The sequence below is a fragment of the Ovis aries genome, chromosome 19 (genome assembly GCF_016772045.2).
Source record: "Ovis aries strain OAR_USU_Benz2616 breed Rambouillet chromosome 19, ARS-UI_Ramb_v3.0, whole genome shotgun sequence".
NCBI lineage: Eukaryota > Metazoa > Chordata > Mammalia > Artiodactyla > Bovidae > Ovis > Ovis aries.
Genome location: NC_056072.1, coordinates 47,121,482 through 48,167,144, shown reverse-complemented (window position 1 = coordinate 48,167,144; position 1,045,663 = coordinate 47,121,482). Strand labels below are relative to the sequence as shown.

Here is a 1,045,663-nt window from a genome sequence, read left to right as displayed (position 1 = left end):
GTGCTCCAGTTTGTCTTCAGCTTCACTGGGGATTCCCTGGGATCCTCTGATCACTCCTTATGGTCACCACCTGCTGCTGCACCCTGTAAGTCCTTGGGGGTGGGATGGGGGTCAGACAGAGGTTCCTAGAGAACCGGCTCTGCGGGCTGTCAGCCTGGACAAGCCTCTCCCACCTGAGCAACAGCACCCTTCCCTGCCTGGCCTCCCTGCTCCCAGAGAGAGCTCTTTTACAGAGCAGGACTGGTCATCACTTGCTGCCTGAAACCCTATAAATGACATCTCCCACCTAGGATTCTTGGGACAAAGACAAAAGTCCTCCCTGCCGTCTGTCCCTCCAGTTTCATCAGCCCCGCACACCAGGGGTTTCCTTTCAATCTGGATTCCAGGCACAAAGACTGCTTTCAGTTCTGCAAACATAATCCCTCCTTCCCCAGAACCTCAGCTCCTGCTGTTCTTGCTGCCTGAGGGGTGGAAGGCGTGCAGGGTGGAGGGTACCCCGCTGAAGGAAGTGGTGCAGGGGACGCAATAAGATTGGAGGAGGTTGCAGTCAGGTTGGGAAGGGTCTCTAATGCAGTGGGGCTGGCTGGGGTGGGGTCTGGCTGTGGGTGACCAGGAAGTTCGGCTGCCTCCCACTCCAGGGATCCTTCTATCTGAGCCGGAACACGGCTGGCCCAGGGCCCACCTGGGCCTGGGGGCTTGGAGTGGGCATTGGGAAGGGCAACCCAGGGTGAAACATCCATCCCCAGAAGAGCTCCCCAGGCATTGTCACTGCTCTGGTGAGAGGGTGACATGAGACACAGCTCCAGACTGAATGTAGCAGAGGCCTGGGCTGGGTTGGCAGAAAGGGCCTGGCCTGAAATGGGCAGCCTGAGGTGGGCAGACCCTACCACTCATTCAGTCCCCAATTGGCTGAGAAGCCATGCAGTTTTAAACCAGTTATCTTGAGGTCAGTATTCACATCTGTGAAATGGGAAGATGGGTCTGGCCAGATGGAGCATGTAAAGAGGCATCAACATGGTGATTTCTGGTCCTCCTGAGACACCTATCTTTGTCCTGCTGCTCCCACTGATGACCAAGTCCAGGGGGTTGGAAGAAAGGCAGGAAGACCTCCCCAGCCCGAATTCTGGCCCTTCTTCCAACACACAGTCAGGGGGTCTGTCGACAGAGGCCAAGACTAGGCAGACTGTTTTCTCCCCAGTCCTGACTAGGTCTGTCCCTGCCTACGGCCTTTGATAGCTCTCCGAGCTTTCAGGAGAGCAGCAGAGCTCCACGGTGAGGTGCAGCCGGCACTGGCCTGGGGCTGTTCCCCATCTTGCCAGCATCCCCTTCCACCTCACCCCACAACACGGCTTCCCTTCACCTTGCTGAACTCAGTGCAGTGTCCTGGCTCTAGGCCTAGCGTCCTTGCCCTCCTTTTCCACGGGGCGAACTTCTTTTAGTTCTTCAAAACTCAATCCCAACCCAGCCCCAACCACGCCACTCCCAGGAAGCCTTCCCCGCTGCTCCTCAGGTTGGTCAAGTTGTGTCCCTCTGGGCTTCTTGTGGCACCCACTTGTTCTCTGGGTGGCAGCTCTGTCAGGTGCCCAAGGTACCTGCAGCACTCTGCCGGGGCTTGGCCCAAGTAGGTGCTGGAAAGCATGCGGTGAACAAAACAACGATGGGCGTGGACCTACTTCCAGTGGCTCACAACGCATGGCTGTCAGGTGCTGGCTGGGCCAGAAAGCCACCCAGGACCCCCCTGCAGGGGCACCAGTTCACAGCCCAGCCCAGGGGCCAGTGTTTTGTCCTGGTACATCAGAGCAAGCCCACAGCGAGTCCAATGGAGCCCCTGATGCTACTCCCTGATCTCATCTCTGAGCCTCTGAAAATGATCCTCACAAAGTGACTCAGTCCGAGGCCCCTGCCGGCCACCAGGCTTGATGGGGAGGCAGCAACGCAGGAAAGTGTCCCTGAGTGTTGCAAAACCTGCTGCTGGAGACCTCTTCCTCCCACCAGCCTCTCCTCTACCCTCCTATAAAGACTCACTCAGAAAACACCCTGTATAACTCAAGAGCTGGGAAAAGAATGTTTTCCATATCTGGTTTGCTCCCTCTTAGCAAGTTAAAATGAACTCATTCTTTGCTTCGCCCTGGCGGCCAGAAAGCTCAAAGCAAAGCTTCCCGCTGCTGCAGCTTCCCCTACTGAATCAGTGCCTCTGATTCAACTCTCCTCCTCTTGGCTCTTCTCTCCTTTTCATTCTCATATATATAGAGTTGACTCATTGGAAAAGACTCTGATGCTGGGAGGGACTGGGGGCAGGAGGAGAAGGGGATGACCAAGAATGAGATGGCTAGATGGCATCACGGATTCGATGGACACGAGTTTGAGTGAACTCCGGGAGATGGTGATGGACAGGGAGGCCTGGCGTGCTGCGATTCATGGTGTCGCAAAGAGTCGGACACGACTGAGTGACTGAACTGAACTGAACTGATATACCTTTTATTTGTAAGCCAAATACTTGCGTCATTTTTGAAGAAGTAGGTGAAATAATTATAAATATTTTGAAAGTATGCTTTGCCTGTGCAGGAATTGGGTGGGATGTTTGGGGTGTCTAACCCTAGGCCTGGACAGAAGCCCCCCAATGACCCAGGCTCCTGGGAACAGACCTTGCTTCCCTTCTGGGACTAGGGCCTCATCTCTGTCTCCCTGGTCTTCCCCTCCAGCGTCTCTGCCAGGCAGTGAGAAGACAGGCCTGTTTCTGAGCACAGGTGTGAAAACCAAATTGTATCTTGCAAATCCTACTGCAAAAGGGCCCCACAGGTGGCTGAGAATGTCGGGAGCTGGCCTGTAATGAACTTCTACCCAGGTCACCCTTTTATTCTTTTCATGGACCCTGTGTCACCATAAAGCAGAATGAACCCTGTTCCCCAGTGTTCTCTGGCTCCATGGCCCCAGCAAGAGCAACATTTTAACAGTTTCAATCACTCTAAACCATAGTTTCCCAGCCTGTAAAGTGAAGGGATAGGACTGAACACTCTCTGTGGGCCTTACTGGCCATAGGCCTTTGAGTGGCTGACAGTGGATGATTCTAACGGTACACGACGCTACATGTCCAGGACATGACCTTGATGCTTGGGGATTTGGCCAGATGAAACCAGAGATGCCCACTCCCTGGGCTCACACCATCTCTCTTTATTTTACTGAGTGCAAATACCTCTCCCTACAATGTTCCAGGGCCCAGAGTGGCCCTGTGATCACTGGGTGGCAACCATCTGCACATGGGGCGGCGGCAGGGGGTGGTGGGTGTTGCTCCTTCCAGAACTACAGCTCCACAGACCAGCAGGAAATCTCTTTGCCTGGGGGACTCTCTTGGTAATCCAGCTTGAGCTCTCTGGGATGGACAGACAGACAGATGGTCAGCATGTGTCAGGTGTGGTAGGAAGAGAGGGAGACAGCTGGGGATAGGAATGTGAAAGGTGGAGGGTCTCAGGGCCTCTGAGACTTCCTTCCAGCGCAGGTCACCCAAGGGGACCCAGTGATGTGTGGTCCCTAGGGTCCAGGAATTCAGGGAGAGTTTCCCAGTGGTCTCTGGGCTAATGTGTTTCCTGTGGGTCTGAGTTGACCATCCTTTGTGGGGTGACTGAAAGCTGGGTCAGACTTGTCTGACCTGACACCTGACTGTCTGGTTCCTGGGGAGGGACAGAGAAGTGGGGGTCCCAGAGCCTAGCTCCCAGCCCCAACCCGTGGCTGGGCTCAGTGGAGTTGTACTGAGTCACCTGGTGGCAGAGTAGTCACGCCCCTGGACCTTCAGTGTTCGCCTGCGGTCATCTGCCGTGTCCAGAGGCCCCCAGAGCACGTCCTGGTAAAACTGGCCTGAGATACAAAGGGTGGGTCAGAGAAGAAAAAAGACAGAAGGAGGCTGGGTTCACAGGCAGAGGTGACTTCTGAGGGTTTCCCAAGCCTGGGCCACGTACCAAGGGTCCCACTGACGTGGCTGGAGAAGCGGTCAGTGTCCTGCAGGAGAAGCCGGAGCCCCTTTCCGGGGCCGTCCCAGAACAGCAGGCCGATGGTCACCCTGTCTGGTCTGCTGAGCAACAGGAGCCCCGCCTTGTCCATGGTCACCTTGAGGCTGTGGGCAAAGCCGTATCCTGAGCAGGAAGGGAGGCCTGGAGATGCCCACTGGGGACCTGGGGGGGCCACGGGGTGGGGGGGCTGCCCTTCTGTCCTCAGGATCTCCTAGCGTGGCCTTCCAGGCGAGGGCCCTCAGTCTTGTGGGCTTCAGTTTCCTCAGTCACCTGGGAACCTGGGACCAATGCTAACTCACTGACACCTGGTTATCCTGGCATTGTGTATAACCTAAAATAATGGTTCCTCTCCCTCTGGCTTTCTTAGATTTGATTTCTCACAAACTAGTTTTATATGACTTAGGGGTTCATGGATACATTTCCTCTGTCTCTTTTGTTCTTTTGGCCAATGCCACTTTCTTCTGATGATTAGTGTTTAATTGTGTGTTTTAAGATCTAGAAGGGCAAGTCCCTCTGGAATGACTTCCTTTTTTACTTAGAATAACCTCTGGAGTTATTACTGTTTTCATTTTCTCAGGAACGCTGCATGTTGAATAAACCCCTGCTGTGACTCTGAGGTTATTTTCAATGGAATCGCCCTAAACTTACACTGTCTTGTTAACACCGTTCAATGTAAAAGCTATGGTCTACTTTTCTTTATGTGGACCTTCTGAGGTCATGAAAGTACGTGAGTGTTCAAGCACCACGACTGATAGGAATCCTTTATTTCATCTTCTAGTGTGTTTGTCCAAAGCACAGAAATGCTATTGATCTTTCCGCATCTACCAGATAACAGGAGACTTTAAGACCTTTTATGAAACTGGGAGCTTTTAAAGGGGAGCCCCTCAGATTCCCGAGGTCTGTACTCACTTACCAGGTGGGAACCAGTTTCTCTGGAGGGGCTGACAGAGGAAGTGGACAAGGTTCTCTGTACTCAGCATGGGCGGGAAGTCCAGAGGACACTGCTTGAAGAGGGCCTGGGTCCTTGGACTCTCTCCCCCAAGCTTGTGACTCCCAGAGCTGGACACAGCTCTTCCAGGCCCCACAGAGAGGCGGCTCCACAAGAAGTTGCAGTCTACCTCTGCCACCCTCTAGCTGCCTGGTATCGATGTCAGTGGGACTTGTCTCTCCTTGTCAGAGCTCAAGGCTAAGAACGACATTCCTAACCTCCCCTGGTGGACAGTCTCTCATCATCGTGGTTACCTTATCAGGTAGAGAGCACACCTTCCTGCGTGCCCAGTGGGCACTGCACCGTCTATGGGCAAAGTGCTCCCTGACCACATGCTCTCATGAGACCGGCGTCTCAGCCCTCCGGCTGAGGGCTCAGATGATTAGCCCTAGTTAGGGATGAGGGGGTAGAACACCCTGCCTATGGTCACTCAGGGTCAGCGGCAGAGCAGCTCCAAACCACGCTGTCCCCTGTACCAGACAGTGACCTGGGTTAGGTGTGAGCACAGCCAGGTCCCCAGGTCAACCCCTGGCATCCTCCTCCAGAGCTGGAGGGGGACGTGAAGGACTCTCACATCGCTGCCCCTCCTGTGGGTGTGGCTCACTGCAGAGCACTCGTGCCCAGCCCAAAAAAGTGGAAAGTGGCCACCGCCTAATGCTCACCCGGGCATCACTGAGTACAGTGTTTCCTTCCACTTGTATGCAGAATTTCTTCGGTTTCGAGTAATAACCACATGCTCAGGGGACGCATGGACTTGCAGCTGGGGGTTCTGGAAGGTCACCTCAATCCACGAGAAGCAGGCCTTCGCTGTCTCATAGTGGCCAGTCACCTCAACCCCTGAGAGGGCCGGGAGCAGAGAGGTCGAAGCTGTGGCTCCAGCTGGGCACTGGCCTGAACAGGAGGTTCCCCCCCCCGGCCCCTCCCCGGCTACAGCCCCCAGAGCTGCTCTTCACCCACTCACCTGCTGGTCCCCCTCCTTGCCTCTCCTCACGCTGCCAGCCTGCTTCCCACCATCTTTCCACTCAGCCCTTGGGTACCCTTGGCTTTGGAGGGGCCCCCGGTCTTCAGTGACGGCCACCTTCAGATGGCCAGATCAGCTCTGCCTTCCGGGGGCTGGAGGGCAGGTCTGGCCAGTGCACCTCCCTCCTCCACACCTTTTCCAGCTCCACCAGCCTCCCTCAGGGCTCTATGCTTCTGCCTACCCCTTTCTCGGCCTCACGGACCCCCACTTCTCCGCCAAGGCCCCGTCACCCCCATACAACTCCACGCAGCCCTACGTCTTGGCCATCGGACAGCTCCTGTCTCCTCTCCTGGGCTTCTCTCCACTACATTTTGGGCGCTGACTACAGGCTATGCCCAGGTGTCTCCTCACCCTGAAGTATGGCAGTACCTAGGGGCAAGCCCACCTCTGGTCACCTTGGGGTGTAGGTCATTCAGGCCCACATAAGTGGTGCCCAGTGAGAGGTCGTGGGGCAGACATATGAGTACAAGTGTCAGAGCTCGGGCGGTGCCTGCCTGGGACACCGGCTGCCTGGGAGTCTGTGGGTAGGTGTCCCAGTTTCTGAGGTAGGAAGCTGAGGGGTGCGCTGTGACTAGATTTCTTTGGGTGGATAACTGGGTATGCGCCTCTCACCTTGGTCAGGGTCCGACAGCAGGTTCACTAGCTCCTGAGGGCGTCGGAAGTCCACACAGAGCTGGTCCACGCTCTGCCCAGGCAGTGGCAGGATGACAGAAGGAGCCTGGACGGGAGCTGGGACAGCAGGTGTGTTCTGGGGGCAGGTAAAACTGGGTAGGGGCGAGGATAGGGAGGGAGGCTGAGATGGGGTGGCACTTACCGAGGGGTGGGGCTGTCACGGTTGTTCCTGAAATAAGAAGAAAGTCTTGGTTTAGGCAGCCTTTTCCTGGGGAGGGGCAGGGTTGAGGAATGGAAAAGCCAACGGGTGTTCAGGGTTCTCTCTCCATCAGGAAACCTATGTGATGGGTTCAGAGAGCTCCCTGGCCCTCCCCTTCCAGGTCTCTCTGCCATAGGGCCAGAATCTACTGCAGCTTGGGGGCACCTTTGATTCTGAAATCCATGTCGTAAGATGCTCCACCAGGACCTGAGGTAGGTGACAGTGCAGGAGCAGGCGTGAGTTCAGGAACAGAAAGGGAGAAGGCAGTCAGGATTCGAAGCAAATGGCAAGCCCTCCAGCCATCACTGCCACCCACCAAGCTCCAACTCCACGAACCCTGCCACAAACACACACCCAGTCTAGAACTACTTTTGCAAAGAGATTTTTTCAACCAGAAGAGCATGCTGTCAGGGAAAAAACTAAGGAGATGGGGTCCAGCCTGGCCCTGCAGCTGTGTCTGAGTCTAGGTCTGGAGATCAGAAAACAGCTCAAGGGACTACTCTTGGCTTTGGGAATGGAGGAAATCTTCCTTTTCTAGAACGTTCCATCCCTAGTGAGCCAGCCTCCAGAGTGTAACGAATTCAATTCAGTAAAAATAAAGGACGTGCTATTTAACGTCATGTGCTGTGCTGTGCTGTGCTTAGTCACTTAGAGGCATCTGACTCTTTGCGACCCTCTGGACTGTAGCCCGCTAGGCTCCTCTGTCCATGGGGATTATCCAGGCAAGAATACTGGAGTGGGTTGCCATGCCCTCCTCAAGGGGATCTTCCCAACTCAGGGATTATACCCAGGTCTCCCACATTGCAGGTGGATTCTTTGCCATCTGGGCCACTAGGGAAACCCAAGAATACTGGAGTGAGTAGTCTATCCCTTCTCCGGGGGATCTTCCCGACCCAGGAATCAAACTGGGGTCTCCTGCATTGCAGGCAGATTTTTTACCAGCTGAGCTACCTGGGAAGCCCAATTAATGTCATACCTTCCAGAAAACCTCCCTGGTCTCTGCTTAGCCCTGGGCTTGGTGATTTATCTCATCTAACACTATGGGCAGGTTCATCTTGAGGAAACTTGGCCCTCAGAGGGTCAGAAAGTGGCTTACGTAACGTCAGCTCTGGTAGCACCAATCTCGAGGTCGTGCGGTAGAATGGAGGAGGAGGAGCAAGAAAACGTCCAGGTACTCCCAATCTTGGAGGGCTGTTTAACAGTTTCAAACCTCCGCCTTTGACAAAGTTCACACAAACAGTGTTTTCTCAAGCAGAGTCATGGGTCCCCACAGCCTGGGCGCTGGGACTCACCCCAGAAGAGGGACATGGAGGGGGCAGGTGGGTCCCCTCCCCTCCCCTATCAGTCAGGGTTGGAACGAAGGGCCCTTCTCGAACTCCTCCCTGCTAGAATATTGGCCCATTCCCCGCTCTGGTAGTGCCCTCAAACTATCTTTTCCTCTCCAGCCTCTTCTTTTAGAAAAGACAAAGAAAGGGTCTGCACTGCTGCCTCCTAATCAAACACAACTGGATTTGAGTTCCAGCCCTGCTACCAGGTGGGTGAGTCTAGTAAGTCACTCCCTCTGTCCACAGCCAGGGCAGAGCCCAGTCTGGAGCCAGGATCAAGGTTCTGTCAGTATCCCCTTCCTCTACCCTCTCCTCTTTTGCTACCTGTTTTCCAGGATGCTCTGTCCATGGACTGACCAAACCCCATGGGCCCTGGAAATCAGAGAAACTTAAGTTTGCTTCTTGAATGCATGTTTCTGGGACCCCCAGTGTCTCTGTGTCTCTAATGCCCAGGATGGGGCCTGAGTGACAGCCAATATCTGAATGAACAGGTAACTAAGCGCACCAGCATGCTTGGGCAGACGACACCCCTCCTGAGCGGGGCTGGGTGGGAGAGGCGCTGGCTAGTCACCATATGGTTGCCGAACCATAGGCCCTGTGTCAACCAAGAGTTACCAAGGCCAGCCTTAGAGGGCATTAGGCTCTTACCTAGGGGGACTCTCCTGTCTCTGTTTTCTGAATAAGACAAAAACAGGGAGAAAGAGAGACACACTGTCAGGGTGGTTTGGATACATCTGAAGTATTTCTATTTAACCTTGTTTCCCAGCCCCAGAACTACACAGGGTACAGTGAACATGCGGTGGCGGAGGGGGTGGGGTGCAGGAGGAGGTCAGGAGGTCTAGCCTCAGTTTCCTCATCAATGAAACAGGGATGAGTTTTCTGGGAGTCTGTGGGTGGCAGGGGTGGAGTCTTGGTTGGGATGTTGGGGAGGGGCTGGGGGGAATGCTGGGTCAGAACTCTGCTGCCACACCCACCATCCTCCACAGGCTTCTCAGCAACCTGAGACTGTTCTTGACCTTCAGGTTTGGTGATCACCATAGACGTGAGGGGGGTGACAAAGCTGTAGCTGAGTGACAAGTTCAGTGCGCGGGCCTCAAGAGCCTGCTTCTCAGCATCTAACGCAGAGACCCTGCAGGTAGAGAAGGCCAGTGGCTCGGCAAGCCCCCAGGTGCTCAGAGTCTCCCTCCCTCCCAGACCCTTCCAGGGTTACCACCACCTCAAGTCTCCCTGCCCAGGAGATGCCTGTGCCAGCTGTGCCAGCCCTGCCAGTGAAGAGCCTGGGGAGGTGCTGAGGCCGTGGGTGGCCACCCGGGGGGGCCCTGGAGGATGCGTTCACCCACATTTGCTCAAGCAGTTGCTGGATGGTCAGGTATGCCCAGAGTCTCTCCATGAAGCTGTGGAAGATGTACTTGGGGCCCCGGAACATCTCCTCCTGCTCGGCCACATGGGACTCCATCACAAAGGTGATGTTCTCCCCGTGCTGGAAAGAGGGGCCCAGTGAGGGCAGAAGCAGTGAGGGCGTGATGCCAGCACCTGGCCTGGTGCTGCCCAGCCCGCCACGAGAAACCTGGTTGAGGTGGCGTTGGTTGCAAGTAGAGCAGAGGGTACGGAGGATGCTTAGGGGTGTGAGAGGCTCAGTCATAGAGCCTCCAAGGATGATAAGGAGGTGGAGAAAACATGAAGACTATCCCAGGTACAAAACAATGGGCACAGAACCAGGAGCTGCCTGAATTTTTTTGCCCTCTCCGCACATACAGCTATTTTTTTCTGTTTTTGGCTGTGCCATGTGGCATGTGAGATCTTAGTTCCTCAACCAGGGATTGAATCCAGGCCCTTGGTAGTGACAACATGGAGTCCTAACCGCTAGACTGCCAGGGAAGTCCCTCGGATGAATTTTAAATAGACTAACACTCTTGCCCCAAGCAGCAAGACCTGTGAAACCTTAGGTCTGGTGTTCGAGCTATTTTTCACAACACATTAACTACATAACTACTAAAAGAAAGACATGTTTGTTTGTGAACTACACCAAGTCACCTTGGGTTCTGCACTTTAAGAACTCCTGGACACCAGGACAGTATGAGCAGCTGACACACAGAGAGTGTTTACACTGGGCAAAACCTTAATCCCCAATGCAGCCTTATAAGGTGGGTGAGGTTGACTTATTTTCATGGGTACAAAGCAGGAAACTGAGGCACAGGGAGGTTTAGTGCCATGCTCCAGGTCTCACCTCTGGGAGGTGCCAAAGCTGGGTGTGAAGCTGGCCAGGCTCGCCATAGGATGCACTCTGCCTATCCTGACACTTGGCTGCTTCTGAGACGAGGCCCTGGGCACCCCCATGCCCACTTGCCTTGTCCACCTGCTCTTCTCCCCACACATGCTGCCTACCTGCCACAAAATCATGAAATATTCCTCTGTCCTTCCACCATCTGACCTCTACCACCTCCCACTTACCCCTCAGTCTCAGCTGAGCCTCCCTCAGAAGCCCTCCCTGATCCCCAGGCCAAGCGGGGGCTTCCAGCTCTGCTTCCCTGACTTCCCGAGTTTATCCAGCCCGCAGCTCCTTGCTTGTGCAACAATTTACCCAGGCTATCTCTCTCATGAGGGCAGTACCCCCAGCGCCTGGAGAGGGGCTGTGATTCCCTTTGTGGAATGAGAGGCAGGGAAGGCTGTGCAGGGACAGGATACCACCTGCTGAGCTGGGCTCTTGACGTGGCAGTAGCGGGACCCTCGGCAAACTGGCTGCTCTGCCTGGAGGTCAGACTGCTAATCTGTGAAATGGGAGTAGCCTTCCCTGCCTGACTGCTTGGGTGAGGTCAGGAGGGGATACCAAGCAGCTGGTGCCCTTGGGAACAACAGCAGCAGCTGTACTGGTTGACCGTTATGTGCCTACCACATGCCAGCGCTGCGCAGGTGCCCTCAGAAAATTACATCATCTCGTTAATCTCCACCGGGAACCAACACAGTGGGGCTGCATCACCCACAGGTGGCAGAGGGCACTCTGTAACTTGCTCAAGGTCAATGGGCTGGAGGTGGCAGGGCTGGGGTTTGAGGCCAGCCCCTCTGACTGCCTGCCCCAGCTGCCCTTCCCCTCCAGAATGGCCAGTCACACTTACCAGCTGCCCCCGGACTTGGGCTGAGAGCACGTCAGGGCTGTGGTCCCGGAGCTTCCCAGCCACTACCAACTCGGAGCCCTTGAAGAACACCCGGAAGGCGTCCTGTGTGACCGACTCCACAGCATTGCTCGGGTACTCAAAGGCCACTGACATCATCAGTGGGTTGGCCACCTCCTGGTAAAAGTCCTGCAGGGCAGGGGGGGTTTCATGAGGGCCGGGCTAGGGTCTGCCCACCTGGCTGTGCCATCCCTTGCTCACACAGCCCAGTCAGGGTGTGTGGGCACCTGCAGCTGCAGGGCGGAGTCTGAGTCCTCATAGATGCGCCGGGCCAGGCCGCCGTTTTCTAGTGCCATCTTCTCCAGGAAGGCGTAGCTGACATCGAAGCCGAAGCCCAGGCAGAAGAGACTATGCTGGCCATTTACAGCTTTTCGCACGTTCTCCTGGATTTTCAAAGGGTCGGTCTCCCCTGGACCCAGTGGTTTTGGAAAGGGGTGAGAAAACGGTGATTGGCTCAATGGATATTTCTGGAATCTCAGAGCCAAAGAGTCCTAAAAGACCCTTCTCCCTGCCCCAGGTTCCACAGCATGCCAGGCTGAAACCCAGCTTCTCCCGGGCAGTGCGCCAGGGGGGTGCTGGCAGTGCCTCACCTGCAGTGGGGTCGCCATCAGTGAGGAGGATGATGAGGGTGATGCTCCCTGCAGGCAACAGCTCCTCCTGGTTGGCTTTCTCCAGCAGCTGCACGGCCATCAGCATCGCATCATTTATATTGGTCCCTGTGGGGCACACACCCTCAGAGGGGCTCCCAGCAGGGTGCCCCAGAAGTGTCTACCATGCAGGGCTACACAAGCACTCACCTCCCTGGGCCCGGATGCCAGTGGCGTAGCTCTTGGCCTCATTCACGTTCTCAGTCGAGGCTGGCACTAGCAAAGGTTTCCACTTGGTTGCTTCCGCACTGAAGCTGATGAGGTTGAACTGGTCATGGGGACTGAGGTCATCCAGGATCTTGATAAGGGCTTCCTGGGTCTGGGTCAGGGCAAGGGGACACATGGTGGGTGTCTCAGTGGGGCCTCCCTGGTGGCTCCTATGCCCTTAGACTGCACCTTAAGGCTCACAGCTGGAGTGAGGACGTGGGGAATGTTCTAGCAGCAAGACCAACCTCAATCCACGGGAGCATCCTACTTAGAAGAGGGAGGGCAGGTCTGGTTTGCCTGCTGGACCAAAGCTGATGGTGTTAGATGTCTGCGAGCTTTCAGAACCCCTACCTGGCCCACGGGACCTACCTGCTTTATTTTCCTGCCCATCATGGAGCCGCTCTTGTCGATGACAAAGATCACATTCTTGGGCATCGTGGACAGGCTATCAGGGGCAAAGTAGTGCACAAAGTAGCCATTCTCAATCTGTGACCAGAGTGAGACACACCCAGGTGTAAGAGCTGCAGCTCTGTCCCCAACCAGCCTCCTCACCCCCAAGCCTGGGGTTCTGCTGCACTCTTTATCCCAGTTCCTTCCGGTCCTATTCCACCATGAACCTCCCCAGATTCCTGCCATACTGCTTGGCTTGATCCAGCGCCTCCCTTACAAAGGCTTCCCTGCTTAGACCTGGCCCACCAGAACTCTACCCTTACTTTACCTATTTAATTATTTGAGGCAGCTTATACTAAAAGGTTCAGACATAGTATACCTGAGATCCATCAAAGAGGTGAAGACTCCAAAAACAAGGCCCATCAGAAAGGTAAAAGGGAAGCACAATGTGGCCAGAAACTTATGTGAAAGAAGCTACTGCGATTGAGCATAAAGTGAACTGTGAACCTCTTGGCAGCCAGGGCAACGAAGGAAACCCCACCCAATAGCTCTTCAGCAGAGATGAACTTTTCTCCCCCTCTGGAAGGGAACAGTTTCAGCAACAACACAACTAAACTGCCTGTGTTCTATCCATGCAATACCTGGTGCACTGATAACCAGGGGTGGTTATTCTGTCTTTTCTTCAAGAACACCCAGGCTCAGGTCCTTGAGGGTGAATGGACTTTTTGGTGGCTCAGCTCTTGCCTGGAGCCCACATACCTGAATGGAACCCCCGGAGACAGGCCGGTCCACATCGTAGCGGACAATGAAGTTGCCATCTAGGACCGTGTCCTGCTTCTCCGGAGACTTTTGTTGCTGTGACAGTGTTGGCTTGAATCGGACGTGAGCCTGGAAAAATGACCTGGCTGAAGTTGGAAGGAGCATCATGGTGGTATTAATAACACCCCTCATCCCTATCTGAAGAGACAATTCCAGGAGGCAGTCTTAGGTCAAGTTCCAGGAGACTTTCTCTCAGGCTGAGCTGTCGGCCAATGACCTCCATATAGGGGAGGGGGTGTGAGTGAATCTCCTGCTCACATTTTTGTACAAGCAGAGGCTGGGCCCAGGATGTGTGTGGTCCAGCCAGCCCCTCCTCCCTACCTGGTCTGGGGACCCTCACATCAGTCTTCTCTCCTGAGCTCAGGGTTCAAACCAGCACCCACCATCTGTCCCTGGGCCTTGCCCTCCCTGTCTGCCAAATGACAGCATGGACATAGGAACCTCACAAGTCCCTCCAGCTCAGAGATTCTGATCAGCAGTTCCGCTCTCTGGAAGTCCAGCCTCAAGATAGGCCCCTGGGAACCCTCACCCGCAGACCCTAGCAGGCCCACCTTGGTCTTGTTCTGTGAGGTGGTGAGGGCCTCTGCCAGTTCATTGGTCATGAAGGTGCTCTCTGTCTCCAGAAAGCTGATGCCCTGAGGCTCGAAGATGTGAATGTCCATCTAGAAGCAAGAAGCGGGTTACTGGGTCTGCTGGGAGCCAGGGCTGGCCCTCACAGGAGGCAGAGGGGGAAGCTGGGTCCGCCCTTGGCAGAGTGAGGTCATCAAGGAGGCCTTCTAGAAGAAAGTGGTGCCATGTACCTGCAGGTGTTTGACCAGCTGCTGGGGCCGGACTTTCAGCAGCAGCTCATACACTCCCAGGTGACGGGCCAGCAACTCCTCATACACCAGCTCGAAGGTGACCTTGGCAGCGGGGGCCACGCTGACGGACACCTGGAACTGCTCGGTCTTTCTCCCGGTGGCCCTGGGGAAGAGGGCATTGGATGTGCCCCTCAGACTTGGGGTGGGGGTGGGTATGGCCCCTGGAGGGGGAGCAATGCTCAACAGCTGAAGTTGGGGGCAGCCTTGACTCCACCCCCAGAGGGATCCTCCCACCCCCTTGGACTCACGTGACAAGGCCAGCACTCTCGCCCCTGGCCATGGCCGCGCTGTACTGCTCCTGGGCTGCAGCCTTCTCCTTGATGTTACCTGGGTAGGTCACACCATCGATGACCCTGGGGCAGGAGGGAGTGAGTTGTGAGAGCCTGGCAGGTGAGGCCCACTGCAATCCCACCTTCTCTGGGACTTACCATGCCTTCCGACAGAGTGACTCCTATCTTTACCCAAGACCACGCGTCTCTTACACACCTACTGCGGACATAGCTCTGCGTGGGGCCCCGGGGTGGTCAGGGGCTCTGCAGACCTCCATCTACCCTGAGCTACGCACTGTGTTGGCTGACATGCCTTTTCCTGAACAACTGGGATGAAGGAGGAGGCAGGGCTGAGCAAGCACCTGGCCTCTCTCCTCCGTTCCTGTCTGGCTCCACATTCCAGTTGCCCCTTCCACCCTACAGACTGTCTCCAGAGGAACCAGTCAGCCACCAGCGAGAGCTCTGAGCCTCATTTCACTCAGCCTTGTGTCCAGCTGGGTGGGGCAGGCTGAGGAAGGAGATGCTGGCTCCCAGGCCAGTGGAGACACAGGGCTGAAGGCTCTGACCCCTCTCTCCACGGCTGCCCCTCTTATTGCCAACAAAGGGCAGGCCACACTGCAGAGAAGCTGGCTCCTGGGGAAGGAGGTTTTGGATGACTGGGGGATGGGGCTCCTTGGCGGGTAGAAACAATCCTAGTGGCCATTTGAGGGACTGAGAGAGAAATGGCAGGCAAACATAAGTCTGCTCCATCCGGGGGTGGTGTGAAAGTGTAAGAGTCTCCAGGCGGGAGGGGACAGCCAGGATATTGGGGCCAGTGTCCCTCCTCCCCACCTTCCTGGTCACAATTTAACCCTGGGCTACAGTGGGGCTGGTGCTGGGCTGCAGGGCTCCTCCTTCCAGATGCCCAACTGGGGCTCCTAGCCAGGTCGGGGAGCAAGGCACACTGCCCTGCCCCCTGCTTCCCTATCTCATGCAGCCACAGGAGCTGGGCCCAGAGAGGGGTGCACGTTCTGGGCCTTCAGAAGATGAAATGGGCCTGGAACCTTGCAGCTTGCCAGCCAGAGCACCCACATGGGAAGTGGGGTGCAGCCTGTGAAGCTTACACTGCAGGTTGGGCCGCACAGGCCTGGCTCCTGGTTAGGAAAAGAAGGGCTGACGGAGTGGGGTGGGCAGAGAGCTAAGGAACCAACCACAAGGATCCTGCCCCCATCGCAGGTGTTCAGAGGTCCCAGGGTACATTGGGGACTCTGCCTGAGATGCTAGGCCTCTGCCCCACCCATCACCCTCCCTGAGTTTCTAGGATTAGCCCCTCTCTGGCCTGTTCTCAATCACTGCCTCTCCTGCAGGGCCAGAGACAGAGAGTTCTCTGGCATTCAGCAAACATTGCAAAACTCAGTTGGGAAGGGTGGGGGAGGAAAGCAGAGGACAAAGTGACGATCATCACCAGCTTACAGAGTCACCAGCTTACAGAGTCACCAGCTTACGGAAACCCCAGCGGCCTCCCAACACAGCTTCTGGCTTAGAGAAGAACCATCCTTTGCAGTATCCCACTATGGGGCAGGTGGACCAGCCTGGGTCAGAACTTCTGTGACAAGGAGGTGATCGCCCTCCCTGAGGCATTGCTTCATTGTAGGGGCTTAAGAAGTTAAGAAGTTTTCTGTGTTCTGGGTTGGAATCTGCCTTTTGGTGATTCCCTTCTGCCTGGGCTTGGCCTCAGGATGCCCCAAGTCTGTACTTCTCAAAGGCAAAGACATAAAGAGGCTGTGGTTCTCCATCTGGCACCTGGGCAGAACTCAGGGAAAAGAGATAGATGAATAGATGGAGAGACAGAAGGTGGGAGGGACCAACAGAGGGAGGGAGGAAGGGAGAGGGATAGACGGAGGGAAAGAGGTAGGAATGGGTAGAGGGGTGGAATGAGGGAGGCAGAATGGGAAGGAGGAAGGGATGAAAGGATGGAGGCAGGGAAGGGTCTCTGAGAATGCATGAAGTTCCTAGAAGCCTCTGACCTCTGTATTGCCTACAGGTGAACTGCACACACCTCAGGCTTATATCCTGGCACATCTCACATTAGGAAGAGAACACAGGGGCCATGGTGTCAGACTGCAGGTTGGGGAGGGGAGACCAGGAAGAGTGCAGGAGGGCACCTACATGGAGAAGTTGGTGATGAAGGCTTTCTTGGGCAGCTCCATCTGGAAGGTGGCCTCCCGCACGGCATCAGCCTTGTTGACCACCCGGCTGGTGATGACTGTGTGGGCGAATCGGGAGGAGACCTTAGAGTCCACAGTGAGGCTGTAGATGTCAATGTCATTCTGGACCTGTGAAGGAGGAAAGGGTGGGACTGTTTAATGCTCTTCAAGAGTGGGTCTTGACCTTGGTCCCACACCAAGCCCTGGCCCCCAACCCCAACCGAGCCACAGACCAAGAAGAATCGCATGAAGCATTGTGAACTTTGATCTCAAATCAGAGGCTGCTGTGTGTTTCACTCCCCACCCAATAGTGCAGAGATCCTACTGGGCAGGGACCGTCCTATCTTGTCAAGTGGGGGCCACAGTGCTCCTTGGAGAAAAAGCAGGCAAGGGGTGGAGCCTGAGCCCCACTGTGTCTGGGAGGGATTTATCCTTGAGGCAGAGATGAGCGGCAGCAACTTCCATGCCATCTTAGTCCTGCCCAGTGAAAGGGCAGTGCACAAGTCCAGTGACTGGGAAAACGGTGCCCACCAGCCTCCCCCCAGGGGCCTGCGGGAGCTGGGAGACTTGGAGGTAGGGAAGGTCCACCTCTAAGCCTGAGCATCTTCTGCTTTGTCCTTTTCTCCACAGCCGTGGGGCTTCCCTTGTTGCTCCATCCGTCCCCGGGGGCACTCCCCCAAGCATGTGTATTTTGCCCTAGGTGTGCAGTCTCCAAGGAAGGGTATGTGTACACAGGCAGAGCCGACACGGCTCTTGTCTGCTTGCACGTGGCATACTCGTGTTCAGCACAGAGGTGCGCGGCAGGCTGAGTGCCTCGTTTACACGTGAGTGTCTGTCTGCCTGGTGCCAGACACTGTACTCAGCACTTCGTAATACTAAAGGTTTCCTCTTCACCACAAACCTCTGAATAGTCCTATTACTGTGACCTTGTTCTGCTACTGTTCTACAGAGGAGGAAAAAGAGACACACAAAGCATCAATTACTTCCGCGAGGTCCGGCTGACAGGAGGGAGGGGTAAGCTGGACTCCTGAGGTGCATTCTTACCCACCCTACCTACTGCTGCCCTCCAGGCCAACCTGCTAGGCTGTTGTTCCTCCCTGGGAACTGGGAAATAACAGGATCACCCCTCCCAGTAAATGGGGGATTCTCCAAAGACCCCTTAGGACAGCACCCCTTCTCTGCACACACACTGACCCACGCTCACACAGACCAAGGCTCTCCTCGCCTTCACTCACTTGCCCCATTCACACTAGGGTGCACACACACAGGCCCCACGGATGTTACCTTTTGGGCCTTGCTGGTGTGGAGGACGGCAAGCGAGAGCAGGACCAGCACGACTCTGTGGGTGCGGCCAGGGGCTGGGGTCTCCATTCTGGCTGTGGCCGGTCCGCTTCTGAACTGTGAGACGAAGTGCGGAATTAGTAACTTGCTCGCTGCCCCGCCCCTGCGGGGGCAGGTTCTGGGAAACTGGGATCTGCAAAGCCAAATACCACAGGGGCCTCAAGATAAGCAGGCAAGCTACAAATGTCCTGTGGACATTGGCTGGGGATGGGAACCCAGGAGCAGGCTTGGGTGGGAGTTGAGTACGGGCGCCCCCTCTGAAAGGTCCAGAATCTAAGCAAACCACCACCACCCCCACACCGGTTATCCCACCAAAAAGCTCCCCAGGGGTGGGGGGCACAGCAGTGAACTGGCCGGCTCTCCGTAAGCCCAGCCTTAGAGGAGAGGCATTGCTGGGAAGAGGAGGGCAGAAGTATGGTTTCTGGGAGGCAGGGGGCCTGGAAAAAAGGTCAGTATGACTGGTCAGTGGGACCCAAGGGCACTAAGCAGCCCTCGGGGCACCTGATTGGAGCAAGATCTGCTGGGGCTAAGGCAGGGTGGATACACCTTATTTATGGGAGGAGAGGGGCTAGGCCAAGGGCCCCCTCTTCTCTCTGCTGGGGAGGGTACCCAGGATGCTGTTCGGGCCCCATTATTCTAGCCAGGAATCTTGGTGCAGTTCCAGCAAGGCCTCCAAAACAAGATCTGCATTTGGCAATACAAACCGAGAGTCACAAAGATGCCCCATGTTGTGGCCCAGAGATCAGGCTGTGGGGAGTTTCCTGAGAGGGAAGCACGGAGTTCCTGAAGGGGGTGATTCAGGGTGGTGGCGTGTGCACTCAAGCGGCCTATGTGGAGGTCAGTCGTGCCAAGGGAGCCCGTGAATCACTCCTGGAGTGAGGAAGGGCAGAACGCCGATCTGTCAGCAAGCCACCACCAGGGCAGTGCTGTTGTCATGGGCCCAGGCCACAGGAGGATGGCTGGAGGGCCTGTGGTAGGATTAAGGATGGCTTTTTTCAATTCTTCTGTAATAAAGTTGAAAGACTGTTTTCGTAACAGCAATAAAGCAAATATTAGGGGATGGGGACACAGCTGGTGCTTGTCTCCCTGTGGATCTGGGAGAGCTCAGTTCCTGAGTCTTGGGCCACATATGGGCTAAAGATGCTTCAGAAAACTGGCCAGGTGCCAAACCCTGGGTCGGAAGGAGGACTCAGTGACATTCTTCTGGGGATAGGGGATGAGGGAGGGTGCCATCTTCAGGTCCCACTTGGGACAGTCACAGGGTAGGAAGGGGGCTCCTCCATTAGCCCTGCCTCTGTCAACACCAGCAGCACCTGCCCCCAGGGAAGGGAGCTGGGTCTGTGGCTACAGGTAAACACTCCCTTTCTTTACATGACTTCAGCTGAACCTCTGTGCACATCTGCACCGCACGCCCCTTGGCTCTGGAAGTGATCGGAATGACATGGGAGAACACAGCCCTTCAGCAATCTGCGGTAAGGGCGTCCCCAAAGGGCCCAGTGGGCAGGCCCAGGCCTGGCCCCCACAGAAGTTCTGCTCCCTTGGGCCCAGCCTGAAAAAGCTATATAAGGAGGCAGGGCTGGCTGGGAACATGAGAAAGGCTTTGTGCAGCCTGCTCCACCTGCTTAGGGGACGGGCGAGACTTCCTTGCAGACATCGGCCCCAAGCCAGGCACTGTAAGCCCAGGTCCTGCTGGTCTAGCCTGGACTGTCTGGGGTCTTGCTGTCACAGCTGGACAGGCCTCTCTAGTGCCCTGAATCCGACAGCTCCAGGTGCTGAGGGACATTTGAGGCCTGAAGCGGGAAGAATCACACAAAACCTGAAACCCTGGTGTTCCGTGACTCAGGCAGATCTGTGGGAGTGGCGAGGGGGAGGCTCACTCAGTTGGGGTGAGGGGACAGTGGCTCAGGGACTGGACGGCCACTGGCCGGAGAGGAGCCTTCACCTGGTTGGGTCTTTGAGGGGATGCGAGATGGCAGTGGGCAATGTGAACAAGGGGGAGGGAGATTTGAGGACCCTGAGTTCCATCGAACCTTGGGGTCCCTGGAGGCATCGCGATGGCTTCTGCGAAGGGTGGGGAGAGGGTGAGCCCCAGGCCCCCACCTGCTTCACTCTGAGCACTGTGACTGTGGCCTGCTCTACACAGTAGGGCCCCTTGTCACATACAAGGGGAAACTGTGACTCAGAAGAGGAGGGGAGATGGTTTGAAGTCACACAGGTCAGCACCAGGTCTCCACACCCGAGGCTCTCTGTGGCACGTGGCGGTGGGCATAACAGCACCTGCATTATCCTCTGGGACTTGCCCAGAGCCGAGATGGGTGGAAAACGTGCCCCACACCCACCCTGCCCTCCCTTCCCCTCCCTGGCATTTAGTGGCCATAGCCAGTGACCAACCAACACCTTTCAAATGCTGGGGCCACTTGGGCATTCTCTTTATTGGTGTTTCTCAGGTGTGAGTGCAGAGTCCCTGGGCTGAGGGGCCAGGGCTGTGGGGCAGGGGTGGCATTCCCCAAGGTGGCAGGTGAGAAGGTGTGTTCTGGCATAAAAAAAGAGTTCTTGGAAAAAAAAAAAACAGTTCTTGGGAAAAGTTCCTGTGTCGCAGTGGTGCCTGTGGTAAGGGGTGGGGTGGCATGCACTTCTCAGCCAAAGACACTCTTGGCGGGTCCAGCTTTGGGCTTTTCAAACACCGTCTCAGCGCCAGTCCGGGCGCGGCTGAACACCGACGGGGCGGTAGAACCAGCTTGCTCTGCGGGAAGGATGGGGAGGAGGTGGGTCAGGGGCAGGCCTGGCTTCCTAGAGGAGAGGGCCCCTCTGTGGTAAGCACCACCCCAAGCCCACAAGCTCTGAACTCTTAGAACAAGGACCCGTGGGACCCTCCTGCGCCCAACCCATCCTCCTTCCCACAGACACACATCTGCGCCCAGGCCCCCATCATTCTGAGAACACTCACCACATTCCCGCATGACCTGGTAGGTCTTGGACTTGATTTCCTGGTTCCTGGTCAGGTTCCCTCGGGCCCCCTTCAGGTCCTCCTCCTTCACAGGGGGCCGCTTCTTCTTGATGGGGGCTTCCTGAGCGCCAGCCTCGGGGAGCCCAAGCCTCATCTTACAACCTGAGGCCTTGAGGCTGAGGGCCCTTTCCCATGACCATGCCTTGGCCCAGACCCCTCTTCCCTGCTCACTTAACTTCAGCTAATGCAAGGCATCACTTCTCTTCCAGGAAGCTTTCCTGACTGCATGTCATACCCTCTACCCCAGGTCTCCATCCTCTCCCCACAGACCAGGAGCTCTGGGGCCACAGCTGTCACAGCCTCATACCATCTGTATGCCTGACCTCTCTGAGCCCTGGCCTTCCAGGGGAGTCAGAGCCTTCTGTGTTTATGCCCTGAGATCAGCTCAAGACGCAGCTGCCAGAGTTGACAGTGTCCACCTCCCCCACCCCACCCCCGCCCCCTGGCACCAGCAGGCCTTGAGCTGGGCCCTCCTACCTGGGACATGGTGGGTGCTGTGGGGAGCTGCTCCCTGGCAGGCAAAGGCTGTGGAAGAGATTTAAGCAGCGCCCAGCCCTCTGGGGCTTATATAGTCTGCTTGCCTGTCCCGGGAAGTCACTCCCCCTCCTCTGACAGCTCCCTGATGATTCAGATCCACGCAGCCGCTGGCTTCAGAGTTTATTCTTGGAGATGATAGGGGCTTCTGAGCACTTCTGCCTGGGGGGCTGCAGTCCTGGTGACAGTAGACAGCTGGGGAGACCCCGTACCCTCGGGGACAGCTGCTCTCTTGTGGGAGGGAGGCGCTGGGCCTGGCAGCAACTTGTGTTTACGAATGCAGGTCCTGTAACATGCATGTGGCTGTCCGAGCTGTCTATCTGCGATAGTCCATCCCAGCATGGGGTGTCCCCGAGGAAAGGGAGGGCCCTGGGCCAGTGTGAACAACTCTGAGCTTGTTTTTCTCTCTCTTCTACCCTCTCCCTGGATTCCACAGGAAAGAGACTTTCCAGCTCCACATGGGGAGGAGGCTTCCTGCGTCTGCCACTGGGGAGCATGTGCTCACGGCCAGCTTGCTGAGCCATCACAGTGCACTCAGAGCATGGGGCCTGCACCTGGCTCCCAGGTGGAGAAACTGCGGCCAAGGGAAGCCTGGGAGCTGCCCCGTCAACAGTTTTACTGATGCTCCCATTCTATGTCCAGCTCCCAGTGTGAGTTTATTAGCAGAGGGATAAAAGAAGGGGCAAAGTGCCCAGGAAGGGCTGGGAGGAAACCATGAGGTGAGCTGAAGGAAACAGCACAGAGCCTCTGACTGAGATGAGGTCACTGAAGGGCAACTGGCCCAAGAACATTTAGGTTATGAGAGGGTGGGCAACAGTGAAGCTCACTCCAGTCATAGATAGATGGACAGGGACCCTGAAGGTCACTTAACTCTCCTCTGCTAGTTTCAAACACCCCGTCCTTGAAGGGGAGATCCCCAGGGCACATGGCAGGGCTCTGGGCCTGGGGTGAGGGTAGGAGTGGATGTAGATGTAGATGGGCACTCAGAGTCTGTCCTGTTGGGTCGAACATACCCAGGCTCCTTGTCAGTTTGTGATGGAGCACATTTTTATCCTTGAAGGCTCCAAGCAGACGGAAACAACCAGGCACTGACGTTTGGCTACCTGGAATGCCACTCCATTGCTGTCAGATCTCATCCCACCCTAATTCCCCCTGCCTGGTCTTGGCTATGGAGGCCAACGCGAGCCCTGCCAAGTTCCATCTGAGACGAGTGCTGACATGAGGAATGCCTTCAGACAGCTGCCAGTACGAATCCAGGACTCCAAACAGGGGCCAAGAGGCAATGAGGACAGGCCTGGCCTGTGCTGCCGGCTCCTGGTGCTTCAGCTCTGCCTCCACAGCCAGTGCTGCCCAGGGAGGCACCTGCCTTCCAGCCCTGCAGCCTCAGGAACAAGGATGTGGGATGTTCACCCCTTACACCCCATCTCTAAGGCACCACACACTCCTGGGGGTGAGGGAGGCAGAGGAGCTTTCACTCGCATTAGCAGGAAAGACAAAACGGCGTGAGCATGTTTGTTTTTCTCCCCTCGGCAGGTTTTGGCTCCCACATCTGCCGTAAGGAGAGGTCAGATTCATTCTCACTCTGTTTTCTGGGAAGAACTTTCTAACTTTCTAACTCACTGGGGACATTTTCTTGACCCCACCAAGCTGTTTCAGCTCCACAGAACACACAACCAGCAACCACAAGAGTGATAGTTTCTTTTTTTAGAAACTGTAATAATATGTCAAACTTTATTGTAAACCATTTTACAGTGTAAGTACATCATCTTCCCTTTCACTTCAAAAATGTGTTTCTGTGACTCATAACACCACAAATTGAACCACCTCCACTGGGAGGCCATGGTTTGCTCACATAGGTCTGACTCCTAACAAACGTCATGAAAAGAGAAACCAAATTAAAACAACCCACCCACCCACTCAGAAGCTCAAAGGCCCTCCCCCAAAGCAAAGCCCCTTGGAGCTACCAATGTTTCGCAGGGTAAAACAGACAGCTTTCTGTTCCTCGCTGGAAGTGTGTGAAACTTCTAAAGGCCAGCCCTGCACCCTCCAGGGTGGCTGCTCTGGCTGATGGCAAGTTCCCAGAGTCATTGATGTTCACCTGGCAGCAAAATGGCCAGTGGACTGCCGTCTGGAGGGCAGAGTGCGATGCTGACACCTGCTGCTCCCTCCAGGCTCCTGGGGCAGCCTTCAGTCAGGGACTCTGGGCTGCAGCCTCCAGGCCCACGCTGCCGAGGGGAAGAAAGAACTTGAATTTGAACCTTTACATATATTCCCTTTACAGGCATGGTCAACATTAACCTATGACTCCTTGTTGTCAGGAAGAGGCACAAGTTAAAGCTTGAGGCTGGAGGCCACCAGCATGCCTGAAGGCTCATTAGTGGGACTTCACACGGTAGGCTTTTGGACTGAGCAGACCAAAAAGCCACTGTCACCGGGGATCTCATCAACATTCCTCCTTGCCACTGACAACATCCGCTGGCAGCCAAAGGGAGAACGGGCAATGGTGGTCTCTTTCATTCAGACGGTAGACGTGACAATTCTACTCCATCAGGTTACTTCCATCAGTCACAAGAAACTTGTTCCTGGCCTTGACTTACAAGTTTCCATGAAAGGTGGCATGGCTGAGGTCCAAATTCAGACAAACCAGATGGACAGTGCACAACATCCAGCTGGTGTTCCGTGGCTTCTTAAACATGACGACGCTTGCCCTGGGGCAGGTGAAGGGCTGCACCTCATAAGGCACCTTGGAGCAGTTGGAGAGAAAGCTTACCCCAGGGAGGGAGGCCAGCTGGGAATTAAGTCCTGGCCACAGCCCACCATTCCCACTACCTCGGGACAGTGCGCCACAGAAAAGCCCTCAGTAACCGCAGGAAGCACTCCTGGGGGATACAAACTGTGAGCGTGAAGTGTGCACAGAGAGTAAGGCCAAGCATGCCAACGATGCCCTGTATAACTAGACTCTGGTAAATGTCCATGCCCTAGGCAGTCAGCTACCACACAACTGCCACTCAGAGACTAAACTCCTTTGAAAATCAGGATACAGGGAGAAACCACCACTTGCTCGGTGCCTCTTGGTCCCCAAAACCTACTGCCCAGCAGGCACTGGGACGAGCAGATCATCTGGTATCTGTATAACCCAGTCTCTATCCTTCACAGCCTGTGTGTCTCCTGCCCACTGTTGCTAGTTTGGAAACATCAGGATCTGAAGACTGAAAGAAAAGCTCAGATTCTGGGCTCAGTGAGGTGCAGGAAACAGGTGTGACCACAGGTTATTCAAAACGAAAGGCAACAGGAGGACAAAGTAAGACGAGTCAGCGATGCCTACCACCTACCAGGATCAGAGTCAGGCCTGGTCTTCCCAGTGCAGAGCTGCCCACTAACACAGCTGAAGGTTGGAGGGGGAAGAACACGGGATGAGAACAGGGTGAAGGGAGAGTGGAGATGGGCTGCAATCTCACCTTCCTCTCCTGTGGCCACTGGCACCCACCCAAGCAGAGTCGCCGCCCATGGCAGTTCAGGTCCAGGTTCCTCTGGCCCTCCTGCTTCTGGACTCTTAAGAGAATGGCAGGCTGAGAAGTCCTCTCCAAAGTTTGTGCCCTTACAACCCACACAGGTGGGACTGCAGGAGGCAGAGGATAGACCCAGGATGCCTGGTTTAAGACTGTGGCTCACAGGTTACAATTCAGACCCAACCTGCTTGAGTGAAACACACTGTTACGTAGGCCTAACAGGAAGGTTCTGGGTAGTATGGGCTCCCTGCACTAATCTCACTTCCAACTTGCACTTTCGCCATGAAGTTCTCTATTCCTAAACTTTCAGGCCAATCCTGGGCTGGGACAAAACACCGGGCTGCTTTGCCTTGCTGCTCCCACAGCAGGCAGATACCTGGGTCAGCCCATTCCACTGCCGGGCAGCAGACTCCCAAAGCCATGGGGCCTAGGCTCATTCTGAGGAGTGGGGGCCACAAGTTTAGAAAGAAGCACTTCGTCCTGCCTGTGGATGCAGACAGCGAGCTCACTCACCTCCACCTGCCCCACCCCGTGCCCAGCCACCCTGCTGCTCTGGAGGATGTAAACAACAGGATCTCATGGTCAGACAGGCATTCTCTAGACTGCTGCACAAGACAAGTAGACAACACTAAGCTGACAGGCACAGGGTAGCCTGAGAGGATGCTCCCAGAGGTGGGTCCAGAGTCTGGCTCTGAAGCTTGCACCATGGGAGGTGGGGAGGCCAAGACTGCACTTTAAACTTCAGATCTGGAGGTTCTGAAGAGATGCAGGGGACAAACAGGAGTGGCCTTGGAGTCTCAGTTTCTCTGGATACAATATCCTCTTATGCTCCCTTTTCAGTCACATTTCACCAAGACTCTAACTTGCCAGCTGAAGTGCCAAGTGCTGCTGGGCCCTGGGCAGAGCCCTTCCTGTTCCACCCTCACAGGCCCTGGATCTACATTCGGACCAGCTGCCTCCTGCTCAGGCCTGACCTCTGCAGAACAACTGGGTTTGCTGATTTCAGATAAAGCCCCACCTCCCTTCCTACTGGAATTATTTACCACATCGGATCGCAGATTACCTAACGATATTCCAAATAAAAAAACTCCCAACTATTTCCTCCCACCAGCTCATGTCCCATGAAAGGCAAACAAACCCATTTCTTTGGGGGTAAAAAAGAGCTTTTAAATACAATAGTATGAAAATATAACTTAAACATATAAAAGTCAACAGCATACGGAAGACTTAAAAATCTATGTTTTGCCCATTAGTCCCATAGGAAATAAACACATACTCAAAAAACATTAACACTGTGACAGCTCATAAAACCAGCCATAGAAATCAATAGTTACAAAAGCCATTTCGAGTAAGAAAGCGTCACTGCTCCAACTTGGTCAATGAGTAACTCAGCCCCCAAACATGTTCCGTCTTCACACTCCCCCCTGAAGCCCTGGCGAGAGGCTCCACCCATGGTCCACATGCAGGTAAGTCCTCAGCCTCAAGGCCACACGGCCAGATGTGGGACAGGGCTTCCGGGTCCCTCACACCACCACTTGGGACGACAACACACAAACAAAACGCCTCGCTTGCATATTTGGTCAGTGTTTGTAGTGCAACTGAGTGGGGACCTCCAGCTGCCGCGTGGAGCCGGCAGCCCCCCTCCCCGGGTCACAGTATCTGGGAGCGGCTGAGGCCGTGGGAGGAGCGGAGGTAGAAGAGGGGCAGAGAGAGGAGGGGAGGAAAGACGCGGCCGAGCAACCCTCGGCTGACCGGTGGCCGGCCACGGGCTCCCACCCGACCCTGGCTTGGGAATGCATCATACAGGCAGCCCGAAGCGGTGCTTCTTTTTCTTCGAGGGCTTCAGGGGCGTCAGTCTCCGGAGGTCCTCCTCCACGTCCGACTCCTCCATCTCGTCATCAGCTGAGATCAGGATCTGAGTGGTGGAGAGGCACGGCCCTGAGTCACCGCCAGCGATGCCCTCTTCACCTGGCCACCCTGGACCCCGGTCTAGAACGCCAACCTGCCCAGGAGGCCTCAAGTGTCAGGTTTATTAGCAGAGGGAGATGGGGAGGTCCCCCTTAACAGAGTGAGACGAGGCCCCTCGCCTGACCTTATTTACACCACATGCCCCCACGGGTGCTGACACCAGTGCTGAGTGGACACGCCTCCCTCTGCTCCTGCTTCTCCATCCAACCTCCGGCTGGGACCCAACCACCATCAGAGCAAACTTAGCACTAGGTCACACTGGCCGAAAAGCCCAGTGTTGGCATATGGAGTTCCAGGTCCTTGAAATTGGTTCAAATATAGCATAAGCATACTGAAAAGTCCCCTTTTGAAAGGAAAACACCTGTGGGGCACACACAAAGCAGGGCCATTTCAGAGTGGCTGCTATGAGCCAACCTCACAAACTTCCGAAGACAAACAGGAGCCCTCTGCTCTTCTGAGCCCCTAGAACAACACGGCCACACAGCTAGGGCACCTAGAGCAGACAGCATTCCCGGCCCACCTGCCTGGCTGCTCAGGCCTCGGAGCACCGGGGAAGGACGGGGACAACCCAGGCCAAGATGGAGGCCCAGAGGACAGCTGCGCAGGGGCAGCTTATCCTCCTCCAGGGCAGGGTGCTCTCACTACCCTCCCTGCAGGGCTTCCTGCCCCCAGTCCTGGTCCCCTGATAGAACACTCTCTCTGGCTCCCTGGCACCTGTACAAACGCATGCCCATTCCTTGTTCTGGATCACAAACCACCTTGCCCAGTTAGCGAAGACCTCAGCCTGTAACCCACTTCCTGTCATGCTATCCTACCCTCTGGAATACATGCTACTCTGGCCACAGTGAATTTCACATTATTACCCAAACACCAAACCACAGGACCATGACGCCTCAGGAGCAGCTGCTTCTGCCTAAAACGCTGTTTGTCCTTCATAATGTTCACCATGTTCTAACAACCCGACAGGCCTCATGCAAGATTCGAGGAGCACCTAGAGAAGAGGCAGGCTTCCCCTCTGTCCTCCATCTAGGTGGTTTTCAAAGCACTCTCCAGGATGCCCCAAGAGGCTAAACCAACTGTTCCAAGTTCTTGCAGGGTTTTGTCAATGCCTCTATCTCAAAATGGGCTTCCTTTGTGGCTCAGGTGGTAAAGAATCCGCCTGCAATGCGGGAAACCTGGGTTTGATCCCTGGGTTGGGAAGATCCCCTGGAGAAAGGAAAGGCTACCAACTCCAGTATTCTGGCCTGGAGAATCCCATGGACTATGCAGTCCATGGGGTCACAAAGAGTTGGACACGACTGAGCAACTTTCACTTCACTTCACTTCAATCTCAAATATATCACTGCCTGCTAAGATGGGCCGTGCAGGCTGGCTGTCACCTCATCCCCAAGTGTGAAGGCCTCTCCGAGAAGACCTCCTCAGCCATTTCTGTCACCCACACCCATGGTGTCATGCACCTACAGGCCTGCCTTGGACATACAACCTTGCCTCCTGGCTCCTATTTATGGCCACCAATCTCCCTGAGGCCCAAATGTTTCAACTTAGGAAACTTGAAAATAAGGGGAGATGAGGTTCTCCCTGGGAGGCCTGGCTACCCCCACAGAAGTTGCCAGTTGGTTTAGCCAACACTTCCCTTGCTCTGGAGAGATGGGCAGGGATTCAAATGCCTTGATGCTTGAAGGACAACCACACCCACTAGTCCTTGCCAGCTTCCCTGGAACAATGCCGCTCCTCCCTTTCCTGTCTTGCTCCACCGATGGAGGGGCTGCTGGAAAAGGGCCACCCCTCACCAGACGCTTCAGGTCCCGAGGAAGGACCGGGGACAGCAGGAACGAGTCCCAGCTGGACGAGAGCTGTCGGCTTCCTCTCCCTCCCCCTGGTGGGGCTGTGACTCAGCATTCAAGAGACGGCCACAGTCAAACACAACACCAGACCCTTCCTGGGTCAGCGGCACGAGGGCTCAGCCCTACCTCAGACTCTGACTCCTCATGGGATGCAGCCCTTCGGTAGCGGACCTTGCTCCCATTCCTCGAGTCCTGGTTGGCTCCTCTTTCTTCTAGCTTAGCTTTCGTCCTTCCCTTTCTCATGAGGAAATTGTCCACTACCCAAAACATCAGAGCCTATGGGAAGAAAAATGCAGGTTACTCTGGGATAAGACACTTATGAAAGCAAAGGCAAGCAGCTCAAACACCCATCCTCCTCAGCCCCGTTCCAGATCACAGCGTTAACAACTAGGGAGAGGAAGACATCATGCAGGCCCTTGCTCCCTCTCAGAAGTCAAGGAAGAGACTTCCAATCCCTATGCCCTTTAAGAGTTTTGCTCCAAGGGGCTCTCTGCTGGTGACTGGTGGGGACAGCCTGCTCCGGGTGTCCGAGCACTCGGCAGAGCAGGGCCTGAACCAAGGTCTTTGGACTCCTGGTAGGGGCTCCTCCTCTGGGCTGAGTCGCTGGGTGGCACACCTGCCACATCTGTCACCCCCAGGTTCCTTTGCCATTTCTTTCCTTATTTCCTAATTTCTAGCCAGTGTGCTTATGAGTTTCTCTAGGGGCCCTGCGGTCAGGAAAATTCCTGAGTCTTCATTCCTAACGGTCTTAATCTAGAAGTCACTGTTACATATGTGGCAGTTCCCTGGTAGGGAGGGCAGGACAAAGATCCCAGGACCCTCCACTTTGCACAGAGGCCCCAAAGCAGGATCTGCATGTTGAGGAAGTAATCCGGATGTTTCTAGGTCTGGTGGGGATGAGAGCTGGCAAATACTTGCATGCAGGCACCCATGTGCTAGAAGGTGTTTTCTCTGTCAGAATTTTGAAAGGAACACGGGAAGGCATGGAGCAAACAGAGGTTAAGGAATGCAGTAAGGCACTGACATTGACAAAGAAGGGGACGATCAGCATGACGATGGCCAGCTTCAAGTCTGGGTTTTCAATGGGATTCAACAGGGCCACCTGTAAAGAGAAGCAGACTTAGTGAGGTGGGGGAAAGGCCACAGAGACAGTTTCCCGGGGGTGGGGAGGGGCAGGGAATGGCCCATGAGGCCCTGAGAGGAGGCTTTGCTAAGACACTCCCCTCAGAGCCCTGATGAGAACCGCACCTCACAACCAGGGCCATAGTCCCCAGACTTGACTGCCAACGAGGGACCCCTTAGGAGCCCACTAGGAGCAGGTAATCCTTGAGTAGCTTTCCCCTGCTGTGGAAGTGAGAAGTGAAGGGGAACTGGAGGCTGAAGCACTTTACAAAGCTGGCACAGGGTGGAGTGTGGGCTTCAGCAAGTTGGAAAGAATGAGGTTGGTGGACAGTCATTACAGATACTAGCAATGAGGCGCCGACCACTTTCTAATGGAAATCCTGCACCCCAAGCACCTCCTCAACAACAACAGCTCCCAAAAGCCTTAATTTATTTTTTTAAAAAAATAAAACTCGGCCACAAATAAAACCAAAGATCTGAGCTACTTTGGCTGGTTTCCTGGGGGCAGTGGAGTCTTATCTGCACAGCCCTGGGGCCAGAGGGCAGTGTTAGGAACCACAGGAACATGCGACCAACCACTGTCTGTGGCACCAAAAGGCTTGATTAAACCACTGGCCAAGAGAGGTGAATGAGAGAGAACATCTGCTGACAACACTTACCAGTTACCCGATGGCACAGGCAACTGCAGGGCAGGGACTGTATCTTCATGGGGCTTTACATATTTCCAAGGCCTAATCTAGAGCAGATGTGTATAAGGGAGGTAGAAGGATGCTATATGGAAAAGTGACAAGTTACTGCCCTTGATACGTGGCCAGGAGCTGCCCCATCAGACCAAATCCAGGTACCTTCATGGAGTTAAAAAGAAAACCAATTTGGTTTCCCAACAGGGCTGGGAAGAGGTGAATACTGTCTTCCTTGACATCTCAAGGAGTTTGTAAAGAAGGGAACAAGAGGCAAACCTTCTTCCACTGAAGTATTAGGAGGACAATGAAAACGACAGATTTTTCAAAAATCATGATCACGATGTAAAGGGCACATTGTCCAACCCAGGCTCCACACTGCAGAGGGTCTCCTGCAGGGAGAGAGGGCTTGGTCACTCACTCGGGTAGTCACTCGGTCACCCCCTCCCCTATCACCCACAGCTCCCATGAGCCCTGATTCCCCACCCCATCCAAGAGCTCCTAAATGAGCCCTCCAGAGCAACAAGAATCAGCTTGTCTTGAACAAACAAAAATCAGAGAATTCCTAATTTGGAGATACCAAAGTGGCCTTTCTTTTAAGAGACTCTAAGATATAATTACAAAGGCACTAAAGTTAGTAAGTGCCCATTGCTTGGGCTGAGAAAAGCTGGCTCTTTTTGTCCACTGGCAGCACAAGCTGTGTTAAGCAAGACTGCTATTATTATCCACTGTTGATGTTTCCAGCGGCTGTGGTGCTATCCATCCTCTCCCCATCCACGAACAGGCTACGGTTTCTGAATCAGGAAGGCAGTAAACAACCTCTTTGTTTGCCTCTCACCCCTATCCCACTTCCGCTGCCATTCCCCACTCCCCCTCACTTTCCTGCTGCCCTTAGCCCTGAAAGTAAGAAACCTGACTCTGGGGGGTATTCAGATTCTGTCTAGGGGCACCCCAAAACACCTTGGACTGGAGACAAGGAAACAAAAAGAGAAGCCCCCCCAGGTAAGGAGGTTGTGACTAATGTCTGTCTGTGATCCCGTCAGTCACTGTGCTTGAGAAACAGAAGAGGCCAGCAGTCCATACTGGGAGACACTTGGCCCCTCAAGCGCCTCCAGAATGATTCAAAAGGGACTTGATGAAGGGTGGAGGACCCCTCCAGTGAACATCCTCCATCTTCAGTGACAGGGAGAACCCATGAGATGGGTCCCTGGGGAGCCACACACCTTCAGCGCGGGAGACCCGAGGCGGGGGGTGGGGGCGGGGTGCCCCAGCCACTCGAAGCTGCTTGATCACGGTGGCCAGGAGGGGGCTGCAGAGTAACTGCAGGGGAGACAAAGGCCCTGATCCAGGCCCGCAGAGGGATCTCTGGCTTCTGTTTCCACAGTGTCCGCAGCAATCCCTATCTGGGGGTGGGTGCCGGCAGTCCCCAGGCCAACCCACCGTGCGTGGTGGAGCCCCAGGGGAAGCCTTCCACAGCCCGTAATGGACACAACCCCAGGCCATTCCCTTTTCTGGAAATTCTTGGAGAAGTGCACAGAAAACAGGCAGAAAGACCTCAGTGCGTCTCCTGCGGTGTCCTATTTACTTTCACTTCTGGGTAAGACACATCTGAGCCAAAAAGCCATTTCAGAAGCGCAATTTCTCCTAACTAGATTTTTACTGGAGTTTTGTAATCCTTTCGGTAAACTATCTGACGTTATTGAGGAAAGTTCTCAAAAACAGCAGCTCAAAACACTTGCTAAAAACTGTTCAGTGAAATGGGGGATGGTCAGACAGAAGCACTGGTAGGACAGATGAATGAACTGAGACTAGTGTGTTTAAAAGTCAACAAGACAAGTGGCAACACATTTACTATCAAACGAAAATCTGCTTGCATCATGCTCACCCCATTTGCTCTAACTCTTAAGTGGCAACAAAAGAAGAAAATGCTTTTCCTCCTGCTGTTCTCACACTGCCCCCTGAATTTCACTGCTTTAAGTTTCAGAGTCACCCTGCTTAGCTGCAGCTGCCTTTTTTTTTTTCAATGTGGATGCTTGAATAAGAAAGTTTTAAAGCAAAAAAAGAAAAGTCACATGTGACCCCACTGTCACAGACCATGTCCCCTGAGCATCCAGCACATAGCCACATAACCACCAGCACACGCGCTGGTTTTTCTGATTTGTTTCATTTGAGAGTCTTTCTGGCATTCCCCACAGCCTCATCTTTGAAGGAGAGACAAACTAGGCATTCTCGTGTGCCCTGCTTTTTATTATCACACTAGACACCCTCAGGTACTTCAGTGTTTTTGCTGGATTATTTCCTCAAGATAAATCATGGGAATGGGACCAAAAGAACGGAACTTGTCTGTACATAGAGAGGCTTCCAGAGGGAGCACCGGGACAGAGGCTGGTAGCAAAAGCCCAAGCAACAGGTACCTGAGGGACACAGACCGTTTTCAGGAATTTTGTCTGGGGAAGAGCAGCCTAGTCTTCAGACTGCGGACACTACCTCTCTCTGAACCCTGCCTTATCCCTTAGGGCTGCGTGGTCTATTCCCCACATTGCATGTTTTTCTTAGTAAGTTCACCTTCTTTTCTAGGGACCACAGGAATACCCAGAAAACAAGCCCCTCTCCTTCACTAGCCTAAGAAGAGAGCTCTGGGCCCTACTTGAACTACTGCCCCAAGTGGATGGGCCAGGTAACAGGTACAGCAGAGAGAACCATGTCCACACCCTAATCCCCAGAGCCTGAGACTATGCAACTACTGTGCAGAGGGGAATTAAGGCTGCAAATGCAATAACAGTGGCTAAGCTGACTAAGATGGGGAGAGCATCCTGGCCTATCCAGGTGGCCCAGTAATCACAAGGGCACCTCAGAGTGGAGGAGGTGTGAAAGGCCGAGAGATATGAGAAGAGCTCAGCCTGCGGTTGTGTGTATGTATGATCAGTTGCTCAGTCGTGTCCAACTCTTTGTGACCCCATGGACTCTAGAAAGCCAGTGTCCTCTGTCCATGGGCTTTTCCAGGCAAGAATACTGGAGTGGGTTACCATTTCCTACTCCAGGGGATCTTCCTGACCCAGGTATCAAACTCGGGTCTCCCGCATTGCAGGATGATTCTTTACCACTGTGCCACTTGGAAGCACTCAACCTGTGGTTACTGGCCCTGAAAATGAATGAAGGGGCTACAAGCTAAGAAATACAGTCACTGTCCAGAATCTGGACAAGGCCAGAAAACGGGTTCTCCTTGTAGAGACTCCAGAAGGATTGTCAGTCCTGCTGACAATCTGGCTTTAGTCCATGAGACGCTTTGTCAGACTTCTCCACTACAGACTGTAAGATAATACATTTGTGCTGTTTTAAGCCAATAATTTTGCAGTAATTTGTTATAGCAGCAAAAGAATACAATAAAAACAGGAACCAGGTAACTGAGAATAGCCACGATCCTTCCTCAGCCTGGGCAGGGAGGAACCAGATGCTCCTCGATAAAGGGCAGCTTCACCTGGAAACACCCTGGCTTGAGGGCTCTGGTTCCTGAAGTCAGGGGGTGGGATGACCCAAGGGCAGGGGTTGAGGCACGTGGGTAGAGGAAGGTGGCACAGAAACAAGAGGCTCAAACAACCACTTCTTTCCATCTCTCTGAGGGATGCAAACAGAACACACTGGGAACAGGTACGACCATGACGGCCAGCGTATCGGGACCTGGCCTGGTCTCCACTCCCAGGCCACTGAGCAGCACGACTGGGTGTGAGCAGCTCTCCCTAGCGCCGCTCAGCTACAGCTGACTTGAGAGTCCTGCCTTCCAGGAGGGATCTTAACAGCAGAGACGATCTGAGCACTGTTCCTGGAGCTGGCGGGAGGATCGGGTATCCCGGTGTAGCAGCCAAGAGGCCCTCCAAGCTGTGCACTGCCTGGGTGAGCGTCACTCAACCCCTGTGGGTGCGCATCCTATAAATGAGGATGATGCCGCTTTGGTCCACGGGCGCGTGGTCCATTTCTGTCCTCCATTCTAAGGAATCAATGAGTTGGAGCTTCTCCGCAGGGAAGACCCCGAGCCACAGGGGCACACGCTGTGTGTCGGACACTATCTTAAGTCAGTGACTCATCAGGCATCAAGTAACGAGGCTAAGAAAAGCCCTCCCCTGAGCTCACCTCCCGTCAATGGAGACAAACAATTACTTTAGACTTCTAGAAATACCCCAGGCACTCACAGCCAGCTCCACGAACCGGCTCTCCCTTTAAATTCTAGTCTCTTGTGGGTCCTCCCCATCTTGGCCCATGTGCCCCTCATGACAAAGGCTCCACTGATGCTGTGCCCATGAATAGGAGCTCCTGGCCACAGACAGCAAGGGCCCACTATGAAGGTGGGAGAGAGGTGGATGCCCAGAGCGGGGCAAGGATCAAAGAAGCCCCTCTCACCAGCAGCCCCTGAGGCCACATCCAGCTGTTTCTCTGGGGGTAGTAAGTAAAAGGCACCCCATGTGCACTTGGAGCCAGCATGAGGGCAGCTTCCTACCAACACTGTATCCCCACAGTCTGACAAGACAGAGTGGGTCAACACTGTGCCAGTATCCACAGGCCACCTGTTCTAGGCTCTGTCTCTGTGAGTGAGGATGCCCCTACTGTCCCTGGTGACTGTACATGTAGGATGCCAGGTGGGGGGCCAGCCCACGGTCAGGCGATGGCAAGGTGACTTGGCCCTGGGGTGGGGGATGGACACTCCAGTCCTGACCTCGTGAGCACCGGTAGTGGAAAGGCCTGGTGACAAGACAAGTACGGACATGCAGCAGAAAGAAGAGCAGCTCCCAAACTGAGAGCCACCCCGTCTCTCCAGCAAGGCAGGCCGATGGGAAGCATGGCGGAGGAAGGTGGCCTTACTGCCCTGCATGTAGGGCCGCTGGTGCCCTCTGCTGGAGGAGGGCCCTGTCCCCTCCCTGTCTTGAGGGTGAACCCTATGGCTCCTGCCAGCAAGGCTGGGGACTTGGCAGTGAAGCAGGCACCCACCCACCTGCCTCACATAAGAGGATGGAGCTCAGGCTCCAGAACCAGCCTCTCTACCACACAGGGGACACAGCCACCCGCTCCTGAACCTTCTCCAACCCAGCGGCCTGGAGGGCTGTACAGGGCAAGGAGCAGAGCCCCTCCAGGACGACCCCTCTACACCCCGTCCGGTGTCCATGCTACATTACCATATTCGCCAAAACGCAGGGACTCCCACTGCTGCCACTCCACCAGGACGCTGACGGCGCGCACGCCCACGTAGATGAGGAGCATGCCCACGGTGGCGTCCAGGAGGAAGTTGATGAGGTACCTGTGAGGAGAGGGCACCGCGGCACCATCAGGAAGCACCACCTGGGGAAACAGCCACCAGGGAGCCAGGCCCCATGTGCTTCCTGGGTCAAGGTCAAGGCTGGGGACCTGGGTCTGTCTGGCCCTGCTCTGGGAGGGGGAGCCTCCAGCGAGCCCGTGCAGGGGAGGCTGTAGGGGTCACTTCCAGGAGCCCAGGAAGGCCTCCACCCTAGGACAGTGCCCTGCTCAAGGAAAGTGGGAGAGCGATAAGAGACTCAAAAGACCGCAAGTATTCCTGCCAAACAGAGACTGGGAGAGAGTGACTGGGAGCAGCCAAGGAGGCTAGTAGGAAAACAGAACTTAATCGATAAAAATAGTTTGTTCCACGACTGCTCACTCCCTGAAGGCCCAGCCCTCCCAAGGCCCCGAGACGGGGCTGCTGCACAGAGCAGGGTAGGAAATGGCCTCTGGGGTTTCTCAGACCAGAAAGGGCAAGGCCATGTACCCTCGATCATCCCTATGCTTCAGCGCCTGCCACGGAGGCAAGCCCCAGCAAACACCTAAGGAAAGGGCAAGATGATGCAGGAAGGAGAGGAGGGTCAGAAGACCACGCCCACCCTGACCTCTTGTTCTTGTGGGCTCTGTTTCTATCTGTCCGACATACACCTCTTCCCTCACTTGGCCCCTTGCCCACTAGCCCTCCCGTGAGGGCCCCGAACATAGGTCCCCCCAGCTCTCTAGACAAAGCAGGAGATAAGCAGTCATGGGGTCAGGGGCCCTCCTGGATGCCACATAGCTTGGAAACCCCCCAGAGAAGCTGCAGATACTACAAACTAACTGTAGCACTTCCAAGTTGAGAGGCTTGAGATACTTAGGCAGCCCCACGCCCCTGCCCCAAAGCCTGGCCTCAATAATGTGCACAGTACTCTGAAACCCAAGGGAGCATGTTGGAACCAGCGCCCTGGGGTGGCGGGAAAACCAGAGGGAGGGGACAACGGCCCTTTCCTCTTGCCTGCCTTTCCTCTTTAAAATCACAAGGGGTCACTCTCCGACCAGAGACGGCATATTGACTGCTTCCCAAGCAGTTTGTCCAAGGTCACACTGAGCTCTGGCCCTAGGCTAACGCTTCCCTCATGCTTAGACCACACTGGTTTCAAGCGGTTCTGACATCTGGGACCCATCCTGAAAATATCAAGAGTACTTGACACAGATGTATGTATTCTTTCATTCATTCCCTCATCAAACACTGATTCCAGCCTAGTGTGTACCAGACCTTGGGAACACAGACAGGAAGCTCTAGACCCTCCCCTCAACACAGGTGAGACTGGCAGCCAACAGGGTATCCTGTGGGCCTCAGACCACACTGGCTGGGTTCAGATTCCCACTCCATCACTCTCAAGCTGTGTGAACTCGAATAAGTTATAAAAATCTCTCTGCTTCAATTTTCTAACTGTAAACTGAGGATAATCAAAATATCCATATTGCAGGGCTGTTATGAGGATCCAATGAGTCAATATAGGCGAACAGAGTCTGCCACGTAGTAGGTGTTACAATCCTAGCCCCTGAGACATCACAAGGACCAAACTCCCACCCAGAACAGTACCCCCAGCACAGGGAACCCCTGTCGCCATTGGGAGCAGCTCGGGCTCCTTTGTTTTTAATTTCTCCTCTCCCTGAACTGACTGGTTTCCCTTGTAGATATGCAAAAACCCAAGATGGCCCAGGTCCAGCCCAACCCTTCCCCCATCTGGGAAGAGTCACATGGCAAAGCAAGGACGGTGGGGCTGGAACAGATCCCACTCCGGCACTCACTCTTCCACAGGCCAGGTACTCTCTCTCCTGCTCTGCTCTCCCTAGCAGCTCTTCGAGCAACTGCTGGAGCTCCACGTCTTTCCTAAGCTCTAACGACAATATCCTCTGATTGTAACAAGTGCCCCAGTGGCTTCCAATGGTGCCTGTACCCATCCCCTCATGAAACCTTCGCACTGATCCTGGGGATATGGATGAAGAAACAGAGGCTCAGAGAAGTTGAGCCGCCTTTCGACAGTGTGGCTTCCAGCCAAGGGCTCTTTCCACAGCACCTATCTCCATTTTGGGCCTCTTCTCCTCTGGCTGAGCACCTGAGATCTGTCAGCAGCTAACATCCCCTTCTCCATCCTGGCTGTGATTCAGTCTGTCAACGACCCACAATGACCACAGTGGGACCAGGAGATAGGGTTCCTCACCCCAGGGCCTCTAGGGTGAGCAGCTGGCTCTCAGTGTATCTCAGCCAACCAAGATGGTTTACCAGAGGACGACACAAGCTTGCTGCTGGGCTCAAGGACTGGAAGGACCAGGCCCTTTCCTAACCAACTCCCCTACAGACGAACCCCCTTCCAGTCCCCTGCTTTGGGACTACACCCAAACAGATGAGAACCTATCCAGGTCTTTAGGAAAAACCCTGGGGAGGGAAGACTTTACAACTTTCTTTGAGTCTGGACTTGGACTGAATCTCAGAATTGCACACTCTCACCAAACAAGAGAAGCTTAAAGGAATCTTCTAGTCAACATGGTCTTCAATATACACTAAATCTTTTGGCAAGGGACTCACCAGCCCTCCAGCCTGCTCTCCCTCAGAGGCACGGCAGGGCAGGGCTGGGGGGCATTCCAGGCAGAAGGCAGTGCAAAGGCACAGAGGAAGGAGGCAGCTGGTGGGCTTGAGGACCACCAGGAGCAGACCAGCACAGCTGGAGCACCAAGTCTGAGCAAGGAAGGCAGCAGATGAAACCAGGATAAGGCAGAGGAGTGACCTTTTCCATTCCATGGCACTGTTTGAGTGTTGTTAGCAAAGAGGTCAGGTGACATGGCCCAACTGGGCTTTCCGGCAGACGATTCTGGGGGTTGTATGGAAGGCACATTGACTGCACTGATGAGGCAGAACCACTCATGGTCTTCAGGTCAACAAGGTCAATGGTGGTCAACAACGGCTCTGACCTCGAGTGGCTGATCTGACAGAGAAGGCCCTGTGTGTCTTGTTTCAGCACAGTCACTCCTTCCAAGCTGCTGTGCAAGGGCTGCTTGGAAACTGGGAGACGTAAGGGCACTAGAAGGCCAAGGGACAGAACTTAGGTTGATAAGCAGAAAGCCAGTGCACAGGGCCACCATCACTGGGCAAAACCCTAACATCCAGCATGCACACGACAACCTCTCAGAGGGAAACAGGGGATGAAGGAGAGTTGCCCCCTCCCGAAGCCAGAGGGAACATGACCGGCAACAGAAGGAAAGGCATGGAGGGCCAGACGATGTTCATACTCAAATACGGTCCACTTACAGTGAACAAGGGTCCTCTTCATTGAGATCTGCTAGGTATACATTTGCAAAATGGATGAACAGCATTCCTATGGCTTGTTTGGAAGTGTCTAAAAACCTGTACGAAATAGAATCGGCACTTGTTATCACTCTGGCAGGAGGGTAATATCCAATTTGGGGTAAATGTTAAGTCTGAAATAAGACAAAAAATGCTGCTGGGGAGACCCCCAACCTTCCAATGACTAGTCCCCTCCTCTGGGGCCGCTAACACTAACTAGGGCTTGGCCTTTCTGCTACCTTTCAAAACCACCAGTATCAGTGCGTCCCTGATAGGCTGCCAACTTATAACAGATGTAAACACACAAAACACATTTAAAATATGTGTCTCTACCTTTTCATTTTTGTTACTTCAAAACAAAACGCTCGATCACAGCTTTGGATGAGGTCCAAGGTGCTTCTCCTTTAAAGAGCCCCCAGCTGACTTCATGCAAAAACTCAATGACATGTGAGCTTAACAAGACTTGCATGAATCCAGCACTGCTGCCAGAACCCTGAGCAACCTTCAGATGCTGCAGCTTAAACAATGGGTGGGACCCAGGCGGACATGCGTTCCTGTGAAGGGTCTGAGGATAGACATTTTAGGCTGTGAGAGTCATCGTACTCTGCGTGAGTACGCACTCTGCTACTGCAGTGCAAGGGCAGCCAGGGTCACTAGCCCCCAACTGACATTTTACTTGTGGAGATGGACAGTGGCCAGGTTGAGGCTGTGGGCTATAACTTGCCAATCTTGGGCTAGAGGAGAGGAGTTTTAGAAAAGAAAAAACAAGTTCTGTAGTCTCTGGGACACATGGCAGGAGCATGGTGGAGACAACATGGGCCCTCAGTCTCTCTTCAACCATGAGCACTTGGAGACCACTTGCAGTCCATGGCTGAAGGACCTCTGGATTGCGGCCGCTTCTCTCGGCCTCTCAGGCTGGGCCTTCAGAACTGGGCAGGCCACTGATGGGATGATAGGCATGGGACTCAGGGCTGCAATGGACCTTAGAGATTATCCAGACCAACCCTGCAACTGAGGCTTGAAAATCATTTCCTAAAATCATGGTAAAGTAGGAGCTGCCAAAGGGGACCATGTGGAAAACTCAACTCCACATTCCCCCAGACGCCCTGCCCAAGCTAAATACTCAAGACTTGAGAGAAGATTATCAACATTCAGAAACAATGTATTGAAGATCAATCAAGAGTAAGGCTAAAATGTTACTAAAAGGCCTTCACCCCAGAGATTTCTTACAAGTTTCCTTCAGAGGGAAAGTTGCTATGGTTATGATAGGTGCAAGAACAACAGCTTCTTGAGGGCATCATGTTGTCCTGAGGAACTGCCTGTTGCCTTGTGAGGAATTTAGTTTTTTTGGAGTTTTGTCTTTGGAGGCTATGTCTGAGTATCTCACCAGCATATTTAGAAGGAAAAACTGCTGCTACAAGGTCATCCTAGGAGTAAGAAAGACTATAGTTTTGATGGAAGGAGCATGTACACGGTACATCTGACTCATCTCCACATTTAGATTACTTTTTTGCTTACACATAGAGAATGCAAGGATTTAACATAGTCCATCGACAGGGAGAAGTAACTAACAAAGCCTTCAGTGTGGACGGACACATCTGTGTCATCTTCCATTTCCTAAAACTGGACGGCAGAGTGATGACAGAAGCACCACCATCCGGCTGTCACTAACCCTATCGTGGGCTCAACATTTATCTGGAAAAACAAAAGTACTTTCATATTATACACAGCTCATGACGATAAACTGGACTAATGGATTTCAACACTTTATGCCACGTATAACTGCTCACATTCCATGCCCCCTCCACCCCCTCAAAAAAACTCAAAATAGTCAAAAGTATTCTAGGAATGAGTTAATATTTAAATACCCACCATATCCTCCATGGTCGTCTTTCATGCTTTGGTTCTCTGAAGCGTTTGACTAAAAGAAAAAAAAGAGCAGATATTCAGCAGCTTGCCACAGTGATAAGGAAGCAAAGTGCATTTAATAAGCTGGGGATGCTCAGCACACTCAGTGTTCACACCACTGAGTCAGGGTACTTGCTCAGGCTTCCCTGGTGGCTCAGATGGTAAAGAATCTGCTTTCAATGCAGCAGACATGGGTTCGAACACTGGGTCAGGAATATCCAGTGGAGAAGGGAATGGCAACCTACTCCAGTATTCTTGCCTGGAGAATTCCATGGACAGAGAAGCCTGACAGACTATAGTCCATGGGGTCACAAGGAGTCAGACACGACTGAGTGACTAACACTTTAATACATCAGGTAACCAGGAAGACAGGCTGAGAAGGAACTAGAGGAGGGAGGGTCCTCAGTGCCAGGCCATGGAGCTTGGAATGAGTTCTGAGGAAAGGAAAACCCAAGGGAGAGAGCTAAACAGAGACATAGACACAGAAAGACACAGAGGTGGAAAACCACCTCTGAATGGTGTAGATGGTGGGTTTCCAAGGGCAGGATGGACTAAGCAAAGCCCCAGGCAATAGGCAGGGGCCCTCCCAGCCCAGGACAGTGCGGGTGGTGTGCTCATTCAGCAGCAGCATGACCACGATGGACAACAAAGGGCTCCCCAGACTGACAATCTTGACCTCAGGCAGGTCTGCAGACAACAGCTTATACAGATGGAAGCAAAAACGTTCCAAGTGTCCTGTCCTCCGTTAAAGCCCCAGGCAGACTATTTCCACAATGACTCTACTAAAACCAACAATGCAAGTGCCATGTATGTGGGGTTTTCCTACACAAAGTACTGAAGAAGAAATAGACACGATGGTAGCAGGCAAGAATCGACTTCTGGCAGAGTCCCAAGCTGCAGTGAGGATGCACGAAGAGGAAGGAGGCAGCGAGGGAGAAACTGGTGCCGAATCAATAAGCCCTACTTCTCTAAATAAATACAGGCAGCCCTCAGTCTGCAAAGCAAGGATTACCTATGCACATAAAAGAAACTTCTGGTGTTTTTTGAGACATTTTGATAGACCAAAAAGCAAGTGAAATTGTGAGGAGCTCTGTCACCCCACCGACACATCTCAGATCTAAAACATCAGCAAGGCCACAAAATCTGGAGTTTGAGGGAGGCCCAGAGGTTCAGTGAGCAACCTCCCGGCTCACTGAAGGGCTGGGGCTCAGGAAAGAGAGGTGGAGGGAACTGGGCCAGGACAAGCCGTCTGGAGGGAAGGCTGACAGGCAGGGCTGGGGTACCTCCTGCTCATTTGCTCGTCTCCTCAGGGGAATCGGTCCCTAATAGCATAAAATAAGGGATATTAAAATAACCAAAAAGGACACCCTCATTCTTGGGAGGCATATGCTGAAGTACCAGAATGGGTGCAATTTACCTTCAAGTGGTTTAGGGGGAAATTATGCTATATATACTAATTATATATAATAGATATATTATAAATGGCATAATTTATAATGTGGAAGCCCTACATTATAATTATACATGATAAATAAAACAAATGTAAGTGATGATTCTATAGTAAGTATTTGTAATTCTATTAGTATGATATATAAAAAGTAAAGAGAAGCAAATACCATGTTATGGGCCAAACTGTACTCCTCCTCTCACATGCCCAATTCATGTGAAGAAGTCCTAACCTCCAGAACCCAGAATGTGACTATTTGCAGATGGGACCTTAAAAGAGATAATAAAGGTAAGACAAGGTCACACAGGTGGGCCCTAATCCACCATGCCTGGTGTCCTTAGAAGGACAGGAGACTAGGACACACGCAGACAGAGGGGTGGCCGTGACAGGACACGCTGAGAAGACGGCCACCTTCAAGCCAAGCAGAGGCCTCGGGAGAAATGACGCTGGCCAACACCTTGGCCTGAACTTTCACCCTCTAGAATTGTGAAGAAAAAAATTTGTGTTGCTTAATCCACCCATTCTGTGGTAGTTTGTTCTGGCAGTCTTAGCACACCGATACAGAGGGCAACACAGTAATGGGTAAACCTAGAGGAAGGACACTTCAGTATTCATGAAATCGTTATTTAGATGTTTTCCATGGGTCTAACATTTTCTGAAATAAAAAGCTGGGAGGAAAACACACTCTGGGAGAATGAACCAGTGCCTGCATTCAGAGGGCAATCTGGCATTAACTATCAAAACTGTTGATGCCCACAATCCCTTAACCTGCGGTGCATGGCCAGGTACATGCTGTACAAGCCTTACTGCAGCATGTGCCGAGATGCATAGGTCTTCACTGTAATACTGCCGTAACAAAACCCCAGGAAGAAGCCAACACCATCAATAAGGGGTCAAGTATATACATCACAGTACAACACAACACCAGGCAGTGGCCAGAAACAAGGTATGTCTGCATGGATTAATACGGAAAGATTAATGAATTATATTAACAAATAACAGAAGAGTATGCCTACCATGATTCTGTTCAGATCCATGTTTTAAAAATATACATTTATGCCGACATTACACATGGGTTGTTTTTTTCCCCTAGGGTTAATGTTAAGTGACTGTTAACAAGGGCTCCCTTTGATGAAAGGAATTGTGGATCAGGGAGTAGACTTTTTATATCATTCTGAATGGCTTAACACTCTTCCATGTTCATAATGCTTTTATTAAAAAAAAAGACAACCCTATCACGGACTTGTACTAATGCAGCAAAATGGGGAAAAGTGATGTGACTCATAGCTGGGTTCTGCGACAAGAAAGGGAGAGGAAGAGTGTGTGCAGGCCATCCATGCCTAGGAACAGTCTCACCCAGGAGCGCCCTCAGCGGGACGCAGAGTACATTCAGATTCTCCTGCTTTCTCCCTCTCCCTCTCCACCCCATTTCCCTAGAATATATGTATAAAATACATGTATACAATACATGAATACAATATAAAATACATGTATTTTAGACTCTGATATATTTAAGTGAATGAAGAAACATTAAGAAAGCTACCCCAGATCTAATTTGGACAAGAACAGAAGAACCCGTTCACCCATCCCTGTTTTATTGAGGGGCCTGCCGTGTGAGAGGGTCCGTTTGGCAGGAGATGAAATGAATAAAAATTTCCATCTTCCTTACACTCTAGTGGGGAGAGAGGAGTAAACACACAGCATGTCAGATAGCAACAGTAGAGGAGAGCAGGAAAGAAGCAAAGGGGCCTCGGAAGCGGGTGTGCAGGGGCAGCTGAGGAGGCCCGGCAGGTGAGCATCGCTCTCTGAGAATCACCCATGTCTGCGAAAGAGTCATCAGACAGAGGGCTGAGGCCAGGGACTGAGGGAAGTACGGGACACGAGGTCAGGTCTCCCAGGGTGAAGGCTCCCCTCTGCCCACAGTGACCAGGGGGCAGGAGCAGGGCAGCATGGCTGTGGCCCACAGTTCAACAGGCTCAGCCCCTGCTGTGCTGTGCTGAGCAGCAAGAGCAGGCAAAGACCACTATGAGAACCCAGAATGAGGCAGTGGTGTCGTGGCCTGCTGGTAGCAAGAGAGGACGAGAGGAGGTGGGCTCCCGGCTGTTTATCCTCAACACTGAGCCAACAGGGTGTGGGGGGGCGGGTGGTATGAGAGGAAGAAAACAGTCCAGGATGACTCCAGGGCTGGGAACTGACATGGTTCCACTGCACTTCTGGCTTCGGTGTTACGGTGGTGAGAAATGGAAAACTGGGGAGACACACTTCTCTACAGGCAAGAGACAAAGAACTGTCCCCGAGTCCCTGATGGACGGTGAGAAAGGTAACCAGTCTCATGGACACAGACGTGCTCCCCACAGAGGTCTGGCAGCTGCCCCCTCAGAAGCTCCACAGAGTTTCTCAGGCACAGCCCTGGGACAATCCATCTTTTCTCAATTCCTAGTGCTCCTGCAGGATGGAGAGAACTCAGAGGGAGCAAGAAGCCAAAGCAGCATGCAATCCATCCTTTCCAGCGTATCCACCAATATCCCCTGACGCTGGAGGGCTAGTGGAGGGGAAGCAGGCAAACATTAAGGGTAGGTCAGGCGCCTGATAAGAAGTGACACTGGAGTTGGAACCCAAGGTTGACAGAGCAGCACCTAACAGAGACCTTCGTGCGACAAAGAAGAGGAGAGTGAGGATGTGGAGAGTGGTGACAGACAAGGGGGCCATCAGGACACGGAGCCCTCACGGGCTCCCAAGCAGGCTCTCTTGCCTTCAAGCACACATATCCTGAAGACAGGCATGGGACCCCATTTCCAGAAAAGCAGTAGGGGCCAAGAGCCAGAGAGATGGGTTGTGAGTCCTGTCTCTGCTACCAGTCATGTGACTTTATGTAAAAGGAAAAAGTAGAAGGGGGGCTGCTATGATCCAGGTTGACCCTCAATATCTGTGAATGTGACCTTACTTGGAAAAAGGGTCTTTGCAACCATAATTAACTTAAAGATCTTGCGAAGAGATAATCCTGGATTATGCAGGGGGCCCTAAATCTGATTATAAGTACTCTTATGACAGAGGAGAAGACGGTCTTGTGAAGACAGGAGCCTGGAAACTTCGGAAGCCACCAGAAGTGGAAGAGGCAAGGATTCTCCCCTAGAGGGGGTTGTGGTCCTGCCAACACATTGATTCTGGACTTTGGGCTTCTAGGACTGTGAGCGAATAAGTTTCTGTTATGTTAAGCCAAGAAGTTTGTGATTATTTGTTATGGCATTCTTAGAAAAATAATAAAGCAATTTTTAAACTTTTTCTCTTTCTTTTTTTGGCCACGCTGCATGGCTTGTCAGATCTTAGTTCCCCAATCAGGGATTGAACCTGGGCCTTGGCAGTGAAAGAGTGGAATTCCCTTTACTTCTTAAAAAAAAAAATTCAGATTTCAAAACACTCCCTTCCAACTGAAATCCCACTCTGTCTCCCTTCTCAGGGCCAATCCCTGTCACCTGGGTGCTAGGTGAGTAGAAGATGGACAAGTATCTCTGTAAAGAGAGAGACAGATGGTCTCAGACTTTGTAGAGTCAGGCCCTCACTGCGGTCATTGACAGAGCCCTGGAGCTTCAGCTACTGTGCACGTGGCCCCATCTCTTAGACGGGAAGTGACGTGGTACCCCTGGCGTGGCTGTGTCATCTCTGAGTCATTCTACAAGCACCACTGCAGCCAATGTCCAGGCCATGCGCTGTCTCTGCCTGTGTGGGTTCACTGTGTGCGTCAAAGCTTATGTACAACTGACTCTGTCATACTGCCCTCCAGAGAGGCTACAGCAACTCATACAAGTGCCCATTTCCTCACAGCCCTGCCTGCATTGTGTATTATGAGACTTTTTGCTTTGACAGTGTGGTCACTGGAAGCATGGCTGCAGAGGGTACTCATCAGGGCACATGGGCTCCCAGGCATGCTCAAGTGGGGCTGGCAAGACTCCCACCTGCCCTCCTCTCTGCCCACCTGCTCTGAGCTTCAGCTCACACCCTCCCCTGGGAGGACCAGGGCACAGTTGGTCATGCTTCAGAAGTCTCATGCTTTTGCTGCCACACAACTGGACGGCAGCAGGGGGGAGTGGATGCTGCGTTTCACACAGGCAGCCTCGCCGCTGCTCATGTAATGCTGCCACGTGGTTTTGCACACAGCTTTGAGTCAGCACCTAGAGGACAGGGGCTAGGCACCCCCTTTCCCCACCCTCCTTGGAGCCTTGCCCAGCTGATACTCCAAGCACTCACTGAGCGGAGGAAGAGCTAGGATTCTATACAGGGTGTTTCAGGTCACAAGAAGACATATCAGGTGGCACTAAAAGTCAAACCACAAGAATTGGAAGGGAAATAATTTCCACAGAGCAGCTGCAGTTCTACTTAGAAACCAAGTAGTAAAAAGTGGAACCGTTTTGAAATTAAACCACACAATTTAAGAGAGATGTGTGGTCCAAGCCGGCGCAGCCTGAGTGAAGGAGAGTGAGAGGCGTGTAAGGGGCAGTAAGAGGCTCCTGACTGCCAGGGGAACAGAAAGCAGGGTTCGAGGCTGAACGACGATGGGGCAACCTGGGCTTCTGTAGACATGGTTCCCAGGAGGTGGCATTCCCCTGTGCCCCTCTTTATCTCATGGTATTTCCCAAACCAGCACGATGAGGGTATAAAATCACCCCTTGCTGTGAACACAGTACAGAAAGAGGCTCATGAATGGGGCAGCTTTCTTGGCAGAGAGCTTCTCTTGGCCAGGAAAATCCACTGAGGCAATTCAATTACAAAATAAAACATGTGGAATGTGTGTATTTTTATGACTGAAATCATACTCATAAAGCTGGAAGGTGATCGCACACTACACAGTGACCACTGGAGGGTCTTGCATTTCACAAAGTGATACAACAGAAGACATCCTGGGCAGTGCCATGTCACAGGCTACGGAAATCAGAGTCACAGGCTCTTCACTGGGACCACAAAATCACCGGTCCCTATGTGAGACCCTGGGTCTCTGTGAGCAGGCTTCTCTACCCTCTGGGGTGGGGGAGCTCCAGAGACAGTGAGCTCATGCTTTCTTGTTCTTTCCTGGGGGCAAACACTCTCCTTCCAGTGACCTGAAGCCAGGAAAAATAATCCATAATTTTGGAGCCTTCTACCCAATGACAGGCTGCTGACCAGGATGACATCTCTGATGGCCTCATTTCTCAAACTGTACCATGGCCTAGGGCCTCATGCGACACAGGCTTCCTGTCAAAGGTAACTGACTGTTTACTGGGACAAACACAAGCAGCCCCATTCCCAATTCCATAGCAAGCCCTGCAAGCAAAGCAGCCCCACCAGTGCCAGCTGGGGATTGCTGAATAAACTAGGCAGTTTGAACTCTGAGTCACAGCCAGAAGGGTCCTGGTGGGTCCTGGTGAGGAAAATGGTGGGGGGAAGAGGTGATGTGTCCCAGATCACCAGGTCCTTAGCAGTGGAGCCAGGGTGAAATACAAGCCACCTGAGATAGGTGGCTCTTTCAGTAACCTCAAACCACACTGCTGGTTCTAAGTGCCCAGGACCCCAATCCCAAAGGACAGAAACTCCTGGGGTTGGGGGTGAGTAAATCCACCCTCACCAGCAGTCAAGGAAGAGCCCAGAAGTGTGTTTGCACTTTCTCTAAATTATAAATTATCACCCCAACAGCTGAGCCTCTTTAACACCCGTTAGTGGTGTGAAAACCCCAAATGTACTCAGTGTCTTCTGGGCAGGGAGAAAATTCCAGGAAGACTCTGAGGAAGTCTGCTGTTTACCAACCCCCACCCCAACCCTCCTGGACCCTCTCTTTCTAAGGAAATCCCTTTGCTAGCATGTAGACTGCGTTATCAGCCTCCCCTGCAGCTGGGTGTGGCTGACTGACCAAGTGCTAGCCTAGGACAGTTTAGTGGAGATGATGGAATTCCAGCTGAGCTATTTCAAATCCTAAAAGATGATGCTGTGAAAGTGCTACACTTTATATGCCAGCAAATTTGGAAAACTCAGCAGTGGCCACAGGCCTGGAAAAGGTCAGTTTTCATTCCAATCCCAAATACTGCTACTACTAAGTCACTTTAGTCGTGTCCGACTCTGTGCGACCCCATAGATGGCAGCCCACCAGGCTCCCTCGTCCCTGGGATTCTCCAGGCAAGAACACTGGAGTGGGTTGCCATTTCCTTCTCCAATGCATGAAAGTGAAAAGTGAAAGGGAAGTCACTCAGTCGTATCCGACTCTTAGCGACCCCATGGACTGCAGCCTACCAGGCTCCTTCGTTCATAGGATTTTCCAGGCAAGAGTACTGGAATGGGGTGCCATTGCCTTCTCCAATCTCAAATAAAACAATGCCAAAGAATGCTCAAACTACTACACAATTGCACATGCTAGCAAAGTAATGCTCAAAATTCTCCAAGCTAGGCTTCAACAGTATGTGAACCGTGAACTTCCAGATGTTCAAGCTGGTTTTAGAAAAGGCAGAGGAACCAGAGATCAAATTGCCAACATCCGCTGGATCATCGAAAAAGCAAGAGAGATTTAGAAAAACATCTATTTCTGCTTTATTGACTATGCCAAAGCCTTTGACTGTGTGGATCACAACAAACTGTGGAAAATTCTGAAAGAGATGGGAATACCAGACCACCTGACCTGCCTCTTGAGAAATCTGTATGCAGGTCAGGAAGCAACAGTTAGAACTGGACACGGAACAACAGACTGGTTCCAAATAGGAAAAGGAGTACGTCCAGGCTGTATATTGTCACCCTGCTTATTTAACTTATATGCAGAGTACATCATGAGAAACACTAGGCTGGAAGAAGTACAAGCTGGAATCAAGATTGCCGGGAGAAATATCAATAACCTCAGATATGCAGATGATACCACCCTTATGGCAGAAAGTGAAGAACTAAAGAGCTTCTTGATGAAAGTGAAAGAGGAGAGTGAAAAAGTTAGCTTAAAGCTCAACATTCAGAAAACAAAGATCATGGCATCTGGTCCCATCACTTCATGGGAAATAGATGGGGAAACAGTGGAAACAGTGACTATTTTGGGGGGCTCCAAAATCACTGCAGATGGTGACTGCAGCCATGAAATTAAAAGACGCTTACTCCTTGGAAGAAAAACTATAACAAACCGAGACAGCATATTAAAAAGCAGAGACATTACTTTGCCAACAAAGGTCTGTCTAGTCAAGGCTATGGTTTTTCCAGTGGTCATGTATGGATGTGAGAGTTGGACTATAAAGAAAGCTGAGCGCTGCAGAATTGATGCTTTTGAACTGTGGTGTTGGAGGAGACTCTTGAGAGTCCCTTGGACTAAAAGGAGATCCATCCAGTCCATCCGAAAGGAAATCAGTCCTGAATATTCATTGGAAGGACTGATGCTGAAGCTAAAACTCCAATACTTTGGCCACCTGATGTGAAGAACTGACTCATTTGAAAAGACCCTGATGCTGGGAAAGATTGAAGGTAGGAGAAGAAGGGGATGACAGAGGATGAGATGGTTGGTTGGCATCATTGACCCAATGCACATGAGTTTGGGTAAACTTCAGGAGCTGATGATGGACAGGGAGGCCTGGTGTGCTGCAGTTCACGGAGTTGCAGACTCAGACACGACTGAGCGACTGAACTGAACTGAACTGTGCCACCTTTCAAGGAGAAATGAAGAGGCAGGTGATTCTTACAGCAAGGAACTAAAGGCAGTCCATTCGGGGTAAGTAACCTGAAATCTAGTCTCTGCTTTATCAAAAGTTTTATTATTTGAAGCAAGTCACTTAACTCCTCTGGGTCTAAGCATCCTCCGTTGTCGACTTCATAGGATCAACGTGAAAACAAAACAGCTGCAGTGGGTGAGTGGTGTGATTGCCTCACCACTACCCTGCATCAGGCATTCAGTCCAGGATTTCACATCATTACTTCTTCTCTTCACGACAACAGTGAAATGTATTATTCACATTTGACAGGTAAATGTATTATTCACATTTGGACCACAAGGGCAGAGAGGGCCCTGGAGGCTCCCTGAGGCCAAGGACCATCTCCTGCCATCAATGTGTCCTCCTGACTCTGGTCCTCTTCCCATAAACACCCCCACACTGTGGCTGGAGTGAGCTGAGATGACACGCCTTGCTTAAAACTTTCCAGAGTCCACCCTATCTCCCTCCCCTCAGGGAACACAACTGGACTTTTCAAGCTGGTAACACAAGGTCCCCATGGTCCGGCATCTCCCGACCTAGCTATTGCTCACACAGTCCCTTCAGTGTGGCAGGGCCCCCATTATTTCCTCTCCTGGATAACTCTTTAAGATTTAGTTCAGACCACTCTAAGACATGCCTCCTTTGTAACTGAGCTAAGCCTCCTTCCTCCCTCTGGCTCCCCAAAGTCTCCTATGAACACCCTCAGATTAACACTTCACATGCAATGCTAAGGATCTGTTTCTCTCTCTCACTAGACAATTAGTTAAGGAGGCAGACACTTCCTTAACTTATTCGTGTTTATACCCTCACACCCAGCCCAGCACCTAGAAGAAAGCAGGCACTGACCTGAACAGATGGAGCGGAGCACACCAGGCTCCGTCATGGGCCAGAGGAAGTGATGGCTTAGCACTCAGCGTGCAAACTCTGGGCTCAAAATCTCATGCCGGCAACTTAGGTGGGGCCAGAGAAAGCTCTTAACCTTCCTGGCCCTCAATCTGCCTCTCTATAAAATGTAAGAAATTGCTGCATTCACTTCACTAGAGCATTAACAAGAGAGTAAAACTGCTCTGTGCTTAGCAGGTAGTGAGCATGTCACAGCAAGAAGGAGCAGAGAGGCACCGCGGTCAGATGAAGATGCGCCTTCAGGTGCAGGCCCACCTGCGCACAGCAAGAAAGTGCTCCTCTGTCTGCAAGCTGTGAATGCAGGGCCTCCCAGAAGTCTTTCGTTTCTCTTTTAGATAATAAATCATTGTGATAAGTTTGGAAACTAGAGAAAGTGAAATTACCTAAAATGCCATCATCTAAATACAACCAAGATCATTAGCCACTGCATCACTGTACTTCTGGTTTCAAATCTTCTGGCCTGCACTTCCCATGTGGGACCAAAACAAAGCTCAGCAGGCTGCGGTTCCCTGGTCCGCCAGCCTCCATCAGCCCCACAGGATGGCCACTGGAAGAACTCTCCAGATTGTGGTGCTCTGAAAGGTGAGCACCAAACAGCGGTGACAGGGACACTCTGCACAGAGCATCAGGGCACAGCTCAGGATGGAGCAAACCACAGACAGGCAGGGTTGGTCTCCAGCCTCACCACAGACAGGCAGGGAACACAGGACACGCTCAGGAAACACTGAAGGACTGTCAGGAAAGAGGACTCTAGAGCAACTCGAAAGGCTTTGAAGGTCACCGAGGAAAAGTCAAGTCTGGTTCTTGTCAAGACATCTCATGCTGCTCTTGGCTAAGGATGGGAAACGCACCGTGAAGTCAACTAGGGGCTGCTGCAGAATTTCTTCTAGAGTCAGAGTGAGGAAAAAATTTGAACTGACACATCGCTGACTGATTCAAGAAACACCATGGAACGAGACCCCCATCATCACGCTGTGATTCAGGAGGAAGAGCAGGCCAGTGCTTCTGCCCCGAGGGCTGGCTGAGCAGGCGGCTTCAGTGAGGAGCGCCATGGTCAGAGTTCAGCTGGGGGTGCTCACCCCACAGAGTGAGAGGCCTCTGATGAACTTGCCTCCTCTCACCCAGAGCCACTGCCAGGAGATGGGAGGGCAAGGGGACTGAGTGTCTCTTCAGTGATCCCCAGGACCGCTGCCCTCTTCCCATAGCAGGCTCGCTGGGCCTCTGTGCAGCCCCTCCCCAACCTGTCTCCTCGGAACACAGGGCCTCAGGTCCTGGGTCTCTCTCAGTCCCCACGCAACCTTCCAGAATTACCTGCTTTACACCCCCACTCCTTCCACTGTCACTTGGGGAAGCAAGATAGTCAACTTCTGCTGCCTCCCATCATATAGGGAGTGACTTGTAGGTGTCCTCATATACTCAAAATCCAGGTATTTTAGGGGTGGAATTTCAGGTTGATGGAAGAGATATCTTTGAAAAGAGACCTTTTTAACAGCCTTCAGAAATCACACCCCAGGGGTGAACCCCAGCACCCCTTCAATCACATGATTCACAGAGAGGAGGCTGAGTCAGCTGGGCCCAGTCAGGAGAACCCAGACTGAATCTGATCACTAAGACCAGTGAGCATCTTGTCAGAGCAGAAACCAGTGCAAATGCTGCTGGGGGCCTGCAGAGCCTGCAGGGTTGAGCCAAAGTTAACCTGCCCACGGCTGTGGGTTTCACACCCATCACTCCTGCCCCACTTCCTAGCCTTTACCTGGGACAGAGGTGGCAGAGCAGCAGCTCCAAAGGCCACGGGCAATGGCTCTTTCTACATGTCCCACTCAAGAGTCACACTATTTTCCATAATAAGACTATTGCAGGGACTTCCCTGGTGGTCCAGTGGCTGGGACTCTGCACTTGAGCAACAGGGGGCCCCAGTTCAATTCCTGGTGGGGGAACTAGATCCCATATGCTGCAGCTAAAGATCCCACATGCCGCAACAAAGACTGAAGATCACTCATGGTGAAACAAGATTCTGTGCAATGAATTAATTAATTTTTTAAAAAAGTCTATTTTTTGCTGGTCAGTCTGTCCATCCATCCATCCATCCATCCTCCACAGAGCTCTTTGTGGAAGTCTCAAAAATATATATAGTTAAACATAAACATAAAATTATGCCACTCTTAAAAAAAAAAATTATGCCACTCTTCACCTAAAACTCCCATGGCAAACAAATCTGCCAAAAGTCAAACTTTATACCTTAGAGCGGTGTACTTTAAAAGAATTTTAAAAACAACAAAACAAACACAAAGCCTTCCCACAGCAGAAGAATAAAACACAGGCTCCTTCTCAAGGCCGAGGGACTATATGACTCAGGCTCCACCTGCTTCCCTGACCTCCTCCCCTCATCCCTTCTGGCCATTCTGGCCTTCTCGCTACATACCACACTCACCATGCTCCATCTTGCCACAGCTGTATTTTCAAAATGTCTGGAACTCTCTTTTCCCAGTTTGCTCCCAGTTGGCCAAGTGTCAGGCCCCTCTTTTCCCAGTTTCCAGGTCACCTCCTTGGAAGCCCCTGTTGACCACCTCACCTGAGATATGCACATCCTGTATTGCTCCCATCCTTCAATCTCATTTTCCTGTTCCATTCTCTTCATAGCACTAATAGCTCTCATCTCAGAAACTCTTCGGTGTTCTCCTGACTATTGTTGTTTTCTCTCCCAACTAGAAAGTAAGCTCTGTAAGACCAGGACCTTCTGCTCTGTTTATCCTCACATTTTTAGCACCCAAGAGGGTGCCTGGCTCCTAACAGGTTGCTACGCAATATTTGTTGAACAAAGGAGTTCATTCAATCTGTTTCTTAAGACATAGTTATTGAGGACTGTCCAGGTATCTATTTTTAATTCAGTAAGTTCCAAGAATTTGCACAATGAGTTCTTCCAGAGGACTAGTTTATAAACCATTAGTCCTGAAACAGGACCAAAATTGCTAAGCTTTTTCTTTGGCTTTGGACAAAGTAATCTGCCAGCAAGACTGCCAGAGGACACTACCCCTAAGCATTCTTCCTTCTAACTAACCACGAGGCAGGATTAACTGGCCCGTCAAGGCCTCATATTTGGTCTTAGACACAAGAACCAGACACTCTGGGTTTGAAATCAGTTTAAGTGTTCATGAACACTTTTTGTAAGGACTCTTACTGGATAGACAAAGCCTAGGTTCTAAGCTATCTACCTTTAATCCTCCCAAGCAGTGGTTCTGCCAAAGGGTGAAAGAAAAGCAAGAGAATAAACTGTCTAGCAAATAAAAAGGCTTAACCTTCTAAACATGGGGCCTCATTAGAAGCGCAGCTTCCCTGGGATCAGGGTGGCTGTGCCATCTTCTAATGCTGATGATCTCGGCAGGGGTGGGAGAGTTCCGTGGGGAACCACTGGATGGAAAGAAATGCCAACGGCTGATAAGCCCACAAAAAGATATGCAACCCAATAAGGCCAATTTTTAAAATGCAAATTAATTACTCCTGCCCCAATTAGCAAAGATTAAAACATTTAGTGAGGATATTAGGACATAGGCACTCAGTTAAAGAGCAGAAAAAGTAAAGTAAATGGTACAGCCACTAGGGAAATGTGGGGAAGTGGAACTCTACTCTGTGAGCCAGCGTCCTTGGGAAGGTCTAGTGAAATCAGAGATTTGCTGTGACTGAACTGCTAACCAGATTTCTTGACCAAGTACATTTATGAACTTCATTTAATCTCCTGGTGGACAAAGATGTGTGTCATTTTCTTCCTATCGATTCACAGATCACTTATAAAGTTACACCAGATGTTTTGGTAATTCCTGCATTGATTTTAAATATTTATACACTGCGGCCCAGAAAATAACACTTCTAGGATTTTCTTTTATAGCTACACTCACACAAATACCCAAAACTCTGTGCAAGAATGTATTGCCGTTTTGTCTGCAAGAGCGTAAGACTTAAGTGGTAAACGTCTATCAATAGGGGAGGGGTTACATGTAAGTTATCATACAATGGAATACAAGTGTTAAAAAGGGAGGCAGAGATGGTACACTTGCAATGGATGAAGTTTATGCTATGTAAATCACACCACAATACAGTTTCTAGTGGAGGTGATGGAATTCCAGTGGAGCTATTTCTAATCCTAAAAGATGATGCTGTGAAAGTGCTTCACTCAATATGCCAGCAAATTTGGAAAACTCAGCAGTGACCGCAGGGCTGGAAAAGGTCAGTCTCCATTCCAATCCCAAAGAAGGGGAACACCAAAAAACGTTCAAGCTACTGCATAATTGCGCTCATTTCACATCCAAGCAAGGTAATGCTCAAAATCCTTCAAGCTAGGCTTCAACAACTGGGCCCTGTACTATGCCTCCATTTTTCCTGAGATCTCATAAACTGTGCCTGGCCTTTCTGATCAGGAGCTGGTGTTGGCAAGCCTATTTCAAGTTAGAAATTGCATGATCAAGGCATGTTGATTCTCTGGGGTTGATTTATGTTCATTCTAGACCTCTAGAGATGCCAAAGAATGTACAGACTACCATACATTTTTGCTCATTTTGCAAACTAGTAAGGCTGTGCTCAAAATCCTTCAAGTTAGGCTTCTGTAGTACACGAACTGAGAACTTCCAGCTGTACAAGCTGGGTTTAGAAAAGGTAGAGGAACCAGAGATCAAACTGCCAACATTCGGTGGATCATAGAGAAAGAAAGCAAGGGAAATACAGAAAAACATCTACTTCTGTTTCATTGACTACACTAAAACCTTTGACTGTGTGGATCACAACAAATTGCGGAAAATTCTGAAAGAGATGGGAATGCCAGACCACTTTACCTGTCTCCTAAGAAACTTGTATGCAAGTCAAGAAGCAACAGAACCGGACATAGAATAATGGATGGGTTGCAAATTGGGAAAGGATTATGCCAAGGCTGTATACTGTCACCCTGATTATTTAACTTATATGCAGAGCACATCATGCAAAATGCTGGGCTGGATGATGCAGAAGCTGGAATCAAGATTGCCAGGAGAAATATCAACAACCTCAGATATGCAGATGATACCACTCTAATGGCAGAAAGAGAAGAGGAACTGAAGAGCCTCCTGATGAGGATGAAAGAGAAGAGTGAAAAAGCTGGCTTAAAACTCAGCATTCAAAAAACTAAGATCATGGCATCCAGACCCATCATTTCATGGCAAATACATGGGGAAAAAGTGGAAGCAGTGACAGATTTTATTTTCTTGGGTTCCAAAATCACTGTGGACCATGACTGCAGCCTTGAAATTAAAAGATGCTTGCTTCTTGGAAGAAAAGCTATGATAAACCTAGACAGTGTATTAAAAAGCAGAGGCATCACTTTGCTGACAGAGGAATCTATAGTCAAAGCTATTGTTTTTCCAGCAGTCATGTATGGATGTGAGAACTGGACCATAAAGACAGCTGAGTGCCAAAGAATTGATGCTTTTGAACTGTGGTGTTGGAGAAGACCCTTGAGAGTCCCTTAAACAGCAAGGAGATCCAACCAGTCAATCCTAAAGGAAATTAACCCTGTATACTCATTGGAAGGACTGATGCTGAAGCTGAAACTCCAATACTTTGGCCATCTGATGCGAAAAGCGGACTCAATGGAAAAGACCCTGACACTGGGAAAGACTGAGGGCAGAAGGAGAAGGGGGCGACAGAGGATAAAGACGGTTGGATGGCGTCACTGACTCAATGGACATGAGTTTGAACAAACTCCAGAAGATAGTGAAGGACAGAGAAGCCTGGGGGAAAAAAGCAGTGACCATAATAGCAATGTGTCATGTGAGCCTATTTTTATTTTAAAATTATATATACATATAGAAATTTGAAGGCACACAATAAACTGTTACCATGGGTAGCTTTCTAGAGGATGGAATTATAGGGAACTTCTGTTTTTTATGCTACAAATTTCCATACTGTTTTCTTTAGTTGTTTACAAAGAACATGTATTACTTTGTGATAAGAAAATTTAAAAAGGTCTAAAAACAATTAACTGAGAAAAAAGCTTCTGTTACCAATAACAATAATTTAAAAACAACAATAATACAATTTTGCATATTAGGTAATTTATAGCCTTCCTCAAACCCAATTCGTTCAGAAAATTTCCTTCTGACAGAAAAGCTTCCAGCTGGCAGGACTCACTAGAGATGGGAAATATGTCACTTCAGTCCATTTAGTCCACTTCAACCAGGGGCAAGATCACTACTGCACTATTTATCATCCCTGGTGGATGATGTGTGTCACTGTGCTCTAGGCCAGGGCTCCCCTCACATCTGATGCTTACATGCATAAGTTAAAATAAAATGTTTATTGTATACATTTACATTTTATAGGATTTCCCAAATTCTCTGCCTTTTAAAAATTAACCAACGAATAGCAATCCTGATTGTGCTGGAGAAGAGGCTTTGACTGCATTAAAAGGTCTGCACCTCATGGTTAATCAAACAGAAAAAGGTATGGCCCCAGAGTCCGAGTTTCTCAGAGGGAACATCTGCAGCCTGGGTCCAGTCCCACCAGGGAAGATGACCATTGGCCCATCATTGTTGGCATGGGAAGTTGTCTCACCACTGCCTCTGACAGTTGGAGACACCCGCTTGCCCAACTGCTCAGTGATGAGCTGCAGACTACAGAGTGGGTTTTCATCCTTGTAATCCAAGGCTCCAAAATTATTCCAGCTGCTTAGGGTGGTCCAAACGTGGCAGAGAACAGAGCATATAATGGATATATAGGGACGCTGTGTTCACATTTTGGGCCTGGAAGGAGAGGTTACAGGTACAGCTACACAGTCACTCATGGTGAGTTAAACACAGAAGCTGAGGACAGGGCTCATTCAGCTTTAAGAATCTCACTAGGAGGAAAACCCCAGTGTACTGTTTCACTCATAAAGATGACTCCACTCGCCCTCTGGCCTTCTGCAGGTCATATACGCTCAGGCCATTCCCTAGCAGTGGTGAAGGGGCCACCTGGCCCCCATCTCCCTCATCCAGCAGCCACTATGAACAGACTGGAAGCTATGTGAGGGTGACTAGCCCAGGACAGGTTTACATCCAAAAGGGTCTCCAACCAAACCCCATCTCATCTTTGAAGAAAAACAGCCTCGTCTCCTAAACCCAACATGCAAGGCTTATTCACATGAGTTCCTACAAGTGTTTCTGGGAAAGCCTCATCAGAAATGGCGTCATCATGGTCATCGTCAGAATACTACAAAGAAAGTGAAGTCCCTCAGTCGTGTCCGACTCTTTGCCACCCCATGGACTGTAGCCTACCAGGCTCCTCCATCCGTGGAATTTTCTAGGCAAGAATATTGGAGTGGGTTGCCATTTCCTTCTCCAGGGGATCTTTCCAACCCAGGGATCGAATCTGGGTCTCCCACATTGCAGACAGATGCTTTACCATCTGAGCCACCATGGACTGAAGGCGTGGGCTATGCCAACTGAACCACTTCTCACATCTACCCTGGAAGGACAGTATTATCCTATGTTTTAGATAAAGAAACTGAATCTCAGTGCAGTTAAGGAACTTGCTGAAGTCTCACAGGTGACAAGCTACACAGGATGTGTAGCTGTACCTGTAACCTCTCCTTCTAGGCCCAAAATGTGAACACAGCGTCCCTATATATCCATTATATGCTCTGTTCTCTGCCACGTTTGGACCACCCTAAGCAGCTGGAATAATTTTGGAGCCTTGGATTACAATGATGAAAACCCACTCTGTAGTCTGCAGCTCATCACTGAGCAGCTGGGCAAGCGGTGTCTCCTCCAACTGTCAGAGGCAGCGGTGAGACAACTTCCCATGCCAACAATGATGGGCCAATGGTCACCTGGATTCAGGTCCAGAATCCAGGCCACTGCTGACCTGTACCCCCACAAAACAAGCTCCAGCATCAGGACTGACTGGCTTGGCCCCTTGGTACTAAATGCAAAGCTTGTGAAACACAAACCTCTATGTGTAATCCAGACAGCATTAACAAGTCAAGAACAGCCTCCAAAAGAGTTTGCTCAGAAAATTTAAGTATAGGTAGAAAAATCATTCAAGAACTTTGTTTTATACTGACAGTAGCTAATAGTGCATATTTATAATACGAGCATTATCCAAAATTTCAAGGCTTACAGTTAAGAAGTCAACTCAAGTCTTAATGCAGGTGGAAACTGAGAGTGGCTGGCAAAGTTCGTTGGTACAGACAGGCCACAACAGGCCTCCTCTGACAAGCACTGTCCAAGGCTGGCTGCTCCTGCCACTGCTTGGCCTCCCACAGCACAGCCCCAGCAGCTAGAGCCGGGAGCGGGAAAGCCCCAGGTCCCCCAGTGTGCGCAACATCCCTCCACTATCCCCACGGCCCTGCACCCCCTCCCCCCAGCTGCTACTCTAGGCTCTGTGCTCCCCAGCTGCCAGCACCAAGTGGCACAGAGGGAAGGTATGTTCACAGACCAGAGAGGCCCCCAATGCCCAGGCAAGTGAGAGGCAGCACTGCTTTGTGACAGCACCACACATACCCAGCAGAGGACTCTCCTCTGGGAATGCACTGGGGCTGATCTTCTAACTTTACTGATGGACGTGAACTAATAAATAGAAGGTCAGCTCTTCTCTTGATACCATAGTTATAAACCAATGCCGAAGGCCTTTTCCCTAGCTTCTCAACTCAGGGCAGCTGGCACAGAATCTTCTCTTTTTCAACAACATATGTTGTGTAACCAGCAAGAGTCTGAGCAGAACAGAAGCAACAGAGTTCATTTTCTTAGTCCCAGAGTCCGGGAATCAGGTGTCAGAGCAGCAGAGAGCAGCTGAGGAAGCCTTAACTTTACAATAATAACCTGAATCCAAGGAGCCTTGGGACCATAAACAGAGAATTCATCCGTCTCCTATAAACTAACATATCTGTAAGTCCTCCAGGCTGGCAGCACGAATCCCATCTAGAGTAGTCTGACAGATGCTTCAGGCACCTTGGGTTTCTCTCATAGCTATCTTCACCTCTTCCCCACTTCGGAACAACAGGTGGCCTGGGTAAAAGGATGGCATGATAAATGAGAAGTGTGTATGCTAATGAAGGGGGAGAGACAACATCAGTATCCAAAACCCTCCGGACAGGGAGCGCCAGGCCACCCTAGGAAAGGCAGGTGTGGACCAAAGTTGTTGTTCAGTTATTCAGTCGTATCTGACTCATTGCCCATGGACTGCAGTGCACCAGGCTTCTCTTTCACTAGCTCCTGGAGTTTGCTCAAACTCATGTCTATTGAGTTGGTGATGACATCCAACCATCTCATTCTGTTTCCCTGTTCTCCTCCTGCCTTCAGTCTTTCCCAGCATCAGGGTCTTTTCCAATGAGTCAGCTCTTCCCATCAGATGGCCAAACTATTGGAATTTCAGCTTCAGCATCTGTCCTTCCAGTGAATATTTAGGATTGATTTCCTTTAGGATTGACTGGCTGGATCTCCTTGCTGTCCAAGGGACTCTCACGAGTCTTCTCCAGCACCACAATTCAAAGGCACCAGTTCTTCAGCACTCAGTCTTCTTTATGATCCAGCTCTCGCATCCATACACGACTGCTGGGAAAATCATAGCTTTGACTACACAGACCTTTGTTGGCAAAGTAATGTCTCTGCTTTTTATGCTGCCTCTGCTTAATATGCTGTCTAGGTTTGTCATAACTTTCCTTCCAGGGACAAGCATCTTTTAATTTCAAGGCTGCAGTCATGGTCTGCAGTGATTTTGGAACCCAAGAAAATAAAATCTGTCACTGCTTCCACTTTTTCCCCATGTATTTGCCATGAAGTGATGGGTCTGGATGCCATGATCTTAGTTTTTTGAATGCTGAGTTTTAAGCCAGCTTTTTCACTCTTCTCTTTCATCCTCATCAGGAGGCTCTTCAGTTCCTCTTCTCTTTCTGCCATTAGAGTGGTATCATCTGCATATCTGAGGTTGTTGATATTTCTCCTGGCAATCTTGATTCCAGCTTCTGCATCATCCAGCCCAGCATTTCACATGATATGCTCTGCATATAAGTTAAATAAGCAGGGTGACAATATACAGCCTTGACGTCCTCCTTTCCCAATTTGCAACCCATCCATTGTTCCATGTCTGGTTCTAACTGTTGCTTCTTGACTTGCATACAAGTTTCTTAGGAGACAGGTAAAGTGGTCTGGCATTCCCATTTCTTTCAGAATTTTCCACATTTTGTTGTGATCCATACAGTCAAAGGTTTTAGTGTAGTCAATGAAGCAGATGTTTTTCTGTATTTCCCTTGCTTTCTCTATGATCCACCGAATTTTGGCAATTTGATCTATGGTTCCTCTGCCTTTTCTAAACCCCACCTGGAAGTTCTTGGTTTGTGTACTACAGAAGCCTAACTTGAAGGATTTTGAGCACAGCCTTACTAACATGCAAAATGAGCACAAATGTATGGTAGTCTGTACATTCTTTGGCATCTCTAGAGGTCTAAAATGAACGTAAACCAACCCCAGAGAATCAACATGCCTTGATCATATGATTTCTAACTTGAAATAGGCCTACCAACGCCAGCTCCTTATCAGAAAGGCCAGGCACAGTTTATGAGATCTCGGGAAAAATGGAAGCACAGTACAGGGCCCAGTTCAGGCCTGACTACCTGTCCTCAGACTCAGCCCAACAATAGTGCTGGGAACATGGTTCTTCTGGGCTTGCTCCTCAACCAAGCTACTGGCAGGAGACTGAGCTAGGTGTCACCTGACCCTGTGCAAGAAAAGCTAGAGGCTGACCTCTGATGTGGGTATGTAAGCACAGAACCCACTCACTAGCTGAGGAATGATCAAACAATGTGACCCAAGAATCAGGAAAGTGCCAACTGTGCCCAAGTACCTTCTAGGGGCAAGAGAAGAGCAGGTGGCTTGGGAGAGACTGAGAGCTCAGGGCAGCGAGCAAAAATTCTATACAAAGACTCTATGGAAAAAAGCTCTGTACTATATACAAGCTAGAACTTGAGCACTTCCTTTCACTTAGCATTGAGATAACAGCCCCTTTTTAAAAGAGGGAGAAAAAGAAAGATCCATCAACTGCCTCCTTACAAAAAAGGAGCTGAGAAGTCTGAAAACATGTAGCAAGTCACCTGCACAGAATAAGCAGGCTCCCTTTAAAAGATTAGCCCCTATTTGACTCCCACACATAACTCAAAGGCTCATTATATAGCAAATTAGTCTGAAATTCATCCTGTATCAACAATCTGTGTGGAACGCAGAAGTTCCAATTTCCTACCAGTTAAATACAAGCAACGAGCAAACAGGCTGGCTTGCTAAAGGTGAGGCAAACATAAGAATGTGAGCAGATCTTGTTGTACAAATAATATGTTCTTTACAAACTGAAGGTATGTGGCAACCCTGTGTCGAACAAGTCTATCAGTGCCATTTTTTCCAAGATTTGCTCTACTTCATGTTTCTGTGTTACAGTTTGGTAATTCTCTTGATATTTCATATTTTAAATTATTATATTTATTATGGTGACTTGTGTTCAGTGACCTTTGATTTCACTGTTGCACCTGTTTTGTGGCACTACAAGCAGCAGCCATATAACATGGTAAACTAAACTCATAAACACAGTAGGTTCTGACAACTCCACCAACCAGCCACTCTCCTCCCTCTCTCCCTATCCCAAAGTCACAAAGACTTTCTCTTACGTTTTCTTCTAGAAGTGCTATAGTTTTCACTTCTACAATACATTTAGATCTGTGATGCATTTCTACTCAATTTTTGTATATGGTATCAAGGCTTGTTTTTAAGCCATGCACCCTTTCTCTAGGGCTAGACAGGGCATGATTTTTTTGAGGTCTCTACTGAATGCCCCCAGTGTTCAACGTCTCTCACTCTAACTGGAAAGAAAAACCTCCTGTCTTAAATAGTCCGGCTCATAGTTTCCCAGCAGTTCCTTGCTCTGCCTTTGAATTTTCACTTGCACACACACAGATTAACATCTATCAATAGAAAAGGACTTATGGAGACCTCTGAACAAATGTCTTGAGCTTTTCCCCTATGTAGCTCTTTTTTCTCCATATTGTCCCTGAAAATTCCAGCTGCTCTGGCTTCCTCAACTTTGTCTTCTCAATTCAGCAAGGCTGCTGGGCTCAATTTGGGTTGTTCCTCACTACTTTGAGACCTGGAAACTGCCTCCAGGAGAAAACTGAGGGGGAGAACCAGAAGGCTCACTTCACTATTTTCTTTCCCTCATGGTTCCTGAGCTACCTGATGTCCAATTTCTGCAAACAGTTGTTTCATATACAATTTTGGTCTGTTTTCTGATTGCTTACCAAAATATAGGACGAGTTCTATACTGGTGGTCCCCTCACTGGCAAAAGCCTCTTCATCCACTTTTGCACAGCTCAAGTGTTAAATTTATCCACATAAGATTCCTCTGGCTTCAATGATATGCCCTCCTGGATTCCAATCTCAAGATGAAAAGCCTTTGGATTTTTCCTAGTCCATCTATCATGTCTAGGGAAAATAACTGCAATGATGCTGTCAGGGAAAAACCAAGCCGATGAGGGACAATGAGAACCAAATGGTGTTGAAGAACTCCACACACAGAAGACATGCGAAGCCCAGAGGCTGGAGGAGCAGCGTCCTTGCGCCACAAACTGCATGTGAACACTGCACACTCACAGCGGGAAGCCCCACTGCTGGAGTAAGACCCACCAGGTCTGAATTCCAGTACCCCACCTAGTGACTGCCTTACTGTTGGATAATTCACTAGTTTCTCCAGGTATAAAATAGGCTATACATGAGAACCCACCTCATGCGGTTATTGTGAGAAGAAAATGAGTAAGGCATGTACTAGGACTTGGCACATAATGAACAACCTATAAATGTGACCTCTAACTGGCCAAAGCACCTTCAGAGCCTGTGGCTCTTACCTCCCACCTAGGGGAGGCTTTACAAGAAAGACTGAAAACAGACCCTATATTTACATGGTCTCAAAGTATCTCGCCACAATTTACTTAATTTACAAGGGGAAAATGTTACCTTCACAGTGGAGAGATCTGGAGGAACCACTTCACCCAAGGTGTCAGGTGTTGGCTTATTCCAATGCTGGGATAAACCAGCATCAGGTGCCAGAGGGTTCGATACACTGAGGAAGTCACAGCAATCCTTGGGGAATATTCCCTCCAAAAAACACATAACCTGGATGTAATCACGAGAAAACATCAGACAAACCTAATCTAGGCCATTCTATAAAGTCACTGGCCTATACTCCTCAAAAATACCAAGGCCAAGAAGATAAAGAAAGGCTAAGGAACGATTCCAGACTAAAGAGATGTGACAACCGAATCCAAAGTATGACTCTGGACCAGGGAAAAATAGCTATAAAGACAATTTATAAAATCTGAATATGGACTGTGAATTGGTAATAGCATACTAATGTTACATTTCTCCAGCACTGACAAATTGTACCACAATTCTAAAAGAGAACATCTGTGTTTTTCTTAGAAAATGCATTCTGAACCATACGGTGATTAGAGAAGAAAAAAATTTCAGTCTCCCCACCTCCAAGCTCTCTCTCTGACCAGATTCCCAGTAGGGGACAAGTTTCTGCCTTGGCCTTGAGCACCCGGCCAGGGCACCAGCACCTGCCTGGCAGCCAAGTCAGTCCAGCTCAGCTAGGGCCACGCAGAGACCTAACATGTACAGTACAGACTTATGTCCTGCAACTTCAAAGGAGAGCAGTATGGGCTAAGGTCAGGGAGCACCTATTAGAAGATGCAGAGAATGTGGCAAGGTGGGAGGAAGGAGAAAAGCATTTAGGGGAAAGAGGACTGTGAGTAAGGGGAGGAGGCAGGAATGGGTCTGGCAGGTGTGGCAGCTGAGAGAAGAGCAGCAGGTGGCATCTTGCTGCAGCCCAGTGTTTGGTATCACGGCTGTGCTCCTTGGCCTGGACTACAGCGCAGACAGTGGTGTCTGGAATGTCTGCAGCACAGAAAGAGCTCCCAGGCAAAGGAGGACCCATAGTATAACACCACTGGCAGCCATGGCCAGCGGGAGCAAGAATCCAGGAGTTCCTGGTATGGTTCAACGCTTACCTGCTTTGAACAGGGTCAGACAGTGGTCCCTGGCCCCAGCTCTCCTCACCCTCACACCTCACATCACCACCGACCAAAACTCAGCCTGAGCCATGTTCATGCCGGGCCTGAGAAGCTCCATTGCTGGAAGAACAAGAGCACTATAAAACCGCTGCACGCAGGACACTGTTCCATCCGCAGCACTGGCCCTTGAACTCAGGCAGGTCCTTAGCAAGACTACAGTGCTTGTTGGACATTTCCTTGGAGAGTCTGACCTATTTGGCGTATTAGCAAATTATATACTTAAACACACGTTGAGAAAAACAAATCAGTATGTAATCTGTTAAGCCAACTGAGGGGCAACTGAACATTCCTGTTTACTCTAATTTCAGGTAACAGTATTAGAATTTTTTTTTGCTAGTAACTGATGAGATGTCTTACAGAGAATTTGGGGACAAAATTATAAACGCAGGCCTCTTGCCAGGAAAAAATAGACACATTTACGTCTCCCTACACTGTGTCTTCAGGACTCCAATTATCCCCCTCATCACCAGCCAGATGTGCAGCAGAGCTGGAAATAGCAGATCTGCGGTCCTCAAGCCTGCTACCTGGAAACCACAGAAGCAAAGGCACAGCAGGCAGAAGCAGCACATTTGTGCTGCAGGCATTTAAGGGAGCAATGAGTGAGTCTCCACTCCATGCGTGACCTCGATGGAACCACTTACAGATACTTTAGACCCAAACTTGCTGCCCAGATAGAAAACCTGTGCTCATGCTCTGAGCCCACCTGGGCCAAGACACTCCCAGTGCGTGTGGGGCTGGCAAGAGGTGCAGGTACGCTGCCAAGGTTCATTTCTTCCTGCAGGACTGCAGCCTGCCTTGTGTCATTTAATCCAGGTGTTGTGACCACCTCACCTCTCTGTCATTTTCATGTTATTAAGCGAAAAAGTCTTCTAAGAAAACAGAAAAGCCTGTGAAGAACACTGATGAGCTAAGAGGTTGGATAAGTCCATGGACTAGAATATAAGCTGGGACTGGGAGGTGGGGGGTAAAGCATTTTGAGAAAGGTGAACATGTAAAAAACCTATGTGTTCCAAATAGAGAAAAGGCATTAGAGTTCTTGACACCTATCACTTGTTAGTAGCAAAGGCCACAAACACTCAACATCAAGTCTTTAAGAGCAATTTTAGAGCCAAGAAAACGCTAGCTGAGCAACCCAGACAGCTGAGCGACCCTTCACCGCCGAGATCCTAAATGACATCACACCCTGGGGCAGGCTGAGCCTCGCCAGCTCCTGCCTCCTCCACCAGAAAAGCAGCTTGAGTGGAACCCGACTACGGCACAAGACACCCTTTAGAATGAAGAGGATGCTCTAAATCAAAGGAAACACAGGGGAGGCCATGTTGCATCGACGGGGCTACAGTAACTCTGGTGAGAAGCCTTTTCCTAACAGGCAAGCAGGTGATTTCAGGGGCTGGCAATCCTACTGCACTAGCACAGGAGGTCCAACACGTACTGAGGACTGGGATTCTCATAGGAGAGGTTTGTTAGCAAAGCCTAATGTCACCACAGCCTGGGGCCCCACTCAGAGGGGCTAGAAATTCCCAGGATTGGCCTACCCTCTGGGTCTCTGAGACCACCCCTGACAGCTGTCCACAACTGAGCCTGAACCAAAAATCCAGGGGTGAAGTGTTTCCACTATGTCTATCTGTGTGGAGTGCAGCGGACAGTCTACAGAAGCCAGTTACCAATAAGGAACCGTTTCCCTTATTAGGTAAAAGCAGTGTCTCCAGAGCCACATGGCCTGCCTCTACTACTCACAGGCTATGTGACCTTGGGCAGGTTACTTAACTTCCTGGTGACTCAGTTTCCTTACCTATGAGATGGAGACAATATCAGCACCCACCTCTCAAGATGACTGTGAGGACTAATTGGGTTAGTTCACTATGCCTGGCACCGAGCAGGCCCAGCAGGTCTGCCCACATCATCATAACACCTATCTCAGGAGGCACTGCCAATAGAACAGGGGGTTGGGAGAAGGTCACTAGGTCCCGTTTCTTCTCCTACAGCCCCAAAGACAGAAACAGCAGATCTTCCCTGGGGGGACTCCATGAGATCTAAAAGGAATGTGATGAAACTGCTTTAAAGGTTCTTAAAGAAACAATCCAAAAGGAGCCTGAGGTGAATGCAGAACCTGACTCGCCACCCAATGATTTAATTCACCACCCTTTTAAAGTGTAAGCTGTAGAAAATAGGCCTGAAAATGAAAAAAAAGGGCAGCTCTCTGGAACCCCTCCAAACACACTGCCTCATTTTCTGGGAGCCTCTGCCCCCACTATCTCCAGCCCCCAGAACCGATGGCCACACCAGTGATCTCCTATCTGGACCTTGTTCTCACCATTCCCTGTGTATCCAGAGCCCCTAACATCTCCTTCACCTCCAGTGTTGGGACCAAGCAGGTCTTCCTCAGGGACACTTTCCAAGGTCTCCTGGCAGAAGCTCTCATCCCTCCTCTCAAGTCTGTTCAAACGTCAACAGCCCTCTTCACGCTGCACTGGGATGACCTACCAGGGCTCCCGCAGTCCACTCCAGCTGTGAGCACCTCAGGGACAGGGACTAGGTCTCAGCTCTTCTTTGTCAAGGCAGCACCCAACACGACGCCTGGCACCCAGGTCTTTATTTAACAGATCCATTCTATTGCGGCCCACAGAGAGTCTGCTGAGTAATCCACAAACTGAACAAATGTAGTTCTTAACAGGGGCAATTTTGCCCCCTACAGGTCAATGGCAATATCTGGAGATATTTTGGGGCTGTCACAATGGCATCCACTGGCATCCAGTGGATTGAGGCTGGAGATGCTGTTAAACATCCTACAATGCAGAGAACAGCCCCCCAAACCAAGAATTATCTGGCATAAAATATCAATGGTGTCAAGCTGAAAAACTCTGGGTTAGATGGATAACTTCTGAGCAGTGGCATGAACTAAAACAGGTGTACAGACCACTTCTACATACACACAAAGAAAAGGATAACTCTTAAGGGTCATCCCCAACTCTTATGATTATTAACTATTCTCCTTATAGTCATACAGCACCAGGGAAACAAATTCTGTGAAAACTTGAGGTTACCTGAAATCACCAACGGCCCTGGAAGTCCCTCCTCACCAGTCACAGAATGGACTCATGCATGCCTCCCTTGGGGCCCCGGGAGGCTGTGCCTCAGACGCTAGACCCTGGTCCCAGGGTGGGCTCGCCATCCCAGCACAGCCAGCGAAACCCTTCACAAAGGCTCGGGCCAGAAAAGCAAAGCTAAGATGTAACTCAAACATACATGAAAGGACTGGTAGGTCATTTCAAATTTACATGCTTAATGTTATCAACAGCCACAAAACAGTCTGAAGTCCCATATAATACTCTGGGCATTAAAAATTATTATTAAGAAAGAAACTCAGAATTATCCCAACAGGAAAAAAGAATGAGGTGAAGTAGACAGGGAAAGAGAGTAATCAGAAGCATGCCTGTGGAAAGAGGGCAGGGGAAGTGGCTGAGAACTACTGGGGCCTGAGGGACTTGGCTCACATCTCAGCTCTGCACCTATGAACAGGGGCCCAGTGCTACACACTTCACCTGCTCACTGTCCTTGGTTGTGAAGGGAAAACAACCAAGGTTCCTGTGCAGCACGTCAAGAGCTGAGCACAAAACCCAGCACACTAGGGACTCAGCAAAGAGCCAGCTGCAGGAATGCAGGCTCCAGTGACCAGTGCCACCACCAGCTACCATGAGACCTGGGGTGATGAAGTCAGGGACTCTGACCTTGTCACCTGTAAATGGGCTGCCCCAGTCCACCCACTGCCCACTCACAGCCCATGTGAGACTCTGCAGGCAGAGACTCAAGAAAAGAAGGAAAGAGATTATTACTTATACCAAAGCAACCCAGTCTGGATGCATGCTAACTTGGAATGAGCAATCACTGTGCTGGCTGGGTTACAATTTTTTACTACTGGTTCGTTCAGGTTTTACTACTAAAAGTTTGTTCAGGTTTTTCTGTATGCTCTTACAGGAAAACCTGAATGAACTTTTTGGCTAACCTGATTTCACACCATTTAAAAGAGGGCTAAAGGTAAAGATGTTGAGTAAACAAGACAGAAAGGAAAATGTTTAACCTGATTCAGAAAACAAGTTATTTCAGCACTTGTGAGATGTTCTTAACTGAACTCTGAATGAGAACACTGTAATAACAATGAGGATTATGACACCCCCTCCCACTATGAAGGGCCCAACATGTGCACTGATCCAGCTTCCTTACACACTTTCTAATCCCCACAGTCCCAGAAAAATCATCCATCCCATCTTGCTGGGGAAGAAACCAAAGCTTCGAGATATATGTGGGCTGCTCAAGGGCAGTGAAAATAAGTCACTCAGTCATGTCCAACTCTTTGCGATCCGGGCCAGAATACTGGAGTGGGTAGCCTTTCCCCTCTCTGGGGATCTTCCCAACCCAGGGATCGAACCCAGGTCTCCTGCATGGCAGGCGGATTCTTTACCAGCTGACCCTCAAGGTTCCCTGATAGCTCAGTTGGTAAAGAATCCACCTGCAATGCAGGAGACCCCAGTTTGATTCCTGGGTTGGGAAAATCAACTGGAGAAGAGATAGGCTACCCACTCCAGTATTCTCAGGCTTCCCCTGTGGTTCAGCTGGTAAAGAATCCACCCACAATGTGGGAGATCTGGGTTCGATCCATGGGTTGGAAAGATCCCCTGGAGAAGGTAAAAACTACCCACTCCAGTATCCTGGCCCAGAGAATTCCGAGGACTGTACAGTCCATGGGGTCGCAAAGAGTCAGACATGACTGAGCCATTTTCACTTTTTCACTTCAAGGGCAGTAGGTAGAAAAGGCAGGCATGAAAGCCAGGTCAGATGGATTCCAGAGCCAGGGATCCTGCTATTTTTAACCATTTGTAAAATTTCTTCAACAGGATACTTCATGGAAGTACTAAACTAATTGCAAAGGATTTTAAACAGCTCATTAAAGCAGCAGAGGCTTGACAGGCCCCTATAGGGCAACACAAAAAACAGAGGTATTTAAAAGGCTAAAAAGATGCATTTGATTACAACTGATTATCCCCTAATTCAGACAACTCCCTTTTGCCCCGATTTTACTCCAAATTGGTGAAGTTTCATTATAAATAAAGGAGTAGGGCTCCCCTGGTGGCTCAATGGTAAAGAATCTGCCTGTGAAGGCAGGGGACATGGGCTGGATCCCAGGTTTGGATCAGAGCAACTAAGCTGGTGTGCCACAACTATTGAACCTGTGCTCTAGAGTCCGGGAGCCGAAACTATTGAGCCCATGTGTCACAACTACTGAAGCCCGTGCTCCCTAGAGGCCAGGCTCTGCAACAAGAGAAGCCACGGCAATGAGAAGCCTAAGCACCACAACTAGAGAGTAAACCCTGCTTCCGGCAACTAGAGAACAGCCCACACAGCAATGCACACCAGCACAGCCAAAAATAAATAAATACTTTTTTAAAAGGAGTAGATCACCATTATTGATAAATGCTACCAGATGAATCAGCATTTAGAAAGCCAAAAGCTTTCTAAAAATAATGACCCCCCCCTCAAAAGAGCCCCTCATCTTCCTCCATGCTACTGTTGGCCACACTTCTTTCCCCCTTGGATACAATACTAGCCTGTGACAGAATGCTCTTCCTGTGCCTTGGCTGGCACTCCAGGTGTGGGGGAGGGGGGAACAGAGAGCGACATTATTGAGAGTGTGTTGGGTGACAGGCCCAGAGATGGCACCTTCACACATGAGCTTCAGCTCCATTCCAGCCATCACTGAATTTCATTATTTTACCAGAAGTGAAGTGACCAGGGAACAAGATATCCACAAGATCTCTAAGCATTACCGCCACAGAGATAATATACTAACTGCAAAGGGGACAATGTACCCTACAAAGCAGAGAGCTAGAAACACGCCCTCTTTGCCCAGTAACTGACCTTATCACTAACCATGGGACTGCCCGATGTCATGTGTTGCCTGGTACCATGTAACATGAAGCATACAGCACTGCTCATGCAGTGTTCTTACTGCAAAGAAAAGTCATCACAAGCTAATGGTCCCACCACACCAAACTCAGGAAACATAGGGGTCCAGGAAACCGCCCAAACACCTCAATGAGGTAACACCCAGACAACTCCAGAAAATGGGGCGCCATACACAACTGGCCAGGACTCTTTCAAAGGCAATGTCAGTTAACAACAACAACAGAAAACTGTGTGTGTGTATTTTTGTGTGTGCGCACGTGTGCCTGTAGGGGAGATTCTTTCAGCCTAAAAGTGACTTAAAATCATAACCAGGGACTTCACTGGTGGTCAAGTGGTTAAGAATCCACCTTGACACGGGTTCAATCCCTGGTAAGGGAACTAAGATTCTACATGCCTTGGAGCAACCAAGCCGGCAGCCAAATAAATGAATACTAAAGAAACCCTAAAAACATAACCAGATGCAATGTGTGGACCTTGATCAGATAAGTTTTTGCAAAATCCCAGCTATAAGAGACCTGTGACAACAGAGGAATTTTTGTGTGTTTGTGTGAATACAGGCTGGCTATTAGATGATCTTGCAGGGTTATAAATTTTCATAGGTGTGATCATGAAACTGGTTATGAAGGGAACTGTCCTTATTTTTAGGAGACTCAACTGAAGTTTTTAGGGATAAAGTGTGATGCTGGCTTCAGTTCAGTTCAGTCGCTCAGTCGTGTCCAACTCTTTGCGACCCCATGAATCGCAGCACGCCAGGCCTCCCTGTCCATCACCAACTCCCAGAGTTCACTCAAACTGCCATCCAGCCATCTCATCCTCTGATGTCCCCTTCTCCGCCTGCCCCCAATCCCTCCCAGTATCACAGTCTTTTCCAATGAGTCAACTCTTCGCATGAGGTGGCCAAAGTATTGGAGTTTCAGCTTCAGCATCATTCCTTCCAAAGAACACCCAGGACTCATCTCCTTTAGAATGGACTGGTTGGACCTCCTTGCAGTCCAAGGGACTCTCAAGAGTCTTCTCCAACACCACAGTTCAAAAGCATCAATTCTTCGGTGCTCAGCTTTCTTCACAGTCCAACTCTCACATCCATACATGACCACTGGAAAAACCATAGCCTTGACCAGACAGACCTTTGTTGGCAAAGTAATGTCTCTGCTTTTTAATATGCTGTCTAGGTTTGTCGTAACTTTCCTTCCAAGGAGTAAGCGTCTTTTAATTTCATGGCTGCAGTCACCATCTGCAGTGATTTTGGAGCTCAAAAAATAAAGTCTGACACTGTTTCCACTGTTTCCCCATCTATTTCCCATGAAGTGATGGGACCAGATGCCATGATCTTAGTTTTCTCAATGTTGAGCTTTAAGCTAACTTTTTCACTCTCCTCTTTCACTTTCATCAAGAGGCTTCAAGTTATCTTAAATGTACCACCCCCTTCTCCCCAAAAACGTATAAAGAGATAAAGTAAATGTGGCAAACGGTAAACAATTTCTCAGTCTAGGTGGAGGGCAGATATGAATTCATTGTATTATTGTCTTTTCTGTATATTTGACATTTTTTAAGATAAATATTGGAAAGGGGTGGGGAGGGGTGATCCCAGGAAGGCTGTCCCAACATGCATATATCTGTACAGAACACACAAGGGGGCCAGCTCACTGCTTGACAAAATGGCAAGGACTCTTATGTAAGATCAAGATCTCAAAGCTGGGTAGACTAGTCTGTAATGTTACTTTGGACCTCAGGAAAAAAGCTATCATTTCTCAACACCAGCAGTGTCCTCATAAAACACTGACACCTTCTCCTAACTGGCTAGTGCCCAAATCTGTCACATGAAAATAGGTAGGTAGGTTTATCCAAACTCTATAAATGCTTTTGTTAAAAGGGCAATCCTGTCTACACTTCAGCCAGGATTCTGACGGTGCACGGTGAAGGAGGCTTGAGTGGGCTTTGCATTTACAGGTCCTGAGAGTAAATAACCCTAGTGCCAACATACACATTGGTCAATAATGACCTTCAGCTGATGGCTGGGCCACTCACTTGGGCTGGAACACACAAGGCAGCCCCAGAACTGCTCAGCTCTGCTGTGACTTAATTAAATCACAGACCGTAGATAAAGTCACCAAAACAAGAGGAACTGCTTGGCAGGTAGAGCATGGCAAAGGTCCCTCGTGTAAAGCAATTCCTTCTACTTCTACACCAATGCATTTCAGAAACATTTCAGAAAACCCAGAGGGGGAAGGCCCTTTAAAAGCTTGTCTCCGAGTTTGTTGGGCTTTCCTTGTACACAGAAGGTACCTTAGCTGAAGCCTCTGGAAAGCTCACCACCTGAACAAGGGGATGCTGACACTGGCACATGCCTGTGGATGGTGGCTTGTATGTTTATGTAGCTTAAAGAATCAGCTATACATATCAACTATCACATCAACTCCCAACTGCCTGGCCTGAGACACCTGAAAAGCCCTACACAGTGAGCCACACATCAGCATGAGAAATCCCCATGAGAATCAAAATCCTCTCCTGAGATAAAAGAGGGTGTTCCTTCAGGTAAAAAACACAGCAAGTTGTAAATGGAGAAAAAAAGTGATTTGGGGGATAGAAAAAGAAACATAGAAACAGTGGCCTGAGGGTTCACCAAAATCAGGATGTGAAGGGATTGAAAACATTACAGCAAGACAACTAGAGACTGAAAAGGAGAGAAAAAGTACCAAACATATACAGTCCAAGATTTGCTGCAAGACTTATGCAGGCCAGGCAACCATACTGTATATGGCCTGTCTAGCAGAGAAATAGATCCATCCTATAGAACAAAGCTGGTCCAACAGGAAAACAGAATAGCACCAGCCCTCAAAACTGGGAAGTTGTCAGAAGTGTCTTCAGTTCACCACACAGGAGGAAAGTACCAGAAGGAAAACGATTGGAACTCCACAGAGGACAGGGGCTGTTAGTTTTGACTGCTGAGGAGAGATAACTGGTATTAAAAATATACTTGAGGACTTCCTCGGTGGTCCAGCGGTTGGAACTCCGCCCTTCCACTGCGGAGGGAACAGGTTTCATCCCTGTTCAGATAACTAAGATCCCACATGTTGAATGGCGCCCCCCTCCCCCTCAAAAAAGAGAGATGAACTATGCTTGAAAAAAGCAATTCCTTCCACTTCTACACCCAATGCATTTCTGAAACACTTCAGAAAACCCAGAGGGGGAAGGCCCTCTAATAATGAAATTGATAAAGAATGAAGTGGCCTCATCTCAACAAACCCAGACCTCCCTCAAAGGGTTACAAGATGAGCAGTCTTGTTGTGGAAGCCTGGCACTCCTGACAGCAGCTGTGCCAGATTGAGGAACAGGTCCTGTGACCAGGAAGATAGCCAAACCCAAGCAAGAGAACCTCCTTGAGACCATCTCTTTCCCCTTCCTTTTCCCCAGCAAAGTTCATTTCAAAATGTAAAGCAGCTTCTAAATGACTTCTCCCCTTCCCAGCTCTGCAAACTGGAAAAGCCCTACAGTTCTCTTTCAATAGAACCAACAAGTTTAAGAGAGAAGAAAAGTACTTCCCGGGACTGGTCCTGGCCAGTGGGACTCTCCTTGGTCTGCTGTCTGTTTCTAGGTGGGGGGAAAAAGGCTCTCAATTCAAGTCCATGCCTGTGTCCAGGTTAGTCACAGCTCAAGCCTTTCCAACTCTTCTCCCCATCACTCCTACTTATCATTGTCCCAAGACCTACTACCCATTGCCACAAAGTTCCTCCATGTCTAGCTTACACTGAGCAAAAAAACCCCTACTTCTAGTCCTGCCTTTGCATTCGGAATATACCAGCCACAGTGAGATTTGCACTTGTGCTCAAACTGAAGATTAAGTACAGAAGTGTCTGTGTCCCTGAAGACTCACAGGGCCAGCACTGTCACTCTGAACTTTCAACCTGGCACACTTCTCAGCTGTGAGCAACTGTGCCCTGTCATAATCACATTTCCCTCTCTGAATCACAAGTATCAAACCCCAGGGAATAAGCGGGGCCATCAGTATCAATCAAACTCATGAAAACAGCCAAAACTATGCTAATAAATCTTAGGTTAGGGAACAAACCTAAACCTGGAGTTCCTTTAGATAGAAAAGAAGTCCAGCTGGAGGAGAGAGACGTGGGGAGAGAAGCGCAGACCCACACACAAAGTCTCGAACACATACACATACAGTTCATGCACTCAAGTCAGCAGCTGATTTTGGCTAAATCATCACATATTATTACTGTGGGAACAAGTGGGTATTTGTTCAGTGGGGAAAATATAGCAAGGCAACTAGAGATTGAAAAGGAGAGAAAATGTAGCAAATATATATAGTCCAGGACTTGCTGCTAGACTTACGAAGGTCAGGCAACCAGAAAAAAAGTAGTGTCCAAGAACAGCCTCTTCAGGGTTACTTAAAGCCTGGAAGAATTCACCCAAATAAGGAAGGCCTGCATCATAAACAAGCAAAGCTGCAACTCTAGCAACTGGACTCTACGAGACACACATGGCTGCAGGCTCCTTCCCAGATGCCAAGGAGCATAGCTTTTGCAGGAACTTCCCATTCTGCCCATGTGAGAACAGTAGGGAAGTTTTGAGAAGTCATTTTGGAATGAATACCTCTGTAAAAAAGTAGTTAAACTCTTCCCTTCCCTGAAATGCAATAACAGGGGAACCAGGCCTCCTATCACTTTAATAAAAGGAAGGACGTGCACTAAGGAAACATAACCCGTCACCAGTGGTACACATGACAAGCTGGAACTTACGGTTTTCCAGAGGGCCTATCTGGGACTTTCTTCCTCATCATGAAACTCTCCAGGAAGGGCCCCTGATGATTTAGTGCAGAAATTCTAAGACCTCCTCAGACCCTCTGAGTCTGCTTCTCTGTTAAGTTTCTAAAGTTGCCCAAGTCTCACAGAAAGGAAGAATACTTGAAACATAAACAAAAGTGGGCTGGGAAAGGGAACAGCCAGGGGAGACTTGAGATGCAACTTGATTAGGAAAGCTTGGGACAGAGATGGAAGAGGTGAGCCCATTCAGGCAAAGGAGAAAAAAAAGGAGATGCGGGGTAGAAGGCAGTCTGGGTGGGTCCTGCTCCAACCAAAACAGAAAATTAGGCTGAAGGAGAAGGGGAGATGGGGTAGGCGGTACTGGGAACAGAACGCACGACCTAACAAGTCCGGTATTGCAAGGTGACAGGACAGGATTTACATGCAAACGGGAGACAGTAAATCCTGACGTAAAGGTGAAGAAAAACCAAAAAACTCAGTATCAGACTGGGGGATGGGGATTCAAAGTGTGAAGAGGAGGCTAAGGAGAGACTTTAAGAGGGGGCTGAAAGGAATATGCCACCTGCGGGTCATGGCCGTAGGCTGTCAAGTGAGGTAGCTTTAATTCGCGATGATACGGTTGCAGGGGGACATCTCAGAAGAGAGGCGTGCGTGGTGTGAAGAGAAGAGCAGGAGTGACCCATGACTAGAGGCTGACGCGATAAGATGAGGAACTCAGGACCCTGGGTCTGGGGCCAGAGCTCCCCGTTGTCTGGGAATGCCCAGCTTGGGCTCGCGCGAATAAGGAACCTTCGTCAAAGGGCCCAAGGCCTGAACTCCTCAGACAGGAGGGTCCCTGAGGCCGGTGGGCCAGAAGCTTGAGGCGCAAGGCCTCAGGAGGGGCGGGGGTCCGGGACTCACGCATCAACGTGCTGAAGGCCACGACGCCGAGCAGCCCCTGCAGGAAGATGCCGAAACTGTGCATGAGCGCGCCGCTCTCGCAGCGGCCCGCTCCGGACGCGACTGTGGAGGGCGGCCCTCCCGGCAGTGAGTGGCTCGAGTTGCCAGCAGGGCCCTGCATAGCGGGCCTGGCGAGGGGCGCTGGGCGCCGCCGCCCGCCCGCCGGGCCTCCCAACCTGCTGGGGCCGCGCCACCGAGCCCAGAGCCCCAAGTCCGAGCCGGGAGCCGGTTCCTCAGCCCCGCAGCCGACTCAGCGCCGCGCGTAACGCGACGTCTGAGACCGCAGCTTCTGATTGGCCACACCCGGCGTGGAGGCGGGCCTTGGCCGCTCCCGCCCTCCCTCTCGAAGGGCGGGGCTCCGGTCGGCGAGGGGGCGGTGTCTTGGGTCCCCACCACAGGTAGGACGGACCAGGTGAGGCGGGATACTCAAACCGGATTGAGTCCCGCCCTGGACCCCGAGCTCCTGGCCCTGAGGGCAGAAGCAGGGAAGATCTGTCTAAAATCTTTTTCCCTCCAAGATAAACCCCTCACCCCTGAAGAATTTGTGAAAAAATAGTTCTTAATTCCTCCCTCAGATTCCGATTCAGTTGTTCTGAGAGGTAGTCAATAACTTGCATTTCGGTAAGCAGCTTGGATTATTCTGAGGCAGGTCGTTGAGGAAAACTGATCATGTTCCTTTCAACCCAGACGTTCAGCGTCCTACCTTTCGTTAGTACCAATATACTGGCCAAAGGTTAATCTTTTAAGATTTGTGGGGTGGGCGGTGGGGAATGTGGACTGTTTTTAAAGTCTTTATTTAATGTTTTACAATATTGCTTCTGTTTTATGTTTTGGGTTTTTGGCCAGGAGGCATGTGATATCTTAGCTCCCCGACCAAGGATGGAACCTGCACCCCCCTACATTGGAAGGTTAAGTGTTAACCACTGGAGAGCCAGGGAAGTTCCCAAGAGGCATAGCTTTAATTCATCAGTCAGGCCCCAATCCACTTTTTCCCCCATAAACGTAATTTACATTGTCACTTTCAATCTAACTGCCTTCACTTAGAAATATATGGGGTATATACTGTAAACGTGTGAATATATCCCCACCTTGTTAATTTTGAACGTGATTCATAAAAGAAAACCAGGTTGCTGGTATTTTCAGTCTCCAGAGCCTCCCTCCATATAAACAGTTATTCTCATTCAACTCAGATTCCTTGGAACTTGCTCACTTCCTCAACTAGGACCTCTAGTCCCCATTCTGTCATCTACCCTCTGTCACCTCTGGCTTTTCTCCAGACATCTCTTGTTCTCAGGTCCCTGACCAGGATTGCATCCACTTAATGCCAATGTACACAGTATTATTCCAGTAGACACTGGGGTACATTTGTTGAACAATAAAAATCAAATCTAGGGAAATTTTCCCTTAAGATAGCCATCAAGAAATTTCAATTAAAAGAAAATCCAATTACATAAAATGTTAAATGCTATCCAAAAGCTTTCTTGGTTAATAGGAATACTAACTTGATTATCTGGGGAACACAAATGCTAATTGGTTCCTTAGAGGCAATTCTCCAGCCCTTCTCTTAAAAAATGTATTTCCACACCTCTGTGCCTATACATAGCATTCTAGCTACATGGAATAGTTTCATTTTCCCTGCATTATGAACTGCTACCCATGCTTCATGCATCCAGATTACTTTGTGCGTGCTGGCTGCTCCACTGGAACTTTTCAGACTGCTAAATTTTTAGCAGTCTAGACTGCTAGACGGCTGTACACACCTCTCTCTTCCAGCTGAGTGTGAGCCTCTTGAGGACAGGAACTGATTTTTATTCACACTTTTGAATCCAACATAGTGCCTGGCACAGAGAGCATGCAACAAAATGCTTTTTTAAATTAAACTGATTTTTAATTTATAAAATTTAAAACTCTCCACAAGTATTGACCATGGGAAAATACAGAAAATGATTAAGAAAATAAATAGGTAAGGAAAAATTGCATTACCGTTGTCTTAAGTCTAAAAGGTCCCTTATGGGTATGCTCAAGTTACAGTTCATGTTTACAGAGAACCAATCAGTAGGATGTGTACTTAGAGCAGAAGAGACTGCAGTTGGGCATAAGATTACTGATTGCTTGAAGACACAGCTCAAGGAAAATTACACAGAGAGCTGAAAAACGCATTTTTTGACAAAGCAGTGCTCTGCACATCCAGATGTGGAGGAATCCTAAGGCCAGTTGCTGCTGTACCAAGGCAAAAGTACAGACCAACAGTCTTCAGAGATCAGGAGCAGAGTCCCCAGTGACAGGAGCAAGCTCACTCTGCGAAATTCTGCTCTCCCTACCTTTTCTGAACTGTAGTTAAAAAGCACCCAAATCCAGAGGGGAAAAGATCAGACAGCAGGAGAGACGGGGAGAATTCTGGAAAGGTTAATTTTATTGAAGCACGAACTTTCTCCTCCATTCAGAGATGATTCTCTGAGGTCCCAGTGGAAAGTTCTGAAGGATTTACTCTGGTCAAGACGCCTTCCTTGCTGCCAAAGGAAGTTAAATATATACCTTAAGACCTGTTTTAATTTTCTGATGACCACTTAAAACTGTCGTAATGTATCACACATTTATATACACTCTTATTCACAAACCAAAAAAAAAAAAAACCACTGCGCAAAATATTCATCCAAAATAGTTATTTCTTAATCCCTTGAAGTTATACCATCAAATTTTATGGGAGTTATTTTAATAGGTATTCTTCCGCATATTTCTTAAATGTACTTTATCCTCAATGCATAACTTTTAAATTTAAGAGAAAAACAGCAAGCAGGAAGGATACAATGCAATATGCATTTCATTTTGTTCCAAACAAGCAGCTTAAAAAAAAGAAGAAGAAAAAAAGGACAACATCCATTAAACAAAGTGCATCAATTCCAATGAGTTAGAAAGAGACCTAAGGACAGTGCTGGAACCAGCCAAAAGTCCCACCCTGGCAGGCCTCTGATTGTCTTCAGAGAGTATTCAACCAAAAAAAAAAAAAAGAAGAAGAGGAAAATAACCAAGCACTTTAAAATCTCAGGAGAAACATTCAAAGTCCACTTCCCTAGAGATTTCTTGCAAAAGAAGCTAAGGAACTGCCCAGTTTTAACTATGTCTTAACTCTGTTATCTTCCTCAGTCATCTGCTTTGTGACTGGATTTGCCCCAAGAGCCTATCCTCATTCTTTCAACACTATTTGCCCACATCCATTCTTCCTAGCTAGGCATAGTTAGATTAACTAAAAGATATAGAAACCCTTAGGAATGAGTTCCCACACATCTTGTGAACAGGCACGCCTATTAGCAACGGTATTAAAGCTTCGTTTCACTAGCGAGTGTCACCCTTTGCCTCCCAAGAGCTCTGGGTCCCAGTTTTGCTGCTGGAGTTAAAGACGTGTCCAACAAGGCTGTGGCTTTTTTCCCTTTGAAGACAGTCCTTTGTGATAGGTCCTGGCACAAGGACAAACCCAAATGGTATATTAAGTCAGAAGAGACATAACAGAATGGAGTTTCATTTCTCCAACCCCTATTCCTGGTTTTGCTGGTTCTTGCAAAAATCTTAAGACTTCTGAAACATGAGAATGAAGAAGACTGATCTCCAGTGCACTTAGGGCCCATCAGCTTCTACGCCTTCACCCCAAGGCTCCCCTTAGAAACAGAACTAGCTGTGAAACCTGAAACAGGTACAGAGGAAATCCCAGGCAAGCAGGCTTGGAACCAGATCCATCTGGACTGGGCTGGACTTTAGAACTCTTCTTCCAAAACTCCAAGTCCATAGGAGGCTCATTTAGATAAATTCAAATTTCTAAAATATGCACATCCTCACACAATGGGAGAGAATCAGAAAAATTCACTAGCAAAACACTGTAATGTGAATAAAATCAAGGAAGAATTACACTTGCATGAAAGTGATTGATTTCTTTTCTGTTTTGCAGGAGCCTCTGTCCTACAGGGTTTCTGAGCCAGCATCATGACTGAGACACATGGTTACTTACACTGGACCCAAAGACCAAAGACATTCAAATTTTTAAAGGGGGTACACAGTCCCCATTAAGATTTATACTTCATTTGTTAGTGCTGCCTTCTCCATCTTCAAAAGGCCAACTGGTAACACTGAACACTTCTGAACTTCCACATACATACACAACTACACAAAATCCCCAATATACACCACTGAAGTTCAAACCTGGTGTGTGTTTCCACTGTCGAGGCTATGCTCCTAACAACTCTCTCAGAGCATCTGTGGGCATCAATCAAACCAGTGCACGGTGTCTTACGGCAAAGTCTTTGGTGATAGGTGCCAAGTAAATGTAAGTGCCTATGATAGTTTTCCCAATGTCCCCATTTAGTTAAATCTCACCTACAGTTCCCTGATGTTCTATGTGTGCCCCAGAGATACTTTTCGGCTTGAGGGAGGGGACGGTTCTGAATACTATCTAACCTGAGCCCTCCTAAAGCTTTCACTCTGTATTCAGGTGCTGTATTAGCGACAATTGGGGTAAGAGAACAAGTAAAATGTATTCAAGTCCTCAGGAAGCTTTGGTCCAATGCCCTCTCTCTCATAGTGAGAATAATTTTGCTTTCAGGAGAAGAAATATATAAACGTCAAGTTCTGAACTGGTATTCCATGTGTGCCTCTATCATAATTCAATAAATATTTACCCAAGAAGCCCAACTCTTCCAGAGGTTGGTAACTACCTTTTTCTGACCTCATATATATTGGGTGGCACCTACATCACTAAAGAAAGGCAGACAAGACAAAAGTGTCCTCCCACCCCATTAGTGCATTTCCTGCATTAGCCACCTCAATTCTGCTTCAACTGAGAGATGGAGGTAGGTAGTTTACAAATAAAAAGTAGCATGAGTTCCCAGAAGCCCACAAAATAAAGTCAAAATGTCATAGCAAACCTTCACGGGCGGTAAAAGGTTTCCCTAACACACTGACACTACAATAAGAGGTCTATGTTGGTTAATCAACTTCAAAGTCCAGAAGTATGATATAATCCATTCACCTGTTTCCAAGCTTGTCAACTCAGGATCAAAAATTGATGCTGGAAAACTTTCTGACTTTAGGGAGGCTATTGAGCCAGCTGAAGGTGAAATTTAGACAAATGCAGTCCCTCATAATGTACCTCTCACAAATTTAAGAGGTTGGTATCTTTAAAAAACAAAGTTCACATATCTATGGGCAATATACAAACATTTTACCCAACATGTTTGGGTATTATCAGGTTTAACATCTGTTTTAGAATGAAAAGAATCAGACCGTCACTATTGTCCAGTCCAGCCCCAGCAACACTGAGGCAAATGGAGTTTAATTTTATACTTTAAAAGCCCTTTTATACTTTGAAGTTAAAGTCACTCAGTCATGTCCAACTCTGCCACCCCATGGACTATATAGTTCATGGAATGCCCCTGGCCAGAATACTGGAGTGGGTTGCCTTTTCCTTCTCCAAGGGATCTTCTCAACCCAGGGATCGAACCCAGGTCTCTCACACTGCAGGCGGATTCTTTACCAGCTGAGCCACAAGGGAAGCCCAAGAATACTGGAGTGGGTAGCCCATCCCTTCTCCAGCGGATCTTGCCGACCCAGGAATTGAACCAGGGTCTCCTGCATTGCAGGCAGATTCTTTACCAACTGAGCTATTAGGGAAGGTTTTCCTACTTTAAAATTCCCAAATAATTATCCTCTCTTACGTGATATCTGGGAGGAGGGGCTGGGGGTATATCATGCTTCTTTACTGTAGTTGCCTGATAAACTATTATCTTGGTATGAGAATGCAAAACAATATTAACAAAAACCCTACTGACTTGTCCAGTTTACAGTCAGCTTCTCTCTAGGAGAAAGCTGAGCTTGATTAATCATGGTGTAAATAGACAAGCTGGCTAGGGTCTGACTCTGATCAGAGACTGTACTTAGGTCTGTGCATTTCATCTTTCAGGGGCTCTGCCCTCTCACTTGTGAAGGGAGGTGCTTTAAATTCTATGGTTTCTGAAGAAGTCAAAAAAGAGATAATATATTCATTGTTATATTTGGTAAATTTTCTCTTAGCAAATAAATACCACTTTCCTAAATAAGACAACAATGTTAATCAATTCCAGACTTTTCTGTTCCACTGATCTACTTCAAGGAACTCCTTGCCATAGTGTGTTGACTGCTGTGCTCTCAGAAAACATTATTATGCAAGATACCTGCTCCCCAAACTTGATCTACTTAAGACTAATTGTTCCCAAGCATCCTACATATGTCTCTTGCAGTGGCACAGAATCAATCAAAACTTTAAAAACTGGATCTCTCAATACATTCAAACAGATTAATTTTACTTAAATCTTCTTTCCAGGTATATCTGGTAGTAACCTAAGCAAAGAGTTGATGCTTTAATAAAGGGTTTGGTTGGAGGGCTTGAACTAAAGTGGTTCATAAATTATCCAATAAAGAGAAGAGTCAGACTACAAAATGTTTGCCAAGGTCCAAAAAAAAAGGTGGAACACCAGGGAAGAGAAGAAAAAAAATCACAATCAGTTTAAATTTGTAACAAAATTACCTTATATTTGTATAACTGTTTAGAATTTACCCACTTCGTAGTTTTAAAACATTTTCAAATCTTGAAGAGGAATGATTAGGTTATAAATTTGTAGGTAACTAGGATACTTAAAAAAAAAGAAAAACCATTCAGCAAAGCAAACCATTTAAAAGAAGCAACCTATGTATGTATCTTTCCTCATTCCTCATGGCAGAAACAGTACAGTAAATGCTATTCTTCTATAACAGCCAACAGCCAGTGCAATCATAAGTGAAAATTTTTCTGTTTAATGTCAAGTTGAGCTGGGTCAAAAGAAACAGTTAAAAGGAAACTGAGTTTCTGAGTGGGAACTGACTGTAGGATACATTCAATTTAAAGGTTCAATAAAAGAAAATGTAAATGTGACTAGTCAAAGATGTTTCTAGAATCCTTAACCATCTCGCAATCTTTATCCGGCCACTAAGGACATACTGTGACAGAAACTTGATGCTCTGCATCACTTCCCCCCTCCCCCAAAATGTATTTTCTCTTTTGTGCTTCTATACTATCTGTCTAGAGACACTGAGAAAAATGGGGAAATGGGCTTTACTGTGAGTCCAGGAAAAACCTACTGATTTTTATCCAAAATAAGGACTCTCAAAATGGAAGTTGGACAAATAACTATAGAGAAAAGTAAATACAAAATAAAAGCTATGGAAGTCCCTCTGAGAACTAGTGGGGAGAGAGCAATTCAACTTAAAACAGCAACAGTCTTTGAGATATTACTTGAAACAGGCAGCCCAACCGAGGTTAGGATGGAAAACAATGACAGTAGAGTTCTTAGATCAGTCAGTTAAGGAATTGGTGTAAGTGCCACACATTACTCTTAAGAAAGAAAACAGTGTCTTTTCCTCCAACTTCTGTCATAGTTTTAGTGTTCATGTAGCTTAAAAATGGCATCATTAAAAAAAACCTCAGGGCTACGAGCTCAATTATCAACAGAGGTAGTAAACAAAGGAACTCCTAAGAATAGATTTTAAATGGATCAAAGTGTGACTGTACATTCAAAACCCTAGAGCCACATAATCATCCCCAAAATGAACCGTTTTAATTTAAAAAAGCTTTAAAACACATGACAATGAAGCACTGATGTGCCTGAGGCACAGTCCCAAATCAGTGCTGACTTAAAGCTATGTCCTCTCTTCCCAAGAAAGAGAAAGCAGAGAACAAAGTTCCAACTACAATGGGAAGGAACAGAGAGACCAAAAAGAAAATCAAAAGGGTGCTTGCCAGCAGCCTCGATTATTCTTCGTTTCCAGGCCACACCAGTGGAAATGCTTATTCTTCTCATATGAGTCTTTTCTTCACAATCTTTATTTTTTTTTAAACTGCAATCTGATGAACAAGAGATGCCCACATTCTCACTGGCAGGAGAGCCACTTTTGTGCAGTTTTTGCTTCCTCGGTGTGGGTCCTCCTTCCCTGAAAGTGCAAAGAGAGCAAGCCAACACCTGCAGGCCCAGAGCCCTGGGACTATTTCAGCTCCACTTGTAGAGCAGGGCGAAGGATTTGCTGCATTTGTGCTTCAAAGATACAGCCTACTTTGGTTGTCCTTCTCAGTTGGCAAACTGTTCATAAAAAGCGAACTTGATCCTCTCTATGTGATGGCAAAGTTTGATAGCAGGGCCCAGTTTTAAATCCATGCACTCTTGAACAGTGGGAAGAGTAAGGAGCAATAGGGCCTGCCCATCAATTTCCTGTTAAAGCATAAAATACAAATTATCTATGATGTGCACACGAATGGCAGCTCAACCATGACAGCCCTGGTTCACTTTGTTTTGTCAAAATCAGGGTCCCTGTGCTTTTCATTACTTTTTCTCCTTAAATAAGTATCACACATTTCCTTCTAAGTACCTCTCATGGTCCTCTATACTAATCAGTCTTCAGAATGAATAATAAAAGTTTTACCACAGGTAAGAATCTATTCTGTTCTGCAGAAATCCAGTAAACTAACTAGCCTTGTAATTGACAACTAAATGTGTTGAAAGAATCATCTTTTTAGAGGAACTTTCCTAAATCTGAAAGAAAATATTACCTATACACTACAATGTTTTCCTGCTCTGTAATTCATAAAAGTCTGAGAAGCTTTTCAAAGATGTTCAGTTGTGAATCTCCTCAGTTACCAAAACAAAATTTATTTCACTGTTTAAGGTCACAGACTATTTCTGTTAGATCCTAACAGAATTATTTTTTTAAATAAGCAAGTCATTATTTTGGCATAAGAGGATAATTAAGTATAGCATGCTTGATTTTAAGTTATTTAATGGGGGATGCAAACAAACTCTTAGGAAAAATAAGATTGCAGTAACAGTCTGCTTCAACTGTGAAGGAAGTCAGATAAATAACTTTATCACGTTTCTATCCTAAACAGGGAAATCATTTTTTTATTTTCAGATAGAAGTATTTTTCTTAAGACTTTTAAATAAATTGCTATTGCTATTATATCCATAGTCTTTTGCTAAAGAGACGCATTACTAAAAACTAAAGGTCTCTGTGATACCTGGTCTAGGAATATTCTTGCTAACGGAGCACAGTCTGTGGATCGGATGAACCGCACAACGTCCGCCACACTCCACTTCAGGGGGTTACTGTCCAGGTGAAGCCTTTCAGCAACTTCAATCCTTATTTCCTTCATTTCCCACAACAAAAGCAAAACAAATGGTATTAGAGCTAATCCATTCTAAGAAAGTCTCTACAGAAAGTCATAACCCTTTAAAAAGCAGAATTCAAAGTGCTTTTAGGACATGATTTCTCCCAGCAAATATGCAAAGTTCACACACATTAGGCACTGAGAAACTGTCTTTTATAATAAGAAATATCAATGGACAAGAATGTATCTCAAAGTTTCAATACAAATAATGTGGATAATTTAACAGTGGAAAATAGTTTTAAAAAATCTCCCATTTGTTCCTTGGTTTATTTTAGCTCATGCTCTGTCAGGGTGCAGAAGTGAATGGGCTGGTATTTCCAATAAGAGAAGGCTTAACTAAATTATCAGGAGAAATCATTTTTAACCACTTCTGTTCACAGACTGTATTTTAAAAGCAATCCAAGTTTAAAACACTAACTTAACTTCCATTCTCATAATGTGTGTATGTGTTATATAATATGCATTTATCAATCTACCAACAAAATGGTTTAACAGGAGCCAAAAAGATAAATACTTTATTTCTACAAAACCATATATATCATGAAAAATATCAAAAAGACAGTTTTCCCTAAACTAAACGACTAACAGACTACTAATAAACTACCAATGAAACTTTTGTAACTTAAAATAAGCTGTCATTCTGAAGGACTTTCCTCCTGATAAGGATTATTATTATTTGATCTCCAAATAATCCTTGAAATGCAAGTAAATCTGAATTTGGGATCTTTTAAAAAGAGACTCAGGAAATTCAACTGATGCCATATTGAAAAAAGTGTAATGCCAATATCATTCACCGTAAGATTGTCAAGGGAAATTGTCAAGGGAGAAAAAAGAACACTGTAGTTTTAAAATGGGTACCTTTGGTGAAGGAGGTTTATTCTCATCATCAGAAAATGAAAAAGTGCGAAGTTCTCTTTTTCTTCTCTGTCTGTCTGGAGGCAGTGATGTGGATATCTCACTTTGGGTGGGGGAGGAGGAGCATGACTTTTTTTCTGACATTTCTGACTCTTCCTGGAGCTCATCCTGCTGCTCAGATGTACTACCTTCACTTAGGGAATCGTCATCTCCTTCATCTGGGTCCTCCTCATCTTCACCCCCACTTCCCTAGAGGACAAGGGGAGATGTGTCACTGAAATTCCACACAAATCAGTTCCTGGACCACAAAACCATCTTCCATCGGCTAGAGATTCGAATTTTAAAAAGACCTGCAGATATTCTTTCTGTTTGAATTGTAAAGCAGGGATCTCTTGGCTTAAAGACATTACTGGTACATCACAGATCTCGTACCTGGGGAGAGCCTGCTGGTGTATTATCAACAGACGCAGACGAGCGTTTCTTCTTATGAACAAAAACATTTTTTCGCCTCTTTCTCCTCTTACTCGCTTTTTTCAGGGCACATGCTAGGTTACTATGCCCACCAGGTGGTCTCCCAATTCTTTTATTTTTCTTCTTTCCGTAGTAGTGTGCTAAATGTGTATGACAAAGAAAAATGAAGTAGTTTCATTATTTTTGTGTACCTCAAACCACAAGAGATTCCACTATCATAACACAAAATGGATACAGAGTATTTAAGGTTAAATTCCATATAATGGAATAATCTTAACTGTGTAGATTCTGAATGTACAGTTCAATTAGTAACTGTCAAATGCATAAACCTAGATAATCCTATCAAGATATAAAATATCCCCATCAATGGAGACGGTTCCCAGTATCACACTCCCTCATCAGTCCCCCTCACCAGAAGTAACCGTTATTCTAATTTCCGTCACTATAGGTTAGTTTTGCCTCATCTAAGGAATCATTCAGGAAGTACTTTTTCCAACAAGGCTCCTTTTCACTCAGCAGAATGTTTCTGAGTTTCATTTATGTTGTATGTGTGAGACATTCATTTCTTCATATTGATGAATAGCATGCTATTGTATGAATGTACTGGCTTATCTATTCTCCTGCCAACAGGCACCTGGCTGTTTCCAAGTTTTGGCAATTATTAGGTTGCAGTGAACATTCTTGTACAAGGCTTTTAGTGGGCATGTTTTCATTTTCCTTGGGTCAATACCTAGGAATGGAATTGCTGGATCATATGGTAGACAGAAGAAACTGGCAAGTTTTCCAAGAGGGTTATATAATTTTACACTCCTACCAGCAATGTATGAGAGATCGAGCTGCTGCTTGGTTCACCGCTGCTGCTCAGTTCACTGCTGCCAATGTGTGGGATTGTCAGTCTTTTTTTCATTTCAGCCAATCCAGTGGATACATAGTAATTTCTCATCATAGTTTAAACCTGCATTTCCCTGACAACTAATGCTATTGGGCACATTTTCATGTGCTTTTGGCCACTTTTTTGGTTAAGTGCCTATTCAAATCTTTTATTCACTTTTTAAAACAGTTTTCTCTGCTTATTTCATTTTTTAAAAATTGATATATAATTCACATAACATAAAACCCATCATTTGTAAGTATACATATTCAGTGGTTTTTAGACACAGATAAATCCATCACCACTATCTAATTTCCGATTAATTCCTCTTTTTATTTATCTTATTTTTAAATTGAGATAAAATCATATGACAACTAAACATATAAATACGTACAATTGAGTGCTATTAATGTAGTCACAATGTTGTACAACTACCAGCTTTCTCCAGTTTCAAAACTTCTCTTTTTAGTGAGTTGTGAGTTTTTAATATATTCTGGAGACAAGTTCTTTGTTGGATATGCGTACTAAGAACCTTTTCTCCTCTGTGTCAGTCAGGGATGCCAAAACAAACAAATAAATGAGATCTTTTTGCCAAGACTGTGTACTGTCTTTTCCTTTTTATAAATACTATCATTAAAAGAGCAAAAGTTTTAACTTTGTAGTGTTGAATGTGTTAGTTTTTCCTTCAGGTTAGTTAGTGAATTCTGCGTCCTCTCTAAGCAATTTTTACCTAGCTCAAAATCTTGAGGTACTTTTCTTGTTTTCTTCTAGAAGCTTTATAGTTTTAGTTTTACAAGAGGTCTATGACACACCTTGATTCAATTTGTGTCTATAGTGAGGTGGAGCCAAGGAGTTTCGTTTTTGCCTTTTCAATTTGGATGTCCAATTGTACCAGTGCCATTTGTTGAAAGAAATTCCTTTCCCATTAGTCATTTTTGTTGAAAATCTTGTAGCTACATGTTTGCCTCTTTCTGGACCCTCTATTCTGTCCCATCACTCGATTTGACTATTCTTTCATCAATACTACACTCTTGATTTCTACAGTTTATGGTAAAACTTGAAGTCAGACAGAGTAAGTCCTCCAACTTTATTCTTTGTCAGAATTGTTATGACTATTTTTAGGTCCTCTGTATTTTCATATAAATTATAGAATATATAAATACTTCAAAAAATAACAGATATATAGTTTAACTCTGAGCTATACATTAAAGTAATATCAAAATATAATGTAATTTTTAAATGAATACTAAAGAATATAAATCCATTTGATATTAAATTACTAATTGGAAAAATTATAAAGACTCCTAAAATCTAGGCTAATTTCAATTATCTCATTGTGAAAAATAAATTCAGACAAAAAGTATAACATAATCCAAATAATACCAAAGGCTCAAATTGGTGTGCTTAAAACATGTGCTTATATGAACAGGACATTTCACTTAGCTCCTAATCATTGCAATCTGCCTAACTAAGTGCTGAATCTGACACAATAATAATAAGCTAGACAAACCCTGCTCTTAAGAAGTTTACATTTCAATAAATGTAAGTGGAAACAAGAAGGTGAGATTCTCATATGATTTTGTGATTCATATACTGATTAGAAAACCTGTCATGCTAAATATGGACCTTGGATAAGCAGCATCACCAGCATCTGGGATCTTGTTGGAAATGCAGACACTTAGGCCCCAGATACACCCTGAAGAATCAGAATTTCCACTTCACCAAGATCCTTAGGTAATTTGCCCACATGATAAAATTAAAGACACAAAATTACAGTGCCATAAGAGAAATCTTCAAGTTTAAAAGGGTAAAATCCACCTCTATATTAATTCTCCTACATATTCCAGGGCTTGTAGGATTTAAAGAAAAGTAGGATCAGAATTCTGTCTCTGGGTAACAATGCCTTGACAAGATTCCAAATTAAGATCTTCATTTTGGGGACCTCCCTGGTGGTCCAGTGGCTAAGACACAGAGCTCCCAATGCAGGGGGCCTGGGTTCGATCCCTGGTCAGAGAACTAGATCCCACATGCCACAACTAAGATCCCATGCAGCAAAATAAATAAATATTTAAAATTTTTCATTCTGTATGATTTTTTCTTTTTGCAGCTTCACAGGGAAAAGATAAGCATGAGAGGTAGCAGGTGTTGTTGCAACACGCTCCTGCCTCTTCCCTCCAAGTCTGCACGGCTGGGCTGCTTCCTTCAGGTTGTTACCTGTCAGGAAGCCTTCCTTGGCCACCGGTATAAACAACACCCCAATGTTAGCCTTCCTTACTCTCCTACTTTGCTTCATTTTTCTCCACAGTACTTCTGTTTTTTCACTTGTTTACTATCTGTCTTAGCCTTCCTCACTCTCCTACTTTGCTCCATTTTTGTCCACAGTACTTCTGTTTTTTCACTTGTTTACTATCTGTCTCCCACATTAAGATGTAAACTCAATGAGAAGGAATTTTTTTCTTTACATTTGTATCCCAGTGCTGGAACAGTCGTGGCACACAGTGGACACATAAATAGTTGCAGACTGTAAAACGGATTATATATCCTCTTAAAGGCAAAAGCTAACTTATACACCGTTTGTACCTAAAAGTTGGCAAACTAAGGCCCATAGTCCACATGTGGCCATGGCCTGTTTTGGTTTACATTTCTAAAAGTGTTCTTTTAAAAAATGAAAATAAAACAGAAAAAGAATATGCAAAAGCATATTCTTCCCCACATCCATGCCACACAGAGGCTGTCCAGCTGCAGCTCCCGAAGGACATGACTGGGTTTATAGGCTGCACTGATCAGTAAAGTGAGGACCTGAGCTCCATTTTTAAAGTAGAAATTTGGGTTGGGAAGGAGACAAGTAGAACATTAGAACTTTGCTATCCCCTACAATGTCACCTAGATGATTTAAGTTTAGTCATATTAAAATATGCAAAATATAGCCTAAAATATTATCTGGCCCTTTATATAGGAAGTTTGTGTTCCTCAGCTATATCTGAATATCTGCAAAATTAAAAGTTTGCGGGAGATGAGGTATAGTCAGCTGCTATTAGTGAACAAATTTGAAAAAGTTGACTCACTATACTTAGTCTTTGTAAGAACAGAGCAGTTCTCAGAACACTTATCCAGAACCATTCGTGGACCGAAGAGGTTAGGACAGCACTCCAGTTTGATACAGGTTTGCCGGCAGAATTCAGTCACCCGATCTGCTGTTTTCACTATCTCGACAGTAGCTCGATAGCTCTTTCCTTTGTATCTGCCATTGGAAGACATCAGACACCAAATATATTGGGCTAGTGATTCCACAGAGAAAAATCAAGTATATTAACAGACCTGAAAAATATTTTTGCTTCTTAAAAGTATTGTATGTCCCTTACAGTTCGAGGATTCTGAAAACAATGAGGAATTTATATTGTACTTAAATCAAATTTATAATCTAGTAAGCTGTGACAGCTAAAAGCTGAGTTTTTTAAATTAGCAAAATAAAGTTCCTGCTTTCTAAGTTTCAGGTCTTCAAATAATAACTTCTACACTAACTACTAGAAAAACAGTGACTCTTACTGAGTCTTCCTTGATCCTGAAGCAGTGATACACGGGTATGAGCCACAGACCAGTAAAACCAGCCAACTGCCCCCCACCCCGTCCACGACAAGATCAGGTCAGAAAACAAAAGCAAATGTTTACAAGCTTTCACAGTAACTTGCCAAAGTAATTTTATGGCTCTTAAATCTGATAACAAAAAAGCTGTTCTTGCATTTTACATCTTCTAAGTTCCGTACCTCCTTTTACTATATTTTATAATAGTATTGGCTCACAATAGGATGTCAACTTAAAAAAGAAAACAACGCTGGTCCCTTCACCACAGAGAGCTGAGGACGGACTGCCCCAGGGAACAGAAGCACCCTAACCTTTTCCATGGAAGCACCCGTTAAGGATGAGTGAGAAAAAAGGGCGGAGGCGCCTACTCACTTGGCCTTGAGGACCTCCCCACATCCATGCCACACAGAGTCTTTGTCCAGCTGCAGCTCCCGAAGGACACGGCTGGGTTTATAGGCTGCATTGATCAGTAAAGTGAGGACCTGTGCTCCATTTTTAAGGCAGAAATTTGGGTTGGGAAAAAGCAAAGCAGACCATTAGAACCTTCCTATCCCCTAGAATGTCACCTAGGTGATTAAGTCTAGTCATATTAATTAATAAGCATTAACAAAATAATAATACTGAAGATACGACCGTTGACCACAGTTGCAAATAAGACAGTAATGAGACCCTCTTAAATATTCTAAACATTATGGTCAGGAAGGAATAGGTGCAACAAACCAAGAATTACTCTTAACATATGCTTCCCAATCCTTTACCAGTCATGGGATGCACGGAAGCTTCAGCCTCTCCAGACGCAGCCTCACCACCCTGAAGCCTGAGAAGGCTTGATAACCTCACATCTGCTGCCTGGAGTGCGGCACCCTGGTGGGGAAGCACAAGCCCAGCAGGTATGTATGTAGCTCTGTCATGGTCCCAGGTTAACACCATACAGCCTCTCAGGCTTAGACTCCTCTCGTGGTCACTCATGAGGACCATGTGGGCTCTGACAGAAGACTTTTCTACAGTGACAGAGATGAACTGCCACGCAAAGAACTGCTCAACTGAATGTTCCCTATGGAGCAAAGAATATTTACGTGCCTGGTTCATTGTTCAAGACATGAGAAAAGGGAGTCACTTTTGATAAAACCTGGAGGTGTCACATCTCTGGCATGCTGATCCTTGTCTGAATGAGTCTATGAGACAGCTGTGAAATTTCTTAAGTGCTTATACTCCAGGCAGGAACCTTACCTCTCTGAGGACCAGAACACAGTTCCCGGGTCCCACACACTGAGGCAACTCAGCAATCCTTCCTTTGTTAAGATATGGCCCTGAGAAGCAACGGTGGTTGAAGTATATCTTTGGACAGCAATATTTTCCATTAATCATAACTGAGAAATGAAGAAAAACAAAAATTCAGAACAGAATCCTACCCTACGCTTCTAAACGAAGATTATTGAAGAAAAAACCAGTATATCCATTATTATATAAAGTCAGGACTTATTTTGAAGCTTAACATACAGTCTGAGTGTGAAATACCTTATACTTAACAAAAAGTCTATTATAGGGCTATCACTCTGCTGAAATTGAATATCCTGATTTACTGCAGATTAACTCCTGGTTAGTGCAACATTGTTCCAGAGCCCCGTGCTTCTATCACTACAGGAAGTGGAGGATTTACTTTGAGAACTCATGATAATTTCTGAAGACCAATTACTCAATAATCAGTTCTAGAATATTTCTAAACTGTGTTGGTGAATATCCAGAACTACGGTTTGTCCCTTAAAACCACTGAACTATCCCAGGGACGGGGGAGCGTGGTGGGCTGCCGTCTATGGGGTCGCACAGAGTCGGACACGACTGAAGTGACTTAGCATCAGTACACTGGCAGCCTCTGATGATGCAGGAGCCCTCCCATCACTGGGATTCTTCAGAGGGCGAAAAGCATGCTGCGATCCCATCTCTAAATTCTTCAGGTATTGTGGGGTGTAACTGGGCCTAGAGAACCCTCTCTTCAACTATTTTTGGTATGAATACTGTACTCCAATATAATGTTTTTTTAACCCCTCATATTGGCAATTCAGCTACTAAATATAAAAAAAAAATTCAAAAACACTATAACATCTACTTTCAGACAACGCAAAGAGAAGCTCTTCTGATGAAGACAGCCTTGTTAACCCAAAGGAAAAGTGTATGTAAACTGTCCAGTTTTTCTAGAAATATTTATTCGTTTATACGGCTGCACTGCATCTTAGTTGCAGAATGCAGGATCTTTTTTAAGTTGCACACGTGAACTCCTAGTTGCACCATGTGGGATCTAGTTCGCTGACCAGGGATTGAACCCAGGCCCCTTGCATTGGGAGCCCGGAGTTTTAGCCACTGGACCACTAGGAAAGTCCCTTGCCCAGTGCCAACAGCACCCAGCAGGACAGAGTGTTCACATTCTAATTAATTTATTCTTAGGCCACGCTGCATGACTTGCAGTATTCTTAGTTCCTCAACCAAGGATTGAACCTGGGGCCATGGCAGTGAAAGCATGGAGTCCTAACCACTGGACCACCAGGAAATTCCCAAGAAACCAGTCTTCGCACATGCAGGGGCCCACTTTTCCATCTGAACTGTGCCACGCAGGTCCCCTCTGGGGATGCACCCTGCTCCTAGAAATGCTGGCAGTTTACAGCTCTCAGTTGTGAGTCTATGCTGGAATCACCCTCAGTCTAGCACTACCCCTCAGGAGGAGAGAGCTACCTGGCCCAAGGCCCCACCCTCTGTGAGGTGGGGAGGGAGGAAGAGCTCACTTCCATAGCTGGCCACTGAGGGAACACTAGGGCATGGCCACCACACCTCTGCTAGCAACACCCAGTGGCTCCACCAGCTCCAGGGCTCCCTGTGGGGCTGGGAAGGACTTCCATTACAACCGCACTGTGACTCAACTTCTCCCTCTGCCCAGTCCTGTGTCCTTCAACTCTTCCCAGAAGTGTTCCCAAAAGCACTCCCCTGAAACTCCTACATCCAAGTATCAATCTCAGGCTCTGCTTCCAAGGTAACTTGACCTATAACAAAACCCAAAGCAAAAAGATTCTGGCTATGATCACATGAGATATTAATATCTTAATTCTGTGGTTTTAGTGGGCATTAGAATGGTCAGTAATACAACAAAAATAAAGAAATGCACAACCCTGATCCTCCATGATGTTACAAAAAGGCAGTGGGTAGAAGAGACAAAAGTGCAAGTTTTGAACTTGAAATATGAGTTCCTTTCTCACCCTTTTACTATAAGCTGTGTGACCTCTCTGTGCTTTGGTTTCTCTCTGAGGCATTCACTGAATACCACCCAAAAGCCTAGGGTGTGCTAAAACACAGAGCCAAGGCGATACGTGTCATACAACCAGCAAGAGGGAGCCAAGGAGTCCTGGTCAACAGCTTGGCCTCCAACAAGGAGCCCTGTCTCATTTAACAGGTATTGCTTACAGGATAATGTTTTTCAGTGTTGTTGTCTGTTTGTTTTTGCAAAATATAGACAAAACATAGTGTGTATATCATAGAAAGGTTTTAAAGAAAAATAAACATCTATCTTTCAACCACCCAGTTTAAAAAAGAGCACAATCTGGAGAGCCTCAGGTTCTTTATGAAACTCAGGGATAACATATTGACCTCCAGAGCCTTTAATACTGACAAGTGATCAGTAAATAATAGCTAAAATATTATAAACACACAGAAATACTAGCCTAAAGATAATTAGTAAACTGAATACATCTTAGACAGTTGTAACTCTTTAAAATCACAATTAAGAGATCCCTCTATGAAGCTACTCCAATAAATTTAAGTTATTTTTAGATAAAGTCCACTACAGGAAATTAAAGGTCATCTTTTCCCTAAGACTGTCTGACTTATACCTGAGTCTGTAGAGCTCATCTCCTGATTCTTCAGACCCTCATGGACAGTCCTTGAGGATGGTATTCTGCATCAAGAAAAAGCAACAAAATATAATGAGATAGTCCTTAAGGTCAGTAAAATGTGAGGATTACTTTCCTCCAAATCTAAGAAGAAAGCAAATGTGGCAGACTGCAAAATCTGTACCAAAAAGTGCTTCCTTGATCACACTCTTTTTTAAAAAAGCAATTATTTAAAAAGCTATTTATATGTTCTAAGGGGAAAACAACAGTATGTAGACAGTGCTGTGATACTGCACGTTCAAACGAACTTGCATTTATGTGAGCAGCAAACTACAGGCTGCCTTGTGGGACTCTCAAAACACAAGTAAACTGCAGATGATCTCTGATTGACAGTGGTTTCACTTTATGATATTTCAACTTAATGAAGGTACAAGAGCAATAAGCATTCAGCAGAAAGTATACTTTTACTTTTGATCTTTTCCCTGGCTCATGTTATGTGGGATGATCCATGATCCTGGGCAGCACACCAGTCAGTCAGGAGATCACAAGGTAAACAATCAATACACTTACAACCATTCTGTTCTTTGCTTTCAATACAGCAGTCAATATATCAGTTGGGTGTTCCTTGTGGTGGATGATTCTTCCACACTGGAGGCTAATATAAGTGTCCTGAGCATGTTTAAGTTAGGCAAAGCTACAATGTTTGGTAGGTCAAGGATATAAAATGCATTTTTCAACTTATGATATTTTCAACTTACATTAGCTTTTTTGGGACATGATCCCAGTTTAAGCTGAGGAAGATTGTACCATTTTTTTTTTTTTAACAGATGAAGAACAGAAACATTTTTGTTTCCTTCTTCTATTTAACATATTTTTTATTACTTACTGTTTTTCTGGTTGAACCACTGCAATTTTCCTCTGTTTGTGTACTGTACAAAGAAAAAAAAATCCATAAATAAATGTCAAGAAAAATAAAAAGACAAAGGAAAGTTACATACGCGTTAAGCTAATATTAGCTTTCAGCTGACCCTTGAACAACATGAGTTTGAACTGCATGGGTCTCCTTATGCAGGGCCTTTTGCAACAGTAATCACTGTAGTACTACACCACCTGAGGCTGGCCGGCTCCTCAGATGCAGAACCGCAGAGACAGAGGGCCAACTGCGGGCCATGTGCATCTGCATGCTGGTGAACGTGGCAGATCCCGGGACCAATCCCCTGTGTATACCGGGGCCAGCCACACACCATTCACTGGTCTTCAGTACATTCAAAGAGTTGGGCAATGATTACCACAATCGATTTGAGAATATTTTTACTATCTCAAAAAGAAACTTGGTACCCCATAGCAATCACCTCTTTATTTACCACCCCTGAGCCCTAGGCAACTACCAATCTACTTTTCCTCTCTCTAGATTTGCCTGTTCCTATAAATGGAATCATATAACATGTGCTCTTTTGTGACTGGCTTCTTTTACTTAGCATAATGTTCTCAGACTTCATCCATGTTCTGGTGTGTATTAATACCTCATTCCTTTATAGTTCAGACTATTCCACAGTATGGAGATATAACATCTGTTTATCCATGCATCAGCTGATGGACATTTGGACTGTTTCCAGCATGAACATTTGTGTACAAGTTTTTCTGTAGATATATGTTTTCATTTCTCATGAGTATATAACTATATTTAATACTCTGAGGATCTGCCAGGCTTCTATCCAAAGCAGCTACACAATTTTATATCCCCTGGATATAAAATGAAGCTAGCTGGCCTAGGGAGGCATAAAAATATTATTTTGAGTTTCTGTATAAAGACATATCAATACTTATTTCTAGTATTTGCTACTTAAGTATACACAGAACTAGGTTTTAAAAACAGGTGACCCCTGAACAATGCAGGGGTTAGGGTGCCAACCCCCATGCATTCAAAGATCCATGTATAAATTTACATTCCACTCTCTGAAGGTGCAGTTCTTCATCCACAGATTCAACCAACCAGGGCTCATGCAGTACTGAAGTATATATTTATTGAAAAAACCATGTATAAGTAGACCCACCCAGTTTACATTTGCACTGTTCAAGGGTCAACCGTACTTTAAAGGAGGATATTTTATGGAATATAAATATCTTTCAATATTTAAAAGTAAGGGGCAGGAACACTTTAGGGTTAGGTTACTAAAACATGGGCACTTGCGTCTTGCTCAATCTCTTCCTCTCACAGTTGTTGGCTCTGATGGAAGCCAACTGCTGTGCTGGGAGCGCCCCCATGAAGCAACCCTAATGGCAAGAAACTGACATAAGCCTCCAACTGACAGCCAGCAAGGAACAGAGGCCCTCAGCCTCGCAGCCCACAAGGAAATGAATTCTTGCCCACAAACATCTGAGTAAACTTGGAAGCACCGCCTCCCCAAGTTGGGCCTTGAGATGACAAGAGCCCTGCTGACACCCTGAAATGCAGCCTCACCAGACTCGGATCCGGAGGTCCCAGCCAAGTTGTGTCAGATTCCTAACCCATAGAAACTGTGAGATAATAAGGGTTTTGTTGCAGTGAATAATTTCCTAGGCAGGAACGGATAACCAGAATATAATTTTATTTTTCTCTTAAATGTCCAGATTCATCCTACTTGATAACAGCCAAACAACATACTATTTAACAATCAAACCTTTGACCCAGAAGTAGACAGTTACCTCGCGCTCGGCGAGGAGTGCTGAGGGGATGGCCATTGGTTTCACACCAGCCCAAAGGAAATATATCCATTGATTCCACGTTCACAATAAATTCAGGTATGGGCTTCTTAGAACCTGTTTAGATTAAAAAAAATATTTTTAAGACCACTACGTAGTTTCTTCATAAACAACTTCCTAGACAGTGTTCTAGCAGACAGTGCCCAGTGCTCTACTGTTGCAAAAGACACAAAGTTTCTTTAGCAAATTTCCTTTACAAAAGTCATACTTCTGCCTAGGTGGCATAGTGGTAAAGAATCCACCTGCCAATGCAGGAGACACAAGCCCTTGAGTCGGGAAGAGTCACTGCAGTCGGCAGGAAATGGTAACCTGCCTCAGTGTTCTTACCTGGAAAAGTACAGACAGAGAAGCTTGGTGGGCTACAGTCCATGGACTGGCAAAGAGTCAGACACGACAGAGCAAATACACACATACTTTTTCATGTGCAACAAACATTTAGAAAAAAGTAAACTGTCCCCCAATAATGATCAAAACAGGCAGTGAATGTACAGGGTGACCCTTAGTTAGGGAACAGCAAATAAGCTACTAGAACTACCAGTAATATTCAGATGGTCGACAAATATGGTAGTGAATTCCATGAAATAACTGGAAAATAAAAGGCAAAAGTTATAGTTCTACTTGTTTAAAAAACATCAGTTCTGGTACTGAGGAACAAGCCAGGAGGTAGAAAAGGTAGCTCAAATCAGAAAGTGATGAAGACAAGTTGCTCAGAAGGGGCTGCACAAAACATGTATACCTAATACGGTTCTTGATCCCTGTGTTAAACACTAACTCTGCAAACTGAGAACAACATAAGAACTGAGTCTGGCTATCCAGGAATGAATAAAAAAAAAAAAATCCAGGCCAAACATAGTTAGTTGTAGAGCTGAGTACTCACATACTACTTTCTGTTCACAAACCTGTTCTATCACTGAATATTACTTCTAGTATAATATATCTTATCAATTTCACATACTTTTTGGTACTTCTAGTTGGGGACAACTGAAATATAATCTCTTGAATAAGCTGGTTATTAATGCTCAAGCTCATATATTTCATTCACATTAAAATATGTTATTTAATCTATATTTTTCCCTTCAAGAAAACAGGGGACCATATAAGTGAAGGCTTTTATTCATGTTCATTTCCTAAAATTTGAAGGTCAAGGACAGGAAGACAACTTTTTAGAGTCTTAAATTATAAATTAGAAGTCTCTGAACAAGAACCTTATCTAGTTAATCAATTAAGTTGAACAAGTCACATTACAGGGGTAAACAGGAAGGCAAAGAACAGTGTTCAGAGGAAGGCTTCTCTGGGGAGCTGATACTTACCCTCCAGCTGGAGCCACAGGTAGGAGCCTCTCACTGCAGTAATGGTGGCAACACACACTTCTTCGGGGAGAAGAGGGTTCACTGCCTCAAGCTTCATGTTCTCCTTAAATTCATGCTCAGAAATTGACTAGAAAATAAATTCATCACATAACATACTCAGTATTCACTCATGTGCTCATCTGAGAGATCTTTCCAAGTAACATTTAATCCCAGAGTAACTTCCTCTACTCCACAGCCCAGGATAAGTGTCCCTTCCCCTCCCTATAGAAGATGAGACTTATCCTCTAGGCAGTAAAACATCAGATCCCTGGGCAGGAGGACACAGGAACTGTTGAGGGTGTGCATGCTGTCCAAAACAGGGATTACCATATGGAAAGCCAGGAGGCCCAGCCTCTGCCTCTACCTGCCACACAATGGACTGAAAGAGACTTCTTGTGTTCATATGACAAGCACAAGAAGGAACACATAAAGATATGGATTTAGGCTTCTCCAACAAATGGCCAGCCAGATCCTTCCCAACTGGGTAGTTCAAGATGGACAAGCGCTACCTACATGCTCAGAGCTTCCAATCAGCCTTTTCTTTTAGTCCCAATTTCTTAAAAATAATCAAGCAAATCCTACTGAGGAATTAACAGGTATCTAAAGATAAGAAAGCTAGAGACAAAAACAGATAAAATAGGCAACTTAGAGAAGCCAGATTATGCAAGAAGAATAATCACAAAAAAAGCAGGAGTAATTAACATCCTCTGAAAGATAAGAAACATTACCACATCTTTAAAATAAGAATAGCATGTTATTAAAAACAAATATTCAGAGATCAGAAATAGGTTTTAAAATTTAAAAATGTAAAAAAAAAAAAAATTTAAAAATGTGATATCAGAGCTTCCCTAGTGGCTCAGTGATAAAGAATCCACCTGCTAATGCAGGAGACACAGGTTTGATCTCTGGTCTGGGAAAATCCCACACACTGAGGAGCAACTAAGCCCATACACCACAACTATTAAGCCTGTGCTCTAGAATCCGAGAGCTGCAACTGTTGAGCGCATGTGCCCTGCAACAAGAGAAGTCACCACAATGAGAAACTTGTGCATGCAACAGAGAGCAGCCCCCACTTACTGCATCTGGAGACAAGCCCACGCAGCCCACCTAGCACAGCCAAAAATAAACTATTTTTTTAAATGTGATAACAAAAATTAAAAACTCAAGCGCTGAAACATGAAGTTTAGGAAATCTTCCAGAAAGCAAGGGAGAAAAATCCTAAGAAGTAGGAAAGGTACTGGGGAGGGGGCAGGGAGTATGGGGGATTAGAGGCCTGATCCAGATGACCAACAAAATGAGGAATTTCAGAAGGAGAAAAGAGAGAGAGAAAAGGAATCAAAGAAGAGATTTAAGACAGCTTCCCAGCACAGAGAGGCAAAGGTCCAGAGAGAATCCACTCTCCACGCACCAGCACATGGGTGAAGATGGGCCAAGCCATGGTTTCACACTGAAATATAGTGACAAAAGAGATTCTATAGTCTTCCAGGAACAGAGAAAAAGACAGGTCATGTATGAGAGATCAAGAATAAGAATGTCTTTTAACTTCTCAATATCAACACCGTAAGGTAGAAAACTTATTTAACTTACATGCAGAGTACATCACGAGAAATGCTGGACTGGATGAAGCAAAAGCTGCAATCAAGATTGCCAGGAGAAATATCAATAACCTCAGATATGCAGATGACACCACCCTTATGGCAGAAAGTGAAGAAGAACTAAAGAGCCTCTTGATGAAAGTGAAAGAGGAGAGTGAAAACGTTAGCTTAAAGCTCAAAGCTCAACATTCAGAAAACTAAGATCATGGCATCTGGTCCCATCACTTCATGGCAAATAAATGGAAACAGTGACAGACTTTATTTTGGGGGGCTCCAAAAAGACTGCAGATGGTGACTACAGCCATGAAATTACAAGATGCTTGCTCCTTGGAAGGAAAGTTATGACCAACCTAGACAGCATATTAAAAAGCAGAGACATTACTTTTCCAACAAAGGTCTGTTTAGTCAAAGCTGTGTTTCTTCCAGTAGTCATGTATGGATGTGAGAGTTGGACTATAAATAAAGCTGAGTGCCGAAGTAATGATGCTTTTGAACTGTGGTGTTGGAGGAGACTCCTGTGAGTCCCTTGGACTGCAAGGAGATCGAACCAGTCCATTCTGAAGGAAGTCAGTCCTGAATATTCATTGGAAGGACTGATGCTGAAATTCCAATACACTGCCCACCTGATGCGAAGAACTGATTCATCTGAAAAGACCCTGATGCTGGGAAAGATTGAAGGCAGGAAGAGAAGGGGACAACAGAGGATGAGATTGTTGAATGGCATCACCGACTCAATGGATATGAGTTTGAGTAGGCTCCAGGAGTTGGTGATGGACATGGAAGCCTGGGGTGCTGCAGCCCACGGGGTCACAGAGTCGGACACAACTAAGCAACTGAACTCAACTAAACTGAAGGTAGAAAACAATTGATGCTTTCAAAATTCTACAATGAAATAACTTTCAGCCTAAAATTCCACACTGAGCCAAATGATGAGTCAAGTTAGCTGAGTGAAGATATTTTCAAACACAAAATGTCTACTGGAATTTATATCTCTTGCATCTCATTTCAGACAGCTTTTGAAAGACAGACTCCATCAAAACAAGAGAGTAAACCAAAAAAAAGGAGGCACAAGATATATAAAACAGGAATTTCAAGTCCAAAAAAAAGGGAGAGGCAATTCCTTGGGACACAGAGAAGAGCAGTTTCCAGAATTAAAACCACATAGCAAGCCAAGGGAGTAACCTGTCTAGAAAGGGGTTGCTAAGAGGGGTGTCTCTTAAAAAAAATTAAAAATGACAGACTTCCTGATGTGCAAACAGTTTTGAGAATCTACTGAGTGGTATGGGAAAAAGTAGTTTTATAACAAAGAAACAAAGAAAATAAAGCTATGAAAAACAAGGCAGTTATTAACTTGAGGACAAATTAAAAGAGAAAGCAATCATAAAATAATGCACTACTCATCAGGTGGGAAAGATTTAAGGCAAAAGGAGAAGAGGGTGGCAGAAGATGAGACAGTTAGATAGCATCACCAACTCAATGGACAGGAATTTCAGCACACTCCGGGATGGCAAAGGACAGTGAAGCCTAGGATGCTGCAGTCTATGCAGGTGACTGAACAACAACAATCTGTGAATGACACTTAAATGTCCATGGCAACATAAATACTCAAATTCAGACTTAACCAAAAATTCCCTAATAGGAAGAAGAAACAGGACAGACAGAGGAGAAAAGTAGTAAAAGAGCCAGATTACTCATTTATCATAATATAGAATCAAAAGACACATCTAAAATTAACTCAAAAGACAGCAGTGTATTACAAATAAAGAACTATAAATATGAGAATAACAGTGAGAAGAATAGGAAGTAAATACTTCTGGGAAGGGAAGCCATGGAAAGTCAGATAGAGTAAGAAATCATTGTTTTATGTCCTAAGCTTTTCACTGTTATTTGGCCTTGTTAACCATAAGTAAGTTTAACAATTTTCACCCCTTAATATTTCAACATATTTTCATATTTAATGGATTATCAAAACTAATCATAAACTAAAATTTTAAATTCATATAATTTCAGCTAATAAGAAAAAAATAAACCAGTAAAATTGTTAAGCTAATTAAATTAACAAATTAACTTCTGCAGTAAATGAACTTTTCCTTGGACCACTTTATTACAAGCAACAAGAGGCTTTTCTGGCTTGCATGAGAGAACTGGCTTCAGAGTAAACATCACTACAGCGCAGGAAGGCAGCAGTCCCCCGCAGCCCCGGAGCAGTGGCCCTGCGGGCATGGGATTCTCACCGGAGGGAAGCACCTCTGGGGCGCAGCTTCAGCACCACACTGTTTGAGGTAGTCGGCCCAGTCAAAGTCCTGGCCCTGGTAGCCTAGGCAGGGACAAAAGAGCAATGACTCACACTTCATGTGCTCGCCTGGCTTCACCTCTCTGCTGGTACCCACCCACAACCTCGAATTTCGGCAAATTGAGGACTTGATCATTTTAGGGAAAAAACACCCTATCAAATCTAAAGTATTGTTGATTTTTGTAAAATAGAGCAACTCTGGATAGAATTTTCAACTTTCACACTTCAAATCAAGCATTTATTTGAGCAGTATTTTATGATTAGTTGCTGACAGTTTAACAAAAGATTTTAAAATAGTTATGACTGAATTTGATCTGTGCTAATAATTCGTCTCATTATCCTATTATGACTTAGGAGGTAAAGGAAAAGAGACAGCAAACAACCTACAGCACCAGTTAAATCAGTGAAGACTTCTTTCATAAAGCTACTTCCTAAAACATGTCTTAGCTACTACTAATACTCTCAACAGTTTCATTTTTTACAAAATCTCAATGTTCTCATAACCTGAGTCATGAATTCATTTCACAAAAAAAGCTGAGCTTAATTCCTCGCTTCAGTCTACAGGGTTCTTGGCAGAAGCCCCTCTAACCCAACAGCCTGACGGCACTGGCTCTGTGCCAGGGGCTGACGGAGCCTTGCTGCCCGCTGGGTCTGCACTCCTCTCTGCTCTCCAGAGTTCAGTGCCCACAGGCACAGAGCAGGCTACCCAAGACTGTGCCAGCCTACGACGTGCAGCCACCTCCTCTGCCCAGGTCAGACTGGCATCATGCTTTCTCTGCCTCCACTTCAATTCCTGACAGTAAATCACCTGCCATTTTGAATTCAGAATCCACTACTTTCCTTCTATTTATAAAGACAGCTGCTTTGTCTATAAAAATACTGAGAGCTCTGGTATCTTTAATAAAAATGTTTTATCTTCTCACAGAAAGACAGCAGACAGGATAAGGAACCTGGGGTGTTCAGAGCATTCATGCAAAGAACTTGCTCCTGAAGGTGTGTACCCCACCCCTTCCCTCCTCACCAGGCAGGCACCCCCACTGTCTGGTCACTGATGACGGAGAACCAGGGGGCTTCTGCTACCGGTTTCCCCTATCTGCTCACTGCAGGAACTGAAATTCTCACTCTTGTTTCTCCAGTGACAAGTCCAAGGCCTGGCTCAACACAAACATTCCACAAATGTCTGTTGGATAAATGAAGGCTGAACGGAAGACAAAGGTTCAGAGTCTGTGACTCTTGTGAACAGAAAAGAACACTCCCAGTCCAGTGTTCCAGCAGTCACCATTTAGAAAGCAAAGATACATTTTACCAAGGACTTGCCAATAAAGTATACATACATCGCCACTCAAATAATCTGACTTGCTGGTATAAAAATCAGATAAACATATACTTCCAGATACTCTAAATTAAAAAAAATTTTTTTTTAATTTCAGCTCAAATAAGTCATATTTAGTAGCCTTAATTAAAGGGTCAAAGATTCAATTTTGCAAAGCTGCAAACATGAGGAAAATGAACTGCTACTTTCCTACCTATAGCCTGAGTTCTACTCTTAACCAGAAACCTCCCTCTGAAGTCCAAAGCATCTCCCTCTAAAGAGGAGGTCCAGAAACTGAACAGTCATCAATGCACCTCCTCACTCTGGCTCTCAGGCTGCTTCTTGTAAGGCAGCTCCCAATGCTCATTGCATCCTACCCTCACCCCTACTGCCTCCCAACAGGCACAGATGGAGGCTGCATGGAATCCCAGGTTGTCATGAAGATATTTATCGAAGTAGTAGGACATAACTTTCCTAGTTTTCAAGCTCAATTTACGGGCTTCCCAGGTGGCTCAGTGGTAAAGAATCTCCTTGGCAAGCAGGGGACATGGGCTCGAACCCTGGGTCAGGAAGATCCCCTGGAGTAAACAACCCACTCCAGTACTCTTGCCTGGGAAATCCCATGGACAGAGGAGCCTGAGGGGCTACAGTCCATGGGCTTGCAAAGAGTCAGACACAACTGAACGACTAAGCACAGCACAGCAGCACAAGCTTAATTTGTAACATTTAAATATGCAGAAACTGGAATCTAGGTCTTTGTTTATACTTGTCTTGTGCCCCTAAACCACTAAGGACTGGACTAGGTATGAGGACGGGGACGACAAAAGATTCAGGTAAAGCCACCTGATAAATCTCATTTATCTCATAAATCTCATTCCCAAGCAAACAAATAAGAAAAGAATGAATACACACCAGGAGGGGGGCTGATGTGTAAACCATTCTTCAGACTCCACTGCACAGGGAAAATACCAGGGCTATCGGTGTGACACACGAAGGATCGCTGCGCACGATTCTCCAGTCGCAAATCATCCATTTCCACCAGAAAATACTTCTCATCAAAAACCTGTATGTATGATTTAACACACAAAATAGATAAACGTTTTTTGTGTACATATACACATACATGTGCACATACACATATGCCATTTCTTTGGTGTAGCTAATAAAGATGTTACAACAGTTTGTAGCCACATTAATAGTAACATTAAGTCTGTTTTAATACTATTACTAAGCACTCAATAAATCTTATCTTTATGTCAGGCATTGTTTTAATCAAATGCTTTTCATGTAATATTAATTCAGTTTTAATCTTTCTAACAATCTAATGAGGTACCATTATCAACCCTATTTTGCAGAAAAGGAAACTGAGTTTAAAAAACAGTTAATAACTTGCACCATGTTACACAGACAGGTAGAAACAGAGCTTAGATTTAAATCCAAGTGTGTGAGCTGTGAACAAAGCTTAGTTCAGACTTAAGAGAGGAGTCAACTACACTAGTTTATTAGATCAGATCCTAGCCTAGTTTCAAATACTAAAAAGAAGGTTTTACGAACCTCCCCTTGCTCCTTACTACCTACCCTTCAGACTCCAGAAAGGACTTTCTGGCCCCATTGCATGTTCAAGATCCCTTCTTGTTCTAAGAATTATCCTCTTCTAAGACAAGGAAAATTCAAATCTCAACAGGTCAGACGATTCAGCTTCCAAGTAACCACTTCTCTTGTCGCACTTGACTTTTGGTTCTACTCTCAGTAAACCGGCTTCTGCTCTACTCCTAAAACAAAATCCTCTGCCTTATGAATCAGTTCTCATAACGAGTAACCGGGCCTGTTACCGTCACAGACAACCTGCCCTGTTCTTGTGCGTACTCCTAACCAGATCCTTGTTTTCGTTAGTCTTCCGAAAGATTAAAAGTCTACATCTGGAATCCGTGGCTGGAACAACTCTACTTGCACATCTTGTGACAGTAATCCACTGTTTCCCACACACCTGTTCACCCAACGAGCCTGGCACCTAGTTGGACATTGATGAAACCGCCTGCCTCCACTTTTCACCATGGGCTACCTCCTGGTTAGATCTCCTCTAGTTATGGAGGACTGCCCCAGGACACAGCTAGGACTGCCCCCAAAGAATGTGCACCCCACTCCTCTGGTACCCAGGCTTTGGTTAACTGGGCCAATCAAGCTCTGAAAAAGGAATGCGCCACAAAGAGCTGGACATTAGAAACATTAAGACGTGCACAGAACTAATTCTAACCTCATAGCTTAGGAGAAACAATGGGTTGGATTAGCAGAGTCTGACGATCAAAACACCATCAATTTCCTAAAACAGCCACCCTGACAAGAATTCTTACCAAGATAGTTGCCTCCATTTTACCTTAACAACTGTAGCGGGAGAGATGCCAAAAGGAGACCAGGGGTCCACAGCTTCTAATTTCATATTTACAGAGAAAGAATGAGTGCCGATCACTCGCTTGTCCTGAAATGCAAAGGCCAAGAGGAAATATAGTATTTTCACATTTATTTTATGCTAACATATAACTGAATACTGCTCATTAAAAAAAATTTTTATTTAGCTGCTTTTGGTTGTACTGGGTCTTTGTTGCTGCACACAGGCTTTCTCTAGCTGCGGGGAGTGGGGGCTACTCCTTGTTGTGGTGTGTGGGCTTCTCATTGTGGTAACTTCTCTTGTTATAGAGCATAAGCTCTAGGAACACAGGCCTCAGCAGTTCTAATATGCAGGCTCATTAGTTGTGGCTCCTGGGCTCTAGACCACAGGCTCAGCGCCTGCAGTGCACAAGCCTGGCTGCTCCACGGCATGTGGGATCTTTCCAGAACAGGGATCGAACCCTCGTCTCCTGCATTGGCAGGTGGATTCTTATCCGCTGCATCACCAGGGAAGTCCTGAAAACTACTCTTAATTAAAATAATGAAACTGTCCAGCTTCTGTTAAATAATCTAATCCTATAATTATCTTCCCAGCCTAGAAAAAACTACTCAGGAAAAAAAGAAAACCAAAGGGAGCAAGCACTCCTACTCACTACATTTGGAACACAAGGACCATCCACAGAAAAAAACAAGCTTATTTTAATACAAGTCAGGGCTATGTAGTTAAAAGCAGAAGAGAAAAGATTCAGAATGCTTTAAGAGCGTTCGGGAGAAAACCTAGACTACCTTCAGGTAAAAAGGAAGGATGATCATCACTCCAGCCTTGAAACCTCTTCGTCTCCTTCAGTCATCACAGAGCTCTCACTGACACCAGGGGTTATTTCACACTTGGCAGCTCCCTCAAATTGCTGTACTCTACTGTGAGAAGACGTCCCTATCTACTACATTTTTGTTTTTACCTTAAACAAATAAGATGGTAATGGCTCTTCCTCCTCTTTCACTTTGGCCAAGATCTCTTGCCACTCAGCTTCATTTTTCAGATGTCTGATGGCTTTAGTTAAAACAAGACAGGATGCTTTAAGTGATGCGAGAACTTACAAATTTTATAACTGCTCTGAAAGCATTCACATAAACAAAAAAGTCACTTTCCCCTGGGAAAAGGGAGGGGTTCAAGCCCACTTATACCATCTTTACTCAGAGAACTCCAACTTCAGTACCTTGTGTCCTCTGTTCAGAACATGGGTAGTAGTTGAGTAAAAACACCTATCATGAGACCATAAGGATTACTCTAGTCCACAAAATAATACAACATCCAAATTACGGTATGTAATAATGAATGTGAGTGATTTCAACATTAACTCCTATTTTAATATCTTGTTTTTAAGTTTTTTATTTTTTTAAACTGGAATATCTTTTAATCAATAATCCGCTTTGAACTCAAGACCTGTCCTACTCCTATATCTATCTGAATGCTACTTAGAGGACTTTTCTTACTATTTTTTTTTTTCTCTAAGAACTTTTCTTAGAGAACTTTTGGTAAGGGGTCAGTATAACTTAGGGCAGAAGTCAGTAAGAGCTGGGGCAAGAGGTGTATCAGTATGTGTGGCAAATTACTAAGGCAACAAAGCTCCCCCCTCTAAAAAAAAAAGGCATTTACATATTCCATATACATTTACAATATTTCTATTAGGCAAATCAACAAAGGCTTTTGTAATATGCAGAATAATGTATTTTTCAGTCTCATTGATATTAATAAACAATAATGCCCAATATTAAAAGAAAAATGTATTGCTCCTCACCTGATGGGGGCTGAAGCTCGTACCCTTGTTGAGCAGCCCAACCAACATGATGAAGAAACGGATCCAAGTAATACAACCAATGTTCAACATTATTAGAACCCTCAAGTCCTTCATAACGCAGCTTCAGCCTTCCCCCAATGTTGTCTACCACAGTAACAATCCAAGTACTTAAAGAGTCCTGGAAAGCTTGACATTCCAGCCTGGAACCTGGAGCAATGAGATCTAAAGGATTCCTCCCATTACGGAGCTATAGGTAAAAAAGCAAAATGATTTTATGAGAGGTAACATAATATTTTTAAAAGTCAAGTTTTAAATGAACTCAAACTAGCTATTATATTTTTATCCATTCAAAGCCAGGGACACCTAACCGTCTATTATTAGACAAGTTTGTATAGTATTATTTCTGATGATGTGAAAAGAAAATTTACTGTGAAGCAATAGAACTATTTTAAAAGATTTCTATCTCTAGGACTATGCTACACAGTTTCATCTAGAAAGAATTTTTAAAATATCATCATTACTTAGTCTTTGTAAAAGCCAAGTATGATCATCATTAAAAAAAAAAAATCAAACATGACAAAAGTCAAAATCGCCCACAACCCACCTCCAGGAAAGAACATGATAAATGCTTTGGCAAACACCCTCTGAGAATAGGTTTTTTACACCCAAGTCAACATCCATCCATGTCTTATCTCTTTTTCTCTCTTGTATTTTTTGAAAACTATATATTGTTTTTCAGTGTGTTTGTGGCACTTAATATTTTATAGCTATCTTTCTATTACAGCACATACAAATCTTCCTCATCCTTTTAATCTGCTTTATTGATATTCTCTATTATACTTGGGCAGTAGTTTATCCACTTACATACTGATGGGATTTCAGTTATTTCCGATGTTTTACTCATTTCACAACAATGCTGTTACGAATAACAGAGTAAGCGTTTTAAATACACTAAGGAAAGGAAAAGTTTAACTCTCATTCTTTAGATATACTACTAAAAACTAGAAAAAAGAAATAAAAAAGGTTGACTTTAATATCATCATTTAATCATTTCTTAATGTTCAAACTTAATTTTTTTCCTCATAAGAACTGTTCTATGATAATTACATATTTATATAAGTGCAAAAGCACATGAATAAAGGCACACATTCACAACTGAAGATAAAAATGGCTGAATCAAAGTCATTATAGAGCAGATTAATTCATTTGTTCATATGATACTGAGTGGTGAGCCAGACCCTGACTAAACACGATTAAATGTGTCAGAGTACCGGCACACCTCTGAGATATTGCAGGTTCAGTTCCAGACTATAGCAATAAAGTAAATATAGAAATAAAGTGAACCATGCTAATTTTTTGGTGTATATAAAAATTGTTTGTACTATAGTCTATTAAAAGTATGCAACAGCATTATGTCTAAAAAAACAATGCATAAACTTTAATTTAAAAATACAGAACAAAAAAACTAATACAATAGTTACATCAAAGATCACTGATCAGAGATCATACAAATATAATAATAATGAAAAAGTTTGAAGCATTGTGAGAATTACCAAAATGTAATACAGAAACACAAAGTAAGCAAACACTGCTGGAAAAACAGTGCCAACAGACTTGCTCAAAGGAGGGTTACCACAGAGCTTCAATTTGTAAAAACTGCAGTATCTGTAAAGCACAGTAAAGTGAAGCACAATAAATCGAGGTATGCGTGTATAAAGATCACCTAGAAACAATTTCAACAATCAAGCCTAAAAGGGGAATTGTGAATGGATCACAGAATCAAATCTATAACAGTTAAAACTATAAAACATTCAGAATATAGGAGCAAACTTTTATGACCATGAGTTAAGCAAAGCCTTCTTAGATTTGCAAAAAAAAGATAAATTGGACTACATTGAAATAAACTTTTGTTCTACAAACAATATCATCAAGAAAGTGAAAAAACAATCTACAAAGCTGGATAAAATAGTTTAAAAATCATATATCTTGATCTAGACTTGTAATTTGAATTTATAAGGAACTCTTACAAGCCAATAATAAAAAGATAAATAGCCCAATTTTAAAATGAGCAGATGTTTCTCCAAAAAAGAAGCACATATAAAGATTTTCAATATTACTAGTCATTAGGGAAATGCAACTCAAAGTGAGAAGCCACTTTACACACAATAGGACAGCTATAGCCAAAAACAGAACAACAGGTGTTGGTAAGGATGTAAAGACATTGGAACCTTCATAAACTGCATTTCACATATGCTACAAACAATGTTGCTGGTATAACAGAAAGAGACAAAACGTAACTTAGAAACATCATAACCAATAAATTCATTTCACAAGAATAAGAAATCTATATTCACCAAAAAGCCCAAAAGCTACACTTTAAAAGAACTGCTAAAAGCAGGTAGGTAGTGGTCCAGGGTCTTCTGGGAAAAAGCAAAGGGGTCTCTCAAGTCACCTGGTGTGGGAGTTACACATGTCCACATTGAAAGAGCCAACCCTGGCTCAGTTCCAAGTGAGAGCTCAAAAAGGCCACATTTCCAAGCTGCATGAAAGAACCTGGAAAACTATAGAGTTTTATGTGTTTGCAGCTAATTCAAAAACATTCTAGGCTCTGAGCAAGCCACCAGTTTACAACCTCTGAGGGTAAGTTTACACCCCTTAAGACCTATCCCTGGGTCTGTAGTAGTAATGCTGATCTGACTCAGAGTGGTAAATGAGCAAGCCATTTTAAGATTCCCTGAACAGGAAGATTAGAAGTTTTCCATCCTGATTCTGGAAGCAATAATACTCACGCCCTCTAGCAGTGGAACAGGAGGACTACATGCTCCCGCCAGGGTCTGCCGTAGAAACTCATCCCAGTCAGACACTTTATCTCTGATGCCTAGATGACGGAATCACACTGTCAGCCACAAAACGCAAAGAAAGTAAACCACACAGAACAGAAAAACTAAGTCTGTGAAAATGGTTTAGAGGTGCATTTATCATTTTAATATGTAAGAGCCCAACATATTGATTCTTTGAGAGCTTAGAAATAATACTCCTGTAGATAAGAGTTACTTCCTGGTTAGTTCAATGAGTTGTATTCAGAAAAAAAAGAGAATGGGCCCAACTCACTGTAAGTATAATGTTATCCAAAAATGAGTTACTTTATTTTTTTATTGTGGAAATTTTCAAACATACCGAAAAGTAGAGAAAATAATATAATGAATCCCCATGTACAGTAGTTTCAACAACTGCCTTTTATCCTTGTTCCCTTCATCCTATTCCCTTCTTTCCCCACAGGTAACTTTCCCCACAGGGACATACATTTAAATTACTGTATTTGAAAATCACTGAAATAGTTTTTCTATTTTGGGTAGTTAATTCACAAGCTCCAAATACAGATTTCTTTATTTGCTTTTGCATTTTTTAAAACTTTTTTTCACAAGTTATATAGAACATTTACATGGTTCAAAATTCTAATCTACAAAGTAAGTTACATTCAGAAAATCTGGCTTTTATCTTTGTCCCCTTCATCCTATGCCCTCCTTTTTAAAATGGTGTGTTCCTTACTGATATTCAACCGTTGTTCAATTAAAAAAAAATTCCTTCATTAAAAAAAAATGAAATTCACACACACATTCATACATCCTCCTCCTCCCTCATTCAATACGAATTTTTCTTTATTCATGTAACAAGGTATCTGGAGACCACTCCTTTGATGTATGTAGACAGACTCTGTTTCTTTTAATGACTGTACCTTCTGTCACTATAAAGTAGTCTTTGGAAAGGTGATATATATTGTCACACACACACAACAGAATATTACTCAGTTATAACAAAGAATGAAATAATGCCATCTGTAGCAACATGGATGGACCAAGAGATTATACTAAGTGACATAAGTCAAAGACAAATATCATATGATATCACTTTTACATGGAATCTAAAAAATTTATACAAAGGAACTTATTTACAAAACAGAAACAGACTCACAGACATAGAAAATAAACTTACAGTTATCAAAGGGGAGGGAGAGGGATAAATTAGGAGTTTGAGATTAACAGATATACATTAGCACATACAAAACAGAGAAACAATGAGGATCCACTGTATAGCACAGGGAACTATGTTCAATATCTTGCAATAACCTATATGGAAAAGAACCTAAAAAAGAATTTATATAATATGTATATGTATAACTGAATCACTCTGCTGAATACTTGAAACCAATACAACATTGTAAATCAACTATACTTCAATTAAAAAAGTAACAATAAAATACCCTTCTTTGTCTCTTACAGTGCTTTCTGATCTGAATTCCACCTTTGTCAGATATCAAGACTGAGACTCCTGCTTTCTTTTCTATTTGCACCTGGTCTACGTATCTTTGTCCATCCTTTTCTGTTTATTCTTTCAGAATATCTCCATTTACGTATGTTTCCTGTAATAGCACAGAAGTGGGTTTTACTTTGTGAGCCAACCTGAATTGTTTACTTCTAATAGAAGAGCAAGCCCATTAATTTATATATAATTTATTTATAAACATAATTTATTTACATTATCAAAGATATGGCCTCAATGCTGACTTACTGTTTAATATTACATAAATTACCTGTATGGATATATAGTCTTTCACTATGTGATATATTTTATTTAAATATATACTTTTTCTTTTTAAAATCTATCTTTTGGCACTTAGAAAAGTTTGTGGTTCTTTTTTCCTTCTGGTTATCTTTATACTAATACCTTTATGTAACAATTCTAGTCCTCTCTAATTTTAGACTATTTTCTATCTCTTTTTTTTAACAAACAACGTTAAAAGTTAGCAATAACCTCCTTTCTTCTCCTCTCTTTCAGCATTTCATTTCATGTAACAGCCTTTTACTGCCCAGTTCACACACGAAAGGTAATCAGTTAAATTATTAGGCAATAATCCTGTTTTAAAAGGGGGAGGGAGGATGAGTAAGCTTATACCACTATTTACCTGTTCTTTCCACTGTGGTCCCATATTTTTTACAGCTATACTGTATTTATGTTGTCAGAGCATGTATCATTACACAGCGTATTATCTCTCTTATAACCATCATTTAGCTTTAAGTTCTACAGCCATATATACATTTCAGTTCAGTTCAGTCGCTCAGTCGTGTCCAACTCTTTGCGACCCCATGAATCACAGCACGCCAGGCCTCCCCGTCCATCACCAACTCCCGGAGTTCACTCAAACTCATGTCCATCAAGTCGGTGATGCCATCCAGCCATCTCATCCTCTGCCATCCCCTTTTCCTACTGCTCCCAATCCCTCCCAGCATCAGAGTCTTTTCCAATGAGTCAACTCTTCACATGAGGTGGCCAAAGTATTGGAGTTTTAGCTTTAGCATCAGTCCTTCCAATGAACATCCAGGACTGATCTCCTTTAGAATGGACTGGTTGGATTTCCTTGCAGTCCAAGGGACTCTCAAGAGTCATTTAGGGTTTCACTAACCATTCTCACACTAACATTTCTTCATTTGTTTCATTTTCTGCAGCTCATTCTCTAGTGGATTTCTTTGGAAGGGCTCATGGGAACAATATTCCCTGGGTCTCTACGTATTCCTAACAGTTCACATGTGGCCTTTACACCTGAAGCTCAGTTTGGCTAAACATAAAATCTTGGCCTTGTATATTCTTTTACTGAACTTCTTAAATATGTTACCCTGTCATCTTTTGGCATAAAGCATGTTGTCAATCAGTCTGGTGACAATCTTGTTTTCTTAACTCTTCAAGAAACTTAAGTATTTTTTGCCTAAATGATCAAGGGATCAATTTCTGCTTTAGAGTTTAATACACAACTTGATGTAGCTGTTCTCCTTGATTTCTCCATGTACATAGTGAAACCTTTCAATATGTATTTTTAAATCCTATTTGATTTCCATAAAGTTTTCTTAAATTGTAGTTTACAGTATTTTATTATTTCATTGCTTTGGTTCTTATCTTCAGGGACGTCCATTTTTGCCAACCTAAGTTATTTTTTCCAAGTCCTTTTTATTTCTTTTAATTAAAATTTTTTCTTCTTTTTACTCTTCTCTTTCTGTTCAATTACTCATGCTTGAGTCACTCCTGTTTTCATCTTAGTCTTCATTTCAACTATTTTTAAACTTTTAGTTCTTGTCTAACTTCTATATTTTTTCCAAATCTTCCTTTTCTCCAGTCAGTTCATTTTCTAATTTTTATAAATTTTATTTACGGTTTTTCTCACTGCTCTATCATAGTTACTATTTTCTTTTATCTTGTTTTGAAATGTTTTTGTCTGACACAGTGTTCACCTCTTTTGTGATTATGTTTCTCTGGAAGGATTTTATTCTTCCTTTTTGCCTTTTAAAAAAATTGTAATAACCTGACCTTGTATGAGACTTGACAGAAATCATTTCCTGTTGTTTATGTTTAAATGAGGTGAATTTTGCTATACTCTTGAGATAGTGGGCCAGGTAACTTCATGTCTCCAGAACTTTTTCTCACATTGTTTTTTCACAGAATGTTAATGATCAGCTAGAAGCCCACCAAAAGCCCAGGACTCTAAACACTCAGATCTTCATTTGTAAATATCATCCTTCAAAATACAAAAAGAAAAAAAAAACACACACCAGGGCTTCCTAGAGAAATGGCTGATTTCAGGGTTGAGGCAGGGAAAAGTTTCCTGAACAAGAAACTACTCAAAGAATAATGGGAACAGAGCAAGGGACACATCTGCCAGTTTGAAGAGGTGTTCACTGGCCAAATCTAGGACAGTGTGATCATCAAAATAAATAATGACAGCAAGGATTGTAATCCACTGAATAAGACTCATGAGTGTACACTGACATATCTACATAAATACAGATGCATACACAAATGCACGTGTGTAAACAGGAGAAAAGGGAAAGCCCTTTTGTAGTAGAAAGCCAATTATGAAATGTAGAAGGAATTAGAAAAAACCGTTTGCTAAGCATTAGAGTAATAACTGTTTCAGATAAAAATTACCAATGGATGCCAAAAATAGTGGGTGATGCTTGAAGACTAATGAGATATTTACATAATTTCAAGGTATCTTCCCACAAGATACTAATTAAAAACAGTAAAAGTAATTTTACAGTGGAAAATTTGGAATATACCAACTTAAGTGATGAAAGTTAATATCACAAGTTAGTTACCAGACAAATTAACAGCATGTTGTCTCCTAACATGATGCACCAGAAGGATACAGCACTACTTCTGCATTTTTTCCTACCAAATGTCCACAGTCTGAATGTAAGTAAACATCCGACAAACCTAAATTGTGAGACATGCTAAAAAATAATCGGCCTATACGTCTCAAAAATGTCAACATCCAGGAAGACAAAGAAAGGTTAAGGAAACTAAAAAGATGACAGCCAAATATACTGAAATCTTGGACAAGGAAAAGACGGGGAATAAGGAATGTTTTGGATCCAAGACATAATGAACATTAGTGGGTAAACTGGCCCGTAACTTTCAAAGATGTCAAAGTCATGGAAGACTTTGGAACAAAAGACTAAGGAACTGTCCCAGATTAAAGGAATCTTTAGGAGACATGATAAATGAATGTAACAAATGACTTGGGATTTTCTTTTACTATAGAAACATTTTACTATAAAAACATTATTGATAAAAACAGAACAAGCTCTGTAGATTAAATAACAGTATTATATCAAAGGTAATTTCCTGATTTTATTATTTTACTGTGTTCATCCAAGTCCATTTTTAGAGGTATATTCTCCCAAGAGTAAAAAGGAAAAAAAATAAATAAAAAAGGCATTGTGTCTACAAGTGACTCTCAATGGTTCATTAAAAAGATACATATGCGCGCGTGTATGGTGTGTGTGTGTGTGTGTGTGTGTGTGTGTGTGTGTGTGTGTGTGTGTGTGTATGTGAGAGAGAGAAAAGAGAGAGACAAAGACAGAGAGGGAGGAAAGGAGGCTAAAGTAAATGTAGTACAATGCCAATATTTGGGGAAAGCTGACAATAAGGCCCCAAGAATTTTCTATATTTTTGTAAATCTGAAATATTTCTGGAAATCTAAAATTATCAATATAACAAAATAAGAAGCTGGAAGAAAAGCATATAAGGTCTAGAATTTTCTTAAGGCATCTCTCTCCTTTTTCCATGTTTATATGACTCTTCTCTTTCTTTCGTCCTATTGTCTCTGTCCTGCTTAATTTGGATTCTACTCCCAGTAGGGCTCTTTCCTGGAAGGGAGCTTCAGCTGGTGTATTTTAAAAGCTCACAGGTCCCAGACTGTCTGTAGGTAATAGGAGGGAGGACAGTAAAATCAGGAAGAGAAACAACCTGGTCCAATGTACTCTAAGACAGCCAGACCTACAAGTTAAACTCAGAGAGCCTCACACACCCACAGGATGATAAACAACTGATGCTCCCTATGAATGTCATAAAAGATTGAGGCTTATAAGGAGCACAGAAAATAATTTTTTTTAATGGAAATGTGTATTATTCCTTATAAATATTCTCATTCACAATACTAACCCAAAGAAGTTAGGAAGACTAATGTGCTTAGGAGATGTGAAAACCTTAAGACTGTGGACAGCCTAAATTTTCCTACATCAATACCACATCACATCTTGATATGACGTATCGCCATTACCTTCTGGGGCTTCGAGGGTCTTTTTATTCTGTTCACACCACCCAATGGGATAGAGGTCAGCCTTCCTGATGTCACACCAGAAGTCTGCTCTGCGATCCTCCCCGTAGCCATCGTACCGGAGGAGGAGCAGCTGCTCACAGGTGGTAATGATGGTGGCAACCCAGTAGGTTTCAGGATCAGTTTTCACAGCCACCTCCAGTTTCATCCCAGGAGCAAATCCATTCTGCAAACGTGTGTCCACCTGAACATGGAAATGTTGTTAACCACCAGAAAAACATCTAATGAGTACTTCTTTGGTCAACATTATTTAAGGCTTATCATTCTAAAGCACTAAATGCAATAAAATCTTCTCAAGGGAAATCTGAGAAATTTCAGTTCTAACTCATAGGAGTGATCCAAACAAAACAGGGACTAGCAATGCTGTTCTGTTCCATCGACCCTGAAGGAGCTTTAAAAGAACTCAGTATTCCACGAAAGCTGTCTATCATGATTATAGAATGTGCTTTCTATTAAATATTCAGACCACTGAATGTTTACCATTTTAACAACCTTCAACACATTAAGATTTCTTAATCATTCAAAAGAAAATTTATGAAGCTAGAAAAAGTAAAGGACAAACAGAAGTTATATTGATAATAAATATGTATAGTATGTGCCATACAGAGGAAGCCATATTTCCCAGTTTCCCTAAAACAGTCTGTGTTTACACTGGTTATCTTTGAATAATAACTAATAATGCCTCCTATTTCCTTCAAAAGCGCCCAAATTTAAATGACAAATTATATAGTCACAAACGTTGCAGTCTGCAATTCTGAAAATCCTGTATGTATGTACCAAATAATGAGAGCCAGGTTTCTTACTGTGGGATAAAGAAGTGAATAAACCAAAATGCATAAATTCAAGCTAATCACAAGAAAAACCAAAGCCTAACTCGAAACCTAAAACATTTAAGTTGGTGAAAAAGTAATTGCGGTTTTGGACCAATGAATTTTAAATCATTATAACTAGGTTTAAACATGTCTTTATTAATCAAAATAGGAATCATTACAATCAACACATTTTTGCCAATGAGAAATAAGTTTGCTTATTCCTGTAGCACAAAAATCCATGCTGCGGGATTCAACAAACTCTTGGAAAGCATTTTCTGCCTCCTGCTGGTTGTGGAAGCATTTCCCCTGCAAAAAGTTGTCAAGATGTTTCAAGAAGTGGTAGCTGGTTGGCAAGCGGTTAGGTGAATATGGCATTCGAGGTAAAATCTTCGTAGCCCAATGCTGGTTGTGCGACGTGTGGTCAGGTGTTGCTGTGGAGGAGAACTGGGCCCATTCTGTTGACCAACACCAGTTGCAAGCATTGCAGTTTTCAGTGCAGTTCAGTTCAGTTGCTCAGTCGTGTTCAACTCTCGTGAGTCTTCAGTGCATCTCATCGAATGGCTGAGCATACGTCTCAGATGTAATGGTTTTGCCAGGATTCAGAAAGCTGTAATGATCAGACAGGCAGCAGTTCACCAAACAGTGAGCATCACCTTTCTTGGGTGCAAGTTTGGCTTTGGGAAGTGCTTTGGAGCTTCTCCTCAGTCCAGTCACTGAGTTGGTCATCACCGGTTGTTGTATAAAATCCATTTTTCATCGCACATCACAATCCAATCAAGAAGTGATTCACTATTGCACAGAATAAGAGAAGGTGACACTTCAAAATGACAGTATTTTGATTTGTGGTCATCTCACAAGGTACCCACTTACCAAGCTTTTTCACCTTTCCAATTTGCTTCAAATGCCAAATGAATATAGAATGGTCGACATTGAAGTCTGGCAATTTCTCGTGTAGTTTTAAGAGCATGAGCTTTGATGATCCTCTCAATTGGTCATTGTCAACTTCTGATGGCTAGTCACTGAGAAGTGCAGTGGCTTAAAGCTCCTCATCTTTAAGGCTCTCACCTCCTTTGCAAAACTTCTTGAATCACTACTGCAATATACATTTGTTAGCAGTTTCTGAGCCAAATGTGTTGTTGATGTTGTGAGTTGTCTCTGCTGCTTTATGACCCATTTTGAACTCGAATAGAAAACTGCTTGAATCTGCCTTTCATCTAACATCATTTCCCTAGTTTAAAATAAATATAAAATAAACAGCAAATAATAAGTCACTAGCAAAAAAAAAATAAAGCGAGAAAAGTGTATTAAAATGATGTATAACATAACCACATTTATAAAAGAACATATTCTGATATCAAACAGCAAAGTTCAACAATGCAAGACCGCAATTATTTTTGTACCAACCTAATAACTGGCATATGATTTGCACTTCAAAAGTATCCACACCATGAAAGATGGAGAGAATGAGGAACTGTCATGCATTGGAGGAGCCCATGGAAACACAACAATTAAATACAATGTGGCCATCATAACCACTGGGAAGTGAGGGGGCTTCTGCAAAGGAGAAACCAGAAAGGGAAAGTATACATCCTGTGTAAAACTTCCTTTTTATTCTAATCACTAACCTGCTGTATTCCTGAAAGGTAATCACTATCCTAAATTATAACACTACAGTTTAACACTGTCTGTGTTTCAGCACTATGTGGGCAAAATTATGCAGTATGAATACTTTTCTTGCCCAACACTGCTTAAGAGATTCATTTGTCCTGTTGCAGACAACAGTACTTGATCTCTTCTCACTCCTGTATAATGTTCCATTATACACATATGTTATAATTTATCCATTCTAATTCTTCTAGGAGAAGGCACTCTGGATAGTTCACAGTTTTAGAAGACTACTAGTAACACTGTCATGATTATAAGAATAGATTCGTATGTCACTTGATGCATACCTACGTGAGTTCTTAAAAAGATACGGCCAAGCTGTTTCCCAAAGTGGCTGCACCAATGTACTCTCCCAATAGCATATAAGAAATCTTCTTGCTCCAACATTCTAGCCAATATTACTATATTTTCAGCTTTTTTCATTTTAACCATCTTGAAGCATGTATTATATTATCTTGCTGTGATTTTAATTTGTATTATTATTAATAGAGTTGAGAATGTTTATATTTTACTAGCCACTTAGACTTCTTCTTCTGGGGAATGCCTAAATTTTTTGCCAACTGTTGAGTCAATATTCTAGATATCAGTTTGCTAATTACTTGTATTTCAAATATCATTTTCTTGATGGTGTTGTCTGATAAATACAAGTCATGAATTGCAATATACTCTGATCCATCAATATTTTTCCATTAAAAGGTTAATTAATTTTCTGTATTTTTAAACAAATTCTCCCTATCCCTAGAAGTCATAAGATATATCAATACTACCATATTATTTTCTAGAAGTCTTTCATATTGAGAACTAATATCCACCCTGAGTTAATCTCTATCTGTGGTATTAGGTTGAGGTCAGGTTTTACTTATTTGAATCAGCTTGTCAATTTCTACCTAATTTTTTTTGGTGTTTGAGTTGCAGTAAATCTACAGATTTGTTTGGGAAGAACTGACACCTTTACAACAATGAGTCTTCCATTATATGAACAAGGCATATTCCTTCATTTTAACTTATTTCAATAAAGATTTGTGTCTCTGCAAATATCTGTTACATTTGATGTTTTTTATGTTATTGTAAATCACCTTTCAGTTTCCATTTTTGTGTTACTAGCATATAGAAATATAATCGTTTTTTAATATCTGTCTTATATTTTAAAATCTTGCAAAAATTACTCATTAATTCTAATAATATAGTTGTACATTATTTTATACATTATTCATCTGCAAATAATGATTTTTTTTCCCCTTCCTTCTCAATTTTTAAACATTTTAATTGTTTTTCTTACCTTATTGTATTGGTTAGATCCTCCAATACAATTATCAAATAGGAATCATGTTAACCAGCATAATTTTTGTCTTCTTCCATAATAAAAAGAAATATGAATATTACTATTAATAGTTTTCTGTAGATTTTGTATATATACACGTCATCAAATTAAGGACATTCTCATGTATAGATTGCTAAGAATTTTATCAAAAGTGGATATGGAATTTTAGCAATAATTTTCTTTATATATTGCGATAATAGTCAAAATTTTCTCCTTTACTCTACTACTATGGTGAATTATGCTGGTTTATTTTCAAATGTTAAGCCATCCTGCATTCCTGGAAAAAATCAACTTGTTATTAATGTATTATCCTTTTTAAATATAGCTACATTCAGTTTGGTATAAAAAGTTTACTTTGTATGAAGGTATTTTTGCATCAGTCATTATGAGTTACACATCTCTGTGATTTTCTCTTCTTGAATTATTAGGTTTGGTATCAAGGTTGTGCTGATCTCTAACAAAATGGTACCCTACAATTAATATAGGATCAAATGACCAGACAGAAAGGAAACAGAAGACTTAAACAAGATTACAAATTAACGAGACCTAAAAGACGTAAAGAGAACACCACTCAGCAACAGGAGAATACACGTTCCTCTCAAATGAACATGGAACATTCTCCAGGACTGACCATAACATTAGGACAAAAATAAAAATCATACTAAGTACCTTTTCTGATCACAATGGAATAAAACTTGAACTCAGTAACACAAGGAAAACTAAAAAATTCACAAATATGTGGATATTAAACACACTGTTAGCCAACAGATCAAAAAAGAAATCACAAAGGAAATTAGAAAATTCTCTGAGACAAGTTATAACAAAAATTGGGGTTCCCTGGTGGCTCAGATGGTAAAGAATCTGCCTGCAATATGGGAGAGAAGAAAGCAGCATCGCAAAATACATCCAAAGCGTTCTGTTCTTCTTAACAAGACTAACCCTCAAGAAAAACTATTTTACTAGGTCCTAACCAACTACAGTGAACAGAACCTTACTGATCCAAGGTAAGGAAAATACCCAACTCCAGCCCTCTCTAGCCTCCAAAATAGGGGAAAGAATACGCACAACTTAGGCTCACTAAAACACTAAGACCAAATCACAGGACCAGAGAATGCTTTTGCTCCCCTCACACCTTACCACCACATCAAGAGGGCTCCTGTACAAAAGGTGAGGCAAAATAAATGACAGCAAAGTACCTTTTAGCCTCTCACACCTATAGCTAAAAGGAACAGTAAAATCAGCCTAACTTTTATCTGGATAAACAGAAAACAATGAAAACTCATTTCTTTTTTTTTTTTACTCAGTATATTATTAACATATCCAGCTTTCAACAAAAACTTACAGAGCTACTGAAAGATGAAAAACACAATTTGAAGAGACAGAGCAGATATTAGAACCAAGCTCAGATATGGCAGAGATGTACCATACCAGGAATTTAAAACTGATTCATATGATAAGGTCTCTGAATGAAAAAAGATCAAATGAAAAAAGATTTTCATTTTTTCTAAATGAAAAAGGATCAGGCAGTCAAGCAATACAGTCACCACTTACATGTTTAAAAGACCCGTAGGGAACTGCTGCGGACCCTGTCTCTTCTAGATAGTCTTCCCAGCTTAACTCCACTTCTTCCACTCCAGATCCAGCATCTGGAATTAAAACAAAACAACACAAAACAGGCAAGACCCAATTAAAGAAAACTCAAGATATAAAAATATAAACTTAGTAAACCTAACTTACAACTTACTTCACAAGTTAATTTACTTTACACCCAAGATAACTAAGTGTTCTTTTTAAATAGCAGTTTCCCTAATGCACTGATTCGGGCTCCCCTGGGGGTTCAGATAATAAAGAATCTGCCTGCAATGTGGGAGACCAGGGTTTGATCCCTGGGTTGGGAAGATCCCCTGGGGAAGGGAATGGCTACCCACTCCAGTATTCTTGTCTGGAGAATTCCATGGACAGAGGAGCTAGGTGGACTACAGTCCAGGGGATCCTAAAGAGTCGGACATGACTGGGTGACTAACACTTTTATTGCTACTTAATGCACTGATTATCAAGGAATCTCAACACCATAGAGTGTGACATACTATCTCCTGCTGGGATCCATTTGAGATTCGCTTAAATGGATCATATAAAGCTGGCAAGAGTGTAACTATTATAATCACTTTGGACCGTAAGTTGGTATCTAATTGCCAAGTATTTGAGACCTTTAATAGGCATTTCAAACTTAAATTTTCAATCTCTTCTTCCTTAGTGTCCTCAAAGTGAGTAAAAGATACCACTGGCTGATATTTTGGCTCAACCCAAAAACTGTGGATTTATTCTTACTTTTTTCTCTTTCACATCTTACATTTAATCCATCAGAAAATTCTGTAGGTACTATCTTTAAAAATACCCCAAATCTAAACACTTCCCACCATTTCTACTGCTCTAAGTGCAAGGTCTAACAACAATACCTTTCACCTTTTAATCACACAATAAAACCTAAAATCTCTGGGAGATACAAAAGCCCTATATGATCTGACTCCTAGCTCCTGACCTTGCCACTGCATCCGCAGCCAGCCTCATGCTTGCTCACTGCACTCGAAGAACACTGAGGATGGTTTGTTTTGTTCTTTCTAACCATGTTCTCTCCTCAAAGCCTCTACGTTAGTTATTACCTCAGCTTAGGCTCATTCCCCTGTGTCATTCACAGCTTTACTTCATTCAATCTCTACTCAAAAACCTCTTCAGAAAGACCTTCCACCAACCAGAAAGGCCTCCCATCAGTGCACATCTAAAGTAGAAGCCCCCAGGCTCTGCTTTCATTATCTCCAAGGCATTCATTCCTACCTCAAAGTATACCTTATGTCTTTTTATCTTCCCCACTCGACAACAAACTCTATGAAGACAGGAACGTTGTTTTGGAAAATACTCTATTTCTGTCATAGCAGAGACTCAACACATTTTTGTTGAGGGAGCAAAGATTCAAACACTTCATTGTAACCCAATAATCCCAACTCACATAAGCTGCTTAAAAGCAGGGTTTATTCATTGACGTATCCCCACTGCCCAAAATGCTGCCTAACACTACCAGGCCTACGATAAACAGCTGCTGAATGAGTACACCTTTGGGGAGTCTACGCTTCACACAAACACAAGGCGGCAAGCAAACGCAGGGATGCTCACCACAGCACTGTTTCTAACAGCAACAGACAGAAGCAATCAGTAGGAGAACAGACAAATTATGGCAATCCTACAATGGAGCACTACTATATAATAGCTGAAATGAATGAACGGATTGACATATAAATCTCAAAAAGAAAAAAAAATCACACCAAGTTCAAAGAAAAGCAGGTGAAGAATAAAAAGTACAAGATATAATTTAAGCCTCAAAACAAAACTCTGCAATATAATGATTATAAATACATGCATTTCAATAACCTTTGGGGATGGAGGGAAGCAAAGGTTAGAAGAAAAGTAAAAGAGACTTAAGCTATATTATGTTTTATTAATTAAAAAAAAATGGAACACATGCAAACGTGTTCAACATCATTCAGTTCAGTTCCGTTCAGTTGCTCAGTCGTGTCTGACTCTTTGCAACCCGATGAACCGCAGCACACCAGGCTTCCCTGTTCATCACCAACTCCTAGAGTCCACCCAAACCCATGTCCATTGAGTCAGTGGCGCCATCCAACCATCTCATCCTCTGTCGTCCTCTTCTCCTCCTGCCCTCAATCTTTCCCAGCATCAGCGTCTTTTCAAATGAGTCAGCTCTTCACATCAGGTGGCCAAAGTATTAAAGTTTCAGCTTCAACATCAGTCCTACCAATGAACACCCAGGACTGATCTTCAACATCATTAAAGGCAAATTAAAACCACAAAGAGGTACCACCTCATACTGATTAGGATGGCTATTATCAAAAAGCAGAAAATAAGCTTTGGCAAGGAAATGAGTAATTAGAATCTTTGTGCATTGCTGGTCTTGGAATAGAAAATGGTAGAGTCAGTGTGGAAAATTTTTTGGTGGTTCCTCAAAATCTTTTAAATATAATTACCATATGATCCAGCAATTTTACTTCTGGGTATATATCCAAAAGAATTGATAACAGGACTCAAACAGGTAACTGTACATGAATGTTCAGAGCAGCAATATTCACAACAGCCAAAAGGTGGAAGTAACTGACCCAAGTATCCATCAGCAAATGAATGGATAAACAAAATGTGGTATATGCATACAATGGAATATTATTCAGTCACAAAAAGGAAGGAAATTCTGATATAGGCTACAAAATATAGATGAACTACGAGAAAATTACACTAAATAAGTCAAGCACAAAAGATCAAATATTGTATGTTTCCACTTACTTGAGGTAGAGTAGTCAAATTCATAGAGACAGAAAGAAGAATGGGAGTTTCCGAGGACTAGGGGGAGAGGGGAATGTGGAGTTAGTGTTTAATGGGCACAGAGCTCCAGTACAGGAAGATAAAAAGGTTTTGGAGATGGTGATGTTAATGGCTGCACAACAATGTGAATGGACAGTACACCTAAACACGGTTAAAATGGTAAATTTTATGTTACGGATAATATACCACAATTTAAAAAAATGAAAACGAATTTTGATGAAGTTAATTTATTATTTATTAATTTTTAATTCTGTATGGTAGGTACAGAAGTATTCCTTATATGTTTTCCATTCATTTCTACATATTTGAAAATTTTCACTAGAAATAAAATAAATCAATAAAGACTTTATTGGGAGCATCCTGGAAGCATGAGTCAATAGAAAGCCAACTTCCATCACTAAAACATAACAAGGCTAGACAATTCGTATTCATGGTCCTTGGCAAGAACCCTAGCCCCTCAAGCAGCATGCTAATTAAAAAATAAATAAATAAACAGGAGCAACAAAAGCAATGAATTAAAGGACTAAAATCTCCCATACATCAAAAAAACTACCTAAAAACTGAGAAAAAACAAGACTAATTAATGATCTGCTAAAAAAATGAGCAAAATACATGAAAAGAGAATTTATTTTTTTTAATTGCAAACAGTCCTTAAACATATGGAAAGAGGTGCAAATTTACTCATTTTAAAAGAATGCAAATGAAAACTACACTGAGATATCAGATTGGAAAAAATTCTACAAGTCTGACAACATACTCCATGGTGAGGCAAGTAATTAGGCAGGTAAAGTATAATGATACAACCCTGGTGAAAGGGGTTATATTTTTGTTGGCAACAGCTAACAAAATTACATATGTATTTACCTTCTGATCCCACTTCTAGGAATCTATCCCAAAGATATGCTGGCAAAAATACAAAAAGACGTATGTACAAGGCTATTCATGGTAGTACTATATATGTAATACCAAGACTGGAATTAATCCAAATGTCCATCAGTAAGGAACTGGGTGAATAAAATATAGTATATACATCCAACATTATACAGCTGTAAAAAGGAATGAGAACAATTACCACATACTGATGTGGAATAATCCTCAGTACATATTAAGTGAAACAGCAAAACATAGAGCAGTTTTTATTGTAGCTCTAATTTTTGCATAAGGTAAAAGAGATATGAATATATATGTAAATGCTCACATATGTCTTTTTACATTTTAAAAATGAACGACAGGATAAAATGTAATAAAACTTCTTTATATATGGAGAATAAAAAGCATGAATTCTATCAGCCTGAAAGTGGGAATGTTGTTATAAATATAATTTAGACTTTATAATTATGTATATTCTTTATACAATTTAGAAACATTTAAATTAAAAATTCTAAAAACTGAAAATGAACTTAAACAAACATGCCTAATGGTTGGTGGAAAAACCACAAAGAAAATAGAATCCCTTTAAGTCATTATTAAAATACAGAATTCTGACTGCAAACCTGAGTGGAATATATTTAAAGACAAAACAATAAAGAAATCTTAAACCACACACTACTATTCTATTGATATCTGGAATGTTGGTATTCTTGTTGTGAGAAAATCATATGAATATTATATAAATAAATAAATTTAAATAAGGATAGAACAATTTTTAAAAGTTTAAATAAGGATAAAAACAAATAAGTGATGATACTAAAGATTACAAAATAACACATATTCAAAAGAAAAGATATAAAATCAAAGAAAAAATTCCTGTAATTTTATAAAATTTATGAAATTATATAAAATTTATATAATTTTATAAAATTATAAATATCAGATGAAGCCATCTGATTTTCTTTTCTCTTCAAAAGATGTGTATTTTGGGACTTTGCTGGCAGTCCAGTGCTTGAGACTCCACACTTCCAATGCAGGGGGCTCAGGTTCGATCCCTAGTCACAGAACAAGGATTCCCCACACCATGCATCAAACAAACAAAATGATGTGTATTTTCCAGCTATGTTTATGGATGAGACCTAGGAGAAATGGCAAGCTGCTATCAACGAGCACCCCAGCATCTGGGCTGTAGACTATAAATACCATATCCACTTAAAAAAAAAAAAAAAAAGAGCTTCTCAGACAAATGTCAGATTGCAAAGTTGGGGCAGGAAATGTACAGGAGGAACCCTGGAACCTTACTATGCCAGAAAGCAAGGACTAAGACTATCGGAGATATAATGACATCACATCCAAAGAACACAGGAACCAATCTGAAACAACTCTCACTGCTTGAGAATGGAACAATTTGATCATCAAATGAATGATGACAGCAACGGATTCAAATCCACATGTAATATATATTATATGTGTAATGTATATACTGTATGAGTTAATGACAACATTTAAAACAAAAGGAAACAAATCAGCTTCCTAAATAGCGAAGTGAATACCTTACTCTTTCAGAAGAGCAGCAAAAATACCAGCTAAACAATGAAACTTGACCATTTCAAAAGTTCTGAAATTAACCGAAGGGAGGAAAAAAAAAAAAAACACCCCAAACTGAAAAGCATCTATTCAAGACAAGTTATTGAACCTCTGTCAGAAGAGTGGGACTGTGGCACTTTAAGTTGGACCTGTTCCCCTCTTTCATTCCTCTTCAGCTAAAAAAGAAATTTTAGAACTGAAAATATAATAACCAAAAAAACAAAACAAACCTCTCCATAGATAAGCTCTATAAGCAGAATGGGGAGAACAAAGAATCACTAAAATTAAAGAGCAATAGAAAACACCCAATTTAAACAACAAAGTGAAAAAAATGAAAAGAGCCTCATAAAGCTGTGCAACAATAACAAAGATTTAACAAAGTATCTTCAGAGTCCCAAAAGAAGAGAAAGAACAGGGCAGTAAAAGTCCTAGAAGAAATAATGGCTGAAAACATTTCAAATTTGTCAAAAGACATAAGCCTACAGTTTTAAGAAGCTGAGAAAACTCCAAACAAGATAAACCCAAGGAAATCTGTACACAGACACACAGAGTCAAATTGCTGAAAATGAAAGACATTAAATCTTGAAAGCAGCAAGAGAAACAATACTTCTTCTAAGGGAGGTGACCAGAGACAGGGAAACTAATAATTTTATCACCAACAGACCTACACTAGAAAAACAGCTAAAGGAAATTCTATAAACAGAAGTGAAATGATAGTAGAAGGAATCTTGGAAAATCAGGAATGAATAAAGAAGAAAAAATAAAAATAGTGGGAAACATCATTATGAAACATTTTCTTTCTTCTCTTGAATTTTCAAAACTATATTTGATAGCTGAAGCAAAAAAAAAAATTGGGGGGCCACACCACAAGGCATGTGGGATGCTGGTTCCCTGACCAGGGATGGAACCTGTAATGCCCTGCACTGGAAGTGCAGCCTTAACCACTGGACAGCCAGGGAAGTTCCCCCAAATTTTAACAATTTCTAATGTGGTTCCCAAAATATGTAGAGAAATATTTAAGACAAGTTTTATTATAAATAAGAGTAGGTAAAGAGATATAAAAAGCAGGTAAAATTTCTACACTTCACTCTAACAAAATGATAACATCAGCAGAATGGGATATGTTAGGTATACATAATACCTAGAGCAACCACTAAAAAAGCTACACAAAGAGATACACTCAAGAACAGTATAAAGGCTTCCTTGATGATCGATTGGTTAAGAATCTGCCTGCCAACTCAGGGGATATAGGTTCGATCTCTGCTCTAGGAAGATCCCACATGCCATGGGGCAACTAGGCCTGTGCACCACAACTACTGACCCAGTGCTGTAGAGCCTGCAAGCGGCAATTTCTGAAGCCTGTGCGCCTGAAGGCTATGCTATGCAACGAGAGAAGCCAGCCCAACGACACGCCCGTGCGCTGTAACTAGAGTGTAGCCCCTGTACTCCACAACCAGAGAAGCCTGCGCAGCAACAAAGACTCAACCAGACAAAACCTTAAAAAAACAGAAGAACACATTTGTAGAGACGAATCAAAACAAAATTCTAAAAACACTTTCAAGTACCCCACAGGAAGATAGGAAAAGGAACAAAAAATGGAGAAAACAAATGAACAAAACCAACAGATGTTAAAAAAAAGGCACACATGAGCCTTAACATATCGACAATTACATTAACTGTAAATGGTCTAAACACACCAATTACAAGACTGAAAAAAAATTTTAGTGACTATATGGTTTTATAAGAAACTTACTTCAAATATAATGATTCACAGAGGCTGAAAGTAAAAGGATGAAAAGGATATACCATGGAAACATTAATAAAAAAAGAGTATGACTAGGTAAAATCTATAGAGACAGAAAGCAGACATGATCTCCAGAGGCTGGATTAAGCAAGAAATAACTGCCAATGGTTTCTTGTGAGGGGTGATGAAAATGTTCTGGAATTCAATAGCAGTGCTTGTGAATATACTAAAAACCACTGAATTGTGTATTTTCAAATGGTAAATTTTATAGTATGTGAATTGTATCTCAAAAAAAAGTACTTCAATAAAGTTGTTAATTAAAAAGCAAACAAACAATATGACTGATAAATGAGCCAAAACTACGATGCCACGGTACCAAAGAGGATATAGGGATGGCAAGTAAGAACCTGTTCAGCACCACTAACCATTAGGGGACTGCAAAGTAAGACCAAGATGATCTGTTAATTTATCAGCACGACTTACGTAAAAATAGTGACAATACCAAAGGGCTGTGAGGATGTGAAGAAATCAGATCTCATACATTGCTGGAAAGAATGTATATGGTACAGCCACACTGGAAAGCAGTGGTGCTCCTGGGCATTTATCCCAGAAAAATGAAATCTTATGTATATGATTATTCATAGCAGCTTTATTCATAAAAGCCAAAAGCTGGAAGCAACCAAAATGAACTGCAACAGATGAATGAATGGTTAACCAAACGGCAGTATATCCACGGAATACTACCAAGCAATAAAAGAGAACAGATTCCTGATATAGTCAAGAATTTGGATGGATCTCAGGGGCATTATTTTGAGTGAAAAAAAGCCCATCTCAGAAAGTCACATACTGTGTGGTTCTACTTATGTAACATTCAGGAAATGACACAATTATAGAAATGAAGAAATGATTAATGGTTACCTTGGGTTAGGGAATGCTGGGGAAGAGGAGTCAGCGTAACTGTGAAGAAGCAGTACAAAGGAGCTCTGTGTGGCGATGGAATAGTTCTATATTTTGACTGAAGTGGCAGTTACAGGAATTTACACAAATCATAGAGAAATACATACATTTGATACATATACCAATTTCCCAGCTTTCATACTGCACTATACTTAAATGAGATGTAACTTATAGTAGAAGCTGGGTGATGGGTACATGAAGACTGTCAGAATCTTTGCAAGCTCCTATGAATTGATAATTACTTCAAAATAAATTTACTTTTTTTTTAAACGAAGTCTGCTCATAAAAGTTATTTACTTTTTCAGCAAACAGGCTGAGCACCCCTGGTGCCAGGTACAGAGAAAGATAACTCATATCTTCAAAGAGCTTCCCATTTAGTGGTAAAAAGATAAGCCTGACAATGTAACACAGGTGAGTAATGGAATTCTGCACTCTGAAAAACAGATTCCGCTCAGCAAAACCGATACCTGCATCAGTCTGCTGCTCCCCGTTCATTTCCACAGCACATGGGTAAGCTCCTCCCCACACAGAGGACAGGCCTTATGGTTATGCTACAATCTGAAGATTACTTGCAATTCTCAAGCATCTGTTCAATGGGCATCGAAGGGTCCAAGTGAAAGTGCTGAAAAATCAAAAAGAACACATTAGCAGGCTGCAGTCCAGTGTTTACTCATTCATAAGACATAACACTCTGGTGGGTTGAAATGGCAGATAAGAACAAACTGGCAGCATAGATAATTAAGAGACATAATTAAGAGACAAAAATTGACACCTTTTCTAATTTTGAAGGTGTGTGTGTGTGTGTGTGTGTGTACACAGAGAGAGCAAGCTATTAAGATCTGGATATCTAAAAATCACAACAAATAAATATATATATATATATGAATCACTACCTAAAAATCACAACAAATAAATATATATATATATATATATATATATGAATCACTACCCCTTCAACTTAGATTATAATACTGAGCAGGACTATCCATGAAAACTCCAATTCTTAATGAAGTTCTGGGGAGTGGGGGAGGAGTTTAGCTTTCAAAGCTCTCTCTTAGTAAGATTCAGGATACAATGTATTATTTTATCTAGTTTCCCATCTCATTTACCTAGAAGATTATGCAGAACCAATAAGTATGAACCATATTTGTCTACAATTACAAAGAAAGCGCAATTCTTCCAAAATAAGCTCTGGAATCATTTATTCTTAAAAAAAAAAAAAAGTTTTATTGGGCTATAACTCACATGCCAAAATGTTCCATTTTAAGTGTACAATTCAATAATCTTTAGTAAATTTACAGAGTTGTGTAACCATCACTATAATCCAATTTTAGAATATTTCTATCCCTCTGGAAAAGAACTTCTTTCCCACCTGCAGTTAATCCCCATTCCATCCCCAGCCTCAGGCAACCACTAATCAACTTTCTGTCTCTAGAGATTTTGCCACTTCTGGACATGTCACAGCAATGGAATCATACAGTATGTGGTTTCTTGTATCTCGCTTCTTTCACTCAGCATGTTTTTGAGGCCCATCCATGCTGCACATGGATGAATCTATTTATTCCTGCTTTACTTACATGCAAAACAATCTCAGATACTGCCTTTACATATGCCTAATAGAGTAGAAAGAAGAAAGAAGTTGCTGCCGGAAGGCACAATGTGAACAGACCACAAGGACAACAATGCAGAAAACCATAACGGTGGGACAGGAACTCAACAGCCACAGCTGCCCAGGTGATACCTACAAGAGCAAATACCTCTGTACCTGTCAACAAGATTCTGAATCTGTCTTCAATCCCCAGGAATGGATTCTCATAAAAGCCTTTTAAACAGATTCTAGCTCCAGCTCCACCCACGACAAATATGCTATCTTATACAGACTACATTATGTCCATTTTAAAAATATTTAAAATGAGCATAACATCCTTTTCAGATTTTAAAACTAAATTTCTTACTGAGCAGAAAGAAAATATTAATAACTGTTAATACTAAGGATATCCCATTTGAGGTAACTGCCAGTTATCCAAAATCCTTTCATACAACTTAAGCACTAAAACTCACACTTTCACAGATAGGAACAACTGAGTATAAACTTGGTAGTGAGATTTAAAGCCTCTGAACAAGCTTTCTTCTCTCAGCTTCCTTTTCTACTCCAAGTCCAAAACATTTAAACTATACCATTCCATCTATAAGTCATTCACTCCCCATATTTATGGAACACCAGTTCATTACCATCTACTATTCCAGGGGGTAAAGGTAAAGTAACCAAGAGAGACTTAGTTTCTGCATTCATGATGCTTATTTTCAATAGGAGGAAGAAAATTTAAGCTAGCAATTTAAAACAATTATTTAAAGTGCTAAGAAGGAAAAGCAGTGGGTGCTAAAATAGAACATAATGGCAGACCCAACCAAAACTAAGAGGACGCTGACACGGCCCCTGGCTGGAGGCAGCGGGGGACGGGGGGCAGTGAGGGGGATATTTAGGGTGATACTAAAGGTTGGGTGTGGAAGAATTGATGCTTTCAAACTGTGGTGCGGGAGAAGACTCTTGAGAGTCCACTGGACAGCAAAGAGATCAAACCAGTCAATTCTAAACGAAACCAACATTTCCTGAATATTCACTGTGAGGACTGATGGTGAAGTTCCAATACTTGTGGTCCCCTGATGTGAAGAAAGACTCATTGCAAAAGATTAAGAGCAGGAGGAGAAGGGGGTGACAGAGAATGAGATGGCTGGATGGCATCACCGACTCAATGGACATGAGTTCAAGCAAATTCCAGGAGATACTGAAGGACAGGGAACCCTGGTGTGCTGCAGTCCATGGGATTGCAAAGAGTCAGACACGACTGAATGACTGAACAACAAAGGGGAAACTGCAGTGAGTCAGAAAGGACAGAAAAGAAAGTGCAGTCCAGGCATAGGGAGCAGCACACACAAAGGCTCTAAGGTAGGGAGGAACTGAGAGGAGGCCGTGTGGCTGAAGCATCAGAACCAATCAGGTAAGTGGCACACAAGCAAACTGGACAGGAAGAGAAAAAAGAACACACTGAGGATTTACCATGTGTGGGTACTATCCAAAGCACTTAAACATACTAAGCCATTTAATACTCTCAACACCTGGACAAGGTAACCATAACCACCAAGAGGAAACAAGCACAGAACAAGCAGTACCTGCCAGTGTCCTACAGCTAGTAAGAAGGAAAACCAGGTCTCAAACCTAGCAAAGCATCCATATCCTATTTCCTCAAGCACTATATTATATACTACCTCTCAATGAGAAGCAACCAAGGGCTTCTTTAATTAAGCAATGTGTGTGTCCTCAGTCACTTCAGTTGCGTCCGACTCTTTGCGATTCTATGGAGGTAGCCTGTCAGGTTCCTCTGTCCATGGAATTCTCCACGGAGTGCATTGCCGTGCCCTCCTCCAGGGGATCTTCCAGACCCAGGGATCCAACTGAACTCAGGTCTTCCGCATTGCAGGCAGATTCTTTACCAGTTGAGCCACAAGAGAAGCCCAAGAATACTGGAGTGGGTAGCTTATTCCTTCTCCAGTGGATCTTTCCGACTCAGAAATCGGACTGGGGTCTCCTGCATTACAGGTAGATTCTTTACCAGATGAGCTATCAGGGAAGCCCTTTTAAGGCGGAGAAAGGATCAAATCTGTTTCAAAAAAGGTCACTCCGGAAAAAAAAAATCACTCTGGACCCAAAAAGAGAAACCATAAAGGAGACAAAAACATAAAAGTATCAAATTTCTACATGGCAAAAGACACCATAAACAAAATTCAAAGATGAGAGAGTAGTTCTGAAGTTCTCATTACAAGAAAAAATTTTTTTCTATGTTTGATGACAGATGTAACTAGATTTACTGCAGTAATCATTCACAATGTATACAAATATCAAATCATTATGCTATGTGTCTGAAACTAATATAATGTTATGTCAATTAATATTCAATAAAAACAAAAGAATAGTTGAGATAGGTGAAAATATTAGCAACATGTAAGATAATGGATTAATTTCCTATAATTCAATAAGAAAAAAATGGGCATATATTAATAAGTAATTAATTCACATTAAAAATCAGAGTTAAAACTTACAAAAATATGTCCAATCTCTTTAGTATTATTATCTGTAACAATGAAAAACCAGAAACAGCCTATAAAACCATCAAATGTGAATGAGATAGCTACACATATTATGAAATACCTACACTAGGAAATACTCTGTATCCATTAGAAGAATATAGGTAGATATATAAAAGCTTATGGGAATGTCATCTTTACACCCAGTGGAAAAAAAGCAAGTGAAGGATAATTTATATTAACTTTTAAAAATCTTGTGTCCATTGTTTACTTGGCTATGTGACTTTCAACAAATGCCTTATTTGTGCCAATGATATCACTTATAAAAGTGGGGATTAACAGTATTGTACCTACCTCACCAGCTGATAAGTGGGATAAACCATGAAGAAGTAAATGCTGAGTTAATGTTATGCAGTTGACAGTTTTAAGTTCCTACAGCAATAATTTAGTGGTCATCTCAACATATAGTCTTGAAACTTCGTCATGGGTCTGATACAACAAAATTTTCTGTTGGTTTACAAGGCTTTGCAGATAGTACCCACTGCTTGCACTCATCAACTCTTGAAATACACTGCCATATTTTGTGCAGTGAGCTACATAGTGCAATAATTATTATAAATAAATCTTCAAAGCCAAAAAGATATGAGTTGGGGGAAATGCAAGTCTTACGCAGGTGAAACTAAGAATACAAAATTTTAAAAATTGAGTTATAATTAACATACAATATTAGCTAAGTTTCAGGTGTAGTGATTCAATTTTTTTTATACAATATGAAACGATCATTACAACAAGACCAGTTACCATCTGTCACCATGCAAAGCTGTGAAAAAGGATTGAGACTTTTTCAATCTTACAACATCACTTAGATTTTTAACCAATAAACAGTCAGTTCATAGTCTTAATAGGATCAAAAGAAATAAAGGGATGAAGCCTTTTGCTATAGAACATCTGGCAGATCCTTTTCTTTATTGCTAGTCTGCTGTCTTTTCATGCAGTGAGGGGAAAAAAAAACAGTAAAATATCCAGGAGCTTGAAAAATGTAAAAATGTAATTTACTTTTCATTTATTTCCTTTTATTTATTTCCTATTCATGTTAAATTATTTTATTGCCTTTATTTTATTACCAATTTTAGTATTAGAATTCCTCTTGTGGTGACCAGAATACATTAAGAGCTATTTATGTAAATAAGCTCCCACTAACTTATCTGGATCTTGCTCATCTTATTTAAAATTATTTCAGTGAACGAAACAGGAGCCTATTACAGGAGATTCTAATAAAAGAGACCGAAGCCAAAGTATAGCTATTCTAAAATATGAAACACCTCTAAGAAATATAAATAACAATTTAAAAAGCAAAATTAATTGTACAAAACAAGCTCTGAAGTCAAACATACACAGGCACACAAAGGAAACAACAAAACCCAGGCAGGACAAAACTGAATTTAACTATTTCGTTTTTAATGATACATCACTCTCACACATTGGAAAAGGAAATGGCAACCCACTCCAGTGTTCTTGCCTGGAGAATCCCAGGGACGGGGGAGCCTGGTGGGCTTCCGTCTATGGGGTCCCACAGAGTCGGACATGACTGAAGCAACTTAGCAGCAGCAGCATCAGTGTAAAATAAAATCACCACGGGATACTTTTCTTTTTTTTGGGGGGGGGATACTTACTTTTTAACAGGTCTTTTAAAAGATCTAAAAGTCATCTGAACAACAAACAGCTACATGATGTTTCCCCTTCCCTTTATACTACTCGGCTCCATAATTATGCACTTGATTTTCAAGGCTAAGATTAAACATCGAGTAAGAATATTTATTGCAGAGAAAAGTTACAATAATGCCAGAGAGATTTCTATAGCTTAAGTCCTCAGCCAAATGATTTAACATGCTAAACTTTTAAAGCACTTTGGAAGGACAAAACTCAGTGTGACTATAAAGATATAACCTATTATGTCTGGTGGCTGCAATAAAATGTTTTAATTCAGTAAATATTTACCAGTTAAAAAGAAAATTCCCAATGAAATGTTTGAATTTGCACTCCTCTCCCTCAACTCAACAAATGGAAGGTCAGTAATAATTTTAAGTATGCTGTAAATATGGTAAATGCAAACAATTCAGCAAATCAGATGTTCCACTGGGAGCAGATTTGCAAAGTTAAGCTTGCTCCCGACAGTGGGTGCTAGTGGTGAAGTCACTGTATTTTTGTCCCCCAACACGTGCAAATTTCAGTCGGTCTTTCACTCCCCATAATGGTTAATCTTCACTCCCTGACCTTGTGCACATCCTATTTGACAGGCTATGTAAATTAAATCTTACATCTGTCAAATGCCAATGTAACTTGATTATCAGGAGTAGAAAATTTCTATTGTTTCAGTAAGTTGTTTGTTATTGTTTTTCACCCACTGCTACATGTTGAACTAGGAACATAAAAGTAAGTCTGTTAAGTTGACAAACCTTAGCCACTCAGATCATCTAAATTAAATTTGACACTAACTTAACTTTTCATGACTATGTAAACACAACACAGGGCATATCTACCTTAGTTGAACACATAAGTACTTATTAATTTACAAAAACAGTAAAAGCTTTCAACAAAAACCACAACTCAGGAATATCCTAAGGTTCTGTGGAAGTCTGGATGGGAGAAAGTTTGGAGGAAAATAAATACACGTATACGTATGGCTGAGTCTCTTTGCTGTCCCCCTGAAACTATCACAACAATACTGCTAATCAACTATACTTCAACACAAAATAAAAAGTTAGTAAAAAGAGAAAAGACTACCCTGAAGAATACCATTTTTTTAAAAGGTGCTCAGCATCACATCATTAAGGAAATGGATAACAAAACCACAGTGAGCTCTCACAGCTTACCTATTGGAATGGCTATCATCAAAAAGAAAAAAATAACAAGTGTTGGCAAAGAGGTGGAGGACAGGAAACTGCTCCGCATTACTGGTGGGAATATACACTGGTGCAGGCATGGTGTGGGCAGGAATCCCTTAGGAGAAAAAAGGCACCCTCAGAGTCAACAAGAGCCTGAAATGCCATACTTGGGAGCAATCTCAAAAATCACAGAAGGATTGCTCTTGTTTGTTTCCAAGACAAACCATTCAATATCACAGTAATCCAAGCCTATGCCCCAACCACTAATGCTGAAGAAGCTGAAGTTGAATGGTTCTATGAAGACCTACAAGACTTTCTAGAACTAACACCAAAAAAGGTGTCCTTTTCAACATAGGAGGCTGGAAAGCAAAAGTAGGAAATCAAGAGACACCTGGAATAACAGGCAAGTTTGGTCTTACGAGCACAGAACAAAGCAGGGCAAAGGCTAACAGAGTTTTGCCAAGAGAACGCACTGGTCATAACAAACACCCTCTTCCAACAACACAAGATACGACTCTACACATGTACATCACCAGATAGTCAATACCAAAATCAGATTGATCATATTCTTTGCAGCCAAAGATGCAGAAGCTCTACATAGTCAGCAAAAATAAGACTGGGAGCTGACTATGGCTGAGATCATGAACTCCTTATTACTAAATTCAGACTTATATTGAAGAAAATTGGGAAAACCACTAGACCATTCAGGTATGACTTAAATCAAATCCCTTATGATTATACAATGGACGTGACAAATAGATTCAAGGGATTAGATCTGATAGTGTGCATGAAGAACTGTGGATGGAGGTTCATAACACTGTACAGGAAGCAGTGATCAAAACCATCCCCAAGAAGAAATGCAAAAAGGGAAACTGGTTGTCTGAGGAGGCCTTACAAACAGGTGAGAAAAGGAGAGAAGCAACAGGCAAAGGAAAAAAAGAAAGATATACCCATCTGAATGCAGAATTCCAAAGAGCAAGGAGAGATAAGAAAGCCTTCCTAAGTAAATGATGCAAAGAAATAGAGGGAAAAAATAGGATGGGAAAAACTAGAGATTTCTTTAAAAAAATCAGCGATATCAAGGAAACATTTCATGCAAAGATAGGCACAATAAAGGACAGAGATGGTATGGACCTAAAGCAGAAGTAGAAGATACTAAGAAGAGGTGGCAAGAATACACAGAAGTACTATACTAGAAAGATCTTAATGACCCAGATAATCATGATGGTGTGATCACTCACCCAAGAGCCAGAGATCCTGGAGTGAGAGGTCAAGTGGGCCTTAGGAAGCATTACTACAAACAAAGCTAGTGGAGGTGATGGAATTCCAGCTGAGTTATTTCAAATCCTAAAAGATGATGCGGTGAAAGTACACTCAATATGCCAGCAAATTTGGAAAACTCAGCAGTGGCCACAGGACTGGAAAAGGTCCATTTTCATTTCCATCCCAAAGAAAGGCAATGCCAAAGAATGTTCAGACTACCGCACAACTGCACTCATCTCACATGCTAGCAAAGTAATGCTCAAAATTCTTCAATCTAGGCTTCAACAGTACATGAACCAAGAACTTCCAGATGTTCAAGCTGGATTTAGAAAAGGCAGAGGAACCAGAGATCAAATTGCCAACATCCACTGGGTCACAGAAAAAGCAAGAGAATTCCGGAAAAACATCTATTTCTGCTTCACTGACTACACTAAATCCGTTGACTATATGGATCACAACAAACTATGGAAAATCCTGAAAGAGAATGGGAATACCAGACCACCTTAGCTGCCTCCTGAGAAACCTGTATGCAGGTCAAGAAGCAACAGTTAGAACAGGACATGAAAGAACTGACTGGTTCCAAATTGGGAAAAGGAGTATGTCAAGTTTGTATATTGTCACACTTATTATTTAACTTACACACAAAGCACATCATGCGAAATGCCAGGCTGGAAGCACAAGCTGGAATCAGGATTGCCAGGAGAAATACCAATAACCTCAGATATGCAGATGACACCACCCTTATGGCAGAAAGCAGAGAACTGAAGAGCCTCTTGATGAAAGTGAAAGAAAGTGAAAAGTTGGCTTAAAGCTCAACATTCAAACAATCAAGATCATGGCATCTGGTCCCATCACTTCATGACAAGTAGACAGGGAAACAACAGAAACAATGACAGATTTTATTTTCTTGGGCTCCAAAATCACTGCAGACAGTGACTGCAACCGTGAAATTAAAAGACGCTTGCTCTGAGGAAGAAAAGCTATGGTCAATCTAGAAAGCATATTAAAAAGTAGAGACATCAGTTTGCCAACAAAGGTCTGTCTAGTCAAAGCTATGGTTTTTCCAGTAATCAAGTATGGATGTGAGAGTTTGACCATAAAGAAGGCTGAGTGCCGAAAAACTGATGTTTTTGAACTGTGGTATTGGGAAGACTCTTGAGAGTCCCTTGGACAGCAAGGAGATCCAACCAGTCAATCCTCAAGGACATCAGTCCTGAATATTCATTGGAAGGACTGATGCTAAAGCTGAAACTCCAATACTTTGCCTGATGCGAAGAACTGACTCATTGGAAAAGACCCTGATGCTTTGAAAGATTGGAGGCAGAAGAAGGGGATGATGGAGGATAAGATGGTTGGATGGCATCACCGATTCAATGGACCTAAGTTTGAGCAAGCTTCCAGGAGATGGTGACGGACAGGGAAGCCTGGCTTGCTGCAGTCCATGGGGTCACAAAGAGCTGGATACGACTTAACAACAAGGCACAGTACGAAAACAATATGTAGTTTCCTGAAAAATTGAAAAACAGAACTACCACATGATCCAGGAATTCCAGTTCTGGTATGTGAAGTGAAAAAAAATGAAAACACTAACTCAAAAAGATATCTTAACACCCCCACATTCATTGCACCGTTATTTACAATAGCTAAGATATGGAAGCAACCTAAGTGTCTATGGAGAGATGAAGAAGATATAGTATATACATATGAACTTATACAATTAAATCATTTTTGCAATATATATTTTGCACTGTATATGTATATATACATAAGTTACAGTTTTATATACCTTGGCTTAATACAATGTTATATCAATTATATCTCAATCTTTTAAGAAGTCAAACTACCAGGTAATATTTTAAAAGGGTTATTTTGGTCTAACAATGAGAAATTTTTAAGTAAAATATGGCATAAGCATACAATCTATTACTACCTGACCATTAAAACTGTGTTAGAGAAAAGTTTTCCTTCACAATTAAAATACCAATAAGGTATTTTATTCACCTTGATGAGCTAATTTTTAAATGCATCTAGAAGAGGAAATGTACAATCCAGCTACATTTTTGTAGAAGATGATATATGACGAAGCTAGTTCCTTCTATCAAAATATTTATATAGTGTGGTATTAGTGCAAGAAAAGACAAATACGTCAATAAAATAGACCAAGGTTGAGAAACAGATCCATTTATATGAGAGAATAGTTTGTGATACAATGGCATCAACTGTGAAAGGATGAACAAAATAATAAAGAAAAGGCTATTCATTTTGGGAAGAAAAAAATTAGACCCTTACTTCATGCTGCAACAAAAATAAATCCCAGGTGAATTAAAAGAGCAAAACATGAAAATTAAGACTCCAAACAAATTAAAAGCGAAACACAAGAGAATATCGTTATGTAGACTTCCTTAATCAAGGAAGCTATAAAATGGATACTTGAGTACATAAACATTTAAAACTTCTGATTAGCAAAAAGATGCCATAAAACACTTCCAAAGCCAAACTATAGACTAGAAGGAAATAGTATCAGCTCTATGAATAATAGACAAAAAATTAATAGCCATAATTATAGAAAATACCTATAAATCAATACAGATAAAAGAACAACCCTTACAGGGGTAAAATAGATACAAACAGGAGATTTATAAAAGACATGCAAATGCTAAGCTAAGTCGCTTCAGTCGTGTCCAACTCTGTGTGACCCCATAGATGGCAGCCCACCAGGCTCCCCAGTCCCTGGGATTTTCCAGGCAAGAACACTGGAGTGGGTTGCCATTTCCTTTTCCAGTGCATGAAAGTGAAGTCAGTCGTGTCCGACCCTCAGCGATGCCATGGACTGCAGCCTACCAGGCTCCTCCATCCATGGGATTTTCCAGGCAAGAGTACTGGAGTGGGGTGCCATTGCCTTCTCCATGCAAATGACTTATAAGCATATAAAATGCTTAACAGCTAAAATGAAGCATTTTTCACTCACAGATGGGCAAAGATATGAATGCTGCTATCACCAGTTACAGAGCACAAATGGATATGACTGTTTTAAAGAATTTTATTCCATCAAAGAATTTAACTTGCATAACTTCTTTCGCTTAACTTCTGAGCAATTCAATTTCCAATATCTATTTCAGAAAACTATCCCTCCCCCAAAAAAAGGCAGCATAACAATTTCAAAGAAAGAGATTAAACTGTTCTCACTTTTACGGCATAAACACAGAAAACACCCCCATGGGTACAAAGCGTAAAACCCTAATTGCATGCTTCAACAATGTCTGTAACTAAGGAAAAATTAGAAACCTCAGTATCAATCAGTAAATTAGGGCACGTCTGTAAGATGAGAGTTAAAAAGAACGAGCTAGTTTAATGGGTACAGATGTTATGTTAGGAGTGATGAAAAGGTTTTGGGTGTAGATAGCAATTTTTGTGTGTGTGCACATTTGTAAAACATAAACATATTCAAAACTACATATTTCTATAATATATATATTTCTTTATATATCTACAGATACCTTTAAAATGATCTGGAAGATCACATCCAAATCACTACCAGTGGTTACTTCTAGGAAAGTGAGATTCAGGAACAGGATAAAAGGAAATTTGTGCTTTATCTGCATTGAATAAATTTTTTAAGAATGTATTCATATGTGTACTTCTACGACTTTAATTTTTATTTTAAGAAAAAAATGCATTTACTCATATGAAAAGTTATTTATTCTTTCAACAAATGTTTACCAGAAACCTACTCTGTGTGAAAGTGAAAGTGAAGTCGCTCAGTCGTGTCCGACTCTTTGCGACCCTGTGGACTGTAGCCCACCAGGCTCCTCTGTCCATGGGATTCTCCAGGCAAGAATACTGGAGTGGGTTGCCATTTCCTTCTCCAGGGGAATCTTCCCAACCCAGGGATCGAACCCGGGTCTCCCGAATTGCAAGCAGACGCTTTAACCTCTGAGCTACCAGGGAATATTAGGGATCTTTCAGTGAAGAACACTGCCAAAATCTCTGCCCTAATGAGGCGTATGTTTTAGTGGGAAGGAGAAAAAGTACACTATTTTTTCTAAACATGGTAAGTGACAGAGCTGGGCAGGGGAGACCCATAGGCCAAAAGTTACACAGGGTGGAGGAGGGGCATCACTGAAAAGGTAACAATGGACAAAGACCTGGAGGACAACGGAAGGAAAGAGTCTGACAGGCAGAGCAAAAACCCAGAACAAAGACCTTAGAACAAGGGCATGTGAGCTGTGTTCCAAGACTAGCAAGGAAGCCAGGGTGGTAGAGGCCACAAAAGCAAACCAGAGAAGAGGAAAAGCAAGAGAGCCATCTACTCCACACTGACTGCCACACTCCCAGTCTCCTTTGTGACTGTCTCCCACCTGTTCCCTGGGGAACCATATTTACCACAACCCTACTCCTCTGGGGTGGGGGTGGAGGAACATACAGGTAATGCTGCTGGGAATGTAAAGTGGTGAAATCCCTTCGGAAAACTGTCGGGCAGGTTTTTTTTTTTTACTTTATTTTACTTTACAATACTGTATTGGTTTTGCCGTACATCAACATGAATCCGCCACAGGTGTACACGTGTTCCCAATCCTGAAGCCCCCTCCCACCTCCCTCCCCATACCATCTCTCTGGGTCATCCCAGTGCACCAGCCCCAAGCATCCTGTATCCTGCATCTAACCTAGACTGGTGATTCATTTCTTATATGATATTATACATGTTTCAATGCCATTCTCCCAAATCAGCCCACTCTCTCCCTCTCCCACAGAATCCAAAAGACTGCTGGATACATCTGTGTCTCTTTTGCTGTCTCGCATAAAGGGTTATCGTTACCATCTTTCTAAATTCCATATATATGTGTTAGTATACTGTACTGGTGTTTTCTTTCTGGCTTACTTCACTCTGTATAATCAGCTCCAGTATCATCCACCTCATTAGAACTGATTCAAATGTATTCTTTTTAATGGCTGAGTAATACTCCATTGTGTATATATACCACAGCTTTCTTATCCATTCCTCTGCTGGTGGACATCTAGGTTTTGAAAATGTTAAATACAGATTTACCATGAGACCTAGCAATTCCACTCCTTGATATATACTCAAGAGGACTGAAAACATGTCTACACTAAAACTTGTAGATGAATGTACACAGCAGCATTCTTCATAATGCCAAAAGGTGGAAACAAGCCAGATGTCCACCAGTTCGTTAATGGATGAATAAAATGTGAGCTATCTAACACAATGGAATATTATCTGGCCATAAAAAGGAACAAATATTTATATGCAATGTACTGAATAAGCAAACCCATAATCCCATGGATGGTGCATGGGGTTGCAGAGTCAGACACAACTGAGTACCTTTCACTTTCACACGACTCAGTTGGTAAAGAATCTGCTGCAATGTGGGAGACTCGGGTTCGATTCCTGGGTGAAGAAGACCTCCTGGAGAAGGGATGGCAACCCACTCCAGTATTCTTGCCTGGAGAATTCCATGGGCAAAGGAGCCTGGCAGGCTACATCCATGGGGTCGCAGAGTTGGACAAGATTGAGACACTTTCACTTCTATAGATCAGCAGTAGAGATACAACAGACTGCCATGGAATTGCTTTCTCAATTAATCAATAAATATTTACTGAGTGCATACCATCTGCCACATATTGTTTTAGGTAAACAAACAGAGGGGGGAACCCTGCCCTCATGAATCTCCCAGTCCAGAGTGGGAAGACAGAAAAACAAAGAGTATAGTATATTGAACAAAATGTTAGGAGGAAAATGAAGCAAGAAAGGACAGAGAGTACTACTTTCAAAAAGGTGACTAAGATCTTAGTTATGAGGTGACATGAGCCTACACCTGAGCAAAGGGAGGAAGTGGATACCTGGGGAACAACATTCCAGGCAGGAAAAAGATAAGTGCAAAGACCCTCAGTGAGACCTTGTGCAGGACACCTAAGGCCAATGCTGCTGCAGCACAATGATCAAGGCTGGGATGCTAGCAGACGAGTTTAGAAAGCTACCAGGGAGCCAGATTACATATACACTTGTAGACTGATGTGAAGGTTTTAGTTTGGGGCAAGTCAGTGGAAGAGTTTGAGTAGAGAGACAGAGTTTGACCTTTAAAAAAAAAAAAAAAAAGGTTATTCTGCAGCTACGTTGAGTGAAGTGAAGTCACTCAGTTGTGTCCGACTCTTTGCGACCCCATGGACTGGAGCCTGCCAGGCTCCTCCATCCATGGGATTTTCCAGGCAAGAATACTGGAGTGGAGTGCCATTTCCTTCTCCAGGGGATCTTCCCAACCCAGGGATCGAACCTGGGTCTCCCACACTGCAGGCAGACTCTTTACTGTCTCAGCCACCAGGAAAGCTATGTTGAGAAGAGACTGTCAAAGGACAAGACCAGAAGCAGGAAGACCACTGTAAAAGATGCTGGAATAATTCAGGTGAGAGGTGCTGGTGGTTAACTGCAGGTAAGGAGCAGCAAGAACACTGAGAAGAGTGAAAGACTGGATGTGGGGTATGACAGAAAGAGCATTATCCAGGCTGCCACCTAAGTCTTTGGTCTAAACAGTGATGCGCTTGGTCGCTCAGTTATGTTTGACTGTGCTACCCCATTGACAGTAGCCCGCCAGGCTCCTCTGTCCATAAGGATTCTCCAGGCAAGAATACTGGGGTGCGTTGCCAAGCCCTTCTCCAGGGGATCTTCCAGACCCAGGAATCGAACTGGGGTCTCCTGAATTGCAGGCAATTCTTTACCAGCTGAACTACCAGGGAAGCCACTAGAAAGGATGAAATTGCTACTTGGAGAAAAAACAGCCTAAAGGAAGAGTGGTTTGAGGGAGAAAAATCCAGAGGGTTTTAATACAAATAGGGCAAAATGATTGCTTTCTTCATTATTAAAGGTTCACTCTTTTGTTTAGGGAATTTTTTTTCAACTAACAAAAGGATAATTATTACTATTAAAGTGTTTCCAATTTATAAGCTATTTTCTTTATGAATTGTAACTTCATCTGAGCAAAATAACAACTCATTATAACAGCTAGATAGATGGGTTCAATCCTTATTTTATACCTTGGGAACCTTTTTGTCACCTTCAATCCCACTCTTACAATTCACCTTTCTTTCTAGGTTTACTAATCATCCATGAAGGCACCTCCTCATACCCATTCAGTAATTTATGCTGTCCTGTTATCTTATTTTAAAATCTCAATTTCAAAAAATAAAGTAAAATAAAATCTCAATTTCAATACCCACAAATTTTCCATTCAGTTCAGTTCAGTCGCTCAGTCATGTCCAATTCTTTGCGACCCCATGAATCGCAGCATGCCAGGCCTCCCTGTCCATCACCAACTCCCGGAGTTCACTCAAACTCACGTCCATTAAGTCAGTGATGCCATCCAGCCATCTCATCCTCTGTCGTCCCCTTCTCCTGCCCCCAATCCCTCCCAGCGTTAGGGTCTTTCCCAATGAGTCAACTCTTCGCATGAGGTGGCCAAAGTACTAGAGTTTCAGCTTTAGCATCACTCCTTCCAATGAACACCCAGGACTGATCGCCTTTAGGGAAGGACTGGTTGGATCTCCTTGCAGTCCAAGGGATTCTCAAGAGCCTTCTCCAACACCACAGTTCAAAAGCACCAATTCTTCAGCACTCAGCTTTCTTCACAGTCCAACTCTCACATCCATACATGACCACAGGGAAAACCATAGCCTTGACTAGACAGACCTTTGTTGGCAAAGTAATGTCTCTGCTTTTGAATACGCTATCTAGGTTGGTCATAACTTTCCTTCCAAGGAGTAAGCGTCTTTTAATTTCATGGCTGCAGTCACCACCTGCAGCGATTTTGGAGCCCCCCAAAATAAAGTCTGACACTATTTCCACTGTTTCCCACCTATTTCCCATGAAGTGAGGGGACCAGATACCATGATCTTCGTTTTCTGAATGTTGAGCTTTAAGCCAACTTTTTCACTCTCCTCTTTCACTTTCATTAACAAGCTTTTTAGTTCCTCTTCACCTTCTGCCATAAGGGTGGTGTCATCTGCATATCTGAGGTTATTGATATTTTCCATTAAAGGCACTTAAAATGTCAATTTTTCTAAGCCTTGCTTAAAGCACATCTTTCAAAAATTTCAGAGATAAATAATTTTTAAAAACTGAATCATACTATAAAGAGGTTGAAAATTTCACGCCAACCAATTTATAAATCCCTGGTTCATAGATGTAAGTATGGACACTCTGCAGTCCTGCTTCTTCAGCAACTGCTAATTACTACCAGGATACTGAGCACCTACACAACTCCAGATACTAAGAATACTAAATCAAGGCTTTGAAACTATCTTTCATTGTACCAAAATATGACAGAAGCATTTAAAAATCATTTATTTATCCTTATATTATCTGGTAAGCTGCAGAAACAGCATATCTTCTAGAGCTCAAATATTATCACATTTTTCATTGATTACAGGCTTTAATACGGGAGCCAGTAGCATAAGCACAAGTTAAAATAGTCAATATGTCTTTACTCTGATTAAATAAAGAGGTACTTGATTCACCAACACAAACTGTCAAAATGTACCACTTGCAATCATTTTATTAAAGGATTACAGGAAGAGACTATGTCTGGCTAAAAAGCCTGGAAACTATTCTATCATTTCATGGTTGCTGTTTCTCAGCCTTCTCATGTCAAGTGACAGATCAGAAACTTCATTTCAACTCAACAAATGCCTGTTGACCATCTATCTTTAAAAAAAAAAAAAAGGAAAGAAGTAATATTTGAGTACCTACTACGTGTGTGCCCAACACTTATTTGGTATGTTATACGGTAAATGAAACACTGCCCAACATTACATGGAAAACATGTTAACTATTTTAAAACTATATCTTATTTAATCCTAACCAACTATCTTCTTATCACATACATGATAACCTCATTTTACAGATCAGGAGACTGAGGTTCAGAGAAATTAAATAATCTGTCAATTTATATAGCTAGGAAACATCAGGAGCAGCATCTGAAGCCTGATTTCCTAAGCTTGAACTCCCCTGGTTTTCCCAGCTTTTCCTGGAGCTCAGGATGACTGTGATCCGTCTATCTCCTGCACCACAAAGCGATGCCCCTAAATGATTTACCTCTCATCCTTCTGTTTACTCATGTATTTAACTTCAGGATTCTTCACTGTTCTACTAGAATTGTAAGTAACCAGGCATCTGGATGGTACCTAGATAGGTGCTGCCATCAATGAATTTCTCTCAAAATGTTACTCTACTAGGTCCTTAACCAGATAAATTCATATGAAAGAATAAAAGCCTGAAAACTCTGAATTAATGAACACGTGAAAAAAGAAATACAATTTTCTTCTTTTTTAAAAACAATTGTATTTTATGTATTTATTTTTGGCTGCACTGAGTCTTCATTGCTGCACAGCCTCTCTAGCTGCAGCAAGCGAGGGCTACTCTTTGTTGAGGTGCATGAGCTTCTCACTGTGGTGGCGTCTCTTGTTGCAGAGCACAGGCTCCAGGGCGTGAGGGCTTCAGCAGTTGCAGCACGTGGGCTCAGCAGTTGCAGTGCACGGACTTAGATGCTGTGGTGCACAATCTGTGATCTTCCCAGATCAGGGATCGAGCCAATGTCTCCTGCATCGGCAGGGAGATTGTTTACCACTGAGCCCCCAGGGAAGTCATAATTTTCTTATTCTTTAAATGAACTTCCAAAGAAGAGGATTTATGAGGCTTTTGCTTAAAGTGTTAAGATTGAGGTTTTTTCTCAAGTAGGTTTAAATTCCCAGTTTACTCCTTTATATACCTAGAAACTAGCACTATACAAAGGTAAGCCCAGTCCAATTCAACTCTCCAATTCTGCAAGGGTCACTACTAGTACAGCCTAATGTCTTTCCCTCCAACTCTTCCACCATGCCCTCATACCCACATTTGGTCACAGAATGGATTATGCTCAGTCAGTCTCATCCCATCCACCCTGTCAGATAATCATTCTGTTCTGAGTCTTCCTTGTGACCATGTAACCCAGTCCTGGCTCGAAAAGAAGTAAGAAAAAGTTTACTGGGGAGCTTCTGGAAACTATATTCTCATTCCTAATAAGAGAGGTTAAGATAGTTTCAAAATGAAGAATCGAATCGCCAGTCTATGTCTGACGCAGGATACAGCATGCTTGGGGCTGGTGCATGGGGATGACCCAGAGAGATGTTATGGGGAGGGAGGTGGGAGGGGGGTTCATGTCTGGGAATGCATGTAAAAATTAAAGATTAAAAAAAAAAAAAAGATAGTTTCAAAACGTGTAGTCTTTGATATTAGCCACTGTTCACCTTGCTCTGGGAACAGGCACAGCTAGGGTTAGCAAACACATCCCAATACAGTGTGTACAGACTATGTACTCTTTTACAGCCCCTGCAGTGCCCCATACACTAGAAAGTAAACTCCACAAGAACATGCATTGCTTCACTCAAATAGTTCCCAGTGGTCATGTGTGGTTGTGAGAGCTAGACCATAAAGAAGGCAGAACACCAAAGAATTGATGCCTTCGAACTGCGGTGCTGGAGAAGACTCGTGAAAGTCCCTTGGACAGCAAGGAGATCAAACCAGTCAACCTTATGGAAGATCAACCCTGAATATTCACTGGAAGGACTGATGCTAAAGCTGAAACTCCAATATTTTGGCCACCTGATGTGAACAGATGACTCATTTGAAAAGACCCTGATGCTGGGAAAGACTGAGGGCAGAAAAAGAGGGTGTCAGAGGATGAGATGGCTGAACAGCATCATTGATGCAATGAACTTGGGCAAACTCCAGGAGATGGTGAGGGACAGGCAGGCCTGGCAAGCTGCAGTCTATGGGGTCACAAAGAGTCAGACTTGACTGGGCAACTCAACAACGATGACGACAAATGTCTAGTACATGCCAGGCTCTGTCCTGGGCACCAGGATAAACAATGAACAAATCAGAAATTAAAATTCCTGTTCCTAAGACACAGTTGGTACTCAATTAATATTTGTCGAATTAATGAACTACAAAGTCAAATGATTAATTACTGAAATAACACCTTGGTAGAATAAAATGATTTTTTTCTTTTTAGAATACCTTCTTAAACTGTAAAATATTAAGCTTACTGAAACTATTATTTAGTCAGTTCAGTTCAGTTGCTCAGTCATGTCCAACTCTTTGCGACCCCATGGACTGCAGCATGCCAGGCTTCTCTGTCCATCACCAACTCCCAGAGCCTACTCAAACTCGGGTCCATTGAGTCGATGATACCATCCAACCATCTCATCCTCTGTCGTCCCCTTCTCCCGCCTTCAATCTTTTCCAGCATCAGGGTATTTTCAAATGAGTCGGTTCTTTGCATCAGGTGGCCACAGTATTGGGAGTTTCAGCTTCAGCATCAGTCCTTCCAATGAATATTCAGGATTGATCTCCTTTACAATTGACTGGTTGGATCTCCTTGCAGTCCAAGGGACTCTCAAGAGTCTTCTCCAACACCACAGTTCAAAAGCATCAATTCTTCGGCGCTCAGCCTTCTTCACAGTCCAACTCTCACATCCATACATGACCACAGGGAAAACCATAGCCTTGACTAGATGGACCTTTGTTGGCAAAGTAATGTCTCTGCTTTCAAATATGCTATCTAGGTTGGTCATAACTTTCCTTCCAAGGAGTAAGCGTCTTTTAATTTCATGGCTGCAGTCACCATCTGTAGTGATTTTGGAGCCCAGAAAAGTAAAGTCTGACACTGTTTCCACTGTTTCCCATCTATTTCCCATGAAGTGATGGGCCCAGATGCCATGATCTTCGTTTTCTGAATGTTGAGCTTTAAGCCAACTTTTTCACTCTCCTCTTTCATCAACAGGCTTTTTAGTTCTTCTTTACTTTCTGCCATAAGGGTAGTGTCATCTGCATATTTGACGTTATTGATATTTCTCCCGGCAATCTTGATTCCAGCTGGTGCTTCTTCCAGCCCAGTGTTTCTCATGATGTACTCTGCATAGAAGTTAAATAAGCAGGGTGACAATATACAGCCTTGACGTACTCCTTTTCCAATTTGGAACCAGTCTGTTGTTCCATGTTCAATTCTAACTGTTGCTTTCTGACCTGCATATAGGTTTCTCAAGAGGCAGGTCAGGTGGTCTGGTATCCCCATCTCTTTCAGAATTTTCCACAGTTTATTGTGATCCACACAGTCAAAGGCTTTGGCATAGTCAATAAAGTAGAAATAGATGTTTTTCTGGACCTCTCTTGCTTTTTCCATGATCCAAGTATACCCAAATATGTTCTACCCAAAGTTTGGCCCAACAAATATCTTGAAAAAGGTCACTGGGTAAAAACAATCAGTTCAGTTCAGTTCAGTCACTCAGTCGTGTCTGACTCTTTGCGACCCCATGAATCGCAGCACGCCAGGCCTCCCTGTCCATCACCATCTCCCAGAGTTCACCCAGACTCAGGTTCATCGAGTCCGTGATGCCATCCAGCCATCTCATCCTCTGTTCTCCCCTTCTCCTCCTGCCCCCAATCCCTCCCAGCATCAGAGTCTTTTCCAATGAGTCAACTCTTCTCATGAGGTGGGCAAAGTACTGGAGCTTCAGCTTTAGCATCATTCCTTCCAAAGAAATCCCAGGGTTGATCTCCTTCAGAATGGACTGGTTGGATCTCCTTGCAGTCCAAGGGACTCTTAAGAGTCTTCTCCAACACCACAGTTCAAAAGCATCAATTCTTTGGCGCTCAGCCTTCTTCACAGTCCAACTCTCACATCCATACATGACCACAGGAAAAACCAGAGCCTTGACTAGACGGACCTTAGTTGGCAAACTAATGTCTCTGCTTTTGAATATACTATCTAGGTTGGTCATAACTTTCCTTCCAAGGAGTAAGCGTCTTTTAATTTCATGGCTGCAGTCACTATCTGCAGTGATTTTGGAGCCCCCCAAAAATAAAGTCTGACACTGTTTCCACTGTTTCCCCATCTATTTCCCATGAAGTGATGGGACCAGATGCCATGATGTTCGTTTTCTGAATGGTGAGCTTTAAGCCAACTTTTTCACTCTCCTCTTTCACTTTCATCAGGAGGCTTTTTAGCTCCTCTTCACTTTCTGCCATAAGGGTGGTGTCATCTGCATATCTGAGGTTATTGATATTTCTCCCGGCAATCTTGATTCCAGCTTGTGTTTCTTTCAGCCCAGCGTTTCTCATGATGTGCTCTGCATAGAAGTTAAATAAGCAGGGTGACAATATACAGCCTTGACGTACTCCTTTTCCAATTTGGAACCAGTCTGTTGTTCCATGTCCAGTTCGAACTGTTGCTTCCTGACCTGCATACAGATTTCTCAAGAGGCAGGTCAGGTGGTCTGGTATTCCCATCTCTTTCAGAATTTTCCACAGTTTATTGTGATCCACACAGTCAAAGACTTTGGCATAGTCAGTCAAGCAGAAATAGATGTTTTTCTGGAACTCTCTTGCTTTTTCCATGATCCAGCGGATGTTTGCAATTTGATCTCTGGTTCCTCTGCCTTTTCTAAAACCAGCTTGAACGTCAGGGAGTTCACGGTTCACGTATTGCTGAAGCCTGGCTTGGAGAATTTTGAGCATTACTTTACTAGCATGTGAGATGAGTGCAATTGTGCGGTAGTTTGAGCATTCTTTGGCATTGCCTTTCTTTGGGATTGGAATGAAAACTGACCTTTTCCAGTCCTGTAGCCACTGCTGAGTTTTCCAAATTTGCTGGCATATCGAGTGCAGCACTTTCACAGCATCATCTTTCAGGATTTGAAACAGCTCAATTGGAATTCCATCACCTCCACTAGCTTTGTTCGTAGTGATGCTTTCTAAGGCCCACTTGACTTCACTTTCCAAGATGTCTGGCTCTAGATTAGTGATCACACCATCATGATTATCTGGGTCGTGAAGATCTTTTTTGTACAGTTCTTCCATGTATTCTTGCCACCTCTTCTTAATTTCTTCTGCTTCTGTTAGGTCCAGACCATTTCTGTCCTCTATCGAGCCCATCTTTGCATGAAATGTTCCCTTGGTATCTCTAATTTTCTTGAAGAGATCTCTAGTCTTCCCCATTCTGTTGTTTTCCTCTATTTCTTGGCATTGTAAAAACAACAGTGGTGTCCAAAAAAGAATTCTTCTTTACTTTGTGCCTTTGTCTCCATTAGTTGGGCAAATGCTTCTCTGAATAGTGAACAACAAAATTCACATGGTAGTGAAATGATGGACCAGACTAATTATAAAAATGACACCCAGCTTAAATTCACCACTTACTAGATCAGTTTCCTTATCTGTTAAATAGGCAATATATATATGGTATATCATTTACACTTACAGAAGGTACCTAATAAATCCTGTCCATTATAGAACATCAGAAATACGTTTCCATACAACCCTCATGTTTCCATACAACCATGTCTTTCCAGCTAAGGAAGTTATAGGGGTCATAAATTATAGAGATTATTGAACCTACACTACAACTTTCAAAAGCTCAGGAAGTTTTACAAAATATTTTCATTGGTTAATTTAGGCCTGTAAAAAAAATCAAGGTATATGAATAATCAACACCATATGAAAACTAACTAGATAATTCTGATAAGAAAGTATGTGGCCTCAAAAGCCAGACTAAGGGGCTGACAGATGCAGGACCTGCTTGCTGTGTGGCTTGGGCAAAATACAGAATCAATTTATGCCTCAGTAGGCTCTTCTGTAAATTGGAGATGTTAACAACAGTAGCTAGCCCATAAAGCTATTAATACTTTGATTATTCAATCAATTAATGCATGTAAAAGTTTACAGTACAGTTAGTCCTCAAAGAATATTAGCTGTTATTGTTTAACAAGCTATTATTGCTTCTTTTACTAGAATGAAGATACTCTTGGTTTCTAAAATGATTCCCAGACCACATGTAGTTGAAACTCTTTTTCTTATTACATATACTCCAAACTCCTCCTAGCAAAGTTATACAGTACATGCTTTTTAAAATTATACTTCTTTATTAATTCTTTAATGGACTGGAATGACACTGAGTTAGAGAACAGTCAAAAGGCTAAAAAAGAATCCGTGATAAACAGCCATCACCAAACACCGTAGACTCAGTAGGAAAGCACACAAACAAAGCCTCTGCCTTAAGGGAATAAGGAGGCTTCTGCCTCTCCCCAAGGCCTTTGAGAAGAGAACCAAGGGCAAGTTACAGTGATTGATGTCTTCAGACCTCTGGGAGTCTGCCTTTGTCCAATCATTCAGCAAACTTGAACTCCTACTCTTTCTCCTCAAAGCATTCAACAGAGGGCACCATTATAAGACAGGATGCTTTGGGAAGTTTCCCGTTTTATTTTGTAACATTAAGCACACAGGTGTTTGTAAAAGCTTTACATCAAACCCTACAGACTCCTGGACTACAATCACATGTGCTGTACAATTAATTCACTAGAATTTTTAAAAAGAATTTAAGGCCCTAAAAGATGATCAGTTATAAATGCCAAGTAACTCTGGATAGGCAATAACCCCTCAAAGTCACTATATGCATCCATACTGTGCTATCAGACAAAACCAGTCCCTCAAAGACACCTGCCAACTCCAGGGCAATGCTGAGTCCCTTGAGGAATCCCAGGGAAACAGCCCAACAGTGACTGACTGCTACCAAACACTGGGTTGGGCCTTAATGTTACGCTGCGGCCCACAAGCCTAAGAAGCACGCTGAAACACTTAACAACGGTGATACAAGGAACAAGCATAAGTTACTTCGAAAAATCATAAATTACTTAGAAAATAAAATAAGTCTTTAGCAGCTTTAACAATAAGTGCCTCCAAAAAAAGAGGAAACCTGTAGTCACTACTGGAGATAAGCTGCAAATATGTTAGATTTCCAAAATAACTCAGTACAAATTATTAAACAGGCATAAGAAGAACAACCAGACTAAATTATGCTAATAAGGAATCCAATTAAATTCATATGCAAGACGTAAAACCAAAACCTTTACTGGCAGAGCAATCCACATACCTGTCTTTCTAGAGTTTAGCAGGAGGCCTGGCAGCCTGTTTGGTCAGTATTAGAATTAAGTTGTGGCTTGTTATTTGTTGTTCTCAACTTCAATACCCACACATATTAATATATACAATGAAACATCCTCTAAAAATTAGAAGTGCCTATGTGAAATATATAGAGATTTTTGGTTAAATCTCTACACCTTTTTAACAAACACAATGCTTCCTCTCCCACTTTTCTATTCTTTCCCTAAAAATGTTATTTTTCCTGCCATTAAATTATTATTTAAATAAACCTAACTATGACAGAGGATGAGATTGGTTAGATGGCATCACTAACTCAATGGACATGTGTCTGAGTAAACACCAAGAGATACTGAATGACAGGGAATCCTGGCGTGCTGCAGTTAATGGAGTTGCAGAGTCAGACATGACTTAAGTCACTGAACAACAAATTTGATACTATAAAGATTGCCAATTTTCTAAGATTAGCATGTAGTTCAAAATGATCTATATAATAATCAATCCTTAACACCACTGTCTATGCTATGCTAATTTTCATATTTTATAAGAAAAAAATAGTTTTTACAAAATATAAAATTTAAGTTTGAAACAGAGACAAGCACCTTAGTTATCAAAAGAAGCCAACAAGTAAACTTCACTATTTTCCAATTAACAAAAGGTAGGCTAGGGTTAAATAACTGATTATTAATGTAGCTCTCAGAGGAAAATATTTTCAACACCATCTATGAAAACTGTTTTGACTTACGATACAAAGGCTGGTGTGTTTTTTTAGGATGAGGGATGAGAGAGAGACAAAGTTATTATTTTAACTGTATTTAAACTGATCAGAAAATAAATGAACTAGTTGGTCAGAACACAGTCACTCACTCAGGAAAAACATCATAAAGATAACAATTCAAAGCACACCCTGTAAGTCATTAACAGGGCTTCTTCAGTATTTTCTTCTAAGATGTGAGATTATACATACAGTATTATTCTCTATTAAAGTATAAAAAAGAACTCGACTCAGTTGTTTAAACTCACATTCTTCCAAAGTGATAATGTGAAGATTATCCCAGGTTTAGACATATCAAGTAGGAATTTCATGCCCACCAGTCAGATGACAGATAGGATACTCAGCCCATCCTTGCTGACTTGGAACAAAATCCAATGCTGGAAGAGGCTTAATGTCAAATCTAACTACCCAAAAATCATAAGCTAACTTCAAATTCCTCTCAGAGCAGTCTTAAAAAAAAAAAAATCAATAAGCTATTCAAGCACCAACCGTACTATTCTTACCTGAATCTTTTAACAAAATGTCAAACAAATTCAGACTGCCAGTTAGGAAGAACCGCCTTAATGAAAAAGTCTTGTCAAGAAAGAGAGGGAGGAAAAGTCTTTCCCATTTTAACAAATATTATGATGAGAAGTAAACATCATGCAATTTTGGCCTTGGGAATTTTGTCATCAGCACACCTTGTAAAACATATGAATAAATCTAATATAAAAAAATTACTACTGTGGGCTTACCTGGTCAACTTTGCAATTTTGGAGGGATATTGATGGAGCGAGGTGACATAACAAGAGAATAAAATACCTTTTCCATCTCATTCAAATGATGAGTAATGAAGTTCAACATCTAAATCTTTTTCCTTTTACTCATTTTTTCCAAACAATTAAATATTTCATGCTCACATCACTGTCTCATTTTCAAGCATCTGTTTAATGCCATCAGGAACCATACCTAGCACTACAGTTTTACAATACTGACTGCCTGGGTGATCTTTTATTTAATCTTTGTCTCACTAAGTAACTGTTACTAGTTAAGTCTAAAGTTAGAAAAAATCTTAACAGGTCACATCTAGTTCAATGACCTTCATAGTTTTGTAATTATACACCATTCTAATGCCCCAGTATTTCCACAGATAACACCTCTTCATTAACCTATGGTGCTTCTCTACCAAGTCCTTCCCCATTCACTCTGAGGAAGCTGTCCATCCTGCACTGCAACACCATCAACGACAGTACAGAAAACTCCCATGAATACCATCTGTGACAATCTGTTCTACTTCTGAGCAGCTCCACCACACACTCTGTTATTGAACCACCCTCAAGTTCCAATGGCTTCTACCCAAAGGTGTTGCCCATTCAGAATGAGATTGCACCTTCACACACACAAGAGCCCTTCAGATAGCCGGAAGATCTAACACTGCTTCCTAAGACAGGTCCTGGGCTCCCTCACCATCCCTGTCTTCCTCTGAAACACATTTCAATGTCTGTATTGCAACAGAATATAGAAGAATTAAAACCTTCAGACAATTTTGATCTCACTTTACACAGTCTACCACTTAACGTGACTGGGAAAAATATTTCAAAGTTAAGTTTGCTCAGTTAATTAGAGTTTGATACTGAGAGCTTGGTAATCAGTCTTGATGGAATAAAGAACTGTTCCTTTCTTCTTATATTTCTTTACATTTAACCAATTATAGAACAGATGTACTTCCAAAGACCTACAGATGGCCAACAGATACCTGAAAAGATGTTCACCATCACTAATCATCACAAAAATGAAAATCAAAAAACCATAATGAGTTATCACCTCATACCTACTGGGATAGGTATTATCAAAAAGTCAAGAGATAACAAATGCTGGTGAGAATGCGAAGAAAAGGCAACCCCTGTACACTTGTTGCTGAGAATGTGTAGCTACTACAGAAAACAGCATGGAGATTCCTCAAAAAACTACCTTACAATCCAGCAATTACACTTCTGAGGATAAGCCGAAGGAAACAAAGTCACTAAATTTAAGCTGATCAATTAGTACAGAAACTGTCCCCACCCCTGGCTCCATCCGTTCACTTAGTTCTAACCACTGTAAGCACCTGCTACATATAGCTCCTATTAGGAGGTACATCTACTTACAAAACTCTAGAGTTACTGTGACAATAGATTAGTATTTCAAACAGATACACTGACAGTCAAAAAAAAAATCATCCCATTTGGGAAGAACGCTGAAAAAAGGGTTAATAACCAAGGTACAAAAAATGAAAAAAAAATGGTAAAAACTCAATAGAATGCATGTCAACTTTGTAACTTTTCTTATTTACACTTAAGATAAAGGAAAGAACAGAAAACCTTTTCATAACAATAAAGCAGCATAAGAGACAGCAGCATCATAAATCAAAGCTGTTAATAAAAAGCAAGCAATTACTACATACTCTGTATAAAATACTATGCTGGAAAAAGGTAAGGTTAAGCTTGCCATGTTCTCTCATAAAGCATAATTCAGGATACATACAGCTTTTGCCTACGAAGAGGTCAAGGAGAACACTTTTATACAGCGTTTTCAACAGGATTTGTTCATAAGCCATTAATGCAGAGACAGAGGAAGAAAAAAAAAAACCTGCTTATTAGTTGAAACTGTCTGCCAACTCACCTGGGAAATGATGCAGGAGGGAAAATACCCCAAATGACTTGTTAATAACAAGAGTCACTGCATTTGTAACTAGAGATCATACACAACAGGACCACTGGATAACAAAACCGATAAGGACTTCTTTTAAAGAAAGCAATCCTGACAGAAGAATGGTAGAATCTCTAAAGCAATCAAGTAACAGATTTAAGCGCTGACCATCAGCAAACAGTTTACATCAACCACAAAACAAAAAACAACCTAAAAGGTTAAAGTGCCTGATAATGGAATATAACAGCAACAACAAAACAATACTGCAAACAAGCAAGCAAAACCAAACCTGAATCAGACTGAGCTTCTAGAGCCAACAGAGAAGTCATAGGAATATGGTAAACATCACAGCGACCTGACCCTTACCTCACACACTGTATAGAAAAACTCAAAAGGAATCATAAAGCTAAATATAACAGCTAAAACTTTAAAACGTAAGAAAAACAAGAGAATATGTTTTTGACCTAGGTTGATAAAGATTTTTTAGATATGATGCCCCAAAAAGGCACAAATGGTAAAAGAAAAATCAATAAATTTTGACTATATCAAAGTATAAAAGTGTCTGTTATTCAAAGATTTCATTAAGAAAAAGAAAAGCCACAAACGGAAGGAAAAATATTTGCAAAATATGTTTGATAAAGGATTTATATATAAAAACTGCTACAATTCCATAAACAATCCAATTTTTTTAATAGGCAAAAGATGTGAAGTGACTCTTCAACAAAGATATATGAATGACAAGATATGAAAACATACTCAACTTCATTAGTCATTAGGGAAATGCTAATTAAAATCTCAATGAAATATCATTACACGCCAAAAAAGATTATTAAAGTGAAAGATTAACAATACCAAATGTTAAGAATGGATGTGGAGAAACTGCAGCTCTCACACAATACCGGCACCAACATGCAAGAATGTAAAATGATACAGCCACTGTGAAAACAGTCTGGCAGTTCCTTGAAAAGTCAGATGCAGCAATTCCACTCCTGGTGTCTACCAAAATGAAATGAAAATATATCCATACAAAGACATTTACACAAGTGTTCATTGCCATGAACAAGAAACCACCCAAAGGTCCATCAATTAGTGAAAGGATAAACAAAATGTGGTATAGCTATACAATGGAACACTTCTCAGCAAAATACAAACAAACTACCAATACATGCATGACAGGAACTAATCTCAGAAATAACACAATGAATGAAATAATGCCAGATACAAAAGGCTACATACTGATTAATTTCATTTACATGGAATGTGTAGAAGAGGGAAAACTAGAGAGAAAGAAGCAGATCAGTGGTTGCCTGGGGCCAGGACAGAGGCAAAGATTATCAGTAAATGGTCAAAAGATCATTTGGGGGATGATGGAAATATTCTAAAACTAAATTTCAACGTTGGCTGCACAACTGTATAATCTTACTAAAACTTAAGCTGTTCACTTAAGGTATAAAATTTGCTTCAATAAAACAATTTTTAAAAAGAATTGAGACCAACTGCAATGCACTGGCCTTTTGGATTCTGCAAGCAAAATTTTAAATGTATTTATTGTGGTAAAATATGCATAACATAAATTTACCATTTTAATCACTGTTGAGTATAGTTCTGTGGCATTAAGTACATTCACGTTTTTGTGCAACACATTTAAAAAAAATAATAGCATGTGTGAAAACAATGAGAACTGAGCTGTGCATGGATTTTAATGTTATTAAGAAAAAATACAGACTGATAATAGCATTGCGTTTATGTTTTAACAACAGAGTCCTTAACTTTTAGAAGCACATACAAAAATATTTATCAATGAAATGACTTCGTATCTGGAATTCCTATAAAAATAATTTTGGGAGTACAAGACAACCAAATGTAAAGCATGATCCTTAGCTAGATAATGAAAGGAAAAAAACTGTGAAAGACATACCAGAAATGAGATGCTAACATGGAGAAATAAGATGCTAGCATTTTATCAATGCTAAATTCCCCAAATGTTGTAAGTGTATTGTAGGGCATGTATGAAAATATCTTATTCTTAGAGTTGTAAGCTGAAGTATTAGAAGTAAAGTGTCATGAGGTCTACAATGAATTCTCAAATGTTTCAGGATTATATAAAATATTTTATGCATATATACACACATATATGTACATATAAATAAGAGAGAGAGGGAGAGCAAGTGGTGATTCTAAGTAAAGGATTGAAAATGAGAACTTTAGTCTTAGAAAAAATGGTAATTGTTATGAGTTTATTGGAAAACAATGTTATGACATCTTAAATACTAAGGACATTTATAAAAACAAAAAATATGCATCCTCTTTGACTAAACTTCCCTTCTGGGAATTTATCTTCAAGAAACTCACTCAAGAGTGCAAGGAATGAGAGGTATTTATTATAACACTGTAATGGTTAAACAAAAATTCAGAAACTATTCAAATACCTACCAATGGGTGGATTGGTAAATAAAGGTAAACACTTGAAATGGAAAAAAATATATATGGGAGGAAGAAACAGGTGAGGGTATAGATGCAATACCACTGGCTGTGAACTGATCACTGCAGAAGCAATCTTTGGACATGGATATATGGATATTCATTTCACTGTTTTGTCTACTATTATAGAGACTCAGAATTCTTCACAACAGAAAGGTTTCCGTAGAAAGAAGGACACAATTCTTTACGAGTGATAATCTGCCTCCTTTCTTTCCCAAATTAATAATATAAACATGGGGTAAGTGGGTTCTCTACTACAGAAATGGGTGCTTAGAAATAATAAGGTTTCAGAAACCTTAATTTTTCTTAAATCCTCAGGTCATCCTGAACAGAAAAATCTCTCACCTTCAAACATCTTTAATCCCATACAAAGTGGATGCAGCTCACACTGCTCTCATCAGCAAGCAGTTCTTCATTTCTAAAATAGGAGCAACACTGCTCCAGCTAAGGAAAGAAACAAGCACAGAAAAGAAAGCCATAATCTATTTTAACACGTGTTTTCTACAGGGTAGTCTAGTTTATACCTCTAAAGATTCAAACATGATCTTCACTATTGTGATAGTTCTGAATTATGACAGAAATAAGAGAATTATTATTTCAAGTGAACTTAGCATTGAGTAGTTAAGATATCCTCATGTTTAATTTGCATACAGCAAGTGCTCATTTAAGTACCTGCTAAAATGAACTATACTGAGTAACTGGATGCCTGTCCTGAGCACCCTAAATCCCAGTCTAAGACCAGTGACTGCCCCCGACTGAACCACTGACAAACTCTTCACCTAGCGGCAGCAGCCTGCTAAACCTGGAGCACACATTTTCAAAACAGTCTCCTCTTTTTTCCAACAAGTAGCACGGCATTTGGGAGAAGGAAATGGCAACCCACTCCAGTATTCTTGCCTGGAGAATTCCATGGACGGAGGAGCCTGGTGGGCTGCTGTCCATGGGGTCGCACAGAGTTGGACCCGACTGAAGTGACTTAGCATGCATGCATGCTTTCAGAAGGAAACGGCAACCCACTCCAGTATTCTTGCCTGGGGAATCCCAGGGACAGAGGAGCCTGGTGGGCTGCCGTCTATGGGGTCGCACAGAGTCGGACACGACTGAAGCGACTTAGCAGCAGCAGCAGTGTGGCATTCATGAAGTACCGAAGCAATGGGAAAAATACAATTCAAGTGAATTTAGTCAAGATTGTTAGACACAGATTTTCAGTGGCTGGTTGTTCTTTGGGCTTTTTTTGGTCTTAACTCAAAATATTTTTACAAAATTATGGTATTTAAATTTTCATTTCAGAAACAGAGCTATTCTTTTTATATCTCAACTTCAAAAGAAAAAACTAAATAGGTTCTGCATAACAACCAACACCACAAGTCAAAGGCTAATCTTCACATGGAAGAGAACTTAAAAGTAGTGGTGATACCAACTATATTTTTTAAGATTTATCGAAGTACACTAGATTGTTGTGTTAGTTAGTTTCAGGTGTACAGCAAAGTGAATCAGTTACACATATACATATACCCATTCTTTTTCAGATTCCTTTCCCATGTAGGCCATTACAGAGTACTGAGTAGGGTTCCTGTGCTTTTAGTAGGTTGTTATTAGTTAGCTATTTTATATATAGTGGTGAGTATATGTCAATCCCAATCTTATAATTTATCCCTCCCAGTAACCATAAGTCTGTTTTCTACATCTGTGACTCTTCTTGTTTTATAAATAAGTTCAATTGTACCTGTATTTTTAAGATTCCACATACAAGCAGTATCATGTTCCCAACAGGATATTCAATAGCATTAAGGAATTAACTGATTTTTACACATGATAAACACATTACAGTTTTTAAAAGTCATCATTGTAGTTATCATAAACACTGAACTATTTACAAAGTGATGAAATACTCAAGTGTTTTTGTATAACAAAACAGTGAGGGAGGCAAAATTGTGTGTGTCAGAGGAAAAAAAAAAAGTATAAATTAAAAAAAGCCAGCCATATGTTAATAATCGTAGAAACCGAGTAGTGGGACTTTCTATATATGTTTGAATATTGTCATAATGAAAAGTGAACCATAAAAAAAGTATAGTGATAATCAGCCTTCTTAGAGGCTACAAGAAAGCAGCAGCAACAGCATTAACTGCTTTAAACACAGAAATAAACAGCGTGCATAGTAACTGATATCCTGATATTCGTGCATGCTACTACTCTGTAAAAACCTGCTGCGTTCTCGGCAGCATGACAGGCGATTCCCATGACTAATATCCCAAATTATATGACATCACCTCCAAAACAATTACATCCAAAATGCATTCTGTATTTTAGAGATCTTTATGAAAATCAATACACGTATGTATTAACTAAAAGTTCATCATTGCTATTTCCAATTTCTGACCATTCTTTTCTTTAACAATCTATTCTTTCAACAGTATATGTTGAAGCTGGAGTGGTAAGGGGGGAAAAATGGTCCATCACTGAAAATCCATCTAGAATAATATGGAATTATAACTCAAAAACATGTGATATCACCAATTATTAGATCACATTCGGTTACTAAAACCTAAATTCACGGTTCCTCCTATTTTTTGTTCTGACAGCATGAAACACATTTCCTTCATAGCATGCAGGGGCATTTTTTTTCTCTTTTTTAATAGAATGAATTGCTTTTAATGATATAAGTAGTTTCACTCTGGTTTTCATGTTTAATTAAGGTAGATAGTTAAGTGGCAGATTCCTCAGATTTTGAGACACAACTTCTTTATCATTCATGTACAGATGAGAAATACTAGATCTTGTCTTGAGCCCATTTCAGCAGCACCAGCAGCCACTTACATCGCCTTGGGCACCCACTTGACGCTAGCTAATACATCCATCTGCTAAGTTGAAGCAGTCTCTCCCTGGTACCAAAATGGGCCCTTCTTCTTGACAACAGTGTATTCACAGAACAAAGGTGTCCATCTTTTGCAGAGGCAAGGGACAAGTCAGATGTGTTATAACTTTTAACATAAAATTGATACAGAGTAATAATTTTTTTACAGTGCAAACTCGGTATTTTGGAAAAGTCAGACTTTGTTTTTGCTTTTAAATTCTTGGGAGCCGGGATGAATTAATCACTTTTCTTATCAAACAGGAAAAAATTTACATTACATAAATATGGGAAATATAAACATATGCTAAATATGGTCCCTATATGTTGAGAGCATGTAATGCCAACTGGAAAAACCTAACAGCAACCTAAGAGGCAAAGGATGACTACCAAGTCCTCTGGAAACACCAGAACGGAAGCCAAGTCAAGGAAGGTCTTGGTTTGAACCAGGTCCAAAATGAGGAAGTAACTGTGAAAAATGAAGAAAATGAAGATAACTCCAGGCAGAAGGAAAAGAGCACAGGCACAGAGATGGAAAACTGCAGAGCGTACCTCAGACACAGCAACTGACGATATGGTTTGGGTTATGGGCTTCAACACAAGTGACAAGACTAGAAAGCTAGGTTGATGCTAACCTGGAGGCCTTATTTATTGAAAGTTTGGACTTCAACTTGAACTAAATATGGGAACACTCAACTTCTGAACAGGGTTAAGTGCCATGAAAGTAAATGGTGGTGGACATACAGAGAGATAGGCAGTGATGCTCAGGATGGAGCGGGGAAGGAGAGCCTGGAAGCTAGATCAGGGGATGCTTACTTTAATGATTCTAAAAGAAACCCAGAAATACCAGAATATAGAGTGACAGGAAAGAAACACTTCATTTATATAAGATGTCTGCAGTTTACAAAAGACTTTCACTTAAATGAGCTCATTTTACCCTCAGAGCAACCTCTAAGTAGAACATCTGTCACATTTCGTAAGTAAAGAACTGCTGCTCAGGGCATTTCCTTGCATGACTGTCTGTCAGTCCATGTTTTTCTTTTCTATGACTATTCATCTCTTAACCAGTAGACAGCAAGCTCCTTGAGGTTATGCAGGGACCACTGATTTCTGATGCCCCAGAATTTCAGCTACATTGCAAAGAGCCCTGCTCAGTACTTGATACCAGAAGCCATTCATTAAATATGTGATAGATGAGCAAGCAAATCATTGAAGAGCACATTGATCCTCTTCCCCTCCTGTACCAATCACACTGAAATGTTTATTTTGTTTTGCTTTGTTTAATGTTTGCTCTGACAGTGGAAAAATTTTGACAATTACAATACCTCTTTTCGGCAGTTCCTGGACAAGACCTCTTTTTTCCCCTATGCATGAGAAAAGAAACATGCACAAAAGGGAAAATCAGGTTGTCTGGCCCTTCACAGTAGTATCAGAAAGTCCCACTAAGTGACACTATCACTAAGGATAAAGGTTGACATTTGGTAGCTATTTTTTCAAAAATGTTCTATTTTCTTTAAGAATGGAATAAATACTAAGATTAATAACCAGGCATATGAGCACTTATAGTACCCAAGGTGAAAAACCCTGGCCTGGAACACTTGGTGACAGAAAGTAAGAAAATGTTCCAAAGAATGACAGACACAAGTCAAAAAGGGAAAGAAGCCAGCCTGATGGGGCTTCCACTGGCCAAATCTGGGACAACTTACACACACAGTAACAAGACTGTAGCTCACTGAATAAAACAGAAAACCACAAGCCCATACTTATATAAACTAATAAATCAATAAATGTAAAAGTTTGACAAAGAATGGGATAGTTACATAGTTTCAAAGTACTTATTCACAAAATACTAATTAATTACAAATGGAAAGAGTAATTTATCAGTGGAAAGCCTGGCAGATGCTACCTTAAACAAGTGATCATCAGAAACAGGACAAATTGAAACTACACCTCCAGAAAGGGTACATAAGACACAGCATTACTTCTGTGATGTTCCTGCCAAAGATATATAACCTGAGTTTAATCCTCAGAAAACATCAGAGAAACCCAAATTGAGGGTTACTCTGTAACAGGCTTATAATCTCCAAACATATCAAGATCATGAAAATTAAAAGAAAGGCTGAAGACAACAACTAAATGTGAAGCACGATTCTCTTGGATCCGTTCACTTTTATCCAAAGATGGGCAGTGGGGAGGTGGGAGACTTTACTGGGGCAACTGGTCAAATGTGAATGGAGTCTGAGTAGTACTGGATGGTAACAGTGTTCAATGTTAACTTTGCTGATATTGTGGTTACTCTGTTATTCTGAAGGAGAACATCCTCACTGTAGGAAGTAAAAGGCGAGGGTGTTCTGGAGTGACGGAACATCAGATGGACAATCTATGGCCAAGGGTTCTGGAATGGGAAACCATTTTCTCTACTGTACTTAGAGCTTTTCCTTGTTTTCAGTTGCCTCACATTTTTTATAAAAATTTTTAAATGACTGGTTTTCTTTCCAAAATGAAAGTAATAAATATAATCTTAACACATACGAATGTATTCTTTCCAACAAAAATGTTCTCTCTGTAGGACGAGTACTAAACTGAGTCTTGCATTAGATCACTAGGAAAGTAGGATGGAACAGTGTTGGATAGCAAAAAACGAAAGCCAAAAACAGGCTTTCCACACTGAAAACTCAACTTCAAACTCCAGCTCATCACCTATGAATTTGTGGTTCTGGAAGATTTTTCACCTGTCTGGGTCTCAATCCCCTAATCTATAAAGTGGGAATACCATGTTTTTTACAAGGGTGGCTCTGAGGATGAAGTAAGATGGTACCTTTAAGAATGCCTTCTAGATTATAGATACTCAAAACTACTTCTCTCCCACTTCTAAGCAATCTATTTACAGGCTGCATCTGGTTAATAAGTTTACACCTTAGTGAGCCTAAGAAGTAGGCTTCCTACTATTAAACAACTTTTCAGGTTAAAGGGATATTAAGGATCCTTTACTCCAATACCCTTGCTTTACAGATAAAGAAATGAGACCTTGGATTTAAGCAAGGCAAAAGGCAAACCACTCCCATCATGTCACCACTATAAAACAGAAATTATTTAACCTCCAAGTCTCTGCCCATCAGCATCCTCAGCAGTTTACAATAATCCTGTCCACTCCCCCATCATAGTTCTTACTAAAAATCAGCAACGGTGTCAAATTTCTTAAAATGTCTTCCTACCTAACATAGCTTCTTTTATTTCTACTCTTTAGAATAGTTAAGGTTCTTTCCGTGGAGTTCCAAGGTCTGTGAAGAGAATCCAGGGTGCATGACTATGAATGAGTAGAAGTTTTTACTTCTATTTTTCAGCTCAGTTTAGTCTCTCAGTCACGTCCGACTCTTTGCGACCCCATGAATCACAGCACGCCAGGCCTCCCTATCCATCACCAACTCCCAGAGTTTACTCAAACTCATGCCCATAAAGTCAGTGATGCCATCCAGCCATCTCATCCTCTGTCGTCCCCTTCTCCTCCTGCCTCCAATCCCTCCCAGTATCACAGTCTTTTCCAATAAGTCAACTCTTCGCACGAGGTGGCCAAAGTATTGGAGTTTCAGCTTTAGCATCAGTCCTTCCAATGAACACCCAGGACTGATCTCCTTTAGAATGGACTGGTTGGATCTCCTTGCAGTCCAAGGGACTCTCAAGAGTCTTCTCCAACACCACAGTTCAAAAGCATCAATTCTTCAGAGCTCAGCTTTCTCCACAGTCCAACTCTCACATCCATATATGACCACTGGAAAAACCATAGTCTTGACTAGACGGACCTTTGTTGGCAAGGTAATGTCTCTGGTTTTCAATATGCTATCTAGATTGGTCATAACTTTTCTTCCAAGGAGTAAGCGTCTTTTAATTTCATGGCTGCAGTCACCATCTGCAGTGATTTTGGAGCCCCAAAAGATAAAGTCTGACACTGTTTCCACTGTTTGCCCATCTATTTCCCATGAAGTGAGGGGACCAGATGCCATGATCTTTGTTTTCTGAATGTTGAGCTTTAAGCCAACTTTTCACTCTCCTCTTTCACTTTCATCAAGAGGCTTTTCAGTTCCTCTTCACTTTAAGCCATAAGGGTGGTGTCATCTGCATATCTGAGGTTATTGATATTTCTCCCAGCAATCTTGATTCCAGCCTGTGTTTGTTCCAGCCCAGCGTTTCTCATGATGTACTCTGCATAGAAGTTAAATAAGCAGAGTGACAATATACAGCCTTGACGTACTCCTTTTCCGATTTGGAACCAATCTGTTGTTCCATGTCCAGTTCTAACTGTTGCTTCCTGACCTGCATATAGGTTTCTCAAGAGGCAGGTCAGGTGGTCTGGTATTCCCATCTCTCTCAGAATTTTCCACAGTTTATTGTGATCCACACAGTCAAAGGCTTTGGCATAGTCAATAAAGTCATTAAAGCAGTTTTTCTGGAACTCTCTTGCTTTTTCCATGATCCAGCGGATGTTGGCAATTTAATCCCTGGTTCCTCTGCCTTTTGTAAAACCAGCTTGAACAACTGAAGTTCACGGTTCACGTATTGCTGAAGCCTGGCTTGGAGAATTTTGAGCATGACTTTACTAGCGTGTGAGATGAGTGCAATTATGCAGTAGTTTGAGCATTCTTTGGCATTGCCTTTCTTTGGAATTGGAATGAAAACTGACCTTTTCCAGTCCTGTAGCCACTGCTGAGTTTTCCAAATTTGCTGGCATATTGAGTGCAGCACTTTCACCGCATCATCTTTCAGGATTTCAAATAGCTCAACTGGAATTCCATCACCTTCATTAGCTTTGTTCATAGTGATGCATTCTAAGGCCCACTTGACTTCACATTCCAGGATGTCTGGCTCTAGGTGAGTGATCACACCATTGTGATTATCTTGGTCATGAAGATCTTTTTTAACTAACCTCAAACTGAAATTTAAGATTTCCTTCAAATACAAGTACAGGCAACAAATCACAGCAATATTAACAGTGACTAACTGTGTCACCACAGAAAGAACATATATTTTCATATTACAGATGACGCAGTTATACATAAAGATTTCCTTCGGGTCTCCTGCATTGCAGGCAGATTTGTTACAATCTGAGCCACCAAGGAAATTCATTTTATTTATTTAAAATCAGCACTCTGAGAATGGTCAAAAGGCTTCACTAACTTACAAAGTGAAGTGAAGTGAAAGTCGCTCAGTCGTGTCCAACTCTTTGCAACCCCATGTACAGTCCACGGAATTCTCCAGGGAATCTTCCGAACCCAGGGATCGAACCCAGGTCTCCCACCTTGCAGGCAGATTCTTTACCAGATGAGCCACCAGAGAAGCCCAGCTTACCAAAGGGGCACATGAGTATCTGAATATCAAAAAGCTTAAGAACCCCTCCGTTTGAACAACAAAGCTGTTAATCTGCTGAGAATCTGAGAGAAGAAAAGGGAAAAAAGTTTGGCTTTTAAACACATGAACCACTTATTTATTCCACAAATACTTGGTTCTTGTGCTGCACTGCGAAACAGCTACAAAGATAAAAAAATTTACCCCTTTGCCTCAAACCAGTGGGAAAGGAGAAAAAAACAAGTATGAAGGTGAGACGTCACAAGGCCTAGAGCAGAAGGACGAAAGAAACCTTTGACCTCAGAGAAGAGGTTCTGTCCTCTCAGTAAAAACAAGGCACACTTGAGTAAAGGGAGAAGAATCAGAAATTCTTCTAGCTCTCGGTTGCTCCTGTAGCCTGGAGTGCAGGGGGCTTCCGGCAGAACCTCCCTAGCCCAGGGGAGGGCAGAGGAAGCAGCTTTCAAGAGGGAGAAGCTGGGCAGTGACTGGACATAGTTACCTGGCCAGGGGGACATAGCTCATGGATCCTGATCTAACCCTCTGTAGGACTGGTAGCCCCTTTCTATTACAGAGATGCTTTGGGAAAATTAATTACAGCAACGAGAATTTTTCTTAACTCTCTTTACATAACTTAGATGGGAAAACGCTCAAGGGGGTAAAGTGGAGCCATGTTCCAAAAGAAGATGATATTCACTTAATTTGTACAACCAAAATACAGTCTGTCTGGCTAATGACATTTTATTTATACCATAGTATTGGCTTTACAGTAGCTCAGAAAATGGCAAATGAGTCTCTCTCTGTATATGGAACTTACCTTATAAAACATAGTGTTTAAATGCCTGGCTCAAAGTTTCCCTACTAAATTTTAACTCCACAATATTCTTTATACCACATCAACAAAACAACACCAGGTAAAAGATAAAAACCATGTGAGGGAAAGACCACCAACCTTATAAATATGTTTTTTATCTTTACCTTTAGAACTGTCTTACAATATTTACCAATGCAATCAGAAAACCACATGTTTACAATACTTTCTCAACTTTTCTCGCAATTGACCTCCACCTACTACTGAGCACCTCCTCCATTCCCAGCACTGCACAGGGATAGAAGATCGTGATACAAAGGTCAGTCCTGCCCTAAAGGATTTTACAGTTAGAGACAGAGCCACCGGGGGAATTTCTGAAATGCAAGATGTTAGAAAATCAGCTGCACAGAGAAGGAAAAGTTCACTGTAAGTCAAGATAACTACCAAAAAAAAAAAAAAAGTGGCATGCAAGAGTAAAGAAACTTCATCTCGAAGGATAGAAAGAATCTTGGAAAGGTAGAGGAAAGAGTAGAAGACATTACTAGCAGGGCAAACAGGATGCAAGAGGCAGCAAGGCAGGCACGAGGCTGGCAACAGTTGTGTGCGTCTGTGTGTGAGTGTGTGTGTGTTTATTAGGGGAAGCTGTGCTTGCATGTAAGGTGGCAGGAGAGTTCAGTTTGCTGATGTACAGGACAAGGCCACACAGAAGGGGTACATACACACAGAAAGTTACATACTACACAAAAGGCACCAGGCAGGAAAGACTTGAAGAGCACTACGTTTTAAAGTTTATCTGTTAGCTGATACATACATAGTTAAAGGATAATTAGGACTACGGGTAGACCAGCAGAAAAGAGCCCAGGGATGAAAGGCTGAGGGCTTGACTCAGAGAAGCAGACCTGAGAACTGTGAGACTAAACCTAACAGGACTTCCCCGGTGGCGCAGTGGTTAAACACCTGGCTTCCAATGCAGGGGATGTCAGTTCAATCCTTGGTAAGGGAACTAAGATCCCACATGCCACGGGGTGCAGCCAAAAGGTAAGCAAATAAACAAAACCAAATATGAAAAGAAGTTCAGTGGAGAATGAAGACTGAGAAAAGGGCACTGGACTTGGCAACGCAAAGATCACTGGCCACGAGTGAGAGAGCTGTGGCAGAAGCAGAGGCTGTGATGTGGGCGGCAGAGACGAGAATGCGAAGACACAAAGCGAATGCAGTGAATGGGAAGCAACTGTATATTTAGGTATAAAATGAACAAGCAGCAAACAGACAAGATTTAATGACCCCGTCAAAGGGCAGCAACATCCAGCAGTTCTCACAATCCTTTGTTCACTGAAGTAATTAGGAAAACACTGACCAACAAATCAAAAGTCAAAGGTTAGGGCCCATACATCTTGTTATTCAGGTGCTAGAATTAAAGGAAAACGACAGATACATTTTAGTCTTTGCAAGCTCAATTCCATAACCAACTAATAGAGTTCAGCTATAAATATAACAAATTAACATATACTGATTGGAACATATTCTACCTTCTTTCCAGCTGAAAAGCTTTGAGTGCCAAGAGACCAATAACAAAAACACAAAGAGATTGTTAAGCTATAAAAAAAAATTACAAAGTATTTCACATACCTTTTTGAAATCCTAAATCATGTTTTTATAAAGAAAACATCAACAAAGCTAATCACAATAATCTAGAAACTTCCTATAAGAACTGTAATGCTATAGAATTTGATTATAATGTTGGCAAAACTAGTTCAATGGAAAATATTTTTTCATCCAGTGTTGAGCCTTACATAGAGATAGTCCCAGCCAATCATAAAACTTGCTAAATAACAATTTATGCATTAGTTTGTACTCAAAATAATAAAAGTACTCATTCAATCCTTCACCTGAAGAATAAGCTCTTCTACACAGGGACCACAAGTAAAAGATAAGTTAGAATGGATAGAATATGTCATCATGAACACAACTCTTGATGTTAAATACAATTCAAAGCTGAACAGAGGCAGCGTTCCACTAAACTCCACTGTTTTAGAATTTCATAATACCAAACATAATGCAAGAACTATGCCACCAGATAAATTCTGGAAAACGGGTTCCTTATAGATTCTTAAATCCTTTCAAAGTGTAACAGTATTATAGAGTCATTAATTCAAGATGCAAACCTCACTTGTTACAAAGCACGACTTGATACCATCTTACCTTATAGAAAAAAAGAGCAGCTTTCTCCATCAAGGACATATTAATGATTTTCAACAAAAGGATGGAAATTAAAACATTGTACTTATTATCATTTCCTTGTGCCTTTGATCAGAAACATTCCTACAAACTACTATTGCAAAAAAAGTACCTTTTGTTTTAGAATATAGTCATGACTTCTAGAAATCTTGTGAAGAATTTTTAATTACATATATACCTTGAAACAGCAAAATATAAAAAATCAAGAATTGACCCCCAAAAAAGTAACCCCTACAATTAAGGGTGATTTAAAATTGCATCAGGACCTACCTGGCAGTCCAGTGGTAGGACTCCATGCTTCCACAGCAGAGGGCACAGACGGGTTCAGTTCCTGCCCAGGAATTAAAACCCTGCAAGCCCCTGCAGCAGACCTCCCCCACTACCACCAACCCCAAAAAAGGCAAAGCAGATTCTGTCACAATCATGTGTAAAGCTTTTCACTAACTTCCTAAATAATACACTTCAAACTCCTTACCAGGATCCACAAGACCCTGTAAGATCTGGTCCCTACATACCACTCCATCTTCCTTCCAATCATACTCCCTCTGTTGGTTCCTAACCCACCGATCACAGACTCTTTCCTAAGGACTATCCCTCTGCTCAAGCTGCTTCTCACCCTTCACACTGTAAATCTAAAAGTCAGCAGTCCAGAAAGATTTTTTTCTCATCACCCTATTGAATATGTCCTCATTTTATTCTCTAACATATCACTCAGCCTACCAGCAAGTACTTATCACAAATACTAGCTCCTATTTATTTCCTTTACTAGTTTATTATCCTCCTGCTTTCCCACAATATAAGCATCCCTTTGTTTACGTTGTATCTGCAGTGCCAATAAATATTTGTAGAATGAGTAGCAGAAAGAAGAAATAAATCAAGGATGGAGGAAGGAGAGAAGGGAAAAAAACATTTCCCATCTATATCCAAGTTTCCATCAGAGTTTTATAATACCAGATTTTTCCATGCTATAAGTAGAAGAGGTTCACTGTTGGCTGAGCTGAGTGTAAGAGTAATATTTTACACACAACTTAACCAATTTGTAAAGAACATCTCTAACAGCAGTCTGTTTATTTTATATTCAGTGCATTTCTATTGAAAGATCAAATTACTGCTTCTCTACAACTAGTCTCAGGAGTTAACTAGTGCACATTTCAATTTGCCAATGTAAACGAGGAGAAAATTTTGCTTAAAACACAATGCCAAAAGGAGAAAAACATAATTATAAAATGCAAGCATTTTATGCCTAAATGCATTAGAAATGCCTCTAGAAGAGCAAGATGTTAATAAGGGGTGATTGGTAAATGGCATATATTATGTTATTATCTCTTTGTGTATGTTTAAAATTTACCATAATAAAAAGAGAAATAAATAAATGCCTCTAAGAAATCAAAACCAGGTAAGTACCTCTGGGTAACAGATACTTGCCTAGCTCAAGTACACTCTGTTGCCCACCGGAAACTTAATTTAAATGAATTGATCACAGTCTCTAAAGGTGTTTTCATAAGACATCAGCTCCTCGGAAGCTTCTGTGGGCCCTCCCACCAGCTCGGTGTCACAGGCTTCCAGCCCATTACCTTTCTATGAGAGCTCTCCAACAACCGCAGCTCAAAAACAGAAACTTTATGGAAGTGATAAAACCATTTAAAAGGGGGAAGTAGTGGAAGCATGCAGAAGGGGAAAATAAATGATTTTTGCTCTAATTTAAATATTTCTCTCCTAGAATTCGGATGAGGCAGCATTTCTTTCTAAAGAGTGCTTCCGATTCTGAAGGGGGCTCATACAGAAGACTAAATGCAACTCCACCAGAGACTAGCATCCCCAGCCGGAGCAGCCCTCCTCTCCAGGACTCCTTCTCCACGACATCGGGTAAAATGTTGCTGCTGGTGGTAGTGGAGATGCTGATGTGAAGGCCTCATTTATCAAGTGGCACAAAGAACAGAAAAATGTAAGCTGCTCTGGTGGTAGCTTTTTTTTTTTTTTTTTTTTTGGCTGTAGAAATATGATGGTCTATGAGAAAACAAAAAAAATAGAAATTTTATTTCTAGTTTGTTTGGATTGAAGAAAATAATTGTATTAGGAAAGTTAAGGGACTGCAGCTAGTCACATTTTAAGACTGATTATATCCTTACAAGTGAATTCATGAACATAAGACAGATCCAAACTGGCACATGAAAGACTCATTTAGTTTTTAAGTAACACAGGATCATCTTTTAAGAAAAATAATTAGCATTACAGAAATCCGAAATAACCTGATGAATGAAATAAGCTAGCATTCGAACATAAATTATTTAATTCCCCAAAAGCATGATAAATTATTCCCTGAAAATAACTTTTAACATTAAAAGCCCTGAGAATTTCAGGTTTTAACGAAAAAAAGGATATGAATTTCATAAATAAATAAATTATAGAATTCCAAACCTATACATGTAATCACTGCACTGGATTTCATTTTGTCTTTCGTTCTGAGGGCGGTAACTGGAAGTGGTAGTTTGTGATCTATCAGTGAGAGACCCCACATCCAAGGAACAGACATTCAACCTAAATCCCTCGGCCAACTTTAACTGGGGCCTAGAGAAGCAGGGAACTGGGCAAGATGAGCAGAAGTCCCACTTATTCCTACCATTTCCACTGTGATCTCCCTTCACATCTTGAGAGATTTAAATGTTGCCATCCATAGTCAAAAATAAGCTTATCAGTAACAGATTCAAGTCATAAATATTAACGAGCACCGAACATGAATATAGTTTGCAATAAAGTATATTTAGACTTTGGTACCGGAGAAGGCAATGGCACCCCACTCTAGTACTCTTGCCTGGAGAATCCAAGGGACAGAGGAGCCTGGTGGGCTGCCTTCTATGGGGTCACATAGAGTCGGACACGACTGACGCGACTTAGCAGCAGCAGCAGCAGCAGCAGCAGCAGCAGACCTTGGTACCCTTGTTCATAAGGCAGAAGAGGAGAAACGAGACGCTGGCAATGCGTCCTGGGGCGGGGTGGGGAGGTGAGAATGATCTGAGCAGCAAAGGGAGGAGCACTCGGTCAGAGGTACCATAAACACAAGCCTGTCACCTCCTGGAATCTTAAGTGACAACAGGGCTCTGAGGAAGGACTATAATCGAAATAAGAGAGGCCACTGTGATCTTCTAGGTGACAGAGATCTAATCTGGGACACAACTGGGCCTAAACACAGATTTACTGAACTCACGGAAATGAACACTTAATCACAGTAGGAGATCACGGCCACAGTGAAGACATGTTTCCTGTCATGTTCCATTTCGAGAGGCTCAGTTCAGTTTTGTGGTTCAACATATGGATGCGACTAGGCTAAGCTGGAGTTTAATTCTTAGCTTTCTAATCTTTCATTCATGATCTCAGATCTTACCCCGTGTTATTAATTTAGTCTGTCACACGAATTAAATAAACACCACCTGTGCTGGACAGTTTACGTTGGTACTTAACCACATAAGTGGGGAAGTGTGTCAGCCCCACACTTATCCTTCCAGACTCTCCCTGAATCACAGGCGTGAATTTGCATGGCCAGCCCCGCTGACAGCTGCGCTCTCACTCAGCTCTGACAGCAGCCCTGGCAGGTGTATACAGGTTTCTGCTCAGCTGTTAGTGAACTCCAGCAGTATAAGTGGGAAAAGGTGGCGCATGGATTCTGTGTAATACCACCTTCCCCTTTGCTCCTCCAGCCATTCCTTTTGTATCCAGTTCCTAGAATTATAGCACCCCCCCTTTTTTTTTAATGAAGTATACCTGATTTGTGCACAATGTTGTGCCAATCTGTGCAGTATAACAAAATGACTGTTAAACACATAGAATCATAGCCCCCTTTTGACTGAAGACCTAGGAGAGGTTTCTTGATGAGACATTGTCTGATAGCCTACCACATTCAGAATTTACATAATTCACAAACCAGGGTAGGAAGCTATGGTATGAAACATTCATCCATCCATCCAGTCAACACTTCTTACTGAGCACCTACTATGGTTTGAGGTGCTGGAGACACGACACAGACAAAAATCCCCGTCCTCAAAGAGCTAGCATTCAAGCGAGGGAAAGAGATAATACAGAGGCTGCAGAAGTAAAATACACAGTGTTACATAGTAAATTCTAAGGAGAAAAATATAAGCAGAGGCAGGGACATGAAATGTTGAAGGAGTGAAATTTTCTTTTTTTCATTGAGGTATACTTGATTTACAATGTCAGGTAATTCATTTTAAATGTACAACACAGTGATTCACAATTTTTAAAAGTATAGTTTAAATAATATATAGCTATTATATATTATTGTTAAGTTTATAGTTAGCATAATATTGGCTATATTCCCTGTGCTGGGCAATATACCCTCATAACTTATTTATTTTATGCATAATAGTTTGTACCTCTTAATTTGTACCTACCCCTATCTTGCCGTACTCCATACTGGTAATCACTAGTTTTCTATATCTGCGAGTCTATTTCTGTTTTGTTATACTCCCTAGTTTATTTTTTAGATTCTACATAGAAGTGATATCATCCAGTATTTGTCTTTCCCTGATGGACTTGTTTCACTGGGCATAATAACAGGAGGGCTGAAATCAATCACACAGGTCACTGAGGTTATTTTTGGGGAAAGACTCCAAAAAAGTGAGAGAGCTAGTTATGCACATATCTGTACGAAGGCATTCCAGGCAGGGACACATGCAACACACGCAAAGGCCCTCAGGAAGGGGTCCCCTGGGCTTGTTGGACAGCAGATAATGGGGAGGAAGTCTTAAAAAGCGGGAAGGCTAGGCCATGGGGGCCTTGTGGGACAGGAAGAAAACCTGAGTGAAAGCAGTAAGTTCTGAGCAGAGTGACATCATCGGATTTACCTGTTAACAGAATCTCACTATATCACGGGCAGCCTGGAGCAGACAAGGGCAGAAGAAGGGAAATCAGTTAGGAGGCTACTGTAATAATCCAAATGAGACGAGATGACAGGTAAGACCAAAGAAATGACAGTAAGGATGCTGAGCAGACTCTGAACGTATCTTTAGCTCCTATCTGATTCTTAAAAAGTCAACAACAACAAAGAATACCAAAAAAAAAAAAGTCAGGGGCTGGTCCCTGAATCTTGCTGAAATCCACATCAATAGAAACTCCTACCAACTGAGCATATAATTAGCTGAAGAAAACATAATAACTGCAAATTAACATTCAGCAATAGTCAATACAAGGAAAAACTAACGTATAACATGCCAGGGTTATAAAAATTTTAATCAATCAAAACTGCAAGTGACTCACACATAAGAATTCAGCATAATAACCTCCCTCAGCAATTAAAGAGCAAATTAGGGGAACTCAACAGATAAAAAGTAAAAAGTTTGGGGCCCACTGAGGATATACTGTCATTCTTGCCAAGCTGCCTGCTTATGGACACAAGTCAACAGTTTCCCTTCCCGTCCCATATCCTGACTGCTGCCTACTGCAGTTCCAGGCAGGTCCCAACAAACCTGCCCACAGCTTAAGACATGACAAATCACTGGAGCTCGTTCTTTGCTGCATCTGCTGTTCTCAGAGAAAGAGAGTGGGTGAGACCCTCACCAAAGTTAAACAACTTTAGGAGGAAGTAGCACTAAAAGATTAAGGTTTAGAAAGGGATTTGAAAAGGAAAAGTCCAGGGTTCTTTTCTTATTTTACACTGGGCCTTTTCTCCATTAAAAACAGAAATATTTTAAGTCTGAGAAAGTATTACACTAACAATAACGATATATGAGTAAGTATTCAAAGATCACTCACTCCCTGACCTTTACTCCCACAAATATTATTCCACAAAAACTGTTTCTCAAAATAACACCCTACAAAAATGTTAGCCCCTTCACCCACCCCTGTCAAAGTATTTTCCACAGGAGGGCCTCCATACCTTTCTGACAGCATTTAAACACTAGCTATTCTGTGTGGCATCATCTTATGGTACTATAAGCTCCTCAAGGGCAGGGAATTCCCTTATCTTCGCATTCCCTAAACCCCTGGCATCACCACTTTATACAGTCTGCTGAATAAATTTCTATGTCAATAGATCATGTTATCTCCAATTCACTAGAGAGGAAAACACCAGACCTTTCTCCTGCAGCAGTAACATGCCTGACTCCAGGGAGGGGTAACGTCATTCTCATAAGGGAAGGAAATGCAGCGCCCACCATCTGCCTCAAGGCCAGCACCACTGACAGCCCTGGTGTGCACAAGGGCCAACCCCAAGTGCCTTTTTCACCTGAGAGGGCGTAAAAGCAGAACTCCTGTGTGAAGTTACTAGGCATTATCTACAGGCAATTTGCTTGCTCTACAATCCTCTTCAAATCCTCTGACGTTAAAATAAGGCTTCAAACCATTTTCTTACACTTGTTCTTTAAACATTAAGCGGTGCAACTTGCCAGGCTTCCCTGTTGTTCACAATGCTATTCACAACACAAAGAACTTGACTAATTCTAATTGCCAATTTCTACACTTCTTCTCAGATCACTTTCTAAAGACGCCTTATCAGTGCACAAAAAACTTGCTTTCTGCCACACTCCATGATACTGTTTCTTTGCCACAATCCCAAGTCTACAAGTTGCATCCTTTTGTCTGCCTTCATGAGTCAAAACTACTCACTAGAACACAAAATAAATGGCAGAAAGAATGCCACAGCAAAGCAAACACACTTGACTCTGGAAAGCCTAATAATGCACTCAGCAGCTACAAGTCCCTGCAGCCTGTGGACTAGCAGCGCCCATCCACCCACCACTGGCTGGGTGTGCACACCCTCTGACAGCCTTGGGTTAGGATATATTACAGTCAATTGTTACCCATCTTTTTTTCTGTTTATTTACTTTTTAACTTAAGGATATTTGTTTTACAGAATTTTGCTGTTTTCTGCTAAATATCAACATGAATCAGCCATAGGTATACATATGTCCCCTCCTTCTTGGACCTCCCTCCCATCACCCTATTACCCATCCTTTGAGGACAATGCTTTAGAGGCAACAGCAGTACGCAAAGGAGATACTCATGGTAGTATGAATGTATGCTCCAGTGGAATGTTCTGAAGTTCTTCAGCAAAGGGATGAAAACTAAAATCTCAGATTATTGAAATATAATAACCACTCTAAGATTCAACTACATAATGCCTCAAGATTCCAAATTCAGTTTCTTCAGAAGTTACTATACTGAAACCAGAGCATTCTGTTTAAAATTTATCAAGTAGCTCAGATAAAAAGAAAATTAAAGAAAAAAATTTTAGCTGTCTACCGCCAATGAACAAAAGAATACAAAAAACCTTCCAGGAACTTTCCTTGTGGCCCAGCAGTTAAGAACCTGCCTTGCAATACAGGGGACATGGGCTTGGTCTCTGGCCAGGCAACCAAGATCTCCCACGCGGGGCAGCTAACCCGAGAGCTGCTTGAGAAAATTTGAAAAGGTGTTCTTAAAAAATTTTCCAGAAAATAAAATAATTTTGTTAGTCGATCCATGCTGCTGTGGTTTTCTCAAAACTAAGACACAAACATAATTTGATAACAAGCAGCACACACACAGGTCTTGGGCTTTAAAGGCATGATTAAGACCTCACAGTCTGTGGATATCTTCAGACACATCGGTCTCCCAAGACTCAGCTGGGAATTCTGTCCCCTCCACCCCTTCTATGCCACCAAAGGGGAAGGGGTGGCAAGGACTTCACCTCCAGCTCCCCTTACTCTACCACACCCAGTGCTGGTGAACCAGTATTTATACAAATACTTGAACTCAGGGGAAAAAAATGTTTTCAGTATTAGAAAGCTGTCTTAATCCAAGCAAATTCAGTTATCATTAGTGCACAACACTGTTTATAGCATAAAAAACTGGAAATAACCCAAAAGTATACAAATAGAGAACTGACTGGATAAATTATGGTGCATCTGTATAAACACATTACTACACAATCACTAAAAGAACAAGGCACACTGCTGTGCACTTTGATATAGCCAAGATATTTTAAATGAAAAGAGCACTATCAACTGATTTTTTAAGTTGGTGGGGAAATACATATCTTTATACAAATAGACTTTTTCTGGCAGAAAACAAAAAAAACTAGAAATAACAATGACCTACAGAAGGGACCAAGGGGACTTCCCTGGTGGTCCAGTGGTTAGCACTCGGGGCTTCCACTGTATGGAGCACAGGTTTGAGCACTTAGTTCCCCTGGTTGGGAAACTAAGATCCCACAAGCCATGCAGCAGAGCCGAAAAAAAAAAGATTAAGTATTGATACTTAAGTTTATGATTTGATAAAAATAGAGCAATGCAAGAAAAAGTGATGTCTATTAAAAGCCATCTCATTTTCCTTACCTATTTCTAAATTATTTGTGACAAAATTTGAGCTCAGTAAAATGTGTTGGGGGAAGAGTGGTATAGGAAAAGGTCCATTTTACCCACAGTAAGTTTCAACTGTTTGCCACCATGCTAAAAAAATGTATACGTTCTCCTCAAACCAAGATGGAAAAATCCCTTACATGTTTGGCACCAAAGTAATCAAAGTTTAAATGATTCAAATATACTAATAAATCTGCAACTAAAGTTCTGTTACATTTTATATGTTAGTATCACATACTAATTATAATATGAGCAACCAGTTTTACAAAATATCTTTTTGTTTCTAAACTAACAAAGAACTTCAGGATTACCTGCGAGTCCAAATTTTCTAAACTCTCGCCAAACAAGTAAAAAACCAGAATACTAACTCATTTTCGTTTGTGCATGGAAGCAGGACAAAATATATCAAAATATATTAAACAACAACAAGGAAACTTTTAATTAAAAAAATAAAAATAAAAATTTGTTTTAAAAAATGTTTAATTAAAAACTAGAGGGCTTCTTTTCCTCCGTAGCTTCAAAATTTCCAAAACTTTTCCATTTCCAAACAGGACTAAGGAGGGGGTGGGAAGGATTATAGGCAAAGTCTAAGTCTGGTCAACCCTATTTCCCGTCTGTGGATGCCTCCCCTGTTCTCAAGGACCCCCATTCCCATCCAGATACATCATCATCTGCCCTCCCACCCCAGTAAGAACATCGATTCAATTAGCAATGGTAGAAGGACAGTGGATTCACTGGATTTTATTCTGCAGATCAACCTGGGCCTCATACACCTGCAAATAACAGGTTCTCATGAGGAACATGAGGGCAAAGGAAGCAGAATTGCCCTGTCCCATGCCCAAAAAGAACCAGACTGGTAACTGCCTCTTTGGAACTACCTTCATGAAAAGGAAAGCAAATGACTGGAGCTAATGCCCTTCAATTCGATGTTTTACTAATAGAAATGCATTTGTAAGGGCTTCCCTGGTGGCTAAGTGGTTGACAACCCACCTGCCAATGCAGGAGACATGAGAGATGCAGGTTTGATCCCTGGGTCAGGGAAGATCTCCTGGAGAGGGGCATGGGAGGGAACCCACTCCAGAATTCTTGCAGGAAAATCCCATGGACAGAGGAGCCTGGCAGGCTACAATCCATAGGGTTGCGAAGAGTCAGACACGCCTGAAGCGACTGAGCACACACACAGGCACACCACAGAACCTGATCTCTGCAAAATGAGAAGCCACCGGAATGAGGAGTCCATGTACGACAACTAGAAAGCAGCCCCCTGCTCATCACAACCAAAGAAAAGTCCAAGCAGCAGTGAAGACCCAGCACAGTCAAAAATAAACAAAATTATTTTTAAGAAAAGGAATGCATTTGTTGAAAATCTAAAGATGCGCAGTTATCCTCAAAAAAGTGAATGTGATTTAAAAAAAAAAAAGAAGTTGAAGAAAGGACTTTTGTTCACCTAGAACAATAAACAGGCACTCCAGGCAGCAAAATATGACAAAATATTGACTTCTCATAAAAAAATTTGGAACAGGCAGACTAAACTATAACACTGCCCCCAAATCTCTGGAGTTTAAAAAAACTGTTTTTCTTAGATCATTTACAAGCTTGTTGTTTATTAGCACCTCCACTCAACATACATATATTTGCTATGCATCATTCTTAGTACAGGGATGCCATGCTGATTAAAGGAACTGGTTCCTATCTTCACACAGTTTACAACAGTAAACACAAGAACAGTGCATTAGCGCCCTGTTTGGTTTTCCCACAAGGGACAACAAGGAGAAACAGTCCTGGAGTAGGTTTTAATGTTCTCTACCTGCGACTTTAAAGCAGTCAATGATAAATTAAATTTTTTAATTTAAGAATTAAAATGAACTGAAAGTAAGATAATTTCATTAAATGATAAGCACCATGAAGAAAAGCGAACAGTAAAAAGACAGGAAAGCCAGGGGAGTGGAGGTAAGGATGTTGACGGAAGGGTTCATGACTGAGCTAACTCCTCTGATGGAAAGGAACTAAACGTAACAAACTTTGCTGTACTTGGAGGGACAGAAAAGATGCATAGCAGATTGTGGGAAAGCAGGCAGAAAGTGGCAGAGGGGGGCAACGAACAAATTGCAAAGGGTATTACAGACCACAAGAGGAGTTTGGATTTTATTGTAATTGCTATGGAAAGCCAATGGCAGGCTCTAAATCAAGGAGTCACTAGATCAGATCTGATTAAACATCATAGCTTTTGTTTAGAATACAATGCATTTTGGAGTAGAAACAACGCTACAAACGGTGGTGCTGCAGTTTTGCCTCTATGCCTTTCCTCAGCTATAATTTATCTACTGTCTACTCTGCTATGTTGTATCCAAGGTACCAATGAGGAATAACAATGTCTCTCACAGTCAGCTTTCAATCTGGTACAGACATTGAACAAGTAATTACATTTATAACATTCAAAAGAGAATATGCAGAAGGCTGAATGCCCGGGGCAAAGGGCAGTTAACCTGGCTTGGAGGCGTCCAGGAAGGAAAACTCCACAGGAAACCTGAGTCTTACAGGAAAAATAAGAAATCTCCTTAGCGTTGCCCCCTAGACACAACACTCAAACCACTGCTGGAACATGAGAAAATTTAGGGGCTGCTGAAGACTTTCTTTTAAAGAATTTATGCAGCATCATTAAGGTGGAACGGGGGAAAAAAGAGTTAACATATGAAATACGCAACTGCTACTTCACAGGTATTGCTTACACAGGATTTGTTAGGAACTTCAAAGGTACAAACTTCTAGTTGTAAGTCATGGAGATGTAATGTATAGCACAATGAAGATAGTTAATAATATTGTCTTGCACATTTGAAAGTATCTAAAAGTCATCAAAGTGTATCTAAAAGTCATAAGAAAAAAGTTTTGTAACTAGTTATGGTGACAGACGTTAACTAGACATGCGATCATTCTACAATACATACAAATATCAAATCACCAGTTGTATACTTGAAACTAACGTAATGCTGTATATATCAATTATACCTCAATTTTAAAAATTATTTAAAAAACCCTTCACTAGCATTTGGTTTCCCAAAACACTGAAAACACACTAGTCTAAATGTCACTTCAACAAATGGGTCGGGGGTGTGTGTGTGTGTGCGCACGTGCGTGCACGCGCGTATATGCATGTGTTACCCACTATACAGTACACAGTGGGGTTAAAATCTTTTTGTGCAGCTTTTGAAGCCATTTTTATACTTAAACCAAGACAAGCTTTTATCAAAATTTTCAAACACACAGATTTTGAAAACATTCCAAATTCTCTCCACTTAGATTCAAAAGTTATTAAAATTTTCCTGATTTGCTGTATTTTTCCATATATCTGTGCATATGTATCTACATATATATATTTCCATATATATGTGCACGTATTACACAAACATATTTTATGGGCCATTTTAAAGTGCTGAAACATCATGATACCTCACCTTTAACTCTTCAGTTTGATTCTCCCAAGAAAAAGGACATTCTCATATACAGTCACAATGTTATTATCACACCTAAAAAAAAAAATATTCCTTAATATCCTTAATATTAAGATTCCTTAATATCACCTCTTACGAAGTACACAGTTTTTAAAAATTTTAAGTACAAAAGGTTTAGTTGAGAACCTTGCGAGATCCCTGGTGGCCTAGTAATTATGGTTTTGGGTTTCCACTGCCAGGATCCAGAGTCAATCCCTGGTCGAGGAACTGAGATCCCATAAGCTGCGTGGTGCAGCCAAAAAGAAAAGAGACAGAGAAACTTACTGAAGGAATGTATTTTAACAAAATGATTAATTTATTATTACTTGTATTTCATTGTCTTTATTTTTAAAACGTAATAATGCTTTATAAAATTTCAGTTAAAAAGTCCAAATTTGATAAATTTTTAAAATATTAAAAGAATAATTATAGTAGTCAAAAAGGGCCAGAAGTATGAGATTGGTATATGCCAGACTGACATTTGAGGAGCCGTATGTTAGTGGAGGACACACTGGACATGCGGAGAAGAGGATGTGGGGAGGACCAGGGTCTGGCCAATGCTGGAGGGAGGGCACGTGTGAGAGGGGGCTGAGCTGGGCAGGTGACCAGACAAGCTCAAGGATTCTGTGCACATTCCTGAGGAGCCTGGACTTTACCCTGCTGGCAGCAGGATAGATTTATGTGATAAAATCAAGTTTGTTTACAAAGAGCTATCTGTCCACAGTGTATCCAATGGATCAGAGAAGGGTGGGGTGGAGGGGATGGACAACCATTTGGAAGCAACAGAATACATTTTTAACTGCAAATGGCTAACGTTTTGGTTATATTATACAGGTTGAACAAACCTGCTATACAGGCAAATGAACAAAACAAAAACAATAAGACTAAACTAAGTTTACTTGAATGTTCAGGTTGCAGAAGAGCAGCTTTAGAGAAAGGTAAGAGTCAATAAAGACTTCTGCAGAAGTTGAAAGGAACCCTTGGGCATTTCTGAGGTTTTCAGTATTTAAAGGAGCTGGCTCTTTTCACCACCTAGTTTCACTTTCCAAAGTGGCACTGCTTTTCCTTGGCAAGTTTCATCACAGCATTAATTTTAAACTTACCAGTCACAAAATAAAACCAATGAGAAAGAGGCGGGGTGCAGAACAGATACAGCAGTTTTCAGATGAGCAGAGAACCCTCAGGCAGTCCTGAGCAGCTAACTGCAGGGAGTTCCACTTACAGAGGCTGCAGACCAGACACCAGCTCTGCCTCGGAGGAGGAAGAGGGCAGGATGGGGTGCCTAAGTGGCAGGTCAGGATGCTGGCCCTTCACTCCCCTTCCACCAGAACCCCAGTCTTTCTTATTTTACATACTGGGCCTCCTGTAAAGATTTCACTTAACAAAGGGCCCCATACGTTCTAAAAATGTTTGAAAACCAAGAAGTCAGAACAGCACATTCTTAAGTCAAGGGTCGGTAATTTTCAATACTAAGGCTCAGTTCCACAGGAAAGCTGTTGGGAGAAAAATGCTGTCAGGAGAAAAACTGGACACCATCACCAAGAAGGAAGGTGAAAAAAAGAGACCTAGCTTCACGGAGACTAAGGAACTGTTTGGGACCTGTAGATTAAAGGGCCAGCGGAACTCCAAACTGGACAGGCCCAGAGAGAGAGGATATATGGACCTGCAGCTCAGTAGAAAGGTTTAGCGGGGCACACAGGCTAGATGAAGTCTAAAGGTGGGGGGATCCCCCAAGGGAGGTGCAAACAGAGGAACAACGGAGGATCTGCAAAGGTCACAGAAGGCAAAAAGAAAAGGGTCTGCCTCAAGTTAATATACTGTGTGGAACCAGCCACAAATTGGGCCCCTTCAGGAGGAGACCCTGAATTCTGGGCGGTGTGTTCGCAGCAAAGGGGGCACAGGCTGCACTGACGGGGGGCTGCTTGAGAGAGCAGAAGCTGCAGACGGGCAAAGGGACCAGGCTAGAGGGTACTGGCCAGGAAGCAAACAAAAGATCGGACAATGGGTCCAGGCCCAAAGGGGCTGGAACTCTGAGAGGAAAAAGAGGTCACAGTAAGGTCAAAGATGAGACAGGGAGAGTAGGGAAGCCTCTCAAAGAGCTTGTGGAAAAAGAATACCACCACAGAACCTGAGATTTCAGTAGTACAGCTGCTTTCAAAAGAGCTCCTCTCAAAGTTAATAGGAAGCCAAAATCAGGGTAAAGGTCAAGGGGTAGGCGGGGAGGAGACTGTTTTCAGAACCCTGTTGTGCCTCAAAGCCCTGGATCGGGCTGCAAAAGTCCTGGAGCCCTCAACCATTCACTGCAAGAAGGGAGAGCCACCCTAGAAGGCAAGGCCAGAAGAGCCCCCCCAGCTCTCTGCGTCCCCTGTCACAGCTACTACTGGCAACAGAGTCATTTAAAGTTTCTCAGTTCACCCAGGAACCCTTAAGGAAAACCAGATGCAGTTAACGCCAAAGAGCAGATTCTGTTTCCCAGTCTGCGTATTACTTGTATTAACAATTTCAAATGCAAATATGAACCATGACTGAGGATTAAAATCAACTTCAAAATGGAAACAAAATGAAAGTAATGAACATCAACCTTACTAAGAAATGCTTGGGCTTCCCTGGTGGCTCAGTGGTAAAGGGTTCTCCTGCCAATGCAGGAGACTCGGGTTCAATCCCTGATCTGGGAAGATCCCTCATGCTGCAGAGCAACTAAGCCCACGTGCTGCAACTACTACAGCCCAATACCCTAGAGCCCGCACACTGCAACTAGAGAAAAGCCTGCACAGCAACAAAGACCCAGCACAGCCAAAAATAGAGAAGCCCTTCCCTGGTGCGCCAGACAGTAAGGAATCTGCCTATAACGCACAAGACCTGGATTCAATCCCTGGGACAGCAAGGAGAACAAACCAGTCAATCCTAAAAGAAATCAACCCTGAGTATTCACTGGAAGGACTGATGCTGAAGCTCCAATACTTTGGTCACCTGATGCCAAGAGCCGACTCACTGGAAAAGACCCTGATGCTGGGAAAGATTGAGGGCAGGAGAAGAAGGAAGCAATAGAAGATGAGATGGTTGGATGGCATTATCAACTCAATGGACATGAGTCTGAGCAAACTTCAGGAGATAGTGAAGGACAGGGAAGCCTAGGGTCTGTAGTCCATGGGGTCGCTCAGACACGGCTGAGCAACTGAACAACAACTACATTAAGAGGTCAAGGGGGTCCCCGATCTAAATGACCATGTTGTTGTTGTTTTGGTTGCTAAATTGTGCCTGACTCTTTTGCAACTGAGTGGACAGTAGCCCACAAGTTTCCTCTATGCATGGGATTTCCCAGGCAAGAATACTGGAGTGGGGAGGTTGCCATTTTCTACTCCAGGGAATCTTCATACCCAGGGATCAAACCTATGTCTCCTGTACTGGCAGGCTTCACTGAGCTATCAGGAAAGCCCATAAATGATAACAACAAAATACCCAAAGTTTTTCATATTTCTAGGTTTAGCTACTAGATCACCTACTCCTGCCCATTTTGCTCAATAATAAAAACAAAAATTAATCAAAAGGAAACTACATTCCTAGAAAGAACAGCTACCTATTGTTTTTTTAAAGAAAATTATGTCTCTTTTAACAGTGTAACTCTAGAAAACAACTAATCACTCTGATTTTCTTAAGAACTGAGCAGTTATTTAAAGCACCAAAAAGAAAAAAAAAAATCAGCCTTCGTAACATTCACTGTCACAAAAATAGTCAAAAGCACTCCTTGTCAAGAAGGAAGCTGGGGAGGAGGGGTGATGAAAAGATGCTCTAAAGTGTCCCCCCACCACCCTGGAACAAACAGTATTCAGGAAAGTCACCCCATGTTTACTAACACAGGAATCAAAAACAACAGTAAAGACGTATATAGCACCAGGAACTATATTCAGTATCTTATAATAACCTATGATGGAAAAGAATCTGAAAATGAATATGTGCACACACATATAGCCGATCACTTTGCTGTACACCTAAAACTAACACAGCAAATCAACTCTACATCAATTAAAAATAGTAATTATAGCAGCAAAGAAAACAATAATATTTTATTTATTTTAATTGGAGGCTAATTATGATATTGTGGGTTTGCCATACATTGATATAAATCAGCCACAGGTGTACATGTGTGTTAAAAAACACTTACACGTGTTGGCTGTTGTTCAGTTGCTCAGTTCTTTAGCTATTCTGAAAGGACTAACTGCTCAACTCACACTCTCTGCCCAACTTGCTTTCTCTCTATGGCTGGACATCTGTACTTCTCAAATCCAGAGGTACAGTAATACAATAAAGCTAAAACATAAAATATAGAGCATTAATTATGTGGTGTCATTATTATGTAAACTACTAAGCCTCTTTAAATACTCAATTAGTTTTCCATTAATACAGAAATGAGACTGAAATACTGTTAAAACCTCAACTAACCAGAACAGCTGGGGAATGAGTCACGGAATAATCATGCCTCTCAGATACTCAAAGGCTTATGTACAACTTTAAAACGCAACAACTCTTTTGGTTAACTGTTCTGGACCAAACGCTTGACTCAGACCAACACTGTGAACATCAGTGATTACACAATCAAGGGGTATACTAAGACCCACGAAGCTCTGTCCTCATCCAAATGAAATCCAAGACTCTAGCAACCTTTACTTTACACCTTCTCTGTCATCCTATTCTGCTTCCATCCCGCCCTCGTTTCAATAACCATGTATGTCAGAACTATATCTAAGGAAAAGATATCTGGTTCTCACAGTTCTGCTGGCACCTACCAAGTTCTTCCAAAGGAGGTAACAAGCCCTCATATACAGGGTTCCAGGACCTATTTTACCTGCTGTGGAAATGTCTTTCCTCAAAAGGAAATTCCGATACACGTACTACAACACAGATGACCCTTGAGGACACTGCGCTACAGTGAAATAAACCACTCACAAGAGGGCAAATACTGTAAAATTCCACTTATATGAGATAGCCAGACGGTCAAATTCACAGAGGCAGAAGCAGAACGCTGGTCACCAGGGGCTGCAGGGAGGCAGGAATGGGGGATTATTGTCAATAATACAGACTTTCGTTTGGGAAGATGAAAAAGTTGCCAAAATGGACGGTGGTGATCACTGCACAACACTGAATGTTCTTAATGCCACTTAACTGTACCCATTAAAATGGCAAATTTTATGTTGTGTATATTTTATCACAACTAACAAAATTAAATATTTTCAAATTAATGTAAGTTTGCTTCCTTATTAATTACTGTGTTCTAGAGATGATATATTCGGTGCATCTGTGTTATCATTGATCACCCCAAGGTTATTTTATAATGATATGAGTAAAAAATAAGCCAAAGTGGCTTAAAATTATGATTCCAAAGTAACACACACTATGTTTAACATGGAAAATGCATGTTTTATAGGAACTGATCAACAAGAAAGAACACTAGCAAAAACTGAGACAAGAAAGCACTAGTCTGGGTACCGAATGAACATGAAATTAACTTGGAAAATTAGTGATAACTCACAGGTGGCCTTACCATTGAGCAAATATTACATAGCAGCCACCTCAAATAAAAACTATTCTGGAAAAATATTATACTAATTTGGAATTCAAATCGAAGAACTTGCTGGTTAACACTTTAAACTGAATTTATCAGCAGGAAAAATTCTTGAGGTATTGTAATGATTGCTAAATTTCTCAGTCCTTTCATGTTGTCATTCCAGAAACAATCAGCCTGTACTTGTAACTGCTGACAAACCACCCTCCATCTCTCATCTAAGACCCTCTCCAAATGTCATCTCAGCCCAGAACTAACTTTCCCAGACCAAGCAGGTAACTGTCAACTGCCCGATCCACCCCAAATCAGTCTAGTAATTAACCCTTCTCCAGATTAAGCAAAAAAAGTCAGAAAGGAACCTACACGCAGGACATATACCATGTTAGAAATGCCACCATGCAGCATTTATCCACAGTGGTTGGCTCTGAAGTTACTCAACCATCAAACCATGAAGTCAGCAGGGACCTAATACCTTTAGGATAATATACAGACAACATTTTTTTAATGATGTCCCTGAGCGATGATCTAAAGACAAGGAGAGAGACTTCCCTGGCAGTCCAGTGGCTAAGACTCCACTCCCAATGCAGGGGGCCCAGGTTCCATCTCTGGTTGGGGAACTAGATCCCACATGCCACAATTAAGAGTATACATGCCCAAACGAAGACTCAGTGCAGCCAAATAAATAAAAATAAAGATATCTATGTCTATAAAATATTTTAAAAATAAAAAGAGAGCTGAATAAATTTATAAACATCCCCGTAAGTAAAAGAGACTAGAAAATAATTACAAATCTTTAGGTGCCTTTGAGCAACAGGCAAAGGTTTACAATCAAACGTGTTAAAACCTCTACAGTAAAGTCATAATTTTTCTTTTAATAACCTGCCTTCTTATCCTCTCTCCCACCTCTGTAAAGCTTAAAAATGAACTTGTAACAACCTGACCACATCCTTTCTATTTTAAATATTTTCCAATGTTTAATTGTTTGCCAATTCCATTTAAAGAAGTATACAGTCATACCAAAATTCCACTCCCTGAAGTCTAATGGTTCAAAATCTCCCAGGTAACCAAAATCCCCAGAAAGCTTCACCCAATGTAACAACTATGTACAAAAAGAAATATTTTTTTCAATTACAAAACATTCCAGTTAGAAAACAAAGCCTATGTACAGAAATAAAAGTACTCTGCCATAGAAAGCCATACCATTTACTGATTACATGTCCTTTCATTCTCACTTAAATTATTCTGAAGCATTGGGTAACAGTAAAATAATTCCAGAAAGAAAAGTCTTACAAATTTACAAAAGAGAAAAGCTTTAATAAAAAATATTTAGCATTTACAGTGTCTGCCTTATGTCTTCTGCTTTCTGGATGTATTCCTTTATTTAATGTGAACATGACATGAAGTCATAATAAAAAGGCCAATGAAGTTTGGACAATTCAGCTTTTCTACAGACTTCACAGAATCAAAAGACAGCAGCTTCTACATCATCATTCCATAGTAAAGACCAGTCTAGTTACCACTGTGTAAGCAAAAGCACCCTAGAGAAGCAGCAAGATTATAGGTAAGAAAAGCACTTTTAAGAGAAAAATCAGAGTTTACAGAAAAATAAATAGCAAAGATGGCATTCACTTTAATGTTTTCTCATTTTGTATCTCTTTAGTTACATCACTCAAAAATTTAACAAATTTAAGTTAAATATCTGATAGTGCAAAAGCTAAGAAATCTAAAAAGAGCCACCAAAAAAAGGAAGGAAGAAAGGAGAAAAAAGGGTGGATCAATAATAACTAAGTGAAGAATTACTTTCTTTGCTAATGATGCTATGAATCTTAGGGCAGCAAATTCAGCTTAGTTTTTGGCCAAGTGTCTGACTTAGTCACAGAAAAACAGAATTATTCAGCAGAATCATCTCACAAAATAAAACCTTTGAACTTTGTGGACTATGCCCTATGCATCCCTACCACAGGACTTAGTTCTCAACTTTCTACGGCCTTGCAGTAAAAAACACAGGCCTTCATGAGAACTAACAAGAATTCAGTTACAACCTCTAACTCCTCTCCTTTAGCAACAGAAATAAGAAAGGATACAAGAATATACTAAAAGGCATTTGGGAAAGATAAGCAAATTGCTGAAGTTCTTGCTTTAGTGGGAAACATAAAAAGCCCAACTTCCTAGGTCTAACACAAAAAGCAAAAACCAAACAAAAATTAAAAACCACCTAACATAATTTTTAGTTATCTTTTGTTTTTGCTTTCACTGCTAGAGTTTTAATGATCTGACAAACCAGGGGAATATCTTGCATATATAAATCAAGTTAATTGCTGTCATTTAAAAGGTTGTTAAAGCTTTATGCCCACATTCTTTAATTCAATGAACTTTAAAAAAATCAATTTTCATTTAATTTTCTCAGCCAATTTTAGGCTTTAAGGAACTGATTCATCTGCTAACACTTAAACCTGATTTGTGGGAAAAGTTCATGATTCATCCTTTAAACCTACTGTCTGCAAATATACCTGCATTCCAACCACGGGAAGTAGCAGATTGATACAGGGCCCATGTCCACAAGGACTCCCAGAACCACAGATCCAAAAGTGCACAGTATTGCCTCAACTAAAAAGAGACCTTCTGACTAAGAGCTCTCCCGGGTCAGAAATTTTAGTCATTTTAAATAGTATAAAAATGTAAAAATTGTTATAAAAAGCATGAGGATCATGGAGAAAATGACCGTGACCATAACTCCAGTTAACAGATGTGTTGTTCTTCAGTTTACTAATATTACCCCCATTCACCCAGAAAAGGGTTGTGTTGTAAAGCAAAACTCACCAGTGGTGACAGAAGTCAGTACAGTGTCACCCTGGGGGAGGGAAAGTGTTAACTGAAAAGGAGAAATGTATAAAGAGCCCTTTGGGAAGCTGAAAATGCTCTATATCTTGATCTGAGTGTAGCTACCAGTGCATATACATATGAAAAAGCCACTGAACTCTATGTACATAAGTTGAGATCTTATTATAAATTAGGCCCCAATAAATAAATGAATAAATAATTTTAAAACATACTAAAATGCATTTGTAACCATCTTTCCAGACAATGTTACATAAAATCATCCAAGATACAACTCTCAAGGTATTTTTTTCTAAATGTATTTTAATAGAGATGCAGGTTGTGAGCACTTCCTTGTAGAACCTTTCAAAGTACAAACCTAAATTTTTTTAATCTTTCACTTTAGAAAGGCACTAAATTTCAGAACTGAAAGGACGCACAATGATCATCTATTCATCCACTAATTTTGCAAAGAAACAAAAACAAATCTGTAAAGAAACTTACCCAAGATAAGGCAGTAGTCAATGACAACAGCAGTAACAGAACTATTTCCTGATCTGGGGCCACTCCCGTTTCCACCAAGCCGTTACTTTTCTGACATTGTAAACAAATCCCAACTCCGAATCTACCTGTGGCCTAGAAAGATTCTACATACCTTAAAATACCAGGCCGACCGACAGGCCCCAAAGTGTACTCAAGAGTACACTCATCTTCCTTCCTCATCTCAAGACAGTCGACAAACGAACAAGTACGTTTTCAGGCATTTTACTTGTGATGCAATCAAGTGTGACATCTTAAAAATGTGGTCCCTGAGAAGACGGCATTGCAGGGATTGATAAAATGTATCTTACTACCTTTCCAATCTTTTTGATGGTTTCTTGGTTCTCAGGACTAAGTAGGGCTCACGAAACCTCGCTCGGGGCAGTCCACCCGCATGGCTTTGAGAGACCCGCTAGGAATATCCCCCACTAAATAAAAAGCCTTCGCAAGGGTGTCCTACCCCACTGCCGGTGTATAACAAGATGAGCAGGTGACCTGTCCTTTACGGTTCAGTTTTAGACCCCAGTGAGCAGCTGACATTTTGTGAAAAACTTAACATACATCCTTTCCGCGGGAATGTATCTCCGTTCTCACAAGGCGTTTCTGCTCCCCACAAAGCAGGCCTGCCTTCTCAGGACACTCGGCTCGCCTCTCCAGTCTCCTTTTCAGGGTCCAAAACGAGACTTTAAGAACAGAAATCGAAACGGTCAAGGACCTCTGGAGCGGCAGGTCCGCCTGGGGTCGGGCAGCGGGTTCCCGGCGAGCCCACGGCCAGCTCGATCGGCGCTGGGGAGGCCCGGCGCACTCCGATACGCTGGCCCGAAGCAACCGGTTGCGGCGGCCGCTAGACGCTCAGCCATCGCGCCGCGGCCGCTTCGGCCCAGCGAAGTTCAGATCGCCGCGCGGGCGGCGCGCCCCCGGGTCCTGCTGCGGGTTCGCGCCCCGGGCCCGGAGCGAGCCCGGGGGGCGGGTCCGCGGGGGCTCGGCGGGCGGGAGCGCGGGACGCGCGGGGAGGGGCGCGCCAAGGGCCCAGCGCGCCGGGGAACTTGGGCGCCCGCAGTACCGCCGCCCGGCCACTTTCCTTTCACGCCCTGGGGTTGCCGCGCGCCGCGCGAGTCCGCCCGGGACTGCCGGCCGCCGCCGCCTCAGCGAGACACCCAGGCGCGCTCCTACCGCCCGGCCGGCCGGCGCGCGGGGCCGCGCGAGGCCGCGCGCGGGCGCCGCGCTTCCCCCCCCCCGCCCCGCCCCCGCCCCCAACGTGCCGCCGCCGCCCGTTGGCGCCTCAGCCCGCGCGCCCGCCGCCCTCCGGCTCCCGGTGGATTTTCGTTGGCAAAGTTGCGCGGCCGCCTCGAGGGGGCCGCCGCGCGGTCCACCGCCCCGGCGCTGCCGCCGCCCCTTCAGGCCGCCGCGCGGGAAGGCCCAGCCGGCGGCCCCGCTTTTTTACCTGCCGGGAGTTTTCGCGCGCGCCCTCGCTCAATCGCTCGCTTTTCCCTTCTCGCGCTCGTTTTCTTTCTTTCTTTCCTTCTTTTCTTCCCCCCGCGCGGAAGCTTTTTCCGCTAGCGCCGCCCGCGCTCGCCCGCTCGCGCCCTCCTTCCTGCTGGGCTCCGCGGAGCGGGGCGGCCGGCAGCTCTCCCCGCCCCCCTCCACCCGCGCTCCGGCGGAGGCGGCGGCGGCGGCGGCGCTCCGCGCTCCGACTCATTCCAATATGGCACGGGCGCAGGGCGCATGCGCCCGCGCCCCCCCCCCTCATTCCGCGCTCCTCCCGGCAGCCCGCGCCCCTCGCGCGGCGCGCGTGGCGCCCCCCTGCCGGGCCTCTCCGAGCTAGCTCGCTTGTCTTCCGGCTCAGCTGGGTCAGTACGGGAGACGAGGCGGCAGCGGACGAGGGTCCTCCGGGACCCCCGCCGGCAGCCGCCCCGGCCCCTCGTGCCCCCAGCCCACAACTTACAGCTGACACCTCGAGGCCGTGGCGCAGAGCTAACTGCTGCGCCCCCCAAATCCGACGGCGTTGCAGGCTGGAGCGGACTGGCCCCGACGGGAAGACGCGCCCAGGGACCCAGCGCCCACCGAGTCCCTGCTCCGACCCACGAGGGAAGGTCTCCTGCGCCTCACCTCGGGTTGAGGATGGAGTCCAGGGAACTTGGTGGCGTCCTGGTGTCGTTTTTGGCGTCCGAGGTGAAGCGCGATGCTGTTGTCCGCACGTGACAGCCTCCGGCAAGATGGCATTAGCGGAGGAACGGACAGAGCGACAACTGGATGCCAGATCGGCGCGTGTCGCCGCGGGAGAGGGCTGCGTCCGTCCGCCAGGCCCACGTCGAGGACCTTCCCGTGAGATCTGGAAAGCACCCAAGTGCCCCCTGTCTGCAAAGTCAGACCCTGGGCCCCCGGCGCACCGGGTGTCTCCCGGCTTCCGCAGGAGGCACCCTGTAAATCCTAGTTTTCCTGTCGCTCGGGGCCCCAGCGAGGGGGCACAAGACGGCTGTCGAATTCCGGCGGGAGAGCAGGGGGCTCCGGGCTGGGACAGAAGGTCGGAGGTGGCTACAAGCCGGCCCCGAAACCCGAGGTGCCGACAGGCGATTGTGTTCCCCGAGCTCGCCCCTTCCCCAGCGAGGGCAGGTGGCAGTGAGACACCCGGATCCCCACCTGCTTTGTAGAGTTCCCTGCAGAAGGGAGTCCCTGCACCACGGAAACCCTGGAGTGCCCGGATTCCCGGGCCCTGGGAGGAGGTCTCTGACAGGGCTCTGATGATTCCTGTCTTTCAGGAAGGAAGAGGCGCCCCCACAGCAAGAAGGAGGTCTGGGGTGCCAAATGCGGCTCAAGTCACTTCCCAATGATCTCAGCCACTGCGCTGGGAAATATTACCCTACTTCACAGACAGTGTTGCTCAAAGTCACGCCACTGGCTAGATTTGAATCTAGATTTTTTTTTTTTCAATGCCACTGAAGAGACAATATGACAACAGGAAGAAACGCAAAAGTAGCAAAGTAGTATCCATAATACTACAAAATGCAACTTTTCAAACATGAAACCTTCCGCCTATATGCAAGTCTTTACATAGTTGCAACCACACATCCTCTTTTGTGTTTGCTACCATCACTGACATTTTTTTTAACATTTTTGTTTTGTTCACATTCATTTTTCATGTGTGCAGTTACCGTCATCCATTCACTCTGTCTCCTAGTATTGCCTATTTTGGTCCCTGATTATTGTTTGCTAATGTATCTCTTAGTTCAGCACTTAGACAAACTCCTGGCAATTGAATAACCAGGTGGAAGGTTAAGGAACAGCAGGATTATCTTAGCCCACAGTGCCACAGAGCTTTCCAAACAGCAGCCCCACTCATTCTGCACCTGCCAAGAACAAGTATAAAGAGTTCAATACACATTTCTAAGTATTGGATGCCATCTTTGCTCCTCTATTTTAGCAGTGTCTACTGGTAGTTCAAGGTTACTTCAGTATTTCTTAGGTGACTTTAAAATGTTTTCCCATGCATTTACTACCTAAATTTCCCTTTCTGTAAATGATCTGTTCACACCCATTTGTCTTTTGGGGACTCGAACCTCTTCTAATTTTGAATAAGAATTTTTTATGTTGCAGATACTACTCTATCATCAGTGATTCAAATATTTCCCAGTCCATTGTTCTTTTTTGTTTTATTCAATCTGCCATTCTGGTCCTTTTTTATTTTATTTTTTCAATTGCTTCAGTGCTGACAAAGTGAGCTTTCTTCCATTCATCTGATAGTCTGCATTCTGCTAGTTTTCTAAAATTTTATTTTTAATTCTTTGGTGGTTATCCATGGCAAGTTTATTTTGCTGTGTGGGAGTAAAATACGGATTTTAAGTAACCACCATCATCACCAGTTCTTCACGCAATCACCATTTATTAAATAATTCTTACCTTATCCTTTGCCTAGTAAAATCTACGTTAATGCTACGCATTTGATTTTGGTTGGTCTATTTCTGAATTCTCCATTTCTTTTCACAGACTTTGGTTTAAGGAAATACCATGTGGAGTTAAATACTGGCTCTTTAAAATACGTTCTCACATCTGGCAGGGCTAGAATCCCCCCTCATAGGGTCTTCTTTCATTCAGACTTATCACTTGATATACAGAATAGTATAAATCCATACACATTCTAGGATCATCATACAGGAATTAAGAGTGCTCACTTTGGAGAGAGGATCATCCAGCTTCAACACTCACCAGAACTGTGACCTTGGCAAGTTGCTTATGATTCCCAGGCCTTAGGGTCTTGGTCTATAAAATGGGAATAAAAGTAACATAAGCTAAATGATGCCTAGCACATAGTGTGTGTGTGTGTGTGTGTGTAACATATAATATGTATGTATATATAACATTCATATATATACTCAGTAAATATCAGCTGTTACTGATATTTGCAAAAAATTGAGATTTTGCATAGGGTTACATTAAACCTATGAATTCATTTGAACAGATCAAATATGTCTTAATATTTCATTTTCCCAACCAGGACATGTGCTATCTTTCCATTTATCCAGATATTTTAAAACTGAGAAGTGAGTTTCCTCATTGACTCCAGCCTCTCTCTGCTGCTCACCTTCATGACCCCTGAAGAACAGGAAGAGCAGAGAGCCACAAGGAACAGCATTTAGGAGTCTGACTTGGGACTTCCCTGGTGGTCTGGTAGTTAAGAGTCCTCCTGCCAATGCAAGGGACACAAGTTCCATCCCTGGCCCGGGAAAAGCGCACATGCCACTGCAGCAGCTGAGCCCCCGCGCCACAAATGCTGAGCCTTCCGCCACTAGATAAAGTCCACAAGCAGCGACAAAGACCCAGGGCAGCCAAAAATGAATAAATGAAATTAAAAAAAAAAAAAAGCCTGGCTTGTGCAGGGCCCTGTGTAGGTGTGGGCATGTGTGCACATACAGGAAATTTTTACTCCTTGCAACATCCCCCAGCATAGGTCGTGGCATTCTCTTAAGGACAAAGAACAAACTGGGAGCGTCCAGATCACTCAGTGAGAGGCATAGCTAGAACACAAACTAGGTGGGCCAGCTCCTCAACCCCTCTGCTGCTTGGAAATTTGGATGGTAGTTTTTCACAGAGGCAGTGCCAGAGGAGCATGGAGGAAACTGACTTCTGATCATGGCACACCACTACTCAAAAGCCTCCCAGGGCTTTCTATTGCACTTTGAAAAAGTCAAAAGACATACTTTGGCCTCTGAAACTGGCTCTGGTCATCCTACAAACTCACCAGGGCTATTCACCTGTCTTGCTTGCTTCAGTTCACCTGTACCTTTCCATCCCTAAAGTATGCCAGGGCCCGTCCCACCTCAGGACCCTTGCACACTCTATTTCCACTGCCTGGGATACTCTCCATCGCACCTCATGCACAGCCCTTCACATGGTTGGTACCATCTCATTGTTCCAGTATCTTTTAAGAAGGCGGTCTCCTTAGAGAAGTCTTCCTTGCCCACTTCACCTAAAAAGGTTCTCTCTCCTCACAATTGGGGGTCAAGTTCAGATTGAGTCGCTGCTTATGAGATGTACTATTTTAAATTTTAATTGAGTTTTATTTATTCATTTTTGGCGGTGCCATGTGACTTGCAGGATCTTAGTCCTCCAGCCAGCAATTGATCTCAGGTCCCTAGCAGTGGAAGCATGGAGTCCTAACCACTGGACTGCCAGGGAAATTCCCCAATAATATGTCCGTTATGGGACCCTTCATCTCTCTGGGCCTCAATTTCCTCATCTCTATAAAAATGCAAATAAAGACACCTATCTTGCTGGCTTCTAAGAATCCAAGACCATAACGTTCATAAAGACTCTTTGCCAACTATAAGCACAACAGAATTTTCAGAAATAATTGGCATAGTCCAAAGCCACCTCTTCCAGGAGGCCTCCCAAGATTTTTCCACTTCCTTGTCTGTCTACCTAAGGCACTTAGCTTGCTTTTCCCCAGTCACCTACCTTGGGAAAAGCACAGGCTCCCCGACCCCATTTCCATCCTTGAGTGTCACAAGCCCAGGGATCCCTCTGTACCTCTACTACCCTCTGTTCCCAATTCATGAAGGGAAAAAAATGAATTAGCACAATGTTGCTGATTTTATATTATTGGGCCATGCAGTTTCCCTAAGCCTTTTGCCTCTTGCACTTCTTATCTGCTAACAAGAGCTTAAGCGCACAGAATAGGAGACCAAGGATACTCAGTAATGCAGGGAAAACAAAGATGGCATTTATCTTTGGGATGGTGAAATGCTAAAAATTTAGTTATAGTGATGATTGCATAATTTCATGATATACTAAAAACTACTGAACTGTAAACTTTATTTAAAAGGGTGAATTTTAGGTATGTGAGTAATGGTGGTGGTGGTTTAGTCACTAAGTCACATTTGACCCTTGAGCCCCCTTGGACTGTAGCCTCCAGGCTCCTCTGTCCATGGGATTTCCCAGGCAAGAATATTGGAGTGGCTTGCCATTTCCTTCTCCAGGGGATCTTCCCGACCCAGGGATAGAACTCACATTTCCTGCACTGGCAGGTGGATTCTTTACCAACTGAGCCACCAGGGAAGCCCTTGTGAATAATATCTCAGTTTAAAAGTTGAATGATAAAAGTTTACAGTGACTGGTACCAAGGACAAAACGTGCTTTCCTTGACCTGCACAATGAGGCTTTTTGCAATATTCTTTTCCTGGGGAGAGTATAATGTGCATACAGTAAAATGCACCCGTTTTATAAGTGTGTAGTCTCTGAGTATTGATAGAGGTAACCACCACCACAATCAAGATACATAGAGTTCCATCACTCAGAAAGTTCCTCTGTCCTCTTCCACTGATTCCCCTGCCCACAGGCAACTGCTGATCTGATTTCTATCTCCATAGTTAGTGTTGTCTGTTTCTTAAAAAATTTCATCATAGAGTAACACCCCCTTTTGTGTCTGTTTTTGAGATTCATCGTGTTGTTACAAGTATCAGAAGATTATTCCTTTTTTCCTCTGATGGTCAACTGTTCCTTTATTGCAGGTTAAATAACATTATTTTAATAACACAGAATGCCCAAGGAATGAAGATTCAGCACCTCTGTTCTACTGGTCTTCAAAAACATCTTATCTGCATCAGTGAAGTTTTGAGCATACACCCTCCATTATGTTTATGTTTAAATTATTATTTTGTACATACATAGTAGTCTATCTAGTAAAATATGACTTGCATTATAAACATATACAATACATAAAGATTTTTAAAGGAAGAAGTAATGATAAGATAAATACCACTTTAAAATACTTTTCAGAGACTTCTGTGGCAGTCCAGTGATTAAGACTCAGCACTTCCACTGCAGGGGACACAGATCTGGCCCCTGGTCAGGGAACTAAGATCCCGCATGCTGTGTAGCCAAATAAAGAAATCAGTTAATTTTAAAAGCACCATCTATCTTTTTTTAAAAAAAGTAAAATAATTAAAAAGATTAAATAATTTTCATTTTATCAATGGAGTATCATCACTTTGGTCCTCACAAAATAGTATTAAATTATTATTTTAATGATATTAGAGAAATATATCATATTAAAAATAATAGTGTTGTTTCAAAAAAGAATGAGATTAAGAATGCTCCTTTTTTTACATTGATGAAGTATAACTACAGTAAACTACGTATTTAAAAATTCAATTAGTTTTGACATGAATATATGTAGAAATCATGACAACAAAGAAAACAAATATTCTCATCACCCACAAAAGTTTCTTCACATCTCTTTGCAATCCAGCCCTCCCTCTGCCCAAATCTCCAGGCAGCCACTGATGTGTATTTGTTGCTACAGGTTAGATTGCATTTTCTAGAATTTTATATAAATGGAATTATATAGTTGGTAGTCTCATACAGCATAATGATTCTGAGGCCCCTCCACGTTGTCACATGTAACAGTAGCTCCTTTTTCTTACTGTATAGTATTCTATTGTGCAGATATGCCACAATTTGTTCATCCGTCCCTTTGTTGATTTGCATCCTTTCCAATTTAGAGCTATTATGAATAACACTGTTATGAACATTCATGTATAAGTCCATCTGTGGACGTCTGTCTTCATTCCTCTTTGTTAACAGCATATATATTAAGTAATAAATATATTAGAAATATTCCTAATTACTAATTAGTAATGTAACATATGGGCATATGGGGCTTCCCAGGTGGCACTAGTGGTAAAGAACCTGCCTGCCAATGCAGGAGACATAAGAGATGCTGGTTTGACCCCTGGGTTGGGAAGATCCCCTGGAGGAGGGCATGGCAACCCACTCCAGTATTCTTGCCTGGAAAATCCGTGGACAGAGGAGCCTGGTGGGCTACCATTCATAGGGTTGCAAAGAGTCGGACACAACTGAAGTGACTTAGCACAAACATATGATCTATGAAAACATATAATAAAACAAGATGAAATACTAAATGTATAGGAATATGTATGTGTGATTTGAAATGTGTAATATATAAAATGTAGGTGAAAATATATAATAAATGTCCCATCCATCATACATATTGAAAAGTATATATAAATATATATAAAACACACACATACATATATACGTAAATACAGAAACACTCGTATGTACTTTTATCTAATGTGTTTATCTTTGATGGGACATTTAGTCTTCATTCCCTGTGGTCCTCTACCGACTTGTTCTGTATATCACATGAAAAAGGAGCAGTCGCCCAGGCTTCACCCCAGCAAGGCCAATTCCAAGACCTGGGGGTCCACGTTGGGGCTGAGGAGCTGGCATTTGGAAGCAGGACACCAAGGCTCACTATGCTGGCCGAGGGCTCCTGTATTTGGCTGCTTACAGCCCAGGAGCCAGGCAGGAACAGAGATTAGGGCCAACTCAGCCATAGAACATTCTCCAAGCCTGTTGTGGCCTCCTGGAGGATCAGAGGTAGGAGGTTCATGAAGAGATAATGGTCACTGGGCCCTTGGAAGGGAATTAGGAAGGCAAGCCCACCAGGAGAGGAGAAAGCAAAGGGAGACACGACATGGGGCCCTCCCAGCCTCTCCCCAAAGCCATCTGCTGGACTTGGGCAAGGGTGGCCTGCATCCTTCTGATGCCACATCTGCTCTCCATCCCCCACCCACTTGCCATAACTGGGGACCAGAGTTCCCTCCTGTCCCAAGCCTTCCATTGCACTCCTTGTTCTCTTCCCATGCTGCCATCTCCCCCCTGCTTTTTATAAATTAATATATGGCTTACATTCAATAACTATTAGGATATAGGTGTCAATCTATAAAACAGGGACATTTACTATGTTTGTTTGATACCTGTTACAGCAACAGGGAAGCTTAATCTCCCTGATAAACAAGAGTCTTGCTTACCTGGCTGGGCTTCCAGCCAGATGTTATGGTGCCACTTCTAGGCCCCCAACTTGGTTTCCGGCTAGTTAGCACTGGGTGGATTTGGGAGGAAAGAGATTTCTGCATAATACACATAACATCAGAGAAAATTCCAATGGACCCTGCTCTACCCAGAAGCTTTGTACAAAAATGAAGTGTAGCCAATTGAATTCTAATTTTCTCATTACTTACTTTATGATTCCTGAGATGTGTGGTCTTCATTCCTGTTGGGTCTTGCTCCTAAGGCCTCTGGTTCCTGTTCTCCACTGTCTTTAGTCAGTTCTGGAGCACAAAACTGAGACTGTCACTTTTAACTTCCTGATATCAATGACTTTATTCTTCAAATGTGGCTAGTAACATTTGGGCTGTTGAAAGTAGATCAACGCACTCAAAGATGTCTAGAGGTCCTTTTCAGCTCTAAGATCTGGGATTGGGTTGTGAACACGATTGTGACTATTTCAGATAAGGAGCTTTCCAAGTGGCAGAGTCAAAGTAAATCACTCATGCATTCCTCCTCTCACTGATGCTGGCTGTGTGCCTGCACAGGTGGGACCAAGGTGCCCACACAGATCTATTAAATGGCCAACCCAGAAATGCTCCCAGCCGAGTGAAGTCCTGGTTGGTTCAGTGAAACGGGGTCCTAGAAAGGGCCCATCTCCAAAGAAGGAGGCCTGATTTCCTCTCCTGAGCTGGGAGAAGGAAATCAGCGTCTACTTGTCTCTTCTCTCCCAGAGCCTGGCTTTTCCTCTTACAGACCCTCCTAGTGCCTTTGTACTGGGCCCTCTAAAAGATTCAATATGGCAGCCAGGAGGCACTGCTGGGGACAGGCAACCTTGGCAGGCAGGGACAGGCTCTCTGCAGGTAGTAAACGTCTGGGTGCCATTCTTGGCGAGACCCCAGCAACCAGAGGATTAAGTCAGAGCAGGCAAGCAAAAGCCTTGTGTGGTGCCCAGCTTGCAGGTGGTGCCTCCCACATGTGAGCTCCCTTCCCACCTGCTGGCTCCCACATCAGCCAGATCCTCCACTGCAGCAGGACTCTGGGTTCCCAGAGGATGCTGCCACCTCTAGAAGCCAGGCCCACTTATAGAAGGGGAATGGGGCGGGCTCCTTGAGGCAACCAAGCATCTTGAGCAGAGGAGCCTCCAAGATGAAGAACAACTGGAATTCACACCCATTGCTATTACTAGTTTCCCATCAAGCTAAACACACATTTACCCTGTGATCCAGTTTCTCCACTCTATAGTTAAATTTACCCAAGAGAAATAAAAACACACCCACACACAGATAATTGCGCAAGAATATTCAGAGCAGCTCTATTCACAATAGACAAACTGGAAACAACCCAGAAGCCTGTCAACAGAATAGATAACTTGTGGTATATCTACACAATGGAGTACTACTCAGCAATAAGAAGGAATGAACAAATGTTAGACACAGCAAAATTAGTGAACCTAAAAAACTTCATGCTGATCAAAAGAAACTTCAGGACTACCCTAGTGGTCCACAGTACCTGGCTCTTAGCTCAACTAAGACTCTGAGCTCCCAGTGCAGAGAGCCCAGGTTTGATCTCTGGTATGGGAACTGGATCCCACATCTCACTCCCAACTGAGTTCGCATGTCACGACTAAAAATCCCACATACCGCAAGGAATATCAAAGATCCCATGTGCCGCAACTAAGACATGGCACAGCCAAATAAATACATAAATAAATATTTTTTTTAAAGAAGCTAGACATAAAAAAGAACATGCTATGTGGCTACATTTACTTGTTGCAGGACAGCAAAACTAATTTCTGATGATGGAGGTCAGAGGCCATAGTAGTAGTTACTTCTTGGGTAGGAGCTAGTGACTGGGAGGGAATTTTCTGCAGTGACAAAGCTTGTTCTGGTCATGGTTACATGGGTATCCAGATTAGTGCTCTTTACTGACTATGACTTATTCCGCCATAGGAAAATAAGCCTCCAGGATGCACTCCAAAATGAGGAGCCTCGGGTGAGCAGCTGTGAAGAAGCAAGCAGAGGCCCTGTGTCTGCACACAAGCCCTCCTTTCGTCCAACCTATCCTGCAGGACCCTGGCTGGCAACTGATCCTCCTGATTCTGGTCTCAGTGACAACCGAATGTTGAGCCCACTGGCTGATGAATGAGATCATACACATGTAAGTGGCAGCTTACAGCAGGGAGGCCTAGGAGGCAGATCACAGCCGGACGGGCCACGTCATGCTCTCAAGTCAGCTGGGCCACCTGTCACCACTAGAGTCTGGGCTTTTCTGAGGCCCCAGGACTGCCTGGCTGCCAACCTTGCTGGGAAGGAGGGGCCCAGCCCAACCCCCTCCTAAGGGGTAACCCTGTTGCAGAAGATGTCAGGGACTGACCTTAACAGACCTTAGCCGCTGCACCCAGTACGGACTAACCTCATCTCTATTTTTTCCTGTCCTGTGTTCTCCCTAAGCTCAGCCTGTCCATTCTGCCTTCCACCCTATCACCAGCCCTTCCTCAGACTTCCCCCTACCTGTCACCTTCTGAGCACTGGTTCTCTAGAAGAAATGACCCCAGGGGACCCACACCCACATCTGTTGAAGATATGGCTGTCTACCTGTGGAAAAACATAAACAACACCCACTGTCGTGCACACACATGCTGGGAGGATCCACAGCAACAAGCGAGGCCTTAGAGATGTGCCCAGGTGCCTGAGGCACATAAGCTACTGGTGCTGTAGCACCGCTGGGCCTCTACTAACTGCTTGGCAATGCCTGGCCAGTAACTGCTTGTGATCACGTTCACGTGTGCACAGTCCTGTGCTAGGTGGCCTGTCCACGTGTGGATTCATTCAGTTCTCACCGCAACCCTATACAGCAGGTTGTGTTCTGTCTGCTTTACAGATGATGACATAGGAGTTCAGAGGAAAAGTCACTTGCCTGAGATTGTCCACTCAGATGCTCTCCAGTGTAACCCCGAAGCCCTGCAGCCAGGCAGAAAGCCCATCCAGCCTCTGCCCCCTGCACTCTCTGTCTCCTCACCCTCCCCCAGATCAGGGGGTGGGGGTCTCCTCTGGTTGAAGAGAGATGGGCATATCCCGAGAATGGGCTTTCGAACAGCCCATCAAATGGGCTTGCTCTCTTATTTCTCTGGGCTCTTGGTGGTTACTGGACAGCAAATCCTCAGTGCTGTTTGTTAGAGGGTGGAGGAAAGCATGGAAGAGGCATGCTGAGCTCCCAGGGAGGCCTGGGAGAAACATCCGAGACAGACCAAGGAGAGCCCCAGGCTTGGCACTTCCACCTCTCCCAGCACAGAGACCTTCCCACTGCCCAAAGCACCTGCCTGCCTGTTGCCTCTCAACCTTCCATCCTAGGTCCTCCTTCACCCCATTTGCTAGAAGCAGAAAGTGAAGCCAGAGCTAGATAGGAATTTGTTCATCCAGAATCAGAAGTCCAGGAAAGGTCAGTCTTTCCCAAGTGAGTTGCTCTGGGGCAAGGCAGTTTGCCCCTAGTTAGACTGAGCCTGAGCAGGGACCATGCCAGCTACACTCCCAGCCAGCCCTGCTGTCAGATGTCAGGGAGAAACACGGGGCCAAGGTATAGTCCACGTCCAGCCTGGATGAGAGGGCCCAGCAGGCCACTGACCTCCATCTCCAGGTCTCCTGGCCTGACAGAAGGAGCAGGGGCCAGGGAACTGCTTCAGGAGAGGTCTTACCAGACAGCTCCTGCCTTTAAGATATAAAGCTATATATCTTAAATATAAACAAGAAATAAATTAGTAAGTAACAAATAAGATGAGTAGTCTAGTGGTGCAGAGAAGGCAATGGCACCCCACTCCAGTACTCTTGCCAGGAAAATCCCATGGATGGAGGAGCCTGGTAGGCTGCAGTCCATGGGGTCGCTAGGAGTCGGACACGACTGAGCAACTTCACTTTCACTTTTCACTTTCATGCATTGGAGAAGGAAATGGCAACCCACTCCAGTGTTCTTGCCTGGAGAATCCCAGGGATGGGGGAGCCTGGTGGGCTGCCATCTATGGGGTTGCACAGAGTCAGACACGACTGAAGCGACTTAGCAGCAGCAGCAGTATAGTGGTGAGTATCCCCACCTGTTCAGAATTCCCCAGGTGGCGCAGCTGGTAAAGAATCCGCCTGCCAATGTAGGAGATGCAAGAGACCCGGGTTTGACCCCTGGGTCAGGAAGATCCCCTGGAGAAGGAAATGGCAACCCACTCCAGTATTCTTGCCTGGGAAATCCCACGGATAGAGGAGTCTGGCAGGCTACAGTCCATGGAGTCACAGACGACTGCGCAACTGAGCACCCGTGCGCGTTCATGCTGCTTCTGGACACGGGACAAGACAAGTAATGAAAGAAATTCACACTGAAAGATGTTTTATCCAAGTGTTAGTGCAACAAAGTGCAGCCGTCCTCTAATCCTGGGTGTGCGATGGGAGTGTTTGGACGGTGATTTTGCTCAGCGAGTTCGCTTCTCAGTGTCTCTCTGGAAGACCACAGAGGAGACTTGCAGGAGTTTGTCCATGCCGGCAATCTGTCCTGTGTCCACAGGGAGGCTGGTGGACCTGTTCTAATTGCTCCTCTGCCACTCATATTCTAAGAAGGGGAGGGCAGACTCAGGACTGGCCTCTCAGGAGGTGAAAGCCTAAAGGCTCAGCAAGGGCTTGTGGGGTCTAGGGCCCAGGTGGAATTCTGATTAGTGCTCCAGCTTCTGCTGGACAGGACGAACAGCCATTCAGCGTTTTGTGTCTGTGTCCAGGGCCTGGCTCGCCATTGTCTTGCGGGCTGTCCTGCTCACGAGTCCTTTGCAGGAAACACACGGGAGGGTCCTGCCCTCTAGTGGCCAACAGCAGTCAGGTCTCTCCTCTTGGATTCCGGACCTCAGAGCAGCCCGCTGCCCCCACCACCTTGTCCAGTGCCTGCTGCACAGGAACGAGTCCATTTTACAGGGGCTGAAACTGAGGCTGGTCCCAAGAGCTGGCTCAGCTATCTTAATCTCTGAGTACCTTTGACCCCTGAGGGCCCTGCTTCCAGACTCTGGATAACCCCAGAGTCCTAGGGTCACATGGTCTGGGTTCACTAAGAGGGAGGCCTGATGTGCCCAGGGGAGGGCCCTCACAGACCAGGTCCACACAAGCACTCCAGGAGACAGGGAGAACCGTAGCTCCAGAATGGGGAGCATGCCTGCCCAGGCTCCCCACGTGCCCACGCCCCTGCTTCTCCCATCAAAGCCTCTGTCACAGGCTGCGACCTGTGCCTGTGGGTGAGCGGAGCACCACAGGACTCGAGAACTTAGCCTAGGATTTGACACTAAAGGTGCTTTGGCTCTGGACACCCCCATCTGTGCCCCAGGTGAAAGGAGGCAGGGACCTGGGGGAGGAGGGGAAACTGAGGGGAAGTCCCACCTCTCCAGGGAGGGCCTCAGCACCCTCTGTTCCTCAAGGGAGGTGCCAAGTGTGAAACCATCAACTGAAGTACGTCTTTCCAGGCCTCTACTGAACCATGGGCTGAGGTGGGGACCGGGTCATTCCCCCAGCCCCTCCATGCCTCTCCTGCCAGCCTCAGAGGCCTTCCCTTCATTCCTGGAGTCTGAAATGCCGAGTTGTGGCTCTGTGCCAGCTGCTTGAGGATTCGGCATAAACGAGGTAGGCCTGCTTGGCCCTGGGGCAGCTGGTGCCCAGGGTAAGAGGTGGACAGTGACAAATCTGGAGAAAAGCAGGCAGCACACACCATGCCCACTCAGTTCCACCGAGGCCCCACAGAGGCCCTGCGGCTCTCACACACCATGCCCACTCAGTTCCACCGAGGTCTCACAGAGACCCTGCGGCTCTGGGCGAGGGCCCATCCCAGGAAGCCTCCAGGTTCTGACAAGGACAGCCAACCTGCAGGCCCACCCCAACACATGCACACATTCCCTGCTCTAAATCAGCACTAATTGGACAGTGAGAGAATCCACAGGCCTTGTAGCAATAGGGTCAGGTCTGTGGGGGTCCCAGGGAGGTGGGTCCCCATCAGGGACTAGCTGAGCCAGGCCCTGGGGGAGTGGGCCCTGGGGTCCCCGCCTCTCTGAGGGGAGATCAAGTGACAGGGCCACATCTGCCAGGAACCTCAGTGGTCCCTCTGGAAGACAGAACTGCCCCAAGGTTGGGGAAGACTGGAGGATGGGGAGTCCCTCTGAGGCCATATTCCCAGCTCCTCACCCGACTTGGCCTTTCCATTTCCTCTGCTCCGTCTTCACTGCGTATGCCATCCCCTAATTCATTCATGAGCCCACTGTTCATAAACTCATGACGAAGCCCTGGGGCCACAGAAACGGATGTGCAGCTGGTCAGCAGGGCCTGAGAGAAGAGTCTGAGTTGCAGGGGTGGCTCCTAGTGCTCCCCTCTTCCTCTTGAGCATTTCCCTCTTCTATTGCTCAACACCCTACACAGGTCTGGGCCCCGCTCGGCACAGGCCACAGGGGGCAACCTGTCAGGGGGCTTCATCCCGTTCCTGGTGGAGAGGAGGCTGGGCTGGCAGTGCAGTGTGCTGGTGAGTGGACCAGCTCCACTCCTGCCTCTGTATGACTGGTTGGCGCTCTGGGTGAGGCTGTTGTTCCCTTAGTCATTCAGAAAGACTCAGAGGCTAGGCCAGCAAGGCCAGCTGTGTGCATGTCCCGCACCAGGCCTGAGGGCATAGCTCTGCCAGGAAGCCCTAGGATTGGCGGGGCAGGAGAAGAGGGCTCCAAGTCTGAGTTGCTCTGAGGTGGGGCTGAAACATCCATGCTGAGCAACCTTGGACCCAGACCCCAGGGTGAAGACCCTGAGTCAGCCAGCCCCCTTTACACCACACCATGTGGTGCGGCTCAGGCCCTCGGGCCCGAGCTGGCAAGGTGGGAAGAAAGCAGCTGTGTCCAGCCTGACCCCTACTCTCCAGAACACCCCCACCAGGGAAGCAGAGGCTGGGCTCTGTCCCCTCCTTTCCCACCTGGGAGACCAACAGTCCTGGGCAACTTGGTGTTGCCATGACAACCACACACTTTCTTCTTCCCTACTTAGCAGACCGATTGTGAGATGTCGATTAAGTCCTGGGGAGTTGTCTGTTTAGAAGACAAGTGGCTGCTTGGAGAGATCTATGCATCTTTCGTTTCCCAAATGCCTCAGGCTGGTGACATGTGTCCCGCGCCAGTCCCTGTGTCCCGCACCAGCCTGTGTCCCGTGGTGGGGTCTGGCTGACCTGGTTTCTGTCTGACGACACTCTGGGGTACAGCCTCAGGGGCGGGTAGATGGTGGTCACCGGAAGCCCCAGACCATGCACAGGCCCTGTGTGAGGCACAGGGTTTTCCAGCAAGTGCTCTGGACTCAGAAGGCTCTCTGCCTACTCGGGGTGTGTGCTGTCTTTAGGGACTTGGTGGCCACGGCTGGGAGTTGCCCGTGTGTGAGCAACTGGATGACCAGGTCCTCTGAGACCCTTGGAACCACCACAACCTCCATGCCTTCCCTGGAGCTGAGCTTAGCTGTAACCAGGGAAGGAAAGAAGCTGCCTCTGGTGCAGAGGGAGGGGGCTGGGGTCAGAGCTCAGGCCCCCAGTGAAGGAGACCTGGGGCAGTGGGAGACTGCCCTGTGATGAGGGGGCTGCCGGTGGACCTGGGAGGCACATGTCAGCCTGGCAGTGAGGTGAGGGCTGGTTTAGCCTCTTTTAAGAGGAATCAGCCATGGACAGTCAAAGAAGAGTGTGAACCCAGCTGTCAGTGGGCTTCTGGCTCAGCCTGGGACAGGGATGGACACGGACGCAGGGGAACTTGCCGGGAAGACCCACCTCTGTCCTCTGCAGTCAGGGCCAAGACCTCCACATCACATGCAGTCCTTTTTTTGGCCTCATTGCACAGTCCATGGGACTTTAGTTTCTTGACCAGTGATTGAACCTGAGCCCACAACAATGAAAGCGCTGTGTCCTAACTCTTGGGCCACCAGGGAATTCCCACCACATGCAATCCTGTTGTGGATTAGACCCCTACCACGTGGTTCTGTTTACATGGTACCCACCCCCACTGGGTTGCAGCATCCTTGGGCGGGTGAGGGCGTGGCAGCTCTCGACCGTAACTGCATCTCCTGGGACAGACCCACATCTCTGCCGCCATCTTACTACTGTATGATGCTGGGCAAAGTTCTTAACTTCCCTGAGCCTTTTCCCTCTAGGGAAGGGAGGGACCCACAAATGGGATGGTGAGAGTGGAAAAGGGGTGATGTGGGGCTCCCCAAGCAAGGTCTCCAGGGAAAACACAGAAACCTGTTGAGGTTAGTCATGTTGAAAAGGGCTCAGTTTTATGATTTTGTAGGGAAGAACATAAAGTATTTTTAAGAACACAAATAAAATAATGAGATAATTAATAGTTTGACAATAAACAACAGATTACAGTAGAAAGGAAATAGGATACTACTTGGTTTAGCAGAAAACAATGTTTTTATAGTTTTAAACATGTAAACATGAATATACCCCAAATCCTGACACTGGGAAGATGGGAAGTATGCAGAGAGCGGGCTGATTGTTCCATAAGAGGTCAATATTCTAAAGGGGAAACAATTAAGAAATAGTAACATAAGCAAATAACTTACAAATATGAAGGGAAACGGAAAACATGACCAAAAGAACTAAAATGATGGGCCAAGGAGAGGGTAGCTTGGGAGGGGGATGCAGAACTTGCTGTTTGGGGTTATCTTTCAAAGCTGTGTACATGTGTTCTTTTGATCAAAAGAAAAACTGAAAATTAAAGTAGGTAGAGTATTTAGATAGAGGCATGTTGAGGATGGAGAGGTGGGGTAACTTGTCCAGGGTCACAGAACTGAGAGACAGCTTAGCAGGGACCCATGGTCAGTTCTGGAACGACCTTGTCAAGACCATGGACTCCACCTATGGGCCAGCGGCTCACCAAGTGCCCTCGAAGGCTACCCAAATGGGCCTCTAGCCTAACAGGCTGCACCCCATGCCTCTGGGCAGGGAAACAAGGCCCAAAGCCACTTCCTTGAGGAGGCCACGTCACCCCAAGGGAGGAGTGGGAGCAGATGGTAGAGATGCCTGCCTGGGTTGTTTCACTTCCTTTCTGTTTACTGGTAGCTTTAGCTCCCAAGTTTCCCATCCAGCCAGGCTGATTAGTCAGATTCTCCAGGGGGAGGCCTGGGGCATTGTTGATTTTCCTGACACCTGGGGAAGCAGTCCCCTGTGCCTGGCACACTCCACTTGCAGCCGAGGAAGCGGTGGAGCCTGGAGTGGGCCAAGTGCAGACGAGGTCTCTGTGCCAGGATGTTCTCTGCTGCGTGGTTTTCAGTGCAGGGAATCCGGGGACAACTTAACTGGTACACCGTGCAGTAAAAGCAGAACAATGTAGAGGGCAGTGTGAACACGGGAAAATACATGCACCACATGCAAAGCACAAAGAGGCCACGGGAGGGCATTCCTGTCTACAGGTACTGGCTGCCCCAGGATACTTTACCAGTCAATGTAAGAAATACCTATTCAATGCAATACATAATGCTATCAGGAGATAAGATCATTTGCCATCAAGAAGAACAATACGCGGAGATATTTTAGACTGTGATGACATCTCTGGTCCCCTGTCTGAATGCAGCCCCAGGCTCCAGCCTCGGAGCACTCAGGCCCACCAACTCTCCCGCTCTCCACTCAGCCCCAATTTGTGCTGCATGGGGGCTTCTCCTTGGCCCCCACCACGGTCCCAGAGCAACAGCGAGTAGGGATCAGAACCTTTTGTAGATGGAGAAGAGGATCTTTCAAGAAGACAGAGGCAGGTCTAGAATTAGAATGTGATTTCCAGGCTCTCTGCCTCTGTTGATTATCTGGATCAACAACTGGTCCCTAGGGCCAAAACATCATCTCTCAGGCCGAGAAGGTAACCAGAACCCTTGCAGGGTGGGGAGCATGGCCCACAGAAGGTGATGGGAATGAAGAGGCCTGGAGCACTGGGCTCTGTGGATCAGAACCAGCATGCCCAGGTCACAGCCTTTTGAAGAGGAGCAGGAAGAGGAGAAAGAGGAAGGTCTGATGGACTCCCCACCACTCAGATATGACCCAGACACCAAGGTCAGCAGCCTTACTCCTTACTCAAGGATCAGGGCCAGACTCAGAAGTGTCTGGTGTCTCCCTGCTCTCCCTGAGTCCCAACTGTAGGCAGAACACACTTCCTTGCTTACAAAAACCGCATCTTAACAGTACCACTCAAGACAATACCCCCTCAGACTTCCCTGGTTGTCCAGCGGTTAAGACTCTGCACGTCCACTGCAGGGGGTGCAAGTCTGATCCCTGGTTGGGGAACTAAGATCACATATGCCACATGGCATGGCCAAAAAAAAAAAATAATAATAATAAAAAAATAAGATTAGGGAATTCCCTGCTAGTTAAGAATCTGCCTGGCAATGCAGGGAACACGGGTTCAATCCCTGGTCTGGGAAGTTCCCACACGCCTCGGGACAACTAAGCCAGCAAGCCACAGCTAATGAGCCCACATGCTGCAACGCCGAGGCCCCCGTGCCCTTGAAGCCCCCTTGCTCCACAATAAGAAGCCGCAGCAATGAGAAGCCCATGTGCTGCGACTAGACAGTGACCCCCACTCGCAGCAACTAGAGAAAGCCCATGCACTACAGTGAAGACCCAGTGTAGCCAAATAAATAAATAATCATAATAAATAAAGAAATTTTAACAAGGGAGAAAAAAGTCAAATTAAAAATAAGACAGCATCCTCTGTCCTGGTTCTGGCCTTTCTCTTCCAGCTGCTTCCAGAAGGGGAAAGCCAGCTGGTCTGAACCTTGCATCCTTCATTACAGCCCAAAGAAGGAAAAAACAACAAGCAGGCTGATGGCGGAAGCATGGTTGTTTTTGTTGCCTTTTCAGGGTGAGGATGAGGAAGAACTCGAGCTTCAGATCAACTTTGATGAGTGGGTTCAAGGCGAGGACACTGGCAAATTGGAGACTGAGGCAAGTGTGTGTGTGGTGGGGCGGGGGGGGGTGTGGCGCGTCGCGGGGGGAGTGTCCTCATGGTCACCATGGCAAGGCCGAAAGCTGAGGCCAGGGGAGCCAGTGCCCTTGGCCGCCCACCCGCATGGCAGAACCAACTCAGATCCCTCCATTTTCTTCAGAAGCTGCCAACAGCAGCTGGCCCTCCTTGGACAAAGCCACACTCTCGTCTATCACCAGGGGTCTTTTTTCTTTCTGCTTTAATCTAAAGCTGCAGGGAAATTTTAAACTACCAGCTGAGGCAATTTCTGAAATTGCTGAAAATCATTTAACAGGCTTTGCAAGCATCCCCTCTTACCAGGGGGGTGGGAGGGGCGTGGGGCAGTTCAGGCTGAGCCTGAAAGAGGGCATTTGCTGGGCTCTCCCTGGAAACGACGGTTCTGCTTCCTCCAGCTGGGCCGCCGGAGCTTGGCTGAGTCAGAAGACCTCAGGCAGTCTCACTGACCCATGCCCTCACCTTCTATGCTCCTCCAGGCAAGCTTGGCTGAAAAAGAGCTTTCATTTCCTCTTCACCTGAAGCACCGCCTTCAAGAAAAGGGGAAAGAAATGTTGCCACTGCAGGAAAAAAGATTCAACCACATACACGTCTGTGGACTGGGCTTAAGTGGGGAGGAGGGAGTAGGCAGGGGTGAAGCAAAAGTTCCCAGGGGCCACAGTTCCTCTGTGTTTGGCAGATTTATAATTCCACTCAAGGAGCAAATGATGGGCTGGTGGGGCACCCCCTGCTTGATGCCCCTCCATCCTTTCATGGATTCCCTGCCATACCCGATGAGGTGAGTGTTCTAATGCCCATTTTTAGACCAGTAAACTGAGACACATAGGGATGAACTACCTTGCTCAAGGTCATGTTTGAAGTGGTGCTGGGTCTATCTCCAAGACCCTTTCTGGAACTCCCACACAACCTGCCTTCCTAATTCTCAAGGGAGAAGAAAAATAGGGCTGCTGAAAGAAAGAGAAAGGAGTGCGATAGAGTCGACATGTGCAACTGAGGCTGACAGGGTGAGGCCCAGGAGGTAGAGAGTGAGGAGAGGTGAAAGGTGGAAGGCCAGACAGCAGGTGTCGCTGGGCTCCAGAGCACACCCTTAGAATCAGACAAGGCAGGAGCCAAGGAACAGGGATGGGCGTGTGTTTACTAATGCCACGGGTTTGGGGTTTAATGCCTTCTGGGTGTGACAGCACTGAAGAAAAGGGTTAAATCACCAGCGTCTGTAATGCCCTTGCTCCTTTCTTCTTTGCCAGGACAGCCATAGGCAGGCCTGGAGTTGGGTCAACAGGAGCGAGGGTGAGGAGAAGAGAGCCTGGGCTGGGGTTAGAGTGGAGAGCATCAGGGGAGGACTGGCTGAGGGCGAGGAGCAGAAGAGAAAGATGGTAGAGAGGTGGGTACACAGGACATATAGGAAGCCTTGCTATGGGCTGTTTTCTCCAAAGCTTCCAGAGCTACATTTGACTGACTGGCCTCTATTCTCCTTCCATCCGCCCTGTGCCATGCCAGGTGGGTTAGCAACAGATGAGGAAACCAAGGCACAGAGAGGCAAGATCTGCCTATGGTTACAATATGATAGAGTGGCTGAAGTCAGCCACCTTCCCACTCCTTGGTGATGTCACCTGAGGTCAAGGCCACCAACAGAGAGAGGACCATGGGGAAGAGACAACTGTTTCTTTGTAACGCAACATAATTCGGGGCCAGATCTGTTTCTCCCAAATATCTGTTACTCATTCCAGTGGCTGTGCAAAACAATTACCTTGAATTCTTTAAGATGAGATGAAGACTGGCAAAGGTGGGGGGAACTGTGGGAGATAACGTCATGGAAGGCCAGGGAGGAGGTTTAAAACATTCAAACTTGTGGATTTCAAGCTTGACAGGGTTTTGTTGTTGTTTAAACAGAAAGAACTCCTCTTCCAAGAAAATTCTTAAGAGTAATCCCCAGTTTTCATTCCGATCAGAAGAGTGCTGCTCCAGTTGGCGTAGGAGCCGGCTGACCCCTCTTGCCCTCTCAGGTGCAAGGTTATCAAAAGAGCTCAGATCTGGCCTTTGTGAATGAGGGAGGAATGGAGCCCAGGGGCTGATGGTGCCTGCTGTGTGCCACAGTTGGTAGAGTGAGGCTTGTTCAGGGTCACCCAGTGAGTTAGAAACGGGCAGCCAGGCTGGGGTATAACCATGCATGCGACACCATGGGCCGCTTAGAAAGCAAAACCCTGCTCGTGTACTTCAGAAGGCGGACATGACACAAGCGGGCCTCCGTGGTGGTGATGCAGATGGGAGGAACCTCTGGGTGCTCCCCACAGAGCCTGGCTCTCGGCCCTGCGTTTGCAGGGTTGCTGCGGGGAGAGCTGAGGGGAGGGGAGGTAAGGATGAGTGCCCAGCATGCTTGGGCATCTTGCCATAAGCCCCGCGTGATGTCACTCCAGGTTACAAAAGAGAAAAGGAAAAAAAGGAAAAGCCAGCAGCTCTGTCCCCTCTATGCCCCTACGCCCTCACCTCAACCCAACACCAGAGCCTAACATCTGCACACCTGCAAGAACATCCTCTTGTCATTGGAGAGATGCCACTTAGGGAATCTCACAAGGCACGTCAGGAAGAAAGGAATCTTCGGCTCTAGTTCAGGAACATAAGTGTGCTAATCTGGTTTGTTCATAAAATTGTTGTCAATGCCCTGGGGGGAACAAAAAGGAAAGCTGTTTTAGCAACATTCCCTAGTTTGGTTGGGATTTGTGGAGGAAAACATCCCATTTCTCTCACGGCGACAATGTTTCGGTTCTCCTGCGTCCTCTGGCTCTCCCTGCCCGGCTGTGCCAGGCCCAGACGAGGGCGCACCCAGAGACCAGGAGAGTGAGCACAGTTAACGCTGGGGTTCGCAACAGGCGCCTACGGAGAGGGCCATGGCTCCTGTGTCACCCAGAGTCGTCTTATAACTCTCCTTCTGAAAGATGCCCTCTGGACCCCAAGTGCCACGCTCCCTGGTGTGACCTATTGTGATTTTCAGAAGGGAGTGCAGAGAAGTGAGTGAGGAGCTATACTGAGTCATGCTTTCATCGCAGACTCCCCTTCTCTCCCGCCCGACACGGCTGCGTGGAGGCCACACGCTATTAGTTCCACATAATTGAAAAGTGTGTCAGGATCTCTCAGACATGAACCCAAAACATGCTGCTCAGTTGTCACCTCCAACGTGACTAATGCAGTCGTGTCTTAATTAGTCACTGCTCACTGTGCTGACAGCATCAGAGCCCCGTTCCAAGGCCCCAGTTTGTGGTGCAGATGAGATTAAAGGACCGAGGCTTGCCAGGTTCTCAGGTCCTGTTCCCACTGAGTGCTCTGCAGCAGGCGGGCCCTGCCAAGTGCACTGGTCAGACCAGGGCAGCACTGTGACAGTCAGTCAACAGGAGGGAGGGAGGTAATGAGACAAGTAAATGGTGGACTAGAAGACTCCCTCGTAAGTTGGTCGTTACGTCACAGGCCCTCAGGCAGCTCCTCCAAGGCCGAAGTGGCAACTCTGGCTGAATCACATCACCCTGCCCAGCCCCTGCCCAGTGAGAGCTGATGGAACTGGGCACCCACCTGCCCCAAGGGTGGCCCCTCTGCTGGTTCACTTATGACCCTGCACCCACAGTAGCCACCCTATGAAGATAACCTGGGCCAGTTCCCTTTCTCCTCAGGGTCTCTGCCTTCAGAACAGAGCTTACAGCCAAAAGGAGACTGTGGGCCCAGACTGTGGGAGAGGAGAAAGGTGGTGAAAGAGACTGCCTCGTCAGTGGGAGAACGCGGAACACTGTTTTGGCTGGAAGGGAAGAACAGTGAGTAAAACGCCAGTCCTGTCAGTCTGGAATACAGACGTGTCCATCACAGGGCCAAGGAAGCCAGCCCCTCCTTCCAGGTCGAGATCACCATCCAGTCACGTCCACCAGTGCAGGGAGAACTGTTTTGATGACGACTAAAAATGATTCACATACCTAAGGTACTTGCCCACCTTTCTTTCAAAATTTAAGAATTTTTTGTTTCGTTTTTGGAAGAAGTGATATGAAAGATCTTCACACAAATGTGGAGAAAATAATTTACTCATTTTAAAATTGGAAAATTGACGTGAAACTAGCAATATGAATACACTGTTTTGTTTTTTTTTTTAAAAAAGGGGCAGGAGGAAAGAGGTGCCCTGGTGAAATAGGTTAGTAAATGGCAGCGGGTGGGGCAGAGCATACACACAGGAAACTGACATGAAACTAGTAATATAAACCCAAGTTTAAAAAAAAAAAAGGCAGGAGGAAGGAGGTGTCCTGGTGAATCAGGCTGTTAAGTGGCAGAGGGTGAGGCAGAGAATACACACCGCCAGAGCCTGGAGTCACTGCTAAAGAAGCTTTAAGTGGCACAGCAGCAGCCGCTGACAGAGGGACCTGACAGGCCAAACCCCACGTCACCAACACTTGTGTGGCCAGGGCAGCACAGAAAGACGGAATGCAGTCGCTCTCACCATCAAAGGTTTCTGTTTCATAAATGGATGTGCTTTAGAGACTTGCTTCCATGGAGAGGTGGCCTCACTTATATTTTAAGTGGTACTTAAGGCCTGAAGTGTGATTTTCCCCCCAGTTCCTTCCTGGGTAACGTGGGGCGGCTCAGCACCCTTGTAGGCCAGCCCCTCCAGACCCAGGTGCAGCTCTAGGGGGTGGGGGGTGGGGAAGCCCAAGAGCCAGTGGTCGGGCCCAGCTGTGCTGCAGGGAGCAGCCGAGTGGAGACAGAGACCATGGGCCACATGGGGCCTGCTGCCCAAGTGCTGGAGCCCAGGAAGCAGGTGTTAGTAATGGGAAAACACCTGTTTCCCAAAAGCCTGGGCTACGAGAACTCCTCTTTCTATAAATGAGGAGGCAGGTCACAGCAAAGAGCCCTGGGTGACCATCCCTGCTGGCCATCTCGCCAGAGGAGCTGGCCCTGCCTGGCAGTACGAGATGAGATGCACCCTCGCCGTCAGATGCAGAGCTTCTCCGGGCAGAAAAGCAGAGTGGGAGCTGTGGAACTCATGCTCCTGAGGAGCTAGGGAGTCAGTGATGCTACTCAGGCAAAGGCGGCTTTCTTCCTAGAACTGGGCACAGATACCGTGACATGAGAGGAACTGGCCCCGGGTCCTGACTCGGGTGAGGATGACGGGGTATGCCAACCCTGGTTTGCCGAAAAAGCTGGTCCCAAAGCCCCACCCCAGAGACACAGATGCCAAAGGTCTGGAGGGACCCTGGAAACCTACATTTCTGACTTGCAACCCAGGAGATTCTGAAGCAGGTGGCGTGAGGCCCACACTTCGAGTCTGGGGTTAAGTGGGACAGGGTTGAGTGACAGGGTCCTAGCAGAGAGAGGGGTGGTCAACCGGAAATTGCGAGGGCTGGAGGCTCATGTCTGTGTGTTCAAGAGAGCAAAAAAGTACTTGAGAGGGAGGGCTGCCTTCTCTTTGTGCCCTACCCCATGGAGCAATCAGTTCTTCTGAGCTGGGCTGACCCTGCCTGACAACACAGGACCAGGCCCACGCTTCTGGAGGGCCTCTAGCTGCTCAGTGATACCTTGCATTTACCTACTGTCCCTGCAATTAATACAAAGCACTCTCTCTTTGACTAGATACACAGGTGTCCAAGTAACTGGGTCCTAGTCTCAGGGGGTCTTTATCCTTGGCCTCTTGGCACTGGCTTTGGACCAGTGGATTTATTTTTACTTAATTAAAACAATTTTTTTAAATAAGTGGTTTATTTTGTATTGAAGTAGCCAATTAACAATGCTGTGATAGTTTCAGGTGCAGAGTGAAGAGACTCAGCCATGCCTACACATGTGTCCATGCTCCCTGGGTCACTGGATTTCAATTTGTGCACTTCAGGTAAACCACCATCTGACAGCAGGTGCCCTGTTCTCTGGGCGTAAACACAGAGGGTTTGGGGACATCAGGGCTAGGTGATTATTAACTATCATCACCCAAGATATAGTTTGCGCATGGAGCTCCAAAGGCCAATTACATCTAATTAATACATTAATGACATCAATATATTAACAAGAGAAGAAAAATGCCTTGCTGCCTGATAACAACGCCTGGTGACCTCACCTGCTGGGTGCAGGGCACAGAGGCAAGCCTTCACCTGGGCTCACTGTGGCCTGGAGGACCAGACCTGCAGGCCTGCCAGCCTTGTCCTGGAATTCAGGTGCACTGACCAGGGCCGGAAGTAAGGGGTCAGTGGGAAAGGGGCGTGATTCAGTGATACCTGCCATATAGAATTTACCTTATTTTATTCTAATGGAAAAAAGACACCTCTACTCATTTCTAGTTGTCATCTGTACAACCTCCTCATGAGAACTTATAGCCAACTGCAAAGAGGGCTTCCCTTCTGGGGACAAGATAGCTCACAAAGGATCACAGTGTCCTTTCTCCAGTGGCCAAGCCAGAGATGAGCCGGCTTGCCCCTGCTGTGGGAAGGCATGTGGTAGCCTATGTAGGGATAGCCGTGAAGGGGACAGATGCTGACTCTGCCTGGCTAACTGCGGGAAATGTGATCTGAAAGCCTCTGTGTCTTCATTTCTTGGATTTCTCATTAACATTTCTCCTTCTCTAAAAATCCAGGTCACAGTGGAGAAAGCCACAACTCTGGGGCCAACTTTGTTGTACAACATCACAAAACACCAAGTCTCCTTCGTGCTTTTATAGAACATGGTAAATACTCCTGTGGAGGGTAAAGTGGCTGTATCTGTCCTTCTGAGCTAGATGATTATTAACGATTGACATCCAAGATAGAATATGTGGGACACATGGTTCCTAAGGTCAATCACACCCAAGAGGAATGACTACATTACTCAAAAAGAAAAATGCCAACTACAACAAAATGGTGAAAAAAATAATTGTGTCTATTTTAAAAGAACTTTTTGGTCTTCCCTTAAAAATGGAACCCCTGCTATCTGAAACCTCAAGTGGACAGTAAGTGTTTGGTCCAGTGGTTCGCTCCGATGACTCACCTGCCTGGGTTAGTCTCACTGCACTGCAGACCCCTGGCCTGGCTCTCCTCCACAGAACGCGTGTTCCACCCACAGGACCGCCCCACAGCTGGTCCAGGTGCCACACGGCTTCCACAAGGTCATGTCGTTTTGTCAGCGAGTCTGGGCACGCCTAACTGAGTCCTAAGAAAGTGAATCAGCTTGGTTTCTGTGAGGAATGCTGTCCCGAGGGTCACTCCCAGACAGAGGGCCCCCACAGCGATATGTGCCAGCCGGGCTAGCCAGCCCCATTCACAGCAGAGGAACACCTGTGGAGAGAAACCACCGTCACTCCCTGGCCCCCCAGCCATATCGCCTTCCTCTGGGACAAGCCAGGGAGAGGGGGCTCTACTGTTCCAGCTTCGAATCAGGAAAAGCTGTGACAGCCATGGGCTAGGGTCTGCTCTGTTCCCACAGGCACCGCCGCTCAGTCATTTCTATCACAAGATGCTGGCCTGAAGCTTAGGGGAAGGGGCCTGAGGAAGCAAGTACTTGTCCAGCTGGTTCAGGCAGAACAGGAAGGGGATGTCTGGAACAAGGGAGAGTGGACAGACTGCAAAAGCATGTGGTGTGAAGGCTACGGGGGAGTCTCACCTCTGAAGCAGCAGTGATGCCACCACTGACGGCAAACGTCCCGAGGAGGACTGGTGGCAGGGACAGGCCAGCCAGGGGCCTGTGGGGGCTCTTCCGGTAGTAGCGGTAGATGAAGCGAAGGCTCTGCGTGATCCGAATGCCCATGTTGAAGCAGTTGGCCAAGATGAAGCCCACACTGCCACACCAACGGGTCAGGACATAGGATAACATCAGGAAGGAAGACGACAGGGCCAGCATTGTAAAATTGTACCTGGGGAGAGGGAGGCGGGCAACTCAGGGCAGTGGGTACCTCGTCCCAAGGCAAGGCTGCTGAAAAGAAAGGGGCTGTGAACACGAACTCAGCTCTGAGATCCCATGATCCAGTTGATTTTCATATCAAATGCCAAGTGCATAACATGGAAACGTCACTGTCCCCCTCAGCCCTGAATAGAAGAGTAAAAAAATGAACAATTCAACATACTTATGGTGTTTAAGGATAACAACTGGCTAAGTGACACTTTGTAATCAAAACGCATAAAAATCCTGTTCAGCCTGCTTAATGTGAGGTGCGAGAATATGACACGGGTTCACGGTTTCGTGTGGACAGGCACTGTGACAGGTGCTGTGAGGGCTGCTGGGAATGTGCTGGTGGACAAACACAGGGCCCTTTCCCTGTGGAGCTGGATCCATTTTACAGACAAGGAAACCAGGCCCAGAGAGGCTGAGGAATCTGCCTAAGGAGTGAGCCAACAGCCCAACCTGACTCCTGGCCCCTAAACGTTAGCACTGCTTCCTTTGGGAAAGGCAGAAGCCCCGTAACCTTGGCCAGCAGATCTCACCCAAAGCAAGTGACCAGCTTCCATAACAGAATGGGAAGAGGGAGCAAGGCCTGGCCCACGGCCAGGGTTTCCCAGACTCTCACACATCCCTCCTTGGCTCTCCATCCACCTTGCTAGAGCTCTGTGGGTCCTGTGACTGGAGGGCTTATACTGTTCCTTTCCCTTCTCTGATTCCAGGGCAGTACATCACTTAGTTATCTTCAGTTTTCAGCTCTCGACTGAGTCTCAGAAAAGATAAAAATCTTCCAAAAGGCTTGTGGTACAACCATGAACCAAATTCTCTAGCATCTTGGTTTCTGCTGAGCACACAGCAGGCAATCTAAGTGTATAGTTGTTGAAGAAACCAAACCCCTTAGATCCCCAAACTGTGTCAGCTGGGTTAGGAAACCTCAGAGACCACCACTCAGCTTCTGCACAGGAAGGAGGGGTGGCGAGAATACCACTGGGTCCCCCAAATGCCTGGGTTCTTGTCCTTTGGCTGACCAAACCCAAGGTGCCATAGGAGACGTAATTATCAGAGAGTGTGGCATCAAGAACAAACACACACACACACACACCCCTATACTCTAACAGGGGACAGTGCTTTCATCTAGAATTCCAGAGAAGTAATTCATTTGCTTCTCAGTCGACAGAGTTTCTTTTTAATGAGTAATGGAAGTACGAGAGCCCACATCTTCACAGAGGAAGCTTCTTCACTAATGCTAACCAATAATCAGAATGGCCAGCTTTGTAACAAGCCGCTGAGGGTAGGCCAGTACTCTGACCAATTTTCCCAAAAGAAGATGCTGTGTAATGTTTGGTTCTTCTTCAGACCACAGGTTCATAAACTTTCAAAGTCATGTTCACCCAACTCCAAGCAGAAGGGAAACAATGAATGAAACTGGTAGCTAATTCATGTTAACTCTAGCAGGGACAAGTTACAGTGTGGCTTCTTCGGTGTAGCCACTTGGGAGGCGCTAAAAATGAGGACGTCTACTGTTTCTCATTAGAAGAGGGCTCTGCAACTGTTGAACTTTCCAACACAAATCTATAGGCTTAAAGGCATTATCCACTTCAGGATAAAATAAGAATTTTAAAGATAAAATTAAAATGCCACTTTGTAAATCAATGGGAAATTAGCGACAATGACTATTTTCTAAGGTTTGGTTCACATAAACAGGAAGTTATTTTTAATCAGGTTTATCAAAAGGTAAGCAACTGAAGTGTCCCCAGTGGGTGCTGGCTGAAAACATCAAGGTACGGCCATAACAATGTAGTTGAGGTAACTATGTAGAGGATGGCGCAGGTCTCATGTGCCTAGGTGAGAAGATGGCACTTGTCCTTCATTCAGTCAACAGTTATGGAGTCCAACTCCACGCAGGGCACTCAAGAGCCAACAAGTCAGACAGAGGAGCTCTCAATCCTCGGCCTCTGCATCACTGTCCCCTCTGCCTGGAAGGTTCTAGCCCATCTATACATAGCAGACTCTTCCTGGCCATCGAGGCCTCAGCCTAAAGCAACCTTCTCAGAAAGACCTCCCGATCTAAAAGGGCTCCCACTCTCACCACATAACCCTGCTTTACTGCTCCACAGAGCACAATTTTCTTATCTATTTACTTGTTTGCTGTCAGCTACAGGAGAGCAGGGATCACGTCTGTTTTGTTCATGGCTGTGCTCCTGGAGCTTAAAGCAATGCCTCTTAGAGAACAGATGTTCAAAAAAATTTGTCAAATAAACAAAAGAAAATAAGACAGCCTTAACAAAACACAACCAAGATTCTTCAGTGGGGCATAATGTGAAGCCACCAATCTTCCATATAGATTATGAGGTTATTAACAAAAAAGGAACTCACAGCTCAAAGGACATTCTAATATTTCACATCCAACCAAATGCCTTAGTTTTATTAAAAAACAAACACTGATTAACCTGTAGTTCAATAAGTAAAATAGGTGAAAGCTACTCAATTATACTACAAAAAAATCTTACTACTGTTTTATGTCTGGCTAAATTCATAGAAAGGAAAAAAAGGCTGGGGTCAGTGATGAGCCCAGGTGCTCCAGGTGTTCAGAACAAGACTGGGAGTTGGGGCCAGGGGCCCAGACAAAAAGGGGGCTACTACATTTAATATAAACTTGGAGACTATGCTTAAAACCACATTTTACTCTTAGGGGAAGTGAGTTACTTCAGATGAGAATATGGCTCTGTCTTTTCTCTATGTTGACGACTAATACCATGAAAATCATTTTCCAGATTTTAATATGCTGTCCAGGTCCCATTACAACTAACTTAAAAAGCTACTTCCTCTGGCTCAATGCAATATAAGAGAAACCAAAGCAATCAGTCACTGTCTGTACTCCCTCATGATTTGTTGGAAGATAATATATTTTTAATGTTTTAAGCAGGCTTAGTCTTGTTTCTCCCTTTCAACATTGATGCTGCAATTACTGTAACAAAATTCCCTTCAAAGAGATAGATTCCTAGTCCAGAGTTCTTTCCAACACACTTCAGTACCTTATTTAGTATGTTTTAAATTATATTTTTAAATTATTTCATGTTAGAAGCACCTTTCAAGTAAAAACATAGTATTTTCAAAATTAAACTTAGAGGTCTTTTTATACACTTAAAAAAAAAAAAAAAAGGACAGATTCAAAGCAGTGTATAGCTATACATTTAACTGTCTGAAGTAAAAACCATGTCTAGACCACATTTGGAAACTATGGGTTGTGACCTAAAAGTGGGCTGGGAAATCAATTTAGTGGGTCATGACATGGCAGTTTAAAAAACTGAAACAGAATTAAAAGCCATCATCAGTGTGCTCTGCGTGTGCCTGGGGTACTGGGTGCTGTGGAAGCTTCGTTTCAGTCACACCTAAATACGCACTGGGTCACAGTGTTGAGCACAGTTTTTACTCTGAAAGCTGGTCTAGGCCAGTGGTTCCTCAAGCCCGAGCTATCATCAGCGATCTCATGGAGCGAACTCCTTGGCCCAACTCCCGAAATTTCAGTTCAGCTGGTATGGGAGAGGGCCAGAACTTCTGAGGGGAGTTTGAGCAGTCTGGGCTGGGACCACTGCTCTACACCCCAGCTCTCAACTATGGTGTGGCCCACATGTCGCCAAACCTGAGACAGGCCACAGTGCGAAGCAGACAAAGGGTGCTGTGAATGAGAGAAAGGGCTCCCCCCGCCTCTGAGGTATCCTTGCCCACCTCCCCATACCCCACGAGGCCTCTGAGGGGTTTCAACAGCACTCAAGGCACTACAGAGGCAGCCTGAAGCCCCCATGGGACCCAGACATCAAGGGGCAAAGGGGTCACGAGGGCCGCTGGCCCCATTTCCTACTCCCATGCCTTCTCTCTTCCTCCTCTCTCTCCTTTGCCGCTAACAGGATTATCCTTCTTCTCAACTACATGCTGCAGTGATGTCTTCAGATACTACCTTTCTACTTTTGCCGTTTGCGACACAAGAGATGAATGATCCTGGGTGTGGATCAGAGGCTCATACCAGAAGTTGACATCAGAATCGTTGAGGAGCTTTAAAGAAAACATTTACATGCTCAGGGGCTACTGATTCTGTAGGTATGGTAGGAGAGAGTGGTGGGAGTAGAGTGGACAGGAATCTACATTTCTAACAAGCTCCATCGGGCACTGACTCATAACCAGTATTAAGAACTACTGCTTGAAGTTCAGGGCAGAGGTCCCAACCTCAGGGTCAATGGACGGGAGAAAATGTGGCAAATTTTCTATGTGCACTTGTATCTTTCTCTGAGGAGACATGTCACAGAGCCCTGAGATTGTCCATAAATCTGCTTTTTTAAAAAATATTTTATTTCTTTATTGTTGGCTATGTTGGGTCTTTGTTGCTGTGCACATCCTAGTCTCTGGTTGCAGTGCTAAAGCTTCTTGTTGTGGTGGCGTCTCTTGCTGCGGAGTATGGGCTCTAGGAGGCTCAGGCTCAGTACTTTTGGCTCATGGGCTTAGTTACTCCAAGGCATGGGGAATCTTCCCAGACCAGGGATCAAACCTGTGCCCCCTGCACTGGTAGGTGGATTCTTAACCACTGGACCATCAGGGAAATACCTGTAGACCTGCCTCTTGAGGAAGCTCCTGAGTAACCCTCTGGAGCACTGGGCAAGGAGGTGGTGGAGGAGGGGGTCTTGTCTGGTGCCTGCCTCTGCCAACCAGGACTAACACAGCCCTTCAGGCCCTAGATTTTTCCCTTGACAAAGGGAGGCGAGGAACAGTGGCTGCTCCCCAGCCCTAGTGTGGAGAAGACTCACTGAATGGTGCCTGAGGAAAGCACCATACTCCAGGCTCTAAAAGAGTCTTCTATAAATACATGTTCAGAATGAAAAGAAAGAAGCTACTTCATTTTGGTGGAAGGCCATGATTACAGGTGTGTCTTGAAGGTTACCTACCTGTCTACCTCCTCTTTGCTCATGGCAGCAAATGTGAAACACTCAGTCACTCCATTGATGGCAAGCAGGAGGACGTAAAGACAGTAGGCTCGCAGTAGGACAGGACCTGTAGGGAAACAACCTGCTGAGATTCCAGAGCCCAAGTGGGAGGCCCCCGTGCATCCTCACATTGGCTGGATGGACAGAGAACACCAGAGAGGTCATGATCCCTGCTGGTGTGGTCACTGGGCAGATGTGTGGTCCTAACTATCTGGAAGGACTCTGAGCATTCCAGGGCACTAACCAAAATAAACAGCCAAAAACAAACGGACAGTTAGGAAGAGATATACAGATCTCTTGCTTAGCAACTAAAAGCTAATCTGGCCAGCAAACAAATTTCACTTTTTGAAACAGCATGAAGAAGGCTGCTAGTCTGAGCACTCAGGGACACTAGTGGCCCTGCAGGTGAAGACGAACGCAGCTGAAGAAGCCCTGCAGAAGCCCAGGACTCAGGAGCGGCAGCACACTATGGAAATGGAACACCCACAACTCTGCAGGGAGAACCAGGGTTCGTAAGGTTATTTTCTTCAAACAAAGTGATTAGGTTCTATAGCTAACTAACAAGCTTTGGGAAAATCTGCTAACAGAAGATCAGGAGCCTTAAAATAGAGTTGATCCCCTCTTTTTTTTTTTTTTTTTCCCTGCCGTGCTATGTGGCTTCTGGGATCTTAGTTCCCTGACCAGGGATTGAACTCAGGCTGTCAGCAGTGAAAGTGTGGAGTTCTAACCTACAGGATAGGAATTCCCTGAGCCCCTCTTTTAAAAGGGCCATTACCGAGAGGCAGTCAAGCAGTTTCTAATAAAATAAACATGTACGCAACCTACAATCCAAAAATTCTACTCGTATACAAGCAGCGGAAACAAACGCACATGTTCACAAAAACACGTGTACAAAAACATCTGTGGCAACTTTATTCCTAACAGTCCAAAATGACCATGGACAGGAGAAAGGATAAACAACATATGGGCCATCCATACAAAGAAATACTTCTCAGCAATCAAGGAGAAAAAAAAAACTATTGATCCATGTGAAAACATGCATGAATCTCAAAAACTTCAAACTGTGGGAAAGAAGCGAAACGTGAAAGTACTTACACTGTATAATTTCATTTATACGAAATTCTTCTCTAAAGTAATACTAACCTACAGTGATAAGAAATCAAAGCAGTTCTTGCCTCTGAGGTACAGTGGGGCAACTGGGTGGAAAGGGCCCTATGAGAACTTTCTGGGGTAACGGAAATGTTCTGTACCTTAATCTGGATATTGGTTACAAGGGTGTAGACATTTGTCGAAACTCTTAAGAGTACAGTATTTTACTTTATGTAAATTAGACCTCAATAAAGAAAAAAAAGAAACCACTAAAAGAAAAGGGCAGGCCAAGGGGAGTTCCAGAGTCTCAGAATCTGAAACTTATTCATGGTTATGAAAGCTGCTTAATATGAAAGGTCCCCGTGGAACGGGGACACTAAATAGTTTCATGGCCATCGAAAATAACAAAAAGAAGTGATATGGTGGTGAGCTGTTGAGGAGGCGAGGCATTCTGTGGTCCTATGCTTAGGTCTCAGTCTTCAGTGAGCTTTTGCCTCTGGACTGTGAACTTCACAAATATTTCCAAGTTTTTTTCTCCCCCCTCAGATGAGATAGGATTGCAAGATTAGACTGGAGTTGGGAATCAGCACACCTTACAGACACTGCATGCTTGGTTCCAGACCACTGCAATAGAGCAAATATTTTAATAAAAAAGGTCCCATGAATTTTTTTGGCTTCTCAGTGCATATAAAAGTTATGACAACATACTGTATTGTATTAGTTGTGCAACAGCATTATGTCTTAAAAAAAATGTAGTTACTTTAATTTAAAATAATTTATTGCTAAAAAATGCTACCCATTATCTGAGCCTTCAGCAAGCTGTAATCTTACTGGTGGAGGGGCTTGCCTGATGTTGGTGGTCTAATGGAGTTGATTTCATGGGACTGATTGGATTCATTTGATTTGATTTGGTTTGGTTTGATCTGACTGGATAAAAAGAACTGCTGTAGTAATAAGAGAATAGACTCTTGTATGATTTCAATACCTTTATACTCTGAAATTTTTGCACTATGTTTTGTCCCTGGATGTTTCAGGGTCTCCCAGTTTATAGTCTATGGGAACTTGAATAAAATGTGCATCCGACAATTGTGTAAAAAAGATAAAATGTTAAAAAAACAAAAAGAAGAAGAACTGTTTTAAATCGGCCTAGGAATGGGATAGTGAGCTATGGGTGAGGAGAAGCATTCTATGGTCCTATGATTAGGTCTCAGTGTTTAGTGAGCACGCCTCTGGATTGTGAACTTCCCAAGTATTTCTGAGTTTTTTCCTCTCCATTCAGGTCAGGATGGCTAGATTAGACTGGAGTTGGGAACCAGCATACCTCAGAGATATTGTGGGTCAAACAACCAAAAAACAAAACAAAGACAAAAGGAGTCCTAACAGAGTAGCGCTGATGGCCCTCTTTTGGGTTCCACACTTTCATCATGTCGGGCTGCATTTCATTCCCCCAAATTGCTGCAGAAGTGGCTTGGCCCCGACCACAGCCGTGGGACGACTCCAGCAGGGGAGGCAGGGACCAGGGTCCGCCCTGCGGTGGCTCGACGCTATGCTTAGTGTGCTTCCTGCTTCTCTCCGTCCTTCTCTCTCTGGCAGAGAGGGGCGGGGCCCTCTCACAACCTGCACCTCTCACTTGGTAACTGAAAGTTGACGCCATGTGGACCACGCACGACTTTGCAAGGTGGAGAACATAAACGCCGGCATGAAACAGTGATTAGAATAGAAGGGTTTTGAGTCAACTTTAGGGAAAGAGATTGGAATTGGGGAACTTGCAGATGGAACCTTAAACTCTGGGTTGAGCTGAGTGGTAGTACAGGTTGAATTGTGTTGCCCCCAAAAGTAATGTGATGGGAAAGAATCTGCCTGCAATGCAGGAGACCTGGATTCAATCCCTGGGTTGGGAAGATTCCCCCCTGGAGAAAGGCATGGCAACCTACTTCAGCATTCTTGCCTGGAGAATCCCCATGGACAGAGGGGTTGGTGGCCTACAGTCCATGGAGTCGCAAACAGTCAGACGTAACTGAGCGACTAACACTTTCACAAAAGTAATGTGAAGTCCTAATCACCAGTAACTTAAGAGTATGGTCTATTTGGAAAGAGCATCTTTATAATAAGTTAAAATGAGGTCATCAGAGTGGGCCCTAATCCATTATGACTGGTGTCCTTATGAGAAGCAGAAGTTTGGGCACAGAGATAGTCACAGAGGGAAGATGATGTGAAGACACACAGGGAGAAGACAGCCGTGTGATGGGGGTAATGTATTTCCTAGCCAAAGACCGCCAGCCAACACCAGAAGCTGGGAGAGGTGAGGAAGGAGGCCTCCTCTAGAGCTGCCACAGCGAGCAGAGCTCTGCTGGCTCCTAGATTTCAGACTTCTGCAGAACAGTGAGACAGTCAATTTCTGTTCTTACAAGCCACTTAGTTCATGACACACTGTGATCCCAGCCCTAGGAAACTAATATTAGGGGCCTGAGAAGAAAAAAAGATTTTTAAAAAGTGAAAGAGGAGACACTGCTTTGGGAAAGCAAGTGTTCTCCTTACTGGCTGCAAATAATAAGCTCTTTTTTCTCCAAAAAAAAAAAAAAAAAAAAAACAAGTAAAAGAAAGGGCAAGAAAGAAGCACCTAAGAGATGAATGTGAGAAGTCTCAGGGAAGTTCATTGAATGTTTGTATTTTCCTTTAGGACAGAAAAGCCAGATATGAGGAAAACGTCTGATCAAAGTCTCAGACCACTTCCACAGCCCCTAATTACACACAGGGCTGAGCCCAAGTACTGCAAAGCAAACCCTCAGTGCGCCACGAAAGTCTGCCTGTGCTGCGGCCAAGTCTCACTTTAGGAAAGCAGCATGGAGGTCTCTAAGGGAGCCACTGCAGGTCTGGTCACAGGTGAGTCCACTTCACGGGCAAGGACAAAAGCAACATGCAACTGGGGCAACTGAGGACAGCAGCGTTGCAAGTTCCACTTTCAAAACTCAGTGGTTGGGCTGAGCCATGGAAAGTTCCTCATTCTTTTCTGATTCAGTAAGACTTTCTGGAGAAAGGCAATGTTTTCTGAATATTTAAGGGAACAAAAAAAGGCTGTGGCGAGGAGAATCGGGGCGGAGAGCAGCAGTGTTAATATCTTTGGCACAGGAAAGGCATTTGAATTTGTAGCACTAGTCGGGAAAGTCGAGAAGAGGGCAAGGAGAAGAGGGGTGGTGTGGAGACAGGGAAGGAAAGCCAGCAGGCACCCTGGGGAGACACACTCACCCTCCCAGAAGGCACACACAGCCGGAAATTTGGTCAAAATGAGAGGGAGCAGTGATGAGGAGACAGATGCTGGAAGACCTTGCTGGGGCAGGGATGCTGATGGAGGCCTGGGCAGGCACGAGACAAGGGTCCGAAAGATGCTGCAGTGACTACAGCAAACCATGCATCCTTTCCAGAGACTAAGGAACCAGACCATTCTCAAGATGCTTCTCTCTCTCTGAAGATGAGACCAAGAGAATATCTTATTGAGTCTAAAATGATTAATGACTTTGACATAAAACATCAGAGACATAATTCATTACCTTCATTTATCAAGTAACAATGACCCTTTTAGCTGACAAATCTATCATCAGTGCTCAAGACTGGCACCAGCATCTCACTTGAGTAAAAGGACCACACAATGACAATGGTTTGTTGATGTATCTTCAATGATTAATGACTTAGGCAAGTGAATACTACGTAGATGGGATAGCCCTTTCCTTGTGGCACTGTCCTGTGGCTGCATTACAAAGGCTGCTCCTTGGTGATTACCTTTCTAGAGGGGCAGAGCTGCTGTGAAATAGCCTGTCCTGCTCTCTGTGCACTGACTTGCTAATGGCTTCCTATAGCTGCCTGACCCAGGGCACTACAAACCACATCATTGGTGTCACAGCAGCTGTTTGTCCAAACCTAATGACCTTTGTTCTTGGGTAGAAACTCGGCCCTTCTTCTCCTAATACTAAATGTTTGGGGCCATTATAGTGGAGACAAAAGCATGCCAGTGATCTTGCAGAATGGCATCTGAAAGGGCCCTATCCATTTGAGACAGGGCATTAGAAAAAAGTCTTCAAGGATCTTGTCTAGTGATGTGAGGAATTAAAAGCATCTTTGCTCAACCCAAGAGGAAACACTGTAAACAGATTGCTAGTCCGTGACCCAGTGCATCTCGAAACTGGTAAAGTCCCCAGGGCCCAGCGATGCTGTGAGACACTCAGTGGCCTGGGCACCAGGTGTTTCCAAGTTAGACACACTCGATACTTTTCTCTTTCAAAACCCAAGAGTCACTGGATTAAATATACCATTTTATTTGCTGAGATCAATTTCATTCTCTGCAAATGGCTCTGGGTTATCCTTCAGAGGCTTTTATGCATCAGGCCGTGAGATTTATGTGGCACTTACTGTCTTCAGATGTGTTTAGTACCAAGCGGAGACTCATTAGAGCCTGCTCTCTGCCTTCCTCACTTACCCTACAGGGAGCACAGGGAAGCACTTGGCAAAACACATTTGAGGCCTGAAAGGAAAGCTAAGGATTCCTAACAACTTCTCCAAGTGAGGTTGTGGGGACTGATCAACCTGGTGCCAGAGCCCCAACTGCACCCTGAGCTGGTGTGACCTCAGGTGCCCCAGCCTCTGGCAATCTTCCCTATACAGACACACATGTCAACCGTATCTGACTTTCATAAGACTCCTCTCCTTCAGTTGGGAAATTAGAACAGATCTGGAAAAAAAACTGTGCATACCTGATCCTGAGCTAAGCATGACCCCTCCATAGATGTCCAAAACCAGCTGAGAATAGGCAAAGCCGAAAACAGTGATGGTCAGGCCGGTCAGCAGGGCCAGCTTTAGCAGGGACTCCAAAACCGCGGCGGCCACAGCAACATCCTCCTGGGGCCGGGGGAGAAGGAAGGAAGTGGGATGAATCATGAGCTGGAGAGAAACCTCCCATGTGGCTTTCTCCCTTCGCTGTTTCATGATCACTCTTTCAACTGCTGAGAACCATAGCTGCTTTTCTACAGCCTGGGTTTGTTTCTACTCAATTAACAAATGGAGGAAAAAAGACAGAGTGTGCCTCCTTAAGAAAGCAGGGGAGGGTTAGTTTTTAACTTGTTTAGGATAAATTGTCTCAAATGTTGCCTAGGAAACACCTTCCCCTCTGACATTTATTCTTCAACTGACGAGTTTTTACAGCACTAGCTAGCTTTGTCCGTGTGCTTCTCCTGACAAACAAGTCCAAATTCTGATGTTTCTGTAATCGACACTGAGAAAACATTCCTAAATCAGACTAAGAACCAGATTGGTTCATTTTGAAAAGATATTATGCATGAACTGTCGTCTGCAAAATATATTCTAAGACACATAAGAGGCTAACTAGTTTGCTTTTAATTCTAAGTCAGACATTTTCAATGATTCTAGGAAAAGGGAAGTTTCTACACACAAATACTCCTGGATTAAAATCTCGTCTTTTTTTACTGGCTAGACTATGTAGCTTCTCAGGGTCAGAATGGAGCTCTGGGCACATCACAGTCCTTAAGAAGCTAAACAACTGGTGTGGTGAGCGAGACCAGATGGCCCATGTCTTCCTCTCCATGCCCTCATTTAGCCTTGCCCTGTCTCTGCATCCTTCAGCTCAGCTTTGGTTCTTGAGAATCTGAGGAGGGGGGAGGCAGCCTCATTCTTAAACCTTAGACCATAGGAAGGGGTCTGTGCTGCACTGGGGACAGCTATAGAGTTCTGAGAGGGCTGGGACAAAGAAAAGGTCACAGAGGACAAAGGGTGAAAAGAAAGGGCTGGTCAGGAGGAAAAGGAGAAGCTGGAAAGAAGAAGTGAGCTCAGGATCTTGCCATCATTCAGAATGTGAGAGGAGAATGAAAACTAGAAGAAAATTTCAGATCAAACAGAGGGAAACAGACAGCTCCTCATTTCTGTCTTGTTGATCCTGTACACACACAGAGAATTCACTTGGAAGATGGGGACATGAAAACCAAGACTACCTGCTTCTGAAGTGTGGCGTCCTTTTCTCTCTCTAGCACCTTAGCAAAGAATATATAAAAACTCTCCTCTATTGGTTGGAAAATTAATCTGGCCACAAGGGAGCCAAGATTATTCACTATATCATACACACCTACAAAACAAAAGAAAAAAAAAGAAATAACAGTCTTATTGGTATTTCTACTTGAATTTTTATAGCACTATTAACATTTTTTCTAATATAATTTTTTAGATTAAACTTTTTGAGATAATTATAGATCCACATGGAGTTGTAAGAAATAAAAGGGAGAACCATGTACCCTTTACCCAGTTCCCCCCAAATAGTAAATTCTTGAAAAGCTACAGCAAAAGATCACCGCATAAATTCAGTCAGGATACAGAATATTTGTATCACTAGTACTTTTTTATAAAAGTCATACTGCCAAGTTGATTTTTTTCTATTTTTATTTCCACTACTTAGGGACAGTATTCAAAAATAAATGTGAAAAAATATTAAGACCTATTTAGCCACACACATGGGCCAAATCTTCATGACTGTGATGACCTCCCTGTTACTCTGGCACCCTCTGACCCCCAAAATGAGCCCCAGAGCTCTGCAGAAAGCTGGGTAAGGGCAGGGAATCCCAACAGAGAACTTGCTGCCCAAGACACACAGGAGGGAATAGTCAGATATACATTTATAAAGACCTACAATTTTCAATCTTCAGGATTCATTTTTTATAATCTTCAGATTTGTTTTTTCATTAAATGTATCAAACTACAGGGGCTTCCCTGGTGGTCCAGTGGTTAAGAATCTGCCTTGTAATGCAAGAGCCTGCGCTCCGCAACAAGAGAAGCCTGCACAACACAACCAGGAATAGCCCCCTGCACACAGGAACAGATCCAGTGCAGCCAAAAAAAAATAAATAGATAGATATTTTCAAAAGAATTAAACTACAGAGGCAAATATTAGAAAGTGTTGTGAAGATAGCTCATCTTTAATTAAAACACTACAGAATTTCATCTTACCCTGATCCCCAAAATTTAACACGTTCAAAAATGTCATCACATATCGCTCGCCTGTAAATGGAAAAGCAAAATAATTAGCATTTCAAATACACAGTATTTTCTTGCTTCCTTTTCTCTTGTTGTGTATTGTCTCTTCCAGTTGGTAAATACTGTCAAAGCAGAAAAATTAGACACTTGGTTAATGACATGGTCCTTGTCCTAATGTTGATTTAAAATAATCTCAAAATAATAACAATTTGGAAAGTGCTGGTGGCTTTATTGATAGCAAAGTTACAAAGCAATTAAAAACAACAAAAATCAATAAAACCAGCCTGATACATTTTCTTAAAAGTGTGAAGAGTTATAGGAATGTTAATAATAAAAATGATAATCTCAGGTTTTCAGGGAGGTCAGATAATCTGAGTGTAAATTCTGTGAAATGAAAAGTCCATGATAAACTGCACAGACTCATCAGAAGTTTCCTCTCTGAGTAGAGAAAACTCTGTGGAGGCCAGCAATTCTCAGCAGTCCTAGTTCATGGTTCAAATCTAAGACAGTCTAATGCCTTCAAGGTGAAGACATTAGCCCTGAGCCCTATTCCCCACTTTTATGAATACTCTTATTATCCCTGAATGGGAAACACTGACCGCTATGGAAGAGGAGCACTGAGGAGACCACAGCCCTGAAGGGCCAACTCTCACCTCCTAACCACCTTCTCAAAGAAGAAAGCAGCATTAAGAGACAAGAATGTGACAGTCTCTCAAGTCCCTCTCCCGAGCCTTTCCTCCCTACAATGTCCCATTTTAGGGAGGGTAGTGGCAGGGACCTCTATAGATCCTTCCAAGCATGGGCCCCCCAGTATCTCTGCTCTTCTCTAATCCATCCTCATCACTAACAGTTCCAGCTTTTGCAAATACAGATCTTAAGTCATCTCTTCTTTCACTCCTTTAAATGGCTCTACTGTGTTTGCAAAAAGTCCAAGTGCCCTGGATTTGCATTTGGGACCTTTTATAGACTGACCTTTGCCAACAAAGGTCCGTCTAGTCAAGGCTATGGTTTTTCCAGTGGTCACGTATGGATGTGAGAGTTGGGCTGTGAAGAAAGCTGAGCGCCAAAGAATTGATGCTTTTGAACTGTGGTGCTAGAGAAGACTCTTGAGAGTCCCTTGGACTGCAAGGAGATCCAACCAGTCCATTCTAAAGGAAATCAGTCCTGGGTGTTCTTTGGAAGGAATGATGCTAAAGCTGAAACTTCAATTCTTTGCCCACCTCATGCGAAGAGTTGACTCATTGGAAAGACTCTGATGCTGGGAGGGATTGGGGGCAGGAGGAGAAGGGGATGACAGAGGATGAGATGGCTGGATGGCATCACCGACTCAATGGAAATGAGTTTGAGTGAACTCCGGGAGATGGTGATGGACAGGGAGGCCTGGCGTGCTGTGATTCATGGGGTCGCAAAGAGTCAGACACGACTGAGCGACTGAACTGAACTGAACTGAAAGCTATCTTTTCAGCCTCTCTTCACCAGCCTCAGCCCCACCTCCCACCATCACACCATCATCCTCTGCTGCACCCTACATGGAGGTTTTCACTCCTCCAGCTCTTCTGAGTCAGGCTGGGCTGGTGCTCCCAGGCTCAGCTGTTGGTATCCTCACCACCTGCAATGGCTTTTCTGCAGGGATCTCCCTGGGTTCTGGCACAAAAGGCGTCTCCCTCCCACATTCTGTCAGCTCCCTGAGAAACCATGTCTTGGTCATCTCCATGCCCCTGGTTGCCTAGCAGAGCTCCTGGAAATGACAGCACTCAAGAGACGTCTGGAGAATGAGCTGACATTTTCAAGTACACCCCTGTATCAGAGTTAACCACACAAATGCTTTAGTCTCTGCAGAGGGAATGAGCTCCTTGAAGCCACGTCCTGTTCCTCAGTCATCTGTGTATTCTCAGCACATGACACACAGTGTTCAGGAAATGCGGGGGTAGAAGGTAACAGCATATATATGTGTGCGAGTGTGTATATATACATGGATATACACACACATACATTTTTGCTATAACAATAAATGATTTTAAATTTTTTAGAGCTGTAGCTTTCAGAGAAAAAGAATCTAGGTGTCCTTGTCAGGCCCCTTCCCTATTTCACAGCCATGGAGAGGGAGGCCATAGGAAGTTCCTAAGGGCCCTTTGCCAGCCAGGCCAGGATGGACCGAACATGAAGCAGGCCCACCTCGGGAGGCTCGAACATGTGGCTGACAACCTGACACTGTACACATGACTGGCCACAGCAGTACAGATAACCAAGTTAGGGCCATTCCTAAATTCATTCAAACTGCCCTTTAAACTTTTGAAAGAAAAAAAAGAAGTGCCTTTAAGTAGCTACCCGTCCTCACACTCCCTCCATTGTTTTGCCTGTTCTAACAATAATGTGAATTATCACAATATACAACTTCACTATAGCTACCTTTCTTTACCAAAAAATAATTGCTGTGGACTTCCCTGGTGGTCCAGTGGCTAAGGCTCTGTCCTCCCAAGGCAGGTAGTCTGCGTTTGATCCTTGGTCAGGGAACTAGATCCTACAAGCCACAGCTAAGACCCAGCGCAGACCAATAAATAAATATTTATAAAAACCCAAACCTTGCTGAATACGTATCACGTTCCAGCCTAGCAGGGTGTCAGGGAGACAGTGGTGAACAGCATGCTCCCTTGCTCTCAAGAGTTTAAGGCATCTTCACTCAGCTCTCTGAAGGTTTCTGACCTTTACTTCCTCCAGAATTCCTGTGAACAGTTTTACTTTTGTGATGGAAATGTTATGGACTCAGGCTAGAAACGGGTGTCCTCAAAGCTGGGGAGCCCTCAGGTACCTCCTGGTTCTATCTTTTAAACCACAAATGAGGGAAGTGAGGCTTAGGGCTTCCCTTTGGAAGTATAATGAAGAAAAGTAACAATGGTGGACAAAAAAAACAAGATTGTAACAGTGATGTTTGTATTAGAACGCTAGAGTTTTAGGCAATTTTTTCCTATTTTCCAAAATTCTTGTAATGCAATTATATTATTTTTAATAGTTTCTGAAGACATTTGAAAACATGTTCAGTAATAGATACATACATGTACAGACACATGAAATTTATAGAGAGAAACTACTACCTTCAGCAGCTTATAGCTGACTCCAATCTCATTCTTTGAAATAAAGCTGGGTATAAATACATATATATATAAGTATATATATATATATATATATATAAAATAAGATGTACTTTCAGCTCCTGGTTTGTCCTCGGCATTAGAGTTCTGTCACTGTTAAACTGGGAAGTTCTTAGAAGTTGGAAGGTTGACCAAACTATTCCACCGGTGAATCTTATTGTTAAAGAAAATATATTTGATTTAACCCCAAATATTATCATGGCAACATGAAAAGAAATACTAGAAGCATTTCATGTTATTTTTTAATATTAATTCTTTGAAATCCAATATGTATTGAGTGCACTTACAGCTCAACTCAATTCCAAATGAGAAAAACTGGTTCTTAAAAACGTCACAAGGGGCTTTCCTGGTGGCTCAATGATAAAGAATCTGTCCGCCAACGTGGCATACACGGGTTCAATGCCTGATCCATGAAGATCCCACATGCTGTGGGGCAACTAAGTCCATGTGCCATAACTACCGAGCCTGTGCTCTAGAGCCTGTGATCCACAACAAGAGAAGCCACCACAAGAAGTCCATGCGATAGGGGCCACCTGGACAGGGAGCTGCCCTGAGCCGTGTCTGCCACAATAAAGGGGATCCTCAAAAGAAAAAAAAAAAAAAGAAGTCCATGCGCTGCAACTAGAGAAAAGCTTGAGCAGCAGCGAAGACCCAGCACGGCCAAAAGTAATTAATTTTAAAAGCTATTTTTTTAAAAAAGCTCAGAAAAAGTATATAAAATGTTCAGAAAATAAGATTATAGATAGAAGTGAAGTTGCTCAGTCATGTCCGCCTCTTTGGGACCCCATGGACTGTACTCCACCAGGCTCCTCCATCCATGGAATTTTCCAGGCAAGAGAGACTATATATAGCTTTCTGTATTTTCTAAACTTTCTGTAATTGATAGAATATTTCTATAATACATTTATTATTACATATAATATATGTAATAATATTACATTATTATTAAGTGGGATTCTGGAATGAGACTCAGATTCAAAGTAAGTTGCCCCTAATTCTTGTAGGATCCTGAAGAAGTAATGTAACTTCACTGATGCTCAGTTTCCTCATCCATAATAAAAAGAACAATATCTTTCTTACAAGGCTGCGGGGAGATTTAAATTAGACAACTGAAGCATCACACTTAATAAATGCTAGTTTTCTCTCCTTATTTAAAACCCTCCCAGTTCTGAGGGTCCTCTGACCCAGGGGCTCTAGGAAGCAGGTGGTCTGCACCTAGGCAACCAGCAGTTCTGTAGAATCCCCTCGCTGATACTTTGTGTGCTTTTGGTTTGGGTTTTGTGTGTTTTTGTTTTTTGGCCATGCCACAAGGCATGTGGGATCTTAGTTTCCTGACCAGGGATCAAACACATGCTCCCTGCATGGAAGCTTGAAGTCTTAACCACTGGACAGCCAGGAAGCTCCCCATCACTGATACTTCAGTTTCCTAACTGCTCAGAGCAACCTTTTACTTACCTTCTGTCAAAATCTGTTTCAGGAAAGACTGTTTGAAAAAACTCCAAGTCAATTTAGCCTCTTCCCAATTTACAAAAGCCTAGAAAAAACAAAACAAAAAAATTCTAGGTATTGCAAGTCTAAGAATACAATAAATGTTACACGGGAGGCAAACTTGGTTTGGTCTCTAAATCTCAACTTGGATAGTCCCCACTAATTTTCATTTACTGCTGCTAAGTTGCTTCAGTCGTGTCCAACTCTGTGTGACCCCGTAGACAGCAGCCCACCAGGCTCCCCCATTCCCTGGGATTCTCCAGGCAAGAACACTGGAGTGGGTTGCCATTTCCTTCTCCAATGCATGAAAGTGAAAAGTGAAAGTGAAGTCGCTCAGTCGTGTCTGACTTTTAGCGACCCCATGGACTGTAGCCCTCCAGGCTTCTCCATCCATGGGATTTCCCAGGCAAGAGTACTGGAGTGGGGTACCATTGCCTTCTCCATCACTTACTGCTAAGCACATAGAAAACATCCAACAAATACTGACAAAGAATTTATATTTCTGAATGTGAAGACAAAGGCTCTAGGTGGAAAAGCCTACCTGTGTGGCCTGCCTAAGATTCATTCACTGAGACCCCTAAAGAACTGTGATGTCCCCTTGCTGCTGCCCTGGGAGTAAGCTGACCAATGGAACATACACAGTCACAGTCAGCTCTTCCCTTAAAAGATGTCTGAAGCATGCCGAGCTGCAAGACAAACTCTGCTCAGTGTACTCCACATCTTAGTGCTCTACTTAGCCAACTTAGCCATTCAGGGTCCCTTCACACAGAGGATACGAATTTGGCTCATATATTTCAAAAGGAAGTAAGGCCTTCCAGATCAGTAAAGCCACAAAGAATTGGTATGACAGAGAAAACAAAACTTCTGATATGCCTGTTCTAAAACTCTCAGGGGAAGCACCCAAACAGCCCATTTCCTAAGGACAAGGAGGATAAGAAAGAAGCAAATGCTTAGGAAGGGCAGAGGTCAACCTGTAAGACAGACAGGCAGCCTCAAAGTCAGAGAGCTGATTGGAAAATCTGAAGAAGGGCAGCTAGCTGGACAGGACTTCTTTGTTTCTACTTCCTCCCAATTCCTTCTGGGGCCCCTCGATCATGAAGGCATCCAAGGATTCCAGAATACTCAGTTTAGGTGTTAGGTTCTTAATCTCAAGGTACCTGCATTTTGAAAAGTTCTCATTAACTTAAACTGATGACTTTTCAAAGGTTGGATTTCAGGGGGCTCTTCAGGAGGAAACGGGTAATTCATAAGGGCAAGCCCACTGCATCTCTCCAAAATGTCGACTTTAGCTATGGAACCTGTCCCAGTCACATGGGCCCCTGATCTTGGCCCAAAGTCCATCTGTGTAGCAGACATTGTATTTCTGTAGAAATATAATACATGCCACAATGTAATTTTAAGTTTTCTAGCATCCTACAGTGAAGAGTAAAGAAACTGTTAAAATTCACTTTAAAATCTTTGATTAAACCCTAAATATTATCATGGTAACATGAAAAGAAATACTAGAAGCATTTCATATTATTTTTTATATTAGTTCTCTGAAATCCAATGTGCATTGAGGGCACTGACAGCTCATCTCAATTCCAAATATTCTGCATCCACATGTGGCTGTTGCTTACCATTTACAATAGAGCAAGTTTAGAGCACCCGTTGAAACAAGGGTCATTTCCAGTCCTCAAATCTTCTCACCCCTTGGTTTTAGAACCTTTCTTTCCTATTTGGAAGGTAGTTTTGAATCCTTCCAAACCACACTGACTTCAGTGCATCACTGGACCGGGACCAATGCCAGGGTAGCTATAGTCCAGGGGTAAATTTTCCTCATGAGAAGGAAATCAGTCCTGAATATTCATTGGAAGGACTGATGCTAAAGCTGTAACTCCAATACTTTGGCCACCTGATGCGAAGAACTGACTCACTGGAAAAGACCCTGATGCTAGAAAGGCAAGAGAAGGGGATGACAGAGGATGAGATGGTTGGATGGCATCACCGACTTGATGGGCATGAGTTTAAGCAAGCTCCCAGAGCTGGTGATGGACACGGAAACCTGGCATGCTGCAGTCCATGGGGTCGCAAAGAGTTGGACATGACTAAGCGACTGAACGGCTGAACTGAATTAACTGTGAAGGAAATTGCACGTTTACTTTCCCAGAGCAGAGTGCCAGACCTCCCTACACCACTAGGGGGCACTGGGGACCACATCATCCTCTGATGACGTACACTGATCTTGCCCATAGCTGGCTTCCTGGGAGCCAGGGCACAGCACCTTCTCTCCCTCACACTCTGCCCTCTCCATGCCAGGTGGCCCTCTGGAGGAGTGAGGTGTGTGGACTACAAAGTAGTAACTGTGCTCTTTTCAAAGGAAATGAACAGTTACAGTGTGTCCACAAGGCTTCTGTGAAGCCTACTTGGTTTGGGAGGGTGGCTGAGCCCTTAAAAAAAAAAAAAAAAGTTCTTTAGAAGAGTGCTATCATGACAGTGTATCTGATCTGCAAGCTCATACTTGAGCATTCCTTCCTCCTAATGCCTTCAGCTTAAATGGACCCATGGTTTAGAAGGAATGGCCACACTGCTTACTAACTGCAAAATGCTCATTAATGATAGAGAGGCAGGAAGTTTGAGCAGAGATTAGGTTTCTACTCAGAGGCATCTGCTAAGTGGCAGAAAAAGAAGTACATTCTTCGGGATTTTACTGTTCTGAATGGATTTGTCACTTGGAAAGGTCAAAAAAGGCCCCTTCCACAAAATCTAGCTGAGCCGGTCTATCCGGCTGTGAATTTCTCTAGAATCCCCTGACCAACAAACCATTCCACTGCCTCCCTGTACTGATGGAGAAACTGAGGTACAGATGGCGAAAGATGATGGGCAGTACCTCTGGAGAAGGTCTGGAATCACAACTCAGGGCTCACTGTATTCTACCCTAACTCACTCTTCCACTTCCCAAACCCCTTTGACTTACAATGGTCCAACCAGCTGCATCTTTACCACACTGTCAAGAGTCACAGGGGCCCTGGTCCTGTCCCCTGCCCTCCATCACCTCCACACCCTACACAGCACTCCTCTCTCTCCCTCTCGCTGCAGGGCTGTTGACTGCCCTGGCTTTGTCCATACTCCCATTTCCACCCACCCTCCACTGTCCTCATCACTTGAAAAGTGACAGAAGATTGCCACTGCCTTCTCCTGATCTTAAACCTTTTCTCTCCTCATGGCAGGGTTCAGGTTTTGGAGTTGAGCTCATAGACTAGAACTCAAATTACAGCTCCTGACACTTTTTTTTTTTTTTTACTTCACCAAGTGGCTTGCAGGACCTTAGTTTCCCAACCAGGGATCGAACCCATGCCCCCTGCAGTGGAAGCTGAGTCCTACCTACCAGACTGCCAGGGAATTCCCTACAGCTTCTGACTTATGGAGTATGAAGGCCATGGGCAAGATATTTAACTTTGCTAAGCCTCAGTTTTCTCACCTACAACATGGGATAGGAAGTCCTATTTCAGGACTTCAGTGCAAATTCTGAGTGCAGGGACCCCAGCTAGGGCACCTGGTACAATGCTTAACACAGATATCGCTCATGATAGCTGTGTTAAATTCCTCAGCTTTACCTGAATACTAACTGATCTTGCATATTAAATCACTCAGAAGTGTCAAAGAGTACAAAAGATGTAAATGGCAGCCATTATTTGAGGTGTCATTATTTTAAGGCTAAATAAGTATCTTTAAAGAAGATGGAATTCTATAAGAGGAGGAAAGAAATCTCCTAATTTGGTCAAGTTGACAGTAAATGTAATTTGTTTGACCAGTTTTTGTACAAAGGAGCCCCCAGGACAGAAAGCTGCTCCAGAGAGGCAAGTTAGGCTGGTGTAGGAACCCACTGCATTAAGATTCAGCTCACTTCTTTTCTTTAAAAAAAAAACAAAACAAAACTTAAATAATGAATTGCTCTACCTGGAGCCTCCCAATCTTTAAGTAAAACAAATAATTACTTTGGGCAATAAGCTAATTCCTTTTGGATGAATTCAGAGCAAAAAGATTAAACACAGAGACTTTAAACACAGAGACTAAGGTTTTTTCACAGACAGAAGTTAGAAAGAAGTGGGCCCAAAGCCAGCTGTGTGATTTGGGGTGGATCACCTAACTCCTCTGAATGGGAGACAACAGTATTTACCTCACAGGGTTACTATGAGGTTTAAGGACAGAAGTCCGAGTGCTTAGCCTAGGGCCAGGCACAGAGTAAGTATGCAGTCAATGGCAGTTATTACAAATAATTCTTTGACAAAGCTCAAATACTTCCACAGAACTCTGTAAGTCTTTAACAGGGGCCTCAGGGTCATGTAGACCAATAATCTCACGTTAAAAGTGAGGACCCTTGGGACTTTCCTGGAGGTCCAGTGGCTAAGACATCATGCTCCCAATGCAGGGGCCCCGGGTTCCATCTCTGGTCAGGGAACTAATTTGCATGCTGTAACTAAGACCTGACACAGTCAAATAAATACTTTTTTTTTTTTAAGTGAGAACTCAGAGATCTGGAGAGAGTCCTGCAGGCTTCAGATGTGTACCTACTGCCTCCCAAATGCACAGGAAGCTCCCTAAGGCTAAGCAGTCACCTTCCTACGTGTTTGTATCCCAGAGAGCACCCAAGCAGGGGCTGGGCTCTGTCAGGAGTGCTGCCACAGATTGAAGGTACACTCAACCTTCTCATGCTCAGGCCTCTAACAATGTGAGCACAGGTACTTTCGTGACAGGTGGACAGATGAAGCCACTGAACTCTCAGCAGTCAACAGTGTCTGCCTGGCTAGGATGCTCCAGCAGAGCTACTCCAGCTCTGAGCGCAGCAGTGAGGTGCTGGTGACGGTGTGGGCTGTCATTTATGGATGAGCACTCATGCCAGGCCACAGCATTAAGCACCTTACGTGCCCCCTCTCATGTGGCTCTCACAACCACCTTAGGAGGGAGGTATTCTTACTTAGTGAAGGACAGGGGAGCCTAGTGTGCTGCAGTCCATTGGGTCGCTGAGTTGGACACACCTTAGCAACTAAACAACTCATTATGCCCATTTGATATATAAGGAAACTGAAGGTCAGAGTTCTGAGCCCATTACAGGGTTAAGTACACACTTGTCTGACTCTTCCTCTTTTCTCTTTGCCTGTATTAACAGTCCAAAAGCTGCACTTGAAAATACTGCTGGGAACAGGCACTGGCCCAATACGACAAGCTGGCCAGCCTTGATATAGGTGGGCCCTAGGGAATACTAGAGGAGAGGAACTTTTCTGTACTCTCAGATGCCCTCTATGGGCAGGGAGCTCCAGGTAAGAGAAGCTATCTGGAGTCTTGATCCACTAAGCCTACAGATAAGGCACCATGGCATCCAAAAACTGTGATGCTGATTTAGGTGAAAGGTAAGATCAGAATGGAGTGCTCTCTTCTAACAAGAACATACACGGCTTTGTTACATCGTATCTGGTTTTTCTTGAAAAGTTGTACAACAAGATTCCTAACATTCTGAGACTTGAATTCCAAATACTTTATTACATTTTTCAAGTAATACTGGAAGAGCTTTAAGGAGAAGCCCAGCTGAAGCCTTACCTCAACTCAGTGAACCACCTCCAGCGAATGAACAAGTACAAGAAAAAGGGAAAGTGGATCAGCCCAGACGGAGCAGGGCACAGGGCCACCGCACAGATGCAGTGTGGGAAAACACCGCAGGCGTGACTCCTGGGCTGGAGACTCTGGCTCTGACCCCACAAGAGTCGGGAGATAAAGTCAAATGGACCGAGAGTTGAAGTGTTGGGTAGAAAGAGATTATGCCTCCCTCCCACCCATCAGCCTCTGGAAGCCTCAACTGTCTACCTGGGGAAGCAGATCGCCTGAGAGAGTGGCCTGACACTAGACAAAGGAACCCTGCAGGGGCCTTCGGCTACGTCAGCACCTCCAGACTGCTCAGCACCTCCAGACTGCTCGTGCTGGAGGTCAGGCCCCGGGAAAAACCAAGAGACGGCAGCAGAACAGAGAGAGCAGGCATGGGGGGAGAGCCTGTGCTCTGCTGCGAGTCACGCCTATCCAGCTCCTGGCCTCCCTCTGACCCCCACCCCAGGCAAGTATTTAGCTGCTAAGCCTCAGCTCTTCCTCCCTAAAAGAGAGATAACAATGTCAGCCCCAAAGAGTTGCTGTAACCATTAAATATGGTATGTAAATCATCTGGCACAGAGAGTGGCAGAGGGTTTCTCATCTGGGGGCAATTCTGCACCCCAGGGGAGCATCTGGAGATATTTTCGGTTGTTACAACTGAGGGGTGGTAGTTACTGGTATCTAGTGGGTAAAGATCAAGAACGCCGCCATACATCCTACAATGCAAACGACAGCCCACACAACAAAAATTATGTGGCCCACCCTGGAGAATGAAATGGCAACCCACTCCAAATCCCAGGGACAGAGGGGCCTGGCGGGCTACAGTCCATGGGGCCACAAGAGTTGGACACGACTTAGCAACTAAACAACAAATATATATATGTGCATATATACATTATGTATCTATAACTGAATCACTGTACCGTACACCTGAAACTAACACAACATTATAAATTATCTACATTTCAATAAAAGTTTTTTTTTTAATTAAAAAAAAATCATGCCACACAAATTGTCATTAGTGCCAAGATTTAGAAACCTTGGCTGAGCACATAACAGGCACTTCATAAACGTGAGTTATCAAATTATCTTTGTTATCGTAACTATAAACAACAAATTGTCATTTCTTTCCCTCAAGGATAACCAGCATCTGTGATTAAAATGATAAGAGACAAAATACATTACTTACTCTACTTTTTGTCATACTGGGTAACAGATCTGTCATGCTGGAGACAGGAAGAGCTTGTTGCTTGGCTGATTCTGGGGAGCCCAATATCTTTGCAAAGTAAATAACATAGCAGAGCACCAGAACTGTAGTATAGAAAAGCTGAAAAAAAGAAAACAGTGGGTTTTAATTACACTGTTTTAATGTAAGCATAATTAAGAAGGGGTTTTCCGGGTGGCTCACTGGTAAAGAATCCACCTGCCAATGCAGGAGATGAGGGTTCAATCCCTGGGTCCTGAAAATCTCCTGGAGAAGGAAATGGCAACCTACTCCAGGATTCTTGCTTGGGAAAGGGAAATCCCATGGACAGAGGAATCTGGCAGGCTACAAACCCAGCAACTAAACCACCACCATGATCACCATAACTAAGATGTGCCTATAGATTTGACCTTAAAGGCCAGTCAAGAAATAGAACTGTCTTAATTAACTGTACTTTCTACTGAGCAATGACTCACCTTCTGGAAAACAGTACTAGTCACTAACACTCAGCTCCACTGCAGCATCTCTGGGGAAGGCATCACAACACTCCACCTGACTGGGAGCATAGTTCTTCCAGGCAGGCAGAACATAACTTCCATGATAGATAGCCACTAGGGCAACCACACAGCAATGTCAGATACGTTCTGAGAAGATTTGTATCTGGCCAAAGGGACGGCTTTCCCACCTAGACAGCACACAGTGAGGATCCATGCGTCCTGGCTGTGCTAATATCCAGGGATGTGCCATCATCCAGGGCTGGGGATTTTCTATGAACCCTGGAAACCTGTGACATTATGATTAAAAAGCAAAATTAAGCTGCTGGCTCTCCTCTCTGCCCAGCGCATGGGCAAGGCAAGAGCTACCACAGGACTGGGAGGGAAGAGGTGATAAAAGGCCCCACAATCCCTCCCTCTTCCCATCTGAGACAGAAAGTGGCTTCTGGTGAGGAGCAGCAGCCTGGGGTTTTGTCTGCAGGTTGGGGAGGAGTATCCCAAGAGCCCCTTTTTACAAGTTCCCTTGTCCACTCTCAGCCTGAGAACAGCACTGCACAAGCTCAACGACTGGGATCTCCAGGCACCACTTTCAATCTGGAAATACCAAGGCTTAATGTGTAAAAAAGGCACACATCAAGGACTAAGAGGAGTCTGGATTTAGCAGGTGTAGGCCCTCTGCTTTCCAAACCCATCCACGCCTGAGGACAGACCTGCCACCCACCCTCCTTCTTTCATGCCTCAAACCCTTTAAGACACAAGGAGTGCTGTGGGAGCCACACCATCTGATGCCTACGTCCTCTGTAACAAGCACCTTTTCCAGCCCCCTTTCCTGCCTCTGTCACCATCCCGCTGACCAGAGCCTGGGGAGGAGCAACAATCTCTTCACAGAATATCCTAACTACAGGATCCCTGCCCCTCCTTTTAATTGAGGAAAAATTCACATAACGTTGACCATTTTAATCATTTTACAGCATAAAATGCAGTGGTTTTTAGTACATTCACAATGTTGTATAACCACCACCACTATCTAATTCCAGAACATTTTTCATCACTCTAAAAGGAAATTCTTGGCCCATTAAGCAGTCACTCTCCATTCCTCTATCCCCTGATAACCACTAATCTGCTTTCCATCTCTATGGACTCACTTACTCTGGACATTATATATTAATGGAATCATATAATGGGTGGCCTTTACTGCCTGGTTTCTTTCACTTAGCACAATGCTTTCGAGGTTCATTTACATCATAGCACATATCAGTATTTCATTTTTACGGCTGAATAATACTCTATTATATAGATATACCATATTTTGTTTATCCATTCATCAGCTGATGAACATTTGGTTGCTTCCACCTTTTGACTATCGTGAATAGTATTATACAAACATCAGTATACAAATTTTTGTTTGATCATCTGTCTTCAATTCTTTTGGGTTATATATCTAGGAGTAGAATTGCCGGATTATGTGGCAGTTCTTTATTTAACATTTTGGGGAACTGCTAAATTGTTTTCTAAAGCAGCTGCACCATATTACATTTCTACCAGCAATGTATGAGTATTCCAATTTCTCCATATTTTCAACAACACTTGCTATTTCCTATCTTTTTGATAACTGCCATCCTAGTGGGTGCAAAACAGTATCTCATCGTGGTTTTGATTTACATCTGCCTAATGACTAATGATGCTGAGCATCTTTTCATGCGCTTATTTATATATCTTCTTTGGAGAAATACCTATTCAAGTCCTTGACCCACTTCTGGGGTGGTTTGCTTTCTGTTATTGAATTGTGAGAGTTCTTTATCATTCTAGACTGACTCTTTTTATTTGAGTCATGATGCCAAGGGTTGAGGGACCTGCTTCAGGAGGAACCGGGAGGCAAGCTGGAGAAAGGGGAATCCCAGCGCCATAGGTGGGGCTCCCCTGCTGATATGAGATGCTGTTAACTCTTCAACCTCTCCCACAGAGACTGACAATGTCCCAGAGAAGAACTTCCACAAGTCTTATGATAAGGATGCCAATAAAACTCAAACTCAGAACTGGCCTAGCTGACCTATGATCCATGACGTACCCTGGGTGGGAGCTACAACAATCAGAAAATCATAATGCAAGTACCTTTCCCAAGAAGAATCAACCAATAACTGGGCATCTCTATGACCCTCCAATCCTGTTAGGGAGAGTACAGCACAAATAATGATGAACATTGAGAACGGCAGTTCTAGATCTAATAAACGGTGGCAAAAATAATCAGAAGTAACATTTCTAAAACATGCAATTGTTGCAAGCTGCTCTTAGGAAGCAATTCTCATTCTTAATCTACAATTTTAAATCTAGCTCTTCTATGTTTCACAAAAATATCTGCAGTTTTTGCCTAGGACACAGGAAAACATTTTCACAGGAAAACATTTTCACATAAATCATTACTAAGAATTTTAATTTGCTTTCCAATATATTAAGAAAAATTACAAATTAGTTTCAACTATGAGATGGTCGGACAACTATTTGATCTTAGGTTTCATTTTTTAAATTAGCACCTATAGTCTAGCTATAGGGGGCTTCCCAGGTGTCTCAGTGGTAAAGAATCCACCTGCCAAGCAGGAGATACGGGTTCGATCTCTGGGTCCTGAAGATCCCCTGGAGAAGGAAATAACAACCTGCTCCAGTATTCTTGACTGGAAAATTCCATGGACAGAAGAGCCTGGCAGGCTACAGTCCATGGGGTCACAAAGAGTCAGGGATATGACTTAGTGACTAAACAGCAAAAACAACAACAACAACAAAAATAAGTTATATATTTAATAGAACTAGAAAGATGAATTAGAACTAGAGAATGGGATAGAACTGAAGCCAAAACTGCTAAAACTGAAAACATACCTCCTATGACTTGATTCACGCCCTCTGAATTAGGAGCGATTTCAATCTAAGTTTAAAAGAGGCTTGGCAGGGATTCCTGCTATTCTGAAAATGACTGATTGAAATTCAGGGAAAATAACAGGCAATTTGATTCCTACCCTACCCCCTTGCTGCTTTTTTTTCTCCTCCAGAAGACTGTCAGACAATCAAAGATCAGTTTGATACAGGCTTGCCCACAGAACATCTAAAGAAGCTCTCATGTATGAGAACAAGCTTTCATGTCCCCCTCACAGTGGGCAGACGTGGCAGCCAGAGGAGAAGCAGTGCCAAGACCATCTTTCTAGAACTTACAGGCTTCTCCACATGCGTGAATACTGCAAATGTAAACCACGCAGTAACAGGAACAAGAAGTAGAAAACAGATGGAGAAACAGATTATACAAAAGTTAAAAGTCATAACTCTTACCTGGGCCAAAGAGAAAATGTACAGCCCCCAGTGAGGCAACCACAGCACAAGAAGGGCTGTCAGGACGCTCTTGAGGATTACTGACAGGCTCTCAGCAATCACCTGCAAACCCATAGTAAAGGGTACACTTTACAGACATTATTAAAACTGAAGAGGCAAAGGAATCCCAGACAATCTGGGATAATGGTTACCCTGGTGGTAGGGGTGGCTGGGTAATATGGTTGGACACAGTATTTATAATGGTCTACTTTGAGACTTCCCTGGCAGTTCAGTAAGACTTGACCTTCCAATGTAGTGGGGTTTGATCCCTAGTAGGGGAGCTAAGATTCCACATGCCTTTTGGCCAAAAAACCACACATAAAATAGAAGAAAAACTTTAACAAATTCAATAAAGACTTTCAAAATGGTCCACATTAAAAATTTTTGTTGTTTAAAAAAAATACTGCTCTCTTTCTTGGGTTGGGTAGTAGATTCATGGATCTTTAAGATTTATATATATGCTATATACTGTATTGTTTTGTATGTACCGCTTCCCTGGTGGTAGTTCAGACAGTAAAGAATCTGCCTGCAGTGTAGGAGACCTGTGTTCTATCAGCGGCTTGGAAAGACATCGTATAGAAGGGAATGGCTACCCAAAACTAAAAATGGTCCACGTTAAAAATTTTTTTAATTAAAAAAAAAATACTGCTCTATTTCTTGGGTTGGGTAGCAGGTTCAAGGATCTTTAAGATTTATAGACTATATACTAAATTGTTTTGTATGTATCAAATAATACACTTTAAAAGATTAAAAGTTAATATTATTATACAACTAAATAGAATCACTAGGAAAACCTGAAAAACCTCTCTGGTCCTCTTAAATTTTTATTTAAACTAGTAACTTCTCTATTAGCAAACCTGTTCTTCATTAATAATGCAGCAGAGGTAAATTTCAACCAAGCCCATCTGACGAATCTCAAGTGAATGAACTAAACTGATTGCGTTACCTTTTCTCAAATACATTTTACATGCAAATTTGAAGAGCATTCTCTCTTATAAAAGCATTTTTTAAAAACCACTCTTTCATTTATTCTTCTCATTTCTCATTCACAGCAGAAAGCACACTGACCTTGAGCTTGACAAACATATGTGCTTGTGCCAAGACCCAGAAGGGCTCTCCCAGAAGTTCCACCACTGCTGAGAAGCCAAACACCACCACTCCAGTTCCATAGTGGGGGACGACGTGAGGATCAGGCACTTCGAGCAACTGTAGCCAGACCCAGCCCAGGAACAAGGACCAAAACACACCCAAAGGGACTCTAGAAAAGGGAAGAAAATGTCTTTTAATATGCTAAATATAACAATAAAAATAAATATATATTAAAATAGTAACACTGAACAGAAAAGAAATATAGTCATAATAAAAACAGCTACCACTTATTCAGGCACTTACTACATGCCAGGCACTATGATTCACCCCGTTTATCTCACTGAGTCCTCACCATAATACTCTGTCATTACCCCCACTTACAAGATGAAGAAACTAAGACTGACAGGCATTGGGTAATTTGGCCAAGGTCTTAAACAGCTAGTCAAGGGCAGAAGCAGGACTCAATCCTGATCTGACTCCAAAGCCTGCTCCTATCCACTGTGTTACACTGACTTTTAACTCCCAGAAGTGCCTGCTGTTTTCACTTAGAATGACTAAAGGATGGCATAGAGCTGGCCTTATACTCCAAATAACTGGTAGTCCAGTGCACAGTATCCCTTCAGGTGTGACCAGAAGGCTCTTCAGCATGACTGGGTGGCTAACCGTCATTCTCTAATAAAATAAACACCTACCAGCCCTTACAACAGTCACCTCCATGAGGTAATAAAGAGTTATGCAAGGGAAGGACTGGGAAACCACTGGAACCACCAGCCCTCTCGGCAGGATCTAAACTGCAGAAGAGCCATTACAGTTTTTAGCTGATATACTTGGTTCTCAAGAATAATCTAAAAGGCTCAAAAGTGAAATTAACAAAACAAAATGGAGGAAAGATACAAAGAAACACTTCAAAGGCTTTCAAAAAATAATAAGTGGCTGTTAAAAGATCAGAACACACTGTAAAGAGAAATGGTTAGGAATAAAAAAGATGGCACAGGCTCAGTGCGAATCAAAACAGCAGAAACAGCCTCTGTTGCTTCTGAGGCTGAAGGGGGTAGAAATGGGGCTAGAAACGTAGCATAGAAACCCTCACCCAAAGCCGCCTCCTGGCTCCTGGCTGTCCTGAGAGGAAACAGCCAGGGAAGCTCCTTCACACAGACGTCCTCCCCTTCCTGCCCCATGCCAAAGGCCCAGAAGTCCACTGCAAAACCCAAGCTGGAGACTATTCAGCTTTAGGCAAGAAATGCTGTTTAACTTCTCACACTTACTACACTTGCCTCCGTGAAACTGTCTACGGCCAAAGCACAACTCACGTGAGCCACAGGAGGTTGAGGGTCTGGCTCCAGTCTCGCTGGGCGGCCCCACTCAGACATGCTCTACGGAAGGCCTCTCTGGCCAGGAAGAGGGTGGTTGAGTAAAGCAGTGTTAGCCTATAAAGGAAAAGCAGAAACCAATATGATGTGTAGTTTTTTCATAGACAACTTTGGGGATTTTCCAGCAACCGGGAGAGGAAAAGTCTCAGTTATCTTGGTGGTGATGTGGAGGAGCAATGGCTTCTTACAGAAGCCCCTTCCCCAACTAATTGGACCCACACAGTAACAGAGTTAGGAACCCAGTAAGGGACATATGAGTGTGTGCCCACAGTTATGCCTAGGAGAGAAACTGCCACAGCGGCCCCCACAGGCTGCAGCCTTTGTGCCTATGCAGAGGTGTGGCTCTGACCATAAGGAGGAAAAAAGGACAAGATATGACCCCACACAGAGAGCCTCCTGGCCACCATGACACTGGTGACCTAATGGCCCCTGTGAAAGAAGGTGAGGCTCTCCTGGGTGGAAAATCTCAATACAGGCAATGAGGCTGGCAGCCATGACTGGGATTGCTGTAACCCAGATGAGCTGGGCCTGTCTGCATCCTTCCTGGAGGGCAGCACCTAGGTGGATCCTCCTGCACCTTAGCAAAGAGTAGCTATGGTTCCCTTTCCTCAGCAGGCAGTGACCTGGGTGAAGCCAGAGTGGGGACGGTGCAGCACAAAGGTACCTGAGGTTGCCCAAGGACCATCCTGCAACTCAGTGCATCAGCCCAGATGAGAGTGAACCATACCTTAAGCAGGTGGACAGGCCAGACAAAGCCTGTCAGTACAGGCATCTGGCAATCTGGGGAAGGCCAGCTGGGCAGAGGCCCAAACTGCGTTAAAGTCTTAGAACCTAAGAGACCATGGCCCTCTTCCTTCCTGTTTCTACAACAGCATTTCTCAAAGTATGGCCCCTACTTCAAAATCACCTGAAAAAACTATCAACGTGCAGTTCCTGGGCACCTCCTCAGCCCCACCTAGTACAGAGCTCACCAGATGATTCCTCTGCCCACCAAAGTTTGAGAGCTTCATTAAAGCTCCGTGAACAGCACCAAGAGCATATGTTCAGTAAGTATCATTATAGATGCAAAACGCTGTCTGGAACATACTGTCTTGTTTACCAGAATGTGAAGACACACCTGTGAACCTGAGCTATACTGAGCACGCTTATCGCTTCATATACTTTTGTGTCATTTGTGAAGACAGAATATGTGTGGGTGTCCATGAACAGACAGGAGGAGAGTAGAGGAAACAGAGTCTAAAAAACAAAGCAAGCTGGCTTTCTAAGAGCCTCCGAGGATCTGATGACAAGGACTCAGTTCTCATCCCACTGCCACTTTCCAATTATAAAATTCACTAAGGAAAGAGGGAAGGTGGCTGCTCTGGCCCTGCAATTACAAAGCACATCTTCACGATCTGCAGAACTCCTGCTTCCTTTGCTGTCAGCAGGACAAGAACACAGGATTATACCTGAGTTGGAGTTCGCAGTGAATTACTCCCACTCCTCTCCTGGGTTCTCAGAGCGGGCACAGCGGAAGAGCTGGCAGAGAAATGTGCATTTGGAGGCAGCTAATGGAAAACACACCATGGGTCCATTAAAAGCAACATCGCCTGCTCATCCCCCAAACCCAGCACGCTCCTCTTCTGCCCACTGCTGAAACACTCTGCTTCCGGTAAAGGTCCAAGCTTCTAGAATCTGAGGGTGACATACAGGTACAAAGTTTGAAGAAAACCCAACTAGGGATGCGAGCTGTGGACAATGCCAGGGTACACTCCTTCTTACCTGACATTCACTATGCCAACGATTTCCTTCGATAGGAAGCGAAGAATAAATGCATTCAAGACAAAGGTGATTAATCGAAACAACACCTACCAAAAAAAGAAGACAAATATGTAAGAATAAACTATATTGGGAAGGTTTACTTTGCTGAAATGAACACAAGATGGCTGCTCTTCTTAATGTAATGACATACAGAAGCTTTGTCGGAGAGATTCTTTCTAAAATGTTCAAGCTGTCTGTACTGCTTTTGAAATCTTTCCTTGGGGTCTCTTGGCACTCGTGCACAATGGTCAAAGAACCCAAGGTGCTTGGAAGTCTCCCTAGTTTACTGATAAGAAGAGGGAAGCTGTGACAGATTCACTGAATTTCATCAGGTTCAAAGTCAGGCACTCCAGTGGGCAAAAAGGGAATTCTAGTTAGTGCTTCACAATGACCCTCACTCCAACCTATTTAGAAAGAGCATGCACTTAGCAAGTGGAAGCCTGCATGATACAGCAGACTTAGCAGGAATCATGGAGTCTAATGTCTCCTTCTTTTGTGCTTAGTAATACCTAAGGATCTGATACTGACGTTGAATCTCTTTGAACTTTAGTGTTGTCAGTTAGGAACCAGAAAAGGCTATATGCATTTACTGAATATTTGCCGCTTTCCAGAGAGGAGATGAAATATCTTTTAAACAACTGCAATAATATAAAACAGAGGGAAAAGGAAAACAGTCTAGCTAATGCCATTGGAAAAGGAAATGCCCCAAGATTTTCAAGCCTGTCAATTCAAAAAAACCACCTGAACAAAGAATTCTTCCCATGAGACAGAAAAAAACAGGTTGTGATTAAATGAGGTTGCCAAATGAGGATAATGGCTGGGGTGCAAGCCTCACTAAATGACACCCCTCTGCAACCTCACAGCACCACAGGTGTAACTCAAGGGCACTCCAGAGCAAATGATGCAAATGACAGATCACTTCTGTGTCAAGCACTCTGAGTTACACGTGAACAGTTATTATCTGGAAGTTTCAACTGAAGTATACCAATGGACCACAGTGATATTTCACACAGTATATCTCTGGGAAAAGGTATGACCAAAAGGGAGACTGAAGTCTAACATGGTCCCCAAAGTGTCACAAAGTAGCAAGGTCTCCAAAGCCAAGACATCACAATGCTAATCTTTATGGAGTCCAAGATGACCTTTTGAAAATCTCAGGAAAGCTCGGTAGCCTCTCCTGAGAAACATGCTGGTACATACATAAAACACCAAATTCTGTATTCAGTTTCAGAGATCTGAAACGAATTCATGCAGCTCTTAACAGAAAAAATTTTCTCAGCTCAGCATCTCAACTCACCATTTAGCTAAATTTGTCTTCGAATTTTTGTAAGCCTCAATTTTCACCCCCGTCAAATGAGGCTACCTGTCTCACAGAGTTGATAACAAGGACCAAGCAACACCATAGAAGTGAAAGCATTTTTGAAAAATGCATACAATAAACGGAATTAATAATTTCACCATGGCTGGCTCAGAGTGAAGCCAAGCAATAAACTCTCAAATTCTTGCAGAACAGAGTGTAATTGCAAAACTACTGTACCTCAAGTGCCTGCATTGTAATTTGAGAAAGCACACAAGATTGAATTAAAACACTCCAAGAAACCTAAACATTATGGCTATTAAACACACACACACACACAAACACACACAAACACACACACACACACACAAACACACACACACACAGACTTCCTTGGTGGTCCAGTGGTTAAGACTCAGCACTACCAGTGCAAGGGATGTGGGTTCCATCCTTGGTTGGAGAACTAAGATCCCACATGCTGTGATCAAAAAAAATAAATAAACACATTTATGTTAACTTCAAAGTTATTGTTGGTAATAAACTTAATGTCTCAGGCCATATCCATACCTAATTGGCTTAAGGTTTGAACAAATGAAGCTATGAGGTTGTTCACATTCCCCATTATTTGCTCCATATTGTGGCCCTTATTAGCAACAAAGTCTTCATTTAACTTTGTAAAGGACTTGATAGTTTTTTCTGAAAAGCCCTTTCACACCTGTTAATCAGCTGATCCCTAAAAGCAACCAGGTAAATGCACAGGAAGCAAGTAAGTCTCAGAGCAAAGGGATCTGCCACATGAAAAGCAAATGACCCAGCTTGACCTTATGGCTAAGGCCATCAGACACCGAGGCTAGTGGCTTTTCTGCTATGACTTGTTTTCTTTTTATGAAGCCAACCTCAGTAGTAAGATATTGTCAAAGGTTGAAGAATCAACATTGTGGATAAAGTACTGAATTCAAACAGCTATCAATGTGGTGAAATAGAAAAGAAATACAACCAAGTAACTCGAGATTCACTTAATTTAGGGTTACATGAATAGCTAACTAAGTGCATATTTGTGCAAGGAATTCTACGTGCCTTATGTAGCTCATCCTATTTCATTCCTGCAATGACCATTTTAAAAGTTCGTATTAGGTAGCTCAGAAGTTAAAGCATCTGCCCACAGTGTGGAAGACCTGGGTTCGATCCCTGGGTCGGGAAGATCCCCTGGAGAAGGAAATGGCAACCCACTCCAGTATTCTTGCCTGGAGAATCCCATGAACTGAGGAGCCTGGTGGACTATAGTCCACAGGGTTGCAAAGAGTCGGACACCACTGAGTGACTTCACTTTCACTTTCACCATAATAAAAACAGCTAACATTTAGTAAGTATTTACAGTATGCCTAATGATATTATGAGGTTGCATTATCATTCTCATTTAAGATGAGAAACTGATGACTGTAGAAGTCAAGAGATTTCCACCAAAGGCAGGCACTTGGCAAGTGACAAGGCCCTAACGCGGTCTGCCTGATTCTTTCTCTCAACCTCCACGAGAAAAGCTGCCTCTCTAAAATAAGGCGGAGAGTAGACTCAGGGCTTTTGTGAGTAAGGGTTGAAAGGCTCAAGAGCAAGACAGAGAAAAAATGAAATACATGAATGACCTGACTTTATGGCTAAATGACTTAGAATGACCTGGTTCTAGGGTTAAAAGAATCTTTACGATAACATTCGGATCAACTGGCATCCACCACATCTGACAGATGATAAAGATGCTAAGAAGAGTAAGTGATTTGTCCACGGTCACGCTGCCGGAAGGAAGATGTAGTCAACATTCTACTGCGTTAAGTAACAATTATCCATATAAGCTCAACCCAGCCTCAGAGCAACTTTATGACCTAGGTACTGTTATTACTCCCATTTTATGAGGAGTTTTCGGTCATGCAGCAAGCACATGATAGAACCAAGATTCCAAATCAGGCCTGTCTGAACCCAGGTCCCTGTTCTTAGCTATGCCATAACGTCTCTCTGAATTCAGTGGTGGTCAAAGTTTGAAAAAAAAGTGTTTGAGATAAGGAGTGGAACATGGATTTAAAAATTACACAAACAAAAAAAACTGCCTTAAAAAAAAAGAAATTCTAGAGCACCCGAGGCATCCCTCCCCTACTGCCATATGGGAAATAGAATGCTCAAAAGGGAAGTGATTTGTCTGCAGTCTCCCAGCTCTGGGCCCAGGTGTCCCCTCTCAGGCGCCACCGCCTCTCGCCAAACCCCTCCGTATTAGCTGTGTCCACGCCCGAATGGACTCTCAAGGGCCCGAGGGCCTGCCCGTGAATCCCGGCTGCAAGACGGGCTGGGGCCGGTTCCCCAGAGTACCTGAAGGAGCAGACCTGAGGAGGCCAACCGAGCCGCCTGGCCCAGCACCTCCCGGCTGCCCATAGCCTCGGCGCACCGGCTCTGTCATGAGGAAACTCCGCCGACAAGCGACTTCGTCGCGAGAAGATGGCATCACCGAGTGACTCACTCGCTGATTGGCAGTTTTCGTACGGCGGAGGCGGGGCACTGGAAGATCTGGCCCTTTAAGGGGGCGGGAGTTGGCCTGCATCAGTGCAGTTGTGCCGCCTCACCGCTCAGGTTTGTGCTAATCGGTGTTTTGTGTTAATCGGTGTTTTGTGTGTCTATCCCTCAGTTCAGTTCAGTTCAGTCGCTCAGTCGTGTCTGACTCTTTGCGACCCCATGAATCGCAGCACGCCAGGCCTCCCTGTCCATCACCAACTCCCGGAGTTCACTCAAACTTAGGTCCATCGAGTCGGTGATGCATCCAGCCATTTCATCCTCTGTGGTCCCCTTCTCCTCCTGCCTCCAATCACTCCCAGCATCAGAGTCTTTTCCAATGAGTCAACTCTTCGCATGAGGTTGAACTCCAAAGTACTGGAGTTTCAGCTTTCGCATCATTCCTTCCAAAGAACACCTAGGACTGATCTCCTTTAGAATGGACTGGTTGGATCTCCTTGCGGTCCAAGGGACTCTCAAGAGTCTTCTCCAACACCACAGTTCAAAAGCATCAATTCTTCGGCGCTCAGCTTTCTTCATAGTCCAACTCTCACATCCATACATGACCACTGGAAAAACCATAGCCTTGACTAGACAGACCTTTGTTGGCAAAGTAACGTCTCTGCTTTTGAATATGCTGTCTAGGTTGGTCATAACTTTCCTTCCAAGGAGTAAGCGTCTTTTAATTTCATGGCTGCAGTCACTATCTGCAGTGATTTTGGAGCCCCCAAAAATAAAGTCTGACACTGTTTCCACTGTTTCCCCATCTATTTCCCATGAAGTGATGGGACCAGATGGCCATGATCTTAGTTTTCTGAATGTTGAGCTTTAAGCCAACTTTTTCACTCTCCTCTTTCCCTTTCATCAACAGGCTTTTTAGTTCCTCTTCACTTTCTGCCATAAGGGTGGTGTCATCTGCATATCTGAGGTTATTGATAGTTCTCCCAGCAATCTTGATTCCAGCTTGTGCTTCTTCCAGCCCAGCGTTTCTCATGATGTACTCTTCATATAAGTTAAATAAGCAGGGTGACAATATACAGCCTTGACGTACTCCTTTTCCGATTTGAAACCAGTCTGTTGTTCCATGTCCAGTTCTAGCTTTTGCTTTCTGACCTGCATATAGGTTTCTCAAGGGGCAGGCCAGGTGGTCTGGTATTCCCATCTCTTTCAGAATTTTCCACCGTTTATTGTGATCCACACAGTTAAAGGCTTTGGCATAGTCAATAAAGCAGAAATAGATATTTTTCTGGAACTCTCTTGCTTTTCCATGATCCAGCAGATGTTGGCAATTTGATCTCTGGTTCCTCTGCCTTTTGTAAAACCAGCTTGAACATCTGGAAGCTCACGGTTCACGTATTGCTGAAGCCTGGCTTGGAGAATTTGGGGCATTACTTTACTAGCGTGTGAGATGAGTGCAGTTGTGTGGTAGTTTGAGCATTCTTTGTCATTGCCTTTCTTTGGGATTGGAATGAAAACTGACTTTTTCCAGTCCTGTGGCCACTGCTGCGTTTTCCAAATTTGCTGGCATATTGAGTGCAGCACTTTCACAGCATCATCTTTCAGGATTTCAAATAGCTCAACTGGAATTCCATCACCTCCACTAGCTTTGTTCGTAGTGATGCTTTCTAAGGCCCACTTGACTTCACATTCCAGGATGTCTGGCTCCAGACAACAACATTCTGTTGTTTTCCTCTATTTCTTTGTATTGATTGCTGAGGAAGGCTTTCTTATCTCTTCTTGCTATTCTTTGGAACTCTGCATTCAGATGCTTATATCTTTCCTTTTCTCCTTTCGTTTTCTCTTCTCTTCTTTTCACAGCTATTTGTAAGGCCTCCCCAGACAGCCATTTTGCTTTTTTGCACTTCTTTTCCATGGGGATGGTCTTGATCCCTGTCTCCTGTACAATGTCACGAACCTCCATCCATAGTTCATCAGGCACTCTATCTATCAGATCTAGTCCCTTAAATCTATTTCTCACTTCCACTGTATAATCATAAGGGATTTGATTTAGGTCATACCTGAATGGTCTAGTGGTTTTCCCTACTTTCTTCGAGTCTGAATTTGGCCATAAGGAGTTCATGATCTGAGCCACAGTCAGCTCCCGGTCTTGTTTTTGCTGACTGTATAGAGCTTTTCCATCTTTGGCTGCAAAGAATATAATCAGTCTGATTTCGATGTTGACCATCTGGTGATGTCCATGTGTAGTCTTCTCTTGTGTTGTTGGAAGAGGGTGTTTGTTATCCCTACATGTCTGAAATACATTAAATATTCTGAGCATACTAAGAGATGCTGTTAAAGTAGCCAAAGCCCCTTCTCTAAAGCTCCCAGCCCATCAACCAAGAAACCCTACCTTCCCTGGCTTCATGTGCCAAAAGGAACAAACTATTGAAGGACCTGCGTAAAAAGAGTCTTGATAATTTGGCCTTCGCTTACAACATCACGGCCATGGTCCCCTAAATCAGACTGGACAAGACTGTCCCAGTTTTACAGTGAAAACACTGAGGACCAGAAGTTAAATTCAACATCTTCATGTGTGTGATTTTGTGTAATGCTTTCTCAAGTGCTGAAAATTGGACCCTGTCGTCAGAGAGGAATAAGGTGAGACCTGGAGATGTGAAGTGACTTGTTCATGTATATGCAATTTCTACCTGGGTGGAGCAGACCCCAGACTCCAGATCCTAAACGTGCCTCTCTTATCTACATACTACCAGTTGTAAGAACAGAGAAGAAGTGCTTCAGAAAATATAAAGTGCCTAACACAGTCATTGGTTGTTCTGTCCATGCTATCATCTGCTATGCAGGCCCTAGAAAGTCCTATCTATCTCTTTTAGGCCCTAGATGATTTGTCCCCAACTTACCTTTCAACCACCTTTCACACTATCACTGCCCTTTCCCTGAAACTTTCTAGACTCTATCCTTTCAGATCCCTTACAGGCCCTAACTGGCCTTTGCTCTGCTGCTATCTCTGCCCAAAATGCCCTCTTTGAGGCACCACCTACCCTCCCAGACTCCACTGTTTGTGAGTACAACAGCACCTTCTGTGGATTGAATGTGTTGTCCCCAAATTCATATGTTGAAGCCCTAATTTCCAATGTGGTTGTAATTGGAGGTGTGGCCTTTGATAAGCAATTATGTCATGAGAGTGGAGCCCTCATGAATGGGGTTAGTGACCTTCCAAGAAGAGAAGAGAGAGGAACTCTCTCCCTGCCCTGTGAGGATACAGCAGGAAGGTGGCTGGCTACAAAGCAGGAAGAGGGCTCTCACCAAGAACTGAACCAGCCAGGACTTTATCTTAGACGTCCCAGCCTTCAGAACTGCAAGAAATAAATTCCTATTGTTTAAACCACCCAGTCTCTGTTATTCTATTACAGCAGCCTAAGCAGATTAAGATAGCACCTGTAAAGCACTTTGTAACCTAGGCCTTGACCTAGGATGCCTGCCCACCCCCTCACACCTTAGGCTGGCAGGCGAGGTAGGCCCTGGCTCCCTTAATCTCCAGCAGAGCAGCTGCCTTAGCACAGTCTGGTTTGCAGTGAAGAGACTAGACTATGTCTAGACATCCCATGGGCTCCGAGAAGGCAGGAATGAAGGCCACTTGACTATGCCTCCTGAAGCAGTGGCAGAGAAAGTTCCTAGTACATCCACAAATGCTTCCTGACCTATTACTGCTGCTGGAAACAGACTATGGAGCTCAAGGACTATGCACTCCCCCCACTCCCATCTTGCCAGGTTAATCAAGCTCTGTCTTATGGCAGAGACTCGGAATGTAAGCTTTTGACTATTAGACAGAGCTGGCCCTGAATCCTCATTCTGCCACTCATGAACCAGGTAACCTCAATATGCTCAGCTATTAAATAGGGGATATTATCTGCCTTGTGATGGCAATTGTAAGGATTAAAGTAGACAAAAGTCTGACCCTTCAGCAGCTTAAATTCTAGTGGAAGGAAGACTGGGTGGGGTGAGGGGGGGGGAGCTTAGTAAACAAATAATACAATTTCACAAAGGCATAAGTGCTATGAAAAAATGAAATAAGGTAATAGAGGCTCTTAGAAGGGAAGGGAGGAGTGCAGTTCTAGAAGGCAGAGCAAATTAGACATCCACTGGAAAAGGAGAGCAAAATGCTGAAGGGTTGAGCTATTCGGCCTGTGGACTGAGATGTCCAAGGCCTTAACTTAGGCTGCCTGCCCACCCCCTCAGACCTTAGGCTGGCAGGTGAGGTAGGCCCTGGCTCCCTTCATCCCCAGCAAAGCAGCTGCCTCCTCCACACCTCCTCCTTGGAGCACAACCAGCCAAGAGCTCTTCATGACAACATACTCTAACCCTAGTCATTTGGGTGGGCTGAGTGACTAGGGAATCGTTTCACTGGGGGCAAAGAAGCCAAGGAGGAAATTCTCCAAGGTAAGTCCAAAGTGCAAAGTCTCCTGGGAGTCCAAGGTACAGACTCCAGAGGACTTCTGGGCAGGGAGTCAGAGGCCCTTTTCTCTCATTCCAGAGGATAGGATTTAGCAAGGAGGCACTGAGCAGATGCTCTGTGCCCAGAGTCATGTTTGGTACAACGGTGTGTGGGAGAGAAAGAACTGTGATGAGAGTCAGTGAGCGCTGAGCACTAACTCCATGTCAGGTGCTCGTGGGAGCACTGTACATGCATGCACTAACCCCTTCATTCTCTCAACAACTCATCGGGTAGGTGTTCCAGATTAGGACTCTGGGAGAGCTGCAGAGGCTGAGATGCAGTGGGCTTGAAGTTCTCCCCCGCCTCAGCACTGAGCTGCTCCAAAGGCCTCACCTCTGTTAAAGGTATTGGCACCAACGGGGCCTGGCACACTCCATAGTTCTTGTGCAGAGGGCTAAGCTCAGGGCTGGTGAGCTGAGACCTGTTGGCTATTGCCTATTTTATACCACCTGCAAGCTAAGAATAATTTTTAGAATTGTAAATGGTTAGGAAAAATCAAAAGAAAACAATTTCATGACACATGAAAATTTCATGAAATTCAGATTTTAGTGTCCACATATGAAGGTTCTTTTTTAATTAGAAAGTTGGTATCATGTTGTACATTTCCACTGTGTTTTCAAATTATTATTTTTTTAATTGAGGTATAGTTGACATACAATATTATATAAGTTTCAGGTGAACAATATAGTGATTCACATTTTTAAAGGTTATATTTCACTTATAATTATAGAATGCTGTCTATATTCCATTTTCTCATATATCCTTATAACTCATTATTTTTTATAATATTTATTTATTTATTTGGCTGTTTCACGTCTTGGTTGCAGCATGAAGGGCCCTCATTGCATCGTGTGGCACATGGGCTCCAGAGCCTATAGGCTTAGTTGCTCCAAAGGATGTGGGACCTCAGTTCCCCAACAAGGAATCGAACTCATGCCCCTACATTGCAAGGCAGATTCTTACCCACTGGATCACCAGTGAAGTCCTAGCTCATTTATTTTATACATAGTAGTTTGTACCTCTTAATCTCCACCCCTATCTTGCCCCTCCCCACAAATAAAGTTTTATAGAAACACAACCACATCCACCCATTTGTTTACTTGTTGTCTATAGTTACTGTCCTACTACAGTAGCAGAGTAGTTTGGCCTGAAAAACTGAAAATATTTACTATATGACCTTTTAAAGAAAAAGTTTGCAACTCTTGGTGATCAGCATTGAGCTCTGGTGCCCAACGTGCAGTGGACATTTCAATACCGATTGAATGAATGCATACATAAAATAATTTTTTAATTCAGTTAAAAAAATGTTTAAGGGTAGATGAGATTTATTAGCTCATGGCAAGGCCCAAAATGATTAATGATAATGGTGATAAGAACAGTCCTTTCCTGGGGGGGGTCCCTTGGTTTGGGGGACAACTGACCCCTGGAAGAACACTAGCCTGTAATTAGTTGTCATTGAAGGAACTTTCCCCAGGCTTCCCCCCTCCTTTTTGCTCTTTGTGCCAGGTAGCCTCCCTGCCAGAGAAAGTTGACCTGAGCTGGCTATTTTATTACAAGGCTGGAGGGAGTGCCAGGGCTGTTGCCAAGCCAGTTAGACTCCTGGGGCCTCAGAACAGAGAGGGAGGTGCCCAGTGGGTGGGGAACCAGAACAGAAGTTACAGCAAGTGGAGCCCTGGACCTCAGCTGGGTGAAGGCTGGACATCAGGGCATGGTCCCATATACCAGCCACTAGCCTTGCCCTGCTAAGGCTTCCTGCTGCCCAGAGGATCTCCACCAGGGCCCTCCCTGCAAGAGAAACTCAAGAATCAGTCCCTCACTCAGAAGTCCCTGGGCGTGAGGATTCAGCCGTATTACTAATAACCCACGTTTGCTGAGCCCTGGTAGGCACTGTGCTGCACAGTTCTCTTTCATGATCTCAGTTTACTCCCACAGCAGCCCCACAAGGTACACACTGTTATTATCCCCGTTTTACAGACCAGAAGACTAAGGCTCAGTAGGGTTAAGGACCTGCCTAAGGGCTAGTAAATGGCGGTGCCAGAATTTGCACTGGGATGTGTGACTCTCCGACTTAACCAGGACTGAACCAGAGTGTTTATTGTTAGTGCTGAGTTTTGGGGGCTTCACTTCAGCAGTTCTGAGTCAAAAAGACTAGGGTGGGCCTAGAAATATGCATTAATCTGGGTGGTTCTGATACAGTGGACCAAGCTCTGGGAAGCACAGCTTGAGGACAGATCTCCAGGCACCTTGGAAAATCTACCTCCTTTGGTGGGCTGGAAAATTCTGTCCGCTGAAAGCAAGCAAATTGAGTCCTGAGATCTGCTCCCAGGTCCGTCCAGCCCATGAGGAGTCTTGCTCTCAGGATTGGGGTACAGTTCAGTGGTCAAGGCAGCAGGGACTGGAGGCAGTGCCTGCGTGAGGGCCTTGGGAAATATTCTTTTGCCTTTTATTTATTTATTTAAATTTAAAAATCTTTTGACCACATTGCATGTCCGCGAGATCTTTTTATTTCCCTGACCGGGGATTGAACCTGCACCCCCCACGTTGGCAGCACCGAGTCCTAACAACTGGACCACTGAGGACATCCCCGCTTGGGAAAGATTTGTACCAGGAAGGGTGCAGAGTGCACCCCCTGGTTCCCAGGTCTGCCCAGGGCCTGGGGGTGAGCAGCCACAGGACCCTGGCTTTGTTGGCTCCTGTGGGCTTTGATTTGTGCAGAGATAAGAGAATAAATTGCAATGTCTGCTCATCAGCCTGCTTCATTTCGGTGTCTATTCCAGTGCCACCACTCTATGCCAAGGTATAAGGTATAAGGGAAGGATTCCTGCAGGAGTCTGTTTTGAGCTGCACCTTAAAGGGCAAGAAGGCATGGTCAGACAGAGGGACAAGCAGGCAGAGAATGCAGAGGAGGAGATTGCCAAGCCAACTGGGGAACCCAGTGAGGTCATTCCTCACTAGTCTGTGACCAGTACACAATTGGTGGCACTGAGAATAGCAAGTTCATGGGTGTGAACGTGCATTTGTGAATGAAACAAATTCAGGCACATGCGTTCACATGCATGACAGGAGGTGAGTGTGCATCTGTACATGTGTGCAGATGTATTTGCCAGGATCTGCCCTCAGACAGACAAAGTCTGTGCACACACACACGCATACACATGTGCTTGTGGGTTTATGTGTGAGCACAAATATGAAAGCTTGAGTGTTAGATCACATGTATTGTAGGCAACCAGTGAACATATGGGAAACAAAGGTGTGCATGCATGCAGGTATACATGTACACGTGCCACCTCAGGGAGTCAGCCTTTGGACTTTCTGATTCTGGGTCTATGGTCCCCATAAGTGTGTTAATGGTTAATATTGTTTAGTTAGGCCTCCACTTTTTGTGCATCACCTCAATTAATTTTCTCAACAATCTTACATGGTAGGCTTACAATAGTTACTTAGTAATCTTCTGAGTTATTACCCCATTTTACAGATGAAGAAACTGAGGCTTAGAAAAGTAAAGTGACTTGCTCTGGTGGCTCAGAGAGTAAGGAATCTGCCTGCAACGCAGGAGATGTGGGTTCTTTCCTGGATTGGGAAGATCCCCTGGAGAAGCAAATGGCAACCAACTCCAGTATTTCTGCCTGGAGAATCCCGTGGACAAAGGAGCCTAGGGGACTACAGTTCTTGGAGTCACAAAAAAGCCAGATAAGACAGCAACAAACAACACACAGATGAAGAAACTGAGGCTTACAAAAGTAAAGTGATTTGCTCAGAGCTACCCAGCCAAAAGGCAGGAGAGCTGCGATCGAGCTCAGACTATCAGACCTCAAAGGCCCCCGCTTTATCATTTTCTGCAAGCTGCTTCTTAGCGATTCACAAAGCTTCAGGGTAGAAATGCCTCGGGCACCCTCCTGCCTCTGGCCTGGACCCAGCGCAGACACTCAGGGCTTCTCACATGCTAGGTAGGAAGGGGCTATTCCTGGGACCTGGGTCTTGCGACCCAGGGCTACACATGTAGAAAGGTCACACAGAGGTGAAATGGGGCAGTCTTTGTTTATCCAAAACCCCAAAGAATTTGGGCCAGAGCCAGTGGAGGCGCCTAGCCTGAGCACATGGTGTGTTTCCTGCCCTGTGGAACAACAGCCCAGCATGGAGAGTTACCCTCAGGCTTTTCCAGCCCGGTTTCTTGAAGGCTGCTTGTCAGCACCTGTCCCTGAAAAAGGCAAGGATTGAGCCTGGGGACCAGCAGGGACTTGGAAGCCAGGGCAGGCCCTTCTTGGCCCTGACAACCTGTTGGTGGCAGTAGCACCAACTTGCATTCTTGTCTTTTTTTCTTGCATTGAGGGTGCAAGTGCCACGTAAAAACCAAAACGGACAATAATAATGTTTTAAAAAATAAGTCACATAGAGTCATTTTTCTCAACCATTTGGAGATGACTGATCTAAACTCATATGTCTTTTAGGCAAGACAGTTCATTTCTCTGAGCCTCTGTTTTCCGATCTGTAAAATGGAGATGATAATAATACTTTCACATGCATTATAATGAGAATTACATGAGATAGTGAATAGCTGAGAATGCTCAACAAATAGCTAGGAGTGTCATTTTCATTGCATTTGCATTGACAGCACTGACATCATTCCTCCCTGTGACCTTGGAAAAGCATTTGGACCTCCATCCTCCCCACCATAGAGATTATCTTGAGTTTTTTTTGGTTAGGTTCATTTGAGTATTTTAAAATATAACTTATTTTCATAATTCTATCACATAAAATCCACCCCTTTTAAAGTGTACAATTTAATTATAAATGAACTATATTTCAATAAAAATTGAAAAAATAATGAAATAAAGTAAAACATCATAATATTAAAAAATAAAAAATAAGGTTTACAATTCAGTGGGTGTTAGCATTTTCATGGTTGGATGGCATGGTCCAACCTTCACCACTATCTCATTCCAGAACATTCTCATCACTCCCAAAAGAAACCCCGAAACCCTCTATTCATTAGCAGATACTCCTCTTTACCTCTTCTCAGCTCCTGGCAACCACCAATCTACTTTGTGTCTCCTTGGATTTGCCTGTTCTGGACATTTCCTATAAGTGGAATCATATAGAATGAGGTATTTTGCACCTGGAATCTTTCACTTAGCAATAATGTTTTGTAGAGTCGTCCATGCTGTGGCAGGTATCATTTTTCATTCCTTTTTATGGTTGAATAATATTCCCTTTTACGGGTATGCCAAATTTTGTTTATTCATTAGTTGATGGACATTTGAGTTGTTTCCACATTTTGGTTATTATGAGTAATGCTGCTATAAACATTGGTATACAGACAGTTGTGTGGACGTATGCTTTCAGTTCTATTGGTTATGTACCTAGGAATAGAATTGCTGTGGTCTTGTGGTGACCACGTGTTACCTGAGGTCTTGTGGTGAACCTGTTTCTCATGGTGGCTGTAGCATTTTACATTTCCAGTGGTGGTGTATGAGGGTTCTAATTTCTCCACATCCTCACTGATACATTTGATTGTCCATGTTTTTGATCATAGCCATCCTCTTGGGTTGTAAAGTGATACGTCACTGTGGTTTTGATTTGCATTTCCCTAATGACTTATGATGTTGAGCAACTTTTCATGTGCTTGTTGACCATCTGTATATATTTTTTAGAGGCATGTCTCTTGAAATCTTTTGCTATTTAAAAATTCTTTTTATTTTAGCTAACATTTACTGAGCACCTACTGTGTACTGCCTTACTGGGATGGGCAGGGGCACCCAGAGTCATGGACTCTGCTTGGGGCATGAAGGCTTACCCTGTTCCCCTCCCAGGACTATCACACTGGAGCATGTGTGTGACAGAGGGACTCTGATCCAGAAGGGAAGGAAGCACAAGCTGGAGAAGGGCCTTGGGTTTCAGAGGCTCTGTATGTGCCATGCACCCTTCCAGGGCCTGCCTTGCCCATTGGCTGCCCTGCCACACTCAACACCAGTATGATTGATACCTGGCAGTCAGAAGCTGACTAGGCATGGCAGCCACCCAGGTCACCAACAGAGGAGGCACCCTCTGGGTAAGCACTCACAGTGAGTCCCAATTTAAACCCATGAACACCCAGCCAGAGCTCCCACACAGTCCCTGGTCATCTCCAAGCAGCTCTGCAGGGAGAGTGCTGGGGACAGCGAGGCTTCTGGAGCCTAAACAATAGGAAGATAAATGGACCCTGCTCTGGCCCAGACTGCTGTGTGCTTTAGGCATGTCTCTTGACAAGCCTAAAGCACATAACAGAAAACTGAGCCTCAGTTTTTTCATCTGTGAAATGGGAGACTAACAGCACAGTCTCTTGAGTCCCTTATGAAGCTGAAATGAAATGAGGTATGCAAAGGGGTTTACACAGGTTGGGAAAGAGGAAATGTTCACTAGATACAACTCATGTCATCTGAAAACTGAGAGGGACAAGATGATCTACAAATGCTTGACTCCTTCCTAGAAAAGAGAGGTCATAAGGAGTGAGGGGCACCCTCATGTCATATGAAAGGAGCAAAGAGGTGGGCCAGACTCCCAGCCACAGCTGCCGCTATGGGGAGCAGCCACCCTTAGCTCAGGGTTATGCAAAAAGAATTTCAGAGGCAGTGGCCTCAGCCGCAGGGAAAGTCAGACTATCCTAGGAAGCTGTCTGGCCTCTGGGGCTCTTGGTCTCCATCCCGGTTTCTCCTCAGCCTGTGCCATGGCGGCCAGGCGCCTTCTCACTGACCTGACAAGCTCACGGCCGAGGGGAAGTATGTTTCCAGATACGGTGAAAATAGATCCTTCTCCAAATATGCTCATTGTGGCTAAGAAAAATAAATAGAACCAAGAAGGAAAAGAGAGAGCAGCTAGCAGCCATCAGATGGGGCCAGGCCTGGGGGGGTCTGGAGAGGCAAGCTGCAGATGGGTGGAGGTTGGGCTTGTGCAACCAAATGGTGAAGGCAATGACAACCCACTCCAGTACTCTTGCCTGGAAAATCCCATTGATGGAGGAGCCTGGTAGGCTGCAGTCCATGGGGTCGCATAGAGTCGGACACGACTGAAGTGACTTAGCAGTAGCTTAGCAGCATGTGTATGAGTGTGGGCATGTGTGTATGACTGAGCATGTGCGATAGTAATTGTGAGTATGTGTGAGTATGAGAGTGGATATGCGTGAATGTGTGTGAGTGTACGTGTGAGTATATGCAGGTTGAGTCTGTGAGTTCTTTTGTATATAAGGTGAAGTCTGAGCACATGCAAGCATGTGACTGAATACATAAGCATTGTGAGTTGTGTGAGTGTGAGTGCATGTGAGAGTGTGCAAATGAGTGTGAGCATATAGGAATGTGAAAGTGCGTGACTGCGTGCATGTGTTTATGCCAGTACCTGTGTGCGTGTGTGTGTCTGAGTGAGAATGTGCGTATGAGTACGTGTGTGTGTTCACTTGTGTCGTATGGTGTGCACACATGAGCAAGTGTATGTGCATGTGTACAAGCAGGTTTGATAGTGAGTGCATGTGTGCATGTGCCCATGGGGGAGGTGCTCCGAGTCACTCACTAATGGTGGTGGCCCTGAGGGAAGGGAGAATTCTCTGTGCTTAGTCACTCAAAGCCCAGACACAATCAAATCAACAATGTATTTCAAAATACACCAGCTGCATTTATCATGGAGATGCCGTGCTTCTCAGAGGGCCCATGAGGCTTCCTAGAGTTGCTGCTCCTGGGACCTCATGGAAGCACAGGAAGTTGGAAACTGAAGGGTCTTGTAGCTCCTCCCCACAAAGACTTCCTGGTCCATATGGGGAGACTGAGGCCCAGGGTCACACAGCTGGTTAGGGCAGAGCTGGGCTTATGGACTCGGCCTTCACCCCTCTGTCCGGTGGTCTTGTTGTACTTCCCACTAAGACATGCCTTCCATCTCCTGAGCCATCATCCATTCATTCATCCAGCAAATGTTTACTGAGGATGTGTTGAGAGCTACACACTAAACTGGGCTCTAAGATACAGACCAGGACTCTGCCTTAAGAAGCTTTCCTCCTAGTGTGGAAATGTAGACTGTAAACCTATAGCCCAGCTGATAAGATAATTCCAGATTCTGATCAGAGCCTTGAAGTCAGGAAGGCAGGGTGATGCGATCCTGAGGCCTCCTTCAACAGAGTGACAGGAAGGGGCTCTGCAGAGTGACATTCGAGCTGACACCAGGGTACGGGAGCCAGTTCCTCATAGCTGGGTCTCCAGACCCATTTTCTTTAGTTTTTTAAAAAATATATATATATAAAATGTATTTGCCTGTGCCAGGTCTTAATTGCACCATGCGGTATCTAGTTCCCTGCCCAGGGATCAAACCTGGGCCCCCTGCATGGGGAATGTGGCGTCTTAGCCTCTGGACCACTAGAGAAGTCCCTCCAGACCTCTTTTCTTGGTGACCTTCTAGGGACAGGTGGAGCTGTCACAAGTACCACAGGCCAGAAGGCTTCCATCACTCCCCCAGTCCAATTCTGATGAGAAGTAATGGAGAAAAACCTCCTCCCCATGGGGACTAGAGAAATCTCCCTCAGAGAAGACCAGAGCTGGTAAGCAAGCGGGCCCAAGGCAGCTAGGACCCAGGAATCACTGCTGGGGCTGTGGAGGAACCTCCACTCATGCCCTGAAATGCTGTTCCAACCTTCATGAAAGTCATAGTAACCCGTGATGTTAAGTAATATTAACTACTGATGATTGCTAAGCACTTTGCCCATGCCAGGCACATACCAGGTGTGTTACTGCAGTTAACCTCTTCAACACACCTTAGGAAATGGGCATTAATGTCTCATTTAGTTTATAGACAAGGAAAGTGAGGCCCTGTTGAAGTAACGTGTACAAGGAAGGGGCAGAGCTGCCATTTGCATCCAGGCCTCTGTGACCCCAAAGACTAGAAGCTCTGAGCACGCAACCCAGTGCCTCCTGTCTGCCTCCCCTAAGAATCTCACCTTCGTGGACCTTTCTGAACATCCTGCCTCCCAGGATCACACTGCCTGCCCTTGGAGCTCCTACTAATTTGGACCTCACAACTTACCACAGAACCCTGAATTATGCTGCTGCTGCTGCTAAGTTGCTTCAGTCGTGTCCGATTCTGTGCAGCCCCATAGACGGTAGCCCACCAGGCTCCCCTGTCCCTGGGATTCTCCAGGCGAGAACACTGGAGTGGATTCTGAATTATGCTACCATTTGCAAAAGCCAGGATAGCCTCACTGTCCCAAGAGTCCCTACTAGGCACCAGAGCACCGGTACTTTTACATACGTGATTGTAATCTTCAAAAGAACCCTTGTAGGTCAGGATTATGTATCTCGTCTTATAGCTGAGGAGGTAAAGGGACTGGCTGATGGTCAGGCAACTGTGGAGTGGGCTGGGTAACGGGACTCCAGAGCCTGATAGCCCCTCATGCTTTCACACAGGGTGCTGGTGAAATGCTTAGCCTGCTTCAAAGTCAGTAACTTCCTCCCATCCCCAGCCTTACCTATGCAGGGTTCAAATTCATGCCTCAACAATGCTACAGAAAATCCCCAACTTTTGGGGTCACTCTCAAGCACTTGAAGCCATCATGTTGAAATGATGAAAGCCAAGGGTCCTCCACATCTATCCCTCAAGGCTCTGAGGGAAGAGATGTAAAATAATACAGCCCTATCTTAGTGTAGGGAGCCTGGGCAAGTGACTTAGCCCTTTAGAATCTTGATTTCCCCATCTGCAAAATGGGATTATGAGATAACACCCACCTTACAGGTTTGGAGTCAGGTAAAACCAAGGTGACTTAATGGTACCTGGCACTCAGGAGGTGCTCAGTAAAGATCTGTGGGCAACTTGGTTGGCACTGGCTTCGAGACCCTGAGGGAGTGGTACTGTTTGGAGTTAAGAAGTTAGGGCAGAGATTTCAACTTCCTCGGTTTCTGGGGCCTTGCTCAGAGGGGCTCAGTCCTCAGCTCTCTCTGCCCTAGTCCCTGGTTTGGGCAGCAGCCCCTGACTCTCTCTCTGGGAACTCTGGGGCAATGCACAGGCCTAGCCTCTTGGGTTCACAGACCAGCTGGGTAAAGGAAACTGCAGGTTTTTCCAGACAGCTGTGCCCCAGAGCTGCAGCCAAAGGACAGAAGTATGTGCTTAGTGGGGAAGTTGCTGCTGCAACCACCGAGTTGAGAAACAAGGTGGGGAAAATCCACCAGGCTGCTGGCTCAGGGAGGTGGGGGATTTCCGGGGGTGGCATGTGCACACCACTGGATCCTCCTTTGTCCCTCTAGCCTGGAAGCATGGTGGCTTCCTGCTGGTGTTACTCTTTGGGATGCCATTCTTTTCCCTGATAGCTCCTCCACTTTTTTATCACCTGTGCAATGGATTCCCTACATTCAACTCCCTCTATTTGAAATACCTAAAGTAGCTTCTCTTTTCCTATTGGACCCTGAAGTCCAGAGAGGTAAGGCCACTTGTCTTGGGATCAGAGGGCTTGCCTGGGGCACCCATCCTGAGCTTCCTCAGTGCCCTCTCCCTTGGGGGAATCTACTTTCCTCACCCTCACTCTGTGCCAGCCTCTCCCTGCTTTGTGAAGGACTATCTGGGAATGCAGTGAACTTAAGGAATTTCATCAGCTGATTCTCACTAAAGTGTGACTGACTGATACTTGGGTATCCAGAAGAAGCTAGAATCACATAGAGCCTGTCCAGAGGGATCGGAGGTCACAGAGAGGCTGCCACTGCTGGAAACATTGCCTAAGGCATTTCTCTTCCTTTCTCCCTCCACCTTTCTCCCTGTGCCCTCCATGAGTAAACTAAGCCACGGAAGTTTGAGGAGTACAGCCTGAAGAGGTTGACCCCTTTGCCATAGACAAGCATCAGAGCAGGGTAAGGGTGAGGAATGATCTGAGGTAAGTAGGTTTGGGATGGACTTCCCAGGTGGCGCTAGTGGTAAAGAACCCGCCTCCCAATGCAGGATATGTAGGAGACGTGGGTTTGCTCCCTGGATGGGGAAGATCCCCTGGAGGAAGACATGAAAACCCACTCCAGTGTTCTTGCCTGGAGAACCCCATGGACAGAAGAGCCTTGTGGGCTACAGTCCATGGGGTCGCAGAGAGTTGGACACAACTGAAGCGACTTAGCATGCACGCAGGCTCAGGATGGACACATTCTGCTGTCTACTGCAGCAAGGGGTCAGATTTGATGGTTCCTGAGGACACTTGCTCTCAGAAAGTCCACGGATCTGTGACTCTTAGAGCAAGGGCATGGATTCCCCCGGGTTCTGCTCCCATTCTGATCCTGCATGGGCTGCTGATCCCTATTCTCTCTGGCCTTAGTTTGGCGTCTGCTCAATGGTGAGGTTGGTCAAGTTGGTCCAGGCAGGCCCTGGAAGAAGACCCTGCGTGTGTGGGCTGATTTCTCATCCGTGTCCACATCACAGTTCTCCAGAAGCTGCTTTCAGGAATCTGCTGACCTCACTGTACCTACCCATCTGATGTCTTGTCCGTCCTGCTGTCTCAGGTTGGAGGCACCCAGCCCAGTGCCCTCTTCTCCTTGTGGTCCAATCTTCATGAGCCTGCCAGCCCATCAGCTATGGGGCCAGACCTCCCACCCCAGCTTCACCTTCGGTGGCTGAGGGCTGTTCCCTCTCAGAGCAGGAGGAGGCACCACCCAGCCTGGGCCAGGTTCCCCTCGAGGCTTCCACCCCACCTCCCTCCCTCTATCTGGGGCTTCTCCTTTTTTTCCTTTCCAGAAATGGACAGGAAAGTGGGCCAGTTAGAGATATGATAAGATTTTTAGAAGGATTCTGAGATAGATGCTGAGCCGAGAGGACAGCAAGTCGCCTTCCATTGGAGGCTGAGGTCAGGCCTGTCTAAGGTTTCCGCAGGCTCTTGGCTCTCAACCCCAACAAGTTAAAAGGCGCCTGCTTCCCACATAAAACACGTGTGAATCACTTTATAAGAGCTGTGCTCTTCTCTCACATGTGCTCCAGGTGACAGGTTGTCCTAATATTACACATCGCAGACATTTAAAGAAACATGTAAGAGTTGCAAGCTTCCTGTCCCTGAGCTACTACTTTGTGCTATGTGACCTCAATCTACTCCTCCAAACATGGTACCACCATGAACCCCCTCTTACAGGGGAGAAGACAAGGCGAGAGTGGTCTGGCACATAGCCAGGGAGCTCTGGGCCACCATCTGTCTGGGTCTGCCCCTCCCCACAGCATAGACCTCTGCTACCCTGGATTCCCGGCTCTGCTGCGGGGATTCTGGGGCATGGACTTGAGGCCTGTGGGGTTCACATCTCATTAGAAGAGCTCAGAGCTGCTGAATGGCCTGGCCTGCTGGACAGAGCCCTCCTCCTGGCCCAGTTAGATGCTTGATGCAGGTGCCCTGGGACTCCTCCCAACGGTGAGCTGCAGGGCACGTGGTTTACCTGCCAGGAGCCCAGAGGCAGGAAAACAAACACCATAAATCATCAGGAAGCCTGTGTAAATATTTTATAGATGGGATGGTAAATAATGCAGCTCCCTGGATGCACCCGACCTAGTTCATCTGCCCCATATCCAACACCCAGGTCAGTCTGTCTGGGCCCCCTCTCCTGCCTTGCACTTTTTAAACAAATGCTGAGGCCCAGTGCTGAGCCCTTTCATATGCACCATCTTCACTGCTAAACTTTTGCTCAGGCTGCTCCCTTTGCCTGGAACACCTTTCTCCTTAAGTCTGGCTAATTCATCCTCCTCCTTCAAGAGTCACCTCCTCCAGGAAGCCTTCTTTGATTTCCCAGGTGGAGTCAGGCATTCTCCTGGCTCTCATAGTACCTAAGCTTCCCCCATGTGAGCTCTGCTTCCTGGAGGTGGTCATTTCCTAATAACTTGCCTGCTTTCCTTCTGATTCTCAGCTCCAAGAAAGCAATCGTTTCCCTGGAGCTAAAGGCAAAGCTTGGCATATAGTAGGTGCTCAACAAACAGTGTTGAAGAATAGCATAAATTGTCTTGTTTGATCTTTAAATAAGTCTGTGAAGTCTTATTGGAGCTATTGAGTTTCTTATTACAATCATCCTTATTTTACACGGAAGAAAACCGAGGCCCAGTGGCAGTGCTGGGATTGACTTCCCACCTGTCTGGCCCTGAGGTCAAGGCTTTCTCAATTATCTACCTGGGAACACATCTTTTTCTTGTGCAGACCTCAAGCTCTTTGAATCAGGGACATATTTCTGCTGGGAGGGCCTTGACCCCTGCCATAGGCTCTGGCATCCAGTAAATGTTAATCCATGTGTGTGAACGGCTACAAAAGGCAAGGCAGCAGTCACGATCTTTCCCTCAAGCTGGGAAGGAATGCACAATGAGCACCTCGGGAGCAGGAGACCAGGCCAGGGGACTGTCTGGACTCCAGAGCATCTCTGAAAAGATGAATTTCTAGGGAAGGTCTTGGGCCCCTGATGGAGGAGGCTTTGGAAGGTACTTACACTTAGTGGCCCACATGACTTCCATCCAAAGCAACTGTACCACTCTGGGGCCAAGTCCCTAACCAGGCCATCACAGCCTCAGAGGAAGCTGAGATGCAAAGACAGATGATCCTGTCTGCTCTCTCCCCAGCCTGTGTCAGGTGCTGAGAACGAGGACAAGGAAATCAGGGCACAGACTGTGAGAGGTGGGACAGGACAAGGGCAGCTTTGCAAAAGAAGCCCTGGCCTGACCCTGGCTTCAATCCTTGGCAAGAGCTGGGCTGCAAAAAGGAAGGAGGGTAAATGGGTTTCAACTAATGTGTCGATTCCAGGCGGTTGCCAAGGGCTCCCTACAGCTGTGTTGAGGATTCTGAGCTGTATCCCTCCAGGCTCAGAAATGCTGTGATCAATTAGTAATATCGGCCACCAGTACAGAGGGGGACACAGTAGCCCGTGTCACAATTTGTCAGCCCCTCCTTTTGCCTCTTCTCAACTCTCAGCACAGAATAGGAACCCAATAAAGTTCTGAAGTTTCACTGTTTTTTTTTTAAGATTATTTTTTAATGTGGACCATTTTTAAAGCCCTTGTTATTTCAATTTTTTTTTTTGGCCCCAAGGCATGTGGGATCTTAGGTCTCCGACCAGGGATCGAACCCACACCCCCTGCATTGAAAAGCTAAGTCTTAACCACTGGATCACCAGGGAAGTCCTGTGGTTCACTGTTGACTACTAAGGTCAGGACAGAAGTCATTTCTGCTTTAGTTATTTGTGGAGATGGAGATATGAACCCAGGGACTCTTTACTACTGCATTTGCAAGAACCAGAAAGGGAACAAGAAGAGAATAGAAAAGAATGACAGACAGTAAGTGAGAAGTTAGATGTGCAGGAGAACTTCTGGGCAGTATGAACCCAGGCACAGCTCTGCCCTCACCAGTCAGCAAGAACCAAGAGTTTTCAGAGGCAAATTCCTGAGATAAATCTTGGCAAGGACCCAGGGGGTGGCTCTTTGTGCTGCAGGAGGTGGGGCCCAAGCCTTCTGTGAAGTTCAGCAGACTCAGGCATCCCCATTGGGCCTGGGGCAATGCAAGGGGCAGAGAAGGGTACCAGACGCAACTCCTGCATGAGCCCCTCCCTCACATAGCTTCCCAGGTTGTGGGGAAAGAATGTTGGTGGAGCCAGAGCAGGTGGGGCCAGGCAGGATGCTCCCTTTGGGATGGGAGAACCTGGGCAGGTTTCTGGGGAAGGGACAAGGCCCAGAGAGCCGATGGTGGGGCAGCCTGTGTGTGCCTACCCTGGTTCCCTCAGCCTCTCATTACCCCTTGGACATCCGCCCTGTGAGGCCACACAGAAAGGTCTGCACAAGCCTTCACTGCTGGGGAACAAGCCTCCAGAAAGGGTGTTGTGTCCTTGCCCTGTTGGCAGCCAACACCTCCACACCCATTGCTCATCTGACTTCACCCAGACCAGTTACCAACTGCTCCCCGGGCCCAACTGCTCCTGTGACTTTAGGGGTAGCCTGGCCTAGTGGCTATGAGCTCTGGCCTGGAATTCAGAGTAGTCTGGGATGTGAGGCTCAGTCTGGCCACATCCTAGCTGTGTGAGAATCGGCATGTCATTTTGCCTCTGTATCCTCAGCTTCCCCTCCTGTAAAATGGGGCTAACAATGGTCCCCACGTCGTAAAGGCTTTGTGAAAAGATTGTGAGTTAATAAACATCAAGGGTTAGTTCAGGGCCTGGTAGGTAGTGAATACTTGATATGTGAGGGTTGGAGTTATTGTTCCTGTTATGATTCTAATCGAAGACCAAGTTCATGTTTATCGTATCCTCTGCAGAGTTCTGATTCCACCTGGACTCCTGGGGGACCTCTTCTAAGATTGGTAGGCATCAACGCTGGTGGAGGGCTGGGGACTTGGGATGTCCTGAACCTGAAGGCCTGGGGCAGAGTCCGATGGGCCAGGCAGACGTTCTGTGTAGCCCCAAGGCCTCTGGGTTAGCTGAGCTCTGGGCTGTGGGCAGTGTCAGCCATCCCAGGCTATAATCCCATCTATAATTACCTTCCAGCAGAGCTCTGTGGCACTGGGCGGGGGAAACCATTGTCAAGTTTTGTGCTGCTGCCCATTCAGTGACCTTGGGCAGCCCCACACCTGCTGGCCACTATTAGACACAGATGAAGATTGAGTTCTTCAGGGAGGAGACCCTTCCAAGGAGGCTGACCTCTGAGTGCAGGCTCCAAGAGTTCAGGATCCCCACAGTCTCCAGAGATCCACCTCTGCCCAGGCCCAGGGGCAAAGACTACTCTGGGGAGCCAGGAGAATTGATGGGGAGCTCTCCAGGGCCTCCTGAACACAGTGTGAAGCCAGAATGTGAAGGATGCTGAGGACCCAAAGTACATTCTCCATCCTTGTCCTCCTAGCCACTATTCCCTTTCCCTCCTCCCCTCAGACACCCAGGCCTTGGTTTTACGAGGACAGTTGCTGGCCATTGCGGCAGTGGCTGGGAATGATGTTGCCTCAAGGGCAAATCTGGAGCCTGAGCCTGAGCCTTCTCTGGAGGTCGCGCACCCTTGCTTGGCTGGAGCCTGACCTTCCACTCACCGCCGTGTGCACTTGCACCCTCTGGCTCTCCCACGCTCCGGGCCTCTCACACGTCCTTGTCCAATCAACCATGTCAGCAATTGCAGGGTGATGAGGGAGGAAGTAATGGTGACTTCCCACCCCAAACTTCCTCATCTTACAGAAGCAAGAGGTGGAGACTGTAGGAGTCAGGCTTGGGGTTGCAGAGAGGATCCTGCGTCAGAACACTACGGGCACTTTCGGGCATCAGCAGAGGTGTCTGAGCTGCTTCATCACGTGTTGCTGCTCCTGATTCTTCTGGGCACATCCCCACTTAGTGTATCTTTCTCCCCAGGACAGGGCTGAGGTGTCCCTGGATCCACAGAGGGGCTTCCAAGGCTGGGGTACAGGACGGGGAGCCCCAGAGGCTCAGGCCAACCCCAGCCACCCTGACTTCCTTGGGGAACAGGCTCCCGCCCCAGACCCACTGCCCGGTGGAGACCCAGAGGAAGCCAACAGATGCGGTGAACAGACGCTGCTGAGCACTGTGTGGGCTTGGGGTGCCACCCTGAGAAAGCCAGTCTTCACTAAGCACCTACAGTGTGCCTGACCTCCATGGGGTGGCAGTCATGTGTGTGGAGGCATGAGGAGGGGTCAGGAGAAGAGGACATGGGCTCAAGGGGATGTGGCCCTATAGCTAGGGAAAGAACAAAGACATACAAGCCCAACCCTACAGGCACCAAGAAGGTCACATGCCAGAACCATGACACCAAGGATCCCAGAGACCCATAGGCAAAGGTTCCAAAACAAATAGTGAAAGAAAGGAAGGGTGTTTGAGGTGGTGCAGGAACCCCATACATACACCCACACTCTCACCCTGAGTCTGTTGCTCAGAGTCCCAGAAACTCATCACTCAGGGCTGTACCTCCAAGCTCACAGAACAAAGGTCAGAAGGGCAAAGATCAGAGAAGTCTCCCTGGACCCACTCCTGTGTACCCTTTCATGTGGGCAAACCTTGTGCTCAGGGAGTAGGCTGTCATCAGCCTGGCAGCCGTGGGGGTGGGGCGTGTGGGGTGGGTGGAGGGCTCTGCATCAGCTCTGTGTCTCCAACCCTGCCCTACAGGTGCCATCAGCAAGACGGGGCAGGGTACTCTGATCCTCATCGTTTTGGACCCACAGGGCAGCATGAGTGATAAAGGCCGTGCTGCACCTATTCATTCATTTAAAGGTGCTTACTGCAGCTGGGCCTGCCTCCAGATCCCTGCCCTTTTCTCTACCTAGAATGCCAGTCTTCCCAATCTTCTTATCTCCAGTTTCTGTCCGGAAAGTGCCTTTCCCAAATCTTCATTTCCCATTATCTTCAGCACAGGGCCCAAATGCAGGTCCAGCCCTTGCATGGCATCCAAGACCCCTGAGAATACGAATCCCCCACTGACCCCTAGGGTCCCCTGTGCATCCCATGTTCCAGCCTTCCAGGCTCACCTCAATGTTCCTAGGATTGGTCTTGGACATTGTCTTTGCTCCAGCTGTGAGTGCCTCTTCTGCCTCCTCACCACTGTCTGAGAAGGAATTCCTCCTTGTCCTTTCTGGTCCAAGCCAGGGGCACCCTGCAGTGGAGCCATCCTTGCTTCCTCAGCTCTAGTACTGGCTCAGGCACACACTAGGTGCTTGCTAAACGATTGCTGGAGGGAATGAATGAATTAGGTTCTATTCCAGGCTCTGTTGGAGTCTGTGCTGGTTACCTAGGCAAGTTACTTGGCCTCTTGGGACCTTAGTCTCCCATCTATATGATGGGAAGTTAATGGGGAGTTAGATGAGATGGTTGTATTAAGCTTCTAAGAGTCTTAGGTTTTACACACACACACACACACACACACACACACACACACATACATATATATATATATATATTTACTTGTTTAAGATGGTAAAGAATCTGCCCACAGTGTGGGAGACTCAGGTTTGATCCCTGGGTTGAGAAGATCCCCTGGAGTAGGAAATGGCAACCCAGTCCACCATACTTGCCTGGAGAATTCTGTGGACAGAGAAGCCCGGCAGGCTACAGTCCATGGAGTCACAGAGAGTCGGACACAACTCAGCGACTAACACTTTCATTTTAATTTGTTTATTTATTTGGCTGCACTGGGTCTTAGCCGTGGCATGTGGGAACTTTTAGTTGTGGCACATGGGATCTAGTTCCCGGACCAGGGATTGAACCTGGGCCCCCTGCATTAGAGGTACAGACTCTTAGCCACTGGACCACCAGGGAAGTCCCAGAGCCTTAGGTTTTATGCGGAGGACTTCAGGCCATGTAAGCTTCCCCTCCCATCCCTAAACACATCCTGATAATATTAAATCATATAACAAAAATAGTAGTAATCTATTGAGAGCTCACTCTAACCTAAGCCCAGTGCTAGACCTCCTCTGTCTACATTCCCTGAGCCTCTGAGGGGTATTAACAACCCCAGTGAGAGATAAGGAAGATGAAACCGGAGAGCGGAGATGACTTGCCCAAGATCACACTGCAAGAAACCAGCCCCCAGTGGCAGGAGACTCCTGGTCTCAGACTTGGGCCTCCTGAGCTCAGCCACTGCCTTCTAAAACCACCTATAAGGATAGGTCCTTTTCGGGAGGTTCAGGCTCGGGGGCCTGGGCTGCACTGTGGACTGGAACCCCACAGGCACATGAAAGGGAAGAGGGAACCCTGAAGGGCAGTCACCCAAGAAAGTGGCCTCTCACATCTGGCATCTGGGCCAGGTAGAGTAAAACAGGTGCCCAGCCCCCCAAATCATGCTGGACTCCATCCCTTCCTCTGGTGGGGATACTGGCCAAAGTCCTCATTGCCATCTGGGCTCAGCCAGGCCAGACAAAACAGCTGCCCCTGTTCCAGTTTCCTGAGAAATTATCCTGAATCTGCCCCTCTCAGAACCAACTGGAGGGCAGCAGAGCTGTCTCCCACCACAGCACCCAGCCTTTGTCTAGGGAAGGGGCAGGAACCTTTTTTATAGGACATGTGGACAGGCAAGGCCTTGGACTGCTGCCTCAGTCTCTTCCAACAACCCTGGCCTTGTGTGGCCTTGGCCAGGGATGCACCAGAGCCTCAGTTTTCTCATCTGTGGGATGGGCTCAAAATGCTTAGTCTATCTAGGTGGAGGCAATTAGACAGCAATCAGGGGACTGACTCACCATGGTGCCTGAGTGAGGCTCCTGGCCAAGGGATAAAGAAAAGAAAGTAACAGGGCAGAACTGTAGGACTGTGGGAACCTGTCCATGCTCTCAGCAGGTCCTCCTGCAGACCTGAGGAGTAGGGAGAGATGGGACAGGGAAGCCTGTGGCCTCCTCCTTACCCTCACTGGGTCAGGTAACCCTCATGGCCACTGAGAGCTGGTGCTTAACATCCTTCATCATGTTTCAGAGAAGCTGAGCCACCTGCCCAGCCGTCACACAAGCAGAGAAGGCTGAGCTGGGAGGGGAACCCAGAAGCCTGTGGCCCAGGTTTAACTACCAGGTGCCCCTGAGTCTGAAGCCACCAGATCTTCCTCCTGAAGTTGAAAGTCTAGTTCATCTTCTTTGCAAGGCTCCCAAGCAGGGTCCTCAGATTTCCCTGTGATCCAAGGCCCCCGTTCCAGTGCCTACCTGGGGCAACTTGGTGCACCTGGATACAGCTAGCCTGAGTCTTCATGCCCCCCTCTTCCTATCTAGAGTGAGGGTGTAAAGGGTCCCACATGGCCTGAACCTGAGGGTTTAAATTATATATCCCAGCCTTTGACCCAAATGTCACCCCCATCCGGAAATTTCAGCCTTCTTCTGGAACTCCTCCTTCTATTGCCCTGGGATGACCACCTGGTGCCCACAGACCCTGAGGGGCTGGCCTGGGAACCGGCTGTGTTTCTAGCCCCAACGGCTCACCATCCTGCTGTCCAAGGCCTGCCCGATAGCCTGGCCACCTGCCTAGCCGCTGTGGCCAAGATGGCCTCAGCCTGTGCCTGCAGAAGCCTACAGGCAGAGGCAAGGCCAAGGCATGTGAAAGTGATAGGGTAGACAAGTAGCCTAAGGGTGAGACTCAGCTTCCTGGGGAAGCTCCTCCTTGCCAACATGTCTCTTTCCACTGCAGGCTGCTGGACATTGACAAGGAGGCATATGTCTACCTAGGGAGCTCAGAGCCTGGGGAGACAGACGTGAACAGCCCAGTTGCCTGTTTCCAGGGCTGGGCACAGGTCTGGACCCTCTGCAACCAACACTTCAATCCATCCTCAGAGCAGCCTTAAGGGCTCCAGATTTTACAAATGAGGAAACTGAGGCTCAGAGATGGCTGACACTTGCTCAAGGTCATACAGCCAGTTAGTGTGGAAGTGGCATGTGAGTTCTTCCTACTGTGGAGCTCTGTACATGTGGCCAGTGCCCCAGGAAAGACCCTGGACCGCACCAGTAGTGGGATGGGGGTGAGGGCAGAGCTCATAGGAAGCAGAGGCCCTCCTCAGTTAGAGACAGGAACCTAGAGGAGGACCTCTTACATGGGGTCTTGTTAGATGGTTAAGAGCCTAATGGAATGGCATTTTAAGAGCAAAGCACAACCTGAGCAGTGGCCTTGAGGAGGAGCAGGGGTGGGGGTGGGGGGGCAGGGGATGGTGGGTGAGTTGGCAGGGCTGTCCTGGCGCCCCAGTGACTCTCAGATTCCTGGAGGAGTCAGAATGGAAGGTGCTGGCTGTGCAGGCACCTTGCTCAGGCTCTTCTGGTCCAACTGGCCTAACCACTTCTCTCCAGGCACTGCTCATTGCCCCTGCTTACAGCCTTGCCAAGCGTTGTTGGCAATCCCTGGGTGAAGCTTGGTCAGGAGCCTGGGATCCCTCATCCTGGTACCAAGGTAAAAAGAACAAGGGGTCTTGAGCCCCAGACTGCTCTGCCACCACCACAGAGCCACCTTCTCCAGGAAGCCTGTCCTGATTGCGCTTTCCAGTAAGACAATTTTTAAGACGCAGTGACAGTCTGGAGTTCTAGGTCTGTCTGAGGAGATGAAATTATCCGTGCAATAACGACAATTTTCTACTTATCTCTGTAAACGTGTCTTTGTTTTCCTTAACTTGCTCTATTTTTCATCAGAACAGCCAATGTGTGTCATTCATTTATTTTCTAGGTTTCCGTGACTCTCCGTCCCCGTCTGGCATCCCCCACCCAGCCCCCTGTCTTCCCAGCCAGGGCGCTGGTTGAGGTGCCTTGGACAACACTCTCCTCGCCCAGGCTCTCAGTTACGCCATCCATGAAATGGGCGTGCCCGAGCCTCTGACTCTCCGGGACCGAGCTAAGGGCGAGAGGGCGCCGCCTCGGTCCAGAAGGCGGCGCCACCCCAGCCTCCAGGCGGCGGCCCGACCCGGGAATAGAGCCGGGTCTTTTATAGCCGGGCCTGAGTCACGTGACGGGGCGGCCGCCTCTGCCTGCGGCTGAGAAAGGCCTCCCGGGGGCCAGGCGGGGCGGGGCCCGGTGCGCGGTAGACGCGCCTGCGGGGGCGTGTGCGCGGCGGTCGCTGCTGGGGGCGGCACTGTCAGGGTGGGGTCGGGGTGTGCCTGGCGGGCGCTAGCACCCTGTCAGCTCAGGGCCGCTCCTACCCGTGGTCCCTGTTTCCCACTCGCCAAACCGGGCTTGGTGAGCTGCCCGCTGCGGAGGGAGACTGAGGCAGGTGAGCAAGCCAGGGAGCTGATGGAGCCCGCGGCCCTTCACGCCCTGCGGCTGATGGAGCCCCCTACCACCCCCTCAAGTGTCAGAGCCTAGAGTGAGACCTGGCGGATCTTAGCGGCCAGGGGTACTGCTGTGTGCGGGTGATGGGAGAGGTAGGGGTGGTGCTGGAAAGCTGGGAGTTCCTCTGGGTCTCCTTGCCAGGGAGTATCTGTTACTCTGTGACTGCCCCTGACAACATCAACACCCACTCACGCCCCTTTGGTGGGCAGAGGGGTAGAGGAGGCGGAAGAGCAGACCCAGAAGAGCAGGGGCTGTGCGGTGGTCAGAGCAGGACCGGGGTAGTCCAGGGGCTGCTTACCCTGTAAGAACCCCAGGAAAGCCCTGTGCCCTAAACTCCCAGAAAGCACCTTCCCCTTGTCTACTCCACGTTTTTCTGAAGTTCCACTCAAACAGAAATGTATTGAGGACAGAACTTGTAAACCATTAGCTGGCCTCACTAACTCTTTCCCAGTTAACACCAGTATGGATTGAGCTCTGCTCCCAGAGTACCCCACAAGCTTGATCTTATCCATCTTCTCAGCCACCCACCAGGCCAGTATTACTGTTATCTTGCCCATTCCACAGTTGAGAAAACTGAGGCACAGTTAAGACATAGGGTGTAAACTTGGCCTCTCCAGGCCCCTAATCTGGCACTTCCTGCCATTTGGTACTACCCTCAAGGCCTCTGCCCTTACTACCCAGTGTCTGAGGCACAAATCTGGGCCCACGATCATTTCAGTGACCTGAGGCACTGCTACATGTTGGACTATGTTCCAAGTGCCCTTCTCACTTGCACTAGACCCAGGTATCCATCCAGGTTCTGCCATCCCTGAGAGTTGCCCAGGAGCACCATCTCTGCTAGCCTGGCCTTCTTAACCCTGAAACATGAGCCCCATTCTCCGTTGGCCAGCCTAGTGCTCTGGGTGTGATGGGGATGCTGCTGGCAGCCAAAGCCTCAGGGAGAGGGATGGTGATATAGAGAAGCAGAAACAGAGAGTGATCAGACGCAGAGAGGCTAGATCAAGGACCAACTCTTGGCAGGGCTCAAGTGAGGGACCACTTCCTGCCGGCTCAGGTGGACAGTCTGCCCCCAGAGACTGAGGGATGTCCAGGTCCTTTCCAGGTTGATTGGCTGAGTCCTGGACTTCCTGTGGAGGGGTCTGAGGGCCTCCAGGGTTCGTGGCCTCTGTGGAGTAGTAGTTGCAGGGGTCAGGCTGCCCCTCCTCTGGACTAACCCTCCGGGAGCCTTCAGGGGGGCAGGGTGGTTGCTGGGGGTGGGAGTCTGGTGGCTGGCTGCTCAGTGCTGCCGCTGATGGGCCCGTTTCCTTGGCTGCAAACCTAGAGAGGGAAGAAGGGAAAGCACCACTTCTGGGTGGCTGCTGTGGACCCAGCTGTGCTTGGGGATTTATGCCCCATGTCATGACAGACTATCGAGGACTCTTCCAAGGCTGACAGCCTGTGCCTCGGCAAAGTGACCTTCCCTGTGCCGTGGCCAAGGTGAGCTGAGCCTCACCACGTGTCCACCCTGGCAGAGGCTCCACGCACATCATCTCACACAGCACTTAGCCCCCAAAGTGGTGGTTTGTCATCAGCCCATTTCACAGGTGAGAACTCAGGATCAGAGAGGTGTGGTCACCCGCTCAGAGTCATACACTTAGCATGTGACACACCCCAGGCTTGCTCCCAAGCCTCAGCAGGCCCTACTAAGGTCAGTACCGTTCAGGTTGTGGGGGCATAGAAGCAAGCTCATCTGGACCTTGCCCTTGCACATCCAGTGTGGCACCAGAGGGCAACTCCAACGTGCAGAGCCACTCCAGCCCAGCTTGGCCTGGATTCCCTGTGTCCTAGATCCCAGCGCCTGTCTCTAGACGGGAGCCCACCTGCATCCCGTCTCTGCCTTGACCACAGTGTGACCTTCACAGCCTCAGCCCCTCTACCTTCTCTGAGGACGTCTTGCCTTCCCTTGGAGTCTCCAGGGGAGAAAGGTTGGCTGAGGCCAGTGTATGCTTGCAGCCCCTGAGTTCCCGAGTCTGCATAATCCTGAGGGCAAGGAAAGTGCTTCCTGATGTCTACTTTATAAATCCTTGTTCCTACAACACTAACCCTGCTCTAAAGTAGTTCTCAACAAAGGGTGGTTTTGCCCCCTAGGGGTCATTTGACTGTGTCTGGAGACATATTTTTTACTGTTATTTTATTGAAGGATAGTTGATTTACAATGTTGTGCTAATTTCTGCTATACAGCAAAGTGATTTAGTTTATACTATATATATATATATATATATGGAGAAGGCAATGGCACCCCACTCCAGTACTCTTGCCTGGAAAATCCCATGGACGGAGGAGCCTGGTCTGCTGTGGTCTATGGGATCACGAAGAGTTGGACATGACTGTGCGACTTCCCTCACTTTTCACTTTCATGCATTGGAGAAGGAAACGGCACCCCACTCCAGTGTTCTTGCCTGGAGAATCCCAGGGACGGGGGAGCCTGGTGGGCTGCCGTCTATGGGGTCACACAGAGTCGGACACGACTGAAGTGACTTAGCAGTAGCAGCAGCAGTATATATATATACATATACACACACATTATGTATATACTCTTTTTCATATTCTTTTCCATCATGGTTTATCACAGGACATCGAACATAGTTCCCTGTGCTATATACTTTGTTGTTTATCCATCCTGTATATAATACTTTGCACCCGCTAATCCCAAACTCCCAGTCCATCCTTCCCTTATCTCCCTTCCCCCTCAGCAACCACAAATCCGTTCTCTATGTCTGTGACTCTGTTTCTCTTTTGTGGATAGGTTTATTTTTGCCGTATTTTAGATTTCCTTGTGTAAGTGGTATCATATGGTGTTTGTTTTTCTCTTTCTGACTTTCTTCACTTAGTACGATAATCTCTAGGTCCGTCTCCATGTTGCTGCAGTGGTATTATTTCATTCTGTTTTGTGACTGAGTAGTACTCCATCTGTGGGTTTCCCTGGTGGCTCAGTGGTAAAGAACCTGCCTGCCAGTGCAAGACATGCGGGTTTGATCCCTCGGTCGGGAATTTTCCCTGGAGAAGGAAATGGTAACCCACTCCAGTATTCTTGCCTGGGAAATTCCATGGACAGAAGAGCTGGGCTGGCTACAGTCCTTGGAGTCGCAAAAGAGTTGGACATGACTTAGCAACTAAGCAGCAACGATATTCCATAAGTACCACATCTTTGTCCACTCATCTGTGGGCGGACAGTTAGGTTGTTTCCATGCCTTGGCTATTTTGAATAGTACTGCTCTGAACATAGGGGTGCGTGTGTCTTTTCACATTATAGTTTTATCTGGGTATGTGCCCAGGAGTGGGATTGCTTGGTCATATAGCAACTTTATTTCACTTTTAGTTTAGGTTTTGGTTTTTTTTGTTTTTTTGTTTTTTTTTTTTTGAGGAGACTCCATACTGTTTTCCATAGTGGCTGCACCAATTTACATTTCCACCAACAGTATAGGAGGGTTCCCTTTTTTGGAGACATTTTTAGTGGGTAGAGGCCAGGGATGCTGCTAAACATCCTCCAGTGCAGAGAACAGCCCCCATAGCAAAGAATGATGTGACCCAAAGTTTAGCAGCACTGAGACTAAGAACCCCTGATGTAAAACATGGACTTTGGAGCCTGGCAGACCTTGGTTTGAATCTCACTTCTGCCATTTACTAGCTGTGTCTCCTTGGGCAAGTGGGTTTGAGACTCAGTTTACTCATCACCAAAAGTGGCACTAATAGTGGCCTTCACTGTGAAGGGTCTTAAAGTCTGATCAGGTTTCCCAGATCCAGTACCCAGCACAGGACCTGTCCCTGGGGCAGCTCCATCAGTGATGGCCATTATTCTTCTTTTCCATTTTCCAAGGTGAACCTCAGGGTGTCGGAGCAAAGGTCTGGTGGCTGGACCTAGAAATCTCCAAGTGGCAGCCCTCATTGCCCTCCTTCCAGTGGTCCCTGGCACCAGCTGGGCCTGTTGTTGACAGTGAGGGAGAGGCTCAGCTGGCCACTGTGGACCTGGAGGGAGGAGCCAGAGAGGAAACTTGATTCCAGGTGAGCAAAAGTCACCTGAAGCTCATCTTGCTCACCCTTTCTTCAGCTCAAGCCCAACTAAGCCATGGGGTGGGGGTGGGGACTAGGACACAAAACACACTAATGAATAGAGTCCTTTAGCTCAAGGAAGTCCCATGGATTCACAGCTGGACATCAAGGAGGAATGGCATTTGAATGGACACAACCAAGACAGGTAGAGATTTGGGGGTGGGTGGGAAATGACATTCAGGCCCAGGGAACAGTGTGTACAAAAAATTGGTTGTAAGCAGTAAGGCATAAGATTTCTTTCCTAAATGATGGTCCAGTGTGACTTGAAGGGTCCATCTTGGTGGACAGAGCCAACCCCAGTGGGGTCAGGGACAGGCATCAGAGCTGGGAACTTAGACATTAAGCAGTTTTCAAACTAGGTCTTCTTTCTGGAATGTAGGGTAGCAAGCATCCCCACCCTCCATGTGTGGGAAAAACCATTGTATCAATAGTATTCTTCTTTCCAGCTCAGACACACCCCTGCCACACACACACACAGTTTCAGATTCACATCTTGGCCAGGGCTCTGCATCCCTGGAGGTGTCATCAGACAACCCCTCCCCCTACCATCCCCACAGCCCTGTAACCCAGAAGGTCTGGACCCTTCTTCCCACGCATCTTCCCCAACCTAGGGTCCTCCCACCTGAGCAACATGGCAGCTCTTCTGGCCCTATCCAGCCCTTCTCTTCTCCTCAGCCACTATGTGCCATCCATTTCCTCCACAAGCCCATTCCATTTTAACAGCTACCAGCACTCGCTCCTTGAGAAGACTAATGTCCTGGCCATGGCCTGTGTTGGCCATGGGCCTCTTGATCAGTTCAGGCCTCCTCAGGGATTGTCTCCCATTTTCATCCCTTAGGTCTCAGCTGGAAAGAGCTGTCCAGACTGTCTGCATGACCTCTAGGTGATCCCCCAGGAGGATAGGTCTAGAACTGGAATCCTCTTCTTTTCCTCTGGAAACTGACATTTCTTTGGAGTATGGAATCGTTATGGAATGGATTTCTGATATTTGGGGGCAAAGGAATGGATTCCCTGGGTCTTTCTCTCCAAAACTGAGGCCCAGAGGATACTTAGTGAATGAATGAATGAGTTATGCCAGATAATCAAGTTCTAAGTCTAGAAAGGAAGCTCAGGAGCCTCCCAGAGGCGACGGGGAACTCTGAAAAGCAGGGGCAGGGGGGAGGAATACTCATGGATCAGGGTAGGAGCTGCCTTCAGAATCGCTTGACCAGCACCGGTGGACCGACTAGAGCCTCCCGCCCTGGAGTCTTCCCATTCGTCTCCGGGCACAGAGCCGGGACTAGCCGGCCTGGCGGCGGGCACCGAGCCCGGCCGCGTCCCCACTCCAGCCAACAGGAAGAGAAAGAGCGAAGGCCCGGCGAGGAGGGCCAGCTGGCGGGCAGGGAGTCCCAGGCGCCAGCGCTGGGAACTGGGGAACCCCCGCCGTCGCCTCCCCGGCTCCGTGTGCGGGGCGTAGGGTGGGGAAAGCGCCCCCGGGGCCTCCGCGCCCTCAGTAAAATGAGGCCCCTTCTGAGGGCCTGTTCGTGCCCTAGGTGGGGCGAGGGGTGCTCGGGCCGGCGGAGAGGCCCAGAGGGGCGGGCCTGGGGAAGCCGAGCTGCTGGACCCTCGCGGGTGGCCGACGGAGGCGGGGCCTCGGAGGGGGCGGGCCCAGGGCGGGGGCGGGCCGAGACTGGGGCCGGCACCTGGGTGAGGTCGCGCCGCCCCGCCCCCTTGCACTTCCGTGTGCCGCTGCGCGGGAGCGGGAGGCGGCGGACCTGGGATCTCTTGAGCGACCCCCGGCGTTCGCCCGCCGCGCCGAGGCCGGGGTGCTAACTCACCGGCCGCCGGGCCCGTCCCGGTCTGGCGCGCACCGACCCCTCTCCGTGAGCGCTCCCGGGAGCCGCGCCGCTAGCCGGACCCCAGCCACCGCGACCCCTGGCGCCTGGCCTTGCGCCCGGAGGTGAGTGCAAGCCGGGCCGTAGGATCGGGCTGCCCTGAGGGCGCGCCGCCCCTCCCTTCCCCTCCCCGCTCCGGTTCCCGTTTCCGAAACTAAGAAACTGAGCTGCGGCCGGCGAAAGTCCCGCCGCGCTCCGAGACCCGCCGGTGCCTCCGTAACCCTGTCCGTCAGTCTGGCCCTTTGTCCAGCGGTGGGGGCGGAAGGGCTCTCATCCGTCTGCTCTCGGCCCCTCTCTACCCGTGTCTCCAGCGCCTCTGAGGGTCCGCTCGTCCGTTCCAAATTTCTCGAGCTCTCTGTCAGTCCATGCGTCCCCACTCCCTCAGTGTTCCCCTCCCTCCTCTCCCTGGTCCCCATCTGTCTGCCCTTTGCCCTCCTGGCTCCCCATCACCCCATCCGACCCTGCCTCCCGCCACCCCCTAGATTCTGCCCTCTGGGAGCTGCGCCCCGGGCTCACGCTCGCCGCCCCCTGCCTGTCGGCCGCCTCTCTTTTTTTTTACCACGGGGCTGAGACCAGGCTATCCACTGGGCCTAGCCTCCCGCCCCTGGGACCCTGCCCAGCCCAGCCGCCGCGGCGCCTTCTCTTCGCTTGCTCTCTTCTTTCAGTCTCGGTGTCTTTCTCCCCATCTGTCTCCGGGCTGGGCGTGGCTCCAGTCTCCACCATCCCCCCCCTTGTCGTTCCCTGCGCCCCCTCCTCTGGTGGTCCCTTCCCAATCCAGATGCTTCCCCTGTAACGGCCCAGCCAGGAGAGGGGAAGGGGTGGAGGAGAGGAGAGCTGTAGAGTCAGGCGAGAGAATTGCCCCGCTTCCCCAACTTCCCTGTTTGTTCTTGTCAGGGAGGGGAGAGCCCACTGAGCCCCCAACTTGAACCCAGTGAGAAAGATTTGGAGTGAGTAGAGGGACATTCCTTTCTCTTCTGGCCCCTACACTATGCGCCTGGACCTTGTCTTCTTGTGCTCAGGTGCCTGTAACCTGTCACATAGGTATGTTGTACATGTGTCTCCTTGTGTGTTCTTTGTCCCCGGGTCTGGGACTTGCTCCTGTGTGTCCTTTTAAACATGTGTGACTTTCCTGTGAGTATGTTTGTTTGGGTGTCCTGAAGCTCTTTGTGCTCTTTGCAGCTATGTATGGACTATGTTTTTTATCACCAGACTTCCCTCTGTGTGTTGGGATGTGTGCCCATGTGCCTGGAGGGTCCTGTGCTGCACACTGGGTATGTCATGGTGACCCACTGACCATGAATACATATAGCCATCAGTGTTAGTGTCAGCCCCCCAGGCTCGTGTGTGTGTGTGTGTGTGTGTGTGTGCGCACGCACTTACATGTTCTTCTCTGCACTGAGCCGCTGTGACCAGACTGACCTGGTCACTGAGGGAGGTGACTGGTCCCTTGGGTTTCCTCGTTCCTGCTGTGGACTGAGCTGGGGTGTGGTGGACAAGCCAATAGAGGGCAGCTGTGCTTGTGTGTGTGTGTGTGTGTGTGTGTGTGTATGTGAGATGTGGAGGTGTTTGGACAGTTGTACTTGGCTGTAGGGTGGTATGAGGGATCTGGTGTGTGACAGGAGATTAGCTGGGGGTGAGGCTAAGTGAATGACTGGTGGGAGACTCACACTGTGACTGTATGAAATTGTGCGGATGTGTGCTTGGGGAGTCACTGTGATTGTGGGGAACTGAGAGTGCTTGGGCGTGGGTGTCAGTAGCAGAAATAGGTGCAACAAGGTGTGTGTTGCCTGTGCCCTGGGGTGGCAGTGCTGGGAGGGAAGGTAAGAGCCCTTGTGTGTGTGCGCGCACGTGTGTGTGTACATGTGGGAGGTCATGAGGTTGTGGATGTGCATGTGACACACTCAAGCCCAGCGCTGGCCCCTGGGAAGATGGGGAAAACCCTCCATCTCTCATCTTCCTCCACTCTCAAGTTCACAGACACCCTAGGTCACAGTGTTGTCAGCAAGACCTTGGGCTTGATTTAAGATTTAAGCTCAAATACTCACTGTGCCTTTTAAGAACAAGAGCCGGGAACTAGGCCTCTCTAAGGAGGTTTCCTTATCTGCAGAGTGGACAAAGTTGTGAGGACCAGAGGTCCTCTAGCCTTGGTCCGTAGTGAAAGCTCAGCAGATGCTAAGTCTTGTTTGGTGAACACTTACCTCCCCTCATATGTTGTTGTTGTTGTCGTCATCATCATTATTGTTGTTGTTTAGTCACTAAGTCGTGTCCAACTCTTGCGACCCCATAGACTGTAGTCCTCCAGTCTCCTCTGTCCATCGGATTTCCCAAGCAAGAAAACTGGAGTGGGTTGCCATTTCTTTCGCCAGGAGATATTCCCCCACCCAGGGATCGAACCTGTCTCCTACATTACCAGGTCGATTCTTTAAAACTGAGCCACCGGGGAAGCCCCTCCGAACTGTATGGTCCCCATTCTCCTGGGAGCTGAAGGTGCTAAAAGCTCAGATAGCCCCAACCCATCTTCCTGCCTGTGATGTAGCTCTTGCCCCCTCCCATCCGGTTGGAGGGAAGATGGCTGACAGAGACCCTACCTGCATCCAGCCCTGTTGAGGCCAGCCCATATGATACCCTCCACGAGTCTCAGCAGCAGAAATGGTGCTGGTGGAGGTGATTTGGAGTTGTGACCGCAGGGCACTGACACCGTTTAGCTGGCACAGCTAATTGGAGTTTAAAATTAGAAATAACTTAAAGTGCAGACAAAGAGATAAAGCTCGAGGATGCCTCGCCCCGAGGGAGTGGTGATGGGGGTCTTCAGTGGGAGGAGGGGCTCACATCTGGGAAGGAGAATGTTTTGTGGAGACCTGGCCTGGCCTGCAGAGAAAGTGCTTAGGCCTTTCAGCCAAGAGACCTGGGGTGTCCTGCTGCCTTTGCTGTTCCTTCCTTCTAGGATCTCTCTGGGCCTCTGTTTTTAAAGCTGTATATTGGGCACAACAGTAATGAGAGAATCACCTGAACTAGAAGGTACAAAACAAAGAATGAAAAATGTCATTGTTCGTTTGGCACTCCAGTTTCAGTACAGCAGCCGGCACACCACATCATTGGAACCTCGCAACCACTTGAGACATCTCCCCACTTCAGAGATGAGACAAACTGAGGCTCAGAGGAATTGCCCCAGGCCACAAAGCAGTGGTACCTGATTGCACCGTAGGCCTCCAAGCCCAAAGGGCAGGCTCTTGAAGACTAGAGGGTTGGGGACAGCTTTTTTGCTGTGTTTGTAACCTGAAATGCTCCAAGGGCTAAGACATAGTCTTCCGACCCCTAGCATGGAGTAGACACATAGCTGGTGCCCTGGAAAAGATGGCCCCAGTACCCCACTTCACAGAAGAGACAGCCAGGCCCAAAGAGGCCAAGGTCTCAGAACCAGACGAGGCTGACCCAGGCCTGTGTCAGCCGTGCTGGGGGTGACAGATGGGGAGAGCCTGTTTGGTGGCGCCTACCGGCTCAGCTGTTTTCTCTTGCTCTTGCAGGTCTGCTGGGAACTGGCCCAGGTGAGGGCACAGGCCTACTTCTGGTGGTGGTTGTGTGGCAGTGGTGGCCGCGGCAGCCAGGACTAGAGGCCACGGGGATCTGGGAGCCTCAGGTAAGACTGGGTCCTTTTAAGTAGGTGGACAGATGGACAGTGTGCAGGGATGGCCTTCCGCTTTGGGCTTCTCCCCTTCTGCCCTGGGCCTGGGGTCGGTATGGGGTTGTGGGGGGTGGGGGAGTGGCGTGCACACAGAGTCCTTAGTCTGGGTGTGGGGTCTGGGCACCCAGGGTGGGTAGCAGTTCACTCTGGCCCTGAAGGGTCCCTGCCTGGAAGTGGCTTCTGGCCCAGGGAAGGCTTTGGCCTTGAAGCTCAGAGACCTAGGGCCTACCAGTGATTGGGTGCCAAGAGTGGTGACACTGTGCTGGTCGGTCAGAGAGGAAGTGGTGTTTGAGCCAGAGTGAGAGCGGATGTATCAGCTTTTCCATGGCCCCTTTCTCTGCCTCGGGCTGTCCTCATCATCACACAGGGAAATTGAGGTTTGCCCTGGGCCTTCTAGGGGTTGAACACAAGGTCTCCCAGCTCTTGGCACAACCAAACTCTTCCACATCCCCAGTTCCCCCTGTTTCCCTGGCCTTTCTGGGGACAGAGGAGAGACCTGAAATCCCCGTCTGCAGTCCCCAGATTCAGGGTGCGCTGGAAGTCTCTGTGGAATGCTGGGGAAGGCTGCACTCTATCAGGTGCCTTATAAAGCTCAAAGTTCCCTCCTTCGGGTCACACTTGCCTCCTTCCACCTGCATTACAGTACAGAAGTGAAAGTTACCCTTTGGGTGTCCAGAGTCTAGTGAACAGGATCCTGGGGGGCGCTGGGGGCTGTTGAGGGTAGCAAAGATGTTCTTTCCCTCAAGAGTCCTCCCAGATCAACCCCTCAGTCCCACCCCTCCTGGCTCTCAGGAACCTACAGATCTTGAGGGTGAAGAGACGGTGGGGGCTGGGGTCCCCCTTGGAGGAAGGGCAGGACATCAGGGCCCTGGCTCCTGGAGTGGCAGTGGGGGCTGAACAAGGACAGGGCCTATGCTGGGTCTTCTGTTTATTCAGCCTTTCCTCAAACTTGGTGGGAAGAGGGTGATGTGTCCTTGGTTGGCTGCAGAACTTTGCTATGTGAGGTCACAGGGCCTTTCCTGCCCACCACTGAGCCTCATTCCCTAAGAAGTCCAATTAATTAACCTTGAAGCCAGCCTACTTTCTGCTCTCAGAGGTCTCCTACCTCACCGGCATAGGCATATAAATACACACAGGGATACAGAAGCTGAGCCGCACTCTGCCCCCATACCCGCGAACCTGCGAGTGCCTGCACACGCACTGCACATGCGCACACACGTTCACAGGTGTTCACATGTAGTCACTCGCAGGCACGCTCAAACACGCACACAGACGCTCACCCGCTCACCCAGTCATCCGTGCCCTCAGACGCCTGCCCACACATACCACACTCTGCCCATTCTGGGTCAGGAAGGGGGGTGGGCGGCGGTCCTTGGTCAGGGTCACAGCTCAGCCTGCATCTGGCACTGAGGGTGAGGTTTGAGGTGTAAACGTGACCACAGGCACTCCAGGGGACAGCGCCACCCTGGGAGGTGAGCTTTGCCCAGACATTTACCGCCCCAGGCTGACCGGCTCGAAGTTGCGGGGGGGGGGGGGGGGGGGGGGTGGAGTGTGGGGGAGGAGCCATGTCAGCTGTGCCGTTTGTGGCTGCTGCCACAGAGGAAGTGGGCTGTCTGTGGTCATGGACCCAAGGTGCTCACAGGCGGGTGGGCGATTCTATCAGCTTGTCTGTCCCCTGCAGTGTCCACGCCTGGTACACGCGGAGTTGCTGGGCCCCGGGGACTGGCAGGCAGGCTGGGGACTTCTCCCGGGGCAGCCTGTGCACTTTCCAAGGCCCGGGCCCAAGGAGAAACCGTCTGAGGTGTTTCCGGAGGCCCACTTCCTCTGGGCTGCCCAGGAAGTGGTTTTAAAGTGGGACTGACCAGCTCTCCATCTGCGGCTTGCTCCACCCCAGCCTGGCCCCCGAGGGGAACAGTGTCTGGACAGTGGGTTAGGTCGACCGATCGGGCTTTCCATGGCCAGGGCTGGCCAGCCCAGGATGGAGACTCAAGGAGGGAAGTCGGGGTGCTGAGGCCACGGAGTCCCCCTCTGCCCTCATGACCCCAGCTCCTCCGTTCCTCCAAGCTGTAAGCTGAGGCTCAGAGCAGAAGCTCTGACAGGAAGGGCACCTTGTGTGTGAGAGATGCTGGGCTGCATCTCTGGGATTAGGCAGCTCTAAGCGGCTGTATGAATGGACCTAGGCAAGTGGCTTTGACTCCCAGTGACTCAGTGTCCCCCTCTGACATCTCAGACCATGATGGCATCCACCTTTACTGGGTTGTGTTGGAAACAACAGATGATGTATGCAAAGTAGCCAGCACTATGCCTGGCACGCTGTTCATGTTTAAGGAGTAGCAGTGGTTTAGTTGCCAAGTTGTGTCCGATTCTTTGGAACCTCATGGATGGTAGCCCGCCAGGCTCCTCTGTCTATGGGATTTCCCAGGCAAGAATACTGGAGTGGGTTGTCATTTCCTTCTCCATGAAGAAGTAGAAACTGTAGTTATATAAAGCACGCAGCTCCTGGTTCGTGGTAACTGTTTGAAGAACAGCAAGGGGTACTGATGATGGGATTATTATCGGCTGATGGCCTGGGCACGGGCCCAGTGTCACAGGGCCAAGTGGCTGTGGAGCCTGACTGAGAAGCCAGGTCTTGATTCTGCCTCGGGTGGCAATGCTGCAGGGTGCGTTCTGTTGTTTCAATCTGTTGTGGGTCCTCCAAGGAGAAGAACTCCAGGGTGGAGCAGCTGTGCCCACTCAACGGCCCAGCCCTCTCCTGCTCTTCTCCCCCTCACTCCCTTTCAAAAGGAGAAAAACAGATCTCCTGACAAATGGATGCAGGGAAGGGAAAGGCAGGCACAGCTGCCTGCTGCCCCCACAGGCCTCCCCCAGACCCTTCCCCTGCTCTGGCCTCCTATGGGACATGGGGCTTGGAAAAGCTGAGGCTGCTGGTGTGGGAGTGGCTGCTGAGCCCTCCTGCCAGCCTGCCCTCACTTGGGACCCTTGAAGTCGGTCTTTGGGCTGGGGAGGGAGGTGGACATGGGGCTGATGGAGCCTGGGGGGGTGGGGAGAGCTGGAGATCCCCTCACACACAATCATGCACACATCCTCACCAGGTGGCAGCTGGTGGCAGGACCCTGCCTGTCTAGGGACATGCAGGTCAGCCCCGTGACAGGGTTGCTGAGCTTCAGCTTTTGCTAGCCAGGGCTAAGGGGCTGGGGGCCTCAGGTGTTGAGTGGTAATGATGACATTATAGTAAGCAGAGGCCAGAAGCCTGTAGGGTGTAGAGGGGCAGGGGCCTGGGCTGGGAGTGTAAGTAAGGGTCTTGCTTGATGTTTACTGGTTGTGTACTGAAGCCAGGGACTAGGCTGCTTGAAGGCTCAGTTGTCCCATCTGTGAAATGGGCAGATCTAAGAGTATGCATCAGAGACCTGAATGATGAGAAACACACTCATCAGTGTGTGTTTTGGGAGAGGAGCAGGAAGACGAAACAGTGAGTTTGGAGGCTCCTGAGCAGAAAGGAATGCGGATATTTAGGGGACCAAAAGTGGTTTGCTGGGGTTGGGGCTGAGGAACAGGGTGAGGTATGGCCAGGAGGTCAGGGAAAGAGGTCTGGGAAAAACCGGGGCCTTGAACAAGGGGTGACAAGATCTGCTATACTATCCTAGGAGATCCCTCTAGTCACTGGGGCAGAGGGACCTTGGAAGTTAGAGCAGAGGCTAGAGGGCAGTGAGCAGGCTGGTGCAGGCCTAGGGAAGGTGATGGTGCTAGGATCGGGTGGTGATGGAGAGAAGAGAGGACTTCAGAACAGATAGGAGGCAAAAGTGATAGCCTTGCTATGGGGGGAGGAAGGGGAGGGTGGAAATGACCCCCAGATGTCTGACCTGAGTGCTGTTGCTGCTAGGAGATCAGGGCACTTGTATGGGGAAGGTGTTTGGATGTATTTGAGCACTTCCAGAGCATGGTGGAGTTGGGGATATTACAGTTTAGGAGGGTCTGGGCTGAAAGCGGAGACTTGAGAGTCGAGATGTAGCACTTAAAGGCAGGACTGAGGGGAGGAGAGAGTTCAACAGGCCTTCGGTGGGCAAGTCCAAGAGGCCCTGGTTATAAGACTGGGATGCCTGTCCCTCGAAGGTCCCTGCCAAGGTGCCCATGAGGGCAGGCTTGTGGTGGCTGAGCCACTGTTTTCACAACAGCCCCGGAAGCTTTGGATCATGTCTGTGGCTGTGTTGGGTAAACAGGCGCACTGGAGTAGCCAGTCGCCAAGGCCCGAGACTGGAAGAAATGTCCGCTAGGGGCAGGTTGTCGGGTTTGGGGTGGGGGTGGGGGGCGGTGTGGGGAGACAGGAGGAGAATTGCAGGGTCGTTCAGTGTCAGAGCTGGAGAAAGCCGAGAGGTATCCATTGTCGAGATAGGGAGACTGAGGTCCTGAGAGACAGTAGCTGGCCTGGGGTCTGCTAGTGGACTCAGCTACCTTTGCCCAGCCTGGTCTCTTCTCAGAGCAGCAGAGCAGGGGATCACGGGGCTATGCGGCTCTAGGGAACCCCTTTCCCCACTGACCCAAGGAAGTTTGGAGGCCCCAGTGACTATAGGACAGCTGGAAAGGGGCGGTGGGACAGGTGGGGCAAGGACATGGTATGAGGATGCCAGGGCTGACGAGGATGCCGCCGCAGCTCTCACACTCAGCACCACCTCCCGGGCAGGCCCTGATCACGCCCTTCACAGACCATGCCAGAGAGCCTGGACCAAGGTCACAGGGCGCCCAGGGCAGACATGACCTGAACCAGACTTGCCCAGCCTAACCCAGCCCACACCCAGCCCCTGCTCTCTACTTCCATTCCACCATGGGATGGCACACCACAGTCTTGCCTCCCTCCATCTTGCTCCCCATCACTAAAGTGGCATCCTCGGGGCCCTGCTCGCCTCCTGGTGCTCTGCTGTGCTTAGTCGCTCAGTTGTGTCCAACTCTTTAGGACCCCATGGACTGCAGCCCACCAGGCTCCTCTGTCTGTGGAATTCTCCAGGCAAGAATACTGGCGTGGGTTGCCATGCCCTTCTGCGGGGGATCTTCCCAACTCAGGGATGGAACCCAGGTCTCCCACATTGCAGGAGGATTCTTTACCATCTGAGCCACCAGGGAAGAGATAGAGGCAAAAGCCTTAGATGGCCATCTCTCCTTCTTCTGAACACAAAGGGTACTGTCAACAACCAGGAAAACCATAGGGACACTAGGAAGAGGTGCACCGAGAGAGGGCTGGGGAGTGGTCTCTGGGGGCTGGCAGAGGAGCCATTCCCTCCATCTAGCACTGGCCCTTGTCTCCCTCAAAGCCAGACATGCAGTTCTGGGGCTGGAAACAGAGTCCCCTCTCTGTTGCCCTGGGGACCACCCCATTGAGTTCATGGTTTTGGGTGAATTACCCACTATCTCCTTGTCAGTTTCTTCCCAGTGAGTCTGGAGGGCCTGGATGAGGTGCCTGTACAGCTGTTCCACCTACACAGGAGCACCGGCCCCTCCTTCTGTGTACCAGGCCTGTATCTGCACCTGTGACCCCCAGCCTGTTCCCAGCCTCCAAGGACCTCCCCTCTTAGAAGGAGGAAGGCTACCCAGGGAGGAGACTGACCGGCCCACTCCTTCCTCTGTGCACTTTGGACTTCGCCCGGGGCGGGAGGGACTTTCTCCACCTCCCTCAGTGGGGAAAACCCAGCCTGTCTGACATCCAGCAGCTCTTCCCTCCCCTGTCCCCTGCCGCTGGGCCCCAGCGGCTGCAGTAGAAAAAGCCACGTGGGGACTTTCTGGTGGCGGCCCCTCGTCAGGCACGTCAGGCACGTGTGGGTCCTTCCCGGCTTGTGAGTCGATCTCTGCCTGCCTGGAGTGTCTCCATTCCCGTGGGTACCGTGTGTGTATGCAGATCTCTCTGTGCTGGTGCATGAGGGTGTGAATGTCCCATGTGATCTGTGTGGGCCTGGATATCTGTCAACGCGTGAGAGCTGCTGCAGGGGGGTGTGTTTCTCAGTGTTTGTGCTACTCAGTTGTCATAGGAGTGTGTGAGTGGCTATGGTTACAGCTGTGCCTGTGTGAGGGTGAGGGTGTGTTCAGCTGCAAGCAGGGCTCCCCACATGTAACGGTGTGTTTGCTTTGGTGGGTGTGCACATGTGACGTTATTCCGAGAAAGGCCCAGACGTACCCCCACCCCGGCTCCTCACAGAGGCCCCCTTGTTCTCACTCTGGCTGTGAAGGGGCTCTTGTTCCTCCCTCAGGGGTACCTGGGGCCCTCCCTCTGGCTGAACCCAGGGCCTCCCCAATCCTAGGGCCAGCTGAGTGATTCAGGCCTGTACCACACAGGTCCCACGCGCCATACATGCCGGCAGGGGTGAGCATGAGCCAGTAACAGCCAGTGTCCCAAGACCTGCCCCTCTAACCCTTCCAGACCCTCTGGCTAAGTGGCCCTGTGTCACACTGGGCATCTTTCCCGCTGAAGCCCTTCCTGACGTCCTCCCTCCGACAGGCCCCTTTGGCCCCATTCCACCCCAGCCCCTGTCACTGCCCGAGCGGTGTTCACGTCCTTCTCTATAACGACATGTTTGTTTGCATGTCCTCTGTCAGGCTGTCCCATGGGCCTGGTGTGTCTTGTCACTGTGGTGCCACTGGCTGGGTCTGAGGAGGGCTGAGGGAGACCTGGGGCCAGGCTGGGTGTTGGAGCCCTAGAGCCAGCATGCTATGTGCAGAATCTTGTGTCCCCAGGCACGGGTTTTCCTGCGGGGGAAAGCCAGGTCTTTCATTGGTTCTGAGGGCACGACAATGGCAAAAGGTTGAGTTGTGCTACCCTGGCCTCTCCTCTGATTCTTGTCCGCGGGCTGGGTTGACCAGCAGTGGAGGTGTTTAGTGTCCCCAGGACAGTCAGATGTGTGGCCGGAGCTGGGAAGGCTGAGCTCCAGGCAGACGCCCAGGTCCTCTGCTGAGTGTGATTCCAGACACCTGCCTGGGGAACCTGCCAGGGCCTGTGAGGTGGAGGAGCTGCTGACCTCCTGGAAAGCGGGGAAGAAAGGACTGGACTTCAGAGCGATCTGTAAGATATGTAGGAATTCAGGGGGACATTCTGGCTGAGGGAACAGCGTGTGCAAAAGCACGGGGGAGCTGCAGATGGAGGCACGTGTTCACAGAGTAGCCAGGGGATAAGGTTTGAGGTGGCAAGCAGGGCAGGGCCAGGCTGAGAGGTGGGCCTCCTCCAGGAGGTTCCGAGCTGTGAGAAGAATGGGACAGGGAGGGACCGGGAGTGGTGACAGTCAGGAAGGGTCACTGGGGAAGAGGAGAACAGTCCACAGTGATTGGAGTCTCAGCTGGGGGATAAGGTGCTAGTTCTGACCTGGAGTAGGGGGAACATTTCTCCTGCTCTGGGCCTTGCCCATGACCTGAGACCGTGGCTGGTCCTCCTCCCAGGATGTGGGGGCTCGGGGCACAGGCGCAAGGGGAAGGCCCTTGGAAGATCTTTGCTAGCCCTTCCCTCCCCCACCTCCTTTTCTTGCTGAGCCCATTTCCTGGGTTGTGAAACCCCTGTGGCCTCTTTAACTTGCTTCCGTCTGGGAAGGCCATCTGGGGAAGCCAGTCTCCCAGCTGAACTGCTGCCTGCCTGCCTGCCCGCCTGCCCGCCTGCCTGCCTGCCTGCCTGCCTGCCCTGCCCGGCAGCTTCTGCCACGCCCAGCCCCCTCGGCCTGTTGTAACCCTACTGGGGCCAACCCTGCTCCCTGCTGCCATCACACTGCCTCTTGTTCCCTCCCTTCCATTACCTGGGCTTCCTGGGTCCTCCTCCCTCCGGTCACCCCTCAGGACTGATGTGGCCTGGACTTTGAGCTCCCCCCAGGCAGGGTTTGCATCCCCAGAGGTGCCCCACTTTGCTTTGCTGCTGCCTTGACTGTCAGCAGGTGGTGCCTTTTGTGGGTAGGTGGCAGGGGCTGCCCTGAGCTGGGCAGGTGTGTGTTGGGAGGGAGGGTGGCATGGGAAGGGAGTATTCCTTATTCCTCAGGGGTCAGTTCAAGGGAGCCAGAGCCTAGACTCACCAGAGCCTATCTGATCCTGCTCACCCTTGCTTTGCTTGACCTCAGCCTGCCTCCTCTTGTTCCCCTGGCTGACTTGGAGAGGGACCCTCCCTTTATGTTCTCACACTATCCCCCAGAAGTCTGCCGAGGCCTCTCTTCTCGGGCTCTGCTTTGGTCCTCGGTCCAGGAGGCACCCCTGCTGTGGCCTGTGAAGCAGAACCAAATGCCAGGGAAGGACCAGGATGGAAGGGAACCAGCTGAATCTAGAGACCAGGGAATCTTAATGACAGGACCCTGTCCTCAGTTTCCCCCTGTGTATAAAGAGGAGATGGACAGGTCAGTTTCTGAAGACCCATCCCTTGGGAGGTATTTTGGCTTGATGGATTTTATTTTTTACCTCTAACAAAATGGTTGCACGTGATTGTTGTAGAAAAATGAGAAAGCTCATCCTTGTTCCTGAGAACTCCCCTTGGGCCGTGTTCCTATTCGCCCCCTTTACTTACTGGAACACACTCACCCTCACATACACACACAGGGATGTATAATGTGCATGATCGTCCTCCGTGCACCAGTAACTTTGGCTGGTGTAGTCACTGTGGTCACCTTGAAGTCGGCCTTGCCCACTGCCCCTGACTGGCTAGGAGCAGGTTTCCACCACCCTGGAGGAGGTGGGCTGCCTGCTCTGGCCTGGCCCGGTACCACGTTTCCTTACCTGTGGGCTGCAGTCTAGGGCAGGGTGGGGAGTAGGGCCAGCAAGCCCTCCTCCCCTGAGGCTGGGATCCAGTTAGGTCTTCCCCAGGTTTTGAGAACTGGAGTCTGGCCCAAGTGTCTGGGGCGGGAGAAGTAGTAGCAGTTCAGGAGTCTGTACCCACCTTCTTTGTACAGTAGTAGGGGGTCCCCAAGGTAAGGCCCAGAGGGGGTTGGGTGGTCAAGCATAGGAGACTTATCTTCTGGTCCCCTCACCCCCTTCTTGTTTTCTCTGTCCTCACGGATGTGTCTCTGTACACTGCTCCCAGCACATTTATCTATCTTTACCTTTGTCCCCTCTTTGCCCTTCATCTCTTCTTCCTGGCATGGCAGACCAGGAAGAACGTGGGCTGCAACATCAGATAGGCCTGGATTCAGATCCTTCTTCTAGCACTTACTAGCAGTGTGATCTTGGGCAAATCACTTAGCCTCTCTGAGCCTGTTTCTTCATCAGTAAATTACGCACCTCTGGGATCTACACAAGGATAAAGCGAGTTAATTCCATTAGAAGCTTGATCTGGTGTGTGTTGGCCTCAGAGAAGGATGAATTTTTTTTTTTAATTTTAATTTATCTTTTTTTTAGATCTTTTAAAAAAAATTCTTAATTGGAGGATAATTGCTTTACAGTGTTGTGTTGGTTTCTGCCATACATCAACATCAATCAGCCATGCATATGTCCCCTCTATCCTCCCTCCCACCTCCCATCTCATCCCATCCCGTCCCAGGCCACCCCTCTTGGTTGTCACAGAGCACCAGGTTGAGCTTCCTGTGTTGTATACCAAATTCCCCCGGCTATCTGCTTTACACGTGGTACTGTGTATGTTTCAGCACCACTCTCTCAATTCGTCCCTCTCTCCTTCCCCCACTGTGTCTACAAGTCTGTTCTCTGTGTCTGTGTCCCCCTTGCTGCCATGCAGATAGGTTCATCAGTACCTTTTTTCTCGATTCCGTATATATGCATTAGTATACGATATTTGTTTTTCTCTTTCTGCATTACACTCTGTTTAACAGGCTCTGGGTTCATCCACCTCTCTAGATCTGACTCATTCATTCCTTCTTATGGCTGAGCAATATTCCATTGTATATATGTATACAGCTTCTTTATCCATTCATCTGTTGATGGACGTCTAGGTTGCTTCCACGTCCTGACTGTTGTAAATAGTGCTGCAGTGAACGTTGTGGTACACGTGTCTTTTAGAATGGTTTTCTCAGGATACATGCCCAGTAGCGGGGTTGTTGGGTCACATGGTAGTTTTATTCCTAGTTTTTAAAGAAATCTTCATATTGTTGTCCATAATGATTTTATCAAGTTATATTCCCAGCAACAGTATAAGAGGTTCCCTTTTCTCCACACCCGACCCAGCATTTATTGTTTGCAGATTTTTTGTTGATGGCCGTTCTGACCAGTGTGGGGTGATACCTCATTGTAGTTTTGATTTGCGTTTCTGTAATAATACGTCCCATGAAAAGACGCTTACTCCTTGGAAGGAAAGTTATGACCAACCTAGACAGCATATTGAAAAGCAGTGACATTACTTTGCCAACAAAGATCTGTCTAGTCAAGGCTATGGTTTTCCCAGTGGTCATGTATGGATGTGAGAGTTGGACTGTGAAGAAAGCTGAGCACCGAAGAATTGATGTTTTTGAACTGTGGTGTTGGAGAAGACTCTTGAGAGTCCCTTGGACTGCAAGGAGATCCAGCCAGTCCGTTCTGAAGGAGATCAGCCCTGGGTTTTCTTTGGAAGAATGATGCTAAAGCTGAAACTCCAGTACTTTGGCCACCTGATGCGAAGAGTTGACTCATTGGAAAAGACTCTGATGCTGGGAGGGATTGGGGGCAGGAGGAGAAGGGGACGACAGAGGATGAGATGGCTGGATGGCATCACCGACTCGATGGACGTGAGTCTGAGTGAACTCCGGGAGTTGGTGATGGACAGGGAGGCGTGGCATGCTGCACTTCATGGGGTTTCAGAGTTGGATACGACTGAGCAACTGAACTGAACTGACTGAATAATACGTGATATTGAGCATTTTTTTATGTGTTTATTAGCCATCTGTATGGAAGGATGATCTTTGTTTTTCTAAGTGAGGGCATTGATTCACACCCAGGCCCTTTGACTCCAAGTCCAGTGCTCTCTGCTTCATAGGGCTGCCTCTATTGTGGGCTAGAGAAGCAGAAGAGTAGAGACTGGTGGTCGGGAAGGGTCTGGCTGGCTTCGGCTGGCTCCAAGGAGCTGGTTCCCATGGAGGCCTATCTGGAGTCCAACCCCTGCTGCCTACGGGGGCTTGCAGAGCAGGGATGAGGTTGAGCCAGCGGCCTTCCTTTGGGGCCTGTGGACCTGAGCCAGTTTGCATAATGGCTATAAATAGTTGGCTCACCTTGTTTTTGTGCCATCACTCCACCCCCTGGCCTTCCCACCGGTGTTCAGAGGCTTTGCGAGGTAGGTGAGCAGCTCTGGCTCCGCTGTGCAGGAAGTCCTGGTGTGCCAGGGCCCAAGACCTCTCTTAGGGTCTCATGGCGATCGATGGAAGATGATGTCCGCTTATAGTGTCTCTCTTCCTCTGGGGATCCACACGGTGCAGTTGGGGTGGAGATGGTGTTGGGAACCTGGCTGGGGTCTGTGCTCTAGTATTAGTCCTAGGTAGTTGGGGCTAGGTGACCTCCCCCTAGGTTACTGCCAGGTAGCCCCAGGGCAGCCCGTGGTCCTCTTCCTCATGACGCTGCGGTCGGGCTGTGCAGGTTTGGGGCCAGGACAGGGCCCACTGTGGTTGTGGTTTTCCCTCCGGTGGCTTCTAACTGACTGCAAGCACCAGCTGTTCTGAGTGCTGCGGAGCTGGGGGGCAGACTGATGACTCTGTCTCTGCCATGGTGGTCCTGTGGACGGCTGGCTCCTGCTAGGTGACCCAGAGCCCATGGACCACCTGGACTGGGCCCTGAGGGGAAGATGGGGATGCGGGGAGGGATGAGGAGCCAGCCTGCAGGCGCTGAGCCCATTGGCCACTTCAGGATGAGCAGCTCCGTTCCTAAAGACTTGAGTTTTCCTCTCTGAGAGGTAGGGTCAGTTATCAGGACTGTCTTCCCAGGCTACTAGGAGCCTGGAGACCTGGATGCGGGGAGGGTGTTAGTGTATTTTGTAAGCTGTGAAGGACGGTGCACAGAGGAAAGAGGGATGCTATTAGCAAGAAGGGGTGATAGTGGCAAGAGGCCCCCACCCTGAGTCTTGTGGGGTTGGTATTGGCTGTACAAGTTCTCATCAGTGCAGCAGCCCTCCAGCAAAGCACTGTGCCTCATCTGGGGGATGAGGGTGACCGAGACTCTCAGAGTTCCCCCGCCAGGATGGTTTATCCTGTTGGGAAGCCTGAGGCTGAGCCATGTCTGCTGAGGGTCAGGCCCTGGAATGTGGTTGCAGACATGAGGCAAGTGTGTGATATGTAGGGGTCATGCTGATCCTTCCGGAACCCCAGACCACACAGGGTGACAGGATGAGCGCAATAGCCTTTTGCTTAGAAATTTGAGACCCTCACCGGGGCTCCGACATGCACTCCCAGCCAGGCCTGTGCAGCTCACTGTCCACTGCAACACTGACTGTGTACCCACCGCACTCACACAGCCTCACAGGCACACACATCTCCATGGCCGTGGAGTCACACCCACATGTACGCCTCCCCCTTCCCCTAACACCAGCTTGCATACTCATGCCTGCTTGGGGCCCAGGGAGGAGGCAGCAGCAGCCCACAGATGGCTTTCCCTCCCTGCCTGCTGAGTGGTCACTGCGGCTGGTCTCAGACGTGAGCTCACACACCCACGCTCACTCCTTCTAAGTAGGAGCCAGGCCCGGGCAAGGGACATGGTGGAGTCTGCACTGCCTGGTCCCTCTTCTATATTCTAGTGGCTGGCTTCAGAGGACTGGCTGGACCATTGGGCTGGGCTGCAGGCTGAGGTCAGTGTTTCCTGTGAGCTCATCTGGGCTTGGAACTCCCAGCAGGCCTGGCTGCTGCTCTGCAGCTATGTGGAGGAGCTGGGGGAGACGTCCCAGGGCCAAGGTGGTGTTGCCTGTGCAGACAGGCATGTGTGGCAGGGGGATAGGGGTACGTGTCTTAGTCTGCCTCTGTGCCATCTAATGTTCAGGATGGAGCAAGGCTGTGTATATGTGGATATACATGAGTGAGCATTCCTGCAGCCATGGTGGCGGAGCTCCCCACTATGGACTCTGGACCCGGAGCCAGTGTCTGGGCAGGTATATGAGTGTGCACCTGTGGGCTTGCACAGCTGAGCATCCTCCACGATGACAAGCCAAAAGACCCTCAGGGTCACCTGTCATGACCATTGATTTGAGGAACTGTGAGGAATAGGGGTGTGTGGGGCCAACGTGTGTGGTATAAGAAGCAAATTCAGCACATTATGTTTAATATTAAAATAGTTTTATATTTGGGAAAAAATTAATTTAAGAGTGCAGGCAACTTTCCAGGTAGGCGAGAAGCACCTGAACCCAAGGGGCTCGGGTTCAGAAGTATCAGGCATACCGATCTGGGTGGGGCTTTTTACTACCCTGGTCCCAGACGAAATGGGGACTTAATTAGTAGAATCCCAGCTTTAGGTTCTGCTTCATCCTCAGGATTTCAGTTTCCTGTAGGAAAAGTGGGGTGATCATCTTGACCCTGGTTGTCTACTTGGGTGCTGTGCTCGGTCACTAGGTTGTGTTGGACTCTTTTTGATTCCATGGTGTGTAGCTCACCAGGCTCCTCTGTCCATGTGATTTCCCAGGCAAGAATACTGGAGTGGATTGCCATTTCCTTCTCCACGGGATTTTTCTGACCCAGGGATCGAACTTGTGTTTCCTGCATTATAGGTAGATTCTTTACCACTGAGCCATCAGGGAAGCCCTGTCTGCCTAGGTAGTTTCGAGCAAAAAACAAACTGTGAAAGCCAAGGAGTGCTGCAAGGGGCAAGTAGGATGGGGTACAATCCTTCCCATCTTGGCTGCCACTGAGGTGCTGGGGCCCAGCATATACTAGGTACCTGCACATAGTAGGTGCCTAGCCATTGGCTGTTAAAGGAGGCATTGAATGACTGACTCTCCAAATAAGTGAGATGGAAGTCACAGGCCCACATGTCTGCAGGGCCCAGGTAGGATTTGGAGAGAAGTGAAAGCAGGGCTTTGAACTAGAGTGAACTGGCAGGGGTGCTCAACCAAGGGGGCGGTGCCAGCCAGATACCGCCCAGGGGGCCTGATGTCACACCCTCCAGTTTCATCAGGGAAGTTACAAATCTCATCTTATGTGAAACTCAGTTTTAATGTTGGCAACTAGGACTAGTGCCTTTTAAGCACCATGTGGGAGCTCTGAGGGTAGTGGGTACCTGACCACCCTCCCCAGGCTGCACCTGCCGCCTGCCTCAGGTCTTCTGTCTCTGCAGCCCCACTGCAGGCCCCAACATGGCACCATTCCTGCGCATCTCCTTCAACTCCTACGAGCTGGGCTCCCTGAAGGATGTGGACGAGGCAAGCCAGCCCTTCTGTGCTGTGAAGATGAAGGAGGCTCTCAGCACAGGTAGGGCTAGAGGCTGGACCCCACCCATCTGCAGCCACTGGCAACAGGGAGTTGCCAGTGGGGCAGGGAATTCAGAGCCAGGAGGCGGCGGCAATGGAAGGAACTGTGTGTTGTTCTCCTAGAACCTTTGAGGGATCCTTCTCTTCCTTGTCTCATCTCCCTGCCCAGCTCACCTGGCAGTGCAGGACCGTAGAGACTACCCACTTGCCTATAGGACCTCCTGCACTGGCTATACGGAACCTTCTCTGGGGCCCAGGGCTTCTGGTTCCTCCCCATTTGTTGTTTTGCCCAAGAATGGGCTCCTTGCAGGAGCTCCATGTGTCCATCTGTGCCAGGCCTTGTGCTGGGAACAGAGGACAATGCCATGCTTCAAGGCTGACCAGGTTCTGCCCTCATGGGGCTCACAGTCAGGTGGGGGAGCCAGACAGTGAATCCTGTGATAGGGAAATCCAGACGAGGTCCCATCCCAGGCTGCAGTCAGGGAGGGCTTCCTGGAAGAAGCAAACATCTCACATCATTCCTGCTTGCTTCTGTCCTTTCCTGGTGAACCCTTGTCATCCTTTAGGTCTCAGCTGAGCTGTCCCTTCCTTTAGGAAGCCTTCCCTGACTCTTAGGCTGAGGCAGGCCACCTGACCATGGGTAGGTCTAGACCCACTGACATTGCCCTCTTCAGTCTCATCACAGCTACGATTTAATATTCACTTGAGGGGTGAATGGATTCATGTCTCTGCCTAGGACTGGGGCTCTAGGACGGGCACCATGTTCTTTGCCTCCAGTATCCTGTCTGGCATGTGGGAGCCCGCAGCAGTGTTCACTGAGTAAATGCGTAAGGGAAGGTGACATCTAAGAGGGGCTGGAGGAAGAGGGTCACAGGAGAAGGAAGTAGCAAGAACAGGCTCAGGGAGGAACCTGCTGGGGGTGCCCTCATGGAACAGCCGGTGTTTTTCTGTTCTGGAACAGATCGTGAGTGAGAGGGTGAGGCGTGCAGAGCACAGTTGTGAGGGCTGAGGGATGGGGACCTGGGCCCTCGGGGAAAGAGCAGGCAGATTCCACAGGATGGAAGGCCATGGGGAGGTCAGGGAGGGAGGGACAGAGGGGCCTAGCCCTACCTCGCCTGCCTGGCCCGTTGCAGAGCGCGGGAAGACACTGGTGCAGAAGAAGCCCACCATGTACCCTGAGTGGAAGTCCACGTTCGATGCTCACATCTATGAGGGCCGCGTTATCCAGATAGTGCTGATGCGAGCCGCTGAGGAGCCAATGTCCGAGGTGACGGTGGGTGTGTCAGTGCTAGCCGAACGCTGCAAGAAGAACAATGGCAAGGCCGAGTTCTGGGTGAGGGGCGCAGCCACGGGCACACAACGTGGGAGGGCAAAGGGAGCGGGGATGGCCAAGGGCACCCCAGGCTCTGGCCACCAACAACCTGGGTTTGAATCCTGGTCCTGCGAGTCATCAAATCCTTAGCTTCTCTGAGTCCGTTTCTGAATCTGTAAAAGAAGAACCTGCTAAAGAGACCTACCTTGGGGTCGATTGTTCTAAGGAATGGAAAGCTGAAGGTGAAGGGCTTACTGCAGCACCTGGCCCTTAGGCAGCTCTCAAGAGAGCCCTCCTATTGTTGTGGCTGATTTTTTTTCCCTTTTAATTTTGCAAAGGCAGGATGTACAGAGTTAAACATCTCAAGCTGTACAAAAGGGCAGCTCTGGCCCCAACACCAGGCCCCAGTCCCCACTTCCCAGAGACCCCCAGTGTTCCCAGTTCTGTTTGGAGTCTTCGCAGATATTCCAGGCCCGGGCAGGCACTGGGGAACACCAGTTACGATCTTCCACAGCAAAGGGGTGGGGAGCAGGATCATAGCCTGCCACTCACCTGCCCAAACCTGGACTTTGCACCCACATGTGGCCATGTGTCCCTTGTGACCACAGGATACCCATGCTGGCAGAGCATCCCTACCCCCTGGGGTTACATGTGGGCTCCTGTAGCCAAGATGCACCCCCCCCCCCCCCAGGAAAGACCCTGTGACCATGGAGACTCTGCTCAGCCTCCTGTGAGGGGTGAAGGAACTGGCCAGGACAGAGGTTGACCTGGGGCTGCACCCAGTCTTGAATAATCAGGCAGAGACACCTCATGTGTCTGTCCAGTACCCCAATGGACACAGTCGGGCTCCAGGCCCTGGGTCTGGGGAAGCTGAGGGTCCTGTCCTAAGGACCAGCCAGTCTGTGTGAGGAGACTGGCCACAGAGAGAGAGAGACCAGCAGCCCATTTCAATGTGCGTGTGCCTATGTATGTCTGGGGGGTGGGGAGGGGTACCTACATTCTAAGATCCTTCTGAAGGGGGTGGCCAGGGTTGAAGGTGGGGAGTTTCCCTTCCCACTCTGTTCCCAGGGCCATGTGGCCAAGCTGGGTGTGGGCTGGATCCTTTCACTTCCCCAAATGTAATAATACCCCAGGATGAGGGGTGGGGGCGGGGCTCAGGGGTGGGGCCCTGCCCACTCTGGGCAGACAGGTGGCCAACCGGAGGCCAGGACTCCCTGGGCCTTGAGGGACCAACCATGGGGGCGGGTTCTGAGTCTGACTTGGCCCAGGCCCGCCCTCATTGACTCCCTCACCCTCACCCCTGCAGCTGGACTTGCAACCCCAGGCCAAGGTGTTGATGTCAGTGCAGTATTTCCTGGAAGACATAGGTAAGCCCCTCCCTACCTGGGCTAGAGGTGGAGGTTCAGAGGCCAGATGGAGGTTTAGGGAAGCAGCCTCCATCAGTGGTCTGTCTGGGACTGCTCTGGGAGGGACTGAAAGGGTACGGCCCCTCCCAAGGGCCAGGGTTGACTTCTCTGCTCACTGGCCCCCAGATTGCAAACAGTCTATGCGGAGTGAAGACGAGGCCAAGTTCCCAACAATGAACCGCCGTGGAGCTATCAAACAAGCCAAAATTCACTACATCAGACACCACGAGTTCATCGCCACCTTCTTTGGGCAGCCCACATTCTGCTCCGTGTGCAGAGAGTTTGTTTGGTGAGACTGGTTGTGCCCACCAGGGTGGGGCAGCAGGAGAGAGAGCCCCCATCCCTGGCCTTCCCCACACTCACCTAGACTGGTCACTTGCCTTTCAGGGGTCTCAACAAGCAAGGCTACAAGTGCAGGCGTAAGTGTCTCCGTGGCCCAGTGTGTATGCGCATGTGTGTACACGTGTGTGCCTGTGTGCATTCACAGCAAAGTCTGTGTCCCTGTGTTGGGATGGTGTGTTTGCAAGAAGCCTGTGTGTGTGTTTGCGTGTGTGGTGTTCCAGGCGGGTGGGCGTGTGTGGATGATAACTGCATCAGTGAGTGCCAGAGCTGGAGTGTCTCTTTCCAGCGTTTCCTGTTGAGTGATGTCACCTTGGTGACCTTAAAGAGGCCCCAGTGGAGTATGCACACAGAACCCGCCAGCACTGCACATCAGGGCTCTTTCCCCGCAGAGAGGCTATCAGAGCTTTGCCAGTGCGTCCCTGGCTACACATGTGCTCCTGTTTAGACCTGTGTGCATCTGGATACACACATAACCAGCACACCATGGCGGTGCATGCACAAGGTGGTGTGGGCCACTGGTGGTGAGCAGAGGCTCCAGAGCCAGCCTGCCTGGGTCTGAACCCCGGCTCCGCCACTTCCTTGCTGTCAGACCTTAGGCACAGTTACTAACCTCTCTGTGTCTCAGTTTCCTCATCTGTGAAATGGGGATAATAGAGTCATTGTGAAGACCAAATGGGGTAAAATACATAAAGCTGTGTTCTGTGAGTGGTGCACTGTAAGCATTCTATGTAAGTCTTGTCCTTACTACCCTGCTGTGTATGTGTGCCCGAGGGTGTCTGTGTAGGGGTGCATCTGTGTATGTGTGTGTTAGTGTGTGTGTTGGCGGGGGTGGGTTGGAGGGTGAGAGAGCTTCGGAGCTGGATGCTGTCCTGGGCCACAACAAGGACTCCCCTGCCTCCTCCTCTCAGTGCCATTCCCCACCCCATCCTTCACTTCCGCCCCACCCCCTGCCCACCGAGACTCCTTGAGGCTTCCGTAATCTCTGAGGCCTCCCCACCCCAGATCAGCCTGTCCTCCTTGCCCCATCCTTCCCAGGGAGGAGAGAAAAATCAAGCTCCAGCGGGGGCCGAGGCCTCTGTGGAGTGAGGGTGTGGGTGGTCTGGGAGAACGGTGGCTTTGTGTAGAGGGCAGGACTGGGCCGGCGGGCGCCAGCTCACAGACTCTGCCCCTCCTGGGCCTTCCCGTCCCCCTCCTGGGCCTGTGCCTCCTCAAGAATGTAACGCTGCCATCCACAAGAAATGCATCGACAAGATCATCGGCCGGTGTACAGGCACTGCAGCCAACAGCCGGGACACCATAGTGAGGCTGGGCCCAGGGCGGCGGTGGGGGTGGGGGGGGTATACAGGCACTGCAGCCAACAGCCGGGACACCATAGTGAGGCTGGACCCAGGGCGGCGGTGGGGGGGTGGGGGGGATCCGAGCTGTCCCCACCCCTTCCCTATTGGGTCACCCTTCCTCTCTGTTTTCCTTCATCCTTCCTTCTGGGTTGACCCCTGGGATCCCTGGATTTCCTATTCCCCATGGGGCCCTCTTGGGAAATCTACCATGTGTGGGGTTGGGGAGAGTTAGGGGATAAGGAAGGGGCTGGAGCTGGCATGTGACCTTTGACCCGTGACTCTGCATCCCAGTTCCAGAAAGAACGTTTCAACATCGACATGCCGCACCGGTTCAAGGTGTATAACTACATGAGCCCCACCTTCTGTGACCACTGTGGCAGCCTGCTCTGGGGGCTGGTGAAGCAGGGGTTAAAGTGTGAAGGTGCATGCCGGTGGGGGTGGGGGTGGGAGGGGAGGGCCCACCCTACCCAGACCCTGGAGACCGTGACCAACTAAGGTTGCCATTGCTCCCTCACTTGGGGAATCTCACGGGGGTGAGGCCTCCTGGCCCCTCCCCACTGGCCCAACCGACTACCCTTTACTGCTATGAGACCATCAGAAGGTGGCCCCACGGCTCTAAGCTCCATGTCTTCAATTATAAAACGGGGCTTAGAGTTGAGTTGGCCCCAGTCACTGAGGAGAATGGTGCAGAAGGTGCTCAGTTGGAGGGGCCTGTCTCGGCAGCTTAAAACATGCTCCTCACTGGCCCTCTCCCCCACCTCCAGCTTCACAGTAGCAAGAGACCTCTGGAAGAAAAGGGACTTCTCTAGCTTGTCCCAGACATTTGTTTTGCATTTTTTAAGTAAAAGATTTGTGGTGATGATTTCAGACACATCTTTTTCTAAAGGCAGGAAACCCAACAGACCCTGCCCTCCTTTCTCCTCCGTCCCTCCCCGCCCTACTGGCTGCCAGCCTGGGCCAGAGCCCTGATGATCTGCTTCTCTTCCCACCACAGACTGTGGCATGAATGTGCATCACAAGTGCCAGATGAAAGTGGCCAACCTCTGTGGCATCAACCAGAAGCTCTTGGCCGAGGCCTTGAACCAAGTTAGTCAGGTGGGCAGGCACTGTGGGGAGCCTGTACAGGGGGTCTTGGGGTTGGGACCAGTCCAGGCTCATGCTCACTCCTGGGGGGTGAACTGCAGTGAGGGGCATTTATACCAAAGACCCCACTTCTGGAAGATCCATTTCAAGGTCTGGTCATTAGAAAGTGGTGGGCTTGTTCTCCTAAGATATTAGTTATTCAAGCAGTGCTCTGAGGGTGAACCTGGAGGACTGCAAGTTTGGAACTCTTGGAACTAAAGCCTTTATATGTTTGTGTTTTGTGTGTGTGTGTGTTTGGGTATGTGGGTGGAGCTTGAAGAATGTCACAAAACTTTAAAATTGTAGAATCTATCACAAGTGAAGGGAAACAACAACAACAAAGTTCTATTAAGTGGTTGGGCGCGTAGGATTCAATTCCCAAAACTTTTGTTTGTAACCAGTGCCTTTCAGACCTCCAAGGCATCTCTGTGCTAGAAGTGTGTGTATGTGTGTCTCTGTGTGTACTCTCTCGCACATGTGTACGTGCACATGCACCACCTAGGGGTCCTGGGCTCTGCCCCTCGCTGTCCCCCATTGGTATTGAGGGTGGAGTTATGGATGGTTGGGGTCCTTCCTCTGAGTTGGGAGTTCTGACCATGCTATGACCTCTGGGCGCCTCCCCCCCAACCCCCACCCCCTCCTCCAGAGATCTTTAAAGAAGGAAACAGAGACCCAAGACACTGTTGGGATCTACCAGAATTTTGAGAAGAAGCCAGGAGTCTCTGGAGATGATCTTGCAGGTAAAGCTATGCCCATGCCTTCCAAGAAAGCCCCTCCCCTCCCCCACCAGCGTGGGGTCCTGTCCCCCACACAGTCGAACGCACCTGTAGAGGAGGCCTCTCTGCTGGGAGGGATCCAGCAGGGCAGGGCCACCCTCTGGGCCTCCGGGCAGAGACCAGAGTCGGAAGCGGCTATGTCTTGGCAGAAACTGGGACCTACGGCAAGATCTGGGAGAGCAGCACCAAGTGTAGCATTGACAACTTCACCTTCATCAAGGTCCTGGGCAAAGGCAGCTTTGGGAAGGTGAGGGCCCCATGGCCTCGGGGTAGGCAGCCTGAGCCACCTGAGCCCAGAATCTCGGGGACTCCTCCTTCCCACCCTCTCTGTCTGCTTCCCGGTTGGGTGGGGCCATGCACCCTGGGCTTGGTTCTGGCCCTCCCCTGCTCAGCACCCCTCTTACATCCATCAGGTGCTGCTCGCAGAGCTGAAGGGCAAAAAGGAATTCTTCGCCATCAAGGCTCTCAAGAAAGACGTGGTCTTGATCGATGACGACGTGGAGTGCACCATGGTGGAGAAGCGGGTGCTGGCGCTCGCCGGGGATCATCCGTTTCTCACCCACCTCTTCTGCACCTTCCAGACCAAGGTGCCTGGCCCACCCACTGTCAGTGCCCCTGGCCCACAGCCCTCCTCAGTTGCTCAGGTCAGGGTCGTATCTCCCGTTGAGACTCGCCAGAACAGGATCCCTTCTTCTTCCTCAGATCCCTGAAGGCAGGGCTGAGATCGCCCATCCTCAGATGTCTCAGGGCAGGGCCATTCTTCCCCCTGCAGGTCCCTCAGGGCAGAGTTGTTCCCTGCTTCCTGTTAGGGCCTGCCCCTGGTGATCCTGTCAGGGTGCCCCCCTTCGCTTTCTGTCCCCCTGGTCACCATCCTCTCGCCCCTGCAGGACCACCTGTTCTTTGTGATGGAGTTCCTCAATGGGGGCGACCTGATGTACCACATCCAGGACAAAGGCCGCTTCGAGCTCTCCCGTGCCACGTATGCGAGGCCCCATGAGGGGAAGAGCCCTCTGCCTGCCTGCCTTCCATTCCTTCTCTTCGCCCCCTGGAGAAGCTAGCCTGGGCTGGAGATGGGGTTGGAGAGACTTGGGGTGGCCTGGGCCATCCCCTGCCCAGTGTGGGAAGCCAGGGGTGGTGGGTGAGCTGTGGCTGGGAACCCAACCTGGTCATATGCCAGATCCTGTCCCCTCCTTGGGCCTCAGCCAGGTGGGTGATCTTATTCAATGCAGGACCCAGATGGGTGGCTCCTTAAACCTGCATGCATCGCTAAACTGTGTGTGTGCACATAGGCCTATCTGTATAAACACATAGACTCTTAAGACAGAGGATAGTCTCCTTTGGAGCTTTTTCCTTCTTAATTTTCTTTCCTGTCTTGGCTACCAGCCGCTACTTGCCTGACACTAGATGCACTTGATGAGGCCCAGGTTGTCTGTGAAGTTATGCACAGCATTTCCTGTCCCTGGGGGGACAGAAGAAGACCTAGGGAGAAGCAGGGGCTGCTCACAGAAATCTCAGGACACCGTATATGTGTATGTGTGTTGTCTCATCCAGGTTTTATGCAGCTGAGATAGTCTGTGGACTACAGTTTCTGCACCAGAAAGGGATCATTTACAGGTGCGGGGTTTGGGAGATGGGGGGGTGTTTAGGAGGGGAGGCCCCAACCACATCATATCCTCTGAAGTGCTCTGAATGGGGCCCAGTCCAGCTTTGGTCCCCTCTCTGCATGGAATTGGTCTTTTAGTTGGGTATTTGCCTAAACCACCTACTCCATTGCTAGAATTCCTTGTGGCCCCTTAGCTGAGGCTAGCACAGCTCCAGGGACTGGGAAATCCCCAGGCATACTCGATGCCAGTCAGGGAGCACAGCACTGACTGGTATGGTGTCTCTCTCCCTATGGTGTCTCCCTGTAAAGCCCCTCTAAAGCCCTATCCAAGCACTCTGAACTTCCACCCATAGGGACTGGTTTCATAAATTCTCACCCAACAAACAACAGTCCTGTCCTGCTGTTAATATGTATCCATGCCAAAGGAAGAGGCCGGGCTCTGTGCTGTTGTGGATGATGCCAGGGGATGTCATCAATTGGGAAACCAGTCCATGGGACAGTGTGTACTGAGTACTAGGGTCCAGACTTTAAAAGGTGGTGTACATGCTGTCCATGCCTAGACTCAGTCTAGGCAAGTAGGATGGTGTGTGTCAAACGCAGTAGCCAGCTTGCAGGAAGCACTTATATTTAGCACTTCTTTGCCCTCCTCTTCCTCATTCCCCCCTCCCTGCGGGGGAGTGCTAGACTGACAGTGGGGACATGGGAGGGAGCTGCCTGGAGGAGGGGAGTGGGCCCTAATAACTCCTTCTCCTGTCCTTTCCCCTCAGGGACCTCAAGCTGGACAATGTGTTGCTGGACCACAGCGGCCACATCAAGATTGCCGACTTCGGCATGTGCAAGGAGAACATGTCCGGGGACAAACAGGCCAGCACCTTCTGCGGCACCCCTGACTACATCGCCCCCGAGGTGAGTGGCACCCTCCCCGCCCCGGCCAACACCTTGCCTCCACAGGGTGGGCGTGACTTGTGATGTCTGGGCTGCCACTCGGGGGATGAGGAGATCCCGCCGGACTTGTGTTCCGGAGCCCCTTCAGCTCCCACACTTTGTCTGCTCCAGATCCTGCAGGGCCTAAAATACTCGTTCTCTGTGGACTGGTGGTCCTTCGGAGTCCTTCTCTACGAGATGCTCATTGGTCAGTCCCCCTTCCATGGTGATGATGAGGACGAGCTCTTCGAGTCCATCCGTTTGGACTCACCGTACTATCCTCGCTGGATCACCAGGGAGTCCAAGGACATCCTGGAGAAGGTGGGAGGCCCTGGGCGGAGCTGGCCTGGGGGGGCTGGCAGATACCAGGTCTCAGGAGTGCCAGAAGCCCCCTGTCTCAGGGATGGTGGCCTCGCTGATGCTCTGGTCCTCACCCACCCGGGGGAGTCACCCTCCTGCTGCGATCCCAGGACCTCCCGTCTGGGTTCCCTGCACTGAGTCAGTCTGGCATGGCAGTGACAAGATTGGGGTCAGGAGATAGACGGACCCTAGGCTAAACTCTGAGTCTGTCTCCTTATCTACAAAATGAAGCTAGGAGAGAACCTTTCTCACAGACTTCTGGGTAGGGGGAAACATAAATTTGTGATGCTCAGGCCTGTGCCAGGCAGACAGTAAACACTCAGTAAATGACCACTGCTTTTACTCACAAATCCCACCCTCTGAGAGTCCCAGCAGCCCCCATCCATGCAGACTCGGGAGAAGAGACAAGAGAGGATTCCTCCACCCCAGAGGCTCTGGGGTGTGATGCCGGGCTGAGCCAGACTGGCCCAGGTACCCCTGGGCCTGCTTGGGGGTTTTCTGAGGAACCCATTTCCTGTAGCCCTTGGGTGCTAACCAGGTTCCTTTGCTGGGTTGCAGCTGCTTGAACGGGATGTAAGCAAGAGGCTGGGAGTGACAGGGAACATCAAAATCCACCCCTTCTTCAAGACCATCAACTGGGTTCTGCTGGAGAAACGTGCAGTGGAGCCACCCTTCAAGCCCAGAGTGGTATGTAATCCTACTCCGGTGGGGCTGCCACTCCACATTGCCCCTACTGCCTTCCCGGGTGCGCTCCTCCTGCTTTGCCCTTCCTCCCTCCTGCCTCATTTCCATGCTCTCCTCCTCTCCCTTCTGACAAATCCGCTTTCCCAGCCCTTCTGGCAGGCTGAGTCACAGTCTCTACCTTTTGTGTTCTCATGGTCTCTTCTCAGTCAGTCAGTCATTCAACAAACATTTGGTAACAGTGGATCCAGCACCCTTTACCATGCATTCTCTTTTATTTATTTATTTATTTATGGCTACACTGAGTCTTCATTGCGTCATGCAGGCTTTCTCTAGTTGCAGCAACCCGGGGCTGCTCTTTGTTGTGGTGTGTGGGCTTTTCGTAGTGGTGGCTTCTCGCTGCGAAGCACAGGCTCCAGGCACACAGACTTCAGTAGCTGTGGTGCACGGGCTTGGTTGCTCTGAGGCATTGTGGAATCTTTCCAGACTAGGGATTGAACCCATGTCCCCTGCCCTGGCAGGTGGATTTTTATCCACTGCACCACCAGGGAAATCCAACCATACATTCTTTAACACCCACTGTGTGCAGGGGAGTATGCTTTGGTAATCAGAGTTAAGGCCTCCCTTCCTCCATCTATCCATCCACCCAGTCAATCCATTTTGCAATAAATATAGAAAATGCTGAGTGCCTTCTGAGTGCAGAGCACTGAGCTGGGCTGCATGCACAGCAGAGTAGGAGGCCCAGTCCGAGAACTGGAGGGCCCCAGCTCTTCAGAGAGATAAGAAAGTTGCATGCCGATGATCATTTATGATAAAAGGCATCAGTATGAGAGATGTCACAAGGCCACACACAATCAGTTGCCATGAGGAGGGTCTGTCGGCAGGAGCCAGGATCCAGAGTTTGGAGTAGGTCTGAGAGGAAATGGGATGTGGGCAGGGCTGAGGAGGCCCGGCCAGGCTGGGGCCAGATGCTTTCCAAGGAAAGCAAGGTTGCTGTACACAACAGCTTAGAATCTAGAGAAGCCGCCAGGAGCGAGCAGGAGAGCAGAGGCAGGCTGGACTTCTCAGAAGTCAGACACCAAGGCCCTTCTCTGATCACAGCTCTTCCCTCCCTTCCTCTTTCTCTCCTTTGCCTCCCCTCGCTCCTTGAGGACACTGTTACCACATAGCAGCCCATGTAACATGCTCCAGTGTTTGTGTTTTAAAACCGCAGAGAACTCCGCCGACTCCAGGGACCTAAAACTTGCTGCCTCCTGCACTGGGCACATTACTACCAGGCAAGGCAGGCTGTAGGAATATCCCACAGCCTGCGTTTAGTGTCATGCTTTTGATAGAAAGAGGGATGGACTGATTTTAAACAACACCAGGCATATGTGCTAATCAGCAGCAATCCCTCTCGGAAGGAAGAGGTAGGGGCCTGTGATGAGCTGGCCCCAAGGGGTTTCAGCACCAAGAGTTAACAGACCTGCCAGGAAACTGGCCCAAACTGCTCTGCTCTGTCAGTTTTTCAAAGAAGCCAGGAACCTGGATTTTTTTAAATTTTTTTTGGCTGCACCACACAACACATGGGATCTTACTTCCCCAACCAGGAATTGAACCCATAGTTTGGAAAGTCCCCAAAACTTGATTTTGATGTCATATTTCCTAATTTAAAAATATTGGCTCAGGAATTTCCTGGCAGTCCAATGGTTAGGACTCTGAGCTTTCACTTCCTAGGAGCCAGGTCCAGTCCCTGGCTAAGCTAAGATCCCACAAGCCACGTGGTGAGGCCAAAAGAAAATTGGCTCAAATGCCGTTAAAACTCATGGCTAGTCAAAATGGTTGTACCTGCAGCTCAGTTTGGCCTGAGGGCCACCAGCTTGAGACCTCTTTCTATCACACTTTCACTGTACCCTGAGAAGCAGAGTTGGCAGATTTTTCCTGTGAACAGCCTGACAGGAAATATTGTAGGCTTTTCAGGCCAGCTAGTCTCAAAGTGGCCATAGATGTAGCCATAGACATAGCAGCATGTCAGTTAATAGGCATGGTTGTGTACTAATAAAACTTTATTTATGGATACTGAACCATTGAATTTCATTTAATTTTCACATGTCATGAAATTTTATTCTCCTTTTGTTTTTTTTCCTAAACATTTAAAAATGCAAAATCCAGTCTGAGCTGGTGGGACCTACAGAAACAGGTGGTGGAAGGGGTTTGACCCAGGGCTGTATTGCCTGCTTGGGCAAATGCCCACGTTTCCTCCTCCAGGCCCCCTGCTGGTTTCCTTCAGCCTCTTGGGTAACAGCATCTCCCTTCCAGCAGAGAGGCTCCCTTTTCTGTTCTCAATAAGGATGGCTCTGCATGGCCCAGCCCAGCAGGGATTCTGGCCCCAGGGGTGGGTCCCTGGAACCCCGGGAACCTTCGCCCTTTGAGTCCTGCTTACACACCCCTACCCTCTGCTTGCAGAAGTCACCTGGAGACTACAGCAACTTCGACCAGGAGTTCCTGAATGAGAAGCCGCGCCTCTCCTACAGTGACAAGAACCTCATCGAGTCCATGGACCAAACAGCATTTGCTGGCTTCTCCTTTGTGAACCCCAAATTTGAGAGGCTCCTGGAAAACTGAGGTTCCTGAACGTGTGCCCCAAAAGCCCATCCCAGCCCGGGAGCCTGGGTCAGCCAGCACCATCTGCCGACCCGGCAGCGCAGGTGGGGCCCACACTTCATCAGCACCTGCCTGCCCCCCACGATAAGCAACCGTGCAGTTGTCGTGATTTCTGCTGCTGCCTGCCCCCCATGTCCCAGAGGGGCCTCAGCTCCTGTCCAGCTGGGCTTTCATGGTACTTCCTCTGTGAACTGTGTGTGAATTTGCTTTTCCTCTGCCCTCAGAGGGAAATTGTAAATCCTGTGTTTCATGACTTGAATGTAGTTATCTATTGAAATATATATATATATTATATATATATATGCACATACATATATATATATATAGGCTGTATATATTGCTCAGTAGAGAAAAAAATGTGGGGGACTGGTGATACGTTGATCTTTTAAAATATATGTATTATATATATATGACACACACCCTTGCGACCTCCTACCCCCCTCCAAAAGAAAAAGGAGCACAAGCTGTTTGAACCACCAGGTGCTTTGATTTGTCTGTCTAAATAAACACCAAGTGGTACCGACCTGTCTGTTGGGACACATTTGTCCCAGGAAGCTGGTGGCCGCTGCTCCCGCTTCCGGCAGCTGTCTTGGACGCTAAACCTAGCTGTTAGCTGCAGATGCAGAACCCCTGGGCTTTCATGCAAATGTGTTTGTATTTATGGGTTTCCTCTGGCTCCAGAGCTGGGGGCCAAAAGCAGAACACTTTTCTGGGTGGCTGAGGGAGCCCCAGTTGTCTCTTTGGGGTGATGGGACCAGCTACAGAAAATCCATCTCAGAACAATGAGGGGCGAGCGTGGAAGAGCAGGACAGTGCAAGGCCTGGCCAGAAGACGTGAGCAAAGGTGGCGAGGCCAGCCCAGACTGGGGCGGAGAGGAGGGGAGAGGAAGGAAATACAGCTCAGACTTTAGGCAGTTGTGGATTCAAATCGCAGAGGAGGCAAAAATGTGGCTTTTCAGATGTCACTTAATCATCCAAAATCTCCGTTTCCTCATCTGTACAATGAGCCTGAGTTATTCAGTGTAACTCCTCAAGTTTGTCCCCGCCTTTGCCACAGAGGAGTCTGTGTCTGAGTTCTAGAATCTATTCCCCAGGAGCCCTGGGGCCAGGGAGGGGAGCAGGGTAGGAGAAAAAGGATGAAATGCCGAGTGGCCGGGTCGGGGTCGAGAGCCTTGCCCCAGTGTGCCCTGGTGCAGCCAGGAAACTGGGGGTGGCCGCTGCCCCCCAAGCCTGCAGGTCTCTGTCCCCACCACCTCTTGCCTGCTCTCGGCTTCCTGTTTCTTCCTGTCTGTCTCTCTTGGGGCACAAGCCTTGGGGAGGGTCCGCCCTCCAGCCCTTCAGGTCCAGCCCCCCGAGCTCTCATCCCTGGTGGTAGGTGAGGTGCCCCCAGAGCCTGATTGGCTGGCCCTGGCAGCCAAGCAGGTGGCTTCCAGCGAGTTCATTTTTCTGAGCTGAGGTGCAAGTTTCCACAGCTAGAGAGGAGTCTGATGTTGAGGGGGGCTGGTGCTGGCCAGGGGAGGGGGCTGGGGGTGTCAAACCTTCCCTGGAGAGACCAAGTGTCCCCTTCCCCTCTCCCCGCCTGCCATCTTCTCAGGAAACGCTTGAATCCTTGCTCTGCATCCAGAAGTGGGGCTTTGTCCCCTTGGGCTGACAGTCAGGTTGGGGAGACACTGGGTGACATGGGCTGTGCTGGGGCACACTGGGGCCGTGAGAGCCCAGAGAAGGAGCCTGGGGACCCCTGTTCCCCACCTCTGCTGCCCAGGCCCCAGAAAGCCTTGGGTTGGTCCATTAGAACAGAAATACAGTTGGTGTGTGAATTCAGAGCCTCTCGCCATCTTTCTGCAGCTCCAAGGTGGGGCCATGCACCCAGACGTCATTTCCTCCAGCGTGGGCTGGGGGAATAAGTAGTTTTTCGGCCAGGGGCAGTGGAGGGTGGCAGGGAGAATGGGAGTGTGCGTTTAGTCCGCCACACACACACTGAAACTGCCATGAGTTTCTTCGGTGGGCCTCAGTTCCTCATCTGTAAAAGGGCACCATTACTCCCTGCTGCCTCGTGGAGCTCCTGGCTCTGAGGGACCCCTTGGAGACTGACGCTGAGTACCCGGTGGTCCTGGGCGAAGCCTAAGAGAGAGAAGAGCAAGCTACAGAGATGCTGCAAAACTGCCTGCAAAGCCATGCAGCTCCAGACCTGTTCCCAGAGTTGAGTAGGCACCAGGCCTGCCTGGCTGCCCAGGAAATGCCTGTAGTGGCTGGGCCCAGAGTCACACTTTCACTGGGATCAGGGGTCCGGAAACAGGCAGACAGCCCTCCACTTGCCAAGTAGGTTTGCTGGCAGAGCAGCAAGCTCCGGTGCCACCTCAAATGTGTAGCAGGCCTCACCCTCGTGCCAAGCGGACTAACACAGATGCAGGAGGTCCTGGGGGCAGGGGCAGGAGCAGGGCTCTGCTGTCACATGCCCCTGGTTTCAAACCCTGCACGTCCCTAGTTGTGTGACCTCAGTATGTGACAGCCTCCAATTTCCTTTACTGTAAATTGGGGATAGAGGCAGACTGCGTTTTGTTGTGCTTCACTTTCGTGTGCTCTGCAGACATCATGCTCTTTACAAATATAAAATCTGTGGCAACCGTGCATGGAGCAAGTTGATCAGTGCTGTTTCTCCAATGGCAGTTGCTCACTTTGTGTTTCTGTGTCACATTTTGGTGATTTTCTGGATGTTTCAGATTTTTAGGTAATTATTATATCTGTCATGGTGATCAGTGATCTCTGATGTTACTATCGTAATTGTTTTGCAGTACCGCAAACTGCACCCATATAAGAACTTAACCCGTAAATGCTATGTGTATTCTGACTGCTCCACTGACTGGCTGTTCCCCCATCTCTCTTCCTTTCCTTGGCCTCCCTATTCTCTGAGACACAACAGTATTGTGTTTTCTTTTTTAACATGTTTTCTTTTAAAAAAATATTTATTATTTATTTTTGGCTGCGTTGGGTCTTAGTTGCAACACTGAGGATAGTTTTTTGCATTGCATGGGCTCAGTAGCTGTAGCATGCAGGCTTGGTTGCCCCAAGACACGTGGGATCTTAGTTCTGTGACCAGGGATCAAACCCATGTCCTCTGCATCGGAAGGCAGATTTTTCTCTACTGGACCACCAGGAAAGTCCCAAGACACAACAATTTTGAAGTTAGTCCGATTAACAACCCTTCAGTGGCTTCTACATGTTCAAGTGAAAGGAGAGAGTCGCACATTCCTTTAAATCCAAAGCTAGAAGTGATTAAGCTCAGTGAGGAAGGCATGTGGAAAGCTGAGACAGGCTGAAAGTTAGGCCTCTTTGGCCAGTTAGCCAAGTTGGGAATGTAAAGGAGTTCTTGAAGGAAATTTAAAGTGTTAATCCCATGACTGTATGAATGATAAAGTGAAACAGCCTTACTGCTGATGTAGAGAAAGTGTTAGTGGTCTGGAAAGAACATCAAACTACCCATAGCATTCCTTTGCGCCAAAGCCTAATCTAGAGTAAGGCCCTGAAAAAAAAAAAGTAAGTGTTAGTTGCTTCCCTTGTGGCTCAGCTAGTAAAGAATCCTCCTGCAATGCGGGAGATGTGGGTTTGATCCCTGGGTTGGGAAGATCCCCTGGAGAAGGGAAAGGCTACCCACTCCAGTGTTCTGGCCTGAAGAATTCCATGGACTGTATGGTCCATGGGGTCTCAAAGAGTCGAACATGACAGTGACTTTCACAGTCAGTAGCTCAGTCATGTCCAATTCTTTGGGACTCCATAGACTGTAGCCTGCCTGGCTCCATTGCCCATGGAATTCTTGGGTCTCCTGCATTGCAGGCAGATTCTTTACCGTCTGAGCTGCCAAGGAAACCCAGAGTAAGGTCCTCTCTTCAGATATGTGAAGGCTGAAAGAGGTGAGCAAGCTGCAGAAGAAAAGTTTGAAACTAGCAAAGGTTGGTTTACGAGGTTTTAGAAAAGACCTTTCTCCAAAGAAGTGCAAGGAGAAGTAGCAAGTGCTGCGTAGAAGCTGCAGCAAGTTATCCAGAAGAGCTAACCAAGATAATTACTCAAAGTGATTACATTAAACAACTGATTTTCACTGTAGATAAAACAGCCTTATCTTGGAAGAAAATGCCATCTAGAACATTCATAGCTAGAGAGAAGTCATTGCCTGGCCTCAAAGCTTCAAAGGACAAGCTGACTCTTGTTAGGGGCTATTGCAGCTGGTGAGCTTAAGCCAAAGCCAGTGCTCATTTACATTTACAAAAATCCTAGGGCCCTTAAGAATGATGCTAAATCTACTCTGCCTGTGCTTTGTACATGGAACAATAAAGCTTGGATGATAGCACATCTGTTTACGACATGGTTTACTGAACACTTTAAGCATATTGTTGAAACCTGCTCAGAAAAAAAGATTCCTTTCAAAATATTACTGCTTATTGACAATGTACCTAGTCACTCAAGACTTCTGATAGGTATGTATGAGATTGATGTTGTTTTCGTTCCCACTGAAACAACATCCCACCTCTGAACCAAAGAGTAATTTTGACTTTCAAGTCTTATCTTATTAAAAATTACCTTTCAGGGACTTCTCTGGTGGTACAGAGGATAAGAATCCACCTGCCAATGCAGGGGACACAGGTTCAATCCCTGGTCCAGGAAGATTCCACAAGCTGTGGAGCAACTAAGCCCACGTGCCATGATTACTGAGTCCGTGTGCTCCGACTACTGAAGCCCGTGTACCTGGAGCCGGTGCTCCACAAGAAGAGAAGTGACTGCAGTGGGGAGCCTGTGCACCTCAGTGAAGGAGGAGCCTGGGCACACTGCAACTAGGCAACAAGGACCCAGCACAACCAAAATAAAATTTAAAAGAGAAAAAGAAACACCTTTCATAAGGCTATAGCTGCCACAGATAGTGATTTCCTCTGATGGATCTGAAAATTGAAAACCTGCTGGAAAAGATTTACCATCCTAGATGCCATGTGATCCACGGGAAGGGGTCAAAACATCAACATTAACAGGAGTTTGGAAGAATTTGATTCCAACCTTCATGGGTAACTTTGAGTGGTTCAGGATTCCACTGGAGGATGTCACTGCAGATGTGGAAATCACAGAAGCCCTAGAAGTAGAGCCTGAACACATAACTGAATTGCTGCAATTTCGCAACAAAACTTTTAACGAACGAGGGATTACTTCTTATGGACAAGCAAAGAAATTGGTTTCTTGAAACAGAATCTACTCCTGGTGAGGATGCTGTGAAGATTGTTGAAAGGATTTAGAATGCTATTACGTAAATGTAGTTGATAAAGCAGTGGCAGGGCTTGAGAGAACCGACTCCAAGTTTGCAAGTTCTACTGTGAGTAAAATGCTATCAAACAGCACTGTGTACTACAGAAAAATTGCTCATAAACGGAAGAGTCATTTGATACAGCAAACTTCATTGCTGTCTTATTGTAAGACATTGCCACTAGTGCTGCCCAGACACTATGCTGGCCGCCAGTACCATGAAGATCTGGACTTCGGAGCATGACTTTGACCACCCATGGGAAACTGTTACAACAGCTGCATTTCAAACCCTTTGAACCTGAGTGTGGTTGGAGTTGATGTACTGGACAGACACATAGATCCCTCTGGAAAGTTGCACAGCCATAGACTTCTCAGCACAGAGTGGGGACTGCCTTCCATTGTGAAATCTATTATTGGTGCAGCAAGAACCAAAACATCTGTGCAAGAATATTCTGTAGTGGATCCTGTAGAGAAAACAATGGAATTTAAATCTACAAATATTTCACTTACAAATATGGTTTCAATAGATGGGAGACTTACATACAAACCACATCCTCAAGACTCAGAAAAACTATTTTGACTCATGAAGCCATAATTACCGTGAAGGAGTCAGTCTGAGCCATTACCTTGAAGGGCTGATGGCAGGTATGATATCATCAAATGCTAACAAAGGCCAAGAAGCAATGGAGTGGGTAATACATAAATGCTGAAAGTGAAGAATGGCCAGCTTCGGCAAGAGGAAGCATATGAACACCAATGGCGGCAGCAGCAGCATTTGGGGAGAAATGATAATGGAAGTTGATATGCAGCACCCAGTTCCCCAGCTCTACAAGCTGGCAGTATATTTGTTATTTAAAAAATACAACTCTATTTTAGGTAGAATTTTTTTTTTTTAAGTTGAAGAAAAGCTATGTGACTTGATCAAAGCAAAGAGGTGCAGGGTTTCTAAATAAAAGGGATCAGCTTTAAAAAAAAAAAAATTGCCACAGCTTCCTCAGTCTTCAAGCCGCCAACACCTTGATCCGTCAGCGACCATCAACATTAAGGCAAGACCCTCCACCAGCAAAAAGATTATGAGCTGCTGAAGGCTCAGATGATGGCTAGCATTTTTTAGCAGTAAAGTACTATATAAGTGAGGTATGGACATTTTTTGATTTTAAAATTATTCTGTTATTATTTTACTTTTTGGCCTTGAAGCACAGTATGTGGGATCTTACTTCCACAATAAGGGATCGAACCCATGCACCCTGTAATAGAAGTGTGGCATCTTAACCACTGGACCACCAGGGAAGTCCCTGTACACTGTTTTCAGGCCGAATGCTATTGCATACTTAATAGACTACAGTATAAACACAACTTATATATGCACTGGGAAGCCAAAAACTCTGTGTGACTCATGCTTTATTTTGGTGTCCTGGAACCAAACTTGTAATATTGCCAAGTTGTGCCTGTAACTATGATTCTGCTTGTGGACTAGGATGATTTCTGTAAGTGCATCCCATGGGCTCCAGACACAGTAGATGCTTAGTAAATAGCAGCCTCTGTGACCCCATCCCCTCAAGGGGATGAAAGCTGCTTAGGACAGCAGCCTGTCAGTTGCACACTGGAATCCCTGGGCCTTCTGACCAGACTGCAGGAGGACACCTTGGCAGTTTCAGGTAAAACCTAAAATGCACCCACCCCATGAGTCAGCAGTCCCTCTCCCCAAGCAGTTACCCAAAGGAGACTCACACAGAGGCCCTAGGAAATGGACCAGGATGCCCACCACCTCATGGATTAATTGGGGAAAACCAGAAGCAAGCAGGACTCTCAACAGCTAGGGGGGTGGGGTGGTGGTTAAATACCTCCCTGATGTGGAAAGTGGTGCAGGGCAAAGGGATCAAGACAAGCAAGTTAGAGAACCATAACTTCAGAGTGATTCCGGTCTGTGGTTCCATGTGCCTGCTTATGAGGGCACCCAAAAGTGGAGGATGGATGAATGGGCTGCGCAAACCACAACCCCTTCATGGCAGTGGCTCTCACAGTCAGTAAGGTTCGTCCTTTATGCCAGGTTCTAACCAACAGGTCTTGGCCCTGACTGTGGGCTGGAACATGATGCCCAGGCCGCTCTGGGTCTAGTTCTAGGTGATCTCTGGAGGGGACCCCACATCAGTATTGCTAAATCGCCCCGCAATCCAATGGGCACCAGGACTGAGAGTCACTTGGTTGAGATTCAGAAATCTGCATTTTGCCCAGTCATCCTGTTGGAGCAGGGAGATGCTGCTGTGAGCAGGCCACACTCTGGAAGGCAAAGTCACCAACCAGTATCATCCAGCCCCTGTGTGAGGAATGCTCCACTGCTGGACCCTGGTACCCCTGTGGGAGCGCCCACCATAGGCAGAAGATTGGCGGGTCAAACAGGCACAGGGGAGGGAGCCTGCAGCGGCTGGGGTGGCTATAGCGCCCTCTGGTGGGAGGCAGGCTCTCAGGCCCAGGGACGACTCGTTTCGTGCTAGACCCATATTCAGTGCTACAACCCACCTACTGTCGTTACTCTCTGGGGAAATATTCCAGCAACAAGGTGCCTGAGGACCATTTTGCAGAGAGTCAGAGATGTGGAGATTACACATCTAGACAGTTCCCCTGGCATTCAGAGGGTCTCGGGACTGCCCCAAACCTCAAACCCATTCCCTAGCATCCATCACCCAGTTAGAATCCCATTTCCCCCAATTTATTCCTTACTAAGGTGTAAATGACTGATATGAGTTCCCTTGCCCCTGCTCCGGGGACACACTAAAGAGTAAGTAAAAACAGGGTTGGCTGCCAGTCCTGCTTTGTGGCATTAGCAGCAGCAGGTAACCAAACCCCAGGAACTCAGAAATCAATGTCCTCCAGCTGGCAAGTGGCATTGGCCCACTGCCCCAGCTTAGGGTTGGGACCTGGCTCAAGAGCAAGACAGCTGTAGCCAGCCACAGCCCATTAGAAACTCACCATCAATAGTATCGGCAAAACCTCTCTGAGCCATTTCCTGGGTTTAAATCATGAGCTGAGAAAAAATTAAGCGAATTAGATGCATTTTGCGTCAATGACAAGTTAAAAAATAACTCACTTCACAAAATGCTTGCATGCCATTAAAAATGGGTCTAGTAAGCTTAATTGTTCTTGAGTACTCTGGAAACAAGGTATGCTTTTTTTAAAGGAAAAAAAAAGATTGCCTTTAAACCCTGGCTCAAGTTTGTAATAGCTGGATAGCAAATGCCCCTGTTTATATTGGACCCATACTCAGACTCAGCCTAGCGTGGGACAGGAAGTGGAGGCGCTGATGACAAACCGTGAAACGCAGACTTGGAGTCAGATCTGGTTCTATGCCTGCCTGCCCCATCCTCCGTTCCATCCATCCATCCAAGCATCCATCCATCCTTACTTGGCCTATCTGAGCCTCAGTTTCCTCTCCTGTCATTGTGCATAATCATACCTGTTTTGTAGGGTTGTTAGGAGGCCAAAGCTTGGAAAACTCTTCATGCAGCCCAGCACCCAGTGAGTACTTAGGAAATCTAAGAATATTGTTCTTAACTTCATGAGCATCTTCATGTTTCCAAGCATGTCTGCCTCACAATAGTACTATAAGTACAAGGCATGGCTGGGCCCAGGCTAGTATTCAGGAATCTTATAGAAAAGGGACACAATTTTCCTGGATGGGAGTGGAGTGAAGAGCCCTGGATTTTGAGTCAGGAGTGGGTTCCAACAGGGCCCTTCCCCTCCTCCCTCCCCTTCGACTTTGGGCCATCAGCCAGCTCTACAGTAGGAAAATGAGAGTCTAAAATTGACATGAGTGGCAGGTAGGTTTCATGCGATTTTAAATTATGAAAAAGAAAATTAGAATGTCAAATACCCCCAGTTCTTGGCACAAACTAAAACCAAATGGCACGAAAGGTAGTAATTCCCACTGTCACAAAAATCCATTGAAAGTTGCCACAGCAGCAGGAAGAGCGGCTGATGCCTGGAGGGCAACCCTTCTCCGCCTCCTCTTGTTTGATCTCAGGGCCACACGAAAACCTTTCCCTTGACCCTCATGACCTTCCCCAGCATGTTTCCAAGGCAGAGCTGGAGAGTCTCCTGGGGGGCCCCAAATAGCATCTGAGATGCAGACATATACAGGTTTGGTTGATGTTTCTTGAACAGCCACTAAGGTCAGATCCTGCACCGGATGCTTCTTTAGTACATTTGTGGTCAGGACTCTGAAATGAAAGCTAGACTTATCAGTTCACTCTGTGAGCATTTAGTAAGCGCTGACTGTATGTCAGGGATTCTGCAGGATGGTGGCAATCTGTGCAGATGAGGAACAGGTTCGTGGTTTCCTGGGGAAGGCAGGTCTGTAAGCAATTATGATACTAGGGAAGGTGGGGGTCAGGGTGCCCGCTGAGGCTGTGGGTGTACAGAGGAGGTGCCGGCTCTTCCTGTGAGGGCAGCAGGAACTGGGAAGACCTCCTGGAAAAGGAAACGTTTAATCTTGAGGTCCAAAGAAAGAGTCGGTCCCGTTGTTGGACCAGCAACACTTTTAAAGTCTGCTAATACAAAGTATTGCAGAGATACGAAGCTGTGGGCCCCTATTAGCAAGGAGTGGGAAGGAAATTGGCTTCATTCCTCCAGAAGGCAACTTGACACCCTTGGGGACTGCTGAAGATCTTGTAGCTAGAGAAAGTCTTGGTCGTAGTATTGATGGCCACACAGGCAAGATTTTTCCTGGGCACATTGTAAAGTGCAAAGTTGGAAACAACTGAACGTCCACACAGAAGACTAAATGGAGAAATGGAAGTGAGTTCATACAGTGAGTATGGCTCATCCTCTTTCGCAGTGGACAGAGCTGCCAGCTTCAATGCTGATAGAGCTCAAGCTCCCATTAAGGGAAAATGTGGAAGGATACTTGTGGGGTGATGAAACAGGAAAGTGCAGAGCTGTATGACCTCAGGAAAACAAGCTTCTTTGTGAAGCACCCAGACCCCCAGGGGCCAGGGTGCTGGCTCCTCTGAAATAGGTGGGGGAGGCTTAGACTCCAGAGGCTACCCAAGGGCTGGGCTTTTCCGTCTGTAAGGCTTTACCTCACTAAAAAACATCTGAAGCATGTACAAAAAACCCAATAGAGGTTCACAGAGCTAAGTGGAGGGTCTGCAGATGCTTATTTTATTCTCTGTACTTCACGCTCAAAATGTTTCAGAATTTTTTAGTTTTTTTTTTTTTTTTTTAAGAGAACAGGTAAGTGTTCTGTTTCTTGACCTGACTGCTGGTTACCCAGGTGTCCCTTTAGCATGACTTTTTTACACTGTACATTTGTGCTTTTCTTTACAGAGGTGACGATTCAGTTTTTTTAAAGTTAAAAAGAATGAGTAGGCGACAGGCGGGGTTCGGGGAAGCCATCCAAGGCAGAGGAACTAGCAGGGCAAAGGCCTGGGCGCCCGGCAGTGCCCTGAGAGCCCCAGCCTGAGGCTGGGTGGGGTCCCCTGAGCACAGCCCTGCACCCAGCCCTGGCCCACAGTGGTCTGTCTCTCGGCACTGGGGGACCAGCAGAGCTGGTTCATGCATGAGGCTGAATAGAAAGTGAGGGCTCAAGCAGGGGCACTGGCTGGAGTGAGAGGATGGGTTTGATGAAGTGGTTTAAGCCCCTCCTGGTGTGGTAGCAGCGGGTGTGAGGTCCCCAGGCGGGGCTTGTCATGATGCTGGCATTTCTCACTGGAGGCAGTAGCTGAGCTAATGCAAGAACTCGTGGCCAGGGTTTGGCGGCTTGATGGACTGCAGAAAGAGGGCTGAGGACCCTGGATGCAGAGTAGCAGTGGCCCCACTGGGCCCCCGAGGTTCTGCTGACGTCCACCTGTACCAGCTCGGCAGGTTTTCCTGCGGCTTTGGGAAGGTTTAGGAAGACACAGAAGGGGCAAGAGTGATGGGCTAGTTGAGTTTTCCCAAGGGAAGCCAAAAACAAGCTCAAGAGTTGTTTTTAAAACTTTGGTGGTCTTTCTGCCTGAGCGATGGGAAATCGGGCTCCGTGGGGCTGGTGTTCCCAGTGGGGTGCTGGGCCTGCCCAGGGATGGAGGGGCACAATCAGTGGAAATGGGGCTGATTTATCTGACAAGGCTTCCTCTTAAGAAAGCTCTTAAAGAAAAGGGAAACACATCGCCCCTGGTGACTTCCTCATTTCCTCTGCATTCTTCCAGAGGGAACCAGCAGCTGGTTTTGGTGTGTGGACCATTTCTCTGTACCATGCTGCTGCTGCTGCTGCTAAGTCGCTTCAGTCGTGTCCGACTCTATGCGACCCTGAACATCGCCTAGGCAATTGTTTTGCATGTTTTTAAACGTCATTATAAATAGTCTATGCACAGAGGATCCTTCTGCCCCCAGATTTCCCCTCTAACCCCCCACCCACGCATGCTTTTAAAATTGACCTTTACTAAGCCCTTGTAGCTCAAGTGTATTTCCTTCCTTCTTGTGAGAGCTTTGAGATATAATTCATATACCATACAATTCCTCCACTCAAAGTGTACAATTTAATTGCTTTCAGTATGCGCGTAGTATTATACAATCATTACCACAGTCGATTTTAGAGCACTTTCATCACCCAAAAAAGAAACCCCATACCTTTTAGCCATCAGCCTCCTACTTCCCCAGCTCTTGGCAACCACTAATCTACTGTAAAGATTTGCCTATTTCAGGATGCATCATATAAATAGAATCATGCAATATGCAGTCTCTTGTGACTGGTCAAGGCATTCCTTTCAGGGTTGTGTGACATTCTATCTTATACAATGACCACACTTCATACAAATAAATGGTGTAGAACTCTGCTTTTATCCTTCCAAGATAGAGTAAAAGGGACTGTGTTTACCTTCCTGTCCTGCCTGAGCAGGGAGAAAAAAACCCAAAACCTAAAATCACAAGCAAGATAAGATCAATGAAACAACAGCTCTCAAGATTCTGGACATGAGGCAACAAAGGGCAGTGTTCCCCGAGGGACGTGAGACTCGGGATGTGAGTCGCATGGTTGCCCAGCTTTACTGCCTCAAGACAGTCCTCAGGCTGAGGCTCCAGGAGGGGAACCCAGGGAGTGCCCTGTGGGGTCCCAAAGCTGGGAAGATGAAACTGGGTGTTCAGGGAAGCCAAGGTGGCTAGAATTCACAATGTAGTCCTTGGGAGATGAGAGAGAAAAGCCTGGAGGTTTGTAGAAAATTCTCCTGGAGTACTCAGCAGTACATGCGTGTGAGAAACATTCCAAGGCAGGCAAGGCTCATCTGAATGGGTGAGAGGGAGCAATCATCAGAACTCACTTGTTGTCAGGAACAGTACCTGTTCCCCAGCAGCCAGACTGGAAATCCTCATGATTCAGGGTCATTGTGTGGAGTACCCAGAAGGTACCTAGAACAAAGCCTACGAATATTTATGGGAATGTAAAAAACATCCAACACCCAATCAGGTAAAATCCCCAATGTCTGGTATCCAATAAAAAATGACCAGGCATGAAAATAAACAGGAAAAATATCAGTCCATTGAAATGGACCCAGGACCCACACAAATATTAGAATTTGCAGACGAGGACACTAAAACAGTTCTCATAACTCTTTCATATTTCAAGAACTAGAGGATGAAAAGGCAAAGGACAGCAGATTTTTTAAGCAATGAGTAAAAATCTAATAACATATTGATATATTTCACTATACATTTATTCAAACTCATTGACTATATAACACCAAGAGTGAACTTTAATGTAAACATGGACTTTGGGTGATAATGATGCATCAATATAGGCTCATCAATTGTGACAGAGGCACCACTCTGATCGGGGATGTCAATAGCGGAGGAGGCTATGCACATGTGGGGGGCAGGGGGTATATAGGAACTCTCTCTTCCACTCAGTTTTGCTGTGAACCTAAAACTGCTTTAAAAAATAAAGCCCGTGTTCCAAAAAAAAAAAAAAAAAAGGAAGCAGAATATATGTTTGATATTTAAAAAGATCCCAATGACACAGTGATGTCTGAGATTTTAAATATGCTGGCTGGGATTCACTGCAGATTAGACATTACAGTTAAAAACCTGAAGACATAGCAATAGAAAATTTCCAAAATGAAACCTGGGAGATGGGGGGGGGGGTGGTGGTGGAATTAATAGCACCAGTAAGTCGTGGTACAATTTCAAGCAATCTAACGTGTATCTAAGTGGAATCTCTGAAATATAAAGAGATGATGATACAGAAAAAATATTGGAAGAAATAACGGCAGAAAAATTTCTAAACTTGATGAAAACCAGATCCAAAAAGCTCAGTGAATCCCAAGCACAACAGTATGGATGACCTGGTATAGTAATGAAGTTTTGGTGAACTATTTTCTAGAATTACAAATGGAGGCCATCTTAGTTCCAGAGGTCACATGATTTAACACTGCTTTATAAAAATGTCACTATTGCTATAAGGGTGGATCCAAGGCAGGAAAACTATTTCTGTAGACAATGAAGTACAGGAAATTAGCAATGCATCTGCATGCACCTTTCTCAACCACCTCAATGAAATTTTCTCAGGTTACTTGTACTCTTTTGCTATTCATTTCTATTTATTTATTAAGAAAAAAATTCAGCCACATCCCATGGCATGTGGGACCTTAGTTCCTCAACTAGGGATCAAACCCACACCCCCTACGTTGGACCTCCTGTATTAACCACTGGACTGCAAGGGAAGTCCCAGCTACTCATTTCTCATTTACTCACTTTAGTGGACAGCCATTCACGTGACATCTGCCCTGTACACAAACACAGCATGCTACTGGCTATGTAGAGAAAAAATGAGCAAGAAAATTACCCTGGTTTTAAGGATTTCACAGTTTAGATTAAATCACCATGAGAGAAGGTAATAAATATAATTGCTTTATGAAAGGAAGAAATACAGAAGAGGCCAGGAGGGATTTCTCCCAACCAGAGATCCAAGAAAGGCTATTTCCTAGGTAACCCCCCAAAGCAGGAGAATTTAGAAATATTTACTTAAGAAAAGCTGCACCTTGTCTGTCATTTGCTGGCAACTGCTGATTAAAATATTAAATGCTTAAAATGTAAAATTTCTCCCCCTGCTTCATGCTCCAGCCTTCTGTTACTTTACTATGTTTGAAACTGGAGGGGCATGGAAGGGAAGAGAGATGGGGAGAGAATGCACGGATAATGGATGGTGAGGCAACAACATGGAGGAACATAGTTTTCACCACCAGAATATCTTGATTATCTCCAAAGGTGGCAGGTAAGAGGGTGAGTGGACTTGGAAATTATGACTGTTGTTTGGGCTTGCTTGCAGATTTCTCAGCTGTTGTTCAGTCACTCAGTCATGTCTGTGCAACCCTGTGGACTGCAATATACCAGGCTTCCCTGTCCTTCACCACCTCCTGGAGTTTGTTCAAATTCATGTCCATTGAGTCGGTGATGCCATCCAACCACCTCATCCTCTGTTGTCCCCTTCTCCTCCTGTCTTCAATCTTTCCCAGCATCAGGGTCTTTTAAAATGAGTCAGCTCTTCACATCAGGTGGCCAAAGTATTGAAGCTTGAGCATCAGTCCTTCCAATGCACATTCAGTGTTGATTTACTTTAGGATTGACTGTTGTAAAAGGGGGTGTGAACAGAAAGATGACCTTTTTGGTTTGGGAGGTTCGGAATCTGTGGAAAAGTCTAATTAATGCTATACTCCAAGGGACTGATTCCCTGGTAGTCCAGTGGTTTTAGGACTCTATGCTTTCACTGCTAAGAGGCCACAAGCCACCAGGCGTGGCCATAAAGAAAAAAAAACTGTATTTCAACTACTCTATGCACTTATACTTTTTGCTTTCTCTTGGTTTAGTGAATCCTTTTATGAGAATTTCAGCCTATCTTGTCTTTGCTAAGGAAAGTCACAGAGAGGTGATTTTCTGGGCCTAGGACTTGATTTGTGTGGCAATCTCCCATTCTGTTCCTTAGCCAAGTTTGGGGAATCACTGGTCTGGAGGACACAGTTTGGGGCCAGTCCAGCTTTGGATTCTTTGCACAGGACCCGGGCCATGGAAAGCATTTAATAAAATACTGGTTGGAAAAGGAAACGAAGTTCCTCTTCTTGAGAAAGTAAAACTGGAAGTCCTCTTAGGCAAAGTCGAGATCTACATTAGTGAAGCCAGCCTTCAAGGGTGCATTCTTCCCCTACCCACATCCCCTACCGAATCCCCACGCCACAACGTGTGCACTCTAGTGACACTAGGTGTGGGCTGTCACCCAAATAGGCTGCGCCATCCTCCTGAGAGGCCCTGGCCCCCATCCCTGCCCCTCCCACAACTCACGCTGTGGTCAGAACCCCGGTCTGCCCCCGGAAGGCTTGGCTTAGGTGCCGTCTCCTCCCAGAAATCTTTTCTGACTCCCGACCCCGGCCCAAAGCTTTCTTTTCCTCCTCTTGGGTCCCCCTTTTCTTCCTATTGTCAAACTGCCTCATGTTTGCCCAGCACTAATTGTTCCAGCAGCGACGCAGCCGGGGGTGGGGACGCGCGTGCGCGGCCGGGGAGGCAGAAGAGGAAGTGGGAGAGCCCATGGCGGAAGTGGCAGAAGCTGGGCTGCCGCTGGGGCCGGAGGGCCAGGGGGAGATGGTTGGAAGTGAGGCTGGAGCAGGGCAGGAGGAGGTCATTCAGGGGCTCAGCCAGAGGCTGGTCTTCATCCAGTGGGAGTCATGACGGAGGCAATGTGCTTGACCGGTAAGTGCTTGTGTCAGGTTCTAGAAGGTTCTCCTTGATTTGCTATGTAGAGAATGAGCTGGGGGTGGGGGCTGAGGTCAGAAGGCGTCCTCACTGACTGTGCTCTGTGAAAAAAGAGATGACGGAGGTCTGGAGCAGGATGAAGGCAAAAGGTGGCATGTTTGGGAGAAATGAGAGACCTGGGTTCAATCCCTGGGTGGGGAAGATCCCCTGGCAGAGGATACCCCACTCCAGTATTCTTGCCAGGAGAATCCCATGGACAGAGGAGCCTGGTGGGCTACAGTCCATAGGGTCATAAAGAGTTGGACATGACTGAGCATCTGAGCCACAGTAAGCAAAGTCAGTGAGGCCTGGAGTTACTGGGAGAGAATTCTGTCCAGGCCCATGGGCAGGGGTGGCAGGGTGGGAGGGATTGGGGGTGAGTAATTGCCCAAAACCTTCCTGTTTGTCCCAGGATGCATCTTGAAGCCTCAGTGCTGTGTGACTACTGGGAACCATTGCTGCAACCCAGGGTCTTGGTCCATGAGTCAGCCCCTCCCTGACCCTGTCACTGGGGGTGCAGGCTCCTCCTCCACATGGGCCCCAGCTTCCCACAAAGTGATGTGACTTGGACCTCTGAGGTGATGGAGAGACAGGCTAGTTGCTGAGGTCTGTGTTCCCGGGATCAGCTAAAATGGAATTCCTGGTGAGTCTAAACTTCAACCGTCCTCATCCTTGGCCTAGTGGATCTGGGTTTGTGCAGGTGTAGAGGTCCTGGCTTGTCTCCAGATATCTCTTGTGGGGATAGACCTGCTCACCCAGGGACTTGCCTGGCAGTCCAGTGGCTAAGAATCCACGCTGCCAATGCAGGGGGCCAGAGTTCAATCCCTGATCAGGGAACTAGACCCCTCATGCCTCAGTTAAGACCTGGTGCAACCAAATAAATAAATTAAATTAAATTTATAAAAAGAGAAAGTGAGCAATGGTATAAAACAAGAGCAACAAAAAGCTACTTATCCAGTTCTGAACTGGGTGGTGGTTTTCTCAGTCTTTTGGGCATGGGGGAGCAGAGGTGCAAACGTCTTGAATTTAAGGTGCCGCATACGGATAGGACGTTTTTGTTAAAACTCTGATTGGCTGCCTCCTACTCCCGTGAGAATATGTGAAAAAAAATTGCATGTTAAGATCTGAAAGCAACATAAAAATGGGCTGTGTACGACTTATGTACTAATAAACTCACCCTTGTATTTTGAGGACTGAGGCAGAAAGACCTTTTCTGGGGAAAAACATTTGCCAGTGTTGGAAACTATGTTGCTCTTTTTTTTTTTTTTTTTTTTTGCACTGAGACCTGGGTAAAGAATGGGGGCTCTGGGTTTCCACCACCCTTGGCCTGGGTGTGTGTTAGAGGGTGGTCAGTGACCTGTGGATGAATTTCTGTTCCCCTCCTTCTGCTTAAAAAATATATATTTATTTATTTATTTTTGGCTGTGGAGGGTCTTCTTGGCTGAGAGGGCTTTCTCTAGCTGTGGTGTCTTCCCCTGTTGTGGAGCATGCACTCTAGGCACACAGGCTTTGGTAGTTGTGGCGCATGGGCTGAGTGGGTCTGGAGCAGGTGGGATCTTCTCAGGCCAGGGATTGAACCTGTGTCCCTTGCATTGGCAGGCTGATTCTTAACCACTGGACCACCAGGTAAGTCTCATCGTTTGCTTCTGGAAACTTCTCTGCATGGGCCTTAGGCCCCAAGGACCACAGGTGGCTTTGCTGACAGATGACAGAATCTGAGCTTCAGGCTACTCCCTCCACATTCCCCATGGTCATAGTCTTGCAGGAGGACCCAAGACCCTTCTCTAGGGAGGCCGAGGGGTAGTAGGGTGCAGATGTCGGGGCTTCTGGAGTCAGAGAGATGTTGCTTCTAATCCCAGCTCTACCCTTTACTGTGCTGGGATAACTGGTGTCTCATTCAAGTCTCAGTTGTCTTCTGAAAGACGGGGATAATCTCTTGCAAGTGCTACATAGATATGCACACATAAAGTGCTGGCTTGCAGGTGTTAGGCCATGTCACCTTCACACCCCACTCCTCACCCTTCCTAACTGGCTGCTGCCCCCAGTCCTGTGACAACCCCTGCTCCACTCCCATTTTCAGCCCTACCTTGGGGAGCCATTCCAAGCATCACGATACCAGGGATGACCACCAGGTGGCACCCACCCCTCTAGCTCCCTGTCCCCAAGCTCAGTTTTGCAGACTGCCATGGATTTCCTTACTCTTCTATGGTTTATATTCAATAAAAGGGGCATCATGGTTACATCAGGATCCAGAGTTCTGGCTGAGAACTATCTTGTTCTCCCACCCCATTGGGCAGGCAGGAAGAGAGGGCTGTCTGTTCCCCTCCTCCCTTTACCTGTGTGGGCTTCTTATGGTGCCTGGTGCCAGCCTCCCTGGTATTCACCCTGACTTTTGCTGCTTCTAGTGTTTAGTCACCTCTAGTTGGTACCAGCAGGCAGACAAGCCCTGGCCCAGGGCTCTTCTCCACCCCTGCTCTTCCTGGCACCCTCTGGAATTGGTATCAGGTAGGCACACAGCCCCTGGCCCAGCCAAACCTGGCTGAGTACCTGTGAGCAGCAGCTTGCTGAATGTGGGTGTGACTTGTTCATACTGTCCAGAGTGTTAGGCGGATGAGTGGACATGCCTGCAAATGTCTCATCTCCCCGAAGACTCAAGGATTTCCTGGGAACCCCGCCAGTGGCTGGGAGTACCCAGCCCTCTTTCCCTGGCATTAGTTTGTCCTAGGTCAGAATAAGATTCTATACGTTTGGCTATAAGCAAGGACTTCCCTGATGGCTCAGCAGATCAAGAATCCACCTGCAAAGCAGGCAACAAAGGAGATGAGGGTTCAATCTCTGGGTTGGGAAGACCCCCTGGAGGAGGAAATGGCAACCCACTCCAGTATTCTTGCCTGAAAAACCTCATGGACAGAGTAGCCTAGTGAGCTACAGCCCAAAAAGGATGCAAAAGGTCAGGCATGACAGAGTGACTAAGTGCAACAAGGACTAGCCCAGCTGAGCCCAGGGAGCAAGGGAGAAATCTGCAGTGGTCCTGGGAGCTCAGGCCTGCACAGCTAAGTGTGAGCAGAAGCTCCTGGACAGTAGAGTCCCCGGCCCCACAGAAAAGGCATTTTCACAAGTTGAAGGGAGTTCTGCACACTTGGAACTGAGGAGAGCTGGTCTGCCGTGCTGAGTGAAAGCTTTTTGTTTTTTTTCTGCCACTTGCAGTTCTGATGCCAACCTGAGAAGCACCTTCTTCCCCAGGATAAGCTGGCCTATATCCCTCTTCTTCTCTGGGGTTGACGGAGCTTAGATTGTAAAGCCAGCCGAGGGTGAGGGTTTCTGCCTCTGGGCTGGAAGGTGGTGCCTTAGAGGCAGCAACAGCGCTGACGGTCGGGGGCAGATGAGGAGCCTCCCCAGGTCATGGTCCAGAACCAAGTGCACCAGGCTCCCCGCCTTCCCTCTAGCCTTCTTCCTCTGAACCAGCACCGGCTGCATTCATATCCAAGAAGAAAAGTTTCAGGAGCCAATTCATTTTTCTCAAAACATATATTTTATGACTCCTCTCAGTAGATCTTTTGAGCACCTTTGCCAGGATCTCAGGAATGTGTAGAAGTCACTCCCACACCATACCCCACGCCCACCCTAGGCCCTGGTCACCAGGCCCCGCACGGCCTGTGCGATGGCGTCCCTGTCAATGCCAAACATCTTCAGCAGCTCCGCTGGTTTCCCGCTTCTTGGCACCTGGCCGACCGCCAGGCGGGTGACAGTGACACCAGGCTCTCCCACAACTGCAGAGGCCACTGCCTCACCTATGCCACCTGGACAAAGGAAAGGAGATGAGTAAGGGAATGCAGCCTCGGGGTGAGTGGTGGGCACATCACCCCTAATTGCCCCCCAGCCCCGAATCAGTCTGAGTTTATTCCCTTTCCTAAGGATGTGGGAAGGGCGTATACTCCACCCTGCCCCACGCCTGTAACCAGACGAGACCACCAATCACAGCACTTTTTTTCCCCCATAAGCCCAAATATGGCCTCTGAATCACTTTTAACACCATTTTCTGGGCATCAACCAATGAACGTATGCATCTGACTTCAGGGTCTAAGCCTATCTCTTCCCCAGGGGAGGAATGGCTTGTAGAGGATGGCTTTGTGAAGAACTAATTAAAGCTTCCCAGATGTGTGTTAGTCACTCAGTCATGTCCAACTCTTTGCAACCCCAGGGACTGCAGCTGGCCAGGCTCCGCTGTCCACTGAATTCTTCAGGCAAGAATACTGGAGTGGATTGCCATTTCCTTCTCCAGGTGGCTCAGTGGTAAAGAATCTGCCTACAATGCAGAAGACCCAGGTTCAATACCTGGGTCAGGACGGGAAGATCCCCTGAAGGAGGAAATGGCAACCCACTCCAGTATTCCTGCCTGGAGAACCCCATCAACAGAGGAGTCTGGTGGGCTATGGTCCATGGGTTCGCAGAGTCAGACACAACTGAAGCAACTAAGCAAACACACACACTCATAAAAGTCTGATATTTGTGTCGCTTTCCCAGCTTGATTCTCCACAACAGCCTTAACTTTCAAGAACTTCAGGGACATAACCGCCGTGCGCTTTTAGCAAGGCTGGAACCCTTGCAGGTTTCCTGGATCGGGCAGGGATCTAAGGAGCCGTTCCAGCCACTGAGTTCACTGGTCCACAACCCAAGCCTGAGGTCTAATAAAAAACCAGGTGCCAGCTGCTCTGGGTTTCCTGGGCTGCAGCTACCCTGCTGGGGCTGGATGTCCAGCCATGTGCCCCTAGCTCTCTCACCTTCATAGTAGTGGTCCTCCACAGTGAGGATCCTGCCCTTGGTAGCACGGGCACTGTCAAGAATGAGCTTCTTATCCAGGGGCTTGATGGTGAAAGGGTCCAACACGCGAATGTTGATCTTTTCTGTGAGGGGAGAAGAAGAGGGGTTAGGCAAAGGAGCTGGGTGCTGTGGGTCTGCCCTTTAGGGCCTTGGATGGGTGCCCTGGGAGGGAGCCTGTCACATAGCTACCCACCCCTAATGGCTCACCCCCTCCTCTGTTGACCTGTGATGCCATGTCCTCCGCTACCCACCCCTCCACCTGGGAGCCTGCCTGGCCTGATTTGGGAGCAACTGGCCTCCAGGAAGATGAGGAGCACCCCTTCTCTCCCCTCCTGCCCTGGGCTGCAGGATGTTGGCATTTGGACTGTCAGGAAACTCCATCAAAGATGCTTTTCAAGCTAAAGAGGAAGCCAGAGGGACATTCCAAGAGTCTGCCCTGAGGTAAGGTAAGGCACAGTGATGCTGAATAACATACTTAGAGGCCAGCTAAGTAGATTTAAGTCCTATGGTCAGGCCCCAGGGCTTCTGATCTGGTCAGCATGCTGGGCACACAATAAGGGCTCCAAGTCTGGCTTTTATTAATATCCTCATCATTTAATTAGATGAGATTCTTCCTCACCCCCAAGACCTGGTCTGCAGTCAGTGCCCCGTCTAAGACTCTGCAGGTCCCACATTCCTTACCTCTCTTCAGCAGGTCAGCAGCTGCCAGAGCCTCGTGCAGGGTCACCCCAGCACCAATCACAGTCACCTGGTCATCCTTGTTCTTCAGGACTACCTGGGGGCAACATGGGGGCCAGTCAGGCTCAGAAACGAGTGGCCTGGAGTGGGTCCCGACCTCAGGTTCACTCTATGGGGTCTCACTGGCGCATAAACTGCAACTGACCTTGGCTTGTCCGATTTGGAAATCTTCATTGTTGTTGTAGATGATAGCATTTTCTGGGCGGCTGGTCCGGATGAAGCAGATACCCTGGAATGAAACAGAATAACGAAGGATTTCAGGATGTAGGACATCTAATCTCAAGGGCAGGAGTCTTTCCTCTGCAGCGTGTGCCTCTCCAAATACTCCTCTTGTATGGGAGCCAGCCCCAAGTCCCAGAGAGAAGAGTCTCTATCAGGTAGACTATCTTCCAGGAAGGGCTGCCCCTACCCAAGTGCTGTGCCTCGGTCCCTGTCCTCAGACAGAGGAACGAGAACCACGTGGGGGCTGCCTGGTCAACAGCAGGTGGCTCTTGGTCAGGACGGGCAGATAAGCCTCAACTGCCGGAATGGAGGAGGGGAGCTGGACTGGAGTATCCCAGGAGCTGCTGGGATGCTCAAATGGGCAAAGAGCGCAGTGATCAATTAGCAGTGTCTGCCACATAGCAGGAAGGGTGGTGTGTATTCCATTTTTCCTAGTCTGACTCCTCCAAGCTACACCACCAGTGCAAAGTCAGGAGATACCCATTCTGGGGCAGCAAATGAGCAGCTCTGGGCTGGCATGCTGGCCACCCTTCCTGTCTCTCTAGGGAAGGACTAGCTGCAGCCGAAGAAAGAAGTCACGTGACCCACCTTTGTATTGGCTGCTAATTCTACTGCCTTCTCCGTAGCCACCCCATCACTTGGGTAAAAGACAGTCGACATGGGGATAGAACGAAACATGGCCAGATCTTCCAGGGCCATCTGGGAGGGCCCGTCTTCTCCTAGGGTGTGGGAAAGGATATGTCAATGTAAGACCCCATGCATGTAATGCACTCCTGGCCCCACACCCTGCTCCGGAAGTCTGAGGACGTCACAGGTGTAAGCACCCCAGCTCCACTCACCGATGGACACACCGCAGTGCGAGCCGCAGAGGTTGATGTTGCTCTCGGAGATGGCTGCCATGCGAATCTGGTCGAAGGCCCGTGTAAAGAAGGCTGCGAAGGTGCTGCAGAAGGGCACCGTCCTGTCGCGTGTGGCGCAGCCCACGGCAATGCTCACCTGGGGTCAGAGCAGATGGCTTCAGCGCCGCGGGAGAGGTGGCCAGGAAGCCCAGGACTTCTCAGGGCCACCTCCTGGGAGGGGAGTGTTTTGTCATCCTAGTAACTGTTAATTCTCCTCTCATGCAAGTGATCCGGTGCACCTAGGGATTCCATCTGTTTCCAGACTCCTTTGAACTGATATAACCATTTCAAAAGTTCTCTTTAAAAAATCACTCTGCTGGGGAATACTTTCTTAGCAGCAAGCAAAGCCTTTCACAGAGCAAGCTAGTCAGCTGGGGCATGGATGGTTCATCCCTCCCAGGCCCGTGCAAGTTCCGCTCCACTATCTCCCTGTTGCCCCAAGGCCTCTCCAAAGACAAGCCCTTGCACCCCTAAGCTCTGGAAGCTCCAGGCCCAAATCCTGGCCTAGAAGCACCGAGTGCAGGCATCGGTTCCAAATCGGCACCAGCTCCACAGTCATGAAATCCACCAGCTGACATGAGCCCTCCTTCCCCAGCACACCTGGGCCCCCCAGCCCCCACCCTCTCCACACCCCACCAGTTTAGTCTGGATCTTCCAGCTGCCAAGGCCAGAAGCCAGAGACAACTTCCAGTTAAGGTATTAAGAGGAAGAATGTTGGGTGCAATAGAGCCAAGTGGCCACCAGGGGGCGGAAGTTCCCAGCTCCTAGGGGCCTGCAGGCCCTGCTGGGCTCCTCTGCAGAAAGGAGCGGATATTTTGAAAAACTGGACGAAACATTGTTCCTTATTTAACAACCACAGTTCCCTGACATGGACTTGTGAATACAACCATGCACGTGGTAGAGGTCCACCAAACTCATCTCTGTATCCCACAGGGTGGCAAGGGCCAGAGCCTTGTGCATGAGTTCAGCCGCCTTTGCTAAAACTACCTGCCTCCTGGCTATGCCTGCCCTCCATCTGCAGAGCCCTTTACCCCCAGAGAAAGCCCACCCACCAGAATGTCTGGCTGGTGCGCAGTAGCCCCTGTTCAGCTCCCCTGTTTCCACTCCCCCAGCCCCTGGGTGTCACATCACCCCTCCCCCACCAGTCCCTTGAGGTCATGGGTCCACACTGGGTCAAGGACCAGCGTGCATGACCAGCGTGCCGATATAGCTGCTCAAGGGAGTGGGAGGGCTTCAGCCCTGCCCCCACACCCCACAGACCCCAGCTCTGCCTACCATGTTCTGCTCAGCAATGTAACACTCAATGAAACGGTCCGGGTGCTCCTTTTTGAAGAGTTCTGAGAAGGTGGAGTTCTTGGTGTCCCCATCCAGGGCGATGATGCGGTCACTAGCATGGCCCAGCTTGGCCAGGGCCTGTCCATAGGCCTTGCGGGTAGCTATCTGTGGGGAGGAAAGAGTGGGTAGGCTGAGCACCTTAGGAGGCATGAGGTCTGGAGCCCTGCTCAGCCCCTGGGCCACAGCTTCCACCAGGGAGAAAAGGGACAAAATATAGGCACAGAAAAGTAAATAACTCCAGAGATGGCTGTCCCCATGAAAGAACTGCAAGGAGCAATATCTCAGGGTTCCTCCTCACCTTGAACTAATCTCTTTTCTCTCCTGGCCCCACTCTCCAGAAATGAGTACTGCTGCACCCCAGCCTAGTCAGTCCAGAAAATTAGAGGCTCAACTGGGTACCTTGTCCCCAACTTTGTAGCTGGGCGGGGTGGGCATTCGGATGTTGGTGATGTCCACTGAGGGGGCGTCCTCCTGTGGGGGGGTCGCCAGGATCTTCTTCTTGCTCTGGATCTGACCGTAGATTTCCTGGATGATCTGATCGGCCATATTTTTGGGGAGGGGCTTCCCATGCCAAGACTCCTTATCTTCTATCCCTACAGGTACAACATCAGAGGACAGACAGGTAAGGGGACAGCTCCCAGGGGACCAGGAAGAGCACGGAGGGCCCGGCCTCCATGTGAGGGCAGCCAACCACCATAGAGGGTAAGGAGAGGACTGTCATGACCAGCGCTCAACTGCAGGCCCCAACTGAGTGGTGGCCCAGGCCTCCAGGAGCTCCCAGTGGGAGGGGGCATGCATGGGTGGACGAATATTGCTGGCATGCTGGTCCAACCCGTTCTCTGTGTCACCTCCCCACCCCAAGCTTGCAGAGACTGGGGTCTGCTGCAAAAATCACACTCTGTTGAAGTTGGGAGGGAAGCTGAGGATCAGGGCAGGGCCAGCACTGCCAAAAGTCACCCCCTGCCACGGTGCCTTTCTGTGTGGGAGGGCCAGTGAGGCTTACTACCCCTCTCCTCTGAGTCACCTCAGATGTCACCACAGCCCAGGGAGAGCCAAGGACTCAGGCCACCCCCAGGAGCTGTAGTGGTAACACCTGAAGGGTGAGTGTCAGCAGCACTGAGGCTGCGACAGTATCCAAGAGGCCTCTCCCAGAGGCTCAGAGGGCTGTACACCTCTCCCAGATTCCAGTGAAATGTCCTAAACTGCCCCAAGTCCACGCAGGCAGAGAGGGATGTGACCCCTGGTGGGCAGGGGGCCAGCTGGACACAATGCACAGTGAAGCCAGCCCAGGGTCTGCACTTAGCTCTCTTAATGCCAGACTCTGTAGTCAACTTCCTGGCCACTTCTAGCCCCCATCGTCCCTTCTTTACAAAGGCAACGGCCATCCTAGCCCTAAACAAGGGTTTGGAACCCATGGTTGGGTGTTACGGAGGGACCTGCAGAGCTCTCAGGCCTGGCTCAGGAACTATCTTCCAGATCCTCCTGGGCAATCCACCTGCACAAGCCTCTGGAATCCCTTTTCCATTGCATGAGGGGTATCCCTGCTCACCTCTGAGGGGAGAATCTAGGTCTCCCCAAGCTCTCCTGGGGCTCCCTGCCTCAGCCCTTCGGCTCAGGGCAGACAGCTGGAGCTGCCAAGGTCGCTCTGCGAATGCCAGCCAGGGAGTGTCCTTTCTCCTTACCCAGAGGCCTCTCAAAGTCCTCTCGCCTATATATGACCCCCATAGGCCACCCAACCAGAGTCCTAAATCTCAGCTCAGCCACCCTGCCCACCGAGTCTCCTGCACCTCCTTCCCCAGACTGGGTATACTCCACTGAGCAAGCAAGGGGCAGACTCTTCAGTGGTACCCCCCGAAACCTCCAGCTCTAAAGTCAGCTGCAGGGCCAGTCCTGGGCAGGGCAGGAGGTGGAAGGCTCACATACAGACCTGTGATGCCTCGGCCCTTGAAGGTCTTGGCAATGATGACTGTTGGCTGGTTCTTCACTTGCCCGAAGGCCTTGCACAGTTCCTCCACGCTGTGTCCATCTACGATGACAGCGTTCCAACTGGGAACAGAGAGAGGGTATGAGGGGCAAGGGCCCTGACAAGGGTCCAGGGAAAGGCCTGCCCTCCTTCCACTGCTTGAAAGGACCTGGAGGAACTGGGATGGCTCAAACCTGCCTGTTTCCAATTTGGGTTTAATTTTCTCTTTTCACATTGTTTTACTTCCTCTTGTTTGCCTTTGGACAGACCTTCCTCCTCTCGCCTAAGTAATGCAAAGCCCAGTGTACTTATTGTCTTTCATTCCTGAGCTATTCATTTCCTACTGAAAGCTACTCTTGGGACAATGCGCTGCGTTTGGAATCTGCTACTAGATTTTTGATGAATTTTTATTTAAGCTGACCTTTCCAGGGCTGCTGGACGCAGTGTTAGAAACTTGTATAAAACAAGCTATGTTGTCAAACATCCAGAAGGAAACTTTCTCTTTCAGCCAATCCTTTCTGGAATTCTTTTTGGTGGATTAATAGTAATAGAAGTGGCAGCTCACACTTACTGAGCACCCACTCTGTAAAGCACGGAGCCAAGCACCTATCAACCCTTAAGCCTGCTGTTGTCCCCATTTTATAGACAAGTAAACTGAGATACTGAAGGTGGAGCAACCTGCCCAAGGTCACAAAAGCAAGTTAAGTGATGGAGCCAGGACTTAAGGAATCTGGTTTCACAGTCACAAGGTTATGGACACAGACCCAAGGACATTGCCAGGGTTATTCTCTAAGTCCCCAGGTCCATGTGGTTTTGGGGAGGTCTGTCCCTGAGGCATTTTGTGGCTCTGTTTCTTCCTTCATCCAGAGAAATCTTTCCTGTCTTCCTTTTCTCCCTCTATAAGGTCACAAAAGAGGTGACACCCCTTTATCTATGTGACCGGGTACTGCAACTCCACCCCCACCTTCCCTGGCCATCATCTCTGAAGGGTGGCCTTGGAGGCCCAGGGCCCTCAGAGCCCAACTGCAGCGCAGCTTGTACCTGGGGCAGGGGCAGGACATCAAGGTGGGGGCCCCTCTGGATGCCACCCACCCAGACAGACCTCCTTGCTTTGTAACAGGTGACTCTGAACTCACAACCATCTGAGGCCCAGGGGAGAGATCTGGAAATCCTATCTCCCATTTCCCTAGGAGATGGGGCCCGCTCCTCCTCCCCAGGCTGGCTGGCCATAGGTGACCAGTGGACTGATGTGCTGAGTGAGCCTGGTCTACACTGTGTGCCTCCTGCCGCCTCACCCAAGAACAAAGTGAAGATGTATGAGATCACATCACGTGGAAGCTCTGAGAGCCATCACACCAACGTGCAAATACAGGAACTCAGAGCTGCGTCTCAGCCCACAAACCCGTGGCACTGGCCAAGGTGGCCCCTTTAAGCCCAAGTGCCACGTGAGTCAAACCCTGAAGTGAGGCTGCAAAAAAATGCAGCTTAACCTCCAGCTCAGCCCCTGCACGTGCAAAGCTTCTGGCAGAGAGGTCTCCTTTGCTACGAGGGTCCTCAGGTCATTGCCCCGTACGTACCCGAAGGCCTCGCAGCGCTTCTGGTAGACATCCATCTGGTGCTGCAGTGGGGCAGGGTCACTCTGGCCCAGGCGGTTGATGTCAAGAATGGCAACAAGGTTGTCCAGCTTGTAGATGCTGGCGAAGGCCATGGCCTCCCACACGGAGCCCTCTGACAGCTCCCCGTCTCCCAGCATGCAATAGACCCGGTAGCTGTGGACAGGGGGGGTGGGTTAGAGGCCGGCCCTGTGCCCCTGGCTTCTCCCTCTGCGACATGCCACAGCTGTGCCAAACCCAAGTCCATACCCAGTGAGGAAAGGGCTGCGATGGAAACTGTCCGAGTCTTTGCCACCCCATGGAGTACACAATCCATGGAATTCTCCAAGCCAGAACACTGGAGTGGGTAGCCTTTCCCTTCTCCAGGGGATCTTCCCAACCCAGGGATTGAACCCAGGTCTCCCACTTTGCAGGTGCATTCTTTCCCAGCTGAGCCCCAAGGGAAGCCCCTTGTGAAGGTAAACCCCACAAGAAGGCAAGTGCAGCTGTTATTCCCCAAAAAACACATAGATAAGGAAACAGGCTCAAAGGCTGAGGGACTTGTCTAAAGATCAGCTGGGCAGCTGAATGGGGATTCAAACCTGGGCCTGACTGCCCAGTCCTTGCTGACTAGGACTGCACGTAGCAGAAGGAGCACCAGGATGTGGAGACCCCCACTCGCCTGCTCAGTGTCAACTGTGTGAAACCAGGAAATGAGGCTGCTGCCTGGATGGGTCTGAGAGGACACAGCCTGCCTGCTGCTGAGCGGGTCGGGCCACCATGCCTCCCTATTGCAGGGAGGGCCAAGGCAGGAGGAGCTGGAGAAGAGGTGGGGCCAGCCATGGTGCTGTCAGCATGACTCAGCACCACTGCAGGCCTCCAGGTCACAGAGAGTTCCTTCATCCTCTCCATGCCGTGTCAGGCCTGTATCTTCCCTTCTGCAGCCTCCAGTGGGCCGGGCCACTGGTTCCTCCACCAGGTGCAGGGGGTCCTGCACAACCGCTCCCCAAAATGACCAGTCTGATGTGGCTGAGCAGAGAGGCCGGTAGGGAACTTGACTTCTCCAGAAAGGGATTCCAGGGAAGCCGAACAGCTACCCTCCCAACTCCACACCCACTTCCAAGGAAGTTGAACTGGGGCTAAGAGTGGAATCACAGCACAACCTGAGATTCAGGTCAGGAGGGCAACCTGGGGAGACACTGGACTGGAAAGAAGAAAAGGGCACCCTGCAGAAGCTGGGGCTAACCCTGAGGCTGTGTATTGTCTGGAGCTGTTAGATATGGGTCGGAAGTTGCAAATACCCATACTCCTGAACAACCATGAAGAAACTAATGAGAGGGCCAATATTTGTTGCAGGAGTTGGGAAACTACCTCAAATGTCCAACAACAAATGACTGTCTAAACACATTATAGCATCCCCATGAAACAGAAAGGGCATCAAAACTAGCTCTTGACAGTGCGTGATGCATGAGGAAATGTTCAGATTTTCCCAAAAAGCATTAGGTGAAAGTATATAAATACTAGGATGATAAATCTGTAAGTTCCTTCTCACAATAACATGGAGGAAATAGAATGCATTGTTGTTAAGAAGGTTGAAATGGCGGTGGGGAGTTAAGAATAGGGAAAATGTTCATTTCTTTTTAATGCATTCCTGTGTTTCAGATTAGTAGGTATTTTGAAGTGAAGTCGCTCAGTCGAGTCTGACTCTTTGTGACCCCATGGACTGTAGCCTACCAGACTCCTCTGTCCATGGGATTTTCCAGGCAATAGTCCTGGAGTGGATGGCCATTTCCTTCTCCAGGGGATCTTCCCAACCCAGGGATCGAACCCGGGTCTCCTGCATTGTAGACAGACACTTTACCGTCTGAGCCACCAGGGAAGTCCAATCCCCCCCAAAAATTATTTAAAAGAGAAATGGGGAAATTCCCCGATAAGCCAGTAGTCAGGACTCCACCGTCTCACTGCCCAGGGCTCCAGGTTTGATGCCTGGTCAGGGAACTAAGATCCCACAAGCTGCAGAATACAGCCAAAAAAAGAGAGAGAGGGAGAGATGGAAAAGAGCCAGCTGGATGTGTGCTCCCCGGCTGCTGGCTGGACAGACCGGACTGGAGGCTGGATCTGCTATCAGGAACTCTGGCAGCTGGCACAGCCTGATCATTCCCTCGACCCCTCAGCCTTAGCCAACCCTGGCTGCCAAGAACCACACTAAACCCCTTCTCCCTACACTGGCTTCTCCCATTATGTTAAGGGTCAGGAAATGACCCTTCATGAGGAATTATTTCAACCAACTGTAGAGAATAATTAACTCACAACTCTGGTTCTATGCCAAATAAAATACTCTTAAACACACATCCCATTCTTTGTGACTTTCTTCACTTCACAGTGGATCACGTCTGGGTGTAGCTGAGCCTGGCCTTGGAGCCCATCTGGGGAGGCTGTGCAGTAGTCAATTGATACCAGCCTGAGTCTGGAAAGCCTCAGAGCCCCAGTCTATCTCCCGGAGAAAACTGTCTCAGCAGCTTCCCCTGAAAAAGTAGGTACTCACTGAGGTGCAGCCTCCAGTCAGGCTCCCTGCAGCCACCCGCCACATGCAGGCCAGCTCCCTTGGCCTCTCCTCTGGGAAGCTTCCCACTCGCAGGGCCCCCTGACCCTCCTGTGCTTCCCTCGGGCACCTCAGAGCAGCCTTGGGGACCCTGAATACGGACTCTGGATGCACACCCTGGGTTCAAAATCCTGCCTCCACCACAAGGAAAACATCTTACCTCTGTTTCCTTATCTGTGTGGAGGGACAGCTGTGTGCATGTCACCACCCAGCCCATGGGGCTTATCAAGGTGAAACCCTAGAAAGCTCTGAGGGTAAAGGTGCAGAAACCACCTTGACGGCCTGTAGCCAACACTCCTCCCCTCCACAGCAGAGACTCGTCTGCAGGCCACAGTGGACAGCCTTGTGGCTGAAACCTGCCTCAAGGGGCATCTCCCCCAAACTGCATGGGTGCTGGAGCAGCAAAGCTCTGACCAGGATGCTCACTCCCTACAGACCAACCTCTCCAGCATTCATTGCTTCCTTGGCTGACAGGTGGGGCTCAGGGAGGCCCAGAATTCCCCAGAACACACCGTCTACTCCTTTCCTGAGGTAAGGCCGAGTGGCTCAGGCCTAGGTTTGTAGCACCCAGTCAGGCATTGTGGGATGGGGCCTCCTAAGACTTCTGGGGTCCAGGAGCTGGGCTCAAGAGGGCAACAAGGAAACTGATGAGTCAGAGCATTCTGGCCAAAGAGCATGCAGCCTTGGACGCAAAGCGGGCCCTGCTGGCCACTCTCCAGGGACTCTGGGCACATCCCTTCCTTCCTCTGAGCTGATTTCTTCATCTTAAAAGGGGGCCAGCCCTGGTACCAGCCTCACACCATGCATGCACAGTTAATTACACAGTTTCTACTCAGTCTCCGTCAGGCAAGGAGGTGCTTGGGGGCAGAGAGTAAAACTGGGCCCCCAGGACCACCCACCAAACCACTGTGGGTGGGGTGGGGGAGTGGGAGCATTACCTGGCTTTGTCGAAGTATTTGCCTGTGTAGGCCATCCCACAAGCGGCTCCAAGGCCCTGGCCCAGGGAGCCAGTGGCCACATCGGTGAAAGCTTGTTTCTGTCATGACAGAGGGCTTCAGTTACCACAGGCAATGTTTCCTTGAAGTGCCTCCCAGGATCCTGGCCACAAAAGCCTTCCAGCCAAGCCCCACCCAGACCCTGGGGGTGTGATTTCCCACTCTCCCTGCAGCAGTAATTGTGGGTGTGGTTCAAATACCAGCTCAGTCCACAGGGAGCTGTGTGACCTCAGGCCATGGACTGAATCTGTTCCCTCACCTGTAGAAGAGCCCAGCTTGCGAAGTGGGTGTGAGAACTCAAGACAAAACTGAATATTTAGCCTAGTGGCTGGCCCTGATGGGATGTGCCAGTTTTCATGGTAACCTCTAAGGAACACACTGGGCCCCTTCCTTGGATATCACCAGTATCCTGCTGCCACCCCCTTAGTGAACCTCATCTCCCAAGCTGTGTCTACATGGCCAAGGAGGCCCAGCAGGGAAGGGAAGCTGGTATTTGGTGCTGGGGAAAGGCCCTCCTGGCAGTCAGCTCAGAGCACCCTAGGTTGGGGCTTTAAAGGCCTCAGACTTCAGCACAAGCTTGGGGTAAACACTGTTCCCTAAGCACCCACTTCTTCCTCTGCCCTCTAACATCGTCAGTTCCTCAGTGGGTGCCCTGCCCCCTTTCCACAAGCCTTGAGAAACAGGAAATGGAGGCAGAGGCCTGCAGGGCTCCTGGTGAGGTGCACTTACCGGGACAGGGTGCCCGTCCAAGTCGGAGCTGATCTTCCTCAGATTCAGCAGCTCTGACTCCGGCAGGAAGCCAGCTTCAGCCCAGACGGCATACAGGATGGGCGCTGCATGGCCCTGCAGGGGACAGTCCATGGGGAGAGGTCAGATGAGGAGCTGTTCCCGCCGGGGCCTGGCCGAGCCTGCCGGCCAGGATATCCCTTTCAGAGAAGGAAGCAAGTGAAGGCCACTTCCCCTCCCTTCATCCTTCTCTACCCCGAGGTTCCCACAGTCAAGGCCGAGCGGAGCCCAGAACAGGTGCAGGGGAACACAGCTGTGAGGCTGCGGAGGCCAAAACCCCAGCAGGCAGCCGGTCACCCTAATCCTTGGGTTCTGGCATGTGAGCCGACTTGGACAGACTTCTAAGCTCTCATGCCTGCCTCGAGTAACCAGAGGCCATGGAGCCAGGGCTGGGTACTGGTGGATTTGGGGGGTTCGTGGCATGGCTTGTGGCTGTGGCTCCCCATCCCAAACTCTGTTGCAGGGTACCCCCACTCCTGAGGGGGTGAGCATGGCCTGGATATTGGCCCAGCAGAGATGCGTGCAAAAAGCCACCAAGCTGTACCCCAGACCGGGACTCCAGTCCTGCCAGTCAACACCAAACACGAGTGGAACTCCCAAGATCATTTCCATTCTCTCCTACTAATTCAGTCATTTATTTCTTAGTTAAACTTTACCAGCAGGGTCAGGACAGAGCCAGAGGGGGCCGGGTCAGGTGGGGCAAGTGGAGGAGCCTGGGGTGAGGAAAGGTGGCGAAAGGCTGGGCTTACATCAGGAAGGCAGGTTTCCTTCTTGCCTTTGCAGGGCCCACCCAGACCCAGGTGAAGGGTTAGGGGCTGGCTTCCTACCTTGGAGAGAACAAAGCGGTCGTTGTGAGGGTTCCGGGGATCCAGGGCCTTGTAGCGCATGGTGTGGAAGAAGAGGACAGCCATGATCTCAGCAGCGCTGCAGCATGACGTGGGGTGGCTGTGGCCCAGGAGAGACATGCACACGTGGGTCACGGCCCAGACCCCTGGCCTCAGGGCTCACCACGCTCGAGCACTGGGGGTGCAGGTGTCAAGGAGCCACGTGATCTGGGCCCTGGGAGGGCTGCATGGGGGTTGCACCCTCAGAGACATGGAGGAGGAGGGACCCAGGAGACTGTGGTAGCCCCTCTAGGACCATTGAGCTAAATCCCAGTGGGACTGCCCAGCACTCTGCCCACCTGTCAAGGCAACCTGGGCTCCATGGCCCTTACGGATCCAGGGCCCCGCATAGCCACGGTCTGGGGTGAGACTTCCAGTAGACTCCACCCATAGGGTGGGTAGTCTGGCAACCAGGGCTTTAGGCTCTCCAAGAGCATCACTGGGCTACTCAGCAGCCTAGCCTTTTAATGGGCATTCTGAGGGCTGGTATAGCACCAGAAACCATGCTTTCGTACAGAACTGAAAAGGCAAAAGCAATCTCTTATCTTCTACAAAGGATACAATCCTAAAAAAATAAAAATAATAATTCCTTCTGCCTGAGACAAGAGCTGGGGTGGGGCTGATAGTAGCCAAGAGCCTGTCCTTCCTTGTGGGGTCAAGGGGGCTGCCTTTATTAGGCTCTTGTTCTATTCACCACATACTTACTTGAATGGCGACCCGGCAGAGGACTTAGCTAGAGATAGTACATCTTAGAGATGAGACTTGTTCAGGTTTCTCAGGACCCACTTGGTTGATTCAAACCCCAGCCCCCAGGGTTCCTGGCAGGACATGCTATAATTCCTGAAGCCCTCTGGTCCACAGTCTGATTACAACGTCAGCCTCAGGGCACGTGTCTCCCAGCCGCCCCCTCCACACTGTAACATGCCCACTGCCAAACCCAAGGGCACATGCACCATTTGGAGTTCACATGGGCCTCCCTCCTCCCTGCAGCCGGCTCCCCGCACGGGTTAGGGGTGAGTCACTCCCAGAGCAGACACATTAGTAGAGAAACCCGGAACTGCCCATGCTGGTTTAGTAGCCACATCCCCAGCACACAGCTGGCTTATACTTAACCATGTCTACGAACTCCTGGGTCATGGGGAAAGACACTAGACCTGAAAGAGGGAGGTGAGGAAATGTGAACGAGAAACCTCTTCCCCGCCTGGCAGGAACCCAGCTTCCCTTGTCCCTAGCACAGAATTCAGTGGGGCAAGGGGGGACGGACGGACACCCCAGTCAACACCGGCCAGGCTGACCTCCTGCCTTCCCCGCCCTCCGAGGGCAGCCTCGTCCCTGAGAAACCCTGTTTCAAAAGTCAAGATCCTGTGAGGAGAACAGTGGGGGAAGGATGCGGGTGGACAGCAGGCCAAACTGCTCCAAGAGATGGAAGGCAGGCACGGGATGGGGCTCAGCCCCTCCTGCCCATCAGTGGTTTCCAGGAAGGGGCTCCAGGGATAAAGGCCTGGCAAAAGCACCTCTGGGCATGGCAAAGGCATGCCCGCCTGGGCAAAGCTGATGTAGAGGGAGGGAGGTCATCCATGAAGACAAACCAGAACTGAAAAGTACTTGATTTTAACCAGGCTTCCCTAGTAGCTCAGCTGGTAAAGAATCTGCGTGCAATGTAGCAGACCTGGGTTCAATCCCTAAGTCGGGAAGATCACCTGGAGAAGGAAATGGCAACCCACTCCAGTACTCTTGCCTGGAGAATTCCATGGACAGAGGAGCCTGGCACGTTAAGTGCGATCGCAAAGAAGAAAGCCTGCATGATGGACACACTGCTGGCCCTACCTTCATATCTGCCAAATAAAAACATACAGAGTAAGGGGTGCTTAGGGTCCAGGCGTCTGCCCACCCCCAACCCCAGAGCTTTCAGGGAATTCCCCGAGATGTGTCCCACGGTGGAGATATGGGCCACTGCGGCTGTGTGGCTTCAGCCCCCTGTGGCTCAGCTTCCTCACTTGTAGATGGGATGCTATGTGGGGACATCCATGGTCAAGGAACTAAGACAGTGAACTCAAAGTGCCCAGGTCACCATCAGCCACCACCATCTGCTGGAAGATCAGATGCCACACTCTGTTCTTCAACAGTGCCCCCACTCATCAGCAGGCTGGGACTGAGGCCCTCTGCTGACCACAGGGCAGGCAGGAGGGAAGCAAGCTGCGGGCTGAGATGGGGCTCTGCCGAACTCATGGGAGACAGTTACTTTTAGGCTCAACTTACTAGAGGAGCTCCAGTGTACAGACTCTGGTGCCCCAAGACCTGTGTTTCCCCAGCAACTCCAACCTGCCCTGGGGGGACAACTGTGGTTGGGGGGGCCCTACCTCCCATGCTGCTCAGGACACATCTATGTCCTGGCTAGAGATGGGAAGGCCAGGGACAGGGTGGGCAGCTGCAGGGAACTTTATCTGCTAAGCAACTCTTTGTGATGCATGGGAGTTACAAGGTTGTTCTAAAACCTGTCTGCTGCTGCTGCTAAGTCTCTTCAGTTGTGTCCAACTCTGTGCGACCCCATAGACAGCAGCCCACCCACTCTCCCGTCCCTGGGATTCTCCAGGCAGGAATACTGGAGTGGGTTGCCACTGCCTTCTCTAAAACCTGTCTACTTATTCCCAATTAGTTCAGTCTATGAAGGTGATGTTGAGGGAGCTAGGCCTAAGTAGGTCGCAAAGAGTCGGACACGACTGAGCGACCGAAATGAACTGAACTGAACTGAACTGAACCGAAGTCTGTCTCAAAGCCCTCCACCCACCCCAGGGGAAGACACACTTTCCAGATGTTCCCTTCTCTCTTCCCCCTTCCATTCAGCACTTTCTGCCTGCTCACAGGTTTTCCTACAGAAAAAGTGCCGAGAAGATCCCTCAGCCCTCTGGCTGGGCTCTGCTCCATTATCAAGAGATAATACTGCCAGCTGTCATGATGGCCCTTCTCCCTGCCCTACACATACCTCAAGACCTCAAAAAATGAACAAACCAGGGAGGTGAGCATGGCCACAGCCTCTCTCATGCCTCAAAACAGGAAGAAAAATAATCTGCTATGAATAAAAAACTAAGTTCCTGAAGGAAAAAGTAAGAAATGTGAGTTGAAAATCCAACAGTAAAGATCCAACCTAAAAAGTTAAAAAATGCACTGAGCTAAAGGAGAGCAGAAAGATAAAAACAGAAATTTATGAAATACGAAGCAAATGTACAATTTTTAAAAATCAAAGCCAACAGTTAGCTCTTCGGAAAAGAAAAAAAGATGAAAGGCTTAGCTAACTTCTGTTAAGGCAGGATCCAGAAAAAGGAAATGGTGCTATTAGAAGTGGAGGGATGGGCCTAAGAACAGATAATTAAATACTCCAAACAACCTGATACAAATAAATTTGGAAACAGGAAAATGTCTAGGAAAAAATGATTTACCAAAACTGACTCAGGAAGAGACAGAAAATCTAAGTAATCTTTTAACTATTAAAAAGACCAAATCAACAGCTATAAATGCACATTCCCTAAGGCCCAGCATCTCTACTTCTAAGACCAGATTCACAGCAAAACATGCAATGATCAGATCTGAAAGCTACCTTCATGTCTATCGAGACGATATTTCATGACAACATATTTCTGGAATACTGTGCAGCAATCTCAATAAAATCTCACAAATATGACACGTGAACAAAGCTCACTGCAGATAGATCTCTACCAGGGAAGACTATAAAGTTTATGAACTTATAAGGAAAATAATAAAATGCAAACCTCAGGGTATAGCTCTTTCTTGGGGGAACCCTCCTTCTATGAGGAGGGAAAGACACCCAGTAGGTTCTAAAGCCCTGTAATATCCTTGTTCTTAGGCCTGGTGGAAGGTATACTACCAGGTTCATTATTTATAATATGTACATCAGTTATACTCTTTTTTTAGGCATATGTTAAAAAAAAAAAAACTCAGGAGAGAATCCTAGGATGCCAAGGCAGAAGCAAACCTCAGAAGCCATCCTTGTTCTTCCTGTTCCAGGAACCATGAGGGGTGGCTCTTGCCTGAGAAGACTGCCTCCACGCCTCAGATTGAGCCTTGTCACTGTCGTAGCCTCGGGCCTGAAGAGCATCTGGCACAAACAGTGTACAAATAAATGATGTGCCAAGGCTTTAAGACCCCAGGGGTGTGAACTCTCTGAGCCTCAGTTTCCTCCATGTAAAATGGAGATATAGCAGAATCTGAATGAGGTAGTTTTTGTGTGTAAAGAGCCTGGCACAGTGCATAAAAAATGGCAACTGCTCAGTAAAATCCTAGCTCTAAAAATATCAGATATGAAATCTAACCTCCTCATTTGAGGATAAGACCACTGAGGTCCACAGAAAGGAAGTGCCTTGCCCAAGGTTGCAATCTACCATCAGAAGAGCCAGGAGAAAAGCAAAATGCTAAGAGTAAGTGAAGAATGAATAGATAAAATGGGAAGTGGTAAGTTCACTAAAACTTACTGCATTAATAACTCACTGTCAATACATTAAATTGACTAGAAGCCACTGAACCCCACACTAAGAATGCCATGATATGAAAATTATACCTCACTAGAGCTGTAAAAGGATGGTGTTTAAAAGGAAGAAGGTGCTCAGGGCCCAGATGAGGAAGTTCTTGAGAGGCCACACTCCCTTACCCAGTTGTGCAGTCCTTAGAGATTACAGCCAGGCCATGGGTGCAACTGACTTCTGAGCATGAAGGTCAAACAGCACAGGCTCCTGTCAGCCAGACTCACATGCTGGGAGAGCTACCAGCTCCTGCAAGCCCACCTCATGGAGTGGACTTGACCTCACTGTTCAGGGAAGAAGTACTGCAGAAGAGTCGGCAGAAGGACCCAGCATCCAGGGCAGGCAGCTGGGTCATGCGCACAGTGAGGCAGTTGCTGATGTTGTGGGACTGGGCTCTAGTGACGACAGACCTACCTACAGAGGCCAAGTCCAGGGAGGAGTCAGAGAGAGGTGGCCCAGGGGCCATAGTGTCATCAGCTCACGGGAAGCCAGGAGACCCTCACCAGGTGCACCGGGTTCTCAACTTCAGGAAGCACTTCCCACCAGCCCTGCTGAGCTCAGAGGCAGAGAACAGTCGCTGCACGCCAGCCAGGTGTCCTCACAGGGAGTTGGGACACGCTGCTTGCTGCTGGGGTAATCCCAACAGGCTTGTTCTTGCCTCAGTCAGGGCCGAGCTGGGGTGAAGACAGACCAAATGGAGAAGGCGTGGGCAGCAGTTCTCTCCCAGATAGGCTGGGCCCACAGGGGTCCTCTGAGCACTTCAAGTCCCTAATCACCAGAGCTGGGTGGCAAGGATGCACTCTCAGCCAGTTTAAGGTCACAGGGACTCTCCCCAGGACAAGAAACCCACAAGAGGCGGTGGCAGGACCCCAGAGCTCACTCATTCTGGTCCCCCAGCCCTGCTCTCAAGAAACCCAGTTTGAAAACCACCTACAACCCACTCCAGCATTCTTGCCTGGAGAATCTCATGGACAGACGAGCCTGGTGGGCTAGTCTATGGCATCGCAGAGTCGTACACAACTTAGCAACTGAACAACAACACACAATCAGGCAGATTGTGATTTGGGAACATAGTTCTTGATGGAAATGTGACATAAAATGAAGAGTGAAGTGACCTAGCAATATGGAATACAGAGTTTTGTAGAAATTAACATTTGTGTATAGAATAATAATTGCGAATATTCAAACAATAAAGTCCATGGCTAAAGAAAAAAAAAAAAAAAAACCACCTAGCTATGAACTTCTTTAGAGATGGGGAAACTGAGGCCTCAGACGGAACACGGTCTTTTCAACAAAGGCACAGTCACTTGGCACACAGCTACAGTGAGATTCTTGTCTCTCTGTGCCCACCAGCCAGGCTTGGCCAGACCTTCTGTTCCTGAGTACCCATCCCAACGCTGTGGGTCAGAGCCCTGGGGACCTCTAAGCACAGCCTGAACCCCCAGATTCAGGTCTGACTCCGATGGAGTCCTCAGATAACACTTAGCACTGTTTGGATACTGTGAGTCTAGCGTGGTTGGTGAGAACTACGAAATCTCCACCAAGAGCCTTAGCAGTCAGGGCCCCTCTGACAAGGCCACTGAGTGTCATCTTTTTTTTTGGGGGGGGGGGGGGGCGGGGAGCTGCACCAGGTCATTTTTGCAGCATGTGGGATCTAGTTCCCTGACAAGGGATCAAACCCAGGTTCCATGCGTTGGGAGCTGTCTTATCCACTAGACCACCAGGGAAGTCCCTGAGTTTCGTCTTTTAAAGACTGGGTGAGTTGGACCCTTACCACGGCTGCCACAGCTCCTGTGGCACGCGGAGAGAGGGCGAGGTGACCTGGAGCGGCCTTGGCTGCTGCACAATGAGCCCTCTGTGCAGGCCGTCCCTCAGCTCCACGACACAGAGGCCAGTGTCCTCACTTCCCAAGCCTGGGGAGGTTCACTGTCACTTGCCCAGTGATGGCAGAGAAAGGGGAAAGCTACCAAGATATCAGGACCCCATGGTCCTCACTGACCCACTATCAATCCAGCATGTGCAATGACCATGCAAAGACTTTTGGTCAAAGTGCTGTCTGCATCACTGGGGATGTAAACTCCCCTAGGAAGGAGATGGCCTGGCAGGATGGTCACCTTGACCATGATTGCACAGTGCTAAGGCCTCAAAGCTGCGCCTTCACTTTGCAGAGCTCATCCACTGTCATGAGGAACTGCCTCGAAACAAACATCTTGGAGGCCTGTTCAAGGCTTCCTTTATTAGTTTTTTTTTTTTTTTTTTTTTTGCACACAGAACTCTTGGCACATGCCTTTCAAAATCTCTTTTGACAGAGGTTACATAGTAATGTTACTTCCTTCTGAAAATTCAGTTTTCTAAGTATTTCTTTTTTTTTTTTGGTCTTGAGGCATGTTTCTCTAAGAATTTTTTTCCTGAATCGTTTAGGCTTGTTCGTAACTCACAGGAATCACTGTATCTTTCAGGGTTTTTTTTGTAAAAGGACACTTTGAGTTAGGTGAGTTCCTCCTTCAGGCATTACAATATAAACCTGCCTGTAACTCAGCTGCCAAATCCAGTATCTTTTCCTTGTAGAAATCAGAGTTTAACTACCTAACAAAGACCCAAGCAGGAGTCCCACTAGACACCCTCTCCCTTTGGGAGCCCCCCATCTCAAGTTGTAAATATTTGTTTCATTTTTCTCCAAGTGGCTTCAAACTGCCTGAGATGCCCATCTCTGAGCCTGGTCTCCCCCTTTCCAGTTTCTCTCCATTCTCTGGCCTGGTGCTTCCCACCTGTCGAAGTCTTCCTGGTAATATAAGCCCCTCACTGGAGCTTAGGATTTACTCATTAAAAACATATCCTAGGAGAGGGTGAGATGTATGGAAAGAGTAACATGGAAACTCACATTACCACATGTAAAATAGATAGACAACGGGAATTTGCTGTATAGCTCAGGAAACTCAAACAGGGGCTCTGTATCAACCTAGAGAGGTAGAATGGGAAGGCAGATGGGAGGGAGGTTCAAACGGGAAGGGATATATGTATACCTATGGCATCCGGTCCCATCACTTCAATGCAAATAGATGGGGAAACAGTGGAAACAGTGGCTGACTTTATTTTTTTGGGCTCCAAAAGCACTGCAGATGGTGATTGCAGCCATGAAATTAAAAGACGCTTACTCCTTGGAAGGAAAGTTATGACCAACCTAGATAGCATATTCAAAAGCAGAGACATTGCTTTGTCAACAAAGGTCCGTCTAGTCAAGGCTATGGTTTTTCCACTGGTCATGTATGGATGTGAGAGCTGGATTATAAAGAAACCTGAGCACCAAAGAATTGATGCTTTTGAACTATGGTGTTGGAGAAGACTCTTGAGAGTCCCTTGGACTGCAAGGAGATCCAACCAGTCCATCCTAAAGGAGATCAGTCCTGGGTGTTCATTGGAAGGACTGATGTTAAAGCTGAAACTCCAATACTTTGGCCACCTGATGCGAAGAGCTGACTCATTTGAAAAGACCCTGATGCTGGGAAGGATTGAGGGCGGGAGGAGAAGGGGATGACAGAGGATGAGATGGTTGGATGGCATCACCGACTCAATGGACATGGGTTTGGGTGGACGCCGGAAGTTGGTGATGGACAGGGAGGCCTGGTGTGCTACGGTAATGGGGTCACAGAGAGTTGGACACAACTGAGCAACTGAACTGATGGCTGATTCATGTTGAGGTTTGACAGAGAACAAAATTTTGTAAAGCAATTATCCTTCAATTAAATATACATATATATATCCTGTATGAAATTAGCCAGAAGGTAGAATCTTGTCTTTGTTCTACAGACTTAATCTGGGAAGGTCCCTGGAAACCATCCCCCACCGAGACTTCAAAATTATTTCATGAACCAATCATGAAATGCTGTCTGGGCAGCCTGGTCCCAAGCCCTAAATGGCTGGAATCCTGGAAACTACCGAGTTGTGTAGGAGCTACTATTGTTCCCATTTTACGGAGGAGGAAACAGGCTCTGAAGTGACTCCCTGGCTGACTTTAAGTACCCCAGCGGACGCCTCCAGCTGCACAGTGAACGATTATCACTACTGTCCCTGCAACTGGCCACCTTCAGAGAAGGCTCCCTGAGATGGACAGCAACCTTTCTCCGCCTCTGAGCCACAAGGGCTGGCGGGAAAGAGCGTTGGGGGATGGGCCTGTCTTGGGGAAAGTGCATGTGGAGGCTGGCCCTGCATGTTCACCGCAAGGCCCCGAGACTTGGTTCTTGGTTCTCTTGGCCTTTCAAACCTCCCTTCCTCCACCCCATCCCCTCCTCCTGTCCCCGCCCCAGAGGAGATCTCACTTAGACCTTCAGTTTACAAGGTATGCAACTGCTCTGCATCCACGTGGCCACCTCCCTCCTCACCCTTACTCCCCTGGAGTCGCAGCACTCTTGCTCCAAACCCAAAGTGGCAGGAATTTGATTCTTAACAGGAATGTGAGGTGGCGACAGGGACGGGTAGTTTGAGGTAGGGACAAGCCCTGGGCCCCAGGCTTCCCAGCAAGATGAGGGCTTAAAACAGGCGCTCTCGTCTCGGGCAGAGCCGGTTCAAATTCCAGCTCTCTCTGCGCCTGATACAGCCAATTGACAAACTCGGAGCCTCGGTTTCCTCACGTGTGGGTGGCAGGTTATCAATTACCAGGGGGTAAAGGGTCCAGGGGCCGCATGTGCTGATCCCAAGCACAGGGCCTGGCTCTCGCGCTAATGGTGGCTCTCTGCGCACCGCGGCCGAGAGGTTTCCGCAGTGCCCAGCCGCCCAGTCTTGCGCATTACAGCGGAGGGGAAGGAGGGGCCGAGCCGGCCTAAAGCGCGCAGAGAGCCGGGCCCCAGGGGACGGAAGCGGGGCTGAGGACCGGCGCGGCGGAAGGATCCTCCGGTCGGCTCCTCCGGGGCGCGCACTCCACCATGAGTCCGCGCCCCCCAACCCCAGCCCCGGCGCCTCCTCCATGGTGGCACTGTGCAGCGCCACACGGAGCGGACGTGCCCGCACCCCGGCGCCGCCGCCCAGCGTCCCAACTCACCCCGATCCGGCCGCCGTGGTGGCTTGGATGGAGCTGATACGCAGGCGGTTGGCCGTGTCCTTCAGGGCCTGCAGCTTCTGCTGATCAGGCTTATGGTAGGCCTCCATGGCGCGGCCAGGCGAACGGGCGGGTGGCGAGGCAGAGGACGCAGACGGGAAAGCTAAGACGCACGGCTGCGGAGCTGCAAGCAGCGGCCGAGGCCTGAGGCCGCTCGCGGGCGCGTTAAGAGTCCCGGTAGCCGCGCGCGGGGCGGGGCGCCGGCATCACCCCAGGTTGCCCCGCCCCGGCGCCCCGCCCCGCCCCCCGGACCCATGCAGGCAGCTCCGCCCCAGCCCTCCAGCGCTGATAGGGAAACTGAGGCCGCCTCGAGCCTGGGCGTTTTGCGACCCGACCCGATGCTGTCCACCCGCCTCGCCTCTCGATTCCTCTTTCCTTTCCCCCGAAATCTGCGGGGCAGCTTCGAGCTGCCAGGCTCCTGAGTCAAGCGGCACTGCCCTGCTGGGATTAACCACACACAAAAATAATGTGATCATAACTCCAGGTTCTCGGCCAGGTCCAGAATTCTCCTGTGGATTCGAACCCTCCCTGCAGACAGCTCTCCTCCCTCCCCATACATAGCCCTGAGCGAAACTGACAGGGGAGGCTTCACTGGTAATCCCATTTTAAAAATGAACAAATTGAAACTGGCAAGGTCAATTAAAATCACAGGGCTGTTGGGTGCTGGGCTCAGTAGTAGCAAACGTGCCCCATCCTCAAGCCCTAGCCCCAGAGAGAGAGCCCAGGGCTTGAGCCTCGAGGGGAATGAGGACTATGAAAATGAGATTACATAACAGTGGTAATGGCTAGGGGTAAAGTACCCACCTGACAATGCAGAAGACGAAAATGTCACCGGTTTGATACCTGGGTCGGGCAGATCCCGTGAAGTAGGAAATGGCAATCCACTCCAGTATTCTTGCCTGGAGAATCCCATGGACAGAGGAGCCTGGCGGGCTGCTGTCCCCTGGGTCACAAAGAGTCGGACACAACTGAAGTGACTTAGCACTGGTAATAATAATATCAGCTAGTGTTAGCGGAGAAGGCGACGGCACCCCACTCCAGTATCTTGCCTGGAAAATCCCATGGACGGAGGAGCCTGGTAGGCTGCAGTCCATGGGGTCATGAAGAGTCGGACACGACTGAGCGACTTCCCTTTCACTGTTCACTTTCATGCACTGGAGAAGGAAATGGCAACCCACTCCAGTGTTCTTGCCTGGAGAATCCCAGGGACGGGGGAGCCTGGTGGGCTGCCGCCTATGAGGTCACACAGAGTCGGACACGACTGAAGTGACTTAGCAGCAGCAGCAGTGTTAACTGAGAAATTACTAGAGGCAAGCCCCTCACAAGTTATTAGGACCTGATAACACGGCTGACTCTGAGGGAGATCATTGGGTTTGATCTCAGCACCTACAGGGTATAGGGACAGGAGCACTCACCTCTGTTCTTACCAGGTCCCCTGAGCCCCAGGGGGATGAGGGTCCCCAGCGTGGGAGTGGGAAGGGGAGAGTTATCACAGATTCTGTTGGTGGAGTCCACCCACCTCACTTGCCCCATGAGGTGGATACTCTTTACTATGTCTTGTATAGGAAGAAGCTCCATTTTACATTATCGAAGACAGAGAAAGGGATCCCTTTAAATCAGTGGCCGAGAAGGAGGCTGTATCAGATCTGTGGGAGGCAAGTGGCCAGGCCTTGCTCACCTGTGTGCCCTCTTGTCTTTTGCATGGCCCACACTCAGAGCTCTGGGTCACGAGGAACAATGGATTGAGTGTGAGTGAGTCCTGTACCCCACCTCAGTTGCTCCTCGGCCGTTCCTCTGCTGGCCTGGTTCCCAGATGCCCAGCCAGACCCTAAACCCAGTGCATCCCATGGCCCTTGGCTCCTGCTGGCCCAAACCATGGGAGGCCTGCCCACCCAAGGTTGGCCCCAAAGCTGGCAAGGGCTGCAGGCTAGATCAGAGTGAGATAGCTCCAAGGGTATGCCACATCAGAGACCGGACACGTGCCTCTGCCCTCAGTCTGATAAGAAAGGACATAGCTTTGAAACCTTTGTACGCTCTGTGCCTTCCTGAAGCAGTCATTCTACGTACAAATCCCTGGTCACATCTAACCTCTGGAATCAGAATCTCTGGCGAAGGATTGCTTGCTGTTGTTTAGTCACTAAGTCGAGTCTGACTCTTTACGACACCATGGACCAGCCCACCAGGTTCCTCTGTCCATGGGATTTCCCAGGCCAGTAGACTGGGGTTGGTTGCATTTCCTTTTCCAGGGGATCTTCCCAACCCAGGGACTGAAACACCACTGAGCCACCAGGGAAGCCCTATGGGGCAGGGCCTAGGACTCTGCATTTCTACAAAGACCCTCAGGCAGTTCTGTTTTGGTGTTCTGCGACCTCTCCAAAGGAAAACACCAGGGAGACCTGAGTCCAGTGCCTTGCTGGTTGCCCCATGGGGCTGAGTGAAGCACTGAAAGATCCGCGATGGTGGGGAGAGGTCTGTGCCATGTTGTAAATGGAGTAAAGCAAGGTACAGAACAGCCTGTAGAGTGTGATCTTATTTCTGTCAAAAATAAACGAACCCGTGCACACGCATGCATGTGTTCCCATGCACATGCATATTCATAAGTGTGCCTGGGCAAAGCAGAGGCTGCAAGGATGCACTCCAAGTCACAGGGGACTTTGGAGGAATTGGGACCTTATGGGAAAAGCTATAATTTCCACCCGTGGAAGCTGGATAATTATCCTGCAGCCATAAATGTGCCAGAAAAACCCACTGGTTAATTTTTCTCTTCATTTCAACAAGAGTATTTGGTTTCTATGAATTTTTCTTTGGTTGGAACTTAGTGAACACTGTTGACTTTTATAATCCACCCCCCCTCAAAAGAAAAAAACCCATCCAGCAAAACGAAATTCTGTCTTGCAAAAATTACTGTCGATTGGGAGATGCACTTTTATGAATGTGCTTTTTCTCATCATTTCTTCTGATTATGTAAAGCTGCTTCTGTGTTTCATAAGCCAGGCCATTGCTCTGGATGTTTTTGAGTTGGGAGCAAACCTCCAGGCGGTGGGGGTGCTCACCAGTGGGGGCCCCTCCTGCCCTTGCCCAGCTGTCTGCATGAAAGGCAGGGCAGAGCTATCCTGATGTGCTCCTGCATGTCCCCTGAGTGGACACCAGTGAGGCGTGAACAGGCCCTGAGCAGCTGTGTTCCTGAGTGACAGCACTGGGCATCACTTTGGCAGCTCTGGTCTATGTGCATGCTCCTGGGGCAGGCCTGGGCTGGCACTGGGGGCCCAAGCCAGCACTGAGCTTGCAGTGGAGCCAACAAGCCAGTCCGGGTCTTCAGGACACTTTCTTTGATTCACATCCAGGGCTGAAGGCCCGTGGGGGCCTGAGGTGATTCTTGTGTGAGTGTGTGTTTGTGAATCCAGCCTGGTGTTCCCTAATGCCCTGCAGAGGACCCATTCTCGGACACTCTCTAACAGGAGTGTAGGTTGATGAAGAACCGAGCTTTAATAAATCCATCTCTCCTCTTTTTTTTTTTTTTAAATTTTATCTATTTATTTGGCTGCTCTGGGTCGTAGTTGTAGCATGTGGATCTAGCTCCCTACCAGGGATCGAACCTGGGCCCCCTGCACTGAGAACTCAAGAGTCTTAGCCACTGGACCACCAGGGAAGTGCCCATTTCTCCTCTTAGCCCCAGATTTCCTTCCAGAGGCATTCTTGGTGAAATGCTTCTTTTGATAATGATGCCCCCAGGAATGTGAGCTCTCACACAGTTAACTCACAGAACCTCTGACTTTTCTGATTGGACTTTTGTTATTGTTCTTGTTTTTTAAAACACGTTCCCCCCCCCTACACAGGAAAGCATGCTCATTGTAAAAACCTGGAAGGTATAGAAAATTTAAAAGTAAACTAAAATTGCACATAATTCCACTCAAAGGGGACCATTGTTAAGTCATTTGTTCATTTGAGATTTTTTTTTGCCACATCATGATGCATCTAGGATCTTAATTCCTCAACCAGGAATCGAACCCGTGTCCTCTGCAGTGGACGCTCGGAGTCCTAACCACTGGTCACTCATTTGACAAATATTGATTTATTACAGTCGTTATGTAGAGAATAAAAGAGGGTCAAGGGTTAGGGAGAGGGGCTGGAGAGTAGAACTGGGCATCCCCTCAATAGGTGTTTACTTTTTTTTTTTTAATATTGTCAAGATCATATAAAACTTACCATTTTCTTTTACATTCTCCCATTAGCATTCTCAAATGCTTCAAAGACATCATATTGATTAGCTGTGAACCATCCCTTAGTGATAGGTATTTGGAGTGCTTCCAGGTTTTCACCAGGATATATTACCCTGCAGTTAACATGGGGGACCTAAATCCTTGTCCTGGCAGCTTAGCTCTGAACTGGGAGTTCTCAACTAGGAAACTTCTAAGTCAGAAGGTGGAAACCATTCTAAAGCCCTTGATACATATTTGGCAAAGAGCTCCCAGCAAGTCTGGTTCTGTGACTCTGGTACTTCTGCCTCTTAGTACATCCGCCCTAGACTGTGCCTGGGGGAGAGGGTGGAGGGAGGGAATCCAAGGCCCCCATAGCCTTGGATGGATCCCTCACATCTGTAAAATCGGCTCATTCTTACAACAGAGGTGTATTCTTGTTTTCCCTTTCTTTGCCTAGGGGAAGCACATTCAAGGGTGGGAACCTGCCTTCATTTTAACAGGACTGTAAGCTCTCTCTGGTAGTGGCATGTAGGCAGTAGGAGTGATTGGAGACTGTACCCTCCAAGAGAATTCTGAGATGACTTTTGTAGATGGTTTTCTCCAGGACACATGCAAACTCTGGGACGTGGGCACTGGGCGGGCGCCCCATGATAGGAAGACTGCTGCTGCTGCTAAGTCGCTTCAGTTGTGTCCAACTCTGTGCGACCCCATAGACGGCAGCTCACTAGGCTCCCCCGTCCCTGGGATTCTCCAGGCAAGAACACTGGAGTGAGTTGCCATTTCCTTCTCCAGTGCATGAAAGTGAAAGTGAAAGTGAAGTCGCTCAGTCGTGCCCGGCCCTCAGCGACCCCGTGGACTGCAGCTTATCAGGCTCCTCTGTCCATGGGATTTTCCAGGCAAGAGTACTGGAGTGGGGTGCCATTGCCTTCTCCATGATAGGAAAGCAGTGGTGGGGAAAGGGAACCAGGTATATATATATATCCTTGGGTATACACTGCGGAACACACTGTTTTCCAAAGTGATTGGCACCATTATATAATTTCACCAGCAATGGCTGCCAGTTCTGATTTCTGCACGTTCTTGTCAATCCTTGTTATTATCTTGTCTTTTTTATTTTAATCAGCCTTGTAGGTGCAAAGTGGTATCTCATGGTGGTTTTGTCATTTACTGCTTTTTTTAAAAAAATTATACAATTAACGACACATGTCCCTTGCAGAAAATTTGAGAATATAACAAAAATGTTGTGATGGTCTGTTTTATGTCATTCAGCTATGCTGTAGTCCCCAATTATTCAATTAAACACTAACCTAAGTGCTGCTCTGAAGATATCTTATAGATGTGATTAAATTCCATAGTCAGTTGATTTTAAGTAAAAGAGATTCTTCTAGTTAACCTGGGTGGTTATCTAGAATATCTGATTCAGTTGGTTGAAAGGCTTAAGAATAACTCCTTCAATGGCAGTTCCACCTGAGCCCAAGGGTCTAGCCTGCACTTTCTGACAGGTTGCCCTGCAATTTGTGACTTACCTGATCAGCCACTCCCCACCCTCCCTGCCAGAGAGCAATTCAATCCCTTGTGCCAAATCTCTTAATATAGACAGTTTCTGCTTCTCTGCTTGAACTCTGATACACAAAGAGGAAAACTTCATCTCCCATAATCCCACCATCCAAGGTTACCAAGGACAACATTTCGGTTATTTCCTTCCAGTCTTTTTCTTTTTCTCCATGAATATACATATTTCAAACAAGGTCATGACCCCTCTGGTTTACATCACTATGCATCTTAAATTCTTTTCCAGAGTCCACGTGCTTTTCACCCCCAGGATTATCACTGGGCAGAGGAAGGTTATCCATGGGCCCCCCTTGTCTGGACACTGCTTTTGGCATTTGCACTGTAACAAACAATATGTGTGCTTTCAGAACACCTAGCCTGGAAAATCCCATGGACGGAGGAGCCTGGTAGGCTGCAGTCCATGGGGTCGCACAGAGTCGGACACAACTGAAGCGACTTAGCAGCAGCAGCAGCACTAGATTCCAGGAGAGAGGACTTTTTTTTTTTTTTTCCTGGTTTTCACTGTGTGTCCTTGGCCAATCTCAGGACCAAATTGAGTGGTTGACCCTCTGAGTCACCACCAAAGGCCAGGGCTGAAGGCACCTGCCATTCCTAACAGGTGAGCACCAGGCTGGAGCCCAGCCAAGCCAGGCCTGCTTTTCTTGCACACAAAAGAAAAGTGCCTAGTCACTGCAGCTTGTAATCTGAGTAGCGGAGCCTGGGCACCTCCCCTGCGTTGGGAGCAAGGAGTCAACCCCCATCAGCTCCTGTCTGGGGGCACCGTGCCTGGCTGGGCTCCCATAGTGCTATTGACAATCGGGGCACTTCTGGGGCAGCTGGCGTGGCCTGAAGCATGGAGTGGGGAGAGATGTCACCTTGTGCCTTGTTCTCATTGCTCCTGTTTGCCTGAGCAAGCTGGGCAGCAGGGGTGGCTTTTGTTCCAGTGGATATTACAGATGACTGTTTTTGTTTTGTTGTGGTGAGATTAAGTAGATTTCCTTCCGGGCAGTTATTGAATAGCTGAAGTGGTAGTTTTTTAGGTGAGGACTCTGGAGAAAGGCATGGAGAGGGATCATTTCCCTGTTCAGAGCCACACAACTCCTCCTAGGAAACATTAAGCCATAGGAGTGCTTGGCTGGGAAGAGCAGTCAGCAGTTATAGGAAGTCCCATGCCCGAGTTGGCTGCTCCTCACCCAGGGGAGGTGCCCAGGCTCCACCACTCAGATTACAACATAATGGTTTTTCTCTCCCCACCCCACCCTCAGAATTAGCAACGACATCTAGTCAGCCTTCCTTCTGGTGACTTTGAAAGAAAGTGAAAGTGAAGTCGCTCAGTAGTGTCCCACTCTTTACAACCCCGCGGACTGTAGCCTACCAGGCTCCTCTGACCATGGGATTCTCCAGGCAAGAATACTGGAGTGGGTTGCTATTTCCTTCTTTGATGAGGCCTCAAATGACATTTTGATTCACTCATGAATTTATTTGTTTGTTGCATTTGCCAAGGCCTGTGTGGAGGTATTGTGCTAGATATTTGGAAAAGACAATCCTGTATCAGTTCTCGGCTCACAGGTCATAGGTCAGTGGGGGCCATGCAGCTCTGTCCCTGTGATCTACACAAAGAATTGCCTCCTGAGGCTTCGGATCAGGGAAGGCTCTAAGGAGGAGGTGAACACCGACAGCCAATTTGCCCCCAAACTGTACCTGTGTCAAGCTGGCATGGGTGATGGGGATTGAGGCAATAAAATCATTGCAGATCTGGGCCTTGGCTTTCCTGCTTGGCCGGTGTCTTGGCAGGATGCCTCTAACCCACTCTCCCACTTTCTCACCCTCTCTGGCTTAGGGCTGAGAAAGCCCTCTGAGAACTAAACCTGTGAGTCAGGAATAACAGAAGGGGACTGGGAACAAGGCTGCTGTCACTTCCAAATGTGCTCCAAAATTCTCCAGGGACCCGAAGCCTCTCTCCATGGTCCACAAACCCAGAGAGAGGTGGTAGGTGTAAGTCTACTTCAACTCTTGCCTCTGCTGCCCTCTAGCTGGGTGAACTTGGACGGATGGTGTTTGGCCGATCATTCAATGGCCAGTTCCCTCATCTGCATTCCCCAGGTGGTCAGGAGGGTGAAAGTCACTCTGTTCCACAGCGCCCGGCATCCCTGCTCTGTGCCACATTGTGGGTACAGAGAGGCTCCCCAGTTCGCAGTTTCCTACGGAGCCACAGTCTAAGGGGACAGGGCAGGCGTGTGTGCATGTGTTGTCCAGCACTGCGTTTGAGACAGAATAGCTCTTACCCGCAGCCCCGAGGGTCAGATGGGGACCAACAAATAGGGTCTGTGTGTGTATGTGTGTGTCTCTCCCATCTTCCCTCTTAACTTCCTCTGAGGTTGAGCCACCAGCCATTGCACTGGTCCATCAGTTAAGGGTGCTAAATCCCTGGGAGGTGATAATAACCTCACCATCTTGGGCTGAAGTGCAAACAGCTCCTCAGTCTCCTTTTGGGCAGGAGCCTAGGGAGACAGAGTGGGCAGTGGAGGGGTGGCGGAGCAGGCTCCCAGGTGTGTCGGCCTTGGGCAGGCCTGCTATGGGAGAGCCACTGTCTTTTGTTGGGGAGAGGAAGTGTCAGAATGAAAGCCAGGGCTCCAATTTCTGGGGGCATTCTGAGAATTTGTGTAGTCATGCCCGAGCATTTACTTATTTAATATAGAACATCTGATTATAAATCACTTTAAAACTTCTCCTTTGTATTACAATTAAGATATTAATTTAAAAATTATGTAGGCCTAGGTTACATTCTCTGTGAATTCTGGGTCAAAATGGTATAAAAGTGAGGGACTTCCCTGGTGGTCTCGTGGCTGGGAATCTGTGCTCCCAAAGCAAGGGGCCTGGGTTTGATCCCCAGTCAGGGAGCTGGATTCCATATGCCGCAACCAAGACCTGGCACAGTCAAAGAAACAAATTAAGCAAACAAATGCTTTTTAAAAATGGTAAAGGTGAAATGACAAAATATTTGTTTAAAATGGGGTGAGGTGCCTGCTGGGGTGCACGCAGCCCGTAGCCCGTGGTGCAGACCACAAGGTAACTGGTGTTGCCGGCACTATTCCTGGAGCCCCCTTTCCCATCGGGGGGCCTGTCAGGGTAAGGGGTCAAGTAGAACTCAAGAAAGCCTCTGGGTGCCAGCAGGACAGGAGAGGATGTTAGCCTGAGAGGCTGGAGGGCTAACCTCTGGGGGTAGGGACACCTCAGATATTGTTGTTCAGTTGCTCAGTCATGTCTGAGTCTTTGTGACCCCATGGACTGCAGCATGCCAGGCTTTCCTGTCTTTCACCATCTCCCGGAGCTTGCTCAAACTCATGTCCATCCAGTCGGTGATGCCATCCAACCATCTCATCCTCTGTCGTCCCCTTCTCTTCCTGCCTCAATCTTTCCCAGCATCAGGGTCTTTTCCAATGAGTCAGCTCTTCCCATCAGGTGGCCACAGTATTGGAGCTTCAGCTTCAGCATCAAGTCCTTGCAATTAATATTCAGGGTTGATTTCCTTTAGAATTGACTGCTCTGATCTCCTTGCAGTCCAAGGGACTCTCAAGTCTTCTCCAGCACCGCAGCACCGCAATACGAAAGGATCAACTCAGATGCCAGATACAGAAACAATAAACGGGGTTTGGGTCACAAAATGTGTAGGGATCCAGATTTTGTACTTGCTTCAGAAGCCAGGGCCCCATTGCCAACACTGTGAGAAACTCCACAGAAAATGGTGTGTGGCTTGCTGGGGGTGTCTCTAGAGCTCTGGCAGGGCTCAAGCAGTGCCAGACTCATCTTCTTGGAGTGGCAGGGACCTGGGTACAAAGACACCAGTTCCTATGGAGTGTGGCTGCCTTCTCGGCTCCACTATTGGAGCTCTTTTCAGATGGACGGGCTGACATCAGTCTAACCAGAGCCTGTACCCTTTCTTCCCCTTCTCAGGATGACAGAAGCTGGTGTGTTTCGAGCCCTTTCTGGAGGCTGCACTTTGAATGGCCTCCTCCTCCCAGGGATGTGGGGAAGATTAACAAATAATGCACACAATCACACAGCACACAACAAATGTTGGTTATGATTACTCACAGGACTGTATTTAAAATTTATTTCAACTTAACTGAAAGAAATGTTTGTGAAACATGATGTGACTGTCATGTTGCTTTCATTATCACCTCCTTCTGAGCCATTCTACCAGTTGGGCATAACATATCTCTTAGCAGCCATCCGTTATTTATTTGCCTGAAGTGATGTGTGGAAGCCCCATCCTCCAGCCAGGTGGGAGGCTTATGTCATGAGTTCTATTTGCGTTGAGTATGGCGGCAAACTCTAGGAGAGTGAGGATCTTGAATGGATTTAAGCCCTTTAGAAACCTGTTGACTTTTTCCCATTACAGATAACAGAGACCCTCAAATGCACTGTCTGAAAGAGGGAATGCAGGCTGGGCTCCAGGGTTTGCTTGATTTAGTGACTGTTTCTTGCTGCTCTTCTCTTCTCTTCTGCTTTCCAAGAACCCTGCTTCATCCTTAGAGGAAACCCCATGGCTGGATTTCCAGCTGCTCATCCAGGAGAGACAGGCTGCTTCCTGTAACTGACAAACATAAAAGCCCCAGCAAGAGCAATCTAGAATAATTTATCATGGAGGCAATGGAATCAAGAAAGGAATTCTAGACCAGCCCTCCAGTCTGCATGGCTTCAGGTCCTTAACTCAGCGCTGGCTTAATAAGCAGCAGCCTTTGGCACATCCTTGTCACTCTTGGCTTCAACTCCCTTCTCTCTAAAATGGGTTCTGTGAAGATCAAGAAAATAGTCGCAATGTTTATGTGTTGAATGAGCACGCAGTAGTGGTGACTGAGTGTGTGTATAAAAGTCATAAAGCAAGGTTTAAGCATACGCTCTGCTCTATGAAAGCAGGCAGGTAAAGCAAACATTTTAGGGAGAATTTCATTTGGAAACGCACTGGGTTGGCCAAAACGTTTATTCAGGTTTTTTCTGTAAGGTGTTATGGAAAAACACAAATGAACTTTTTGGCCAACCCAATAATTACTGTGAACAGTTATCAGGGACTTACATGATTAACACTTTTCTACCCTTTTCCCTATTTCCCATAACAATCACAGTTTATTTTCTTCTTTCCCTCTTTCCTTCTTCCACCAGGCACACTATTTCTTGTCCTTATTAGACCTGTTCCCTTTATCTGGGGAAACCTTCTAGGAATAAATGGATTTGTTTTGTTGTCTCACCCCATTCCCTCTCAGCAGTAGGAGGCTCTAGCACAGTGTAGCAACTCATCCAAAAGTTGCTATGTCTTTAAGTTCAATAAAAACACAATTAAAATTGAGTAGGTGCTAAAACTTGGTTTTGAACTTTTATTAAAAAAATATATTTGCAAACATATAAAATTTAGGATGAAAAATGCTCATCTGAAAACAGGTAATAACTTAATATTTGCAAACATACACAGATGGTATAAAATCCATACCATTAAAACTGTTGATGATGCTGCATTGCGCTCATGGAACAAAAATCTTGCCACAGTCCCAGAGCTTCTCACGGCCACATTCAGGGCAATGAAACTCTGGTACACTGAAGGTCATGAGAGCCACATGGCCAAAGCAGGAATACAGAATAAAAACCCACTGAGAACACATATTTTAAAAACACGTTTCTGAAGGAATCACACAGATAAAAGGGAAACACAACTCTGCATTTCCCCCTTTCAAAGTGAACGGTATTGCATCAGAGCATTTCAAATGAAGATGTCACACACAAAGCCAAGTGAAACATTGCACACGTCTCTCTTGCTGAAAAAAACAGGCTCCTGGAGGCCCCGGCCCACTCAGGGAAATGTTCTCAAGCACAGCTTTTAAAGAGCTCAGTGTAAGTTGCTTTACTTCTTTCAGATCTTAACATTTTAGACACCTGAAAACACAGGGCGCTACTGGTTCCAGCAGGCCCTTCGAGTACAACTGAAGAAAACCAAAGACAGGTAAGAAAGAAACATGTGCTCAGCAGCAGCAAACGTGCAGCAAGAATGCAGGACACACGTCCCTGTGACTCCTTGTTTTCACTCACACGGACTGAGCCTACCGTGCCTGTGCCGCCTCTCATTCCTCTGTGTTTCATTTTGCTCAGAGTTACAGTATGATGGCTGATTTTGTTTTTTAAGCAGTTAGGCACCTTCAATTTCATGTTGCATTATTAGTAATACAATGGCAGTTATGGCCTCTACTACCAAAATGAGAAAAACGTCAAACTACATTCTTTGGGGAGGAGAGTAATAAAGCTGCATGGTTTAAAAAATATTTACCTAGTAGATCTGATGGGGTTTAAGATTTTTTACAAGAACACACAGGTGGAAAAAGAACAATTCTTGACATGCAAAATCGGGTCCTATTCTCAACTAAGCCTGTGCCTCCTCTGGCAGAGAAGTACCCAGGTCAACTTGGGCTCTTAACAAAACCCAGCTCCCAAAAGCCTTCCTAAGTAAGCCATGGACATTCATATTCACATGCAGATGTCACGAATGCTTCTCCTGGAGCTGACAGTCACTGGACAACATGGGATTCCAAGTCACACCTTACCAACCTGGGGGGAGATGCACAATGAGGAGGAGCTCCTGCCTTAAAGGAACGAGGCTGTTTGGGAGGTGGGAGTCCATTCAAAGACACCACAATAACTGCAAGAAAAGAAGAGCAGGGCCGCCCACTCAGGTGAGGGGCTCTACAGACAGACACGGTGACCTAAGTGCAGGGCACCTGGAGTTCTGCAAACCTAGCAAGAAGCATCTCTGTTTTGGTGTCCATTTGGACCCAACTAAGGTTTAAAACTTAAGATTCCGGTAAAGTTACTGCAGCAATGTAAACATGCAACCTAAACTAGCATGAGGTTCTGGACAGAAGTCTGAATGAGGGATAAGGCAACCGAACTGTGACTTTCAGCCCAGGGTCATCCAACTGCCACTGTTCAGGCTTGGCCCGACTTCTCTACTGACTCATCCTGGCCTGAACTTCCTGGTTCTCATGGCAGTGAACCTCTGGCTTCTGAATTTTCAAAACGCTTTGAATACATAAATTTGGGAGTTGAAACAGGCTTACCCTTTTCAAGTCTCCACGACTTGGGCACTTAAAAGTTTACTTTCATACTAAGGAAACCTCATCCCAGATTCTCTACTGTCTATCCTATTCATTCCTTGAATTAAAGGGTGAAAATGAACAGATCTGATTACAGACCCTCTTCAGAACTCTCTCTCAACTGTCGCGTAATATTGACCCGACTCAAAGCATCATTTCAACTCAAACGTCTATCATAACAAGAACCCCTCGATTCTTCCGCTTTCCAAAGCCCACAGAGACTTACACCTGGGATGCATCCTAGCCTGCCAGGGCAACTGTCTTCAGAGAACAGTCACGGGGGCACCCTGGACACCACCTCCTGGGGTCAGTGACATTTCACACCTTACTGTAACTTTCTCTCTCCTGGGTGATGCACAAGCAATTCATTTTTGGTTGCTGAATTTACACACTACTTTTGAAAACAAACTATTCCTAATTCCTAATTGAGTATGAGAACTTAGAAGCTTCCTTGACTTCTGCACACTTCACAAATAATAGGTAGACACAATAGAAGACACTAAATTTGGAAGCAGAAAAGTTGCCCAGGAAGCACGTTTACATTAACAAAAGCCAATCAAGGTATTCTTTATGCTAAAAAAACAAAAAATAGAAAACAACTTAAGCGCAAACTAAAACAAGTATGTAATTCACAATTAATTTTCTAAAATCTCAGCTAAAAGAAAAAAACCTATGGATTTATGATTGAGTTACCATTAAAGCTTAAATGATTGTTCCCAAGGAACCATCATATCTGTCAGCATTATTCACAGCTAATCCTTAAGCTAGCTGGTTGAGCCAATTGGGTTTTTATCCCGTCATTAAATAGTGCTCAGAAAAGTAAGCAGTGCATTTTAATTGGTTAAATACTACAAAATGACCTGTATCATAGAAACGAAGACACTTTCATTCAAAGAATATCTTAAAATTACTATTGCTGAAATAAATCAAATCTACATTAAAATATTACTAATCACCATTACATGCCATAAAAGAATAAATATAAATCATGGCAGATCAATAGCAGCATAACAAAGCATCTTTACATATTTTCAGACTCGGGCTGCAGAAGGGCTCACAGCCTAAGAATACATTGGTGAAGTTCCGAATATCACACTTGGTTTTTAATTCCATATTCTATAATAAAGTAAGGGCAGTGTGAGTAACAGTTCCCTTTTCTGCATAGCTTTAAAACTATTCTCAGTAGACTTGAGGAACGGAACCAGAATGGCTTTGTCAGATTGGTCCACTTGTCCTTTTGTCAAAGTGTTAAGGGAAACAACGAACAATGACTTCTCACTGTGTTTAGACAGAAAAGGAAAATAAGGCTATGATTCACACACAAGCTTAACATTTTCAAAACCACTGGAGAGTTTAACTGAAAGTGAAGATTTCTGATAGAATTTGGGTCTTACCAGTCCCAGCCTTTACTTCAAAGGTGTACCACGCCTGCTCCCACCTCAGCACAGGGCCGGCAGGGCCCTATTCAAACATATCCTCACAGTGGAAGCCCTCTGCATGGCATCCCCGGGGACACTTAAAATCAGAACAAATGAATAAACTTCAGAACTTTTAAGGCCCCAAACGGGCATTCGTATAAAATACACCTCACTTGAACAAACCAGTCCTAATCTGCCAGCTTAACCTCTGATCCTTAAAACGCGAAGCTACTTTGCACAGAGCTGACTTCTGCTCTGTTCAGAACATGACTACCAGCCCAAGGCTTAACTTTTTAGATGGAAGTGCGGGAGGGGAATGGGGGTATGGGCTGGGCTGACTGCCGCAGGGCTGGTGACCTCTTTTCCCTAAGACCTTGAATACGAAAGTGAGCTGAAAATCAGATTCCTTATTTCACAAACTTGTTTAGAGCTGATGAAAACACCCACACCCACACAACTGAACACAATGGTCTTTTTTTTCCCCCCCAAAACAAAGGTCTGCTGGTGATGCTTCACAGTGAAACCTCCATTATCACTGAGAACGTCACTTGGAAAACATTCTTAAGCAACGAGTCTCTTTCTCATAGGCTCAGTTTTAGAATTCTCAAAGCTCAATGTTCCGTTTAGAAGTTTCCATGATGAGGCCTGCTTGCTTCTGAGGTCGACATCCTGCCTTCAGGATTACTCTGCTCTAGTCATAGGTTGTGGCTGTCTCTGTTCTTGGTCAGAACCTGTAAGTAGGCTTCATGAAGTGTGCTGAGGAAGCTGGGATCATTCTGGAAGAGATGGTCAGGTCACGGTTACCTCCTTAGAGCTGTCATGGTAACAGCTTAGGAAGAAGTTATATACATGCTCTGTACAACTAATTATGCCAAGAATCCCACCACCCAGAGACAATCATGAGGAATATTTTGAAATTCACACAGATCTATTTTTCCACTTTGAGAATTTTCCCATAGGGAGAGAGAAACACTGGTCCTAGCTGGCCTTGGATTTTCTTTATGAATTGACTTTTTAAAGAATCATATAATTATTTTTTTACAGAATGAAAATCCAAAGACTAAACCAATATTTTACATACCTTGATTAGATGTATTAATGTATCCTGGAGCTGAGACTTGCTGAGGATAATGGAAGGCTTTCTCTGATTTTCTGTCGTCCCAACAGTGAGAGGAGAAGGGGAGCTGGCTTTCCTCTCAAGGTCTGAGGACCTTGTAACTGTCTGCTGGAAAACACTGGGGGACAGCAGGACTGAGGGCGCTGCCGAGGTTGTTGCCGGAACCAGAGGGGGGCCTGCCACCTGCAGGGGAACAATGGCCATTTTGCAACAAAGAGTGTGGGAGCCAGCAGCCAGGCCCAGAGGAGGGGACGCTGATAACAAGCACAAGCAGCAGGAGACAGGAAAGCAGAGCCCGATGCTGACTATTCAGAGTTCAGATAAAGGGCCAGAAGCGGCATCTAAGCACGCAATGTCTGGTTAGGAAGCTTGTTCACTGAAGGATGAGGAGCCCATTTACATGATAAGGGTGGCCCCGGGCTGTTATGAGACGCCAAGCCCCATCACTACAGAAAGGGAATCTGATAAGGCACAGTAAGAACAGTCCTGAGATAAGTTGAATATGTCAAGTTTTCCCATGAGGGACACAGAAATGCTTGGAGGAGGGTGTGAAGGAACTATCTGAGGTGATGGAAGTGTTACATAACTTCTCACTGCCCAAGAGATATATGTGTATTAAAACTCAATTCAAGAAATCTGCATTATACATAAATTTTAATTCAATAAAAAGAATTATATGAAGCATCAGTTATATGAAATTATTTGAAGCATTAGTTTCTTTAGTTGTGTTCAATGTATTTATTATGCCACCACAGTCATCAAAGACACAATTTTAAAAACATAAAACTAACATTTACCTCCTTCTTTCATTTAGAGATACTTCTGGGCTAACAATGGCTAACCAGCAGAATACACAAAAGAGTAATAATATTTTTTTTTGAAAGTGAAAGTTGCTCAGTCATGTCCGACTCTTTTAGACTCCACGGACTTGTATAGTCCATGGAATTCTCCAGGCCAGAATACTGGAGTGGGTAGCCTTTCGCTTCTCCAGGGGATCTTTCCAACCCAGGGATCAAACCCAGGTCTCCCGCATTGTAGGCGGATTCTTTACCAACTGAGCTTTGAGGGAAGCCCTTTTTTTTTTTTTACTAATTCTCATATTTTGATACACTCAACAAGAAAACTATGTATTTTTTCCCTCCTATCTGTCACCTTCCTCATTTATAAAGAACCAAAGCTGTCCGTAGCTTTGAGAGTGCAGTTTCTGGGTTCTGAGCCATCTGTGGTTATTTTTGGTGCAACACCGGGCTGAGAGATCACCAAGAAGTGGTAAGCCGATCACCACGCAGCAGGACAAGCTACAAAGAAGACCTGCTAAGACCAGTCAGAAGGTGGCTTTTGTTTAAACTCTTAGGCTTCAGGAGAGGTGTTAAGGCTCAAAGGCAAAAGGAACCTAAAAGTTTAGGAACTGAAAAAGATGAGTGTGCCTGTCAAAGCTGGTAGGGAATGGAGGATGAGGACAAGTTGTAAAAAATGAGGCAGGGGAGAAGAAGCAAGGCACAGAGCACGCAGGCCTGGGAGGTTCTGTCAACAGGGCAATGGGAAGCCATCGAGCAGGGTGGTGACACTGCCTTGTTTACTGGGACACCATAGTTCTTCCAGGGCAAAGACTGTCTCCTATCCATAGGGATGGGGCTGACTTGCTCTCAGCAGTCGCCTGTTCACAACACAGAGGGAGTGAGTGAGCACCCCTGCCGTGGCCGACCTTGCCCTCCCATACACACATTCAAGGAAGACATCACTGAGGACGGATGACTTGAGGACTGCAGAGGCCACAGCAATGAGCTCTGCCTGCGGGAGTTGGAGGGGACATGTAAGAGGGGCCTAAGTTTGAAAGCTGAAATGTTTCACTTTACACTCAGCAGAAGAACTTAAGACATACTATGCTCTTTAGAAAAAGGGGATCCTTACCGGGATGGCACTGGATAACACCTTAGGCTGGGCAAAAACTTCAGGATCCTGGTTTTGCTGCATAGACTGCAACGTTTAAACAGAAAAGATGAACAGATGTAGCAACTTTTCATTAAAGATTTCTTAGTTACTGGGGTAAAAATCTAGGTTAGCAGCTGTAAGGAGGAGTTCAAACATGACTTGGTTCCTAGATTCCTGAGGGAAGTGGCTGACCAGAATTTGTCACAATGCAGGATAGGAGCTTCAGGACAGCCCCCAACCCTCTTCAGTTCCACTGGAGAAAAGGGGTGTGCAAAGCCTTGAAAACGTCTCTACAGAAAAAGCTGAAACCTGGGTCTCTTATAAGAGTGGGGACAGACCAAGCATATTTTGCTGTTGAGACTGTAGAGACGCAAGATCCTGATAGCATGAAGCCTCCTGATAGGGTGGTTCACACTCTGACAGGTGGCACTAAACAGTCTCACACAGAGCCACACACTTCCAGATAAATGCTATACCTATTCCCTGGGAGACACAGAAGCTCCTGTAGCAGAGCAAATACATTAGGACTCAGTGCGGTCCCAGGTCCTGAAATTCGATATGGCACATAAACGAGAAAGAACATGTTTGTAAGCTTCCTCTGCCAGAGGCATGCTGGAGAGCAGGGTGCTGTCCCAGAGGCCAAATCTAGAGGGGCGGTATTCAGGACTGCAGGCTGTATTTCTAGAACAACAGGAATAGTGGCAGCAGACACATTTCAGGGATGTTTTATCAAACAGAACATTCTCGCTGCTCCTTATACTGCAGACAGAAACGGCAAATATGACAATTTAATCATGTAACCAGGACACCAGGTTTCTTTTTCTGTACAGAATTTTAACGGAATGGAACAAAGCATTCCATTAACTAAGAGATAATATTATACAGAAGAGCCAGTATTAATATTATTTGGTAAAATGTTCAAGAGCTGGGGATTGTAATGATTAAAGGGCATGAGACTAAAACCTTGAAAGGCTCTACCCCCTTTCAGTTCTGTGATCTTGCACAAGTCACTTCAACTGTGACCTGATTTCCTCATTTGTAAACTCACCAACGTTTTAAGTTACTGAGGGACAAACCTCTTCTTCACCCCGATATCCAAACCCCACCAAGTCCCGCTCATCCTCCTTCTTAATAAATCCACATGTCCACACTGCCCAGTACAGGCCCCCACCCGCTCAAGCCTGGGTGACTGCCCCGACCTCCGTTCTGATGGGTTGTCGTCCTTCTGTCATCCCCTTTCCCAGCGTGCCACCCTTGGCTCATACACTTAAAAGACTCTCCAGGGTCCTCAGAACAAACCTCTAACTCCTTGATACTATTTACAAAATTTTACTCATCACCAATACCTGCTCCCCCATGTTTCTTTACACATAGATCCAGTCACACCACAGCTCAGCAAATGCCCTCTCGTGTCTAGGCTTCTGCACCTGCTACTTTCCTTGCCTTCACACACACTTCCTACCTCTAGGTCTGGCTAATTTCTACTGAGTCTTCAGATCTCAGCTGATGGCCAGTTTCCCGAGGAAGCTTTCTTTGACCTCAGACCTCCAGATGTGGGACGCTCTTATGGCACCCCTAATGCACCTGGCACAAGGCAGGCACTCAGTCAGAGTACTGAGGGAGCAGGGGATGGAACAAAGCTTGGGATAATCTGGATCCATGGTCTTGAGTCAAATAAGGACTCCTAGACGTGTCAGGCAAAAATAAACAAACAAAAAAACGCTAAAATGCACACCCAGGAAGGAAAATACAATTTCTCAGCTTTTATCAGCTGAAATTATTTTGGGAAGTGGAACTGAGTTACACCACCAGTTACCGATGGTTTGGTTGATCACTGCAGGGCTTCTCACCTCTCCTTTCTTCTAGCCCCTTACACACTCAACGGTTGTCTCTTTAAACAACTCTGTCTCCTCTCAATCAAAATCCAGTTTCATCCCACTAGGTTACAGCCACCCAATCTCCTGCCAGTACCTGAAGGGGAGCAAGCACCATGTTGCTCAGGGAGGCTGAGGCTCTTGCTGCTGTTGCTTTAGGGGAAGGCTCTATGAAGCTCTCAGGGGTGGCCAGCTGGCCGGCTGCTGGAGAAAAGCTGGGTGCTGCTGCACCTTTCCCAAGTGACTGTGTCTGTATTTGGTCATGCTGCGGGGTCAACCTGAGTTTCTGGAGAAGATCAACACTTGGGAGAGATGGACTGGTTGTGTTTGTCACGCTCAGCGGGGCCCTGAATGGGCTCTGGCTGGCAGTCAGGCTGGCGTGGCTCAGCTCGGGGACAGGCTGACTCAGGAGTGGAGACCTCTGCCTAGGTGTAGTCTTCACTGTTTGCATCATGGTGGTTTTTCGGGGTAGGCTGGGGGGAGCCTGTCCAGTAGAAGCTTCTGCTGGTAGACTAGGACTTAGCACAGAGTGCAATGGGATGGCATAGCTGGGGGCCTGCTTTTCACTGGACTGAGTGATGGAAGCAGGAGTGATTAGCACCGGGGTGGTGACTTCGGGCTGGACTGAGGGGTGGGCAGCAGGATGGACACCCAGGTTTTCCGACTGGGGGGCCCCTCCAGGCTCAAACGAAAATGGTAGGAATGAGTTGGGCTCTTTCTGGGAGGCATCTCCTGGCAGTTTCTCCACTTCTTCTGAATCCAGACCCACAACTGTTGGCTGTTCCTTTGACAAAGAGGTTCCAAATAATTCTTCCACCGTCAGATGTTTGTGTCCAGATGGAGCAGACTGAAAAACAAATCAAATCACCCAATGAGAGAAAACTCTTGCAAACCAACATAACTAAATTTCTTTTCCATCAACCAAATCAGTTTGCAGAAGCAAGGATAGGAAATGGAACAAGCTGAAGATGTCCTCAGGATTAAGGCCAAGAATGCACCTGGTATCCCCAAGGTGGTGATACACCTACATTTGTAATAAAAATCAAATTTTAGGAACTCAGGTAATAGTTTAAAATTCACCTTTTTTGCTTAGCAAACAGCTGTAAGGTAAAGGGGCAATTACTTTGCTCAAAGTTAATTTGCCCCATGTCAGTCACACATGGTAGGGAAATTACATTCAAGAGGATATGAGGACCAAATGATGATCAAGCAATCCTACCTCTATGTTCATATTTTTTTTTATTAAAAGGCAGGCATTGTACCTTAAGGACTAGGCCTCAAATACCAGAAAATAAATTTAACTATTAAAAAAAAATTAAAGTATAGGTGATATAACATTATATTAGTTTCAGGTATACAACATAGTGATTCAATATTTTTATAGACTGTACTTCATTTAGTTACTATAAAATATTGGCTATATTCCCTGTGCTGTACAATTTATTGTTGTATCCTATTTATTTTATACATAATAAGTTTGTACCATTTAATTCCCTGCCCTATATTGCCCCTCCCAATTTAACCATTTTTTAAATAGCAACCTTCCAATTCCCAAATCACAGACGCTGAAGGAAAAGGAAAGCATTTAAGCCTGAAAGCGTTAAACTTACTTATATTTTAGTGATCTGGTTTACTGATACCACTCCAATGATTCAGAGGAGATATGTTCATACTTCCCACTTGTGAGCTTTCTTGCACCCTCCCTTCAAGCAGTATTGCTGAATTCATTTAACCTTTATTTGCTGGGTATGCAGAGGGTGCCAGGCCCTGCCCCAACCTGGGCCCAAAGGACTCCTTTCATTTATTTTATTTTTTGGCTGCACTGTATGGCTTGCAGGATCTTAGTTTCCCAATCACGGATGGAACCAGTATTCTCTGCAGTGTAAGTGCAGAGTCGTTCCTAACCACTGGACCCTCAGGGAAATCCCAATTACGTAGCTCTTAACCACCATATTCTTTCACATATACATATGTATGTGTATACCCACACACACACACCAACATTTAGATATACCTACTTTAGAAAACACAGATCATATTGGAATGATCTTGCAGAAACTTAGAAGTCTTTTCCGGTAAAGAACACCATGTTATAAGAAAAGGCACAATCAAAAACCAGACATGGAGAAACCTCACCATGAAATACACCTTAGGCTTCGAAAATGATCCAGGTAGCAATTTTTATCTATCTAGTGGAACAAAAACGAACTCTTAAAAAACTGAAACTATCCACACTGACATGTGAAATGTTTCTATACTTGAACTTAAGAACAGGTATGTCTGCTCATTTAAAATCTACTTCATATTAAAAAATGAAGTCAGCTGGTAGTGTGCAAAAGCAGCAGCCAGTTTCCAATTTCTCCACACTGCCTCCCTGCAACATCTGCCAGGCCAGAGACAGATTATTAGACTTTATGGAATAGGGTGTGTGGTAAAGCATTAGGTTTCAGAGGTACCTCACGCAAGGCAGAAGAAATGAGGTTACAAGGCAGTAAGGATTATCACAGACAGAACGCTCACTGTACAGGAGGCCCTGTACTGCACTCTGCATGCATTACTCTATTAATCGGTGAGGGCAGTACTATTATTACTGCCATTTATGGATGATGCCCAAGTACAGCAGAACCAGATGCCAACCTAGTTCTAACAAGACAATCCATATTCTTAACCATTACGCCACAGCACCGTTATGTCCACCGTGCAGATGACAGGTTATCTAATCATCTGAAGGTAATATGATCCTTCGGAAAAGAGAGGTGCAAGTAAGACCTGAATAACTAAGAGCTGGTGGCTGGTCAGACTGTACCAATTTTTGGAAATATGTAACTGGCTGAATTAGTCACTAGAGGCTGAGGGGGCAGAGCATGTGTCTTTACACAAACTCCCCAAAGCTTTATTGTCTCTGAGCTGGTTTGGACAGGACCCGTTCCATTCTCCTCTGCCTCTGACAAGAAAAACTGGCTGCATTCCTTTAGCTGTTGGCTTATTTATTCACGGATTCATCTTCCATCATCCACAGAAAAGGTGAAATTTTATTCTTTGCTCATGTCTGAATATACTTACAGTCTGGATTCTGAGTTCAGCAATGCCTCACTTAAATCAAATTTTAATCTGACCATTCCCTTGTGAAATGGAATTCAGTGAGTGACAGTATGTATGGGACTGAAAAAAAATTTTTTTTAAGAAACTATATCAGGTTTTCCATTGTTCTTCTCTCACCCCACAGCTCTTGCTGTTTACAGAATTTCATATTTCTGTTTGAATTTACTGTGTCCATGTCAGATTTCCGACTCATTAGTGCCCTGGGCACACTAGAAGGTGTGATTATTCTTAACCACAGGAACAAAAAAACAAAAGAAAACAAACTAGGGAAACTGTCCCAAGGAAATTTTAGTAAGTGAATAATGAAACTGAAATAAAATTTAATACTATTAATATTAAGGCTTGACAGCATTATTTGCTCCTCAGCACTAGATGGCAGTATTACTAAACCAATGTACTATTCTGCATACAGGGCTGGTTATGGATCTGAGCTAATTTTAGACAATCATGTGGCTCAACAATATCCAGTTCTCAGTATTTTACAAAATGCTGTCACTTTGGCCTATAAAATGGAGTCTTTTTGGGTTCATTTTTTCATTTGGGTTTCACAGTAAATCTGTGAGTCAGGTACTGCCAGAATCCTTAATCCCATGATTCAGAAATGAAAGGGAAAGTGACTAGCCCACTGGACATTCATGGCTGATAAGCCAAACTAGAAGGAATCTGCTCCTCCACTTGCTCCCTGTCTTAACACATATTCTTTAAAAATTAAATTTTATATAACACTTTCTCTTTTAATATACGTTTGACCTTCAGGATCTTAAATTCAAATACAGTAAAAACGGAGCAAAGAAATGTAGTATACAAAATCTGGTTTAAATAATTTACCCCCTGCATCCCTAGAAACATACATACATTGCTTAGGAATGTAAAATGGTATAGCCTCTTGGAAAACAGTATGGTAGGGCAATTTCTAAACTAAAACTTGCAGTTATGAAATTACCCAACATTTGTACTCTTGGGCATTTAACCCAGAGTAAAGGCAATTTAGGGCTTCCCTGGTGTCTCAGCAGTAACGAATCTGCCTTCCAATGCAGGAGACACAAGTTCAATCCCTAGGTCGGGAAGATACCCTGGAGAAGGAAATGGAAACCCACTCTAGTATTCTTGCCTGGGAAACTGCATGGACAGGGGAGCTAGCAGGCTACAGTCCATAGGGTTGGAAAGAGTCAAACACGATTTAGTAACGGAAAGGACAAAGGAACAACAAAGGAAATGTGTGTACAAAAATCTGTATACAAATGTTTATGGAAATGTCATTCACAATTGCCCCAAACTGATAACAACACATGCGTCCTGTAACAGGTGAATGGTTAAAAATGTTAATTCTACTCAGCAGTGATTGGGAACTATAATATATGCAACAATTTCAATGAATCTCAATGAGTTATGCTGAGTGAAGAAACATACTCCCAAAAGGTTTTATATTGTGTGATTCCATTTATAGAAAATTCTTGAAATGACAGTGTTATAAAGCTGGAGACATATCAGTCACTGCTGGGGTTAGGGATGCCAGAGGAAGGCTAGGAGGGTGTGACATATAAGTCAGTGTGACAACAAATGGGCAATACAAAGGAGTCTTGTGGTGATGAAGTCTTCTATCTTGACTGTGGTGGTAGATACACAAAGCTCTACATGAGATAAAACTGCATGGAACTAAACACACACAAATGAGGCTTCCCAGGTGCTGCTAGTGGTAAAGAACCCGCCTCCCAATGCAGGAGACATAAGAGACATGGGTTTGATCACTGGGTCGGGAGGGTCCCCTGGAGAAGGGCAATGCCTGGAGAATCCCAAGGACAGAGAAGCCTGGAGGGCTACAGTCCATAGGGCTGCATAGAGTTGGATATGACTGAAGCAACTTAGCATGCACGCAAACACACATGTGCATATACCCACAGAAATGAATATGAGTAAAACAACTGAGGAAATGTGCCCAAGATGGGTATACTGGGTTAACATTCTGCTTGTGGTATTGTACTATAGTTTTCAAGCTGTTATCAATGGAGTAAACAGGCGAAAGGGACATGGATCTTTCTGTATTATTTCTTATGACTGCGCAGGAATCTGTAATTGTCTTAAAATTAAAGGCTTAAAAAACTATGGCTTTTACTTTTTCTGTATTATTTCTTACAACTGTATATGAATCTGTAATTGTCTTAAAATAAAAAGCTTAAAAAACTATGGCTTTTACTTGATATCTGTTCACTTATCAAGTCATCAGTTTTAAAGAGAATTACTTCATAAAAATATAAATAATAAAATAAAAAATAAATAAAAACAAAGAGAACGATTTCATTCAACAAATATTTACAGTGCTGGGTGCTGAGGATACCGCAGCAAACAAGGCAGGCAAAACTGCCTGCCCACTATGATACTTGGATTTTGGTGGGGAGGAGACAATCAAAAATCTTAAAAAAAACCCCACAAACCCTGATAGCTGCAAGAAAATAAAACACAGTAGAACAGGGGGAGGGAAGGACTGTTATTTAAAATAGGGTGGTGTGAAAGGCCCCTACCTACATGGAAGACACCAGAATGGGAGCAAGGTACTTCTAGGAGGCAAGTCTTTCAGGCTGTGGGGACTATAACTGCAAAGGGGACTATAACTGCAAAGGCCTGTCCTGGGGCAGGGGCAGGTCTCACACATCTGTGAAAAGGTAGAAAAGCCTATGAGGCTGGGAACAAGGCAGAAAGATGGAAGATGAGGCCAGGGGTAGGGGGCCCAGATCAGATAGGGCCTTAGGGGTTACTGCCGTGACCCTGGCTTTAATTTGAGTGAGATGAGACAACACTGGAGGAAAGCCACGGTCTAACTTAGGTTAAACCAGGATTACTTTGACCCCTGGGTCAAGAAGAGGAGAGGGAGTAGCTAGGGCAAAAGCTGGGAAACCAGATAGGAGGCTACTGCAAAACCCGGATGAAAGACAGTTACATGGACCAGGGAAAATGACATGAGAGGAAGACATCACGCTACTGCCTATACGCACATACTCTGACAGATGATCAATGTATCAAACTTGTACTGCATCAAAGCCCTTACAAAATGCTGACTCTGTGTTAGGTTACTGTGGACAAAGCTAGGGCTTGAGTTGTACAAACCTTATCTTGCAACCCAGATGGTGTCTCTTCTAGCGTCTCAGTGCTTCCCAGATTGGAGATCTGAGTACTTGGCTGCAGCCCAGGGCTGGAGATATTTGAGTCGCCCATCTGATTCTTAAATTAAAAGGAAAAGTACATCATGTGAAAAAACTTGCTATTGTTTGGTTTACAAAACAGCATTCAAGGTTATTGTTAACAGAAATATTATTTTAAAAGTCAAGGATAATCACCCCCTGCCAAATGCCAAATGTTTGCTTTGGACCTGCATGTAAATATGGAAATTAATTGGACAATAAAATTTCTAGAAAGTTGAGCACATGATTTTAGACAATAGTGTTCATAACAACTGTTATTTTTATAACCCCTTTAAGGACAAGCAAACAGCATTACTTTATTATATATTCTTTTCCACTTTTTTTTAAGTTAATATATGGTAAAATTAACTTTTGAAATGTATCACCAGGCTTCCCTGGTGGCTCATACTGTAAAGAATCTGCTTGTAATGCAGGAGACCCTGGTTCGATCCCTGGATTGGGAATATCCCCTGGAGAAGGAAATGGCAATCCACTCCAGTAATTCTTGCCTGGAGAATTCCATGGACAGGGGAGCCTGGAGGGCTACCATTTCTTTCACTTTCAAAATTAACTTTTGAAATGTATAGTTTTGTGTACCCACAAATCAGGATATCCGACCTCCCCAAACTCCCTTGTGCTATCCCAATGCAGTCGTGCCCTCCTTCCACTCCTGGCAACCAGTGACTCTTCTCTGGCACTAGTTCCGTCTTTTCGAGATTGTCATCTAAATGGAATGGTGGCTTCCTTAACTTAGCAAATGCCTTTGAGATTCATCCAAGCTGTTGCATAGATGAATCTGGCAATCTCCCAAGTCTCTACCTAGAGATAAAGGGTCTATTTGGAACCATCTGAGGCAGAGAAGAAATCATCCAAACACTAAGACGTGAACTCATGGGCCGCTGCTAAGACTAACACCATATGATTAGATGACAGGCGAGTGTAGACAAGCAACAATACTCCTGTTTAAGGAAGTGCCACCTATTTATGGATGGCTTCAAAAATAGAAAGAACACATTATGAAGGAAATATCAAAGATTTAACTAACTCCCCAAAGGTTTAGTCTTAATCCAACCACAGAAATTTTATTCACTCCATACCATATCAGAATTCCCTTACAACAGTAGTTACTGCGCTGTCCATACTGTCTACCTTTGCAACGTGCATTGACCAGAATTCATGTCAGATTTTTACACTGCTCATGTGACCTAGAGCTCCTCTGCAGCTCTGCACACAGAAACAAGGCTTCAGCTCTTTCTTCCCCCTGGAGAGGACTTGCTCCCCAGCCTGAGGAGGAAGGCGGGCCCCTCCTGGAGCCTCTGCTCTAGTGCGCAGCTCCCGCACTTTTTGTCCTGTGTGGCACCTTGACCTCGTCCTCACTGGGAATGGGTGACAGAGCTCTCAACTTACTAGCTGTTACCACAACACCGAAAGGGCTCTATAAAAACAGAAGGAATCTATGTAGATAACCCGTATCTCATTAAGGGTATGGGAGGGAATTTATGGTAATACATGGTAACTTAAAAGCTCAGAAATGGTTCTTGAAATTTATTTACTTCATCCAGTTTCCTAAGAATCAATGAATTCATTATAGAAATGACTGCCTTTTATGTATTAACTTTCACAGATCCATAAATTCTTTGTAATTCTCTAAGACAGACATTGAGGAATCTGTTAGAACTTTAAACATCTCATGGGTTCTAATGTACATTTCTTTACCCAGGAAGTGGGACCTTTTATTTTCCAAAATCCTTTTCTCCCACAGTAATTTTTAAGGAACAGAAAAAGAACACTTTGAATTTTCAGAGGTAAGAACATCCCCTTCCTTATCTATAAGACAGGTCTTCTTTCTGAACTACTTATTCCCACTGGCCCTGGAGGTGACCTCCCCAGTCCACCAGACCCGCCACCGGTCTCCTCCCTGCTCTGGTTCTCCTGCTCAGCGCACAGCCTCACCCTCTCGTACTCATCCTTGGCTCTGCTTAGCATCTCCAGGATGTCGATGGGCCTGTGGTCACTGCAGCCGTTGGCCTGGTTGGGACTCTGCTTATCCCGAGCTGCTTGCTGGGACCGCCGTGTCTCCTCTTCTACCACGCTGGAGGAAGAGAACCAAGTTTTAGAAAGACCTTTTTTGACACAATATGACCCAAGATTTTGGCGTCCATCTTCCAAGGATACTGGAAGACTGCCTCATGGTAACAATGCCTTCCTCACAATACAGAATAGAGCCTCGCTACCTCATCCCAGTAAGACATGACTGACTACTTTCACCATCTCACTCACAACAGTACCAACCAATATAGTTCACTGTTAGAAGGCCAAAAATACAGAATTCCTTTCCAGATTTGGTAGAAGTAGATACTTTTAAAATCTACTAAATTACACATTATTTCTCTCTCTTTCCTACATTATCTCAGGATCAGTCAAACTACCTGGTAATAAAGTAAATCTGAAAATGGACAATGCCACCAAGACAAAGGAAAGCTGTTCAGGTGAACCACTCCTATGGAGAGGGTATATTAATAATGGGGAGCAAGGAAAAAGCTTAGCATCTTGAAAATGAAGATCTTGGTGAATTTTCAAAAATCAGCAATAACTCTACAAGCAAACAAAAGATTTTCCTTGTTGTCTCCTTAAAAAAATCACTAAGTGGGTAACTAAGGTCAGGGTGATTGTGGCAACGTTCTTTATTTTGACTAGTGTTACTTAAGCTAATTTTGCACTTGAAAATATATATTAAAAAAAGCATGAAAGTCAAGGTCTAAGTCAAGGGCTGCGGTCTGCAAATGTATCTGAGAGGTTTAATTTCTTAGGAACATGCTCTCTCCCTGCCACATCTTAAAGTCTGAAGCAAAATGTGAAAAACTAAAAGTTGCCTGGGGAGCACATGAATGTTTTACTGCTTCTTATATTTTTCTTAAAGCTTGAAATTAATGTAACAAAATAAGATAATGAATCTTTTTTCTTTTAAACATCCATTCAGGTTTCAAGTCCAACTGTAATGAACAGGCCTACTTGCCATGGGATAGTATAGGCACAGTCACAACTTGATAATTGAATTAATTTGAAAACTTTCAGACAGTGATGATGACAGGTAATAAAACAATTCAATAGTAAAAGGCTTTTTTTTTTTTATGGACTAAGAGGCATAGAACAGGGTACCCAATGTCAGTTTACTGCTTTAAAACAGCCTGCCTAGGAACTCCTATTAGTGTGTGTGTGATGGTTCTTTTATTTGAAAACATCGGATTAAACAATATTAAACACAGATTAAAAAAAAAAAAAAACAACAGCAACATTATTCTGAGTTTTTAACAAGCTACAATGTATTATGCTTCTCCAAGGATGGGTTTAAAGCTTTCTCCAAACTGGGAAGTCCCTGGTGGTCCAGTAGTTAGAACCCCACGCTTTCACTGGCAAGGGCCTGGGGTTCAATCACTGGTGGGGGAACTAAGATCCTACAAACTTAGTGATGCAGCCAAAAACCAAAAAATGCTTATTATTTAATACTCAGTTGTAGGCCACACCAACCATCAAGGACCGGTCAAACAGCCCGTGTCTACCCATCACCTGCTACACTGTCTGGCTTACCCATGCTAGTATTCACCTCTCTCTGACCTGGACTGGATTTGTGATCTTCATTCAAAAGAAAAACATTTCTAATAATCACCACTGTTCATCCACCCAAAGGACTACCTTATAAAACTGCTGAGAGCAGAAACTGGCTGGCGGCATGGAAGGCACACCCAGCTCTGGACTCTAAGGCCTCTTCCAATCACACTCTGGGAAGAACAGCCCCGCCCCTCTCCCTTCCTCTCAAACCCCCAAGTATGCCCCAAGACTATTTGTAAGATCAGGAATAGGGCTCACTTCTATGAGTTCTCCAAATTTTATAGTCTATGTATGGGCAAGCATTCAGACTAGGTTTTGTTAAAAACACTTTCTGGCAGACTGAATTTCCTCTTTAGGAGAGGCAACATTTTCCAAGTTTAGTGAATTTTCAATTTTGCTACTGATCAAAGAGAATTTCCAGATTTGTTTATAGAACAGGTCTAGAAGTTTACCTGTTCTCCTATATATCTTCTCAGTTCTTATTAACAACCGTTTGGAATAAATCAATGTTTTACTTCAAGAATTATTATATTGCAGCTGTAGAAACAGTGGTAGAAAGAACTATATTTAACAGAATGGGCAGTGGCAGGCACTTTTATTTAGATGCACAATATGTCCCAAAGAATTTTACCTGTATCTCTGGCTAACAGAGATGATATTCTGAAATATGTAGTGAAAAGAGGCTGTATGCAGGTAAAGTCAGAGCAAAGAAAGACAAAGATAACCTTTTTATCTTTGGTGACCAGAACGCCATTTATCACAAAGTTAATGTGAACATATTTGGTATTCTCTTCAGCCATAAATAGGCCTGACACTTGAAAACTCACTATCAACAGTTTCATGCAGGCATTTGCTAATCACTTTCAATACCATTGCTTCTAGTAAAACAAGCTGAAAGTTTAAGCAAATGCCCCTCTTTTGGGCATCTCTAGTGAAGGAAACCTGAATGCCCTTCTTTTCCCTTTCTGCTTCCTGTTTCTACTTCCTCATCCTATTTTTATGTTCACAACAGTATTTTCAGATGAACCTTGCTTTATCTTCTGCTTTATGTATGATCTGAAGTCTTGCTTTACGGATACCGCCTACTGATAGAGAATCCAGTTCAAAATGGTTCCTGCAAATAACTGTTAGAGCTGAAAGAGCCAGGGTCTCTCAATTTGGGCCCAAAAGCTCTCAATCTGCAGGAAAAAGTCTATGTATTAACATACTCCAAAATATAGATATTTAAGAAAAATACTGTAAATTTCAGGATAACCAAAAATCAACAAATCTCTGTCTTCTAAGTTATCAAAACCTGCCTCTGCTGTTCCTTTCAAAACTACAGATAGTGGTCATTAAATAAATGGCTTTGTAAAAAGTAGCTTTTATCTTTTTTTTTTTTTTAAGAGAAAAGTTCTAAAAAGAAGTCTGGTTGTGGAAAGCCAATGCACTTTCAAATGATTGACACAAGTTCACATGGAACAATGTCCTTGGGGTCACACCTACAGCAAACAAAGTGGGAAGCAGATAAAAACCCAACTGAGACATGTTAGCAGTCCTGGACTAAAATGTGGCCTTAGCCATGTGCACTTCTTTTAAAATGCAAATATAGCTGGAAATGGGATGTGGGCTTGATTATTTATTTATAGTTTAACAGGATTTAGTTTAATATTAGACAAAAGAAAAAGAAAAAAACTGTTTTCTCCCAAACATGTAGGTAAAAATGTTGCAGAAGAGCAAAGGGAATTCTGATTTGATGGAGGGGGAAGAGAGGCCAGCATTTCTGAGGAAATGCAGGCAGAAACTGAAAAGAAAACTTAAATCCACCAGAACTCGCTGCCCACTGCAGCATTCTGTCCAGGGCGTGGTAGTACCTCAGGCCCCTCTAACACCTGTGTCTTAGATCCCCAGAAACCAGAATGGCAGTACCAGCAATACAGAGGGATGGCTTCTGTGGGCCAGTCTGAGAAAGGACAACGACCATCCCTCAGAACATCAATTCAATGAAAATTAGTTTCCAAATTCCAAGATTCTGATTTATAAAAGCTCTCCTGGGACATAACCCATTAGAGGACTGGGGATTCTAAACCTGGAATCTGTGTCAAAAATAAGTTCTCTTAAAGGAAGTAGCCATGGATGCATGTGGGAGTTCTCTATCAGTTACTGAACACAGCTCCACCTGCTACAGTGGAAATCTGGAGAGAACCGAAGTCAGGTGCACTGCAAACGGTGGTGAGGCTGTGCTCTGGACACAGAATACCCTCTGGAGCGAGGCAGCTGGACGGTTCTAACCACATGTTTAACAGTAAGGCTCTGGTTAAATTATGATCTGTCTGCAGAACAGAATACAAAGCAGACATAAATACTACAGAAGACTATTTAATGTCCTGGAAAAATGCTGTGGACGTGAAAAGTCCAATGTACAGTGTAATCTTACTTCTGGAAATGTAAAGAAAAAAAGTGTTGCCTGCCATTCCAGTTCAAGAAGGATCAAGCCTATGGGCCACTGCAGTTACCCATAGAGTACACAGTGAGAGGAGCTCAGGATGGAGAGAAACAGGAAATATTCTGGGCTCTGGATATACTGGCCCATAGATAATTAAGATGCATATCCAAGGAATAATCTCACTGACTCCAGATTCTTGTATCTTTCCACATATAGGAAAGCACTAAAATCTTCATCATGAGATGTCTGTTTATTACTAGGAGTAATCTTTTGATACTTGACTATATGTTTTTCTCAGCAAAAAAGTTTACCTATCCTTATTTTATTGGCATTCTCTTCTCTAGCTCCCTTGTCTTTGCTTTTATTTTTTTCCAGAAGTATTTTAAAATTCTTGTTACTATTGCTGAGGATCATATTTTAAATTCTTTTTTTCTGATATGACTACACTAAATACCATTTTTTGTTTGACTAGTTTGGTAATAAAGCAGTCTTTAGATGATTCCGATTATGTAAATATTTCTCCTAGATATTCTCCTCTTGGAGGTAGTATCTCTTAAATAATTAGATGAGGCTACCTCCTAGGCTATAGGCCTTAATATAGTCACTTAATAAAAATTAGCTCATAGCTTTTTTGTTTTGCATTTTTCTTTCAGTGAACATAAAAAAAATGAATAAAAAACAATCACATCAACCCAAGGTACACGTAAAAAGAGACTGGTGGTAGTAGGATTATTGATAATTTGAGATTTCTTTAAGCTTTTCTGCCTTTTTCCAAACTTTGACAATAAAAGGAAATCGGGGAAAATACATGAGTTAGTGGACTCTGGTAACAAAGAGAAGGGGGAAACATTATTTTTTCATCTGCCATGTATCACAAATTAAAATCTATGGTGTAACAGAAATACTTACTCGGCCATGAGTTTGGCTATGCGGTGACAGTCATTCTTGTCATAAAACCAGATACTGTATATTGACACTTGAAAAAAAAAAAGGAAAAATGAGGTTTCAGTACTTGAGTATATGGCAGTAATATATTATTGCCATAAAATGTCACAGAATTTACCATCAGACCCTCAAACTGTTGACAGTTCCTCTAAAAAAAAAAAAGCCTCCCCACAAAATGTTTAATAATAAATTAATAAAGTTGGGCCAGGTAAAGTATACAGATAGTTGGTTTCAGACATCATTATCAGATCTCACTGAGCTTAAGATGACACTAAACTGTAAGATGCATTATTATTTTATGTATTAGCAAGGGAAAAATGCTGCCAATTAAACTAGGAGTTTCCAGGTGGCACATTAGTAGACTCTGCCTGCAATGTAGGACACATAAGAGACTAGTGTTCGATCCCTGGGTCAGGAAGATCCCCTGCCTGGAATAGAAAACGGCAACCCATTCTAGTATTTTTGCCTGGAAAATTCCATGGACAGAGGAGCCTGGCAGGCTACAGTCCACAGGGTCGCGAAGAGTTGGACACGACTCTGCGACTAAGACACACATGACAAACTAAGAAACAACAATGATTGTGTGGAAAGGGAACGGTGTCTTCCATTCCAGTAATAAGGAATGCTGTCCTTCCCTGCTGGCAAGCCATCAGCAGCGCCCCCACGGTGAGTGCTAAGAGAAATTCAGGATGGAGACAAACAGGAAACTATGCGCTCTGGATACTATGGCCCTGCTGCTGCTGCTGCTAAGTCGCTTCAGTCGTGTCCGACTCTGGGCGACTCCATAGACGGCAGCCCACCAGGCTCTGCCGTCTAAGATGCCTACCTAAGCAATAATTTCAATGAGCCCAGTCATCTTCCCGCATAGAGAAAAGCACAAAAATCACTAACCTAAAGTATCTGTTTGTTTGTGAATAGCAGTAATATTTCGATGTTTGACTACATGTTTTCAGCAAAAACTCCTGTATGTCCTGGCTCCTCCCTTATCTCTGCACAGCATTCTTCAGAGTTACTTGAGGCTATCCCCTAGGCCTTAGGTCTCAGAAAAGTCTCTGAATAAAATTTAACCTGCAACTTTTAGGTTTTATTTTTCTTCACTTGGTAACTAACTACAAAATGCCTTCCAAATTGACAGTCAAACATGGAGAGAAAAATTAGTGAAAACTTCATTAACCCACATTCCAAAACCAAACACCAGAACCTTTGAGTCTCTTGAAATTTACAAATATAAAATTAATGCCATGTTATGGTAAAACAAAGCTTTAAAAACACTCACTCACCCTAGAACCGTCTATGATTAACTCTACTCACACGTGAAATGGATGTGCCCAGGCTGAGCTCCTTCTTTTCCAATCTTTTATTCCCAATATGGTGATCACAGCTAAGAAAGCTCCCCCAAACAGTGGTGAATAATAAACAACAAGGTCCAACTGTATAGCACTATATTCAATATCCTGAGATAAACCAGGATATATTAAAAACAATAGGATATATAAAAAATATAGAAAATAATGCATATGTGTATAACTGACTCACTTTGCCAAATAGCAGAAATTAATACAACACTGTATATCAACTATACTTCAATAAAAACATAGAGAAAACCCTGGTGGATGGATAGATGGAACTTTATTATAAAAAATATAAAACTGCTGTAAATACTTCTCAATATATTTTTACTTTTACTTTTTTATACAATTTTAAAGGTTACTTTCCATTTACAGTTACAACAACTTTGGCTAGATAGCCTGTGTTTTACATATAAGTACTTCTTGCATAAGGAGGACCCTTATTGCCAAATTCAGACTTAAACTGAAGAAAGTAGGGAAAACCACTAGACCATTCAGGTATGACCTAAATCAAATCTCTTATACAGTGGAAGTGAGAAATAGATTTAAGGGACTAGATCTGATAGACAGAGTGCTGATGAACTATGGATGGAGGTTCATGACACTGTACAGGAGACAGGGATCAAGACCATTCCCAAGAAAAAGAAATGCAAAAAAGCCAAATGGCTTGCTGAAGAGGCCTTACAAATAGCTGTGAAAAGATGAGAAGCAAAAAGCAAAAGAGAAAAGGAAAGATATACCCACTTGAATGCAGAGTTCCAAAGAACAGCAAGGAGAGATAAGAAAGCCTTCCTCAGTGATCAGTGCAAAGAAATAAAAGGAAAACAACAGAATGGGAAAGACTAGAGATCTCTTCAAGAAAATTAGAGATACCAAGGGAACATTTCATGCAAAGATGGGCTCAATAAAGGACAGAAATGGTAGGGACCTAATAGAAGCAGAAGATATTAAGAAGAGGTGGCAAGAATACACAGAAAAGAACTGTACAAAAAAGATCTTCACGACCAAGATAATCACGATGGTGTGATCACTCACCTAGAGGCAGACATCCTGGAATGTGAAGTTAAGCGAGCCTTAGGAAGCATCACTACAAACAAGCTAGTGGAGCTGATGGAATTCCAGTTGAGCTGTTTCACATCCTGAAAGATGATGCTCTGAAAGTGCTGCAGTCAATATGCCAGCAAATTTGGAAAACTTAGCAGTGGCCATAGGACTGGAAAAGGTCAGTTTTCATTCCCATCCCAAAGAAAGGAAAAATGCCAAAGAATGCACAATTTGCACTCATCTCACATGCTAGTAAAGTAATGCTCAAAATTCTCCAAGCCAGGCTTCAACAATACGTGAACCGTGAATTTCCAGATGTTCAAGCTGGTTTTAGAAGAGGCAGAGGAACCAGAGATCAAATCGCCAACATCTGCTGGATCATCAAAAAAACAAGAGAGTTCCAGAAAAACAAATATTTCTGCTTTATTGACTATGCCAAAGCCTTTAACTGTGTGGATCACAATAAACTGTGGAGAATTCTGAAAGAAATGGGAATACCAGAGCATCTGACCTGCCTCTTGAGAAACTTATATGCAGGTCAGGAAGCAACAGTTAGAACTGGACATGGAACAACGGACTGGTTCCAAATAGGAAAAGGAGTACGTCAAGGCTGTATATTGTCACCCTGCTTATTTAACTCATATGCAGAGTACATCATGAGAAACGCTGGGCTGGATGAAGCACAAGCTGGAATCAAGGTTGCCAGGAGAAATATCAATAATCTCAGATATGCAAATGATACCACCCTTAAGGCAGAAAGTGAAGAAGAACTAAAGAGCCTCTTGATGAAAGTGAAAGAGGAGAGTGAAAAAGTTGGCTTAAAGCTCAACATTTAGAAAACTAGATCATGGCATCCAGTCCCAACACTTCATGGCAGAAAGATGGAGAAACAGTGGCAGACTTTATTTTGGGGGGGCTCCAAAATCACTGCAGATGGTGACTGCAGCCATGAAATTAAAAGACGCTTGCTTACTCCGTGGAAGGAAAGTTACAACCAACCTAGACAGCATATTAAAAAGCAGAGACATTACTCTGCCAACAAAGGTCCGTCTAGTCAAGGCTCTGGTTTTTCCAGTAGTCATGTACGGATGTGAGAGTTGGACTATAAAGAAGGCTGAGCGCCGAAGAGTCGATGCTTTTGAACTGTGGTGTTGGAAAAGACTCTTGAGAGTCCCTTGGTCTGCACGGAGATTCAACAAGTCCATTCTAAAGGAGATAAGTCCTGAGTGTTCACTGGAGGGACGGACGTTGAAGCTGAAACTGCAATACTTTGGCCAACTGATGCGAAGAGCTGACTCAATGGAAAAGACCCTGATGCTGGGAAAGACTGGCAGGAGAAGAACTGGTGACAGAAGATGAGATGGCTGGACGGCACCACCAACTCAATGGACATGAATTTGAATAAACTCCGGATGGACAGGGAGGCCTGGCATGTTGCACTCTATGGGGTCACAAAGAGTTGGACATAATTGAGTGACTGAACTGAACTGAGACTAGGAATACTGAAAACATCAAAGCAAACACATGGACAGGCATGGCTCATTGCTATCCCAGGCTGCATTCCATTTCATATGACTCTGGCACAAGAAGGGTAGGTATGCTTTTATTTTTTTCAATTAAACTTTCAGTTTTGAAACAATTGTAACTTCATACATATTGTAAAAAAGAAACAGAGACACTGTGTGCCCTTTATGTCTTCCAATTGTAACATCTTGTGAACCTGTAACATAATATTACAGCCAGACTACTGACATGGATACCAGCAAGACGCAGAACATTTCTACTGCCACAGAGATCCGCCTTGCCCTGTTATGGCCACACCCATCCCCCTTGGCACCCCTCCCCCTTCTCTGGCCCCTGGCAAACACGCTGATCTCTTTATTTCCATACTATAATGTTGCCTTTTTGAGAAATATATTACAAATGGAATCACAGAGGATGCAACTTCTTGAAACTGACTTTTCTGACTCAATGTAACTCTCTGGATATTCATCTACAGTCGTTACTTGCATCAAAAGTTTGCTCCTATTTTTTGCTGAGTAGTATTTCTTGGTCTGGATGTACCAGTTTCTTTGACCATTTATCCACTGAAGGTCATCTGCAGTGTTTCCACTTTGGGGCTATTATGCCTATGTTTGTGTATAGGTTTTTGTGAACCTAAGTTTTCTTTTTTCTGGGTTAAAGGTCCAAAAGTATAGTTACTGAGTCATAGTAGTTGCATGTTTAAAAAAAAAACTGTTACACTGTTTTCTAGTTTTATACTCCTGCCAACAATGGATGAGCCATCTAGTCTCTTTGCCTCCTTGCCAGCATTTGCTGTTCTATTTTTAATTTTACGCATTCTGATAGGTGTGTAGTGGTATCTCATGGTGGTTTTAATTTACATTTCCCTAATGGCTAATAATACAGAATGTCTTTTCATGTGCTTGTCATCTATACATCCTCTTTAATCCAATGTCTATTCATATCTTTTGCCCCAATGGATTGTTTTCTAAACTGTTCAGTTGAGAAACCAATTCTTTGTCAGATGTGGTTTGAAAATATTTTCTTTTGTCAATAGCTTTTTTTTTTTTCATCCTCTTCATAAGACCCTTCTAGAGCAAAAGTTTTAATTCTGATAAAGTCCAATTGATGAGTTATGCCTTGTTTGGATTTTAAGCCTAAAAACTCTTTGCTGACCCCTAGCAAATCGGATTGGGGCTCTGAAAAGACTCCATTTATGGCAATTACACACAATCATCTTTCTCTAAGATGCCTCTTCTGACCTGGCAAAAGAACACACAAAACACAAGAGACCAAATACAAAAGACACCAATTTTTCTCTAATGGACACAAGGATGATACGCAATACATCAGGTTCAGAGAGGAACACACATTTTGAGGGGGCTAAGCAGAGGCATTTAAGGTTCACAGAGGAGTTTGTAAACCAAACTTAGGAAAGAATTCCATATCAATAATCAAAATAAGTCCACCAGAGCTGTCGACTTACTCTGACAAATCTTTACCTAAAGTCCCACTCTCTTCCCTTTGAAGAAATACACTATATTAGATAGAAATAAGATGCACATTTTCCACATTTGTGCATTATCAAATAAACTGCCAAAAAAGAGTCAAACACTTTCAAAGGCATGCTGCAGAAGAAACAGAGATAAGGAGGCCATAATGATAGCTTAATGGGTAAAGGATAAGAGTCGCACTCAATTCTGCCAAAAGCAGACATGCGGAGGTTCAGACACGCATCCAGGAATCAGCTCTGTCTGCCAACATATCAGATGCTCAGTGAATGCAACTGGCAAGGAGGCCCCGGGAGCTGCCACTGAGCCTGTCACCGTCACTGTGAGCAAAGACAGACAAGTTCACCAGATAGCTAAAACCACTGAAGACCTTGTCTCCACACCAAAGCTAAGCACTCTTCCCTCAAGGGAACTTACACTCTAAGGCCCAACATATTCTGCCAACCATCTGCTTGCTAAAACATCCTGAAATAATTTTCCTTGATTAATTATGCCCCAGAGGATTTAGACATTTGGCAATACAGTATAATTTTGCTATAGTAAATAATAATGGCATCGTGTTTTGTAAGTGGCTTTTCTGAAGATGAAAGCAAACTATTCAGTTACTGGACACCCACCACGTATCGTGGCTGTTAACCACTGTCCCAGTTAGTCTCGCTGTCCCTTAAGAGTTAGGGGGTGTGACAGGACATTTAAATACCTTTACGCTGTACTTCTATAAAAAATATCAAAATACAGAAAGGTATATTCAAATCTAACTGTTTCCCTTGCTTCTCAAATGACAGCCCTCTTCTTCTGAACACATGAAAAGTGCAACTGACAAAGATCAAAGTTGTTGGATTATTTACTGCTGAGAAATTTTCAAAATTTTCAAAAGCTGAAGGGCAAGTCATCTGTTTCCCTGGAGAGTTCTGTTTGAAGATTCAGCAGCCAATTATGATCTGATGTTATACCTCATTCTGCTTCTCATCAGGAGTGGTGTATGGCACACACGAGGTCAAGAAAACCCAAATTAATTTGGAGCCTTTACAAAATCCCTTGAGACCTCTAGCAATCTGGTAAAATGTCACTAAAACAGAGCTGGGGACCACTTTCATGCACATGTTGTTTTTTTGATTCATTTATTAGTTAGATCTGACCTACTTTCTAAAAGGATCTGAGGTGGCTGGAGATTTTTCTCAGTATGCTGCCAAGCTGAAAAGGGGGTTTGATAAAGCTTTTGGCAATGGTCTTATGACTTGTAACATTTCTGAAGATGGCACCAACCAAGATCCTCTAGACCAGGAAACAAACACAACAAAATGTACTTTGAACATAACCAGAAATATTCACCCTGGAATAAGGAAGACTCTTCTGATTACAAAAGGACTGTAAGAATAGAATAGATGATGTATACATAAGCATGCTCTGACAAGTGAAAAAACAGATGCTTTGACAGATCATTTCCTTTAAGATAAGAATAAGCCTGGTGGCTCCACAGCAATTAAGGTTGGGAAAGAGACAGAAGAGAAAGTCTCTGGGGTGGAGGTTAGAATACACACATACAGGTGAAAAGTTACAGAGCCAAAGACTGCTGGACCTGGGATTACAACACAACAGTGTGGTAGGTGGCAAACAGGCAGGCGAGGAAATGCTGTGAGTCTGTAAGTAAGGCTGCTAAGTGTACCTGGGTTGGAGCAGCAGCTTAACTTTTGGGAGCCAAAGAGTAGACATGCTTAAATGCCACTGAACACTAACATGGCAGAAAAACAGCCACTTTCTAAAATTTAAATTATGTCTATTTAGTAAACATCGATTAAAAGACTTCTTCCAGGAAATTAAAAATGCTATTCTGCAAGCTCTTCAGTTTATTTTTAAATTTGGTACCCTTCTCTAAATCAAGTCCGAAAATATTTACCAGCAACACCGCTTCCACAGTTCCTTTTAACTGTAATTTTAGTATAGGATTCAGACATACGAAATGACCACTAAACTTTTTGGGGGACTAGGAAAATAAACCCAAGAATATCACAAGTAATGATTCCTATTTATAAGCTTTTTACTCTGTAATGATGGGTAACCCTGAATAAAACAGTGAGTCACACTCGGATTTCACTTCTGCTTTTGGGATTTATCGTCACTATAGCCGCATAGCGCTTGCCGTGAACAGAGCACACATGGTCAACTTTTAAAGTCTTTACAATTAAGATAATAATAATAAATGATAAAAATTGCTTTCACCTGGAAACACTACTGGGGAGAGGTGGGGGAAGCCAGTAATTGGACATAATGAAAAGAATCTGCTTTGGAAATTCTCAACTGTTCACGGACTCAAGTTAACAAGAAGGTACCTGATGGAGGCTCTATTGGAACACTAAGTAGCGACCTACAACAGCTAGGAAGCATTGAAGATTTTTGATATGTCTGACCCAACAGCGTCACCAGATCAACCTTGGCGTCCAAATCACTGTTTTCATGGTGTTTTACCTCTTCAGTCTACGTTATGTGACAACAGCAAGGCTCTTTCTTTATCTCAGTTCAGAAGGCCAGACGAATGCAGCGCCAAAGATTTCTTCCTCTTACGCTGATTGCAGAATCATACCAGCCGCAGAAGCTGCTGCTGATGGGGGAGACTGCCTGCCTCTCTTCAGGCTACGTAAGAAGCAGTGTGTACTGGATTCAAAGATCACAAAGTATGGGCTGTGGAACTTTAGGAACTGTTTATAAAGTCTTCTTTTAGCCTGGTGGTAGAACTCACATTTTTTTGAGTTGTCAAACTGTAAAACTACTCTTGCAAGGAAATTTCCTGTATTGTGCTTTAAGTTTGAAGATTTGCACCAAAATGCCAATAGCCACCTACCATCTCTACTGCTCTTGCCCTTGAACTGAGAAAGGCCAAGCAGAGACCAAGGAAAATACACGTACACACTACAGTATTTCTTCTACTAAGACTTACCATTTGGCAGCTACATTTTCAACGCCATGGAAATGAATCTCCCTGCTTTTTCTAGTGACCTAATTTTAATTAAAAATGCTCTATATCAAGAGACTGATGCTCGATATAAAGGAAAAGTGACAAGTGAAGCGGAAACGAAGGGGTACTTCACACAGATTTTTGGAGGTAAGTTCTTTCAAAATATTCAACTGTAATAAGATTTTAATTTTCAATTGTTCCTGGTGTGGTGATCTGCTGTTGCTGTTAAGCTGGTTACAGGGTGTCTATGCCTTTAGGTCCCCTCTCTCCTCACATTAAACTTCATTCTGTCCTTAGACAAACGTGTGATGGTGGTTTTAGCCAAAAGAGAAGTGATTATTTTACTCTGTGTGCATGTTAGACTTGACATCTCATAATTAAGTCACAAGTACATATACATATATATACAACAAATCCCAGGTTACCATGTTAACCCTGAAAGATACCCACAGAAATGAAAATGAAAGTACCCGACACTGATCTTGGGGGAAAGCACCTTCTAAGAGAAACATACTTAGTGAGATTTTGTTGTTTATAGCCAGGGCTCACCAAATGCTTGAAGGAATAGTGGATAATATGAAGCACGATTTCCTTTCTATGGCGATAAGTGTTCCTGTGGTAAGATCAGAAATGTGAAGATCCTATAGTTACTTTTTCAGAGGCCTGTTGCTATATGGATGACTACTTTAGTACCACTTACTGAACTGGAGAAAACATTCTTCTCAGCATTCTTTTTAGATGAGATGGAAGAGATTTTAAAACTACTGACCCAATTATTTCATTGAATCCATTTACTCCTAAGTTTTGTTACACTGTCTTTTTCCAGGAAATTGTCTATATAATCCAAATTTTAAACTTCTAGGCAGAAAGTTCTTTACAGTGGTTTCTTATTCTCTATCCTTAGTTGCTATATATATATATATATATATACACACACACACATATATATACATATATATATAGTATATGTTATTCCTAATATTGCCGTTTATGTCTCTCTTTTTGCTGTTGGATCAATCAGGTCATAGGGGAGAGCTTTTGTTTTGTTGATAATTTTAATAAAAATTCTATACATACTTGAAAAAAATGCAAATCCTTGAAGTGCTAGAAGCAGGGTTTTTTCCTTTGTCCATTAGGCCAAGTCTAACTGTATTTAACTGTATGGGTTACATATCCCATAGCCTTACTAAATTATCTCCCTTATCTGTCAATTACTGAGGTGGTCTGTTTCTATTTCCCACTGTGACTATGGATTTTAAACATTTGATGTGTAATGCTGACAAATACAAGGTACGTATCAGTTCAGAACTGTTTTTTCTTGTAGGTGATTTACTTCTTTTGTCATTATGGGATAACTTTTATTCCTGATGTTTCCTACCTCAGATTCTATGACCTGTGATCAACACAGCTACCTCAGTCTTGTTTGGCTAATAGTTACCTGACATATATCATCCTCTTCTTTTATTTTCAACTTTTCCTGGCTTTGGAGTTTTAAGCTTTTTGAAACCAGCATTATTGGCAGATTCTGTATCTTTATCCAATCTCAGAATCTCTTTTAACTGTCAAGTATAGTTCACTTAACATTTGTTTTACTTACTGGTTTATTTATTTCTGCCATTTTATTAGAACTGGGCTATTTCCCATAGTTTCTATTTACTTTTCTCCTATCTCAATTTGTACCAGTTTAAAATTAAGACATCCTACTTCTGTTCTGCAGTAATTACCCTGAATCTTTTGATCAAAGCATAGCTTGACTTACAAGTCTACTGGTCATCAATTTATTTACCCTCACCTCAGTCTTCGTAATATTTTGGTTTGGAAAGTTTTTATCTTATATTATTGCTGTCTAGTATTTTTGTTTTACCTTTTTAATACCTCTACTCAAGCTAGGCATTTTATTTCTTTATACAGTCAATGCTTGTTTTGTTTTACTGTTGCTTAAACCTAATTACTTCTGTATTCAATTTTCTTCTTTCTGAACTATAGCCTTTAGAGCAGCACTGGTAAAAATAAATTAACTAAACTAAATTAAGAACTTATTTAGTTAAAAACATAGTTGTACTAGGCACATTTCAAGGATTCAATAGCTACCATATAGTACTGCTTTGGAAGGGCATATGACAAAGGTCTGCTGGAGTTAACTTATGTTTTTGTTGAAAATTGTCTTAGTTTGCTCTCTTCAATTACTAAATTGATGGTTAATTGTTTTTTCCTTTAGTACTTGAAAATAAAATTCCTTTGTCTTCTAAACTCAGTAGCTGCAGTTAAATATGCTGTCAGTCTAACTGACGCTCTTCCTAAATAATAAAATCTCAAGAAGCTTTGGCTGCTTACGTCTTTGCCTTTGATCCAGGTCTGTATTTATTTTGTCATGTGTCCAAGTCTGTGTTTATTTCTATTTATTTTGCTTGGGGCCTTATTTTATTGTCTAAATCCGAGACACATGTCTTTCATGCATTCTGGAAAATTCTCAGTTATAATCTCCTCAAATATTCCCTCTTAAAAAGAAAAAACCCCTCTACATATTTTATCATTCTGAAATTCTTCTCTGTCATATGTTAAACCTTCTAAGACTTTCCAACCCTTTGCTCTCTGTCAAATTTTCCATTTTTCCCCTTTCTGGACTGCATCCTGGATAATTTCCTCAGATGTCTCTTCCAGGTACCCAATTCTCTTTGCAGTCTTTATAAATTAACTGTTAAATCAGGTAGAGAGTTTACTTCAACAACTAAATTTTAATTTCTTAAAGTTTTACTTAGCTATTTTTCAAATCTACCTGTCACTTTATTTTATAATCTATATCTGATATTCCTATCCATTAAAGTCTCTAACTGATCAGATCGTTAACCAAAATTTCTGGGAAGGGCTGGCTGTTTGTTTTACCATAAGCTTTACCGACTGTGAATTATGTCTTTGTATATATTGTAATTTTTGGACCATGAGGCTTACCAGTAAGATCCTGGGGCAATTTTAATTAAGAATATTCTCTCCAAAAAAGTTTTGCATTTGCTTTTGCCAAGTGTTCTAGAGCATTCAATAGGTGAGAATCAATTTTATGTTAATTTTTTGGCCTGGGTAAGAAATTATACCAAATGAATATTATAACTTGAACCTCAAATCTGAAATATGAGAGAGGCCTCTGGCTACAATTTTTAGGGGGGAAATCTTCCCTCTAATTCACAGCACAGATTGAGGTAGATAAGCTTGCCTGTCATCTCCCTACATTGATGGGCTGATGTCTTCCTAATTTACTAATATACAACTCATTAGGGGACCTGGATAATAAAGTCTTTAAGATCTTTCACTAATAAGACCACTTGGTTTAAGTCCAAGATAGAGACACAGTCTATAATATTTTAATTTGTAAGTGCCTGATAAATTATCTTTACATATATGATGCTTTCTTAAGATAAGCAGGTCAGATCAGTGGTTTAAGTGATTTATCCAAAGTTACAGTTGGGAAAATGGCAAAGCCAAGAATAGAATTCTTTTCTGCAAATTAAATTCCACAGCAAAGAGTGTTACCATGGCAAACCCACCCTCAGGGATATCTTCTGCAGCCCTTGCATCTAGAAATCATTTGTAAATTTTAAAAAGAAATGATTAAATGAGAGGCAGACAAATCTAAAGCTGCCCAAGTATGTTTCTGCATGGATCTATGCTTCAGAACTCTGGTGTCCAATATGGTAGCCACTAGTCTCATATGGCTATTGAAATGCAGATTGATTAAATAAACTTTAAATATCTGTTTTTTCTTGGCTGCACCAGCCACATTTTAAGTGTTCCACAGTCACATGTGGCTGACCGATGACTGCTATACGAGACAGCATCGATACAGAGCATTTCCATCATCACGGAGTTCCACAGACAGCACTGCTCTAGAGAGTGGACTGATGAAATAAGTTATTTTACTGTTGTAGCAAAGTAGAAAGAACATTTGTTTTGAAGCTCAAGAGACCTAGATTTGACTTCTGCCTGTTACTTATAAACTTTGTTGACTCTTGAGCAAGTTTCTGAACTTCTCTGGGACTCTTGTTTCCTCATCTTTAAGTGGGGAATCAGAAATAAGGCGCTGGGAATATAATTTTTGCTTAGTAACTACAGAATCTGCAGTCTCCTCAACCCTTATTGGGGTCTTGTGGCTGGCAAAAGGTATAAAGATAAACTATTTCCGAAAGGTGCAAGAGAATCACCAAAGCTAAACTTTTGGCAGGTTTTGCAAGCATTTCCTTTGTAAGCTTTTAGCTTTCTCTTGGGATGGTGGGGTGGGGTGTTAAAGAAAAACTAGGGAATTCCTGGCAGTCCAGTGGTTAGGACCCTGTGATCTCACTGCTGTGGGTCTGAATTTCGTCCTTGACGGGAGAACTAAGATGCTACAAGCCACTCAGTGCATGGCCCCCTCCCCACCAAAAAAGTTAGAACTGGAAAAAGTTATAGCTCAATATTCTATTAACTCTAAAAACTGATTTAAGAGGAAGAGGCTGGATCTGGGGGTGTAGCTGGAATACAATGGGTCAGGTGTCTTGGTGGTATTTCCCACGAGAAATGACAGAACAGCTACAGAGGCTGTATAATTACCTGTATACACATCAGACACTAATTAACTTTTTATTTAAAGAGCAAATCCCTGAACAATTCAGTAGCTTGCTGATCTGACAAGACTACTTGATACTTTCAAGACTAGGGAGACAAAACATACTCAGCAGAGGCTTTAACACTCTCAAAACCACTTTATGCTTCCCTGTCACTTCTCCCCAGTACAGAAAGGCCTCTAAATACTTGGCCCAAGCTCTTCTTCTAGACTATTTCTAATATATCCACAGTATTGTTCTTGACCTTTTCAGGCTTTTCTCTGGCCTAAAAACAAACTGATGTGATCTTGAATATCTAATCAGCAATACCAGAAACTGTTAGGCCCTTAAGAAATAATTCAGTGCCTCAATTAACAGAGAAGCAGAATGATCTAGGTTAAGTGAGTCTTATGTTTAACTAAGGAAACCTTTGTTTCAACCTTTTGTTGAAAATCTTTCTACAATAAAAAGCATTAGAGCACTGTCCCCCTCAAGAATATTCTAATTAACATAAGAAACACTTCTGATGATTTAAGGTCTTATCATTCCCGCAAATCAATCTATGACACTATAGTGTGGTAAAACTTATAGTACTGATCCCAAGTAACACATAAATTTGCTAGATTTTCACAAAATAAAACATTAGCCTTTTTTCTTTACAATTTGCTTTCATTTCTTCCATACACGGACTATAGAAATATTTACAGATATTTTAGGCTCTGATTGGTTACATTTTGGTTAATCAACACTAGAAGTCAACTATACTCCAATAAAAATTAATTTAAAAAACTTTTTGGTTAATCATGGTTTACTTTTATTTGTGTTATCTTACACTTCAACTTCATAGATAACTTTACTTGTTCAATACAATTTATTTCAGGCTTATGCTAAATGGTAATTAAGTCCATAGGCCTCTGATAATTTTTCCTACTGACTACTTTACTCAGAGAGGGCAATGGCACCCCACTCCAGTACTCTTGCCTGGAAAATCCCATGGATGGAGGAGCCTGGGAGGCTGCAGTCCATGGGGTTGCTAAGAGTCAGACACGACTGAGCGACTTCACTTTCACTTTTCACTTTCATGCATTGGAGAAGGAAATGGCAACCCATTCCAGTGTTCTTGCCTGGAGAATCCCAGGGATAGGGGAGCCTGGTGGGCTGCCATCTCTGGGGTCGCAGAGAATCAGACATGAGTGAAGCGACTTGGCAGCAGCAGTAGCAGACTACTTTACTAATCAAACTTATATTAGAGGCAATAGCTAGATTAAGTTTTCAGGTAATAAAAAGCAGAATTAACCCAATATTCCTTAAATAAAAAATTGGATCTGTGCTGTTTTGCAGACTTTCCCCTTTAACAGAATAGTCAGCATAAAGAAAACAGCTATTTGAAGTAATTCTTATTTTGTTAATAACAGTTTAAATAAATCCATCCATTCAAACTAAGACAGAGAATTATCTGGACAAATTGTTTACTGAAAAGTCAAGAGATAGATTTTATTTTGCTTAAAAGTGAGCTAGGGAGAAGAATTTGGGGCTTTCAGTTTCAACAGAGATCTGTCACTTCTCGTTCAGGGAGTGAAAAGATGCATACTTTCTAGTAGTTTTTTTTAAAAACATTTTATATTGAAGACATTCCCCCAATACTAGTTACCTCTCACTCAAGTGAAATTCAGACTTTTAAGTTTCAAGTTAGAAGCCAAGCCTCTCCAGCAGTCTCCTCAGATGATGGCCGCAGCACAGTCCCCTTCCCAGCATAACCAGGGCTGATACTGCTACCACCAAGGCCAGACAAATCGTCTGTCTTCTGTTCCCAAACACCCATACCTCCAATTCCCATGTTGAAATACAAGAACCAGGTGTACTTTTTAGTATTTACTTCTTAAAAAGGCCACTCTGGCTTTGCTAACTACACCCAACCATTTTTCGTGTCTTAAGATACCTGAAAGGACCCTGGACTAGGAAGAAGCAAAAAGGTTACAATCCTCTCTCTCCAACCAAGCAACTGCCATTCACCTGAGTCTCAGCTGACTTAATGGCCTGTCTACCCTAAAAGTTATTATGCTATTGACGTTAAAGTATAATAGCTCTTGGCCCAGAGCTTGTACCCAACACTCAACTAAATAAACAGACTGAAAAATAACACAATCAGGGCAAAGACAGTCCTTTCTTTGTGCACAGAAATATTAGTATCTGTCTTTAAGTTCTTTTGCTCAGTGACATCAGTTCAGTTCAGTTCAGTTCAGTCGCTCAGTCGTGTGCGACTCTTTGCAACCCCTTGAATCACAGCACGCCAGGCGTGGGCAGCCAATAACACATATTACAACAAAAACAAAGGGTGAAATTTATTTTCACAGAACAAATAGTAGGAAAATAATGTAATATAATTATACAGAATAATATAGTTAACTATTACTAAAATAATAAGTTACTGTATACAAAGAGTGTTTCAATTTTAGAAGTTCAATTCAAAAGCGCTGATCTTAGCAAGAGACACACTTATAACCACAAGAGTATAGACCATAGTTTTTATTGTACCCTGAATTTCCAAGAATACTGTGCTGACAGAAACTAAAGTCACTCAATTAAGCAGCAAACACATGAACTATAATTAACAGATAGATACTCACAACTTGCATTTCTATACAGAAGAAATGGTTCATGGAGCTGAAATTCCAAATCTTTATTCACTGGTTCAACTAGATTGTGCATATTCAGTCGATTCACAATGGTGAAACCATGGTAAGGTGAAGCTGACCTTAGATTTAATAGAAGAAAATAAAAAGAAGTCATTAAATTTGCTGAAATATTATCTACTCTTTCAGTTCAGTTCAGTCGCTTAGTCATGTCCGACTCTGAGACCCCATGAATCGCAGCACGCCAGGCTTCCCTGTCCATCACTAACTTTAGTTTCATTTTAAAGAATGAATGGAATATTGCATTATATAATATTATTAGCACTTAAAATCATAAACAAAAAATTTAAGTCAGATCATACCCCTCCCTCTCTCAGGAGCTTTCAAGGACTGTCCCTCAGAATAAAGGCCAAGGTCCTAACTAAGGCCACCCACCCAAGGCCTTAAGTGATATGTGCCCCCCTGACTTCAACTCCTGTGCCTCTTCCCTGTTCTTCCTGCTCCAGCCACACTGGACTCCTTACCATTCTTCCTATAGGTATGTTTCTACCTAAAGACCTCTGTCTGGGCTACTTGCCCAGAGTCTACAGTTATCTCATTTCCCGCAAGCCTCTGTTCAAATGTCCCATTCTCACTGAGGCCTGCTACACAACTACCCTTTTCAATGCTACCAAGCTCAATACCTCTAACCCTTCTCTCTCTTTTTCCATATCACAATTTTTTGTATTTATCATCCTTCTCCACTAAACTCTACCATGCAAATAGGATTCTTGTTTTTTTCAGATAAGTACCAAGAGAGACATATAGTAGATATTTAGTGAATATATGCTCAATAAAAATATCGTTTATTTTAAATATGGTACAGGACTGGTTACAGTAATTATTGTCCACCATCACAATGATTTTGCTTGTATCAAATGGGAGAGCTATGGAAAGACTTGAGCAAGTAAGAAAATGTTTCGAATCCTACAAGAAACATCTTTGGTTCCCATGTCAGAGTGATCCAGCACACAATCCTTTAGGTACTTCTCATTTGTATATGAAGTATTTCTCTGTGTACATGGGAAAGGTTTTAGAATTCTATTATACAGATTAGGAAACAAGCTTAGGATGATTCAGGCCTGCACCCAAAGTCACACAAATAATAACCAGGATTCAGCTTTTAGGTTTTCTGATTCCAAATCCATGCTTCTTCTATGCTAAGGTCTCTCCAAAGGGACATTCTGACACCTGGTATATATTTATCCATTTCATCCATAACATGTTCTCACATTTCCCAAATAGAGTCTCTCTGGTCTCCTTTTATTGGAATCAATACAAGTGGAAGCTTCCAAAAATTTTATTAAATCAAGTCAGTCACTAAACTAAATTTCATTTTCTGTAATTGGTGAATCTACACTGTTACAATAAAGCCAGGAAAGTGCTTCCCAAGTACCAAGGTTCTAATAACAGTTGAAGAGCTTCTAGAGATTTATATTGGTAATGAATATTACCAGGTAAAAGATAAAGGTCTTTTTTTTTTAAAAAGGAGAAAGATGAGTAACAGGGAACAAAATGTCAACAAGAAAGAGTAACATAAAAGCACTTAAAAGGAAGAAAAAAATCAGTGTTTTTTAGACAAGATCTCAAAGGTACACAAGACAATTTAGAAGAATATTTGACAAATTCTTGTTACAATCCATAAATAATTTACCACACACACACACACACACACACACACACACACGAAAAGAACCAGGTATCAGTAATCCTGCTGAGTTTCCTAAGCTTTAAAAAACAAGAAAAGGCATCTATCTCAATCAGAGTGAGAGTTAAGAGGGATCCAGGAAAACAAGAAACTTCAATGACTAACATACCCTTGTCAATTGCCTTTAGGCCAAGAAAGTTGCCAAACAAAACCAAACCTGCAATTCACAAACCAATCATGTTTACGACAATTAATTCTCAGAAAAGTTGAAAGTTAAAAATGTGCAGTTATGAGTAGTCCAGGCTTTCTAAAGGACTCTCAAACTAAAAATACCTATTACTAGACACTGTACACAACTCAAAACTTTTGGGTAGCTGGAATGGGGAAAGAACCAGAGTCTTAGAAGATAACCTTTTAGTTCAGTAATCACAGAATAGTTAGCTCCTGTATTATATTTTTCTCAGTTACGTATCTGTTTTCCTAATATGGGGAAAAGGAAAAAGGCATCTGTTTTAGATTCATTCATTACTACAAAATGTTTTCTATTTTGCTAGGTTCCTAAATAAGTTCTGTTTGATTCTGAATCATAGGAACTATCAAAGAAGGGACATTACTTGGTTAAGATTTCACAGCAAGAGATGGATGAATACTTGGAAGGGTCAAGCAGGAAGTTCCAAAGACAATACAATAGGGCTGAATCACTCTACATGACAATGTTCACCATCAAATTAAAAAAATAATAAGTTTTTAAAAAGCTTACCTTCGATATACAAATAAGGTCCCTTCTATATCGGTCTTCTCCTGTAACAGACAATGAGTCAATTAGTTTTTTCCCCCATAATCTAACCCCAAGTTGTCCCAGTGGAGACGTCATGTTTAAGATTAACTTATTTATTTTAAAATTAATTACTCTGAACAGGTCAAGCTTCTCTCTACAAACTACTGTTACCAGTTTCTTTTGTATCCTTTTTAGTCTATTGATGCATGTTAATTGATATGCAATGTTCTATCCAGCAACATGCCTGTATCTACAGTAACTTTTCTTTTCTTTTTTAAAATTTAAAGGAGAAAAAAATCTAGAATTAGCTTTCATTTTTTAAAACTAAAATGTTTTAGCCAAATTTCTTAATTTTAAAGCCAAAGTCTGTATACAGTCATTACTTCACCTTTAAAGTTTATCAAAGTTAGTAGGAGAAAAAAAAGAAATTTTATCTTACAGGACACTGTTTCATCATTTGGGAGATTCCGGCATATTTTCCTGAGTAGCAAATTTTGTAGTTAGTTAAGAACTACTGTCAAACACAATTAGTTTGTTACTCTTAGACCTTTGTTGAAGAATCATGAGTACTGAAATTCTACTTAGTATAATTTGTATAGGTCTTACAAATAATTTAAAACTTTTTTTTCGCTTAAAGTAAACGTTTTGATTAAAAAAGTACAACTCATCATCTTTCATTTGCTGTGACAAGAGTGTATTTAGGTTTTAAACCGTTAAAATGTTTTGTTTTTTTTTTTAAATTAGTCTACAATTCACAGGCCAGATAGGATCTAAACAGTTTAATGCAGTCAGCAAACTATTAACAAACTTAAATGTTAGTCATATAGAATTGAATTTGGTGGGATGAAAAAAAGAACTTTAAAAGATATTTACCATCTTGATTTCTAACTTAAACATTATCATGGAATTTTTCCTTATGTATTTCTTGCCTTTCAAACTTTATTAATATAATAAATTGGTAATCAATTGCTTCACAATGAAAGAAAATTTACCCAAATAAACAACTGTGTAAAGTTACAAATCACTGCCATGATACAAATGAATAACGGCAGCTTAGTTTTCAATTCAGGTTATTTCAGCTTGTATTTCATTCAGCTTGTATTTAAAGAAGAATGGCACAATTAAAATTCCAAAATATTGGAAGTCTGTGACAAACTAGAAATAAAAGCTTATAGTAATAAGCCCATGCCCCAAATATTCACCATTTGTCTGCAATCCACACTCCAAAAATGTATATGCACAGCAAGAAAAGAAAAATGGTCCAAAACAATTTAAACTAAAGCAATATCTACTAAAACAGTCACACTTAAAAGAAAAAATCTATAATTTTGTTCTGTGTGGCTTGCCATACCTCCTCCTATTCCAGGAGGTGAAGGAAAGACGATACAAAGTAAAGCAAGATGACTCTGAAAACCCTCTGCATCTGATTTAACTGTTTATAAATGCGAAATGATTTTTCACAAAATTAATGATTAAATATAACCCATGTATCTGCATTATGTTGTAAAGAATATATTATGATAATAATCTTTGTTTTGTTAGTACAAGGACTTCAATTCTTATTGAAACGTGAATGTGAATCATTTATTAATTCAATCCAACAAACATTTACAGACTATTTTTAAAATAAAGCCTATATAGCTAAATGAGTTAATCAAGAAGATTCATATTTTTAAGGGAAATGATGTTACGTTTATTTATATTTTATTTAGCCACTTGCGTGGCTTGTTAGATCTTAGTTCTCCGACTAAGGATCGAACTCTTGCCCCCTGCAGTTGAAGCGGGGAGTTCTAACCACTGGATCGCCAGGGAAGTCTCGAAATTCTGACATGTAAACAACAACCGAAGCTTCAAAGCGGCTAACAAATCAGTGAACTAACTGAATGTAACTTTTCGCAACCTCTCTCGTGCAAAAAAAGGCAAAAAGTACTTAAGTCTGATGCGCGTATTCAGAGGTGACATCACCAGCAGCATAGCTGAAAACACGAGGTCTCTTGTCCAAAGGTTTCAAGGTAACAAAATTAACATGCAAGCCCTTTTCCTAAGTGCCTTGAAATCTTTTCCAAACTCTGGAAACACAGTGTAGTTTGATAAATGCGGGACGTATCCCCACCCTCTCGCCTTTCCAAGAACTGAAACTAATTGGAATTCAAGCTTTAAATCCTAATAACCTCTGCGAAGGGGGTTCTGATTTATCTATCTGTTGGGGGGAGAGGAGTGTTTACTTTATAGATTATGTATACATAATTTATCTAACAACTCTCAAAGCTTCAGACAATCTTACAGGCGTCTTTCTGACTCCATCGGTCTCAAATCCTCCAACACACCTGCAAAGAAGGCAGGTCGCCCACATCCTCGAACTGGACCCCTGGGGACTAATCCTTCTTCAACCCTCCCCTCTATCAGCGTTCCCCCCGGATGTTTGGACCTACTTCCCTCTCTCCTCTCACCCAATCCCCAGCGGCGCCGACACCTCTCAGGCGCCGGCCAGGCTCTCCTCCAGTCCCTGGCCTCGCCTCCGCCACCGTGGCCTCCCGCATCGCCCCCTACCCAGGTCGGTCGGCGCGGCCCCTTTAAGAGACGGCGGCCGGGAGAGCGACTTCAGCCACCTGGCTGCACTCACCCACTGGTTGGCCTTGGGGCAGAAGGTGTACAGTGCGACCTGGCCCGTGAGGTCTGCGATGCTGGTGATGTAGGGGTCGTGTTGCTTCAGGGCTGCTAGGCTCATCTCTTGCCCAGCTCGACTCAGCGACTCCATCTTGAATTCTGGAGCCGAGCCCCTCTGGCGGGGCGGAGTCGAGGACAGGAAGGTGCCATGGAGGCAAAGTTCCCCCAGCTGCGTCAGCGCCCTCAATTTCCGCCTCTCCACCGGGCCTCGCGGCCGGGCGGTACTGCAGCTATTATGCTCCGCTGAACCTACGCCCGGGGCACCGGGTTCCGGTGTCGTCAGGTCCCAGTGGACTAAGGTTCGAGGTGGGGTCCGCCGCCGCGTGGCGGAGCAGAAAGGCCTGGGCGCAGGTTCTTCTTTTCCGCGGGCTGAAAGGTACCGGCGCTCTGAACAAGGCTGCTCTGGAGCTTTCTCACCGTTCCTGCCGGATTAGTTTCCCGTGGCCGCAGACTGGAAACCTAGCTGCGTCAAGGCAGGGCTCCAGGGGCGATTTAGAAAACAGAAAAGCGGGGAGAAACGGGGTGGGGGTGGGGTACCTCGGAAAGTACCCCAGATCTCAGATCTATTTGTGTTTTTATAAAGGAAGTTTTTGAAAAAGCCAGACTAGCCTGTCTGTAATTACACAGAAATGTCTTTTATTGTCAACTTATTTTCTTCCTCTGAATCCCACGAAAATCTTTATCCAGTTTTGGAAAGAACCCTTGAAAAGTTGTTTGCCGTGCATCATTTAAAGCTTTAAAACGGTAACTCATCCTTTTAGCAAACATCTGCTTAATATTTTAAGGCATTTTAAAAGAGCCAGTTACTAGCTAAAGAGTAAAACAAGGTGTGGAAGATAAAGGGAGCTCTGCCCCTTCCCCCGCCCCTCCCCCGATTTGTTATAAAAAACCTTTTCTTATACTGAAAAGATAACCGAGAGGTGTCTGTGGCGGCCCAGTGGTTGACTCCACCCTTCCAGTGCACGGGGTGCAGGTTGAATTTTTTTTGACTGAAAAATACTATTGACTCTAATAGTTGTATTGTTTATGATTTTACATCCCGAGGTCGTTATCGGAAAGATACTTAATGTTTTACATTGTTGGCAGAATCACGTTACATGTACAAATGCAGAAAAGGAAACATATTCATTTACTGTTTCTTTAGCAAGTATTTTTGTTAGTAGCTCAGCCGTATCTGACTCTTTGTAATCCCATGGACTATAGCCCACCAGGCTGGTCTGTCCATTGCATTCTCCAGGCAAGAATACTGGAGTGGATTGCCATTCCCTTCTCCATCAGTTCAGTTCAGTCGCTCAGTCGTGTACAATTCTGTGCCCATGAACAGAAGCACGCCAGGCCTTCGTGTCCATCACCAGCTTCGAGAGTTTACCCAAACTCATGTCCATTGAGTCCGTGATGCCATCCAACCATCTCATCCTCTGTCCTCCCCTTCTCCTCCTGCCCTCAGTCTTTTCTAGCATCAGGGTCTTTTCAAATGAGTCAGCTCTTTGCAACAGGTGGCCAAAGTGTTGGAGTTTCAGCTTCAACATCAGTCCTTCCAATGAACACTCAGGAATGATCTCCCCCAGGATAGACTGGTTGGATCTCCTTGCAGTCCAAGGGACTCTCAAGAGACTTCTCATTTCAAAAGTATCAATTCTTCGGCACTCAGCTTTCTCTATAGTTCAACTCTCACATTGATACATGACTACTGGAAAACTAAACAGACCTTTGTTGACAAAGTAATGTCTCTGCTTTTTAATATGCTGTCTAGTTTGGTCATAACTTTCCCTCTAAGGAGTAAGCATCTTTTAATTTCATGGCTGCAATCACCATCTACAGTGATTTTGGAGCCCAGAAACATAAAGTCAGCCACTGTTTCCCCATCTATTTGCAATGAAATGATGGGACCAGATGCTATGATCTTAGTTTTCTGAATGTTGAGCTTTAAGCCAACTTTTTCCCCTCTCCTCTTTCACTTTCATCAAGAGGCTTCTTAGTTCTTCACTTTCTGCCGTAAGGGTGGTATCATCTGCATATCTGAGGTTATTGATGTCTCCCGGCAATCTTGATTCCAGCTTGTGATTCCTCCAGCCCAGCGTTTTTCTTGATGTACTCTGCATAGAAGTTAAATAAGCAGGGTGACAATATACAGCCTTGACATACTCCTTTTTCTATTTGGAACCAGTCTGTTGTTCCATGTCCAGTTCTAACTGTTGCTTCCTGACCTGCATACTGATTTCTTAAGAGGGAAGTCAGGTTGCCCTTCTCCATAGCAAATATTTATTGACCTCCTGCTTTGAACAGGTATCCGCTTAGGATGCAAAGAACTGACTCATTGGAAAAGACCCTGATCCTGGGAAAGATTGAAGGCAGGAGGAGAAGGGGATGAGATGAGAGGATGAGATGGTTGGATGGCATCACCAACTCCATGAACATGAGTTTAAGTAATCTCTAGGGAGTTGGTGATGGTCAAGGAAGCCTGGGGTGCTTCAGTCCATGTGGTTGCAAAGAGTCAGACACAACTGAGTGACTGAACTGCACTGAGTCCCTTGGGAAGCTTCAAAGTCTAAGACAATTTTCTGGTTCTGGGAGAAACTGAAAGAAGTAGGGGCAACGCTAGAGATGTCTCACTTGACACCTAGGGGATGGAGCCAGGAACTTCATCTGTCAAAAGAGTATTGGAAGGCTTGATGGAGGAGATGATGTTTGAATTAGTGTTTCAGGAATAAGTATGAGTTCATCGGGAAGGACAGGAAAAGACTCCCATTCATATCACAGTCTAAGTGGTAGTGATATGCTCATCCTCATTTGATGGTTGCTTAATTGAAGCTGGGTGGAGACGTCACTGGCTCGTTGTTCCACACTAGTCAGGGGGATCTGGTGTTAGAATCCAGGGACTAGGCCGCGCCAGGGTCCTTTTCTCCATGCTGTGCCTGCCTTTCTTCGTATTGGAGAGAGAGCCTTACATCTCCCACTACCTTCTTGCTTTCTTTTCCTTAACTTTTTATTTTATATTGGAGTATAGTTGATAATGTTGTGTTAGGGGACTTCCCTGGTTGCTCAGTGGTTAGAAATCCACCTTCCAATGCAGGGGATGCAGGTTTGACTCCTTGTCTGGAAATAAGATCCCACATGCCTCCAGGCAACTAAGCCTGCACACTGCAACTAGAGAAAGCCCACGCGCTGCAACGGAGACCCAGAGCAGCCAAAATTTTAAATTTAAGTTAAATTGAAAAAAAAAACCAACCATAAAAACCCAACAAAAACCAATGTCCTGTTAGTTTCAACAGGACAACAACGTGTACAACAAAGCGATTCAGCTATACACATACATGTATCTATCCTTTTTCTTTTCAAAGCATTTATTTATTGTGGTTGAGCTGGGTCTTCGATGCTGCAAGTGGGCTTTCTCTGGTTGCGGTGAGTGGGAGCTACTCTCTAGTTGCGGTGGCTTCTCTTGCTGTGGAGCACAGGCTCCAGGCCTGTGAGCTTCAGTAGACGCAGCCTGTTGGCTCGGTAGTTGTGGCACACCGCCTTCTTGTTCCGTGGCACATGCGATATTCCGGGATCAGGGACTGAATCCGTGTCTTCTGAACTCGGAGGAGAATTCTTTACCACTGAGCCACCAGGGAAGCCCATTTATTCTTTTTCAAATTCTTTTCCCATTTAGGCTGTAACAGAATATTGAGCATAGTTCTCTGTGCTATACAGTAGGTCCTTGTTGGTTATCCATTTTAAATATGGCAGTGTGTACCCGTCAATCCCAAACTCCCTAACTATCCCTCCCCATCCAGCTACTGTCAAGGGAGCATTTAAACAATCAGTACCTTAATTTTTAATCGTAATTTTGAAATAAGTAACACATTCCCTTGGTACAAAATTCAAAGACCCACCTGAAACAGTTTAGGTTTTTTAATTCTTGTTTTTTAACTTAGATACAGTTGACATATTATTTTCAGGTTACAACATAATGAGTTAATATTTGTGTATATTAAAGTAATCACCACAATAGTCTAGTTAACATCTATCACCACTCACAGTTACACATTTTTTTCTTTTAATAACAACTTTCAAGGTCCACTCTCAGCTACTTTTAAATATGTAATGCAAAATCATAGTAGTCACCATGCTATACTTTATTTTTTAATGTTTTTAATTATTTTTCATGCTATACTTTACATTCTTGTTCCTCCTTAATGAGTTTTCTTCTTACATAGATTTTCTGAAATAATCTAAGACATTTCCCTTTTTAATTATTAACTTTGTTTTTGATTGAAGAGGACTGGATAAGTGAAGAACACCCAATTATTTTAGGGAGTTTTCATATTCAGAATAGAAAATTGCTTCAAAATGCATGCATGTTTGCATGGCCGCAATTATATTAATTGACTTTGATGTCCTGTACAGCTATTAAGATATATTAAAGAGAATGTGAGTATTTTGGAATTGAAAATCTTTCTCGCTTACTTTGAGGCCTGACATTACCTTACATTTGTGAATCAAACAGGAAGACCTTTCCTGTGTGTTTCAGGCAATAGGCTTTGAGAGGTCAGAGGTTACACCTTAGTCTATTAGGTCTCTAGTACCTACCACAGCCCCTGGCAAAGAGTAGACTTGGAATAAATACAGTGAATGTTGTCTTAAAACCCAACTCTCTTATGGTCATGGAAGAGACTAGTGGGAGGGATGGGGAGGTGAAAAGGAGTCTTACTCTGTACTGGAAAACCTTTGGTTAGTTTTGTGTTGTGTTCCATGAACGGAACACATTTTATATTTATTTATTTGACTGTGCCAGGTCTTAGTTGCGGCATGTGGGATCTAGCTTCCAGACCAGGGATCGAACAAGGGCCATCTGCATGGGGAGCTCTGGACCACCAGGGAAGTTCCAACAATTTTTTACAATAAAACTAATTTTAAATATGAAAACCTAAAACCCATGTCTCTCCCACTCTTGAGTGTTTTTGTGGTAAAATAAATAAAACTTGGCATTTAAATCATGGGCTCTAGGTCCAAGATGGCAGAGATGTTGACTTCCACTAGACCTTGAGCCTCAGTATACCCATGACAGGTGCCACAACAGGCCAAGGCCGACCAGAAAAGGCCAATAAGTGGGCCGTGGCCCAATTCCTGGAAATCTCCACCTCTTTCCCAAAACAGTTGGAGTAATCCTCCCACTCACTGGCCTATGAAATTACCCAGCCTATGAAAACTAACCACACCTTGTTTCAGGGCCTTTCACCTTCTGGGATGGCCCAAACTCTGTGGAGTGTATATCTCCCTGAATAAACCTTCTTTCATTTTTAAAAATAAAATAGGACTTCCCTGGTAGTGCAGTGGAAAAGCATCTGGCTGCCAAGGCAGGGGACACAGGATCGATCCCTGGTGTGGGGAGATTCCACGTGGCATGGAGCAACTGAGCCTGTGCACCACGGCTGCCGAGCTCAGGCTTTACAGCCTGAAAGCTGCAAGTACTGAGTCCACAGCCCGCATCTACTGAAACTCACAGCCTAGAGCGCATGCTCTGCAACAGGAAACGCCACTGCAGGGAGCAGCCGATGCGCCACAGCTAGAGAGGAGCCCCCACTCTCTGCAGCCAGAGAGAGCCCGCTAGCAGAAAGGAAGACCCGTGTAACCAAAATAAATAAATAAAACATAAGAATCAAACAGAAACCATGGAGTCTAAGATAAAGAGCACTAAAGTACAAGTCATAAGATCAGTGATTGAGTTCCAAATCTGCTAGTCATGTAGCTTTGTTAGTCCCAGGCTTCGCCTTTCTCCAGTGTCAAATCCCAGGTCCTTGCCATGGCCTGGGAGGAGGCATTGCTGGGCCTGCTCTCTTGCTTTCATTCTATCTCCATCTCCTGTGAATTGTTCTTTCAATTTTTCCATCCTAGTTCATTGACCTGCAGGTGCTAAATGAGTCCTGCCGCAGGACCTTTGCACTTGTTCTCACTTTCTGGAGCATTCTTCTTGCTGATAGCCCTGTGATAGCTCGTTTCCTAGCTTTCTTCATAGCATTTATCTGTGAGTTGTGATTATTTTGTTCACATATGTTTCGTCTGTCTCATCAGTACAGTGAAGCAGGAAACATGTCTGCCTTATTTACTACCACATTTTGACACAGAGGCCAGACCTCATAAATGTTTGTTAAGACTGTTAAGATGATTTCTTTCACGTAGAGCTGAGAGAAGGGATGGATGGTGGTTTCATCTCTACATCCAACAAAATATTTGTCTTACACGCTAAACAAATCATCATGCCTGATTTACTTGTACTGATATATTTTGATTTTTAGGCTCTATGCTTATTGCTTTTAGTATAGCCTGGGACAAGCATTTGGCATCTTTTCACTCTTGCAACTTTCTCCCTATCCATTTTGTCTCCATCTCTAAGTCTCTCTCTTTTCTTCTCTTTCTCCCCTTCTCCCTCAGATTTTAAAAAAATATTCTCAAAGTATATGCTTATTACTGTTTTGCCTTTTTAGGGAGAAAAACCAAGCTAACTAATTTTCCTAGGGTCATATAATGTTTCATTTGCTGAGCTGAAATTAGCATCTTCTAGACTTTGGCCAGCTGATATGAAGAACTAACTCAATAGAAAATACCCTGATACTGGGAAAGATTGAAGGCAGGAGGAGAAGGGGATGACAGAGGATGAGGTGGTTGCATGGCATCACTGACTTGATGCAGATGAGTTTGAGAAAGCTCCTGGAGTTGGTGATGGACAGGAAAGCCTGGTGTGCTGCAGTCCATGGGGTTGCAAAGAGTCGGACATGACTGAGCAACTGAACTGAACTGAGCCTTGGTTTCCAGGTGGATCACGCATCTTGCTACTCTTCTGCCAGGCACACTTTTTTTTAATAAATATAAATTAGTGAGGTTTATTAATGAAGGAAAATACTATCTATGAGATAATGACATAATAAAACAATATCAAGTGAAAAAAAAGAGCACAACTGAACTATTATTACATAAAAAATGGGTTATTCTAACAAAAACATGGTAAATTAAGACATTAGACACATCAACTTGAAGCCACACTTTTAAACTATACTGTCTACACATGAATGAAACTTACTTTTCTCGAGTTGCTGTTTCACTACTGAGATTTATTTTACATGATTGATATCCAAAGCATTTTGGACTTACTATTAAGCATAACACTCATTAAATTACCCTTGCCAGATGATTAGGATGGTAGTTCTTTCCTTCAGTTTCTCTAGAAAGGTCTCAGACCTCTGTATTTTAAAATGTTACCCTATGAAAGTATTTTAAGTGGTGTACTCAGGTGGCCCGGTGGTAAAGAAACTGCCTGGCAATACAGGAGACACAGGTTCAGTCCCTGGGTCGGGAATATTACCTGGAGAAGGGAATAGCAACCCACTCCAGTATTCTTGCTTGGAGAATCCCATGGACAGAGGCACCTAGAGGCACAGTCCAAAGGTCAGAGATGAGTGAGCACACATGCACAGATGCTTTCTATAATTCCACTTCTGATTTACACTAGTTTAGTCTATCAGTTCTGGACCAGAAATAATAATATTTTCAACCAGGAAGAAAGAAATAGCTGTCCCATATAGAGTAATGTAGGGAGAATAAAACAACATGGGATTAGAACAACATTTATTAATAGTTCATCCCTCTATTTCCAGGAAAGATTGTACTTAACATGGTGTTCTTGATAATGTTCTTTGGTAGGAAGGACTGTTGTTTACTGTTACTTTACCAAATGTTATGTTTCAAATTACCAATAGCATAGGAATGTCATAAACAATGGCAGTATATCACTGCTACAGTGCTTATCCTTGGATCAAAGTGCTTCTTAGGTAGACTGTGGAAGGAAAATAAAAATGGAGTCGGTGTTGCTAAGGGAGCTCTCTGAAACAGAACAGGCAGGATGCCGAGGAAGTGTGAGTGATGCATGTCTCAGCCTGTATGGAATCTGAACTTCTGACCAGTTAGTGTCCTAATGCAAGCCTCCAGAGCATCTGCCAGAAACTCAAGATATTTATCACCTCTTACCCTAAAATAACCCAGTCTTCCTTAAGGACAGATTTCCTGACTTGTGTCAGAGTCAGTCACAGTCCTTGCCAGGCAACTGTAACAATGTGATGACGTTTGTCTTCAGAAGCGCCTGATTCTTTCTCTCCCAAGGAACACACTTTTGGTTTAATCCAAGTCTGCGTCTCCAGCATTCTCAGATCTCGAATAAGTTGTTTTTTTATTTGCCACATTTTTTTTCCTTTGGGTTCGACAGTACACATTGGCAAGCCCTCAAGATCGGTATATGGATGCAGATCGTTGTTACTCATTTGCACGTGAAAGAGCCAGAGGCACAAGATGAGCTGACTTGTCTCTGGCAGAGGTTGTTCACCAACAATCCCTTTATCCGTTTCCGTTGAAGGAGGCGCAGCCAGGCTTCACTTCCCAAGCTCCTCTGGGTTCCCTTTGTCTCCATGACCAAGCTCAGGCCAGAAGAACGTCTGCAGAAGCGCTGTGTGCCTGCCTGCAGGCCAAGGCTCTCAGGGGCACCTGGCCCTTCCTGTTGTTTGCCACCCGCTGCTGACTGGGTGCTGTCACGGTGAGGCCAGGAGGGATGGCAGCGACACGGGATGAAGGGAGCCAAACTTGCCGCCACACAAAGGAGAGCTGGCCTCCAGCCAGGGTGCCCTTGAGAGACTATTATAAGGAATGAGAAGTAGGCTCTGTTTGGTTGGAGGGATTATGTTATTTGAGGAGTTTTAGTTACCCCAGTCCAGCCTATCCCCACTCTATTACTGCTCCAGGTTGCTTAGAAAGTCACAAGTCACAAATGACAGTTCAGTCTTCTGAAGTAAAATTAAAATGAAGCATGTGACTGACCAGAACACGGCTTAACGCTTTGAAAGTAAGCCCAAATTATAAAAAAATTCCAGTCAAAGCTCTGCATTTACAGTTGATGATAAGCAACAAATTTGCAAAGTCACAAAGTGGCTGAGACCAAAAATAATGTTCCCTATACCATAAGCAAACAATTTGTAATTGCGTCCTGAGAAACCCTGGAAGACAAATGGTACACTGACTTTGTGGCCATTTTCATGGAAGCTCTTAGGTTTCTGTTTGGTCTTTTTTCACCTGACATACTAAAAGGAAACTGTTTCTTATTTTCTGTTTATAATTTGAATTTGGTTTTTCAGAAATTTTTATTTAAAATTAGACCACAGTTGATTTATAATACTGTGTCAGTTTCAGGATTGCAACAAAGTAATTCAGCTATACGTATATTCTTTTTTAAATGATTTTTCCATTTAGATTATGATGTAATAAACTAGATTAATAAAGTAGCTCCCTATGGTACACAATAGGTTTTTGTTCATTATCTATTTTAAAAGTAATAGTGTGAATATGTTAATCCCAATTTAAAAATTTTGCCTTCTACAGATCACAGACTTTCTCTTGGTACCCATAAGTTTGTTTTTGGTCTCTGAATCTATTTCCATTTAGTAAATTATGTCATTTGTATCCATTTTTAGATTTCACATAAGAGTGAATGACATGATCTTTGGCTTTCTGTGTCTGACTTACTTCACTTTGTATGATTTTCTCTGGCTCCACCAACGTTGCTGCAATGGCACATTTCTGGGCTGAGGAATATGCCATTATATACATGTACAACAATTTCTGTATCCATACATCTGTCTGTGAACATCATACATGCCTCAGAGGCTGGGCTGTTGTATACAGCGCTGCAGTGAACATCAACATGCATGTGTGTGTTCAAATATGATTTTCTGCAGATACTTGCCCAGAAATGAAGTTGTCTGGTTGCTCTACTTTTTGTTTTTTGAAAAACCTCCAACGTGTTATCCATACTGACTGTAGTAATTTACATTTTTCTCAAATGCAAAGGAGATTCGCTTTTCTCCAGATTCTCTCTCAGATTAATCGTTTGTAGCCTTTTTGATGCTGGCCATCGGGATTGGTGCGAAATTATTCCTGGGAGTAGTGGTGGTTTCCATTTCTCTAATAGGGCCAGGATGAACAGTTTCTTTGTTTCTTTCCTTTGTAAACAGAATGGGTAAAAAGTACCTATTGACTGGCTTCTTGAAAGCGGCCTTCTTTTGAATTCTGTTGTGATTACCCCAGAATATGTCCATTTTTCCCTATAATATTTAAAGATTAATTAATTAATTTTTATTTATGATTCTGGGTCTTCCTTGATGCACTAGGGCTTTCTCTAGTTGCCAAGAGTGGGGCTACTCTTCCTGGCGGGGTTCTCATCGCAGACGCTTCTTTAATTGTGGAGTATGGGCTCTAGGCGCACAGGCTTCAGTAGCTGCAGGACAGGGCTCAGTAGTTGTGATCACTGTCTCTAGGTTGCTGGATCAGTAGTTGTGGCTCAAGGAATTACTGGCCCCCAGGCATGTAGGATCCTCCTGGGGAAGAAGCTGAACCCAAATCTCCTGCATTGGCAGGTAGATTCTAAGTACTGGTCTCCCAGTAAAGCCCATCCCAGGGCAATTCTCAGTTCAGTCACTCAGTCGTGTCTGACTCTTTTCGACCCCATGGACTGCAGCACACCAGACTTGCCTGTTCATCACCAACTCCCAGAGCTTGCTCAAATTCATGTCCATTGAGTTGGTGATGCCATCCAACCATCTCATCCTCTGCCATCCCCTTCTCCTCCTGCCCTCAATCTTTCCCAGCATCAGGTTCTTCTCTAAGGAGTCAGTTCTTTTCATCAGGTGGCCAAAGTATTGGAGCTTCAGCTTCAGCATCAGTCCTTCCAATGAACACCCAGGACTAATTTCCTTTAGGATGGACTGGTTGGATCTCCTTGCAGTCCAAGGGACTCTCAGGAGTCTTCTCCAACACCGCAGTTCAAAAGCATCAATTCTTTGTCACTCAGCTTTATTTATGGTCCAACTCTCACATGCATACATGACGTGGAAAAACCATAGCTTTGACTAGATGGACCTTTGTCAGCAGAGTTATGTCTCTGCATTTTAATATGCTGTCTAGGTTTGTCATAGCTTTTCTTCCAAGGAGCAAGCGTCTTTTAATTTCATGGCTCCAGTCACCATCTGCAGTGATTTTGGAGCCCCTCAAAATAAAGTCTCTCACTGTTTCTACTGTTTTCCCATCTATTTGCCATGAAGTGATGGGACCGGATGCCATGATCTTAGTTTTTTGAAGATCGAGTTTTAAGCCAGCTTTTTCACTCTCCTCTTTCACTTTTATCAAGAGGCTATTTAGTTCTTCGCTTTCTACGTTAAGGATGGTGTCATCTGCCTATCTGAGGTTATTGATACTTCTCCCAGCCTATCTTGATTCCAGCTTGTGCTTCTTCCAGCCCAGCGTTTCTCATGACGTACTCTGCATAGAAGTAAAATAAGCAGGGTGACAATATACATCCTTGACGTACTCCTTTCCCAGTTTGGAACCAGGGCATTTCTAGAGGGTACATTCTGTTTGCAGTCCTACAGGACTGGTGTCAAGTGCCAGCAGGCAGGGGTTTCAAGTTGTAGTTAGAGGTTGTGTCCACAAGGCGGCAGCACATCTCCAACAGCAGCTCAGATCCCCTAGACCCGCTATGCTCAGGGTAAGGCGTGTTCCAGGGGTGTAAATCGGGGTGGAATGTGGTCTAAGAGACAGGAAAAGTGTGTTTCTCATTACTACTTCCCCGTTACCCTTCACCCGCAAGTGTAATTTGAACTCCAGCCAAACCTCCACGCAGAGAGCGTGGTCTCAGGTAGGTGGGGCGACTCTAAGGAAAAGTCGGCAAGTGGAAACCACGACCCCAGGAGAACTGGACACCAGGGAACTTTTTGAGGCCCTTTAAGCTCGGGGAGTCCACCCCAACTCCCTTGTGAATGGGGTTTGGCTTAGCTGTAAGTAAGCCCGCGTGGACATGGAGCTGTGGGTGCCTTCCAGGGGCAGGAGGCACTCCTGGTCCTAGGGGGTTCCCCGCTGCTGGCGTACCCCCTTAGCTCCATCAGCCAGCCCCAGGACAGCCCTGCCTTGGGATGCAGCCCGATCAGGCTGCCATGTTGTGGAAATGGCCGAGATTCACAAGGGCTGGAAAGCGTATAGTAGGCATTTCTTTCTGGCTGTTGTTATTTGAATTCTATTTCCATTTTGTATGGGAGTGTGGTTGATTTTCAGTGCTGTGTTTGTTTTCAGTGTACAGACATGAATCTGTTGAACCGACACATCATTTGTTCCTTCTCAAATTCTTTGCCCACATAGGTTATTTCAGGGTGTTATTTCAAATTCAGTGTGATCTATGGAAGTACTCTGGTGGCTCAAGGTCAAGAATCCATCTGCAAGGCAGGAGATGTAGGTTAGATACCTGGGTGGGAAGATCCCCTCTTGAGGGAAATGGCAACCTACTCCAGTATTTTAGCCTGGGAAATCCTAAGGCCAGTGGAGCCTGGGGGGCTATCATCCATGGAGCTGCAAAAAGAGTCCTCAGGACTTGGTGACTAGATAACCACCACCACTACCTCACCAACAACATTAGGTCTTGGTTAAATAGCTGTTTTGTAGATACATATATACCTATATGCTTATATATATGTATCTGTATATATACTTAGACATATAGGTAATATACACATACGTGTACATATGAGATTGTATTTAGCAACCTCCTTCTTGAAATCCTGACACCGCCTTTCCCTTTGGTAAGGAGTAGTGTTTAGTGTTCTTGCCTGGAAAATATCCTGGACAGGGGAACCTGGAGGGCTCCAGTCCACGGGTCCCAAAGAGTCAGACAGGACTGCAGTGGCTCAGCACAGGGCAGCAGAGCACAGTGTGTTTCCTGTGGGTGCGATTCTGTTTGGGGGTGGTGCCTAGACTCGTTGGATTCCATTTTACATTTGCCATGGAAGTCTAAGTGCAGTCAGAAGACATTTTCCTTGTCTGTCTGACTTCATGTCTCTGGACCGCCTGTAGGTCCAGCCATATTCCTGTGTGTGTCATGAGATCTCTTTTAAAGCCTGAGCACTATTTTTACTATATTTTGGTGCCACATCTGCTTTCTCCATTCATCTTTGGACGAACTTTAGGTGGTGCCGGAGTCCAGCTCCAGCAGCCAGGGATTTAACCTGAAGGGGTGTGCAATGTCGGCGAGAGAAACTGAGGCAGCCTCTCAGTTTTCTTGGACTGCCTGTTTATTTCAAGCTAATGATTGTCTTTTATACTTTTACAAAAGCATTAGGTCAGAGGTTTGATATTTTTCATTCCCATTGACCCAGATTTACTTTTCTCCAAAAATCATTGTTGCCCCTCAAAAGGAGTTCCTTCCTTAGCGATTCTCTTATCTGCTTCTTCTCATGTGTCCTTGTGAATACACTGTAACTCAGGCTAATGTCTGGGCTGCATACCGCATTCCTCAGTTTATTTCTTATCTTTCTAAGTCCTGTTTGCCCCTAGTAGTCTAAGCTCACTATTTCTTAGAAAGGGCTTCTAGCTAATAATATCTCTAAAGTCCCTAATTTCTATAAGCTTTAGTAGAATATTGTAACATTACAGCAGTCCTTAAATCTTTAGCTTCTAACTATTTTAATTATTCCTAAGCCCTAAATTCAGCAAACTTCTTTGCCATAAACACTTTCTCATAAACAAATGGGCCTCAGATAGGAATCCCTCCCATGGTCTCAAGCTGCGGCCTCTGTGCTCACCCTGGAACACTCTTTTGTAAAAGTCCTTGAACAAATGTCAGTGATTAACTTTATGAATTATTCTTTGAGCACAGCTGCAGAAGGCTTTATGCCTTCTCATGCTCCTCTCAAAAACAATAAGCACCTTAATATTCTCTTCAGTCAACTCAGCCGAGGAAAGGAAAAAACAAGTCAGAATCACAAAGCCTAACTCCTTCATTCCGGGTCCGTGCCTACGGAACAAAGCGAGGGGGTTTAGGGCCGTGCCTCTAATTTGTCATTAACGCCTAACGCGGCTCCCAATAAGGTGGCCTCCTCAGCTCGGCTCTTTTGAAGGGTGCTGCAGTGAGCATCGAAATGCTTGAGGCCTTTTGAATGATCGTTTCCTGCTGATGCTGGTGCAGCAGTGGGGTTGCGTGATTGCCTGGTCCCTCAACACTTCTGTGGTTAAGAAGCATCCGTTGTGTTGTCCATCCTGGCTGTGGGAGTTTACTTGCTCCCCAGAGGTGTGGGAGGTTCTTTGTTCTCCGAGATCTCTCAAGGAATTCTGGGGTGAATCCATCTTGCCGTGTGCCGCTGGGAGTGGTGTGCAGTGATTCCTGGGTGTGTGTGTGGATGGCATTGCTGTCATATAGCCATGCGAAGCAGTTTTTCCTGGTTACGTTGCTTTGCATACAGGGTGGGGAAAAAAATGTACCAATTGAAACTGGCTTGTGGAGGGGCGGCCCTGTTTTGAATCTACCTCAGGGCTCTTCTTCTTTTAGTAAAGATTTTTAGTTTATTTGTTTGTTTTTCCTCATAGTTGTCCCGGGTCTTCATTGCTGCACTTCGGCCTTCTCTAGATGCTCAGATCCAGGGTACAGTCCTTTTGGGCTTGACTTTTTCCTGTGGAGTGCCTTCTTTTGCTGCAGAGTTCCAGCTCTTGGCTGGTGGGTTTCAGCTGCTGGGGAATGAGGCATCAGTAGTTGAGGCTCAAGGGCTTCCTGCCTCGAGGTGTGTGGGATCCTTCTGGAGAAGGAATCGAGCCCGTGTCTCCTACTTTGGCAGGCAGATTTTAAGTCGTGGATCACCCGGAAAAGGTCACCCCAGGGCGTTTCTGAAGGGTGGATTTTTTCTGTAGCTCTGGGTTTGAAGGGCCACTACCGCCCAATTGCACTCATCTCACATGCTAGTAAAGTCATGCTCAAAATTCTCCAAGCCAGGCTTCAGCAATACGTGAACCGTGAACGTCCAGATGTTCAAGCTGGTTTTAGAAAAGGCAGAGGAACCAGAGATCAAATTGCCAACATCCACTGGATCATCAAAAAAGCAAGAGAATTTCAGAAAAAACATCTATTTCTGCTTTATTGACTATGCCAAAGCCTTTGACTGTGTGGATCACAACAAACTATGGAAAATTCTGAAAGAAATGGGAATACCAGAGCACTGGACCTGCCTCTTGAGAAACCTGTATGCAGGTCAGGAAGCAACAGTTAGAACTGGACATGGAACAACAGACTGGTTCCAAGTTGGAAAAGGAGTACGTCAAGGCTGTATATTGTCACCCTGCTTATTTAACTTCTATGCAGAGTACATCATGAGAAACACTGGGCTGGAAGAAGCACCAGCTGGAATCAAGATTGCCGGAAGAAATATCAATAACCTCAAATATGCAGATGACACTACCCTTATGGCAGAAAGTGAAGAAGAACTGAAAAGCCTGTTGATGAAAGAGGAGAGTGAAAAAGTTGGCTTAAAGCTCAACATTCAGAAAACGAAGATCATGGCATCTGGGCCCATCACTTCATGGGAAATAGATGGGAAACAGTGGAAACAGTGTCAGACTTTACTTTTCTGGGCTCCAAAATCACTGCAGATGGTGACTGCAGCCATGAAATTAAAAGACGCTTACTCCTTGGAAGGAAAGTTATGACCAACCTAGATAGCATATTTGAAAGCAGAGACATTACTTTGCCAACAAAGGTCCATCTAGTCAAGGCTATGGTTTTCCCTGTGGTCATGTATGGATGTGAGAGTTGGACTGTGAAGAAGGCTGAGTGCTGAAGAATTGATGCTTTTGAAGTGTGGTGTTGGAGAAGACTCTTGAGAGTCCCTTGGACTGCAAGGAGATCCAACCAGTCATTCTAAAGGAGATCAGTCCAGGCTGTTCTTTGGAAGGAATGATGCTAAAGCTGAAGCTCCGATACTTTGGCCACCTCACGCAAAGGGTTGACTCATTGGAAAAGACTGTGATGCTGGGAGGGATTGGGGTCAGGAGGAGAAGGGGACGACAGAGGATGAGATGGCTGGATGGTATCACCGACTCGGTGGACATGAGTTTGAGTGAATTCCGGGAGTTCATGTCATGGACAGGGAGGCCTGGCGTGCTGCGATTCATGGGGTCGCAAAGAGTCGGACACGACTGAGCGACTGAACTGAACTGAGCTGAACTTGGCTGGGTATTCAAGTTGTAGTTGCAGAATGTGTCCACAAGACGGCAGCACTGCACCATTCCCGAGTGCAGTTCCCTAGGCGCTTCGGGACAGGGCAAGGCATGTTCCAGGGTGGTAGCATGTGCTTAGAGACACCCAAAGTTTCTCCTTACTACTTCCTTCTGACCGTTCACCCACGAGTGTAATTTGAACTCCAGCCAAGCCTCCTTGCAGACAGGGGTGTCCTAGGAAAGTGGGGCGACTCTAAAGAAAAGCTGGCAAATGGGAACCACCGCTCAGGACAGCAGGGGAATTTTCCTGGCTGTTTAAGCTGAGACAGTTGAGCCCTCCTTTTGCAGCGGGCTTGGTTTAGACATAGGTAAGCCCGCGTGGAGACGGTGATGGGGGTGCCTTCCAGAGGCAGGAGACACTCCTCGTCCTAGTGGGTTCCCCACTGCGGCTGCATCCTCTTAGCTAGCCAGCCCCAGGACAGTCCAGTCTTGGGAACCAGCCGGATCTGGCTGCCTGTGATGTGAAAAGAGCCGAGATCCCGAGGTCTGAAAAGAGGATAGTAGGCATTTTAGTCCGCATTTTGTTTCTTTTCTTCAGTTTTGATTTTCATTCCTGTGGGAGTGTAGATGATTTACAGTACTGTTTGCTTTCGGCAACAAGCAACATGAATCTGTTCAACTGATACACACATCTGTTTCTTCTCAAAGTCTTTTCCCTTATAGGTTGTTTCAGAGTGTTATTTTAAATTCAGTGTGATCCACAGTAGTTCTGTGGTGACTCTTGGTAAAGAATCCATTTGCAAGGCAGGAGATTCAGGTTTGATCCCTGAGGATGAAAATCTTCTGTTGAGGGAAACAGCGACCCACAGCAACATTCTATCCTGAGAGGTGTATGCTTGGTGGAGCCTGGGGGCTATAGTCCATAGAGTCAGTAAAAGAGTGCACAGAACTGGGTAACTAGACAACGACAACAACAGCATCACCAACAACAGCAGAAGTGAAATATCTGTTTCATAGATACATGCATATCTATATGTTTTTATACCTGTGCTTATATCTATGTGGACACTGTGTACATATACACTTTATGTAAATATTAGGGTGTATCTGTACATATCATCTTCTGTCTTTACTCTGGACACCACCTTTCCCTTTGGGCAGCAGTGGTGTTTTTTCTTTCTTTTTTTTTTAGTGGTGTTTTTTCTATGGGTGCCAGTCTGTTGGTTCATTTGTGTGCATTTTAGACTTGCCCAGGGCTTCCCTGGTGGCTCAGAGGGTAAAGCGTCTGCCTGCAATGTGGAAAACCCAGGTTTGATCCCTGGGTTGGAACGATCCCCTGGAGAAGGAAATGGTAACCCACTCTAGTATTCTTGCCTGGAGAATTCCATGGGTGGAGGAGCCTGGTAGGCTACATTCCGCGGGGTCACAAAGGGTCGGACATGACTAAGTGACTTGACTTTCTTTCTTTAGACTTGCGAGTTAAGTGCTGGCAGATGACAGTTGGCCTTGTCTTGTCTGACTTCCCTTCTTCGGACTGTGTGTAGGTCCATCATTTTTCCTGTGTGTGTCATGAGATCTTCCTCTTTAAAACCTGAGCACTATTTCACTACGTTCTGGTACCACATCTGCTTTCTCCATTCATCTTTGGATGGACTTTAGGTGGCCTCCTCACCTAGGCTCTTCTGAAGGGTGCTGCAGTGAGTGGAAAGGTGCTGAAGGCTTTTTGAATGACCGCTTCCTGCCGATGCTAGTCTAGGAGTAGGGCTGCTGAAACATCTGAATTTTTCAGTTTTTAAGGACCCTCCAAGGTGTTCTCCATCCTGGCTGTGGCAATTTACATCTCCTCCGGATGTGTGGGTGGGTCTTCGTCCTCCAAGTTCTCTTCCAGATTTATGGAGTATAGCCCTTCTTGATGCTGGCCACTGGGGCTGGTGTGAAGTGATTCTTTAGGTATTTGTGGATGGCATTGCTCTGATATAGCGATGTCAAGGAGCTTTTTCTGGTTCCTTTCCTTTTTATAAAGCATGAGTAAAATGTAGTAAAATGAGAAACTGGCTTCTGGAGCGTCGGCCCTGGTTTGAATCCTGTTGTGACTGACTATCCCAGGACTCTTCTGCTTTTCATAAAGATTTGTTTATTTATTTGGGCTTCCCTGGTAGCTCAGCTGGTAAAGAATCTGCCTGCAATGCAGGAGATCCCAGTTTGAATCCTGGGTCAGGAAGATCTGCTGGAGAAGGGATAGGCTGCCTACGCCAGTATTCTTGGGCTTCCCTGGTGGCTCAGCTGGGTAAAGAATCTGCCTGCAATGCTGGAGACCTGGGTTCTGTCCCTGGGTCAGGAAGATCCCCTGGAGAAGAGAACAGCTACCCACTGTAGTATTCTGGCCTGGAGAATTCCATGGACAGAGGAAGAGTCTTTTGCTTTTATTAAAGATTTATTTATTTAATTTATTTATATTACTGGTTGTCCTTGGTCTTCATTGCTGCATGCTGACCTACTGTAGATGCAGAGAAGGGACTGAGGTCCTTTTGGGCTTGTCATTGAGGTGGTTTCTCTTGCTGTGAAGCCCCAGCTCTAGGCTGATGTCTTCAGTTGTTGCTGACCCAGGGATCAGTAGTTGTGGCTCAAGGGCTTACTTGCCCCCAGGCATGTGGGATTGTCCTGGGGAAAGGATCGAACTCGTGTCTCCTACATTGGCAAGCAGACTGTAAACACTAGACCACCAGCAAAGCCCACCAAGGGCATTTCTATTGGGTAGGTTTTATTTGCGGCTTTGCCGGCCTGCAGAGTACCAAGTGTTCTTAGGCAGAGGTTTCAAGTTGAAGTTACAGGATGTGTCCTCAAGGGGGCAGCACTTCTCCAACGGTGTATCAGGTTCCCTAGGCCCCAAGATCCTGAGGGAAGGATGTCTTCCGGCGTTGTAGACAAGGGTGGAATGTGCTGGAAAAGACCCCAGAAGTTTGTCTCTCTATACCACTTCCCACTTACCCTTCACCAGCAAGAGTAATTTGAACTCTAGCCAAACCTCCATGCAGAGAGTGCTGTCTCAGGTAGTTGGGGTGACTCCTATAAAGGAAAGCTGAATGTGGGAATCGCAACCGCAGGAGGCCTGGATACCAGGGGAATGAATTTTCCAGGTTCTTTAAGCCAAGAAAGTCCACCAACCCTTGCGCAGGGGGCTCAGTTTGGCCATAAGTAAGCCTGCATGGACATGGTGATGGGGGTGGCTTCCAGGGGCAGGAGACACTGCTGGTCCTAGGGGGTTCCCCACTGCTGCTGCAATCGCTTAGCTCCACCGGCCCCAGGACAGTCCAGCCTTGGGATCCAGCCTCCTCAGACTGCAGACTGCTGTGAAGTGAAAAGAACCAGGGTCCCTGAGGGTTGAAAAGAGTATAGTAGGCATTTCATTCACTATTTTTTAAAATTTGATTTATACATTGTATGGGAGTGTAGATGATTTACAGTGCTGTGTTTGTTTTCGGTGTATGTCATCGTGAATCTGTTAAACCGAGACATACATCTGTTCCTTCTCAGATTCCTTTCTCGTACGGGTTATTTCAGAGTGTTATTTCAAATTAAGTGTGCTCTAGACTAGCTTCTTGGTGGCTCAGTGGTAAAGAATCCATCTGCAAGGCAGGAGATTCTGGTTCGATCCTTGAATGGAAAGGTCCCCTGACGAGGCAAATGGCAACCCACTCCAGTATTCTTGCCTGGGAAATCTTATGGTCAGTGGAGCCTGGGGAGCTAAATCCATGGAGTCGTGAAGAGTCCACAGGACTTGGTAACTAAACAAGAACAACACCAACCTCACCGACAACAATAGGTCTTGTTTAAATATCTGTTTAATAGGTACATATATTTTTATATGCTTATATATATGTGTGTGTGTCTGATCGATATATACATATGATCTCGGCCAGGTAGCAGTGAGCAGTGGCATGAAATGAGATCTTAATCCCATGCCCAGGAAGAATCTGGGTAGTCTGGATGAAAACCAGGAATCCTAGCCACCAAACCATCAAGGGCTAGAGGCTAGGAGCTCATTTTCCCTGGATCTTCACACCACCACCCCCACCCCCCGCCCCCGGATCTTTACCACCAGTTAAAAATGCATTTATCACAGAGGCAAAAGCTGTAAAGGCAAGTACAAAAAGTTTATCACTACAGATATAGCACAACAACAAGTGGGAGACCACATAGAGAAAGTCTGTTTAGTTGAGATGGGAGCGACGCAGAGATGCATATGCGTGGAGAAAGGGTGTGTGTGTGTGTGTGTGTGTGTGTGTCCCACCAGTGAGGGGGAGCTCAGTAAAGAGGCCGTTGAGTCATTTCTATAGCTCAGTACTTCCAGGTCTTTGTCTCCCTTCAGGCCAATGGTCTGGTTTCTGTTACCACACTTGGTCTGACCTGGGACCCTCCCCTGGGGTGCCCATGCACCCCTGAGCCGAGATGGATCCTGAAGCGGCGGCTTCTGGGAGGAGGCTGGTTGATAGTGAATTTAGAACCAGGAGCCCGCCTATCTCTAGCCTCAGGAAATGCAAAGAGGAGCCCTTGCTGTGTGTGCTTAGCTGTTCAGTTGTGTTGGACACTTCGTGATCTTAGGAACTGTGGCCGCCAGGCTCCTCTGTCCAAGGGGATTCTCCAGGCAAGAATACTGGAGTGGGTTGTCATGCCAGTATCTCCAGGGGATCTTCCCAATCCATGGATCACACCCAGGTCTCCCCCTTTGAGGGCAGATGCTATACCATCTGGGCCACTAGGGAAGCCAAAGAGGAGCCTGGCTGATTGTAAATGTTCAACCTGGAGCCCGTCTACCACATACCTCACATAGAAATATATGTACATAAATACACATATATATAAGCTGCTGGTGCTAAGTCACTTCAGCTGTGTCTGACTCTCTGCGACCCCAGAGACAGCAGCCCACCAGGCTCCCCCGTCCCTGGGATTCTCCAGGCAAGAACACTGGAGTGGGTTGCCATTTCCTTCTCCAATGCATGAAAGTGAAAAGTGAAAGGGAAGTCGCTCAGTCGTGTCCGACTCTTAGCGACCCCATGGACTGCAGCCCACCAGGCTCCTCTGCCCATGGGATTTTCCAGGCAAGAGTACTGGAGTGGGGTGCCATTGCCTTCTCCTGCATATATACATACTAGTGTGTGTTTAGAAATAGCACTCTCCTTCTTTACTTTGGACACAAACTTTACCTCTGGTAGGCAGTAGTGTTTCTTTTGTATGGGGGCAAGTTTGTTTGAGTAGGGTACCTTGATACATTGTGTCCATTTTAGAGTTAACAAGAAAGTGTGGCATGTAACATTTTATAAGCGTATAGATCAGCTTGTATCTGTATACAGCGTCCTTGGTCTATACTCCATTTAAGAAATGTCCAAGGTGTTGTCCATCCTGGTGTGGTAGTTTCCATTCCCCCCAGATGTGTCGGAGGTTCTTTGTTCTCCAAGACCTCTCCAGGATTTCTGGTGTGTAGCCGTGTTGACACGCACCACTGGCAGTGGTGTGCAGTGATTCCTGGGTGTCTGTGTGGATGGCATTCCTGTCATACAGCCACGTGAAGCAGTTTTTCCAGGTTATGTTCCTTTGCATAGAGGGTGGGGAAAAATGCCCTGATTGTAACTGGCTTGTGGAGGGGAGGCTCTTTTTTGAATCTTGTTGTGAATGATTACCCCAGGGCTCTTCTTCTTTTAGTAAAGATTTTTAGTTTATTTCTTTATTTTTCCTCCTGGTTGTCCCAGGTCTTTCTGGTGCACGCCGCCCTTCTCTAGATGCTCAAAGCTGGGCTACGGTCCTTTTGAGCTTGGTATTGCGGTGGCTACTTTTGTTGTGGAGTCCTGGCTCTCAGCTAGCGGGCTTCAGCTGCTGGGGAGAGAGGCATCAGTAGTTGAGGCCCCAGGGCTTCTTGCCTTGAGGCATGGGGATCCTCCTGGAGAATTGAACCTGTGTCTCCTACTTTGGCAGGCAGATTCTAAGCAGTGGATCACTGGGAAAAGGCCACCCCAGGGCATTTCTAAAGAGTGGATTTTATCTGTGGCCCTGTAGGACTGGTGAGTCTGAAGTGCCCTTCAGTTCATTTCAGTTCAGTTCAGTTACTCAGTCATGTCCGACTCTTTGTGACCCCATGAATCCTAGCACGCCAGGCCTCCCTGTCCATCACCAACTCCCGGAGTTCACCCAAACCCATGTCCACCGAGTCGGTGATGCCATCCAGCCATCTCATCCTCTGTCATCCCCTTCTCCTCCTGCCCCCAATCCCTCCCAGCATCAGAGTCTTTTCCAATCAGTCAACTCTTCGCATGAGGTGGCGAAGAGGTGGCCAAAGTACTGGAGTTTCAGCTTTAGCATCATTCCTTCCAAAGAACAGCCAGGACTGAGCTCCTTTAGAATGGACTGGTTGGATCTCCTTGCAGTCCAAGGGACTCTCAAGAGTCTTCTCCAATGCCACAGTTCAAAAGCATCAATTCTTCGGCGCTCAGCTTTCTTCACAGTCCAACTTTCACATCCATATGTGACCACTGGAAAAACCATAGCCTTGACTAGATGGACCTTTGTTGGCAAAGTAATGTCTCTGCTTTTGAATATGCTATCTAGGTTGGTCATAACTTTCCTTCTAAGCAGTAAGCATCTTTTAATTTCATGGCTGCAGTCACCATCTGCAGTGATTTTGGAGCTCCCCCCGCCCAATAAAGTCTGACACTGTTTCCCCGTGCCCTTGCTGCTAAGTCACTTCAGTCGTGCCCGACTCTGTGCAACCCCATAGACGGCAGCCCAACAGGCTCCCGCGTCCCGGGGATTCTCCAGACAAGAACACTGGAATGGGTTGCCATTTCCTTCTCCAATGCATGAAAGTGAAAAGTGAAAGTGAAGTTGCTCAGTTGTGTCCGACTCCTAGCGACCCCATGGACTGTAACCCACCAGGGATTTTCCAGGCAAGGGTACTGGAGTGGGTTGCCGTTACCTTCTCCTTAGGCAGGGGGTTTCTAGTTGTAGTTACAGAACGTGTCCGCAAGGAGGCAGCACCTGCCCATTGCCAAGGCACGTTCGCTGGGCACTGAGTCTGTTCTCAGGTGGCATGTGCTTACAGAGACACCAGAATTTTGTCACTACCACTTCCACGTGACCCTCCACCCACAGGAGTCACTTGAACTCCAGCCAAACCTCCATGCCGTGAGGTGTGCCCCAGGAAACTGGGGTGACCCTAAAGAAAAGCCGGCAAGTAGGGGCCGCAACCCAGGCAATCTGGACGCCAGGCCAATTTTCCCTGGTCCTTAAGTCGAGACAGTCGACCGCTCCTTGTGCAGGGAGCTCAGTTTGGCCATAAGCGAGCACGCATGGACATGGTGATTGGGGTGCCTTCCAGGGGCAGAAGACACTGCTGGTCCTAGGGGGTTCCCCACTGCTGCCGCAATCTCTTAGCTCCACCAGCCCCAGGACAGTCCAGCCTTGGGATCCAGCCGAATAGACCGCCGTGATGTGAAAAGAGCTGAAGTCCTGAGGTCTGAAAGAGCAGAACAGGCATTTTCTCTGCGTTTGTTTTCATTCGACCTTCATTGCTCTGGGGTACAGATGATTTGCTGTGTTGCTGTGCTCGCTGTCAGCATCTGGCAGCGTGAATCCATTCACCTGACGTACACATCAATTCCTTCTCAGATCCTTCTCCCGTACAGGTTATTGCAGAGTGTCATTTCCAATTCAGTGTGATCTACAGTGGTCCCCTGGTGGCTCTTGGTAAAGACTCCATCTGAAAGGCAGGAGATTCGGGTTCCATCCGTGGGGTGAAAGATCTTCTGTTGAGGGAAGTGGTGAGCCACAGTGGTATTCTTGCTTGGGGCGTCTTATGGTCAGTGGAGCCTGGGGGCCCGTAGTCCATGGAGTCGGTGAAAGGGTGTGCAGAGCTGCTGACTGAGGAGCAGCAGCAGCAGCAGGAGTGGGCGTTAAGTATCTGTTTCACAGATATATGTGTATCTACATGCTTTTATATCTGTGTCTATATGCAGGCAGACAGTGTACATATACACGTTTATGTACATATTAAGGTGCGCCTGTATGCATATAGCATCCTCTGTCTTTGCTGTGGACAGCACCTTTCCCTTCGGTCAGCAGTGGTGTTTTTCTGTGGGTGGCAGTCTGTTGATTCCTTTGTGTCCACTTTAGACTTGCCAGGTAGGTGCTGGCAGATGCCTTTTAGCCTTGTCTTGTCTGACTTCACCTCTTCGGACCATCCATCCGTAAGTCCGTCCTTATTTCTGCGTGTGTCATGAGATCTTTTTGTTTTAAAACCTGAGCACTGTTTCACTGTTTTGTACAATGTCTGTTTTCTCCATTCATCTTTGGATGGACTTGAGGTGGCCTCCTCAGCTCGGCTCTTTTGAAGGGTGCTGCAGTGAGCATCGAAATGCTTGAGGCCTTTTGAATGATTGTTTCCTGGTGATGCTGGTGCAGGAGTGGGGTTGCGTGATTGCCTGGTCCCTCAACTCTTCTGTGGTTAAGAAGCGTCCGTTGTGTTGTCCATCCTGGCTGTGGGAGTTTACTTGCCTCCCAGAGGTGTGGGAGGTTCTTTGTTCTCCGAGATCTCTCAAGGAATTCTGGGGTGAATCCATCCTGCCGTGTGCCGCTGGGAGTGGTGTGCAGTGATTCCTGGGTGTGTGTGTGGATGGCATTGCTGTCATATAGCCATGTGAAGCAGTTTTTCCTGGTTACCTTCCTTTGCATAGAGGGTGGGGAAAAACTGTTGCCAATTGCAACTGGCTTGTGGAGGGGCAGCCCTGATTTGAATCCTGTTGTGAATGACTACCCCAGGGCTTTTCTTCTTTTATTACTATTTTTTGTTTATTTCTTCATTTTTACCTCTTGTTGCACTGGGTCTTTATTGCTGCACCCCGGCCTTCTCCAGATGCTCAGAGCAGGTCGATGGTCCTTTTGGGCTTGACATTAAGGTGGCTCTTTTGCTTCTGAGTCCCGGCGCTCAGCTGGCAGCGGGCTTCAGCTATTGTGGAGCAAGGGATCAGTAGTTGTGGGTCAAGAGCTCTCTCGCCCCTAGGTGTGTGGGTTCCTCCCGGGGAGGGGATCAAACCCATGTCTCCTGCTTTGGCAGGCAGATTTTAAGTAGCGGATCACTGGGAAAAGACCACCTCAGGGCATTTCTAAATGGTGGATTTTTCGGTAGCTCTGCACCTAGGGCTCAAATGGTAAAGAATCTGCCAGCGTTGCAGGAGACCCCTGCGTTAATTCCTGGTCGGGAAGATCTTCTGGAGAAGGGAATGGCAATCCACTCCAGGATCCTTGCCTGGAGAAACCCATGAACAGGGAAGGCTGGCAGTCTATATAGTTCATGGGGTCCCAAAGAGTCGGACAAGACTGAGAGACTAACACTTCTGAGAATTGATGCTTTTGAACTGTGGTGTTGGAGAAAACTCTTGAGAGTCTCTTGGACTACAAGGAGATCCAACCGGTCCATCCGAAAGGAAATCTGTCCTGAATGTTCATTGGAGGGAGTGATGCTGAAGCTGAAACTCCAATACTTCGGCCAACTCATGCGAAGAGCTGACTCTTTTGAAAAGACCCTGATGCTGGAAAAGATTGAAGACAGGAGGAGAAGGGGAAGACAGAGGATAAGATGGTTGGATGGCATCACCGACTCCATGGACATGAGTTTGAATAAACTCTGGGAGTTGGTGATGGACAGGGAGGCCTGGTGTGCTGCAATCCACGGGGTTGCAAAGAATCAGACACGACTGAGCGACTGAACTGAACTGAGCCACAAGGGAAGCCCAAGAATACTGGAGTGGGTAGCCTATTCCTTCTCCAGGGGATCTTCCAGACCCAGGAATTGAACCAGAGTCTCCTGCATTGCAGGCGGATTCTTTACCAACTGAGCTATGAGGGAAGCCCAGGATACATGGGGAGCAGGGGAATTTTTCTGGCACTTTAAGCTGAGAGAATCGAGTACTCCGTATGCAGGGGGCTCCGTTTAGCCATAAATAAGCTCGCATGGACATGGTGATGGGGGTGCATTTGCGGGCAGGAGACACTCCTCTCCTAGGGGGTTCCCCCTGCCTCTGTGGCTGCATCCTCTTAGCTCCATCAGCCAGCCCCAGGACAGTCCAGCCTTGGGATCCAGCCCGATCAGACTGCCGTGATGTGAAAAGAGCTGAGATCCTGAGGTCTGAAAGAGTAGAAAAGGCGTTTTCTCCACTTTTTTAAAATTCGATTTTCATTGCTATGGGAGTGCAGATGTTTTACGGTACTGTGCTTTCTGCATCCGGCAACATGAACCTATTTCAATTGGTACACACGTCAATTCCTTCTCAGAATCGTATTCTGTATAGGTTATTTCAGAGTGTTGTTTTGAATTTGGTGTGACCTACGGTAGTTCTGTGGTGACTCTTGATAAAGAATCCATGTGCAAGGCAGGAGATTTGGGTTTGATCCCTGGGGTGAAGGCTCTTCTGTTGAGGGAAGTGGTGAGCCACAGAGTATTCTTGTCTGGGACATGTATTTTCAGTGTGACCTTAGTCCATGGAGTTGGTGAAAGGGTGCACAGAACTGGGTGACTGGACAGCAGCAACAGCAAGAGTGGGAGTTAAGTACCTGTTTCATAGGAACACGCATATCTATATGTTTTCATATCTGTATCTATATCTAGGTGGACAGTGTGGACACATACACGTCTATGTAAATATTAGGGTGTATCTGCTTACAGCATCCTCTGTCTTTGCTGTGGACAGCACCTTTCCCTTCGGTCAGCAGTGGTGTTTTTCCATGGGTGGCAGTCTGCTGATTCCCTTGTGTCCTCTTTAGACTTGCCAGGTAGGTGCTGGCAGGTGCCATTTAGCCTTGTCTGCCTGACTTCACCTCTTCGGACCATCCGTAGGTCCGTCTTTGTTTCTGTGTGTGTTCTGATATTTTTCTTTTAAAACTTGAGCACTATTTCAGTATGTTTTGTACCACATCTGCTTTCTCCACTCATCTCTGGATGGACTTTTGGTTCCCTCGTCACCTCGGCTCTTTTGAAGGGTGCTGCAGTGAGCATCAAAATGCATGAGGCTTTTGGAATGACTGTTTCCTGCCGATGCTGGTGCAGGAGTGGGGTCCCTCAGTTCTTCTGTGATTAAGAAATGTCCACGGTGTTCTCCATCCCGCTGTGGTAGTTTACATTCCTCCCAGATGTGTCGGAAGTTCTTTCTTCTCTGAGTTAGTTCTCTTCAGGATTTCTGGTGTGTAACCGTCTTGCCGTGCACTGCTGGGAGTGGTGTGCAGTGATTCCTGGGTGTGTGTGCATAGCATTGCTGTCTTACAGCCACGTGAAGCAGTTTTTCCAGGTTACATTCCATTGCATACAGGGCGTATGCAATGTACTGATTATACCTGGCTTGTGGAGGGGCAGCCCTGTTTTGAATCCTGTTGTAAATGACTGCCCCAGGGCTCTTCTTCTCTTAGTTAAGATTTTAGTGTTTTTTTTCCCCCTCCTGGCTGTCCCGGGTCTTTCTGGTGCACACCGCCCTTTTTCAGATGCTCAGAGCGGGGCTACAGTCCTTTTGAGCTTGGTATTGCGGTGGCTTCTTTTGCTGCGGAGTCCTGGCTCTCGCCTGTCAGGCTTCAGCTGCTGGGGAGAGAGGCATCAGTAATTGAGGCTCAGTGGGTTTTTTGCCTCGAGGAGGTGGGGTTCTCCTGGGGAAGGGATCGACCTGTGTCTCCTACTTTGGCAGGCAGATTCTAAGCAGTGGATTATCACAAAGCCCCACGCCAGGGTGCTTCTGAAGAGTGGATTTTATCTGTGGCCTTGTGCCACTGGCGAGTCTGAAGTGTCCTTGAATTCAGTTCAGTTCAGTTCAGTCGCTCAGTCATGTCCAACTCTTTGCGACCCCATGAATTGCAGCATGCCAGGCCTCCCTGTCCATCACCAACTCCTGGAGTTCACCCAAACTCAGGTGCATCGAGTTGGTGATGCCATCCAGCCATCTCAACCTCTGTTGTCCCCTTCTTCTCCTGCCCCCAATCCCTCCCAGCATCAGAGTCTTTTCCAATGACTCAGCTCTTCGCATCAGGTGGCCAAAGTACTGGAGTTTCAGCTTTAGCATCATTCCTTTCAAAGAACAGCCAGGATTGATCTCCTTTAGAATGGACTGGTTGGATCTCCTTGCAGTCCAAGGACTCTCAAGAGTCTTCTCTAACACCGCAGTTCAAAAGCATCAATTCTTCAGCTCTCAGCTTTCTTTACAGTCCAACTCTCACATCCATACATGACTACTGGAAAAACCACAGCCTTGACCAGATGGTCCTTTGTTGGCAAAGTACTATCTCTGCTTTTGGATATGCAATCTAGGTTGGTCATAACTTTCCTTCCAAGGAGTAAACGTCTTTTAATTTCATGGCTGCAATCACCATCTGCAGTGATTTTGGAGCCCCCCAAAATAAAGTCTGACACTGTTTCCACTTTTTCCCCATCTATTTGCTATGAAGTGATGGGACCAGATGCCATGATCTTCGTTTTCTGAATGTTGAGCTTTAAGCCAACTTTTTCCCTCTCCTCTTTCACTTTCATCAAGAGGCTTCTTAGTTCCTCTTCACTTTCTGCCATAAGGGTGGTGTCATCTGCATATCTGAGGTTATTGATATTTCTCCCGGCAATCTTGATTTCAGCTTGTGCTTCTTCCAGCCCAGCGTTTCTCATGATGTACTCTGCATAGAAGTTAAATAAGCAGGGTGACAATATACAGCCTTGACGTACTCCTTTTCCTATTTGGAACCAGTCTGTTGTTCCATGTCCAGTTCTAACTGTTGCTTCCTGACCTGCATATAGGTTTCTCAAAAGGCAGGTCAGGTGCTCTTGTATTCCTATGTCTTTCAGAATTCTCCACAGTTTATTGTGATCCACACAGTCAAAGGCTTTGGCATGGTCAATAAAGCAGAAATAGATGTTTTTCTGGATCTCTCTTGCTTTTTCCATGATCCAGCGGATGTTGGCAATTTGATCTCTGGTTCCTCTGCCTTTTCTAAAACCAGCTTGAACATCTGGAAGTTCACGGTTCACGTATTGCTGAAGCCTGGCTTGGAGAATTTCGAGCATGACTTTACCAGCGTGTGAGATGAGTGCAATTGTTTGCTAACTTGAGCATTCTTTGGCATTGCCTTTCTGCGGCGGGTGTTTCTAGCTGTAGTTACAGAACGTGCCGACAAGGCGGCAGCACTTCCCCAATCCCAAGGCAGGCTCCCTAGGCACCGCGAGCCTGAGGGCCAGGCGTGTTTCCGGGGGTGGCATGTGCTTACAGAGACACCAGAAGCTTGTCACTAGCACTTCCACGTGACCCTCCACCCACAGGAGTCATTTGAACTCCAGCAAAGCCTGCATGCCGACAGGGGTTCCCAGGAGGCTGGGGCAACTCTAAAGTTAAAGCCCGCAAGTGGGAACCACGACCCCGGCAACCTGGACACCAGGAGAATTTCCCGGCTCGTTAAGTCGAGACGGTCGACGGCTCCATGTATAGGGGCCTCGGTTTGGCCATAAGTAAGCCCGCATGGACATGGTGAGGGGGGTACCTTCAGGGGCAGGAGACACTGCTGGTCCTAGAGGGTCTGCATCCTCTTAGCTCTATCAGCCCCAGGATAGTCCAGCCTTGGGATCCACCCCCATCAGACTGCTGTGATGTGAAAAGAGTCGAGATCCAGAGGTCTGAAAAAGTAGAATAGGCATTTTTTTCTGTGTGTGTGTGTTTTTTTAATTCTATTTTCATTCCTATGGGAGTGTACACGGTTTAGAGTACCGAGTTTGGTTTCCATATCCGGCAACGAAATCCATTCAATCCATCAATTCTTCCTCAGATTCTTTCCCCATACATGTTATTTCAGAGTGTTATTTCCAATTCAGTGTGATATACAGTGGTCCCCTGGTGGCTCTTGGTAAAGAATCCATCTGAAAGGGAGGCGATTCGGGTTCGATCCCTGGGGTGAAAGATCTCTTGAGGGAAGCAGCAAGCCACGGTGGTATTCTTGCCTGGGACGTCTTATGATCAGTGGAGCCTGGGGGCCCATATGGAGTCGGTGAAAGGGTGCACAGAGCTGGTGACTAAACAGCAGTAGCAACAAGAGTGGGCGTTAAGTATCTGTTTCACAGATACCTGTGTATCTACATGTTTTTACATCTGTGTCTATATGTAGGCAGACAGTGTGTACATATACTTGTTTCTGTAAATATTAGGGTGCATCTGTCTATCTATCTAAATATATAGCATCCTCTGTCTTTGCTGTGGACAGCACCTTTCCCTTTGGTCAGCAGTGGTGTTTTGCTGTGGGTGGCAGTCTGTTGATTCCCTTGTGTCCACTTTAGACTTGCCAGGTAAATGCTGGCAGATGACATTCAGTCTTGTCTCGTCTGACTTCACTTCTTCGGACCATCCGTAGGTCTGTCCTTGTTTCTGCGTGTGTCACGAGATCTTGTTCTTTAAAGCCTGAGCACTATTTCACTATGTTCTGTACCGCATCTGCTTTCTCCATTCGTCTTTGGACGGACTTTTGGTTCCCTCCCCAGCTCGGCTCTTTTGAAGGATGCTGCAGTGAGCATCAAAATGCATGAGGCTTTTTGAATGACCGTTTCCCGCTAATGCTAGTGCAGGAGTGGGGTTGCTCGATCGTCTGGTCCCTCAGTTCTCCGGTGTTTAAGAAGCATCCACGGTGTTCTCTATCCCGCTGTGGTAGTTTACATTCCCCCCAGATGTGTCGGAGGTTCTGTTTTCTAGTAGATCTCTCGAGGAATTCTGGTGTGAAGCCGTGCTGCTGCGTGCCACTGGGAGTGGTGTGCTGTGATTCCTGGGTGTGTGTGTGCATGGCATTGCCCTCATATAGGCTCATGAAGCAGTTTTTCCAGGTTCTGTTCCTTTGCATAGAGGGTGGGGAAAATGTCCTGAGGGTAACTGGCTTGTGGAGGGGCGGCCCTTTTTTGAATCCTGTTGTGAATGACTACCCCAGGGCTGTCCTTCTTTCAGTAAAGATTTTTAGTTTATTTCTTTATTTTTCCTCCTGGTTGTCCCGGGTCTTTTTGGTGCACGCCGCGCTTCTCGAGATGCTCAGAGCGGGGCTACAGACCTTCTGGGCTTGGTATTGCTGTAGCTTCTTTTGCTGCGGAGTTCCGGCTCTCGGCTGGCAGCGGGCTTCAGCTGGTGTGGAGCAAGGGATCAGTAGTCGTGGTTCAGGGGCTCTCTTGCCCCGAGGTGTGAGGGTTCCTCCTGGGCAAGGGACGTCAAGTTTGTCGGGAAGATTTTAAGTCGTAGGTCACCGGGAAAAGACCGCTCCAGGCCGTCTCTACAGAGTGGATTTTATCTGTGGCCGGGTGGGACTAGCCACTCTGAAGTGCCCTTAGGCGAGGGTTTCTAGTTGTAGTTACAGAATGTGCCCACAAGGCGGCAGCACTTCCCCAATCCCAAGGAAGGCTCCCTAGGCACCGTGAGTCTGAGGGCCAGGCGTGTTCCCGAGGGTGGCATGTGCTTACAGAGACACCAGAAGCTTGTCACTAGCACTTCCACGTGACCCTCCACCCACAGGAGTCATTTGAAACCTCCAGCCAAACCTCCATGCAGACAGCGGTGTCCCAGGAAGCTGGGGGCGATTCTAAAGAAAAGCCGGCGGTGGTAGTTTACATTCCCCCTGGAATTGTCGGAGGTTCTTTTTCTCCTTTGAGCTCTCTCCAGGATTTCTGGTGCGCAGCCTTCCCGACGCGCCGTTGGGAGTGGTGTGCAGTGTGATTCCTGGTGTATGTGAGGATGGCTTTGCCGGCATAGAGCCACGTGAAGCAGTTTCTCCTGGTTATGTTCCTTTCATACAGGGTGGGAAAAATACGTCCCGATTGAAACTGACTTGTGGAGAGGCGGCCCTGATTTCATTCCTGTTGTGAACGACTATCCCAGGTTCTTTAGTCTTTTAGTAAAGATCTTTTGTTTATTTTTATTCGTAGTGGTCATGGGTTTTTCTTGTTGCTCGCCAGCCTTCTCTAGATGCGCAGAGCGAAGCTATGGTCCTTTGGGCTTTTCTTTGCAGCGGTTTCTTTTGCTGGCTAACCCTGGCTCCGAGCTGGCGGTCTTAAACTCTTGCAGACTGAGGGATCAGTAGTTGTGGCGTAAGGGCTTTTCCGTCCCGAGGCGTGAGGGATCCTCCTCGGGAAGGGATCGAACCCATGTTCCCAACTTTGGCAGGCAGATTCTAAGTAGTGGATCACCGGAAAATCTCACCCCAGAGCATTTCTTACGGTAGATTTCATCTGCAGCCCTGGGCGACTGGCTTGCGTGAAGTACCCTTAGGCAGGGGTCTCAAGGTGTTGTTACAAAATCTGTCCACACGGCGGCAGCAGTGCTTCAGACACACCTCAGGTTGCTAGGCAAAGGCAGCCTGAGGGAAAGTGGCGTTCCGGGTTTGCGAATAAGCTGGAAGCTGCTTAAACAGGGCCTTCCCAGGTGGCGATAGTGATAAAGAACCTAGCTACCAATGAAGAAGACATAAGAGATGCGGATTTGACCCCTTGGCCCAGAGGATGCGCTGAAGGAGGGCGTGACATCCCCCTTCAGAATTCTTGCCTGGAAAATCTCATGGACAGCGGAGCCTGGCAAGCTACAGCCCACGTGTTTCCAAAGAGGCCAACAGCCCTGGAGAGACTTAGCGCGCATGCACACGCTCAGACACCCAAGAGTTGTGTAGCTTCCCTTTTCTCCATGTTCTATCCAGCATTCATTGTTTCTAAACTTTTTAACTGTGCCCATCGGGTCTGGTGTGAAGCTGTTCTTTTTTGTAGCTGTGATCTGCACGGGTCTTATAATGAGCAATGTTGAGCATATTTTCATGTGCCTGTTGGATATGTATGTCTTCTCTGGACAAAACACTATTAGGTCTTCTGCCCTGAGAATGTAATTATTTCTTTAGCCAATGCTGTAAGAAAAGTTTCAGTAAATCCTATATTGCTACGTCAAGTCTGAAAGGTGAAAGGTTTTTTTCTTGACCCTCTAAATAGTTATGAAAATGTATAAAGAAGTGATAATAGGGCCTATAGATTCTATTTCTTCTCTCTTGTTACCCTTTTCTGGGGTTTCTTACAGGCTTTTTTTTTTTTTTTTAACAATTATTTCATTAATATTTATTTTTTAGCACTTTTAATATGATCATTTATAATGTGAATTTAATTTACTTTATGAATTTTAGCTCCCTCCTTCCTGAAATTTGTTGAACTTCTATGGTTTGTATTTGCACAGAAATAGGTTTAGGAATTAATTACTTATATTCATTATAAACTCCTACATTGAGGTAAAACCATAGTGTTACATACTTTGTTTCAATGCTCTAGTTTTTCTGTTTATATATTAATTCACTTTGGGTTTTTGAAATGTGTTCTACCTTAGACAAAAATGCCATATGATTTATTGGGACCCTTTCTTGTGGATACTGCTCATTATGTGATTTGTGGAAGAATAAACATGATCCACATATGACTTTTCTAAACCTGAACTCATTTAGCCTGAAGGCTGAAGTTTTAGGAAATTCTTTTCCCATTGAAGTGCAGTTGTACCATAGGCATTGATGTCAAACAGGATCATTAAAATCACTCTGAATTACTGAGACACTATAATTTAATGAAGATTAACTGTCACGGTATGAAAAGCCATTCACTTGTCTGTATGTTGTCTACAGCCTTGCATTTAAGGGATATTACCTGTTCTGAGCCATGAAGGGAACTCGGTGTTCATTATCAAAGAGAAAGACATAAATTATACTCTGCCATTCAATAAGCATTAACCCAAAAGATAACAGAGTAACCAGTTTCTCTTGCACAGGAAAATTATTGCTACTCCTATGACAAGAGGTTGAACTGGGTTAGGAATGGTTCTTTTTACATTGCTCAAGAACACTGAAAGAATTAAAAATTTATGGATTACCTCTTAGAAACAATGATCTGGTCCTGAAGCGTAACAAAACGCCTACTCTCCTGTATCTCCCAGCTTCTCCGTGCCACTTCATTTCGCGATTGTATTAGCGTGACAGCTTCTCAAAGCTCTAGAAACTGTATTTTGGCAAAGATGAAGATTTTCAAAGCAAAAGATTTTTTATGGGAAATCCAGAGGCAAATGGTGTAGAAAGGTAATGTTAAAATATAATCATCAAATAGTATCTCATTTTGTGTAAACTCTGTATATTCGTGTTTTTATTTTAGATTGCTGATAAGTAGAAGCCAAAAAAAAAAATAATGGAAGTGAAGAGTGATATTAGAAATATCGTATAGTATAAATATCCTTCTGGCTACAAAAAATACTGTATTGTTATTTTTATGTAAGATCTTTCAGAGTAAAAGCTGGCAAAGTTACTTCTTAAAAGAGCTATATATAGTTTGGAGAAGTAATTTATTAATGGTCCTTTAACGTTTCAGACATTTCCAAGTCTTTGCTGTTGTTTTTAAAGAGTATTTTAGCACATGCATTTGTATAATATTTAATACTGGAAAATAATATAGGTGGACCTGCTTCATCACAGAAGTAACTTAATTTTAAGGGACTTGGGGGAAAGTTGGGGCATTTTATTTGTAAATATTTTAAAGTCATTTATTTCTTATTGATGGATGTTTTCATATAGAAAGTGTTTTTGTTACTCAGAGATTTTTGTTTTCCTTTGATGGCCCTTTTTTCTTCAATACTGAAACCCATGAGAACATTCAGAGTTTTCAACCATTCCATAGATTCTGAGCTAAACTGCCTCATGGTTTAGCAAAGGCAGTGGAAATATGATGAATTGGGTAAAACATTACTGTGCAGACACTTTCTGCTTTCCACAGCTTCCTGGCTTCCCTGGTGGCTCAGAGGTTAAAGTGTCTGCCTCCAATGCGCGAGACCCGGGTTTGATCCCTGGGTTGGGAAGATCCCCTGGAGAAGGAAATGGCAATCCACTCCAGTATTCTTGCCTGGAGAATCCCATGGACGGAGAAGCCTAGTAGGTTACCGTCCACGGGGTCTCAAAGAGTCGGACACGACTGAGCGACTTCATTTTACTTCGTGGTAAAAATGGAAAAAAATGCCCATCTACAGTTTATACTATAATAGATTATGTGTGAATAAAAATCTCCATTCTTTTTAGTCAGTAAGTCCCTGAGGATTGAGGTACATCCTCTATAGAAAGCCGCCAAGAGATCTGATGAAAGGCATATCGCATCAGAGAAATGAGCCGTGTAGTTTGCAATCGATAGAAATACATCAGCTGAACCGAACTGACGGATAATCTCAGTGTCATATTTTGGCATGCCTTCTCAGAATAAGCAAGGAGGCTTTTCTTCCCCCAAAAGAAGCTGACTAATTTAAAAAAAGTGTTTGGAGTAGCAGAGATCTTTCCTGGTGTGAGCTGGTAAGGTCTTTTGAAAATGTATCATTGACGTTAAGTAAAAAGAGCAGTCTTGGGATTTTTGTCCTTCAGACTGGAGATGGGTAATGCCAAAGAGGTTTCAGAGGCAAAGCCAAGAGTTTACGTCATCCTTAAGAATGGCAGAGGGTAAATGTAGTCACATCGAGAAACAGACGAGAACTGACCTTTTATGAGGTATGAGTTAGGCGCACGTGTGCTAGACCCATGTATTTCACAGGCCTGAGCAGAGCGAAGCCAGCTGCTCGTCGTGTGGTCTCGTGGTGTGGCCAGGCCTTCTGCTGGAGGGTCAGTTGTCCTCCAAGGTGCGGATGGGGTGAAAGAGCATTTTCAAAGCTGAGGGAAAAACACAGATCTTCTATCCAGCTTTCAAATCCAGTTTTATTGAAAACCACCGCCATCAGATGTATGTACACTAAAATACTTGACTTTTAACTTTGTTTTTTGTTGGAAAAAAAAATTTTTTTTTTTTGCCATACCATATGGCACGTGGGATCTTCATTCCCTGACCAGGAATCGAACCCTCACCCCTTGCAGTGGAAACACTGAGTCTTAACCACTGGACTGCCTGGGAAGGCCCTTGAGTTTTAACTATAAGCCAAAAATATAAGCAACAAACTGGTAAGGACTCAGTAGCATTCTTCCCATAAATAAGCAGTTTGTTTTTGTTAGAATTAATTGACCAAACAATCTTGATCTGACAGTTCCAGGATGAGAACACTGATAAACCACCTCTGAACTCTGCCATGATGACAAAGCTTCGCGTTCTGGTGCTTTGATCTTTTAATAGGCTCCTTGCCGTAGGGGAGGAAGAAGTTTTCCTCAACCTTCGTAGGGTCCATGGCTGGGTCTGAAGATTAAACTGCTGAAGATTGATGGGAAAAAAGCACGCACATTTATTTGTTCCGTGACACAAGAGAACAGTAATGAAATGCAGACCCAAAGAAATGGTTAACGAAACCTGAGTGTCTCAAAATTAATTTTTATCGGAGTATAGTTGATTTACAATGCTGTGCTGTTTTCTGCTATGCAGCAAAGTGAATGAATCTCCACTCTTTTTCTCTTTTTCTCCTGGCTGTGCTACGCAGTTTGCACAATCATTAGTTCATTGACCAGGGGCTGAGATGTGCCCTCAGCAGTGGAAGCATGGAGTCCTACCCACTGGACCACCAGGGAATTCCCGCATCCACTCTGTGTTAGGTTCTTTCCTGATATAGGTCATTACAGAGTACTGATAACAGCGTCCCTTGTTACACAGCAGCTCCTTATTAGTTTTCCACAGTTGCATGTGGCCTTCCCTGGGCGTGGCTCAGACGGTAAAGAGTCTGCCTACAGTGCAGGAGACCTGGGTTCAATCCCTGGCTTGGGAAGATCCCCTGGAAGAAGCTACCCCAAAACTGGAAGTTTGTACCCTTTGACGCTCTTCACCTGGTCTCACCCTGCACACCTTGCCTCTGGCAACCATCAGTCTGTCTTCTGTATCCATAAGTTTGCTTTTAAATTTTTTTAGATACCACACATAGCGAGATCATACAATATTTGTCTTTCTGTGTCTGATATTTCACTTTGCGTAGTGCCCTCAAGTTCCAGACACGTCTCCAACGGCAAGATGTCCTTCTTTATTCTGGCTGAAAAATACTCTGCTGTATGAGTATTTGTGTATAATCTACTGTATTTATGTATATACATATACCATATTTTCTTTATTCATTCATCCACCAATACATACTTACTTGTTTTTCTTAGTATTTCTTTACTTATCAAGACAACTAGGAGTCCAGAGGGATAGTTAAAAGAAAGTAGCAGCATAAAACCGGATGTGGTTAAGCACTGACTGAGTGGGCCTGCTCCCCAGGGCTGTGTTCCAGGAGGATGGAGGAGGCGGCGTGGCCCTGCACCCTGGCGGTGGGCAGGGTTAGGACAGGCTGAGAGGAGGGGAGAGGATGGCAAATCCCTTGTTTTTCTGTGTTTTGTTCCATAGAAAACCATATGGATTCTCTTTGGAGCTGCTTTTTTTTTAGCTTTTATGCTGGAGTAATAGCTGATTAACAGTGTTGTGACAGTTTCAGGTGGTCAGCAGGGGCTACATTCTTGAGTTCTATTTCTTGGACCACTCTTAGGAAGAATGTTCTTCTGTTCTCCTGCTTGCTGGACTAAAGCAGTATCTCACCAGTAGCTGTAAGACACTCCGCATCTGAGCATTTGAAGTCAGAAAGTCAGACAAGAACTCCAGCTTGGCCCCACCACCTGGAGAAGTCATTGAACTTCTCTGGGTCTGTTTTCTCATCTGATAAAACAGGGTTAATGCTTTCCACCACCCAGGCTTGTAGAGATTGAGAAATTTGCCCACATTGAGAAAATGTTGGCAAATTAATTAAGACAGTGCCTACGACACAGGAAGGGCTCAGTCGATGACTGGGTTCTCTTCCCGCTTCATGGGCCACAAACGATGGGCTTGTTTTTTGAGTCGGGGACACTCAGCATGGCTCCTGACAGCACGTGAACGAGGGGGTACCTCTGCCGAAGTGCTGGTCTCTGGAACCGTGGACAGCTTTCCCGGAAACCTAAGCCTGACCTCTCGCCAGTGGCTGCCCACAGACCCTCTTCCCTGTCTGGAGAATGAATGGGGACCCTGGGGGTCGCAATTCCCAGTACATTGCCGTCCACATGCCTCCTGAGCTCCGGAACACATGCGCGCTGTCAAGAGGATTAAGGGGCGGCTGGGTTCAGGACTGAAAAGTGCTGAGGCCAGGCACATGTGTTAAGCGAAGACATTTGTTAGCCAAGGACAAGTGCATATTGCTAGGTAATCAGAAGTTTCCCAGGGAGCTAGCCCAGCACGGAGCTACAGTCATTTTTCTTGCATTTATTTTTCTGGATGGCCTTCTAAAATCCAATGGTAATGCAGTCGGATGTGGCAGACATGCTGGTTAGACTGGCTCTCTGCTGGCAGATGGAAGGGGGAAAAGTGCTTTCTTCTTACGGGGAAAGTCGCTTCTGAGGGGAGAATCTGGTTAGGGAGCTCGTTCTAAGTTTAGAAATTGAAGAAAGGCGGGGGGTGGGGGTTGCATGATCATAGGTCCCCCGTGAAGTGAAGGTCACTTGGTCGTGTCTGGCTCTTTGCAACCCCTTATACTATACAAGCCATGGAATGCTCCAGGCCAGAATACTGGAGTGGGTAGCCATTCCCTTCTCCAGGGGATCTCCCCAACTCAGGGATTGAACCCAGGTCTCCTGCATTGCAGTTAGATTCTTTACCAGCTGAGGCACCAGCAAAGACCCTAGCAAGCTAAGTAGCATCCTTTTGAAAGCCAAGGGCGATTTCAGATTGAATCAGGATCATGCCCGTAAGTCCTGTGTCCTGAAGCTCTAGGGGTTCTGTTGAATTAATAAGAACAATAACCACAGATGGCAAAATACTGCCAGTCAGAGAAATGGTTCCAAGTCCAACCCCCCTGAAAACCTCAGAAGGTAAAACCAACCTGTTTTAACATTTGCTGCTAACACGGGAAGGGGGCCCCTTTTGTGGGGCTCCAAGGAATTGCTTCTACCGGGCAGCCAGTCTGGCTCAGCTAGGCCACCGCCTTCCACGTCTGCAGGGGCCTCTGTGCTGATTTTTCCCCTGAACACTCAGAGAGTCAGTCAAGAGGGACTGGATTTGTGTTTAAGAAAGTGTTTATTCTGTGGGAGATGAAGTTGGGGTTGGTGCTGGGTCAGGGCCTTAGAGAAGCTCTTAGAGGTGAGAAAATGATGTTATTGTTACTACCCTCTTTCCCTCTTTTTCTCGCCTTATAAACAGTGAAAAAAGGATCAGTTTTTGGAATGCTTGAAAATAGCCTTTTCACACTCTAGGCAGCTGACAGCTCTTGTTCAGGGAGGCCTACAGACCGGAAAGTTGGGTAGTCGCTGTGGAAAAGGAAAATTACCGGTAGTTTTAACCGTGTGAAGAAAAAGTAGGTACAGTTCTTCATCATTATTTATTGATGGTGCTATATGCAGATTCCATCTCGATGGGAATCTGAGCCTTTGAAGGGTGACGTCCTAGGACACCTCAGAAGAGGGACCCAGTTAACTAGAGCGGAGGATTCGAAAGGCGATAGAAGGAGGATTTTCTTCAGGGGGTGGTTTTTACCACCCCAAAGCCAATAGAGTAAACTTTCTCTGCCCCCGAGGGTCATTTTATTTCTGAAGGTACTGATTAATTGATGTGTGGTGAATTCTGTTCCCCTTCCCTCCCTACCATAATCAAAGCCTAGATTTTTGTTTGGTTTGGTTTTCAGTGTAAGGACTGAGCATCAAGGTATCACTGTATAATCTAGGTCAGACATTAATTTCAATAGCTTTTTTCATTGTTGAATATTTCAATGGAAGTTGAAATTTAATTCTGTACTTTTTAAAACATTTGAAATGAAATATTTTAGGGTGTTCTGGTTGCCTGAGATAGATGAGTTTATACTGAGATGTCTATAAATATACAGTAGGCTGAGAAGGTTTGGCTGATGTGTTTAAAGTTAGAGTGAATTAAAAGCATATTGTGACACATTAAAACGTAGACATGCCTGGCTGTAGAAAACTCAGAAGACGGAATCATGATTGCGGTGGTTTTTAACCTGGGCCTGTGGAGGGCCGTTAGAAATTCTGTGGCCGCTCCGGGATTAAAAGCAATGTCAGTGTGTCTGTGCTTTTGTCTCAGGACAGAATGGGTGGCCTTCATCAGATTCTCAAAAGGGTCCATGTGCCCCCAAAGGTGAAGAACCACAGACATTTTCATTTTGTGTGGGAGTATAGTCGATTAAGAGTGTTGGGGCAGTTTCAGGTGAACAGCTAAGGGACTCAGCCATGCGTTTACATGCATCCAGTCTCCGCCCCCCTCCCATCCAGGCTGCCACACAACACTGAGCAGAGCTCCCTGTGCTCCGCAGGGGGTCCTTGTTGGTTATGCATCAAATATAGCAGAGCGCTCCTGACCTTCCCAGAATCCGCCTGCCGATGCAGAACCACAAACGTTTAAAGATGCTCCGCGCCTTGGGTTACATTTTAAAACCTGATGACAAGGAACTTCTCTGGGGATCTGTACCTTCTCTTTCTACATGAAAGTCTATCTCTAAAAAATAATTAAAAAAACAAGAAAAGAAAGTCTATCTCTATATATCTATAAGTCTATGCCTGTCTGTCTATCTATAGCTATCTATATATCTAATATACTATGTTATATATAGTATGTATTATATATATAGTATATATACACTATATATTAAAATATATAATATTGTAAACAATATTATATTTACAATATCATAATATATATTATATATACTATATATAATATAGTAATGATATATAATTTATATAATTTATATGTATGTATTTATATGTGTAATATATATTTTATATATTATATATATTAAATAAATTATATATCATACATATATATCACATATATCATATGCATATAATATATAATATATTATAACATATATAATTAATAATTATAAATATAATAAAGATATTGTATTATATAATGTAATATGTAAATAAATAACATATATTATAATATAGTAATACACTATATGTATTATACATATATTATATTATATATAGTATATAAGTATATCATATATTGATATATAATGTAAATTATATATATAATATATACTATATATGTATTATATATAATATATAGTATATATTATATAGCACTAAAACATAAAAATATATAAATATTACAATTTATAACATCATTATAGTTATATATTTATAATTATTATATAATTATGTATATTATATATAATATATTATATAACATAGATATGTTATCTATAAATATAGATATTAGATAATATATGTAGATAGTTCTGTAATATAGATATTAAATATTATAGAATAGATGTTAGATATTAAATATTCTCTATATTATAATATAAATGATAGATACTATAATATCTAATGTTCCAGCCTTTCATGTAGAAAGAGAAGAAATAGATTCCCCAGAAAAGTTCCTTTTTATCAATTTTTAAAATTTAATCCAACGTACAGAGTATTTTTAAATGTTTCTGGTTCTTTTGCATTGTCAGGCTTGGAATATTAGCTATTATAGGATATACAACCTAATGTTCTAGTATGAATTTTAAATCCCAATGTAATGATTATAGAAATGATTTCATAAACAGAGACGCTCGATTAAAAAGAAAGACACCTGTCTTAAGGTGTGAGATGGTCTTAATACATTCAAATGGAAAATTTCCTGGAAACTGGAGGACTGAAAAGATGGCCGCCCTGGGGCTGCGTGCGGAAAATTTCACCTGATTGACACTGGGAGGCGCTGTGGTTTAGGAAATGAAGGGAACCCAGGCCTAACCCGGCCTCAGCTTCCAACTCAAGTGAAATCGGTGGACAGGTCCTTTAATCTCACCCGGAGTCCGTTGCGTTATCTGCAAAGTAGCGATATTCTGTTTCATTGTATGTCAATGAGACTAAGGTGCGATAAACCACAAAGCACTTTAAAAAACGTGCCCTGTGGTCATTAAAATAACACTGTTGAGAGGGATTGCCAAGATAATTATGAGGATAAAGAGTAAGGTGCAGGTTAGTTACAGTATGAAGGTTTTGTGTATGAATTTTTATTCTAACATGTATATGCTGATAACATATGACATAGTTGTTATTATTTACTAGAAAAATGAAAACCTATGCTTGTTGGAATAGAACTAGGAGTGGGGAGGGAGATTTCTCTTTTCCACTTCATTATTATTTCTATTAGAAATAATAACAGGGGGAAAACAAACAAAACAAAAAAGGAAATATTAACGGGACATTTGGGCAGTGGCATTTTCGGCTGTTGTTTTAATTATTATTTTCTCTTAAAAAGCTAAAAATAATTTTTAATAAGGAAATAAAAGACCCTTGAAGATTCAGGTTTGATGTTGGGGGTGTGGGGCCAGGCCAACTTCATAGATGCTGGTATGTTCTTCCATCAGGAGGCTTATAAAAGTCTGTTTCTCTCCTTAAGATGCTAGTCCTTCTTGATGATTAATGCTTATTTCCATTAATTCATTAGAGGCTTCAAAATATATTAGGTGATATTCTAATTTTATCTTCCTTTTTCATGTGTTTATTAGCTGAAACACGTTTTAAAAGAGAAATTTACCTTCATTTACTATTTGGATATCCAATGGTACAGTTTATATAAGAAAAAAACATAAATTTTGATCATTAAAAATTGACTTTCAGAATAATGAGTTGATTCCCTAGCATCCGAATTTGGGTTTGGGGATGATTTTTTTTTTTCAAGTATCATTATGAACTCATGTTTTAAACACATTAGATATGTTTCAGTCCATTACAGTTGTTATTCATATGATGCTCAAATTTTTCTATTCCTTCTCTCTCTTAAACTCTCATAATTCCCTCCACTCTTGTCAATGTCACCATTGGCCTACATGCCACAAAATCCAACAGCTAACGCTGACGTCTCTTTTTAAAAGATTTTTTAAAATGGAGATATAATCCACATACCATGATGTTCACTCTTTTGATATAAGTGGTTCAGTGGGTTTTGAAGTTTATTCACAAAGTTGCGCAGCCATCACCATTTCTAATCCCAGAACATTTCACGCCCTCCCGAAAGAAACCTCACACCCATTAGTAGGTGGCCTCTGCCTCTCCCTCCCCCAGCTTCTCGTAACCTCTAATCTAGTTTCTGTCTCAGTGGATGTGTGTATTCTGGGTGTTTTATATGAATGGAGTTGTACAGCACGTGGCCTTCTGTGTCTAGCTTTTTTTTACTTACCATGTTTTCAAGGTTCCTCCGCATGGTCGCATGAGTCCTGAGTCCTCATCCTGACGAATCAGCAGCATTTGACGTGACTGATCACTGTTCTGTGTTCTTTTGATTTCTGGAGCACCCTGTCTCTTGCATTCTTCTCACGACTCTGGCTGCATCTTGTCAGTCTTCGGTGCTTCCTCCTTATTGTCCAGCCCTCTTACCGTAGGTGAGCCCGGGGCTCAGACACCAGCCTTCTTTATATTCATGCCCCAGGGGCTGTCATCCAGTCTCAAGGGTGTACACCCTACCTGTGTCACACCTATACCATCGACTCCTGACCTTGTGTCCCTAGCCAGGACCTTTTCTCTGAATTCCGGAGCTAAATCTTCGTCTCTTCTTGGATGTCTCATGTTCGTTGCAAAAACATGTCCAAAATTGAGCTCCTGAGCCACCACACCCTCCTGCTTTCCAGTTTGTTCCTCCCACAAATTTTCCCTCTACATTCTTAGACCAATAACTTTGTAGCCATGCTTGACTGTTTTTCTTACTCCCCACATCACATCTATCAACCTGGCCTTTCCTTCAAAACACATCTGGAACCCAACTCCTTCTCACAATCCTCATGGCTAAACCCTCTCGTCTAAGCCCCCATTACCTCTCACAGCCAATAAATTGATGTCTCTATGGCCGCCCTCCTAAGGTATATTCTTAGCAGCTCAAGGGATCATTTTAAACCTTAAGTCAGGTCACTTGTCTCTTCTGTTCAGAATTGTTTGGTGGATCCCCATGTTGGTCAGGATAAAAGCTGAAGTTCTTACACTGTCTAACAAGTCTATTAAATGCAGCCTCCCCCCAACCCCATCCCACTCACTTCCTGCTGCTCTCTGCCTGCATTTCTCTGAGTCATCCTCACTGGATTCCTCCTAGACAACTCACCTGTGCTCACCTCTGGGCCTTTGCACGTACTGTTTTTCTGCTAGAATGCTGTTCCTCCAGATATCTCAGTTCCTCATCTTTCAGTGCTGTGTTTATTCGTCACCTAATCGATGAAGACCATTCTATTTAAGACAATAACACAGGAACTTCCCTGGCGGTCCAGTGGTTAATACTCTTGCTTTCATTGCAGGGGACACAGGCTTGATCCCTTGTCAGGGAACTAAGACCTTACATGCCATGTCGCACAGACAAAAAAAGAAAAAGCACCCACCCCCTTTCCTATTCCCCATGTCACTTTCTCTGCCTTTCTTTTTCCAAAGCACTTACCTGCTGACACATACATGCACCCAGGAGTACATGCATCTGCCTGTGCACGTTCTCTGCCTACGCCAGCCTACATGCACACATGTACACCTACTCATTTACTAGTTTATTTGTCTATTGCCTGTCTTCCCCACTAAAAGGTAAGTTTAGTGGGTACAGGAACATGATTTTGTTCCCTGCTATATTCCTAGCACCTAGTATAGGACTTGGCAAATAAGGCTGTCAATGTATTTTTATGGAATAAGTGAATGAATTGCCTGAATACTTCTTTCCCCCATAGAGGCAAGAGCAGGAACTTTGAAGCATTAATTTGGATGCCTTCTGCTTGTTGTGAAATGCCAGAGGCCTTGTGTTTCCTTTCTAAAACTCAGGCTGGTCAGGAATGAGCTCTGGGCTCACAGCGAGTCCTCCTGGCCATTGAGTCAGCTCATCTTCCCGTTTGATCTCCCGAAGTCCTTGGGGAGTCAACATTTAGGCCCATCTTTGAGCCTGGCACTCAGCCCTTCTTTCCTACAAATGTATGGATGCTGGCTTTTAGGTAGAAATGCTAAACAAAGAAGGGAAGATTATCTTTGGGGCTATGGCTTACTTCCAAAAGTAAATGTAATGGAAATGCTATCACAAAGGCTAGCGTACACAAGTAGCTTGAAAATCTGGCTTGAGCAATTCTGCTTGCTCCGGTTAAAGGAGAGAAGAAATTTTAAATGTAGAATTTTCCAAGTAATCAGACTTTTAGAATCAAGAGGGAGTTTCTTTCCCTCCCTCCTTCCCTCCTTTTTTTTTTTTTTCCCTTTCCTTTTCAGATACCAAAAGCCAGAGAAATGAGGCAGATCTCCAGGCTCCCAGAGTTAATGGTAGAGTCAGAACACAGACTCAGGATTCCTAATTCTCACTCGTTGGAATATATTATACTGCCTTCCCAGTAAACAAGGAAATAGTCCAGAAGATGCTCAAGTATGTTGGGGGAGGTTAACTTCTTTGTTCTCAAAAGGCTCAGTGCCAGTGGACAAGAAATTAGAGTCCGTCCAAGAGACTGACAAATGAACATCTTTGTCTTGAACCACTCTAAAGTTTCCAGTGTGCCCCTCTAATCCTGTAGATTTCTCCCAAGGTTGTTTATCTTCAGCTTAAATAATTATTTCGTCATTTGCTTGCATAGAGTTTGTATCTTTCTGTGGGCAAAAGAGAACAGAGAGAGTTGCAAAGAAAGTGTGCTATTTTTAAAAAATTATTACAAAACAACTAAAATTTTTTTAGGTTGTGCTACGCGGCTTGCAGGATCTTAGGGACAGAACCCAGACCCTCAGCAGTGAGAGCGTGAAGTCCTAACCACTGAACTGCCAGGAAATTCCCTAGTACAAAACAATTTTAATTTGCATTAAGCATAATAAAAATAATACTAGCTAACCAGAGAGCAAATTGCCAACATCTGTTAGATCATCGAAAAAGCAAGAGAGTTCCAGAAAAACATTTCCTTCTGCTTTATTGACTGTGCCAAAGCCTTTGACTGTAGGATCACAACAAACTGTGGAAAATTCTTCAAGAGATGGGAATACCAGATCACCTGACCTGCCTCTTGAGAAATCTGTATGCAGGTCGGGAAGCAACAGTTAGAACTGGACATGGAACAACAGACTGGTTCCAGATTGGGAAAGGAGTACGTCGAGGCTGTATATTGTCACCCGGCTTATGCTAGACTAGATGAAGCACAAGCTGGAATCAAAGTTGCAGGGAGAAATATCAATAACCTCAGATATGCAGATGACACCACCCTTAAGGCAGAAAGTGAAGAAAAACTAAAGAGCCTCTTGATGAACGTGAAAGAGGAGAGTAAAAATGTTGGCTTAAAGCTCAACATTCAGAAAACGAAGATCATGGCATCTGGTCCCATCACTTCATGGCAAATAGATGGGGAAACAATGGAAACAGTGAGAGACTTTATTTTGGGGGCTCCAGAATCACAGAAGCTGGTGACTGGAGCCATGAAATTAGAAGACGCTTGCTCCTTGGAAGAAAGGTTATGACCAGCTAGTTAGTTAAAGTTAAGTTACTCAGTCGTGCCTGACTCTTTGCGACCCCGTGGACTGCAGCCCACCAGGCTCCTCCGTCCATGGGATTCTCCAGGCAAGAATACTGGAGTGGGTTGCCATTTCCTTCTCCAGGGGATCTTCCTGACTCAGGGATCGAACCCAGGTCTCCTGCATTAGAGGTAGACGCTTTGACCTCTGAGCCACCAGGGAAGCCCATGACCAACTAGACAGCATATCAAATAGCAGAGATATTACTTTGCCAACAAAGATCTGTCTCGTTAAAGCTATGGTTTTTCCAGTGGTCATGTATGGATGTGAGAGTTGGACTATAAGAAAGCTGAGTGCTGATTGGACTGAACTGAGCATTCATTAAGCATATTATGTGTGGCAGATGCTATTATAAATTTTCATATGTTATCATATTTAATTCTCATAACCTATATGAGGTAGGTAATATTATCATCATCATATTATAGAGGCAAAAACTGAAGCTTGGAGAGATTATGTAATTGAATTGGGCTTTCCTCAGTCTCAAAAAATATTTTTAATCTTATGTTAGTGGACAGCTCTTCTGCTACTGACATACACTTTGTCTTCCTGTGGCTTAGTGGGTATGGAATTGTACCAGTCTATACAGTTTTCTGTTTTGTTTTTTTTCTCACATTCAGTTCAGTTCAGTCACTCAGTCGTGTCTGACTCTTTGCGACCTCATGAACCACAGGACGCCAGGCCTCCCTGTCCATCACCAACTCTGGGGGTTTACCCAAACCCATGTCCATTGAGTCAGTGATGCCATCCAACCATCTCATCCTCTGTCACCCCCTTCTCCTCCCGCCCTCAATCTTTCCCAGCATCAGGATCTTTTCAAATGAGTCAGCTCTATGCATCAGGTGGCCAAAGTACTGGAGTTTCAGCTTCATCATCAGTCCTTCCAATGAACACTCAGGACTGATCTCCTTGCAGTCCAAGGTACTCTCAAGAGTCTTCTCCAACACCGTGGTTCAAAACCATCAATTCTTCGTCACTCAGCTTTCTTTATAGTCCAACACTCACGTCCATACATGACCACTGGAAAAACCATAACCTTGACAAGATGGACCTTTTTTGACAAAGTAATGTCTCTTCTGTTTAATATGCTGTCTATGTTGGTCATAACTTTCCCTCCAAGGAGTAAGTGTCTTTTAATTTCATGGCTGCAATTTCCATCTGCAGTGATTTTGGAGCCCAGAAAAATAAAGTCTGTCACTGTTTCCACTGTTTCCCTATCTATTTGCCATGAAGTGATGGGACCAGATGCCATGATCTTCATTTTCTAAATGTTGAGCTTTAAGCCAACTTTTTCCCTTTCCTCTTTCACATTCATCAAGAGGCTCTTTAGTTCTTCTTCACTTTCTGCCATAAAGGTGGTGTCATCTGCATATCTGAGGTTATTGATATATCTCCCTGCAATCTTGATTCCAGCTTGTGCTTCCTCCAGCCCAGGATTTCTCATGATGTACTCTGCACAGAAGTTACATAAGCAGGGTGACAATATACAGCCTTGACGTACTCCATTCCCAATTTGGAACCAGTCTGTTATTCCATGTCCAGGTCTAACTGTTGCTTCCTGACCTATAGGTTTCTCAAGAGGAAGGTCAGGCGGTCTGGTATTCCCATCTCTTGAAGAATTTTCCACAGTTTATTGTGATCCACACAGTCAAAGGCTTTGCCATAGTCAATAAAGCAGAAATAGATGTTTTTCTGGAACTCTCTTGCTTTTTCTATGATCCAGTGGATGTTGGCAATTTAATCTCTGGTTCCTCTGCCTTTTCTAAAGCCAGCTTGAATATCTGGGAGTTCACGTTTCACATATTGCTGAAGCCTGGCTTGGAGAATTTTAAGCATCACTTTACTAGCATGTGAGATGAGTGCAATTGTGCGGTAGTTTGCTCATTCTTTGGCATTGCCTTCCTTTCTTTGGGATTGGAATGAAAACTGACCTTTTCCAGTCCTGTGGCCTCTGCTGAGTTTTCCAAATTTGCTGGCATATTGAGTGCAGCACTTTCACAGCATCATCTTTAGGATTTGAAACAGCTCAACTGGAATGCCATCACCTCCACTAGCTTTGTTCATAGTGATGCTTTCTAAGGCCCACTTGCCTTCACATTCCAGGATGTCTGGCTCTAGATGAGTGATCACACCATTGTGATTATCCGGGTCGTGAGGATCCTTTTTGTACAGTTCTTCTGTGTATTCCTGCTACTTCTTCTTATCTTCTGCTTCTGTTAGATCCATACCATTTCTGTCCTTTATCGAGCCCATCTTTGCATGAAATGTTCCCTTGCTATCTCTAATTTTCTTGAAGAGATCTCTAGTCTTTCCCATTCTACTGTTTTCCTCTATTTAAGGCTTTCTTATCTCTCCTTGCTATTCTTTGGAACTCTGCATTCAGATGGGTATATCTTTCCTTTCTCCTTTACTTTTCACTTCCCTTCTTTTCACAGCTATTTGTAAGGCCTTCTCAGACAGCCATTTTGCTTTTTTGCATTTCTTTTTTCTTGGGGATGGTCTTGATCCCTGTCTCTTGTAATTGTTTCTAGTAGTATATTTACATAGATTTGAACATATAGATAATTGTAGAAAAATATATAGGCCACATATATAATTTAAAACAGTCATTCCAAATTAAGACACATGGGTTTTTCAAAGGAGCTTCTTGGACATGTTGAATCTAGGATTGGACTCCAGTGACTATGTTTTAAACTCTTATGCTGTGGAAAATAAAACTAAAGTATATTTTTCATGTTTTCTTTATATTTTTGTAACTCATAATAAAAGAGCTTTGATATGATAGTTGTCTCACATAAAGCAAAACAGGATTTAATAAAATGATATTTTAAAAGATAAAATGGCAGAAAATATAGGTATAAATCATGATTGTGGAGTAGGAATTGGTTTCTTAAATATGACACCAAAGGCATAAACAACAAAAGAATAAATAGACAAATTGAACTTTTGCAAAATTAAAAACTTTTGTTCATCAAAGAACACTATCATGAAAGTGAGAAGATAGCTACAGAATGGGAGAACACGTTTGCAAATCTTGTCTCTGATAAGGGTCTAGTATATAGACTTTATAAGTCATATTTATAACAACAATGTAAAGACAAAAAATCCAATTTAAAAATAAGCAAAGGAAAAATAGGTGATGGAGATTAAGAGGTATAAACCTACAGTTCCAGATCCATGAGTCACCTGCATGAAATGTACAGTGGAAATACAGTCAATATAGTATCTATACGGTGACATATTGTAACTAGGCAACATGATGATCATTTTGAAATGTATAGAAATGCCAAACAATTATGTTGTGTAACAGGAACTAGCAATGTTGTAGGCCAATTATAATTCAAAAACAAACAATCAAACTTATAGAAAAAGAGGTGAGATTGGTAGTCACCATAGGTAGAAGGTGAAGGGGAGGGGGCTGGATGAAGGCCGTCAAAAGGTACAAACTTCCAGTCATAAGATAACTAAGAAGTAGGAATGTAATGTACAACATGATAAATATAATTAAGACTCTGCTGTATGTCATATATGAAAATCATTAAGAGAGTAATTCCTCAGAAATCTCATTACAAAATATTTTTCTATTTCTTTAAGGTTGTATCTGTATGAGATGATAAATGTTAAATAACTTATTGTGATAATTGTTTCATGATGCATGTAAGTGAAATCACTATGCTGTATACGGGGCTGAATGTCAATTACATTGCAACAAAGCTGGAAGAAAAAATTAGTAAAAATAAGCAAAAGATCTGAACAGACATTTCTCCAAAGTAGATACACAAACGGCAAGTAGGAACATGAAAAGATGCTCAGCATCATTAGTCATTAGGGAAGGAAGTCAAAGCCACAATGAGATGCTACTTTATACCTACTACAATGGCTATAATAATAACAAGAATAATACAATGGAAAATAACAAGTGTTGGTGAGGATGTGGAGAAATTAGAGCCTTCAAACATTGCTGGGATGTAGAATGCAACAGCCATTTGGTAAGACAAACTGGCATTTCTTAAAAATGTTAGAGTTATCCTATGACTCAGCAATTTCATTCTCAGGTGTATACCCGAGAGGGTTGAAAGCATATGTTTTCTTTTGAAAACAAGTGCATAAGAACTTGTGCATGAAAGCTCATAGCAGCATCAATAGCCAAAAGGAGGAAACCACCCCAAATGTCCACCAAATGATCACTGGATTTAAAAAAATGTGGTGTATCTGTACAATGCAATGTTATTCAGCCGTAAGGAACAGGATACTAACACATGCTACACCATGGATGAATCTTGAAAACACGATGCTAAGTGAGAGGTGCCAGACAGAAAAGGCCACATATTGTGCGATTCCATATACATGAAGTGCCTAGATGAGGCGGATCCATAGAGACCACAAGTAGATTGCTGGTTGCCAAGGGGTGGGGGGAATGGGGAAACTGGGAGTAACTGCTAACAGAAACGGGGCTTCTTTTTGGTGTGATGGAATGTTCTGCAGTTAGATAGCGAAGATGGTTGTACAATTCTGGGAACATACCACTATATTATACGTTTAAAAATGGCCAACAGGGTGAATTTTATGTTAAGTGAATTTTATCTCAATTTAAAGAAGTGGCATTTTACAGACTTGAAGTCATGCGTATATTTGAATCATCTTACTTAAATTAGTTTTCTGTGCTGTTTATTGCAAGCAAGCTTTGCCTCTTTTTATATCTGTCAGACTTTGATTTTGTCTTTTATTAGTTTTCACAGGAGTATAGTTGCTTTATAATGTTATGTTAGTTTTTGCTGTACAGCAAAATGCCACTTCATGTGAAGAGTTGACTCATTGGAAAAGACTGATGTTGGGAGGGATTGGGGGCAGAGGAGAAGGGGACGACAGAGGGTGAGATGGCTGGATGGCATCACTGATTCGATGGACGTGAGTCTGAGTGAATTCTGGGAACTGGTGATGGACAGGGAGGCCTGGCGTGCTGCGATTCATGGGGTCGCAGAGTCGGACACGACTGAGCGACTGAACTGAACTGAAAGTGCATACACATATCCCCTCTTTTTTGGATTTCCTTCCCATTTTGGTCACCAGAGAACAGTGAGGAGAGTTCCCTGTGCTCTGTGGTAGGTTCTTAGTAGTTGTCTACAGTTTATCCATAGTAATCCCAATGTTCCCATTTATCCCATCTTTGTCCCCTGTGGGGTCCATATGTTTGTTCTCTACATCTGTGTGTCTGCTTTGCAAATAAGTTCATCTGCATCATTTTTCAAGATTTCACTATAAGTGATAGTATGTGATACTAGTTTTCCTCTTTCTGACTTACTTCACTTCGTGTGACAGTCTCCAGGTCCATCCACATTTATGCAAATGGCACAATTGTATTCCTTTTTATGGCTGAGTAATAATCCACTGTATACATGTGCACATCTTTATCCATTCCCCTGGTGATGGACATTTAGGCTGCTTCCACGTCCTGGCTGTTGTAAATAGCGCTGCAATGAATATTGGGGTAAATGTATCTTTTTGAATTAAAGTCTTCTCTGGGTATATGCCCAGGAGTGGGATTGTGGGTCATATGGCTGTTCTATTTTTTAGGTTTTTAAGGAAACTCCATACTGTTCTGTAGAGTGACTGTATCAAATTACATTCCCACCAACAGTATAAGAGGATTCCCTTTTCTCCACACCCTTTCCAGCAATTTATTGTTTGTAGATTTTCTTTTAATGATGGTCTTTGTCAGAGTTTGATCTTGAGGCAACACCAAGCTGGGAGGAGGGCGTATGCCTCTTGCATTGTATCAGAATTTACTATGGTTGCTTTTCGTCAACTCCTGTTCAGCTAATTTTATAGTACTACCTTCGGAAGGTGGAAAGAGACCTGGTCAACTCCAAAATTGGGTCTGCATAGTGGGAAACACTTGATGAGTTTAAGCTAAAAAATCAAACTAGAAAAGTAGACTCTGAGATGTTAAGCTGCAGTCACCCTCGGTGGGGAAAGGCTTGGTTGTGACTTGGAAGGAGACATGGAGGAAGTTCCGCAGTGCTGGTGGTGCTGGGCATACTGTATATTTTGATATGGACACTGCTTCACAGGTGTGTTCAGTTTGTGAAAATTCATTCCCTGGTATGCTTATGATGTGTGCACTGTTCTGCATGTTTGACAATTTCAATAACAAGAGAGCAATTCAGTTCAACCTCCATGTGTGAGTTTATGCTATCAACAAACTGGCATGATGGATGGGACCGGGATCCACTGAACTGACCTGCTGCCATGGAGATGAGACCCAGGCATGGTAGTTCTGAAAGTCTGTTTTCAAACTTCGTAGGTTCTCTCTGAGCTCAGCCTCGGGACACTGTCTCTGGGGCGGTCAGTGGGTCTTCATCATCTCCTAACCATTGTTTTCAAGAGCAAGGGCATGGCATTGTGGAGCTCCTGTGACTTGAGGCTGCTGGAGTGTAAATCCCATGGATGTGGTGATGCTTGCAGTCAGGGATGGCGCTGCCAGACCTGCCTGCCCCACTTCTGCTCTGTCACCAACATCAGATGTCCAAAAACCACCTACCGTGGTGCTTTCTTTTTCACCTGGGCCCAGACATGTCCCTATGGGTACCCACTACAAACAGATCTGGTTGGTCTCTTTATGGGTTCAAGTCCACAATCCCATATCTGAAGTATTTGGTGCCAGATGTATTTTAGCATCCAGACATTTTGGGGTTTTAGAAAGATGGTACGTTGCCTATGCCTTATATAATGTAGTACTGCCAACATGACCTGGAGCAACTATCTATAATGGAAGATGAAAGTTTAGACCAGGTGGGATAAAGACTACAAATGGCCTCATGTCATTTCAGGCCAGGGTGTGCTGCTATATGAGTTTGCATCAAATCTCAAAAGGTCTTTTTTTGTTTGTTTTTAGAGTTTTGGGATTTGGAATTGCTCATGAGAGAACATGGAACTGTATCAGTGAATTTTCCATTGAGCAAATGAGTCCTAGTTCTTTCCTGATGGAGGTTTCCGTGGGCGGAGGGGCTGAGTGGGCCCGGGAGTGGGGAAGGACGTGGGATGAGGAGGAGTGTCACCGGCTGCTCAGGCTGAAGCTGTGCCTCTGGGTCAGTGAGTGGAGGTGGGCGAGGGGCCGGAAGGTCCCCTTGATGAGGGGGGCAGAGATGCCTGGCGGAGCACAGCCCTCTTCCGGATTCTCCTCTGCTCCGCGGCCCCTGCTGAGCTGTCAGTGCTGGTTAACGTTTCACTGATTCCTGCAGCACACAGGGGCCTCCTGGAGCGGTCAGCTGTAGCCAGGCTTATGATGTAAAATTTCTGGAGACCAATATTTCTCTAAATTAAGTTAATTATAGGGATGATAAAACTCACTTACACAGGTGTTGTGAGGAGATTAGAGTTGAATTCCCTTCACGAGGAGCCTTTCCCGGAAAACTGATTTGCCACCATTCCTGTTGATCCCCCAGCAGAGTGTAAGTTCACTGTTGGTGAAGCGAAAGCGGAAGTGTTAGTCACTCAGTCCTGTCTGACTCTTTGTGACCCCATGGATTGTAGCCCCCCGGGCTCCTCTGTCCATGGGATTCTCCAGGCAAGAATACTGGGTTGGGCAGCCATTCCCTTCTCCAGGAGATCTCTCTGACCCAAGGATTGAACCTGGGTCTCCTGCATTGCAGGCGGATTCTTTACCATCTGAGCCACCAGGAATGGCTTCTAAATGTCTTTCTACAGGAATTTTGATAGAGATTGGAGGGGGAATAAACAGACAAGTCTCACATCACCTTGGGAAAATGTCCCCTGTGATCCCCAAATTCACTAATTTTGGTGTAAACTGTTTAAAAGGAATGATAAAGAAAGGGATGATGAATGGACACAGGGAGAGGGGAGGAGAGGGTGAGATGTATGCAGAGAGTAATATGGAAAGTTCCATTACCATGTGTAAAATAGATAGCCAACGGGAATTTGCTGTATGGCTCAGGGAGCTCAAACAGGGGCTCTGTATCAACCTAGTGGGGTGGGATGGGGAGGCAGATGGGAGGGAGGTTCAAGAGGGAGGGGACATATGTATACCTATGGTTGATTCATGTTGACATTTGTCAGAAAACAACAAAATTCTGTAAAGCAATTATCCTTCAATTAAAAAATAAAAAAAAGAGAGGATAGTCCCTGCTGGTGGGGGTGGTTTATAAGCGGATTCTAGTTGTAATTGGTGGTTACATCTTACTGTGATGTAATATTTTTTTGATATTTTCTGAGATCTTTTTCTGTCTCCCTCTTGCCACTTCCACCATCTTCTGCTCCTCATCATGTTTCATTTGGATCCATCCAATAGATGTTTGTGTGCTGACTGCTTTTGGTGATGTGGGAGATGTCACAAAGTCACAGTGGGCACTAGGGAAATCAAGCTGTTACGACATGGTCTGCCCGCTAAAGCTTTTGGCCTGGCAAGGTTGACAATTGAACGGTCATGGACATACAGTGGGATAGAGTAAGGCCTGCAATAGAAGTGTCTGTGGAGTGTTAAGGGGGCACAGAGGAGGCATGTCTGAATCAGTGCATGGGGCTCAGGGCAAACTTCTTATGGGAAATGATGCTTTGGATTGATTCTTTTCTTATTGCTTCCCATTATAAACCAGTTAAATAAAATGCATACATTGTAATATAGTTCAGTGAATTTTGACAAATGTGTCCATCCATGGAAATACCACCCCAGTCAAGATACTAATAATTTTCAGCACCACAGAGCGTTCCTCTGTGCTCCTTTCCAGCTAGTACCCCACCCCTAGTTACCACCTCAGAGACAACCAGGTGAATGGGCCTTGGTGTAGACATTTACAACAGGAAGGGAGGAGGAAGGGCAATTCCGGTGTGCAAAGGCATGGACGGGTGAGAAATTGTGATGCGTGTAAGGGACCCCCTGTCCTCTCATCATTGTATCTCTGGAGCTATAGGAATGTCATCTCTGTTGGATGGTGGTTTGTCAAAGGTGAGGCTAGTAGTCAGGTCACTAAAGGATGGGCAGTCAAAACTTGACTTTCATCTTATTAAACAGCAGGAGTATGGATGGGATTCAGGCAGGGTAGTGGTAGTGCACTTAATTGTATTTTGCTTTTTTGCTAATTAACAATCCCAGTATTTTCATTGAGGTAAAATAAACAACATGAAATTTACCATCTCAGCCATTTTGAAGTGTACAGTTCAGTGATAGTAAACACATGAACACTGTTGTACAACCATCACCACCATCCATCTGCAGAACTCTTTTCATCTTGCAGAACTGAAACTCTACCCACTAAACAGTAACTGCCCATTCTCCCCTCCTCCCAGTCTATGGCAAGCATTGTCCTACTTTCTGTCCATATGATTTTGGTTACGTTAGGTGCCCCACACAAGTGGAATCAAATAGTGTTTGTGTTTTTGTGGCTGGCTGATTTCCCTTAGCATAATGTCCTCAGCTTGATCTATGTTGTAGCACATGTCAGAATTTCCTCCCTTTTTAAGGCTGGATTCTTTGTATGTATTCAGCATTTTGTGTAAGTGTGTTTTGCTTATCCATTCACCTGTTGATGGACCTTTGGGTTGCTTCTACATTTTAGCTTTTGTGAATAATGCTGCTATGAAATTGGGTGTACAGATATCTGTTTTGGACTCTCATAATTCTTTTTGGTATATACTGAGAAATGGAACGGCTGGATCATGTGGTAATACTTTGTGTGATTTTCTGAGGAATCGTCATGCTGTTTTCCACAACAGCTGTGCCATTTTACACTGCCATCAGTAGTGCACAGGGGTTCCAGTTTCTCCACATCTTTGCCAACACTTGGTGTTTCCTCTTTTTTGGATAGCGGTCATCCTAATGGGTGTGCAGTGGTAACTCCACATAGTTTTGATTTGCATTTCCCTAATGATTAAGACCTTAATTTTAAAGAGATCATCTTGGTGTCCAGTTTTTCTTGGAAATGGAAAGGACATTAATAGAGGCAGATAGACCCTGTCAGGAGTGATTACAGTAACCCAGAAAAGAGGAAGGCCTAAGTCATGACAGCGGGTGGTGGAAATGGAGAAAAGGGAAGAGATGGGAGAGGAGGTTAGGAGGTAGGGTCTCCAGTACTTGATGACTAGGCGGTGGCTGAATTTACAAACTAAAGCCATGTACAAAGCAGGACACCCATGGTATTTTCTTTAATAACAGCAGCTTTTGTGCCCCCCCATATTTTAAGATTTTGCTTACTCAAAGTCACCAGCAGGTTAGTGGAGAACACTAGACCTCAGATCCCTGGCTCCCAGCCCAGGTGGGGAGTTCTTTTCTACCATATTCTTAGGGCCTCTTAAATATCTCAGAAATAGGCCAATTGTTATGCTTGAACAAACCGTTTTGGGTTTCCTTCCTCAAGGAGTGACTGTATACGAATTCAATCTGTGATTTTTTTATAATCTATAATTTTTAAATAACAGCTTTGTTAAGGTATGACCCACATACTGTGCAATTCACTCATTTAAAGTGTACAGTTCAGTGGCTTTAATATATGGGCAAATTGTGCAGGCGTCACTACGATCAATGTCAGAACACTTTCATCCCCCCAAAAGAAACCCTATGCCCATTAGCAGTGGCTCTCAATTCTTCCTCTGCCCCCACAGCCAGCCCTAGGCAACCACTAATCTACTTTGTTTCTATAGATTTGCCTATTCTGGATGGCCACAGAAATGGGATCACACACTACGCGGTCTTTTGCGACTAGCTTCTGTCATTTAGCACGTTTTCAAGGTTCATCCATGCTGTAGCGTGTATTAACACTTTATTTCTTTTTACTGCTGAATAAGATGCCACATTTTGTTTACCTGTTCGTCAGTTGGTGGACATTTGGGCTGTTTTCACTTTCTGGCTAGTATGAATAATCCTGCCATGAACACTCATTTACAAACCAATTATGGTTTTAAGTGGGAACAGCTACCTTATGAGGTTGTTGTAAGAATAAAGTGAGAGGAGGCATGTAAGGCGCCAAATAGAGTGCTCAGTACACAGAAAGTACAAAGCAAATGGTGACATCATATGATGAGGCTGGTAACCATGGTGATAGGTGACTCCGTTGGGAGCTGGAGGAGCTGGAGGTTGATGGCCTTTTGTCCTACTCCATGGCTCCACTTACATCTTCAACTTTTCTTCATTTGTACTTTCTTTTCCCTTCCCAACTCATATCTTAACATTATTGCTAGTTCTTTTATGGATTGCTTAGTGCCCAGTAGCCTGAGGACAGGGCCATCGTCTTTGTTTCTCATTGGGAATAAGTGTGACTAAGCCTTGGGAGTGAGTTTGGTGATGGACAGGGGATTACTGCTGGGAAAAGTCTATAAGGATCTTTTTCTGGATTTCAGAGATGCTTATTTGGGTGACAAAACCTAATGTAAGATTTCCAGCCACAATTAAGTTTTAGAACCTCTTTTTCTAATACGCAAATACTCAGATATTTTGTCTTTTAATCAAAGGAACGTTTGGGTGTCTTCTATACTGCTATGCAAGATAATTGTTTTTCATAGGTATTTATCTTTTTTTCAGAATTTGTTGGTATTTTATCAATTTTTAATAGAAGTATAGTTAATTTAGGATGTTGTGTTAGCCTCAGGTGTACAACAAAGTAATTTGGTTATACATATACATATATTGTGTTGTTCAGTTGCTAAGTCCACGTGTGACTCTTCTGTGACCCCATGGCCAGGCTCCTCTGTCCATGGAATTTTCCAGGCAAGAATACTAGAATGGGTTGCCGTTTCCTCCTTGAGGGGATCTTCCCCACTCAGGGATTGAACCTGTCTCTCCTGCACTGGCAGGTGGATTCTTTACCACTGAATCACCAGGGAATATATACACACAGATATATTGTTTTTTAGATTCTTTTTCATTGTAGGTTATTACAAAATGTGAATATAGTTCCCTGTGCTATACAGTAGGGGTTCTTGTTGTTTATCTATTGTATGCATAGCGGTGTGTATACATTAATCCCCACCTCCTAGTTCATCCTCTACCTCCACCCTTCTCTATCCCCTCTGCTAATTGTAAGTTTGTTTTCTATGTCTTTGAGTCATCAGTTCAGTTCAGTTCAGTTGCTCAGTCATGTCCGACTCTTTGCGACCCCATGAATCGCAGCACACCAGGCCTCCCTGTCCATCACCAACTCCCGGAGTTCACCCAGACTCACGTCCATCGAGTCCGTGATGCCATCCAGCCATCTCATCCTCGGTCGTCCCCTTCTCCTCCTGCCCCCAATCCCTCCCAGCATCAGAGTCTTTTCCAATGAGTCAGCTCTTCGCACGAGGTGGCCAAAGTACTGGAGTTTCAGCTTTAGCATCATTCCTTCCAAAGAAATCCCAGGGCTGATCTCCTTCAGAATGGACTGGTTTGAGTCATAGGTATTTATTTATCTTAATAGTAAATAAATTTTTATCAATTCCAAGAAAATAAAAAGTAACTAGAGACAATTTGCATTTTAAAAGTTTAAGTTGTTAAAACATTTTGAGGGCAAAATTTTATTTTATTGTTAGGAAATTGTTAAATTAGGTCCTCTATAATACAGTAATCTGTCTTTCTGTGAAGAGAGACAAACATCTCATTAAATAATATTGCTTGACATCAAGCAATTGATCAAATATTTCAGTGAAGACAGTTTTATGCTCAGTGTTGCTGCTGAATGGTGTCTGCATTTGAAACTTGCTTTCATATTAATTCAAGATGTCATCGGTCTCTCTCTTTGACTCACACAAAGGAACAGAAATGATTCTTACAGGGAGGACCTCAAAAGCAGAAGCTGCGCTGACACTGCAGAAGATTTGAAAAAAGATTCAGCAGGCCTTTTTGAAAGTGTGTTATGTGGGTGCACTTTCTTCTGCCTAAATTGATAGTTCATTTGCTTTTGAAGTCTGGAAGGGAAAAACAGTTACTGGAAAGAAACTCCCCTTCTCAGGAGCAAGGCTGGCTTGTCTCTGGGAGTTCTCAGTGTGTTGTTGACTGGCGTTGTGAACCACTTTTCCTTACTCTTATCCAAAGAAAGCCTTAGGATGCAAATTTATTTTTAAAATTAAGGTTTTCTTCATGCTTCAAAAAGTGAACTTGTGTGAGTGACACAAGTCACTCTGGTCCTCAATATTTTTGTGCAAAAATGAAGACAGTACAGATAGTGAAAGCTTGTCAGAGGGGCATGCTGGAAAGATATAGTCACATACTAGTCCAGAAGAACTGAAAGACATTAAGAAAATTATAAAAGCCCTAAAACAGAACCTTATTAATCAGAGTAGCAAAACCTACAAATGAGGCGAATTCAAGAAAGAACTAAAAATAAAAGGAAAAAAGTCATTTTAGAAAAGAAGAGTGAACTAGAAGGAACAATAGAACAAACAGTTAATAGAAGGTAAAAAGAACTATAATTTAACAATAAAGAAATGAGAGAAATTAAAACAACTTGAGTGAAGTGAGACATAGGAGTAAGAAAGGTCAGAAATATGGTTAATGGGAGGGGAAGAAGAACAAAGAAGGGGAAAGAACAAGTGTTAAAACTGGAGGTCAAGAAAACTTTTCTGAAATATTTCCTGGAATGTTTTGAACTACAGATTGAAAGAGTTATATTGACCCAGAACTGAAATACCAAGACACATTCTAGAACAGTTGCTGGGGCTTTAGAGAAAAACTAAAAATTTCTTTTAAGGCACAAATAGCATGTGCCTTATGAAAGAAAGGAAATTAGATTATTACTAGACTTAAAAAAAATATTTTATGCAATTTATACTTTCCATTTATGGTTGTTACAAAATATTGGCTGTGTTCTCTGTGTTGTTCAATGCATCCTTGACCCTATATTACACACAATAGTTTGTACCTACCAATCCCCAACCTCTCTATCGCCCCTCCCCCCTCCCCATTGCATTGCTGGCAGATAAAGAATCTGCAATGCAGGAGATGTGGGTTTGATCCCTGGGTTGGGAAGATGCCCTGGAGAAGGAAATGGCAACCCACTCCAATATTCTTGCCTGGGAAATCCCATGGACAGAGGAGCCTGGCGGGCTACAGTCCCTGTGGTCACAAGAGTCGGACACAACTTAGTGACTGAACCACCACCTCCTCACTGTATTACCAGACTTTTTGACAGCAAACATTTATGCCAGAAGATGGAATGAGATACTTGAGGAAACAAAATCTGAGTGAAAAGTTTTATCTCCAGTAAGACTGATACTAGCTGTGATCAACTTGCAAGAACTCAGGGAATATTGTTCTGAAGGGCTCTTCCTTATTAAAGTGGCCACTAGAGATCAAGTCCGTGACATAGAGAGACACTTACAGAAGAACTGGTGATGAGCATGAAATGCATGTGTGCTTATAGAACTGAGACTTAATAAAGGTTAAAGGGAAAGATTATAATATCTAAAGGTTATATAATCTGTCAGCATAGATCTAGTGCAACCATTGCAAAAGAGGAGAGAATAAGGCTAACCTAAGAAAAACATTTTTAAAGTGTTTTCTCTATTCAAAATCTGTGACGGTGTTGTTATTATTCTAAGACTGTTGTACAGTTGTCATAGCTTAGAGCAAATGATGGGATATTCTGATTCTGTCAGCTTTGCGGTCCTTGAGAACTAGGATTGTTGGTATGGAAGAAAGACTGCAAACCCCCTAGTACCTCTAGTGCCCAGAGCGTGGCCCTGATACACTGTTCCATTAAAAGAAACTAGGACTTGGAGAAATGGCTGATTCCAGGTCTGGAGTAGGAAATGTACAAGATGAACCAGAGCATCTTGAAGTAGCACAGGCAGGAAGACTGTCAAAGACGGCTAGAGGGACAGACAAAAGTCTCAGGGGCCGTTCTGAAGAGGCTCCCACTAGTCAAAGGGGAAGCAGTTTGAGCCTTAATGAGAATAACATTGAAATATATTTAAATTCATGACTTCAAAGTGAATTTCTAAAATGAAAGCTAACTGGTCACCTTCTGAGGATGCCAGGTCACCAATTCTTTATTATGAAAACTGTGAATAAAAACAAAGAATCAAATGTTTGTATTGCTTCTCCTTTATGAATTGCAACCAAGTAAATGAGAGGAAGTATTTCTTTGTGAAATGCTTCTAGCCCATAAACAAAAACAATGTGATAGAATTAGAGTATCACCATTCTAACTACCTCAAATGAATCAGTTAACCTAGGCATTGAGTGAGCACTGACAACTACCAATATTAAAAGAAAATGAAAACCGGACATTATGTACCCCATGGTGAAAGAATACACCACCACTGCATCTTGTCAAGGAGACAGAATCTGCGTCTCATCAACCCTCTGGATCTGGTGGCCATTCTGTGGGAAAAACAGAGGATAGGGGAGTATGCTGGCCTGTACCATAGTGCGGTAGAAGTACAGGTTGGAGGAAACTGCACAGATTAAACAGCTTAGGTACTTCAGCAGATACACTGTAAGCAAATGAAGGGGACAGAGGGGGGATATACCAAGTCGACAGAGGGAGCCGACTACCGTACTGTGCCCACTTGGGTGATAAAACCATAAAATAACATAGGAAGGTTACACAGGAAGGTTAGAGGGAGAGCTGGAGGCTGTGATTAGTATGGGGTACCTGGAGAATACTTTACTGAGTGTTCTGTTCTTTTTTTTTTTTTTTGGTATTTACTTTTTTTAGTTGCTCCAGGTGTTAGCTGAAGCATGTGGCATCTTCATTCTTTGTTACAGCATGCAGGATCCTTAGTTGTGGTATGCAGAATCTTTAGTTGGGCATGTGGGATCTAGTTTTCTGACCCGGCCCCCTGCACTGGGAGCTCAGAGTCTTAGCCACTGGACCAGCAGGGAAGTTCTCCCAAGTGTTCTGTTCTTGTGTGCATGCTAAGTTGCCTCAGTCATGTCTGACACTTTGTGAACCTATGCACTGTAGCCCTCCAGGCTCCTCTGTCCATGGGATTCTCCAGGCAAGAATACTGGAGTGGGTTGCCTTGCCTTCCTCCAGGGGATTTTCCCAACCCAGGGATCAAACCCGCAGCTCCTAGGGCTCCTGCATTGGAGGTGGATTCATGATTACTGCTGAGCCAGTGGGGAAGCCTGTTCTATTGTTAACACACTACTCTACTTGTTTTAACATATATATAGCCAATCCATCCAACCATCTGTCAACTCATCTTAATTTTACGTTTCAAAGTAAATTACAGACATTTGTGTACTTCCCTCAAAGTACTTCGGTACTGTATACCATTAACCAGAGTTTAGTATTTACTTACAGCTTTTATCTTTTGTGTAAAATTTACATGAAATTAAATACATAAATTTATAGTCTACATTCACTGAACTTTGACAAATACGTACAACCATGTAGCTCATATTAAGATATACATTACCAGCATCCCCAAATTCCCTCATGTTCCTTCTAGTTCTCTAAAACCTGAATGTATTTTTTCTCAAATAAAGAACAAAATTGATTTCTTTTTGAGTTAAAAAAAAGCTTGTTTTACTTCCTCTTTCCTTCTCTTGACATTGTTAGCTTTTGTAAACATAATATACTCTAAGAATCTCGCTTTGGATTATCGCTAGTAGTACTGAGAGGAAGTCTAGAATGGTGGTTAAAATTTTGGAACCAGACTGCCTGGGTTTGAATCCCAGCTCTTTCCCTTATCAGTGGTGTGAGATTTCTTACATACCTTCTCTGCCTCAGTTTTTTCCTTTGAAAGTTAGAGGTAATAATAATACTTTCATCAAAGGGCAGTTCTGAGGATTAAATGGGGTAGGGTAGTTGGCCCTCCATATCACAGTCCTCTGCGGATTCAATCAACAACGGGTTGAAACTATTTGAAGAAATTCTAGAAAGTTTCAAAAAGTAAAACTTGAGTCTGCCACATGCTGGCAACTATTTGGCTAGAATTTACATCATGTTTACAGTTATTTACATAGCATTTGCATTATTTTAAGTATTATGAATAATCTAGAGATGATTCAGAGTATAGATGAGGATGTGTGTAGGTTTTATGCTAATACTAAACCATTTTATATAAGGGACTTGAGTATTCATGATTTTTGGTATCCTTGGGGTTCTGGAACCAATGCCCCATGGATTCTAAGGGACTGCTATATATGTAAAGCACTTACAACAGTCCTTGGCACATAGTAAACATGATCCATGTGTTTGTTGTTCTTAAATTACCCTTTAAATTTACATTTATTTATTTTTAATTGTTGGCTTCTGCCCTATATTAACATGAGTCAGCCACAGGTATACCTATGACCCCTCCCTCCTGAACCTTCCTCCTGCCTCCTTTTCCTTCATACCCCTCTAGGTTGTCACAGAGCAACAGATTTGAGCTCCCTATTAAATTACCATTTCACACTATGTATCATTTCTTTTAAGAACTATTTTCATGATTGTCTTCAGATTTAAAAGTACTATTAACAAGAATAATACTAACAACAATTCTTTAGACTTTACTAGATTCGAGGGCATATTCCAGGCATCCAATGACTTAACTACAGGTTGTCCTTATAATCCAGAACCATTTGTTCTAGAACCCTTCAGAGACCATCCATCTAGTATAGCTCCCATGTGGTCTTGAGGAAACCTTCTCTGTTTAGCTTTCTTTTCTTTGAGCTGTGAGACTCATACAGGGGATTCATCAGACTCATCACAAGAACTGCTTGGTTATAAACTCGGTTATTCACATGAAAACGTGTGGAACTCTTCAGGAAACTGATACTCTACATATGCCTGTGGTTGTTGTTATTTACTGTTCTCCAGATGAGTCAGTCCGTTTCATCAGCCTGGATATACTAACTTTAGCAGACGGGGTCAGCTTGCATTACTCCTGATCATCCATTACCTCTGTGTGTGTGCTCAGCTGATCAGTCACATCTGACTCTTTGCGACCCCATGGACCATACCCCTTTAGGCTCCTCTGTCCATGGGATTCTCCATCAAGAATACTGGAGTGGGTTGCCTTTTCCTACTCCAGGGGATTTTCCCGACCCAGGGATCGAACCCGCCTCTCTTGCATCTCCTGCATTGGTAGATGGATTCTTTACCACTTCGTCGCCTGGGCAGCCCACCATCCATTACTGGTGTCTCCTTTTTTCTCCTCCCTTGAGTCATCCTCCCCAAGGATGCCTCCATATCCACCACCACCTTCCAGCCGTCTCTCCTGTACCACATGGTCAGCTGCCATTATGGCAGCTTCAACTATCCAAGACTCTTACAGGGGCTGGATCTACCTTTTTCTCTGTGAGGGAGCAGGAAAGTTTCTGCCATTTCTTTGAAGTCATTAGTTTTGCAGCGATGGAATTTAGGGCAGGCATTTGGAATTCTGTTTGATTTTTACCTTGTGCCTGTTTACTCATCTGTGATCAAACCTCTGAAGTCTACTAACAGAATGTGCAGCAGAAACTATATCCCATCAAGATGAACTTTTTGGATAATGTTAAAATTATCCTTAATTTCTTCTTTCTCTCAGTAGAGGGAACCTACATTTAAAGTTATAAACCACATCAAAGCTAATCAATACATCAGATTGGATTTTAATTTGTACATTTCATGTTCTCTGCATATATGATAAAGACCTATCACAATCATATTAAAATTTTCAAAGATTCAGTTGAATCTTATTTTTACTTTAAAATAAAATTTACTAAACAGAAAATTAACAAAGAAACGCAAACTTTAAATGATACATTAGATCAGTTAGACCTAATTGATATCTATAGGACATTTCACCCCAAAACAATGAATTTCACCTTTTTTCAAGTGCTCATGGAACCTTCTCCAGGATAGATCACATCCTGGGCCATAAATCTAAACTTGATAAATTCAAAAAATCGAAATCATTCCAAGCATCTTTTCTGACCATAATGCATTAAGATTAGATCTCAATTACAGGAGAAAAACTATTAAAAATTCCAACATATGGAGGTTGAACAACACACTTCTGAATAACCAACAAATCACAGAAGAAATCAAAAAAGAAATCAAAATATGCATAGAAACGAATGAAAATGAAAACACAACAACCCCAAACCTGTGGGACACTATAAAAGCAATGCTAACAGGAAAGTTCATAGCAATACAGGCATACCTCAAGAAACAAGAAAAAAGCCAAATAAATAACCTAACTCTACAACTATAGCAACTAGAAAAGGAAGAATTGGAGAACCCCAGAGTTAGTAGAAGGAAAGAAATCTTAAAAATTAGGGCAGAAATAAATGCAAAAGAAACAAAAGAGACCATAGCAAAAATCAACAAAGCCAAAAGCTGGTTCTTTGAAAGGATAAATAAAATTGACAAACCATTAGCCAGACTCATCAAGAAGCAAAGAGAGAAAAATCAAATCAATAAAATTAGAAATGAAAATGGAGAGATCACAACAGACAACACAGAAATACAAAGGATCATAAGAGACTACTATCAGCAGTTGTATGCCAATAAAATGGACAATGTGGAAGAAATGGACAAATTCTTAGAAAAGTACAATTTTCCAAAACTGAACCAGGAAGAAATAGAAAATCTTAACAGACCCATCACAAGCACGGAAATTGAAACTGCCATCAGAAATCTTCCAGCAAACAAAAGCCCAGGTCCAGACAGCTTCACAGCTGAATTCTACCAAAAATTTCGAGAAGAGCTAACACCTATCCTCCTCAAACTCTTCCAGAAAATTGCAGAGGAAGGTAAACTTCCAGACTCATTCTATGAGGCCACCCTCACCCTAATACCAAAACCTGACAAAGATGTCACAAAAAAAGAAAACTACAGGCCAATATCACTGATGAACATAGATGCAAAAATCCTCAACAAAATTCTAGCAATCAGAATCCAACAACACATTAAAAAGATCATACACCATGACCAAGCGGGCTTTATCCCAGGGATGCAAGGATTCTTCAATATCTGCAAATCAATCAATGTAATTCACCACATTAACAAACTGAAAAATAAAAACCATATGATTATCTCAATAGGTGCAGAGAAGGCCTTTGACAAAATTCAACATCCATTTATGATAAAAACTCTCCAGAAAGCAGGAATAGAAGGAACATACCTCAACATAATAAAAGCTATATATGACAAACCCACAGCAAACATTATCCTCAATGGTGAAAAATTGAAAGCATTTCCCCTAAAGTCAGGAACAAAACAAGGGTGCCCACTTTGACCGCTACTATTCAACATAGTTCTAGAAGTTTTGGCCACAGCAATCAGAGCAGAAAAAGAAATAAAAGGAATCCAAATTGGAAAAGAAGAAGTAAAACTTTCACTGTTTGCAGATGACATGATCCTCTACATAGAAAACCCTAAAGACTCCACCAGAAAATTACTAGAGCTAATCAATGAATACAGTAAAGTTGCAGGATATAAAATCAACACACAGAAATCCCTTGCATTCCTATACACTAATAATGAGAAAATAGAAAAAGAAATTAAGGAAACAATTCCATTCACCATTGCAATGAAAAGAATAAAATACTTGGGAATATATCTACCTAAAGAAACTAAAGACCTATATATTGAAAACTATAAAACACTGATGAAAGAAATCAAAGAGGACACTAATAGATGGAGGAATATACCATGTTCATGGATCGGAAGAATCAATATAGTGAAAATGAGTATACTACCAAAGCAATTTACAAATTCAGTGCAATCCCTGTAAAGCTACCAGCCATATTTTTCACAGAACTAGAACAAATAATTTCAAGATTTGTATGGAAATACAAAAAACCTAAATTGCCAAAGCAATCTTGAGAAATAAGAATGGAACTGGAGGAATCAACTTACCTGACTTCAGGCTCTACTACAAAGCCACAGTCATCAAAACAGTATGGTACTGGCACAAAGACAGAAATATAGATTAATGGAATGGAATAAAATAGAAAGCCCAGAGATAAATCCACACACGTATGGACACCTTATCTTTGACAAAGGAGGCAAGAATATACAATGGAGTAAAGACAATCTCTTTAACAAGTGGTGCTGGGAAACCTGGTCAACCACTTGTAAAAGAATGAAACTAGATCACTTTCTAACACCGCACACAAAAATAAACTCAAAATGGATTAAAGATCTAAATGTAAGACCAGAAACCATAAAACTCCTAGAGGAGAACATAGGCAAAACACTCTAAGACATGAATCACAGCAGGATCCTCTATGATCCACCTCCCAGAATTCTGGAAATAAAAGCAAAAATAAACAAATGGGATCTAATTAAAATTAAAAGCTTCTGCACAACAAAGGAAAATATAAGCAAGGTGAAAAGACAGCCTTCTGAATGGGAGAAAATAATAGCAAATGAAGCAACTGACAAACAACTAATCTCAAAAATATACAAGCAGCTTATGCAGCTCAATTCCAGAAAAATAAGCGACCCAATCAAAAAATGGGCCAAAGAACTAAATAGACATTTCTCCAAAGAAGACATACGGATGGCTAACAAACACATGAAAAGATGTTCAACATCACTCATTATTAGAGAAATGCAAATCAAAACCACAATGAGGTACCACTTCACACCAGTCAGAATGGCTGCGATCCAAAAATCTGCAAGCAATAAATGCTGGAGAGGGTGTGGAGAAAAGGGAACTCTCCTACACTGTTGGTGGGAATGCAAACTAGTACAGCCACTATGGAGAACAGTGTGGAGATTCCTTAAAAAATTGCAAATAGAACTACCTTATGACCCAGCAATCCCACTTCTGGGCATACACACCGAGGAAACCAGAGTTGAAAGAGACACATGTACCCCAATGTTCATCGCAGCACTGTTTATAATAGCCAGGACATGGAAACAACCTAGATGTCCATCAGCAGATGAATGGATAAGAAAGCTGTGGTACATATACACAATGGAGTATTACTCAGCCGTTAAAAAGAATTCATTTGAAAAAAAAAAAAAAGAATTCATTTGAATCAGTTCTGATGAGATGGATGAAACTGGAGCCGATTATACAGAGTGAAGTAAGCCAGAAAGAAAAACACCAATACAGTATACTAACACATATATATGGAATTTAGAAAGATGGCAATGACGACCCTGTATGCAAGACAGCAAAAAAGACACAGATGTGTATCGCGGACTTTTGGACTCAGAGGGAGAGGGAGAGGGAGGGATGATTTGGGAGAATGGCATTCTAGCATGTATACTATCATGTAAGAATTGAATCGCTAGTCTATGTCTGACGCAGGATACAGCATGCTTGGGGCTGGTGCATGGGGATGACCCAGAGAGATGTTACGGGGAGGGAGGTGGGAGGGGGGTTCATGTTTGGGAACGCATGTAAGAATTAAAGATTTTAAAATTAAATAAATAAATAAATAAATAAAAATTAAAAAAATAAAATAAAATTTAAAGTGTCTAATACATAAACATGTGAATTCATAGTAATTCTAGCAAACTTGCAGGGAACAAGCCTTATGACGGGGCTCCAAAACACATCTGTGATGTTTCTCAATCTACAAAAGTTTGAGTCATGTCTGTAGAAGGGTTAGGCTTTTCCTTCCCTTTCTGTTGCTTCTCTCCAAATAGCCTGCCCTTTGACTTCACTGTGTTCCTTATCACTGTCTACACCCCTGAGACACTCCAGGTTACAGTCTTATGGTTAACCACGCTATACACGAGAAAAGCAGCTAGATTGTCAGTTTTGCCTCTTTATCTTCCAACTGTATGAGCTCACATACCACAGATGCATACGTTTCTTGCAGCCAAGAGTATGCTATCCTTAGAGACGTACGGAAAATCAGCCTGACCCCCATCTCCCATCTGACTTGTGAATTTCCAGGTGTTGTGTTCTCGTGATCACCTCTACATCTAACTTATCGTTCCTTTGAACTCTAGGTCTGACCCAGATTTCACCTCCTTTTAGGTGTTCTCTCTCTCTTTGATGTTTGCCTAGACATAGAATACAATGTCTTTTCTTTGCACATCCCCAAAGGCCATATGCAAAGAGCATTTTGTATCACAGATTCAGAACTACACGGCAAACAGTTTCTAAAATTTGATATCTGAGACTCCTGTGCTTCCTGAACATTTCTTCCTGGGTGTTCCATCCTTCTTATCACATTGCTCTGCTCCTGTCTCTCTGCCATTTCTCTTTTCTTCCTTCTCCACTCAGTCTGGACAACAAGTTTCTGTTAATTTCATGGACAGAAGAGCTTAGCTCTTTCTTGGTTTCCCAGTTTTCTTCCAACTCATGACTGAAGTCTCACTTTTGGGCACCTAAATCAGTGTATGTTGCTACATAAAATCCATGGTTCTGCAGGAAATTGTGCCAATTCCATTGGCTCAGAAGAGATTGCATTCAGACGTATTTTTAAAATGTCAGTGTTTAATTTTTCCCTCTACCACTCAGTACAGCACCCAGAAGTTGACTATGATCATGTTGGAATTTTGCTAGCAACTGATCTTTTCTTAGTTGATTCTCTCTCTCTCTCTTTTTTTTTTTTTCCAATTCTAAAGTAAAATACTACTGAGGATCCTGGCTCTGTGCTATGGCACTCTAAGCTGACAATCTGAAAACACTTTATTGGTTTCATGGAGTCATTGCTTTTTATTATACACAGTGTCTTTGTGTTGGTATTTCTGCATATAACCTAATCACTTCCTTATATAATTGAGAGGTGATTTCTTGATTTGATAATACAAATTTATTTAAACTGATTTGGGCTGCTGATTCTGGAACAAGATGGAATAAAAGAACTTTTCCTCAATTCTTTCCTCTAAACACAACTAGACATACTTGGATTTATTATTTTTTAAATGCAGTTATGAAAATGAAAGTGAAATGTTAGTCACTCAGTCATGTCTGACTTTTTGCGGCCCCATGGACTGCAGCCTGCCGAGCCTACCAGGCTCCTCCGTCCATGGGATTTTCCAGGCAAGAATATTGGAGTGGGTTGCCATTTCCTTCTCTAGGGGATCTTCCTGACCCAGGGATTGAACCTGGGTCTCCGACATTGTAGGCAGACTCTTTACCGTCTGAGCTGCTTTATAATTTTATTGGTTTATTTTTGCCCGTTCTGGGTTTTGTTCTGTGTGGGCTTGTCTGTAGCTTCAGTCTGCGGCTTCTCATTGTGGTCGCTCCTCTTGTTGGGGAGCACAGGCTCTAGGGTGGATGGGCTTCAGCAGTCGTGGCTCCCAGGTTCTAGAGCACAGGCTCAGAAGCTGTGGGGCACAGGCTTAGCTGCTCCGTGGCATGTGGGGTTTTCCTAGACCAGGGATCAAACCTGGGTCTTCTGCACTGGCAGGCGGAGCCTTTACCACTAAGCCACTGGGGAAGCCCCATGCTTGGAATCATTGAACAGACAATAACAACAGGACTCTGAAAGCTGGAAAGAAGCAGCAGGCTGGTGGGAAACCCTAACACATGAGGAATGACAACACGGTGAATTCCTAGGGTTTTTATTCTATCTCCCATATACTCCTGGCTCCAGGCGACAGAGGAGTCCTGCAGTCTGGAACCCCCAACAGCCAGAGACAGAGGAACCAAGAAAAGCCTGCCTTCTGTGGCCAAAGGGTCAGGAGAAGGGAAGCCCAACAGAGACCCAGTGTGGAGTCACAATCCATGTTTCACATCTTGGGCCAGGAGGCAGCCTGATCTGCTAGCAACTGTCAGCAGCAAGACCCCCAGCCATCTGAGGTACTGTCCCACAGCCATAAGTGGACAGCAGTTTAAATGCCAGCAGATTGCTCATCTGAAATCATGGGGTCCAGGGAGAAGTGGCACAACATTTTTCAAGTGCTGAGAGAAAAGATTTGTCAACCCCAAATCCTACATTCAGATTATCCTTCAGAAATGAAGGGGAAATGAAAGCATTCTCAAATGAAGGAAAACTAAAAAAATTGTTGCTAGCAAGACTACCTTTAAAGAATGGAGAAAGAAAGCTCTCCAAACACATATAACAAATGATAACAGAAGGGCTTCAGAAAGGATAGAAAAACAATGGAATGTGTTAAAAAAAAGGGTGTAAGCATAACAGAATATGCTATTACACCATCTAATATGGTGCTCGATATGTGTAAAGGAAATACCATTTGAAAATGGGAAGAGTAAAGCAATCTATTAATAAATAGAAGTAAGTTTTTTACCCTTTATTTGACTTGAAAATGTCAACACTAGGAGGCTGTGATTACTGCATATATTTAGGTAAATATATATATATATATATATATATATATATATACATACACATACACAGTATACCTAGAGTAACAATTAAAAACTACAAAATGATATACTAAAAACATTATAAACAAATAAAAATGGAACTCTAAAAATGCACCCAAAAGAATTGAATGTATGCCCAAAAGAATTTCAGTCAGGGACTTGAACAGATATTTGTGCACCAGTATCCATAGCATTATTTACCGTAGCCAAAGGTGGAAACAACTTGTGTCTGTCATTGGATGAATAGATAAACAGAATGTGATATATACACACAATGGAATATTATCTGGCCTTCAAAAAGAAAGGGATTCTTACACATACTACAACATGGATGAATCTTAAGGACGTGCTAAATAAAATATCAGACACAAAAGAACAAGTATTGTGTGAATCTACTTAAATGTAGTACCCAGAATAGTCAAATTCATAGAGACAGAAGGTAGATCAGTGTTTACTAGGGGCTAAGGGAGGAGGGAATCAGGAAGTATTGCTTAGTGGGTACAGAGTGTTTTGTTGAAGTGATGAAAAGGTTTTGGAAATAATGGTGATGGTTGCACAGAACTCTGAACGTAATTAATGCCACTGAATTGTGTGCCTAAAATTATTTGAAGGGCAAATTATATTGTGTGTGTGGGTGGGTGGGTGCATGCGCTTGCATGCTGAATTGCTTCAGTCATGTCCCACTCTGCAACCCTATGGACTGTAGCCCACTAGGCTGCTCTGTCCATGGGTTCTCCAGGCAAGAATACTGGGGAGGGTTGCCTTCTCCTCCAGGGGGTCTTCCTGACCCAGGGATCATTCCCATATCTCTTATGTCTCCTGCATTGGCAGATGGGCTCTTTACCATATATATATATATAAACACACACACACATATATGCTTCCTGGGTAACACTATACATACATACATATATATATATATAACTGAATATATATATATATATATATATATATATATAATTAGTCACAATAAGAAGGATGTAGTTAGACTTTGGAGGTCCTGTAGCCTACTGGCAAGAGCTAAGTTATGACTGTCCTTTACTGTAGAGGATCTGTACTCCAGGTAGGTCTCCTGAACAGCCTGCGATTAGTAGCATCTCAGCCAGTGGAGACAAGGCATGTCATATCTGAGGCTCTTTCAGTGGAACTTCAGTTCTCAGCCACAAAGTCCACTGAATGTGGTATAAACAGGTGAGTGGTGGGAGCTTTGCATTAATTATTTTCCTTCCTGTGATTTAATCTGATTACCAACTGTGGAGTGATAAGGTGGATGCACTGATCTAGAGAAGAATGAGCTCAGTGTTTTCAGCCAGGGTTACTGGAAACCCTCCTGTTGACCTTGTCTGCCTCCATTCCCTTGGTTCGCCTGCATTCCTTAAGCCTCCGTCCTTGAGCCATCTGCTGTCTCAGTGAAGTGGAACACTGACTCTACTTATCCACGGGGTCAGCGTGTCACACCCTAAGTGACTGGGGACTCCGGAGAAGTGGCCTAACACATGAGGTGGGTTCCCTTACCAAGATGCAGATTCTCAGGGCTCCTTAGGGTGCACAAATAAGGCTGTCTTGATGGGCTGTTGGGTGAGTTATCTTTGAAGTTTGGCTGTTGAAAGATTAATTCGGCCTTAGCCTCAAAAAAAAAAAAAAAGAGCGTTAATATAACTTGTGAAGCATTAACTATACTATTTTTGAGAATGAGATCATCTCTATAAACATTTGCTACACATTTTGCATATGTTTATGCTGAACTATTAAATGTGTCAGTGAAGTTCTTAGGCTTTGCTTATAGTTTCAATATATCTAAGTGTGTTGAATGCCATGCGATTTGTATCCAGGGAAGCATCTCACACTGTGCATTGCCAGCTGGGGGATCATTCATTCATTCAGCATTGATCAGTTAGCAAGGTACTCTGCTATGCGTTGAGTCCAAATCTAAAAGCATTCCCCCATCATCCTTACTACCACCAGTAGACCAGAAGCAGGGGAGTACTTTGGGAGGCCTCGGCAGGAGGCCTCACCCTGCACAAAAACCACCTTTCCCTAGCAGAGCCTCGAGTTGTTCTACTGACTTCCCAGGAGTTTAGAGAGCAAGGTGAGCAGGTGCTGGTATTTGGTGTTACGATGTTCTCTTTCCTTTTAATCGTATCAATAAAGGATTTTCTTTTTTTCCCCTTGGGTTTTAAAAATTGAAGTGTAGTTGATTTATAGTATTGTGTTTATTCCTAGTGTACAGCAAAGTGTCAGTTATCAGTTCAGTTGCTCAGTTGTGTCTGATTCTTTGCAACCCCATGGACTGCAGCATGCCAGACTTCTGTCCATCACCAACTTCTGGAGCTTGCTCAAACTCACGTCCATCAAGTTGGTGATGCCATCCAACCATCTCATCCTCTGTTGTCTCCTTATATGTATATATACTTTCCAGATCCTTTTCCATTATATGTTACTGTAAGATATTGAATATAAGCCTGTGTGCTGTACAGTAAATCCTTGTTGTTTATCTAGTTTACATATAGTAGTGTGTATCTGTTAATTCCCAGCTCCTAATTTATCACTCCTCACCTTTTCTCCATTGGTAACCATAAGTTTGCTTTCCATGGCTGTGAATCTGTTTCTGCTTTGTAACTAAATTCATTTTTATTATTTTTAGATTTCACATGTAAGTGATGTGTAACATTTGTCTTTCTCTGACTTGCTTCACTCAATATGATAATCTGTAGATCCGTCCATGTTCATGTTGCTGCAAATGACAATAATCTGTTCTTTTTTCTGGCTGAGTAATATTTATTTATATGTATGTATGTACACACACACACATGTATATAGCACATATTTTTATCTATTCATCTGTTAATGGACACTTGGGTTGGTTCCATGTCCTGTATATTGTAAATAGTGATGTTATTAACACTGGAGTACATATATCCTTTTGAATTAGAGTTTTCATATTTCTTGGATACATACCCAGAGATTGTTGAGTCATATGGTAATTCCATTTTTAGTTTTTTAAGGAACCTCCATACTGTTCTCTATAGTGGCTGCACCAGTTTAAATTCCCACCGACAGTGTAGGAATGTTCCCAATAAAGAGTTTTCATTTATTTATTTATTCATTTATTTTTAAAGGATTTTCTTAATTTTCCACATCACCAGGCATTTTCCCCTAAATCATCTCCTGAAAGCAGTCCGTCTTTATCCATATGTAGACACACACAAGTGTATGTGTATGTTATGAAGGTAAACAATAAAATAAATTACTTAATTTTATTATCTATAGATTATTAGGCTTCTCTGGTGGCTCAGTAGTAAAGAATCCGTGTGCCAACGCAGGAGATGCTGGTTCAATCCCTGGGTCAGGAAGATCCTCTGGAGAAGGAAATGGCAACCACTCCAGTATTCTGGCCTGGAAATCCCATGGACAGGGGGAGCCTGGTGGGCTACAGTCCATGGGGTTGCAAAGAGCTGGACATGACTGAGCAACTAAACAGCAACAGTAAAATACAAGTGAAGCTGATATTCAACTTACTAACAAAATATAACCAATACCACTGAACCTACTTTGCATTTCTCCTTTATTTTATTCGTCTGCTTCCCCAAACCCAGCCCATTAGATCACTGTCCTGAATTCTTTCCTCTGGCTTGTGGGATCTTGGTTCTCGCACCATGACTGAACTCAAGCCCTCAGCAGTGAAAGCACCAAGTCCTAACTACTGGATCATTAGGGAATTATCATGAATTCTTTTTTTTATAATTTTAATACATAGGCATATATCACAAAACAATGTATTATTTAGTTTTACATATTTAGACTTTAGGTAAATTATATCAGACTATGGTTTGGTTTTATTTTTTGGTATCCTGCTTTTCTTTTTACTTAGCATTATATTTTTCAGACAAACATTATTGGGTGTAGTTTATAGTTCATTTATTCTTGAAAGTGAAAGTTGCTCAGTCATGTCCGACTCTCTGCGACCCTATGGACTGTAGCCCGTAAGGCTCCTCTGTCCGTGGAATTCTCCAGGCAAGAATATTGGAGTGGCTTGCCATTCCCTTCTCCAGAAGATCTTCCCAACCCAGGGATCAAATCCGGGTCTCCTGCATTGCAGGCAGATTCTTTAGCCCTGAGCCATGAGGGAAGCCCTAATTTATTCTTACGCTGTGTAGTATTCCGCTGTGTGAATATTCTGCAGTGCTTTTAACCATTCTCCTGTTGCTAAACACTTTGGTTGTTTTCAGGGTTGTTTTTTTTTTTTTTTTTTTTTTTAATACTAACAATGCTGCTAGAACATTCTTATACCTATCTTTTGATGTAGCTGTTTAAGACTGTCTCCAAGCTATTTGGCGGTTCTTGGTTTGACCTACTCTCGTATCTATTTCTTGCTTTTCTGCTGATCTGCTGTGTATTGCAGGAAGCGGACCCTACAGGCTGTATGCTTCAGGCTCTTGCGTCTGCTGGGTTTGGTGAATGGGAGGCAGTGCGGGGGTTAGGGGGGGCGGGATGTTGGAGAGACATGGGAGAGAGAAATCAGGCATTCTTTCCCCCCTGTTTTGAGCAGTGTTTCTGAAAGTGGCCATGGCTGAGACTTCTCCTGGCTCTAGGTTCTGGCCAGGCCACTGTGGTTCTAGCTTCTGCCAGGTGACTATTGTCCATGCTTTTTTAGAACGTCATTTTCTCCCTTTGTCCCTTGTGACTGAGAGTCATCAAGCTTTTCCCATAGAGGGTCACACAGTAAATATTTAAGGCTTTGCAGGCCACACAGTTTCTGTTGGAACTTCTCAGCTCTGTAAGTGGGTGGGGCTGTGTTCTAACAAGACTTTACTAAATTCACTAAATTTAGTATTTTACTAAATTTTACAGAATTTACTAGAACTGGAAGACATGTGTATGAGACTATTGGATAATTGCCCTATAGATTCCTGAGGCTGAACTTTATTCTTTCTTTTCTTTAGATGGGATGATTTTTAAGATCTTTCTTCATGTTTGCTATGACTGAGTGACTTTCATGTTTGCTAACCCTTTGTTCATCTGGTAAGCCCATCCAGTGAATTTTTCATTTCAGTTATTGCTCTTTTCAATTCCATTTAGATCTTTTTTGTTCATATTTATTTATTTAATTTTGGCTGAAAGTGAGCACCTCTCAGTCGTGTCCAACTCTTTGCTACCCCATGGAATAGTTCACGGAATTCTCCAGGTCAGAATACTGGAGTGGGTAGCCATTCCCTTCTCCAGGGGATCTTCCCAACCCAGGGGTCGAACCCAGGTCTCCTGCATTGCAGGCTAATTCTTTGCCAGCTGAACTACGAGGGAATCCCTGAGCTACCCGGGGAGCTGGGCCAGGTCTTAGTCGCGGCACTCGGGATCTTGGATCTTCATTGTGGCACACAGAATCTTTAGTTGCAGCATGTGGGCTCTTGGTTGTAGTATGTGGGACCTAGTTCCCTGACCAGGGAGCGAACCCAGGTCCCCTGCATTGGGAGCACAGAGTGTTGGTCACTGGACCACCAGGCAAGTCCCTCTATTTAGAACTGCTAATATCCATTTAGATCTTTTAAAATGCTTTGTTTTATTGCTGCAGTTTCCTATATGTTCACTCAGTAAGATCATATGCTCCTTTAAGTCCTGGAACATACTTATAGCTGCTTGAAGTATGTCTGCTAATCCAAAATCTGTGCCATCTTGGGGTCACATTTTTGTTTTGTTTTTTGCATGTCTAATAGTTTTAAATTGTATGATGGAGATTATTGCCGATACATTGCTGAGACTCTGGATTTTATTGTCTTCGTCTGAAGAGGGGTGATTTTTGTTCTATCAAGCAGTTCTGTTACTGGCAGGTCACCTTGAATTTGTGCAGTTGGTTTTACGCTTTGTTAGAATCTGGGCAAAGCTCATTTCTGTGGCAAGCCCATTCTAAGCCCCTTGACCTTGGCAGGATTCAAATTCCAAAATCATGTCTTCTCCTCAGATCTTGTCAAGAGTGCTGAGCAGTCTTCTGATTCCATATGTCTTTTATTTTATTGTTTATTTATTTATTTTATGTTTGGCTGCATCGAGTCTTAGGTTGCGACATGTGGAATCTTTCACTGTGATGTCTGGCCTTTTCTCTAGTTGTGGTGCGTGGACTCGGTGGTTGTGGCATGAGGGCTTCATTGCCCCACAGCATGTGGGATCTTAGTTCCTCAACCAGGGGTTGAACCTGCATCCCCTGCATTGGAAGACAGATTCTTAATCGCTGGACTAGCGGAGAAGTCCTCCATATATATTTTAGAATCAGCTCATCACAGCCATGTTTAAAAACAACTGGACTATATGAGAATCTTTTACTTTTATCTAGTTTGTCTCACTATTTCTATTTCATATTCAGTGCTCCCATTTCATTTAGTTCATGTTTTCCAATTTCTCCATTTTTTTTAATATTCTTTCTCAAGCCTTTATCAGGTGTAGTAGAAAAGCTTTTGTATACATATATAAATAATATGTATGATATATTATATGTAATATTATATATATTATATGTAATATGATGTATATTTTAGAAAATAAAATATATATTTTTAGAAAACATGAATTTTTGCCTAACTAAAAACTTTATGATGTTTTGATTATACTTCTTTGACTTACTGTGAATAGAATGCTAGATTTCTAATTCTAAAAAATAGATATACAACAGGCAACAAAGATTTATTGTATAGCACAGGGGACTATAGTCAATATCTTGTAATAACCTATAATGGATGATAATTTCAAAAATAAGATATATGAATATGTATAACTGAATTATACACACAAAAAAGAATTCTACTTTCTGAAATTTAGTAATGTTTATCTTTTTGCCAGTTTTTCTAAATGTCCTGTGGACATCTAATAATAACATATGAGATACAAAATTTTACATACATTTGTGTAGGATATGATTAATATGAATTAATTAAATATAAATCTATTATATTTAAATTATTAATGACATCATTCAACATGCACCTATTCTTTTTTCTGCACTTGATATTTTCAGAGAAATGTTAATATGTCTCACTGTGATTATATATTTTCTTTTCCCTTTTATTTCTCCTGATTTTTGCTTTATGTATCTTTGTTTCTTTGTTGTTAAGATTTCTAATGGTTTACGATATCTACTTTGTGAATTGTACCTTTTATCATTAAAAGTATTCATCTTTGTTTCATTTAAAATAAATTAAAAAAATATCATGATCTAGAATCAGCTCATCAAATTCCTATTTATACGGACTTATGTTTTCAGCTAAAGAGTGGTTTAAGAATATGTGACATGGTCTTTGTTTATAATGAGTTTTTATTCAAATTGCAGAGAGGACTAATATCCATGAAACAGTCAAAAGAATAAGCTGGTAGGTAAAGTGCAGGATTGTGCAGAATATATTAGACGTGGAGGAGAAACCCAGGATACGGTTGGAGACAGAAGGTAGAGGAGACTAGTGAAGACGGTAGGGCTTGAAGGGTGAGATGAAGAGAAGGAAAAGTGTGCTCAGAGGTGACAGAAATAGAAGTTGCCGAGTGTGAACACATCCTAGTCTACAGAGTGCTTTCACATGTATTATCTCATTGGGTCCTCAGGGAACAGTGCTGAGTAGACAGGCTGTCGTTCTTTGTGCCGTCGTTCAGCTGTGTCTGGCTCTTTGCGACCCCATGAATTGCAGCACCCCGTCAGGCTTCCCTGTCCTCCACTATTTCCCAGAGTTTGCTCAAACTCATGTTCATTGAGTAAACAGGTGATGTTCTTACTTCAGGGAATGTAGAGGCAAAGTGATTTGCCTGAGAATCTAGTTTGTAAATGCTAGGCTGGAACGTCAGCCCAGATCTTCTGCTTCTAGTCTGGAATCATTTTGACTGCCTTCCCTTATCTCTCCATATATAAGAATGGTGTCGAGAGAAAGCCAGGAGGCCTGGAACTGAAGTCTGTGTTATGCACGTGCCTCTCTCTTCCCCAGAGCATGTCAGAAATCAGGACAGGCTGTTTGATCTGTGACCCTGTTAATGCTTTTAGCGTCCAGACTGCCTCAGCTAGGGAGCCAGGAGAGGAAATTATGCAGAGCAAACAAAATAAAGAATGGCAGTTGAGAATCATGTGGCTTTGGGACTTCTCTTTTGGTCCAGTGGCTGAGACTCCGCACTCTCAATGCAGGGGGCATGGGTTCAATCCTTGCGCCCTTAGTTGGGGAACTAAGTTCCCATCTTAGTTCCCTTAGTCGGGGAGCTAAGATCCTGCATGCTACACAGCATAGTCAAAAAAAAAAAAAAATCATGTGGCCTCAAAAAGATCTTGCATACCTCTTAGGAAATTAAATTTCATGTCGAATCATGTTGATACCGTGGCTCTATTACAACAGACTTCTTGTTTTTCCTTAAAAAGAATGTCACAAAGTAATCACCTATTTTTTATCAGGCAAAAATTGGGGTACTATCATTTGCTCTGGACTGACACTTGATACAACACTGGTTTGGGTGCAGAACTAGTCCTCCCATGCAAAACAGCTGAAGCTGGAAAGTTGTTGCTCTTTTCCAGCACCTTTCTTTCTTCATCTCTTCCTAGCCCTTCAATTGTTGAGTCCCATCTCTTATCCAGTGCCCTCTTGATGACTCTTGCTCACTTCTAAGCGACACCAGTGTTCAAGATTGAATGTGATCGATGCAAGCTAGAGTAAGCTGATTTATGATAAGCTATTTTGATATCTTTGCGGAGCATCTTCATTTAATTGAAGCACAGTTTCAAGCTGAAGAGATAAAGGTGTGCAGTAGGTGGACTTTCCAGCTGCTATCGCTGTTGGGTGGCGGGTGGGTGGCATAATTAGAGAAAGAAAATTTTAGTTTTAATCCTTCATCCTATATCTAAAGTCATACCCAATCAGCAAACCTTTATTGAGTACCTATGAAATGCAAATCAGCAAAATTTTACTGGATGTCTACGATATGTTTTACTGTGGAATATACGGTTTAATCTCCAGAACTGTGGGGTCTATCAGAGATGATGTAACTTCCGAATTCTGAATTTGAAGTCTTAGGATATTCCGTGAGCCATCTGAAATTCAAGCAGTATTTGTTGCGTGTGTGTGCATATGTGTGCATATATTTTGCTGGAGGGGGTAGTATGTGTGTTAGTTGTCCAGTCATGTCCGACTCTTTGTGACCCCATGGACTGTACCCGACAGGCTCCTCTGTCCATGAAATTCTCCAGGCAGGTAAACTGGAGTGGGTAGCCATTCCCTTCTCCAGGGGATCTTCCTGTCCCAGGGATCAAATCTGGGTCTCCTGAATTACAAGCATATTCTTTACCATCTGAACTACCAGGGAAGCCCAAGGAGCCACACCATTCATCAGAATCTCAAAGGAGCCTATAGTCACCACCCTTCCCCCAAAGCTTAAAAATTACTGGCAAGGGGTCTCTCTTCCATCACATGTGGACTCCAGGACTATGGTAGAAGTGGGCTCATTTCCTTCTCCAATAGTGATGTCAGAATCAGGATTCGGAATCACATCTCAAGGCTCATCCTAGCTTTGTTGTCATTGGGAAGCAGATTTTGAAACTGAAATTTGCTTTCAGAAAGTGCCTTCAGGAGTACCTTTGGGATCAACACTTGTAAAAGGGAAGGGAGGAAAGCAAGATTGGGTGGAGGGGGATACTTTGATGCCATCTCAGAGGATGCTGTGGCTGATCCCATGGGGACCTGGGTGCCTGGCCTTTACCCCTCCCACTGATCAAAGATTGGATGAGGAGTGTGACCTTGGGTGAGGTGGTGATCTCCATATAAGGCAGTCCCAGGGGCAGGAGTCTGGTGGGGACTAACAGCGGAGGGCTTGCTGCTGACAGTCCACTCAGCAGTGTAATTCTTGTAGTTCAGAAGAGCCTTTCTCTGTGCGGCTCAGATCCACTTCTTTTGTATAAAGTCTGGGGGAAGCTCCTCCAGGATTCCAATTAGATTGTCCTCCTGTGTAAGCTGATTCTACTGATGCAGCAGTAAGCCTTTGTAGGCTTTATCTCCCACTTCCTGGAGAGTATACCTGTTAAGTCCTCCAGTGTGCTAGCTACTTGTCTGTCTGCTCGGATGATGTATATTGTTGCTCTTCAGTTGCTAAGTTGTGTCCAATTCTTTACTCCCCCATGGACTGCAGCACACCAGGCTTCCCTGTCCTTCACTGTCTCCCTGAGTTTGCTCAGACTCATGTCCATTGAGTCAGCGATGCCATCCAACCATCTTATCCTCTGTCACCTCCTTCTCCTCTTGTGCTCAGTCTTTCCCAGTATCAGGGTCTTTTCCAGTGAGTTGGCTCTTTGCATCAGCTGGTCAAAGTATTAGAACATCAGCTTCAGTGTCAGTCCTTCTAATGAATACTCAGTGTTGATCTCCTTTAGGATGGACTGGTTTGATCTCCTTGCTGTTTAAGGGACTCTCAAGAGTCTTCTCTAGCACCACAGTTTGAAAGCGGCAATTCTTCGGTGCTCAGCCCTCTTTATGCTCCAACTGCCTTCTCTTTCAGGCGATTATTTCCATGTCTAAAAACCGTTTCTGGCTCAAGTTCAGAAACCAGGCAAAGACCCATGATGTTTTATTGAGGCAATAGACCTCAGCTTCCTGATTATCCAGCCTTTATTTATTTATTAAAAAACTCTTTATTGAATTTGTTACAATATTGCTTCTGTTTCGGTTTTTTGGCCATGAGGCACGCATGTGAGATCTTAACTCCCTGACCAGGGATCGAACCTACACCTTCTGCATTAGGAGATGAGGTCTGAACCACTGGACCACCAGGGAAGTCCCCTGACCTTGATTTATTTTGATTTTACAGTTTAAGTAATACTTTTGTTAGGATCCCACTTATTTTGTCCTTAGGGATCCCATGTTCTGTTAGTTGTTTTCATGACTGTGTCTCAGATCTCCTGGTTGCCCCCGACCTTGCCACACACTGTGATAATTACATCCATCTTCCCTCTGACCTTTAATCATTGTCACCTGGCCAGGGAGGTAGGGTAACGTGGTGGGCATGGATCGTACGTCTCATCCTCATTGCTGTTACTGAGTTGTTTTGTAACCGTGTCTCTACCATCAGCCCTGGCCCACAGGAGGCAGACTTCATTGAACTGCTCAGCTTTGGTAAGTGGTGCATCCTCTGGTGTTTTTTCTGGCTTCCTTTCCATCTGGCACCCCTGACGACCTTTTGGCCCTTCTTCCATGGCAGTTCTGGTATTTCTGCTTCACTTGGTGTGGCCCATTGCCTTTTCTGTGCTTTCAGGAATCATGCTAGGACTATGTTGGCTCCTCTCCCGTGAGCCGTGCTAGGGTGTTGTATCATGTATTCCAGGAGATTGTTCCCCAAGCGATAAAGTCTCCGTTATTCAACCTTGCGTTCTGCCCTCGTTGACGGGAGCCTGCTCAGGGCTCGGGAGCCCTGTGTGCCCACCTCCCTCCTGCTGCTGTGGACTGGGGAGGGCCCGCACTGCCTGGGTGGCCCCTTCCTCCATACCTGGCCTCTGGGCCAGATGATTATCTTCCACTTCTCTCCCAGCTTGCCTACACTTCCCCTGCATGCAATATTTATGATTACAGAGCTGGGTTACGTTGATGGCATCACCCACTCGATGGACATGAGTTTGAGTAAACTCCAGGAGTTGGTGATGGACAGGGAAGCCTGGAGTGCTGCAGTCCATGGGGTCGCAAAGAGTTGGACATGACTGAGCGACTGAACTGACGGAAAGCTTGTTATCGGCCTAATGATGGGAAGGGGAGGTGAGGGTGAATCCTGAGGGGGGCATGCGTTATTTTGCTGGGGAGAAGGCTCTGTGTCACCTCCAAGCAAGAGCGGAGGGCTAGCCCCTCATAGGGAGGAGTGGGCCACATCGGCAGGCTCAGAAGTTTCTGGGAAATATAGGAATTTAGCATTTTCAGCTGGATCAACCTGGATGCCTCCATCCCATGAGTCAAGGTCCTGCTCTTTCCCAACCAGGACTCTGTCCTTTGTACAGCAAATCTACACTGGTGAGGACTTTACTGTGGAGCTCAGTTGCTCTCGTTCTCAAGTCCTAGGACTGATCCTCAGCATTCCTGTCTCCCACCTTAGGTGATGACAGCCTCTTCACAGGTGATCAAAGAGGCCACCTGGCTTTCACCTGTAGCTTTTAACTGATGATTCCTCACTCTCAGCTTTTCCTTATCTTTTCCTGTAGTGTCGATGGTGTTTAGCAATAGCCACACAATTTCGTCATTCTTACTGGTACTGTTTCCCCAATGCATGATACATCATGGCAGCCAACACCTTTCTTTCCACGAGTGTAGCATCCCCAGTTCACCACAGCTACAAATTTTAACAGTTGCAGTGCTGCCTTTTCACACAGTCCCACCAGCTATGTGAAGAGAGGGGTCCCAGGAAGGAGATAAGTGAGAATATTGACAATACACAGACGGGCCCTGCCTTTCCACCCTCGTGTGCTCCACAGGCTAGGGTAGTGAGGATGAGTGGGCTGTCACTCACTGGTGTGCTCTGACAGGTTTGGAGCCCTCCTGCAGCAATGAAGGGGCTTGTCTGTTTTTCTGGTTAGATTCCAAATCTTCTATGCTGCTGCTAAGTCACTTCAGTCGTGTCCAACTCTATGTGACCCCATAGACGGCAGCCCACCAGGCTCCCCCGTCCCTGGGATTCTCCAGGCAAGAACACTGGATTGGGTTGCCATTTCCTTCTTCAGTGTATGAAAGTGAAAAGTGAAAGTGAAGTCGCTCAGTCGTGTCCAACCCTTAGCGACCCCATGGAGTGCAGCCCACCAGGCTCCTCCGTCCATGGGATTTTCCAGGCAAGAGTACTGGAGTGGGGCGCCATTGCCTTCTCCGCCAAATCATCTATGTTTCTGCAGAAACCCAGAGTTCCTCAGAGGTCTCCGAACGCTAGCACTCCTGGCAGTGTGTGTAAGGGACGGGGCAGGTAAGGAGTGGATCAGAACTCACTGTCTGTTCAATAGAAATTGAGTAGATAAGGAGAACTGATAAAACGCAGTTTGGAAATTTACCTCATTCATCATTTCTAGTGTTTTAGATGATGGCTAATGCACTCCACTCAATCACTGCTCAGCTCCTGGCAGGAGGTAATAATGACACCTATTTGGGGCAGAGTGGGTAATGACAAACCCCCTGCACTCACACAGGGCCGGTTCACAGCGGTATTCTCCGCTCCCAGAGCCCAACTGAAATCAGCCCATGTTAGCTTGAGTCCTTGGAGCTGCAGACTCCAGATTGGCGTTAAGCATGCAGGAGATTTCTTGAGCAGAGGTAGGCAACACAGTGATACAGGTCTGACAGTGGAGGCAGGAAGAAGGAAAGGAAAACAGGACTGGGTGAGAAGAGTCTTGAGTGACAGCACAGTTCCAGCAAAGATTCAGCCAGGCCGACAGGGCGTCCTCAAGCTGGTTACGTGGTGCAGTATATGAGCTTCTCATTGTGGTGGTGTCTCTGGTTGTAGTGCTTAGGCTTTAGTCGTGAGGGCTTCAGTAGAGACACCACAGGCTTTGTTGCTCCGAGGCATGTGGAATCTTCCCGGTCCAGGGGTCGAACCCGTGTCCCCTGCATTGGCAGTAGATTCTTATCCAGTGTGCCACCAGGGAAGCCCATACCTTAATCTCTTGATGGCTGCCTATTTATGTCACCTCCAGGAGCACTGTACTCGATTAGCTATCTCCCAGCTCTCTGAGTGCCCTTGCCTGTCCCTCTTGGCCCCTAGTGCTTTGGGCCCCATTGTCCCGGTAGACACTAACAAGCCTGGCTCTCATCATGATGGCCTGCGGAGGAGAGTCACCACCCAGCTTCTCAGTGAAGCCAGGTGGATAGGGTAGGTCCTCGAGCCGAAGCTGCCTGTTGGAAGACTGTGTCTTCGTGGATGAGCCTGCCTTAAGTAGCCCTGCTGTGCCCTGTCACTGTCTGGGAGCAGCCGGCCGAAGCCTGGCACAAGTATGGTGGCAATTCTAGAGGCGGGGCAGCTGGGCCAATGGTCAGTTAGGCTCCCTGCAGCAGGGGGCTGGGGGCACTTTGCCTGGCTACTCACAGTATCTCTCGGGATGCACCTGGGAGGGGAGTAAGACCAGGCCCATAACACAGAAAGGAAAAGTTGTACCAAAGTCACTAAGCATAGTTTCTGGTTTTTTTTTTTTTCTAAAATATTTCTGGCCAAGTCACTTTCAAACACAATTCTTCTATGTGCCCAGCATTTTAAAAAGCTGAGGTATAATTCACATATCATAAAATTCACCTGTTAAAGTATACAATTGAGTGTTTTTTCCCTTATATTCACAAACTTGTGCAAGTATTATGACAGTCTAATTTTAGAACATTTCATCACCCCTAATAGAAATGCCACCCATTAGCAGTCACTTCCCACTCTTGTCCCTCCCACTTCATTCCTGGCAACCACATATCTGCTTTCTGTATCTAAGGATTTGCCTGTTCTGGACATTTTAGTATTTTCAAGGTCACTCAAGTACGTGTCAGTACTTAATTCCTTTTTAGTGGTTAAATACTAATCTTTTGAATGGTTTTACCACATTTGGTTTGTCCATTCATCAGTTGGTGGACATAGGGATTGTTTCCAGTTTTTGGCTATTATGAGTAATGCTGCTCTGAATATTTGTGTATGGGTTTTTGTATATTTTCAATTCTCTTGGGTATAAGTGCCAACCTGGTTTCCCAAGTGTATGCCCAGCGTTTTTATGCCCAATGAACCTGTATGCCCAATGTTTTTATAGGCATTTTGGAAGAAAGGAAAGTAGACAGTCTCTCAATCCAAAGAGTTTACCGTTTACAGTAGATGATATGAGAGTAAAATGCAGACCTTAAACTATAATGATAATATTATTGTTGTTGTTTAATTGCTAAGTTGTGTCTGACTCTTTGCAACCCTATGGCTTGCCAGGCTCCTTTGTCCATGAGATTTTCCAGGTAATAATACCAGAGTGGGTTGCCATTTCCTTCAATAGGGCATTTTCCCACCCAGGGATAGAAGCTGAATCTCCTGCTTGGCAGGTGGATTTTTTTTTTTTAACCACTGAACCACCTGGGAAGTCCATAATGATAATATGTGTTCTAAGTCACTTAAGTCATGTCTGACTCTTTGTCACCCTATGGACTGTAGCCTGCCAGGCTCCTCTATCCATGGGATTTTCCAAGCAAGAATACTGGAGGGGGTTGCCATGTCCTTCTCCAGGGGATTTTCCTGACCTGGGGATCGAACCCAGGATCTCTTACATCTCTTGCATTGACAGGCAGCTTCTTTACCACTAGCACCACCATGATAATAGAGCTTATAATTAAGAGCCAAACCGTGTGGCTCTAAATGAAAAGTGAATCTACAGGGAATTACCTGGTGGCTAAGTGGTTAGGGCTCTGCACTCCTACCGCAAGGGGTACAGGTTCGATCCCTGGTCAGGGAACCAAGATCCCGCATGCACACATACTCTTAGAGCTGGAAAGGAAGAATGAATCTGTATGAAATAGTTAGGGTTGTGCCTCTGAAAGCCAACATTTCCACAGTTCTCTCCAACAAGCCCAGCATGGGACTAAGGCTTGAAACTCTGGAAAGCCTACCCTGCATCAGGAATGTGTTCTGCTTTTTTTTCACTTTACATTATTTTTAAAGGTAAAAATCTGATGTGGTGGACACAGTTTGAACTTACGTTTTAGGTATTTTCTCCAGAAGTGAATGTAAATTTGAGTAAAGCTACTCCATTCTCTGATCTGGTTTTCCTGGTGGCATATGGTACACATTTGCTGACTCACTGGTTGGGGTTATGGTTAAAATCTGTGGGCAGGAGCAGAGTGAAAACAGCTAGTTCACAAAAGAAATGAACCCTGAACTATGCACTTGAGGCCATGTTAAGCCATAGCTTGGGGCATTTTCTGTTTCATGGTGAAACAATAGTGTAGCATTAGTATTCTGCTTGCTTCTTCCTTCAGTGGTCTTCTTAATGGATGGAGTCAAGTGCTTTCCATTTGCTCTCCATTTATCTTTCAGAGAGCAAATAAATGATAGGATGGGAGTTATTCCCACTGAATTATTCTGAGATACTTCCTAAGTAAAACTGGCATCACCTTCGCTCCATTTCACGTTGATGTTTGCAGTGGATTTCCCACTGTCTGAATTTCCTAATGCTCCCGCTCAGCATCCAGACCTTGCTGTCCTCTTTAGAGAAATCAGCCTCACTGGCCACCCTGGAGGCCTTCACTCCCCCCATGCTCTCACCTGCAATCGCTCACCCAACTTGGCCTTCACAGAGAGATTTGTTCTAAGTGTTCACACCCTCCTTTCTGAGCTCGCTCAGCTTCTTACAAAATGGACATTCACTCTGAATTTTAAGTAAAAAAATTAGGGGGAGTGGGGGTTAAGGAAACCTTTTCTGTTTGTGCACCAAGGAACATGTTCTGTGTCCCTTCATGAACGAGCAGAGACTTAATAATGGACTAGTGCCCCCTCCCCTTTGTTAAAATTCTCATCTTTCAGTATTAAAAAAAAACAAAACCATAAACCCAATTGCATGGTGAATCTGTCTTTATTTTCCCCATGACTAAACACTGCATTTTTCAGCACTTAACAGTCATTGTTCTGAAAAATTGGTTTCAGATCAGACCCTGTTTCCTAATGAGGCAGTGACTTGGTTGGTAATATATTTTTTCCCCCTGGAACTGTAAACAGCAGGAGACATGAGAAAAGGCATAAAAGATGGATGGGAAATAGAATTTTGCAAATCCCCCTTTCCGGTGGGGTCTGTGAGTAGTAAAGGATTGATAGAAGACCGGGATCTTTGACTGAAATTCTATCAATCAAAACTGCTAATTAAATAACTACTGTATATCCAGCCCTGGTCATTGTTTGTTGAGGACCCAAGAAAAGGAGAGTTGCTGCAAGCTAATCTGGGAGGAAAGTTTTATTTTTATTTTTTTAAATTTATTTCATTGACAGATAGTTGATTTACAATGGGTTTCCCTGATAGCTCAGTTGGTAAAGAATCTGCCTGTAGCGCAGGAGACCCCAGTTCTATTCCTGGGTCAGGAAGCGCCACTGGAGAAGGGAAAGGCTACCTATTCCAGTATTCTTGGGCTTCCTTTGTGGCTCAGCTGGTAAAGAATCCTCCTGCAATGTGGGAGACCTGGGTGTAATCCCTGGGTTGGGAAGATCCCCTGGAGAAGGGAAAGGCTACCCACTCCAGTATTCTGGCCTAGAGAACTCCATGGACTGTATAGTCTGTGGAGTCTCAAAGAGTCGAACATGACTGAGTGACTTTATAATGTTGTGTTGATTTCTGCTGTACAGCAAAGTGATTCAGTTATAGATATTTCTGTTATTTTTCATGTTCTTTTCTGTTATGGTTTATCACAGGATGTTGAATATAGTTCTCTGGGCTATACAAGACCTTGCTGTTTATCCACCCTATATAGTTTGCATCTGATAATCCCCAACTCCCAGTCCATCCCTCTTCTACCCCACCCCTTGGTAACCACAAGTCTTTTCTCTGTGTGTGTGAATCTGTTTCTGTTTTGTAGATAAGTTCATTTGGGTCATATTTTATATTTCATATATGTGATATCATACCTTTCTCATACTTCATTTGGTATGATAATCTCTAGGTCCATCCATGCTGTTGCAGATGGAATTATTTCATTATTTTTTATGGCCAATATTCCTTTGTATGTGTGTATACACATGCCACATCTTTTTTAAAGATTTCTTTCTTTATTTTTGGTTGCATTGGGTCTTTGTTGCTGCATGTGGGCTTTCTCTCGTTGTGATCATCAGGGGCTGTGCTTTGTTGCAGGGCACAGGCTTCTCATCGGGGTGGCTTCTCTGGTTGTGAAGCAGACGCTGTAGGCACGTGAGCTTCAATAGTTGTGGAGTGTGGGCTCAGCAGTTGTAGCATGTAGGCTTAGTTGTTCTTGGCATGTGGGATCTTCCCAGACCAGGGATTGAACCTGTGTCCCCTGCATTGGCAGGCTGATTTTTTAACCATAGGACCACCAAGGAAGTCCCACACCACATCTTCTTTATCCACTTATCTGTCTGTAGACATTTAGGTTGCTTCTGCGTCTTGGCAATTGTGAATAATGCTGCTGTGAATATAGGGGTGCATGTATCTTTTTAATAATGCTGCTGTGAATATAGTGGTGGATGTAGTTTTGTCATTGGGATTGATAGATCATAGGAATGGGATTGATAGATCGTATGGAAACTCTATTTTTAGTTTTTTGAGGAACTTCCACACTGTTTTTCATAATGGCTGCACCAATTTATGTTTTCACCAACAGCGTGGTGGTCTTCTGGGCCATTTTCATTGGCCTTCCTTCAATGCTTTCCGACTCCCTCTTTCCGGACCCCAAGCTCTCCATCTTTCAGAGTCTGATTCAAGTTACATATATTTTGGCAGCTTCCCTGATTGCTACAGCATTTGCTGATCATTTTAGTCTATTTTCTCAACTCTACAGTACAAATCTATGTAAATAATTTGATTCTTGCTTATAAATTATTCTGTATTGTTCAGTAGTTCAAGTGCCCTCTGAAAATGCCCTTCAGAGTTGAGAAAACATCTGAGGTTGTTCATCTCTCTCAGAGTACTTAACATTTATCTATCAAATCGATAATATTTATAAAGGGCTTATTCTGTATTAGGCCCAGTTCAAGGTACAGGTTTACCTGGTGGCTCAGATGGTAAAGAATCTGCCTATAATGCAGGAGACCTCCCCAGATTCAGTCCCTGGGTCAGGAAGATCCCCTGGAGCAGGGAATGGCAACCCACTCCAGTACTCTTACCTGGAGAATCCCATGGACAGAGGACCGTAGTGGGCTACAGTCCATGGGGTTGCAAAGAGTTGGACACGACTGAGCAACTAACACTTTTAAGGTACAGGAGACACAATTCCTGCCCACACGAATCTTACATGCTAGTGGGGAAGCAAACAGTATACAAACCAAATAGATGATCTAATACTGGAAGCATTCTGAGAATCCCTGTCTTTTCATTACAGCTGATTTGCAATGTTGTGTTAGTTTCAGGTGTACAGCAAAGCGATTCAGTTATACACACACTCATTCTTTTTTAGGTTCTTTTCACACATAGGATATCATAGAATAATGAGTTAGAGTTCCCTGTACAACGCAGTAGGTCCTTGTGGGTTATCTATCGATATGTGTAGCTTCTAAATACATCACTCGTTTTGAAGAATAACTGGAGACCAACTAAAGAATATAGTAAACAACCTCATGCAAATTATTTATGCATTTTACAGCAGATCTGTGGTTATCATCTTGGGTATTTAATTTTGCAACGCTTCAGTTTCTTCATCATGCTCGTGTGCCATGAGACGTACACACAGAACCACATCAAGCACAGTATCATCGTCCCCTTCCACACTCCAGTGATCACGCTTAGTTACTCGCACATTCACTAGTCTACCAACTGTTCAAAGCCAAGCATCTGATAATTATTCTCAGTTTTGTTTGCTATTGGATTGAGGGACTTTAGAATCATCTGATCCACTCCCCGCATGATAGATGGAGAAATCAAGGCCCAAAATGTATGTGTTTTGCATAAAACCACATACTAATGAATTGGCAGAATCAGGAGTAAGACCCGACTTCAGACACTTCTCCCCACCCCGACCCTGTGACTTCCCCATCTCATCTGAAATGGCTCCTCCTTGACCCTTACAGGATGCTAGTGTTCAGTGTCTACTGTATTTTCTGATATGGGACTAGTTTCCCACCAAACAATATGCTCACCTTATTCAAGGCTCTATCCCTTCTGTGTACTGTACTGCCTGGCATGCACATGTATTCAGTAAATGTTGGATGAGTGAAGAGATTAGTGAATAATTGAAGTGCGTCTTACTTTTGTAAGAAATACATTTCTGAAAAGTGATATGTAAAATGAATTTCAATAAATAGAATGTGACTTTCTGCTTGATTCTCATTCAGAGAAGAAAGATCACTATATTTCTAGTTTGCCTTGGATTCAAAAGTAATTCCTTACATTTTAAGCTTTAAGCTTTCCCCCTCCAGCTCAGGGACTTTGTAAAGCAGTTCAGAGTATATAGGCTAACAATATCAAACGTATTCAAGAACTTGTACTTGGGATCACTGTGATTAACTTTGAGTTAACTGAGGCACGATTTATTCTGTCCTCAACCTATTATATATCTATTTACCAGTCCTGGATTTCCCATATTTAATGTTCTTTAAGTGAGGCCCACCTTCAGCATGCGTGTGTATTTATGTGTGTGTGTGATGAGAACCAATGCCAAGTTTAAGCTGGCCCAGAAATGAGGAAGAGGGAAGAAGTATAAACCTCATCATAGAACAGCATCAGAGCAAAAGCCTAGCAAGTGAGAAAGACCAGGAGGTAGACTGAGTTACAGTGGATACAACCTTGAGTGCCAGGATGAGAAGAGTTCATTTATTTGTAAAAAATTAATTTTATGTTGTAGTACAGCCAGTTAATAATGCTGTGATAATTTCAGATGGACAGCAAAGGGACTCAACCATACACATACATGTATCCATACATCCTCCCCCGAAATCCTCTCCCATCCAGGCTGCCACATAACGTGGAGCAGAGTTCCATGAGCTCTACAGTAGGTTCTTGTTGGTTATCCATTTTGAGTACAGCAGTTGTGCATGGTGATCCCAAACTCCCTAACTTTCTTTTCCTTCCATCCTCCTCCCCAGCAATCATACGTTCGTTCTCTGTCTACCTGACGTTCATTCTCTAAGTCTGAGTCTGTTTCTGTTTTGTAGATAAGATCACTTGTATCGTGTCTTTTAAGATTCCTCCTACGAGGGATGTCATATGATATTTCTTCTCTTTCTGACTTCACTCAGTTGAGAAAAGTACATTCAATTTGATAAGTATTTGAAGAGTTTTAGCAGAGTTTATAATACTCTTCATCTGCCCTCCACTGTTCTTTCTAGCCTATTCTTTCCCCATCCCAATTCACAGGTACACACCCAATGAAACGATGACCTACCCCTGTTCACCAAGACTCCCCTTTCTGTTGCCTCTGTTTCTCCACCTCCTTTCCCATCCCTTTATTTACAGTCCACTCTAATTTATTCTGTAGTGGACAGAGGATGAGATGGTTGTATGGCATCACCGACTCAATGGACACAAGTTTGAGCAAGCTCTGGGAGTTGGTGATGGATAGGGAAGCCTGGTGTTCTGCAGTCCATGGGGTTGCACAAAGTCAGACACGACTGAGTGACTGAACTGAACTAACTTACTCTTGAGGTTTCACCTATCATTTCCTCCAAGAGCCTTCCCTGTCACCTCCTAAGTGAGTTGGACTCTGATCCTACGTGCCTCCCACATCCATAGTCACCCTGTCCTCTCTCTCAACTCTAACACTTACTGAATCTTCTGTATCCATCTCTAGGCAGGAAGCTCCTTCAGGACAGACTGTGACACATGGCCACTGTATTCTAATTGCCTGGCACATAATGGCTCAAGTCTTTGATGCATGTCTGAAGGGAAGAATGAGCAAATAAATGCATGGATGGAATTATGTAATTGGTCCTGCACTTTAGCAACCTTACCTGGCAAGATGAACAGAGAGAAGTGAGAGAGGTTAAGGAGTTCCTGTGGTATCTGGGGAAAGAGGCTGAGGCTTAAAGCTAGCTGCAGAAAGAGTACAAAATTGGGATGTAAGAAAGTTTCAGAGGAAATCTAGCAACTGATTGAATGTTCAGAATGAGGGACCAGATACAGACTAAAGCCTGAGGTTTTGAGCTTATTAGAATAATGGCACCCTGAACCGAAAGAGAAGCTGATTTGAGGTGGTCGTGGTAGGGAGGTAAAAGTTTAATTTTAGACTGAACACATGTATAATATTGTCTACTAAAGCTAACTATATGGTTAGTTTTCCTGGTTCATGAAAATGCACCAGAATTAAGCTACTCATGCTTGAATGGTAGATCTGGCCTCCTCTTTATCCTTGTTGCTAATCCTCAGACTGTTTGAAAGACCCTACCTTTCTTTTTCAGCATGGATTTCTTAGTTTACTTGGGAAACTCAGCTATTTTTCTGCACTTCAATCCAGGCAAGATCCTGTATGCCCAGGAAATTAATGCTTTGATCCTGACTCAAGGTGGTCGTTAGCATTAAACCCATTTGCACGAGAGTTCTCTTGAGTGTCAGGGCAGTGGCCACTCTCCTAGGACAGTCTCTGTGACTAGTGACATTACCTTCCTTCCTTGTATCCGGGGTCAGACAGGTGCTGAGGCTGCAGAGTGGGAGGCACTGGTCATGCCAGTGCCATTGCCAGGCTGGATGGCAGATGACATGTCTCTTCTAGTAGGATTACTCTCAGGATTAACGTTTGGCAAAAGACTGCTGCGGGGGACATTTGTCTTTGGCATTTTTGGTCAGTGTTTCTTTCCACATCCTTTCCCTACTTTTATTTTCTTCCCAGTGGATGATCCAGGCAGGAAGGTTCTCTAAAATTCTGGGTCACTTGAAGAGAATAAGATCGTACCATTCAAGCATAGTTTAATTAAAGTTGGACATTGTTTCACTTCCTTTCTCTGTGGCATTTTTTGTATGAAAACTAAATTTATTCACTTTTTTCCTTTTTATCAGAATTTTATTTTTCTTTTGATTTTTTGTTTGTTTGTTTTGGAGTATAGTTGATTAGAACTTCCCTGGTGGCACAGCAGTAAAGAATCTGCCTGCCAATGCAGGATACCCTGGTTCAATCCCTGGGTCAGGAAGATCCCTGGAGAAGGAAATGGCAACCCACTCCTGTATTCTTGCCTGGGAAACCTCATGGACAGAGGAGCCTGAAGGGCTCCATGGGGGTCACAAAGAGTCAGACACGGCTTAGCAACTAGACAACAATGACATAGATGATTAACAGTGTTATGATAGTTTCAAGTGAACAGCAAAGGGATTCAGTGTGGCATTCCTATTTTAATAGTGGTTAGATTCTTAGTAATATCTGAAAATATTGGAAAGTTATTTGGTCTGGGGGTATGGCCCCTGAAGGCAGAGAGGGTCCTAGGTTCTGGTTATTAAGACTTTGAAATTTGCACACATTGAATGGGTATATCCTCAGTTTGTTTATGACGCAAGGCTCTTAAACTTACTCAATGTTTTTCAATGATATCAATGTCTTCTCTTTTATTTGAAGCTCCTCTTTTACTGTTCTGAAAAGAAATTCAAACTATTCTGAAGTGAAACTCAGAGATAATAGAAGTTACTTACATATAGGATTGAAAAAGAAATCAATATAGTACCTTAACTGTAACAGGAAAAGAAATACAAGGAAAACATTTTATATAAAATACTATATATTTCAATATGTAAATGCTCAGACCCACCAGATGTAAAGTCATCAGATATTTGCAGCTGTACATAGCATCACCATAAATGTGACAGCTACGAATGCTGTAACCAGGAGTATGTGGTGTTGGCGTTCATTTATCATTTTTATTGGCCATCAAATACAACTCGTGGCACTGCTGTCAGCAATGTGATTTTCCAAAATGGTGAGCATTTCTTGGTAAAGTTCCAAACAAAATAAAGCATGATCTTCCCTTCTGGGTTGCTTTCCAAAATAAAAAAATTACTGTATATTTAAACTGTGCAAGAAAAAAAAAAAAAAAAAAAGACATGTGCCTGTATGTAGAAAGGAGTTTTGTTCTAAGCTCAAATAATTTTTTTAAACAAATATTTTTTATTTTTATTTATTCATTTGCACTGGGTCTTAGTTGCAACATGTCAGATTTAGTTCCCTGACCAGGGATCAAACCTGGGTCTCCTGCATTGGGAGTGTGTCTTAACCACTAGACCACCAGGGAAGTCCCTAGGCTCAGATAAGTAATTACACTGACACTTTCTATTATGTAACTGGCAACCTGACCTTGAGAAATCAGGAGGACTGAGACACTTCTCTGTGGGTGGGACTCTTCTCCACGGTGCAGGATGTTGAGGATCCCTCACCACCCCCAGCAAATGCTAGGAGGTTCTCTCCAAATTACTGGGAGAACAACAAAGACACCCACCGCAATTTCCAAAACATACTGGAGAGGGAAGGGGGCGGTGCAGGCAGTACTGACTCCCTGGAGATTTACTGAACTTGATGCCTTTCTAAGTCTTCAGGGACTCCACTGAGGGCAGATCCAGGTATTATGGGTCACAAAGCTTATTCAGTTGGGGATCTTGTCTTTAAACAAAGCATCAAAACTACAAATAGAAAATTAGGTAGGAACTTGGGTAATTATTTACCATGTGAAAAGTAATGGCAAGAAATTATGAAAAAAAAAAGAAATTATGAAAATTTCAAAAGCTGATAGGTACCACAAATATCACAAACACCTAGTAATTTTAAAATTATATTTTAATATATTCTTTAAGACTTTCCCCCTGTGGTATCCTCTAATCATCTCATCTCTTCACATGATGTTAATATCATTCTCTGTAGAGACAAGGAAGAATAATTCAGTCTTTACTTCAGCATGGTTGATCAAATTTTGTTTCTATTAGTGATAATTTAGAAAATTTTCTTTTAGTGTCACAGCTCATTATGATCATATAAATTGTTAGGATTGTTATCAGGTTTGGGAAAGCTGCTAGTTTCTTTTATGTAAGCTGTAAGATTAAAAAAAATTTTTTTTTTTTGTACAGTGACCAATTATAAGTAGCCCTTAAACTGACAGCACTCATTAACCAGTTTGTTAATTGATGTTCTTATTTTAGAAGCTTCATATTAATTTAAATTGTCTTCATCAAGTCATATTTCATGTGAAACCAGCAGGAAATATATAGACAAGAATTCTGATAAATTCTATTTTGTATGATTCCCACCAAAAGAGAGGGAGAAAAATGGGTTTTTGTATTTGTGTTGGCCTCACTATCAAGTGTATTTCTTTCGGGAGAAAACTTCTCTTTCAACTTGGCATCAGTGAACGCTTGATCCTTCATTTATAATTTCACATGTTTGATGATGAGAAGAATTTTCCATAGGCTAGCTTCTAGTTAGGTACAGGCACTGAGCACATGCTTCAAGAGCTGAGTGCCATAGGACATGCTGAGATCACGACATGGCCTAACTTCTGAATTTTCATACTGTGCTGGATAGCAGGCGAGCCAGCTGAGTGGGCAGCAGGTGCATTCCTGGAAGTCTCTCTGAGATGAAAAGTGAAAGCAAAGCTTAACTCTACATAGAAGTGACTTTGTCCCATATAAATATTTCCCATTTAAAGCAGAACTAAATGTATCCACAGTTCAACTTTCCCTTATCCATATTCCCCAAATGACGTCTACTCTAATGGTATCTACTCTAGAAGTGTGATAGAAGGGAAGTTGGAGAGGAAGGAGATGAAATTCTCAATAGTTGTGGTTGAAATACTTTATTTCTGCCATTGACCTATACAAATATTTTTAAATATTTCATTTTAATGCAAAATATTGCCTTTTACCTCTTCTGATGTTGCCAAATTTTGGGTGATAAACCACATGTTTTTAAACATTAATTTTTACTATTGTCAAGAGAATAACATGTTTTAAAAATTCAAGTAGGGCTAGTAACAAAAATCAGTGATCCCATGGCTTCTCCCAACCCAACAGGCAACCACCTTCAACTTATGGAATCACTTTTTCAGGTTTTCTTTATATTTTCAAAAGATATTTATGTACCATGATCTCTTAGGTTATTGTTTTAGATGTTATTTATTGTCTCTATTCTAACAGATGCAAAACTTAGCTTTCAATTTCATGTTTCTTTCTTGCAGGCATTCTTTTGGCCACCTTTGTCCTTTCCTCCCACCCTGCACCTGTCTTTCTCCAGGAACACACACAAACTCTTAGGACTTCTCTTTTCCATCATTTGAGAAGTCCTTTTAGCTCATCTCATCTTCTGTGTTCTAGCCCCCATTTCCTGACTCTCACACCTTTCATTTTCTTGGTTTACTCCTCTATTTTGGTGAAATACATCTTCCAGTAGCTTTTTAGAGAAGAGTATATAGGAGATAAATCTTTAGAAACAGAAAAATATTTAAGTGTCTGTTTTCCATTCCCATTTTTTTGGGGTATAGTAATTTTTGATAAAAATTCCATTCTGAAGGTATTGTTTTAGTGCTTTCCAACTTTAGTGTTACTCTCGGTAAGTCTGATACTTTTTTTGCAGCTATTAGATTTTTTAACAATCATTAGATTTTTATATAGTAATTCAAAACTTACAGTGATCTTTATGAAGGGGTAGCAAATAATAAAACACTACACATTTGCACATTACTTTAAAATTATTTTAAAGTACTTTTGTGTTTTTAATTTTATTTTACCCTCACAATAATACTACAAAGGGGAATAGGTATTTAATTCATTAATGAACTTGGTAATCAAGTTGACTGATTCTTGATGTTGTATAGCAGAAACTAACAAACTTATAGAGGCATTATATTCTAATAACAATTTAAAAATTAATACATATGTATTATATATAATTCAGTTCAGTTCAGTCGCTCAGTCATGTCCGACTCTTTGCAACCCCATGAATCGCAGCATGCCAGGCCTCCCTGTCCATCACCAACTCCCGGAGTTCACTCAAACTTACGTCCATTGAGTCGGTGATGCCATCCAGTCATCTCATCCTCTGTCGTCCCCTTCTCCTCCTGACCCCAATCCCTCCCAGCATCAGAGTCTTTTCCAATGAGTCAACTCTTCACATGAGGTGGCCAAAGTACTGGAGTTTCAGCTTTTGCATCATTCCTTCCAAAGAAATCCCAGGGCTGATCTCCTTCAGAATGGACTGGTTGGATCTCCTTGCAGTCCAAGGGACTCTCAAGAGTCTTCTCCAACACCACAGTTCAAAAGCATCAATTCGTCGGCTCTCAGCTTTCTTCACAGTCCAACTCTCACATCCATACATGACTACTGGAAAAACCATAGCCTTGACTAGATGGACCTTTGTTGGCAAAGTAATGTCTTTGCTTTTTAATATGGTATCTAGGTTGGTCATAACTTTCCTTCCAAGGAGTAAGCGTCTTTTAATTTCATGGCTGCAGTCACCATCTGCAGTGATTTTGGAGTCCCCCAAAATAAAGTCTGACACTGTTTCCACTGTTTCCCTATCTATTTCCCATGAAGTGATGGGACCAGATGCCATGATCTTCGTTTTCTGAATGTTGAGCTTTAAGCCAACCTTTTCACTCTCCTCTTTTACTTTCATCAAGAGGCTTTTTTAGTTCCTCTTCACTTTCAGCCATAAGGGTGGTGTCATCTGCATATCTGAGGTTATTGATATTTCTCCCGGCAATCTTGATTTCAGCTTGTGCTTCTTCCAGCCCAGCATTTCTCATGATGTACTCTGCATAGAAGTTAAATAAGCAGGGTGACAGCCTTAACGTACTCCTTTTCCTGTTTGGAATCAGTCTGTTGTTCCATATCCAGTTCTAACTGTTGCTTCCTGACCTGCATATAGGTTTCTCAAGAGGCAGGTCAGCTGGTCTGGTATTCCTATCTCTTGAAGAATTCTTTTCCACAGTTTGTTGTGATCCACACAGTTAAAGGCTTTGGGCATAGTCAATAAAGCAGAAATAGATGTTTTTCTGGAACTCTCTTACTTTTTCCATGATCCAGCGGATGTTGGCAATTTGATCTCTGGTTCCTCTGCCTTTTCTAAAACCAGCTTGAACATCTGGAAGTTCACGGTTCACGTATTACTGAAGCCTGGCTTAGAGAATTTTGAGCATTACTTTACTAGCATGTGAGATGAGTGCCATTGTGCCATAGTTTGAGCATTCTTTGGCATTGCCTTTCTTTGGGATTGGGATGAAAACGGACCTTTTCCAGTCTTGTGGCCACTGCTGAATTTCCAAATTTGCTGGCATATTGAGTGCAACACTTTCACAGCATCATCTTTCAGGATTTGAAAGAACTCAACTGGAATTCCATTACCTCCACTAGCTTTGTTCATAGTGATGCATTCTAAGGCCCACTTGACTTCACATTCCAGGATGTCTGGCTCTAGGTGAGTGATCACACCATCGTGATTATCTTGGTCGTGAAGATCTTTTTTGTACAGTTCTTCTGTGTATTCTTGCCACCTCTTCTTAATATCTTCTGCTTCTGTTAGGTCCAGACCATTTCTGTCCTTTCTCTAGACCATTTCGAGCCCATCTTTGCATGAAATGTTCCCTTGCTATCTCTAATTTCTTGAAGAGATCTCTAGTCTTTCCTATTCTGTTGTTTTCCTCTATTTCTTTAATGTTGTTAAATAGATATAGAATCATAAGTATGAACTGGAGAGGGCAATGGCACCCCACTCCAGCACTCTTTCCTGGAAAATCCCATGGATGGAGGAGCCTGGTGGGCTGCAGTCCATGGGATCACTAAGAGTCAGACACGACTGAGTGACTTCACTTTCACTTTTCACTTTCATACATTGGAGAAGGAAATGGCATCCCACTCCAGTGTTCTTGCCTGGAGAATCCCAGGGACAGGGGAGCCTGGTTGGCTGCCGTCTATGGGGTTGCACAGAGTCGAACACGACTGAAGCGACTTAGCGGCAGCAGCAGCATAAATAAGAGCATGTGTTTTGCACAAAACTGGAAAAAAATTTGGTTCAACACTGACCCTGATTCTTACTAGTTACATAATACTGATGTTATTTGACACCCCTGAACTTCATCTTTGAAACAGAATATGATCATATTAATAACACCTGAGGTTATAAATGTGAACTACGTGGCACAAAGTAAATGTTTAGTGAATTTTGGTTGCTTTTTTATAGGTATATGCTTTTATGACAGGTAATAATAATAGCAACAAACACTTATATAACACTCCATGACAGGAACTGGTCTAAGCACTTTACATATTTATACATACTTATTTCCTCTGCACAACAGCCTTCTGTGGTAGGTAGTATTATTATTCTTTTTTCAACATTTAATTTTGTATTAGGATATAGCTGATTAACAAAATAATGCTAGTTATTGTTTGATAGTTTCAGGTGAACAGCGAAGGGATTCAGCCATACATATGCAGACCATTTGATACCCTTCTGATACCATTTGACTTCCAGTTCTTTGTAGGTAGCCAGTTGCTTCTCTCTAGGTAGTTTAGGATCTTTTATTTAACTCTAAGGTTCTGAACTTTTATAATAATTTGCCTGGCCTGTGTTGGACACTTGGTGGGTAGGCCCTTTCAGTCTGGAGGATCATGTCCTTTAGTTCCCAGAAATTTCCCTTTTTAAAGAAGTACTTGTGTTTGAAATTTTCCTTCTCACATTTCCTTTGGTTTGTGGCTGGAAGTATTATTTAGAAATTGGACCTCCTGGATTGCGTCTGTTTCTTTTTGGTAATATTGTTCATTTCTTGGTCTTTTAACTTCTATTTTAAAGAGATTTTCAGAGACTAAAATTTTATACACTTAAAAATTTTTTGTATATACTTTAAATTTGAAGAGTGCTCTTTTTGTTTCTGGATTGCTACTTTAAAACTTATATATAGTATTCTATTATTATTTCAAAGATGAAATATTGGCTTGTTCAAGATGTTCATTCCAGTTTTCATGCTTTCTTATGAAAACCTGAATGAACTTTTGGGCCAACTTAATATCTTTTCTCACTTCTCTGAAATTCTGAGTTTTCTTTTATTCCTTGGTTATATCTGTTTTTTTTTTTTTCCCCGAGGTTCTGTTTGTGTATTTTCTTTTCTCCTACTATACTAGAAATATTTCTAATATTTCTCAAATGTCTGATAATCCAGCGCTGTCTATTCATGTATAAGGATGAGGTCTAAAGGGCTATTTGTATATATAAAAATTTATCTAGAATCCTACTTCTTACCACCTTCCTTTGTACCATCTTGGTCCAAATCACCATTGTCTCTTTGCCTAGATTATTGCAACAGTCTCCTAATTGGTTTCCCTGCTTCCGTACCTATGTCTTTTTTTTTTTTTTGAAGCAAGGAATACAACTTTATTTGGAAAGCTAGGCGTCCTAGAAGATGGCAGGCTAGTGCCCCACTATATCATCTTATCTGAGTCTGAATGCCAGTTTCTTTTATAGACAGAGAAGAGTAGGAGGTGAGGAAAGTGAAAGTGAAAGTGACGTTGCTCAGTGGTGTCTGAGTCTTTGCGACCCCAGGGACTGTAGCCTACCAGGCTCCTCTGTTCTGGGATTTTCCAGGTAAGGGTACTGGAGTGGGCTGCCATTTCCTTCTCCACATACCTGTCTTATAGACTATTCTCAACAGAGGCTAGAGTAATCTTTTAAAAACTTAAGTCATACTGTATCACTTCTGTTCCAGATGTCCGAACTGGGCTTCCCATCTTATTCCAAGTAAAAAGCTAAATCCTTAGAATAATATTTATGTATGCTGTATAATAAGTTGCCACAAATATAGTGGCTTACAACAACACACATTTACTAGTTTGGTTCCTGTGGTTCAGAAGTCCAGGCATAACTCAGCTGGGTCCTCTGCTTAGAATCTCACAGGCTGCCGTAAGGTGCTGGCCAGGGTTAGGTTCTCATCTGGAGGCTCGACTAGGGAAGCACCTGTTTTCTAACTTGCATGATGGTTGGCAGCATTCAGTTCCTTGTGATGGTGGGATTCACAGAAGCTTGCTTCCTTAAGCCAGCCAGGGGGAGAGGAGAGAGGGGGAGAGAGCGGGGGTGAGGGAAGGAGAGAGACAGGGAGGGAGGCAGGGACTAGGGCAAGTTTGCTAGCAAGACAAGAGGCTTCTATAATGTAACATAATCACAAGAGTGATAGCCTATCCTCTTTGTCTTAATCTTTCAGTTGGAATCAAGTCACAGATTTTTTTCCAGATGTAGAAGGAGGTAACAACACAAAGGCATGAACATTAGAAGTTGGGGATCAGGGTGCCCAAGACAGATGGGAGTCTTTGCCGCAAATGGTCTGCAGGGCCATCCCTGGTCTGGCTCCCTGTTACCTCTCTGACCTCATTTCCTACCACTGTCACTCTGCTACAGCCACAGGAGTCTTACGGCTTTTGCATTTTCTCTCCCTCCCCCAGAACTCTCTTCTCCCAGGTGTCCAATAGCTCACTCTCTCATCGCTTTCAAGCCTGTGTTCTCATGTCACCTTCTCAGAGGACCACTTTATTTAGAATTCCAGGCACTCTCTATCCCTTTTCTGCTCTATTTTCCTATGTGGTTGTTGTTTAGTCCCTCAGTCTGACTCTTTTGCAATCCCATGGACTGTAGCCCACCACGCTCCTCTGTCCGTGGGTTTTCCCAGGCAAGAATACTGGAGTGGGCTGCCGTTTCCTTCTCTTGGGCATCTTGCTGACTCAGAGACTGAACCCAAATCTCCTGCACTGGCAGGCGGATTCTTTACCACTGAGCCACCAGGGAAAGCCACCATGTACTCTACCATTTATCTATTGGTTGTGTTGTTTATCTGCTGCTAGAATGGAGGGCTTCCCAGGCGGTGCTAGTGGTAAAGAACGCATGTGCCAGTGCAGGAGACACAAGATACACGGGTCCTATCCTTGGGTTGGGAAGATCCCCTGGAGGAGGGCATGGCAACCCATTCCAGTATTCTTGCCTTGAGAATCCCATGGACAAAAGAGCCTGGCAGGTTACAGTCCATAGGGTCACAAAGAGTTGGACATGACTGAAGCGACTTAGCACGCCTCAGAATGGAAGCTCTGTGAAGATAGGGATTTCTGTTTCCTGTACTGCTGACTGCTTTGTGTTTAAAACACAGTAGTCACTTAATAAGTATGTATTAAATAAATGAGTGTGTATGTGCAAGACTTGTTGTCTGATGGGCTTAACGATAGGACAGTTGGATGGGCGAGTGGCTGGCTTTTTTGTTGGGGACTTCCAAATTTGCGTATTTGGGGGTCTTTGCTTATGTGTCCTTCAGTGTCTCCAAGGGGAGATCATCCAGTCACCTCTCCAAGGATTGTAAGAAGGCTGTCTCCGGTTATTTTGTAGCTCTGAAGTGGGTGGGACTGAGGTTCTCATATGCAATATGCAAATGTTTACTTCATCTTCTAGTTTTTAGTTTTGCTCCTGACCATATTTCCTCTACTCCCCAGGCTTAATGTCCTTTAGACTTGATTGTCTCTGTTCAGTGTCCTCTGAGACTTGATCTTCTGTTTCCTGTGAGAAGGGGAATTAGCTGATTCTGCCAGGGTGAGGGTAGATTCTTAGAGCTCACCTGATACCTCAGGCTCACCTCTGCCTTCTATCTGGTACTTAACTTTTCCTGAATTCCTCTCATGTTCTTGAGAGTGAATGAGCTTCTCTTTCAGTGGCCTCTTCTTTGGTACGCTCTCAGGTTTGACTCTTTTCTCTTCAAAGCCATTAATCCTTCCTACACCTGCTTTCTGACTTTATATGGAGTTTCTCTCTCTGTTTCTTCTTGTTTTGTAGAGAGTTTTGAGAGAAGAAGGACATCTCAGTACTGAAAATCCTAATGGATATTTTCATCCAGATGTTTAGCATCTCACTGGGGATAGGCTTAAAGTCTAAAAATATTGATGGCAAATGGAAAGTCTTATCAGAGGCAGCTTGATTCTTTACTATAGATGAACAGTAGGGAAGATGATTCCAGATCACCCAAGTGTTAAATGGGGTTGGAGGAGAGGGTGAGAAATACTTGTACAGTCCACACTTGAGATAATTCATACCTTTTGATCATATCATTACCTTTCTAGGACTCTGTCTCAAAGGAATAATCAGTCAGAAACTTGGGCAAAAATAAAAGTGCAATTATGTCCATCCCAACACTAGTTATATAGTCAAAACTGGAGGAACCACAACAAAATAAAATTTGGTACCATCCTTGGAATATTATGCAGATACTAAAAGAGATATTTCTGAAGTTACTTTTGAGAACTCAAAAAGAGAGAAATTGTTAAGACTGTTTAATGACATGAAAAAGAGCTCATGATATATTAAATGATTAAAACAAGATGAGTACACATTAATTTTATTATAAGAAAGCTTTTGAAAAGCAAAATTAAATTAAGAGTCATTTAATTTATTTTAAGCCAGTTAAAGAGATTAAAAAACAGTTAATGATACACAAAATGAGTGTTATATGCACCAGAAAATAGCAAATTATGGCTTACAAATGAGTTCAAAAGAAAGCATCTGTTTCCTCTCTTAGGTACTTACTGCTGCTGTAGATGTGAAAGGGAATAAAGCAGTGACTCCTTTTCAAGGAAACCAATTACCTTTCCTTTGGCCTATTTGGTAAACTTATAAGGCCTCACTTTCCAGCTTTCCAAAAGAATCTTTGTATGTACTTTAAAAGAATGGCTTTTTCCAATAGTCTGCCAAGCTTTCAAAAAAACCCCCATTCTTGACCAAGTTTGGAAAAGTGCATAAATGTTTCACTGCACATAAAATCAGTGTGTTCATTTCATAGGAATATTCTCCAGCCTGTAGGACGGTTTTAGAGTATGCAGATGACAAGTACTCTGGTATCAGTTATTAATGCTTGAAGCGTTTAATTCAGGGAAAAATTATTTACTCAGTGAAGGGGTCAGTTCTTGAACCTGAACTCTTCACTACATAAAAGAGATGTTGGGCAATATTATGGCTCCAGAAATAATCATCACAATGAACTTTCATGCTCAGCCCATATTCATCTACCCCAGAGTTGGAGAAGGGTGATTCTTGCTCTTGAGGGAGGCAGAAGCGAGGATAACAGGCAGAAGTTACATTAGGGTATGTTTTTCTGTATGTCTTTCTGTTTTCCTTTCTATTATTCCTTTGTTCTTTCTCTTCTCCCAGCCCCACCCCACCTTTCTTTAAAAAATAGGGGCAGAGAATACATACTATCTGTCTGCATTTTCTGTCCTAGTTCCAGAGGAGCGTCTCACATGCCTGTGGCCTGACACTGACTATATACAATTATCTATTCCACCCTTCATCTCTCATATACACGTACTGAACATCTTATTATGCAAGGCATCACGTGAGACTCATGGCCCCAAGGGTTAAATATTTCAATCAGTCACTTTAGAGCTTCCATATTCCAGACCTTTTAATTCTCTGACTTGCCTTTGAAGGATCTAGCATGTCTCTAATGAATGTCCTCGGATCCAGGTGCCAGAGGTTGTTGTGTGTTCTGTTTACTCGAAAGGTGAGGTTTTGGATCGCAGTAACATTTCCATAGTTCTGTTATTAAAACTTGTTTGTAGACCTCTAAACATGAAACAGATTGTAGAACCCCACTACAATGGCCTTAACTGTGGAGATGAATTCAGTATGAACTCAGTCTGTCTTGGACTTGCACAAGAAGATTTAATTACCGCGACACAGTTAACACACTGTTTGGGAGGACTTCAGTACTTGGTGATTCCTAAATTGATGAATCTTTTGGGAGCAATGCTGTTATATTTCTTTCTTTCTTTTTTTAAAACTTGGAGTATAGTTGATTTACAGTGTTGTGTTAGTTTCAGGGGTACAGTAAGGTTAATCAGTTATGTGTATATCCACTCTTTTTCCCTGGTAACTCAGCTGGTAAAGAATCTGCCTGCAATGTAGGAGACCCCAGTTCGATTCCTACATCAGGAAGATCCCCTGGAGAAGGGATAGCTGACCAATCTAGTATTCGTGGGCTTCCCTGGTGTCTCAGATGGTAAAGAATCCACCTGCAATGTGGGAGACCTGGGTTCAATCCCTGGGTTGGGAAGATCGCCTGGAGGAGGGCATGGCAACCCACTCCAGTATTCTTGCCTGGAGAAGCCCCAGGAATGGAGGAGCCTGGTGGGCTACAGTCCATGGGATCACAAAGAGCTGGACATGACTGAGTGACTAAGCACAGCACAGACTCTCTTTAAAACTCTTTTGCCATGTAGGTCATTACAGAGTATTGAGTAGAGTTCCCTGCGCTATAAGGAGGTCCTTATTAGTTATCTATTTTACATGTAGTAGTGTGGATATGTCAATCCCAGTTTTCCAATTTATCCCTCCTCCCCCTTCTCTATCTGGTAATTACAAGTTTGTTTTCTACATCTGTGACTCTATTTCTGTTTTGTAAACAAGTTCATTTGTACTTTTTTTTTACACATTCCACATATAAGTGATAGATGATATTTGCTCTTCTGTGTCTGACTTACTTCACTCAGTATGATCATCTCTAGTCTGCCCATGTTGCTACAAAGGGCATGATTTCATTCTTTTTATGGCTGAGTAATATTCCACTGTATATATGTACCACACCGTGTCTTGGCTGTTGTAAATAGTGTTGGTGCTATGAAATGTTTAAAGAATTGCTGTACAGTATGTAGAGCACTGACCTTTTTGAGCAACTTGTTTATGCAGGTACATGGGATCAAAAAGCGATAGCTGCAAGTAAAGAGGGCTGACCCTACTCTACAGGGAGAAAGAAGGGAAATTTAGATACTTTTCAGAGCTCAGCTTGATCCCATGAAGACTTCTCTGTCTATCCATGCTCATTGCTCTCCCTTGGCTTTGAGATCTTACAGCCTCTGCACATGATTTTTGACTTGTTTCATATGTACAGCAGCAGAACTGTGTTTTGGTAACTGCTTTGTTACCAGGGCTGAACCAGGTGCTATATGACATAGCCATTCCTGCTCTCCTGGATGTTACAATGGAGTAGGACAGACAATAAGCGAGTAATAGAAATAAACAATTCATCAAGGGTTCTCAATTCATTTGGATATAAACTTGAAACAGATCCATCTTTTTTTCCTCAATGATTGCTTTCAACCTTGTTCACCCAATTTCCTACCTCTTGGTGAATGTTTGGCAGATCCTATAACTTTCCAATCAATTTGAGTCGTTAAAATACAGTTTAGGCAAGCTTACGATTCAACCTGACTTCTGGTTCAAGTAAACCCCTCCTCCATTACATGCTGTAGTTCTTTTCACGCCAAATTGGAAAGAAATTCTGAGATTCTGGCTGGTCTCTTTTCATGAGGAAAATGGGTAAGAGCAAAGTTAGGGGGATGAAATGCCTTTTCACTGCAGCTGATCTCAAGATTGCAACTGAAACTGTATCCTTTGTCTGCTTCATTCTAACTTCCCCTCACCGTAGGTGAAGAAAGCTGCCTAACACATCCAAGCAGGGAGATTTGTCAGAGGGACACAACAATACAAGGAGAGGGGCAAGAGAGCATTGAGGGGATTTATAAAGAAGAGATTATTAAGATGGAACGTGGGATCTAAAGAGAAAAGGAGGGAAGTGATGAGAGAGAGAGGTGATACGAGAAAGTGCATTGCAGCTCCAAAGGAAGGTTGGAGAATTGGTGTAGGTGGGATACTGGAGCAAGTAGATCAGAAGTGCTGCCAAAGTGTTGGCTCTCTGTGCACCAGTGCCAAACAGAAATACAGAGACAGTTACGGAGGAGAAGGAGAGAGTGGCTGTATTACTTTGCCAGGCAAAGGGGAAACACAGTAGGCTAAGTTCCTCAAGAACTGTGCCCCCCTCCCTGGTGAGTAGGGAAAGGTTATATAGTCAGGCAGGAGAATGTCATAAGATTCAAGGCAGTAACAGTCTTGTATTCTTCCTTCTGCAGAGTTTCAAAAGGATTGAGTTGCTGACAAGATTAGTGTGTGTGTAGGATCTTAGGGTGCTTTCCTGGTATCTTAGCTGGTAAAGAATCCACCTGCAATGCAGGAGACCCCAGTTCGATTCCTGCATCAGGAAGATCCCCTGCAGAAGGGATAGGCTAACCATTCCAGTATTCTTGGGCTTCCCTGGTGTCTCAGATGGTAAAGAATCTGCCTGCAGTGGGGGAGACCTGGGTTTGATTCCTGGGTTGAGAGGATCCCCTGGAGGAGGGCATGGCAACCCACTCCAGTATTCCTGCCTGGAGAATCCCATGGACAGAGGAGCCTGGTAGGCTATAGTCCATGGGGTTGCAAAGAGATGGACACGACTGAGCAACTAAGCACAGCATGGATCTTAGGTGGTCCAGTCCCCTAATCTTGATCAGCCTCCCTGGTCCTCAGGTGGTTTTGTTGCTGTTCCTCCTTTGATTAGCAACTGTTCTGCCGTTTGGAACTGAGAGAAGGTCACGGAGGCTGGCGTTTTGCCTATAAGAAATGGGGGACAAAAAGGCTTCTGTGCCCAGCAGTCCCACAGGGCCCTGCTTGGCATCAAAAGAATAGGAGGTTGGAGTTTGAATTTAGAAAAACAGAAGCTGTGTGTGTGTGTGTGTGTGTGTGTGAGAGAGAGAGAGAGAGCGAGAGAGAGAGAGAGAGAGAGAGAGAGAGAGAGAGAGAGAGAGCGATCTCACGAGGGTAGGCAGGCTGCAGCATCAGAATGGATGAGAGAGTCATTTGAAATGAGAAGATGGAGAGGCCAACACACTATACTGTTTTGTCTGTTGCTAATTTCCTTGCAGTGTGTGTCTTTCCTACTAGACTCCAAGTTTGGCACCAAACACACTGCTGAGCCCCTATGCATATACATGAGAGGAACAGCCTTAAGATCTTACGTTACGCATGGAAAGAACAACTTCAAGACCTAAGAGCTAGGGCTATTCATTTACCTGTTAGCAGAAACCATGTTACCACTTGTAAGGAGGCCAGAGGAGCAGCTATAGAGAGTAGACCTAACTGTTTTTGACATTTGCAAATAGGCAGGCTGACTGGGGAACAGGAGACAGAACCAGAACACAGAATTAGTACAGAGGTTTGTCATGTATTATTCCCAAACCTCCCCCTTTCCTTGTATTCAAGTGTCTCATGTGTTATTTTTAACGTCAAGAGGACCTGTATAGATATTTCTTTTCCCCTTTAGTTACATATTTGTGTTTCTCTTTCTTCTTCCAGAGAGAATCAGGGATAACTTTGATTTTTAGGCGCTAACTTCTTTCGCTAAGGTGTGTTTCTGTTGGGGGGAGCAAATTTTCCTTAAAGGGTTTGGCTGATGCTAAAATTTCTTTCACTAATTTGGTGTTTTTCTTCCATTAAAGGAATAAAGGCTTAGAATGTAAACTCCTGGGGGAAGATAACAAAGCTTTAGGTAGTATTAAGGTGTAAATGACTGAAGCTCAAGTCCTTTTAGAGAGAAAGAGCAGGAGGTTCAGAAGACAGTGATGATGTGGGCTTAGGGGGAGAAATTGCTCTGAGAAGCTAAGCTGCAGGAGCTAAGATTTTTTGCTTGCTGCTGGCTTTGCCACCTATGAGCCCCTGGGTTCTTGTTGACCTAAAACAAATAGACTGCCAGATACTGCTCTGGCAAATGTAGGTTTCTTCAGGATCAGTAGAGTTGCAACTCAGGGTCTGCAACCCTGGCAGGCTACATGCAAGTTTTCCCTAACACAAGGGAAGGAAAACACTTTTATAGAAGAGGAGAAAGGAAGTGGTGAGGGCTGTAAACAGAGTCCAAGGGTTCTTGCTGGCTTAGCTCTTGCTGGGAAAGACGAGATGTCTGTCTTCTCCTGGGCTATGCGATCATTGCAGGGCATGAGAGCTCCCCCTTCTGTTTAACTGAGATTTCTGTTTATAATTTTTTTTTTTCTTCTTAACATGGTGGATATGGTTTGTGAGCTCTGAAGACATTCTTTGCTTTTGAAAGACCTTGAGGCCAGTGGAAATATTTGCCTTCCTATAGGAGGCTGTTTTGGGTGTCTCTCTCTCCTCTAGGAATTCACCTGGCTTACCAAGTTCACATTTCCTCAGATGAATGAGAATTCATGCCCAGTAAACTTTGCTTTTGGATGCAGGGTTCCAAAGAATAGCAAGGAGAGATAAGAAAGCCTTCCTCAGTGATCAAGGCAAAGAAATAGAGGAAAACAATAGAATGGGAAAGACTAGAGATCTCTTCAAGGAAGTTAGAGATACCAAGAGAACATTTCATGCAAAGATGGGGTCACTAAAGGACAGAAATGGGATGGACCTAACAGACGCATAAGAGATTAAGAAGACGTGGGAAGAATACACAGAACTATACAAAAAAGATCTTCATGACTCAGATAACCACGATGGTGTGATCACTCACCTAGAAGCAGACATCCCAGAATGTGAAGTCAAGTGGGCCTTAGGAAGCATCACTATGAACAAAGCAGGTGGAGGTGATGGAATTCCAGTTGAGCTATTTCAAATCCTAAAAGATGATGCTGTGAACGTGCTGCACTCAATATGCCAGCAAATTTGGAAAATTCAGCAGTGGCCACAGGACTGGAAAAGGTCCGTTTTCATTCCAATCCCAAAGAAAGGCAATGTCAAAGAATGCTCAAACTACCGCACAATTGCACTTATCTCACACACTAGCAAAGTGATGCTCAAAATTGTCCAAGCCAGGCTTCAATAATACATGAACCATGAATTTCCAGATGTTCAAGCTGGTTTTAGAAAAGGCAGAGGAACCAGAGATCAAATTTCCAACATCCGTTGGATCCTCAAAAAAGCAAGAGAGTTCCAGAAAAACATCTATTTCTGCTTTATTGACTATGCCAAAGCCTTTGACTGTGTGGATCACAACAAACTGTGGAAAAGAATTCTTCAAGAGATGGGAATACCAGACCATCTGACCTGCCTCCAGAGAAACCTGTATGCAGGTCAGGAAGCAACAGTTAGATCTGGACATGGAACAACAGACTGGTTCCAAATCGGCAAAGGAGTACGTCAGGGCTATATACTGTCACCCTGCTTATTTAACTTATATGCAGAGTACATCATGCAAAATGCCAGACTGGATGAAGCAGAATCAAGAATCTGGAATCAAGATTGCTGGGAGAAATATCAATAATTTCAGATATACAGGTGACACCACCCTTATGGCAGAAAGTGAAGAAGAACTAAAGAGCCTCTTGATGAAAGTGAAAGAGGAGAGTGAAAAAGTTGACTTAAAGCTCAACATTCAGAAAATGAAGATCATGGCATCTGGTCCCATCACTTCATGGGAAATAGATAGGAAACAGTGGAAACAATGAGAGCCTTTATTTTTGGGGGCTCCGAAATCACAGCAGCTGGTGACTGGAGCCATGCAATTAAAAGACGCTTGCTTCTTGGAAGAAAAACTATGACCAACCTAGATAGTATATCGAAAACCAGAGACATTACTCTGCCAATAAAGGTCCATCTTGTCAAAGCTATGGATTTTCCAGTAGTCATGTATGGATGTGAGAATTAGACTGTAAAGAAAGCTGAATGCCGAGGAATTGATGCTTTTGAAGTTGGAGGAGACTCTTGAGAGTCCCTTGGACTGCACACAGATCCAACCAGTCCATCCTAAAGGAGATCAGTCCTGGGTGTTCATTGGAAGGAATGATGCTGAAGCTGAAACTCCACTATATTGGCCACTTGATACGAAGAACTGACTCATCTGAAAAGACCCTGATGCTGGGAGAGACTGGGGGCATGAGGAGATGGGGACGACAGAGGATGAGATGGTTGGCATCACTGACTCGATGGACATGAGTTTGAGTAAACTCTAGGAGTTGGTGACGGACAGGGAGGCCTGGCGTGCTGCGATTCATGGGGTCGCAAAGAGTCGAACACGACTGAGCGACTGAACTGAACTGAAACTTTCCTCTGTGTATTTCATATCATTCTTTCAACTATTTCGTATTACCTATCAATGCAGGAATAAGTCAGTGGACAGAAGCACTAATCAGTTACTAGGTTCAAATGGGACCTGTTCTAGTGCTTAGAAAAGTGAAATTATGAGTGTTAAAACAAAATCTTTCAAGAAAAAAATTTTCTTTCAAGCTAAAGTCAGCTGAGATTCCAAAGCTATTTTATTTCTAGTTCCACCACTAGATAGTCATATGACCTTGGATGAGTTATTTTATTTTTGGGGGCTGCGACTATGCTTAGTTTCCATCGAACATGTGAAAGACTGCTGTCATGCAAATACTGTGTATTCAAGTGATTGGTAAAGTCAAAAGCGGCCTTTGACTCTTGGATGGTATTGCTCATGTTGTAGTTTGAATCCTGGTAAAAAATCCCATAGTTCAAAACTGCTTTGGAATCTGATCAGGTGTTTGCTGCTTTTGTTCAGATGGTTTTCGTACCCATTTCAGGTGGTTGAGGGCAGTATTAGGAACATTGATAAGCTTAAAAAAATTTTTTTTCCTGGCCATGCTACCCTTCTGAAAGCGAATTCCCAGACCTTACAAGTTATTGCTGAGTCAGATCTTCCCCGCTTTTCTCTCCCAGAAGTGGTGTTGATGTGTCTGCCTTTTTAACTTCTGCTCTCCCTGGAGGCCTCTTAAGTTAGAAAACTCATTTAATTCCTCATCTCCAGCTGGGAGTGTTCTTGAGTTCTGTTCTTCCTCCAAGATCTTTAAGGCGACTGCTTGCTCATTCCTGGATATGCTTTTCTGTGCGTTGTCAGAATTGAGCACCTGGCTTGACATGAGTTTTCTGCATTTTCCTTTTCTTTACTCTAATATTCTATTTTCTCACCATGGCTGCTTCCATCAAGAATCCACTTTGCCGTTAGATCCGGTGAGTCCTGGACACCATGATTCCTTCAACATTGTTATTATATATTTATATCCTAATTCCTGTATATCAGTTAAAATGCCATCAATGATGTGAAAATTTAAGAGTTACTTTTTCTGCTTTTTTCCCCATTTTTAACTATGACTGTGACTTGACCAGCGAGTCTGGTGTCACGCATAGAGTTATACCACTTTGTGTTTTGGATGGATTGAATTATCTACCAATCTCAGAGTCACAAGATAGGAGTTTGCATTCCATTCTGCCATAGACTTGCTGTGGGATATGAGGGGGTTCACTTAATCTTCCCTGAGCCTCCTGATTCCTTATCTGTACAATGCGTACAATAGTTTCTCACCTACTTCACAGTTATGAAAATGAAAGTAAATGTTTTATGATAAGTAGAATACTATATCATATAAGCAACCTTTGTCATTACTATTGTTATGGATGATTTTCTAGGAGTTTACCATCAGTATTAAAATAATAGGATTGTTATGGGATCCTGAGATTGACTGGGTCACTGGAAAACAGGAAAGGGTATCGTTAGAATATTGTAGAGTGGGCAAGGTGAGAGAAGCAGAGCTAAAGCACCCAAGGTGCCAAAGAACACAGGTATTTACTGCATGAGACTCAGATGCTGGGTCCTGTCTTTAGCCCCAAGATGAGGGCACCCTGTCTTCCTTAGCAATGCCTCTCCTATCTTTCTCATCTTAAAGCTCACTGTTAGCTTTCTCATTTCCTATAGCACTAGCCATCCATACCACTCCATGTCCTTGCCAGCCTTTGGTGTCAGTGTTCCAGATTTTGGTCATTTTAATGGGTATGTAGGGGGAGCCTGGTGGGCTGCCGTCTATGGGGTCACACAGAGTCGGGCACGACTGAAGCGACTTAGCAGCAGCAGCAGCAGTGGTATCCTCACTGTTTTAATTTGCCTTTGAAAGTGAAATTGAAGTCCGACTCTTTGCGACCCCATGGACTGTAGCCTACCAGGCTCCTCCGTCCATGGGATTCTCCAGGCAAGAATACTGGAGTGGGTTGCCATTTCCTTCTCCAGGGGATTTTCCCGACCCAGGGATCGAACCCGGGTCTCCCGCATTCCAGGCAGACGCTTTAATGCTGAGCCACCAGGGAATTTGCCTTTGCCTGATGCCATATTAAATGGAGCATGTTTTCATATATTAATAGTTCTTTGTCATTTGTGTATCTTCTTTGGTGAGGTATTTGTTAAGTTCTTTGGCCCATTTTTTAATCAGGCTGTTGTTTTCTTATTATTGAGTTTTAAGAGTTCCTTGTATATTTTGGATAACAGTCCTTTATCACATGTATCTTTTGTAATATTTTCTCACAGTCTGTGTCTTCTCATTTTCTCATCATTGTTTTTCACAGAGCAGAAAATTTTAATTATAATGGCATCTAGTTTGTCAATATGTCTTTCATGGATTGTACATTTCATATTCTACCTAAAAATCCATCGCCATCTGCAAGGTCCTCTTAATTTTCTCCTATGTTATCTTTGAGGAGTTTTCTACTTTTGTATTTTACATTTCAGTATGTGATCCATTCTGAGTTGCTTTTTGCGAAGAGTGTAAGATCTGTATCTAGTTTCATTTTTTAACACACGAATGTCCAGTTGTTGTGGTATCACTTGTTGAAGAGACCATCTTTGCTCCCTTGTATTGCTGTTACTTCTTTGTCAAAGATCCGTTGGCATTTTTATGTGGGTCTATTTCTGGACCCTGTATTCTGTTCCATTGACCTATTGGTCTCTTCTTCTACCCAAATACCATGCTTTCTTGATTAATGTAGCTTTTTAGTAAGTCTTGAAGTCAGACAGTGTCAATTTTTGTTTGTTTTTTTCTATCTCAATATTGTATTGGCTGTTTTGAGTCTTTTGCTTTTTTGTATAAACTTTAGAATCTGTTTGTTGATACCCTGTAAAATAACTTGCTGGGATTATGATTGAAATTGAATTGAATCAACAGATCAAGTTGGAAAGAACTGACATCTTCACAATATTGAATCCTCCTATCATGAACACAGACTATTTCTCCATATATTTAATTCTCCTTTTATTTCTTTCTGAGTTTTGTAGTTTTCCTCATATAGCTCTTGTACATATTTTGTTGGACTTACAACTAAGTGTTGGGTGGGCCAAAATGTTTGTTTGGGTTTTTGGTAATGTCTTAAAGGAAACATCTTTCTTCCTTTCTAATATGTACATTCAGTGTTATAAAATTCCCTCTCAGCTCTGCTTTTATTTCATCCCACAAATTTTGGTAATTTGTATTTTGACTTTTATTTAGTTCAAAATATTAAAAAAAACCTTTCTTGAGGTTTCTTCTGTAACCCATGTGTTACTTAGAATTGTGTTATTTAATCTCCAACTATTTTGGAATTTCCAAAAGAGGATAGATGATCTGTTATTAATTTCTAGTTGATTCCATTGAGAGAGGGGTATTGATATCTCCAGCTATAATAGTGGATTTCTATATTTACTCCTGCAGTTCTGTTAGTTTTTGCCTCATATAGTTAGATGTTTTGTTGTTAGGTACATACGCATTAAAGACTGTTATGTCTTGGAAAATTTGACTCCTTTATCATTATGTAATGTTCACTCCACTTTATTCCTGAGATCTTCCCTTGCTTTTAAGTCTGCTCAGTGTGGCATAAATTTAGCTTTTTAGAATTAATGTCAGTATGGTTTATTTTTCTCCATCCATTTGCCTTTTTGAAGACTTAGAAGACTCTAAGGGGATGTGGAAACACCAGGGTGGAGTAAACTGGGTTCCCTAAATCAATGAGTGGTGAAGAACCTCCTGTTAACCAGAATGTTTGCCTTCACCTGTTAGATGAGCAAGAGGAAAACATTAATTTCATTAAACCACAGACATGTTAAAATGTATTATCTCTTAGCATTATCTAAATAATAAATTTATCATTGCTAGCACTGTTAATTTATATAGTGTTTTCTCTTTTTTTGATACTGATGAGCCATGCTATTGGCTTGGTTCCTGTTGGTGGCTCTCTCTGGTGGGCCTACATTTATACCTCCCTCTGTTCTGCTATATCCTTTGCCTTTCTTCATGGGTTTTCTCTCTTCAAGCTCTGTGATTCAGGGTTACGAATATCTGTAAGTTTCACCAAAGTTGGATTTTTTTCCTTATTATCTTTTATAGTAATTTCTAGGAGAAGAATGAGGATGGAAATATCTTTACTCTCTCCTCCACTCTGTCCTCTTGAAACTGAAGTCCCTTGAGTCATTCTTGAATGTGTCTAGGTTGTAAATTCTTCTTGGACCAGGATAGAGCCTCTCTTGTATTCTCTCAACACTGTGGGATTTATAAGAGCGACAGTCACATGGTGCATGTTGACATCCAGGTGGTTTGGACACACCAAGCGATCTGAAAAGTGTCTGTGTCTCTGGCTGGATTGGCTTAGATGCTGTCTAAGAAACAAATTGCCACCTTCCTGTCTTCTCTGAAACACTGCTCTTGGCACCGCTGAACCAGTTTCCTTACAGGCCTGTAGCTACTCTCATGCTTTCTCAGGGAGGTGTAGACCATCCTGAAAGAGAGATGAAAATGTGTTTACAGGCAAGGCCGAAAGGATGAAGGCTGTCCTTTGTTTCAGGAAAGGTATCATCCCCTAAGTCTTTAAAAATGACGTGTGAGTGGGGTTGTTTTGCAGTTTGAAAGTTCAGCGTCGGGAAACTATGTTTATTCTCAAGGTTTTCTCACATCTGTGTGTGTGTGTGCTCAGCCGCTAAGTCATACCTGACTCTGTGACCCCATGGACTGTAGCCCACCAGGCTCCTCTGTCCATGGGATTTAAGGCAAGAATACTGTAGTGGGTTGCCTTTTCTGTCTCCAGGGGATTTTTCCAACCCAGGGATCGAACCCACCTCTCCTGTGTCTCCTGCATTGGCAGGTGGGTTCTTTACCACTTGAGCCACCTGGAGAGCCCTTCTTTTATCTAAGCCCTCTTTATAGCTGATTTGCATTGTTGTACAGCAGAAAGGGCATCCCATGGACGGAGGAGCCTGGTAGGCTGCAGGCCATGGGGTCGCGAAGAGTCGGAAACAACTGAGTGACTTCACTTTCACTTTTCACTTTCATGCATTGGAGAAGGAAACGGCAACCCACTCCAGTGTTCTTGCCTGGGGAATCCCAGGGACAGAGGAGCCTGGTGGGCTGCCGTCTATGGGGTCGTACAGAGTTGGACACGACTGAAGCAACTTAGCAGCAGCAGCAGCACAGCAGAAACCAACACAACATTGTAAGGTAATTATACTCCAGTTGAAAATAAATTGAATAAAAAAGAACTTTCTGAGAAAAATTATGTAGAAGAGTCACCTCACATACTCAGTGACAGATTTGATCTGCCAGAGCCCTGTTCCTCTTGAAGCTGAATCTAGCAATCAGGGTTCATGACCACGCCATATACTCTCTGACTCTGAGTAGCATCCGTGGGTTCTCCTTAACCACTAGCTTTCTCAGGAACCGATAAACTCCTTTGTGTTTGGAAGCAGCAAAGCACAGAGAGAGCCTCGTGCACCCTGGAAATGTCTGTGTTTCTGTCAATCCAAGGATGAAGGGTGTATGTGGGAACCTCTGTTCTTAATTAGCCTTTAGGGCATAGCCTGCTCTCCATGCACTGTCACAACAAAGAGATCTTTATTTCTTTGGGGAATAGTATTAAGATGCAGGAGCTGGAACTGTATACTTGTCATGTTTAAAACAGCTTTTATCTCCTTTTTCATCAGTGGTCTTTGACAGCTGATCTCCAGTTCTGGCTTAACCATGTACTAGTTGTATAACCTTGGGCAAACTCTTGTCCCAGTTTAATTCATCTAGTTTCCTGCTTTCTAAACTGGCAGTGGTAATATTTTCCCTGACCAGCTGCCTCAGAGACCTAGTAATCCTTAAAGGGCAGCATGGAGATGGAAAAGCGTTATTAAAAATATAAAAAGAAATTACAGCTTAGAGAAGTTTTTCTTAGGAGGAGAGGCACGTTAAAAAAGGCAGTCCTGGTTGCCTCCTGAGAGAGTCCTATTCTTGGGGGTAAAAGCAGAACATAGGACAATGTTGGCACTGAGTTTGCAAAAGGCTCTGCCGCCACTGCCAGCTTCCCCACCTTTTCTCGCCACCCCCACCCCAAGCGAGGACAGTAATTGACACGGGACAGGACACCCCTCCTCGGTGCTGCCAGGCCACCTAGGCCGTGTGGCCTTGTCAGAGGACTGACAATCAGCTCCCTGCTGCTTTCTCATCTTTTAAAATCCAATTAAACATCTCTGGCCACAGCGTGACAATTGTCTGGGCTCCACAGAGTGGAACTTCACCTGAGGTGGCATTAGGAAGCCAAATAGAAAAAAAAAAAAAAAAGCTGCTTTATCCTGGAAAGATCATGCCTGCAGTTGCTGAAAGGGTGGAAGCATTGTGAGGTCTGGACCTGTGTTCAGATTGTTCAGAGCAGTTGTTTAGCTCAGTTCCAAACTTTGAGATGTCAAAGGTCATGGAGCAAAGTGAACCCCGTCCACATGGGTTTCTGGGCTGAGAAGTGCTCTGGTGGTTTAATGTCATCAGCTCTGTGTGTCTGTGTGTGTGTGTGTGAGAGAGAGAGAGACCGAGTTTGAATAGAACATCCTAGCAGGAAGGGATGTGGGAAAGTTTGGATGGAAGCAGATTATAGGGGACCTTGAAGCCACCATCAGAGTCTGACACGGAACTCTAGGGCCTGACCTCCTATGAAGGCAGGAGGATTCGTCTACGGGGAGGGTGTACACCTCTCAGATTACCATCCTGTAACATCTTTGGCCACCTCATGCGAAGAGTTCACTCATTGGAAAAGACTCTGACGCTGGGAGGGATTGGGGGCACGAGGAGAAGGGGACGACAGAGGATGAGATGGCTGGATGGCATCACCGACTCGATGGATGTGAGTCTGAGTGAACTCCGGGAGTTGGTGATGGTCGGAGGCCTGGTGTGCTGCGATTCATGGGGTCGCAAAGAGTCGGACACGACTGAGCGACTGAGCTGAACTGAAAGTCTTGCCATTGCACGTTTCCTGAGGTTTATCCAGCCTGTCTAGTCACAGTGCATTGACATGTGGCTACAGTAATGGCTCCCCGTAAACACTAGGAAGATGCTTTATCTGGAAGAATCAAAAGCTTCTTGTTCTAAAATAAATGCTGTGCAGTTACTGGATCAACAAAGCAAAGCATAAAAAGCAAGGAATCTGGACTTGGGTACTGAATTTGCTACTATGCAATTGGGCATGTGGGGAAACGATTCTTTTCTTGAGGTTTCAGTTTCCTCATCAATAAAATGATGGAGAAAGTGACAGCTAGATCAGTGATCCCCGAAGTTCCTCTGAGAAGTGGTTTCAGCCACTGATATGTCTGTCCTTTGTTAATTACTACTTGTCTCACATGTCCATAGGGCCATTCTATTGTACCAAGTTTCTGAGGATATTTTAAAGATAAAATAAATGACCTGTAAAACAACAACAACAACAACAAAAACACTGATGTATTTTGTCCTTACCAGGTGGACTTTCACCATTTGGAGAGCCATTTAAAATTGAGGTATAATTGACATTAAACATTATACTGGTTTCATATGTAAAACATAATGATTTGATGTTTGTGTATATTGTGAAATGATAACCCTAGTTGACATCATTGTTGTCTAGTTGACATCATTGCATACATAGTTATAGAATTTTATTTTTGTGATGGGAACTTGTAAGATTTAGTTTTTAGCAACTTTCAAATAGGCAATACAATATTTTTACCTATAGTCACCACGCTACACATTGTATCACCGTGACTTATTTATAATTGGAAGTTTGTACCTGTTGACTCTCTCTTCAATCATTTTGTCCACCTGCCCACCCCTGCTTCTGGCAACAGATCTTTTCTTTGCTCCTGTGAGCTTGTTTTCCTCCCCCCTTTTAGAGTCCACATGTAAGTGACATCATGAAGCACTTGTCTTTTTCTGTCTGACTTATTTCATTTAGCATAGTGCCCTCAAGTTCCATCCATGTTGCAATTGGCAAAAATTCATTCATTTTCAAGGCTGAGTCGTATTCAATTGTATGGAGATATATATATAAAATGTGTGTATAAATAATAATTATAAATAATGCTGCTATAAACATAGGGCATATATGAGATTATACCCTTATGAATTAATGTTTTCATTTGCTTTGGATATATGTCCAGAGTGGAATTGTTGGGTCATATGGTAGTTCTATTTTTAGTTTTCTGAGGAAACTCTGTACTGTTCTCCATCGTGCTTCACTAGTTGACATTCCCACCAACAGGGCACAAAGGTTCCCTGTTCTCCACATCCTTGCCAACACTTGTGATTTCTTGTCTTTTTCATCATAGCCATTCTGACAGGTGTACTGTAATACCTCATTATATTTCTTTAAACAATTTATTTTTAAATTGAAGGATAATTGCCTTACAGAATTTTGCTGTTTTCTGTCAAACCTCAACATGAATCAGCCATAGGTATACATACATACCCTCCCTTTTGAAGCTCCCTCCCATCTGCCTCCCCATCCCACCCTTCTCAGTTCAGTTCAGTTCAGTCACACAGTCATGTCCGACTCTTTGTGACCCCATGAGTCGCAGCACGCCAGGCCTCCCTGTCCATCACCAACTCCCGCAGTTCACTCAGACTCACGTCCATCAAGTCGGTGATGCCATCCAGCCATCTCATCCTCGGTCGTCTCCTTCTTCTCCTGCCCCCAATCCCTCCCAGCATCAGAGTCTTTTCCAGTGAGTCAACTCTTCGCATGAGGCGGCCAAAGTACTGGAGTTTCAGCTTTAGCATCATTCCTTCCAAAGAAATCCCAGGGCTGATCTCCTTCAGAATGGACTGGTTGGATCTGCTTGCCCACCCCTCTAGGTTGATACAAAGCTTCTGTTTGAGTTTCCTGAGCCATACAGCAAATTCCTATTGGCTATCTCTTTTACACAAGGTAAAGTAAGTTTCCATGTTACTCTCTCCATACATCTCACCCTCTCCTCCCCACTCCCCATGTCCTTATGTCTATTCTCTATGTCTGTTTCTCCACTGCTGTCCTGCAAATAAATTCTTCAGTACCATTTTTCTAGATTCCGTATATATGTGTTAGTGTACGACATTTATCTTTCTCTTTCTGACTTACTTCACTCTGTATAATAGGCTCTAGGTTCATCCATCTCATTAGAACTGACTCAAATGCATTTCTTTTTGTGGCTGAGTTTAATATTCCACTGTGTGTATGCACCACAGCTTCTTTATCCATTCATCTGTCAGTGGACATCTAGGTGGCTTCCATGTTCTAGCTACTGTAAATAGTGCTGCAGTGAACAATGGGATACATGTGTCTTTTTCAGTTCTGGTTTCCTCAGGGTATATGCCTATGAGTGGGATTGCTGGGTCATATGGTGGTTTTAGTCCTAGTTTTTTAAGGAATATCCATACCGTCTTCCATAGTGGCTGTATCAATTTACATTCCCACCAACAGTGCAAGAGCGTTCCCTTTTCTCCACACCCTTTCCAGCATTTATTGTTTGTAGACTTTTTGATGATGGCCATTCTGACCTGTGTGAGGTGATATCTCACTGTAGTTTTGATTTGCATTTCTCTAATAATGAGCAGTGTTGAGCATCTTTTCACGCGTTTCTTAGTCATCTGTATGTCTTCTTTGGGGAAACGTCTGTTTAGGTCTTTTTCCCACTTTTGGATTGGGTTGTTTGTTCCTCATTATGTTTTGATTTGCATTGATTAGTGATGTTGAGCATCTTTTCATGTACCTTTTAGCTATCTGTATGTCTTCTTTGGATATGTCTATTTATATCCTTTTCTGATTTTAAAATCAGATTCTGTTTTGCTATTAAATTGTATGAGTTCTTTGTATATTTTGGATGTTAACCGCTTACCAGATATATGATTTGCAAATATTTTCTCCCATTCAGTAGTTGGAGTTTCATTTTGCTGATGATTTCCTTTGCTGTGCAGAAGCTTTTTAGTTTGATGTAGTCCCACTTGTTTATTTTTGCTTTCGTTGCCTTTGCTTTTGGTATTAAATTCAAAAAGTCATTGCCAATATCAATGTCAAGGACATTGCCACCTATGTTATCTTCTAGGAGCTTTATGGTTTCAGATCTTACATGCAATTCTTTAATTCATTTTGGGCTTATTTTTATATATAGTGTAATATATTGGTCCAGATTCATTCTTTTGAATGTGGTGATCCAGTTTTCCTAGTAGCATTTATTAAAGAGACTAACCTTCCCCTATTGTATATTCTTGGCTCCTTTGTTGTAAATTAATTACCCATATATGCATAGGTTTATTTTGGGGTTCTGCTTTCTGTTCCATTGATCTATGTGTCTGTTTTTGTGCCAGGACCACATTCTTTTGATTACTTTAACTTGGTAATATAGTTTGAAATCATGGAGCATGATACCTCCAACTTCATTCTTCTTTCTCAAAACTGCTTTGACTATTGTTTTGTGGTTTCATATACATTTAGGATTGTTAGTTCTGCTTCTGTTAAAAATGTCATTGGAATTTTGACAAGGATTGTATTGAATCTGTAGATTGCTGTGGATAGTGTGGACATTTTAAGAATAGTAATTCTTCCAACCCATGAGCACAGAATATCTTTCCATTTATTTGTGTCTGCTTCAATTTCTTTCACCAGTGTCTTAGAGTTTTCAGTGTACAGGTCTTTTACCTCCGGTTAAATTGATTCCTAAGTATTTTATTCTTTTAGACCCAAATGTAAATGGGATTGTGTTCTTAAATTTCTCTTTCTGATAGTTTGTTATTAATGTATAAAAATGTAACAGGTTTCTGTATGTTAATTTTGTATCCTACAACTTTACTGAATGCATTTATTAGTTCTAACAGTTTTTGGATAGTCTTTAGGGTTTTCTATATATAGTATCATGTCATCAGCAAATAGGACAGTTTTATCTCTTCCTTTCCAATTTGGATGCCTGTTTTTCTTCTTCTTGCCTAAGAACTCTGCCTAGGACTTCTGATACTACAGTGAATGAAAGTGATGAGAATGTACATCCTTATTTCATTCCTTCTCTTAGAAGAAAAGCTTTCAGATTTTCTCCTTTGAGTATATCAGTAGCTGTGGCTCATCATATATGGCCTTCGTAATGTTGAGGTGTGTTCTTTCTATACCCACTTTGTTGAGAGTTGTTATCATAAATAGCTGTTGAATTTTGCCAAATGTTTTCCTGCATCTATTAATTTGCTCCTATGCTTTTTATCCTTTATTTTGTTCATTTGATGTGTCATGTTGATTGATCTGCAGTTATTGACCCATCCTTGCATTCCTAGAATACATTCCGCTTGATCACGGTATTTGATCTTTTTAATGTAGTGTTGAATTCAGGGGAATTTTAGAGAAAGGAAAATGATGTGCCAGTGGTTACAATGTGTCAAAAATGGATCCTAGGTTCCAGATCTCTCTTCTTCCAGTTTTCTTCTTGCTGTCAGCTGTGGAGTTTGTTATATGATGGAATGATCATGACACTTCCTATAGTTGTGGGAGATTGGAGGAAAAAAATTAATAAACTGTATGGAATAGTTGGGAAAGACTAAATGGCCGAACAGGGCCTAGGCTGGAAACTGACAGAGGGCTAAGATTTAACTAGGCAGAGAGGAGGGAGTCAGACTTCCCAAATAAATCAGAATGCAAGGCAGGGCTGGTGTGTTGGGAGGAGTCAGGAGCTGTACTAGTGAGAACAGGAAGCCTGGGAAATGAGGAAGGGCCTTACAATCACCAAAGCCCCCAGGTAATGCTGAAGCTCCTATACTTGTGCTAGAACCAAGGAGACCCAAAGTACGGGCTTGGAACTGGGAGCATCATTATGACCTGGGGCTTGTTAGATACACAGCGTCTCAGGCCCACCTTAGCCCTACTGAATCCAGATCTTCATTTTAACAAGGTCAGCAGTGATTTCAGGCTTCCCTAGTGACTCACTGGTAAAGAACCTGTCTGCCAATACAGGAGACACAGGTTCAATCTGTGGGTTGGGAAGATCCCTTGGTGAAGGAACTGGCAACCCCCTCCAGTATTCTTGCCTGGGAAATCCCATGGACAGAAGAGCCTGGTGGACTACAGTCCATGGACACAACTTAGTGCTTAAACAATGAAGGTGATTCCTGTGCACCTTGAAGTCTGATAAATGCTGTCATACAGGACAGTGGTTCTCAGTGATAGGATGTCTGATCTCTGACCCCCAGCCTCCTAAGTCAAAATTTTCTGGGGATGGGGCTTGGACATGAAAGGTTTTAAGAAGCTCTAACCTGCAGTCAAGGTTGAAAAGTACTGTTTTCATGGCTGTATAGCAAGAATGAAAATATTGGATCAGAGAATAGCACGGTGAAAGATTTAATAAAGATACGTCAGGCAGCAGTATGAACAGTGTGCTCAGGAAAGAGGCATTAGTGGCAATGAACCAAAGATACAAAATGAAACAGAAGACCACTCCACCAGTTAGAGTCTTGCTGGTTGAGAAAATAGTTGTGCTAGAATTTGCTGCGGGGAGCTGGTTTGCAAAGGCGTTCATTTGACTTAAGACATTTCCACTTAGATTTGATGGCAACTATAGTTGGCAGGCACTTGGTGGTGTGGCACTGGAGCTTAGGTGAAAGGGTGGCGCTCAAGTGTGGATCTGTGATCCAGTGGGAGCCTGAGTCATACAGATGGTATAAGAAGACCAGATTACAAAATAAAGGCTTTTCTTGTGCATAAATTAGAATGGGAGGCCTGGAAGGAATTTTAGAAGACTTTAGGGCAGACTTCTCCACATGATCCAAGGGTCTCCACCTCAGTGGTAGTGCAAGGAATGTTCTTCCAGCTTGGCCTCAGCAACTGTCAGCCTAGATCAGGGAAGGACCATGCCCTGGGCCCCCATGTAGAGCCCCATGGAGTTCATTGCCTGAAGGGCCTGGCCTGTGTGACGTTCCCTTGCCAACTCTGTGACTCAGCTACACACTTCCACAGTGATATTTTCAGAGTAAAATTATGTGTGGCAGAATCTCTTTTCCATGCCTGATGGTGTTGCCCATCTGTGGAGTCATCAAGCTCTGTGCCCTGGAATCAGGGAGGAGGAGGTACACAGTGGGAGAAAAACTGGGAGCCTGCGTGGATTGTAGGAACCTGGGGTTCATGCTCTGCACTGGGGATCCACAGTCCAGCACCCTTCTCCAAAAGGGAGGCTGGGAGTTGAACAGTAATACACAGACCACTTCAGCAATAGGGTACAAACCAGATTGAAAATCACACACCAAGATGAAAGTAGTAGTCTTTTAGAGTCAGGTTCAAATCTAAATGAGCTCTGCTATTTACTGACAGAATCCTTGCACAAGTTTCCTTCTCAGCTAAATGAGGAATTTTCTCTTCTTCATGGGCTGTAGAGAGTACATGAAATACTGCATGTCAGAGTGCTTTGCAAACTACACTCTTATAATTTTTTTTTTTTTAAAGAACACAGAATGTCAAATGTGTAGACAGATGTGGAAGAAGAGGACCAAATGAAGTTGGAAGATTTGCTTTTGTGATCGTTTGGGAAGTTCCCTGTCTTTCCTAGGGCACCAGAAAAGCAGGCATCTTCCTGTTTGGCTGTCTCTGCTGTGATCTATTCATTCTTCCTCTTTCAGCCTGAGACTCCCCAGGTCAATCCTTAAGTTCATTTTTTTTTTTTAAACACACCTATGATGCCTACTTGGTTCTGTGTGCACACCTGGCCTTGGGCAAATTTGCAAAGGAAGCAGTTACTTATAGTGACCTGAGGTAACACTTTAGGGTACGGTTCGCAAAGCAGGCATGGGTGTCCCACTGTTCAAGAACAGGACATTTTACCTTGGAAGTAAATGGCTGGCTGTGAGATTTCTAGGGCTGTTGGCATTTCAGCTTAAAGCTTTAAGCTCTGATGATGGAATTTCTGGCATTGGTGAGCTGGGTGGAAAAGTGCAGAATTAGGTCTTTCCAGTATCCTTTAAACCTGAGTACACAGGCTTCCATTCAGGTGTTAGGTTGGCCTGGTGGTGAAATAATTCTCAGCCCTCAGAGATGTCATGAATTGTATGATCCACATTATAAGTGCTCTGGGATTCTGTGAAATGGACCCAGTTGTGTTACTTTGTCGAATTTTGCGAGAATCCAGGAGAGAACAGAGGAGAGCAAGCTATTGTGCTCCTCCGGGGATAAGTACCACTGCAGTACAAGGGCATTAATGTTCCTGATGCTGGCAGAATCTATTCAGAACCATCAGAAGCAGCAACCAGCGGAAATCTCTTGAAAAGCAATTCATCTGTACAGTGCAGCATCTTCAAACGTTAGCAGGTATCTGAATCACTTGGGAGCCTTGTTAAAGCACTGATGGCTGGATACCACCCAGAAACCGTCCAGAGTTTCTGATTCAGTAAGTCTGGGGTGAGTTGGAGAATTTGTATTTCTAACAGGTTTTCGGGGACTGCTGCTGCTGCTATTGTAGGAGCTATACTTTGGAAACCGTGGGTCCTGTGCCTTGTAATTTATAAAATGCTCTCCCATTCCAGTCTCCTGTGATCCTCTCACACCTTGTGACCTTGTGAGGCAGGTGCTTCACAGATGAAGTAAGTTCAGAAAGACAGTGATCGCTGAAGTTTGCACCCCCAGTCACTGGCGAGCAGAGCTGGGTCTCCGAGCCTCCCACTCTTAGAACCATTTTTCTAGTTCTAAAGTGTACCATTGCTGAGTTCTAGGACGTCATACAAGGTGGCTAAAATGTGACCCTCAATCTTCTAATCCTTTCTGTAGGTTTCTTTTTATTCACTTTGCCTTCTGCAGGCTAAGCTCTAATAGTCGGGCGCATTTTGGAGACTTTCAAAGAAATATATCTGGAAGAGGAAACAAAGAGAATAGAGGGAAGAAGCTTCTGAGAAGAAAAGTCTCTAAGTGTTGAAAGGGTCCAGTTAGGTGGCTGGGAAAGGAAGCCCAGGAGAGACTTGCTGAGGGAAAGGGGAAGGGGGGCAAGCTAGTAGAAAATTAAGAATCCTGAAAAACCTTTCGTAGCACCGAGACACTTGGCTTCAGGGACAAGATATGCAGTGGTCTGTCCTTGAGTCACTTGATTGTGTGAGAGTCGCTCAGTCGTGTCCGACTCTTTGTGACCCCATGGACTTTAGCCCACCAGGCTTCTCTGTCCATGGGATTCTCCAGGCAAGAATACTTGAGTGGGTTGCCATGCCCCCCTCCAGGGGATCTTCCCGACCTAGGGACTGAACCCAGGCCTCTCACATTGCAGGCAGATTCTTCATCATCTGAGCCACCAACTCACCCGCATCAAAGTCTAGTCTGTTTCTGATGTAAAGAGTGTTTGCAAAGCCCCACCCACCAACCCTGGCATTCTTTGCTATTTACTATTAAAGTAGTGTCAGTCTTAGAAAAATTATGAAGCTCTGGATATGTTTCCCTTTCAGCCCCATGTGTTTCTTGTATTTATCAAAATGGAACACTAACAAATATTTATTCGGTTTTATAGACGTGTTGACAATAAAGACTACCATGTGTGTCTCCCTGCCATGGTGATTATTTTGCTTAATACATGATCAACTGAGATGTCTTCACTGTATTATAAACACACATTAAAAATAGCAACCTGAAAAAAAGATAAAACTGACAAATAGGAAGTTCCATATTTTTGGAGGCAATACATTGCCAACCTGGTTATTAAGACACAAAACAGATAATCTTTAGTGCGTTACATAACTTTGTATGATTCTTCTTCAAATAAATGTCTCTTTTGACTCCTACAATGTTCCTTTTCATTTATGAAACTTTTTTGAACTGGAATCCTTTTAAAAGAGGCATTTTTTCCCCTGCATGCATGTTCTAATAACCTAGGATATAGAAAGATCTGACTACCTTTTTGAAATTTCAAACTCACAGTCAAATTCCAGTTTTTAGCATCTACTTATGACTATAATCATGAAGCTAAGAGAGGTTACTGCATTTTCATGTTGCATTTTGTCAGACGGAAAGAAAGTGTTCTTAAATTGGCTACTCTCTACTTTGCTAATCCAAGGGGATTAAAGGGGTCCAAAGCATTCAAGATTTATTGCTGCTTATTTCTGTGTATTATTAAGCAACTTAAAATTAATGAAATGAAGATTCTTAATTTTTTTTTATCATTTCCTACTTAATGTTCTCCCAAAACATTAATTTAAAAGTGGGAAAAAAAAGTGGAAAAGGCTTATGTCAATATCAAGGATTTGTGACTTTGATTTTTTTTTTTTGCAGTGGTAAGAAAAGTGAACAAGTCCACATATATTGTGGGTGCCAGGTCTGAAAGGTACTAGTGCCATTTAAACTTTAGTTTTTGTTTTGCAAACTGAATAGTTTAAACAACTGCTGTGAGGAAATGAAACTATAACACTTGAACTATAAAATTTCTGACGTTTATTGACTCTCTGGATCTCCGAAACAACTTCCTATCCTCATAAATTTGCTCCTGTGGTTGATCAGAGGCAGACTTGTATTATTCTTCCATCACTGTGTATGAATACACCAGTTTTATTTCCAGTGGTTAGTTGCTTTTAACATGGAGGTGGCTGTGCAGTAGTGCTGACTAAACCCAATGTTCAATGTGCTGTGTATGTGGCCCCTTTCACATCGAGTATGTTCCATGGCACTGCACTTGTGTGCCTGGATGTAAATACCTATTTCACTAATATCTCTGTCCTTCACTTTATCTACTTTGGGGGTTGTCAGTATTGGTTGTTAAACCTCAAACAGTAAAGTGTGTACTGGAAATGAAAATAAAGCAAAATACAAAACTATAAAAAAAAATCCAAGTGCATTTTCTTGCTTTGGGACTATATTGAGTGACAGGATTCTCACAAATGGAAAGGACAGTCATCACAGTCAATTGATCTTAATGCAGGCAAAGAGTTAAGTGTTAAGGTCAGGCCATGAAGGTAAGAGTGAAGACCAACCAAAGGAAGGGCAGACCATTTAATTTATGTTTTATTTAAGTTTTTTGGCTGTACAGTATGACATGCAGGGTCTCAGTTCCCTGATTAGGGATGGAAACCCTGCTCCCTGCAGTGGAAGTGAGAGTCTTAACCACTGGACTGCCAGGGAAGTCCCTGCCAGCACCATTTAAGTGGTGCCCTTCTTTCCTTCCTTTCTCTCTGTAACTGCATATACTTAAATTCACATGAGATATCTGATTCAATGTGATGGTATGTCTCTGAGCTTCTACAACATTATTTTAAATCTTTGCAATAAATCAATGACATGTGATAGTTTCCCTGTTATACCTGAAGGGAGTGAGCTCCTCAAAGCCATCTAGCTGTCAAGGGCAGGATTTGAGCCCAGGAACACCTGGCTCTAAAGTCTAGCGTCTCTGGTATTTCATATCTGAAAGGTAAGAACTCTTGGAGATCATGTTTTAAAACCAGTTTATTCCACAGACAGGAAGCAAGACTTGCCCCCCTCACTGTTTCCTTCAGTCAGCGTGGATAATAGGGTGTTGACTGTGTATCTTACACTTTGCCAGGATTTCCCAACTGGGGAAATGGAAAGGATTTGCTGCATCAGAGAGTGATGGATAAGATTTAAGAATTGGGTCAAGGGGGATGGGAATGAACCAGTTAAAAGGAACTGGAATTACATAGCCTGATATGAAACATAAATCCTGCTCTTCAAGTGAATAGTTAGTTGATGAAGGATAAAGACCAGCTGGGCTCTATTTTCCATGTGACCAAAGCAAGAAGCAAGACCTTTAAATAATGCTTTGCTGGTGGGGGTATGCTGCTGTTGTGTGAGTGCTAAGTCGTGCCTAACTCTTCGTGATCCCATGGACTGTAGCCCATCAGGCTCCTCGGTCCATGGAACTTGCCAGGCAAGAATACTGGAGTGGGTTGCCATTTGCTACTCCGTGGGATCTTCAGAGCCAGGAATCTCACCCGCATCTCCTGCACTGCATGTGGATTCTTTACCACTGCGCCACTTGGGAAGCCTGGGTGGGGATATAAGTCTGTGGAAGTCAAGAAGTCTTGATTGGGGTAGAGGTGTTGGGAGGAGGGTGGCTAGTTAGAATGGTGGAATGGGGACCCCCTCCCCTATTCCCCATGCTCTAGTAACTTCTAAATTGCCTTCTGCAAGTCTTTCTGTTTTCCTTGCCCAAGCTTAGGATAGTGTTGCCCCTCTTGATAACTATAGATAAAAAGCGACATATTGTTTCTGGAGTAGAAAAATGGCAACCCATTCCAGTGTTCTTGCCTGGAAAATTCCATGGACAGAGGAGCCTGGCATGCTACAGTTCATAGGGTCACAAAGAGTTGGACACCGCTGAGTGCCTGAGGACACAACATATTCTTAACTGTTGCATCAGGACTTCTTGCACCTACAACTATTTTCACTCTCTGATCCATCTTGCCCACTAGGGTTAGAGCTATTTTCATGAAGCATAACTCTGATACTGATTCTCTGCCCAAAGATGGCCCCAGAGTAGCTATTTTTGAAGTGTGGTTTATGGAACCCCAGAGGTAAGGTTCAGTTACTTGCTGCCAGTTGCAGAAAGTAAAAATATAGGATGCCCAATTAAGTTTGAATTTCAAATAACAAAAAAATTTTTTTAACATGTCTGTGTCCCACACAATATTTGAACATCTTGTATTTTATCCAGTAGCCCTCACCTTAGGGACCTTAAGATCCTTTTCAAGGGGTCTTTGAGGTCAAAACTATTTTCAAAGGAACACTAAAACTTATTTGCTATTCCCACTGTGTTGACATTTGCATTCATGGTGGAAAATCAACAGCGGTCCAAACTTCTGGTGTCAATGCAGTGACACCAAAGTGCACTGGGGGACATCATGTGATACACAATCTCTGTCGTGTACTCATAGTAAAAAAAAAAAAAAAGTCAGTTTTACTAATCTTCTTGATGAAGCAGTAAAAATTATTAGTTTTATTAAATCTCAGTCCTTGTATAGATGTCTTCTTAATATGCTGGTTGACATATTGAGAAGCAGATAGAAAACATTACTGCTGCATGCAGTGGTTGTCTCATTTGTACAGTGGTTTGAAGTGTGGAGCTAAATGGTCGCTTGTTTGTGTAACACCATTTTTACTGACAAACTTTGGTTATTGAGACCTAAGTATCTGGCAGATATTTTGTTGAAAATGAATGAACTGAGCCAGTTACCTCCAAGAAAAATCTTGACAGTGCGCCAATTATAAAATTTGAGCCTTCAAGTGAAAATGAGAATTTTGAACAAACTTCTGTCTACCACCGAGAGCTTGACAGCTTCCCAATGCTTAAAGACTTTCTGATGAGACAGGCAGTGATAACGATGAATGTGGTTTTTTTGGATATTGTATGATGAAACATGTCAACATTTGGAAGGTCTGTGTACCTCAGGGGAACCAAAATGTTTCAATGACTGATGCAGGATGTTACCAAATTCTGCATGGGTAGAAAGATCCATTCACAGTGCAATATAAACTGATTGATTTTAATATAACAGTGTATGAAAAGTTGCATTGTTATGGTTTCAAATTCCATATTTCAAGTAACCTTTAAAAGTTGAGTTTTGGTGTCATACCAAAGAAGAATATCCACAATTATCTTAAAAGGCTATTAAAACAGCCCTTCCTTTTCCAAATTCATATCCACATTAGACTGAATATTCATCCTTTACTTCAATACAAATAATCCATCACTACAGATTGAATGCTGCAGGAGATAAGAGAATCTAGCTGTCTTCTTTCTCAGCCAGACTGTAAAGAGATTTGCAGAAATGTAAGAGAATGCCATTCTTATTATTTTGTTTTGGAAACTAGAGTTACTTTCCTTTAACAATTATGTTAACAGGTAATGATATTTTACTATTTTAAAATGAACTAGAAATGATGTTTTAAATGTTCTCATTGTGAATTTTGAATATGGTAAATATCAAGGGGGACAATCTACATGGCAAAAGCTGTCTGGGGTCTATGATAATCTTTAAGCCTGTGGAGGGGTTCTGAGACCAAGAATCACTGACCTACAGGACAATGCCTAGACTGGTGAGCCAGATACTGGGGACTTGCCACCATTCTTCTCCATCCTGCTTTTGCCACCTCACTATGACTCTCAGGTACTCCCAGGTTCCAGCCTGCTGCTGCTGCTAAGTCATGTCAATCGTGTCTGACTCTGTGCAACCCCACAGATGGCAGCCCACCAGGCTCCCGTCCCTGGGATTCTCCAGGCAAGAATACTGGAGTGGGTTGCCATTTCCTTCTCCAGTGCATGAAAGTGAAAAGTGAAAGTGAAGTAGCTCAGTCGTGTCTGACTCTTCTCGACCCCATGGACTGTAGTCTACCAGGCTCCTCCGTCCATGGGATTTCCCAGGCAAGAGCACTGGAGTGGGGTGCCATTGCCTTCTCCGGGTTCCAGCCTAACCACCTACTAACTGACTTTCTGCTCATGTTCTGCTCTTGCCATTCCTCTGCCTGGAACGCCTGGAACTCATGTCTGCACCTCCTTTATCCATCTGTATGCTGCTTAGCGGGTCAGAGCTAGCTTCTTAGGGCCTGAGGATGGAGACTCATTCCGACCCAAATTCACAATCTGTTTGTGGCTATATGGTGCATCTAGCCTTCAGGATCTGTTTATTTCTCTTCCTTAATTAGAATTCCTGGAGTGCATAGGACTTAATTTTCCCTCTGTTTATATATATATATTTTTACCATCGAAAAGGCCAAGTACCCTGCCATAAAATTTATGGGATTTTTGTAAATATTAGCTGACAATTTCTAGCTATATCTGTGGGCTTTTATGATCCCATGCAGATTAATCAGAGTATTTAGTGCCTGCTGTGAGCAGAACACTTGGCAGTTGGGGGAGGGGGGCTAAGGAGGTGATCCTTGCTTAAGGACGTGCACTGTGCTTGGAGAGACAGGATTTATAGCCAAGAAGAAATCAAAGAAGACACAAGAAGGTATCAAATCAAAGGGATAACCAGGTGCTGTAGGCCTTTAGGAAAGGGGAGGTGGGGGCGTTTGCAGTGGTGGAGGAATCTGAGCAGGCTCCTGGGAGGAGGCAGGGAGATGCTGGGGACTTGTTAAACAGGGAGGGTTTAGTTAGAGGTCAGCAAGGCAGGATTTGGGGTCAGAGAATAAACGAGAGCCAGGGCAGAGTCAGGAATGAGCACAGCATGTTCACAGCCTAATGAGGAGGCTGCTGACCACGATGAAGGTGAATGGTGAGAAATGATAAGGTTGAAAGCTGGTCAGAGGAGTTTAAACTGGAGTCAGAAGGAAGGAGGAACCAGCCTTTTCTCTCTTTTAGTTAGGGAAGTGATACGGTGTTTTCTGAGCACAAGATGGATTATTTGAGGGAGGAGGAAAGGAGATGGGGCATCTAATCAGTGGCCCAGGGGTGTGCGATGGTGAGGTCCTGGACTGGGGTATCAGCGAGGTTTTCTGAATGAAATTCATTCAGGTCACCACGTCAAGAATGCCAGTATGGTGCCTTTAAATGATAGTGTTATACATATAAAGGCCTAGGGATTAAAACTCCACCGTAGCACGTTAGTGACATAATTGGGTCTTATCACATGTGGCTGATTTAGAGATGAAATCTTTTATTCTAAACTTCCTGCATCTTTTATTGTTTCAGCTACTAAATAATTGCGTGTGTTTTGGGGCAAATTACTTAACTCCTTGGTGTCTTGGTTTTGTCATCTGTAAAATGAGGGGATTAATAATTTAATAGGACCTGTCTCATAGCCTCATTGTGAGAATTACAAGAGGTAATACATGTAAAGTGCCTATATTTGTGCCTGGCACATGGGAAGCTTTTAAAAAATATTAGTTATTATTATGTATTTATTCAGGAATTCAGATTATCATGGGAATAGAAATATTTAAATTACCCAGTGGGCCAAAGCCTTCAGAGCTAAGATGAATGAAGGCCCTCAAAAAGAAGGAAAAAGAAACAAAAACTTGCTGGAAACATTGCAAAGATGGGATTCAGAAGCTGGGACAGAAAAATGTGAAAAATTCTAATTCCATAAACTCATTAAGATCTGAAGTGTAAAACTGGGAAACCCGAGTCACAATTTAATGTCACTTCTCAGCTTAAACACCTTCACTCATTTCCACTGCAGAGAAGATAAATCTGGTCTTTTTAGCAAGCCAGCCAGCTTTCCTTCCCCAGCCTGGTGGCCTGCACCTCAGCTGCTCTGCGCTCCTGCTAATTTTTGAACACATCCTGTCTTGTAGAGCAGTCTCCCTTGCCTTTACTCTCTACCCCAAAGCCCATTCCTCTTATTTTTAAGGGCATTTTTAGGTTTACAGAAAGATTGCTTAGAAAGTAGAGTTCCTGTATACTTCTCTTCCCCAACAGTTTCTCCTGTCATTAACTTTCTGCATTAGTGTGGTTCCTTAGAACCGATAAACCAGTATTGCTACATTATTAACTAAATTCCACAGTTTACATTCGGGTTTACGCTTTTGTGTTGTACACATCTATGGGTTTTGAAAATGCATGAAAATAATGTTCTACACCCACCATGACAATATTGTATAGCATATTCACTGCCCTGAAATCCCCGTCCTTCATCTGTTTGTCCCTTCATCTTTCCTTCCCTGTCCGTTTTTTAAGAATCAGTTCAAATGTCATCTCTTTGAAAATACCTGATTTCCTCTATTATAAATCTCTTTGATGCTCACATAGCACTTTCTTCATACCTGTTACAGCTCCTATGATCCAAATAGTGTTAGAAATACACACACTCTTTTCTTCCTGTACTAGAGTGTACGTCCTTGAGGGAGGGGCTGTGCCGTAGATTTGTCCCCTGTTTCTGCCAGGTGCCTTGTGAATGCTGAGTTGTGAGCAAATAGCAGGGTGGGATTTTGCAGAATAGGTCTCAAGAGGCAGAGCTTTAAACCTAGAGTTCTGAAAGTGACAAGTGTACCTGTGTATTTTAAACACACTTCAAGACACAGGGGTCCAGGATGGGAAATTCTCTGAGGGGAGCTGGTTACTCTGCTTTCAGATTTGGGCTCAGAAGCAGCCTCAGAGATGGCCCAGGCCAGTTTTCTAGTACTAACTAGGCCTCAAGGCTCTCTCCTTGCCTCTCCTTGTACAGAAAAGGACAGGAAGGTTGGTTGTTCTCATCCATCTTGTCCAGATGCCCCGCTCTGGAAGGCTATCCCCGCCCTCCTCCCCACTCCTCGGTGGCCCCCAACAGCTAAGTGTGCCCAGTGTGACTTCTTTGGCCAAAGAGCACCTTCCCTTAATTTCTTGGTTCGCGCTGGGCTTTTTGCTTTATTTTTGTTTTTAAGTCTCTGTTCCCAAACATTCTAAAAGGCTGTAGGAACATGCAGATCAGAATCAAAGCAAATATATCGAACCTTGTGAAGTAACTGAGCAGACGTCCTTATTCAAGAGCCAGCACGACCGCTACATGAGAAATACCGGTCACGCACTAGAGACAGTAGTTTCCCTTCTGGACGGGAACTGCCATTTGCAAAATCCCCCACCCCCACCAAATGAGACCGTGAAGGTACCATAAAACCAACTACTCTCATTACTTCTCCACGGGAGTCTGCAGTTTCTAGCAGCACTGCCTATTCCTTCAAGGGACCCAGTTTGCAAAACACTGGAGGCTTTGACTTCCCCGTACCTGCCTCCTAACACAAGTAGGGGGGTGGGTGGAGAGGGAGGGAGGGAGTGGGAAAGAGCGATGTCCTCCCCCTCCCCCAACTGTCTCAGAGCCCACAGCCGAGCTAGATCCTGCGCAGAGGGGGGGGATGGGGGGGGGATGGAGGACGCTTTGCAAACCAGGTTAGATCTAAAGGGGCTGTTACCTGGGGCAGTGAGTGCTCTCCAGACAGCCGGGCTCCCCAGCCCCTCCGCAATTGGAAAGAGCCGAGGAAAGGTACCGGGCTTCAGCCCCGCCCCGGAGCGGTTTGGGAGCCGAGCAGAGCCCCTGGCCACCACCAGAGCAAAGACCTTCCGCCCGCACCTGTGTTCCCAGGGGGCGGGGCCTCCTCCAGGTGTGCTGCGGGGGAGGATGGAGCCGAGAGCTAAGGCCCGCTGCGGGAGCCTAAAGTCCCCCGGCCGCCCGCCCCGAAGAAATGCCAGTGGAGGAGCGGTTCATCCGTACCCGACCTCGGCGGGATCCGCGGGCTGTGCCCGCGCGATCGGGGATTGGTGGGGGGGAAGGGGAGAGCACGCCGCGGCACCGAGGGGGTTAAGCAGGCGGCCCGCCGCTGGAGCGCGCTTAACCCTTCGGCGCCCGCGGGTCAGCCGAGCCAGGCCGGCGGGCCCCGGAGTCCCACGCGGCGGCCACCTGCACCGCGCGGGCCGTGCGGGGCGAGCCGCGGGTCGGCCTCCGATCGCCGGGGCGCAGCGCAGCCCGTGGGAGGCCCGGGGCGGGCGGGGGGAGGGAGGGGGACGCGGCGGCGGGCGCGCAGCGTCGCCAGGGCGAAGCCGGCGTGCGGCGCGGCGCGGCGGGCGCGGAGTGAGCGAGCGAGCGCCTCCGTCCCCGGATGTGAGCTCCGGCTGCCCGCGGTCCCGAGCCAGCGGCGGCGCGGGCGGTGGTGGCGGCGGCGGGCACCGGGCACCGGGCACCGCGGCGGGCGAGCGGGCGGGCATGGGGGGCGCGCCGAGCGGCCCCGGCGGCCGGGCCGGCATCCCCATGGCGTCCCTCCGCTAGAGGGGGGGACCAAGCCAATTCTCCTTTGCAGCAAAAAAATTACATGTATATATTATCAGGATAATATATACATCTGATCTTATTTTTTAGAAAAAGTTTATTTTGCTCCGATTTTGAAAAAGAGGGAGCGTGGGTGGCCAGCCGTTTTTTATAAATTATTCTTATTTTCTGTTATCTGTCCCTGTCCCTCCCCACCCCCTGCTGAAGCTTGACTAAGGGCAGGGACCGCGGCTCTTACCTATCGGTCACCCCCTTTACCCGTTCCTCCCCTGCCCCAACACCTAGCACAGTGCCCTGCACACAGTAGGCGCTCAATAAATGTTCGTGGATGATGATGATGATGATGATGAAAAAAATGCAGCATCAACGGCAGCAGCAAGCGGACCACGCGAACGGTGAGCAGCCAGAGCCTGGGCACCCGCTGCCAAATCTCATCCTTGTCATGGTCCTCCTCTTTCCACCCCCTCTCCTTCTCACCCCCCCTCCTGTCTCTGATGCGCTGGTGGGTTGAGGGGGTAGGAGAGGATGCTTCTAGCTCGGTGTCGTCTACATAGAAAGGGGAGATGCGTGATAACCACTCCATTCTCCCCTTCAGGCCTTGAATGTCAGAGTTAATTCTGCATTTGTGGGGTGGGGGTGGTCGTGGGGTCCGTGGAGTACAGTGCCGCCGCCGGAGGGGCGGTGAGCCTAGGTGATTCGGGTTCAGTGTCCTCGGGCTCAACTTTCCTCCAACGCTCTTGAGCGATGGGAAGAGGGTGGCTCTGAGTCTTCAGCCCGAGCCCCCTTTCTAGCCTCTTCGCCTCCTTTCCCGCCCCCTGGTATATTAGAAAGAAGGTCTCTGGTGGCATCTGGAAAATTACAGGGTTGCCAGGTTTCACCCTTCTCGTCGGTGGGTGAAGCACTTTGCTACCCTTGAGAGGGAGGCTGGGTCTCGGAATCGCTGGCCAGAGGGTCGGATGGAAAGTGTATTCCCGCTCCCAGCGCCGCTGTGCACACGTCGGTAACCTAGCAATGCCCGGGGAGTCACAGCCGCTGTGGGGTTCCCCTCCCTAGCCCGGCCCGGGCACCACGTGCAGTTACCACACTGCCGGCCGGCCGGCCGGGCTGGGTCGAAGGAAGGGGGTGCAGCTCCTGGCCAGCCCTCTTCACTTCTCCTTAGAGGTCGCTGGAGTCCCCACAGCTCTCTGTGGGCTCACAGCTTTCCCAATGAGCGCTCCCCAAGGTAAGACTTGGGACGACTCCTCCCCTGGTTCAGACCTCTGCTGCCCACTCCTGTGGATCCCTCTCAGGCTGCTAACCAGGCAGACCTGTGCTTGGCTCTGACTCTCCCTTGTGCTATTGACTTAGTAAGAATTGGTTTCACAAATGCCCATTCCTCTCGCTTTGACTTCTGTCTCAGTAAGGAGGTTGTGACCCAAGGCAGGCAGGTACCTGGGAGACCTGCCTGGGTCCTGGCCTGACCCCAGGCTGGAGAGGGCTTTGCACATGAAGCCTCCTTGGGGTTCTATCGTGTGTGTACTTGGGTCCCAGTCTATGCTGAAATGGTTCCTGTTTAGGCCTTGAGGGCCCCTGACATAACTCAGCCTGTCTCTCCTAGGTGTAAGGATGCAGGCTGCCTGCCCTGTCTGTTTCTCTGGTTGCTGGTTTGGCTGCTGCGGCTGCAATTTAAAATGCAAAAAAGCCCTAAAGATGTTTTCTGTTTTCGGAAGCCTGTGGAGGAAATGAGTCCCAAGCATCATGAATTTTCATTTGCAGGAAGTGTCAGTGCATAATCTAGGTATTTGTTATGGGGCTCTTGGTATTGCCCTGGTGCCAGTGGTGCCAGTTTTTATTTTATTTTTCCCATGCTGAAAAAAATGCATTTGTGGCTGTAGAAAGATGTTGGAGTAACACCCTGAAAATGATTAAGACTATTGAATTATTGCCACTGCCTTTTTTTTTTTTTTTTTGGTGATGGTAGTTATTTTGGAGGAAAGCTGCGGTATGTATCTGTTAACTCACTAGAGATACATGGGTTTTGAAAGTCAGAAAAGATGTGGAATATAAGTGGAAATGACCTCAGTTTGTCTGAAGGAATGCACTGAAAGACTTCTTGTGAAGACATGGATGTAGAGAGGTACTAACCCTTTGGGCGAAATGCAACGGTCGTGTGTTATTGACACTTTGGGCAGAGCTCAGGGACTGTTCTTGCTGCTCTGGCTGACCTAACCCTGCTTCTGAAAAATAGAATATGAGGTTTCCATTGCAAACTTGGGGATGATTTCCCTGCTCTTCTTGATGGGAAACCACTTCAGCTTTCTTCTGACACTGGATTCTCATTGTGTCATTGTTGTTGTTTTTTTTTAATTTTTCTTTTTTTCTCCTTCTTCCCAGAGGTGAACTATGCAAGAGGCACCAGGCTCCCTCTTTCTGGTGAAGGACCAACTTCTCAGCCAAACAGCTCCAAGCAAACCGTCCTGTCTTGGCAAGCTGCAATCGACGCTGCTAGACAGGCCAAGGCTGCCCAAACTATGAGCACCTCCGCACCCCCACCTGTCGGATCTCTCTCCCAAAGAAAACGTCAGCAATACGCCAAGAGCAAAAAACAGGGTAACTCGTCCAACAGCCGACCTGCCCGTGCCCTTTTCTGTTTGTCTCTCAATAACCCCATCCGAAGAGCCTGCATTAGTATAGTGGAATGGAAGTATCCTTTTCTAGGGGAAGTGTTTCTCATTTTCTCTTTTACCATCTGCTCTTTAAAAGGATTTGTTGTCTGAAATGGCACTTAACAAAGTGATAGCACTTTGGAATGTGAGCAACAGAAGCTGTGTGTACAGGGTTTCATGGTATATAATTTCCTATCTCCTCTGGGTACAGAAGGGTATCTCTCTGGGTAAATTTAGGCTACTCTGTGTGTGTCTCTGTGTGTGTGTGTGTGTGTGTGTGTGTGTGTGTGTGTGTGTGTGTGTGTAGTGGGGGGGGGGCAGGGAATGACAGCCTGAAACTTAAATTAACCTTTGGTCATCTGACACTAGATGGCTAGTTTAAATGCACCTTTGTTTTTTGGCAGCGGTATGAATTGAACCTATAAGGTATGCTCCTTAAAACCAAAAAATAAAACTCTACTAGGAATAAATACATTTTTGACCTTTAGTGGAATCTTCTCATTCTGATGTTTGAAATTTGCTTTGGATACTCCAATTAATGCTAAGGTTGCTTGTAGGTCTGCCATTTGGTGAGTCTGATTGTTCAGGTAGCTACAAATATGAACATTTGCTTCACAGGGAGGGAACGATTTGGTCATCAATGCTATGATTTCCTGGAATTTCCTTTTGACAAGTTCCAAAACAGCATTTGAAATGTGAGCATGAGGGAGCCTGTGGAGGGAGAGGTTTGTGTGTGCCTCTTCCAAAGCCTGCGTGAGTTAGCGCCCAGCCCTCTCCGCGGAGGAATTTGCAGTTGTTGCCTTTATAAAAAAAAATATTCTGTATCCTTGGACTGGAGTTACATTTCTGGGTTTCTCCTTTGTATTTTTAAACCTGAGCTCCAAATGCCCCAGGCAGGTTATTAGGGCTCAGATCTTAGAAAACTGGGGTGCATTGCCTGCTCACCCCATCCCTTAACCTGGAGGCCAGGCTCCAGTTCCTGCCACCCATGAGAAAAGGTTGACTGAGGTCTTCTTTCTGAGCAAATAGCTTTCTAATTAGTCAGATGATTCACTGGTTTGGGTAAAGCACAGCATTTCCTTTTCCCAGAATTATATTCAGGGTCGACCAGGGCTCTTGAGCAGTTCCTAGGCTTGGGAAGGAGCATGGATGTAGGGCTTTCCCACTGAGCCCAGGTCGGGAGGCCATGCTCTAAAGAGAGGATACAGGTTACTGGCGAGTGGAGCTGGAACCCCCTTATCATTTGAGTGCCTAGCGAGGCAGCCCTCTGTCTCAGCTGGCTGTTTTCTGTGCTCACGGAGAGTTAAAATGAGGTAACTGTCTGGAAAGGTTGTAGAGAGAGTAGCCCAGGGTAGGATTTGAGGGGTTTTCATGTGCGTTTCCTTTCCAGAACAGATGTCTCTTCTCCAGCGGGTGTCGCGGTGTCTCTCACATGGCTGGGGTAGTGTGGATGTGTTTTTCTCTATAGGTTCTTTTTGAGTCTGAGGACTGAACACTTGTGTCGGCCCAGGAGGGAGGGGGATCCACAGGGAGGGGGTGTCCCTCGGAGGAGGGGTGGTCTCTCAGGGGCATGGCAGGAGCACTTAGTCAGATCATACTTAGTCACAAAGGTCTCCTCCCCCTCAGGTTGGCTTGACGTGACTCTGAGTAAGCAGAGACCTCTCAGTGGGGTCATTAATTTCATGCGGAGTGAGGTGGGAGGCCTGGTGCTGTTTCTCTTTGTGCTCCGTAATTTGTATATAGTAATTTATGTGAACGGAGTGAACTCCTGGATGGTGCTGCTGACTCCCTTTCCCACACCGCCAGACACGTATGTGCAGGAATTAAGGGCTGTGGCTGCCAGTGCAGGGAGAAGCCGCCTTGCAGATGGGAAGCGTTTACAGAATAGATTCTGAAATGATATGAGATGTGTTGTTTTCAGTTGACAGTTTCCTTTAAGTTCTGGGAGGAGGGCATAGACAGCCTTCTAAAATCAGCTGTGCCAGGCTCTGTCAGCACTGGGTGAATGAGTTTTTTGAACCTGCTGTTTGTTTATAGATGCAGGCAAGGCAGTATGTCCTGCACTTGGGGGAACAAGGAAGGGAGATTTAGGATCAGCCCCATCTATTTCTCTGATGCTCTGTTCTGCTTGGCTTGTCAGAATCTTGTGGCAGAAGGAGAGGATTTAGCATTACCTGCAATCTGAAACTTTTTTCACCGTGATGAAAAAAGTAGTCTTTTGTTTGGTTTTCCTAAATAGCATCAGTACTTCTCTGATTTGCTGGTTTATCATTTAGGTATCGGGAAATTTAAAAGGCAGATGGTGATGTGGGAGATGGGAGAGGCAGTGAGTGTGTTTCCATATAGGATGGGTTTGGGGCAATTGACTTTTTCAGTTTTAGAAGGAATTGCCAAAAAGAAAGATGAAAAGGAGTTTCTGAAGTCTTTTTAAAGTAGATTGCCTTAAAGTTGGATCCCTACATAAGAGATTTTGTAATACTAGGTGAGTTAAAAGAATAACTATGAGGGAAGGAAAAGTGTCTTGAAAATTAAGCCCATCAAATTAGTAAGGGAATAACATCATTCACATCCATGTTTCAGTGAGTGTTAAAGTTCTTCAAAAGGCTGAGGTTTTGTGAAATGCAATGGAACAGAGACATGAGGGCTCTTTATTTCCTTCAGCATCTTTGGATTTTCCAGAAGGAAGTCAGGGTGAATGCAGAAGATCTGTGCACATCCTCCAAGCTTTAGGACTTGGAGGTGTTTAGTGAAACTGTGGCTTTGCCTTTAGTGGATGACTGTTTGGGAGAAACAGTGTTGTACAACCAAGCCTGGAGTTAGAGATTAGATTGGTGCTTGTGAAACCTTGCATTTGGAAAGGCTGAAAACCAAGAGAGGAAAAACAGTCATTTTTGGCAGATGTCAAATTTTGTATTGCCAGTTTTGACAGTGTCTCTTAATAACACCAGAATGTTTAAGCAAGTATCTGTTGAGGCTGCTCACAGAGTGATTCTTCCAGACAGACCCCTGAGATTTAGAAATGTTAAATCGAACTCTGAAAGTGTCTGGTGCTGATTTCTTATGGCCTTGTATTTGATTTGTTTATGAATTGAACACAATAACAACACATTATAAATGGAGCTGCAGTCCAGCTCTAATCTGAAACAGTGGTAACTGCTGATTAGTAAGGAGAGCAGAGGAGGGAGATGAAGCCTGACTCGCTTGTTAAGGGTTGGAATAGCTATGAGACAGTCGCAGGTGGTTTGGAAAAGGTCCTCGGTGACTTGTCCTGTTCTAGTCCAGACAGGAGATCCAGGTGGACCTGGCCAAGAAGAGCCACCAAGAAAATGGCTCTAGCACATGGTGGCTAGGGATTTGTGAAAGAGATTTATCTCATGATGATTTTTCTTTTCTACAACAGCCAGGAATTTAGCTTTCTAAGGCCCTTGTTGCTGTGAAAACGACACGAAGCAGAAACCTGGTTCACACAGTGCCCTAATTGGATGGACTTTTAGGTTTTGATATAGAATGTCCAACAGAAGGATGAGTGTAATGTAATCCTTGCTGCAGAAGAAAAGGACTCGTGGAGAAGTCATTTGATAGGAAGATCTGCTGTGAGTTGACCACTGATGATTACTGCTGCTGGAAACCTCATCGTTACAGCAGTCATTTGAATAAGGATTTGTGTGTAAGACTGTCATTTAAAAAGCAGTTCAAGATGGTGTGATTGAGAGTGTGATGAGAGAGATGGTGTATGTTGGCATGACATGTATATACCTTAACAAAAACTTTCAGACCATTTGACATATTTATATTATTGGCTATTTTTGCCAATTGTGTGGCCTTAGCTATTTACATCCCATTCCCTGAAGATGATTCTAATTCAACAAATCATAACTTGGTAAGTGTCCTTAGAATTGCTGCTTGTCTTGATGTGTGCTTGTCATTGACCTCAGTACTGAAGTTGGCAGCTGGCTTTCTGGGTGGTTGAAATTTACAATGATGTATGTGATGTTTCACAGAGTTTTGCAGCCGTGTTTTTTTTTTTTTTCCTTTTGAGCTGTATTCTCAAATTTATACTGAATGAATGAAGTGTTTAAAGTCATGAATTTTGTATAAATAGATGTGAAACTTTTCATGGAAGAGGTTTGTAGCAGATTTAAAAATAACTTTTCTCTACATGTAGACTTTTTTTGGTTTTACCATTCTCTTCCTAGTAACGTTAGCTTTTTTTCCTTAATCTAGTGTTATTTGGGAGTTTGGGGTACTTTGGTCAATTTTTCTGGTAAGCAGAGAGTTATCACGTAAATTTTGTATATCAGCTATTGTTGCAGAGGTAGAACACGACAAAACTAATCATCACGGAACATAATTCTGAGAATAATATAATAGAGTGTCTAAGTTCCTCCTGTTAGTCCGATGACATGCTCCAGGATAAAATGATTCTATAGTGAAATAAATTGGGATACTTCCATATACTTTATTGCTCTCTTAAAGATTTATCGTGCACATTAACTCAGTAAAAGCTCCAGGAAAGTCTGTAGTTAAAAAACCAGTTTCATTTTGTTTAACTCAGCTTAGTCCCTAAAAGTAATTGGTCATGGATTCTTTAAACATTTTTTTGGCAGCGTGCATCACAGTGTTTCATGGAACTTCCTTTGGGAAAGGTTGATATAGTTAAAAAAAAAAAGCACTGAGGAGCGCTGAAATGGGACTAGGAATTGTCCCACTGGGCTGTCAACTGGCTGTATTTCGGGGCGTTTCCCAGATCCTTTCTGCATTGCTGTTGACCCACCTGTCAACTCAGGGGACTGGACGAGAAGATCGCCAAGGTTGTTTCTACCTCTGACATCCTGTAATCTTGCCTTGATGATTCAGAATTCAGGATTTTTCTGGTGCTGTGGCATCCTCTTTGCTAGGATCAGTCCTTCATGACCGGAGCCCATGCAGAAATAAGGTGAATGAGGGCCTGGTCCCGGATAACAGCAATTCTCTCTCCTGCTTTGCTTTTCCCTCTTTCAGCTGGTTCCATTTGTTTTTGGTTTCTTATGTTGAAGCTGTATTTTAATAGGTCTGAATGTTCTTAGCTGCGTGTGGTAAAGGTAGAACTGGGTGGGGGGAGAGCTCTCCCAGGGTCTGAAGACGGTGATGGTATGCTCTTACAACTTTAGACTTCATGGTTTACGTACGGGATTTCATGTTGCATCTCTAATGTGCAGCGTATTTTATATGTAGTGTGATGCCCCTTCATCTTTGGGCTTTTGTAGTCTGATGTGTAGAGAATTTTAAAAAATTATGGATATTGCTACTGCAAGTACAACTGGAAATGGGAGTTGGGTATACAGATAAAGACTGACTGTTAGTATATATTTATACTGTGTTAGAGATGATTTGTGTGACTCTGGGTATTTTAAATAGCTTCTGATTTGGTTGTAGACATGTGCCTTTAGACAGTCATTTCAAAGGAGAAGCAGAAGTAGTGAAAAGCCCCCATCAGTGGGGCTAGATCATCAGTCTAGGCCACAGATGGTGTCAGCCTTGTTACCAAATTTAACAACGTGGATGGTGACCCAGTTTGTTGCTTTTTGTAGCTCAAGAGAACATGATTAAACAAACTTAGAAAATAAATACCTTTCAGAAAGGCAGATTAATTCAGATCAATGGAATAATTAATGTAGCTGCATGTATAAGTCAATTGATATTCCGATATTTTTTTCCCCCAGGGAAATTCAGGGCACTAATATAAGAAGTGTCAGACCATTTGGATTTCTGAGCTAATAACTGAGAGAATAAATATAGGAAATAAATAAACTATAGGAAGTGAATAAATCTCTCTTCCTAACCCCTGCAGTCCCTCCCCAGTGGATCTTTTCTTGACAGTTCTTAAACAGTGGGCTTTGAGGGTGGGAGAGGGCAGGGTATTAGTTTGGCAAGCCTTTTTAAAAAACCAACATATATTTCTTCGACCTCTTAATATTCTAAAGCTTAGAGCATTCTAGTTTGTGTCTTCGTTTACTTGGCTGGTCACATGGCCGGATGAGTTTAATCTCTGCCTAACTCTTTAAATATCTCTTTTCCCACTGTGGGAAGGGAAAACTCTGTGGATTTCCCCCTGACTCTCAGCAAGGTCCCATGCCATGTCAGTCTTCCTGCCAGGGAGCAAGTTTTTTTTTTTTTTTTTTTTTAATACATTTGACCCCATTTGTACCAAAGTGATTGCTCTATTTTTGGGATTGGTTTAGAGGCAGCTGAACGAAGCTTATTTTTCATCTGTAGTAAATACCTTTCAATGAATGTGAATGGCAAAACAAAGGGCAGAGACCCATACGGATTGCAAAGCTGTACGTGTCAGGGAGCTGGTGGTTTCCTTTGCCTGCAAGCTCTGTTGGGCATGTGGCTGTTGAGCACTTAGAGTACAATTCAGGGCCAGTTTTGAGGAAGATGTTTCTGCCTGTTGCAGGTAGTTTGTCATGAAGCTATTATTTTCGTTGCCTAAGAAATGCGGCCATCACCCTTGGTCCAGTGTGCGTTTGGCCTGGGTTGCACGTCACTGAGCCAGCTTTGGGCACTTGAGATTACCTTGGGGGCAGCAAGTTTTCCCAGGGGTAGTTTTTATAAAAATATATATATATGTAAACAGTCTCAAGTTTCTGTGCAGCTTTCCTTTGTGGACTTGCAGGGACCCATAGAGGCTGCAGCCATGGAAACGGTGCAACTCAGTTCCCACAGCCATCTCCCTCCTAGATCAGTCAGTCGCAGGGGTTCTTCAGTTCCACTTATTGAAAGCGTATATCATTCATTTAATTTTCTTCTTAGCGTGGGGCGGTGGAGGGGGGGGAGGGCGGAGAGCACTTCTTTATGGAGTGTCAGAGTGGGGACGATCACAATTCCTGTACTTCACTGTGGTGGAAAATGCTTTATTTGGCTTTCCGAACTTCAGTTTCTCATAAGCAACTGACTGAAGCCTCAGCCTGGGCATCCTGTACCTGGAACTCCCATCCCACCCCCAGGCTCTGCAGCGCTAAACAGTCTCAAATTAGACCCTTCCACAGAGGGGCACCGAGCTTCCTCAGTGTCTGCAGCCATGGAGTCGGGGTGGGGGGTGGGTGGTGCCCATGGCCCCCACCACTCTGGCCTTTCACCAGGTGCACAAAAAAATGCTTGTGAAACTCAAAGAGATGGTTTTAAGTCTTTGACTCCCTTTGAGCCCCTTTTCATCTTGTCTTTGTGTGTGTTTTTTTAAAAAATATGTATTTAATTAATTTATTCATTTGACTGCATCGGGTCTTGCTTGTGGCATGTGGAATCTAGTTCCTTGACCAAGGATCCAACCTGGGCCCCCTGCATAGAGTCTTAGCCACTGGACCAGCTCAGAAGTCCCACCTTTATGTTTTTAGGTTGCAGACACTGGGCATCTGTAAAGTCCCCCGCGTCTTCCCCTTCCTCTCCACTTGCTTTGTGGTCGGGTGGCGCGAACCTGAGGTTTCAGGGGCAACCTGCTCTCCGAAGGAAGTCCAAGTCCTCCTTGGTCTGCCTGACCCTTTCTGGTTGACTCTCTGTGCCTTTCCTTCATGCCCCCCACCCCACCCCATTCTATTCATCCACCAGCCTTTCCTAAACACCCCTCTCTGCTCTGGTCCACCTCCTGGCCTTTTCTCCATCTGAAATACCTCTCCCTCCGCCCCAACCCTTCATCGTCATCACTATCCTTAGGAAGAATCTCGAAAGGACCTGTGAAGTCTTATCTGAACCTGATTAGAAGTAACACTTTTATCTGAACTGCTCTCCTGGCACTTTGCATATGAAACACTCCATATTTTAGTTATTTATGTGCACATCTTATCTTTATCTTATCAAGCCTCTTCAGAATACAATTCTTAGTGAATCCTTTTGGAACCCCAACAGCACGGAGCCCAACCGTGTGTACATGATGTTCATAAACGCGGGTTGTTGAGGACCACTGAATGACCACTCTCAGGAGAAGCTCCTCACCCTTCAGTCTTTCCTCTGAACTCAGGATTTGCTCAGGTGGCAGGCCTCTCCGTGGACGCCTCTGAAATCCTTGGTTGGGGGTGGGTGGCAAGTTCCAAGTGTTTACTCCTGAAGAGCTGAGGGTCTTCTGACCCTGCTTCTTATGTCCCTGTGGCTGAAGGTGCCGTTGGAGCTGGGTTTCCCTACTGAGCATTTCTGTAGGTTTTGTGCTCCGGCTCCAGGGCTAGTAGTAGCAGGGTGCTGGGAGCCTCCCTGTGAAGCAGTGCCGCCTGGGGATTCTTGCAGTGAGACCTGATGCTTTACGAGGGCCAGGAATGGTGGGGGACAACCTACTTTGATTGCAGTCTGTCCTCCATGGCTGAGATCCCCACACCGTGTTTCCTGGGTTTAAAAAGCAAGTTCATTGGCTCTGCATGCTCCAGGGTTTAGCATCTCACATAGTGAATGGTGTGAATTGAATCGAAATACCTGAGACACAGTGTCATCACTTGGCTCCCTGGGCTTTGCCTAGAAGGTTGGCTTTTAGTTCCATACCTCATCTCTGTGTCTTTCTGTTTGAACTGTGTGTATTTCTTCGTGCCTTTAGATTCTGTTTTTTTTTTTTTTTTTTTAAGGATTGCTCCTGTGTTGCCCTCACTTCAGCCTTCTCTGGTCCTTGTCCCCACCTTCTACCCCACCAGTCTGTGTAAATAGTACTTGCTTTCCTCTTTGCAGACATTCACCCCTTTTCACTTTATTCTGTAACTACTGTGGGATGTCGCTTGGTGTGTGGAGTGCAGTTCTGTATATGGTCTCTGGGCTCTGACAGCCTGGCTCTTTGGATGGTGAGCTAACTGACTTTGAATGAATGTAGCACATGCTGAGGCTGGAGTCTGGTTGATCTCTGTGGTGTTGTGAGCTTCACTCTGCGTAGGGGCACAGTAGGCACATGAGGAAATGCATGTGAAATGAGTAGGTCCATAAATGAAAGACTGTTCAGGGCTCCATGACATGTCCTTTATAGATTAGTAGTTAATTTTCAACAATTGGCTAATGATTAATGTTTGCCTGAGAGGCTGACTTTCATTGTCCAGTATTAATGACAATCTCAGGAAATACCTGTCCGAGTTTGCCTTAAATTTCAGGGTTGTACATTTCTTGGCAAATTTAGCTCTTTATATTTGAAGCAGGAGAGAAGTAAGACACGTGCTTAATACTTTTTGAATCCCTGCATCATAAGCCGGCTTCTGTGCTCAGCATTGTGTGTGAACCATGTGTGAGTGGTTGTACTTGTGTGTGTATGTGTGTTTGTGAGACATTTTGTTTGAAGGTTGGTGGAGGGAGGGCAGCAAAATGACCAGATTGAATAGACTTGTGTAGTAACATTTAATCCAGATTTGGTTTCCTGATCTTGATGGTGAATCCATTTATGTCTTGCACAAGTTATAGCATCTCTTTTGTCATCTTAACCTCACGTTGACAAGAAACAAGTTACCCAGATTGACCTTTTATTGAAGAGATTTTGAGTATCAGCAGTTTTTCAGAAATCAGATCCAAGTCTTAAAGGATTCAGATTTACTTCTATTAAAGTTCCTTAAGAAGAATTCCCAAAGGATCCTTTAAGGATTGTTAAAAAATGAATCTCATTGTTTCATAGACACACCTCAAACACTGGAACTTCTCTGCTTAGACCCTTCAAAAATGAGCCTATCTTAGAGACTTCCTTGGTGGTCCAGTGGTTAAGACTTTGCCTTAAAGCAGAGGCCGCAGGTTTGATCCCTGGTCAGGAAACTTAAGATCCCCCATGCCTTGTGGCCAAAAAAGATCAAAACATAAAATGGGAGGAATATTGTAACGAATTCACTAAAGACTTTGAAAATGGTCCATACCAAAAGACTCTTAAAAAAACAAAATGTATTTTAAAAAAATGAGCCTGTTTTGGAATGAGGATATATTGGTGTATTGGCCAGAACTTGTTGGATTACCAGTTGCAGAACCATAAATTGGCTTAGTTGGGGAAAAAGAAGTACGTATGTGTTTGTAATTTATTAACTGAGCTAACTGAAAAGTCCAAAGGGTGTAAACTGTTATCAGACACAGCTGGAAAGGGGGCTTAAAAGAGGGTCTCAGGATCCCACCCTGCACCACAGCACCCCTGTCCCCCAGGCACAGTCTGACTCGCCTCCAGCAGCTCCCCCTTACACACCACCTGAAACGTGCATCTTATAAGCCCACTTCAGGGAGGGTCTTTGGGGTCCCTCCCTGGGAGATGCATTCCTTCTTTAACCTCAGTTCAAGTTCAGTATTTTAAAAATGACGTGTGAGAAACAGAAGACCCATGTAGCAGATTCATGGGTAGCTTCTTTTTCTAACCTGTCTGTAAAACATGAGAGGGACTTGCTATGGAAGTACTTGCCCAGCAGTAGAGGTGGGTGTCCTTGCCCCGTGGGGTGGCAGTGGGGCTTGGCAGGTCATTCTGGGATAGACTTGAGGCTCCTGTCATGCTCCCAGTCCTGGGGCCCCTGCCATCAGCCCTGTAGCATATGTCCCCAAGACCTGTTCTGCCCATGTGTTCGAAATAGGAAAGTGCCAGAAGGTGTCTTCCCTTTTTAATTCAGGTGAGATTGGGATTCTCGCAGCTAGGGTTCTTTGTGGACAGTGATGTGCTTGACTGGGCAGGCAGACTGGCCCTGGGAGGTGGGGAGGAGGACACAGTGAGAAAAGCTAAAGATGGGGTTGGAAGAGGAAGTGTCTGAGTGAGGACCCGTCCTCTCTGTGTGTGCATGAGGGCTGGGGCAGAGTGTGGTGGGTAGATAGACAGATGGCTGTTTTTCTGACATGCACCTTGTAGCATGAAGAGTTCTCTTGGAGATTTTTAACTAAGCAGGGCCCCAGACACTGTCCAGGCTGGGGAAAATGACTTTCTTCTCCAGAACCACAAAGCAGTTACTTCTGTTAATTTCTTTTCCTCCTCCCTACTGGTTGATGGGTACATTTAGAAATCACCTGTTGAAATTTTTGAATGACTGAATGTGAGGGTCAGGCTGAAGGGAATTGGGGGACCGACATGAGGGAGGGAAGGCCAGCTGCAACCTTCTCAGGAGAGATGCGGCTAACAGGTGGACCCCACCTGGGAAGGAAGGAGAGGGTATCTTTGGTCAGCTTGGCCTGGGGATGCAGAGCAGGCTGGCTGTGAGGTTCATGATTTCCCGGCCGTGGTCATCTTCTGAGGGGCCCACCCTGCCTCCCTTCCTTGCATCTGTGGGGAGGTCTAGCACGGTGTACTCACAGACACTTTTGTAGTGTGTAAGGACTCTTGTTTATAAGACAGGAAGTCGAGGCACCATTATTCAGCAAATATTTATTGAGACCTGCTCTGCAACGCATATCAGACTCAGGGGTCCAGACTTGTAGCTGGTGCTGTGGTGGGCTTCCTGTTCCAGGTCACCCTTTCATGAGGAAAACGTGGGGTCAGAGAAAGGCTTTCTTTGTTTTTCATATTTTGTGTTCTTATAGTAAATCATCATTCAAATTTATAGAAATAATTTATATAAGTAATACACACATATGTTCTTCTAAACTATTAAAACAATGCAGATAAAATGACTGTATTGTTTTGCCTATCCAGCTCCTTCTAATTACAAGAATCAGTTTCATAATGGTTTTTTTTTTTTTTTAAACTATGTCTGTATGTGTATAACATCTGTGTGTTTTGAAATAGGCATCTATGCAGTTTGGGTATTTAAAAACTTTACACAAGTGGAAGGAGACTGTGTGCATTGTAAAGCTTATATTTTTGCTCCCTTAATGTGTCTTACAGATCTTTCCATATCTGTGTGTAGAAATCTGACAACTCCTTAGCTGCCATAAAATATTCCATGTATGTGCCATAGTTTATTTAGTTGTTCTCTTTCTGGTGAGCAGTTAGGTTCCTAAAGTTTTGCTGTTTGAAACAATGCTGCCTTGAACATCCTTGTATGTGCTCTTTATGTGTACAAGTAAACATTTCTCTGGGATAAGTACTTAGAAGTAAACTCTCTGGGTGGGAGGACAGTGTGTTTCAATTCCATACTTCCTGCTGCATTGGCTTCCACTAAGCCCCTATCGATTTACACTCCCACCCCCGCAGCTCCTTGAAATCAGTCGTCCTTTGATGAGTGCCCTCGTTTGTTCCTTATCTCAGGCCATGGGAAAGGAAATCTTAGTGGCTTGGAGAGAGTACAGCCTCTTTCTTGGATGTCTGGTAGACACCCAGAGCATCTGGTTAGAGCAGAGTCCTGGAACCCTGAGCACCAGACTTGTCATCTCTTTTGAACCACTGACTGAGATGAAAGGCATCAAGGCTGCTTATTCTTTCCCTTGCTTTGGGTGCCATGCACTTGGGGACCGGGATTCTTTCAAGGGAAACATTCATTTCAGGTAGCTGACAGATAAGTAAGACCCTAATGCAAAACGGAGTCTTTTTTCTTTAGTTTTGCAGTGTTTGCTTACTACAGTTGAGTTCTAAGGCAAATACTTCCTTCATATTCCTTTTAGTTGTGGAAGAAAAATATCTCACCTGGTATGTTTCTGCTATTTTGTGTTCCTTGATTATTAATTATGCTATTTTCGCACACAGTAGAACCTTGCTATTATTATGGTATTTATTACAGGATTTGTCCCCCTTTCTACTTCCAAAAGCTCTGATGTGGCTTAGAAAATGGAAGCTGATGAAAGATGGGGCAGCCAGGAATACAAACCAAAAGCAGATCTGCCCAGGTTGCACAAGGCTAACCGTTTGCAAACACCTGAGTACCGAACTGGCCATTAGGCTTTGCAGCAGTGGTGGCAAAAGGAAACACTTCTGACTTACAGGGTTTTTTATCCTCTCAACAATGGAAAGCAGCCTCATTCATTGTGAGAAGCACTTTCTAGGAAGGAGATCCAAGCAGGAATCTACGGCATGGGTCCTTGTACAAGGTACTGTTAGGGTGCGGAGAGCTGCGTCTTTGCTGTGCTTTTGTTAACGAGAAATAAATGCCCTGCAAGCAGATGGTCTCTGGATTCAGAGCTCCTAAAGGGTTAGGGCACAGCATTAAACTGGCCTACCAGAGGCACTTCTGTATTCTATAACAGTTTTGCTTTTTGGTGATGTAAATTACTACAGAACTAAAAACTGGGACGATTAAAGAAAGAGTAGTTTAAAATAACTATCATTTAATCATATATAAAGTCCTTTTTGGAGCATTTGTTATGTGTAAAATACAGTCCATTAAACATACTCACTGCCTTTACTTAATTTAAGCCTGAGTACAAAAGGATAATATGAATTAATGCAAAGAACCACTCCCAAACCCTCCTTTTGGAAGAGCTGTGGTTTTATTATTTTACTCTAATGTGTACTAAAGAAGTGACCAATATTTAAAAAGGAAGACATCCTTGAATGTTCTTCAGTAAATAGATAACAGTGGGGTATAATGAAACATTGTTTAAATGATTCCTTTTAAATTGTACAAAAGCAGCTTGAATGAGTAAATGGTTAAAATGATGCCCTTTTATACCAGTAATTAGTCCCTTAGTCCTTTTTCTTTTTTAAGATAATGCAAAAGTGTGCTTCTTTTTGGGAATTCACAAATTCTGAATTATTGAAATATAAATTAATAGTGAATCTATCTAAAGCTCTCTTCAGAATTTTTATCTGGTGGGACTGAAATTAAACATCAAAGGTTCTAAATTAGAATATGGGGAAGTGGTGATACACAGCAAGAATATGGTAAAAGAGAGGTGTTTAAGGAATCTTGTTTTTTAGAAAGCCCTGTGGAGTTGGGACTAGTTTGATTGGGGCTGAGAAAGCTTTGGTGCTATTTTAGGTCGGTCAGCTGAATGAGCTAACTGATAATCTTAAAGACAGGGGATGGGGGGTGGGGAACAGTAGATTAGATGCTGGGTTTGATTTACTCTGGGTGGTACTGACTGTGAATCACAGACCCTGTGAGGCTGGGATTGGGCAGGACCCCAGAGACCTTCAGATGGAGGTATTCCTCCTCCAGACCCAGCAGTTGACTTGCTCAGGGTCGCAGTGACAGAGGAGCCAAGTGGGGTCTGTCTCCGGGTCTGTTTCCTTCCCACCCTCTCCGTTACAACCATGAATCCAGGTTGAAATCAGGCATTTCCCATCTGACTGGCAGGTCTGAGGATGCCAGGGGCGCTTGTGACATCTGGAAAATCAGATGACAAAAGAATGTCTCCAGAGCAAGCTGGGCATTCAGCCGACTTTGTGCTATCTCAATTTTTTTATCTCCTCGATTTTTTTTGATTTTGTCTTCCATAAGATAGTTTTGATTGTCCCTCCCTCTTTTTTACTTCATTAATTATTCTTTTACTTGCTTCATGCCTATTAACACACAGGAATCATTTTGCCATAGATGGCTTCATCATTTTAGGGAAAGAGGGCAGTGGCCAGTGGGTGTGGGACGGCAGGTAGGGATCAGGGGGCCAGTTGACAAATACAGGGGTGGGGGGTGTTGCTCGTCGGTCACCTGGGTCTGGGTGGCTGGCCTATCTTGTCTTCTTGACCATAACTGAAGGCACAGAGCTCATGGCTGACATGTACTGATCTAGGTGTGCATTGTATGTGTAATCTCCTTAGTTCTCCTTTAATCCTCACCGTGAAGCCATGAGGAAGAGACTGCTGAGAGCCTCATTTCACAGGTGAGGAAAAACGGCTGGGAGTGGTGAAGCTGCTTACACCAGGCCCCGAGGCCTCCTAATTGGCAGGGCCTGAGTCTGCATCCGGGCTTTCTGCCTCCTAATTGGCAGGGCCTGAGTCTGCATCCGGGCTTTCTGCCTCCTAATTGGCAGGGCCTGGGTCTACATCCGGGCCTTTTGCCTCCGCAGCCCGCGCTCCAGCACAGGCAGTGCCCGCGAGCCGGGCCTCATAGGCCGCTGGCGCCTAAACTCCGGGCAGCGTGACGCCGGGACCTCCAGGTGGGTCTCTGCGTGGGCTTCCAGGCCCTGGTTTTGGTTCGGGCCTGGGTTCGGGGACTGGCCCAGAAACTCCTTCCAGAGGAAGCATTCCCGCCGCCCAGAGCCCTTGCCAGGTCGGGTGGGGCTGTGGCTGGAGAGAGTCAGGGTGGCCCTCTGACCATCTGAGGCGCCTTGTGAACCCAGTTAAAATGGGACTTGGAGGAGTTTTAGTTTTAGTTTGGGCATTGTGTCGATTTTATTGCATTTTCACTCCTTGAAAAGCGTTACTCAAGAAGGGAAAGTGTGAGGGCTCTTGGGCATGGGTCGGTGGTAAGAGTGAGCAGTCAGGGCTGTGGTCCCATTGCTGCTCTTCCTTGCCCGGTCCCTTCCTTTTCTGTAAAAGAGGAGATTAGGCGGCTGGCAGGGTGAGCGGAGCCCTGACACGGGGAGACATGGAGTCATGGGCTCACTGTTGCCAGCACGGCTGCGTCCTTGAGCCTGCCGCAGCTCAAGGCAGGGAGGTAGGGGTTGCTGTCCTCCGCTTTCCAGGTGAGGAACCTGGGTTCGGGAAGACGGGCCGCTGCCTCCTGCCCGTGAGGGAGCAAGAGAATGGGCATCGGGTGAGGGTGGGACCCCCTCCAGCCATGTCAGGTTTCCCAGACGGTTCGCTGGGTCAGGGATTTGCTTTCGAAGTCATTTTACAGAACATGTTTTCAGCGGACAGACCCATTCCTTCTGTCCGATGAAGAGCCTGAGACGTAGCAGACAGACAGGGTGCTGGAGGGGCCTGGTGTCATTAACAGGAAGCTACCCGCCCGTTACAGGAGGCCGTGGACCTGGACTGCACCCCATCTTCGCTTAGACAGTGGTCAGGGCTGTTGCTTTGCCCTCTGGATACCAGGAAAGAAATGGGCTGAGTTAAATGATCAGGACCTGGTTCCCACTGATGGGAAACCTGAAGCCCCCCCCCCCCCCCCCCCTTCAGGTTATTGGTGAGGCAATACAGAACAATCCAGAGCTCAGCCTCTTTCGAGACTTGGCTGTGTCCTTGCCTGCATGCTTCCATGTGGACTTGTGAGTCCACGTGACCAGCTGTGTCTTGTTCCTGCTTGGCCCAGGTGGGAGACCCTGGCTCTGTCTGGATTTAAATGTTACTCAGAAGAGGAGAGAAAACAAGTGTTAAGGTGCAGAACAGGGACCCTGGGATTTTTGTTTCTCTTTTCCTCAGTGTGGCCCAGTTGGTGGAGGTTGGTGGGCAGCGTGCCCCTTCCCTTCTCTTTGAGTTATGAGGGTTGGGGTCAGGGGAGGCCTTGCTGCTGCTCCTGGACGCCATCTGAGCAACCATTGAGGCTTGGAGGTCCTGACCGTGGGTCTTGACTCTTTTCCGTCCCAGTGGTTTGTGAGCTGAAGCTGGGAGCTTTTCCCTGGGAGCTTCACAGAGTCACCCCTGGTGGGTGCAGCCTGTTCCCTGAGCCATATACTTGTGTGTGTTTGGTCTTATGCTGTTTTCTTATTTCCAACGAGAGTGTGAACTTGTTGTGGGCAGGGGACCCAGCCTGCCCTTGTTTGCCGCCTCCTCGGCTCCTGGCACGAGGTGTTTGTAAATAGTGGACCAGTTAGTGAAGCATCACTCTGTCTGTGTCAGCTGCTCTGAGGTTGCCTTATTGCTTTGACACTTTTCTTAATGTGGCCCAATGGTCTCTCTTTGCAAGCTGGGAACAGAACTTTGGGGAGAGGGACAGAGCAGTGGAGGGGACCCACAGAAGGGCAGAGAGGCAGAGATGGAGATAGGGGAGGAGAGAGACGGGAGGGGTGGGAGAAAGGGAGATATTCCCTTTGGGACAGAATGTGATTGTTTAACTAAAACAGCAAAACCTACAAAACCAAAACACAGGGCTCTCTTCAAAGCAGTTGTTCTGAGGCTGCGCCCTTGTCCCAGTGATGCAGAAACGCTTGTATTCAGAATTGCTTTCAAAGCCAATTTCTACTTTTCATTTTGCTTTTGTTTCTGGCAAAAAGTGGGGGTGAACCAGGTTGATCACTGACCTTATTCACTAGCCTTTTCCTAGAGATTCTGGGTATTTCTGAGAAAATAAAATCTGTCTTCAAAGAGCGCCACATTCTCTTGTCTGTGAAGCTCTCAAGAGGAGGCTGTCCTGGGCTCTGGAGAAGGTCGCACTGGGAGCTGCTGCGAGGGGTGGTGGTATTCCCAGCACCACATCGCCCGCTTCCCAAGCTTCCTCCTTTGAAGGGAACAACACTTGTTTATGTGATTCTGGTGTGTTGATTAAACAGAACAGCCTTCCTACTTTGCAGTCACACTTCCATAAGTCTACAGTACCATCTGGTGCCAAGAATCCATCCCCCTAGACTTTCCTCTTTAGCCACTGGCCCCAGGAACACCGTCAGATGAGGTATTTCACTCTCAGCTATAGCCTGGCTTTTAAAGGCCTTCCTTGTCCCTGGCACGACAGACTTTCATGTTATCCCAGAATCAGGGGACTCAGATGTGGGCTTCTCAGAAGTGGGGATAGCTGCCCCACCCTGACTAGGACTTGGGGGTCTTGTGAACTGTATCATTCACAGCTGTCATGTTGGTAATTTACACAAATAGAATTCCTTCAGTTCCCAGGAGGGCTCCTTGGGCTTGACTTAGAATATGTGAGTTTCTGCAGTTTTTCTTTCCTTGCCTTTAAAAAAAATTGCACTTTTGATCCTAGTTAGGTTAGACTTTTTCATCTTAGCAACGGCAGAAAGAGCTCCACCCTTGCTGTGTGTGAAGCGTGCGAGACGACACAGGCTGCTTTAAAAATAGCCTCTCGTTTATAAGTGTGGTGTCTTCAACTTAAGTCGTGCTCTGTGCAGGTTCAGAAGGTCACCACTGGCACTTGTTGGGACCTGGGGGAAGTAGCAATTAATTGGTCTCCACTAAGTAGATGGGATGAAGGCATGCACATTTTTTTTTTAACAGCCTTATTGAGATATAATTTACATACTGTACAATTCGCCATTTTAAATTATATAATTCAGTGGTTTTATTATATTCAGAGTCATGTAACCATCATCAAGATCAATCTTAAAACATTTTCGTCACCTGAAAACAAACCCCATACACATTAGCCATCACTCCCTGTTTTCCTCCAGCTCTCCCTCCCTTCCCCAGCCCTAGGGAACCACTAATCTGCTTTCTATCTCTACGGAGTATCCTATTTTTGACATTTTATATCAACTAAATTATATAATATGTGTTCTATCAAGTCTGGCTTCTTTCATTTAGTATACTGTTTTCAAGATTCATTCATATTGTGGCCTGTATCTGCGCTTAATTTCTTTTGTGCCTGAATAGTATTCCGTTGTATACATATGTCGCATTTTCTGTGTCCTTTCCTCAATTGGTAGACATTTGGATTGTTTCCATCTTTTGGACTGTGATGTTATGAATGCTGCTTTGAACACTCATGTACAACTTTCTGTATGAACTTACAGTCTTAATTCTCTTGAGTATACATACCTAGGAGTAGAATTTGCTGGGACATATGGTCATATGGTAACTTTAACATTTTGAGGAACTGTCCGACTGTTGGCCAAAGCAGCTGCACCGTTGACATTCCCACTAGCATTGTACCAAGGTTCCAGTTTCGGCACATCTTTCCTGACACCTGTTAATGTATATCTGCTTGGTTCTAGCATCTTTAGGATGTGAAGTAATATCTCATTATAGATTTGTAATTTTTATGACTAGTGATGTTGAGCTGCTTTCCTTGTGCTTATTAGTCATTTGTATGTATTCTTTAGAGACAAGCATATTCAGATATCTTGCCCACTTAAAAAATTGAGTTTTTTAAATTATTGACTTTTTTGTAAGAATGTAAAGTTCCAAAGAATAGCAAGAAGAGATAAGAAAGCCTTCTTCAGTGATCAGTGCAAAGAAATAGAGGAAAAGAACAGAATGGGAAAGACTAGAGATCTCTTCAAGAAAATTAGAGATACCAAGGGAACATTTCATGCAAAGATGGGCTCGATAAAGGACAGAAATGGTATGGACCTAACAGAAGCAGAAGATATTAAGAAGAGGTGGCAAGAATGTGTGTGGTGTTAGAACTGTACAAAAAAGATATTCATGACCCGGATAATCATGACGGTGTGATCACTCATCTAGAGCCAGACATCCTGGAATGTGAAGTCAGGTGGACCTTAGAATGCATCACTACGAACAAAGCTAGTGGAGGTGATGGAATTCCAGTTGAGCTATTTCAAATCCTGGAAGATGATGCTGTGAAAGTGCTGCACACAATATGCCAGAAAATTTGGAAAACTCAGCAGTGGCCACAAGACTGGAAAAGGTCATTTTCATTCCAATTCCAAAGAAAGGCAATGCCAAAGAATGCTCAAACTACCGCACAATTGCACTCATCTCACATGCTAGTAAAGTAATGCTCAAAATTCTCCAAGCCAGGCTTCAGCAACACGTGAACTTTGAACTTTCTGATGCTCAAGCTGGTTTTAGAAAAGGCAGAGGAACCAGAGATCAAATTGCCAACATCCGCTGGATCATGGAAAAAGCAAGAGAATTCTGGAAAAACATCTATTTCTGCTTTATTGACTATGCCAAAGCCTTTGACTGTGTGGATTACAATAAGCTGTGGAAAATTCTGAGAGAGATGGGAATACCAGACCGCCTGACCTGCTTCTTGAGAAATCTGTATGCAGGTCAGGAAGCAACAGTTAGAACTGGACATGGAACAACAGACTGGTTCCAAATAGGAAAAGGAGTCCGTCAAGGCTGTACATTGTCACCCTGCTTATTTAACTGATATGCAGAGTACATCATGAGAAACGCTGGACTGGAAGAAACACAAGCTGGAATCAAGATTGCCAGGAGAAATATCAATAACCTCAGATATGCAGATGACACCACCCCTAAGGCAGAAAGTGAAGAGGAACTAAAAAGCCTCTTGATGAAAGTGAGAGAGGAGAGTGAAAAAGCTGGCTTAAAGCTCAACATTCAAAACTGGTCAACCACTCGTTAAAGAATGAAACTAGATCACTTTCTAACACCACACACAAAATTAAACTCAAAATGGATTAAAGATCTAAATGTAAGACCAGAAACTATAAAACTCCTAGAGGAGAACATAGGCAAAACACTCTCCGACATAAGTCACAGCAGGATCCTCTATGATCCACCCCCCAGAATTCTGGAAATCAAAAATAAACAAATGGGATCTAATTAAAATTAAAAGCTTCTGCACAACAAAGGAAAATATAAGCAAGGTGAAAAGACAGCCTTCTGAATGGGAGAAAATAATAGCAAATGAAGCAACTGACAAACAACTAATCTCAAAAATATACAAGCAACTTATGCAGCTCAATTCCAGAAAAATAAACCACCCAATCAAAAAATGGGCCAAAGAACTAAATAGACATTTCTCCAAAGAAGACATACGGATGGCTAACAAACACATGAAAAGATGTTCAGCATCACTCATTATTAGAGAAATGCAAATCAAGACCACAATGAGGTACCACTTCACACCATTCAGAATGTCTGCAATCCAAAAGTCTGCAAGCAATAAATGCTAGAGAGGGTGTGGAGAAAAGGGAACCCTTCTACACTGTTGGTGGGAATGCAAACTAGTACAGCCACCATGGAGAACAGTGTGGAGATTCCTTAAAAAATTGCAAATAGAACTACCTTATGACCCAGCAATCCCACTGCTGGGCATACACACCGAGGAAACCAGAATTGAAAGAGACACATGTACCCCAGTGTTCATCACAGCACTGTTTATAATAGCCAGGACATGGAAACAACTTAGATGTCCATCAGCAGATGAATGGATAAGAAAGCTGTGGTACATATACACAATGGAGTATTACTCAGCCATTAAGAAGAATACATTTGGATCAGTTCTAACGAGATGGATGAAACTGGAGCCGATTATACAGAGTGAAGTAAGCCAGAAAGAAAAACACCAATACAGTATACTAACACATATATATGGAATTTAGAAAGATTGCAATGATGACCCTGTATGCAAGACAGCAAAAGAGACACAGATGTGTAGAGTGGACTTTTGGACTCAGAGGGAGAGGGAGAGGGTGGGATGATTTGGGAGAATTGCATTGAAACATGTATACTATCATGTAAGAAATGAATCGCCAGTCTTTGTCTGATGCAGGATACAGCATGCTTGGGGCTGGTGCACGGGGATGATCCAGAGAGATGTTATGGGGAGGGAGGTGGGAGGGGGTTCATGTTTGGGAATGCATGTACACCCGTGGTGGATTCATGTCAATGTGTGGCAAAACCAATACAGTATTGTAAAATAAAGTAAAAATAAAAATTAAAAAAAAAAAACTAAATAGAAAATGTAAAAAAAAAAAATAAAAGCTCAACATTCAGAAAATGAAGATCATGGCATCCAGTCCCATCACTTCATGGCAAATAGATGGGGAAACAGTGTCTGACTTTATTTTTTTGGGCTCCAAAATCACTGCAGATGGTGACTGCAGCCATGAAATTAAAAGACGCTTACTCCTTGGAAGAAAAATTATGACCAACCTAGATAGCATATTCAAAAGCAGAGACATTACTTTGCAGACTAAGGTCCATCTAGTCAACGCTGTGGTTTTTCCAGTAGTCGTGTATGGATGTGAGAGTTGGACTGTGAAGAAAGCCGAGAGCCGAAGAGTTGATGCTTTTGAACTGTGGTGTTACAGAAGACTCTTGAGAGTCCCTTGGACTGCAAGGAGATCCAACCAGTCCATTCTGAAGGAGATCAGCCCTGGGATTTCTTTGGCAGGAATGATGCTAAAGCTGAAACTCCAGTACTTTGGCCACCTCATGCGAAGAGCTGACTCATTGGAAAAGACCCTGATCTGGGAGGGATTGGGGCCAGGAGGAGAAGGGGATGACAGAGGATGAGATGGCTGGATGGCATCACTGAATCGATGGACTTGAGTCTGAGTGAACTCTGGGAGTTGGTGATGGACAGGGAGGCCTGGCATGCTGTGATTCATGGGGTCGCAAAGAGCTGGACACAACTGAGCAACTGAACTGAAGAATTTTTTATATATTCTAGATACCAATTCCTTATCAGATCCATGCTTTGCAAACATTTTCTCTCCTTTTGTGGGTTGTCTCTTCATTTGCTTGATGGTGTCCTTCAAGCACAAATGTTTTACATTTTGACTGAGAGGCATGTGCATTATTAGAATCTTACAGCTGGGATAGGGCCTTTGTGGTGGCCTGTTCTGAATCTCTTGCCCTAGTGGTGACATGCCTTGTGGTCCGTAGAAGAGATGCCTTCCTCAAGATCACGGGCTAATAAGGTCAGGACTGGAGCTTTACCTCTGGGAAGCCTCCGTTTCATCCCCACTGTTTCTGAAGGTGGTAAGTTTAGGTGTGTAGGGAAAGAGTTGCTAGCACTGAACTGTTCTCATCTTCCTGGAAGTGCACAGGAAGCTTCCTGTGTGAAGCTGACTCCAAACTCAGCTCTCATTATAGATGGACTGACCTCTCCCCAAAGCTCATTTGTTTTCAAGTATAGAAGGGTCCTGTCACGTTTGATCCTTTCTTTGGGAGGGTGCCGTCTATGAGAGACTAGCGTAGATCAGTGCTGTCAGGAGTTGTTGTCACTAGTCACCTGTAGCTGTGAGCCGTTAAGTTAAAATTAACTCACATTTAAAATTTATTTTCTTAGTCATGTGCATTGTTCAGTATGCAGATAGGGCTGCCACATGGGGCAGCCACACATAGAAGCCATTGCCATCACTGCAGCAGGTGGTGTTGGATGGCACTGGCCTGGAGGCATCTGTGCCTTGTGCTTCCATCCTCACCTCTGACCTAGGCTGGTTCTCTAGACCCATAGGCTTGGTCTGTCTTCTGTGTGTGCTTCCTCCACCGCTCAGACTTCTTATGTATGTAGCTGCCTCTGGGCTTCTTGTCAAGCCTCCTCCTCAGATTAGATGGTCTGTAGGTCCTACTGGGAGAGACGCTGCTTTTCTGTGGCTTCTGGAGTTGGTTGCTAGTAGAGAAACCAGTGTCTTTCCTCACTTCAGCTGGTGGATGTCTTGCAGAAATTGAGCTGGAAGATGCTTGGAGAGAAGTGCATTCTTTCTTGGAAAGGCTATCTCCTGAAAGTGAATGAATGAATGTGTTGGTCTGCTTGGTGGAAAAGAGGAAGAAGTTGAACATTTTGGAGTTTAGTTCTTTTGGCTGCATTGGGAGGTAGCCTTTTGAGTGGCGCTTCCTTGGTGGCTCAGGTGGTTAAGAATCCACCTGCAATGCAGGAGACCTGAGTTCTATCCCTGGGTCGGGAAGATTCCCTGGAGAAGGGAATGGCTACCCACTCCAGAATTTTTGCTTGCAGAATTCCATGGACAGAGGAGCCTGGTGGGCTATAGTCCATGGGATTGCAAAGAGTCGGACATGACTAAGTGACTAACGCTTTCATTTTTCCCTTTAGAACAGGGGTCCTCAGCCTTTGAGATCTAATGCCTGATGATCTGAGATGGAGCTGATGTAATAATAATAGAAATAAAGTGCACGATAAATGTAATTCACTTAAAGTATCCTTTCACACTGTCTGTAGATAAACTCTTACACGAAAGTGATTTCTGATGTCAAAAAGGTTGGGGACCGCTGCTTTAGAGGCAGTCAGTTCCAAGGATTTGCAAGATTCCAAAGGGACACGAGGAGGGAGACGGGAGGAGTCAGAAATGTGGGGTCCCCAGTCAGTGCCATGGCAGTTGGTGGCCTTGTCCTGTGTAGTGCTCTGGTACTAAGTCGGTTCAGTGGTGCTTGACTCCTTGTGACAGTGTGAACTGTAGCCTGCCAGGCTCTTCTGTTCATGGGATTCTCCAGGCAAGAATACTGGAGTGGGTTGCCATGCCCTCCTCCAGTGGGTCTTCCCGACCCAGGGATTGAACTTGCTTCTCCTGCGTTGCAGGCAGATTGTTTACCGCTGAGCCACCAGGGAAGCCCAGCGCCCTGGTGGGAGTCACCTTTATTTTAGTACCTGTAATCCCGAGGGCTGTTCAAAACGCTGACTCCAAGGTCACCAGGGCTGCGCAAAGTCTCTCACAGGAAGTGCTTTATGTGAAAGGATTGAAGACATCATGGTTGTACCAAGTTGGAGCATTAGAGCAGAGAGGAGCCTAGAGGATATCAGAGAGAAGGGATTGACCCAGGTCATAGCAAGTTAGTGGTGGCAAAACCAATGAGAATTTGGGTCCTGTGGCATCTAGCCTTATGCACATTCCACATGCCAATTTTTTTTCATTTACGTAAAGGACAAACACAGTGACTTCATGGAGATGTTGCCCAGGGTGAGACATGAATTAATTTAACCCATGTGAGGCACTAGGTCTTGCCTTTAAGTCCTCCTCTGGTGCTTGCGTCATTTGAAAGTATATTAAGAAACCTTTCAATTAAGGCAGGATCACCCAGGGTTCTCATTCCTTCCCTGCAGCCTATCTCCAGGATCTATTTTCTGCAGGGAGGTCTGTCCTTGACTTTAAAGAAAGCATTGGGAAACAGAGACTTGTTGTTTTTGAGGTCAGCCTTGTTCACTGGACTTTGAGAGCCTTGAGGGCAAGGCCAGCGTGATCTGTCACCACTTGGGGACTGGCACAGTGTGTTCAGATGGGGAATATCTGTGGACTTTGCCTTTTTCAGGAAAACTTCCCCTTTGAATGGGTTTCTGAGGTACAAGGTCCCTTCTCCAGGTGGTGCTGAAACTTTGTCACTTCTGATTTGGGAATAGTGACCAGGAGAAATGAAATCTTTTTTTTTTTTCTTCTGTCTATAGGGAGAGTTGTGCATTTCGACTTTGAACTTTATGAGAGCTGGAGAATTTTCATGTATGGATCAAGAAAGTAAGGGCTACTTTTTGCTAAATTGGGCAGTAGGTGTACAAAACCTGACAGAACATGCTGGGTAGAATTCCCAGAGCATGAGGGGTAAGCAGGGCATTGTGGAAGGCATTCCAGGCCATAAACACAGGCTATGTCACTTCATAGGGGAACTTCTCTGCTCTCTCCTCCAGAGGTGGCAAACAGTTCTTTTCAAAGACAAGCTTAATGACTACTGTGCCAGCACGCAAAACTACGAGATAAACGTATGCACCAGTTTAGCACTAGAAATGCAGTTTACAAAAGATTTGCTGACAATCTTAAAAACAGGTTGAAGCATCTTAGGCTCAGCTGCTGTACTTTTAAGTTAGTTATTAGGAACAGGGCTCTGGGGACAAGATTATGGAGCAGGGATGTGACCCAGTCAGAGCACCTGTCTGTCTGGCCTTTGAAGCCTCTGTTTTTGGGTTCATTTTAATTAATTTCTTTTTCGGCCTTTAACAGGACCCAAGTTTCTCTGGTTGGAGCACAGTAAGTTTTCAGGCTGAATTACTTGGATCATTGCCTTTGTTTTCTTTTTCACATAGCCTGTGGATATCTGGCCTTTTCAGCCAAGGAAAATGGAAATGGTTTTAAACACTCACTTGAGCCATGAATTTCAACCATGTATTAATTTGCTGTTTATTCTCTGATTGTTCATATCTTTTGAGAAGCAATGAAATGACACTGAGGCAGGCGTTCATGACCCTTTGGCGATACCTCTGGGGCCTGGAGCTGGAGAGTACGGCCTGGGAGAATGGTGTGTGCCCTGCCACCCGTGTCACGCACAGAGCAGCTCCCCTCCCTCTCCCTCCCTCGCTTATGTGTGTGGTTGAGGTTTTCACTTAAGATTTCATCTGGGAGAGAAGAATTTGATGGACAGGTTAGTCTGTGTCCTGTCCTCGAGTCAGTGAGGTCTCCAGGATGGACATTTAGGGCTTGGATTTGTTCCTTCCTCCTAAGAATCAGCCACAGGATAGATGCTGAACTAAGGTCTCAATTTTGCCTCTAACTCATAGCTGTTACTTAGCTTTTCCGGGAAGTGGAAGTAAGAAACCTGGTGTTAGAAATGAGCAGAGGCCCTTCAAGTGATTTCTGAGTATTCTGGGCATCTTGCATGCAAAATATTCATCCATATTGTATTCAGAGTATTCAGTGTTATCCCCAGGTAGATCAGAGTATGAGCTTATTCCTGTCTTCTAAAATTCTTTTCCTATGGAGGAAAAGGATTCAGGCGTGATGAGTAGTGTCAGTGCAGTTCAGTCACTCAGTCGTGTCTGACTCTTTGCCACCCCATAGACTGCAGCACACCAGGCCTCCCTGTCCATCACCAACTCCTGGAGCTTGCTCAAACTCATGTCCATCGAGTTGATGATACTATCTAACGATCTCATCCTCTGTTGTCCCTTTCTCCTTCTACCTTATCTTTCCCAGCATCAGGGTCTTTTCCAAGGAGTCAGTTCTTCCCATCAGGTGGCCAAAGTATTGGAGTTTCAGCTTCAGCATCAGTCCTTCCAATGTATATTGAGGACTGATTTCCTTTAGGATTGACTGGTTTGATCTGCTTGCAGTCCAAGGGACTCTCAAGAGTCTTCTGTAACACCACAGTTCAAGAGCATCAATTTTTTGGCGCTCAGCTTTTTTTATAGTCCAACTCTCACATCTGTACATGACCACTGGAAAAACCATAGTCTTGACTAGACGGGCCTTTGTGGGCCAAGTAATGTCTCTGCTTTTTAATATGCTGCCTCGGTTGGTCATAACTTTTCTTTCAAGGAGCAAGAAATGTACTTTAATTTCATGGCTGCAGTCACCATCTGCAGTGATTTTGGAGCCCCCCAAAATAAAGTCTCTCACTGTTTCCATTGTTTCCCCATCTATTTGCCATGAAGTGATGGGACCGGATGCCATGATCTTCATTTTCTGAATGTTGAGTTTTAAGCCAACTTTTTCACTCTGCTCTTTCACTTTCATCAAGAGGCTCTTTAGTTCTTTGCTTTCTTACCGTAAGGGTGGTATCAAATGCGTATCTGAGGATATTGATATTTCTCCCAGCAATCTTAATTCCAGCTTGTGCTTCATCCAGCATTTTGCATGATGTACTCTGCATAGAAGTTAAATAAGCAGGGTGACAGTATACAGCCTTGATATGCTCCTTTCCTGATTTGGAACCAGTCTGTTGTTCCATGTCCAGTTCTTACTGTTGCTTCTTGACCTGCATACAGATTTCTCAGGAGGCAGGTCAGGTGGTCTGGTATTCCCATCTCTTGAAGAATTTCCCACAGTTTGTTGTGTTCCATACAGTCAAAGTCTTTGGCATAGTCAATAAAGCAGAAAGATGTTTTTTTGGAACTCTTGCTTTTTTGATGATCCAACGGATATTGGCAATTTGATCTGTTTCCTCTGCCTTCTTAAAATCCAGCTTGAACATCTGGAAGCTCATAGTTCACGTATTGTTGAAGCCTGGCTTGGAGAATTTTGAGCATTACTTTGCTAGTGTGTGAGATGAGTGCAATTGTGCAGTAGTTTGAACATTCTTTGGCATTGCCTTTCTTTGGAATTGGAATGAAAACTGCCCTTTTCCAGACCTGTGGCCACTGCTGAGTTTTATAAATTTGCTGGGATATTGAGTGCAGCACTTTCACAGCTTAATCTTTCAGGATTTGAAATAGCTCACCTGGGATTCCATCACCTCCACTAGCTTTGTTTGTAGTGATGCTTCTAAGGCCCACTTGACTTTGCATTCCAGTTTGTCTGGCTCTAGGTGAGTGATCACACTATTGTGGTTATCTGAGTTACAAATATCTTTTTTGTATAGTTCTTCTATGTATTCTTGCCACCTCTTCTTAATATCTTCTGTTAGGTCCATCCCATTTCTGTCCTTTTATTGTGCCCATCTTTGCATGAAATATTCCCTTGGTATCTCTAATTCTCTTGAAGAGATCTCTACTCTTTCCCAGTCTATTGTTTTCCTCCATTTCTTTGCACTGATCATTGAGGAAGACTTTCTTATCTCTCTCTGCTATTCTTTGGATGAGTAGGTAACGGACCATATATAATGTGGCGGCTTTTCAGTGGGAGTGGTGGAGAGTACAGTGGGATTAAACTGGAACTAATGATTAAATGATTAATACAAAACTTTGAGGTTTTTGTTATTTTCTGCTTTGGGTATATAGCTTTTGCTCTGTAAAACATGGAGATGACCTATTTAATCCTTATGTATTTGGAGCTCTCAGAATGTGCCAAGGGCCAGCCCAATTGACTGAATGTTAATGGAAGGAGTCAGAAGTCAGTCCCTGACCACAGGGAGCTCAGAGTTCAGTGGGGGACAGATGGCCCTTAATGATCCCAAGTATTAGGATTCCTCCGATCTAAGGAAAGAACCCAATCCCAGCACAGACTGGATTAAGTCAAATAGCAATTCATTGGTTCTCATAACTGACCTGTCCAGAGATAAATCTGGAGTCAGCTCAGTGGCTCAAATGATGTCATCAGGGTCTGGCTTCTCTCTCCTCATTCTGCCTCCACTTCCTGTGTGTTGACCCCATTCTCAGAATGCCCTCCCCTTGTCATTGCAAGATAGCTGTCAGAAGTTCTTAGGCCTGCCTCCTTCCACCTTCCTCCCAGCAAGAGAGAGTGTGAGAGTCTTTGTCCAGCTCTGCCAGACAGTCTTGTTTGATTTCATTGGCTCAGGCTGGGGCAGGTGCCTTCCTGAATCTTCCTCATGGCTGGGGCATGTGAGGCACTGACTGAGTTAAGCCCTGACCCTGTGCTTCACCTCTGAACCCAGTGTGGAGCCATCTCTACTCTAAGCCTGTGGGGCTAAGAATGGAGAGAAATTGGAATGTTGATTTCTGGGAAAGGTAACAGGATCAGGCTTGAATTCTGGACTCACTTTGCATCATGGCAGGCTGAACGTGGGGCTGTACTCCCACCTGCCATCCCATGGGTCACAACTTACTCCATGAGGAGCAGAGCATCTTGTTACCATGTGGTTTAGCTGCACTGTGGACTTAGACACCAAACCTTGTCTGCCCTGAGAACACCGTTCTTTCTGAGGTTGGGAGGGAAACGTTTTAGAGTAGCCTTAGGACCTTGACTCTGATAGTGAACATCTTCCTGGTGGTACTGTTTGGGACTCTCAGAGGCACACAGGTAAATAAGGACAGTGGTGCATTGGCACCCCTCCTGCCAGCCATGTTGTTCAGATTAGCATGTTTTACTCTTTCTGGGGTTCCAGTAGCAGAGTGGCAAATGATACAGACTTTAGAGATTTGGGAAGGAGAACTGAGTGTATATCCTGACTTTAGGTTCCTCATCTATAAATGGTAACCATCTCAGAGTTGTTGAGAGAAATAAATGAAGTGGTGTGAATAAAGCCCAGTGTCTGGAACATAGTATCCAGTCCATAGAGGTAGCTATTGTCATTTCCTAACTTTTCAGATGAGTAGGGATGCTACCAGATAATCTCTTTGGAGTTTAAGTGTGACCATTCTGTGAATCTGTGAAAACCTTTCTTCTACTGCCCACACCTCTGAAAACTGGAGAGATGCTTCTTCACTGGGGATGAGATGTTGGAAAGCTCTCACAGGCCATAACCTGACCTTATAATTCACTGAGCACCTCTGCATGCATGTTCTCATTTGATTCTTAGAACAGCCTGTCATGAAATCATGATCCCCATTTTATGGACAAGGAGGCTCATCTGTGACTCAAGGACCTTGTGGTGGGAGAGTGGTAGGGCAAGTCCGAGTATCTGGAATCTTCTCAGATATCCTATATCCTTTTAGCTTTATGCTACTCCATGTGGGTTTGCTTTTCTAATGTAATTCATTGAATTTATTACAGATCTACCATGGTTTCCGATGGATTCGCATGGACAGCCATATTGTATAGTACATTAAAATAAGCCTTGAGTTTATCTAGTGAAAAATAAAATTATCCTTTCACTTGTCTTTGTTCATTGGCTTAATTCATCAGGATTGTACTGCAAACCTCTCTTGTCATTAAACCAAATTAGCTCAATTTGTGTTGTTATGAAATAACATAAGTCAAGTTTATAACATTTCAAAATTCTAGGCAGTAGCTTCACAGTTAGAACTAGAAAAGCTTGCCTTGTTGAAGTCCAAGACATTTATCTTGGTTAAGATACAGATTTCTGAGGGAGGTTGGACTCGTGGAAAAGAGAGTTAAATGCTAAATTTCTTAATTTCTTTAGCACCTAGCTCATTTCTTCCTAACCACACCCATCAAAGCATTGCACACTAGCATATTTGCAGTAGTAGATAGTAATTATGATGGCATTAAGTATTTGAGAAAAGCTGAGGGTGTCTAGCAGCCAACAGACTATTGTGAGAAGATTATTAATATTATCACATACAGATCTTCCTCGACTTAATGATGAAATTGCTATTGCTGGTTAGTCGTTAAGTTGCGTCTGACTCTTTTGCGACCTTATGGCCTGTAGCCTCCCAGGCTCCTCTGTCCATGGGATTTTTCAGGCAAGAATATTTGAGTGGGTTACCGTTCCTTCTCCAGGGGATCTTCCCGACCCAGGGAAAGAACCTGTGACTCTTGCTTGGCAGGCGGATTCTTTACCACTGGGAAAGCCCAATGTCCTGATAAAACCATCCATTGTGAGTTGAAAATATCGTTGGTTGAAAATGCATTATACGTATCTAACTTACTAAACATCATGGCTTAGCCTTACTTACCTTAACTGTGCTAAGAACACTTAGATTAGCAAACATATCTACACAAAGCCTATTTTATAGTAAAGTGTTGAATAGTTTGTGGGATTTATTAAGTGGCTGTGTGGGTACACATGCTTGTACATTCATTGGCTGTTTATCCTCTTGATTGCATGGCTTACGGAGAGCTGCACTCACTGCCCTGTCCTGCGTCAGGAGAGGGTGTATCTTTAGCCTGGGAGAAGATCACAATCCAAAATTCGAACTGTGGTTTCTACTGTATGGGCATGTGATGTGGTCAGGGAATATGTTAGCTGGTATTCTGTTTCAGCCATTTCTTCCTGATATTGGAATAATTCCCTCATATGTAATGTGAATGGTTATAAAAGGCCTTATAGAAACAGACCTTACTTGTTTTCCGTTACTTATATTCCTTGTCTTAATGAGACCCTTTTCTTCCCTTGATATTTGTCATTTCCTGTGTTTTTTTCCTTTCTTGTCTCTGAATAAATCTTGAAGAACCCCTCTTTTGTCCAATTGTTTTCCTTTAAAGTGGGGAAGCTAGAGTTTCAGCTATATTTGGGAGTGTGTTTCAGTAATGTTAAATAGAATATATGAGACAACATTTTCTTTTCTTTCCAAAGGTCTTATTTTTAAAAATATTTTAAAATATATTTCTCTTTATTGATTTGACTGTGCTGGGTCTATCTGCAACCTGCAGAATCTTTAGTTGAGGCACGTGGGTTCTAATTCCCCAACCAAGAATTGAACTTGGGTCCTCTGTATTGGGAGTCTTAACCATTGGATCATGAGGGAAGTTCCTGAAGGTCTTACAACATTCTCAAATGAACATAGCCAGATCAAACTAAATAGTATTTACACTAAAAGGGAAAAGTTGAGTTTGGAGTTCAGAGTATTTGAAGAGGAATCTAGTTTTATTACTTTTAATTTTAAAGTCAATTTTTAATTTTTTCTTTTGTGATTAATACTTTCTAGGTCCCAAGAAAGATCTCAAAGATACTGTGTTTTCTTCTAGAAGGTTTATAGTTTTATCTTTTACATTCAGGTCTATTTCATATTTTTATCTATGGCATGAGGTTAGGGATTTATTTCATTCCCTTCTCCCAGTGGATATCCAATTATTTTAACCACAGTTGTCTGGGATTCCAGTACTGTGTTGAAATGGAAGTGGTGAGAATGGACACCCTGGTCCTTTTCTTGAAGTCAAAGAAAGGGTGGTCAGTCTTTCATCATTGAGTACAATGTTAATTTAAGTTTTGTGTAAATATGCTTTATTGGTTGAGAAAGTTTCTTTCTGTTTCTAGTTTGCTGAGAGTTTTTGTTATGAAAGGGTGTTGAATTTTGTCAGGTTCTTTTTCTGCATGTATTGAGGTAATCATAGGCTTTTTCTCCTTTATTCTATTAATGTGGTTAATTCCATTGAATTTTGAATGTTAAACTGACTGTTATTACCAAGTTAGACCCCACTTGGTCCTGGTATTAGCCTTTTCATGTATTGCTGGATTTAATTTTCTGATACTAAGGTTTTTACATGTGTGTTTTTGAAGGGTATGGGGGTCTTAATTTTCTTTTTTTGTAATATCTCTGTCTGGTTTTGGTATCAATATTATGCTGGCCTCATGAAGAGAGAAGTAGTCTGGTACCAGTTACTCGGCCATGACTGGCTGCAGAGTTCCATTTTTCTTTTAAGTGCATAGAGTGATGACAGTTGGGTAAAAGAAATGGTATTGTTTTAATAATCAGCTGAGAATTCCTGATTTATTATATGAAACATCTATAGAATAGTATGTTGTATATGAAGTAATACATCAGTAATAAATGTTTTACCTAAAGTGGGGTGGATGACTCATACCTACCTCCCCTTATGCTAAAATTGCATTTCTATTTTAGAGGCAAAATTTGTTTAACCACTGAGGGGATGAATTATCTTATGTGATTGTCATTCCTTTGTAATTTTTGAAATATTCAATTAATAAGCTTTATTGTATGTGTTCATATTTGTGTCTCATTGTTTTCCTCTCTCTACCCTCTTTTGGTTTTATTTCTCCCAAATAAAAGCTTATATTCATAAGTCAGCTAGTGTTTTTTACCTGTTGCGTTATTTTGCCTGGAGTTGGTCACATGGCCTCAGACAAAATAAAAGTATTTTTTTGCTAGTGACATTGTAGGTTGCCACTGCTGCTGTGGTTTCTGTTTTGGGGAGACTTGCCTTCAAAAAGTAAGTTTATAAATTCAGTCTAACTCAGCAAGCAGTTCAGTAAAGAATGGAGTTAGGAGAAAACACACCATCAATTTCGGTGAAGTACAAATCTTGTGTTAAGTAAGCAGTGGGTGAGAGGAACTGGGAGCAACCATGCTCGTTCCCATAGTGATAGTACAGGGAAAAAGGAAATCATTCTGGAAGAGTTTTTGGGGGTGTGTTGTGATGCTTCAGGAAACACGCCAACTTCTACACCTCTGTCTTCAGCATGACGTGTTTAGACACACATCCCACGCTGTGTTCAGCAGTACTTGCTGTGCTTCTCTTGTGTCCCTCCAGTCCTAGAGGATGGTACCTATGGGGGAGTTATGTCCCCACGTGATTTAGAGGGATCTTCTCCCTTGTTTCTTTCTAAGAGTCCTATAAACAGAGACCCGAAATATTGCTTGGAGCACCTGGTGACATCCGACTGACAGGTGTTCCCTTCCTCTTGCTGTCGTCCCCGGTTCCTGGATGGGAGCCTGAGTTACAGGCTGCCTTTGGGGTGGTCTGCATGTTCTCAGATGCCACAGGCCTGACCTTGATGCTGCCCCCAGTATCTGCCTCGCTGTTTCTCTGGGGGATGCTTATCAAAAGGGTCTTGGCATTGGGGCCCATTTCCGCATTTGTATAAAGTGGTTCCCCAGCATGAAATGTGCCTCCTTATTCTCCACCCGTTCATATCCCATCATTCTTGAAGGCTCATTCAGTACCCCCCAACTACTCAAGCCTCTCTTTTTTTCCCTTTACAATCTATGTTTTATGTTTGTATTATTTAGTACAGTCTTAAGAAATAACGCATTTTGAAGGTTTATTTCAGAAGTATAGTCTAGGGCCGATTTTTTAAATAAAGTGACACAGAATGGAGTCTTTTTGTTTATTTACTTGGCAGGAGTAAAAAAAAATGTTCTTATACTACACAATGGGAAATGAAGCATTTGCAGCAAGCACAGGATTATGTTATAGTGACTATGAGAGCGGAGAATTTAGGCTAAAAGAAACAAAGTTATTTGAGGTCTTGATTTCTCAGTTTGACTCCTTGATGATTGCCTTCTTTCCTTTACTTTTGGACTCCATGGTAAGATTTTTCTGCAGTGGTACCTTCTTGTCATTAATGAATTCTGTCTACCATACCCGCTCTGTTTGGGTTTTTGAGTTGTTTTTCCCTTTTGGCTTGTGTTCCCCAGTGCTCTTTATTAAGGCTTCTCTGATAGTTGTTTTTTGAATATTGGTGTCAGCGTCTAATCTCTGCAGGATCAGATCTCAGGCTACGTAATCCTGAGCAAGTCCATCTCACTGGTTGACTTTTTATCCTTTTTTGAAAAGAAGGAGGAGGAAGCCTTCCTTGCAGGATGGTGGCAGAGTTTGAGAGAATGCATGTCCATGCAGCACAAGGCAAGGGCTCTAATGCTTACTTAACAGTCCTCCCTTTGCTCTACCCCAGAGGTTCCCTCTGTCCTTGCATGTCAGAGGCTGTGGGAAATGCTTTCCCATTGGGTTACTTATGTTACAGGTAAGGTGACCTTGATAGTTCATAGCCATGGGAAGTGAGTGTTCTCAGGCTCTGGCTTATACCCTTGAACTTGCTGAATTTTTGGAAAGGCATTTTTCCTGGTGTTTACCCAGTGGCAGATGTGACGTGCACAAAATACCAGTCTCATGATAAAAAACATTACTAGGTATAATGCCTAGGAAGTTGTTACTGCCACAGGAAGTCAGTGAATAACTTACTCTGTCCTCCTTGGAGATGTGGGGATATAAATAAAGGAGAGGCTTGGCGTGGATAGTCCTGAGAAGAGGAGACCGTAAGTGCAGTTCCTGCCACTTATGAAGCAGCTTTTCAATATGCTGTCTAGGTTGGTCATAGTTTTTCTTCCAAGGAGCAAGACTCTTTTAATTTCATGCCTGCAGTTGCCATCTGCAGTGATTTTGGAGCCCCCCAAAATAAAGTCTCTCACTGTTTCCGCCATGAAGTGATGGGACCTGATGCCATGATCTTCGTTTTCTGAATGTTGCGCTTTAAGCCAACTTTTTCACTCTCCTCTTTCACTTTCATCAAGAGGCTCTTTAGTTCTTCTTCACTTTCTGCCATAAAGTTGGTATCATCTGCGTACCTGAGGACATTGATATTTCTCTCAGCAATCTTGATTCCAGCTTGTGCTTCATCCAGCCCAGGATCTTGCTTGGTGTACTCTGCATGTAAGTTAAATAAGCAGGGTGACAATATACAGCCTTGACGTACTCCTTTTCTGATTTGCAACTGGTTTGTTGTTCCATGTCCAGTTCTTACTGTTGCTTCTTGACCTGCATACAGATTTCTCACGAGGCAGGTAAGGTGGTCTGGTATTCCCATCTCTTGAAGAATTTCCCACAGTTTGTTGTGATCCACACAGTCAAAGGCTTTGGCATAGTCAATAAAACAGAAGTAGATGTTTTTCTGGAACTCTCTTGCTTTTCTGATGATCCAGCGGATGTTGGCAATTTGATCTCTGGTTCCTTTGCCTTTTCTAACTCCAGCTTGAACATCTGGAAGTTCATGGTTCATGTACTTTTGAAGCCTGGCTTGGAGAATTTTGAGCATTACTTTGCTAGTGTGTGAGATGAGTGCAATTGTGTGGTAGTTTGTACATTCTTTGGCATTGCCTGTTTTGGAATTGGAATGAAACCTAGACAGTATATTAAAAAGCAGAGACATTACTTTACCAACAACGGTCCGTCTTGTCAAAGCTGTAGTCTTTCCAGTAGTCATGTATGGATGTGAGAGTTGTGCTATAAAGAAAGCTGAGCACCAAAGAACTGATGCTTTTGAACTGTGGTGTTGGAGAAGACTCTTGAGAGTCCCTTGGACTGCACGGAGATCCAACCAGTCCATCCTAAAGGAAGTCAGTTCTGAATATTCATTGGAAGGACTGATGCTGAAGCTGAAACTCCAGTATTTTGCCCACCTGATGCAAAGAACTGACTCACTGGAAAAGACCCTGATGTTGGGAAAGATTGAAGGTGAGAGGAGAAGAGGATGACAGAAGATGAGATGGTTGGATGGCATCACTGACGCCATGGACATGAGTTTGATTAGACTCTGGGAGTTGGTGATGGACAGGGAAGCCTGGCGTGCTGCAGTCAGTGGTGTCACAAAGAGTTGGACATGACTGAGTGACTGAACTGATGGAGCAGCTGCTCTGTTCCATAAACAGTAGTCACACTGTAGGGCAGGAAAGTATCCTGAGGCTCCAAGAAGCTGTATTAAGGTGGGTGTAAAAAAATTCAAAGAGAAGTGTAAAGTGGGCTCTTGAGAGCAGAAAAAGAGATTGAAGAGATGGATAAGGGTTAGAGATTTTAAGAACTTCAGTAATAACTAAAATTTTATCACTTTTTGATTTTTAAGATAAGTGTCATTGGCTAGCAGTTGAGATTGATCTGTCATGGAACTGACTTTTGCATGTAGGCTGGTTTTATGTTTATTACTTTTGATGTTTGTTTTGTGAAAACCCTTTACATTTGTTGGACTTTATATTCTTCATGGGCTGAGGCAGATACTTTTATAGCCAGGAGGAGTGGAGAGGCGGTGAGGGTGTGAAGAGAAGGCAGCCGTCTTGGATTCTGGTCACTTTCCTGTTGTCCGGCTGTGTGACTTGTGCCCAAGACCACATCAGCTGGTTCAGGTGCTGACACTTGGCGTCAGACTTGGGTGCCCGGCACATGGTCTTTTCTCTGGGACCCTTGATTGACCTAGGGTTCCGAGCAGGTTTTGTTCTGGTGGTGCTGGAGACGACTGCTTGGCCATTGGTTAGGATGGTTAATATGTAGACTAAGAAGCAGGCTGTTGACCAGATCAGACTGCTTTTGATGTCTCAGCCATGCCCCTTTTGAGCAATCTTTCCGCGAGTTGTTGGAGTATCTGCATTTCCCATCATGTTTTCCTTTTTGTCTTGGCTTCAAAGAAGCTTGGAGCTAAATTTATTGCTTGATTGTAGTTGCTGGGTTGGCCAAGGTTTTAAATACATATTTTTTACGTGACTTTTTATTTCTTTTTCTTTTGAAAATCTTGTGTCCTTGATTGCATCCACCTTAAATCATTTTTGTGAAGTAGGTCAGGTATACATTGAAGAATTGTTTCTGTAGGAGGAGAGCCATCAGACAAACGGAAACAAATTTGGGTGACTTTAGTTAAAAAAAAAATAGGGATAGATTTTGCATTTAAACTCCTTTTTATATTATTTGCTCTCATATGGTCTGTACAGCTCATTTTGCTGTCCTCTAATGTGGGGTGAGCATCGGGAGGAAGGTTTTTCTTCATAACGATTATTTGATTATGGAAGTGCTGAAGGCGGGATAACCTTCAGTTCTGACCTTGTAGTCAGCCCTATGATTCCCTGAGGTTTTGGGGCCACATGCCCTCACTCTCCTTGTTTGGGGCCTGAGGCAGCTCTCCTGGAGGCCTAGGACTGCTGAGGAGGTGAGGCCTGAGCATGTGTAGCTGCTGGCTAATCCTTGAATATGGAGGGGGAAGATTCCGGGTTTAGTTACTGGGCCCCTTTATTCCAGCCTGGCTTCTAGAAGTAGCTGTTATGCTCCCGACAAACAATTGTTTGGCATAAGCTATATGCTGGGCACTGAGATAGGTGCTGTATTTTTTAAGCACTTAATGATGACAGCAGAGTTGTTAATAATTACAAATAGGATAGGCTCATCACACTGGCAATAAATATTGGAGGAACACTGTTGAAGAGTCCTTCCTAGTGGCAGATGTGAGCAGCTTGAGGAGAGGAACTGAGGGCCCTGTGGGAACGGAGGTCTCTGGTTACAGTGGGGCAATGCCGAGGAGCAGAGTTCCTGTCGCTAGGTTGTGTTTCTTGTGTGGAGGGCCTACTGGGACACGTCTTTGCAGTCATTCTAGATATTGGGGCTTATGAAGAAAGGACCTCAGACCCCTCAGCCCTTTGGTGCGGGCCCAGAGAGATGCTGGCATGCCTTCCCAAAGTCCTTCGGAGGTGGAGCGCGGTGGCCGGCTGTGCCTCCCCTCCACTTTTCTCCCCTCTTTGTGGCTATTCCTTTCTGTAATTCATCTGATTGCTATTCTTTACAGATTGCTGGCTTCAGCTTTATTTTATCTAATTTTATCTCTTCCAGCCTTGTACATCCAGAGCATCGTGGGGGCCTGTGCTTGTTCTGTCCCTTCCATTTCTCCTCTGCTCCCTCCACATCCTGAGGGGGGTAGGGACAGTATTTGCATAATCTCTGCTTCTCTGGCGCAGGAGGTGGCTGGCCAGGTGCCTGTCAACCTCTGGAACCTCACCTTGATGTGTTCCCCTCCTCGTCGTCATCGTCATCGCTCATTGACATATTTTGCTGCTTCTAAAAGCCGGTCCTGAGTCCTCTCGCCCCATCTCTCTCTGCTTCCTTTTGTCTTTTGACCCATATCCTTCCCACCCCCATCTTGACCTTTTTTGCTTGCTGGCTGGCTTTTCATACCTTCTGTCACATTTACATGCTCACTATTTCTTTTTACTCCAAGCATCTGTTCATCTAAATCATGAACTGCAGTTGGTATAATTAAATATGTAATATGTTTATTTTAATATCAATATGTCACTCCGTGCATGTATTTGTAAGAGACCTGGCTGTCAGCACTGGGTCAGATCACTGTTTGCAAATGTCTGCTCCTGCCAGCTCCCCTGGGATGTTCACGGGTTCTCTGTCTCCGTGTCTCTCTGCTCTGTATGTCTCTCTCTCTGTTGCTGTCTTTCTCTCTGAAGCACATCGTCCGTATGGGCTGGCCCTTCCCCTCCCCATAAATCCCTGTCTGTGGAGGCACACGGATCCCTGGGTGAGTGAGGAGGAAAAGAAGTGCTCAGTTAAGAGGCCGCTCATAGAAACCAATAAAGAACTAAAGTTTCATGCCCTGCTCTTTATTTTTCTTCTGCGAGCTGCTCTGCAGCATGTTACGTGGAGCCTGGGCACCCTCCCCTGAGTGCATTGCTGATGCAAAGGCAGGCAGGCAGAAGCAGTCAGAGCCTCTCCCCGGCCTATCTGTGGTCCCATGTGATCCCCCTCCCCAAATGGGCAGTGGGGAAACCAGCCCATCTCTGAGGCTTCTAAGTGGAGTGACAGGAAATAGAGGATCCAGTATTAGAATAGATTATGTGGTGTTTGCTTGTCACTTCTGTTTAAAGGTAAATAAAAAATCTATCTCTGGCTTAGAATTCTAGCCGCCTGGCCTGTGGGTGAATATTGACTGGCAAGCATCACCTCCCATGTAGAAAGGCTTGCATGCGAGCCTGTAAATTAGAGCTCTGCTGTAGACATATCTTCTTAATGTTTTCTGCAAAGCAGAATTAGAACATGTTGTTTCTTTGGAGGTTGGGAATTGCAAACAAGAATCCCCTTCCTCCCAGACTACTACTACTACTACTAAGTCGCGTCAGTCATGTCCGACTCTGTGCGACCCCATAGACGGCAGCCCACCAGGCTCTGCCGTCCATGGGATTTTCCAGGCGAGAGTACTGGAGTGGGGTGCCATTGCCTTCTCTGTCCTCCCAGACTAGTGGAAAGTAAAGGAAGAAGTTGAAATCTTGTTTCATCAGCCATAAAAGTTAGATGAAAGCTGGGGCAGATAGATGAGAAGATTGTGGTATGTCTTGGACCTCAGATTTGTATTGCTTTTCTGGAAGAGAAAAATTGCATTTTAGATTTAGATAGTTTGGTTACATTTTGTGGGCTGTCAGATACACAGAATGTTAGATTAAATTTCCAGTCTTGAGTTTTAGCACAGTGATAGGCAACTCACTTGACATCCACGGGCTCTAGTTTCATCGACTCTCTAACAGAATACAAATTCCCACCTTGTAGGAGATAGTGATGATCGATTGGAAATTTGTGCCAAGCACAGATCATATGTTCAATAAATATGGGTAAATGGTAAGCCCTTTGATAAACCTGGGTGGTTCTTTTGTTTTTGCTTGTTGGTTTCCTTTTGTTAGTTACAATGTCTGGCTGGACTTAATAACAGGGGCTGTTTGTGCTTCTGTGGACACTGGTTCTTTTAGGGACTTAACTATATTGTTGTCATGGAAATTTTGAAAGGACTCATGGTTCCAAAAAGGACTAAAAGTTTTGAATTTCCTTTTTATTTTTTGCAAAAGATTCTGAAGCTTAAGTCATGCAATTAATAACAAGGGAGGTTAAGAGTCAAAGATTTTTCTTTTATTCTGGTCATTTTTTATGCTGAACTTGGCATGGGTTGAAGCAAATTCATGTCTTCTTGACCATTCACTTTTTTTTTCTTTTAAACTGAGAAGATAGATTTTATCTCTAATGAAATAATTGCAAACAGTCCTGTTAACATATGGTACTGATTTTTGCAGAAGCATTGTTGAAATGCATGGGAACTACCAGGTTAAAAGACATAAAAATAGCCAGTGCTTCATACAGTCCAGATGGTATCTCCAGACTAGAGGATAGAAGAGGTACGAGAATTGTCTAGAGCCTCTAGAGCAGGGGTTGGAAACCATGGTCCTTGGCCAAGCCCAGCCCACTGCCTGTGTTGCATGGCCTGTGAGCGAAGGATGGTGTTTTTTTTAATGGTTAAAAAAAATCCAAAGACGGTTGCTGTTTCATGACATGTAAAAATTCTATAAAATTTGCATTTCAGTGACCGTAAGTAAGATTTTTCTTTGGATCACAGCCAGTCCCATTTGTTTATATGCTGTCTGTGACTGCTTTTGTGCCACAATGTCAGATTGAATAGTTGCCTAAAATATTTACTGACTGACATTTTACAGGAAAAGTTTGCCAGTCTTGAATCTAGGTGCTGAGGAATTTTAGTTCTAAGATATATTAGTAGATACCTGGCTTTTTTTCTTTTTTGAAGTTTAGCTTTTGAACTTTAAGCCTTTTTGCTGTTTAAAAACTTTTATTCATAGAGAACAACAACAAACATGGCCTATTAATCCCACTACTCAGATCACCCATTTATATTTTCTGTGATTAAAAATAAAAATGCTCATGGTAAAAATGTTCAAATAATGTAAGGTATAAAATAAAAATCTGCCCCCTACTTTTTCCCCATCCCAGTTTTTTAACCCAAAGGTTAACACTTAATAATTTAATACTTAACATGCCAAAATCTGTTTGTGGTTACACCAGTATATATATGTATATCCTTTTTTAAACAGAAGACTTCCCTAGTGACTCAGTGATAAAGAATCTGCCTGCTAATGCAGGAGATGGGGGTTTGATCCTTGGGTTGGAAAGATCCCCTGGAGAAGGAAATGGCAACCCACTCCAGTATTCTTGCCTAGAGAAGTCTCACGGACAGAGGAGACTGGCAGGCTACAGTTCATGGGGTCGCAAACTGTTGGACATGACTTAGCAGCTAAACAACATTCTCACAGAATGCTTAGTTCACTAGTAAAATATTTCTTAATTATTTAACCTTTTATTATGAAAAATTTCAAACGTGTACAGCATATGACAGAAAAGCACAGTGAACCATTTTTCAGCTTCAGTATTTTTCAGCTCCTGACTAAATCCTGTTTTCTCCGTCTAACCCACTTCTGATGTTATTTTGAAGAAATTCCAGGTACCTCATTTCATCTGTAGATATTTCGGTATATATCTTCAAGAGATAATGACTCTTTCAAAAACATGTCCACAAACTAAAACTGTTAAAAATAAATTAATGTAGGTTTGAACACCAGGTATTGTTTAAAGTTGTCTCCCTACCACCCCCAGTTCTTTTCTCAATGTCATGGTTTACTCTTTGGTTGAATCAGAATCTGGATAAGGCTTACACAGTGTGATTGATTGTTGTCCTTTAAGTAAATTTTAATCTGTAAGTTCCCTGAACACCCCTTCCTTTTTCCTCCTTACTTCTTAATTTTCAAAGAAACCAAGTTATTTGCTGTGTAGATGTTTCATATCCCTATTGTGTTGTATTTGTTTAATTTTTTTTTTTTTCTGTTCTTTAAATTTCCTTTGAGTTAGTAGTTGCGTCTTGATGCTGGATCACATTCAAGCTTATTTTACTGATGAGGAGGGTGTTTAAGCAGGGCTACTTCATAGGTGATGGTGGATTCTTCCAGTAGGAGACTGTAAATGTCTTTTTGTGATACTAGCACTGGTTGGTGTTTAATATGTATAGCCAGTCATTCATTATGTGTTGTAAAATGGTGGTGCTCTAATTCTGTCTTTCCTTTGCCATTTATCAGATGAGATATTTCATTTTTTTCTACCTTTACTAGATTTGAAAGTATTGTATTGACTTATTAATGTCCTTTAACAGTGACTGGTTTGGTTTCTTGTTTTTAGAATTTATAGAAATATTATGAATTTAAACATATTTAATGTGTTCCATCAAACTTATTGATGTTTAAAATTTCTCCTTTTTGGCTTGTGTGAGCCTTTTCAGGTTGTTCCCTGAGTCCTTTTGCCGTGAGCCTAGTAGTCTTTGATAGCTTTCTTTCTGTCTGGTATTAAGATGGTCAAGGTGACATTTCTTGCCCCAGTTCTGGAATCAGCCATTTCTCCAAGAAGTCAGTCCTGTTTTTTTGTTTGTTTTTTGGGAACAGTATTTCAAGACATGGCTCAAAAGTACATGTCTATAAAAAAAAAACCAAATAACTTTTTATAATAAAAACACATATAGATAATGCATAAAGTACAACACTTATGTAACCGTCACCTCAGTCAAGAAGTAGAATGTGGTGGCAGTTCAGAAATACTCTAGTAGGTCCCATTCTGACCGCATCTCCTTTTTCCCCTCAGAGTAATCACTCTCCTAATTTTGATAATGACTTCCTTGTTTTTCTTTTTATCATTTATGTGTCTACATCCCTAGGCAATATAGCTTGGTTTTATCTGTTTTTACATTTTATATAAATGGATCTGGTTGTGTGATTATTTTATATCACCTTTCATTCAGCATTGTAAGACCCATTCATTTTCATTTTTCGTGCAGTATGATATTCCACTGAATGAACAGACCATAACTTATTTATTGATTCTTCTGATGATGTACATTTGAGTTGTTTCTCCTTTTGAGATGTTAAGAGATGCTGCTAAGACTGTCCAGGTACCGATATTTCCAAAGGGTATATACTAGAGCTAGAATTGCTGGATCAAAAGATAGTGTGTATTTCTCCAAAGAGTTGTACCGGTTGATGCTCTCACCAGCAGTGAGATGATCTGTTGTTCTATTGCTTCATGTCCTCTCCCAGCCTGAAACTGTTCAGATTTTCCATTTTCTTGCCAGTCTGTTGATTTGAAGTGGTAACTCACTCTGACTTCAGTTCAGTGTTTCCCTGATGACCAGTAAGGTCAAACCCCTTTTTGTATGTTTAGCTGTTTGGATTTATTCCTTTTGTGATGTTTCTGATCAAGTCTTTGGCTCATCTTCCCGCTGAACTGTCTTTTTTCTTCTTAATTTGTAGGCATTTAAATATGTTCTGGATATAGGTTCTCATTGGCTGTGTGAGCTGTGGGTGTCTTCTCTCATTCTGTACGTTTTCATTTTCTTTATGATGCTTTTTGATTAGCATAAGTTCTTGTGCTTTTTTATATCTTATTTTAGGAAATCTTCCTCAACTCTGAGATAGGTTAGAATGTATAATAAGGATGTAAAATATTCTATAGTAAAAGTATGTAAATAAAATCTGATCTTGCAAAAGCCTTACAGCTTTGTATTTTTATGTATGTACATTCTCTTTTAAACAGTCTACGCAGGAGTAATACAGCATCTTACTTTTTCACATAGTTTTATTTTAGAGATCTTTCTACATCATACATATACTAATCTACCTTTGTTTCCAGTTTTATTTCCTGGTAAGATGTGGTGCTGCCAGAAAAAAACTCTTGTGCATAATTTTGTAAGTATACTGATAAAACAAATTCTACACAGTAGAATTTCTGGGTCCAATAATTTGCTTGTGTTAAATATTAATAGATCGTAATATTTGCTCTCCATTAATACATGTGAAATACCCAGCAGTCCCACTGATCACATCCAGAGAAATTATCTGGATATGAAGTGTTTTGTAGACCTAACCCACATTGATTGCATATGGTTATTTTTAAAAAGTCAACACCTATCATTCTCCATATATCAAAGGAAGAAGTTGCTAGTTTAGCCAAATTATAGTTTGGAGCAAATTTCTTGGGAGAGTCTATGCTTTGTGGAGTATCCATCATGAAGAACAGGGAGGCAAGAGGTACTTAACTGTGCTATAAAATCAGTGCAGAGAGGCCACTTTGAAGGACTGTGGTGTTCTTTGTGACAGTTCACTTGAGAGTTCTTGGGTTTCTGAGTCATCATCTTCAACAAAGTAGGGACTTTTGGATCTTACATTTTATTCAAATTGAAATGCTTTTCCCTCCTCTTGATTTAGTAATTCTTTGAGTATAACTGTTTTTCCTCAATCATTTCCTGAGTACCTAACTGTGTTTTAGGGGAGAGTGACTGCTCTGGGAAAGGTGGAGGATTGGTTATGAGATTTATTGTTTATCTTCAAGCAGATTACTATCACATAGAAGGGTTTAGATGGTAGTTTATTTGTATCATGGGCTTTTACCATTAATTGGGTATTACTCTCCTCAAGGCATCATTTAAATCAAAGCAGCTTAGCCAGTCACAAAAGACCACATGTTATATGACTCCATTAAGACAAAAGCCTGGAACAGGGAAATGTATGGAGATGAAAAGTAGAGGAGTAGTTGCTAAGGGCTGGGGGATAGAGGGAAGTTGGGTCATGATAGCTTAAGGACATGGGTTTCTTTTTGATGTGATGAAAATGTTCTAAAATCGGTGGTGGTGGTGGTTGCATGTGCAATCAGTGAATATAGTAAAAACTATTGAATTGTATACTTTAAATGGGTGAATTGTATGGCATGTGAATTATATCTCAGTAAAGCTGTTAAAAATATTAAAATCAATGCAACTGTTTTTTCTCTGCTGGCTCAGTGAGATTTCCCTAGACGTTCTCTGGTTGCTTAGAAGAACGGATGATACAGAATTCCCAGGTCTGGAGGAAGGGTCCTATAACAGATGTCAGTTTGATGACATGAAATAGCCAGGTTCTTTTTTTTTTTTTTCCCCAATAGATAGGAAACTTTGTTTCCTTCCTCACTGAGTATGAGTCACTGCTGTTCAGAGGCTGTTTAAGGAAGGGATCAACATTATTCTTTTTGCAGGGAAAACACAAAACAAAACAATGTACCAAACCAAAACATTGCCCACAAACCCATTTAACTCAAATTTGTGTAACTTCTTTGAATTTATAATTAATACAGATATTATACGGTGTTTTCCTCCCCTTCCCCCGCTTTCCCACTGCCGTGGGTGAGGAGGTAGGGTGAAGAACTTGAGTGTACAGTTGAGTTGTTCAGTTGCTAAGTTGTGTCTGACTCTTTGTGACCCCGGGGACTGCAGTATGCCGGGCTCCTCTGTCCTCCACTGTTTCCTGGAGTTTGCTCAAATTCACGTCCATTGAGTCGGTGATGCTATCTATCCTCTGCCGCCCCCTTCTCCTTTTGCCTCCAGTCTTTCCCAGCATCAGAGTGTTTTCCAGTGAGTCAGCCCTTCGAATCAGGTGGCCAAAGTATTGGAGCTTCAGCAGAATATTCCAGTTGAGTTGGTATTTGTCAGTCCCCAAATGTGCAGGATTCAGAGCCCTTTTCTCAGGTAGGTGTATGGTCTATATTTAGGAATTGATGTGTATTTATCGAGGTCTCAGTGCTTGCCAAGCCTGTGTAAAGATGCTCTGGCCTTACCCAGAAATATAGCATCTGGTTGAGAGAAACGTGAATAAATGCTGTCCTAATAACTGACGTGTGGATTGTTTACTGTGTGCTGGGCTTGCGTATTTTTAGGTTGTTACAAAAGCAAGGAAAAAACCCTCTGACGGTCAGAGGTGTAATTTTCTTGCATAGTTCTTAAAACTGAGGTGGTGAAGGCACTTGTACTATTATTTTACAGGTGAGGAGACAGATTGAGACAGGTCATGTGTCTTGCCTAGGGTCACACGGCCAATGATGGGTAGATTCACTCCCAGATGTGTCTAAACTTCTTCTTGTCCGGGGAGAGGGGACTTGCAGTTGATAACGTTTTTATTACACAATTAATACAAATTAAAAGACAAGGGAAAGCACAAAGCAGACAATAAAAGCCACCCATAATTCTACCCCACGGGCATGCCCATCTTTAGTCTGTGTATTTTCTTTCAGTCTGTTTATATGCCTTCTGATTTATTTTTATATCCACCCAATCTCTGTCAGCCCATCGGTGAAGGCCGTTGCTAATTCATTAAAGGACCTTGGGACTGAGGACACACAAGTCATAAATCAGGATGCTTCATGGGCTGGGGACTGGGGTGGGATGGAGACTGGACACAGACCTGACAAGTCCACACCGCGATCCATCCCAGGGAGCGCCTTCCTTTTCCAAAGTGTCCCCTTAATCTTTCTCTACTCCTCCAGCTGTTAGACTGTGCCTCCTGTGCAGCATTGCAGAAAATATCTGTACAGGGGCATGTGCTGCAGCCCCGTAGGCTTATGGAGAATGTGTGGTGAACATGAAAAAGTGCGGGGCTAACAATAACTCCGTTGGGAGAGTATGCTGTTTGGATCTCATAGGCGAGTGAGGTGCGTGGTGGGTATAGACGTGGATGGAGACCTTCCGAGACTAATGGGACTGGGTCTGCCTCACACCCACTGGAAAACCTGAAAATCTGGGAGAAAGTTCCATGTACTATGAAAGGTCATGAGAACCTCCAGTCCCGGGAGGACTTCAGTCCAGTTCAGCCACTCAGTCATGTCCCACTCTTTGTGACCCCATGATGAACTACAGCACACCAGACTTTCCTGTCCATCACCAACTCCCAGACCTTGCTCAAACTCATTCATCGAGTCAGTGATGCCATCTAACCATCTCATCCTTTGTCATCCCCTTCTCCTCCTGCCTTCTATCTTTCCCAGCATCAGGGTCTTTTCCAGTGAGTCAGTTCTTTGCATCAGGTGGCCAAAGTATTGGAGCTTTAGCTTCAGCATCAGTCCTTCCAATGAATATTCAGGACTGATTTCCTTTAGGATTGACTGGTTGGATCTCCTTGCAGTTCAAGGGACTCTCAAGAGTCTTCTCTAACACCACAGTTCAAAACGATCAGTTCTTTGGTGCTCAGCTTTCTTTATGGTCCAGCTCTCACATGCATATATGACTATTGGAAAAACCATAGCCTTGACTAGATGGACCTTTGTAGGCAAAGTAATGTCTCTGCTTTTTAATATGCTCCTTAAGTTTGTCATAGCTTTCCTTCCAAGGAGCAAGCATCTTTTAATTTCATGACTGCGGTCACCATCTGCAGTGATTTTGGAGCCCAAGAAAATAAAGTCTGTCACTGTTTCCATTGTTTCGCCATCTGTTTGCCATAAAGTGATGGGACCAGATTGCAATGATCTTAGTTTTTTGAATGTTGAGTTTTAAGCCAGCTTTCACTCTCCTCTTTCACTTTCATCAAGAGGCTGTTTAGTTCTTTATTTTCTGCCATAAGGGTGATATCGTTTGCATATCTGAGGTTATTGATATTTCTCCTGGCAATCTTGATTCCAGCTTGTGCTTCATCCAGCCTGGCATATTGCATGATGTACTCTCCATAGAAGTTAAATAAGCAGGGTGACAATATACAGCCTTGATATACTCCTTTCCCAATTTGGAACCAGTCCGTTGTTCTATGCTTGGTTCTAATTGTTGCTTCTTGACCTACATATAGATTTCTCAGGAGGCAGGTAAGATGGTCTGGTATTCCCATCTCTAGAGTTTTCCAGTTTGTTATGATCCACACAGTCAAAGGCTTTGGCATAGTCAATAGAGAAGTAGATGTTTTTCTGGAACTCTCTTGCTTTTTTGATGATCCAACAGATGTTGGAAATTTGCTCTCTGGTTCCTCTGCCTTTTCTAAATCCAGCTTGAACATCTGGAAGTTCTTGGTTTATATACTATTGAAGCCTGGCTTGGAGAATTTTGAGTATTACTTTGCTAGTGTGTGAGATGAGTGCAATTGAGCAGTAGTTTGTGCATTCTTTGGCGTTGCCTTTCTTTGAGATTGGAATGAAAACTGTCCTTTTCCAGTCCTGTGGCCATTGCTGAGTTTTCCAAATTTTCTGGCATATTAAGTGAAGCCCTTTCACAGCATCATCTTTTAAGATTTGAAATAGCTCAGCTGGAATTCCATCACCTCCACTAGCTTTGTTTGTAGTGATCTTCCTAAGGCCCACTTGACTTCATATTCCAAGATGTCTGGCTCTAGGTGAGTGATCACACCATCATAGTTATCTGGGTCTTAAAGATCTTTTTTGTATAGCTCTTCTATGTATTCTTGCCACTTTTTCTTAATCTCTTCTGCTTCTGTTAGGTCCATACCATTTCTGTCCTTTATTGTGCCCATCTTTGCATGAAATGTTCCCTTGGTATCTCTAATTTTCTTGAAGAGGTCTCTAGTCTTTCCATTCTACTGTTTTCCTCTATTTCTTTTCATTGATCACTGAGGAAGGCATTCTTATCTCTCCTTGCTATTCTTTGGAACTCTGCGTTCAAATAAGTATGTCTTTCCTTTCCTCCTTTGCCTTTTGCTTTTCTTTTCTCAGTTATTTGTAAGGCCTCCTCAGACAACCATTTTGCCTTTTGCATTTCTTTTTCTTGGTGGTCTTGATCTCTGCCTCCTGTACAATGTCACGAACCTCCTTCCATAGTTCTTCAGGTACTCTATCAGATCTAATCTCTTGAATCTATTTGTCACTTCCACTGTATAATTGTAAGGGATTTGATTTAGGTCATACCTTAATGGTCTAGTGGTTTTCCCTACTTTCTTCAATTTAAGTCTGAATTTGGCAATAAGGAGTTCGCAATCTGAGCCACAGTCAGCTCTAAGTCTTGTTTTTGCTGACTGCGTAGAGCTTCTCCATTTTGGCTGTAACGAGTATAATCAATCTGATTTCGGTATTGACCATCTGGTGATGTCCATTGTAGAGCCGTGTCTTGTGTTGTTGGAAGAGGGTGTTTGCTATGACCAGCGCGTTCTCTTGGCAAAACTCTGTTAGCCTTTGCCCTGCTTCATTTTGTGCTCCAGGGCCAAACTTGCCTGTTATTCCAGGTATCCCTTGACCTCCTACTTTGGCATTCCAGTCCCCTATGATGAAAAGGGCATATTTTTTGGTGTTAGTTCTAGAAGGTCTTGTAGGTCGTCATAGAATCATTCATCTTTAGCTGCTGCTTTAGTGTTTGGGGCATAGACTTGGATTACTGTGATATTGAGTGGTTACTGTGAATGGTTACTGTGATATTGAATATTGAATGAGAGAGCTAGGTGAGGGGACAGAAATCAGATGGGACTTTACCCGGTGAGTCATCAGTCATTTGCTTGGTGATTGGCAGGGATCACCTGTTCTTTTGTCTGTTCTCAGCGTTGAGAGGGGGGAGGTTGGTGACTAGAGCTTCCTCTTTGCAGAAATACCAAAAGAACAGCTATATTTCCAAACCAGCTGCATCTCACAAGTGTGTGCATATTTCGATGTAAAGGTTGAGGTAGCTGACACAATGGTCTGAGGGTAGTGATGGATTATCGGTTAAGACTCTGGTCCTGGTTCGCTGCAGTAGTTCCCATCTCAGCTGTGGTGCATTCTAGTTGTGTGACCTGGTAGATGGTTTAGCCTCTCCTTTGTAGAATGCAGGGCCACCTACGACACTGCATTTAGCACAGCTCCTGGCCCAGAGTGAGTTCTCAGTAAAGACGAGCTAGTATTTTATATGATAATTCTAGAGATGGGGACAGATGGGATGTTTAGGTTGGAAAACTGGCATCTTCTCTTTGTGCTCACATAGAAATGCTATGAGGCCTACATAAGTCACTTTAACATTGTTTGGGGCCTCAGCTTCCTGAATAGTGAGATGATGGTTCTAAGTGATCTCTTAGATTCTACCCATGCCTAGAATTCTATGATTCTATAGTTTTTTGGTTTTATACCATACATAGTTACAGATTTTTTTTTTTTTTAATTGTGGTAACTTTTAAGATCTCCTCTCTTGGCAACTTTCTAATTTGCAACACAGTATTGTACCTGTAGTTACCATGTACATCATATCCATACAGAACTTATTTTGTACCTGGAAATTTGTACCTTTTGACCCACTTCACTCATTTTGCCCATTCCCCACCCGTTGTATAATTCTGTCATTTTAAAAGACTGTCTCATTGAACACAAGCTACTGGTTAGAAGATTTCCTTGTTTGAGCCTTGCCATGACATTAACGGGCAGTGACCCATCCTACCACTTTTCCAAATGAGGAAGCAGTCTTGTAGACCTCGGAGTTTGTGAGAAGAGCGTATTCTAGAAAATGAAAGCCAGCTTCCTTTTGTGTGGGGTGAAATGTGTGAAATACGGATGCACCTCAGTTGGGCTTTTGCACTTGTGTAGAAACTGATCTGGGAAGAGGTTCTTGGAGGAGCTGGGTGAGGATTTCAGGAGACACGACTCCCAGGAGAGCTTCAGGCTAGGACTGTCTTAGTAAAGCAGTAACTTACAGGCTCCTGACAGCTCGAAAAGGTCGTGATGTTCTTCTTTATAAATGAAAACAAACTAACTTGGGGTCCAGGGAAAAATGAAAGAGCTTGTAAAGACTGAGCTCAAAATCCCCGTTTGTTATCATGTCAAAATTTGATTTGTTTGATGCAATTATCTCAATCCGGATACTTCCTTAATTCTAAAAGCAGCTGGGATTCAGGGCACAAGCTGAAGCAGCATTGGGGCAGGGGCCGGGGAGGAGGCCCTCTGGCAACAGTGGGAAGGCCAGATTATTTCTATTGTGTGCCCTGATGTAATTCTGTGTCTGCCTGCCCTCTGTGGTTTATCACTTTCCATTTCACGCATCCTTCTTGTAAAGTAATTACAGAAGCAGGGACAAATAGGCAGTAGCAGCATGGATCAGAGCCCTTTAGAATGGATAACTGATGCAAACTGGGTGTCAGCTTTTGGGGGGTGAGGAGTGTAAGGATGGGGCAGGGAGAGAGTCTTCTTTGGGGGAACGATAGTCACAGGGTTATGAGTATTGTGTATTAGGCCTCTCTGGGAAGGCCTTCCAGCACCTGAGTTCCTTCTAAGTGGCTTACTGGCCTCATGAGGAATGTGTCTGCGGTGGTGGCCACAGTGGCCGAGCTGTAATTTAGATGTTACCACTGCTCGGCCATGAAAGGTCAGTGCCAGTCTGCTGGGTTGTAGTGCTGCAAGAGAGGTTTGGGCCCTTGGGGGAACTGGCAACTGCATCTGGAGTGTGGATGATCCAGGAACCCCTGGTGCGATGCTTGGACCCTCATCTCAGTGGGTTGGAGTTTGGGTGGTGGGGGGCCCCCAAATCGAACTGTTTGTACCTTTAGGGTTAGGCACTGAGTTTAGAGCTATTTATTGGTCAGGTTGAGATTAATCTCTGTCATTGGTTTTGTTATCTTAGAGTGGCTTTTGGCTTAGGCCTCTGGTGACTGACTGCTCACAGCCATAATATAGCCCTTAAAAGGCCATGAGAGCAAGGATGTGGCTAGCAGGGATGAGAAGCCAGTTCTGAAGAGACTGCTTCATTTATGATTGGCATTTCTTCTGCATTTGTTTTTGTCCCTTCTACACTGAGGCCCACCTTCCACCCCCATATCTTTGTGGAAAGCTTTGCATTATAAGGCTCAACTCACCAGCCTGGCCTTGACAGCATGATTATCAAACACTGCAAAGTAAGTGGATGGAAAAGGGCCCTGCCCCCTGATATTGGGAGAGTTAGCTTGACTCTTCTAAGTCTTGAGGTTTTTTTTTTTTTTTAAAGTTTTTTCAAGGTGGAGATAATAATAGCAATATATACTATGGTTATAAAGAAATGCATGTAAGTTATTCAAACAATGGAACATTTAAAGGCATAAGATGGCATTCTCATGTCACATGAGATGTTCTGTAGGAAAGTTGTTTGTAGTAAATTGCATTATTGCATATTCTACTTAAGTAGTACTGAATATTTGCCCCCAAAAGCTTTTATTTTGTTGTTCCTTTTGGATGCCATCAATAAGTGTGTGCAAGAAGGGGACAGGAATCATTACTCTCAGCCACCATTTGACAAAGGAGGGGGCACTAAAGCTGCTGCGTGTTGTGACTTGTGCAGGGTGGATTCACTGAGTAAGGGCCCACGTGAGTAATACAGCGAGGCAAGTGCTCTTGCCATCACTGTGTGCTGAGTGCAGAGCATTCGGGCTCATTGGTCACGGTCCTGAGGGCTCACCTGCCTGTCTGCTGCCGCCATTCGTTCACTCAGCGGCTCTCGACTGAGGGCAGCTGGTGCCCAGGGCCTCTGCTGGGTGTTAGGAACGTCATTAACGAGGGGGCCCTGGCACTCGCCTTCTGGGAGCCTATGATCCAGCAGGGGAGGTGGACTATAATAATTATGATGTCAGTGGGTCCTGTTACTCTTCTGCCTCCTGTGAATGTGTCAGGGGCAGGGGTGGAGGGAGACTTGGATCTCTGTGGGCTTCATCTTTCTCCTCCTGGGAAGTCCTGCGACGACTTCTTGGATGATGCCCATTGGAATTCCGCCTGCCTCTGCCCGAGGCCGGGTGTGCTCAGCAGTTGGAGACCGAGGAGGATGCGTCTGCGGGCTGGAGGGCTGTGAAGAGAGGAGAGGCAGGGAGCTCGCTCCAAGGAGACACATTTGGAACCAGCTCTTAAAGATGATGACAGTGGTCCCTCAGGGACATCGCCTCTACTGCTGGCTGTCATGACCCACAGTGGGACGTTGGCAATTTCATCGGGACCCCTCGTCCTACTTGTGAAGTTTTAGTATTGATTTACGTGCTCTGAGTAGAGCTGGATGTGACAAGGCAGTAAAGTCCTGCCTTTGTCCCTGTCACTTCCTCTTCCTACCAGAGCTTTCCCCCTAAGCAGGCAGTAAAATGGGACCACTTCTTGGCACTGCTGGGCTACCTTTCCAGCATGAGTGACTGGGCTTGGTCCAGGAAAGAGGGGCTGAGGAGGATGGTCCCAGATTTCACATCTGGGTAGGCAGAGGGAGGTCTGGACTCATCAAATGACGAAAGTCTTTTTCCCCTTGCATCATGGGCTAGAGGTGATTTGCAGACTTCTCTGTGGTTGGTTTTCCTCTTCCTCTCTTGGTTCCTTGATTCATTTTGCCTTATGTCAAGTCTTTGTTTCCCCTCTTTGCACCTTTCTCTCCTGAAAGAGAATTTGGCAGAATGGCTAGAATCATGTTAAATACACTGGCTTTGTGGCTTCCTTGGGAAGGGATTCCCTAGAAGCTCAGACAGTGAACAGTCTTTCCGCCATGCGGCAGACCCAGGTTTCATCCCTGGGTCGAGAAGATCCCCTGGAGAAGGAAATGGCAACCCACTCCAGTATTCTTGCCTGGGAAATTCCATGGACGGAGGAGCCTGGCAGGCTACATGCCACGGGGTTGCAGAGTCAGACACGATCGAGCGACTTCTCTTTCTTTTGTGGCTTAGTTGTTGGTATGCAAAGAAATTGAAGAACACACACCTTTGCTGTGATCCTTCACAGAGGGTGTCCTTCCAGAGAACTGAGTTTTCCAGAATGCGGAAGCTGAATTTTGTGCATTGTAAACAGCAAAATTTTTTTTTAAATTAAAAAAAATCCACCTTGTAAGGGAATTCTCTGAAGTGTATTGCACGTACACACACACTCTTTGTAAGCAGACCACTGGGAGCCTCACCTAATGTTTTCTCCATCACACAGGGTCGCTGTTCGGAACTTCAGAGGTTGTTCGTTGCTGGGGAAGTGATGCCTTCAGGGTGTTTCCTCCTATAGTACAAGGTGCCAGAGTCTCACACTTTGTTAATCCTTATATCTGGGCTTTTTTCCCCCCTTCCACTGTGTTAGGTGTTCTGGGCTTCCCTGGGGACTCAGTGGTAAAGAATCTGCCTGCCAATGCAGGAGCCTCAGGTTTGATCCCTGGGTCATGAAGATCCCTGGAGAAGGAAATGGCAACCCACTCCAGTATTCTTGCCTGGGAAATTCCATGGACAGAGGAGCCTGGCAGGCTACAGTCCATGGGGTGGCAAAAGAGGTGGACAGGACTTAGTGACTAAATAGTAACAAATGTTAGTTGTTACTTTTGCTTGCACTTTCTCTCCCCTTCTAATCTGCGTGTTTGGAAATGAGAGAGCAATTTATTTGGAAATGTAAGAACAACATCGACCATATAGTGGGTTCTTATTGTAGGCACTACAGTAGTGCTTTACACAAATGTTCCCATTTAATGCCCACACAATTGCCTGGAGGTCTGTAGAGCCATCATCCTTCTGTAAGAAGAGGGATCTGAGCAGCAAAGAAGGCAACCACATATCCTTCTTGCTTGAAATACAACAAACTAATTCAACAGGCATTCACTGGGGGCTTCTATTGTTTGTATGTGTGTGCTCAATCATGTCTAACTCTTGTGACCTTGTGGACTGTAGCCTGCCAGGCTCCTCTGTCCATGGGATTTTCCAGGCAAAAATACTGGAGTTGGTTGCCATTTCCTACTCAAGAGGATCTTCCCGACCCGGGAATTGAACTCAGGTCTCCTGCATTGCAGGCAGATTCTTTATCGACTTAACTACATGAGAAAGTGAAGTCACTCAATCGTGTCCAACTCTTTGCGACCCGTGGACTGTAGCCCACCAAGCTCCTCCGTCCATGGGATTCTCCAGGCAAGAATACTGGGATGGGTTGCCATGTCCTTCTCCATGAGAAGCCACCACCTATTAAGCATCATTAATTAAAACTAATTTGTAGGGGGTGTTAATCAGTAACACTGAAATAGTTTGAATAATAGAATATTCCTAAATAAATTGTCTGGTTATTTACAGGACTTCATAAATCTTTGTGCTGTCTTACAGTACTTAAAAGGGATTTAAGCATGAGAGAAACAGTCTGTAAATTGAATTAGAATGCAGAAATAGTCTCATTGCTCTGCGGCTCAGCTCTCCAGACCAGAGCTCCATTGAGTGAAGCAGTCATTTTTGTTTTTCATCTACACTGATGTCATAATTGGTGTTCATTTATACAGTCTAATTGTCCTCATCCTGAAGGGCCTTGATTTAAATTTATTTACATTGCTTCTGCCGGATGGAAATGACATGCACCTATGCACTTGAATTTATGTTTGCCTGAGCCTTTGAAACCCTATCGATAGAGTGAACCCAGCACCAGATGATTAGACAGCAGGCTTAGGGTCTGGTTTTCTCCCTGCCACTAACTCATTATGGCACCCTGAGCAGAGAAATGACTCTTCTGGGCCCCAAACTCCTCTACTTTAAAAGGAGGAGGAAAGGAAATCTGGTGGAATTTCTAGCCTGGGACATCCTATGAAGAATGTATTCTTTCTCGAATGATTGCAACCAGAGCTGCAAGTTATAGGTGCTTGCTCTGAAGAGAGCTATATAAGCTATAGCTATATAAGTGCTATTTAAATGTAAACCACTAATTTATAAAATTCTCTGAAAGTTGATTCTTTGAAGCATGCTATACTTGCCCTTGAAGTCTTGTGTTTTTTAAAAAAGTTATTTTCTTCATGTTCTTTATTGGCTTTTCAAGCATTTCCTTTGTAGAGAGCTCAGAAGTGGTTTTCAGACCTGTTTCAGATTAATTTATTGTAAAATCTTTTAACAAATTATTTAATTTTTGTCTGTGCTGGGTCTTCATTGGGCTACTCTCTTATCTGTGGTGCATGGGCTCCTCATTGCAGTGGCTTATCTTGTTGCCCAGCACAGGCTCTAGAGCCTGCAAGCTTCAGGAGTTCCAGTTCCTGGGCTCTAGAGCACAGGCTCAGCAGTTGTGGCTCACAGACCTAGCTGCTCCACGGCAGGTAGGATCTTCCCAGATTAAACCCATATCTTCTGCATTGGCAGGCAGGTTCTTTACCACTGAGCCACCAGGGAAGCCCCTGTTGTAAATTCTGAACTGGTAAATTTTCTGTTAATGATGTTCTTGTGCTGTGTGTCAGACAAGGCAGTGGCAACCCACTCCAGTACTCTTGCCTAGAAAATCCCATGGACGGAGGAGCCTGGTGGGCTGCAGGCCATGGGGTTGCTAAGAGTCCGACACGAGTGAGCGACTTCACTTTCACTTTTCACTTTCATGCATTGGAGAGGGAAATGGCAACCCACTCCAGTGTTCTTGCCTGGAGAATCCCAGGGACGGGGGAGCCTGGTGGGCTGCCGTCTCTGGGGTCGCACAGAGTTGGACACGACTGAGGCGACTTGGCAGCAGCAGTGCTGTCTGTTCATCTTGGCCCTTTCACACTGAGTGGATTAGAGAGTATGCGAGAGAAGTCTCCTTCGATTCAAATATTCAAAGGGTTATTTTTTTCTCCTGAGCAGCTCTGCATATCTATATAGGACGGAAGTAGAATAAAAGAAGTTAAAAAGGAGGAGATTTCAACTGAGTACACAAAAGGGTAAAAGCAGCCTGATCATTGTGCTGAAACCTCTGTAGAGATGCTGGGAGGAAGAGATGGTGTGTGCTGTTGGCCTGTTCTGAACAGCCCCTGGTAAAACAAAAAAGACAGAGCGTTTCACAGGCCCCTGGGGGAAGGGCCTGCTGGAGGAGAGGGAGGAGAGCCCAGGATACCCTCCTAAGGGTGCTGCTGAGGGCAGGGGGCAGCAGTGGGGCTGGCTGGCCTTCAAGGTTCCTTTCTGTGCTTGGGTCCAGTGACATGTGGCACCTGCATCAGGCAGTGCAGGGACGAGGTTAAGTTCTCCTTTGTGTTTTTAACGTTCCCTGGTTACCAGATGTTCAAGGGCAGCGAGTACTGGAGCTCAGTTCCCCAGGAACCATGGCGTGGGGCTGACGGCATTTGTTTCTCCCTTCACCCCAGGTCCAGATCACTCTCCCTCAGCAGCATCACTGGCACCCAGAAGCAGCTGAGTCTCCGACTGCATTCCTTGACTCTTAATGAACGATCAGGCTTTCCCTTATAATTGGGTCAGGCAGCCATGTGACCTGCTGCCTGCCAATTTCTTTTTTGAAAAGATGTTCATTTCATGGATCATTTTGAAGATTCTCCATGGATATGCAAGGTGGTTTGAGAAATTTGGATAATTTTTCATTTGTTCTTTGAGATAGGTTGTTTCATAGGCTTCTTTGCAGTCAGCCACTGTAGACCTTTTGAAGAGGTTCTCTCTTGCCATCTCCATTTTATTGCTTCTTGTCTGAGGAGAACCACATGAGAAATCCCTGGACCCACGTGACCCTAACCTGCTCCAGAGGTGGAGAGAGAGAGAACTGGGAGGAAAGTACAGATTTTTGAAATATGGATATTTTAGTAAAGGGCAGAGAGAGAGATAAGAGACTGAGACCCAGAAGTGTTTTTTTTTACTTACATGAGCAATTATGTCCTTCTCTTGGGGATGGAAATATGTCCTGAAATTTGTTTTGTCAGCTTCCTTTGAAATAAATAAAATTACAGTGATGATATCATTCCTGCTTAAAATGTTTGAATAGGTATCAAGGCAAAGTGATTAGGGCTTAATTGTTTTGCCAGATTTTCTTTAAAACTACATTTTTTTGGGGGGGAGGGTGGGGTAGGAATTTCTATGCCAAAAAACATCTTAAACTGATGAACATATAGTTCTCTTCACTTATTTTGGCTAGTGTTTAATTAGATGACTGTTTTCATAGTTGAGGAAATACATTTGCGTTGGGCTGAAGCCCCAGGGTGCCAGATTTCAATCCCAGAAAAAAATGTTCTTCTCAGTTTAGTGCTGATGTACACTTAAATAGCACAGGAGCGAGCGATTTTCCTTGGCCAAGGTCACAGGGCGACTTTCCAGAGGGCTGATTGGTTTCAGAGCTGGGCAGGTTTCAGGTCGAGTGGCCAGCTTGCCCTCCATCTGGGGAGCTACGGCTCTCCAGCTCCCCATGAGAACAGCCTCAGGAAGTTACCAGGTTCTCGAACCTCTGCCCCCTGGCTGGGGGTGGGGACAGAAGCACGGTTGCTGCCCATGAGAAGCCGATCTCCTCCTGGTCCCCACTGCATTGCAGCCACTGCTGTGTGAGTTGCCAGCTCCCACGTTGGTGTGCTTGCCCGTGCTTGGTGCTGGTGATGAGCTTGGGGGTTTGCCACAGTAGATGCTGGAATCAACCAGTTTTAGTTTTCCTGAAACCACACTTTGAGGTTTACACTGATAACATTCTGCAGTTCTTTGCCAACCCCTGGTCAGGCACCTTTACTGGTTCTCTTTTTACCAAGGACATGAAGGCTGGACTCTCAGCTAATGCTCCATTAGCTCAGCAGGCTGGACCTGTGCTTCTCCCGAATCATCTCTGCATGTTTGCCAGGCTGTTTTTCTTCACTGTTGGGTATCTGACAGGAGCCTTGTGTGTGGCTTTGATGGTGGCTGGGCGAGTTCTCCCAGGTGTCCTGCCCACCTTTTTGAAACATTGTGTCTCCTCCTGAGGTTGCAGGCGGAGTGCTGGGAATGTGGGGTCTTGGATGGTAAGGGCTGAGCCAGGACAAGGGCATGCGTGCTTGCTGGTGGCCTGGTTCCTGCTCCTCTCTTGGCATCCTGTTACTTCCCCGGCCCACTCCCCAGAGGAGGTATGTGTCCTGAGAAATGAGAGTCTCCAGGCTCTTCTTATCTCTGCCCATGCCCTTGGTGTTCTGTGGCATTCTGCTCCTGAGGCGTTCATTCTGCTTCTTATAGACTGTGAGCTTTTACCTCCCCAGCCTTCTTTCCTCCAGCTTGCAGCCCATGAGTAGGAAAGTGCAGAAATGTGCAGGGTTTTCTTGGCTCTCTTCTTTTCCCAGGATTGCCCACAGCAATGGAGTGGGGTCAGGAGCTCTTCTATGCCACCAGATTCTTCTGTTTCTGTTCTTGACATATGCAATGTAAGATTGATTTCATTTTTTTGGTTTGATTTCTCTCTTTTTGTTTGATTTCTCCTGGTGTTTTTCTAAACTACCTTGTATTCATTTTGCTTGATTTTGGAGTGGAACGATAACATACTCCCATTTTACCCTCATCTGAACTTGGAACTGCCATGATACACTTTATTATTCTTTATTGCATTGTAATTGACCTGAAATACTATATTAGTTTCTGGTGTGGAGTATAGGGATTCCATATTTTTATACATTATGAAATCATGATGATTCTGGTTACTATCTGTCACTGTAGAGTTATAACTGAATTATTAACCATAGTGCTTATGTTGTACACTATATCCACGTGAGGTATTTATAACTGGAAGTTTGTACCTCTTCATCTCCTTCAACTATTCTTCTGCCTGTTCTTCCAGCACCCTCCCCTCTGGCAATCACCAGAATTGTTCTCTGAATCTCTGATTCTGTTTTTTTTTTTTTGGATCATAGAAATAAATGAAATCATACTGTGTTTGTTTTTCTCTGACTCATTTCATGTAGCATAATACTCTCTGGGTCCAGCCAGGTTGTTACAGATGGCAAGATTTCATTTTTATATATCTGAGTAATATTCCATTGTGTATAAATATATATATACACATACCGCATCTACTTATCTATTCATCTATCAGTGGACACTAATGTTGTTTCCATATCGTTAACTATTGCAAATAATGCTGCAATGAACATGGGGGTGCACATATTTTAGAATTAGTGTTTTCATTCTCTTTGGATAAATATTCCAAAGTGGACTTGCTGGATTCTAATGCAGTTCTGTTAGGTTGGTGCAAAAGTAATTGCGATTTTGTGTTGTTGAACTTTGCTGTTTGATATTGGAATACATTCTTAAATAAAAGTAACTACATGTTTATACATGTAGTTATACATCATTTTAATGTGCATTTCTCACTTTGTGTTTTTTTTTTAACTAATGACATTACTTGCTATTTAGTTTATATTTATTTTAGACTGAAAAAATGATGTTGGACAAAAGGCAAATCTGAGCAATTTTTTAATTTGAACTCAGAATGAGTTGTAAAGTAACAAAGACAACTCACAACATCACAACGCATTTGGTCCAGGAACTGCTAACAAACATACAGTGAAGTGGTGGTTCAAGAAGTTTTGTGGAGGAGATGAGAGCCTTGAAGTTGAGGAGCATAGTGGCCAGCCATCAGAAGTTGACAATGACTGATTGAGAGGATCATTGAAGCTGATCTTCTTACAACTACAACTACATGAGAAGTTGCCGAAGAACTCAACATTGACCATTCTATTGTTATTCAGCATTTGAAGCAAATTGGAAAGGTGAAAAAGCTCAGTAAGTGGGTACTTCGTGAGCTGACTGCAAATAAAAAAAAATTGTCATTTTGAAGTGTCTTCTCCTGTTCTACGCAGTGAACCATCTCTCAGTTTGTGACGTGTGATGAAGAGTGGGTTTTATACAATAGCCAGGGGTGACCTGCTCGGTGGTTGGACCACGAAGAAGCTCCAAAGCACTCCCCAAAGCCACGCTTGCCCCAAAAGAAGGGTGATGGTTGCTGTTTGGCGTTCTGCTGCTGGTCTGATCCGTTACAACTTTCTGATTCCCAGCGAAACCATTACATCTAATTATGCTCAGCAAAGTCAGTGAGATGCACTGAAAACTGCAAGGCCTACAGCTGGTATTGTTCTACAGAATGGACCCAGTTCTTCTCCATGATGATGCCTGAACTCAAGTTGCACAACCAACACTTCAGAAGTTGAACAATTTGGGCTACAATGTTTTGCTTCATCTGCTGTATTCACCTGACCTTTTGCCAACCAACTACCACTTCTTCAAGCATCTCGACAACTTTTTGCAGGGTAAACACTTCTGCAACCAGCAGAAGGCAGAAAATGCTTTCCAAGAGTTGGTCAAATCCTGAAGCATGGATTTTTATACTACAGGAATAAGCAAACTTATTTCTCATTGGCAAAAATGTATTGATTATAATGGTTCCTATTTTGATTAATAAACCTGTGTTTGAGCTTAGTTATAATAATTTAAAATTCATGGTCTTAAACCACAGTAACTTTTATACCAACCTGATATAATTTTTTTGGGGAACCTGCAGACTGTTTTCCATAGTGGCTGTATCAACTTATATTTCCAGAACTGGCGCATATGTTTCCTTTTTCTCCACACCCTCACCAAAACTTACTTGGTTGTCATTTTTTTGACGTATTGTTGATTTACAATATTAGTTTCAGGTATTTCACAATTTTTATACATTCTGCTCCGTTTAAAGTTATTACAGGACTTTCCTGGTGGTCCAGGGGCTAAGACTCTGTGCTTCTAATGCAGGGGGCACGAGTTTGATCCCTGGTCAGGAAGCTAAATCCCACAGGCTACACCTGGGGATTTGCATGCCACAGCTAATGATCACTCATGGCACGACCTGGTGCAGCCAAATAAATTAAAAAAGTTATTACAAAATACTGTCTGTGGTCCCTGTGCTATACAGTATATCCTTAAAGCTCATCTATCATATACATAGTAGTTTGTGTCTTTTAATCCCCTATCTCTATCTTGTCCCTTTCTTCTTCAGTCTCTCCACTGGCAACCAGTAGTTTGTTCTCTATACCTGTGACTTTGTTTCTGCCCTTCACTTTCAGTCTGTATGTGTCCCTTGTTTTGAGGTGGGGTCTCTTGTAGACAGCATATATAGGAGTCTTTTTTTTTTTTTAATCCATTTGGTCCTAAGTGTTCATTGGAAGGACTAATGTTGAGGCTGATACTCCAATGCTTTAGCCAGCTGGTACGAAGAGCTGACTCATTTAAACAAACTCTGATGCTGGGAAAAATAGAGGGGAAGAGGAGAAGGGGATGACAGAGCATGAGATGATTGGATGGCATCACCGACTCAATGGACATGAGTTTGGGTAAACTCTGGGAGTTGGTGATGGACAGAGAGGCCTGGCGTGCTGTAGTCCATGGGGTCGCAAAGAGACATGACTGAACAACTGAACTGATTCTTTTTTGTGTGATTATAAATGGGATTATGTTATTTCTCTTTTTGATGGTTTGTTGTTAGTGTATAGAAATGTAATGGGTTTCTATATATTAATTTTGTTTCCTTCACCTTAACCAAATTCACTGAACTTTAGTGGTTTTTGGTGGTGTCTTTAGGGTTTTTTAATGTATAGTTTTATAAGTGTATACATTTAGAATGTATCTTGTCATCTTCAAACAGTGGCAGCTTTACTTCTTCCTTTGAAATTCAAGTTCCTTTTATTTTTTTCTTGTCTGATTGTGGCTTGGACTTCTAATACTATGTTGAATAAAAGCAGTGAAACTGGGCACCTTTGTCTTATTCTTGATGTTAGAGGAAATACTTTTAGCTTTTCACAGTTGAGTTTGATGTTAGCTTTGGACAGACCATTTATGACCTTTATTATGTTGAGGTATGTTCCCGGTATACCCACTTCATGGAGGGTATGTTTTTTATGATAGATGGATATTGAGTTTTGTCAGGAGGTTCTGCATCTATTGAGATGATCATATGGTTTTTATTCTTCAATTTGTTAATGTGATGTATTGCATTGATTTTATAAATATTGAACTACCCTTACATCTCTGGAATAAATCCCACTTGATTGTGGTATATGATCCTTTTAATTGGATCTGTTCAGTTTGGCTTGCTGACATTTGAGGTATTTTGTAAGTTCATCAGTGATATTGGCCTGTAATTTTAGTTTTTCATGATATATTTGACTGGTTTTGGTAGGAGGATGATGCTGGTCTCATAGAATGAGTTTGGAAGTATTCCTTCCTCTGCAGTTTTTTGAAATAGCTTGAGAGAAATGGATGTTAACTTTCCTTAAGTGTTTGGTAGAATTCAACTGTGAAGCAGTCTGCTCCTGGTCTATTTTTTTTTTTTTTGAGTTTGTAAAATTACTGATTTGATTTCATTATTCACACTTTCTGTTTCTTCCTTGTTCAGTCTTGGGAGATTATACATTTCTATGAATTTTTTCATTTCTTTTAGATGGTCTATTTTATCTGCATATATTAATGGTTATTCATACTAGTGATTTATGATTCTTTGTATTTATATGGTCTTGATTGTACTTGCTCCCTTTTCGTTTCTGAAATTATTGATTTGGACCCCCACTACTCTTTTTCTTGATGAGCTGGCTAAAGGTTTATCAGTTTTGTTTATCTTTTCAAAGAACTGGCTTTTGTTATTTTTTTAGTTCCTTTAGGTGTAAGGTTAGGTTGTTTATTTCAGATTTTTTTCTTGTTTCCTGAGGTAGACTTGTATCATCATAACCTTCCCTATTAGAACTGCTTTTGCTGTGTCCCATAGATTTTTGGATCATTTTGTTTTTGTTTTCTCTTCTCTCCAGGTATTTGTTTATTATTATTGTTATTATTTTTTACTGCTTCCTTGATTTCTTCAACGCTCCATTGGTGGTTCAGTAGTGTATTGTTTTGCCTCCATGTGTCTGTGTGTGTTGCAGTTTCTTTTCTCCTGTAGTTGATTTCTAATTTCTAGTCTCATAATATTGTGGTGGGACAGGATACTTAATACAATTTCAATTTTCTTAAATTTACTGAGGCTTGTTTTGGGACCTAGTCTGTGGTCAGTGCTGGTCATTTGCACTTGAAAGGAATGTGTATTTTGCTGCTTTTGAATGTAGTATTCTCTGCATATCTATTAACTTATTGACTGTAGATGCATTAATATGGCATTTGTTATCCAAATGTTATTGACCAGAGATGTTTCAATAATCACTTACATGACAAATTGCCAGCCACAGGCATTAGTTTCTGCAGAAATCCCCTGGATAAGGTATTAAGTCAGTCTGGTCTAAAATGTCATTTAAAGCCAGTGTTTCCTTATTTATTTATTTGTGGTCTGGATGACCTGTCCATTAATGTAAGTGGGATGTTAAAGTCTGTTAGTATTATTGTGTTGTTGTCAATTTCTTCCTTGATCTCTGTAAATATTTGCTTTGTGTATTTGGTGGTCTTATGTTGGATGCATACACATTTATAATTCTTCTTGGATTTATGCTTTCATCATTATGTAGTGTCTTTCTTTGTTACAGTGTCTGACCCTGTGTGACCCCAGAGACAGCAGCCCACCAGGTTCCTCTGTCCCTGGGATTCTCCAGGCAAGAATGCTGGAGTGGGTTGCCATTTCCTTCTCCCAAAAGTATTGCTACCCTGGCTTTATTTTGATTTTTATTTTCATGGAATATTTTTTCCCATCCTTTCACTTTCAGTCCATGTGTGTATTTAGGTCTGAAGTGAGTCTCTTGTAGGCAGCATAGATACGGGTTTTATTTTTGTGTCTGTTCAGTCATCCTTTGTCTTTTGATTGGAGCGTTTAGTCTATTTTCATTTAAAGTCTGTTTGTTTGCACTCTGTGTGTTTGCTATACCACTTAACTGCTTATTGTGGCTATTGATGCTTTTACTACTTTTGTCTTTTAACCTTCCTACTAGCTTTGTGTTTATTAATAGTTGGTTTATTACCTTTAATGTATATTTGCCTTTATTGATGAGCTTTCTGTTTCTGATGGTGGCCTTTTTTTGCTTAGAGAAGTCCCTTTAACGTTTCTTGTGAAGATCTGTTTGGTGGTGCTAAGCTCTTTTAACTTTCATTGTTGTTGGTTAGTTGCCAAGTCATGTCCAACTCTTTGTGACCCCATGAACTGTGGCATGCCAGGCTTCCTTGTCCTTCACTGTCTCCTGGAGTTTGCTCAAATTCATGTCCATTGAATTGGAGATGCCATCTAACCATCTCATCCTCCGTCACCCCCTTCTCCTCCTGCCCTCAATCTTTGTCAGCTTTGGGATCTTTTCCAGTGAGTTGTCTCTTAGCCTCAGCTTTTGCTTGTCTTAAAACTTTTGATTCCTCCAACAAATCTGAATGGAAGCCTTGATGGGTAGAGTGTACTTGGCTGTAGGTTTTTCCCCTTTCATCACTCTAAATATATTGTGTTACCTCGTTCTGACCTGCAGGGATTCTGCTAAAAAGTCAACTGATGGCTTTCTGGGAGTTCCTTATACACAACTTGTTGATTTTTCCCTTGATGCTTTTGATATTCTCTCTTTATCTTTGATTTTTGCCATTTTAATTACAATGCGTCTTCATGCAGGCCTCTTTGGGCTGATCCTTTTGGGACTCTTATGTGCTTCTTGAGCTTGGACGTCTGTTACCTTTCCAAGGTTAGGGAAATTTTCAGCTATTAGGTCTTCAGATATGTTTTCTGCCCCTTTCTCTCTCTCTCTTCTCCTTCTGGAACCCTTATCCTGTGACTGTTAGTAAACATGATGTTTACGAATCTGGGACAACATGATGTTCTTCCAGAGATCTTGTAAACTGTTCTCATTTGTTTTTATTTCTTTTTTCTGTTCAACTTACGTGATTTCCACTACTGTCTTTTAGCTCACTGATCTGTTCCTCTGTATCATTTAATTAACTATCAATTCCTTCTAGTATATTTTTTCATCTCTGTTTTTGGTTCTTTATATTGGGTTGTCCAAAAAATTCCTTCAGTTTTTAAGTAAAAATAAGATATATTTTTCATTTTCACCAAGAACTTTATTGAACAACATGTTCATGGTTTTGTTTCACAGTCTTCTGGCGTTTTTCAGGCAACTTCATAATTCCATCTTACCAAAGCTTTTTATCTTTTTAAGCACAGGACTGTTCTAGGTGCCTTTTACAGTCTTCCAGGGAATTGAAATTTTCCATTAACAGAGAATTTTGTAAAGACTAAAATAAATGGACATCTGAAGATGCAATCTGGTAAAAGTGGATGAATCAGAACTTCCCAACTAGCTTGTAACAGTTTTTACCTGGTCACCAAAGAAATATGCCATTGTTGTTATCCTGAAGGAAGATAATGTGTTTTCTGTTAACTAATTTTGGATGCTTTTTTTTTTTTTTGTTACTTTCAGCTGGTCTAATTGGGAGCAATACTTGTTGGAATGAATTGTTTGGTTTTCAAGAAGGAGGTCATAATAGAGGACTCCCTTCTAGTTCCACCATATGCACAACATCGCCTTCTTTGGTTGAAGACTGGCCTTTGGTGTGGTGGTTGGTGGTGGTTCATTTCAGTTGCCCCATTATCTCTTCCATTCCACATTATTTATAAAATATCCACTTTTCATTGCCTGTCACAATTTGTTTTACAAGTGTAACTTTTTCATTATGTTTAAGTGGAGAACCACATGCGGAAATATGGTTAAAAAGGTTTTTATTGCTTAACTTATGTGGAATCCAAACATCAAAGCAATATACATAACTAGGCTGGTGCAGATGATTTTCAGTGCTGGACTTGCCTGTTTTGAGTTTGTTGGCTATCTCCTGCATGGTATAATGTTGCTTGTTCTCAGTTAATGTCTCGATTTGATTGCTATCAGCTTCCACTGATCTACACAACTGTGGAGCTTTGTTAAATGAGAAAGCTGGAGCATGAAAAACTTCACAGATCACTTTTGACACATCTGATCAGTTACAGCATCTTCCCTTCCCCATACACTGCACACATCTTTTTGTGTGTTTCAGTTGCATTTTTACCTTTGTTGAAATAATAAAACATAGTATGCCAAAAATGTTGCTTTTTTCCGCCCATCTTCAATATTAACATGGATACACAAAATACAGCAATTTTGATAAATGTTTTTAAATGCATGCTGATATGACAGCTGTCACAATACAATCTAATAAAAATTGTTTTGAATGAAGTTAAAGACAACTAAGAGCTATTAGAACCATCTCACTGAAAAAAACTGAACAAAGCTTTTAGCCAACTCAGTGTTTTCTAACTCTTTGTTTAAAAGTTCTAACTTCTGATTCTGTTTATCAACTTTTCTCCCAAGTTCTTTGATCATCTTTGTGATCATTAGCTTGAATTCTTTCTCAAGTAGATTGCCTATCTCTACTTCATTTAATTCTTCTAAGGTTTTGTCTTGTTCCTTCATTTGGAACATGTTCCTCTGTTGACTCATTTTTCTTAATTTGCTGTTTTTATCTCTATGTTTCTATTAGGTTGGTTAGTTTCCTGACCTTTGTGAAGTGAGCTTCTGTAGGATATGCCTATAAATCGCAGCAGTGCACTTCCCTCTGGTCACCAGAGCCATATGCTCCAAGAGTGCCCCCTCTGTGGGTTGCATGGGTCCTTCTTTGTGGTGGGCTGACTACTGTGGGCCACCTGGTAGTCGTGATTGGCCCCAATCTGGTTGTTTGCCAGGCCCTGCCTTGTGTGGAGGCTGCTGGACACTGGTTGGTAGGGCCAAGTCATGATGCAGCTGGTTGTGGAACCCTGGCAGGTCCGAGGGCTCATGCTGGCTCACTGGGTGGGGCAGAGCTGGGTTCTGAGATGGATGATTGCAGAGCCGAGTCTTCCTAGATCTAGTGTTGGCATGCTATTTTGTTTGGGGTTTGGGGTTGGGAGTGTAGCAGCTCCTAACATGGCTGCCTATGGGTTCCAGAGTGTCCCAAAGCTGGTGCTCGCCCACTTTGGGGCTGGAGGGTGGGACTGGATCCTGAGGTGGCTGGTTGAGGAGTTCAAGGTATCCCAGAGCTGGTGTTGGCTTGTGGCTGGGGCCCAGGAGGTGCCAGTGCTGTTTCTACTGGTGGGTGGAGCTTGATTCCCAGCCTCTGACTGCAGGGTTCTAGGGATCCCAAAGCTGGTGTCTGCTTGCTGTGAGTGGAGTTGGCTCCAAGGGCCATAGACTAAAGGGGTCAAGATGTTCCAGAATGGAGTTGGCCTGCTAGTGGGCAGAGCTGGAGCCTGCTTGGTCCCCAGACTGGTGCTGGCCTGCTGGTATGTTGGCTAGGTCCTGACAAGGCAGGCTGCAGGGCTGTAGAGATCCTAGGGCTAGTGTCTACCTGCTGGTGTATATGACTGGGGTCCTGGGGTTTCTGGGGCTAGTTCCTGCCCACTGGTGGGTGAAGCTGGGTCCTGGAGTCTCTGACTGCAGGCTCATCGATCAAAGAGCTAATGTCAAACTGCCGGTAGGAGGAGCTGTTTTCTCACACAGCTGACTGTGAGGCCTAGAGGGCCCTGAAGCTTGTGCCAGCCCACTGATGAGTGGGGTTGGATTCCATGGTGGTTGGCCGAAGGGCACAGGGTGTCTCAGGCCTGGTATTGGTCTGCCAGTGGGTGGTTGTTGGGCCCAATAGGCCTGGGGGCTGGTTGTGGACTGCTGGTCTGTGGCAAGGGTCTTGCCAGAGCAGGGTGCAGCTATGGTTGTGCTGGGGCTTATGTGTGTTCATTGATGAGTAGGGCTGGGGCCCTTTTTGGTGGCATCTTTAGGGTTTTTTAAATATATAGTATCATATCATTTGCAAACAATGACAGTTTTACTTCTTCCTTTCCGATTTAAATGCCTTGTATTTCTTTTTCTTGCCTAGATGCTGTGGCTAGGACTTCTAATACCCTCTTGATAGAAGGGGTGATGAAAGTGGTTATCCTTATTTCTGATCTTAGAGGAAAAGCTTTTAGCTTTTCACCATTGAGTAAAGATGTTAGCTGTGGGTTTTGTCATATGTAACTTTCATTATGTTGAGGCATGTTGCCTCTCTACTCAGTTTGGTGAGAGATTTTAAAATTATATAGAGATGTTGAATTTTGTCAAAAACTGTGCATCTATTGTGATGAAAATACAACTTTTTAGCCTTCATTAATGTGGTGTATCACATTGATTTGCAGATGTTGAGCTATCCTTGCATCCCTGAAATAAATCCTGGTTAATTATGATGTATGATCCTTTCACTATATCATTGGATTTGGTTTGCTAGTGTTTTGTTGAGGATTTTTGCATCTGAATTCATCAGTGATGTTGGCTTATAATTTTCTTTTTGATATCATGGTTATGCTATTTTATAAAAATGAGTTTGGAATCATACCTTCCTCTTCAATTATTTGGAATAGTTTTAGAAAGATGTATTAACTTCTTTTTAAATGTTTGGTATAATTCGCTTGTGAAGCCATCTAGTCCTGGATTTTGTTTGTGGGAGTTTTTTGACTACTGATTGTTTTCATTATTAGTAATTGATTTATTCATGATTTAGTTCTAGCAGCTTGTGTTTTTCTAGGAATTTATCAGCTTCTTTTAGATTGTCCAATTTGTTGATATATTTCATAGTATTCGTCTTATCCTTTTTTCCTTGGTGTGTGATATTGGTTGTAATTTCTCTTCTGTCATTCCTGGTATTATTTATTTGGGGTCTTGCTTTTCTTTTCTTGGTAAGACTGAAGGTTTATCAATTCTGTCTTTTCGAAGAACCAGATCTTAATTTTACTGATATTCTCCATTGCTTTAGTCTTTATTTCAGTCTCACTCTGATTTCTCCTAACTTTGGGCCTTGTGTGTTTTACTTTTTCTAGTTTATTTACTTGTAAAAATAGTTTATATTGCTACAAATTTTCTTCTTAAAACTGCTTTTTCTGTGTCTTGTAGATTTTTTTGAACGTTGTATATTTATTTTCATTTGCTTCAAGGAGTATTTTGATTTCCTATTTGATTTCTTTGTTTGCCTATTGGTTGTTTAATAGCCGATTTAATCTCCATATGTTTGTGTGTCATCTTGCTATTAATATCTACTTTCATACTGTTGTTGTTATAAAAGATGCTTGATATGATATCAGTCTTAAATTTATTGAGACCTGCTTTGTGGTCTAACATGGGATCTGTACTGGAGATTGTTACACCTGCTCTTGAAAAAAATGCACATTCTGCCGTTTTGGGTTCAAATGTTCTGGGTCTATTTACCAGGGTCAGTCTAGTCTAATGTATTATTTAAGGCTAAACTTTTTGAATTGATTCTATGTCTGGATGGTTGTTCTAGCCATTGATTGAAGTAGGGTATTAAAGTTTCCTACTATTATTGTATTGCTGTTATTTTTTTTCTTTACGTCTGTTAATACCTGTTTTGTGTATGTAGATGATTCTCTGTGGGTGTCTGTGTATTTACAAATGTTATGTCCTGTTGTTGGAGTTGATCACTGTGCAATGCACTACCTTATCTTTGTTTTAAAGCTTGTTTTGTCTGACACAGATATTGCTACCCCGGCTTTCTTTTCATTTCCATTTGCATGGAATATCTTTTTACATTTCTTCACTTTCAGTCTCTGTGTTGTGTTTAGATCTGAAGTGGATCTCTTGTAGGCAATATATAGGTGAGTCTTGTTTTTTATCCATTCAGCTACTCTGTTTTGATTAAAAAACTTAGTCTATTCATTTATATTTATAGTAGTTATTGACAGATATGACTTATTGACATTTTGTTAATTTTTTAATGGTTGTTTTTGCAGTTTTTCTTCCTTTTTTCTTGTTCTTTTTCCTTGTGGTTTGATGACTTTTTTTAGTTTTGTATTTGGAGTCCTTTCTCTTTTGTGTGTATCTGTTATAAGTTTTGGCACTTCCCAGGTGGTGCTAGTGATAAAGAACTCACCTGCCAATGCAAGAGACATAAGAGACGTGGGAAAAATTCCTGGGTCAGGAAGATCCCCTGGAGGAGGGCATGGCAACCCACTCCAGTATCCTTTCCTGGATAATCCCATGGACAGAGGAGCCTGGTAGGCTTTGGTCCATAGGCTTGCAAAGAGATGGACATGACTGAAGCAACTTAACATACACACATTACAAGTTTTTAGTTTTTGGTTACTATGAGGTTCATATATAACAACATATATATAATGATATGTACATACACACACACACACATATATATGGTAGTTTATCCTAAGTTGATGGTCACCTGTGTTTGAATGTAGTCTGTTAGGTTGGTGTGAAAGTAATTGCGGTTTTGCATTATTGAACTTTACCCTTTGACATTGGAATACATTCTTAAATATGGTTATGTTATACATCATTTTAATGCACATATCTTAGTTTGTTTTTCTGCATAACTTATTTGCTGTTCATAATTATTTTAGACTATAGAAATGATGTTAGACAAAAAGAAAATTTGAGTGATTTTCTTATTCAAGTTCAGAATGGGTTGTTAAGCAGCGGAGACAACTTGCAACATCAGCAGTGCATTTCGCCCAGGAACTGCTAATGAACGTGCAGTGCAGTGGTGGTTCACAAAGAAATTTCTTGAAGGAGATGAGAGCCTTGAACATGAGGAGCATAGTGGCTAGCCATCAGAAGTTGACTTGGAGATCAGTGGAGAGCATCATCAAAGCTGATCCTCCTACAACTGCATGAGAAGTTGCCATAGAAGTCAGCATCAACCATTCTGTGGTCATTCAACATTTGAAGCAAATTGGAAAGGTGAAAAAGCTCGATAAGTGGGTGCTCATAAGCTGACTGCAAATCAAAAAATTGTTGTTTTGAAGTGTCAGTCTCTTATTCTACGCAACAAGGATGAATTGTTTATTGATCGGTTTGGGACCTGCAATGAAAGATGGATTTTGTACGACAACTGGTGACAGCTAGCTCAGTCGTTGGACCAAGAAGAAGCTCCAAAGCACTTCCAAAAACCAAACTTGGCAGCGGGATTGAGGGGCAGCAGTGTACAGTGAAGGACACAGGCCATGGAGTTTGAACCCCTTGAAAGATTGAAATCAAGGCAGGTCCAGAAGCTGATGCCCAGTTCCATTTCACTGGTATCAAAAAATATTTCAACTCTTACACTCTTACAGGGAGAATGAATTGTGTGCTGGCTGCATATGGAAGTATTGCTTTGATAGTCTTATACTTCAAGTTAAGGTCTAAAAAAACTCCAGCTGTGAAAGCAACATAAACAGATTCTGAACTGTACATTATTTGTTAAGTTCCCATGCCTGAAGAAGCTAATGTCAACTCATCATGTGATACTCAATTTGTATAATAAATTATGAACCTGGAAAAAAAACAAAACAAAACAAAAGCCAAACTTGCACCCAAAAAAGGTCATGGTCACTGTTTGGTGTTCTGCTGCCTGTCTGATCCACTACAGCTTTCTGAATCCTGGTGTAACCATTATATCTGAGAAGTATGCTCAGCAGATCGATGAGGTGCAACGAAATCTGCAGTGCTTCAGCTGATACTGATCAACAGAATGGGCCCAATTCTTCTCCACGACAACTCCAAACCATACATTGCACAACCAATGCTTCAAAAGTTGAATGAATTGAGCTACAAAGTATTGCCTCATCCATCATATTCACCTGACCTCTCACCAACCGACTACCACTTCTTCAAGCATCTTGACAACGTTCTTTCAGGGAGAATGCTTCCATAACCAGCAGGAGGCAGAAAATGCTTTCCAAGAGTTTGTCGAATCCCAAAGCATGGATTTTCATTGGCAAAAATGTTTGATTGTAATGGTTCCTATTTTGAATGATAAAGATGTTTTTGAGTCTGTTTTAATGATTTAAAAGTCATGGTCTGAACCACAATTACTTTTGTACCAATCTGATATAAACTCTATTCTTTTTCCATATTTCATAATTTATGAATTTGTATTTTTTCCTCTCAAGTAGATACTGTAGTTACTGATTGTTGCTACTTTTGTTTAACTTTCATACAAGCTTTTTAAGTAGTTGATCTACTACCTTTACTATATATTTGCCTTTACCAGTGAAATTTTTTCTTTCATGTATTTTTAGTTACGGCCTTTTCTGTTTAAAAAGTTCATTTAACATTTTTTTGTAGGGCTGGTGATACTTGTCTGGGAAACTCTTGATCTCTTTTTAAATTTTGAAAGATAACATTGCTAGGTAGAGGATACTTGGTTGTTAGTCTTTTCCTTTCAGCCTTTTGAATATATCATGCCATGCCCTTCTGACCTAGATAGTTTCTACTGAATAATAGTTTTGTGGGGTTTCCCTTGTATATAATAAGTTGTTTTCCTCTTGCTGCTTTTAAAATTCTCTTTATTCTTAACTTTTACTATTTTAATTATAATGTGTCTTGGTGTGGTTCTTTTTGGATTCATTTTATTTGTAACTTTATGAGCTTCCTGGAGCTGTATATTTGTTTGCTTTCTCAGATTAGGAAAGTTTCTGCCATAATTTCTTCAAATATTTTTTTCTGACCCTTTCTCTCTTCTTCTGGAACCCTACAATGTGAATGTTATTCTGCTTTGATGATGTCCCAGAGGCCCCTTAAGGTTTCCTCCCGTTTAAAAATTCTTTTTTCATCTTGCTGCCCTGTGTGAGTAATTTCCATTGCTTTCTCTTTTAGCTTGTTGATTTGTGCTTTTACTTCATCCAGTCTTCTGTTGAGCCCCTCAGTTGTATTTTTCATTTCAGTCATAACCTCTGTTTGTTACTTTCTTGTATTTTGTATGTCTCTGAAGTTATCACTGTGTCCATCCATTCTTCTCCCGAGATCAGTGAGCACCTTTATGACTATTACTGTGAATCCTTTATAAATTAGGTTGCTTATCTCCATTTTGTCAGGGTCTTTTCCTGGGGATTTGTCTTTTCCTTCTGTTTGGAACAACTTCCTAAGGCACCTCATTTTGCCTGACTCTTTTCATTTGTATGTATGTGTTAGATGAAAGGGCTGCCCCTCCCAGTCTTGAAGGTGTAGTGTTGCGTGGGGGATGATCTGTGGGGCCGGAAGTGCAGTCCCCTCTGGCCTCACAGCGCAGCGCTCAGGGCTCCCCTCATGCCTGCCCTTGCGGCAGTGGCAGGCCTCTGCTGCCACACCGTGTGGGTGTGGGCTGGTGCAGGACAAACGGTGTCCGCCAGCTCTGTCACCAGCAAGTTAGAACGAGATGATCGCCAGAGAACGTTCCTGAAGGTTCCTGCCTTTCCGGAAGCTGCTGTGGGGTTAGTGGGTGGTTCTCTGTCACTTCTGGTCTTGGCGCTTTCCACACTGTTGGTTCTCTGCTGGGTCTCAGGGTCAGTGGTCTGCACTGCTTTAAGAGCAGATTCTCAGTTCCCTACAGTTCTGTGGTTCCCTGGACTTACTCCTGGCTGTTGATTTTAGAATCCAGCCATTTGGGGGGCTGTTTTTTTTTTTTTTCCTGGTGTGAGACCAAATGTGTGACATAGTCCTTTCCCTCCTCAAGGGGGAGTTTTGTATTTTGTCTATCCCTTCCCTCCCGTGGGGCACCATACCTCTCGGAGTTCCCAGGTGAGACTCAGTCTCTGCCTCTTACTGGTCTTGATGCATCTCTATTTTTGGTTATGAGGCCACTGTTTATGTAGTCCTTGGGTCCTTTTCAGAGGAAAGGTATTCCATATGTAGCTGTCAATTTGTTGTGTCCATAGAAGGAGGTAAGTTCAGGCTCTTCCTGTGCTGCCGGCTTAAACTCCTGATTTCCATGATACATTTTATAAAAGATTTAGTATTCCTGTGAATTCCCTTCTTTCTAAACTATAAACTTCTTCAGGCCAGTAACTACGTTTTATTCTTCTGTGTGTCCCTGCTGTATCTTTACCTGCTGGGTGCTTAATAAACACAGGACAGAACGGTGCAGGGCTGACCTGATATAAGAGTACAGTTGCTTCAAAGTTATGTTAAAAGCTCTCAGGCACACTAAAAAATTACTTGCAGACACAAATCAAGCTGCCTGCACATGCATTAAAGCAGGGACACTAAGAACCACTACAGGGAAATACTGTCTTAGCTTAGAAAGCAGTTTAAAGTAATGCTGTTTGGGGGACTTCCATGGTGGTCCAGTGGCTAAGACTCCATGCTCCCAATCCAGGGGGCCCAGGTTCAATCTCTGCACTGGGAAATAGATCCTGCATGTCACAACTAAAGATCCCGCATGCTGTGGCTAAGACCCGGCAAAACTAAATCAATCAATAATTTAAAAAATAAAGTCAGTTCCGTTCAGTCACTCAGTCGTGTCCGATTCTTTGTGACCCCATGAATCACAGCACGCCAGGCCTCCCTGTCCATCACCAACTCTTGGAGTTCACTCAAACTTACACCCATCGAGTCAGTGATGCCATCCAGCCATCTCATCCTCTGTCGTCCCCTTCTCCTGCCCCCAGTCCCTCCCAGCATCAGGGTCATTTCCAAAGAGTCAACTCTTCACATGAGGTGGCCAAAGTACTGGAGTTTCAGCTTTAGCATCAATCCTTCCTAAGAAATCCCAGGGCTGATCTCCTTCAGAATGGACTGGTTGGATCTCCTTGCAGTCCAAGGGACTCTCAAGAGTCTTCTCCAACACCACAGTTCAAACGCATCGATTTTTCAGCGCTCGGCCTTCTTCACAGTTCAACTCTCACATCCGTACATGACTACTGGAAAAACCATAGCCTTGACTAGACGGACCTTAGTCAGCAAAGTAATGTCTCTGCTTTTGAATATGCTATCTAGGTTGGTCATAACTTTTCTTGCTGTTTTATTTATGTGAATGTATTCTAGTTGACACAGTCATTCAGAATGAACTTGCTGCAAATTAGTGGAGCATTTCAGTGAAGTTTTAAATAAATTCCTAATTTCTGGAACTTCTTTAATTAGGCTAGGCTTGTGTTTCACACAGTCCCTGTTTCTTAGTTATCAAGTTATTAAAAAAAAAGTGTGTTTATACTGCCCTTCCGCATCACCACTTGGCTGCAGAGCCTCTAGGAGCACCTCTGCTCTCTTCCTGTTACCCTTAAGAACAAATCACTGCTGCTGCTGCTGCTAAGTTGCTTTAGTTGTGTCCGACTCTTTGCGACCCCATAGATGGCAGCCCACGAGGCTCCCCCGTCCCTGGGATTCTCCAGGCAAGAACACTGGAGTGGGTTGCTATTTCCTTCTCCAATGCATGAAAGTGAAGTTGCTCAGTCGTGTCTGACTCCTAGCGACCCGATGGACTGCAGCCCACCAGGCTCCTCTGTCCATGGGATTTTCCAGGCAAGAGTACTGGAGTAGGGTGCCATTGCCTTCTCCAAGAACAAATCACTACCACTCATCAAAGACACATACTGGTGGGGATAAAGGAAATATTACTACCACTGCTGTTGTAACCATGTCCCCTGCCATGGCTCGGGAGCTAGTGTTTGATGAGCACTCTCTTTTTCCCCACACAACAGCAGGATACAAATTCTATTCAAGTTCCTATGGACTATAAACCAGGAGACACTAAAACATATCCAGGGACATAAAACAAGGTGCAAACGTTTTGATAAGCATTCTTATGTTGCACTGTATTCTGAGTGGTGCATGTGTGTTTTGTCCCACTTAATCGTATAAGGCATGTGCCATTGTTGTCTGTACTTTAGGGGAGGCTCAGAGAGGTTAAGTGCCATGCTAAGATAACACAGCTTGAAAGAATTAGGAGTGGGGAATAGGTTTTTTCCCTTTAGGGCCACATTCAGTGGCCTGAAAAGTAATCGGGGCCTACTGATAAGAGAAAGACATTACCCCAGGATGATGGTACAGGCTAAACAGTACCATCTTGTTTGTAAATAAGAGCTAGCAGACAGTGGCTGGGGGTGGGGGGGGGGGGGGGGGGGGGAAGGAGTCCAGAACAGTCGTCAGCTGAGAGTTATCTTTGGTTCAGGAGAAAGTAGTTCAGGTTCCAGGATTATGATCAAGAGTACAACTCTGAAATGTGACCCCTGATAATGAGAAGGCACGCATACAGCTGGAGAGGAGGAAATATGGCAGACTTTAAAATTCTTCTAGGTAGATGCAGCTTCCCTGTTCATATGTCTGTGTGAACATCTTAGACTATTCACCATATATAGAACCAGCCAATTACCCCTGTGTCTCTTTAGAGCGTAGTAAGAGGTACATGTGTGTATGATTTCACAATTTCTATAAAGAATATTTTCTGATGAGAAAAAGATAGTTGTTAAAAATTTGTAGTGAGAACCATTTTATTCTCAAAGCAATTGAAACAGTGTAACTCTAAATAGGATCTTTCTTTAAAAAAAAAACTATTTTTGGCTGCGCTAGGTCTTTGGTGCTGTGTGGGCTTTCTCTAGTTGTGGTGATGTGGGGCTGCTCCCTAGTTGCGGTGCACGGGATTCTCATTGCGGTGGTGTCTTTTGTTGCAGGCCGCAGGCTCTAGGGTGCGCGGGCTTCAGTAATTGCAGCACCTAGGCTTTGTTGCTCTGCGGCATGTGGAATCTTCTCACACCAGGGATTGAACCTGTGACCACTGCATTGGCAGGCAGATTCTTTACCCCTGGTTCACCAGCGAAGTCTAAGTGGAGTCTTCTCCCAGCTATTTTACAAGTCACAGGTACACATGTCACACATAGGCTAGGATTCCAGGTTGTAAAGTTTAGCTCAATACAGTCAGCAAATTTGATTCCCTGGCAGTCAGTACCTGGTTGGAAGAGAAGGTACAAATCAGGACTGTTAGGATTAAGTTCAAAGGTTCTTCTGGGGACTGTGATAAGCCTTTGTGAGAGGAGCTTTCCATACTCCATACTAGTTTCCGTTACTTAGAAACTTATGCTAATCTGCAAAATTATGCTACAAAACACAGCCGTGTAAATACTTTTTGAAAGCGTCTTAAGTTGTGTGTGTGCATGTGTGTTTTAAAATTGGCATTATCATTATCATACCACAGGCAAAAATAAAGTATGTAAGCTAAATAATAAAAATTCTTTACAAAAGTGGAAGGAGTTGTGAGCCAGTGAACTGCTGTTTATAAAAACTACATTCACTGCAGTCCCTGCTGCCTCCAGCCTCACATCTAACAGCCTAACAGATGGGTTGTCCCTCCTCTCCAGGCACAATATTGTGTGTGGGTTCCCCACCCCCAGACTTCACTTCTCTGTGAACTCGCCCTGATGAACTCAAGAGACTCCTTTCTTTGTGCGCCTTTGTTTCAGCCCAAAAGATGGCCATGGGATTGAATGTGCCCTTTGAGCTGATCCCCACTTCCTAGGTCTTTTCCAAATGCCTTCATCATCCCTCCTTACTTAGTTTAGTCTTCTTAAGGGTAGGGATTAGCTGGTTGGTTGTTCCTTCTCTCACAACTCAGTGTGTGTGTGTGGCTTTCACTGCATGAGGTTAATACATCTTGGTGGCTGACATTTTATCCTGTTGTCACCACCAAGGAACCAGCACATGGTGTTGCACTCAGTGGGAAATCAGTGAATACTTCGTTGATTAATAATTGCTGAAGCTGATTCCTTCATCTGTTGAGTTCGATGTCTGTTTCTGATTGTGAATGGGAAAGGAGTCTCTTGGGGGTAGGGTGATAGCAACCTCTCCTCAACATGCTTGTTGTATCCACTGAATCACAAATAACAACCCCCTCCTTTTAAATTTGTATCCTGTTAATATTGTTGGCAAGTAGGTAGGGTTGTATAAAAATGGAAAGAATCTGTACTGAAATACAATAATGGTGAAAAACCATGACTTTGAAGCAAAATCATTTTTCCTGAGCCTCTCTCACACTGTTTCTGGGATCTGGGTGGTGTATCTAAGTGTCCCTTGAGAGTGCTATACCCAGATTATTGAATTAGAAACTGAAAAAACAAGACATATCAAGCATTTAGTATCACGCACTTGCGAGATGAATCAGTGCTGAAATTTCCAGCTATGTTTTTTATGACCCTGTGTTTTATACAACCATGGAAAATATTGAACCTTTGAATAGGGATCTCAGGCATGGTGCTGGAACGCGACGTAGGACGCTGTACTGTGGAGTTCAGTTTGGAGGGAGATTCTCCTGCCCTCTGCCCTGTTTCCTTCTGGCTGCTTTTTTCTATTTTCCTGTGAAGTTCTTCCCAGGGAATAGAGAAATGAATCAACAGAAAGCAAGGATAAAAGGGGGATTTATGACTTTCTATACCTAAAGCTCATAGCTCTTGCCTTTACTGTTGTATTGACTCATCTCTTTTTTTCCTTTTTTCCCCCTCTTTAAGTCATTCTCAGTGATGCTCCATTTCTCACTTCGTCTCTCTCATCAGTTGCAGATGACCTATTAGGAAGAAAGACTAGACCTTGTTTGGTCTAGTACACACAGAGTACCTGCCTGCATCTCTCCAAGGGCTCTTTTCTCTACCCTTAGTTTTTTTTGTTTTATGTGGATAGACCCTGCCCCAATGAGTCTTTTTTTTTAATTTTAAAAATTAACATACCATAATTGGTTTTGTTTTTGATGTACAGTATGTGAGCTTTAACACATACAAGACTTCTCATGTACACCCACCACACAGTCAGAACACAGAACAGTTCCATCACCCCAAAACTTGATCATCTGGCCTTTTTACAAAAAGTAATTACAATTACACTCTCCCTTCACCCCAACCCTGGGCAGCCTCTGATCTGTTCTGCATCACTCTACACTTTTGTCTTTTTTAGAATATCATGTAAATACACTCATTCAGTATAATGCCATTGAAGTTTATCCATGTTCAACAATGTAGCAATATTTCCTTTTTATTGTTGAGTTGTATTACGTTTATGGATATATCAGTTTACCTGTCGAAGGAAATTTTATTTCTAGTTTTTGTGATTTTTCAGTATAACTGCTAGAAACATACCAGTTTCTGTGTGACTTATAAGTTGATGTCTCTAGTGTAACTACCTAGGAGTAGAATTGTTGGATCATATAGTAACTGTTTGTTTAATGTTGTAAGAAACTGCCAAACTGTTCTCGCAGAGTGGCATGGCCATACTAGTTTGCATTCCCATCAGAAATGTATGAAAGTTCCAATTACTTTGCATCCTTGTCAACACTTAATAGTGTCAGTACCTTTCATTTTAGTCCCTCTAATAAGTGTTTAGTGGTATCTCATTTTGGTTTAATTTTTACTTTTCTAATAGATAATCGCTATGCCAAACCTTTGACTGTGTGGATCACAATAATCTGTGGAAAATTCTGAAAGAGATGGGAATACCAGACCACCTGACCTGCCTCTTGAGAAACCTATATGCAGGTCAGGGAGCAACAGTTAGACCTGGACATGGAACAACAGACTGGTTCCAAATAGGAAAAGGACTATGTCAAGGCTGTATATTGTCACCCTGCTTATTTAACTTCTATGCAGATTACATCATGAGAAACACTGGGCTGGAAAAAGCACAAGCTGGAATCAAGATGACTGGGAGAAATATCAATAACCTCAGATATGCAGATGACACCACCCTTATGGTAGAAGGTGAAGAGGAACTAAAAAGCCTCTTGATGAAAGTGAAAGAGGAGAATGAAAAAGTTGCCTTAAAGCTCAACATTCAGAAAAAACTAAGATCATGGCATCTGGTTCCATCACTTCCTGGGAAATAGATGGGGAAACAGTGGAAACAGTGTCAGACTTTATTTTGGGGGGCTCCAAAATCACTGCAGATGGTGATTGCAGCCATGAAATTAAAAGACACTTACTCCTTGGAAGGAAAGTTATGACCAACCTAGACAATGTATTCAAAAGCAGAGACATTACTTTGCCAACAAAGGTCCGTCTAATCAAGGCTAGGTTTTTCCAGTGGTCATGTATGGATGTGAGAGTTGGACTGTGAAGAAAGCTGAGCGCCGAAGAATTGATGCTTTTGAACTGTGGTGTTGGAGAAGAGTCCCTTGGACTGCAAGGAGATCCAACCAGTCCTTCCTAAAGGAGATCAGTCCTGGGTGTTCACTGGAAGGACTGATGCTGAAGCTGAAACTCCAATACTTTGGCCACCTGATGCAAAGAGTTGACTCATTAGAAAAGACCCTGATGCTGGGAGGGATTGGGGGCAGGAGGAGAAGGGGATGACAGAGGATGAGATGGCTGGATGGTATCACCGACTCGGTGGACATGAGTTTGGGTGAACTCCAGGAGTTGGTGATGGACAGGGAGGCCTGGCGTGCTGCAATTCATGGGGTCAGACAGAGTCGGACACGACTCTGTGACTGAACTGAATGGATAATGATGCTAAGCATCATTGGATTATCTGCCATCTGTACCTCCTTTTTGGTGAAGTATCTGTCTTTATCTTTTTCTCATTTTAAAAATTGGATTGTTTGTTTGATTTCTTACTGTTGAAATCAGTAAGGTTTGCATTCTGTTAATATTGTTGACAAGTAAGTTCAGTTCAGTTCTCACATGCTAGTAAAGTAATGCTCAAAATTCTCCAAGCCAGGCTTCAGCAATATGTGAACTGTGAACTTCCAGATGTTCAAGCTGGTTTTAGAAAAGGCAGAGGAACCAGAGATCAAATTGCCAACATCCACGGGATCATGGAAAAAGCAAGAGAGTTCCAGAAAAGCATCTATTTCTGCTTTATTGACTATGCCAAAGCCTTTGACTGTGTGGATCACAATAATCTGTGGAAAATTCTGAGAGAGATAGGAATACCAGACCACCTGACCTACCTTGAGAAACCTATATGCAGGTCAGGAAGCAACAGTTAGAACTGGACATGGAACAACAGACTGGTTCCAAATAGGAAAAGGAGTATGTCAAGGCTGTATATTGTCACCCTGCTTATTTAACTGATATGCAGAGTACATCATGAGAAATGCTGGACTGGAAGAAGCACAAGCTGGAATCAAGATTGCCGGGAGAAATATCAATAACCTCAGATATGCAGATAACAGCACCCTTATGGCAGAAAGTGAAGAGGAACTAAAAAGCCTCTTGATGAAAGTGAAAGAGGAGAATGAAAAAGTTGCCTTAAAGCTCAACATTCAGAAAACTAAGAATCATGGCATCTGGTCCTGTCACTTCATGTCAAGTAGGTAGGGTTATATAAAAATTGAAAGAACATATACTGAAATACAATAATGGTGAAAAACCATAATGACTTTGAAGCGAAATCATTTTTCCCGAGCCTGGATTATTATTATTTCCTGAATTATTATTCCTTATGTATTTTGCATCCATGTCTTTTGTCAGATTTGTAATTTCCAGATATTTTCTACTGCTTTGTAACTGGTCTTTTCTTTCTCTGAAATGTCTTTTATAGGGCAAAAGTTTTCTTTTTGATGACATCCAACTTCTCAGTTTTTTTCTTTGAGGGGTTATATTTTCTCCCAGTTTATATACTTCTTCTTTAGTGTTATTTCTAAAATTTTTATAGTTTGCATTAAAATCTGTGATCTGTTTTGAGTTTCTTTTCGTATAAAGTATGAGGCTTAGGTTGAGGGTTCTTTTTGTTTGTTTCTTGCACACGGGTGTCCAGTTGTTCCAACGTGAGTTGTTGAAAAGCCTATCCTTTCTCAATAGAATTATCTGTACATTTGTCAAAAATCAACTGGCCATACTTGAGACTTTTTCTGGACTCTGTTCTGTTCCATGGATCTATTCATTCACCAGTACCGCACTGTTTTGATTACTATAGCTTTAAGTCTTAAGTGTTTTGAATTTTCCAACTTTATTCTTATTTTTAGGAATTATTTTTGTCTGTTCTAGTTTCTTTGCCTTTTCAGTTAAGTTTTACATTCAGCTTGCTGGAATTAGAAAAAAGCTTACTTTGATTGCATTCAGTCTACAGATTTAGGTAGAATTTACATGTTAACTGCAGTTGACCCTTGAGCAATGTAGGAGTTAGAGGTGTTGACCCTCTGTGCAGTCAAAAATCTGTGTATAACTGTAGTTGGCTGTCTATATCTGTAGCTACACATCTGCTGTGTCAGCTATCCGTGGATCATGTAGAAGTGCATCTGTATTTACTGAGAGAAATCCATGTATAAGTGGACCTGTACAGTTCAAACCTATGTTGTTCAAGGGTCAGCTATAATATTGAATTTTCCAATTCATAAACATAGTGTATTTCTCTATTTACATAGGTCATCTTTGATTTATTTCATTGAAGATGGTCTCTATTTTCATAAATGTGTTTAGATCATCCACACTCATTATTATCAATATGTTTATATTTAGGTGCACCGTTTTATTATTTATATTTTTTTGTCTCTTTTTCATTCTTTTATTGCCCATTTTCTGCCTCCTTTTGGATTATTTGAATATTTGTTAATATTTCATTTAAATGTATCTGTTCTTGATCTTAGGGGGAAAACCCTCAATCTTTCACCATTAATTATGATGTTAGCTATGGTTTTTCATAAATTTTTTAGACCAAAAAAGTTTCCTTCTATTCCTAGTTTTGTTGAGTGTTTTATCATTACAAATTTTTTTGGATTTTATATGTAGTGTTTTTCTTGTGATATCTTTATCTGGTTTAATATCAAGGTAAGGCTTCTGATTTTTGTGGAAGTGTTTATGAACAATTGGCATTAATTCTTCTTTAAACATTTGGTAGACTTCACTACCATGTGTGCCTGGGCTAATTCAGTCTCCTTACTTAACCATAGACCTGTTCAGAGTTACTATTTTATCTTGAGTCAGTATTAGTAGTTTCTTCCTAAGAATTTTTCTATTTCATGTAGGTTATCTAATTTGTTGGCAGCATTAACAAATTTTTTTTCTCTCTCAAAAAAATTTATTGGAGTATAGTTGATTAACAGTATTGTATTAGTTTCTTCTGTACAACCAAGTGAATCAGTTTTCAGTTCAGTCACTTACTTGTGTCCGACTCTTTGCAACTCCATGGACTGCAGCACACCAGGCTTCCCTGTCCATCACCAACTCCTGGAGCTTGCTAAAACTTATGTCCATTGAGGTGGCGATGCCATCCAACCATCTCATCCTCTGTCATTCCCTTCTTCTGCCTTCAGTCTTTCCCACCATCAGGGTCTTTTCCTGAGTCAGTTCTTCGTATCAAGGGGCCAAAGTGTTGGAGTTTTAGCTTCAGCATCAGTCCTTCTAATGAATATTCAGGACTGATTTCCTTTAGGATTGACTGGTTTGATCTCCTTGCAGTCCAAGGACTCTCAAGAGTCTCCTCCAACACCACAGTTCAAAAGCAGCAGTTCTTCGGTGCTCAGCTTTCTTTATGGTCCAACTTTCACATGGATACGTGACTACTGGAAAAACCAGAGCGTTGATTAGATGGACCTTTGTTGGCCAAGTAATATCTCTGCTTTTTAATATGCTGTCTAGGTTGGTCATAGCTGTTTTCCAAGGAGCAGGTGTCTTTTAATTTTATGGCTGCAGTCACCATTCTGCAGTGATTTTGGAGCCCAAGAAAATAAAGTCTGTCACTGTTTTCATTGTTTCCCCATCTGTTTGCCTTGAAGTGATGGGACCAACCTCTGAAAATGTCATTCACCTTCATTTTTCAAAGGATGTTTATAGAATTCTGGGCTGACAGTTCTTTCAGCACTTTGTAAATACTGTTTCTCTACTTTCTGACCTCCATGTATTCTTCTGAGAAGTCATTTAAATCATTGTTCTCTATATGTTATATAATGTTTTCCTCTGCCTACTTTGAAGTTTTTTTCTTTGTAGTTCTTAGCATTTTGATTATGATAGATCTGGATATGGATTTCTCTGAGATTATCCTGTTTAGGGTTTGCTGAAACTCCAATAGTTTGGCCACTTGATGCGAAGAGCTGACTCATTTGAAAAGACCCTGATGCTGGGAAAGATTGAAGGCAGGAGAAGAAGGGGATGACAGAGGATGAGATGGTTGGATGGCATCACCGATTCAATGGACATGAGTTTGGATAAACTCTGGAAGTTGGTGATGGATAGGGAGGCCTGGTGTGTTGCAGTCTATGAGTTCGCAAAGAGTCGGACACGACTGAGTGACTGAACTGAACTGAGTTTAAACTGTCACTTTAGGCCTTTTGACAAATACAGGAAAATTTCAGCCAGTATTTCTTCAGATATTTTCCCCACTCTTCACTTTCTGGGATTCTGATGACATGAATGTTAGACCTTTTAGTAATATCCTGCATATTCCTGGAATCTATCTTTGTAATTCTTTGTTCATCCAGTGACATTTAAAATATACTACTGTATTTTTCACTTCTAAAATTTCCATTTGGTTTTTCTTTATGTCGTTTTTGGAAGAGGGCTAAACTTTTATGTCATTCCATTAGTTTTAGCAGTGTTTAGCCTTACTTCCTGGGGCATGGTTATAATAGCTGCTTTAAACTATTCATTAGATAATTCCATTATCTATGTTATCTTGAGATTGATGTCTTTTCAAAAAATTTTATTTATTTTTTAACTGCAGGACAATTACTTTACAGAATTGTATTGGTTTCTGCCAGACAACGGGTTGATATCTTTTAATTGTTTTTTTTCCTTGCAAGTTGAGTTACCTGGATTTTGTATGCTGAGTAATTTCAGATTGGATTCTAGACATTTGGGTATTATGTTATGGTTTTCTGGGTCTTGTTTATATCTTATGGAGACTGTTTATCTTTTCTTCTGTAAGCAGATGATTGATCTGGTTGCAAGTTTTGACTTGCATTCCATGGGCTGTGTTTCTAACATCAGTTCAGTTTTCAAAACTTTTTCAGTGTCATTTGAATCTGTCCCATGTTTGTGTGTTCCATTCCACTGCGCAGTCTGGGACCTGGGCAGTCATCTATTCCAAAGGGCAGATCTGAAAGCTGTTGGCATGCTGTTTAGAATCAGATGCACGGTGAACAGCTCAGAGGTGAGCCAAATACTAATATACCACCTTGTGATAAATTCCCTTAAGCTCCCTTCTCTCTGAAATCTTTCTGGCAATTTCTGATTCCCTGAGGTCCTCTTTTGCTGGCCTCTAGCCAGAAATGCAGGACTGTTTCTCCTGCTCTGCTGCTTGCTCTCTGTGATTGTGCAGGTCTAAGCAGCAGAAGGCCAGTGAGAAGAAGACGCAGTGCGGTTTTATCCTTTTGTTTCTAGAACTACAGTTCCTCTGCTTAGAGAAAATCATTCCACTTTCTCTGAGTTTTAGGTGCCTGCTCACTTCTACTGTTGTTCTGTGGCTCTGTGGGATTGCCAGGGGTTGAGGTAAGAGAGATCAGAAAAAAGCAAAACCAATACAGGGGATTTCCTTGAACATTAGGAGATTAAGAGTTACTTTTTTTTTTTTCCCACTCCTTGGGCTGAAAAGTGAGGGCTTCTCTTCCAAGTTCATTCTTTCTGTTCCTAGTGAGCAATTCTGGGTGCTGGACCTTTGAATTCAGCTTGAGAACAAAAACAGCAATGGAAAATTCACCACTGGTTTGGTGGTCCTCTGTGTTCTGGTGTTCTTCCTCGGTCTACCAGCTACCATTGACTTGTCAGAGTCCTGAGGTGCTCCATGTTTTCTATCCAGCATTTATATTTACATACAGTTAAAGAGGTAAGGCCGGAGAAGGCAATGGCACCCCACCAGTACTCTTGCCTGGAAAATCCCATGGACGGAGGAGCATGGTGGGCTGCAGTCCATGGGGTCGCTAAGAGTCGGACACGGCTGAGTGACTTCACTTTGACTTTTCACTTTCATGCATTGGAGAAGGAATTGGCAACCCACTCCAGTGTTCTTGCCTGGAGAATCTCAGGGATGGGGGAGCCTGGTGGGCTGCCGTCTATGGGGTCGCACGGAGTCGGACATGACTGAAGCGATTTAGTAGTACTAAAGAGGTAAGGCAGGTGTTCTTAATCCATCTTGCCTGGAACTGAAGCATCCATATTAGTCTTAACATCATCATTTATAAAAGAAACCCTGCCTTATGGTAGGCTTTACCAAGTCTAATTTTCTCAGACCCTGGGATGTGTTCATAACATGTATCATGGTGTTCTCACATAATACTTCTATTTAAAAGCTTACTTCTCTTTAATTAAAACAAGGGATTAGCATGCTGCTTTTCTATAAGGAGCCAAATGTTAAATCTTTCAGTCCTGTGACTGTGCAATCTCTGATGCAGCTTCTTAATTTGGCTGTGGTTGTGTAAGAGCAGTCATAAACAATACAGAAACTAATGAAGCTGGCTGTGTTCCAGTACAACTTTATTGACACTGATATTTGAATTTCTTATTCTTTTCACATGTCATGAAGTATTACTCATGTTTGTTTTTTTTTTAAAATACCATTCCATAGGTGGTTGGCCAGATTCAACCCATGGACCACAGTTTGCTGACACCTGACTTTGGTTATGGATGGCTGTCTAACCAATAACCATTCTTGATCATTGGGGGTAATTTTCACTTGTTATGGAGAAACATAGGTAGGAAAGCAACAGAGGTTCCAGAAATCTTACGGAATGTTCATAGGGGAATGTTCACAGAAATCTGTAAGCAAAAGTAGCATTTCAGTCCTTTTTTGTGTTTCTTAGGCTGTATAGAGAGTGAGGGCCTTTTATATATTTTGTGTCAGTGTACCCCCATATTACTCTAAAGCAAATGCTTTCATCCTCACTTTATGGATGAAGGAACTAAGGTGTGGAGAGTGTTACATGGTCCAAGTCATGACTATACTGGGCTGGTCCAGTGCCAGAGCTCTAGGGCAGTGAAGGACCCCTTTTTCCATTTTGATTTGTGGTCTTACAAAGAGGCCTTGCTGATAGCTTTGCTGGTCATCAAAAGACCTGGTACTTACGACCTCTGTGTTCTCCTCTGGACTATCATATCCTTGTGTGAATCTGGGCAAGTATCTTTGTTTCTCCAGTTCCTAGTTTCTCTACCTATAAAATAGGGAATTGGGCCAGCCAATGTCTTTCTCTCTGTCACTGTGGGTTTTGTTTTCTGGATTTTGGGCAGCAAGCATCATAACCATGGACGAGGACCCTGGGAGGGGGTGGCGGTACATTTCAGCCCTGGAGGGCCGGGGAGAGCCATAGGGAGCGAGCCTGGCCCTGGACTGCACTGTGCTGGTGGTTGTCTAAGAGCTTTGTAGCTACAAAGGAAAACAGAGGAAACACAGTACTTCGTTCTTTTTTTGGTGGTATCTTAGAAATAGATTTTTTTTTTAAGTCCCAGTTCTTTTCTTTTTTTTTTTAACTTTTTATTTTGCATTGGTGTGTAGCCGATTAACAATGTTGTGATAGTTTCAGGTGAACAGTGAAGGGACTCAGCCTTACCTAGACATGCATCAGCTCCCTTCCCATGGAGGCTACCACGTAACACTGAGCAGAGTGCCTTGTGCTATACAGTAGGCCCTTGTTGGTTACCCATTTTAAATACAGCGGTGTCATAGTACTTCTTTTTTATTTTCAGTTTTTCACAGTATGCAGTTAGATTGAACTTTGTTTGATGTAATGTTTACCACATAAGTTAGTGCCATTTTTTTTTTGAACTTCTATCAGTGGAAGTCAGCAATAAATGCTTAAGAAACCATGGGTCTTGATGAAGTACTGGTATACCTTGTCTGAAATCTGGTTCTGCAAGTAGTAAAGCATTTCTTAAAGACTTGATGGCGTAATATGAAAATGTTCATTGCTTTCTTTGTTCACTCTAGCAGTTTTAAGAAGTTACTTTCACAACACATATCTTAATTATGTCGTTGACTTAATGTTCTTTCAAATGTGGTGAAAATGGAAAATGTAAACAGTCATAAAAAATAAAAAAGGAGAGAAAAGAAGTCACATTTGAGTGCTGCTTTGTGCTAGCAATTTTTGTACATGCTCTTCTACAAAAGTGTCTCATTTTACCATGATGAGCAAGACTTGGTCTCTGCCATTAAGGAATTTAGAGTTTAATAGGCTTAATGGTTCTCAACTGGCATTGTTCTCCTTTAGTACTTAGAAATGTGCAGAGCAATTTTAATTGTCACAGGTGCTGAGAGCACTATTGGACTGCAGTGTATGGGGTTGAATTGCAGTGAAGAATTGCCCCACCCCAAATTCTCATAGACCCTGTCTTGAGAAATACTAGGCTGAATGGAATAACAGTATTGACAGTAATACACACTTGCATGCTGAGCACATCCCCTGTGTTCAGAGAGCTTGACAGATACAGGTCCATGTTCTCTGAAACGCAGCTCTGAGCTTAAAAATCTCTAAAACTGAACTGTATTTTTTTAAATGAACCAATTTGGTGATAAAGCATCACCTGAATTGATGTGAGACTTTTTTTTTTTTTTTTTTAAAGCTGACGGGTTCTTTTAAACAACTTTGTTGAGGTATAGTTTACATACCATGAAATTGACCTGCTTTAAGCGTTCAATTCAGTGATTTTCAGTACATTTATAGAGTTGTATTACTGTTAACACAATTCAGTCTTACAGCATTTTCTTTATCCCCTCAAATTCTCTTGAGCCTGTATGAGATTATAATACAGTTTTTGTTCATTTTAGTGTCAATTTTCAGTGTTCCGCTGAAGAAACATGAAAAGTATTTGGTTATAGAGTGCTCCTCCAGATCCTTCTGGGATGTTAGGTATTTGTTTTCTGCAGTCTGAAAAATTCTGAATTCTAAAGCCCTCCTGAGCCCAGACGTTTCTGGGAAGGGATTGTCCATCCCTAGCATAACCCTTTGACAGAGATACCCTTATTGTTCCTTATTTACAGTTTGGAGGCTGAAGCACGAAGAGGGTAAGCAGTCTGCCTAAGATAATGCATTTGTGTGAGTGGCGAAGCCACAGTTAGAACCTCGGTAGGATCTTACCACTTTGCTTTACCACTGCGTCGTTTATCCAGGGCTGAATGGAATGCCAGTGGGAGTCCAGAAGAGAAAACCAAGAAAATAGCATGACAGCTGGGCCTGTAATAGAATTTGCCTGTGTTTAGAAATGGAGGAAATCTTGTTCTTCTTTTTTTATTTGAGTTGATACTAAAGAATATTTATAAAATACTTTTAACATTCCACTCAAGATACTGTGAAAATCAGCAGACCCGCAGTCCCTATTAAATGCATGACCGTTGCCTTCACCCCTCCGTGTACCCCTTCTCTTCTCTTTCTCTCCACACAGAGAGGGGACCACGATCCTGAATTCTATGCTTATCCATCTTTACTTTTCTTGATAGTTATACCACATGTGTTTCAATCCCTCAGCAACCTATTTTTAGTTGTGCACGTTTTTGAGGTTTATATAAATGGAATTAGATTGAATACATTCTCTTCCCTGACTTGTAGTTTTCTCTCAATTGTGTATCTGATGTTTGTCTGCAGTTCATCTATTTCCACTGCAGTATATCAGAATATACCATGATCTTTTTATGCATTTACTGGTGGCGGACATTTGTGATGTTTCCATGCTTTTCTAGTTCAAATGGTGCTACAGGCATGGGCTTCTGAATCTCTCTTGGTACACATGTGCAAAGGATTGCCTTGGAGTGTAACTGGAAAGTATGTATGCATCTTCAGCTTTACTGGATGATGGCCACTTGTTTTCCAGAGGGTCATATAAATTTATGTGACACTTGTTGTACTTTTTAGTTTTTCTGATCTGATGATTCTAAAAAGGTCTCATTGAGGTTTTAATATGTATTTCTTTGTCTTATGAGGTTGAGCATCTTTTTATAAAGCCCTTTAGTTTTCCTCTATTTTGAAGTGTCTGTCTAGTCTTAGGCCCATTTTTTGGCTGGATCGCTTTTGTCTTATTCATTCACTGATGTTCTTTATTTGTGCGGGTGACTAATCCTTTGTTGATTACATGCTGTACAAATTTTTCCTGGTTTGTGGCACGCCCTTTTGTTCTTTGTGGTGTCTTGATGAACAGAGTTCTTAATTTTAATGTAGGTAATTCATTCTTCTTGTCATTCATGGATTATTTTTAGTTTATTAATAAGTGCTTATGGTGCACTCTCTAGGTACTAGACACTTTTAAAGCACTTTCCATAAGTTGAGAAACAAGATACTGTGTCTTATCAGTTAAGTTCCCTCATTTACAAAGTCAGAGGTAACAGCACCCAAGTGGTCTTAAATGGCTGATGTACACTTTGGTGCTTATGTTACTTTGATTTTCTCCAAGAAATTTAACTAGAAGACCTCTACTGGGAAAACTTTCACTCCCTAGATGTTCTGTCAGAGGAGTGTCAAATGCAGTGTATGATATGTATTCAGGCACATCCTGCTCTATTCTGTGACCCTTCTTCTGTAGAAAGTATCATTTATTGCTGCAAACAGCAACCAACTTTCAAATAATACAAGTGCCTTAAGGCATAGCCTTTTCTTGCTTAGTTGGCCAAAGTGAGGCATGATAAGGCTTTGTGAAAATTACAATTATTGTTTCTTTTTGATTGAGGGGCAGAGAATTTCAGGACAGTGGGAAGGGGAAACCATTTCCCTGAGTAAAACTTGACAGTGTGAAGTATTTCCAGCCTGTGGACCAGAGCAAAGTCTTCAGTTGAATTCAGTTCAGTTCAGTTGCTCAGTCATGTCCGATTCTGCGACCCCATGAATCGCAGCACGCCAGCCCTCCCTGTCCATCACCAACTCCCAGAGTTCACTCAGACTCACGTCCATCGTGTCAGTGATGCCATCCAGCCATCTCATCCTCTGTCATCCCCTTCTCCTCCTGCCCCCAATCCCTCCCAGCATCAGAGTCTTTTCCAATGAGTCAACTCTTCGCATGAGGTGGCCAAAGTACTGCAGCTTCAGCTTTAGCATCATTCCTGCCAAAGAAATCCCAGGGCTGATCTCCTTCAGAATGGACTGGTTGGATCTCCTTGCACTCCAAGGGACTCTCAAGAGTCTTCCCCAACACCACAGTTCAAAAGCATCAATTCTTCGGCACTTGGCCTTCTTCACAGTCCAACTCTCACATCCATACATGACCACAGGAAAAACCATAGCCTTGACTAGACGGACCTTAGTTGGCAAAGTGATGTCTCTGCTTTTGAATATGCTATCTAGGTTGGTCATAACTTTTCTTGCAAGGAGTAAGTGTCTTTTAATTTCATGGCTGCAATCACCATCTGCAGTGATTTTGGAGCCCCCCAAAATAAACTCTGACAGTGTATCCCCTGTTTCCCCATCTTATTTCCCATGAAGTGATGGGACCAGATGCCATGATCTTCGTTTTCTGAATGTTGAGCTTTAAGCCAACTTTTTCCCTCTCCTCTTTCATCAAGAGGCTTTTTAGCTCCTCTTCGCTTTCTGCCATAAGGGTGGTGCCATCTGCATATCTGAGGTTATTGATATTTCTCCCAGCAATCTTGATTCCAGCTTGTGCTTCTTCCAGTCCAGCGTTTCTCATGATGTACTCTGCATAGAAGTTAAATAAGCAGGGTGACAATATACAGCCTTGACATACTCCTTTTCCAATTTGGAACCAGTCTGTTGTTCCATGTCCAGTTCTAACTGTTGCTTCCTGACCTGCATACAGATTTCTCAAGAGGCAGGTCAGGTGGTCTGTATTCCCATCTCTTTCAGAATTTTCCACAGATTATTGTGATCCGCACAGTCAAAGGCTTTGGCATAGTCAATAAAGCAGAAATAGATGTTTTTCTGGAACTCTCTTGCTTTTTCCATGATCCAGCGGATGTTGGCAATTTGATCTCTGGTTCCTCTGCTTTTTCTAAAACCAGCTTGAACATCAGGAAGTTCACCGTTCATATATTGCTGAAGCCTGGCTTGGAGAATTTTGAGCATTACTTTACTAGCATGTGAGATGAGTGCAACTGTGTGGTAGTTTGAGCAAGGTCTTACCATGGGCCAAGGAAATATCAGTATGCCACCTGCCTTCTGTCTCTTAGTCATGTCCTGTTTTTAGTCCACTCCAGCCATGATGGCATCCTCATTAGTCTTCAAAATGACTCTCCTCTTCCTACTGCTTGGAATGTGCTTCCCCAGATATTTTCCTGTTCACTCCTTTATCACCCAGGTCTCTGCTTTTAGGTCATCTTCCCAGAGAGGTCTTCCCTGAGCAAGCTCTAAAGTAATAGCTTCTACACGGCATCTTGCTTGCCTCTCTGTTGGAAGTTGCACTGTCTGGGTAGCTTTTTCCATGGGTATTTCTTTATACTCCAAAGAGGCAAGAATATTGGTTAAATTTTTTCATTTGTCTTCCTTGCTGTCTTTCTTGGGGGCCTAGGACTGAGTCTTGCATGTTGCTTGCTCATGGTAGACTTGCTCTTCAGTGTTCTGTTCACAGAGCATGTAGGTAGCAAGGAGAAGAACAGTAAATTAGGCAATGGTCATTTCTTATGCAAACTTCTGACTGAAGTAGCATTTCTTCTCTGAATTCGTATATGTACTTTTTCTTGAATTTCTTGTAAGAGACTTGTTTACTACAAAACCCCCAAAGCAGTGCTCAACTATTGGCATCCACTCAATAAATGTTTACCAGTCACACACGGCTGAAATTAACTTTAGCTTATGTGAAATTTATTATTATTATTGATGTCAAACTTTAAACTTACAAGAGTTACTTACATTATCCCTACGGGCTGTGTAGGGAACAACAGTGTCTCCTTGTGAAAGAGCCTTTGTTGTTCACCTGGCCTCATGTGGTGTAGAGAGGTGTGTCATACCCTATTCTGTAGTTGGTATATTCCCAGATGTTCAGACATGGACGTCTTTTCTGAGTACTTTACTGCTTTTGCGTCATTCGTTGGTGCTTCTGTGACCTTGAAGAATTTATCTGACTTCCAAAATACTTACATTTCTGCTCTCTCCTTATTAGAGAGTTGACGCCTCAAGTGTTTGTCAATTTTAATAATAGTGTAGCCAGTCATTTCACTAGCAAAAGCAAGTTTATTCAGGAAGAGCCAGAGAAATGGAGACCCTGGACAAGCAATCTGTGTTGGACCCTAGGCCAATTCAGAGAACAAAAAAGGGGAACTTGCTTATGCAGGGAAAGAGGATGGGGTTGGGAGAGGCTGTAATAACCAAAGAGCCTATTGGAGGAAGCTGAGAGTCCAAAGCATGGAAGCCTCTCATTGGGTGGACTGCTACAGTGTCTGACTGGCTGGGCTTTTGTAGGCCCAGCCCAGAGTTTTCTTCCTTCTGGATAGTAAAGTAGGGAACACTTTCCTGTTGGAGTAATTGATGATGTAATTGATGATGCGCACCCTATAGCCTGTTCTGACTTTAATTTCAGCTGAGCTTTCTTTAGTTAATACCACAGGTTACTGAGGAATGAGAACCTACAGTCTAGAATTAATGTAAGAGGTCAAGGGAAGATAACACAAACTTTGACAGAAAAATCTGTATTCATAAAAAGTAAGTTAAGCCAATTGTCTATAGTTCAGAACATCCTCACTCATAAGCAGTTGGTTGTGATGAAATGTATTCCATGTCTGGCATACACTGCCTGGGGTGTGGCTGGATGGTGCTTAGGCACAGCAAGGGCTGAAGCTTTTGCCAGTTTTTCCAGGCAGAATTGTATCAGGAATTCCTAGACAATGAGGAGTTCTAGTTTATGAGTTTATTTCTGACTGGAAGTAGCATGGTTGGGCAGAGCATAGAGCTAGGAGTCAGCAGACGTAGTCTTGTGACTTTAAGTAAGTCTTTAACCTAATTGAGTCTTGGTGTCCTCACTTAATACCGGGGGTGATGTTCAGATTGAGTGAATGTGATTCTTTGTGGATAATGAATTTTTGTGAAAATAAGATGGTGAAGGTAGTACTGCATGCAAGTTTGGCAAGATTCCAAACCTGAATAACTGAAGCTGTTTATCCTCTATGTGCTTGTACCTGTACAACTAAGCATGGTTGCAAACTTTGTTGATTGGTAGCCTTTAAAATGATCACCAATCTCAAGTGACAGCTTCGTGCCCCTGGCATTTATACTGTCTTTAACGAAGTTCATTCTTTCTCCTTCCTTGACACTGATTGCGTGTATTCTCCTTACTCCTTAAAGCTCCAGCACCTCTTCCCTGTCCTTGCTCTCTGCGGATGGCCTTACTTACCTCCTCCCTGAGGAATCTGGAGCCACCAGAAGAGAACTTCTGTGAGCTCCCACAGCCGCATCCACCCATCTGTCTGCCTTTCTGTCTGCAGGAGCATCTGCTGCTCTTGTTACCCGTGCCCCTGGCCAAGGTCAGCTGCTTCACTTCCTCTCCAGATCACATCCTGTCTTGCCTGTTCAAGTACAGGGCATTGCTGTTCTCCTGCTCTGTTGGGTTCACCTTCTATACTGGGTCTTTCCCATCAGTGCAGAAACATGCTATCATTATTGCCCCCATTTGGGTACAAACTCTCTCTTGATCCCTTTTCAGCCATCAGTTGTGAACCCATTTTTCTCTTTTCCTCCCTAGGTAAACTTCAAAATATTTTCTGCATTCCCTGTAGTATTGTTCTCTTCTAACATGTTTGAGCTCATCTAATCATGCTTTTGCTACCACCACTCCCTCAAAACTGTTCTCATCAAGATGACTACTTATCTTGTTGCTAATTCCAGTGGTCCATGTTCAGCCTTCTCTGTATTTAATGCACCCGAAGTACCTGCCACATGCAGCCCCCTTCTTCCTTGATGTACTGTCTTCTCAACTTGGCACTCTCTCTGGGTGTTCCCTTGCCTTCCCTGCTGCTCTCTTTGCTTCCTTTTCTGGTCCCCCTGGACCTCTTCTTGCTGGTGTGCTCTGGAATGCAGGCAGTGGACCTCCTATTCTTGCCAGTACCCAGAGGCTGATGTCCCCAGGCCCTCCAGTTCAGGCCTCGCACCTGCCCTCCAGGCTTGTGTATCCACCTGTCCCTGGAGAGGCATGCCCTGTCCTGCTCACCCTGCATGTTCTCCTACAAAGCAGTTGTTGCCACTGACAGGCTGTGGCTCTGCTTGCTGGTTGCTGGTTGTCATCTCTGTGCTCTGTACTAGAATGGAAGCTCCACAAGGGAGAGCTTTGGTTCACTGCTGTAGCCACCGTACCAGGCAGAGTGGATGTGTTAGGTTGCATTATTCAGTGAAGAGTAATACTTTACTGTTACCACAGTGTCTCTGCTCTCTCTCCATCCAGTGGTGCTCCAGCCCTTCATCAATGGTCCTGGTCTTGGAAATCTCTTAATGAATCCATTTGGCAAAATGGTGTTATTCCTGTATAATACTGCTTAAAAGTGAAAGTGTTAGTTGTGTCATCTTCTTTGCGACTGAATGAACTGTGGCTGGCTAGGCTCTTCTGTTCATGGAATTTTCCAGGCAAGGATATTGAAGTGGATTGCCACTTCCTTCTCCAGGGGATCTTCCTGACCCAGGGATTGAACCTGGGTCTCTTGCATTGCAGACAGATTCTTTACTGTCTGAGCCACCAGGGAAGCCCAACACTGTTTAGTATCAGGCATTTTTAGTATGCAGTGTTAAGTATATTCTGTATGATTAATGTGGGGAGGCTATTTGGAGTAGTAGAAAGATCTTGACTTTGGAGCCAGATTCTTCTGAGTTTAAATTCTTGCTCTGCCACTAAATAGCTACAGAGCTTAAGTCAAAACATAGCAACTGTAGGCTTTAGTTTTCTCTCATTGGTGATATGAAAAGATACTTGTTTTGTAGGGTTGTTGGGAGAAATTAAATGCTGAAGAATATGGACTGCATCTAGCGTAATTCTTGGCACATGATAGGTGTTCAACAGTGATGACTGTTAGAATTCCTGTCCTTACCTGTTGGTAGCAATTCTAAAATTTTTGGAGTAAAAATTTTGCAGTTTTTCCTTTTAAATGTTGGCAGTTTGTCTTTGGTTGAAAATTTGATTGTTTAATACAACATTGTTTCTGTGGTAAAAATTAGACTTGATTTACATTGTTTCAACTTACAGTCTTTTTCAGGAATTCATTCTGCTACAAAGTTCAAGGACTGCCTTTCCGTAAAATTTACTTAACTAGAGTGCTCAGGAATGGAATGTTCTGGAGGAATTGAATCTACTAATTAATGAGAAAGGAACTCATTTTGTGGGGCAGGCTCTTTCTCAAATGCCTTTATATGTACATGGAGTGTAATTCCTAAGTGTACAGGAAGCGCTCAGTCACTGCTTGGTTACTTGACTTTGACCTAGAGATACTTACCTGAACTTCTGTATTGATTGCCCTGAGCTGTAAGCTATAGGAAGTGTAGGCGATGCTTCTAAATACAAGCACAATATAGGCTTAAAGAGATCTTACAGTTTTTTTGGCTTTGAATCCCAAATGTCAACAGCAGTTGCTTTAATGATAATTATTTATTGATTGTACCTACTTGGAGAAAAAGGGTTGGTTGCAAATAGCCCCAGATCAAAGGAAGCTGAGCAAGAAAGTTGAGACAGTACCTGCAAACACATATCTGTGTGTGGCTATGTGTATACATGGTTTCACACATATACACTATTGACTGGTAGGGCTTGAGTAAAATCTTGAGTGCAAAGTACAGTCCAGTATATTTCACTGGACAATATGTGGTAAGTGCCAAGTGAACAGGATAAATTTAAGTACTGTGGTTTCAAAGAAGGAGTAATTAACAAAGGCTAAAAATGGGCAGAGAAAGCTTCCTGGATAAAGTAAGATTGGAACTGGGCATTAGGCCGAGTCAGAGCATGTCTCCGTGTGATGCAGTTGACGAGGCTGGTCCAGCCAGCAACGAGAGGATGGTTCTCTGGCCAGTCCATACCCACCTCTAGGAGGATGGGGCTGTCGATCACCTCATAGTATCCCTGTGAGCACAGTGCATTGCCCCTAAGTCATGTCCTGGTTTGCCACTTTTGGGTGTTTTGTGACTTTAAGACTGGAGAGGCAGTGTTCTTAAGTTGGAGGGTCAGGAGAGGGAGCTTACGACAAACATTGTTGTGGGGAGGTGTTTGAACCATCAGTTTCCTGCGTGTGTCTGACTTGTTCTTTGGAGATGGGTCCATGAGGGCAGCCTTTAGCTGTATGTTTCTCTCTGGTGATGTGTGGTAGGTGATTGTTGGGGAGAAGAAAAAGGAGGTATAGGTTTTAGACAGAAACATGGAACCATTCATAAATACTTTAGCTGTTACACTGTGTGTCAGGAATGGGATGGGAGCAGTGGGGTGGCCAGTGTTAGTTGCTTAGTCATGTCTGACTCTTTGCAACCCCATGGACTGTATCCCACCAGGCTCCTCTGTCCATGGGATTCTCCAGGCAAGAATAGTAGAGTGGATTTCTATTTCCTTCTCCAGGGGCTCTTCCTGACCCAGGGATCAAACCAGGGTCTCTGGCATTACAGGCAGTTTCTTTACCAATGAGCCACCAGGGAAGCCCCGGGGTGACCAGAGAGTGGTTTTGTATTGATTCATTGGCTCAACTCTCTGTTTTGTTTACTGGGAAACCATTGGTGTCAGTTGTGGCTCAGATGATAAAGAATCTGTCTGCCGTGTGGGACAGCCAAATTCAGCCCCTGGGTCAGGAAGATTCCCCCGAAGAAGGGCATGGCAACCCACTCCAGTATTCTCACCTGGAAAATTCACTGGACAGAGGAGCCTGGTGAGCTATAGTCCTTGGGATTGCAAAGAGTCGGACACAACTGAGCTACTAACACTTTCACTCTCATGGCTTTTGGTAGTTGGTTGTACTAGCTGAAGGGGGTGGCCAAGAGCTCACAGTCTCACACAGGCATTTAAAAACAAATTCATTATTTATTTTTAGTTTTGACTGTGCTGGGGCTTTGTACCTGCGCAGACTTCTCTCTAGTTTTGGCAGGCGGGGGCTACTCTCTAGTTGTGGTGCATGGACTCCTCATTGCTATGGCTTCTCTTGTTACAGAGCACAGGCTCTAGGACCAGCGTGCTTCAGTAGTTGTGGCTCCCAGGCTCTAGAGCATAGGCTGATTAGCTGGGGGGCATGGGCTCAGTTGCTCCACAGTATGCAGGATCTTCCTGGTGTGCAGGATCAGGAATCAAGCACTGTTTCCTGCATTGGCAGGTGGATTCTTTACCAATGAGCCACCAGAGAAGAAAGACCTCACGCAGGCCTTTATGTGAGTCACCAGGGGCGCTCTTTTGTCAGAGAAGCTGAGATGGGGTTGGGGGCTGGAAAGGAGGGGCTGTGAGTGTCACAGGGCGAGGGCCACACTTCTCCAGAGGAACCACAGCTTAGGTTAAATATGAGCCCTGAACAGGAAAATAACCTTGTCTTTTTAAGACCTCCACAATATAAGTGTGGACTTCCCTGGTGGCTCACTGGTAAAGAACACACCTGCCAATGCAGGAGACAGGGGTTCAATCCCTGGGTTGGGAAGATCCCCTGAAGAAGGAAATGGCAACCCACTCCAGTATTCTTGCCTGGAAAATCCTAGGGACAGAGGAGCTTGGATGGCTACAGTCTGTCCATAGGTTTGCAAAGAGTTGAACATGACTTAACAACTAAACAGCAAAAACAACAACCTCTCTATAAGACAGTGAGCTTCACTGCAAACACTCACTTAAGAAAAAGCATGAGCTATGTGACCGTGATCATGAATCCCAAGCTGCTCTCACGAGTACCTGCTCAGCACATACTCTCTAAATAACTTCTGACTCTGAGAGATTGTATGTATGTATGAAGAGGGTGACAGAGGATGAGATGGTTGGATGGCATTACCAATTCAATGAACATGAACTTGGGCAAGCGCTGGGAGATGGAGGCCTGGAATGCTGCAGTCCATGGGGTTGCAAAGAGTTGGACATTACTTGAAGACCGAACAACAGCAGTGACAATGCTATATGTATTTGCTATTGAGTCCTAAGTTTATATGCCTGTCTAGCAGTGACCTAGCAGTCATCTCGACTTGTATGTTTCAAAGGCATCTCAAAGTCTACATATCTATAATGAGCCCAGAACCCCTCTCCCACCTGCCCCAAGCCTTGCCACCCTCAGCCTTGCCCTCACTTTCCAACAGATGGCATCCCACCCACCTAGGTGCTGACACTCTTAAGTCTGAGGATTTCCTGGATCCCTGATTACTCCTGAGCCTACCAGTAGAATCACCAGGCAATCCTGTTCTCTCTGCTGCTAGGTCTATTTTGACCCTCTCCACATCTCATCAGCTCTGCAGACTCTCTCGTCTAAACCTGCACCGTCTTCTCTGCCTGGAGTCTCTTCTCCACATGGTGGCCAGATGGCCCTGTGAACACAAATCTGAGCATGATACTCACCCATCTGCATACCCTTCCTAGATCATTCTCACATGAAGTGAACTTGGCTTTCCCACTGGGGCCTCTGAGGCTCTGTGTGATCTCTGCCTCCTCCCCTACATCTGTGTCTGCCTTCTCCTTTGTCGGTGACACTTCAGCCAATTCCACATCATTTTAGTTTCTTTAAAATAATAAACTCTGATGACCACAGCAATTCCAAACATATTCATTGTACCTGGAAACTCCTTTTTTATCCATGAGTTCCTAGCTCAAATATCTCCTCCTTTAGGCCTTAGGTAATTCCTCTACCTGAAAAGTTCTTCCATTTTTTTCTCTGTCATTATACCTGATGTATTTTCTTGATAGCCTTGTCTGTAATCATTTATTTGTTCATTCGGTTATTGCCTGTACTGACTGCTGCCCGTGCTGGTTTTGCTCACTCATGCAAACCCTGGTGTGTCTCCAGGTCATCTCCTATTACTCTGCCTTTCCTGTGTTTCTTTCCAGCTGCGCTTCTTTTTGTTCTGCGAAAGTGCTGCTTTTGCTTCTGCTCCAGGCCCTTTGCACTTGCTGAGCTGTTTGTCCAGAAAATTGTTTCCCCAGATATCTGCGTGGGTTGACTAGTTTTCTTTAGATTTTTACTCAAAGTTACCTTTTTGGTTAAGTCTTTTCTGGCTCCTGTGTCTAAAATGCTGCCCAACACTGCTTTAATTTTCTTCCTTGTACTCAGCACGGCACTGTGTGGCACATTTTCCTGATTACCTTACTTCTTCTCTGCTTTCCCCATGGAGAATGAAAAGTCTGTGAGTTTCTTTTCTTTTCTTTCTTTTTTTTTTTTTCACTGTCATATACCCACTATTTCGAACAGTTCTGGGCACATAGGCATTCTATAAACGTTTGTGGAATGAGTGAATAATTGCATGAATAATGTATGCTCAGCGAACAGCACCCAGTAGGCATTGTGTACACTTTCTTATTGTGAAGTATACATACGCTGTGACTTGTTAGCCATTTTAAGTGTACAGTTAGGTGGCATTAAATACATTCTCACGGTTGTGCAACCATCACCACCATCTGCTTTGTCCTCTTTTCTGAAATGAAAGAATCCAAGAATAAGTGAGCAACTGAGTGAATGGAAAGCAGGTTTGCAATAAGGGTCCCTTGACTTGGGGCCCAGTGTTCTTTGCAGGAGGATGAGGGGCAGAGTCTGAGCACCATGGCAAGATGCCTGGTGGCTACTTCAGAGAACCCAGGTTCTCTGTGGTTCTGTGTGGTCTGGGCCCTGCCCTGTTTTCCCTTCTTTCCACCATGCACCAGCAGCCATGCGCACAGCTGCACCATGCCTTCTCAGGATGTGACTGTACTGTTCTGAGCTTTTCTAGTGATGTGAAAGGGAAGTGCTTGTTCTCCGTTGGACCTTTCTTATTGGATTCCTATCAGGAGAGGACCCTTTCTGCCTCCCTTGGAGCTCTCAGCTCCTTGTATAATTCCACTGATGACAGGGCACTGTTATTTTTAATTCTAAAGTAATCCAGATTACACGGAACCCAAAATGTTAAGTGCAGGTCAGAGTCGTTGATTGAAATTCTCCCAGATGGATGGAAAGGGAGGATTGCTTCAAGCCCTTTAAAGTTTTTTTTTTTTTTCCTTCTCACAAGCTTGTTGAATTGTACAGACATCCAGTTTTTGTCCACATCACCATTTCAGGTACTGCTCTCCTGAAAGCCTCATGGCAGATTCTCTGTCCCATGTCCTGCTCTGAATTCCTGTGACACTGCAGTGGTGTCTTTTCTTCATGACCCCACTGAAGTCTCAAGATGGAAGCACAGGGCAGGCACATCTAAGTGTTGGATTTTCTCTACTGAATTCCCAGTCTGATGTATGCTGCTGCCATGGGTCTGACGCTGTGTCAATCTGGGGAGCTCAGAGAGGATTCCAGCATAAAGGATCTGAACATACCTGGGCCCTAGGAGAGCTTACAGTACAGTGCCGCAGACAGAGCTGTCCCTACCTGCCTGCTGCTCATGAAAATAAAGACACACACTAATTGGTTTAATCTATTTTTATAGTTTTTTTTTTTCCTGATTACATTCTTCTTAAAGAAATCACCAGTCCATTCTTTGTTTGTCTTAAAAGGTGCTAGACTCTTTGCCAGACACTTGGAGTCATTGACATGATAAGACTTCGTGGTTGATTGTTACTGCAGTATTGATAATACTTGTACCCACACAGAATGCACACCTTTGCCTTTGGGTCAGCAGAGGTCATTAAGAGAAAGCTTCTTTTGTCTTGTTGGAAGGGGGAACATGTCCTTTAATTTGGATAGTTATTTTTCTGTTCTTAAAATTAAGCTTACAAATGGCTACACAGATGAAAACATTATTACAATTATTTTCTTGACATTTTATGTATTAGTTCTGAGGAAGTGTTGTATCTCAGGGGCACTTTCCCTCTCAGCACTGAGACTTGACACAGCTCAAGTCTTGATGGTTCTTGTCGGTCCTTGTTAACTTTGCTTTATTTGTTCTCCTGGGTGTCTTAGCTGCAGGCCAGGCATATGGCCCATAGCAGGGTATGCTGCTGTCTTTCACTGGGGCCATATTACTATTTGTTTCCATCACAGTGGCCTGTGAAGTAGTTGGAAGATACCACCGATGTTGGTTACATATTACAGAAAAATAACAAAAAGCTTTTCAAGTTTGACTTGTAGTTCAGTTTTCTTTCTTAAAATGGCAACAGTGCACATTTTCTGGTGAGTGCATCCTCTTAAATTTTAAATAGATCTGAATAGAATTTGATCTGTGGATGTGATCATTCTCAGTGAAATCTTCAGTGTGCAGAAATACTAAAAGCTCTTGTGCTCAGAATCATTGCTTTCTGTAATGATTTCCTGGAAGAACAGAAGCATCTACGTCCTCCATCAGACTAATGGTTTTCCAGTCCAGCTTTCTGATGCTGAGAGTGAAATTAAGGGAGTCACTCTGGGAGGACCTGGTGACCCTTCTTGCCATCACCTTTTAAAATTTAGGGGTGCGGATCAAACATGGGTAACTTCCGTTAGTGAGCTATTATGGAGCCACTACTCATATTATTCTCAAAATTTTCTGAGCTGCTTTTGCAGAGGTTTTTCATTTTGGGCCTTTACCATCTGGTGGAACGTGGTGGCCAGTCTGAGTAGCAGCCAATCAGAGTTTACCTGTGTCACAAACGAAGGGTTGAAGTCTTTTTTTCTCCCATTGAATTTCTACACTTACTCTTTTGATTCACTACATGGAATTGATAAATGCTTACACTGTTCAGTTGTGTTTTCTTTAGATCTTTACTTTGTGTCATTTTCTCCACTTCTTGCTGCAGGGGCTCTCTGAGCTGCCTGATCAGCCCGATCTTAGGGAGATGTGGGCATCGGAGAGTCCCGGGTTCAACTCCCGTCCCCGCTGTGCCCTGGCCATGTAGCCTGTGTGCTTTAGCAAGCCTCTAAGGCTCAGCGGCCTCATCTGTAAGATGGGGGCACTACATGCTGTCTCATAGAATTGCACTCACTCAGACCCTAAGTTACAGGTGGCAGAAGCCCAGTTCAGACTGACTTGTATGGAATGAGAGGGTTACTAGCTCATGCACTTAGGCAGGGTGCCACTTGCTTGGGTGTCGCGAGATACCAGCGCTCGTGGTGTGGTGAAGGGCTGTGTCTATCCCTCAGCAGTGCTTTTCTCTGCCTGGACTGTCTCCTTTGATGTGCTAGCTTGAGCCATCGGCAGCTTCACATTCATATCTTACCAGCTTGGCAAGCCAGCCAAAAGAGACCGCATATTTTCCAATAGAAAAATCAGAGAAATCCCACGCAACCTGAGTCCTTGGCCGGGAGCACAGTCTGTTCTTGTCCTTTTCACCACGGCCAGGGAAGAGGGGTTTTGGCCCTGCAGTGGCAGAGGATAGAGTCACCTCCACCACAACCACAAGAGGAAAGGTTCCCTGGATGAGGAGGCTCCCGCCAGGAGGGCGGGGTGGGCGGCATCCATGGCCGTGAGAGGCAGCAAGAGTGGCAGTGGGTGGGCTGCAGTGATACCCAGTAGACGAGGCCCCGGATGGAGCCCCTTCTCTCTTACCCTTCATTTTACTCCCCAGGGAGTGCAGCTTCTTTAGGTTGGTTCTAAAGCCACTTCTTTAAGGTGATTCTGTCTTTGATACTTCCATAAACTTTTCGTTTGACTTAGCTGCAACTTTGAAGTGCTTTGAAAAGATCTGTGTAGAGGAAGGAGGCACAGCAAGGGGAGTGGTTACAGAATCTGTTTCTGTTGTTCAGTCAAAAATGATAGACTCTGCCACAGACAAGACCCTCGGCTGTCCTGAGAGGGTGGGACAGAGCAGGGAAAAGCCCCTTTCTCGGGGCGTCTGCAGGCCGGTTGGTGTGGGTGGTGGGTCATGAAGTGTAGGTGCTGTGACAGGAAGTAGAATATGAGAAAGTGCTGCTGGGGAGGAGGGAGGCTGTGGGGAGGACCACGGGAGGATGCGGGAGAGTCTGAAGAGGGAGCTGCTTTAGGCATAGGCTGTAGGGAGCAAGTTGGGGCGGCAAGAAAGAGAGGTGAGGGAGAGGGGGTTGGCTCATCCTAGGCTCTGTGTGTGGCGTTCAGAGGTGAAGAAGAGTTCCTCAGTGTAGTAGAGGAAGAATGTCAGTCCCGGACACTCGGACAGGAGTCTGTAGGAGTCTGGCGAGGACTAGAGGGACGGGGTCGTCTACTCGTATTCCCAGTGGTGAGGGGCACGAGCAGCGGCAGAGATGGGATGGTGGAAGGGGACCATGGGGTGATGAGCAGCTTTGCTTCTGGGGCAGGAGGCTCACAAGGAGGAGATGAGAAGGAGCAGGCAGTGGAGGACCCTGGGGGTCAGGTTCAGATGTTCACTGTGATGCTCTGGGCAGTGGGTCTCCAGGGATGGCTTCACAGGCCTGTGACCACTGCAGCTGCCTGGGGCCCCATGTGCAGCCTAATGCTCTGCTGTTGTCTGAAAGTTCTTAGCAACTTTTTTCCTTTTCAATCGATTTGTTTTTTAATTGAAGGATAATTGCAGAATTGTGTTGGTTTCTGCCAGACATCAACATGATTCAGCCATGAGTGTACATATGTCCCCTCCCTCTTGAACCTCCCTCCCACCTCTCCCCATCCCTTGGTAACTTTGAAACAAAGGGCCCTGCATTTTCATTTTGTGCTGGGCTCTGAGAACGATGTAGCCTGCAGTAGGGTGATGTGGTAGCGGTCTGAGCTGGGCTTCGGGACATGTCCCCCAGAGTGAAGAAGAGAGAGTGGAGGTGGGATGTGATTTAGCAGAAGAGAGACCAGGGACCTCGGGGAAGACAGAGAGGGAGGCTTGCATCAGACACCTGTGGCTGAGCCTGAGCCGCAGACTGAACAGAATGGGTTGGGGAGGGAGGAGCCAGAGTGGGCTTCTGCCCTTGATCTGGGTGCTCATCATGCTCAGTACTACCCTCTGAGCCAGAGGACTTCTGGTGGATAAGACTGGTTTTTCAAACTGAAATTTATGAGACTGTCTTAATATTTTTATTCTCAGTAGTAAGCTGAAGCTGACATTGGCAGGCTTATTCAATGATTGTAAAATAACCAGAAAAGACATTCTGGAATCAAACAGATGGACCAAGCAATCATGTTAAAAACAGTAAGTCATCACTTGAACTTCAGCTAATCACAATCACATTTCGCTTTATTTAATCTTGAGACATCTTCCTAAGTAATTTCCTATTTTGATTTCTTTTACTTAAAGGACTTGTTATACATATAGATCAATGGAACAAAATAGAAAGCCCAGAGATAAATCCACACACATATGGACACCTTATCTTTGACAAAGGAGGCAAGAATATACAATGGAGTAAAGACAATCTCTTTAACAAGTGGTGCTGGGAAAATTGGTCAACCACTTGTAAAAGAATGAAACTAGATCACTTTCTAACACCGCACACAAAAATAAACTCAAAATGGATTAAAGATCTAAATGTAAGATCAGAAACCATAAAACTCCTAGAGGAGAACATAGGCAAAACACTCTCAGACATAAATCACAGCAGGATCCTCTATGATCCACCTCCCAGAATTCTGGAAATAAAAGCAAAAATAAACAAATGGGATCTAATTAAAATTAAAAGCTTCTGCACAACAAAGGAAAATATAAGCAAGGTGAAAAGACAGCCTTCTGAATGGGAGAAAATAATAGCAAATGAAGCAACTGACAAACAACTAATCTCAAAAATATACAAGCAACTTCTGCAGCTCAACTCCAGAAAAATAAACGACCCAATCAAAAAATGGGCCAAAGAACTAAATAGACATTTCTCCAAAGAAGACATACGGATGGTTAACAAACACATGAAAAGATGCTCAACATCACTCATTATTAGAGAAATGCAAATCAAAACCACAATGAGGTACCACTTCACACCAGTCAGAATGGCTGCGATCCAAAAATCTGCAAGCAATAAATGCTGGCGAGGGTGTGGAGAAAAGGGAACCCTCCTACACTGTTGGTGGGAATGCAAACTAGTACAGCCACTATGGAAAACAGTGTGGAGATTCCTTAAAAATTGCAAATAGAACTACCTTATGACCCAGCAATCCCACTTCTGGGCATACACACCGAGGAAACCAGAATTGAAAGAGACACATGTACCCCAATGTTCATCGCAGCACTGTTTATAATAGCCAGGACATGGAAACAACCTAGATGTCCATCAGCAGATGAATGGATAAGAAAGCTGTGGTACATATACACAATGGAGTATTACTCAGCCGTTAAAAAGAATTCATTTGAATCAGTTCTGATGAGATGGATGAAACTGGAGCCGATTATACAGAGTGAAGTAAGCCAGAAAGAAAAACACCAATACAGTATACTAACACATATATATGGAATTTAGGAAGATGGCAATGACGACCCTGTATGCAAGACAGGGAAAGAGACACAGATGTGTATAACGGACTTTTGGACTCAGAGGGAGAGGGAGAGGGTGGGATGATTTGGGAGAATGACATTCTAACATGTATACTATCATGTGAATTGAATCGCCAGTCTATGTCTGACGCAGGATGCAGCATGCTTGGGGCTGGTGCATGGGGATGACCCAGAAAGATGTTATGGGGAGGGAGGTGGGAGGGGGGTTCATGTTTGGGAATGCATGTAAGAATTAAAGATTTTAAAATTAAAAAAAAAAAAAAGAAAAAGAAAAAAAAAAAAGAAAAAAAAATAAAACCACTTTGAAATTTAAAAAAAAAAAGACACATTAAAAAAAAATAATAATAATAATAAAGGACTTGTTATTATAGAGTACCCCAGTTAAAGATGCCTTATACATGATAGCTGCTGCTGCTTCTAAGTCGCTTCAGTCGTGTCTGACTCTGTGTGACCCCATAGACAGCAGCCCACCAGGCTCCCCCGTCCCTGGGATTCTCCAGGCAAGAACACTGGAGTGGGTTGCCATTTCCTTCTCCAGTGCATGAAAGTGAAAAGTGAAAGTGAAGTTGCTCAGTCGTGTCCGAATGTGCGCGACCTCATGGACTGCAGCCCCGCCAGGCTCCTCCATCCACGGAATTTTCCAGGCAAGAGTACTGGAGTGGGGTGCCACCGCCTTCTCGGCATGATAGCTGACTCCCCCCAAAATCTTACCATGTAGGAAATGATTTCCTTTCTGAGATTTCAGTAAGTTGTTTCATCTACAAAGATTCATGAGGGAATGCACTTCCCTTTGTTCAGTCAACACAGAAATTAACGTGTCTGTGTATTTACCTAGTGATTTTTCAAAAACATCTTTCAAATAAGTCCAGGTTGCCCTGAATTTGGGGTCTCAACCAGGTGTAAGCAGTATTTTGAGGAGTGGGGCTGAGAAGAGTATGTGGTTTTGACCTTTGGCTCTGACCTTTAAATATTGTACTGATTCCTATCTGGCACAGACATGGACAAAGCACTTCTGTTCCGAGGACATGAGGTCAAGGCAGTGCTGTCCAGATGCTGTGCTGCAGCATTTTGAAATTGGGAAAGCAGCTCGTGGCCAGAGGGACCAGGGTGTGAGGCTTGGGAACAGATCAGAGGTCTTCACTCCAGTCTCAGGGACAGACTGGTACAGCTTTTCATAGTTTTATAGAAAATGGCCTCTAGGGAAGTACAGAGGCTCCTGTAGCTTTCTCCCTCCTGGTGTCTGTTGCTCACACCTGGCCATCCAAAATAGCTGTCTCTGACTTGTGCGTCTTTTCTATGAAAGGAGTAATTTGGTGCCATCCAGATGTGCCACACTCTAAATACAGTGTTTTTTTTTCCTGGGGTGGGGGGAAGTGTGGAGGAATATGTGATGTTATCATTGGAGGGCCCACAGAGTTAGGTGAAAAAGGAAGTTTCCTTTTGTGCTCTCTGGCCCTCAATGATGGTGATGTGTTTGATCTTATCTCGGTGCTCCTTCTGCAGTGATGGTGAGCACTGCTCTGTGGGCGCTGATTAGTTAAGGGCCTCTCTCATGAGGCCTGGCACCTCAAATCGGGAACATACTGTAGACACCTGGCTGGTTCCTCGGTTTCTCCCTTGCCCCCAAGTATCTTGCTGTGAGCACAGTAGGTGCTTGTTGTTGGATGAATGAATAAACATGCAGCTGAATGAATCCTGTTTGACCTGCCTGAAGAAAGACACCGTCCCTGTTTGTAGAGTGTGACTTCTGCGTGCAGGGACAGCTTTGTGCTCAAGCAGCCACATAGCCTCAGTTGGCCCTTATTTGACACCGGAAACTGTGAAGCTCTTTCTGTTTTGCTCAGTGTTTATTCCCTGGTGGCTGGTGCAGGAGTTGGTATGTAGCAGGTAGTAAATGTTTGCTGAAGGGAGGAACAAATGAGTGGAATACACCTGTCTTTCTTGCGTTCCAGTAGAAGTTCATTGCTTAGTCGTGTATGTGTGTCTCCTTGAGGACCTTTTGTCCTCAAGGTCTTCCTTCTACATTCTCCTCTTCCCCCTTACCACCTCCTCTTTCTCCCTCTTCCCCTGTCTCCAGTGATCAGCACAGATTGACACATAGTAATCATTTGGTATTGGTTCAGGAAAGGAAGAGGCAGTCGGTAAAGGAAAGTGCCATGAGTAGGGGTTAGAAGCTCTGGAGTTGGGTCTGTAACCAGTCTGGAGATCTTCTTTAAGTAGGCCAGGTATGCTGTCTGCATCTAGCCGAGTCCTGCTTTGTAGAGTGGAGTCACCAGTCGCCACTCTGGTGACAGACAGTGAGGAAAGAAAGGATATGAAATGCTTGGAAGACTCAAGTCTTGTACCCGTTGAAAGACTAGTTCTTATTACCAAAACAGGATGGAATTCAGTTATACTGAATGTGTGGCCACTGTGTATATACCTACTTCCCAGTCTGCCCTGAGGACTGTTGGCTTTATTTTTCACAGATAACTAGATCAATAAATCAGATTTACACTTCAGTGTAGAATATTAGAATATCACAGAAATGTATGAATATGAAAACAGTAATTACCCATACTCAGTAGTCCCAAGATAACCACTATTAACCTTGTGGAATAATTTATAACCTTTCCTAGGCAGAAATACATGCATCACTCACCACACACACACACACCCCACACACACACACCCCCCCACACACACCCCACACACATACACACACACACACCACACACACACCACACACACCCACACACCATGCACACTGCACATAGACATGTGAGGTGTGATTTCAGTCATCTGATAGTTATTTTTTGTGTGTAATTTTCTGAAGTAAATTGCTGTCAGCTTGGGCTGCTGTACTGAATACTATAGCCTGAGTGCTTTCAGTTCAGTTCAGTTCAGCTCAGTCACTCAGTTGTGTCTGACTCTTTGCGACCCCATGAATCGCAGCACGCCAGGCCTCCCTGTCCATCACCATCTCCCGGATTCACTCAGACTCACATCCATCGAGTCGGTGATGCCATCGAGCCATCTCATCCTCTGTCGTCCCCTTCTCCTCCTACCCCCAATCCCTCCCAGCATCAGAGTCTTTTCCAATGAGTCAACTCTTCGCATGAGGTGGCCAAAGTACTGGAGTTTCAGCTTCAGCATCATTCCTTCCAAAAGAAATCCCAGGGTTGATCTCCTTCAGAATGGACTGGTTGGATCTCCTTGCAGTCCAAGGGACTCTCAAGAGTCTTCTCCAACACCATAGTTCAAATGCATCAATTCTTTGGCACTCAGCCTTCTTCACAGTCCAACTCACATCCATACATGACCCCAGGAAAAACCATAGCCTTGACTAGATGGACCTTAGTCGGCCAAGTAATGTCTCTGCTTTTGAATATACTATCTAGGTTGGTCATAACTTTTCTTCCAAGGAGTAAGCGTCTTTTAATTTCATGGCTGCAGTCACCATCTGCAGTGATTTAGACAACGTTTATTTCTCACAGTCTGGAGGCTGAGAAGGCCAGGGTCCAGGTGCCAGCAGATGTGATGTCTGGTGAGCCCATTTCCTGGCTTGCAGACAAGCGCCTTCTCGCTGTGTCTTCACTTTGTGAACGGATGTGAGAGTTGGACCATAAAGAAGGCTGAGAACCGAAGAATTGATGCTTTTGAATGGTGGTGTTGGAGAAGACACTTCAGAGTCCCTTGGACAAAAAGGAGATCAAACTAGTCAATCCTGAAGGAAACCAACCCTAAATATCCATTGAAAGGACTGATGCTGAAGCTGAAGCTGAAGCTCCAATACTTTGGCCACCTGATGCCAAGAACCAACTCTTTGGAAAAGACCCTGATGTTGGGAAAGATTGATGGCAAGAAGATAAGGGGGTGACAGATGATGACATGGTTGGAAGGCATCATTGACTCAATGGACATGAGTTTGAGCAGAGTCCAGGAGATAATGAAGGACAGGGAAGCCTGGTGTGCTTGGGGTCACAAAGAGTCTGATGTGACTTAGCGACAGAACAACACTTTGTGAAAAAGGAGGTCTCTGAAGTCTCTTTTTTAAGGGTACCATCCCATTCATGGGGGCTCCACTCTTAGGACCTTTAGTTCCTAAAGCACCCCTCCCACCCAGTTACCATCACACTGGGGGTTAGACCTTCAACAAATGAATATTTGGAGGACACAAACATTCAGTCTGTCAGTTCAGTTCAGTCGCTCAGTTGTGTCTGACTCTTTGCGACCCCATGGACTGCAGCACGCCAGACCTCCCTGTTCATCACTAACTCCCAGAGTTTACTGAAGCTCATATCCATTAAGTTGGTGATGCCATCCAACCATCTCATCCTCTGTTGTCCCCTTCTCCTGCCTTCAGTCCCCAGCATCAGGGTCTTTTCCAGTGAGTCAGTTCTTTGCATCAGGTGGCCAGAGTATTGGAGTTTTAGCTTCAGCATCTGTCCTTCCAATGAATATTTAGGACTGATTTCCTTTAGGATGGACTGGTTGGATCTCCCTGCACTCCAAGGGACTCTCAAGAGTCTTCTCCAACACCACAGTTCAAAAGCAATCTACAACAGTGGTCAGTTTCAGGAGAAGAAAGAGTGCTCTCTTAACATTCTTTTATAACTTCCTCTGGGCCTTGTCTGATGTGAGACAGAGAAGATATTTGCTAAATACTCAATAGATTTCTGGAACTTCAGGGCTGGAAAGATTCTGAGTTATAATTGAATGTTCTCATTTTAAATACAGGAAAACTACGGCCTCAGGGTTGGGGGGCATGGAGCAGACTCCCAGGTCCCAGAGCTGGATGATAGCAGAGCTGAAACCCAGTACCTCACCTGGTATCTTCTTGCCACTGTGCTCCCTGCTGATGAGTTAAAGTGCAGGCATCGGGGCCTCCGTGGGGTTGGTACTTTGAGCAGACAAGCCACTGCTTGGTTCAACCTGCCTTTGTCTCTGGGTTTGGGGGCACCGCTGTGTCTGAGGATAGAGCCTGAGCATCTTGAAGCAGCTGTTCCCAGTGGCGCTATTGGACTGTTCTCTCCACGTGCTGATTTTCGGTATAGATCCACTTCCGGGGCCTTCCTCCTGGCTACCATCACTTGTATGTAGGCACAGACTCTGGACTTGATTTAAGGTTCTCACCTTGGTGGGAATATATTCTCCTGTGTTTTTCATTTAGATGTCCTGACATTTCTTTTTCCTTGTCATTAAAGCATAGCAGAAAGGGGTCCTCCTTTCTTCAGGTGGTCTTGCCTTACTCTCTCACAAATGTCTAAATCTACCTCCTCCTGCTCTGTGGTTGTCTTGTGAGCATTTCCTGCATAAGGTCCCCAGTGAGGCTACCTCTGGGGGCTTCTGCATCTGTGAACCCTCTGCCTTTAATTGAAGAGTCTGAGGAGAGGTGACATCTATATAGGAAAGTTATAACTCAGTTTGTATAGTGACTGGGAACCCAAGAGAGGGGCAGATACACTGCTTGATACTCAGGGCAGGAGGGTAGGGAGATGGGCAGGCATGGGTTTGAAAGGAGGAATGTTTGAGCTCAACTTGAAAAGGATGATTAGGCTTTGAACTCTTGGAGGTTTCAGGGACAAGCATTCCAGGTGGAGTAAGTATGAGATGAGAAGGGTCAGGGGTGGATCCTCGCTGGGGGCAGCCAGGAGGACCTTCAGAAGCAGACTGAGTGTTTGTCTTAGTAGGAGGGGACTTGAAGACCACCTGCCTCATCTTGTGTCTCGGACCTAGTACAGGTGGTGCCAGTGGCCTGGCCAGCTGGTGGAACTAGTTCTCCTTTGGGACAGGGCTCTTGACCAAGGGCCCATGGACCTCTTGGTGCCTGCCATTGGGTTTCAAGTGATCTGGGAACTGCATGCATTTGGGTGCACGATTTCGTATCTGTGTGCAGTTTTTTCCCTCCAATTTTCAGAGGTCTCTGTTTCTCTTGAAAAGTGAGGCACCTTACAGTCTAGAAGGAAGAAGATTGGCACGTGGATTAGTTTTAACAACTCATTTTAAGAACTCTCAGGTCATAGGAAGTTTGTTGGGAGGGAGTTCTGTTCAGTGGGAAAGTCTTCCCTCTTCTCAGGCACACCCACTGGTCTCAGGTCCTTGCCCTAGTGAGCAGAACTGTGACCCCTTCTTCTCTGTGTCATCTCCCAGCCCCACCACCTGGCCCAGAACTCGGCCTCAGACACGTGCCATTTGTGATGTCTCTCCAGGGAATGAAATGGCTCTGCTGGGGATCTTGGTCCACATGTGTGCTGCCCTGTGGTTGAGTGGGCTTTGGAGACCGTCTGGCCATCTGGAGGATCAGGAGGCTGGCCCTGTGGGGGCAGGCAGTTCGAATGTCAGTCCCTCTACCTGGCCCTTCCTTGCTCAGCACAGGGACCAGCTGAGGGCTGGGACTGTCTGCCCTGTACCTGCCAAATGCAGTCTGAGCTCTCTTCACTCAAAGAACACTTAGAACCTGTGATTGCAGAGAGGGGACTGGACCCAAATGTGCCTCTTTGCCTGTTCCTGGCAGGGGGTGGGGGACATGCTCGGCAGCCTCAGCTCACCCCTCCTTGACTTGAGAACAGCTTGTGCTGGCAGTAGCCTGTGCTCGAGTTAGAGTGTAAGGCCTCCTGTGGCTGCAAAACTACCAGTTGGGACACCCCTCTGGGGTTTTCTGCTTGGTGAGTCTGCACTTTTCATGGTCAGGAACTCTACCAGGGGGACATGAGGTGCCCAGCAGAGGGCAGGGCGCTGGCAACCACCTCAGTTCAGTTCAGTCATTCAGTTGTGTCAGACTCTTTATGACCCCATGGACGGCAGCACGCCAGGCTTCCCTGTCCATCACCAACTCCCGGAGCTTGCTCAAACTCATGTCCATCGAGTCGGTGATACCTTCCAACCATCTCATCCTCTGTTGTCCCCTTCTCCTCCTGCCTTCAGTCTTTCCCAGCATCAGGGTCTTTTCCAAGGAGTCAGTTCTTTGCATCAGGTGGCCAAAGTGTTGGAGTGTCAGCTTCAGCATCAGTCCTTCCAATGAATATTCAGGACTGATTTCCTTTAGGACTAACTGGTTTGATCTCCTTGCAGTCCAAGGGACTACAACAACATGAGACCCCGTGAACAGTATGAAAAGACAACCACCTCAGCATTCTGTTAAGTAGCTGTGCAAGTTGGGGCTCATTGGGGGGCAGCTCGGAGCTGTGGTGGTGGCGTCATTTGTGTCCCCACCTGATATAGACTGCTTTATAGCACCATGGGGGAAATCAAGGGAGAGGAGGGGGTCTCTTCATGGTTATTTTAGGTCATTTTTTTCCTTTTTGGAAAGGCACAAAGAAAGCATTTGATTTTCACTTGTTAAGGGATGTGGCCTCTCTGAGAAAGACAGCAACTATGGTGTGTGATGTTCTAGGATGACAAGCCAAGTAGGGTAGGTCCTAATCCAGGTGGGTCTGGGACCCCATTTGTCGCTGGCATGAACGCTCTCATTTGTCTCTTTCTCATTCCTTTGGTAGCTCACTGACCATCTGACATATGTAGAGTGAACAGATGCACATAGATCTTACCTTGAGAGAGCCTTCTAGAAGGCTGTAGCACCAGCTCATGTCCTAAAGTGTTTTTGAGATGAGTGCTGGTGGGGGCTGCAGTGGTAGGGTGGGAGATGATTGGAAATGTTGCTCCTGCTCCTTTGGAGATGCTCTTATTTTCTATCTTAAAAAAATTTTTTTTTAAATTCATTTACTTACGTATTTGCTGTGTCTGGTCTTAGTTATGGCACACAGGATCTTCATTGTGGTGCACAGACTGACTGGCTGTGGCACACAGGCTCAGTAGTTGCATCCTGAGGGCTTAGTTGCTCTGAGACACGTGGAATCTTAATTCTCTGACCAGGAATTGAACCCAGGTCCTGTGCACTACTAAGTAGAGTCGTAACCACTGGGCCACCAAGGAAGTTCGCCTATTTTCTTTCTGTTCTTCTAAACCTGCAGAATCTTTACCACTTGTTTCCATCTTTAATCCTTATTGCATTTATAGCCCCTTCCATCATCTGCCTGTCCATCCCATCCATCCATCTATCCCTTCACTATCCAACATTTAAAAGCCCCAAGACAGGAACGCAGGAAAAAAAAGACTTAGTCCCAGTTCTCAGGGAGCTCATCTTTGATTTGCTTTTTCATTGTCCAAATTGCTTTGGGGGTTTTGTTCCCTAGCTTAACTGTAAGCTCCTCGAAGGTCAAAGAGGAGCTCTTCTTTGATATTCATGGAAGACTGAAAGATTTGTTGTTCAGTGGATTTCTGGAGCTGTAGTCCTGGTGTCTTTGCTTAATGATAGGCTTAAAAGAATGTGTATCTGCAAAGCACATCTGCCTTCCTGCTTGCCACAGTGCGTAGATGTCTCTATGAGAAGCTCTTAGTTCTGGTTTATAAAGCCGGAGTGCTGGGAGGGACTTGGGGGAAAAAATATAATGTCTCAATAGCAAAAATCCCCAAAGTATATCTGTGCTTGAGGCTTTTCTGAAGAATGAGAAAACTTAATTCATGTCTCGTCTTTATGCTTCTACCACTTTTTCCGTTTTTAAAAGAAAGGGGTGTGTCAGTTGAAGCTGCTTAATTCATTTTTAATGTGGGTCAGAGCTGCTGTCTTCACGTGCCTTTATCTAATCACACCTAGACTTCTGCTAAAATGCTTGCTTCACAAGTTAAATATAATGAGTAGAAATAGGAAGGTGAAACCCAGGGCTGACGACTCTGGTGAGCACAGCTTCCTGCCTGCCTGGGGAGATGTTGCTCTCAGAGCTGGATTTGCACTTGGGGAGCCAGGATTCTGGGAGTCAGGCTGGGGCATTCATCCACAGTGTGTAGTGTAGATCTGCTTCTTAGCAGACGCACCTGGCCCACTTACAGTCCTGATGCCAAAACAATTGGCATTGTCTCTAAAAAATTTTTTTTGACTTAAAAAAAATAATCAGGGTTGAGGCCAGGTTTGAATCTCAAAGCAGGTTGACCTATTTTCATCACAGCACTTGCAAAGCCTGCTTTGTGATTCTACCTCCTGAATGTGCTTTTATTGGTGTCACATGAATTGAACACCTGATTTGAGCTGGGGAGAGAGTGAACACCTTGTCTGGGGGAGTGCGATTTCCCACTGGGGCTGGGGGCGGAGCTTCCTTGAGGTACAGCCTCCCGGAGCCACCCACTTGCTTGCTCCCTGCCTGGGAGAGGGCCCCCTGGGAGAGGATGGCAGCTGCCTTGCCCAAGCATGGGACTTTACCTTTCGCAGAGTGCATTCAGTCTCCCTATTTGACCTTGACAGCAGCCCGGGGAGGCAGGCCCAGCGGGCCATGTCATTCTTGCTCCACAGACGAGGAAAGGGAAGCTCACACAGGCGGGTGGCGGGAGGCCTAGATTAGAGCCTGCAGTGATAACCCCCGTGGACCTGTTGGAGCCCTTGACCTGGAGCCCCTGCCTCGGGAAACTTCTACTCCTTCCAGATCCTTCGTTCTCCCCTGCACTTGGTTTAAGCAGGTCTAGCTGTGGTTGAGATTCAGGAGCAAAGTAGCCCCCACACTGTGCAGGACCCGCGTGTGACAGACTGGCCGCCGAAGTCCCCTGAGCATCCTCATCTGACGGCGGGCTCTGGGTCAGGACGAGGGGAAGGGCTCCGGTTCCTCCTGGGCTGGGACAACCCCACGGCAAGTGCATCAGCCACAGGAATTCACACGGAGAAGGGAGGATTGATTTGCCCACTGTTTTTTTTTTTTCTTCTTGCCTCTATCCTGTTTTCTCCCCTTGAAAGACCAATAGCTCCTACTTCCAAGGGACCTCTTCTGCTTATTTATTGGTATCCTTCTCATCTATTTCTTTGATTGTCTTGATTCTCTCTGAGGCAAAGATTCTTTACTCTGCAGCATCACCAATGATAAGAATGCATATCACAGAAGATAGCAAAGCAAAACTAACTCTCTTTGCTTTTTAAACTTCCTTGTGGCCCCTGAAACATATTTATGAGAACTGGAGACTGATTTAGCATTATGAAAACTAACTGCAATAAATATATCTAATAATACATTATATGTATTTAATATCCTTTACATTGCTGTACAGATCTTCGTGAACTTTAGACTGAACTAAAGACTTAGGTTGTCTTACTCATCATTTCCATAAACCCTCTGGATTTGACAGGTGGTTATTAAATATTTCTGTGTTACAGGTGGGAAAGTTAAGACATAAAGATAATAAGGTCCTTGACCAAGGTTACTTACGAGCTACTGAGCAACTGAACTAAACCTGCATGCTTTAATTGAAAACCAGACAGGCTCTGTCTTTAACTCCATGACACTTACAGTCTAACTGAGAAGAAAGACATTGAATAAATACCAGGATAAATCTAAGACACTGAGGGATATAGGAAGAAGGACCTAACTGGTCTGGGGATTGGGTGGGCTTCCCTGAGACAGTGGTGTGTAAATGAGACATGGAGGCTGGGTTGGCTTTTGCTAAGTGAGAAGAGGGTATGAAGATAGATATGATGATTCAGGGTGTGGCATGTTCAGGGAATTAGATGGAGCTTTGTGTAACTAGACAAGCATTGAGCCAGGGATGAGGACCACAAGGTCATCTTACAGAGGGCCTTATGATCTTTGATTTTGTCTAAGGGCTGTGAGAAGCCTCTGAAGGGTTTTAGGCAGGGGGTTTACTTGTGTTTTAGAAAAGCAGCTTTGACAACAGTGTGGATACCTATTGGGGGAAGGGCAAAAATGAAACAAGAAAGAATTAGCCTAATCAACTGTACACCAACAAAATTAAAACTTAAAAAATCTGTATAGCTGAATCACTTTGATGTACCCTTGAAACACAATGTTGTAGATCAACTGTATTTCAGTAAAATGAAAATAAAAAAGGAAAAGCTAGGGAGGTGGTTATGCAACTATTGGAGTTGTTCAGAGGGGGGAAAATAATGGTAACATGAGATCGCCTCAAGAAAATTAGAGCTAGCAAGGGAACATTTCATGCAAAGATGGGCACAATAAAGGACAGAAATGGTATGGACCTAACAGAAGCAGAAGATATTAAGAAGAGGTGGCAAGAATACACAGAAGAACTGTACAAAAAAGATCTTCATGATGATAAGATCACCCAGATAAAAGAGCTCCCAGATACTCACGATGATATGATCACCTATTTAGAGCCAGACATCCTGGAATGTGAAGTCCAGTGGGCCTTAGGAAGCATCACTATGAATAAAGCTAGTGGAGGTGATGGAATTCCAGTTGAGCTATTTCAAATCCTGAAAGATGATGCTGTGAAAGTGCTGCACACAATATGCCACCAAATTTGGAAAACTCAGCAGTGGCCACAAGACTGGAAAAGGTCAGTTTTCATTCCAATTCCAAAGAAAGGCAATGCCAAAGAATGCTCAAACTACTGCAAAATTACACTCATCTCACACACTAGTAAAATAATGATCAAAATTCTCCAAGCCAGGCTTCAACAGTACTTGAACTGTGAACTTCCAGATGTTCAAGCTGGTTGTAGAAAAGGCAGAGGAACCAATTGCCAACATCCGCTGGATCATCAGAAAAGCAAGAGAGTTCCAGAAAAACATCTATTTCTGCTTTATTGACTACGCCACAGCCTTTGACTGTGTGGATCACAACAAACTGTGGACAATTCTGAAAGAGATGGGACTACCAAACCACCTGACCTGCCTCTTGAGAAACTTGTATGCAGGTCAGGAAGCAGCAGTTAGAACTGGACATGGAGCCACAGACTGGTTCCAAATAGGAAAAGGAGTATGTCAAGGCTGTATATTGTCACCGTGCTTATTTAACTTATATGTGGAATACATCATGAGAAATGCTGGACTGGATGAAGCACAAGCTGGAATCAAGATTGCCAGGAGAAATATCAATAACCTCAGATGTGCAGATGACACCACCCTTATGGCAGAAAGTGAAGAACTAAAGAGCCTCTTGATGAGAGTGATAAAGTTGGCTTAAAGCTCAACATTCAGAAAACTAGGATCGTGGCATCTGGTTCCATGGCAAATAGATGGGGAAACAGTGGCAGACTTTATTTTTTGGGGCTCCAAAATCACTGCAGATGGTGACTGCAGCCATGAAATTAAAAGAGCCTTGGAAGGAAAGTTATGGCCAAGGTAGACATCATATTAAAAAGCAGAGACATTACTTTGCCAATAAAAATCCAGCTAGTCAAGGCTATGGTTTTCCTGTGGTCATGTATGGATGTGAGAGTTGGAGTATAAAGAAAGCTGAGCCCTGAAGAATTGATGCTTTTGAACTGTGGTGTTGGAAAAGACTCTTGAGAGTCTCTTGGGCTGCAAGGAGATCCAGCCAGTCCATCCTATAGGAGATCAGTCCTGGGTTTTCCTTGGAAGGACTGATGTTGAAGCTGAAACTCCAGTACTTTGGCTACCTGATGCGAAGAGCTGACTCATTGGAAAAGACCCTGATGCTGGGAAAGATTGGAGGTGGGAGGGGAAGGGGTAGACAGAGGATGAGATGGTTGGATGGCATCACCAGCTTGATGCACACGAGTTTGAGTAAACTCCGGGAGTTGGTGATGGACAGGGAGGCCTGGCGTGCTGTAGTCCATGGGGTCACAAAGAGTTGAACGTGACTGAGCAGCTGACCTGACTGACTGGATGATGTCGGTGACAGTGGCGTTGGACAGAAGTGGAAGAGAGAAGAGCCATTGAGCAGTAGAGTGAGGAGCAGTTTGGGATTGTCTGGTCATGGTAGATGGAGCGGGGAAAGTAAGACAGACTTGCAGGATTCAGGCTTGGATGGGTGCTAGGATCATTTTCTGAGTTAGGAAACCCTGGGGGAAAGGGCTGGTATTGGCAGGGAGAGCGGGATCATGGCCTCAGTTTGGGACGTGCCGAGATTGAGATTCCTGTAAAATACTAAGTGGAGCGATTGGGTGGGAGCTTAGACAAGTGGGCTCAAGGCTAGAGGCGTGACTTTCGAATTCACCGACACAAAGTGAATCGTTGAAATAGTGGGCATGGCTTAGGTCACCATATTTTGTGTTGTTTTACCATGCATCTTGAGCGGGATGTCTTCTCACTCCTTTATTAGGAACTAGAGCTTAAAGTGAGTTATTGTCACATCTGGAGACAGTTTAGTAAAGGCTGTTCCTCAGGTCTCAGCCAAGCCCCTGAAGTGCAAAAGGGAAATCCAGTAGGTAAGTGGAACCAACAAAAGAACTTACTCTGCTATCTGGGTATTGCAATGGTTGGCTGAAGGAATGCTGGCACAGGGTCTCTGAGGTGACAACTTTTTTATGGCTTCTTTTACCCAAGTAGGAGAATACAGCACAATTAGAAATAATTCTGAAATACTTGTATTACATATTGAGATTGTAGTTTAACTCTTTGACTAGATACCCACGGGGTGCCTTCTGTGACTCCCGAGTATGCACATGTGTCGTGACTGTTGTTCTGGAGACGACCAGTGGTTCACATCAGCGAGAGCCCTGGACTTGCGGGGACAACACCTACACGTCTCTCTCACTGAAACCTACCAAGTGTTGCCCTCCTGGGTTTGAAAGAACTTCCTCTTTGAGATATTCAGAGAGCCTGGGGAGGAAACACCCCCCTCATTGGTGCTGGCTCAGCACCTCTGTTGCCACGAGGAACATCAGCGTGACTCAGACGCAGTCCTGGTTGGAGCCTGGGGCTGGAGCCTCATAGCTGTGTAGAGATGACACAGACCATTAGCACTGAGGGTGAGCTCTGCTTTGTGTGAGTTCTAGGCATGGTAGGGGGAGTGTTGAGAAGGGGATGCTCCTCCTGCTTGGGAAGCAGAGAAGTGCTTCACAGAGGTTATGACAATCCAGTGAAGTGGTAGAGGTGACTGATGGCTCTGGGCCTCTGGTTCAGCATTCTTTTGCCTCTGGCAGAGTTGGAGAGCCCTGGCCAAGAGGGACACAGGTCAGCGGGTGGAGCCTCACTTTACCCAGAGAAGGCAGAGGCCTGTGTGAGGACCACTGCCTTCTGCCTAGGCAACTCTTTTTCACCTTCTAGTTTTGGAGGTATGAATTTTTAACCAGACATTTTCTGACCTTAAAGTTATTTAATGCCACTGAGAAATCATTCCAAAAAGTTGGAACTTTGAAGTAACTTAATGATTTATTGAGTTGATCCATCCAACTATTCAGTTAGAGGTATATAATGCATATGTAAAACTATAACAGGTTCTGATTTCCTTTGTGGGGGAAAAGAAGTGAAGGTCTCTTCTGGAAGAAAATGCTAGAAAAGGTCTCGATTAATATTTTGTCATGCTCACATTTTTTGGAGAACACCTTTCATTTCATAGGAAAGGCACCCGTGTGTACTTTTCCATTTTACACGCTGCCACTGCACTAATTACGCAAAGCTTCTGAACAGTGACAGATGTGGGATTCTTTAATTCTTCAAATCTGTAGTTTTCCCTTGTGCAAAAATCAATGTCTTGTTTTTCAATTTAATTAAACCTTTAATGAATATTTTATCAAATGAGCTCCATGTCTTGTATTTCATTATTAATGTTGTTTATGAGGCCCTCTCATTAGCATAGTTTATAAACTAAGAGATTACCGAAGGCGGGAGGGTATTTTACAGACCATGAATGCGAGAGTACAGGCGCATTTTTCTACACGTGTGCAGACATGGCCATTTAAAGGTGCTGTGGGAGACCGTGGGCTGCTGGAGTGCACCCTTCGCAGTTGTCCTGAGGGCATGGCCGTTGCTGCGGCATTTTGGATGGAGTGCGGGGAGGGGGCGGGGTGGGGAGCATAGAGCAGGAACCTGGAGGCAGAAGGGCCAGTCGTGGGTCAGGGTCAGTCTGGTCCTCACTGGATCACTTTAGCCATTTCCCGGCACACATTCAGGGTCATTTTGCTCTGCCCACTGGCCATAGTGCTCCTGGTTCACTGATGACCCTGGCAACTTGTAATCTCCCCGCATGCCTGTTTTGGCTCAAGTATATCGTTGATGTCCTCAGCAATACTCTGGCTTCTCATTTCAAGGGACTTTCTCCCTCTCCCTGTAGTCTCCACGTCTGTACCTGGACCCCATCGTCTGGGGTAGTGTTCCAGCTCCGGAGCCTCTGCCTCAGCAGCCCCTCCCTGTGTGGCTCTGCCTGGGACCTGTTCTCCTTCCTCTGTGATCCCTGAACACCTTTGCTTTCCTCTCTGTTCAAACCTGCATTCCAGACCTTTCAAATCGATTCCCCAAATGGTCTTTTCCCCTTTTGTCCTTTCCACTGCATCTTCTAAGAAATCCCCATTCCTGGGTAGATGAACTCAGCTCTTGCGCCCCTGGCCGCCTGTCCCCTGGTTCATGGCCTTTTCTCTTTTTGTGGGCCTTTTCTCTTCCTGGGATGCTCCTCTCACTTTGCTGCTGTTGCATATCCAAAACCCTCATTTGCTTTGCAGGTGTCGGGGGGAGGGGGCGGCGGGGCGCTGCTCCGACTGCCTGATTGAGGTCAAGTCTCTCCCTGCCCTGGTCTGTTCTCTGCCTGTGTTGTCCCTCGTTGTCTGTGTGCTTCTCTGTTCCAGACCTGGTCCAGGCTTTCCAGGGCAGCCCTCACTTCAGACCTTCTGTTTCTTTGTGTCCGTGAAATGCCCCAGAAATCTTATCACTGTGGCATCCAAATGCCGTCTCCCAGACTGTCTCTCCTACTCAGAAGTGGCTCAAAAATTTCTTGTCAGCATGCATTCCTGAAGACTGTGGTCCTCGTTGCAATCCCTGGTGTCTGGAGGTGCAGTGGAATATTTGTAAAGGGCATGGGGTTTGGACCAAGCTGCTGATTGAAATCATGACCTCACTTCTTAGAGCTGGATGACCTCGGGTTTGGTAACCTCTCAGAGCTTCCTCATCTAGAAGCGGGCAGTAGTGCCCACCTCCTGGTATTGTTGAGAGGATTAAATGGGCAGATGCAGGCGTGGAGTGCACAGAGGGTTCAGGGCACCAGGGAGCGTCCAGGACATGTCCGCTGCTGCTGCTGTGAGCTGTTCTCCATCAGTGTGGGGACTTAAAACCCTACCACCTGTGCTTCCTGCTGTTCCTGTACATGTGGGCTTTCAGTAAACAATTGGAGATTGAAATAAACATTTCAGAAGGCACGGAGCCCTCGCAAGCCTGTGGTGCAGAACCGCGTCCACCTGTCCAGAAGCAGCTCATTCCCCCTCACTGCGCATCTGGCCCTCTCAGCATCACCGCTTTCTTTCCACCTTTATGTCGCAAGTGGCTCTTCACGTCTTCCTCCCTCCATTCTGTCTGGGATACCCGCTCTCTTTCCTTGGATCTAGCATCATGTCGACTACGCCCGCTAATACCAGCTTTACAAACTCTGTGTGTGTGTCCACTGACTCTGTTGACCCTGCATGTGTGGCCCCTTGTCCACTCAGAGCTGTGTGGATTTGCCCTCATTTCTGTCTTTTTAATTCTGAAATGATAAACTTCTAAAGGTGGGAGTGATGTTTCCTCTTTGCTGGAAACTGCAGAAAGCATAAATGAACTCAGTCCCTCCTACGCATTCAGGAAAAGCTTGTTGAAGGAAGGAAATAACCAGGTGACCTAGTTCTGGTGTTCATTAATTAATACCTAAATATCATATGTACCCTGGGATGCTTGTTAAATACATGTCACTCAACACATTTTGCCACCAACTTCTGGCAAAACTGGTTGGCTGGAACTTGTCCCTCCTCCTGCCTCTTTCTGTTCTTTCTCTGCCATTCCAGGAACAGCTGAGTCTTTTCTGTGCTAAGGCAGCAATTGCTCACATCCACTCAGCAGTTGGACAGGAGTTGCTGAGCACCTTCTCCCGTGTCACAGGCAGGCCCTCGTCTGGGCACCAAGGAGCAGCAGTGAGCCGGACAGGCTCTCCTGCACGCTGATCGGGGGAGACGCATGCCACTGGGAGGGAGCTTCCCTGAGACGTTCTGGCAAGGGCGTGGCATATGGGCAGAGTGAAGGAAGGAGAAGAGGGCAGGGTAACGCTATGACACGTTTTGAGGGGTCAGGAAAGGCTTCTTTGCTGAGGCGATATGTCAGCAGGGACCTGAATCGAATGAGGGAGAAAGGCTTGTGCACATCCAGAGAAACGATATCGAGCCAGAAGGAACAGCATGTGCTGAGGCCCCAAGGAGATTGGAGGATGTGTGTTATCTTGAGAAGATGGCAAGGGTTGCATCTGACAGAGATGGAATGGGGGCAGGGGATTACGGGAGACCAGGTTGCCTGAGGCCTTCCCAGCTCCTGTGAGGGCCTAGGATTGTATTCTGAATTAGATAGGGAGCCATTTGAAGGTTTTGAGGAGCAGAGGGACACAGTCTCATTTATGTAATGTCACCCGACATCTGTCAGGAGCTTAAGGAAATTGAACGAGCTCAGTTGTAGGAGGCGGGAAGTCACTTGTACTTTAACAGAAGGGCACCTGTCTAATTACTTCATGGGTGAGGCCCATAAACAAAACGAGTGTAATAGCCTGCTTGGAATTAAGTGACTCCAAATGCCTCCTGCTTCTTCCTCTGGTGGCACACATGTGTAAGTGGTAAACAGTTTTTGGAAGAAATATTCACTATCCCAGTGGTTTTTTATATATTTTTTGTCACCACAAAACTCTGTTACTAGCTAAAGCAAAGAATTCCAAAGACTTTCTGTGGACATGACATTTTTCCTTCAGATTTTAAAATGCTGTTGCACAGCGTTGTTTACTTGCCAAGTCACGTCTGACTCTTTTTGACCCCGTGGTCTATAGCCTGCCAGGTTCCTCTGTCCATGGGGTTTCCCAGGTAAGAATACCGGAGCAGGTTGCCATTCTCTTCTCCATGGGCTCTTCCTGACCCACGGATTGAACCTGCGTCTCCTGCATTGGCAGGTAGATTCTTTACCGCTGAGCCAACCAGGGAAGCTTGCCCTACTGCCCATATGCCTGTTTTTAAAATTCAGGTACCTTTTGGAGAGCACAAATTGAATAAGTCAGTGTGGGGTGTTCCGAGGTCTGAATTCAGCCACTTTGAACTATTCGTCTGACTTGTATAAACCCCCCACAGACACTTGGCATTTGATGGTGATGAGAATGTTGTTGATCGTAGCTGTGTACAAGAGGGTCTGTTCCCCTCTGTCTGAGGACTGTAAAATTATCAGGAACATCCAGTTGGTGTTGAGTTCATGAGCAAGTGAAGGAAAAGAGGGAGGCAAGGGGTGGCTCCTCTTCACCCTTGAAGTATGAGCAGGGCTGTGCTCCAAGGCCACCCAGGGAGCTGGACTGTTTTACTCCTCAGCCTGACCAGCCCCACCCCCGCCCCCCGCCAGCAGGTGGGCCGAGGTTGCTGCCTCACCCGACCGGCTGAGATGTGACCTTGTGTCCCACCTGGGTCCCCAGCAGAGATGGCTACAACCCCAGCCAGCTCTGCAAGAGCTGCGATCACAAATGATGTTAGACTCCATTCTTCAGGGAGCTGCTGCTTTTCTTAGAAGGTGTAAAAAAAGAAAGATGTGAGTAAGGTGGAATCTTAGAAGAGGAAAGAACAGAAAAGTCCAGCAATAGAACCCGCTGGGCCTGGCAAAGTCTGTTTGACTAGGAGTAAGGGAGGGAAGACTTGTGTGTGTGTGTACAGGTGTGAAAAGGCAAAACTAGTGGGAGATTGCGTGGACACACAAGCCCTCACCCATGTGTGTGCAGTCTGGTTAATAATAGTGGCCAAAGTTAGACAGCATTAAGGTGAGAAATTGTTTTCCGTTAGAGCATTTGAAGTCACCAGCTGGTCTGAAAGGTGGTTGTCTGAGTTTTACTTGAGGGTAAGTACCTCAAAGGCTCTGGGATTACTGAGACTCAAGTCACTTGAGAAGTTAGACCTAGGTTTCTCATGCTGTGTTTTCCATCAGCTCAGTTACTTCAAGTTTTCGCTTGCCGCATGGCATTGACCGTGCTTAATATTGGGGCTGCTTGGTGAACAGTCTCCACGTGCAGCTGATGTTCTCCTGTGGGGAACAGGCAGTAAACAGGTAAACCAGAGAAGATAACTTCAGACAGCACCTGCCTTACAGAGGAAATGAAGTGAGGTGACGTGGTACCCGGTAGGTGGCTGTGAAGTTTGCATGAGGCCCTGAGACTGTTTTCAAAGCAGAAGGAAGATACAGAGCCTCTAATACAGAAAGAAGCCGAGTTTTTTTTCTGTGTGTGTACACAGAAGAATGCAGTGGGTACCATGGTTTTTGTACATGAGAGAGCAGTAGCATCCTCGAGTCCTCTTCCCTTGCTCACATTCTAGTGGAACCCACAGACGTGGGTGTGTGCAGCCGGTACAGTCATGGGCATCAGGGAGCCTCTTTTCCAAGATCTTTATCTTCCCTTGGACCAAGGTGTGAAGAGTTCTTCTTAGAGCATGGAGCCTTTTGAAACTTGAAGACTGGTATAATTTTCCCGCAATCACCCAAATATGAAACATCGACTGCAAATTCCCCTGTCAATCTGGAGTTGTGTGCTGGAAGGGGTTTTCTCCCTCATAGTTTTCATGTCCTGTTGTGGCTTTCCCTACGTTTCAGTTGGTATGTTCTCCACGTTGTCTGTCCACTGGTTGTCCCTTTTCTGGGGGGAGATAACTGTTTAGGCATTAGAATGGTTCATTAGTTCAGCTGAGTGATTGTACACAGCTGCTTAATAGGGAGTTTTGCCTTGGTGGTTTCAGCCTGGCTTGCTGTTAGCAGTTAGGTTGTGATGATTGGCTCCTCCCTGGACTGTGTGCCTTTTCCCTGAGGAGAAGGCAAAGGGCACATCCATGAGAGGATGCTGGTGGGGACATTAGGTGGGAGTTGAGACAGATGCTAATAGTACCTTAATGTGGAAGGAAAGATGAACACCAGAGGTTAAATCAAGGAGTGGAGGACATGCCACTCCCCCCCACTGCCCTGGAACCCTCATCCACACATGACCATCTCCAAAGCCCCAGGTCACTGTGGAGGCCCTGAGAACCAGGAAGGACCATGCGTTAGTTCTCAGTTTCCAGCGGGCGCCAGGAGCTGCTCAGCATCTGGAGTTACTTCCTTGCTCCTCCCTAACCAGCTCAGCAGAGCCCACCAACCCAGACCAGACCTTCTGCTGTCTTGAACCCTTGCCTGCCATCACCCACCCCAGTGACCCCAGCTCCTGGCGACATCTGTCTGACCAGACTCAGTTTGCCTAGAATGCAGTGGAACTTGTAGCAAGGGAGATGCCAGGTAAGAATGAAAAAAGATTGAAAACTGTTTTCATGGTTCTTGCCTTTAAGGACTTTACAGCCTGGCATTCATGAAGATGTGAATGATAGAGGCATCTTGTGACATGTGCCCAGGGGATGGTTCAGACAGACTGGCTGAGCAGGAGGAGGGGGATGTAGGGTGTGTATAGTAAAATGTATTACTAGATGGTGGCATCTGTTGTTGACAAGCAGCCCAGGCTGGTATCACGATAGACTTTCCTGATCTCCTAGTGTTTCTTTTCAGTTGTAGAATTCTGTCATCACTAAAGAAATGAGTCTTAGCAGTTTACTGTTTTAAATGTCAGAAAGAATGGAGAATGAGGTCAAGATCCATGGGGCACTGAGAACCTCATGGCATGTGCACTGTGAGTACGTCCCTTCTGGCTGATGTTCAAGCAGATTGCACGGCACTTGGGGAGGAGGGTAGGAGCAGAGAACCTGGGTAATCTCAGGCTTACTCTAAGACCTTCATCCTGGCCCTCTGCCCTTGGGGGGCTCCTGCTTTCTTACGGTTATATCCTCTACTGTGTGTGTACACACATGTGAGCCCGTGAATTTGTAGAGAGGTAACTCCAGTGTTGGAAGGGATTCTGTCATGAGGCAGGAACCCTGGGTAGTGGTCCTCTCTTTGTCATTTACTGTGCCATTTTGGGGGAAAATGGAGCAGAGTAACAGCTCCTCAAATGGTGTCCACATCCTTATCTCAAGAATTCTGTGAATATGCTACCTTACTTGACAAAGGGAACTTTGCAGGTGTCATTGGGTCAAGGATCTTGAGCTAGAAAAATAGTGGATTTTTCAGGTGGGCCCACCCAGTCTTTATAAGAAGATCAGAGACAAGATGTCATGATGGAAGCAGAGGTCAGAGAGATTCGACTCCAAGCTAAGGAAGGTAGGGGGTCACCTTCTAGAAGCTGGAAAAGACAAGGAAACAGATTCTTCCCTAGAGCCTCAAGAAGGAACACAGTCTTGCCAACACCTTAATTTCAGCCCCATAGGACCCATTCTGACATCTCTCCTCAAGAATCTATAAGATAATAATTTTGTGTCTTAAGATACTACACTTATGGCATTTTTTCCCCCCAGCAGTGTTAAGAGACTAACATATCACTTACTTCTCTAGAATTTAGTTGTTCAGTTGCTCAGTTGTGTTCGACTCTTTACAACCCCATGAACTGCAGCTTGCCAAGCTTCCCTGTCCTTCACTGTCTCCCAGAGTTTGCTCAAACTCATAACCGTTGAGTTGGTGATGCCATCCAACCATCTCATCCTCTGTCACCCCTTTCTCCTGTTGTCCTCAGTCTTTTCCAGCATCAAGGTCTTTTTCCAGTGACTCACCTCTTCGCATTAGGTGGCCAAAGTATTGGAGCTTCAGCATCAGTCCTTCCAATGAATATTCAGGACTGATCTCCTTAAAGATTAACTGGGTTGGTCTCCTTGCAGTCCAAGGGTCTCAGAAGAGTCTTCTGCAACACCACAGTTCAAAAGCATCGATTCTTCAGCGCTCAGCCTTCTTCAGTTGCCTTATTTCTAAAATGGGGGCAAAAAATGATACCTTCTCTGAGGCTGAGAACTGGACCATGCATTTCCCCTGTGCCCCCCCCCATACATTTTTTCTGTTCTAAACTCTATGAGATTAAAAAAATAAAAAGCCAAACAGTTCTTTGAAAAGTTTAAAAGGAGAGGGAAGAAATAAACAATCTTTATGTGCCAGATGTTTTCCACTGTTTTGTCATTAAATTTGTATCACCATCTAAGAAACAATTTGGAACTCTTGTTTTTTAAAAAATTATTCAAGCAGGTATTTGAGATACTGTTCTGGATGCTAGGGATACAGCAGTGAGTAAACTTGACAAAAATCTCTTCCTCTTGAAGGTTCTGTTCTTTAGGAAGATGGATGATAAACTAAACATAATAACTAAGTAAATTATGAATGATATTGGAGGCTGATAATTAACTGGTCTGAAAAATAGAGCAGTTTGGGGGACTAGTCATATGCACATCAGAGGCACAAGAAGGAAGCTCACAGGGCTTAGGATTTGCTCAAAATTGTAGCACCAGGAAATGGGCTGGACTTAAACCCAGGTCTTTTGGGATCCAGAGGCCTGATCTGATCTTCCTCTCAGGCCAGCAGAAATCTCTGCTTTACTCTGCTTATTTGTTTTTTCCAAGGAGAGGAGTCCCTAGTGCCAGCTGCTGCTTAAAAAAATTGCTGCCATTCTGGACTTTATATTTTTAACTCCTTCCCGTCTCTGCAATAAAAATGCCAGAAAACTTGGCCAGTTCTGGTGCTGGTGATGAGCCAAGGAATGCAGGCAGTCCAGCAGGCTAGGACAGCACGCACGCGGGTCCCTGTTCTGTTCCCTGTAAACCCTGGCATCCCATCTCAGGGGAGGCCTGAGAGCAAGACCACAACCTGGGGAAAATGGTGGCCTGCAATCATGTTTTCTTCTTTAGCATGGCCTTTCTCTCGAGAGTTCGATGTTTATCATTTCCCAACATTTAGAAATAGATTTTACTAGGGAGCTGTCAGACTTTTAAAGGGAAACTCTAAAATTGTTCCTTATTGCCCCTCTCTCCATTCACTTCTCAATCAATTTCTGATTTGACAATGAAGGGTGCTTGGCAGTAAGACGAATGAAAAGAAGATGTTTTACTATCAAACATAAACAAGTCACAATTCATAAGTAATTAATAAGTTTTATTAATATGTCTTCATAGACTCAAGTAAGTAAGTAAGTGTTAGTTGCTCAGTCGTGCCCGACTCTTTGCGACCCTATGGACTGCAGCTCACCAGGCTCCTCTGTCCATGAGATTTTCCAGGCAAGGATACTGGAATGGGTTGCCATTTCCTTCTCCAGGGGATCGTCCCAACCCAGGGATCAAACCCAGGTCTCCTGCACTATAGGCAGATTCTTTACCAACTGAGCTATAAGGGAAGCCCCCATAGACTCAAACAGTATAGATTTTAGACTAAGACTGGTTTTGGAATGCCTTCTGTTGAAGAAAGGGAGTTGGAAGAAAAGCCTTGTCGCTCTGTTGTACTCAGTTTGAGACTGCATTTCCCTTTTATTTCTTCTTATTGCTACTTCTACAAAAGCCAAAAGAAAGGCTGACTTCAGAATTAACCCCTGGGGCTAGCTGTAGTGAAAGGAATTGAACTTCTGGTTAATTAGTGAAGGCTGGGGCACAGCTGGTGGAGAGGGATGTGCCAGGCCTGGCGTTGAGAGATTGCGTCTTGGCAGAGTTCTGCAACTGATACCCTTGTCATCTTGGAAGACTTTTCTGGGTCCTGGACAGCAGAGAAACTTGATTCCACTTGAAAATGTTCTTCAGAGCTCTAGCAGCTTAGCCAACCCTGGAAGTAAATAAGTTTTAAGCGGCCAAATTTGGATATGTTATCGGTGATCCTCTTTTTTTCTTTTTTGGTAAATACCACAGGTATGTTCCTGGTTAAAAAAAGCTGTATGAAGATTGAATTTTAAGTAGTTTTCCAGTGGAAGGAATCCTTTCCTTTTGTACAAATTAGTTTCTCCTGAAGAGGAGGGGGCTCTGCCTGCATTTCCCCTTTCATATCAGCTTAGAAAAGTTTAAAGTAAAACATGTTCATTTCTGGCATGTAGGAAACAGGAACAAGAACGTTAAAATAATATACATGTATAAAATGGAATCATTTATTCCTTGATCTATTCAGAGCCCCTTGCATTTTCTACATGCATTTTAGATTGGTTGTCAGTTTTTGCAAAACACCACCTGGGATTTCGGAAGGGATTCTTTGAATGTTTAGATCTATTCATGGACTATTGACATCTTATTAAATTAAACCTTCTGATCAAAGAGTATGGGATGGTTTTCCATGAATTTAGTTTTCTCTTCATTGATCTCAACAAGCTATTGTAGTTTTCAGTGTAGAGGTTTTGTACTCTCCCCTCACCTCTGTTGGATGCTAAATGTACATAACCTTCTGAACATACACAAACTTCTGAAGAGACTTGCCCCAACCCTACCATGTACTGCCACCTAGCTGGCTTGTGAGTCACCAAAAGATTCTCTTCTTTGCTTGATTCTTCTTCTCAGTTCAGTTGCTCAGTTGTATCCAACTCTTTGAGATCCCATGTATTGCAGCACACCAGGCTTCCTTGTCCTTCAACTCCTGGAGCTTGCTCAAACTCATGTCCATCAAGTTGGTGATGCCATCCAACCATCCCGTCCTCTGTCATCCCCTTCTCCTCCTGCCTGCAATTTTTCCCAGCAGCGGGGTCTTTTCTAATGAGTCAGCCTTTCGCATCAGGGCTGATTCTTCTTTTAGAATTCATTATTCCAATCTCATAAATGCTTATTGTCCCTGTAATACATCTTTTGGTAGAAATAAAAAAGGAATCATTTAAACAGACTCTTTTGAAACTGAATGACATACTGTGAATGTCTTTGGTATCTTGTGGTCTTATATAGATATGCTTGCTGACTGCATAATATTCCATTAAAATGGTTGTTCCCTTTAACCTATGTTCTGTTGTTAGAAATTTAGGTTGTTTTCTTCTTTTAACTGCTATAAACCATGTTGCATTAAATATCTTGGTGGCAAAATTGCCATATATGTCCATGAGTATTTTCTCAGAATACATTTTTAGATGTGCAGTTGCACGACAGAAAGTATATAGAGCATAGGTTTCTGTGATTTTGATATGAGTTTCAAAGCATTTTTTTGTTGTTGATTTTTAAAAGGTTATACAATTGATAATTTTTGATGTTAATTGGATATTCAAGAACCCAGACCTTCAAGTTACTTCACATTTCTAGGCCTCAGTTTCCTCCTTTATAGAATGGGTATAATAACAGCGTAAATGAAATGTGAGCATTAGTGGAATCATGGAGTATAAGTCAGACCCTAGGCTGCATGTGAACTCTCTCCATGGAGACCTGTTAATTTGTACAGCAACCACTCCTGTTCACCAGCAGCATAGGGGGCCTGGCGTGGTCCCCTCTCCTCTGCTCCGTCTTCCAAGGTTGCCACCATGGGCACGAGCAAGCCTGCCGCCCTCTTGGTGCCCTGTGTCCAGGGTTGAGATGTCGGTCCTAGTTCTGAAAGTCTGCCTTCAGACATTTATGTGTTCAGACAAACTAATCAGGCTGAAATTTCTCATGCTTATTTGCAGCTAGATGAAGCAATCCATTTAGTTGCTTGGGAATTACCCAGGCGTGGAAGAAATTGGTTTCTCAGCCTTGAGAAATTCTGCGGATAGGGAGGTACTGACAGGCACCAGGGCCAGCCTGGTGAACTCGGAAACAAGGGAGCCCAGCTGAGGCCGTCGGTCAGGACCTCCGTCCATGGCTGAACTGGTGATTCCCTAGGACTCCCCACTCTGTGTCACCTCACCCCATTCCCACTGCATATGATGAAGGGATTCCTCAGCTCCTCCTCTGAGGAGCTCTGAGCTTCTCACTGGGAAAGCAGGGCTTTGTTTTGCTTGCAGTTTCCTCAGTGGTTGATAGAGATGAGACATTTGCTGATTCTCTTCCTCTTTTTCCTGAGGGAGAGGCCCACGGGCCCTTAACTACGCAGTTGCTTTCTGTTAAAACCCCCGAGATCCAGTCTTCGGGCTGTCACCAAGGGCTGTGGGGGAGGAGGGGTTGGGCTGTGTATAGTGTTCCAGATCCCAGAGTGTGTAGTCCCTCCTGTATTCAGTCTTCACTACCCAGGGGACAGGAGCATGAGGAGGCTGAGGGGTGAAGAGGAACAAGCCCAGACATGCAGCTAGTCAGTGGTAGACTTTAGATCCCCATCCTTGCAGAGTATGGTTCCATTGTTGGTGCTTTTAACCACCAATGATACTACCTTTCAACAAATACCTGCTTATCATAATGTGTTTTGTACCTGTCTGCATCATGAGGTTTATCATTCACCCGTCAGTTATGCTGCTCTTGCACCAGCGTGTGCAGAGACGAAAAGGTATGATACCTGTCCTCAGAAAATTTTCATACAATTGTAGAAGCAACAAAATAATAAGCTATTATATGAAAGTAACTCACCTGTTTAATACGTAGATCTAAACCCCCAAATCTCTCAAGAATTCTATTCTGAATGATAAAATAGGTGGTCCTCTTACCTAATACGCACACACACCCTTTATGCCATATCCAATACTGCAGGTCTTATGAAGTGTTGATACTTTTCTTTGTTGGCAGTCCTGACATGCTGGGTTATCGACTCTGAAACTTTGCAGTCCGGCCTAAGTTTGATGTGAGCAGGGAAACCATCTGGGGCTGATACCACTTACTGTTTTCTTTTGGAGGTCATGCCCGTTTGTCATGAACATAAAGATTCCAGCCCCTACTTCTTTATTTTTAAAATTTTTATTTTTACTTTATTTTACTTTACAATACTGTATTGGTTTTGCCATACATTGACATGAATCTGCCACAGGTGTACATGAGTTCCCAATCCTGAACCCCCCTCCCACCTCCCACCCCATATCATCTCTCTGGATCATCCCTGTGCACCAGCCCCAAGTATTCTGTATCCTGTATCGAACATAGACTGGTGATTCGTTTCTTACATGATAGTATACGTTTCAATGCCATTTTCCCAAATCATCCCACCCTTTCCCTCTCCCACAGAGTCCAAAAGTCTGTTCTATACATCTGTGTCTCTTTTGCTGTCTCGTGTACAGGGTTATCATTACCATCTTTCTAAATTCCATATATTTGTGTCAGTATTACTGTATTGGTGTTTTTCTTTCTGCCAGCCCCTACTTCTAAGGTTCTGATGTGTTTTCCAATTTTGTGAATGTGCTCACTGCCTCCTACCCATCCTGTGTGAGGATCATTAACGTGCAAAGAGGGTTGTGTTTCTTCTCTGTACATCCCATCTGCACAGGTCAGGTCAAGCTTTGCTTCCTGTCACAGGTATTGAGGGTTTTAATTTTAAACTATGAAATTATATTCTAATAAGAAATATTCTCCTTCCATTTTACACCTACTGCTGTGAGCCTACACACTTTCCCAAGATGTATCCTCTGTGGGGTGCACCCCTTAGTTAAGAATCACTGGTTCAGTAGCAAGGGGGAAGGCAGGCGACTGATTAAAACAAACCCCAGGATTCTAAAAGTAGACTGATTTGGGGTATGGGAGGAGAGCCCTGCAGACCTCACTTAGCGCTGAGAAGAAAGTGTTCTCTTATAGCTTAACTGTTGATTTTCCTGACTCCATATAGAAGATGTTAAATTAGGTTAGCAGTGCTGCTGCTGCTGGTAGTAGCTACCATTGGGTATGTGCTAAGCATTGCAGAGGGCACTTTTCATATATTTAATTCTTATAGCGACTGGCTCATGGAGTTCAGCTTTTCCCCCGTCTCACAACTAGGTAGTGAGGTGCTGCAGTCTTAACCCGTGTCTCCTGATACTGAAGTCCTGTGCTTCTAACCCAGACACCCTGTTGCAGCTTCCTGTTGCTACCCTGTGTGCTACTGCAGCCACATCACAGTTTTACTCACCTGAGTTGTCCTGGATTGTCTTTGCTGTCACAGATCATTTCTGGAATGAGAACTGGGTGTATGTGAATGTGTATGGTCTCATTCACTAGATGGTAAGGTGTTTTGTGGTCAGAGCTGAGGACTTTAATTTTTCTAGAGTGCATGCTTAGGTGGACCATGGCTGGACCTTGATGCAGGAGCCAAGACTGAGTTCTGGGTCTTACCTCTCACGAAGTGGTTTTGAAACTTTGGGAAGCTCCCTTCTTATCCACCACTAACTAGTTATGTTTCCCTTCTCTTTCCTCCTTTCTTTTTTATTCCCCTTAATTTTTATTTGATTATAGTCAATTTACAATGTTATATTAGTTTCAGGTATACACCAGAGTGAATCTGCTATAGATAAACATACATCCACTCATTTTTAGATTCTTTTCCTGTTTAGGTCATTATACTGTACTGAGTAGAATTCCCTGTACTGTTCAGTAAGTTCTTATTAGTTATCTGTTTTGTATATTGCAACGTGTATATGTTAATTCCATTCTCCTAGTTTATCCCTCCACTGTGTATCCCCTGGTAGCAGTGTTTGTCTTCTGCATCTGTGACTCTGCTGTTTTGTAAATAAATTCGTTTGTACCCTTTTTTTTAGATTCCACATAAAAGTGATATCATATGATATTTGTCTTTTATGTCTGGCTTACTTCACTCAATACAATTCTAGGTCTCTCAATATTGCTTTGAATGGCATTGTTTTGTTCTTTTTGTGGCTGAGTAGTATTCCGTTGTGTATGTACAGTGTATATATACCACATCTTCTTTTATCCACTTCTCTGTTGATGGACATTTAGATTGCCTGCTCATGCTCTGGGCACTGTAAATAGTACTGCAGTGAATATTGCGGTGCATGTATCTTTTTGAATTACGGCTTTTTCCAGGTATATGGCTAGGAGTGGGATTGTTGAGTCACAGGGTAGATCTATTTTTACTTTTTAGTTTAGTTTCCTTTCTTCGTTTCTCAATAGTGGCTGTACCAGTTTACATTTCCAGCAGCGTACAGAGGGTTCCCTTTTCCTCACACCCAACCCAGCATGTATTGTTGGTAGAGTCTTTGATGATGGCCATTCTGACCAGTATGAGGTGATACCTCACTGTAGTTTTGATTTGCATTTCTCCAATAATTAGCGATGTTAAGTATCTTTTCATATGCTTTTTGGCCATTGGTATGTCTTCTTTGTAGAGATGTCTGTCTTGATCGTCTGTCCATTTTTTGATTTGGGGGTTTTTCGTGTTTTTGACATTGAGCTGCATGAGCTTTTATATATTGTGGAGGTTAATCCCTTGTCAGTTGCTTTGTTTGCAAATATCTTCTCCCATTCTGAGGGTTGTATTTTTGTTTGTGGTTTTCTTTGCTGTGCAAAAGCTTTTTTAAGTTTAATTAAGTCCCATTTGTTTATTTTTATTTTCATTACTCTAGAAGGTGAATCAAAAAAGATCTTCCTGGGATTTATGTCAAAGACTGTTCTACTTATGTTTTCCTCTAAGAGTTTTATAATGTCTGGGTTATCCTGTAGATCTCCAATGCATTTTGAGTTTACTTTTGTGTATGGTGTTAGGGAGTGTTCTAATTTCATTCATTTACATGTAGCTATCCAGTTTTCCCCTGGAGAAGGAAACAGAAACCCACTGCAGTATTCTTGCCTGGAAAATCCCATGGACAGAGGAGCCTGGGATCACCAAGAGTCAGACGCGACTCAGCGTATACCGTATTGTTAGATCACTTGATTCTCTAAACCAAATGAAAATGCTTCATAAATTGCAAAATAATATTCATATACTCTTGATGACGAAAAGATGAAGAAATGGAACATTCTAGTTTAAGCGTAGCTGATAATCCTAGTTCATGTAGCAGCAGTAAAATCGGGCAATCAGAGATGATAGGGAGCCCAGAGATGACATGAGCTCCGTGGAGCAGTGATGCCTGGACTGAACTGTGTATTAACATCTCTGGGAAACTTCTATAGCATTTGGGTCCTTTCCAGACCAGTAGGGTTAGAAAGTTGGAGGACAAAGGGAAGGGTGGTCCATGGAAGTTGTAGTAGTCATTTTTTCATCATTGTTATGATCTTACAAAAAGTTCTCAAGGTGATTCTGGTGCTACTGGTCTGTGGACCAGTGTTTGGGAACCTCTGATTTGCATGGTCTAACAGAATTAGTTGGTTATATTTAGTGGGGTGCAAGAGAATTTGGGAGGGTGTCTGATAGTGGGTATCTGCATTTAAATAAATGCTCATTAGATAATATGAGAGAGGCTATACAGGCAAACTTGTCTGAAAGAAATTCTTGACACCTGAAACCTGGGGCTGAGAGTCTGGCTCTGTTTCTTATTAAGGTCAGTGTTCACTGGCTGACTGCTTCTCTTGCCATGGGGGTGCAGAGGTAATGGGGACTGTTAACTGGGTGAGGCATGGGGGTGTAATTGAAAAGATTTGGGAATGGGCAGTTTTTGAATCCTGGTTTGTGGATGGCACACTGGGTTCCCGTTCTGAATGTGTAGGTGTAATGGCTCTGTGGGTGTGGGGTTTTGCAGAAGGAAAAGCTGCAGGCAGAGGGCATAGTACAGAAGATACGGTGAGCAGGCATTCGGGTGACTGGCCAGCAGACAGGAAGTTAGCCTAGTCATTCCACACTCATTGGTCTGGGAGCAAAGAATGAGCTGTAAGCTGTAGTTCAATGAAAAGAGAGGCCTGGCATATCCTTAAGAAGGAGGATTAGGAATGGAGGGTTTATTAAAGGGTCATTGAACACTCCCTCATCCCCATACTCTCCTTTCTTTCTGTCTGTAGCTAAAAAGCCTCTAAAAGTTTCTTGGTGAAGTGATCACAGAAGCTAAGTGGGATGCCAGGGTGGGTCGGTGATAGCCCTTGGACCAGCGTCTAGCAGCTGGTTTGGTTTTAGTTTTGCTATGAATGGAGATAGGCATCCTTCCTTTCTCAGAGCTGCCACAGAGCTGGAGGAAGCAGTGGTTATGAATGGCAGCTTCGTTAACCATGAAGTGCCATTCACATATATGGAAGCATTGCCTGTGACGTGGACATAGCATCCACCTTGGCACTGGAGGAGAGAGCAGTCTCTGCCCCTGGATGGGGCTGGGGGTACTCAATAGTGAGGATAGGGCCCCAGATCTAAGGATCTAGAGACATGTGCCATTACCTTCAAATCATGGTCTGAGATGCAGGAGTGGCTCCCTCCTAAGTCCATTGCAGGGCAGGGCTCTGTGCTGACTCCAGTGGTACAGCTGTAATGACTGATTTTCCCACTGAGGCTGTTGCATTGCATGACTTGTTATACCGTTTCCAGAACTCTGCTGTGACTCCATTTCTTTGTCTTCAAGAGTCTGATCATTAGAGGTAATCTAGGATCCATCTAACTGATTAACCCCACCCCCCGAAAACAATAGATTATGCATGGATTTTGCTACTGTTCTGTTAGGAATAAATGACATGCTATATCCCACACAACATTTGTCAAGATAAGAGCCATGAACCCAGGTAGAGACCACCACGGTGGGCTACCCCATATGTTTGGTGCTGAGGAAGTTGTTGGGGAGATAGACGGACTGTCGTTTTTCTGGTCTTTTAAAGTACTTCAGTCTTTCTGGGAAGATAGTGAACAATCCATGTGTCCAAATGACTGGTAGGCTTTTAGGTTTTATAGGAGTTGTTCAGAGAGAGAAGAGGACTCAAAATAATTGAAGTGGTGTAATTGATCAGCACGCTGAAGGGCAGGCAACTATGGATCATGCAAACCAGAGTAATAACTTCTATGCAGAGTGTTTTACATTTTATAGCTTTGTGAACCTGGGACGTCTTCAGGAGCCAGACAGGCAACAAAAAAATCAGAGAAGCGGTTATAGGATGGTGAGGATTACGCTATGAGACACAGCATTCCAAAATTTAGAACAGAAGCGTAGTACGCTGCTTTTGATTTTCAGAGAGCATTTATAAATACGATCCCTTTTAACGTTCATAGTGCACGAACGAAGCAGGACTGTTCTCGTCCATGGATAAGAGAACATCAAATGCAGTCAAACCAAGGCAGTGCCAGCTTGTGGCCTGAAGCCTGCAGTGCTGATCGGCGGAGCTGTGCTGTGCTTCCCCTAAAGGCCTGGGCCCTGGGGACCGAGCCACGTGAGAAGAAGGTGGTGTGTCTCCTAGTGTCCGCCCCGTCCCCAGAGCTGCCTCCATCATTCTCTGAGCACGGCTCTGGGGAGATGTTTGTTTCTACTCTTACCCACTTTCTTAAATGGACCCGGGAGGAAAAGCCTGGGAGATGTCAGCAAGGCTGTGCGGGAGTGAAAGAAAGCCATCACCCAAGTCAGCGCCCGGGTCCTCTTGGACAGAATCACAGGCCCAAAGTGCTGAAGTCAGCTTTGCCGCTGCATCAAATTGGCTGACTTGAGATTTCCCAACTGTCTCTTCCTTTTTATCTTTCAACTGTCTTAGTCATTTTTCACTGAAATAAAAAGAAAGATTGAGAGATCCAGTTGAGCTTAGTTGAACCCAAAGCAAAGACGCCCCTTGTACTGGGGCTGGACTCCCCTGAAGGAGAGAAGAGGTGTCAGTTACAATTAATGTGAGCAGTCTCACTGGCTCGAAAGACCTCTGGTTACAGCAGATGTGACAACATGAGTTACCTTCAATTACGGTGAACTATATGTAACCGCATTATTGCCCGCACACCTTGATGGGCGCTGGCTGCTTTGATATCCCTGACCATGGAAGGAAAAGACAGGAGGGCAGACCTGGAAATGACAGCTGCCTAGGATCTGGGTGCAGGGCATGGTGGCAGGCCAAGGAAGATGGACATTCTGTACCATACTCAGAGGTTGCAGATGATGTGGGGTCTGGTTCCTGCAAGGGCTTGAGGAAGGAAAGTACCCACTTGAATGAGGTACAACTTGTATACAGTGAAATGTATACGTTGCAGTGTACAGATGTTGAGTTTAGGTAAATGTGTATGCCTCTGTATTTACCACCCTGATGAAGATACAGAGCATTCCCATCACCATCAGGTTCCCTTGTGCCTTGTCTGGTCAGTCTCCACCCCTGTTCTTGACTGAAGGAAAGCACAGATCTGCTTTTCATTACTGTTACAGGTTAGATTTGTCTTTCCTGGAGCTTCATAGAAATGAAATAATTCAGGATGTACTCCTGTGTGGGTTGTGAAAGCTTTGTCCTTTTTATTGCTGCCTGATGCTCCATTGTATAGATGTGGCACAGTTGATCCACTTAGTTCATGTTGGACATTTGGGTCCGAACACTGGAAACATCCTTTTGCCTATTACAAATAAAACTGCTGTGAACCTTCTTATACATTTTTTCACTCTTGGGAAAAATAGCAGCTTGGAATTGCTGGATCGTATGGTGTGGTAGGCTGAATTTTGGTCCCCATTGTCTTTGCCCCCGCCCTAGGTGATAGACCTGTGAATATATTACAAAAGGAACTTTGTCGATAGAATTAAGGTTGCTGATCAACAAGCTTTGAGGTAGGGGAATTATCCTGGGTTAATGGACCAGTGAATTCCGTGGACCCTTAAAATCTGAAAAGCAGGGCAGAAAACCAGTTATAGTGGTGTGGTAGAAGTAGTCAGGTTAAGAGAGTGACAAGGACTCAATGATGTGTACTTTAGCTGACTTTGAATGTTGACACTATTGAACTGCTATGTAACAAGGTGAGGAGCTAGGACTGTTTCTGCCTAAGGAGATGCAGCCTACTTTGTTACATGTGAAGAAGCTCTCACCCATAACCCCAGTGAGGAGACACATAGTCCCAGGAGCCACTGAATTCCTGTCTGACTTTATTAATTACTCCTCCTAGTCACAATCCCATTGAATATTCTGTTGCCTATTGATGAAATTCTTAACTAAGTTAACTTCCAACAACTCATACATAAAATCAAAATGGGAAGGAGAGAAAAGAAAATAACATGTACAAATGAAAAAATAAACATATAACAGACAAATAGAAAAAATTTGCTACAGTCTTAATTTCTGTTTGCTACAGTCCTAATTTCTGTACCTGATCATGTGACCATGGTTGCCATTGATGGTTTCCTTTATCTGCTCTCCAGTTTGTATTTGCCCTGCTCTCAGACACAACACTAGCTGATCGGGATTCTTTACTGGGTGGAACGACCTACATCTTCCTGAAGGGTCCGAACCTTCAGTTCCCTGCCTGGTTTGCCAGAGTTTTCTCTTAGCCTTTACAGTAGGGCATGGGAGTATTAAGAGAAGCCCTGGAGAATTGCCTGATTGCTGTACTGCCTGCTGGTCTCCGCTGTATAAAAGCAACCAGTTTCCCCTTGCCAGCCGGAATTAGTCACTGTAGTCAGTGGATTAACCCCATTTCCCCTGCCAGTTGGTTCAGTGGCAAAAGAGACCTAAAGGTCCAGATGGCGTTCTCATGTTCAAATTCATGCACCCTGGTGGAAGTGTTCCTTCCTTGGGGATGGAGGTCTCCAAACCACACATCACAGCTGCTGAGATGGGAATCGGGTATCCTGTGAGGTGTGATAGGGAGAGGAGCCTCGCTCACTTCCACCCTTTACATTCTGGGTCGTGTATTCTGGCTGAGAGAGAGACTGCACAGTGTGTTGGTTTCTGACTCAAAGCGTGGACTGCCCTGTGAAACCGAATCCCACCCTTTCAGGGTGCTCTGTTCCACCTGGTGCCGTAACGGAGTTTAGAAGCCTTTTCACCTTCAGGCAGTCAGCCACTTCCAGCGACAGGGCACTGACCATTCTTGCTGTTGTCCTGATAACAGGTTTCCTGGAGGTTCTGTGTTCCTGTTCCAGCTGGCTCATTGATTCTCACGTTTCCTATCTCATCTGCTTTCTGTTACGACTTGGTGTGTAACTTGAGGTAAATCTTTTCCTCTCTCTGGATCTTCACCTCTCCATCCGAAGAGTGGGAGGCTTGGACTTGATCATCTTGAAAACCTCCCACTTGTAGTGTGTTCTCACTTGAGTGACCTTGCAGGGTTTGTCGTGCAAAATCACTTGGGACAGTGTGGATCAGAGTGAGCTGTTGACGCCAGGGGTTGTTACATGTTGGGAGCGGGATTTGAGCCTTGAGACATTCCCACCACCACCATCATCATCGTTATCATTGGTGTCTGCGGCTTGAATATCGTTCTGTCTTCAGCAGAAGGAAGGGTATTGGTCCACCAGTAATCGCACCACCGTGTCTCTTCCCCAGGGCTCTGGGATCATTGCTCCTTCCTGAGGGTGTGGATGCAGAACTGCTGAGAGGGATGGGGAAGGGCCGCGCTGTGGAGAGCTGACCAGAACAGGAAGGCGGAGGAATTTGACATTTCCAGGCTATGCCTCCTGCCTTCCTCTCCTTATCCCCCGCACAGAGGTGCGCACACACATATTCTTTCTCTCTCCTTTCCTAACAGATGCAGACGCTCTGGAGTCAGCCAGTCTTAATGAGGAGACAGCCATTCCAGTTCCTTCCTCCTGCCCGCCCTGGCCTGTTCTGTTCTTGGCAGTTGCAGCAGGCCTACGAGGAAATACGCTATCCTCTCCCTGGTGGTTGGGGTTTTTTTTTTTTTTTTTTTTGAGATGAAGACCTAAAAATATTCTACTCTGTAATTGGTTGTCCAATCAGCCATGCAAATAAGCACTGTGGCAGAGTGTATAGGAGACAAGGCAGGAGGCTTGAAACTTGGAATCATGCCAGCCTTGCCTTTTTTCTTTTTAAATAATGTGCTTGCAATCTGAATTTGGGAGTCAAAAAAGAGGAGGATGTACTGGGCAGCTTTCCCTCGAGGCAGGCACTGGACACTGATACTGTGTCTACCTGGTGGGTTGAGAGCAAAGGGGGTAGGGCTCGGTGTCAACGGGGTTTTGGAGCTGGTGTTACTGAATATGGTTGGGACGATTTGACTTACTATGCTTTGGACATCTCTTGCAGCCTCTGGGCCTTTCTCTTATACAATGCTTACCTCTGCCTGTACAGCTGCCTAAAATGCCGCCGCCCCTTTTGCTGCTTCTGCACGTTTTGTGCATCCCTCAAGGCTCAGCACTTGCTTGATGCTGTCAGGACCAACCATGCATAGCGACTGCAGCCTCACAGTACTCTCTGCTTATAACAGGAACAGCTGCCTCGCTGGAGCTCTGTGCGACGCTCGTACATGCAGCCTTCACTGTGTCCCCTGTGTCTGTTCGGATCTTCCCAGAGGCCCTCTGACACTGGTGGGGGGTGGGAGGGCATGGGTCAGGGAGGAGGACTTCAGTGTTTGGGCTCAGAGTGCATGTTGGAGTCACATCCTGGCTACTCTGTGGGACCCTGAATAAGTTACGGTGCTTTCTAAGCCTCAGTTGCCCCCTCTGTACAACACCGAGAGTGATATTTGTGGTTTCATAGGGTGTAGGATTATGACAGTTGAATGGCACAAGGGCTATGAAGGACTCGGCAGAATGGCTGGCTTGCAGGCAGTGCTTATGGATGCTGAGGGGGTGGGGTGTCATTTTTGTAGCTGAGGGAGAGGGAGTGAGGGGGGGAAGCGACTTCATCGGGTTGCACCGTCAGTCGTGGCCACCCGGCACAGACTGTGGATGGTCACCTAACTGGATTATTCAGTGCCAGCTCCAAGGCCAGCCCCCTGGCCACTGTGCTGGCCCGGTGGTTGGTAGTCAGGTGCAGTGGGGAGGAAGGCTATTTCCCGTGAGCACGCAGCATGCTAGGTCAGGTGAGGGGCGGGGGGAGGCATCTTTGTGCAGAGAGAGCCTGACTGGACACAGAACAGAAGTTCTGTGAGGAGAGTGCCCTCTGCACCCAGGACAGGGCCAGCTACATCGTCAGTGCTCAGTTCTCCTTTGGGAAGGAATACCCAGGATCCCTGAGCTGGGGTGCTGGCTGTCCCCCAGACCTGGGTAGCTCTAACAGCTCCCACAGCCCCCAAGTCACAGGGACTGCCCCCCCAACCCTGGCCCAGTGCAGGAGGGGCTGGGCCTTTAGGATGCGGTTCTCTGAGGTTTGCTGGCAGCCACCCTCCATCCAGCACGTGTCTTACCTCAGTTGTGCTTTTGGAGAACTGGGTAGAGAGGCGGGAACATGACGGTCTGACGGGGCTGACTGGCAGGGAGGGTGCCAGATGCTGGCAGAGCTGTGGGCAGCATGCAGCTGTCCTCAGATGGCCGGGCTGGCCGGCTCCGCAGGAGTACTCAGCTCATGGACAGCCTGGGTTTGTGCTGACACTGAAGGACTTCCCTGACAGCTAGACCTGCTGCTGTTGCTACAGCTTCATCAGAATCGAGAGCATTCTGACAGCAGGCCCCACTTCCCTGTTTCTCTGCTGGTTGGCAGCCTCCAGAGTCTGGTTGGCTGTGGGATAAAACCTCTGAGCATGGTGTTTGGGGCCTTGAAGATGCTCTGGCTCCATTAGCTCTTCCTGGGTCATCTCCTGCTCGCTTCTGGTCGGTGGGCACCCAAACCTGTGCTTTGGCCACCTTGACTCTTCGCCAGACCCCCAGTACACCCAGAGGTTGGACCATTGGCACTGACGCTCCCGGTGCCTGCCTCTGCCACATGCATGCCGTGCTCTCCCAGCTTCCCTCCCTACTCAGGGGTCATCCGTCACAACGAGTCTCCTCCCGTTAGCTGGAGTGAATTCTTCCATTTATAACCTGCAGCACCCAGGTGGTCCTTGCTTCTGTCTGGCATGCTCATCTGCAAGGCAGTGCACTCCAGCAGTGCCGACATCATCTTTGCTTTTGAGCAGCCTGGGATTCCAATTCTGGCTTTGCTGTTCTCCCACCATGTGACCTGAGCAAGTCATGCAACTTCTTGGCCTTCACAGTCTCGTTGGTGAAGTGCGGTTAGCAGCTCTGATGTGCCAGAGTTTTGTGAGTCACGGTATTTGTAGCCCTTTGCACATGGCAGTTTGTGGATCCAAAGGGAGCTCCTACCAGCACCATCTCCCCTGTGTTCATTCAAACCTGTTTCTCTGGCCAACTCCACCTCCTTCCAGGTGGAAACCACGTCTGTAAAGTGTTAGCACAGCAGAAAGCTGGGTCAGGATGCGGAATCACACCAAGAGAAGGGGTGCTGAGTCCTGTGGCTCTAATTTCCATTCCCTTCCTGACCCCATGGCGTCCATACCTTGCACAGAGCTGGCTGTTCTCAGACTCGGTCTTCACAGAAGGAGGTAAAATTTGATTTTCAACGTGCTCATGCCTTATATCTTGAGTCCTCAGAAAATTAATACTCAGAATTGGAATTCTTGATGGAAATTTCTCCATTCTCTCCCCTTTGCTTTTTTTCTGTGAAGATCGTAGATTCAGGTTATTTCCTTGAAGTAATTAATTTTGGCAGATCTTTATGGGGCGTTGGGAAGGTGCCTGGGTCTTTGAGGTGCTGGAGAGGCCGACCAGTGTTCTTAGATGGTGGTGCGTCTTCCAAGGATGTTCACTGCTGCCAGTGTGGTCTGCAGCGCCAGAGGTGCTGAGGGGCCACTCTTCCGACCTCACCGTGCGGGACGCTGGGGTACAAGGCCTCATCTTTGGGCACTTATGTCACATGTCCTCTCCCTGCCCCACTCCTCCCTGTTCCTTTCCTGCTTGGTAGAGGCTCTTCAGTGGATTCTTGTCCAGAGTAGGAGGCTTCCTTTTGCTCTGTTTCTCTTTTAAGTATGAAGAAGCCCTGGCAGGTGGAAGAAGAGGAACACGTCATTTCTTTCCACCAGAAACACAGGAACACACTGCAGTGCATGGGCCACCTCTCCCTCTATTGAACAGATGGTGACTGAGGGTCTGCTTTGTGCCCCACACCCTCCTAAGAGTTGGTAAAACAGTGCTAAACTAGACCAAAAAAAAAATTTCTTAGACATATCTGGTTAACAGAGAAAGAGATCGTCAAGTTGTTATAGATGGTTGTAAGAGCTATGAAGAAAATTCATGAAAAATTAAATAGCAATACAGCCAGAACACTAAAATAAAAACACACCCAGACAAATTATAGGGTCATCATGTGTTAATATCAGCTCTGGAAAGGCCCTGGTGCTGCCTCTCTGTTTTGAGAGAAGGCCAGATTGTGAGGAGTTGGGGCAGATTTCCAGTGAGCGGGCTTTCCATGGACGGTGTATGTGGAGGGGCCGGGAGGACTGAGAGTGGCCTTATTTTGAGAAAGGTATCAAGATCTTTAATTTCTACCATTTGCATCCAGGTCTGGCTCCTCTTTTAAGGCTGAAAAAAGTCCCAAAGGAATAAACTTTTGTTGTATGGGGATGTTTTTCTAACTGAGGACTCCCCTCCTCCAGCACTTGGAATCACAGATTTGTATAAAACCTTGGCTCACGCCCTACACTTTGGGGATAAGCAGATATACCTGGATTTTTGCAACAACACAGACTATTCAGGGTGATTTCTAAAAGACTCCACTGCTGTTTGAAAGATACTAAAAACTTTAATATTAGGTGAGGATTGGGGGCAACAGAGAGGAGGGAGGTGTGCAGACCTTGAGGCCTTAGGAAGAAGAAATCTCCCTCATCCCTCAAGGGCAAGCCCTGACTTTGCTATAGGAGCACAGGCCCCAGAACACGAGACGGAAGCAGGAAGGGCATCCCCTAAATAGGATAAGAATATACATTTTGAAACACAGCCTCCAATGCCAGGCTGAAACTCCACTACCTACCCCTTGCCTTGATAACTAAGACCGTAGCATATACCCTTTTATTAAAAATGAAAAATCCATCTTAGACACAGGGATAGAGACCTGTGAATGCAAGTAAAGGGGAAAAAACAATATCATCCATGGAAGCCAACAAGCAGGGGGCTGGGACTGCCACTCCCTCAGCTTCTCCCCTGATTTGAGACTGAATCTCGGCAGCCCTGGGTCTTGACTAAATGTCTCCTTTGTTTTGTCATTTCAAAATTTCTGTGCTGGAACTGAGCCGGAGGGAACTCTGAAGAGATAACCTGAGTGGCCAGAGGCCGCTTTAATGCTGACGTTGCCTGGCTGGAGTGGGGACAAGAGCCTGGTACTGAGGAGGGGAGCCCAGGTGTGTGCTGCTCAGAAAAGTTGCCCTGGCAGAGGAGAGAGAGGAGCAAATCAGTTAAATCCACTGATGTGAAGAAAATCAAGGACGTGGGCATAAGCAAAGGTTTCTAAGACAGGGCACAGAAATCAAAACACTGATACGGTAGACTTCATCAGAATGACAAACGGGTGCTCATCAGAAGATGCTGAAAGGAAGATGAAGAAGTAAGCCCCCTGTTGGGAGAAAACACTGCTAAAACATAATGGATGTAGGACTTGTATTCAGGGCATGTGAAGCATCCATACAACACAATAAAAAGACAAACTTTTGCATTTTAAATTGGCAAAAGATGTAACAGATATTTTTAAAGCTTATTTTTAATCGGATGATAATTGCTTAACAATGCTATATTGATTTCTGCAGCATATAAACATCAATCAGCCAGAGGCCTGCATATGTCCCCTCCCTCTTGAAATGCCCTTCCACCTCCCACTCCCGCCCTAACCTATCACAGAGCATTGGACTGAGCTGCCTGTGTTATGCAGCACCTTCCCCTTAGCTAGCTATCTGTTTCACACATGGTAATACATGTATGTCATTGCTATTCTCTCTATTCACCCCACCCTCTCCTGCCCCAACTGTGTTCATAAATTATAGCGGGTATTTTTAATAGCAGGCACAAATGGCCAAAAGGCCCATGAAGAGATGTTTAGCATTACTGTCATCAGACAAATGAGAGTTAAAACCATAGTGATGCCATTCCTTACCCACCAGAGTGAGTAAATGAAAAAGGTGATAAGGCCAGATATCAGTGAGGCTGTAGAACAACTAGGTACTCTCACGTATTGTTGGTGAGACTGGGCAGTGGTCCAGACGCTCTGGAAGATCCTCAGGCAGTTTTTTAGAAGGCCAATAATACAGCAGTTTTACTCCTGGGTGTTTACTCAAGAGAAATGAAAACATCCACAAAAAGATTTATATACGAATGGTTATAGCAGCTTTATTCATAATAGAAAAAAAAAATTCTAGACACTGTATAGGTGACCATCAATAGGAGAATGAATAAACTGTGGTGTATTCATACCATGGGAATGGTACTCAGTAGGAAAAAGGCCTGTGTTACTGATCCATGTAGCATCAATTAGGCTGAATGAAAGATACCTTTCATAAAAGTCAGTACACTCTGAGTCTATTTAAATTGTTTGCCTGTTTAAGAACTAATCTGTGGTGATAAGAATCAGTCACCGCCTCTAAGAAATGTGGGGTGGTGACCAAGTGGGAAAAGGCACAACTTTTATACAGAGGTCTGTACCTCATTTTAAAGTGTATCTTAAAATAAGATGCATAGTGGGTGGCTGGAGTGTTGGCTTAGATGTGTGAGAAAGTGTGTATAGCAAAATCATACTTACTGAATTTAGGTACTGGATGTAGGGGTATTCACTGTGAAATTCTTTCGGCTCTTCTGGCATGTTTGAAAATGTTTATAATAAATGTTAGAATAAATTTGCTCAAGTGGAAGATGCAATTTGCAGCAATATGAATGGAAAATAATTGTGATTTATCACCCTTTGTTACATGGGGCTATTTTGCTTATCTTCAAGATTCCATTAAAGTCCTCTGCAGGAGCCTCTGCAATAGAGCTGGTTTATCAAATTCAGAAGAGTCCTGCCATCCTTCCTGATTCATTTGTATCACCTGGATACCTTTGGGTTAGTTTTCTCATCACGTAATTCTCTCTCCCCACCTTGAGCATGAACTCCCAAGGATGTGTTTCCCTCAGTACTAACGGTGTGAAGTAGTTCCACAATCATGTTGACTGTTTGGAGAACAAGAAGACCGACAAGTAGAAGGAGATTGGGAAATAGATATGGGGGAGGGCTCAGAGCTCACTAAGCAATGTAAAAGATCCTCAGTGACCAAAACAGAGTTCTAGCTTTTCAACAAAGATTTAAATAGAAAGATGAACTGGTTGTTCTTTCCCCTTTGTCACCAGTGACCCACGTGCAGTGTCCTAGTGAATTATGCAAGAGCCATCCATTGGAACTCTTGGGACTGAGACAGAAATGCCCACAATGCTGTTCAAGTTAGACCAGGCCAGCCTTTGAGTGGGGAGGGGAAGTTATAAAACCACTGCAGATAATCACCAAGTGAGCGGGAGACAGAGATTAGATCAACACTCATTCCTTTTTCTCTTTTTCTGGAATGAAGTCCCAGTGATGTTGTTCTCATTTTTATTTGCAACGAACCTAGTTTTTGACCTGGTCAGTGTTATGGTAAGTACGGGAAAGGCAAACAAGAAAGGAGCCAGAACATTGGCTAGTGAGGTCTTGCACGACAATGAAAACAATGAAAGAAAGTGAACCCAAGCCCTCTGGCTGGTCAGGTTCCCTCTCCTCCTTCCCTGGGCCCTTCCCCCTTTGCCACACTGAGCCTTTCCTACCCAGGTATGTTTTGGGGAGACCTTTACTCTCTCTTCCTGCCAGCTGGAGCCCAGCTATCGTTACTCATCTGCAAGGTGTGTTCTCCTGATGTTTGCCTCCCATGATACGGCGCTTTACCTGAGAAGGGTTCCAATGAGGCACTCTGCTGTTTGCCAACACACTTTTAGTTGATGTTACAGTTATTTTGATTACACAACACACCCCTTAAGCCTTGAGCTATGGCTTTGTTGGGATCAGTCATCAGAAATGGAATTTCTGTGAGGTCCCCAGCTGATAGACCCAAGACTGGGCTTGTCCAAGTGGTGCCAGTGGGATTGTGTAGGGGAGTCTCAGAAATGTACACTCCATTGGTATGTTGAGAAACTAAGAAACCCAAAGCATTTTGCCGACAGTGAAAATGGCATTGATAGAAGAGAGGTATAAGAAAGCTGATCAATTGCTTTTTTATAGGGCACTGTTTCTATAAAGGGTTAGGGAAAGGGAGGAGACAGGGTATGTCAGTAGCCCAAGGAGCGTCACAGTGGCCCATGGGTTTCTTCCATTGTTATTGCCCCTCAGTGAAGAGGGCTCAACTTGTCTCCAGTTCCTGGATAGAAGACAGAACTCAGTACTGTGGACTCTGGGTGTAGACCATGAAGAGGCAGAAACCACATTTCATTCATGTCTGAGTCTCCATGTCCCAGCATTGAAAGAGTAGCTGGAAGGAGCCCCCAGGGCAGTGAGGGTGGCTGGGTCTCAGCACTGGTGCTGATGCAGGTGAAATGAACCCTACAGTCTACCTTCCCTAAATTTGACAGAGGGGATATAAATGTGTCCGTGGCCATGTTTCGCTGTGTCTCCTTCCCTTTCCTCTTGGTGCTTTAGAAACTGCTTTGCTGTTTTCCTACACCCTACATCTGCTTCTTGTCTCCAGCACTTCTTTTTTAAAAAAATACTTAAAGATTTTCATTTTACTAATACATAATTTATTTTGAATATATTCTTTCTCTATGGGTAATATTTATTCTTTTTTATTTGTAAGATTTTATTGAAGTATAGTTGATTTTCAGTGTTGGGTTTGTTTCTGTTAAATAGCAAAGTGACTCATTATAGATAGATTGATAGATATTCTTTTTCATATTCTTTTCCATGATAATTTATCACACATTAAGTTAAGTCACTCAGTTCGTGTCCGACTCTTTGCGACCCCATGGACTGTAGCCTACCAGGTTCCTCCATCCAAGGGATTCTCCAGGCAAGAATACTGGAGTGGGTTGCCATTTCCTTCTCCAGGGGATCTTCCTGACCCAGGGATTGAACCCAGGTCTCCCGTATTGGAGGCAGACGCTTTAATCTCTGAGCCACCAGGGAAGTAGTGAATATAATTCCCTGCACTGCACAGTGAGACATTGTTGCTTATCCATCCTATATGCGGTTTTCATCTCCCAAGCCCCAACTGCCGGTTGTTTCCTCCCCCTCGGCAACCGCAAGTCTGCTCTCTGCAAGTCTGTCTCTGTGTCGTGGATGTGTTCCCTTGTGTCGTCTTTTAGACTCCACATGTAAGTGATATCAAATGCGTTTGTCTTTCTCTTTCTGACTTCTCTTGGTATGATAATCTCTGGGTCCATTCATGTTGCTGCAAATGGCATTATCTCATTCTTCTCAATGTTTGAGTAATATTCTGTGGTATGTGTACCACATCTTTATCCATTCGTCTGTCGATGGACATTTAGGTTGCCTCCATCTTGGCTGTTCTAAATAATGCTGCTGTGAACTGCATACATATTTTTGAATTACAGTTTTGTCTGGGTATGTGCCCAGGAGTGGGATTGCTGGGTCAAATGATAGTTCTGTTTTTAGTTTTTTGAGGAACCTCCATACTGTTCTTCAGAGTGGCTGTACCAGTTTACATTCCCATCAACAGTATAAGAGGGTTCCCTTTACTCCCCACCCTCTCCAGCGTTTATTATAGACTTTCCAATGATGGCCATTCTGACCAGTGTGAGTTGGTACCTCATTGTAGTTTTGATTTGCATTTCTCTGATAATTAGGAATGTGGAGCATCTTTTCTTGTGCCTATTGGCCATCTGTATTTCTTCTTTGGAGAAATAGTTATTTATGTCTTCTGCCCATTTTTCAATTGAGTTTTTGTTGTTATTGAACTGTATGAACTGTTTGTATGTTTTAGAAATTAAGTCCTTGTTGGTCACATCATTTACAAGAATTTTCTCCCATTTTGTGGGTTGTCTTTTTGTTTTATGATTTTCTTTGCTGTACAGAGCTTGTAAGTGTGGTTAGGTCCCATTTTCAGCACTTCCCTTGAAGACAGCTGTCTCACTCTACAGCTGCTTGAGAGCCATGGTGGCTCTGTTTACACTTTCAGGAAGGTTCACTGCTGTGGGATTTGGGGGTGTTCTCTGCATCACTGTTGTGCCTCCCCTGACCTGAGCACTCCTGCCTCTGCCAGGTTGGTACCCTGATTTGTAACAATAAACAATTTTAGGAGGGTGGGCACATTTGTTCATTTATTTATTCATTATCTATTAAGTGCCCATTTTGTCTCAGTTATGACTGAGAGTTTCTTCCTGGTTGGTTTGCAGCTTTTGTACCTGAAACTGGCCAGGTGGCAGACCCTCCATCTGGCAGGCATCCATGTGCAGGGTCTCTGGGGTTTTGCAAAGGGTCTGCCAACCCTCCCCCCACCCCCACCCCAGAGGCCCTGAAGTGGGTCTTGTGGCTGTGCCTTAGCCCCTGTAATCCCAACTGCACCGCCTGTGTCACTAGGCTGACCCACCTTTCATGGTGAGGTCCCTGAGATAACCCAAGCCTGGGACCCCATGGGGAAGCTCTGGGTCCTGGCCAGGCCAGCAAGTGGCATGGTGACTGCCCTGCCTCTTCGTTTCTCTCTGTTCAGGGAAGGAGAGCAGTGGTTCAGGACTGTGGCTGACATAGAGTCCTCAGTGGGGAAGGAGCTCACATTTCCTCCTTTGGAGTGTGACCATCTTTATGGCTTTCTTGAGGCCTGTCACTTAGATTTAGGAAGGGGGCCTCCCTCTTGCTTGTCCTCCTCTCAGACACTGAAGTCAACTGTCTGTCTTTCCTTCAGGCCTCTCTGCACTGTGGCTCCAGGGCTGGCAGGTGGTTGATGGCAGAGAGCTGGCTTAGTGAGCCCTGGGTGAGGAGGTGGTGAGTCCTTTTTCTCCGTGACTTAGAAAATGAGATGCTTAGGACTGAATACTTCTTGTTTTCAGTGGGGAGCCCTGTCCTCTGATACCTGGGTAACAGCACACATCGCAGCCAGCTCCTGTTTAAGTACAGAGTTAAGCCTTGCGTCCTTACCCACACTGCCTGCCATAGCGCATCTGTACACACGCCTGAGTGTCACGTGCAGAGCCTGCACCCTTTAGATGGGGCTGTCTTCTCGTGGTTCTGCTTCTGTCTGTAACAGTGGTGTTTGTCAGAGCCTGAGGACCACTTCTTGTAGAAGGATGAATGTTAAGTCTTATTTAAGGCTGTTATAATGTCTCAGACCACCTCCTGCCCCCTAAAAGCTTAGAGAGTCAACCTGCGCTGTACTGGGTCTGCTGTACGCTGACATCAGTGCTGACAGGCCAAATTATAGCACTCCTTAACCCAGTTCTAAAGGATGAATGCCACAACACTTCAAATATTTTGCAGAAACTATTATTTTCACAGTGGCTCCGAGTTTTTTTTTTTTTTTTTTTTCTTTAACAGTCTCGTAGGAACTTTGGTTAAATACAGAGTAAAAACTGAAAGCTTCTTGGGGAAAAATGAGGAGGGAATAATGAGGCATCAGGTCCTTCAAGGTCTTTCAAAAAATATTCCCTGAGTAGCAGTTTCTCTTGTGCCTGTGATTCCGAATTGTTCGCTTATCCACACAAAGATAAGCAACATACGTGACAGTGCATGTGTGTCTTTCCAGAGCCTCAGGGTTACTGTAATTTTAGTGCCTTTGTGTTTTCATGGGAAGCAGTTAGAAGGACTGCCAGAATCTGGTTTTTAAAATGTTTGTTTGCAAAGATTTTTGCTAGTATTTCACATATATCTTGGCCGTTAAGTAAAAGCATTAGACCATTCATCTTAGGAGGAGGATCAGGGCTAGATAATCACTAGTGTTCTCCTTTCTATCTCATGGGCCCTCAGGGTCCAGAGCATGGGTCAGCAAACTTTTTCTGTAGAAAATCAAATAGTAAATAATTTAGGGTTTGTAGACTGCTGTTTTGGTCACAATGATTCAGCTTTGCTGTTGTAGTACAAAAGCAGCCATGGACGATACATCAGTGAATGAGCCCCACTGAGTTGCAGTAAAACTGCAGCTACAAAGGTGTGGCCAGTGGGCCAGACTGAGCCTGTGAGCCGTGATTTACCAGCCCCTGGTCTAACGAGGCTTCCCAGGTGGTGCTAGTGGTAAAGAACCTGCCTGCCAAACCCAGCAATATAACCAAGATGAAGAGACAGAGGAATACCTAGCAGGTAAAGGAACAGGAGAAATGCCTACCAAATGAAACCAAAGAGGAGGAGATAGGGAATCTACCTGAGAAAGAATTCCGAATATTGATAGTGAAAATGATCCAAAATCTTGAAATAAAAACGGAATCACAGATAAATAGCCTAGAGACAAGGATTGAGAAGATGCAAGAAAGGTTTAACAAGGACCTAGAAGAAATAAAAAAGAGTCAATATATAATGAATAACACAATAAATGAGATCAGAAACACTCTGGAGGCAACAAATAGTAGAATAACAGAGGCAGAAGATAGGATTAGTGAAATAGAAGATAGAATGGTAGAAATAAATGAATCAGAGAGGAAAAAAGAAAAACGAATTAAAAGAAATGAGGACAACCTCAGAGACCTCCAGGACAATATGAAACGCTCCAACATTCGAATTACAGGAGTCCCAGAAGAAGAAGACAAAAAGAAAGACCATGAGAAAATTCTTGAGGAGATAATAGTTGAAAACTTCCCTAAAATGGGGAAGGAAATAATCACCCAAGTCCAAGAAACCCAGAGAGTCCCAAACAGGATAAACCCAAGGCGAAACACCCCAAGACATATATTAATCAAATGAACAAAGACCAAACACAAAGAACAAATATTAAAAGCAGCAAGAGAAAAACAACAAATAACACACAAGGGGATTCCCATAAGGATAACTGCAGATCTTTCAATAGAAACTCTTCAGGCCAGGAGGGAATGGCAAGACATACTTAAAGTGATGAAAGAAAATAACCTACAGCCCAGATTACTGTACCCAGCAAGGATCTCATTCAAATATGAAGGAGAAATTAAAAGCTTTACAGACAAGCAAAAGCTGAGAGAATTCAGCACCACCAAACCAGCTCTCCAACAAATACTAAAGGATATTCGCTAGACAGGAAACACAAAAAGGGCGTATACACCTGAACCCAAAACAATAAAGTAAATGGCAACGGGATCACACTTATCAATAATTACCTTAAACATAAATGGGTTGATTGCCCCAACCAAAAGGCAAAGACTGGCTGAATGGATACAAAACAAGATCCCTATATATGCTGCCTACAAGAGACCCACCTCAAAACAAGGGACACATACAGACTGAAAGTGAAGGGCTGGAAAAGATATTCCATGCAAATAGAGACCAAAAGAAAGCAGGAGTAGCAATACTCATCTCTGATAAAATAGACTTTAAAACAAAGGCTGTGAAAAGAGACAAAGAAGGCCACTACATAATGATCAAAGGATCAATCCAAGAAGAAGATACAACAATTATAAACATATATGCACCCAATATAGGAGCACCACAATAGGTAAGACAAATGCTAACAAGCATGAAAGGGGAAATTAATAGTAACACAATAATAGTGGGAGACTTTAATACCCCACTCACACCTATGGACAGAGCAACTAAACAGAAAATTAACAAAGAAACACAAACTTTAAATGATACAATAGACCGGTTAGACCTAATTGATATCTATAGGACATTTCACCCCAAAACAATGAATTTCACCTTTTTCTCAAGTGCTCATGGAACCTTTTCCAGGATAGATCACATCCTGGGCCTTAAATCTAACCTTGATAAATTCAAAAAAAATCGAAATCATTCCAAGCCTATTTTCTGACCATAATACACTAAGATTAGATCTCAATTACAGGAGAAAAACTATTAAAAATTCCAACATATGGAGGCTGAACAACACACTTCGAAATAACCAACAAATCACAGAAGAAATCAAAAAAGAAATCAAATTATGCATAGAAACGAATGAAAATGAAAACACAACAACCCAAAACCTGTGGGACACTATGAAAGCAGTGCTTAGAGGAAAGTTCATAGCAATACAGGCATACCTCAAGAAACAAGAAAAAAGTCAAATAAATAACCTAACTCTACACCTAATGCAACTAGAAAAGGAAGAAATGGAGAACCCCAGAGTTAGTAGAAGGAAAGAAATCTTAAAAATTAGAGCAGAAATAAATGCAAAAGAAACAAAAGAGACCATAGCAAAAATCAACAAAGCCAAAAGCTGGTTCTTTGAAAGGATAAATAAAATTGACAAACCATTAGCTAGACTCATCAAGAAACAAAGAGAGAAAAATCAAATCAATAAAATTAGAAATGAAAATGGAGAGATCAGAAAAGACAACACAGAAATACAAAGGATCATAAGAGACTACTATCAGCAATTATATGCCAATAAAATGGACAACGTGGAAGAAATGGACAAATTCTTAGAAAAGTACAACTTTCCAAAACTGAACCAGGAAGAAATAGAAAATCTTAACAGACCTGTCACAAGCATGGAAATTGAAACTGCAATCAGAAATCTTCCAGCAAACAAAAGCCCAGGTCCAGACGGCTTCACAGCTGAATTCTACCAAAAATTTCGAGAAGAGCTAACACCCATCCTACTCAAACTCTTCCAGAAATTGCAGAGGAAGGTAAACTTCCAAACTCATTCTATGAGGCCACCCTCACCCTAATACCAAAACCTGACAAAGACGCCACAAAAAAAGAAAACTATAGGCCAATATCACTGATGAACATAGACGCAAAAATCCTCAACAAAATTCTAGCAATGAGAATCCAACAACACATTAAAAAGATCATACACCATGACCAAGTGGGCTTTATCCCAGGGATGCAAGGATTCTTCAATATCCGCAGATCAATCAATGTAATTCACCACATTAACAAACTGAAAAATAAAAGCCATATGATTATCTCAATAGATGCAGAGAAGGCCTTTGACAAAATTCAACATCCATTTATGATAAAAACTCTTCAGAAAGCAGAAATAGAAGGAACATATCTCAACATAATAAAAGCTATATATGACAAACCCACAGCAAACATTATCCTCAATGGTGAAAAATTGAAAGCATTTCCCCTAAAGTCAGGAACAAGACAAGGGTGCCCACTTTGACCGCTACTATTCAACATAGTTCTGGAAGTTTTGGCCACAGCAATCAGAGCAGAAAAAGAAATAAAAGGAATCCAAATTGGAAAAGAGGAAGTAAAACTCTCACTGTTTGCAGAGGACATGATCCTCTACATAGAAAACCCTAAAGACTCCACCATAAAATTACTAGAGCTCATCAATGAATATAGTAAAGTTGCAGGATATAAAATCAACACTCAGAAATCCCTTGCATTCCTATACAGTAATAATGAGAAAGTAGAAAAAGAAATTAAGGAAACAATTCCATTCACCATTGCAATGAAAAGAATAAAATACTTAGGAATATATCTACCTAAAGAAACTAAAGACCTATATATCGAAAACTATAAAACACTGATGAAAGAAATTGAAGAGGACACTAACAGATGGAGAAATATACCATGTTCATGGATTGGAAGAATCAATATAGTGAAAATGAGTATACTACCCAAAGCAATCTACAGATTCGATGCAATCCCTATCAAGCTACCAGCGGTATTTTTCACAGAACTAGAACAAATAATTTCAAGATTTGTATGGAAATACAAAAACCTCGAATTGCCAAAGCAATCTTGAGAAAGAAGAATGGAACTGGAGGAATCAACTTGCTTGACTTCAGGCTCTACTACAAAGCCACAGTCATTAAGACAGTATGGTACTGGCACAAAGACAGAAATATAGATCATTGGAACAAAATAGAAAGCCCAGAGTTAAATCCACGCACCTATGGTCACCTTATCTTTGACAAAGGAGGCAAGAATATACAATGGAGTAAAGACAATCTCTTTAACAAGTGGTGCTGGGAAAACTGGTCAGCCACTTGTAAAAGAATGAAACTAGATCACTTTCTAACACCACACACAAAAATAAACTCAAAATGGATTAAAGATCTAAACATAAGACCAGAAACTATAAAACTCCTAGAGGAGAACATAGGCAAAACACTCTCCGAAATAAATCACAGCAGGATCCTCTATGATCCACCTCCCAGAATACTGGAAATAAAAGCAAAAATAAGCAAATGGGATCTAATTAAAATTAAAAGCTTCTGCACAACAAAGGAAACTATAAGTAAGGTGAAAAGACAACCTTCTGAATGGGAGAAAACAATAGCAAATGAAGCAACTGACAAACAACTAATCTCAAAAATATACAAGCAACTTATGCAGCTCAACTCCAGAAAAATAAACGACCCAATCAAAAAATGGGCCAAAGAACTAAATAGGCATTTCTGCAAAGAAGACATACGGATGGCTAACAAACACAGGAAAAGATGCTCAACATCACTCATTACCAGAGAAATGCAAATCAAAACCACAATGAGGTACCATTTCACACCAGTCAGAATGGCTGTGATCCAAAAATCTACAAGCAATAAATGCTGGAGAGGGTGTGGAGAAAAGGGAACCCTCCTACACTGTTGGTGGGAATGCAAACTAGTACAGCCACTATGGAGAACAGTGTGAAGATTCCTTTAAAAATTGCAAATACAGCTGCCTTATGACCCAGCAATCCCACTGCTGGGCATACACACCGAGGAAACCAGAATTGAAAGAGACACATGTACCCCAGTGTTCATTGCAGCACTGTTTATAATAGCCAGGACATGGAAACAACCTAGATGTCCATCAGCAGATGAATGGATAAGAAAGCTGTGGTACATAACACAGTGGAGTATTACTCAGTCATTAAAAAGAATACATTTGAATCAGTTCTAATGAGATGGATGAAACTGGAGCCGATTATACAGAGTGAAGTAAGCCAGAAAGAAAAACACCAATACAGTATACTGACACATATATACGGAATTTAGAAAGATGGTAATGATGACCCTGTATGTGAGACAGCAAAAGAGACACAGATGTATAGAACGGACTTTTGTACTCTGAGGGAGAGGAAGAGGGTGGGATGACTTGGGAGAATGGCATTGAAACATATATACTATCATGTAGGAAACGAAGTGCCAGTCTGTGTTCGATACAGGATACAGGATGCTTGGGGCTGGTGCATGGGGATGATCCAGAGAGATGATATGGGGTGGGAGGTGGGAGGGGAATTCAAGATTGGGAGCTTGTATACACCCGTGGTGGATTCATGTCAATGTATGGCAAAACCAATACAGTATTGTAAAGTAAAGTAAAAAAAAAAAAAAGAACCTGCCTGCCAGTGCAAGAGACACAAGAGACATGGACTTGATCCCTGGGTTGGGAAGATCCCCTGGAGAAAGAAGTGGTAACCCACTGTGGTACTCTTGCCCAGAGAATTCCATGGACAGAAGAGCCTGGTGGTCTGTTGTCCACAGGTTGGCAAAGGTTGGACACAACTGAAGCGACTTAGCATGCATGCATGGTCTAGGGAGAAGTACAAGTTTGAGTTGCCACTGACAGTCTAATCCAGCCCCAAAGGTAGACTGCTTGGTTGATGGACTTTGTACCATCACAAGTCCCCTCCCGTTGATTGTTAACGTGGATGTAAGGCCAGGCTGGTCTTCAGTCTTCTGAGAATGTGATCACACCTGCAGAGATGTTTTCGACTCCAAGAGAATGCCTCATTTCCTCCTCTTCACTACCTCAGGAACTGTGTATCAAACACAAGGAAACAGAGAGTGAAAGAATCTTTGACCACTTAGATGAAGTCCATGGGTAAGGTGATGGTTAGTGGTCAACACATGCAAGATTTTCGGGGCAATTTTCACCAGTTGTGAATTTCCACCAGGGGTTGCCAGCCTCCTTTTCCATTGTGATGCTGTGTGGGGCCTTCTTGCTCAGATGCTTTCTCTTTCTCAGTTATGTTCAACCCACACTGCCTCCCTCCTTTCCTCTTTATCGCCCTAGCACATAATGCTGCCCCAGAGTTCTGTACTCTGGCACACAAGATGAGAGAGGTGGCTACGTAGATTCAACTTTGGAAAGTTTGCCACCATCAAGCCCGAGTCCCCAGGGAGAGGGGGCTACTCGGTGCTTTCCCAGGTGGATCACAAGTGATCACAAGAACAGTAAGATATTCATTTAAATATATATGTACTGCTGACCAGCAATGCATTTGTACCGTCATACAGTTTCAGGAGACTGTGTCGTGCTGAGTGTAGGCAGATGCTAGACCTCAGATGGAAACTGAGGACTGGGTTGAGGCCTGGCTAGTCTCTCCAGCCTCCTGCAGTTCCTGCCCTTTGATCTAATCTGTAAGTTGGTTATTCTAAAATGTCAGTTATAGGGATACTCATTTAAAAAGACATAAGTGCTTCTTTTTTAAAAATTTATTTTTTAATTGAAGGGTAATTGCTTTATAGAATTTTGTAGTTTTGTGTCATACAGCAACAAGAATCAGCCATAGGTCCACCCAAGTCCCCTCCCTCCTGAACCTTCGTCCCATCTCCCTCCCCATCCCACCCTTCCAGATTGTCACAGAGTCGCTGTTTGAGTTCCCTGAGTCATACAGCAGATTCCCATTGGCTGTCTGTTTTACATATGGTATTGTAAATTTCCATGTTACTCTCTCCATACATCTCACCCTCTCCCTCCTCCCTTGCCCCCGTGTCCATAGGTCTGATCTCTATTTCTGTCTGTCTCTATTTCTGATCTATTTCTCTTCTCTATCTCTGATCTCTGTTTCTCCATTGCTGCCCTGAAAATAAATTCATCAGTGCCATCTTTTTAGATTCCATAATATACATCAGTATATGATATTTATATTTCTCTTTCTGAATTAACTTCACTGTATAAAAGGCTCTAGGTTCATCCACCTCATTAGTGGACTCAAATGTGTTTCTTCTTATGGCTGAGCAGTGTTCCATTGTATATGTGTATCATAGCTTTGTTGTCCATTCATCTGTTGGTGGACATTTAGGTTGATTCCATGTTCTACTTATTGTAAATCGTGCTGTAATGAACATTGGGGTACATGTGTCTTTTTCAATTTTGGTTTCCTCAGGGTATATGCCTAGGAGCGCGATTGCTGGGTCATATGGTGGTTTCATTCCTAGACTTTTTAGGCTAATTACTTTACAATATTGTAGTGGTTTTTACCATACGTTGACTTGTTATTCCTAGCTTTTAAAGGAATCTCCATACCATCTTCCATAGTGGCTGTATCAGTTTACATTCCTACCAACAATGCATGAGGATTCCCTTTTTCCCACATCTTCTCCAGCAGTTATTGTAGACTTTCTGATGATGGTCCTTCTGACTAGTGTGAGATGGTATCTCATTGTGGTTTTGATTTTGATTTCTCTAATAATGAGTGATGTTGAGCATCTTTTCATGCATATGTATGTCTCCTGTGGAGAAATATCTTTTTCCCACTTCTTGATTGGGTTGTTTGTTTTTCTGGTATTGAGTTGTATGAGCTGCTTGTATATTTTGGAAATTAATTCTTTGTCACTTGCTTCATTTGCTATTATTTTCTCCCATTCTGAGGGTTGTCTTTTCACCTTTTTGTAGTTTCCCTTGCAGTGCAAAAGCTTTTAAGTTTAATTAGGTCCCACTTGTTTATTTTTGTTTTTATTTCCACTACTCTAGGAGGTGGGTCATAGAAGATCTTGCTTTGATTTATGTCATCAAGTGTTTTGCCTGTGTTTTCCTCCAAGAATTTTTATAGTTTCTGATCTTACATTTGGGTATTTAATCAATTTTGAGTTTATGTTTGTGTATGGCATTAGTTCAGTTCAGTACAGTTGCTCAGTCGTGTCTGACTCTTTGTGACCCCATGGACTGTAGCACGCCAGGCCTCCCTGTCCATCACCAATTCCCAGAGTTTACTCAAGCTCATGTCCACTGAGTTGGTGATGTCATCCAACCGACTCATCCTCTTTCATCCCCTTCTCCTCCTACTTTCAATCTTTCCCACCATCAGGATCTTTTCAAATGAGATAGTTCTTTGCATCAGGTGGCCAGAGTATTGGAGTTTCAGCTTCAGCATCAGTCCTTCTAATGAATATTCAGGACTGATCTCCTTTAGGATGGACTGGTTGGATCTCCTTGTAGTCCTAGAGACTCTCAAGAGTCTTCTCCAACACCACAGTTCAAAAGCATCAGTACTTCAGCACTCAGCTTTCTTTATAGTCCGATTCTTACATCCATCCATGACTATTGGAAAAACCATAGCTTTGACTAGATGGACCTTGTTGGGAAAGTAATGTCTCTGCTTTTTAATATGCTGTCTAAGTTGGTTATAGCTTTTCTTCCAAGGAGCAAGCATCTTTAAATTTCATGGCTGCAGTCACCATCTACAGTGATTTTGGAGCCCCCCCAAAATAAAGTCTCTCACTGTTTCCACTGTTTCCCCATCTATTTGCCATGAAGTGATGGGACCAGATGCCACCATCTTTGTTTTTTGATTGTTGAGTTTTAAGCAAACTATTTCACTCTCCTCTTTCACTTTCATCAAGAGGTTCCTCTTGATTTTCTGCCATGAGGGTGGTGTCATCTGCATATCTGAGGTTATTGATACTTCTCCCAGCAATCTTGATTCCAGCTTGTGCTTCATCCAGCCCAGCGTTTCTCATGATGTACTCTGCATATAAGTTAAATAAGCAGGGTAACAATATACAGCCTTGACGTACTGCTTTCCCAATTTGGAACCAGTCTGTTGTTCCATGTCCGGTTCTGTTTCTTCTTCACCAGCATATAGATTTCTCAAGAGGCAGGTAAGGTGGTCTGGTATCCCCATCTCTTGAAGAATTTTCCACAGTTTTTTTTGATCCACAAAGTCAAAGGCTTTGGCATGGTCAATAAGGCAGAAGTAGATGTTTTTCTGGAACTCTCTTGCTTTTTGAATGATCCAATAGATGTTGGAAATTTGATCTCTGGTTCCTCTGCCTTTTCTAAAACCAGCTTAAACATCTGGAAGTTCATGGTTCACATACTGCTGAAGTCTGGCTTGGAGAATTTTGAGCATTAGTTTGCTAGCATGTGAGATGCGTATAACTGTGTGGTAGTTTGAGCATTCTTTGGCATTGCCTTAGTTTGGAATTGGAATGAAAACTGCCCTTTTCCAGTCTTGTGGCCACTGCTGAGTTTTCCAAATTTCCTGGCATATTGAGTGCAGCACTTTCACAGCATCATCTTTTAGGATTTGAAATTAGGGAATGTTATAATTTCATTCTTTTGCATGTAGCTGTCCAGTTTTCCCAGCACCACTTATTGAAGAGGCTTTCTTTCACCAATGTATATGCTTGCCTCCTTTGTCAAAAATAGGTGCATGAGTTTATCTCTGGGTTCTCTATCTTGTTCCATTGGCTTATATTTCTGTTTTGTGCTTATGCCGTACTGTCTTGATGACGGTAGCTTTGTAGTATAGTTTGAAGTCAGGAAGGTTGATTCCTCCGGTTTCATTTTTCTTTCCCAATACTGCTTTGGCATTCAGGATCTTATGTGTTTCCATAAGAATTGTGAAAAATTTTTTTCTAGTTCTGTAAAAAATGCCATTGGTAATTTGATAGAGATCACACTGAATATGTAGATTTCATTTGGTAGTGTAGTTATTTTCACAATATTAATTCTTCCTATCCAGGACATAGACTTATCTCTCCATCTGTTTATGTCATCTTTGATTTCTTTAACCAGTGTCCTATAATTTTTCATTTACAGGTCTTTTGTCTCCTTAGGTAGGTTTATTCCTAGATATTTTGTTTTTTTTTGTTGTTGTTGTTTTTGCAATGGTGAATGGGATTGATTCCTTAATTTCTCTTACTAATTTTTCATCGTTAGTATACAAGAATGCAAGTGAGTTCTGTGTATTGACCTTGTATCTCATGACTGCTGAATTGACTGATTAGCTCTAGTAATTTTCTGATAGTTTCTTTTGGGTTTTCCATGTATAGTATCATATCATCTGCAAACAGTAAGAGTTTTAGTTCATCTTTTCCCATCTGGATTCCTTTTATTTCTTTTTCTTCTTTAATTGCCATAGCTAGGACTTCCAACACTATGTTGAATAATAGTGGTGAGAGTGGACACCCTTGTCTTGTTCCTGATTTTAGAGGGAATGGTTTTAGTTTTTTCACCATTGAGAACAATGTTTGCTGAGGGCTTATCATATATGGCCTTTACTATGTTGAGGTAGGTTCCTTCTGTGCCCATTGTTTGAAGTGTTTTTTTTTTTTTTTAAATCATAAATGGGTGCTGAATTTTGTTGAAGGCTTTTTCGGCATCTATTGAGATGATCATTTGGTTTTTCTCTTTCAATGTGTTAATATGATGTATCACACTGACTGATTTGCATATATTGAAGAATCCTTGCATCCCTGGAATAAACCTGATTTGATCATGGTGTTTGAGCTTTTTAATGTGTTGTTGAAATCTATTTGATAGAATTTTGTTGAGGATTTTTGCATCTATGTTCATCAGTGATATTGGCCAGTAATTTTCTTTTTGTGTGTTGTCTTTGCTTGGTTTTGGTGTCGGGGTGATTGTGGCCTTGTAGAATGAGTTTGGAATTAACTCCTTCCTCTTCAATTTCTTGGAAGAGTTTCAGAAAAATAGGCATTAGCTCTTCTCTAAATATTTGATAGAATTCCCCTGTGAAGCCATCTGGCCCTGGTCTTTGCTTTTTGGGAGATTTTTGATCACATTCTCGATTTCAGTGTTTGTAATTGGGTTGTTCATGATTTCTATTTCTTCCTGGTTCTGTCTTGGGAGGTTGAACTTCTCCGTGAATCTGTTCATTTCCTCTAGGTTGCCCATTTTATTAGTGTACAGTTGCTTATAATCTCTGATGAACCTTTGTATTTCTGTGTTGCCTATTGTAACCTCTCCTTTTTCACTTCTAATTTTGTTGATTTGATTTTTATCCCTTTCTTTCTTGATGAGTCTGGGTAGTGATTTGTCAGTTTTGTTTATTTTCTCAAAGGACCAACTTTTAGTTTTATTAATCTTTACTCTTGTTTCCTTCATTTCTTTTTCATGCACTTCTCTGATCTTTAGGATTTCGTTCCTTTTGCTAACTTTGGGTTTTTTTAATTTTTTTTTCCCCCACTGCTTTAGATGTAGAGTTAGGTTGTCTCTTCAATGCTTTTCTTATTTCTTGCAGTATGATTGTATTGCTATAAACTTCCCTCTTAGAATTGCTTTTGCTGAATCCCATAGGTTTGAGGGCATTGTATTTTCATTGTGATTTGTTTCTAGGAATCTGTTGATTTTCCTTTTTATTTCTTCTGTAACCTCTTTGTTATTTTGTAATGTATTGTTTAATCTCTACAGATTTGTGTTTTTTTAAAAATTTTTTTTCCTGTAGTTGATATCTAGTCTCGTAGCGTTGTGGTCAGAGAAGATACCTGATATGATTTCAATTTTCTTAAATTTACTGACGCTTGATTACTTTGCCCAGGATGTGGTCTCTTCTGGAGAATGTTCCACGTACACTTGAGAGAAAAGTGTATTATTCGGCATGTGGGTGGAAAATCCTGAAGATATCAGTTACGTCCATTTGGTCTGATGTTTCACTTAAGTTTTGTGTTTCCTTATAGATTCTCTGTTTTGATGCTCTGTCCATTGGTGTAAGTGGGGTGTTAAAGTCCACTACTATTATTGTGTTACTGTCGATTTCCCCTCTTATGCCTTTTAGTGTTTGCATTATGTATTGAGGTGCTCCTATGTTGGGTACATAAATATTTACAATTGTTATGTCATCTTCTTGGATTGATCCATGGATCATTATGTAGTGTCCTTCTTTGTCTCGTATAATATTCTTTATTTTAAAGTCTATTTTGTATGAAATAAGGATTGCTACTGTGTGGCTTTCTTTTGCTTTCCATTCACATGGAATATCTTTCTCCATCCTTTTACTTTCAGTCTGTATGTGTCTCTAGGTCTGAAGTGGGTCTCTTGTAGGCAGCATATATATGAGAGTGATTTTTGTATCCATTTAGTCACTCTGTCTTTGGTTGATGCATTTAATCTGCTTACATTTAAGATAAGTATTGATACATATGTTTCTGTTGGCATTTTCTTGATTGTTTTGGGTTTGTCTTTGTAGCTCTTTCCTTTCTCTTGTGCTTATTGGCTATCTAACTAAGTCCTTTTAGTATTTGTTGCAAGGCTGGTTTGGTGGTGCTAATTCTCTTAACTTGAGCTTGTCTGTAAAGCTTTTGATTTCTCTATCAATTTTGAATCAGATCTTTGCTGGGTTAGTAATCTTGGTTGTAGATTTTTCTCTTTCAGTATTTTAAATATATCCTGCCTTTCCCTTCTGACCTGTAGAGTTTCTGCTGAAAGATCTGCAGTTAATCATATGGGTTTCCCTTCTATATTACTTGTTACTTTTCCCCTGCTGTTTTTAGTGTTCCTTCTTTGTGATTAATCTCTGTTAGCTTGATTAATATGTGTCTCGATGTGTTTCTCCTTGGGATTATCCTGAAAGGGACTCTCTGTGCTTATTGGACTTGATTGACTATTTCCTTTTCCATGTTGAGGAAGTTTCCAACTATAATTTCTTCAAAAATTTTCTCAGTGCCTTTGTTTTTTTCTTCTTCCTCTAGGACCCCTATAACTTGAATGTTGTGTGTTTAACATTGTCCCAAAGGTCTCTAATAAGAAAGCCTTCCTCAGAGATCAATTCAAAGAAACAGAGGAAAACAGTAGAATGGGAAAGACTAGATTTTTTTTTTTTCAAGAAAATTAGAGCTACCAAGGGAACATTTCATGTAAAGATGGGCACAATAAAGGACAGAAATGGTATAGACCTAACAGAAGCAGAAGATATTAAGAAGAGGTGGCAAGAATACACAGAAGAAATGTACAAAAAGATCTTCATGACCCAGATAATCACGATGGTGTGATCACTCACCTAGAGCCAGGCATCCTGAAATGTGAAGTCAAGTAGGCCTTAGAAAGCATCACTATGAACAAAGCTAGTGAAGGTGATGGAATACCAGCTGAGCTATTTCAAATCCTGAAAGGTGATGCTGTGAAAATGCTGCACTCAATATGACAGGAAATTTGGAAAACTCAGCAGTGGCCACAAGACTGGAAAAGGGCAGTTTTCCTTCCAATTCCAAACTAAGGCAATGCCAAAGAATGCTCAAACTACCACACAGTTATACGCATCTCACATGCTAGCAAACTAATGCTCAAAATTCTCCAAGCCAGACTTCAGCAGTATGTGAACCATGAACTTCCAGATGTTTAAGCTGGTTTTAGAAAAGGCAGAGGAACCAGAGATCAAATTTCCAACATCTATTGGATCATTCAAAAAGCAAGAGAGTATGTGGAAAATTCTTCAAGAGATGGGGATACCAGACCACCTTACCTGCCTCTTGAGAAATCTATATGGTGGTGAAGAAGAAACAGAACCGGACAGGACGTGGAACAACAGACTGGTTCCAAATTGGGAAAGCAGTACGTCAAGGCTGTATATTGTTACCCTGCTTATTTAACTTATATGCAGAGTACATCATGAGAAACGCTGGGCTGGATGAAGCACAAGCTGGAATCAAGATAGCTGGGAGAAGTATCAATAACCTCAGATATGCAGATGACACCACCCTCATGGCAGAAAGTGAAGAAGAACTAAAGAGCCTCTTGATGAAAGTGAAAGAGGAGAGTGAAATAGTTTGCTTAAAACTCAACATTCAAAAAATGAAGATTGTGGCATCTGGTCTCATCAGTTTAGTTCAGTTCAGTCGTGTCTGACTCTTTGTGACCCCGTGAACTGCAGCATGCCAGGCCTCCCTGTCCATCACCAACTCCTGGAGTCCACCCAAACCCATGTCCATCGAGTCGGTGATGTCATCCAACCATCTCATCCTCTGTTGTCCCCTTCTCCTCCTGCCTTCAATCTTTCTCAGCATCAGGGTGTTTTCAAATGAATCAGCTCTTTGCGTCAGGTGGCCGGAGTATTGGAGTTTCAGCTTCAGCATCAGTCCTTCCAGTGAACACCCAGGACTTATCTCCTTTAGGATAGACTGGTTGGATCTCCTAGATGGACCTTTGTTGGCAAAGTAGTGACTCTGCTTTTTTAATATGCTGGTCCCATCACTTCATGGCAAGTAGCTGGGGAAATAATGGAAACAGTGAGAAACTTTATTTTGGGGGGCTCCAAAATGACTGCAGACATGAAATTAAAAGACACTTGCTCCTTGGAAGAAAAGTTATGACCAACTTAGAAAGCATATTAAAAAGCAGAGACATTACTTTGCCAACAAAGGTGTGTCTACTCAAAGCTATGGTTTTTCCAGTAGTCATGTATGGATGTAAGAGTTGGACCATAAAGAAAGCTGAGTGCCAAAGAATTGATGCTTTTGAACTGTGGTGTTGGAGAAGACTCTCGAGAGTCCCTTGGACTACAAGGAGATCAAACCAGTCAATCCTAAAGGAAATTAGTCCTGAATATTCATTAGAAGGACTGATGCTGAAGCTGAAACTCCAATACTCTGGCCACCTGATGCAAGGAACTGACTCCCTGGAAAAGACCCTGATGGTGGGAAAGATTGAAGATGGGAGGAGAAGGGGATGACAGAGTATGAGTGAGTTGGTTGGCATCACTGCCTCAAAGAACATGGGTTTGAGGAAACTCTGGGAGTTGGTGATGGACAGAGAAGCCTGGCATGTTACCATTCATGGGGTTGTAAAGAGTCAGACATGACTGAGTGACTGAACTGAACTGAAAGGTCTCTGATGCTCTCCTTCTGTCTTTTCATTCTTCTCCCTTTACTCTGCTCTTCAGCAGTATTTCCACCATTCTGTCTTCCAGCTCACTTATCTGTTCCTCTGCCTTAGCTGTTGTGCTATTAGTTCCTTCTAGAGTAATTTTAATTTCAGTAATTGTGCTATTCATCTCTCTTTACTTATTCTTTATTTCTTTTATGGTCTTGTTGGTTGTATTAACTGTGTTCAGTGTTTCTTGCATTTTCTCCATTCTGTTTCCAAGTCTGCACAGCATTTTTACTATCATTATTATGAATTGTCGTTCAGGTTGATTGCTTATTTCCTCTTTGTTTATCTGGTCTTGTGAGTTGCTACCTTGTTCCTGCATTTGTGCTGTATTCCTCTTTTCATCATTTTTTTTTCTCTAGCTTGTCCACTTGATGTCTCCTTTTCCCAGGCTTTAGGGTTGTATTCCTTCTTCCTTTTGTTTTTGCCTTTGGAGGGAAAGGTTGCTTGAGTGGTTTGTGTTGATTTCTTATTAGAGGTGACTTGTGCCTGTGCTCTAGTGGGAGGAGATCAAGCAGATAACGCAGGTAATTACAGAAATAATGGGACATGTACACACACTTCCACACATACAGTTATAATCAAAGTATTCTGAAGAAAAGAGTGCAGGAGATTGACTTGGTGAAAAAGGGAAACCAAAAGTGATATCGACCAATTAAAAGCAGAGCTAGCTAATGCTCAATCTGAAAAACTGAGCATGAGCAGTGCGCCAGCTGGGGCATATAGCAAGGAGAGGTCAACAAGTCAACTTACTTACTGAAAAAAGAGTGAAGAAAAAAGGAAGGAGAAACAAAGAGAGAAAAAAAGAAGGTATTGAAAAGATGAAAGGATGGGTGGAAAAAAGAAAGAAAAGAAAAAATAGAAAAGCAAAGATAAATAGATGTATGTGAAAAAGATTTATATATATTCGAGAATAGCTATAGCTTGTAAAAAAACTATATGAAAAGCAGTTGAATATATAAAAAACAAAATAAAAAAACTCATCCAAAAAAAGGGTGAAAAAAAGAACAATATTTAAATGAAATTTTTTTTTTAGACAAGAAAAACAAAGACGAAAACTCCACAGCACTGCAAAAGGCTAATTTGAAGGTAGAAATATGTAGGGGGAGTAAACAGTGCAATTTATAAGAAAAAAAGGAAAAAAAAAATAGAGTAAGAACGTAAAGATACATGAGAAGAAAACAGGGAGCAATTCTAAAAGTGTATGGTTTTCCCTTGTTGCTTGCTGTCACCTCAATACCCGTATGCAACTCAACAAATCCTTGAGCAACATTCTTTATGTGGTACTTCCAGGTGATTCAGCTGAGTTTCTGTAGAAGCGATGATTCTTTTTGCACTTATGTTTCATCATTTCATTTTAGTTCAGTCACTCAGTCATGTCTGACTCTTTACAACCCCATAGACTGAAGCAGCAGAAGCAGACTGTAGCATTGCGGACTTCTCTGTCCATCACCAACTCCCAGCACTTCCTCAAACTTGTGTCCTTTGAGTCGGTGATGCCATCCAACCAACTCACCCTCTGTCATCCCCTTCTCCTCCTGCCTTCAATCTTTCCCACCATCAGGGTCTTTTCCAAGGAGTCAATTCTTTGTATCAGGTAGCCAGAGTATTGGAGTTTCAGCTTCAGCATCAGTCCTTCTAATGAATATTTAGGACTGATTTCCTTTAGGATTGACTGGTTTGATCTCCTTATAGTCCAAGGGACTCTCGAGAGTCTTCTCCAACACCACAGTTCAAAAGCATCAATTCTTTGGCGCTCAGCTTTTTGGTCCAACTCTTACATCCATACATGACTACTGGAAAAACCATAGCTTTGAGTAGACACACCTTTGTTGGCAAAGTAATGTCTCTGCTTTTTAATATGCTGTCTAGATTATTCATAGCTTTTCTTCCAAGGAGCAAGCGTCTTTTTCATGGCTGCAGTTGCCGTCTGCAATTATTTTGCAGCATGCAGTTAAATTAGAGAGTTACAGGACAAGTCCACCTGATTTTAAACTTGGGGCATAATGGGGAGTCATAACCCATTCTTGGTAGGCATACAACACAAGTGTTGAGGACAAGAATGTATATAGTTTCTATAAATTACCTTGGGAGCCACATGGGTTCCATATGGCATGGACTTCAGTCATTATCTTTTAGCCAGAAGAAGCAAAGAATGTCAGTTCATCTGACCAGGTGGTTAAATGCAACTCAATTTAGAGGATTCTTGCTGTATTAGAAAAGAGGTCAAGACCTGAACTTCTACTTAATTCCCAGTATAATAATAACCATTTATTGTGTGCATGCTTTGCACTGGGTATTGCACGTGAGTTCATTTATTTTCTTGACAGGGCTATCACCAGTTAGGAAACCAAGGCTCAAAAGGGTGAAGTGCTTGTCCTGGGTTGTATCTCTGGACCCAGTAGGAACTTTGAATTCAGGCTGTCTGACTCTAAAATTCACCATGCTATTCAGTGTATCACTGGTCATTCTACCAGTTTTCCTTGTCCTGGCTTGAGGGGTGTCTGGTTGTTTAAAAGTCGGTAGCAGACTGGTGGAGTGTAGGCCTTACAGAGGTGTTACTGGACACTTGATTTTGGGGACCCACCTGTTCACCTTTTACTGACTGTAGTGAGGGGTGGTCTTCTCTCATATCTTTGCCTTTTTCTGTGCTTATATATGTCTGGGCTGTGAAAAAAATGCATGACTGGATGTCACAGTTGAACTATTCTGGATTTGGATTTTTTTTTTTAAGTTTGGCATTTGAGCAGAATCACAAGTTTTAGAAAGTGGTGATTTCCAGACATTTCAGGTCTGATTCACCAACACTACTGTAATTAAAGAAAAACCTGTATTTGTTTGTCCCATTTTATCCTAACTCACTAGGATGTTTTATAAATAATGAACCTAGATATTTTAGCAAATAGCATCTATTTAGTTGTTGAAGCTTTCAGGGGATTATGTGCTCATAGGTCTCAACGTCATCCTAATGATGGGAGTTTGCCTAAACACTAATTCATTGGGAAGTTACTGTGGATAGTGAACTATATTGTCATGTAAAGGCAGCTTCAAAATACAGAGTATAGAAATTAAGCAGCTCGACAGTTCTTTTAGGAGATACATTATGAAGTATTGAGAGCTCAAGTGTAATGATTACAGTCGGTCACAGAGTGTTAATGAATTTTGAATTGAGGCAGTTGTGATTAAGCCTGTTGCCTTTTCCAGCACTAATCATTATTAAAATGATGATTGATCTGAGTGATTATGAAACCATTAAAAAGGCATCTGCCTATGCCTGAATTAACAGAATGGATGTAGGTTTTGTAGTTGTAGCCAAACAGGACTTGTAGTGATTTTGATTTCAAGGCACTTGTTTATTTAGGCTCCTTCCTGTGTTTGCCGATCCTATTATACTATTTTCTAGTAATATTTCTACTGTTTTCACAGGGTGAAAACATTGGGGTTGGGGTGTAACTCTTGGTGTGGCCACTGGGGCCTCAGCTCTGCGGCGTGTACAGTGGGAGGAGTAGGGTGTCCTGCTGCTGCCCTTCCTTCTCTGAGTTTCAGTTTCTCCATCTACGAGAGCACAGTGTTCTGGGGGCTCTGGGGTGTCTTCTGGATCTGTGGTTCAAAGCCTTCCCCATCCCATCCTCCCTTCTGTGCTCCTCTGCAAGCCTGCATCTTTTTTTAATTTTTTTAAAAAATATTTATTTATTTGGCTGAGCCCATCTTAGTTGTGACATGTGGAATCTAATTCCCAGACCACGGATTGAACCTGGGCCCCCTGCATTGGGTGCTTGAAGTCTTATCATCTGGACCACCAGGGAAGTCTCCAAACCTGTATCATCTTTCTTCCTATAAAAATTCCTGTCTTGGTCTCACCCAATCTCCATTCCTTCTTCTCCAGGTAGCGCTAGAGATGGCTGACTCCCAGGATGGCCTCACTTGGTCGTCTAGGACAGGCAGGGAACTCACTGCCCAACCTTGGCCTGAGTCACTGTTTCCTTACGTGGAGATTCAGTTCTTCCTTGTGAAACAGACCTAGGACATGTATGTCCATTCCCATTGCTTTCTGGGTTGATTCTGTTTTACTGTTTGGTTTGATTTGTGGGTGTTTGGCTCTGTACTGAGTTAGGGATTTTTTTCAGTACCTTTTAACTTGAGTTTTGTGGATGTATGTGTGTTTGGTGGCAGAAAGTGTATATGAGCAAGCAAAAGTGAGTGGTTATTTTTACCCACTGGTGTCCACTGGTAGATCCAGATTACTGGCTTTCAGAGCTATGTTTTTCAGTTTTTAAAACTTTTGCCAACAGAAGTATATACATCTTACATCTATGTATATATTATCTGAGACATGTTTGATGAAAATATACTAATAAGTTCTGATATTTGCTATGCAGTCTGATAATTTCCCTTCTGTTTTATTTCTTTTTTTTTTTTTTCAAAAATTTCTGGATGTAAACCACAAAATTAGTTTCAGATGTATTCCATTTAAAATGTCTTCTCCATTACAGTATAAATTCCATGAAGGCAGGCAAAAATTAATCTAGTTCTGGCCATTTCTCTTATGTCCCACATAATCTGTGTTCAGTTCATATTTTCAGCTGATTCTTCTCTCCATGAAAATCCTCTGGAGAAATACTTTTATGTTCTGAGAAGCAATTTGATTCAAAAAGATAAGGTAACTTGTGTCACTGGTCTGCTTTCCTTCCATAGTAGCTGTTAGAAATCTCACAGAGACATTAATGAAAATGTCTTCATCGTATGCATCTTCATTATGCTCTTATTCCTGTTTCATTTTATTTTCTCTTTCTTGTTAATCTTTATTTCTTGTCTTATGCTTTTGTCCTAAATATTTTGACTTTCAGCTGATTACAAAGATGCTCAATGAGAAAAACACAGATTAGACATATATAAAAGTAGAGACAGACAGTCCACCATGATCTTGCTCTCAGAGGCAAGCCTTTTCTCTTTCCGGTATCTCTGCTGCAGACTGGCTTGTTAAGAGATCTTTTCAGACACCAAGGGTGTCATGTCGTTTGTGTTATTCCTGTACTAATGTATGATGGGCATCCTTCCTTGCCCTGTGTGTAGAGCTCCTTCTTCTTTGAAATAGTCATTTAGCATTCCCTTTCTTACTTCAAATTTTTATATTCTTGCTGCCTAGATTTCTTTTTTGGAATGAGGCAGACCTACAGAAAATTTTACCTTAGAAAGATCAGTAGCGATTAGTGACTAGACCTAGCCACCTGACCAAGCAGAATCCCCTCTAGTGACTGCTTCTGGAGCCCCTGGTTTTCTTGGGAGTGGAATTGCTCCTCGAAAGCCCGTGTGGGTTCCGAGCTTGGGGGTTGGTGGGAGACCCCTCCCCTCCCCCTGCTTCTGGGAAGTGTTAAGTGACAGGTGCGGGAGAGGTCTGACTGAAGGGCCAGATCCATGTGAGGGTGCTCCCAGCTCGAGTGGGTCTGCAGACACTTAGTTCTGCTTAGTCACTGCCTTGGGTATTGATTTCTACCTCAGGACCACAGTTAGGTGCTGCCTGGTTTTTAAGCCACCCAATGTCTCTTAAATTAATTCTACTTTCTAATACTAAAACAATGATAAATTATAGGCATGGAGTTATTAATCTTCTGAGTAAATGTATCACATGTTTTATCTCAGTTATAGACTCTGCAGTTTATGTATTTTTAAACTTTGATTCATGAATTTATTCAGAAAGAAATGATCTATATTCTTATGGTCTCATACAGTCCCTGGAAAAAAAAGTGTACCACCAGTGAGGGTTCATCCAAAAGGAGTGGTTTCTATGGTAGAGAGAAGCGCATGGTGAACTGAATGGCTCCTGTTCCTCCTGCCCACACCCCCATCACCTGCACCGCCAGCCCGCAGGAACCTGCTGCTTTGCTGTGCAGGGGAAGAAGGGGGTGACACAGAGTCTGGGAGCAGGTGTTTCACCTCCTGAGTGTTCCGTTCTATGATGTGCCATAGGCAGACTTTGCTGGATGGTCCAGGAGGTGTAGGAGCTGTTGTAGATGGGTGTCTGTCTCCCTGAGAGTGGAGGCAGTGCTGACCCTGGGCCAGCTCCCGCCAGGAGGAGATGCCTGCACTGGGCGTGTGCAGACCTACAGGGTGGGCAGTGAGCTGGGCCCTTGTCCTAGTGCCTACGTGGTGAGTAGTTAGCATGGGCTCCACGCCAGGTCCCGTGCTGTTCCTGTGCAGCCAGGCCAGGGCAGTGTGTAAGGCAGAGGCAGCAGTCACGTGAGCTAGCGTCCAGGCGTGCACAGTCCACATAAAACCTGGCTCCTATGTTTTACGTGTGTTGCCTCATTCATGCTCAGCGACAAACCTAGCCTTCATATTCTCATTTTATGATGAAGAACCAATGACAAAAGAGGGGTAAAGCCACTTGCTTGGGTCTACACAGCCAAGTGGTGGCTCTACACAGTGGTGGATCTGGAACCTGTTCCCAGGCTCTTTGCTGCCACTGGACTAGGTCACAGTACATTTGGACACATGATTGCAAATATTCTTAAATGGGATAGCAGTGCCCAGCAGGTACCAGCATTATTACAGTTGGCTGATCCATCCATAGGGTGCCTCCTCAGATTGGTCTGTCCAGGTTGCTTGAATGACCCAAGGCTGAGGTCCTGGTGGAGCTCCAAGAAAGCCCAGGTTAGCTTTGATGGGCATGGGACCAGTGGGGAGGTGTGCTTCCCCACCAGGTAGGTGCAGTCAGGTGTCTGCAAACCAAGGGGCACGGTTACTGCTCTCTGTAGTTGCTGTTCATTGTGACCCTTGCACATGACTATAATAGTAATCCCTTCTTTGACTCTCTTACTCCACAGGTTGGAGAGTCCCCTGAGGTAAGAGATTGGAACATGTTTCTCTCTTGTCAAGTGCTGTGTCCAGGTGTACACATAGTGTGTTTATAGGCATACAAGTGAGCATCAAGGGCATGAAATGAGTTTATACCCAGAATTCAGATGTCAGAAAATTTAACCATAGGCAGATGTGGAAGGTTTTTCTTTAGTTCTGTTAATGGGAAAAAAGGAATGGCTGTCTTCGTGTCAAAATGAAAATGTTTGATTTTAAACTTATTCAGTTCCTGCCATTTTGAAATGTTTGCTCATTTCTTTTCAGCCAAGTAGATGGACATGTTGGAGCATTTGACTTATGTCAGGCAAAAGAAGCAATGCTAAGAGAAGACTTCATTTCTAGAATGATGGGGTTTAGCAGTTTTTGCAAGACCTGGGCCCATTAGATCCCAGGGAGGCAGTGAGCTACTTTGATCAGCCCCATGTAGGGCACATAATCTCACTGCCATTTACATTGACCTGAGCTGTCAGAAGAGGATGTAAAGGCCTGACACAGTTAAGGAAGAAAGCCGAGCTCTGTAATTCCACCTAGAAGAGGCGAATAGATCTGGGTCTGGGTGTCAGAACTGCTGGTGGGGCTCCCTCACGGTGAGACAAGGTCTCAGCCCAGGGGCTCAGAAATGCAGCATTGAGCTATTCTTTTTTTCTTTTCTGGTGGGTGGTGCCGTCATGGTATTTTTTGAAGCTAAGCTCACATTTCTCTGTTCCATATGATGAGAGGGTCTGCAGAGGTAGATGCAGCGGTTCTTGTCTTCAAGGTCCTAACAGTCTTCAGAGAATACAAGACAGTGCCTCATAGGCTCACCTTCCCAACTTAGACCAGGAGGTCTGGAAAGCAGGGCAGCACGTTGTCCCTCTCTGCCCCCTTCATGGCCTCACAGGTAGTTAGTACTCAAGCATTTGTTGTGACAATTTACTTTCATGATTAAATGCAAATGGTGCAACTTTAAACTCTGGGATGGCAAAGAGTTTTGACTCACATGCCCACTCCATTCCATGGATGATGCCTGATTGGGCAGCGTGTGCAGCTGTGTTAGGGGGCAGTGGGGGGACTGGAGACTGGTGAGGGGTGTCTGCTGCAGGGATGCCTGGGGAGGAGAGGCAGTATGTACACGAGGGTCATTTGTCTTCCCCGATAAGTGCATCATGCTTATGAAAGAGGGAGCAGAAGAGCACTCAGAGGAAATGAAACTCCTCAGTCTTTCCTGAAAGGGTGGAGTAGGATTTAGATCAGTAGAAAGAAGTGCTTTCAGTGATGGAGAAGAGCAGCAGAGACCAGAAGTTCCAGTGAGTATGACTTACATGCAGGGTGTTCTGGGAGCTGACGCACTGGAGCAGAGGGAGCCGTGGAGGAGTAAGCGGAGTCGGGTGGGATGGAGGCCCTTTGTCTGGTGGGGTAACACATCAGGTGGTTGTTGGTATGTATAGCGTAGACAGATTGTGTAGAGGTCCTTGGGGACGCCAGATGGAGGAATTGAGACGTGATACAGTCCTCTGCTTTTCAAGAAGCTTTCTCAAATGCTCCAGACACAATTAGTTGTTCCAATCCATGTCTCCCTACAGGATATTCCCAGTCCTCTACTCTAGCTGTGATGATTGTCTTGCTGTGTCTATAAACGTTTTCATATACATCTACTGTTTTCCTCCAGGACATGGACAGTGTCTTAGTTACCGCTGATCTCCAATGCTCAGGACCACATCTGGTATGGAATACATACCCAATGAATATGGTTGAGTTAAACTGAAATAGGGTTCCTGAACTGCCAGCCAAGATGGGGCAGATCTGGGCAGTGCTTTATGGTGAAGCTGGGTGAGAAAGTGTATGGCTGCAAACCATAGAATGTACCTACCTGCTACCAAGGGGTCCCAGGACGAGTGGAATGGGAAGCAAGGCAAGTCTGAGGCATCAAGTTTACAGGAGTGTGTAGAGTCCCAGAAACCAGGTAGGGTTGAGGACAACATGAATGAGATGGAAGAATGAAGTCAGGAAAACTGAGCCTCAGTGAATTCCTGGAGGCAGTGGCTTGCAGGGCTCTTGGGTCCTATGCCTAGAGAACCATTCCTAAGCCTATGGGATAAAGGGAGTCATCCAAGCAGTTGAATCTCTTGAGAAGTGAGGAGCTGTTGAAGAGTCTCTTAGATTCTTTAACTTTCAGAGAAGCAGAGTGATTCTGTAGGCCCCTGACATTTATCTAGGACTTTAGTTAGCAACTGACCCAAAACCCAACCTAAACTGGCTCAGTTTATTGGCTTTTGTAACCGAAAAGCCCAAAGTTGGGGGAGAAGTTTGGCTTCAGGTTCCAGGTTCAGCTTGATCTGGGGACTCTTATGGTGGCATCAGAGCCGGGCTCTTGCCTCTGTCTTTCCGTTTGACTCCCTCTCATCTTTTGCCTTGACTTCCCTTAGTTTTGGCTTTTCATCTTTATGTCCCCCTGGCAACTCTAGGCTTGTAGCCTCAAAGAGCTCAGTAGAGCCAGTGACAGAACATCTGGCCTAGTGGCTGAGTGAAACCCAGGATTAGTTCTGATTGGACCTGGTTGGTGGGCATTGGGTCACATGCCTATCCCTGGGCTAATAACTTGGGTCACAGGCCAACCCCTGTGGCCCCTGGACTGAAAGTAAGGAAGAAGCAATTCTCAGAGGAAAGTCAGGGAGCTGTTACCCTGTGAGTTTTGCTAGGTGACAAGAACTGTAAGGAGCCACCCCCTGCCAGTTACTTGCTTTAGCTCCTGCAGCCTCTGTACTGCCAGTAAGTGGGGAGGCCCCAAGAGAAAGGGCCCTGTCAGCTTCATCTGTCTTCTTCCCACCGACCAGATGTCTTTGAGTTTGGTCTCCATGGAGCGGTCAGCCAGGGCACTCACTGGCCACCTCCATTTGCCATCTCAGGTACCTTCTGGATGGCATCCTGTGCAGTGGCCCTACCCAGCCTAGGTAGTCACTTGGCTAGCATTGGTCCTGTAAGGTTTCTGTCCCATCTCCTGATCCTCCTGTCGGGATTCTAATTCCAGAGCCTGGAAGTGTAGCCTCTCCCTATCCTGTCGCCAGTGGCCTCTGATGGCAAATGTCTGACCGTTCACAGGGCTCTTTCAGACTTCACGTAATCTGGTTTTCACTGTCACCTGGGTGGGAAGGATGAGTGTCCCGGTTTTATAGATGAGGAAACTGAGAGGCAGGAGGCGGATAACTCAGCTGAGAGCCACAAGAAATGGACTCAGTCACGTGTGCTCTTCGATGTGTACTTTTAGGCCAAAGGTGAAGAAGAAGGAAGGCACACTAAAGTCCCCCCTGCCGTGGTCCCCAGCAGAGTTTACAGGAGGTTGAATCACGCAAAGAAACCCTGTTTGAGTGGCTAAATGTGTCTCAGGTGACACACTCCTGAGAGCACCTCCTGGAATGTGAGGCAGTAGGTGGGAGGGTCTCTTGGTGACCTCAGGTGACCTGGTCACCGGACAAGGCAGCAACTTCTCCTGGATCTTGCTGCTCCTGGTTGGTCATCCTCCCCAGCATCCCTGGGCCCTCACTTCTGAAGTGGCCTCCTTCTGAAGCCTGAGTCTAGACATTGCTCCTCGTGTCATAAAGAATTGTAGTTTCATAGCTGGAAGGCATCATCCATTCAGACTTCTTGTTTTGCAGATGAGAAACAGAAGCCAAGCCTCAGAGCCGCCCCAGGCCCATGTGTCCCTCGGTGCCTTTGGTTCCCTCTCCCCTCACATCTGTGCTCCTGCAGCCCTGGAGCTCTCATCACCTTGACCGCTTTGCCTCTGTGGGTGCTCCCCTCTCCTACCAGGCCGGGAGTTCATGGTGCAGAGCAGAAGCTGTAAGGTTCTTCCTGGGTGTTTAGTCATGGGTGTTTTCCTGGGACAGGGCCTGTAGTATTGTTATGGGTGGGATGTCTGTATCCCCACATGTTGATGTGTTCAAAACTCAACCCTAATAGGGTGGTGTTTGGAGGGGGGCCTTTGGGGAGTGATTAGGGTTAGATTAGGTCTTGAGGATGGGGCCCTCATGATGGGATTAGTGCCCTGAGAAGAATAGGAAGGGTGAACTCTCTCTCTATGTGTACATTTCCACCAAGGAAAGGCCAGATGAGGATAGCATGAGAAGCCAGCCTTCCACAAGCCAGAAGAAGTGTTCTCACCAGACACCAGATCAACTGACACCTTGATGTTGGACTTCTCAGCCTCCAGACTGAGAAATAAGCCTCTGTTATTTAAGCCAGCCGGCCGATGGTATTTTGTTATGGCAGCCTGAGCCGACTAAAACAATTACGGAATGTCTTAGCAGGAAAGGCCGTTGAATAATGTTTGGTCAGAACTTCTCATTTTGCCCATTTATTTCCTCATTTATAAATATTGAGTATTTGTTTTTGTGACAGACTTGAAAATACAGTGATGTATGAAATATAAATGGTCCCTGATTTTATAAGAAATTATCATTTATTGGGATAGACAAGTATCAAAGAGGTAGTGTTTTTTAAATTTAAATTTTCCATTGTGAATAGTGCTATGCAGAAATATCGTGAGCTTTGAGAGCATATACCAGTGGGTCTGAATTTTGTCTGGGAGGTCAGCAGAGGTTTTGCTGAGAAAGTGTCATTTAAGCTGAGCTTTGAAGGACAGGGAGAACTTAGCCTGGTGTAAAGGCAGGAATTGGGCTGAGGGTGGAGGAAGGCATCTGTAGTGAAGAACAGGATGTGGACCTGAGTGAGTCGAGGCTAACTGGGGCTAGCAGAATACAGACAGATTCAACTCCAGGCCCTGCGTTCTCTCCACAACTCCATGCTGGGCTTGTGTTAGTCCCGTGTCAGGGTTGTGTGCCCACCAGAGATGGGAGTTGGCACCTGTAGGGGTAGGGCTAGCACACAAGGTGGGTGAAACAGAATGGACAGAGGTGTGGAGCAGGGAACGTATGAACTTGGGAGCATAGTGGAAGGGAGCAGGTCAGCCCATGACGTGCAGTGGATGCTCTTGCAGGAGAGGAGTGAGCAAGCTGGAAGGGACAGGAGGGTGGGAGGTAAGGGTGTTCACAGGGGCTCCAGCTGGGATTGAAAGGAAGGACCTGGGAGATGCTGGGATCAGCTGTTCTCTACAGTCTGACTGTTGAGCCCAGGCTTGTTCTAGAAGGGCTTTTGGTAATTTAGAAAGATTCCTGTCCTGCTTGGTTTGCTTTTTGGTACATATGCTAGAATCCTAAGTTCTCATGTTTTTATAGCCCTCTTTCAGTCTGGCCTTGTTGCTTAATTCCTTGTCTTTTTTTTTTTTTTCTTTTCTACCTCCTATTGGGACCCATGAGTACTTTATGTGTGCCCTGTATGGTGTTGGAAAGTGAAAATGTTAGTTGCTTAGTCATTTCCAATTCTTTGGGACTGCATGGACTGTAACCCACCAGGCTTGTCTGTCCATGGAATTTTTCAGGCAAGGATACTGAAGTGGGTTGCCATTTCCTTCTCCAGGGATCTTCCTAACCCAGGGGTCAAACCTGGGTCTCCTGCATTACAGGAAGATTCTTTAGCATCTGAGCCATCAGAGACTGGTATGGTGCTGGATGCTGGGGTTACAAACACAGTTAGAAATGATCTCTGCCTATAAGGAGCCCAGGTGGTAGGACCCAGAAGGGATGTGTGTGTGAATGGGGAGACTCTGTGTCTTTCACTGCCAGGGTGTATGCCAGGAGACCTCTGCAAAGACTTGAGCCTTTCGGGTGATGAGCAAAGCAAAGAGATAAGCCTTACCTGGCTCATGAAGCCTCTGTTGATCTTTTGACAGCAGGTGGGGACTTCTGTGAGGGTAGGGACCAGGCTTTCTGAGGGAAACACAGGTGCTCAGGGATGCATGAGTGGATAGATAGATTCATGATGGATGAATGTTTGTATCACAGTGCTAGTAAAGGGATCCTTGAAAATAGGACAGCTGATCACCAAGTACAGGTAAGGATCCTGGCATCAACTGTTCCCTGCTAGTTGAGTTTCTGTTTCTCAAGGCTCTGTATGGGGTTAACTGGTTCAGAGACTCTTGCTTTAGAGCCTCTCCTGCTTGGTGAAACTTCACTGTTGAAAGAAGGTAAATCAGGTTTCAGAATTAGATGTTCAGCTTTCATTTCTCTAGTGACTTGGGTCTCATAGGGGACTTTCATCCACATAACAGAGTGGTCTCTGGTGAAGACTTGGTGCTTTCTGCTTTGTTAAAAGATGGTTTGGCTGGCCCTGCTCATCCAGGATGCCCTGTTGGTGAAGTGGATCCCTGCTGGTGTCTGGGTGAGCGTGCCTGGCAAATGCAGGGAAATTGGGGTATGAGAATCATATACTCTTCTTGTTTGGCCTGGAGTAGGGCTTTTAAGATACAGCCCCTGCCCAGGGGCCACCTCATTTCATGTTCATTTCTGGAGGGCTCGCTTGCCTCTCTTCAGTTGCTCCATTCCTTCATCCTTACCGTGGTGGCCTCCTTGTGCTCCCACCCATCTTGGACTCTGGCTGCGTATCTCCTCTGTGCAGCGTCTCACTGTCCTTCATCCAGGTGCATGTTCTCACCCTATCTTATAAAGAACCTGGCCTTTTCTGGTGGCTTCCTTTCAAATCACTAACCCAACATTCTTTTCTCAAATGAGCAATCCTCTTGTGAAGTAATTACCTCCCGTTCTGAGGATTGTTGTTTTGCAAGATTTTTCTTTAACACTGCATTTGCTTAACGTAGAAGGGTATTTGTTTCCTGAGAGTCCTTTCTAACAGCAGGATTGGGGGCCAGGATGATCTGGCTTCTAGGCAGACTGGTCTGCGTGCTCTTCAGCCTGTGATTGTTCAGCTGGCATCATGGTAGAATCTCTGTAGTAAAGAACTGCATTAAAGCAAGGTTACATTTCATATAATCAATTCCATCAAGTAATGTGTGGAGGATTTTGCAAAGAAAGGCCAAAAATCTTCAAAAAGGAGAGAGGGGAGGATGAGAGAGGGATAAAAGAGCCCTAAACAATTCAGTTTCACAAATAGCCCTTGTATTATTGTGGCAAAATTACTTATAAGTAAAAGCTACAGAGGGAAAACAAGCTGGGTTTGGTAGGTGTCGTGTACTCTCTGTTCCCTGTCTTGTTTGTCTGCTCTAAAGTATAGTGCTGTGTTGACGTAGAGATGTTACTGCTCTGAATATTGATGGGAGCAAAAGCCTTTTTTTTTTTTTTCCTGTCTGGCCCAGTAAATAAAGCAGAAGGGATAAAAAGGGAAGAAGAATTGTAAAATCGACGTGCTGTTTCCTGCTTATCTGGTTCCCTTACAGTTCTAACTCTCAAAAACATCCTGACGGTCTACCTTTGGTGGCCAGGGTCCAATTTGAGGGCAGCAGATTGGTTTATTCAGAGAGTTTTGCTTCTGGTTAAATCTTCTCCTTTTAGCTCGCTAAGTTAGGGTCACTACCTCATCAAAGCCTTCCTGAATCTCTCCTCTGTAGTCAGTAGTGACGTCGGTCGCTGTTCTTCAGAACATCCACAGTGGCCTGAGTGTATGCCCCGTGGGAGCTCACCAGCTGGGGATGTGGCAGTGAATGGGAAAATGAGCCCTTGCTCTCACGAGGCTCACAGGGACTCCAGAGAGTAAACAGAGGAGTCCTTGGAGGTCTGCCTGGGGGACAAGGGGGCACACATGCTGTTGCTCTGGGAGAATTTCAGCTGCTCATCCCAGCCTGGAGGGTGTGGCTGCTGTGCGGAGGGAGCAGGTCATGGCCCAAGAAGTTCTTGCAGCCTGGTGAAGGATGGTGTGGGGTACACAGGATGAGCCAGACTGAGAGAGGAAGCATGAGTGTGGAGGCTGGGGATGAGCAAGACTTTTAAAATTGAAAACACATGGACTCTGGCTAACTTTCACCGCAAAGGAATTTATTAGACCACTCGGACGGTGTTCTGAGGATCAAGCGGTGCTCTTGAGGGCATGTGAGGAATGACATGGACCTGGAGGGAAGAACTGATGAACTGGCTTTTCAGCATGACCACTGGGGAGCGGAGAACGGGGATAGAGGCTGGGGTACCTCCAGGATTGGACAGTTCCCTGCTGGTAAACAGGAAGGATGCAGTGGCAGAACTCAGCGAAGTCCCACCTGGGACTCGCCTGCGATGGAGGCGTAGCACTCTGGTGGCAGCTAGAGCCCAGGGTGGCCTAGAAAAGACACTGCTTCTGTGGAGCAAAGCAAGTCCTTGCAGGGGTTGTTGTTGTTGTTTAGTCGCTCAGTTGTGTCTGACTCTTTGGACCCCATGGACTGCAGCACGCCAGGCTTCCCTGTCTTTCACCATCTCCCAGAGCTTGCTCAGACTCATGTCCGTTGAGTTGGTGATGCCATCCAGCCATCTCATCCTCTGTCATCCCCTTCTGCCTTCAGTCTTTTCCAGCATCAGTGTCTTTTCTAATGAGTCGGCTGTTTGCATCAGATGACCAAAGTATTGGAGCTTCAGTTTCAGCAGGGGAGAAAGGGTCTAACCCTTTGGCCTTATCAGAGGACAGAACTGCTTATCAAGGTGCAGAACTGTTCTTTGTCAATTCCCTCTCCTGCAATGTCCTCTGTGTATCACATCTGAAACCCTTACCTTCTGCACTGGACTAAACATTTCAAAGATAGGACCACAGTGGAGATGCTTTTCTTATCTTGGCTCCTGGAGTGGGGCCCATCGTGGAGAAGAGGTGCTCACTAAGTATTTCCTGAGCCAAATTTATTTGCCCTCTTGCACGAGGCATCTTAATAAGTGAATTCCATGACTTCTGTTTTCCTGAGGCATTCGTAACTTTCTTCAGGTCTCACAGAGAATTAGCAGAGGACTTTATGGTCCATGTGGAAGAGTTTTAATTAGGATGGTTCACTTAGTTGTTCTTTAAGTAGCTTTTTGCCAGCACATTCCTCTTGTAAAATTGACCTCATACATCTCAACAGTCCATATTTCTTTTGAAACCCAAGCCATACAAAGAAAACCTTGTAAAAGAGGAGAGAGCCAACATTTTGAGACTTGCTGATGGATGCATTTTCTACAATTCTTGGAATTACATGAGTTGGCATCAGAAAGATTCTGAGAGTCCCATAACATGAGGGTGGCATCTCAGAGATCTGTGGCAGTAAGATGGAAGTGGCTGCTGATGGCCTTGCCATCCTGAATCCCCTCCTCCCCCGCCCTTACTGCGCAGGTGAGGAAACGCAGGTCCAGAGGACAGGAGGGGCTTGCCGAGGTCATCTTGCTGCTCAGTGACAAAGCCGATCCTGACCTAGAAGTCAAGATGGAAACCCGAGAGGAGGAGAGGGTCAAAGCAGACACATCTTCCTTTCTTCCCAAGGACATTGTGTTCAAAGCCCCGAGGGAATCTCTGTAGCATCCTTGCGCTTTCCTGGGGGCCTGACTGGGCAAGCTTAGGAGGAAAACATGCTGCGTTTTGCAAATGTGCAGAAATAACAAACACGCGGTTATGTCCTAGGCAGGGTCACCATGCACACATCAAGGCAGGTGGCAAAGTGCAACCATGCAGTCCAGGATGGAAAGTGCTTTACACTTAGTTGCTTATGAGACATTCAGTGTTAGAATTAAAATGCCTTCTTGCTCCAGGTGTAGTGCTAATTTTTCCATTTCTCATAATAAAACTTGGCTTGGAGTTAAATGCTAATATTTCTGAGACACTGATTCTAATTCCTATTTCTTTTTCTTCTTCTCCCCCACCCCCAATTTTTTGTTTTCTTTGTTTCTCTTCACAGGAAAAAGTAGAATATGCCTTCCTGATTATTTTTACAGTCGAAACATTTTTGAAGATTATAGCATATGGATTATTGCTACATCCTAATGCTTATGTTAGGAATGGATGGAATTTACTGGATTTTGTTATAGTCATAGTAGGGTAAGTCCCTTTTATTTGGGGAAATGTTTTTTTGGAACATGGGAGGTGGGGAGTAACAGAAAACAGTATTTTAAGGGCACAGGCTTGATGCTTTATGCTGGTGATTGTAGCCAGAACCTGTCAGGAGTTCTCTGAAGCCTGGTGATGCCAGAGACCAATTTGAAATTCTCTCATTGCTGTTACTCCCTCTTTGAGGAACGTGTTAAGGAAGGAAGTTCAAGCTCAGCTAGTGATGTGAGAGGGTTCTTCTTACAAGGCCTTGGGCCTTTACAGATAGGCCAGCTCTGCTGGTGATTTGAGTCCAACGTGTAGAGCTCTTATACTTAACACCCCGTCAAGTTAAAAAACCAAAATAAAGCAGTAATAAATCCTTCATAGCAGTGAGATACTCTGCCATTTAACATCCCTTGAGCAAAGCTATTAATTTTTTCTGCTGCCTTGGGGGAAAAGATTTGGCACACTACTATCCCATTTCAAATAACAAAACAAGTGCTTGAAAAATGTCAGATATCCGGCATGAAGTGAAATAAGCCAGAAAATGCAGAGAAGCAGACATTATCCCTGCATCCTGTCACAGGAAGAAGACACCAACAGTTTCAGTTAAAGGAGAATGTTAAAAAACTGTGGCCTGTGTTAGTCTGGTCCTTCAACACCTGGAAATGTTTCCAGCAAGAAAGAAATGAATCAATGTCAGAGGAATGCTGGGTCTTTGGACCAAACACCCACACAGGAAAATAAGATCCTTTACTCAGTCTTAGTTGCCTAGCTGTAAAATGGGTTATTCCTAAAATGGTATGTATTCCCACAGAGAGAAATTATTAAGTGGCCTTTCTGTTTTCATCTCCGTAACTTCATTCAAATGCTTTCTGCAGTTGAGCAAGGTGATTTTTTCCTTTTGGATTATTATTATTTATCATGAATCCTTTACTTTTTCATGAGAGACTAATGGTGCTAGATATTTGGAGAGTGGGATAAATTTTGAGCCTCTTCTTTCAAATCTAGGAAGATAGAGTGGGATCCAAAATGGTAGCCCAACAGTATGATTTAGACTTAGAAAAATATTAACTGTTGCAAAAGCCACCCTAGTACATTGGAATCGAAGGCATTATGGCAAAGATAGTGCAACTAAAATGAACAGTTGATATGTATCACGCCTTCTTGTATTTGATGAACTCTAACAAAGAATGGCAAGCAGGAGCCTTACAGGCCTCTCTGTTCTGGAATAATCTTGCTGTAACTCTCCTGACTCTGGACTGTCTGTTCATCTTAGCTCCATTTCTTTTGTCCCACCCTGCAATCAACTTTCCATCTGGAGGCACTTTTCAGACTATCATACAGCACAAAGACAGGGAATCAAGCAGAGTGTGGTGATCTCATTGAGTTGCAGAGACAGAGACAAGAGTTTAGGAAGGTTGAGATGGCTAAAATTGGAGAGGCATGGTATGGGAGCAGTGAGGGACCAAAGAGAAAGAGGTCCATAAATACGCCTTGGGGCCCTCTTGAGTTTTGGCTGAAGCCTAAGCTACATGTACATGGGATGATAGTCCACAAGTCCAGGCAAAGACTACTACTAGGGAAAAAGGAAGAGCTGGGAGCTATAGCTGACTAATAACTAGGGCTCATATAGGTCTGGGATTTGTTCAAGTTATAAGCAACCAGAGTGGAAAGACCTTGTTGAACACCCTGGACTGTCAGTTGAAACCCCAGAAGGGCCATTAATAATACAGCTCAACTAACTCTAGAGTGGGTATTGGCAAACTGCAATCAGTGGGCCAAATTCAACCTGCTACCAATTTTTGTAAATAAAGTTTTATTGTAACACAGTCACAAGCATTTGTTTACATAGTTGAGTTATGTGGTTTAGGTCCAGAAAGCCTAAAATATTTACTGTCTGGCCCCTTACAAAACAATTTTGACAACTCCTGTTCTACAGTAAAAACTACCTGAAACCCTTGCTAATAGTATTTGAAAAAAAACCTGAAAAGGAGCAGACTGACTTGCAAGTAACTTAAACGCCCGCCAAAGCAAAACTCAACACTCTTTAAAGGAAGACAACAAAATCCAGATAAAGTGTTCAGCTTCCAGTCAAATATTTCTAGACTTGTGAATAAATGTGATCCATAGCTAGTAGGAAATTCCATTAATAGAGGCAGACCTAGAAATGACAGACAGGATGGAATTAGTGGAGAATTACTTTATAAGCCTTTAAAAACTATTATAAACATGTTTATATACTTAAAAGGAATATATGACTACAGTGAGAAAAGATGGGACAATGTAAAACAGAACCAAATGGAACTTTGAGATCTGGAAAATATGTCTAAAATGAAAAATTCCCTGGATTGACCTAACAGCAGAGTAGACTCAATAGAATGATCAAAGATTTTGAAGAGATAACAGTAACACACAAAAATAATGATGGAAAATAAATGAATACCACCTTGGTGACCTATGGGGTGAAGTGAAATGAAGTCGCTCGTTGTGTCTGACTCTTTGCGACCCCATGGACACCAGGCTCCTCCATCCATGGGATTTTCTAGGCAAGAGTACTGGAGTGGGTTGCCATTTCCTTCTCCAGGGAATCTCCCCAACCCAGGGATCGAACCCAGGTCTCCCGCATTGTAGACAGATGCTTTACCGTCTGACACGACCTATTATTCATATACTTGGAGTCCCAGAAGATAGTAGATAGAGGGGAGACAAAAATAGTTGAAGAAATAGTCCAGATTTTCTAAATGTGATGAAAAACATAGACTCACAAATCCAAGAAGGTCAACAAAGCCCAAAGTAAAGACGAAAAAAGCTGCGTCAAGGCATATCATGATCATAATCAAACTGCTCAAGACCAAAGATAAAGAGAAATCTTAAAAGTAGAGAAAAAGTCATTGTAGACTTCTTGTCAACAACTATGCAATCCAGAAGACAACAGAAAGTTTCAGAGTTCTAGGGAAAAGGGTTCACCTTCAATTCTTATTTAGTGAAGAGACCTTAAAAAGTTGAAGTAAGAAAGAACATTTTTCAGACAAACCACAGCTGAAAATTTGCCACCAGGAGACCTGCACCTTAAGAAATATAAAGGAATTTATTCACACTGATGAAAGACATTAGTAAGAAATACACATCCATACAAAAGAAATGAAGAATGCCAGAAAGGGTAGATGCATGTATAAATATGAAAACATTTTTTCTCATTTTAAAGTTTCTCTATAGCATTGATTATTTAAAGCAAAAATAACAGCTGTGGATTGTGGGGTTTATAGCATCTATGAAAGTAAAAATAAAAATAGCACGAAGGACAGAAACAAGGAAATATCCACATAGCATGGAAAAGTGCTTGTATACTTGGTGGAATTATTTGAAGGTAGACAATGAGAAGTTAAAGAGTAAACCGTACAGCATAGGCCAGCAAGCTTCAGCTCATAGACAAAAAAGACATTTACTGCCTTTTTCACCTCCTACATTGACAAAGTATTTGGCTGTCTGCTTTAACAGATTAAGTTTTATTGGAAGACAGTCACACTCACTCATGTTTTATGGCCATTTGGTGTTAGGATGGAAAAGTTGACTAGTTGTCACAGAGACCCTATGGCCTGCAAATCCTAAAATAGCTGCTCTCTGGCACTCCACAGAAAATTTGTGCTGACACTGGGTCTAGAAGAGACGCTCAAAAAAATAAAGAGGTATAGTTGATAAGTCTGTATTAGAGATTAAATGGAATCCTTCAAAAGCTCATTTAATTTTTTTTTCAATAAGCAGGAAAGAAAAGTTTGGTGGATAGAGCAAGTAGAGAGCAAATAACAAGATGATAGATTTAAACCCAGCTATACCCTTATTTAAAATCCAGAGGTTATCAGATTTTATACATGTATTTGGTGTTAGGATGGAAAAACACTCAATTCTATAAGAAACCTAATTTACAAAGACAAATAATTTGAAAGTGAAAGGAGAGATGAGGCTTCCCAGGTGACTCAGTGGTTAAAAAAATCTGCCTGCCAATGTGAGAGCTGGATCCCCTGGTGAAGGAAATGGCAACCCACTCCAGGATTCTTTCTGGGGAAATTCCATGGAGAGAGAAGGCTGGCAGGCTACAGTCCATGGGGTCACAAAGAGACGGACATGACTGAGTGACTAAACCCAACAATAAATGGACAGAAAACTATATATCATGCAAAACTAATCAAAATTAAAAACCAATCAAAAGAAAGCTATATTAATAACCAACAAAGTGAACTTCAGAACAGGAAATGTTATCAAGGGTGCAGACATTTCATGATGATAAAGGAGTCATTTCATAAGAAGATATAATAATCCTAAATGTGTATGTGGTATGTGCATATGTGTATGTAGACTGGCTATTAGGCTTATATGCTCTGATGAACTATGTGCCTAATAACAGATCTTCAAAATACATGAAGCACAAACTGATGGAAATGAAAGGGGGGAATAGACAAATCTTCAATTGTAGTTGTACACTTTAATACTCCTCTCTTGGGAGTGTTGATAGACCACCTAGCCAGAAAATCTTTAAGGATATAGGGACTTCTGAACAGTACCATCAACCAACTCAAGGAAATTGATTTTTCAGAGCACTGTGCACCCATCAAGAGCAGAATACACATTCTTTTCACGTGCAGGTGGAACATTCAGCAATAAAGACATATTCTGGGTCATGAAACAAACCTCAGTGAATTTAAGATTAAAATAATATGAAAGTGTGTTTTGAAAGAATTTAGCAGTGTTTCAAAGAAGCATGTAAATTTCTATATATTAGTCATGAACAATTTGAAAATGAAATGTTAACAGCATTATTATTTATTATATCATCAAACCCATGGACTATTGAGGGATAAATAGTGCACTGACAATGACCAAACCTGCTGAGAGAAATTAAAAAAGACCTAAATACATGTTATCGACTGGAAGACCCAATGTTCCAATTCATGGACTAGAAGACTCAATATCACTAGAATATCAGTCCTTCCCAAATTGTGATATAGATTGAATGTAATCTAAATCCCAGTAAGATTGTTGTAGAGACTGACAAACTTATTCAAAATTTTATATGAAAATTAGGCTCTAGACTAGCCAAGGAAATCTGTAAGAACAAACCTGGAACCCGATTTTAAGACATTCTACAAAGCCACTGTAGTCAAGACAGTATGATACTAGAATAAGTGATAGAAATAAAGATCAGTGGAACAAAATAGAAGGTTTAGAAATAAGCCCATACGGATGTGATCAACTGATTTTAGATAGAGGTGTCATGATGACTCAATGGATTAAGGAAACCATTTTCAACAAATAGTGCTGGAACAACTGTCTGTGTGAAAAAGATGACTTTCTCCATTCTTACCTTATACCATATACAAATAATGCCTTAAAATGAATCATAAACCTATATTTAAAGGCTAAAACTGTATTTCTAGGAGAAAATCTTTATGACTTCGGGCTAGGTAGAAACTTCTTAGGACCCGAAAAAGCATTTGCCATAAAAGAAATACTAGAATTTTTGAACCTTATCAAAATTAAAACTTTTATTCAAAAGAGACACTGTGAAGAAAATAAAAATATATGGCACAGATTGGGAAATATTCCCACTTCATATATATGACCATGGATTTGTATTCAGAATTTGTAAAGAACTCTTACAACTGGAAGGTAAGAGTATGACCCAGTACATAAATGGGCAAAAAATTTGAACAGATATTCATAAAAGAAGATGTGTAAATGGTCAACAAGCACCTGAAAAGATGTTCAGTGTTACTGATAATTGGAGAAATGCCAATTAAAACAGTGACATAGCATTACATACTCACTGGTATTAGTAAAAAGATTGACAATACCAGATGTTAACCAAAATACGGAGCAACTGGAACTCTTATACACTGCTTATAGAAATAGAAAATGATCTCAAAACTATGGTGAACAAAAGATAAAAGGAGAACATGCTGTATGACTCTATTCATGTAAGATTCTAGAAAAGGAAATAAAAACAAAACAGCCCTACATGATAAAACTGATAAAGTCTGTGGATACCTGAGGCTGAGCTGACGATGACTGCAAACAGGCATGAGAGAGCTGTTTGAGTATTTGTTACTTGGGCTCATGCCTTTGTCAAAACCTGTCTCACTGTACTCATTAAATGGTTGTGTTTTATTTTATATAAAGTAAGCCACAGTAAAGTTGGTTTAAGAAGTAAAAAAAAAATCATCTAAGAAGCTCAAGTTGAACTGGCCTTGATCTTTTTTTCTCATTAAGTATGAAAACCTTTAGAATATCAGATTATCCTTTAAAATATGTACAAAAGTATAGTCAAAGAGCAGAAGAAAAGTTTAAAAAGAAAAAGGAAAGTTGAATTGTTATGTCTTTACTTGAATCAAATTCCTACTCACTGAAGTTTCCAACTGCCGATTCTGTCTTAATCCAATGGATTTTCCGTTCCAAGTCAACCATGACCTATTGCTTTTGTCAAGATTCCCAATAACAGAGACGTTAAGAAAGTAATTGATATTTTCTAAAATGTTAACTGTTATAATGTGACCACAGGAAGGTTCAACATGTCTACCAGAGCTGATGTAATTCTCTGTATAGAAAAGTTTGATCTGAGCCAACTTTTATTCCACTCCTCTAAATTTTCCAATAAACATGACTTTTAGGCATTCAAGCTCATCAGTTAAGCTTTGTGAACACGAGGGGCTCATTCCCTTACTTCTAATTTGTGTCAGTTTGGGTTGCTCCTTGCCTTTTCCTTCTGTCTGGAGATATACTTTTAATAACAACTGAGGATGAAATACTTCGTTCTTATGTCCTCATCTCTTCAGGCACATGGTACTTAGTTTGGTTGGGTGGAAGGGGAAGACAATGAAAGGCGTAATCTCACAGAATATTAGAATGGGAAGGACAGGCTTCTGTATCATTTAATCAGTTTTCTCAGTTTACACAGACATAAACGAAGGCCCCAAGAAGGAAAGAGACTTTCCTAAAGCCTCCTAACTCAGGAATGGAAGCATGGCCTGGCTCCTGAGGCCTCTGGCCAGCAGTCAGCTTTCCCTGTCTGACTCAGGTTCCTCCGTGGGGGGTAGGGGGGGGGGCGGCATTGTTCACCTGTTTTCAAGGACATCACTGAAGAACAGGGGAGAAAAGGGCCATGATGTGTACTTTGCAAAACACTGATACTTGAAAGCAATCTTAAGTCACCACCTGCATAAATTATTTTCCTAACCCTTTGGGATGAAAATTCCTGCGGCTGCCGCATTTCAGAAGAGTTTGAGGTTTTCTTTCTTAGTTTGGCTTTGTTTTTGTGACACTGTGAACTTGTTTGGAAGGGCAGACTTTTAACTTCAGCCTTGACTGGGGGAGGGGAGCGGTTTACAGTAATGACAAAACTGTGCTAATGAGAGAGAGAGAGACCTATCATAAATGTGATACGTTTCCCAGTCATAAGCAGAAAGAGCCTGCCTTTTGTCGCTTTGAAAACGTAAAGACCTGACATACTCCTGCTCCGCTTCCCCTGCCTCCCACCCCCCAGGTTCACTGCTAATTGTGGTACTGTTATTAAAACAAATGACCCTTCTTTAAACACCCCAGAATGCTATGGCTCTGCCCCATCAGCGCTGTAATCAGACCACCCTGTATTTTATGGACTTAGTGTCTTGGCTATCCTGAGGCATGCCAGTGGGGGCAGCGTTTCTACTTTAGCTGCTAATTAAACTTTGGAAACCTTTTCTTTGTTGCTGGGCCAATCATTTCCACAATCTGATTGGCCCGAGTCGATTCTGTTTGAAAGGGGCAAATTTCTATTTATTCTGAAAAACAAGCAACAATTCCAAAGAACAAATGTTTATTTGAAAAAAAAAATGTTTATTTGAAAGAGTAAAAGTAACTGTCAAGTGAGTGGATTGCCTGAAAATAGCTTTATTCGAAAAACCTTCTGAGAATAGGAAAAAATTTGTGGTGGCTGCCAGATACAATATTATTCACATTTCAAAAGAGAAAATGACGATATTAGTACCTTGTCTTAGGTTTCTGCGTTTGGCTTTTGCTTAGCTCCTTGGCATCTGTGATTTACAGCATGCCCTGAACATCCCTGTGAGGATGGAGGTGGGGCTGTGTGTGTCTCAGTGACTGTATTGGAAGTGGTATAACATACTGAATAAGATTTGGGAGTCTGGAGTTATTCACTCACTGATTTATTCATCATATATTTCTTGAGTGCCTTCTGTGGTCAGGAACTGTTTTAGGCACTGGGCTGAAACAGACTAAATGAACAGAGAGACGACAGTTCCCTGCCATTGTGGTAAAGAACCTGCCTCCCAGTGGAAGAAACACGAGAGACTTGGGTTGGATCCCTGGGTCAGGAAGATCCCCTGCAAAAACAAATGGCAACCCACTCCAGTATTCTTGCCTGGAGAATCCCATGGACAGAGAAGCCTGGTGGTCTGCAGTCCATGGGGTCGCAGAGTCGAACATGACTGAAGTGACTTCCACTTAACACATGGAGCCTACATTCAGTGAGGCCAACACACCTGGATTCATATGTTAGTTTTGCCATTAGTTGTGTGGCCTTGGGCACGTTACTTGTTCTCACCAAGTTTGCTTCCTCACATGTAATTTAGTGTCCATGATCTCCATTGCATAACATTTTTGAGGATTAACAAGATAATTGATGTAAAGTGCTTAGCACATGCTGAGCGCTCATGAATGGGAGCTGCTATGATGATTGTGGTCATTACTGTTGTTTGGGCAATTCCATTGTCATCATTGAAAGAGGGGATTCACGAGGGATCCGGGGGCTATCTTGCTAGGATGCTCCATTGGCAGGAAAACAGCTGATATCAGTCCCATCTCTGGTCCTTTTAGATGTAGGATCCTAGCCAGGGGTCATAGCCCAGTTCTTGCTCTGCCTTGCTTTCCCTTAAGCATCAGCCTTACAGACTTAGCTTTTGTTCAAAAATAGCTACTCTCACCATCCTGCTTTGCTTCCCTGGGTGACAGACTAACATTTCTTCCTCTCTTCTTCTTTCAGATTGTTTAGTGTAATTTTGGAACAATTAACCAAAGAAACAGAAGGCGGTAACCACTCCAGTGGCAAATCAGGAGGCTTTGACGTCAAAGCCCTCCGCGCCTTTCGAGTGTTACGACCACTTCGACTAGTATCAGGAGTGCCCAGTAAGCACGTTTCGTTTCCTAAAGCCAGGATTTTGCGGATCGGTTTTCTTCTGGGTGGGTCTCGGGATTATGAAGCAGGGTGTGATAAGGTGAGTTGCTGTTCTCCAGCCAGGGTCTCTGCAGGCAACACCGTGGAGGCCTTCACTGTTTACAGAGTACTCTTGCTTATGTTGTCACTTTGGGTCCCTGTGAAAGCTCCAGTGGGAGTAGAGTAGGGGCAGTAGTGATCATTGTCTTCCTGATTTTGTGGAAGAGAGAGAGTATTCTCTTGGGCAGAGGCCAAGTGAATGGTGGTAGGAGACCATGAGTTCAGGCCTCCTGGCTGCAGTCTGGTCTTCAGCCTCTGACACCATCACCACCATCACTTCCTCCCACTTTCAGGCCTGCCCCTCTGAACATGGTGGGTTATATAGACAGGGGTGTCAGAGGGCTCAACTGACTGCCTTTTCTCAAAGTGAGCCGCAAGGGCCTGGAATCCTAAAACTTCCACTTAATTATCCTGTAGAGAGGCTGTGCCCATCCCAGTGTGGGGAGGAAGCGGATGCTTCTGGGTCCTCCCTGTGTGTAGGGCACAGTAGCACCTGCCGGAAGGTGGTTGTAAGGTCTGAATGCAGTAATGCAGAGGGAGCCTCAGCACAAGGTCTGGAGCTGGAGGGGGTGCTCAGTGTGAGAGATGCGGTGTCACCCGCTAGTCTGTGGTACCTGTCTATGCCAGGCCCTCGTTTGCTTCTTGCTGCAGATCTCCAGGCCAGATCCAGTGCCACCTGAGTATAGAAAAGATGCCCCGTCCATGCTTCAGCCAGGAATTTGGATAAGGAGCAAGGCATGTACTTCCCTGGGCTCTGCCCATGAGAGGACATCCCTCTTGGGGACTTCTGAGGGCAGACACTTTAGTGACTCTCCCAGGACTGTGGCTTCGAGGTGACTGCCTGCTTCCAGCTGCAGGATGGCTATGGGATTGCAGGGTGTGCCTTTTTTCACAGATCATAAAACCTTCAAAAGAGCACAGATCATGTTTTTGCTTCTTCAGAAGTTCTTCATAAAATTGTATTAAACCCGTTGGCACTCAGAATGCACCAAAAATTCTCTGGAAAAAACAAAACAAAACAAAACTTCCAAATTTAACATTTTAAAATGTAGGAAGTGGTGTTTTGTGTGTACTTGTTTTTCAAGATGGTTCATTTATTTTTCATTGAAAAAGATCAGCGCAAGTCAAAGCCACAGTACCGTCTGGAAGCAATTGAGAAAAATAGACATACCTTGAAAATGACTGGCCCTGTTGCGTGTGCCATGATTAAATGAGAAGTTCAGTGAGCAAACATGAGGTTTCAGATTCAGTTGTTACAGCTTAATCTAATTTCAAAGTAACCACGGCAACTTTCTAACCCCCAAGAGCAAATGACAGGCCAGTCTGCCTGCGGTATTTGTGTTGTGAGCAGACGCGCGGGTGCTGTGGCTCTGTGGCTCTGAGTCATACGTGAGGACTTCTCAGCCTGTGTTCATTAACTGCCCTGTGGGGAGCATCCAAGTCTCTCTGCAGACCCTGCTGGGCTTTGGGGAGATGGATTGGGGGCTCTGGGTCATGCTCCTTCCTGTGCTGGTTGGCAGCTGTGGACTAGTGATTTCTTAAGTACCTGCAATTATTAAAAATGCCTGGGAAGGTGTGGCTGTTTACACGTACCTTGGAGATGTCTGATCCCTCTGAAGACAACTCAGACTGTCCTGCAAGACTGATTTTGTGTGTGTATGTGGACATAAGTTCCTTCATTGGAAGGTAAATATGTGTTTCAAATAGAGTCCTTCAGATGTGTGTGGAGCTCTTCACCACCTACTCTCAGGTAATAGGTACATATGAGAATGCTCAAGCATTATATAGGAAAGAACCCTTAAGATCGTCTGGTCCAAGAGCACACTGTCTTCTAGGTGAGGAAGCTTGCAGAAACCTTGGGCAGGTTCTCACGGCTAGTGGGTGGCCAGATGGGACCAGACCCTTGGCCTCCTAGTTCCTGGCTCAGCGTTCTTTCTGCTCCATTTCACGGCTTCCTTGGTTAGAGCTCTGTGAAATCTGCTGGACACATTGGTCGTGTACAAAAGAGCCTAATACCATGAAAGTGTATGCATGCACTTGAAGATATAATGTCATTATTTCATAAATGTGGCCCATCTGAAATATTACAGTTACAATAAACATTTATGAAACATAGGGCTCACTGCCATTCAGTTGAGAAGAGCTAACTGCTGGATGATGATTTTGGATGGCCCTTGCATGTCCTAAAATAAAAAGCAAATGAAAAAACAAACAAACCCCATCTTGTCCAAGTAGATTAGAGGATATGTTTCTTTTTCTCTTCATCTATTCCTTATGGAAGATGAAAACATTACAAGTCATCCTATTGATCATTGTTTTCTTCAGAAGACATCATTTGAACATTTAAATATCCGAAGGCAGTATGTAGGATTTTGTCTTAATGAAAGTCTGGAAAGAAGTTCTTTGTGAGTCTAAAAAACCTCTTCTCATTCTTCCCTCCCCATCTTGTCCCCCACCTCTTCCCGTATACTTCATATCAAGGTGAACTTTTACTGCTGATAAGTATTTTTCTCTTTGCTTGGTGTGTTCTGATTTCTAATGTATTTCACTCTAGCATCTCAGCCTCTTCTTTCTTTCTTTGGATATGTATTGGGAAGGTACTGTGAGAAGATACTAGGAAAGGGCACTTTGGAGGAGAGAGAGAGAGCAGGGAGAGGAAGGGAAAGAAAAAGAACAGGGGGGAAAGATGGATTGGGGGCTCTGGGTCATGCTCTTTCCTGTGCTGTTTGTCAGCTGTGGACTAGTGATTCCTTGCTGCTAAGTCACCTCAGTCGTGTTAGACTCTTTGCAACCCCATAGATGGCAGCCCACCAGGCTCCACCGTCCCTGGGATTCTCCAGGCAAGAACACTGGAGTGGGTTGCCATTTCCTTCTCCAATGTGTGAAAGTGAAAAGTCAAAGTGAAGTCGCTCAGTCGTGTCCAACTCTTAGCGACCCCATGGACTGCAGCCTTCCAGGCTCCTCCATCCATGGGATTTTCCAGGCAAGAGTACTGGAGTGGGGTGCCATTGCCTTCTCCGCTAGTGATTCCTTAAGTACCTGCAATTGTTAAAAATGCCTGGGGAGGTGTGACTGTTTACGGTGGAGAAGCTGAGGTGGGTCTCAGTGGTGGCCACGTGTCTCACTGTGCAGGGCGCGTGCATGGTGTCAGGGGGCCTGCGTCTAGCTGGCTCTGGTTTCCTGCTGACCGCCCTCCCTCCAGCTCCTGCTTCCTTCTGCCTGGTGCTGAGTATTGCCCCACTGTCCCTCTTGGCCTGGTCTATTCTCTTCCTGTACCATGGCTCTCAGTGTTGCTCCAGGTGTGGGTAGCTCCAAGGTTTGCACATCTCTCCCTCGTCCCTAAGGTTTGAGGTTCAGCCACAGGGCACAGCCTCCTTCCTGTTTAGTGACCAGACTCACCAGGTGTTCAGTCCTCACCCTCCCCTTCCTCTAACGCTCTTTCACCTCCCCCACTCCAGGGCGCCTTCTCTTGCTCAGGCCCCAGGGTTAGCCTCATGACCCTGCCGACCTGGGCACCTTCCTCTAACTCAGACTCACTTGCTGAGTTCTGATCTCTTCTAGATCCTCACCCTGGCCTCCCTGGAGAGCCCAGCACCCTCCAGCTACTTTTCTGCCTGTTTTGCCTTTTGCAGCCCCACTTGTCTTTATAAGGGGCTTCCCTGGTGGCTCAAATGGTAAGGAATCTGCCTGCAATCAGGAGACCCAGGTTCCATCCCTGGGTTGGGAAAATTCCCCTGGAGAAGAAAATGGCAACCCACTGTAGCACTCTTGTCTGGAGAATTCCATGGACAGAGGAGCCTGGCAGGCTACCGTCCACGGGATAGCAAAGAGTTGGACACGACTGAGCAACTTTCACTTTTTCTCTTTCTGAAAAGGCTGCCTTTTGAGTTTTCTTGGCTCTTTCCCATGCATACATGTTATGAAACTTTTGTTTGATTTTCTCTTATTTAGAATAAATAAAGAGGCTGTCTTTTGACAGCCTCTAAAGTCTGGCCTCTAAAGCCTCTCAAATCCCCTAAAGTGGACTAGAGTCTGGCCCTGTAATCCGAATCCAGAACCCAGAGGTACCTAGTAGATTGCAGCCGCAATCTGCTTGCCTTTACTGCTACCCTTTTCCACCGCATGACCGCCAACCAAGACTCGCCATCCCCGGCCACACAACACTCGCTCTCTTCTGTGCTTTGGGTACTTTCTTCCCCTGCTTGGAGCAGCCTCTCTCCCATGCCTGCGACCCACCTGTCTGTGGAAATGTATCCTGCTTGGCCTTCAGGCCCTCCAGAGAGGGAGGCTCCTGCCCAGCCCTCTTTTCTCCCCACTGCACTCTGAAGTGATGTCTTTCATCCTTCCTTTAATTTTCACTGTGTGATGTTACTCATCTAGCATCTGTGTGCTACCTTAGAGTAATTCATATGTAACGCTTACGTCTCTCACTGGAACCTCACCTCTGGGAGGAAGCGCATTGTGTAATACATCTTCATAGTCCCCAGAACACTCCGCCTTATGTTTGCCATGTGGCAGATGTTCAAGGAATTTTGTTGGGCGGATGAACAAATGCAGGAATGAGTGACTTTCGTATCCAGCCGTTCCCTCTCTAGGCCTCAGTTTCCCCATCTTTCTAGTTAAGGGAGTTAGATTAGATGATCTTTGAGAGGATCTTTTAACTTATCTCACACCCAGGTTTCATGTTAATTCAAAGCTCTGAGATACCTCCTTGAGTTTTATTACCATGTGCCCCATACAGAACAGGCATCATTAGGAAGTATATAAATGCATCCCTGAAATATCTTGCTGGCTCACAAACTTGTTTTTGTCTTTCCTAGGTTTACAAGTTGTCCTGAACTCCATTATAAAAGCCATGGTTCCCCTCCTTCACATAGCCCTTTTGGTATTATTTGTAATCATAATCTATGCTATTATAGGATTGGAGCTTTTTATTGGAAAAATGCACAAAACATGTTTTTTTGCTGACTCAGGTGAGTAATGAAAATGGTCGCTAACCAGACTATTTAAAAATTTGGCTTTTCCCAAAACAACTTTTCTGGTTTGGGAAAAATCTAAAACAAAATGAGAGGCAGGGGGAAATGGAAAGCCAAATCCATTGGTTAATCTAAGCCGTTCTTAGTGTGAATTATATTTAGAATTAATGAGAATTTGGTCTCTTTTTCTATCTTGATTTCCTATGTAATGTGTTCTGGCAAACAAGATGGGGGGAGCCCCCTGAAATTGGACTATGAGGTGAATCAACAGTGTTTCTCTGGGGCTTCCCTGGTCATCCAGCGGCTAGGACTCCGCACTCCCAATGCAGGGGTCCCGGATTCGATCCCTGGTCAGGGAACTAGACCTCATGTGCCGCACTAAGACTTGGCACAGCCAGATAAGTAAAATGTAATTTTTTAAAAAAATACTATCAGTCTGTATAGGCTGAGGAAGGTGCTGTGAGGACAGAGGAGGGCGGGTAGATTCTCGGCTCCCGCGGCACGGGTTCCTGCGAGTCGTTCCCGCCCTGGGTGGTGAAGCCTGCACCTCTGTTTGCAGATGTGGTGGCTGAAGAGGACCCAGCGCCGTGTGCGTTCTCAGGGAATGGACGCCAGTGCACCGCCAACGGCACGGAGTGTAGGAGTGGCTGGGTTGGCCCCAATGGTGGCATCACCAACTTCGACAACTTTGCCTTTGCCATGCTCACTGTGTTTCAGTGCATCACCATGGAGGGCTGGACAGACGTGCTCTACTGGGTAAGCAGCTTGCGGAGGGGGTTGACGGAGCATGCTTTCCTCGGATAAAAGTGTTTCATTAGCTGGAGCCATTGGGGAGCTGGCTGGAGAAGACCCCCTGGAAGTGAGTTCTTTGGGAAGGGAAGCAGACTGTCTTTTCACTCAGCAAGACCCATTACATCTCCCCGTCAGGGCCTTGCTTTCAGCTGTAGAAAGCTGCTACAGGATGTGGACTTCCTCGCATCCCCAGTGTCTCCTGGGGACTTACCACTGAGCATACCCAGTAGTCCCCTTTGTTGGAGGAACTCCAGCATACCAGGGCTGTCCTGATTAGACACTTGAAGAGCCCAGGGTCATTCCCTAGAGTAAGAGGCCCCCGGACTTCCGTAGACTAAAACTAATCTTTTACACCTAGAGGCAGGTTTCTCTACCAGGTCCTAAATGGAAGGTAGAAAACATTAATTAACTGGATTCTTTTCAGGCTTTCCATAGCTTAGCACAGCCTTAAAGCCCAAATGGGTTTTTCCCCTATTATGGTGCTTCCCTTTTGCATCTTCAGTATTAGTACAAACCAGCCCAGCATAAGCCCTTAGCTCTGTCTTCCCTTTTCTTTGGCGCTAGAGAACTTTGGCAGAGAAGGTAAAGATGGCACATCAGCCTTCCAGGGCTGGTGGACCTGTTCGTGAAAACAGATGGACACCCTCTGTATGGCTCGGGGCTAGCTTCTCTTGTTCCCAACAGAGCCGGTAGGGTTTGCTACAGATGAGAGCAGTTGTATTTTAACAGAGTTGAGCTTATTTGTTTACTTCTGTGTTTGATAGAATTTGAAAACACTCACAGAAGTTTAGAAATTATTTTTCCATGGCACAGAGTTGTTGGGAAAAACAGCTGCCTTGTAGATTTTGAGCATAAACCCAGGTCCAAATGGGATTAATCAGGATTCCAATAATGATTTGTTAAAAGGTAATGAGTAATAACATACTTCTTAAATGGTCAGTCTCCAGTTAAACAGTCTGCACGTTGTGAAATATTTTCTGATAGAATCTAAATTTTAGACACTTTATAAGATTTCCCATCACTCTATAACTTCAGAGAACATAATGCTTGTAAATAGGTTTTTGCTTCCCTTCACAAGTGAATTTGATGCTTGCAGGGTTGTAGAAATGTCTGTATGTTCAGTGTTAGGCAAAGAAAATGCGTTTTTATTTTCATCCCCAAGGTGTTAGTCTAGTTTGGTAATAGGGTTTTTAAAATATCACCAGCATGTCTATTTCTTCCCCTTCCCCTCCTTTTTCTAATTGTCATAGGAGAGAGAGAGTGAGAGTATGTGTGTATGTATGCAATCTGTTATTTATATCCATAGCACAATGCCTTTTGTAAAATTTTTTGTGAAGAGAAAGAGGAAGATTATATAGGATGAGCCAAGCCCATGGCTATGCACGAGGACCCTCTAATTAGGTAAAGAGCTCATTTTCAGTATTATGTTTTAAGTTGCCACTCCTGGTTAGATTAGTGGAGGGCTCAATCTCGTCTCCCTTTGAAGTTTCTGATAGATAGAAAAAGCACCATTCAGATAGCCCAAATTCTGGTCCTTCCCCCTAAAACAGTACAGAAAACGTTTTGATTTAAAACAGATGAAAAAATCGGTGACTCCTCAGCTCTAGTCTCCCTATTTTCATGGTGTATTGACATTGCTGATCCGACATGCCCTAATGGACAGTTGCAGACTTTATGTTTCCGCACACTGATTCTCTCATTACAATCTTCCCATCGCCAAGTTAGTGGCAACTCTGGGAGTGTGTGATTAAAGGAGAGAAGACTCCACGCACCTAGAAACAAAAGTTTCTACTTGCTTTCCTGAGAACCTCAAAGTATCACCTTAGAGGATGATATAATTATTACCTCTGTTTTTCATATGACAGTCACAGGGCTAATAATTTGACAACATAATAATTATATTCTCTATGAATTACATGGTGTCTTTATTCCGATGGAGGAACTCCAATAACTTACCAACCTTATGCCAGTCTATATCCCTTTATAGCAGGTCTGGGAAACAGTGGAATATAGACCCCTAGACATCCTCAAGGTCCTGCTGCAAGTGGTTGTGGTATTTGATTTACAACAAGGGTCTACAGACCTTTTTTTTTTTCATAAGGGACCAGACAGTAAATATATGTGGCCGGGCAGACCATAATGTCTATGTCATAACTGCTCAGCTCTGCCCATGTCACTTGGAAGCAGCTGCAGACAACATGTACACCTGTGGCTTCATTCCAGTATTTATTTATGGACACTGACGTGAATTTTGTATAACATTCCTGTGTCATGAGATAGTCCAGATTTTTTTTTCCCATCATTTAAAAATGTAAAAGCCATTTTTAGCTCATGGGCTGTCCAAAAGCAGGTGGTAGGCTGGTTTGGCCCACAGGTCATAATGTCATGACCCCTGGTCTAGACTAGAACCCCCCCCCCCCCCTTCCTTGGCATTTCTCCATTCTCGGAGGTTTGTGAGCCCTTCTGGAACACTAGGGGGCAGCTCAGGGATGTCTTCCAGAGTGCTCACTGAGCTCTTATTCTCAAACATATCAGGTTGCTTCTAATTACTTACTGATTACATTTATTAACTCTGCATAGACATAGGCAGGAGCCAGGCCCCAGCCTTCTTCCTATTTTATGGGCTGCAGTCGGTGGGATCCACAGCTGTGCACAGAACAGCGCCTCCCTGCCCAGCACAGCGCCTGGCCCGAAGCTGGTGCTCAGCAGACACCAGCTACCGTTACTCTTCAAGTTCGCAGTCCCATTGCCTCAGGGTAGATGGGCCTTTTTAAAATTCCTGATTTTTACCACAGCCAGAGTGTAAAGGGAAAATCTTGAGAGAGAACTGAGATTCAATTTAAAATATTGATTGCAAGCAAATTTTTCAGTCATTTAGGTGTTTGTATATGTTGGACAGAGTCATTGCCCGGGATGAGTTTGAGTCTGGTTGAGTTTATGTTCAGTCAGTGTTTCCAAGTTCATGGATGCCTCAGTCCCCAGGAGTACCTGGCAAGTGGCGGCAGGGTCTTGGGAAGGTAGGCCCAGTATGCAGAAAGACATGTGTAGGACAGGATGCTTGGATATGTGGGGAATGGGATTATTAACTTCTGATAGAAAGCCATTTTTTTAGTGCTCTTTTTTTGAAGTGAACTCCATAAGCATAATTAAGCTGCCATCTGATCTACACGTTTGTTGTCCAGAGTCAGAAAGGTGTAGTGCAAGGAAAGAGCCTTACGCTGGAGAAGGCTAGGTGCCTGACCTTGGGTAGGTCACCCAAATACTCTGGGCTTTAACTTTGTGTCGTCCACAAGATGTAGAGTAACACTACATGATTCTATTATTTTTTCTTCAACTCCAAGGAAATGATTTTAAATGTAGGAAATTAATTAAAATATTAGAATTGGTTTCAGGAAAGAATTATCCATATCAGTTATTTGTGGCCTTTTGCCTTAGTGCCAACCTCTTCTCTTAGTGAGCAGCACATCAATGGCAGTGCTGGCTGTCAGACTCAAACAGGAAGCTCCCTTGGTCAAGTTGATAGTCTTCTTCATTCAGGGTACCTGGGAACTCCCTCTCTAGTTAGCTAGCAGCTTGCCTTTCTGGTCCTTTCTCTGATTCTAGGCTCAGGGGAGCCACAACCAATATATCAAGTTTCTAGTAGTTTTTGCAATAGAAAAAACAAAAAGCCTTAGATTAATCAGATGTGCATGGATGTGCATCTCAGCCTTTGAAGTGAGGGGAAACTGAAACCAGGTTATTATTTCCTGAGTACCAGGGACACGACATGATGACTTTGATATAAATATTTTAAAAATCCAAATTGAAATGACTGAGCTCATGCCGCTTTCTCCCTTGCTGACAAAGGACGTGCAGACAAAATCCCAAGCAGAGTCTCTATTTTTGTGTGGGTATTTCGGGGACCGGCTTGCCAGTTCTGACGTGTCCCATGTGATTGGTAAAGTCTAAGAAATACTAGCCTCTGAAAAGAGAGCAGGGTTGAGAAGGTTACTTCAGGAGAAAGACTGGCCCTTAGAGCTTAATTTTTATTTCTCATTCCCACGCTCTGGAGATTTAGGGTCTCCTGTGGCCTTTGGTTTTCCCTTGTCCCCCATGGGTTATTCCAGGTGATATTTCTGATTTGAGCAAAAACACTTATTTCTAGGAAATAAGTTTCTTTGGGGAAAAAAGATGTTCCCTCCCAAGTTGGAGCAGACAGCTGTTCCCGGAACCATCCTCTGGAACACGGGGCTGAAGCCCAAAAGAGGATGGGCAGGGCAGATGCTGGGCTGACAGCTAACACACTTTGCTGACGTGTGAGAGGGTAGGGTCCCCTAGTGGGGACCCTGGACATACACCCCCTTCCTCTCTGTGAGCAAGCATACTCTCCCCGGTCATGGGCAATCCTCTTGCCCCAGCCAAGGGGAAGCAGGCCCAGAGAGGGGTCTGTGGAAGGCCCCGATTCCAGGCTGGGCTCTGGTTACTACGCCAGGCAGCCTGTTTCTTCTCCTGCACATCTAGGTGGTTAAATAAGTTTAGTGGTGTAGTTGCTTTGGAAGAATTACCCTCGGCCTTCCTGCTGAAATTAGTTTATCCAACTTAATGAGATCAACAATTGCAGCCACGGCCCTGCCTCATTCATTATTCTAATTGCCGATATAAGATGTGCAGACTGATAGCAGTTCCAGTAAGCACATCAGTTTTCATGTGGCCAAACAGGTGTTTCATAAGGGCTTTAATGCCCTCTCTGTAGACTTCAGCAACAGATGTTAGGTAATTTTTTTTTTAATGTTCTCTTTTTCTGTTTGGTTTCTGCTTGAGGCAAACAGTGAAATGCATGAGTTTCATTCTGTAAAGCTAAAAACCTAGTGCCAGATAATGTAAAGAAAGCACATGCTTAACGGCCTGAGGGCTTGACCTCAGAAAGCCAGAACCATGAATCAGCCCAGACCATATACTGTTCTGTTAGCTGGGGATTCCAGCAGAGTCAGGCCTGGGGTCATTCATTCAGTCTTTTCACTGGTGCTTCACCTTTCTTGGAGAAGGCTTTGCCCAATGTTTAACACTGACCTGTGCTGTTAGAAAGTTGCATCCAGCTGTGAACCCTGAAGCACCTGTTTGCTTCAGCACAAAAGTTGCTCATGAGCTGATCTCCCCGGGAAGGTGTGTTCAGGGGGCCATGTCTGACTGTGCTGCTTCACTTGGCACAGAAGTAGGGACACCACGTTCCTCTGAAAGAACTCACAGCTGGAGCCACCTGTCTCAGGGAAGGTTGTGTAGGTTCAAGCTAGATTTGAGAGATGAGGGCTTTTTAAATTTCTCCTTACTGGCAAGCAGTTGGGTCCTTCCTGTGGGTGCAGTTGAGAAAAAAAGTCTCATTCCCCAAAGCACCCCTGAATATGTCAGCTAGTTGACTTCTGAGTACTTTCCTTCTTTGCATTAATTTAGCTGTGCTTGCACTGACTGATAGCAGATAATCCAGATTTAAAGTGGGTTAGGTTTCCTGGGATAGATTGGCTTCCAGTATACCCAAAATCCAATAACTGGAAAGTTATTATTTTAGAGTTTTTTTAAAAAAGAATTTATAGAGTCAAATGCTACAAATTTGTCTCTATAGCTAAGACTTTTCCACCATCACAAATTTTGAAAGCAAGAATACTACCAACAATTTGGGCAGAGTAGAAAATAGTTTCTAGTTAAGCACTAGTTTTGTCTTCTACCAAGATCTCTGAAAATCCCTTACCAAGGCAATTTCTTGTAAGAAAGAGCCAAATTCTAGCTGATTGGCCTAGCATTGGCCAGAGTTTGCTATTAGTTGCCCTGAAAGTTGTGATGACTCTGTGTGTGTGTGTGTGTGTGTGTGTGTGTGTGTGTGTGTGTGTGTGTGTGTGTGTTGGGAATATATAATGAATGTGCATTGGCTACTGATTTGAAGCTGAGTAAATGTTTGATTAAATGTATGGAATGCTGTCTCTAATGTAACCCTCTCTCCTTATTAGATTCTCTTATTAACCCACTTCTATGAGACCATCTTGTTTCTTGCAGATGAATGATGCTATGGGATTTGAATTGCCCTGGGTGTATTTTGTCAGTCTCGTCATCTTTGGGTCATTTTTCGTACTAAATCTTGTACTTGGTGTATTGAGCGGGTAAGCTACACCTCTTTCATCTTGAAAGCAGAGTCCTGAGGACAGTTGCCAAGACCACACAGGCTTGCTAGATGGGAGCCGCCGGGTGGGTGCCAAGCATTTTATGTGTCCTCCAAGATGCTTTCTTTTCTGCTGAGGCTTCCCAAACCAAGACGTTTCCTGGAACCTCACCAGCCTTTGTGAGAGAAAGCTATAGGATAATTATTGATGAGATTTAATCAGCGTTGTCACTTGGGGTTTAAATCATTGGCATTGCTTGTCCATTTGTCCTAAAAGGAGATACATCTATAATTGCTTTATTGGTCTGGATCCAAATATAATGCAGATTAATTGGTACCAAACAGTAGCTAAATGACTTTTGGTAGGCCACATTTGGGGATTTCCGCAGCAGAACCTGCCCTTATTGAAAGAACAAAACTGGAAGGCCCTTGGCGGGATCCCATCCTTGGAGCACCAGTCCTCAGTCAAAGCCCTAGTGGTCCAGCAGCAGTTCCTGGGGCTCTGCTCTTTGGCAAATGGATAACTGATAACTAATCTCCTTACATTTTACAGGTAAATGATGCGATAGGATGGGAATGGCCATGGGTGTATTTTGTTAGTCTCATCATCCTTGGCTCATTTTTCGTCCTTAACCTGGTTCTTGGTGTCCTTAGTGGGTAAGCAGTTGGATCCATGTCCCACATTCTGCTGCTGCCATGTGTCAGGCAGCTCCCTACGGCTTTCTCTGCATGCGTGTGGACTCTGATGTCCCCCCTGTGTGTTGCTTTGGGACTGAACTGTAATTCTCAATGCTCGTATCTGTCTGTGAGATTCTGTGTTTCTGATGCTTGCCAAACTATTAATTGAATGAAACCATTTCCCTGAAGTGAGTCACATTTATATGCTAGAGTGTAGGAGTGGATTAAAAGTGACTAAAAGGATGCCCAGCCTTGGTCTCCCGCAGCAAAGGACCTTTGTCTTTTGTGGTTTTCTTCCCATTAGTATTAGTACATAGCCTGGCCCTTTAAAGTTACTTGCAGTATCATGATTATTTCCAGTGGTGTTTCAGATTTCATGGTAAAGGAGAAATAAGCCTAGATTAGCACAGAAATACTGGACAGTTTAAAAATCTCACATCCTTCCCATGGGGATCATTTATTAGCTTGGTTTTCTGCTGCTATCACTGTGAGAATATTCCCTTGAATTCGTTTTTAATCTTAGCTCACAGAATCTGTCTTTAATGCAGAGAAATAATCAGCTTTTGCACCTAAATTTCCTCCGGCCTTATCATTGTCTGTGTCACTCAGTCATCATTTTTGAAATGTTACTTTGTTGGCCTCCTCGGCTCTGTGGATTGACGGGGCTTCAGTGGAGGCTGGGACCAGAGTGGGGCTCTATCTTGTCTGTGGTTGCCATCCCAGAGCCCTCCTGGGCATCCTAGCATCTTCCCCACCACACAGACACCCGACACAGGGGAGTATCCCAGAGAAGGGAGTGGGGCCTCCCCAGGCTCTCACTGCCAGCTTATTGCCATTGCCAGGGCCTGGGAGGGTGACCGGGGCTCATAGGTGCCTGTTTCCCCTGAGGAGCCCCTGTCACTCCTGAGTTCAGACATCCTCTGGAGATACTGCTGATAGACTTGATTCCCAGTGAGTTTATCTACTCCTCACTCACTCTATCTCTGTCTTGCTGAGAGCTTGTATCTCGGGGGAAGTGATGTCTTCATGTAATGCCGAGTCAGTGGAGAGACCTTTATCTCACTTTTCTAAACACTGCCTTTTCCAGAGCAGAAAGCGAGCTAGTTACCCATCTTTGCTTCCTCTCCTCATTTTCCCTCTCAGCTACCCTGCCTGTTTTCAGGGACAGCATGTTTAGAATTCTCCCTGACCAAGTGCGGTCGCTTTCACACCATGGATACACACTGTCCTCTGAAGCCCCATCTAGAAATGAGCCAGGAGCCCATGCCTTACAGTGAGGGGAAAGGGGGCTCTGGGCCTGAGTTCTGGTGTGACAGCTGACCCTCTGCACTGACCCAGGCCAAAGATTCTTTCTCTGGATAAATGGCTCTTCAAGCCTAAAGTTCTTTCACGTCACACTTTAAAAGTGCCTTCTTCCTAACGACCCTCTGTGGCCTTAGGTCAGTGTCAGGATGGTGAGGGTGGAATTTATCCCTGGAGAAGCAGCATCATGTTGATTTTACTACAGGAACAGCCCATACAAGGTTAACAGCAATTCTGTTGTGAATTCCTTGGCACCCTGTGTCTCCTAAACCCAACTAAACTGAGGCCATGGAAACGACTAATTTTAACAGTGCCAGTGACATGCCTTATCTCTGAGCTTCCCAGAGCAGGAACATCACCCTGGCAGGATGAGACAGACTTAAAAAGGGAAAAGGGGAAAAAGCTGGGAGGGACCCCTTATTACAATGGTGGATGCTAAATATGCACCCAGTTGGGGGTACCCACAGCTGGAGGATAAAGACACACACACCATGATGGAACAGCCAGTTTACTGAAATATATTTTGGGGAAAGTAATAAGTAACTTTAAAATATTTTTAAATCAGAACAAAACTGGATTCCTTATGAAGGAGAATGTAAATGACATTTGAATTCTTAAAATAAAACCCAAAAATTCCCAGCAATATTCAGTCAGTTCCACGATGTGCCCCAGCTCCCCCGGGGCTGCAGCTGACCCTGCCTGGACGTGCGAGGCCACTTGGGTAGGAGATGTCCAGCAGCACTCTGTCTAAAGGAGGAACCACGTCCGCAGAGCAGTGTTCCAGCGTGTTCGCAAATTTGGTCGCTTTTCCTGAATTCTTGCTGCATGTCTGGCTCTGGGCCAGGGGCCAGGGTGCCAAGATGTCTAAGACTCAGATGGGGGCCTTGTGCTCAGACAGTCATTGTCTGGGGTGGAACTGTCATCGGGCAGTGCAGGATGGCCAAGCTAAAATAGGGGCGGGGACAGAGAAGCTGTGAAAGCAGTATGTCTATGAGCTGGATGTTGAAAGATGATAAGGTGTCTGTGGGGGTGGCGGTGGGGTGGGCTAGAGGTGGAGAAACCAGAGAACAGGCTGCTCCCACCTTTCCTAACAGTTAGTTACTTGGGCTTCTCCGCCTGGGTACTCCTCCTTGACTTTCCCCTACAAAAAGCAACAAAAAATCAAAATCAGTCATTTGTATTTATTTTCTTGTTTCAGAGAAATGAAATTTAAAAAACCATTTTTTTAGTTTCAATCTTAGAGTTCTTCCCAACTTTTTTAGGGAACATTGGAGGAAATACAAAATCAGAAGGACATAAATGTTAAAAAGGAGATGGCTTATGTTGCATACCCTTAGGGACCATTGGACCAGCACAAATGTAATTCCAAAAGCCCTGAATTAAAAGGCTCTCCTGTTTTAGACCATGCTGATGCTTTCTAATGAAGGATCGTTATAAGACGCTATGTGTCTTTAAGTCAACCATTTGGAAATATTTGTTGCTCTTCCTTGGCTCCTCTTCTTTTTCCATGTGGCCATGCTGTCCTATTGTATCCTTAAACTGATTTTAATCTGTGCACTTGATTTGGTATTGGTACATTTATGAAGCATTGTTAAATCTGATGCTTTGAAATAGCTCTGGTTTTACAGCGGACTGTTTTTCTCAAGGTGAGTATGAGGTTCATGAACTGTATGCTCTGCATAGCCAAGCATGATCCTGGATGAAGACATTCCCACCCCCTGCCCCAACCCAGGTACTTGTGCTGTGTGGGAGGAGCCGAGAAAGTCAGTAACTAGAGTTCTGATTTGATAATAAGTTGTTATCAAGGAGATGGCCCCGTTATGACTAAGTGTTAGAAAGAATGTCTCAATTAAGTCTACAGTTCAGCTGGCTTTTCTCATGGTGGCTTTGATGATTGTTCACTTTTAAAATTGCTCACTTAACTCTTGTCCCCTTTGGGGTATTTTTTCTATAGGTAGGTAAGATAAGAGAACACGGTGGTGTTTCAGCACTTTTTATCTTTAGAGTCACTGCCAGATTCCCAGGGGGGATGGTGGTCATGGACAGTGGCTCACATCTTCACCTGCAAGGACTACCTGGTGCCAGGCACACCTCTGGTAAGGTAGACGGCCCTCTGAGCCCCTGTGGTGTGGGTCAGACCCCCAAAAAGGGGCTGGTGGGTGAGATGTGAATTAGAAGACCTGAGTTCTGGTCATGTGCTAAATAACTCTGGGACTTCACTTAGGAGTCCCGAGCCTACATCTCTTGGCCCCTCAAAGGAGGGATGAGGCTGCTGTGCCATCCCCACCCACACACACAGAATAGGTGGCTTTAGGTCGGCTCATGAATGTAAAAGTGCTTTGAAAAATAGATACTGCAAAGAATTTTACTCATTGAATGTATCTTTTTCTTACCTCTGTGGGCCTCCTCCCAATCCCCTCCTTGGGTGAAGTGGTAACAGCTAAGAGGCTATTTGGAGAATATCTGAAATGTACCGTTTTCTGAATTTCCCAGGAAGAGACCAACAGAAATAGGCTTTGTATGCACATTAATACTGTACTCAGTGCCCTCATGATCAGGCCATGGAGGTTCTTTGTCATCTTTGAGGTGCAGCTCTCAATCATGATTGAAGTTCTGACAGTGATTTATTTTTGCACAAGTAGGGAGGCATGACATTTCTGTAACATATGGTTAAACACTGGCTTTAGAGTCAGATAATTAAGACTTAACTCTCTGCTCTACCTTTTACCAACTATGAGATTTGGTGAAATAGTTTACCTGTTCGAGCTTCACTTCGCTTGTCTGCAAAATGATGTTAATAATATTAACCGTGGGGAGTTGCGAGAGGATTCAGTGAGCTGAAGAGTGTAGAGAGGTTCGTTACTTTGATGGTGATGGCTTGAGTAAGAGTATATAAAATGAGATTTGCATGCAAGAAAAATCTAATCAACTCAGTTCTTTTAATTTTTCTCCCTTGTGACCAGGCCTATAGGTAGAGTTTAATTTGCATGACTCTTCTACTCAGGATGTTAATAAACTAAGTATTCTCTACTTAGTTTAGAGTAGAGAATTTGCTTTTAGAGGATCTAATGTCCAAAAATGCTCTTAGAGGCGCAGGAAGGTAAAATGAAAATACTTAGGAGTTGGTAAATTATGAAGTCCTTGCTAAGCAAAGATTTGATTTGCCTTTGTTTCTGTTTCTGCCAAAGATAGACTAAGGACCCACGGTGCCTAGACTGGTTTTGATGTCTATTAGATGGATTTCTCCTGAGAAGTTTAGATAATCTCTGATATTTATATAGTAGCAGTCAGATCCCTAGCACTTAGCAATGGCCAGGAAGAGATTAGATAAAAGACCCTTAAGAGATTAGTGTAATATAACCCAGACTTTGATGCATCTGTTCTCTGTCGGCCTTTGAAGTCGGGCCCCATATGCCATTTTTCATAGTAAATCCAAAGGGCAATTTTAGGATCCTATGTTGTGAATATTTTTCTGTTCAGTTGTTTTGAACACTGTTGTCTTGGTGCCTGGATATTCCCTGCCATAAAATGGAGTTTAAAAACTCCATTCTCTTTTCTTTTATAAATTCAGTATCATAATGTGAAGGTTCTTTAATTATGCGCCAGACTATGACCCATATTGGGACAGACCTCTGCCCTAGTCTTTTAAAAAATGTTTATTTATTTGTGACCGCACTGGGTCTTCGTGCTGGGCTCGGGCTTTCTCTGGCCTTGGCGAGTGGGGCTGCTCTCCATTGGCAGTGTGCAGGCTTCTCGTCACCGTGGCTTTTTGGTGGCGCATGGACTGAGTTGCCCCCAGGCATTTGGGGTTCAGACCAGGGATTGAACCCATATCCCCTCCATTGGCAGGCAGATTCTTAACCACTGGATTGCCAGGAAGGTCCCTCTAATCACTTTTTTAGAGGAAAAAGATGATTAATGAATTTCATCTCCTATTCCTTAGACTTTACTCATATTCGTCTAAAACATTATATTTCTCTTCAGTCCATTTGGTTTCTCTTTAATCTACATTAACTGGGGGGAAAGGATGCTTGGTGATTGGTTGAAAGTGTTGGGATTAAAAAAACCTAGGCAGAGATTCATGCCTGGCTTCTCTACTTGTGTAACTGCTGGTATAGAGGGAGTGGAAGAGGGTGGCATGGCAAGTGGGGGTGACTGTGCTGTATTAGAATCTTACAAAATAGGTTCGGGTTTGGGGGCATCATAGTTTACACCGTAGTCTGTTACATTCACACCATTATGAACCATGGTCAATCAGAGATTGCCTCTAGTTCCCTCCCCTTGAATGTTGGCTCAGAGGGAAAAACATACCAGGTATATTGTGGAGACATACCCTCTGGGAATAGGCATTTGTATAAATTATTCATGACTGGGATTAGAATTTACTCTCATTCAATGCTTTACCAGCATCTGCTCACAGAAAATGAACAACAGAATTTCTTCCTGTACATAAACAGATCTGCATCTTAGAAGAGTAGTTGAATTGCTTGTGACATTGAAAAGGGTATTGTTAGGTAATGGGATAAAGCAGGCTATCAGCGTGATTGGTTACCACTACATTACAGAATGAAATTGTATTGAGTTAATGAGTTAATTCCATATCTTGACAACAGGCAGAGAAAACACATAGAGGTCTAGTTCAAAAACAAGGGGACAGTGGAGAGTTCTTTGTAGATAGTTCTTAAAATTAAAAAATATATATATTTTTTCCTGTGTGCAATTAGTGATGATCAGGCTGCCAGATTCCCAAAGACACTCTTAATGATCACTTGTAGCAAAATATTTCCCCACAGTTAACTGGATATATCTTTGGTTTGACTTGACTCACAGATGAAAGAGTTGTCCACACAGTTGGAAGTCTCTTTTCTTGAACTTGGAAGTAGTGCTGTGAGTGGGGTTGAAAACTGAGGGAGAGATCTATGGTCCTTTAGTAACTTCACATGGTTTGGTTTTGGTAGAACAAGAAATTAAGCCCTGCTTCAGCTCTATGTGGAAGAATGCTAAATTTCCTTTTTCTAATAAAGAACTGTCCTAAACATTTTTATAGACTTTTAAGCCCTGAGCTTTCTTGTTGCAGAGTTAAGATGCTGTCAGGGGTAGCTGACAGCTGGATACCGGTGCTGTGGGTACTGTGGTACCTGAAGTGAATAGGCTGATAGCCACACCTGACATTAACAAGTGAGTGGTAACCTCTCTGCCACTGGCCGGCAGCGACTGTTCCCATAGAAATAGCTGTTGGGATCAGTGGAAACGAGGTAAGTGAAAGTTTTCCCTGATCCTTGTTTCCATCAAGCTGATGTCGGTTTCCCTGGCAACAGCAGTGGACAGCAGCCAGGCACAGCAGCAGATTGAGGAGAGCTCTCTCACTTGTCAGCTGTGGCTATCATGTATTCCTAATCCAGTCCTTTCTTATAAAATGTAGCAAAACACCTCTGAGGGCCCAGGAGGCATCTATGGCCACATGTGCCCTCCTGAGCACCCATCTTGGCAATGGAGAGCTGTTGACTTAGCGGAATTCATCACTGAGCTTTCATGCAGAGGCTCAGTTCTTCATAAAGACACTGGCACCTTAGCAGTTGAAATTAAAGCCATAATTTTCCTGTGTTCCCTATTCAGTTGGCGGCATTAACAATTGTTCTTATTTCTGCAGTGAAGGGTTGTTTATGAATTTAATAATTTGACTTCTGTGAGAAACATATTGATGATTGCCCTAAGGTGCTACTGTCAAGCTTATGTCAGTTTTTTTTTTTCTTTTTCCTTCCTTGTAATATTCTTTTATAGGCTGGTAAAATTGCTTACAGAAATCAAATCTTGGTATAGCAGAATGGCTCAGGATAGCAAGACCCATACGTCTGTGGTACTGGGAGCTCTTCTTTATTCAAGTTCAGCAGTTGTCCTAATAAATAAAATGTTCCTGGAACATTTTATTTTAAACTTCTTTTTGTTTTTAAATTGATTTTTATTAGCGTATAGTTGCTTGACAATGTTATGTTGGTTTCTGTTGTACAGCACAGTATATACCCTCTTTTTTAGATTTCCTTCCCACTCAAGCCAACACAGAGCACCAAGTAGAGTTCCCTGAGCTATGCAGCAGGTTCTCATTAGTTATCTGTTTTATATATAGTAATGTATATATGTCAATCTCAGTCCCCCAATTCAACCCACCTTCCCACCCCTCCTTGGTTTCCGTAAGTTTGTCCACATCTGTGTCTCTACTTCTGTTCTGGAAATAAGTTCACCTGTACCATTTTCCTAGATTCTACACAGAAGCAATATTACATTTAAGCAGGTGTGGGCACCCAAGGTAAAAATATCACCTCCTGTATGAGAGTGTTCTCAGGTCCCACAGAGCAGAACTGCTGTCACTGCCAGGGCATGTAAAGTGAGAGTGTGTGTGGAGAGGCACAGAGTAAGGTGTTGGGCACGACCTTATTTCAAACCCTTAAAGGTGTTATTAACATTTTAAAAGTATTTTCTGTGGCGTATTCCTCGGTGGGTCTGGTGGTTAGGACTCCCCACTTCTACTACAGGGGATCCGGGTTCGACCCCTGGTCAGGGAAGTAGGACCCTATAAGCCATGTGGCACAGCACCCCCCCAAAAACAAAATATTTTCTCTGAATCAAAATAAAACTTCAAGATTCAGAGCTATATCTCTGAGAATCAAATGAAGATACGGATCCACAGCATTATGAGAATGTAGATTGACTGCATCAAAGAACACTAAAAATGAAAAGTAAAAGAGCGCTGAAAAAAATGGTTAATGTCCTGACTTGGGGGGCTTTCCGAATGACTTTGTCCTCAACCATCTAGACAAGGGCAAATATGCTTGGTTGGGAGGCAGTATTGAGGACTAACCCTGTACCACCTGGTGAGAGTTCAGTGTGACAGACTAATAAGCAGACAGTCTTGCTAAATATTCCTCTCTCTCTCAGACTTACTGAGAAAAAAATGAGTTCATCGTTCATTCATTGAATGTTTTTATGTGCCTACACAGTGATAGATGTATTTGCCAAGTACCTTCCCAGGCTCTGGGATTTGAGCGGTGAGGCAAAGCAGAGTCTTATCTTCATGAAGCTAATGAGGGGGAGAAAAATTGCAAAGTTTTATAAATCCTTTAAAGGAGAGGTCCATGATGCTGTGAGAGTGTTTAACAGGGAGAACAAATGTTTAGGGGAAGCATCCTGAAGAAAGGGAAGGATGAAGGAATAGCCATCATATCCAGGCAAGATGGGAAAGACACTCAGGGAGGGTATTACAGTCAAAGGAGAAATCCCATCAGAGGCCCGACAGTATGAATGAGTAGAGGGTATTGGAGAATCTGAAGAAAGCCATGGGAATACCAGACCACCCGACCTGTCTCTTGAGAAATCTGTATGCAGGTCAGGAAGCAACAGTTAGAACTGGATGTGGAACAACAGACTGGTTCCAAATAGGAAAAGGAGTACGTCAAGGCTGTATATTGTCACCCTGCTTATTTGACTTCTATGCAGAGTACATCGTGAGAAATGCTGAACTGGAAGAAACACAAGCTGGAATCAAGATTGCCGGGAGAAATATCAATAACCTCAGATATGCAGATGACACCACCCTTATGGCAGAAAGTGAAGAGCAACTAAAAAGCCTCTTGATGAAAGTGAAAAGGAGAGTTAAAAAGTTGGCTTAAAGCTCAACATTCAGAAAACGAAGATCATGGCATCTGGTCCCCTCACTTCATGGGAAGTAGATGGGCAAACAGTGGAAACAGTGTCAGACTTTATTTTTGGGGGCTCCAAAATCACTGCAGATGGTGACTGCAGCCATGAAATTAAAAGACACTTACTCCTTGGAGGAAAAGTTATGACCAACCTAGATAGCATATTCAAAAGCAGAGACATTACTTTGCCGACTAAGGTCCGTCTAGTCAAGGCTATGGTTTTTCCAGTGGTCATGTATGGATGTGAGAGTTGGACTGTGAAGAAGGCTGAGCGCCAAAGAATTGATGCTTTTGAACTGTGGTGTTGGAGAAGACTCTTGAGAGTCCCTTGGACTGCAAGGAGATCCAACCAGTCCATTCTAAAGGAGATCAACCCTGGGATTTCTTTGGAAGGAATGATGCTAAAGCTGAAGCTGCAGTCCTTTGGACACCTCATGCGAAGAGTTGACTCATTGGAAAAGACTCCGATGCTGGGAGAGATTGGGGGCAGGAGGAGAAGGGGATGACCCAGGATGAGATGGCTGGATGGCATCACGGACTCGATGGACATGAGCCTGAGTGAACTCCGGGAGATGGTGATGGACAGAGAGGCCTGGCATGCTGCGATTCATGGGGTCGTAAGGAGTCGGACACGACTGAGCAACTGAACTGAACTGAAGAAAGCCAGGGTGGCAGGCACCCAGGGGCTGGGAAAAGAAGGCAGAAAACAAAGACTGATCAGCAGAGCCCAGATCACAAGGGTCCTTTGAGACCATGTCACAGATTCTGGTCATTAGCTGAAGGATAAAGGAACCCACTGATAAACTTTAAGCTCAAAGTGATGTGATTTCTACCTGTGTTTAATGAAAATTACTCTGATATCGTCAACTTACCTTAAAATGCTTCAACAAATATAACGGATAGAGGCATAGATAGATAGGAGATAAATAAAGTGTAACAAATGTTCATTGTGGAAGCCAGGTGGCAGGCATGTATGTGTTCACTGTGTAAGTCTTCCTACTTTTGTGAATATGTGAAATTTTTTCTTAGTGTTGGAAACATTGAGCATATAAAAATCACTCTGGCTGCAGTAGTATGAATGGACTATATAGATGCAAGACTAGATGAGGGGAGAGCAATTTGAGACTATTGTAATCCTCTTCCAGTCACAATATAGTAACAGTGCCAGAATGGACCTTTTACTATAAACAACTATAAAACTGGCCAAAATATACGAAGCATTTTTTCCCCCAGAAGATAGAAATAGGCAGCAGGCAGCACAGGATTATGTCCCTTAAGAGAAGGGAAACGCATGAAGTAAGTGCCACAATTGCCTTGGCTTTCTGCCTGGAGATGCTTTTAGAATTGTGGCTCAGGGAGGCAGAGCCCAGGAGAAGACCATGGTCTATTCGCTTAAGAGGCAAAAAGCAGTTTGAACTGCCAAGATGGCTGGAATTTTCAGGGCAGGGTACTGGAGAGCAGTAGGCAGAGCAGGGACTCAGGATATCTGAAAAGGATTCTCTGAAATCTTTGACCATATACTAGGCTGCTGTGTGCCAGTTGGACCTATGGGAGTGAGGCAGAGAGCAGCTACTACAAAGCTGTGAGCTGCTGGAAGTCTCAGTGTTGGACAACAGAGGGATTCTGATCAGCTAGACTAGATTGAACTTGATGAATACATTGGACATTCAAGTGAAACCTCAGAAACACCAAATATTAGGGGTGGGGTTACCTTCCTCCTGGAGTAAAAGCCACTCTAGACCTGCCCCAGTGAATCTTACAGACAAGCTTCAGAAGGATCAGGACAAGTGGCCAACTAAACACCTGCCAAAACAAGTCAACACCCATTAAAGGAAGACCTCAAAACTCGGATGTTCCCCAAGTGTTCCCCCAGATGATTAAAAGTTATGGGCCAGGAAATGAAGCAGGAAAACATTATCCATAATCAAGATGGGGTGGGGCCATCAATACAAACAAATTGAGAGATGACAGATAAGGCAGAAAAGGAGCAAAGAACATGTGGGACGAACGAAAAACCAACAGCAAAATTAAGTAGAGAAATCAGTAAATCTGCAAACACAGATGAAAAATTTATAGTTCCATTTTGACTATTGAAGAACACGGGGATGAAAAAAAACTAAACATAGATAACATCTGAACACTACCAATGAAACTGACCTTAATTGGTACTTACATCCAATAACAGCAGAATACACATTTTGTTCAGGAGCACCAAGATAGGCTACATCTGTGCTGTTTAAAAAAAGGGCTCAAAGATTAAAATCTTGCAAAGTATGTTTTTTTTTTAAACAGCATTGATTAAAAATATAAACTAGTAATAGTAGCTATTTAGAATTCTCTTTAGAATTCTAGAATTCTTTAGATTTTTGATAATGAAAGAAGACATCTCCAAATACCTTATAATTTAAAGAAAAATATTACAGTGAAAATAAGGGATATTTTGAACTGAATGATCCATGTGCACTTGAGAAGAAGGTGTATTCTGCATTTGGATGGAATGTCCTGAAGATACCAATGAGATCCATCTCATCTAATATATCACTTAAGACTTGTGTTTCCTTATCAGTTTTCTGTTTTGATGATCTGTCCATTGGTGTGAGTGGGGTATTAAAGTCTCCTATTATTACTGTGTTACTGTCAATTTCTCCTTTTATGTCTGTTAGTGTTTATCTTATGTATTGAGGTGCTTGTATGTTGGGTGCATAGATATTTACAATTGTTACATCTTCCTCTTGGATTGATCCCTTGATCATTGTGTAGTGTCCTTCCTTATCTCTTGTAATCTTCTTTATTTTAAGGTCTATTTTGTTCTGGCGCACATATCCAGAATCTAGAAAAATGGTTCTGAAGAATTTATTTGCAGGGCAGCAATGCAGAAACATAGAGAACAGACTTGTGGACATGGGGAGAGGGGAGGAGAGGGTGAGATGCATGGAGAGAGTAACATGAAACTGACATTACCACGTGTGAAATAGACAGCCAACGGGAATTGGCTGTATGGCTCGGGAAACTCAAACAGGGGCTCTGTGTCAACCCAGAGGAGTGGGATGGGGAGGCAGATGGGAGGGAGGTTCAAAAGGGAGGGGAATATGTATACCTAGGCTGATTCATGTTGAGGTTTGACAGAAACAGCAAAATTCTGTAAAGCAATTATCCTTCAATAAAAAAAGAAAAGAAAGTGATAATGAAAATACAGCAAATCAAAATGTGCATTATCCATCTAAAACAATGCTTAGAAATTTATAGCTCTAAATGCCTTTCAATTCAGTGGTCTCTATTCCCATCTGGCATCACTGACTCAATGGACGTGAGTCTGAGTGAACTCCGGGAGTTGGTGATGGACAGGGAGGCCTGGCATGCTGCAATTCATGGGGTTGCAAAGAGTCGGACACGACTGAGCAACTGAACTGAACTGATTCCCATCTAAGAATCTAGAAAAGGAAAGCAAATTAAATCCAAGGAAAGTAAAAGAGAAATGAGAGAAGTCAGTAAAACAGAAAACTCAAGAATAGGTAAAGTTAACAAAGATAAGAGTGGACTGTTGGAAAAGCTTGATAAAATTAGTAAATCTTTAGCAAGATTAATTTTAAAAAATCAGTATCGGAAATGATGGAGGGGGTATCAACACAAATACTATAGACATTAAAATAATTAGTGACTAGGATAAACAGTTTTATGACAGTAAATTCAATAATTTAGGAGCAATGGACATATTCCTTGAAAAACGCAGCTTATCAAACTGACTCAAAGAGAAAGAAAAAAACTGAAGGGCCCTGTATTTGCTTTTCAAATGGAATTCTGAATCACAGACCTTCTCTCAAAACCAGAGGCCTGGATAATGTCGAGTGAACTCTGTCAAACAACTTAGAAGAAAAGAATAACATTCCATTCCTAGAAAAACTTTTAGAATGTATAGGAGGGGACATTCTCTAACTCATTTTTATGAGGCCAGAATAACTTCAATACCGAACACAACAGACATAAGAAAAGAACAATATCCTTCATTAATACAGATGTAAAATTCTCAAATATTAACAAATTGAATCTAGCAATAATTAAAAGAATAATACCTCATGATCAAATGAAATTTATGTTAGAAACACAGATCAGTTCATCATTGGAAAATCAAGCAGTGTAATTTACTGAATTGACAGAATGAAGGATAAAAATCATATGACCATCTCAATAAATGCAGAAAATACCGCCAACAATATTCTATAACCATTCATAATAAAAACTCTCAGCAAACTAGGACTATATGGCAACTTCCTCAACCTGAATAAGATTATCTACAGAAAACACAGAAACTATAACTGACACCATACTTGATGGTGAAAGGCCGAGTGTGTTCTTATAAGATTAGGAACAAAGTAGTCACTCATCTTTCACCCCTTTTCTTCAGCTTTACCAGTAGGTCAGTACATTAAGGCAAGTAGAGGGTATAAAAGACTAGAAAGAAGGTAAGGAGAAGGCAATGGCACCCCACTCCAGCACTCTTGCCTGGAAAATCCCATGGATGGAGGAGCCTGGTGGGCTGCAGTCCATGGGATTGCTAAGAGTCGGACACGACTGAGCGACTTCACTTTGACTTTTCACTCTCATGCATTGGAGAAGAAAATGGCAACCCACTCCAGTGTTCTTGACTGGAGGATCCCAGGGACGGGGGAGCCTGGTGGGCTGCCGTCTCTGGGGTCACACAGAGTTGGGTACGACTGAAGTGACTTAGCAGCAGCAGCAGCAGCAGAAAGAAAGTAAAAAGTATTTATCTTTACAGAAAATATGATTATCTATTTAAAAATTCCCAACAAACTGCCTGAAAACCTATTAGAATTAATAAGTGACTATAACAAGGTCTCAGGATATAAAGGTCAGTGTACAAAAGTCAATCTTATTCCCATATACAAGCTCCAATAATGTAAAAAATGAACTTTGAGAAAATAAGATTTTCAATAGCATTGACACATTTTAAAATACTTAGGGGTAAAGATAAGAGAAGGTAGGGAAGACCTCTACACTGAAGACTGCAAAATACTGATTGGTCAAATTAAAGATGATCTAAGTAAATAATGGCCCATGATCATGAATTGGAAGATTCAGTAGTGTTAAGATGTTGAATTTATCTATGCATTCATCAAATGTATCTGTTTATTCAGTGATGTCCCACTCATAAATACTAATGGCCTTTTTTTAAAAAAAGAAACTGATTCTAGTATTTATATATTATTGTGAAGGACCTATAATAACTAAAACAATCTTGACAAAGAACAAAGCTGAAAGACGTATACTACCTGATTTCAAGACTTCCATAAAGCTATAGTAAATACACTGTCATTTTGGCCTGAAGATGGTATATAGAACAATTGAATGGAATAGAAAATCCAGAAATATGTATATATGGTCAGTTGTTTTTTGACAAAAGTGTTAAATAATTCAGTGGAGAAAGAATAATTTTTTTTCAGTGAAATGCTGGAAAAACTAGGAATCTGTTAAAAAAAAAAACATTGACCTTTATATCACACTTAACACAAGCACTAACTTGAAATGGATCATCAGTTCAGTTCAGTCACTTGCTGCTACTGCTAAGTCGCTTCAGTCGTGTCTGACTCTGTGCGACCCCATAGACGGCAGCCCACCAGGCTCCCCCATCCCTGGGATTCTCCAGGCAAGAATACTGGAGTGGGTTGCCATTTCCTTCTCCAGTGCATGAAAGTGAAAAGTCAAAGTGAAGTCGCTCAGTCATGTCCGACTCTTCGCGACCCCATGGACTGCAGCCTACCAGGCTCCTCCGTCCATGGGATTTTCCAGGCAAGAGTACTGGAGTGGGGTGCCATTGCCTTCGTGTCCAATTCTTTGCAATCCCATGGACTACAGCATGCCAGGCTTCCCTATCCATTGCCAATTCCCAGAGCTTACTCAAACTCATGTATATTGAGTCAGTGATGCCATCCAAGCATCTCATCCTCTTTTGTCCCTTTCTCTTCCTGTCTTCAGTCTTTCCCAGCATCAGGATCTTTTCCAGTGAGTCAGTTCTTTGCATCAGGTGGCCAAAGTATTGGAGCTTCAGCTTCAGCATCAGTCCTTTGAATTAATATTCAGGACTGATTTCCTTTAGGATTAACTGGTTTGATCTCCTTGCAGTCCAAAGGACTCTCAAGAGTCTTCTCCAACATCACATTTCAAAAGCACCAATTCTTCAACACTCAGATCTAACTAAAAAGCTAAAGTATAAATATTTTCTAAACATATTTCTGCATTTCATAAATAAGAAATTGGAAAGAAAAGCACGCAATGGGAGAAAATATTTACAACACACATATCTGACAAAGAGTTTGTATAGAGAACATATAAGAACTCTTAACAAATAATAAGATAACCCAATTGAAATTGGCAAAAGACTTGAACAGATACTTTGCTGTATATATATATACATACACAAATAGCCGATGTACATATAAAGATGTTTAATATTATTAGTCATCTGGGAAATGAAAGCTAAACTTGCAGTGAAATTTTACTACGTATATCAGCTTCCCTGGTGGCTCAGCAGTAAAGAATCTGCCTGCAGCGCAGGAGACACGGGTTCTGTCCCTGGATTGGAAAGATTCCCTGGAGAAGGAAATGTCAACCGACTCCAGTATTTTTGCCAGGAAAATCCCATGGACAGAGAAGCTTGGCAGGCTACAGTGCACAATGTCACAAAGAGTTGGACGTGACTGAGCAACTGAGCATGCATCTACTACATATATAGATTAGTTAAAAATAAAAGAAAAAAACAGTATCAAGTGTTGGCAACAGTGTAGAGCAACTGATAATGCTCACACATTTCTCACAGAAACATGAAATGGTACAACCACTTCAGAAAAGCTTGTCAAAGTTCTCATAAAATTAAACAGATATAACTCAACTCCATTTCTAGTTGTTTACTGAAAAGAAATGAAAGCCTTCTGTCCACAAAATAACTTGTATGCCAGCATTCATCGAGCATTGTTTTTAGTAACTTAAAATTGGAGAAGAAAAAAAAAAAAAAACCAAAGGTCTATCGGTAGCATTAAAGAGGAAATTGTGGTATATTTAGATTTTTGGAATACTGTTCAGTAGCAGTAAAAAGGTTGAAGTACTAATACAGCATTGTCATCAAAAACATACTGATGAGGAAAAGAGGCCAGTTGTAAAATAACATGATGAAGTTCTGGAATAGGCAAAATTATTCTATAATACAGAAATCATTTTCTAGAGTGGGAGGAGGATGAGCTGATGGGGAAAGGCAATGAGAGAACTTTCTGAGAGGTGTAAATGTTTTATATCTTGATTGTGGTGGTGTTTACATGGTGTCAACATTAGCCAAGTCATAAATTGTGTGTATTTTATTGTTTGTGACTTGCATCTTGATAAAATTGATTTGAAAACACCATTAAAATAGAATTGAAAGTCTTCTGCTTCTGGTCAAGATGGAGTAAGAGTTATCAGATTTACCCTCCCACCTGAAACAACAAAGTCAAACCCCAAAACAGACAATATATGTAAAACAATGGTTTTTAAAGACACTGGATATCAGGCAATGAAAGATAGTGATCCCTGAGAATCAGGAAAGAAACTCAATGAGCTTCATGATTGTCCCAGTTTACTGGCTTAAGAGAATTCCTGGGCCACAGCAGAAGAGCAGGAAGCCCAGGCAGAGCCCTGTGGTCTCCCTGGGTTTAGAAGATGAAGCCAAGAGTCTGCAAAAACTATGGTGGCTAAAGAACACAGCACAGAGTTCTGCAGAGAAGACAATTTCACGGAGAACTCCAGATGTTCCCCCTTAAGTATTCAGGATGTGTATGTGTGTATGAGGAAGCTGGGGAAATAAATTTGAATGGATTAAAAGGATGGTGTTCAGTGCTCGCATAGGGCCAGGAATATTGCCTGTTCTCACCAGCCAGACGGGAAAAACTCATAATTCACAGGACACAGAGTAGAATACTCAGAAAGGATTTGCCTCAGCAATGGAATTGCTAGTCCTAGATTCAGTAGTGTTCCAGACTGACCTAACAGATTGTTAAAGCAAGACCTGAAATGATCAATCAGTTTGGTCCAACTTACATACCCAGGAACAAAGCACTGGAGCATGTGTAGAAATACAAAAATATCTAGCATCCAACAAGGTAAAATGTCTGGGATCAAGTTACAAAGTATGGAAAGAAGCAGATAACTGTGACCCATAATTAGAAGATCTAATCAATCAGTTGAAAAGGATCCAGTACTCACTCAGATTTTAGAATTAGCAGAAAAGGACATGAAAAAGTCATTAATAACTGTATTCCATGTGTCCAAATGTTAATCAGAGACATGGAAGATGAACAAATATCCTAAAAAAAAATCAAGACCCTGAGACTAAGTCTAATGAAGGATGCACCAGATCACTTCTACAGAAAGCTTTGCTGAAGGGAATTAAAGCCTCAAAAAGTGGGAGGATTGGAAAACTTACTTTCTTAGACTGTCAGAAAACAGGTAGGATTAAGAAAAGGAGGTTTTTTGGTAATGAGAAGAAAGAGAATGTAGGGCAAATACAAGTTTGTTTGGTCTTAGGAAGCTGGGGGTATTCCTGCTTGGTTCCTAGGGTCTCTGAAGCAGGAGGCAGGGTTGACTGCTAGTGGCAGGGGGTAGGTTCAGTCATGTCTGGAGAGTAGAAAAGGTTCAAGAGAGTGGTTGCAGGGAGTTGGGGAGTGAGTGGACCAGAGAACTGAGGTAGATGTTTGGTAGCATTGAGGTCTTGTTTGAAGCCAGTGATGATGAATCCATATCTATGCCAGTCTATCCCATTGTATGACTTTCTGTAGCCATGTTTGACTGCTCTTACCTAGGTATGGAGAAAGGGAGTGTTTGAGCTCTTCTGGGATGAGGGATTTGCTCTCTCTGTATGATCAAAGGATACAAGAAAGTTTAGGATACCAATGATAACATCACTGAATGCATTGCTGATGGATTGTGAAGTCTAAAGTAGATTAGGATGGGATGGGAGGCCTAACAGATTGAGAGAAAAAGGGAGGCAGTCAGTGGACTGGACGGGAATAAATCCCAGGTGGCTCTGTGGTAGAGAATCCACCAGCCAATTCAGGAGCCGCAGGAGATGCGGGTTCAATCCCTGGGTTGGGAAGATTCCCCTGGAGCAGGAAATGGCAACCCACTCCAGTATTCTTGCCAGGATAACCCCATGGACAGAGGAGCCTGGCAGGCTGCAGTCCACGGAGTCACAATGAGCCAGCAGTGACTGAAGTGACTGGGTACGCACACAGTAGACTGGATGTTCCAAAGAGGTTAGTATTGTTTCTAGTGGGAGTAGTGAGACAGGTCAGCTGGTTGTGGTTAGAGAATAGAAAGCTTGAATTCATGATTAGGACTGGTAAGACTTGGCGATTGATAATAATGGAGGTTAATATGTCAAGGGATTAAAAAGCTGGGGCTTGATGGGGTAACCAAGGGCTACTGGAGTCCCCTAAGAAGATGGTAGTATTTGGGATGGGGAGGAAGCCTGGGGTCTGGGAGCCTGAGACTTCAGTCCAGGGGGCAAGTAGAAGACACACAGAGAAAGGGGAGGTCACATATCCTACGGTGCTGTCCTCAGAGGAGCAGGACTTCTTGTTTGTTTGGCTTTTGCAGCAGCATAACCAAGTATTTTTCTAGATGTGAAGAGGAACAGAAAAGCAAGAAGCCCATAAACTCTACCTTGAGACCCCAAGGGAGGTAGGGTCTGGAAAGGGCTGGAGGGGAAATAAAAGTGGTAAGCTTGAGGGTGACCCAGGTTTCCTCAAAGCAAGGAGAAGGGAGAGGGTTTCTTTGAGAAGGTTGAGGGTACAGGAGAATGTGCCCCCTGGAGTAGCAATTCTGGGGCGGGGGGGCGGAGCACAGTGAAGGGTTGACGAATGAGAGGAAGCTGAGCCAGTGATGGGGAAGTTCAGAGGACCTCGAGGATGACAGTGCACTGACTGATGGGGATTGTCCCTACAACATGTCCTTTGTGCTTTGCTAGGTGACTGCTGGCATCAGCAGAGGCTTAGTGGTGGTGAGGGTATCCTATGGGAGAGGATCCTCAGGCAACGGAGATTACTTGATCTGGGTCAGTGGTCTAGGCTCACCTGGCCTGAGATGTGTGCTGGAAGCTCCAGTCTCTGCAGGGACAGCCCGAGGGTGTTGGTGGCTCCAGCGGGTGTGCCCACGGCTGAGGGCTGTGCAGTGCTGTGCCTGGGGCTTCTGAGCGCCGCTCCACCTGCAGTGGCTCCTTTGCTCCAGGGGATTCCTAGCTGCTGTGCTAGTTGGTTTCCACATGTTGTAGTGGAAGGAACTTAAGTTCAGAGGTCAGAGTCTTGGCTCTTGTCCTGGCGCCTTGTTTCCTGGTGACGTGACTTTCCTCAGTATGTTTCACTTCTCCCAGCCAGGGTCTTCTCACCTCCTAAAGTCAATGGCCCCATTTTGCCATGTAGTTTTTCTTACAGTGTGGTCCTGAGAGCCAAGGGGAGAAATGGGTGGGAAGGGACCTTGTGAACTGTGAAGACTTTACAAGTGTGAGGTGTGCTCAGTATTGGCTAGCTCAGAGGCTGTTCTGTGAGTTTGAAAAGACTTCTTATTTATATTTGCAGTCTGAACATTCACTTGCAAGCTCTTGTCTCCAGGGCCCCACGTCTTTCTAGGACTTGGAGTGGCACTTGAAGCCCTAACCTAATTTCTCTAAGTCTGATTGTCATAGAGTTTGTTTTGGATTCAGGGATCAAATATTAATCCACCCAGAACTAGATCATTCACTTGAAATTCTGCTTTAAAATAAATCTTGGTTTAAGTTATCTGCTGGCACCTTCATAGCATCCAAGCATTCGGGGCTTTTCTGCTTCTGAGTCAGGAAGGCTTTCACTGCATGTGAAGGATTCTAATCCAGTGAGCGATGGCACACTGTCTACCCAGAGGTGTGCTGTTCCCGAAAGTCCATCTTTGAATCATATGCTGCTCCTTATGGACAGGCTTGCGGAGACATAGGGAGGAACTCCAGGGCCCCTCAGACGTGGATCCCAGCATTTGTGCCCTGTCCCCTCCGGCTCTCAGTCCAGGGTACTTTGGCACCATCTGTACTGAGCAGTGTGCCTGGGGAGACAATGGAAGCCTCATAGGTCAGAGAGGGCTCCCTGAGGCCCCAGGTTCAGATGGCGCTTTGGAGCGAAGGCTAGTCAAAGATGGAGAAGCTCTATATAGTTAGCAAAAACAAGACTGGGAGCTGACTGTGGCTCAGATCATGAACTCCTTATTTCCAAAGTCAGACTTAAACTGAAGAAAGTAGGGAAAACCACTAGACCATTCAGGTATGTCCTAAATCACATCCCTTATGATTATACAGTGAAACTGAGAAATAGATTTAAGGGACTAGATCTGATAGAGTGACTGAGAACTATGGACAGAGTTTCATGACATTGTACGGGAGACAGGGATCAAGACCATCCTCAAGAAAAAGAAATGCAAAAAAGCAAAATGGCTGTCTGAGGAGGCCTTACAGATAGCTGTGACAAGAAGGAAAGTGAAAAGCAAAGGAGAAAAGGAAAGATATACCCATTTGAATGCAGAGTTCCAAAGAATAGCAAGGAGAGATAAGAAAGCCTTCCTCAGCTATCAATGCAAAGAAATAGAGGAAAATAATAGAATGGGAAAGACTAGAGATCTCTTCAAGAAAATGAGAGATACCAAGGGAACATTTCATGCAAAGATGGGCTCAATAAAGGATAGAAATGGTATGAACCTAATGGAAGCAGAAGATATTAAGAAGAGGTGGCAAGAATACACAGAAGAACTGTACAAAAAGATCTTCACAACCCAGATAATCACGATGGTGTGATCACTAACCTAGACCCAGACATTCTGGAATGTGAAGTCAAGTGGGCCTTAGGAAGCATCACTACGAACAAAACTAGTAGAGGTGATGGAATTCCAGTTAAGCTATTTCGAATCCTAAAGATGATGCTGTGAAAGTGCTGCACTCAATATGCCAAAACTCAGCAATGGCCACAGGACTAGAAAAGGTCAGTTTTCATTCCAATCCCAAAGAAAGGAAGGCAATGCCAAAGAATACTCAAACTATCGCACAATTGTACTCATTCCACACACTAGTAAAATAATGCTCAAAATTCTCCAAGCCAGGCTTCAGCAGTACATGAACCATGAACTTCTAGATGTTTAAGCTGGATTTGGAAAAGGCAGAGGAACCAGAGATCAAATTGCCAACATCTGCTGGATCAGCAAAAAAGCAAGAGAGTTCCAGAAAAACATCTATTTCTGCTTTATTGACTATGCCAAAGCCTTTGACTGTGAGGATCACAATAAACTGTAAAAAATTCTTCAAGAGATGGGCATACCAGACCACCTGACCTTCCTCTTGAGAAACCTATATGCAGGTCAGGAAGCAACAGTTAGAACTGGACATACGTCAAGGCTGTATATTGTCATACTACTCATTTAACTTATATGCAGAGTACATCATGAGAAATGCTGGGCTGGATGAAGCACAAGCTGGAATCAAGATTGCCAGGAGAAGTATCAATAGCCTCAGATATGCAGATGACACCACCCTTATGGCAGAAAGTGAAGAAGAATTAAAGAGCCTCTTGATGAACATGAAAGAGGAGGGTGAAAAAGTTGGCTTAAAGCTCAACATTCAGAAAACGAAGATCATGGCATCTGGTCCCATCACTTCATGGGAAATAGATGGGGAAACAGTGGCTGACTTTATTTTGGAGGGCTCCAAAATCACTGCAGATGAAGATTGCAGCCATGAAATTAAAAGACGCTTACTCCTTGGAAGGAAAGTTATGACCAACCTGCTACTGCTAAGTCGCTTCAGTTGTGTCTGACTCTGTGCGACCCCATAGATGGCAGCCCCCCAGTCTCCCTCGTCCCTGGGATTCTCTAGGCAAGAACACTGGAGTGGGTTGCCATTTCCTTCTCGAATGCATAAAAGTGAAAGTGAAGTCGCTCAGTTGTGTCCGACTCCTAGTGACCCTATGGACTGCAGGCTACCAGGCTCCTCCATCCATGGGATTTTCCAGGCAAGAGTACTGGAGTGGGTTGCCATTGCCTTCTCCGTATGACCAACCTAGACAACATATTAAAAAGCAGAGACATTACTCTTAGCAACAAAGATCTGTCTAGTCAAGGCTATGGTTTTTCCAGTAGTCATGTATGGATGTGAGAGTTGGACTATAAAGAAAGCTGAGTGCTGAAGAATTTATGCTTTTGAACTGTGGTGTTGGAGAAGACTCTTGAGAGTCCCTTGGACTGCAAGGAAATCCAGCCAGTCCGTCCTAAAGGAGATCAGTCCTGCGTGTTCATTGGAAGGACTAATGTTGAAGCTGAAACTCCAATACTTTGGCCACCTGATGTGAAGAGCTGACTCCTTTGAAAAGACCCTGATGCTAGGAGGGATTGAAGGCAGGAGGAGAAGGGGACGACAGAGGATGAGATGGTTGGATGGCATCACTGACTCAATGGACATGAGTTTGGGTAAACTGCCAGAGTTGGTGATGGACAGGGAGGCCTGGCGTGCTGTGGTTCATTGGGTCGCAAAGAGTTGGACACGACTGAGCAACTGAACTGACTAAAGGATGTCAAGAAAGGAGGACGCATCCCCGATCCCAGAAGTGGTGAGGGAGCAGGACCTGGGGCAGAACATGCTTCCGGGGCCACTGAGTTGGCCACTGGGGCTGCCGGGTGCCCTGTGCTGGCTGGGAATGGAGGGCCGAAGAGCGGATGGGTGGCTAGGGGTGCCCAGTGAAGGAGTCAGGGTTTCGTCTTTAATTCATGGGAGCTGTTGAGGTGTTTGAGCAGTAAGATGATGAGGTGGGCTGGCCCTGGAAGGCAAAGTGCCTCTCTGGGTGGAGTGGAATGAGGAGAGCTCTAGGGCTGGGGGCTGTGGCAGGAGGGTGGGGTTGGGGAGGAAGTGAGGACTTGGGAGTCCAGGCTGGGGAGAAGGAGAGGACACCTCGTGGAAGATGGTTGTGAGTCAGTGTCTCAGATGAGGAGAGATCTGTGGCTTTGTCAGCTCTGGAGTATGGATCATGGATCTTTTTCTTTATTTCTTCTTATTGTTGTTACTATATCGGTTCTATATTCACGTGTGCCTAGCGCTGGGCTAGATGCTTTATATAGTTGATTTCATTCAATCTTCTCAAGGACTTCAGCACAGTGTCTTTTGCCTTCATTTTACAGGTGAGGGAAGCAAAGCTCAGAGAGGGTTTGTTTCTCTCCAAGTCACACAGCTGGTAAGGAAGGAATTCCGAGGAAGCTGGGGCTGAGATCTGAATCTGCTTGACTCCAGAGCCCAGGCTACTTTCTCATCATTGGAGGCTCTTTCTCTAGCAGCCTGGCTCTGTGCTGATATGTCCCAAGGTGTTCCTTTCCTCATGCCCTGCCAGTTTCTGTCTCTTGCCCCAAATTAATTACTCAAAGTTAAGGGGAATTGGGGAATATGGAGACTTCAGAGAAACTGGTTTGTTCTTCTTAAAAGTGCTGTGAACAAATTCCATTCTAGCTTAAGAAGTCTTTTGGGATCCTGTTACTGGGGGAGGCAATCCCTGACTCCCGAAGTCACCCGAATAATAGGATGCTTTCCCCTTGTTCTCAAGTAAGTCCAATGGTTCAGAAAGGGTGCTTCGCCCATCCTGCCATTCAGGATGGGAGGAAGGGGCCTTATCTCCTTTAGTGCCTCTCTCCAGGTGGTCTGCCTTTGATGTGAGTGGAAGCTGGACTGGAGTTCCTACCGGGATTGCTCTGAGGACCTCCCAGCTGTTGGGCTCAGTTCCAGCTTCTTCCTGGGGCTCATTCCTCGTCAGATCCCCCAGCTGCCCTTTGCATAGGTGGTGCAGCCCTCTGTCCTTCATAGGCTCTTTAGCCAGGGCCTTAGCAGCAAACTCTTTTGGTGCAGAAGCAAGACAGGCCCTGAGCTTGCTGGTCTCTTCCCACGTGTTGATTTTTGAAGGACTTTGCCACCCTCCCAAATCATACTTCCGGTACCTGTTTTTCTAATTTTTTTTTTTAAACCAAAATCTGACAAGCCTAGCGAGATGTGCTTCTCAGTGGCTTCTAAAGGAGCAGTATTTGAAGCCGTCATGAGAAGATGTGATGTTGTCAGCGCTCCCTGGATTGATGCATTTCACAGGGAGAAGATGATGTCAGGCAGGAAGCCTGTGTTTTTGAAGAACACCTCTTAAATCATGTGTTTTTATGGAAACAAGCTGAAACAAGAAGCCTGTGACTTTTAGCTTGCAGCCCAATGGATTCTAATCATTTGGGGAAATGTCTTTGATAGCCATGGAAGCTGACTCTTTAAAGAAATAACAGCTCTTCTGTCCTCAGACAGGGGAATGTGGTGAAAGGAATGTATTTCATTCTGAGATACTTTATTCCCATGGATGACCTCTTAAACTTGTCTAGGACTCTGGTTGGCTCAGGTTTTGGTATTTTGTTTGTGGCAACAATGGGTGAAGTTTCAGGTGACAGAAAAAATTACTCGAGGATTGGTGGTCAGGTATGGAGGAGGAAATGGCAACCCACTCCCGTATCCCTGTCGGGGTAATCCCACGGACAGAGGCACCTGCTGGGCTGCAGTCCATGGAGTCGCGGAAGGGTTGGACAGGACTGAGCACACACAGAGCGCAGCCCTTGCAGAGCCCACAACCTAAGTCTCTGGCATGGTCATCGTTAACGTAAGACCTGAGCCTATAAAACTACGTATTAAATCCAATCTGTTCCTGTTGAGCAACTACTAATGGCCAGGATTTGTGATAAGGAACCAATATACAGAGATGAGAGAGATAACAGCCCCTCCATCGCAGAGCTTACAGTCTCTCTTACAGAGAGAATATAGATTACCAAATTGCAGGGCAAGTGGGAGAAATGTTTCTGTAGGCTGACCCAGCCGAGGGGTGTGACATGTGGAGAAGCAGTTGGGTTGAGCCTCACTTAGGGCACAGCCTGGAGCTGAACGAGGTCTCCATGCCTTTGAGAAAATAAGGGAATTTTAGGATGGCTGGAGCACAGGGTTCAAGCCAGGGAGTGGTCAGAAAGGAGAGAAAAGAAGACCAGACAGATCACGCATTTGTTCCCTCCATCCATAGCCAGCTTCCTCTGGGGCAGCGTAAATGCCATCCTGCCTCGAGCTTGGGTGTGTTCAGGTGGCCCACCTGCCATTCACAGCAAATAACTCTAGTCGTTAAAAGCTAGGAAACACCCCTTTAAAATGGTTCATCTCCCCAAAGATGTTAACTCTATTCTATATAACATATCTTCATGGACGTTGATATCAATAAAAGCAGCCAAGGACATGAAAAGGGGAGGATTGCTTTGAGAAAAATCCCAAACCTTTGCAACCAGAAAAATAAGAAGGTCCAGGATCCCTTTACAGAAGAATTCCCTGTGGGGTTTGTTTCAGGAGTGCACTCCCAAAGAATAGTCATAATGTAGTTGGGTGATTGGAAGTGTGCTTGTTACACATTTTTTCCTGACATCTTTGCTGTGTAAACAGGGGCCGTCCAGACGCTCTGTCCCTTTGCCCTGCCAGCAGTTCCCTCCACTTCTTGGTGGCCAGTGACTTGCGTTGAGCAGCGCTGTCACCCGTTAGCCCTCTTAACCCTCCATGGGTGTTACCTGCAGGGGATCAGATCTTAGAGATGGGGTGCTGCAGTCCAAAGCCTGCCCCCCATTCTGGCCTATTTATTTCATGCAGAAAGAACACGTTTTGACTGCTCCTAGCTTTCTGCAGTTGAGGAAAAACTGGAACAGAGCCAATGATTTGGTTGAACTTTGAACTAAACCAGTGTCAATAATTAAAAAATTTTATGTGTGTGAAACATCGTACACTATTGTTGATTTTTAAAAATAAAGCACCCAGTTTCCTCAAACACAAACTGAAATTACATGCTTTCCAAAAAATTAAACAAAATATTTTTTGAACCAGACTACTCTTTCATTCTGTTTTATTTCCTCTGTGTTTCTGTGTAGGCGAAATAATTTAGGTCTAAAGAACACTAGCCTCTGCTGATAAAAATCGGTGACTTCTTCAACTTCCCCCCTCCACTTTGCCTTTTTGTGGGGAATTTGTTTTAATTTTTAATGAATTTCTGAGTCCTTTTTTTTTAAATAGAAATCTGAGTTGTAGCGATTCCGTTGGCCTCGCTCACTGAAAGTTTTCATGCTTGTTTGTGTGTGTTTTCTCTGTGCTTTGTGTATAAATTTCAAAGCATTTAGCTTGTCTAAATTTTATTTGTGTGGGTTTGGTTAAAACAAATAGTATTACAACCCAAGAAAAAAAAACAACTCCCGTCTCTAAATCAATATGATTTTCAGTGGCCCATGTATTTTATGGGGCATTTGAGAAATAACAAATTCCAGAGCGGACTGTGCATCGTCCCTCTGCACTGGTGTGACCTATGCTGCCATTCCAGGGTGGTAGTTTGCTTTAGGCCAAGTGTTCGCCTTCTGGGAGTGTTGACTAAGCTAGGGCTCCTAGAGCTCGGGTGGCAGGCCTATAAATCCTGGGCAGTGTCAGGGTTCAGGAGCTCTCTGCAGAGTGAGGAGTGTGTGCCCGACTCCTGGCTGGGAGTTATGTAGGGGATCCTGGAAGATGACTAGCTCATTCTGGGGTGTGAAGGACAACACGTGGGGAGACGAGCACCTTTCTGGAAGCCTGAGTTGGGGCTCTGGAACAAAGTCAAGATATGAGTGTAAATGGTGCTTTCCATCCTGCCCCCTCCCTCGCTGGTCCAACCAGTAAGTGTCCAGCCTACACGTGTCCTGAGCCAGGAGGCTGAGGGACTGTGAGTCCTGTGAAGAGTCCTGAGTCGAAGCCTGGTTCAGAGTGTTTACCCGGCGGGTGAGGTGGGATCACCTTGTAGAGCCTGACTTTGGGCCTTTGTGAAATGGGAGTGAAATTCCTGGTTCTGCAAGCACTGCCGGGAGACCATGGGGCCTGTGGGCAGTGACTGCAAAGCCACTCCAGGTCTTTAGATCCACATCCTGATACTGAGGGCATTGTTGCTGCCAGAGAAGAGGCCATGGCCTGCTGGGCTCCTCCAAGGAGCCTAAGTCCAAAAAAGGACTTGGGAAACCAAGTCTGCCCCCAGCTGTGCCGGCACAGACCCTCTGGAGCTGCTGGAGGTTGGCTGGCATCCAGGGCCAGTGTGATCATGAGTGAGGGGTGGCGGGAGCCCAAGCTTGTCCTCGGTGGCGCTCCATCTGAAGGTCTTTGCCTGTGTGAGCACCACAGAAGCTCTGCAGTCAGCACCCCTCACGGCCATTTCTAATAGTCACTCTCAGTCTTTCTGCTTCTCGGCTGTCAGGGCTCTAGGCCACTGCCCAGGGGAAGGAGCAGAAAATGAGGAAGCAGTGGGGTGTCCTGCAGCCCTCTGAGCCATTCGGGAGGCCGGGGAGATGCGAGTTACAGCTAGGATCAGATACAGCACAGGGCATGTGCTGTCCTGAGGAGGACAGGGTGATGAGGTACAGGGCCTGGGAAGGACAGATGGCAGGGTCTTCACCATATCCTGCACACCAGCTTCTCCTCCAAGGGGTTAGTCCTTCCATCAGAGGTCCCTGTTTGTACCCCTCAAGGAAGTTGCTGCTTCAAAGGCTTCCTGCTCCATTTTTGGTGAAGTGAAGTCGCTCAGTTGTGTCCGACTCTTTGCAGCCCCATGGACTGTAGCCTACCAGGCTCCTCCGTCCATGGGATTTTCCAGGCAAGAATACTGGAGTGGGTTGCCATTTCCTTCTCCAAGGGATCTTCCCGACCCAGGGATCAAACCCGGGTCTCCTGCATCACAGGCAGATGCTTTACCCTCTAAGCCACCAGGGAAGCTCTACCATTTTTGGTAGACTTGGATTATTAGAAAATTTTCCCTTCTGTTGTGCTGAAAGCAGTCTTCTGCAATGTCCACCCTCTCCTTGGGGACACACAGCCTTCCAGAGGATGAGGACCAGGGATATGGCTCCTCTGTGTCATCTCTTCTCCATCTGGCCTCCTGTTTGCCTTTCTTGCCCATACACTTGGGCAGGGAATGTTCACCTGGCAGGTGGTGCATCGCTTGGCCCCACAGGAAGGTCCGTAGTAGCTGAGAAGACAATGGTGGATGTGCCAGACCCAGGAGACCACGTGGAAGGGGTGGAGGTCACCCTTCCACCCCTTTGCTGCTACTGCTGCTGCTAAGTTGCTTCAGTCGTGTCCGACTCTGTGCGACCCCATAAACAGCAGCCCACCAGGCTCCCCCGTCCCTGGGATTCTGCTGGCAAGAACACTGGAGTGGGTTGCCATTTCCTTCTCCAATGCATGAAAGTGAAAAGTGAAAGGGAAGTCGTTCAGTCGTGTCCAACTCTTAGCGACCCCATGGACTGTGTAGCCCACCAGGCTCCTCCGTCCATGGAATTTTCCAGGCAAAAATACTGGAGTGGGTTGCCATTGCCTTCTCCGTCCACCCCTTTACTTCCAGGTAAAAGTAATTCTTTTACTTGCATTCCTGTTGATGTTAAATGTAGTTTATCACCCAGGGTTTACTCCTTGTCTTCTGACCTCCTCACCAGAATTTCTCCTTTTATGAGCTCATCTTAATCCATCACTCCTATAAAACAAAGCTGATGGCGATTCTCTTCTGTCAGACGTTCTGTTGGTTCCTTGTTGCCTACAGGGAAGCACAGCTCCCAGTGTGGGATTTAAGGCCCTTCTTGGACTGACTGTGTGTGTGTGTGCAAAGTCACTTCAGTCGTGTCCGACTCTGTGACCCTTTGCTCTGTAGCCTGCCCAGGCTTCTCTGTCCGTAGGGATTCTTTAGGCAAGAATATAGGCCCTTTCCTGGCCTGACTATAAGCTGACTTCTATCCTAATCCCTTCATATGCTTACTCTCTTCCTCCTCTGCCTCCTGTGGCCCACGTTGAGGTCCTTCGGAGGGTGGATTCAGGAGCTGGATGGGCTTGTCTAACCAGCCTCCCTGTCCTCAGTTTCCATATAAAGAGAGTGATACCAGCCTTCCCTAACCGTCCACACTCCAGTGAGGATGAGGTGTGAGGCCTGTGTGGGGCTCTGTTAAGGACACCTCTGAGGAGGCTGGCAGGTGGAGGGTGTGCACTCAGATCCGTGGCTGGTACTCAGTGTGGAGAGGGCTCTCGAGGAGGGAAGAGCTCTTTGGCTGGGGTAACCAGGGACAGCTGGGTCTAGACAAGGGAGCTAGAATTCCGAATGGGCAAAGGCTGCTCAGGTGGATGGAGCTCTGTGGACAAAGGCTCACAGGGTTGGGGGAGCAGAGAAGAGTGTAGCCACAGTACAAGGTGCACATCTGTGAGAAGTGGAGATAAAGCTGGAATAGCAGGTGGGGGAGGGCTGAAAATCCCTGAGTGCTAGACCTGGATGTTTGACCTTGATACCTGAGGACAGCAGTGAGCGGCCCTGAGGCCTTCTGAGCAGGATGACACCAGGATGGAGTCCCAGTGTGCACTGATGGTGACCTGCCAGGAGGGAGACAGGCCCCAAGGAAATGGTCTGGCTGCAGCCCCTTCAGCTGCCGCAGTGGGTGGGAAAGGTGTGCGCACATGGACCAGGGTGAGACCTGTGGCAGGTGTCAGGTCCAGTTGGCAGGGAGATTCCTCCTTATGGGACATACTTTTCTTGGGCTTCTGGACGATCCCAGGAACCATGGGCTTTCTGTCCTGGTGCATTTTGGCCTCTTAAGGAGTAGGGCTCATTTCGCTGTGTGTTCTGTCTTATTCTGCCTCATCTCCCGCATGCCTGCTTGAGGCAGGGCTGCATGGAGGAGAGAGAGATGTAGAAAGAAAAAAATGGACAGTATTGTCCACTCCTGCAATAAACCTGTGAAAGTTGCACAGTTATATCAGTTGCTCAGTTGACTTTGTGACCCCATGGACTACTGTAGCCCGCCAGGCTCCTCTGTCCATGGAATTGTCCAGGCAAGAGTGGGTAGTTGTTCCCTTCTCCAGGGGATCTTCCCAACCCAGGGATCGAACCCAGGTCTCCTGCATTGCAAGTGGATTCTTAACCTTCTGAGCCACCAGGGAGTAAGCCTATAGTCTACCTGGTAAGTGGAAATGAATGTAAAACAACATAAATTTGCAGTTGATTAGAATGATTATCTGGACAAGGAAATGGCAACCCACTCCAGTACTCTTGCCTGGAAAATCCCGTGGATGGAGGAACCTGGTAGGCTACAGTCCATGGGGTCACAAAGAATCAGACACAACTGAGCGACTTCACTTTCACTTTCAGAATGATTACGTTTTCCAAATACTTCAACAAATTTTTCTTGGAAGTGATTTCAAACATACAAGAAAAGTTGCAAGAAGAATAGCTTAGTAAACAATCCAGATGTCTTTTACTCAGAATCACTTTTTATTAATATTGTGTCTGCTTTTTAATTTATCTGTAAGGGATGTGGACTGGTTTTTTAATATTAAAAAAATTCTTTACTGTTTTTAGGTATTCAGGGGCTCAGATCATCTCAGATTTGGCCAGTGGCTTCTCATATCCCATCACATTTTGCTTTTGTTTTCTTTTTTTTTTTAAGCACTTTCTTATCTTCTTAGTCCTGTATCTGCCCTGCCTCATTCCTGGAATCAGCCATTTCTCAAAAGTCCACTGATCTTTATAATGGGAAATAGTATTAGAGACCAAGATCTGGATGCCAGGTGTGCTCATAGCTACCAGCAGTGGGAATGTCTTTGTTTCTAGGTCTTTCTGACAGAGCTAGGAGGTAGATACATTTACATACATATAGTCATATGTGTACATCTTTAGAAATCATGAATTCACGTCAGCATCCTAGTTGCAGTCCATCCCCAAAGGGTTCTTTCTAACTGTCCCTCTCCCATCTTTCTGTGTCCCTCCTTCCACAGGGAGAACCTTGGCTCCCAAATGCATTGACACATTAACTCATTTGTGAAATCCTCAGTTCATTCAGACACTCAGTCGTGTCCAACGCTTTGCCACCCCATGGACTGCAGCACACCAGGCTTCCCTGTCTATCACCAACTCACGGAGCTTACTCAAACTTGTGTCCATCCAGTCGGTGATGCCATCCAACCATCTCATCCTCTGTTGTCCCCTTCTCCAGGCTTCGATCTTTTCCAGCATCAGGTCTTTTCCAAGGAGTCAGTTCTTCGCATAAGGTGGCCAAAGTATTGGAGCCTCAGCATCAGTCCTTCCAGTGAATATTCAGGACTGATTTCCTTTAGGATGGACTGGTTTGATCTCCTTGGTGTCCAAGGGACTCTCACGAGTGTTCTCCAACACCACAGTTCAAAAGCATCAATTCTTTGGCACTCAGCTTTCTTTATAATCCAGCTCTCACATTCATACATGACTACTGGAAAAAACCATAGCTTTGACTATGGACCTTTGCTGGTAAAGTGATGTCTCTGCTTTCTAACATGTTGTCTGAGTTGGATATAGCTTTTCTTCCAAGGAGCAAGCATCTTTTAATTTCATGGCTGCAGTCACCATCTTCAGTGATTCAGTAACATAAAGTCTGTTACTGTTTCCATTGTTTCCCCATCTATTTGCCATGAAGTGATGAGCTGCTACTGCTGCTGCTAAGTCGCTTCAGTCATGTCCGACTCTGTGCGACCCCATAGACCGGATGCCAAATCCTATAATATATCTAATGTTGTTTCAGCAAGGTTTCATCCATATCACTGCAAACAAACAAGCTTACTGAAAAGAGTTCAGCATTTGTCTATGGTTCTACCCTCACGCCATCCCTGCCCAGATGATAAGAGTGTACAGCAAATGTTCATAAACTACTTGAACTAGTTGTGTCTCTCTCCTTCAGGGTGGTTATGACACTCATTTGAAGAACAATCAGATTCATTTATTTCACTTGTACTTTAAGGGTGTTTTCTCTCCATCTTATCTTTGTTGATTTAATTAAGAACTTAATGTTTAAAATATTAGCATGATTCTAAAAGTTAGACTGTAGAAAAAGGTGCCCTTAGTGCCGCTCCTACCAGATGCCCTCTAGTCCCTTGATCCATCCCTTTGTGCTTTAACCTTCAGATAAGGTTTCCTTATTTTCTCTTCTTTTGCCTCCAAAGGGTAGCACAATATATGTGTTTTTTTTCTCCAAGCACTTTTAAAATCTCCCTTTGGCTTCCCTGATAGCTCAGCTGGTAAAGTATCTGCCTGCAATGTAGGAGACCCTGGTTCGTTTTCTGGGTCGGAAACATCCCCTGGAGAAGGGATAGGCTACCCACTCCAGTATTTTTTAACTTCCCTGGTGGCTCAGATGGTAAAGAATCCCCCTGCAATGCAGGAGACCTGGGTTCGATCACTGGGTCAGGAAGATCCCCTTGAGAAGGGAAGGGCTACCCACGCCAGTATTCTGGCCTGAAGAATCCCATGGACTATATAGTTCATGGGGTCTCAAGAGTTGGACACGACTGAGCAACTTTGACTTTATCTGCAACCGGTAGGCTTCTCTCACATGTGAGTTGTCAGATTTCTAGTCACTTGTGAAAGTCTGGTGGTTTCTACCAGTAGACTTGTTAAATTAACTTTTATAATAGTGAGTGTTACTTAGTCCCTTAGTACTAGGCTTCTAGAATGACAGATTCTTACATGAAATGGAAAACTGTTTTCCTCATCCACTGAAGTTGATAACTTTTCAGTGGACTCAGGTGAGATTTTATGGAATGCAGGGTTTGTTGTGAACGAGTTGTTTTCCACTGAGCAGAGAGCAGTACAGGGTTGATGGGGTACTTGCTGGCTCTTTGAGGTCACTCCATGTCCTAGGATCCCACGTGTCCTTTTGTGCCTCCCTCAGTTCCGCTGGCATCATGTAGCTTCGAGCCCATTCAGAGCTGTTTGCAATTTTTCTCCTTTCAGTACGCGAGTAACCTCCTCTAGTTCTAGTTGCCTTTTATTATACCCAGATTCGACAGCTAGATGTTATGCTTTTGAACTTCATGTTTGTGCAGTACTTTGCGATGTTCATGATGGCACCCTGTTGAACACCTGGCTTTGCCCTTGTGAGACAGGAGAGCAGGTAGCGTGTCAGTCTTGCAGGTGAGGAAACTGAAGCTCAGGCACAGAAAGTGACAGAGTGGGGAACAGAGTCCAGTGTGGTCTGAGAGGAGCGATGGGGCAGCTGAATTGGTCACAAAGAGCCCACCCCCTGCACCTTCTCCTCCGCCTCATCTCAGAGCCGACAGGAGATTTATGCCTTGTCAGTCTCAGTTCTGTCCAAATCAGGAAAGGTTACGTGCCTGCTAAGTATTAGGCCATTCAGAACTGTCTAGAATCAGTTCGGAGAGTTTATATTAACAGTTTTGCTACATGAACAGGTATAATAGTCTTTAGTATTTACAATAAATGGGCTACAAGCCAGAACTTGGCAGTGTATTTTAGTCTCAGAAATTCTAGTCACAAAAGGATTTTACCTAGGTGTATTTTGCTGTATCCCAACTATCAGAATGTGCAATAGTGATGCAGCCTGTTAGAAGGTCTTTTGTATTTCTGATGTAAAAAGACTTAATGAAATGTGTTACTAAAGCCAGATGCCCTGTGAAACTTAAGAGTGACTCTTCTGCTATCTTAGGAATCTTTTTTTTCAAGACTCAGATGAGATATGTAACCAGAATCAGAATACCCTGTTTATACATTTTCATGTGAATTGAGTACTCGAGTTCAGAGTCAAACTCAGAGAAAGGTTTATGCTGGGATACTTCTGTTGGGAAAGATTAGAGGCCAAAGAAGAAGAGGGCAGCAGAGGATGAGGTGGTCAGATAGCATTACCGACTCAGTGGATATGAATTTGAGCAAACTGTGGGAGTTAGGGGAGACAGGGGTGCTGCGGTCCATGGGGTCACGAAAATTCAGACACGATGTAGTGACTGAGCAACAACAACTACTTTTGGTAAACAGTAGACTTGAAGGCCCACAGACTTGGTCTCTACAATGTATTTAAGAGAACAGATTATGTGACGCATTTTCACACTGACACGTGACACTCCAGGCCCTCCACTTGTTCAAGGAGGAGAGTCTGGTTCAGGTGTGACATTTTCAGAGCTGAGATTCAGTTCGTGAACCTGCCCAGGAATGAGTTATTCAGGTCTGGTATCTCCAGAAGCCAAGGCTGAGAAGCCCCATATTGTTCTCAGGATATGGTTCTTGTGAGCAGCAAGGTGCTGCCTTCAGAGGCCTTTCATTTTGAGAGGGAGGGTGTCTCCCCAGGAGGTTCTAGGCCTTGATCTGCTTCCGCTTACCCCAAGAATCTCCTGAGTCGGCTCCCCCAAGAGCCAGGCTCAGGATGCCCCACAGCCTTGCCTCCGCCTCACTTCTCAGCAGGTGAAGGTGGGACAGACCAGCTCTAGCAGAAAGGACAGATCCTGGGGCATCTGAAAAACTTAGGGGCAGGGAAGGTGTCCTCTCTAGTGGGGGCGGGCAGGAGCTGGCACCCTGGGGAGGAATCCGCTTTCTTGCCCGAAGCATCCATGTCACTAGGTTTTCAGGTGTCTCTTCAGCCCACCCACAGCCCAGAGCTGAGGGAGGGCAGGGAGAGAGAGAGTAGAGGTTGACTCTACGCAGGTCACCTGCCCTTCCTCGGTAGGGCTGGGTTATCGAGATCTGGCAGGGGAGACGCGCTGGCTTTAGACTGGAAGGAAGGCAGACGTGGCGTCCGTCGGCATCCAGCGGTCCCTGTGCAGGAGCTGCACTGCCTGTTATCGCATCTGCTTTCTTAGCAGCTTTGTGATCGTACTTCCTAAATCCATAACACGCATACCTTGGCTCCTGTAACAGTTCACGGTTGGAAATGCAGATGGTTCCTCGTATATGAGAACTGGGTAATCATCCACCTGACTTCCTGCCTTGCCTCAGCCAATGTGGGATTCTGTATATATGCAGAGATGCAGGCTTGCAGACAGGAAAAGTAGAGTAAACCATGAACAGTTGGGAACATTTCCTCGTCTGCCAGAGCCTTTCCAGGGCAGGTGTTCCCATAAATGGGCAACAAATCACGCTCCCCTTTCCCCTCCTATGGGGAGGACTTTGGCGGGAAAGATCGTGGCAAGAAGCGACAGTTAAGAAAGATAACAGTGCTTCACGGGTGCTCCATTTCCTGTCTGGGAAGGGGGGAGCGGGGCTGTCTGGGTGGGGGGAGGGCTCTCTGCTCTGAGCCTGTCCGCTACTCTGGCTGGATCTGCAGAGGGTGGGGGTGGGGTCTCAAGGCTCATGGACCCCACAAAGGGACCAGTACACATTAGGATGCTGAGTGTTACCTCCAAGGATGAAAGAAGCCCCCTAGGACCACAGCTTGGCCCCCTTGGTCCTTTCTCTTTGAAGCATCAGGCCCGCTATCAGGAGGCTCTGCAGGAAGAGGGACATCTCTGAGTCCAGGCCCCTGCTGGGGGAATCCAGGGCCTGTTGTGATAGCACATGGTATCTGGGGCCTCGGCTCACTGGGAGTGCAAAGCTCCTAAGGGGTGCTGGTTTTCTGAGGGGCGTGCATGTGCATTGGCGTGGTCTCTGCAGCTCTGACCCCCACAGTCTTGCTTGGGAGGCACTGGTGTGTGTCCTGTCCGTGTGTGTGGCCCCTGTTGTGTGCTCGTGTGGCTGTACTTGGTGCCGTGTGTCCTGCCGCGAGACTGCTGTGCGGCCGGGCAGATGGCTCTCAGGGCGGGTCCCGGGACGTCCTGACGTGTGCCCGTTCTCTTTGCCCTTCTCAGAGAGTTCTCGAAGGAAAGGGAGAAAGCGAAAGCACGGGGAGACTTCCAGAAGCTCCGGGAGAAGCAGCAGCTGGAAGAGGATCTTAAGGGCTACTTGGACTGGATCACCCAAGCAGAAGACATTGATCCTGAGAATGAAGAAGAAGGAGGCGAAGAGAGCAAACGAAATAGTAAGTGACACCTCTGCTGCTCGGGACCGACAGGGCCCATGTGCCGTTCAGATGCCCGCCTGCGGCAGGTATCTCTTCTGCTCTGAGACCCAGAGCACCCTCTAGCTCTCCAGATGTGGGCCTGCACATCAGAGAGCCCATTTGCACTGACTCTGCATTTCTGCTTGGGGCGTGGCGTGGGCTTCAGATATGTATCTTGTCTTGTGGCTTTTTGGTTGCAGAGGGTCAGCTGGATGCTCTTTGTGCCCTGGGAATACAATAAGCCTCAGCTCTGGGGCAAGGGTGTGGTAAGATGAGTATGTGCTTTGCATCAGAGGAGATGAAACTGTGGGTCCTCCAATTCAGAGTGAGTTATTGGAAGGGACCTTGAAGAGTAGGGCCACTTTATCCTTCAGCTCCTTGAAGTGGCTTCCATCTGCGCCAGACATGGGATGCCAAATAATCAGCTCATCGCCCACTGGAAGACAATAGTTCAGTGTTTAGGGCAGTGTTAGGAGGCATGAGAGTTCATGCGGCTGCTCCAGAGCACACCTAGCTGGTCCCCCACGCTGGGACACTGGGCACCGGGGACTTTCCTGCAGCAGGAAGGTCTATGTTCAGTCCACCACTGGAATTATCACTATCACCCAAAGCATCTCTTTTATCATATGCTTTTCTTGCTCCTACTCTTCTTGAAATGGTCTGTGCCTCCGGTAAAAGGGGAAATTGAAATTCAGCAGTAGAGTTGACATAAGCCATTTGTGATAGGTTTTAAATCTAGACTAGTTGATAGTAAAGACCTACGGTGCCAGTCCATTGAGAGGCCTGGGAAACCAGATTAGGCCCTGCCCCATGGAAGATGACTGAGCAGGTCCTGCACAGAACCCTCAGACCGTATGCAGTCAGGCCTCCGTTCAGCAAGGCCGTGCGGATGCCTGGAGGACTCCTGGGGTGGGGAGGACGGGCCCACACCCAAGTGGATGCAGCACGAGGAGACAGGAGTGCAGGTCGCGAGAGGAGGCAGGCTGTGTACCTGGGGCTGACGGCGGGGGATGGGGGCTGGCCACGATCGCCTGGGACTGAACAGTGGGCCCTGGGCCCTGAAGGATGGATGGACCTGAGATGTGTCAGGCAGAACGTCCTGAGTTGAGGCAGTGAAGGAGGAGGACATGAAGGTGGGCAGACAAAGGCTCCGGGAGGCTATGAAGGGCTACTCCTATGGCTGGAGCCAGGGGTGTGCAGGGAGAATGGGTGAGCGGAGGCTGAGGCCCAGGGTCAGCACGTGCCTGAGCGAGTTGGCCTTCGCGATTGTCCGAGCCTGGGACTCTGAGCCTCTGCTTCTGTGGAGAGTGTTTCTTGTCATCAGGGATGCACACTTGACTCAGTCCTGTGTGCTCATGGTTGGGGGGTGGGCTAAGGGGGGAGCTGGTGTGTGCAGGCCCCCTGCTTCCCAGGCTGCACCACTGCCTCCTCAAGGAGAGCCTGGGGGCCGCCCTCTGAGGGTGAAGGAACCAGGGAGCACTTTATCAGACTAAGTTCCTCAGCTATGAGGTGAGGGTTTCCAAGTGGACAATCACGTGAGCTCCACATCTGATGACGTGGTGTAAGGAGTGTCGACACATCTTTGGCTCAGCTCTGCCTAGGGAGGGGGTGAATCCCGTGGCCTTCACAGAGCACCTGTCCCTGCAGCGACGCCAGGGACAAGCCTGCAGCTCAGGGCTGCCTGTCCCGCTGTCTTCTTCTTGGTTCCCAAGCTGTGGCCTTGACGCTGCCCCGCAGGGCTCCACCAGCCCCCTGCCCCACTCTCCTAAGCCCAGCGTGTCACCTGTTGTGTATAAACAGACACAGGTCTTGTCCCTTCTTCTGAGCAGGGCCCCTTGCTCTGTCAGCATTGGTGTGGCCTGTAGGGGCTGAGCAGGGTCCTCCTGCAGGCAGATGTCGTTTCGTCTCCTCATTGCTCCCCGCTCTAGTCACAGATAGGGTCCACCTCGTGGAGCCAGCATCATTGTACTGAAACTGTTCTGTGGCCTGTGATTTGAGGAGTAGGGATTTCTGCAGGACTTGAACCAGTGTCTCCTGGTTGCTCTGAGGGTCCAGTGCATTTCCTGTGTCCTGCCTCTGCCTGTGAGGAAACGTCTGATGGCAAAATCAATGCCTCTGCCTGAGGAGACCTTCCCACAGCATCTAGTGTGAGACAGAGCAGAGAAGCCGGCATCATAACCAAGGGCCCGCAGTCTGCCGTGGGAGCCCAAGGAGGACGTGGGGATGTGGGATGAGGGGGGATACAGGGGAGGCCCTGCGGGAGAGGCTGTGTCCCCTCTGCGCTCTGAGGGACAAGTATAGCCTTTGGTTGTGGAAGGTTGAGGGGGAGTGCTTCTCACGCTAATGAAATGGCATAAACAAGGTAGAGTGGTACACATGTTCAGAACCCCTAAGTGTATTTCTTAATAAGCAAGGAAAGAAAAGTAAGCCCCCTTAATGAGCCTCAGAATGCGCTGTGTAATGGGAGCGCCGATCCCCAGAAAGCTGCTCTGTGTCTCGGGGATGTCAGCGCCGTGGCTTCTGCTCTATGCAGCGAGGCTCTGCGTCAGCACGTGGGACCGGCTTCACGCTTGGTCTGGAATGGCAGCTCCTTCTGGGGCACGCCAACTCTGTAGGCTCATTTGCCAGGTGCTGGGGTGTCCTGTGGAGTGAGAACATGATACCAGGAGACTGGTATTTCCCCAGTCCTCAGAGCTCCAGACCCCCGGTGCATCAGGGTTGGAAATGGAAACGTAAATCCGAGGCTGTGGGAACCATGCTGAGGTTTAACTGACTTGAGAAGAGAGCCCCAAGCCCCCTCCCAGCGAGTGCATTCCCCCGCGGCCCAGACTTCCTGGGGGCGCAGCCCTGCCAGGGTTTCGCTGGGGCCTCCGTGGCTGCCAGCCGTTCCCCCCTTGTCACAGAAACACAGGGAGGAGGGGTTCCCCTCTGTGGCCCTCCTCGCCCACTGACCGCGGCTGGCTTACCACCCGTCCACGCCGAATCTGGTCTCTGTACCTGTCACCAGCCCGTGAAGTGTGGGCATTGCCGATGTCCTCCCCGAGCTTGTGAGGCTCACCCCACACCCCAGCCCTGCCCTGTGTCCTCCCTGGGGAAGGGCAGGGGGAGCTCCTGCCTGTGCCCGTGCCACCTCGGGATGCTGACTCCACTGAGTGTCTTTTTCACTTGGGTTGGGGGTGCAGTGGGATGGTCTCTTCTCAGACATGGAGGAATTGAGTAAGAGTGTGAGAAGAGGCCTCCCTGGTGGCTGAGGCTCAGCCTAGACAGGGGGGACTGTTGATAACAGCAGGTGTCATAAGCCCATGGGAGACAGGGGCGGGCCTGGAGAGCATGGCCACGCCCCTTCTCTGGAGGTGGCCACAGTTGAGTTGAGTGACTTGAGCACTAGGCACATTACCCAACATCGTTGAGCCCCAGTTTCCTTTCCTGCTGGAAGTGGAGAAAGATGTTTGCCTCATGACAGGGTTGTCATGAGGATTAAGTGTTCCATAACTGGTAGGAGTTGCCACAGCTGTCAGAGGACTTGCTGCTGCTGTTGTCATCAAACTCCAGGAAAACCTGACCTGAAACAAAATTGTTTTTGGACATTCTACTAGATCCCTACCCAAACTCAGAGAGAGGACACCTTTTAGGACCCACATCCCTATTCCTTACTGTTCAAGAACTCCAAGGTTCTCAAGTATTGATAGAAAACAAATCTGTCAACTCAGTCACTTTTGAGATATAGCAGCCCAGCTTGCTGGCCCTTGAAGATGGTTTCTACCTTGGTGTCAGAGAACAGATGTCAAATCAAGCACTTGGAGATGTGCTCACGTTATCTTTTCTCTCTGATCTACTAAATGTCACTGTCTGCACATGTGGTGCCCAACTCTAGCTGTGTGTGACAGTCACCTGGGGAGTGGGGTTGCATCCCGGTGCCATGCCTCACCCCCATGCTGATTCACTGGTGACGGGACCCAGATGTGGCTCCCTGGAGGTTTCAGTGTGAAACCAGCGTTGGGGACTCCTGAATGCCAACATACCAAGTGTCACACTTGGAAGAAGACAGAGGAGAGGCAGTGGGGTCCCTACCTTTAGGGCTGTCTGGTACCACAGTGACAGGTAGCTCTGGCTTTGTGTGTCCACAGATTATTTATGATGCTTGTTCCCTACATTTGCTGTTAGAAAGCTAGTGTTACACAATTAATTGAATGGACAAGATTCCCTTGGAAGTTAGTTCCTGAGCATATGGGATATTTTCAAGGATAATTTATTTAACTTTTTGCTGAGCTTCAAGTTCCTTAAGAAACTCTGCCAAATCTCAAAGTGATTTTTTAGATGTATGCAGCTGCTTCTGAGTGAACAATGGAGTTTTGCTGGGGCCATTAAGATCTGAAAGCCTCACATTCTATTTTAAACTCTTCTCATTGTCAGTGATTAGTCCTTAAAAAAAAAAGCATAAAAATAATGAAATCCTTTTAAAGGAAGCTCATTCTAAAACTCTGGCCAGAAAAGCAAGGCATTTTCTGAGGGAGCTATGAATGCTCAGTAATCCCTGTCAGTGGGGATGTAGGATGCCCCGAAGAAGGGAGTGGAGGACACCCTGACACTCCAGCCCTGACTGCAGGGGGGAGCCCTGTGTTTTCTTCATCAGGTCAGTCCTGGAGGCTGTGAGCGTTGTCCCTGCCTGCCTCCCACCGGGATGCTGCCCCCTCGGCACACAAGGTTGTCACAGCTGTCACTTCCCGCCTGTGTGTGTCACTTTGATGCCTTTTACAGCCGTGTTTGATTTGTGGCGTGGGCAGAAAACCAGAGATGGCAAAGCTGTGTGCAAGCACAAGGCATGGACATTTGCTGGTCCTGTTGAAAAAGGTTGTGTCTTCACAAATGTTGATTTACAAAACTGCTTTCATCACGGTTAAACCACCTCAGGGTACAAGTTCAAAATGGAAAACATTCAATTAAAAGCTGTCAAGCAAACAGCAGCAGTTAGAGCTGCATAGGGTAAACACACATCCAGGGCAACTGCCCTCTCTGCAGGGAGCCCAGGGCTGGGGTTATGGGAGACACCCCCCCCCCAACCCCGGGTGGTCCTGGGAGCCATCATCCGCCGGGGGCTGGCCTCTTCGGAGCCGGTGGGAGATGGACTTCGGGATGGCTGCACCACTGTGACGAGGCAGCCAGGTTTGTGAAGCTCTGACTCAGGGCAGTGTTTGTATTTAATATACTTTGATTACATAAGTGCTATTTGCCCACTGTAAGGAATTCATGTAATACCGAGGTGTATAGAGCATGATAATTCGCTCATCTTCTCCTTAGAGAGAAGCAGGCTTGGCAGTTGGGAGCCTGCTCTTTCTGGCCTCGGCTGGGCACATGAGAACCTGCATTTGCACAGACAGCACCCTCCCTGGTCCCCACCACTAGATCGCCCAGCACAGATGGCCCTGCCACTTGTCTTTTTTCACTGAACCGTGTTCTGTGGATATCCTTCCATGTTTTGAAACAACATTTTGGCTATTTTCAATAAATGGCCAGTTTAAAGCTGCCACAGTGGACTGTATGGTCCATAGCGCATGTGGGCTCTACAGCAGCTACCAGAGTTGCGGTTTTATGCTTGTTCACGTGATCGCTGGCTTGCTCTGCCGCAGAACTGGGAGCTCCATGGAGGCAGAAACGGGGCTCTGCACGGGGCGGCTGGCACCTGGCAGGGTCTTGGTCACATGTCCGAGCTCCCAGTGGCTGCTTGTTGAATGAAAGAGCACCAAGTCGTTGCTCACATTAACCAGGTGCTTCCTTGGTGCCAGACATTCTTCTCAGGGCTATGGGCACACGAGTCTGTTGCTCCTCACACCACTGTGTGGCAAGACCTCGTCAGAGGAGGAAAACGAAGCACAGAGAGACGAAGCAGCCTCTCGGGGCCGCATGACTGCTGCAGAGCCGGGATTTGAACCGAGGTTTTGCTGTAGTCTGCACATTGACCGCCTCTAGCCCCCAAATGCCGCACCTGTGTGGCCACTGGTGCCCAGGGTCCTGTGGGAGCGATGACCACGAATGGCTTTTCTGGGTCCCAGAGGAGGCCCGTTATCAGAAATGTGAGCCTTATGCCGAGTGACACCACTTCCCACTGTCAGCAGCCGTGCGTGAAAGCTTGCCCTGTGTCCATTCACCATTCCCTCTGCTACCCTTGCGCTGCCCTGGGGCATGTGGCGCCTCCTACAGCGATTCGCCAGCCTGGAACAGCCCTTGTATCACAGAGCTGTCTGAGGCTGGAGACCCTGGAATCGTTGTCTTGAGACCCAGACAAGGGAGTTTTCATGGTTGACTGTGCCTAGCCAGTGCTTGTATCATTATATTTCACTGTATGTACTATTCACCTCTTAGAGCAACTCTCTGAAGTGCAGGTTCAACCGTTATTAACATCTTATGAGCAAAGAAACTAAGGTTTAACACCGTTAGATAGCACATCCACAGTCATTCAGCCAGCCCATGGGTGGGCTGGGATTAGACCTGGTCTATTTAGCTCCAGAACCCGCTGCTTTAACCCCAAGTGTCCTGCTACATAGGGTGATGCTGGCTGGACTCACAGAGCCAGTCAGCACCTAGGACTCCTGCTGATGTGCCCTCTCCCTAATGCCCTTCCTAGAGGGGAAGCCGAACCTTGGGAACACTTGTCCAGAGTGGGTTAATTGGTTGTATATTTAGGACAGGTAGTTGTTGTTGTTGTTGTTGCAAACTATTTGCTTTACAATATTGTGCTGGTTTCTGCCATATATCAACATGAATCAACCACAGGTATACATATGTCCCCTCTCTCTTGAACCTCCATCCTGTCTCCCACCCTCTAGGTAGTCACAGAGCACTGGGTTGAGCTTCCAGTGTCACACAGCAAATCCCCACTGGCTGGCTGCTTTACGTATGGTAATGGTAGGTTTCCGTTCCCCTCTCTCCATTTGTCCCACCCTCTCCCTCCCACACTGTGTCCATGGACAGGTTTTTGAAGACAGGCGTTATAGTATGCTAGCTGCAGAAGGTGCATGCTCACTGCCAATCGGTCAGGTCCTGAACTGTAGATTTCTCCATGGGAGGAGGGCAGATTTGGGGTTTGCCTGTCAGAGCCGGAGGATGGGGCCGCCTTCAGCATCCTCCGGCCTGCTGGCGTTGCTGTTGCTGCCCTCTACTGAAGCATAATGAAATTGCCTGTGTTCCACTGAAGGGGTCACAGTGGCCGACTTGCTAAAAGAGGATAAGAAGAAAAGGAGATTTTGCGGCTTTCGCCAACGCAGGGCTAAAGATCACGGTAAACTGCTGAGCTGGAACTTCCTCTTCGGGAGACTCTTCTCCCAAGACCTCTGACGCCTGTTCCTTCCACATGGCATGGTGTGAGGTGCATGTGCTGGGTGGTGTGTTTGTGAGATGCCTGTATTTTCATTTCCTTGAAACTTGTTTGTGCTGTTTTCCTCTTGTCTTTTCCCTCAATATGTGTCTTAGCCAAGGCAGCATTGCAGTTTCCTCTTTGTTTGAACTGTACCTTTTAAAGAAGCAGCTGAACCAACTCAGAAGATTTATTTAATTCTGCATGAATATTCTTAGACTGGAAGACAGACTTTTTAAACACTTCCCCCCAAATGATGCTTTTTAATCTAAACTGTTTGGAAATTCCAGTGATGTTGTTTGATTGATTTTTCTTTTCCAGGTTACACGTTTCAGTTGGCCTCTGCGTCTTGCAGTCCCTGGCTGGTTTGCCCAGGACCAGGCTAAAGCTAGTAGTGCTAGTTTCAAGAATGAAGTTAAAAATAGACTTCTAGAGGATGCCATGATTTGGGGGCACTTGCCTTTATAAATGGGAATGGGGAAAGGGCTTATGTGGGAAACAGTTTCAGTCTGTGCTCTAAAATAATGCTTAACACAGTCTGCCATCAGAATCGCTGGGCTTGGCATCAGGACCAACCCCATGCAGGGCAGTTATGCAGACAGCTGGTGTCTTGCCTGCTCGAGCCATCGCTGTGCTTTTCCTGTGCACATGTGGTTGCTGCTACCAAGGTCGGCCCTGGCCACACAACCTTGGAGGAGCCTCCATGAGAAGATTGAGGCTTGGGGGCACAATGCCAGCTGCCAGGAGAGCAGAGAGTTCACGGTGCCCTGTTTGCTCGCTCGTGGGAATGCCGAGCACAGAGGCGATGGGAATTGGACTTGAGAAAGTCTTGGGGGTCTGAATGAAGGAGTATTTGAGTCCTACTCTCCTCAGAAGGTCCCAAAGTGGAAAGGGAGAGTGGGTACAGATATGAGCCCTTTCTCACTCTGAGAAGATGATGTGGCTCCGAGAGAAGGAACTTGTCTGAGAGTGGGCCTGAATCTGGGGTGGAGACAGCTGGCTTGTGCCACTGCAGTGCTGGGAATGGGTTTGTGAAGAAGAGGCTGGGCGTGGGGACCTCCTAAGGCCTCTGCAGGAAAAATGGGCTTCCACTAAGCAGGAAATATTGTGATGGTGGGAGAAAAAAGTTTGCAAAGACTGACTTAGGCTTCCAGCTCTGAGAAGTTACATGAGCAGATAAGTGGTTCCTATCCCAGGGGAGGAGAGACCCCCTCCTTGAGCTCGTAGGCAGCCCCCCTCCTCAGCTGGTGCTTGGGCCTTGTGACTTTTCAAGGATTCTTGAGAATTCCAGGTTAGTCTTGAGATCTGCAGGACTAGGAAGCAGTGTAACTTTTCAGAAAACTTGCTATATTTTGTTGGGGGTGGAGTTTTTTTTAATTTAATGAAATACTTAGAGACCCAAAAGAAGGCCCCTGGCATTACTGGTGATACTACTGGGGTGGGAGCCCTCATGGAGATGCCGTGCTCCCACTGTTGCTGGTCATACAGAAATAGTTGCTGGCAGGGCATGATTCTTGCTTTAGACAGAGAAACCTTGGTCTGGCCTTGACCCACATTCTCCAGCACGAGCCTGGCTTCTTTACAGCAATGAGAGTCTGTTAGCCTGTGACGGCTGAGTGTGTCACCCCTAGCAAGCACAAGCAGATTCCTCCAGGGGACGTCATGGCGCTGCTCATACTTGTCATGAAAATGAGACAAAAACACAAGATCTTGGCTGCGGAGCCCCTGTCCCCAAGGAAGGCAGCTATGATCCTGCCATTGCTCAGTTATCTAACCTGACCGCCCCCGCCTTTGAAAGGAAAGAGTAAGACGCTTTAGGCTGCTGGGGCACAGAGGGAAATGCCGAAGAGACCCCTGAGTGTGCAAGAAAGTTCGTCTCATGGAGAACAGGGGAACCAGGTTCCTAGAGGCCCTGGACATCTGTGAGCGAGGCTGTCAGTGTGCCCTGCTCCAGGAGGGGCCTGCCGAGCTCCGGGCTCACTGGGCAAGGGTCGCCAGGGTCTCCCGGGGGCTGCTCCTTCCTGTGCTGCCACACTCCCCAGGGTACTCTGCCTGGGGGTGAGTTGGAACCAGTCGTTACAGGCTGACTGCTGGGCTCCTGGACACCCTCCTGAGGGGTGGGCTGTGACTTCACAGTACTGCTTACCTCCTGCGGGCGGGGCATGCAAGGAAAACCCCTTGGTGCTGGGAGTAAAACCAGACAACCTGTGGGTGTTTCCTCTTTACAGCAGTCCTGTCAGGTCAGAGGTAAATGGGTCTTAGAAATGAAACTGACCAATAGCTCATTTGCAGATGCAATAACTAAGCCCTGGGAAGAAAGGGGACTTGTCCCAGCAATGACAGAGACCAAGCCTCTCTGACATCTGTCCTGGAGACAGGAAGCTGGTCTGGGATTTTGCTGTGCCTATGAGTGGGGGGAGGGGCCAGAGTTTGGGGGCTGCCTGTCTGGATCCGCACACAGACTCACTCTTACTCCTGGGCATGCACATCCACGCGTGCACTTGTGCATTGATTTCCCTCTGAATCCGCAGACCAGGCGGATACGGTTAAGAAGTGCATTGTTCTTCAGAGAGACGGTAGATAGAGGAATGTTTACATGGTGGTGAAGATACTGTAGAGCTGGCCTGAAAAACAGCACGTTTCCTGGTTTGTTTCATGTGGCATCACCCATGATGACATCCAGGCCCTACAATTAAATCCTAAAAAGAAATAGTGCTCTCCTATCCATGGAGAGCAGGCGCTGAGCCAGGCTGCCCGGGAGGCCCTGGCAACTCTCACTTACAGTCCAGGGTGTCCCGGCTGCTGGCTGGCACCATCCCCTCGCCAACCTACCACTGGAGGCCCCTTTTCAGCGTACACATGCTGGAAGCCCAGGGGTCTGCCCTGGGGCTCTCCCTCGAGATCCCAGTGCCTGGCAGATGCAGGGCCAGGCAGCACTGCTGCATAGGCCACAGGCTTGTCCTAATACCTGGTTTCAGCTGGAGTCACTGAAAATTGCTCTCGAATTTATATTTAAAAAATGAAAAGTTCTTCAACAAAGCTCTAAAATTTCCTGAAATGTGGAGGGGAAAAGGACTGATAGCCTCTCTGCATGCAGATGGCCCTGGCTTCTTCTATAGGAGGGTCTGGATTCTGTCTGAGGGGGTCTCTCTGCTGCAGCCCTAATTAGACCTAGTCACTTGTCAGCAGTGAATGCTGAATGCTCACAGGGACAGAGCGGTCACCCTGAATGGGGCAGTCCTGATGCTGAGGCAGCCGGTTAGGGAGAAGGCCACGTGTTCTGATAAAGTCGTCCATGGGTTTACTTCCTTGGGCTTTTATGAGTCTTTCTGTTTGGGCTTTTATGAAGTCCCAGTAGTCCCTGGCACACCTGTATTTTTGTATAACCCCCCTCCCCGTTTGCTGGACTGATCTCCTGGAAGTGGTCTGGCTCTACACCAGGTTTCCAGGGGTTAATGAGGGTCAGCGACAGCACAGCATGGCTGGCAGGTAACAGGCTTACTTGGTTTTTCGAGCGTTTTGATTTGTGGAGTTTTTAAGTGTATACCAATGCACATACCAACGTACTGATACTGAATCATACATCAGTGTATTTAAGGAGGTACCAAAGCCACGGGGTTGTTGCATGGTGAGGGTGGCTCAGGAGAGCTTTCTCCTCTCACATCTGAACTGTGTGTCCCAAGGCAAGCAGGTCACTTCTCTCATCTGTGAAATCCCAGCATTCATTCATGTCCTCAGCCCCTTCCAGTTCTAACAGTCTCTGATTCTCCTGTCTTGATTTTTTTAAGACGTAGATGAGATCCTACTGGGGCTAAGTGAAATGAAGTGCATATCAATTTAGGAATGTTAAAAGAAAAATGAATGTCTGGTGCAAGTGAAGGGTGAAATGTTTTAATGTACAAACAAGCTCCTTGGTTATGCCCACTGGGCCCTGTCTGAAAAAGGGAACACTCCTATGGCAGGGAGGGAGAGGCGGGATGGGAAGGTTGCCAGGGCCCTGGCCAGAGCGCGGCTCTGAGGCTCGGCTGGAGGGACTGGATCCACATCTATTTCCGGGGCCAAATGAGGTCACCACGTTCTGGTGGAGTCACTGCTCTCTTCCTCTACCTGCCCCTTCCTCTCTTCCTCCTGAGCCCCCAGGGGCATGATTCCAAAGCAGATTTATTTATTAGTGTTCTGTGGCTCTGCAGCTGTCAAATAGGGATGACAGAAAAGTTGCTCTCGATACAACAGGCTAGGTTAAAATAACTCTGCTTAAGGCAGAGAATGTGATACCAACTGGGAGTGCAGGCTGAGGCTGGGTCAGATGTGTGGAAGGCTGTTCACATGAGGATCCTTTGTGTGGCTGTAGAAGTGGGTGGGGTGAAGTGATCCTGGACTTGGACCATCCAGAGAGAGTTCCCTTGCTTCCAGGGAGCTCCAGGAAAGCTATCCTGAGCTGATGGATTCGTCATGTAGGAGCCTCACTGACAGCCTGACACTGTGGATCACTCTGTACCTCCTCCCTTATAGTTCTGCCCACAGCCCTGTAAAGTTAAAGTATGCCCCATTTTAACAGATGAGAAAATGAAGCCTTGGAGAAGTTCTGTCACAAATATGGGGGTAAAGTTAGACCTGGCCAACCTGAGAGGCCTGCTCTCAACCACTGTCCCTTCCTACCTGAAGGATGGAGCCTGCTTGGTGAGCAGGAGGAGTCTTTCCTTCACTGCAGTCCCAAAGCCATGCCCCACAGTTAGCCTGTTTCTGCTTGGAGAGTTCAGTTTGACTTCTTATCTCTGTACCTCCAACCTCAGTCTAGGGAGCAGCTTGTGCATTTCATTCACTAGTTGACATGGAACCAGAAATGCAAAGTAATGTTCCCCCACCTTTCCCATGGGCAGGCTGTGAGTTATCTGTTTGGATCAGATCGTTTGAAAAGCTTTAAGAGTGAAACGCAGCAACTCTATTGATATCATCATGGGACATAGCCCCAGAGAGTGAAAAGCCAGAGTTTTACCCATGAAAAGAAGTTTGCTCTTCTTGGAAATAGTGACTGAATTTCAGTCAGTTCAGTTCAGTCACTCAGTTGTGTCTGACTCTTTGCAGCCCCCATGGACTGCAGCACACCAGGCTTTCCTGACCGTCACCAACTCCCAGAACTTACACGCAGCAATTCTATTGATATCATCATGGGACATGGCCCCAGAGAGTAAAAAGCCACAGAGTTTCGCCCATGAAAAGAAGTTTGCTCTTCTTGGACATAGTGGCTGAATTTACAACATGATTAATATTAGAACCATGAAGTATTGCACTGTTGTAGAGGAAAGTGACCCTCCAGAGCACAGAGATAGTGTTCCCACTTTACAGACAGGACCTGGAGAAGCCTGGAGAGAGGTGGGACTGCCCAGGGCAGAGCCAGGACCCCACTGAGGCCTGAGAACCCTCGTCCACCCAGTGGCCCCCACCACCCTGCTGCTTTCAGCTTCTGTCTGTGGTGGCAGTAACCACCAAGAGAAACATTCCACAGAGATGACTCCTGGTCATATCTGTAAGGATCTCCCACCATGATTTTCTTTGTCCTGTTCCTGAAGAAAAGGGTGACCCTGTGGGAGTAACGTGTAACAATGAACTTGGCTGACTCTTATGACTTTTTAGTCTTTCTGCTGAAGTCAGACATGGAATAGTCATGGAGAAGCAAATTGCATGAGCAGCCTCCTGTGTATTCAGCCACTATGTCTCTTGATGTAGCTTTTTTTTTAAGGTTTTTCTGTGATTGGATTGTGATGTTTTTGTTTATGGTTTGTTTGGTTTTGTGTCTGTGTTTTTGCTTGGAGTTGTGAAAAAGTGAATCAAATTTGTAGTTGGTTTCTTTTGACTTGACTAAGGAAGAAAAGGGTTATTCTGTGAGAGTACTGGTTGTATTATATCGTCCGTAATTCTGCTCATTTTGCCTTCCCATGTGAAGCCTTTGCCTCAGTGTGCCTGGAGATGGCTGTTGAGACCCCCTCACCCTGGCAGGTTCAGTCCTCTGGGTGCTCACAGAAGGGAAGGGGTCTTCTTTGGTGCCACAGAAGAGATGTTTCTCAGGTCTCTGGGCCCATCAAGTCAGGTCCACGTCCATCCTTGTCATTCACACCCTGTCTCTCCCCCGAGCAGGGCCCACAGCTGTGCAGCTGCACTGACAGAGCTCTCTGGTCCTGCTCCAGTCTGGGCTGGCCTCAGACTACTCCCCATGGCACTCCAGGCACCACTGTCAGATGAAACCCAGGCATCCTTCAGAGGAGGAGCCGTATGGTTAGGGCTTGCAGGGGAAAGGCTTTCCTGTTGACGCCATCCGGTCTCCAAAACCAGAAGGTCACTGCAGCTCACAATGATGCATCAGGGCAAAGACATGCACACGTGGGGGTGATTCTCCCATTATTCGACTTTCAATGACAGCTCCTAACCCCAGAGCAGAGTTAGTCATTCCTTACAGCACGTGTCCAAACCCCTGAGGCAGCTCTGGTCTCGGTGGACTGAAGTCCACTGGGGGCTGCCTCTCCCCTGGGTCCTCCAGGACAGGTGCAGAGCTGCCTCCCTCTTTGTGTCCAGCCTCCTCTGCCGCCTGCTCCCCAGCACATGTTAGTGACGTTTCTAGGGTTCAATCAAGTGAAGGAGAAGAAAACACCCATGTGCCAGATGGTGACTCTTGAATGGGTCCCTGGGCCTCCTGACTTGAGTGGGTACATTTCAGCTTTGCCTCGGCTTCTGCTTGATGCCGTGCTGTGGGGAAGGAAGAAGTGCCCGGAGACACCGGTGTGCTAGGACCACAGACAGCTTTGCCCTCTGGTCGCTGGATGGGAGAAAACCTTCTTCCCCCATAGGACCGTATTCTGAGCTCTAGTGCAGGCATCTTTGGTCAACAGTGTCTTTTTTATTAATCTAACTGACGTTCTTCAGCATCATGGCTTCACAAACTGGGCAGAAGAACATCAGATAGGATTAACGGAAAATGAATTGAATACTTCCATTTTCAAAGAGATTCTTTGCTTGGTACCTTCATATGCTCCTCCCTTGATAATATCTGCTCTCCTTCAGTATATTTAAAGTAAGAATTTGTTTATGAAATCTTAGGTTTGTTCACAGATGTTCTAGAGTACCTCTTACAGGGACGAGAAAAGATGTAGCTGTAACTGAGACGTTGTGACGGCCTCTCAGGGCAAACCTGGAAATCAGAGGAGTAAGCTGGCACTGACTGCCACAGGACTCACTTTGGTCCCCAGGCTTCTTTCCTTGGGAAGTTGGATAGTGGGTTTCTCTTCCTGTTGGGATACTTTCTGGGTTTCCTTGGCAGATCATGGAAGTGAAGGCTCCTCTGTGGAGATACCTGGCTTCTCAGCACTTCCTTTTGCCAGTCAGGTCCCGGGGGGACCCTTCATCATGTTCCTCACCCTCCTGCCAGCTTCCCAGAGGCTCATCCTGGAAGCAGAGATTGCGTTTGTCCCATCCTTGGGTGCGCAGGGCATCCAGTCAGTCAGTTCAGTTCGGTCGCTCAGTTGTGTCTGACTCTCTGTGACCCCCTGGATGGCAGCACGCCAGGCTTGCCTGTCCGTCACTAACTCCTGGAGCCACGGCACCATCTAAAGTGTTTATTCTCCCCGCAGCCAGCATGCCCACCAGTGAGACAGAGTCTGTGAACACAGAGAACGTGAGCGGGGAAGGCGAGAACCGAGGCTGCTGTGGGAGTCTCTGGTGAGTGGGGCTGAGGCGCTGTCCTCTGGGCTCCTCCTGGCTTCTTAGAGAAGCAGATATGAGTGAGTCACCCAGGTTTCAGTGGAGCCTGGAGCCATGGCCTCAGATGCAAGAGGGGTGGGCTGGCTCACCCTGGGCCCCTTGGTCCCCCTCCTAGCCCTGGCCCCCCAGACCCCCAGCATGTCACCTGCCTCGTCTTCCAAAGCGGTCTGTCCTGCTGAGATGGAACCTGCCCCGGGCTGAGCCAGGTAACCTGGCAATTCCCCTGTGTCCACTAGGTGCTGGTGGAGAAGAAGAGGCGCTGCCAAGGCCGGGCCCTCTGGGTGTCGGCGCTGGGGGTAAAGGCTTCTCTGGGCCTGGTGCTGGCGTCAGTGCTTTGAAGGGCTTGTATGGCAGACTTGCTCATAGAATGTGCTCCCTGTTTAAGTTTCCTTCATTTACGGGCTCTCCCAATCTCATGCATAGTGGCTGGATAACGAGACCCTGCCCTTCTCGGCTCATACACTTTGTCTGGAGCCCTGCACCCCCTTCTCCTAACCTTGGAGGATGCCTTCACATGAGCACACATTGGCTTTTTTCTGGATGCACTGGGCTGCAGGAGCAGGCACACCAGCTGCGTGCAGTGCACCAAGCACCGCCTGCTTTGGGGGAGCCCCACGCAATTCTCTTTTGTTTGCTTTCTGCTGGTGTCCTTTAGGTCTTATGCCTGTCGAGTACAGGTGTCATTTCTAAGAGAATCTGATCTCCTTGGCGGAGATTCATAAAAATGATGTTAGGAGCAGGAAACTCAACAGTTTATGAAGTAAATTTTCCTCCTCCTTCTTGCCGTGCCCTCCTACAATAGCATGAAGTAGGTAGGGAATGGATTTGTCTTGCCATTTTACAGATGAGCACACTGAGGCTCAGAGAGGTGTGCTGCTTGCCTGAGCTCTCGTAGTGAGTGAAGAGCAGAGCTGGAGCTCCAAGCCCAGGGCTCTTCTCACTGTAGCAGCAGCACGTGCTGTTACGGAGATGCGTGGCTGAGCTGTGGGCAAGAGCAGCCCCGCTGGCTGCAGTGTGAGCAGTTTGAGGGCGGGGGGAGAAGAACCCTTGTCATCTCCACCTGTGCCAGGGCTGCTCAGGCAGCTGAGTCTTCTATTGCCTGGCCCCCTGCTCCATGCTCACCCCAGCTGGCTCGCTTCGGGAGCCGGGGGTGCTGGATCCAGGCTTCCATGCATGGCTTTTATGGAATCTCTGCTGAAAGGTGGAGGGGAACATATCCTGGAGCCTTCCTAACAGGAATCATATTCTTTCTTTCTTTCAGTCAAGCCATCTCAAAGTCCAAGCTCAGGTCAGTATCTTCTTTCCATAATTTTTCTTAAACTTGTGTGGGCTTTTTATGTTCTAACTTCTGAACTTTATGTAGAATGGCTCTAGACCTGATATTTTTTATACTCTGGGCTCTAACATTCATGTAGAAGATCAACCTGCCCAGTAAACAGTAAGTACCTGCCTTGTAGAACTGTAGTAGGTGCCAAAGAACCATCCCCCCAAAAAAAATCAGATCAGTAAGATGCAACCATGAATAATGTTTTGCCTACTAATCAACCCTTTTTATATACCCTCCCAGAGTCATTTCTCTAAGAGAGATACTTCCTGTCACTTTTCTGCCATAAACATTGTCCATGGAAGGAAGTTCAAGAGGTCTTCTGAGTGGCTGGAAATGGTTTTACTTGCTCTGAGTCCAGGTTACATAATCAGTTGGTAAAAGCTCATTGAACTGTATACCAGTGATTTGTTACTTTCCCATATAAGTATTATTTTTCAGTTAGAAACAGTGTTTTACTACTGTGTACAAAAATTCACTTTAAGTGGAATAGAAGGTGAAATGTTGGTTGCTCAGTCGTGTCCAACTTTCTGCCACTCCATGGACTGTAGCCCACCAAGCTCCTCAGTCCATGGAATTCTTTTTGTAAAACTGTAAAAATCCTAGAAGAAAACACAGAAAATTTTCGTGACCTTGGGTTAGGCAAAAGTTTCTTGGGTACGACGCCCAAAGCACTGGTCATAACAGGAAAAACTGATGAATGGGACTTCATCAAAATTAAAACTGCTGCTGCTGTTGCTGCTAAGTCGCTTCAGTCGTGTCCGACTCTGTGTGACCCCATAGACGGCAGCCTACCAGGCTCCCCATCCTACTGCTCCTTAAAAGAAAAAGATCATTTGCAGACTGGAGGAAAAAATTATTGCAAAACAGAATTGAGAATGGACTAGTATCCAGTATACATAAGAATAGTATCACTAATAATAAAACAACCCAATAAAAATGGACAGTAGATTTTTAGTAGGCATGTAGTCATAGAGGGGGCTTCCCTGGTAGCTCACATGGTAAAGACTCTGCCTGCAGTTCAGGCAACCTGGGTTCAATCTCCAGGTCGGGAAGATTCCCTGGAGAAGGGAATGGCAATCCACTCCAGGATTCTTGCCTGGAGAATTCCATGGACAGAGGAGCCTGGCAGAGTATAGTCCATGTAGATGGCAAATAAGCACATGAAATGACCACTGGTCATTAGGAAATGCAAATTAAAATCACAGTTGAGATACCATGATGCACCTATAGAATGAATCAAATTTTGAAAGCTGGCATTTTGACAAGGATGCAAATCAGTGGAAATTCTTATACACTGCTACAGGTCAGGTGACACAGCATTCTAAAAGCAAGTTGTCAGTGTCTTACAAAGTCCAGCGTATTTACCATATGACCCAGCAGTTCACCTCTAAGGTATTTATATAGGAAAAATAAAGATAGATGCCTACACAAAAAATTTTGCATGAATGTTTATTCATAAATATTATATATGTATAATTGATACATACAACATTTTTATGTTTATTTATAATTGCCAAAAGCTGTAAATAACTCAGATGCCCATCACATGGTAAGGTAGACAAATTATAGTTCATCCACATGATGGACTGAAACTCAGCGACAAGAAGGGAGAAAACTACTGAGAGATCAATGACACAAATGGGTCACAAATGAGCTTTTTCTAAATGAGGGAGGCCAGTCCCAAAAAGCTATATATTGTATGATTCTGTTGATAGGATTCTGAATGAAGCAAAATAATAGAGAAAGAGAACAAATTAGTAGCTTTCAGGGGCTAGGGTGAGCCGTGGATTAACTATAAAGTGCCATTAAGGAATTTTTTTGAATGATAGAAATATTCTACATCTTAATTGTGGTTGTGATTACAAACTTTAGAACTAAAATGAAGTCAATTGTGCCATATGTAAGTTATATCTTAATAAACCTGTTTTTAAAAAAAGGGGTCTTTTCCTGGTAGTCTAGTAGTTTGGACTGTGTACTCCCAATGAGAGAGGTATGGGTTCGATTGCTGGTTGGGAAACTAAGACCCCACAGCATGTGTGGCGAGGACAAAAAAAAAAAAAAATTAACAGCATTTTCATAATGAAAAGCACTTTCATGAATTTCCTCTTGCCAGAGGGCATTTAAATTTCTTCATAATTTGGCCCCCAGATCACCCTCTGACCTCTGGGGTATTTAGACACTCCTCCCAGACTTCGGTTTTCATGCTGGCTCAGATGGTAAAGCATCTGTCTGCAATGCAGGAGACCCGGGTTCAATCCCTGGGTTGGGAAGACCTCCTGGAGAAGGAAATGGCAGCCCACTCCAGTATTCTTGCCTGGAAAATGCCATGGACAGCAGAGCCTGGTAGGCTACCGTCCATGGGGTCGCAAAGAGTCGGGCACGACTGAGCAACTTCACTTTCCCAGACTTCGCACTTTGTTATTCTGGACTGCTCTCCAGCTGTCAAATGGACCACACAGTCCAGTTCTTCCCACCCAGTCTCTTTGGCGGGAGCCAAGTGGAGTTCCCTGCCCCTCTCCCTGTCTACCCTTGGCTAATCCTTATTCAGCTGTCGAGAGAGAGCCAGCCCAAACCTCAGCTGAGGAAGCCTTCCCTGACCCTTCAGCTTGTAGCTCCCTTCTCCTTCCTCCTGTACCCAGTACCCTGGGTGTAGCACTTGGTGTGGGTAATTGCCTGCCACAGCCCTCATACTGTTACAGGATGGGGTCACAGACCGTGCCTCCCCTGGACTTGGGAGACAACTGTCACTTGTTCCTGCAGCATGAATAGGGCTGCAGGGACAAGGCTGCATGCCCTTGGGCTGGATGTCGTTCAGGCCACCTTGCTCGTGTGTATTGCATTATGCATCATGCGAGAAACCCAGTCTTGTGGGAACAGTTTTGAGTGTCCTCAGTGGAATTTTTCTACTCTTGTTATCATGTTTCTAGCTGCTGTTACCATCGGAAACCCACATAGCAAGAGCAGGAATACAATGCACCTCGCTTGTTCCAGGTCTTGCCAAAGAGCTGGCACAAGTCTTTCATTGGTCCCTGGGTTACAGTGTTCTTAGCAGAGCAGTGCAGCTGAGTCAGCCAGGGCTGCAGCCTTGACACGGCCTGGAGATTCTCCTGACTCAAGTGCTAGAGGAAGCGCCCACCACTCCAGTCTGTGAGCACAGCCCGGACTGGGCTGACACTGCCACTTGGCCAGCCCTTCTCTGAGACCCCCTTCACCAAACCGTCCTGTGGCAGGGAATATTTCCCGTAGGGAGACAGGCTGAGGTAGAGAATATTCTAATTACATACTGCAACTGGGAGTTGGTAGAGAACATGCTGCTTGTCTGTTTGGCTCAGTTCATTCTATTTGTATGGAAACATGATTCAATATTAGCTCTCCTCCTAAAGGTATATTTTGAGCATTGCTAGTTAGAAAGGGCACCTGATGACTCAGGAGTAAGACTCATGTCCTACTCAGCATTGATGACTCTCTCTGGCTCCAGAGCTACCTCCCAGATTTACGAAAGGACTGAAGGGTTCCCTAAAAGGAAAACTCAGGTTTTGGAGCCCTTGGCTGCCTGATAAATTCCACATGATGATCGAGGTGCTGCAAGATATGTGGATGATAAGCTGGCATTTCTGCACTGACAGCTCAGTCAGACCCGAGAGCCTCATGGTGGGCATGTGAACTGTGGATGTGTACAAGCTGGTGACTCTGAACATCTAGATTCCTGACCAGCTTGAGGACTACGTATGACAAATTACGGGGTTATCTGAAGCCATAGGAAGGAAACTGATAGCACGATGAAGTCAATACTGTGCTTTTAAAAAGTCATATTTTAAAACCACCGTTATTTGTCTTAGGAGGTCTGGTCATTTCTGTGTCATTTGTTCTCCTCTGTCCTCCCTGCACCCCGACCCTGGTGGGGACCTCCAGAGTGCAGTCATTCCTTAGCGATATTGATCAGGTGCTGGGTCTGTCTGTCATCCAGGGGTAACGTTTGCTTCTCTTACAGCCGCCGCTGGCGCCGCTGGAACCGCTTCAGTCGCAGAAGGTGTAGGGCTGCCGTGAAGTCCGTCACGTTTTACTGGCTGGTCATTGTCCTGGTGTTTCTCAACACCTTAACCATTTCCTCCGAGCATTACAACCAGCCTGACTGGTTGACACAGATTCAAGGTATAAGCAAAAGCCATTCCCTTTTTGCTCCAAACAGGGCATCCCCAAGGCTGCCCAGCTGCAGTCTAGTCTTTTCAGATGGACGTGTGGTTGTCCAGGACCATTTCCATTGAGCAGTGGAACCTGGGAGGTGGCAGAGCCAAGCACAGGCGCACCTGGCGAGAGTGTGCGGTCTGGGTTGTGTGATGTGTGATGCACCTTGGATCTAAGGACTCCAGAGCAGTTCATTGTCTGAACCCTGTGTGGGATCAGGGAATCTGGCAGCTGGGAGGAACCTCGTATCCCTCCTCCCTGTGCCCACTGGAAGCTTTATTTTCCACTGTAGTTTCCTTGGCAAGTGCTGGCTGTTTGCCCACCTCGAATGCCCCAGCAGGGTGGTATGGGAGCTCACCCCATTCTGAGTTGGACAGTTTTGAGCCACTGTGAAGACCTACCTGATGTCAAGTCATATCTGTTTGTACTCAACTCTCCAGCCTGCTGGGTGGCATTTTTTGAAGTGACCTCGACAGGCAACTGCTTCTTAGATCTGGGGGCAGTAAGCAAGACCAGACAGATTTCTTGTGTGACTGAAACAAATAAAAATAATACGATGGTCTAAGTGCAGACTTGTAGGCTTTTAGGCCTTGAAAGCCACCGAGATTATGTGGTAAGCTGCCCTTCTCCATTGTACAGTCAGTGAAAGTGAACCCCAGAGAAACGAAGGAACTTCTCTAGGGGGTACACGTCTGGGTGGTAGCAGAAGCAGGACTGGAGCCTGGAAGACACGTGAACCACGGGTGTTCCTGCCACATTTCTGTAGAGAGGGCAAGAGCAAAACGATGGCTGAGAGCTTGGGGCCCTTCTGGCAGCAGCTGGTGGGAGGGGAGGTGGGGTGCCAGGGGTCAGAGATGCTCCCACGCTGAGATCCCATGGACACGTGCTCCTTGTGTTTCCAGATATTGCTAACAAAGTCCTCTTGGCTCTGTTCACCTGTGAGATGCTGGTCAAAATGTACAGCTTGGGTCTCCAGGCGTACTTTGTCTCTCTTTTCAATCGGTTTGATTGCTTCGTGGTGTGCGGCGGAATTACCGAGACAATCCTGGTGGAACTGGAAATCATGTCTCCCCTGGGCATCTCTGTGTTCCGCTGTGTGCGGCTCTTGAGAATTTTCAAAGTGACCAGGTGAGGATGCACGTGCTCACTGCAGGGGTTTCCCGACCATGGGTGGTGGTCAGCCCCAACCCCATTTGGGGGGACCATCTGCTCCACCCCAGGCGGTGCTCTAGGCTTACTCCCTCATCTTGACTTGCAGGCACTGGACCTCCCTGAGCAACTTGGTGGCATCCTTGTTAAACTCCATGAAGTCCATCGCTTCGCTGCTGCTTCTGCTTTTTCTCTTCATCATCATCTTCTCCTTGCTGGGGATGCAGCTGTTTGGCGGCAAGTTTAATTTTGATGAAACGCAGACCAAGCGGAGCACCTTTGATAATTTCCCGCAAGCCCTTCTCACAGTGTTCCAGGTGAGTGCCCCGCCCTCCTATCCCTGGGTGGCGCCTTAGGAGACACCTTCTCCTCTGACCACGACTCAACAAGGCAAAATGATTCCATCATCACCGTATCAGCGACCTCTGTTCTAATAACACTCTGATTAATTTTGTGCCATATATGTCATTTATCTTGCATCAAAGTCCAGAGGGATGTGCTGTGATCTCATGTTTTTGTGAGACCACTGGATGTCTTCCTAAGTTGCTTCAGTCGTGTCTGACTCTGTGCGACCCCATAGACTACAGCCCACCAGGCTCCCCCGTCCCTGAGATTCTCCAGGCAAGAACACTGGAGTGGGTTGCCATTTCCTTTCCAGTGCATGAAAGTGAAAAGTGAAAGTGAAGTCGCTCAGTCGTGTCCAACTCTCAGCTACTCCATAGACTGCAGCCGACCAGGCTCCTCCGTCCATGGGATTTTCCAGGCAAGAGTGCTGGAGTGGGGTGCCAGTGCCTTCTCCACTGGATGTCTTATGAAATAATAAACCCCACGTTTGTGTTTGACTGTATGAGGTTTCTGGGGTTTCATACGGTCTGAAATCCTCTTCTTGTACTTTGCTCATTCTTGATGGCAGGCAAGTTTTATAATCCTGGTTATAATGGATTTAGGCATAGGTGTGACTTCTAAAGCCCTGACACTGTGGCGTATGGTCAGAAATCAGGGTGACTAAACAGTTGTGACAACTGCCGTCCCTTTGTCATCCCCTGTCGTGTGATGGAATGGGGACACGCATGTGAGGATGTCTGCTGGTGGGGCCCTGGCTGGCATCAGGCCGAGAAGGGAGCCACTGGGTTAGGGCTTCACAGATGGCCCTGCCCTCAGCGGCCCAGCCTTTCCACCCCACCTGGCTCTCACCTGAGGTGTTCCAAGCCCGCTCCTTGTGTGTTGTGGCCTTCCTTGAACAGAGCCTGGCAGGTAAATTTTAAAAACCCATCTGCCTTGTTGCTTTTCACATGTAATGCCATCGAGTCTTGCAGGCAGGGTGGGGCAGCCTGGCGGAGGCCTGACCTCCCATGGTGGCTCTTCTATTGCTCAGCACTGTGACTTTGGTTTTTTTTTCCTTTGTTTTTTATTTTTTTCTTTGTTTTTTATTTTTTTTTATTTTTTTATTTTTTTCTTTTATTTTTACTTTATTTTACTTTATAATACTGTATTGGTTTTGCCAAAGTCACTGTTTTCTGAAAGATGAGAGCCTAGAAGGAATGATCTCTAAGGTTCTTTCCTACTTGGACATTTTGAAGTGAATGGAATTGCTGTCACTGTTACAGGCCTGGCCTATAGCAACACAGTGTAATATAGTTCAGTATTGTTTATCCTTGGCTGTGCTGTGTCTTCGTTGCTGTGCTTGGATTCTCTCTAGTTGGGGCGAGCAGGGGCTGATGTTCATTGCAGTGCTTGGGCTTCTCACTGCAGGGTCCTCTCTCTTTGCAGAACCCAGGCTCTAGGCTTTTGGGCCTCTGTAGTTGCAGCACATGGGCTCAGCAGTTGTGGTGCATGGGCTTAGTTGCTGCATTGCATGCGGAATCTTCCCAGACCAGGGATGGAACCTGTGTCCCCTGCATTGGCAGGAGGATTATTAACCACAGGACTACCAGGGAAGTCCCCTAACTCAGCTTTTTGAATTAAACTTAATTTTTGGCCACTGATGAGCCATTCATTTTGTTTTGTTTTGTTTTTTTGATGCTTCCAGATAAACCTGCGTGATGCTGGTGGTTTTTGTAGTACATGTGTAGGGCACAGAATTTAAATGTTAGAAAAGCATGTAGAGTAGCAAGTCTGTCTCCAACCCAGCCACCAATTTCCCCTTGTGGGTGGCAACTACCATTAAGCAGATTTTTCTGTATTCTCCCAGTTTGTTTGCTTAGACGTAAATAAATTCACCTGTCTACCTACGATCAGATGAATTCACACAGATGGTAGCTCATTCTACATGCTTTTTAAAATCTTTCTTTAGCACCTAAAGTGTCCTTAAGAACCTTTCTTATTGGTCCATAAAAAGGTGCCTCTTCCTTTTCAATGCTGCCTCCATTTATTTTTTATTGAAGGATAAGTGCTTTACAATATTACTATATGGTTTCTGCCATACATGAGCATGACTCAGCCACAGGTAGACATATGTCCGCTCCCTCCTGAACCTCCCTCCTCACCCTACCCCGCCACGTTGTCACAGAACACTGGTTGAGCCCCCTGTGTCTGTCCATTTTGTGGTGTGGGTGTGCCATAATTCATAGAACTGCGGCTCAATGAGTATTCTGCTGTGTCTTGGCTGAGTGGGTAGCGTTGAATGCACATCGTGAGGCTCGTGTGTGATATTAGATCTGTAGTATAAACCCCCTCAAATGGAATTGCTGGCTTAAAGGGGGTGTGTCCATTTTCAACTTTGACACTCTTGCATAAGTCTTCTCTTTAAGGCTGTGGTAGTTGATCCTCCAGTGATGGGGGTGGATTCTGTCTGTCACCTCACTCTCTTTCAGCATAGTGAGTACACAAACATTTTGATCACCGCCTGTCTGGTAGTTGAAAGTGTTCTCTCAACTAGTAGTCTCAACTAGTTGTAGTTTTAATTGATACTACTCTTGTCAGGAGTGAGGTTGAATATCTTTTCATGTGACCAGGAGCCATTTATAGTTCCTTCTCTATAAATTGCTTTACCTTTTCCAGTCATTTGGCAAATTTCTGTTTGGTAGTGAATCACATCATAGATACGATTTTCCTTTTCCACAGTTGATAAAGCATGAGGAATGCTAGGCAGCTGTTAAAAAGAATGAAGTGACCCTGTGACACAGAGGGTCTCCAGAATACATCGAGTGGGAGAATAAAAAGCAAATTTCAGGAAATTCAAATAGTATGATACCCTCTATTTCTAATAAATAAATAAGATACCAACTGCCTCTGGCTGTGTATATATGTGTTTAAATGCATAGACAGACAGAGGTCCTGGAGAGACACACCAGCAGGGGCTGAATGGGCTGGGGTGCAGTCAAAGAGTACACATGTCTTATGTGAAATGTTATCTTATTTTCACCAGAATAATTAACTCATGTATTTGTGTGATTGAGTGTAATGTTTTGAAGAGTATGGGTTGACGGATGCATTTGTTCTGTGCAAACTGGATTGTTGCAAGGCAGCTGACACCAGCCCCAGGAGCTGGGGAGAATCGCGGGAACTGGGAGTCCACCTGCCCGCTGATCCCAGCTTTGGCTTCTTAGATCCTGACAGGCGAAGACTGGAATGCTGTAATGTACGACGGCATCATGGCGTATGGGGGCCCGTCATCTTCTGGAATGATCGTCTGCATCTACTTCATCATCCTCTTCATCTGCGGTAACTGTATCCTTCTGGACGACCGGGGCCACCTTGTTGTCACCATATGCTGTCCTCCTCTCCAAGGTTCCCCAGGGTGGGGGCAGTGGTGACCAGCGTGATGGGAGAGTGAGCATCCTCACCTCACTCCCGTGTGTCCTCCACTGTTGCTGGGAGAGCAGAGGAGCGGCAGAGTCTCCACCGGGCCTTGAGGAATGAGAGCAGCCACGGGGGCAGCCTGAGGTGGCACATGGGCTGCACCAGGGTCACCCACTGAGCGTGACGTATTAATAGGAAAACACATTTAATTTCATACATACGAAGACCCCATAGGTGTAGGACCTAAGAAGTAACCAAAGCAGGCTGTTCATATACATTTCATATATATTTCCAGAGCATATATCAGTTATTTCTGAAGGTTTGACAAAACAGAGGAGTGTTTGCTTGGGGTAGGAAGGTAACGGAGAAGTCACAGCTTTGTCTGTAAGACTTCTCAGCCTCAGATCCCCAATGGCCAGCACTGCCCCCAGCTTGGGGAGGATGCCTCTCAGGGAGCTGGTTTCCTGCTTTCTGGGGAACAGATGTGGCTCAGAGTGTTCTTCTTGTACCAGCTGTTACTCAAATAACTTTAAAGTCATCAACATGCCATCTTGGCTCGTTTTGGGGTGGCCCACTCCAAGCCTGTTAAAAGATTAGGGGCACATCTCTGACTTCCTAAGACCCTTCAGAATGGATGGGGACATATCTTCAGGGGATTGGTCTGAGCTGCCCTGACCCTCGTTTTGCTCTGCTGATCTGTCCGTCTTTGGTGATCACGTGTCCCTTGGCCAGCTACTCTGCCCTGCTTTCTCTGACTTGTTTTCTTCCTCTTTCCAGCCAGAGTCACTTGAACCCTAGGTTTCTGAGAATTCAGACCTCCCTTTACGTCGCGTGGCCCCTTCTTGACCCTGTAGCCTTGGGTTGTGTCTGCTTTCTCTCTGTGCCCTCGCTGCCCTGGCACAAGACCTGGCATGTGGAGCTCCTTGATTAATGCTTAGTGAGAGAACAGTTTGGACCGAAGTATGAATACTGCCCCTTGGTCGTCACTTTTGTATTTTAAAGAATCCTAATTTAGAATCTTCTTCTAAGAAGTCTGTTGCGCTGTTTTCCTCTTCATTTTCTCTGGCTGGTTAGTGAACCTTCTGCAGGGTGGAAACCCAAGTGCAAGCCTGTGAGAACAATGCTTTGTACTGTGGAGTATTCTGTGGAAGCCCCTCTCCCAGCACACACAAATCCTGCTGCAGGGAGCCGCACTGCCCACCCCCGCCCCCAGGGGAGCTCTCCCACCAGTTTCTCTCCATGCTCCTCTCATCACTTGCAGCTCCTGCTGGAGTTTGGGGTGCAGTTCTCCATCTTGCCAACTAGTAATAGGCGATAAGCTTCCCGAGTCTGCAGTCTCTTTTTTATTCACGTCTTTGTGGTTTACACCACAAGATCATGCACAGTTGGCTCTTGGTCAGTGTTTGTTAAATGAATGATCAGTATTTTCTTTTTCTGTTCTCGTGATTAATTCTCTAGGCCACAGCCATATACTGGTTCCAGTCTGCAGAGAAGTATTCTCTAGCCACCTTCCCTCCAGTTAGATGTTGTAGTTTCTTTATAGTGTGCGTATCACTCTCTGCAGTCCTTAAACGGTGTATGGTCTGTCTCCCCCAGCTAGAACAGATGCTACTTGGAAGCCAGGTCTCCAATCTGCCCTGTTTCCTCTCATGTCCCCAGCACCCATAACTCTAACCAGCATGTCAGAGTTGCTTGGCAGGTCTTGTCAGATGAATTCCATGGCACGCCAGTGTTTAGGAGGGTCTGGTGGGTAACACACCTAAATAAATCTATTGGGTATTCATTCTTGGAAACCATCTGTTATAATCTTGTAAGACTTTCCTGTGGTTTGTTACTCTGGGTTTACTTTCTACTACTGAAAGAATCTGGTGTCATCGTAAGACTAGAGACACAGTATTTCTCCATTGCAGTCATTAGTAGGAATTCTCAGTGCAGTTATTCCCAGCACTGATCATTTTCTGAGCCATGATTATCCCACGTTCATCAGAGGAGAGCTTGTGTTGCCAAATCATCGGCCAGCCCAAAACAAACTGCTTCCCCAGGCTCATTGCAGCTCTGTTTAAAAAGTAATCCTAGTGTATCAGAGGTGTTTTGACAGTCTTAATAGAATCTACTCACATTTCTACCCTCTTTTTAAAGACCTGAATAGGTTAGTCAAGCATGACATCTCCTGAAGCTCGCTCATTATCAGTGCCTTGTTAAGTTATATTTGTTGACATGTTCAGCAACCCACATGAGAGTTCAGATTGTGCTGGGCGTGTGGGACCGTGGCGTGCCTCTGCCGTCTCGGGCCCTGGGCTCCGGTTGTCTTGCGTGCAGATGGCCTTGCATCAGCCAGAGGGAAACATCAGTGAGAGAAGGGAGTCACGTTGACCTGTTTGTTGCCCTCTGATCCCTATGCTTCTCCAAAATGTACTTAACTGCTGGCAAGTAAGAAACAGGCATCTTCAGAGTATGTTTTTGTTTTGTTTTGTTTTGTTTTCAGTCGTTCAAGGAAACTACAGAAACAACATTATAGTAAAAGCCGAAAAGCTAGTAATTTGTCCAATTCCCTAACTTTCTACTATTTGAAAAAAATAAAAATCAACCACAAGAGTCAAAGATACAGTCACTGTGTGACAGTGCACAAGGACAGGCCAGCACGTCTGGCAATAAGTTAGATGTGCTCTGGTCAGTCAGTGTGGAGTGAATGAATGAGGTATTTGCAGACTTGGAAGGTCATTTCAAATGAGAAAGGCCCAGACTGCCTTGTGCGGTCATCATTTGAATAAGGTGTAGCCTTTCTTGGGGACTTATTTTAGAGAGCACACCCCAGATAGATAGGTTGTGGGTGTGCATGTTTTAAAAGAAAGAAAACACAGTGCATAAAGTGAAATGCAAAGAGCATAAAAACATTACATTTATGTTACAGGTGGTCTTATGCAGTGTGTTTCATACCCATAGATACCGAGATGTATAGACACCACACGTAACACACACACGAAGGGAAATATTGGCACTTGTAGGTTTTCATGGGTTTTAGTGAATCTTAATTTTACTTCTGGCTAGCTTATCTTCTACAGGTTCTGGTTCTTTCTGAAAAATGGGGCTCCAGTCTCCTGGCTTTACCAAGTGAATATAGCACTAGGGGACAGTCAACCTGTTACCAGCCTCTCGAGCACAGGGGTGTGATACTGCCATTGTTGACCCTGTATAGCTGCGTTTAGAACCATGCTTCATCCTTAACATTCTCAAATTAGATATTCTACTGAATGTCTTCTTGGCCATTGCTGTAGACAATTTGGCTGATGCTGAAAGTTTGAATACTGCTCAGAAGGAGGAAGCTGAAGAAAAGGAAAGGAAAAAGATTGCCAGGTAACCGCCTTTCCCCTGGGGAGATTTGCTGAATGAAGGGTTTGACCCAGGGAGCCAGTCTTAGGTGTGACCTATTGGGGCTCCCATGCTGCTGCTTTGTGGGGATGGCAGCTGGCTAAGAAGCTGATAAAAAAAGATGGACTCTTGGGCAGGCCCTTGGCTCTCATTCCCTTGAAGCTGAAAGCAGGAGTCACGTCCCCATGCTTAATGAACCTCTGCAGTTAATTCTGGCATTATAAAATAAATGATGCGTCCAATGCTGATTAGCCCTTGAATGAGAATTTTAATAAGATGATCTGTGTTATGAATCCAGTGCACTGAGATGAACTGAGTGTGGGTTGTGCTATATTCTTGCTGTTAAGGTTGTTCCCAATTAAATAGGCCACTGTTGATTCAAAATCCTGATGAGCTTCTTTTATACAAAACAGGATGGTTACTTGGTTCCTTCTGTTCTCTTCTCTGTAGAAAAGAAAGTCTGGAAAATAAAAAGAACAACAAACCAGAAGTGAACCAGATAGCCAACAGTGACAACAAGGTATATGTTACATTTTCCGCTTTGTTTTCAAATAATTCTGTTGATCTCACCATAAATGTATCACCTTTATACCGTGACAGTGTTGTGTGTGCTATTTTAGAGTGAAAGCGTGGCACGCCATCACAGAGGCTGGCTTTCCAGGAGGGTCTGCGTGAAGTGGGGCACTTAACTGGTTGTTAGCAGTATTTCAAACAGAGAGCTGCTGTGATACATATTTAACTGGTCTGACACCTCATTTTTTCTTGATTGGAATGATGTGGTCACACGTGACCAGTGTCCCTATCTTCTCGGTGGGGATTAAAATCAAAGATTGCTAATAGATGTCTGTCCCTGGGGGCGGGGTTGTCTCAGGATCAGAGGGTTTGGGCACTCAGGGCCCTACTGTGAACACTCAGGCACGTGTCAGCTGTGGATTTTTCCTGAATTTGTTGATTTATTCACTGAGTCAGTAAGTCCTTTCTCAGTGGCGACGGTGTGTCAGATACCAGGGATCAGGAATGACCAAGAGCAGTGAGATCCGCGCTCACGTAGGGCTCTCAGTCTGGCCAGGAGGCAGGAATTGTGAGGTGGTTCTCACGTAGCGTGTGCGTCAGTGCTGGGTGGTGCTGGCTGGCCATGGCTGGGGAGGGGTGACGCCAGTTTGCAACTCGTCTGCCCTCAGACTTTCTCTCTGAAGCAGGGGCATCATCTGGGGGTACCTGCTCTCCTGACACACTCACACAGCACCCACTTTGGAGATCACACCCCTACCCCGTGCTGAATGGCAGGGTTAGGTCTTTAACTGCCCTTCTCGAGTCCAGTTAAGTCAGAGTCTCCCTTCCTCCCAAGACCTCTCTGTCCTCCCAGGTTACCATCGACGACTACAGAGAAGAGGACGAGGACAAGGACCCCTACCCACCCTGCGATGTGCCAGGTATGCAGCGGACACCAGAGATGGGCTCTCAGCTCATGAGTGATGGCTTTGCCCTCACACTGATCAGTGCTTGGGTCTGTGGCCAGCCCAGCTGGGCACATGCAGGACTGCCAAGGCCAGGGGTTCGGTCCCCTTGTGGGCTGGTTAACTCTGGTTTTTCTCGGGCGGCTTAGGGAACCCAGACACCAGGTGGTGGGGAGAGAACATGGATGTGGAGCAGGGCACATGCAGCCTGCACTGGGCATCTCTCTAGGATGCAGCCAGTGGCCAGCACTCACAGGACACTTCCACCTTTACTGGCGACTTGACGGGCTGCTGGAGGGAGGTCCTGTGGAGTCAGGGAGCCTGGGAGACTGCCAGTGTGTGACTTGAAGCCCTGCACAGTTTATCAGGCTGAAGCGGAGTGTGGAGGTTGCTGGGGAAGCAGCCAGGTGCTGGGGGCTGGCACCTTCACCTAGTGCTCAGATCTTAAACTGCTGGGGGCCTCATTCCCACAAAGGCACACACTCACCAGATGAGAACGCTTCTCAGCCCCAACCCACGCACTGTCAGTTCATGTTTGGAAGGTTTTGATTAATGTAGCCCACCAGGATCCTGTGTCCATGGAATTTTCCAGGAAGGAATAGTGGAGTGTGTTGTCATTCCGTCCTCCAGGGGATTCTTCCCAATCCGGGGATTGAACATGGGTCTCCTGCGTTGCAGACAGATTCTTTACTGTCTGAGCCACCTGGGAAGCCCTGTGTCAGCGGATACACATTGTTAAAGTTTAAGCCACATTTTCATGCAAAATTGAAAATGAGCATTCAAACCCAAATGCAATCCTTATTTCATGCCTATAAAAAAAAAGTATCTCCTTTAAAGTAGGTGAAGAGGAAGAGGAGGAGGAAGAGGATGAACCCGAGGTTCCTGCTGGCCCCCGTCCTCGCAGAATCTCTGAGTTGAACATGAAAGAGAAGATCGCCCCCATCCCGGAAGGGAGCGCTTTCTTCATTCTCAGCAAGACCAACCCGTAAATATCCCCTTTCTAGTCACCTGACTGCCCCATCTCCCCCAGGATCCTGCACAGTGCTTGAGAGTGGCTGGGGGCGGGCAGTGCAAGGGAAGATGGTTCACAGCCCCTTTCTGTGCTTGAGCGTTGAGGCACCCCGTTCCCCCTGACCTGTCCTGTTCAAGCCTTGCCTTTGCCCTCTTTTCATCTCTTCCTGGCCTTTCTGTGCCTGGATAGGGGTATGGAGGGGGGGCGGTGACCAGGTCTTGGGAGAAGTGCTGTTCCAGACCCCTCTCCCACACACCCTCGTGCTGGGACAGCAGTGGTGCAGTCCTGCAGCTCTGGTATTCTGTGGATTGTCACCTGTGAAGCGTTTTCCACCCAAAGGACCCTTTCTTCGTAAGGAAGTCTTTTGCTAAGATGCTGTGGGAGATGAGGGTTTTGACCAACTTCCTGAACATCTTTACTCAGAGGCCCAGTGTAGCTGATTACTTTTCCCTATTGAGCTTGATAGTAATATACCAGTATTGCTCAGTGATATAAGTGGTAGCTATTCAGTTCAGCTCCATGATAGCCTGCTTAAAATAGCATTTCTCCTGTTAAAATGATCCAGTGCTTGCCAGGAACCTGGTAATTACTCACAAGTACTGTAAGAGGGAGATGTGTATTTACTAGCTGGTTTCTAGGTTTTAAATCATCTGGGACAGAGTGAAATGCCAGGAGGAATAGATGGCTCCTGGAAAGGTTGCTGGAATTGCAGAAGCAGTTCTGGGCTGTCAGAGGAGAAATTGTCGAGACACAGGGAGAAGCAAGGCGGGTACAGTTCTTACGGAGTTGAAGATTAGATAGTAATCTATTTTTGTTTTTTATGGGCCATTAAAAAAAATCTTTTTTAAATTTGTTGCAATATTGCTTCTGTCTTAAGTTTTGACTTTTTGGCCTTGAGGCATGTGGGTTCTTACCTCCCTGACCAGGAATCAAACCTGCACCCCCTGCACTGGGAGGCGTAGTCTTAATCACTGGACCTCCAGGGAAGTCCCTGGATGGTAGTTTTTATAGCTCATCGTTGTTGAGAGTTTGCATATCTCTTTTAAAAAGTTATTCAGCCTCCTCACTGATCCCTCACTGTGTCTGCTTATATGGGAGGAATGAATTCCATTTGCCCCCAAAGCTTTAAGCACTTCTTGCCCTCACCGCACTGTCAGGCTTTCCCCAGCTGCTGACAGCTTGCCGGCCCTCCAGGGACCACAGTAAGGCATTCAGCAGCCCCAGGGGGAAAAAATGAAACAAGACATCACCTTCATATAAAGTTGACTTCTGGTTTTTAAAGTGGAAAAAACTTTTCAAGGAAAACCTGCATGTATTCTATAGACAAAAAAACCCAACAGTGAAGTTCTGAAGTCAAATACTGAAGTTAACGGAAGTCAGGCACTGACTACACTAAGTCCCTGGGATGTTGTCAGGGGCATCGGGAGACGCTCTGACGGCCTGTGGTGCTGTTGTGAGAGTCAGGGCTGGGGTGCTGGGCACGTGCTGCCCTCCTTGTTTGATGGGACTGGAGGAGCCTGAGATGGCTCTACCACACTGGGTGCAGGAAGACCCTTGTGAGATTCTTATATGGTGATGTGACTTCCACTTGACTTTCTCAGAAGCACTTGTTGTGGGTCAGCTGCCCCCAGAATAGCACTTCTGACAGGATGTCCACACAGCAGGAGAGTGCACCCCGTCTCGCTCCCCGAGGTCAGGTCAGGATGCAGCCAGCCTGACTGCTGGGGTCACGCCTGTTCTGTGTGAGTGGCTGTGATGAACTCTGACCTCGGTCTCTGTTCCGAGGCAGGAAAAGGGAGCTGCTGGGCTTCATGTTACAGTGGAGAAGTGTCACCATCAGACGATTGGAAATGTGCCCTGGTCCCCTACTAGCTGAGTCACCTTTTTGGGGACTTGGGGGTGGCAATACCATGGGCCTTCTGGGAGTTTAGCTCCCTGACCAGGGATCAAACCCTGGCCTTTGGCAGTGAGAACGCAGAGTCCTAACCACTGGACTGCTAGGGACTTCCCATAGCTGGGTCACCTAAAGAAAGTTCTTTCACAAGCTGAAACCTCAGTTTCTTCACCTTTAGAAGGGCGGTGTTCCCGCTTTTCAGGATGCAGTGAATGGTCTGTGGGGCTTGTCCACACAGAACCCTCAGGGTGTCGGGGAAAGAATGGTCCGGTGGTTCCAGTTTGCTGGGTGGGGGCTTGGGTGGCACAGGGACAGCGGTCCTCTGCCTGGTCCATCACCGCAGAGTGGCCCCAGCATGCTGAGAGCACTGGCCAGTGGGCTCGGGCCCTTCCAGGGTTCATCCATGTGGTGGCTCTTCCTGCAGGATCCGCGTGGGCTGCCACAAGCTCATCAACCACCACATCTTCACCAACCTCATCCTTGTCTTCATCATGCTGAGCAGCGCCGCCCTCGCCGCTGAGGACCCCATCCGCAGCCACTCCTTCCGGAACACTGTAAGCCCCCTGCGAGGGTGGCAGGGTGGGGCCCCCACTCAGTCAGCACTGGACTCGCAGGCAGAGGCTAGTGTCCAGGCAGGGCCTGCAGGGGCCGCGAGGGTCAAAGCTCATGTGGGCCCCTCATTCCCCTGAGAGCATTTTATGCTACAGATTTGTCAGTGCCAGAGAGATTTTTTTTATGGGCACAAACCTTTATTGAATCATATATTTTATACCTCATTTCAGAGACTCTGCAGTAACAGTGTATTTGGGAGCCCTACATCTCTGCATCGCTGCCAGCATTTTGATTCCTCTTTTCCCCTCCCTGGTCAAATTCATGTGCACACCTGTTTTGAGGTTTCCTGCTGGTAGCAGCATCCAGCAGAGAGAAAATCGAAACCTGGTATCACATGCCCAGGGGTCTCTTATTTGGGGTTGGCAGGAAGACTTATCTTATATGGACTCACATTCACACAGCTACTGTTACTGATGAGAAATACAAGTCAGGGAGATGACAGATGGGGACCTGAGGCATTCAGTGGAGAAGAATGACGTCGAGGTTAGTTTGGGGCAGGAGGTGGCTTTACAAAGAGAATAGAGGGTTTCATCTTCTATTATTAATCAGTTTTCAAAGTTCAGGGCTGACTCCCTTGCCTAGCATCTGTGTTGGGCAGAGACTGGTACCTAAGTCAGTTCCTGCCTGAGCAGTTCAGCCTCAGCAGGTCAGCCGTCAGCACTGAGAACAATCCAGAGGCAAGACAGCTTCACAAGAAGGTAGCCTGTCGACTGCCAGGTCTCAATGCTGTAGCACAATTTCAGCTGATCTCCCGGAAAGCTGCCCGGGGAGGCAGGCCCACAAGTGTGCGAGGCTGTCAGGGGTTGCTGCCTTGCCCTTGTGGTACCTCTTTCTGTACAAGAGATTTTTGAGATTTGTGGATTTAGACAAGTCACCAGATCAATGCCCCATGATTTCAGTTGTGACAACCAAGCCCCGTGCTATCTTTCCATTTCCCGTGCTTTTGGTTTGAAGCCTGGCAAACCCAATCTATGAGACTGATGAGATAATGGGCATCCTGATACGAAGATGAAAAGATCTTCCCTTCAAAGCATGGTTGGGTGATGTAAAGATGGAGCCCTGAGCCTGTCTCAACCTGTACCCAGGGGTTACAGCTTTTGTTAAGATTCCTGAGGTCTCTATCTAAATGGTCAGATGGAATAAAGCACAGCAGGGTGTCATCAGTTCCATCATAAAGATGAGACACAGGGGAAAAGCTGTTTCGGGAAAAAGTACCATTGTGTGACGGACTGGGTCACAAATGGTCCTAGAGCACAGATTGACCAAGAGTTTGTTTACCTGCAGGTGCGGGCCTCATGTTCTAAGTTTTACTGTAATTAACTTCCCCGTGGGTTTATTTCCCTGCTGCTTTTTCCAAGAAATGTTACTGTTCTTTTAAAATAGATGTTCACATGAATGTATGTCTTGCTTTTAAAAATATTGCACTGTTTTTATTTGACTGTGGTCAGAACAGTTAGCATGAGATTTTCCTTAAATTCTTAAGGATACGAGACATATCCTTAGCTCTGAGTACCATGTTGGATAGCAGACCTCCAGAGCTTACTCACCTTACGTGGGGAACTTTATGCCCATGTCCACCTGCCCCAGCCCTAACAACCACCCTTCTGCTTTCTGTCTGTGAGTTTGACTGCCTCAGATACATCATATAACCGAGATCTAGCAGCAGGTTTGTTTTTTTTTTAACCTTAGCTGAGTTATTAGTGAAAAAGAAAAAGTAGGCAGGGTGAGCAGAGAACAACCTGAGGCCTTGGCCCTCGGTACCAGGCCGGGTCGTTGGCTTGCCAGCAGCTGTGTGTTTCTTGGCTCCCCACCCGCTTTCAACACACAGAGAGACCTGCTGCGACCTTGGAGGGGATAACGGTGAGGGACAGGGCTCCTTGTGGGCGGCTTCCGTGGTGTCCTGCGAAAGACCTTTAATTGGCTGGCCAGAAACACAGTTACACAAGAAGTGTTCCAGCAAAATTTATAAATCTCCAAATGGAAGCAGTTTGGAAAATGAATAATGCTGTCTGAAGAGAGAACTTTGGGAAGGACAGCTGGCCTTTGAAGCAGAGGTTCTCATCTTAGTCTCATAGCAGTGAGGACTCCCTTGGGGTGGGTCCCACATGCACACAGAAGGGCCCAGGGCTCTCGACCAGCACCTCAAAGGCCTGGCCTCATGCCAGCGATGCCGAGACTGGCCGCCTGGCCTGAGCAGCTGCCTCTGTTCTCAGCATCCGCATCTGGGAAATGAATAGAGTCGCCCTGGGTGGGCTCCATGGGTTACCTTCCAGCGCTGGTCTCTTTGGTTCCCCCAAACCGTACAGCCCAGTTGTCGTGAAGATAGGCAGCCAAGGTGCCCAGTTCCACTGGAGGGTGCCAGCTGCCCTGTTCATGGCTGAGGACTTCCTGTGAGCATCCTTAGTTGAGGCCTGCTGCTGTCTGCCTCCCCTCCCTCCTGCCCCCACAGAGCTGTGGAGAAGCAGGGATACAGGACTGCAGCGGCTAGAAAGTTGGTATTTTGGGGAGTGCTGATAAAATGGGCCCAGCAAGAAGAAAACCTGCCTTGAGAGAGAGAGTGCAGTGTTAGACACAGAGCAGCGGGTGGGCGGAAGAGGATCAGTGAAACTCTTCCTTGCAGATTTATCCAAGCCTGGCATGTCAGTGGAGGAAGGTGTTGGCTCCCTGACTGAATGGGTGGGAATTAGAGGGGACACACGACCTACTTTGATACCACTTATACCATTGTTTACATTTTCCCTCCAATTTGAAGCTCAGCAGGAGGGCACCGTATTTCATTCTACCAAAAGGGCAGTTAAGGATCTAAAATGTGTGTGAGACTAATTAATCTGACACCACAAGTATCTTATCAGCATCGTGCGCCGATGAACAAAGGTTATTAATAGAACACTTTCCTAAGTGAGCCTCTGCTGCCCAGAACACAGGGCTGGGAGGGGAGTCAGCAGGAGCGGTCACAGGAGGTAAGTGGGCCCAGAGCTCTTTGATGGACCGAGTGGGGCCCTTGGAGCATCTCTGCACTTCCCTCCAGGGTGACAGGCTCCTCCCGGGATGACGGGTCTCTGAGTGCATGTGGGTGTGTGGCTGTTGGGAGTTGTCCGGATGCCATTTTCTCATCTCCACGTGTTGTGCCTTGCAGATACTGGGTTACTTTGACTATGCTTTCACAGCCATCTTTACTGTTGAAATCCTGTTGAAGGTAACAGCTTTTTCATGGATCCTTGCATACACTAACGCAGCAGTAGCAATAACGCTGGCAATTCTTTGTTTACCTTCCAGATGCTAGGTTATGCAGATTATGTCTTCACTGGTACTTTTGCATTTGAGATCGTTTTAAAGGTAACAGGTATCACAGGAGTGTGTTTCAGGGGCCTGCTCCTGTGTGTGACACATGGCCAAGACACGTGACGTGCTTTTGGCTATTTTCAGTTTTTGTCCTCTGTGATCAACCTGCACTTTTTTTTTTTAAACCAAAGGATTTTTTTCCTGTAACCATTCAACCTTTTGTTGCTGTATCTTCAAAAAACCTTTGAATGCATGTGGGAGCTACTTTGGCTTCCTAATAGTGATTGGGAATTATATTTTGCTCCTTTTTTTAATATCCTCTGAAATGTGTCAACTGACAACAGATCCAATGCTGTGTGTGAACTTTCTTCCACCCTTCTTGACCTCAGAGTCAGAGGAAACGCCTTCCTCGTACAGAGGAAACGTCTCTCTTGTTTCTTTGACTGCATTATGTTTTCAATGCCCGGAAATAGTAACACACTATTTTCTTGCAACAAGATTTGCAAGATAACATGGGTCTCTCTGTGTTAAGATATATCTGTTTTAATGGATGGGCTTACATTTACACAAACAAAAAGAGCACCCTCTGGACAGGGTGCCCAGAATGTACTGCCCATGCATGAGCTGCCAGTTGCCACTGCTGCATGTGGTTTGCGTCCCGGTTTTGAAGGCCACCTTGGGTGAGCCCATCCTCCATTTCTTTGGACTCGAAAGTCTGGAGACCCACAGCGGACATCCTAGAACCCCAGACTTGCCCAGGGGCATGCATCCTTGAAGTCCTGGGACAGTGTGGCTTGCAGCATCTCCTGGTGGGGAGACCCTCAGGGAAATGGGGACTTGTAACCACAAGTTTCTTTAAACCATGTTAGGGGTTTTTTTGTGTCCATCTCAGGACAAAAAAAAAAAGTATTTTCATGTAGCCTACTGTGGAACTTGGGCTCTTTACAAAATGTTCTGTAAAATAAAACCTCAGTTAACATTCCAGGCTCTCTCTTTTTTTTTTTTTGGCTAATGAAAATATTAGCACAATACTGACCAACCAACCTCTTTTTAAACCTTTGTTAAAAATCTTAGATGTTTGAGTTCATTTTCCTGCCATCAGGTCACTAAATGTGGTTGAATGTGGTCCGAAGTGAGATGCTGCCTGGATCGGTGAGCAGATTCTACCACCGTCTCCATGGTGACAGGCATTGCAGCAGAAGGCACAGGGTGTGGGGTGCAACAGTGCCCACCTGGCCTGTGCTCCATCCCAGGTTTTCTTTTTTGGTAATTTGCCGTCTCCTCAGACTGAATTTGGAAATGTCATCCTTACCCTGTTAGCCTGGTTAATTGAGGTTTTATTTTCCTTTCCACATTTTTAAGTTGTTCAATGAAGTGTAGGTACTCTTGGGCTTCAGGGCAAAGAGATACAGGTTTATTTAAAATAAAAAAAACCCCACAATTACTTCTTTTCACTTTCTGTGTATTTGCCTCAGTGACTTAAATCTTCCAAATCAATCCTCATTTTGAAGAAATCTTAGAGAGTGGAAAATAAGCTAAAACGAGGGATTCCGAAAATGGAGAATCTCTGAGAAGCAGCTGACATTGAAAGGGTGGTTCCTGATAGCCTGGGGAAAGTTTGAAAGGCTGTTTGGTTACTGGGTTACATTTGAAGTGGGCTTTTTGTTGTAGTTTGTGGGTCAAAGAGGATTGATTATTGGCAGTAACATGTGGTCTAGTATGATTAACTCCCAGCTCTTCCTCTCCTGTACTTATCTGAAAACTCCATCTTTTTAAAAAAATAAGCAGTAACTCATGTGTTTTTCAGTTTTTTCTCTGGGGCATTTCCTCACTAAGCTCATTACTTAGGAAGCTCAGTGGGCGCCTGCAGTGTGGGCTCCGGGCACTCGGGGCATGGCTTAGAGAGCCGGTGAGGTACGCGTGGCAGCTTCTGAGCCCCACTTGGCATGTGCCAGAGTGGCTGGACTTACAGGAGCCCTTGGAAAAGGACAGATCACTTGGGACTATTAAGAGCAGTATGGGGCCTGGGGAAATGAAGCCAGTTTCTTTGTCAACAGTGTGTGTGAGGCCAGGGCTCAGGCACTTCTAGCCCCACTGAGAAGCCTGAGTTGGAGCAACATGGGCTGTGCTGGCATCTCAGAGGGGCTGGAACCAGAGTTTTATGGGGAAGCCAGGTTGTCTGGGCAGCGATTGCATCCTGAGAAGCCTGGTCACGTGGACCACCCCTGAGGCACAGCCTATGGACGTGCCAATGATATAATCATATTTGAAATTTGTCATCGCCATAATGAAGTCCCAATTGGTGTGTTCTTTTAAAATGTGTTGGGAATCAACCGCCCTTTTTTCATTTTTGAACAAAGCATTTAGTTACTCTGCCCTGTTGCTTTGCATTTCTGGCTTCCTAACCCACACTTGTTCATAAAGTCATACTTTGCTCAAGATTTTGTAAAGAGCCCAGGTTTCTTTTCCCCTGGAGAGAAAAACAAAGAGAAAGAAACACTAAATCACTTATGATTCTTCTCACAGATGATGACCTTTGGCGCTTTCCTCCACAAAGGCGCTTTCTGCAGGAACTACTTCAACTTACTGGATATGCTGGTCGTTGGGGTGTCGTTGGTGTCATTTGGGATCCAGTAAGTATTCTGTGTGTGTGTGTGTGTGTGTGTGTGTGTGTGTGTGTGTGTGTACACAGGGCTGTTGGGCAGGCAGGTCTATGTGAGGGGCTTCCCTGGTGACTCAGATGGTAAAGAATCTGCCTGCAATACAGGAGACCCGGTTTAAGTCCCTAGGTCAGGAAGATCCCCTGGAGAAGGGAATGGCAACCCACTCCAGTATTCTTGCCTGGAAAATTCCATGGACAGAGGATCCTGGAGGGCTCCAGTCCGTGGGGTGGCACAGAGTCAGACACAACTGAGTGACTAACACTTTTATAAAGCCTAGGCATCCCATTAAAGGTGGCGTTCAGTTAACTGGAAAGCTTAATTTGTGCCCATACCAGAAAGCATTGTGACAATGCGTGCTTCCTTGTGCTTCTGTTTTTCTGTTTATGCCATTTGCTGGGCTGTGCTCACTATTCTCTGATTTTTTTGTTTTGTTTTCAAAAGAGGGTGAAGGAAGTCTGAACTAGGAGGGAGGGCAGCTGGGCTCTAGCTTGGGTTCTCCATGGGTCCTTCAGGTCCTGGGGGGGCCTCCTTTTCTGAGATCTCCATTCCACTTCTGAACAGGAAGGGTAGTACGAGGTGGCCTCTTTAGCCCTTCCAGCTCGAGGATCAAAGGCTTCTTTCCTCTCCAGGATAAATCAGTTGCTGTTACCCTTTTCTTCCAGTCTCTAAAATTTTTATCTGGGAAGGGCAAAGCTGCAAGTTAGAGCCTCAGGGCCTTTCCATGGCTTTGAGTGATTTCTAGTGGGGAATAGCCTCAGCTTGCCGAACCTGGGGGCATGGGGTAGAGGCTCCAGTGGGAGCGTCTAGGAGTGGCCTTGCTTTCCTGCAAACTTCGAAGCACTTCTGCTTGGGTGCTGACCACCAGTTCCTCTGTAGAAGAGCCCTGTGTGCACACGGCCTCTGAACTAAAGATGTATAAGAGGTCCTGTCCCCATCAGAAGATGAGGACCCCTGCCGAAGCTGCCGTGTGTTAACCCTCTCCCTCACCTCCCTTCTGTGCCCAGTCTGGGGAGCCGTATAGCCGTAGCCTAGACAGACATTCTCACGAGTATGTTTGCAGCTCCTGGGGGCTCCCGGCTGTGCCTGGCTCTCCGCCCCCACCCACTGCCTGCTGAGAGCTCGTGCTGCGGCCACACTCAGCCACCTGCCATTCTCCACCAGCCGCAGCCTCCCTTCTAGGGCCTGCGTAGGTGCTGCCCCCCTTGGCTGGAGCCCCTTCCCTGTTTGTCTAGGTAACCCCGTCACCCCTAGGTACTCACCTGGCTATCTCCTCCAGGGTGCCTTCCCAGAGCGCCACCAAGGCGTGCTCCCCCGCTGCCTTCCCTCTGTTGTCACTCCTGCGCATTGGCTTGCAGTTGCCCATCTCTCCCACCCAGCAGCAGCCTCCTCGAAGGCCAGGGAAGCCCAGCATCAGAGTCGCACAGCAGGGCCTCCGAACTTAGAAAACCAAACCAGCACAACCCGGCTAGGTCACACCTCCAGTAGACATCAGGTGGGAAGAACCAGGCGCACCCAGAGTCGCATCTCTGCTGCATCAGCTGGGTGACTCTCAGGGCTCCGTGAGTTCTGATCCAGGACTGTGGTGGAGTATGGACGGGAAGGAGGAGACCCGTCCTCCTGTGGGGCTGTGGGGAGAGATTGGCTCTGCTCCACGGGGTCCCACCATCATCTCACTGCAGTGAAATCATCTCGCAGCATTTTACCGACTGTGATACACTCTGCTTTCTTTCTTTCTTCTGCTCTTCCCATTAGATCCAGTGCCATCTCTGTTGTGAAGATTCTGAGGGTCCTGAGGGTCCTGAGGCCACTCAGGGCCATCAACAGAGCGAAAGGACTCAAGGTTTGGATTCCTCCCCAGGCTGGGCTAGCTTTGGTCAGGGTTAGCTGTCATCACTGACTTTTCTGGACCGGAGCTGGGCTGAGGCCTGATGGATTTTTCAAGTGGGTTTTGGATTAGAAAAGAACATTTCTAGTCAATGAGGCTACCTCTCCCAAGCGCTGGTAGCATTTTAAAAATTGCTATTTTAAAATTTTTGTTACTTTAAAATATTTTTCTTTATCTGACTACTGTCATACTTTGTTACTTTTTTCATTATTAATAGTATTCCTTTGGGTATAGTTCAGTCTTTAGCTCTGTTCTTAGGGAGTTTGTACAAAAGGCCAAAGGGTCACCATTTTCCCAAGTCGTCTTATGGGGTGCATAAGAAGGGCTTATGTGCCAGGCACTGCTGTGCCCCATGGCTCTTCTTCTACCCTAAGCTCACTGCTTTGAAGGAAACCAAGGAGCGGCTGCTTACAGGGCGTCCCTCCCAAATGGACACGATGCACTGAGGGGAACTCGCCATAGATCACTACCTGCACGACAAGGCATAGAGGACTGTCAAGTAGGAAACTCGTAGAAAAATGCACATAATCATAGAAAATCTTGGCTGATATTAGTTCACCCTGTGGCTGAAATAGCACAGGCAAGTAACGGCCCCCTGTCCGCTCCCCGCCGCTTCTCCCCAGCACGTGGTCCAGTGTGTCTTCGTGGCCATCCGGACGATTGGCAACATCATGATCGTCACCACGCTCCTCCAGTTCATGTTCGCCTGCATCGGGGTCCAGCTCTTCAAGGTACAGGGCAGGGCCCTTGAGCACGGAGCCGAGCCCATCTCTTCAGGGGGAGCCAGAGTTTGACTGCCTGTCTGTTTTGTGTCCAGGGAAAGTTCTATCGCTGCACAGACGAAGCCAAAAGTAACCCCGAAGAATGCAGGTGAGTGTCCTGAACGTTGTTGCTGTTTAGTCACTAGGTCGTGTCAGACTCTTCATGATCCCAGGGACTGTAGCCTGCCAGGCTCCTCTGTCCAGGGGATTCTCCAGGCAAGAATACTGGCGTCGGTTGTCATTTCCTTCGCAAACCAGGGGTCGAACTCGTGTCTCTTGCATTGGCAGATTCTTTATCACTGAGCCGCCCAGGAAGCCTGTCCTGAACGTGGGAGTGGGGAATTCGGAAGGACAGATAGAGAGCTTCGAGGATTTGTTCATATTTAGTGTCTCTGAGGGTTTTGTTGTAGAGGACAAGAGTCCTGAGAGCTCAGCTCGTAGCTGGAAAGATGGAGGAGTTGGTTTTGAGGTGAAGTTCACAGAGCATAAAATTTACCTCTTCAAACTGCACAGTTCAGTGGCATTTCATACAACTCTATTGTGGTACGAGCGACACTTCAGGCCAGTTCTGAAGCTTTTGATCACCCCTAAAGAATAGACACATGGGAAGTTCCCCATCTTCCCCAGTGCTAAGACTCCATACTCCTGATGCAGGAGGCTCGGGTTCAGGTTCATTGCCTGATCAGCGAACTAGATCCCACATGCTGCAACTAAGAACTGGTACAGCCAAATAAATAAAAAAAAATTTTGGGGGGTTTTAAAAAGAAAAGAAGCAAAGATTCCTTATATTTTAAAAAAGAGAGTGAATGGACTGATGACTTTTGATGTTTGGTGTAGAATCAGTAAACTGAGTGGTGGGCACTAAAACCTAAAATAACAGTTAGCTTTCCCTACAGCCACGTACCCGAGTTTTTCCGCAAACCAGAACTCAGAGCTCAACCTGCTGGAGTCCAGGATCCGGCCCCCTCTGCTGACTTAAGTCCCAGGCTGCTTCTCCCCATGTGCTCCCCTCACCTGCATTTTGGCCTCATTTTCATTCACAGTATTGGTGACAGGAGAGAGCAGGTGGTAAATACTCATTCCTCTTGCCCCAGCTCATCCACGTGACTCTGAAGGCAGACACGGAACCACAGCCTGAAGTGCTGAGACCTTAGCGTAGACGTTCTTGTGTCCGTGTCCTGAGATGTCGCCGGCCACGGCTGGGCTGCCTGCACTGGGTGCTCACTGGGCACTTCTTTTCAGCGGTCGGTGCTCTTAGAGAGTTATCTGACTGCTGCGTGGCTGTGGCTGTGGGCCTCGGGGGCCCCTGTTCACACCGTGGGTTGGGGGGCGGGTCGCCCACGGAGGTGATGGCACAGAAGCCTTCCCGTCCCTCACTATGTCAGCCTCCTCGTCTGTGGAACAAAGATGCTGGAACCCTTCCAGAAGTGAAATTGTATGAGAAATACTGTGGGCCAGCAATTACAGAATTGTTTTGGAAAGAAAACTGGGAATATTGTTAATATCAGAAAAGGAATTCGATTAAAACTAAGAGATAAGAGGATGCCTGGGCTGGTTTCCCAGAGCTGTGGAATTCCGCACGGCCAAAGCTCTTGGTTCTTCATTGCACCCTTGGAGCCCATTGTAGGAGGGATGGTTCTTGTTCAGTAGTTTTCATTTGTGATTAGCCACGTGCTAGGTGTCTGCTTGGTCGCTCTGGAGAATACTCGTTTAACTAGTTATTTGAACCGTGGAGTGGACTGAACACAGGCCAGGATATGGAGAAGGGCAGCCTGTGCTGTGCTCAGACCTGTGGCCTGGCTGTGGACCGAGCGTGATGGTGCCCAGGGTTGGGGAGGGATTGGGGTGTCAACCCATTCCACATCCAGCTTGGGTGACCCCACCTCTTTTCCTGTCTAGGGGGCTCTTCATCCTCTACAAGGATGGGGATGTCGATAGTCCTGTGGTCCGTGAGAGGATCTGGCAAAACAGCGATTTCAACTTTGACAACGTCCTCTCAGCTATGATGGCTCTGTTCACGGTCTCCACGTTCGAGGGCTGGCCCGCGTGAGTACCAGGACCGTGTGTCTTCTAGGGATGCCCCTGCTGCTTCGCAGGCACCCTGGGCTGAGCCGTCTCTCCGGGAGTGAGTCCTGTTGCTTTTCTCCAGCTTTGCAGGCCTCTTCTCTGACTTTGTAACTTTGGGCCACTTAGCAGTCATTTCCTGATACACAGGGCCCCTCTGTCTGACTCGGTGAATGATTCATCTCTATGGGCAGCTGCCAGGACTCTCAGATTTGACAAGCTGGGATGGGGTGAGGGGGCATCCCTGGATGGGAATGGGGAGTCCCCAGAGGCATTTTTCAGGCCAGCCCCTGTGTCGCCCCATCAGTAAAGCCATTACGCTCTCCTAAAGAGGCCCTTGATAGTGTCCCAGACTGCTTGTTCGTTCACCCCGAGTCCTATGTACGCACCAGGGTGTCATGTCTTTCACTGATGCACTCACTCGGTCATTCATGAAGTGTGCTCTTGATATTAGCTCTCTGCAGCACACTGTATTAAGCCCCGTGGAAGAAACGGAGCTGTCTAGACATGGTTCCCTCTTTCAAGGCCCGCATCTAGTCAGTGTCCTCAGCCAAGCCAGGCAGGAGAGGCCTGGTGCATCAGTGACATGCAGTTCAGGGCCCCGAGGAGTGACTTGGGTTCTGACGGGTGGCGTAAGAAAAAGGGAAGGAAGTAGAATACAGGAGAGTGTCTTACACCTTTCTTGTTCTCTGCTCTCTGATGGCACCGCAGCTCCTGCCACCAGAATATACATGCATTGATGGTGTTCTGCATGTCAAGCTGTCATGCCCAGAGGAGCCATGCAGGGTGGATGGGCTGGCAGGACCCTGGATGCGTGGAGTGCCTGCAGAGTGAAAGGACAGTCGGGTGGGGCTTGGCCCCAGGGGGAGGGGAGCGTGGGGTGAGAGCCTGCACTCTCAGAGACACTGGCTGCGGCCTCCGATTTTAACACGGCACTTTAGCAAATCTGAAGGCAGGAAAATGAATGAGCTTGGGGCTCAGGGCAGATGGGCTCCACTCTGACTCTGCCCCCCAGGACCTTGACCTTGACCTTGACCTTGGACACTGAGACCCCTCCCTGAGCTTCTGTAAGACAGGACTGCAGTATGTCCACCTTTCCAGATAGATGCGCAAGCATCTGGCACAGGGCAGCGTGCAGTTAGTGCTCAGAGAGGCTGCATCTGCGTGGGGACGGGCGTGAACTGAACTGGAGGCTGCTGCAATAATTTCCCCTCCTCCTGCTCAGAGTTCTGCTTGGCACGTATTTCCCTTAGTGCCTGTTTCAGTTTGGGGAACCTCTTGTAGTTCTTTGGAATTGCCCTGGCTGCTAACTCGTGCTCTTGTGTTTATCGCCTTCAGTTCCACCAAAGACTTGCGTGTGATGTCCTTCCTCTCTCTGTCTGTGACTAGAAAGGAGCATTATTCAATACCTGTACATGTTTCTTGGTTCTCAGAGCAATCAGTCCACAAATACATCCCGGGTGCTCCCTCCTCCCCCAGGTGCTGGGCTGCCTGGCCTGATGCTCAGGAGGCTTCCTGGGGGACCCCCGTGTATCCAGGGGACTTGGGGTGGGCTCCTGGTGAGGGCCCCCGCCGTCAGTGCCCCCAGAGGCACTCGGGAGGCAGTGGGGCTGGTGCCGACTGGCTCTCTGCTCTCCAGGTTGCTGTACAAAGCCATCGACTCAAACGGAGAGAACGTGGGCCCCGTCTACAACCACCGCGTGGAGATCTCCATCTTTTTCATCATCTACATCATCATTGTCGCGTTCTTCATGATGAACATCTTCGTGGGCTTCGTCATCGTCACGTTTCAGGAGCAGGGAGAGAAAGAGTATAAGAACTGTGAGCTGGACAAAAATCAGGTTAAAGTCACACACTGTTTGGGCTTCCGTCCCTTGAGCTAAAGAGGACTGATTGCTCTTTTGATGGCTTTCCCCACATGCAGAGCAGGGTGCCCACCTGCTCTCTGCCCCTGGGGCTCAGACCCTGCTCAGAGCATACTCTCAGCCAATCTGAGTCATCAGGATTGAGAGTTAGTTTCCCAGAGACAGATGAGGAGGTAATTTTTAAATTTACCCCCACATGTGTGTGAGAAGCCAGAATACCTTGGCCGCCTGGTGTGGTCGTGACCTACCTGTGACAGCTCAGCGTCATGCAGGGTGGTGTGGCCTGGGGACAGAGAGCATCACAGTCCCTGGCGGGGCATAGCCTTGAATTTTCCCAACCTTGGGTCTGTTGATGCTGGAGGCTGGATAATTCTCTGTTGTGCTTCCTGTGCCTGGTTTAGAAGCATCGCTGGCCTCTACCCACTAGATTCCAGTGGCACCTGCACCGCCCCCCATTCTGCCCGTTTTTGGTGACAACCAAAAACATCTTCAGACACTGTCAAATGTCCCCTGGTTGAGAACCACTGACTTGGAAGGAAGTACCCTCTCACAGCACAGGGACAGTTGCTAACTTTAACCTTGAGACCAAGATTGCACTGGCACCACTCTCCCTTGACCCTGCACCTCGTTTTAACCAAGCTCACAGACATGGGGGCCTTTGGCTCTGCTCGCTGGATGATGTGAGAGGGCTGGGAGACTGGGACTGGTCGTATTCTCCCTAAACCTGCTCTGTGACTGTGCGTGTGCCCCCAGTCCTGTCTGGCTTAGCTCCCTTATCTCTTTTAAATTGAGGACATTAATGAGTTAACTTTCAGCCCTGAAAAGTAGTCTGTGAGATGGAGATAGTGTTTCCGGAGTTTGCCCCAGGCCCGCTATCAGTAGCCATCTCGGTTTGATGATTACATAGTGAGCAAGGGTCATATGCCAGCCCGGGCTTCCTGGGGGGAAGTGGCTGTGCGTGGTGAGACCGTCTGTCTCAGGCTGCAGCATCCCCGCCAGGGGAAACACGAGGACCGCCGGGTTTGCAGGGAGATGTCAGTGTCGTCGGCTGCACCTGCAGATTGTATCAGCCACAGTCTGAGGGAGGCCCGGCCCAGCTCTTCACCCTCCTGACCACCGCCAAGGAAGAAGAGCGTCAGGGCAGGACCCAGGCAGCAGCCGAGCTCAAACTAGGTCATCACAAGGTCCCAAAGAGGCTCCGATCAGGGGTCCCAGAAGGCAGTATGTGCGGTCACAGCAGAGCCAGGCCTTGGATGGAGAGGAGCCTGTCCGAAGTCAGAATCCAGAGATAGAGCCGACAGTAGGGGTCAGTGAGGGCCCAGGAGCCAGGAGGGTCTGATGCTGAGCTGAAGGCTCTCAGGGCTAGAGGCTCCTCTATGCTGGCTGCACGTGGCGCACTGGTCTCCGCCCCCACGTGAGTGCCTGGGGCAGTGCCCTGGCTATCATCACAGACCATGTCCTGGGGTTCTGAGATGAACTCAATGAGCTCCTGAGCCTCAAAGTTCTCAGCAGACACTCAGCTCACTCACCACTAGATGCTCAGGGTTAACACTCTCGTTCTCCTTCTGGGTGATGTCTTATGTGGGTCCCTCCTGGAGCAGCCAGGGACCTTCAGTCTCAGGGAATCAGCCCAGCCCCTCTGATTCTTGAGGATCTCCTTGCCTCTCATTACTTGGCTTCTTTTCCTGGGCAGGAGAATTCCACCAGCATTGAGGAGTGGCAGGTAGAGATGGGGATCGAGGCCTTGCATCTCTGCTTAATGCACTGCAGGACCTCAGTCTTTTAATAAGTAAAATGAAAGCACACTGGCTGCTCCACTTACCCTCCAAGGCTGCTGTGAAGAGCGGATGAGGTGATGGGTCTGGGGGTCCATTGTCAGTGATGCTGAGTGGTACCCTTGGGGGTTGCTGTGACGGTTCCCCGTCATCCATGGTCCTTCCCAGTAGGTGTGCACTGGCTTTTCAGGGCAGACGAGAACTGTGTCCTTCTTCCATAGACGTGCTCAGGACCCCCGTTGCTCTTTTCTGCCGTTGCAGCGTCAGTGTGTTGAATATGCCTTGAAGGCACGTCCGCTGCGGAGATACATCCCCAAAAACCCCTACCAGTACAAGTTCTGGTACGTGGTGAACTCCTCGCCTTTCGAATACATGATGTTTGTCCTCATCATGCTCAACACACTCTGCCTGGCCATGCAGGTAAAAATGGAGACAGCCACGCGGATCACATGTGGGCCTTCAGCGCAGCCCCACACCCCAGATCCTGAGGGTGGAATGCCGCCCCGTCACAAGAGGAAGGCTTTGCTTTTCTGATGAGTCTGGGCTGCAGTTTGGCCAGACTCCCATTCTGGCTAGCGGTTGCCAGGGCAGGAGTTTATAGGCACTCTTCTGCATAAGAGACTGACTGTATATACATTGTGACCATCAGTGACATTTCTGTGGAGCCTTAGCATGGCCTTCCAGTCTGTAAACCTTTCCTGTGGGCTCCTGTGGCCAGGGAGTGGGTAAGGACTCAAGCTCTTGTCAGTGTGGAGTTGAAAAGACAGGGGATTCAATCCTGACTTGACTCCTCAGCCCCTGGGTGATCCAGGGCAAGTTATTTACATCCGCCAGGCCTGGCTTTCTTTGTTGGTAAAGTGGGAGACAGAGTTGATGCTGGATGACTTGTGTCAGGCACTTTGCCCTGGGACCGTCTCAGAGTGACATTCTTACCCTCAAGTCTCTCTCAGCATGGCGGTGGGAAACTTTCTGGTTCATGGAGTGTGGAGTCTGACCTCTGTGACCTCCTCTCCTTGTTCATGCTGGGAGCAAGGGCTGCAGCTCCCATCAGCTGGCCCTGTTGAATTACAGAGCGGGACTGACAGTTTCCAGCACTCGCGTTGCCTGATGGCTGTTGCACCAGGACAAGAGTGGCCAACGTCTAGTTTCAGTTTCCCACTGACTGTAAGGATTTGAGCAAACCAGTGTTGTCTGGAAAATGGCTCTAAAGACAGCCAAGGATACATTTTCTGGCCCTTTCCTTAAATTGAAGAATTCTTTATGAACGAAAAGGATCCTCTGCTGATATAGGGAAAAGCAGTCAAGATAATACTGACTTTGGTTGAACATAGGCCTAAATGGCATAAAATGTATACCTAACAGAATCCTACCTCTGTCCATAGACCTGTGGGTGTGTTCTGCATTGTACCTGGGTCAAGGCCCTGAATATAAACCCTGTCGGGAGAAAGGGTGGATTCCCTTTATCCTGAGCAGAGGAAATGGATTTCTTTTCCCTTCATTGTTCAGTCACCCTCATTTTGTGGAGGCCTCCTGCACTTTGTGGGGGGTCAGCCATGTGCCCTTGCAGGGTCAGTGGGATCACTGGGAGAGGGTGCTGGATGGGGAGGTCACCTCCATGTCCAAGTGTGGGATGGATGCTTGCTGGGGACTGGAGGGCTGGGGAGCCTCCTTTTGCAAATCTGGAGCAGACCCTGAGAACTGTGCCTCTGCCTCCATCCACAGCACTACGAGCAGTCCAAGATGTTTAATGATGCCATGGACATCCTGAACATGGTCTTCACTGGGGTGTTCACTGTCGAGATGGTTTTGAAAGTCATTGCATTTAAGCCTAAGGTAAGTTGCTGAAGTCACTTATCAAGGGCTGTTGCTGAATCACCTCTGAGAAGTGCTCATTTCCTGTTAGTCTTGTGTTTCTGGATTATGCTGAATGGTTCTGGCTGTTAACTAGGTTATCGCCTGATAAGGGCATCTATCTATGTACACAGAGGAAAATAAATCTGCAAAAATAAAACCTCATAAAAACAATTCTGAGAAAAAGAGCAAATTAGGAATTTGCACAATGAAGATTGTTTTGAAACCCGATTTTCTGTTTCTAGAAGAGCATGCGTCACACTGTCTCAGAGAAACTCACCTCCTTACTTGAGCATTGGAGACACTGCTTTCACAGAACCCATCAGATATAATTCTGCCCTGATGTTACCTTTAGATTTCCAGTATAAAAACTTCAGTTTTCTTTGTTCTTGGTCTGCAGCATCTTTTTCACCTTTTATGGAAAATTCAACCAGCTGCAGACCTCTCAGAGCCATACCATCTTTCATGTGTTTAATTTAGAAAAATTTCTTTTCACTTTAAGACAAAACAGGACATGCATTTTAAACTGTATTGGACTGCTCTGCATATTATGTCCCCTTTAGGAGGCCGTGCATCCAGTCCACAGTTGTCAATGTGTGTAGTATAAGAGACAGATAGTAGAGTGTGGGCAGAGATGCACAAGTCTGGAAGCAGCCTGGATTCAAATCCCCAAGCGAGTGACTTCTCTGCCCTGTCACTCCCATTTCCTCATCCATGAAATGAGGACACTAGGAGTCCTGTTTCATAGCATGGTTTAGAGGAGTGAGAATCGCTCTGTGTGCCGTGCTTACAGGAGCGCCTGGCCTGGCATGTAGCCCCGTGCTGTAGACATGCCAGGACTGTCACTGTGACCACTCCCGTCCTCCTCAGCAAGCAGTGATGTTCCCTTGTCCTAAAACTCTAGACGGAGGAGCAGATCCAGGCTCAACTGTGGGACGTCTGACCCTCAGTTTCTTTACTAGCAAACCCTCCACCCATCCAAGTTAGAGAATGAGTTTAGCGACCCCCAGTATTTGTTCATTGGTATGGAAAGTATCTGACAACACTGATCTAAGGAAGACCTGGATTACGAAATGATGGTTTCACATACTCCATACTTTAGTGGGATTCTAATTCAGAACTATTCCTTTCTTTAATTCGAATTAATTTCTATGCCATCTTTATCAGATCTTTGTGGACCAAAAAGAAAGGACACTTGTAAGTGATGGATCGGGGTGATTGCAGTGGGGTCAGATTTGGCACTTCTGCATGGCCAGATGCTATTTCCTGTGACTTGTCCATATCTCCATACATACACATTTCCTCCCCTCCCAAACTCTTCTGGATTTCCTTTGCGATTTTGGTTTGTGCCCCTCTGCCCTTTCCATCTCTGAGCAGTATTTGTCTGGACTGATGGAAAGGTTGCAAAATAAGAGCTTTGGAAGTACGTGATCCAGGCAGCACGGAACGTATCTACGGAACCTTCCCAGATCCCCTCGCCCTGTCTTCCCCCAACCTGGTGATGAAGCTCCAAGAAGGCACATTTGCCCGTGGCATGCGTGTGAGTCTGTGTATGTCTGTGTGTGCGCGCTGTCACTGGCTGTGTCAGTGGACCGCTGATACCAAAGCTGGGAGGGGAGTTCAGTGGCGTGAGAACAGACTGGTGAGGCCAAGGGGAAGTCAGTAGCTAATTTATAATCAGTACTGATAGATCAGGGTTTTAAAATGAGTGATTTCCGTTAGAAACTGCACTGCTTTGTAGTTTTCATCCACAAGGTATTTTCACAGCAGAAGACAATTTCCGATGCGAAGCGAGAGAAATCTTTAAACGGCAGCAGCAGCATCTCTCGCAGAAGGCACTGGCACCCCACTCCAGTACTCTTGCCTGGAAAATCCCATGGATGCAGGAGCCTGGTGGGCTATAGTCCATGAGGTCGCTAGGAGTCGGACACGACTGAGTGACTTCACTTTCACTTTTCACTTTCATGCGTTGGAGAAGGAAATGGCAACCCACTGCAGTGTTCTTGCCTGGAGAATCCCAGGGATGGGGGAGCCTGGTGGGCTGCCGTCTCTGGGGTCACACAGAGTCGGACACGACTGAAGCGACTTAGCAGCAGCAGCAGCAGCATCTCTACACTCCTGGGGCACTGTCTCTGTATGTGTGAAGCGGACGGATTTTATGTTGTCACTGTGTGTCTGGAGGAGCCAGAGAGAGTCATTTCACCAAGAAGCAAAGCTCTTCTTAAAACGCTTCCTGACTCTCCTGTTTCCTCTTTCGTGTTAGCAAACCAAGGTCAGGCCTTCCACAGAGAAGTCCATGAGGCCCTCCTCCCTGTCAGAGGCAGTGGGACTGAGGAAGCACATTGCAAAGGGAGCCGAGGGGAGAAACTCTGTGAGGGAGATGGCCAGGAAGACAGAGGGCTGGGAACCTGGCCCAGCAGCTTCAATCCAGAAAGTCTTTGTCTCTCCTGGAATGCTCAAATCACCGGGTCCTGCGGGGTCGTGTGCTCCACGGTGAGGGACACCTTCTGGGAGAACTTTTTGGCGTCTGTCAAGAGAGATGGGATTGCAGCTATTTTGTCCTAGAAATGCAAAGAGTGAAGTTAGCTCAGGTGGGCCTCAGTGTAGCAGCGTGGTGGCTGGATGGCGGCTGTTGTGGGGCATGCTGGCCGATGGGTGGCCATGAAAACAGCCCTCCTGGTGGGCGTCCAGATAGCCCTTGACCCAGCTGAGTTTGCGAGTTGCCCACCATGTGGGTCCCGCTAGAGACTTACCCAGTCCTGGCGCTCAGGGATCAGTCAGTGAACGCTGGGCAGAGTGCCTGCTGGCAGGTGCCATCTGGTGAAGACAGAGGGGATGCTGGGGGCTGGGCGGAGGTGGGTTCAGTGGGAGAGAAGTGCTTGCAGGCACAGGGTCAGGAGTGTGGAGGCCCCAGAGCTGGAGATGGGGTATAGTGAGGGAGGCAGGAGCCTGGGGGTACTGTTGGAGGCTATGCTGCTGTGTGTAACACAGCCTGAAGTGGGGTGGTGGGGTGAGAGTCCCTCCTGGAAGTGAGAAGACATCGCAAGAGGAAGGGTTCCGACCAGTGGAGGAACCTGACTTCTTTTCTCTGCAAGGCCTGGCTGGTAATGGGGGCCTCTTGAGTGAAAGCACATTTCGAGGGACATGGTCTGAGGCTCTGTGAGGTGAGATCACCTAGTCTCCATAAGCAGGAAGGGCCGAGCTGGGGGATGGAAGTAGGAACCACCTCCCGCAAAGCTGGGTGCTTCCCAGGTGGGGAGGTGGGATCCTTCCAGGGAGAGAGTTGTTTGCAGTGTGGGTTCAGCAAGCATGGAAGGTGTCGAGAGGCCAGGGAGTGAGGGCAGGGCAAGTAGGCTGTTCGGTGGGTTGTCAGCTCCCCAGGGAAGACCCACCCATCGGGCATTGACCTCATGCACTTGGAGTGACCCAGGCGCCCTAGGGTTTTGCAAGGTGGGCCCTGGTGTGAGTAAGAGCCAAGTCTCGTTCCCCTGGCCTTCCCCTCCAGTTCTCCTGAGGGGCAGCTGCTGGAATCTTCCAGTGATTCTCTTGCCCCAAGGAGGGCTTTGTCTCCTTCTTTGCGCTTCTGGAAGCCACCCGTGTGGTGCTTTGTCCAACACATGGTCAACTATGTTACCTGCCTCCGCCATGGGCCTGTCTTCAGGGAGCCACAGTTGGTTCCCACGTTTTAGACCTCTAAGCATTTTGCTCTTGGTTCTACATTTGACCTTTGAACAACATGCAAGTTAATCCAAGTATAACTTAGAGTCGCCCCTCCTTATCTGAGGTTCCCCTGCATCCGTGGATTCGTCCAACCACGGACCACGTTGTGCTGTGAGATTTACTATTGAAAAATATCTGCTTGTATGTGGACCTGCACATTTCAAACCCGCATTGTTCAAGCATCAGCTGTGCCTTGAAAATGCCTGATCTACACACCAAGACACTGGAGTGTGGAAAAAGTCGAGTTACTGGGTTTGGAGGAAGAAGAAAGCGGTTGAGCACTGTCCTCCTGCTTCTGTGCAGAGCAGACACGTGGCAAACACTGGACACCTGGTTCCGTCCACCTCCCGGGACAGCATTCCCTCCCCTGGGTCCCTGGCAGAAATAAGGCTGCTCAGTCAGCACCAGCAGTTTTCCTGGAATATATTCTGCACTTCCTGGAATGAAACCTTGATACTGTCTTTTCAGTTCATCAGTGAGTACATATATCTCAGTGATGTGTTTTAATGCCAAATAACAACACTTGAGAGGAAATACGCTCTCCTTAACTAGAACTTGATATCAGGCTCATCTGTGGGCTCAGCTGTCCCGTCAAGACCTGGGTCCACAGCTCCCTTCTGGTCTCCTTCTCCCCTGTAAGACACGTCCGTGCCCAGGGCTTTGGTGGCCCGCTTGTCTCACCCCAGCCTCCACTGCCTTACTCCTTCCTGCGTCACTCCGCTGCTGGACCATCTCCTGCCTCTGGCCTCAGCCCTTTCCCTTCACCTTCTGTGCACTCGCTTGTAAACCCAAAGGTGACCGAGCATCTGTTGTGTGTGTGTGGTGGGGTTGGTGTGGGGGGAGGTATTTCTTTGTTGAGTATTCAAAGTCCGGCACCAAACACTAGCGCACGTACATGTCTGCCACATTTCCGGTCGTGAGTTCCCGGCCATTCCTCCTCTGCCCCCATCCCCAACTGTTAGCCTGCTGGGCTTCTCCGCAGCTCATGCTTCTGTGCCTGGAAGCCCTTTGTCCACCTTGTCTTTTAAGGCCTGTCTGGAATGTGGGCTCCTCCCTGACAGTGTCCCCCCAGCCCAGCCAGAGTCGACTCCCCTACACACGTGCTTCTGTCAGATGCTCAGTGTGCATGGTCAACATCAGTTCCACCCACGTCTGTCCCTCCATTAGCTGATGAGCAGCTGCTCAAGGTCACAGGCTGGCTCGTGTTTGTCTCACACGATGCCTGCTACATGCAGGTTACTCAGAAAAGTGATGGTAGAAAGAAAAGAATGGATGGATAAGCCTGTGAGTTCAGGCTCTTGGCGTCAGACACTACCTGCTCTTCCATCACAGGGGTTTAGGCAGAGCAGAGTGATCAAATATGAACGTGTTTTTCCACCAAGCCTCCGCTTGCCCTTTGGGAAAGCTTATGCTGGTTAGAAAGCTGTCAGTTACAGTTTCTGCCCAAAGCTGGCACGATGGGTCAACCCTTGGGTTGAATGCTTCCTAGATAAGCCCTGGCAAAAGTTGGTAGATGATTCAGCTGCCTCAGTTCAGTTCAGTCGCTCAGTGGTGTCCAACTCTTTGCGACCCCATGAATCGCAGCACGCCAGGCCTCCCTGTCCATCACCAACTCCTGGAGTTCACTCAAACTCATGTCCATCGAGTTGGTAAAGCCATCCAGCCATCTCATCCTCTGTCATCCCCTTCTTCTCCTGCCCTCAATCCCTCCCAGCATCAGGGTCTTTTCCAATGAGTCAACTGTTCGCATGAGGTGGCCCAAGTACTGGAGTTTCAGCTTGAGCATCAGTCCTTCCAATGAACACCCAGGACTGATCTCCTTTAGGATGGACTGGTTGGATCTCCTTGCAGTCCAAGGGACTCTCAAGAGTCTTCCCCAACACCACAGTTCAAAAGCATCAATTCTTTGGCACTCAGCTTTCTTCACAGTCCAGCTCTCACATCCATACATGACCACTGGAAAACCATAGCCTTGACTAGATGGACCTTTGTTGGCAAGGTTAATATCTCTGCTTTTCAATATGCTATCTAGGTTGGTCATAACTTTTCTTCCAAGGAGTAAGTGTCTTTTAATTTCATGGCTGCAGTCACCATCTGCAGTGATTTTGGAGCCCCCCAAAATAAAGTCTGACACTGTTTCCACTGTTTCCCATCTATTTCCCATGAAGTGATGGGACCGGAGGCCATGATCTTAATTTTCTGAATGTTGAGCTTTAAGCCAACTTTTTCACTCTCCTCTTTCACTTTCATCAAGAGGCTTTTAGTTCCTCTTCATTTTCTGCCATAAGGGTGGTGTTATCTGCGTATCTGAGGTTATTGATATTTCTCCTAGCAATCTTGATTCCTGCTTGTGTTTTCTTCCAGTCCAGTGTTTCTCATGATGTACTCTGCATAGAAGTTAAATAAGCAGAGTGACAATATACAGCCTTGATGTACTACTTTTCCTATTTGGAACCAGTCTGTTGTTCCATGTCCAGTTCTAACTGTTGCTTCCTGACCTGCGTATAGGTTTCTCAAGAGGCAGGTCAGGTGGTCTGTATTCCCATCTCTTTCAGAATTTTCCACAGTTTATTGTGATCCACACAGTCAAAGGCTTTGGCATAGTCAATAAAGCAGAAATAGATGTTTTTTTCTAGAACTCTCTTGCTTTTTTGATGATCCAGCAGATGTTGGCAATTTGATCTCTGGTTCCTCTGCCTTTTCTAAAACCAGCTTGAACATCTGGAAGTTCACGGGTCACGTACTGCTGAAGCCTGGCTTGGAGAATTTTGAGCATTACTTTACTAGCATGTGAGATGAGTGCAATTGTGCAGTAGTTTGAGCATTCTTTGGCATTGCCTTTCTTTGGGATTGGAATGAAAACTGCATCATTCAGCTGCCTCAGTAAACCCCAAAAGGCCAGTGATTACCTCAGCTTCTTCAATCTGCAGAGAGACTCCAGGCAGCAAAAAGAGCATGGACTTGGTCTTCTCATTTCCACTACAAGCACCTTGCTGCCTAACCCATGCCACACCTATACTCTGTCCTGGCTGTGGGTCCAACTCGGCTCCCAGGAGCCTGTAGTTGGGCAGCAGATGACACTGATGGACAATCAGAACAGAGTTCTCAGAAACAGCAAAGTTCCTGGTCTTAGGTCCACGTTAATCTGGGTTATGATTTTGAATTTCCAGAGTCAGAAGTGTTTTTGAATAATTGACGTTATTGCTTGGGAATGACTTGCTTGGTTCTTTCAAATGGGTGAGAAAGGACAAAAAATAATAGGGGCCAACTCTGACTGGGCTGATAGGGCCTGCTGGCTCCACATGTGGGTCCCCCAGCCTCAGCACTCAGTTGTAGGAGACCCTCCTGTCACAGGCTAAGAGGAGAAAGCATGAAGGCAGTGCCATGCTGGAAGCCTGGCCTAACCTGCTGGTAACCAGATGCTGTGGTGACTTTGATGGGAAGGGTGGGGGCTGAGTCATACTCACTTGACAGTGACTTTATTGCAGAGGAGGCTACTAAACAAGGAAATGGGATGTGGGAAGACGGGGAGGGCTGGCATTTTCTGCCTCCCCTGGACCCCTAGTGGAGCCACCTGGCCAGAGCCTGTGGATTCCAGACACCTGCACCAGCTCCAGCCTCCTGTCTCCTAGATTAGGGGGTCAGTCCAGGAACCCTCTGGAATTTGGCACGATTTAGTGAGTACGGTGGACTCTGCAGAGAGGGAGTCGATGAAGTTGCCAAAGAGTTCTGGGACGCCAAAGGTCAAGTCGCTGTCAGATTGGTCCTGAGTGACCTTATACATCACAGTGGGCTGGGGTGGGCCAGCTGGAGAACAGTTCATAGGCTGATAGGAGTGGTCCAGAGGTGAACACTGACCGCCCTCGAGAGTCACAGACTCCTGCGAGGAGCTCCTGAGAAATGAAGTCTAAAGCAGAGTGGGACTGAGTACGCAAGCGGTGGGTGTGGCCTCCGCTAAGGGAGGTGCCATAGCAGGACAGGGCAGGGGCTGGCCATTTGCGGGATGCGACAGGAGGGACAGTGGGCCTTTACTGTTCTCTGTCTCTCTCGAGGCCCAGTCGCTCCTGACGACCACGTGTTTCTAAGGCATCAGTTCCTCTCTGGAGGAGAAGGGAAGGCCCTGCATGTGCTCTGTGACTCTGCGTTGCTGTTAAACCCCTAAAGAAAGGACAGGCTCTGCCCCCAAGAGTGTGCTCTGTGGCTAGGCCGCCAGTTAGCCCGCTGTGTGTTACTGTTTGCAGTGATGCGAATAATCTGAGAATGAATGTGTGTTCTCGCAGTCCAGTACAGTGGCGGCACTCCGCCCACTGTGTCATCAGCTGAGTGTGGTCTGGCGGCGTGCCTTTGCGGCCGGGTGCCGGTCTCATCGCTGACCAGCGCAGCTGGTCTGTTGAGGGGCATGAGCCCTGTCCTTCCCTGGGGGTGCCCTTCTTCTCAGCTTGGCCCTCCTAGTGAGAAGAGAAGCTCTAAGAGGTGAGATGTGGTAATTGTTGAGCAGGCCCTCCCGTCAGACACGTACGTGTACCACAGATCTCAGAGCTGGGGCAGGCAAGCTTTGGCTTACTGGTTAGAGGCTGACAGAGGGGTCTGGGAGGTGGCAGTCATGAGGGTGAGGAACTGTGAGGGAGGCGCTGGGACTGTGGGCAGGGAGGAGAGAGGAGATGGGGGCCTGGAGTCAGAAGTCGTGGCAGTTGGTCAGGAAGACCATTCATTCTTCAAGATAAAATTGTTTAAAAATCCCGAACCCTCAAGCAGTGTTAGAGCTCCCCTGTAAATGCACTTGGGGTGATTAACAGTGATCAGGATGGACATCTCTACCACAGCTACTGGAACAGCCAGCCTGTCCACCTTCTGTGCAGTGGCATAAAGGGCCGGGGCTCTGCAGCGGCTCCCTCTGGGTCTGCACTTGATGCCAGTTCCTGGGACCTGACACTTCACAGAACCTTCTGTTCTGATCTTCTTGATCCAGCACTAAGTGCACCCAGTTGTAAGCATGCTGGGCCCCTTTTTATTTAGTTCAGACCGGAGTTTTTATTTCCACAACATGTCTTGTCTTGTTGAAAAGACACAGTGGATTTTCAGGTGTTGGCCTTGCAACCAGAAGCCTCCGGGTACAGAGCTCCCACTACGCCTTCCAATGGAGGGCTTCCTGGGGACTATCAGGAGACGACAGGCACTAATATAGCCCCTACTGTGCTGAGCCCAGAAAAGGATGCAGTGTGTACCATGCGTACATGGATTTTTAGGTTACATCCTAGGGATACCCACCTCATGCGAAGAGTTGGTTCATTAGCAAAGACTCTGATGCTGGGAGGGATTGGGGGCAGGAGGAGAAGGGGACGACCGAGGATGAGATGGCTGGATGGCATCATGGACTCAATGGATGTGAGTCTGAGTGAACTCCGGGAGATGGTGATGGACAAGGAGGCCTGGCGTGCTGTGGTTCATGGGGTCGCAAAGAGTCAGACACGACTGAGCGACTGAACTGAACTGAACTGAGGGATGTTCTGTCTCCCACAAGATGCAAGAACCCAAAACAATGAGAGTAGAGCAGAGCTGAATGACCTGGAGGATGCATGCTGATGGAAGGTAGAGGCATTGCCACATGTCAGGCACTGTCTGAGCTCAGAGCCCTGGGCTGGGGGGTGAGATTCATCAGGGGGTGGAGGGGGGTGGGCGGAGCAGTCAGCACAGTCCTCGTTCTCAGAGAGCTTATCCCAGGGTTGATCTTCAGGCACAGACCTCAGATTCAGTGATCACAGCTTCAGAGAACAAGAGAGATTCTGACTCCCCAGGATGGGAGCTGCAGGTGAGGAGGACCTGCAAAGAAGCCATCAGGGCTTTGGCATTTGAGCTGAGCCTGAAGGAGGAAGTGGATGTGGGCAGGTGGTATAGGGTTGGAGGTCGCAGAGGCCTCCGGGGGTCTGCAGGATGGAGAGGAGCCCTCTCAGCCTGGAGGATACAGAGGGAGAGGAAGACAGAGATGGAGAGAAAGAGGAGCCTCTTGAGGGGTTGATGCTGCTCTAGGGGACAATGGGAGCCTCAGCCATCATCACCCTAGCTCAGTGCTCCTCCCCCGTGAGACCTTGCCTGCACTGACCCCCCGCCCGCACCTCTGTACCTGAACCGTGTGCCTCGCCGGCCTGTCTCCCTGTAAACCTTCGTGTCCCTTTGACAGAGAGCTCTGTGAGGACTTCCTTTCAGCACATGCCCTCTGCAGTACTTGGACTGGTGAGGAGGGGCAGGGATACTGGTTTGTTTCGAGGGCACACAGTGAGAACGTGAAATGCCGGTCATAGTGCTCAAGGCGGGGAAAAGGAAGTGGGGTGGTTGGGGACCCCACGCAAGAAGTAGGAGGGCCTTCTCCCTCAGCTTGGGGTTTTGGCTCTGGGTGCCAGGGCAGGGTTGCCACGTGCCTCCCTCTTGTTTGTCCTGCAGGTATGTGGCTTGGTCCAGTGCCGCCTAGGACCAAGATCTGCATTGTGTGTGCGTGCATGCGTGCGTGTGTTTGCGAGTGCGTATGGACTCTTTCACACATTCAGGTGCCCTGCCCCACATCCCTCTCCACCAGTGGACGGTGTGGTCACTTCCCTTTGGCTCCTGGTTTCTATGGGTGCTACGGGGCCTGGGTATGTCCCCATGTGGTCGGCATGGCGTCTCCTTCCTACATGCTCATGAACGTCTGCCCCCGCCTGCTCTGTCCAGGGGTACTTTAGTGACGCCTGGAACACCTTTGACTCCCTCATCGTAATCGGCAGCATTGTAGACGTGGCCCTCAGCGAAGCCGACGTGAGTATGTGCCCGCCCGGGGCGCCTCCCGTCCTGTCTCTGTCTGCACACCCACCCCACCCTGCACTGCATCACCTGGACAAGTCACAGAGCCCGATCGCACTTGATCCAAAACCGGGAGTTTGCTAGGGAGAGCGTGGAAAAGAGGCCTTTTAGTGTAGAACTTGATCCGCAGGCCTTTTGAGACACAAATCGTCTTTGGCAGGACTGCCGATGGTGCAGTAGGCAGGGCAAGACAGGGACTTGCGACTGTTTTTATTTGCTGTGTCAGAAGTGATTTCCAAAATGACGTACCTAGTATATTTTTATTTTAGGGCGATTTTTTAAGTAGCCAAGTGGCTCCGTGCTAGAATGTTCCCCTTTTATAACACTGTCCTTTTCTTCTTTTTTTCCTGTTGTGCTTCCTCCCTTCTGTGGCTTCTGGCTGCTTGCCTAACAGCACTATTTCACTGATGCATGGAACACTTTTGATGCCTTAATTGTTGTTGGTAGCGTCGTTGATATTGCTATAACTGAAGTGAATGTAAGTAGCCAACTTTGTGTCCTATAAACCTAATTGTTTTCATTAAGTCTAATGTGGACGAGACCAGAAACCCTCCCCCACGCGCCTCTACACACGTTTAGAAATTCACGCACACATTTGTTCCAAGGGCTTCCTTGGTAGTTCAGGTGGTACAGAATCCACCTGCAACGCAGGAAACCCCAGTTTGATCCCTGGATTGGGAGGATCCCCTGGAGAAGGGAATGGCTACCCACTCCAGTATTCTGGCCTGGAAAATTCCATGGACTGTATAGTGTATGGGGTCATAAACAGTCAAGACACAACTGAGCAACTTTCACTTTTGTTCCAAAAAACTATTTTCCCTCCCGCCCCCATCCCCTTCCCCTGAATGACAGTGGGGAAGTAAACACGGAATTGCCATTTTGGAATGAAAACGTGATTAGTAAAGACCTTAAGATGTTAGGGGCTGGGAGTTGATTGTGTGGGTATGTGAGCGTTGCCACCTGGTAGCTGTCTGACCTTGGCAAGGCCCCTAGCTGCTTCATGCCTCAGTTTTTCCAGCTGGAAAACAGAGTTGATAATATGAGCCCTGGGGCCCACCGTGGTTCTGTGGAGGCACAGGAGAGAAACCCCACAGCCGTGCCCTAGATATCCTCACCTGTACCCTGCCCTACTGGTGACACTGGAGAACGTCCCCATACTAGCTCCCCAAGTAGTGATGCAGATCAAAGGCAGCCCCAGGCCAGGCAAGGGGGCTCTCAAATGTATCAGGAGAGGGTGTCAGCGCTCCTGTGTTGCACCCAGTTGAATCCTGTGTTGGGGAGCAGTGCGGTAGATGGAGTGACACCTCCCCACACACCCTTTAGGAAACATCCAGAGAACCCTCCTCAAAACTCAGAGGCTCCAAAAAAAGGGCAGCACCACCTCCCACTGGCCCCTCTGGGATCTGACCCATGCCTCGATCAGGAGGGCCTGTTGCAGGCAGAACTGGCCCTGCCCGCCTGGTCGGTCCCCAGTGCATCGGCAGGCCTCTGTGGGTGTCAAGCGTGTGTGCCAGGTTGCGTGGAGCCCTTTGCAGGGATGGGTGGAGCATGGGGTGGGTTGCTGTGTGCTGTGCGGGGATTCCTGCTCCATGGTGCCAGCCTGACCCTCTGCCCCCGACGCCTGGCTGGGAATGGGTTGCCATGCTTTGCCTGGCTGACATCTGTGGGATCAATCGTATGGTCCATCCTGGTGCCCAGATAGCCTCTACCAAATAAGGAGAAGGAGATCTCTGTATGCCACTGCTTTGGGGGCCAGGCTGATAGTAGAGTATAGAGGAGTGGACCACTGGATCTGGGCCTCAGTTCCCTCATGGACTCACCAGGGTGAATGATGTCTGCCTTCCCTGCTTCGTAGGTACATTGCAATGATAAAATGATAGGAGTATTTATGAATGTACTTGCTAAAAAAACCCCAAAGTGTTAGGGAGATACAGCATCATTACTTTAAATGTAGGTTTTCCTTGTAATAATAAGGGAAATGAACTGTAAGACACTACCATGTCCTTGAGGATGTGAGTTAAGCCTCGTGACACTCAGCTTCATGCCATGACCAGGTAGTGAAACGGTATGTTGTTAGACTTAGGTACATAGATCCGCCAACCTCCATAAGCTTAGATGTCTATAAATTCCACTTTATGTGAAGTACTCCCCGAGTCAGGTATAAAATTGCCATTCCTCATGTGTAAATTATGCTTGGTTATAAAATAATCTGATGCTGGGAGAACAGCAGGACCCTCCCTGTGTGGCCCTGGGCTCTCTTCTCAGTTTACGACCAGACATCTGCCTGCCTAATCATCTCACCACATGCAGCACTTACAGCCTCCATCAAAGAAAACTTACGTGAACATTCTGGAACCAGACCCTTAAGTCAGAGATGGTCTCTAATGCAAGTGAAAATATCATAAATGATACTTTGAGCAGACCTCCTTGGAGCGCTGTCGTGCAGGTGGTGGAGTTCATGCTTTGTTTCTGTGCGCCAGGATGTGGCCAAGGTCTGTGCACCAGGTGGGCAGCCCGACTGCGTAATGCCTGACCCCCGCTCTGGTGCACCCGCAGAAGCACAGCAGCTTCCTGGTTGCCTCACCGCGTGCTGGGGCTGAGCCCACTGCACCTTCCATCTGGTTCAGCCCTGCTCAGCGGTGTCTCAGACGTATCCTCCTTCACCTTGCATTGGTCAGGAAAGCCCCAGGTCTATAAAAGCCCACAGACCATTTTGTAGTTAGCCTTTGACTTGGGGGTGTCTGTGCAGTACAGGCTTTCATTGACATTCCATCAGGCTTTCAAAAATCACACCGGTTAACATCCTTGTACTGTTTTTCAGTAACTGTGACCTTTCCCCTAGTCAGATGGAGCCTGAGACCAAACCTCCCTGAGCCGGGAGCAGTGCCAGTTCAACGCCCTGGGCCAGTAGGAGACCTTAGGGGGCCTCAGCATTTCTGTGCTGGGCCTCCTTGTAGAAGGGATGCTCACGGCCACCTTCTCATTTACTCAGTCCTTCATCACATCTTTACTGGGCATCTGTGACCCGCAGGCCACAACACAGAGACAAGAGAGACTAGGTGTCCGTAACCTCTGGTGACATAACTCTCCCAGTGTAACCGGTGGCTCCTCCAGCCTGCCCTCTCCCACGCCGATTTCCGCAGGGAAGCAGCACACAAGATTTCCCTGGTGGCCTGTCCCTCGCACTCCTGACGCAGCTGAGCGTGAATATTCTTGGTCCATCGTTGGCTGTTTTTAGCTGCCATAAGTCATCATTTTTTGCAATGTTTAATTTGCTGTGCTGTCTCTCCCAAGCCCTGTTGATCTTTTCTGTTGCCTAATTGATTTTCATGTTGGTTTTGTTTTTAGAAAATTGTAGCGGCAAGTATATATAAACATATATACGGTGAAGTCGTTAAAGCAAAAGCACTCAAAAGACTGTATTCTTGTCTTTGGCTTCCCCACCTTTGGTTTTCGCTGAACTTCACTGGAGTGCTGTGGGTTGCGGTCATCTAAACTGTTTGCTGTGCCCTGTTTTGTGTCTCCAGCCTGGCACCTGAGCTGGGGCCATCTTGGCCAGTCACACTTGGCTCTGTGACAGACCAGCGTAGTCACAGCATGAGTTGATCTGACCTGGAAATGAGAAATCGAGCCTGCATTCGTGTTCTTTGTGCAAACAGTTTGGATGGCCCTTTCCGTTGTCCTGCTTGCATGCTCCCTGAACCCTCCTCATCCTGCCCCCTCCTCCCCAACACCCACCCAGCCACAGTCGTGGTTTGAGAGCTCTCATGGACTTGTCTTCATCACAGTTGGTCATCACATCATCAAGCTGCTAAAATGTCAGATGAGGACTGGCGAGCTCTTTTTTGCTCTTTTTTTGATGCCTGTTTGTTCTTGAGTGGAGAAATGGCCCAGCTTCATATTCTCCATAACCCAGAGAATGGCTGTCGCTGACATTTAGACTTGGCCTTTATCGTTGCTGCTGGGGAGGCAGCACACGTGTTTAGAAGCCATGTCTGCATTGTTGGTACTCAAGAGCAACAGTAGGGAGCTCACTCCCAGGCACCTCAGAACTGTCACTGACTTGTCGTGGACCCAGGGTGGACTAGGTGACCCACAGCTATCCTCAGTCTCTTGTTCTGAATCCACAGTCAGGTTGCTCAGCCCTCCATGCTGTATGCTCACACTTTTCCAGGAACCAGGTAGCTGGTTTCTGGAGATAGACTTAGCAATCCCCAATACAGAAGCCTTCCATGCCAGAGGTGTTACCTGTCAGGTCAGAAGTCAGAGGCTCCCCATAGGAATTCCCCAGGATGCTTCAGGGTAACTGGTTTGCTGGGATGCTGGCTTGCTTCCTGTCTGGATTGGGAAACAACATCCTTTCAGCTTTTTTAGGAAAAGATGAGACTTAATGCATAAACGCAGGCTTCCCTAGTGGCTCAGCTGGTGAAGAATCTGCCTGCAATGTGGGAGACCTGGGTTCAATCCCTGGCTTGGGAAGATCCCCCGGAGAGGGGGACGGCTACCCACTCCAGCATGCTGGCCTGGAGAGTTCCATGGACTGTATAGTCTTACGGGGTCACAAAGCCTGAGCCATTTTCACTCTCACTTGGTTTGCTTTGTGTCTGGATTGGCAAATGGCATCCTTTCAGTGTTTTTTTTGTTTGTTTGTTTGTTTTTTTCAGGAAAAGATGAGACTTAATGCATAAATGCAGACTGCTCCCTATGCACTTGGGGAACTCAGGGCTCATTTGACTCCTGTAGCTGCAGAGGGGTTTGGCCTGGAGCCTACATCTCAAGAGCCTGCTTAGGAGCCCTGTGGGAAGGGGCTTTCCAAACCCTGGTGTATAGTTTGGCTTCCTAAGGCTGAGGGTCCATCCTCCTGTAGGGTTTCAGAATGAAGACTGGCATCCCAAAAAGGAGCTACCAAGGCCATCTAGCCCAGGGCCCAGGGTGGCACTGGAAACCCCTCTATTGAAGACTGACCGTTTAGTCCTCAGTGCTGACTGTAGAAGCTTCCTGGGGAGTGAGACCTTCCCTAGTGTCCTGGCCTCTAGGGGTGTCCTGTGGCTGATCCCAGGAGTCTAGCAGAGCGATGTCGTGCTCATGGTCCATTTATACCTGTCACCAGCTCCCTGGGTTTGTGAGCCTCCTCCATCCCTCGAAAGGAAGATGGGGATGGCCCTACTCAGTTTGCACTCATCTGAGTACTGAACCCGCATCAACCCCAGAAGAACCCATTGCTTAGCTGTAACAGCCTGTGTGGGCTTTTCTGGTGGCCCCACTCTGTGTGGCTGCCCCAGATCTAAAGGGAATGAGCTGTTGTGAGTGACAGGCTGAGTGGGAACCACCTGGGAGCTTTTAAAAATACCCAAAGCTTGGGCATACTTCAGGTCCTTTAAATAAGAATCTTTGGAGTGGGACCCAGGCATCAGAGTGTTAAAGATCCCTAGAGAGTTCCTATGGGTAGCCCAGGATGAGAGCTGGCCTGCCTTTTTCATCAGGCTAGCATTTGTAGTTTAGGGAAGCCATCCTCAGGGTCCCTCAGTTTGTAAGATATTTTGGCAACTTGCACTTTTCCCTGAGTGCTACTAGTGACGTCCTCCCTGCCCAGCATAGCATGTGGGGGCTTGGGAGTGGTGTCCCAGGCTGCTCTGGGGATGCATGCAACCTGGTGTGCCGTTTGCCCTGTGCTTCCATTCTTGCATGTCATGATGCCTCGTCCCTCCACAAATGCTATCTCTTCCTCTTCTTTGTTGTTTTTTTTTGAACAAGACTACCCATGGTTTCATGTTCGTAGCCCAAGATCTGACATACTTCAGAGACAGCAGTTGAAAAAGAGACGTACGCTTCAAAAATCCGTTTGGCAGCTGACTTTCCCATGTCACCAGCAGGGTGTACAAGCTCTGTCATTCTTGGAGCAGGCTAGGGAGGGGTCAGCCAGGTCCCTCCTGGAGAGGCTTGAGCCAGGTCATGGCCAAAAAGAGTGTGGTCCCCAACCGCCAGCCTTTTCTTCTCTTGCAGGTCTAACGTGACTTTGCAAAAGTATGCCACAGAGTGTTGTCTTGTGCACACTCTGGTCTCCTTGAGCACACACACACATGCACATACCACCTCACAGGCCAGCTGTGTGGGTGAGACTGGAGCCCCCTGCACATCCCCTGAGGGAGATGGTGTGGGAAAGCAGGAGAACTTTGGTAAACGAAGTCCTTCATTTGTGAAAGTCATGAGTTAAAAAGCATCATCTGTCCCTTTAAGGAGATACAGTCTCTTTTGAGGTGAGATAATAGAAGGAATGTAAAAAGAGCATCCCAGCTGAAGCAGGGACCTCTTTCTAACCCCACTAGAACCTGTTAGTCCTGGCTTCATAATCTCATTGTTGAATTTCAATTGTAAGGTGTTGTGCCCAAATACCGTATATTTTATGAATTTTACAGAGTTTTAGTTTTGGTCTTCGGAGGCAGCTGTAAACAAGAGTGAGCCTTCAAAATGGAGTTTTTCCTCTCGTGGTATCTCCAGGGAGGAGAACCCAGCTGATTGCTGTGTGCATCCAGGCGTGCACGCACATCCCTCACCTGTACAGACACGCCATGCAGAGAGGCTCCCTAGAGGCCTGGAGAGCGCCCAGCGTTCATGGCCCCCCAACCAGAAGAGCCCCCTTCCTGTGCTGGCTGCCGGGTAGCCCGGCCGCTTCAGCAGAGGTGACCCCACTGGAGGGAAGGCTGGTACTTCCCAACCCTTGTTCAGCCATCGTTGTTGAATTTGAAGATGCCTCCTGATATTTGTGAGTTAGCTTAGAACCTCTTTGCATTCTCATAATCACTTACTGGACCTCTGATAAGTGCCAGACACTCTGCTGGGCACTGACTGGAATGAGGTGAGTCCCCTGCCCCCGGGGGCTCCTGGCCTGAGTGGGGAGACAGGTGAGCACAGGGCAGCAGGGGCTGGGATTCTGCACCCTGGGGACCAGAGCCCACCCAGACCCCAGATGAGGCAGTGCTGAAGAAGCCCAGGGCACGCTGGTGCTAGGCGGCTTCTTCCCAGGAGTTGTCTAGAGCCGAGCCTTCCAGTGGGGCTGTGACAGCTTCAGGGGGTAACCAGCCCCTCTCCTGTGTGCTCCGACTCAGCCCCACCCAGTTCTGTGGGCCTAGGAGCAGAGTGGAGTCTGGGAGGTTTGAGGACCACAGGCAGCTTCCACTCAGTTTTCCCTGTTTGGTAGAGTCATCCTGTTCCCCAGGGTTAGGAGTGGCTTCCCTCAGAGCAGTTCATTCCTCAGACCCACAACCCCGACTAAGAAAATAGAATCCCACCCTGCATTTCTGCGTGTGGGGACCCTGAGGTCTTGCAGCATTATCTTTAACTGGATGTCTGTCAGCCTTGGAACATCACGTCCTGGGGTGTGGATTGGCAAGGAGTGTGTCCGAGCTTGCGTCAGTGGCTGCCCGGCCTCAAGTCCAGCCCCAGGCAGTGCCGTGGCATTTCCTCAGGGAGGGAGCACGTGGGTTCTCCTGAGACACAAACTACAGAGTGTTTAAAAGTGGGGAGGGGCCGTTCTCCTGAACCCCAGCTTCCTTCCCAGCTCATTAATGCATTTTCAATCTTTGATTTCTTAAAGCCAACTGAAAGTGAAAATGTCCCTGTCCCAACTGCTACACCTGGGGTAAGATCAGTGACTAGTCCCCAGGGGGCTGGGTCTTTCCCTTGAGTTTATTTGGCCATGTCGAGTTCTCCACTAGTTGTTCTGTATTCTCCATGATTGTCCTTCCAGAACAGTGTCTGCAGTGGTTTGCATTCATCATCAGTGTCCAGTACTCTTGACCAGCCCGGCGTCCTCCTCTTAACACTCTAGACCACGTGGACATGCATGTGCTGTGTGGACGCAGTTTTCCAAAGCCCTGTGTTGTTAGCATGTAACTTCTCCTTTCATATCATGCTTTGTAAGGTGCAAAGGCCCTAGAAACACATCTTTAATTCTTACCTCTACCACCTCTGCGTGCATCTGTTGCTGTTTTTCTGAAAGTGTTGCATGTTCTACTTTCCATTGGGTTTGACCTCTCCATGATAACCCTTCAGAACTCTGAAGAGAGCAATAGAATCTCCATCACCTTTTTCCGTCTTTTCCGAGTGATGCGATTGGTGAAGCTTCTCAGCAGGGGGGAAGGCATCCGGACGCTGCTGTGGACTTTTATTAAGTCCTTCCAGGTAAGAGCCATGCCAGGGGCTTCTTTGTCTTTGAAGATCATGTGTAAGTCGGCGGTTGTCCCCTTTCGTGGAGGATCCACCCTCCCTTCTGCAGGACCACTGTGACCATCAAGGTCCATGGAGGACATAAAACGCGGAAGAGACCTGCCCAGCATTGCTTGGGAAAATCACTTAGGATGACTTGCTTAAGGAAGCAGAAGAAAGAGCAGTAAGGACCCACAGCTGAGAGCTCTGCGGCATTTCCAGGACGGACAGAGATACAGGGTTCCACGCCCCGCAGTCCCCCCCAGGACACCCGGGGTGAATGGTGATGTCTGAGAGAGGGAGAGTCCCAGCCGATCCCTGGAAGCGTTGTAAGGCTGCCACAGTCCAGTCCGGTGGCCGATCTGTTGATAGATACAAAGTCAGAGACCAGCTGGCCTGGGCCAGCACACCATCCCTCATCCTGGGTTATCCTGTGCCTGGCAGGATTGCACAGTGGAGGGCATCTAGGTATAAGCCAGGCCCCTTCGTCAGCTGTACTCTCCAGGCTATTCCAAACAGACCCTAGCTTCTCCTGTACCTTCCGGCACCCCACACCAGATACTCCAGTCTTTGGGACTTACTCCACTGGGAGGGGCCCAGATTCTTATCCAGAGGTACACCACTTGGGGAGCTTGTAGATGCACACAAACATTAGAAAATAAGTCATGGATCTTCATTTCTTTATCTTTTGACAGTTTTTAATTCAAAAGCTATAAATGCTCACATTAACAAATGAAGTTATCCAAAGATACACAGAGAACAACCCACCCCCACGTCTCAAGTAACTGTTGTTAATGTCCGAGGAGACATTTTTCCACAGTGGGCAGATTTTTAACAGGTAAAGAGGAGAAGGTGTGCATCTGGGGAAGGAGGTCAGTCCAGAGATTTGAAGAAAATTCTCAAGTCCTGTTGGGGAAAATGAGGTGGTAGATGGAGCCAGGCTGTGGCTCTGAGAGAGGCAGGGACATTGGGGGTTCCAAGCAGGTGAGTTTAGATCTTGGAAAGGGATTAAAGCCTAGGCTGTTGTTATTAATGCAGAGCACCAATGTTTGTGACTGAGCTGCTATAAAGATAGAATGATTCATGCAATAATGTCATTCGTCCTTTTTAAAAAGGTTTTGGTCACTATAGATAAATTCATGTCATCAAGTAGCGGACCATAAAAATTGAGAAGCTGTGCCAACGAAATTCTTCAACACTTATCTAGGGAGAAAATGCATGTTGGTATGGCAAGGACAGCCTGAAACTAACCCTGTGGGGCTGTTAACCAGCCCAGCTGTCATGATGGTGCAGCTGCTCTGGGCCAAGCTGGCAGTCACAGACCCAGACCTGGCACAAGTCGGGAGGTTTTTAGCCAGTGGCTTTCAGATGACCTTTCTCAGATAGGAGGACAAGTGAAGGCTTTATGCATGTGAGCTTGGCCTTAACAATCTGGGCACCCCCTGGAGGCATGCTGAGCACATGGACGTATTCTGTCACCTGAGATGAGGAAGAAAAGCATTTGAGGATCCTTGGCTTAAAAGACCAGGAGTCTGTCTGACCTCACACCCATGCTTTTATTTGACGTTCCTAAGGAGAGGAACAGGCTTAGCCACCACAGGGCTAGCTCCTTTTCTTCCCTGTCCCAGCCCCCAGCTCTGTATTTCTTTCAAAGAGGATGCATTTTAGGAAAAGTGTCTTGCTTTCTACAGCCACAGCCAAAGAGTAATTCTTCCCCTCTGACCCAGTAATTCCACTCCTAACACTTCACTCTAAGGAAGTACTTCAGCAGACCCAAGGTGATTTTGCGTAAAGATGTTCCTTTGCAAAATAGCTGCTTGCTCCTGCTGCAAACACACCCACAAAAGAAGGAAGCAAGCAGTTTGGAAGCATTTTATCAATTACAGTAGTTTCACAAAGGAATCTAACAGTAAATTCAAGCATTATTGTGAGAGGTAACACTATTTAAGAGCAGGACACACTGCTGATGACCATGGCCAGCGCATTATGCCTGCAGCTTTGTAACCCGAGGTGTGTGGGCTGCTGTCCTCAGGGCTGAAGCTGTGCTGCTGCGCTGGGGTTTATTTACAAAGCTCTTCCTCACTACTGATGTCCTTTCAGTATAGCATGGAAAAGAAGAGAGGGTGTTCTCTACGTGGGCCTTCAGTTTCTCCCCTCCCTGCCCCCGAGCCATCGGTGCCACAGGGACAGGAGGCTCACACTGACCCAAGTGCCTCCTGTCTTCCAGGCGCTCCCGTATGTCGCCCTTCTCATCGCCATGCTGTTCTTCATCTACGCAGTCATCGGCATGCAGGTATGCTCCAGCCCCTCTCCCCTGGATCCCTTTGCTGCATTGCCCCAGCATGCTGCACTTGGGACAGGTGGACTGGAAAGGCAGGTCATGGTTTTTTAGCCAGGCTTGGCTGCTAAAGAGCAATAAAGTTGAGAAAGACTTGGCCCTGCAGGAGAGGGCTTGTACCAGCAAGAGCCCCAGGCTTAGAAGGGTGTGAGGAGGTTAGAACATGTCAGGGGAAGCTGGGTTTAGGGCTGTCCCCACCCCCGATCTGCGTCTGAGGAGAGCCAACTCATGGAGAAAACCCACAGTTGAGTGTAGCCACGGCAAGTGCAGCACTGAAAGAAGCCGTAATTGTCCTGTTCTCTGTACCACCATTGCTAAGAGGGTACTGAGTGATACCAAGGTCTGTTTATCATCTGAAAGCATTTCAGATGCTGGGGCTGAAGTGAACCATTCTCTTGCCTCAGAAGCGCCCCTCTAAAAAGAAGCATGCAAGCAAGCCCTTCTGTGACCTGGGGACTGCTCTCCAGCCCCTCGTGAGGTGTGAAGAGGGGCCAGGAGCTCACTAACAACTGAGCCCTAACATGAAGTGGCTGGGTTGGGGGCAGAGCCTCTGTGGGGAGAGGGAGATGGAGGAGTCTGTGGTCCTGGACACCCCCCACCCCGGGGTCTCTCTGCCCTGCTCTCCACTGGTTCAGGTGAGGGAGTGCTGTGATGAGGAGGAGGAGAGGTATTCCAGTGGCAGAGACATGGTGGTCCCTACTTCTGTGTTCTTAAAGCAGAGAAGCGTGTGCAAGTCACCAGGACTCACCAGGGTTTTTACTTGTTTATTTTTAATTGAGGGATAATTACTTTACAATCTTGGTTTGATTTCTGCCATACATCAACATGAATTAGTCATAGCTGTACACATGTCCCCTCCCTCTTGAACCTTCCTCCCACATCCCACCCTTTCGCACTGCTCTGGGTTGTTACAGAGCCCCGGTTTGAGTCCCCTGAGTCATACAGCAAATTCCTGTTGGCTGTCTATTTTACGTATGGCAGCATACATGCTCCCATGCTACTCTCTGCCTTCATCTCACCCTCTCCTTCCTCCACCACCGCCCTGCCCCCTGCCCTTGTCCGTAAGTCTCTTCTCTGGGTCTGCGTCTTCATTGTTGCCCTGCAGATAGGTTTATCAGTACCATCTTTCTAGATTCCACATCACCAGGGGTTTTGAATGAAGAGTCAGTGTCCTTGAGCCCCTGTATTTCAGCGGCTTTTGGTGCTCTGAGCCCTGAAAGGTCTTTTATGCCATAATGTCCTTGTGTAAAACTTAAGTGTTACAGAGAACTGCAAACCACATCACACATACCACCCTATGTTCACTGAAGAATCTTTGCTGGGCATCAGGTTCTTCCTAAATGTCAGTCTGCTTCTATAATCTCTGTGAGTGAAGCACTCAGTAACTTCGGGCCCTTACAGCCCAGCCCACCAGCCCCCATGCTTGTCCACAGCCTGTGTGGTCTGTCTGTCACACTCACTCTGGCTTCATCTCCTGGAGTACCCAGGCCATGTCGCTTCTGCTCCTTTGCAGGCCTCGCACCCTCTGCCTGGAGCACCCTTTGCCCTCCTTGTCGCCTGACTGGCTTCTCCTTACCCTTCAGTCCAATCCTTAACCTCCCTTCTGGAAGCCTTCCCTGGCACCAGCCCCCAGCCTCAGGGATCCCCTGAGCCTGTTCTGTGCTTCCCGTGGGGCTAGACCAGCCGAACCCCCATTGGGAGGGCTGCCTGTCTGGTTATTTCTGCAGCCCTTCCCCAGGGTAGGAACTTGCTGAGCTGAGGATGTGCCCAGTGGTTAGAACAGAGCCCAGCACATCTCAGTGGGATGAATCAAGTGCCAAGCAGTTTGGGTATTGACTGAACTTGAGTTCTAAATTCACATGTGGAGGGTTTTTTTTTTTCTCTCCATATGATAATTTTTTTTCTTTTTCCCCTAACAATTTCTCTCTCTAGATGTTTGGGAAAGTGGCCATGAGAGATAACAACCAGATCAACAGGAACAACAATTTCCAGACCTTTCCCCAGGCGGTGCTGCTACTCTTCAGGTGACCGAGTCCAGTCCCGAGCAGGTGTCTCTGGCTTTGGGCTCCAGAGCAAAAGAGGACCCGGGTTCTTAAAGCAGTTGGGTCCTGGTGGTTTTTTATATTTGTTTTGTATTCTTACATGGAAATGGTAGCATTTTAGTCACACAGGAATTTTGCTGGTTTTTGGTCATTCACATTGTGATTGGCTTAAGGTTCTCCGTTTGGGAGTGAATGAGTAGGTCTGCTGAGCCACTGGGAAGGTATAGAGTATATGCTCACACATGGGCGCATGCACTCAGACAACCAGGAAAATGAAAATTTAGCAGGAACATGGAAGCCTTTTGCACAGTCAGTGGGGAGCATCATGAGATGCACAGTTTCAAGCCATATGGGATTGTTTTTAACTCTTTTTAATAACTTGGTAAACAGAGTGCCTTGAAGTGTGAGAACTTTCTAGAAACCATACAAGTAATTCCTATTGACTTTAGTGACTGGAGAGCAAGTTCTTTGTAAGTTAGTTTCCAGTTCTTTCAACAGAATTGAACGGGGAATCTAATCAAGCTGTCAGATGTTAGGTCGCTAAAAATAATAATCATTTAAAAATTATAGTGTAAGTGTTTAAAAGAGAGAAGACAACAAAACAAACATCCCTTTATACGTAAAGAATTGATATGCTTGTATATAGTGGTTAATGCATATCAAAGGGAGTTTCAGCAGGTCCTCCACTTATTAATACAAGTTGCATTTGAAAATAAATAGGAATTTCAGTTTAGGAATTTTGACTAAATCAAGCTGCCTTCCTCCCAAATTACTTAGGTTTTGATCTAATTGAAAAATATTTTTTCTTAAAATTTCTTGAGGGTCTAAGCCTTATATGCCTTCTTTCTTTCTTTGCTTAATCCAAAAAAGGTGTGCGACAGGGGAAGCCTGGCAGGAAATCATGCTGGCCTGCCTCCCGGGGAAGCAATGCGACCCTGACTCAGATTACAACCCCGGGGAGGAGTACACATGTGGGAGCAACTTCGCCATCGTTTATTTCATCAGTTTTTATATGCTCTGTGCATTTCTGGTAAGTGATCGGAATTCCCTCACACACCCCTGCACTCCTCTCATAGACAGATATACATGTAGCATTTGAGATTCATACCAATGACATTGCCCCATCAAATAGCTGTGGGGTATCTTATGCTGACAAGCACTCTAGACTCCACTGGGCAGTTGAAGTTTCTGCCAAGTGAGGCCTGTGTTAATATAAGCACCTTTGTTGTAGTAGGGGTTTTGGTGCTCACTAACAGGCTTCACCACTCCGGCTTCTTAGGGCTGCTGGTTCTTTTATAAAAATCTCAAAGCCACTGCACATAGCAGTAACTTAAGACAGTGAGTTATTTGGTGCAAATTATAAAATTCCAGTGTGTTTCAAAAGATCAGACAATACCACCCCCACCACCCCAGGGACTATACCCAAACCATCTGTGAAACCTGGAAGCCTGCTTTTTCTTAATCATTCTTTAGAATGAAAGTTTTTCAGCCTCTCTGGGAGAAATGGGTCCAAATGTCTTGTGACCCTTATAATCAGGAAGCACTCACTAGGATTGAACCCAGGTAACCTCACTGCACCTGAAACTCCCCTCGATTGGCTTTTACAGATCATCAACCTCTTCGTGGCTGTCATCATGGACAATTTTGATTATCTCACCCGGGACTGGTCTATTCTGGGGCCTCACCATTTAGACGAATTCAAACGGATCTGGTCTGAATATGACCCCGAGGCAAAGTAAGTGGGAAAGAGTTCCATCTGGCTTGTGTGAGCTGTTTCTGGGTGTTGGCTGCGCTCCCTGGGGAGGGCGGGAGGGCCCACAAGCCAGGGTGGGTGTGCTGCCCTGCCCTCACGCTGCACTTCGCCTCCAGGGGAAGGATCAAGCACCTGGACGTGGTCACTCTGCTCCGCCGCATCCAGCCTCCCCTGGGCTTCGGGAAGCTGTGTCCACACCGGGTAGCCTGCAAGGTGAGCGTCTTGCTGGCGCGCCTGAGGCCTCTTAGGGGCCTCCCCGCTTCAGTTAGCACTGACTAACATGTTCTACGGAGCCTGCCATCAGGAGCTGGGGGTGCTGGGATGAGTGTTATGTGGTTGCTATCCTTGCGGAGCTCTTGAACGTATAACTCTCAAGTCACCCTTTCAGCCAATGGTAAGGTTAGGAAGGGAACTGTGTAATTTGTCACTGGTTGGGAGAAGGGAATGGTGACACTTGCATCAGGTTTGTCAGAGCGGAAAGAGCGTCACAGAGGGGCAGCCTGGAGAGCCCAGACGGGGAGGCAGGAGAACAGGGAGTGGCTGGTGTGGCTGGAACATGAGAGAAGGTGGCAGAGGCCTGAGGCCCCAGCTGAGCGTAGCTGCGCGGAGCCTCCTGCATCCTGCTGAGTCTCATAGAAGGAGCGTGAGTAGACGTCCATTCTAGAAGGTTGCCTCTAGGCAACAGAAAGGTGAACTGGGGACAGGAGAACGCCTAGGAGAGCTGTTGCATTATCTCCCTGCGACATATGGCAAGAGCCGGAGGGAGGGCAGTGGAGTGGGCATGGAGAGGAGGCGTTGGCTTAGGGGTCTGCTTAGGGAGTAGGATGGAGAGGCCTTGGTGGCCTGAACATCTCCGAGCTGGTGTGATAGTGCATGTGGTGACCCTCTGCTACCAGAGCTCCCTTCCCAGTGAGCATGCATCGAGTGGTGGCCTCTCAGGGGTGGATTCCATTCTCCTGCTAAAACCATACTCTGTCAGATGGGACTTGAAGCCATCTGCACCCCAGATTGAGGCTTGAACCCACACTCCCTGCCTTAGGAGGGGACTCGAACACACTGTCTCTTAGTTTAAACCACTCACCTGGGCTTATTGAAACTCAGGTTTTTTTGTCTTGATGTGGAAAGAATTCAGTATGAGGCAGAGTGGCTGGCAAAGAGTGAGTTTATTAGCATAGGATGCTTGTGAGAGATACAGGGGGCAGGCAGGGGAGCACAGCCCTGAGAGCAGAGAGGTCTAGGTTTTTATAATCAAAGGAAAAGTAGAGGAGAGAATATTCCCTTCCTCCTCATTTTTAGGAGATACCAAGGCTGATACCCTTAGTTCCTCTTTTAACCTTTTATGGTGTAAGCAGGACCATCATGGTGGTGTTTATAAATCATATGTTTACTAACAAAAGAGTGGTAATATATACTAAAACAAGGTAATTGATCTCAGGTTTTGGTATAATATCCCCTTCCACCTAGTTCTTTCCCCTTTCACCTATATCCCTGTCCTGGCTACATGCTGATGTGCTACTCTTCAGCTCCCTGCCTTGGTGTAATGAGACTCAGATCCCATATCTACTGTCTGGTACTTTACATGTGTACATTGTTGCTTGGTTACTGGGTTCTCTTGTTGAGTGACCAAAGGCTTGCAGCAGTCTCCTGAGCTCGCTTAGAATTCCCTTCTGTCTTCAGTGCCCTAGTGGGACTTTTAAGCTAAGAATTTAATTATCCTGCTCCATCCCCATCACCACCTCACCCCATTCCTGACGTTTTCCCATCAGACCATGCTCATCTCTGTGAGCTCTCCTCAAGATCTGGTTTCTTTCGGTAGAGTTCATGTCAGACCACCTGGAGTCAGCTGTAGAAACAGAAAAGGACCCCCCATGTTTTAGAGGAGAAATGTGGGGGTTTGTCTGTTGAAACTCTATCATGTAGAAATCCAGCCAGACTGTGCAACACCTGGTCCCCTCTTCCCACAGAGCTGATGGGATTCAGGGTCAGGGGTTCACTTTACCCTCACAGGGGTGCTAGGCTAGTCTAGACAGAACTGCAGTAAAGAGTGGAGTCTACAGTGTATTTCAGGCTTTCAGAGAAATCTGAGCCAAACTCATTGTGCTCTGCCCTGGAAGTCCAGAAAGCTCCATTGGCAAGTCCTTGGGCTCCTTGCCTGAGTCTTTGCTTCTCATCCTGGACTCTGGATGTCGGCACAGAGAGTAAGCCATGGATGTTGACTTTTTCCCATAGATTTCACAGTACCAGGCTCTTTTCTGCCTTCCAAGAACAAGATGAGTTCTAGCTCGTGGCTACTGTTTTATGTTTGCGTTTGCAGACCCTTTTATGTAAAGGATCTAAGGAAGGACCCGTGTGAGTAAAAGCGGACTACTTTGTTCTCTAAGGACAAAGCAGTTTGCTAATTCAGAAATTTATCAGGAGATGCAAGTAAATGTGCAGGCTGTCCAAGTAAATGGATGCGTTGGAGAAGAAAATGGCAACCCGCTCCAGTATTCTTGCCTGGAGAATCCCAGGGAGGGAGGAGCCTGGAGGGTTGTCATCTGTGGGGTCGCACAGAGTCGGACACGACTGAGGCGACTTAGCAGCAGCAGCAGTACTGTACTACACTAGGAATTCAGGTAGGGTGAATCCTGTGTACACAAGGTTGTAGTCCATTGATAGGGAGGAGGAAATTGGGACACTTTGTCAGCCGAAAGTAAGAAATGGGAAACTATTAGTAATTCTAAGTACCCCTTTTTTTTAGCACTTACACCTGCCAGGCACCCAGCGGAAGTGTCTATGCCCTTAGTGTCTATGCTGTCCTTTAACCCTTGCACAGCACTTGGCTCTGGGCGTGTCATCTGCATCAGCTGGGGCCAGAGAGGGTGTTTTCTCTCATCCTAGTCCTCTCAGGCTCTCAGTGCTAGTGTTACCGGGGTGAAGAGAGAGAAGACAGGAGCAGGACACTGGGGATCCAGCTCTGCAAGGCCAAACCCTCAGGGGAACCACATGGACTTGTACCAAACACTCCACAGTGGTGTCTCCAGGGAAGGGTCCTTGAAGGACTCTCCCCAAGTTAGGAAAAGTAATGGACTTCATTGGTTGAGGACCTTTGTCTCAGACTCTGTGCCTGGCTCATCATACCTGGTATATCATTTTACCCCCAAACAGCCTTAAAGATGTGCCCAGAATGGAGGCTTGACCCCAAGACATAGGGGAGCCAGCTGATGAGAAGGGGAGAGGAATGCATAAACAGTAGGGGACTAAACAGTTTTAAAAAAACAAAGCATTATCTTCTGAGTGCCAGCATTTGTGCTTCGTCATCTCAGAGCCCCTCAAATGGCAGGTGCCCCTCATTGACCATTAACTTGAATCAAGGAGCCATTAGAAAGGAGATGGAGAGAATAAACAGAAAATAAATGGAATGGACTGCAGCTGTCATCAGTTGTTTGCATTCTATCAAGGGACTTTTCTTGCTGTTTACAGAGACTAGTTGCTATGAACATGCCACTCAACAGTGATGGGACAGTCATGTTTAATGCAACTCTGTTTGCTCTGGTTCGAACGGCTCTTAAAATCAAGACTGAAGGTGAGTCCTCCCTGGAAGCAGGACAGGTGGGAGGAGAGGACGGGGAGGCCATATCCCACGTTGATTCTCACGTGGACCTCCTCTTGTCAGAAGGCCCCCCTCAGGGGGGCAGGGTGGTGCATGTAATCGGGATGTCTGTGCTGGGCCTGCTGGCCAGGCCAGCCTCCTCCACCTTTCTCTCCTCCCTTCATGCATCACCTTGTCCCAGAAAGCTGAGAGGTGACTCGCGCCACTGGCAGCTCTGGTGAGAACAGAGAGGCGTTGCAGGGGAAAAGAAACAAGGCTCATTTGCCTCTCTTGCATTTTGAATCCAGGCAACCTGGAACAAGCTAATGAAGAACTCCGAGCTGTGATCAAGAAAATCTGGAAGAAAACCAGCATGAAACTACTTGACCAAGTGGTCCCTCCAGCTGGTGGTCAGTGCAGTTTATTTCCTAAGTAGCTCTTGGCCAACATGTTGGTTTCAGTGCTAGTCTCCAGGAATCCCAGCGTGTTTGCAGAAGGCTTGAGGTACCAGCCAGAACATTGAGGCCAGCAGCTAAAGCAGGCCCTTATGGCCATCAGTGTAATGATTTGGGGTAACGTGAAGACCATCCCAGACAAAGGAGAGGCTTCAGTGAGAAGGAAACTGAGACGCAGATGGCTGAAGCAGGGGTTCTCTTGTGGGTGGAGGAAGTCATGTTAGGAGAGCAAGCTTGCGGCCTCAAAACCAAAAGCCTGTGTTTTTTTGTGGGGAGGGGGTTGCCCAAAATGAAGTACTTAAAACTAGTTTCCATATATCCTTCAACATATTGTTGAAAACTTCTCACAAAAAAAAAAAAGCTTTTGAGAAATGGTATTTTTGAAATGTTCTTACTAAGACTACATCTATTACCCAAATGTCCCTTTAATTAGAATTTAGAGTAGAGATGGAACTAACAGGCATGCTTATTTCTTTTTGTTGTTTATCATAAAATAACTGACTAAACTTTTCTCAGACTTATATATATATAACACACACATATATATATAATCCAGATACTGTTTTTCCATTTTTGTTTAAGTACACATTGACTTAAAAGTGGAGGTGGTTGTGTTTTGACTTTCATTTTCGAGTTTTAAAGGTGCAGGATCCGTCTGCTCAGTGCCAACACACCCGGCCTCTACCCCCCTCAGCCCCGGGTGTGTTAGAAATGTTTGGCGTGTTTTGTAACAAACTGGATTGCGTCACTCCCAATGGGGCTGGCTCAGGTCTGGAAGCTGAGTCTGGAACCTCAGGCCAGGACAGTGGCCTCTCCTTTTGAGAAAGTGACAACATCTGGATCCTGGGGGATAGTGCAGCTTGCTGGCCAGCTCTGTTCCTCACGTGAAACCAGAAGCACTGTGAGCTCTTGTTGCTGGAGGGAGCCACCCAGAGCTGGCAGGGCCAACAGCTCAGAGCTGGGAAAGAGGACCCATCAAGAAATGATAAAGGGAAAGCATGCAAAACAAAACACCAGAACCAAACGAAAACTCCCACCCGGAGAGAGGTGCCTGATTCCCCACAGGAGAACTGATCCTGCACGTTTAAAACAGCTCTTTGGTTTCCGCTCTTTTCTTTTTAGCTGCACACCCAGGTGTTCGCATGGCTGAGACGAATTGCTTTTCTTAAATCGTGTAACAATGTGCTTGAGCTTTTCCTGCAGCCTCCATTCCTTTCAAGTCTCAGTCTTTCAGAATATTCTGAAGCAATTCTGTTTTAGGGTGGTGGCATGGAATCGGAGTTATCTCTTGCCAACTGTATTCCCCTACATATTTCTCACAATACAGATGCATGCTTCAGAATAGTGGGCCATACCTGTCTCGGGGGAGCCTTCCTCGCAGGCCGCCCCTCCTCTCGCCACCCTCCCTACAGCCCAGTCTGTCACATCAGTGCCATCCTGGCAAGGCTCACCTGGGGAGAGTCATTCACATTTCTATGAAACTTCATTTGTTTCTATTTCACCAAGGGAAAAAAATGGGGTCTGGAATTTGCCTCCCTTCCTTTGATCAGCTTGTAGCCCTACTAGGCTTTTCATGAAGGTACGTAGTCTTCCTCTTTTCTGGCCCAATAGTGGGCCCTGCTTTTCTCTCTGCATTTCTTAACGTGGATTGGGGGTTAGGGTGACAAGGTCAATCTCTTCCAAAATGGCAGTCAGAGCCCTGGAAAACCTGGAAAGGAAATAGCATCTTGGTAGGGATGGGATGCTCAAGAGGTTCTATGGCCCAGGTGGTGCATATGCTGAGCATAGAGCTTATGCAGGCTGATCTCAAATAAGGGCTCTTGTCACTGAATTTCCGAAGGTGGAGACTTCAGGCTTTAGGGCACAGGCTCTGGTTGAGTTGCTGGGCAGGGTTGTAGCATCTGCGTTCACCCTTTACCTCTTTGTCTTTCCTCTCTTACCTTCCAGCAGATGAGCCTTTCCCACCCCGTGGAGCACTTAGAAAAGGGGGATATACTTACGACCCTCTGGGCCAGCGCATGGGTAGCTCCCATGGCAGAAGGGCTCAGTGTCCACCCTCGGTAATCTGGCCAGAGGGCAGCAGACAGCCAGGCCAGCCCTGCACCTGGGACTGGTCTTTGTGGGGCACTCAGGGAACCCTTACAGCCCTGGTGAGAAAGCAGAGTCGGTGCCCATCTTAAAAGGCCTTGCCAGCACAGGGGTGATGTGAGGCACCCCCAGCTCATCATGAGCTTGATGGGGTGATGCTCAGGAATGAGCCTGGGAGCCAGGCCAGAATGCTGGGCTCCGGTGCTACCTCTGGCTATGGGGACAGCCTGTCCCCTCTCTCCATGCTGAGGTGTCTCATTTCCCATCTGGACCTTGCTCGTGTTCTCAGCTCCGCTGTGGCCTCCTGTCGAGTCATGGGTCTTCCCCTGTCCTCCCAGGGGCTCCTCTCTGTCTTCGGACCTTCGTTCCTGGATCTGAATCTTTGTCTCCTTTCCCCTGAGGAGCATTCAGAACTGTGACCCTATCGCTCTCTGAGGTCCCGAGCCCAGCCGGCCTCCCTGCTGTCCTCTTCCTTCCTTCTCTGTCCTGCTGTAGCTGTGACTTTTGTTGTTCTTAAGACTCTTCCTGAGCCCAGTCTCAGTAGCTCAGCATCTCAGTGCAGAAGGTCAGGTGGCCCTTGGAGCCCTGCTTGCAGAGCCCTAGGTGGGCACCTCTGCCCTGGAGCTGCCCCTTGGGCAGAAACACGATCCACCCTCTTCATTAAGTACAGCGACCCCACCCCCACTGCCCCACCGAGGTTCTGGGCCAGGGAGAGCCAGGACTCTCCCATAGGAGCCCCCTTGGGCTCTCTAGGCTAGCACCATCCAGGCTGAAGGGGGAGAGCAGTTAGGCCTGCTTTTGCTGGAAGCACCCCAGTGAGGGATGAGATGGGCTTCCTGTGAGTATGGCCGGTGTTTTTGTGGGAGCCCCCAGGGGTGACTGGGGACCCTGACTGGCAGAGGCTGGCTGACCCTGGGATTGTCGGGTCACAGTTGGTCCACCTCCTGCATGTGTCCTGGTGGAGAGGTGGACTTTGCTGGGGAGAGGGAGCCCCACAGGACCAGGTGGCCCTTGTGGTGGAGCTGGGCCATCCCTCAGGGAGGCAGTGGGGTGGAGAATGAGAACCCAGGTCTGGGGGCCCACCTCCCAGCTCACCTGGCCTGGAGCAAGTCATGGAACCTCTGTCCACTCGCCTCTCACCTCCCTGCCTCTGCACAGGGCATTGTTAGACCATTTGGGCCAGTCCTAGACCGATGAGGACCCTGGGTTTCATTGCTGCCCAAAGGCCAACCACCCCCAGGCATCCTCTCACACAGTAACACTGAGCAGCTTCTGACAAGGAAGTTGGGGCGGGCAGCCCAGGGTGGCCCAGCTGTGTCCAGTCACGGACATCCATCCCACACGGGCAGGAAATGCACCCCCCGGTGCACCCCACCTGAGGGTTCCAGTGTCCTGCACCCTATCGTGGTTCTTGTCCTTTTTCAGTAGGTGCCGCTGCTGGAGAGCTGTTAGGTAACAGTGATTCTGATGGCAATGGCCCACTGTCACCTGTCCCCTGGCACTTAGACCACCCAGAGCGCTGTATAGGCCTCTTGTCCTGGAATTCTCACAGCTTCTCCTGAGAGGCTTAGGCTCACCTGCGGGTGAGAACACATGCCCAGAGAGGCCAGGTCCTCTACCCTAGATGGCACGTGAGTAGCAAGGGCAGCCTGGCCACAAGTCGAGCGACGCTAAAGCCTGAGGGTGGCAGCCATTCTCCTCCAGCCTCTGCAAGCATGGTCACTGGCCACCAGCCTCGTGGGCACCCTGGACAGGTGTTGGGGTGAGCACCTTGGGAGAGCAGCTCTCGTGGAGACCCCAGGCACACTGGCACTGCCAGGGTGGTTTCCTGGGAGACAGCAAGAGCCACTATTCTGCCTCATGCATCACCTTTAATCAGGCTCAACGGAGTCCCAGCTCCCCGGCCACGCATGGTGGGGCTGTTTCTGAACAAAGCAGAGATAAGGCAGCCAGCTCTGAGGTGAGCTGGAGCTGTCACTCGCAGTATCAAAAACAAGCAGTTCTGAATTACAAGCCGAGCCACGGCATGTGGAGGCTATCGGCAGAGAATTAAGGGGCACTTGGAGATCTGGGTCTGCAGTCCCTCTTCGGATCGGCCTCTCCTTCCGAGCCTGTCTGTCACCTTTCTGAGTTCTCTATCTTCCTCTCCAGGCATTGGGGTTTGGATGGTTAATTGTCCTTGGTGTTCACGGTAATTACACATGCAAATCCCTATGCACAGGGTGAAACTATGACCCATGAAGCCTTTTTTTTGTTCTGTAATCTTTCTTTTGAGTCTATAACCTAGATGGCACTTCATGGTGTTACTAATACGCTGCTCTATGAAACTCATGACAAGTCCATTATTTTCTGCAGTTTTGAGTATCAGTTTATGTAACTGACTCTAATTTTGAGGCTTAACTGCTTTGCACAATCTTGCTTTTCGCTAGATTTAGTTTCCCGTGTCCTAAGCTGAGAGCTCAGTGCCCCCGCCCCCTCCCTGCCCAAAGCAAGTGTTGAGGCTCTTGGTGCAAATGTGCTGATTCGGGAGAGCTCTGTCTGGTCTCTCCGTTTAGATGATGAGGTAACCGTGGGGAAGTTCTATGCCACTTTCCTGATACAGGACTACTTTAGGAAATTCAAGAAACGGAAAGAACAAGGACTGGTGGGAAAATACCCCGCGAAGAACAGCACAATTGCCCTACAGGTGAATTGTTGTTTTTGTCTCTTTCTCTTTTTCACTAACAATTTTACAAGCTTTATTGAAACACTAGAGAGCTGACTATTCATGGTTGAGCAGTTACCACCAGGATTTTGTTTAAACTGAGATACTGCACACTCCCCCAAAGGTGGACTAGCCATTTCTGGGCCACCAGGTAAGTGCCTCCCCTTCCCAGTACCCTCTGTGCCCCCGCATCCATGCCCACCGCAGCCTGGCCCGTGTGGTGGGACCCCGCAGGACAGCGGCCAAGGCACACCCCTCGCGGGAGGGGAGCCAGAGCTGCCCCACGCCCTGTCTCCCCCGGGCTTCTCCAACAGCAGCGTCCTCCGAGCAGGCACCCACCTTCCCCCGGCCTTGGGCTCGGGCCCTGGCCGCCCACGAAACAGCTTTCCATCCGAATGCAAGTGCTTTGTTTTGTTTCTGTTTATTTCTTACCCCACTGCTTGTTGGTTTTTGGTCCATCTCAGTAACATCCATCACCTCCTAGTGCGTGCGTGCATGCGTGTGTGGGTGCGCGAGCTTGTGTGTGTGCGTGCAGTGTGTCTGCGTCTGCGTGTTGTCTCCTGGTGGCTGTGAGCCTTGCTGTGCAAATGCTATTCTCTCGTGACCCAGCCGCCTCTAGTTCCTACAGCTGCCCAGTCTCCTGGAGGGGGAATGTGGCTTCAGGAACCTCTGGTTCTAACTGGAGTCCATGCATTCAAGGGTGTAGAACCCTCGAGAAGCCCAGAGCCCTGGTGGGAAGCAGGTGTGCAGGGAAACGGTGTCCTGATGGAGACTGGTGAGAAGAGGGCTAGGAAGGGCAGTCTGCGGTTGAAGCGATGGAGAAAGCAAGGGAGGAGGAGTGAGGAAGAGATGCCGAGACTCCGAAAAGGGAGCTACAAAGGTCGGCAAGCTGTCAGAAACAACTGCAGACGAATTGCGCACCCTGTCATCTCTGCTGTCCCAGCAGCTTGACACAGAATGTTTGCCTTTTACGTCCCTCTTACCATGTGTGTCTTAAACTGGGTCTTGTTGGTATGGGTAAGGTTCAATGTGAAATAGTCTTTTGCTTTTTTTCCGGGGGAAAATGCCCAGCATTGTTTTGTGTTCTCAGTGACGGTAATTACCAAAGTGAAGGCTTGTCTGTGATCTTGCTGAAAGAGAATGAATGTGAATGATGACGAATGAAGGGAGGAGTGTGAGGTATGTGCAACCGGTGAGTTAGGAGATGACCTTGTGTGATAGTGACCTGTGGATTCATGATATGACCTGGGCTTTGCCCAGACAGCTATAGGACACAGGGGAAAGATGGATGCTGAATCTGATCAAAGAGAGATTCTGGTCATTCTTCCTCTGATCCAACATCTGCTAAAGGAAGCTTAGGGAATCTGAGACTCAAATAGCTGATTGCTATCCCAGATTGTGGAATTTCAATAACACTTTCACCTCTGACCTGTCCATTTTGCAAAAATGACAACCCTTCTCCTGAGCACAGCTCACAAGCAGCCTTAGAGAGGCCAGTCACCTGAGAAGACGCATTTGTAACCTTGACCAGGTCTGGTCCGTGTGTTCTAGAGGGCAGTGTGGCCAAATTGGGTGCAAAGGCAGGGAGTGATGACCACGTTTCTGCACGCTCCTCCCTAAAGCGTCCCAGACTCCAGGGTGTCATGGTGCCCATGCCCTTATAGGAAGCCCCTGGCTGTTCTCAGATTCTAGTTGGTGGGTGTGGTGGGGCTTGACTTTTCTGGAGGGGGAAACATACTCTTTCGAGGATGGCTGTGCCGTCATGTACTGTAAATCATCAAGGCAGCACTGGCTGAAGAGCTTTCCATTTTCCATGGAAGGCAGGTACAATGACGACTTGAACACAGGGTTATACCTTTGCTGAGTCCCCAAGGCTTCCTAGTTAGAAGGGTTCAGTGCTCGCTCTGGAGGTTGGATATAGTGTTTGGATGTTTTAAGACCTGAATGACAACACATGCCTATATAATTAATAATCACATAGTGGGGTGGGTTTCACTGAGTCTTTAAGTCAAAGGTTCAAATGATGCTGAAGCTACACACGTGCGTCATGGCTTAAAAGACTCTTGCGTTGTGTCGCAGTCACGTTTTCCTCCTGGACATTTTTCATTGTGTTGTTTGTAGAAAGTTTTATTTCCTTGGTGAAATTAAAATATTTCCAGTTAGGTGCCCACATCAACACATTTCCACATGGTTCCACTGGGAGTTGAGGCTGTGACTATACTCTATGTTGTGTACCCAGCCTAGTAAATTAAGTTGTCTTCATAATCTTGACAGATATTCCGGAAAATGCACTTGATTCTGCAGCACGCATTGAAAACAGAAAAATTTTGCCTCCGTGAAGGATAGTTCTCATTACGTTTTTGGTCCGATGCTATAGGAAGGGCTTTAACTGTGTTCTATCACTCTGCATTTAACTAGCAAGACGAAGCACTTCCTTTCTGAATTGAGGAAATAATACGAGCAGATGCGACCTTAGGGAAACAGGATCAGATGGCAGTGGGAGGAGAAATGGGTGCACCATGTCACTAGGACAAGCACGCAGGTCCTCAGAGAAGCTCCTCACGGTGGGCGAGGCCTATTGAGAAGTGGAATGAGGTGGTCCTCCCTATGTCGGGGGTGCCAGTAGACCAGCAGCTTGATTACTAATGGCAAGAGGAGCATGAGCCTCGGGTGAGCGCCCGAGAGAGGGCGTAGGCCGGTGCTGCTTGTGCCGCGCAGGGTGCATCCGTCTGAGCAGGATCAGAGCTGGTCCACGTTCTCCGCCCCCCGCAGTGACTCGGCTTTGGTAGGCACACGGATGCACTCTGGTTATCAGCCCCTTGGGCTCCATCTGGTCTCCCTCTGTTCAGACCAACTGCAGGGCCCCTTCTCCACGAAGGTGGGGTGACTTGAGGAGCTCCTGGATCCCGTGTGGGTAGGAGCTTGGCACCCGGTGTCCTCTGGCCTCTGTGGTCTGAATGAGTGTGCAGTTTCCATCCGTCCATCCATCTTCATCAGTAAAGCCAGCCTTCTCTCCCGCCCCTCTCCAGAGGGGATCAGAGGGAAGCTGCATCAGGCTTTTTCTTTTTCCTCCCTCATCCCCTACGTGCCATACTCACTTTAGTTTGACTCAGCCTTTGCTCTTCATCCATTGTTGCTGCATCCCAGTGACCTGCAGATTTCCACCTGGATCAAGCAACTAAGTGAACACAAGTCCACAGCCATGAAACTCTGTCCCCTCCCCAGCAGACAGTACCGCCCCATCAGGCTTTCCAGATGAGGACCGCAAGATCCAGGCACGCTTTAGCCCAGTATCTCATGGATCGGAAAAAGAAAACAGGTCCCAGAGTGGGGAAAGTTTTGTTCATTTCTTTTTCTTTCAATGTCCAAGGATTTCCTTTATGCCAAAGACAGTCCGGTGGAGTCTGAGGGGGAGGCTGTTCCCTGCTCAGCCAAAACGGGAGCCTGCCCTTCTTCATGACAGGAAGATTTGAGAGGGCTAGATTTTTTTTTTTCTTACCTGTTTGGAAGTTAGGTTTAAGGCTTGTAAAGAGTTAGACAGGTTTTATCACGTGAAAGCCTGAGCCGTAGGTGGCCCAGTGGAAAGGTGGGTGGTGGATCGGAATCAAATGACTCCCTCACATGGCCTCCTTGGAGGGACTCAGGCATAAACTCAGAGGGAAATTGGGGTACTCCACAGACAGGGAACCTGTCAAGTATCTTATACGTGTCATCTAGTTATGTTAGTCTCAAAATTAGCAAGACTTTTTGTCTCTTTTTTAAAAGCATGATTCCATCTAAAGCCATAAAGAGGCTATTTTTTTTTCTCTTTTAATCTAAGAGAAGAACAGATGCTAACAGATAAGATTTCACCGGCTGATTCATTTGTTTCAGATGCTTGAACGGATGCTTTAGAATTTTCTGCCTGAGCTACAGCACCAAGCTCGTTAGTCGGAAGGCGTTTGTGGCTAAGGCCTTGAAAGGGAAAAGTCTCAAGTGGGCTTATTTCTACTGAAACAGCATTTCGGGAGAAATGCAGGAAAAAGCAAACCCAAGGCCCCAGAGAGACCCCTTCCAAGCAAAGCACTCTTCCGGAAGGTGGAAGCGGGGCCGTGGCTCAACTGCGGGGCCGTGGCCTCCTGTCGTGGACGCTGCTCACATGGCTCCTTCTCATGGAAGGGAACGAGCGAGGCTTAACAGTTTTCCCTTGCGAGCAGAGACTCAGAGAAAGGGAAAGAGAGAGAGAGAGCGAAGGAGGGGGGCAGCCGCCCCCAAGAGAAATGAAATGAACACAACTTCCTGATGCTGGCCAGTAAAAAAAAAAAAAAAAAGATTAATAAAAACGATTGAGCAGACCTGCCTAAGGTGGGCATCTGACTCCATTCCTAAGTCCTGCATCCCTAGTTTGCCCGAACTACCAAAGACTGGCAGGCCCCTCGGCGCTGGGCTGACAGAGTTCATTTTATATGTGCCAGTCCATCCTGACCACCCCACTCAGCTCTCTGCAGTGACATGTGCACAGTGCAGGGAGGTGGGGGCAGGACAGGAAGCGCAGACACCCCCATTTACACTGACGCATACACCTGCATGCCCAGACCAACCCAGGTGACACCTCAGGTTCCATCTTAACGCGTCCGCGGGAAACACCTCCACACCCAAACCTCATCCGACATTGTCCGTCTCTAATTCAAAGCCAGTCCAGGGATGCCTCTTTGGAAGCGGTGTGGTCCAGTTTCAAGGACACTGGGAGTCAGGGGACCTGGGTTCTAGTCCCAGTGCCAGCGTTCACTTGCTGCGTGACCTTGGGCAAGACACTTAACCTCTCTGTGCCTCAGTTTCCCCATCTGTAAAATGGGGGTAATAATGTCGACCTACCTCACAGGGCTGTTGTGAGGAATAGCTAAGTGATTGTAAAGCACTTTGAACGTATAATTGCTTATTATTAAGACTACAACAATAATAATATCATATGCCTGTTTACTACCAGAACTTTAAGAAACTCTTGTTTTTCTTTGATCTTTTGTTCTGTATTTGTAGTGATCCATCGAGAAAGAGAATTCTCCCCCTTTTTGAGATATCTAGGAAACGTGTAAAGATGTAAACAGAAGTAACTCAGGTTGTTGTTTTCTCACATCTCACAAAGGGTATATTTTTGCGCAAGAAGTTGCTTTGCGAGGGGGCTCCATCTGACATTCTAAGCCAACTCCAAGCAGTGGTTGAGGGGTCAGTGCACCTGACCCTGAACCCAAGATGCCCAGAGGAGTCAATCTGAGTTTTGGAGTCAGCATTCAAAAGTAACCTTAGTGTAAAAGCCCGAGGTTCCTGAAGAGTCTAGAGAAGAGAAGGGTTACAAGGCATGGTCTGTGTAGATTGGAGGCCGCGCATGTGTGCGTGTGTGCAGGGCGTGGAGCCCCGGTGCGTGGGGAAGCCCAGCACCTGGAGTCATGTCACCATGGGAAGAGTGGTGCTAGGAAGCGCCCGGGCCTGTCCTGTGCGTGACTCAGCCCCTCCAGCCATGAGGTCTGCTCCCGTGTTGTCTTCTGTGCTCTGACCTTTGTCCCGCTGGGGAAGCAGCCCTGGGTCCTGATTCTGCTCTGACATGCACAGACTGTTGGCCGTCTAGGAGCTCGAGGTGGGTTTTCCTCACAGCAGAGTCCATGGGATGGGAGAAATGGGCTGCCTTTCTGACACAGCACTGTGGGTGGTGACATGGGCATGGGGGTGACCCCTGTGACGATGCTGAGGTACATCCGGATGCTGACAGCAGTGGCCCCCGGTACCTTGAGTCTCCTCACCTCCTGCTGGCACCCCAGGCCCACTCCAAAGCCCTCTGTGAGTCAGTCACCGAAGGGCTAATGCCTGCCTTCGTGGGCACCTCTGGGGCTTGCAGAGGTTTGGTCTGAAGGCCCACCTCCACTCTGTCTGGGTAGTGCCCGGGATGTACCAGTTATTAAGTATTTGGTGTATCATCACTGAAAAAGAGGCAGCCCATGGGCACCCGAGAAGCGTATCCACCATGACAAATGACCCCTCTGTCCCCCACCTACTCTGATGTCAAGTTTATTAAGCACTGAAGGGATGTATGTGCTCACCCCCACACCCAATTGTGGCACCCCATGTCAGAGGCCTCAAGTGAACACTTGTCTTCTAAATCTGAGTCTATACACCAAAGCCTCCACAGAAGAGCCCTAAGTGATTCAGGAGGCTGGTGTCTCTACACACATATCTCCACGGTCCTTCCACATAAGTAAAAACTGGAACATGGTAACTTTCTAGGTGGAACTTAGGGAAATGCAAGAATCTTGCCCCACGTGGGCCTGGTGGTGGCTGGTAGCTGAGGCCAGTTGGTTAAGGACAGTCAGGAATCGCAGGAGGCCGCCTCCTGCCTCAGCTCTAAACGAGGCTTCCCTGGAGCCTGGGCGACAGTCAAGCTGCAGACAACTCTCTCCTTTTCCCTAAAACCTTAGTTTCTGCTAAGGTTTGGATGTAGAAAAGTTGTAAGAGACGAGTCAAGTGGAGTATGTGAGACTGCCACTCTCTCAGCAAACTCGGTGCCCAATACCAGAATCCATGGTGCTAAACTCTTAACTAAGCTCCTGGATAGAAGACACGGCAGGCCAGAGTCCATCGTGGGACAGGCGTAGGATTGGACCTCGGGCTCTTCTTAAGTAACTTACTGTATGATGTGACCTAGTTAAATGTTCAGTGGATCCGCAGGGTTACTGGGCACTCAGTTGTCTGCTCTTAAAGGTAGAATATCTTTCCTCTCTGAGAAGAGTGATTCTTATTTTCACAAGTCTTTGAGATGATAGAATTACTGAAAATAAGTCAAGGAAAATAACATTACATAATCGCAAAAAGTGTGAATTTTTTTTTTTTAAACCAGGGCATGTTGTTGAATAACACCCAGCTCGTAGCCCTCATCAGCCCAAATGTGTCACGAGTCAGTCACCCACGGGTGGGAGCTTCCTAACACACATGACTGCTTGGTCGGGCAGGTACCTGCACTAATTCGTTGTCCATGGCACAGCGTAGCCCTCAGAGAGGGGGCTGTTTGTGTTTAAGGCACAGTGAAGGCCACCCATGCCAAAGGCTCACTCAGAGAAGCCATGAGGGGGCGTTTCTTCCGAAAGTATAGACAAAGACCCTGAGCATTCCCAGGAGTTCTGGATGGGGAGGAACCCAGCGCCCAAGGAAGAGATGGTGTGGCCTGTCTATGGGTGGGTTAGCTGCAAGTTCTCAAACGTTTTGGTCTCAGGAATCTTTTGTGCTCTTAAGAAGTACTGAGGACCCTTATCTATCAGTATTTACTACATTAGGAATTTAAACAGATTTTTAAAACCCAGAATATGCAAGCACAAAGATGCTGGAGAGATGAGATCCCCAGGGGTCAAGCAGCCTTTTGGAACACCCCAATGTGCTCTGGGAGAGGATGAGGGCATACAAGCATCCTTGTTTTACCATGCAAATCACAGTGACCTCTTGCAGGGGTCTCAGGGTCCCCAGGGTCATTGGGCTGCACTTTGAAAACTGCTGCTCTAGGGGACTGAGCCCACATCCCCCCTAAAAGAAAAGGGTGCTGGAGCCTTTTTATAATCTCGCCCTACCCTGAACTGTTCCCTGCCTTCCAGGCCCATGCCCAGTCCCAGCTGCGTTCAGACTAAGAGTCAAACCCCACGTGCGTGCTGTTCTGAAAGAATGGTGGCCTGAATTCATGTGTGAGAGCGAAGTGATTTTAAGGATCTCAGCTCCTGAGGGTGGCATGGTGGAAATGAGAATGTGTGCCGAGGATAGTTTTCATGGTACCGAGTGATCGTCTGTCATAGCTGTGATACAAGAGTGCAGCTGCGTTAGTGGGAAGAAGGGTCACACCGTGATTGGGCGGGAGCTACAGTCGTGTGTGGTCACAGTCGTGAGTGAGCACGTGATCGCGGCTTGATCCCAGCATTCTTCTTTGTAGACCCAATACCGTGGGGTTGGCATAGTGTCACTGGAGGCTTGAGCATCAGGACTGCTGGTTGAGCCTTAACTAGTGTGGGCAGGTCACTTAACCATGTGGGAATAATCCTGGCCCCCCACCCACACCCTTCCCCCCAGGATGTGGTGGGATAAAGTGTGTGATAGCACTCGGCAAAGATGGTAGCAGAATAGTAGTCATGACTGGTGACTTCTGCTAAGCCCCCATTTTAAGTAAAACTCTCTGTTTTCAGGAAACTGGGAAGCATTTCCCCATTGCTGGTGTTAAAACTACAACCAAGAAGCAAGGTGGAACTAAAACAGAGAGCTCTGTAGGATCGTCTGCAGGGAAATGTGATAGGTCACTTTAGGCAATTTGTTTAAAGTGTCCTTTTTGTTTTGAAGTGAAGGGAGCAAACTTGCTGTCATCGGCGAAGTGTCCCCCCTGGGGGTAACTTACATGGTAACCGTATGGCTGACTTTGCAGTGGGGTTGGAATCACTGTGCATGATTCACGGGGGCGCTGGGCTCATGATGCTAGCCCCTGATGTTTATATATAACTCGAGGGCTGTTCATAATGTTGATAATGGGTGCAAAGGCCACACTCAGAGGCGGAGAGCGGTGACAAAAGAAGGGGTGTGCCTGTGTGTGACGGTGCGCATGTGGACGTGCGGGGGAGGCGGAGGACGGCTTGTAGATGAGCAGGTGTGTTCTGAGAGAACTGAATCTCCAGTGCTTTTCCGTTGAGGGAGCTAGTCTAAAATGATCCCTTCTGACTGGGGAGGGGAAGAATCCGGCTAAAGGGTTAACCAGAACTCGCCTTGAAGGAGATGGCCGAGCAGGGCCAGCCCTGGCTGAGCGAGACCTGCCTGTGATAGAGACCAGGCTCTGCTCTGCCCGGCAAGGGCTCTTGGGCTGGAGCCTGGAAGCCTGGCACTCACACCCGAGGATGAATGGGCTGGCTCAGTCCCACCTGGAGACCCACATCTCTTATCTACACTGTTACAGTGTAGGTTCAGGGGGGTTTTTGGGTGTTTCTATGTGCTGAGAGCTGGCAGACCACCGGTGTGTGGGATGATGCTAGCTTAGGGAGACGAGCAGTGAGAGCTTTTCTAACGCACCAGGTAGGAAAAACTTACCCCTGAAAGAGGGTGAGAGAAAAGAAGGTATGTGAATGTTCCTATTTGAGGTTAGAACACCATAACATAATGCAATTGCTTCGGAAATATTTAGACAGATTTTATAGTTTGGGGGTGTTTTTTTAGACTTATTCATTAGAGTAAATATCTATAAAATTCCAATTAAATGGTGTCTAAAATTGAAAGCAGCAGTCTACAGGCAAAATGCCAACATTTCTTTGTTTTTTTAAAAAAATATGAGAACATCTAGCATTTAAAAATCAACCAGAAACTAGGCTTGATTCTGTTTAATATTTTATATGATTGGACATCTTAAATCAATAATGTTTCTATTTTATAGCAGCGATTCTGTGTTTATTCAAAACCATAATTCTGTGATGTTACTGGAATGACTTTATATGGCTTTGTGTTGGTTTAAATGCTAATGGCCACATTTCGAATTAAAATAGTATTTTGCTGATAGACACAAACATGACATATGAAAGAATAGTTAATTTTCCTGGTTGTAATGTGTTTTATTTCAAGGAAAAAAATGTTCTTTTTTTAAGGGCTGTGGGGAAAAAAAAAAAACCCTTATCAAGGGTTTAAGATAGATTTCTGCACTTTGGGAATTGGAACTTGTGCCTATGGAATTTTTGGAGCAGCCTAAGCTACCTTTTAGCTTGATATGTGTGCTAGAAATTTTTTCATTATCATGTTTTGTGATATGTAATAAATTCAGGGTGCTGTGCTTAAGCTTCGCTTCAAGTTTGGGAACATGTGTTTCCCTCATTCCAAACCCTGGCAGATACCCCTACCCTCTGTAGCACCTCCCCTCCCACCCCACTCCCTACCTATCCTTCCTTAGACCCCTTGTGAAAGAGTGAAGTCAATCCCTGTCTCTTAGAAGGTGTGTTTCTTCCTCTGTGGAGCAAGCGAACTATAATCATGATTTCTGAGCCTCTGCTTTCCTGTCTGGGAAGAGTGCTGCGTTCTCTCCTCCTTTGATGTCTCTTTAATAAACATGTCGTCTTTATTTGTCTTTGGAAGTGGCCTCCTGGGCCACCTCTCAATTTTCTCCATGATTTCTGTTGGAAACAAATTCTCTGTCCTGTGTCTGTTTACTGCTCTCTCCTAATCCTGTGTATCATCGAAGACATGCTGGAGACAGTGTTTGTTTTTATTATGCAATTATGTCATGTGTATTTCAGTAAAATGTCAACCCATCAACAGAGGATGATGTTAAAAATTATCCAAATAAATAGTTTTCTATTTCTTCTAATCAGACCTAGTCCAATCAGTTGAATGACAGTGAATAGGATTCTCTGCTGTTATTTAAACAGAGTGTTCCCAGCCCACAGTGCCTTGGGATGTGGATTACGGTACCTGATTTCCCTGATGCATACTCGGTGCCTGTCACCTGTGTCTGTTTTGTGCAGTGGCAGTGGGTGTCTTATTTGGGAGCCTCAGAGGGGGTAACAGCTCTTTCTTCCCAGTGACCCAGAATTAGACAGTGAATCCCTGGTTTAATGTATCATCCCTTGATAAGTGTGTCCTAGAGAACACTGCCTGGCTGACTTGAAGGCGGCTCAGTACTGCTGGGCTCGCCCTTGCTGCGCAGGCCCGCAGCTCTGCTGTGAAAGAGCTTTCACCCACTTGGCATTCGAGTTGCCTTCTTCTTGTCCCCCTGAGAATGGTATGGGTGTGCCGCTAAGAGAAATGATTTCCCAGGCTCAGATGTGCTGGAAGCTTGGGTCCTGGGAGAGTATATACGTGTGCGTGCATGTGTGTGCCTGTATGTGTACATGTCGGCACGTGTGAGCGTGTGTGTCTTGTGCCTGTGATCAGAGGGACAGGTGAGTGAGGGGCAGTCTTAGCACGCCACGGAGTGTTCTGGGTTTGGACCTCTGACACCTTTCTCGTTCTCCTGTGAGACCACAGCATTCCTAGCTGGGAACCTTAAAGATTTGACTCCAGGCCGCAATTTCGCCCCCACAGTTCATAAAATGGAAAAGTCTGCTGCTCCTTTGTTGAAAGAATGGTTCGAACCAGACCCAGCCTGGTTGGTGCACCATCTTTGAAAAGATCCTCTCCTAGGCCGAGTGCTGCTATGAACAAGGCCATTTTCACAGGAGCCTCTTGGGCGGTTCCGTGCGCCTTTCAGTTCTAGATGAACATCCCCCGCCCCCGACTGGCGTCTGCAGGAGGCCCATCCGAGCATTCCCACACGAGGGGCTCAGCCCTGCCTCATCTGGCAAGACTGTGACCACCATCCTCTCTGACCCCCACCCCACGCCCTCCACTACCAGGCGTGTCTCAGTTGTGGTCCTGATGCTTTGTCTATGTCCTACACCCACCCACTGCCAGGGCGTGTGGAAGAAGGGCAGAGCAGGGCCCCCCTTCTCTGCAGACTGCCCTCACATTGGGGAGCATTGGCTGCAGATGGAGACCCACACAGCCAGACCCCGGATGTCCTCCACACCTTTAGTGGCCACTGAGGTGCAGACAGACTGCCAGCACCTTAAGGGGTGCTGCCTGGATACAGGACGGGCGACCTTAGACCTGGGGTGGGGAGGAAACGCCTCTCTGAGATGCCAGTGTTTTTGTGGCAAAGGATTGAGTAACTGTACTGTCCCTGTTAAGCTTGCTGGTTTTCTCCAAGTCTTCGGTGAAAACATAATTTTCCTGGAGCCAAGAGCTACCCCTTGCCCACAGATAGTCTGTAAGCATCTTAAATGTTTCCCTAACGCAGTTAGGTACAATGGGAGGCCTTTTCCCAGGCCTTGTCCCGAGGGAACCTGGGGCCCAGGGTGAGGCAGGCTGGCAGCAAGGGCCCTGGGGAAGTGCAGAATGTCTGTGAGGGGCCTGAAGGGCTCACCTGGTTGGTCTTAGACCACCTCCAGAGGCTGGAGCCTCTGTCCGTGTCTTGTGGTCTTCAAGAGGATGACCCAAGCACCGGCCATTCTCAGCCTGAGCACAGGCTGCAGACCAGGTGCCCACGGGCCACAGGAGCCGGCCCTGCCCGCGGCCCAGGTCCGTGCGCGTCTGTCCGCCGTGTTGCGGTCCTGAGTGTGCTGTGGCTGCAGTGTGTGTGTCATCCCTCACTCCCATGGCTTTGAAGCAGAACCACTGGCCTGGGCGGCTGCTTGGTCTGCTCGCCCTCTGGCCCCTGCACTCGACTCCCTCATCTGGAACACGGTCAATGAGCCCCCTTGCCCACCCGCACTGGAGAACAGCCAGGCTGTGCCCCTCGCCCCACCTGAGGTCTGGGAGGTGGCACTCTGCTGCCAGGCTTCCATGGACTGTCATTTAGACCTGGGCCTGGGTTCTTGGCCATGGCAGACCCTAGTACTGGTAACCAGGCCTGGTTCCCTGTGAGTGGAGGTGTTTGGAAAGGTCACTGGCCTCAAGCACCCCAGCCCGGGCCATCTTGAACTCCCAACCACAACCTATATCCCTGAGCCCACAGGGACACCATCAGGGGCATTCAGACAAGTGGTCAGTCCCCTGGACTGACTTCTTCCTCTGGAGAAACCTTCCTTTCCCACGACTGACTCAGGCAGGAGCACAGCCAGGACCCAGGCTGCCCCCCACCCTCTCCCCCGCCCTGGCCACCTGTGTCATCTAACTGGTTTTGCCGTTCTCATTGATCTAGGCGGGATTAAGGACACTGCATGACATTGGGCCAGAAATCCGGCGGGCTATATCATGCGATTTGCAAGATGATGAGCCAGAGGAAACAAAACGAGAAGAAGAAGAAGATGTGTTCAAAGTAATTATTCCACGCCTAGCTACACACTGGCCACTTGGAAATAGCAGGGCAGGAGTCCAGTTGGGGCAGTTAACGATCTGCAAGAGAGTCTGGAGGACGCAGAGCAGCCCTCAGGCCTAGAGGGGCTTATGGACCCTGCCTTCCCCTCCGCAGCAGACCCTTCCCATCCCCCCAGGACCCCTTCCAGGGCCAGGCCTGCTCCTCCTCTGAGCTTGCTCCTCTGCCGCACACTGGCCACTTCGGAGGAGCTTGGCCACAACCACTGGCTGGTGTGGACGAGCATCCCGGGTCCTTCTAGCGGCTGCCGGCCCTCCCTACCTGCTCTCTCCCCACCGGGCTGGCTCTTTGGTCTGCCAGCTGGCCCTCTGCTTCCTAGCCCCTGGCCCAGAGACATGCCTGCGGCCTGGCCTCAGCTGCTGGGGCCACCAACAGCCCTGCTGGGCGAAAGTCCGCTTACCTCGGAGCAACTGGAAGAGCCCCCTCGAGTGACAGCCACGTGCTTGCTCCCCAGCTCAGGAATCGGTAACCTTCCTCATTTCAGGGGGACCAGCAGCTACACACACAGGCACCCCGATCACTGAGACACTCAGATTGTTTTCCAGGGATCCTACGGAGCTTACCTAGAATTTGTTTTTCATGTAGAAAAAAAAATGACCTAACATAGCTAGCCTGCATCAAATATTTGTTAAATTACCTGGTGTTGTCTCCCATTATTTTGCAGAGAAATGGTGCCCTGCTTGGAAACCATGTCAATCATGTTAATAGTGATAGGAGAGATTCCCTTCAGCAGACCAATACCACCCACCGTCCCCTGCATGTCCAAAGGCCTTCAATTCCACCTGCAAGTGATACTGAGAAACCGCTGTTTCCTCCAGCAGGAAATTCGGTGTGTCATAACCATCATAACCATAATTCCATAGGAAAGCAAGTTCCCAGCTCAACAAATGCCAATCTCAATAATGCCAATATGTGCAAAGCTGCCCCTGGAAAGCGGCCCAGCATTGGGAACCTTGAGCTTGTGTCTGAAAACGGGCATCATTCCTTCCACAAGCATGGCCGTGAGCCTCACAGAAGGTGCAGTATTAAAAGGTAACGTTTCAAACGGGTTTGCACTTGGTAACATATTGTTGGCCCCAGGCAGGTCTTGCTCACTCCATCTCCAGCAGAGGTGGGGGATTCCTTGTGGGTGTTTCCATGAGCACCTGTAAGTGCCCTCAGGTCCTAGCAGGCACTGGCCACGTGGTGGTCCCAAAGGATAAAGGGCCACAGGCCAGCCTGCAGCCTGCCCCTTAATACAGCATCTGCAAACCCGACCTTCCCCAACTGTCCCACAGACTCAGGGACGGGCATTGGCAAGCTTGCTCTGTGATGGGCCAGAGCATAAACGCTTTAGAGTTGGAGCACGCACAGGCTCTACTGTGACTACTCACCTATGCTGTTGTAGCAAGAAGGCTGCCATGGATAGTACGGAGACACGTGTGCAGCTGCGTCCTGATAAAGCTTTCTTTGTGAACAGTAAAATGCCAGCTTCATATAGTCACATGCAACGAACTACTTTTCTTCCTTTGATTTTGTTTCAGTGCTTTCAGTTCAGTTCAGTCGCTGGGTCGTGTCCGACTCTTCACAACCCCATGGACTGCAGCACGCCAGTCCATTAAAAAGTCTAGCTTGTGGGTCATAGAAAAATAGATGACGGCCTATATTTGGCCTGGGAACCACAGTTTGCTGAGTCCGGCTCTGGGGAGTAACTTGATATATCCTTTGTGTAAAATTTGCTGGAAATATTTTAACTTTTATTTTCTCCCTCCCTCCCATGTTATGCCTTTCCTGGATAGAACCCGCTATTATGAAACTTACATTAGGTATGTGCTCATTGCCTGTATTTATGTGTTAAATGCTGTGTGTTCCCGGTGGGACCAGAGGGCCTCTCCAGTGCTGGGAGGTGACCATGCCCTGAGAGCCAGCTCGCCTAGTGTAGGGTGGTCTGGCCCCGGGCTGTGGATGCAGAGCTTTCAGATCCGTATCTGCAGAGCCTGGGTTACCATCCGGGGGCCCACATCCCCACGCCATGTAGCCACAGCGGTAGCCCCACCGGCCTCCGCACAGTGCTGGGGGAGCAGGCCTGTGAAGCTAGGCAGTCGTTCTGCTCTGTGGGGTTGAGCCTTTTGTGGGGGCTTTGTGAAAGCGTGACCCCTCACCTCCTGAAGAGCAGGGCCTTCTTTATCTGCCTGCATGCAGAGCGCCCTGCTCCCCGTGTGTTGAGCCCAGTGGACTTGTGGGTGGGATGGTCATTGTGTTGGGGGTGGGGACGATCCACCTCCTACTGATCATCAAGGGGGAGGTCACTGGGGCTGGAGGAGGGTGGGAGAGGGTGAAGAGCTTGGAGGACCCAGAGTCTTCTGTTTGGAGAGGAGCGGCAGCACAGCACCCGGCTGCCTGCGCTGAGGGCTGAGGCCAGAACCTCTGGGCGTCATCACATGACCGTCCTGGGTCAGAGCCGTCTTTGGAAAATGCAACAGGTGTTGTCCAGGAGAGTCTGTCTCCCCGGGACACAGTATACAAAGCTCCTGTCAGCCTTCCTAGGTCAGGGGCTCCAGGCTCTGAACTTATCCTGGGTGCGGGGCCTGTGCCTCCCGGGGACCCAGCCAGACGGCCCTGGGGCCCATCGCTCCAGGTCTCCAGGTCTGTTCTCTTGCTGCTTTCCCAAACTGCATCTACTGTGTTGGTTCCCAGGCAGCCTCTGAGGGCAGTGGATTGGTGCTGGCATCATCAAGGCACTGAGAGAGAAAGCCCTTCCTGGTATATACGTGCATACACACACACCCCACACATAGCCACACAGTTCCCCCAACACATACACCCCCACACCCCATACACACACACTCTAACACACTCCCCCCACCCCCGCCCACAACACACACATACCACACACAGCCACACAGTTCCCCCCACACATACACCCCCACACCCCATACACACACACTCTAACACACTCCCCCCACCCCCGCCCACAACACACACACACCACACAGCCACACAGTTCCCCCCACACATACACCCCCACACCCCATACACACACACTCTAACACACTCCCCCACCCACAACACACACACCACACAGCCACACAGTTCCCCCCACACATACACCCCCACACCCCATACACACACACTGTAACACTCTCCCCCCACCCCCGCCCACAACACACACCACATACCGCCACACAGTTCCCCCCACACATACACCCCCACACCCTATACACACACACTCTACACACACTCCCCCACCCACAACACACACACCACACAGCCACACAGTTCCCCCAACACATACACCCCCACACCCCATACACACACACTCTAACACACCACCCCCCACCCCCGCCCATAAGACACACACACACACCCCTCCACACAGGCGTGCACACACCTAGCCGCATGCGTGCACACACATGTCCACCACCACTGCCAGGGGCAGCAGCAGAGTCTAGCCCCCCCGAGGCAGGAGCGCTCCCCGGGCAGGGATGCTCTGGCCACCGCAAGGCACGGCCGGAGGAGCTGCCGCCACCCGCCCGGCCGCTCAGCCCCTCTCTCCCCACTGCAGGTCTGACTCGGGAGACGAGCAGTTCCCGACGATTTGCCGGGAAGACCCGGAGATACACGGCTACTTCAGGGACCCCCGCTGCCCAGGGGAGCAGGAGTATTTCAGCAGCGAGGAGTACTATGAGGATGACAGCTCACCCACCGGGAGCAGGTGAGAGCTCCATCGCCCAGGGACTGCCCTGGCAGCAGGGGCACGGTCCCCAGGCTGGCGAGTGGTGGAGTGGGGGCCGTTCCTTCAGAACTGAAGGCTGGGACTCATCAGCCCAGAGCTTGGGCTGGGCTTCATGAACAGCTCCTGCTTCTCGCTCCCATAAGGGGATCTCTCCTGGAGGTGAGGGGATGAGAGGTCAGAGGGGCATCACTCAGCAGATGAGCCTCCTGGGCTTCTGTCCTGAAGAAGGGTGGGTGGGGTAAAGTGGGCACTTGCTGTAGGACATGTATGGATAGCAGGTGGTACAGGGGCACGAAGGCCATCCACCTCTTCCCCATGGACTGCATCTCACCGTGAATGGGGCCCATCGAAGTGGACGTGTTTGTGCAGCGAGGCCCCTTCTGACCTCTGAGATGGTGTTAAATGCCAGCCTCATGCTCCAGGCCTGCCACAGCCAGACCCCCCCTCCCTCTACTCTCCACCCTGTCCTCCTGTGGGCCTCGGGATGTCTGACTTTAGGAACCACTGGTTCTGAGCCAACCACATTCTCGGTTTCCTTCTTCAGGGCCGTGGCTCGGAGCACCATGCCTTGGGTGCTCTTCCCCCTCTGCTGGCCTGACCCCACCCCCTGCAAGGGCCTGCTCCTCCCTCCCCCAACTGGAACTGAAAGGACCCCCACCCCTAGAGCTCACGGCCCACCCCAAGCCCTGTCTTCCAGCGTTAACCTTCTCCAGCCTGCATTAGAATTCTGTGTGCGTGGGGTATTGGCTCTGCTCCCTGAGAGTGGGGACTGTGATTCATGCATTTTCTTGTCCCAGGCGCCACCCTCCCGCCACCACCTAGCCACTGGTAGCCCCTCGGGAGAGGGTTCTCTGGGGGAAAGTGGGGCTAGCCCAGCCTGCAAGGCACCCACAGTCCACATCTGAGCCAGGACTGAGGCCACTCAGGGAGGGAAAGCATAGGCGCCTTGCTCCTCACAGGCCTGCCCTCTGAAGTGTTCCTGTAGCAGCCCTTGTCCTCCATCTAGAATCTTCTGTGGAGCTGAGGGGTGCATTCTCGGCTAGTCCTGCTGTGTCCAAGGTGGCGGCAGTGGACTGTGGACGTGGGCTTGTTAACTGGGCTCTCACGTGCCCCTGCTCTCTCTCCTGGCCTTCTTGGCCACCAGGCAAAGCTACGGCTGCGGCTACTATAACCGGTACCCGGGCAGCAGCTTGGACTTTGAGCGGCCTCGAGGCTACCATCACCCCCAAAGCTTCTCAGAGGACGACGACTCGCCCGTTGGCTACGATTCCCGGAGGTCTCCGAGGCGACGCCTACTACCTCCTACCCCTACAAGTGAGGCCAGATTTTTTGTTTGGGATCCAGGCTCGCAGAGGGTAGTGTGTCTGTCCGCCTGCCCCAGCCCGGGGGGTGGGCTGGACATGGTCAGGGGCCTTCAGTCCTCAACACCAGCCCCCTGGATGGAGAGGCTGTTGGTTTTCTTTTCTTCCTCATCCACGTGCCACATGATAGGGCTGGAAGTGCTCCAGTGCTGAGAACAGGGAAGGCAGTGTGGGCTCCATGGTTGCACAGTTTGTAGCACTTGATGCGGGGCTTTCTGGGCGCATCATCATTGCCTTTGAGCTTGGGGTCTGCCCTGATGGGTAGGCAAGTCCTGCACCATGGTGTCGACAGGCTCACTCCCCAGATGGGCCTGCCTGCTGAGTGGACTTGAGCCCAAGCCTCTTACCAAGGCCCAGGGCTCCGAGGAGCACGTGAGGGTTTGTGGTGCCCATGCCTCCTCCTGTCTCACCTCACTGCCCTCTTCTCCCCTACCTTTGCCTTGGTCTGCCAGTGCCCCTGCTGGGGCCTTGGTGGTGACCGCTAGGGTAGGCACTCCCATCCCAGGGCCGGGGAATCCTGTCCTGCAGAGAAGGGGCAGGGGCCAGCTGGTTTTTGGGTACATGTGGCATCACCAATACTGCCAAGAGAGCTGGGTTACCCCCAGTGAGGACCGTGGGCTGGGGAAAGAGATGAAGCAGCAGCTCCTGCCATCTCCTGGCTGGGCAGCTTGATTTTGGACACGTGGACATTTTGCTGATGGATAAGGGATATCCACTTATGGCTTTGCTGAGGAATGAGGTGTATTTTGGGGTAGGACTCTAATCAGTCACCAGAAATAAATGAGACACATCGGCTCTGAGTCTGCCATCTCTGTGCATAGTAAGTTCAGCTGGGTGGTGCCCAGGCCTGTCTCTCCCCAGCTGTCAGTGTCCTGTGGGCAAGTGCAGTCAGACCCATATCCATGGTTAATATTTAATTTCACAACCCCAAACACAAGCTGCTGAACAGAGCAGTGCTGGGCTCTGTCAGTCCTGGATGGCGCCTGTGCAGGTGGGGCTGAGCCCCGGGCCCCATGAGTGCCAATGCCCTCCTGTGACCGCCTTTTCTCCCTTGGGTGGTCATGATCGTCCGTGAGTCAAGGACCCTGAGTGGGCAGCTGGCTGCCCTCTTTATTTATAAGTGTGAATAGGTAAAATGCATTGTATTTGCTCTCCTGCCCATGTATTCAGATCTGGGGCAGGGAGACCAATGGAATTCCTATGTGCTCAGCTCCAGAGAGGTTGCTCTCTGCATTAGGGCTGGTTGTGCAGAGCAAATAAGATGACAGGCATAGGTGGATCCCTTTTCAAAACTGAAAGGTGCTCTCTGAATGGTGGAGGTGGTAGTTTTCCTTTCTTGGCTTGAGCCTCTGGTCCCACCACCTGACCCGGGAGGAAGCTAGAGGTGGTGCTAACCTGGGAACCCTGTCCTTCTCTTAGAACACTTGAGTTTGGCCCCGGGCAGCCTGTGGGAGGAAGGCCATCTGGAGTGGATGGCAGGTGTCCATGTTCCCCAGAAGCAGCTAGACCAGGAGGCTCAGCAAGGCTGCATGGTGTACAACAGGCCTGCGAGACAGGCTGGTTGTCTGTAGGGTTTCCCGCCTGGTTGAGCAGTGGCTGGCATGGGCTATCTCTGGTATCCATGCACTTTTGGAGCCAGACCTCCACCAAGAGAGCTCTGCTGCTTCACGTGCCTCCCAGGATGCCCACAGGGGCTCCCCAGGCTGGTCCCTGCAGTTTTCCAGTGTAAGAGTCAGAGGTGTGTGGAGTTGTGCTAGGGTAGGATAAATGCCCTGTGAGCTTAGAAAGCAGAGTTCAAGAAAGGAATGTCAAGGTGACTCAATGCTGCCTTGCAGGCCACCAGTAACAAGAGGTGTCCTGGGGAGCCCTCTGGCCTGTGCACAGGGGCCCAGAATTTAGACTGATCTCCTGGGCCTGGCACCCTGGGGGGCCTCGAGCCTGGATCACCTTGTCATCACTCAGCCTGTCTAGAAGCCTCTGTTTGGAGTGGCTGTTAACAGGAAATGCATAGGTGCTCAGGCATGTCTGACTCTGTGCGACCCAATGGCCTGTAGCCCACCAGGCTCCTCTGTCCATGGGATTTCCCAGGCAAGAACACTGGAGTGGGTTCCCATTTCCTTCTCCAGGGGATCTTCCTGACCCAGGGATCAAACCCGTGTCTCCTGCGTCTCCTGCATCGGCAGGCAGATTCTTTACCAGTGCACCACCTGGGAAGCCTGTTTGTGGTCTATTAAGGACAAGCAGCCACATTCTTTGTAGTTCAAGGTGTCCTTTCCTGTGTGTTCTGTCTTCCCGGCTAGGGAAGCTGGGTCTTTGCCCCACAGGGGATCTGCCTGTTATCTGGCTGAGCTGTTAGGGCAGGTAGCAGACAGAAGGGTGGTCACAGCCTGGGAGCACCCACGTGACACTCCGGCCCCAGGGATGCTCGGGAAGAGGAGCACAGGCAGTCGGCAGGCACCTGTGGGTTCTCCAGTGAGGTCATGTATTTGACCTGAGACGCTGCGTCCCTGCCACGTGCAGGGCCAGGGGCCTCGAGTCAGAGCATGGCTCTCTGGCTCCTCCTGAGAGAACAGCTGTGTGGGGGCCGAGACATCAACTTGCTGTTTTTGGAAACGCCCCTCAGTTGGGCTGCTTTCTCTTCCTGAACTTCTGAGACAACCCCCCACTCCCGCCACCATGCCTGGTGCTTTTCTCTGGATGCCTTGCTCGCTTCCTCCTGGGCCCCCGCTGCTGGACATCCAGGTGGGCTGCCCCGACCCCCAGAGCCCAGGGCCTGACCGCTGGTTCCGGCGTCACACGTGTGCTTCACTTCTCAGCCCCGCGCAGGTCCTCCTTCAACTTTGAGTGCCTGCGCCGGCAGAGCAGCCAGGAGGAGGTCCCGCCGTCGCCCGCCTTCCCGCCCCGCACGGCCCTGCCTCTGCACCTGATGCAGCAACAGGTGAGCCGGCCCCCCGGGCAGCTCCAGGGAAGGGACCCCAGTGTCCTGAGCACATAAACACTAGCTGCCGCCTCAGAGTTTCTGTTCTGGTCTTTCTGCCAACCTTGTCCCTTTTCGCCTTCCACTTTTTACATTAATTGCTGTGTCCTACTCTGTTGTGGATGGAGGACAAACTTTGGGAAGGCCCCAGGCATCACATGCCACACACTAAGTGGGCATGGGGGTCCCTGTGGGCTTGTGTGTGCTTCCCTTGGGTGGTCCTGGCTTCTGACTTGGCCACAGACCTGGCCTCACTGTCCCCTGTGCCCCTTGCAGAGAAGGATGCAGGGCAGGCCTGCCGTGGCACCGCTGTAGGTGGAAGAAGCAGGCTTGTACCCGGTAGTGCTTCTAAGCAGAGTGCCAGCTGCAGACGAGTTGCCCGAGAGAGAACCAACCCATTTCTCTGAGCGCTAGGTGCCGTCAGCTTGCCCTAAGTGCACTTCCCTATTCGAACCCAGAGTCATTCAGGTGGCGTGTTTGTACTCCACGACTTGTGTGTCGTCTTCATGCTTCTAAGCAATTTCACGAATAACTGATTACCACCTGGGGATCAAGAGATAGACTGGGGGCAAAAGAAAGCACAGTCTGCTAGACAGCCAAGTTTTTACAGCCAGTTCATTGAATTACTCAGAGTGCTGTATCCTTTGGAAGCCCCTATAAACCAGGGCCTTGAGCCTGGCCTGTTCTGAGGGCACCCGAGGCTGGGACCCCTGAGGACCTCACCCCGCTTCCTCTATCTCCTCAGATCATGGCAGTCGCCGGCCTAGATTCCAGTAAAGCCCAGAAGTACTCGCCCAGCCACTCCACCCGGTCGTGGGCCACCCCCCCGGCCACGCCGTCGTATCGGGACTGGACGCCGTGCTATACCCCGCTGATCCAGGTCGAGCGGCCAGAGGCCCCAGACCAGGTCAACGGCAGCCTCCCGTCCCTGCACCGCAGCTCATGGTACACGGACGAGCCCAGCGTCTCCTATCGGACGTTCACACCAGCCAGCCTGACCGTCCCCAGCAGCTTCCACAGCAAGAACAGCGACAAGCAGAGGAGTGCCGACAGCCTGGTGGAGGCAGTGAGTGTGGCTGCGAAGTCTGCATGGGAGGGACGGTGGCACCGGGGAGGTGGTCCTGAGGGTGGGTAGGCTCCAGAGCCAGGATGCCTCTTCTGAACCTGGATAACCACCCACTTCTTAGCAGCAAGGATGGTGCTTAAAGCACAAGTATAAAAACATCATGCCAGCCACCAGGGATTGGCATGCTGCAGTCCATGGGGTCGCAAGAGTCGGACATGACTTAGCTACTAAACCATAGAAACACCACCCTTGGTGGGTTTCATCAGCTGGCAGCACCTAGGATTGTGTATGTTAGTCCTAGAAATATGACTTGTTTATTCTGAAACATTTGTCCCCCCTGGGTTTCACTCTTGTTGGGCCATGTGCAGTGTTTGAGCTCCTTTAGATCCCCACTTACCTCCAGGCTTAGTTACCCTGAATGGGGTCTTGCCAATAGGACTGACTGGGTCCCAACAGCATATCGTGCAGCCAGTGCATGGGGTGGTCTTTCTGTCATCCTGCGTCTATGCCCCTGATCCTCTTCTCTGTACAGGTTCTGATATCCGAAGGCTTAGGACGGTACGCGAGGGACCCAAAGTTCGTGTCGGCGACAAAACACGAAATCGCCGACGCCTGTGACTTAACCATCGACGAGATGGAGAGTGCAGCCAGCAACCTGCTGAACGGGAACGTGCATCCCCGGGCCAATGGAGACGTGGGCCCTGTTTCACACAGGCAAGACTACGAGCTCCAGGACTTCGGGCCTGGCTATAGCGACGAGGAGCCGGACCCTGGGAGGGACGAGGAGGACCTGGCAGACGAGATGATTTGCATCACCACCCTGTAGCCCCTCCAGGGGGCCGCTGACAGGCTCTGGCCTCAAGGTGGGGCACCGGAGGGCCAGGGGAAAAGTGCCTCGTAGTTAGGAGAATTTAGGCACTAGCGTGGAGTCCCTATTTGCAGTTAGAATTTTGTAACAAGTGATGTCATGCCTCAAGGAAGCCATAAACCTGGCAGGGGACAGCCGTGCCCCAGCTGTGTGGGCGAGGGCAGGTCCAGCCCTCCTGGAGAGGACCAGCGAGGAGGGTCAGACGAGCCCTGCTGGCTTGTCCAGAGCGTTCGCCTGCCGCCCGCAGGCATGGGGTGGGAAAGGTTTAAAGGTGATGACGATCACCACACCTGTGTCATTACCTCAGCCATCGGTCTAGCATATCAGACGCTCACTGGGCCCAGCATATCCATTTTTAAACCCTTTCCCCCCCAAAAAACACACTGCTTCCTGATTCCTGTTCAGCTGTTCTGAAATACAGTGTGTACGTCAGGACCAGCCTACCAGCCGTCATCCTGGGAGGGGAAGCAGGACCCTGTAAGCAGGGTTTTCTGTGATGTGACGCCAGTTTACAGGCAGGAGAGCGTCGCTCCGACAGTCGGATTTCTGACTGTCAGGCTAAGGGCAACTGTAAACTGGAATAATACTGCACTCGCAACCAGGTAAACTTAGATACGCTAGTTTGTTTAAAAATTATAGATTTACTGTACATGACTTGTAATATACTATAATTTGTATTTGTAAAGAGATGGTCTATATTTTGTAATTATTGTACCGTATTTGAAATGCAGCAATATCCATGGGTCCTAATAACTGTAGTTCCCCACTAAAATCTAGAAACTATTAGTATTTTTACTTGGGCTATACAGAAGTATAATAGAAGAAACAGAGCCAATTCTCATTTATTCAGTGAAAAATCTTTTGGGGGTACAATCTTTAGTTCAGAAGAACTTGACACTACAGAGATTTTTCTAAAATATTTTGAGTCACTATAAATCTATCTTTACACAAGAGATTCCAGAGGACTATTTGCAGTCTTTTCTTTGGGCAGGGGTTCTGTGATTTGATATTGTAACTTTTGATCCACCATGGGTTGCAACTGTCTTTTGTTTTCCTTTAATAACCCGTCCGATGAGTTCACTGCAGAGGAGGTCGAGCTGGTTACTCGGACCCTGTGGCATTCATTCACAGTCATGGTTTTCTCATGATATTCTGGCATTTCTGGTGCAGAAATAATGGCAGTGGTGAATGAAGTCTCTCTGCTGCTGTCCCCCCGGGACTGGTAAGGCTGTGCATCTGAGGAAATAAGAGTGCTGGAGGCTGGGGGACCGCGGAGGCGGAAGAGGATCTTACAGGACTAGACGTCGGGGTCTGTACAAACCGAATTGCTGCCTTTTTACAAAACATTGCTATGCTGTGTGCTCTTTTTGAGGGCTTTTATATGCAACTGAATGAGGGCTGAAGTTTTCCCTAGAACGCACTCTCACTCCCATTCTCGATGAAAACCCACTTTGGGATCATCAGACCCATCAAGGCTTCCTTTTCTGTTCACAGAATTATGCCGACTTTGTCGAGTTACCGTGGCAGGGATTCCCTGCAGTCAAAAAGACTAGTAGCAGTTTTTGGTTCAAAATTTTTAAAGAATACATGACCTGTTAATGTTAGCTTTTTTGTTTTTTTGGGTTTTTTTTTTGTAAATAACACTTTGTTATGAAGACCTTACAAACCTCTTCTTAAAGACATTCTTACTCTAGATCCAGGCAAAAACTTCAAGGTTTGTAAATGACTATTTCCTGACATAAATTCTTTTTTATTAAAATGCAAAACAATCTTCAGAATAAAGCCGTGTAATAATTTTATTGTATTTGGGAGCTCTCCTTGCACAGAGCTGGCGCTTGCCAGCGACAGCCTCTGGAGGAACAGGCGCTCTGTGAGGGCACTGCTGTAATGATGTAGATTTTCTCTTATTCTCGTGGCATCTTTGGTGCCAGTGGTAACTTAATGCCAGTTGCAGACAGCACCATTCTCCTAAAGGGCTAACCCACAGTCACCGTTGTTCTGGATGCCATCTCTCCACCAAGTGTTGGTCTTACTGTGTGGCTTCCCATTGTTAGTCCTAAACTGTCCTACCAAGACTGAGTTTCCTGGCATAGTCAGTGACCTTTGCTAGTCAGCACTTAACATGGCATTTTTACAGACTGCACCACTCCTAATATCTGTCTGCATTACACCTGGTTCAACTGCTCCTCTGACATTAAATTTTTCTTTGTTAAGAAAAATTTGAGGTTGTAGAACATGGTTTCTTTTCTTTCAGGAAACTTTAAATATCTGTCCTTTTTAGTTCCCCTCCCATCCCCTAAAAAAGTAGTCATCTTGGGGCTGTCCCCAGGAATAGTACATGAAGTCTCTTTCACCACGTGTTGTCCATAATGTCACAAAATGGAAATGGCAAGCACGAACCTCGTTAAATGTGGTCTCTGTGATTTCCATCCAGACATCTGGGCCACACAGCACCTCCCAGCCTGACTCTGAAATATTTCAGAATCAACTGGTGGCTGGGACGGGCAGCTTGTGTAGGCCCTAGAAGCTTTCTTGGTGCACAGAATGGGTTTAACATGTCTGATGGACCGCTTTATGTTGGATGCCATGCTTGTGAGAAAAACCAGAGCAGTGTATTTTGTGCTGTTTATGCTTCACAGTCCTAAGTGTCTTTGCCCATTGCCTGTTTTCCTGCAAAGGTTTTTATTGTTAGGATGGTGGTCAGTTTGTTCTGAAAGCTGTTAGTTTCACACGGAGTTCCAAGCTCCTTTATTAGCCTCTCCTGACTCAGAAACAAGACTCCAACTATGCCTTCATTTGTGGAAAAAGCTTTTATTTCTCTAAAATGATATTCCTTCTCTACTGGGGATCCAAGAGAGCAGGCAAGAAAGAGAGGCAGGCCCGAGGCCCTTGCTTCCAAGCAGAGAACAGGAGTGAGTGTGGCCGTGAGGGCGCCCTGTGGGGATGGAGGCAGGAGAGGCCATGGGAGGCTGCCTGGGTCTCAAGACAGGGCCAGCAGAGAAAGGTGTGTGTGTGTGTTTCTGGTTTCTAAGAGAAGGGTGCCTAGGTATGTGATCTGATGATAAGTTGTTAGCGGAACTATGACACGCCCTTTGGGTGGAGGAGCATGGTTTGACTAAGGAGACTCTATTTGAATTTATGGAAAAGACTCCTGCAGCCTGCACACGGGCTGTGTCTAGGTGCCAGAGCCCCCCTTCTGGGACCCACCCTTTGGTGGTCACCTGCAGGCAGGCCGCTGCTCTAGCTCGGTGTCTGGCTCTTACTCCACCAGGAGGACTCCTTTGCTGATGAAGAGGTCCACACATGGGCTTCTTCAGTGGGGTCTGTGTTCCGCAGAGCCTGCCCATTGGCACATATACCGCTTCTGTTAGGCTGTCAACCGTTCTGGGACGTGTATGTTCTCCTGTTCGGGGGGTACTGCAGGCTTTCTGCTAAGGGGCTGAACAGGTGTCTTCGCAGTTCCTCTAGAGGCCGAGTGCCCTCCATGCCCTTCGGGCCGGCCTGACTGGCTCACCCTCCTTGATTCCGGTCAGCACTTCCCTCCCCTCTGGCCTCCTCAGCCAACAGCCCCCTTTCTTTCTGTAGGCAACGGTTCCTTTGTGGCACTGGACCCTTCAGACAGCTGGTGGTTAGGACACAGGCCACTGCTCCACTCTGCCCGGCCAGCCAGCACTTAGGGCTCGAGGGGGCAGCTGCCTCAGATAGAATATTCTATCTGCGGTCTGGACCCCAGTAGCAGTTTCCCGTTGGGTGTCGGCTATATGACACTCATGCTTTTCTTCTGTGAAATGTACCCGTGTGTGCAGCAGTATTGTGTGATGGTATGCAACGAGCAGGAGAGGGGCCTCGGTGCCCCACAGTACGGGCCCCCCCTTCCCCATGCAGTTTTGCTCACCTACACACGCACACCAGCCTATCAGCTGCTGTCTCAGAGGCCAAAGGCACCAGAGAATGCAGGTCTGAATGGCCACGTCACCTGCCATGCCCCCTCAGAGCGGGTCAGTTCAGTCACAGGCTGGGAGGTGTCACTTCGTGGCCCTCAGAGCGGGGGTCAGCACCCACCCTCCTGTGGCCCTTCACCCCTGCCGGCGGCTCCAAGACCCAGAGGAGGCCTGTGGGCAGCTGGGGGCCTCTCTAGGAGACAGACGTCTCTTGACAGACAGAATTTTCTCTCTTGACCCTCCGCTGGAACAGAAAATAAAGACACAGGTAAGATCAAATAAGATTTTACTCAAACATTTTTAAAGGCAGGCCAATATGATGGCTTTCTTCTTTCCACCTTTCTAGAAATCTTTCTCAACCGTGGGGCCTCCAAGGCACTTCAACCCCCTGTGATCTGGGTTAAAGCCTGGAATGTTCCATCCTCCTTCCCTCTGATTCTGGGTCCAGTGGGGCAGGTTTCCAAACGGGAGTTCCCTTTCTTCTTGCCAGACAGGGGCTTCTGGATATAGTCAGAAAAATCAATCCAAAACGCATCCCCATGTTCATTACCTTGTAACAACAGTTTGGATAATGCATCTCAGTTCAAAAGTAAGTTATGGGGTTGCCTTATTGAATTGAAGAAGTTTAAAGATCAGAGATCTGTTTTAAATGTTACTTTGTTTTCCCCCTAAGCTCAAATCTTCCCCAATTCATTTGTCTTTAAATCAATTGCGCTTTTTTTTCAGGATGAGGATCATAGCTCTACTTGACTGCTTTATCCGTCGGCCTGGCTCCCGCCTGGTCTGTTGCTGGCGACATCTGGAGAATGAGAATTAGCCAGCCGTGGCCGCTGCTCAGTCCCCGTCTCCCCGGGCTTTGTGCAGAGCAGGCTGGGGTACAGGTCTGCTCTGGGTTTCTAGGTTTCCTGGCAACAGGAAGATCTTTAAAAATGCTAAATCCTAAAACCCATGGTAGTGAAGAGACCCTGCAGACTCCTGAAGCCAGGCTGATGGTGTTAGTAAGAACAAGAGCATCATAGAGGTGGCCTATAAACCCCTTGGAGGGACCCAGCTGAACACCAGTTCCTGTCTCCCTCTGGGGGTGAAGTCAGGAAGCAGCAGAGAAAGCAGCAGCCCGTTTCTTCCAGCAGGCAGCTTTCCCTCTGCCCAGGCATGTTGGAGGCTCGTCACACATCCCAGCTGAGCTCCACGCTCCCTCACTCCAGGCCTCCAGTGCAGCTTTCAGCCGGACGGGGAGGATGCCCTGGGCTCTGTGCAAGCTCCCTGCTCCTGAACCAGCTTGCCTCCAGACAGAGCCTGGGAAGGACCCACCATCCCCAACCCCCAGCCGGACCCTGGAAGGCGGCAGGACCCTGGACTGGAGAGCGCTGCGGAGCGCGCAACAAGGACCTGCCAGGAGTTGCCCATTTTGCACCAGCCTCCCCTCCCCTTTGCTGTCCTGCCCAGAGGCAGGGAGAAGGGGCCCCAGAAGGCCTGTGAGGACATGCTGGTAAGGAAGAGGCCAGTTCACTAACGAGTACTGGTCCCATTTCTTAGGAGATTATCCAAGTCTCAGCCACTGGACGATAATGCTCCAGAAAGGTTCAGGAAAGTCCACGTGGATCAAGGGCTGTGCTGGGCCTTCGTGGGCAGGGCTGACCTCAGCGCTGGGTGGCCAGGGTCCTGGGCTTGTAGACCGGGACATCCTCATCCCAGAGTGCCGGCCGCCCCTGGATGATGTCGGCTGCCTTCTCTGCAATCATGATGGTGGGGGCGTTCAGGTTGCCACTGACCACGCTGGGCATGATGGAGGCGTCGACCACCCTGAGGTTTTCCACCCCGAGCACCCTGGTCTGTGGGTCCACCACTGCCGTGGGGTCGGAGGGCTGGCCCATCTTGCAAGTGCATGAGGGGTGGTAGGCGCTGTCTGCCTTCGCCCGCACGAAGGCGTCTATCTCAGCATCCGACTGGACGTGGCTTCCCGGCTGGAGCTCCTTCCCCCGGAATGGTGCCAGGGCTTTCTGTGCAAAAATCTCCCGGGTCAGCCTCACACAGAGGCGAAAGTCTTTAATGTCAGTTTCTGTTGAGGAGAAGAAACAGGTAAGACATGTCCTCTTACCATGCTGGCCTTGCTGGAAGATTCTCCACTTGGAGAGACTCAAGAAGTTGCCCAAGGGGACACAGTTCAAGGACGTGGAGGTCTGAGCTACCAGGCTGCCTGTGACCTACCCAGCAACAGTGACAGCCTAACCTAGCAGAATTCCACGAAGCCCAGACAGCATCCTAGATGGACACAGAGGACCTTCATTTAAATCAAGGATTTGAATTTTCTCATCTGCAAAATGGAGATAAGCCTGCATGCCCTGCCTCTGCCACAGCGTGGCTGTGAGTGCCCTGTGAGTATCCTTGGGCCACACCTGCCTGGTGGGGGCGGCATTCTGGCGGTGTGTGTACAGATGGGCCCAGAGATGTAATTTGCTTTTAGAAGATGCTCCCAGGAACAGTAGGAAAAATGCTCTATGAGCTCTCTATACACAGCCAGAGCTCTGTGCATCTCTTGGTAGGCTGTTCTGAAAGCTGCAAATCTGTGTCGAGTGCCATCCTGGGGCCGCTTGTGGTGACTCAGGGCCCTGCAGGGCAGCACGTGCAGGTTTACAGCCCAGGATAAGGCGGTGGAGAACAGAATGTGACTGTGGCTCAAAAAGTGGGCTCCAGGGCTAAGGTTCCGGGCAAATATGAACCCCACAAAGGCATTCATTCACTCAGTCTATCAGTGACCCAACGAGCTCAGGTCTGGGCAAAGCAAAAGCGGCTGGGGACTTACCTGTTGACAGGTAGTTGGGCTGGATCACAGGGTGGTCGTGGGGGTTGGCACTTCTCAGTTTGAGCCAGCCCACGCTTGTGCCCCGCATGGTCCCCACATGCACCTGGAAGAGCCCAGAGGAAGCAGTGACCCTGGTCACCCCCCAACGTAGTCATTTAGAGATGCCCTGTTTTCCTGTGGGGTGGGACTAGACATCCAAAGTCAACCGAAAGCTGATGCATTTTGGCATTTACCGTGCATCTTAACCTCTCTCCCGCCCCCTCCCCAAATCAAGGCACCAAGCCACCTCAGTCGACCGCTCTTGCTTCCTGGCTTTATACCTGATTGTTTGAAATGTTCAGGGTTGGCATTCCCTGGGCAGAGCTGGCCTCTCTGTCCATTTCTAGTACTCAGCACCCAGAGCCGGTGGCCCAGGCTGGGTGCAGGTCAGCCTTGCTGAGCACCATGCAGCCTGCCTCACTCTACCTGACTCCCCACCCCACTTCTCTCCCCTCAGACACTGAGCAGGTGGAGAGCAGGACACAGACTTCAGGCCCCCCACCCCGAAGGCCTTGCTGTGATGGGGAGACCGCCTGCCCACCTGGTAAGCCTCCTGCTGCGGGGGGACCCGCCCATGGTCGATCACCTGGGACGGCAGGAAATGGAACTGGATGTCCGGATGGGGGACTCCAGGCTGGCTCCGGATGAAACCCCCCGTTTCCAGATGGGCCGTGGCGCCATACCCTGAGGATCAGAAGAAGATGGTGAGGCAGAAGAGCAGTCCTGGCATGGCAGGTGGGTCAGACTCCTCTCTTGTACATAGTTCCTCCTCGCCTTGGCTGGCCCGTGTTCCAGTACTGGACCCACGTCCTCAACTTTCCTCTTTCCCCAGGTGGGCCCACCCAGCACCGTGGCTTTCAGTATCAGCTCCATGCCAAGAGGCTTCAGCTTTGCCCCCCTCCAGACTCCACCACTGCCAACGCGACTGTGGGACTTGATGTCACATGGGCGTCCCAAACCTGCCCCAGCCTCCACCCCCAACTACACTGCAAGTCAAAAGTCAGAAAATACTCTTCCCCATCACCCTGCACCACATCTGTTAGAAAGTCTCCATCTTCGGCTCCAAAATCGACTTCAGCCCACCTTCTCAGCACTACCACCCACCCCAACCTCCATCCAAGCCCACGTCACCTAAGTGGTGGTGGCTGGTGCCCAGCCTACCTCTGTGCCTCCTGCAGCCCGCCCATCACACACAGACTGCGATCAAGGTCAAGTCCCTCCTCCATCCAATCTCCCACTGTTGCAGGAAGGGGGAACCCCTTCCAAGGCCCAGCAGTAGGCTCTTATCTGACTCTTGGAAGTGACTCGTCAGAGGACACACACATGCTGGCAGAGCAGAAGCCTCTGTTGGGAAGGACCACACCCCCAACCCCGGCTGCAGAGCAGCAGGCTAAGGGAGCCCAGGAGAAGTGCTCTGCCATGCGGTTCGCCGTCCCAGGCTTTCTGGGAATGGGGTTAGTTTTGGGGTCGTCTCTGGCCAATCATTTTGACTCTGGGTCCCGCTTGGTGGCATCTGTATCTCTCAACCAAGATGCTAAAGGATTGAAGGATCCACTCAACCAGAGTGAAGGTTTCTGGGAGGCTGGTCTTCTCCTCCCGCTTTTGGCCCCTCTCCTGAATCCTCCTGGTTATTTTTCAGTGGCAGCACCGTGTTCCTTATTGAGACCTCCTGTTGTGAGACTCCTGAGTCAAGTGGTCATCATGTGCCTGGCCAAGGCAGGTGGTTCAGTCTCAGGCCCTAGAAGGGGTCCTCCTTCCTGCAACAAATGACTGGTAGGATCTCTTCTTTGCTACGACTGACATCCTGACCATCAGGGATCAGCTTGCCTGCTGATGGACTGGACCCAGCAGCCAGCGCTTGGACCCTTTAAATGTCCCTGATCTCCTCCTGATGTGGACTGGCCAGAACTTCCTGACCAGGTAAGGAACGAGAGACTTCACTGGCCTGTTTTCCCTTCCCTTTCCTCCTATCCTCCTCTTCTGCTTTGGTTCTGGATGCAGAAGTCTAGTGGAAGAGCCTAAGTTATCTGAGGACTGGAGCCTGATCACCTCCTGTGGGCAGGGACATTGAGTTATCCGCTATCTGGTTTCCGGTAAGGCTGAGTTCCCATCCTCCCTTCCTGTAAGCTCAGGGGGAAACTCCTGTCACACCTCGGTGTCTGCAGGTGGCAGGAGACGTCTAAGGCCACCCCTTAGTTCCTGTTGGTCAGAACTCAAATCGGAAGTTCTGCATCTCTGTAGAAGGTTTTCTGAGAACCTTCAATCTGGAATTTAAGGGACTGTCTGGTTAGGACAGCTGTGCCTGTTTTATGTTCTGTCTTGTGATCTGTGAGGCCATTCTGCCTTCTGAAATAGGAAATTCTGGTTCTGTTCCATTGCAGGGCCCTCTTGGGAGAATTTGTCTTGACTTAAAAGGTTTTAGCTATGAGCCTGTGATTAAGAGAAGGATATTTTATTATAACACTGTGTGGCCAGAATATTCTTTAGATTCCAGAGAAAACCTGTTTAGGTGAAACTCTTGAAAATTCCAAAACTGGTTCTTTTTGCATATACAGTTAGAAAAGGCAAGCTTGATACAATGTCCTTGAGAATTCTGACCCTGAGGTCAATTCCTTCTAGGAGAACTTGGTTTTCTCACCCTGTGCCGTAACAGATCCTGAGGGCCTGGGTCCTATTTTATCTAGATCATCTCTCTTTCCTGAGATAGATGGGGTGGGTGGGGAACCTTTCTAAACTATACTTACTCCAACCATTATTCATAAATTAGTGAGTTTTATAATACCCAATTCATGATTAAGTTTAGAAAATGAACCTGTGAGATATCTGGTTGTATATATATATAATCTCCTTACCTTTGGATGGTATTATCAAAATTAATTCATCGACGAGCTCTACTTAAGAAAATTAAGCTCTTATATAAATTTTCAAAACTACAAAAAAGAATTGGCAAGAATTAATTTCAGGTTCGTGTGAACTGGGAAATAGATTAATATCTGGTTTTAAACTTTGTTAATTTAAATAGATATGACTTTAGAGTCATCAAGTTATATGACTTGTATTAAATCAAGGTATGGAGAAGGAAATGGCAACCCACTCCAGTATCCTTGTGCAGAGAATCCCAGGGACAGAGAAGCCTGGTGGGCTGCCGTCTATGGGACTGCACAGAGTCAGACACGACTGAAGCGACTTAGCAGCAGCAGCAAACCAAGGTATAAATAAAGGAATTAAGATCTTATTACATCTATTACAAATTTGTCAGCAAGGAAAGTAACGTGGCATAAGGAAATTTTATAAGTGAGTTAAATGAAAGCAAGATAAGAGCTTTTGGATGAACGTCTTAGGAATAATTATATTGTAGGAATGTCTACTTAAGGATAATCTCTCTAGATATTTGAAAGTTTGCCTGAAATTTAGAGTTGTTCTAAATTAAGTGATGGACATTTATTGAATAGCTAGTCATTACCAAATAAGACACTGAAACATCCATCATTAACCTTAACAAACAGAGAAACTAAAGGTATTTAGGATGATTAATGAATATGTTTGGTGTCATCCTGATATGTTCTCTGTAAGAAAGCAAATGTTTTTAGGAATTATCACTAGCATTTATGTTCACTGATCTACAGAATCCTAATGGAAAACATAATTCATAACTGCTTACCTCTTACTTTTCACTAGAAATTAAGGTTTTTAAAGAGTTCAGCACTCTAATTTAAATGTGTAATTAAAGCTAATAGAAATAAGAAAAGAAGCATTTCAGTATACAGTGGGAAAAGAGGATATGCATTGTCAGTGAAGAAGTTATGAGGAATGGAATTCCATTTTATTAAAGGAAAAGAAAGTGACTCTTACAGCTGGTTGTTTCTCAATGAAGAAGAAAATGGAGGACAGGCTAATATGGATACAGAAAATAATGGAGGGTTTGTGGATCATCAGGATTGGCTAGGTTTAAAATAAAGTTAATTTTGTTGTTAAAAGTAGGTTGGTACAAGACTGGTTTTCTCTATTAAGGGGACAAAGTTTCCTTGGAATGCTGCTTTTGATAACAGACTGTGTGAGTTTTTGTGCCTTTGCATGCTAAGTCGCTTCAGTCATGTCCAACTTTCTGCAACTTCATGGACTGTAGCCTACCAGGCTCCTCTGTCCATGGGATGCTCCAGGAAAGAATACTGGAGTGGGTTGCCAATTCCTCCTCCAGGGGATCTTTCCAGGGATCAAACCTGTATCTCATACGTGTCCTGCATTGGCAGGCGAGCTCTTTACCACTAGCACCACCTGGTATGGGATCTGTATTTGCTTCCCCCTGCCCTGCATTTATTTTTAAAGTTTTAATTGGAGGAAAATTGCTTTACAATGCCTTGCTGGTTTCTGCTGTACAACAAAGTGAATCAGCTGTCTGTATGCGTATAGCCCTCCCACGCTCTAGGCCATCAGAGCACTGAGCGAGCCCCGTGCTCTGCAGCTGCCCCCAGCCACTGCACACACGGCCCTGGAGATGGGTCAGTGCTGCTCTCAGTTGCCCCATCCCCTCCTCCACACACTGTGTATTCACTTTTGCGATCTCTTGTCACTTTGGTTGAGGAGTAAGTATCATCTTGCAGTGATGTATGATCTTATTTGACCAAGTGTTTTGAAACCTTTTGACAAACTTTCCAAATATCAAAATTTAAAGTCTGAAACATCACTAGATTGTAATATGTGTTTTCCAAAAAAAAACCTTCCCACAACTAATTATGATGACTTACAGCAGTTTGCTAAATTATACCTTTGTAAGCAGAACTGAAACACTTCTTTCTCTGTACCTAATTCCTCTAGAGATTGGAAACTCTTAGGTTCCCAGCAGCCTTATCAGATAAATTAGGAAGGCCACCTCCAATTAGGTGCAGGAATCTCAAGGTATTATTTTACGGACCTCAAAAAGGGAGGAATTCACCTAAATCTGTGACAAGGCCATGGTGTGGCTTTCCTGGCCTAGCGAGGCTATCTTAATCAATTAATCAGACTTTATTTTAAATCAAGATATCTTGATTTGGCTATGTGTGATAAAAATGAGGGTAATTTTAGAAAGACTTCTGTGTATACCAAATTCTAATGTTATTTATTGAGGTCTGTGTTCACTAAGACTCACTTCTCAGATAGTTCCTTACTGTTATGTTAATTGCTGCAAAGTTTAAAAGAATTATTGAAACACTGTAAGTTTCTTTCTAAAGCTTAATTTTTAGTAATCTGTTTTTGGATGAAGATTGGACACTCCGTGATCTACAACAGGAAGTTAACGCCAGGTATGGTCACTTAAACTTAAAGGCTGCCTTATACTGGGGACAGTGACACCATACTAGGGTTGACCAGCCAGAAACTGGGCGGAGGGCCTTGTGGACAACACCAATATACAACTTCCCTAAAAGGTAAGGGCTGGTATAGAAGAGACAGACAAAGTCAGATGAACTGAGATAGGCTGGGCTGCACCTAATGGAAGTTCTTAAATTTTTACTTACGACCTTACTAACACTGCGAGCTGTATTGTTTATGTTGCCTGTTTTACAAAATTGTTTTCCTACATTACCAAATGTGTGACTGAGCCTCTGATAAGGTGACGATATATAGTTCCATATGAGATCAGTGATGGTCATACTGTAACTCCAGATATGGGAAGAAGCATATGAGCATCATCCCTCCTAGCTTTAATCGGACTCGAGAGTATTTTACCACAAATCACCTCCCTCATTCAACTAAAATTTTCTACACTAGTATCAAAAAAGGCCTAACAGAACTATATTTTCTCATTCCTCACTACCCTCACCATAGCATAACTGTATCTAGTCACCACAAGTCACCTCTATAATAAATACAACACCAATAAGCAATAGCCAACCAGTAACAATTACTAATCAAGAACATAACTCTACAACACTGCAGTTCCTACAGCCTCCTCACTAAAAACGCCAGAATCACCTCTGTCATCACTCAGCCCCCTAGTCTGTGAAACTTAAATACAATCTCTACTTTCTCACCTTTTAAAACATAAAATGCCACTGAAAACTCTATCATCAACCCTGAAAGAAACATACCTAAAACAGTCTCTAATATTAGAGACTCACAGGATACTGCTCAGTAGCTGTCATATAACCAAATACAACCAACATCCCCCCAATAAATAATACTGTTAAATCCAAAAATGAGCCACCAAAATTCAACACAATCCTACAACCACCACCCACAATCATCCCAAGTCCACCATAAATAGGTGAAGGTTTTGAAGAAAACCCCACAAAACAAATTATAAAAATAGAACTTAAATATATGTTATCATTATTCTCACATGGACTCAAACCATGGCCAATGACATGAAAAATCATCGTTATTCAACTATAAGAACACCAATCACCATCATCTGAAAATCATACCCATTAATACAAATTATTAACAATGCATTTATTGCTCTTCCCATCAGACCCATCATGAGGAAATTTCAGTTCCTACAGGACATTTGTTCAGCATTACACACATTAACAGGCTTATTTCTAGCAATCCATTACACGTCAAACACAGTAACCACTTTCTTATCATTAATACTTACCTAGTTAATGTTAGCTGGAGAATGCAATGACAACCCACTCCAGTGTTCTTGCCTGGAGAATCCCAGGGACGGGGGAGCCTGGTGGGCTGCCGTCTATGGGGTCGCACAGAGTCAGACACGACTGAAGCGACTTAGCAGCAGCAGCAGTTAATGTTAGCCAGCCAACACATCGACTACAGGTGAGTTACCTTATATCTACATGGAAATAGAGCCTCCATATTTGTATTTGCCTGTTTCTTCCTGTAGGATCAGGGTTCTATTATGGATCCTATAATTTTTTAGTAACTGCACTTTGTTAGAATCACCTATTTACAGTCATAGCCACAGCATTTATAGGTTATGTCTTACCTTGAGAACAAAATCGTTCTGAGGGGCAACAGTTATTACTAACCTCCTCGCAGCTATTCCATATATCAGCATAAGTCTCATTGAAAGCGTCTGAGCTGGCTTTTCAGAAGATAAAGCGACTCTTAGAATAAAACGAAATGTGAAGAATTGTCTCTTGTTCATTACTGCAGCACTCACAGCTGTCCACTTACTATTCCTTCACAACACAGGATCTAAAAACCCCACAGGAATCTCATCTGACACAAAATCCCCCTTCACCCCTACTATACAATCAAAGACATCTCAAGTGCCTTAATTGGAGTTCTAATGCTACTAATGTTGGTGCTTGACTTACTAGGAGACCCCGATAACTACACACCCTATCAAGCCAGAGGGGGACTTAGTATTTGCACCACAGTCCTGCTTTCAGTCCCCAGTAAACTAGCAGGGGTGTGGGCCCTAATCCTTTCAGACTTAGTTCCAGCACTCTTCCCAGTGCTCCATACATCTAAGGAACAAAGCGTAACATTTCATCCTCTCAGCCAAAGCCTGTTTTTGAGTACTAGTAGCAGACCTCTTAACACTAACATGAATTCGAGAACAACTCATAGACACCCCTTCATTATTGTCAGACAGCTAGCATCTATTTTATATTTCTACTTCTAACGCCAATAACTAACATCACTGAAAAATAATTTCCTAAAATGAGAAATCTTTGCAGTGTGTCTATTATCCTGGTCTTGTAAACCAGCAAAGGAGAATAACCCATTTCTCTGGGAAGTTCCACCTCCACCATCAGTACCCAAAGCTGAAATTCTACCTACAGTATACCCTGATATTTCATTATGGGACATTTACAACATTATTCAGTACCTGTGAGTATTAATAAAACCTCTTTTTACCATTAACTATGTACTGTGCATATATTCACTAGGACATGAATATGTACATACATCATGTATATACGTGTTATAACATGCATTATTTACCCCATGTTTATAAGCATGTACATTATCTTATTGACAGTACGTAGCACATATTACGAGCCATTTTTAGCACATTAAATCAATTTTAGTCAGCACAAACATCGATTGCAAGCTTAATCAGCAAACTGTGTAAAACCACCAGTCTGCTTGGCAGCTGCCCCTCTTCTCTCTGCAGGCCCGTGACTTGTGGGGGTTTCTGCTAATGAACTTTATCAGACATCTCACCTCACTTCAGGACCATCTCACCTAAAACTGCCCACCTCTTTCCACTTAAATAAGACATCTTGATGGACTAATCAGTGCATGCTCACATACAACTGTGATTTCAATTTTTTAAGGGATGCTGTGACTCAGTTGTGGCCTTAACACAGTCAAATAAATTGTAGCTGGACTTTAATTGAATATTATTTACCAATATGATCAATCAAAAGGTGTCTTTCAGTCAACGAGTTCAGGACATAAGGAAATGTACACACACCACATGTACACGGATCGAACAAGTACATGGCCTATTTAACAACCCCCCTTAACCACCCCCAATGCTAAATCCCATGCTCTAAGTAACCCTGCCAAAACAAGGCAAAAACATGTAAATACATAGACTTAGCTGTCTACTCAGTAAACATGAGTAACTTAATGCTCAAAATTAGGCCTAGAAAATAAACCCCAATCATACCAATAAACTACCTAGATGTTTCCCATCTATATAGACAGACATTTCCCTAGATCTATTGACCACTGTCATGAAAATTTTATCAACAAATCCAACAGAAACCACATAAAACAACTACATGTATATGTTATTTCACTATGTAAAAACAGCTTGTTAATGTAGCTTAAAATCTAAAGGAAGGCACTGAAAATGCCCAGATGCATTTGCCAACTCCATGAACACATAGGTTTGCTTCCAGGCTTTCTCTTAACTTTTAATAAAATTATACATGCAAGCATCTGTGCCCCAGTGAGAATCTAAATCACCAAGATTAAGGGGAGCAGGCATTAAGCGCAACATTAGTAGTGCATAACTTAGACTTGCTTAACCACACCCCCACAAGAAACAGCAATGATAAAAAGTAAGCCATAAACAAAAGTACAACTAAGTTATGTTAAGTAGGGTTGGTAAATTCCGTGCCAGCCGCTTCAGTCATATAGTTAACTCAAATTAACAGTGATATAAAATAAAGTTAAATTTTAACTAAGCCATAAAAAGTCATAAATAAAAACAGACTATAAAGGCAAGTTTTGTATTTCCTGACTACACAATGGGATTAGATACTCTATGCTTAGTTCTAAACTCAAATAATTACAAGATGAAATTATTCACTAGAGTACTGCTAGCAACAGCTTAAAACTCAGAGGACTTGCTGGTCCTCTAGAGGAGCCTGTTCTATAATCGATAAACCTCAGCAACCCTTGCTAACTAAGCCTATATACTACCCTCTTCAGCAAACCCTAAAAAGGAATAAAATTAAGCCTAATTATCATACATAAAAACGTTAGAACAAGATGTAACCTATGGGGTGGGAAGATATGAGCTACATTTTCTATTTCTCCATTACACAAAAAAGTTTTTATGAAAAGTTAAAAACCAAAGAATTTAGTAGTAAATTAAGAAAGTACTTAACTGAGTAAGGCCATGAAGCATGAACATACCACCCATCACTCTCCTTAAGTGTTATAAGAACTTCCTATAGTCTATTAGTAAATACTAATAACAAGAGAGGAGACAAGTCATAGGAAGGGAAGCATACAGGAAAGTGTGCTTAGATAAATCAAAGCACAGCTCAAATACAGCTCCTAGTTTATACCTAGGAGATCTCATAATTTATGACTAGGTTGAACTAAATCTAGCCCAACACCCCTTCTCCATATCTACTAATATGAGGAGACTAAATGTTGAAGGAATGTTTTATTTAAAGTATGGGAGATAGAAAGTTAAAATATCTTCTGGTGCTATAGAGAGAGTACCATAAGGGAATGACGAAAGAAGCCTTACAGGAACAAAAAGTGAAGTTTACCCTTTGTACCTTTGCATAATTATTTAACTAGCAAACATTTAACAAAGAGAGGTTAAATATCCTGAAACCAGATGAGCTACTTATTAACAGTTTATTAGAACAAACTCATCTATGTAGCAACATAGTGAGGAGATTTGTAAGTAGAGGTGACAAGCCTAACAAGCTTACTGATAGCTGGTTGTCTAGGAAAAGAATCTCAGTTCAACTTTAAAAATTACCAAAAAAAAAAAAAAAAGAAAAAAAGAAATGTATTTTTAAATGTTAATCTAAAAAGGTACAGCTTTTTAGAAATGGATACAGTAAAGACAAACACCACCACAGCTGGCTTAAAATCAGCCACCAATTAAGAAAGCATTCAAGCTCAATAACAACTTTACCTTAATACCAGTAACAAGCAAATCAACTCCTGGATTCATACTGGACTAATCTGTTGGCCAACAGAGGTAATAATATGAGTAACAAGAAGTATTTTTCCTTTCATAAGTTTATATCAGTAACTAATAAAATACTGATATTAACAATATATAAATATAACTCAACATTAAATTATTCACGGTGTGTGTGTGTTAAAGTCGCTCAGTTGTGTCCGACTCTTTCTGACCCCGTGGACTGGGGCCTGCCAGGCTCTTCTATCTGTGGGATTCTCTGGGCAAGAATACTGGAGTGGATTCCCATTCCCTTCTCCAGGGGATCTCCCCAACTCAGGGATCAAACCTGGGTCTCCCACATTGCAGGCAGACCCTTTGCCATCTGAGCCACTGATTTGGGCTAAATTGTTTACTAACATACTGTTAATCCAAGGAAATGCACTGTTAATCCACAGGCATGCACTCAAGGAAAGGTTTTAAAAAGTCAAAGGAACTCGGCAAACACAAACTCCGCCTGTTTAGCAAAAACATCACCTCTAGTCTAGCTAGTATTAGAGGCACTGCCTGCCCAGGGACAACTGTTAAACAGCCACAGTTTCCTGACCATGCAAAGGTAGTATAATCTTTGTTTTCTACATAAGACCTTGAATGAACGGCCACTCGAGGGTTTTACTGTCTCTTAGTGAAACTGACCTTCCCAGGAGGAGGCAGGAATAACAGAATAAGATCCTGTGGAGCTTAATTAACCCCCCAAAACCTAATTAAACCACCAAGGATAACAAAATTTTATATGGGTTGATAATTTTGATTAGAGTGACCTCAGAAAACAAAATCTTCTGAGCGATGACAGTCTAGACTTGCCAGTCAAAACATTATCACTTACTGATCAAAAAAATTGGTCAATGGAACACGTTACCCTAGGGATCACAGCACAGTCCTGTGCTAGAGTTCATAAAAACATCAGAATTTACAACCTTGATACTGGCTCAGGACACTCCAATGGTGTAAGGGCTATAAAAGGTAAAAAGTCCTAAGTGATCTGAGTTCAGACTGGAGTAATCCAAGTTGGTATCTATCTTGTATATATTTCTTCAAGTATGAAAGCACAGAGAAATAAAGGCCCACTTTAGAAAGCACCTTAAAATCAATTAATATATAATCCTAATTTAATTAATACATAAAAAATAATACCTGAAACCAGGGTTTGTTAAGGTAGCAGGGCTTAATTGCATAAAATTTAAACGTTTATAACTAGAAGTTCAAATCCTCTAACAAAATGTTTATAATTAGTATCTTAATACTTATCCCCATTCCTCTAGCTGTAACATTCCTAACATTAAATGGATGAAAATTTTTAGGTTATATTTAACTTCAAAAAGGGCCAAATATTGTAGGACCAGGTGGCCTATTACAGGCCTCTGCTGTTGCAGTCAAATTATTTACTAAAGAACCGCAACAACCAGCTACATCCTGAATTTCCACATTTAACACTGCACCAATCCTAGTCCTAACCATATGAATTCCCCAACCCAGACCCCTTATTAATATGTATCTAGGAGGAGTATTTGTGTTCGCAATTAACAATATCAAGCCTAGCTGGACGCTGTATACTCCATTTTATGATCTGATGGGATTCCAACTCTAAATATGCATTAATCGGAGAAGCCCTGTGAGCAAGAGCACAATTTCAGAAGAAGTAACACTAGCAGTTATTCTTTTATCAGTCCTCTTAAGAAATGAGTCTTTTACCCTTTCTCAGCCTTCATCACAGCACAAAAGTATCTACAAAAAAATTTCCCATCATGACTCTTAGCTGTAATATGATTTCTTTCCACTCTTACACGAAGCCTCATTCAACTTGATAGGAAAATCTGAACTTGTATCAAGCTTCAGTGTAGAATATGCAGCAGGCCCATTTGCCACATTTTCCTCAGCAAAATACACCAACATTATCATCAACAATATGAGACATTTTCTCAGTCATCCTATTTCTGGGATTGTTCCATAACCCCTACTTACCAGACTTGTACACAACCAACTTTATTACCAAAACACTTTATTACTAACAACTGCTTTCCTATGAATTCAAGCATCCTGCCCTCGATTCCAATATGATCAACTAATCCATTTACTGTGGAAAAACTTCCTACTGTCAGTGCTAGCCCTATGCATAGGATACGTCTCAGTCCCTATTATAACAACATCAAGCATCACAAATGTAAGATATATGTCTGAAAAGAGTTACTTTGATAGAGTACATAATAGAGGTTTAAACCATTTTATTTCTAGAATCACAGGAATTGAACCTACCCTTAAAAATTCAAAATTCTCTGTGTTACCACATTACACTATATTCTATAGTAAGGTGAGCTACCAGGCCCACCCATACCCTGAAAATGGTTTATATCCTTCCTGTACTAATAAAATCCCATCATCTTTCTCATTACCCTAACAACCATTATCTCAGGAAGCACAACTGTAATAATCAGCTCCCACTGACTACTTACCTGACTTGATTTTGAAGTAAATAATACTAGGACTTCCCTGGTGGCTCAGACGTAAAGTTTCTGCCTACAGTGCGGGAGACCTGGGTTCGATCCCTGGGTCGGGAAGATCCTTTGGAGAAGGAAATGGCAACCCACTCCAGTACTCTTGCCTGGAAAATCCCTTGGACAGAGGAGCGTAGTAGGCTACAGTCCATGGGGTTGCAAAGAGTTGGACACGACTGAGCGACTTCACTTCACTTCATTCCCACTATAATAATAAAAAAAGTAACCCATGAGCTATAGAAGCATCCACTAAATGTTTTCTAACCCAAGTCACTACATCAATATTACTTATAATAGCCATTATCACTAACTTTACTGTGATTAATGAACTATTATAATAATCTGCACTCCAACAGCATCTAGAGTAAAAACAATAGCTCTAACCATAAAACTAGGACCATCTCTTAGGGAGTTTGGGATTGACATGTACACTCTGCTATATTTTAAATGGCTAACCTACAACAAGGACCTACTGTGTAGCACCTGGAACTCTGCTCAATGTTATGGGGCAGCCTGGATGGGAGAGGAGTTTGGGAGAGAATGGATACCTGTCTATGTATGGCTGAGTCCTTTTGCTGTTCACCTGGAACTATTACAACACTGTTAATCGGCTGTACTCCAACAGAAAAGGGAAAGTTTGTTGTTGTTGTTTTTTTAAGAGGGATGTATATTAGCAAAAGAAGGACTGCTGAACCATTTCACACGAGTTAGAATGGCTCTCACCAAAAAGACAAGAGGTAAGTAGTGGGGAGGCTGCACAGCAAAGGGAACCCTCTTGCACTGTTGACAAGACTGTAAACTGATGCAGCCACTATGGAAACCAGGATGGAGGTTCCTCAGTTATAAAGAGAACGACCCTATACATGACCCAACAATCCCATTTCTGGGTCTGCATCTGAAAGACGACAGGGCGATCTCAAAGAGATCCCTGTGTTCCTGTGGTCACTGCTGCACCACTCACGAGAGCCAAGGGACAGAACCCCCGAAAGGCCCCCTGTGGAGTAATGGACAAAGAAACTGTGGTGTGTACATATACCCAGTGAAGTGGCATTCCGTCATCAGAAAGAGGGCATCCTGCCATTGGTGACAATGTGGATGGATCTTGAGGGCACTGTGATAAGTGAAAGAAATCAGAGAAAGACAAATACTGTATATCACACCTACATGGAATCTAAGAAAGTTGAACTCACAGAAACAGAGTATAATAGTGGCTGCCAGCAGATACAGGGTGAGAGAATATGAGGAGATGCTGGTCAAAGGCTACAAACTCCCAGTTTAAGATGGGTAAGTTCTGGGGATGTAACATACAGCAGGGTGACTACAGGTGACAAGACTGTTACTAACAGAGTTAGTTACTAACAGAGTAAATCTTAAATGCTCTTGATGCACGCATGCGCACGCACAGAAGCACACACAAAAGGTAATTATGTGAGGTGATGTGTTAGCTAACGTCAGTGTGATAATCATTTTCTAGTGTACATCATGTTGTACACCTTAAACTTATAGCTTATGTGTCAGTTACCTATAAAGAAAGCTGCAAATAGGAAAATAAAAACTAAGACTGTCTCCATTCCACTTCTGAGTACCTGAAGTTACGTACAGTATCTCATGAACAGCAGGCTTAATCTTACCAGCATGACAAAAACTTGCATCCTTGTCAGTATTACTCCAAATCTCACCTTGTATCAGCCTAAACCTAGTACTATCCATATCTATACTATTTATTGTAACTGGAGGATGAGGAGGACTAAACCAAACCCAACTATGAAAAAGTACAGCTTACTCATCAATTGCTCACGTAGGTTAAGACCCATTATATTGCATAAGCCAACTGTAACAATCCTAAACCTATACTTTATAATAACACTTACCATATTCATACTATTCATTTACAGCTCAGTCACCACCACACTATCACACACATAAAACAAAATACCCATTATTACAGCCTCCATTCTCATCACACCATTATCAATAGGTCTTCCACCACTATCAGGATTTATGCCAAAATGAATAATCATTCAAGAAATAACAAGAAAATAACAGTATTATTTTACCCACACTAATAGCTATCACAGTTATTCAACCTTGCTTCTACACACAACTCACATATTCTGCAGCACTAACTATATTTCCCTCCATAAATAATATAAAAATAAAATGACAACTTGATTTTATAAAACAACTTTCTTACCGACAGTAATCATATTGTCCACAATAATCTTACCTCTTACACCAATCCTTTCAGTAATGGACTAGGAATTGAAGTTATACAAGCCAAGAGCCTTCAAAGCCCTAAGCAAGTATTTACTTAATTGCTGCTAAATGAAGACTGCAAGATTCTATCCTACATCAGTTGAATGCAAATCAAACACTTTAATTAAGCTAAATCCTCACTGGATTGGTGGGATTACATTTCCCACAAAACTTTCAGTTAATAAGTAAATACCCTAGTCAACTGGCTGCAATCTACTTCTCCCTATTTCTCCTGCTGCCAGGAAAGAAAAAAAAGGTGGGGGTGCAGGAGAAGCACCAACAGAATTGAAGGTGTACTTTTTGAATCTGCAGTTCAGTAAGCAAAATTCAACACAGGACTAGGCAAAAAGAGGACGCCACCCCATCTTTAGATATACAGTCTAATGCTTACTCAGCCATTTTATCTTGTATTCATAAACCACTGACTATTCTAAATTGGCCATAAAAATACTGGTAAGTTATACTTACTATCTGATGCTTGGGACTTGTTAATTTGTGCTGAATTAGTCCACCCTGGAACACTGCTTGGAGATGATCAGATTTACAGTGCAGTTTTAACAGCCCAGACATTTGTAATAATTTTCTTTATAGTTATGTGTATTGTAATTGGAGGCTTTGGGAACTGACTAGTGCCACTAACGACTGGGGCACCCGACATAGCCCTTCCCTGTGGAGATAATGTAAGCTTCCGATTACTTCCACCCTCCTTCCTACCTCTACTTGCATCGTCATCAATAATTGAAGCCAATGCTGGTACAGGCTCAACTGTATATCCACCCTTAGCCGGAAACGTGGCTCACACTGGAGCTTCAGTAGACCTACCATCTTGTCCCTACATCTAGCGGGTATTTCCTCAATTTTAGGTACTTTTAATTTTACTACCATTATAAAACCACCCCCTATATTCCACCATTACTTTGTGTGACCAGTTTTAATTGCAGCTATATCGTTGCTATGGTTATTGTTTAGTCACTAAGTCGTGTCCGACTCTCTGCAGTCCCATGAACTGCAGTGCACCAGGCTTCCCTGTCCTTCACTATGTCCCGGAGTTCACTCAAACTCATGTCCATTGAGTTGGTGATGCTATCCAACCATCTCATTGCTGCTATTAGCGTTACTTGTATTAGCAGCTGGGATTACCATGCTATTAACAGACCAAACCCTAAACACAACTTTTGTTTCACCAGGCAGGAGGGGGTGATCCAGTCTTGTATCAACACCTATTCTGATTCTTCGGACACCCTGAAGTCTATATTCTGATTTTACCTGCATTTGGAATAATCTTGCATATTGTATTATTCAGGAAAGAACAGCCTTTGGGATATGTTGGTATAGCATGAGCCATAATATCAATTGGATTCTTAGGAGTCACTGTATGAGCTCACCATATGTTCCAGCAGTATAGATGTTGACACACAAGTATATTTACATCAGCCACTATAATTATTGCTGTTCCCACTGGAGTAAAAGTATGTAGTTGACTAGCAACCCTTCAGGGAGGTAATATCAAATGATCTCCTGCAATACTAATGAGCCCTAGGCTTCATTTGTCTTTTCACAATAGGTGGATTAACAGGCGCTGTCCTAGCTAACTCATCACTACACGCTGTCCTCCACGAAAACGTAGTTGTACACTTCCACTATGTATTCTCTATCGCAGCAGTTATTTGCTATTATGGGAGATTTTGTTTATTGAGTCTCACTGTTCTCAGGATATACACTCAACATGAAGCAAAACTTTACTTTTTGTAATGATATTTGTAGGGGTAAATATAACCCTCTTCCCACAACATTTCCTAGTCTACCTGGAATCCCATGACGATATTCTGACAACTCAGATGCATACAGAACGTCAAATATCAACAGCAGTAATATTAGTAATTTTCATAATTTCAGAGGCATTCACATAAAATGAGAAGTCTCAACGGCAGAGGTAACATACCTCTTGGGAGAATGTGGGAGGGGCCGAAAGAGGGAGGAAACATCAACCTCCACGAATCTTCCATGCTGTAATCCACTCTGGCTGAGAGATGTGCGCGTCACCAGCAAGAACCACGAGTCAGATTATCAGCCAAGCAAGACGACCAGCCAGAGGCAACCCAGACACTAACTCCTTACCTTGAAACCTGAGACCGTGAGCCATGTAGTCCTGGCTGCTCTTCAACCCAGGGGCCCCTTCCCAATAAAGTCTTCTGCTGTGTCAGCCTGTTTGTCCCCTCTGACAACTCATTTCCGAGAGCCTGCTTTGGGGCCTTGGAAGGCCCTGCGACGCCTGCACCAAAGCCTCCTCACAGCACTGCAGTCTCCCGGGCCAACAGATTTGTTCTTCAAACACAAACGCCTGCCCCCAGGGCCTCTGCTTGCATTCTTCCTGCCTAACAGGCCCCACGCCACCGATCTCTAGTTTAACACCCTGATTACTCCTTCACTGTACTTAAAGCTGAGCATGTTACTTCATTTCCGTCCACTGTCTCCACTAGAGCGTAACCTCTCTAAGAAAGCCTCCCTTGTTAGCGCTTCTCACCATGTAGCTTGGAACAGAGGGGTGTGAGGACTGCGTGCTGAGTGAATGAGTAAGATTTCAGCCAGAAACCAAATGGAAAATGCTGAGATGGAAGCTGATTCTGTGGCCCAGCATCAACTGCCCTTTCTCCAGGCCCCTGGGCCCCGACCGTGTCCAGGACAAGTCCATCCCCGTCCATTTGGCAGGAGGAGCAGCACCAGCCCTTGCGGAGACTCACCTCGGGCAAGTCTTATGTGTGGTGTCTGGTCCTCACACCAGCCTTCCATGCAGGAACTGTGTATCCCCATTTTGCAGATGGGAAAACTGAGGCTCACAGAGCTGACATGAATGGCATAGTTCTGCTTTGAACCAGAAACCTGGAGCCACAGCCTGTGCTAGGTACCTCAACAGGGAGGCTGTGCTGTCCACAGACCATCTCTCCCAAAGTCATGGATGAGCACACCCACCTGTGAACTTCCAGAGCCACTCCAGGCCAATCCAGGCCTTCCTCAGGGGCTTCTGTGCAGAGTGGAGGGTGATGGGGCGGGTGCATGCCTGCTGGATATATATCTCCAGGTGGTCTTGGAGGTTCTGGCCAACTCCTGAAACCAGAGGGAATGGTTAGGAAAACATCTCCCAAAGGGGCTTGCTTGGCTGGCCTCTCAACATCCCCCTGGTTTTGAAAACTCTCTTCATTCATCCACTTATCTGCCAGGCCAGCTCCTGCTCACTCCCAGTAACCCCATTCCCGCACTCCCAGCTGCATCTGGCCCTCTTGGATGCTGCTAGAGCTGCCTGCCCCTGCCCCTCGCTCCCCGGGTACCACCTGTAACCACATAGGTGCCTTCCTGCTAAGCAGTCCTCCCCCCAGGCCTGCAGCTGGCACTGCTCAGTGAGCTGCCCCTGGCTGGGGAAGGAGGGAAGTGCCATGCTGAGCCCATCCAAGCTCAAGGGGACACTGGGCAGTTCACTGCCATGGACCAGCGCTTTCACAGGCCTCTTAAAATTAAGCCTCCAGCCCTCTGGGAGCTTGTAAGAGAGGGCAAGAGGGACTGGGCCAGGCCCCCAAAAGCATCAGAAGTGGAAGAAATATTAGGCCTGGGAGAACCATCTTAATATGAAAAGCATGTCAGGATGGCTGGTGAGTCTTGAGGATAGAAAACACAAAGGCCTGGACCCTCTCCCCAAAGGGCCACCCTGCTGGCCCACCTGAGCCTGGCCCCGTGGGCTTTTCTGGCAGATGCTCCCTGCTAGAGGGGCTTAGCTGCTGAGAGGGGCAGGACGGCCGGGGACGGGAGGAAGGCAACACGGAGACTTGAGGTTTCCCTGTGGGGATGTTCCAGTGAGAATGGGGGGCTTCAGGCTCGTGGGAAGAAACTGACAGCTCTAAGGAGCCCTGACTCCTGTCCCCTCCCCACTCCATGCTAAGAAAATATAATAAGCAGTTTAATGTAGCAGAGACACCTCTGGGGCGCAATGGGGAAGGGGGCTCACCAGGAAGGTGGCACACCACCGGGATGCCCAGTTTCCTGAGGTCGTCTGCATTGCCCACGCCCGACAGCATGAGCAGCTGTGGAGAGTTGATGGCACCTCCACTCAGAATCACCTCCTTGCTGGCATAAGCCTGGAAGAGGCAGGGGGCCACGCAGGTCATGCTTCCCTTCCAGGAGAGCCCATCAGCACCCTGAGAAGGTGGCCTTGGCATGACCACTTAGGGATCCTGCTCAAGGCCCAGGGGGAGGAAGCGGATGCTCAAGGCTCCACTAGCGGAAGGGTAGGTACAGGGTGCAGGGTGGGTGTGAGCATAAATATTCCGATATTTTCTGCCACAGCCAGAAAGTAATGATCCTGAAATAAGGACTGTAGTGCTTAAATGAGATAAAGGAAGCAAGCATCCAAACGAGCAGTTTAAATAAAGCCTGTGGTGAGCCAGATCTTTGCATGGGATGCAGGACAATCCTTACACGCTGCTAAGTGGAAAACAGCACAGTGCAGAGATATGGAGTGTGATCACAGATACGGTTTTTACCTGAGCTGAAAGTTGCTCAGTCATCTCCGACTCTTTGGACCCCATGGACTGTACCCCACCAGGCTCTTCTGTCCATGGGACTTCTAGGCCAAAAATACTGGGGTCGGTTGCCTTTTCCTACTCTAGGGGATCTTCCTGACCCAGGGATTGAACCCAGGTCTCCTGCATTGCAGGCAGGTTCTTTACCATCTGAGCCACCAGGGAAGCCCAATATGGTTTTTAAAGCCTCTAACATAAACCTATCAATTTCTGGACAAGTGTGGAAGGCAGTAGCATACTGAGGTTTAGGAGGGTGCTCATGCCAGAAAAATGACCAGCCAGTGGCCAGACTGGGGCTCCCTCCCTTCTGCCAGGCCACTGCCTCCTGCCAGGCCTGGGGACAGTCTTTCAGGCTGTTGCTACCAGCTGCTCACTCCTTATCACCATGCTGACAGAGACAAGAACATGACTCCTGCCCACCCACACTGCCTGTGACCTCGGGGTCATTGCGGAGTGAGCTGCTCAGGCCTGGTGGTAATACTTCACTCACCCTGTGGCTCTCGCCGTTCTTGATGTACTCCACACCCACTGCACGGGGGCCTTCAAACAGAACCCTAGTCACAAACGTCTGGGTCTCGGCTGTGAGGTTGGGGCGGCTCAGTGCTGGGTGCAGGTACGCGCAGGCCGTGCTCCAGCGCTTGCCTGCAGGACAGAGCAAGGAGATCAGTCAAGCCCACGCCCGTTCCCTGGGTACCTGTCACACAGGAGGAGGTAGGTGAGGTCAGGAGTAAGAGGGAGTTTGCCTTTCCCGTGACTCTGCAAGCTCTGTCTTCAAAGGAAGACTGAGACCCAGATGCCCTGTGCAACTGAAATCCACATCGACCTGGGGTCCCTGGATGCAGGTGGGCAGACATCCCTCATCCTTGAGAGGATGACAGAGGCCAGGAGGGGTTGATGACAGCCCTGGGTCCAACCTGGCTGTGCCTCCACCCTGCTGCCAGCAAGGCTGGTCACCGCTCTGTGCCTCATATGCCCATGTGTAAGGCTCTGAAACCGGAGGCTATGTGCCTGGTGAGCTCTCCATTATCCACATCAAATGGGACCAGAGGATGCCCAAGGTGTCGCCACCTCCGGGTCAATTCTCACTGGCTTTGGGTGGTATCCTGTGGGCTCTCGCCAGTGCAATCTCTCACATCGTCTCCACCTCAAACCAGCCCTAGTCTGTCCACACTTACTGACCCTGACCGGGGGCCGGAGCAGGGGGCTGGAGGGGTGCGGCTGTGATAGAACAGCTTTTCTTTTTTAAAGGAGGAACCTGGGAGACAGGGAATTAGGAGGCTCGCACCTACCTTCGTGGATGGTCATGTCCATCCAGCCGAAGCCCTCCTGCTGGAAGCCGTTCATGTCCTCGGTGAGGGGGTAGCCGGCCTGCTGTGCCGCCTCCAGGAACGCGTGGTGCAGCGGGTGGCCGCTCTTGCCCCGGGACACGCGCAGGGGCCCGTCGCCGCCGCGGTACCTGCCGGCGCCCAGCTCGTGCGCCTGCGCCCTGCGGAAGTAGGGCAGGCAGTGCGCGTAGTCCCAGCCCGCGGCGCCCTGGCGCCGCCAGCGCTCGTAGTCCTCCGCGTGCCCGCGCACGTAGACCATGGCATTGAGCGACGACGAGCCGCCCCAGACGCGGCCCCGCGGCCAGTACAGCACGCGGCCGTCCAGGCCCGCCTGCGGCTCGGTGTGGTAGCACCAGTTGTACGTGTCGTCACACAGGTTGGCCACAAGGGCCGCGGGCATGTGTATCTTCCAGCGGAGCCGCTTGCTCCCCGCGTACATGTCCTTGGGCCCGGCCTCCAGCAGCAGCACGCGCTGCTCGGGGTCCTCCGTGAGCCGGCCCGCCAGCACGCAGCCGGCGGAGCCCGCACCCACCACCACGTGGCTGTAGTCGCCGCGGCTCCGGGGGCGCTTGCTGGCCAGAGCGCGGAGGCCCCGGGGGCCCTGCGCCCCCAGGGCTCCCCATCGGCCCAGGCATCCTCCCCGCCAGGCTCGCAGGACGCACCACATGCTTCCAAGCCCAAGTTCTCTTACTTCCACCGAGGGAAATGTGATGATTCACTTGCCCTAAAAGTAGAAAAAGAGCGTTTGCAAAGTTTAACTGAGCATGCGTGGTACAGAATCGATGCCCGCCTGGCGCTGGGTGCGGCAGGCCTGGGTGGCACGTTCCTGGGGAACCAGGAGGAGCAAACACAAGCAGGAATATCAGTCCTGCGGGATCAGTGCCCGAAGCGACAAGCCCAGGGCTGGGTGCACAGGAGGCTCCTCCCCACCTGCGGGGCGTAGGGGGATAGAAAGGCTTCCCTGTGACATCTGTCCATGAACCTGGAGCGAGGGCAGAACTCTACCTGCTGGAAAGCAGGGGCTTGAGGGCCTTCCACGTTTGCCCTGACTCCTCATCCATTCAAGACCCAGAGAAACTTGCTGAGCCCCTACCACCTGCCAGGCAGGCAGCCCTCTCTAGGAATACCCAGAGAACAAGACATCTGCCCTCAAAACTGATGGTCTGGGACCAGGGAGACAGACAAGACTTATGTAAACAACCAAAGTAAGGTCAAGGTGAGAGGCTAGAGACTATAAGCTTACAGCCTTTGACCTGAGGGCACCAGAGTGCAGGAGAAGGGTTTGCAGCCACAATCTTCAAAGATCACCGTGTCCAGTGCCAGAGTTTTAACAAATGTCAGTAATTTCTGGAAGGTCCTTTCCCAACAATGTTCATACCAATTCCAGCATGCTCAATGCACACGGGGAGAAGAGCCACGATATCCATCAGGACCTGAGCTGACACAGGACCTCTGAGAAGCTCAGGCACACAAGGCCTGCCCAAGACTGAGGCTGCAATCAGAGAACTGAGAAACCTCAAGAAAACCCTGATAGATTCCCCCTGCCTCTTCTAAAATCCTGCACCAAGTCACCAGCAGCCTATTGCAGGAAGCAGGCTAAGAAGAGAGTGGAAAGATTCCAAATCCCCCACCCCCACTCCCTTCCTGCAAGCACAGGAAAGAGACCAGCAAGGCCTCCTAAAAACTAAATCTGAAGCAGGAATTCTGAGATCCTTCCAGCATTCCAGGCCTCATGCTAGCACAAGGCAGAAGCGGCCCACTGCTCAACTCCCAACTGGGCTGACTTCAACACTCCACACTAATGACCTGACAGAATAAAAGGCATGCCCTTTGCTAGGTATAGACACCGTTCACCCTCCAGTCCCTATTATTCTGTTACATACAAGGTCATGCATGCATAAGAAAGGTCATGCATATTCATTATAAAGAGCAAAGTAGTGAACAGAACCAGATCCAGGGGGTGAGCCATCCAGATGTTAGAACTATCAAAGACTTCAAAGTAACAAAGTTTAAAGTTTTGAAAGATTTCCTTGAAAAGGTGGACATGTTGAATAGACGGGCAATTTCAGCAAAAAGTTGACAATAAAAAAAGGTACAACTGCCACAAATAATAATAAAAAAATTACCAGAGATAAATAATTTGACTGGAAATGGCAGAGAAACAAATAAGGGAAACTGAACATCAGGTTAGTAAAAATCATCCAATGGAAATACAAACAGAAGAAAGAGTGAGAGAGAGACAGAACGGAACAGCTGAGAGCTACGGGATGAGACCAAACTAGCTAAAGTAAAGACAACTGGAGTCCAGGGAGGAGGAGAGGGATAAAGGGAAAAAGAAGGGGGGGGGGGGGGGGGAGGCGGAGCAGCAGAGGGAGAAGGGGAGAGACGGGGAGGGGGAAGGACAGAGGGCACGCAGCAGAGAAAAGATATCTGAAGAGAGAACTGCTCAGACTGCCCCCAAATTAATACTACAAAAAATATCACAGGTTCAAGAAGCTTAGACCATCCCAAGCAAGATTAATATAACGAGAAACACACCTAAGATATAGTCAAACTGCTGAAATCCCAGCATCAAAGGAGCCAGCCCCCTCCAAAAACATATATACAGAGGAATAAATTTAAGAGTGCCTCCAGCTTCTTATCAGAACACATACAGCCCAGTGGGAGGGGACTCTGGGGGAGAATGGATACATGTATATGGATGGCTGAGTCCCTTCACTGCTCACCTGAAACCATCACAACATCATTAATCAGCTATCCCCCAATACCAAAGGTAAAAAAAAGAACGAAACTCAGATATGATCTTTTGGATGTTTTATACCACCCTGTTGAAAATCACTGAATTAAATACACTCGTGTCATAGCATTAAAAAAAGAAAGAAAGAAACATACAATTCAGGATCAGATCAAGATGGAGAGGGGAAGCAAGAAAATCATGTAACTGAGTAGGATCAAAGGAGAAAAACAGGAAAAGAAAGGAATCGGGACAAACCTGGGCCCCCAGTAGGGAGCTGTGAAACAGGACATTTCTGCCTCACCGGAGGAGTGATCTGCCTAGACAGACGGGGAGCCTCGGGGCCTCAGAGGAGAATGCGGGAACCAGCTTGCGCAGGACAGAGCAGAGAAAGACCTGCAGACACCCTGGATGCCACCACCCAGCACGCCCCAGCCTGAGACATTCGTCCTCTGATGTGGGTGGGGGCGGGGTGCTTCGGCTCCGGCTTCAGAGTCCAGACCTGGAGCAAGGAGTGGGCTTGGCTGTGTGGCGACAGCGTGAGGGGGTAGGGAAGAAGCCTGACCTGCCAGAGTCAAGGGACCACTGCTGGGGGGCATACAAGGTACCGCACAGCTGTACTCGTTTCACATGCCAGCAAGGTAATGCTCAAAATCCTTCAAGCTACGCGAACCGAGAACTTCCAGATGTACAAGCTGGATTTAGAAAAGACAGAGGAACTAGAGATCAAACTGCCAACAGCCATTTGATCATAGATAAAGCAAGAGAATTTCAGAAAAACATCGATTCTGCTTCACTGACTATGCCAAAGGCTTATACTGTGTGGATCACAACAAACTGTGGAACATTCTTAAAGAGATGGAATACCAGACCACCTGACCTGTCTCCTGAGAAACCTGTATGCAGGTCAAGAAGCAAAAGAACTGGACGTGGAACAGCGGGACTGGTTCAAAATTGGGAAAGGAGTACACTGAGGCTGTATATTGTCACCCTGCTTATTTAACTTTATATGCAGAGTACATCATGAGAAATGCTGACCTGGATAAAGCTCAAACTGGAATCAAGATTGCCAGGAGGAATATAAATAGCCTCAGATTTGCAGATGACACCACCCTTATGGCAGAAAGCAAAGAACTAAAGAGCCTCTTGATGAAGGTGAAAGAGGAGAGTGAAAAAGCTGGCTTGAAACTCAACATTCAAAATACAAAGGTCATCGCATCTGGTCCCATCACTTCATGGCACTGATAGGGAATCAATGGAAATAGTGACAGATGTTATATTCTTGGGCTCTAAAATCACTGCGTATGGTGACTGCAGGCATGAAATTAAAAGACGCTTGCCGCTTGGAAGAAAAGCAATGACAAATCTAGACAGCATATTAAAAAGCAGAGGCATTACTTTACCGACACAGGTCTGTCTAGCCAAAGCTATGGTTTTTCCAGTAGTCACAGGTGGATGTGAGAGTTGAACCATAAAGAAGGCTGAACACCAAAGAACTGATGCTTTTGAACTATGGTGTTGGAGAAGACTCTTGAGAGTCCCTTGGACTGCAAGGAGATTAAACCAATCAATCCTAAAGGAAATCAATCCTGAACGTTCATTGGAAGGACTGATGCTGAAGCTGAAGCTCCAATACTCTGGCCACCTGATGCGAAGGTGGTCTTTTCATTAGAAAAGACCCTGATGCTGGGAAAGATTGAAGGCATGAGGAAAAGGCAACGGCAGAGGATGAGGTGATCGGATGGCATCATAGACACGATGGGCAAGAGTTCCAACAAGCTCCGGGAGACGGTGAAGGACAGGGAGACCTGGGGTGCTGCAGTCCATGGGGTCACGAAGAGTTGGACACAAGTGAGCGAGTGAACAGCAACACCACCACGAGGAGAGGGCTGGGACTGCCAAAGAGTTTCTTCCCCCAGGTTCCCACTCTCAGGGAGCAGGGCGCCCCTTTCAGAAGCTCCAGGCATGGGGATAGGCCACCGCTGCCATCTTGGATTCCAGAGGTGGGCATGAACTGCTGCCACCACTGAGGGTCACACAACCAGATGCCCCTGCCTCCCTGGGAGTGCGTGCAGGTCACACAGCTGCACATCCCTTGTCGGGGCTAATGGTCAGCACGTACTGAGGAAAGGACAGCAAGCATCCAAACCAAAGACAATCCTCGTGCCAAAAAAATATAAACCCACACAAGCTATCCAGGGGCACTCCTGCATATAAAAGGCCGTCCAAGACTACAGCAGGCGATTGTTTCTCCCAAACTTAGCGAGTAAGAGAAATACAAGCAAAATGAAGAAACAGAGGAACCACTCCCATTAAAGGACCAAGAGAATTCCCCTGAAGGAATAAACAAGGAAACAGACCTCTTGACTGACAAACACTGAGTTCAAAAAGGAGGTAATGAAAATGCTGAAGGAATTAAGGAAAGCTATTGAAAGAAATGCAGATGACTGTAAAAAAAGAACTAGAAACTATAAGGAGGAGCCAAGAAAAATGAGAAAATTCATTTGCTGAGAGGAAAGCTGAGCTAAGGGAACGAACAGCAGAATGAATAATGCGGATGAAACAATAGTGATCTGTTAGACAGAATAATGGAAATTATCCAATCAGAAAAAAAACAGATTGAAAGTCAAGTGAAAAAAGAAAGAAAGCAATGTATGATAACATAAAGTGTGCCAATCTACACATAATAGGGATTCCAGAAGGAGAAGAAAGGGGCATTGAAAATGTATGTGAATGAATTATGGCTGAAAATTTCCCAAACCTAAAGAAGGACACAGATATTCAGACACAGGAAGCACAAAGTGTCTCAAACACAATGAGCCCAAACAGACCTACACCAAGAGATACGGTAATAAAAAGGGCAAAGAACCCACATGCAAAGCAGGAGACGCAAGAGGTGCGGACTCAATCCATGGGTGGGGAAGATACCCTGGAGCAGGAAATGGCAACCCACTCCAGTATTCCTTCCTGGAAAATTCCATGGACAGAGGAGCCTGATGGGCTAAACAGTCCATGGGGTCCAGAGAGCTGGACACAATGGAGCGACTAAGTGCACACACAAAGATAAAGAGAGGATCCTATTAGGGCACCAACAGACAGACAGAGAGTTAATTACAAGGAAGTCCCTGTAAGGTTATCAGCTGATTTCTCTACAGAAACATTGCAGGCCAGAAGGGAGGGGGAAAATATACTCAAAAGTCTTGAAAGGAAAACATCTGCAGCCTAGAATACTCCACCAAGAAAGATTATCATTTAGAAAAGGAAGACAAATAAACAATTTCTCAGACAAGCAAAAAGTAAAAGAATACAGTAATCCTAAACCTATGTGAAAAGAAATATTGAAAGGTCTTCTCTGAATAGAGAAAAAGCAGGAAGAAACTGGAAATCACAATTCGAAAGTAAATCACTTAAATCAGTCAGTATACAGATTAAAAAAAAAAAGAAAACTGTGAAAGTGATGATAAAAGAACAGCAAAAGGGTAAACATGAGGATGTCAAAACAGACATCAAAATCATAAAACGTGGAGGAGGAGAGTACGAAAATGCGGATTCTTTCTTTTTTAAAGAATGTGTCTCAGCTTACATGACTATCAGTCTACAGTAAGCAGATATAGGAAAAGACTAACATACTTGTAAAACGGTAATCACAAAGCAAAACATACAATAGAGTCACAAAAACCAAAAAGAAGAGACCATAAGCATAAAATAAAAGGAAATCATCAAACCACAAAAAAGAAAAATGAACAAAAAAGAAACATAGAATCAACTGGAAAACAAAGCTTAAAATAGCAATAACTGCATGCTGCTGCTAAGTCGCTTCAGTCATGTCCGACTCGGTGCGACCCCATGGACTGCAGCCAACCAGGCTCTTCCGTCCATGGGATTTTCCAGGCAAGAGTACTGGAGTGGGGTGCCATTGCATATATATCAATAATTACCTTAACTGTCAACAGACTGAATGCTCCACTCAAAAAGACAGAGTGGCAGACTGGATTAAAGAAAAACAAGAGCCTACAATATGCTACCTGTAGAGACCCCCCGCAGGGCAGAAGGCACACAGATTGAAAACGAGGGGATAGAAAAAGATATTTCATGCAAATGGAAATGATTAGAAAGCAGGAGTTGCAATACTCATATCAGACAAAATAAACTTTAAAACAAAGGCCATAAAGAAAAACAAAAAAGGACACTATATAGTCGGTCTTTTCATAGGTGGTGTGGTCACTCACCTAGAGCTAGATATCCGGGAGTGTGAAGTCAAATGGGCCTTAGGAAGCTTTACTATGAACAAAGCTTGTGAAAGCACTGGAATTCCAACTGAGCTCTTTCAAATCCTAAAAGATGCTGCTGTTAAAGTGCTGCACTCAATATGCCAGCAAATTTGGAAAACTCAGCAGTGGTCACAGAAATGGAAATGGTCAGTTTTCATTCCAATACCAGAGAATGTTCAAGCTACTGTATAGCTCATTTCACATGCTAGCAAGGTAATGTTCAAAATCCTTCAAACTAGGCTCCAACAATACGTGAACTGAGAACTTCCAGTCGTACAAGCTGGATTTAGACAAGGTAGAGGAACCAGAGATCAAATTCCAACATCTATTGGATCATAGAAGCAGCAAGAGAATTCCAGGAAAAAACCTCTGCTTCACCGAGTATACTAAAGCCTTGCACTGTGTGGATCACAGCAAACTGCAAAACATTTTTAAAGTGATGGGAATACCAGACCAGCTTACCTGCCTCCTGAGAAACCTGTACACAGGTCAAGAAGCAGCAACTGGAACCAGACATGGAACAACAGACTGGTTCAAAATTGGGAAAGGAGTACGTTGAGGCTGTATATCATCACCCTCCTTATTCAACTTATATGCAGAGTACAGCATGCAAAATGTAGGGCTAGATGAATCAAGCTGGAATCAAGATTGCCAGGAGAAGTACCAATAACTTCAGACATGCAGATGATACCACCCTAAAGGCAGAAAGGAAAGAGAAACTAAAGAGCCTCTTGATGAAGGTAAAAGAGGAGAATGAAAAAACTGGCTTAAAACTCAACATTCAAAATACGGAGATCACGGCATCTGGTCCCATCACTTTATGGCAAATAGATGGGGGAAAAGTAGAAAGAGTGACAGATTTTATTTTCTTGGGCTCCAAGTCACTGCAGATGGTGACGGGAGTCACAAAATCAAAGACCCTTGCTCCTTGGAAGAAAAGCTAGGACAGACCTAGACCGTGTGTTAAAAAGCAGAGACATCACTTTGCCAACGAAGCTCTCTATAGTCAAAGCTATAGTTTTTCCAGTAGTCATGTATGGATATGAGAGTTGGGCCATAAAGAAGGCTGAGCACCAAAGAATTGATGCTTTTGGACTATGGTGCTAGAGAAGGCTCCTGAGAGTCCCTTGAATAGCAAGGATCCTGAAAGAAATCAACCCTGAATATTCATTGGAAGGACTGATATGAAGCTCCAATAATTTGGCCACCTGATGTGAAGAGCTGACTCACTGGAAAAGACCCTGATGCTGGGAAAGACTGACGGCAGGAGGAGAAGGGGACGACAGAGGATGAGATGGTTGGATGGCATCACCGACTCAATGGACAGGAGTTTGAGCAAGCTCCAGGAGGTGGTGAAGGACAGGAAGCCTGGTGTGCTGCAGTCCATAGGGTCGCAAAGAGTCGGACACGACTGAGTGACTGAACGCCACCAACAAATGGAGACGCAGACACAGAGAACAGGCTTGTGGACCAGGAGACGGGGCGGGTGGGAGGGAGAGGGCAGGACGGGGGGAAAGACTAGCATGGAAACATACGTTACTGCATGTGAAACAGATAGCGGTGGGAATTTGCTGTATGACTCAGAGCTCAAACAGGGGCTCTGTGACAACCTAGAGGGGTTGGATGGGGTGGGAGGTTCAAGACGGAGGGGACATATATATACTCGTGGCTGATTCATGTTGATGTATGGCAGAAACCAACAGAATATTGTAAAGCAATTATCCTTCAATTTAAAATAAATAAATTTTTAAAAAGAAAAAAAAAGAGGATTTCACACTCCTCAACATATATGCGCCTAATACAGAAGCACCAAATACATAAATACCAGCAGATATAAAGGGAGAAATTGATGGAATAGAATAATAGTAGGAGACTTTAAAACCCCACTGTCATCAACGGACAGATCTTTTAAACACAAAAATCAATAAGGCAACCGATTCTAAATGATAGAACAGTTAGACTCAACTGATGCTTTCAGGACACTATGAGACAGGCATGGGACCTGGGACCCTTTGCTGCAATGCTGCAAAGTGTGTACCTGGACACACCTCTCCTCAAGCTACAAAACACAAAGACATTATGTGGGACTAAACGGCATGCATGCAAAGCTGGGTACAATTCTGGACCAAAAGATACACACCCAACCACACCCACATCCACCTGCCATTCCTGAAGAGCCAGGAGCCAAAACATGAAAAGGTATTGGGAGCAAAAGCAGGGTCCTGAGCATGGCACCTGCGCTCACCACCACCCGCGCTAAGTCGCTTCAGTCCTGTCCAACTCTGTGCGACCCTCTGGACTGCATGTTGCCCGCCAGACTTCTTAGTCCATGGGATTCTCCAGGCAAGAATACTGGAGTAGGTAGCCATTCCCTTCTCCAGAGGATTTTCGCAACCCATGGATCAAACCCAGGTCTCCTGCATCACAGCCGGGGAAAACCACCTAAGCCACCCCTCCAGCTCGAACCTCTGGACACATCCCTACTCTCACCCTGCATAAGAAACGAGCTTGCCCCTACTCACTCCTGCAGCCTGCACGGGAGCCCCAATAAAGCCGTGTGGGAGTTTACAGTCTGGCCTCTAGTCAATTTCTATTGGGGAAGGCCAAGAACCCTGACTGCCCAACATGGGCAGTTTCCTTCTGGGGAGAGGATTTGGGCATCTCCAGGAACACTGAATGCAGCTTTCTTGTGGGTGACAAGTGGAAATATGAACTTCCTGTTTCAGCAACAAGAAGGCAGCCTTCCTGGCCCCTGGGGGTCTCAGGACCTCATTCAAGGAATGCTTTCCCCTCCCCCTTGTCCTTCTCCCTCTTCTGAAATCTCTCTGCTGCTCCTTTCTCTGTCTTCTCCTCTCTCCTTCCCAGACAGTGAATGTTGGGCAGCTACAGCCTCCCTGCTCTCAGCTTCTGCAACCTGCTCCCTCTGGCCGCCAACAGCTTACCTTGACACCAGCCAAGCAGCGGTAGGAGAGGCTCGCCTCACGCCCTGCAGACGCTGGTGCACCAGGCTCCCCTGAAGGGAGATTTATGAGACTGACACAGGTTTAAACCTTGTATAGTGCACATTACTTTGCCAACAAAGATCCGCCTGGTCAAGGCTATGGTTTTTCCAGTAGTCATGTACGGATGTGAGAGTTGGACTGTGAAGAAAGCTGAGCGCCAAAGCATTGATGCTTTTGAACTGCGGTGTTGGAGAAGACTCTTGAGAGTCCCTTGGACTGCAAGGAGGTCCAAACAGTCCATCCTAAAGGAGATCAGTCCTGGGTATTCTTTGCAAGGACTGATACTAGAGCTGAAACCCCAGTACTTTGGCCACCTCATGCGAAGAGTTGACTCACTGGAAAAGACTCTGATGCTGGGAGGGATTGGGGGCAGGAGGAGAAGGGGATGACACAGGATGAGACGGCGGGATGGCATCACCGACTCGATGGACCTGAGTCTGAGTGAACTCCGGGAGTTGGTGATGGACAGGGAGGCCTGGCGTGCTGTGATTCATGGGGTCGCAAAGAGTCGGACACGACTGAGTGACTGAACTGAGTCCAGTGGCTGGAAGCCCTCCTGTCCCAGCACTCTCAGCTTTACTTTCCTGTTATGTCTTTCTCTTTTTCAGTCTTTCCTGCTCTTCCTCCCTTGATGCATGTAGCTGCACTCGCATCCCCTGAAAACTTCTTTGTCTACTGAAGTTTTTGTCGTTGGTGTCTTTGTTTTATGTACTTTTGTCTGTCCAATTGCTCTTGCAAGTCTGCCAAAATTGTGGGCACGGTGAAGCATTTAAATCTTGAAATACAAACAGAGCCCATATTGCCTGCTCCAGCCATGGGGTCCTTGGTGGGACTTTAAAGAGGAGCTTGCATTTTTCCCGCCTCTGCCTTTAATATGTAACTATTCTGCCTGTGTTCTTAGGAACTGCCTGATTCATCTGAGTTCCCTAGACTAAGAAAAAAGGGTCATTTTATTATAAGCAGGAAAATTATGAGATCTCTCGTTCTGTAAAAATTGGCTTGTCCGGCTAAAGCTTGCAGATTTAGTGAACAGAGATCTATCTTAGGATTCAGGGGCTTCCCAGGTGGCTCAGTGATAAAGAATCTGCCCACCAGTGCAGGAGATGTGGGTTCGATCCCTGGGTCAGGAAGATCCCCTGGCGAAGGAAATGGCAAGCCACTCCAGTATTCTTGCCAGGGAAATTCAATGGACAGAGGAGCCTGGTGCGTACAGTCCACGGGGTCACAAAGAGTCAGACGCAATGCAGTGACCGAGCATGAGCATCTTTAGGCTCAACATTAAGTATAATGTTTTCACTGTACCTAGGGTTACTGAAAGGCAGGAAGTGCAGATTATCTTTGTTATGAAATTTGTCAACAGGGCAAGTCATCTGATATGGTTATATTTTTAATAAATGTAACTGGGATAAGAATTTAAAAAATAAACTAAGTTAAATGATAGGAGCTCATTGACTATCCAGTCGATTTCAAATAAGATAAAATATTGGAAACATTAATTGCTGAACAAGTCAAATTTACCTAATTTGTCTTTTGTGAGAGAGGGAAAAAGGTTGTTTGGTGCCTCAATGAGATGTTCTCTACCAGTCTATAGAATGCTAATACAAAAGAGTTCATGGCTGTTTAAGGAAAGTAGGATGTGCATTTTAGGAAAGAAGGTACAAGGAATGGAAATATATTTTTTAACAGAAGAAGAGTGACTTTGTCCTAAAGCTGATTATTTCTAAATGGAAAGAGTAAGGGACAAAGAACGGCTACAAAAAGTGGCAGCAGTGGAACACCGAGTCAAGAATTTTGCATGTGGGCAGGATTCTCTAAGGTGGGATTAAACTGAATTAGGCAAATGGCTTTTATTAAGATAGGCTGATTTGGGACAGGATTTGGTGTCACGCTTGTTAAGAGAAGACCCTTTTTCTGGAATGCTGCTTTTGATAACAGTGTGAGTTTCTGTGCCTTTAAGTGAGCTATATTTACTTTTGAAAACTTTTTTTTCACCTCAGCTCAAGGAATAATCTTTTTCTTAGAAGAAAACACTGCCAGAACATCCATCGACAGAAATGGCAGCAAGATCCTCTATGACCCACCTTCTAGAGTAGTGGATATAAAAACAAACATAAATGGATGGGACTTAATTAAACTTAAAAGCTTTTGCACAGTAAAGGAAAATATAAAGATGAAAGAAACAACCCTCAGAATGGGAGAAAATCATTGAAACAATAGTAACTGGCAAAGGCTTAATCTCCAAAATATACTAAACAGCTCATGCATTTCAACATCAGAAATACAACCCAAGCAGAAAATGGGCAGAAGATTTAAACGGACATTTCTCCAAAGACGACATAGAGATGGCCAACACACACATGAAAAGATGCTCAATATCACTCATTATTAGAGAAATGCAAATCAGAACTACAATGAGGTATCCCTTCATACTGGTGAGAATGGCCATCATCAATAAAATCTACAAACAATAAACGCTGGAGAGGATGTGGAGAAAAGGGAACCCTCTTGCACTGTTGTGAAAGTTGCTCAGTCATGTCTGACTCTTTGCGACCCCATGGACTATACAGTCCACGCAATGCTCTAGGCCAGAATACTAGCGTGGGTAGCCTTTCCCTTCTCCAGGGGATCTTCCCAACCCAGGGATTGAACCCAGGTCTTCTGTCTTGCAAGCAGATTCTTTACCAGCTGAGCCACAAGGGAAGCCCAAGAATACTGGAGTGGGTAGCCTATCCCTCCTCCAGGGGATCTTCCTGACCCAGGAATTGAACCAGGGTCTCCTGCATGGCAGGCAGATTCTTTATCAACTGAGCTATCAGGGAAGCCCACTAGTGGCAAGGTAAATTGATACAGCCACTATGGAGAACCATATGGAGATACCTTAAAAAACCAGGAGTAAAATTACCCTATGACCCAGCAATCCCACTACTTGGCATACACTCCAAGAAAACCATAATCCAAAAAGACACCTGTACCCCAGTGTTCACTGCAGGACTATGTACGAAAGTCATGACAGGGAAGCAACCTAGATGCCCACTGACAGATGAATGTGCAAAGAAGTTGTGGTGCATATATACAACGGAATATTACTCAGCCATCAAAAAGAATGATTTTTGGAGCAGTTGAACTGAGGTGGATGAACCTACAGCCTGTTACATTGGGTAAAGTAAGTCAGAGAAAAAGAAATACTGTATATTAACGCATGTATACAGAATCTAGGAAAATAGTACTAAAGCACCTATTTGCAGAGCAGGAATAGAGACAGAGATACAGAACAGACTTGTGGACACAGCGGGTAAAGGGGAGGGTGGGAGGAATTGAGAGAGTAGCATTAACATCTACACTACCACGTGAAAAAGAGCTAGCTCATGGAAGGTTGCTGTGTAACACAGCGAGCTCAGCCTGGCTGTCTGTGAAGACCCGGAAGGAGGAGGGTGTGGGATGGCTGGAGTAAGGGAGAGAGGTTCAGGATGGAGCAGATACATGCATATTTATGGCTGATTCACACTGTTGTATGGCAGAAACCAACATAACATTGTAAAGCAATTATCACCCAGTTAAAAATAAATAAATGAATGTATTACTATACTGTCTTGCAACTGGGTCTTCACTGTTACGATACTGGAAAATGCACTGAGATTCCATATGTCCAGGTCTTCATGGTCCTTTACCAAAACCCTGCTTTCAACAGCTCCCTTCCTCAAAAGCCAGGGAAACAATAAACACTCCTGACATTTAGATGATACCCCGCTTTTGGGGCCACTTTCTATTTTTTAATTAGATGATCCCCTTTTAATATTCCCCAATTCTCAGGGGGGAAACCAATCTTTCCCTGCTTCTCCACAGCCACATACCTGTCCATAGGCACCTACTTCTTCCTCTGGCCAACCGCACACTCTGCCTCCAATGTTCCTTTATACCCGCCACTACCTCAGGAGGGAGGGATAACCTGCAGTGGAACTTCCTATCACCCAAGATCCAGAAAAGTGGGTCCAGACGACACACTTTTCTGGATCCGGGTGATAGGAAGTTGAGACTTGGTGGCAAACAGTGAAGAGACAATCAGAATACATGTTCTTCTCTTTATGGGACTTAGCACAATGCCAACAGGCAGTAGGCCAGGTTGCTGAAGATCCTAGTAAGTTTGTTGAAGGGTTTTAAGCCCTAACCCTGGCCTTGGGTTTACCTTGGAAAGCTGTCCAAATCTCTTGCTGCAGCACCAGGGAGCCATAACTACTGAGCCGGCGCACCTTAGCACCCGTGCTCTGCAGCAAAGCCACGCAATGGAAGCCCGTGCACAACCAGAAAGACGCCCCTCTCGTGACAGCTAGAGAAATGCCAGCCCAGCAACAGGGACTCAGCACCGCCAAAAATCAGTCAGTCAGTCAGACTTTATACAGAGGGCCCAAACAGTCCTTCTAACTGCTGTAACCCTGAGGAAAAAGAGGATTCGAGCAACAGCCCAGGGACGTGGTGACCAGCTTGCCGGGGTCCAACCTGAACATTTTGCTATGGGTGGAGATGCAATTCCAAATCAGAAGCCCTGTTGAAGTTTTTCTTTCCAATTTTTGGGAGGAAACAGAAGCCAGGAAGCATCTGATCCAATGAGTATTAGAAGGGATGAGAAGTGTATGAAAAACCAGTTAACTATGAAAAGGTTTAAGGAGTGACTTAAGACAAAAGAAAACCCAGTGCTCTCATGAATAGCTAAGTTGCTTCAGTCGTGACCAACTCTTTGCAACCCAATGGACCAGAGCCCGTCAGGCTCCTCTGTCCATGAGATTCCCCAGGCAAGAACACTGGAGTGGGTTGCCATGCCCTCCTCGGAGGGATCCGAGGCCCTCCTCCTGACCTCCTCCTGACTCAGGGATCGAACCTGTGTCTCTTACGGCTCCTGCATTGGAAGATGGATCCTTTATCACTAGCGCTACCTGGGAAGCCCCAGGTATAGCTTGTGGAAGTTTCCAGAAAATTTGCTAACATTGATCCATCCACTCCCAAGGGTCAAACCCTGCTGGGAGAACATTTTATCAGCCAGGCCACCCCGATATTAGGCAGAAACTCCAAAAACGTTACAACTCGGCCCACAAACCCCGATGCCCCAACTCTGAGAGGTGGTCTTTGGGCACTTTAGAATTGAGATCAAGCTGAGGACCAGAGAACCTGACATGAAAACAGTCAGCCAAGACTCAAGCTAAACCGATGGTCACAGCTGTCAGCCACGCCTTGCAACCACAAGACCACCGAAGGGGGCCCAAGACGTTTAAGCATTCACCTGGAGGTAAAACCAGCAAGGGGGATGCTTCAAACATAAGCCAACTGGCCCCTTAGGCCAAAAATGCCAATACGAACAACCTTGTCCATGCAGAGTCTGCAAACGGATAGGTCACTGGAAGCGGGACTCTTTCCAGCCCTGAAGCACGAGTGGGGGCTCCTGCTTCCGAGATGGCCACGCTGGTACCTGAGGCAGCCCGGGGGACTGGGGGGCTCCCTACAAGATGTTTATCTCTGTCGAGGAGCTGCGGGTGGTCCTTGACATGGCAGGTAAGAAAATCAAGTTTTTAACTTATAAGGGAGCCACTTAACTGTGTCCTGATTTCTCAGGCTGGGCTTCTTTCCTCCACCAAGCTGTGCTGTGACTGGTGGTGACAGAAAGCCTCACACTCATTTCTTCACTGGGCCTCTCACTTGTCAACTGGGGCAGTGTTTGGTCTCACGTACTTTTTCAGTTGTGCCTGTGTGTCCCTGCCTCACTTCCAGGGAGAGGTCTTTGGGATTCCTTGGAGCAATATTACAGTTTGGAGGCCCCAAGCAGCCCCTTTTCTTGACTCTAAGACAATCAGCTGGCAGAACAAGTGCTGATTCCCAGCCATAATCTGCATGCAGTAAGCCCTGCAGGTGGGGATACAGGAAATCCTGGGAACGCTATTAGAAATGCCCAACCCGTAAAATGTAGCCTTAAGCCAGAAGTTGCTTATCATACCAAGAGATGGTACCCCACAAAGCTGGAAGCAAAAAAAAAAAAAAAAAGGTTTGCAACATCTCATAGATAAATTCTTAAAACATGGCCTCTTGGTGCTTCCATCATTGTTGTTTAGTTCCTAAGTCATACTCGACTGCTTTGCAACGCTACGGACTGTAGCCCACCAGGTTCCTCTGTCTTTGGGATTTCACAGGCAAAAATATTGGAGTGGGTTGCCATTTCATTCTCTGGGGATCTTCCTGACTCACAGATCGAACCCATGTCTCCTGCACTGTTAGGTGAATTCTTTATCAGTGAGTTCCTTGGGCAGTGTGTCAATTTCCATGCAATAGCCCTATTCTGTCGGTTGTTAAGCCAAATGGGGAATGTTGAATGGGACAAGACCTTGGAGCAGTAGATGATACAGTGGTCCCTATACATCTCCTTGTGACCAATCCTTATAACAGGACGCCAAAGGTACACAGTGCTTGATTTCAAGGATGGCTTCTTTTGCAGCCCAGTTCACCTCCCATCCCAGTATCTCTTTGCCTTCATGTTGGCTAACCTTGGACTTGCCAAAAACAACAATATATGTGGACAAGCTTGTCAGGGGTGTTGGGAGAGGCCACACTTGTTCCGCTTGGCCTAGGAAGGGAACTAAGGGGACTATGTCTTAACCAAGGGGCCATTCTACAGTACGTAGATGACAAAGTAATATGTGGTCCACTATGGAGTCCTGAGATCAGAATACAACCAAAGTCCTTAATTCCTTCTGGCCCAAAACTAAAGTATCTTCGAGAAAAAAACAAATCTCAAAGCAACAAGTTAAATATTTGGAATATATGAGGCTGGTTCAAAAGTAATTGCAGTTTTTGCATTATTGAAATTTGCCATTTGATACTGGAATACATTCTAAATAAATGTGGTTATGTTATACATCATTTTAATGCACAATTCTTACTTTATGTTTTTTTGCTAATGACTTATTACTTGCTATTTTATATTTATTTTAGACTATGGAAATGATACTAGACAGAAGGCAATTTCGAGCAATTTTCTTATTTGAGCTCACAATGGGTCATACAACAGCAGAGACAACTCGCAGCATCAACAATGCATTTGACCCAGGAACTGCTAACGAACATACAGTGCAGTTGTGGTTCAAGAAGTTTTGCAAAGGAGAAGACAGCGTGAAGATGAGAAGCATAGTGGCTGGCCTTTGGAAGCTGACAACAGTGGAGAAGCATCATCAAAACTGATCCTCTTACAACTACACGAGAAGTTGCCAAAGAACTCAACAGCAACCATTCTGCGGTCGTTCAGCGTTTGAAGCAAATCGTAAAAGTGAAAAAGATCAGTAAGTGGGCATCTCATGACCTCACCAAAAACAAAACAAAACAAAACAAAAAAACCTGTCGTTTTGAGGTGTCGTCTTCTCTTATCCTACACAACAACAATGAACCATCTCTGGACCACGTTGTGACATGCAATGAAAAGTGAACCGTATATGACAACCAAAGACAATCAGCTCAGTGGTTGGACCAAGAAGTAGCTTGTACAAAGCACTTTCTAAATCAAAATTTGCACCCAAAAAGGGTCAGGGTCACTCTTTGCTGTCTGCTGCTACTGCTGGTAAAGTCGCTTCAGTCGTGTCTGACTCTGTGAGACCCCATAGGCAGCAGCCCACCAGGCTCCCCTGTCCCTGGGATTCTCCAGGCAAGAACGCTGGAGTGGGTTGCCATTTCCTTCTCCAGTGCATGAAAGTGAAAAAGTGAAAGTGAAGTCGCTCAGTTGTGTCCAACCCTCAGCGACCCCATGGACTGCAGCCTTCCAGGCTCCTCCGTTCATGGGAGTTTCCAGGCAAGAGTTCTGGAGTGGGGTGCCATTGCCTTCTCCGCCTTTGCTGTCTGCTGCTGGTCTAATCCACTATAGCTTTCAGAATTCCAGAGAAATCATTACGTCTGAGAAGTATGCTCAACAAATTGATGGGATACACCAAAACCTGCCATGCATGCAGCCAGCTTTGGTCAACAGAAAGGGTCCAATTCTCTATGACAATGCCAGACCACAGGTCGCACAATCAATGATTCAAAAGCTGAAGAGGACTTCCCTGGTGGTCCAGAGGTTAAGATTCCGAGCCTCCGATGCAGGCGCCCTGGGTTCCACCTCTGGTCAGGGGATTAGATCCCGCATGCCACACCTAAAGATCTCGTATGCCACAAACTAAGACCCACGGCATCCAAATAAATCAGTCAATATTATGTTTTTAAAAACAGCTGAACAAACTGGGCTACAATGCTTAGCCTTATCCACCATATTCACCTGACCTCTCGCCAGCTGATTACCACTTCTTCATGCATCTCAACAACTTTTTGTGGGGAAAATGATTTCACAACCAGCAGGATGCAAAAAATACATTTCAAGAGCTTGTGGAATTGTGAAACACCGATTTTTATGCTTCAGGAATAAGCAACCTATTTCTCATTGGCAAAAATGTGTTGATTGTAATGATTCCTATTTCGATTTATAAAGATGTGTTCTGAGCCAAGTTATAATTTAAAATTCACAGTCTGAAACCATAATTACATCTGTGCCAACCTAATACTATAAATCCTGGAAGCAGACAGTTATTTCCAGATAGACACCAAGTTATATTAGACCCACGTGCCCTCAAAGACAAAAAAAAAAATTCTTCATATTTTCTTAGGCACGTAAAGTTTGGCAGAATCTGGATTCTAGGATTCAGACTACGGCCAAGGCTTTATATGAAGCCACTAAAGGTCAAGATATAGAGCCATTACTTTGGACTGAGGGACGAGAAAGAGATTTTAATAATATCAAGGAGGACCTCACCAGAGCTCCTGCTCTGGGACTTCTAATTTTCAAAAAACATGTATCTTGCATATAGGGGACAGCTCTGGGGGCACTTATTCAAAAGTTAGGAGAAATTCCTCAGCCTATAGGCTATTTTTAAAAACAACTAGATCTGGGGGCTCAAGGCTGGCCTGGCTTGGGTGGTACCTGCCACTGCTTTATTAGTGGAAGAAGCTAACAAGCTTACCTTTGCACAGCCACTGGGGGTTCAAACACCTCATCAAGGGTAAGAGATTCTGGCCACCATTGCCTAACTGGCAGCTGCCTTAGTGTTAATAATCAGGCTTTACTCTGTGACTCCCCAGAGCTAAATCTCAAAACCTGCCATAGTTCTCAACTAAGCCACACTAACATCCCCTGAGGGCCCAGACTAACACCTTCCTGTCTTGATGCCCTTTACCAGTTTATGCCCGTGAAAGTGAAAGGTGCTCAGTTGTGTCCAACCCTTTGAGACCCCCTGGACTATATATATAGTCCATGGAATTCTCCAGGCCAGAATATTAGCATGGGTAGCTGTTTCCTTCTCCAAGGGATCTTTCCAACCCAGGGATCGAACCCAGATCTCCTGCACTGCAGGTGGACTCTTTACTTTCTGAGCCACAAGGGAAGCCTGTAGGCCTGATCTAACAGACTAGGCCATAGCAAAGCCTGAGGAAGAATGGTTACTGACGTCAGTAGTTCCCTTAAAGATGGAGACAGGAGGGCAGGCGTATGCTATTGTGAACACTTACAGTGTTACAGAAGATGGAAGCGAAACCTTTGCCACCTAACACCTGAGTCCAGAAGACTGAGCTAATAGCCCTAACTTGAACCTTAACCTTTGGGGGAAGAAAAATTATAAACATTACACACAGACTCAAAATGTGTTTTCCTGTTTTATATACATGCCCATGCAGCTATCTGGAAAGAAAGAGGACTTTTGAATGCAAAAAGTCCCCTATAAAATATGAGGCTGCCTCTCCTCAGTCTACAGAATACAAAAAAATAAAACTATATAGAACTAAAGATAATTGTGTGCATAGGCAGTTGGGGCAAATTGGGGCAAAAAAGATACAAAGACCAAAAAATCATTTTAATGCGCATTTCTCACTTTATGGTTTTTGCTAATGACTTATTACTTGCTGCTTATTTTATATTTATTTTAGACTATGGAAATGATATTAGACAGAAGGCAATTTCGAGCGATTTTCTTATTTGAGTTCAAAATGGGTTGTAAAGCAGCAGAGACAACTCACAACATTAACAATGCATCTGACCCAGGAACTGCTAATAAACACACAGTGCAGTGGTGGTTCAAGTAGTTTTGCAAAGGAGAGGACAGCGTGAAGATGAGAAGCACAGTGGCTGGCCTTGGAAGCTGACAACAGTGGAGAAGCATCATCAAAACTGATCCTCTTAAAACTACACGAGAAGTTGCCAAAGAACTCAACAGCAACCATTCTGCGGTCGTTCAGTGTTTGAAGCAAAATGTAAAGGTGAAAAAGGTCGATAAGTGGGTGCCTGCCGGGAGCCAGCATGGGGAATCCCGCCCATGGCAAAGGTCATGAGGAAAGGGGCCTGACAAAACGCAAAGGCAGGATCAGGCCTCAGGGCCCCGCCCCCCCGGAATTTCAGGAGCATCTACCCCCAAAACCAGAGTCTGCCTGTCTTATTGCATTACACTTTTCACTCACTCTTCTGACATTAACAGGGGCTATCCCCGACCTTTCTCTGGAAAAAGTTAACCTGGAGCTCCACTTTACAGTCTCCTGCATATAAAAGGAGTGTCTCAGATCAAACCCCCTCTGTTAGCATTCTAGGTTGCTTGGCAGGTCTATCCAGACTTTTACAGCTACGCATATGATTGTTCACAGCCTCCCAACTGTGAGAGGCATGGGAAGCCTAAAACATAGAGCCTTTCAAAGAGTTAAAAGTTATTAGAGTAGTGCTGGTGTAGAATTTCATTATTGGGCCAATGCTTGTTGCTAACTTCCCATATCTCTTATCAATTGTGCACCTGGAAGTGCATTAGTTAACATAGTTGGAATGTAAGAAAACAAAATAGTAGCCTTGAAACTAACCACATCAGACTTTTGAGCTAATTGGTTCTTTCTTTGTTGTAACTTACTGCACCTTTGCTCCGTGAGAAATGTAACTTTGTTTGATACTTTCTGAGGCTGACATAGATTAGAAATATAAAGAAAAAACACTTCAAGGGAAAATAAGTTTTCTGGTTGAGCAGCCTTCATCAAAAGAGGATCTTAAAATGTTTCACAGGCCTCCAAGGCCAGAAGATAATGTACACAACATCATTTGTGGGAAAGGTATAAAAGCCCTTTTTGAAAATAAAATAATGGGCCTTGCTCAAAGAAGCTTGGTCACCCCGTGTCTTTTTTTCTCTCACTTTCTTTTTCAGGCTGATCCCTTGGAGCATAGAGGCTCCCTGCATTCACTTATCTGCCCAGGTTTCTAAGACCTGAACGGGAAGACATTCTGCATCTTTACTCCCTTGGGAGACTGGGAGGGCACCTGTGGCCTCCGTGAACAGGGCAAACTCCTTGTCTCAGAGTTTTATTAGTTTTCTATGTAAACCAAGGAATATCAATCAGCCTCTTTCTCTCCTCTATTCCTCTCTCATTCATTCATTCATTCGCCAATGCTGTTTCTCCTTCGGGTTTCCCTGGATCCTGCGGGGGCTGGACCCCAGCAGGTGCCTCATGAGCTGACAAAAAAAAAAAAAATCTACACAACAAAAATGGATGATTTCTCAACTGAGTTGTGACTACGATGAAAACGTGGATTGTATATGACAATCAGTGATGACCAGCTCAGTGGTTGGACCAAGAAGAAGCTACAAAGCACTTCTCAAAGCCAAATGTGCACCCACAAAAAGGTCATGGTTGCTGTTTGGTGGTCTGCTGCTGGTCTAACCCACTATAGCTTTCTGAATCCCACTGAAATCACTACATCTGAGAAATATGCCATGCCTGCTGCTGGTGGCATTGGTCAACAGAAAGGGTCCAATTCTCCGTGACAGTGCCAGACCAGACATTGTACAGTCAATGCTTCAAAAACTGAAGAGGGCTTCCCTGGTGGCCAGGGGTTAAGATTCCAAACTCCCAGTGCAGGTGGCCTGGGTTCGATCCAGGGTCAGGGAACTAGATCCCACATGCCACAACTAAAGATCTTGTGTGCCGCAACCAAGACCCGGTGCAGCCAAATAAATAAATAAATGTTATTTTTTTAAAAAGCTGAACAAATTGGGCTATGAAGTTTTGCCTCATCCACCATATTCACCTGACCTCTTGCCAACTGACTACCAGTTCTTCATGCATCTTGACAATTTTCTGCAGGGAAAATGCTTCCACAACCAGCAGGATTCAGAAAATGCATTCCAAGAGTTTGCCAAATCTTAAAGCATTGATTTTTATGCTACAGGTATAAGCAAACTTATATCTTCTTGGCAAAAATGTGTTGATTGTAATGATTCCTATTTTGATTAATAAAGATGTGTTTGAGCTGAATGTAGTGTAAAAATCACAGTCTGAAACCATAATTACATTTACATCAACCCAATACTATAAATCCTGGAAGCTGACAGTTATCTGCAGGTAGATAACAAGCTATATTACACTTAAGTGCCCCAAAGACAAAAAAAATCTTCATCCTTTCTTAGGCATGGTAAAGCTTGACAGAATCTAGAATCCAGGATTCACACTAATGGTCAAACCACTAAAGGCCAAGATATAGAGTCATTACGTTGGACTGAGGAACAAAAAAGGAGTTTTAATAATATCAAAGAGGTCCTCGCCAAAGCTCCTGTGCTGGAACTCCTCATTTAAAAAAAAAACAAAAAAATGTTTGTCTTGTACACAGGGGACAGCTCTGGGAGCTGTTAGCAGAGCTAGGAGAAATTCCTCAGTCTACAGGCTATTTTTCCTAACAACTAGATCTGGGGGCTCAAGGTTGGCCCAGCTGCCTCCGGATGGTAGCTGACACTGCTTTATTAGTGCAAGAGACTAACAGGTCTACCTTTGCACAGCCAGTGGGGCTCAAACCCCTCATCAAAGTCAAGAGATTCTGGCCACCACTGGCTAACTGGGGCTGCCTTACTACGTGTTAATACGAGGCTTTAATCTGTGCCTCCCCAGAGCTAACCCTCAAAACCTGCTCTACTCTCAACCTGGCTACACTAATGCCCCATGAGGGCCCAGACTAACACCTTCCTGCCTTGATGCATTTAACCAGGTTTATGCCTGTAGGCCTGATCTAACAGACCAGACCATAGAAAACCCCAAGGAAAAATGGTTAACTGAAGGCAGTAGTTTCCTTAAAGATGGAATCAGGAGGGCAGGCATATGCTACTGTGAGCACTTACAGTGCTATAGAAGATAGAAGCAAAACCTCTGCCACCTAACACTTCAGTCCAGAAGGCTGAGCTAATAGCCCTAACTCGAGCCTAAACCTTGGGGGAAAGAAAAATACAGATCTACAAACTCGAAGTCAAGTGGGCCTTAGGAAGCATCACTATGAACAAAGCTAGTGGAGGTGATGGAATTCCAGTTGAGCTATTTCAAATCCTAAAAGATGATGCTGTGAAAGTGCTGTACTCAGTATGCCAGCAAGTTTAGAAAACTCAGCAGTGGCCACAGGACTGGAAAAGGTCAGTTTTCATTCCAATCCCAAAGAAAGGCAATGCCAAAGAATGCTCAAACTACTGCACAATTGCACACATCTCACATGCTAGTAAAGTAATGCTCAAAATTCTCCAAGCCAGGTTTCAATAGTACTTGAACTGTGAACTTCCAGATGTTTAAGTTGGATTTAGAAAAGCCAGAGGAACCAGAGATCAAATTGCCAACATCTGCTAGATCATCAAAAAAGCAAGAGAGTTCCAGAAAAACATCTACTTCTGCTTTATTGACTATGCCAAAGCCTTTGACTGTGTGGAACACAACAAACTGTGGAAAATTCTGAAAGAGATGGGAATACCAGACCACCTGACCTGCCTCCTGAGAAATCTGTATGCAGGTCAGGAAGCAACAGTTAGAACTGGACATGGAACAACAGACTGGTTTCAAATTGGGAAAGACTACGTCAAGGCTATATATTGTCACCCTGCTTATTTAACTTCTATGCAGAGTACATCATGAGAAACACTGGGCTGGAGGAAGCACAGGTGAAATCAAGACTGCCAGGAGAAATATCAACAACCTTAGATATGCAGATGACACCACCCTTATGGCAGAAAGTGAAGAGGAACTAAAAAGCCTCTTGATGAAAGTGAAAGAGGAGACTGAAAAAGTTGGCTTAAAACTCAATATTCAGAAAACTAATTTCATGGCATCTGGTCCCATCAGCTCATGGCAAATAGATGGGGAAACAGTGGAAACAGTGACAGACTTTATTTTGGGGGGCTCCAAAATCACTGCAGATGGTGACTGCAGCAATGAACTTGCTCCTTGGAAAAAAAAAGTTATGGCCAAATATGATAGCACATTAAAAAGCAGAAACATTACTTTGCCAACAAAAGTCCATCTAGTCAAAGCTATGGTTTTTCCAGTAGTCATGTATGGATGTGAGAATTGGACTACAAAGAAAGCTGCATGCTGAAGAATTGATGCTTTTGAACTGTGGTGTTAAAGAAGACTCTTGAGAGTCTTACAAGGAGATCCATCCAATCAACCCTAAAGGAAATCAGTCCTGAATATTCATTGGAAGGACTAATGCTAAAGCTGAATCTCCAATACTTTCGCCACCTGATGAAAAGAACTGACTTCTTAGGGAAGACCCTGACGCTGGGAAAGATTGAAGGCGGGAGGTGAAGGGGACGACAGAGGATGAGATGGTTGGATGGCGTCACTGACTCAATGGACATGAGTTTGAGGAAGCTCTGGGAGTTGGTGATGGACAGGGAGGCCTGGCATGCTGCAGTCCATGGGGTCGCAAAGAGTCGGACATGACCGAGCGACTGAACTGAATAGACTCGAAATATGCAAGTATGGGGCAGGCATTTGTCATCTTACAAAGTGGCTCAAAACCCCAAACTAGTAGCTGTCATTCACTGCCCTAGGCATCAAAAGGAAACTGACCTTTGATTATCTTTTGGCAGGAAAAGGAGGGGTACGTAAGAGGGCCAAGACTTTTTGAGCACATATGTCAACACAACTCCTCTTCCCAGTGGAAACCAACACGGAAAATTGCACAAGTTATGTGGTTCAGCAGACAACCACTAAACCACACTATTTGATATGGGTGGGGAAACTGAAAACTGGTTCACCATGTTGTTCTCCTGGACCTGACAAGGTACAGTAAACCTTTCTGGCAGGAAGTTTTTATTTTAATTGTCTTCTTTTCATTCATGCTGATTTATGCCATATTTCCTCTAGTGCTCTGCTGTCTTCCCTACTGTTGTAAACCTGTGACTGAGACTTCTCAGTCCAAGGAGGAGACCTGGGTCCAGCAGGTCCAGACCTACCATGCCAACAACAAAGAGACATGGCAGACATTCAGTTCAGTTCAGTCACTCAGTTGTGTCCAACTCTTTGTGACCCCATGAACCGCAGCACGCCAGCCCTCCCTGTTGATCACCAACTCCCGGAATCCACCCAAACCCACGTCCATTGAGTCGGTGATGCCATCCAACCATCTCATCCTCTATCATCCCCTTCTCCTCCTGCCCCCAATCCCTCCCAGCATCAGGGTTTTTTCAAATGAGTCAGCTCTTTGCATCAGGTGGCCAGAGTATTGGAGTTTCAGCCTCAGCATCAGTCCTTCCAATGAACACCCAGGACTGATCTCCTTTAGGATGGACTGGATGGATCTCCTTGCAGTCCAAAGGACTCTCAAGAGTCTTCTCCAACACCACAGTTCAAAAGCATCAATTCTTTGGCGCTCAGCTTTTTTTATAGTCCAACTCTCACATCCATACATGACTACTGGTAAAACCATAATCTTGACTAGATGGACCTTTGTTGACAAAGTAATGTCTATGCTTTTCAATATGCTGTCTAGGTTGGTCATAACTTTCCTTCCAAGGAATAAGAGTCTTTTAATTTCATGGCTGCAATCACCATCTGCAGTGCTTTTGGAGCCCAGAAAAATAGATTAACAAAAATAAGTATCCAAGCAGAATGACTCCTTGGCAGGGGTAACATCACCCCCTGTCTGGTCACCAGTTAAGACAGCCCTCCCAAAGTCACCCTGATGCCTTCCCTTTCTAGGTCCTATAGTAGCTATTGTGCTTCACATTCTTAACACTTTTTATTAACTTTTTGGTTACATTTGTGTCTTTTAGGATGCAACAATTTGCATCAGGCCTCATGATGGCTCAAGGCATTCAAATCATTCCACAGAAAGTGGCCCAGGTCCCTTCAGGTCCCTGGAACAGTCAGTGGGTAACCTCTACACCGCTATGGTAGACTGGGGTCTGCAGCCTGTTCAGCAGGAAGAAGTTTCAGAAGAGAACCTCAGCCCCATATGCCTTAAGAATAAGGGTGTAGAGTCTCTCCAGGTGAAATGAGACACGTGTACCTGGGACCCTTTACTGCAATGGTATGAAGCCTGCACCTGGACACATTGTTACTAAGGCTACGAAATACAAAAAACTGTATGGGACTAAAAATAATTGTGTGTAGTTGGGGCAAATTGGGGCATAAAACATACAGAGACAAAAAAAAAAAAAAAAAAAAAACCCAAACCCCCCTAACTGCTATTTCTAAAGAGCTGGAAGCCAAAAAGAAGAAAAAAAAAAAAAAAAAAAAAGGTCATGGGAGTAAAAACAGGGTAGTGAGAATGTCCCCTGCACTCAGCACCGCCAGGGGCAAACTACCTCAGCCAGCCTCTCCAGCCCAACTCCTGGACACACATAAGGAATGGGCTGGCCCCTACTCAGGGAGGAAGCAAGGGAACGTAGGCTTGTTGCTCCCTTCGGCAGCCAGCTCAGGAGCACCAGTAAGACCTTGCCTGATTTCCTGCTGGCCTCTAAACAAACTGTACTGACTTGAGAAGGCCCAGATCCCTCATCACTCTCAGAGTTATGGCTCCCAAGGGGCAGCTGCCCCCTTCTGGGGAGAGGACCTAGCCACTGAAGGCAGCTTCCTCCTGGGTGACGAGGGGCCACAGGAGCCTCTTGTTTCACTGTCACGCCTTTTGGTAAGGCAGCCTTCCTGGCCCCTGGGGGTCTCAGGGCCTCATTCAAAGAACGCTTCCCCTCCCGCTTGTCCTTCTCCCTCCCCTGAAATCTCTCTCCTTCTCCTCTCCCGGTCCTCTCCCTGTCCTCTCTTCACTCCTTCCTAGACAGTGGATGTCAGGCAGCTGCAGCCTCCCTCCTCTCAACTCCTGCGACCTGGTCCCTCTGGCCACCAACAGCTCATCTAGACAGGAGACAAGCAGGGGTGGGAGAGGCTCGCCTCAGACCCTGCAGACCCCGGTGCAGCGGGCTCCCCTGCAGGGAGATTTATGAGCGTGATACAGGTTTAAACCTAGTATAGGTCATGGCTGTAAGCCCCAGCATTTTCGCCTTTTATTTTCCTGTCTCTAACTTTTTCAGTCTTACTGGTTCCTCCTCCCTGTACCACACCCTCGATCCTTATACATGCACTCCCATCACCTTTACCCTACAAACTTGTTTGTGTCTTTGAGGTTTTGTCATTGGCATCTTTGTTTTTCTCTTCAAATGCTCCTCCAAGTCTCCGCCAAGACTGTGGGCAGACTAGAGCATTTAAATCTTGAAATACAAATACAGCCCACACTGCCTGAGACTCCAGCCTTGGGTTACTTGTTGGGACTTTAGAAAGGAGCTTGCATTTACCCCTCCTCTGCCCTTTGCAATTGAACTGTTTTGCCTTGTTCCAAGAAACTGCTTGATTCATCTGTAGTCCCCAAGATTGAAGAAAAGGCCATTCTAAATTCAGGCAGGAGAACTATGCGATCTCTCGTTCTGTAGGGATTAACTTTTCTGGCTTAAATTTGTGGGTTTAATATTAATTAACAGACCTGCCTTCAGACTCATCAGCGTGAAATATAACACTTTCATTGTACCTAGGGTTAAGTGAATATCATATCTGTGATGAAATTTGCCAACAGGGAAAATGAGATGGTAAGACTAGATTTTTAAGCGAATGTAACCGGGATAAAGGCAGCTTCATTCCCTGGTGGCTGAGCTAGAAATGAACCTGCCTGAAATGCAGGAGATGGGGCGATGTGGCTTCAATTCCCTTAGTCGGGAAGATCCCCTGGAGGAGGAAATGGCAAATCACGCCAGTAATCTTGCTTGGAATATCCCATGGACAGAGGAGTCTGGTGGGATACAGTTCATAGGGTTGCAAAAGAGTTAGAAATAGCTAAGGGACTAAAGAACAGCAGCAGCAAACTGGGCAGAAATAGAACATGGAGAAAAGAATGTTGAACGTCATCAGAATTTTCTAAGGTTGCATTAAACTAGGCAAATGGATTTTATTATAGGCTGATGTAAACTAAATTTGGTCTCTCTGAAGAGATGAAAGTTTTTCTGGAATGCTGCTTTTGATAACAGATTGTGTGCATTTTTGTGCCTTCAACTGACGTGTATTTACTTTTGAAATCTTTTGTTCACCTTAATTCAAGGAATAATTGTTTCACTATGAACTCTGATTCTATCTAACTGGGTCTTTTAAAATTTCTTGAAATTTTGGACTGACTTCCCAAATATCAAATACTAATTATAGTTCTTTTGATCTCCTGCTAGCAAACTTTGGAAGCTTTACAGGGCCCCTGGAGCATCCCAAAGAGAGATCCTAAACTAACTGAGTTGGTATCTTGAATTATATGGGAAACACTGTCCAAACTCACGGCTGACTGTGTCTGATGGAACTGCCAGGCTTTGTCCAAGTCTATCACAACCGCCAAACATACAGGGGAAAGGGCTTGAGGTTCTTGTGCTCTCTAGTCTCTCACCTCTGGGTGCAGAATAACCCCTGTGGGAATACTCCTACCTCTAGGCCCGCAGATCCTGACCCCTGGGGCATCTTCTATTGTGCCAACTCCAATCTCTCCAGGAGTTCCTTTCTGTGCCTCGAGGAGACCCTTCACTCCGGGTCTTGGCTGCCGTTACGCAGTGACAGACTGCGTCCAGGCAGCCCACATTCCTAGGCTTTATAAATGCCCAATTTCAAGGAATACAACTCAGCATCAGGAAACCTGTTATAGGACATAAGCATTATGGACAACAGACCCCTCTCAGGGAGAGTCCTAGCAATGCACGAGTTCAAACAGCCCCTGTTGAGGACCCCTCCTGCAAGGGACAGGGATGACCAGTGACGTCTGGTTAATTCATGGGAGAGTCAAGGAGGCTCAGAATCCCATTAGGTGAGAAAGGAATTCAGGGGATACTCTGACTCCCTTCTGACAAAATCCTCCTGTAAGTTTTTCTGGGACACTGGGCTTCACTGACTTCTAGGAGTGCTCTTGGTTGCAGGTTACACAACGTGGGAGGGTCCTCTTCTAAGCTAGAAAAAACATCTCTGGAATGAATCCTTAAAAATCTTTTTAAAATAAATCTGCTGAAAAGGGAAAAACTTCTAACTTTATTGTAACATTGACTGGTCTTTATACAGGCTGGGGGATGGAGAAAATGGGTCTCTAAACTACAATTCCTTAATTTCTCTTTCTGACTTTTCATTGTTAGTGAATAGGAATGCAAGGGGTTTCTGTGTGTTAATATTGTACCCTGTGACTTTACCTAATTCTTTGATTTGTTCTAGTAACTTTCCGGTGGTATCTTTAGGGTTTTCTACATACAGTATCATGTAGTCTGAAAACAGGAGTTTTACTTCTTTTGAAATCTTGATTCCTTTTCTGTTTTTTTTCTGATTGCTACAGATAAGACTTCAAAAACTATGTTGAATAATAGTGGCAAGAGTGGGCACACTTGTCTTGTTCCTGATCTTAGAGGAAATGCTTTCAGTTTTTCACCATTGAGAATAACATTTGCTATGAGTTTTTCATATATAGCCTTTATTATGTTGAGGTAAGGAAACAATCCCATACACTACTGCAACAAAAAGAAGAAAATATCCCGGAGAAAAAATACCTGTGTGCAGAAATCTATAATGATAAAAGAAATCAAAGAAGACAAAAACAGATGGAGATATATACCATGTTCTTGGATTGGAAGAATCAATATTATAAAAATGATTATACTTACACAAAGCAATCGACAGACTCAATACACTCCGTAATCAATTACCAATGCAGCTTTTCATAGAACTATCACAAAAAATTCACAATTTGTAGTCACAAAATAACAACAGTAATGCAAACAATAAGATCCTGAATAGCCATAGAAATCTTGAGAAGAAAAAACGAAGTTGACTTCAGACTATGCTAGAAAATTCCAGTGATTAAGACACTATACAGCTCTGGTACAAAAACAGAAATATAAATCAGTGGAACAAGGTAGAAAGCCTTGATGAAGGAAAAAGAGGAAAGTGAAAAAGCTGACTTAACTACTGCCCACAGTGGTGAAAGTGCCCAGGTTTGATCCCTGGCCAAGGAGCTAAAATCCCACAAGCTGCGCAGTGTGGCCAAAAGAAATTCAAAATAGTTTTAAATTAAAAATAAATAAGAGAATAGTATGAACAATTAAATGCCAACAAATTTGACAACCTAGAAGAAACTGACAACTTCCTAGAAACATACAGCCCACCAGAACTGCATCAAGAAGAAATCTGGAAAGCGTCTAAGATGAGAAAAAGGCAAAGGAACATAGACACAAACAGAAAACAAAGGGATACACTGTGTTCAGCAAACAGCTGGTGAACAGGGGGAAAAACTGAAAGCGCTTAAGACAAGACTGTGTCAGGAAATGGAGGAACAGACAGCATCTCAAATGAAGACGCTCACATGTGTCCATGGTCAGACTGCGGGTGGCAGTCAATGGCTGCTCAGCACAGCTTCCCTTACCTGGAGGCCAAACACTACATGTCGGGGATGCTTCACGTTCAAGTCCATCAACAGCTGACTGGATTCGTTACTTTCAAAGCTGAAGGGTAGAGGGGTGCCTGGGAAGACAATCCTACTTACTGAGCACAGCTAATACACAAAGTTCTTCTTAACAGCACTGGGCTAAAGCCCTGCCTAGATACCCCAGGATGACTTTAACCCAGACAGGAGTCCAGCACAGCCGGCGGACTTCCCAGTGTGCTTGGAGACAGGGCATCGAGGCAATATCTGTCCATACCAGTCACTGCAGTCAGAAAAGGAAAAAACGAACCACAACAAATAAACGCAAAGCATAAACAGCAAACAGAACAGAACAGAGAATTACAGCCAATCTTCTGGGATAAACCAAAATTGAAAAGAATATTTAATAAATTATCTCTATGTGTGTATAAGAGCCACTTTGCTGTACAGCAGAAATGAGCATGATGCTAAATCAACTGTACTTCAGTTAAAAAAATAAAAGAAACCAACAATCCACAAGACAATGGAGTGATAATTTCAAAGTACCAAAAGGGGTGGAACCCCAAACAATCAGTAAAAAATTCTCTCTACCCAGTGAAGATATAGTTCAGATACGGAGGAGAAGTGAAGACATCTTCAGAGAAACAGAAGCTGGCGGAATTTGCTACCAGTTGGATTTGCACTGCAAGAAGGTCTTCAGGCCAAAGGAGCACAACGCTAGATTAAAATGTCAGTATACTCCTACAAAGAAAGGAGAAGCAATAGGAAATGACCAAGGCGGTGGATATGTTAGTTTCTTACGGCTGCTGTAACAAATTACCATAAACTTGGTGGCTCAAAACGACACACGCTGGGACTTCCCTGGTGACCCAGTGGTGAGGAACTCACCTGCCAATGCAGGGGACACGGGTCCGATCCTTGGTTGGGGAACTAAGATCCCACATGCTACAGGGCAGTTCAGCCGCGTGCCACAACTACTGAGGCCCATGCAACCTACAGCCCGTCTCTCCGAGAGAAGCCACTGCAACGAGAAGCCTGTGCACGGCAACTAGAGAGCAGCCCCCTCTTGCTGCAACTAGAGGAAGCCCACACAGCCGCCATGAAGACCCAGAACAGCCCCAAAATAAGTAAATCAAAAATTATTTTTTAAAAACACACATTTAAGCTCTTACACTTCTGGAAGCCAGAGTATGAAATCAGTTTCTCTGGGCTAAAGTCAAGGTGCCGGCAGGGCTAGCTAGTTGCTTCAAGAAGCTCCCAAGAGGAGAAATTGTTTCCTTGCCTTTTATGGATTCCAAGGGCCACCTGCATTCCTTAGCTAGCAGCCCCTTCCTTGCGTCAGTGCAGCCTCTTGCTCCTGTCACCACATTATTTCTGCAGTAATATCTCCCACTCATTAGGGTGCTTGTGATTACATCACTGGGAACACCTGGATGCTGCTGCTGCTAAGTTGCTTCAGTTGTGTCCAACTCTGTGCGACCCCAGAGACGGCAGCCCACCAGGCTCCCCTGTCCCTGGGGTTCTCCAGGCAAGAACACTGGAGTGGTTTGCCATTTCTTTCTCCAACGCAGGAAAGTGAAAAGCGAAAGTGAAGTCCCTCAGTCGTGTCCGACCCTCAGCGACCCTGTGGACTGCAGCCTTCCAGGCTCCTCCGTCCATGGGATTTTCCAGGCAAGAGTACTGGAGTGGGATGCCATTGCCTTCTCCGGGGAACACCTGGATAATCTAGGGTAATAGCTACATCTCAGGATTCTGAATCTCATCTGCAAAGTCCCTTCTGCCATAAAAGGTAATATATTCACAGACTCTAGGGTTAGGACATGGATATCCTAGAAGGAGGCCACTGTTTAAGCCTATCAGAGGCAGTAAACAAAATACACTTCTCCCTGTATTTTGTAATCTCTTTAGAATATAATTGACTAAAACAAAAGTACTCAAATATATTATAGGGTTCATTATATATGTAATATTACAATTATGTAACAACAATAGCACAAAGGATGGGAGAGGGAAGAAACATAAGTATACAAGGCTTTTATACCATAAATGAAGTGGTATAAAATAAATATTATTTGAAGGTGTGTGCTAAATTACAGATATATATTGCAGAACCTTGCACAACCACTAAAAAAGTAAAGAATTGCACGAAATAAGCCAATAATGGAGACAAATACAATAAAACATTGAAAAGAAGTAGAAGAAACTAGGCAAAGAGGAGACAGAGCAAACAGCAAAATGGTCGATTTAAATCCAACCATACTAATAACTGTACATAAACAGGCTAAACACTCCAATCAAAGTACAGATTGTCAAATAGGATTTTTTAAAAAGCAAGACTCAAATATATGCTGTCTGCAAAAAAAAGAAAACCCACTGCAAATATAAAGTCATAAGAAACAAATTTAAAAATGGAAAAAAAGACAGACTACACAAATACCAAAGAAAAAAGAGAGTGACTACATTAATATCAGACAATGTAGACTTCAGGGGAATGAATATTATCCAAAGTCTAGAAGACATTTCAAAATAATAAAGAGGCCCATATATCATAAAGACAAAACAATTCTAAGTGTATACATTGATAAAACTGAAAGGAGAAATGAATAAAAACACAACTATACTTGGAAATTTTAAAACTCTCCTCTCGTAATAGATAAAACTACTAGATAAGTCAGTAAGAAGACACTAATTATAGTGTAAGTTGACCTAATTAGCACTTAGCATGAACACCCAAAAACCCAGAAGTACACATGTCCTTCGCAACAGCACGTCACCAAGACAGACAGCATTCCGGGCCATCCTAAAAATCTGAACAAATTTAAGGGGACTGAAACGCTACAAAGTATGTTGTCTAACCACAAAAGAATTGACTTAGGAATAAATAATAAAAATATATCTGAAAAACCCCTAAATATTAAGAAATTTTTAAAACTCTTTTAGTTAGCCCATGAATCAAAGGAAAAAAAATCACAAGAGAAATTAGCAAATGTTTGAAGTGAATGAAAATTAAAACACAACAGACAAAAATGTGTGGGATGGAGGAAAGCAGTGCTTTGAGGGGATAATACAGCAATAAAAAGCTTACATTAAAAAAATCAGATCTCAAATTGAGGACCGATACTTTCACCTTTCAAAGGTCAGAAAAAAAGAAAATTGGTCCCATGGTGATTAGAAGAAAGTAATACACGTAACAATAGAAATCAATCAAAACCAAAAACAAATTTAAAATAGGAAAAAATTAATAAAACCAAAGCACAGTTCTTAAAATAAGTAATAAAATTAATAAACCTCTACTCAGGCAAAGAAAAGAGGAGCAATAATACAGATTACCAACACTGGCAATGATGGGGAACATCCCGACATATTCCACAGACAGTAAGACTATTATGATGACTTTATGTCAATGCAATTGATAATTAAGATGATACGGATACATTCTTTAAAAGATTATCAAAGTTCACGCAAGCCGAACTATAGAACCTAAACAGCTGTATGTATTTATTAAAAACTTAAATCCATACTTTAAATTTTTCCCACAGTGGAAACTCTATAGACTACATTGGTAAAAGCTAAGAAACATTCAAGATGAAATAATATCAAGTCTGTAGAAAACAGACAAGAACACTCCCCCAACTCATTTTATATGGTGAGCAGTATCCACTTACCCAAACCAAAGACATGACAAGAAAACTACAGGCCAATACATCCATCATGAACAAAGATGCAACATTTTTTTATAAAACTGTAGCAAGCCAAATCCAACAACATACAAAAAGCATAGATCACGACCAACTGGAATTTATTCCAGGAATGTAACACTGATTTGACATTTGAAAATCAGTCTATGGTTTAACACACCCTAAAAGAATAAAGCTATGATCGATCATCTTAATAAGAATACAGAAAGTATTTGGATATGTACAACTTCCATAAAATTAAAATCTGTGTACTTAGAGAAGATAAAGGGAATCTAAGAAATATCCATAGATCTTGTACTCAGTGGTGAAAGACTAGTTTTTCCCAGGAGATCAGAAACAAGACAGGATGTTAACTCTAATCACTTTTGTTCAACATTGTTTAAATATTCTCACCAAGGGTTTAAGGTTAATTAATTAGTTAATTAAAAGTAAAAGGCATAACGACTGAAAGAAAGAACTGTGTTTACTTACTTGAAGACAAGATGGTCAGTCATCTACACAGAATTCCCAAGGAATTTATAAAGAAAGCTACTGGAATTAATATGTGAATTTAGCAATATCACAAGATACAAGGTTAACATACAAAAGTTAACTGCATTTTTATATACAATTAATGAGTAATGAAAGTTTTAAGTGGAAAACAATGTAATGAAGAGTCTGAGTCCATTTTTTATATTTGGCCATTGACAGCTTTCAAGCTCCATTTCTCCCTCTTGATTCACATCTGAGAAAGTCAGGACAAAAGCTCTTACTTCTGCCTTAGTTGTCAGTAGGTAAGTTCAAACCATGCAAACTCAAACCATATACGGGAATCCCATATATGAGATCAACTCCCCAGAGCGGCTCCCCCTTCCCTTCACTCAAGCTATCCCAGACTAGCTTGGGTGCCTGTCCTGTCCCCCGAGAAAGCCCCCTTGAAACTGAAAGTGAAGTTGCTCAGTCATGTCCAACTCTTTGCGACCCCATGGACTGCAGTCTACCAGGCTCCTACATCCATAGGATTTTCCAGGCAAGAGTACTGGAGTGGGTTGCCATTCTCTTCTCCAGGGGATCCTCCCCAGCCAGGGATCGAACTTGGGTCTCTCGCACTATAGACAGACTCTTTACTGTCTGAGCCATCAGGGAAAGCCCCCTTATGGAGTAATAAAACTTTCCATGGCCTCTTGGTACATGTGTGGTAACATCAGTCCCAACATTTAAACAAATGTGAGGAAGTGTATTCAACCGAGAAGACAAAACAATATCACTTATGAGAGCATCAGGAAATCGGCAATAATTAGGATTAGATTTACGTGCAAAACCTTAACACTGAAAACTACAAAACATTGTTGACAGAAGTTAAAGATGATCCAAAAACAAAGAGAGAGATACCATGAATAGGAAGACCTAAGACTGTTAAATCAGTCCTTCCCAAATTGATTAACAGATTTTACATGGAATGACAATCAATCTCAGCAGGATTTTTTTTTTTTTAAGGAATTGACATGCTGACTTCAAAATGTGTATGGAAATGCAAATGACAGAAAAAGTTACAGTACAGATAAAAAGAAACCTCATGTGGCAATGAAAATGAAGGAAGATCACTACCTCATATCCATATGGTTGAATCCTAAAATAGATTCAAAATATACCAAAAAAAGATGGTATGATTTGAATGAGGCCTTTATATCAAACTTTAAAACATGCAATTCATATATGTACCTAACATCAGACTCCCCAAATACATAAAGCAAACACTGACACATTTAGAAAGAGAGACAATTCCACAGTAATAACTGGAGACTTCTATACTCAGATTGAAATAATGGCTAGAAGACCAGACAGAACACCAGCAAGAAAATAAAGAACTTTAATAACATGATAAACCAAATGGATTTAAAGACATTTATGAAATATTCGACTCAGTAACAGCAGAATATACATTTTTCTCAAGTGCACATGAAACATTCTCTAGATCACACTTGTGATCTGTTAGGTCACAAATCTTAATGAATTTTAAAAGACTGAAATAATACAAAGTATATTTTCTGATCATAACAGAACTAAACTAGAAATCAGCATCAAAAGGAAAACTGGAAAATTCACAATTATGTGGACACTAAACAACACACTTTTAATCAACCAATGTGTCAAAGAAGAAATAAAAAAGGAAACTAGTAAATAACACAAACGAAAATAAAACTGTGGCATGCCCCCGTTCTGGGCTTCCCTGGTGGCACTACGGTAAAGAACTCATGTACCAATGCAAGAGACACGGGTTTGGTCCCTGAGTAGGAAGATCCCCTGGAGTAGGAAATGTAAGCTGCTCCAGTATTCCTGCCTGGGAAACACCATGGACAGAGGAGCCCAGTGGGCTAGAGTCCATGGGGCCACGAAGAGGCAGAAACAACCGAGTGACTGAACCCACGGCCCCTGTCCCGCTGAGCGGAGACACAAGGGAACGCAGGGCAAGGTGGACTGTGAAAGGGCTCCTCGCCCTCCCTCCATGCCAGGCCCTTCGGTTCAGCCCCCTCTGCCCTCGTCTTCTGTTTCTGCTGCAGATGCTTTCTTGGTCCTGTGCAGGAAGCCCTCTCCTCATGTCTAAACTAAAAGCTCATCCCTATGGCTGAGTGATCCCAAATGCCTAACCTTCTGTGATTTCAAGACTGGGACCAGGATTCAGAGCTGAAAGTTAAACTAGCTCAAAAAACGTTTGGATGCAGAGGCTTCTGTCCTCTGTGAACAATTCTGTGAACAATGAATTGGTCCCTTGAGCCCAATCCTACCCTGCATTGTGTGCTGTATAAAATTAATTTATTTTGAAATTCTTTTCAAATATGAAGATGATAAATTAGGAATGTATCTTTTGAACATTGGTAATAAGTGCAAGATTTATTTTGTCAAAAAGATCCAAACAACTGTGGCATGCCAAAGCATATGAGATGCAGCAAAAGCAGTGGTAAGAAGAGAAATTTACAGCTGTAAATGGTCACATTAAAAAGGAAGACAGATATCAGAAAAATCAAACTTCACATCTTAAGGAACTAGAAAAACAAGAGCAAACTAAACCCAAAACTAGCAGAAGGAAGGAAATAATAAAGATTAGCGCACAGATTAATGAAATAAAGAACATAAAAACAATAAAGACAGTCAAACCAAAAGCTGATTCTCAAAAATAAACTTTTTTGAACAAAACTTTAGGTAAACTGACTAAGGAAAAGAGGGAAGACTCAAATTGGTAAAATCAGAAATTTAAGTGGGGCCATCACTAACAACTTTACAGAAACAAAAAGCAAATAAGAAAGTACTGTGAACAACTGTATATCAACAAACTGAATAACCTAGATGAAACAGACAAATTCTCAGAAATATGCCATCTACGAAAACTGAATAGTGAATAAGTTGAAGATATGAATAAACCAGCAAACAGTAAGGAGACAGAATAATAAAAAAACCTCCCAAGAAAGAAAAGCCTTGGACAAAATGGCTTCAGTCGTGAATTCTACCGAAGACTTAGAAGATTAAAGTCAATTCGCCTCAAATTTTTCCCAAAAATTGAAGAGGAGGACAAGTGAACTCACTGTATGAGGCAGGCATTAACCAGATAGCAAAGCCAAACAAAAGCGCTAACAAGAAAACCACAGACTAATATCTCTTATGAACAGTGAAGTAAAAATTCTTAACAAAATACAAGCAAACTGATTTCACTGATGAATTCATCAGCATATTAAAAAAGGATTACATACCATGAGTAGGTAGGATTTATCCCAGGAGTGCAAATATAGTTCAACATATGAAAATCAATCAATATAATACATCACATTAATAGAATGAAAATAAAAATCACACAATCATCTTGATGCAGAAGTATATGACAAAATTCAATACACTTTTATAATAAAAACACTCAGTACACTGGAAGACATTTGTCCAAAGATACAAGAGTTGCCAGTAAGCATGTGAAATAATGCTCAACATCACTAATACAAATTAAACCACAACGAGAGGGACTTGCCTGGTGGTACAGTGGTTAAGAATATGTCTTGTGCACAAAGATAGAAATATAGATCAACGGAACAAAACAGAAATCCCAGAGATAAATCCAAGCACCTATGGACACCTTATCTTTGACAAATGAGGCAAAAATATACAAATGAGAAAGGGGAATCTCTTTAACAAGTGGGGCTGAGAAAACTGGTCAACCACCTGAAAAAGAATGAAACTAGAACACTTTCTAACACCATACACAAAAATAAACTCAAAATGGATTAACAGTCTAAATGTAAGACCAGAAACTATAAAACTCTTGGAGGAAAACATAGGTTGAACATTCTCTGACATAAATCACAGCAAGATCCTCTATGATCCACCTCCCAGAGTAATGGAAGTAAAAACAAAAGCAAACAAATGGGACCTAATTAAACTTACAAGCTTTTGCACAACAAAGGAAACTATAAGCCAGGAGAAAAGGCAGCCTTCAGAATGGGAGAAAATAGCAAAAACAAAACAAAACAAAAACCAGACAAAGAATTAATCTCCAAAATATACAAGCAGCTCATGCAACTCAATACCAGAAAAATAAACAATGCAATAAAGAAGCGGGCCAAAGACCTAAACAGACATTTCTCCAAAGACGACTACAAATGGCTAACAAACACATGAAAAGATGCTCGACATCACTCATTATCAGAGAAATTTAAATCAAAACCACAGTAAGGTACCATCTCACGCTGGGTCAGAATGGCTGCTATCAAAAAGTCTATAAACAATAAATGCTGGAGAGGGTGTGGAGAAAAGGGAATCCTCTTACACTGTTGGTGGGAATGCAAACTAGTACAGCCACTACGGAGAACAGTGTGGAGATTCCTTAAAAAACTGCAAATAGAACTGCCATATGACCCAGCAATCCCACTGCTGGGCATACACACCGAGGAAACCAGAATTGAAAGAGACATGTGTACCCCAATGTTCATCGCAGCACTGTTTATAATAGCCAGGACATGGAAGCAACCTAGATGTCCATCAGCAGACGAATAGATAAGAAAGCTGTGGTACATATACACAATGGAGTATTACCCAGCCGTTAAAAAGAATACATTTGAATCAGTTCTAATGAGGTGGGTGAAACTGGAGCCTGCTATACATAGTGAAGTAAGCCAGAAAGAAGAACACCAATACAGTATACTAACGCATATATATGGAATTTAGAAAGATAGGAACAACAACCCTATATGCAAGACAGCAAAAGAGACACAGATGTAAAGAACAGACTTTTAGACTCTGTGGGAGAAGGCGACGGTGGGACAATATGAGAGAAAAGCACGGAAGCCTGTACATTACCATATGCGAAACGGATCCCCAGTGCGAGCTCAATGCACGAAGCAGGGCACCCACGCGGGTGCTCCGGGACAACCCAGAGGGAGGGGGTGGGCAGAGAGTGGGGAGGGGGGCTCAGGATGGTGGGACACATGTACACCCATGGCTGACTCATGTCGATGTACAGCAAAACCCACTACATACCATAAAGTAATGAGCCTCCAATTAAAATAGATGAATTAATTAAAAAAAAAAAAAGATTATGCCCTGCAATACAGGGGATGCAGGTTCAATTCCCTGTCAAGGAACTAAGATCCCACACACCAGAGCAACTAAGCCCACACCCTGCAACTACTGTGTCCCAACGCAGCCGACTCACCGCAGCGGGAGAGCCCAGACACCACGGCTACTGAGGCTGCGTGTTCCGGAGCCCAGACGGCACAGCCAGAAAGTCTGTGTGCTGGAAGGCCGCTCCCACAGACACCACGAAGGCTCTGCATGCCGTATCTAGGACCTGATGCAGCCAAGAGAGAAAAACCCAAAACTAAAATAAGCAAAGCAAACAAAAAAGTCACAATGAGATACCGCCTCACATCCAAAAAAGTGGAAAGTAACAGATGCTGACAGGGATGTGGAGAAGATGGAACACTTGTGTACAGCTGGTGGGAACGCACGTGGTGCAGCCACTGGGGAAAACAGTTTGGTGATTCTTCGAAAAGTTCGAGAGAGAATGACCGTGTGAAAGGGAAAGTCGCTCAGCTGCGTCTGACTCTTTGCAACCCCATGAACTACTCTAGGCCAGAATACTGGAGTGGGTAGCCTTTCCCTTCTCCAGAGGATCTTCCCAACCCAGAGATCGAACCCAGGTCTCCTGCACTGCAGGCGGATTCTTTACCAGCTGAGCCACAAGGGAAGCCCATGTGATCTAGCAATTTCACTCCTAGGTATGCACCCAAAATAACTGAAAGCAGGGACTCAAACAGATACTTGAATGCCAGTGTTTTTAAGCAGCGTTATTCACAATATCAAAAGGGTGGGAACAACACAAATGTCCATCAACAGATGATTGTTTTAACAATGCACATTAGTCAGTACCCAAAAGGAATGAAATTTAGGACACAGGAGTGGGCACCATTCACTGTCCCTGTTGACCAAGGCACGCACAGGCCACTGCTGCTGTAGGGAACCCACAAGTGGGTGCCAAGGGCTGCCCCTCTGTCCTGGGATTGCACGGACCACCGCTGCCACTGGGAGAGCCACAGGTAGGTGTCAAGCACTGCCCCCGACACCTGGGGATCACACACGGGCCATGAGCAGGCTCCAGTGGCTGTCCCTGCTGTCCCAGGAGTGCGTAGGCTGTTGCTGCCACTAGGAGACCTGGGGGCAGGTGCCAGTCGCTGCCCCTGCTGTCCTGGGGGTGTGTAGGCTGCTCCCACAGCTAGGGGACCTGCAAGGAGGAGGCACCGCCCTTGCTGTGCCGGGAGCATGTGGCCCACCAGCCCTGTTGCATAACCCACAGGGTGGGCACCAATCACTGCCTCCACTCTATGAGGAGTGTGTGTGGGCCACCACATCTACACAGCCCATATCAAGGGGCTAATGGTCAGCACACACTGAGAAAAGGGGCAGAAAGCATCCAGACTAAAAGCAGCCCCTCGATTCTGGACAGTAGAGTGGACCAGAAGGACCTGCGCTGGCTCACCTCTCACGGAAACACCGAAGTCACAACTAACAGCTGAACAACAATCAATCAAAGAGACTGGAACCTATCAAAAAAGACATTTTACATCCAGACAAAAACAAGAAGCTACAACTAGAAACCAGAAAACTATAAATGGGAATGCTTACTGGTAAAGGCAAACACAAAGCGAAGGCAGGAAATCATCCATACACAAACACATCAAAACCAGCAAATGTGAGGAGAGTGCAGATGCAAGACACTGGAAATAGACTGTAAACTGAGCCATCAGCAACTTAAAACAATCTCCTATATGTATAGATAGCTGTATCAAAACATCATGGGAGCTGCAAACCAAAAACCTACAATAGATGAACACACAAAAAAGAAAAACCAATCCAAACACAACACTGAATACAGTCATCAAATCACAAGAGGAGAACAAGAGGAAGGGAAGAAAAAACACCTATAAAAACAAATCCAAAACAATTAACAAAATGGCAGTAAGAATATACATACTGATAATTATGTGAAATGCAAATGGATTAAATGCTCCCACCAAACACACAGACTGGCTTAATGGATACAAAAAGAAGACCCATATGTATGATGGCTACAAGAGATTCACTTCAGATCTAGGGACAGATGCAGACTGAAAGTGAGGGGATGGACAAAGGTATTCCATGGACATGGAAATGAAAAGAAAGCTGGAACAGCAATACTCACATTAGACAAAACAGACTTTAAAATAAAGACTTACTAGAGACAACATAAAGATCAAGGGATCAGTCCACAAAGAAGATGTAACAATTATAGATATACACATACCCAGCGTAAGAACACCTTGATATTTAAGACAAACACTAACGACCAGAAAAAAAAGAAATCGACAGCGACACAATTGTAATGAGGGATTTTAACACGCCACTTTCATTAAGAGACTCATGATCCAGACAGAAAAGCAACAAGGAAACACAGGCCTTAAATTAGACTAGATAGACTTAATTGATATTTATAAAATTTATAAAAATTGATATGTATAAAATGCTTTTCATCCAAAAGCAACAAAATACACTTTCTTCTCAAGTGCACATGAAACATTTCCCAAGACATCTTGGGCCAGAAATGAAGCCGTGGCACATTTAGAAAACCTGAAATCATATCAAGCATCTTTTCCGACCACAATGTCATGAGATTAGAAATCAATTATAGGAAAAAAAAGCTAAGTTAACTTTCACTCAGTCATGTCCGACTCTTTGCGACCCCATGGACTGTAGCCCACCAGGTTCCTCCATCCATGGGATTCTCTAGGCAAGAATACTGGAGTGGGTTGCCATTTCCTTCTCCAGGGGATCTTCCTGACCCAGAGATCGAACCCAGGTCTCCCGTATTGGAGGCAGATGCTTTAACCTCTGAGCCACCAGGGAAGCCCCATGGAGGCTAAACAATATGTTACCAAACAACCAGCAGATCGCTGAAGAAATCAAATAGGAAATCGAAAAATACAGAGACAAATGACAATGAAAACGTGATGGTCCAAAACCTATGGGACAGAGCAAAGCAGTTCTACAAGGGAAGCTGACAGCAATATAATCTCATCTTAGGAAATAAGAAAAATCTCAAATAGACAACCTAAATTTACACCTAAAGCAACTTAAATAAAAACAAACAAAACCCAAAGTTAATAGAAGAAAAGAAATTATCAAGACCAGAGCAGAATTAAATGAAACAGAGACAAAGAAAACAATAAAAAGATCAATGAAACAAAAAATTGGTTTTATAAAAAGATAAACAAAATTGATAGAACTTTAGCAAGATCTATCCAGGGAACAAAGGGGAGAAGACTCAAATCAATAAAATGAGAAATGAAGAAAGAGAAGTTACAATGGAAGCCATAGAAATACAAAGGATCATAAGAGACAACTATAAGCAACTGTATGTCAATAAAATGGACAACCTGGCAGAAATGGACAAATTCTTAGAAAGGTACAACGTTTCAACACTGAACCAAGAAAAAATGGAAAATATGGACAGACCAATTAAAAGCAGGCTTCCCTGGTGGCTCAGGTGGTAAAGCCTGCACCTACACTGCAGGAGATGTGGGCTAGATCTCTGGGTGGGATGATCCCCTGGAGAAGGGAATGGCTACCCACTCCAGTATTCTTGCCTGGAGAATTCCATGGACAGAGGAGCCTGGTGGGCTACAGTCCATGGAGTCACAAAGTCAGACATGAACTGAGCCACTAGCACTTTCACTTTCAGTCACAAGCAATGAAACTGAAGTTGTGATTAAAAACCAAAGTCCAGGTCCAGTTGGCTTCACAGGGAAATTCTATCAAACATTTAGAGACGAGCTAACACCTATCCTTTAGAAACTCTTGCAAAAATCTGCAGACGGTGAAACACTACCAAACTCATTCTATGAGTCCAAGATCACCCTGATATCAAAACCAGACAAAGACATCACACAGAAAAGAAAATTACAGGCCACTATCACTGACGAACATAGACGCAAAACTCCCCAACAAAGTACCAGCAAACAAAATCCAGTAACACGTTAAGATAATCACACACCATCATTAAGTGGAATTTATCCCAAGGATGCAAGGATTCTTCAATAAACACAAATCAAACTGTGATAAACTGTATCAACAAACTGAGGAATAAAAACTATATGACTGTATCAATAGATGTACAAAAAGTTTTTGACAAAATTCAACACCCATTTATTATTTAAAAAAAAAAAAAACTCTCCAGAAAGAAGCCATAAAAAGAAACTACCTCAACATAATAGGTAGGCTGCAGTCCATGAGGTCGTGAAGAGTTGGACACGACTAAGCGACTTCACTTTCACTTTTCACTTTCATGCACTGGAGAAGGAAATGGCAACCCACTCCAGTGTTCTTGCCTGGAGAATCCCAGAGATGGCAGAGCCTGGTGGGCTGCCGTCTGTGGGGTCGCACAGAGTCGGACATGACAGATGCGACTTAGCAGCAGCAGCATGACAAACCCACAGTTGACATCACTCTCAACTGAGAAAAGCTGAAAATATTTCCTCTAGATTAGGAGGAAGACAAGGATGTCCACTCTCACCACTTTTGTTCAATATAGTTTTGAAAGTCCTAGCCATGGCACTCACAGAATAAAAATAAAGGAGTCCAAATTGGAAAAGAAGTAAAACTGTCACTGTTTGCAGATGACATAATACTATACGTAGTGGAAAAGTATCCTAAAGATACTGCCAGAAAACTACTAGAGCTCAACACTGAATTCAGTAAAGTTGAAGGGAACAAAAATTAAAACACAGAAACCTCTTGCATTTCTATATGCTAAACAAAAGATCAGGAAGAGAAATTAAGGAAACAATCCCATTTTCAATTGCATTGAAAAGAATAAAATACTCAAGAATAATCTTATCTAAGGAGGCAAAGGACCTATATGCAGTATAAGATGCTGATGAAAGAAATCAAAGTTGACACAGAGAGATACACCCTATTCTTGGAGTGGAAGAGTCAACATTGCGAAAATGACTATACTACTCAAAGCAATCTACAGATTCAATGTAATCCCTATCAAATTACCAACGGCATCTTTCACAGAACCAGAACAAAATATTTTACAATTTGTATGGGAACACAAAAGACCCCGAATAGACAAAACAACCTTGAAAAAGGAAAACAGAAGTGGAGGAATCAGACTTCCTGACCCAGAGTATACTAGAAAAGTGTAAAATATTTTACAATTTGTATGGGAACACAAAAGACCCCAAATAGACAAAACAACCTTGAACAAGGAAAACAGAAGTGGAGGAATCAGACTTCCTGACCCAGAGTATACTAGAAAAGTGGTATACCATACCAAGACAGTATGGTACTGGCACAAAAACAGAAATACAGATCAATATAAACCTATGCACCTATGGTCAATTATTGACAAAGGAAGCAAGACTATACAATGGAGAAAAAACAGTCTTTTCAATAAGTGGTGCTGGAAAACTGGACAACTACATGTAAAAGAATGCAATTAGAACATTCTCTAACACCATAAACTCAAAATGGATTAAAGACCTAAATGTAAGGCTGGGTACTATAAACTTCTTAGAGGAAAACATAGGCAGAACACTTCTGCACATAAGTCACAGCATATCTTTTCTGATCCACCGCCTAATGAAAATGAAAACAAAGTAAACAAATGGGAGCTAATTAAACTTAAAAGCTTTTGCAGTGCAAAGGAAATCATAAACAAAGTGAGAAGATAACCTATAGAATGGGAGAAAACATTTGCAAAGGAAGTGACTGACAAGAGATTAAATCTCCAAAACATACAAGCAGCTCATGCAGCTCTATACAAAAAAAAAAAAAACAACAAAAAACAAATGCCAGAGGAAAGAATTGGGGGGAGAGAGTTAGGGAGTTTGGGATCGACACATACACGCCACTGTTTTTAAAATGGATAACCAACAAGGTCCTACTGTGTAGCACAGGGAACTTGGCTCAATGTTATGTTGCAGCCTGGATGGAAGGGGAGTTTAGGGGAGAACAAGTACATGTATATGTATGGATGAGTTGCATACACGTATGTGTATGGTGATGTACACATGAGACTATAACAACATTGTTAACTGGCTATAACTCCAATATAAAATTTAAAAGGTTAAAAAAAAAACCCAATCAAAAAATGAGCAGAAGATCTAAATAGACATTTCTCCAAAGAAAATATACAGATGGCCAACACACACAGGAAAAGATGCTCAGCATTGCTAATTATTAGAGAAATACAAATCAAAACTACAATAAAGTATCACCTCAGAATGGCCACCATCAAAAAGTCTACGAACAAAAAGTGCTGAAGAGGGTGTAGAGAAAAGGGAACTCTACTACACAGCTGGTAGGAATGCAAACTGGTAAGAGCACGACGGGGAACAGCATGGAGCTTCCTCAAAAACTAAAAACAGAACCACCATATGATCCGGCAATCCCACTGCTGGGCATGCATCCAGATAACAACTCTAAATGCAAAAGATACACGCACCCCTATTTTCACAGCACTACTCACAACAGCCAAGACATGGAAGCGACCTAACTGTCCACTGACAGACAAATGGATAAAGAAGATGTGGTACACACACACTGGAATATCACACACACACACACACACACACACACACACACGAATATCTCCCAGTCATAAAGAGAATGACATAATGCCATTTGCAGCAACATGGATGGACCTGGAGATTATACTAAAGTGAAGTCAGTCAGAGAGAGTCAAGTATCATATGATAACACTTAAATGTAGAATATTTAAATGATACAAATGAACTTATTTGAAAAGAGAAACAGATTCACAAACTTCTTAAACAGACTTTTGGTTGCAGGGGCAGAGAAAAGTGGAGGGGAAGGATAAATTAGGAGTTTAGGATTAACATTATACACTACTATATATAACAAAGGTAATCAACAGGGACCTACTAATGTATAGCACAGGGAATTCTACTCACTATTCTGTAATCATCCAAATAGGAAAAGAATCTGTAAAAGGATGGATATATGTATAACTGAATCACTCAGCTACACATGGAAGCCAGCACAACACTGCAAATCAGCTACACTCCAATATAAATTAAAATTAAAATAAATAAAAATTAATCTCAACCAAAAACAAAAAAACAAAAAACCATGCTACAACATGGAACCTTGAAAACAGGCTAAGTAAAATAAACCAGTCACAAAGCAACAATGATTGTATGATTCCAATTCCACTCCAGTGTTCCTGCCTGGAGAATCCCAGGGACGGGGAAGCCTGGTGGGCTACAGTCCATGGGGTCGCTAAGAGTCAGACATGACTGAGCGATTTCACTTTCACTTTTCACTCACATGCATTGGAGAAGGCAATGGCAACCCACTCCAGTGTTCCTGCCTTGAGAATCCCAGGGACAGGGGAGCCTGGTGGGCTGCCATCTATGGGGTCGCACAGAGTTGGACACGACTGAAGCGACTTAGCAGGAGCAGCAGCCACTTATATGAGGCAAATCCAGAGAGACAGAGAGTAGATGAGCGATTACCAGAGGCTGGGGGAGAGGGAATATGGAATTCCTGTTCAATGGATAAGGACTATTTGGGGTGATGAAAAGTTTCAGAAATGGATAGTGGTTATGACGGCATAACACTATGAATATACTTAATGCCACTGAATTATACACTTTCTAAAAAAAGTGGTTAAAACGATGTTTCATGTTATGTGTATTTTTCCAGACCTCCTCTTCATGAGGTGGCAGGTCATTCACCCTCCGTGGCCCTGGCCATCCCCAGACCTCAGCTTCTATCACAGTTCTCCAACATCCTTCCCCAGCACGCCCCAACATGGACAGCACATGGCATTGTTCTCGAAGGCCACAGTCCAGTCCTGGACTAGGGGGAGATCTCTCTGGCCCCTGGGCAGGGCTGGACCAAGCTGGACATTCCACTGTGGCCCCACGTCTGCAGAGGAGAAATTCTCCCATGTGCCTGCGCCCTGAAGCCCTACTCCCTTAACAGTCTTCTGCCCAGGATTTGCTAAATAATGAAGACAAGACAGCCTAGGGCACTTGCCCACTCTCACTTCCCCTTCTCGCGGTGCTTGCAGCCAGCTCTCCACCCCGTGCCATGGCCAGGAGCGGGATGGCCTCTGCTATTCACCCTGGCAGTCCTGGTGCCCAGCCCTGGAGGGAGGCTCCCACCTTGGAGCCGCATGCCCCTGTTCTTGAGACCCATCCTAGGGGGCTGCCTCCCTCCCGCCCCCCTCAGCAGCCAGGCCCTGAGCTGGGGAAGCGGGAGTCTCGGCCTCACGGTGTTGGGAGGTGGTAAGACCTACACGTACTCACAGTGCCCGGGGGATGGGGGAAGTGGGAGCGCCGAAGCAGGAGGGGCCTGCTACCCAAAGGGCAGAGACCCTCCAACCCCTAACAGTGCCCCTCAGTTTCCCATACTGGGTGGACAGACTGATGGATAGGTTCAGGCATCAGAGGGAAGCAGCCCCTTCCACAGTCCAGGGCTGCCAGTCACTGGCACCGTGGAGCATGAGGGGTGGGGCGGGGGTGGGAACTATGGAGCCAGAGAAAGACAGGATAGCTCCTGTGTGCTTGTGCATGTTCGTGCGTGTGTGTGTATGTGTTCATGCGTCTGTGTGTGCATGTGCGTGTTCGTGCATGTGTGTGCATATGTGTGCGTGTGTGCACGTGTGTTCGTGCATGTGTGTGCATGTGTGCACACGTGTTCGTGTATTCATGTTTGCATGCATGTTAGTGTGTGCATGTGTGTGCGCGCACATGTATATTCGTGTGTGTTTGTGTGTGTGTGTGTTGGGTGCAGGAGGGCAGTACAGGGGTTGTACCATGGTGGGGGCATTCAAGGCTTCCTTCTGATTCTGGGTACCTGTACCCTGAACCCGCTTCCTGGAACCAGCCTCGGCTCTGTGGCTAGGGCTGTCTGTCCACTCCTACCGCTCCGAGTGGAAGATGAAGGGAGAGGACACGTCTACCCACTCCACCTCCCAGTCAAGGGGACAAGACCCTCAACCACACGCATCTTCCTGGGCTGCAGGGCAGCACACCAAGCCACACACGGCATCCAAATGGTCAGCTTGGAGCTGGACACCTGGACTGCATGGTGCCTCCAGCCAGGAAGAAGGTTTTGGTCAATTCAGGCCATGACCTTCAACACCAGTAATGGACACAGTGGATGTGGAGAGACGTCAAGTGAAGAGATGACATTCAATGAGGGAGAACAAAGGTAGGGCCCCCACCCGCTTCTGAGTACAGTGGCTTTCATCACCGGAGCCCTTCGTCACAACTAACAATTCTCACTTAACTCTGAAATCAATAAGCAAACACTGGTTTTGAAAAATTTCCCAAATTTTATGATCGGAACACTGAATGCCTTGCATGATAAGCCAGATTTCCATGTAATTTTAAGCCTGTGGTCAATTGCACAACAAACTTGATAATTCTGGAGAAGTCAAATTGCAAAAGAACTGTGACCTGAAAAAATGCTTACCCACATCTAGAGGACCCATGCTCAGACACAGCCTCTAAAACTGCACAGCTGGAAGGCTGACCAAACTTTTTTGAAACACCCCTTGAAGAAGGTTCTTCCTAATTTCCTGCTCGCATCCATGCGTGCGTGTGTACTTCCTTTCTAGCTCTGGGCCAGTGGACCAGACTAGCATCGGATCCTTGGGGCCACTGAGATCCCGGCCTTTGTCAGTCACCCAAGAAGAGAGGACAGAACTCTGGAGAGGGGCCAGCAGTCTCGGCCAGGCCTGCACGCGAAACAGCGCTCAAGACCTGCTTCAGCCTTTGAAAAGCGCTGCTGGGCAGGGCCAGTGGTAACAGCGATTCCGCTCTGAGCAAGCTGGGGAGCATGTACACCTTCTCCAAGGTCATGGATGCCTCAGGGTTCTACAGGGGCAGCCCTCTGTGTCAGCAGTCCCACTTCTAAGAATTCAACCAAAAGAGAACTGTGCATGACTGTGAAAAAACAAACCTAAGAGGTCTATCCCGGATTGTCTCAGATGGCAAACGATGATGAAAGCCAGACTGTCCGCTGCTGGGGGACAGAGCAGAAAGAAGGGCCCAGTCATGAGAAAGCACCCTGTTAACTCTTTACATACTGACCATGTAATCCTATCACGACAGACACAGCGTAAGCTAACCTGGGCACTAAGCCCCTTGGTTCCCCAAAGCTGGCAGAGTGCCTCAGAGGTACTTGGCCTTCACATTCTCTCTGAGCCCATGGGCCAGAGTGGAGACAACAACCTCAAGGGAGAACTGTAAAAAGTGTGGTGGAGGCACCAGCATCCTCCCCTTTCTGGGGGTTTCCGGGGTAGGGGGCAGGGGCAGTTCTCCAATGCAGGATTCAGAGCCGGCCACCTGCCTGCGACCTGGCCTTCCAGTCCTGGCTTTGACCCACTCTCCACTCTCCTACAAGACCTGTAATGAGGTTCTCAACCTTCTAGGCTGGGCTTTGGGTGGGTCTAATGATTACCGTCCTATAGCTTGCCACTGTCTGTTCACAGAGCTCCACTAAGCCACAGAATCCGTTGTAAGCACAGCAATAATAAAAGGGGCAGCCACCCATCCTGAGCACTTCACATGGGTTCATCACACTGTGAACCCCCCAAAGACACTGGGTGAGCGGGCTTCACGGCTGTCACCGTCATCACCATCAGTCCGACATCACAGAAAGGGAAACAAGCCTAAGAGGGGAGACCTGGCCAGCAGGGGCCTGACCAACAAAGCTGCATCCTGGGCATTATAAAAAGTCACATGGAATGGGAACAAGGCACCACGTGCCTTCCAGGGCTCTGGAGGCCAAGAGAAATGGTGAAGTCCAGCTGTTTCCCTGCAGTCTGGCACAGCCTTATTGATGGCATGGCCACCTAATGGGCCAGCCCTTGGTGGGAGGTAAGTTTGAGGCAGAGGTGCAAAGGGCCGAGGTGGGAAGGGTCTCATCAGGGAGCAATGGTCTGGTCAAGAACCCTGGGCAGCTGCCTCCTCCTGCCACAGGCACCTCACTGCCCATCCCCAGCCCAGGTCATCTGTCCTCCTAAGATGATTCCGCCAGCATCCTCACAGCCCCAGGGCCCCTCTCCAGCCCTGCCTCCTGCCTCTGTCCCAGCTGTCACGTCTCACCCAACCATGAGCCTCACGCTCTGGGCTCCAGGCGTCGGGACCACCTTCCCTCCGTCCCACGCAGGGTCTTTGCACATGTTCCCCTTTCCAGGTAATGGGTCCGCACTGCATCACACCTGGGTCACTCAACTTCCCTCAGGCCCTGCTCAGCCAATGCTCCCTCTGAGAAGCCCCCCTTGGCCACTGGCCACGTACATCATAGGGCTTCTCCTTATACCACGTACGGAGACCTCCACTCTAAAAATGAAATGAGCTGTTGAAAACCCACCGCCCCGGCCGAAGGCTCTGTGGCCTCGTTCCCAATGCAGAGCCTGGCCCTCTATAAGGCGGAGCAGAGATGTGACGGGGCTGGGCCAGCATGCAGCCTACAGCTCCCACACCTTGGCCTCCTGAGATGTGGGCGCTCTATTCATACATCTGTACCAGGGCAGAGAGAGGGACCACTTAGACAGGGGACCGGGTGGGTCTTCCCTGGCAGTCCAGTGGTTAAGATTCTGTGCTTCCACTGCAGGAGGTGCGGGTTTGATCCCTGGGGAACTAAGATCCTAAATAAAAAAGAAAGGGCACGGGGAACGTTATGGATCCTGACCTGGTGATGATCACCTGGGTATGCAAATATACATATATAATTTTTATACAAATAAAAATTCACCATCAGTATACTTTCATGTTGGGGCTTCCCAGGTGGCACAGTGGCAAAGAATCTGCCTGCCAATGCAGGAGATGCGAGAGACGTGACTTCAATGCCAGGGTCAGAAGATCACCTGAAGCAGGAAATGGCAACCCACTCTGATATTTTTGCCTGGAAAACCTCACGGACAGAGGAGCCTGGCAGGCTACAGTCCATGCGGTCACAAAAGCACAGCACAGCAGGAAATACTCCACGTTTATCTTTATAAATACTTTATCTTTTAATTAAAAAGGTTTATTTTTTTTAGGATTCTCTTCCTAAAACTCTCATCTCCCACATCCTAGTGCCAAATAAACAAATGACTCAGAAACTTTCCCCTCTTCTCTTGAAACAGCTAACCATTCACTGCCTCGGAGACGACTCTGGGGGCCTGGGCCCTCCTGGGGCTGAGGGTGGGCCACAGGACACGGCAGAGGCTGCTCAGGCTGCCAAGAGAGCCCCAGTAGGGAGCCCCAAGTCTGACACCAAGCGAAGGCCAGGCTTTCGTCCCCAGCTCTGCCGGGACTGCTGTGTGACCCAGGCTGGGGGGTTTCTGGTTGCTGATGTGGGCACTGGCCTCTGCGGGGCCTCTGATGTTTGCAGCTCCTCCCTCCTCACCTCTGCAGTGAGACCTTGCACCGTGCATTCCAGGCATCTGCCCTCCGTTCACAGTTCCTGACTCCCACGGTGACCTCCCTGCTTTCTCACATCCCTATGGTGGTGGTCTAACCAACAGCAGTGTAAGACGGGAAACCTTACCACCCAGGGGCAGCTCCTGGGGTTGCCCGCCATCTCCTCCTTCCCTCGCAAGCTTGTCTGTGGATCAAATCTGTACTGCTGGTGTGCTCCCACAGATGCACTTTGGAGGCAGCTGCAATACTGTGGTTGCTGCTGGGGACTCAATTCCCACGGGGACCCTCCCTGACCCGCTGGGGATCAGGGACGAAGCCTCTGGAGCTGGCTGCTGAGAAACAAAGGAGCCCCTCCAGACATAAACGCCCCTGCACTCGGGGCTGCCCTACGCCTGGGTGAGTGGGTTCCTGCAGCAGAGAAGGCCCACGTGAAAGTGAGGATATGGAGGGACGCACTGCGGTGGGTCTGGGTAAGTCTGAGCCAAAACCAGAGGTGGGCTGCAGGGACAGAAGACCCTGGCATTGCGCTGCTTACATGGTAAAGGCATAACATCAGGAAGAGAGACTGTTCTTCCCTCTTGGGGGCACTGCAGTTCCCCTTTGGGCCAGGCTCAGTGGCAGAGTGACCGTGGTCTACCAAGATTTCTATTGCAGAGCCTGTCCAGAGCCATGACCATGTTTGTTTATTCACAATCAGCGGGAGATGGAGCTCATAGCTCCCAGAGCCAGGCACAGAGTAGACACTCAATTCAGTTCAGTTCAGTTGCTCACTCGTGTCCGACTCTTTGCGACCCCATGAATCACAGCACACCAGGCCTCCCTGTCCATCACCAACTCCCGGAGTTCACTCAGACTCACGTCCATCGAGCCGGTGATGCCATCCAGCCATCTCATCTTCTGTCGTCCCCTTCTCCTCCTGCCCCCAATCCCTCCCAGCATCAGAGTCTTTTCCAATGAGTCAACTCTTCACAAGAGGTGGCCAAAGTATTGGAGTTTCAGCTTTAGCATCAGTCCTTCCAATGAACACCCAGAACTGATTTCCTTCAGAATGGACTGCTTGGACCTCCTTGCAGTCCAAGGGAGTCTCAAGAGTCCTCTCCAACAGCATCAATTCTTCGGCGCTCAGCTTTCTTCACAGTCCAACTCTTACATCCATACATGACTACTGGAAAAACCATAGCCTTGACTAGACGGACCTTTGTTAGCAAAGTTATATCTCTGCTTTTTAATATACTATTTAGGTTGGTCACAACTTTCCTTCCGAGGAGTAAGCGTCTTTTAAATTCATGGCTGCAATCACCATCTGCAGCGATTTTAGAGCCAAAAAAAATAAAGTCTGACATTGTTTCCACTGTTTCCCCATCTATCATGAGCTTCCAGATGTTCAAGCTGGTTTTAGAAAGGCAGAGGAACCAGAGATCAAATTGCCAACATGTTGAATCATCGAAAAAGCAAGAGAGCTCCAGAAAAACCCCTATTTCTGCTTTATTGACTATGCCAAAGCCTTTGACTGTGTGGATCAGAATAAACTGTGGACAATTCTGAAAGAGATGGGAATACCAGACCACCTAACCTGCCTCTTGAGAAATCTATATGCAGGTCAGGAAGCAACAGTTAGAACTGGACATGGAACAATAGACTGGTTCCAAATAGGAAAGGGAGTATGTCAAGGCTGTACATTGTCACCCTGCTTATTTAACTGATATGCAGAGTACATCATGAGAAACGCTGGGCTGGAAGAAGCACAAGCTGGAATCAAGATTGCCAGGAGAAATATCAATATTTCTCAGATATGCAGATGACACCACCCTTACGCCAGAAAGTGAAGAGCAACTAAAAGCCTCTTGATGAAAGTGAAAGAGGAGAGTGAAAAAGTTGGCTTAAAGCTCACCATTCAGAAAACTGAAACACTCTATAAATGCGCGCACACGTGTGTGTGTGTTCAGTTACTCAGTTGTGTCTGACTGATTGCAACCCCATGGACTGTAGCCTGACCAGCTCCTCTGTCCACAGAATTTTCCAGGCATGAATACTGAAGTGTGTTGCCATTTCCTTCTCCAGAGGATCTTCCCGACCCAGGGATGGAACCCATGTCTTCTGCATTGCCGGCAGTTGCTCTACCACTGTGCCACCCGGGAAGTCCACATGTTATTGATTAATGTGTAAAAACACAGTGTTCACTTCACAAGAGGAGGCAGACATGGAAACTGAGGCAGAGAGGGACAGAGACAGCTCTTGTAAGGGGTGGGATCGGCACTAAGGAATCTGCCCACCTTGGCCTATCCATGGGTCAGTCCCCACCAAGTCCCACTGGCATCCCAGCAGTATCCCTACCACCAGGATGCAACTGAAAAATCAAATGATTTTTCCCTCAAGTGGAGGCAGGGGTGACACAATGAAATATCCTCACCAAAAACTCCCAGGCCTGAGTCTACTCACACTTCTAAATCCACCCACCAATTCAGAGGAAATTCAAATGTCAGAGGAAGGTGTGCAAGGACATGAGGGATCTCAAGCACGGAATGCTGGCCAAGGGACGTTTCTTCCACAAGTTCAAGTGAAAAACAAACAAGGTAGAGAGAGACTGAGGGAAACCCAAACATTGAAAGAGAATGACCTATGGCTTTCATTCGGGTCCTGGGAATTTGAACGCTGACTGGATATTGGAGGGTATTTAGAGGTCACTGTTTGTCAGATGTGACACTGGTCTCGTGGTTATGTTGCTTACAATGACTCTTTCAGAACCTACTGAAATACCAACAGAAAAAAATAAATAGTATCTGGGATTTTGTTTATAACCCAGGGATTTGGGGGGCAAACGAAACAGGATCACCCATGAGGAGATGGTATGTGGGGTTCAATACTCTCTTCTGGCTAATTCTGTACGTGTTCCAAATTTTCCATAACAAAAAGGGCTATTGTTTTTGCTGTCTGTTTTAAGTCTCAAATCTCCCTGCTAACGGAGTAAAAGAAAGAAGGCAGAGTGGGAGAAACGCTGAGGCCGGGAGCCTGGTCTTGGCTCAGGGACTCCACCCTCTTCCACAGAAGTCGGGGCATTCCAGAAAGGTTTGCTATCTGCTTCCTCCTTCAAACACATTTTCAATCAGTTTTTAAAATCTCAATTAAGAAACACCCACCTCACACCCAGATGCGAAGGGTTCAGGCTCCAGGTGGGGGGTGGGGGTGGGCAGGGCCAGTCCGCATGTTATTTTTGATTGTCTGTGAAAGATAAGCATTGAATCAAAAGGCAGTTTTAGAGATGTTCCCAGCAATCTGACACAGGTACTTGACGTCTCTTGCATTTCCTAATAAGATAATGGGCTTAAACGCGAGGTATTTTTGTTTTTGTCATAACAACTTTAATTACATTAAAAAAAATCATTTCGTGCAAGATTAAAATTTAAAAACCAAACAAGTGTGGTCCTTCAGAGGGAGTTGAAGACACACTACTATGGACTGGACATCAACCCCCTGGGGGCCCAGGCCCGTCTGCTGAGGTGGCCTGCCCAAGGCCCCAGGACAAAGTGTGCCTTCCCACTGCTGGCAGTGCCAATTCTGGCATCTGCTGCAAACACGGGGCTGAGCAGAGGGCAGACAGCGGCAGCTGCCAGGCCTGCTTGATCTTCATCCCACTTTCACTCAGGCACTACCACAGGCTTGGAGCCACTCTCCACGCACGACCACAAGGCCCAGGAGGTGCGGAGCACGCCCCTCTCAAGGTGCCATCCCAGCCACAGCATGGCAGGGGCGCCAACTCACACCCCGGAGCAGCCCCAGGGGTAGGTAGCCAGCCACTTTCATCTGTAAACCAACGGTGAGAGATGAGTCAGCCAACTTTCCCACACATGTCCATTGCTGCGCCCCTTTCAAGCCGCTGGAGGGCCTTAGCTGCAGAGAGCCCTAAAGAATGCCAGGTAAACTGCTTCAAAAACGTCCACTGTTTTCCTCGTGTCAACTACAAACAGCTCTCTCGCTGAACGGAAGTACAGAAAGCAATCAGGCAGCAGGGCTGCTGGATGACATTAACCTGCACCCACGGGTCCTGGTTTCAAGAGTTTCACAGGTTTCATGGGGTTTCCTGGTTTCACAGAAAACAACATTTCTGTTCTATGACATGCAAATAAGAAATGGAATATTTCCTGCCGTATCAGTAAATGAAGGATGTCACAGTCATCAGCAATTGCAGCCACCACCAATGGTGAGCTGCTGAGCCCGGAGGGAACTCAGGAAGGAAGGAACACCTGCCGTATAGCAGGCATCACACTGCAGCCACTCTGGACAGTGAGCCCTGAAGAAACTCAGGATACTGGCCCCTGAGCGCGGAGGGGCATAGCAAAGGAATGGCTTCAGCTAGGGCAGGCTCATGTATCTTCCCATGCATAGAAAAGTGCTAAACCTCTTAGCTTGAGATATCTGGTTTTCTTTAACTCGCAATAGTCTTTTGATGTTCAGACTACCTGCCCTTTGTTGCAAAACTCGTATATAACCTGGCTCCTCCCCACACCTCCTCAGAGCAGCTCTCTCACGTTTACTTGAGATGCTGCCTTCTTGACACGAAGTCCTAAAAATTCCCGCCAAATCAAACAACTCTCAACTTTAAGCTTGTGAATATTTTTTATTTACAGTTATGGAGACTGATGAAGGGACCAGAGCAGATTCCTCTCCTTCACCTGAGCTCTACAAGGATCTGGGGCCTTGGTAGCAGCAGAGGCGACTTATGCCCATCCACCTCTTTGAGGAGTCCAGACAAATCTGGGCGAGTCTCTCCTAGTTCTAAGATCTCCCATTATTGGTTGATGATCGTTAAGTTTCATATATTGGGGGAATAAGTTATCTTTGAAACTTAGCTTCCAGAAGAGGTACCTGGGTTATCCTCAGTTGAAGTACTGGGAAGATTTTGCTCAGTGTAAAAGGCACTGGCAGACTCAGTTTAGATAGTGGTTATTCTCAGCTTCAAGGCTGGGAAGACTGCTCAGTTAAACAGTGTGTAAGGTTTCACTCCCACCTGAGTCATTAGGGGGAAGACCGGCTTGTTGGTTTTCCTTGAATCAGTGACCTTAATAGAGACTGTCGAAATTAAAAAAAAAAAAAAACACTAAAATTTATGAGTGCTTCAGAGCTCCAAAGAAGGGACTCTTTCCTCCTGGCTGGCAACAGCTTTCTGAGGTGACTGAGAAATTTGCAGGGGTGGTGGTGGCCAGACCCCATTCTGTGCAGCTGTCCCTACAGGGAGACCCACTCATTTCACTAAGAACCTGCGCAACCAGGGACTCGAAGAAAAACTGATCATGCTGAGAGCTGAACACCATGGTGGTCTTATGTGCCACTAGGAGGACCTAAGACACCTAAGAGGGAGCCGAAACAAAATCTGACACCAAACCTAGAGGAGTTAAGCTCTCAAGCAGCACACTGACGCATCACACGGAATCATCACTAGTAATTTTATTTCAGCAAACCAACTTCAGAATGGGAAATAAAGGTTACAAAATAAAAGAAAAAGGAGGACTTCCCTGGTGGCTCAGAATCCACCTGCCAGTGCAGGAGACACGGCTTTGATCCCTGATCTGGGAAGACCCGCCACGCTGCGGAGCCGTGAGCCCGCACACCACCACTGCTGAGCCCGTGTTCCAGAGCTTGGGAGCCACCAGCGCTGAAGCCCGAGGGCCCTAGAGCCTGTGCTCCGCAAACACAGGGGGCACCGCAACGAGAAGTCCGCACTCTGCATCGAGAGAGGGGCCCCTGCTCACCACAGCCAGAGAGAGCCCGCACCGCGATGAAGACCCAGCACAGGCACAAATAAATAAAAGGGACGGCAGACTGCCAGCCTCCAGCTAATACCCCAGTCAGGTGAATGTGCGTTCAAAACTTACAAGTGCCTGCTCAATTGGGAAATTCCTACTAAAGGAAATCTTGTCCTAAAAACGAGGGGCCTCTCTTACTGCATGTGCAGTTAAATTAAGGTTAAAAAGCTGGCTTGACAAAAATACCTTTTCAGAATTTTGATGTTAAACAAAGTCCTTCTAGGGGAAAGCTTCCAGTTCTCTTCCTGAGTCTTTGAGATATGAAACTTCTACACGATCTCCCTAGGACACTCTGTGTATGTGTGTGCGTGCATGTACTTGTTTTGCAAACTTGACCTCTGCCATGCTATTTTCGAGAGCAAACTCTTTGTTGCTTAGGTTATATCCTCCCCCACTCTCTTATGAGGAAGCCTCTTGCACTGCAGTGGTTTGAATCACTATTAATATATGTTTTATTAATGGTCAAATGATGGATTCCTTTAAAACTGAAGAAACAAACTGCTGAAGCTATAGCACTCTCATGATAAAGCTGTTTTATTGGTACCTATAAAAACAAAATCAAAACTAAGGTGGAAAAAATATATCTAATAATTAACCTAAGAACTGTAGTTTAAAACAAGTGCAAAAAACTGGTTTGGAGAACTTCATTTGTGGTCTTTGCTTCCCCTCAGTGGGTCTTACAGATGATAACAAAAGCACTACAGTAATTAGGGTTTATGGGGAAAATCCTATAAGGAAAATCTAGATACTATTTCCAAAAAGGTAAACATTTTTAAAGGAATTATCTCAAATGAATAAAGAAATCTTTAGATGGTTATTTAGAGTATGATAAATAAAATGGACATTTATGTGGTTAAAACACAAGGTTTTATACTACACTACCTAAAGTTAAATAGGTCAAAGGGCACCCCCACTAGTTCCCAACAGTAAAAGCCAAACAAGTCTGATCTATTCACCCCCAGTGTTAAAATAAATATTTAAGGAGCTAGAAAAATTTACATTGAGTACCAGACCAGCAATTATTTGGGGCAACAGATAGGCCAAAGGGCCTGAGTTCCACTACTCAACCTCTCTCTGGGGATCCCAGAGCCTTTTATATAAAAACAGATAAATGGGCAGGAAACACTGAATAAAAAGACAAAAACTAAAAGTCCTCCTATAACATGAAAGCTTGTTGATTGGACACTAACAAAAAGTAAAGGTATAAAAGTTGATAAAATTGAGATGAAAGTGTGTCAAAGTGGTATATTTAAATGGGCTTTATATAAGATGATTATTATCTTTTTGTTTAAGTATGTTGTAGGACAGGCATGCTTTACTGGGAAATACTATATGGTATTTTAAGACAAGGTATATAAATTTGCCCCTCAGGAAATATTAAACATTCTAAAGGAAACCAATTTCCATTGCAGCCATGAAATTAAAAGACGCTTACTCCTTGGAAGGAAACTTATGACCAACCTAGATAGCATATTGAAAAGCAGAGATATTACTTTGCCAACAAATGTCCATCTAGTCAAGGCTGTGGTTTTTCCAGTGGTCATGTATGGATGTGAGAGTTGGACTGTGAAGAAAGCTGAGCGCCAAAGAATTGATGCTTTTGAACTGTGGTGTTGGAGAAGACTCTTGAGAGTCCCTTGGACTGCAAGGAGATCCAACCAGTCCATTCTGAAGGAGATCAGTCCTGGGTATTCATTGGAAGGACTGATGCTAAAGCTGAAACTCCAATACTTTGGCCACCTCATGCGAAGAGTTGACTCACTGGAAAAGACTCTGATGCTGGGAGGGATTGGGGGCAGGAGGAGAAGGGGATGACAGAGAATGAGATGGCTGGATGGCATCACCGACTCGATGGACGTGAGTCTGAGTGAACTCCAGGAGTTGGTGATGGACAGGGAGGCCTGGCGTGCTGCGATTCATGGGGTCTCAAAGAGTTGGACACGACTGAGCGACTGAACTGAATTGAACTGAATGCCTATGTACATAATGCACCTATGAGATAGCTCTACCTCTGGAAAGTATAGTATCATCAGCATTGAATTTATAAAGAGCTCTATTTAATTTCAAAGAAAGTACTTACAAATTAAATAAAGAGAAATAGGCCAAAATTACTTTCAGGTTCATGTGAACTGAGAAATATTGAATATTAAGATGCTACCTGGTATTAAAGTTTGTTTGTTGATCTAATTATTATAGGCATGTATTTAGAATCATTAAGTATAATACTTTATTGTGTGTAGGTTTAACAGAAGTCAAATAAGACAGACGTTATTGCATCTGCTGCAAGCAAAATAACTTGATATGATGAAGCTTTACAGTAAATGTAAATGAGATAAGAGCTTTTGGGAAAGCTATCTTAAAATAGTTTTTAAATTTCATCACAATGAGAAACTCATGTGCTACAACTAAAGAGAAGCCCCTGCATGTCACAACTAAGATCCAGTGCAGCCAAATAAAAATAAATTAGTTTAAAAAAATACACAGGATACTGGCCTCAGATAAGTGAGGTGCACATCAAAGGAATGATTTCAGTGAGCTCAGACCGTACATCCTCTCATACACGGAAGAGTGCTGAATTCCTTAACCTGGGTTATCTGGTTTTCTTTACTTAACAATAACCTTCTGATGTTCAGACTACCTTCCCTTTGTTGCAAAACTTCCATATAACCTGGCTACTCCAGCCTGGCCTCCTTGGAGCAATTCTCTCACGGTCACTTGAGATGTTGCCTCCTGAGCTCGAAGTCCTAAAAATTCCCAGTGAATGAAACACAGCTCTTGACTATTAGGCTGTGAGTATTTAAGTCAAAGACACACACATAAATTACAAATATGAACTTACAAGATAACTCACACTAATATGCAACATCGTCATCTGTATGCGTTTCATATATACTGAGGTTTCATGTTGAAGTTTCACGACTTAAAAAAAAAGAGTGAAAGGAGCTGGAGGTCAAGATCCATGGTTTGTGGTCTCAACTCTGTCACCACTCATGGTTTAGCAATTCTGGGCCTCAGTTTCCACATCTATAAAATGGGAACAGAGCTGCCCCACTCCTTAGGTTGGTTATGAGAGGGAAAAGAAATGACCCAAAAACACTCTTCAGAGAATTACAGGTGCAAAGTCAAAAGCACATGGTAATTTTATCAAGTTCATACCATGGCCTCAGTCCCTCCTTGCTCTCCTCCGTGCATCCTCACTCATCCCTTTCAGTATGGAGAGTGATGCTGTGACTATGAATGACAGTGATATTACTAATAACAGAGTAATTAAAGTATCAGTGATGGAGAAATACATGGCCAGCCCTGTGGTATGAGCCCCACACATGTCACTGCTCCCCGCCACCAACTTCTCCAGTAACCCCACCTCGGGCCCAGGCGGACTCAGTCACCCAAGTACAGATGGGGCTTTGACAGAATAGCAGCACCGGCCTCCTGTGCGCTCTGGACTTTTCCCGATGCCCCAGTGTGACAGAGCATGTGACGATCGAGGCAAGCACACACAGGCTGTGGCCTCACGGTAGTATGAACATGGACTTAACCCCCCTGTGAGCCTTCCTGGGCCAGCCCTCCTCACTGGAGCACAGAGGCCGTTTGTGGCTCTGCGGCCCTGCTGGGGACAGGGGGCAAACACTCAGGGGGGCCTCGGGGTCCCTGCCTCAAAGTACGCATGACCACTGACTCTGCAAAACTCCCCACCTGGAGGAGAACATGGGCAGCGACGGGGACGGGGGGGGGCGATACTGTAGGTGGAGGTGCCCCCAGTACAGCCCATCCAGCTTGGGTGGGCCACTGGGGCCCTGGGAGGCAGCCAGTGTCTGCTAGAAACAGCTTGAATCTTGCTCTTCCAGAGACAATGAATCCACTGTTGACCGGCTGGGGCCTTGATTAATGTTTGAAAAAAAAAAAAGTGGAAAATTCCACCTGTGTGGGTGGAGGCTGGGCCTGGGACAGGTCAGCAACCTCTAATGGCCTTGTTCCTGGGGATGGGGAGGACAGAGAAACAAAGAGGCCAACCAAAGAGACGGCCTGAGGGTATCTCTGCACTTGGGTCCAAAGGAATTTCCTTGTCAAAGCCAGGGAAATCATTTGTTTTTTTTCCTTGTCCCACCTCCCCTGTCCTTAAATTTACACAGCACCTGTAAGTCCTCCAGTTTTTTCCCACCCCTTTAGACTCTCCCAACAGCCCCGCCAGGCCAGCAGGACTGACGTCAGCCCCATGTTATGGAGGGGAAACCGAGGCCCTACGACACCCAGAGCCTCGCTCAAGGGTGGCACTGGGGAATGAATAGCGCAGCCAGGAGGTGTGAACCCCAGTAGCAGCACAGAGCCTGTCCCGGGGGAGTCTGGGGCCAGGGCCATGGGTAGTGCACAGAGGGGTCCTTCAGACTCTGGATGAGATGCTCCTCACCCCCACCAGAGAAGAAGTGTAGAAGGAAACCCAAACCAGCTCTGACTGGGTAGGCTTGGGCCCCCGGCCTGGAGGAAGGTATGCATTCATTCATTCAAGCATTTAATAAGCACCTACTAAATACCCAGACAAAAAGGAACGCTGCACAAGGCTCTTTCAGAAATGCAGACGCAGCAGAATTCATGGCCAAAGAGGAAAGGTCAGAGCATCTGCACGTCCCTCACAGACCTGAGTCACCTCACTGCCATTACACTTGACAGCAAAGGGAACCGAGGCTCTCAGAAGGGCCGAGACTTCCAGAGTCACAGGGGAGGCAGCTGAGACCTACTGACCCACAGCGGCCCTGCATCCCATTAACCAAGCTACGGCACTGCTGGGCTTAGGCGTTCCAACAAACGGTGTTCCTTCCGCAGGCCAGCTTGGAGGCTCCATGCTTAACCATCAAGGCCCTCTCATGGAAGAACACTGTTTGGAATGGCCTTCTGGGCCAGCGTGGACCCCTTCTACTGGACAGGCACACCTTGCTGGCCCACAGAGCACGCCAGCCGTGGCTAAAGGGATCACTCTGCGGTCCTGCCTTAAGACCCAGCCATGGGCAGCAGAGAAGCAGAGACAGGGCGGCGTCATCTCTGTGCCCACACAGGCCCAGCCCTGCACCCAGGGCATGGGGAGGTCACTCGGTCTGCGTCCCAAGTCAACGGCCAGCACCTGCTGCTCTGGTTCCCCCCTCCCACTCCTTCGACCTGATGCTCAGCTACCTTGGCACTTTGCTCACCTCGCCTTTCTCCTCTCCTTTGCCCACCAGCTTCTTTTCCTGGAGAAACTATCTCAACCTTGCCCTTTCTTGGAAGAAAACCGGCCCTCTGCCATCTCTAAAGCCACTTCCTGTCATGCCTTGTCTCAACACTTCTTGCCAAAGATCTAAGTCAGGGGCCCACTGCAGGCCAGGCCACTTTTGGCCCCCCTGTCTCACCTGACACTATGGCTGCTCCCTCACTCTAGCTCTTACAGAAAGAAGGGAATAGGGAATATCCCTTCCTGGGACCCTATCTACCTCCCCTCTCTGCTGCTGCTAAGTCGCTTCAGTCGTGTCAGACTCTGTGCGACCCCACGGACAGTAGCCCACCAGGCTCCTCTGTCCATGGGATTCTCCACGCAAGAGTACTGGAGTGGGTTGCCATTTCCTTCTCCACCCCTCTTTACTAACCCCTATAAATGTCTGACTTGCAAACTCTGTCTCCAGGACTAACCTTTGCATTCCTGGTCACTCCCACCCCAGAGCCCTCACCCTCAAGAGCCCAAGCTCTCGCAACAGGGCCTGCTTTGGGGCATGCCTATAAAGCTGGTACAGCCTGGAGCCTGGCCCACGCAGACACTTGGCTATTCGTCCAGTGAACAGACTAATTGCAGCCTCTTCTCACTGCCGTCAGAGGGACTGATTTCCATGGCCTGTCATAGCCAGCAAGGTGACCTTCCTAACACTGAAAAATGACCATCACCAAAATGTCTGGCACCCCACGGGACAAGGGTTGTGATTCCAAGAGCAGGAAGATGAGGCTGTATCTGCACTTCCATGGCAGAACTGGAGAGCCCATGTGCCCTCGAACATCCTCTCACCGCCCGCGTTCTCAGTCCAAGGGCACCTGTTAGCTGGCACCTCTGCATGCCAGCGCAGGCACCCTGCACACGTTGGCTCAAGAATACAGACAACTATTAGAGCTGCAAGTGATCTCTGGGACTACAAGGCTAGGGTTCAAAGCAACTCAGAGACGTTGAGCAAGGGGCCGCAGGTGGCCCAGCCCAGGCATGGGTGAGGCAATACCCTCACCTGAGCCACTCACCTTGATGAGGAACCAGACCAACCCTCAGGAAAACATCGCATATGTGCATGCCAGAGTCCCCAGCCAACCTTGAGACTGGGGCCTGCTCCATGCTGGCCAAAATTTGAATCAGGCAGCTGAGCCAGGGCTGGTGCACAGGACCTCAGCAAAACAGCTGCTTGACTAAGTCACCTTTTCACTAGCTGATAACTTCATCCCTCCCTAGGCCTTGGTCTCCCATCTAAAGAGTGGAGCTAACTCAGCCTAGAAGTTTATGGGACCTTGAGTTGGTCACCCTCCCCCTCCTCTGCAAACCCAGGCGCCTAAAGCGGCAGAGTTTCAAGCACTTTGATTCACTGTTAGCCCAGCTGATTTTCATTAACTTTTCCCAAACCCACTGTGTCTCTCTCAAAGAATGGGTCTGGTCCACCTGCGCAGAATTAACCAGCGAGATCAAGTTAAATGCAATTCCCAGACCCTACTTGGTTCTGAGCAGCTAGGTCGGCTCTCTGCGGCCGCATTTAATTTGCAAATTTTGCTCAGAAATCCGGAGCTCCCTGAAACTCAAGAACTCGCCTCCAAACCCAAAGGGTGAAGGCTTTCTTCTTCGGAGACCCAACTGTTAGCATCAGGTCTCATTTTGTGGAAAGATAAATTGACCAGAAAAGCAGCGATAGGGACGGTTTCTACTACACGGATTACACACAACTTAAATTTCTGCGAGTAACTCAGTGCGACTCTGCTGTTCCCGTCCCACACGTTCTGTTTCCCGGGGAGGGGGCGGCCAACCTCGGCGTCCAGCCTGGGTTCTCCAGACCCACCCGACCTCCCGGCCCGACCCGGCCGCGGGCTCCGGAGTGCGGCCACGGCCTCCCCGCTACTCACCGTGGGCAGGTCGGTCTGAGTGCCGGGACGGTCGGCGGCGGAGTCGGAGGAGCTGGCGCCGGCGGCCCGGCCCAGCCCCGCTACACTTTAACCGGCAGCGCCGGCGCTCCGCGCGGCCAGGAGGGGCACCGCGGGCGTCTCGGACCCAACCTGCCCCCAGCAGCGAGGCGGGCCTGCAGGCTGGGGCGGGCGGGTCGTGCGCGCACTCGCGCGCCCGGCTCACCGCACGCACCGGTGCGCTGGGCCGGCGCGTGCGTGGCTGCCCGGGAGACGCTCGGACCCCGGCATCCAGCCCGCGCGACCCCTGCAGGCCGGGCACTACATTCCCCACCGTGGGAGGGCGCCAGAGGGCCGCCCCTACCCGGGCAGTGCTGGGGGAGGCGGAGCCCAGAGGTGTGGCCCCGGGCGCCTGAATAAGAGCGCGCGGCCCGAAGCCGATCCGGACCCCGCGCGGTGGCCCCGCGATGTTGCTAGTACTGCTGAGCCTGGCCGCGCTGTGCTGGGGGGCCGTGCCTCCGGAGCCGGTAAGCACCCCCAGTAAGCTCCCTTCTCCCGCGTTCCGGTCCCTCAAACCCGGACCCATCAGCTCATGCTCCTCCGAGGCATTCGCAGAGGGCCATCTGAAGGGGGGATCGGGCGTCGGACTGCTTAAGTCTGGGGCGAGGGTATCAGACGGGTTCGGATGCCACCATGCGTTCTTGATCCAGCCATTTATGCTCAATGAGCCTTGAGTCCTCATCTGTCTAACTGAAGGGTCATATACCTCACTCACCAGGATTTAGTGAAGGACAGCTGCCGGGCCCGTAAGATAGCATCAAAGAGCCTAGCACATAGTAGGCGTTCACTATTGTTATTGCCTGGGGTCGCAAGAGCTGCTTCTACATTCCAGTCCATCTACATTCCATTTTTCACCGTGTTCTTTTTGCTGTACTGGGGCCCTTGTCCCCAGAGCTAAGCCCCTGAACTCTGCAGCTTTCCCTTCTTCTCCTGCCTTAAAGGATTAAGGGACTCTTCTGGGTCTTCAAACAAAACCTCATTTGCAAAATTGCGTTTGAAGCTATATTGCTGCCCTTAAGCATAGCCGTAGCATAAAAGCGTGGTGTCATTTGCTGATGGAAAGACATGCCCTGCCTTGATGTCTTCAGCTCCTCTCCTTGTCCTGTCTCAGTTCAGAGCCCACCCCCTCACTCCACCGCACCCCTACCTTTCCCCTAGAGGAAGAATTCATTGCTTTTGCAGTACCTGCTACTAGGCCTGTAGCTTGAACTCTGTACAAAGCTTAGCGCTGTGGCTTTGCTTCTTCCTAAAATTTGTCTCAGCAGCCCCTTGACAAGAACTTAGCTCCCAGTATCACCATGGTGGCTTATTTGTTTAAAAAACTGTCTGGTGACATCCCTTGGAGTTCAGCTTTAAAAAGACAAAGATGATCGACAGTTCCACCCAACTCATATTACTCAAATCAACAAGTCTTGCCTTCTGTCTTCATGGTGTTGAGAAATATTGAGGCTGCGAGGGCTCAAATTCTGGAGCTGGTGGACTTACCACGCTGTGTCACATGTCACGGGAACTTGCTGCTTCCTTTTAGGTCCTGAATTTTATTCCCAAACCAAAGGACTAATTACTTTTTCTTATAAAAAGACATGAGCAGTTAATCCAAAGGATTTAATATTGGCCTTTCTTAGATACTGATGATATTATTTATTTTTACAAGTTCTTTTTAAAAGATAACATGATGAAATCATAGTTCCTTTATGATTTGGTAAACAGTTCGAGTGAGTCCTTTTATATCAGAAGGGGAATTTTTTTAAAGAACCTCGGAAAGGTACCATGGACTGCATTCTTCTGCTCTTCTTGGCACAGCCTGTCTTTAACCTGGGGAAACTCAATAAATATTCTAGACTGTCCTAGAAGGCTACAGTTAGTGTGAAGGGGCCTCTGTGATGGTCCAGAGTTATCCACTGCTTGTGGCAGGGAAGGCTGAGCTGCAGAGAGGGCTGTAAACCCACCTTTGATCTTTAAGGGAGATGATGGCCAGGCTTGAGGTTCAAGTTAATCGTGGTTAATCTATGGCCCATCATAGCCTATCATAGGGCTGCTTAATGTCTCCCAAACTGTGAAATGGGACCAGCTCAGCTTTTCTTTGAACATGCATCACTTGTATATGCATTTAAGGGAAAAGATGGTGTTTTGTCTAATTTGGCAAATGAAGGCTTGTGGTTTGCTGGTATTCAACATGGCACTCGGTTTCTTTCTCTCTTGCAGACAATTCAGTGTGGCTCTGAACCCGGTAGGTGCACTGGAAACAGGGCTTTACGTCAGAAGTACAGTTGGACTTTCAGGGGACCTGAATCCTGGCAGTGGGTCATCGAAGTCCAGGCGCAGGGTGAACCTCTGCTTTGTTAGCTGATGCGGGTGAAGCCTCCATCTGCCCAAGGCAGAGCTCCCAGGGTTTCGGGTGGGCTGGCCTCCTGGCTGGAAAGAGGCACAGGAGATCAAGTGCCATGGGAGGGACGCCATTTGCACTTGGGAACAGGAAGCAAATGTTTTAAAGGAGTGTTGGAGATGGCAGCATTTAAAGAACAGGTGTGTTTCTGCCCAAGAAATGTAGATGGACAGAGTGAGCTGGAGGAGAGATGGTACTGGCAGAGACTAGGGTAGAAGGGGGAGTCATGGGGGTAAGCTGGCTGGAGTCCAGGCTGAGGTGTGGGGTAGGCAGAAGCGATCCTAATAAACATGTCAAATAAATTAGATATAAGGGACCCAGAGTGGGCACATGTGCCCTGTAGGTTGGGCCCAGGAGATTCAGCATCACCTTGGCTGCACATCAGCCAGCACTGAGAAATGTCTGGCCTGCCTTAGCTGAAAGAGGAGATGAGTTGTGAGTGAGGGGTGGTCACAGTGGGTCATGCAGAGCAAGTGGCATTGGACTCGGCTGGGGAAGGGGTGTCATGGGCAGTTTTGCCTTCTCCCAGGACCGTCTCCAGAGTGGATGGTCCGACACACCCTGACCCCAGGAGACCTAAGGGACCTCCGAGTGGAACCTATTAAAAGCAGTGTTGACCTGGAGGACTCTTCAATTTTGATGAACATAAGCTGGATACTCCGGGCAGATGGTAAGTTTGCATAAATCAATGTAAAGCCTGACATGTCTACTAAAGCAGAAATGGGCAGACTCTACGACCCATGACTTCCCTTCCCGGCACATACCCAACAGAACACATACACGCATGCCACAGATACACCAGATACGTGCCATACATACACCAAACCCACAGACGAGAATGCTCATAGGAGCAGTATTCAAAACAGCCAAAAATAAAACTTCTTCAAGGCCTGACAGTAGACTTAGATTCACAAACGGAATCCAGTGTATCAATTAGCGTGAACGATTTCTGGCTATGTGTGGATGAATCTCACCAACAAAAGCAGCCAGATTCGGGAGTTCATCCTTTCACCTCTGCACGCAGGCCTGCGGTCCTACCCACCAGATGATTCCATTAACAAAGTGCAAAACAGCCAAAACTACTCTATGTAGTTAGAAGTCAGGACAATGGCTATTCTTGAGTAAAAGTTGCTCAGTTATTTCTGATTATTTATGACCCTATGCACTCACTGTAGCCTGCCAGGCTACTCTGTCCATGGGATTCTCAGGCAAGAATACTGGAATGAGTAGCCATTCCCTTCTCCAGGGGATCTTCCAAACCCAGGGATTGAACCCAGGTCTCCTACATTGCAGGTAGATTCTTTACCATCTGAACCACCAGAGAAGCCCATTCTTGGTGGGGAGTGACTGAAAGGAGGCCTGAAGGGCCCTCCTGGGGTGTTCCTTGACCTGGGTACTGGCTGCACAAGTGTGAAAACTCATCAGATGGTGTGCTGGTGTTGGTGTGTTTTTCTATATGATACGCTGCTCTTCATGGAAGGAAACGGGATAAGGCCAGAGATGATCTTGCAGGCTTAGGAAAACATTCTCTTGGGTAGATAACTGTTCCATCTCCCAAAGGACATCATGGAAGTCCTAGCATTTCTCTGAGGCACTTTGGATGAACCAAGACTGGGGGCCTAAAGCCCATGTCTGTAGAGTCCCCTCACTAAATTCAGCTAAATTCCATATGGTCATAATCTGGGAGTGCCAAGCACGGAGAAGTGAGTGAGCTCCAGTTCCTGCTCAGTCAGGTTCTCAGGGGGGGCCAGGGGGAGGCAGACAGACAGGGGAATCCTGGAGGGACATGTACTTCATCTTTGGGGGGGTTGAGGGGAGAGGAGGAGGAGGAGCGGGCCCAGGTGAGACCACATTAAATTAGATGGCATTTGGCTTCATCCCTGGCACGGACTGAGCTCCTGTGTTTGTTAGCTATCATTGTAGATTGGTGGTGCATGAGTTGGGCCTTGGAAGGAGAAAGAATTGGCGAGGCAAAGAACAGGAGGGAAAGGCATTGCAGGGAGAAGGATCAGCATGGATAAAGGTACAGACAGAACAGGTTTGGCTGCTGAGGACACTCTGAGAGGCCTCTGCTCCACACAGCATGCCTGTTCCTCTTACAAGAGTCCAGGGTAGTGTAAAGGTAGCCTCCTCTTTGCAGGTGCCTGTGAAACTCAGGCTCACCTATGAGGAGGAAAGGCTTTGGAATCTGAATCCATATTGTCGCTGATGAACTCTCTAAGCTATGGCACAGCTCCCTGAAATTCCCTAAGCCTCGCTCACCCCTTCTGTACACCGGGGACAATCATAGTGCCTACCTCTGAGGGCCACAGTGAATGTGAAGGCAGGCAGGCTGTCTAGCATCAAATCAGCTACAGAGGAAGCACTAAATCCACAACTGCCCTCTTACCCGCCTTGGCAGCCAGCATCCGCTTGTTGAAGGCCACCAAGATCTGCGTGATGGGCAAAAGCCACTTCCAGTCCCGCAGCTGCATCAGGTGCAATTACACCCAGGCGTTCCGCACTCAGACCAGACACTCTGGTGGCAAAGTAAGCACCTGGAGACACTTGGGAGGGCTGTCACTAATCTGGGCCCTTTGTTGGGGGTGTGGATTTGTATTCACATACAGGCTGCTGACAGCTCCAACCTGGAACCTGGATGTCTGGGTTCAAATCCCACTTGGGGCCATTTCTCTGCTGTGTCAAGTCAGCATCCCTGGGCCTCAATTTCCCCATCAGCAAAGTGAGGGAAGTGTTAGTCGTGTCCCTCAGTCGTGTCCAACTCTGCGACTCTATGGACTGTAGCCCACCAGGCTCCTCTGTTTATGGAATTCTCGAGGCAAGAATACTGGAGTGGGTTGCCATTCCCTTTTCTAGGGGATCTTCCTGACCCAGGGATTGAACCCAGGTCTCCCACATTGTGGGCAAATTCTTTACCGTTTGAGCCAGCAGGGGAGCCCAAGTGAGGGAAACTGACCCTAAATTATATCCTGGGTCTAGAATTTTATACTTCTCTGATTCTGTCGATTACAGTGGCAAACTGTGTAGGGTCAATTTCCTTAGTAGACATTGGCTAGAGACGTAAGTTTTAGCAGTGGGTTAAGGAATGAAATTATAAATGAAAAGGACGTGGCAATTCAAGGGTTCCCGCTTTGCTTTGCAGTGGACGTTTTCCTACATTGGTTTTCCTGTCGAGCTGAACACAGTCTATTTCATTGGAGCCCATAACATCCCCAATGCAAATATGAACGAGGACGGCCCCTCCATGGCTGTGAACTTCACCTCCCCAGGTATACATCCTCACTCCTGTCTTATTCTCTGTCTCGCCGGGACACCTGATCTGGTGTGTGGTTTGGTAGAGAAAGGCCAGGGCCCCTGGATGAGATGCTTGGCCTCGCTGAGTCTCGGTTTCCTCATGAGTACCAGGGACACAACAGCAACCGCATCTCACTCACAAGGAGAGGACTGAGTTGGGTGAAGCGGAGGGGAGAGCCCATTCCTGTGCCTCGGGCACTGACTGAGCCCTTGACACCCACCGTCTCACCTGGGCTGCCAAAAACCCCATGGTTGGGACAGCCCTGATTTACAGATAAAAGAAACTGGCAGCTTAAGAAAGTTGCCCTGGTTACACACGCAGCGAAGCGAAGCTGCCGGTCAAACTCTGGTCCTCCCTGACTGATGCACATTTGCCATTCTCTGCGATCGACGCAAAACACGTGTTCCAGTCTCAGCTTCTGGGCAGGAAGTGTAGTCTGACCATGTGTGGCTGGTCTCTGAGGATGTACAGACTCCAGTGGGTCTGCCCCCTGAGCTGGGAGGAGAGGCCGGTGGCACTGAGGTGAGCGCTGGTTCTCTCCTTTGCTCTATGACGCACACTCAGCCCTCTGGTGTCACACCTGCACGATCACACACAGGGTCAGTGTGAGGATGAGACAGGGTCTCCGGTGAGGACGGCCCAGCATGGTGCCTGGTCCCAGCAGCTCCCACATCACTCCGGCTCGGGCTGGGTCATCTGCTCTGTCCCCACGCCTGTCCCTGTGCGAGCTGTGGCACTGAAGCCAAATGGGGGCAATTTCCGATCTGTTTGCATTCCTTGGTTCTGGTCTAGTGTATTCTCAACATCACATCACTTATAGAAAAGTTGCAAAGCTAATACAAAGAGTTCCCATATAGTGCTCACCCAGTTTCCTTTACCATTAACATCCTACGTTACCACAATCTATTAGTCTAAACTGAGAGTCCAGCACTGGTATTTCTATGAACTAGAGTCCAGACTTTATTTGGATCTCATCTGCTTCTCCACTAATATTGTCTTTCCGTCCCAGTGGCATGTAGTCCCCAGTGTCTCCTTCATCTCATCTGGTCTGTGACAGCCTGTGTTTCTGTTTCACAACCGTGAGTCTTGAGGAGTGACGGCCGTGCTTCCTGCAGGATGCTCCCCCAGTCTGGGTTTGTCAGGGGTCTGTCTCATGATCAGCCTGGGCATGTTGGGGTTTGATGAGAGTTCTACACAGGCGAAGCACTCTTCTTGTGGCAACTGTTGGCATGGGTGACGTGCACAGGGCGTCACAGGTGATGCTCACCTTTGTCACTGTTAAGTGGTTATCTTGCCAGGTTCCTCCGTGTAATCTAGTATCTTTCCCTTCCCCAACTCTAGTTTTTGGAAACAAATCACTAAGTCTATCCCACCCTGGGGCGGAGGGGTACAGAGCAGGATTAAGCTCCACCTCTTGGAAGGGGCAGTAGCTACACGTAATACCTAACCGCGTTTTTCAAGAATGGCTGGTTTCGAGGTCTTCTCTTGGGGATCACAGATACCATTCTGATAAAGGCTATATTCAAATTAGATTCTGGTTATCACTTCGCAGGTAGATAATCTTCTGTTGAATAGTATGTTAGCATCTTATTTACATCTGCTATCTGACCTCATATCTGAAATGTTCTGGCAATCCATTACAGGTGTGGCAAGCATGTGTCGTGTGCACACTTGTTGGCACTGGGGTGGAGCAGCCTTACTTTTTTCTAAAATGTGAAAACTTTCAAATTTCCAGGGTGCCTGGACCACGTAATGAAATATAAAAAAAAATGCATCGAGGCAGGTAAGTAAATTTAGCATTTGCTTTTGTTATGAGAAGAAATCCATACCCTGAGCCAGCACAGCTCAATCAGACTTTTTACGATGAAGGAACTGAGGCCTCGAGTAGGGCTGTTACATAGCCAAACTGCTCAGTGAAGGCTGATCCCCAACCTGACAAACTCTTGGTAGGTTTATGCGGCCAGCAAGTCACAGGAAAAACACCCCATTCCCTTGATTAAAGTAACATTTTAGCCCCAAACAAAGGCCCTCTCTGCCTGGATGGGACTCTATTATTAAAGTCCTCCCCCCGCTAAGACACCAGCACCACTGAGCTGTGGCCACACGGACCTACCTGGATTTGCAAACATTCAAGGTGGCAGCATCAGCTAAAATAATGACCTCGAAGCATGCTCCCAACCCGTGACCTCACAGGGGTCACATCTCACAGGGAGACTGTTAGAAACTGCCCCTACCCGCTGATTTTTGAAATAAGCCCATTCAGGTTAATCAGTCCCAACCATCCAATTTCCAAGGTGTTTACAAGGGTTTCTGTGCATTTCTGGGTAATGACAGTCTTAGGGTGCTCCTGAGGCTAATGGTTTGGGGGGACCAGTCCCTGTCTTTTAGGCACCCCCACCCCACAGGCGTCCTTGTGAACCCCAGCAGACATAGCATGTGTCTCCTGCTGAAGGTGGACTTGGAGCTTTTTGCCTCCTTGTGGCCTCCTGCTGGGAGCATCTGGAGCGGGGGACCCATGGGGGTGTAGGGGGCCCAAGGGCCTTGAATCGGTCCTGGGACCCAACTCCTAAAGACAGCTGGAGTGAGGGCTTGAAATGGCCTCCTGGGTGGGGAGAATAATGCATGCTCTTCTATATCATGTTCCTGGAAATGAACCAAGTGCCAATTTGCAAGGCACATGACTGAAACAACGGGCTTTTCTCACACAGTAGACCTGTCAGGGTATTCTTTTAAGCAAAGAGGCACTTCCTTATTTCCTGACATTCAGTTAAGCTGCAGCAGAGCAGGCTGATGGATGGAGTTCTGGAATCCAGAGTGTTCTAGCTCTAGCTGAATTCACTCGCTCTATAAACTCAGGCACGTCTCCTAAGCTGTGGCTCTTGCTCCCCATCCTGGAAAGGGGGAAATCCTGACCCCCAGCCCTTCACTCCAAATGGATGCCGAGAGTAGAAGAGAGTGGTAGAACCCGGCCTGTGCCTCCCATCACCTGCAGCCCAGGGAAGCTGTTTTCAGCAAAGCAGTGACGTGGGGTCACTAAACCTTCCTGGGCAGCGGGCTACTCTGAGATGATAAATAAGACATGCTGTGCAGTAGTTTGTATCTCGTGGAGGTGTGCCTCAGAATGGACATCTGTTTTGGTCAAGCCCTTCTGGGAACTTAGCTAGGGCTCAGTGTGTCGCTCCATCCTTGTGATTCTCCTGACTCACAGGAAGCCTGTGGAAGCCAAACATCACCGCTTGCAAGAAGAGCGCGAACACGGTGGAAGTGAATTTTACCACCAGTCCCCTTGGAGACAGATACATGGCGCTCATCCAAAATACCTCCGTGATTGGGACTTCCTATGTGTCAGAGGTACTTTCTTCCCCTTCATGTCCTCAACACCAGTCCTGTCCCCCACCTCCAGCTCTCCTTCCCTTGTTGAACTTCCCTGGACAGACTCTTCTGAGAGAGCAACAGGCAGGACTGATTGCTGTATAAATGTGCTGGGCTATTTTGATTAATTAAACAAACAAAAACAAACCAAGCCCCCTGGGGGCATCTCTGGAAACATCCCTGTGAATCTAAAACCCACCAAAGGTAGAGGTCTCAGAAGTACAGGGTGAATCTGACTCACGCAAATTAACGAGCTCCAGTCAGTTTGGGGAAAGCAGTGGGTTCACTGGCAGTCTTTAACCTACTCCCTCCTATGCTCCTAATTCTTGATTTTGTCTCACTCACCTGCACCAGAAGGAACTAACTCGAACTTCCGTGGTGGTCCACGTGACTGGGGAAAGTGAAGGTGCTGTGGTCCAGGTAAAGCTGAACAAGATGCTCTGACAGGCACAGAACGGGGCTCACTGAATACCCACTGCACCGCCACTCGCTGCTTTTGAGCAGTCCATTCTGGCTGGAGCGGATGCGTTCTCCCCTCGGCTTGCTTCTGCCAGCAGCCTCTCTGGCATTACGTGATGCTGATGGGGAATCCATGAGGTCAGGAAGGTGAACTTATTGTCACGGTCCCTTTGGCTTCTGTGAATGGCTGTTGACTTTCCAACGTGCTTTTATTCCCATTTGCTGTCACAGAGCCACAAAGGAATTCTGAGACAGGAATACCATTTTGTTATCCCAAGCCTCCAGTTCCACTGCAAAATGAAGTAAAAAAGGATTTGAATTTAGAAGGTTTGGGTTCCTGATCGGTTTATGAACTTTGAAGGGCAACTCTGTCCTCTCAGGGCCCATGATTAGTCCGCTGGAGAACGGAAGTCAGGCCAGCAGAGGCTCTCAGGGCTCTTTCCGCTCCGAGTTCATGTTACTGAGGGTCCCACTGCAACAGAGCCACACCCAAGATACAAGACTCTTTTGTTCTTCATTCCTGGGACATAAAGGCAGCACTCAGACATGCCCAGAGGAGCAGATACCCATTAGCATGTTAGAACTGCAGCCCTTTTCCAAGGAACCAGACTCTCCTAGTCCCAAGGGACTTAAAAGTGCTGAGTTAGGACAAGAGGCGTCCCACTGCCCTATTTTTTGAGGACATATTTATCTATTAGGATGCGACCTAACCCTTTTAGATAAGGAAACTAACCTCTTAGTGGGCCTCCCGTGTGGCTCAGTGGTAAAGAATTCGCCTGCCAATGCAAGAGACGCGGGCTTGATCCGAGTCGGGAAGATTCCCTGGAGAAGGAAGCAGCAACCCACTCCAGTATTCTTGCCGGGGAAATCCCATGGATAGAGAAGCGTGGTGGGCTACATACAGTTCATGGGGTTGCAGTCGGACACAACTGAGCATGCAAAACCTCTTGGCAACATGTACAAAGTTTAGATCCACAACCCAGGAGTTGTAGGTGTCTGGTCTTGGGTTACTGGTCTGGATTTTAGGGCTTTATAACAGAAGTATGACCAAGGGAAAAAAAGAACACCTTACTACAATGCCAGAGAGGGGTTGACACTAGAGAAAAAGGGATGAGAAGTTCTGGTGAAAGGTAGGAATAATGCTAAGCCCCTTGCTTCTCCTTAGCTGACTCCGTATTTCCATACCTGTGGCAACGACTGCATCCGACAAAGAGGAACCGTGGTGCGGTGCCCACAAACAGGAGTCTCTCCTCAGGATCATGGTAGGTGCCCAGCACAGAGCCTCAGGACAGGAAGGACCCCAACCCTACCCCATTCAGAATGCAACAGGCTGGGGGTGTAGGGGGAGAGTGAGAAGGTCCCGGCCTGTGAGTGCTGAACAGGGTGCAGGGAAGACAGCGGTTCTGTGCCCAACAGCTACAATATGAATAGGAATGAGGCTTCATTTATGAGATCGAGATCCTGACCAAGCAGGACATACAGAAGAAGGGAAAGAAAAAAAAATCAGTGGTGCAAAATAGATGTTCAGAATGCTCCAAGGGTCTGCTGAAAAACGTCAGTGGGGTAAAAGGACTGAGTGTATGAAGGAACATGCATTTCACTGTGTTTTGACTTTCTTATCTGTCTCAGTGGCCCAGGGCCAGCTGTTACTGTAACTCAACGCGGCCACACAGACATTTGGATAACAAATTAGGAATAGTGGCACCGAGAGACATACCTCGTTGGTGCCTGAGAGCAGCCTGTTCTGGAGAATGTCTCTCTGGATTTAATGATGTTAGTTCTTTCAAATTAAATGCTTCCGGAACTAGCCGGGCATAGGGTCAAAAGTTGGAAGGTGCTGTTTTTAGAAACCCAGCCTCCTGACAATCCTGCTGTGTGGGCACAGTGCCGACGGATTCCTGAGCACTTTCACACGCTGGAGCTTAACTGACTCTCAGCATTCCTGTGACCGGGTGGCATTACCCTCACATTTGTCAGTCTGACAGAACAGCCTTTACAGATGCCCTCTATGCATTATATGAAGTAACTGCACCCAGAATAACATTAATTCATCAAAGAAAAAAAAAAAACAACACCTGAATGTAAACTCTGGTTACCACAGTGAAAATGTGGAGTAAAAGGCCCAAGTGCTTTTGAAGGACCATTCCTAAACTCTTGGGCCCCCTCTCCTTTTTGAGCAGCTAATGAAAGACCTGGACACTCTATAAAAAAAATACTGATCTGCAGAGAACTACTGACCGTTGGCTTTGAAGGAACCCAAACTTGTCTACAAAGTGTCGAATAAAAATTTTAGTCTTCAAATAAGAAAGAAATCTGGTTGTGTGCTGCTAAAGACAAGTTTGAGTTCTGTTCTCCCCAGAGAGAAGTGTGCTGGGTGGCTGGCTGCCTCTCCTCCTGTCCGCTCTCCTTGTGGCCACATGGGTGCTGGTGGCTGGCATCTATCTGATCTGGAGGCACGGTAAGGGTTATGATTCAGCTCTTTATAAAGAATGACGCTGATTTTTTCTTTTAAAGGCGCTTCCTCCAGAGGCAATCACATTTTGGCATCAGAATAGAGTCAGACATTCATTTAATACCTTAGAGCTCTCCTAAAGACTGATCACACCTGCAAGGGTAAAGCAAAGGTTGGGACTCAGGATCTGCACTCACCTTTTTAAGTCACCTTTTTCTTTAAATCACTGAAGCATCTACAAAGACTGAAATGGTCCAAAGATAGCTAATAACAAATTGCCCCTTACTCGAAATAGCTAATCTATGCTAGTTCCTGCTTTTTTAAAATAAATTCTTCCAAGGCATAAGACAAACACTGTGGCAAGAATACACAGAACTATACAAAAAAGATCTTCATGACCTAGATAACCACAATGGTGTGATCACTCACCTAAAGACAGACATCTTGGAGTGTGAAGTCAAGTGGGCCTTAGGAAGCATACAACGAACAAAGCTAGTGGAGGTGACACAATTCTAGCTAAGCTATTTCAAATCCTAAAAGATGATGTTGTGAAAGTGCTGCACTCAGTATGCCAGCAAATTTGGAAAACTTGGCAGTGGCCACAGGACTGGAAAAGGTCAGTTTTCATTCCAATCCCAAAGAAGGGCAATGCCAAAGAATGTTCAAACTACCGCACAACTGTATTCATTTCACATGCTAGCAAAGTAATACTCAAAATTCTCCTAGCTAGGCTTTAACAGTATACGAACCTAGAACTTCCAGATGTTCAAGGTGGATTTAGAAAAGGCAGAGGAACCAGAGATCAAATTGCCGACATCCATTGGATCATAGAAAAAGCAAGAGAATTCCAGAAAAAACATCTGCTTCATTGACTATGCTAAATCCTTTGACTCTGTGGATCACAACAAACTGGAAAATTCTTACAGAGATGGGAATACCAGATGACCATACTTGCCTCCTGTGAAACCTGTATGCAAGTCAAGAAGCAACAGTTAGAACTGGATATGGAACAACAGACTGGTTCCAAATTGGGAAAGGAGTACATCAAGGCTGTATATTGTCACCCTGATTGTTTAACTTATATACAGAGTACATCATGTGAAATGCCAGGCTGGATGAGTGCAAGCTGGAATCAAGATCACTGGAAGAAATATCAATAACCTCAGATATGCAGATAACATCTTATGGTAGAAAGTGAAGAACTAAAGAGCCTCTTGATGAAAGTGAGAGAGAAAAGCGAAAAAGCTGGCTTAAAACTCAACATTTAAAAATGAAGATCATGGCATCTGGTCCCATCACTTCATAGCAAAGAGATGGGGAAACAATGGAAACAGTGACAGACTTTCTTTTCTTGGGCTCCAAAATAAATGCAGATGGTGACTGCGGCCATGAAATTAAGATGCTTGCTCCTTAGAAGAAAAGCAGTAACAAACCTGCTGCTGGTAAGTCGCTTCAGTCGTGTCCGACTCTGTGCGACCCCATAGACGGCAGCCCACCAGGCTCCCCCGTCCCTGGGATTCTCCAGGCAAGAACACTGGAGTGGGTTGCCATTTCCTTCTCCAATGCGTGAAAGTGAAAAGTGAAAGTGAAGTCGCTCAGTCGTGTCTGACTCTTTGAGACCCCATGGACTGCAGACCACCAGGCTCCTCCGTCCATGCAAAAAGCAGAGACATTACTTTGCTGACAAACTTTGCTGACTCATTTGAAAAGACCCTGATGCTGGGACAAACGTATAATCAAAGCTATGGTTTTTCCAGTAGTCATGTAGGGATGTCAAAATTGGACCATAAAGAAGGGTAAGCACCAAAGAACTGATACTTTTGAACTGTGGTGTTGGAGAAGACTCTTGAGAGTCCCTTGGACTGCAAGGAGATCAAACCAGTCAATCCTAAAGGAAATCAGTCCTGACTATTCATTGGAAAGACTGATGCTGAAGCTGAAGCTCCAATACTTTGGCCACCTGATGGGAAGAGCTGAATCATTTGGAAAGACCCTGATGCTGGGAAAGATTGAAGGTGGGAGGAGAAGGGGATGACAGAGGATGAGATGGTTGGATGGCAACTGACTCAATTGACATGAGTTTGAGCAAACTCCAGAAGTTGGTCATGGGCAGGGAAGCCTGGCAATGCTGCAGTCCATGGGGGTAGCAAAGAATTGGACATGATTGACTGACTGAACAACAAGGATCTTGCCAACCCAAAAACACTGAACACCTGAATGAGAAATCAGAGTATCAGTATTTATAAAGACAAACTGCTAGGGGGAGGCCCACTGATAACCTCTGCTTTCCCCTCCCCTCCACACATAGACATGGAAATGCAGCCTTTGAGTTGTTTGTGATGTTACAGATAGAACAAGATTAATCCCGTGTTCTTTCTTAGGTAAGCAAGCTGTATCGAACTCTGACCTTAGAAATACTTATATTAACGGGAATTGTTTGAGCTGTATCTATCCATTACAGTAGTTTCACACCTAGCTTCCATTCTGTAGCATGTATAGGACAGAATTCCAGTTGAGTTCCAGCTGAAATGAGCTACCACTTAACCTTATGTAACTGTGAAGAAACCCTACCACCTACAGGTAGAAGATGGAATTACTACTGAGTTGACCCAACTCAAAACATGATGTGAAACGGCAGAGGTTAGCTATCCTTTTTATGTTTGGCACTGAAAATCCTACAGTTACAACCACCCACCTGAAACAGAGTACTTTGAACCTAAATAGTTTCTGTGAATTTATCTGAAAAGGGATGGGCTTGATCAAGAGGACTAACTCAGTGACAGGGACTTAGAAAATAAATCTTTTGCAGCATCTTCAAGGTTTGAGTACCGGTATATTTCAGGTGATGTGTACGAAAGGAACTTTAGGGATATTTTCCTCTCTGGCAGTAGTAACACCTCTGATGCTCAGCCAGTGTGCCCTAGCAAGGGGTCATTTATCTGCCCTGGTTTCAACTGACGTGAAAGCCTGCTATTTGCTGTGCAGAGATGACATAATGCTTCTCTCCCCCACAGAAAGGATCAAGAAGACTTCCTTCTCAACTACCACACTACTGCCCTCTCTTAAGGTTCTTGTGGTTTACCCTTCTGAAATATGCTTCCATCACACAGTTTGTTACTTCACTGAATTTCTTCAAAACCGCTGCAGAAGTGAAGTTATCCTTGAAAAGTGGCAGAAAAAGAAAATAGCCGAGATGGGTCCCGTGCAGTGGCTCACCACTCAGAAGCAAGCAGCGGATAAGGTCATTTTCCTTCTTTCCAATGATAACACCATGTGTGATGGTACCTGTGACAAGAAGGAGGGCGGCCCCTGTGAGAACTCCCAAGACCTGTTCCACCTCGCCTTTAACCTCTTCTGCAGTGATCTGAGAAGCCAGACTCATCTGCGCAAGTATGTGGTGGTCTACTTCAGAGAGGGTGACATCAAAGACAGCTACAGTGCGCTCAGTGTCTGCCCCACGTACCGCCTCACGAAGGACGCTACAGATTTCTGTGCGGAGCTTCTCCATGCCAAGCAGCATGTGTCGGTGGGGAGAAGGTCACGCGCCCGTCACTACAGCTGCCTCTCCCTGTAGCCCAACCACGAAGCAGGAGACCCTAAAGCCTTCTGACCCCTCCAATCACAGGGAAAAAAGTGTCTGTGAGAATCTGAAGTTTACCATATAGGCTACTTGCAGGGAGGATTACAGGTGAACCTTGAACAGCCCAAGGGTGCTGACCCCTCTGCAGCTGAAAATCCAGGGAGAACTTCACAGTCCAGCATCTGTTTCCAGGGTTCAACCATCTGCAGATGTGCAGTGCGTTACTTACTGAGAAAACTGCACCTAAGTGTAGCTGCCCAGTTCAGACTTATATTGTTCAAGAGTCAACCATATGCATATCTGCTTGAGCAAAAGCAATAGGGAGGATTTACAACAGGATAATTTACAAAGGAATACATACACCTTAACCTATTAATTAAATGTTATACCAATAAAATTGTTATAAATATTACTAAAGACTGTGGCATTAAAGAACGGGAACTAAATTTATAACTATAAAGCTCAATTTCTTATCTAAAAATCAGGAACACTTATACTGTAAAATTATAACCACTGTGATACTCAGTAATAAAGCATTTCCCACCTGAACATCCAGTCCTGAATAGGGCATGCCCTGCAGAGTAGGTAGAACTGTTTAGCTCTGTAACTAAGTTTAATTAACGAATGCCAAAACTGAGAGTCCTCACTAGTTCAATAACTTCTTAGGTGGAAAACCCTCTATAACACACAAAAATCTTTATAACAAACACAGGGAATAACAGGCTGTGCCGATCTTCACTGACCATATGCCCTACTCTGTGTGGAAACACTTCCATACCTGGTATTTTAATAGGACCCTCCCTCTGAACCAGCTGAACTAGCTTCATGTCCTACCTGACTCTTGGGCAGGGGATTTTTAACATCAACAAAATATACCACTTACAGAGCTCAAGTCTATCTTTGCCCAAAGTTACCCATTAGAACTGTCAGAATTCAGAGTTTGTTGATTATTACATAAGGTTTCATGTTCAAAACAAAAATAATTCCTAAGTTAGCCCTCCTGAAGTAATTAATTTTTTATAAATGAGTTTAATTACACTGTTTTACTTAAGTAAGAAAAACAGAATCTACCTTGGCATTACAGAACATAGAGATGGGTGGCATTTTAAGTCTTCCAAATTTTTTTACTTTTCTCAAAGCATCTTTTCCTTAATGCAGAAGTCACCAAAAGTTGGTTATATTAGCATTTGTATTTTTCTAGGAAAGCCTGTCTCTTTCACACAGTGCAAGACTGCATCTGCTCTAGAATGTGGATCAGTTTCAGGTGGATGACTGTTAAAATGTTTCTGTAGAGTATCCCTAAAGGGCCATGCCACTCCTCTGATACATGTCTTGCTGCTGCTAAGTCGCTTCAGTCGTGTCCGACTCTGTGCGACCCCATAGACGGCAGCCCACCAGGCTCCCCTGTCCCTGGGATTCTCCAGGCAAGAACACTGGAGTGAGTTGCCATTTCCTTCTCCAGTGCATGAAAGTGAAAAGTGAAAGTGAAGTCGCTCAGTCGTGTCTGACTGTTAGCACCCCATGGACTGCAGCCTACCAGGCTCCTCCGTCCATGGGATTTTCCAGGCAAGAGTACTGGAGTGGGGTGCCATTGCCTTCTCCGGATACATGTCTTACGAAGACCAAAATAAAGAAGCATAGAGTGTACAGCTTCACAAGCAAATAATTAGTAATGCCTGAGGCAATATAGTTAATGTGGTAAAGCTCACTTACTTGTCGTGTTCAGTTTGCGTGGTGCTTTTAAGTGCTGATAATAAAAAATGGACATGACCTATGTCAAAACATGGACCAGAAACCAACTTCCTCTGAATCAACCTTTACCAGTTTTGAGAGCAAATTGCTATTATGTGAAAAGCTATTATAAACAGAATTTATTATGCTTTTAGAACTAGGTAGCTAGTATTAAACTGTGTTGAAACAACCCAGAAATGTAAAATCATAAGTGTATAAATTTAACTAAATACTAAAATTAAAAAAAAAAAAAGAGCATATAGTTTTCAGATTGAAGGCAAGCATCCCAAAGAAGAGAAGCAAGTTAAAATTCTGTTACACTGGCAGGCTCTTTGTTTCCAACCTACTGAGCACACACTCAAGATAGTCGTATTTATTTAAAATACTCTAGTAATTCTCCATGTCCTAAACTTTCAGCCATCCTTTTTTTGGCCCCAGTGTTTACGGGGTCTTACTTCCCTGACCAAGGATCGAGCCTTGATCACACGTGCTAACCAGTGGACCGCCGGGGAAGGCTCCCAGCCACGCCTGTTTCTATATTCCACTCGCCTGTCTCTTACCCTCACCTACTTTTCCTTCTGCCAGTCCCACCCCCAGCCCCAGTTCTGGAGATCACACTGAACAAGAACTACTCGGAGAGCTTTCACTTGCTTTTCAGGTAAAGGAAGACTGGGGAGCTAATGATTAATTTAGTAATTATGACAGGTACCTGGTCTAGATTATATATAACCCATTTCTATTTGGCTTTAGGAGGAAAATGAGTTTGCCTTTTCTGTTTCTGTTCTGGTCAAATGATGACTGGTTTCCTTTCCCAAGGCCACCCCAGATCATGTGGGTAACAAAAGCCAACCAGCCCAATCTTAAATCTTTGCTTCTGGAAATCTAGACCTGAATGGGCCCCCCATTTTCTGTAATCCAAGAGACAATTTTAAAAATGAAACAAAACAACAAAAACACCTTTTTTCTTCCCCTAAGGAATTTTAGCAGCATATACAAGTCATGACATACATCTATGCTATACAAGAGGGAAAACGTGTAACCAGACACATCTCACAATTCAGGGCCACATTCACACACCCACCCTCATGGGTACCTGAGACTGCCTAACACTCAGAAGTCAACCTAAAGGAAGGGCTTCACCACCTAAGAACCACTCTACTGCAGCAATGGACATCATCGGGAGTCTGAGACCCCCGAGGAAGAGCAGGAAAATTCACCACGGAAGACTAAGTTCATATTTATTCTCAAATGTCCTGACTACAAAAGCAGCTATTTTTTTACACCAATGTAATGTGTTCAACAAGAAAAAGTTAAGATTCATTTATTTTCATGAAACTTAAACGCACCTAAGTCAATAAATTATACTAAGTCTTTTATACCACAAGGTTTGTGCTGGTCTCCAACAGCGACTTTTCTGTCCATTTCACCACACAAAAGCAGCTCGCTCTCGTAGCATGCGGACGCCAAAGCGCTGCCACTCTCTCTGATAAATCCACAGTTCCTGTGTGGTATCCAAACAAGCCAACACTGCCCCCCCTTTCCAGGCAATCAGCCGGGGATCCATATCCTAGAAAAGAAATGACAGAGACAGTTCAATGAAAATGGACAAGATATATACTTAATCATTTACTGGAATTTAGGGGCAGACTCATGCAGGACCTATGAACTAGCCACAGACATTTTCTATTTCAGTTCACAAGAAAATTTTTCGGTTTTTATTACTGAAGATGCTATTATTCACTATTTCCTATTATGCCACTAATAGTCCCTATGCTGCTGCTACTGCTAAGTCGCTTCAGTCATGTCCGACTCTGTGTGACCCCATAGACGGCAGCCCACCAGGCTCCCCCGTCCCTGGTGTTCTCCAGGCAAGAACACTGGAGTGGGTTGCCATTTCCTTCTCCAATGCATGAAAGTGAAAAGCAAAAGTGAAGTCACTCAGTCGTGCCCAACTTAGTGACCCCATGAATTGCAGCCTACCAGACTCCTCCATCCATGGGATTTTCCAGGCAAGAGTACCGGAGTGGGGTGCCATTGCCTTCTCCGAATAGTCCCTATAGGCCGGACCATTTCTAAGGAAATAACTTATTTTGAAATTTGAGTGGAATAAATATATCCCATAACCTCTACCTCTGAATGAAAATTAAACAGAAATATTCCCTGGAACTGTCAGTGAGAATGATAAAATATAGACACAATCTGTTTCTAAATTGCTGTGTTTATGGTTTCCATGACAGTTCAAACCAAAAAGATCCTTGAAGATCACCTGGTCTAGGGACCAGCAGGAGATTCTCAATATGAACGAGATGAAAATGACCTGTTCTAGTTGACAGTGTGAGTACAGTCAGTCTTCTCCTTGCCCACCCCATCCTTTGACAAAGTCAGAAGTTGGTCATGCTAATCTGGAGAACACAGCAGGGACTGAAAGCCAGTAATCCAGTCCCTGAGTCCAGAGCTCCTTCCACCACATCTGTGTGACCTGCTGAAAGTTAATTTTTCTACTTGCCCCAAGCCCTCGAGAATGGCCCCCACACAGCCTCATGCCTCCCAGGATTTTCTCTGTCCACATACAACTACAAATAATGCTGTTTCACCGGAAAAGAGTCTGACCTGCACCATGTACAACATACCTTGGGCCTTGTGATCACATCTACATTTTCAATAATTCGCCTGAATGAAGGTGGCATTTTATTGAGAATTCTGTGCTGCAGAAATTCTTGGGCTTTATGAAACATCAAACCACCTCCCACCACCAGGATGGAGCTGTACATCTTCTTTTTGGTTTCATCAGATGCTGAAAAGACAGTGAAATCCCTTTCATGCTTTTTCTCTGTATCTACCACCACCCTATGCCAAGCCACCATCATCTGCTGGTAATGGCAGGAGCCCCTCAAAGCGCTCTCCCCCATCTATCTTCGACAATGCTACAATGCAGCCGGAGGAACCTTGCAAAGCTCAAAACGTGAGCAAGCTGCTGTCCCCACACATGCCCCGCCCCCAACCCTGCTACTCGCAGGATCAGGACCTCAACCTCTAAGGGGGCTACAAAGTCCAGTGCGGTGTGTACCCACGCATCCCACAGCCTCACTCTGCTTCCCAGTCACACTGGCCTGTACACAGGCTGCTTCTTAGAATGCCTTTATGTGGTGATTTGACTTGTTTTGGCCTTTGTTACTTGGTTCTATGTTCAAGAAGGCCAGGAATCAGATTCTAATACCTGACAATGGCGGCACAAAGTAGGTCCTCCATAGTTTTTGAATGAACATGCTGCAAGATAAAACTACACCCTAGCCTGAACCCTGGAACTGCTCGCTCCCAGCTCCCCAGATGTGCTTACAACAGCAGTCTATGCTATGGAGGATGGCTTTATCCAGGCCCAGGGCTTTCCCTTCAAACAACGAGATGGCAGTCTTCCTAGACATCAGTGCGGTGAGAGCCTCCTCAGAATCATTGCCAGCCATCAAACAGTCTCCCTGGGAGGGTCCCAGATCCACCTCCTGGGAATGCAGTCTTTCTGGAAGGTCAGAGGACTGGCCACGAAGGTCCCCTTCGAATCCAATGGGTTTGGATGCAGACTTCCGGTCAGCAGTAGCTTTTGCAGACTTTAAATCAATCAAAAGGAAAGTCGAATGGATGGTCCGACTATGACAGTGGTCAGTGTTCTCCAGCTGGATGTCCCCTCCCCACCCCCCTGCTGGACACTCTATAAAACAAAGGCCTGTCCCTGTGCCGCAGACAGGAAACACCCCACAGCATGCAACCTAGCACACAGTCCCCGCCCTCGGATCACTGGGTGGGGTGGTGCAGAAGACGAGGACATGCTACCGAACCAAGGCAACGCCAGGCTGGCAGGGCAGACCACAGGACTTTCCGAATATTGGCGGGATTTTAAGACTGAAATGTTGATGAACTATTCCCCCCTGAGCTTTTGAGTATAGTTATTTCAGTGGAATTCTTGGGCCAGTGGCTGTCATGGGTCCTCATTTTCAGACCTTATCTAAGCAATCTCATGCTCAGTTTTGGGACAGGAACAAAGACCAGAGCAGGTTTACAGCCCTCTTCTCTCCGTCACGAGCTGCTGTTTCACTGGCAGGTAACAGCTTTAATCTGTGCCCCTGCAGCAGGCATCCTACAACTAGGACTGGCTCTGGACGGAGGAATTCAGTTCCTTGCCTGTGCCTACCCACCCTTCATGTGATAATTTAAAAACAGGTCAGAAAAAAAATAGGTGAGATTTTACTGAAACTACTACTGGAAAAATATTCAAAAGAGGAAAAGTTCAGAAATAATACACACCAAAGGGAAGCATCATCATTAAATTAACTTTCACATGTGTGGAGTAGTATTCTGAAAATACATGTTGCTGAACAAAGAAATCTCCCATCTGGATTTTAAATGTAGACTTCATCTATGGTCCTAAAAGTAGTATTAGCTTTACCATACTGTCAGACTGCAGTCATTGCAACGATCCATGAAGCGTGGGCAAACTTCTCTCTCAGGCACAAAACTATCTCCTCTCACCCTGAATTACCACAGACCTGTTCCTGCTTGCTCTGCGTGGCCAGCAGGTACTGTTCATCGTGAGGATCCTCAGGGTCACCCTGGGATCTGTGCTGTAAAGTTGTCATTTTCTGTCCAACGATTCCAAAAGTTGCTGGATAAAACAAAGCCATTGGAGCCTGTGCAGGGAAAAAAAAGAATGACCAATCAAGGCTACTGCCTCCTGAAAAAACTGACCCGTTAAACAAACTGTGTTCTTCCAAAAACAAAACTGGCAGGTCAGATCCTGTAAGTCGGATTGAGTGAGCATTCTCTTTTGGAAGGAGCATTATTTCCTCAGTGTGTAATGGGCTTCATCATCAAACTGAATGGGTGATAATACACCTGAGAGAGAAATCTCAAAGTGGATGCAAAATAAGTGCCTAGTAAACTAATTTGTAATTTCCTAGAATGGTGCCTCTCTCTAAATAGCAACTCCTCACACGGCGCCTAATTAAAGAGATGGCTCAGCTTTCTTCTGATCTATACTCTATCAGTGGTTTAAATGTTGGGCTAGCAGCTAATTTACACCCAGTTGGCATTCTGACTTCATGAGGTTTCCAGCAAATACACATTCTCTCAGTCTGACTAAACCTGGCTGCCTTTCTTTCTACCCATGGGAAATACACACCCACATGTTACCTGGAGTTTTTCATCTCCCAGTCGAAACTGGTAAAGAAGGGCAGGGGAATCTGGATGTCGAATCTGAAACTCATGGTCCTGAAGCCCAGAGATGTCCTGAATCCGGGGAAAGATGCTGTCAGTCAATCAGGAAAAGTGCACACAAACTCTACAAATCACAAGCCTCTCTGTGGTCTAAATCTCACCCACGAAAGGGTTGCCCTACAACTTTCTACCACTTCCACTGGAACTTAAAAAACAGGACTTCAACTGTACCTTGTTTCTCTTGCAACATTTCTGAAATTGCCACCACCTGAATTTCTGGCTTCTTTCATTATCATTATATACAAATACAAACAATGTCCAAACCAACAAGCGAATTCCCTCAATAACTGGGAAATGTTACCCTGTTCTACATTTCTCAAAAAAATTTTTACTCAGAATTTTATTACTCGAACAAGGTTTTTTAAAAAGTCTAAAACAAACAGTATAAAAAGGTAGCAATTCATATACAGCAATGATTAAATGCTGACTGTTCACAATAGTAAGAAAGTACTTCAAATGATACCATTTTATTAACTGTCTGTAACTATGTATTTACCTGCTACTGTTCATTACATCTAAAGGTTAATCTTTATCCTTAGAATTATCATAGATCCTAAGAAGAGAGAAATCTACTCTCTTAAAAAAATACTAGCTGTGTTTTCCTGAGTATGAGATACTTCTGTATGGGTCTTACCAAAAATCTCTCACTTCTTAAGAGCTTCAGCCTCAAGATTTTATCAACTTGGGTTGAACGGGTAGCACAGTACTGTTAATTTTTTAATTATCCTTAAATATCTTCAATTTTTCCTGAAAACAAAAATAATCAGCAATTTTGATTTTGCTCCCACCTGATCCAAATGACAAAAAGTTTCTTTAAGGTGCTGCAGAAGAAGGCAATCCATTTTATTTGTTAACTGGCATTCTCTGTAAGGGAAACCAGCTCGCTGCATCAGCCAGTAAAAGCATCTTGACACATCAGATCCACCATATGCCAGACAGAGCCTGGAGTTAAGAGAAAAGGGCAGCTAAAAAGATGCAAAGGGTGTTCCAAAAACTCAATTAGGCACAGCGAAACAGCAAGTTTCAAGAAATGTTGTAAGGATAAGTTAAAGAATGAAAGGACAGAATGGATGTAAGGGAGAGAGAAGGAAACTAGAAAAAACCAGTGGTGAGCATCAAGAAGTAAAAAATGCTACTTGCAAAAAAATCTGAGACAGAATACACATTAAGTCCAGCTCATTGCCAAGTCTATATGTATAGCATATGACAGCTGTTTGCCTCTCTACGCTTACCGGCATATAGAGACGACAGGGAACAACATCATAAGACAAATGTCTCTTGTGGGAGAAAAACTCTGAGGCTACTAGCCACTAACTGAACATTTCTACCATCTGGAGGGATCACTGCTGTGCCATTTCAGTGGTAGAAGACCTGGGGTCCAGTGTTCTCTCTATACTTCAAGAAGCAATGGCATTAAGTAATACAAATGGAGGGGCTCAAACAACTCGATCAGGGTTTGAGAATGCACTGTAACCTAGGAGGTAACAGCTTAACTTTTCTCAAGGACTGCTTAGACCCTCTTCTAAGTTTGCTTCTATGCCTTAGAAGTCAAAACTACCTATGTGAGTGACAGGAAGAATAAAATCAGCCTGAAGAAGCCATCCTAGAAGCACAAAACACTGCAGAGAACTGGTTATCTGCACTACCTGGTATGCTCACCTGTGCTGGGCTTGTCTCAGATAAGCAAGCTGCAAACCTGCTCAGGCTAGTTACTTTATTAATTCTTCTGTCAGTGATAATGTAATGAAGGGACTGGACCACCACGAAGTTACTCTTCACTCATCAAAAATAACCTGACAAGAAAAGCAAATACTCAGGAGACCCTGGTGGCCTAGTGGGTAGGATTCTGAGCTTTCACTGCGGTGGCCTAGGTTCAATCCCTGGTCAGGGAACTGAGATCCTGCAAGCTATGCAGTGTGGCCAAAAAAAAAAGAGAGAGAAAAGCAAATATTTAAAATGTTAGCTAGACAATTTAGACCTAAAAACCTACTGTCTCCTAAATGACTTGCCTATATAAAGCTTTGCTGTGGGGACTTCCCTGGTAGTCCAGTGGCTAAGACTCTGAGCTCCCGGTGCAGGGGGCCCAGGTTCGATCCCTGGTCAGGGAGCTAGATCCCACATGCTACAACTAAGACCCAGAACAGCCTAATAAATAAAAAAATAATTTAAAAAAAGCTTTGCTGTGAGTGTGACTGCCACACCAGTGAGAGACACAGAGCTAATGTACACACTTCTCCTAGGGGAAAGCACACAGCACACACTAGGGCTTCCATGAACTCAATGATGTGAGCTCACACTGCTGTTGTTTTTAGTTCTTAAGTCGTGTCCCAACTCTCTGCGGTCCCATAGCCTGTAGCTTGCCAGGCTCCTCTGTCCATGGCATTCCCCAGGTGAGAAAACTAGCACGGGTTGCTATTTCCTTTACCTGGGCATCTTCCTGACCCAGGAACTGAACCTGTGTCTCCTGCATTGGCAGGTAGGTTCTTTACCACTGAGCTACCCAGGAAGCCTGGGCTCATATCAGAGGGTTCCAACGGAACCAGTTTATAGCCTTGTTATAGCCTAGAATCACCAGTATGTAGCCTTGTTCAAATCTGCACTTCCACAATCTCGCTGGCTTCATAAAAAAAATGTGAATATATAATTCCTAGGCATCAGAGGCTTCCCTGATGGCTCAGAGGTCAAAAAGTGTCTGCCCACAATGCGGGAGACCTGGGATCGATCCCTGGGTTGGGAAGATCCCCTGGAGAAGGAAATAGCAACCCACTCCAGTATTCTTGCCTGGAGAATCCCATGGACAGAGGAGCCTGGTGGGCTACATATAATTCCTAAAAAAACTTCTCTAACTCAAGGTGCTTTTAGTCGAATAGGCTGTAAAGGAAGCAGCAGCAGAGAATACCTCCTCCCAAGCTCCTCACCGAGTGTTCCGATGAGAGACTCCATCCTCCACACAGCACACGCTTGTCTTCTGGTCTCCAACGTCTACAACACATGTGCTGCTCAAGCCACTTCCAAAGGTGGCGCACACAGACTCCTGATGGACCACAATCCCTGGAAGACAAAAGGCAGAGCGGTGATCAGCAGCGGAGCAGGAGAGACCCTGTAACAGACATCTAATTAAAGTCTAGGAACCCCCAGGCAAGCATCACTGACCCTCCCAGAATAAGCATTTCAGTCAAGCAGTGAATTAAATCAACTGTGTCAGGAAAAAACAAAACAATCTCATTTCAGGCAGGTTTCCCTGGAATAACAGACATACCTGAAAAACCCATCTTCATTAGGATCATATTCACTAATTCTTTCACATGCTGTTTATTATAGATATCAGGAATTAACAAGATACATCTATAATACTAAAAAGAAGAACAAATGAGAAAAAGATAAAATGGTTAATATTCAAGTCAGGTCAAAACAAATTTCACCACACCTGTCCTCAGAGAGGATTGTCTCTAAAGCAGCAGCAGCAATGGCTAGAGGCCCAAAGTAAAAGCTCAAAGCTCTCTGCTACCTTTTAGGTTTTATATTTAAAAAAAAGTTGAAGTTTTGTGGACTTTTCCTTTTGAATTATTTAAAACTTGTAAAATGAAAAAATATGACAACTGATATGTCTGAAAAAGGTCCAGAGAGAATGTATAAACAGGAGCAAGTTTGCTGATTGCAGAGCAATAGAAATACCAAGAACCAAACAAAATGAGGAAAAAAAAGAAAGCACCAGATGGGAATTTAGTGAAGGAAAAAAGGATATTCTTAACACCTTAAAGTGAAGACGGCTTCAAGGACACTGTCTTACAAAGAATGGTGTGCTTTATTGACCAAGAATCTCTAAAGACAATCCAGTAACTGGGAATTTGTTTACCTTTAAATCTTTCAGCGGGATTTCCAAGTATTTTTGTATTGCATGAGACCATATTACTTCAATATCAGCCAGAACAGCTGTAAGAGAGCCCCCAGGTCCTGGGTGAATATTTAACTGACCTCTTCTGATAGGCCAGTGAATATTATAACAGTCCAAAGGATTAACATACAGTGCCTGGAAACGATGGGGAGATGAATACATTGTTAGAACTCTTCTCTCAGTGTTTCCCAGATTCACATTGAAAACCAAAGGCCAGAAGTTATCATTAACATTTGCTGACTGTTCTCATTTGAGAGTGGAGTGTCTAATATCTCAGGAGCCAGTGTGACTATCTGTTTCTCAGGGTAAGATTACAGAATGCTTGGGAACAACCAGAACTGGGTGGCAAAGCACATTAATTTTATAAATAGGACCTCCGTTTTCTTCTTTCATTTCACTGTAAACAAGTCTCCTACCTCTTCTCCCACCAAAAACTCAGGGTGATGAGATGTGTTTGTCCATTTATTTCCAGAGCAGTGATCTAAAATCGCGGGTCGCATCTGCTTGTTGTAGGAACGTGCCTGAAACAAATGCACATCAGAAAATTCTCTGAGTCTATGCAAGAAAAAAAGGGGCTGCCCTCTTCTCCTCTCTCACAGAATAGATACAGCAGCAAATTTTAATAACGAATCCAAGATCGGTGACAAAATAGGGATTGGTCACAAGTGGATTCTCCTGCCCTTTTCCACAACCTTGATTATTCCCATCATGTTACTACTCAGGCTGTGATTCACAGCCAGTCTAAAATGAATATTGCACTCTGCTGAAACTTGAATATAAATTTATATATTTGGTTAACCAAATAGTTCATTTGGTTTTTTCTGTAAGATGGCTCAAGTAGCAGTTAGCTGTCTTTAACTTTATTCAAAACAACTGTTAGATTATGTTGTGATAGCTATTAACATCAGTGTCTATTTAAAACAAAAACTTGTCAAAATGGGTGAATTTTTGTGTAGCCATCTTAATATTGATGATGGGGGGAAAAGGGCAACATTTTCTGCATAGTATGCTTTGTTATTTCAAAAAAGGTAAAAATGCAACTGAAATGCAAAGAAAGATATGTGCAGTAATATGGAGAAGGTGCTGTGATTTATCAAATGTGTCTAAAGTGGTTTGCAAAGTTTCGCACTGGAGATTTCTCACTGGACAATGCTCCCTGGTCCAGTAGACCAGTGGAGTTGACAGTGATCAAATCGAGACATTTACTTGAGAATAATCAACATTATACCATGCAAGAGATAGCCAACATACTGAAAATATCCCAATCAAGCAATGAGTAATATTAGTATCAGCTAGGTTATGTTAATTGCTTTGATGTGGGATTGAAAGGGAGTCCTGTATTATGGTCTCCTGGAAAACCAAATGATTCATTCCAACACCAATTAGACCAACTGAAAGAAGCACTCGTTGAAAAGCATCCAGAATTAGTCAACAGAAAATGCATAATCTTCCATCAGGTTAACGTAAAACCACGTTTGTCTCTATGGAAAAACTACTATAGCTTGGATGGGAATTTCTGATTCATCCACTGTTTTCACCAGACACCGTACCTTTCGATTTCCATTTATTTTATTCACAAAAATTTTAGTGGAAAAAATTTCAGATCCCTGGAAGTCTGTAAAAGGCTTGGAACGGTTCTTGGAACAGTTCTTTGCTCAAAAAGATAAAAAGTTTTGGGAAGACAGAATTATGAAGTTGCCTGAAAAGCAGTAGAAGGCAGTGGAACAAAACAGTGAACACATTGTTCAATAAAGTTCTTGGTAAAAATGAAAACTTTGTCTCTTACTTTTACTTAAAAACTGAAGGAACTTTTTGGACATAGACTCATGTCCATCCCCAGCAGTACTGGTTTATCACACTAAAAGGACAAACGTAGTAAGAATGCAGCTTCTCATCAAGATGCTGGAATAATACACTCAAGACTCTCAGGCAAACCAAATTTTCATCAACTTGACATAAGAAACGCTACCTTACAAACTGGCATGCCTAGACATTTGTAACACCAATTTAGGCATTCTGCAGGTGGTTATAAATGCTTTTCTTTCCTTTTTAAAGAAAATCCCATCTTTACTAATTTGCATAATGAAATAGGGAGAGCACACGAATGGTTATGACATAATAGCACTGGTCAAGGGATGAATCTGAAGAAAGAGCTGAGTGAGACCCAACCTGCTCAGGGGACACAGGAATCCGTCTTGTACCATTTGACATCTTTTTAGACCATATTGCTTGATCCACCATTTTAAGGCCATTTTGCCTTTGTTCGTTACTTTCAGGTTTCTGGCAGAAAAGAAACAGTGATGAACAGTATAAATGATTTAGTGAAAAAGAGAAAGTAACGACAAAATACTAATTTAATCTAGCAAGAGGAAATGCTCCCTCATCAACAAGCGTGTCCTTCACTTATGTCACATATGTTAACCCTAAGAATTCAAAGTAACCTTTTTATTATTTATAAAAAAAAAAAAAATCAGAAAAGCATCATCACATAAAGCAACTGTTGCAAATATCTATAACCCCTGGTGGTGCAGAAGTTAAAAGCGTCTGCCTGCAATGTGGGAGACCTGGGTCCGATCCCTGGGTTGGGAAGATTCCCTGGAGAAGGAAATGGCAACCCACTCCAGTATTCTTGCCTGGAGAATCCCATGGATGGAGGAACTTGGTGGCTACAGTCCACGGGTCACAAAGAGTCGGACACAACTGAGCGACTTCACTTTCACTTTCACTTTCAAGGGACTTTTGACTTAATATCAGAGCATAGCGCACTTTAAACTTACCAACTATTTCAAGACTCTTCCACATATCGGTACAATTTTCATGCTTACAATTTTATAGCAATATTTTTTCCTACATGTGTTATTTCACTTAGTTAATGAGTATTCAAGTTATCGTGATATTGCAAAGAACATTCCATAAATACTTTTGAAAAGATTATTTTATTTTCTTTCTATTTTTACTCCTGAGATTTAGTCCCTAAGATAGAATTATAAGATCCAAAGGTATAAGTGAGTTTTAAACCCTTACATTGTCAAGTTATAGTTAAGCTTAGAAATGGACTTAAGGATGGTTTGCTAGTTATGCTAGAAAATGAAATCCTAAGGCCTACTATCAGAGTTATAGAAACTGCAAGTTCCTAAAACTATCCTTGATTTAAAGCTTAAAAGTGGATTATAATGTTATATACATATTCAATACCTATCATGAAAAATTTTCCTGTTAATTATCACCTGCAAAATAGGACATTTGCTGCATCCTAAGTAAATGACCCCAAGAACATATTATTTTTTGCCTTAAAATTATGATTTAACCTAAGATTATAACAAGTGCTTATTGGAGGAATTCAATTCGTTACAGATTGAAAAAATAAGCTCAATATAAACTCTAAATATCTGGAAGAAAAAATACGGCAGCCAGTTAACAGACACCTGGATGCATCATTTTAAGAAACTGACAATTCTGTATCCTCCACTAAAAATCACCTTCTTCAATACCCAATTCTTCCTGATGGGTTATAAAAATTAATTTTCTTTTGTTACAATTATTTCTACACAATCTAAAATTCCTAGCTCTGATAAAAAAATTATATTTGTAACCCTGAACAATGTCATTATTTTAAGATACATTAAAGCTATGAAGATGTTGTTCAAGATGACGCCATACATTGAGTATCTAAGCCCTCCCAAGGCGACAACCTTGGGCTTTCTCTCCAGGTCCTACATTTTGTATGTGTGTGCTGTTTTTTTTGTCCACACAGTGTGACTTGCGGGATCTTAGTTCCCTGACCAGGGGCTGAACTTGGCCCCTTGGCAGCAAAAGCAGTCTTGACTCCTGGACTGCCAAGGAACCCCCTCCAGGTCCTCATCCTAACTTACGTTTAGTCCCTCTCTCAGCAGCCAGCTGTCCTTGTACAGTGGCTGCCCCTGTTGCTTGTGTCTTCGTGCAATGACGTGAGGAATGCTGGCAGGAAGTGTGTCTGTGGCTCGACCAATTCTCAGAGTTGTGGAACCTGGATGTATGACAACAATGAAGTTGCTCTGGATTTGCTGTAAATATAAAACAAAGGAGTGTGACTTTAGAAAATAATATAGATGGTAACAGACTCAAAGAAGCTAGCTTCCTGTAATGACTATCAAACTCATTTTGTATCTGTGTTTTGAGGATCTGACTCATGGCACAAAGGTCAACAAATCTTTGCTTAAATGAATGAAATCCAAGGAAATGGCAACCCACTCCAGTACTCTTGCCTGGAGAATCCCATGGACAGAGAAGCCTGGTAGGCTACAGTCCACGGGGTCACAAAGAGTCGGACACGACTGAGCATCTTCACTTCAAGCACCCAGTGCAAATCAAGCTATGATTTGAAGGTGTTTCTGTGCCAAGCAGTACAGGTACAATGCTGACAAGGACAAAGTCCCAGCCACTAGAGAACTTTCCATTTACTAAAGAAGACAGTTAAATAAGGAATAAGAGTGTGGGGAATACTATGACTCGTCAAGTGTTGGGTTCCCTAAATCCGAACACCTAAAGATCCTCGTTTAAAAAACAAATAAAAAGACCCTAAGGCTTCAGTAGGAACTTTCTGATTCAGAATCTCCTGGGAGAGACAGCCTAGGAATCAGCAATTTACAAAAGCTCCTGAGGTAATCAGTATCATCGCTCAGCTGTGACAACATTGGTTGAGTACGTGAGGGAAGAAATGGAGTATTAGAACAGAATCACTGTTTTCTAATGCTGGAAAGTAAGGCTCAATACAGGAACCACTTTCGAGAATGAGCATAAACTGTATTTTGGTCACTGTTTTTTAAATACTTTACCCTTATTGACTCTGTGCTATTTACCTGATCTAGTAAGAGTTTGGAGTTAAAAGGCCAGAGTTCACAATTCTATCCTCGTATGTCTGCCTTTCTCCACCCGTTCTTGGGAGACAGTCAACAAGGACTGACAAAGGAGCACAAATCAAGACAGTGGGCTTTTAGAGCCATAATTCTCAATGGAGAAGAATATAACCTGAGTGACCGGGGAACCGTTACCATGGAAACACGCTGAGGGACTCAGTGGGGAACTCAGAGAGACTCCAACAGTCCTTCTGACAAATGGATGCCTCCGCTGAGAATGGCCTTTCCAGCACGACTCTGCAGCCAGCACCTACTCCGTTCCACCCGTTGGCTTCAGTTGTGTCTTCCTGGCCTGCCCCGTTTCGAAACATTTCTGTAACTTGTTGATAAGATACAGTTCAGAACCTCCAAGACCAGGACCCTGCTTATTTCTCTAGCTTTACTCTAGAACTACTTCCTTCTCAGTCTCTGTGGTCTTCCAAATCCAGATTTCTCCTGATTTCTCAGCTTACAGTGCTGACCTTCAGGCCTGCACAAAGGCACTTCCCTTTGTCTGCAATGTTCTTTCTCCCTTTTAAATCTTACTCTTCCCTTCAGGTCTTATGTTAAATGGCATTAGACCAGGTGTGTTTGTCCTGCTGTAATAAAATCTTATGGCACCCCTCCTTTTCATGACACTTGTCATTCTTACAATGATTTACTGATTGCTCTCCCAGAAGACAAAACCTTCATGTAAGAGGGGACTGTTACTGTCTTGTTCACTATTCTATGCCCAGTGCATAACACAGAGGTCATCTGTTGAATGGTGATGGCACCATTCTCACAAGGCCTGGTGCTATGCAGCAGACTCCTCAAGCTTCTGTGTGTTATGGCAGACAACATATACCTAGGCTACTGAGTTAAACCAACGAGGCTGCTTGCCATCTGGGACAGGGTGGTGATGGATTAGTTGCTAAATCGTGTCTGACTCTTCCGCAATCCCATGGATTGTAGTCCCCCAGGCTCCTCTGTCCACGGGGTTTCCCAGGCAAGAATACTGGAGTGGGTTGCCATTTCCTTCTCCAGGGGATCTTCCAGACCCAGGGATCAAACTGGCATCTTGTGCTTGGCAGGCGGATTCTTTACCAATGAGTTATCTGGGAAGCCTGCTCTCGGGGACACCTGTACCCCATCAATGGCCCACAGGCTGCAGGACACTGATTGGGAAGCTCTGGGAGTAGTAAATACAGTTTTTCAAAGTCTGGACAAGGACTTTTTATTAATTACATTATTTATTTTAACATATTAGAGTAACTAGCCAGTGAATCCTACATATTATTTCCTGGACACTATTGCTTAAGAAAAGATTCAGAAGGGAAAAAAAAAAAAAGGCATTTAGCAAATAACAGTAGAGGTGCCACAGAGGATATGGAAAAACCAAAAGATGCTATATGACCGACTGATGTTAAACAAATATTCCAACAGTGGTTAAGGGCCCAGGCTCTGGTTTAACAGATACAGCTTCAAATTCAGACTGTGCCACTTCTTGGCTCTGACTGAAGTTCCTACCTCAGAGAGCTACTATGAGGATTAAAAGAGTTGATCATGCAGCTCAGAGTCTGGCTAGCTCTTCCAAAGTTCCCCTTCAGAAGAGGCCAGGCTCTGCCTTATACCACTCTCATGATGACACCCCTCTTAAGATCTCCAGTCTCATTTCTTGCTTTCTCTTCTTCCCTGATTCCAGATATTCTCACCTCCAACGCTTTCCTAGGCTCTCTTGGCCCAGGTCTCCTCCACAATGTTCTCCTGTCCTCACACTCCCCATGGCTAACTCCTAAATATCCTTTAGGTCTTTGTCTAGGTGTCAGCTGCACAAATAGATGGCAAAAAAAATAAAAAAAGTGACAGACTTTATTTTCTTGGGCTTCAGCATCACTGCAGACGGTGACTGCTGCCATGGAATTAAAAGACGCTTGCTTGCTCCTTGGAAGAAAAGCTATGACTAACCTAAAGAGCATGTTAAAAAGCAGAGACATCACTTTGGTTGGACAACAAAGGTCCATATAGTCAAAGCTATGGTTTTTCCAGTAGTTAGGCATGCATTTGAGAGTTGGACCATAAAGAAAGCTGAGCACTGAAGAATTTATGCTTTTGAACTGTGGTGCTTGAGAAGACTCTTGAAAGTCCCTTGGACTGCCAGATCAAACCAGTCAATCCTAAAGGAAATCAACCCTGAATATTCATTGAAGGCACTGATACTGAAGCTCCAATACTTTGGCCACCTGATGTGAAGGGCCGACTCACTGGAAAAGACCCTGATGCTGGGAAAGACTGAAGAAAGGAGAAGAGGATGACAGAGGAGGAGATGGTTGGATGGCATCACCAACTCAATGCACCTGATTTTGAGCAAACTCCGGGAGACAGCGAAGGACAAGGAGGCCTGGTGTGCTGCAGTCCATGCGGTTGCAAAGAATCGGACACGACTTAGCGACTGAACAACAATGGTGCTCTGCACTAGCCACCCCACATCAGGCCTTGTTACCTACTGCCCCAACTCAACTGGAGCTTTCTCCTCCCGCCTCCCCCTCTCCAAGTGGGAGAACCCTAGAGAGTGGGAACTGTCATGGCCCCTACCCACCATCCAGTCTGCTCCCTCAACCTATGACAGTAAAGTGACAGCCCTGTCCTGGTCTCACGGTCCGGAAGGGGCTCGTACAGCAGTTGGTGGGTGGGACCGGCGGGGACGCAGTGACCGGGCCATCTGCCCAGTGCCCTCGGAGCGAACGGGAAACGACCGCCTTGCACCACCCACCCGGGTGAGGGCCCGAAGCCTCGGGTCGCTCGCCAGTCTCCTCCCCTCGCCCAGCTCCGCCGGCCCCGCCCGGCCCGGAAGCCGAGTCCGAGGCCCGCCCCCGCCGCCTCACCTCCTGCAGCGACTCCGGCACCAGCGCGGGCACGATAGGTCGCTTCACCCCGCGCTGCTCCTTCTCCTTCTCCCCGCCCTTCTCCTTCCCGTTCTCCGCCTCTCCCTTCTCCGCCTGGGTCATGTCGGCCGCCGACGCCCCTCCAGTCTCTAGCTTCAGGGACGCGACGCGAATGCCAGAAAACTGGTCTCAGCGCAGACGATACCTCCGCTTGCAGACAAGGAGACCGCCAGGCGTCGGCCCAGAGGCTCCCGGGAAGGCGGAAGGGCGGAGGCGGAGCTGCCCGGAGCGGGCGGGGTGGGGGGTGGATTGGGCGGATGCTGATGCGATTGGTCAGGGCTGCAGCGAGCCGGCCGGCTACTTTGTGTTTTGTTTTCCGTACTTGCTGTTGAATCCGGGATACCTAGCATCTCGCTTAAACCTCACACGTGTTTCCTCTGGCTTCTCAGGTAACGTACGTAATTTTAGTTCTCCTACTTCACTGGCTGTGCTCAGTCCGGTCTCGGATGTTAGTGTTCCCTGGAGAGTTTAGGGCATCTCTCTACACACTCCTTGGAGGACTTGATCAGTTTCATGGCTTTAAATATGAAGATAACTCCCAAATATGTATTTCCAGTTTGGATCTCTCCCTGCTAACCAATTGCTTCTTTAGTATCTCCACTTAGATGTCTACAAGGCATTGCAAACTTATGTACAAAATGGAACTCTTGATACCCCCATATCTACCCTCACTTAAACCATCCTCAGCAAGTTTCACTTTGTTTCTTCAGTCATCCACATCTTCTACAGCCAAATCCATCAAATGCAACCACCTCTCCATTCCTACCACCATTACCTAGTCCAATCTACTGTCTCACTTGGAACACAACATCCTCTGAACGCATTTCCCTGCTTCCAGTCTTGTCCTCCTGTGATCTGGTCTTCATACAAACCAGTGTATTAATGCCTTCCCACTATTTCCAGGCAGAGTTGAATAAATGCTTACAAATGGATACAAAAACTTTTACCTGAACACCTTGGATCCAAAGACTATTAAACACAAAATAGAATTGTCTGAACCATTCATTTCTTCATAACTAATTTAGTGCCTATTATGACTTCCCTGGTAGCTCAGACAGTAAAGCCTCTGCCTACAATGCGGGAGACCTGCGTTCGATTCCTGGGTTGGGAAGATCTGGAGAAGGAAATGGCAACCGACTCTGCCGGGAGCCAGCATGAGGAATCCCACCTGTGACAAGGTCATGCGGCAGAGATCTGATGGGTAAGGTCCAGTCAGATCTCAGGTTTTCCCCCTGTATTTCCTGAGCGTGTATCCCAAAAAACAAGAATATGCCTGCCTGGAAAAAGTCATCTCAAGGCTTTAGTCTTCTGCATTTGAAAGGGTGTTTGAATCCAAAAACCCCTCTGATGGCTTTTTAGCCTGCCTGCAGGACTCATACAGCTGCGCAATTGATTGTTTGAGGCCTCCTGACTGCCGGAGACACAGGAAGCTTAAAACATCCTAGGAATGTAGGGGCTTCCATGGAGTAAAAATCATTAGGACTGATTAAAGGTTTCATTTGTTGAGCCAATACTTGCTGCCAAATTTTCATATCCTTTATTTTTAGATATAGTTGGTATATAGAAAAACAAGTAGTAGACCTGGTATTAGCAACATTAGATCTTTGAGTCAAGTACCTTCTTGGTTATAACCTACTGCGCCTTTGTTCTATAGAGATGTAACTTTAGTGCTTTAAGGAGATGCAGATTAAAGAAAAACACTTCAGGAGAAACAAAATTAACATTCATTAATGAGGAGAGCCAAAAAGTGTTAGAAAGCCTCTCCGCCAGAAGATAATATAAATCACCTGAGACCTTTCGTATACAAAAAGATATACAGAAAGAGTCTGAGCTAACACTACATAATTTTGTATTACCCATTGATCTCTAGTACAATCAAAAAGGTATAAAAGGCCTTTCTAGACAATAGAGGCGGGGCCAGTCATTGGAAGGACTGGTTTCCCCGTGTCTCCTCTTTACTCCTTTTCAGGCTGATCCCTTGGAACATGGAGGCTCACCATGTCTACTTACTTGTCCCGGCTTTTAAGATCCACGCGAGGGGGAGCCCAAGGCGGGGCACCCCCTGATATTCAAGAGGACGCCGGTGGCCTTAAGTAGATGGTGCAAGCTCCTTGTCTGGAACTTTTTTGGCTTCCCACGTAAACCAAGTTATTCAGCCTTCTTTCTCCACTTAATTTTCCTACTACACTATTTCTTCCTAATCTAATCTTATATTAATAAATAAGTTTTCCTCGCCAAGGCCGTCCATGCTTCTAATTTCCCTGGATCCACGGGGCTGGACCCCAGCACCACTCCAGTACTCTTGCCGGGAAAATCCCATGGACTGAAGAGCCTGGTAGGCTACAGTCCATGGGGTTGCAAACAGTCGGACACAATTGAGCAACTTCACTTCTTCAGTGCCTAGTACATGTGGCCACTGTTCAAAGCTACGTGTAATAGGCACTGAAATAGTTATGAAAAAAGTGAATAGTACAGACAATTCTATTACTGTTCAAAGCAGGCTTTCCTTGTGGCTTAGCTGGTACAGAATCTGCCTGCAATGAAGGAGACCTGGGTTCAATCCCTGGGTTGGGAAGATCCCCTGGAGAAGGCGAAAGCTACCCACTCCAGTATTCTGGCCTGGAGAATTCCACGGCCTGGATAGTACATGGGGTCACAAAGAGTCGGACATGACTGAGTGACTTTCACTTCACTTCACTGTTCAAAGCACTGGGATAAAGAAGAAAAATCCCTAACCAAAGAGCTTTCACTGCATTCAGATGGGGTTAAAGCCAACAGGTAGCATCTCTAGAACTCAAATTGGCAGATAGACTGAAGCCCACAATTTTAAAGATCATTTATCAAACGAACATTCTGTAGCTCAGGTCTGTTGGGGATGGCTTTATAAGTACCCTGCTAACTACATTTGGTAGCAAATAAGACATACTGTATTAAAGATCCATGGGACAGATAGGTTTTAAGATTAAAAGTTAATTCAAGAGATTAGATATCATATGCATACTACTGAAATAAGCACAGTGATTTATTTATAAATGAGAACAAAAAACCCAACAATGAACAATATTTTATAAGTTGAAAAAGGTGACACTAATAGTAATCAATACACAGTCTTTTATTTTCCTTTAAATTTGCAGCTTTCTGAGTTTTCATTTTATAAAGATGAGAAGTTGAGAAGTCAGCTTTGTAACCTAAAAATATTTACTTATTAAAACTATATTAACACTTTCACAGACCATACAAAAAAGATGAGACAAATGTGCATTTATAGAACTACGTTGTCAGTCATGCCAGATCCCTGCAGAGGGAATTCCCAGCATGACTTCATTTGTCTGTGAGGACACAGAGCAGTCCCAGTTTAGACGTACACGTTCATCTAACTTGTCCAGCATGATCAGCACTCCATTTCTTGATGGTTTCCTTCTGCTATTAAAGTGCACGTCCAGTTGTCTGCTTCTTAGAGCAGACATTTACCTGAAAGAGAACATTATAATAGTTACTCATTGGTAATTCGGATCTATATGAAAAACTCAGTCACTGCATGTTATAAAACCTTCTTCAAAAGATAATTTTTCAAGGGTTAAGATATAAATGTTTTTCCAAATAAGACATCTGAGTATAAAATGCTGTCACTTCTGTTTTCCTACAGAAAGCCTTCCTAAGGAGGCATTTTCAAAATGAAATCTCTGGAGGACTGCAGACTGTAAGTTACCTTCCTCATCCACCGGCCATTGGAGGAGGATTAGGGCCCTGCAGATGGTTAATTCGACCCATTCTTCTTCTGGGGGGGTTTCCTGGTGGCCTAAGATAAGAAAAGTTAATTTCTACTGTTTAGTAGGTTCTTTTCAAACACTCAAATAGATCCTTTTCTTAAAATAGGAACTACCATTTAGATCTGAGTTGAAAATTCAAATACTGAAAGAGACCAGACACATTACACACACGAGGAAAAGTGAGTCAAGCAAGAATTATGATAAACTGAACAACAGCTCCTATCAATGCCTACCTGAAACCCAACTCCAGTTTATTTTAGCCATATGGAAACACAAGCCTCACCCAGTGCTGCTGGATCTTGAGATTTCCATTAGCAGCTGGAAATCTATAGACTCTAAAGTGAAATCTCTAGATTTTAATGTTGACCATCACTTTTCATTCTCTTAGACTTTTCCCATAGGATATTTGATGTATTTAGCTTTGTCAGATTAACTCAGATTATCAAATCAGAGGCAACTTGTTTGATTTACAATAATGCATTAATTTTGTAAAACAGAATTTAAGCCTTTAAATGAGCCTAACTATGTCTGTCTGCCTATTTTTAATAAATTACACAGAGGGGTAAAAACATCTTTTATCAATTTAAAGAGTTATACCCTCTTCCGTCATCATATCTGGAATCAGATGAGCTTCCGTAGCCTCTTCTCTTTTTCACATCTTGTTGAAGCAGAGTTCTGAAACTGAAAGGGGTAGGAAACAACAGAAGATCCACTTTCAACACTGAAAAATTTCCATGGCTTCAACTATCATCTCTGTGGGAGGAAGACCAAACTAACTTAGCTCCAAAGCCCCCTTTCTTGAGGCCAGCTAGACAACACCATCTATCACAAACACAGGTTTCAACATAGTATGCTGTGTTCTGTGCAAGCTTCCTTCCATCCCTTGTCTTTCTTATTTGCTATAACTCTTCTAGACAGAGTCTACGAATGACTCTGAAACCAGAGTCAACTCCAACTTTCTTCCTCTGCTCGGTCTTGATTGTCAAGCCCCAGAGACTGCTTTTAAAGTATTGCATGTGTGTTTCCTGTGCCAAAAGCTCACCTAATGTTACCTTGGGGAAGGAGGGATTGAGGTGGTATGCCAGAGGCACAGGGCTTTCTGGGAATTCGTTTAAATGGAATTTTCTTTATTTGTAAAGGGGAAAGGCTTTAACTAAATTAAATTAAAATTTAACTAAATTAATTAAATAAACAATATGGAGATGAAATTTGTAAGAGATTACAAAGAAGTTTTGCAGTGAGTACCAAACTTAGGCCTTTCTATCCTCTGTTGTATTTCTCTATGGTAGTCTCTTCTATTTTACCCCTTTTAATTTATGCTACATGCAGCCATCAGATTAAACTATATATACCAGAGCTACCATCAAATTAAGTATAAATATCATAGGCTGATTTTCAAACTTCTCTGCCATCTTTCTTGTGTCTCTCCCATCTGGAATAACCTCTGATGTCCACCTCCCACCATCATGCCCTCCCCAAGGCCCCTTGTAAAATGAAAGTATTTACTGACATTAAAGTCAAGGAAGAAACTATCTCCCACATCTCTGGAGTTCTTGGCCCATGAGACACTCAAATGTATGTTTATATTTTGGATGAGTAAGACTTTTTAGTAGTTGATGAAAAATGTTCATAAAACAGAATATGAAAGACCAAAAAAAAAAAAGAAAGAATTTAACTAAGAATTGCTTGAAATTATGGTGAATTATGTGTATCCTGTGTATTGATGCTAATCCTTCACTTAAGAAAAAAAGTTTATGGCCTGGGAGCTTTTAAAATTCAAGATCTAATTCCCCTTGTTTACTCAATGCATATTGTGCAATAAAAGTTGCACGTACACATGAAAGGTGGAAATAACATAAAGTGAGGTATGTCATTGGGCAACAGAAAGAGTTGGTCTGGCCCCATAGCTGCAGGCTGAAATGGTGACCACGAGTCATGGTCAACCTTACTAACTCAAGAAGATATTTATAATCATACAAGGTGTTTGAGGGGAGTTTTCCCAGTATACAGGTCTTTATCTCTCTTAGAAAAACTATTAATAAAATTCACAATTGAAAACTGCTTCAGGAAAGCGGAGCTTGTTTAAGATACCAACATAATGTCTCTAATGTACCTCTGTCAACTTAAATATCAGGGCTATTAACAGCACTACTATACTTACAACAAAACCACGAACTCAGCTATTCCCCAGAAGAAATCTGTTATAAAAGATAATCTCCATGGGGACTGACTCCTGCTGTCCAACACTTGTCCTGCAGATAAGAATGAAGAAACTTTGGTTAGTGCTACAAATCCCTGACACAAGACACATTACACTTAATCAGTCGGGTAACGATCATAAGCTCAATTTTCAACATGTTCGCTGTTCCAAACAGTCTATGCAAGGAGAAGTCTGTTATGTGTATATGGTCCTAAGGAAAGGTTTGGGGAAGTGAAGCTCTGTGATCTAGAGGTCATTCCTTTCATATGTCAAATAATGCCTCTTATAGTTTATAATTTTTGGTGGGTGATATCTCAAGAACTTTTCCTTTTTTTTTTTAATGAGGTAAAATATACACAAAAAATTTTATCACTTTAATCATTTTAAGTGTACAATTCTATGGCATTAAGTACATTACCATACAACCATCATCATGAGCTACTTCCAGAGCTTTTTCACCTTTCCCAACTACAACTCCACACCCCTTAAACACTAACTCCCCATTTCTCCGCTCCCCAGACCCTGAAAACCACCATTCTACTTTGTGTCCCTATGAACTTGACTGCTCTAGGAAACTTGTATGAGGAATCATACACTATTTGTACTTTAACAACTGGCTATTTCACTTAGTACAATATCTTCAGGATTCATCCATATTGTAGAATATGTCAAAATATCCCTCCTTTTTTAGGCTGATGAATATTCCACTGTATGAATATACATTTTGTTTATCCATTCACCTATTGATGGGCACTTTGGTTCCTTCTTTAAGAACATGGGTGTACAAATATCTGTTTATTCAAGCATTTAGAGGAAACAAATGAGATAAATGAGTATAAAGAATGCTCACACCACTTCCATTTCCTAGATGTGTTTGGAGTGTCCCTTTCACTTGCCAAGTCTCTTGCCTAGATAAAAAGACTGTTTATACATACTCTTAAAATCTTCATAACCACCTAACAGTTGTTATGTTAAAATTCCTATAAGTCAAAAAATTTGTGTACTCTAAGTACTAAACAGAATTTGGCTTACAGCTATTTCTTTAACAGAATGCTGTTGATCCTAATTACAGACTCCAGTTTTATCTTACAGAAAAATGCATTTACTTTCCAAACCACTTTAAAGAAGCTATATCAGGAACAGTGAATACCCTAGAGAGTTTCAGTCTTGTAAATCAACAGGTCAGAATATTTTGAGAGAAGAGCCATCTGTCAACTACCTGCTCTCTCCATTTTCCCAAGGGCTTCACCACACTCACAGCCACCCACCCCCTCCCCCGCCCCCCAGCTACAGCTTACCTTTCCTCTTTCACAGACCAGCTTACTTTCAGTATCCACTTGGATCTGAGCTCCTACACAGATATTGAGAAAAAGGGGCTACTACAGAGTGTGAGGGCTTCCCAGGTGGCTCAGTGGTAAAGAATCCACCTGCAATGCAGGGGACATCGGTTCGATCCCTGGGTCTGGAAGATCCCGGGGTTGGGAGGATCCCCTGGAGAAGGAAACGGCAACCCACTCTCGTATTCTTGCCTGGCAAATGCCATGGACAGAGGAGCCTGGTGGGCTACAGTCCATGGGGCTGAAAAGAGTCTGACACCAACATGACTGAGCAACTAAACAACAACACTATGTGATTGGCTTGGTTCTGCCTCTTACTAGCTCTGCACCATTGAGACATTTTCCTTCTCTAAGAAAAAGCATCACAAGACTAGTCATCATATACATTTGTTGGAAAAAGAAAAAGTCATCTGACAGTAAGAAAAAATTTCTGTCATCTATGGAATACTGATACAGTCCTTCTAAGAAAACAGATCTAACTAGAACTGGTCAATTTCTTCCTATGCAGTTCTAAAGAGCCTATTGAATGCATTTGTACCATTCAGGTTTTTGTGCTTTTTCTCCCAGTTTCTGAAGGCAGAAACTTCTCCTCCCTCAGATAAAAATAAGTGGCTTGAAGGCAACTGGCTTTTCTCAACTACACAAGTGAGATTAGAGGCCCTAAGAAGACTTTATTTATGCAGATGAAAGACGACAAGGCATACACAAGACATGCTACAAATATATATAAGTATTCAGTAAATAATAGCAGCTGCCAGCCTTAACCACAAAGGATGTAACACAAGGTCTGCAAGTGCCTAAAACCAAGACGAAACTTTTGAGTTTCGGAGAAGCGAGATTTTGAAAAGCAAAGAAATGCAAAGTGTGCTCAGCCAGAAGACTTCAGACTACAGTATCTTCATAGCCTCTTAAGATAAACAGATGATTCAAACGAAACCAGGATCTGGCTCCTGTGATCCAAAAACTAGGTAAGAGGGCACCAAGATATTTGTGTCACCTGAGTCAAACAAGTGGGCAGGCAGTTCTGATTTTTCCCCCCAGTCACCTTGTGTCTTTCTTTCCGTTCACCGTCTTTGGGGAACCACTGAATTAAGTCTCCCTCAGCTTCTCCATTCCAGGAATAATCAGCTTGTTCCCACAGGGAGTGCTGTTTCTCCCTATGCCCCTTGAAATTAGGGCAGAAAATTACCTGCGTGACGAGCTCTCTCTCACCTGGGAGGGAAAAAGTCTATCCAAAGCTTCTAGTCCAGGCTCTTACAAGTTACGGAAAGAGGCAGCCTAGTAGACAACCGCAAGGAAGGTGACGTCAGCCTACCGGCGTTAGAAACCCAAATAAACAATCAGAACTACATCTGTGATCCTGGGCAAACTAATTAATCCGGGCTGCGGCTAAGTCTCCACCCGCAAAACAGACAATACTTTTCACCCGGATAAGGCGATTTAGAGACTGAATGCGTGGACACACGAGCGACTCTTTTAAAAGTGTCCGAGGCATAGCGCTACGTAGATGGTGTAAACACTGTGGTCTGCACTATTAATACTTAAGGACACTGACGCCCGAAAAGGAAAGACCACTTTTCAAGACCCACAAGCAGAAGCTCCAGGAGGGCGAGATCGCCGGACGCTCGGCACAGCAGTCGTCAAGGGGACCTCAGCCCCCGCCGCCGGCTCAGGGACGATCGGCTGAGGAGCTGCAGGCCGGGGCGACTTCGCCCCCAGGTCCATTTGGCCGGGGGCGTGCACAGGAAAGCGGAGCCGGGCCGGCGGACGAGCATGGAGGAAACCCGGGGTCCGGCTTCCCAGCACGGAGGTCGCCCACGTTGCCCCTTCAACTCACCATTCGAGATGTAAACCATTTTGCCTCTCCTCCTTCAGGGCGACGGCGACACCTGGCCCCTCTTGGATTCCTTAGCTCCCTCCGCGCCTCCCTCTGACTTCACAGGCCGTGAATAGACAAAACGGTGACCGAGAAGGGAGGTGGACAGAGCCCATTGGCTCTACGGGGACACGCCCCCCCACCCCCGACGTGCGTTTTGACCACGTCATGCCTGCGACTTCCGGTGTAAAGCGGCGGCTGGGGCCGGGGATCGGATGTGATGTTGCGGATTTAGTCTGTGAACATTCGCTTTTTCCAGGAGAGCTGGTTTGCTCCGGCTGGAAAAGAGGCGCTGCTTTCTAGTTTGGAGGGCCCAAGGCTGGGGAGTCAAGGCTACGTGTGGAGTGGCTTGAAGAACCGTTCGCAGGAGGAAGTTCCTGAGAATTTTTCGAAATTGTGGATCTTTGAGGGTGTGCCGGGAGGGGCCTTAAGGGAAGAGACGGTGATCAAACCGAAAAGAGCCTTATCGTGAAGCCGTCGGGAATACACAGGCACTCTCTAGAAGATGGGCTAAGTCTCTTTAGAACTAGGGTTTCCACTCCTGGTTCGCTGGAAGTGGATGGAGTTTTTATCAGCTCTTGTGAGATAGCTGAAAAATACTGTAGCGCGAGGTACCTTACTCTGCTAGTTTTTATTTTATTTTATTTTATTTTATTTATTTATTTTATTTTTATTTTTGGCTACTGCCAGGAATAGAGGGCTTCCCTGGTGGCTCACGCCTGCCAACGCAGAAAATGCGGGTTCCATCCCTAGGGGGGGAAGATCCCCTTTAGAAGGAAATGGCATCCCACTCCAGTATTCTTGCCTGGGAAATCCCATGGATAGAAGCGACTGAGACAGCACACCGTCATTGTGTGGTGGTATACCAGCAGTGTGGAGGTGACAGATGAATGGGAAGCCATCTCCTGGTCATTGATTAAAAATGGACCACGTACCTCGTGCTGATGGCTACTTACTCCTCCAGTCACTGGGCTACTTTCTGGTCCTTTACCATGGCAGTCTCATTCTTGTCCCTTTGCTTTTGTCCTTGGCTGTTCTTCCTGCGTGGACTCCATTATTGTTTTTTTTCCTCCAGTTGTCAAGCCATGTGTGTTGTATCCTCAGAAAGTTCCTAATATCTTAACTAAAATGAAATTGAAAATTACATTTTGGGAATAATATTTTGCATTTAACGATGTGTACTAAGATGGTATGTTCCAATATCTACAATAAACAAATATTTATTTTCATGTTGACTTCTTCAACAGCAGTTTCCTCCCCAAAGTGCATACTAGGACAAGACAACATCCTTCATCTGAAGTTTTTGCATCGCAATCATAGAGGTTTCTTTCTGCACAAACATTGACATGGGGTCATTAGTTTTCCCAAGGACCTTTCTTAACACAAGCCATGCCATCATCATCTCTTACCTGCTCTTGTCTAGTTGTCTTCTACCTGAAATCCCAGCTTCCACCCTTACCAGCCTTAAGCAGTTTCTCACACTGCAGCAAGACCAGCCTTAAAGAGTTTTTCACACTGCAGCAAGAGTGATCTTACAGAGGAAGTAATTTCCTGCAACCTTTTAGACACTAAAATTTAATGATTTCCTATTGGTCCCAAGATCCAGTTCCTTGTCAGCATCTACAGGCCCTTCCCGACCTATCCATTTGATTCCCCCTTCACTACACCTCCTGCCACAATCCCACAGAAATTTTGCTCTAGCAGCATTGTTCATTTAGTCTCAAGCACCCAAGTTCTTTGCTGCCTGCAAGACTGCATGTGCCTTTCCTTCTTCCTGGGGCACTCTGACCCTGACTTCTTGCACAGCCAGCTCCTTTCATCTTTTAGGTCTTAGGGCTTAAGTCACCACTTCTTAATTCCTTCTCCGGGCCTGTCATCTCCATGATTATTTTCTTCATAGTACTTGTCACAATGTGAAAATATTTTATGTCATAACTGGCTTGTTTCTTTCCAGAAAACATAGATGTAAGAGGTCCAGAATCTTACCTGCCTTGTTCCCTCTTACATCTTCAAAGTCTGTCATAGTCCTTGGCAGGTAGTAGGTATTCAGGTATTTGTTGGTAGAGAGGGAGGGAGAGAAAGAGAGAGTGATCTAAAAGGCCCCTAAAAATCTCCCCAGTCCTGAAAGGTGGAAGGGAACTAATATTAGGATCCCCCAGGTACTAGACAAATGGCTCTGTCCCCCTATCCCTCCATCTAGATTATTTCTTCCTCAGATTTTAATGCTGTGATTCCCTAATCAACTACCTTTAGCCTTTCCCACTGCATTTCATGCTATGTTTAGCCACTCGCTTAATCCAGTTTTGCCTCTTTTCCTCTCACTGCTTTGGTTTCTTCCCACCAGCTGACAATGATCACCTCAGCTTCCCTGGTCTGGCATTGAGGCCTTCCTAGATATATCTTCTTAGGTTTATCTCCATGATTAATTTCCTAATGGACCTTTTCCCTCCTTGTTGCTTCTGCTCATTTGTTTCCTGTTGATGGGACTCTTCCCCGCCTCTTAAAATCTAATTCATCCTTAAGGTGAGGCATGTTCCTATTAAATGAAATAATGAATAGCAAATGTGAAACGACTTTGCAAACTGAAAAAATAAGTATTTCATATAGGTAGGTAGATAGATATAGATAATTAGTAGCAAGATGAGCTGGGGACAAAGAACATTTCCCGCCTTTCCCTAACCTTTCATGTAAATAATTAATTGCATGTTAGTTACCAGCCACATGTGGCAGTTGAGTAGTTGAATATGCTTTAGTCTGAACTGAGATGTGCTGTGTGTGCAAAATCACAATAGACAAGAGATATAAAATGAAATAATGCCAAATACCTCAGTTTTTAATATTGATTACATGTGCTAAGTTGCCTCAGTCATGTCTGACTTTTTGTGACCCCATGACTAGCCGGCCAGGCTCCTCTGTCCCTGGGATTCTCCAGGCAAGAATACTGGAGTGGGTTGCCATTTCCTTCTCCAGGGGATCTTCCCGACCCAGGGATCAAACCCATATTTCTTGAGTCTCCTGCATTGGCAGGCAGGTTCTTTACCACTAGTGCCACATGGGAAGCCCAATATTGATTACATGTTGAAATAATATTTTGGATATTGGATTGAAATATTTTACTTAAAGTAATTTTGCCTGTTTCTTTTTACTTTTTAAATGTGACTGCTAGAAAACTTTAAATTACATACTTGGCTCACATTTATGTTTCACATTATATTCCTTTTGGACACCACTGGGCTAGAGTGAAGATGTTATTAGCCTGGCACAGAAAAGGTACTCAGTAAATATTTGTTGAAGAGCTGAATGAATGAATGGTCTTAATAATGACTAATATTTATGCACAATTTACTATGTGTCAGGCACTGTTCTAAGCATGTTTTACTCATTAGTTTAATCCTTATGACAACAACAATAATAGCTAACATTTATATAGTACTTACTGGGGCTTCCCTCATAGCTCAGTTGGTAAAGAATCTGCCTGCAATGCAGGAGACCCCGGTTTGATTCCTGGGTCGGGAAGATCTGCTGGAGAAGGGATAGGCTACCCAGTCCAGTCTATACTTGACCTCTTGTGGCTCAGATGGTAAAGAATCTGCCTGCAATGTGGGAGACCTGGGTTTGATCCCCGGGTTGGGAAGATCCCCTGGAAAAGGGAAAGGCAACCCATTCCAGTATTCTGGCCAGGAGAATTCAGTCCATGGGGTTGCAAAGAGTCAGACACGACTGAGCGACTTTCACTACCTTGTACTAAGCAATGTTCTAAGTGCTTTGATGTATTAATTCGTTTAGACCTCAACCTTATTGAGCTCTACAGTTTTTCTCATTTTACAGATAAGGAAACTGAGTCATAAAGAACCCAAATGACTTGCCCAGGGTCACAGAGCTAGCAAGAAACAGCTGAGATTAAGACTAAGAGTTTGGCTCTATAACTTATGTGCTTAACTCCTACGCTAGGGAATTCCCTGGCAGTTCTCCGCTGAGGGCTGGGTTCAACCCCTAGTCAGTGAACTAACGTCCCACAAGCTGCATGGTACAGCCAACACCACCCCCCGCCCCCAAATAAAGCAAACTCCTGGGCTCTACGCCTCTGCACACACAGGTAGAGGAACTGTATTGAGAAAAGGGGGATATAATCCAATGTGGTACTCACAGAATGGGAGGTGGTCTCTGAAGCCTAAATGCATCTCAGTTTTCTCAAATTTACAAAATAGCTTCACATACTTTTTCTTTTCTAGACACCCTAAGCATAAAATCCCCCTGTGCTGTGCTGTGCTTAGTGGCTCAGTTGTGTCCAACTCTTTGAGACCCGCATGGACAGCAGCCTGCCAGACTCCTCTGTCCATGGGGATTCTCCAGGCAAATACACTGGAGTGTGTTGTCATGCCTTTCTCCAGGGGATCTTCCCAACCCAGGGATTGAAGCCAGATCTCCTCCCTTGCAGGTAGATTCTTTACCAGCTGAGCCATCAGGGAAACCGAAACATCTCTAAATTGATGACATAGGCTTCACTGTTCCAATCCCTTGGCCAGAGGGAAGGGCTATTCTGAATGATAAATACCTCTGGAGCTGGGACTGGAGTCAATCCCAGTTAAACCACATGGGTAAACAGAGGTGATATTTACTACAATATAGTGAAGGAATGGGTTTCCCTGGTGGCTCAGTGGTAAAGAATCCA

The 1,045,663-nt window shown here is 45.3% G+C and overlaps 13 protein-coding genes, 2 long non-coding RNA genes and 1 pseudogene across 113 annotated transcripts; 7 read left to right on the top strand and 9 right to left on the bottom strand.

Moving 5' to 3' along the window:
• Positions 1-3,151: 3,151 nt before the first annotated feature.
• On the bottom strand, positions 3,152-18,152 carry ITIH4 (inter-alpha-trypsin inhibitor heavy chain 4). Of its 12 annotated transcripts, none has more exons than XM_004018391.5 (23): positions 18,042-18,152; positions 16,720-16,886; positions 14,551-14,655; positions 14,243-14,405; positions 13,994-14,104; positions 13,383-13,511; positions 12,603-12,719; positions 12,177-12,345; positions 11,970-12,095; positions 11,607-11,788; positions 11,323-11,508; positions 9,550-9,689; positions 9,184-9,338; positions 8,858-8,884; positions 8,534-8,581; positions 7,981-8,100; positions 7,050-7,091; positions 6,828-6,854; positions 6,626-6,742; positions 5,655-5,829; positions 3,954-4,108; positions 3,756-3,852; positions 3,152-3,370 (listed from the first exon to the last, which is right to left on the bottom strand). In XM_004018391.5, the coding sequence occupies exons 1-23, from the start codon at positions 18,126-18,128 to the stop codon at positions 3,301-3,303; spliced, it is 2,715 nt and encodes a 904-aa protein (XP_004018440.3). In that variant the 5' UTR covers positions 18,129-18,152; the 3' UTR covers positions 3,152-3,300. The 12 variants fall into 12 exon arrangements, with proteins under 12 accessions (XP_004018440.3, XP_060258444.1, XP_060258449.1 ...); XM_060402461.1 differs by lacking the exon at positions 18,042-18,152 and adding an exon at positions 17,346-17,445; XM_060402466.1 differs by lacking the exon at positions 7,050-7,091.
• A 2,351-nt stretch (positions 18,153-20,503) lies between these two features.
• MUSTN1 (musculoskeletal, embryonic nuclear protein 1) lies at positions 20,504-21,645 on the bottom strand. Its single transcript, XM_004018390.5, has 3 exons — positions 21,583-21,645; positions 21,046-21,178; positions 20,504-20,841 (listed from the first exon to the last, which is right to left on the bottom strand). Exons 1-3 carry the CDS (start codon positions 21,589-21,591, stop codon positions 20,735-20,737), a joined length of 249 nt encoding a protein of 82 aa, XP_004018439.1. The 5' UTR covers positions 21,592-21,645; the 3' UTR covers positions 20,504-20,734.
• A 1,689-nt stretch (positions 21,646-23,334) lies between these two features.
• STIMATE (STIM activating enhancer) lies at positions 23,335-77,364 on the bottom strand. 2 transcript variants are annotated; one of them, XM_004018389.6, is made up of 8 exons: positions 77,057-77,364; positions 41,246-41,294; positions 39,338-39,433; positions 35,928-36,049; positions 31,042-31,154; positions 29,985-30,062; positions 29,087-29,236; positions 23,335-27,063 (listed from the first exon to the last, which is right to left on the bottom strand). In XM_004018389.6, the coding sequence occupies exons 1-8, from the start codon at positions 77,214-77,216 to the stop codon at positions 26,947-26,949; spliced, it is 885 nt and encodes a 294-aa protein (XP_004018438.1). In that variant the 5' UTR covers positions 77,217-77,364; the 3' UTR covers positions 23,335-26,946. The 2 variants fall into 2 exon arrangements, with proteins under 2 accessions (XP_004018438.1, XP_042092024.1); XM_042236090.2 differs by lacking the exon at positions 77,057-77,364 and adding an exon at positions 53,883-54,011.
• On the top strand, positions 31,545-42,831 carry LOC132658186 (uncharacterized). The gene is made up of 3 exons (XR_009597440.1): positions 31,545-31,764; positions 33,340-33,446; positions 34,383-42,831. It is a non-coding gene; the product is annotated as an uncharacterized LOC132658186 (long non-coding RNA).
• Positions 77,365-78,961: 1,597 nt separating the features above from the next.
• Positions 78,962-195,988, bottom strand: SFMBT1 (Scm like with four mbt domains 1). Of its 19 annotated transcripts, XM_060402476.1 has the most exons (23): positions 195,022-195,212; positions 169,612-169,861; positions 161,930-162,028; positions 131,919-132,073; positions 123,459-123,553; positions 118,053-118,293; positions 112,231-112,319; positions 109,442-109,688; positions 108,602-108,693; positions 107,632-107,733; positions 106,170-106,320; positions 103,887-103,969; positions 100,019-100,145; positions 98,652-98,765; positions 96,853-96,895; positions 95,967-96,031; positions 93,322-93,461; positions 92,464-92,573; positions 91,575-91,750; positions 87,600-87,778; positions 87,171-87,416; positions 86,163-86,291; positions 78,962-85,359 (listed from the first exon to the last, which is right to left on the bottom strand). In XM_060402476.1, the coding sequence occupies exons 4-23, from the start codon at positions 131,944-131,946 to the stop codon at positions 85,219-85,221; spliced, it is 2,598 nt and encodes an 865-aa protein (XP_060258459.1). In that variant the 5' UTR covers positions 131,947-132,073; positions 161,930-162,028; positions 169,612-169,861; positions 195,022-195,212; the 3' UTR covers positions 78,962-85,218. The 19 variants fall into 19 exon arrangements, with proteins under 19 accessions (XP_060258459.1, XP_042092015.1, XP_027814094.1 ...); XM_042236081.2 differs by lacking the exons at positions 161,930-162,028; positions 169,612-169,861; positions 195,022-195,212 and adding exons at positions 184,625-184,696; positions 195,687-195,988; XM_027958293.3 differs by lacking the exons at positions 161,930-162,028; positions 169,612-169,861 and adding an exon at positions 184,625-184,696.
• Positions 195,989-211,342: 15,354 nt separating this feature from the next.
• RFT1 (RFT1 homolog) lies at positions 211,343-258,193 on the bottom strand. Of its 5 annotated transcripts, XR_009597439.1 has the most exons (15): positions 258,089-258,193; positions 254,401-254,486; positions 252,580-252,696; positions 251,249-251,438; positions 250,142-250,243; positions 246,318-246,455; positions 239,477-239,555; positions 234,846-234,896; positions 233,840-233,970; positions 232,589-232,733; positions 226,716-226,821; positions 221,506-221,755; positions 216,437-216,577; positions 214,381-214,448; positions 211,343-212,248 (listed from the first exon to the last, which is right to left on the bottom strand). XR_009597439.1 is itself a non-coding variant. In XM_042236086.2 (13 exons), the coding sequence occupies exons 1-13, from the start codon at positions 258,149-258,151 to the stop codon at positions 216,542-216,544; spliced, it is 1,494 nt and encodes a 497-aa protein (XP_042092020.1). In that variant the 5' UTR covers positions 258,152-258,193; the 3' UTR covers positions 211,343-216,541. The 5 variants fall into 5 exon arrangements, 2 of the variants coding, with proteins under 2 accessions (XP_042092020.1, XP_004018436.3); XR_009597438.1 differs by lacking the exon at positions 216,437-216,577 and adding an exon at positions 220,894-221,180 and having other exon boundaries at positions 211,343-214,448; XR_001022714.5 differs by having other exon boundaries at positions 211,343-214,448.
• Positions 258,194-284,146: 25,953 nt separating this feature from the next.
• Positions 284,147-350,812, top strand: PRKCD (protein kinase C delta). Of its 28 annotated transcripts, none has more exons than XM_060402414.1 (25): positions 290,211-290,437; positions 293,897-294,009; positions 308,227-308,360; positions 309,493-309,692; positions 310,978-311,038; positions 311,204-311,366; positions 311,465-311,496; positions 312,633-312,718; positions 313,048-313,177; positions 313,751-313,851; positions 314,525-314,618; positions 314,804-314,901; positions 315,068-315,241; positions 315,542-315,633; positions 316,206-316,268; positions 317,025-317,163; positions 317,314-317,502; positions 318,100-318,228; positions 320,668-336,851; positions 337,306-337,536; positions 338,493-338,519; positions 339,299-339,398; positions 341,418-342,155; positions 345,508-345,610; positions 347,992-350,812. In XM_060402414.1, the coding sequence occupies exons 3-19, from the start codon at positions 308,246-308,248 to the stop codon at positions 320,824-320,826; spliced, it is 2,025 nt and encodes a 674-aa protein (XP_060258397.1). In that variant the 5' UTR covers positions 290,211-290,437; positions 293,897-294,009; positions 308,227-308,245; the 3' UTR covers positions 320,827-336,851; positions 337,306-337,536; positions 338,493-338,519; positions 339,299-339,398; positions 341,418-342,155; positions 345,508-345,610; positions 347,992-350,812. The 28 variants fall into 28 exon arrangements, with proteins under 28 accessions (XP_060258405.1, XP_060258397.1, XP_060258392.1 ...); XM_060402409.1 differs by having other exon boundaries at positions 340,101-342,155; XM_060402411.1 differs by having other exon boundaries at positions 340,101-342,160.
• On the top strand, positions 326,345-350,812 carry LOC105603519 (PRELI domain containing protein 3B-like; annotated as a pseudogene).
• Positions 340,403-363,533, bottom strand: TKT (transketolase). The gene is made up of 14 exons (XM_004018384.5): positions 363,301-363,533; positions 353,674-353,791; positions 352,790-352,903; positions 352,004-352,101; positions 348,449-348,640; positions 346,836-346,954; positions 345,308-345,501; positions 344,849-345,013; positions 343,514-343,670; positions 343,263-343,393; positions 342,598-342,681; positions 342,396-342,489; positions 341,675-341,797; positions 340,403-340,693 (listed from the first exon to the last, which is right to left on the bottom strand). Exons 1-14 carry the CDS (start codon positions 363,405-363,407, stop codon positions 340,518-340,520), a joined length of 1,872 nt encoding a protein of 623 aa, XP_004018433.1. The 5' UTR covers positions 363,408-363,533; the 3' UTR covers positions 340,403-340,517.
• Positions 363,534-374,455: 10,922 nt separating this feature from the next.
• Positions 374,456-416,641, bottom strand: DCP1A (decapping mRNA 1A). The gene is made up of 10 exons (XM_004018383.5): positions 416,497-416,641; positions 413,856-413,896; positions 411,403-411,530; positions 395,809-395,875; positions 390,819-390,957; positions 388,792-388,905; positions 382,685-383,434; positions 380,693-380,758; positions 378,746-378,964; positions 374,456-378,440 (listed from the first exon to the last, which is right to left on the bottom strand). The coding sequence occupies exons 1-10, from the start codon at positions 416,629-416,631 to the stop codon at positions 378,360-378,362; spliced, it is 1,740 nt and encodes a 579-aa protein (XP_004018432.3). The 5' UTR covers positions 416,632-416,641; the 3' UTR covers positions 374,456-378,359.
• On the top strand, positions 403,370-928,506 carry CACNA1D (calcium voltage-gated channel subunit alpha1 D). Of its 13 annotated transcripts, XM_060402375.1 has the most exons (53): positions 553,280-553,736; positions 555,715-556,024; positions 559,761-559,866; positions 739,981-740,120; positions 749,146-749,288; positions 754,197-754,349; positions 754,912-755,108; positions 761,825-761,928; positions 797,674-797,843; positions 812,838-812,925; positions 813,204-813,263; positions 814,229-814,255; positions 818,286-818,446; positions 819,382-819,607; positions 819,738-819,945; positions 823,177-823,297; positions 826,609-826,723; positions 827,189-827,258; positions 828,105-828,171; positions 829,033-829,180; positions 831,526-831,655; positions 834,850-834,909; positions 837,522-837,628; positions 839,411-839,498; positions 840,167-840,274; positions 840,361-840,413; positions 842,204-842,350; positions 844,008-844,209; positions 846,270-846,428; positions 847,731-847,841; positions 858,285-858,368; positions 858,808-858,891; positions 866,008-866,052; positions 866,466-866,594; positions 868,846-868,911; positions 870,889-870,980; positions 871,869-872,028; positions 872,606-872,733; positions 872,868-872,964; positions 876,214-876,316; positions 876,631-876,732; positions 881,421-881,551; positions 894,279-894,395; positions 895,117-895,484; positions 896,231-896,257; positions 897,997-898,146; positions 899,312-899,481; positions 902,345-902,466; positions 903,251-903,571; positions 904,104-910,755; positions 911,680-911,957; positions 912,055-913,142; positions 916,433-928,506. In XM_060402375.1, the coding sequence occupies exons 1-50, from the start codon at positions 553,670-553,672 to the stop codon at positions 904,395-904,397; spliced, it is 6,636 nt and encodes a 2,211-aa protein (XP_060258358.1). In that variant the 5' UTR covers positions 553,280-553,669; the 3' UTR covers positions 904,398-910,755; positions 911,680-911,957; positions 912,055-913,142; positions 916,433-928,506. The 13 variants fall into 13 exon arrangements, with proteins under 13 accessions (XP_060258357.1, XP_060258365.1, XP_060258362.1 ...); XM_060402374.1 differs by lacking the exons at positions 553,280-553,736; positions 866,008-866,052 and adding an exon at positions 403,370-404,351 and having other exon boundaries at positions 828,087-828,171; XM_060402382.1 differs by lacking the exons at positions 553,280-553,736; positions 813,204-813,263; positions 866,008-866,052 and adding an exon at positions 403,370-404,351 and having other exon boundaries at positions 828,087-828,171.
• LOC114109413 (ATP synthase membrane subunit K, mitochondrial-like) lies at positions 623,131-627,908 on the top strand. The gene is made up of 2 exons (XM_042236708.2): positions 623,131-623,232; positions 627,230-627,908. Exons 1-2 carry the CDS (start codon positions 623,131-623,133, stop codon positions 627,413-627,415), a joined length of 288 nt encoding a protein of 95 aa, XP_042092642.1. The 3' UTR covers positions 627,416-627,908.
• CHDH (choline dehydrogenase) lies at positions 908,650-997,840 on the bottom strand. 4 transcript variants are annotated; one of them, XM_042236072.1, is made up of 10 exons: positions 997,519-997,840; positions 987,742-987,823; positions 972,334-972,468; positions 932,164-932,923; positions 931,365-931,516; positions 930,301-930,430; positions 929,274-929,408; positions 911,764-911,906; positions 911,184-911,286; positions 908,650-910,439 (listed from the first exon to the last, which is right to left on the bottom strand). In XM_042236072.1, the coding sequence occupies exons 4-10, from the start codon at positions 932,864-932,866 to the stop codon at positions 910,021-910,023; spliced, it is 1,785 nt and encodes a 594-aa protein (XP_042092006.1). In that variant the 5' UTR covers positions 932,867-932,923; positions 972,334-972,468; positions 987,742-987,823; positions 997,519-997,840; the 3' UTR covers positions 908,650-910,020. The 4 variants fall into 4 exon arrangements, with proteins under 4 accessions (XP_042092006.1, XP_042092008.1, XP_042092009.1 ...); XM_042236074.1 differs by lacking the exon at positions 972,334-972,468; XM_042236075.1 differs by lacking the exon at positions 987,742-987,823.
• A 119-nt stretch (positions 997,841-997,959) lies between these two features.
• Positions 997,960-1,013,531, top strand: IL17RB (interleukin 17 receptor B). Of its 4 annotated transcripts, XM_004018378.5 has the most exons (11): positions 997,960-998,042; positions 999,781-999,805; positions 1,000,491-1,000,631; positions 1,002,363-1,002,490; positions 1,003,104-1,003,230; positions 1,004,992-1,005,039; positions 1,006,465-1,006,607; positions 1,006,983-1,007,048; positions 1,008,253-1,008,349; positions 1,009,447-1,009,545; positions 1,012,554-1,013,531. In XM_004018378.5, exons 1-11 carry the CDS (start codon positions 997,983-997,985, stop codon positions 1,013,111-1,013,113), a joined length of 1,494 nt encoding a protein of 497 aa, XP_004018427.1. In that variant the 5' UTR covers positions 997,960-997,982; the 3' UTR covers positions 1,013,114-1,013,531. The 4 variants fall into 4 exon arrangements, with proteins under 4 accessions (XP_004018427.1, XP_060258387.1, XP_014957854.1 ...); XM_060402404.1 differs by lacking the exon at positions 1,009,447-1,009,545; XM_015102368.3 differs by having other exon boundaries at positions 997,960-999,805.
• ACTR8 (actin related protein 8) lies at positions 999,193-1,032,001 on the bottom strand. 19 transcript variants are annotated; one of them, XM_060402398.1, is made up of 18 exons: positions 1,031,749-1,032,001; positions 1,027,883-1,028,053; positions 1,026,180-1,026,290; positions 1,024,427-1,024,531; positions 1,023,972-1,024,145; positions 1,023,375-1,023,468; positions 1,023,034-1,023,166; positions 1,020,904-1,021,057; positions 1,020,032-1,020,127; positions 1,019,389-1,019,529; positions 1,018,188-1,018,452; positions 1,017,481-1,017,644; positions 1,016,197-1,016,417; positions 1,013,198-1,013,419; positions 1,008,273-1,012,824; positions 1,007,821-1,007,909; positions 1,006,974-1,007,377; positions 1,004,193-1,004,477 (listed from the first exon to the last, which is right to left on the bottom strand). In XM_060402398.1, the coding sequence occupies exons 1-13, from the start codon at positions 1,031,869-1,031,871 to the stop codon at positions 1,016,274-1,016,276; spliced, it is 1,875 nt and encodes a 624-aa protein (XP_060258381.1). In that variant the 5' UTR covers positions 1,031,872-1,032,001; the 3' UTR covers positions 1,004,193-1,004,477; positions 1,006,974-1,007,377; positions 1,007,821-1,007,909; positions 1,008,273-1,012,824; positions 1,013,198-1,013,419; positions 1,016,197-1,016,273. The 19 variants fall into 19 exon arrangements, with proteins under 19 accessions (XP_060258383.1, XP_060258373.1, XP_060258377.1 ...); XM_060402391.1 differs by having other exon boundaries at positions 1,012,622-1,012,824; XM_060402400.1 differs by lacking the exon at positions 1,004,193-1,004,477 and adding an exon at positions 999,193-999,990 and having other exon boundaries at positions 1,013,198-1,016,417.
• Positions 1,032,002-1,032,054: 53 nt separating this feature from the next.
• On the top strand, positions 1,032,055-1,042,220 carry LOC121817240 (uncharacterized). Of its 2 annotated transcripts, none has more exons than XR_006057058.2 (3): positions 1,032,055-1,032,197; positions 1,032,858-1,033,009; positions 1,035,455-1,042,220. It is a non-coding gene; the product is annotated as an uncharacterized LOC121817240 (long non-coding RNA). The 2 variants fall into 2 exon arrangements; XR_009597436.1 differs by having other exon boundaries at positions 1,033,778-1,042,220.
• The last annotated feature ends 3,443 nt before the right edge of the window (positions 1,042,221-1,045,663 follow it).

Coding starts and splice junctions, on each gene's coding strand:
- STIMATE (XM_004018389.6), bottom strand. CDS start 77,216: ATGCAGGGCCCTGCTGGCAACTCGAGCCACTCACTGCCGGGAGGGCCG. Junction 39,434..41,245: donor AGACGACCATGGAGGATATG/GTGGGTATTTAA, acceptor TATTTCGTACAG/GTTTTTAGACACTTCCAAAC. Junction 29,237..29,984: donor TCGTCCCCTTCTTTGTCAAT/GTCAGTGCCTTA, acceptor TTCTTCCCATAG/GCTCTGATGTTTTGGGTAGT.
- TKT (XM_004018384.5), bottom strand. CDS start 363,407: ATGGAGGCCTACCATAAGCCTGATCAGCAGAAGCTGCAGGCCCTGAAG. Junction 348,641..352,003: donor AAATACTTCGACAAAGCCAG/GTAATGCTCCCA, acceptor CCCTGTCCACAG/CTACCGGGTCTATTGCATGC. Junction 343,671..344,848: donor ACATTGCTGAGCAGAACATG/GTAGGCAGAGCT, acceptor CTCTGACCCCAG/GTGAGCATTGCCGTGGGCTG.
- LOC114109413 (XM_042236708.2), top strand. CDS start 623,131: ATGGCTGCCTATGGGTTCCAGAGTGTCCCAAAGCTGGTGCTCGCCCAC. Junction 623,233..627,229: donor GGCTGGTTGAGGAGTTCAAG/GTATCCCAGAGC, acceptor ACCCCTTGAAAG/ATTGAAATCAAGGCAGGTCC.
- ACTR8 (XM_060402399.1), bottom strand. CDS start 1,031,871: ATGACCCAGGCGGAGAAGGGAGAGGCGGAGAACGGGAAGGAGAAGGGC. Junction 1,020,128..1,020,903: donor CTTTTTGTCATTTGGATCAG/GTGGGAGCAAAA, acceptor CCCCGGATTCAG/GACATCTCTGGGCTTCAGGA. Junction 1,017,645..1,018,187: donor CCATAGCATAGACTGCTGTT/GTAAGCACATCT, acceptor CTGTCTTTTCAG/CATCTGATGAAACCAAAAAG.
- CHDH (XM_042236072.1), bottom strand. CDS start 932,866: ATGTGGTGCGTCCTGCGAGCCTGGCGGGGAGGATGCCTGGGCCGATGG. Junction 929,409..930,300: donor GGTGGTGTGCCACCTTCCTG/GTGAGCCCCCTT, acceptor CTCTGGTTTCAG/GAGTTGGCCAGAACCTCCAA. Junction 911,287..911,763: donor CGCAGCAGGAGGCTTACCAG/GTGGGCAGGCGG, acceptor GGGCTCTTCCAG/GTGCATGTGGGGACCATGCG.
- IL17RB (XM_015102368.3), top strand. CDS start 999,637: ATGGGACCAGCTCAGCTTTTCTTTGAACATGCATCACTTGTATATGCA. Junction 1,008,350..1,009,446: donor AGTCTCTCCTCAGGATCATG/GTAGGTGCCCAG, acceptor TGTTCTCCCCAG/AGAGAAGTGTGCTGGGTGGC. Junction 1,009,546..1,012,553: donor CTATCTGATCTGGAGGCACG/GTAAGGGTTATG, acceptor TCTCCCCCACAG/AAAGGATCAAGAAGACTTCC.
- CACNA1D (XM_060402374.1), top strand. CDS start 404,213: ATGGAAATGAATCTCCCTGCTTTTTCTAGTGACCTAATTTTAATTAAA. Junction 823,298..826,608: donor CCTCTTCATCTGCGGTAACT/GTATCCTTCTGG, acceptor TTCTCAAATTAG/ATATTCTACTGAATGTCTTC. Junction 872,965..876,213: donor CACACCGGGTAGCCTGCAAG/GTGAGCGTCTTG, acceptor TGCTGTTTACAG/AGACTAGTTGCTATGAACAT.
- RFT1 (XM_004018387.6), bottom strand. CDS start 258,151: ATGGGCAGCCGGGAGGTGCTGGGCCAGGCGGCTCGGTTGGCCTCCTCA. Junction 226,822..232,588: donor CATGCTTAGCTCAGGATCAG/GTATGCACAGTT, acceptor GTTTCCCTACAG/GTCCTGTCCTACTGCGAGCC. Junction 221,181..221,505: donor GCATCACTGCTGCTTCAGAG/GTGAGACTCCCC, acceptor TTCTCTCCACAG/GTGTTCCTCTGCTGTGAATG.
- SFMBT1 (XM_042236081.2), bottom strand. CDS start 131,946: ATGAACGGGGAGCAGCAGACTGATGCAG. Junction 96,032..96,852: donor GTGGTTCAACCAGAAAAACA/GTAAGTAATAAA, acceptor TTCTTGATGCAG/AATACCATCCTCAAGGACTG. Junction 86,292..87,170: donor ATAAACCTCCTTCACCAAAG/GTACCCATTTTA, acceptor TGGGAAATGAAG/GAAATAAGGATTGAAGTTGC.
- PRKCD (XM_060402422.1), top strand. CDS start 308,246: ATGGCACCATTCCTGCGCATCTCCTTCAACTCCTACGAGCTGGGCTCC. Junction 314,902..315,067: donor GCAAAGGCAGCTTTGGGAAG/GTGAGGGCCCCA, acceptor TACATCCATCAG/GTGCTGCTCGCAGAGCTGAA. Junction 318,229..320,667: donor CACCCTTCAAGCCCAGAGTG/GTATGTAATCCT, acceptor CTCTGCTTGCAG/AAGTCACCTGGAGACTACAG.
- ITIH4 (XM_060402461.1), bottom strand. CDS start 17,441: ATGCTTGGGGGAGTGCCCCCGGGGACGGATGGAGCAACAAGGGAAGCC. Junction 12,346..12,602: donor TGGGCAGGAAAATAAAGCAG/GTAGGTCCCGTG, acceptor GCCCTGACCCAG/ACCCAGGAAGCCCTTATCAA. Junction 6,743..6,827: donor CGTGACAGCCCCACCCCTCG/GTAAGTGCCACC, acceptor CTGCTGTCCCAG/CTCCCGTCCAGGCTCCTTCT.
- DCP1A (XM_004018383.5), bottom strand. CDS start 416,631: ATGGAGTCGCTGAGTCGAGCTGGGCAAGAGATGAGCCTAGCAGCCCTG. Junction 390,958..395,808: donor ATAGCCAAACTCATGGCCGA/GTAAGTATTTCT, acceptor CTCTTCCTCCAG/CGTGGTAGAAGAGGAGACAC. Junction 378,965..380,692: donor TGTTATCCAGTGCCATCCCG/GTAAGGATCCCC, acceptor GTTCCCCTGCAG/GTGGCAGGCCCCCCTCTGGT.
- MUSTN1 (XM_004018390.5), bottom strand. Junction 20,842..21,045: donor CCAGGTCATGCGGGAATGTG/GTGAGTGTTCTC, acceptor TCCTTCCCGCAG/AGCAAGCTGGTTCTACCGCC.